The sequence below is a fragment of the Aythya ferina genome, assembly GCF_964211825.1.
Source record: "Aythya ferina genome assembly, chromosome: 7".
In the NCBI taxonomy this organism is placed as follows: Eukaryota; Metazoa; Chordata; class Aves; order Anseriformes; family Anatidae; genus Aythya; species Aythya ferina.
Window position 1 is genome coordinate 7,532,358 of NC_140302.1, and position 1,110,196 is coordinate 8,642,553.

At 42.6% G+C, this 1,110,196-nt stretch overlaps 13 protein-coding genes and 4 long non-coding RNA genes across 88 annotated transcripts; 8 read left to right on the forward strand and 9 right to left on the reverse strand.

Annotated features, from left to right (window-relative positions):
* Positions 1–6,749: 6,749 nt before the first annotated feature.
* LOC311439477 (uncharacterized protein) lies at positions 6,750–133,863 on the forward strand. Of its 30 annotated transcripts, XM_084525216.1 has the most exons (10): positions 37,201–37,218; positions 37,914–38,001; positions 38,432–38,535; positions 40,284–40,334; positions 41,702–41,944; positions 44,039–44,108; positions 46,759–46,888; positions 97,840–98,005; positions 129,297–129,528; positions 133,354–133,863. In XM_084525216.1, exons 7-9 carry the CDS (start codon positions 46,866–46,868, stop codon positions 129,525–129,527), a joined length of 420 nt encoding a protein of 139 aa, XP_084381342.1. In that variant the 5' UTR covers positions 37,201–37,218; positions 37,914–38,001; positions 38,432–38,535; positions 40,284–40,334; positions 41,702–41,944; positions 44,039–44,108; positions 46,759–46,865; the 3' UTR covers position 129,528; positions 133,354–133,863. The 30 variants fall into 30 exon arrangements, 19 of the variants coding, with proteins under 19 accessions (XP_084381337.1, XP_084381331.1, XP_084381339.1 ...); XM_084525214.1 differs by lacking the exons at positions 37,201–37,218; positions 37,914–38,001 and adding an exon at positions 38,080–38,094; XM_084525218.1 differs by lacking the exons at positions 37,201–37,218; positions 37,914–38,001 and adding an exon at positions 38,080–38,094 and having other exon boundaries at positions 41,702–41,827.
* LOC311439480 lies at positions 23,131–25,052 on the reverse strand. Its single transcript, XR_014694745.1, has 2 exons — positions 24,746–25,052; positions 23,131–23,818 (listed from the first exon to the last, which is right to left on the reverse strand). It is a non-coding gene; the product is annotated as an uncharacterized lncRNA (long non-coding RNA).
* Positions 116,541–117,966, reverse strand: DKK1 (dickkopf WNT signaling pathway inhibitor 1). The gene is made up of 4 exons (XM_084526690.1): positions 117,721–117,966; positions 117,467–117,623; positions 117,261–117,371; positions 116,541–117,149 (listed from the first exon to the last, which is right to left on the reverse strand). Exons 1-4 carry the CDS (start codon positions 117,904–117,906, stop codon positions 116,899–116,901), a joined length of 705 nt encoding a protein of 234 aa, XP_084382816.1. The 5' UTR covers positions 117,907–117,966; the 3' UTR covers positions 116,541–116,898.
* On the reverse strand, positions 119,010–585,568 carry PRKG1 (protein kinase cGMP-dependent 1). Of its 6 annotated transcripts, none has more exons than XM_084525160.1 (18): positions 585,204–585,568; positions 528,905–529,071; positions 428,214–428,327; positions 327,442–327,547; positions 284,239–284,302; positions 252,990–253,067; positions 248,157–248,251; positions 207,001–207,066; positions 197,159–197,233; positions 155,854–155,950; positions 141,145–141,284; positions 135,295–135,384; positions 132,677–132,818; positions 130,026–130,189; positions 128,748–128,870; positions 128,587–128,649; positions 127,484–127,550; positions 119,010–123,187 (listed from the first exon to the last, which is right to left on the reverse strand). In XM_084525160.1, the coding sequence occupies exons 1-18, from the start codon at positions 585,467–585,469 to the stop codon at positions 123,089–123,091; spliced, it is 2,016 nt and encodes a 671-aa protein (XP_084381286.1). In that variant the 5' UTR covers positions 585,470–585,568; the 3' UTR covers positions 119,010–123,088. The 6 variants fall into 6 exon arrangements, with proteins under 6 accessions (XP_084381286.1, XP_084381285.1, XP_084381287.1 ...); XM_084525159.1 differs by lacking the exon at positions 585,204–585,568 and adding an exon at positions 556,921–557,291; XM_084525161.1 differs by lacking the exons at positions 428,214–428,327; positions 528,905–529,071; positions 585,204–585,568 and adding an exon at positions 350,344–350,490.
* Positions 293,685–297,490, forward strand: LOC311439468 (uncharacterized protein). Its single transcript, XM_084525158.1, has one exon. It carries the CDS (start codon positions 294,594–294,596, stop codon positions 297,093–297,095), a length of 2,502 nt encoding a protein of 833 aa, XP_084381284.1. The 5' UTR covers positions 293,685–294,593; the 3' UTR covers positions 297,096–297,490.
* On the forward strand, positions 350,617–356,286 carry LOC311439481. Its single transcript, XR_014694746.1, has 3 exons — positions 350,617–351,356; positions 353,344–353,438; positions 353,841–356,286. It is a non-coding gene; the product is annotated as an uncharacterized lncRNA (long non-coding RNA).
* Positions 585,569–616,952: 31,384 nt separating the features above from the next.
* Positions 616,953–643,469, forward strand: A1CF (APOBEC1 complementation factor). 3 transcript variants are annotated; one of them, XM_084525474.1, is made up of 12 exons: positions 616,953–617,571; positions 622,703–622,846; positions 625,552–625,686; positions 626,437–626,567; positions 628,106–628,344; positions 631,475–631,639; positions 634,734–634,831; positions 635,740–636,010; positions 637,294–637,502; positions 640,094–640,230; positions 640,885–641,018; positions 643,285–643,469. In XM_084525474.1, exons 2-12 carry the CDS (start codon positions 622,748–622,750, stop codon positions 643,434–643,436), a joined length of 1,770 nt encoding a protein of 589 aa, XP_084381600.1. In that variant the 5' UTR covers positions 616,953–617,571; positions 622,703–622,747; the 3' UTR covers positions 643,437–643,469. The 3 variants fall into 3 exon arrangements, with proteins under 3 accessions (XP_084381600.1, XP_084381602.1, XP_084381601.1); XM_084525476.1 differs by having other exon boundaries at positions 637,318–637,502; XM_084525475.1 differs by lacking the exon at positions 616,953–617,571 and adding an exon at positions 622,315–622,434.
* LOC311439587 lies at positions 621,694–623,509 on the reverse strand. Its single transcript, XR_014694844.1, has 2 exons — positions 623,280–623,509; positions 621,694–623,048 (listed from the first exon to the last, which is right to left on the reverse strand). It is a non-coding gene; the product is annotated as an uncharacterized lncRNA (long non-coding RNA).
* A 10,617-nt stretch (positions 643,470–654,086) lies between the features above and the next one.
* Positions 654,087–677,456, reverse strand: LOC311439588 (putative neutral ceramidase C). The gene is made up of 21 exons (XM_084525480.1): positions 677,041–677,456; positions 675,605–675,751; positions 673,557–673,666; positions 673,105–673,254; positions 672,378–672,554; positions 671,788–671,915; positions 671,120–671,197; positions 669,709–669,829; positions 668,140–668,265; positions 667,669–667,755; positions 665,966–666,070; positions 665,764–665,845; positions 665,206–665,321; positions 663,714–663,808; positions 662,985–663,024; positions 662,165–662,260; positions 661,203–661,298; positions 660,398–660,547; positions 659,476–659,535; positions 657,573–657,661; positions 654,087–654,300 (listed from the first exon to the last, which is right to left on the reverse strand). The coding sequence occupies exons 2-21, from the start codon at positions 675,738–675,740 to the stop codon at positions 654,123–654,125; spliced, it is 2,220 nt and encodes a 739-aa protein (XP_084381606.1). The 5' UTR covers positions 675,741–675,751; positions 677,041–677,456; the 3' UTR covers positions 654,087–654,122.
* Positions 677,457–685,415: 7,959 nt separating this feature from the next.
* On the reverse strand, positions 685,416–774,550 carry SGMS1 (sphingomyelin synthase 1). 24 transcript variants are annotated; one of them, XM_084525177.1, is made up of 9 exons: positions 774,374–774,519; positions 749,620–749,738; positions 739,061–739,126; positions 735,026–735,092; positions 700,590–701,432; positions 695,396–695,513; positions 691,158–691,311; positions 690,263–690,429; positions 685,416–687,935 (listed from the first exon to the last, which is right to left on the reverse strand). In XM_084525177.1, the coding sequence occupies exons 5-9, from the start codon at positions 701,210–701,212 to the stop codon at positions 687,756–687,758; spliced, it is 1,242 nt and encodes a 413-aa protein (XP_084381303.1). In that variant the 5' UTR covers positions 701,213–701,432; positions 735,026–735,092; positions 739,061–739,126; positions 749,620–749,738; positions 774,374–774,519; the 3' UTR covers positions 685,416–687,755. The 24 variants fall into 24 exon arrangements, with proteins under 24 accessions (XP_084381303.1, XP_084381318.1, XP_084381314.1 ...); XM_084525192.1 differs by lacking the exon at positions 774,374–774,519 and adding an exon at positions 749,818–750,454 and having other exon boundaries at positions 749,616–749,738; XM_084525188.1 differs by lacking the exon at positions 774,374–774,519 and adding an exon at positions 749,818–750,441.
* Positions 774,551–799,227: 24,677 nt separating this feature from the next.
* MINPP1 (multiple inositol-polyphosphate phosphatase 1) lies at positions 799,228–822,288 on the forward strand (the record flags this gene model as incomplete). 2 transcript variants are annotated; one of them, XR_014694730.1, is made up of 6 exons in its annotated part: positions 799,228–799,774; positions 799,882–800,070; positions 800,857–800,954; positions 802,809–802,942; positions 818,259–819,338; positions 820,212–822,288. XR_014694730.1 is itself a non-coding variant. In XM_084525167.1 (5 exons), 5 exons carry the CDS (start codon positions 799,228–799,230, stop codon positions 818,656–818,658), a joined length of 1,368 nt encoding a protein of 455 aa, XP_084381293.1. In that variant the 3' UTR covers positions 818,659–822,288. The 2 variants fall into 2 exon arrangements, 1 of the variants encoding a protein (XP_084381293.1); XM_084525167.1 differs by having other exon boundaries at positions 818,259–822,288.
* A 16,459-nt stretch (positions 822,289–838,747) lies between these two features.
* On the forward strand, positions 838,748–869,235 carry PAPSS2 (3'-phosphoadenosine 5'-phosphosulfate synthase 2). Of its 2 annotated transcripts, XM_084525165.1 has the most exons (13): positions 838,749–838,893; positions 852,500–852,605; positions 856,910–857,145; positions 857,812–857,950; positions 858,226–858,344; positions 858,461–858,574; positions 859,478–859,589; positions 861,113–861,133; positions 862,481–862,686; positions 863,992–864,127; positions 865,742–866,010; positions 866,964–867,193; positions 867,460–869,235. In XM_084525165.1, exons 1-13 carry the CDS (start codon positions 838,873–838,875, stop codon positions 867,599–867,601), a joined length of 1,851 nt encoding a protein of 616 aa, XP_084381291.1. In that variant the 5' UTR covers positions 838,749–838,872; the 3' UTR covers positions 867,602–869,235. The 2 variants fall into 2 exon arrangements, with proteins under 2 accessions (XP_084381292.1, XP_084381291.1); XM_084525166.1 differs by lacking the exon at positions 861,113–861,133 and having other exon boundaries at positions 838,748–838,893.
* Positions 869,236–871,894: 2,659 nt separating this feature from the next.
* On the reverse strand, positions 871,895–889,031 carry ATAD1 (ATPase family AAA domain containing 1). Of its 9 annotated transcripts, XR_014694731.1 has the most exons (11): positions 888,537–888,778; positions 886,821–886,996; positions 885,054–885,152; positions 884,697–884,817; positions 882,838–883,038; positions 881,622–881,728; positions 878,905–878,994; positions 876,231–876,281; positions 875,083–875,347; positions 873,369–873,505; positions 871,895–872,823 (listed from the first exon to the last, which is right to left on the reverse strand). XR_014694731.1 is itself a non-coding variant. In XM_084525197.1 (10 exons), exons 2-10 carry the CDS (start codon positions 886,980–886,982, stop codon positions 872,703–872,705), a joined length of 1,089 nt encoding a protein of 362 aa, XP_084381323.1. In that variant the 5' UTR covers positions 886,983–886,996; positions 888,901–889,031; the 3' UTR covers positions 871,895–872,702. The 9 variants fall into 9 exon arrangements, 8 of the variants coding, with proteins under 8 accessions (XP_084381323.1, XP_084381324.1, XP_084381321.1 ...); XM_084525197.1 differs by lacking the exons at positions 875,083–875,347; positions 888,537–888,778 and adding an exon at positions 888,901–889,031; XM_084525198.1 differs by lacking the exons at positions 875,083–875,347; positions 888,537–888,778 and adding an exon at positions 888,901–889,018 and having other exon boundaries at positions 878,905–878,987; positions 881,618–881,728.
* A 75-nt stretch (positions 889,032–889,106) lies between these two features.
* On the forward strand, positions 889,107–891,408 carry LOC311439482. Its single transcript, XR_014694747.1, has 3 exons — positions 889,107–889,447; positions 889,783–889,929; positions 890,897–891,408. It is a non-coding gene; the product is annotated as an uncharacterized lncRNA (long non-coding RNA).
* A 3,041-nt stretch (positions 891,409–894,449) lies between these two features.
* On the reverse strand, positions 894,450–896,648 carry LOC311439486 (uncharacterized protein). Its single transcript, XM_084525227.1, has 2 exons — positions 895,463–896,648; positions 894,450–894,997 (listed from the first exon to the last, which is right to left on the reverse strand). The coding sequence occupies exon 1, from the start codon at positions 896,492–896,494 to the stop codon at positions 895,898–895,900; it is 597 nt and encodes a 198-aa protein (XP_084381353.1). The 5' UTR covers positions 896,495–896,648; the 3' UTR covers positions 894,450–894,997; positions 895,463–895,897.
* A 131-nt stretch (positions 896,649–896,779) lies between these two features.
* Positions 896,780–945,288, forward strand: PTEN (phosphatase and tensin homolog). 2 transcript variants are annotated; one of them, XM_084525223.1, is made up of 9 exons: positions 896,780–897,190; positions 912,579–912,663; positions 916,027–916,071; positions 919,899–919,942; positions 922,822–923,060; positions 928,245–928,386; positions 930,769–930,935; positions 940,520–940,744; positions 941,768–945,288. In XM_084525223.1, exons 1-9 carry the CDS (start codon positions 897,112–897,114, stop codon positions 941,951–941,953), a joined length of 1,212 nt encoding a protein of 403 aa, XP_084381349.1. In that variant the 5' UTR covers positions 896,780–897,111; the 3' UTR covers positions 941,954–945,288. The 2 variants fall into 2 exon arrangements, with proteins under 2 accessions (XP_084381349.1, XP_084381350.1); XM_084525224.1 differs by lacking the exons at positions 896,780–897,190; positions 912,579–912,663; positions 916,027–916,071; positions 919,899–919,942 and adding an exon at positions 920,144–920,253.
* Positions 945,289–1,008,144: 62,856 nt separating this feature from the next.
* On the reverse strand, positions 1,008,145–1,094,822 carry RNLS (renalase, FAD dependent amine oxidase; the record flags this gene model as incomplete). Of its 2 annotated transcripts, XM_084525225.1 has the most annotated exons (7): positions 1,008,145–1,008,485; positions 1,014,831–1,015,006; positions 1,031,452–1,031,625; positions 1,092,762–1,092,920; positions 1,094,097–1,094,239; positions 1,094,516–1,094,609; positions 1,094,707–1,094,818. In XM_084525225.1, 7 exons carry the CDS (start codon positions 1,094,816–1,094,818, stop codon positions 1,008,333–1,008,335), a joined length of 1,011 nt encoding a protein of 336 aa, XP_084381351.1. In that variant the 3' UTR covers positions 1,008,145–1,008,332. The 2 variants fall into 2 exon arrangements, with proteins under 2 accessions (XP_084381351.1, XP_084381352.1); XM_084525226.1 differs by lacking the exon at positions 1,031,452–1,031,625 and having other exon boundaries at positions 1,094,707–1,094,822.
* Positions 1,094,823–1,110,196: the final 15,374 nt, after the last annotated feature.

Below are 1,110,196 nucleotides of genomic sequence, written 5' to 3' on the forward strand. Positions count from 1 at the left end.
TTTGCAAAGCAGAGGGCTTTCTTGAACAGACAGTAATTTGTTTGGTAATATACATGGTTCTGATTCTGCCAGGTCACTCCATCCCCAGCACAAATGTGACCACATTCAGCTTCAGACAGTGAAAATTAGGATGTCTGGTTCTTGTAGCATGATTTTGAGGCTGAATTAGTGTTGAGGCTGTCTTACCTGCTGATGAGAAATACTTCTCTCTCCTTTGAGGGCTCACACCATGCTTTATTTATTTATTTTTCCCAATTGCAGCAGCTCCTGCTTCCATGTCCATTTGTTATCAGTGAGGAAGGATTACCTAAGGGGCTCAATACCCTACATTTTTGACACAGCAGCATTTCTGGGCAAAGCCTGTTGGACCCTGTAGCTCTTTTCTACAATGTGAGAAAGAAAAAAAAAAAAAGTGTACAAAAACTGTACAAAAGTTCTGCACTTTTAAGTAGGCTAGTTTTTTGAAAGAGGTGTCCTTTCCATTAAACCAAGGGCAGTAAACCACCCCACACCAAGGGTTGGCCCCACAGGACTACTCGAAGTACTTTAGGGTCATAAGCTGTTTCCCTACCAATGCACTGAACATGCAGTTGCTTGTAAGGCTTCCCTCTCACCCTTACCCTTGTAAGCATCCATGGTCCTCCCTGTCTGGTGTGTTCTGGTGACCAGGAGAAAGCCACAGTTTGGATGACTTCTAGTGGACTGGGCATCTCCAGGAGGGCTGGAGAGGGTACAGATGCCCAGCCTATTCTTGTTGAGGGAACAGGGCAGGCATCAGACTTTGTTGCATGGACAAGCTAAAAAAAAAAAAAAAAAAAAAAAATCATTTGTTGGGCTGCACCCAGAAACTAACTGAAGGTTTTGGTTATTTACCTGCAGCATGCGTAAAACTCTGCATTTTCTTGGAAGAAAAATCATCAGAGGGAGTTAGAAGCAGTTAGAGAGGAGAGACAGAGACGGTGCATCAGGCAGTTGTCGAGTTGTTGGTGAAAATCTTAAGTACACGTGCACTGAAGCAGTGACTTTGTTTTTCTTGTGTGCTTGTTGAATTGCCAGGTCTGAAATACTGAAGAGGTGGGGCCTTTTTCACATGTTTCCACCACCCCATAGTTGCTGCAGGTCAGTGCAGAGCAGCAGCTCGCTCTGCCCTTTGTCTGAGGACACATGCGACTCAGACCCAAAACGACCAAAAACACTGGTTCCAGCCCGTGCTATTTGGCTTGATATGGAAGAAAACCGAGAAAATTAGTGCCCTGTGACAGGCCAGATACCATCCATTTGTGCCGATGCTCCAGGAAACAGGTAGTTTGGCACTAGGTCACAGGGCATCATTTTTAGATGTGATGAGACTTGAATTGAAATCAGCAGCAGCTAGCACCACTTTTTAAATTATTATTGACTTTTCTATGTACCATCAAGTCTATTCCTGTGTTGCAGGCTTACTTACTTGACAGAGTAGGTGCTGGCAGTTTTGTATTCACTTTTTAAATACACAGGACTCTTCACTTCTGTGTTTGCATTGTTCCAGTTCATTATCCACGAGGTTACAGCGGATGAGGTCTGGGTGAAGTTACTGATCAGCTCAGCTAAAGCTGAGACCTGTTCTCAAAGGACACAGGTAAGCTACCATGGTTTCAGTGTGCAGCCTAACTCAACAAAATTATATTGCAAAGCCTCCTAATTTGCAGCCACCTGAATCTGAAGGCAGCTAACCTCAGTAAGCTGTCTCCATGTTTTCTGGTGAGGTGTGCCAGGGCATGTGTAACACGTGGAAGGTCCCAGACTCCTGCTGCTGTGAGGCCCCTGGCAAAAGAGGAGTGATTTTTTTCTGCAGTTACTTGGGCATTCAGAGGGATTTGGGAGTGGCCCAGTGGATGCCTTGAGCTCATCTGCCAGAATTGGTGTCTCGAGGCCCTGCCAGATAGGGTGTTGATGTGTCCTGTGGCAAACCAGTCCGCCTTTTTTGGATGAGCAGTCATTACATCAGCTGTAATGCATGTCCACCTGAGGACCAAGCAAACCATTGTATCAAAACAACATGCCGGGTGAGACAGGGACAAGGAACTCTTGGCTAGACATCCTCGCAGGTGTGCTGTGAAGGAGCTGGGAGCAGAACACCTCCATACCTACAGGAGTTGTGCAGGCCAAAGCCTGGGGCAACTGTCTTAGAGTCCTCTCTATAGCTACACAATAAAAGTGCTTGTTCAGGGTATTACTGTTCTGCCATTTCAAAGAAAAAGAAAAAGAAAAAAAAAAATTATATATAAAAAAAAAAAAAAGGCTTTGGGGATATAGCTAGGTTTGGAAATTGAAGTAGCCTTTGGATGAAGCAGCAGTGTTCAAGATGTGTCACATCAGGAAGCCAAGACATGGCTTACACTCCAGACCCTCCTCCTGAACCCTCCTTTGTGACTGGTTGAAGTGGTGCAAAATAAACTCTGTAAAAAGAGCCAGGCCTTGGGAACAGGGGGAGGGTTGGTGTGCTTGTTTGCTAGGCAGGGGTTTTGGCCAGCCGAGAAATCTCTCAGGAGAATAAACCTTGAGGGAAAACAGAAGAGTGACTTTTTTTGTCCAGCTAAGAAGTGCCTTCATGCCCAGGGTTTGGAGGGTTTCCAGGCTGCCCTCCATCAGGGTCTTAGGATGCGTCTTGGTGCAGTCTGAACAGGGCCCAGGAGATGTCGCCGCAGGACAGCAGTGAAGCAGGCAGGAGCTTCAGTGTCTTAAAGAGGCGAGCACTAAATCCATGCAATAACCAGCCTAGGAAACCTCTGGGGCTTCCGTTGTTGGATTTGTATTTAAATATATATATATATATATTAATAATCATGTGAATATCAAAGTAATCATTGTCAGAGAGAACCTGAAAATGTGGCAATCGTTGCAATATTTGAGGGGAGGATTTTTCAGTAAAGATTTGCATTCGGGTATAGGTATTTCTAAGTGACTTACAAAACAAAAACAAAGACTATTTTTGCGCAGTTACAAAAGCAGTCCTGGGAAAAAACTCATTTTTGTCCATAAAAGGAGTGGTCAGATGGTCAAATTGAGTGGGCTTGTTAAAAACAAGCAGCATCCTACTCTTGTTTTTGCATTGTTATGGGGCTGCTCCTCTCCCTTCCTCTTCCCTGCCTCAAGTTTAACAATTTTCTCATTTTTAGTAGGAAGCTAAAGGGTCACTTTTTAAAACATTAAGAATGCTGTACAAATAAATAAAGCTGCTTTTTTTCTTTTGCAAAGTCAGCATATAAGAAATGATGCAAACAAGTATGGGCATGATGAGTCAAAGCAATCCACTTGGGACTGACAGAGGCATCCACATAAGCTTTACAAAATCTGCAGCTGTACGCTCAGATGTATTTTAGTTGCTTGCACTTAACTCTTGAGTCTCCATCCTAGTCTACTGGGAGACCTGAGTGTAAAACTCATCCAATACATAGCTTTGCAAAAATTGGCGTGCATGTACATGGTACTTTGAGCTGTTTTGGCTGCTTCTAAAAAATCCAAATTTCTATAACTTTTCCAAATGACTTATTTCTCATTTGCCGGGAGTAATAGGACTGAACACAGTAATGGAAGAAATATTAACTTTAGCATGCTAAGTTACATGCTAAAATAAAAGGGGTATGTTGCACATTGTTTCTAATGCTATGCCTATGACTTCCATTTTTCGAGTTTGCACATCAAAACTGTCACAACACTTCAGTTATGGTAGAAAACATTTAGATCTATCCACACTATGGTCCCTTAGCTGCCTTCAACACAGCACATCCACACTTTGCAGGCTGTCAGAAAAGTAATCTACCTTGTATGCTGGATGAGCTGGGCTGGTAAAACTCCCAGCAGCTGCCTGTTTCTCCACATCATCCCCCTAGGCTACCACCGTCCTTCATGTCACTTTGTAACATGACCTGATTTCTGAAGTATGCTCCCTTTGCTTGAGCTATTTGAATAAAAATACATCTCAAGGGAAGCTGCTCAATATAGGACAGCTCAAAAAGTGTGTTTTTCTGGCAGCTACCAAACCCACCAGCATCAGAAGTTGTCCCCTAGGCTTCAGCTGATGCATGAGAGTTTTGAGAGCCCAGCAAAGAAAGAATCACTGTGGTCGCTCCAATTTAAGACTGAGGCATTGTTATGAGCAGACAGCAGCAGCAGCCACCAGGCCCAGCACCTTCCATCCTGCACCCAAACTCTGTCCAAGTAGCAAGGCTTTGGGGTATGCTGCAGTTGGACAAATAAATTCCTTGGTGTCAGCAGAGGAACACTCTTTGGTAAAAGGTAAAAGGTGGGAAGTACAGCTCCTGATAAAGGCATGTCACAGCTACACAGCCGACATTCACCTATACAGTGCTGTAATTCACCAGGCTTGTATGCCAGCACATAAACTTTCAGCAAATGAAAAGGCCAAGATGTGAATAAAAGTTAAATTAACTATTACAAGCAAATAAAATCTTCCCCCTAATTGTATTTATATCTCCAAATTGGCTCAATATATACATCCCTGACAATTCTTCCTATAGCTAACTAATTTAGCTTTGTTTAAAAGACACAGCAAAGTTTATGCAGCAAAGTAAAGTTTCATTTAAGTATAAAACCCCAGATATGCTGCCACTTAAAAGCTTTTCATTGCCTACTACAATCTGGCTTGTCCTCTGCAATGATTATATTAGAAGAAGCAGAAGGCAGCAAAGCCAAAGATTCAGCTTCAAAACTGATGTTATCTGATCAGCCACAGCTGCTCACATGCATGGTAGCAGAGTCATTATGGCACCAGTTTCTTCTGGTAATTATGTACCAGTGCACAGGGTATCAAGCTACTTTTGTCTCAAACACTGAAACCTGACCAAAAGCTGAGGAAGGGGATGAACACATCTGGAGTTCTAGCTGTTTTTCCCCTTCCCATTTGTATCTTTACAAATGTTTGATTTTGTTGTTGATTTTTGTTTGTTTGTTTGTTTAGCTAGTTAGCAAAAAAATGAAAGGGAAAAAAAGGGAAGGAAGTCTTAAAGGAGTGAACTTAACATTTTGAGTCAGAAGCTGAACATTGCAGGTGAGAAGTACAGTACAGTACTCAGTCACATCATTAAAAGCTGTCTTCTACACATATGATTGCCAAATCTGTCATTGTGATTGCCTGGCTTGCGAAACAGTTCTCTGATAACTCCTGCTATATGTTTCAGTTTAGCTTTACTGTAATTTTGTAATTTTCCCGTGTTTTGCTACTGCATTCTCATTCTGTTCTTTCAACATTATCACTGGCTCATAGTGTAAGTAATAACCAGCTTCCTACACTTTTTTTCTGTACCTAAAATAGTGTAGTCATAACATCATCACAGTAGATGGCAACAATGTCCATGGAGAAGGAAAACAAACTCAGCATCAGGTTCTGCAGAGGAACAGAGTGTTATTTGAGAGATTTCACTCCCTCTATTTTAAAAGGGAGCACTAAAGGGAGTACTATATTGGCTAGGGAAATCAGAGTAAAAAATAAAAATAAAAATAAAAATAAAAATAAAAATAAAAATAAAAATAAAAATAAAAATAAAAATAAAAAAAAAAAAATAAATCAAGGCCACAGTGATTTACATAAACTAACTTGCCAAGATGTGTAAGGTGTGGTTAGATGCGTGTTTGAAGACAGCATAGCTCTTATGTCCAGGGCTGATTATATTTTGAACACTATTGACAGCAGAGAAATGAATGAAAGCCATGTCTTAAAAACTGAATACTGTCATCTAATCCTGCAGTGGAAGAAAAGTACAATATAATTTCCTTTCGGTACATTGTTTCCATAATTCTCCTTTGAGCCTTGTCTTGGATGAGTGTTTTCTGTCCTTTGTTCTTTATTTTCTTTCCTAATTGAAGAATGTAAATTGAGAAATGAGTATTTTAGAAAAAAAAAAAAAAAAAAAAAGAGAGAGAGAAAAAAAAAAAACAAGAAGTCTTTTATTTGTTACAAATCTACGGATCACTTGCATAGTTGAGACCTTAAGAGTAGCAGTGTGAGAAAAGTGAGATCTGCTTGGCAATGTTGTATAGTTTGCAATGTGTTGCTTTTGGTAGAAAATAATCAAAATTAATCCACCCATGCATTTTTGAATTTTGAATTTCCTTCCCTTGCAGCAAGTCAGCTGTGGTACACCGAGAGCTGGAGCTGTATGTGGCTGCTTGCTGGGGAAGCTCCTCGCGGCTGCTCCTGCTGTAGCACACGACTGATTGCCAGCAAGGAGAAGTGGATAGCGGAGTCAGTGCCACCGAGAGCAGTGGGGAAATGTTCCTTTCTGAGGGTGGCCATGGTTTAAAAGGCTGAAAGCCCCCCATGTGAGACCAAAGCAGCCTGCAGTATGTGCATGGCAAGTGGGTCCTGACACATGCCAGCACCTGTTGCTCTCTTCTTTCTTCTGGTGTGCTACAGAGACCCTACATTTATAAACCAGTTTATCGTGAATAACCTTAGCATAGTTTGAAGGCTTGCTGTAGGTACAAACTGCAAAATGCACATCCACCTCTGGGTTAATCACCCTGACTGCTGTCCAAATACAAAACCCACCACTTCCCAAATGCCACATACTGTCTTCCCCTGCAGTTATGTAAGAGAGCAGTGACCTTTCACAAGAAGAGCTTGGCATTTACAAGACCCAGATGCCAAGCTCAGGGATTTCTTCCCTCATTAAGGGCAACTGTGTCTGCTTGTCTGGCATGCAGCTGTGCTATCTGACCACAAGGACCTGGCCTTGCTGCTGAGCAGACCTGTCTTTTGGAAGGTGAATACAGAAGAAGCCCTCACGCTTCCATGTATTTAAAATACACTTTTAATGTTTTTATCAAAAAAAGTAATTGACTTTTCCCTGCTGAAATGAATATCCTGCCTTATACTGCCAGCTTCCTAGTCTTTCCACCCCAGAAAAAAAAAAGAAAATCTGACATCTTACATAGCTGATCTGCTCAAATTAAAAGTTTGTTTTTAAAGCTCATTTGAAATTAGACATTTCTTTTGGAAATACAGGGTCTCAGAAAAGGTAAGTAGCACTTATCTCTAAATCTTCCTTATTTATTTATTCTGAAGATCTTCACAATGTTCTCAAGTTTACTGGGGGAAAGTGGGACTTTCTGTATTTACTTAAAGGAACGGCAGACTAGCTCCAAACCTTCTAAAGGGACACTTTGCTGCCAATAAATTTTACATCATTTTCTTTCTTAAGGGCATTTCTTACACATAATGTAGGAATTCAAACAGTTATATATATAGATCTGGGAGCTACACAAACACGATTATGTTTACAACATCAGTGTTCACCATATAATTTGACCTGTTCTTGCCTTTTGGCTGTGCTGTTGTTACTGGCTAGTTTGACCGAATTTATTTTTTCCCTGTTTAAAGAGCATCTTCATATATTTCAGATCTGTTCATTCAATTTTTACATCAAAACTCTGATCGCTAAATATATTAGGAGGATGAAGATGTTGTTATTATTTGGAGAAAATACTTTAAAGTGACAGATTTAAATTGTTATATTCTAGGTTTATGTTTCCTGCAAACCTTAGACCACTAGAAAACCCTTAAATCACTAGAAGTGATTTCTGTTAAATTTTATCATACTGGAGAAGTTCTGGAGGAGTAGAGAAAATTCAGTAGTTAAAAAGGTGAACAGGGTGATATAAGTGAGTGTAGGCTGGTGGGCTGACAATGGGCAGGGGTCTGGATGCTGGTAAGATGTGGCCAGATGCAGTCAGTGAAAGACTCTGAAGCTCCTTTGGTTGTTTGTGCAGATACAGAAAGACAAAAGCGCTGCCAGCCACAGTAATTTTAGATCACAAGCTCTTAATAGCCTGTTCGGGATGCTTCAGCGTTCCAGTTATACTGGCTTGTTTTTTTTTTTTTGTTTTTTTTTTTTTTGTTTTTTTTTTTTCTTTCTTTCTACTCACAAGAGCAACGTTGACTTCTTGTTTTGTGAAAAACTAACACCATTGTTACTACCTCATCAACCATGGTCCCTACAAAATCATGAGGGTCAGTAGTACAGAAACAAACATTTTCTATCGAGCATGGAGCCTCAGTTTGCAGTGTAGTGTGATTATACCATTATAATGCACATTTGTGGTAAATAAAAAAGTATACAGACCAGTATGCAGTTAAAAATGCTGATGGTAATTGTTTGGTGCTGTTCTTGGGATAGCATGTGCTTGGTAAAGCAGGCCTGGAGACCAAACAGAGGATCCTAAGTAAGCAAAGTATAAAGGGAGAAGATATCTCCTCTTGTAGCTTCACTGTGGATGAGGAGCAGAGAAAAGGGAGCAGGGAGTGCACAGGAATACCAGGACAGAAGAGGACAGGCTTTCAGTCAGCCTCCCCCACAGTTCAGATTACACTGGAAATAAATACCAGGATCAGACTTGTCAGCAGGGCTTTGTAGGAAACTGCTGAGGTTTGCTTAGGAGAGTTCTGCCTCACTGTAAGCTGAAGAATTGTGCGCATCTGGGCTGTGAGTTATAGAAGTCCAACCCCAAAGTGTGTGGTATGCAGCACATCCTTGCATGACAGCCTTGGTATTGTTTGTCTTGCTAGGGAAATAGCACCAGGCTTACTCATTCCTATCCTACAGAGGTGTCCTTTTTATAGGACCTTCACAAAAGTGAGAAATAAAAAGGAAAAAAAAAAAGTGACAACAACTCCCTGATAACTGCAGCTCCTTATCGGTGTTGTGAATGTGACCAGCCCTTGATCAAGTGCAATGCTTTAGTCCTGTTGGGGGTGGTTAGAGGTTCCCAGGGAGGCAGTCCATCCCTACCCGTAGTTATTTTAAATTCACAGCAGTAAAATATGGTAACATCATTTAATCTTGGACCAATACTCTTTTATGCTTATCTATATAGCAGTAACACACCCTTTGTTTTTAAAAATAAGTAATTTAAAGAATTGACTCCAAATAATGCAACACACTGTGAGGCAGCTGTGACCATTTGGGAAGCAACCAGCATGGGGGAGAACTCCTTATCCTCCTTTCTAGGATCTCTTATAGCATCGAACCCATGGGTCTGGCTTTAGTGTGTTCTTGCACAGCTGGCACCTGATTATTTTTTCCTAACTGCTTTTAGGATAACTCTCCTGAGTTCATTTTTTTCCACTAGGTGTGGAGGTTGGCGACATGTTCGTTTCCTTGTAATTGCATATATTGAATGCAACATGAAGGGGCCATCTGAGTGCTCTTACCATTTTACGGACTCTTAATGTGCTAGGTGAATATTTCTGCTTTGTATGGACTTGCTTGTGGTGCGTTACATCCCTCTGTAAATGAGACATTAGTGTGGTGTAATACTGGTGGCCTTCTTTGGGGACATGACTAGAAATGCCTACTATGAGCTCTCTGATTTCTTCATCACAGCCCAAGTGTTATGGGTGGCAAGACATTTGTCCGTTGTGTAGGTGAGCTGGTATGCTGATAACTTCTGGCTCTCAAGACTCCTATTGCCAAATAGAAGCCCCCAGACTGTAGAGTGGGGACAGGAGTCAAGACTAGCAATGCTGAAATTCAGCAGCGGATCCAAGGAATTTAAACTGGAATTCACAAGGTCAGAAAAGTTGAAGCTCCCTGAGGACATGCCTTGGAAACATCAGTTAATCCACAGTATTGTGAAAAATATTGCAAGTAAAGGCTGATGCATTCTACCTCTGGTTGTGTACCGTGTTTTGGAGATCTTGAGGATTTTGTTTGATTAGACCTGGATTCCAAGATAACCTAAGCAGTACATTAACTGTTAAGAGAAATGTAGTTCTACAATGAGAATTGGATTGATAATGATTTGAATGCAACTGTTAAATTTCTTGGCATGGGCTTGGGAATGTTGTGTGAAAGCTCATAGTCTCAGGTGTCACTGCTGTAATATCCACATAAGCAACTTTGTAATATTAAGAAATTATGCTTTTCTATATCTTCTGTTGTTTTAGTCTGAAAATACTATTCCTTAGGAACCTTTCTTACACTAGAGGTTGTTAGTATACATTTCTGTTCTGCAGAATTTTGACATCTTCAATAAAACTAAGGTTGGTAGGCTTAAAGGTGTCTAGTAAATAAAATACCTGAGGGGGTGGTGGTGGGGGAAACATTAAGTGGAAAGAATAGACAAAAATATGTTTCAAAACAGTGAGATATCAACTCTTAGTTGGACTTTCAGTTTGAGGTTTATGTCTGAACTTGTACATGCTAAGACTATTTTGGAGTATGGATGCAAAGCTAGCATGTCTATGAAAACTGGTCTGTAAATCTTTCTGTCCTGAATATATCTAGACCTTGAAGTTTCAGACCTAATTCTTATGCTGGTTTGCTCAGAACAAACTCCTTCTCCCCTCAGGAAAAGAAGTTTGAAGGCTACAAAAGAAATTAGGTTAGGATAAGTATATTACACAATCACAAAATTTCTAGGTTGGAAGAGACCTCAAGATCATCAAGTCCAACCTCTGACCTAACACTAACAGTCCCCACTAATGTTATGGAGTTACATCAGCCCACAAGGTGACTTGTAAAGATGAAGAAAAAACATGTTACAGAAGAGGAAAATAATCAAAATTGAGAATCAAACTGCTGATAAGTAAAACTTAAGGATGAGCTTTTAAGTAGCAGTGGCGAACCTTCTGTTTTGTGGATCTCTCTCCTAGGATGCAGGAAAGACCAAGAGACCTGTCCAGAACCAAGCTAACAGTGCCTTGTGCAGTTTGGGTTCATACTTGACTTCTCTTGAACAGGGACAGGCAGTTCTACTGCCAACTGGTATTTTAGATTGCAGCTGGCCAAAGATGTCTTGCCTTCAAATACAGGTTTAGTTCTGGTGCAAGTATCCCATCACACTCGTGGATTATTTTTCTATTTTATTTTTTGAGAACTTTATTCTAGTTTATATCATGAACGAGCAAAGATTTAGCCTGGGAAATGGTTGCAGGAAAACACCAGCAATTGCTTGAATGTGGAAGGCTGGCTGTAGTCATTATGCTAACCAAGAAAGGGACAGGCACGGTCTGTAGCACTCCATTTAAGTTTCCAGGAGATGTAAAAAGAGTCAGAAGGGGTGTGGAGTTGCAAAGTTATGTGTCAGTTTGGTAGCAGCTCCTGTGAAGGAGCCAGCATCTCTGTTTCTGTTCGCTTTTTCATTCATTTGACTCTGCTGTTATTTGGAAAAGTAATTTTTACGTTTGGACTAGTACTTGACATAGTGGGACCAGGGTCTTGATCTGGTCGGGTTTGAATTATCCCAGGATAGGTCCAGACTTTGAAAATAATTTCAGTTTTCTTTTAATAGAGGTCACATTTTCTCTCTTTAAAATACTAGCGAATGAGCAAGGACTTTACAGGATCTGGCTGTGCTTCCTCGAAAGCGCCCTTTTAACCGCACCAGGATTTTGGTTAATAGACAGCAGAGGGAGCTCGTGAAACGCGGTTTTAGTTATGTTCTGCCGTGAAAAGCCGAATTTCTTCGTTTGTTGGGGGTAGAGGAGGGTGCTGAAACTGTTTTCCAGGCAGGCAGTGCGCTGCCACCGGGGGCTAGGAGCTGAGGATGATATTGAGAGGATGCCAAGTGAGATCTGTTACAGGGAAAAAGCTTTAGGCACCTGAGGGAGTTGACTTTGGGTTATGTTTAGTTTTTGGTTTTAATGCATGAATTATATATACGGAGCATGGAGTGACCTCAGTTTCTTCGCTGTGCAGGCTGCAGCCCTGGATTAAACAGAAAGAGCTTTTAAATAGACTTTCAGAGTGGCTTTCTGTATCTTATTGTCTCAGCAAAAATTTTATTCTATTTTCTAGTAATCACAAATTGTGACAACACTGCTCTATACAGAGATGTGACCGCATAGTGGATTTCTCGTAATTATGACCAGATCTTAAACGTGACAAATTTAGAAAGTGTGGGAGAGGTGAGTGGACAATTAGCAAAAGCCACGCTTGTAAAATAACACAGTTATTGGTAGGTACTATGATGTGACTGTTATATACACACAAGCAGATACTGAGTGAGAAGTTTTTATTTCTTATTGAATTAAATCATAAATGTTTTTCTGTGTTTTAGGGCTTTGTGCTTAACATGTCAGCATGTTGGTTGTTGATGAGGAAAGGTACCAAGAATACTATAAAAAAAAAAAAAGGTCCTGCTACACTAAACCAGCATTGTTTTAAATATTATGTAGTATGACATAATACAACTTAATATTTTCTTTTCCATATATATTTTAAACATCTAAAAGATGTGCTCTAAGAGCTGCTGATTGCCTTATATTGATGCATGATCTGGCAGTCTGCTCAGGACAGTATAATGTCACAGGATTAGCACATTACTAGTGCTACAGAAGCAAAAATAATACTGACACAAAACGGTATTGCAGACAGTAGGACATAACAGAAACTTGCTTAAATATGTGCTGCACCATTTTCTCAATGTCTGTTGTGCTGTTGAACAGATTAGAAAGGTGAACAGATTTCTCTGTAACTTGGCTCTTCCTGCTGAGACATTTCATATTCAGCATATCAATTTCTGACACGACTTAACTGTTGATGGGAATGACCTTCGATTTGCTGTCAGTGACGTATTGAACCTTGGTCAATATTCACTTCTAGAGATGTGGCTGAGTGGTGCCTGTTTAATTCCTCATTTCCCTTCCCTTGTAGCAATGTCATAATAACAAATACACTGCTGAAACTATTTTTTTCCCCAGGTAATTGAATTCACATGGATTTTGGCCTCGTGTCCTATCAGAAACCACAAGTACAAGGTGCTGAAAAATCCCCTGTAAAGCTATGGAATGAAAGTGGTGCCTTGCAGAAATAGAGCTTTTGCTGAAATGCTTTGTCCTGGAAAACGTATGACAAACATTCACCAATAACTATGGGCAGATGACACCTGAAAAAAAAAAAAAACCCTTCCCAGTAAAATAGCCAAATGAGGTGACTTTCTCATTTCAAAGGGGGCTACAGTCCTGTTGTGTACATGTGTGGCTGATGCATAGTAGTATTTCTTACAGACCGTGGAAATGTATCAAGCCCGTAACTAGCCTCTTAATAATTATTAAGTGTTTCAATCTTAATACAGTCTGTTCAAAGTACTTCATCAGTAAAATATGAGGTTTGTATAACGTACATCCCTCATTAATTGTTCATACAACCAAGTGCTGTTGGATTAAAATGTAATTCACAAAACCCTGACAGAAAGATAGTATGATAATAAAAGAGCTTTTAATAGCAGAAATAAGTAGTAGGGACGTGTGTATAGAAGGGCTCAATCATGACATAAAGCTGCAATGTCTCTGGCAGGCCTCATATAACTGAAAAAGATGAGGCGATGAGGCATTTTCTACTGGTTTTAGACTTAGCCTCTAGGTATATCATCCTCTTTGATGGTCCAGAAATATCTTCTGCCACAGCCTTTATGTCTCTGGTTTCTGAGTGAGTTGTTTGGGGTTTGGTTTTCTGTTGGTTTTCAGAAGGTGACTGCAGTGATGGTGTGACCCAAGAGACGATGGCAGCAGCAGATATCCTGACCACGATCTGGCTGCTTAGAAAAGCAGCCTCTAGCACCTGTCATTTGCACTCTGCCTTCTTGTCACCTAGTGATTTTTACTTTTTTTTTTTTTTTTTTTTTCCCTCCCCATTTCTTTTCAGTTTTATCCAGTTTCCTTATGGCCCAGGTCCTGTATGGCACACCTGCCAGTGACAGCCTCACCTGTGATTTGTTTTCCTTCTGGAACAGCAGGTCCCAAATCTGTGTTAAGTCTTTTTCCACCCTCCCTTAACCATGGCAGTACATGAACAACCTGCAGGAATTGTGTCACTGGGACTGACTTAAGACTTGTCCACTCATGGCTGACCCTGAGCAGAAACATGGAATTAGATGGATTCAGGATGTTTTGTTCCTCCCTACTGAGTTTCATCCTGTCACTTGTGGCTGGAAATTAGAGGTCCAGCAGCACAAACACCCAACTATTGATGTCTGGTTTATATGCTGAAATCTGACACAAGATTTGGTAGGAAGCTGCAGTTCTGCCCTACAGCTTATCTCAGGCCCATGTTGCTCTGTGCATACATGAGAGAGTATCCTTGCATCTCCTGAGCTTTGCTTGGTGTAGAAAACAAGTGGACAGGTCTTCGTTGCTTCGTGCAGCTTTACAGTGAGCTAGGTTTACCCTGAAGTTGTAAAGAGATCATCTGATTTGTTCCTGATGCTTTGATCTTGTGGCCTAAGGTAGAATGAAGTAGCTGAGTGAAGTAGCTGAGCTACTGAGCTGAGAAGGTGTTTTACAGGCAGCAAAAGTCCTCTGGAAGCTGGCTAAGCAAATTCTGGATTATAGCACAGCCGCCAGGATCTGACATGTGTTTCTATGCATTAAAAAACTGTAAGTTCCCAAGACTTCCGTGATCTTTAGTATCAATCAAAGGTAGAAGAGAGCACATCAAAACCTTTCATTTTTTTCTCCTTTTTTTATATAAGAAGCAAGCAGATATTCAGTCACTTCCTGTTGAAAGAAAAGAGCTCAACCCAAACCCTCATGTTTAACCCTGTCAATGTTGTCTTCCCCATCAAGCATAAAGGCATTGCAAACTCTCTCTTTGGGGAATGAGGAAGCAAGAAATAACGTAGAAGTGTATTGTGCTATTTCTTGAGCAAACTGGATGTGAAAGGCAGAATTAATGACAAACCATAAACTTTCCATGGAAAAAAGACATTGAGACAAGTAAAATCTAAAGAAGAGGAGAGAAGGGAGATAAAATAAATATATATGGTGACCAGCTGAAAAGGTGAGACTGTGCTCCATTTTTGCCATGTATTTTGTGCTTCATTTTTGTCTTTTTTCTTTTTTTTTTTTTTTTTAAAAAAAAAAAAACACATTATTTTTCATCCTTTATTTTTCTGATAAATAGAGAACACTACTCTGAAGTATGTCCACCATGTGTCCTCTAATGGAAATTAAACTGGCCAGCCCAGACTTCTTAAGCTTTTTGATGCACTATTTTAGGACCTAGCAGAGATTGGAGTGCCTTTCCTCTTCTCAAGACTATAAAACTCCAGTTTGAGTTGGGCAGTAGAAAATCCACCACCACCACCTCCCTTCTTTGCATGACGTGAAAAAGAACCCAAAATCATTTTCCCAAATACTGCCAAACCTGGAGTTACTGGAAGCAGCTGAGTGGTTGGACAAGCTGGAGCTGGATTTACAAGCAGAGTACAAGTGAGCTTATTGGCACAGAACTCCCTACTCTGTGGAGCATTCGTATGAATGTCTGCTGCAGTCCTTGACATCAGTCTTTCATGTTGAGGTACTTGCAGTTAAGTCGCTCATTAAAGGTGCATCTTTTGCATCATCAGATTCCCTCAGGAGTTGTCTCAAATTTCCCCTGATCTTTGTTGGCTTGTGTACAGCAATATTCTTCTAAGTCCTTGGTATCTGTCCCCTGTATGTAATTATGTAGAAATTAATCTCAGTGTATATGAATAGCTCATTTTCTAAGACGAACACTATGTCTCCTTGCGTTATTATTAATGAAGCACCCAGATTTATCAAAGGACTTTGCAATAAATGGACAAATATACTTCAATGTGTAAATAATGCACTAATATTTTAGCTGTCTGGTCTACAGTCAGATGTTGGAATGCAAAAGCTTTCTTTTTCTTCTGTGAAGACAGCAAATGTTACATGTTTTCCACGATGTAAATGGCCTTAGTTAACATTGATCAAAATTGCTCATCAGCTGCAAAACACACTTCTAGATGTACATCTCCAGGGAAGCCCAAAGCCAAACGGGCAACAGTCTTCTAGCAGACATCTCATGGAACCCTGTTCTGCCAGCATGTGTCTTTGTTGGAGTTGAACTCTGGTCCGTGTTCTCATCCTGTGATTCAGGGTGTGATATGTGTGGGCTGGTGCTAGGAACCATGATGCCTTCACGCTAGAGGGAAAACAGGAACAGGAAGGCAATGCAAATACGCAACCCAAACAGATGCAGGACTTTTCCCCACAGATCCCTGCACTTTGAGGGTTTCTTGAAAAGCTGCAAAAGCTTTGTGTAAATGAAACATCCAGTCAAATCCACATGAAGGTTCCCTCAGAGCCAGATTTCTCCCTGTGGGCTATACTGTCATCTCCCACTTGAGGAAATGTGCATTTCTAGTGGTATATGATGTTACTAAGGTAAAAACTGAAGCCGTACTAAAATGATAGACTGTCTACTCTATGGAGAGCAGAACAGAAAGTGGATCAGAGAACATGCTAGAAACCAGCAGTGTGACTGCTTCATGAGCAGCTAGTTTTGCGCTTGAGGCTGAAAATACAGAATCCATAAAGTGCATATATAAGAAAACACACTTCCTGCAGATTCTTTTGATAACTTTCCGATCACTGTCTTGTTATTTTCCATGCAGCAGAGAGTTAGCCATGTTATCAGAATGTGAGCTGGATGGCTTTAAAAACTGTCTCCCCATTAGAATAACAGGGTTCACGTGAACACAGTGTGCCACATTTTTGGGAAGGAGGGGCAGCCAGCAGCAGAGCAACAACAGCCTGAGTGTTAAGGTATGGAATCTGGATACTTCAAACCCACAGGACCAAATGTGCTATCTCTGAGGGTGCTGAAAGAGTTGGCTGATGTGACTGCAAGGCAGCTGTCTGCAGTCTATGAAAAGTAATGTTGATTGGGAGAAATTGTTTACAACTGGGAAGAAAAAAAAAAAAAGGCAAGGTTGCATCAATGTTTAAGAAAGGAAAGAACAGTGACCTGGGTAGCTACAGGTTGCTCAGCTTTATCCCAGTCCCTAGGAAAGCCATGGACTCATCCTCTTTTTTTCTATTTCAAAAGATTTTAAGAGCAAGAGGATAACGAAGGACAGTTATTACATTTATTGAGAGCAAATTGTGCTTGTCCATTGGATTGCCTTCTGTGATGAAATGACTGTGTGGTTGAGGGGAGAGCAAGGAACGCAAACTTGCTTAGAAGATCTTGTGACAGGATCTCCTATGGTGTTCTTGTTTGGAAGCTGGGAAAAGGTATGTGCCTGACAAACAGGCAGCCAGGTGGACTGAAAATCACCAGAAATACCAGGATCGAAGGGTAGTGATGACAATCCAGATGTCCACCTCACACCTAGATGAGAGTGAAGCACCTGGTATTCATTATCTTCCAGCAACTTGGAAGATGAAGCACAGTGCACCCTTAGCAAATATGCAGTTTGCACTAAATTTGGGGGCTGGGGCAGTAGTGGTCTTGAGAAACTTTTGGGGAAGGAGCCAATAGAAAGCTAATGCAGTTCCACAAGAGAGGTGCCATGCTCAGTATCTAAGGTAACACCAATATGAGCACAGGCTGGGTGAATGGCCTTGCTGCTGAAAAGGCCAAGGGTTTTGGTGGGTATGGGACTGAATATGGGCTAGAAGGTGCTCTCATCATGCACGGGACTGCATAAGGAGGCAAACAGGTAAGAGAAGTGCTGAGGAGGCTGCTCCTGCACACATTTTGCAATGTGTGATCTTATGTGAAGCTGTGGAAAACTTTTAAATAGGCTGAGATTCCTTACCAGTCTGAGAATCAAAAGGGGACACTGGTAAAGCAATGTGTGGGACCGTTGTAGGACCAGTTCAATAAGCAGCTTAAAAAACTTATAAGGAAGGTGGGAAAGTCCAGCCCCAATGCAGATTCAAATATTATTTTAGTTTAATATATAAATATGACTTGCTGGAGCAGTTTAGTACCTTCATACATTACAAAAAATATTTTGTAAGTAGTATTCTCCTGCCAGATGATGCTTTGAAATAGGTGCACTTTCCTATTTTGGGATCATTTTCCACAATAAGAGTTCAATTCACGATTTATGCTGAGAGACCTTTCGGTCATATGACACCTTTACAATGCAAACTAGAGGACTAAAATCCAATAAACGAAGTTTTTTTTTTTTTTTTTTTTTTTTTTTTTTTTTTCTGATGTCTTCAATCCTGAATTAATTATGTAGTGGCTGAAAATATGCTCTCATCTCACATAAAATTCCTAGGTGAAAGGACAAAAATAGTAGCTTATTTTTGGTGGTCCCTGCGGAAGACAAAAGTGAAATATTGTTTCCACTACAGAGTTTTTATGGTATTAATTAAAGCATGTTTTGGGGCTGTAACCTGTTGAAGGGCATAGAACTTGAAGTGCCTACTAAAATGCTCTAAAAAGGAATAACTTTAATTGTGCATCATGGATGCTCTTTTTCACAGTTTTGTGCTCACGTAGCACTTGTTTTGTAAAAATGTAAGAAGGATGATTAAAAACAAACAAACAAACAAACAAAAAACTACCAGCATCTGTAACTCAAGAAACCTGCAAAGCCCCATATTGTTTCTGAGTGCTGAGTAGCTCAGTGAACTTTTCTTCCACGAATTTGGGCATCTTCCCCTTGACCAAATGTGAACTGTTCACATCCATGACATCCAGAGTTCGTGAACTGCATGGTTTAAATAAACAGTGCATCAAAACAAAACAAAGCCGTATGTTCTTGAACGTGCTGCCTTATTGTAACCCTCAGGTCTTGTGCTGGAAGTCAGGCTGCAGCTGTTTGCTATGCAGTCTCCTTGCCACTCGTAAGTTTATAGACAACTGATGCTGTCCTGGACGACTTCTTTCTAGATGAGGAAGTATCAGTTTATGCAGTCATTCCATGTGTAAAGGAATGGGCTCTTCCAAAAACACTGGCCATTCTTGATGTCCCACCTTGAACTTTCTCCTGAATCAGTCTATCTTCTTGAAGAATGGGTGCAGAGAACCAGAACTACACATTGTATCCAAATTCTGGACAAAGCATGGATCTAGACAGCAGCATAATGATATTAGTTTTTGTTTTTTGACTGTGCATTGAGCCGATGTTATATCCTGCCTAATCCTAAAATCTCACTCCTGAATCAAAATGTTTAGGAATGTTCCTCATCATCGTTTCTGTGAAATTAGAGTTGTGTTTCCACATCATCTTATGTTACAGTGATATATTGTTTTAACATTGTGTTACTCACTCGTGTAGCTTCTCCCACACACTTCTATGCAATCAGTCTTTCTTTTCACTATCTTGAAGGCTTTTTTTTTTGTTGTTGTTGTTCTTTACTATCTTAAGTTTGTCATCAGACTTCATGAGCCCCTTTTCCACGTTGTTTATGAATACCCTTCCACATATGCTGCAGTGTGACCTGTGATTACAAGCAGGCAGCCAAATGCACTGGTTGCTTTTAACTAGGAAAGTTGTAATTGCTGAAGAATGGTGGAACTGATTCTGATTTAAACATGGGACTGTGTTGTGAGTGCATTTGCTGGGTCATTACTGTTGATTTTGGACATATGGCCCGTTACCTCAGGTCTACTATCATACCCAAAGTAGTGAGATTGGGGCTGCGGTTGCAGGATCCCCTCAGATAGCCTGCTATTTGTTTCCTTGCTTGAAACCTCCGGTCCTACCTTTCCAGGCAGCGCATACACAGGGAGCCTGTTCGCCTCTTGGCAGACAGCTGCTGACTGCTGGCTTCTGCTTTCATTGGTTTTCACTAATTCTTGTACTTCAGTCTTCATGGTTTCTAATCAGTCCCAAATGAATTCCTGTGGCCTGCTTGGGTAAGCTTCTGCTCAGTGTTTTGCCATTTTTCTGCCAATGTTTGCCCAACCAGCCTGGGTCTGGCTTGCATTTATCACTTGGAATACAAAATGGATTTTTTTATATTTTGTGTAAAGAATATTAACAAAGATACCTTACAGAAACCCAGCTTTGCTTGATACAGATTGGTCTAAATCCCAAATCTAATTCCTTCACTTTAATTGGAAGAACGTCTGTCATTAATAAAAACACAAAACAGAAGGAAGTTTGGCTCTATTGGGATTTGTAAGGCAGAAAGCTTAAAAGGGCCCTACTACCTGTGTATGGACCAAACATCCCTTCAAAAATCACACAATGATGATTCACAGAAAAGGTGATGCATCCCAAGTAATCTGGATGATGCAGGATATGCGTAGAAAAAAAAAAAAATTTTTACACAACTGTTGTGTTTCTACGTAGCTACATTTATGATGGGCTGAGGTCACCTGCATGAAGTTCAACAAGGCCAAGTGCCGGGTCCTGCACCTGGGGCGCAATAACCCCAAGCAGAGCTACAGGCTGGGAGAGGAATGGTTGGAGAGCTGCCAGGCAGAGAAGGACCTGGGAGTGATGGTGGATAGTCGGCTGAATATGAGCCAGCAGTGTGCTCAGGTGGCCAAGAAGGCCAACGGCATCCTGGCTTGTATCAGGAACAGTGTGGCCAGCAGGGCTAGGGAGGTGATCGTCCCCCTGTACTCAGCTCTGGTGAGGCCGCACCTCGAGTACTGTGTTCAGTTTTGGGCCCCTCGCTACAAGAAGGACATCGAGGTGCTTGAGCGGGTCCAGAGAAGGGCGACGAAGCTGGTGAGGGGCCTGGAGAACAAGTCCTACGAGGAGCGGCTGAGGGAGCTGGGCTTGTTCAGCCTGGAGAAGAGGAGGCTCAGGGGCGACCTTATCGCTCTTTATAGGTACCTCAAGGGAGGCTGTAGCGAGGTGGGGGTTGGCCTGTTCTCCCACGTGCCTGGTGACAGGACGAGGGGGAATGGGCTTAAGTTGAGCCAGGGGAGTTTTAGGTTAGATGTTAGGAAGAACTTCTTCACTGAAAGGGTTGTGAGGCACTGGAACAGGCTGCCCAGGGAAGTGGTGGAGTCATCATCCCTGGAGGTCTTGAAAAGATGTTTAGATGTAGAGCTTAGGGAAATGGTTTAGTGGGGACTGTTAGCGTTAGGTCAGAGGTTGGACTCGATGACCTTGAGGTCTCTTCCAACCTAGAAAATTCTGTGATTCTGTGATTCTATGATATCAAAGTTTGGGCCTCATGTCCCTTCTGTTGAAACCAGGGATGAAAACACACTTTTTTCCTACTTTTTCCTACATTGGAACCCTTCCAGAAATCCTACTGCCACTAAATGCAAAGGAATTGGGCAATAGGGGGAGGAGAGGCAGCACAAGTTGGTGCCTGTTTACATCACAGCAGTCTTGTCAGTGTCCCGTCTGGAGTCAAGGTTTTGGTCTTGGGTTTTAATTCTGCAGATGCTGAATCTCCATTCTGCTGACAATGAAGAGGAAGGAACGCCACAATGGAATCCACTGGCTATAGGAAATGTTCAGCTCATATCTTTACCGTAGTTACAAAGAGTTAAGACAAAATCAGACTTGATGCACCCAAGTCAAGGGGTTCTAGGAGGCTTGCTAACATCTGTGAGGTACTCATAGCTGCTGAAGTGTTTTTAATTGACAATACCACCACTTTCATGTAATTCTTCCGTGTTTCCTTTTGTATTGTTTTCAATTACAGTGATTTCAACAGAGCTGTCTACAATCAGAAGCTATGGAAATTGAATACAGAAAGATGTAATTCAAGGAAGAGTAAGTATAGCAGCATCTTTTTTTTTTTTTTTTTTTTTTTTGAGAAAGGATGCAGACTTCTCAGGATCAACTCTGTGTTCTCAGTTTAACTGGCAGACAGGAAATGATTTTTTTTCTTTAGGTCCCTAAGGATGTTTCTTTGTTGGAAAGCCAAACCTCCGTTTCTTCTGTTCCTTGTATGTTCCTTGTAACAGATAACAAACCTGGTAAACATAGAATAGGCTTGGCACCAAATGCATGAACGTGTAGCCTATTTCTTGTACAAACCAATTTCATTTGGACATTGGAAGTCTGTCTTTGTTTTCTACTAGAGAACTTGGTAGGCACCTGATTGATTTTCTTGTGGCCAGATGCTGGAGCATATGCTTGTGCAAGTGAAGTCTCATTAATGCAGCTAGTCTCAATGGGGTTAACAGCAATTAGTGTGCATGTGGAAGTCCCTGATGCAGCTGTTTCAAAAAGTTTTGGCGGTGTCCAAATGGTTAAGTTGAATAAATTGGGTATTTAGGATGTCAGTGAAGTGTGGCATAATGAATTGGGGAACAGGTACTTGTGGCTGAGGGTTGCAGAAATATTGGAATGATGTACAGAAGTCTGTCTTAAGCAGCACAAAACTGAAACGTAGGGTGGAAAGTAACAGTGGAAGTCAAGCTCCTGGCTCTTAGTGGCACCAGCTTGTCAGACGGAGGGCTCAGGAGCAGCCACCACAGTGGGCACCATATGACTGAATCCAATCTCACATACTCTGATGGAAGGCTCCAAATTCCAACTCTGTTTTTATTTTTCTACGTACAGATTAGGAACCTTGGTCACTGAGTCTGCTGTCTCTGCAAACTAGTCTGAGCCAGTATCTTACCTCTTCACTGTCTTTATATTTCCAAGGGATGATTTTTCTTGAGTTACCTGGGATCAAGACATAATACTGTATGCTTTAAAGGATTGCTGCCTAATGAGTTTTTGTGATTCCGAGCTCTGTAGTAGAATTTCTCTGCCGCAAGGCTCTCCTGTGCAGTAGTACTGAGAGGATTTTCATTTTCAACAAAATGAGAGGAAATGTTCAGTCTCCAATTTTGGGGGGTTTTGTGCATGTACTTCTGAATTGCTTCTACAGTGGTTTGTCTGACCATGTTGCTGTAGAGACCAGAGACATGGAAGGTTTCAACTACTTGATCACTATTCAACTGGCAATACTAGTAGTGAAATTAGTTGCGTGTTTTTTTTTTTTGTTTTCTTTCTTTGTTATTACTGTTTTTTTTGTTTGTTTTTGTTTGTTTTTGTCTGTGTGCATGTGTGTTTTCCCTATCTGATGTATGTAGGTTTGTATGTCCGAGTTTGATTATTCTAGGCTTAGAGTTCTGTTTGCTCATGGTTGAAAAGTTACATGAACAACCAGTTGCTTACTTCACAGAATCACCTAGGTTGGAAGAGACCTCCAAGATCACCTGGTCCAACCTCTGACCTAACACTAACAAATCCTTCACTAAACCATATCACTGAGCTCTACATCTAAACATCTTTTCAAGACCTCCAGGGATGGTGACTCAACCACTTCCCTGGGCAGCCCATTCCAATGCCCAACAACCCTTTTGGTAAAGAAGTTCTTCCTAACATCCAACCTAAACCTCCCCTGGCACAACTTTAGCCCATTCCCCCTTCCCTCCCCCCCCAAAAAATAAGAAGCACTCATACAATCTCTGAGAATTGGCAAGAGCTGTTTATTGCTGGGACATCTTACAGGCAAGCCTGCAGCATGTCCGTGGTGTTTCGTGGCTGCAGGGGGCCTGTTTTATAGGGCCTGTGGGGCAGTGGTGGCCACAGTGGCCTCAGAAAGCCTCTGTGATGGAGGGGCCCACATGTGGCCAAAGGCAGCTGTGTTGGGAGAAGCCTGGAAGATGCCCTCCTGTGGACAAGGAGGAGGGTTGGGGGGCTGAGGGCCCCTTTTATGGGTCTGGCTCCCCAATGCTATTTGGCTTGACAGAGACAAAGGCTGCCCCTCGGCCACAGGGACTGCCCTGCACCTCCCATCCTGTGCCCTGGGTTTATTTTTAACACTGTTTTTTAGGTAATTTCATTCTATTCTTTATGTAAAAGAACAGAAGCAAGGTGCATCTCCAGCCCTAATTCCCATGTGCGCTTTGTGCTCCAAGTGAAGAATTTCTTCCTCACGTCACATCTCATCTAAATCTCCAGTCCATTTGTTCAAAGCCATTATTCCTGGTTCCATGGCTATACTCCCTGATAGAGTTTACTACCTGCAGAAGTTTATGCCTTATTGGTGAATTAGCCACATACCTCTTGTTTCGAAGAAGGTCCAAAATATTACTGTGTGCTGCTTGTCTTTCATATGTGAAGTGCAAGGAGAATGGGAAACTTAGGAGCCCCCCTATAACAATCAAACAAATAAAACTTAAGAACTTGTAAAAGACCAAATGATACCCTAGAATTGTGATAGTTGGATTTGCCTTGACATCTTAATAAAAGAATATGTTGTACTTGTAAACAACCTGCAGAAACATTTTAACAAATTATCTGTGAAAACAGTATTTTCAGAAATAAATATTACATTTTCTTAGAGGAAACACATCAAAAGAGCACAGGAAGAAAGAAAGCATACCAGAAGACCTATTATATTGCCTGACTTTATTATTTTTGCCTGACTGAATTGTTTGCTTTACTTATTGTGAGGTTAAATTTGATCTTGGCAGTCAGTTCTGCAGTGAAGTAATTTGCTGTAGCATTCTGTTAGACTACCTTTCAAAGCAGGCAGTGAGACTTTTTGACTGGTGTAGTCCAGCTTTAATAATATAGGAAGCTAAGACTGCAAAATTATTTAAGACATTAGTAAATCCTAACTGGCCTGGCTGGCAAGAAAAAAAATAAAAATGTTAATAAAATTGATTGAAATTTTTTATGGTACAAGATGAAACATCAACACCTGAAAACACATTTAGATAACTGGTCAGTTTTCATGTAAATACTCGGTATGAAAATAACCACTGTTGATAACTTAACAAGCAGTCTGATGAAATACAGACATTAGCACCTGACTACATTGTCTAATGCAGACGTGCCAAGGTTCTTTCAGGTCATATTCCTGACAGGAATTATTTTGCCCATTTGTCTCCAACAGCAGTATTCATTGTAAAATCCTAACAGCAGGATGTGGTTAGGACATCATACATGATATTATAGCTTTTAACAAGTCTTTTCCAGGAAGTGATGTTAGAGAATTAACCAATACAATGCTTGCAGCCATGCCCCAACAAAAAGTCTGACATCTTGTCAGACTGGGTGTCTGCAGTCAGCTTACCAGTTACGAGAGAGGAGTAATGACAGCTATTCTCACAGGTCTTGAGCAGCCTCTTGACCCTTATATCCAATAAGGGTTAATAAGGTGCTTCTGTCTTATTAAAACAAACAAGCAAGCAAACATCCAGGCAGTCTATCATTAATTTACTCGAAACAAGAGAAATTTTTACTCGAAACAAGAGAATTTTTTTTTTTTTTGCTGAGGCGATCGGCTCCGGGGCAGACGTGTTCTGCAGCGGAGCAGAGGACCGAGGCGGGCAGGGCTTTTTGTCCGACATCGAGGCCACTCGGGGGAGCCGCCGGGACCCGGCAGTCCTCGCGAGGGAGGCTGACGAGGCGCGGGCGGAGCCAGCAACGCCCCCTCCCAGGCTGTTTAAAAGTTGCCCCTAGGGAGCGCGAGCGACCAGGACGGGCAAACAGGGCGCGGCGCGGCAGTTCGCGCGGGCAGGGCGAGCGGGGGCCCCATCGTCGCTCTGTTGCAGCTGCCTCTCCCTTTGGTGCTTGTAACCTGCTTGCGTAGAACCTGACCATGGTATCAACCAGGCAGAAAACCGTGGCCTCCGCATCTCGTGCGGCATCTCCAGCCACGGTCACCAGTGTGGCTACTCAGACGGAGGGCTCGGGGAAACACGCAGCCGTCCAGGTCCTGGGCTGCAGAGTGTGCCCCAGCCTTCTGTCGGTCTCCGACAGCAGTGGTGGGTATGCCTGTGGGAGGTGTGCCCAGGTTGAAGAACTGCTCAGCCAGGTAGTGGAGCTCCGGGAGGAGGTGAACAGGCTCAGGAGCATCAGGGAATCAGAGAGGGAAATTGACTGGTGGAGGTGCACTCTACCCTCTCTGAGGCAGGCTCACGAGCCTGCCACAGCACAGGCATCTCCTGTTATGCAGAAGACAGAGATTCCCTCCTCCTGCCAGGCAGCGGGAGGAGACCTAGATCAAGGGGGGGAATGGAGGCAGGTGCCTATTCAGGGTGGTAGGCGAGCCCTCTCTTTGCCCACCTCACCTTCTCATCTACCCTTAAATAATCGATATGAAGGACTAGAACAAGACAATCTAAATGACAAAGTAGATAAAAACTCGTCCCAGTTGGAGGGGGCGCCTAAGACAAGGCGACCTACACATCGCATTGCCACATCATCCTTCAAAAAAGAAAGAAGGGCTATTGTTATGGGGGGCTCCCTCCTGAAAGGGACAGAGGGACCGATATGCTGACCGGACCCAACCCGCAGAGAAGTCTGTTGCCTCCCTGGGGCTCGGGTGAGAGACTTTGCCAAGAAAGTCAAGCGCCTGGTACGGCCCACTGCCTACTACCCGCTACTGGTCTTTCAGGCTGGTAGCGATGAAGTAGCAACGAGAAGTCCGAAGGCAATCAAAAGAGACTTTAGGGATTTGGGGCGACTACTTAGAGGATCAGGGGCGCAGGTTGTGTTTGCCTCTGTCCTTCCGATACGGGGGATCAAAGCTGAAAGGCGTGCTGTTCACATAAACTCGTGGCTTCGAGACTGGTGTGACCAGCAGAATTTTGGGTTCTTTGATCACGGGAAGGTCTATGCTACACCGGGCCTGATGGCACCGGATGGGATGCGCCTCTCTCGGAGAGGGGTAAGGATCTTTGGTCAGGAGTTGGCAGGGCTGATAGATAGGGCTTTAAACTAGAGTCGAAGGGGGAAGGGGCTAAAACCAGGCGCGCCGGTGAAGACCTAAGGGATGGTACGCTAGAATCAGAGGGGCTGTGTGCCAGTGAGGTCCTTCGGTCAGATCCACAAGGTGCTGAGTGTAAGGAGACGCACCTGAAGTGCTTTTGCACGAACGCACGCAGTATGAGGAATAAAATGGATGAGCTAGAAGTCCTGGCCCAGTCCCGCAACTACGACATCATTGGCATAAGCGAAACCTGTGACTGGGGTGTTGCGATAGATGGTTACAGGCTCTTCAGGAGGGACAGGCAGGGTAGGCGAGGCGGTGGGGTGGCGATGTATGTGAAGCAGGGGCTGGACTGTGTGGAACTTCAGGTCGGCGTTAGCAAAGTTGAGAGCCTCTGGGTAAGGATCAAGGGACGAACGAATAAAGGGGATGTCATTGTGGGAGTCTATTACAGACCGCCTGGCCAGGACGATAGCGCCGATAAATTATTCTTTACAGAACTAAGAGAGGCCTCGAGATTAACTCCCCTTGTCCTTATGGGGGACTTCAACTTGCCAGACGTTAACTGGGAGTGCCACACGGCTGACACGAGCAAGTCCAGGAGGTTCATGAAGCACCTAGATGATAACTTCTTGGTGCAGGTGCTAACGGAGCCAACTAGGAAAGGTGCCCTCCTAGACCTGTTGCTAGAAAACAGAGAGGGTCTGGTGGGAGATGTGGTGATTGGTGGCTGCCTCGGTCATAGCGACCATGAAGTGGTTGAGTTCAAAATTTACGGTGACAGAAGGAAAAGTGCCACCAAAACCTCATCCCTAGATATGGGGAAAGCGGACTTCAGGCTGCTCAGGGAACTAGTCAGCAAGGTCCCCTGGGAAACTGCTCTTGAAGGACTCGATGTCCACCAGTGCTGGTCATTCTTTAAGCGATGCCTCCTAGAAGCACAAGATCAGGCAATTCCTAAATATCGCAAGTCAGGCAGGTGGGGCAGGAGGCCAGTGTGGCTGACCAGGAACGTTCTAATGGAGATTAGGCGGAAACAGTGTTTCGCTACTGGAAGGAGGGCCAGGTGTCATGGAAAGAATACAGGGATGCTGTTCGTGTTTGTAGGGAGAAAGTTCGTGTGGCCAAAGCACACCTAGAATTGAAGCTGGCTGTGTCTGTGAGAGAAAATAAAAAGGGTTTTTTTAGATATGTGAATGGAAAAAGGAGAACTAACGAACACATAGGGCCGCTCCTTGATAGGGAAGGTCTCCTCACAGACGATGACATAGGCAAAGCAGAGACGCTTAACGCCTTCTTTGCCTCTGTCTTCAATGCCGATGATGGGCTTCGGGACCCAGGGTGCCCTGAGCTGGAGGACCGGGACGGTGGGGATGTCAAACTCCCAACCAACCCTGAACGTGTGCGGGATTTGCTACTCCACCTGGATCCCTACAAGTCCATGGGTCCGGATGGGATTCATCCCTGGGTGCTGAAAGAGCTGGCGGATGTCATCGCGGAACCTCTCTCAATTATTTTTCAACGATCCTGGGAATTTGGAGAGGTACCGGTAGACTGGAAGCTGGCAAATGTTGTGCCGATTTTCAAGAAGGGTCAGAAAGAAGACCCTAGCAATTACAGGCCTGTCAGTCTCACATCAGTGCCTGGTAAAATCATGGAGAAGTTGGTTCTTGAACTTATTGAGGCGCACCTGGGGGACAAAGCAGTCATTGGTCCCAGCCAGCATGGGTTTGTGAAGGGTAGGTCCTGCCTAACTAACCTGATTTCCTTTTATGATAAGATCACCCGTATGGTGGACCAAGGGAAACCAGCTGATGTGATTTTTTTTGGACTTCACCAAGGCTTTTGACATGGTTTCCCATAGGATCCTACTGGACAAAATGTCCACCATACAGCTAAATAAAAACATCATACGATGGGTGAGCAATTGGCTAACGGGCAGGGCCCAAAGGGTTATGGTAAATGGGGCTGCGTCAGGCTGGCGGGCGGTCACCAGTGGGGTCCCTCAAGGCTCCATTTTAGGGCCGGTACTTTTCAATATTTTTATAAACGATCTGGATGTAGGAATAGAAGGTATTTTGAGCAAGTTTGCTGATGACACCAAACTTGGAGGAGTTGTGGACTCGAATGAGGGTGTAAAGGCCTTGCAGAGGGATCTGGATAGGTTGGAGAGCTGGGCGATCACCAACCGCATGAAGATCAATAAGAGCAAGTGCCAGGTCCTGCACCTGGGACGGGGAAACCCTGGCTGCACGTACAGACTGGGTGATGAGACGCTGGAGAGCAGCCTAGAAGAGAGGGATCTGGGGGTCGTGGTAGACAGCAAATTGAATATGAGCCAGCAGTGTGCCCTGGCAGCCAGGAGGGCCAACCGTGTCCTGGGGTGCATCAAGCACGGCATCACTAGTAGGTCAAGGGAGGTAATTGTCCCGCTCTACTCTGCGCTGGTGCAGCCTCACCTCGAGTACTGTGTGCAGTTCTGGGCACCACAGTATAAAAAGGACATGAAACTGTTGGAGAGTGTCCAGAGGAGGGCTACGAAGATGGTGAAAGGCCTGGAGGGGAAGACGTACGAAGAACGGCTGAGGTCACTGGGCCTGTTCAGCTTGGAGAAGAGGAGGCTGAGGGAAGACCTCATCACAGTCTACAACTTCCTCGTAAGGGGGAGTTGAGAGGCAGGAGACCTTTTCTCCATTAACACCAGTGACAGGACCCGCGGGAACGGGGTTAAGCTGAGGCAGAGGAAATTTAGGCTTGACGTCAGGAGGGGGTTCTTCACAGAGAGGGTGGTTGCACACTGGAACAGGCTCCCCAGGGAAGTGGTCTCTGCACCGAGCCTGTCTAAATTTAAGAAGAGATTGGACTGTGCACTTAGTCACATGGTCTGAACTTTTGGGTAGACCTGTGCGGTGTCAAGAGTTGGACTTGATGATCTTTAAGGGTCCCTTCCAACTCAGGATATTCTATGATTCTATGAATTTTATTTTTCTGTTAGAAAATATGGACTGTGGTCTTGTTACTACTGCACAAAGCAGATGTAACCTATTTGCAAAGTAATTCTTTCTGTGTGTTGGCTTTGCCACTGAAGTATTTTTAAATGTGATCCATTTTAAATGCAATACATTTTCTTAATTTCATCCTAATTAGTCTTACATAAACATTATGTAGGTCAGTGGTCCCTCAGGGTAAAGGTGACCTGCTGCAGGAAGGATAAATAGGACTCCGGGGTTTGTTCACAAGACTGACAAATCAGTGTTCCTCTCCAGAGGTTTGGTTTTCTTTCTTTCTCATTCTTTTGAAAACAAGCCTTGGTCTAAGGCAACCTTGAAAAACATAAGGCAAATACAACCAGCTCAGATACCTGAATCTGTGAAGAATGTGAAAAACAGGTCCCAGAAACTGGTTGTGGATCATATGATAGTTCTGCAATGTCTGTGACAGCTTCTGAATAGAAATACTGCCCAGAAAATTTAAACTAGTGTTGTCCAAAGCAAAGTGAAGGGTAGAGTCAAGCTCTTCAGGCATGATGCTGAAAAGAAACAGTCTGAGACTTGTAAAGTTGTAATGTAGAGGGCCTTTAGGATGCAGTGACATTTTCCTGAACTTGGGGCTCAGTGGCTGGTGTTCTGGGGAGCGCAGTTGAAGTCACGTCAGGGTTGTATGAGAATAATTCAACAAGGAATCAGCAGGGGAACTGTAAGGCTTTCTTTGTTTAGGCTTAGTCTGTTGTACAACCCTGAGATCTCAGAAAAATTAAACTATGGATAAAGCATCCCTTTGCTTCACTTCAGCTGTTTTACTTTGTCACAAAAAAGTTGGAGCACTATATTGGAAAGAGCCAAGTGTTTGGGTTGCTGTAGGCATGGGAGATGGAGCTCAGTGCTTTCCACACACACCCAGGGACTTGACTCGTGGAAGCCGTATCCTGCCAGAAACCAGTCAAATTTGGACAGCAATTTTGGACAATTCCTGGCATGCAGGAGAACTGATAAAGCTGATGGGAACATGACCAAGGCTTTGTGTGTGTGTTTGTACAGCTTGTGCTTGTGAGGAAGCAGAACTTTCTTTCATTGGAGTAATACCCTGGTGGATGCTGCAGTGTTGATGTACAGAGGTTGGCTGTTTGCTCCTTGGTCACTCTCTGCCCTGTGGGCAGGGTGCTGAGCCACCAGGACCTCCCCAGACCCAGCATGGCCATCCCTCCAGCACTACCTGCAGGGAGAGGAGTTCAGAGGGCAGCAGCATCTTCACTGTGTGCTTGACCCAGATAGTGACAGGAAGAAAAATATTCCTTGTGGTTTTGCTACAAACACTGGTGTTTTGCTTTCCACCAAGCAGTGGTGAGCCAAGCAGGCAGCTGCTGCAGCACGTAAAATACAAATAATAGTTACCAGTGGCAACAGGTTGCCTCTGCTGGCGAATGAGCTCCTTTCCTGGTCCTGATGACCCCTTATAATATACAAATCTCCAGCCTGGTGTTTATTTCTCATTTCTCAGAGGAACTGTAGGTTTTGATAGCTATGTAAGGTTGTGTGGTTGAAATAGGATCCAAAGGTGTGTATGTCTATACTTACCAGTGGCCATAGTAAAACTCTGTGGTTTGATGATCCAGTTGAGTATAAATCACCTCTTTAATGCTCAGTGATATATCACAGTGAGACACCAGACTTTAAGAAGTGTCTCTGTGTTTGTTACAGTGCAGTGATGAAGCCAGAAATGCTGTCTGCTCTGAATAAGTTTTATTATTAAGGTGAGCTGACCTACCAGCCCTGTGTTACACCAGCCCTGGTAATCTATGACACATCTTTCACCAGATCTTGTCTAAACTGCTGGTCTTTTCTTATAACCTACAGCTTTCTTAGATTCTGTACCAGGCTCATGCAAACTGCATGTGAATGCTCTGTGCTCTGTCTTCAGGGCTGCTACAGGGCCATGGTTTGGTCCTTGCCTGTCCTTATAGGCTTACACTTTTTTGCAAGAAAGTCACAGTGCCACAAGTGCTTGCTGATTCAATCTGGGAGGAGGACAGAGGTGAGTGAAAAACTCATTATTTGCATTTGAAGTAGATTTCATGTTTCCAGGAGTTAGACCTTCAGGAGCTGATTTTTACATAAAGAGCTAGACTCGATGATTCTCGTGGGTCCCTTCCAGTGTGGGATGCTCTGTTCTGTTCTGCCCCATGTGCCATTTTTTCTGTGCTGCAATGGTTGGAGTTTCAAACAGACATTGGAGAGCCTGGTACGCCCAAGAATTTTTAATGTGGGTTTCCAAATATTTTGGGCAAAAATGCCTAAAATTTAATGGTCTTAGAAAAATGAGAAATTGAACTTGCTTCTGCTGTGCATAGTCAGTTCAGTATTTCCTGCAGTGCTGTAACTTCTCAGATAAGATTTCTGTGAGTTCTTCTGTATAGGAAATTATTAAAATTTATCTGCATCAATCACTAAGATTGTGGATAGTGCCTTTGTTGCCATAATGTCTAAAGATGTGTATGAAGATCGGACATAAATTATTCCTGATGTTTGAGTATGAGCAAAAGTGTATAAGTGAGAGAGAGAGACGAAAAATAGATGAAGTCCAGGAAAAGAAAACTGAGGTGTTTCTGTAAAGCTTGCAGAGTTGATAAATACTGTTAAAGTAATATGCAAACAGCAAAACAAGTGGTTTGGCAGCTGCTGCAAAGCAATTTACCTTGCTGACCAGTATCACCTCAGTTGCATTTCTGTGCTCCATTCATGTTTTTTTTCATACTCCTGTGGTCTCTAGCTCTCTGCCTGGGTTGGCCAGGGATATTTAGTTTCTGTTAGTGCCTAAAAAATGATGTAGCACAACTGCTTGTTGCTAAAGCTAACAACAGCACCATCATAGCTTCCAGATCCTGTGTGCAAACCCATAAAGCAAGAGGCAGGAGGTGTTAAGATCTCCTGGCATTTTCTCAACCTGGTCTAGATCGAGAGGTATCAGTTAGATATTGTACTTGAAGGTTGAGAGGATGCAGTTGTTAGCCTGGACTAACAGTAACGAGAATCACCTTGGTTGCCCAAATGACTGATTGAGGCATGAACACCTGCATTTAATCTGGGAGGCAAAGCCTTGTGTGATGAGGAGAGCAGGAGGAAAGGATTGGCTAAAGGCTGCTGAGCTTGAAGGGCACTTAAATGGATGGAAGCAGCACATACTAAATACTGCATAGCTCAGTGAATACTGGCTGAAGGTATGGAAATACTGCCTGGAGAAGATGGATTTTGACCTTAGGGTTTTAGTTTTTGATGTTTCTTTTCATGGTTCTGTATGCTACTCTAAGGCAAATCAAAATGAATATTTAATGTGAGTGTGTGTGACAAAATGCTGGCTTGCAAAAGCAAAATCTACGCGTCAGAAGCTTCTGTAACAGAGTCTATATAGGTGAAAAGAAAAAGTTCATAGATTTTTGTTGTTGTTGTCATTGCTTTCTGGCCAATACATGTGGCCAAGAAGACTGCCAGCCAACGTGTTTTGGTTTATGCAAGAGTTCTAATACCCCCTGTGTTCAGCTGAGACAGACTGTCTGTAGATGTCAGGGTGATCTTGGACACAAGTGGTAGTCTTCTGTGTTTGATGGATGATTGTGGAAGGTCTTCAGGGTAATAGTGTTGCAGCTTGGTAAAGCCTTATCTCACTGGAGACTGCTCACTTGGCTAATCATAGTCCATATGATGCAAGCTCCCTTTTTTTTGGTACACCATGAGAATTTCATGTATTTGCACTGTTGCTGCAGCAATGCTGAGCAGCCTCTAAAGAATAATATTTAGTGGTCTTAAAAATACATGTTACAAAGAAAAAATGTCTGGTCCTAAGTTTCTAAGCCAATGCTCAGCTATACTTTCTTACGCTTCACCTTTGTCAATAAAAACTGCTTTGCATTTCAGTTGTTGAGTCCCTGGTGTGTTTCAGGCTAATTACTTCAAACTGTATTTGCTCACAGCTGAAAGTCAGGTGTGCAACAGCAGCTATGACATACTCAAAATTTAATGAATCTCCTTTTCTTCACGTCCTGCAGTATCTTCTGACATCGTGGGTTATATTTAAGTGATTGTCATACCCTGTCTGCAGTGCACAGGAGTTTGTGGTGTCTGGCTTTCCATTTAACTGCCTGCTTTTCTCCTGTACCTCTCTGAGACATTATGTAGTTTTCTGCTTTTAGAGAAGTGCTCTAATTTGGTGCTTAAGTGGTGCAATAAGGTATTCTGAAGGTACCAGTTTGTACTGTTTCCCCTTGCAATAACTTGAAAATAATCATCTTACTTTATGTTTCCTAATACCTGTTTAGTTCCCCTGGCTTTTTCCTGAATGAGGAAGTATTTGTAAAGCTGCCTCTTTAAATCTGTTTCTCCATATCGTAGTGACAAAAGAGACACTCTGTGACATTAGTACAGACTATCACTGGAGGGATTATATGTACCCTGGTTCTGATGTAAGAGCAGTAAATACCTGTCAAATTCAAGCAGAAGCATATTCCTTCCCAAAAGTGCAGTGTGCTGAGATGGAAGGATCCTGAAGTGATACAAGGATACAAGCAGCTTGGGAGAACACCTTTTGAAACTGTCCCTACAAAGGCACCTTGCTGCATGTTCTGTGTGCCTGCCTTGGAATAAGGAAACAATGAGTAGTTAAAAGGCATGCTGGCATGTCTGTCTGCATGCTCTTACATCCACAACAGGCTATAGCCCTTTGCTTGGTGCCTTCCTAGCAAACCTGGCTTTTCCTGTGCTTCAGAGTTAAGTACACTTCTGATTTTTGTCTTTGCAAAGAACAGAGGCTTTGACTGTAGGCTCAGAGCTGGCTTTATTACAGAAGGGTAGGGAGGTAAGCTGCTGCGTAAGCCTACGGCTGAAGAGATGAGCTAGTTGCTCCAAGGGTAGGGTGAGCTGCTAATCCTTCCTTCCTGCTTGTACAGGCCTATGCTAAGATGCCTTTGGGCTAGCTTTGAAGCAGGACTGATTCACTGGAAACATCTGCTCCTCTGTTCTGTCTTTCCAAGTAGCCGTACGTTGCAGGGTGGCCCGCACTCAGAAATCTAGATTAGGATGAACTGGAGAGGAGGATCATAATGGAGGTTTCATTTTGGAAACATCTTCCTATGTCACACATAGCATTGGCTTTACTAACATACAGAGGAGGCCCAGTACATAAGGAAGAAACTCTATACATTTTTATTTTTTTTAATATATGTAGAATTATTCAGAAGGGGGAGAGCTGAATCAAACTGTCAAAGTATCACAAGAGCACCTCCTACTGTGCATACATGACTGCATACATAAAACTGGGTGATTTGGGGTTACCTTTTATTATGTACATTCACCTTTCCCATTATCAAACTTTTTTAACGTAGTTTATATGTTGTCTTGAAAATGTGTAGCATGAATTCACTGAAACATCAGCAAGTGTGGAGTGAAAGATATCCGCTGTTATACATATATATACCTACTGAAGGCTCTTGTTTGCAGCCTATGAGAAGGAAGCTGGGTGCAAACACCCTGAGCTTGCACATCTAAGGTGTCCCCATCCTGAACCACCTGAAGGCACAGCTGAAGAGCACATGGCCTGGGCCAGCCTTGTAGAAACCCTTCCTGCCTGTGTAGCCAGAGTTCAGGTGTGAATGCCTGCTGCCTTCCCCACAGTGTATTTCCTTGTGTCCTGCAGTGGCTTTTTATCTGTTTGAAGACAGTTATTTTGTGTCTCCTCTGTCAATCCCACCTCTAAGTACACCAGAATGATTTAGTCTGGTTATCCCCAATGAATGCCACAGGAGAGGCTTTTTGGACTTGTTTCAGCTGGTTCTTTACCTTTCAGGAAAGGTAAGGACACAGCTCTCTGACAGAGACTTTACTGACACACAGTGAAATCATGTGGTAGAACATAACCTTTCATAACCTTTCCTAGCTGAAAGTTAAGCTGGTCTGCTCAGACAGAAGAAATAATTTGAAGAAAAAAAAAAAAGGAAGAACAATTACTGGGGAGAGAAAGGTGACAGTTTATTGTAATTTTTCTGCAAAGATTTCATACAGATTTTTTTTCCCCCTTCTACTAGACACAGATCTGTCACTGAGAGTCCTGATCCGCCTTCAGCTCCATGGATGTGGGATGTGTTAGCACTCAAGAGGCAGGTACTGTAGCTGCGGTTGGCAGGATGTCTTCTTGAGGTGGTCAAGGAGGGGCTCTCCACTCCAAAGCACAAGGTTGGCTTAGAACTTCCTGTGAGCTGCGAAATGAATTAATTTTTGCATGTACATTAAGGGTAGGCTATAGTTGGTGTTGCTGTTAAACAGTTGAACTTTTCCCTGGCTGCAAATCTCTTTGTCCTACACAAAAAGCTTGTAGAAGAAGACAAAACCAATTTCATAACACTGTAATGAATATGAGAAAAGCAATTTTCCTAATGTCACCCTGAAATGCTGAGCAGTGAATTTCAAACAACTGAAGGTTTCCTTATTTAATTGTGTGTCTGTTCATTAAAGCTGCGTATCGGATCACAAAGCTTTGCAGAAATATTCAGCTACTGGATCTAAGGCTCTCTCTCCAAATAGGGCCTCCTTTCTACCCTAAATCCATAAAAATTATCACACAGAAGGAAAACACTATTTCTATGCAAACTTCTGTTTCTTGTATTTCTCCTTCCTCCCTCCCTCTCTCCCTCCATCCCTCTCTCCCTCCCTTTGGTTTGCAATTGTTTGGCTGTGTCAGATGTTCAGTCTGCATGTGGAGCTAGGTGGTCCTCTAGCCTGCATGCAGTTTAGGTACGAGCAAAGCAAAGGAGAATGAGTGGGGCCTGCAGATTTCTTGAGTCTTACCTGACTGCCACCTTGACCCTCCTAAGGGAATGGCAGGTAACTAAACTGTTTGAGGAAGCAGTTGTGGTCCTGAAAGAGATGCAAAAGCTGACACTGATGGGTGTTTTTGAACAAATGTTCTTTTCTTACAATCTCCCACGTTGTACGGTGTTGTTCATGTTCATAATGACATAATAAAAAGTTGAGAGGTGGCCCTTCTTAACATGAAAAATGCTTCTTTTCATCTGACAAAGCTCAGCCATTAGTTTCCTCAGCGAGGAAACTAATCATTAGTTTCCTCAGCGAGGAAACTAATGATTACCAAAAACTTGTTGTTATCCTGAAATGACTGTACTCTGTCCAGGAACCACCTCTTCCTAACGGTATCATTTTTCACTTGTAAGAAGCTTATTGAACTTGATTCCCCGCAGACATTTTCAGTAAACATCAAAAATAGTACCACTCTCTAGTTGCTCCCTGTGTCATTGCTTAAGACACGGTATCTGTATGTATGCCCATTGATAATGCTGGCAATAAAAGAGTAGTATTAGCATTATCCCCCATCCTCTAATGCTTTTATGAATAGCTAAAAGCAAACGTGTTGTTCTTAATGTTTCTTTACAATAACCAACAAGATGATTACCTCTGTTAAAGCATAAAAAATAAGGCAAGTGTCCTGGTTTCAGTAGTTAGAACAGAATTAATTTTCTTCCTAGTAGCTGGTGGAATGCTGTGTTTTGGCTTAGGATGAGAAGAGTGCTGATAACACCCTGATGTTTTAATTGTTGCAGAGCAGTGCTTATACCAAGCCAAGGACACCTCAGCCTTTTGCTCTGTCCTGCCAACAGGCAGGCTGGGGGTGCAGTAAGAGCTGGGAGGGGACAGACCCAGGACAGGTGACCCAAACTAGCCAAAGGGGTATTCCATACCATCTGACGTCATGCTAAACAATATATAGGGGTGGCTAGCCGGGGGAGGGGGGCCGGACTGCTCGGGGTTAGGCTGGGCATCGGTCAGCAGGTGGTGAGCAATTGCATTGTGCATCACTTGTTTGTACATATTATTATTATTTTCCTATTATCACCATTGTATTATTATTATTATTATTATTGTTATTATTACTTTTGTTATTATTATTTTCCTGTCTTATTAAACTGTCTTTATCTCAACTCACGGGCTTCACTTTCCATTTCTCTCCCCAGTCCCAGAGAGGGAGGGGGAGGGTGAGCGAACGGCTGCGTGGTGTTTAGCTGCCGGCCGGGTTAAACCACGACAGCAAGTTAGAAGCCTTCATCAAAATATCTGTAAGCAGTAGGTGGAAACTTTTGCTGCCTAGCTACTGGGAGTATGCATTCATACTCAGCTTAATGCTTGTACAAACGTACATAACATTGCTCAATCATGAAATTTATGAGACAGGGAATGAAATATCTTGCTGTGATGTAGAATAATCATGTTTATGATGGCCTTCAGGAACCCCAACTTCAGTTATATTAGAATATTTTACTGACAAGTCATAGCTTTCTTTAAGCCAAAGACATGGTATTATGAAAGGAAGATATCCTTTGATTTAAAAATAAATAAGTCAAGATTTGTAGATGAGCAGGGATCTGCTCCCAAATAACCTCTGTGTGCTATGTCCTATTCATGAAAATGCAGTGTTTCTTTGATGACTTTTGTTCACATGTGGTCATTTTGTCATGCTGTGTGTTTACCAGGAAGAGAGGCTGATGGTGGGAGGCTGTCAAAGAGTGAACCTCTAGAGGCAGCAGGCTAGCAGAAACCTCTGGAAGTGAGCGTGGCCAGGTTGGTTTATGGGCAATAAGTAACATGCAGTGGCACCCTCTGGGAGGAGAGAAGAGCCATGAATTGTGCAGAACTATATGGACTTCTGTAAAAGTAAGAATACTGTGCATGACAAATGCCCTGGGGAGAGGAGGAAGCAGAAACTGGGAAATATGAATGGGGAATTTTGTTGGGTCTTATCTTGGGATTACAGTTCTTTAGGTTATTCAGCAAGGAGCAGTTAAATCTCTCTTTCCTGTAATCTGATAGATACCTCTGAGCAGGTAAGATCTCACAACTGCAGTGTCTGGCTGAGAGAAGAGAAAAATTTTTAATATGAAGGACATCTGATGGTTCTGCACTAGGCCCATGGGAAGTCTCATAGGGAAGGGTTTTTGCCTCTCCAGTTCTCTCTCAAATTTCTGTTCCACTGCTGCCCTTCCCACAACAGGAGGAGGGTGTTCCTGAGACAGCAAAATTCATTTCATCCGTGTCATGAAAAAGCTCTGGACTGGCTCTTCTGAAAGGGTTTCAGATGTATGTTTCGCTAATCAGGTACGATGACTACTCTGTGAGACCGTGGGCCCCTTCAGGCTCTATACGTCTTAAGGAGACCAGCCTGGAAATGGGAAGACTCTTGGGGGACAACTAGAATAATGACATTTGTATTTAGCTCCAGAAAGTATTGCCTTGTAAAACAAGGCTTATGTCAAGGAAGATGATGGATGTACAATGCGTGCACAGTTAGGAACTCTTTGTTTTAGCAGTAGCCTGAGGAGAGCTACTCCCTAGAAGAGCGACGAGGCTGGATCGGGTACAGTAAGTGGCCAGAAGCCCTCTGTCTGCAGCTCTGTGGACAGGACAGATGAACATTGTCCGTGATATCCTGCCACAAAGCAAGCCTTAGCACATGGCTCTGCCAGTGGAAGAAGAGTGTTCTGGAGGAATGACCCTGTGGCAGGAGGAGTGTATCCATGAGACTTCAAATTGTCACTTAATGTGTTTTGTGCCAGAAGCAGTTCTGTAATGATGTTCTTTTTGTCTCCAGATGCCCTTCCCCTCAGCTGAGTTTTCCTGTTATGCTGGTGTCCCTCTTGGGGTTGATTCCAGCAGCAGTGGATATTGACTTGGGTTAGAGGGAAGAGCGAAGCAAGCACTTCTTTGCAGTGGTTTCTATCTGATACTTTCAGTGTTTGACTGAAAAATTGTCATGATACAAATTCAATGAGCCTTTATGTTTTGCAATCACAGGTTTGGACGTGTGACTTTTTAGCGATTAGATAAGTGAAATGTTTCTATATAGCTTTACACAGAGATTTGAGAGAGGACTGTTAATGGATTTGAAAGAGAATGACTGATTTATTCAACTGTGTTTTTACTAAAGATTTCTGATACGCTGTCATTAATATTTCATTTTATTTTTACCAAATGAATGGTATAACTAGGCAGCTGGTCTATAATTATTTGTAAATGCTGCAGAACATGCAGTCACCCAGCTGCCTATGGCTGCATGCCATTGGGAAGGCAGCAAGGTGGTGACACACTGACTTCCTTGAGACAGACAGGTTTTTGCACTGGCTAGGTGCTAAAAAGCACAAGTCATCAGAAGTACTTTTTGTTGCATTCTCTGAATTGTTCTTAATCTCTAACACATTGCAGCTCTGCCTGCACAGTGATGTGCATGGTCCAAGCAGACATGTTTCTCTTGATAACACGGTGACTCTGGGTTCCTTTGAGGAAAAGGGCCAGACTGCTTCAGTCGCTTATCTCTTTTTCTAAGCAAAATGTACCTCAGCAAACATAGGTTTGTAGCAACATTCTCCCTTCATTTGCATTTTTATTGTATCTGGAAAACAAAATTTCAAATAACACTTAAAGAACCATTCCTATGTGTTGGTGAAAGATATGAGGAATCTAATTTAAATTCAATTTCATCTGGCCTGTACTTGCTTTTAGTGTTGCTCTCATGCTTGCTTTATCTGTTCCAGAACTTGCTGAAATTGTGTTGAATTGCTGCCTTTCTTCCCCTCTCTCTATTTTACGCTTGGGTTTTTTTCTGACACTGTTCTTAAAAGGAGCAGTGCAGAGGACTATTAGGACTACTAATAGGACAGGATAAAACCTACTGACTTGACTGAAGCACTTGAATTATCTCCAAACTGCCGTTTTTATTGACAAAAGAGTATGCTAATAGATAAAACTGTAAGTCCTGTGTACTCCACTGTGCTGTTCATAGTGATGGGAAAAAGGTTACCTAACGTACACTATTTTTTTCTGTACATACTGACTTTATGTTTTTGTAGAGCAGACACAGTGGTGCCACTCTTTTGCTGAACACCAGATGAAACCATCAGGTGTGTTTTTGATCTTTACATTACCCCTGCAGAATGTTTTTGTCTCCAGCAAGAAGGCAAACTGTGAGACATGTGGTTTGGGGAAGGGGAGACTGTCCTTTTGTCCCAAAGTGTAAAAAACTCTGGATTGCAACTGTGGCAAGATGTTCAGTAAATCCTGGGTATGGAGCTACTACCCAGAACTAGTAGCTGCCAGTCTTGAGATGTAATATGAAGTCCCCTAACAAACCTTTGCCAGTTATTTTTTGCTGTGGGATCTGCTTAGCTGAACAAGGCTGAGAGGGAAAACCTGAGGAAGGTAGAAATCTTGCTAAGAGATGTTATTTTACCTTCTAGTCACTCTTACCAGCAAATACATGGTTGTAAGCAGAAATGGAATAAAAGCTCCATTGGCTGCTGAGGCTCCTGCCAGTCCATCCTGAGCACCTTTTGGAGTGGAGACTTAGTCTCATTCCAGATTGTTTGATATAAGCGTGTGAGGAATGGGATGAGAACAACAAATAGCTTGTTTTCATCTCTGATTGAAATCAAAATAAAATGCTGTCCCAGAGATGACAGGCTAGTGCAACTCATTATGTTGTTCAGACCTGCTTTGTTTTTTCACTTTTAATTGTATGACAGAGCAGGATGTTTATAGAAGCATAAGAGGCTTCCAGAGATGAGCTCTGGCAACATATGTGATCCTGGATATGAAAAAGCAGAACTGAGAGATTTGTACATGAAAAATCTAGTGTTACAATGCCTACTTTTCTTTATCTATGCCTTCCATCATTTCTTACTTATGAAAGTTATTTCTCTGTGTTAGGTTGCTTGGTGTGGGTATACCAGCAGACCAGAATACCCAAAGGATTAAATATCTGTACTTGATGCTTAGCAGGCAAGTGAGATTTGTGAGCTAGTGACTTGTTTGCACCAAGTCCCCTCTTGGGCAATGTCAGGATCCAGGGCTGATGATCTAGCACCTTTCAGGATCTCTGCATTAACAAAAAACAAAACACAATATTGTGCTTCTGAACACAAATGCATTCTTAATAGACCAACCCTTCATTTCAGTGTTTCTGTGAGACATGGGATCACTGTCTGAATTGCTTTGACAAAAGAAAATCAAGTGTTTTTTTTCTTCTTGTTTTGTTTTGCTGTGTTTTCAACTAGGGCTTTACTAATTAAGCAGCAATTTAGTTGCTTACACTTTGAAGTTTCATTCATTACCTGTCCTGTGTTAAGTCAACAAAAGGCTACATCTGAGGCAGTGAGTCTCAGGCCATTGCTTTTCTGGCTGCCTAATTAAATGTAATTACTTTATTTTGTGCCAGGGTTCATACTTGTAACATTGCCTTGTAATAATTTAAATTGTATGTATGCTGCAGGGGGACTGTTTGACGCCAGAGAGGAGACGTTCCTGTTGTCCTTCCTTGCAATAGCATGCAAGTCAGAAGTACAGAGATGTCATTTTCCTACCTACTTATTAGCTGCCCTACAGGAGAAGCTCACCAGTAAGGCACTCATTTTATATGGACAGGATGTCTAACGGACCCACTATTGTACCTAAAAATAGCCTGCATTCAGGACATGCTGGGATTAGCCACAGAGGGAATCCTAGACATTTAAAAGTGAGTGACCTTCCCATGGCACACGAGCTTTGCATCCGTTCTCTTTTATTTTATAATTATGACAGATCAAAAGCATTACACTGCCACTCATTATCTCTTTAGAGGGATTTGAAGAATTACTGTCCTCTTGACAAGGAAAATACTCCTGCTGCTTCTATTTGTTGAGATCAAGCAGTAAATACCCCTCAGACAGCAAAATCACCTGCGTTTCATTTTTCCCCTCACGGATTAAGAAAAAGGTTGTTGCAGGAAGAGTAAATGAGCAGCCCGATGCAGTTAATGAGCTCTGGTAAAGCTCCTGACCCATGGAGTAAGTACAAACCAGCCTGAATTTTGAACCAGACTTCAATGATTAATAATATGGTAAATCTAGTCTATCTGGTAGTAATAATAGGGGTCACCTTTTGCTCTTTGTTGGCCACTGAAATGAGCACATCTTCATGGTATGTCAGAGCCCTCCCTTTTCGTCAATGGTGCCAGCAGGTCTACGGCGAAGCAGTTAAACCTAATGTGGGATCTCAAGTCTCTCAAGCTGCATTCAAGTTTAGGGGGTTGGGGGGGGGGGGGCGGGGGGAGAAGGAAGACCAAACAACTTCTGGCTTTCTAAGAGCTAGATAATTTGTGGAGTGTTTGGAGGAACATCACAAAGAATACAAATGGAAAAACAATCAGTTTAGTGTAAGGGATGGATGGGACTGTTTCTTTCCAGAAATACTGTCATATCAGTATTTGAGTACAAGCAGTAAGCAAGATTTCATTTATAATACATTCAGTTCAATATAAAATGTCTTGGTGAGGGGAAGACCCTAAAAGTTTGTGGCAGTTTTTCAATTTGTGAGAAGCAGCAAGAAAAAAATCAAACATGCATGTATTTGCCATGCCTTTTTTTTTCTTTTCTTAACACTCTTAAGAAAACCTGATTCCTTATACATACTGTTTCAGTTTAGACACCTTTGGGGATTATGCCTGAGCTAATTTTTTAGCTCACTGAATGTGCTTGGCATCTAGCCCACTAAGTTTATCCTATCCGTGACTGAGAGCACATGTCACAGTGGGAGATATTAGGAAAATGTTTGCTCTTTGATTATGGCACTAGGTCATCAGGATTTAAGTTTAAGTGATGTGGGAGTAGGGGGAGAGGAGACTGTATTTTCATTTGATCCTGTCTTGTGTTTAGGACCCCATTATATGTCTTGTCAAGCATACGTTTTATATGAGGAATGAGCATATTCATCTCCAAAGAGCAGGCTAGGCAGCATGAAAAGCATTTCAGTTTTGTCCCAGTAGGTACATAAGCTAAACCATGTAATTTACATTTCTCTTTTAACTTGCATTTACACCCACTTACATCTGCTGATGGCAGAAGCTTATTGAGATAGGGAGTCCATCAATCTATGTTCAATTTTAGATGTAGGGGTATCATTAATGATTAACTTCTTCTCATCGAATATCAATTTAAATCAGATCCATTTAAATTTATTTAGAACAGCCAGGTGCAGATGTGAAGTTCTATGACTCAGGCCCACCACAGCAGGCTAAAGTAAACAAATTCATTTAAGGATGAGGTAAACTTCCAGAAAGATTGTGCTGATGTCCCCTGACTGAAAAGGCAAAAAGTCAAAGACACCAACTGTGAGCATGGTTCAGTGGGAAAGGAACATGGAGCTGTGCCTGCTACTGATGAAAAAGCCCCGGATGCATGGAAAATACTGCTGCCCTGATTCTGCCTCTTGTGAAGCCCTTTAGTGCTATGCTGGCAGTATCAAACTTAGTGCAGAGAGACCAAATTCTGCATTAACAGAGTACTGTAGAGCTCTCCAACTTCACAGCAAATTTGTTTGGGCTGCTAGAATCGCAGACCCCTTGTTAGATGTGTCTGTCCCTACAGAGGTGGTGGGTTGTTGAAATTCAGTTGCAGAAGCAGAGCTTGTGGTCTGTAGTGAGGCTGGAGCAGGCTGAGATTGCCTACCATCCTGCTCTGTTGGACAGGCTGCCTTAGACGGGCAGAGCTATGTAAAACCAAAAAAAAAAAAAAAAAAGGGAAAATCTAAGAACTACTGTAAAATGTAATCTGCTTTGTGCTTTCTTCCTCAGACTGTAAGAGACCTGTCTTAAGAAAGATAGAGGTGGCCCCCATCTTCCTTCCACATGCTGCTCTGCCAAGGTACAGAACATCCCAGTCTGGCTGTATTCTGCCAGAGAATTACAGCGGAGAGGAATTTGTACACTACAACAGAAGCTTAAAAGAAAGAAATAATCTGTGTGAGGATTTTGAGCTGTTTATTTTTTTGTTTGTTTTCATGCAAGACAAAAAGCATGACCCAAGTTTGTTCATTCATTTGTTTTATATGCTGCTTAATACTTAGTGACTTGGAAGTGTTCGCTCTCGTAAACCTCAGTGCTTTCTGGTGCATGTTTTACTGCATCTTAGATTAATGATTAGGTTTTAGAATGTTTTTGTGGCTGCCATTCGAGATTTACTTCCTATCAGGCAGTTTCAAGCACAGCTGCTTCTTGCCATAATGCTCTAAGTGGGCTCTTGCAGGAGGACTGGCAGAGACCCAGAGGCACCACTGATGCCAGCATCTGCGTGGCTGCAGAAGTGTGTCCAGAAATGGTGTGTGTGCTAAGCTCAAGAGATGATTCCCAGTGAACTTTCAGTTCCTACTTCACTTTTTCTGCTGTGCATGATTTTGTAGATCTTTGTCTTACTTCCCTGAGTTACCTCTTTTCCAGACTGGAGGGACAGCCTACACTGTTGTTTCTTACCTGGGAGCTGATTTGTACTTTCTGATAAGACTTCCATGATTTTTCTCACCCCCCTACCCTAGCAGAATTCTGTTGTATCATTTCTTGAGACAAGGAGACCAGAATATTCAGGCTGTGGTTAAACGATGGATTTAGATGTTGGCAGAATAGTGTTCTTGGTTTTGTCTGCAGTTTCCCTCCTAGGAACTACTAATTCCTAACATTTGATTGTTCTTTTAACTATTGAATATTGAGATGATGTTTTTGTGGACCTCGTGAATATAACATTAAGATTTGGTAATTGTCAGCTCAGATCTTATCATTTCTGTGTATGTAGTTAGAAAACACAACGACCACCACCCCCATATATCATTTTACACATACCAATGTTTGGTCAAAGTACTGTTTGGCTCCCTGAATGCTACCCACTGACTATTACCCACCATTATGTTTGAAAGAGTTATTTGGATCTAGCATGAAATTGTGAGGTCCTAAGAAATCTCTCCACCAGCTGTGGTCTTGAGAGAAGCAGTCGCATTTTCTTATGATAGGTTGCTGGACTTCGTATACACAAGATATGAAGTCAACATCCAGATCTTTTTTTGCTAGGAGCCAATGAGGCTCAACTTGAACATCAAAAATACTAAAATAAAATACTTCCAGCCCCTGTGTCCTGTTATCAAAAGATGGTATTGATAGTCTGTTCCATAGTAAAACAACAAAGGTCTAACCAGGATCTTTAGCAAATTGCCAGTGCAGATGAAGGAAGGGAAGATAGAGGATGAAGAAAAATGGTGCCTTTAAAAAGAAAGGAAGGAAAGCAGCATGTATAATGTAGGTGAATTCAGTTTTCTTATATATGCATCAAATGGCCCTGAGTCTGTTGCTGTTTCAAAAGGGGAACTGTGGATTTCGTTTTTTTGGGGGAGTTGTTTTTTGCTTTTTTGTTTGTTTGTTTTTGTTACAAAATCATTATCTAAGTGGAGCTTTGTCTTCCTGTCAACTCCAAAAATGTGATTTAAGGGCCACATTTCAAAAATTCAAGGCAAAACGCCATCACCTAGCCTTTAGAATAGGGAAGGCAGTGCTGCGGGGTCTACAGACTGGGAAGACTGACATAACAGCAGGACAGATAAGGAGGGTTTGTTGTGTTTACCAGATTTAGTCAATGCTCTGATAAACATCACATAGCTGGGAGGAGGCAGTGATGCATCTGCGAAGGCAAGTTGTCTCACATTTATTGAGTTCTTTGAGGGAACCCCCATTGTTCATGTGTCCCCTGGCTCCCAGTTAATACAGATTTCTTTGGCAGCTAAAGGCATTATGGAGCATGAGGAAAGGTCTTTAAATGGTGAATAATTAATTAAAAGACACGAAAAATCAAGTAGGAATTAGTAATCAGCTTTCAGAAAGAGAGAGATCACCAGCAGGTAGTGCAAAGATTTCATGTATTCATTATACTTGGAAATGAGTGGGAGGAGGTGAACTATATAGTGATGAAGTGTGCTGGTGATAGCAAGCGTTTTGGGGGAATAGTGTTACAGACCAACTACAATGGGCTGAAAAAGCAGGTGGTGATTAAATGACTCATGTGACAAGACATACAAAGGAATTAAAGTGGAGGAAGTGCTCTCATCCTTACCCTTTCAAAGACAAGCCCTAAACTGACTCTTTCAATCTGTATTATAACTAATGGTGCCATGAAAACATTGGCTGAGTGCAGTAGCAGCTGAAGGAGGAATTCAAATATCAGAAGTGGAGACCACTGTAATGCTATAAATCTGATGCAGGTCTGTGTAGACCTCTGGTCTTTTCATCCCCAAAAGAATGTAGGTGACTGGAGAAAGCACATAGAAGGTTGATGGGATGATCAGAGGTCTGGCGTGACTTCTGTGTGAGGAGTGACTAAATAGAAGGACTCATCAGCCTAGAAATAACAGTCAGTGGAGGATATCATAGAATTATATGAAATAAAGAGTGTCATAAAGAGAGTGACCAGCAGTTCAATGCCAGTACAAATCTTTTTTTTTTTTTCTTTTTTTCTTTTCTTTTCACTTTGTAACCAGGTTTTCTCATTCTGATCAACATCTCCAAGCTTGGGCTCAGTCTGCCAATATCTTCTGCCTCTCATGAGTGATAGCACTGCAGAGTGGAATGGATCACAATCAAAAAGATGGTCTGTACAAGCGTTTTAAGGTACAGTGCATACTTTAAAAACCCATTAGCTAAAATGCTGTCTGTACTTTTATGCAGTAGAATATCAATGCATCAGCCTTGGAGTAGCTGTAGAAGAAAGTACTTAATATTGAATTTTCTTGCCCTTAAACATGAATTATAATGATGATACTTTGTGGCTTTGCGTTTTACAATACAACTCTAAAAATACTACACAAACACTTTTAAGATTCTTTCCTTATGATTGGAATGTCTGCCTTGGCAAATGGTGTGCATTATAAAGATATATTGTAGCTGTATTGAAGGTACATATTACACAAAAAAAGACCTCATTAAAAACAGATGTTGTATTAATTGTATATGTATGTTCTTTTTGAAAACTGAAATTGCTCTTAAAGCACCTATCAAAAAGTTCAAGTAACAATCCCTGTTGTGTTCATGCATTCTATCTTCCACATTTTTGTAGGGGGAAAAAAAATCCAAAACAATTTAGAGGCTCTAGCTGTAATGCTGCTGTTTTATTTTTGATACTTTTGAATAACTAAATACTGCAAGTCAAATTTTGGTGCGTTACATAAGAAACTCTGCATTCTCTCTATATATTCTCTCTTTAGCATCTCAAATTTACTATTACGTGTGAGAATAACCTCAGAGAGATGTTTGTGTATTTAAGAGCAAGGTGGTGCATGGAGATCTGAGGAGAATTCTGAAGACTAAGATTAAGTATCTTAACTACACACCCTTGAGGTTGTGATAATTCAGAAATATGTCTTGGGGGAGTTATAAAGAACTTTTTTCAGGTATAAGGTAAAACTAGTAAACAATGCTTAGCAGAATTGCTGAAAATACTGAGTCCATTTAATCTGCACAAGCAATCCTTTGAAATCCAAGAAACAGATATAACACAGGTTGCTGTAAAAGTGGGGTGAGAATGTGCCAGATCTCTTAGGTAAACAGTCCGCACTCAGTCAGGCAGACTAGATATTCAACATTTGACATAAAAACAGTACCTTCATAAGTGCCTCTAGTACCACCATCAGTGCCTGATCTAGTTGGTCTCTCCATGTAACTGATGGTACTCAATCATGTGGTTTCTACTTACTCAACCCCCTTCCTTGATCCATGCTACTCTGCATACATTACTGTTTGCTCTGATGAACTGTAATCATCAGACTCTTGATTTATGTTACTTTGAATGTAGTTTCTTGTGCTGTCCTGCAGCACTATAACCACTGCAGTTTTTTCCCTTGATGTCTCTTGGGCATCTCTAGTGCTACTGCCCAAATTCTTCTGTCACTGCTGATTTCCAGTGCAACCTTTTTTAGTTTTTAAGGTTTTTGTACTTCAAGTTGTCTGTGACATAAGGCACTCTTTCATGTACTCCCAGTCAGCAGAAGGCCATGTTGCCATCCAGAGAGACCTTGACAGGCTGGAGAGGCAAGCTGAGCAGAAGCTCATGATTTTCAACAAGAACAAGATGATACAGGGTCAGGAGCACCTTCCCTATATGGACAGGCTGAAAGGGCTGGGACTGTTCAGCCTGGAGAAAGGGAGGCCAGGTGGGGATCTCATCAATGTCTATAAATACCTAAATGAAGGTTGCAAAGAGGATGGAGGCTCTTTTCAGTTGTGCCCAGTGACAGGACAAGAGGCAATGGGTAAAAACTGGAACACAAGAGGTTCCATCTGAGTATCAGGAATCACTTCTTTACTGCATGGGTAATGGAGTGCTGGCACGGGTTGCCCAGAGAAGCGATGGAGTCTCCCTCCTTGGAGGTATTCAAAAACTACCTGGATGTGGTCCAGGGCAACCAGCTCTGTGTGTCTCTGCTCGAGTAGAGGGGAGACCCCCGGAGGTCCCTTCCAACCTCAGCCATTCTGTGACTGGGTCCCTCTTTCCTGTGTGCGTTTCAGGCTCTATTTTGAACTCCTAAAGTATGTCCATAGTGCTGTCCAGGACCACTTGTCACCTCCTTATCTTCCTGATATGACTGAAAAGCAAAGAACAGTTTACAAATATGTTTCCTACAAATTTACCTTTCAGGCTACCTTCAGTTATTCTAAACTAATGCATATGAAAAGTTGTGCTGATGCATAATGGCTTAAAGTTTGGCCCATTTCTAGGTGAACATTGAGCAAACTTTATTGCAGAATGATGCAAGCATTTATAAGATGCTCCTTTTTATGAACCATGGAAAAGCCAGAGATGACCTACTCCAAACAGAGACAGAACAGAAAGAAGACTATTTAGCTATGGGCTTTTTTTTTTTTTTTTAATTATTATTATTTTATTTTATTTCCTCATCTTTTCATTTCAGTTAATCTCTGTCTTGAAGACAAAGGTGTTTCTGCAGAGCGTTCTGTAGTTAGATGCTTGATCACTGTGTGAATGTACATACAGCCAGTATTTCAGGACATTACACTGGGGTAGATGCTGCAATTAGTCACTGCTGTGCTTTGCTGCTTTGGCAGCTGCTGGGGATGGTTAGTGATGGCATTGCTCTAGGCTGGGAGGGAAGTGAGGGAAGAGCTTATTCCAGTAAGTGACTTGCCTCCTGTTTGTAGCTTGGCCCACTGCATCTTGCCAGACACACAGGCTCCTCCAAGTACTTTCACAATCATCTCTCGTCTCTTCAATTACCACTTCCTCCTCCCCCTGCCTCTCTCTTCCGTTTGACCTCCTAGTAATTCCTCCGGCACTAGCTCAGGATGGTGCAGTAGGCTATACTACCCTGTCCAATTAAAGATGTAAGTATGTGGCACGTTAGAAGTTACCTAACAAGCCCCTAAACTCCCTTTAAATGAGAGCCCGCTGTCTCATTGATCTTGCCTGACCCACTTTGAATCCCAAATTTTCATAGGCTGCAGTTAGCTGTCACAGCAATTACAGGTTTTTGGAACTCCGCTGTTGTTTGCTCGCTTCGAGCTGCCAGCCAGTAGTAGTAGGCTTATATGTCCAGATTTAGATACAGGCTGAATTTCCCAGGTTCACATATTGCACTTGGGGTTTATTTTTAATTCATAAAGACTACTTGATGTAATGATCAGCAATCAAAGAATACAGAGTTATCACTCTTGCAAACTTTCCTGTGCCTCAGTAATTAAACCAACAAATTAGTTAAAGGCTCCAATGCGGAAGGAGATTGGTAGACTGTGGTCAAGACACACATTTACAGATTTTCCCTTAAGCTGCTTTTCTTGAGGAAGCTTTGATAAAGACCATATGATATCAATTATCATTAACTCTGTGTGGTTTCTCTGCATTTGGAGCTCTCAGACGTTAGTAGACAGGAGCCCTGCGTTAAGTCTTTAATGTATAACTGGTATTTATGCTGCATAGCCTATTCTCATTTTGATTTGTCAGCTGACATTTGAAAGAGACGATTTAAGACAATTTATATGCACAGACTGTGGCCTGTTGTGCTGAGTGACACTTCCTCCTCTGATCTGATTTGACAGAGAGCTATTCCAACAGCAGCAACAACATATTTTAATGCCAGATTTTAAAACAAACATTTTAATTATATCTCATGTTCAGTTACTGCCCAAAAAAAACCTGAAAGATGTGTTTTGTTAAGGTGTCACTGCCTGAGCTTGACAACAAAGTCAGTGTGATTTAATAAACTGACTTAAATCCTCTCTTCAGAGAACACACTCATATAAAGTCCCTAAACATCAAAGTCTCTTGTCTTGAGCTCTGTTCTACAGTCCGTCAGTGTGAGCCTTCCTTTACAGGCAGCAGAAGGAATTCAGCAAACATGTAGATGTGATTCATTCTTAAGATCTTCAAATATGTGGATGAGTCACTGATAAGTACATGTAAGTTGTGCTGACCAGATTTAGAGTGTAGCATCTAGCACTGGAAATTACAGGATGTAGTTGGGAACAGATGAGGGAGCCTGAAAACTCTTATAATCGAGGAAGTACATATGAAAATCTTTAGCAGGCTAGAAAGTTCATTTGACTGGAAAAAAAAAAAAATGCACATAACATATTTTACTGGGATTTACAGACGAGTTTAGGCCTGATAACTCACAACTCCTCTTTGCTCCTTTTTCAGGTGGGGGTTTCCAACATTTTTTTTGGGGAGGAAAGAACTCTCAGCTCTTAAGATGTCCTAGTTCTGTAGCTATTTGAAACTAGATGGGCAATATTGGCTTGTATTTTAGCTGAGCTTTATGCCCACATCTGATCCAGAGGCTGTGAGATGGGCGGTGAGGGGACTGTAGCATGAAGGCAGATAACCAGGAGGCAGAAATGTATGCCTTGAAAATTTTTTCTTGACCTTCTATTTACATGTCAAAGCCCTTGGGTTGCTGAGTTGCTTCATATGCAAGAACAACACAATTTCAGGGAGAAGGAAGGATTGTGTTTGAACACGCCATGTTCTCTCAGGCCCTATTCTTCAGCCTAGACAGTGAAACACTGCAGCATTTTAGACCCTTCCAGGCAGAGAAATCAATTTTTGACTCCCAAGAGAAATTTGGAGACTTCAAAATACACACTAGTAGATCACCTGAGTTAATTTGACTGACAGGTACGTGAGGTTATCACATATTGCTACTTATCTTTCTGACTTAGCACGTCATTTTGGGGCAGGTCTACGTTACTGAGCCTTGTGTTGTGTTTTACTTTTCTACTTAGGACTTTTCTTCTGTTTATCTAATGCCTGCTTGGCTTTCTTTAAAGCTACCACAGTCAGCGTGAAACAGTACAGGTATTTTTTTCAAGTGTCATAACATAAAACTTGTATGTGTTTTGCAGCTACAAAATGTGCAATAAAGCAGCCCGTTAAGCAGCCAAATTCCTGCTAGATGTAAGCACACAGCAGGGCTCCACCTGCACAGCAGGCCTGGACTTGACCTTGTGATTTTACACACTGATTCATCACAAGGATATTTGGCTGGGATGTTGCTATAATCATAGTGAAATTGGAAAATCCTCTGATGTTCAATCACATTTAACCACCTATTCTTGTATCTAGATATGAGCAAACATCTTCAAGGACAGCAAGGGGAGGTTTCCCTTTCCTATGAAGAAATGTTAAGCAGGTTCCATTTTTTTTCTCAGAAACTTTCAGAACGTTAGGATTATTGGCTGTTACAATCAAAACTAATTAACAGCTATATAAAAAACTATTACCCTTTGTCTAGACATCATTTAAAATAGCAGTGCCACCTAATGCTTACTCTTTTTCCACGTTTTCCGTCTTTCTTTTCCCCAGTCACTTCTTAATGATTAATCTGAACAGTTTATAATCTCGATGCTCAGTTTGGGAGTTTGCATTTTAACTTAGTGTGCTCAGTGTTTCTTGCTTAGCTGTTTAGACATGCTTATCCTATACTGCTAATTTCTGAGACTTTCTCAACAAAAAGTAGTGAGAGCAAAGCCAAGTACAGATTTATTTTTTCTTTTTTCCTGCTTGTTTTTCTACAACAGGGTTTACACTGAATTAAATAGAAATGCAGAGCTTGTAAGAACCCCCTATTTCTGCTGCAAAACTCTAATTATCTCAGTATCCTCTTACCTTGGCATGATGTAAGTCTGTGGCACGCGGCGTGAGCTTCATAGATTGCAGGTTTCTTTAGCAACCCCTGATAACAAAGCCTTGGTTTTTTTTTTTTTTTTTTTGCTTTGATTGTTGCTAATTTCAAATTTCAGACTATTTGTATTAAATTGAACATTCTAGTCTTCATGTGGAGCACATAATGGGTTCATTATGAGACAAGAGTTTTGTCCCTCAAAAGGAGTGGAATTCCAAAATGATGCTAAACTCAAGATGAGACTAAGATGAGTGGTGGATCTCAGGGTACCTTCAAAGAATGATTGGCAATGTAGCATTAGAACAAATTGAGAGAAGCAGAGAGAAGACAAAAAAAAAAAAAAAAAAAAAAATCATCAGCCACATGGAAACTGCTCTGTATTATAAGAGCTGTGATGGGCAGCTCAGAGGAAAACCCAGACAGGAGAGATGAAAATTTCCACTGGCAATCTGAGAACAAGACAGTTTGGAATGCATGCCCGTGTTTAACAGAGGCTGGGCCCTGGCTTAAACACAGTCCTTGCTTAACCAAATCAAGCTAAGAAAAGCTTATAGTGCTCAAGACATGCAATTTCTGAGCATAGTTAGTGTTGTAGTGAGAGCCACTAAAGAAACAGAAATTTAAATACTTCAGAGCAGCAGAAACTCTGTGTTATCACTGAGTAGTTTAGCTATTGAAAAGGATTTGAATTTATGGGAATAAATCATTTGCCATCAAAACTGTTCATGAATTACCTCAGTCTTTCGATTCTAATAGCAGATTAAGTCAGGAAAACATTCTTGCATCAATCTAGTGTTGCTACTGAGGCAGCAGCATTTAGTGAGGCTAGGAATTACTTATATTTACCAGGGTACATCTTGACCATTTATTGAGCTTACAGTTAGATATTACTGCATTTTATTAATCTTCCTCAGCAAAATATGCTGGAATTATATTTGCTTGCCCTTTGTCTAGACTTTTACCATTTACACAGAGCCATCTCCAAACTCAATATTATGCATGCAGAGTATTTCAAAGCAGTACTCCCAATCTGCTGGGTTTAGGCAATGAAATTCAGATGGGTTACAGTACCCACAACCTGCTAGGTTTAGGCAATGAAAGCCAAAGAGAATATAGAAATTCATAGCAATTCCATCATCTCTGCTCCTTAAGCTACAACCTATTGGGATATACCCTCCAGTGACCTTTGCTCACTTTTCAAGTTCTCATGAAACAATACTGAAAAGGATGGGGGAGTTAGCTTTAAAAACTGTGTTAGTTACGTGGATTTAGCATCCTGATAGTGTGTGGTCTGGATGTGGACACTGGGAAGCTAAAAATATGGTACTGTTTTAAAGACGCCTGTATTATAGAAAACATGCCATCAAACTTCTAACTCGCATGGACCATCTAATATATAGTCACTGTGTGTGTGTATTAGGACAGAGTCATGACAGGCAATTATGCTGTGTGTTTCACTGCATGTACAGCTCTGCACAGCTTGCACTCTGGAAACAACAACAACAAAAAATAAACACCTCTGTGTTTTTTTAGATAGATTATTATATATATATGTAAATAGGAGGATTAATTAATTGATAATGTGATTACCATTTGAATAAGACCTAGGCACAAAATCTCCAGTAGAGGGAGTGACCAAATTAAAAATCCCGTGTGAACTACTCTGAATTATATGATGCTGGAAAACATTTTTTTCCCCGAGTGTGAGCAGCCTGGGAAGTGCCTAATATAAAAAATAGCATCTATCTAAAAAATTTATGAGGAAAGCAATGTTTGGGGATGCTAAGGAAATGGTGCACTTGAGAGAGGAATAAAGGGAGTGTGAGGGAGAAGAAAAATGAACTCTATCTAGAAAAGAACTGCCAGTGTTTAGTGTAAATATAGTTTTTGATAGAGAACTAGCTTTTAAAAAGATCCATTACCTTTGTGCGTTGTTGCAGCTTTTGAGTGTAGGGTTTGTTGTGTGTTTTTATCTTTTCATTTTTATTTTTTGTACCCTAGCTGAACTGTGTGTAAAGTAGTAGTCCCATTTTGGGTAAATTTTTAAGTTCTATAAACTTCATAATTGTAGCACACAAGCACTTTTTTCCCAAAGACAAACAATGTAATATCCTCTGGGGAAAACAAGAGGTCTCCAAGTTTAGAAAACAGGCTGGAGTGATCATTAGTGAAGCACAGTTTCATGGCAGGAAGTCGGCTTGGATCCTATCTATGTATCCCAGACATTTTATGGTCTGGATACAGAAAGCTCATATGGTGAATGTTGGGGTTTTTAACAGCCATATTTTGGGCCCATAAAATAACCAACTACAACAGTTAATTTTCACCCACACACCCAAATTGCTAGTTGGTATCACAATTTCAGTCCCCTGACACCCCTTACACAAACATACACTATCACCACCAAAAAAAGTAAAACCAGGAGGGTAGTCTTTGGGGATTGCAATGGAAGTTAAAAAAACACACACACCATACACACAAAAACGAGCAGCAGATGACTGATTATACCTTCCAGCAAGTCACAGGAGGAAACAGTTTACAGAATGCATTGCCTCACAGCTCTTCCATCTCTCCATCACCTCCCTGTCCTTTTCCTTTCTTTTCTGGTCTGGTCTCTGTCATCCTCCTTTCATAAGCTGTTGTAGCCCAGAGCAGAATCAGCAGCTTCCAGGAGTACCAGCAACTTTAAAATTTCCTTTCACCTTTTCAAAAATGGATCCATGTGTTTAAGCAGGAAATACAACAGATAGGTTGCTACTGTGTTGTCTTGTGTTGTGAGAAAATGTAAGCAGGCAGCTAGGTTATCATCTGCTCATCCTAATGAGTACTTAGCCCTACTTAGGACACTGCTATGCCCCGGAAGAAAGAGAAATGCTGATTCTCTATCAGAAAATGAACAAGATGAACAAGCTAAGCTGTGAAACACATTAAAAACTTGTTGGTCATTCAGTTTAATAGGAAAAATAAAAAAATAAAAAAAATGAATGAACATGTAAGATAGAGATTTCTCCTTAAGCTGTCTATAGGATTTGGCTCCAAAATCCCATTAGAAATTACTTAGAAGTAAGCCCCGAGTCCTAGAGATGGTTTTGAAAAACTTGGTTAGCATAAGTTTATTTTCAACAGAGATGTGAGTTAATGTGTACATATGTGTCTTGAACTAGGCCTCTCTTGTTAGGAAGAAACATGTAGGCAATCAGGGATGCATAGCTAATGACATAATTTAGAGGGAGAGGTATTGTCTGATTAATTGTATTTAGCTACTCAGTAACTTAAACTGGGTTCAGATTAAAATGGAGTGATTTTGTTGTGCATACATAGGAAGACACTTCATGAGATGTAAGAAATGTCAGGCTAAGTATCATGAGTGGGGATTCTGGCTCAGCAGTTTCAAAAATAAGGAATTATTCACAATGGACTTGAAGCATGCAGATTTATAGACCAGTCCTGTGTTTGCAAAATGAATTATGTAGATTTAAGAGGCCCTTTCTCTTAAGTCCTGAGCACTATCTATGGGAAAATTGTAACACATACACATAGTTCAAACAATTCTAGAAATTGGAAAAACTAGCTGTAAAACTGATTTTAAAATGGTCAAGACACGCCAACCAGCCACATCACCTTCCTGCCTGCCTCATCTAATCAATCTTGCCCAAACATATGATACAGACTGTAACACATTGCATCTCCTCTTACTATGTTCAGCCGGGTCATCTTCTTGCACCCAGCTAAGCTAGAGGGGAGCTTACACAGCTTGTAAACACAATTCGTTGGCAGTCTGCATGGGAGAGGTGGTATTTTTCTTTAAGCCACTTCCTAGGTATTTCTCCCCTCAAATTGCTTCCATTACATTGTTTCACAGTTTCTCATAAAAAGGAAGACTGCTTCCTTAGGGCTTTCCTGGGCAGAGGACATGTCAGGGAAGCTGTAAGCCTCTTGACCTTTCCCAGCTGGAAGATGTTTTATTCTGTTGAGGGACTTAAATCATATTTCCAGGGTGGAACTTACCCATGCCACACACTTCAGCATTCAGAGCTGGTCTCTCCTGCTATCTTGCTTTGTGATCCTATAGTATCCTTCACCTGGGAGGCCCCAGCTTCACCTTCCACATTAGTTCTTTACAGAACTTTGGCCTAGTTTCCTAGTTTATTAACTCTTATTATTAACTCTTGCTTAGTTTGTATCTGCCTGCAGTTTTCCAACTGTCTGAGCTAAGCCCTAACAGGATCATACATGTAGAATGGTTTGGGTTGGAAGGGACCTTAAAGATTATCTGGTTCCAACTAGATCAGGTTGCTCAAAGCCCCATCCAGCCTAGCCTTGAAACATTTTCTCTCCCACGTGGGATGCACAGCAGTAGCTCATGACGGCACCCTGGCCTACAGGCTCTCTTGCTAAAAATAATACATATATTACAGGTACAACTGCTGCTGGTGAATCAGGGGTGGGAGGGATTTATGGATCCCTCACTGTCAGCTCTTTGATCTACTTTTTATTTTTGAAATACAGGTAATTTGGCCAGCAAAAGTTGCTGCTCAAGAACATTTGAGAAACACCATCTCAGATTGATGTGCCTTGCCAGACAGGCTCAGCAAATGACTTTCCCTGGTCCTATTTTAAAAGTCTTTAGTAGAGTTGTGCAATTCATACTAATTCTGAAGAAGTCTCTTGGAACATGCCAAAGATAAAGCGTGCATTTTCAAGACTGCAACATTTTCCAGGTAATTTGGGTTATAAGAAAACAGTTACCTGATCACATCCAACCTGAGTTCAGAGTATGGTACACCAGATCTTAAAATGGGGCAGATTTTTGTGGTATTATAAATGACTTTACAGATGCATGGAAATTCAAAATTTAAATCAATTTTTCTACCATGTTGGGGAGAGTAGTGAAAAAATAGCTTTACACCCTACTCATCAAGGTTATGGCACACACTTATGTAAAGTGTGATTTATCTGCTGTCTTGCATATGTTCCTTTGGGGATTGAGATCCAGGTTGAAGAGAGAGAAGAGCTGAAATGTTGTTTTCTGAGAGAGTGTTCTATTTTTTGAAATGCGATATGTATAGCAGATTTCAACTGTAAATATGTAACAATAGCAACAACACTCTTGAGCTAACTGTTTACACCATTGTGGAAAACAGAACTTCTGCCGTTTATCACTCAGCTTGAACCAATACTTTTACAGTTCAGAGTCTGTGTTCATAGCAAGCCTTTTCCGGCTTTAATTGTCAAAGATTTTATTTCTGATCAAAGAGATACAAAATGAGCCACACTGAACTTAGACAATGTATCACTACTAAAACTGGTTTCCAGATAGCTCATTTTCATTTTCTGTAAATCAATTTACAGTGGTTAGTCTTATTGTGTGGTTTGCATGATTGCAAGAGAATTTAAAAGCAAACTTCAACACTCAGCAAATTCATGGAAATCCAATGACAGACTTACTGAGCTAAATGCAGCTAGAGAATGTTGAACATGGGAGACTTCAGTCTAACATAGCATAGCTGGCAGCCTTTGTTTCATGATTCATCTTAATAATTACCATGTAAAATTAGGAGTTTTAATCCGCCTGTAAAGGGCGCCTTCCCAGCATTTGATGTTCTCTTCTAAAGCAGTATCAGTTAATACAACAGGGTGCAATCTCAACTGCAGTGGAGAATCACTAAAATACTGGCTCAGGTCAATGAGTGCTACCATGCAGAAGGAAAAGTTTTGGACTTGCATTACAGTTAAATGGAGAAGTCCTATGAGCCTTCAAAGTTGCTAATATTGATTGGAGTATATATATATTTTTAAATATTCCTCTGATGCATCTTTATTCTAAATGTAAAGCTCTAACTTCAACTCAGAGGGCTGTAGTCTGCCATGAACTCTCTGCACGTTATCTTACATGTGTCAAGTGGCAAAAGCAGAAGGCATGCTTACATCAGCCTAAATGAAAGTAATTTAGGTTGAATGTTTGGCTGATGCTTCAGTTTCAATATCCACATAATGGTGTATGCAAATGCCTGCTTACAAGTTCAGAGCTCTCCCAAATGCACAAGGCATACGTTTTTTGTATGGGCAATACTGGATTGTCTCAATTACCAGTTCCAAAATTCCCACTAAAACTGTGCCAAAAATTGTTTCTTCGAATTAAAACAAAGGCTTCAACCTTGCAGTGCTTTTAAAAGGCAATCCTACACATAATCCACAAGGTAGCTTGGACATAGCCTCAGATATGAATTTTAATTAGTTTTCCTTCTCATATATGGTCAGTATCATAACTAACACTCTGCATATGTGTTCATTCCATCAGGTTGGATTCAGCTGGAGGAGTGTTTACAATTATTTTAAGCAATCATATTTTACCCTTTCATAGGCTGGGACTGTAGCATGAAAAGGATGTTAAACCCTGCTTTAAAACAAAACATTACATGGTTGCTGCTATTTTTCCCAGAGCTCTTTGAACACCTTTTCCTACCAAAATCATTTCTTTTAAAAAGAGAGGATAAAGACTTATTGGAGAGTACAGAAAATAAATTAACTCTGATTGGAGTACAACCTTTGCAACAGTTTTAATCCCTGAAGTGCAAGAGCAGACAGCAGCTCTAGCAGTGTACTGTAGCTGAGGAATGTGTTTCTAAGCCTACCAAATGCAGAGTGAGGCTGCAGTGGCTCCCAGGTCGGACAGAAGGCAGTGGATTGTGCTGACCCAGCAGAGGAGCTTGTTGCAGACATGGGAGATGTGTGCAGGGAGCCAGGGGGAGTGAAAATCACTTGGCTGGAGGCAGCCAGCTGGTTGTTAGCAAACTTTAGGTCAGGAAACAAAGCAGAGTGCCAAAAGTTGGAAGGGCAGCACAGGGAAAGTCTGGTGCTACAATTGCTGGTTGTGTTTCTTGAGGCCTTCAGCACTGGGGACAGTCGGAAGCAGAGGCTGGAAAGGATGATTTGAGGCACTGACTCACTATGGCTGTCCTTACAAAATGTTCATCTGACATTTAGCAGTTGTGAACTTCCTGAGCTTCGTAAACCCCATTGGCCAAAGTTTTAGTGACCCTGGGGAGAAACAACCAACCTGGATGGAAACCACTCACTCAGTGATGTTTACTTTTCTGCAGTAGTTTAGAAGCCCACTTGTCCAGCCAGTGCACCAAAATTGTGGGGCACATTTTAGTTACTGGTGTGCAGAACTCCATTTTTCTTAATGTAAGTGGGAGAAGTTGTGATACAGTGAGTGGTACCAGACAGCACTTTTTCCCTTGCTGCAGGCAGATACATGACTGCATATCTCTCCTATCCTGTTGTTCCCAGTATGTACCACAGGGAGCAACCTAACCTGCAGTTGGCTCCTTTTTGAGTGTAAAGCTCTATCTAACGAAGTTTTAACAAATAACCTTCAAGGAGAATTGCTGAATCAAGCAGGCTCTTCTGCCCGCTTATGCCTCCGCTCTTCTCACACTCTTCATCCTACTGCTCATCCCTGCATGACTACACTGAAAACTAACCTATCTTATTTTTCTGGACAATTATTTGACCAGATGGGTTCCCTATGCTGACAGTGCACTGTGAAACTTCTTGTGGAGGGCTTTGCATGGGGCTGGGAAGGAGACATTACTTTAGCAATTTTGCTGACAAATGTCTTACAGTGGTCTACACAGCATGACCTGGGGGACCAACTAGCACGGGGGTGCCTGCTGATGGCTCCCTGGGTCTCTTATGTGCAAGATAAGGTCTGCAGGGCAGTGAGAAACATTTTTTGAACTTTTCCCAGTATGTAGGCTGTACCACTTCAGAACTGTCAGAACTAAAAAAACTAAAGGGAAAAAAAAAAAAAAACACCACCTCCCTTTTTATAGCCTACTGTCTCGTTGAAAGTGATTTATGAAATGAAGCTTCCTGCCCACCCAGTGCACAGAACAAATACAGACAGTGCTTTGAAATAACTACAGTACTATGCTATTTTCAGTAATATTTAGCACAGACTTAGCCAAGAAAGCCCACTAAGCTTAGCAGACAGACATAAAAAGAAACACTCTTTTTGCATTCTTGTGTGTGTGTGCATCTATTTTAGGTTTCACTCTTCTTTTCACTAGTTGCATTGCCAACTATCAGTGTAGCAAAGTCCCAGCTCGGGAAAATGCTTCAAGCCCACGTCTCATAACAGCTCTTGAGCACACACCTAATTTTAAGTACCTTAATAAATATAAGCATGTGCTTGAATTGAAATACTCCTATCTCTTGTAGTGAAGCTACTTCTTGAGTTCATTCTCTTGAAGCAGTGGAAAATCTTGTGGTCCATTAACCTGTGTGATTTGACAGTGTTTTGTGTATGTTTGTTTAGGAAGTACCCTTTCAGTGACTAGCATCACAAGATTATTACCTGTCAGCTAGCATCAGGAATACAGTTAAGGAGGAAGCTTGAGTTGACACTCTTGGCCATTCACTACACCCATTTCTATTCTACCTGCAAATTGTGAGCTGTTTTTACAATTACATATAGGAGAAAATAAAATGAGAACTAGCAGGTAATTCTGAAGGTCTGTCAGGTCCTGTGTTTTTCAGTGAATGCCTAGGGAATAATGAAAAAAATCAGATCGAGCATACAGTGATACTTCTTCAAAATACTCTTCCATATTGCCCAGCAATTTGGAGATTGACGGGTATCTTAAGCCAGCAAAGTTATTTTTGCAATGGGTGGCCTTTTTAAAAAAAAAAAAAAAATATATATATATATATATATATACACATATCATCTAATGCCTTTGAATGCATGCAGAACTCAAGCAACATCATTGTCCTTCAGCAGAGATTTCACAGGGCCGCAGTCTGACAGAGCATCTCCCTGACTTGTTTTGAACCTCTCATTTTCATGTTCTGCATGACACTGCCTGGCTCTTGTGCTATGAGACAGCATATTACAGTTCCCCTTTTTCTCTGTGCATCAGACAGTCACAGTGTTTGTCCTGTTCTCCCAGGTATTTATCTTCCTTACCAGGAGTCCCCCTTTCCACAGGGAAACTTTTTCACTTGGTAGTTCTGTTTGCACCAGTGAAGATGTTTGCAGGAGTGAGTCTGGCACAGACCACAGCAATAATCAAAACCAAGAGAGCAGTGCTTTGTTTGAGGCACTCTCTGTAGTGAAGATTTCTGTCTGGTTCTGGATATCTGGATCCTTGTAATGCAGTGTTTTTTGTAACTCTGGGAAAGTGGAGCTCCTGCCACTTGGGCTTCTACTCTGCAACTTGTGGGATACACATGCCTTTTAGTTTCAGACTGCTCCATCATTATAGTATCCTCTCACACAAACCCATGAAATATTGATAGAACTTACAAGCTTATATCAAAGTTTCCTACCCTCCCCTTCACTCAATTTTCTAATTTTCCTGGTTCAACTTGTCTTTGTTACTCTGACCAAGCTCTGGGATCTATCTCACTGATGAAAGAGACGTCAGTGGTGCAAAACTATCTAGAAATCTCATCGTGTTCAAAACACACTAAGAAAGGTCTCTCTTCTTGGTGTTCCCACGCTGTTAACACGTGGTTTTCTTATTGTGGTTTACTTTATAGATCAAAATCATGTGCTGTATTAGTAAATGCTATGGAAGGTCCGTTTCTCATGATAGCTTATCAGATGAGATCCTTTAGAACATACATTAAATATACATCAAACAATATCTGTATTTTATTTCACTATCTCATTTTAAGAGAATGGTAAGAAAGCACCAGCAGTGATAAGGAAACGGACCTTTTTTCTGTGCTCCCATGTATGCAGATGTACTCTCCTACCCAAGTAGATCTCCAAAGAAATCTTATGAAAGGATCTTTTAAAATGAGAAGTAACATGTTTTTTTTTTTAGTTTAATGATATATAACTCAACTGCATGGTAGTCAGATAAAAAAAAAAATGCTGAGACTCCGCTAGATATAAAAGTATTATTTAATCTATGTGTTACCCATGACACTGTATGTCTGCTTATTCTTTCATTGCAAACTAGAGTAAACTTTTGATTATTATTTTTTTTTTAATTTGAAACCCTTTGGGGATATTTGTGTTTTACAGTCCTAAGACCTGAGATAGAATATGTCTTCTAACATTCTAAGAAACAGGCTGAAAAATTCAAAAGCAGTAGTTGCATGCTCTGCAGAAGATCCCAGGTGAAATAGGATGTTTCATTCTCAGCCCAAGAATTATTAAAAATAGTTCCTTATCAAAGAGTAGGCTACTGACTTGCAGACTTTCTGATGCAGCATTACTCAGTCAGGCATACTGCTCCTTTTATATATCTGTTTTTCTTTCTTCTCCTAATTCAGGAGAGACTTCGACCCAGCACTTTCTGTCATGCATTAGTAACTCTGAAAACATGTTTACTTAAGTACAAAACCACATTAGCTCAGCATTATTGTATGCCTCAAACACATAAATTACAATATATTGTGGGGTAGGAACTTTGATCAAGAAAAGCCCACACTGAATTAACTTGGAGGTGGGGAGGAGGGTTGGAACATTAAATATTCCTTGTCTCCTTTTGCCCTCATCCCTACAATTCTCTCTGCCAGTCAGTCTTTCAAATTGCTTGCTATGTCTGCGCTGCAGGCTACAAGAAATAAAGCAATAGCACTCCTAGGAAGATCACATTATTTCACAGTTCTGACCTCTTTAACTAACATCCACTGCTATACACAAAATCTCAAGTGGCACTTGTAGCAAATTCTCCCTTGTTTTCCCCAACATTTTATCTCTCACCCTAATAGCACTGGGGTTCTGGAATGGTACTTTTTCTTCCCAAAGACACTTTTCTATTTAGAGAGACTCCCCCTCAAATGAATAAATAAATAAACAAAAACACAACTAGTAACGTGCAGCTAAGTTATTTTTGCCACTGGAGGATTCGCACTAGGATTTTTGCCCTATATCAGTATTTCAGGAATCTTGTACAGTAGCAGGTAGAGACCATTGCCAAGGCTGCCACCAGAGATGCCAAGTGCCTGCATACGTGGTCCAGATGGCTTCCCTCCTGCTCCTTGCAGGACAGCTTCTGGATGGGAGGAGGTAGGGCTAAGAAAGACAAACAACAAGTTTCTTCCATACAGACCCAATATATTTGACCCAGTATGAAATGTCTTGCAGGTTAACAAATCTGGGAAGCGTGTTTTTTTTTTTTTTTTTTTTTTGTTTGTTTGTTTGTTTTTCCCCACCAAGTGATAGAATGATTCTTTTTTTTTTTTTTTTTTTTTTTTTTTTTTTCCTGGCAGCTCTGTTCATCCCTTTTTGGAGGGTCTGTTGACTGTCATTATATGCTGCACTGAAAGAACTAGTAAGTGGCTGCTCTCAAGTTGATTGCATTGCCATTGATGCCAGAAAGCATACAAGAAATAGCTTAACTGCCTGGATGTGATTTAAAGATTGAGGAACAAATATTACTTCCATCAAAGCTCGAAGAAACTTTACTCCTGATGTAAATGGAAGGAGAAATCAGTTCTCTTGTATTTGAAGTGTGATTTGGTTGATTAGGCAACATTATATGCTGTTAATCAGTTAAGTAAAAGATTCTTGTGTCAAGTGTTAGATTTTTGTTTTATTTACTATGTTTGTAATCACAGAATACTAAAGCCATAAAGCTTGAGAAACTTTATACTCAAAGGGAGTAACTTGCTTGTCTATTTATATATATACACACACATACAGAGCATTTCATGATAGTTTGACTCTGATATTAGCATGTTTTCCACATTATTCATCACTTCTTTTTTGCAAGTTAGAACATACTCCGAGCCGTAGGCTGCATCTGGTGCTGTAAGTGTTTAAAGGCCATGTAAAATAAGAAATTGATACTGCTCTTGTATGCAACTTTGTGCTTTTAAAGGGCTTGGATCATGTAAATAAGTGCTGGGTGTCTTGTCCAGCAGTCCATGCTTGCTGGGAAAATCCTGAAAAAACACTTTTCTTTGGTTTAGTCTGTTCTTGTTTAAAAAAAAAAAAAAAAAGGAAAGAAAAGAAAAGAAAAAAAAAAGTGTTTTACAAGAAGCATAAAATCTAGCAATATGGGAAAGCAGAGAGTAAGTATAAGGACTTTGTGTACTAGTACTCATCAGAGATCACCTGCCTTTCCTTGTTACTTCTGCTCTGTAGTTTGATTTCAATAATGTAAGGTACTTTAAGCAATTACATTTTGTCAGTTCAAAGAGATTATCACTACATAGCCTCAGTATGTCCCTAGATGTCACTTAAATTAAAAGTGTCATCTCTCTAGCTCAAGAAGCCTTATTCTCCATTGGACCCAAAAGTAATGAAAGGAAGATGGATTCATTGCAACTCCACAGGGTCAGTGCAATGTACCAGCACATAATGAACTACAGTGGTTCAGCAGTCCTACAGAATATCACATATGGGCATTTGGCAGCCTGTCAGCCCATATGCTATTCCATGCCATCATATCTAATGTGAGGGCATCAGCAGGGAGGGAAGGGACAGCTTTTGTACTTGCTTTAACACATTTGTGGTGAAATGTCAAGAAAACATTAAAGTTTTCCTGATGTCCCCCTGTGAATTACAAGCTCCACCAAATATACCATAGACTTACACAAGAAGTGAGCTGACAATCTGGCTCAGTTGAAGCCCAAGGAACTTTTTTATTTCAAATAAAGAAAATATTATGTTTGTTATGTGTATGCAAATTAACATTAAAGAAACATAGGTTCCAGAATATCTGCAAGAAACTGTCAAGGCATGTTCAAGTATTTCATATGCTGCACATTGTATTTCCATGTTCCTCAAGGCTGTCCTGAGAATTGATAATTATCGTTCATGAGCTAATTCAGAGCAGTTACAGGAATTATAGGTAGTGGAGCTGCCATTAATTTATCTTATTTAATATAACCAAGAAGTAGAAAATGGACTTAAATGGTTCTTTAAGTGCCATGCCACTTTATGACTGTCATGTTGTTGTGCACATATTACTAAAAAGAAAAAAGGAACCAGATGATTTAATAAGGAAGTCTGTATTGTAATTTCCAACACTAAAGGAAGCTACCCATATTTTCTTAGGAGTGTTACTTAGTTTATTTTTTTTTCTCAGATAAAAAAGACAACAATTAATTGATTTATGATCACTGTAAAGGTCACAGCCCACAGAACAAGCGGTCATGACAACTCTTTCTCATTTTTAGAGAAAAATTCAAGATAGTACTGCTGTTGGATTTCTACATGCTTCTACTGACACCCTTCTCTAAGCCTGCTAATGCATATGGAATTAATTATTGGTACAGTGATACAGCTCTTGTAATGCACAATTAGATTTCTAGGGTTTAATTAGCATCTACAGAAAGCACCTAGAAGCACAAGTTTATGCAACAACTTACAGTTCACTACATAGATGATCCATGTTCAGCTCCATCAACAAAACTTGCCTTGTGCATTCAGAGGTTCCCATTACAATATGTAGCTCTAAATAATCTAAGACAACATGCTCCCAGCGGTTCATCACATGTACAGCAGGATTCTCAATTCAGAGCTCAGGTATCACACTTATTATGCATAAATTTACTGAAAGGAGTTTGCCAGAACCAAGTAGAACAGTGTCTGCTGTCAACTGCTGTCAGAGATTACTACTGAGTCCAGACAGGGCTTTGCTTTGACCTGAAAAGGTACAGGAGTAACTGGGCTCACGTTCACTCTGCTTTGCCATTTTTCTCATTAAAGATAAAAGCACCTTTGGGAGTCCCTTTTGAAACATAGAAAAACACCCTGCTCACATCGGCAACCCATCAGAGTGCAGTGGACCGTGGAGGTCCTCCTTATGGCCACATTTAAGGTCCATCCACAGTGTCTGGGGAGATGAATTAATTGATCACAAAGTTATTTAGCCCCTTTTTGGATCTCTTGATGCTGTACCTCTCCACTGCCTGTGACAGAAAGTCCTAGAAGTTTGGTAATTGGTTGGTGGTGTAAATTGAGCTGTGGTTTCATAAAGCTGTCAGTGTTGGTTAGCTCTTGGATGTTTTCAGAACTCAGCATTAGGTGAGTAGGCTTTTTTTCTTTTTAAGGAAAAAAAAAAAAAAAAAGCAGTTTCACAGCTAAATTCATCCTCCTTCTACCAGGTTCAGGAGCCCCACTGCACCTGTTAGGTGTACCTTCACCCCTTCCCTTAATACCTGTCCTCCTCAGGCACTGGAGGCAGTCTGATCTGCCACCCCTGTTCATTGGGGTTGTGTTACTCCTACGTGCTCCAGGCTTTCCATGGCATGCTGGACATCAGAGACATCTTAGTGTCAAGCCCAAAGCAGGAGCCCTGAGCCTGGCACCTTCTCACCATGGGGCACCTCCACAGCCATCCCCAGTGCCAACAGCCAGCTTGTTGTCCCCTGCCCTGATTATCACCTGCCATAAAGCCCTCCTCCCTGCCAATCCCTCAAACCAAACTGACACAAAAAAGCCCCCAGAGTACTGAAAATCACCCTTTTATTCTCTCCTGGGGTCAAGGACATCCCACCCCCTCATAGGATGAAGGCACCAGGTGCCACAGCCTCCACTCTCTGATGAAATAATCAGAACAAAGTCAGCTGCCCTCTGCAAAGTTCCATGTGCTCACCTGGCCCATGGCCAGAGCCACCTGCGCTGCTTGCACACCCCATGCTCCCAACACCCTGTGTTTGGTGACTCTTGTACCCTTTGAAACTCACTTCGCTGTGCCTCTGTCTGCCTGCATGGCATGAAAGCCATGCAGTGGTGTACTTTGTGAAGTTAATCTATAAAACCCCTTTTGTTTCTGCTATCGGGGCCCCTGCAGTGCACCTAGCTTTTCCTGAGGGGTAGGCTGCTGGTTGTGGCACGTGAGCAGGCACAGCCCAGGCTGTGGCAGTCATGGTGGGATACCAATGCCCTCCTTCATTCCTCACATATCACCCTGGGCAATATTTATCAGCAGATGCTGTTGAGTTGCAAGGACCTCTGCTAAGACAAATCACTGATGGTAAGTAGTCACATTCCATTGGCTGTCACATTCACTTGATGCTTGCTGATTTATTTATTTTTTAATGTCTTTTAGTAAAATGTAAGCCAAACAAGAGCTTCACGTCACTGCATCTGCAACCGTGTGTTTGCATCATGGGCTGTTGAGGTGACCATCAGTTTGTGGTGCCTGCACACATGTGAGGCCATCGACCTGCTGAGAACAAAAGGTAGACAGAGCTGACATGAACACATGCCTATCTTCTCTGACATAGACTTGTGTTCCATCAGATGGCTTTCATATCGTCTTGAAAAGAGCAGATGAGGCTAGTGAAGCTGTCAAGTGATCTCAGCTTGCTTAGCACCTTTCAGACACTTGCTTGACTGATAATACACAATGCCTTGGGCTAATCAATACAGACACAGGTGCTAGTCCCCACCTTTTTCCTGAATTTCCTTGTCTCTGAACTCTATGTATTTATATAGGCTATATACACTGTGCTAAGATTGAGCTGTAGTGGGCCAGGACTGCAAACCTTCTGTGAAATTTAACAGCACCTGCTTGACACCTGGTCAGAGTGATAGATCAGAGCCTTAAGTACAATAGAGGAAAAAAAAAAAAAAAAAAAAAAAAAAAAAAAAAAAAAAAAGCTCCTAGAAAGACATCGTGCTAAAAGAAAATCAAGAGAAAGATCAAATAAAGTGCAGACTCCAAATGCTCTCTGTGTTAAGGTCCACCCATCTCACCCTATTTCATTCTAGCAGTGCCATCAGTAAATTTTCACTTTGCAAATACAGCTGCAGCAGGTTTGTTTATCAACTGTACAGCTTTGGGCAGCAGCTCCATCACTGAACACTGCCGGGTATTATACAGATGGAGAGACCACAGATACCTTACCCCAGATATTTACAGCCTGGCGGACAGATCTGTGCCACTAAACACACTGAAGAGAGCTGACATTGTAGTGGAAGCACTTGTCATTTCTCTGCCTGGTCACGTGTGTGTCTGGAGACCTCTTCCTTACTCCAACACGGACCCAACCCAGGGACTTGCTGTAGGACTCGCTGCTGACCCTGCAGACCAGGTGCCCAAGCTGCTGCACTTGCTCTGCTGCCTCTCCCTCCAGTCCCACACCAGTGTCCACACCTCCTTGCTGTGGCATTCTACCTTAAGAAAATTATTTTCTTCTGTTTCTTTATCTTACATCCTAGGGAATAAATCTATTATAGTTCCTTGTTTGCTACTGAGATAAGGAGCTGTGGAGAGCTGTGCTCTGGAAGAAGACTCTGTAGGGGAAAAAAGGTAAATCAGGACCAAGCTATTGAATATGCACTGTCACACTGTATATGGTTGTAAACTTGGCTTCCCAAGACCAAGGCAATCTGATTAAGCACGTTATGCTATAAGAAAGTCATAAATGTGCTTTTTTTCAAGTAGCCGCTCAACATCATATAGTGAGGCCCATTTCTTGATGTTATTGTCTTTATTGTATTGTATATAGCATATGTCATCTACAACTGTTTTATGATCTCAGAATATGGACTGTAGAATGAACCCTAAAACTGCATACATCCATAGGCTCATGGAAAAATTTAGGTGCTAATGTAAGCTCAACTCAGACTCCACTTCTTGTCCGGCAGCATCCTAAGCTTCTTGTCAGAAGAGCTGCTTCCCAGTCTGTCCTAGCCTTTTCACACTTTGGCATCATACACAAATTGCCAACTCCTGAACATAGACACCCAATACATGCTAAAGTCAAACTACACGAAAGGCAGTGCTCTCCTCTCATTCATCTAATACATGGCAGCAGAGAGAAGATGTAAGAATGTTGGTTCTGCATGTTCTGTTTGATCTGAATATTTTTTATTACCTTTTTCATTATAAGCAATAAACAATATCCCACACCCTTTCTAGGCTGTGGTTCCTTTCCAGCAATATTTTGTATTCTGGAAGTATGATGGTAGGCCTTTGACTATTGTTTTTATCCTATTATAGGTCCACATGGGAAAGAGCAAATCCAACATGAGATTTCTACTTGAAGAAATAGAAATGTCTTAAAATTTCTCCAACGTGAGATACTCTTAAATGTTGTGCTCATCATTTGTAAAGTCAAATACTTAATAACTGGAAATTGTGGAATGATAGAATGGGAACAGCATATTCATGTCGCTTGGTGAAAATGTTTCAGTTCTGTCCTTTTCAGGATGGACTCTAGTCACAGAATGGTTGAGGTGGGTAGGGACTGCTGGAGACCACTTCATGAAGCCTCACTGCTCAAGCAGGGCCACCTGTGTTGCCCAGGATTATGTCCAGATGGCTTTTGAGTGTCTCTAAGATGCCACAACATCTCTGGGCAACCTGTGTCAGTGCTTAGTCACCCTCATAAGTATGGGAGTGTTTCCTGATGTTCAGAGGGAACATCCTGTGTTTCAGTCTGTCCCTGTTGCCTGTTTTCCTGGCACTGGGCACCACTGAGAAGAGCCTGGCTTGCATTTCCATTCACTTCACTGTCTGCTCATTCAGCCCATGCTGCAAAAGCATGTCGACAATGATTCTGTGGGAGACAGTGTTGAAAGCCTTACTGAAGTGAAGGCAGACTATAAATATCCACTGCTCTTCCCTTGTTTATCAAGCCAGTCATTTAATCAGAGAAGGAGTCTACCGGTTTTGCCTGGAATTGAGTTAATTTTCTTCATAGTAGCTCATATGGTGCTGTATTTTGGATTTGTGACCAGAACAGGCCACAACAGAACAGGTACAATTCTGAAGGGACTGTGCCTCATGGATAAGACCACACCAGAGCAGGTACACCACAGACAGGTCCACATCCCAGCAGGTACACCACAAAGGGACTGCAACCTGTAGATAATATCATGCTGAACCAGGGCAAAGGGAGGAGTTCAATGTTCAAGCCTATGGACAGGTCCAAAGGGATAAGGAGTGAAAATTGTCATGGCTATCCCTATAAACTGCTGCAACCCATGGCTGTTATAGGAAGTATACCCATGGTATGTTATAGGACGTAGTATATCAGGAATGACTCACCACCAGCCAAGCTAGGCAAGGGTAGGACATCTTTGCAAAGTAAAATCCTATAATCTGGCCCAAAGGGACTGTAGTGGATGGAGATACCATTAAATTATTGTAATGTGTGATCTGAGTTGTTTGTTACAGGAAGTAGTGTAGCAGGAAATGCTTGAAACAACAGAGGGCAACTCTCACAAGAAGTCATGGAAGTGCAGCAGTGACACAGCCTGAGCTGGCTTTGGTGCCCAGTAACTCCACACCAAACACCGTCTCCCCTGTCCTGAGTGACCACCATCACAGATAGACCCCATTGATGGACTCAAAGGGCATTTTATGGCCATGTTGCAGGCACATAGGCTAAGGGAATGATATCTGTGTTTATATCAAAGGTGGGAAGCTGGGTGTTGGTTACTAAGGATGTATTGGATAGTGTGGGACCTAAGCATGATGTAAATGGTATGGAATAAAGGGTAGAGATTGTACTGGCTTTGGCTGGGCTGGAGCTCATTTTATTCATAAAAACTTGTATGGTGTTATGTTTTGGATTTGTGACCAAAACAGTGTCAATAATATGCCAGTGTTTCAGCTGTTGCTAGACAGTACTTACACAGCACACAGACCTGTTTATCATGATGCCTAGCCAAATGCGTACTCATTTATACACGTATAGAGAAAGAACTTGTATTTATAAAAATGTGTCTAGTTCTGAACACTTAAGTCTAACATAACTATCATTTTGCCTTTCTAATCTCCTCTGAGAGTTTGTTCTCAAGACTTGTTTTGAGACAATAAGCAGAATTAAGAAATGCAGCATTCAGTTTGTCTCACCTCCCCCAAGAACTGATCTTGGTGACCTCTAGTCTTTCCTATTTTTTTTGTACATGTAGTAACAACAGTAAGACAGTGGATTTCCCTGTTCATTTTGATTGTACCAGTGAAAGTATATTCTATACTACTGCTGTATTTTTCTGCCTGAGGGTGTTTTAGCTTAATACAGGCACAGTAGTTGGTCAAGGGATGTATGAAAAAGATATCTGATTTACAAACAGGATTTTAAGCCTGTTTTCCAGGGGAAATAAGAACATAAATACACCCTGAGAATGTCAAAAGAGCTGAAGCTTCTGCTTTCAGGAGGGGCTCATGACTCCTCACAGCATCAGACATACAACTGTCAGGGCCCCTCATACAAAAATCTTTTTGAAAGACCTTGTGTGGGTGGCACTGCACTGTATTTATAGAGGGCAGCTCCCAGCTCTCTAACCAAATGGGTAGCACTGGTTTCGAGCTCAAAGCATGCCCTTCGGTGACCACTGCTGAAATAATTAATGATCTTTTGTGCTGCCACACAAACCCAATTAGAAGTTGGTCATCTGGACTGCTGTAGCCCATTTCCTGGGGCTTTGGCCCAGCAAGCAGTGGCATCTGTTTGTTCACTACTGCTATCTTGTTCTTGGCAGGTACAGCTCACAACCTTAGCTTTAATATACTAAAGGGTTAAATAGCTTTAGGGCTGCTGAGTCCATTAAGTCTCTGACTGAGCAAAGCACTTATGTAAGCATGCACTTAGCTAGTTTGGTTATCCTGGACAATCCTTACTTACCTAAACAATCCCTCAGCAAAGGGAATAAGCTAGGGTTCAAAACCTTCTTTTCCCATTTGCAGGAAGAGCATTAAGTGATTTCACTTAAGCTTTCACTGGTGTGACTCTGTACCCACCTTTATAAATACCTCCAAACAATGAAATAATGGGAATAGGTTGAAAGGTTTGAGATAAGCTTGTCTTAGTCTTTGGGATTCAGGGGTTGTGTTGGGATAAATCCCTTTGAATATGTACATCTAGAAAACGTGCAAATAGCCATGATCACAGGCTTGTCTTCAAAGTCAGGGAAGGGTTTTGTTCCCCCCTCCAGAGGGGAAGTTAATGAGAATCCTGTCCCCAGGTCAGGTGGACAGTGCTAGGTGATGCCCAAAAGAGGTTATTGGGTCTGGGGCTGCCCCCACACAAAAGCTTGGTATCTTCTCAAAGATCGTGATCTTCTGCTGGACAATTCCTGGGCTTCAGGGTTTTACAGGTGGCATTTCCTACTGACTTGAAGCCTCCCTGTCTAGGATAATGCCACCACAATCCAACCACTCACTATGACCATAAGCCACCATTGCCTTTGCAGCGCTGTTTTCTGAGTCCCTCACCTTGGCAGCAACTTCAGTCACTCCTGAGTAAAGAGGGCTCTCTCCTTTTTTTGTCTTCTAAAGTACAGCGTGTTTTCTAAATGGTTTGAAGGTGCAAATCCAACTCCTTTGCACCATTATTGGTCAAACATGTAAAATCACATGGCCTGACATTTGACACATTTGTGTCCTGACACATTTCTACTTCTCAGCAACAGGCATCAAATATTTGAGAACATGCTCAAAGCTGGGCAGAAGCAATACAGCACTCTAATGCTGGTCCTTTAGCTGTCCTCAAGTGGTAAAGCCTTGCCCTTTACCAATGTTGCTGAGTTTTTTTAGTGTGTGGGTAGGGAGAAATACTTAAATGCTTATACTTGTAATGTTTTAAAGAGACGTTGTAAAAACATCTCAACAGAAATTCATTGTTATGTATCTTTATGGCCTGATTCCCTTTTACTTACTAATTGTGTTTGTAACTCAGGTCCTCAGGTGTGCTTTTGAAGTCATTCCAGCATCAGACATGGGACAACAGGGAATAGGTTGTAGACTGTAAAGCAAAGCTTGGGTTGACAGCTCTATACCAGGCTGACAGCTGCTTTTATCTTGGGCATTGGCAAACCATGGATACTGCAATTTCCCTTATCCCAGGGCCTGCGAAACAAATTCTCTGCCTTTTTAATTCCGGTATGTCTCTAAACACTATGTTTTTGGATATGACCTGCAAGTTACAAATCACATCCAGACCTAGAAGGTGATATATTGGCATGGACTTCAACAAAAACTAATTCTACATTCTCCAGCTCTTAATTTAGCTCCTCTTTTAATAGCATTTATAACTTCATAAAAGAGGATAATTAGTTCAGAGACTAAACTATTTGCAGAGAATCTGATGCTGTCCAAATTATAATAGCTCTCCAGGAACTGATCTGGTCAACTGGTTTGACCGAGGCTCCACAACTTAAGGGAGGATAGGATGGATGGTGGTGGACCCCATGGCATATCTTAATTCTCCTTGCAGCCTTTGCCTTTGTGTAGTGCAAACATTATCCTACAGGACTTTTCTGTCCAGCTGCTGGGATCCTTATCATGTATTGATGGTGCCCTGGAAATTAAGGGAGTTGTTTCTGTTTAGCCAAAAACTTCATTCTTGGCCTACACCATACAGAAGGCTTCTACGAAGTCTCCCACTTTCTGCATTTTTCCTCTGCCTTTGACAATAGGGAGGTTTTGAGTTACGTTATCCTCAGTGACTATCCCCCGGGCCCAGGAGACCCAGGAAAAAGGAAATAACACTGTGATTTGGAAATTCCATGCCAACAACCTTTCATGAGCTAAACCTTCATATTCAGACTTCTAAAATCCAATGCTGACTAGGCTTTTTGATAGATTTTCTTCTAAGTCAATTACCTATAAAGCAAAGAAAATGACTGATGAGGTTGAGAGGAATGTCAAAGTGTTTTAAGTCAAGTTTACTCACCAGTCTTGTGGGTCCTAGTTACCATTTTGCAACATACCGAGATAAGAAAAATATTGTTAAAGGTGGAACCAAAACCATGACGCCACATTTAGCCCTGAACATGGGCTCCCCTCCAATATCATTAGCAAGAACCAGCAGGTTTTAACGCCAGGGGTTAAAATGGCAAGAGCCAAACCAAAACCTTAATGCCAGTCCTGCCTTCAAAACATGTTCCAGCGGGGGAAATCCATAGCATGCTGGGGAAGCCAAAGGCATGTTGCAGAGGGGAAGGATCACTGAAGTATGGGAGGTACCTTGTCATGAGTACTCCCTCTCAGTCTGCAGAAAGCTGAAATAGTAGGGTGCCATTTATTGATATTTAGAAGAGAAATGTGCCCTGTCCACTGTTCAGAGCAGCCCAGCTTGCTGTGCTTTGCAGATGGTATGGGGAACATGTCCTGCCTCCAGACCAAGGCTGTAGAGACAGCGCAGGAAAATACTGCCCAGGGTTCCTGCTTACAGAGAGTAATGTGTCAGGGCATTATAGGTAATTTTGTGGGTTTGGAATTTGATTTTCACAGTAGCCACTTGAGCAGGAAGTATCAACAATTCTGTCTCTTTTTAATATAGCCCTAATTATATGTACTTAAGGTTCTTTACAGGATCAGAGTAGTATCCGGGGACTTTGTATGTGTGAGACTCACCCTCCTTGGTGTTTATTTAATTAATTCTTGTAAGAGACCATTTTTTGGTTCTTAAAACATCCGCGTGCTTATGCACAGATCTTCATAAATTCTTTTGTTTTGCTATTGGTATTGTAAGCAAAATAAATGTGTGTGTGTAACCTGCAGATATTTTGGGAGTTTCTGCATTCAGTAGTCCCATACATCTCCGGATGTCATTTATGAAAACCAGATGTTCTTTATATCATTAAGCCTTGTATCAGTGTCTATTCAGAGTTAAACTGAGAGCAACTGAAGCCAAAGAGGCATGCTTTGATTTAAATAAATCAAAGCATATCACAGTCATAGCAATTAATAATCCACGACTGGACCAAACATGAAGAGTAGGAGAAATCTATTTGGACAGGATAGTTTTTTGTTTCATGCTACTTTTCTAAAATTTATTAGAAGCAACAAGTCTTTGATTAAACTAGATCAACCTCCACCAAAATTGCCTGGCAACAATACGTATTAAGAGGCTCAATCCTGGCAGCCTGAGCAAACAGCCAGTATAAATCAAGGCTGGGGGGTTAATTATAATGGTCCTTTATTTATGAGAGGTCACAGAAAGCAGCTCTTCACTTGAGTCTTTCTCAGCACTAAATGCAAAAACTGCTAATGATACAAAGTCTTGATCTGTAATTAAGTTACTTGTATCATGTATGGGGCAGAGATAGTAATGAACCACGACAAATAATCATAGCTGTGGGAAAAGGGCCTTGGGTTATAAAGCAAACTTAAAGTTGTACAGGAGCAGCTAAAGCAATGTCTGGGTTAATTCCTGTTAAAGTTGGATTGGACTTTGTGTACCTTCAACTGGGGGTCATCTTCTTGTTTTCTCCAGCAGACAGAAACCACAGAACCAGCTGCGATATCAGCAACTGATCTGACCAAATGCTGTTGTCTGAATGCCAATGCATGGAATGCCAAAACTTGTCTCTCTTCAGAAACATAGTTTTTGGGAAATGATGAAAGAACGTCCTGTGGAGGGGGCTTGTTCTCCAACTAAGACAGTAGGGATGTACTGGAGAAGGAAGTTACTGATGGGAAACAGCAAAAAAATTCATCTTTATGCTTAAAAATCAAGGTGGGGGGTGAGGGTGCTCACTGAACCTGGCATGTCTTTCTGCTCTTGCTATAGTGGAGGAAGATTCACATCATGTTTCTAAGGAGGAAACATGTTTTCTTATTGCAAAGCTCTAACAGTTGTTATTTTTTCTTAAACTCTGCAACTTGAGAATGTACATTTATCTTTCCTGAAGGTGAATTACACTGGAACTAGGAATGTATATATGTACATACATACATATAAATATAAACATTCTCCAGTGATGTGGAAGAAAGGTACAATGACACCACTGATGTTTTATTGGCACACTTGAAGGCTGGCTGAAGAAACATGTTATGTTCTCTGCTGCCTGCACACAGGAAGGCCAGCATGCAGGGAGATGTGTGGAGGCATCAGGCTACAGGCTCCTCACATTTCCTACAGCATATTTCTATATTCCTTTGTATTTCTGCCAGCTCTCACCCAATCTGCTCATTAAGAACATGGGAGAAAAGAAGTACATTTTGTCTGTTTCCAGAGTGGAGGGATCAGTCGGAAATAGTCTCAAAGAAGCTGGGATGGTGTCATATTTGTGAAAACACTATTAGAAAGAAAGAAGAAAAGAAAAAAAAAAAGGCAAAAAAAACCCACTGTGGTCAGAAACTTTTTTCCCCAGCCAAAAAGTATTTTTGAATGCATCCAAACAATTAATAGCAATTGAAAGAACTAGAATAACATGGTGTTGTGTTTTTTTCTCCCACTTTTTTTGGTAATGCTTCAGTTTTTCTCTCAAAAGGACCTTTCTACCTCATACCAGCTCCAAGGACATTCTGTCATCTTGGCTAACAGGAATCTTTGTTCCCCCATCTCCTTTAGCAGCCACTTTGCTCTTCTGCAACACTGAAATCACTGGAAACATGAACCACTAGGTAAAGTGTTGGTAAGGCTTAGGCATAAGCGCTCATTATACCCGTTCTCTTCCAAAAGCAGTAATTAAAATGATTAAAGGAAGCATAGCTGCAGTTGGCTTACTGTAAGCTGGATGCCAAACCTGAGGCATGTCTTAATTTTCCATGTAGCACTGGGAAGTCAGTGCTGTCCATGCTGCCCTGTGCTGTACCAGGGTTTTCAGCCTGGGAAGCCGACAGCAGTTTCTCTCCTCTTTTCAGCAGACACTGGGGTCTGGTACCTATTATCTTCTGAAGAAAGGGCACAGTTTTCTGCAAGCAGCTGGAGCTCCGATCAGCAACAAGATCACAGCACACGATGTAACTGGTCAGATCAGGAAGACAAATAAGTTTGAAGAGGAAAAGGAACAAAATGCTCCCACCCTCTCTCTGGCTTAATTGCTTTCTGCTCCCATCAACAGGCAAAAACATGAAGTGAGGCGAACAGAGATGCTTCATGTGAGGGGATGTAGCCCTATCTAAGCTGGGAGATGATATATTGCTTGCAGAACTAACTGTGAAAACAGCGGCGCCTAAATAAAGCTGTGAACCATCCCCCCATCTCACAACTGGAGCAGCTTCCCTTCTGAAGAAACGTGGCAAATCCTTTGATTGCAAACCTTGCATAGAAATATGTGGGTACCTGTTACCCCAGCCCCCATCGGGGTGACTGCTGCCCTCCAGGGCTGCAGGATGGGGCCATCTCCACCACCAAATCAGTGCGGCCGTGATCCCCGGTGCAGTCCTGATGCCTTCCAGACCCTGAAGAGGCTTATGATTTGTGCGTGACATTTGCCTCGATGAATGGCTGATGCTGGGATCTGCCACTGGTTAAGGACAGGTTTTAGAGCCCCTCCGGTTGCCTTCAGGGCTTGCAATGCCACCTCTCAAACCTGGAGAACTATCGATGGAAAACCAATGGGGCAAACTGAGACGGTTCTGCCTGAACCCAGGGATCTTGATGCATTTTCACTTTTTCCATGGAGATGTTGAGTAAAAAGATGCACCCATAAAAAGCTTAGCAAGCCTATTTTCTCCATTTGTCTTTGTGCAATGCGGCTCTCAGGCATGTGAGTTTATTTTAATTTAACTGGAATATTTGGGGGATGAAAGAAGATAGTGAAGGATAATGACAGCTCCCCAGAGCTACAATTCACTCAGTCACACCAACACACCAAAAGCAAAATGGGGTTAGCTTTGTGTTTCACTTAAATCATGAAAAGCAAGGGGGGGAGAAGGGGGGAAGAGGGAAAAAAAAACTAGAGAATGCATGAAGTGAAAAACAGGCAGATACTTTAGAAAGTGTGGGGGAAACTATATATACATAAGTCAATAAATAGAGCACCTATTTGTGCTGCTGTGAACTCTGTGAGGTGTTCTGCTTTCCCTGAGGTAGAAAAATATGTTTGTTTTTTCGTAAACTGTGTACCTTGGATGAAAACAATATGATTTCAAATGGTGGTGAAATACACTTTTTTTGCCCTAAATTAGCAAGCAAACTCCATGAACCTGAAGCAGGCTTTGCCAAATTCACAAAACCTCAAACACTGCAGAGTTTGCCCACCCCTAACCTGAGCCGCAGGACAGTGTGAAGGGTGTCTTTGAATGTTGCACCATGAGCCCAGGACCCGGGCAAGGTATTAGAAACATTAGTGTTTACTGAGGCTGTGAGAGACACATAATCCGTGGAAGCTTTTGATATCACCCAATACAAAGCTCTGGACTTTCAAAAAAATAGCCCAAAAAGTTGGTTGAGCATTGACTGGGTTCTCCAGCTCTGGAAGCATGAAGATCCTCAAAGCCCAGGAGAAGCAGGCTTTACGTCTGGTGTGATAAAACACCTATAAAAGAGGGAAATCATGACCTTAGCAATAAATATATAAAATCAGTCACACCATGACCCAAGCTGATAGAAAATGAAAGATACTCCAAATAGTTTAGCTTGGAGGGGCTCAGAAATCCATAATGGCACTACCTCCTGTCTTTGAGGACAGTACATAACATGAGAAACAGCTGAAGCAATAGCCTGAAAGAAACTAGAAGCTGCTTCTGGTTGTTTGAAACATGTTAACTGGCACTAGCCATGACTCCAAGTTTCATTTTGCCCTCACAAAGTCACTACACATTCACTGGATAGGAGACCAAGGATTTGGCAGCTGAGAACTGCGGGTAGGGGAGTCCTGAGAGCTTGGCAGCAGCTACTCTGTGGTCTTTATTTAAAAGTCAATCAAAGTAAAATTCAGAAAAATAAATTGCTGCAGCAAAGCCATGAAGTTTGAGGAATAGTGCCCCAAAGAGGTGCAAGGGCTGAGTCAGTCTTTCAAGACTTTCTTAACTCACCATGCATGAAAACATGATTTTACCAAGAAGTTGTGTTTGCCTTAAAATTCTTTCCAAACTGTGGTAGACCATGGATGCTTAATATTTTGCTCCAACATTAACATTAAGAAAAATGTATACGTAAGTACTGGTTTAATCATGACAGGCAATGGAAAGTAAGCCTGGCCAAAAAAGCCAGTATTGTCCCAAGCATGGCATGTTTTGGCTCCTCTCACTAACCTTGTGGTTTCCAAACTGCTACCCGTGGTTGCATCTTCTTGTTCCCATTAAAGAGCTGGAAAATCCCAGCACTTGAAACTCTGGCCATGCTTATCCTCATGCAAATAATGCAAAATAACATATAGGGTCCACATAGGAGAAAGAGTCTTCAAAGACGTGAGTCTACTTAAGTGATGCCACAGTGCTAAAGGATCAGGGACCACCTGGAGGAGGAGGCAGAGAAGCTAATAGCCATGGACTGTTGCAACTTGATGGGTTGGGTGAGTAAATTTGCAAGATGATGGCTCACATCTCTTAAATGCTGCCTGTATGGTGGAGGTAGTGTAAGCATGTCGTAACAGTTCAGGCAAATGAACACAGGAGAAATTTAATAAAAGTGACTCAATTTTTTTGGCAAGTTATTTTTTGCAGCAATGAAATGCATGCTCTACAGTTACAGGCTCATTGACTTCTTTTATCACCAGTAATACAGGCAAAGCTGAGCCTGAGTCTATTTTTTTTTTTCTTCACTATTTCCAGGGGAAAAAGAAATATGAGCTGAGTTGAAGTATCACTCCTAGAGCAAGGGAATGCATTATTTTTTTCCATGTCATTTACTGTGGTTTTGACATATGTATGTCCTGTTGAAATGAGTGCACTCATTTCATTATCCTGTTGAAATGAGTGCACTCGAGTATTAAGGCAAAATGGGAAGCACATCAGAAAATTTATCAGAAGGCTTTGTAGGAGAGGTAGACAGTGGACTGATTTTCCATATACGCTTGGATGCAGTTTAATAAATGTCAGGATATGCAGGGGGTTTGGGATAGCTAACTATGATAGAAATATCTTAGTACTAAGTCATTAGGATGGTAGAATGAAATTTTCTTTCCTTGTTGGATTGTTAGAGATAACCTAAAAATCCTGAAGGAAAGTGACATCCCCCTTAATAGACATAAGCCTTTTGCTAATTTTTTTTGAGGGCTTTCCTCTCAAAACTGCAAAAGTACATCTTACATGGTGTTGGTTTTTAAAATAATATTAAAAAAAAAAAAAAAGAAAAGTAAAAGTGCATATTAATTCTCATTTGGCTTTATTAAACCTGTAAACAGAAGAAAGATATTGCTAGGGCCACTTTTCAAGCTGCTCCCAGCTTTCTTAGTGCAAAGGACCAAACTTTGGTGTGTGTTGTCAAATACCCAACAATTTGTTATAATAAAGACTCTACAATTCAGGTGCTGCATCCAGCAGAGCTAACGCAATGCAAGGTGTGTTCGTACCAACCACCCTTGACAAGCTGTAGGGTTTTATGAAGGAAATCCAACAGGACAGAGCAGTGGGCACTCAGAAAGACCAGCGTTTTCTCTGTCAGGCTGATTTTCCCAGGTTCCCCATAGAGTTAATGATGCCAAGAGAGAAGAACTGATGACAGGAATCCTTTCCCTGCAGCACATCTGGTTGTAGCTACACTGCTTTATAATATATGATAGTAGTATTGCAAAAAGATGTGCTTTCCCATATGCTTCCAAATTAAAAACAAACAAACAAACAAACAAACAAAATCTGCTCACACAAAACTCCTTCCTTTCTTAATTTCTCTCCAGAGCTTGGATATGGTCTGCACAGGAGATAATTAAAAGCATGTTTTGCACAAGCCCTGATGCTGTGCAATTTATTCCCTTGGCCTAAGACTAATTAAGGAGAGGTTATTTGTTATTATTATTATTATTGTTATTTGCAGTACAAACTACGCCTGTTGTACAAACTGCAACTTTTCCTGGAAAGACAGGGCAAGCTGACAAAGTGCTTCCCTGTCTTGCATTGCTGGCAGCAGAAGGCAGAGAGCAGATCTTCTCTGGCACACAGTGAGGTGATGTGATCCAAAGCCCACTGGTGTCTGAGTGATGGATTAAAGCGGACACTCAAGCTTATTTTAATACACTTTTATAAAGGTTTGCAATTTGCTGTTCACTTTGCTTCCTCCATAGGCTTTTCAGTGAAGTATCACTGACCAAAGATGGCAGTGTCTCATGTCCTATAAGCAGCAGCTTTTTTCTTGAACGTGCCGTATTTTCCCTTGCCACCCAGCTTCAGTGTAATGAAGCTGGTGTGTTTTCAATTAGTTTTAATCTCTGCATTAGAAAATATAGCCATATATTTCAAGTTACATGCAAAATTCAAGCTGGAGTCATGTTCACAGCAATGTGATTGGGTTTGGTTTCTTCCATGTGACTCATTTCCTTTTTTCCCAGCAGTCTGTCTGGCTTCAAGTCTAACATTGCTTCAACATGTGAGGATAGGTGCAATGCATTTGCACGATCTTCTTTAGCTTGTCAATTGATTTAAAATGATGTACAGTTGAATTACTGCCTTCCTTGTCCAGAAGACATCTTCTAAGCTCCCTCCGTGCTCATATGAGGCAGGTTGCGTGCACCAGAGCCACTTCCCAGGTTTGAGGAGCACGTCATGGCTCTTCTCCTCCTCCGTAAGACAATGAAGCACAGCACTTGAAGGCAGATGTGGAAGGACATGCTCCTTTTTGTGCTATTTGAGTGCAATTTGCATAGTGCCTCGCTGAAGATGGTTGCTGGCCATCTTTGAGGGCCTTCAAGGTCACTCAAAGCTGCCATGTGAGTGGACCTGACACCAACCAGAATGACTCAGCAGATTTCCCTAGATCATTGTACTGGACACAAGCAGCTAAAACCTCCCTTCTGCATTCTGCACACACCTTCTCACTGCCCATCCACTGCCTTCAGTGTTGAGAAAGCCACTGCAAAAAAAGGGAGAGGGAATATGGTGCTGGAGTTGCCATGAGCTCCCTCCCTGTCTGCATGAGCGAATCCTGCCTTTAAATCCAGCCTTCCACCCGCGAGCTCCCCGCCGGATGTTGCTAGACACTGCTCCTTAATGAGGCTGACGTGTATTTTTAATGTGGTAATCTTCTGGCTCTGGCACTTGTACAGACACCGAGACTACAAAAGAGTCACTTCAATGCAATGAGCTGCCAAAGAGCCTCACGTCAAAAAGCCACTTTGCCACAGGGACGAAGACATTGCAAATAAACACTTCTGGGGAACTCTCTCTCCTTAAATAACACATTTATAGAGCATCCAGATGTTGGTTTAACACTTAACGATTGTGGGAGAAAACAAAGCATGAAGGGCTGTATTTGGTTTGGTGCTTTTTTTTTTTTTTTTTTTTTTTTCTCCTTGATCTCATATACTGAGTGTGTACAAACAAATATGATCTAAAAAAAGTATAGGGAATCTATATATGTGTATGTATGTATGTGTGCCAAGATAATTATTGGCCCATGCTGGTATTAACTGGAGGATGGAGGTAGGAAGGTGACACTGCGAGAAATGTGCTCTGCACCTCCAGGAGACATGGCTTCACCTCACCTGGGGAAGGTGGCAATGAGCCCGTCTTACCCAAATTATTTCCAGACTGGCTCAACAAAGCCCAAGAGGAAGAAAATCCCCATATCTTTGTAATGAGGTGCCAAAGGAACTAAAAGGAGACTTGTGAAGGAAGTAGATGCACTCTTAATGGCTTTGCTTGGGGTAATGATGAGAAACCTCTCCTGGTCCTTCAGTGGTCCTGGCTCTGAGATGAAGATGTCTCAGGTCAAGGGCCACTTGAGGTGGGTGGTTGCAGGCGAGAGCACTCAAATTCCAACTGCTCCATCCTGAAGAACCTGCAAATATTTTGGAGATGTTCATCCCCATCCCAGGGACGTCTCTGAGCAAGGGAAGTGTTTGGAAGCAAAGGGGAAAGAGCTTGTGTTTTAATGAGTCATTTCACAGCGAGATTTATGTAGAGGAAATCTGGCTGCTTAATCCAGACTTCCTTCTGGCATAACCTATTTTTTGCTCACTGCTGTTCTCCTTACTTCCTTTGTTCCTTGGCTGGGGGGGGGGGGAGCGCTCAGCATCCTACACAGCTTTGCCATCCAAGATGCAAGAGCAGTTCCAGCTGTTGCTGCTGGATATCAGGCTGCTTCCCACCCCTCTCTGCAGTGAGTGCTGAAAACAGCCCTACCTTCCACTGCTTTCCACTGCTGCTCTCACTAAATACTGCAATTGCTCCCATAAAGTGTAGGTTATGCTGAGCAATGGTTATTTTTAGATGGGAAGAAGTGAGAATGAATAGAGGAAGGCATTCAGAAACCTGGTGCTGGTCACCCATGGTCCAAAGGGTCTGCAGGAATGAGGCTGGTGCAAAGCCATCACCATGGGTATCACAGCTGGGATGCTTGTAGGGGTATAAATTTTGAAATTATCAGAAACAGAAAACTTGGATTAAAGTAGAGTTTGTGGTGGAATGAGGGCCTGCTGATGTATTTCATGGCACACATGTATTGCACTGAGCAAGGCATGCACCACGGGATTCTCGAGGCCACAGCACTGTGGGAGTGATTGTAGGCCTGTTAAAATTGCATTGCCTTCTTATTTATTTATTTAGTTATTTAGTTAGTTAGTTAGTTAGTTATGGGGGCTAGAAAATGGGTCTGCAGCTAACACTGTGTGCACTGGCAACACGACTGGGAGCTTGGGCATGAAGAGCATCATGTTTAAAGGAGCATGAGAAAAAAAAATCAACATTTTCAATCAACAAGAAGCCATTCAACATCAGGAGCAACTCTTGGATTCTGAATCTGACCCTACCAAAAAATAGAGGGATGACTGAGCCTTCCTACTCCCCAAAGTGCCTCTGGGAGCAGCAGGAGGGGTGAGAAGCATCCTTGTTCCTGCCTAAGGCCTCCTTGGCTGCTTGACACCAAAAATCTCCAGAAAAATCATGGACACTTTGCCCTGCTGATCCAAGGGAGATCATGGCCGAGGTATCCATGGGGTTTCTGTCCCTGGAGATAACACAAGAGGTAGGAGTTCTTCAAGGTCAGCACTTGGGTTTCAGCATGTGGGTGCTGCTTCTTCTTCAAGCTCTGTAACGTATTTCTGGGCTGTTTTTCACATTTTCATCAATCTTTGCTGCATGTCTGCATTCCAGTGGCTTCTCTGGGGACAGAGGTGCCAGCCTGAGACTTGGACAAGGGTATGGAACCATTAGGCCTGTTTTGCTAAGTACATAAATTGCCAATTAATTAATTAGTTGCTAACTTATTAGGGATGTTGCTTTTGAAGAAAAAAAATCCCAGTTGAGTTTGGTCATCCTATAAAACCTGTAGTACAGTCAAGTGAGTGACAGCTTGACCCTACCTTTCCCTTTCCATTGGGATCTTCGGCACTGTCAGGCATCCACACCCACTGCAAGAATGTGCTGAAGTGAACAAATTTAGGAAGGGTTCTGGTTTTGTTTTGATTTGCTTTTTCCCTTCATTCTGGCAACTTTTCCTGTGCTGCTTCCTTTAGGTGGCAGGATATTTGTGAACACATGCAGATAGAGCAAAGCTTGGATTTCGGGGGGTTGTTTTTGGGTTTGGGGTGGCTTATTGTTGAGGTGGGGGTGGATGAAAAGCAAGTCAGAGCCTTGCCTCTCACTCCACAAGCAACATCCAGCACCACCCACTGGGCCAAAGCTATTTTAAATCCCATTCCTTCTTCGGCTCCTTTGGCGCATCACTCCTCATCCTTCCAGGCATGCTCATCTCTGCCCTCCCCCTCCAGAGCCCTCTGTGTGTCTTACTTTCCCTGAAAATGCACAGATTTGGAAAGTTTAACTTGTGCCCTTATTTTCTGTGCACATAGATATTTCCTGGACTGAATTTCCCTTTACCATGTCTAATGCACTTAATTTTCCTTCTCCCAACTGGGCAGAATTGGTACCTTTATGTTTCCCATCCTCTGGGTTTTGATTCTTCCTGTCATTCTTTCATCCGTGTTTCTCTGAGATTCTACATTAAAAAATAATGCTTAATAATACAGAGTTAATTCCTGAGTGTTTAAAAGACCAGCTCACATAAAGCAGCCCCCTGTCCCATGTAAATTCTCACCTCACATCTGATAGGCTCTGTATATTTTTCCCCTATAGGAAATCATTTTATTCTAGTGGCAAAATCACCCCAGAGTCTGGCAGAATGGGATGAGGAGCCCTCTCTGCTGAGTTGTCGCTTAAAAAAATCAATTCATGGTGGTCCCGAGATATGTTTTTGTTCTGGCACATTAAACAGAATGAAGACATATGTCTGAATTTAAGACATCCTTTTGGTTCCCTGTATACATGAGCCAGCCGAGAAATTTGAACTATTTCAAAGCGCTAGGAAAAGAAATGTAGACACATCCTTTGTTTAGGCATATATTTTTAATTATCCTGCCTTTTAATATTCCTCTCCATTTGAGTATAATCAGAGAAAATAGATCCTGCTGGGCATTGTCATGCTTAATAAAAGTAAGACTGAACATCTGCAAATTTGGCGACAGTATGGCGCATATGATGCACCAGTGGCTGAGCTGCATTCTTGGGTAATTATAACACCACATGCAGCTGTAATAGTGTAATTCTCTGTTTACATTGGTTCTAGCACTTATAAGAAACTCTCCTGCCTTTGGGTGCTAAGCATTTGCAAACCTGTAGTGCTCTTTCCCCAACAAAGCAAGCTGGATTCTTCACACAACACTTTGCCTTCCCAGAGGTGAGAGGCTCAGCTGGAGAAAGGAACCAGGGCAAGGCAGGAGGCCTCCCCACCGCACAATGCAGGGCTGGTGTCACTGAAATTAGTGGTGTCACTGAAATTAAATCAGTGAAAGTGAGATCAGCCTTCAGTCTTCTGCTCTTCCTATTGTTGTTGGATTTGGTTTGTTTATTGTTTTTTGTTTGTTTGTTTGTTTGTTTGTTTTTTGGTACTGGAAAGGCAATGCAAACTCCAGATCCTGCTAAAGCACATGCTAAAGCATCGATTATGCAAAGTGCATTGCTGCTCAGAGGGGAAATATGTTGTTTTTTTTTTTTCCCCCTTGGGAGGATGGCTAGCCAAAGGGGATACTTTCTCCGTCACCCCAGAGAAACCTGGGAAACCCCACCCCTCTGCAGAGCTGGAAGTTGACTGTATCCTCCTCTGAGCCACGCTGCACGTGTACATGTGTGGGAAGGGAAACAGGAAAGGTCTTCTCCTTGCAGGCAGCTGGTTTCCTCCAGCTCCCTTCACCCTCCTGGCTGCTTGTGCACTCTGGGTATGCTCCTTCCTCCCAGGGCAGAGGAAATGTGGATGGGGAGAGCAGGCAAGGGGGAAAGGCAGCAAGATGCATATTTTCACACTCCCACCCTGGGTAGCCATGCAAAGCCCAGGCTCCCAGTAGATAGGAGCTTCTCACTTTTCCAAGACAAGTGCTAAATTTAGACTCCTATGCTGGGATTTTACAGGTGTATTCTGTGTATTCTGCCCTTTTACATCCAAAATCTTGCTGCACATTCAGGTTCTTCAGTCCAACCCCAACACTTTGACTCCTAGCATCATTTCTGCAGCTGCATTTCTTAGCTTCCTCCCTGAATGAAGCAGTATTTATGATATTTTACCATAAATTTACAATATTTTGAGTCCAAACTTCAGATCATTCACAGAAAGTATTGCAGAAATGCCAACCTGAAGAGGCAGTGGGCTTCTCAGCCCTGGCTGGAGTGCAGTGAGAGAGGGCGGGTGGGTGATAGGAGGGAGCGTGAGGGGGATGCAATGGGCCTCTGATGCTATGGTTTATGTAAAAAACACAAGGAAGTTGATGGATGGGAGAACAAAGGCACAAGACTGTCCCTGGAGAAAGCAATTTTCTCAAGGTACAAGCTTTGAACGCAGTGCCTGCATCCATACTAGTAATATTTCCAGAAAGGGTTGGGACAGCTTCCTTTCCTGTTTCTCTCTGCACCATCAGTTTGCTCCACTGCTGAAGACAAACCCACCACCCTGACTGCTATCATGTATGAGTTTGAAAGACTTTTAGCAGGATAAACAATACTACGAAAGAGGCTGCTACTCTCAGCCCCTGCTTGCACTAGAAGAACAGATCTTTCACACCTATCTTGCCCTTATGGATGGATGTCCCTTATGGAAGGGACACCTCCCACTAGATCAGGTTGCTCAAAGTTCCATCCAGTCCACCTCTGATGACTTCTAATGATGGGACATCCACAACTTCTCTGTTCCAGTGCCTTACCACCCTCATCATGGGAAGTTTCTTTCTAATCTAAATTTCTCCTCTTTATCCAAAAACTGGATCCTCATGTGCCAAAAATGTCCAAAACCATAAGGAGAAAAATAAAGAAGATGAATTAACAAAGTCACTGCATCCACTTCACAAACATAGCTTCACTGCCCCAAATTAGAAGCTGTTGTATGATGGACCCACAAATTTGAGCACCTCCACTTTTCAGTAGCTTTCAAAACTATTGGGCTGGATGGGGAATTGAATGATCCCCCCATGACAGCACTGCAGAGAGTGAGTGGTCTTATTATAGCTAACAGGCAGCGCTTTTCCCTTGCACATGTGTGCTGCAGCTGCCTGCTGGGCTTTTGAAAGGATGCCACGAGATACAGAACCAGATGCTCGAGTTTCAAGAGAGGCTGATAGCCGTGGACTCAACCCCGCCTCGCTTTTGGCTGCTGCACCAGAAAGGGAAAGGGTAATAAAGGACTATCTCACCACAGCAAGCTGGGAATTTCTTTGTCTAATTTAGAAGGTATATGGAGAAAGAGGGAAAAGGTGTTTAAGGTACTGGGCCAGTTGTTCCATGTTCTTCAGTCGATGTGGGACCTTGTGCTGCTCTGTCCTCCTCAAGGCCAACACCGACCTGCAATAAGCACTGAAATGCATGGGGTTACCTCATCGCAAGGCTGGGACGAGGCTGCTTGGAGGCACGGTCGTGGTTTGCAGTTTACAGGGCCTGTCTAGTGTTCCAGTCTACAATATTATGTGCTGATGACAGCAGCATGCACTAGCAGGGAGCATGTACCACTCCTGTTCACACAATCGGCAGTTTCTCTGCTCAAATGCACTGCCAGAGATGGGTTTTTCCACACATTTCTGCATAAAACCAGCTGGGATGGGAAGTGGGAGGTCAAGATTTTTGTCTTCTTTAGGTCTCATCTATTTATGCAAGCTGTGTATTGTAAAACAATATAGCATCAGTAACTGAGCTGTAGGAGCATGTCTTAAGTCTACTGTGCCTTTGTATCTGAAATAACTTTTTAGTAGAGTTTATACGAGTTTGCTTTTTTTGTTCCAATATAGCATGATTTCCAGTGGTATATTTTCATATAAGTTAATATTTTCATGACCTGTTCTCATGACTATATGCTTCAGAGCTGTAATTAGTGTATCAGAAGGGATACCAGCAAGCAAAGACATAACAGGAATACGTCAGAGGTGTCTCACAAGTGAGGCATGCAAAATCATACCTCTTTAATAATGTGTCTGATGGGTTTCCAGATCATTCAGAGAAGACCAATGGGACAAAGAGGACAGCATAATCTGCAGTGTCCATCGCTTCTTGTACTGAAATCTTTGTGTGCAGGCGTCCTTGACAAAGTTCCATATTAAATGAAGTGCAATCATGCAGAGAGATGCATCTTATACCAATATAACCTAGAAATACAACACAGTACAACTACAGCTCTAAAACTTTGCAAAGCAGCTATTATATCTATACTCTGACCTTCTGCAATGGCCCTGGACATGTGGCTGCTGTGCATATCCAACATGACCTGTCCCCAGCCTGTACTTGATGCAGGAGGGGCTGCATGGCAGGAGGGAGGGCAATTCTGTAATTCAACCCCAAAGCTTCATTCATGGGCTACGTGGTTTGTGATACCCCCTCTATGTACAGTTCAAAGAAGACGTGTTTATTACACTGTATATATGTATATATATGTGTGGTGTGTGCATGTGCCATATGAATCCCACATGTCTACCACTGCCCACAGACATCAGGAAGGAGCCTTTACCATCCTTTGCGTCTTCACCTGTTTGCTTGTGCTTTTGTGCCCTGTAGCAACAGTGCAGTGGCTCTGTCCTGCTCACACTCATTTTGGGATCATGGCCATATTTCCCCCAGCTGACTGGGTTTGGGGCTTTGCTACCTCTGTTAGCTACAGCATGTTCTCCTGCCAGGATCACCTAAGAAGTTATCTGATGAACACCTTGCTGATGCAGAGAGCCAGGCAGTGAAAATGCCATCAAAACGTTGTGACTTCTGATCTTTTGCACTAAAAGCCTTGTCTTCGGCTAGCAGGGAATGGTTGGGGTATTGTGGGTGAATGTTCCCTGGACAATTGCTTTGCTTGATGGCTTTTGACTGTGAGAGCTGGTTGTCCCAACATGATGGTCCTCTGCTTCTGTAAATATGCTGGTGAATACTTCTTCAGCCATGAAGAAGTGAACAGGGGCAAAGGGACAACTCAGAGGGTGTCAGCACCAAGTGGCAGGCCAAGGATCTTTGTGAAGCATCTTACCAGGAAAAACACATGCTTAATGCTCCATCTCTTTTGTAAGTGCACTGCAATGCAATACCATCTTTCAAAAAAAAAAAAAAACAACCAACCAACCAAACAAACAAACAAACAAAAAAAACCTCCTTCCCTTGCTCTGTTGAAACATACCAAAGAGAAACCCCAGATCCTAGAGATTTCCCTTGTTATGGGCACAGCTGTATTGCTCCATGCATGTATGTGACCACACTGCAATATTGCTGCAACATTCCTTATATTCCATACGTTATCGCATTATATAGTATCTTCTACAACCCCCTCTCCCAGCTCCCTATTTATTCTTTATTAAACAATCAGCCCCCCACATTCCAGAAATGTGCTGGCATGCAGCTAATTAAAAACAGCGTGTACTTCATTATCCCAGCTATTCTTCAGCTCTGATTTCCACAGCCCAAAAGAAATAATATAGAGCTCCTCACACATTATTGTCAGAAGCTGGTTCTGGCAGGGCTTTTCCTCCTCTGGGTCTGCATTCCTCAGGGTCTTACGAGAATTGCTCGAATTCTCAGATGTTGTTAAACAATCAAAGAATAAATATTCCATTACATCCTGATTTTTCTAAAATGGTTGTGGTCACAGGGAGCAGCTTCTGTAAAGGGGGCTGATCCCAGCAGGCCTGCAACTAGTGGTTACCGAATGGCCACAAATTAAAGGCAGCCAAAAAATAAAAATAAAAATAAAAAAAAACACAACACAAAAAGCAAGCCTGGACCACAAGTGAATGAGATCAACACACACACAGACACACAGGCTAAAGCATGGATGAGCTTTGCATGTGCTAATGGCCAAAGGGAAGGATGTGTTTGCAAACTTTCAAATTGCAGCATGATGTCCTCCTCCTTCAACCATGCTGGAGCAATGAGTTGTGTATCAGAGGGGCTTAAAATTGTTGTGGAGGTCAAGCGAGGCTGTGGCTGTCCCAGAAGAGGGCAGAGGTGCTCCTTCCAACCCACCGTGTTGGCTTCAGCAGTCCTGACAGCTTTATGCCCTTATCTGACACCTTTGGGAAGTGTGGCATTCATCCCATTGCTTCTCCCTGTCCCAGTGTTGTAATCAAATGACGTGAGCTGGTAATAAATGACGGGCACTAAAGAGAAAGGAAAGACCTTGGTGAAAATCAAAGAAGTTGCTTAATGACAGATTTAAAAGCTGAGCAAGAGGCAGCAGCAGCATTGGTGTGCAAGGGAAGGAGTGTGTCTTTGCAGAGCCCCTATGCCCTGCCTTTCCCAGCCACAAAAATAAGAATATGCTTATGCACAGATATACACCTTTGCCCAGATTTCCACATGCTGCCAGAAAGCCAGTGCTGCCCCTTGCACCAAAAATAACATGGGCTTTACCTGGGAAAGGATTTGAATTGCAAGCTTACTTCTTAACCACATGGCTCTGGGCTTTGATGAAAAAAAAAATATGTCAGATCCCTAATGATGATTTCCTAAAAATAGCCCGTATCTGGTGGCATTTTTGGTGGGTTTGTTCAGTCTGATATTTTTCAGGGATATCTTGCAGATATTTAAAATATGCTGCCAGAGTGACTGTTTATCCTGATGTATTTGTCCTTGGTAGCATACAATACCAATACAGGTGAAAGATGCTTATTTTTAAAGGGTTTTCATATAATCTCTTTTAATTTAAATTCCTATTATTTACAAACAGGTAAAGGAAACAAAAACTGAGTTGTTAAAATTATTGATTCAAACATACATGTATAATACTAACCTCAAGTATCAGCATTTAACCTGACCATGAAAATAATACCTGGTTCCTTGTTTGTTTAAGAGTGAAAATTTGGAAAGCTACCCTGTAATGTTTATGGTTTATGGAGTTTTCAACCTGGCTGCAAGATTTAGTAGTGGTGGTTGTAACCACGAAGGTCTGCAGCAGCATGAGGGCAGTGGTTTGCAGCATGTATTAAGGCAAAGGAGATTCATGAGAAAGGAGAAGTGTTGGGAAAATTGCCTTTACTTCTCCATTTTTTCTTCTTGCATAGGAATATTATTTTGTATTGCTTCAAGCCAAGACCATTTTCATGATCATTATAACCAGGTGGTGTAACAAAGCAACTTGCAGTATAATTTATAATTACAATTGATAATCAAAATGCTCTCAGCCAGGTGGGTGGGCTGCAAAGAGCATCCTCTCCTTCAGAAATAAAATCTTTATTTTATTCCTCCCTCAGCAACATAAAGTTTGTGGAAAGGGACGGAGGAGTGAGCTGGTGGAGGAACTTCCCTCTGTCCTATTTGCCCAAGCAGTAGGTGTCTTCTCCACTCTTCACATCCTCCCGTCTTCCTCTTAAAACACTGTTGCTTTCAGGAGGGCCGAGATGAAAGTTTCAATTAAAATCAACCCCCCAGCTGAATTAAGGCCAGCTCAGGCCGCGAATATGCCAAGGGGACCAGCCTTTCATCTCCCAGCTGCCTTCCCCGCCTGGTTGTTTGTCCCTACCCAGGCTGTAAAGGTTGTTTGTCTTCAGTGCAAGACTGCGGCCTGCGAAACTTTGAAGTCTTTGCCCTGGCCTGGTGTCACCTACTGTTCCTGTCAGCACAGCGAGATAAACCTGATAGGCTCAAGGTGTCCGGTCTAATTCCTTTATTGACACGTAGTCTTGTCTTCAAACACTTGTGTAAATGAGTAAGTGTGGAGATAGTAATGTGTCATTAATGGCCTGCCAGATAAGCGCCCTTGTTGATGTGCTGGCCCTCGCTTCCTAAGGCCCTAACAACCCACTGAATCTTACAAATTAACACCTCACCAAGATCAAAGATGCTGCTTTTCTTTCTTTTACCTGCTGGCAGGGTTTAGCCACCCAGGCCCCATGGCCTTCTCACATCCTCCCCCAGGTATAGAGCAAGTGATGAAATGACATCCCAAATCCCAGGAAGGATTTCCGCCTATGCATCTTCCACAAAAACATGTCAGTCCCCTCATAAACACCCCTCTTCATATTTTAATCATGAATGGGAAGGTAAGTGCTGTAGGTCCTCTTCATAATGAATCTCCATGGTCTCTGAAAGTGGTGGTGCACTAAAAGACAGGCAGACATCCAAAAACTTCAGTTTCTGATTTAGTACTCCCAGCTCAACAGATTTAGTCTGATAAACATTATTATTTAAGTTTGGCTTTTTCATGCCCAAAGTTATCCACTGCTGCAGGTCCTAGGCCTCCAGGCCTGGAGGTCTGGGTGCCCATCCATGATTACTTATCCACAGGACAAGGCCAAGAGAGGAAATGTTTTGTCTTGGAGGATGGAGCTGACATAGAGCAATGAGTGCTTTTGTTTGTTTGTTTTTAATTGCCTGCAGAAGCTTATGGTAAAAGCAATAAAATACTCTCAAGGCTTATGATTACAGATATACTGCACTGTGTGCAATTATAAAGGATACTTGATACCAAACTGCTATCTATCATGACTGAAGGGATTTTGCTTGGTCTCCATAGGCAGATTTGAAACAAACAGCACATGCGCACACCAAGTTTCTTACAAAGGAAGATCAAACAGTTTTCATCAAAAGACTATTTTAATTTCTCCTCTGACATGTCATGGAGCACCATACATCTGCATGAGTAGTAGCTACAGCTTAATAGGTAATATACATCTTTATCATATGTATAAAGTGTGCAGTAAAAGCGAATGAATGAGCTGAATCATCCATGCCGCAGCTCTTGGTGATTAAAAGTCATGCATGGTACACATTTTACATAGAGGTGCCTGTCATTAAAAAAAAAATAAAAAATCCAAGTCTTTAAAACAAACAAACAAGATATTTTGATGAAGGTGTAAAGGAGGTGGATTCAAGCCTCAACAGGCAACCAGGTCTGTTTTGGACTCACCTGGAGAGGAGCTGATGAAGATTCATGTAAGCTAGCCAGTAAAAAATGGTTAAAAGGCAAATATAGGTAAGGTTCAGAGAGATGAATGTCTCTTTTCTCACAGGATTCATTACTTAGGAGGTCTTGAACCAGCTGCTGCTGTTTTTTTGGCTTAACACCTTTAAAAAAATCTAAGGAAAGGTCTTTTCTTCACAAAGGTACCCTCCCTTGCCTTATGCAATATCTCAGGGATTAAAGCATCTGTTTAGGATGTGGGAGATGCACACTGAAGTTCCTCCTTGCCTGGAGGGGTTTGGACCTAATCTCCCACATCAGGAGAGCATCCAACTAGCCTAGCGGGCACAGGAGCTGGAGGCATGGGAGGAGAAATTTCCTCCACACTCACCAGTCGCACATAAAAGCTGTTGGAGGGCTGGGTGAAATAAAATAAAATAATCCTCTCTTTAAAATGAAAATAATGCAGAAGAGAAATGTTCCTATAGGAATATCATACTTCCAAAGAAGAGAGCTAACATCTTCCTGCACATGTACAGAACTAAAAGAGAAATAATATTCTGGTGACACCAAAACGTACTTTAATTACGTTTTGCAGAGAGCATATTTCTGCTGGACTGAGATAAATCCTGAGGGTGCATTTGTTTCTGTGGCAGTGAAAGCACTGCTCTGGCAGCAGCATCTCTCTGCAGTAAACAGGAGACTTCATTCTTTCATCAGTCAGAATCATCATCAGCAGGATCCTCAACATCAATTTGTACCTCAAAACAAAACAAAAACAGACGTATTAGGTGAGGAGGCTTTGGAGGCAGTAGGTCAGATACATCAAACGCAAACACCTGAAAAGAAGAAGAAGCACAAACTACATACTATACATGTCCAAGTGAGCACACTTTTACACACACACGGTCACATTGACTGCTGTGATGGTAAGGTGCCATATTGAAAAAAGGACTAAATACATAGACAAGGGGAGTACTTTGAAGTATTTTTTTTATGAAGTTCCTCTTTTATACTGTTAAGTAATGTCTTCTTCCCAAGAAAGAGCTGCCAGTGATGTTTGGGACAAGTGAAGAGTGGTTTCTGTACACAAATGGCAACGCTTTATCACCTGTGGTCCATGCTACCAGCCAATTCCTTGAGTTACGGCATGGTAGGAGAGAAAATATTTAGAAAGCAAATTCTCATAGCACATTCATAGAATCATGCAATCACAGAATGGCTTGGGTTGGAAGAAACCATAAAAACCGTCTAGTGCCAACCTCCCTGCCATGGATGGGGCCAGGGATGGGGCACCCACAGCTCCTCTGGGCAGCCTGGGCCTCACTGCCCTGAGAGTAAACCAAATATTGCACAGAAAAATGATGCTAAGTTTGGTTCTGCTGTGATGTCTCACATGTGCCACTTGCTTAAAACACAGAAGGTACTTTATATGTTGCCTTCTCTTTCTCTGTTTGGTCCAATAATTTGTATCCCAGGTATGTGGCAGCATTACCAGTAGTGAAAGTACATGAAATAATTGCCATTAGTGAAAAATGTGTTATTTTAACAGTATTTTAAGTCAATCCTCCCACAATAATAAGGCCTGAATTTAACCTGCTTTGTCTTGTTTAAGCACATGTGCATATGGCTGCATTTGTGTGAGCTAGGCAAGGGACTCGCATTTGCTGCAGCTAGAAATTGCAGATTTTTAACTTTTTTCTTCAGGCAAGATTTGTTTTCTCATTACTCCAGTGGGAGCGGATATGTGTTCAGGTGATGGCTGTGGGGGATAAGCACTACAGTGATGGATTTCCAACATGCCAAATTGCTCCTACAGCAAGTCCAAGTGGATTTCCTCACTCTTTTGTTCTGAACGATGGCTCGTGGATGAAGGCATGGCTTGGAGGAGTTGATGCTTAGTATTTAACCTTTGTGGAGATCGACCTTCACAGCTGATGTCCTCCCTCAGCTCCTAGGAGGTCTGTGGTGAGCCATAGTGCCCTCTGAAGCCTCAACATGATGGTGGGCTCGTTGTATCAAAATAGAATCCCACCTTACTAGGGGTGGGATTCAGTCAGATAAATGTAGTCATTTGATGTGCCATTGGGGTACATGGAGCATCCTCAGCTCCTGTTCCTCAGGGTAAAGGAGATCTGCAGGTCCTACGTCATGTCTGCTGGTCCTCTTTGGCTGGAAGTTAAAATGAGTAAGTGTTCATAAGGGGCTCCTGGGTTATCTGATGTCAGGCCGCAGCAAACAGCAAGTGGAAGAGCAGATGTGAGATCTTCCTACTCAATCTCCTGCTTCCCCTTTTGAAGTGGGAGATTAATGACCAAATCAGATTGTTGACTTTACAGAGGCTGTAGTCAGGGCTAATGTCATAGTGTGATACTTCAATAGCGGGAGGATGATGCTTGTGTCTGACAAAAGCAGCTAATAAACAAAGATAAATTGGATGTACTTCCAGGTTATTAATGACTTCCCAGCACAGTAATCTCCAGAAACAATAAGGAAATGTTTACTCAGCAGGTTATAGTTTTACTTAGGTTAATGGCTGTTGGATTAACTGGCAGCTTGGGCGATGCATCAGTGTGTGCTTCGCAGCAGCATCCTGCAGGGACAGATCAAATGTTATGTTTTGAGTTGTGGGAGAAGCTGAGATCTGTGTCTTCTCTAGTATGTGAAGATGCTTGGGAAAAATAATTGGAAGTGCTCTCTGCCCAGTGCTGCTCAGAAGATGAAGTGCTCTGTTTATCTGCCCCTGTTTGCCTAGTCTTTCTTCTTCATCTTCAAAGCACTTGACTGACATTATCCCATTAACGTCTGGGTGGAAAAGGTAAGCAACAGGCAATGGGGACTGGCCTCTGTGCCGCTGACGTCCACAAGCGGTGCCAGGAACACACGGAGGGGGGGGTGCTTTGGGTACAGCCTTTTCCCCAGGTTAATGAGGAGGTGTGGGAAAGGGGCAGAAGACACCTGAGGGTAGAAATTGTTGACATTGCTAATATCCATGATGGCAAAGTAGGTTCTGCTGTTTCCACTCAAAGTGTGATTTTTGATGGCTTCATAGTACCTAAAGGATGTGAGAGCAGCACGCGGCCATCCCCATGTCTCAAGACTTTTCCCAGTACCTCAGTCCCCCCTGGTTGCTCCCTGTGGCTTTGGGTGTGTGGCTGTCCCCTCTGATCTCCAGGGTAAAGTGCCATCCCCACCACCTAGATGGGTCTTCCCACTGCTGGCTCTCTCCATATCCCCCACACTCAGAGCAAGGAAAGTCCCATGCTCCTCAAGTCCTGCTCCTTGTGGCGTAGAGGTTTTAAAAGTCAAGACTTTTCCCCATTAAAAAAAAAAAAAAAAAGAAAAGAAAAAAGAAAAAAGTTTTTCCTCTTTACCCATGTTTGCCCGGTGGAAGTTGAGTCAAAGTGCACTCAGAGACACTGAGGTTTGTTTTTCTATCACTTTTCTGACCAGTTCAAACACTGTAATTTCAGCATGTGGTTCAGCTGACTGCCATCCGCCTCTCTGCACTCTACAGAGCACATCATCCATAGGTGATGGGTCTTTAAGGAATAATTTATGAATTTTTTTTTTTCCTTCTTCTGGCTTCCTTCCAGCCCCAAATAACTAAAAAAGAGCTCATTAGCCTGGGGTGGGTGGGAGGAGGGGGTGAGAGACATGAATTTTTAAAAGGAAAAGAGGTTAAAATTACAGCGAGGCTGGAAATATTTGGAGGAAGGGGCAGGATGACAGTCCTTGCACCTTCTCTGCCTTGCAAAGCTTTGGGTTTCACTCTCAATGCATTCTCCATCTATGGCAAGAGGGCAAGAAAATGGATGTGAATGACAACTGCTGTCTTACATCAAATTAAAAACTTTATAATTGGAAGAAAAGAAGGAAACCCCCCAATATTCTAAGTTCCCTGGCAAGGATGCTTGCTCCTGCAAAGGGCAGGGAAACAAAACGCGCCTGATTTTTGATGCGTCATTTTTCAGGCTCTTCAATTACAGCCTGCGAGCCAGTGGTTGCCTGCTGAGCGGCGCTGTCGTTCGCACTCCCCATCTTCCTGTCGGCTGGTCATGGCAGGAGGTCACACAGCATGAGCAGGCTGATTTATGGGCTCGCCAGAGCGCACAAAGGCTTTCGGAGGAAGTCAGAGCTCTCCTGCCGCCGTGCTTTCAAGGCTGTTGGGGCTGAGCTGCCACGCAGATGAGGCTGTGGCACCAGGAGCGTGGTGCAGTGCTTGCTGTCGTTTTTTAGCAAGTGACGGTGGAGGAAAAAATGAACAAAAAATCAGTGTGTTGATATTTTTGCCTCTATTATTCAATGCTTTTCTTTTAGAGAGGATGCTGCTCAGCGGTGCTATGGTGTGGCCTCTGCTGCCCATCTCCACAGCAGTCCAGCCCTCGTCCTCCTCCACCTGCTTTGGGTTTTCCTCTATCAGCTCCACATGGCTGAGTCTACGCCTGTCCTACACCTGAGTGAAGCAAAGGTTGCAGTCACCCAGGTAAAAAGGGTGAGAGCTGAGTTAAAGGTCTTGGATGTCAAAACTCTGGTCCACGTGAGAGAGGAGTTCCCACAGAGCTGTGTTGATTTATGATACTGATCTTGATAAAGAGAGATTAAATGCTCATTTCACACCCTTTAACGTGTGATGTTACCTTCTTTAGGTAAACACATAGATGGACAGCATTTTATTTTTTTGTGGATATCCCCCATGTCCTTACCATAATGATTGTAAATCTCTTTTGAAAAATAATAATTGTGTAAAGCAGAAAGTATATTCTTTTACTTTATGTCTGGGAGAGCCATTGGAGGGTAGTTACTGTAACATTGTGTGTGTGTGTGTGTTATAAATGCATCAATACGTATCTAAATTTAGATTATATATTGATATATTTAGAGTAACATGATGCATATAAACATATTTTTTTTTTCACTTAGGAATGAATGAGGGGAAAAAAACAATTTTGTTGGCCCTGAAATTCAATGAAAAATTACACTTCAAAGTATCTGACTGTATTGAGACAGGAAATACTGCAACAGGAGTTTTTCTTGCACTGGTTCATCACGGTGTTGGATACAGTTAAAGGAAAAGTTTGCATGAGTCTTCTACAGCAAATCAAAATGGCTCAGTGAAACAAAACAGCTTTGAAGGGACCACCTACCATAAACATTATTCTGAAAGACTAAATTCTTAGCACAAGCATCCAAAGAGCAAATGATAAACAGATGAGGGCACAAACTGAAATTTCACAGAGTTGTAACTTTAACTTTCTGCATGTGTCAAAGAAATATGTCTCTTAAAAGAGCAGTGGAGCTGTTTACTATTAACAGCATCACTTTATTTATATACACAGCACCCAGCGCTGTTCTGATCCACTTGATGCAGTGCTTGAAGGAGTTATGCTTCAGCTGCCAAGATACAGTTTCATTGACTGTAGTGTAACTTTGCTGAGCGCTGGTGTATGCCTACGTTACAGCAATCAGCTTGCATGGATTTTTTTTCCATCTTTACATGCTCTATGTAGCATATTTCCGGGTACATGCAACTTATATTACTGACTGCAGCAGCTGTAATGCAAATTCAGGCATTTAAGAGCCATGGATTGGCTTTTTTTATTTCCCTTCCGTGAAGCTGCCCATCACTTTTGGGCCTCCATAGTGTTCACCAGCATCCTTCCCCTGTCCATGCCACTCACTCTGCTCTGCCTTGATATTAGTTTCCAAACAATTTCTGCTACTCTAATTTTGCCACCATTTAAAAAAAATTGCTGTATGAGTTTGGTGCAGCATTTCTTGTGCATCGGGAAAGACGACCTCACTGTATTCCCACTATATGCCTGGAGTTGAATTTAAGGAGGAATTAGGAACGTGGTTTTGAAAATGCCAAACAAAGTCACTTGAACACACTAATCACTTCAGTACATCAAGAGTTGTGCAGATGATATTTATGGCTGTGAAAAAAAATATATATATTTTGCTGGCTTTTGAGTCACTGTAGAAATATTGGAGTAGTCTAAAAAAAAAAAAAAACAAAAACTGAAATATGAGGGCAGTAATGTCTCAGGCTAAATGAAACACACCCACAAAGTTCATTTGTAATAAACAAACAAGTGAATAAAAGGGACTAATGAACAAACTGTTCGCCCTTCACAAGAAGCTGTGGAGTCCTGAGCTCCCAAGTGCTTGATCGCAGCAGCCGCTGGCAGTCCCAGGCCTCGCAGTGAATCATTCCTGGCATTTATAAATATACTCCTAACCAGTGAGCTGTCAGTAAATTAAAACAAATACATAGTTTAACATAATTAAATGTCTGAGGAGATGCTTGCCTTCCCCTGCTTCTCTATCCTCTCCTACTCCTCCCATGGGCCCTTGTAAGAGACATACAGATTCACAAGAAAGTGTATATATCCAGCACAGTCACTGTTAAAACCATTTATTTTTCATTGACTAACCAGACAGTTGTCTACAAGCCCTTCTACCCACTGTAAAAGCAACAGTCATGCCTCTCAAAGCTTCCCAATTGCTGATAGATATCATACCTCTACAAGAGATCACTCTGCACCATCCTTTTACCTTGGGCTGGCTTCCTGCTGCTGATAGAAATGGCTGAAAACATATTTGCAATGACTGTCCCGGCTCAAAATCTGCATATATTTGTGTCTGCAGTCCCTCTGCTTGCTGCATCCATCACTGGATGCTTCTTAAAATCTTGAAATGAGAAGTGTTAAGGCGCTACAGTTGAAATAAATTTACACAGCCTAAACCCTTTTGATTTTGGAAGTGTCACACCATTGTCACAGCCTGACATGCCTGATGAGATGCATCTCACACAGTAGAAATGAGGTTGACAACTGCCACCCTCCAGAGACACCACTGCGGTCCAGCACAACTGAACATCTTGTGGAGAATGAGGCACCTGGTGATACTGGGGTGACATTTAAATTTCTAGCTATAAACAAGGGCATTTTTGGACTGATCTGAGGGTTTAGCACCTTCTTGGCCCCAGAAATAAAATTTTCAATTCCAAGGGAGGGGGCCTTTGCTGTACACCTGGGGAAACACCTCCTCTTCACCATTTACTATCAGTGAACCTGGCATTTCAAGGTGGTGGTTTGATAAAGGCCCAAGGATGGTTGGGATGCCCATGCACAGCTGGAACCTTTAATTACCACATTTCAGTATAATTTTCTGTACAGTCACTTTCTCTGATCCTTACTTTGGAAAGTGCATGAATCACAGAATCACAGAATCACAGAATTTCTAGGTTGGAAGAGACCTCAAGATCATTGAGTCCAACCTCTGACCTAACGCTAACAGTCCCCACTAAACCATATCCCTAAGCTCTACATCTAAACGTCTTTTAAAGACTTCCAGGGATGGTGACTCCACCACTTCCCTGGGCAGCCTGTTCCAGTGTCTAACAACCCTTTCGGTAAAGAAGTTCTTCCTAGCATCTAACCTAAAACTCCCCTGGCGCAACTTTAGCCCATTCCCCCTCGTCCTGTCACCAGGCACATGGGAGAACAGGCCAACCCCCACCTCACTACAGCCTTCTTTAAGGTATCTGTAGAGAGCAATAAGGTCGCCCCTGAGCCTCCTCTTCTCCAGGCTGAACAAGCCCAGCTCCCTCAGCCGCTCCTTGTAGGACTTGTTCTCCAGGCCCCTCACCAGCTTCGTCGCCCTTCTCTGGACCCGCTCAAGCACCTCGATGTCCTTCTTGTAGCGAGGGGCCCAAAACTGAACACGGTACTCGAGGTGCGGCCTCACCAGAGCTGAGTACAGGGGGACGATCACCTCCCTAGCCCTGCTGGCCACACTGTTTCTGATACAAGCCAGGATGCCGTTGGCCTTCTTGGCCACCTGAGCACACTGCTGGCTCATATTCAGCCGACTATCCACCATCACTCCCAGGTCCTTCTCTTCCTGGCAGCTCTCCAACCATTCCTCTCCCAGCCTGTAGCTCTGCTTGGGGTTATTGCACCCCAGGTGGAGGACCCGGCACTTGGCCTTGTTGAATTTCATGCAGTTGACCTCAGCCCATCGGTGCAGCCTATCCAGATCCTCCTGCAGAGCTTTCCTACCCTCAAGCAGATCGACACACGCACCTAGCTTGGTGTCATCTGCGAACTTACTGAGGGTGGACTCGATGCCCTCGTCCAGATCATTGATGAAGATATTAAAGAGGACCGGCCTCAGCACCGAGCCCTGGGGGACGCCACTAGTGACTGGCCTCCAACTGGACTTGACTCCATTTACCTTTTACATTTACTCCATTTACTCTTTGGGCCCGGCTATCCAGCCAGTTTCTAACCCAATGAAGCGTGTGCCAGCCCAAGCCAAGAGCAGCCAGTTTCTTGAGGAGAATGCTGTGGGAGACGGTGTCAAAAGCCTTGCTGAAGTCAAGGTAGACCACATCCACAGCCTTTCCCTCGTCCACCCAGCGCGTCACTTTGTCATAGAAGGAGATCAGGCTCGTCAAGCAGGATCTGCCTTTCATAAACCCATGCTGACTGGGCCTGATCGCCTGCTTCCCCTGCAAGTGCTGCATGATGACTCTCAGGAGGATCTGCTCCATGAGCTTCCCTGGTACTGAGGTCAAACTGACAGGCCTGTAGTTTCCCAGGTCTGCCCTCCGGCCCTTCTTGTAGATGGGCGTCACATTTGCTAGCTGCCAGTCAACAGTCCCCCGATCGCCAGGACTGCTGATAAATGATGGACAGTGGCTTGGCCAGCTCCTCTGCCAGTTTTCTCAGTACCCTTGGGTGGATCCCATCCGGCCCCATCGACTTGTGCACATCCAAGTGCCATAGCAGGTCACCAACCAGTTCTTCATGGATAGTGTGGGCCACTTCCTGCTCCCCATCCCCTTCCACCAGCTCAGGGTACTGAGTATCCAGAGAACAACCGGTATTGCCGCTAAAGACTGAGGCAAAGAAGGCATTGAGCACCTCCGCCTTTTCCTCATCTCTTGTAACTAAGTTTACCCCGCATCCAGTAAAGGATGGAGATTCTCCTTAGTCCTCCTTTTTGTGTTGATGTATTTATAGAAACGTTTTTTGTTATCTTTAACGGCAGTAGCCAGATTGAGCTCCAGATGAGCTTTGGCCTTCCTAATTTTGTCCCTGCACAGCCTAGCTACATCCTTAAAGTCCTCCCTAGTGGCCTGCCCACTTTTCCAAAGATTATAAACCCTCTTTTTTCTCCTAAGATCAAGCCACAATTCTCTGTTGAGCCAGGCTGGTCTTCTTCCCCGCCAGCCCGTCTTTGGGCACATGGGGACAGACCGTTCCTGCGCCATTAAGATTTCCCTCTTGAAGAGCGCCCAGCCTTCCTGGACCCCTCTGCCCTTCAGAACTGCCTCCCAAGGGACTCTACCAACCAGTGTCCTGAGCAGCTCAAAGTCAGCCCTCCAAAAGTCCAATACAGCGGTTTTACTGGTCCCCTTCCTGGCCTCGCCAAGAATAGTGAACTCCACCATTGCGTGGTCACTCTGCCCAAGACAGCTCCCGACAATCACATCCTCCACCAGTCCTTCTCTGTTTGTGAAGAGAAGGTCTAGCGGGGCACCACCCCTGATAGGTTCACTAACCAGCTGCATCAGGAAGCTATCTTCCACGCTCTCCAGAAACCTCCTAGACTGCTTTCTCAGGGCTGTGTTGTTCTTCCAGGATATGTCAGGGAAGTTGAAGTCCCCCACGAGAACAAGCGCTGAAGATTTCGCAACTTCTGTCAGCTGCCTGTAGAACTCCTCATCCGTCTCCTCATCCTGGTTCGGCGGTCTATAGCAGACCCCGACCAGGACACTAGCCATGAAGCCCACAGGTCCATGAGCATTCCTCATCAACATGGGCCCCAGACTGAACTAAGCTTGCATGGTCTCATTTGAATAAAATTGAGTGGTGCCACATAGTGGAGCACTTGGAAGTGCCCATGGTTATATGGTCAAATCTCATGAAGCCAAGAGGAGAGGTCCCTTCACCTTGAGATTACCTCTGGGTGCTAGTGAGGCAAGAGGGAGCTTGTTCTCTTCATATTTGGAAAGAAAGAACAGTCAACGGGACTAAATCCAGAGAATTTTATGGTCTAAACCCCAACCTTTTATCAAGGAATCAACACAGGGCCAGTTTTCAGTTGCTCCATGTTACTGGCCATGACCAAAGGACATTGGGACTGGCCTGAAATGGTGATGGTGTTTGCTCTCCAGGTCTTTCCATACCGGTATCCCCAACAACAGGGTTTGGAAAGAGCCAGCTCATGCTCCATGGCTAATGGGCTTCAGTTTGTGTGTGCCTCCATCCAGGCTTTAATGAAAGGATCCCAGGCAAAATCCGTTCATCTGTAGTCTCTCATTTCAACGCATCCCTAAATATACTGTGTGCATCCTGGGGAACTGGTAACCTACTATCAAGGGCCTGATACTGTGAAATGTGGAGCAATTCCTGGGAGGTGCAGCTCCCAGGGAGCTGCAGGCGCTCCCAGAAGTCCCTCAGCACTTTGCAGTACCAGGCCCCAAATAAACAGGGAGAGTTATTCCAAGGTCTGCAAACCAAAGCAAGGATTCAACCCAAGCCAGCTCTTGCCCTGTGTTATTTGCATCTTGCTATGTTTAACTCCAGATCACAGTTTTTAGTAAATTGGGCTTGAAAATTATTTGAGCAGGTTAGAATTTGGCTGGCAGCTGGCAAACCTTGGGTAGTTATTTCCTGTTCCTGTTATTTAGCTACTTTTACATTTGTCAGAGTTAATGCAGTAGTCTTTTAGCAGCACATATCTCTTCTGTATAGGCTGAAAAGTCTGTAAGAGAGCAGGACGATGGCCTTCCGCTCCATGAACTGTGGCAACCAGCCCTACTGCTCAAAACTCAAAGATGGGCTTGTGGTGGTGGCCAGGAGTGGGATGTTGGCTCTCCAGCTTCACTTGATAGATCTGGATGTGCGAAATCTGCAGGCACTCTGGCAAATGATGCATAATAGGGGTGGCCAAAACTTCATTTTCCAAGATTTTGTCCTTCAAAGAATATATGTGTTCACCTAAAGCTCTGCACATTAATCTTGGTCCCACTGTGTAAAATAAAATAATTTGCCTTTTTTTTTTTTTTTTTTTTTTTCGCTGAAGATACTTGCTAACAAACATGGTGACACAGGGATGAATTTTGGCAATGAGACTGCAGGAGAAGTTGAATCTTCTGGATGCTGCCTTGCTGCAGCACCAAAGAACAGCTATTAATAGGGTTGCATGGTGGCCAAGTATGACTGATTGAGTAATGTCTGACTTCAGAAGCAGCTCCAGCTCATGCAGAAGATGAACTTTCTCATAGAATGAAATTTCGTGCAGTTTTTCTCTCAGTCAGCTTTCTTTTTGAAAGCTCCAGAGTTAAAGAAAGGCTAACCAGCCCACGTGCAACAATTGGCAGGAAAGAGATTTAAAATGGGAGCCTCCCAGGGTGTCGGCCACACAGCAGGAGTGTCACTGCTACACGATGAGACTCCACTCTCGCCTTTTGCAACAAAAAGCATCCCTTGGCTAATCATCAAGCCATACTTAATCTAATCATCATTTCAGTTCCGAGCTTTAATTCAGTTCACTGCTTGCAGAGCATAATACTTTCTTTTTACTGCTTTCTTTCACTGTACTACTTCACCAAAAATATAAAATAAAAAAATTATAAACTTGGAGATAGAGACTTGATATCTCTTAATCTGCTGCATCAGATGTTTTACTATAATTTTTAATTTATTTTTAAAGGAAAAATATTCTAAGTGAAAGAGCTAAGTCCTGTGTTAGAAAAATAAATTTATTTTTTTTACAGGGACCAAATGCTGGCTCGAATGCCTTCACTAGGCTCTGCTCTTTATGCTGCCCTTTAGTGTTAGCTATATTAAACATGCTTAGTCTCCTGAAGCTGCACTTTTCATCTTATGGTAGCTTCATTACTACTTAATTAGTGAACAATTCTAGGGCAGTGAGACACTTGTTTTTTTATCAACCACTGTGACACACAGGATAGTATCACTTTCAGTGTAGGAACATGGCCAAAAAAAATATAATTGCCATTGTTATCCCACCCCATGTGTGAGTGTCATGTAAGTGGACATTGCTGGCGAGGAGTCAGAAAATTATAGGGCTGAACTCCACTGAATAATGCAAAATTGAAACCATTCAGGCCATCGTGGTTTCTAGGATGCTTCTTGCTTGAGTGAAACCTACTCACATGAGGAAGGGTTGGCTGCTGGGACATGGTTTTGGGCAAGAAGAACTGGATTTAATTTCATCCTAGCCAGCCCAAACACGGTGCTATTTGTGTGTGCTCTTCCCCAGTACAAGAGTGTAAATGCTTTCTTAGACATCCCCTGGGGTGCATCACTGGGGAACAATGCCCAGAATTTACCTTTTAACCACCTGTATAGTATACATGACAATGCACGTGCTACTTGGTGAGCATGGTACCATAGCAGACAGATTTTCTTCAGGTGTTGAGTTGTTGGAAAAGGTGGTTTGGAAATAAGGACAAGAAAGGAATACCCCATGTCCTGGGGATAAAAGGACTGATGTCCTGCTTGTAAGCAGATGTGAATATACCTGTTTTCTTGTTGTGCAGCTCTACATGGGCAGCTCTAGAGACTTTTGCTCATGTACCCTTGATATCTGCCACTCTATCCTGGGAAGAGCTTTGCTGAAGCCACCATACACCAGGGCTGAACTGGGCTCAACACTATGCCAGACTGGGATGTGGCCAGTGGTGTGGTTTTGCTGTTCTGCCAAAAATTGAACCCTGTCATCCTCCTCTTATTCTGCACCATGATTAATCTGCTTTGAGGAATATCAGGTCCTTACAGTACCTGACAAATGACTCCTATGATGTGGAGGGTCACTTTGTGTTCATGTGCACCATCAGGTGAAACATGGCATGAGTTTTGCTGGGCACAAGCCCTCTCATTTCTTGATGCCATGGCAAGCCACACACTCAGCTTTACTGCTTCTCCCAGCCCAGGCTGAGTCAAAAAGAAAATTTCAACACAAATTAAGATTAAGGGATAGAAGATGATAGAGTTTTCTGCTGTTGCCAACTGAAAAGAAAAATAGATTTTGAACTGCAGCAGCAGAGGGCAGAAAATAAGATGCTCTTGGGATACCTCCCACCACCATCCTGCAGTACTGCACCATGAGATGAATCCTGAAGCAAACTTAAGTCTAATAATGTTAAAAAAGCTTCATGGAACCACAGAAATGGAGTTGAGGAAAGGTTAAAGTGCTGAACCTAACTGTCAAACCTAGGATGGTGAGAATAGATGCATCCAAGCTGAAAGTGACACACAAGCATATGAGTTCCTCAACATGCAACACATGGGACTATTTTTTTGGTCATTTCACTTTAAAAAATAATTTGTTTCGGGTCCCTGTTTTGCTAGACTGTCAATCCTTTAAGCACAACAGGGTTGGTTCCTAGTTGGGGAATAACCACAAGCCAATTAGAAGTTAAATTGTTGAGCAGTATGCATCTAATTGAAGTCTCTACTTTCTGCCTGCTATTTTTAGTGTTTGGGCCAAGCTGCAGCTCCACGTAGGGTATAATCATGTTTATTTAAGAGCAACATGTACCTCAGTGAGAAAAATAAAATCCAGCAGGCAGAGCTGTTTTTTACCAAATATATATGGGTGGGTGGTACAATTCAGGTCTAGACTGCTCTTTCTCCCTTGTACGCTATCTCACATTGGGCATGTATCCTTTTTGCTTCCAGACTATGCCTGCAACATGTGTGCATAAATGCCTTAATGCAAAGCACACCTTCCACATTCTTTTATTGCCTTTTATTGTCGTCTACTATCAGCATTTCCAAATTCTCTTCCAGGTACATTGGGGCAGTAACAAGAGACCCTGGTTGTGCTGGAACAGATAGGTGGGCTGATACACTTATCACTTAGAAGACAAAAAGCTGAAGGAGATACCACCAGTCAGTCCTGAGCATCTTCCCCTTCCCAAGGGGGATTTTGGGGTTATTTTGAGTAAGCTGTCAGGTGTTTAAGGAACAATTTGAAGGATGACAGCAAAGCATCTGTGTGTGTTTCTGTGAGGCTTCCAGCAAGGGGAGGCATAGGAAATGGTTATTTGCTGGAGGTTTTCAATATCTGGGCTCTAAAAGGTCACAGGACTGGTAGGACTGGGATGGGACAACCTCAGCAATAAACTGGATGTCTTGGAAATGAAGACAATTTTGTCTGCACTTGAGATGGTGAGCAAGGGACCACAGAGGGTGGCTTGGGGAGGAAGCAGAAGGACAAGGGAACCAAATCCCATCAAAAACAGGGAAAGAAAAAGGTAAAGATCTTTTCAGCAACTTGTCAAGTGGACATAAGAGGTCTGAGACAAGTCAGAAATAAATCACGGGAGGGGGGGGAGGGGAGGGGCTAGTCATGCAACATGATGTTGGGTTGCAAATGAGACCACCAGGTCTGAGCTATAGGAGGAGGAGAAGAGCAGGGGATAATGAGACAGCCACTCTGGACCTGTGTAGGGCACCAGAGCAGAGATGAGCAGATTTGTAAGGTGACGCTCAGCCTGAATGATGAGGGAGGGAGAGCTTAAGAGCTTTAAATTTTTTTTTTTTTTAGCCAGGGGTTGCAACTGGAGCTCTGGTTCTGCCAAAACACCACATCAGTCATCTTAGCTTTAGGAATGATAAGAAGGGAGATAGGGAAACTGATGTGTGCCTTAAAGAGGTCTGAGACTGGGTTGAGGCAATTATTTCTCTAGCCTGCCTGTACTGTGACTCCCCATCATAACCTCATCAGCTTGTTTCCTTAAAACAGCCTGAGGAAGTAAACAAAAATGAGAACCCAGGAAAATCCAGTATGATTCTCTTTCTTAGAAGCATCTGATTTTATTATTCACCTCTATCTTATGTATGTCTGTTGAATAGCACATGTGCATGTCACATCCCACACACTGTGAGGAAGAGTGCCCCTTTTCAGGAATTTTGCATACATTCCTCTCTCACCACAAAGGGGATTGAGTTTGTCTCACTGAAAAAGCCATAGATTTTATTCAAGAAATTCCCACATTGATTTCTCCCATCTCAACGGCTCTGCAAAATAACAGTGCTAAACAAAACCCAGCAGCACCCATCTTAAATACCACCCATCTGGAAACATACACCCCAGCACTTCATCCTAAACCATGAAGCACGTGCCCTTGCTCCTTATCTTTTTCACAATATTTGATGTTAAATCTTCAGATGGAGTTGATTCAAAAGTTATCAGAATGATGTTTGCAAGGAGGAAATAAAACTGAATTGCCAATGTTTTGATACTCAGCAATATTTAAAACATAAAATAAGAAATTGTGGTCATTGAGTTACCCAATTGTTCCTACAGAACACACTTGGCTCTGTGATGGGAAGGTGGCATTCCATTTTTAATGACAGTGAAGGAATTTAACAATAATAAACTAAGCAGTAGTAAGAAGTTGTGACAACAATGGAAACTCTGGCTTTGAAAGCATCTTGCTTTACCATTTACATTATTTAAACAACATTATTTAAATCCACAGGTAATGTTTTCCCACAGCTTAAGACAGACTCTGATCTAAATAAGGATCAAGATACCTAATTAATAAGAGTGTGGCTCCCTAGGCTGTTGCACTTCTGGCACAGTGAAGAATTGCCTAAGCACAAAAGCTGAAAAAGGCCATCAGGAACACTGCCTTGGGACCATCCCTATCTCCAGGGCAGGTTGAAAGACTTTTTAAAGACTTACTGAACCTGCTTCCCCTCCTCTAAGTGCTGTGCTTGGGTTGAACAGCCATATTCACAACAATGCAGTAGATGGGGAACATCATGAGCCTGTAGGACATGCCACCACCTGTAGGACATGACAGAAGGACCCTGTGCGATGCCGGAAAATTCCTGGGGCAGAACAGGGGCTTTTCCCAGATGCCAAACCAAAGTTTAATAACTTTGATATGTTGAACAGTGGATGGGTACAGGAGGAAAAAAAAAAAAAAAAAAAAAAAAAAAAAAAAAAAAAACAGACATGCAGGCTGCAGCTAATACCTGGGTTTGCTCAACAGCAAGATCAGGCGCTAGACAGCTTTCAGGCATTAACAGTACTCTCCACTGGTTTCCCAATGTTTCTTTTGTGAACTTCAATAACAAAAGGTCAAATTGAAACCTAGAGGGTAGTGTGCAACTCAATATTCAATGTGTCAGTGAACTTCTTAAAAGCAATAAAATCTGGAAGACCTGCAAGAGAGAAAAACTAATATTCTTCTGTCCAGCTGTTTGCTGGCAGCTCTGGCATTTATAAAATGCTGTCTTACAAAGACGACTCCTGTGGGAACAAGTATTATTAATCCACATGAGACAAGTAAATTCACAGAGACAGAAAGAGGAGATGTTGCTGGAAAATAAGGAACCTGCCAGAATTATGTGCCATGCCAATTCCTTATCCCAAGGTGTCCAAAAAACTCTTGATGGGCTTAAAAAGGGATCAAAGACTATTTACGGGTCAGATGAAGGCTGAAGGTCTCTTTTCCCAACAGTCCAACAATTGAACAGTGGTGTGCAAGAACGGGATATCAAAGAATGTATGATAAGCTATTTGCAGCTCTAGAAAAACACTCATATGACAAAATTTTCAATGCATGGAACCAGTGCTTCAGTGTCATGAATAGCAGGAAGGGTTTTCCTCCCCCTCACTGGTCAGTGCCTCCATGTAGTGCAGCAGGACTTCTGCAGCTGCTGCTGCCCTTCACCAACAATGAACTCAAGATGTTATCAGATCCTGGGAGAATACAAAATCCTAAACCAAGAATTAAAACATATGTAATTTGGGTCACACAGGCCGCCTTTCTTGGTTATCAGTCAATCAAGCTGCTACAAACCAATGCTGCTGGCTTTCTGGTGGAATATCAGACAGCTTGGGCAAAGGGCACTTAGCTCAGGAACAGGGTCAGCTCTTTATCACTCTGCTGGAAGTAGAGCAGGCCACCAGCATGAGGCCAAGTTTCACAGGTTAGAAGCAGAGAAGTCCCTGTCTGCCCCCAAAAGACTTCTCTCTGAGTAACAGAGCTCCCAGCCCATGATGGGAACAGCATTTTAATACTGCTCATAATGATGCCTTGTCTTGATGAGAGAGAGCCAAGACAACATCTAACATGTATTAGCCTTCCTCAAAAATTCACATACATAATCTGGAGCAATGCTGAATCTGGGTAGGAGCACTGAATGGAGGTGCTGGCCCCAGCTAGTTGGGGTATGCAGGCATCCCTGGGGCTGGCTACAGTTTCCACCCAGACTCCTACAGAGGTGCAAAATACAAATGCTTTTGTAGCTGTTTTCTCTGTTTCCTTAGCAAAGATGCCTGAACAAAAGTAGTGTATGCCCCAGAACCGTGAGTGTTAAGAATTAAAAAGCTGCACCTAGAAGCAGATTTCTGCACAAAGGATATGGGATATAAATTCGTGAGCCCATGAGATTAAGTGGTCCCTCTGGATGGGGGTGGCACCAAGTCTGCTCTAAAGCAGCTTTGGGCTCTTCCCTCACCCTTGTCTGAATGCAGCCCGTGTGGCCTCACGGGTGAGCTGCAGGATTCCAAGTAGGGGAAAAGATCCAGGACCACTCGCTATCGTGGCCATTACTCATCCCCCAGCACAGGCTGGGCTGCAGCCAAAAGAAGTTATGTTTCTGGGATGATCATTTATGGTCAGGCATGCTTTCTGATAGAGGCAGCTAAACCTTGCTAACGTGAGATGTCTGGGACAGCAAAGCCACCACAATAGGGGAAGATCAGCCCAGGCCAGCCCATGGGAGGACAGACATTTGTGATGGAAAACAGCTCCATCAGCTTGTTGCTTTTCCACCTCCCAACTCACACAGCCTGCTCTCTCAAAAGCTGAGGAAGAGAAGAAAAAAAAAAAAAAAAAAAGCTTTTCATTAGACAGGGAGGGGAGGAGGGGAGTCAAGCGAGGCTCTCCACACTTCTAACAAATAGACAGCAATAGGGCCTTCTGTAGCCTCCCTTCTCAGTCTGCTACCTAATCAGTGGTGAGATGCTCCTTCAAGCTTTTAAAATGAGTTCCAGTTTTGATTTCCTTCCTCTTGTGTAAATCTAAGTTTTTCTGTAAGGGAAGCATCAGGTCCAGGTCATGAAGTGCCTCCTGTACATCATGAGGCCATCTGTAAGGCTGCAGAACAGCACGAGGAAACAGCAGAAAATGGGGAATTAATATTAAGACGCAAGCTCAAAACAACACCAAAACACTCACATCTGTGGCACAGTGGTCCTCAGGGTGAAAAAAAAAGAAAGAAACGAACCAATTTTTGAACATATTCTGCTACATTTTGGCCTTTCATTCACTGATGGACTCAAAATATGCCAATGCCACTTGTTGTCATACAAACCCTGACCCAGGGATATTAAGGTGGGCACAGTGACATTAAATATTTCCTTTTTTTTTTTTTTTTAAAAAAAAAAAAAGATCATCCACCTCATGGTAAAAGCTGCCAGACAAACTGCTCAGCTAGAAGTCCTTCACTGGGCAAAACAGACACAGGGCTGAGGATGCAATGGGCTCAGAGGCACTGCTGGCTTGCTAGGGATGTGCCTCCAGTGATGGAGCTCTTACACAATCACTTATTCTTCTCAAAATCAGCATCTTGACCAAATTACATTTTTTCTAAAGGAGGTTTAGTTTTTTTTTTTTTTTTTAATAAATTAAATGGATAGACCAACACTTCCCTATCTCTGACACCCACATACATACCCCCTGAACGCTTTCTCAAAGAGCCAACATCAAGGCCCTTTGGATTTAAAAAAAAAAAAAAAAATAGTTAAAAAACAACAATAACAACAAAAAAGACACCTATGGTATCATCCTAGTATCATCCTCTCCACTGCCAATAATCAGTATTTAGAGAGCATTTACCTCAGGTGGTAATCACACCTGAAGCTTCAACTTCTACGGATGTGCCTTGACCCCAGGTGATCTAATTTATGAGTTTCCATGTTGTGGCCATGAGCTGCGCAACATGGCTGTGTGCGGGGCTTGTTTTAAACCTACTGGGTGGTCAGACCATCTCATTCCTGCATTGTAGGGAACAAAACTAAGCACCGAGTCACAGCCTTGTGACTCGTTGACAGCTCTGCAGCCCTCCCCTGCTTTCCCTTTGTCAAGCTGAAAAGTTGCCAAGCCTTTCACTGGATGGGAGCATGCTCTCTTCTCCTTGTCTGATATTTTTCACAATTCTGCTGTGTGACATACTTCTGGAGTCCTTTGGTATTGCCATAGCATCCTGTAACATTTCCCAGTCTGCTACAGGGAAGTTTTTCCCCAGATTTACTTAACCTGACTCTGTATCACCTACAGACTTACCACTGGAAATGCAAGCAGACCCAAAAAACCCAAGCACCAGGATGTGAGGATGCCATCTATCATCTCCTTGCACCACAAGCAATAATTATCTCCTCCCCCTGTTATTTATGACCTATGGCCTCCTCCCTCACTGGGTTAGTAGCTCTGCCCAGAAGTGTCCTCCTGAAGGATCTCAGCTGTCCCCCTTGTCATGTGTTAATTAGGGACAAAAATCAGGCACTGAGGGGGAGGGGAGGAACCCTATACAAAATAGTACTTGTTAAAAAATAGTAATATACATCATTTTGGACTAGCAGGGATCCAGATTCTGTATTGCCTTACATTCATAAAGTCTTCTGCCCACTCGGTCCATTCAGGGCTGTCATGTTTTTGGAAAAAAGTGGGCAGGTTTCAAGGTCTCACTGTGATGCCAGTGAGTGGATTTATGGATTTTTGCAACCCTTTCTTCCACTGAATATGGGGGGTGTGTGTTCAGTAAGAAACTCACACTGAGTGCATTTTGTTGCATGGGTGTTAAGATTGATGGGAGTAAGAGGAACATGGGCTTGTATTTTAACACTTTGATGAAAAAGGATATTTCTTCTAAGGTGTAGTAAGTTTCTTTTCAGAACATGGGCAATTTATTTTTTTAAAGGTATTTGTCCACCAGAGGACTCATTTCATGACAAATCACAGCAAAGTTGTGCTGCATCCGATCCTCTCCACTCCACTCCTTCTTACGCAAGATTGAGGCCATTTGCCATTATTGCCACCAGGTGCAGCAGAGAGGGACTTTCTGATGATGCCCTCTGTGACAGTATCGCCTTGAAATCTGTATTGATAGCACAGAGAACTGATCTCAGTGAATCCATAACAGGAAAAGTTGGAAGAGTGATTCAGTTCTCCATTCACCTCCTTGATGTTGGCACTTACGAAATTTCCCTTGTTTAAAAAAGCCTTTATGAAATTCTGGGGAAGGGACTGAGCTTTCCAGCACAGATGTCAATCCCCTGCCTTAGTCCTGCTGAAGGATTCTTGTGAAAGGCTTAGAGTCCAGTTCTTAGTTTCATTAGGAGTTGGGAAGGGCTCTAAATAAACTCCAGCCTGTGCAGGCTCCTTCAGTACAACCTCACACTGCTGCTGTAGCTACATGGACCACGGGGCTGAACTGGGCATTTGTTAGGCTCTTAAAAAGCCTTGTGCATTAAAACACACACATGGAGTGTTTTAGCACTAATGTGCATGTCAGAAAAATGGGAAATGTGTATTAGATGCACTTCAGGTGCTCTGGGAAACAAAGCAGAACACTTTCTGAGCACAGGGTGGAATTTAACACCTACAGAGCCCCTGTACTTGTTGCTGGGAGGTGGCCATGTAGATGGGGTCTGAGCTGGGAGGGTACAGAAGACTTCAGGTCTGACCCTGTCCTCGTCTGCCCCTCTGCAGGAGGCAGGAGGTGAGTGGTGAGACCACTAGGATGCTAAACCTCCTCCTGTACCAAAACCTTCTTACTTTATTAGTTCTACCCTTAGAATATCCTTTTTCTGTATTGTAATTTTCCACAGTGAGTAATTTCATTATTGAGGAGAGGGCTGGGGGAAGCACATCCATGAGATGCCTCATGCAGCAGATGCAAGAGAACTGTGCAGGATGTGCTGAAATACTGTGTGCTGCCACATCTTGTCTTGCCGGGATGAGCTTGACCTCCAAATCTGGGCACAACAGCAAACTCAAGGTTAAGGGATGGATGCAGCTTCTCTTTGCCAAGGTTGATTAATCTATGTTGAACTTCTTATACAATTTTTTATTTTTATTTTTTATTATTATTTTTTGAGGTAGCATGTGTTAATTCAGGCATTTCTGAAATATGGAGCATCTGCTGGTGGGTGGCTGAATACAGGAGGGACTGTGTCGATGCTACCCATTTGTTCCTCATTGTCCCATACTGGAAATGTAACTGAAAATGTTAGCATCCTTCCTGCTGGCAATGGATGTGAGCCACAAGAGCCTAGTGTTTAGCACCGGGCACGCACCTGAGCTGCTCTCCCACCCAACAGGGGAAGCTGAAAATGAAGCAGCAGTGAGCTAGGGCTGGCGATGCTGAGCTCCAGGTCCAGCTGCATGTGCTGTAGGCAGGGTGTGATCTCCCCAAAATACAGCTGAAAAGACAGCCAAAGCTGGTCTAAATAATGCTAGTGAAGAGGATGTGAAAAATAAATAAAGTAGTGGGAAGGATTTGATATACTGTGATTCTGAACCAAAAAGCTGTGTGCTCTGTATTTAATGCATCGTGAGCACATTTATTACTGCCTCCCAGTGTGTCAAAGCCGTATCGGGCTGCCTGGGAGAGAAAGTGTTGTATCTGCAGGGAGAAAAAACATTAAACCTAGTACTATTTAACATGTTTACTAGGGATAAAATGTGCCACCTCCAGTGTCAGAGCTGGACTCATCGGAACAGTCACCCACATGTCTATTCAGAGGCAGGTGCTGTCATTGCTCCAGTGCCACTGACTGTTACTGGGCATAATTGTAATTAGTAATAGGAAGTCCATTCTAGAGCAGTGTTTTTTGTTTTTAATAGTGACTATTCAAAAAAAAAAAAAAAAAAAAAAAAAAGTACTCTATTTATTTTTAAAGCCTGACATGGTGATTAAAGCCCTAAGATAAAGCCTTTGAATTACAGCCCCATTTATCAGGATGCTTCAAGCTGTGGCTGCAGTGCTGGGAAAATCATGTCCTGACTGCAACCCCTGCACGCTGTCAGCTCAACACATGTCCTCTGCAAACTCTCCTGCAGGACATGGGGCCATCACACCCTAAAGTGTCCTCCTGTGGGCTGGGATTTGGCTTAGGGCAGCCATTGCTCTGGCCTCAGCCACTCTGGGGACAGTGTCCGTCCTTGATGGCTGCAAATCGAGGGGCGCCAGCACGTTGTTGTGGTTTAAAGAGCATCAGTAAGGGGTGAGAGAACTGCAGTTTGGTTCATGTTCCGCAATCCCATGCACCAGCACAGTCCCAGAGGTCCCCAAATCGGCAGCATTAATGCTCCAGGCGCTAGCATTGCTGCTCAGGCTGCACGTAACAGACCAAAGGGATGCAGCTGGCTTGGAGCTTGCCTGCACACAGGGTGCAGTGCCCCTGAAGCCCCTCTTGCACTCCGTCTTGGGCACCACTTTGCCACCCAGTCCAGGCCTGGGGAAAAAGTAACGCCACGTGTTGGGGCTGTGCAGGGGAGACTCGGGCACGGCTGAGCATCTCAGCACCTCCCTTGGCTGCCACCATCAACAGGAGGATGGCGTTAAGGACTAGAGGGGGTGGCAAAAATTCACGTGAGAAAACTTGCAGCTTTCCCTCCCACCAAACCATTCCCAAAGGAAGAAAACTCATAGCCACAGGCTTTGAGGTGAAGCAAAAAAAAAAAACAAACAAACAGTTTTTATTGTGCCTGGAGCAGAGAGACCACACGGCTTGGTGCACAGATGGAAATGCTGAGCTCCCGCTCAGCTCGCTGTGGTTGGGGCACATGGCCCCGGTTGGTGCCAGCTGATGCCTCCTTCACTCCCTCCTCGCCCCATGTGAAAACCAGGCAGGAGGCGTCCGCCCCACTCCCCCCTCTCGCTCAGGGTTTCTCGCCCCGTGCTCGGCATGGGGCCACCTCTCCCCTCCCGCAGGCAGCTCAGGCAGGCTTTGAAGAACTCATTTATTGGCTCGCAAACAGGCAGTTGCATCCGTCGAACTCAATTTAAGACCCAGTGTGTACAAAGTCACAGTCACGGCTTGAAGAGCACAAGGCAGCACCCTCGGAATAATCATTAAAAGTCCCGGCATATGTACAGCTAAGTGCCACCTTGAGTATTCACAACACAGTAACGTACTGCAATTAGTCGCTTAAAAGTAGTTCCCTAGAGAAACAACCTTCCGCTCCGGCTGCGGTGCAGGAGGGAAGCCCCCCGCGAGCGGGGCCGGAGTCTGTCCCGTCCGTCCCATCCGTCTGTCCCATCTGTCCATCCATCCCATCTGTCCGTCCCATCGTGGGGGGGACGCTCAGTGTCGCTGGCAGGTGTGCAGGCGGGAGGTGTCGGGGGGGCCGTGGTCTCGCTGCAGGCGGCACGCCAGCCCCTCAGCGCATTGGCAGCGCTGGAAGATCTCCAGCCCGTGGGCGCCTTTCCGACGGTGCCTGGTGCACACCTGCCCCTCCCGCAGCACCGGCTTGCAGATCTTGGACCAGAAGTGGCGGGCGCAGCACAGCCCGGCCGCGCAGTCTGACGAACGCAGGCAGAAGTCCCCCTCCTCACCTGCGGGTCAGAGCGGGGATCAGGGCGCTGAGCGCCGTCGGGGGGCTCCGGGGCCCCTCGGGACGCGCGCCCACCACCTCCGCCCCCCCGGGGCTCCCCCTTTCCTCTTACCTTTGCGGGCGGGCAGCCAGGCGGGCGCGGGCGTCCGTCGGGGCAGCGCCTCGGCGCCGGTCTCGTCCAGCTCGGCGGCGCCGGGAGGGGACTCGGGGGGCGTGCAGAGCCCTGTAGGAGGCAGCGCGGTCAGCCGCGGGGTTCGCCGCTCCCCTCCCTCCCCTTCCCCTCCTGCCCGACACCCCCCGAACCCCGCCGCCCCTCACCGTTGCTGCAGGCCGTGCCCGGGCAGCACATGGCGTCGCGCAGGCAGCGCTTGCGACGTCTCCGGCAGGCGAGGCAGAGCGGAGCGCCCCCACCGCGGGCCGCCCCCCCGCAGAACTCGTCGGGGCCGCAGTCCTCGTCCTCGGTGCACGGGAAGGGCTACGGGCGGCACAGCGGGGACCCCCCGGTAAGAGCGGGGCCGCCGCCGGTGCGGGGTCCCCCCCCCGACCCTCCCCATCCCCGTCCCGGCTCCTACCTGCCGGGTGGCGGCCGGCGGAGGTTTATTGCTGCCGTCGAAGGGCGCGGCGGCAGCGGCGGGGGCGGCGCTGGCGGCCGCTCCCCCCTTGATGGCGTTGGAGCTGAGGGCGCCGCCGGGCGCCGCCGCCCGCCCCGCCGGGGCCGTGCAGCTCAGCGCCGCCAGCAGCGCCACCAGCGCCCGCATCGTCCCGTCCCGTCCCGTCGGTGCCGTGCCGTGCCCCTCCGTGCCCTGCCGTCGGTGCTGCGGCTCCCGCGGCCCCCGAGCAGCGCTACCTGCCCGCCCCGCCGCCGCCTTTATACCCCGGGGGCTGCCTCCTGCTCCCGCCCCTCGGGGAGGCGGCCGCGGCGGCCGCGGATGGGATTTCAAAGGGCCCCGGGGGGCTGTGCCGATGCCCCCCCACAACGCCCCGCCGCCCCGAGGGCTCCGTCATTGGCCGCCGGCCCGGGAGGGAGATTTCGCAACGACGGGGGCAGCTCCGCGGCCCCCCCCCAGCACCCCCCTCAGTTCCTCCCCCCAGGCCCCACCGCCAGATGCGGCTGCGGCTCCGCTGTCTGCAGCACCACCCCCCCCCGTCCCGCCCCGTCCCGTCCCCATCCCCGTGCCTGGGAGCCGCCGTGGGGAGCGAACCCACCCCCCCCTCAGCCCCCTCACCCCGCTCCTTTGGTCTCCCAGCCCCGCGTCTGTCGTCGTCCCCCCCCTCCCCGTCCCAGCTCCCTTCCTGGCGCCAGCGCAGCTCTGCAGGAAGCTGCAGAGAGCCGGGATGGGGGGGAGAGGAGCCCGCCCCGTCGGGCCCCCCCCCGTGCACTCGCCTGACCCCAGCCCGGAGAACCGGACCGGGGGGGTTGGGGGAGTCGTCTCTGGGCTCCCTTTGATGCGTGGAGATCAAAGGGGGGAGCCCAAAGAGGACCCCCGACCTCCCCCCCGCTCCCTCGCACCCACCCGTCGAGGCGCCCCGCACCGCCGCGCCCCCTGGCGGCGCCTCCAGCGCTTCTGCGTGGAGGTCGGGGTTAATTGGAGAGGCTTTAATTGGCTTGTCGGATCGGGCCGGTACCTGCCTTAGGTACGGCCCCAAAGCCCCAGCACAAGCGTATGTTCCCCCCCCCCCGCCCCGCCCCCATTTGCCGTCGCATCTCGGCTCGGCTCCTCGGCAGAACACCCGGAGGGGGATACGAGGTCGTGCAACGTTTTGTTTGGCTCTCCCCTCCTGCGTGTCACCGTAAAACTAAGCAAAAAGTCCGACTGAGCAGGAGAACTCTCCCAGCTGAAGAAAGAGAGCAACGCGCTGCTCAAAAGTAATTATTTTTATTTCAACTCTATAAAGTATACAACAGGCACTCGGCAATTACAGCTGCAGGGAAAATACAGAGCAAAACAAAAGCAGTTAAGTTCATGAAAAAAAGTTCTTAAATCTACCTCAAAAGAGTGCAACTGGTCGACGACCATCGGATGACAGACAATTTTCTGATGAACAAGAAAACTCTTTTATGTAGAATCCATTGTAAGAAGAAAACCAGAGAAATCAGATTACAAAAAATAAAGGACCAGTGTAAAAACAGCATAAATCGGACTCAGGATGACAGGCAACTCCACACAAAATTTCCCTTTTGCCCGTAGAGCCTGAGGCTGGCTGAGTCCCAGTGTGATGCCCGGCAGCTTGGAGAAATGGCATTGCTCCCAGGCTGGCTGTGGGGCAGCGCTGGGGCCTTGCCTCCACGATGGGCTGCATGGGGGGCTGGTGGAAAGCACGGATGCTGCTTGGTCGAGGGGCTCAAACGAGCTACTGTGGCGTTTCTTGGGGGGTACCCGGTCTTGCCTCAGAGACGCGAGTAGCACACAATGGCAATTCACCTTTAGCTGGTCATCGCTTTTCAGGGCAGAACATTTGTTGTGGTTTTTATAAAATACGGTACGTTGGAGCCGGACTGCACTATGGGCTGAATCTGCACAGCTTAGCGAAACAGGAATACCTGTATACAGACTGATAGGATGTCATATATTAATTTGACCCGCACATACATTTATACATTTCACAGAAATGACTCTGTATCTCATTAACAGATACACAGCTCTGGTACATTTAACAGAAATAAGAGAACGACTTCATCATTTCTGTAATTCATCAATATTATATAATAAAAGCTTATAAATTGTTAGCAGAAAGAACTGTAAAAAGCAGCAAGCTAAGAAAGGACAACATTTTGAGGTGTGTTTGTCTTTGTCATGCAGCATAACACCAAATTTGTATTTTTTATAGGATGCCATGGATTTAAGGCACTTGCAACAATGCCAGATAGCTAGTCATGTTCTAAACCTATGGGACAGATGAGTAACAGTACAGTCGACATAAAGTTTAATAATACTGACAATTATGACATTAATTCAAGTCTACTTCAATCTAAAAACATTACATTACAAATAAGAAAATGAAGTAATAATGCCATGGAACTCTAAATAAAAAGATATATGTGTACCACAAAATATCAACACGAAAATACCTATTTACATAAATATTTGCTTGTGGTCCTGTTGTTAAATAAGAGTTTGCTATGGATAATGCAGCACTGTAAGAAGCTACAGATCTTCTGTACCTTATGACACCAATCCTAATATGCTTGTTTTAAATACGGCAGCTGATTTCCCCTTGCATAAATACACCGTTGTCCCATATATTAAAAAAGGAGACAAAGAAAAGACAGTAAGTGGAAACGCAGAGGCAATCAGTTGTTGTGAATATATATATATATATATTATGCAACTCAAATATATTACTTATAAATGAAGGCGTCTATAATATACATATGCTAAGTATGTCATTTAAAAGATGCTTAGTAAAAGTGATGGAAGTCGAGTGAGGTGTTTGATACCAAAACAAATTTATATTCAGTACAGTGCATGCCACATGATGCAGGTCTTGCGGTGCATGGCACAAGGAAAAACGGATAGGAAGAAAGGAAATAACTCATCAGCCCATTTTAAAACATTCTTCCCATAACATTTCTGGGTTGCCCCCAAGGGGTCGTGATGCTCCTGGCAACCCTTTGCTCGACAGACAGCTGAATCTCGCTACTCACTGTGACTGTATTGAGACAAACTCCTCTGTATGTACTTCTGTAGAAAGCCAACAAATGCAATGAGTTTTGTCCTCCATAGTAGCCACAGCATTGAGTGAAAAAATGGGGGGACGTGAATAACAAGCTCAGCTTTCATGCAGCAGGCACGTGACTGCCTGTTTGCTCAGATGACTGGTGACTGTTTTAGCCCTAGTGTTCAGCGTTTGCTTTCAGTCCTTTGGATTGAAAACTAAGTATTTGTTCTACACGAGTGATTCCTGGTAGGCGTAATTACTGTCTTTTCCCTACCATTTTCAAGGCAAACAAATTTTGATATGATGCTGTATGGGACAGATGAGCACCGGAAAAAATAACCTGATGTTATTGTGCGGATGACGTTGCCTCGCCCTTCTGCATAACTATGGAGAAAATTCAGCAGAATGGACTGGGTTTGAAGGGGTCTGTCGTGACCAAGCTCTTTAGGTTGCTGTCAAGCAGCAGACATTGTAGATGCTGTCAAGGAAGTGGAGGAAACATCTTTTTCATATGTTCTATTAAGACTATGGAAGTCACTTCCATTAGGAACACAGAAAAGATTTAGCATTGGAGAAATAATTTTTTACCATTAAAACGTATGTTTTCTGCACACTATGCAAAAATGGCCAGCAAAAGTTGATCTTTTGACTTCCAGGATATGTAACCGCTCTTGACAACTCTGAGATGAAATGGGGCAGCATTTGCTACTTTGGGAGCAGGGTCTGTTAGAAAGCTGATGTTTCTTGTTGGTACAATGGGATAAACTTTTAGACCCGTGTACAATGCAACGAGTAGGCATACAGGACAGTATTGCCTTCTTACATCCGTATAAACCAGAAGAGACTTCACTAGAGCAAAGGAAAAGCAGTGGAAGTCAGGGGAAGGAAAGCATACATGCACCAACATCCTTCTCCCTGGCTTATTTTTCACACAAACTGATCCAGCTCTGGCCATCCCCGTGCCTTAAATGTGGTCACTGGGGTCTTAGTACAGTGATGATAAGGTAGATCGGTAACTTTTACAAAACAAACCCACATGAAATATCAGATTTCCACTAAATTCCACTGACTTTTCTGTGGAGCTCCTTCTGATTTAGTTTGGTGAGACGTTAGGATTACATTTTTATGGGCAATACTAAAAACAGAGCCAGCAAACTGTCCCTCCACCACATTTTATATTGTTTTAATTAGCTTTGTAATAAACATGGAAGAGATGCAGACATGGAGACGTAAACTCATCTGTTCTAAGAGCATGATGGAGAACGATGCCTCTTGCTACATATTTCTGAAATGGTGGTTGACTGAATAGGTATATTCACAGATGAAGGATGTACGTAGCACCTATAAAGTACATTACAGGTCTTATATTTTCCCTTTGGGTTCTAAAAAGGTAAAAGTGAAGCTTAGTTTTATGCCTAATAGCTAATCAATAACCAGTTAATAGCTAACCAAAAGACCAGTTGGCTGCTGTTGCTTTATTATAGGACCATTATATTATTATTTTATAGGTAAAATGGGTAATTTTATGATTTCTTTCCATGCATTTATGTTTTTGTACCAAAGGAAAGGAAAAAATGCAAATGTCATGTTACGTTATGTTCTCAGCTGTACGAGAGAAGCGACCCATATCTGCCTTAACAGGATCTAGAGCAGTTGTGCTTTTGTTTTACCAGATTAAATAAAAATTCTCCGAAAGATAGAGGAAAAGTAACATTCATTCTTGTCATGAACACTGCTTGGAAAGAAAACGGACAAATTTTACCACTGCTTTGACATGAACTCTTTGACCAGTACCGTTGCTGTCCTCCTTTGTTCCTACACTGGCCAACAGCCGAAGACCTACCTAGTTTGGAGTGTGGGAGAAGCCCAAATCCTGTACCCTATTTACCTACAGCACTTAATAAATTGCTTTTGATCCTACTGATAAAGCCAGTACCTTGCAGCTAGAATGAAGTGTGTCTTACACTATGTATCTTTCGACTTTTGTAATTAGAGCGTAGCAAGATCATTGCAGTGATAGAAAACATGTTTCTTTACTGGTGAAAGGCTTTGCATCAGGACCACCATGTCAACTGCTATATTAAGTTTGAACATAAAACATGAAGAGCACTATTGTCATCTAAGCAATAAGTCCTAATGCCACTGTAGTTACTGTAGCAGCATCAATCAAGGCATCATGGTGACCCCGAGCACGAATCCTCCCCAGTTCTTTCAGTTTCGCTGGCAGCCATGTCCCAGGAAGCTGTCTTCAGCAAGGCAAAAGCAGGTAAGAGAAATACATTAAAAATCTATGTCCCATCCTGAGTTGTCGTCAGGGGGTGGTTCGTCATTGTCCTCAGGGAAGCTGTCAAAATTGCTTGTGTCTGTTGGAGATGCAACCTGTGGAAAGGACAGAGTGACAAGATGGGGACCATCATCAGAGCTGGTTTTTGGACCTCTACAGACCTCTTGACCTCACAGTGATGATCATGCCAAAGCATTCAGTGGTTCTTTTTATTTACTCTAGTCCCAAGGATACAGCTAAGCAAGGATAAGCAAGGTGTGGCAGTAGAGAAGTTTTGCATTCAACAACTTTTTGCTGAATCCCAGGAGGACTTTCCACAAAATCCCCACTGGTTTCCTACTGTCTCTAATGACCCAGGCCTTCTAGGGCTCTGCCTCAAGGGGAATTTTTCCACCCATTGGAATAAAGTTGGCAGAAAAGACGTGAAAAAGCCCCTGTGTTCCAGGAGCACCTTTCTTCCCCAAAGCCCAAGATTTCCAATTTGTGGCTTCAGGATCCTGAATCTGAGGTTGTCAGCTGGGCCTCCGGTGCCTTCTAGCTTCCTGACAAGTATTCCTCTGCCTATAGAGCCAACCAGACAAACTAATATTCCTAGGATGTTTCTGAATTTCCAATTATCAATTTTGACACAAATGACTTTGTTCTAAGCTACAGTGCAACCAACCATGACCACTAGAACAAGGAAGCAGAGAGCCTGAGTTTCAGATAAGGTTTATGAAGGCCAAGCAGAATTACTTTCTAGGAAATAATGTCATTTAAAATCTACTGTAGCTAGATGGTTTCTATTTTTATTTTTTGCTTCATGAAGATAATCGAAACTTTATTATAATGAGACCCTGACACATCCAATGCAATTGAAATAAATGAAACAATACAAAAAGAGACCAGAAGTTCCTTACTGGCCAAAATAATCAGGGTCAGACTGAAGGAGTATGTTGAGCTGTAAAGTAGCCAGTGCAGACTGGAGAGGACAGCACTTGCTGTAGCAGTGCCGTGTAGGAAATGCTTGCCATATTTTTTTCCCAACCTACAGTCCAGGAGACATATTTGATGCTGGATAACTGCTCAGCTGCATCAGAATTTACCTGTGGAAGATAATGTCAAACTCCTTGCATACTCAACTCACTGTGAAAAAAAACACCACTGTATACTGGATTTGGTATTTATTTATTTATTTATTTATTTTTAGTTATCTGGGTCTGCTTACTTTGTTGAGTTGGAGAACCTTCATCTTTAGGGTCCTCATCCTTGGTGGGCTCTGAGTTTGCTTTCCTTCATGGCCCTTGTGCTGGACCCTGTCTCTCTTTTTCTCTCAGCCCACCCCTATGCGAGTTTTCTCTTTGGGAGAAGAACTGAGGGATGTATGCACAAGATAACAGCTACCAAAGCAGAAGAGATGCAGCTGGTGTGGCCATTCACAACTTACGCGCACAACCTGTAGCTTCTTGCAAAAACCCCTCAGCAGTGATGCAGTGTGCATAAGTGGACTGCATGGGGTGAAAGCATCTGTGGAGCTCCCCTGGGTTCCTCTGCAGATGTCTACACTAAGAGCATCTGGCAGAGCTGGCACAGTCATTTGAACTAGGTGAAACTTTATGGGAAGTAAGTCCTGTTTTGGGAGATGGGGTCTATTTTGCCTTCATCTGACAAAATAAAAAAGGCAGAGTATATCCAAGACAATTATAGAGTGTTTCTGTTTTTTTTTTTTTTTTTTCTTTTTCTTTTTCTTAGAATAAATATGATCTAGAGAGAAAGGCTGTGTGAGTTGTCACTCTGCTAACTGACATTATGTGTTGCTAATGCTGTTGGGCATGACTCTCCACAGCTCTGTGTCACCCGTATGTGGCCTGTGGTCCTTCATGATCAGAGAAATGGGAACAAAAGTCTTTCTCAATGCCCTCTCCAGCCAAGAAGGGATACTCCAGATATATCTCTTGTCCATCCTAGAGGGTAAAGTGCAAACATTGGTATCATCTGCCCGGTCACTTGCCAGCATTAAGAGCTTGTGATGAATTATGGTGAAGAGATCTGCATGTCTTTCTCAAAAACAAGAGCCATGATGCAAGACAGCAAATCTTTGGAAGAGTCAAGAAGTAGGAGTAGCTTTTCAGGTCAGCTTCCATCACAGATTTTTAATTTGTGGTATCAAAGCTCAGCTGCTCCTCGAAGCAACATTCTAGCAGCAGATTTATCCTAAAATCCTGTGGAGTGAGGGCTAAGGAGTAGGTTTTGATTGTCTCAGTGGTAGTACACAACTGCTAATGAGAGTTAAAGAAACTGTGAAAGGCCTATTTCTGAAAACAAAACAAAAGCTAGTCTCTATGTTTAGCCCTTCTGGCTCCTTTCCAGCTAGGGAGGAGAGGTGCAATGAGTGAAGGAAAAACTCTACACAGTTTTGGTCACTTTGCAGATATGGCCATTACTGAGAGTTGGGTCTTCTGCCAAAGCAACTGAGCTCCTTGAGGAAAACAAGACTGAGCAGGACAGACAGCTTCGGGGTTGAAAAACTGTCAGTGAGGTTCGCTGGGTAATGGAGGCACATTTTATAGAGGATATCAAGAGTATGTCCAGAAAAAATATTCGTCCTAAGAACTCTAGGAAAGAAGAGTTGTGTTGCTTTGGGAATGGGGCAGTGTATGGCTGTCAGCATTGATAAGTTGCCCTGGAAGAATGGTTGAGTCTTCTGAAGAGGGAAGGATGCTCCTGTCTTATTTTGGACAGCCCTGACGCTGGTGTACTGGCCAAAAGGATGGTGGTGTGCTGGCAGCAGATCACTTTTGGGACCATTGCAGACATGTCCCTGGTAGACATGCACCAGACCTAGGAATATACATACCAATGATGCCAAGAAAAACCCTTTCCTGATACCGTGTTGGACCTATGTGAAAAAGCTGAAGAAGTGTGACTTGTGCAAAACAGGCTAGAGAATGGCCTCTGGGCAATGCCAAAAAGAGTAGAGACAATTTCTGGTGGTGGAGCAATGTCATGGGAGAAATTCATGCCCGTAGAGAGTAGATATTATTGAAGTCACTGCTGTGGGTTGTTCTATTTGAGGGTTAGACATGCAGGGCTGATACATATATTAGGTAAAAGCAGTGTTTCAAATGCTCTTGCTAACTAAAAAATCCACTAAAAAAAATAGAAAAAAATATTTGGGCATTTTCATCTACATTGGCGTTCTGCACAGAGCACAGGCAAACCAGGAATTGAAACTGGACATAAAGGAGTAAACTTGATTTCACTGACTTGAAATATGGTGAACAAGTTAACAGTTATTGAAAAGTTAATAGCCATTAAAATCAGTTTAACAGAAAAAAATAAAAAAAAATAAAAAAATAAACAACCACAATTTTGATTTATAAAATATTTACAAGCTGTTTGGTGATCCTGCTTTAGGCAAACATTTACAAAGTCCTGATTTCTCCTGCTGCCTGTCACTGACTTCTGTAGTCCATAGGGCAAAAGGGGTACACAAAACCTCCTTGTTCTTTCATAGCTATTAAGAAAGCTTTGGGATGGCAAATTCAGCCCCGGAGCTGTGCCTGCTGTTGCTGCAAGAGGTACAGGACCACGGACAGACTGAGCAAAGGGGTGCAATTAAATACAATTGCTAATGTCATTCTCTCACTGATCCATTGGGAGAGGCGTGGAGAGAAAGGGATTAAATTGAAACAAGGAGGGGAGGCTGCCGAACAGAAGGGGCCAAGGTAATTTCTATCAGCTAATCCTGTTTGGTTTCTCTTTGCAGCAGGCTTTGTGGGTAAAGGGCTCACAAAGACATCAAAGGAAGAGCTTTGCTGCAAAGGAAAATGAGTAGAGCTGTCCCTCCGAGTCTGCTCCCAGTTAAACATAAACTAGTCGGTAACAGGGCTTTTCATGTAGGACACGGATGCAGGAAAAAAGGGTAAAAAGCACAAAAGAAAAGACAGAAGGAAAGATTAATGCAAAAGAAAGGGAGATGGCATACAAATCCCACTTGCCCATCAAAAACAGGAATAAAGTAGAAAGAAAGAGGACACATCTGAAAAAAGGGGTGAAAGTAGCAGCTCTCTGCTGGAATGTGAAAAGTAAATGAGGAAAAAAATGCAGCAGGTGAAAAAGAGAAGAAAACATAATAGTGAGTGATTCTGCCCGGGCAGCTAAGAGCATTTCATCACAGTCATGCCCTAAATGACTTCCACTGGAAGAGAATGGCAGGAGACAAAGTATAGGTGAAAATGTCCCTAAATGGACTTTTTTATATAGGGTTTTGCTCAATTTTGTTCTCTGACCAGCATATTCAGATGAAATAAAGCACATGCTAACTATAGTGTATTAGTGCCTGAAACTCACAAAATTCGTGTTAAAGAGACAAATTGCTTGGGAAAGAGAAATGAAGTAGTAAAACTTACACTTGGTATTATAGGAGGTGTCAGTGTCCCTTTTCGTAACCCTTCCCAGTTAAAGCCTTCAAACCACCTAGAAAGGAGAGAATAATAAAGCATGTCAGGAAGTTAGACATATGGCTAAAATATCACATAATGAAATTTAAATTGCTTAAACAGTGGGTTTTAACTCCTGCAGAGATGTTCTTCAAATGGTCAGATTAGCCTTAGTTATTTTTCCTGTCATGTTTATATTCGCTTTCTCGGCTGAAAATGGATTCTGTGTTGCAACCCAGTGGTGATACCATGGCAAGTACAAATTACAAATGCTCAGAAGAAAACTGTTCCTCACTGAGGGTGTCCTGGCATTTGCTCTTTCCTTCCTATATAGCCAGTCTGTGCCATATGAGACCCCTAACGTCCTTTCTTTGTATGAGATTGGATGCTCCAGCCTGCACAGGGATGCTCTCTTCCTGGTTTGGGCACCTCAGGTTTTCTTGGGTTAAGGGTGAGCCCTGAGCTGAGCTCACCCTCAAAATGTCTATCCAATGCATTTGTATTGCTTTGGGGATGGGAGCAGAGTAGGACAAGCACAGATGGAAGAGGTAACCTGCCTCTGCAGTGGTCCCTAACTTGTTGTTTTTTTTTCCTTTCAAGAAGTGTAAAAACTCTTCATTAAATTTCTGTAGCAAAACAGAGCTTATGTAACATCACTTAAGAACTCTCTCCCATCAAACCAAAAGGTTTGATGAATTAACATTATGGGTAGAGAGAAAGTTTGCTGGGGACGGAGGGGAGAGAAATGGAGGAAAACCTTGGAAAATGATTCTGCAAACCAGAGAAATCCAAGCAGGCAGTGGCTTAGTTGGATTGTTTCCAAATGCTCTTCTGCATTCAAGTAATTAAAGTGTAATGGTCAACGTGCAATGTATTTTGGTCATAGGCAAGGCTAGAAACAATATCAAAACACAGGAAAAAAAACATCCAACGCAAACTCAATTACAATTTAAAGCATACTAGATGGGAAAGGCCAAAGGAGTTTGAGGAAAGTGAGTCTGGCAGAAAATTGAAGTGTTTGAAATGTATGTTTCTGTGGGTTCAAATGATGGATGGCTGGGGAATACACTTACTTGTGCTTTTGTATATCTTTCACTCCGTTTTTCAAGTTCCCTAATCTTTCTGATGGATTGTCCCTATAAAATGAATAACAATTTAGGTTACTTTCTTAATCCTTCTGAACAACTCATTTCTTTACAAATAAGAGAAAAGTGATTATATTTTATGCATTTACCTGCATAGTTTTTTAATTAAATTAGCAGCATTTTTGGCAATCTTCTTTGGAAATTCAATCATGTCAATTCCTCTTAATATGATATTATAGGTCTTCATGGGGTCTGGGCCTGAGAAAGGGGGACTTCAGAGAGGAGAGAAAAAAAATGTTAAAAGTTTGTCTTTAAAATAGCATTAAAGATTGATTAAAAAACAAACAAACAACAACAAAAAAAAAACAATAACCACAACAACCAAGAAAAACAGAGTACTCTACTGTGAAATGAGGAAAGGTAGGTGACAAATAGGAATGGTTTGCTTTGTATCATCTTAACCATTTCTCAGCCAAGGTGCTTTAATAGTGTCAGAATTTAAGTGATGCTGGCTGGAAGGAAGTACCAAAGAGTAAAGTAATGTTTTCTGGAGCAGCACATGACAAATCTCGTTTCCATGAAGACCCACGTCCCAGCAGCCTGGGGAACAAGGGTCCTAGATTTGCTCACTGGCTTATTCTCAATTTGATGTTGTGACCTGCTTTCAGTGGGGATTAATGCTTCCATTGGTTTAACAGAACAGGGACAAGTTCACTGAAGAACAGCAGTATGTGAACAAAGAGTCCCTAAAGGCAGATGCTACAATTTGCTTGCTTTGGGCTGAACAACGAGGCACGTGCTCCTGCAAGGTGGCAAGACGTGAGGTCCCAAACACAAAACAGGCTTCCACTGTCCTGGGTCCATCCCCAGAGCTGCTACACAGCTTAGATGATGGATCCTTTTCAAGCTCCTGTATCTTTGGTGGATGAGGTAAGGAAGTTCAAGAAATCCAAAACTGTCAAAATATGCAGTAATGTATGCATTCAACTTTTGCAACTAAACTAAATAAAGGAAAGGGTGGATATGGGGTCTCAAGCTCTCATAGTGTCAACTCTACCTCCTCCTTTTCAGATGTGCAGCATCCCACTACTGCACCTCCTTGGTTGAATTACAAACCCTTTCACTGACATGTTCAGCTCGTTCTCAGTTTACAGGAGCCTGGGGACAAAAATGAGGGTGGAGTTCTGATGACATGTCACAGCATTTCCTAAAAAGCCTGTTCATATCTTGCCGTTTGAGAGATCTTCATGGAAACTGTGATTTAAAATGGAAAACTAATTATTAGGTTCAGCAGCACAGTGTTGAGGCTTCACTGTGCCATTACAGCACATGCCTGCTCTGAATCTTTCCTGTCATCTAATCAGGGTGACAATGGCAGAAATATTTGGATCTTTTTTCAGCAGCTGCGCCAGCTCCGATGCCCATACCTGCCAGTCAGGAGTTCATACATTAGGATTCCCAGTGACCAGTAGTCTGCTGAAATGTCGTGACCTTTGTTCAGGATGATCTCAGGGGCTACGTACTCTGGAGTTCCACAAAAAGTCCATGTTTTCTTTCCAAATCCTATTTTCTTTGCGAAGCCAAAATCAACCTGTAAAAGGAGAAGAATAGCATCAGGGCAGAGCAAGAGAGGGAATTTCAGCCATGCACTCATTCCTCTTGAAGTGAAGCAATGCAGAAAGAAGATTTCCTTACGGGAATATTATTGCAACTAAAACATCATGGGTTGTTCAAGAACCAGACAACTGCAGCGATCTTGTTGCTGATTTACCCGTCATAATACAAAAAGAAGATTCTTGTGAGAGAAGAATAAATGCCAACACCGAACATTTCTTGGAACATGTAACTTCACATCATTGCAGATCAAGTTGTTTTGTTGTTGTTGTTAAAGTCCCAGCTTTTACCTGAGCAAGAGCTATTCAGGCTAAATACAGACCATGGCAGCATCTGCTGAGAAGTTCAGATTTCTATTCCAATCCAAAGAGCTTTGTAGTAACAATTTATTTGAAAATGATGCAACATGCTGGTGGGATCACTAGCCTCAATGTACCCTTATACCCTTATACCCTGCGGCACACCAGAGCATGCTACAGGCAGTTGTGGAAAATGACACTACACAGGGAACCAAAGCTGTTCTTTGGGGCCTGAGCAGAGCTCAGGTTAGTAGGTTTAGTGTATTTTTAGCTCTGCCCTCCCCTGCCTTGGTGCTGTATTTGCCCAGAGGTGTGGTCTGCAGCACACTCTGCTGTCCCTTGATAGCTGTGAAATGCTCCTATGCCTTCCTGCACTAGTCAGGGACAACACATCAGTATTGTCATCCTGAATGATCACAAACCCACAAGAAGGATCAGTCACGCTGTGGGATCTGGGATACTTCCTGTGCTACCATAGATGGATCCAAGGAGATCAAAATGCCTAAGGAGCTAGGGGCTGGTGATGGGAACAGCAGACCCTGGTCCAGATCCTACTCGGGTGGAGAGAAGGACAGTCTGACATCTAATCCACCTCCATCATCTGACACCTTGCTGGAACCCTCAGCTTCAGTGAAATGCTGTAGAGGATTTATTCTTCTGTTATTCGTTAAACTTAGTATTATGGTGATACATGATGGCTGCTGCAAGGCTGTAAAGGCCCATGATAGTGATGGTCTGACTTACCACTCCCAAAGACTGACATCTTCTCCCTGACTGACTGACTCCCAGGTTTCCCTTCTCAAAGGCAGGGAAGAGTCCCACATCCAGTTAGAGATGTTGCCCCATTGTGAGCCTCATGAATGGAATGAGCCCCTCTTGGACACAACTCTTTTAGGGTTGTGTCGTCCCATCCTTCACTGGTGGTTTCCCAGGTGCCAAGATCCTCATTAGTTAGAAAGAGGGGTTCCCCAAAAGGGGTGGGACAGCACCTCCTGCCAAGGACAGTCTTTCTTTTCTTCTCCCCTCTCCATAGGTTCACAGAGACTTTTTCAGCCTTCAGACTTTCTGAGTGTACTTTATTTGCAGCACTGCAAATAAATCTACACTGATTATTGATGCAAAAAAAAACAATATACATGAACAGTTCAATACAGTGGAATCCATCAGCGACACTTTAATGTGAGGAGTGGAGATCTAACACAGGTGCTCCCATCCTGGTTTGAGGAGGTGGATGTTGTAGAAGTACAGCGCTGAGAAGTACCACGACACTCTGGGAAGAGCAGGTTCAGGGAGAGCCTTCAAGAGTCACTTTAGAGGAGCTGGCACATATCAGTCAGGTTTGTCATCAGTGCTAAAGTGCAAGTGGCCTTAAACGTGTCTGTGTCTACCCAGAACAGCAGTACACAGGACATGGATACAATTTGATTATGCACATTTTGCCTGATAGATACTGAAAAGAATGCAAAGCTGAAGGACAAAGAGCATGCAGGGACTCCTACAGAAATGGTGCTAATGATGCAATATGTGCGTTGCTCCAATGAACAAATGTAACCTCTTCCATGAAAAGTTATAGCCTGCAGACATTATAATGCTATCAAAAGTAAAGACAAACCAAATTTCAATCCCCTTTCTAAAGCAAGAAGCTGAGTCAGCTACAGTTCAGCAACAGTCTGATGATCCAGAGCAATTAAAAATAATAATCTTGTGCCATGACAAGGTCATGGTTAACATTTCCATTAAGAATAATGTGGTTTTTTTTTGCTTATACAAAGGAACTTATTCAGAAACAATAGTCTGCAAAAAAATGCCACCTGACACCTATAAAGCTCACAATGTAAGTCCTCTCTGTCTCCTAACGGTATCTTTTTGTCTTTCAGTAGCAGAATTAGCGTTTTCCAGCTCAGCTACAGCCTCACTCTGCTGGAGGTTGGGAAAACATCCCAGTGATGAGTGACGATATTCTGGCCCTGATCGTATCTCAATATTTACTGATGGCCACCATCAGAGACTGGACCTTGGGTTGGGTGGACTTTTTTTCTGACCCTCTATGGTTAATTCCATCTTCTCTACCCATAACACTAGTTGTCCAGTACTAGAAGACAGGAATGGTGTCTTTTAATTATTTATTTATTTATTTGGCAAAACCAGACATGGCAGGCACTTACCAGTTTGGCATAACCTCGATGATCCAGAATGAGGTTTTCTGGCTTGAGGTCCCTATAAATTATTCCTTTGGAATGCAAATATGCAAAAGCTTCGACTACGCATGCCGTATAAAACCTGGTTGTTGAATCCTCAAATGAACCTCTGTGTAAAACAAGAAAGAGAAAGATGATAAAGTGATTTCTGGGTACAGGACTGAGCTGTTTCTACAGGTCATTATCACCATCATGGATATAAAGTAAGGGCTTGATTTTTGCAAGAGGTGAGCTATTCTTGCTGTAGTTAACCTATATTTATTTTACCTAGAGCAATTCTTTATATTTACAATTTCTTTTTCTTAACAGCCTAAAACCGTATTGTAGGCCAATACAATCTCTTCCCTTTCTGGACTTCATCTTATATCCATATAAGATATCCAATATATCAATATCCATACGGTCCAGTAGAATCACCCAATACCTGGAAAATGACTGCTGCTGAACTGACCTTTTTACATAAATTTACATATATTTCTATTTTTTAAGTTAGCTTCTTGGCCTTCAATTGACATTCATATCAAACATTTGAATCTAAAATACTGTAATTTTTATTTTGTATTTACATATTGTAGAATTTAAATTTATAAGTAAGTGCCTTCTATGTAAAAGTTGATTTCTTTATTATAATCTTTGACTTTTAGGTGCTGAAAGAATTTTGAACTGTGAAGATTAAGAACTCCCATACTCATGTTCATATGCGACAAAAGACAGAAAAAATGCATTTGCTGGGACTTGAAGTGTTAATCGTAAATTCAGCGTTGTGTGCTTTTTGATCCTCATTTGAGTACAAGTTTGCAAGCAGTTTTCAGAAGCAAAGTATATTCCGCTGCCTGCCTTGAGCTTGTGGCTGGAGTAGAGCTCAGAAGCGCATCTAAGCTAGGTGGCAGCAGAACCACAATTTAAAACTGAGAGAATTGAAGATGGAATTATCAGGCTCTGACAAAGATGAAGGATACCTTCTAGCACCTGCTAACTTTGCTACTCTTCTCCTTTTAATGGTACAGAGAAGGCATGGTTTTAGGAGAAGGAAGAATTATAAAAATTCAGTATGGATAATTAATTAAAAGTAATTTTATACATGTTTTTTGATCAATCTTTCCAATGCATTTCTTTCACTTTCCAAATTTAATTAAATCATGTTTCAATTATGATTCTATTGCGTATTTATATGCGATTGCTCGCACACTTCCCTGCCCCGCCATTGTGTTATGTGTATGTAACATGTACACCCACACAACCCACATTCCACCTGCCTCCTGCTTACACACAAAAAACAAAAACAAAACACTGCAAGGTCAAATCCTCCAAAGACAGGAAATACCAGGACCACATTTGCCTGTGCATTACGATGCGGTATTTAATTACATGCTTTCAGACTATTTTTTCCATGGCACTTCTGTGCCCCAATCACATAATGCTAAGCTATGGATTCAATGCACGATCCTGTGTCCCACGTTGATGAATGGCCCTTAATAAAGCTTGACCCAACCCCCGCACAGAATTACTGGTTTCCTCCTGAGATTTCCTCTGGTCTTCATTGCTATTATACCTGACTTCTTCGTAAGCATTAAGAAATGTTAATAGATATGGTTCATTATGGTTTATGACTTATTGCAATGTCTCTGTGACAGATGTGGAGGCTGCTATTCATAGTCGGGGGGGCAGAATTTCATACACTGAAATGAAAAATGCAGGTCTTTTGACAGGATGGGAAATACTGATTTTTCAAAAGGCTTTGACGGACTTTGCATTTTTTATTTCTAAATTGCACTTTCCCATTGATTTTATTCACAAATGTGATATCTGATTAATGCCATTATTTTTTTAAAGTCCAAAGTTAAGGCCATGTCAGTAATGCATAAAGGTGCTGTGCTGGAAGGACTGTATCTCTCAACCATTTCTTGCAAGACTACAGTGAGAGTGAAATCACCACTGCACCTACTGCAACCCCTGGTTGCACCCTGCAGGGTCACTGTTGGCCTTCATACATGGTGCCCAAAGTCTCTGACACCCTTACGACAATCCCCCATTTTCCTATCAAGGGCCTGAACTTCCAGACAGGCTCCCAAACATGAGGATCAGTAGCATGGGCACCTAGGATGTAGCTGCCATCTCTGTGATCAGAAAAGGCTGACATTAAAATGTACCATCAACTATTCAGGGGTATGGAGTACTTCTGGTATGAACACAGTACGCTTCAGAGATGAAGACACTTATCATGAATACAGTTTATCACATGATTATCATCATTACCACCACTACTTTCTGTATCTTTTCCAGGTTTGTAGAGATGTCATGAGAAGGTAGCCTGAGCTAAGTCTCCATTTATATAAAGCTTTGTACATGTTGGAGATAACCTAAATCAGTCCTAAGGGTATTCTCGGTTATAATTGGATTCCCTTTGTCTCTAGTCAACTGCATGGGAACAGAAATATTGTATTATTTCCTTATCTTCTGGGGATCTTAAATTAAACATAACATAGTAAGACAGGTTTTGCAAATGAAAGATAAAGACCCTTGGTTATCTGAAGGCACATTAAAAAATATTCAACTTTTTATGACAATAACTTTTTAATACTCACCTGTCCCTGAGAATTGTCCACAGCTCTCCACCTAGACAAGCTTCCATCAGCATGTACAGGTACTTGCTGTCCTTGAATGTCCTGTAGAGCCTAGCATCGGAAAACAAGAAAATAATATAACATTGACAGTAAAAGTCAAGGTGCCAGTTGTTCCCACTTCTCATAGACCATGTGCTTCATCCCACAAGACTGGGAGGATCTTACAGAGCTAGTGCTGAATTTATGGAGATCATTTCAATCTCTCATCAGTCCTTTGTATCTCATGGGAAATAATTCAGCAGAAAAAGATGGGAATTTGAGTTGTAGAATCACAGAATCATGAAGGTTGGAAAATACCTCCAAGATCATCTGCTCCAACCATCCCCCTACCACCAATGTCAGCCACTAAACCATATCCCTAAGCACCATGTCCAACCTTTCCTTAAACACCCCAAGGGACAGTGACTCCACCACCTTCCTGGGCAACCCATCCCAATGCCTAATCACTCTCTCTGAGAAGGAATGTCTCTCCTCATTTCCAACTTGAGCCTCCCCTACTGAAAGGGTTGTGAGGCACTGGAACAGGCTGCCCAGGGAAGTGGTGGAGTCACCATCCCTGGAAGTCTTCAAAAGACGTTTAGATGTAGAGCTTAGGGAAATGGTTTAGTGGGGACTGTTAGCGTTAGGTCAGAGGTTGGACTTGATGATCTTGAGGTCTCTTCCAACCTAGAAAATTCTGTGATTCTGTGATTCTGTGAACTTGAGGCCATTCCTTCTAGTCCTATCATGAGTTACCTGTGAGAAGAAGCTGACACCCAGCTCCCCACACCTCCCTTGCAGGTAGCTGCAGAGAGCAATGAGGTCTCTCCTGAGTCTCCTCTTCTCCAGACCAAACACTGACAGTTCCCTCAGCTGCTCCTCACAGGATTTGTGGGCCAGGCCTTTCACCAGCTCACAGCCCTTCTCTGGACATGCTCCAGGGCCTCGATGTCCTTGCAGTGAGGGGCCCAAAGCTGAACACAGCACTTGAGGTGTGGCCTCACCAGAGCAGAGTACAGGAAGATGATCACCTCCCTGGTCCTGCTGGCTGCACTATTCCTGGTACAAGCCAGGATGCCGTTGGCCTTCTTGGCCACCTGGGCACACTACTGGCTCATGTTCAGGCGAGCATCAACCAACACTCCCAGGTCCTTTTCCTCTGCACAGCTTTCTAACCACCCTGCCCCAAGCCTGTAGCACTGCATGGGGTTGTTGTGGCCAAAGTGCAGGAACCAGCACTGAGCCATGTTGAACATCATCCCATTGGCCTCTGCCCATCAACCCATCCTGTCCACGTCCCTCTGCAGGGCCTCCCTACCTTGTGGCAGATCAACACTTCCTCCCAACTTGGTGTCATCTGCCAACTTATTGAGGGTGCACTCAATTCCCGCATCCAAGTCATCAGTAAAGATATTAAAGAGGATGGGCCCAATGCTGATCCCTGGTGAACACTGCTTGTGACCAGTTGCCATCTGGATTTCACTCAATTAATGAAGTGTATCAGAGCAAAAGAAGCAATTACAATAGCTCTGAGTATTAAATATAAAGTCTGACACTTCTAATGGCATAACCTGACACTTGGCTTTCCAGATTTGCTTGAAAAAAAAAGAAGTTTTCCTACAATTTTAACAATGTCTGTATCATCTTATTCTTCGTGCTACAGATACAGCTGTAGATCTACTGTATTTCTTCTTCCATTTCAAGGAAGTGCTGCCCAATTTGTGATTAATTTCAGAATTTAAAACTACTGATTTAGTCAAGTTTAAAGAGAACCTGCTGACATTTAGGTATCTAAAAGCACCCTTCCTCTTCATCATAGGGGCTGAATGTGGAGGAAAATTTGTCTAAAGAGATAGATGGGCCAGGATTTATGAACCCATATTCCTTCTCAGAGTGATATATTAAACAAGTGCAATTATAAAACTATAGACATAAACATAGGGAATTCAGTGTCAGCTACTTTATTTGATTTTAATATTGAACCAATTTTTCCCCCCAAAGCTCTGAGGTGGGCAGCAGTATCTCTTGCAGGAAGACAGGAGAAGAAGGGTGGGGAAGGGATTTGCTTGTCAGGGAAAGGAAACCCATCAGGCACCTTAAGACTAGGCCGTGTGATAGATCAGGGGGTTAAAAAAATAATTAAAAAGGCAGGATTTGGTTCATTTTGCAGGCATTTTGTTAATATTAAGGTACAGGGCAAAACGTGGGTTTGGTATGCCTTCACACTATGATGCTAGACAGAATTTGTTTCCTGTGTGTGTTTGCATAGCACAGCACACAGTTTAGCAGCAGCTACCTGATACATTTTTAGCATGTTTAACAGAAAAAATTCCAGCAACTGCAGCTGTGATGCAGGCAGGACATTGGGTACTTGCTGATTGTCCTGCTGAAGCTAGGACAGGGTCTGTTACTGCTGTCTGAATCAATCTTGCTTTTCCTTGCTTTCACATGCATTAGAGGTCATAAGATTACAAAAAAAAAAAATCACAGAAAAAAAAGCTCAGTGCTTATCTACCTGTGAAATATTCTGTAGCTAAAATGTACTATATGTGGCCACAATGAAATTTAATGGAAAAAAACAGACTTGTGCTTTAGAGCTTCCCTTACTATAATATTACCTATGTTGACATTTAAAACCTCAGTTATGCATCTCAGAAAAGTTGGAACAAACTAATTGGCCATTTCATATGTTTAAAATTTATGGATTTACAAAAAAAAAAACACCATATTTCTTGCTAGTTGGACAAAATAAAATTTATACTACAATACTATAATTTCATCTACATTAAAGATTACAGAAAACCTACATCTTAAAGAACCCCAAATATGAATAATTAAATATTTTTGATTGCCTGTTAATTTAAATGCTGCTGAAATAAAGCACTACTTTCTCTTGTTAAGGCAGCCCTGCTGAAAGCTTACTTTCCAGAACATCTTAAGGGCATCAAATCTGGCCAATCAAATATTATTTATCAACTTTAACAGAAGTGCAAAGTTTATACATGAGATGTATAGCATGAAGTATGAAACCACAGTATTTCAGTGGATCAAGCAGTTATAAGTCTGAAATGTCACAATATTGGAATTCATTCCTTTATTCATTTTCTTACTCATCTAAATATTTACAGATCTGCTGCAGAACATCCGTGGCTCAACACTTGCTTGTTCCTTTACCAAATCCACACATAGCATTTTGTTCTGTAAAGTTGTCAGTTTATCTATGAGTAAATTTTATTGAGTGATATTTGGCTTCTTCTTTTTTTTTTTTCCTTTGCTTGGCTTAATGCATTTTGAAAACCTAACTGAAATACTTTTCCAAGATTTTTCACAAACAGTTTCATGAAGAATTAGGAAAACAATTCTATTCTTCAGGAATTTTGTCTTTCCCATTCTGTTATCCCAGAGGTTGTCCTTGGTTCAAGATCATTTTAAACCTACCTTTAACCTAAAGGCTCAAAACACAATTTGTCTACCAAAATGGTAACATCTCTGCCTGTAGTACCCAGAAAAAAAGTATCTCAGCTACAGGCCTGGCCCAAAAAAGGGTACAAACACGCTATGAATAAATTTAGGACAGAAAGTAGAAGAAAACTCAAAATCCCCATGGAGATGCAAAAGGAGAAGTGAGAGGGAAAAGTGGGCATGGGCTTTGATAAGCCAGTGAACATTTTCTAGTTTCCAGCAGCTGCAATAAGAAAAGGTTGGGCTTTGTGGCTTAGAAAGTCCCTCTCCTGTGCAGGATGTCTAAGGGGTATGAAAAGTGTTTAGGGAAGGCTTGTTACTCTAAAGGACAGGAAATATTGCATGATATGGAAAGAAAAAAAGGGATTCAGTTTGGCCCTACATCTGAGCTGCCTGCTTTGTCAATAGTGTACAGATCATTTTACATGTGTATGCAAGTAATAGTGTAACATAATTATATAATACCATATAAATACATATAGTGATGTTATAGCTAGGGACAGACACAGAAAAACAAGAACATATAATGAGACATAACAGCAGCAAATAACTCAGCCTGACTGAAGTCCTCTACACTGGCGTGCTGGGAAGTCTGCACTGAATCAAAAATTGAGTTTTGATGGAAACTGCCAGGCCATAAAGAACTGGAAAAAGTTCTTCCTTCATCCTGTCTTCTTGTCACCTTTTCCATTTTGGGCTCACTTTGGAACAAGAAGAAGACTGGGATCACTTCAAAGTTCATCTTATCACTGTTTCTCAGCATTCAAAGCACCTGCTTTGGCAAAGGGGCCGGACCCAATCTCTCAAGGTCCCTTCCAACCCCTACAATTCTGTGTGATTCTGCCCTAGACCTATGACCACTGCATCTTTTTTTTTCCCACTTGCCTATTGAAAGAACAAAAAACTTAGAAATAAGGAACTGCAGTGTATTTCTTTTATTAGCTATGAATATCAGTGGCTCCATAAGCAAATGTCTGTAGGCTCAGGTTTTTTATTTAGGAGTGGGTATTCTGGAAATGGTGTTAAGATGTCCCTCTGGTCAGCTGGCTCTGTGTTTCACCTTTCTTTACACCAACATACTAAGCCAGCTCAGGCTTCAGAAAATAGATCTATAGGCTAAAATAGCCTGCAAGGTATATTTGGCTCTAGCCTAGGTAATGGGGGCATGTTTGTGAATCAAGTATTACAGTGTGAAGGAAACTGCAGCTGGGTACAATGTCAGCGTGCAGTTGTCACCAATGAATCACAGGTGAAGCCTGGGCTCCTGGGGAATCCCAGGGATCAGCCAGGCTTTTGGCCAACACTCGCAGTGGTTCTGCCTGTGAAGGAAATACCCCCTTAGCAGATGATGGGTTGCCATCCCCGCCATGCACTTGCCCTTATATTTTGTCACAGTGGTTTGGTTTCTCTCCTGAGTTAGCACACCTCTCTCCAGCACTTTTTGGGAGAGGGGTTGATCTCTTCCAGCAAAAGCCAAGGGCTTCAGCCCATCTCTTTGGGGGTGGGATGAAGCATCCTTGGCTTAGACATGAGGGCTGTCTTTTAGATAGCTCCAGACTGGGGAAATGCATTACCCTGTCAGAGGTCCTGCACTCTGATCCTGACCTAAAACATATAAAAGGACTGTTTCTCCTTCCTGCAGACAGATACTCATAAACTTGAAGCATCAGAAAACTTCAATATTAGGGTCAAAACAAAAATGATTAACACCTGGTTTTGTTCCCTGAAGAACTGCATCTGCTTAAGTTTCAGGAAGCATACAATTTCAGTGCATTTGCTCAAGATGAGTCAAGGGACAATGAATCAAGTCTACAAAATATACCTTAAATATGCAATGGATACAACCGGTCATTCACATAACAGCACGTGATCTCCAAAGATGAAACCCTGCCTTTTAACTTCCTTTTGTGAGATGGAAAATTCAGAAGAAAGAGGAAAATTCCTATTGAGTAGGGGCAACACTAAGTCATGGTGTGTATGTCTATGTGGAGCATCACGCGCTGGCATCAGCAAATCTGCCCATGATCTGGGATGGCAATGTGTTTGCTCCAGGAGCCACAAAGCCGTGTTAGCATGGTGCAGGGACCAAGCAAATCAGTCAAGACATGGATTTAGTTCAGGCTTGGGAAGAACTCCCCGATTCCCTATGGGCAGAATAATTTCATATTTTCCTGGGAAAACAAACAAAAACAAACAAAACAAAACAAAAAAACCTTATTCTATATTCTGTATTTGCAGTCACTTGCAGGGAAGATATGGCTGAAGTGTTTTTTTAGTGATGCATGGATAAAACCTATATGGTTTTATCAAATGCTGAGACTGGCTGTCCTTTGCTCTATCACGACAGTGTGTGGGACAGAGGGACAGTACCTCACGATGAAGTCCGAGTGAGCGCTCTGCATGATCTGCTTCTCTGAGCGGATGTGCTCCTGCTGTCTCGTGTCCACTATGTGACGTTTCTTCAGGATTTTCATCGCAAAAGTTTTTGACTCTTCACTTTTCAACTGGACCTTGGGTAAAGTAGACAAATGCACTGGTTAGAAGCAAGGCGTGTCCCCTCACTAAGCTGTGAAAGCCTAACTGCATGGGCTCACCACCTATCCTTCAGAAAAGTTGAAAAACAAGTTTCCGTCATGAAAAGCACAATGCACTTGAACAAGAGCTTGGTTGTAGAACCTGAGCATTCCCGCCACATGCTTTCTGCAGTCACACACAGGTCACCTCCTGCACAATCCAACATTTCACCAATGGAAACTCTTCTTTTGCCCCAAATCTATGTTCTCTTCTTACCTCTTCAGCCATCAGCTTCATTAGAATATGAAGTAGATTTTAACCCATGGCTACACCAGGTACTGCTGTTTGCTATGAGGGTATGCCATTAAATTGAAAAGCCATTTCCAAAACTCATTGTTGAAGGGAAAACCCAACTGTCAGCATTAGTTTCAAGTCAGAAGATGTTGCTAGCTAATGTACAATATTCATAAAGCCTTCTACAACTAGTAATACATGTACCGCCTCTGGCAGGGAAATGCAATCCTTGGATGTTTTTAAGGGATGAGAAGAGCTGGCTTTTTAACACCACTGCTTTGTCACGTCTTTACTTTTAACCTTAAGCCTCAGCAACCTATTTTTAGCCTGATTTCCCGAGATGAGATTGAAGGGAGTTGTTTGCTTGCTTGCCAATGTTACCATGGTAACTTCTGAACCCTGAACCATTCCCAGCTAGCTCTAAGCAACAGGTACAAATCCCAAAGAAAACTACAACTGAACTATCCTTTCCATCTTGCTCATCCCCTATTAGTCACCACCAAATGAGAAAGCAGCCTCATCGCTGGCCTACCAGGCCTCTTAGTTTGCTAAATTCCTCCATTAGCTGTTCACAATAATATTGCCAGTTAAGTGATTGGGAAAAACATTACGCTTACAGTAAGAGGTGCCACTTGGTGACTTCTATTTTGGTTTTCTTGCAGGAATTTGGCCTCAGCCAGCAGACAACATCTTGTTTGTCATGAGCTCCATCAGGAATTCAGCTTGCCTTTTAAGTTAGGAGACAACATTCATGCGATGGCATTTTATTTAATATAATATCTATCCTTATATTTTTTAATAACAGAAATATGAGATGTGACATCTTCAAAAGTTCTCCCAGGCTGTCCCTACAACCATAGCATTGAACAGTTTCCTCTGTATTTGTGTGGTAACGGTTCAGGTTACAGGGAAAATACAAGGAGGGATGGCATCTACAGCATCCAGTCTTTGTCAGAAATCAGACTGGTTCCCAGGTGTACACCAAGGCGCCTACAGCTTAAGGAGATCAGATCCAAAAAGCTGATTCTCAGATGGCAAAGAGACACATCAAACAGATTCGCAACACAAGTAGAAGTGATTAAGAAATATACACTAATAAAGGAGAATTCACCTTCTATGGCCTAATATTTTCATTATAAATTCTTTATTAATGCTGTTTCAGTGGTTTCATCTACAATGGCGCAAAATGCAGACATAATAGCTCACATCACCAACATAAATCTTGTCTCTGCCTGCCAGAGAACAGAAGCTGTAGATCTTTGTGATATGTAATTTCTATAACGTGGTTTAGGACTAATGAACTTAATAAAGCCAGGAAAATTTGAAGATGGAATGAACTTCCTCATTGCTCTTATGTTTCTCAAAACACCTGTGGATATCTCAATTTTGCCATCATTTTGCTGTTGCTTTCATAGAAGTACCTTCCTGTTCCACGATCTGATTCTAGGTTTGCAATCACTGCTTGGTGCAATATTGGTGTGCTCAAGTACATATACTGACATATATGCATGCACGTACATATGTATGCATGTATTTATCTGCCTGTTTTAAAACCACTTGGGGTTTCTGTAGTCATATTGGTGGCTTTTCGTTTTCCCCGCAGCCACAAGCATTTCCAATCTCACATAAAACTTCTTTTTCCAAAGGCACTATTCTGCATCTCACACTGAGACTCATAATTATTATCTTTGCATGAAGCCTGTGCTCGCCATTTAATCTTCATGGAGACAGGGTACAAAGACCTAAACAATCCACATAAAACAAAGAAAAACATTTTTCCTCATCTCTAAGGTTATTTATTGAGCTCCCAAGTTATTTATTGAACTGGAGCTGCACAATGCTGCTCTGCTACATGTTTTGACCACAGCTCAAAGCAGAACAAAATTCTGTATTTACTCCAGACTGAAAGTGATAAAAGTGAGTTTGGTTTTGGGGTTAGAGCTTTTTTTTTATTTTATTTTTTTTACTTTATTTCATTTTGAGTAAATAAACGGCATATGGACTTTAATTCAACTGTTTGAACTAAATTATTTGACATTATTCAATCTAAATCAAACCAGGGTGTTTCAGGGGAAAAGGGAGATTAAGGCGGTGACACAGGGGATGAAGCAATGATGAAGGTAAGGAAAAACCTAGGGTGAGCAAAATTTACTAAATCTCGAAAACAACAACAACAACAACAAAAAGTAAGTTTTAGTATGATTAAGAATGTAATTCTGGAGAATTTGTCCCTCCTCCTATGGATGGCAAACCAGATTGCTGAACCTCTCATGAGCCTCACCCATCCAGTGCAGTGTAATCAGCTGCCATGCAAATTATTTCAAAAGTCTTTGCAAAGCCATATCACATGTTACAGATCATTTGTTTTCTTTTAGTATGTTTTATTGTTAGATTGTCCAGAAACAAAAAATAAATGAACAAGAGAGCCAAGAAAGTAGATCTCCTACCAAACCTAAAAACTAGTCGGTCAGTTTGAACAAGACACATGTTCAATAAAATGATATTTAACACTTCTAAACTTAGTTGAAACACAAATCTGTGTTTCTCTTTCTAACGTTAATCTTTACTAGATGTCAGTGTTAAAAATAAACATGACAACTGGGTGGAGTCTCAGATCACTGAATTCCAAAATTATAGGATAAAGTGAAATATGTATAAATCCCAATTTGTCCACTTATGGTATAACATTTTGATAATGGGTATTCTGACTACTTGTCCTACTTGTCAAATTTTTGTGTCTTTCATTAGAAAAGTTATTTCTCTTTCTTTCTCCTTTTTTTTTTTTTTTAAATTATAATTTTTTCATGGATGCCTGGGTTTTGAGGAAGTAATCTGCTTTCCTATATTTACCTGTACACCTTCAAAAGAAGTACAGGAAAAGAAATTACTATAAGGAAGAAAAAGGCAGCATTTTCGTTTGGTGTTTGATAATGTTATCACTGCCACAAATGTTTAAATATGGAACAAACAAGTAGCTACAATTAGCTAATGCAAGACTTTGACATTATGCCACAGGAGAATTTATATACATTTTCCATTCCCTTTCCTAATGTGCTTAGTAATGCAGAAGATTTGCAAGAAGTTGAGAACATGGGGGGATTAACTTGCATTCAATGTGCTGATGCACTGAAACATACTGCTGAGGTACAAAATCTAAGGCTTAAATTTTGGATCACTTTCTTTCCTATGTTTTTCTCTGAGCTGGTTGTCCACCTGGATGATGAATCCTGAAAACTTCTCCTTCTCCAACATGCCTTAGTTGGTTTGGAGTTTCTGCTGTAACTGCCAAATGATGGACTGTGATGACTATTTTTTTACGATGTAAAGCTGTCCGTCTCCAGATCATTTCTACTATTCCTATAAACAGTAACTTTTAATGTTAACTTCGTGGTAGTTTATAGAAAAAAAGAACATGTCTAATTCCAATCTAATTACTACAGTTGAAAAAAAATATCCAAGAGTCACCTACACTTTTTACTTTAAAATTCAGGATTAATGTTAGGATGCTGAGAATGGGCTGCTAAGAACACCCTGTCCTCCAAATATAATGAAAAAAAAAAAAGCACGTGATGCCACAAAACCACAAAGATTTTGTCTCTCAGCTCAGAGGAAGGTGGATATGCTGGGCAGGAAGCTCAGCCTTCCGAACAAACCCACCACAAAAATATCCTAAATGCTTTAGAGAAATGAAAAAGGCAGGCAGTTCGCAAAGGAGCCATCTTTGCTATACAGCCCAGGAGATCAGCTTTGACATAACTTGAAGCAACATCTTAAATTTCAAAGGCCCCAGGACTATTGATTTGGTGGAGACGTGCTGGAGCCTTGGGTTTCAATCATTTTTCTCCAAGAGGATTGACACAGGGTAACCAGCAGCCTCCATCTCTCTAATTTTTTTGCAAGTAAAAAGCATTTCCAGTCCCTTCCCTCCTTCTTTTCTAATTCCTCTCCTCACTTTGTCCTTACATAGTCATTACCCTTTTACCAGTGCAAAATTATCTCTTTTGGAGATGCAGAGCACTGAGAGTAAGAGCAAGCAACATGGCCAATGTAAATGTCCATATTCACTGAAAATAATAACGCTGCATATTTTACTGAAAGGCCCACTGGCAAGGAAAAAACTACAAATTAATTTTATAACACTGAGTACAGCGTTATACTTCCCCTTCTCCCTGCTGTCAAACATACGCTTCAGCTGTCCATTATGCGGCCATCTCATTGTGTTCCGGCACATGGTCCATGTTTGCAGTTCTGCCTCTCGCTTGCACGGGCTAAACTGAATTCAAAGCAGGCTGAACAGCAAACCTCCACCAATAGCAGACTACAGGCCTATACCATCTTTGTCAGTGCAAAAATCCTCCAAAAAGTGAATCCTGATAAACCTATAGGTGCCACTGATCAGGCTCCATCCTGGTTGGGCTCCCTCCTGGTCAATCTGTGTAAGCTCTTGACCTCTGTTAGAAATGACACTCTGTAGGAGGGTCTAATCCTTTTCATTTGTGGAACAATAATATATTTTCTTGTCAAAAGGTAAAAGAAAATCAGTCAGGAGTGTGGTGAAATAAAGCCCAAATACCACCCTAAATTGTGACACACGAAACCAGTACTAAGAGAAGTAAAATGCTTTACATCAGGTCATTCTGCAGGATTGTTACCCAGGAAATGAGCTGCATCCCAGTGACAAAAATAACAGCAGAAACCTTGTTTATAACTACGTGAGGTTAACGGTGGCAGCCACGTGCCACCTGGGGAGCACATCCACACAGAGTCATCACCTCATCCTCTCCTCTTTGTCTGTGCTTCAGCATGATGCCCCATACCCAGGTAGCATGTACTTTTTTGGCAGCCTGTGTCATCAAGACAAAGCCACCCCTGAGTGAACCCAAACAGATAGGTCGCTGTTTGCAAATACATTCAACCAAAGTCCTGTAAGAGGACATGAGGAACAGTCAGGAAGACAGGCTTAATTTTGCTGTTAATAATTTACATTCACAGGACTACATTTAACTTCTCAGCATTCAGAAAATAATGCTGCTTCAGTAAAGAAACTTTAAAAAATCCATTATGAGGTGGGTAAAGATGCCTTGGTGGTGAGTTCAGTAGAAGAGGAATGCTACAAGATTAGGACAAGATGCAACCACAGGGGAGAAGAGGACAGTAAAAGTAGTGGAGAAGGAGATAGAGAGCGAGAGGAATGACAAGGACAAGAGAAGTCCCTTCTCTCTTCCTATTCTGAGTCCTTGTTTCCTTACACCTTAGCTGGCTTCTCCTGCACTCTCTGTGCTTATAGAAAAATGTTGCAACCACTTCAAAAATGTTGCTTTGCTTTATGATGTACAAACTCCTGCAACTTCCAAAACACACAGTGCGTTCAAAGTCTGCTCTGTTAACACAGCTATCATTCACATACAAATAAAAATGTTTTTTACCTTAGTGCTTTTTCATTTTTATTTATTTATTTTTTTTTTTTTTTGGGGGGGGGATGGATATTTATAAGACAAAATTGTGCATTTGTTGTGCAATTGTGATTGTGCATTTTCTCTAAAAAGCTGCCCCAGATAATATGTTCCTCTGTGATACTCTGTGCAGACCCTTAAAGCCATGAAAGACATGAAAGAGCAACAGACCCACGGGCATGGCCTGAACACATTTCGTATTTATAGTTTATCCTTCCTACATTTTGGCAGCTAAAATAGAGATTACAATTTGAATGGCATTTGCCACTGAAAAATGCCCAGATTTCTTCTGATGGAACAAGCATATTTGAACATGAATTCTTGCAGCTTCTGGACACTATACTCACAAAAATTTGCTCATAAGCTTCAGAGTTTTCTACTAATCCTCAGGGTAGCTGGCCTCGCTCCTAACTAAATGAGAACACACAGTGAGCAGAGTTTGTGCAAGTAAAAAACATTTATTTTACTCTGGAGATGTGGCTTTTTCCTAAATGCTCTGCAATAGTGATCCTTTAGGAGCTGGCCAGAACCTTTTCTTGAAATCTTGTATACACTGCTGACAGACAGGTTTCTTGTTGCTAATGTCTCCTGCTGATCACCCACTGTGGGCCTGGTGATACCTATATAACAACAACGATGGTAGTTTAAACACCTTCCTAAAGGGCTTCTGCTAGCTGACTTATGTGTGCTTTATTTGGAAATAATGGAGAAATCAGGGCTATCATGAAACATGAATATCTTTGTATCACGTTAAATAACAACTGACTCAATGCAGTGCTTGGGAACTGAAGTGCAAATGCTTTTGCTTGCCGGGTATGCACAGGGTCCTTTATTTTCCACGGCTTCCCAACTAGATGCATTTGAAGCAACAAAAATAGCAGCAGCTGTTGCTGAGCGCAGCACTTGGGCTGCAGGCAGGCTAACGAGAAGGCAAGCTGAGATCTCCTAATCCCAACAGCTGAACTGCTGCACGAACAAAGCAGCGGCATTTCCCCCCAGCAAAAGAGTACAGCATGTTTTTAGTACTAAATATACTTCTGTTCTCCCAGGATGAAACAGACTTCCCCAGAATGATATTTGTTGCCTTACAACTTGCTTTTTTTTTGCCAGCATTTGTTTCTATTAGGCAAGGGGGGAGATACCTTGCTCATATTTATTCCTCAAAGTATTTCAGATGTCTCCATTAAGGTTTTAAAGATACTTTGCTCATCTCCTTAAGGCCAGATTCAGCTGCTCTCCTCACCTAAGACTTAGAGAGAAATTGTAGCTTGCATCTCCAAATCATAACAAGCAAACTACCCAGTGGTTCTTACTCTATCCTTTCCACCTCATGTTCAACATCACACGAACAAGTTTTTGCTCAAGGCTGTTGGGAGAAGAGGAGGAATGCAGCTTATGGGGCCCACGTGTGAATAGGGGTAGCGATCAGGCTGGATGAGACTGGGTCGAGACTAAAAAAAAAGATCTTAAGATGAAATAAAAAAATAATAATAATAAATATGTTTCTGGGATATACTGTAGGCTGAAATTGTGAAGGCTGAATCCAAGAATGGGCATATAATAAATGGGCATTAGAGTGGAAACTGTCTGTGCTGTCCTCATTTTCTTTGAAAAAAGTCTAGATTCATCTGGTTGGGGAAGCACCAAATATCATATCCTATCACACAGCACAATCAGAGTGCTATGGGACTCCGTTGGAAAATACATTGCAGAATTACACTCTATGAGTACACATAAATATGTAGTAAAAATTCAAGTTCCTGAGAAAACCTCAGATATTTAATAATTTAAGTTACTTAATCAAATTCTGACTTTTGCAAAAAATACATAATTCTACGTTTTGATCCCTGTACTGAAAATTGCTATTCAATGCTTGACAGCATGAACAAGTAAGTTTTTTATAAGCAAGGACATTGGGAAATGCATTAAAATTCACGCTTTTCTCTAAACCTCAGAGGTAAATATTTTTTTCAAAAATGTCTAGAAGGAAAAGGCTAAAAACCAGTGAGGAATGTAAACTGTTTCATGCATAAAATCATTCCAATAAAAAGTAAATATCAGAAGAAGGGTTATATAGCTAAAATATGTTAAACCAAATGGAAAAACTCACTACTGTGGTTTCCTGAAAATATAAGATGGACATAAAGTCTCAAACCTCCAACCCCAGCCCCACTCCTGAGTTTGTCTTTGTTCATAATACAGCACCTATTTTTACATCTTACTCCTACCTCCAACATGAGCCCAAGCCTCCAGCTTGACAGCTCATATCCTGATCAGGACTCCAACAATATTTGATGTGCTACAAATGGTGTCTCATCTTTCCAAACCATGACAACATCCTTTCCATTAGCAGGCAAGTCCCAAGAATATATCTCAATCTACAAAGTAACACCTGCCAAAGATGTATTCAATTCCATCAAGAATTAAAAATCAAAGGAAAAATAAAGAAAAACGCCCTATCTGACAGTATCACTCAAATGTTTCAAATTAAGCATCCTGCATATAGTCAAGAAGGGCAGAAGAAAACAAACAAAAACAAACAAACAAAAACCACACACACACAAAACAAAACAAAACAAAACAAAACAAAACAAAACAAAACACAGACCAAACCTTCATAAATAGTATTTTGCTCAGCTCCACAGCTGTAGTTTCATTATTGTCTGAATGTGGGATTTACTCAGGTACCTACCTGATCTTCCAATCCTTCACTAAAACCAATTTTCTTGTGTTGACTGTACCCAAAGTACACTATCTTTCAGAAAGATGAAGACGAAAGGATTCTTAACAATTAAAAATAAGAAAGAAACATTTCAAAGATTTTTAAGAGAAGACTGATCTTGAAAAGCTTCATAATAGCTGGAATAAAATGATAGCTATGCAATTGGAAATTTCCACTGATAAATGTCTGAGTTATGCATCTGTCACTCTATTGGAAGACAATTACAGGATTTTTTGCCTTGCCATCTAACTACTTCACTAATGTTTTTATTTACAAAAAAAAGGCTATAACAAATTTGATTGCACTTCATCATCTGTGGCCAGATTTTTCTTAAAACATAAATAAAAATGAAAAATGCCATACTACCCATTTTAAAAGGTCTTGTATAGTCCCAGTAAAATATGGCAGAAACTCAGTTTTTATGTGTATGTCCTGATTAATCTCCATATTCTAAAGGAGTTTAGTTTTTAGTGGCCATCATCAAGCCGAAAGGAGGTTACAAGGAGGACTTCAAGGGGGTCTGTCTAGTATATATCACCATTATATACTTTTATTAATGGTTTGGATAATGAAACAGGAAGAATATTATTAACTTTGCACATACTAAAATTGAGATAGAAAGGGCTATGAATGCTTTTGAGAAGAGCAAGGGAATTAAATTTGATTTTTACAAATTGAAGTAATGGCTTGAAATAAAAGGGACACAATTCAGTGACGGCAAAGGCACATAGCTGCACTTGTCCTGCTCTACCTGACCATGGGAAGGTACAGGTTGGACTAACGTACCTAGTATGGGACACTGCTAAAAGAGGGGAGAACCAACTGGGAACTGAGAAAACATAATGACCACTGACACAGAAAGCATGAATTGCATGTCAAGCTCTCAAGAAGAATATTTGTTTTTTCTAATGGGGAGTATTTCAGGTTTATGTGATAATGGTCTTCAAATATATACAACTCTACTGCATGAGAAGGGAAGAAAGTGCCCCCAAGTCCACTTGAAACGAGAACAACAAATGACAGGCTAAGAGGTGTTATATATCAGGAAAACTTTTCTTGCAGCGAGGAACGGTAGGCACTGGAATAAAGTGCCTCGGGAGCCTTCTGTCCTGCAGACTTTCAATGACAAATCAGGGAAAAGTGGTCAGAAGTGGTTAGGTGTATTTGATTCTGCTGTGGGGCAATGGTGTTCGATCTCTTTAGGTCCCTTCCAGCCCAAGATATAATGAACATATGGTTGAAATATGTGCTTTAAGTGCCACTGACTTCCGCAAAGCTGCCAAACATTGAAACATATGATTAAATGTTTTGTCAAGTCAGGGCTAAAAGTTGGGCCTGTCCTTAATCTGCCTGTTCATACTGTTGCTCTCAGGATCCCCAAACCATGTGTTACCAAAGCAGCACAGAAGGCACAGCTCCCTCCAAGCTCGCCTACGTGCAGAGGTAGTATAAGTCTGTAGGTTTTGTCAGCATATTTGCCCTGAGAAGCGAGAAATATGTAGCTGAAACCAAGCCTCAATGGTGTGGGGTGGATGGTGTGGGGGGGAAACATGTTATTTTTGCAATTTTACTATAACAGGAGAGATTTAAAATCTCCTTCTCCCTTCTCTGAGTGATTGTTCGAAGTGATAACTGCACGTCAGTATAACCAAGGCATGCATTCAGGCCTGGACCTGATTTTTAGTCTACCTGTACTCAGCCATCATCTACATGAAGTGATTCATAGCAATAATGACTCTAACCTTGTATGTTCAGATACTCTGATACATTTATTTCAGAGCTGTCTAAAATAATCTTGATTTAAATCTGGAACACGTGACCTGGGGCAGACGATTAGAAACATATGACTTAAATTAAAAGGAAATTAAAGAACAAAGACAAAAGCAATAAATTCAGGAGAGATGATTTATGAAGGCTGAGAACACCTGACCTACATGTCTGTTCTTTGCAAAGTAGTGCTTTGTAGGACACAAACCCAAGACGATAGATTCATTCACTGTTGTAATGTGTTACTGAGGCACCCAGATCCCAACACAGAAGAGGCTCAGCTGACACAGTCCTGACAAGCTAAGCAGCAAAAAATAGTGGATGCATCTTTTAATCTATGCTATTAAACACAAGAAGTCCAGTCCTATTATTTCCCTTCTCCAACGCTAAGGGACGTGTCCATGAGCTGGATGAGAGGCACAGGAAGAGATGTCCCAGAGCTGCTTGCACTACCTTGGCAACTCTCCAAAATGCAGAAGGGTTGCCCTAGGAATGTGGCACCAGCCGGCCCTGGGCAGACTATGGGCTCTCGAACCCACCTGTTTGTTTTTTTTTTTTAAACAGTGAGCGTCACACAGCTCCTGCTGTACGCACACAAATGCCTCTGTTTGCTCCATCATAGGGTCGCTTGTTTTGATGATCCTGCTATCGAAACTTCACTGCCAGTGTTTAGAAGCAGCCCTACAATGATTCTTTTCCATGGATAGCACATGGAAAAACTCCTTATTGCCTACTTTCAAACCGTGTTTTGACTGACATGCAAGGACGCGATGCAGTTTCTGCCTGACGTGAAATGCTGCTCCTGTTCAGTGGCAGAACTGGTCCCCAGGGCAAGCAGCACGGGACAGCTCAGCTGCTCTGCCCCCCTGACAGTAGCCTGGATAAAAGCTGACTGCAGACAAAGTCCAGCTGGGGATAAAGGAGCAGAACAGCGGCCATAAGGACAAGACACGTTGTAAGAGGCATTAAGTAGCCATTAAAAATCTGGGCCAACTACGTACAACAGCAACGCAAATCTGTTGGAAATTTCTCTTGACATATGGAAAATAAAACTACTTAGAAAAGGTCCCACATGTGCTAACCAGGACTTCTCACCACAGGAGATAAGCTTTCTATTACAGGAACAAAACCAAGACAAAAAGATATTTCCACGTGTTATCTCCATAGAATTGAAAATTACTTAAATAACAGGCTGTCTGGCCTGAAGGAAATGTACTACCATATGAATTCATTGATGGGATGAATGCTGAAAACAGCCGGCATTCACGGAGGTGCCTGGAACACCAAAGTGTATTTACACAAGCCACACCAGAACGTTAAAAAATGTATGCAAATGGGAACGTTATTTGCCTTTGGCCAGCAAGACCCAAACTCAGACCCAGACATTCCAGTTTCCAACCAGACACCACCAGTGGCCCTCTGGAAGGGTATACAGATGTCCTGGGGGACTTGCCCACAGCAGCTGGGGTTAATCTATAAAAATCCTCTTCCTTGGAAAGTGTAAAAATTGCAGTGTTTTTCGGGAACAAATTCCAGAACTGCTGGGCATTAGCAAGATGCAGTAGTACATGCAAGGAATAAAAGAGTCAAGTCCTCCGATACATTTTGCATTAGTTCATTTCTGGCCGTAAATCATAAAACATGTTTTTTGTACCAAAGACAGAAACAAGAGGTAGCAATTCTCGGCTCAGCTTTGATGAAAATATTCTCTTGTTTGAATAACATAATGACCTCATTTTCCAGTATTCAGCAATGAAATGGCAATTCATAAAGGTACTTAGTTTTTTAAAGCTGACAGAATATTAACATAGTTTGCCTTGGTGATAAAGAAAAATAATTAAATCATGAGTGCTAAGCTAAACTTTTAAATATTTTTATCCTTCTTTGTGGAATTCAGTATTAGTTAAGAACTGCTACAGTCTATTTAGCAGAAATATACGACTACTTAGTGATGTAATACATCTTTATTTCCTCCTTAACTAAAAATCTTAGGAATGTAAATCTGAAATATAAGGTTTTCTTGAGACACTTAGCTCTGCTGGAGAGTCTGAAGAGCTAAATGCAAATTGTTATCAGGCTCACTTTAGGAACAGTACCTGAAGAAGTCCTTTGGTATGTTATACCTTCACATTTTCTTGCATTTTTCCTCTCTTCCCCATCTCACTTCTCTTAATTACTGAAACACCTTTCCCAAAGGAAAATGCTTCTCTAGTCTTGTCCCCTCCTCCTTCATGTAGCAGGCACAATGCAGGGAATAACTGTAATCACACCATACAAGCAACTTCTGTGTCTCCAACAAACTGACAACAGGAAATTAATATGGGAAGTGGTTTAAGCTGGTGAGAAAGAAGAAGACTCTTTCTTCTTCATTTTCACCAGATTATTCACCAGAGTATTTATAATTTACCCAGAAAACGACCTGCTTAGGACAGCAAGGTCACGGGGAGTTAAACTCATCCTTGAAAAAAAAAAACACCTAAAAGGTGATTGAAATATTTCTCCCATTAGTAGCCTTTTGTAGGCTTTGTAGGTGGAACCAGGGATTCTCGAAGGCTTCTGAGTTTTGGAACTCTGCAAAGATTTAAATATTTCTACCTGATACTGATTTGATATGTTAAAGTAACAGCACGTTTATTCCTGCTCTTCTTCACACCTGACCAGATGTCATGCGTACATAATATTTAGTTTTTCTCAACATCTTATAGCTTCCAAATTAACTTTGAATGCAGCTAGAGGTAGAGGACTCATGACCATCACTCATAACACAGTACAATTTTTTTTCACATCTGTGCATTTTTAGGGTACCTGAAGCAACCCCCCATGAAGACAAACTCATCCACCTTCCCAGGAACAACATGAGGTGTTCAAAGCTTGAAAATATACCCCCCAAAAACTCAACAACTACACCCACTCACCCAATCAACCAAAAAAAAACATCTTAGAAATGAAAATAAGCCTAGCAAGCTCCTTCCAAGATTCAAAACAAGCCCCCAAATGGTAGGTCCCTCACTACAGGTTACCTCAGGCTGATACCCAGTGGTGTTATCAACTTAGGAAGCAAATCCCCTGACCTTTATAATGGTGAAACACCTTCATATGTGAAGTTGAGCACCACCTGAATTAAACTCCTGCTCTAAAGTCTCCTCTGCAGAACATGACTGTAGAAGGAATGGGGAAAGGACATCCTTTCCAGGCTGTGCGTGAGCTCCAGTGACTATCTTCCAAAACAACTGCTGCTAATATTAAATAAATAAAAACAAAAACCGAGGAAGAGATCAAAGTTCTCATTGATGTCCTCTGTTTTTCACAGTTTTACATAAATCAAAATAAGAAGAGTTAGGAACAAATCATATAGAAGAATGACTTCCACTTTTAACACTGATTTTATCCATTATATCACAAATAATTACCAAACTACTTATTTTGCCAGTTTTCCAGTTCCCAGCAATAAACAAATAATATAAAAAAAGTCATTTGGGGCTCTCATATGGTTACAGAGTAAGGATTTCCCATAGATTTTGTGTTGTCAGCAGTAAATGTTCACTGTTCTGCTCCTAACTTAAAGGAGTACCTAACATATTGTACTGGTGTTCAGTATCAGAAACTCCTCCTTGGTCAGCATGTTGATGTAAACTAAGCTGCTTCTTTCTATTAGAAGTTTTTGTATTTACATGATATTACACATGGTCACAAAACAGCTGCTGATCCATGCTCCTCCTGCTCAGGTTTTGTTTTAATAAAGACTACATAGTTCTAAATCTAAGCAGAGCAAAAAGCTGTTTTTGCTTTTTCACTAGAATTCACAGAATCTTTAGTGAAATAGTATTTTTCTGTGAAATTTTATTATAATTGAATCTACAGTTTCCGTGATAATCAAGTAGATCTGCCTCTAGATCTGAATTAGAAACTGCTTAGAGGAGACATCGCACCGTTATTCCAGTTTTGACTAAGTAACATTTTAAGATTTTTTTGCTCTTTCAATCTTATCACTTAACCAACAGCTGCACAATGATTCAGGTTCTTGCTAAAAGACAATCAATGTTATAAACAGCATTGCTTCAATGTATGACCATGTAGAGAGAAACAACACGTGCTCCTCTCTCCTCAACCTAGTATATATTTTTCAGTTACTGCAAATTATTTATTCATTTGTTTTTATTTACCCAGAAATGTCATGCAGCTTTCTTCCACCATTAGAAAATATATGATCCTATCACATACTTCTCTTCTGGGAATTCTGTTGTAATACTGAACAAAAATAAAAAGACTCATAACACAGTAGTGGTTCCCGGACATCACACAAAGTTCAAAGAAGAAAAGGTTACCTACCAGTTCAACTCGTCCAAAACCTCCAACTCCAAGGGTGTCAATGATGTTGAAATCAGACAGCTTCAGGTTAGCGAAGAAGGCAGCTTCGGCTTCATATCTGGATTTTTTTATGCGAAAAAATGGAAATTTCTTAGAGGTGCAAACATGAGTACTGCGCAATACTGTACCCGCATGGCATGAGTGTGGAACAGCATTTACCTGCTTAATTTCCATCTTATCTCTTAGAGTTTGCTTTTATTCACACTCATTGTTTCACAGTTCCCAATTGTAGCATAGCTCCAATTTGCACAGTTTTCGAAGTGAGAAAAGCAAACATACCTACTGCATGCCTACAATGCAAATGTCTGGTACTGTAATTCAGCTCCAGCTACCCAACAAACGCTACATTTTGACATTTTCTATTGATCTTCTTGTGAAGAGAGGGTGGTTTTTTTTTGGTCTTTAAGTATTTTTGGAAGATAAAGTCTCTCATACAAGTTTCTCTTATCCACAGGCTGGCAGTAGTTTCTATAAATGTTTATTGAAAGTGGCAAGATCATTAAGGTCCCTGGAGAGAAATCACAGCCAGGTTTTATGAAATCAGATCCAATAAGCTGAGGGCTGGTGTGCAAATGCCTGAAATGAATGACTTCAGTCACATATTAGCATTCCTATAAGGATATCTTCAGTTCTTTTCCTTCTATAAACTCAACTTGGAGTAGAAATTCCAGCACAGGAGGTCCCAAAATCCAGATGCTCCCTCTTTAGCCCATGTGCAACTAGCTTGTAACAGAAGTTCACAAAGCCCTTAACTAGGGATGCATGCAAATCCAACACATGCAAGCCTGCCAAAATAAGCTTCCCATGACTATCCTCATGAATATGATTCCTCTAAAATAGCTCCTTGTCAAGGTTTATGGTATTTTTAGAAAGGCTCGGAAGGGAAATGGATGAACAGGATCCACCCACTCAATAAAGCTTGACATTCAGCTGCCGGAGAAGGCCCTGTGCATGAGCAACCTTTGGCTGTTGGTGACACAGACTTGTATGGGAAAAGAGCATTGACGGATCATGAAGAGAGGCATGGAAGGTGGGAAGGGGGAACTGGCTTGGAAACACAGTTTTTGATATTTAACTTCAGCCATATTATCTTGCAGATAGACCATAATCTGCTATTTCACCCCAGTTCTTCATTTGAGCATGATAACGCCAGAGTAAAGATAAAATAACATAGTGTTAGCTACAATCATATGTACATATCTGAGCTACAATCATATGTACATATCTGCCTATCCTTCTAATGTATCTTATCTGTCATGCCTGTTTCTAATCTAATTCAGTAATGGGATAACATTGATTTACTGACTTACTCCCCTCAAAATAACTTATTCATTCTATTTAAAACTGAAATGACATTGGAGGAAAAAAAAATTGTGGTGAAAGAAAAACTGAGAGGTGTCACAAAAGGTGAAAGGTCACATAACAAACCCCCAAATACAATGCAATAAAGTGCAATTTTATCTTGGGGATACTGTCAACAAATCAGATAAGCTCTGCTTTATTATTTATACTGTCACCAGATCCTCTCAGTGACCTTGCTCCTGTGACCAGAGCAGCCTGACTGCATCCGATTTTGGAAACTAATCAGCACCGAGCCTGCTTTGAACTTGGGATAACCTTGTGTGACACAGCTGCTTATTGATCATTTTATACTAATCATGAGGTGCATACTAAACCTGGAGCTGAAAGGAGCTCTGGTAAGAGAAAGCCATATTTGTATGTTCCCTTCTAAATCACCAAAGACACATCATTTTAGGGGTGACAGTGCAACGAGATGCGTCTAATTTTCATGATAAATGTATAGACAGCATATGAGTTATCTTCTGTTTTCCTGACCAGTTAAATACCTCTAATGATTTATAATTGCTAGAAAGATGAAATCCCAGCATGAGAAAATTTCCTTTCAGCAGTGAAACTACTGAGGCAAAACTGCTAGTCAAAAAGCCCTGCATTAAATTTGCCCAAGGCTTGGGAGTCTCCCTTGGTGGAAGGAGGCAGGAAAGAAGATGCCAGCCAGAGGGATCACTTGCTCTCAGAGAGGCAGGGAAATAGCTACCCTGCCTCCGCTGGGCAAGGTATTTCTCAATGCTGAGCGAGGAGGGGACAGGAGATGCCAAACAAGAGTGTCTCAGGAGGAGTAGGGTCTCCAAAGACATACAACAAAGTTAGAGGAAATTATCCTGAATAATGGTGAAGTCCTACCAAAATGATGCACAGTTCACATCATGTGACATAGGAGGACAAAACTAAGTCAAAGATGCCCCTGCGCTGGCAAGGAAAGCAGGATGTTAGTCCCAGCCCCTGGAAGATCCACCAATTCTCCTGAAAATGCCTTGGTTTGATGGGAACAGGGATATTCTGCTCCAGACACAACTTCTTCAACATTTTGTGTACTGAGTTGTAGAAGCTGAAAGCTCTGCTGATGGCATTTCAAGTAAAAAAGATGTGATAATTTATTATTTTGTTTAAAAAAATGTACTTATAGTGTTATTGTTATTGTTTTTTGAAATCCCTCATTTGATTCTTTCTGACAGATAAGACTGTTTATATGCAGTTAGTACATACAAGAGCAATGAAGCCTATGAAACAAACTAGATGCAGCTTTCTAGGCATCCTAGAAAGAAAAGAAATTTAAAAAATATATAGTAAAACTAAAATGTTTGTAAAATCAAGCATGCAAGCCCTTCACATGCTTACTAACAACAGGCACATCTGAATTCTGTTTTATTCACAGCTACAAAGGTCAAAGTCCACCTTCAAATCAAATTCCTACATGCTGAGAAACAGGAGTTATTCACTTCAGCCCTGCAAAGTTAAGAATAAATCTCATCAGTCTTTTAAATAAAAATACCCAAGTGCAGATATTTCCAAGGCATCTCATAAATCAGAAATCAGGGTGTAACCCTCACCCTAAAATTAAGAATATGAATTCAGCTTTCGTCTTTTAACTTTGTTAATTTGAGCATGTCTAAACTCTCTTAACAAAAACTATTAGGGTTCTGCAGTCTGTGCCCTAAGAAGTTCTAGGGACAAGCACATGGGATGTCTTAATTTTATCACCTCCAAAACAAAGGGGAGCCTTTTGATAGGGGAACATAGTGCAAAGAAATACAGAAGTAGTTTAAAAATCGTGGTGTATCAATTGGAATATGTTCAGCTCTGGACCAGGTCTAAGAAATCTGAGATACTGTGGAGGATGCTTGGGATATTCTTTGGGAATATAACAGAGATAGGATGAATGGGAGAGATGGTTTGACGACACTTGTGCAAGCTAATGTGAAAATAACTCAGTAATAACTCTGTGGGAAAAATATTTGTGTGTCAGGTCAGGGCATATTTATTCTGGGTACCACTTCGCAGATGCCACAGCCTCTTCCCATCTGATAATCAGGAGTCTAATGAGAAAGGCAGTTATATTCTAAATATGCAGCCATATAGTTGTGCTCTGAAATTTGACAAAGAAAAATATGACTTTTTGACCTTTGCAACAGTTGGTGATTGAAAATATTTGTATTTTAAGTTCATAATTTAATAGACAAGAGGTGTTTTAGGAAGACGTCTTGGGCAAGCTCTGAGATGTGAACACTGATCAGCATCACATCTGCATTCAGCAATGTTCTGGAGCTATGCAGATGCCAGGCTCAACCTTTCTATACTGAGATTTCTGGGATTTTCTGACCCTAATTGGAATAGACGTTATTCGGAAAGAGCCCTTCATGGGGTATTTTGGTACTGGTTCTTTTTAAACCAGCTATCAAAGGCCTGAATGCCCAGCAAGTCACAGCTGGAAATGCACAAAAATAACAGATACAGAAAATTTGTCAAAACATAACAAATCCAAATAGCAAGGAACAACAAAAAGTCCGTGTTTCATAGTATCCTTGCTAAATGCCTATTCTGCTTCTTTGATAAAGAACTTTTAAAACGAAGGCTGAGATTTTCAGAGGAGCTTGGAGAAGGCAAGGTAGCAACTCCCAGTGCACTAATGAGGCTTTTTGTTTAATATAAACTGGGTTTTGTAACTTGTCCTATAAAACCAGCTCAACCAGAGCTCACAGTTCACTCCTGTAACTAACAGGAGAAGTAGCTTCTCCACTTGGGACTTTAGAAAACAGTACAGAGGAGGAAATGTTCACATATAGGTCAAACATGAGCATGCTGCAGAATCTCCCAATCTCTCCTCCAAGGTTTGTTTAAAATCTGAATGACGGAGATACCTACTGAAATCTCATTCAAACGACTGTCTGTATTGGTCATATGAGTATCGGTATCCTCCTATGGAAGAGTTGGGGTGTGGGATCACCGTTTCCTTCTCTCCCTCCAAATAAAATAAATACTCTTAAAGTGTCACTATTAAAGGACTTGGTTTTGTATCATCTTCAGCATGGACAGGTGTCACATGCAAGAAAACAGAGTTCTCAGGGGGATCATGAATAAATACCATCGTCCACATGTCCTGTTACTTTGAAAAAGCAGTGCTGGGGCCACAGCCAAAGCATTTGGGCAATGCCTGTTATGCAGAACAGGAGAGGAAAACATGTGGCTTTCTGCACTGCTGGAAATTTCCAACAATTTAAATAAGCAACTGCTTCATAGGACAACTATTACTCCAAAACACGTTTCAAGCTTTTTTTCCCCAAACTATAAATACAAAAATTCAGAATAATCTTAACTAGGCAGCTAAAAAGAATATATGAGAAAATGATGGGAGCAAAGGTTTGTAATTACCCAACTGCTCAGCTTTACTAAACTAGCTCATGATTCCTATCACATGAGCTAAATGTGTTGGGAAACATTAGACATCTGTTACCAAACAGTCATCGTGATACAAAACTTGGCTTCTCTCCAGCTGCACGCTGCCAACTAGATGTAAATTATAACCAAATGGGAACCAACCATCAGCTCCCTGATAAGAGCGGATGGAACAATTTGGGTTGGATAAAACACAAGATTTTGGAGCCTTCCTCAGTGACAGGCACTTGCTCATTTAACAGCTATTTTGGTGGCCTTATATTCAGTTTTGTTGGCTGTCCCAGTCACTATAGCACCCATCGTAAAGGCAATGCACTTCTGCAAGCAAAAATAATGAATGTCTGCAAAGACTAGAATAACCTGAGTTGCAATAGTTGGATGGTGATGACCAGATCCTGTCTGCAAGAAAACATGTCCAATGAGCCTAAGACCCACAAATGGGGTGGGGAAAAAATATCACAAAAGCAAACCTTATTTTCGTGCTTACTAAATTAGTTTTACCTCATTATATCTCCCTATGATTCTTACAATAAAGCTAATGTCTTTCTAGCATTCTGCTTCAGCTAATGCTACTCTTGAAAAATGAGTTTGTGATAAATGAAAGACAAAATTACCTCAAATCTTCGCTGTTGTCATTGTTTTTTTCAATACATTTGAATATACATATTTTAGCCCTGGCAAAATGACCGACCTGGAACTACTTGTGGTACCCAACTGCTGTTTGGCTGAGTGGTACCTGAAGTCACAGAGAAACTTCTGGATGGATTAATGCTAGTAAGAGAGATCTAATACCAACCATGAATGAAGAGTGGCAGAAGATAATGATCAGATTCATGTAACAAGGAGGCTTCAAATCTGAAAGCGATGTGAGGGAGAGCAGATGTGGCAAATGCTGCTGCAGCTTCCATGCCTTCCCTTCCACGCTGGCCAGCTCTCTTGCCCTCCTGTTATGATTACTCCAAAAAGCTCAGATTTGGGTATTTCTGAGTGATTTTGGAGAACAGGAGATCTATGAATGGTTATATGAGTGAAAGCGAAATAAAAAGCGCCTTGCGTCATTTCCATGAGATCCTTACCTTCAACTACGCCCTGTATGTTGGGCTCAGAAGAGTTAGCCACATTCAGGCCACAGACAGAAGCATGGTACAGTGAGACTGTATTTTACACAACCAGCAAGATCCAGAGCCTGGAAATGCCTGAAAGCAAATTCTTGAGAGGCATTGAGAGCAAATCTGTATTTTTTCTTGGTGTACTGCCACTCATCCTCTCAGAGGTCCCACCCCTGTGCAAAGCACTTCTATTCTAGCTTCTGCTTAAGATACTCATCCATTGGAGTCAGTGCATAATTTGGGTGGGGCAATGTCCCTTGACAAACTATTACTGGAAGCCAAACCCAGAAAATATCTGTACAAACCCAAAACCCTGTTGTGAAGACAGCAATATGCTCTCAGAGCCCAGTCAGCTCTCCACAAGCTAACACTGGCCAAAAGGAAAATGTTCACCCCAAAACTGCAGTCAGGCAACAAGAGCAGAGAATATGTATTTTCTAAGTACTGTCCCTTTGTGTGGCAATGCCCATGTTTTGTGTTTCTTCCTCCAGGTATCAAATGTCTGTGTCTCTCATGACACACAAATGCACATTTTTTACTTTCAAACATCCCTTTCAGATACATTCTATGATCAGTAAGAACACAAATATCAAGAAAAAGACCAGCTCTTTACCTATTTTACTGTCAATCACATAACATTACAGAATTCATTTCAAGCTCCATCACATTACTGCAATTTATTTAGCTTGTTCACAAATATGGAATTACAAAATCATACCAGGACATCTCCATGGATAGTGAAAGCAGGAAGATGCTGATCAAAGACACCAAGCTGTTGGATAAAAGTACTGGCACAAGAAGACTGTGATTTGTCCCATTGGCAGTAAAGTTGTCCACCCAGCCCAGAGCTGTATTAGCCAGGGGCACTGACATGCCATTGCCCTAAATCCAAAAGGGATTTTTTGCCCTTTAACAGAGACACAGGGTTGAGGCAGATTAGTATGTCCATAAATATTTTCTGCATGGTATTTGCTAACCTAATGTTAGCTTGCTCCTGGGAGGGATGGGTTTTATCCACAGATCTTGACTTGTTAGAGTAAGGATTTTCTTGCAGATGAGGATTTGCTGCCCTCTGCGGAGGAAGAACAAGGAGGAAAACATCACATTGATTTTGTACTTCTCCATTTTTTCTAATTGTGAACAACACTGAAAAAGTAAAAAGTGTATATCAATCTACCTACAGATACATGTAGTATCTGCCTACTGATGTATGTAGATAGACGGATACACACCTTTTACTTTTTCAGTGTTGTTTGCAATTAGAAAACATGGAAGACTGGAAGACTGAAGATCAATATGATGATTTCCTTCTTGCTCTTCCTCATTGGAGGGCAGCAAATACTTGTCAGCAAGTCATCTGTAAATAGATATAAGGAGAAAGTATGATAAATGATAATATAGCTTCTCCTTATTTCAGGTCTCCTTCTTCCAGACCATCTGTCTGAGGTCAGCAGTGCAGTAGCTTTAATTCCTGACTTAGCTGCTACCACTTCCTTCTATGTCTTATACCTTCAACTGAAAATCCAAATCAGGGAGATTTCATCTGGATTTTTAAAAAGCAATGTGCTCAGGGAGACTATGCAATTGAAAGCTGCAGCTGCATGGACAATTGCATTGAAAAGAAAGGGTTGTCTTTCTTTTCAAGTTCATGCTGTCAGGGCTGTGAATTTCTCTTTGACCTACTAGCACTTGAACTTACAGTGTACTTGCCTTTAATGACCTTCAAATCAGGAGAAATAGCATACCTCCTGGTTTAGATTTTCTTACAGAAAGTGAACATTTTAGTTGCAGCTAAAACAGACATTAAAGCTATGGCATCTCTAACTTCCTCTGGAAAGGGAAGGAGATCTGAAATTAAAAACATAAAGTTAAAAAACTAACAAAGAAATGATCTTCCCTATTTAAAAGTACATTACTTTTCAATTAGAACTCCACAATGTGATCATGGTATTATGCTGTTATATTAAGCTGTGCTCATTGTGAGTTGTTTCAACAGTTAAGCAAATAAGAGATTTGTTTGAATTATGGGGCTTTGCAGACTTTCTATTGCATGGAGACCAATTTCATTCATGTAATTGAATGCATTAAAGTACAGTCAGTTAAAACAGTTCATAAAGACTTTCTCATCATCCAGGCTCTTAAAAAGTCTAATACTGTTGAATTCCTAAATGTGACAAAAGGTTGGTAATACCTTATTAAACAAATTATGCCTATTAGGTTCTGTCTAGCACAAGTAAGAGCACTGCAGTGGGACCTTATCTGAACATAGGACATGCAAGGAAGAAAAAAAGCCCACAAACCCAAATTTCACAGTTTTCCTTATGTTTGCTGTAGGAACTTGTCCTCTTGTAGCTTGGGGAAATGCATCACTCCCTTCAAAATGCATGACTGCTCCCCTGTCTATGCTCACAATCAACTTGATCAGAAAAATCCACACCTCTCTGATTTAAGCAGATGCAAGAATCTTGTATGAACATGAGTGTATTTTGATTGCCTTTATTCTGTTACTATACTACTTCACAATACTAGTCACTCATATGCCAGAAATAAGTACAAATCTTTGTGTATGAACTGAACATGATTTTTTCCCTTCTTGTTTTGATGAAACAGTTTGCATGAGCAGAGTTTCTGTATCATTGATTTTCATGATTTTTTTTTCTGTTAAGCAGACAAACAAGGCTAACTGGATATTTCTTACTGTGAAATACCTGTTAATAAAAATTCATGGCAAATCACTGATTGCAGTACAAAGCCATGAATTAAAGTGGTTGCATACAGCTAGTGGTTCTCCCCAGATTCTTTCCTCACTGCCTGGATCATGGCCATGAGAAATCTGAATGCTCTCTGAGTCTGTCTGGGGGCTGCAGATCAGCGAGAAAACTCACAGTGTGTTTTCAGCAGAATAAATCCTTCATTTTTAGCTGGGATACAAACCACTGGCTGAAAGGGAGGTGATAATCCTGTACAGGTGTGAAGTACAGTTCTTTCAATCAAGCACAAGATTATCAGGTTGTTTTTTAGGGAATTGGGTCCTTGTTTTTCACTGAAACTGAGAGGAAGGTGAAAACAAAAAAAAAAATAAATTTGGGAATCTGAGTTTTGCAAGTGAAGTAACCAATATGCCCACATCACTACCAGCCTTCCTGCCTGCCTGCCTTTGAACACCTAACATTTGTGCAATGACAAGCAGAGCAGCAATAAGCAGCATTGCAGTGCCCAAACTGCACCCACCCAACTTACCTGGACTGCTCTGCAAACGCTCTGCTGAACCTGAGTGGTCCTGGTCCTTGCAATACTACATCAGCCTGGGCCCTATTTCATGACTGTATTAAATATGTAGTTCTACTGACACATCACTAAAATGTGTGTTTTATTTTCTAGATCCACATGTTCCTCCTTTTTTCTCTAATGAAACAGCCCAATGCTTCCAATAAGGCTCTCATTTGGTGTCCCACTTCGGAAAATCCCACTTTCAGCTCTGGTTAAAATAATATTTCCACTTTTGAAATATGCCTAATGCTGAGAATATCCTGAAATAGTTCAAACATGATACATGACAGTATAGACTTACTTACAAAAACAAGACTTTACTCAATTTTAATTAAAAGGGGTGGAGGGAGGATGTGGAATATTCCTTCCTCTGGTGGTGTTTCCTGCTCTGTACAGTATTAAAAGATATTGCGCAAGGAGGGGGACCTTTTTTTTTTTTTTTTAACACTGGATGGTGAAAGCTGATTGAAGAGATGCAAATGTTAGAACCTTCAAATGATTTCAATCAAAATTGGACTTGCTATCATGTGGGTGCTAGCTGGAGACCAAAGAAACAGTCTTGTTGCCAGTGCATCTCTGTCTTGGCTTGGCAGTGGGGGACTGAACCCAAAACAGTTGCCGACAGCGCTATTGTCTACAGTAGGCTGGATTAACGTTGGGTGGAAAACTCATTGCTGACAGTGGAAAAGTGAAATGTGACCTTTTCCAGCTCCAAGATGCTGCTACCCCAGGCAGCAACAACAACATCTGGAATTTAATGGAAAACAAAATTCCAAGGGAAAGCAAATCATTTTTCATTGCGCCTCAAACACTGCACTCTGACATGCCAAATGAAATTGGCATCTCAATTTCATTTGAATGAAATCAAATCAATACAGATTGAAATATCTTTTAAGAATGTTATCCATCCACATCTTTTTTTTTTTTCCCAAATGAACTCTTGCTGAAATCATGAATATCTGTACAGCATTTCCTTGCTGACAATTCAACACTTTAATTAAGAAAAATCCCCACCAGTTTTCCTTGTTCAATGGGCATCGTCACAGTTCCTGGGTGGGAGAAATACTGGTTTACTATCTACATATGCCCCATTGTCATCACATTTCCATGCAGTGGATATGTGGTACAGGGTTTTTTTGTTTTACTTTGGTTGTTTGTTTTGTTTTGTTTTGTTTTCCTCAGTTTTACTGTGTTGAAAAGATCTTCAAGTGAAATATTACACCCACTGGACAACAAAAGGTAGCTATTATATGCTTTAGCTCATTGCACTGCACTGCACTGCACTGAGTTTCACTTCCCAAACACCCCATTCCAACTCCCAAGAAAGCTGTTCTTGGCTTTTTTCCACAGCTGTGCTCATTACAGCAGAAGAGTTGGGTTAGGATCACATTGCAAAGAAACGTTTATTGTGCTCGAAGACACATACATTGCAAAGAGAAAGCTCTTCTGTCTGTCTGATGAGAATATACTGAGAGCACAATGCACTTCAGTTGGCTTTCTTTTTTTTTTGCTATTGCAGCACCCTGCAGTATTATGCCTTAATGGCCTTCTTGGCACATTTCTTTTCTCACATGCTAATGCTAGTACAAATAACCAACCTTTTTGAATAAAGTATTAGATTCATGTTGCTGGGTTGAAGCACAACATCTAACATCCCTCTGCAGACTGACACAGCTTCAGTCAAATGCAGTTCACCGAGGAACTGCCAGGGACTTTTCACCTATAACATATTAATTCTGAGTTTATTCTTTCTAAATCATGGTTTAGTACTGAGATAAAATTCAGACTGAAATCCTCAAATTCACCAACTAATTCAGCTACAGCTTGGGTGTAATGAGTGGTAGTGAATTATATTTTAGCACTCAAACCCTAGTTTTTACAGTAATACAAGCTCAGTGCAAAACAAACCTCCTGTGACTGTGTGCTTGCTTGTCCCTAATGATAACTGCCCGTCAAATACAGAAGAACAGGAAGTATTACAGTAAGGAAAGAGACAAGTCACTAACTTCCCTCTAATCTCTTAATGAGTTCTGAATTTAGGTGTTTGGATCTGTAGACAGAAGGTGGAATGAAGTTGCTTTTTTTTTCCCACTCTTCTTATTTACTTTTGAGAAAATACTTTGCATATCACAGCATCACAGGATCACGAAGACATGCCGCAGCAGTCCCAGGCCTGTCCTGGCAGAGGTGGATCCACTTCCACCCGTTCCTCCACACCTGGTGGATCCAGCTCCATGGGCTCCACGGTGCTGGGCAGAAGGCTAAGCCAGTCCTTGCCTGGGACTGCCCAAACGGGATGCCTTCCATCCGGGATGTTCTCAGGCCAGGGTGCCAAACCAGGGGGTCATCCAGTCCCACGCCTCAGACCCATGCCACCGTCAGCTTGATTTTCACGCGTGGGTCCGGCACTGCCCTCTGGTTTATGGCCATTGCTGGGTCCTGCACTGGGCTCCGGGCTATGGGCACGCCTCTGCTCCCTACAACTGTCTGCTTGATGCTCCCGCCTTTGCTCCACGTCACCGTTGCTCCTAGGGTAAGGCCCAGGCCCCCTGTCGCTGGCTGTGTGAGGGGCCAGCCTGTTCCCCGCATTGTTGCGGTGCCAATGGTACCGCCTGTGTGTGTCCGTGGGCTGGGCACCAGAGGTCCCTCAGGCACTGGTGTCTCCTGTGCCACTGGCGCTCTCCCTCCGCCCACGACACACCTCCTTCTGCTCAGGTGCATTCCTTCTTGGTGCTTCACCGCACTGCATGGCTGTCCTCGCACACAAGGAGGCCTGCTTCTTGCCTTGCTCTTCTGATCTCCTTCCTGCAGCATGAGCTGGCAGTCAGAGGGCCCAGATGCTCAGCGAATGCTGGGCCAGCTGCAGGGGGCCTGTTTTATAGGGCCCGTAGCAAAGTGGTAGTCACGATGGCCTCAGCAAGCCTCTGCGATGGAGTGGCCTATGCGTGGCCAAAGGCGGCGGTGCTGGGAGCGGCCTGGAAGATGCCCTCCCGTGGACAAGGAGAAGGGTTGGGGGCTGAGGGCCCCTTTTCTGGGGCTGGGTCCCCCACCCCATTTGGCTTGCCAGAGAGAAAGGCTGCTCCTCAGCCACAGGGACTGCCCTGCACCTCCCATCCTGTGCCCTGGGTTTATTTTTAACACTGCGTTTTAGGCAATTTCATTCTATTCTTTACGGAGAAGAACAGAAGCAAGGTGCATCTTCAGCCCTAATTCCCATGTGCGCTTTGTGCTCCAAGTGAAGAATTTCTTCCTCATGTCACATCTCATCTAAATCTCCCCTCCGTTTGTTCAAAGCCATTGTTCCTGGATCCATGGCTACACTCCCTGATAGAGTCCCTCTCCAGCTTTCTTCTGGGCCATTTTTATGGGTAAGGTTAGGTGGCAAAACAGCAGGACCTAGGAAATTGCAGCCTTATCTACCTTGTTCCACACATTTCACATGATGTTTTCCAGCTTAGGCTCTAGCCTCTCACCAGTGTAACACAGAATCATTAAAGTTGGAAAAGATCTTCAAGATCATCTGGTCCAACCATCACCCTGCTACCAATATCACCCTCTAAAGCATGTTCCTATGCACCAGGTCTAGCCTTTCCTTGAACACCCCCAGGGACAGTGATGTCACCACTTCCCTGGACAAACCATTCCAGTGCCTGACTGCTCTTTCTGAGAAGAAATGTCTCCTACTTGTTTTAATTGTCGCAGAGCAGTGCTTACTGAGTCAAGGACTTTCCAGCTTCTCACACTGCCCTGCCAGCAAGGATGCTGGAGGTGCAGCAGGAGCTGGGAGGGGACAGAAGCAGGACAGCTGACCCAAACTGGCCAAAGGCCAAAAAGAGCAAAGGACCAAAGCTATTTTAAGGCAACTTGTCAGAGTCAATGTGGAAGAGCCATGGCCAACTTACAATGTTAGAAAGCACTTCCTAGGTAAGCGAGATGTGATCTCAAGGAAAATTCAGTCTAATTACAGTTTCATGTTGCTCAAATCACAGTTAATTCTGCTTGTTGCTCTTCTGCTTTACAAAATCTCATGATCTGATAAGTGTATTGCAAACTGCTAATTAGTTCCCATGGATCCCAAATCTGCTCATCTAACCATGTAAACACTTAATGGCCCTTTTGCCTCCATTCTTAATGTAGGACCATGTTGCTTGCATAAGTAAATGCTCACCATGGCAATAGCAATACTCATTAAAAAGACTTGATTGCTCTATTCTTCCCCTAGATTATTTTTTTTAATGTGGAGAACAAATCAATATACTGATGCTAGACATATTTATATATCCAGCTCACCATGTTTGCTATTTATTGCACATTTGTTAAAGTCCCATGGGTTTCAAACAGTGAACTCTATGTTTTGCCCAGCGACCTGTATGAACTTGCTTCTTGTTTTTAAATGGCCCTAACTTTCTAGGAAAAAATAGCTTCCTAAACGGTTTCCAGGTTGATGACTGTTCAGAAGTCATCATTACTTTGAGCAAACTTGTGTCTTCTCAAGGGCTGCCCAGAGCCATTTTTGCAATGTTTCCTATATAACCTCTTCCAAGTTGTCAAGCAGACCCATGTGTGACAGGACCTGGAGACGCTGCTTCAGCAGATGGGTGAACTCTGTTTTTCTTGGCAGAGTTCAGTGGCTCCCCCAGTGTGCCCACAGATCACCAAAGAAGAGCTGTTCATTGCACTGGGGTCACCAGACCAGACCTCCAGAAGTGTTACTATGAAACCATCATTTGGCAAATGTCAAATGCTGGCACTGCTGAAGTTGTTGCATCCGGAATGTTTCATCCTAACTTACTTTGAAAAAAAGGTGACATATAAGGAGAAGGCGGGGAGGAGGGAAATATTACATAGGATCCTACTGAAAAAGTGGGAGCAGGCAGGAAGCAGATTTTTCCTTACAAAGCAAGTACGTGTGCACACAAAGCGAAATTTTCACGCTGCTTGTTTTTTCTGGCAGACAGATGAAACTGTGGGAAGAGATCAGTGAAACTGGGTCCCACTTAACCAGCTCTGTCCTGATACTACCCTGTGCTTAACTTCTTTTAATTTGACTTATTTGCTAGGACTTTTCATCCTTATTGTATCACTTTCAAAAGCAAAATCCATGTCTTGGGCCCTGCCAGATACATAGGCAGGCACTGGGGTCCTTCAGGGCAGGTCACTTGTATGCATTGTGCCCTGTGAATCTGGAAAACACCCTGCAACATCACAAGGAGTGTATCCTTGAGCCTCTATCCTCTTCCAAGATGGTCCATGGCACAGAAATGGGATTGCACTTGCTGCCAGTTCAATCCCTCTCAACACACAACTCCATCTGTAAGAGGTCTGCTCATCCTGAAGGACACAAGTACCTGCTTTCTTCAAGAAGTGGCATATGTATGTCCTACCACTGAGTGACTGCAATAGGACATGCTGTCATATGTTCACTGTCACCACACTCCAAAACTTACAATGAAGTATGGATTTATGTGAGACTCCTCTTATTGGAAGATTGATCTCCCTGTTGAAATGAAACTCCAACACCACTTTAGACAGGAAGATAGTGAGAAGCCAGGGAGAAACCCTAGGTTTGAAGAAAAGTAAAAGAGCTGCCACCAGACACAGGTTGAACTTGTGAATGCAGGCGCTCAGCTTGCACAAGTCTAAAAGCCATTTCCTTTTCTGCTTGGTCCCAAAGCAGCCACCTCTGCAAACTGCTTCTTCTCACTATTAGCTCTGCAACTCTGCCAGACAAAAAAGGATCAGCCTCCTAGCAGAAGAAGGACTTGTCAACAGGACCCCTGGGGTTGGTGTGAACTGGGAGGTGGCAGAGGGTGAACTGAACAACTAGCCATCAGTCAGACAATGCTCCAGTTGCACCATAGGGACACAGAAGTCCAACACGGGAAAGGAGAGGAGGAAGAAAATGCTCAGGACTCCTGAGCACATCTGCCAGACTACTGACGCGCAGCAACAACAGACTGCTGGGGAGGTAACTTGCAATGGAAAAATGCTGCTATGATGATGCTATTGATGAGAACTGTCCTAAAGAAAAGTGTGGAGCCAGACTCTGTAGCACAGATTGAAGTGAACAACAGAAGAGTATAATAATAACTTCCTCCTAGGAAAGAGGAACTTCCTCAAACTTGTGATTTGATGATGAACAATATGCAAGGTCCAGTTCAAAGTACTAACACTGAAGAGCCTCCCTATAGGGGGAACCATGATGTACTGAGATTTCACATGGCTGAAGGTCTGAAAAGAGGTTTAAAATAAAAGCACAACTCTTGCACTTAAAAAAAAAAAAAGAGTAATTCAAGTAATTCAAAGAGCAGTTAAAACTTTGTTGGGAGAATTAAATCTTAGCAGAAGAATGTAACTGGCTGGAAGCATATAGCAAACATACATCAACGATGGACCTAGGAAAGGTCGGAAGGAAGCTGGTGTGGCTTAACAGCAGGATAAGATAGTATACTAAAAGCAATAAAGCATCCTTCAAATATGAAGAGGTTTCGTATAAGAAAAGAAAAAAGAATAAAAAAAGAAAGAATCAAACCCTGTCCGGTTAAAAGGAAAAACACCACAAGGAAGGGCATTATACATATATATATATATACATATATGAAGTAACAACTTCAAAAGGCTTAAAAACAAATAATAAATCCTTCTCAATCACAGCAACAGCAAGAAGCCTGACGGTAGGCTGTAGGGTCCCCAGAGGATCATGCTCTAGAAAGAGCACACTGAGAAGAACAAAGCCATGTGAGGAAACACTCAGTGCACTTTTTACCCCTCGGTTCAGCATGGAAGATCTTGGGGAGATCCTGCTACCGCAATCTTCCTTCCCAGGGGAATCACCATCAATTGAAGTGTCAGTAGGGGACCTGAGTCAACTAAATGAATATTAACACATCTCCAGCCCCAGATGGTGTTCACTCAGCACTTCTGAATGAACTCAAGGTGAACTACTAACTGTGGTTTGTAACTAGCTCTGCTCACTGAGGGATGGAAGTGGCTTTTTGATGTGATCCAGAGTGCTGTACACAACTAAGCCCAACATCTGTACTAACAGAATTAGTTGACACATGGATAAATCTGACTTCTTTGGGGAAGAGCCAACTTGCTTCACAAGTCTACTGGAGTTCTTTGAAGAAGTAGACATGCACATGGGCAGGAGAGATCTGGTTGATATAGTTGGCTTGGATTTCCAGAAGGCATTTGACAAGGTTTGAAAGACTGTTAGAAAAATTAAGCTGCCATGAGATAAGAGGAAAGGTCTTTGAATTGATTTAAAAAAGGTTAAAAATAGGAAACAGCAGATAGTAATAAGTGGCTGGTTTTCCTAATGGAAGGAGGCCAAGAGTTCTTCAAATCTCTCCTGTTCAACATTTTATAGACTATCTGTAAAAGGGAGGAATAAGTAAAACGACAACATTGGTTGAGGATATTGGATCACTAAAGATAGAAAGAAAAGCACAAGGTGAAAAAATGCAGAAGGACTTAAAGATACCAAGGGACAAAGTAATTTATTCTCTTGAAATTCTGAAGAAACGCAGTGATGAATGTCAAGAAAAAAAATTCCTAATCTTGCACATGCAACAGTGGGCTGATTTGGCCATCTTTATCCCCTCTCCCATTTCAAAAACTACAGAGTACAACTAGAAAAAAGTACCAAGAGGTGTAACACTGCAGATCACAGGATTGATTTCTGTTGCAGGAATAAGACAACTCAGGAGATGAGAAAGCTCTAGAACTTGCATGGCATATATAAAGTGGCTAAGCAGAATCAAGGTGGACAAATCATTGAGAGCTACTAAATATATAGATAGCACCCACACGCAGGAAGTTCCTTAGTCCCAAAGCATTGGAGACTGGTGGATTACCATTAATATCCCAAGCATCTCCTTGACTCTTTTGCCTTGATGCCTAGTGTTGGGCACAGTCAGAGACAGGATACAGAGTTAGCACCATCTTTTGTCTGATCCAGTGAGGCCATTTGTATATCAGCACTTCCAATGTATCTGTATATAAATGGATGGAAATAAATTGAGAAATTTAGCCCCTTCTTGCAATATATAAGCACTGAAAAAAAAAAAAAAAAAAAAAAGAGTTGTGTTCCACAGTGCCTGGCACCTGATCTGGAAGTCTGTTTTTGTTCTACAAGGGGAGAGATGAGCTGTTCAATCTTACAACTTGTCTTGACTAGATAAAAGGAAGTTTTTATCAGAAAGTATTTAACATATGGTGGCTCACATGAGGAAAAAACATAGTTTTCTTTTATTCACTGATGCAAATCCTAAATTCACCACATGAGAACTCTGCCAAGTGCTTCGTCAACATTTCAATATTATCATGTACTAATTAGAGAAAAGAAAAGAAATCCAAACCAAACAAACCACCCCAAACACCACGTTTTTCTAATGCAGATTATTCTTTGGCTTGAAAAATGATGCAAGCTATCTCATTTTGTGAATATCAGGAAGATGGAAGGAACTCCTAAACTCCTCAACTCACGGAAGCTCAACATCTGACTTTTTTTTTTTTCAATTGGGGAAATATTTCCTAATACAATTAATACAAGCTGTAGCTCTCCAGATCAGCAAGACTTGTAAAATATTTTTGCTGAGTCCAGAGGAAGCAGTAAGGATGTTAACCTGCCATTCAGCACATGTACTTCCAGTATATTTGTTACCTATGGGAAAGGTGTTTGGGGAGCTTAGGGGACATTGGAGTGTTGCACACAATTCCCAAGTACTCAACTCATTTTAGAGAGGGGCATAAGACATGCCAGGAGTTGAGCATGACTTGCATTAATTGCTGAGTGCTTCCCAAAACACACTTCCAAGCCAGAATCACATACTACAACACTGAAATGTCACCGGTTGCACATCATCTACTAGGTTCAGTGCCCCAAAACTGGAAAATTCAATTCAATAGAAGTAATGATGTGTGTATCTGCACACATGGGCAGGAGACCTAAAGAAGACCAAGTGGTTGTTGTTGAGAAATGCTGATGATAATTCAGGGGACAAAGAATCAAAAGCAGTGAGTTTCCTGGTAGCTTCTTAACACTCATATGGGCTCCCATCCATATTCAAGCCTTGACAACTTTTGAAAGGCACTTTCCCGTGCTTCCACTGGAGGGCAGAAATATCCCATGTTTCTACAGACAACCTTTCAGCTTATTGCCACAGACCCAAATGCTTAAAAAAACTCTAGCAAGGCCTTGTCTTCAGGAGACTTTCTTTTATACTTACAGACTTCAACTTGTCTTCTATTCTATGTTTATGAGCAGCTTTTTTTTTTTTTTTTCAAAATGACGTTATTTCCAAAAAAAAAAAAAACCAACCAACAAACAAACAAACCAACAAACACGATAACTACAATATTCCCATTTTACGCTCTTGTCTCATGTAGCTCAGCAATATCACCCAGAGCCCCTCTGCTTGCATTATGTGCAACACTCCAATGTCCCCTAAGCTCCCCAAACACCTTTCCCATAGGTAACAAATATATTGGAAGTACACGTGCCGAATGGCAGGTTAACATCCTTACTGCTTCCTCTGGATTCAGCAAAAATATTTTACAAGTCTTGCTGATCTGGAGAGCTACAGCTTGTAGCATCTGTATCTAAATTAGTGAAAACTATAATCAAGAGCAGAATTAGCAGGCACAGGAACAAATTTGATATGCTCTCTTCCACAAAGGAAAAAGGGACACATTAGTGTTACTGACAGGATTATGGATAAGGCTGATCTCCTTGATAGCGTTTATTTGGTTTCCAAAAAACATCTGAGAAGGTTCCCCAGGCAAAGGCAATTAAAGACACTAAGCTGCCAGGAGATACAAGGAAACGTCTTCTCATGGAGCAGTAGCTGCTTCAGAGCATGGAGGTCAGTCAGTCACCTGTGGTCCTTCAGGGCACTGCGTTGGAACCTGTGCCATTTGATGGATTTAAAATTGAACTGGATAAAGGTTCAATAGTGGAGTGATGTGGTTTTCTGTTGACATTAAGCTACCCAGAGTAGCAGAAAAAACAGGGTGAACCATGAATAGCTGCAGAAGGACCTTAGGATATTCAGTGACTTGCCAATAAAACGTCAGATGAAATGAAACAGAGATGAACTTATATACACAGAAAAAATAGCCCAAACTATACACGTGATAAGATGGGCTCCGAGATGACTGTCCAGTCCTATGAAAGCAATGGTTCAGTGGTCAGGGATGGTCAAAAAGACAAACTGAATGTCAGGGATTACTAGGAAAGGAGCACAGAACAGCATGTCTTTATGCAAACATACAGCACCTGGTACTTCCATGCCCTTCTGTTCCACCCTGGTACAGATACAGCAGCAAGATTTACTTAGCATATGCAAGCATCTAAATGCTTAATATCTGGGCATTAATATCTGAGCTGTATCTGGCTAATGCTGAGAATGGTCTGCTGTAAGGAACTTTTCTCCAAATTAAAGTTTCCAAGTTTTACAGACTAATTCTTTCACAATTGGAAATAGAAATGTCAACATTTTCTTGCTGTTTGCTACAATGACCCTATGTTAGCACATTAAACAAGAAGTAATTCTGCAGGTTAAACTTTTTCCACTCTTTCTCTGCTAATTACATTTCAATCTGTGGATGGAAGATGTGAGAGAGCAGGACGGTGCCAGCTCCATCTCTGCCTTGGCTTTTCTTTTTTGATTGCTGGTTAATTTGCTTAATCTTTCCATATCTGTTTCCTTATTTGTAAATGAAGGCCCACTGAAAGACTTATTTACGAAGAGATCATCTGTGGGATGTCTGGGATCAGATCAAAAGCCCATTTTGCACATTACGTACTCTGGAGAACAGGTGTAAGGATGCCCAGGGAGAATCACAGAATTGTAGGGGTTAAAAGGGACCTTGAAAGATCATCGGGTCCAGCCCCCCTGCCAAAGCAGGTTCCTTAGAGCAGACTGCCCAGGTGGGCATCCGGATGGGCCTTGAATATCTCCAAAGAAGGAGACTCCACAACCTCCCTGGGCAGCCTGGCCCAGTGCTCCATTACCCTCACTGTGAAGAAGTTCTTGCGCATGTTGGTGCAGAACTTCCTGTGCTCGATTTTGTGGCCAAAACCCCTTGTCCTGTCCCACAAACCACCGAATAGAGGTTGGCCAAATCCCTCTGTCTCCCACACCTCAGGTATTTATACACATTGATGAGATCCCCTCTCAGTCTTTTCTCCAGTCTGAACAGACCCAGGTCTCTCAGCCTTTCCTCATAGGGAAGATGCTCCAGGCCCCGTATCATCTTTGTGGCCCTCCACTGGACTCTTTCCAGGAGATCCCTGTCTTTCTTGTACCGGGGAGCCCAGAACTGGACACAGTACTCTAGGTGAGGCCCGACCAGGGCAGAGTAGAGGGGGAGGATCACCTCCCTTGACCTGCTGGCCACGCGCCTTTTAATGCATTGGCCCTCTAGGCCACCAGGGCACACTGCTGGCTCAACCTGTTGTCCACCAGGACCCCCAGGTCCTTCTCCTCAGAGCTCCTCTCCAGCAGGTCGTCCCCCAGCCTGTACTGATGCGTGTGGTTGTTCCTTCCCAGGTGCAGGACTCTGCACTTGCTCTTGTTAAACCTCATTTGGTTTCTTCCTGCCCATCTCTCCAGCCTGCCCAGGTCTCGCTGAATGGCAGCACAGCCTTCTGGCGTGTCAGCCACTCCTCCCAGCTTTGTGTCATCGGCGTACTTGCTGAGGGCATACACTATTCCCTCATCAAGGTCGTCGATGAAGATGTTGAACAAGACCGGACTCAGCACCGACCCCTGGGGAACACCGCTAGTCACAGGTCTCCAGTCAGACTCTGTGCTGCTGATCACCACCCTCTGAGTTCAACCAGTCAGCTAGTTCTCAACCCACCTTACTGTCCACTCCTCTATCGCACACTTTCTCAGCTTTGCTAGCAGGATGTTGTGGGAGACAGTATCAAAAGCCTTGCTAAAGTCAAGGTAGATGACATCCACTGCTCTCCCCCCATCTACCCAGCTGGTGATGCCATCATAAAAGGCAACAAGGTTGGTTGAGCACGACTTCCCCTTGGTGAATCCATGTTGACTGCTCCTCATAACCTTCTTCTCTTCCAATTGCTTGGAGATGGCATCCAGAAAAAGCTGTTCCAACACCTTTCCAGGGAAAGAGGTGAGGCTGACTGGCCTATAGTTTCCTGGATTCTCCTTCTTGCCCTTCTTGAAGACCAGAGTGACACTGGCTATCCTCCAGTCTTTAGAACACCTCCTCTGTTCTCCAGGACCTTTCAAAGATGATAGAGAGTGGTTCGGCAATCACCTCTGCCAACTCCCTTAGCACATGTGGATGCATCCTGTCAGGGCCCATGGATTCGTGTGCTTTGATCCCACTCAGACGCTCCCGAATCATTCTCTCATCAAAGAGGCAGGAGCCCTCCATTTCCCAGACCCTTTCTTCTCCCTCCAGGGTCAAGGAGTCCCGGGGGGGGGCGAGTCCTTGAAGCAAAGACTGAAGCAAAGAAAGCATTCAGTATCTCCATCTTCTTGGAGTCTCCCATTACCAGGGAGAAATACCCCCCTCATTCAGCAAGGGACCCACATTATCTCTAGTCTTCCTTTTCCTGTTTACATACTTAAAAAACCCTTCTTATTATCCTTTATGTCTTTTGTAAGCCTTATCTCTAGGTGGGCTTTAGCCTTCCTCGTTGCGTCCCTGCAGGCCCTGACAACCCTTCTATACTCCTCCCAAGAGGACAGGCCCTTTTTCCACATTTCATAGACCTTCCTCTTCCTTTTGATCTTGTAGATGAGCTCCTTGCTCAGCCATGCAGGTTTCCTGCCCCCCTTCCCCAATTTCCTACTCTTAGGGATGCACTGATCCTGAGCTTGGAAGAAGTGCTGTTTAAATGTTGCCCAGCTCTCACAAGCAGGGCAAGAACATAGTGCTAGTTCCATGAATACTCTCACAGCCTCAGCTGAGGCTCCACAGTTTCACAGGAGCTACTGTAAATGTGTTACATGAAGAAATAGCAGAGTTTTGACAGCAAGATGATCCTTGTAGTCATCATCCTCATGATAAGCTCCATAACAAGGGCTTCAGGAGCAGGAAATATAGCTTAGCATTCCCTGGCCCCAGTAAGAAGAGGATTGTTCCACCATTTATATTTTTGTAATAAATCCAAGATTTTTCATTAAACTCTTAAGTATCTTTGTGGTACAGAGATGCTTCTTCCAACAGAAACCTAAGCAGTTGCAAAGGAATGATCCTCTTTATTCCATGATCTGATACAAAGCCTAGATCAAAGCAAGGATTTTTTGCATTGCAAACACTTCTCCAATATCACCCCCTTGTCACTCTATACACAAAATCTTTCCAAAGGTGCATTTGTTTCTTCTCTCAAAGAGAATCATGCACTTTTTTTTAAAATGATTTTTTTTTCTCCCTCTTTCAGCATCTTTAATAATCAGCAAAGTTCTAACTGCTATTCACTAAGAAGATGGAGAGGCCCAATAACACTTATTTTTTAATGCAGTAAAAATAATACTTAGCTAAAAGGTAAATACTGATTCCTGGGGAAGAATTATACAGCCAAACACTTGGTTTCTGATAAAGACCGTCTTCCTGCATTTCCACTCCACTAATGGCTATGCTGTCACTTGAAACTCCCCAAAGAGACTTAATGCCTTCTTCTTTTCCTAGAATTAGCAGTGGTGGTTTTGAATTAGCTTCCCTTGCCATGACACAGAATTGATAATGAATTAGAAAAGGGCTGAACTCAGCTACATGCCAAAGAAGTGTAATTGTGAGATTTTACTGTATGGCACTTCAGCGTCAAATGCCACCAACTCCTGATTAATAATGGGCAACCCAGGGAAAGTCAGAAGCCTTTCTAAGTGCTACAAGGGAATTAGGGATGTATGCATCCAGCAGGGGGACCAAAATAAGAGAAGCTTCTTAAATAGATAGCACTGTCTCATCTTACTTACTATGCCACAAAAATACATGTGGGTTTTCCTTTTATTTATTTATTTTTCTAGTAGAGTGGGTTTCAATCCTTTGTAGCCAAGACCTGCAAGCGCCCTCTTCACAACAGCTGTGGTATTTCCAGAGCTTCTGGGGCTTCAAACTGGCAAAACCACTCCTCTGGGTTCACAGAGAGAAGAACAAGCCTATTTAGCTAAAAAGCTGTGAAAAAAGGCTTTTATGCCCTTGTTTTCACCCTGACAGGAATCCACTGGTGCTAAGCAAGTGGCTGCAGGAGTGTTGCCCTGTGACAAGCAGCTACACTGAAATATGCTGCCCTCTGACTCTGCTGCATATTTTCCTTCCCTGCTCTTTGTTTCGTGCTTAGCTGTTCTGATACTCTACCTTACTCCCATTTTTCTCTTGATTTCTCTACCCACAGTGCAGCAGGACCTTCTGTTTTTCCATTAATCTGCAGCGCTATGCAGCCTGCCTTCTCCAAAAGCAGCAAAATGTAAGCCAGGGATACTCCTTTCTGATAACAGACATTTAGGACCTAAAAATATTGCTTTTCTAACGTTAGGTCTATGCACCACTCATTTTTTTTTCAGTCTTGGAGGCAAAGGAAGTGGAGGTAGTCACACATTCTTGAACATATATGATTCCCAAATTAATCATTCCCAAATTAATCATTCCTTTGTCCTGTTAGCATCATTCTTTATCAATGCTGATACCACTGGGCTACAGGAGCTTCAACTTGTCCTTTCTATGACATTTTTAATTTAATCCTTAGTTTTTAAAGCAGTTCTTTGCTACAGTTGAATTGAGGGGTATGAGATTTGTCAAAAATGCTTGCCTTCTTGGGGAGGCTACACAATTTGAAGTGGCTTCCTTCAGCTTGTTTTTGTCTGATCCTGATGTTTTGGATACTTCCTAGGAGCAGTAATTGACATAGGCATCTAGTTAGGACAACTCCAGATATGTTACATGGTGGGAACCAAAAAGGTTAAGGACCACACCAGAAGAGATGCAGCTCTCTCTGCCTGTGCCCAGGTTTGGGAATTAGCGAGGAATCCCTGGGCTCTGGTGACCCACACTCAGATGCGTGTAGGAGGCATTAGCAATGAACTGAAGGGATCACATTTCCCCTGTAAACCAAAAGGTTGAGTGTCCAATAGCTCAAATGACCATGTAGCATGCAGGAGATGACTGTGAATTCAAGGTCAGAGGTTTGAGACCATTGCAGAATTCCTCCTTCGGCTCTTCCTGCAGGGGCTGGAGCAGTGATCCTGTGGTTATTACGGGGGGCTGACCTCAAAGAGGCTGCCTGCCACTAGTCCTGCTCCCATTTCAGGAATTCTCACAAGGATGAGCCTAAATCTGATGCCTGGTTTCTCAAAGTCTTCTACACAGACAACCTCATTGCATGATTATCTGTTCTTTGCTGCTCACAAAGCTGAGTTATGACACTAGAAGTAGCACAGTGCTAGGTCAGGTTTACCAGTCTTGCCAGCTGAAAGTCTTCTACACATAGCAGTGGAGACCCTCCAAGATCCCCAGGAATATCGTATCCCATGGCAGATACCACCAAGATACCCTTCCCCAACTTCTTGAGCCCGAAAATCTCATCACAAGTCAAAAGACCCCTCTGGTCCTGTTAAGTTCACTTGTTGCCCTGGCAATTTTGAGAAGGGTCAACTTACATTCCAGAGCCAACCCTGTTTTTTAAATGAATGGACTACATCCTTAGTAAACCTTTATGAAGTGGTCAAAGTCATTTGAACCTGGAGAACCACTGGAGAAGTCCAAAGTCTTTCAGTGGAGGTGGAAGAGACCACCTTCTGGAGAGCACTGGGTTCTGCCATGAGTCTCAGTATTCTTCCACCACAGGGATGTGGAAGGACCAGAGACACAAGGCTGCTACATCATTGCTTACCTTGATGAATGTCTACAAAACATAAATCTCCGAAACTACCTCTGGAGCAGAAATAAAGGGAATCTTGTGCTATTTTATTTATTCTCTTCTGTTGGAACAAGTGAGAGACATTTAGATATTTCAGAGGGCGGAGCACCACAATAATGAGGACAAAAAAAAGTAATGCCCGGGAGAAAGGGATAATGAAGTTCTCTCATTGAAAAAAGAGAAAAGAAAAAAGAAAAAAAAAAAGTTTGGAACTGCAAAAGAATTTCTTGCCCAACAGATAGCCTATATAAATTCAGGAGTAACACTGAGTGTAAAGAGATGACTGAAAAGAAAGATGAACTTCCTGGCATGGACAAAAAACTACTTATAGATGCTGTGTTATGAGGTGAAATGCTTACCACTTCCCTTCTGAACACTACATAGAAAGATAATTTTGAAATCACTTTACTTCAAAAACAAAGCAAGCATGAAACTTAGGGAAAAACATTTCAAGGAGCTCCAAAAAAAGATGTTGAGATACCCCTGGAAGCTGTAACATGGGATGATGGAGATAATGCAATGATGTCAACTTCTAGTTGACATCAACAATGTAGTTCCTTTCTTTTAGTAGATCTTAAACTGTTTTAGTAGATCTTAAGTTGTTCTTCTGATCCTTAAACCAAGGGACATAGAAAAGCAAATTGTCCAGGGTTGTTCATGGTGCTGTTCAGCAGTGCTGAAAACTTCAAGGTTTTTAGCTACTCTATTGCTTCTGAACCAACAGAACCAAACAGTGGCAGCAAGGGAAGGCAAGCAAGTTCATCTAATACAACCTACCCTAAATCAGCAATACCAACCCAAACCGACTTCAAAGAAGGTAGCAGTGAGAAGAAAAGGTATCTATCAAGAGAAGGGTTATGTCAATGTGATTGCCACATCAGTCCACACAGAAATTCAGGTTCTGGAAAGAGCCTATAAGAGCAGATGATCTCAAACAGGCCTGCTCGAACTCAGAAATAAGCATTTGTAAAAAAACAATAGTATAGTGATGATAACACTAAGTATCCCAAAGGGTGTCCTGGCTTCAGCTGATTCTGTGAGGAATATCTCATTATCTGTTGATAGCCAGTTCTAGATATTCAGGAACACAGCTGTGAACATCCACCTCAATGCATACGAACATTAAACCAAACAAATGACATGTTTCAGGAAATGCTTATAAGTCTTAGCATTAGCCCTACCAAACCCACTGTTTCAAAGACCTTTTCTGTGGGTATATGTGTGTATAGTCTGTATATGTGCAAATTTTGGCAAATCCACTGTATTTTAAATCCAGACCAGTCAAAAGATGCAATTTTATTTATTTATTTTAAATCATAGCCTTATGCAATCTGTATTCAAAGTATTACATTCATATGCTTCCAAGTCAGTTTGAAACACAAGCATCTCCTAAAGAATTTATATACACACTGTGCTGCTGCAAGGAATGTCCTTCGGAGGTTTTCCTAATGATTTCCTACTAATTACTTCAGCTAATTATCTCAGCTAATCTATTACCTTGATTCACTGGCAGATTCCGAAGCAGTGGATGCTAAAGAATATCATGATATATGAACTACAGTGTATTTTCCTTTGCATACATTTCCTTTCCATACATTGTACTTTATGTCAGGTTTCCAACTCATGAGCTATAAATCATTATATCAAGTGGATAGTTTTTGTTTGTTTGTTTGTTTTTGTTTTGTTTTAGTTTTGTTTTAGAATTATTATTATTTTTTTTTAAACAGTGGAAGACTAAACTGAAATAGCCATAAAAGAAGGTAATAGAAATTGTTAGCTCCCCATCAGAAAATGTAAACCTAACTTTTAGGCACTGGACACTAAATTTTCAAACCATAAAAGCATAAAACCACCCAAACAAAATATTTCAGGAAGGAGAACCTTCTCTCTACTCTACTTCCACGAAGAAATTCAATTACCATCAACTTTCTTGCATTTAACTTGCCCCAATTTTCCTTTCCAAGTTTATTTGGTTCTCTGCTTGTTTGTGCTTGGTGTATAATGCTGGCAATTCTGCACAGAAAAGGAGCTATGGTTTTGAAGACCTCTCTTCATCTCTTTATTCTCCGTTGTTGCACCAGCTCAGGTTCCCATAGAAACTGAGAGTAAAGAGTGAAAGTATAAAATACAAATGAACAGGTCTAAGCTGGCACTGTTACGTTTTATTAGACATATAAATATGAAAAACAGGCACTGAGTACGAGTGCTGTTGCAACAGAAAAGCCAGATAATGCTCAGCATATCATATAAATAGAGGGAATATAAATTTTAAAGACTGGAGTCACTGAGTGCTGACTATTAACAGGCTGATAACTGCTTTCTGAAATCAAATAGTCTTCTAGAGCAGACCATCGTGGCCCTGAAGCGCATTCACAGCATTCACTTTGAGAACAAGCAAAATACCTTCTCCTCAATGGTGGGCTTGGTCCTGAGTTCTCTGGGTGCTCCAAATCATAACTGAGTTTCCTACATTTAAACTGGAGCTTTGAGTTGTGGGAACAGGGCAGCAAGCACTAATTTTATGCATGTTTATGACCTTGTAAGGTGGATTTTATCATTTTAAATTATTACCAATGTATTGATTCAAGTTCCTGAAAAACTGCTTCTGATTGTGCATTGTGTTTTAATTATCTGATATATATTTGCTCCTTTTTTATACGAAACTCCAAGAGTCCTGCAAAAATTCATCCAGGATTTAAAAGCCAAAGCACTGATTTGGGCTTCTGCACAAGAGAAGATGCTAAAACCACTCCTGCTGGCCTTGCAGGGGCTGCAGACAGAGCACAGTGCAGGGATATGTTTCTGGGACATGGATGCTTCACAGGGTGTGCAGGAACAGGTTTTGCAGAACTGGCTCAAAAACGATGTGCAGCCAAAGGAAACTCCAATACATGCTGATCATTGGGTGATACTGATGGAACATGTAGCACAAAGCATAGACAAAAACCTCACTAACACCCAGCGGCGACCTCCTAGCTTGCAAATGCTCATGTAAGCTGAGCTGCAGCTGAGTCCTGCTCCTCCAGTCCTGATAGATACATGTGAGAGGCAGCTTAAGCAGGACACAGCTGCAGCCATCAGTCCGAGTCCAGCCAGTAAAGCCTCCTGCATGCTGCCATCCCGGCTGCATTTACACTTATAGAAAATATTAATGTCTTTGGCAATGATGTCTGGAGAACCAGTTCCAGCCCCTGGTCCCAAACCCATTGTAAAAATGGCTTTCTGAACACAGAACAGTCCAGATGCTTTCTTCATGGTTTTGAAGAAATGAATGTATTTTGAATGCATTCCTAGATTTTTATTTGAACAGAACTAGCTTCAAAAATCTAGATAATGGGGCTTACTAAAGATGCAGGACTTCAGAAAAATTAGCAATTTGGTTGTCCCTGTGAAATGCCAGTATGATATCAGGATTTTTCATGTCATAAACAAGATATTTGAAAGTGAGAGACAATATTATAAATCAGTTCAAGCTTTGAATAAATTTTAAAACTCAGTGATAAATCTGTAACTGAGTGTAAGTATTTTTCTAAATATGATTTCCAGCAAAAACATAAAAATTGCACCTGTATACAAGTATCCCATTAGCATTTCTCTCCTTCAACCAAATACCTCGGATAAATACCTCGGATAAAAGTTTACTTCAATGGCATAAATGCCCAGGTAACCAAGTTTCTTTCTGACTGACAGCCAAAGGAGGTCAGCATTCAGATTCCTCCAATGCTAAGCTTAGATTACAGGGGAACTTAAGTTATTTTTTTATTATAGCCTTCACTTACAGACTGGAAGGGCCTTTCATCTCAAAATGCCTCCATGGTAGCTGGAAGTTTCCCTCGAGGAACGTCTCTGCCTTGTTCCTGAGCACCCTCCTCTTGCTGTCTCCTAAAGGGCAATGCTCAGCCTGTGCTGAGCACCAGCTCTAGAAGTAATGATGCCTTCTTCTAGAAAAGTTCATCTTCTAAGCACTTCATATACTAAGAACTTGTGGGAAACTAAGAAAACTTAGCTCAGGTGGCTATAATTTTTTTTTCAATCCAAAATGTGACATCCAGCAATCATGAAGTTGAAAGGTGAGCTCACTCTTTGTAGCTCCTGTTGGCTTCTTGAATGATATGGTCTCTGGCATACCTAGAGCTCGGCTTTCTTATGTTAGTTTCCTCAGTTAAATGGTGCAGGAGATGCTGCTGCTCAAACAAACATTTGAGATTTTTTTCTCCCACCCATGTTCAAAGCAATACTGCAAAATGCTTGAAGCCATTCAATGAGACTCACTATAAAGGGCCCTTGCACTCAAGGGACACCCTTGTACATGCCCTCATCTGAAACCATCACCAACCTTCAACATTAGGAAAGTGAAGGTACAGGACTGCTTGCTTCCAACCTTTACACCTTCTATCCTGAAAAGTCTGAATATTTTCCCCATTTCCAGGAGCAATAGACAGTAGCTGTTCTGGACAACAAGGCAATGATAAAAACCTGCCAGCTTTAAAGGAAACCAGAACAAAACACATAGAGAAACTAGAGAAGATACTCATACTTTTGCTTCTGCATTTAAAAAGTTCACCTAAAGTAAGTTAAGTACGTTTTTGGTAACTAGAGTTTTATTTTAGCTGATTCGAAGAAAAGTATTTGATGATATTTAACTTTTTGTGAAGTGCTGAGCACAGTCCAGGACCACGGAAGGCTGTTCCTGGCACTCAGTCTTGGAGGATTTTACCCTCGCAAAGGCTGGAACAATAAAATACAAAAGTAATGCCTGTTTTTGTTTGTTTGTTTGCTTGTTTGTTTGTTGTTGTTGTTGTTTTTTAATGTCAGCTTCAATATTTAGCAAGGGTGTTTTTGAAACAGCAGTAATTTCATGCAGGACTTTCTTTCCTGAGATTTGAACTTCGGAGTTCTGGAGTTTTGAAACTCTTGTTTCAACTACCTTTTGCAAGCAGGAGGTAATGCCTTTACTAAGCACATGCTCAATGCTTAACAAACATTTTTATGTCCAAACCTGACCCAAATACAAAATGTAACAATTCAGTTTTTGCATACGTATTAAAATGGCTTATTTGTAAGCAGACAGGTTGATAATAGGATCATAAAACATCTCTGAAATTTTGAAAAGATAAACTCAAGACTTTCATTTCCCTAAGTGTATGCAATCAGAAAGCAAGCTAAGAAACTGGAGAAATTTAAAGAGATGGCTCATTTTTCAAAGCATTCAAGTATTTAGCTTTTCTGCAAAACCAGCATCTGTTGGGACTGACTGGCAATTTTCCTACATGTTAAAAGAGTAACAGCCAGTTACTGGCTTATTGCCAGCACATTTCTTACTACCAGCTCCTAAAAGAATTTTGAGTTATAAGAATACATTTTGCCATCAAAGATGAATGATATCCTTTTGGCACAGAAAGTCTCTAAGTGAAATAAGGAGTAGCTATCCATTAAAACTTCAAAGTGTGAGAAATACACCTTTATTAGAAAGCATCTTCTTAAAGGATGAAGGATTAGGCAATGCACCAAGTGCAGCAAATCTCATGATTTGAGACTACGGTTGGTACAAGGAGCTGGAAGTGCACCTGCAGTTCTGATGGCTGTGGGTGAAGGTAAAGCACAGCCATTTGTAAGAGATAATCAACAACCTAGCAAATCTCCCTTGCTTGGGAGCAGAGCTGTGATTGCAATTCCACAAATGCTTTTTGAGCACAATTTGTCAAGATTGTATCAGACTAATCCTTTGTTTTGCTATCAACAAATTATGTTGTTTGATGTGTTCAGTAGAGCAACCTGAAATCACACCTGAAAATGAAATAACAAAGCCTATAAAATATTAAAAACAGAGTGTAAAAATGCTTGCGTGTGATAGTACATTGAGCAGGTAGAGATAGGAACGCTTAATTCCCATTACTGAAATGAATTTTAAATACAGCTGTGTTCTTGTAAGTTATATCAGAAATTTAATCACAACAGTCCTATTATAAACTTCCAGGTAGTTTTACATTCATGTCCAAAACAATGGGGAAGATCAGACTTTTATCGTCTCTCTCAGGGTTTACAGGGACTCAGCTTTCTCACATATTCTAAAACTTCATTTTATCTACATTTTTTATGTTTTACCTTGCTATACATATGACAAAGCTGTGGGATCATTTAAATCTTAAGAACAGTTTTTCCTCTTTTTTCTTTTATTTTCTTGAGGAGCTGATTTATTATAGACTTAGAGCTCAGCACTTCCCAAATCACTTAATGGAGTCAGGCACTGAGAAAATATAGCAAATGCAACACAGGGCAAATCAATATAAGTCGAGTGTGGCATAGTCAGGATAAGTAAGTGTACTGCCCAGCTGTATGACTTGGGATGGCCTAAGTGCTGGAAGCAAGCAAATGGAAAGAAAACTAGAAAAAGCCATCAGCATTGCTGGAAGCGTCTTTTTTGTTTGTTTGTTTGTAAGTAAGCCTCCTTTACTTGGTGTTACAGATTAAGTTACTGTAGTAGCAGGTTGCCACCTTCCCCTTGCACCAAAAGGAGGGAGTGTGGAGTCGTGTGGGTCCCGCAGCTGTCTACCGGCAGCGATGAATACAGGGACTCATCTCGGCAGAATAAATTGCTCTTCCTCTACAAAGCCTCTTGGCCTGCCTTTGGTTGAAGTGCTTAGCATTTGGCTAAATTAAGGGATATCAAAATAAGAGAGTCTTGCAGTTGAGTTTTGGCAGCCCGCAACATAGGCACCACATTGCCAGTATTGCCACGGTCCAATATTGCTCATAATCATGAGATGATGAGATATGAGTAAAAATACTGAGTTTAATGTGGACTACATTTACACTGTAAGCTATCTCTGGAAATTAATTTGAACTTTCAGGAAAACCGATTATGTATACTTTGCAGGGGAAAGGAGAGTAAAAAGAAGAAAAAAGGTTTGTTTTGATGTCTCAGCTGCTGGTGGAGTGGAGGCGTCAGCAGTAACTTTGGAGTTAAGCCTGTATTGCTTTTTTCACTACAGGAGGATTAAATTTCTTCCATTTCATAGTTCAGCGATTGAATTTCATCTCTGAATTTGACACAATTACTGTTCAGCGGTCAATTGAATTTGCTATGCAGTTTTTGGGTAACACACTAACTTTCTCAGGGAAAACAATTCACATTCACTCATCTTTGAAATATAGACCTCCACCCTCTGCTCTTTCCCCTCTCCCTGCTTTTAAAATAACTGCATAAAGCAAATTTTCAAACCTTTATAGCCATTCCCTGCATATCTCTGCCTGAAAAGTTTCTCAGGTACGCAGCATGAACTTCATCTGGCAACACCTTGATCTGCTCTGCCAAGGAAAGTCAGCAGAGGGGAGATGGTGCTCCTCCACCTCTCCCCTGGTGCTGCCCTCCCTGGAGCCCAAATCTCTTCCTCCTAGAGTTCCCCTGGGTGCCAGCACCAGCCTTGCCTTTCAGCTCTCACTGGCACTACATTTCCCTCTTTTCTCTCCTTTACCAACATTTGCCCCTAAAAGTGAGGTCAGACCAACTCTTGGTGGACCTCATAAGAGTTGGTCAGGCACAGCCAAGGACAACTGCTCTAGCAGGTGCTGGAAAAGCCACAAATAATCCCACAACTATTCCTAACAGTTCTGAAAATCAGTAGGTCTCTATGGAATAAGCATAAGTGAGTTTCATTTACAATATATTTGACTCTGTTGAAGCACGCTTGTTATTTACATCCCTCTGATGAAAGTGGAGCAGAAATAGCACGTCTGCCAGTGCTGTAATACAGCGCTATGTAGGTAATGTTGGGGACAGCTCACACTGGGCAAACATACTGGGCACCAGATGGACAGAAACTGTGCACAAAGGCTTTCATGTTACTGTTGCCCCTCCGTTCCTCTCAGATACCAAAGCTTACCAAAGTTTCTGCTTAAAGCTACCAAGACTGCACTATACAAATGGCAGTGTTAGGGTTAGGAACATATTCTGAACAGTTCCAGAATAAAGTGTTCAGACAAATGCCAGAAGAAAGGCTAATATTTCTAATACGCAGACCTCCTTTTCCATCAAGCGTTACCAGGTACAACTCAAGTTGCTGAGCACATAGATGCATTCACAGCACTATTTTTCTGTTTCCTCTGGAATGAGACTCATAATCTTCAGAAAGCTTTCTGCTGCATTTTTATTTAATCATCTCTCAGCTAGTATTGGGCTCTAATTTATAAAACAAATGCAGCAAAATATTATCATAGCAGCCTATTTCAAAAGCACTTTTTTCTGCTATCTGCCATCTGACACAGCCCATTATCATATCGAAAGGTCAAGTTAGCAAGAGAAAAGTGTATAGATTATTACCTAAATAAAAATGACCTGTTTTTAAAAGCTAATCTAATATATCCCTTGTGAGTGACACAGTGCATTACCCAGTGCATTTTCTCAAGACGAAAGCAGCCATTAAGTCTACCCAGCACAGATCTCTGCATGAGTAATGCAAGACTGCAAGTAAATGTCAACTCACCATCAAAAAAAAATAAAGCAACAATTTAGCAGTCTCTACTATTTTTACTTAGGACTATCACCTTGGATGTTATCTTGATGTGCTCTTACCTTTTAAAATAATTTCTGAGAGCTTATTTTCTAAGTAAACACCTATTTGTTACAGTAATTGGGAATATCTGATAGCTAGACTTGGATACAAACTAACATTGGCTTCAGTATGAAATTACAAATTATTTAAGGACAAACTCTGTTATACACAAAATTCTCCATCAGAAAGAAAAAAGTCTCAGAGTCCAAATAATGCTATTTTAAGTCAGTTACATTCTTGGTGTTGTTTTTATTATTTTTTTTCTTTTCCTTTTCTCAAAATAGCAAGAGTTATTTTAATAGTTTACACAGCCTAAAAGAAATGACTGTGAGCTCTGCTTTATATAGAATTAGTGATCTTTTTCTCCCATTTTGCATGCCCTAAAAGCTTCCCCCACTACCACTCTGGCACTGCAGATAGACAAGGAAAAAGCTAGTTTCCATATGGTCAGTAATTCAGAAAACAATTGACACAGAGGGAGACAGAGCCAATTATTATAGCCCTCATGCTGTCCAACTTTTGTTATGCTGTAAGCCAGAAAATATTTTCTCTTGAAGAAGAACAACTAATCTAATCATACAATAGCTCACTGACACCGGGGGTCAGTGAATTATTTCAGGAGAAGTTTTCAAAAGCTGTGGCCCAACAGAAAGTTGGGTCTTAATTAAATCATTCTCTTTAATTGGTGTCTCCCGATTTGGAACTTCTAACTGAAATTTCACTTTTGGCAGGGGTTAAAAAACCTTCTTGGCTTATCTTTCTAAAAAAAAGAGAAGATAAAGAAATAAAAAAAAATCCTGTCCTAACACACAGTGTTGTTTATCACTTACAAAACCCACAGACTGGCTCTACTGTCAGTAATACCCTGTACCAAGGAGCTTGCAGACCAGCATCTGCATGCACAGCTTTCCCATCTTACCAGAACAGGAAGCTGCAAGCAGGGTTCTGCCATGGCACTGTTTTTGGAGCTGGGTACCATTAGGGCCAACTCCAGCCTCACTATGGGCATGCAGAGGTTGGCCACAACTTGTATCCTGGAACCCATAGACCCCCGAAGGGCCAATGCCTACACTACAGGAGCACCAGCATGTGTGACCAGATCTCTGCCACCACCTTCAGACAAGCACTGTGATGGCAAAAGCAATGAAGAACAACAGTCTTTATGCCCAAGGTGCGTTAAAATGTATTTTGCCCCAGATGAAGAGCATGCAACTGTTAGTGCAACTGAAGCTTACTGTTCCCTCTAACATCAAGAATATGAGAAGTGGGCTCCTTTAAGGTGAGTCCAAAGGAACCAGACTGGAAGTACTCCAAAGGAAAATGCCACTGAAATGCATACAGTTTATACAGCAGGCCCTTGCCACCAACATTTTTTTCTCTACAAATCCACTCCTATTAATCTGTACTATTTACTAATACAGACCTAGCACAGTAAGCACCCAGCTCCCAGAGACAATTTCAACTCTAAGAACAGCTCCCAAAGAAAACCTCATAAAGCAAAAGAAAAGGCTGCATAGGAAGGAGACACATAGAGAGCCAGCAGTGGCCCTCCAAGAAATACCATTGAGGAGGAACACAGGATACTTGAAAATACTTTCGCCTTTTAACATGTTGGCAAGAGAGAAATGAGACAGACCAGGGGATACGAGTCCAGTACAGTACTTGGACACAGCACGGGGAAAACCCTGAACAGCAGAGGGCACCTGGACTCCAGCTACTAGGCACTGAGAGACACCAGGAGCAGGCTGCCCTCCAGCCAGGAACACAAGCACCTGCTGAGCCAAGAAGTTTTCCTAAACTGGCATTGTAGAAAATACTAGTGCGAAAATGTATTGCTATACATATTGCCATTTTGGCAGCTGCAAGTGCAAGGAAATGAGACAGGGCATCACCCTGCTTTGTTTGCTCAAACTGTAAAACTATCTGTGTCCTTCTCATTAGAATAAAGACAATTTTACTTTTCAGGCCAGGATAAAATGGGAATAATATCTAGAAAGTATGAATACAAAATTGGAAAAATATTGAAAACAACCCTCTGCATCGAAACTAAGTCAATAAAGTGTTAGGATGCCTTGTTATGAATATATGTAGTGAAAGACGAGGGGTAAAATGACAAAACGGATGACCCCAGCCAGTAGAATAAAAGGTTTGGATGGAGCTCTTTATTAAAAAACAGAACAAGTTAAAATGAAGGGTGTTTGGGGTCAGAGCTGCTAAGAAAGGAAACAGAATTGTATACCTACACAAAGGTCCCTGCCTCCTCAAGTCCCATGAAAAGGAGACAATTTTGGCTGTGAGTATCAAGATGTATACCTCCAGGGCTGCAACACAACTAGAATGAAAGAAAGCAAAAAGTGCAATCAAAATAGCCCATGTCTGCAGAGAGCCTGGAGCAATATCATGGAAGGCACCAGTGTCTGGACTTCAATAGGGTATTCATTTCAAGCCCCGCTGCCACAGGAGATAAACATCAGCAGATAATTCTGGATGTGACAGGAGAAAAGGAGCGCGGGGAGACCCTGGTCATCAGAGCGGATACGCTCTGCTTGGCAGGGTGAAGCCAGGATGCTGCTAGCTTTCCCAGTGTGGTGGTGAGGGACACCTTGTTGCTGCCATCTCTGTGCCATGGGCTAGGGCGCTGCCTTCCTACAGTCTTATCACAGAAAGGTGGGAGCAAGCTAGTGGGGACCTTATCTGATGACCTTGTTAGTGGTTGAAGAAGCGTGCAGTGATAAACCTCAAGAGTTTTTTGGATAGGGAAGACCAGCAGAAGGGATGGGATTTCTGTGCCTGGAGCGAGTAGTGTTTGTTGAACCCTCACCTCACTTGGCACCAATAACTGCAGTAGAAACCACCTGCTTCCCCTTGGATTTATGAGAGTTGCAATAGTGGCTCTATCTGGAATGAATCTACACTTAGATGGGTCTTATTTAGGTGTCTTCGTCATGCCCCAAACACCAACACCACAGGCAGAGTGTGCTGGACCCAAGCCTGACGCTGGGACACGAGTGCTGCTCTTTTGAAAGTCCTGCTTTCTCAGAACATGAACCAAGTTAAAAGTTTGCTTCTTTCCTTCACCTTCACGCTGGCAGGAATGTAACTAATATTCATTAGCTGATGAATTTATTAACGTACCTGAATACACCCGAGGAGTAGAATATTAATTATGTAGTTTCACTGATGATTTCTGACCTAATTGAGAGACTGAGCACAAAGAATGCACTTAAGGAGTAATGCCACTTCCAAGCTTGCAATAAACAGGAAAACATCTCTCCAAAATATAAAAGCAGGAAGATATTACTTGTAAACAAGTAAATCAAATCTAGTGTTGGAGTAAGCTTATGTTATAAAGATGATCTCTGTAATTGTGAGGATAAAAAATGGGTTCTTCCATTTAGATGAAGACTGGAATTTTTATACTCACCAGAATTTAAGAAAACTCACAAAATGGTATCAAAAATAACTCAACTCGAGTACATTAGCAACTGAATTCCACTGCCTTCAGCAGCTCAGGTGCAGACTGGCTTTCCTAGACAGGAAGGTTGAAACCCTTGAAGAAAACAACTGTCTCCAAGGTCTGCTTGGCAGGAACTGCTGGGCACCTTCCCACTGGAGCACTGGGACAGCCTCATATGGGGCATCCTGGCTGCCTGTGCTGGCCAAGAGCCAGGCATTCAGGACACAATCCAAAGGTGTCCACGCAGAACAAGGAGACGCCTACAGCTGTCATTGACACTATGCGGATGCCTAAAAGCAGGGGTTGAGAACAGAGAAAAGCCTTAAATCCCCACTATGACCCCTTGTTTATTGATGCAGGGAGCCCCTCTGCTCAGCTGAAGTATTTTTTAATGGTGCTATGCATTTTCTTTTCCTTCAAGAACCTAGCAGATACTTTAAATTGTGCCCATGGGCAAGAAGTGGTACCTCCATTGTCCACAGCAGTTTGATTGCTAGAACATTTTCCCAGGTCCTAGGAGCAACTTAGCCATATCTCAGGTCTTAACTGGGAAAACACCAGGTTGCCAAGAGATAAACTCAACAAAATCTTGTTCAGTCCTTTCAGAGCTGGAAGATTTTTGGATGCATGGAAAGACTTTCTGCCCTGCAACTTCTGCCTAACCATCTCTCAGATGCACTGGGACAAAAAAAAAAAAAAAAAAAAAAAAAGTAGTGCCACCAATTTTGTACTATTTCTGCAATGAACACCTGCCTATGGCCCAAGTCCTGCTTTAGGAACATGAACCCTCTAATGCATGTGGCCTAAAACTGTGCTTCTGCTGAGCCTCTAAATCAATAGGAATTTAATAATCATCTTGATACGGATAGGTGTTTAAGAAAATACGTATTTGCTGCCATTCTGTAGCATATTTTGTAGACATTTTTCATATTTGTTAATCAACAGGAATAAATAAAATATTACTGTTCGCATTTCAGCCCTGAATGTGTTTATTACTCCAAGGAAAAGCAGGCTTTGACACATTGTAATGCAGTCTTAGAATGACGTCCTCTGCATTTACTTGCATGACCATGCCTGATGAATGTCTGACCCCTGCATGGATCATCTTGGTCCACCTGACACATGGTGAGATAAGGGCACACAGAAAATTCCTCTTCATCCAACGGCCTTTTGTCACCTGCCATGCAAACTCTGAAAATGAGATGCTAGCTATAAAGATGCAAAAGTAGGACTTTCTTTTATGTGATTTGAGTACCCGAATGCACTTTATGTCCTGAGCTCTTCCATTTTGCAAACTTCTCTTCGGAAAAGATAAGTCCTTGAAGGACAATTAGCTGAAGCTAATTAACACAGCTTGAAAAGTAATCCAGGTTAAAATTTCTGCCAAGTAGACTCTTCTCCCAGAGGAGTTTTATCTTGCAAGATATAGAAACAATAACTCTTGAGTGATAAAACTTTCTGAAGCAGCTTACAATACATCTCGCTTCACTCTCGAAGTAACTTTGTCATTTGTTTCCTATTCTTGTTCATCTCTTTGCAGGAATGCTCTTGCTTTCCAAGCAAACGTGAATATGGCATTCAACTAATAAATGCCATATATTTTGAAAGCATATTCCTTTTAAAATGTTTCTCAAGACAGACAGCACTGATCCCTTCCGCTTTTTCAAAGACAAAATGTCAATATGTGAAGGTCAATAATGTCATTGTCACCTACAGTCTCAAGTCACCGGATTCAAGCACTGGCTTCTAAGATGGCAGGAAAAGCTGCTTTCAAAAGTTGCTATCATCAGTTCTTCCTTTTGGGAGACAATTCTTCTATCACCAGCACTCCTTTGTTTTGCCCTTCCATTTGGATGAAATAGCATTGGAAAAGAACAAGCATCAAGAAAATAAAAGTTCAAAAATGCTAAGGTCAACACAGGCCCACTGGTTACCAAAAATTATGACTTTACTCAAAATAGGTCCAAAATCAGTCCTCCTGAAAACATGTTGTAAAGTGCACAACAGATCCTGAAAGCCTTCCCCTAAAAGTCACTAAGCCATACTGAAAAACTCTACAATACAATCTGCATACCCAAACATTGCCTGCGATAATAAATTGCTATGTGATATTCTCTATTAATAATACAGCTTAAAATTGTAAATGTGAGAAGACAAATGATGAAATGGGAAATGACAAGTTCTATCTGAAAATTTTGTTTGGTGCTAATGGATTCTGGTATAACCTTAATATAAGTTCCTGTGATAAAAACATCATCTTAATACTAAAAAAAAATAAAATAAAAAAATCCACAGTTTCATTACCAATGTTTTCTTCCTTTTTGGTCAGATGGAAATCAAAATATTCCATATAGTAGCACTAACAATAAAATCTAAAAATATAAAATCACATGCCTGGGATACTTGGGACCAACTATCTGAAGCTGCTGAGGTTACTTTTTCACCGCTTTGTACAATGCTTTGTATAAGCTGTTGCTGGCATTAAAATGTCATGTTTTTAGCTGGTACTAATAGATAATTTATATAATAATGGACACTATATTTATCTGTAATACCCAATAGCTATTTATTGACTATTATAACATACTGTCCCATTTGACTTTGTATTCTGTGTTCTAATTACCTAGTTTCTGGGAAGGTAAAAAAGGCTGATAACTTCCTGTCTTAATTAAGGGAAGAATTTTAGGGAACTTGAGCACTGGAAAAAAAAATAGTACATGGTTAATTAGGGGCAGGGAAATATTACTCAAAACAAAAATGCAACTCTAGGGTGCCTTCTAGTACCTTAAAACAAATTAAAACATAATTAAAAATGTATTTCAAGTATCACTCAAAGACGGTAATAAAAGAAAAAAAAATAAATCTTAATTTGCACATACTTTGCAATATTAGTAAATTTCTTGGGATGCATATTCATTTTTTGAAACAAACATTTTTAATTGAATAACTATTTAGGTCGTCTCATTTTCTCTCCAGTGAAGTGCCAAATACCCTTATTACACACTATTTTAAGCCTCTCTGGTTTGAAGAGAAGTTTCTATGTGTAACTTAAGAGCAAGCTTAAATTTATAGTTCTGCAGACCACTGATTAACAGGCACACTTTCTGAGTGTTTGACTTGGAGTAAACACCCAATCCCTTTGTTAATGTGGTTAAAAAAAAAAAGAAAAAAAAAAAGAAGAATAAAAAAAAATTAAGTGATTTTTATACAGCAACTTCATTTTTTTTTTAGACTACCTTTGCTTTGGAATAATATTGGTTTATATTCACTATTATTTTTATCAAAAAATGTTCTTCTTAATAAGCTTTACTGTTGGTATAGAATAAAGTATCGACATACCAGTCTTTCTACTAAAAAAAATTGTATATCAAGAGTGAATTATCAGTTGGGATTTTTTGAAATACTTTAAAATCACAATACACTAAAGCTCATTTCTGAAACAAATGAATATAGCTAGAACTTTAGACAAATATATTGCTTCACATCAAAATAGCTGTAATATTCATTCAAAAATGACAACCTTGATTTCCCACTCTTTGTCTCCGAACAGGATTTGACTCTGGGAAAACATTTCAGAAAGATCAGAGCTCTCTAAAGAAACAAATCATGTTAAACGTTGCTTTTCAAGACCTGTAATTTCTTACTTCAAACTATTGCACGATGATATTATTATTATTATTATTATTATTATTATTATTATTATTATTATTATTGTTGTTGTTGTTGTTGTTGTTGTTGTTGTTGTTATTAATATATATAATAATATTTATTATTATCACCATCGATGAATTAATCATAATATCAATAATTATTATCATCATATTTATCAATGACACATTAATATATTTATAATACCAATAATTATAATTATTAATAATTATATTTATTAATATTATTTTTTTCTTTATTTTCTTAAGGTCTCAGACTTCTTTGGACTCCAGTACCATGATTAAGACATGATTAAGACCTGGCTCTGGGCACCAACCTGAGGAGAGCCATCTCCTTCTGGCCCTCCCATACTCATGGAGAGCACCAGGAAAATCCAGAGTAAGCACCTAATTCTCTACTTTTTAATCTGTTTTACACTATTATGTTGAGAAAATGCTGTCTTTTGTTTGTTTGTGTTTTTTTTTTTTTTAAATTACCATGCTTCACTATCAATAAAACCATTGCAGCAAGAAAAATGAGGTTAAGATGCTGAACACAAGGAGCTGGCACTTACTTTGCTTTTGCTTCTGCATCTTCATAGGCTTTGTTGGAAACATCATCTAGGCCGCCAATCAGATGTTTGAAGGAGCTGTAATAACAAAGGTGCATTTTTAAGAGAAAAAGGGTCCAACTGTGAGGGAGCCAAGCAAGCCGACGTGGCTGTTCAGCAGCAACCTGGGGATGTCCTTTAATGCTCCTGGATAATATCCAGGAAGATCCAAAATTTATTTATCCTGCTTTTAGAGACTGAACCCAACCTCTAACAAGTTTCACAGTAAATCTGGCACTGTCAATTTGACTGGTAAGTCCCATAATGGTGAGGTGCCACCACCATGTCCCTGTCTTCCAACCAGAACCCCCTAAAATCCCTCAGTTTTCAAAGTGAAGGATAATCTTTATTTCTGTATCTCAGCTTTCTCACTGCAAAAGAAACAGCAACCAAGAACACAGTAAGGAGAAATAAAAAGAAGGGATAAAAAAACAGACAAGGAAAAGAAACTGACGGCAGAAAGACAAGCAAATTATCATAAGCCAGATTGTTTAATGACATTTAAGAGGATATTTGGCCTGAATTGGGTTAAACACTGAATAAGATGGTGAAATGTTAGGAGTGCCCGATACAATCAGAGTTGAGCTGTCTTCTGTACAAGCCCAGAGTAGCTTGAGAAGTCCCCTAACACCATTCTCTGTCTCAGGGGAGATGCAAAGGGCATAAACAGATTGGAAAAAGAAAATCTTTTTGTATCATGAGTGACTCAAACAAATGGACCTAATAACCATATAATCAACTAACAAGTATCACTCCAGCGAGAAAAGCATTAAAATTGTGACTATTATGCCCGCATTAGTGATACTAAACAGTATCAGAAACCAAATAAGTAAAAAAAAAATAATATTTAAATAATATTTGTAATAATTAATTTCAGTTATTAACAACTTAAAATATTACAGATGAAAAGTATACTTCCTACACATTTCTATTATTCCCAGGAAGTCTGTCACACATAGGGTTGTTTTTTGTTCTTTTAAGAAAGAAAAAGCCTCTTTTAAAATGAGGATAGAGCTAGATTAATTTGAAAGGATGAACTGCTGTGAATGACAGTCTCTTGACTGATCTCAGCCCTAAGGTCACAGCTTCAAAAATAAGAGCACTGCAGTTCCTCCCTCTTCTATATGGTCATGACCCTTTTGAGGCACTGAACAGAGATGAAGAACAGAATGGCTATTAAATCAAAAAGTTGAAAAAAATAGACCACTCTGGAAATATCCTCTGCCCACACAATTCCCTCATTTTTCCACTTTGTTTAATTTGTAATATTTTAAATTATACAACCTAGGAAATCATTTATACAGCATGGGGAAGCAACAGGAACTCATTAATAAAGAAAAGAAGGTAAAGACCCCTTTGCTCTTCCATGGAAACTGTGTTAGGAACTTTTTAACAAGGCAGGGGCTCAGCAGGCTGTAAGCTTCATTATTAAGATGTGTTAATAACCAGAGGATCTTTTCAATGCAAAATTTTTCCCTCAGCAGTGAAAACATTAAAAATTTAGTTCCACGGTTTGACACATCAAGGTTTGTCTTCCCAGCAATGAGTATGTGCTACGGGATGAAACCAAACCCTTGAAAGATGGCAGTGAAAGCAGAGATGTATATATTAGTGCACCACAAACAGGTATTTACACAATTGAGCAAGACAGTGTAATACTGTAATCCTCCTGGCATGCTACAAGACATGAGGTAAGGCTTAAAATACAATTTTAAGTAGCTAGGGTTGCTTTAATGTGGTTAGGAAAATGTAGTAGGGTTAAACATTCTTTTTTCTATTTTGGCAATGTGAATAAATCTTTGTATAGTGAAACATTACATAGACAAACAAGAAAAAGTCACAGAAAGGAGCAACAACAGTTTGTCTAAGTTGCTTAATTTTTTTTTATTATCTTAAGCCAGATTTAGGACTGGGCAGGATTTTTAAGTTCACTGGAGTCACTCTTCTATTGTCTATCTCAGAGCTGTTTGTCTATCACCTTGGTCATAACTTCCCCCAGAATTTCATCAGAGAACTGCTCAGTTTTTCTCTGCATAGCCCTCTCTTTTCATTTTTTTCATTCTCTCCTCATAACCAATTTTCTCCATGGATAAATCTCACCCCAACTGGGAAAAATAGTAAAGAAGAAGAAATGAAAATCTCAAATGAAAGGAGATTCAGCTCAGCTTGTACGGGGTCAGTCGTGCTAGGATAAACTTTTTATGTTATTTTTCTCTGATTTCCATTGCCAAGAGGGTTGTTACAGCAACCTTTCAAGACAACTTATAGCTAGCTATCCCATCACAAACCAAAAAAAGGCTTTCAAATAAGGACAAAAAAGTAAGACAAGATGAAAATTGGAAAATCCCCCAAATACTTAAAATGCTGTCTTAAACAAACAAAAAAACAACAACACAGCAACTACCCAGAAATAGGTATGTGCAACTGAAGAAGACAAACAGAAAAACAACATTTAGCACTCAATATCTGCAAATAGCAGGCAATTTTGAAGCACTACTAGCCTCCATCAGGAGCAGCTGTGCCTTGAGTTTTAGTGGCTCAGCTTGTCTCTAATATTTGCATCAGGCAATTTGTACTCCCAGCACCTACAAGATTTACACCTGGTAAATCTCAGTGCTACGGGAAAATATTGTTATCAACATAAACAAATTATGTGGAGGAAAAAATCACATATAAATAAAAGATGAATCTGAACCATCAACTGCAGTGTAAATATTCTTACAGTTCAGAAGAACACAAACTCTTTTAAATGCTTTTCTAGGTTCAACAGGTATATATGAAAAAAAAAGTTTAAAAAACTGCACAAACTTCTCTCAGGGTGCCAACAACGATCAAAATTTTATGAACACGTTTTGAAAATTTTCTTCCTTTTTTATCTCCATACAAAGTAGCTGCAAGTAAAGTGTGTCTGTATGTGATTATTCAAATTAATTTCCAAAACAGACACTGAAGGTTCTCCCACTTGTGCCTACACAGTTTTTAGCAGAAGATGTCTTAGGCAAAATTTCTGAGCGGATCGGTCCATCAAATTCAATTCATTGGAATTATTAACTTTTCCCCAAACAGTACAACCTACTTCTACACCAGATCTAATAACACTTCCAGGGAGTGTGAAAATTCACAATGACAGGGCTAGGGCCAAGCTTGAAATACCTTGGGGTCAGCCACATTGTACATCTTCCACTGTTACTTTCTTCCTAGAGGGTGAATTACTGCAGTACAACGGGAAATACTTAACTAGCAACTGTTTGTTTTATTTTACATAGGTTTTTAGCAAGTCATAAACACAGAAGCGTTCTTGGAAATAAAAACCAGTAAAAGATATCTGACAATGAAAAAACATTGTAAAATATTAATACATTTACCTAGATCATATATTCCATCAGAAGAAAGCTACTTCTGCAAAAAGCTTCCTAGTTCCCCAAGCAGAGAGAGGTTCTACAAATGGTCAGATGATTTGCTGCATAGTTTGACAACTACCATGAATTACATGTTAATTTGGAAGTTTTAAAGCGAATTTCCCTATCCCCCTAGTTGGGTCTACGCTTCACTGAGGGCAGGAAAAGCACCTCTGTCACTCCATATAGGCTGTCTAAATCACGCAGGCTTACTGCTTAGCCTCAGCATGGAGAACTATGCAGCCTGCCCACCACGGAGGTCCCTTAGCAAGGCTGTCATCCCCTTCTGGTTAGCCTTGTCACCTTCTAATCTGTTTCCCCTGTTGGGTTAATGGAACCATGGAACCTCTTCCTCCATGACAGAGTGCATGGACGTGTTGAAACTTGGAAAGTTTTCCTACCTATTACAAAGCTTGTTTCTATGAAATACACCTGAACATGTAGCACTTCCCCTCCTCCCCCCCTTTTCTTTTGTACGGCAAGAGGACAACTCAACTTTATAGCAAATTAGCAAATCATGGATTTGCTTTCATATTCCTCTTTCTTGGAAACAAACTAGGGTGGACAAAATTAATAGAGCTCTCAGAGCAGCCAGTACAGAGCTTGTACTAATGCCATCACCTCACCTGGGAATCCCATCTTTGAAGCTCACTTCATTTGCTATGGATTTTCTAAATATTGGTAGAATATGGATTGCAAACCAACTAGCCAATTCTCTTCAGACATTCCCCAAAACAAACTCCCAGATTATAAATTGATTCCCTATAAATCATTTCCTAAATGTGTCACCTTCCTATGATGAAAATTTCTAAGAACTGATGCCTGCTAGATGGAAGAAACCTTAGGTGTCCTTGTCCAGTTCATTTACCCAAAGAGCCCCTTTCATTTCTCACTGTTCCATTTTTAGCAGAGAACCACAGTAATGAACCAACTTTTTTAACTTTCTCTTTAAGCTTAATAGATGACCTTCCAGTATTAATAGTCATTATTTTTCCCTTTTCTCTGAAAATTTACAGTCATTTCTATTGATACAAGTCCACAAAATGTTTTCACATTTATGCTATACAGATCTGACCACATCCATTTCCAAACACATCCAGGACTCCCTTCACTACTAGTACTTTAACGTCTTCTTCAAACTGATTTTGACCCAAACCAGATAGCCATACTGGTCACCTCTTCCCTACAAGGTTCCAGTCTATTGAATCCCCAAGAAATGCGTCCCCTTTATTAATATTTCTCCAGCTGTGCTTCATGTTGTTTTTCTACTATCACGTTTCTGTCATCTCTGTGCAAATTTTGGACCTGACACACAACACATACCTTTCTGTTTTTGAGATAAGACCACGATTCCCTCTGCTCAGGAGGCAACAGTTTTCCTTCTCTTGTTCCTTGCACAATTCCTTGTTTTGCAACAGATTCCATGCAGAATTTCCCATGATGGCTGCAAAGCCTCCCTTCTTTGTACAGTCACAGCCTGGATTTCTTCACAGATTGCAGGTCTTGGCTTCTTTTCTGCTTTTTTTCCCCTCTTGTAGGTCATGCTTTCCCTCTCTTCATGATCACAGAATCAGCTAACTTTGAAGAGACCTCCAAGATCACCTAGACCAACTTCTGACCTAACACTAACCTCCTCTAAGCCATGTCACTAAGCTCGACATCTAAACATCTTTTCAAGACCTCCAGGGATGGTGACACAACCCCTGAGAATCGGCAAGAGTTGTTTATTGCCAGGACATCTTGCAGGCAAGCCTGCGGGATGTCCATGGTGTTTGGTGGCTCCAAGCTAATGCTTGCGATGGAACCTGAGCAATGAGTATGGGGCTTCATCGCACTGCATGGCTGTCCTTGCACACAAGGAGGCCTGCTGCTCGCCTTGCTCTTCTAGTCTTCTTCCTGCCGCACCAGCTGGCAGTCAGAGGGCCCAGATGCTCAGCGAATGCTGGGCCAGCTGCAGGGGGCCTGTTTTATAGGGCCCTCAGCAAAGTGGTGGCCACGGTGGCCTCAGCAAGCCTCTGCGATGGAGTGGCCTATGCGTGGCCAAAGGCGGCGGTGCTGGGAGCAGCCTGGAAGATGCCCTCCCGTGGACAAGGAGGAGGGTTGTGGGGCTGAGGGCCCCTTTTCTGGGGCTGGCTCCCTGGGGCCATTTGGCTTGCCAGAGAGAAAGGCTGCTCCTCAGCCACAGGGACTGCCCTGCACCTCCCATCCCTTTCATTTTTCCTCCACCATCAACTCTACCATGGTATATACTGTCCTTACAGAGCCTCCAGCACACACACTGATCTCCAATAACTTCTATTCCCTGAATATATATACTCCATCTATACTTCCCTTTTTGCTAACTTATTTGCTAATAACTAATGTTATTACATTTTCTTCCTTCTTATCGCCTTAAAAGCACGTGCCAAAACTTCCTACTTGCTGCCCTAAGTTTACTGACTCTCATCATTTGTTGGCTTCTTATGTGTAGGCCAAAATTATATCAACAGATTGAGCTAAAATACTCACTTAACAAAATTATCTCCCACATTCACATTTCCTTTATGCCACACGTGCTATTTTCAGAAAATACAATGTAGAATCTATGTGAAATAGTTCACTGGTATCTAGTTTAAAATAACAAATTTCAAGTTCAGCTTTGACCCTATATCTTCATTGTTGGCTTCAGATCATTGCTAAAGGAAGAGTTCCTAAAGGTTCAGCTCACAGGTTGTTCATGAGCAATTTGCATTCACTCACACGGGAGTGAAATGTAGCATAATCTGACATAAAGCAAAGTCAGCTGAAACTTCTGCCAGAGCTTGGTTGGAACTGGATGATCAGCTTCACCTCATCTCCTGTGTGGTGGAGACTGCTGATGAAGCCAGAGAACACCAAGGACCAAATCCTGGTCAAAGTCATTATTCTGGTAAAGGAAGGAACTGAAAAATGTAATTGCAAAACAGACAGAATGTCTGTATCGTCTGTCAAAATAAAATTTCCTTCACAGAAGCAAATCTGCAGGAATGAATATAGTTTCAGCGCAAGGATGGGTAGGAATGGCTTAAAATCTGTGCGACACATCAAACGTTTGCTACACTGCATCATCTTTTTATTTGTTAGATCATGACTGCTCATTTCTACATCAGAAAAGGATGCTGAAAATTCATTGATTAAAAACATTTCTACACAAATATGCAAGAAATAGCTATACTACTTTTTGGGTGGTTTGGGGGTGTATTTGTAACCACAATGGCCTTATTGTTTCACAAGGAAATTAAAAAGAAAGGCAGCACTGACATAGTGAGAGTTTGGTAACTGAAGTCCTGTCATATGGTTAGAAAGCCATTTGGCTTTCCTCATGGTCTTTTCAATCCCCAGAGCTACACTCCTGTAGCATTTTAATACATATTTTTTCTAATTTCAGAAATGATTTTAGGCAACCATTTCATCTTTTTTGAGCTTAAGCAATATCCAGTCTCACAGCCAACTCTCCCAGAACTTGCTGGTAGCGTGGCTCCTTCCTATGAAGTAAGTTTCCTACCTTATTACCCTCAAAATCCTCCAGCAACTAGAATTGCCCTACAATTACTTGTAATACTGCCAAATGCAGAGATCAGACTTCCATCTCTTGGGAATAACTTGGTGTGATAGCAAGGTGTACATGTAAATCTCAAAATTTTAACTGTTCACTAGATGGGAGCATGACAGCCTTATTACAGTGCAGCTCACCTGATCCATTTGACCATTAAGGAAACGATATTATTGCATAACTTGTTCTTGGGAATTGCCAAATCAATTCTGCCAAAATGTTTCATATTTGGATTGATACACAGAGCATGAAAATTGCTGCTTCAGTAGTTATATCTGATTAAGCAAGAGCTTGTCTTGTAATAGAAAATATTAAAAAACCTTAGTGACAAGCGTCACTCCTCATTCTGCTCAGCACAACTTTCAACTGTCAGCACAGCTGCCTTCTGTTTCCATTGCTGCCTAGCATATAGCTCAGTGCTAACCTTTATGTTGACCACCGTGGCAAACCAAGTGTTTTCATAACTCAGTGTATCCAGATATACAGATATGCTATTCTCCTCATTAACCGAACAGTGTCTACACAATTTTCCAAATTTACAGAAGTCTTATTAAAATTTCTCCATTTGAAAATTAGCTTCTACAGTTATCCACATACCCATAAAACAATAATCTAAGAGAGAAGCTATGACAAGAAAGTCAGATCTGGTCAGAAAAGAGGACAGTCATCCTTGAACTATAAATAGTGCTATAAATAGCATTACTTTTCTTGCTCTATATATAGGATTCTTATAAATAGCGTTACTCTGCTACTAATTGCCGAGCATTACTAGAATCTCTGGTATAGATTAACTACAGCTTCATCAGTTAAATATAACTTGTGCTTCCTTACTATTTCAAGGGCATTATGTTCAGAGAAAAAGGCCCATTAGACAAGCAAACAAACAGTCTGAAAAATGATCTGGAAGGAATTGCTTGTTATTTATTTATTTTTAAAATCTTATGGTACAAACCAAAAATGTCCCTCACAGAAGTGTTCAGAAAAAAAATGCAGAAATGACTCTTTGTTTTATATTTCTCTGAATTAATGCTTACTAAAATATTTAATTGTGTTGATTCTTCTTGCCCCACAGAATGATAAGGGTTATTGTGTATTTATCTGCCAGACTACCTTGCATGTATATGCAAAAGAAAGCTACTCAACTGACAGTCCTGAAGTTCACCAGCTGTTTTTGACAGGAACACCATTATTTTGTTAATTGATCATAAATTAACTTACATTAAAGATACCTAGGATTTTTGAAGTATTCTTCCTCAGTTCTGCCACTACAGAATACTAGATTTTTGGAAACAAAGGTTTGGAGGAAGTCTCAAAAGATAACTGAACACGAAACTCCTGTATTAAACCAGGACTGAGTGTATTTAGATCACCCCTACACGAGACATCTCCTATTAATGTCATCAGACTACAAGAATGAATCAGAGGTCACTCCTGACCCAGCAGCCAAACTTTGAGTGTGTCTTGTGTAGATTCTATATACCTGAGAAGGAGTTCAAGAACAGATCAAGCGTTTATATTTACATCGATACAACTGAGACTCCCTAGAGCCAACGGTAGATCCTACATATTTAATAAATCCAATACATTTATTTTCTTTCTGAACACTTGCAAACGTCTTGTTTTCCTATGGCAAGGAGCTCCATGAGCCATCCCTGTATGAAGAGCCATCTCCTTTTGGCCTTTACCTCCCTCCTGTAGGTATCTTTGGATTCTTGCTCTGGAGGAGGCAGTGAAAAATCAATCCCATTCATCCTAAAAATCTCTCTCCTGATTCACAGATCTGTACTACATTCTCTTTTATCACTTCTTTCCCCAATGAAGTCTTAACCTACTTGCTAACAGAAGCCATTCCCTCCTTTAATTATACTTTTTACCCTCCTCCAAACAATTTTTGGGTCTAACATACCATTTTGAAGGTAGCAAGAACAACATGCAGCATGCAAAGTCCAGGCAAATCATAGATGTATTTTTTTTTTCTTAAGGATTCCTAACAACAGATTTTTGTTTTATTTTACTTAGGTCACAGCTGAACTCTGAGCTGATCTTTTTTTGTGGCACTGTCCATTACAAAATCAGTCTTCCCTATGCAGTAACAAGACACACAGCTAACGCTCGCTTTCTAGTGTGAGGCATCTCTGTATCTTGTGATGTCCATTTCTGTGCCTCACAACCCTCATAACTGGAAAACCATCCCAGGAGTCACACTAGATTTTCAAGGTAATGCTATTTTATTTTATTTTTTATCCCTCTCCCAGCAGTCATAGGAAGCTGTCAACTTTGCATCACTGTTCACTGGACTGCAGGCATTTTTTGTCAAGATTAAAATCACAAATTCTTCCAACTTTTCCATGTAAAGTAGGAAAGACATTATTTTGCTCTTCTGATCTACCACCTCTGAAGCATCAAAGATTCAAGCAGAGCTGGGTCCTTTGGACAGTGACCATCCAACCCCACATGGAAAAGAATAACAACATGTTTCCCTAACATTTGCCAGAGGATTTATTTCTTTCATGACATTTTGCTGATGCGAACTCAATCTGTGTCCCACCGTAACGCCTGGATCTGTTTCCACAGTAATGCTCTTTCCCCATTTATTTCTATTTTGTGTTTCTGCACATCTTAATTTTCTGCATTTGTCATCATTGAATTTTGTCTTACTGATTTAGGTGGATGTTCTCTCTACTTCATCAAGGACACATGTAATACATTGTGAATGTATTTCTCAAAATTAAATGACAACTCTACAGAATTTTTTCTAGGGCTCTAGTTAAAAAAAAATGTAAATGGTGTAAACTGAAGATACATAACACCACAAGACAGGAAAACTATGTACTTACTCTCTGTCTATGACGAGACAAGTTACTGCTTCAGCTGCAATGACGTTGGCAGTTCTGACATCCTCCCTGAAAGAAAAACACAGTATATTTACAAATATATTTAATTCTTAAAGCACTTCAAGAATAAAATTCTGGGTTTCACAACTTTTTTCATATATTGATTTGGACAGATGTTCATCATCTGTACAGGCCTCAAGTGTGTGAGAGCTAAAAACCGCACATGAGAAGAAAATGAGAAATAGGTTCCCCTTGTAAATAGGACATCAAACCATGTATAAGCCCATGCTTTTTTCTTAGGCAAAATCTTTTATCTTATGGTGTATGTAAATGGTTATTATCAAAATATATCAAAATATCATCCATTTGCATAGATTTATTTGCAAACATTTAGACTTCTGCTACATCCTTCTTCCTCAAAGTCTACATTTTATCTACCTGGGCCACGGTCCAGAGGGAAACATGTCAGCACTGAAATGCGAAGCATGCAGTCAAGTAGGACATTAGAGCAGGCTACAGGACGCACCAGGCATTTGCTCTCTGAGCACACAGGTTGGAACTAAACTTATCAAAGGGCGTCAGATTAGGAGCAGGGTGTTGAAAGGTCTCAGCATAAATCTCCTCTCTCAACCATTTTCCAGGTAGCTTCAGCACTAGCTCAGCAAAGCCATTTAAAGGCACTGCCATGGTGCTGCTACTTTTCACCAGCTTCTCAGAAACATCGTGCTTAGAAATCGGTTCTGTGCACCTGCATCTTTGTTATCAATTATTTTGTGTTTTCCCTCCTCCTGCCACACACAGCTTGGCCATGGTCAGCCCCAACTAAAAAAATATGAGGTTATTTCATTTTAATCACACTGGTTTAGTGCTTCATCGTGGTTTAAATGTCATTGCATTTTTTTGTGTTGGCAAACCAAATCCACAAGACACAGGGTCATTGCTTTATTCAAAACCACTCAAAATTTTACCATCTATGAACTGTAAATGGATTACAGGCAAAATAGATCCACTTCTTTTAAACACATCTAATTAATTTAGACTGGAAAACCACTGCTCCTTTCCACTGAAGTAGAAAATGAGATTTAAAAATGCTGTTGGAAATAGTTGTTCCTCTGTTTAAAGACTGGAGGTATTAAAGCAGTAATATGGTGAAAAGAAGTTTAGTACATGAACACTCATACAGGAAAAGGCACTCTCTCTTTAATTGTTAATTAAATTTACTTTAAGTACTTTCAAGCTATCTTTAATTTACTATCCTTAAACTATCTTTAAAGCATAGCAAGCAGAAATACAATTGAAGTAAACATTAATGCTCAATCCTACATCCAAATACTTTCTTTGAGCTTATTTTCAATTAGAGTACATTAATGCTAATTTATCCATGCCAATAAACAAAATTATGGTAATTTAAAACAAGTAGAAAAAAGTAGCCTAACAGTGTGATACAAATATTTCTATTAACTTCTAAAAATTTGGTAAATATAGAAAGGATAAGAAATTATAGCAATTAATATTCCATTAAGTTGATGTAGTCAACTTTTGCTCATATATTATTAATTTATTTAAAAAGTATGCAAGGTTTTTGGTTGTCATTAATTCCAGTTAAAACTTAACATGTCTTACTATGCAGGATGCCTTTCAGTCACAAAGAGTCCACCATTATAGAATTATTTTCAGATTATAGACAAGTAAAATACAGGTGTTATTGCTTCAGTTCAAATGTTTTAAATAAACTTTAATGTTACAGATTAAAATACACGAATAACTGTTAGGGTTTCCGCTATCTTGTACTTAATACATGTGTCTAAGCAGCATGAAATTAGTGTAGAAGGAAGGCTCTTTCCCAAAAGATGCTTTATTTAGCTCAAACATGAGTCACAGGGATGGTAAGGGTTTCTATAATGCAGAAAGTCATGTGATTCTGAGGCTTCCTTATGTTCAGCACACACAGAATTAACTGATAAGTCAGGGAAAATACAATTTTTTTATGAATTACGTGGTGCAAAACCACCTCCCCATAAGTTTGCATGCCCATAACAGCCCTAAAATGCCCACCTTCACAGCACTTCTCATGGAGAAAATGAAACTGTAACAAAGAAACATGGGGAGAAAGCATTAATCCAAAGGGGATGCTCTGAGGTGTACCCTCTGTGCAGTCACTTGGGAGCTGGCTACCAAACCCAACGCTGCCACCACTGAAGGACCCCTGTCCTGCACACAGAAGCTTTCTGCTCCTACCACTGGGGCACATCTGTCCCAGTGGAAAGGCAGAGGTGCCTGCTGCACAACACCCAACTGAGCAAAAGGACCAACAGACTGACTGCCACCAGCCAGCTTGGATTTCTGGGGGTCTAGTACCGCTCGTGGCCATGGCTATATGTCACTGCCATAGTGCAGGCTCCCTCTTGTCACCTGCTCTGGAGAAAATTGACTTCACAAGACCGAGGTGGGTCAGGAAAGTGCCGGGTCCCATGATTTTCTGCTTTGCTGAACAACCTTATGTTTCCCCAGTCTAAATCGATTTTATGTGGTTTTATAAACCTTGTGAGCTCCCATATTAGGTTTACCCATCATGCAGGATTAAAAATCTAATCATGTTCTTAGAAACAGAAGGATGAAGCAGAAGGAAAGTCAACATATTTTCAACTCTACATGAACATTAATCTTTTACATGCATCAGCCATGAAATACAAGACAGTTTTAAGCACTGCCTACTCTCACTGTACCCTTACAAATTACAAGCATTCCTAGAGCCTTGCAATGCCCCTGGGAAGTAACCTCAACGACCTTTGCAGCAAAACAAATGATCAGAACACATTTAAAGGTTATATTGCAAAAGGTGACTGCCAGCTGCAGCAGATGACATTAAATGCAACAAGTAATTATTTGAAGTGAATGGCATTAAATGCAATAAGCAATTATTAGAAAGCATTGCTTGCGAGCACTGACTCAGATATTTTCTTGGCTTCATCACAGGAGTACTCATCACTGCTCCCAGAGAAAAAGCAATCTTCATCAGAGCAAGTGCCTTCACTCTCTGAATAATCCATTGCTGATGTTTGCCTTCACCATTTTCTCCCAGAAAAATGCCTGCTTTCTTCCAGCCAGTTACTATATTTTATCCTCTGGGCGAGCTCCGGTATTTTACAGCCCCTCCAGCTTCAAGCTTCTTGACTTGGAAAAAGGTCGCGGCTGCTCAGGGGACTTCTAGTGTGCATTGTTGGGAAATTCAAGCCGAGCGTATTTGGGAGCAGCCACAAAGAGGTGCAGGCAGCACACAGGCAGGCACAGATCCCAACAGCACTACCAAAAGCCCTGGCAGGATACTCTGTACCACCCCGCTTCAGTAGGCACTCGTTAACCCCACAGTGGAATTAGGTGGTAATCGAGCACATCCTGCACCACAGCAGATCATGCAACACAGCAAATCTTGTGCTTATTTTTGTTGAGGCTAACCAGTTTCCTAAAAATCAAAAATCTTTTTACCCCCAAAGATCAAAGGAATCCTCCCTCCTGCCTTCTGAAATTGTAAAAGGAGGAAAAAATATACATGCATTATTTAGAAGAAGAAATATGTACACGTATTCCCTGGTTATAATTTGTCACCATGTGTATCTCCAGAAGATTCAACAGCTTTGATTCTGATATGCCGTCAGCAACTTAAGAGCTATGATGTTGTTTCCAGGAAAGCCTTCGGATAAAGCTGTGTTGATACACTGCATTTATAAAGCTGTGTTGGAAAATACAAATATGGAAAACAAGGGAGCTTTGATCAGAGACTACATATGGGGCCCTATGACAGCCTCCGTTATCTGGTTCTACCTACTTTGATCATAAAAATTGAACTTAGATTTTAAAATCTTTGAGGTGATTGCTTCCTACTTCCATCAGAGTCCTGTCCCAACTCTCATACCTCCTGCCACACACCATCACTCAAGAAAGGCAATACAATCCTTGAAATGAATGGAAACTACAATTTAGAAGGTTTAATTCAGCAGTATGTTATTACGTTGGCTTGAACCTTTCAGTTCCAAGCTTAGGAATCCCTGCACTTCGCTATTTCCAGAAGTTGGCCACGATACTGCAAGCAGAGCCCCCCTGCCTGCCCAGCTTTGGGACCAACCCCCCCAGACGCAGCCGCCCCACACAGAAGAGGGTTTGTTAGGAGGCATGAGCACGCTGACACTGGAAGTATCAAGTTTACAGCTGAGCCTCTTCTGCTCTTCCCCTGACTGGCACTTTGTCATTCAATATTAATTTCAAGGTAAAACAGAGGAGAGACATTTTAAGGTGTGTGGGTAGGCAAAGCTGTCTCCTTAAAGGACAGAGCCAGGGCTTGCTTTTCAGAGGATCACCAAATTCGTGTACTTCTCAGAATATTCAGTGAGGGCAGTTTTTACCTGCAATGTTAAAGTTAGGGTGTAATCAGAAAATACCCAACAAAATAATACAGGGACATTAGAGATGATGGTTTATGAGTTTATTAGTCTTAAATTCAAGTTGTTAATCAGTTTCAGTCATAATATTTTTTCCTTTCACCTACTTCAGACATGTCCTAAAACCTTAAATCAAGCTTATTAAAAATACCATAACAAGGTCAAGCGTGCTGTGGTTGGAAGCGGCAAAGAACATTTAAGAGCTTGAATATCAGCAAACTGGGGACCTGCGAATAGCTTCCCTGTAGCAAATTTTTTAAAACCACCAGGGAAGACCTAATTTTTTCTTTCATCTTTTCTTTGAAAGCCCTCTTTAACACCACTTTGAACCTCATTTCAACGATCTGAAGACTCATTTCCAAAAGTCCCGCAGGACTTGAGGTCCCTACCACAGACCTCTCCCAGTCAGAGGCAGCTTCTCAAGGGAACCATGCAGGGCCAGGTGCTGAGCCATCAATGCTCGGTGGGCAGCTAAGGTCCTTCAGTTACTTGCCGAAGAAAAATGGGATGCTGCTGTCAGTTTCAGAGAAAAATTAAAAATAATTACATTTACACACATTGCTATAGCCAATAGCTTTTCGGCAGTCTACGAGCCCATTTAGATCGACAGTCCATGGTTCTTCCTGGGAGATACAGCCTGAGCAAGAGCAATGTCACCTGTAGGTGGTTCCATCTAAAGAATTAGGGCTAACCTTGGGAACGAGGTGATAACTTTACACAGATTAGCAGCAAAAAGACAGGTTGATTTTGCGGTACCCTCCGTTGTTACAGTTTATGTCGCTCTGCACACTCTTTCCTATTTTTTCTTGGTAGCCACCTCTGAAACAAAGTCAGTGTAGCTCTACAGAACTGTAATATGGCGCAGCACAATTAAGAGTATAAGCCATGGTCTTTATTAGTTACATGGATTTAGGAATTGATCCCAAATCAGAAAAAGGCCCCTTGTAGACTGGGGTTTGGTTTCCTAACACTTCGGCTTTCTGAGGACGTGGTAGACATTTGCCATTGGTTTGGACAATAAAAATATTTTACTGGAAACAATAAATGTAATGTGACCTATTAAACATCTAAAACTTGTAGTGTCAGGTATTTCCACAAATGTCTACAGAAGAAAGCAGTTTCTTGTAAGAAAACCTTGGCATGATTTTTCCTCTTAAATGGCTATGTCTATACAAAACACTTGCCTTACATTTACAAGCATAAATCAGATAGTAGCCAAATAAAGAAACTCCACTACAAAGCCTAGTAAAACATACAAACTTAAAAAGCTTCCCTTGAAAAGAGTTATGCTATGAAAATCCCCATTTTTGCAGCAAGAAAAGGCATTAAAGCCTCACCTTTTATAAAAGGAATGAAATATAATAGCCAAGAGGATTTGCTTCAAGGTACCAAAATTTGAAGGCACTTATCAAGACATATGCACGCCACCATACATACAATACACATTTTTGTGTAATTTAGGTTATATATCTACTGAGAAAAGAAAGCACTTCTTACAGATCAACATCTTGGTTCAGTCAATGTAGTTTAAAAATACTATTTACGGGTCTTTTATTTCATAGAAGTTATTGAATAAAAGCTCCCCAACTAAGCTAGAGAACCACAGAATTTCTAGGTTGGAAGAGACCTCAAGGTCATCGAGAACGTACCAGCCCTTTTTAATAATTTGTTTTGTTAACTTTCCTTGGATTCCTGTTTCTAAAATCTATTTATTCTTCCAGTGACTCCCACAGAAAAGAGAGAGTCCTTTCTGGTAACTTATTCTAATATTTATAAATTTGAGGACTCAGTGACGGTGAACAGGTTACTCAAGAATCTGCTGGCCCCAAAAAATCTGTTCTGTCTTTACTGCACCGACACTTCCAAAAGCATATAGAACTCCTCATAATGGCTGCTACAATTATAACAAATTGTAACTCAAAACAACTAACAATGTGCTGGAATAATTTCAGGATGGTGTGCAAGGTCTGACAGTTATTTTCTGGCTCATATTAATGGTGGATGTTATTTCATGAGAATTAAAATGCTTGAAGGGCTTGTCGTTCTTTTTACCTTCATGAATGATACAGAAATCAAGTCCAGCTTACATAAAATGCCATCTAATTTGGTATTAAAGCAAATGTTCTCATTATAAGAGAGAATCTGATTTTTGTAATCACATTTGTTTTGAGAAGCAGCTACTGTACAAAAACTGCACTGGACTGAACTGTTCCCCTGCCTGCCCTGCCAATACCTAAACTCCAGCCCTGAGCAAGCCATTTCACTACCCTACACCTGATTACTATATGAAAATGAGAAAAATTAATTTGTTTTGTGAACATTTGGTTCTACAGGCAGAAAAAACTTCTGGAGACATGGCTGCTCTTACTTCAATTACACATCTGGTATACTAAATCTGCTAAATTAGCAAGCGTTACATTATCATTACCTTTGCCCATATGAAGAGCTACAATGCAGATAAATATAGCCCAAAATAGCATTAATTAAAGCAGAGGCACTATGAAAGGCACCATCCATGTGAAACACCTTCCTTTCCAGCCTGCCTGATTACCTTGGGAGGGAAAGCTGGTAGGCGTCTTCTAATCATCACCACCTGCCTTAAACTGCAATTACTTCCTGCATCCTCTGCAATACATGTATAATTTGCACAAGGTAGTTCAATAGTTGCAATTAGTTCAAGCTAGTTCCTAGGAAGCTCATCAATACCATGCTGTACCTAATTGACTCCCATCAGTGAGCCCTGCGATCTTAGGGCTCTGAAACAGAGCTGATGTGGACCTTGCATTGCTGAGCTTCTTCAGGCCCAAGGAAGCTATTCCTGCCGCTTGGAAAACAAATGAGAAAATGCAGAGGGCAAGTATTAACAACACAGAGATCTTCTGCAGCATTTTTAAAAGTTGGTTTGAAATTGGCCCCTGCTAGCCACCTTTGCATTTATATACACTATTTAAAGCTGCCAACGATTCAGGAAACCAAGAAGGGATTTTGTCAGCTGCAAACTATTCTGAGAAGAGAAGGGTATGCGTGCCTCATGTTCTGAAAGCAGAAAAAAAAGTTCTCACTACCATTCGATTACCAAGAAGCTGGCATATATCTAGCAGTACCAACTATTTTGACAGTCAGCATGAGCCTTTTCCCCTTGCTGAGAGGCATAATCAGGTTCTTCTACTAACTTCTCTCTGCATAGTAATCTTCGCTGCAACAATATGAAAAAGTTAGGAATCACATGGGTCACAGCATTAATGATGTTATCATTTTCAGTATATTCTCACTGTATTTAATCTATAATTGATAATGGCTAAGTACTCAGGAAATAATCTATGACCTCTGACATGACTAATTTAACATATGTGCACTTTTCCTGAGCAGTAAGTTACTATTTTGTCATTATTGCTGAAAACGGCTACATTAAAACTAAATCAAACTGTGATCTGAGAGTTAAAGCACTGAGTTGTATCTATTACACATTAACAAAATCGACTCTGAGCTTACATAATGTCATTTAAAAACATGTAAGAGCTTTGCATGATCACAATTAAACCTCAGGAACAGCTAAGGTATATGATAATATTTGCAAGCGTATTTCATAAGTGGGTAAACTAATGAAGCACAGCCTAAACGAGGTGCATTAGATTATGGAGCCAGCAATTAGCCTCTGCAGTAACAAAACTGGCAGCTGGCTTCTCTTCAAGAATTGACCATGCTGCATCACTTTGGTCTAACGTACTTACAGGGTTGGCATGTTCATAAAGCCACGGGCTTGTCATTGCTGCAGAGGCAAGGATCATATTATCCTTAACTGTGCCACTTGGACAATGGGCCAGCATCACTATTTGCCATCCTTCTAGCTCAAGCCCCACGTTAACACAGAATATTCTTCAATAAAATTACTGGGGAAAAAGTGCATCTAAACTCCTCCTTACAGGTGGAGGTCTTTAAATAGCTATTTTTATTCTTTTTCTTTTTCTCCCTTCAGTGACTTCTCCCTCCTATGACTGTTATGTTCCTTTTCTTGCTCAGCTTCTTTGTACATTCAGAGTACTGGGATAAATGTTCTTTGTCATGCTGGTGCAATAAGTGATGCTATTTGTATATCGAAACCATGTCTCAGAGCAAGGATACCTGGCCTGTCTTCAGTAAATAAGGGCTTCCTTCAGTTGAGAATATATTTTAAAGGATTTATTGTGAATTCACTTTTTTTTTTTTTTTTTTTTTTTAAACAGACTATACCAGTAGATACCGGTGGAACCATACCAGAGGATCTGGGTACCTCTGCCCCGGTGACCATGCCAATTTTGCCTTCATCCCCATGCTACTACAGGTCCACCCACCTCTTCTTCACTTCTGCAGGCCAAATTCACTGCATCCACTGTCACCCCACAGATCCTTTGACTTTCTTCTACAGTACCCAGCTGTTCTAATTGATGTCAAATTTATATTCACAAAGTACAGTTTGCCATTGCCCTGCATACACCAATGGGCTTTTAATGGCCCTGAGCAGCCTCACCCGGAACCTCCACCCCACAACTTCCCTCCATGGTCCAGGAGCCCCATTGCAGCTCAGCCTGGGACCCTCAGCTGTAGGTACAGCTGGCTCGCCTCATCTCTGGCACTATTTCTAGGCTGGACCTTGGATTTACAATGTAGATAGCTTGTGTCCAGCCCCACCTCTCCATGCCTGATTCTGTAACCTTGTTTGCAGCCCTGCCTCTGTCTCTTCTGCTTCTGCTGGCAGCAACCTGGGTGGACCCTGGACCTTGGCCATCTCCTCCCTGTGTCTGGGAGTGTGGGAGCACCCGGATGCCAGCACCCAGCTCAGCATTTGGTTCCACTCCGAAGGAGCTTGGCTAATTACAGCAAACCCTTTCTCCTGTTTGCTGCATGGAGTGTCACACCAGTAAGGGGAACAAAAGCAGCACAGGCAATAGCAGAAAGGGTCCAAACACCTCATCTTGAACTAGAACAAGAAAATTAATATCCCGAATACCAACGGTTAATGATGCGAAGAACCACACTGGCGCCTGCTGATGTGAATACATCAGATGTGGCCAAGCAGGAAGGGAGCTCGGAGACACTCGCTGCTGCTTTTTCTTCAGCAGCCTTTTCACGTCTCATTAAGCAATGTTTCACAGATAGCTTCCAGACTAGCTAGCAGGGCTCCAGCGAGAAATCAGTATCCTCCAAAAACTTCTCAAAGCTTCCCACTGATGCAATTAGCTCTTTTGAGACCCTACCAGTCTGCGCTTCCCATGCAGCTTGCGCTTTCATGTGAGCTCTGCTCAGCGTTGCAACACAGGGAGACCTGAACCAACCTTCAGCAGGCTGCAGCAGGTGCTGGCTGCACGCAGAGGAGTTGCAGGGACTCTGTCAGCCTGCAGAGTTGGAAGGACTCTGTCAGTCCACGGTGCTGCACACTGCCAGGCTCTGCTCCCCTGCGGCAGCGTAACTCCCGCAGAATCAGACCAAGCATCCCCTGCTGCATCCTGGGCTGCAGCACTGACAAGCAGGTGGGGCTGTGGTTTGGTCTGCCTACTCAATTCCTTGTTCTGTTGTTATTTTATGATGGTAATAGAATAGGAGGGAAAATTATGGGCAAAATTTATCATCAGTAAAGACACGAAGCCGTTCATTTCTTCCAGTCTTATTTCCTCACTTGGGTGCACACAGTGATAGAGCAGATATTACAGTTTGCCCAAGAGTGCAGCTCTCTGATCACTTTAAAGCGATCTATGATAAATCAAACGTTTTGGAGGCTTGGTTTTCACTTAGGTCAGTGTGACTTGCCCAATAGCCACTAGTGCTAGAGGAGGGGAGCAGTGGCCAGGAAGGAACAGGGAAGCTCAGGGTTAGCCGCTTTGGCACCAAGACGGCATTGTACTCACTTCAGGTGACCGCATAGCCTCATCCAAAACCACCTGCGCTGGCCTACACGCAGCCGAGCTTTCAGCCCCATCTTGTCTTTCAAAGCTGTCAAGTTGGAACTGGAAATCCACCCTTCTCTTAGATGCTCCCTCCTGATTTCATCTTTTAAGCAACCACTGACGAATTGCAAAACCTGCCAAGCTTTGCAAAGGCTGCATTTCTAACACATTTCATAGCACAGTACAACTGCTTACGGCATGCATCAACCACAGCAAAAAGCAAATGACACACTTTGCCTGTGAAAGACATTGTCACAAAATAAAATTTCTTATTTTTTACCTGTTAGAAAGCAGTCATTGAACAAACAATTCTACTAGTACCAAAAAGGAAGAGATGGTATGCTTTGAAAAGCGTTGCTCATGAAAGCTTGAATATGCCATTAATATTCTTATTAAAACTCCATTATACTTATTAAAAATCCATTAATATACTTATTAAAACACAAAACAAACATCAAAAAACCAAAGCCAGTTACGTAATGTCTGGAGGGCAACATAGTGGAGCCTTAGAAAATAAAGTGAAAAATCTGAAAAATCGATTTGCTGCAGCCTGAAAAGAAACCAAAAACTTCGAGCAAGCCAAATGAGATTTTATGCTCCACCTACACCCAGCCTTGGTGAGCAGAGGGAAATTTGTTTCAAGGCAGTATTTACAGTTTTCTTTCAGTAACAATGACAACAGAGGAATACATCACAACTTAAAACAAATATAACTCCTAAGTTACTGATACATTATGCAGTCCCATCTGATCTGATGACTTCTTCACAGATTAAAAGTCTCTCCAGAGTTTAGTTAGTGGAAAGATGTGCTGTCTCCTTGCATGGTGATACAGAGTATTTCATTGCTCTTCGAAGCAAGGCAGCTGTACAGCACCTATCTTCATTTGCATGACATTTTACATTTATGTAGTTAATGCTAATTACTGCGGTGGTGGATGTATTTATTTTTCTAAATCTATTTCAGTAGGAAATGATTAGCCATGTCTGAAAGCTGAATTGCACTAGAAGTACACATGGTGCTTTGTAGCTGGTAATGACTGTCTCCACTTGTCTGAGTGCATTCAGGCTCAAATACTCTAAAACCAGAGGACATGACAACTAGGCACTCACCAATGCCCATAAAGAATAATGGTTTTGTCTTTCTTACATCTTGTATTAAGAATAATGGTTTTGGCTTTCTTACAGCTTATATTAGTCCAGGTGTGGCTGCCTCTGCATTCAGGAGATATCCTGTCTCCAGCTGTGTTGTTTTATTCTTTTTACATGTGTAGAAAGCTGTATTGTAACAACATTACACCATAAGTTAACTTACATTCTAGTTTTCATAGTTGCTTAGTTAAAGTGGGAGAAATTGGACCACTGCCTTCAATTATTTTATCATTCATTTTCATGTAAAAGGTTTTGTATAGCATATCATGATTTATTTCTTTTTGTATCTTACAGTCTTCTAGCAGAAATGTTCCATGATTTTCTAGGATAAAACATTTAATTGAACACTGAGTTTGCTTTCTCTCTCTTCACTGTATTAAGGCATGGTAATGCAATGGTTCTTTACTGTCAAGAAAAGTAGACATATGCATTTTTATTGACTCCATTAGTATATAGAACTGGATCTCAAACTGAGACTCAGTTGCTTTTGATTTTTTTTGACTTCCACCAGAGCTGATTTCCCTGAATTCTGAAGCTGGAATACAATAGTACCATCTCCTGGGGACCCTCACTTTTGGCTCTGGGACATCCCCTGGATCATTCAGGAATTTCCTGAATGTCATGGAAGCTCAGTTATTTTAATGGACAGCAAAGTCAACATTCCTGCCATTTCAGAAATGCCATATAGTACCATTCACAAACTTCCAAATTTAAATCAAAATCATTTTTACCAGTATAGCCATTGAAGATGCATTCAGAACTCATTTCTCTCATGGTCAGGTGCTTTTTTCTGTTTCTGAGTCTAAATTTACTCAGAGCAAGCTTAAATATAATTGTTCCTGGACCAAAATACAGTTTGCAAGGAAAAAAAATATATTTTTTTATATATTCACCTAGAAAGCCCAAAAAGTTTCTCAGATTTTATTTTGCTGACATAAATGAATCTAGGTGTCCTATGGTTTTGTCTTAGGCTCTCTTAGTCTCTGGTCCTTTTCTGTACCTACACCAGCGTGAGTTCATTTTCCATGAGCTTGTGTGTCCTCAGTGATTTGGAATACTCTAAGTTACATCTCACTGGGGTTTTGTACAACAGTACAACATCATCCTTTCCTCCCTGAATAAACCTCTTTTGATGTCACCTAGAACAGTACTTGCCATTTCACTGCTTCATCAAACTGGTGGCTCACACGCAATTTTTGCAGTCGAGACTGGGATTCAATCCCTTTCTCCATGCCCAACTTGAGTTGTAGTCAAACTCGTGTATGCTAGCCTTTAAGCACATCGACTCTTCAGACATACGTGACCCAGTTCCTTCAGTACGACACCCTTGATCTTTGCTGCCTGTGAACAGTGCCTCCTGAATTAATGGTATCAGCCTAATACCGACATTGTTAAATGATGGTAATTAAGCAGAATTAGTTGTAAGACCTTGCTTAATGATCTCTACTGGATTCTACTCCAGCATAGAGAGGACTCTTCATACTACCTGGTTCATACTTATTCTACGGTTCTTTCGCTAGTCTCTGCCTCATGCTGTTTCATTTCTGCATCTGCTGCCAATAAAACCTTGTATTCACACCCAGATAGATTATATCTGCTGTGCTTCCCTTGTCCTACACTTTCACCTTGGCCTGCATAAGCATAATCTTGAAAAACAAACAAAGCAACAACAAAAAACCCAACCTACCAACCAACCAAACAAAAAACTAAAACTAATCTTCAACCAATGAAGATTATTGCTCTTAAGCAATGTCGTGCACATAGGTCATGACACAGCCCTACCACAAGATTATGTGAATCTCATTTTCAATAATCTATTTCCTTAGTAAATCTCAATAAAAACAAGGAGTCAGATGGCAAGCATCTCAAATACTTCTGATTCTCCATGAGCCTGCTCTATATACCAGCTGTAAAAATAATATCAAAATAAATTGTAATACATTCTTATAAAAGGATTAATCATCCATATTTATTATTTGAGAGTATTACAACCACTAGAAGTATACTATGCTGATAAAAATGCCTTTTTAAAAACAAAAACAAATTTAAATTAAATTTTACAACTGATACCTCTAAGAGAGTTACAAATAGTGTCTGTGAACAGCTCTTCTCTGTCATTGTGAAAATCCTACCTAAGGAACTAAACTGACATGAAAAGAAACAAATTAGTTTCTGGCCCCAGTGGGGGTGCCATTTATTTGACCTACAGGAAATTATGTTGCTGGAAGTAAGATAAAAGTGTTAAGAGAGCAATTAGGGTTGTCACCTATCATATTCCCAGGAGGAAAGTGATGGATCCTCATTCCTGGCCTCCTCTGCTAGACGACATCTTGGTGATGAATATTGCTATTGCTTTAATGGGCAACGAAAGCAGCTGGAGCTCCTTCCCTCCATACCCCGACACGGAGGCAGCACCCTGCAGTGGCTCCCTCCATGCCTTTTTTTCTGACATTTTCCACCAAAACAGGTTGAGGGACTCTGACAACTTGCATAAAATACATCTGACAGCTTAGGCACTTTATCGTGGTGACAGTCTCATGCCTTGACAGCACTTTGTTATACCAGCTCTTCTCAACATGGTGGTGGGGCAAACTGCGGAGCTGCTCTTGTTCTGGATGAACATGTACCACTCTGATAAGATGGATTTTATTGCTTCAAGGGCTAGTTTTATATGACATACACTGATGAACACCTGAATATCAAGGTGGAAGATTCAGCAGCGAGTGCCAGGGAATGCACAATAAAAATCTAAGCAATTACCTTATGTCTTACAGCCATAGTTTAAAACTATTATACTCTTTCAAGATACTTTTCCATTTTTTTTTCTAATTTAGATCAGCCATGCAGGTATTTAAAAGCAAATTGTGATGAATTCCAACATCACATCTGAAGACTAGGACATTTAATATGGGAAATACTAGAACTACTTGCATCAGTGAGTATGAGCAGGTGCAAATTTATGCTCCCCTTCCTTCCCACCTCCAGCACATAGAGGCATTGCCTTGCAGGACTGCAGCTTCTCAGCCCCTCAGTCCACAGACTGTTTCTTGGATGGTCACTACCTGCATTTAGGGCAAAATCCTCTGTATGCCACTGTCCCATGGAACAGCCCTAATGCATTACATGGCTTTAAATAAACCAAGTGAAGACTTCCCCCTTCAGGTGAGGCAGACTTGCCCCAGTATATAAAGCATTTGTAATTCAAATCTGAACCTGAAAGGACAGATGGGTCTGAAATGAAGCCATAAGACCTGGAGAGCTGAGGGACTTGTGCAAGGATGTAACCAAGGAGAGTCCAAGCTCCTCCTCTGATGGGGTAAAATGTCTCTATGGATCAGTGTTAAACCATCTCTAGTGCTAAAATGGGACACCTCTTATTTAAATTTGATTACAAATGCAAAGTTTTAAAAATAGGGTTAGATGAAGAAGAAACACGAGTCTAAGCTTAAATAAAATGATTAAGCAAAGCAGGTAAGGATCTAACCATTTTAAATTCTTTTAACACTAACCTGCATTTTACTTCAATATATGTGAAGAAAACTGTATCTATCCAGAGCTGGAAAGGGATAAAGTTCAAGAAGTATCAGGTTTTATGCCCAAATTCTATCTGAGGCAAACTGCTGGGGGGTTGCTTATGGTTTGTTGTCGTATCTAGTTGCATAAATTCCACTGTTTCAGTAATAGCAGCTACAGAACAAGAAAAAGAAATCTTTTCTATAAGTATTCAGTAACAGAAGGATTACCTAGGCTTTCTTCACTACAATCATTATTTAGCTCAAATGCCAGTAAACCACTGCTGAGCAGAACAGAATTTTAAATAGGCTACACTTGTAATTTATGGGTATCGTTTTTCCTAACTCTCATAGAACTTTATAAAACAACTAGGACAAGGATTACATTGTACTTTTTTACTACATTGAAGCCTATGTCGTCTCCTATAACCTATACATGTAAACCCTACACAAAATCATTTTTATTCTTTTATTTTTAATTTTTAAATCTACCTCCAACTTTCATTTTACCTGCAACAATGAGAGCCGTGGCAAGTCTAGAAACCTAACTTATAAAAGTGAAGCCAATGGTGAAATTATAGAGAGTACTTTTGAATACAGTAGTCTAAGACCCATTAAGGGCCTGCAGAAGTAATCTGGAAGCCCAGAGTTACATTTATTTACACATATTCTTACTACTGTATTAATATGCACTAATATATTAATATTCAATATGGATTTTGCTTGGCAGTACTAGTACCACTAGGTGTTCTCAAGACATCAGTCTCCATGGGAATAGAATTTCTGCTCAATTAGTTTTCTGAAGATGTGAAATTCTGATACATTCCTTGCAAACCTGATCTGAATCCCTTGGTATTCTTTTTAACACCCTTGTTAAAGCCACGTGTTGGTGAAACGCATAGGAAAGCTAAGTATTATTAGCATTCTGCTAAAGATGAAAGACGATGTACCACATTTTCTGATAAACAGCACTTATCAAGACTCACGAATAACAGCTAACAAAAGCCACGCAAACAAAATTTCCTTTGCCCTTTCTAATGACTGCATCTGGCCTGGTCAATTAGATACAAGTCAGTCGCAAGGCAGAAACTGAAGTCTTATTTTTCAAAAACCAGGTAGCATGAGAGAGCGTAGCAGGTAAACTTGGGAAGCCTGCCTATAAACCCATAAGAAGTGCTATCCTCTCATCAGCTGTTCACCCAGGTGTTAACACTTGAAAGCACAAAACATCAATTACTAAACCATGGGAGCATGCAGGCAGGCTGAGATATTTTGAAAAAAACCACTCTCTTTATTAATTTTAATCAGCTTTTCTTATTGCTTCAGGGAAACAGAGGGATTATGGGCAGCATTGGGGCGTACAGAATACTTGAGAGTCAAGCACTTGTAGGCTATTATCTGACGCAGTCTCTGCTCTGCCTTTTTAGCAGAGAAACTTGTACAGAGCCTCTGCTTTCTGCTGTCCCTTGGGTAATCCATCTGGTTAGGAAGGGAAATCCAATAAAGGCAGAACAGCTGCGAGAATGCATTTAGGAATTACACTACAGATAGTCAGCTGAAATCATTCATTATACAGTCTTTTAAGGGTGAAGAGGAAAAAGAGATAAATATCTCTGTTATCCTGTGCTACTGACTCGCGTGTGGAACATTATCTGGCTTAAAACATTGTAATTGCACTGATCTCATCATGGCTGGATTCGCTGACATCTCGCCAAACATCCCACAGTACATGCCAGTGATGATCACTTTGCTAATTCAATCTAAAGTGTAAATCGAGCACAGTGTGTGAGGAAGTGAAGGTGGCCAAGCGACTATAGCATGTCCTCTTCAGGACGTCCAACCAAATCATTTGAGCAGTCTTAAAAGCCTACCTGAGGACCACATGAAGGCACGTGACAAAACTTCCTTTCCAGCTCTGGTCTTTTTGCAATCATAGCTTTCGGGATGAAGCTACGGTAATTCAGTTGTAGCCAAAGATGGAGATATCATTTCTCTGGCAACGGTGCTTGGGCATTAAGTTGGTGCATTCCTTCTCTAGCCTCCTTTCCTATTCTCTGTCTTCAGGAGTTGTATCAACTGCTTGAATTTTTAGACTTCCTTTATCCGGACTGCACCAGTCTGTGCTGCATTCAGCACAGCTTCTGCAACAAAGTTTACTTGCACATTTACAATTACCAAGTCTTAAAAGTCCTGCAAATGACACTTGTAGCGTGTTTTATGTGTGCAGGCATGATTGAAGAGTCCCTTACTCTGCTGCTGTATTGCAGCAGTTATAAAGAATTCTCCCATTTGGGCTTGCATTGTTTATTTATTCATTTATTTATTTATTTTTCTTAACTTTTTTTTTTTTTTTTTTTTTTTTTTTTTAATCCCCTTTTCAATCTTCATTGGCTTTACTTCCATTTCATTGCAGTTTTTCTCTGCACTTCTGCTACTGCATAGAGCCGCTGCGGGGAAAGCACAACTTCTTGCAGTTATCTCCCAGACCCCCAAATCCTTCTGCTCCAGCAGGGGGACTGAACTAGGATGACCTTTCAAGGTCCCTTCCAGTCCCCAACATTCTGTGATTATCAATTTCTTCCACTGCAAAGCAAGCAGGACAGCGGCCACAGTGCTCACCCATTGCACTCACAGCACTGGCAGCCAAAACACAAGGGACATGTAGGGTATTACAGGGGAGCCAGGCTCGGATTTATGTGTGTGTTTGGGGCTGAGCCGTTTTTTCTTGTGTCATCCATATTCCTCATACAACACTGGTCAGCCTTGCTGCTGGCAGAGAGTAAGGCAAAGATGCAGTCCCACAAATCAAACGCATCTTGGTAGTTAATAAGCAGGTTGCCAAATCTACTTAATGACTTAAACCAGTAATTCCTGTAATTTACTCCGAATCAGTCACGAAGCAGTGTCTCACTAGCAAGTCATTAATAATGGTGCCCATGTGAAACAACTCAGGAGTTTGCTTTGAAAGAAAAGCTGCCCTTCAGCTACCACATGCATTACGCTGCTATTCTAAACAGCCGAGAGTGTTTTTAAGGTATATTAAATGCTAATTATCACATTCAAGGACAATTATATTTGGGACAAATCAGAGGAGTTCTACAAACATTGATCACATAAGGTAAATCTAGACAAAGTCAAAAGATGAAGAAACTTGCTCGTATAAAGAGGAAACCAGTTACCTGCGTACACGTTTCCTCAACATATGTGTGTTGCAGTTGAACAGAGCAGGTAACAAATATTAGTAAGTTTTGAAGAATATAAGCTGCATAAGTATAAGCTGTTGATTTATAAGTACTGAGTTACATAAGTTGAACAGTATAAGCTGTATAAGTATATAACGATATCAGCTAAGAAGACTTTCTACATATCTGCACATGCACATTATTGTTGCTTTTCTAATTTTTCTAACATTTTAAATTTGAAAAAAATGCTCTTCGGAAGTATTTTTACAGGGAAATAAAAAGTAGCAAACCACAAAATTTTGAAAAGGTTGCTTGAGGAAAAGTAATTTGCAGAATAGCAGCAACAGACTTTGGCATACAGAGCCACATGAGATGGTGTGTGACCCATTTTCTTCATGAAGCACTCTACAGCTGCACTTCAGCATATTATTTAATAAGTCACAAGAGATAAATGCAAACAGGGAACAGAAAAAAACAACAACACACTCTTTAAAAAATAATTACCTCACGTTGGGATATGGTGATATCTTAACCTTGTTAAAAAATCAAAGATTCTGGTTGGAACAAAGTCTTGTTATTAGTGAACCAATTAATTTTCAAAACATATTAATAAGCAAAATTTCATCCAGTTAAATAGCATGAATAAAATCTGAGATCAAAGTCTAGCTAATGAAAACAGATGCTCTTCTGATTAACTTGTACTGAATTAAACAATCAGATTAAGAAGTTGGGGGTTCTGTTTAGTTTTAGCTTAAGCTATATAACTCAAGGAAGTCTAGTGAAATATTTTGTTTGAATAAAATTAGAAGAATTTGTTCCATGTCTGTTTCTTTACAGCTTATTCAGACCAAACTGTCACCAGAACAGACCAACTGCTTAAAAATACAGGACCCGCTGAAGCAGAAAAGAGGCAGAAGTCCTGCACCTCTCTCGTTCTGGCTTCAGCACCAGTAGGACATGCAAAAAATAGCTTTCAATTTTTCAAATTAAAATTGGAAAAGCAATGCAAAAGCTACTTCTCTTATTCTCCTCAACCAAGAGATGACTGGGACAGTCACTTGGACTGCAACGTACAGACAAGCAGCACAATACCTCTACAGATCAAAACTGAAAGCATCAGTGACCGTCTCTGTATGTTCTCCTGGACCTGGGAAGAAAACACGTTGCTTTGTGATCCGCATATGTAATGAAATCTCATTTCCAATGAATCTGTGTGTATTTTGTTCTAGGAATGAGTGTAGGAATCTAATTGTAATTTATTTTTTCCTTTCAAAATTGGACAAAGCTATCATGAAGGCTTAAAACCTAGCACTGCATAGAGAAACGAAGACAAGGAAAACATGGAGGTAGTAAGGGACAACCAAATTGGATAAGCAGCATTTCCTCAGACTTGGAGAAAATTCAGATCCTTCAGTCTGTGCATGTATGCGCCATGCATACGTTCGGAGTGAAGCCCACGTGCAGGCTCACATTATTTTGGAAGGTAAGAAACCTATGTCCATGAGCTACCTTGTGTTAGTCCCTACAGCCTCCAGACAGTGAGTGAGGGGACCAATTTTGGAAGAGATGACCTAACCTGCAAAGTGTTATTGCCTGAAAGGTCCTGAACCACTGCAGACGGTGTCATATAAAGGCCATAAACATGACTTCCTGTGTAAAATAATCCAATAAACCATGCCTATGGAGATGAATACTTACCATCTGTTTGGATAGTTTTAACACCTCACACTATGAAGTTAGATCTGCTGTTTGTGAAAAATAACCTCCAAGAAACAAGTGCTTTTTTATTCTTGCTAAATCTGAAACGTACAGGTTTGCCTATGTGTCATACCAGTACTGTGCAGAAAACCCAGCTGACTTTGAACATCCTAAATGAGTCAGGGGACCATAAAGTTTCACTCTGCTGACCCAGGGCTCTTAAGGACACAAATCCAGCCCCCTGGATTCCCATCCAGCTGCTAGCACATACGTTGACTAACTCCCTGAACATGGTGATTTTCTCTTTTTAGAAGAGCAATGTTTTTCAAATAAACATGACTGCTTTCCCCTCGTGATTTAGAAACGAGGGGGAACTTAATCATATATATTCAAATATTCTTTTTGGTTAGAAAAGTGAAGGACAAAAACTGATATTGGACAGCATGGCATTAAAGTGCACATAATTTGAAATGTTATAGACTTTTGAGTATACAAATACTGCCAACAGCAGTGTCACCAAAATCACTGGAACTTCACACACGAACTGAGAGCTTCTTTAGCTGCTGAATAAAAGGGGGTGTCAGCAACAGAACATGGGAAAATAGCTGGGTCTAGGGGTCTGAACTAAAGTCTGCTTTCCATGGTTGACTCATCTCCCTTGGGTACTGATAATATCACAGAGTGGGTTGCGTTGGAATAGACCATAAAGATCATCTAATTTCAACCCCTGCCATGGGCAGGGCCCGCTGCCCCCAGCCCCACCCAGCCTGGCCTTGGGCACTGCCAGGGATGGGGCACCCACAGCTCCTTGGGGCAGTCTGGGTCAGGGCCTTACTGCCCTCAGAGGGAAGAATTTCTTTCTCCTATCTCATCTAGTCCTACCCTCTTCTAGTTTAAAGCCATACCACCTTGTCCTATCCCAACACCTTCAATTTTAAAAGCATAAAACGTTTTATAAATTAGCTTGCATTCCTCTTAGATGCCCTGGCTTAGAAAGGCAATATCTTTATCTGTAAAAAGAGATTTGCTCAAGGACACATTCTGGGGTTATTCTGAATCCTAAATATTTTTGTAATATTTTTTGTAGCATCAGAGCAATAAACCAATAGCACAAAAGCCTCACACTTTCCCAGTGATCAAAATAGTTTCATTCCCTTAGGTAGAGGGATCTCTCAAAAAATGCCAAGTCATTTACATCTCTCTCAGAGTCTACATATCCTACCTAGAAAGGCCACTGTATGCAACATTTAAGATTTGAACATATAATGTGATGCATATTGATCAACTCCTTGGCTTGTGTGGGCTCCCCTGAAACCCATGCCGATTAGATATATTCCCATTTTCATTACAATAAAAGACTGGGCTCAGTAGCTTTTTGAAGCAAATAGTTACAATAATCCCTGTTAAATGCCAGCCTGTTTGTTTAAATTACATCTGTTGGTATTCTTTCCCAGGCAGTTTTTTGAAGGCAGAAACTACAAGTTGCCATTTAGAAACTTCAGATTGGACTTGCTGAAGAATTTCAGAAAAACTTCATTTGGAGAGTTGTACAGTTCTGCAATAGATTAGCTGGTAACTGACTCTCTCTCCATCCTTGGGGATTTTCAAGATCAGGCTCAAAAAGGCAATGACAAATTTGATCTAGCACTTGTAACAGCCCCACCTGAAGCAGGCAGCCAGATCAGAGACCTTCCTTTCAGCCAAATTTCGTATGTTTGTTTGTTTGGTTTGGTTGTTTGTTTAGTTGGTTGTTTTTAGTCTATCTCTAGGTACCAGTTCCTTTATGTGACTTCTTCCTTTCCACAGTAAATTCAACTAATTAAGAGCCAAGTAATACAATGGTTACTCTCTGGATTAAAATGAACTTTCACTTTGGCACTAAGAACTTTCAAAACTCATGGTGCAAACTCCAAGTTACCTAAACAACAGGAACCTTTTTACCTTTTTATGATACCTTTTTATGCCAGCCTCCTGGTTTTCCTTAAGGCTTTTATATTCAGACAAATCTTGAAGACAGTACTAAGAGAATTTTAGATGAGGACTGTAGATGCAAGATAGGAAAGAATATCACAGCCAGAGTCATCTTTACTTTAAAAGTACTACATTAACCTATGGTAATATAAGATATTGGAAATACTCAGCTTCAAAATAAAGTAATATTGAGTTTCAAATCCATTCCATTTCTTTTTGAAAAGTCCTAGCCATTACCAGAGGAAATTTCAAAATGTCCAGGGGTCAAGCTATTAAAATCACAGTGAAGCCTTCACCAGCAGATAAAGCATATTACCTCCCAGTGACCCGCAGGTGATGGAACGAAGATCTATTCCACAGCTTTTGCATAAAAGCTTGTGCATACTTTCTGCAAAATCTTTCTTGGCTATTTATGGACTGATGCACAGACTATACTCCTTTTAACCTCCAAATACATCCATCAAGTTTTGTCTTGCTTAATTACTGTCTTTTCAGTGCAGAGAGAAGATGCTCTTGACCACTTCTGCAATCAAGTGTGTAGAGGAGGTGGCTCTAGGAGCTGTATGTCTTCAGTCTGTCAGCTGCTTGGCAAAGAATTCTTTATGTTTACTTCTTTCTGACTTAATTTCAGTTGTTTTTTAACCTGTGTCACATGTGACCCTATCTAGTCAAGTGTGGAAGATGAAAATAATTTTCAAAATTACTATGGAGGACCAAAAGAAGCTCATCTCCATACCTGACAAAACTATTCATATCACAGCGTGTTGCAAAAGTCATTCAGGCACTGCAGAAGAAATATTCAAGAGTTAAAAATATGGGTATCCTCACAGCAGTGCCTTTTGCTGAATTTTAGGTAGATTATTATTGGGCTCTTGCTAACGGTACTGATTCTTCACTCAGAGTTGACATGGGCTGGTGACAACACTGAAGTTACCTAAGAGAATAGATAACTTAATTTGGAAGAAATACTAATCCTCATCATCCCTCTTTCTGTATTTAACACTTAGCCCCTCTTGCCAAGTTCATATCCTTATCAGTGGCTTACGGTCTCTGTTTGAAAGCAAAAAAAAAAGTCAGACCTAACGTTATCGCACAGTTCCAGACAAATTCTTTGTGAAGTTCCCAATCCTTTTTTACATTAAATTACACTATAGAATGGGAAAATAAAATAGCACCTAGGATAAATGATGATTAACCTCTTTTAATAGTCATTATCATCTTCATAATATCATGGCAAAAAATATTTGAAAGTGTTCCAACTTCTACCCAGTTCTATAATTGAAAACATTTTTTCCACTTAATTGTAACATGATTGAGGAAATAATGAAATTTAGCAAGTGCCTTAAAGATAGGCATTTTATAGCTTTAGACTTAAGAAATCAAGAATTAGATTTGAAAAAGCCCAGAGGCTGAGGAAAAAAAAAAAAAAAAGAATTTTATAGTAATATAAAAATTGTATGAATTTAAATCTTTGCCAGCCCCTTTAGCTGCCACAGGGAATTGCTTCATTAGGGAAGTTCTGCCATATAAAGGTTTAACATTTGCTTCAGCCTGAACAAACCTAGACAAAAAAATGAAACAAATGTTGACCACAGCCTCAGCACCTCATTGATGTGGAGGAGAGTCGAGGTGAGGGCAGAATACTGGGGACGGCCGCATCCCCACCCAGCCAGTAGAGCTGAACAGCAGGAAGCTCTTGTCTACCTCCCTAGCTCTCTACGACGCTTCAAGGACCAGTTTTATTCCACTCTTCGCTTTCACTGTTTTTTGTAGCAATTTTGTATAGGAACAGGAATCATGAAGGTGTCTTGATGGGTTAGAAGAGACCAGGTGAGAATTTTTGCATTCGCAACAGCAAAAGAGTAGTGCAGAGCTGTGGTGGGAGGTTGGACAGCAAGCAAGGAGAACTGCATCTTTTCCAATTTCTTTTAGAAAAGAGAAAAGCAGTGAGATACTGGGCAGAGAAAGGAGATGCAAGCTTGACAAACGACTGTCAAGGAATGAAAAGACAGCTGTAGGACTGGTGTTTACTTAGAGAGATGGCAGAACAGGGAAGACAATCATAATTAAGGAAATCAGCCTGGCTGCAGGATTTAAGCAAGGGTAGTTTGGCAGCACAAGAGCAAATGGATTTGCAGATAAAGACCTTGTGCTTAGAGGGCAGATAGAGAAAGGAGTCTTGGAGCCTGAAGAGCATCAGCTGCTGCGGGGCTGAGGGGCCACAGCTGTGGGTAAGAAAGGAGAAGTCCTGGTGATCATAAATTGAGGTGGACAAGCTCACAACCAGCCAGAAGACTACTAACAGAGCTGATCCAATAATAACGCTTTAACAGGGCAAACAACTCAGTACTGGAAAAGGCAACATGGTCCAGTCTGTCATGTAAAGATCCAGAAACAAAGGGCTAATCTCAATGCTGAGGCTGGGCTGCTTTTTCACCTTTATTGACTGGGCAACCTGACACATTGAAGAAACCTAAGGCTTCCATAGCCACTGAAGTTCTCTCTTTAGAAACAAAACCAGGTCTACTTTATTTGAACAGATCATTTGTTTCCACTTGTTAAAGTATTTGGCATAGCACAGAAGAATTATTCCTGAGACAAGCATTAACATTTCTAATATATGTGTACAGGTTGAAGGTCCAGAGAAGTGCACATTATCCCCTTAAACTTCCTTTACTGTCATCAAATATTTCCTTAAAAGTCATTAACTAAGAACATAATTCCTAAAATCTTACTTCAACCAAAACAACATAACCGGCCTGTCAAAAGGTATGCGTAAGCTGAAGATAGGTTGGAATTTTAACTTCTTTTGTACTTCAACTACTTTGTATATCACAAAAAAGCAATTGCTTTGCCACTCTCAATTTTCAGGAGTTATATCATTTTCCTTCTTCACACTTCATCGGAGCACGCATTAAGGCAGCCTTCAGTGCATAGGGTATTTTTCCCCATCTGGGTAGATACCCCTTGGGAACAACAACAAAAAAAAGGTAAGATAAAAAACATCATTTATCAGGCACATTTATCAGCACAGCTCCCATTCCCGCCATGGAGCCAGACCCGTTCATGCACTGTCCCACGCAACTGGCACACTTACAGTTCATTCCTGGATTAAATTCAACTTTAAAATGGAAACCCCAAACCCTAGGTGAAGTTTCTAAGGGTCATTGGTTCATCCTATTAAAATATTAGTAGGTCATTGATGACCTACAATAAGGAACATTTCTACATAATGCTGCAGATAACCTGAATCTTTTGTGTTAAGTAGCCAGATACCTTATGCAGATATTTACATCAAGGTTGTATATAAATAATAAACTCCTAATAGGAAAAACATTTCTAAAAACCCACTTTCTACCATTTATAACGAAAGCCAAACATAAAGGTAACACGAGCTTTGCATATGAAGTCCCAATGCTGTAATAGGAGCACCACAGCATCTTTCAAAAGCTATGCTCAGATTTCATGTTTGCCCAAAATAAAACCTGACTTTGTTCAGGGCTAACACAATCTGTTTATTTTTAAATGTTAAGGATGATATCTGCAGTTGGTGTCCATGATCCCACTAGCTATACTGGTTCCAGATTCCCTTGTGGAGCCTGGCACTGAACCAGGACAAGCCAAAACCAATGTCTTTGCTTTAATGTGATGAATACTTCAAAGCTTAACTGTATAACTCACAGTAACAGCCAAGGACACTTGCTTCATGTTCAGAGGCTACAACTGAAAACAGAGCTGGTAGAGCTCAATTTTGCATCACCAACGTGAACAGTCCCACTGCAGTCTTGAAACGGGGAAAAGATCTATTCCAATCAGTGCTAGTGACAGGAATTAATTTCAAAGCAGTGATCTGGTAGACAGATAGCTGTCAGAAAATAGAAATATATATGGTCTAAGAATAGCATACAGTCTACAAAACTCCTTGTACATGCAAAAGGAGAAAAGCAAACCTTAAGAAACCAGGTCCAGCAGTCTTGCAGTCATCACCCAACCTCAACATGCATCAGCTCTGACAATAAAGCTATTTTCAGAGATGGTGGCCACCACAACTCACCTCCTGGCCCCTTTGGAGAGATTCTAAAACTGCCAGCCCAGTAACATTTCCTGTGATGGGCTCACGCCTGCATTAGGAATTAATTTGAAATCACTGGTTTACGGGACACACTTCCCATTACTAGTAGAGCCAGCACTTGTGGGCTGTCTCCAGTGGTTAGACCCACTCAGACTGAAAAGCTCTCCTCTCCATAACACAGCTGTGAAAAGCTAAAAGCCAGCTTTTAACTGAAAAAGGTGGATGTAATGAACAGAGGCTCATCCCCATGTTGCTATCAAGCTCATATTACATGTTCAGCAATTCTTTGCCAATGCCAAGGCAGATATGCTTTTCAGGGTGACGTACCGTGAGCTAAAAAGGTAATTAGCCTACTCAGAAATCATTAAATGCATCCGCAGAAATGATTCTTTCTTCAGTTTATTAGCTAGATGGGTCCACATGGTCTGAATGTTTTTTCTGCCGCAAAACACAATACCTATGTAATTCCACACTGGGTTTTCCACAGCTGTGTTCAGCTGTTTACCCGCCACCCTTCCCTACAATGAGCCACGCTAGGCACTCTCTTCAACAACAAATATCTCCAGCACATAAAACTGTAAATGCCTAACGCAGTCTGGGAAAAGGAGCTGATTCTTTCAAAGACAAGCTACAAATGGAAGAGGATTTCTTATTGCATGGCTTGATAAATATATCTGTATTACAGCAGATTGAGTAAGCCTTCAGAGCCCACTGAAATATTTGCTTTGGTCCCCATTTCTTGGGAAGATTTGGTTTGTGTTTGTGCTTTCCGAGTTAGCCAGCTCTCCTGCTTGCTTGCAGTTGCTTCCCGTGCCATAGGCATCTGTGTCTGCCTAGCGCCTTTGCAGCCTGGGTCCCTTTGGGGATGCATTAGTGGTGCCACCGGCTGGCAGGCAGTTGCTGAAAAATAAACAGGTTCAGTAGCCTGAGGAATAATAGCAGGGCCATGGGTGGGGATGCAGAAGGATATAAATATAGCTAAACAGCAGGAGGAAACAGCTTTGTTTGCTTCATTAAGTTTTACATGAGAAGTGCTAGGGCAAGCTCAGGTCTGGACAGAGATTAAATTCCCCTGCTCCCAGGGCAAACGGGAGATCATCCCTGCTGGAGGGCATGTGGCCCCAAACCTTGCTCTGTGCTCTCATCCAAGAAAAGGAAGCAAAGGGACTGGGTTGTGACAAGTTCAATTATTTGCAGAAATGCTCAGGCAACTGCTCATGGGATGAGCTGTAACTGTGTGAGGGCATTTGATTCTCTTGTCTAGACTTCAGCAATACAACTGTCAAGTCTTTGGGGAACAAATGATGCTATATCTCTATAGCTCTGCCGGAGAGAGGTTTTAGCTCATCACCTCAGACAAAACAAGTAAACAAACTCAAAAAATCCACAATTACATACTCCAGGCTCAAGCAGATTCTTAAACTGCATGCCATGAAAGAGGGCATTGCTCTTTTGATGTCTTATTATCAATTTCAATGAGCATTACTTGAAAAGGGTGATCTTAAAATGGTCTTTTAATACAGTAGAGTTCCTAACAAAATAGAATTAAATAGGCATTCATGCAGACAAATAGCCAGCTCCAGTCTCATAAATATTTCATTCTTAATTTTGAGCGTGTCCATGGCAGTTAACTATGTTACTTAACGGTTGGATGGACGTAACATGAAATCTGGAAAATAGATGTTCATCACTAGGCTTCCTACTGGTAGTACTTACATGCAGCCACTCACAGACTTTTTATTTTATTTTTATTTGTTTATTTATTTTTAATCCCAAAGGAAATAAAGCTGACCTTCATTAGGCTGCTGAAAGTGGGGGGACCCTGTCTGGCCCAGCTGTCTGCATGTCATTGATAGACAGCAGCTCCGGAGGGGACAGACCACAGACGAGGTCTGGCACAGGATTAATCCCTCATTGGAAGGGCCACTGCATCCCTGTAAATTATAGGAACGTCTACTGACTATTGACCCCTAAGCAAAATGTTGGTGGAATGTGCAGTACTTTGAAAACATCTATAAATTGAAATGGACACAGGTTATTTCATGGTGTTGCAGGGCTATGCAATCCATCTGACTTACCTTAAGTGCTAATCTAGTTTTAGTGTTGCTACATTTTATTTCTCTTCTTAACTCACAGCCAAGTGTTTTGCTGTTAGAAAACCCAAGGTCATTTGGATTCCTACTTCGTTGTACGTAGGAGATAACCTGTAGCCAGTATCCGATGCTGAAAAATGTCAGGGCTGTGATCCTGACCTGCCAGAGAGTTCAGAAAGGGAACTGGTTGTTCAAGGATGACACATGCACTACAGAAAAGTCATTTTAAAAATAGCAAGTCTGTAATGGCATAGATTTGCTTTCCCCACAATGCTGAGTAACCTGGGTAACATAAGTTACACTGAAAAGTGATTGTTGTTCATAATCTCAAATATGCAAATAAGATCAAGAAAATAATTATATGCACTACATACAAACTTGCACCAACTTGCTCTTACATGGGTGGGGGCTTAAAATTATTGTACTATATATGTATAGTATAGTATATTTAGCCATATTTACTATATGTCTAAATCAGGATCATGTTAGAATCACCAATTTAAATGGCCAGTATTTGAATTATTTGACATTCAGAATGAAAGTCATGAAAATACATTACGCTACAATTTAGAGATAGAATTATTTTAATATGCCACAACAAGGAACATGCTATTATTTTGCATCACAAGGCTTAAATATTAAATATCACACCTGATGATGCCTTATAATGTTCACAAAATGACTAGACACGGCATCCCAATATCAGGCTACTATGCATCCTTGCAGAAAGACACCCAATTTTGTATGCATGACCATTTTATAAATGACAGTTATTTTAAAGGGAGTTACAAGCCTGACACAAAAGGCCAAATCTGTCCCCATTACAAAGAGAAGAGAAGAACCACATCACGTTGTGCTGTACCTGAGCTTGTCCATAAATTAAGCCCCTTTCACTGGAAAGCAGCCATTGCAGGAAGAGATAGAAACAGGCATTGTTTTGTGAATGCCATTGGGCCCGCTGATGCTCAAAGATGTATGTTTAAGTATGTGCATGGCTGCTTAAATGATTCAGGAGCTGAACAAAGACAAAATATGCAGCAAGAAAGCTTTGCTCTTTTTTTCCCTGTGATTACATATTGTGGTAAAGCTGCCCTGAGGGCTGGCTAATGTGAATTAACTTGTCTGCACCACTGGCAGATGCACAGAGCAGTCAACAGGCTGAGAGTTCATGCACAGCTCACCCTGCAGTTACTCAGACTTGTGCTTCTGCATCCCCAGCAGGGATGTATCTATTTATTTTAAGGGACTTGGGAAAGAATTATAAAGCTGTGCTGCATTGTTCAGTTTCACTTAGTGCTTATAAACCTGAACAGAGCTAGCAGGAGTAATTTGATGGAAATTTTTTTTTCCCCCAACTAGAAACATCTGTCGTAAACTAGCATTTCAGCATTTTGACAAATGCATGACCGTTTTGAAATTTTAGGATAAAATGTTCTGACATCAAATACCAACATTGTTAAAAACAATAATAAAAAAAAATACTACAATTTGTTGTGGGACAGAAATTAGTGTTTTTTCTGTCTTTTGCACAGGTATTGTTCGCAAAAAAAAACACTAGTGCCATTGGCCAAGGGAAAAAGCTTGGAGGACTGTCAGCACTAGAAGAAGCCTTCTGTCCTTCAGGCTACTTTGCATTCTCTAAGCAAGAAAAGTAAATTGCAGTCTCAGGTTCACACTCTTTTAATAAGCAAGACTCACCAGATCTGATCCCTGCAATCATTTCTATCACTAACTGGTATCACTCTTCAAGAGGATACACCCCCAAACTGTGCTGGTTTAGAACTTTAATAAGAACGTGTATTTCATATATGAATGGTGCTCTAGCAGCTTAGATACCTAACAAAAAGCAACAATACAATACCTCTGTGGTATTTCCTGTGCATTACCTATTTCAGCAACAGGGTTTTTTCTCATACTCTGAAATAATGTTCAGTTATAGAGGCATCAGAAGAAAATTCAGAGACAAGCACTGCAATAAGTGTAAGCAAATACATTCATAACAATACATTAAATATATAATAATTTATTTAATATAATAATAAAATAATAATACATTAATAAAACCCTCGTAATTCTGCTTTCCTCCATCTGGCAAAATCTTGCTGCCCAGTGTTATATATATTTTAAACTCAGCGGGAAGAAGAGTGTATTTGCTGTGTATGACTGTATTCTCGAAGGAAAACAAATACACGGTTTCAGTTCCCAGGGTATGATTCAGCTGTAAAAAAGCCAGAACTATAAATAATCTGTGCTCTTATAAACTAATGACTGTTATCTTTAAGCCTCAGAACAACCTGATTATTAACTTGATCTGAGTCATGACTCTGGCTCTGAGTATGACTTCCCTTGTAGAAATTGAAGCAACTTTATTTATATATTTTATGTTAAAAGAAGAGTAGTAAAACAGGCATTTTGAATTTATTGCCAATTATCTCGTAATAGCTATTTTTTCCAAAAGAATATTCCTGTTTGATAGACTAAATAAAAAGTCAGGTATTTGTTTTCTTTCTCTCAGACAATGCAAAAAAAAAAAAAACAACAACAAATTTTATGTACAGGCCTTCTGATGATATGATTGTCTTTATTCCTTCAGTTACGGATGTATTTTCATGATTATGTATTTTATGTAAACAGGTTTCTACAATGCAAAGTAGCTATTCAAAACGCAGCACAAGGCAGGCAATTGATAAGGCACAAAAGACTCCAATTCTGATGCTCACTGATCTTGCTTAAGTATATAATCATTTGTTTTTCCTTCTTAATGCACTGTTTACTGTCATTCAACTGAAATGGTTTTTGTTCAGCAATATTACAAAATAAAGCTGCATCTGATTTCCAAGTCAATTAGCCTGAAATTCTAGAAATGTGAAAGCAAGATATTTGACAATGGAAAATCAAGCAGCTGAAACCCCCCGATTCATAATCTCATCGCTTAAATCCAACCCTACTCAAGCTTTTTAAGTGATCATCTAAGCACAGACATTGAAAAGCCAGTACGGGTATGATTTTTAGCTAATTACTTTGCTTTTTCTGCTTGAAAGTGTGGGTGTATGAGCACAAGGAGTGGTCTGCTGAACATCTCTTGCTGCCATGTACAACTTTAGCAAATATCACACAACCAGGAAGGAGCTGTTTGAAATCTGGACAACACGTAGCTATGTACTTCAAAACATCTTCTCTGGTACAGCTAGGAGAAGACATAGGCAGACCATCATTGCTCTTGAGACAGTTTTGTTTGGGAAAAGTATCTGGCATAGGAAATCAGGTAAGAGACACATTTAGATAACATGTAAGAAGTCATCTTAAAACCGAAGAGTACAAAATGGGGTACCAAAAATTGTATCTACTACTCTCCTTTTTCTAACTCACATGAATTAGATGATTTTGTAATTCCTCTCCTTGCTGTATTGCTTTGGTCCTAAAGAAAGCCTTTGTCTATGCAAGCCTGGGAGAGTAACTCTTGGACACCTAGCTACTGGAAGCAAATCTAAAAAGCTGCACAGCTTTCAGGCAGAAATACGAAAGGCCACCGTTACCTGCTTGACTAAGGCATTTCTTCTCATCTTGCATACTTAAACTGTGGATCTAGTTGCCACAGAAGGCCGTGGATTTTAAAAATAATTGCATGAGTTTGAAAGTAAATTGAAAATCCATCAAGGACTATAGATTAAAGCTACCAGCTCTGGTTCAGAACATTCTTGCAGGTTTTGGCTACTTTTACAGATAGGGCTAGATGGACCTTTGGTTTCACCCTGGTGTTATCAACACTATATTCCTATTTAAGACAGCAAAAGTCAGTAATATCAATTCATTGCTGTTTGAAAAGCGTAATGCAGCCTTCATCTCTGTAGTCACAACACACTGCTCGCAGGCAGAGTGCCGTTAAAGCCAATACATCTTGTCCCTGTTTCCCTTTACCCCTTCATTTCTCAATATGCTACTTGTCAAAGATGATGTGGATTTAAAAGGAGCACACTTATTTTTTCCTGGTGACAAAGCAAGGTTATGTTTTTGCAGCCGCGAGTTCAAGCCCGTGTAACAACAACTGGCACAAACCTGCCTGCTCCTTTTAAAGGCTTTGGATGAATCTCTTAATTGGGAGCCTTGTCCCTGCCGGACCTTCCCCAAGCATTACAAGCTCCTGGCAACCAGCTGAAGCAACTGGCAGCACACTTCTGTGCAAGCCAACATAATACTGGCTGGCATTTTATGAAGAATACAAAGTGTGAAGCATCTGTATCTATAGAAAGCAGAGAGACTACATCAGCAACCAATACTTGCTTGCAATAAAGTAATTAAACAGATTGCAGAGGCCCTGATGAAGATTTCATAATTTACTTTGCAACAGCAGTTATCTTTTTGGGTATCAATCAAAGAAATAACTTTATCTGTGCCAGAGCAATTCCCTGTCTGAGGACCTTGGAACCAGGACACCCGAACACAAGCAGCCAGCCTGGAAATGGCATGGCGACATTTTAATAGCGTTTAATTAACGTCGTGGTGTGCACTTAGGAGATCAATCAGACCACCCAGCCACCTCTCCAGACGAGCAGAGGCCAGATGCCTGCAGGACGAACGTGAGCCCCGCAGGGAAGCATATGGTGATGTTTTTGAGGTGTCCCTTTGCCTCCTCACTTCCAGCTGTCTGGGCTTTCAAGCTGTTGCCCTCGAAAGCCTCCAGTGGGGTTTCATTTCAGGGCTTGGCCAGCAGCTTTCTGAATCCTTTAAAAGCTTCTGGCATTCCCTGTGCTGCAAGGTGATGGGTTAAACTGCTTAGTGCCATACTGCCTGAAACAGGACTCCCCTCTGATTGTTTTCAAGCCATTATCTGAGTGCTTTATTCAACACCCCCAATTTCCTCTGTCATCAAAACCCACCAGTCATCGCTCCCTTCTATCTGCTCCCAGGCCTCCCATGACATTATGGGCACGGATCTATCTTATTAGGGGAAGACGACAGGAAATAAGGCCATAATGGCTGAAATACGTTTTAAGATTGCCTAACGCTTGTAATGAATGTAAAAAGCAGCTGATGTAATGGATGAAATAACTTCCTGCTGGTCCTCAGAGACTCTGTGTCGGATCCACAATCAGTGAACTATGCATACAGCATTGCAAGGGCTGGACGTGAGAGGGGCTGTGAAATGCTTAATATTAATTAATATTAATTAATATTTTAATATTAATAAAATATTGATAAATAGTGAGACATTATTTATCAACAAAGGTGATAAACTGTGCTTCCCAACTTGCTACTTCTGATAAGTTTAAGAAGTTTCAGTTCTGCTGCCCTACAACACACACAACCTCCTTTTATGCAAGCAGCCACCTCTGGGAGCTTATATCCATCATATGGAGAGTGGTAAAGAAAACTGATTTAGCTGTAAACACTAAAAACCAAGAACTCAGAAAGCAGGACAGCACAGAGCTGGTACATAGCACATCAAATGCTTCAGGAAAAAAAAAAAAAAACACAAACAAACAAAAAAAAAACAAACAACAAACAAAAGGATTGGTATTTCCCCTTGGAGAAACAGAAATTAAAATGTTGTCCTCTGACACCAACCTACAATGAGACTTCTCTTTGCCACCTACAAACTTGTGCGGTCGCCGAGGAATGCCACAGACATTTCCAGTCTCCATTCCCTGCTCCTTTTCTGAGAAAATTCAAGGCCATGAGGCCATGAGGTCAGCAGATGGCAAGATTTTAGTAGAAGCAAATGTGAGCAACGTGTCCAACCAAGATGAAACATGACTCTTGTGTTCCACTGGGAAGTTCAGTCAAGGACGTTGAAACGTTTTTTCTAAACACAACTGCTCAGGCACAGCGAGGGCTGAGAGCAATGACAGGGCATTTAGTAAATTAGAACTTTTTAGATATGTCCGTCCCAACAGGTGATTTGTAATACGGAGAAGTTTGTGCATGTCAAATGAAGGGGTAAAATAAGAAACATTCGACAGCAAAGGATTATGAAATATACTATTTTACTGTGAGAGTGAGGATCGGTTTTTGAACAGGAGCATCCATTTTACCATAAATAAGTAAATACATAACAATTATAAAATGTAACAAAACTAAAACTAATAATAATAATAATAAAGATATAAAAGACACTCCAGTCTATACTTTTCAGGCAAAGACTGGCTCTGTCTCTTTGAACAAATTGAGCAAGGAATGCCCACTGGAGGGAATCCTTGACAAGCAATCAAGTATTGGGGTTGTGTAAATTGCAGCTGCTAATTCTGACCATATGCTACTTTTAAACATCACTGTGCACAGTGCCTGCATCAGCAAAGGAGCAGGGCTCACGAGTGAGCAGTGGCTCAGCCCCCAGCCTCGGTGCCTGCCCAGACACAGGTGGGGTCCATCCTTCTGCCACAGAAAACTCAGGATTTAGGACCTCACCGAGCCTTGGTGCACAAACATGCACAGAAGGTCACAGGTAGGTTGAAGAGGCGCTATGTCTGTACCTGCACTCACAGTCTGCTGCTGCCATGAAGGCACAAGGATGATGAGTACTGCTTTCCCTTCTGAGATGGGAACCAGCTGTGAGGGAATGGATGTTGTCTTTAGGATATGGATCCCCTTTTTCCTCATAGCAACAATTTTGCACTAACCACAGTTTGTGAGGAGCAGCAGGCAAATCAGCCTTGCAAGCTAACAACGGCAAAAAATTACCAGGCTCTACTCAGGACCTTGCCTTGCCTGTAGTTACTTACACGTGCCACAATTTTGTGTAAGTCCCCGTAGTTATTTCCTGATGGGCTCTGGCCATAGAAGACTGCCAAGGTTGCTGTGAATTGCATGGGGCACTGAGCGTGTGGGGTCTTGTAATACAGAAAAGAGTATTTGAAGTAGACAGCATACAAATCTGTTTTACCCTCCAAATTAGCTATTTTCTAACTGCTGAGAAACAGTCTTATTCCCTTATCACTTGAACCAAGTAAATAAATCCTTGTAGTCCTTTAAAAGCTATTCATGAGCAACAGGGGAAAAGTATTTCTGGAAAAACAGAAAAGAAACAGGAAAGAAGACAGAAAGTGAAGAAAGAAGGAAGCAGGATGGCAAGGTAGTCACTTAAATAGGCTTCCAGGCTTTGGCATTTAAGTTGTTGATTAAAACCAAATTGTTATGTTCTTATCTGGAAAAGGATTGGAGTAAAGGTCAGCTGAGCAGTAGCAATGGTATAATTACACAGGAAAAACATAGCGTTAGTGCAGGGAGAAGACAGGGAATATTTGTGGAACCCCAGCATCCCTTGCAGTTTATACAGATTTAATAAAAAATGATTTATTTGTAGGCTTACTTGTAAACCCGGTCACAGCAAGAGAAAACAGCAATATTTTCAAAAAAATAAATGAATTAGTTGCACTGTCAATACTCTAATGCCCTACTAATGTCTCATTCTCTTCTTAGCTGCCAGCTACTAGACCTTTCAACAAGTTTTTGGGATTCTATTTAGTTCCCATATTAATTTAGGGAAAAGTAAAGGTCCAAGATTTAAAGATTCATTAATATCTCCATGTCCACTACTTCTTTGTCCCTCACACCATCTTGATTCTTCCTGTCACAGTTTCCTCCACATGCACATAAAAATTTGTCCTGGTTTCAGTTAGAACAGAGTTAATAACCCCAAGCAGAGCTACAGGCTGGGAGAGGAATGGTTGGAAAGCTGCCAGGCAGAGAAGGACCTGGGAGTGATGGTGGATAGTCGGCTGAATATGAGCCAGCAGTGTGCTCAGGTGGCCAAGAAGGCCAACGGCATCCTGGCTTGTATCAGGAACAGCGTGACCAGCAGGGCTAGGGAGGTGATTGTCCCCCTGTACTCAGCTCTGGTGAGGCCGCACCTCGAGTACTATGTTCAGTTTTGGGCCCCTCGCTACAAGAAGGACATCGAGGTGCTTGAGCGGGTGCAGAGCAGGGCGACAAAGCTGGTGAGGGGTCTGGAGAACAAGTCCTACGAGGAGCGGCTGAGGGAGCTGGGCTTGTTCAGCCTGGAGAAGAGGAGGCTCAGGGGTGACCTTATCGCTCTTTTTAGGTACCTCAAGGGAGGCTGTAGCGAGGTGGGGGTTGGCCTGTTCTCCCATGTGCCTGGTGACAGGACGAGGGGGAATGGGCTTAAGTTGAGCCAGGGGAGTTTTAGGTTAGATGTTAGGAAGAACTTCTTCACTGAAAGGGTTGTGAGGCATTGGAACAGGCTGCCCAGGGAAGTGGTGGAGTCACCATCCCTGGAAGTCTTCAAAAGACGCTTAGATGTAGAGCTTAGGGATATGGTTTAGTGGAGGGCTGTTAGCGTTAGGTTGGAGGTTGGACTCGATGACCTTGAGGTCTCTTCCAACCTAGAAATTCTGTGATTCTGTGATTCTGTAATTTTCTTCCTAGTAGCTGGTGGAATGCTGTGTTTTGGCTTAGGATGAGAAGAGTGCTGATAACACCCCGATGTTTTAATTGTTGCAGAGCAGTGCTTATACTAAGCCAAGGACGTCTCAGCTTCTTGCTCTGTCCTGCCAACAGGTATGCTGGGGGTGCAGCAAGAGCTGGGAGGGGACAGACCCAGGACAGGTGACCCACACTAGCCAAAGGGGTATTCCATACCATCTGACATCATGCTAAACAATATATAGGGGTGGCTAGCCGGGGGAGGGGGGCTGGACTGCTCGGGCTTAGGCTGGGCATCGGTCAGCGGGGGGTGAGCAATTGCATTGTGCATCACTTGTTTGTACACATTATTAGTAGTAGTACTATTATCATCATTGTTATTATTATTATTATTATTGTTATTATTATTTCCTGTCTTATTAAACTGTTTTTATCTCAACTCACAGGCTTCACTTTCCGTTTCTCTCCCTCGTCCCAGAGAGGGAGGAGGGGTGGAGGGTGAGCGAACGGCTGTGTGGTGTTTAGCTGCCGGCCGGGTTAAACCACAACAAAATTTAACTAGTGCAAGCTGCTGTGACAGATTTTAATGGGAAATATGGTATAAAGTTTTTGGGTGGTCAGCAAGGAAATTTTCTTTTTACACTACTATACACACAGATCATATATTGTTTTACGTATCATGTGAAATGCCAGCACGCAAAACATACCGTAGAGATTTTGGGGACAGTGGTTTCTAACAGTAGGACTGTAACTAAACAGGAACCTTCAAGACCTAGAGACACAAATGGGAAACAGCACAAATTCTCTTGAAAGGAAGATGTGCTGTTATGTCCTGAGAGACTGGCATTTCTGTACTCATTTTCCAACCATCATCAAGGTAACAAAAAATTTCTATATCCATTACAGCGAAGGAGCTCAAATATCACTACAATTTGTCACCATGGCAGAGCACCTTGTCCATGACCTGAAGACCAGCATTCCTTCTTCACCCTGTGCACCACCAGTATTAAAATAATAAAATTTAAAAAATTAAAATAATAAAAATCTACACTTTATTCTTTACAAACAAGGAAGAAGAGAGGACACCCTTTGGCTGGGGCTGTCTCAGCTGGGAGCTTTTTCTCCAGGTCTCATTCACAACCTCCAGCGGCTGCCAGAGGCAGGAAGACTTTCCTAATTTGCTTTCCAATATGGTATGCCTTCACATAATTAAAACCAGTTGCCAAGGCACTCTCATCTCTTCCAACAGGCTGTCACCCTGCTACGGAGGTGCTTGTGGTCAAGTGGTTCACTTTGGCTTAACTGAAGTCACAAAAACCTCTCTACAAGGCAAATGCACATTCAATGGGCTTTATAAATCCACATGATTGAAGATGATAAACTCTATGTGAAAAACAAATCATTTCATTACTTTCAAAGATACCTCACAAGGACAAAGAGCAAACTAAGCTGCTTTCAAAATTCAGCTTGGTTTTAATAAACCTCTTTTACCTCACAAGCATCTGTCTCAGCCACATTGAGCTAGCTACCTATTGTGGTAACCACATTAAAAACAAACCTTTCAAAGACAACAGACTAGCAATACAGCAGAAAAGTACTGAAAGAAGCTGCCATTTTCATCTCAGAATTTGAAAAACATCTCTGATAGAAGTGTTTAATATATTTGTGCAAGTTTAAAATCTAAGCATGACCTCTGTCCTCCCGGTACTTTTTTCAGTACTATGTAATTCCAGCATTTTTATTAATGTCAATGTAAGTATATGTTTATATATATGGTGAGCCCCATGTCAGCTTCAACCAGGCACACTCACCCAAATTCTTCTGTTCTTGCCACCAGAGACTTCAGGCCACAGTCTTTTGAGGTTCCCTCCTACAAAAGCCAAAGCGCTCACCAGAAAACCCCCAGCTACTGGACCTCAGAGTTGGATGTACTCTAGCACTACTCAAAATGTTATGAACCAAGGTATTTGTATTTCTTTCAAAATCCCTCTTCTGTTCACCAAGGTGGGCTCCCATGCTGCCTCTCCAAAACATCAACCCTCTGTCACATGCCATCACCATTTTGTCCTCTGGTCTGCAGTTCCTCCTGGATACCCAAACGAGGTGAAACCCCCAGCAGCCCAAATCACAGCTCTATTCAAATATACTATGTAATGTAATAGTACAGAAGCAATGGCTCAAACTGCTCCTTTTTCGGGTTGGCCAATGGGAAACCATTTCTGAAGGAGAAAGAGCCTTTTCATATGATCCTCCAGATTTGCTTTTCTTTCCTCTTCTCTGCTTCCATCATTCTCCCTACGACTGTCCCCTGTAGACTAACACGTTTTCCCTCGATGCAGCACGGCATGCTCTTGCTCAAGAATTCAGCTGTGACATCATCAAAGCAGCACAATTATTAGCCAGTTTTAGTAAAACATATATTAGCCACAAAGTAGGATTGAGTTTTTCTCCATTGCCTATTTGAATGAGTTCTGTTATTTCCCTGTTGATATAAATAATTATCGTAAATAGCACTATGTTTGTTTTTTTTTCCAATTAAGAAAACATCCCAAAAAGTAACTGATTGCAAGTATACATAAATGATGTGTTGTTATACTGTAAATTATACATCTGCAATCTCAGATTCAATTAGCAATTAGCCAGGAAGGTAAGAGAGCAGTGTAATAATTGGGAACCATGAGTATTACTGTAAGATGATGGGGCTGATAATTTTGTGACTTGTTTTGTTCCTGCTGGTGTGGAATTGGATACTGTGGAGTAAAGTCTGCCATCTGGTGCAAGTGAGAAAAACAGAATAATGTATATCATCAGTGGATTTATATGTCAGTATTAACATTTCTATCAGAGACTAGAAGATATTTGTTATCCATCCTCCTACAGTGCAGTGATAAGCAGAATCAACACTGCAGCTATTACTTTCTACTGGCCAGAAAGAAATGCCTTGAAGTTGTAACCATATCCTACACGTATGAAATCATAACACATGACCAAATAGCAAGTAATGAAGCTGTTACTGAACAGATTCCAGCAAAATTTTGAAAAATGAACCAAAGAACAAGTGAAGAAAATACACTTAAGTTTCTTGAGTTTATCCTGAACTCTCAATCTTAACTGTATTTTACACATGCAGCAGAAGGCTTACGTAGTTGCTGAACAGCGATGGCTACACAGTCCTGAAAGTTACTAATTTACAAGTAATTTATTGAGTTGCTGGGTGCTCTACATCACAATGTTTCCATACCATTCATTTTAAATAGAGCTACAGAATTATTGAACTTACTAGCAAACTGGATGTACAGTACTTGAAATATGCTGTCTCCATATCAAAACATATAACAAAATCAAGTTTTCCTTCCAAACTGAGAATATAGTATCAATTATTAAGTTTCAGTTTAGTTTCAGAAGATAAACTTATTATGTATTGAATATTTAAATACATGCAGACAAGTATTCCTTGTAAATTATCTAATTTCAGACTCTGCCAGTCAGCCAAAAAATTTAATTTGAAAAGCTGAGAAATTCTCACAGTTGAGTTGCATGTTACTAGAAATATTCAGGGAGGCAAGCTATGAAAATCCTTTTATTTGCCATATCTGGTCTTCAAAAGATGGTTTGTTTGGCACACTATTGCCTGTTCTCACTACTGGATTGGCTGTCTCAAGATATTTGGTTCTTCTTTTAACATACCAGCACTGAGAGTCAAGTTTCTGTGAGACTCTTGACAAAAGAAAGTAAGTGTTTCTAGCTTATATATTTGTGGGTGAAATTTAAAAAATATAGTTCATCTCCACCTTAGCATTAAGAAAGTAACCAAAATAAGGACGTTTATTTGATAAGCATATTATTTAAAAATTAATGTATAGATTTTCAGAGGTATGACAAGTTTTGTATGGGACAGGTATTCCTGGCTGCCAGAAGGAACAGAAAAATTGGGCATCAAACATTCTGGCTTCCCTTTGGAAGAAGAGAAATTTATGACGGAGCAAACACACAATACATTCTCACAGCATCAATGAGAAGACCAATAGCTTACATGCAGAGCTAAGTACTCAGAGTGAGATGAAGTGTTTTTTCATTAAGATTAACGGGTGCCCCACATTCCTGCATAAAGCATGTTTTCCTATTCCCATTCTTATTGTTCCCTACAGAAATAAAGTGTATTTTTATAATCCATTGAATCTGGATTTTTAGTTGCTATTCCTTTAGTTGCCCCCCAAGTCATTCCCAAAGGATGTTGCTTATATAAAAGAGGTCACTCTCATACAATTACCACCTCCACCAACATCATATATACACAATAAGACAATTTAAAAAACAGCACTACTGCCCTGACTTCAGCTGTCTATCCCATACAGAAGACCATGATGATCTCCTTTTGCCATACCTGAGAAATATGGCTGAGTTGCAAAATATCAAACATTTCAGATCTTCAAATATATGACAGTGCCATGATATAATATATATATATATTATAATATATATGACAGTGTCAAAGTATCTTCTTATGTCTACAAACAAGGGAAAATCTACATTTGGCCACTCCATTGCAGAACAAGTTATATTTCCCCATTAAGGAACAGACACATTGCAACATGCAACACTAAGTGACAAAGCACAACTCCAAAAACATAAAACCACTTCCAATGTAATTCTTGCCTATTTCTAAATTGTAAGAGCCCTCTGAGGATCACATAAGTCCTTGAAAAATTATCGCAGCATAAAAGCTACATCATAAGGAGCACTTACCCTTGAAGTGCTTTTTCTCCAAACCAATCTCCTTTCCCTAAAGTACGGAGAAAGACTGGATCTTCACTGGGGGAGTCTTCACGAGTAACATTCACCTGTTGAAAAGCCAAAACCCCCAGCATTTAGAAAACCTTTAATTAATGAATACGGCCCATTTGTTCAGAAAGGGATTAGTCATCTCCCAGATCTCTCAAGAAGGGTTCCAGTTCATATTCAAACCATATAAGTCACCAGTACTGAACTTTTCCCTCAGCTATCAGCAACCAGTTACTATTTCTCCATAAACTAATCTCAAGCCATCCAAGAAAAGGAATTATTCATTATATACAAATGAGTTATTTCCCACCAACAAGCCTACTACTCTTGGAAAAATACAATACTTGTGTTTTTCGAAGGCTCTAAACATGGAGTTGGCTGCACAAGCACAGTCATTGCCCCTATGGAGTCAACAGCTCAAATGGGTTCCAAATATTTCATGTGTATAAGACAGACACATGGCATAGGCTTCTGTTAGCTTTGTTCCACATGATTTCTTGCATTGCTAAGTTCACGTAAGGGAGAGCAAAAAAAGAAAATCTACCTTTAGTCATAATTTAAATGAAACAGTTTGGATCATTATAGGCTGAAGGATGGCTCCTTTCATTTTCATCATGTCCTGAATTCGTTGAGGAGGTAATTCTAGCCAGAGCAAAAATAAGGTATTTTCATCCCAGTATAAAGAAAAAATAAAACCAAGATGGTATTTTGATTTTTGCAGTAAAAGAGAAAAGCAATTACTGCTGATGGAATGGAGAGTTTTACATGGAATGTAAAACAATAGGAGGTGTAACCTAGTGTAAGCCCAAGTTTAAGATGGAAACACTGCAACAACAGGTAGATGACTACACATCTCCGAGTGATGATGTCCCATCTCTGGGATTCTTTTTATTTTCTGAAAAGATTTCAGAAGAAAAATAGTAATTGATCATCTGAACACACTTCTACTTTGTATTATCTTTGTAAGTGGCTCTGGTTCCCCAAGCCAGTATGGAATACAAATCCCAACAGCTGCATGACAAAACCCTGGAACACACTGCTGGGGGCTGAGGTCAGCATGACATAGTCTGCTCATTATCAAGATCTTACGAAAGGTGAGTACTATTGATGTAATGGCCCTCTGTGAGAAATATTTTCTGCTTTTCAGCTAGCCCGTATCAGAGGCAACTCATACTTCTTACGGCATGCAAAAGCCGTGAAATACTGCCCCTGCAATCAGAGAATGGTGGGGACCATCTCTCTTAACATTAACCATCTATCAATCTAGTTGTCCAGGCTCCATCCATTGCCAGTGGAAAGCGACAGGAATTTCCAAAGCCAGAGCTGTCCAAAATTTAAGTGGAATGAACAACCCTCTGGAGGGTTTACAAGGGAAAATCCCTTGTCTCTTTGCAGCATTTCAGGCTGTTTGCTATAATCAGAGCTTTTGCACATGCAAATTCACAAAGCCCAAATTTAGGACAACAGACACTTCCTTTCTGATTTAGAGACATTTCAGTTTAATTATACCATTACATTTACAGTTCTGCCCTGCACTTTCTCTGGTTTCTTGCACGGATGGTAAAACAGTGGGTTTGAGTCATTAGTGAGCACTGTGTCTCCAACACACTATGTTAAACATCTGCACTGACTCATCAAGCATCAGATGAGGGTAGGAAAAGTGTAACAGACAAGCCAGGAAGGTTTATAGCTGATGAAAAACAAACCTGGACAAACAAAGGGAACTTTAACACATATTTAAGCTCTTTCTCCATGACCTTCACTGATCCTCAGAAATGAATGCTAAGGGACTACGGGAGTAATTTCAACACAGCTCAGAGCAATGACACATCTGAACAGCCCAGCGCCAGTGAAGAACCTGCATGTTATGGTATTAAATTGGTGCCACACCATTGTTTTTAAGGGGAAAATGGTGCACAATGGCACAGCATGACACATGCAGTGTCTTGGTAAAGGGAGGACACTGAATCGGCACAGAGCAGCAGCAAGTCACGACCAAAAGGGATCAAACTGTTCCCGTCTGATGTGTTAGTCAACAGATTTCTGCTCACAGGTTGTTTTGAACAGGTTTTGATTTCTATTCACCTGGAATTGAGGAAGTACGCTAACAAATAGCACTGAATTGTAAGGCCACGTTCACCATTTTTGCAGCATTAAAAGCACCTTTGCTGCTGCTGCATTCACTGTCCCAATTCTGCAAGGAGCTGTCTGTTGACCACAGGCAGTCTCAGATAAGGGAACGTATATGGGGTAAATTGGTAGCCATATGCTCCCAAACAATTGACTAAAATCCAACTAAGAGGATCTGGATTGAGTAGCATATGAAATCAGGAGGGAGAAAAAGGGGAAAAGGGATTTGCCACTAAGAGAACTATCAAAGCACAGAGTGAAAGAAAAAAAAAATCTTTTGAAGTATTTCTGAAAAAAGTGCTGAACTCAGAAATTTAAAAATCTCGCTTCTCTTGACTGTCGCTGCAGAAGCTCTGACAAAAGGCAGGATAGAGTTTTTAAAAGTAGCTTTCACTGCTAATACACAATGCTGCTGACTGCAGAAAGTACACGTGAGGTTCTAGGTACGTGAGCTGGAAGCAGAATTTCTTCTGTTTTACTAAGCCACCTGGGTGAGGTTTCAGCATGGGGCATGGGACATTATGTGCCCCTGCTTCAGAAACTGCCAAGCAGCAGCATACACTGATACGTTTATTCTGTATCTCATTGCTATTTATTCCATGTTTCACTGCTAAGGCTCTATTTCTGCTAGCCTGGGACATATCCTTAGCATGGGGTAGTTCTGATATCACTGTGTAGCTATGTCCCAACACAGGCATTAAAATTAAACACCCTCCCACTCCATCCTTCATCAGTCACAGATATCTCATCTCTTCTGTAACTCAGTGAGGTTGCAAGAGAAAACTGGGCAGAATTTAATCGTCCTGGTGAAAATTCCTGTCAAGCCACCAAGATCCAGCTGAGGATCTGGGAATTCCTCAACAAGCCCATGTGCATTGTTTTGTTTGAACTCCCTTTTTCTGGCCATCAGCTGCCACAGTAAGATAAAGCTGCAAAAGCCATGGAGATAAAACCAAGGAGCTTCTCAAGAGGGATTACAGAGCTCTGGAGCATTGGTCAAGGACATGAGGGGCAGGTGGTTCTCTCCTCCATCCTGTTGGCTTGAGGAGTGGATGAACCACACAGGTCAACAACTGTTTGTCCAGTGGCTGCCAACAGCAGGGATTTGGTTTCTACAACCATGGGACTCTGATGACTGTGGAGTGCTAGGAAGGTATGGAGCCACAAGACCGAGTGGGTCAAAAGCACCCTCACCAACAGGCTGGTCAACGTGGCAAGTGGGCTTTTAAAACTTGGTGAGGAAGGGAGGTGCATCCTCCCATGAAAATGGTCTGAATAGAAAGGATTTGAAGTGTACATCATGGTTGTCTGTGTTCTGGAAAAAGATGAAATCCTACTTCTCAATGGAGCGAATCAAAAAAGCACAGGGGAATACCATCAAATTCCTACCTCTACTGTCAATGATTGGCTTCATTTCAGAAACCTGTCCATGATTATCTTCTTCATCTGAAAAAGACACCTTTTTCTTCTCATAAAGACTGCCTCCCAGCAATAGAGAGTGGAAGATGATGGTGAAAATCTAGTTTGAGTATCCGAGAGCTGACAGCTCAGGATTCAACCCAGCTGTGTACAACACCCACATTCCTCCTGTGCAGATGCCATGTTTGTTTTTTTTTGCTAACTTTAATTATGCACGGACTACATTATCTGCCTTGGTGCAAATATCAAATCCATGAACCAGGAGGCTTGGGTTGGCTTAATTTCAAGCATATTTAACTATTTGTGTTTACTTTTCACGGATCACATCTGATCTGCAGTGGTAAACCAGCATGTATTCCCTTGAATGTCAATATCCTGCTACAAGGAAAGAAGCCAAATGTTTCTCAAGTGTAATAATATTAGGCCAGCTAAAACAAACTAAAAAAGAAAAAAAAAAAAGTCAAGTGGAACGAAAAAAAAATGGATCCATAAAATCCCACCAGGATTTTACAGGAAAAGAGGTCAAAAAGCATATTTTCCCCTGTGAGTAGTAAAGCAGAAACTTAGACCATTTTTCTTCCCCTAAGAGAAATCTGAGACTTCTCTGAGTTCCTATTATTTAATTTGGAAAAGCTACAAAGTGATAGTCATGGGAATGAAGTCTGGAAGTCAGCCTTGTAAGAGGGATACTTGGTAAAGACTAGTGTAGCATTGCAGAGTACCCTATAAAAAAATTTGGCTACAAGAATGCTGGGGTAAAGAAGCATGCAGGGACTCAGAGTAGGTGTCTGCAATTAAATAAAAAAGCAAAAATAAAAAGAAAGCTCTGACCCAGCTTAGAAAACTGTGATTTAGTAAGAAGGAAAAAGCAGGGAGATGCATGCAGCATGCAGGAACACTTTGGGATGGCACAGGACTACCTAATGCAGAAAACCCATCAAAGAAGAAAGGACCAAGCTCGTTTGGTCATGTACCAAGAGACTTAACTGTCTTCAAGCCCCAAAATGTTCACTGTGAGCACACGTGTAAAACAGCATAAGATCTACTTTTTTTTTTTTTTTTTTTCCCCTTCAGGTCACTCGCCACTCTTCCCTACTGATACAATGCCAAGAAGTTTAATTAAATGTCAAGTGTTGCAACATTTGTGCCCTGGGGAGGGGAGAGAGAAAGCACTGGCTGGCACTGAATTTCAAGTGCATATCATCACCATTGCCACCTTCACATTTCCTTAGAAGAGTGTCAACTTACCTTTCCTTTGCTGATTATAAAGAAAGTGTCCCCTCGAGCACCTTGTCGGATAATATACTCTCCGCTTTCATAGTGTGTCTGCAAAAAAAAATAATAAAATATGACCAAACATAATCAGATAATGTTATTCAGTTGATAATTTGGCAGTTTTGCAAGATAGTGCTTAGGGAAACATAACCCTGGTCCAATTTTATCCAAGTCTGGCACTGTTTGTGATTTAAGAATTGTCCTATGTCAAGGAATATAATAATTAAAAAGAAACCATTTCTGGCTTGCCCATTTTTCTTATTACTGTGCTAGTGCCAGCTTTTGCCCAGATGAATTATCCTCACAGCCTAAATCCACTTATACTAAGTAAACCTGACACAGGCATTTTTGACAGAGAATACAGTACATGAACTGAACTGCAATAATATATTTGTTGTAAATATAGTTCTCTTCCTAAACCACCTGAAAGCCTGGTATTTTTTCAGCACTGCCAGCAAGGGTTTTATTGAATAAATAATTTTTGCTCTCCCCCTGTTACTATAGTAGTTTAATCTGTCTTTTTTGTCTTATTTTATGGAATATTTATTGCTGAATTTCTGTCATATCTTGCCAGAGCTTGCATCTAAACTTAATAGGATAGCTTAATCCCCATCAAAATCAATATGCATTTATACTTCACCAAAAAATAAGCCAATATGTTCTAAATAAAGGCTCCACACAAATATTTAACCCTCCCACCCCCAAACTAGCAGATTCTTCTGAAGTGCTCTGCACCCTGTGAATTCAACAAACATCCGTTCAACAGCAAGCAGAGGTGAGCAAAAGACCAAGCATCCTCCCCAAATCTCCTACTGCTAAAATGAAAGCTGTTGTTTTAGTCAAGCCTCTGAAGAGAACGCAGACGTGGCTGCAGGTGTCAGGTCCCAGCACTGATTTGTGACAAAGCCTGCCCCAAAATGCCACACACACTGAGCCCTGGTGCGGATGCTGTTTGGAAGCTACAGTGAGCACAGAGCTCCAGAAAAGACCACCAGATCTTTTAATCCTAAAGTATGTATAAACAACAGCAAGCAAGGATTTGGTTAAAGCTTTAGATCTGAGAGCTCTACTCTCAGCTTCTGGCCATGTAACACACCGACATGACAAAGCCCTCTTCCCCAGGCCAGCCTGATGTCTTGGCCTCAATCAGCAGGATGAACTGCACCAGCTGCTTAGCGCCGAGAGCCACAGTCCTGCAGCCGTCTCTGGATCCTCAAATGAGTCCTCCCAACCCTCCCATTCAGGCTTCCACAAAGGGAATGGAAGGAGAATAAAGTTAGAGCCTGGAAGGATCCAAAGCTGTCTCTGGCTTTAGCATCTCTTGCCTACCATATATATATATATATATACATATATATATATATATATACATATATATATATATATATATGATACATATATATATATATGATACATATATATATATACGTATATCATATATATATGATATATATATATATATATATATATATATATATGTATGTATATATAATTTTTTTCCCCTAGTCTGTAGACTTATTCAAAATAAATACTGCAAGCCCTTCTCCCCACAATTCAGATCATATTCCTCCGGCCCTTTGATCAGTTCCCAGTCAGGCAACGCTTTCCATTCGCTTGACCCTCCCATGCCCTTCCTCTGGTTCATGTCTTCATCTTTACATATTCAAAGCCCATCTCTCTCATGGCTAAATCCAGCGTGCTGTTTTTGCTCGAATCATCCAGTCTCCAACAATGCTCTGACTTGCCCTCTGAAATCCTCCTTCTCTAACACAAATCAATTCATCCACGTGCTTTGCCCATTCTAACCAAATTATTTCTGTGCGTTTACACTTGAAAGCACTGTGTGAAGTAAGCAAAGCACATTAGTGCTCACTCATGATACATGCAAACAGAAGTAATTCCAAGCCTCTTGCTTTTAGCCAGACACATTAAAGGTACCAGCATGGTCTCTGGTACATATGGTACCACTACACATCCTCTGAAGAAAGCATTTTGGCAGGTATGCCAAAATATAGGTATACAGGTGTATATAAGGTATACAAATTCATGGCATAGCTGATTCATGTTTTAGGAACACAAACTCCAATTCACATAGAGAAAACCAGTTCAAGAACAGTGGGAGAACAGCAGGAATTCTGACAGCTTGACACTGGTGTGGTGGCACATACAAAGTAATAACATTTAAGTTAAAACCACAAAAAGGAAAGTCAATAAATGAGTCTTCACTAGCCTTAGACTGACCCCATCGCTATTTCTGGACCTGCCTCTGCAAGATTAAATGTAGTGGCTGAGATCCAGTAAGCTGCTAAAAGCCAGGCTCTACTGAAGGGGATCCTTCTGATGGAGATAACCATCAGTCGACATCTTAAACTCTAGCTCCAATATCCTGTATACAACTGGTTAAAGAGTTTCTAAATTGCTTTTAAAATAGGCAATGAATATTTCTAACCACCTTTGCAATCAGCAGATAGGTAAATAGAAATGCACATAGTGAAACACCCCGTATTTTAGTTTAGAACTCATTTTTTTTGATTGACTTTTCCTCCAGGAGAAGAGACCCTGGACTGAGCCAAGAGCTCTTACCTGAATACTGTATTTTCAAAGGCAATAAACAGCACAGTGATGAAAGCTAACTTAGTGTCTTTTTCAGTGAAACCTAAGTGTCACATAGGTTTTTGAGTATACTTCTAAAGACACAGAAGCTGCTCTATTCTTGTGTTTTTTTTCTTTTCAGCAGAGAAACAGAGCTGAAGGTCCAGCATGTAGATGGAGTGCAGAAAGCCCAAAGAGAAGCAGGCAGGCTGCAGAAACACAGCTTGACAAAGCCAAGACAACCAGGTAGAAAAGCAAATAGTTTCAAGGTCTTGTGTGTAGGGGAATAAAAGGGTTCTAAGTCATTGAGGTCCCAGCTTGGCATCAAAATCTGCACGAGTCGGCACTCGAGAAACAGCAAGGATAAAGCAGAGAAATTACTGTTGGGAACAGTTGCCTACCAGCAAGCCACTAACGTGTACTTTATAAGCTCTGGTGAATGGGGATAAATACTCACTTCAATGAATTATAAATGCTGCAAGACCTGGAACATTCATCATGCTAACCAGGCTGTTGTTTTACAAAATAACATCAGGCCCTTGTGGTATTTCACAACAGGGCAAGAGCTGCTTTATGCCTCTTGAACAGGTAGTAACCACCTGATCAAACCCCTCAATGCAGAAAGCCCTGAAACATGGCTAATCCTGCTGTAAAGCTTCTGCACTGAGGGAATACCATGGTGCCAGGTGAAGGAATGGAGCTGAAGCTAATCCCCACATGGTGTGGAGGTGCCTGCAGCAAACATCGAATGCTGGGACGGACATGGAGATGCCAGCATTGAATTTCTCTCCAGGGGAGACGGATCTGCTCCACTCACATGAAGAAGCCTCCAGCCTGTCTCAGTCTTCATTTTCTATATAATCCAACCTTTCCCAGTCTACACCAGTAAGGGGGGACAATGTTCTCCTCCACAAAGCACGGAGGTCCGTGGGGAGCCTGCTGTGCAGAGTGCCAGCCAAACAAATGGCCCAAGCACTCGTGTCTGCATCAGGAACCAGTTCCGTGCTCTAACAGACAGCTTCTTCCTCACAAAAGAAGTGATAAAACCTTTGGGTCCTGGGGTTTCTGCTTTCTTGGAAGTGCAACACATCCATACTTCAAGATTGAAAGTTTCTGTAAGAAAACAGAAAGCTCAGATTCTTTGTTAATGCTTATAGCTTTGGTTTTGCTTTCTGTCCCATACTTCATGTAATTCCTGTGAACATTTAAATACTCTTGCTCTTCAGTGATGAGAGAGGAGCTATGGACACAGGGCTTCCATGTTTTCAGGGCTCCTGAGTCTATCCCATGAAGCAGAACTCGGAGCTCAAAGCCACTGGATTATATTTACAGAAATGATGTGTGAGGAAAGGAAAAAGTTAAGCTAAAAAAAGAGAAAGCCCTCACTAGCTTTCTCAGGGAACAAAGAACTGGTCCTAAACAAAAACATTTTAATAGGAAACAAACCCAAATTACCCATAAGCGAGAGAAATAGTCATGTACTTACTACATACACTCATTTGTCCACTGAATTTACTTCATGTGTACCTAGGCAGGCCTGGCAGGTGCTGGGCAAAGAGCAAACAGGCTGAGAGAGCCAGCCCAATGAGCGTTTCAAAGGCACTGGAGCATTTCTCGACTGCTCTCAGCCAGCGCTGTGGCAGCAGAGCCCTGCCAGCATTTCAGAGCAGCCCACTTTTGAACCTTTCAGCCTTTATTACCCCTCTTTTTCCTTGGCAGTTCTGCATAATACCAAATTGTTAATTCCTGAATCCTTGCTCAGACAATGGTCAGCTTCTCTTCTCTTGTATAGTATCAAAAGCTTTCAGGATCAGGAACATGATGTCACCTCATCCCTTTTTAAAAACAAAAACCAACAACAACAAAACTGGGAATTCATAAAAAATCTATGATTAATAAAAGAGATATTTTTTAGACCTTAAGAAGCTAAACTGATAGGTTTTTTTCTTGTTTAATTGTTAAAAAACAATTATATAACAATTATAGTTATAAAAATATAACTAACACAGAAAACCTTTGTAACAAGGAGACCTGTGCAATCATCTGTTTGTCTTTGTACTTTTGTTTCCTCACCAAAAACTAACACAAATTTTTCTCCTCTCATAGTTCAAAGGGATCATTGGATTCATCTAAATAATATCCAGAAAGGGAAAGATCTCACCTGCAGGAGCCATAGCCTGTCTGGGCAACCCTTTATCTTCATGCTCTCGTGTCACAGAGTACCAGATCATGCTAGGCAGGCTGGAAAGCAGAGGTTTAAACAGCACTTTTCCTGCATTAGGCACCCTGTTTGTGGCTTCTGAGCCAAATGAAAGAGCAGTTTTAAAAGGATTCTGGGCCAGCCCATGCATCGGTAACTGCAGTTTCACTCTGAGGAGGTTTAACTAGAAGGACACAGCTCAATAAACAGAGTTGGCTCTACTTACACCTATAAGTGGTAGGCTTCAGCTAGCATCTAGGCTGACTGAACATTTAAGGTGGATTACAAGCAATTCAGACAGCGCAGACAGAGCAGCTTACTTGTATTTATCTTGATATTAGGAACAGCAATAATTTTATCATCTGACTCAGGATTGAGTAGTGAACACCAATCTAGTGAACACCAAAGCTCTCCATTACCATCAATGCTACCAGCGCTCCCACTACTCCCGGAATTAATATTTACAGCAAAATCCTCAGCACATCTGGGATACTAAATTTACACTACCAGGATGCAACCACACACATCAGATCTCTCAGAAAATTGTTCCTCAAACATACATGAAAGCTACTTGGTGCCTCCAAGTGAGATGCAGATACGGTGAATACCTCCCGTACACTGAACACGTTGAAGTCTAGGTATCAGTCAAAGAGTTGGAGTCAACATCAAGAGTCAACATCAAGAGTTGTTGGAGTCAACATCAACATCAAGAGTTGGATCAACATCAAACAGTCAGAGTTTCACTTCAACTCTTGTAGTAATTCCAAACTGCCATTTCTCCAAATAAAAGAGAGAAGATGTAAATAAATGATATTAAATAAATAAATAAATCCATAAACAAGGCCAGTTTCTATGCAACAACACTACATATCAGAGCCAGACCTTAATCCATGTCACGCAGTACTCTGTGTCTAAATGGCCTTCATGCCCAGTTAGGTTAAAATCAACCTCAACATACAAAGAAGCTTGAACATTTTGTAAGATATCTTTCCCAACCTAAATTAACACAAGTTCTGGAAGCCATCCTTTTCTTTAAAGTCTTCCTCTGCGTGGCCAACCAGCAAAGCAGATCCCCAGTTTGCCTGGTAATCACAGCTTTTATATATATAATTTTTTTTTACTTTTGTTGTTGTTGTTGTTGTTGTTGTCAGTTTGACTTAAAGCCTAGCAGAAATCCCAGCACCAAGGGGAAAAATATTTAATTAGTGGGATTCATCAGGTGAGACACTGGTCAGCCCCTCCAGTGTCCTCTATGTACGCCACAGAACTTGTATGTGAGCGGAACAGCCTGCAGTCGAGGCAGGCCGTGCTGGGAAAAAGGAAACTTTTTCCCAACCTCATGAAGCCCTCCATCCCTTGCAGAACACCTGCAGCCCAGCTCTGACTGGGGAAACACCCCTGTAATTAAACCTCTCTTGAGAAGCAAATGGATTTTTCTGAGACCAGCCTTGAACACCAACAGAACTAGGAACAGCAAGGTATTAGTCCCATAACTGTCTTTTTGTGTTCTCCTAGTGTCACTGAGCTCTGTGTGTGAAACCACAAGTCCTCACTGAGCAAAACCTCAGCTGAAACAAGACCCAAGGGAAAGAAGAGCTTGTCTGAGCAGCTGCAAAAAGCTCTCAGCAATCACCCGATGCCACCCCTCTCAGAAAAGTTATTTGTGCACTTAATTTCCTTTGCTAGCTGCTAAGCAAATGTAGCATCACACACTGCATTTCTTTCTCCTCATCTTTGTCCTTCTTTCTAATATAACATCATGGCTGGAACAAGAGGAGAAAGTCTGAAATCTGAATTTCTGCGCCTTGTCCTTTCCAGAGGGGTTTCTATCACAGTGCTGCATTGTGCATGGGATCGACTCACAGCTCATAAACTCAAAATGCTGCACTAATCGGAGGAAAAAAATCACCTTTCTTACTTCCCAGATCTTTCCACCCTCAGCGCAGAGAAAGCCTGGGCTTTGCAACTTCAGACAGCTGGGGGAAGGCTTTGGTCCACCAGCCTTATTTTGGCATCCACCAGCTTCATTCAAGGCTTCTGTTCCTGACCACCACCAAAACCTACGGAGCTTTTAAAGCCTGCCAAGTGTTGACACAGGCTGTGAGGAGAAACCTTGACACTAGAGACCAACTCGATGGTTAAGCTTCAGAAAACCTCATTTTCCTCCAACTGGATGCCTTTGACTTCTGTGTTTGCACTGAGACCATTTGAAAGAGGTGGAAAATAGATTTAATGTTTGGAGTGCTACGTAACCCACGTTGGCTGTGGCGCAGAGAGGCCAAAATCCTCTGAAAGGTCATGTAAGGGGAACAGAAATACAAAGGTAGCTTTGAGACGAGGAGCTTCACCCTCTGCAGCAAAAGGCTCTGTTAACAAGCCTCAGGTTTGCACCACATAAACCAGTGAGGATAACATGGGCTTGATGACAGTTCTGAATGTACAATCCATCTCCCACAAGGTGTATTTTTTAAATACTTCTAAGTACATTATTTTGCTGGCTGTTCAAAAAATATTCACAGAATCTCAGCAAAACTCCAAACATACGAAGCTTTCAGAATACTTTTGTTTCTGTTCTGGACTTTCTGCTCTATTTTTTTTTTCCAAGTCTAAAATGACCACAGCAACACTAGCAAAATAAAATTTTTAAAAGTTTATTTGCTAGAAAATGTGGCAAAACCCATTTCAGGGTAATATTGGTGTAATGTACTGAATTCTTTAGGAATCATAAAACTTATTTTTTTCTGCCTTTAGTATGAGTACTCTCACGAAACATCTAAAAATGCTGCTCTCCGAGGGAGCGGAAGGGCAAAATCGTCCTTCTGTAGTCCCCTGCTTGCTGAGCCTGAGAATCCAGGTGCAGCCAGTGGGCCTGGTTTTTGACACTCCCTGCAAACAACAGCTTAGCACAATATTACCTCTAACAAATAGGGAATTGAAATTTGGGAAGGGCATATGACTGATGGGAATCAAGGGTTGTTACTTCATGCCTTTTAATTCAACTTCATTGCAGAGCACAGGGCTGGAAAAGCAGATGAGGGAGGCAAACACCCCAGAGGGTGCTGCTTGCTCATGCCAACTCCTCCTGCCGTCACCTGTCAGGGACAAGGGGCGCAGCCTGACCTGCAGTGGCACATCTCAGCAGTGATTAGGATGTTATTAGCATCCTTCTGCCTTCCCAAATGGTTGTGAACTTAAGCAGGAAACCTGCAGATGAAACTGCGGCAGCCTGGGTTTGCAGTCTCCCGTACTGATTCAGCTGGCTCTAACTGAGCTGCACTACCCTCCATGAAATGTTCCTCTCTCTCAGAAAAGGACTACAAAGTTACTTTTCCTTCTGAAAAAAATCAAACTAGCCTCTTGAATTCAAATCAGAAATCTCTGTGCGCTTGTATGCAAGTTGAAACTGAGTTGTAATAATCACTGGAGACTGTCACCTTGGTAAAAGCCTTGTGGTAGGCTTTTTATTTTTGCTGCACTGATTCGCTGTAGCTTTGTAATGGACTCTGTCAGTGATGACAAAACGTGCTCCTCAGCACATTTTGCACAGCCTGGGCATCTTTACCAGTAGTGGTGTCTCCTGCAGCTTACATTTTGCTTCTGATTCCTGCACCATCAACCCCCTGATCAACACCAGGTGTAGTGCACTGAACGGGACTATTGCTGTGTGGGCATTTGGGTCCAGCATACTGGAATAATACAAATTGCTGCACACGGTTGGTTTGTCTGTCCTCTGCTGCAGTTGCCTCAGCATCCTCCTGAGATAGGAGGTAAGAACCTGGTAACAACTCATTTCATTTCCAGAAAAAGGCAAAAGGCAAATGCTGCAAAATAACGAGCTGCGATCCAAAACATGTAGCAGCTGATATGCCAAGAGAAACCTTTTCCTTAGACTGAGAAATAGGTTGGTGGCTCACCTCCTAATACCAAGATATAAATTCATGATTTGAGAACAACGTACCAATTTCTCCACATGAAAGGAATATAGCATGGAGTACAGCAGCAGTCCAAGAGGCACACTCATCAATTGTTTTGTTAAAGCAAACAAGTACAGCCTATGACAATTCCACTGGGTACAAAACACAATGAATAAAACATCAGTCCTACAACAGTCCTCTGCTGCTCCTGAAACGTAAAGATGTGATACATGTTCCTAATTTGAAGTTCTTTGGTTAAAAGATTGCTTTAATTTCCTGTTTCTTTTGGAGTTTGGCACTACTATTCTGTAAATTTGAATTTCACCATGTTACATGGAGAGCTAGCAAGGAGGGGAGCATGCCACACAGGGATGGAGCTGGGGCTGGTATCCTCCTTTGCTTCCTTTTCTCCAGAATTCCCCCTGCCAGTGTCCCATAGACATGCAAGGAACTGAGCTGGAGCCAGCCTTTCCCATACTACCTGCCAGGCAGTACCCACCAACACTGCTGAGGGCGAGGCAAGGAGAAATAAGGCAATAAAAATGTAAATTGCACGGGCTAGACAGAAACTCAGGCAACTCAACATACTTGGTTTAGAGCAAAAGATAATTTCCAAACTACAATTTTGAACTCTGACCAGAGTGCTGACTTTGTTGGCTGAAACTGCCAGCCCTGAAACACAGGTTGAGTTTTTACCATGAATTCAAAACTTTTTAATTGCCCTGTAAATATGGTTTTACAGTTGTGGTCATTTAGGATCTTGCTAAGCTTCTCACATGAAAGGAAGAAGTCCTTGCTCTTTCTAGGACCCAGGGTGCACAGCTGATCAATTCTGTTTCCATTTACACAACAGGAGTTAGACTTACAACACCAGAACAGCCAGCCTTAACAGCTGTCTTCATGGTAATGAATAACAGATAAAGAGAACCACTTGTAATTTGTGTGCCATACATACTTGAGATTTATTTGGTCTCTCACTGAAAACAAATGTGCCTCATTGAAAAAGTCTCCTAAATGAAGCAATACTGAGGAAATGGGTATGAGGAAGGTTTAAACTTCAGTGGTATCATCTTCTTAGGCTCCCTCTTTCCTGCTCCTTCACATCAGCAGAATCCTCTGGTGAAAGGAGGTTCCTCTGTCCTCTCCCCTGTAACTGTAAGATTTGCTCAACTCTGCGTACTGCAGCCTTCTGCTCTGCCTTGGCTATAAACATTTCTCGGATGAAGGCAAGTCCTGCTGTCACTGTCAGGTTTCTTTCCCAGACTACCATCAAACAAATGGTCTTTAGCAACCCGGAGAGTGTTTAGGGACACTTTTAATGCCTGTCACATTGGCTGAACAGCAGATGCAGTCTTGAGCAGATGAAGATTTGTTGAGCTTCAAAGGTCATGCACAGTTACCTCTAAGGCTAAAGGATGTCACAGAGTATCAGCTATCAGATGGCAAGCTGGGATGATGTGGGCTCTGGGAGTCCATTAGGGTTTGTATCGATGCCCTGAGACAGAGTTTTGATTCCTAAATTCACTGTGCATTTTTAAGGGAAAAAGTGGAGGAAAGAGCATCTCAAAAATGCATTATTTAGTTAAACGAATTATCGCTAAATAAATTTCCTGCCTTAATTTGCTCTAAAAGTAGACACAAAGCATTAGAAACCACATTTTCATTCTTGTTCCATCCACGTTGTCACTGTAATGCAGTCTGACAACCCATGTTGGAGAGCCATCAGGTTTCCTAAGCCTAGGAGGCAACTGCCTCTCGGCTCCTGAGGCAAACATCTGTTTCTGAGTTTCTGACCAGAAAACACATTAAGGCACGAACTGATGTCACCTGCTGGTGCAGGAGCCACCACAGTCCTGACCCTGGAGCCTGACCTTGTCCCTGCTGCCCCCTGAGGTCACCTCCACAAGTAGGAGCAGACAGTGCACCGAGTCAAGAGATGCCCAAGCTGCTGCCTGCAGCCCAACACCTTTTTATAGAGGACATCTCTAGTAGAAGCCCAGAAATGCTCCTTTCTGGAGGTATAGCATCTACCTGCCTACATACATAGCAAGGACTGATGTGGAAATATAAGACGAGAAAAGAGGAGACGAAGTAGGTGGCAGTGGGCCAAAAAGAGGATTGGAAACTGTGGTGCTCTTGGAGAAAGACCACATGTAAAGAGGCTCAAAGGATGAGAAAGGAAGGACGACGGATCAGAGAAGGAAGCTCAGCCCTGCCACCACACGGGTATTTGGTACCGCAGGAGGCCTCCAGAAGAGATCAACTGCAGAAGTGCTGCCAGTGGGGGACAGCTTCATTTCCTCAAGTGCAGAGAAACAGGAAAAGAGAAATAAAAGTAGATTAACAGTCAGGACAATCTTCTGAGAAGAAAGAGAAATATCAGAAGGAGGAGAAATGGAGGACAGAGAGGATGCCAAATAGGCTGGAGAGTTCAAAGAGATGCAGATGGGGATGAAGAGGGAAAAAGGTCAAGAAAAATGTCGAAGGAGACAACTCTGGGCGAGGTAGCTCAGGGATTAAGAGAACGCACAGGTGGTGCATGTGGGCAAGAGCAGTGTGTGGGGACAGGTGAAGGCAACTGGAAGAGGAGCCTTATAAAAGAGTCTTGCTCCAGAAAACATGAGAGGAGCTGATACAGACAAGATTTATTCCCAGGAGAAATGATGGCGATAACGAAAGACAGCAAACTAGCTGTGTGAAAGTTGGTGGTGATGTTAGGCCACAAATCCACCACTGAACTGCAATAAAAAAAACAATACTTCGCCTGTTGGCTGTAACAACCAATTCGCAGATACTGAACGGGAAATGCAGGGAATTAACTGCGTGAGAAGCAATCAGAGAAAGGATACCTAGGCAACAGAGTGGAATTAATCAGTTACTCTGACTAAAAATCAGTGAACAGTTAAATCAAGTCAAATTTAAGTTAAAAATATTATATATCAAGTCAATTGCATGGGTTGATGCCGACTCCAGAGGGAATAAAAAAATTAAGCTGCCCATTGGAAATCGTAAGCTTTAACATGACAAAAAGAGTATGTCAATGCCTATGACAGGTCACACACATTTAATTTTGTTATTCCTCTTTTGTAGAATTCAAATCTCTATTTGAACAACTCATGTCCCATGACACTTTGCACCACAAACCTGTTGCCGCAGCCCAGGCTGCTTCTCAGCGCTGAGATGGCAGCGCCCTCTGCTTCCCTGGTGGCAAGGACTGGAGCTTTGCTCTGCTGTTAAACACCGAAACCCAAAGGTCCCCATCATCCCTATAACAGCATGTTGACCCTGACAGCTTTGTTTTGAGGAAATGCAGCCAGCAACCAACTGCTCTTACAATGCTGTGTCACTGCACCTCAATGTTTCGCCAAAATCGCAAGCAACTTTTTATAAAGATATGGGGGTTTAATTAAATTTAAATGAAATGCAAGAAAAATAGCCCCTCTTCTCCTCCTCCTTTCATGAACAGCTCTGTTTCTGTCCTCTCAAAATGTCTATGAGATGAAAGAATGAAAGAATGCCTATGGAACCATAATTTTCCTCCACAAATCTCCGAATCAGTTCCACAACCATTAAAACAGCAATTAATTCCTTGCAAAAATGAAATTGGAAGTAAACTATGCAAGTCAACATGATTCTTTTTTTTTTCTTTTCATTTGCAACAATTTTTAATGCTTATTCATAAAAGTTATTTGTATTGTCATGAGGATCAAAACTAATTTTCTAATCTGTCATGAGGAATAAAATAGCATAGCAATTGAATATATTCAGCCACTTTTGAAGTAACCTCCAATGAAGCACATTTTCTTTTTGTAATCTGAAGCAAAGAAGAGAGTCGACTTTCCATATCCAAATGTTCTTCTTTAAATTGTCCTTGGGAACTGAATTTATTGACAGCAAAATCATGAAAAGCATATGATTTTTACTGAAACGGGTAATTTTGCCCATTGAGTTCACCAGTTTCTCCTAGTTTGGCAGATTCTTTAGGGTTTTTGGTATGTGACAATCAGCTTTGACTTAATGTGTGAGCACTACAGCATCAAATTAAATGTTACCTAGTGCAGATTTTGCTCCCTTCTTTACCTCTGTGGATTTTGTCTATTGATAGAAAATATTATCCCCTTACCTAGATTTCTCTCATTAACTGTACAAAGAGAAAACTGAAGTTTTATCAGCTTGCACACATACAAATTTCAGGCTCCACTCCCAATTTGCCAACAACTGCTCTGGATTACACTGAATTTTAGAAGTGAATTACATTGGTGTAAGCAAAATAAAGCACCTAAAATATACTCATTACAGCAATGATGGGTAAACTTTTACTCTGAATGTGCACTGAAATATGAAAAACAGAATGCTCTGTTATTTTATATAGGAAAAAACAACTTTTATCAATGGAAAGAGAACAATATAAATACTTCCAATAGTGACAAGGCTTAGGCTTAGACAAGGAAGGCTTAGATTATTCTAACCAGGTCAATCTGAATTTTGCTACAAAGCTGTTATACAGAAAGTTTTACCAGACCTTTCCACTGCCTATGATTTATTCCAGACATTTGTCCAACTAGTAATGAAACATGAAACTAAAGTCACATTAATAATTCAGAACACGATAAAAACTTTAGATTACCAAAAGATAAAGCATACAAAGAATTAACCCTACACCACCAACATCTTCATCTGGGTCTCATGTACTGACTAGTCATATTCTTATTTGACTGAATACATCTATTGTGTGCTTTAAATCATTTTTTGGAGTATATCTTACTAATAGTCCTAAAAAGAAAAGCAGAACAGCACTGGGAAATATAATCTAGGTCAGATTTCTGGCACAAAACACAGCACTGCTAGTGGACAACTGACTATTTCCTCACCAGGCAGGGACAGCATGCTGATCCAGAGACTGCTTCACTAGATTTTGAACTCCAAAGCATGACAAATTGTTATCTTTTGTGGCTTCCCCTGCCAGGAATTTGGAAAATTACGACTTGGGACTATCGCAACAGAGCCAGGATTGGCCACCATGATGCTTAATAAACCCCACTCCTCCACAGCCAAGGAAAACCTCCACCCCAGTCCAAGATCACGGCCTAAGACTGAGTGCTAGTAAAACCAGGCTCATTGTTCATGTTTCCCAGTCCCACACAGCAGGCAGGGACGGGAAGAGCAGAGTACAGCTGTTCCACCGACACCCCGATTTAGGACATCAGCATTTTCCTCTGCAGCACTACCATAAATTTTCCCAGCAATGAGCTATTTTTGCACTCATCTTCCCTCTGAATTACCAATACAGTGAGTTATTTTTTATTTTTATTTTTTTTTAATATATTTTTGAGATACTCAGGACTCTTATTTTTCAGCACGAACTGTTAACAGTGATTGGAGGAAAGGTGTCTGAAGGACACAGGTCTCCAGTAAAAGTTCCCTTCATGCATTTTTTCCATGCCCTTCAGATGATGAACCAAAGGCAGACTAAACGGCCATTCCCAAGGAGCCCGCAGCTTAGCAAGGAATTGACTTTCAGCCTTTCCCATTTGTATCTGTGCCTTCCCAATGCACACCTGGCTTTTTACAGGGACTTCCCCCCTTTTGGGGGATGCCCAGACAGGGGGAGAGCTGTGCTGGGATCAGGCGACCACCCGAAACTGCAGCTGTCCATTTGGACCCAACTGTGGGAAATCCAAGTAGAAAAGCTGAAGCAGTCCGTCTGTGTTACTGCCCCCAAGCATACGGAGTCATGGCAGTCGCTAATATTTCATTTCTAATACTAGGCATTTGTTATCAAAGCTGCACGCTACAGCTGAAGAGTCAAATGACTTGAACAAGGGGATCAAAGTGCTCTTTAGTGCATACAGCAGGAGCCTTTGGGGAGATGCTAACCTGACCCAGCGTGCTCTGACCCACCACCTCCCATCTGGTGTGTAATCCTGAGGATGACGAGCGCTTACACTCTGCGAAGGTGGCTTTCCTTACTGTCCTCAGTGTGTTCCTGAGGTCTGAATACAAGTACTCTACTGTAAAAGTAATTTTCAGAAAGACAGCCAACCTCATCTTCCTGCCACACTGGCAAGTCAGGTCCAAGTATTTGTAGGATTTCCTCTTGACAGAAAGCAATGTAGGAACACCCTCACTCACATTTGATGGCACAAGGAAAACCTGTAAATGCCACCCAGTGCTCTTGGTGTATGTCTGTGGAGAGACCAGGCTTTGCCTGTACCTTTCCAAACCCATCAGCAGCAAGGGAGAAAAAGCAACTGAGGAGAGGGCAGCACAGGACTGAATTAAGCCAGACACAATGCCTTCAGACACATCACCCTTTGGATGTGGCCACACAAGCAATTCAGGCCGCCTAAGGTTTAGGTTGCTTACAATTGTACCAGAGTACCCGAACCCTGACCCTTTTCCACGGTTACGATCAAATGAAATACCGTAAGTGGAAACATCACGCAACCAACAATGAGAGCACATCTCTTATGGGGACCAGCCTGAGGCTTAAATTTCACAATTTCTGGTAGTCTCTTGTGGCAATGCTTTAAGATGACGAGTCTCATTCCTGTTCTACTGTTACAGGATCCAAACTAATATACCCCAAAACTTGTGTGTGACACTGCAGTACAGTCCTGTGTTCCTATTTCCATAATCCCCAAAGATTGCAAATGAAAAATTAAAACTATCAGCGGTGCTCAACTCCCTGAAAGCTTTAAGGATTAGGAACACATTTTTTGAGTTTCAGACCTTTTCAGGGTCAGTATGAGCCATTCACATCAGCTCATCCTCGGAAACATACAAAACCAAAATCAAACCCCTTTTCATCTAACCCAACAACCCATTACTGAACCAAAAAACTTCTCCTCCAGCAGAAGGACGTCCCATTTCCATTGAAAGGCTGCATGGGAGGATGATTTAGCCATTACCAAGCATCTGTTCCAGTGGCTGATAAGCTCACTGTTAAGAGGAAAATCTGTTTTATTGATGTTTGCTTACTTCAACATCCAGGTTATGTACTTGCTAGGAATTTGCTAGAGGAACAGGCCATCCAGTAACAGTTTGGGGTGAGCTGAACAGCTTTTCTAACTCAGGGAAGACTCTGAGTTTGCTGTACCAGGACTGCTGTTGCAAGCAGATGAAGATGCACCCGAGGGTTGCTGTGGTGCCCAAAGGGGTTGCTCAGGGAGTGCTGACCACTACAAGCATTTCAGTTTTCCTCCTGGCTACTCCAGCACTCCTGCCCCCTACACTGGAGAGTGAGAGAGGGCTTTGGTGAGCAAGGGCTGGCGTGCAGAGCTTAGGAGATGGCTTTGGTGGAGAGCAGAGCAAGGATGATTCAATCAGCAGGCAGCCCTGTGGCACCCAGCACTGGCTGTGGCATTGCCTCCCCTTGCAAGCCCCAGCTGGGGGACAGAATCTGACCCCTGCAGAGGTGGGGAGTGCCACTTCGGGCAGCTTTGCTATAAATTCTCCATTAAGAAGGACAGAAACAAGTTTTATTATTTACATTTTAATACATCTCAAATGCTGTTTTGCTGCGTTCTGCACAGTATGGAAATAAGGTCATTTCAATTTTACCACATCAGTAACTCCATTTCTAATGTCTTTCTCCCTTCCTCCAGCAGCGTACTCTTGTGGCTATCTATTAAGATATCCGATGCCTACTATTTCATGGATTAAGGATGAAATGGATTTCTGCTATCATAAAGACACTTTTCAATTACTATTATTACAACTGTGAGATACTGCAAATACCGCACCAATAGCGGGAAATAAGAAGTTAGCTCAAATATAACCCTGAGACCTTAATTGAATATTTGATAACATACAGGCACAAAAATGAATTCTACACAAAAAAGTACCACTTCCCAGGGAAAATAAACTCCCTGAAATAAGAAACACCTGCCAGCTGGGGTGCACTTTGAGAAGCCACTACAGCCTGTGGAAAGGAGGAATGTCCCCATGGTGACATTTGCTCTTTTGCTTAGCACAAAGTGGCGATCCGACGAACAGTTCCGTGGCTGGAGGCTCTGCAGCTGGTCCCAGTTCAACGTTCCAGCGCAGAGCAGGGAGTCATGGTTCAAAGTCCAGCCCAGAACCATGCCTTGGGTGGTCGTAGATGTCTCCATGGCCACGTTTACTCTCCTCTGGATTTTCCTAGTTAATGCCTGGCATGACTTGATCAAGACTACAGCCTGCAAGCCAGCCTTGTTCAAAATGCCAGTAGGTGTCACTGTGGGCAATAGTATAGAAGCCGGAGGGAAATGTTTGAATCAAGGGGAAAACACCCAAGTTAATTAAAGTTTAATATAATTGCTAATTATATTTTTTCTGCTATTATAGATAAAGTGCATACAATGTACTTTCTACAGATAACAGGAACTTTATTAGAAACAACTCACTTTTTCTGCTTCGTGCCATTTGAGGGTGGAGATTGGAAATCATATAACATTTGCAAATCAGCATACGGTTGGATTTTGTTTCTTTGGTTCCTGAAAACAAAAATGAAGCAAGTCTAGCAAGCTCCTTGCCACCAAAATGTGCCTACGTGTGTATATATGTATGTAACTAGTGATATGAAGGGTGAAGTAGGGACTTCTGGAAACCACTATTAGGATAAACTCACAGAAGGTCATTTCACCAGACCAGAAATGGGGACTTGCACTCTCCCTGCAGGCTTCCCATCACAGCAAGCTAAAGCCCCGCAGCCTGCTTCTCCCTGCACCTGCACAAAGACACAGCACTGAGCAAGCACCTCACCAGCATGGAGACTACTACGTGCATCTTCAGGTGGCTGAGAACGCTCGGGCTGTTAGAGCAGCTGCTACTAGAATCCGATACCAGCCCCAGCAGTGCTCCTTGCAAACCAAGGGGCTGATGCAGGAGGCAACCAAGACTGCTACAGGTGTTTGTGTGCTTTTTTTTTTTTTTTTTTTTTCTTCATGTTATTCATTAAGATGTATGGTGTAATACATCAAAGCTGAAGGTAATGCTTGTGTAATTCATCAAAGCTCTATATATAGCATTAAGAGAATCAGTGGTGAAAGCATTATTTCATTAAAAGGGGAGAATGTGCTGTATGAAGCTGTACTCTGCCTGTCAAATTGGAGCAAGACGATGCGATACCTTGCTGCTGATCATAACATCACTGTGAACCAGCTCACTTTCAGAAGAGTACTATTCATCAAATGCCTGTTTAGCAACTGGAAAGAAAACACAAAGTGCAGGAGCGTAAGGAAACTGAATGAAGCTGCTAGGCACGAGAAGTGAAGGACAGGCACCAACCCATTGGCCCTGACCCATTTACAGGTAAAAAGCAAAATACAAAATGCCTAGAAAAACGGAGTCCATATGCCTCTGCCTATATGAAACAAAATGCTAAAAATCAACCCTGCTGTTGTAGTTCTGTTTTTTTAAGTGCTCCTTTCCACCAAAAATACAGTTTCTGACTTTTTGGCTGATGCAAAGCACTCACAGTCTAAAGACATTGGCAGGATAGTGTCTGCTCTCCAGTGCATAACCCTATCAGGCTTACAATGACTATGGCAGGTAGCTAGAATTTTCTCCTTTCTTTCAAGGTTACTTCATGACAGATAATATTTATCCATTCTTTCCAATCTCTTCACACAAACAAATCCACTGTGCATTTCGATAGCCAGGCATGCTGCAATGCTTCTTACAAATGGCAGCAACCTAATAGATACAGGAAAATGAAGCACATGGCTGGATCACACAGGAAACATTTACTTGATCTTATGAGTTTCATTGTGACCTCCCTGTTGTCCCACATGCTATGAAAAATTCAAATCCATTGGCATGCCTGAAGTCTGCAAATCTGCTTATGCAAATGATAAGGTTCACTTACATCTGTTTTTCATACCTATGAAATGATGGAAGTCATCTAATATTAACATTGATTCTTTTTCTTTTTTTCTTTTATGGCTGTGATGGACAGGCTGAAGAATCCATTTACAGATAATACAAAAATATATTCCAGACAGGCCAGAGCCAGTTTTAATCCAACCTGTCAAAGAGCAACCATGTATGCCCATGAAGCTGCATAGTGCTGGTGTGGTGATGCCAAGTGCAGCAGCTTTATAAACAAGCAACTTATCAGGGAATTATCACAAAGAGGATTTAATTTCCGCTCAGTCCATTGTTACCAAAAAAAAACCCACACCACCTGAAGTCTGAAGCAGCATTTCACTGATTTATTTTCTGATCTCCAGGAAACTGTTCCATGACACTACCATTGCCGTGTGCCCTGATGGCAACCACATCCCAGCCAAGTGGCTTTTTTCTACCCACTGACCTAGGTGAGATGGATTTATCGATGAGAGAGGGATGCTTAATGCAGAGGGAGAGTGTAAAAAACAGGAAAGGATGACACTTCTCCAGGGGCAGCTGGAAACAATGCTGAAACTCCTTTGAACAAGGAAGGCACACACACACACACACACACACACAAAAAAAAAAGCAATAAAAACACGTCACTTGAAAATTCAGACTGAAAATGGGAGTCCCCATTTGTTTTCAGGTTCTTGCCATTCCTATGATGCTATTTCACAGCTCTATCATCTCTGTTGACCTCTGCAGGCATTCAAGGAGTAAGACATTTAGAGATTTTTAAGGCTGTGCTTCGGGTGCCTCTGCCAGAGCTGCGCCCTCAGGAGGAGAAGCAGCCCAACCATGGGTTATTGTTTCTACGGAAGGAAAGAAATATGTGAATGGCTCCAATCTGGTGCTGTTTTGGGGAAACCATGTTTCCATTGCCGCTTTCTGCCATTATACCCCACCTCCCAGCCAGACCTCTCCACCTTCTCTCTGGAGACCTCCAGCACTGGCTTTTCTGCCTTCACTGCTGGATGCTGTTCAATAGCCAAGAGAGTTAACATTTGATGCTAATGAGTGATCTATAGCTTCTCTAGGTGGGAGGCACATCCCAGCAGTTCTGCTATTTGCTGTTCTTGATCTGTTTAAATACTCTACTCCCTGCAAAGGCAGTAACACTACTGCAGAAACTGCTCTGCAACAGCCCAGCAAGCCACTGTGCTGTATGAACAGTTGATGAAATCTCTTCTAAAAATCCTGCCCTCCTGAATGTCTTTTAGGATTCTTGCATAGATTTACAGTCGCTTTCCATATGCATGTATCCACACGTGGTGATGGGCCATAGGAGATGCAGTTCTCCAGCCAGGGCACCTCAGAAACTTTAACCTGACTTCAGAGCATTTTACAATTTTCACCAGGGGGAAATAAAAAATAAATAATAACTAAAAATATATATAACAACAACACAAAACAGATCCTGTGTTTGTGGCTTATGAAATAAGCCCAGAGAAAAGTGCAGCAGTACTTCTGACAGCAAATTAAGAAATAATAAATCCCTACTGTCTGTGGAGCAATCCAGCTCCCCATGGAAAGCCTCCAGAAAAGATTCCTCCCAAGCAGCTGGGATTTTCAGTGTAAACGCAAGCTGCTTCTTGAGAGATTTTAAAATTAATTTCATAAAAAACAGTTTAAAGAGATAGTGTATTTCCTCAATTGTAAAGAAGGTTTGGCAGAAGCCCTCTATGGCTGCAAGGTTTGCATTGCTCACTGACTGTATCCACTGCAAATACTCAGCAGGTTACAGAATCATTAAGGTTGGAAAAGACCTCCAAAATCATCTGGTCCAACCATCCCCCTACCACCAATGTCACCCACTAAACCATGTCCCCAAGCACCACATCCAACCTTTCCTTAAACACCTCCAGGGGCAACCCGTCCCAATGCCCGACTGCTCTTTCTGAGCAGAAATGTCTCCTCATTTCCAACCTGAACCTCCCCTGGTGCAACTTGAGGCCATTCCCTCTAGTCCTATCACTACTTATCTGTGAGAAGAGGCCGACCCCCAGCTTCCCACACCTCCCTTTCAGGTAGCTGCAGAGAGCAATGAGGTCTCCCCTGAGCCTCCTCTTCTCCAAACCAAACATCCCCAGTGCCCTCAGCTGCTCCTCACAGGACTTGTGGGCCAGGCCCTTCACCAGCTTCGTAGCCCTTCTCTGGACGCACTCCATGGCCTCAATGTCCTTGTAGTGAGGGGACTAAAGCTGAACACAGCACTTGAGGTGTGGCCTCACCAGAGCAGAGTACCGGAGGTCCCATCGTGAGAAGAACTGAAGCTGTTAGACATGCAGAGCAGATGCAAGGCAGGGCTGCCTGCAAACAAAGATGCTTGTCCTGAGCATTTTCAGTCCAGAAGTCATTTCCAAAGTGGTGAAGTAGCCTCACACATGTTCACTACAGGGGTTTTATTGGTGAAAACAGGGCTTTAATGGTAGTTACCAGTTCGCAGAGAAAGAGCAAGGCGACCACCACCATGCTGACCCACACGGTCAGCAGCAGAAACCACAGAAAGGATGAGGGTTGGCAAAATTGCAAGGGCAGCGGCTAACTTTTTAATAGCTAGGGATGGATTTAGCTGAGACAGTGGTAGGGAACAGAGTGCCTCAGGGACAAGAGAGTACTCACGCTAAGCTGGAGGCAGAGCCCTAAACACGTCTGTGTCTGGTGGTGAGCTTATGCTCATGAGAGATCACCGCCGCCCTGCAGGCAGCCTTGCCACCTGCACGGACCTGAGAGTCCTCAGCGGTGAATAGGAGATGTACAAGCTGTAGAGAATTTTAAAAATCACCCTTACCACGTTTTGCCAAGGCTTGCCAAGGTGGAAACACGAAGCTATTTCTAAAGAAAACATTCCTACAGTAAACAAGTGTGATGTGTTTTGGAGATACAGAGAGAAGTTACTTACTTTCAGAACTAAAGAATCACCCTAGTTGTACAAGGAAATATTCACTCCCAGGAACTAAGGTGTTTCCTCACATACTGTGATTTTAATTGTTCCACCGGTGTCATTTAGTCCCTGAACTTCACATTGAGCAGAGGCCGTGTGAAAGCAAATTCAAGCCATACAGAACAAGTTGTCTGTTAAAATAAAATTTTACAAACAAATTGAATAAGCCATTAATCTACCACGCCACCCACTTCAGCCTGCTGAAGCTGAAAGGAGAGGGAGGTCCCATCCCGTCCTCTGCTTGCCTGTGACACTTGAAACACTAGTTCTCGCTGATGGTAAGGGGTCACATCACAGCACAACTAGCACAAGATGAATTGGAAAAACTGGCATTCGGAGGGGCTTCTCTGCACTTAACCTCCCGTTTGTATCAAAGTCTCAGGCTTTTGCCTGATAAGTCCAGACAAGTCTAAGCTGAGGTCTGCAGGGTGCCAAGCTAAGAAGCTCTTGCATAGGTGATATGTTTTGTTTATTTTCAAGGTATATAATACACAACTCATTCAAAGTCTTGGCCCTATGGATGCAGGATTTTTATGTTCATTATGATTACAACATGTAAATTTTGCAAAGGACAGAGATGCTAGTATCTCCTCATGGGTTTATTAATAAGCCTATCTTTATACTAAAGCCTACATAGATAACCACAGAAAGTTTTTCCCAGTTACAAACTATTTTCTAAAGAAGTCCATGTGTTCTGTTGGTATCGATAGCTCCAGTGTTTCCTGGTGCTGACAGTGTTACGCACTCTTCTAGAAAAGCAATACAGTTGAGAAAAAGGAGCCAGTCAGTCAAGGACTCAATTACAATTTCCCAGCACCTTTATTTTAACCAGCAGTACTCTATTTTCCTCAACCACAGTCATATGAACCAGATAAATATTTAGTCCTGTTTATCTTGGGTATTCACATGAGTTTCCATTTCATGAGACATGCTGCTCCCTCCCCACTGATTTTCCATCCCCGTTATTCATGCACAACACTATTTGGTTGATATTTGTTAACAGAGGATCAGCACTGTCTAGCCCAAAGGTAGCTTTCCATTCAATTCCCACCAAACAAAAGAAATGCAGTGGGGTGTGCCTGAGGTAGTAGATCTGGCACAAGGAGAGAAAAAAAATAGTGCTCTGTATCAGTGTCACCTCATTTAGTCCTTCTGGGTTTAATTTCCACTAGGATAGAGTGGCCATGGAAACCGTCAAAATAAGTCACATGCATTTTTTTTTTTTTTAATCAGGATAGATTAATAGCTTATTCAGTTTGTTTGTAAAATTTTATTTTAACAGACAACTTGTTCTATATGGCTTCAATTTGCTTTCACATGGACGAGCAGTCTTAAATACAAATAAAAGCTTATGCTCTAGTTAGACTGAGCCATTCAGCTGATACAGCTTTGAGTGTTTTTAAGAACTCATTTGTTACTCGCCCTCATCAGTCTTGACCTGAGACCACTTTCAGGCTGGAGGGTTTTACTGGGTTGGGTGGAAAGGGCACGGTCATAAAGCTACTCTGCCTCACCCTCAGACCTTCGGAGATGTTTCTCTGAATTGTGTTTGGGAAATACAGGAAGGGGCCAGATGGCATCAGTTCGAGGATTTTCCTTGCCCACTATCCTCTCCCCAGCAGCAACCACAAGTCTGTGCTTTGAGAAGAGTAAAAGCAGGCCAAATATTTAAGGAACTTCTTCCATATGGTCTCAGCACCTAACTGCTTATGCACAGAGGGTCTCCAGTTGGCAGTCTCCAGGTCTCTTCTTCAACCCACAGAACTTTTCTTCACCTGCATCAGCCTAGGTTTTGCATATCTCTTAACTGCTGCATGAAGGAACGCCACCTTCATTTCTACCACTGCAGAACAACACAGCAATCAGGATGGTAATTATAACATCCACATGGATGATGAGGTTCCCAGCATATCTGTGGGGACAGGAATATTTAAACAATTCCTTCCCTCCACTGCGATAACTAAGCATGAGCTTATTTATAATTGCCTTTAAATGGTCAGTGCCCACAACAGACTGCAGAAAACAAAACAAAACAAAAAGCTTAAGCTTTTTAATCAAAATGAAACCTTTATTTCAATGCAAGTATTCTAACAATTTTTAAAGTAAGCTTCACTGTACAGCCATGTCATTACATAGAGAAAAACATGATTTTTTTTTGTTTCTCCCTAATATCTTTAAAAATTATATTTAGGTAATTCATCTGCATTTTGTACTCCGATAAAGATGATCTATTTTCCAGTTAACTAGCACTCTTATTTTTTTTTAAATGCTGAAAGAAAATGTTTCTAGTTCTTTAAACAGCCACAATTTGCAGATGAAGGTACAGTGTACATACACTAAATATACACACATTTTGCTGATCAAAACATGCTGCTAGGCATCAGCTCCGTAAGTGTCAGTCAAAGGCCCTATTCAGGAGCAAATATTCCACAGGCTGAAAGGCCAGAAAAAGTTTGTCACGTACATAAAAGAAAGATGCTATTCAACTCCACTGCTCTAGACGTTGCAACCGACTACTCTGTTGTACTCCTGCACATAATTTTTGCAAAATACATTTTATTTTCTAATTTTTTTTTTTCAGTAGACTCAAAATGCTTGTTTTCTGGAGCAGTTGTGCAAACAAAGCTACGTGTTCTTGAATCTCATTTGGAAAGTAAACAGAAATAGAAATCTAGTATCAGAAACCGAAATTTGAGTCAATCATGATTGAATCTGTTTTGTTTCCCTCACAAGCAGGGCTTCAACTGTATCCCATAACTCTTTTGGTAAATGTACTTCAATGGAGTGCAAGCTTTAATCAGAAAAGATAAAGAAATTTTTCCTAACAGAAACTTTTTACTCTTCCTTGTTTATTTCTAATTCCCCTTAAATCTAGTTTGTGTCTTTAAATTAGAGCACTATTCATCTGCTGCCGATCACCTAGGCATAACCGACTGTCATGCCCTCCATTTGGAAAACTGCTGGCTCCTGCAGGATGGATGAGGATTACACTGACCTGAGGACAATTCTCAGTCCTATCTGTAAGAAGTACTAGTTGTATTGAAAACTGATTCATTTTGTATATTTCTCCTGTTCTATTCACTGTTGCCAAGTGATTCTGCATAAAAGGAGAAGTGCACACAGACTCCATTAATTAAATGGAGGCATCATAAGAATTTCTGATCTGCATTAATTTCACAAAGTGCAGAAAGAAGGATGGTTGGCATCTTAGTACAGAGACCACCAAAACACAGCAAGTCTGAGCAAGCCAGCTTTTGAAGCTGAACTAGGCATTGAAACTTTCTCCAACATCACCGCTTTTCTTCAGGCCCTGCAGTGAAAGCAGCCAGCACCACTAGCAACAGAAATGAATTTTATTTTCCTTTTATCATTCATGCTTTACTCAGTTCATTCATTCTTTTAATTGGGAAAAAAAAAAAAAAAAAAAAAAAGAGTGGCAAGGAATTTTCATCAAATACATTTGCAGTGGCATTAATTAAATGGCTGAAGACAGTCGCTGCAATCCATGCTTTCAGCACTTTGAGATCACCCTCCCAAAACATGTTCTGTAGACGATCAACGAGCTGCAGGAACACAGAGCTCAGGCTCAGCATAATCAGCCTGCAGTATTTAACACATTTCTCTATGCTTCTAATGCTCAAATAGTTTGGCAGCTCCTTTTGTCCATGACCATACATGCTTCGGGATCAACAAGAAGCCAAATCACAGCCTCCTGGGTTTAGAGAAAGCATATTACTGGCACTTGGGAGTCCATAGCACATCAAATTAAACTTCTGAAATACCAACATTTCTAGTGGAAGTTTCCACAACTCATACTGGGAGACATGGGGAACTGCAGTCCCAGGGGCATAACACACTCCTAAGCCAAACCAGGCAGCGACAACACAGAAAACCCAGGCCTTGTGAATGGAGTGTTGGCATTCTTGACTTGGGGGAAGCTGGGTATATTTCAGAGCACATACTACTGCAATACTGTACCTATGGCAGAGCTTTCTATTGCTCTAGATACATAATACATAGGAAAAAAACGTTTTACGTAGTTTACGTTTGACATTACACCCAAAATAACACAGTAGTTTTGGTAACCAAATGAGAATGGCACTTGTTGCTCTCTGTTGATCAGGCTGCTCAGATTCATACCAATCATCTGATGGGGATTAGCACGCTAAACCTGAAAGAGCAACGGAGCATCAAGAACACAGGATTAAGAAAGCTCCAGTCAGAAACACCAGTGAAACCTTATTTCAGCCCCTTTCTGTGCGTTTCTAACTACAAACTTTGAAGTCATAAAATAATTTCTCCAGGCTCTATGCACTCTTGGCCCTTTCCCCTACCTTGAAAGCAATATGTGACTCAGAGCCAGTACAGATATTCAGGCAGATAACAAGGCCATCCTTGACATACAGGCAAAGCAATCTCACTCTTTGAAATAGGATTAGTGTTTTAACTTAGGAAAAAAATTAGAAAAATCACCTGTAGGCTAGCAGCTGCAATGAATAATTTTAGATCAAATGGATAAGTCATCAAAATCATAAGCTACTGGAAATGGCTTCAGAAGAGACAAGGTCAAGCAACCTTAATTATAAGTATTGTTAGCTGTAATCCTGATTTTAGATACAAGTCTTCCAAGGATATAAGCTTTACATTTGAATGACACAGAGGATATACTTGAAAGAGGAAACAGGCTACAAGAAAGATTTCATTTCCATCTTGAGGTTGGTTCACATTTTTTTTTGCCCCAAGGCAGATGGCAGAGCCCAGATTTTCTGAATGTCCACGCCCACTTCGAGTTCATCCTTATCCTTGGCCTAATGAGAACAAAGACACTGGACCAACTTTTCTTCCCCCAGCCCGACATGCCACAGACACCTCTCTAGGTCAGCTGTCCTTCTCCCTGCCTGCAAGTTCCCTTTTCTCAGTATCCAATCTCTGTCCGCTTTGCAGAGAGCCTATACATTTACGTGAGGAATAACGTACCACTAGATTATACCAGAATGTGGATATTCTAGGATTCAGTGCTTTCTTCTTTCCCCCTCTTCTCTAAAATCATAAATCAACTTTTCTCTCTCGTGCTGATAGTGCAATAGTTCCTGGCAATCTGATCCATTTCTTAAAGAATCACTGTCTTCCATTCTTAAGAATTTTATTTAATGAATGGAGCTAATCTGTAAATAAATATAAGAGCAACTTTGGTACCTTCCAAATAATCGCTGGGTACAGCACTGGATGCATACTGCCCACGTAATATTATCATTGCCGTGACGCACAGGGCTTTTTCAAACACCTTTTCCTTACAATTAGAGTTTTGCTGCTCCCACGAGAAAAAGAGGTGAGAGATATGAGACCTGAAGTTGGGGAAGGAGCTCTTCCCTCTCCTCCCACATTTCCCACAAAACACACCCAGGCACCTACATCTCCACAGCGCCTTGGAGTTCGGAGGCTGGGGGACAGGACAGGACCCAACACAGAACCTCACTTGCATTAAGTTCATTCTATGGGTGTTTGAACACATTTTAGTTTCCTGCAACTGGTAACTCACTCCTTTCTGTTATAGGCTGCCTGCAGAACGCTAAGAAAACATATCCTTAGGAAGGAACTGTTTACTAACAACGATATGTTCATTTTCTCCCCAATATATAACTGATAAATATTAAAGTATTTCATCAGGCACTGTTATCTGAGAAGAATCACTGTGTCTCTATTTAGAAAAGAAACATAAATTGTTTCAAAGCCTTCAAAAAGTGAGAAAAGAAAGACGAGGCTTTTACCTATTCAAAGAGATTTTGGGTTTATAACAGATTTAATCACCTACCATAAATATTTTAATTTGCAAATAAGTTTCCCTCTACCATCCAATACAACTGTAGTTTTTATTCATGAAAACTCTGAATAATGTGCAAGAAGACACATTACAGTTTTAAAAACTGTATTCCAAAGGTGACGTGTTCAACCAGGGCAAGGATATTTATGCAACTGATTCAGGTATTTATACACCTGAGAAACACAGCAATCATGGGTAATGAAAAAGCTGCATCCGAGCAACTGTTCTTTTCTAACTACATTAATACATCAATATTTAAACAAACATGACGGTTTTCCTTACAAAATGAACAGTGAAACTTGCCATCAGCTCAACACTGTTAAGTAGCAGGGCTGTGAATATGCAGTACCAGAGACAAATGTTATGGAGCAACAGATTTTTTTTATTTTAATACGAAGAAGCAACCCAGGGAATGATGTTTAAGGCACTGGAGAGAGGTCAAAAACTGTTTTTTTTCCAACAGAACTAAAATATGAAAAAGGAGGCACTAACGAAGAAACGTAAGGAAAACATAGGGGATAATACTAAAAGCATCAATATTAAACTTTTCCTGGACACTAGGGCTACATGTTACCTCTCATATCCTGGTAACCAGCAAAGACAGTTAAGCCCTTCCAAAAAAGTTGTTCTGCAGAATTACTGACAAATTTGTGTCCTTCATCCCCTGCACAGTATGAACACTATTAACCCTTGCTTTCTCACTTCTCCCAAACAGCTTCCCCTGCCAGTAATTCGGTTAGAGGCTGAACTGACCCCAAACAAGCGCACTTGTGTTGACTCAACACCCCAGTAATTTAAATCTTTCTTCTCTACCTACCCAGTAATTTGTATCAATCTCCTAGGAACTTTGCATCACTGATGCTTCCTCCCACGCAAACTTGTTTCAGGCAAGCAATTACAAGTGATTCAAGGGGACTGTCCTACAGGCAAAAGACAGAGTGATTGCCTAAACCACCTCCTTAAGACTACCACAGACCAAATAAAATAAGCATCCAGTTTTGAGCTGCAAAAACATATTAGTCGTTGACTCGTGCATTATGTTGGCAAGCACAAGGATAAACAACGCAATAAAATCATAGGCCAGGCAGAGCTGTTCCAACAGAGATGGCATTAAAACCAAACTAAATCAACCTCTGCACTGAAAGAGCTGCTCAGCTTTCCACAATGAAACATGCTGCAGGGGTTACTGGACATTTTGAGACTTGTTAATTAGGTAACGTATAGCTGACCATTAACAAGCAGCAGTGTCATGTGAAGGGATATTAATATAATGAAGAGTGGAAAAGAAGGAGACAGAGGCAGGCTTTGGGCACTTGCAGCAGTGTGCCAGGGTTTTGTTGTGATGCCCAGATCCTCCCTGGGGCTGTAGGTGTAACCTAAAGCCACGGTCAGACAGGTGCTGACTGTGGCCATCTGGATCCAGAGAAACTGACAGCCCCAGAACAAGGTCTGGAAGTGGGGTCAATTATGGCCTTAGAAACCTATTTCACATGAACAACAGAAAAACAAAACAAAACAAAAAAAACACACACAAAAACAAACAAACAACAAAAAAAAAAAACACGGGTTGCTCAGGTTAGGATTTGCTAAAGTTGAACTCCATAAACATGCTTTGAATCTCACACATGTATAAATCACGAGCAATCACAGTGATGTGAGTGATCATACCCAAGTTAGAACCCACTGCAAGAGAAAAGGAAATTCCCTCGTGTTCTGTTAATTCTCATTCAAGTTATCTTTGTGAAGAAACTTGTTTTGGTATTTCCATCAATTCCAGAAATGAAATTATGTTATCAAATATTGACCTTCTTTCCTACCATCTTTTTAACACCACTCTCTGGTTTGATTTTGATAATGGCCAATTAAAACAGCTTTTTTTTTTTTTTTGCTTCTGGGTTTTAGTTAACACTTTTTAGAAATTATTTAAAGAATGTAGGACAGAAGTGTTGTATTATTCACAGAAGTGTATCAAAGAAAAACTGCATGAAATCTTGACATTAAGAAAGAGATTTTTCCCTGCCTCAAACTGTGCCAAATGAGTCACTTTTATTCAACACTTGTTACAGCAACAGAAAAGATAAAAAAAAGTTATTGCTGCCTAGTTTCAATATGTTGGGTACTGTTAAACAAGATGCACATTATGACAGTACGGGGATTTTATAGTTAAAATATGATGTTAAGTCAAAGAAAAAACAGAGTAACAAGGACAAATCCAAGTCAGAAACTGGAATTAATTTGTTTTGGGAGTCATATCCAGCAGTCACCCAGTACAGAGTGCGAATGATCTTCATAATGTAGTTGGAGCAGCCACCCTAAGCTTAGTTGTCCTCATGCAGCTCCTGGTAAGAAAAAAAAAAACAAAAACAGAAAAACAAAAAACCTACAAAAGCAGCAATGCTCTCATAGCATTGTAGTAGCATGATTTTATCACTATACAGCTTGCCTCCTCTCCATTTTTCCAGTCACTTCTGGGCTTTAGCTTCTTTTTGATACTAGTTCTCTCAAAAAAACAAGGAAAAGAAGATTGCAGACAATTACCTTGGTAGCATTGCAAGTTTAAAATCCACAAGCGCAGTGTTAAGACAACCTACAGATAATTATTGCTTTCATGCCTAATTTCTTCATTGATATTTGTTCTGATTGGCCTCCCCCGCACCCACTCTCCCTTGAAGCTTTTTCTTAACTCTTGACAAGGAACTTAACATTGGTTATGTGATGCAAGCAAATTAAAATACCTGTTTCTGGTTAGGCATGTGGTTTGGAGAGGCAAATTTAATTCATAGCATATTGAGTTAATACAGCTCTCTAAATCTGAAGACTTCTCTGGCAGTAAAGGAAATAAAGCTTATCTATGAATATGCAATTACTCTGCATGACAGACATGTGAATTTATTTGTATATGAAGTAGTCAAGGAAATAACAATGTCATATCAATGCTCTGAAAATCAACTGAAACGTCAGCAGCTTCATTGCTTAAAATCAGTGGCAGAGGTGGTACTTACTACAGAGAAACATTTTCTTATAAACAGTTATTAGGACTGTATCTTGACCTCTTATTTTTAATAAGAAAAACAAACAAACAAACAAAACAGAAAAAAAAAACAACAACTAACAAGGAATGAAATAAAATACTTCTGTACACAATTTTCCTGCAGTTAAATCACGAAAGGCTACATTTTGAAAGGTTTTAACAGTTTCTGTAGTATTTAATAACACGCAATTCTTCAGGTGCAGAATATAACACTATGTAAATAAACTACAAGGACAAACTGCTTGCAATGCAACTCATATTTTGCACCCATTTTATTTTGCACCCATTTTACATACTTGCTTACAGGGCAAGGTTTTTTGTTTGGCTTTTTTTTTTTTTTTTTAATTAAAAGCCTGAAAATAATGAAATAACAGTTAAAGCCAGGTAGGCAAGACACAACTGTGGACAATCAGATATCTTGACATATTTTATATTTACCCATCTCTTCTGTAATTACCCTGAGAGCAGATTTTCCGTAATATTTACTTTAAGGCATGATTTGGCCCTCTACCATAAGTTCCCCATTACATTTGAAAGGAACTGCCATTTCCACGTACCCCCTTCTCCACCACTGACCCAGGACAGAAGGTTTCCCCTCTGCACAACACAGGAACTACTTCTTCAATCCCCAGTTGGACAGAAATCCAATTAAAGACATGTAAGCCCTGTTCAGAAATGGATTCATTTTTCACATAACTCTTCTCATCGTCCTGACATGCTGGAGCAGTCAACCGTAATTGGGAGCAAAATTGTGAAGCTGTTCTTTCGGAAAAGAGCCTCGATATTGCTACCAGAAGGCTCACAAACTCTGAACTCATTAGCTCTCAAAATTAAAAGCACTTACCTCTTCAAGGACATCTGCAAGCTTACTAAGTATCTCCTCAGGAAGGCTCTGGAATGTGGGAACACTGCAATACAAGAGAAACTTCGATTAATGGATACTGCTGTGTATTTCTTAAACCCAGCTGTAGTTCTTACATAACATTCACACATATTTAGCCCTCATCATTTGGGGCTGAACAAGTGTTCACCAGAAGATCAGTATATATAATGGGAAACCAATCTTTGCCTTCCAGCCAAGAGGTATTTTTAAGTGTTCACTTGCTACAATGGGAGACTACTTGCAGTAAACATCTGGAGAACCACTTGTAAATCTAGTAATCAACTATGAATAAATTACGGATTTACTGGAATGAATCTGTGCGGCAAACCTGTTCAGTCACATACACGACTGTACTAAAGTTTCCTGCTTGAGCTCCATTACACCAGAAATACAAACAAACAAACAAACAACAAAAACAAAAGAGATCATTTCTAACCAACGATACATAAAAGACTGAGTGAAACTACATACAGACATAAACACAGAATAAGGGTAAGGGAACTGTAACAAACCTGAATCAAACAGCTGTTATAATTATTGAGTACCTCATGGTAGAGCTTTACATCCAAGGTTTGTTTGTTTTCTTTTGCCAAAACACCAACTTTTCCACTTTTTTTTTGGTAGTATTTCCCTTGCCAAAGGTCTCCCACACCTGCATGGACTTGCTGGTCAAGATGGGAGCGGTGCACCCATAGTCCACAGAATTTTAATTCTGTCTGGGGGAGGATGAGGGATATGAAGCTGTCTCCAAATCTCCTGCAAGTACCCCGACCTTATCTGAGGTCAGGGTGCATCTCCATGATCTTACAGTCTTGACCCAGAGGTCCCAGCCACACTGCGACCCCTTGCTCTCTCATTTGCCATTTTCCATAGAAGCTCGATGTTCACCAGCATTCCCACGTGACACCAAACAAAACACATGGGCACAATGTTTGTTTCAGAGGCAGGAAGGCAGTGCTGTACCTGCTTTAATTAAAAATGCTTGTCTTCGGCAGTCTAATCAGCAATGCAACATGAACTATTAGCTCAAACATAGCACTGAGCTGATACAGCTCTTTTGAGCCTATTTCCAAGAACAGCTTGCTCAGGATTTGCTTTATCATGCTCCATTACAAGGCATAAACATAATCTTATGCTGCTGATATTAAATTTAGATCCCCCGTGTGTTGCTTCAGTTTCAGGAACACTGATGATCAGGTGCAAAGCTAGGAGGGAGCCAACTGCTGGGGGGAGTTTCTTACAGAGAGGCAAATATAACCCTAAATAAATCAGATTTTACCTTTCACGTGAGTTTTCACATGTTATTTTTGATCACGTACAAGTTATTTGCCATGATTTGTAGAGCTAAAGCCCCAAACCCACTAGGTTTTTGCAACCCAGAACCTGCTGGAGAACAAGTCGCCTGTCATTTGACTGTGAGGCAATTAGACTGCTTAGGTTTCAGGAGCCTGGAACAGTTTCTGAATACAGAATTTGATGACTGGTAGTGCACCCGGAGAAAACCCAGCCACAAAAAAACAAAGGGAGGACTGAAGATCTCACAGAGAACATGCTAGCAAGTAGTATTGTGCCTGAGGCCAAGCTTTCCTGTTTCATGAAGTGCCCAGTGAACTTAATTTGTGAGCACAGTTAAAGCAGAATTTGCTTTTATTAACTTAAACATATTCTACTCTGTAATGGAATTAAGAAGGACTTCTAAATATTCTATTTCTCTTTAAAAAAATAAATAAATAAATAAATGTAACTTTAACTGAACATGTAATTTAGTAACAGGACAGAACCAGCCAGCTATGTGCAAAAAACTGTGATTGTTCTGGCTCTCAGCTTTTTTCTGCTTAGGAAGCACTCCTTTTCAATGACAATACCTGGCTCCACAACGCAACGTGAACACAAAACAAACAAAAAGGAGTTATATGGTGTCTGGGTCTGAGCATAAGATGAAAGCTCACGACACCAACACTTATATTCCGACACGAAGAATTAACTAGTGGAAGAAGGTAACACTCCCAGACATCTAGACAAGTTCTGCTGTGGCTGCACCACAACACTCCTGAAAGGGGGGACAATTCACTGCAGTATTTTCATTTATATATTTTGCTAATTATGTCCTGTGAGTCTGTCCAACCCACATGAGGGTAGCAGAACACATTCATTATAGGCCAAGCACAGGAGAAGCATGGGAATAGCAGGTAACCTCTGAATGAATTGTTAATTTTATTATCAAAAACCTGTGATATTAAATAAACAAAGAAAATTGCCTAGGAGAAATGCTTATAACTTAAAAACAGCAATAGAGAAAGTCAGCTTGTTGACACAAGCTCCAACTAAGGCACATCACAGATGTAGTATCCTTCTCAACAGCTAGAGGTAGCAGTACAGCCAAATTGTACTGGGGTTTCATCATAAGAAGTTAAGAAGTCTTACAAGACTCAAGACTGCTCATCACTTCAATACCAAAAAAAAAAAAAAAAAGATAAATAAATAGAGCTGCTTACCCCAAAACAAATAAGTAAAAACAGAAAGACCACCTGTACTGAACAAATGTCTTTTGAAAAAGCAGAGGGAAAACATTCATCGACCTGTTAAAAAAAGTGTTATAAATTTCTGTGAACAGAATTGATGATAGCAATGATAAAAACAAGATTTGAAAACACACTCTAGTGTGCAACAGTACTGAATACTTGGTTTAATTCTCCAGATCAAATATATGTAAAAACACACACACACACTCCATAACAAGATTAAACAGAGTCTTAAAATAGATCCTTACTTGCCTGCTCTACGAAGATTTGCATATGAAGATCAATATTTTGGAGACTATTTCACGCAGGTAACTGCACTCACATGAAAATGGAGCCTCGACTCTAAAGGGAGAGCTTTGTGGAAAGCATCTGAGCAGCAAATTGCTGCACGTTGGAAAACATACACTGGGAAGACAAACAGGAGCAGAAGGCACCAAATAAAGAAATCTTTGAAGATTTTGCAGCCCTACAGGTAAGAACAGTTAGATTCTGTTTTCTACTATTTTGTGAAACTGAAATCTGAAAACACGCATACCAGATAATTTAGCATTTCAATTCAGATGTATTCATTATTTATGGTGGAAGAAGTCACAGCAAACAAGGCTCTATCTCATCATGAAATCATTTACGCTGTGCACAAGTCTAAAAAAAAAAAAACAAAAACAAAACAAAACAAAAAAACCAGGACTACATAAATGCAGACTTTCTCTGACAAGTTCTTTTCTCCCCAGTCCTTAAAAACCTTCAGTAACGAAGGCTTTAAAACATCAATGTAATCCATTCTAGATAACAATTGCTACAGCTAGAAAAACATTTTGGTATCTAATGCTCATATCTCTCAGCACAGGTCACTTCATCTTACCCGCAATCCACGTGAAGGAGTTTATTCTACTTCCCTCCATAACCACCACGCACACAGACAAGGAACATCACCTTTTGTAGACTAACACTAACAACTTATTTAGCCTTTCCTTCTAAGTGGTGTTTCCCACAAGTCTGATGATCCAGTCCTGGGGGCTCCCTCCAGCTGTCTCTTATTCCAAACATTGAGCAGCAATTTCTCTACCTACACTGAATAATTTATTGTGCAGCTGACTGGAAGGGGAAAGATCTGCATTCAGACCCACCCAGGCAGAAGTGTGAACGAACACACCTCTTGTTCATCGTGGGTGAATATCTTGATTACTCATTCCTAGGACAGAGAGAGGGTGACCAGGGTTTTCTCTGCTGCCTAATCCTTTAAATCTATTTTGTGAAAAAAATGGTGATTAATTGCAGAAGCAGCTCCAACTCTACTACAAATTCCCCTGTGAAACAAACAGCTGACTTGTGAACAACACTGCAACACTTAATGCCTGTAACACTGATCAGTTAAAAAAAAAACAAAAATCAAACGCACAGAAACCCCACCTATGGACTGTAATTAATGACATAAGATAAGGCTCTATATGGAACAGAGAGGCTTTCACAACTGAAATTCTGCTCACCTGTAGTCTCCCCCTGCTCCTCTAAGTTTTCTATTGTGATACGGGTGCTCAACAATATTTCTGTTATTTATGCCTGTTTTATATGACCTGTCTGCAAAAGTACAGTCCAAAACCCACCTGAAGAGTGACCACCAGGCCATCCTACAAAGCTGCTTAAGAGCACACGATGAGGAAAGGAAAAACAGATCCCTAACCAGTGTTTTCTGCCTGGTTAGTGGCTTCATGGTTCAAGTCTGCATAAGAAAATTGAATTTTACAGCAAACAGCAATAAACGTCATGTTTTTACATCAATCCACAAACACCACAACACTATCATTTTCTGTCCCAAACCTTGTTAGATTTTTCCTTTGACCACGAAACACAGAACTGAACTAGCTGCACCTGTGGAGCTGGTCAGGCTGGCAAGAAGAGGTGGCTTTTTGTTAGCTATATTCCATGCCATTCAGCTATGGAACTATTTTGTACTGTTTTTGCTATTGTACTATGTTTACTACTGTGTACTTGATGACAATCCATACACCTTGTGAGGGCATTGTGGGGAATTGCTTGCTGTCAGTAGGAACTGCAGAACAGCTTTTCCTGTTGGCTCTAGAAGCTAACGCTTTCACAGGGAGCTCAAATGTTAAAGAAAGGATGCCAAAATTGGCAAAAACAGCTGTGCAAAAGTGTCCATGTAGAATCTCCATCCAAATAAAAAAGCAAAGATGTGCCTGATCGGAAGGGAGCGGAAGGAGGTGTGAAAGGTGAGGTTTTGATTCATAGTGATCTGCAGTCATTGACTTTTAGATGGAAGCAACATCCCATTGGTAACAACCATGATCTGCAGGAAAGCGCGTGATGTAGGTGACTGCATTAACTTTTGATTCATCCCATGGGACTACCCCTGTATAAAACCAGCAAGGGCTTCCAAATATTCCTGGCTATAACCCAAGGGGCTGATTTTACCTTAAAAAACACTTAGCAGCACAGATGCCAGCTTGCAGACAGCACATCTGTCTTCTGACATGCATGAAAACAATGCAGAGTCCTTAGATGTCTTCTGTATTCAGCCCAACACAAAAGCAGCTATTCACTTTCTAAATACACTTCAAGATGCGTTTCCTTAACTTTTAAAGGGTGTTCATTAAAAGTGTTCATCTAGCTTTGCAGACAGGAACAGACAGTCCATGAGGGTTAACCAAGAAACAAAACCTTTATCTTTTATTATTGGTTGGCACGGTAATAAATGCAATTGTTGTCCTGTTGTCAATGTTTTCTTCCTTGGGCCAGTTAGGGTAAGCACAGTTTAAAAGTCAAAAATATATCAGTAACAGGAAATGAAGTCTGTCTGTTTTCGCTGATTTTTTTTTTTTTTTTTTTTTTTTTTTTTTACAGCCAAGTGGAATGAAGGTTGAAAAATGCTAAAACTTTTGCTCTTGCTTTACCAGATTTGGAATGCCCCTAGAGCACAGTCTCTCCTCTCTGAAAGAACCAAGGATAAAACTTACCTGGCAGATGCTGTCTCTTGATTTATGATGCTCACATAAACTATGTTTTGATCAACTCAGCCTGAGAATGCTCTGTAACAGGCAGCCACCCATTGTGTCATTGTGTCAGATATGAACTCTAGTTCTGCCAGGATCTGGTCTTACCAAAAGAACTAAGAAACAAGTTTCCAGCCTTATTCATGAATACTTCCAAAAATTCACTGTGACATCATTATGTTGTCTTTTCTTTGCCTTCTTAGACTGGGACATATTGCATCAGACAACCCTATATAGCCCCACGGCACAAAGGGGAAATTACCTTCCCCATTTTGACATCTGTCCTGAGAGATCTGGCTGCTACTGTTTCAAAGGGGATCTTATAGAAGACAATTTCAGAATGAATATATATATATATAATATATAGAGAGATATATCTATATCTATATCTAGAGAGAGAGAGAGAGAGAATGAGCGAATGCTGACACTGCTTTTGGAAAAACTATATTGCTCCCATACCACACGTATCTTATGGGACAGATTCTGTCCCTTTCACACGTGCCAGTACATCCATATGGAACAACAACAAAAAAAACAATATGGAACAAAACATATGGAACAACAAACCAAAAAAAATGGCTGATAACGGAATAAATCCTAACCTGAGCTAGGAAGACAGAGAACAGAAGTACAAAGAAAGGCTTGGCTTTATGTTTTGCAAGGTGCTTTTCTTCTTCCAGTACTTTAAAAATCTATTTCCATCCTGGTAACCAAGTTGCAAGCCGAGTTTCAGATCACGAACAAAACCATCTCCCTGCGGCACTCGAGGATGCCATGTGGATTACTGGGTGTCAGAAGTGCCTGGCAATGTCCAAGCACTGAGATTACCTGGTGACCGGATGGTGTATCAGCCTTTTGGAGAAAATACAACGCTTTGGAGGAGGTGGTAGTAAAGGAAGTCTCCTTTGAAAAGTGAGGAGAACTGTTAGCATGTGCCTGAACCCCACACAGCTGTGAAATGCTTTTGTGATACAGGCCAAGGCACCAAGTGAAACAGTAGCATATTCATTATGTATCTGCAAACTGTTGCATCCAGATACAATTTCTCTTTCCCATCAGAAAAGAATTACTATTTGGAGGATAACCTATTTCTTTACACGTAATACCCATCACATGGAATGGAAAAGAAGAGACAGAAAATAAGTTCAGAAAGTGTGTTCACTTCTCTAGAAACTCAGTATTTTCCTATTTTAAATGTAATTGGTAAGTCAAGGGTAGCTTTCCTGAAGCAATTTCATGCACTTTTTGCTTAGCTTAAAGAATATTAGAGGGGAAAAAAGAAAGAGAAATGAAGAACGACATTCACTCACACTTGCATTAATTACACTTATGTCTGGCCTTGAAATTGGTGCAAATAACACAACTTTTAGAAAGACTAAATACATTTGTTCTACAATTGCTACAGATGACTTATCTGCTGTGCTCAAGCTACAAAGGCATTAAAATCATTTAAGATTGTTCATCTCTAAATGAAAATATTGTCGCTACAGTTTTAAAGCCCTGCCACTCATAACATAGAGCTTATTCTGGTAAATAAACTCCTTAAGGGCATTTGTAGTAAGCATTTTCTCTCAGAGAATTACTTGGTGATGGGAGCAGTGACAGGGGTAATGGGACTGTAAGGGGAAAGCAGCAACACAAAATGGCTGCTCAGCCCTGGCAGGAGAAAATGGCGGCTAGCCTGGGAAATGCAGGCCTGGGAAGCAGGGGCATCCTTGGCATGCAGCTGGACACCTGAGAACCAGAGATGTCCCGAAGATACTGCCAATCAAGACAAAGCAAGAAACCGAGAAACAACTTAGCACCCGAGGAAGTGGGAATTGAGGTAGGAAACTTTTGTTGTTGTTGTTTTTCAAGAAAATGAAGGAAAATAAGAAACACTATCCTGTACTGGATTTCTCACCTATTGGTTATCTGAAGTGACACTGTTCTATGCTCTCGTATGTCTCAATAATATAATATGGGCCAGATTTTTACCCAATATGGAGCTTGTCTGTCTGAGAAACTTCTTGTTCAGCATGTGTTCTTTATTCTCTACTATTTTTTTTCGTTTTCAGATAGGCTTCTATGGAATGTCACGTTGACTTTGTGATGCTGTGTATCAAATCCTAAACTCTGCAACATGCTTCAACTTCCAGGTGAGTTTCCATCTGTCACTTTGCTACCCTTTCTAGGTCCATTCCTAAGGTGGTCTATGTCTCAGGTGAGTTTCTAAGACCCTTTCACGTTTGGTCCTTTCTGAGATCGATTTCTTAATTAAACCTGTTTGAGGTCAGTATCACCTAGACCCTTCTTTTGAGATCAGTTTGATACATTTGGTATCGATCATTTTATGAATATGTATATATGTACATAGTCTGTCATAAGTATAGTACTGATAAGCATAGCCTACTGTAAGTATAGTCTTGATAAATATGACCTACCATAAATATATTAGACAAATTTGTAATCCATAAGTATTTTCACTGCATTTCACTGTATTACTGATGTTTGTTGAACCCATTTTTTTTTCTCCATGCTTCTGTCAATCCCTGTCTTTCCCTGACAGGGCTTCATGATCAGAGACAGCCCTCCTACTTCATTTTACAGTCACTGGGGAAATTGCACAAGTGAAAGAAAAAAAAAATGTTTCTGTCATGATGAGAGAAAAGGAGCAAAATTAGCAGGTATATAAACCCATTCACCCATTTTAGATACATTTACTCAAGATTATTAATCTTGCAAAGGACAGTTGCTCAGAAAGAGCAAATGCTCAACAGTAACAACAACTTTGATAATATTGGTAATTCTAAGCATGCACAATTGGTCACCCAATTAAAGACAGGATTCACATTGTCAGTAGCGCTACTGCCATGCCAGCCCTTGCTGGAGGAAAACTAATACCTCACCTTAGAATAAGTCCATAAGAAGGCCACAAAAATGATCGAGGCTGGAGCACCTCTCCTACAAAGGCAAGCTGAGGGAGTTGGGGTTGTTCAGCCTGGAGAAGAAAAGGTTCCAGGGAGACCTGGCAGAGGCCATTCAATACATAAAGGGGGCCTAAAGGAAAGCTGGAGAGGGATTCTTTGTTAGGGAGTATAGTGATAGGACAAGGATTAATAGCTTTAAACTGGAAGAGGGTAGATTTAGATTAGGTATTAGGAAGAAATTCTTTCCTATGAGGGTGGTGAGGCACTAGAACAGATTATACAGAGAAGCTGTGGATGCCCCATCCCTGGAAGTGTTCAAGGGCAGGTTGATTGGGACTTTGAGCAACCTGATCCAGTGGGAGGTGTCCCTGCCCATAGCAGAGGGGCTAGAACTACATGACCTTTAAGGTCCCTTCCAACCCAAGCCATTCTATGCTATTACCTTTTGAGAATGCTTTTTTTTTTTTTTTCCTCTTCTGCTGTTGTGTTGGTATTTCCTCATATTTCCAAATCAAATTATACCTGTGGTCCTAAAGGAAAGATTCTATATCTTCCAACTCACTTATCTTCTCTGAAATTACTAGATAGGCTATTAAAAATTAATACCCACCACAATACGCCTTACACTCTCATACATCGAGTTCTTTATTTCTACGATCCTGCATTTGCAATATAGGAAAAATTAAGTTCTCCATGGCTAGCAATGCCTAGGAATTATTACCTATTCAGAACAGTTCACTGCCAATGAGTTTTTCTCCAGCTTTTTTCCCTTGCTGTTGGAGATATTGTGGGAAATGAACCCTCATACTTCAGCCTCCATGGAAAATCCTGAATTGGTGTGTCTAGCCTGATTTATTATGAATTTCAACTGAAACAACAAATTCATCACTGTGACAACGGAATAAAGTCAAATGGCATCACAAAAAACATGATCTCATACAAGATGCAAATACTTGATGTTGAGGGATTTCTTGAAACAGCAAAAATCCCATGGCTTGCTGTAGCTGAGCAAACCAAGCTACCAGGGCAACTATGAGAAGTTCCCATGACAGTGTTCCCACATCGCCCAATTGAGGAATTCAGGAAAATATTGTTACCAGTAGCTGGCCTCAAGGACAAGGTCTATGTGACTGCTAATCACAAGGGGGTTGTTTTCTTGCAGGTGGGGTTGTTTTCTTGTAGCTGTTTGTCTGAGTGCTTTTGACCAATAATCTTGTGTGAAACACTGTCCACCCCTGTTAAGTTCTCTATAAAAGTTAGGCTATTCGGGCAATAAAATGGAGCATGATCTGACTCTACTGTGTGTCTGTCGTGCTTTCGACCGTGCTTCCTGCAACATATGGCGCCCGAACAGGCTGAGACCTGAACAGGACCCGAACGGAACATCGCAGCTTCGCCGGGACAAACATCGCAGCGCAGCGGGACACCAGCGGCGCCGGCACATCTGAACGCAGGTAGACCAGGAGACCAGCGGCGCCGGGACCAGCGGCGCCGCGACCTCGCCGCGCCGTCGGGACTTCGGAGCGCCCATCCGACCGGCGCTTGAGCGGACCGGACACCGGCCCAGAAACACGGTACACAGGACTCACGGTGAGGCGTGGTATTCCCGCTGAGACACGCGGAAAACCGCGGGGAACGGGGTTTTGCGGCGGGACGTGGAATTGCGGAGGGCCGCGGGAATTAGAGTTGCGGCGGGACGTGGAATTTGCGGAGGGCCGCGGGAATTAGAGTTGCGGCGGGACGTGGAATTTGCGGAGAGACGCGGAAAAGGGAATTGCGGTGAGACGCGGAATCGCGGAGAGACGCGGAATCGCGGTGCGATACGGGCCATCCGAGATCGAGTTGCTACGGGAGACCAGAGGCGTCAGTGGACAATGGCGGCCGACCCTCACCGTGTGGCGAGTCGGCACAGAGCAGAGGGGCGGACATCAGGACCCTGCAGCCTGTCTGACGTAACCATGGAGGCAGCGGCGGCTGTGCTGCTTCTCTCTGGCATTCTTTGTATAAGAGGGTTATCTTGCAATGCAAAAAAGACTATTCGTCCCCAGATCGGTGTTATAACTATGTTTCTGGATAACATTCCGTGGGGTTGCCACATTCTACAGACTATTAATGACGATTTAGCTCTATTGCAGGGCAGGAGTGCAGAGACGCAGATTACACTGCCAAATGACCACCGGCAGGCTGTTTCACAAACAGCTTCTAAGGTCGCAGCCGGCACTGCCTGCAGCCGTATAGCAGACGTTACACTCTCTTTCCTAACTAGTAATCATGTGTCTCATCCATTTGTGGTGAATGGTCAGTGGCAAAAAGAAAAGGGGGAGAGTAAGGGGCGACAAAGACAGAAACGGAACCAGGAGGATGCCACTGACACTAACAGCACGGGTAATAGGAGTAGTATAAGTGACACAGGTGTGGGGCGGTGGCGGGCGCTGCCGCGCTGCGGGGCACTCTGCCTGCTGCTCGCCCTCGCCGGCCTGTGCACTGCTGCCGACGGTGCTAGAGCAAAATGTGAAGACTGCTCAGATGGCAGTGATGAGAGTGCTTGTGTGAAGAAGACGTGTGCTGAATCTGACTTTGTGTGCAACAGTGGTCAGTGTGTGCCAAATAGATGGCAGTGTGATGGGGATCCGGACTGTGAAAATGGGTCTGATGAGAGTGCTGAGCTGTGTCATACGAGAACATGCCGGGTAAATGAAATCAGGTGTGGTCCTCAGTCAACCCAGTGTATCCCAGTGTCCTGGAAATGTGATGGTGAAAAGGACTGCGACAGTGGAGAAGATGAAGAGAGTTGTGGCATTGTGACTTGTAGTGCAGCAGAATTCACATGCAGTAGTGGGCAATGTATTTCCAAAAGCTTTGTCTGCAATGTTCAAGATGACTGCAGTGATGGTAGCGATGAGTTGGAGTGTGCACCTCCTACCTGTGGTGTTCATGAGTTTCAGTGCAAGAGTTCTACCTGCATCCCTATCAGCTGGGTGTGTGATGATGATGCTGACTGCTCCAACCACTCGGATGAATCTTTGGAGCAGTGTGGCCGCCAGCCTGCACCTCCAGTGAAGTGTGCTACGAGTGAGGTGCAGTGCGGCTCAGGTGAATGTATCCACAAGAAGTGGCGATGTGATGGAGATCCTGATTGCAAGGATGGAAGTGATGAAATTAACTGCCCTTCTCGGACCTGCAGGCCAGACCATTTCAGATGTGAAGATGGGAACTGTGTCCATGGGAGTAGGCAGTGCAGTGGTGTGAGAGACTGTCTGTATGGCACTGATGAAGCAAACTGTAACAATGTTATTCAGTGTTCTGGACCTGGCAAATTCAAGTGCAGAAGTGGAGAATGCATAGATATCAATAAAGTGTGTAACCAGCAGAGAGACTGCAAGGACTGGGGTGATGAGCCCCTGAAGGAATGCATCATAAATGAATGTGACTGTCCAGCTGGGTTTGAGTTTATAGACAAGAGAAACTGTGGAGACATTGATGAATGTCAAAACCTTGGTATCTGTAGTCAAATGTGTATCAACCTGAAAGGTGGCTACAAAAGTGAACGTAGCCGTGGATATCAGATGATTCCTGCTACAGGAACCTGGAAAAGGTCATACTGGTACAAAGACACAAATAACACCTGTGATTGCAATGACGCTGCTAAGCAGGGTTTAGGGGTTTGTAGCATGGAGACAAGGGGTAACAACTACAGTGTTTGGAACAATTGTACAGCTTTGGCCTTACCTCCTGATGTGCTTCTGATTTGTGGGGATGGGGCCTGGCAAGGTATCCCTGCAAATGCTATCAGATGTCCATGTTACATAGATAAACTCATTGTATTTGCTCCTAGCTTGTTACAGTTGCGTGAGATCACCAGACATAAATGGACATTGCTTGCATTGGATTGCAATGATAATGTTGAATTGTGTGGGGTTGCAGCTAGAGCGGCATTAGCAATTTCAGTGCCTGGAATGGCATCTGCGGCCGCATGTAACAACTTAGAAAAATTGGTATGCTGGGCCGAGAGGCAAGCCTATGCCACGACAGAGATACTTGAGGAGATGTTACCAGATCAAAATAGTCTGCAACATCTGCTTTTACAGGATCAAGCTGCTATTGACATCTTGCTTTTGGCTCAAAGGAATGGGTGTGAGGACTTTAAGGGAATGTACTGTTTAAACCTTTTTGATCATAATGTGTCAATTCACAAATCCATTACTTTCCTGAAAGAGCACATGAGAAAGATTCAATATGGTATCAATCCTTTCAATCAATGGTTCACTGACTTGTTTGAAACAAAGTGTAGATGGTTGCTGGGTTTAATCACAAGGGGATTAAGGATTTGGTTTATGGTGGTGGTAATCATCGTTGTGTGTTGTAAGTATAGCTAAAGAGTTACTTGTAAAACTGCTGTGTCAGGCTTGGTTTGCTCAAAAGAAGAAGGGGGAATTGTTGAGGGATTTCTTGAAACAGCAAAAATCCCATGGCTTGCTGTAGCTGAGCAAACCAAGCTACCAGGGCAACTATGAGAAGTTCCCATGACAGTGTTCCCACATCGCCCAATTGAGGAATTCAGGAAAATATTGTTACCAGTAGCTGGCCTCAAGGACAAGGTCTATGTGACTGCTAATCACAAGGGGGTTGTTTTCTTGCAGGTGGGGTTGTTTTCTTGTAGCTGTTTGTCTGAGTGCTTTTGACCAATAATCTTGTGTGAAACACTGTCCACCCCTGTTAAGTTCTCTATAAAAGTTAGGCTATTCGGGCAATAAAATGGAGCATGATCTGACTCTACTGTGTGTCTGTCGTGCTTTCGACCGTGCCTCCTGCAACAACTTGAAAATGAAAGATGTTTTCAACTCACTCTTGCACTATCTCAAATAGATCCTTAAACACCGAGTAATATTTTGAAGACAACATTGCAGTGTAGAGTTTGAAGGAGTGAAAAGTCATATTTGCATCCATAGTCCATTTTGTCACATTTCTCCAAATTGGATATTTACAACATCTTCAAAAACAATTTAAGCCAGGCATTTTGTGTCTAACAGATGTCTACTGCACTTGACAGCAAATTGTCATAACAATATCTCTTTCAAGAAGACACTGACAATACTGTTTTCAAAGCACAGACTCTGTTTTGCAATGTTTGCTGCTGTTATGCTGTTCTAATGCTGTTTCCTGCCTACCGCCTTTTAACTAGCAGTATTAAAAGGACATATAAAAAGATTTAGTTTTCTGCCTTCAAAATTACATAAATATATATATATTAAAAAAAAAAAAAAAAAAAAAAAAACAACTGTAAATGTGTTTAAGATCATCAGAATCACAAGCATTTTTCATTCTCCCAAGCAACTTCTTTCAGTGTCCATCAAACCAAAGGGACCTGAAGTTCACTGTTACAGACCCAACACTGAGGAAAAGTTACTCCCTAATGCAGCCATTGACTGAACCTGGATGATTCACAAAGTAAGCATTAGAATACCTGAACACCTTCTCTTTTTTTTTTTTTTATTGATTACTACATGAAACGTCAGAAGAGTTTTTGTACTACAGACAATCTATTATATGTGATTTAAAAAAAAAAAAAAAAAAAAAAAAAAAAAAAAAAAAAAAAAGAAAATCCTGCCCAGCACAATCCTATGTAGTGATTTTGATGGGTGACCCTGTGGTGTGGTTTCATCCTGATGAGCAGCTGAATTCCACCAGACCATTGCCTCACTCCCCATCCGCAAAGGAACAGGAAGAGAAAAATGCAATGAAAAAGGGCTCAAGGGTTGAGGTAAGGGCAGCATCATTCACCAATTATTGTCATGGGCTAAAACAGACTCAAGATAGGGAGATTAATATAATTTATTGACTATTACTAACACATTAGAACAGTGAGAACTAAAAGCAAACTAAAAACACCTACCCCTCATCCAACCTCTTCTACATCTTCCTCCCCAGAAGTCCAGGGGACCAGGGAATGGGGGGTGCGGTCAGTCCATGACACTGTGTCTCTGCCAATTCTTCATGGTCACTCCCTGCCCCTGCTCCAGCATGGGGTCCCTCCCATGGGCTACCATCCTTCCCGAACTGATCCTGAGTGGGCTTTCCACAGGCAGCTGCTCTTCAAGAACTACTGCAGTGGAACTTCTGCCCTAGCACTTGGAGCATCTCCTCCCCTCCTTCACTGACCTTAGCATCTGCAATCACGTTTCTCTCACACTTTATCACTCCTGTCTCCTATCTGCTGTTGCACAGCATTTTTTTCCTTTCTTCAATGTGTTCTCCCAGAGGCACAACCAGCATTGCCCACAGCTCAGCTCTGGCTGGCAGCAGTTCTCTTTTGCAGCCAGCTGGAGCTAGTTCTTCTCTAATATGGGGCAGCTGCTGGGCTCTGCTCACAGAGGCCACTCCTGCAGCCCCTGCTAACAAAACCTTGCCACATAAGCTCACCCTGTGTTTGGCAGTGTCATCAATTGCTAGATTCAGTAAAAAACAGCAGAATTCAGGGGTAATCTTGAACTTCTCTGCCCAGATCAATGCGCTCTGGATGATTCACACACAGACAAGTCCAAACAAAAGCGCTTTTGATTAGTAGATCATCACTGAGAATAGTCTTCCAGGAATTGACTTATTTAATTCCTCCACAGAGAAATAAACTATGAAAAAGGAATCAGAATCCAGAAAGAGCTCATTCCTCTTCATGGTACAGATCTCAAGCAACCAGATTTGCATGAAAATATGAGAATAGCATCATGTCAATTCATCTCAGACTGCTTGATGGAGGCATTTCAGACATTCTTACAGACAAGCAGTGTTGGTGCAAGCCCCAGGTTTTATCAGCAACTACTTCAAGACATCCAGGATATACTAGCCAGCCTAAGCCAGTCTCTAAACACATCAAAGGGCAAAAAGCCCACTTCCTAATTTCTAACCTGCACAACCACAGAGCAGCATTGAATAATTACTACTCAGTTGGAGACAGAAGAGGAACACTGACTTCAAGATTTGCCCAAGGCAAAAATATACTGCCAGCATATCCCTTCCTATTTTAAGAAAAGTCATTCTCTCAGCAGTGTGCTCATTTGCTGGTCACAGCAGTAAGAATGGCACACACATTATTGATTTGGGGGTGTAATTTGGGACATTTATCCTTTGTGAACTTTTGAAGGCTAACAGATGGGTTGTCTTAATTCTTTATTTCTAATGGCTTTTATTCATACTTGTGGAACAGCTGCTGCTGTTGCTCTTCATCTTTTTGTTGAACTCCTCTGTTATCTTTGAATGCCTTTATAAATGTTGCAGAGACCTTTGACTGAGTAGAGTTTGAAATGTATAATACTACCACAGGTTTTAGGAGGCCCAGTACACCAAATACCTCTGAAATGGCTCTAAAGCTGTAAGTGATATACCTCCTTTTCTCTAGTATAAGTTTCAGTCCTTTTATTGAATTAAAGAAAACAGAAGAATAATTTAATCTTTGAGTTTATGATGTCGTTGATTTTTTTTCTCCCATCAGTAAAATCCTTGCATCTTGGGAGTCAAAAATTTGCTATGTACAACAAACCTCAATACTTTTTTTTTTTCTCTCTGAAAATGGAACGCAGCTGAAAATAAATTAAATGTTGAGCATTTTCAAGTTGCTGGGATTGTATTGAAGAAATGATCAAATAAGATTGACAGATTCAAAATAAGGTCTGAAAATTCAATTGTTTCCCAACAATCTTGGGAATATTGCAAACAGGCAAGCAATATAATGGGAAACAAAACAAAACAAAACAAAACAAAACAAAAAGAACAAACAAACAAACAAAAATGACGGGAAGATTATTTAAACTGTTAAGTAGAACCCTACTCAGCTGCTGCCAAACACTCGTTACTTATTCCTTCCTCTGTATTTGCTCTAAGACCAGCTGTAGGGGCTGTAACCCTAAAACTGGCTCCCAATTTTTTAAGATACCTCTGTTAAGACCAGGTGCCTGAAAGTGTCTGTTGGGAGCACAATATCAAGCTGACTCAAACTGGAGTCAAAAGACATCTTGGGTTGGATGAAAAGCAGGGTGAGCACAGATCTAGACACGTGGGTGTATCTACAATGCACTCCAGTTACAAACTTGTTTGGAGAATGGGAGAAACTTCTTGGTAGGCAGTGACACGGACTGACCATGGTTCAGTTGACCCTTGTAATGGCCATTCGTACTGGTGGGCAAATTCTTGGGAAATTTAATGGACGTTATTGAGCCAATACATGTTGGATATGTTCAGCTGCACTGTAGCTTTCTGAAAGCTCCATTTATCTTTCTCCACTTAAATGACAACAGATGCGTAACTTTGCTCTATCCAGTACATCTTATATTTCCATTTTTTTCCACTGCAACATGAAAGCTTCACTAACTTCTATCAGCTTGTTGAAATAATTGCTATTCAACATATTACAAAACATCAACATGCTACATAAATGCCTCTTTATCCCCAATATGAATGTCAGTGAGAACACTACTATACTAACCTGATCTCCTCCTACGGTAAGACGAACAGCTTAATAGATGAGGGAAAGGCTGTGAATTCCTTGGATTTTAATAAAGCATTTCACATGGTTTCCCACAGTATTCTCCTGGAAAAACTGGCTGCTTAGGGCGTGCACAAATGTGCAATTCACTGGATGAAGAACTGGCTGGATGGCTGGGCCCAAAGGATTGTCATGAATGGGCTTAAATCTGGTTGGTGGTCAGTCGCAAGTGGTGTTCCCCAGGTCTTCATATTGCGGCCAGTTTTGTGTAATATTTTTATTAACCATCTGGATGAGGTGATCAAGTGCACACTCAGTAAATTTGCAGATGACACTAAGTTCTGTGAGGGTGTTGATCTGCTTGAGGCTAGGAAGACTCTGCAGAGGGATCTGGATATGCTGGACTGATGGCTGCATCCAGTTGTATGGCATTCAACAAGGCTAAGTGCCAGGTGCTGTGCTTGGGTCCTAACAACCCCACAATGGGCTACAGGTCTGAAGAAGAGAGGCTGGAAAGCTGCCCAGAGGAAATGGGCCTGAGGGTGTTGGTCCACAAGGGCTGTACATGAGCAAGCAGTGTGCCCAGGTGACAAAGAAGGCCAGTGGCACCCTGGCTTGTATCAGAAATAGCATGGCTAGCAGGACTGGGGAAGTGATTGTCCCTTGTACATGTCACTGGTCAGTCTGTACCTTGAGTGCTGTGCTCAGAGTTGCTTGAGCGTGTGCAGAGAAGACCAACAAAGCTGGTGAAGGGACTAGAAAACAAGACTTAAAAAGAGCGTCTGAGGGAACTGGGGTTGTTCAGTCTGGAAAAGAGGAGGCTCAGGGGAGACCTCATCATTCTCTACAACTATCTCAAAGGAGATTGTAGCATGCTGATCTCTTATCTCAAGTAATAAACAATAGGATGTGAGGAAATGGCCAAGTTGTGCCAGAGGAGGTTTATATTTGATATTTGGAAGACTTTCTTCACTGAGTGGGTTACCAAGAATTGAAATAAATGGGTTGCCCAGGGAAGAGGTGAAGTTGCCATCTCTGGAGATATTTATGAGATGTGTGGACATGGCACTAAGGGACATTGTTTAGTGACAGGACTCAGTAAGACAGGTTGATGGTTGGACTTGATGACTTTGAAAGTATTTTCCAACCTAGATGATTTTATGATTCTATTTCAATCTTTCTGAGTTGATAGGGACTGAGATCATTGATAAGCAATGATCTTTTGACTATGGTCAAACATTTAAAACTTTTCCATTTGCATGTTTTGAAAGAGTGATAAAAACAGTACTGAAACTAGAGTTTTGGGGATTTTTTAGTGGGTATTCCTTCAGATAACGTGATTATTAGATAGAGATCTAATACATGGGAAAGGTGGGACATGACTTCTGTTGTAGACAGAAACAAGTCAGAATGGAAACATGATGCTGAAAATAGCCCGAGTTATGTTAGTGAACCAGAGGAGACAGACCTAAAAGGTAAGAAGTTGGCATACTCATTTTTAGTGTTGAAACCCTGTAACACAGGATGTGCTGTGCTGCCCCTTTTTGCTCATGGCAGCATCCAGTGAGCCTGGTTATGAGCAGAGCCTGTCCTAATGAACCAGTGAATCTAGGACTCTATCAAAAATATTTTTAAAATATCATTTATGCCAGTCAGCTTTTTGGTTGTTTTTGTTTGTTTGGTTTTGGTCATGATTTTTTTTTGGTTATCATGATAATGTTATGGCTCTGGCTGAAAAAGGCAAATTTACTGATTTACTATACTTTGATTTATTCAAGGCTATGTGGCATCTTGATTAAAAGTAGCATTATATATTTTTAGAAGGAAACACTTTAATTAAAATCTGACTCACTGACAGGTATCAAAATATGGTTAAAATAAGTGAGCAATAGCTGTTGAAAGCAATTCCCACAAATCCATTTCCTATTCACTGTCATTTCTATTTTATTGATGATCATTTCTCAAGTTTGCAGATGAGGCGATTTACTTCCCTCAGGTGATTAATATCTACCAAAGAATCCATTAATAGCCTAAGTATTCAGTAACTCATTTTGGAAACAGGCATGCAGATCACAGCCACAGCATCAGAGAAAGCACATAGGCATTGAGTTAAAACAAGATAGCCAGCTCCTCCTAAATAACTTCCTCCTCCAAAAAAAAAAAAGTTCTGTTATCATTGGTTGAAGTAATAGTACCTGACCAAAGAGTGATAATCTTGAAACTATATGCAAGTTTGAGCAGTCCAGAAACACTGTGTCCTGTTCCCATATAGCAAAACAGGGTAAAATACTGGGAAGAGTTCAAAGGAGATTACAATAATTAGCCAAAGCACTGGGGAGATGGGGAACTTTATCACTGCATAAGGATTCAGAGTCATTTTTTACATGGGAGTAGATAAAACATTGAAAACAGACACTTAGGAAAGCCAAAGAAAGCCCTGTTAGAATTACATTTGGCCAGGGACATCAAGGGCAACAAGAAAGGCTTCTATAGGTTGATAAAGATATTATCGGTGATAAAAGGAAGACTAGGAAAATTGCAGGCCCTCCCCAGAAGGAAACAGGAGACCTGGTTTCCTGGGATATGGAAAAGGCTGAGGTACTCAATGTCTTTTTTTTTTTCCCACAGGTGAGAGCTCCAGCCACATGGCCCAGGCCCCAGAAGTCAGGAACTGGAAGAATGAAGAACCACCCACTGTAGGAAAAGACCAGCTTTGAGACCATCTAAGGATCCTGAAGGTGCACAGGTCCATGTGACCTGATGTTATGCATCCATGGTTCCTGAGGGAACTGGTGGATGTAGTTACTAAGCCTCTCTCCATCATATTTGAGAAGTAGTCCATTGAGTTTCCACTGACTGGAAGAGGGGAAACATCAGCCCCATTTTTAAAAAGGGATAGAAGGAAGACCTGGGAAACTACAGGGCAGTCATTCTCACCTCTGTTGTAAGATTATGGAGCAGATCCTCCTGGAAACTCTGCTAAGGCACGTGGAGAATAAGGAGGTGACTGGTGACAGCCAGCATAGCTTCACTATGAGCAGATCATGCCCAACAAATTTGGTGGCCTTCTGCAATGGGGTTACAGAATTGGTGAATAGGGGAAGAGCAACTGACACCATCTACCTGGACTCATGTGAAACATTTAACACTGTCCCACATGATATCCTTGTCTCTAAATGAGAGAGTCATGGATCTGATTGATGGACCATGTGGTTGGAAAGGAATTGGCTGGATGGTTGCACTCAAAGATTTGCAGTCGACAGCTCAATGTCCAGGTGGAGACCAGTGACGAGTGGTGTTCCTTAGGGGTGAGCATTGGGACTGACGCTGTTTAACATCTTTGTCTGTGACATGGACACTGGGATGGAGTGCAACCTCATCAAGTTTGCTGATGGCACCAAGCTGAGTGGTGTGGTCAACATGTTGAAGGGAAGGGACGGGATGCCATCTGGGGGGACTTGGGCCTCTGCAAACACCATGAGATTCAACAAGGCCAAATGCAAGGTCCTGCACCTGAGTCAGGGCAATCTCAAGCATAAACACAGGCTGGGCAGAGAATGGATGGAAAGCAGCTCTGAGGAGAAGGACCTGGGGGTGTTGGTTGATAGGAAGCTAAACAAGAGCCAGCAATGTGCACATGCAGCCCAGAAAACCAACCGCATCCTGAGCTGCACCAACAGCAGTGTGGGCGGCAAGGTGAGGGAGGGGATTGTCCCCCTCTGCTCTGCTCTCATGAGACCCCACCTGGAGCCCTGCACCCAGCTCTGGGGCCCCAAAGAAGGACATGGAAATACTAGAATGAGTCCAGAGGAGGACGACAAAGATAATCAAGGAGCTGGAGCACCTCTCCTACAAAGATGGGCTGAGAAAGATGGGGTTGTTCAGCATGGAGAAGGCTCCAGGGAGACCCGACAAGTGACCTTCCAGTACCTACAGGGTGCTACAGGAAAGCTGTGAAGCAACACTTTGTCGGGGGTGTAGGAATATGACAAGGGGGAAATGGCTTTAAACTAAAAGAAGGTAGATTAAGATAAGACATTAAGAAGAAACCCTTCACTGTAAGGGTGGTGAGGCACTGGAAAAGGCTGCCCAGAGAACCTGTGTATGCCCAAGGCCGGGCTGGATAGGGCTTTGGACAGCCTTGGTTCATGGGAGTGGTCCCTGTGCATGGCAGTGGGGTTGGAATTAGATGATCTTTAAGGTACCTCCCAACCTAAACCATTCTGTGATTCTGTAAGATTTATGGGATCTTGCAGATGAAGAAAAGCAAGATCCAGTAGAATTACAAATCAGAGCAGCATTATTTAGGATAGTGTTGTCTTCATTTGGGAGGCTATAAAACAAGGTTCAAGTTATGTATTTTTTTAAATAAAGACTTCCTTTTTCCTTTGTCTAAGAAAAATTTGGTGGCATACATCTGTCTGTGGAGGTTGTAATTTATCTTATTTGCTAAGGAGACTCTTGCTTTTTTGCTGTCCCTCTGGCATCCAAAACCCTGTGAAGGGGGTTTTGTGCCTCAAAACAGTGTGACACAGCCTTTTAATCCATCGGGCAGGGGGTTTTTGGGAGCCACTTGCTTTCTGAATCTCGGTGCCTGCTGAAACTGCAAATTCAGCAAATGCAAAGGGAAAGAAAAATTAACCTACTATTCTGAAGAGGGATTTGGACCAGATGACCTCAGGGGGGCTCTTCTAATACAAACTGTTTTATTAATCTATGCTCCGAAAATAATTTTTTGTTTTGTATTTACTTATTCCTGATAAGGGTATACACGTTATTTAGCTGTTTTGAATACCACCTTTTTTTTTCAACTGATATCTTCTATTTTCCCATCCTTGCATAAAACATTAAAAAAACTATGTGTTTGTGCACACACATATTGCAATTTGCTTTGAAAGCTATCAAAGCTTTGCAGTTTGGGTTTTCTTGTTAAAAATGGTATCTTAATGATTTGTACTGTGTGTTGGCCAGCTGGTCCTGCTTGGCTTCCTTGCTAGCAGCTTAACAGAATGTTAATTCACTGAATGTCAGATGTAATTTTCTAAATATTTAAGAAGTTAAGTTCTAAATACTTAAGGATTTTTACTGCCCCTTTGAGGGCATTTTAACCTAAGCTTTATTTTTCTTTATCTAAAGTTCAATTCAACAACGTAATTCCTATAGGCATGTTCCATGAAGTCATTTTCATTGTATATAATTCCTTGTTTTCTCTACACTTCAAAATACATTTTTCTAATCACACTGTGAACTGCTGGGACACACTGCAAGTTTCTCTTCTCTTGAGCTGTAGAAACTCTTTCATCATTTTCCAGAAATAACTATACAGGTTTATCATTGTCTGTAAAAAGTTTAAATTATTCTGCCCAATATACATTACCTTTATTTTTTGAAGTCACAAGCAATAATATACTCAAATCCCACAGTTTAAATCACTCTGGTAATTATAAAAAACTAAGGAGGTAGGTAATCTATGAGTTGTGTTTATTGGCAAGTCGCTTGTGTGATATTTCCAGAGACAGTATATAATCGAATTTAGAACGTATTCCTGATGCTCATAAAAGCAATAAAACCGTCACCTTCTGTCTGCACATTAAAAATATATCTCATGAAAGTAGAGGACAAATGCATAAAATGATTATTACAATTTGCTAATGTGCAAAGGATACAGGAAAATGAGACCAGTCTCAGGCTGGACATAAAAACATTTAACACTCAAATGGCAATATTTACTGAACTTTTCTAAAATCACCAAGGAAAATATGTTCCATTAGAAACTTGACTAAGTCCAATTTACTTTATTTCAAAAATGTAGTTCCTACCAATATTAGTAAGAATGCAGAACCTACATAAAATTAGAATTAGTTCCCTGAAATAAAAACCAAAAAAGATAAATTGTTGTTAGATAATCATATCTAGACAAGTCAAATTATTTATGTTGACTATTTTCTCGTAAATTTAGACACAAAGGGGAGAGACTATTAGCATTTTAAACCTATTCCCACTCAGAACAGAACCTCAACATATATATAAGTTTCAGCAACTCATCCCTGAGCTGCTATATATATATTTATCTTCTAAAATGATGTCCATATACACCTTCTACTCTTTTCCTTTCTGTTTCATATCTCTGTTTAGCTTTTTCTTCACAACTGAATTTATATTAAGATCAAAAGATTCAAGCTAGTTAATAGAAATAACATTCAGAAAAAATATATATATATTTGTTGACTTGAGCACTCTTTGGTGCATAATCTCATGCTACTGTGTCTTGTATCACAATAATTTGTTTTCTCTCTTAATTTTTATCTGTCTTTAGATAAAGAAGCAATAAGCCTCTCAGGGTAGCCTGCTCAGCTCGCACTTTTTGCCTGCTCAGCACAAAGTAACATTAACAGGCAATTAAGTGCATCGCAAGTCATTAACTCCACTCCAGATTCCTGGGATGCTTCCTAAAATGAGGAACAGAAATTAAAATACATCTTTGGATTGTTTTTTTTGTAAGAATGAAATATTACATGTGGTCAGAATTCCAACACACTGCCTTCCAGTGCCAGAGTTGACTAGTATTGGTTATTGCAACCAGGAGGTCAAGCCCCAGTTGTTCCATTCTGTTTTATTTCAGAGCCTGGCCGAGAGACACTGATCAGCAGCACCAGGAAAGTATGTATGAGCTGATGAGTTTTCCCCCTTTGCTTCCCTAATGCAAATGGAAACGCCTCCAGAAATACAGACACTGTTCGGTATTGAGAATGTTATATGCTCCATGTTGTTGTGGTGCTGATAGCTTGTTATTCCTAAGATACTTTGTAGAGTTATTTAAACACACAGAGTTGGAAATAATTTAACCTAGAAGAATTATTTTAGTTCACGCTCCAGCAGCAGGCAGGTTTGCCAGAGGTGGTTTGCATCCCCAGCCTGACATCACTTTGCACCTTCTTCTTCTCACCCTAATTCTGAGTAATTATTTTCTGACCAAATTCATGCTAGTGGGGGATTTTATCTTTTAATATCATCATCAAGATGAAGCTGACACCTTTTAAACTGGGAAGAAAACCACCCCCAGGAGCAGAAGCCTTCTCACCAGATCCTCAGAAAAAGTACACACATCAAGCAAAAGCCGCAATTTCAAAACCAAAACCAAACGATCATTTTGATTAAAACTCATCAACAATTGCTCAGGAAAGCCAAGTACTTGCTCCTCCACAAGAAATACATATTAAAACATAGTGATGAAATTTTGGCCATTCAAAAAACCATTCTTAAAGTTTTAAGAATGGTTTCCACACTTCACCATGTAGTTTTGATTGGAAGACCTCAGATGAGTAGGCTGTTCTCAGCCTTTCCTGAGGAAACTGCTCTGTGTGGATGGAAAAACATCTTAATTGACAGCCAAAAAAACAACTCATGGAAGTGAGAGATTCCTGAAATCCAGACTAAGCATCAGTAAACATTTGCACTGTTTTTGTGTTTTTGTTGTTGTTGTTGTTGTTGTTTGTTTGTTTTTTTTTTTCCTGGTGTATCTCTTCTCCAGGGGAGATTAAGAATGGGCCACCCCAAGTATCTGATACCACCATGGTTATGACATTATCGCGAGAACCAGGTTTAGGTCAGCCCAAGAATGAGAAAAGAACCTCATCTTGATCTCTCAGATACAAATCAATACTTTTTGGCAGAAGTCTGAAGAGTAGAACTCCACGTTACTCTGAAACTCCTACATTTATCCCTTGTTTCACTTTCACTGGAAGCTCCCAGATAGGAACCACATTCTTTGTTTTGTTCAAATCAACAAGAACTTAACGGTTACAGATCAACAATGGGGAAAATATAGTTCATTAAAAGCCTTTTTTTTTTTTCTGAAAAGAAAACAAACAAAAAACTAAAACAAACAAAACAAACAAACAAACAAAAACTCTCTACCCAGGTATTCCTGGTCTTAAACATGTAAATAATAAGAGCAAAGTCATTAGAAAAATTGTTGCATCACTTAGGGAATATTTTCATACATATTGTGAGGCACAAAAGAGACATCATAAACTAGGGACAAGGAAGGCAAAATAATCAATTTACTAAACCTGTAATCTATGGGATTCAGTGATCAAAAAATTAGCTTTACTCAGCAGGATATCACATGAAACAAAAGCTTCTGAATGAGATCTGCACTTATAAATGCCAATGGCTACTTTCTATAACAAATTATTTTCTGGTAATTATACTTGCCTATCTGTAGATCAATACTTTCTATATCTTCATACTTCAGCTTGCTAAATGATTCTGAAGGGAAACTACTATTCGTATGTATAAGGCAGATTGCCAAGTCTCTCAACGATTACAAATTATTATTTGTAATAACGAGATACACATCTAAACAGCTTTTTCTAATCACATTAAAGGTTTTGTACTTAATCTTTCTTGTACTTTGCAAATACAAAACACAACAATTACCAGGTAAAAAATATGTACTGTACTCAGAGACTTGAATAAAGATGTACTTTGAGAGCTGCAAACACACTGCCTTTGTTAGCCTTCAAGCACACCACAATAAAGACAATAACTTAACCTCTCCAATGGGTTTTCCTTCCTGGAAAAGCATCTTCACATTTGAATCCAGAAATAACTTTTCTATTTTCACATTATCACAACATACTGCCTCCATCACAACAGACTATCTCGGATGATTTCTTTAACCACCAATACTCAAACATGCATCAACAGTGTTTCTCTTGCAACTATGAATAGTTATGGCATTACACTTTTGTCCTCCAAGGCAGCAGCACTTCAGCACCCACTGCTTTTTCATCTACTTGATTTCTGAACTGATACTCCTTCAACTGTTTTTGTACAACGGTGGATAGTCTACATCCAAGACCGCAGACACTGCACACCTGCATGCTGCACTGTCCTTCCAAACAAGCAATATTCTATGATCATAAGCTAAAAATACCTCACATACTCAGAATAGTGTGGGCTCAGGCTAAAACAATAGCAGAGGCATGAGTACCACCTTCTCAGCATTCCCTTTGGGTGAGTTCCTACCCTGCAAAGGCTATTGATTTATGTCCCTAACATCACAAACTTTTTTTTTTTTTCTTTTGAAGATAAATGTCCAAAGTCATACAACAGGTTTTTTAAACAGAAGAATGAAAATCTCATGTTGTTCTAAGTTACGGGAGAGAGAGCTGAAAAGCACACTGAGGTCAGATGCAATGTTTGGAAGCATGGAAGTCATAAAGAGATACAGCAAATATCCCTGGTGGCTGGCCAGGTAGCAGGGCAAGCTTTATGAGTCACCGCCTTTTATCATACTCTGCCACCTGTGTCCAGAACATGCTGCTCACCTTATACTGCTTTCACTCAGCTCTTTGGGTGAAACTCACAGACATACAGCACAGGCCAGATATCCTATTGCTCATCAGACTGGTATTTCTAAAAGCAATATTACCTGTGAGTACCAAAACAGCATAAGAATATACTCAGAAAAATAGCTAAATGCTATACCCATGTTAGTGTTTTAACATGATCAGGAAGAAGAAAAACTAAGGCAGTCTGGAACAACACGGTTAAACTCAAAAATAGAAATATTTAATTCAAGAAAAACCTGGCATACTCCCTTTGCTCCTAGATCCATCAGTGGTCGTTGGTGGTTCTGAGGGAGTTTGTCTGGGTATCAAAAGGAGCAGAACCAGCAAAACAAAAGAAAGGGTAAAAGCTCCCTAAGCCCTCTTCCTGACTTAAGATGTATGTCAGATATTTGTTGAAGTAAATTTTCTTCTTTTACCTGCCAAACAAGTTTGCCAAGCTGTAGGCGTAACTCATGAACAAGAGAAATAGCTACCATATCGCAACATATAGGACATAAAAGTTGATAAATACAAACAGGTTGCATTAGTAGAACATAAAAAGCATCCTTCATACTGAATGCTTTAGAGAGATACAATCTAAATAAAGAAAGGATCTATTTTCCTTATGAATCACTGTTAGTTTCCCATTAATATAATGCAATATTATCACAATATTTCACTCACACCTTTAATTGCACCCAAATACCAAACCAGCAGCTTTTTCTATGCTGAGGCTTCAACTCCAGCACAGCATGCTTTCATGTCTCTAGCAGAAGCTACAACATCTTTTTCTAATGTCAAATCCAAAATTAGATGTGATATTCCTTGCCAAAGACTATCAAAGGGTGGCCTTCCTGCATGCTTCCTAAGAACCAACAGAGGGATGAAGTTTAATGAGCTATTCTTTTGGAAGCATGCCCAGTTCTTTACTTAATTTGGCCTTTAAACTCTAATACAGTTCAGTGTATATTACATGCTCCTGAGTTATGCATTGCGACAAGATGAATTCAAAGACCCTTGTCCATATTTTTAATGTCAATACTGTTTATTTTGTATTCAGCAACATGCTTTATTTGCAGTCAGCAACTGTCTCACCCAGATTATTAACAAAGACTAAAATTGCCCCTTCAGAAGGATGTATTCCAATTCATGCACTTTATTTTCCCATATGTATGGTTCCAATTTGCAGAGGAAGTAATACTTCACTGTATTTCAAAGCTCCAAAGAGCCAGTGAATGCTATTTCATTTTTGCTTGAACAAACATGTACTTCCAACACGTATTAATCCCCAAAGGATTTATAATCAGCAAAACATGATTATGTGATATTTCAAATGAGTACATCTTAAGGGGTTTATGTTTAAGAGTTAACTGAAGTTACAGCTAATCAGACTCTTGAAGAAATCTCTGTTCTTGTTGAAATACACTTTTAGCAAAGGTTTACCAAATGGCCCAGGGGAAAAAAAAAAATATTTCAGTGACAAGTGGCACATCAATATCCACTTTTATATTAGTCTGTTTCTCATCCACAGCTGGGCTAGCTGGGCAATGTGATAATTGTCAGCCATCCATAAGGAAAGATTAAATGAAAGCTAAATCATTTGATATGCAAGTTTGCTTACTAAACCATATGCATTTTTTTTGCACCGTGGCTCTCTTCAAAAGTATCAGCCAGCCCTTTCCAGCAGAGAGAAAAAGCACTTCTTCATGATCTGTTATTTAACTAACAGTTACCAAAATGCCTCCACTTGTGAATCTGTATTGAATCTTTCTGACTTACAGAAAATAAATGTCAATTAGATAATATCAAGAAATAACACCTTTCTTCAACTTCTGCCATGGTGGTTTTTTTACTCACCCCATTAGAAGAAGCTTGCTTTCTCAATTGTGGCTGGTAGACAAAGGTGTCACTTCTATCTCATGACCATTTATTTCTTAAAGGAAGAACTGTCAACACCTAAGCATTATCCCAATTTTTCCTGCATTCTGCAGCCATGACATGTTAACTTCCAATGCTTTGAGCCAGGCTGTGAATCTTTCAGACCAGGCAATCTGTTCTAAATCTGTTTCTAAAGCATCTTTAATAACAGAGTCCAAAGCAGGTTTTTAACCACTACCACGTTATTAAGTACTACTATGAGCAGTGCCAGGAGAGAGCAGTGAGGAGAAAGGCTGTTCTCATTAAGTACACAGCCTCCTGCAAAACACTGGGTGTTTGCACTGCAAAGACAGTTGCTAAATACTGAGCAACTTCACAGCAAATTTAAACTTCGAAGAATACTTTGAAGAAAGCAGACTCCAAGTTAATGAACTGCTAACTACTTACAGACCTCAAAATTCCTGCCTGAACCTTTCTAACCAAATTACAATACCTTCAGAAGTATCTTCCCTCAAGCCCGATGCACAATTTTCAAGGTTTGGGAATGATTTAAGCATGGACCTGAATTCAGAAAACAGCTGTAAGGAACCCAGAGTGAGAGACAGTGATCAAACGTTAAATATTTACTATTTGCTCTGTGAAGTATGAATTTTACTGAATACTCATGTATTCATTTCTCTCCCAGCTTCTCAACTATTCCTGGCTGTATCTTGACGCTTACGACTCGATGCCGTACCAGTCTCTGTTAGTGGCAACTCACATTTGTCAAAGCAATGTAACAAGTCTCATAATAAAATTGTCATGCATTTCTCTCATGCAAAATGTGTTTTTGGAAGTTGCACACCAAGGTCCTCCCTGTACATTCATTGAAAACACTCTGCAAATTCTGGGAATAGATGAAAGAATCTTCCTGTGGTAGCTAAATATAGAGTTTGAAGCCTCGAACCACTTTCTTGCACAAACTGCTACAGTTTCAAGAGTTTTATCATGGCCATCCAATTTAGACAATATAAATAAAAGGATAAAAATGAAGTATATGGAAGCTCTGTTGCCATTGTGACCTCCTTCAGTGCATGAGTTAGACACTGACATTTCCTATTGTGTCGTGCATTTTTTACATTGGAGCTGGATCTCAGAATAGGAAGACACCCAGCAACCTTACACTCCTAAGTCAGAATGGTTGGAAGTAGTTCCAGTTTGACATTTCCATTAACTGCAGCAGTGTCACCACTGCTGCAATGAGAAAATCCCCATAAACCCTTCAGCTGAGCACTCACTCATACATAAAACACAACCTTGAGTGCATAGAAATATAGAAAAGATATGATCTCAGAGTACACTCAGAGTATTAGAAAAGTAACTGCTGTTTATTGTGACTTCAATGCCCTCCAGGTACATTGTAAAAATAAGTCTGTTTAGCACCTAGCATAGCCTTCTCCACTAGCAATTAAGAAGTTGCCATGGTAATGAAGCTGATCCTGCCTGACCTATTTTCTTAAACACGGTGGTCATCATGTGAAATACTACCTCTTGCACTGGTATTTTTGAAATACTACCTCTTGCACTGGTATTTTTTCTCTGTGAGTATCTAACCTTTAGATGAAAAGATCAGGTTGTTAACTTCTTTGGCATAACCAACTCCCTGTTAAATCCAGACCTGACCTATGAGGTTCCTCCTGAAATCTTTACACGGAGTATCCTCAAACACACAACTTTCCTAAGCACTGGACAAACCTTTTGATTTTGACACAATAGACAAATTTCTCAAGGTCTCCCTCAAATGAAGGTCCATGTTTTTGGCTCGGCACAAACAGCCCCTATCCCCTAATTCATGTCCTTTGATGGACATCTGCTGAAGATGACCATCCAATCATCTGGGTTGCCAGTGGAGACGTGGAGTACTTGCCCCACTATCATCCCCTAATGAACTTTGCTTTTCACCAACACCAACTGAACACCAAAGTCATTGATTACCTCTCTTTGAGCCTGACAGCCTTGTCAAATTTCAACCCATCGTGCATCTAGCCCATATGTCCTCAGCTTTCAAGTGACAATACTGCATGCAACGGTGCCCAAAGCCTTTCTAAACTCAAAATGAATTACATCCACCACTCTCCTGTCATCGTTGTAGCCACTTATTTCATCGATCACTGAGAGCGCTGAAGTTTCTTTCATTATTTCTGAAATAATCTGTCAACAAATTATGCAGCCCTAAAGCCGCATTGTTCATCAAATAAATGGTTAGCCAAAATGTTCTGTTTGTCATTGTGCATTTGCAGACAAACTCGCATTTTTCTTTAGGATCAAAAGAGAGTTTGGATATACAGTTTTCAAACACAAAGTCTGAGATACCCTTCTAAAAATTAGTTGGCATGCAAAACTTCCCACCAAGTGTGGAAAAAAGACACTTCTTTAACTACCTTCTCTCCCAAACATTCAACATATTTTAAACATTTCAGTTTGTAGGAATACAAGCATGATTTCTTTGGAGCCTGTTAGTAATCCTCTAGCAGGTTTTTTTTTCATTGGAGACCTCAATTGGTTTTCCAATTACCAACCCAAGGCGATTAACAATTTTGCAAGGAGAAAAATTACTGTTCTGGCACATACCAGAACAGAGGCTTTGTGAAGGGCTGGTGGATGAAGATATGCATAGAAATGGAGAGTGCTCCAGTGCACTCTTATCCTTTTTATTGGGATAAGAAAGGTAGAAGTTGATTTTACAACTGTTCAGCATCCAGCAAGTGACCAGTAATTTCCCTTGGTGATTAGTTATTTCTGCAGCACTAGAAGCCATTTTGTGGATAGTCCTTTTAATGACTTGCTGTGCAGTCCCAAATAGAGAGAACAGAAAGTAAGTGGAAGCCAAAAATGTTATTTGGAGTGTACTTGAATACTACATACTAGAATTCAGTGGCAAAATGATTTCCAGACAAATGTAACCCAAAGGCATGATTGTCCCTGGACAGACACAACAGTCACATACAAGCACTGGTAAGAGCATTTCTCTGCCATGGACTTGCATGGTTAATAAAAAACCATCAGTGAAGAACACTAAGACTTATTTAAGGTGACAGATCCACTGCCTATTAAACTGTCCCTTTGAACCACAAAATAAAAAATAATGAAGAATTGACACTGATTTCTGGAAGCCGCATTGCATACAGAATAGCTAATCAAAGAAAACCTAGGGTGTTACAGACCATTGTTTCAGGCTGCAAGTTGTAAGACTGTTCAGGCCCATACAAGCATGTATCTCTAAAGACACATTGCCTCTCATTGCAAATGAGAGCAAAATATTATTCCAACATCCCCGCCCCCAAAGTAAAATTGTAATTTTTTTATCACAATTATCAATGTAATCAAAAATCTGTAAAACAATCTACGGTATTTGAAAATTGTATTTAGTCATGTCTTCTAACAAGACAATGAGCTGAGAGCTTCCACAGGTGGTCAAATACATTGTGGTGAAATTTCTTCTTAGAAGAGCAGAAAAGTAGATACAGAAGCTAAACTTCTGCCTGTGTGTTCCTGTCAAGAATTGCTCAGGTTACTCATTCATTCGAAACAGTAACAATAATAGTAATATATATATAATAATAATCCTTTCACATAGGCCCTGATACCTATTAATATCTGATTATGAGAGGGGCAAAAATAAGTGAAGTTTGTTGTCATGCAGCAAAGTGAATATATCTTTCTGAGCCCTTTACAGCAGTCAGACACAAAAAGACCTCCCTAGTCTGCAGTGTTGCTGCTTTCGCTTTGATTTCCAACCTATTGTTTTATTAATAATTTGACACTGATCACTTTGGAGCTGAAGGGTTTTGACCCCTTTGGAGAGTAGTTCTCGATACTTAGGCAATTTATCCATCCAGGTCAAACCACTGGTGAGATGTGTTCTGTGGGCACGCAGTCAGAATGACAAACAAGGAATATCTGTGGCCATAAAAGAGAGATCAATGCACAAGGGTGTCTCCCATTGCTATTTCCCACACTGTCAGTAAGCTATAGAAGTAGTTTTACAAATTAAGGACTAAGGCCTTTATCCTGGCAAAATGCAATGGTCATTTGCACTGGGTTTTCTGGGATTAATCCTAAATTTTAAAACTGATATCAATGAGTCATTCTAAGTGAGCATGAGTCATTCTAAGTGAGTATCAGTGAATTACAAATTGATTAGTAAACCGTGAAAGCCAGATAATAAACCATGTACTCTGATTTCTGGTACAGCACAGGACATAGAACTTTTTTGAATTAACTGCTTTAAAACAGAATGCAATTTTTAGAGAAACATAAAAACTTGATTTCAAAATAAATAATAAAATCCATCATAATCTCTTTCACCTTGTTTCAATATCTAAGAATTACCTTTGTTATAACACAAGGCTTATTGTTACCCTATCTCAACCTCTGTCCTCTTTTTTTTGCCTTCTGTATGAGCCTTTTATTAAGGTCCCCTGCATGGATTCCTACATAACATGAACATTTTACTACGTTGTCTTCTCTCAGTTAGACTAGATGTCTTCATCTTCTTGTGTCCCTCAGTATAAAGCAAATTTTCCATCCCCATAATTATTCCCATGACTCTTCTCAACTTATCCTGAATTATGGACATCTGAGTTGGGCAAATTCTTACAGCTGCAGAGAGCACACCATATGCAGGCTCATGTAATTGCCCTGTTTTTTGACTACTGGTACACGGATTTCCAACTTTTTCTAGCCCAACATTGCATTAAGTTTGTTTCCAGCCACTGATGCTGGTCCAGACCCTCCAAACATGTTCTACATTAGTTTTCAGTTGTTTCATACCAGGTCAAATTCCTCACAGGCATATGATGACATTACATCAATGCTTCTGTATTTATCATCCAGACTTGTTTCCACAGTAAAAGACCCCAAAAATATTCCCAAGGCTAACTTCCCACAAGGCCACCATTTCTCACAGTCCTATCATCCTCTTTTATGACCTGAATCCCATTTCAGTTGTTAAGTATTTTGTCCAAGATGACCATCACCACATTCAATCAACACTGGCCAAACATAAACTTGTCTTCCACTTCTAGAAACTCTGAGCTGTTGTGAGATTCATTAAAATCAGTGTTAATGAGCAAAAGTTCCCATCAAGTAATTCAAAAAATTTGTTGATGCATGCAACCAAACTGGCCAAGTATCAGGGATGTCTGTTAGTTTTCGCAGTCAGAGACAGCCTATTCTCTATGGCTATGTGAAACCTCACCATTTAATCCATTCATTACATGTCATAACTACTGTTTGTACTGTTCATTTTTAAACAAGGCATAAATGTGAAGCATAAACTATACTCTGAAGAATCTCCAACATGTAGTATCTTTTGCAATTCGTCACAATTCATCCATCTTTAAAGCTAAGCATCACTGTTCTGCCCTCTGCTGCCACAACTAGGGTGTGAATGACTAACCTGGACATTTTAAACAGCTAACAGATCAAAGATGCAAAGATTATCACCATATAGCATTTGCAAGACAATAACCCGTCACATCTTGCTTGGTAATTCTAGACTGCCTCCTCATCTTTTCACATGTAAAGGACACTTCAGTGAAGCCACCCAATGCTATCCAGCCTGTGGCCGTGCTGCAGATCATGTTTTGGAGATCATGCTACCTTTGCAGAGTCTCATTTTAAGTGACTGTATGTGTTCAGAATAAAATAACCTTAAGTACAGTAATTTCATCTACTTTAATATTTGCAGAATCCCAAATCTCAAGATGTCTACTCTTTACTACATTTTAGATAGCGATGGAAAACAATCCTGGTATACAGAGCCACAAACAATATTGCAATGCAAAATGTTGATTTGGAAAGGATGAATTACATCAAACAAATTCTAACACCTTGATGAATCTCCAGTTACACTGAATGTTCTGTATTAAGCTGTGAAGAGCTGGATATCTTAGTTGCTGCAGAAAACACAAATATTTAAGTCATTTCTCAGCCCAGTTTGTTCTGGAGCTCTGTCCTTCGAATCCTGACAGCAGCAAATAGTTAGACAGCAAGATAGAATTGTTTTTGACCTGACAAAAAATTACTGACAGGAGTTTTCTTTCTCCAGTCAGGATGTCAGATGTAACCAACCGTGATGGCTCTGAAGCACCACTGCAACAATACAGGACCAGATTCTGGTCATACTTGTATCAACAGGAAACCAGACTAATACCTGGTTTGCCAGTAAATTACCTCTGTCTGACTGATCTGCACCCAAGATCAGACTCTGCATGCACTGGAAGGTAAAACATGATTCTCATCATGGGAATAAAAAGTAACTGATGACAAAAGAAAGAATGAAAGACAGCATTCACCGAAAAGAAAAAAAAAAAAAAAAAAAGAGGAAATAAAAAAGAAAGCAGTGCCATTCTTTTAAAAGGCTAACATAAGAAGGCAGAGATTTAAAACAAAATACAAAATATGATCTGGTGTCTATTGAGACCATAACCACATCTTTGAAGTTTTTTTTTTTGTCTACTGATACAGTCACTTCTACAGGGAAAAAAAGTGTGCATGTGGTACAACAGAGACAGGATCTTGGTATGTTTTCCTTTGAAATATAAAGACAGTGTGTCATATAGCACAACAAGCCTACAAGCAAATTAGATTTTATCTCCCCTAGAAAACCCCAAGTTGAATGAATAAAGAACCAGCAAAGTCAAGCACTTCAAAATCCTCACCATCTGTGGTTGCCCGCTCTGCACACCCTGGTCCAGGTCACAGGCTGTTTCCCACAAGAGAAATCTATCCATCATTTCAGCAAAGCCCTAAGTTACCCCACAGATGGACACCAGGAGCAAAGTAACTGCCTGTCACCTGCTTTCAGTAAATTATTTACTGCTGAATTGCAGATCAAACCTTAAGACTGCCACTGCTGGAAGCAGGTGTAATGGGGAAAAGCCCTTTTCCATCATTACACTCTAGCTAAGCTGTAACAAGCACCTGCGGAAATAGGGAAGAAAAAAAAAAAAGCAAGCCTGAAGCATGAATGCTCTGACTGAAGGTAAACATGCAAAACAGCACAGGAGCTAATCAATCCATGCTAATGGCATTCCTAGCAGCAGATGCTGAATCCACAATCAGGCGCTGGAGTAAACACACAGATATGTTGGTGTACAAACACTCTGGTTTTGTCAATCAGCAGCAGAAGCAAGAGGGCAATCAGCACAAACCATTGATACCTGGTTCCCCCTTCGATGTGCAAAGTATTAGGACATTGAAATGAGATATAGATTTATTCTCATTTGTATTACACAGAATCACAGAATTTCTAGGTTGGAAGAGACCTCAAGATCATCAAGTCCAACCTCTAACCTAACGCTAACAGTCCCCACTAAACCATATCCCTAAACTCTACATCTAAACGTCTTTTAAAGACTAATCCACATTTAAAATACCCTGGACACCAAGGCCAATGTTGTCTTTAGGGTGGTCTGGGGTCTGCTGTCTTCAGTCTCCTTAATGTATTTGGTCAGGTTATTGCAGCTGAATGGATTGATATAAATCAGTAAAACAGCAATTATTCATCCACCTTCTTCATGCTTTGAATCAACAGGAGCATTATACTTCTGCCTTCTACCCAGTTCTCCTCCCTTGTTCTTGTGGTGCATTGGCCTCCAGTAGAGATTTTCCTTAGATTAAAAGCATACTTAGTCAATACTCACCTTGCATTACTTAATAAAGTGTCTGCCGCTGACACTTCACGTGCATTAATAGCATTTACATGGGGATACAGAGGCTAGGTCAAAAGCAGTCATTACAAAACTATTTCAAAAACTCCTAACCTGCCTCTCTCACCACTGAAAGATCAGAAAGAATATTTTTCATGTTGAAAATCGACAGCTTGATACTGCAGCACATCGTTTCAGTTCTGCTTCAGCCAGCACCTGCCTGCATGCCGTGGAGCAGTGAAAACCAACCCCTTGCGCTCAGCCACTTGCAAACATTAACTTCCCTCAAGATATCCTCAAGTGCCCTGAGCCGAAACCAAATTTAAAGCAACGAGGTGAAAGCAAACAGACCAGATAGACAAGATTTTGTGTGATTTCCAGATCCAAAACACAGCTTTTTTTCACATGAGGCTCCTGAAATTCCACGCAACCCATAGGGAGTCTGTCTGTGGACTGTCTTCATGAGCCTAGGAGGTGTGCAGGACTCCCTGAGAGCTCCTGTGGGCACAGAACATCTCACCCTTGCTCTGAGCCTCTCACATAAAAACAGTCCTGAACCCTTCCTGTGCCTACCCCAAGGAAATACAACAGTCTTTTCCTTCTTTTTACCTTCAGGCCCTCCCTGCCTTCCTTCCCAACATCTTATTTATTCTCCACTTCCCATCCCGGAGGGTGCCTCGGTCCTCCCTGGCTGCAGTGCTCGTTTAATGCTCTGCTCTGCAGCACCCATCCCATCCCGTCTCCCACCAGTGCTCCCTCTGGCTTTTGCAGGGGGGGGCTCAGCAAACCCCACAGCCCAGGAGCAGGATCCTGCACTGATCCACAGCAACCTATGAATTCCAACCTCGGATGCAGCTCTTTTTGTACTCTCTTACTTTTAGTAAGAAGTCCGAGCTAAAATGCAAAGCTAGTCTGGCTTTCTAAAATGTCCTTGCACACCAATGCTGGCTGTAACATATGACTTACCTAAACAAAATGCAGAAGACTGAGGTTTCAGTCTTGAAAACTTTCTTAAGTCACCTTAGTCTTTCCCATGAAAACCTGAGGTATAACTAAGTGTAGCTCCTCATGGCATCATGAATTAAACACAACCTTCACTGGCTAAACTGTATTTCCATCTCACTTTAAAAAAAAAAAAAATACATGTATATATATATATATACACACCACTGAAAGGCATATTATATCAGAATATTCTTTAATTTGTTGTAAACAAGGCTGAATTCGTTCTTCATTTTGATGTTCACTGAGGAATATAACTCCATAACTCCACTAAAACTTCTGCACTAAACAAACTCAACCTTGAATTGTTTTTCTGCTTGCATGAATAGTCCCTCTTGCCTATCATTTTGCTCGCATTGAACACTTATGAAAAGGCAATTTAAACCCTCACTGACTTCTCAGAGTGGCTGTAGAGCTCAGCCAACAGCATATTAGGTGGATGTCTGCTCTGAAAGAGCACCCATCACTTCCAGGTGCTCTCTTCAAGGCCAGACCCTTGCTTCCGTGATGCAGAAAGAATCTGGCTGCTTACATTTTCCAGCTAAAATCACCACTGTGCTCTCCTGTAGATCAGCCACTCGATCTTACCTCTCTTAGCAGACCTGTGGGTTTTAGGCAGCATAAGGCAATACAAGAAACAGTGCATCTTAAGAAAGAAAAGAAGATACTACTTGACAGCTCTGCAAATCAGAGTAAAATTGTGGGTGGCATGCGATTCACTTTGCTTGAGTTATGCTAACAGGCAAGAGAGGTCTAAAAATGTCACATGAAGACCTCAGAAGCGAGAAAAGATTCAGAGCTTTCCACAGAGAGGAGTCAGAAAGCCAGCTCAGATGCAAACCAGCCAAATTACGTCCGAATTACCTCACCCTGTTTTTACTCTTTCCTGAGCATCTTACTATGGTCAGTTTGGGGCACTGAAGAGGAAGAGAAAGGTGAGCAGATATTCAAGTCCTATCAGGACTTGACAGCTCTCAGGAGGTGCTGTTTGTATGTTTCCAGCCTTCCTGGCTCCATACAGGAGATCCCAACTTGGACATAAGCCTTTTTGTGACCAGTCACTTGTCACTTGTTCGACAGCACGGTTTATGAACACAGGACTGAGCCGGTGTCAGTCAGCTTGGACAGCAATAGGGCACCACCAGGTGGGATAACTCTGCTTTCTGGGCTGCCTCTGAGGTCAGAGGGAACCTGGCCATGACATAACGGTGCAGCTCGTTCCTCCAAGGAATACTCCTTGGACTGTCTTGGAAAATGTGGGCACCCTAGCAGACCTTACGGAGGTGAGCACCACTTGAAGTGACATGCTTGGTCTTCAAAGTCCTGAGCTGCACACCCATCCCAGGGGTTGGGCCTCTCCATTTTGGCCTTGAACACCATCTTGGGATGGAAAGGATGCTGGTCTTAGGTGGCCTTCTGGTTTGAAGAGTTACATCTGTTCTTCCACAAACATTTGTATTAGGAATACATTCATTAATTTACCTTCTAGAAATAACTTCCCTTTTCCTCTTTCTCTGCTATCCCCTCTGTTCACTTCATCTATGTTCCAGACCTCCACAAAAGCTGTCTTTGTTAGGCCAATGCCTATTTTTCAGATCTGGAACTATCTCAATGTACATATTTCACCAACTCACCACTGATTTCCAACTCTCTTTTTTAAAAGCTTCTCTTCTGTTTTCCTGTCTCTTTTAATTTCACTCTCACTTCTATCCAGAATAATTTCACCCTAAGATGCACTTTGGGAAACATTTTGCATGAAACTGCAGGCAATCTGTCGAAGACACAGTCGTTTAATAAAGCTTTACATGTTTTCCTATTTGCTTTCCTCTCAGTGATAAATGACTTGCATGAAATGCAAAACCTTTTCTCAAATCATCATTCTACACACACTGACCAATTTCGGCATTTCAGTATGTTGCAACTATTAACTACGTTTATACACATGAAATTTACCAGCCTAATACTCCATGCAGATAAGCCATGAGGACAATAAAATTAGAAAGGTCCCCTTTCTTAGACGTAATCTGCTCTGTTCTGCCATGTGTGGCCAGATCAAAACTTCCTACTTCCTACAATTTGGCCCTGGATATAACTGTAAAAGACACTTCAGATCAAGACAAAACACTAAAACAAAATATTAAAAGCTGAAGAGTGAGAATTTTTTTCATCAGGACTACAGTAAAGTTAAAATTTAAGGCTTGGGCTAACAAGATACTTTGATTTTCTCTTCTCAGTACTGAATTTTTATTTATAAGATTCAAGGTTGTGTGTCTGTATGCATTTAACTTCCTTTAAGTTTCCGCTTCTAAAGTTAGATCCTTCCTCTGAGGCTACACAGAGTATTCATCACTTGTTCTCCTGATCCGTTCCAGGGTCTTGGATGAATCAGAGTTTACATGGTGGAACAGAACATGAGGCACTTTTTAATGGAAAATTTAGGAAGTCGTAAAAAAATACATAATTTGCTCTTCCAAGGCATTCTGGCCTTTTTGAAGAGTGGATATTTGTGCCCCTCCTTAAAACTTCCATGATTTAGCAGGAAATGATTACACCTGTTACAGTGAAAATCTTTTCCACATCTTATTTCCTGAACAAATTTATTTTATAAATCATTGTTTCCGTAACTGAAATATGCTTATCTTGCTTAAATGGAATTATTTTTGTTACAGGCTTGAGAAGAAAATCATTGTAACCTTGCAAGAATGAACATTGCAGTGAGATGTACGGTTGATTTAGCATAGCTGTAATCTGCATTGCAGGGCAATGCTTTTTCTTGCTTGTATAGGGCAGGTATATTCAATAACATACAGTAAGCACTAAGTTGGGTAAAGATTAAAGATTAAATGTTCAGCATTTCCATCCATAAGGAGTTACTAACTCTACAGAACGTTTTTAGAATATATTAATATTTTAACTCTTGACCAGTACCTGCACATTAGCTACACTTTGAACTAGCTGAATCTAGCATTGATTTAGCTCCATAATGAGCCATAGCTGTGCTTCAAAGGGTATCAGTGCTACGATTTGGTATTCAGCATATACACAGGGATCAAAAAATAGCCTGGATTTTCCATTCCTTATTTGAAGCAGGTGCTGCTATGGAATTTGGCCGTCTTCTGATCACTTTCAAGGATCATCCGTTGACTTTACAAGCAACAGAAAGGAAAACAGAGACTGGTTCCTCACAAATACCACGAACACTGAGATGTTCAGTTGCTACTAGCTTCAGTGTATTGCAGTTGATTTATATAAACCAAAAGAGTCATCCTGACTTTTATAAGACTACAAGAACTATGTACTACTACTCCTTGGAGCAAACAAGAAGACAGCCTTCTGGCACAGTATCTTTACTGGTATTTTTTGACTAGGAAATGTACTTTTTATGGGCTTCCTACAGCATTTAGAAGAAAGGACTAGTACACATTCTCTGGAGATAAAAGGGTGACATTAGGAACATAATAGCTGACCCATTTCAGCGGTATGCTCCTCCTCAGGAAAAACATAGCAAGACCAGCAAGACCACAAATACTGACCAACAAGCCAATATTTTGTACAACGACTATATGGAGCCCTGGTGACACCTGGGCTCAAACTGCACCTGTTGTCAGCAAGATGAATGAGAAGATATGAATGCTCTTATTTCACCCCAAAAGCTGCATTTCTACTGTTCATAGGCGAAAACATTCTATTAAAGAGAATGACTGTTACATTACTGACTAAGAAAAGATTATAAAGGGCAACTTTTTTAGAGCATTGAGAGCAAAAAATAATGCTTTCTAACCTCACTGACATTTTTGTGAACAGGTTTCATTTACATCTTTGTTTCTGTTCTGTTAAAGTTCTTAATGAGCATTTTCATTCATTTACTATTATTGGAAAGGAAAAAATAACAAATACATGTAAGGTCAACAATTGACATACTCCTTGTTTTCAAGATTTAGTGTTGTGTTTTTTTTTTTTTTTCCTTTGACACTGAGAACGTGAGCATTCTTAAAAATGAGCAGTTAATACCTCATTGAAATAAAAAATTGGATTTATGTTGAGATTGAGATAGCTGTTGATGCACAGAGCAAAACTAGAAAATATCATTTGATAATGACCTCCATGCAAATAGACATTTTAGACAAATAGCCCCATGCTGCACTTGCTGCACATGAAAAATATTTTCCAAAACTGAAACAGCAAGATTTAAAGAAAAAATACTTGCTTTTAGCCTTTTTAATGAGCATTAATATGCTCTCAACACACTGTAATAGACTGTGACTAAGAAGCTCTGATACAGTGAGAAAACTCTTGTGTTTCTTACTCACACTGTTTGCTTTAAAATTAAAGCTGGGCAGGCTCTGTGCAACCTGCATCCAAATTAATCTTGACAATCTTCTAGAAAATCTCTATTAAAGCTCAAAGCTTAAGAGCTTAATATGTGCATAGCTTCTGCTTTGGAAGAGAGCCAGGGACTCTAACCCCCAGAACTGATCTTATATACATTTTTTGGTTTCATTCACCAGCACACAAAAAAGGCCAATGCTTGTTAACATTTTAATTCATGATTTTTTAAATGCTTTCAACACAGCAACAGGTTTTGTTTTCTCTCATGAGCTTGCTTGTGAATAACCACAAACAGACTCCTGGAAAAAGCTAGACTTTGATCACTGCACTTGCATGTAATCTCTGAGCAGCAGAACATCTCCATGGAGCTCCAGGTCCACCCTAGGGCAACATCTTGTCCTCATCAGAGGCCATGATGCCTGGCCAATTATTTTAGTTCTACTACTTCATTGTTATTACTACTAACCTTTTAATATTTTTAAATCATCTCTGAAGCCTTACCTGCAGATCTCTGGTCTGTGACTGTGGTCACCCTCCTGGGCCCCTGCAGGATTACCCAATTATGTGACTCCCAGCTAGGAGTGTCATGAGGGTTTCTTTAGTATTGATATGTTATTTTTACTAACTCCCTTTTCCTCCAGTGGTAACTGAAGAAAAACTAATTTTAGGTTGAATGAATACAGGCTGCTCCTAGAGTTTATGAAAGCCTGAGTGATTGTACTGTGCATGTTCTTCTATTTTTATAAGTCTTATGTTTGAAAATACATTAAAAGTTCAGAAACAGAAGTAAATAAAGGTAAAAATCAAGTGATCCCATGCTAGGTAGACTTGTTATCTGTCATTTGACATAGCTGCATGGAATTAGTGTTAAAAACATTCCTTTACAGGTGGTGCGTCATTACTCAGTTTGCAAACTGTAAAATCTTCTAGGTCTTATAAGAGTAAATTTCTCTGAAAACCTCTGTTTGGGAAAAATTAAGCAACTTATTTTGGAAATTACACAATCAGTTTTAAAACGTTTCCCTGTGTTGAAAATTAGCTGAATCCAAAATAGAAAAGAGAGAAATCAAGCACAGCCTACTGCTGGAGAGAGGTAGAGGAAAAGGAGCCCAAATCTGAAGGGTTTTGTTCCTTTCCCCGTCCACCAGCAAAAGAAATCACCTCTCTGGTATGTTACTCCTCATTACTTTTGCACAGAGAGGTCCTCAGCTCGGGAGGGAAATTTTTCAGCCAGGAACGTTTTGATCTGGGACAAACCCATTGCAGTAATGACTTGGTAACGAGGGGATTATGATGGGATTACTTTCAACATCACTGACTTGGGCAATTTTTTTCTCTAGGATTCAGTGATGTTATGCTCCTATTTGCTATTACTTTGCTGACATGAAGCATAGCCAGTTCTTTACTGCTATGGCAGAGCTGAATTATTGGGATATTAGCCATTGCTTTGGTAAGGAGGATTTGTCATAGTTTGGGATAGCGGCACTAACTGAATGGCACTTGTGAGACTGAGGCCAAATTTCAGGAGTGAAAGACTTGGCTTTATGCCTTTCTTGCTACTCATCTAAACCGTGTTTTACAGAAACCTGTGGCTTTTGCTTCACTAGAAACTTGCCTTTTGCCTCTGGAAGTACAAAAATACACTTTGAATGGACTTGCTTCTACAACACTTTGCAAACCAGATGTTTCCCTGGGGAGGTTTTTATTTTGATGGGTATTTTCTGTAATAACGTAAGCTTTGAATGAGTCATAGCAAAGCTTTTTCTTTTACAAGAAGGCTGCGTGACTCTGCAAATGAATAACTTGCAATGGGAATGAAACTAAAGAGCAGCACAATTCCTCTTGGTGATTGCCCTCCCTTTGGCTGAAGGATACTGCTTACAGATGGTTAAACAGCAAATAAAAAGAGATGAAAAGCACACAAATCAAATACTGCATTCACAAAAAGTCAAAGATGAGGATGGCAATTTCACTGTATTTCTTATAAAGCAAACAAGTGTCATACCTTTTTAAAAATTCCATATACTCAGTATGCTTGATGAGGCCTGTCCTCATCATTATTGTTTGAAAACATTGCCGATCAATAGCCCAAAGTTTCACATTTACGAGAGCTGGAAAAAAAAAAAAAAAAAACAAGACAAGGGGAAAAACATGATTAGCAAAATTTCAAAATTTGAAAACCTATTGTGAACTGCAGAGGAGACAAATTAATTCATGAGAAAGCATGAAAATGGGTACACACTTCAAATCAGTAACATAAAACTCATCCGCTAGACAATGGATTAAGCATGCACTGAAATGATGCAATATATGTATCTAACTTAATCCTCATTTTTATCTGTACAGCACATGGGTTTTGGAAAGGTTGCCTAAAACCAATAGTATCATTGAAATGGGGAGAAGTCAGTGCAGGCTGAAAGCAGGCAAGAAATAAGGGTCTGGATTCATCATTATGTGGGACATATCATTTTCTATGCATGGCTAACAACGAGTGATTTGGGGAAATTTGTAGCGTATAATCACGTTTCAGAGGCAGAAAAATTCATTATGTTTCATCCTACCCCCCATTGTACATGACAAATTTCTCATTGACCTTGAGAGGTTTTCATGAGAATCCTGTTATATCCTAATAATTGAATGTGTAGTGATTTTGGAGGTGTGAATATTTTTTTCCAACTTTGGTAGTCACATCTCTGATAAGTTCCAAGACTTCAATGTCACGTGTGATATACTACACTATATATTTCAGAAGCAAGAGTCCCCTTGTAAAACCAAATATTAAAATTAGCATGGCATTAACATTGCAATACGTTCAAGGAAAACAGTATAATGCGAATTGGATGTACAGAACACAAAATAGTTCAAATTTTCTTCTTGGAAGCAGTTTAGACACTTATGCTAACTATAAATGTTTTAATACACAGTATTTCTGATAGAGCTACTCCTCAGAGAAACAGTTCAAGTAAACAAACCTACTCTGAAGACCTCTGCACTTGTATTTTTTTCAAAGAGTAATTGCAATAAATTTCATCCTCATATCCCATTTCACTACAGGGAAAAGAAATTAGCAAAAAGCATTTCAACAAAATATTTAAAACTATTCTTATGAATAAAATCCAATAAACTACTTTGTTTTTATTTGTTATTCCTTTAGTTCATAAATACTCTAGTTAATGAGTTTTTCTCCATAACAACATTAATAGGAAGTAAAACCTTAAAAATGTAAATTTCAATTTTTCTTCTCAAATTACATCACAGAACCAAGTTAATGTATTAGAACACTGGAAACCTGCTTTTCAAGTCTAATTTTTAAGACAGAGGTTCCTTTCTGAGAAATGATTTTAATTTTACAATTACATTAATTGGAAAGAATGATCTGTAGCTATAGTATGAGTTATTTCTGTTAATTATATATATATATATAGTCTTTCTTCAGAATGGAAAAGCCAAGCAATATGAATGGGATCTCATTTTTTCAGTGTTTTTTTTTTTTTTTTCCTCTCTTGTACAAAATTGGCATTTAAACTGTTTTTAGATGAGCTCTGTTCTAGAAGAAAAAAAAAATGTTATTCAACAGAGTGGCAGGGGATACTGAAAAGGACAGGCTCCCACTATATTTGCTGGTGATGATGGGGCCTGACATCAAGTCATTAAAAACTCTGCCAATCTCAGTAAATTCACTGAGAGCAGGAAAATATGAACTTGTAAAGTAGGTGCTTTCTGTCAGATGTGAAGAAGTGTAACTAGCCTGGCCGTTTCATTTGTTGTTGTTGTTGTTGTTGTTTTGTTTTATTTTGTTTTGTTTTTATTCAGTATGATGCATGATTGTCACAAAAAGCAGAAAGGCAACTTGATTGGTTGTGAATGGTAAAAACACTGATAACTGACTATTTAAAGGAATAGATTAGTGATTGTGACAAAAATGAATGAAATACTTTGGACTAAAATGTCCAACAGCAGGACAACACAGCGCCCTAGCGTGAACAAATACTATAAACATATCTTAGTAGTTCATCAGAAATAGGTATTTCTTCATGTGCTGACATTCTTTAGTGAGAAATTAGACACTTTGCCTATATTGTTTTCATACAATTTTCATAGCAAAGGCATAACTGTTAAGCTGACACCACTAGTTGAGTAAGCTCAGAAGACAGCAAATACCAGAATTTTCATTTCTTTCTATTGACTCCTGTAATTCTGAATTTGTATCCTTCCTACAAATAACTCTGCTGCTTCACAACATATTCATGTTAACATATTTATCATATTATGCAAACAAATAACACTGAAAAATGGGATTTTCATTGCAGTACTAATTCTGACCAGCTGGTCTGTAACGGATGCATTCGATTGGCACCTGGAAGCAAGTTCCTGTTGGTATCCATCACACAATTCCAGAGCAAGTACCACCTGCAAAGCCTCCAAAAGGCAGAGCTTCCCCTCCTTGGCAGAGATCAGCTGGTCAAACACATTTATAGGAGGTACAGTATTACTGCCTTAAATCTGTGACTGATGGTAATCAGCTAACTCTTCTTTCTATTTCAGGCATTTCAAGAATGATGAACACACATGGTGTATTTTCCTCCCCACAATGGATTCAGATGTAGCTGCAAAGATACCACCTATCTCTGAGGCCCACACTGGTACCAATGAGACAGATAAGCAGCCAACGCTCACTTATCCCCCTCTGATCCACAGGCACTTTATGAAGCACTACATCTTTTTTGATATCAATCCCCAAAGACCACAAAGTCACTGCTGCGCAGCACATGCTGTGCATGCTCGTACTCGGTCTTTTAATGCAGTTAGGTAAATGGCAAATGTAATTTAGTACCTCTCAAGCAAAACAAGGACCCATTTATTTCTGTTAGAAATTGCTCTGTAAGACAAATCTCTGCAGCTGGCAGGGTTCATGAGAACACAGGACCAGAGGTTTATTTAATGAGTCTAGAAAAAGTCACGTCCCTCATACACTCAACTTAAATATACATATATATTTGTATGTATATAACTGTATACATATAACTATGCATACTTACACACACACATACTTTTATATAACCTGTTACTACATATACAGGTGTGTACTAGCTCCCTAACAAAGGCCATGCAGCTCAGGTAAAGGTAAGTGCAGACAATGCACTTTTGTGCCACTAATTATAATAATTGCTGGTGCTTTATATTCACATTTCTCGTGCCTGATGATAAACAGATGTGTTAATAATGGCTAATCACAGTAGAGCTTCAAATGTCAATAAGACCCTTATAATCAGGTGTGAGCATCATCTCCTGTTATGCTTAAAATCCTCTGTGAATGTGTTAGAGGGTTACTGCATGAGCAGTATGAGTTCTGTAAGATTTGTGGATATTAACAACTTCAGAGAGAGAGATTTAGGAATGCCCCATGATGAAAGCTATGTACATGGCATGTATACCATGAAGTCAATTCCAAAATGAGTAATCAAGTTAGAAAAGATACTGAGAGGTGATGCAGGGATTTTGGGGTCCCTCCCTCTGCAAAGAGCATGTTTTGTACACTGGCAATAGAATTTTTTGCGAAGAGTGATTTCAGGAGAGTACCTTATTCTCTGACTGTAAAAATAAAAAACATAAGGGAATGTGATAAATAACACACTGAAAACAGATGTGTGTACGTTTATCTGTAACAGGGGCTTCATAAGCCTACTCAAAAATATAAAATATTATACTGCAATCAAAGATGCTAAATGGAGTTACATCACAATTAAAGTTTATTGGTTCTTTCATATTTTTTCATACTAAAATGTTATAGCTGGGGTTTAGTTTTATCTTTATAACAGCACATAATACAATCACTGATCATCCTAGAAGCCGCTAAAATTTCAGCCGGCACCAAAAAAGTAGCAAAACTGCAATATGCATGTTCACAACCTTGAGTATATTGTAAAATAAATATTGTGACAAATGCGAAGAGGCAAGGATGAAAACAGGGATGCCCAGAACAAGGAGATGAGTTCTTTGATTCCCAGAGCACACTTAAAATGTGAGGAAACCAGTATTTGTTTTCCATATCGTTGATCAGGAGTGCTGACATAAGTATTGCTGGGACCTCTAAATTATTGATTACATGGTATTATCACTGCATTTTTAGGAGCCACAGTTCTATAAATGAGGGTATGAGATGATGCCTAGAAGTCTGCAGTAATTTCTGAATATTTTAATTGCATGTTAGAGATGAGCAATCCCATCAAAAGGACAATTCAGTGCAAGCTCCTAACAAAGGCTCTAGATACTTAGAAAAATGCAGTACAAGAACAGAATTCTTAAATTAACCTCAGCAAAGGAGTTGGACTTGATGATCCTTATGGGTCCCTTCCAACTTGGGATATTCTATGATTCTATGAAAGGCACAACTTCTTAAGCTTTCTGTCAAGATTTCCTTTAAGAAACAGCTCATGTTGAATCTGAAACTCCAGGTGAAGGCATTGCATTGCAAGGAGTGAAACCAAGCCCAGGTTTGTACTGTTGCAAAATGCTCTTGGATAAACAGGAATGAACAGTGAGTGCCACAGCAAATTTTTTTGAAATTTTGCAGGTCAAAACAGGACAAGGAAAAAAAATCAATACTCAAGTTTACATTTAAAGCAGTCAACATGGTGAGTACTTGTTATTTCAATTGAGACTCCCCAGCAAAACTAAGAGCTGGGGCACCTCCTGGCTGGCTGTGTTGGGTTCGCTAGCTGGCTCTTTGACTGGGAGGTCTCTGCAGCAGGCCGGAGCAGAAAGCAAGGCAACATAATGCCATTTTCTCTGCTTGGAAAGTGTGTTGTTTTCTGAGTTATTCACCGTGCCTCCAGAAGTACATATACTTCATTACCACGCCTGAAGGATTCAGCAGCTTGTGATGCTCTTGGATTGTCTCCCTCCAGCAAGGCAGGGAAAGGTTTCAGAGCGAGGCACCTCGTTAGGACATTTTTGTGCAATATGGTATTTTAAGACATGAAATTCATTGCAAAGAGGTAGCACGCTAGAACCCAGAGGAGCCCAGATGTTACCGGCAGCCACGGAGGACAAACCAAAGCCAACTTCTAGGCTGTAGCCAGCACTGAGCTGACCCTATAGAGCTTCCCACTGCCCGATGTGATTTCGCCACCATGACACCGTAGGCAGTGCCAGCAGAGAGATGCACTCATAGATGTTTGATACTGGTACTTCTCCTTCCAAAACTGTAGCACCTTGCTTTACATGGCAACTTTTGTCTGTCTGGTCTTCAATCTACATACTGGTAGTAGTTACATGATATTATTGTGGCATCAGAACGGGTAGAATACCTATCTCCATAAACATTAAAGAAACAATTCAGACTAAATTCAGACTTTCTTTACCTAAAGTACTAACAAATGGGGATAATGCATTACTGATCCCTTCTGTGGCATCATTTTCTTGCTTTACAGGGTGTTCCTTACGCTGCTTGTTTCCCCAGTCTGCAGAAGGAAAGAGTTTTGCTTCCCCATTATTTTATTCTTGTGGACCCAGCGAGTGAAAATCATGAACTTCAGGCTCAGACATGAGCTACTCCTTTTCTCACTGCACCATGTGCAAAGGCAATGAAATGGAGAAGGAGGTGACAGGAAAGTTTAATTGAAAAAATATTTACAAAACAGTAACATAAGTATTCTTGATGTTATACATGCTATATGATTATTTATATCATATGTTAATACATGTGGGAAGTACTTCTGGTGCAGCTGCTAAGATGCACCAGAACATAAATCAACCTTTTGGGGAGCGCTGTTGGAAAACAATCTTCCCACCAGAGACTTTAAATGGTCTGTTTTTCTGAAAAGCAAGGTCCATCACACCCTGCCCATTAAACTGTGGCCAGTGGAGCAAACCTTTATGCATATGACATTTAAATATGTTTTAAAACCTTAAAATCACAACTACATCAAGTACACTGCACAGATAGGTGCATTAGTTCAAAATGGAGTGAGATACTCAAAGCCCTGCAATATTTTAGCATTTTCCCAAATTTTTACATGCTCTCTTGAAGCTTTCCAAAGTTTTCAGGATCACTGAGCAAATTGTCCTTCGCTAAAGCACGTGCTGACTGCATAATGGTACCGCGGACATTTTATTGCCTGTCACCATAGGCAGAATTTATCACCTCACGTTTGCTTTTAGGATGTTTTATTCAAATCACTGTTTCTTTTCCCAAGAAAGCCTCAGGCAAAGAAACAGGGTCTTTCTGCCAGCAACGATAAGTAGAATTTCTTAACATAACCATCCTCTTACTTATGTTCAGTTTTGCGGGATTATTGTAAAAATTAAGCTTCAGCAAGAAGAGTCATTTCCAGTTCCTTGTATTTTGTAGCATGCATCTTATAAAATAATGATGAAAAGCACGTGTACATTTAACTAAACAGAAGGAGCATATTGAATTATTCTACCCCTCCAGACACATCATGAATCATGAATGAAGCCCCAGCAGACTCCATTTCGAGATATTGCTCAGAGCAACGCAGAGGGGATGTATTTAACAGCTGGAGCAATAACAAATTTCTCTACTCTCAGACATTTGTGCTTCAAGTTTCTAACAGTGATGGCACCGGTACAATGATGAGTTCATCCCAATCCTGTCTGCTTTCTCAACAGGTCCCTTCACTGAACTCCACAGTGATATTTTGCCACCCCGTACTGCGCAAACAGAGTAATTTTATATTTGGACAATGAAAGATGCAGCATTCAGGCAAAGATAAATATTTTAATGCTTTTTCTCCTTGCACAGTTTATATCCATGTGCCCGTAAAATGGGACAGTAGAAAAGAAAAGAAAAGAAAAGAAAAGAAAAGAAAAGAAAAGAAAAGAAAAGAAAAGAAAAGAAAAGAAAAGAAAAGAAAAGAAAAGAAGTCAAATATCAGTGTTTAATAATAAAAAATAAAAGCACATCCACAGAAGCAGCAGTCAATGCTTTTATTTATTTATTTATTTTTTTTTTTTTTATTTTTGCATCCTCTGGTGAGAGCCATGGCTTTTCCTGGCACATAGAACAGGACAGGTATTAAGAAGAATGTGAAGAAAAAGACAATAAATATCCCATGAGCCTAAAATCAATCCTAACCGTGGCACACAGGATGATTTTGGATGCCCTGACATCCAAAACAAAGCATTAAAATGAACAGAGGGATGCTTGGTGCCTGTGTTTCAGCAGCACTTTATGCCATGCACTGAATTTTTGGGGGTTGTTCTCAGGCTGGCAGTAGGATACCCCTGCAGCATCCTCCTTGAGGAGCTGGGCTGTAAACAGGGTTTTCTTTGCATGCACGGTGGAAATCCAGCATTGCAGTGTTCATGTGCAGTAAAGTTTGCATCTTCTCCATCCACGTCTTTGTGAACTGCCCATTTGGGAATAGCCTTTAAAGCAGAGTATGCATAAATATGCACTTTTATGAGTGCCTGAAATTACTGGCATATTCCTGTGAGCTGGAGTAGGTAAAGACAGATTTCATCTTCACTTTGATGCTTCACATTTTTTTCTGCTGTTTGCCTCTCTGAGCTTGACTAACTTGAATTTCAATGTTAGAAGTGCATACATTGCATGTATCACAAAACCATGGCGCACTGCAACTCCTGGGCTATACTGCTCATGTGGAGAATTGGGGGCAAGTGCTGTTCACAGGAAACAAGTGAAGTGCTTCAGTACTTCAGCTCTTTTCAGGACACAGATAGAATTAACTTCTTATTTGGATTTGCGTGCTGTTTTGCTAAATAGAGCCTATTCTTTGCCACGTGAAGGACACCCTGATTTGGAGTCAGATGCAGGCAGCGATGGTTGCATGGTGCTCGTTTTCTAGGGTCCCACTGCAGGGCCAGGGCACCGGTACAGGGGCAATCTTGCTTTCAGTGCATAACAACCACTGAGCTCTAGGCAGCAGCCTTCTGGTTTTGCAGCCTTTGCAAGTAAGTGCTCCTCCTCCGCGTTTCCAGCCTGTCTTGCAATCACAAGAGTAAAAACCTCTTTTCTGTTTCTTTTTAAATGAAGGACGATTGCAGGGTGACAGCAACTGAGGCACAAGGAAAAGCACTAATTACTATAAAATGTGTTACAGCAGAGAGATGCAAATACTGGACATCATTCTCTCACTCATGCTGGCTGGGATGTGAAATCCAGAGGTTTCTCCCATTTTTCCCCATGCCCTACCAACCCCCACCTTTCTTCCTCAGCACCAGACCCCTTCTCAGAGCATCACGCTGAGGAAGGAAGGTACAGAAATTTTCAACACAACTTCACTCTTAAAGCAAGGGATGTTCTTGCACGTATACCGTGGATCTTTTTTATAGTTAGGTTTGGCCACTGTATAAGCACCTGTCTCAGTGGAGACTAATAATGTGTTCAGATTACATGAGGAAGAAACAAAGCAGGAAGGACGTGATTCAGTATAAGTTTTCCAGAGAGTTTTGCTCTCACTACAACAAACCGTGAAGACCCAGGATATCCCAAGAACTTTATATCTCTCACATAGAAAAAAGCACTGGATATTTTACACAGGAATGCCTAGTTAAGATCAGGTATGACTAAGAAAAGAAACCAATGGAAATGGTTACTAACAAAAAAAAAATAATAAAAAAAAAAAAAGGCACAACTCCGTCCCTCCACAACCAATCCCTCCTGGGACTTCTCCAAGTCTAAAGGAGAGGATTCAGTAGGCTCTAAAGAAAACGTATCATGCAAACAGAAAGAACACACAGAACATACGAAGGCTCCTAGTAGCACACTTTCAGAAAATCCTACTGAACTATATTAAATAACACCCAGAGCTGCTTTCTGGTAGACTGTCACCTGGTGTCTAACTCTTCCTGTTTCTTGCTGCCTGCTTTCTAGTTTTTCTCTTTTTCAACAGAATAAGGTCATTTGCACTATCAAAAAGTAAGCAAGTCAAACATCATGGATCGTAACATGAGCTGTGAAGACATCCAGGCTCAAGGGAAGCGCTCGTCTTGCCCCAGCTGCCGTGGTGCCCACCCCAGGTGGGTCGCACCTTAGCCCCAGCAGTGGGTTGAGCCCACCTGCATGAATCCTGCCTCGTTGCACCAGGGATTATGGATAATGAGATGGCAGCCTGAGCATGACCAACTCCACTGTCCCTGGAGGTCTTCACAGCATATGCAGATGTAGAGCTCAAGGGCATGGTTTAACGGTAGACTTGGCAGGAATGGGATAAAGGTTGGAGCAGACAATCCTAAAGGTCTTTTCCAACCTGAATGATTCAAGCCCTTGTAAGGCTTGAGCCACACGTTAACTTCAGTGAGAGGATTTCACCCCTGTACTCTGTCCTACGGCTTACAGCCTGCACAACCCTTATGTGGGGGGATCTGGCAACACCCTGTCAGCCAGCACTAGACCCAATAACCCACACCCCGTACTGTGTAGGACCCGGGGAACTTTTCTTGCCTGAATCACAGAATTGTAGGGGGTTGGAAGGGACCTCTGGAAATCATTGAGTCCAACTCCCCTGCTAAAAGCAGGTTCCCTACGGTGACAGGCCTCCAACAAGACTCAACACTGCTGATCGCAACTCTTTGAGCCCTGCCAGTCAGCCAGTTCTCAATCCATCTCACTGTCCACTCATCTCCCACACACCTTCTAAGCTTTGTTACAAGGATGTTGTGGGAGACAGCGTCAAAAGCCTTGCTGAAGTCAAGGTACACAGCACCCACTGCTCTCACCTCATCTAGCCAGCCAGTGATGACATCACAGAAGGCTACCAGGTTGGTCAAGCACAATGTACCCTTGGTGAACCCATGTTGACTACTCCTGATAAACTTCTTCTCTTCCAATTGCTTGCAGATGGCTTCCAGAAGAAGTTGTTCTATCACCTTTCCAGGAATGGAGGTGAGGCTGACTGGCCTGTAGTTGCCCAAATCCTCCTCCTTCACCTTTCTGAAGACTGGTGTGCCATTGGCTATCCTCCAGTCATCTGGCACCTCTCTCATTCTCTAAGAGCTTTCAAAGATAATAGAGTGGTTCAGTAATCTCATCTGCCAGCTCTCTCAGCACATGGGTGCGTTCCATCGGGGCCCACGTGTGTTGATTTTGGCTAGACACTCTCTGATCATATCTTCCTCAACAAAAGCGAAGTCTTCCTTTCCCCAGACTCTCTCTCTTACCTTCAGGGTCTGGGATTCTTGAACGGCAGTCTTAACAAGTAAAGACTGAAGCAAAGAAGGTGTTCTGTATCTCTACTTTCTCATTGTCCCATTACAAGGGCACCCACGTCTTTCAGTAGTAGACCCACATTTTTCCAAGTCTTCCTTATACTACTGACATACTTTAAAAAAAGCTTTTCTTGTTATCCTTGACCTACTTTGCCAGATTTACTTCCAAATAGGTTTTAGCCTTCCTCATCACATCCCTGCAGGTCCTGATAGAATACCTGTATTCCTCCCAAGTGGCCAGGTCTTTTTTCACATTTCATAGACTTCCTTCTTGTCTTTTTTCACATTTCATAGACTTCCTTCTTGCCTTGAGTTTATCCATTACCCATAAGAGTGTAACCCAACCTTCTGCACTACCTTCTTTACCCCATTTTTCAAAGGGAACTGCTTGAAATCTCCCAAGTTACTCAGGAAACACCATCTAAGGTGTTTCCATGCACTGAATCATAGAATATCCTGAGTTGGAAGGGAACCACCAGGATCATCAAGTCCAACTCCTGAATACCCATGGTGTTTGCCTAAGGGTATACACCTGAGGGTGTGTGTATATATATAATGTTGGATTTTCTCTAACCTAATTCCAAGGCCTCCTATTACTTCCCCAAATATCTGACGACCTCTTTTGGAGATTCATAACTTCCTGGCCTTAACATGACAAACATTAATTAAGCATTATGAAAGTCTTTAATTGTGTCAGGGTTTTTTTCCTTTGAATTTCAAAGCATGTCCACATAATTTGTATTACAAAAAATGGTAATTAGATGTCACTTGCTGTCTTTAAGCTAACCGCTATTTTACATAACCTCTACTATGTCATTTTATTCATCCCTGCTGTATAAATATAGTTCTACTCTTCTTACATTTCTATGATATGGACATTTTTCAAGGCTTTTAATTAAACTCACTTTCCTTGACAAAGAGCTCACGAACTACTTAATAAATCGTATTATACTATTGAACATCCATATACAAGACGAAAGCTGAAAGAGTTCCTTAAAGTAGTTTATAAAGAATGTATTCAGAACAATTTGAAAGACACAAAAATCACTTCAAGTACTATTTTAAGTTTGATGGTAATTGGTATCTGTTGGATGAGTTAATGGAAAACCAACAGGGTTAGAAGCTTAACGTTCAGTTGCCCAAACATCTAATTCTATGCAACAAATACTGATAACTGCATATTGCACGTGAACTCTTGAAGAGGGTTTGAAACAAAGTGTCTCCAATTATTCATGAAAAGGAGAAAATAAACCAAGTCCCTCAAAGTTCTGCACTGCAGATACGGAGTTGCTCTGCTTCTAGCGAACAGAATGGGGTAGAAGACCTGTATGTGGCTTTGTGTTATAAGCAAAGAAGGGAGTCCTGAGAGAAAAAGGAAATCTCAGGCTGCAATATCTGTGGTTCCTGGGACCTCTTCATCGAGAACATCGACCTTAGGGACAAATTTATAATGACCATATAAATATGTCCTGCAGTTTAAGTTGTTCCATTTCTTAAGAAATTCAAGTCTGGACAAATATGCCTTCGACGGTACTTCTGCTGAGAGTGTTTTTTAGATATAAAATAGTTGAAAAATAGACATATTTTGGTGTTCAGCATGAAAAATCGTCTTGGGAAATGGCTTGGCTAGTTGGTAAAAATATAAACAAAAGGAGCAGGCATGAAAATGAGAACCGGTAGGACAGAACTTGGGGTTAATTTTTGAGATGACCTGCAAAAGTTTTGAGCTAGTTTGATTATTCATTGGGGGTAAGACATCAAATACACAATTAAAAACAACATTCCATATCCTAAAGAGGGTGCATACAAGGCAGAAAATGCTGCTTTAAAGATATGTGGCTACCAGAAAGGAGTTGCTTGTTAAAGTAACAAAAAGAAGTGCATATGCAATGCCTTTTCAAAAAAGAAAGCTGAAGCACTTCGTAAGTATTGATTATGCCTCACAGCACTTACATGTATAAAACCTATAAAGCATTATCTACTGATATCTCTGGAAAAGAAAAGAGGAAAGCATCTCTGCTGCTGCTGGCCGGATGCTTTGCTGGGACTTCAGGTCTCCTGAATTCACTTTAAGAAACACATACCCATCTTTTCATCACAAGAATATGCATTAGCTCTTTTGTTGCTTCATTATTACCCACAGTAGAGCTAATACAAAAGCCAGGTGCAGTTTCCTTCTTCCTTTCTCCCTCAGAGTAATCACCGGACTTCAAGCAGAGTCATGGAAAAAGAGGAAAGGGATGGTTTTAATTTGTAATGTCCCAGCAAGCTGCAAAGCAACAAGGTCCTTTCTTCCATCCATACTCTCTGAGCACTGCAACACACACAGACCTCAATACTGAGTGACTGAAAATGAGCAGGAGTTACAGCTTTATCGATGTTTGTTTGTTTTTCTAAAGGAAACTATGTACAGCTCTAGGGAATACATCTTCCACTCTTTCAATTTTTATTTTTTTAAAGGAAAGCTTTTTTTTTTTTTTTTTTTTTAAAAGAGCTGTTCACATATAGGAAAATTAATGATGCTTTCTAAAAAGTATCAAACCATTATCTTACTGCCTTTTTTTTTGTTGTTGTTGTTCAGCTCTAGGTGCTATTTGGCTATTTAGCTCCAAAAGGTAGCTTGTACAGCCAACTTCTCATAAAGATCAGCACGAAGCCATGTGGAAATCCATTTACGCAGCCAGACGCTTGCACTTACAATTCTGCACCGTGGAACACTTTAGTTCATGAATAAAACCAACAGGAATGAGAGAAGTGACATATATGACTTCACTACATACAACTAATTGACTGGGGATACCTTTCAGGGGAGATGTTTCTATTGATTGAAATGCCTAATTAAAGCAGCAGAAGTTTATGAAATTAGAGTATAGGATAGATTAGAGGTTTTTTTCTCTTCGGTAACGAGTAGCAAAATATCCCTGTGCTACCTTTCTCAGCCCTGCTGTTCATAAAATCTCTTTACAGCTCCAGCACATAGAGTTTGCTGCAGGAACTAACGGGATCCCCAGGGTCTCCTTCAAGTTACCAATCTCTCCCCTTGTAATTCAGCCACTCCTGAAGAGCTGTGCCTGCCCAATGTTTGGCTGCAGTTTCCAAAAGGAGGATGACAATGCAGGTTTTTAGAGCTGCTTCATCACTGCGTGCTTCACAGAAGGGGCTTTGTTGTAAGTTTTTACGTTTCTATATACAGGACTGTTTAAGCTTGCGTCTAGGATTTACATTTTTGCTAAAAATCATAACTGCTCACTGGAGCTTTTGATACAACTTAAAATTTACTCTGAAATAACTACACAAAAATTATTCCAGCAAGCACATTTTTTAGAACCTTGTCCATCAGCTGTCATGTAGATCTATTTGCTTTGCATGTTTTTTACAAGGTGTCTTGTGGATGCCATGAAATTAGCAATGAGAAGCTTAAAACCTTCCCTTCTTGCTGCTCTCCACTGCTCCTTGTCTGAAAATGCAACCCCAGCCATATTTTTTTCTATTTCCATGCAAGATCCTGTAGTAGCTTTCCTAGTTTGGGGAAGCCACCTCCCATGGACGTACAGATGGTGCCTGGAAAAAATGCCGTATTTCGTTACGCCAGTGACTTTTCCCCCCCCTTACTGCTGCTTACGGAGAATGTAAGCCACATATAACGAGTGGATTATAGATCTGTCACTCCCTCATTGGGAGTTCAGAGTGACAGCTCCTAATGCTTTAGTCATTCTTAAAGAGCAAAGAGTAGACTGCAGAGCATGGGCTAGATTAACACCTCTGTGCACCACATCCACTGCCCAGTGCTGCATGTCTCTGCCCTCAAGAAAAGCTGCATTTTGGGGGACTACATCCATCAAACAATCTCAAAACTCAAGCAAGACCCTGTCCAAACAAGAGGTAGGTATCTGAGATGGCAGGATATATCTAAGGTACCTCCACGGAAAAGGGCAGAAGACACAAAGACAGGCACTCATGGTGTGATATGACACCGACAGATACAAAAGGGTAATGACGAGCACTGGGTCATGTTGTTTAAAAGGCACTGAACTATTTGACAAGATAATAGCGCTTTAATTCTTCATCTGAAATTTAAGCTGTGACTCAGATGCTCATCTCCTCTTTCTTTACATCTTCTTTTCTGCACTTCTAGTCGCTACAGTGTCGTTCTCCCCCTCATTAATTCTGACACGTTCAAGCTGTTGAGTGCTGAGCCATGAAAAGAGCACACTAACTACAGTGTTTGGCTGGGGAAAAAAAAAAAAAAAAAAAAAAGAAGAAAAAGAAGAAACATCAACACTACAAGCTAACGCAAACCATGGATAATACCCATAGACCAATAAAACAGTCAGAGTTGCGTGAGAACCTTCCTGCTTCCCAAGAAAAGGGACTGTGTTTTGAGAGACACACATATAAGGCAGATAATTTAGCCTGTCTCTTAAGTTTCTTTCCCAAATCTTAATTGTGATTGTCCCTCTCTACTCTGTGCTGGTGCGGCCTCACCTCGAGTAGTGTGCAGTTCTAGGCACCACAGTACAAAAAAGATGTAAAACCGTTGGAAAGTGTCCAGAGGAGAGCGACGCAGATGGTGAAGGGCCTAGAGGGGAAGACGTATGAGGAGCAGCTGAGGGTACTGGACCTGTTCAGCCTGGAGAAGAGGAGGCTGAGGGGAGACCTCATCGTGGTCTACAACTTCCTCACAAAAGGAAGCGGAGGGGCAGGCGCTGACCTATTCTCCTTAATCACCAGTGATAGGACCTACAGGAATGGTGTTAAGCTGAGGTAGGGAAGGTTTAGGCTAGACATCAGGAAGAGGTTCTTCACCAAGAGGGTGGTCACACACTGGAACAGGCTCCCCAGGGACGTAGTCACTGCACCAAGCCTGTCTGAATTTAAGAAGCTTTTGGACTGTGCACTTAGTCATATGGTCTAAAAAAGTTTGGGTAGACCTGTGTGGTGCCAGGAGTTGGGACTAGATGATCCTTACAGGTCCCTTCCAACTTGGGCAGTTCTATGATTCTAATTAATAGATGATTACTTCCCCTGTCATGCCAGTGGAAAGGCACCAGCAGTAAGAGCTGTGATCAGCTAAACAAGGGAGAAAATAATGGAGTGCTACAGCTTTTTCTTTTTTTCTTTTTTCCTCTCAAACCTCATTGCATAGCCTGAAATACTAAGCTTTTAGTAGCTCCGTTAATTCATCAGCAAATGCTGGCACTTGCTGTTGCAATGCCCATAGAATGAAAAACATGAGTGCAACTTCAGCCCTGTTGGAAAGACAAAGAGAAAGTCTTATTTCTGGTTAGCTGGTCCCAGCTCCTGACCAGCTTTACCTTTAAGGAGCAGAAAATCCAGCAGAAGTGACACATACAAGCAGCCATTTAAAGAAGTCTAAACTAAGATGGAGGGGACGTTCCTGTTGCAAGCCAGATACAGCTGCTGACATGCATTGCTGTCCTAGCAAGAGTCAAAAAATTCCCTTGCTTGACCTGCTTCAGCATTTGCCTGTTTTGATGATGCATTTACTTTAATAAGTTTTAACAAGCACTCGTGTTCAGGAGTCTCTGTTACATTTTATTCAGTGCCAGAGTTAATATTTTGGGATATAGTTCTTAAACAAATCATTGCCTCCTTGACAAACACATGTAATTCCAGCCGAAGTCATGGCAGGGGTCACAAACTCACCCTTCCTTGAAAGGAAAATGTTTTGTGGAATTATAGTCCAGCCCTGAGCCTCCACACTTTTATTCCCCGAAGTATCCAACATTAGAACGAGACCATAGCATCTGATGCTTCTTAATCAGATTTTAAACGTCTTTCCAGGGGATTATTTCTTCCCAATATTCTGACTTACAAGTGACTGGGCAGAGAACTCATCACATCCTATTGCTGCTCCTACTTGGTTTAATGATGTTTTGGGTTTATTCACCCCAAGACTACTCTCTGCTTTGACATAGCAGCATAACCAGCGGGTCACACATTCCCCCTGCAGTCCAGTCCCCAGCACATCCAGCTGTTCAGAGGTGATAGGGAGAAATCTCTAGCACCTCTTCTTCTTCCTCCTCCTCAGCAAAGTGGCATTTGGAGTGCAACCTGAGGCAGGGAAATTCAACGCAGGCTGACGAGCCTCATCCTGCTGGTGTGCGGTTTGAAATCCAAACAGGTCAAAAGGGATCAAAGAAGAGCACCATATGCTGGCTGCTTGCTGGCTCTAGTGAAACGAGATGGTAGCTTCAGTACAGCTGTGTGAAGATAACACTGCAAGCAATTAGCAACCTACTTCCCCTACAGTGTTTCATTTCAGCAATGTGCTGAACACAGAAGGAAAAAAAAAAAAAAAAAAAAAAAAAAAAAAAAAAAAAAAAAGGATTAAATCATTAGCCTGCATGAACAAGTGATCTAGTGATCTTTCTGGGGAAGGGCAAGACTTTTTGCTATGCAGGCATCACACAATTTAATAAGAGGTCCACTCTGTTCTAGCTACATAGAAGCAGAAGATTTGGCGTCTGGTCATGATTTAGCCCATTTGCTTTGCTTTTTCAGTCTCTGATCTCCGAGAAGGGACTTTTGTTGTTTCTGCCGTTGGAAAAGAGCAGGCAACTATAGCCTGAATAAACCAGCAGTCAAACAGCAGTACCACCCAATACAAAAAGCACAGGCAGGGAAATGGAAAAGGGCAATCTTAAAAGATCACTTATGAAACAGAAGGACTAAGCATTATGCCTTTTGAAAAACAGGTTTTGTTATTCATTCAGCAAGAAGGCAGGAGGAAGATGGTATGACATTGTCTTAAAGCAAACAAACAAAAAAACACAGGAACTTCCAAAAATATTGCCATCCTGTTATTTTCCTAAGCACAGACAGCAATGTGTGGTCTCTCCACAGCGTTTCACCCCACACCAGAAGCAACACCTTCTCCACCCGCCCAGGTGAAATCTACCTGATCTCCCCTCCCTTACGGGAGGGAAATCCTCTCCTTGCAGACTTAGTCTGCAGCACACCACAGGGCTACCCGCTGGCTGAACATGGGATCTGCCTGGGCTTTGACAGGATCTCAAGCATCCCCATGCAGACGGGTCTCCCCACACAGTCCTTTGCCATCCCTGAGCTATGGGGAACCCTCCAGCAGCCTGCCAGGAGGAGAGGACCCCAACTCCTTGCTCAAATTCTTTGCATCAGCATACGGACAAATTATTAGTGTTTGCCCTGAACCTTCAAATCTTGGTCCTCCAAGCATCTGATCTAGGCAGCAAGAATATTCTGCACAGTCAGAGGTAGACATTTACTTTCTTTGATGACAGTGGACTTAACATGACTCATGAGAATCTATCTTCTAAGCCATTAAATACATATATGAAGAGAAAATAAGGCTGTGCATTTCACTGGATAAGCTTGTGGGGTTTCAATACATACTGCAAGGGACAGTCTGGAAAAAGAAAGAATCCAATATGTTTGTTGAAGTCTGTAGGGGGCATACATCTAAAATAGCTGTTGATTAATACATACATCAAATAAAATCTCTTGCTGATTTGCAGAAGCATCATTCCATCATTACAGATCGCTTTAACTTTGATGAAAAGCACTGCTAACTTAAAACCAGCAGTTGTAGCAGGCATCTCAGCTGTACCAAAGCACTTCAGCTATCAGAAATTATGTTTAAAGACTGAATATTGAGGAGCTTTTTTTCTTCTTATAAAGACATTTATTAATTATTTTACAATTTCTCCAGTCCCCAGCCAGCAGCAGTTTTTAATAACTCACGTATCATTTGACGTTGCCTCCCAAAGGCAAGCAGTAATTGAGGTTAAAAAGCACTGAAGGCTGCCTCCTCTGTAAAGTTTGCTCATCTGCTTTGGAGCTAACCACATGTCATTGCTGCTGTGTTCAGAATTTCAAGTGTTGGTTGTTGTTTTTTCTTAGTTTTGGGAGCCACTAACGAGCACAGCTATTAAGAGAAGACACAAGATAGCAGGCCAGGGAGCACAGGAGGCAGTGCAGGTTACCTGCAGCTGGTACTGCGATGTGCGAAGGAGCAAGGGCAGGAGAGAAGATGGCCACTAAGCAGAAACCAGGCATGGATCCACCTCTGGACACCTGAAGGCAAACTCAGGGCAGTTCCTGGCTGTACCCCCAACATCTTTGTTACCATACATTTTTCTGTGCTAACATTACATGGTTCCTACTGCTACATGTTCAGCTGCCTGCAGTAGCTGTGTTTGATGTACCTTCACAGCCTGTATTTTTTTCCCGATTCAGGGAATTGTGATGTATTTGCTGCCCAGGATTTTGATTCTGTGAAATTTTGGGTGCTCTGTAGATGATCCAGAGAAGCATGTAAGTGCAGATAAACATTAAGAGAATGAGTAGCTGGACCTCCTGCCCTCCACAGGATGATTTATGCGCTTGCAGCTTGCTGCCATTCCATTTATTCAATTAGCTTGGTCTAATCCACCACTGAAATTACTGCAAACTGACTGAATTAGGCCCCTTCAACCAGAAAGAAATTGTTTTCTGTAAGTATAGAAGCTCTACAATGAAGACAGAAATCAGAGATGAGACAGCAAGGACTACAGCAGCAACTTTAATACTGCCTGAATCCTCCAGTTCTTCCTTGGCATGCCTTAGCCGGCTGAACAAGGTATGTGCCTCATTAGCCTCTGTCATTTTGGCCAGGGGGAATGTAATCCTTAACATTTAGTTCCATCTATTTGAAATTTTACAAAGTACATATTTTTGTGTTCTTCTGAGATGAACCTGCAGCGTATTAAACATGGTTGTACTGCGTGTATTCAAATGTGGAATCAGAACAGGATTATTTGAGCAGAGCACTAATAGAAATTAAAAACAACTACTTAAAGCTCTCAGATCTCAGTAAATAGCTGTAAATGCCTTTAACTCTTTTCTATCTTGATTTTTCCTCCCCCAGTTTTGCTTTCATGATCCTTGGGGGGGGGGGGGAATGTTTCAAGGCATTATTTAACTACAACAAGCACCCAATGCACCCTCAGTAATTCCTATGCTAAGAAAAAAAAAGACAAATATTCTTCTCCCCAAGCCTTGCAGTGTGCCAAATTTCTGAATTTTTACTGTTTTAAAGCTATAAAAAATAACTCTCGAGAAGAGAGATTGCATTTGTGTTCCCACTCCAGGCATCTTCCTCTGTGACCTTCCAACCAGCAGATCTGCTTCCTGGATATCAGAAACAGTGGCCAGCAGTTTCTGATGCTCAAAATAAGATTTAATTGGAAAGTTTTCCAGAACAAAGAACAAGGAAAGCTTACACCAGTGGAAAGCCATTCTTTTGATGTTATTGAAACAGTTTTGGTACACACTGAAAGTCTCCTCCTTAAAGAAGACCCTTGACTTGGCTGAAAAACAGTTCTTGGGCCAGTGCAAAAGGTCTGCTTTCTAAAGTTTCTGCTGCAATGTCACAAGATCCTCAAATTCAGCATTCCTGTGAAAGTGAAAAATCAGAACTACTGCTACAGCATGTTTAAACCCAAAAGAGAAAAGTTGCATAGAAATGAGGAAACCTGTTAAAAGGAAGTGGAAGAGGGCAGCCAAAAGGGAAAAAGAAACATTCAAGGTGGCATAAGAATTGTGTCTCTGTGCCTATGAGAGTTGGAAGAAGTACTTATCAGCTGTCCCCAAAATGACTTGAAATAAAGAAGTAAATAATTAAAAAAAAAAAAAAAAAAAAAAAAAAGATAACCTTGGAAAACGGTGATTGCACCTGAATGAGGGGAAAAAAGAAGAGCACAAGGTCCAACAAGAACAGTGCCAAACCATGGCACAGTACCCAACAGAGGCTGAGAAGCACCTGGCCAAAGTCTGTCCATAAAGCCTTCTGCAGGCAGGGAGCTTCCCGGAGCACCTGAGGGCCATGGAGACCCAAGTTTTGAAACGAGCACTTGAGGCAGACCAAGTTAAGAGCAGAGAGGCTGGGTCGGGAGCACTCAGCAGTGAGGAGCTACAGGAGTTCCCCAGCTGGCTGACTACAAGTGGGAGACGTAAGAGAAGCTTTCTCAAATTAAAGCATCAGCACAAAAGATTTACAGCAAATAGATCCAGTGAAGGGTAATAAATTGTCTAGATCAACTCACGCTGCCTTTAACATACGTGAACACAAGTTGTTCAGATTGCCAACCTAATCATTTTAGCACACAGTCCATGGTTTAGGTCAGATTTTGCAATAAAGGAAAACCAGGGTGGCAAATGTGCTGCAGCTTTTTAAGGGACTCCTGGGGGCTTCAAGCAAATTGCACACCACTGAGTCTGATTTCTGGTACCAGTTGAGTCGGTACAAATTTAACACGGAGTCGATACGAACAGGTAAGTTGTGCAAGTGGCCTCTTAGCAAAGGCTCTAACAGAAGCTCAGCTGTTGCAGGGTAAAAGGGAATACTCTCTCCTGCACGAGGGCTACAAGGCACAGAGCATGGGCCAAGCCTGCAGGGACCTGCGTTGGACTCACGCTGTGATCTGATAAAGAAGGGCAGGGGAGAATGAAGGAAATGGGATAAAGTTTGAGGACTGTGCAACAGCTTCCTGGTCAAAAAAAAAAAAAAAAAAAAAAAAAAAAAAAAAAAAAAAAAAAGCTGGTGTGGTCAGGGAGAACATAACCCATACACAAAACTGGGATTGCATGCAGTGCTGCGGGATGCCATATAATGCATGAGGGGAAAGCTGCCCTTACCAATTGACCACCAACATCCTCCAGTAAAAAATGCAAAAAAAATAAAATGTAAGTACAAACTGAAAATAAATATGTGACAGCAGTTCAAACAGCCTGCACTCAACTCACAAAAGGGGAAGCGTCAAAGGTTTTACACAGTTAAATGCCTAAACTAGAGAAGACCCTGATAAAGGATCAGATAAGAACCCACACACAACTTCAGTCATTTTCTGCAAGCTGCACAAGGATAAACTGCATGCAAATGTATTGGAACTGCCTTTTCTAAATATATATATAAGTACAAAGACACAGCCTGCCTTTCCCCACTCCCCTGGTAGTTGCAACTGAAAAACATCCTTTGGAAACTGATTTTCACTTGTAGGATCAGATACAGCATTGAGATTGAGTTACTGGGGTCTCTGTCATTGTGCCTTAAATTACACTAATACCAAAGCTCAGAAAAAGCAACCACCAGCACATTTACTATGTGGTTTTGGATCACTGCAGTACGTGCTGTTGACCCATGCCCATCACCTCAGCTTGACTATGCTCTCTCATCAGGAAAGGCTTCTTAGGTTTCCACGTGTTACTAGTTCTGCCTTGTGCTGTGTGCTGGAAATCAAAATGATGAGCAGCACCAAACCAAACAGCCTCAGCACACTCGATCTGCAACAGGCATCAATCTTCCCAGAGGAAGAAATCAGGCACGTCTGGCCAGTTTTACATAAATACATACTGATTGTCATTGCAAATATGCCCAGCCTTTAATCCTTCATCAGCTGGATCTTGCAGAAACGTTCCCATTATTTCACCCTGCATCAGTACCAGTGACATTGCAGATTTGCCCATTTATAGATGCTTTAGACCATAGTCAGCCTATATTGGTGCAGAATTGCAACATTAATTCCACATGAGCACTGGGGGTTAAACCCAGCACCAGGACTGCTGGCAGCACGTCGGCCTCACAGATTTTCATACCCAGCAGGCAGGTTTGGACATTAAATTCTCAGTAACTTCTCCAGATTCCCGTAGAGAAAGTCCAGCAGTGAGATTTAAAAAAAGGTTAAGGTGCTGGTTGTGCCTGTTTGGAAAATATTTAGATGATGGGCTATTTATGAGATTAGAGCAAGGTATCTGCCAGAATCACATTTTTCTTCCAAAATTTGCAGCTTTTTTTGGTAGTAGTAGTGATAACCTCTTTACAGGCAAAGACCTCCTGCAAAGGGGCATACAGACCTATATGGAGGTATACACAGCTATAGGAGGCGTAGAGCTGCTTTTTAGCAACTGACCCACGCATAGCATGAAACTGCTCCCTTACTGCCAATACTATTCTCATGAATATCTTGGAAGTCTCTTCAAGCCCAAGCAAAGCTTTTGGATTTCAGCACTAACATCACTTTTGCAGTACTTCCAGCTGCAAATACACAAGCCCTGTGACTGTTGGCAGGGGTGCCACTCCCAGGCCATCATACCCACGTTCAGATGAGTTTGGCATCAAGCAATTTATGGCTCTGTGTTCTACAGCTGCCAATAACTTCATTTAAGAGGAATTTATAGGAATCCTTTTGGAGAATTGCTGAAACCATGGATCACATGGACATCCAAGACCTGTTCTCAGGGGGTTACTCTTACCTAATCACAATTAATGCTCTCCTAGGATTATACTTGGGAAGTCAAAAAGTTATCCATGTAATATATAGCATATATATGCCTAAACTGCGTAATCATCAGAATATAATACTAAAAGAAGACTCACGATATGCACCAAGAAGCGGAAGCACAGCTCCAACCATTAACGTAGCACTCTAATCTCTTTGAAAGAAACAACTCACACTTTTTCATTGCAAATACACTCACATTTTTGATTCAAATAACTTTACATTAAGACTTATAGCACTTTTCTTTACGCTTCTTTTCCTCCACTTCTGCATTTACTTAACTTTAATTTTTTTTTTAGTTACACCTGGTTCATTAAACACATATGAGACATTATGTACTCTAACGCTTAATTTTTTCTTTTAAAAGTACATACCCATAATAAAGCAGAACTTACATTTGTATCCCAGAGATGACTCCTGGCCCCTCACAGTTCAGGACAGCAAAGCAATTATCATATCCTTTGAAACACAACTTCACTTCTGCTGTTTACAAGGTGGCTGCTCATTACATGCACACACACCTGCCAGCTGTTAGGTATTATACCAATTAATGTGTATTTCATTATTCCCAGCTGTACCAACACCCATAAACCATCAGCTAAGCTCTAGCCTATGCCACTTGCTGCACTAAAGCTGATTCTTTCCAGAAAAGAAAAAAATGGGGCTGGAAACACCAGGGCTTGCATTTAGCAAGCTGTTACAACCCCAGCATCTATGCAGATAAGGAGAGGACATTGAAAACTGTGTTTTGGCTCCTATAGGATGCAGCTGCTCAATCCTGCAGTTGTAGCAAAGCACTGAAAGCATTCAACCAGGTCTAAACAGAAAATGCAGGTTTCATCAAATTAACCACAGCAGACATTTCAATCTTGTTCACGTAGCCCGGTCCAAAGCCGTGCGGAAGAAGGCTCATATGTTTGGGAGACTTTCAAGAGCTGATTTCCTTTAGATTGGTTTCTGACATCTAGTAACAAACAAAAAAGAATCTTTCTATTTCCCTAGGAAAGCTGTAGTCTGGAGTCTGCAGCCTTGGCCTCTGAAATCAATGCAGAGACAACAAGTTGAACCAGAGTTATGGATGGCAATCTTGGCAGATGGAGACCACTGTTGAAGCCCTTACCCTAGCGATGAAGGCAGGAACGTCACGGAGAGCATCTTCCCTTGCTGCATGCAGGGAAAACCCAGGAGCACAACCATGGGCAGCAGGGGTTATACCAAAGGTCCATCTTGTCAGCTGTGGGTGGTTTTTTGAGCCTGACCCCACTAGCTACTTCATTCACACCCCTCGAATTCCTGTAGCAGAGGAAGAAGTGGACAACTCCTCTGTCCTTGGGGTCTTCATGTGGCTCGTCATCATCCAGACCTCTCTTATATCTGCTCTGTTGTCTCTTTTATGGATGAAAGCATGGTAAGCCATTGGATATTTCATGTTTTAGATGCCTTCATTACCCTTTTCAATCTTCTTTCAACCTTCCCTGGTTTGACGAGAGATTCTTTGAGACAGGGCAGCCAAAAGCCTATGCAGTATTCAACATGAAGGCAAGCCATGAGTTTACATGAGGTTGGACAGACTTTCCCTCTCTCTCATTTCTTTTTTTTGTCACCCTCCTAGAGCTTAGTTTGGCTTTATTATTATTATTATTATTATTATTATTATTATTATTATTATTATTATTATTATTGAGAAAGAGAGACTGCTAGGCTGACATTTTCAAAGAACAGCACAAGGCCTCGTTCCTAAATTATAAACCGCAGCCCAGAGGCCATCCGCATACACAGAGAAACAGGCCTACTACTCTTGCTGTGCAGCTTTCCATTTATCTGCACTCAATGTCCTTTTTAACACCATCATACGTTTTCGTAAGATGCCCCCAACATTCCTCACAACCAAAACACTACATTTTGATTTTAAAATGGTCCAAGCAGTCTGGATTATCCACAGAACCAGCAGATCTGCAGAGGATGAGGAAGGCAGGGAATTTCTCTGCATGCTGCCCAGATGCTCCAAACGACTGCAAAGACATTTTGGGCATTACAAACCTCGGTCAAACCCCAAATCTGTTGCTATTATTTTAGTCACTGTTTCTTGCTGTTTATTTAGCCATGGATCGGCTGAATGCTGTGATCACATACGAGATTATGAGCCAGTGTGCCAGTGGCGAAAAACTACAGCGTATTGTTGCATCCCCCTGAATACTGAAGGCAACGGGTAACCTCTTTTGATGGGGCACTTCCATCTGAAGCTGCCAAGCTTTCGCTGGAGCATATTCCTGTTAACGCACTTACTCCAGTGGTCTGCCAGCAGGTTTTTTTTTTGGATGGTTGTATTGTTAAAACGCTCAGTGTATATGCTAAGCTACTGCCAGCCGAGGTTTGTTGGTTTCTTTAGCTATAATAATCCTCAGCAGTTTTTGTGCTACTGATCAGCTGTGTTAGCTTAAAGATGAAGAGACACAGAATTGGCTCTGCATTTCGCAGTGAGACCACCACCTGCAGCACAGAGCCAAAATACTAGTCTAAAAATACCCTCTTCTTTCCAAGAGCAGAGGCACATATGAGACCAGGACAATGTGTGAGTGTTGAGTGAAATGCTATTTCTCATGATATCTGAGATTTGTTTCTAGGCGTTTGTCATCCTAGAGAAAGACTTTTTTTCTTCTACTACATAACATAAAAACACAGCATAAATTTAGATAATGTTCTGCGATAAGTTGCCATTTTAAATAATTCCCACACCATCGATATGCTCAGACTATTACATTTGGGGAATAGAAAAGAAAAGGACAAAAGGAGCATGGTGAAGGACACGTATTTGATGTGCCTGCCATGTATTTTATAATGGGATAATTGCTACTCAAACGTTTTGTCATAAAAAATAAATAGCTACTGATGATTTTATATTAACCCCACATTAATATTTAATTATAGGTTTTATACTTTACTACATAATTGAGCAGCTATTTGGTTTTTACTGTATTTTATTACAATTCACCTCTTCTCAAAGCAAAGAAGCTTTTCTATGTCTACAGCCTTTCTTACATCCCATCTCTGTAGAAACGTTAACATCTTTAGACATGCTGCAGAAAGGTTCCCCGAGTTTGCTGTTGTATTATATCACAGAGCTTCGCTACTTTTTTATTGTCTGTTACAGAATGTAAGAATTTTAGGCAGGATTTCTACCTAGTGCATTAGATAAATCATGCCGTGGTAGATGTATCTGTTGACAGTTGGTGGATGTCTGCCTGTTTGCTGTTCTGCGTTTCTTTTATTTAAGAGCTGAGCTGCACAGAACTCACAAGGATCAACAACAAGAACACATTGCTGAACACAAAATGCTGTTTCTTGATTACATCTGAAAATGGGGAAACTCTGGTGTCATTTCTCTTGTCTTAAAGCTCATGCAGTGCTTTGGGAGAAAGAGCAAGTGCCCTGGATGATGCCGAACGAAACATGGAAGGGAAGATGGGCATCTCCTTCTGTGATTTACCAGGTATTGCTGCTGCCTTTCTGCTTTGCTGAAACTCAGGAATAACTTTGGTCTCTGATAGCACTACACAGCTTGTCAACAGGATAAAATACAGTTATTGAAAGGAAAAACCTGCTAAGAGAACCGGTAAATTCTTGCAAAACTGTAAAAACAGAAGCTGCCAAGTGTAGAATATAAGATTGTAATCAGAGCATGAGAAAAGCAGATGTCCTGGAGTTACAATGACAACACACATCATGGTTTTAAAAGCTTGAATACTGGTCTACTTCACATGAGTTCAGCCCGCTTGATCCACCCTGAATAACCAAGAATAGCCTTCCCGTATCTCACAGGGCTTGGTGTGGTTTTTAATTAATTGTTTTTTATAAAAGAGGTTGGTCTGTGATGGTCTTCTGCATCTTTCAGACAAGAACGTGCTGCATCCCTAGTGTGCATGGTATCGAGATGGTGGAAGTACCCCCAGCTGCTGCTCCACCATGGATAATACGACCTGGTAACTGGAGGCCAGGCTTGACACTGGGACAGCTTCTAGCTACATGTATAATTCATGACAGAAGGCTACTTCTCTCCACTGCAGTTATCTTCAGAGGATAAACTGCCTTAGGCAGCTTTCCGCAGTCACTGCTGTGTCACTCACCAATATACAGGGCTGAACATCATCACCATGAAACTTTGTGTGCAGGTTCATCTCAACTTAGCATGCACTTTTATTATTCTCAGTGGTCATCCACTGTCAAAACAAGCGCTGGAAATTCAAGCGCTCACATATTCATGCTCAAAATTTGAGAAGGGCAATAAAATCCCTCCCGTAACGCAATGCCCCTGGGCAGCCCGTGTGCTTGCAGTAAACAGTGTGAATCAACCCGAGTTGCTACCTGTCAGATTGCTGAGAAAATTACTCATCAAGGCACCAAATGCTCTCCGGAGGAATGCCTTTAGTCTGTTTTCATAGTCTGTTTTCATCTTCAGCTCAAAGAGCAACTGTTGCGTGCACCTGCAAACTGCTGAAGCTCTTGCCTGAACTTTAACTTTTCTTAAACTAAATTCACACACCCTTTCTCCGGGAATCCATGGGGAAATACTCAAAACCATAAACTGAAGAAACCATGTTCCTAAATTGGCAGTACTTTATGATCCACCCATAAAATAACAATTATCAGACAGGCACATCAACCTCCTGGATAGCGACAGACTACACGCTTGGATTTCAGTCTCCTTGGAAGCCACAGCACATCCAGACAACAGAAAAAATTAAATTCTCATTTTTCTAGGTTCTATTTTTAGCAAAACATACCAAGTTATCTGAGGAATGAAACAAAATATACTAAATTACCCTTAACACATTGTGTGGTTTCACAGGCTGGACTGGTTCATAAAGAAACAAGCAACAAACAAAAGAACACATCTAAATTTAAAAACACAGAAGTGCTAGAAAATGTATTTCCAATTTAAGGAGCTTTATATGCCTGTTTTGTCCAGCTTAGCTACATACTACAGAGAATAGCTTCGGCTGCTCTTACGCAGCTGCAGTGATATGGCAAAACAGTGCAAGGTATCTTACAATGATTGCCTTTCAACACACAAATAACATCTTAACTATTGATAGAAAACCAACAAACAAACAAACAGACAAACAAACTTATAACTGGGTGATTTCACTTCTTAAAAATAAATAGTTTTATGCTTTCATCATATTTTCTGCCACTGAGCAAAGCAATGGTCCCTTTGAGGGCTGGAACTTAATTCCACGATAACCAGCAGAAATGGGAGAAAAGTTTAAAGAAAAAATCTGAATTAAGGAGATATATTTACACAGTTTTGTACTTCTGACTGCCAGTCTGTGTATTTTATCACCACCATCAGAGGCTCCCAACCCACAATTACTACTGGCTAATGCTGAGTTATTTTGTACAGACAGGAAATCGGAAGCCCTGCTCCCATGGAGGCTTGGTGGCAAGTTACAAAGTTTTTGAATGGGTGGTGCCTGGCTGCCCAGGTCGAAGTGCTGAGATAGGTAGATCTATATGTGCTTTGTGGCTAAGGGCAAAGCATTTGTCTTATGGAGAAAAGGTTTTAGTCTCCAAGCATCAGCTCTTCCCAATTCAGCTCCTTCAGTGACAGCAGAGATGTTTAAAAAACAACCAAACAAGAAATTACAAATAAAAGGAAAACCTTCATGCTAGAGTGCAATTAGAGGAACCTCAAACACTGTCACAGCATTTGTACTCGCCTCATGTTTCCTCCACCGCTTTGCCTAACTCATTGCATAGCTCAGTACTGCACCTAACTGCGCTGAAGAGCTACATCCTTTCCATCTCAAGAATTTTTAAATCATTCTACGCTATTCTGAATATCAGTAATGGCAATATTTTATATTACAAACTAGCTGAGCAACATTTTTGATGGAGTATGCAGGCTGTGAACAAACTCTACCCAAGTGAAGTAATTTAGCCTGAAAAGAAAAAAGAAACACCTTCAAGCGATGCATAAGGAATATTAAGCATTAAGTTGTTGTATGTTGAAACAAATACCATTAAAAATGCCACCTATACCACTATGGGATGCCAAAGCTTTTATCAATATCATTTCATGAATACTGTCATGCCTTAATCTTATTATACACTGATCATTTCTATGTATGCATCAGTTTGCTTCCTCTCAAGTCTTGTTGAAATAAATTCTTGTATTACGAACCTCCACTGCTAAAAATCCAAGCAAGAAAAACCTTAAATCTCCCATTTTGAGTTGCAAAAAACAGAACCAAGCTGGAAACTGCTGTTCCGCTGGTTCCCTGCACAGAAGTGCATGGGCTGGTGTTTTTCTTTGAAAAGGCAGACAAATGCTTGCTTGAAGCTGAACCGATTAAATTCCTCACTTCACATATATTCAAAAACAAATCTGAGAATTAATAAATACATGTAAAGTACTTCAGAAAAGCTTCCCTTAGTACTCATGTTAAATAAGCATATCTAGGTAAGGCCAGCACCACTGCTCCTAGTTCAGACTTAAGCCAAGCTCTAAAAGCATCCCATTTCAAGTACTTAAAATTTTCAGGAAACCTCTTATAATAAACTGGCAATAAAACAGAAGAAAATCTCAACACTTTTCAGCATCTTCAGGCGAACTCACTAGGAGCTCGCGCCAGACAGGACATGCAGAGCTTTCACACCCCACAAACCCTCTAACCAGGGAAGATTTTTACACAAAACGAATTTAAAAAAAAAAAAAAAAAAAAAAAAAAGTATCATATCTTCTTTCTGGCTATTTTAGCCTGGAAAGTGCACTCTGTATTGCTCTGGAACCATCCTCTTTCTTCAACCAGAAATAGTTTCTCCCACTTGCCACCGAAGCAGCAAATGCCTTCCAAATACACGACAGTTGCCAAAGGATGTTGCTGTCTGCAGACAAACCGTGGCAATGCCTACGAGGATAACTCTCTTGCTCAGACAGACAGTGAGGCTGCTCACATTCAGATAGCTCCTCAAGGATCTGCAGAACTTACTCAAATATTTTAAAAATAGACAGGGAGAGTAGCTTTAACAAAAACAAACAAACAAACAGACAAACAAACAAAAACAATTATGGATAGGCAATTCTGCTGATGAGAAAATCACTGATTTTGGCCATGAAAACAGCACACAGGGCATTAGCTCATGTTAAGCAGGTTAAGATAGCTGGACTTTTAAAACACATCCTGACGGCTAAAATTATCCTCTGAAATGCACAGGGATTGGTTTGCTTTCTGATTATCGCTGCAAGTATGGTTTAAAGATATGTGCAGGAAGATAGCTTTTAACTATGAAGTCTTTAGACTTCATACAGTTAACAACAAAAATTAATTAATTAAAGACTATATGTTTAACAGTGCCTAGCAGTCTTCTGGAGAATTATACCTTAAGAAGACAGCAATTTGCTTCTTCATATACTGTCTTTAGTCCTAAATGTTCAAAGTCAGTCATATAAAACTGTACAGTGGTCACAATGGCATTTTTGCCTCTAAGCTGCCTGCAGGACACTGCCTTTAGTATTATATTCATCAACTTTATTTATGCCTTAAAAAACTCAGTTCTTATATTTACTCCCCGTCCCCCAGTTCCTTAGCCAGGCTATGCACACAGGAGACACTGAACAAAGTTTAGGCATGCTGGATACAATACATGTTGTCCTTAGAGCCTCTGCAAGTTCAAAATTCAAGCTAGGAGTAACAAAATTTGCATGCAGTTAAATATTCCTGATTTCTTGATCTTTCAGAGCAGCTCAGAAGCACCATGTGCTGGAGGCACAGCCCTGCTGGGATGCCTGAGGTGTTGTGCAGAAAACAATTACCCAACACCAAACCCATGCACAGGGCTGTGGATAGCTTCCTAAGAGTGTTCATGCTGTGCTACGCCAACCCTACTCGCTAAAATTCAATTTTAGGACAGAACTGAAAATAAATGCAACTGTTTTATCCAAAATCCTTGCAGCTTCTTCTTCCTATAAAGAAAATGACATGTGTCAATTCTACCTGGCATTACTGGTCTCACTCTTCTGCAATCCTCACATTTCCAATTTTTAGCCAATCTTTAAGTATCTTTGGGAAAAAAAAAGAAAGCCAGAGGAAGTATGAAAGGGATCTAACTTTCTGCAAATAGGGGCCTGCTGCATTTGCTGCTTCTTCTCTTGGAGTAAGATTTTAAGGCCTCTGTTTATCCTGTCAAGCTGTCCTCACTTTGTATTACAGTGTAAGATGTTATGAATGTTAAGCAAAAGTATTTTATGAAAGAAAAAAAAATTTAGTGGTTATCATATCCCACCCTGTCACAAGAGCAGTAAATTAACATAATTATTACCTAAGTTCAATTATATTCAGCTGAGGCCAGAATGGCAATGACACTGTCAAGTGGAGAAATTCATCGATGACAGTGAAATGCATTCATATTTTTAACCTGCAATTCTTGTACTGAAGGCAAGGAGTCCTTCCTTGAAAACAAGCCATTTTGTCAAGAGATGGTGACACAAACGTATCATCGTTAGAGAGCTTGACTCACTGCAGTTTACCTATAACAGAAAAGAGTCATTCCACCATTTCCTTTCCTAAAATACAGGTAACGACAGCTTTCTGCTTGCCAGAAATAATACTTGGAATTCCTATAAATCCCCAGTACAACTCCCTATTTTGCACTCTCAGCTCTCACATTCACTGTTTGAGGGCACATTTACAAGAAGCATCTCAGAAGAAATTGCCCTGCCACCACTAAAATCTTTGACTATGGACGGCATACAATAGAAACCTAGAGCTCTCATTAGCAATGGTTTTAGGAATAAAACTGCCAGGTTACAAATTGGCAGTCTAATTTAATAATGTCTAATCCAGCACTAAATACAGGGTACACTGACGGTTGTTTCTGTCTCAGGATGCATGTGATATTGGAGAGGAAGTATGAGATGTGGGGAAAATTGCTTTGCCAGCCCATGGTGACGATAATGCATGTGCATAGCTTACCCCTAACCTTAGCAGAGGTTTTTGTGAAACAAAGGCTTTATGCTGGTGAATGGGATGTGAAAGCTAGTGTACTCAGTTTGTCGCATCAAGCCCGAGCGCCCTTGCAGCAATGCATCTTCCTGCTCCATGGCTTCCTTGCAGTTGTTACATAGATATGGCATATGTTTCCTATGGCACAGGTAGGGCAAAAAATATATATACATTTCTAAATTATTGGAAAAATGGTCAAAAGTGGTAAATCTAAATGAATGTCATCAAAACAGCTGACAGCATTTTATGGGGCCAAGCGGTGAGGCAGTTTTTCTGTATGGTTTCCATAGCGCAGGTGGCATACAGCACACCAGGATCTGCCCAAGACACAAAATACAGTGGTACTGGCTATTGTACATGTTTTCTGTCTGTTTTTTTCCTTTCTGAGCTGGTAATTGCTGTGGATGGGATACGGCTATCAAACCCAGGCTGCTCAGCTGACTTCTTCCAATGCCTGAGCGAGCTGAATGCCTGAGGGTTGGAAAATTATTCTGTGAATGCTTATGACAAGTCCAGAGCAACAATAAAGAAACTGCAGTTCATATGATAAGAAAAATAAAAGGGAAAAAAGGCATTAACTCTGAACCTTGGCCATTCAACTCATCAGAGAGGGGCTGAAAAACCAGCCTGACCTCACTGGTAAAATGCAGAATAACCACAGCCGAGCACAGGCTTGGGATGGAAAGGGGCTGTGGGGCGTCCGTGCAGGTGTGGGGAGGTCTCCAGTCCCAACCCAGCTGCATGCTGCTCATCATCAAACCCTTCCCTCATGCCATCTACATCCACCTGAAAACTGGCTTGGGACCCAATGCTCCCCGGCTAGAAAGCCCTCAATGCTGCGGTCAGTGAAAGTCATTTCAGAATTATTACTTTTTTAGGGCATTGCTTTTTTGTGGGTTTGTGGGGCTGGGCTTTGCTCCTTTGCTGGTTTTCTTTTGGCTGGTTGCTATCAAGTATAAATGTAAAATGAGCCTTAGCCAGAATCAGATTTTTGCCTGCAGTATTAAACACTGACCATATCTGGGAAGGAAACAGCCTGCTTCTTAGGGAAAGCACTTCTCTAGTGCTTTATCTTGCCTTTTTTTTGTTGTTGCTGTTTTTTGTTTGTTTGTTTGTTTGTTTTTCCTGAGAGCTACTCAAAATGTTTTGTATTTCTTTTCTTTGAATTTATAAAAGGATAATCAAAGTGAGGGCTGGTTCTTGTTTAACAATAATCTAGACCCCAAAAAAATTGAACTCAAGCTTTAAAAAATATAAAGGCTTTTTATGTATTTCAGTGGCATACTAAAACAGATAAAAACTTCATTGCACTTTTTTTTTTTTCCGATTTAAGTACCACATATAAGTGATGGCTTCATTCCATTCCCTTGAAATATTGCAGGGAAAACCTGTAACACAATGTTGAAATTTGAAATTGAAACATTTATGGTTCTCCAAGTATTATTTCCCCGTGGAGACTAGAAATATCTAAATCTATTAAATCCTACATTAAATCTGGACAAAAAAGACAAATGGCCATGCACTGCTTCAGATACAGATAAATCAATATAGAGACTTACCACGTATCAAAACAAATACTCTCTGTATACAGATATATATATCTACATGTAGTGATATAGATATAGGTATCTATGGATATCTGTATCTATAGATATAGATATCTATGGATATGATGTATATCTATTTAATGTAGCTCATTAGCTGCTAAGACTGTATTATTTGTGTCCATAAGGCTAGCGGCTCTGTTTTCTGGGTTAGTATTCATGGAGCTGAGCAACAATGTCAACATTTCCATGAGTGAATCAAAGCAAGACCCAGTGCTGATGGACAGATGAGGAAAGAGATTTTGATAGCCAACGTCACAAAGTCACGTAAGAATAACAACTGCCCTCAGACTGAAGGGTTGTCAGGCAGCAGCATGTCTCATCTCCCTTTAGGTTGTCAGTGTGTGAGGAAGGAAAATTAAATATATATATATAGACTGCTGGTTGTGAAGACGCTACAAGTGCAACTATCTAAAATGAAAAAAAAACACTCATACAAATTCACCTGTAGGCTCTCTGCTCAGCATTTGAATTGACTTATTTTTTATTAAACTGGTTTGAATTCAAATATGCAAATCCTATTAGAAGTACATAAGATGTGGAGTCTAAGGCCATATCACTGCTTTTATTTAGGGTCGTATACGACAACCTGATCTGGGAGTCAATCAAAATCACTCTGTTACTGAAGGAACTCAAATTTCTTATTCTTCACCAGGAATGAAGTCTATTTTTGGACTTACATCAGACTCCGTCAGTTGTAGTCTACTCTGAAATCTGAAAAGCCTACCATACATGACACCAGAACAGGAAAAAAATCCCAATGGTTTGTCACACACCAGCACTTCATCTGCAAGGCTTCCTATCTACTGAATTACATCTATTATGTGCACAAGCAATCATCAAACTGGTAAAGTTTGTCCAAGCCTTCAAATCAACTTCCAAGACGTGGCTGAGTAAATAGGAAAGCCTGTAACAAGACGTTAAAAGCCATCTAATTGACTTAGGCACCTAAGTCCCATTTTGCAATGCTCATTACAAAGGAAGAAGCCAAGGTCCCATTGATTTTTTAAATGGTGCTTTGGTTCCTAGATGTCTGGTGCTTCTGAAATGGGAGCTGAGCACTTTAGCTGATTCCCCATTTTTAAGCATCTATGCATAGTACAGACTGCATTACCATATTACTTTCCCTTTCTCAACAATGGAAAAGAAGTTACAAATCACTGAAACCACAGGGAAACAACCACAGGACATGACAATGCTTTGTAGAGACAACTCAGCTCTAGTTGGACCAATTAACATGGATTTTGACGTAGGTTTCATTTTCAAATAGGCCAGGACACCATCAGTCATCTTCATATTACCATTTATGCCAAGCTGCTCGTGCTGGTGTTTCACAATCATCAGTAAAACATTCCTTCACTTTGTTTTCTGGGTGGCCAGCATCTGTTTAACACCCTCCATTTATTATTACCCAAATGTTGCTGATACACATATCGCTCACAGGTATATTCTGAAAGTCTGAAAGTCTGTGTCTCCTTACCTCCTCAGCTCACCTCTCCTGGATAACCAGCATCCCCCTCCACCAGCTTTCAAGGAATACAAGTTCTTACTTCCAGACTCAGTAGTGCTAATTAAGTCAAACTGTTGATTACACACAGTCTTCCAGCATCTTGTTATCGGCATACAGATATCCAAGACACTCATTCACTAGCAACTTTTTGAGGTTTTTCTTATTTTTTTGCAAAATAAAAAGCACATCTCTCTCAAAAACTGAAACAGTTTTAAACTGAAAAAGAAATACATCAGTGTGCACATATGCAGAAAACACTCACTACCATTATAAAGCAATCCAAACTTCTCTATTCATCAAAAACAAGCTTATCACGTAGTAGTCTTACCTGCAGCAGAAGTTTTATGCTGACAGTCTAAAAAGCAATTTCCTGTATTTTACTATAATATGCTTGTAAAGGAAAAAAAAAAAAAGATTTTAAAGGTTTTTTTTAGACACTCAGAATCTTTCTCTGATAACTCAAATGGAAAACTTTGGAAAAAGTCATCATAGCAACAGTACAATCCTATGATATTTTAAACATCTCTAATGCTTTCTGAAGTCCATCGAGGTAGAGGATGCTCAGCTTCAACCCTAATCACAGAATCACAGAATGGTTGAGGTTGGAAGGGACCTCCAGAGATTGTCTGGTCCAATCCCTCTGCTCAAGCAGGGTCACCTAGAGCACGTTACACAGGATTGCATCCAGGAGGGTTCTGAATATCTCCAAAGAAGGAGACTCCACAACCTCTCTGGGCAGCCTGTTCCAGTGATCTGTCACCCAAACTGTAAAGAAGTTCTTCCTCATATGGCGATGAAACCTTTTGTGGTTCAATTTATATCCATTACCCCTTGTCCTATTACTGGTCATCACTGAGAAGAGTTTGGCCCTATTCTCTTCATATTGTCCCCTCAGGTATTCATAGAGGTTGATACCTCCAACTCCCTTTCTGCAGAACTGCTCTCCAGCAGGTCAGCCCCCAGCCTGTACTGGTGTACCTCTGCAGTGCACCCACATTTCCCTTAGTCTTCCTTTTGCTGCTGATGTATTTGAAGAAGCCCTTCTTGTTGTCTCATATGTCTCTTGCTAAATTTAATTCTAACCAGGCCTTGGCCTTCCTCATTTCACCCCTGCAATGAACTCAGCCACTGTCAGCCTGGAGTTCTTTATGTTAGGATAAGTTATTACATAAGTCTTACTATGTCAGTGTGTTTATATATATGACTACATATATGTGTACATAATATATATGTATATATTTTTATATATATTTATATATACATACACACACATAAATCACAAACCTTCCCAGACTGGCAAGATTTACCTCATACCCAACAGTGTCACAGACTTTTCTATGACAGAAATGTTATCAGGAGCAAAAATAAAGTAATTTTTCAAAGAAACATGGAAGGTTTCAGTATATTGTACCATGAATAGTTAATAGCATAAATATTATTTATTGGGTATGTGTACAGGATTCATTTTGTGATTAAAAATGCTAATGCTCAGTTCTCTTCTGAATGAAAAAGTTACAGCTCTCATGAGGGAACCCTAAGCTTCTCATTAGATACCAGAGCTGATTTTCAGCTTTATATAATTTCAGATAAAGAAACCCATGAGATACAGAGATTTAAAATGGGAACTAATTTCAGCAAATATTTAACTGATTGGAATTAGGCAATAATTAACAAACAAATTAAAGTCTTCTAAAAAATTCTGCGTTTGCTGAGCACAGTGTACCATTTACACTATCATTCAGCCTTTGGGAGCTCATCTCTCCTTCCAAAAACATATACTTGTTCTCACATTGCAGTGAGGTAATAAGCACAAAATTAATTTAAAAACAAAATTTACTCAGAGAAGTTTGAAGAAATTACAAACCAAAATCGGTGCTGTTGTACAAAGCACAATCGGAAACCCAGAGCTAGCTTAACAGCCAGTAGGTCCCAGTCTTAAGAAATTTATTGTACAGACTCTACATGGTGCAGTGCTTTCTGGTCTCAAAACAGTTTTGTGTCCAAATACATCTCACACCATGGAAAAGGCCTTTGCTGCCGGTAATATAATAAGCAATCCTGCACACCTTGCCATGGGATTTACACACAGCTGGTTGCAGGCTGATGCTCTGTCACTGCCCAAGCACAAGAGCCATTGCAAAAGTTCTCGCTGCCAATTTTAATGGGGTATAAAAGATGACATTGACGTACTCTGGCTAAAATTCTATCTGTACCAGAGATTATGATTTTGTTCTTATTTATTGAAAAGTAATTAGCAATGCTTGTGCATCAAGACACTATATTGCTTTGTTTTAGAGAGTTTAAATTGGCTTCTATTAAAATTGTTTCGTAAGAGCTAAGAAATTGGTTGGTAGGGCACTGGATTAAGTCAGAAACATTAAACAAACAGAAAGTAAATAATCTTTTTTCCTGCTGGATGGAAGGCCTCATGCTGGTAATGCACACAGTATGTTTTCCAATTATATTACTGGTGCCTGGTATCTAACACGCACCAATTTTAATCATGGGAATAGATACCTGACACTTTGAACCTCAACTGAAAGATTCCCACACCTAAGAAATGATGACTTCAAGTATCATTAGACTTGATTTAGCAATTATTAAAGGTGATTTGTGGCCAGCTTTTTGAACCAATTCTTTTCCTGCTTGAGTATATTTCCACAGAGGAGTGAGGTCAGGACAATACCAACAGCAGCAAAGATGCAGCATATATAGCATATATAGTATATATGCAGCATATATCCAATGTACCTGATGAATCTTAGGATGGCAAAAGGAAAACAAAACCACCCACCTACATCTATGAAGTAAAGGACCTCCAGAATACTGGATAAAGGTTCACCTCCATTTAAACCAGAGCAATTTTATATTCTTGAATGGCTGGCATTAGAGACAAGCATGGTTCTCAGATCTGAGTTCAAAACTGTATGGTATTCCAATAGTGACACCATGCTTGATTATACTGGTCTTTTGTGTTGTTTTTGTTTGTTTGTTTGTCTGATTGTTTGAATAAAGATTTGGCACTGGGGAAAGAGAGGAGGAGAGGTGGCTGGCTATAAGGACTAGTAACACAAAGAGGATTTTGAATTCAGGCATCTCCATCTTCCATGACACAAGACCAAAGTGATGATATTACTTCTACAAAAAGCAACCAACTGGCAGAAATCATCTTGCTAGATCATAGGCTGGAGAATGGCTAACACTGTTAAAAGCATGTAAGACTATGCAAAGTAGATGACATACAGAAGAAGATATAAGTTTAACTTGGTAATCAGCATGACAACAAAAATACTTCTTTCTTACTACGCATTCTCCTCTGGTATCTACACAACCACTTACTTTTCAGTCTTAGAATACACATGTTATAATGAGCTTTACTAATAATTGGCACACTACATTTTCTCTCCACTCACTTCTAAATAAATTCTCATTTCACATGTATAGAAATAGAATTAAATGATATATTTCCAAAGCAGCTCATCTGACTTCTTAATTTCACTGGTTTATGATTCCTTACAGTTCATAAACTCATTTGTAGTCGAGTTATTCTCAATTAACACTTGCAGAAGTTAGAGGGTAGATTCTGTTAGAAAAATCCCTATTTTGGGAAAAAAATAGAAAATCCCTTTGATGCCAATAGGTGAGATAAATTGATGCATGTCTGAGGGACAGTTTTACTGGAAGGATGCTTTGTAACAAGGACTAAATCCAGCTGAGGGATTCATCTTACTCAACTATGTGGCATTGTTTGCAGTACCAAGTACTGCTGTACCCAAGCTCAGCTATTAAACTGGCAGAACCAAGGTTTCCATAAGCATCACTCATGGAATTAAATATATATTTTATATTTAAAATGGTGAAATATTGGCATTTTGACAAACGTCCTAAAGGAAAGCAGTTCAAGGCTTATATCCATGAAAACAACATCCTTGTTCTATGACTTGTAGTTTTTCTGCTAAGGCAAACCTACAAAGTTCAGCAATTTAGCTGCCTCTTCTAAGACCAGTAACAGAGCAAAACCAACAAAAATAAAAACAAACAAAAAAAAAAAAAAAAGAAAGAAATGAAGAAAAAAAAAAGGAAAAGGAAAAGGAAAAGGAAAAGGAAAGGGAAAACTGGAAAATGGAAAAATGAAAAAGGAAAAAAGAAAGAAAAACATGGGTCTCTACTTTGGAAGGAATGGCAGGATTTGACACTCTCCTTGGCCTGCAATGAATGTTGCACAGTCATGTGTGCACACACATTACATACAGCTCACTGGGTTAAAGAGTGAATAAATGCTTTAATTTTGAATTTTCCCTATTTTATTAGCTTAAATGGGAATGGTACAGAGTCCTTTAAACCAGCCCACATGTTCTGCCTGCTCGTGCTGCACCTATGCGCTCCGGTCAGCCCTTTCAAACCTCAGAAGCTGCCTGCCCCATCCTGGTGTATTCTCCAAGCTAAAGACAATCACAAGGATTGAAACAAATATGGATTCTGTCACATCATTGCTTCATGACTTCTAAGAAATCATAGAGTAAGAGAGGGTCCAGCCTCATGCTCTGGAGTTTAAGTGAAAGCAGCCATGATATCATCTCTAGATGGTAGAAAATGACTTTTTGGACATAACAAAGCACCTTTAATCTCTGGGACCAAAGCTACATTAACAGTAATTACAGAAAATAAGAGAAAAAAAAAGGTGAAGAAAAAAAAAAAATCTACAACTAGCAAATTTTGCACCTTGCTTCTGAAATTGGTCTGTAATGTACCACACCCTTGACTACGAACTCTCGGAGAGACAACTTCTGAAGGCAATACGTACAGTGCGTAATTCAAATCTTATTTCTTATCATGACATAGACTATCCTGAATTGGAAGACACCCACAAGGATCACCAAGTCCTGGCGCCACACAGCATCGCCCAAAATCAAACCAAATGTCTGAGAGCATTGTCCAGATGCTCCTTGACCTGCAGTAGCTAGGTGCTGTGTGCCCAGTCCCTGGGCAGCCTGTCCCAGTGCCCGACCACCTCTGGGTGCAGAACCCTTCCCTAACCCCCAGCCTGACCCTCCCTGTCCCAGCTCCATGCCGTGCCCTCAGGTCCTGTCACTGTCCCCAGAGAGCAGAGCTCAGCGCCTGCCCCTCCGCTCCTCGTGATGGAACTGCAGGCCACCATGAGGCCTCCCCTCATCTCCTCTGCTCTGGGCTGAGCAGACAGAGGGCCCTCAGCCGCTCCTCACATGCCTTGCCCTCTGGGCCCTTCACCATCCTCTCAGCCTCCTCTGGGGGCTCTCTAATGGGTTTACGCCCCTCTGGTACTGCGGCACCCCAACCCGCACGCAGTGCTTGAGGTGAGGCCGCAGCAGCCTGAGCAGAGTGGGACAATCCCCTTCAATTCTGTTTATTTAAGATTTTTTTTTTAATGAATGTATTCAGAGTATGCAAAGTTGTTTCCCTCATTCTTTTCGGATGACCTATTCACTCCAATACTTTATGTCTGACTCAGCCTAATGCAAAACAGTAGGTCATACTGAACTTCATAATCCTGTAAGAATAACTTCAAAAATCATCCGTGCAAAATGGTCACGATTCACATTTTTCTGACTCAAGATACAGACTTTGGCCATCACCATCACTCTGTGTGACTTGTATAAATAATTAATTAAGAGAGCTTTGCATATTGATTCCCAGGTCATATGTAAACATAAAAAAAATCTGCCTTACATTCCACAGTAAATCTGGTCTCATTGAAGCAATGTCCATCCCATGTCTTGTGATATTGCACCGACAGCACATGTCAAAAGTAGTCCAAACTAATCCGCTTCCCATCTGTCTGTGCTACCACTAAATACCCCCATTTTCTTATCCTTCTGCTTTTAGGACATCAAACAAACTTGACATTTCTTAATCTGAGCCTGTTTTCCAGGTCAACAATTCAATTTTTAAGGCTTTGGCTTAGTTTTCTGAGATTAGCATCTCACCCACTGATCTTTCTCTGCCTGTTTTTTGAGTTGGCAGTTCCCAAAGTATTTCATAGTTGTGCAAACAGCAGGTACTGAGTCAGGTTCAAACTTCCCCTGGGTTCTTATGATAGAAGTTGGATGTGGTTTGACCCACCCAATCCCTGTCTCCTCCTAACATAAAACATCAAGCAAACAGACCACTGAAAGGGTGGCTACAAAGAGGATGGCAGCTCTCTCTATGCAAGGAGACACATGGAGATGACAAGAGACAAGGGGTACAAGCTGCATTGGAAGTTTCATCTTGGTATAAGAAATTAATATTTTACAGTGAGAACAATTGATACCTTGAACAACCTCCCCAAGGACATGATGGAGTCCCCATCACTGGACGTTTTGAAGATAGAATTGGAGATGTTGATGGGTCATCTAGGCTTCCTCTTCCCATGAAAGACTGGACCCGGTGACCTTCTGGGATCCGTTCCAACCTTGGCTGTTATGCAATTCCATGAGGTTCACCTCAGTGAGTTGAGAAGGACACAATTTTTAGGGCATGAAAATGATCCATGATGTTTCCTCACCCTGAGCCAATGCAGAGGATTGGTCTCACTTATGGCTCAGTTCTGCCATTCACTTAACACTATTTCCCTGCTCCCCAGCTCGTGGAGAGCACAAAGGAATTCAAAACCTTGTCTTCAGGGCACTTCTGAAAATTCATTAGAGGAAGGTCCATTCTGCATTGGCACTTCTGTGGACTTTTCCCAAAGAAGGCACAAACGAGCCATGGGAACATGACAACCCACCACCAAATCCACAGCAGCAAGACTCTATTCATGGTTGCACGAAGCTCGAGAGTCGTATCTGGACTTTAGTGATCTTTTGATCATGCATATTAGTTTTATATAAAAAAATCCTGCTCTTCAGGTGTATCATTACTCCTTTTTTTAAAAAAATGTGGATTTTATCTCCCTCGTCTTATGATGAATAAAATTGCACACCTTTTTATGGATAAGCTCAGCCAAGGGGAACCCTGGAAAACAATGGGATGTCCCAAGCCCAAACACAGCCACAGACACTGAATCCACAAACCTCAGGTCTTTTGAGAAAAAGGTCAACATTATCTGGAAGCAGAATTTGAAATTTAGGTTTTGAATTTAGAATTAGTCAGAAGCTTGTTTGTTTTGTTTTATTTTCAATTTAAATTAAAAGACAGTGTTGATTGAAATAAGTCTTAACAGGGTAAACCAAAATCCTGTGTGTTGGCAGGAAATGTTATCTGTTTCAGGATACATCCTGATGCCTTTGAGTGCTATTTGGCACCTTTCCCCATAAGATCAGCACTTTAACATAAAGGTCCTAGACCCATTAGGAAAGGGCAGCAGCTGAGGACTCGGTGTAATCCTTCTTGACACAGCAGCTCCGATCATCACCTTATTAAGCAACATCAAATATAATCTGTTCCGCAGGTTCACATAGCTTCTCGTAAGAAAAATTACTGTGAAGTGAATTACCAGAGAAGAGTACTGTGTAAGTGATACTTGTTAAGTTTCCCCTTCTCCTCAAGATGCCTTTTATTGTTCCTGTTTTCAGATAAGCTGTCCTAAAGGATGATTCCAGCATATATTGCTATTTAATGAATTCTGTTATTAACAAAGATCAACAAAGGTCTCGAGGAAACTAAGCAAATCCATTAAGAAATGTAGAAAGAAATAACTAAAACATGTGGTTCTCCAACTTGTATACTAAAAGAACATCTCACAGTCCACACAAAGCTTCTGCTCCTCAACAGAGAGCATTCAGTGTCAAGAAGACTAAAATCAGTGGAATGCTCAAAAGCTGGAGTTCCTGGGATTTTCTGGTTTATAAAAATCAGTAGGAAAATCTATAACATACTGTTTGAACGGTTTTATACCATACCAATGTAACAAACTAATTAACAGAGAGAATATCTGGAAAAAAAAGTCACTGTTGCACTGTTTTTTACATGAAGCTATTTCAGTGAATGATAATATTTTTATATTCAACAGTAGCCTGAAGGATTTTCTATCTTACAAAAACAAGTTAGACATGCGGCCACTGAAATTACTGGATCCCCTGCCTCAGAGGTTTGATTTCTTATAGCTGCACTGAGATATTCTGCTCCATCTTTCACTGTAAAAGCAGCTGGTCCTGCAGAATTGAACATGCTAATTTTAGGCTGCCATAGTGACCCTTCCTAGACAAAACCGTGCTGCTGGTGTCAACATGCCTTGAAGGTATACTTGCTAAAGGGAAATTGCCTGGGAATAATCCCAACCACTTTTATTTTCAAACCTACATAGTTTATGGTTTTTGTCAGAAAATTTTGCTGAAATTCCATTTTACAGTGCTAATTTACAAGTAATTACTTGGCTGAGGCTTTATCTGGCAAATTATTTCATTACAACGTTGATTGTTTTAGACAAATATGCATTAATCCACTTTTATTATAAAAGTGTGTTTGGAGATTTTCTTTCCTTATGTGATGATGACAGTGCTAAGAAGACATAAGAACTCTCAGGTTTCAATTTCTGAAAAGATGAAATACAAGAAAATAGGTATTTAACCTATTATTTCTGAGCAAAAATGACTCCCAAAAGGCCTGGATATAGCTACTGATGAAAAATGAATAAATAAATAAATAAATTATACACTCGGATTTTTTAAAATATTTACATACAGATAGACAAAGATGTGCATAATAACCAAGATAAGAAAATATAGCCCAGGCTTATTTTATCATTCTGACACATCAAATGAATGTAAATACATGTGCTACTGAAGAGTAAATCCACAATAGTGAGAATCAGCAGATTTTCATTCTGCACATTTGTATATGCAACTCTAAGATAGTATCTGCCCACATGACTTCTATTTGACATCTAAAGAGCTCTGTTAAAACCCTCTCAAAGACAACACTGCTGATCAGCTTGCAAAGAAGTGAGAGAGGCATGGAAGCAGAGATGCCATGTTACTAATAATTAGTTAGCTGTGGAGGTAAAAGACATTGCAGTGATTATGCTAATACAACCATATGCATGCTGCATGCAAACTCCAGCATGGACTGAAATCCCTGTCACGGCTTTTGTGTCCCTGCACAGGCTCTGCAGAGCAGCATCCTCCAGGACACTGCAGTACCAGGCAGGTAGGAGGTGGGGTGGATGGCCATGGGTCTGAGACACCATGGTTTGTGAGTTAAATAAAACACAAAAACAGTGAAAGGCATCAAAATTAAAGACAATTAGTAATTGCTTGGCAAGACTGTAGTTAGTAAGAGTTTAGAAACTTTCTGCAATAACCTAACTTGTTTCATCAAAATTCCACACTGAAAATAACTAATTTCTAAAGATCAAGGATTAGTCACAAGTTTTCTTATAAAGTGTACAAATATATAGAGCCTGGAAAAGACTAAAGGTAAATATACAAATTTTACTAAAAGTAAAATTTGCTGTGTTTGAGCTAATGGTGCTTTCAAATGTTTACTCTGTTATCTTCATTCCTAATTTTCAGTTCTCAATCAGATATGTATCTTCCTATTGAAAAGCACTTGAATTAATCTGGAACTTCAAGATGACATGGAATGAATCACTCATTAAAATCCCAAAACAATATGCATATAATAGCATACAGAAGTACACACAATCTCTCCTACGGGGAAAAAAAAAGTCATTTTGTCTTCATGATTTTTGCAGCAACGTATCTGCCTGCTTACTAACAACGTATCTAAAATCATAAATAAATCAAAATCTTGACTATCATACAACACAAGCTGTATTTACTGGCATTTTCATCCTGCTTTAAGAAAAGTCAGTGTTGCCCAGCATATCTACAGCGTTCCTGGGTGTTTTTACAGGCACTACAGCTTCATCTTTGATGGCTTTTTGGCAGCTCCAAGAGGTCCACAGAGCCCTGTGGCTGTGGGCAGAAAGCAGATGATATCCTGGGCCATGGTGCAGCTCAAGTTCAGGGGTGCTAGAAGAAAGGGTGCAAGGGGATCCATCATTTATACCACTCCAGGAGTGAGCAAGTGTGACAGGTACTTAAAAGTATACTTTCGTATTACCCTTATGCCCTTTGGACAGCATTAATTCATTCTACCTTCAAAAAAAAAAAAAATTCTCCCCTTATTGTTTTTTTTGTCACCTGAATCATTGAAGCCCACACTGTTGTTTAACAACCTTGCTTGTGTGAGACAGGTTCCCGACAGCCACCAGACCACAAAGCCATTTGGGATATCACTTTGCTCAAGGACTGAATTGTAGAAGGTTCAGTGGTCCCAATTTGAAGAGGATTTCCCAGTTACCACTCCTCTGATGCTGGTATTTGCTACCTAGATATATGCTCATGAAAAGCTCTGATTTTTCAGCTGAAAAGTCTGAAGGAAAACATTTAATACAACATATTCCAAAGCAGAAAGTGTTCTGCTGGAGATAAAATATAGAATAATGCATGTTTTGACATTGCTCATCTGCATCCTAACCCCATTCATGTACTGAGATATAAAATGTTGGGATACACTATTGGATATTAATGTGCTTGGAGCTCTTACAGCATTTTTGCCTTGTATTTGGGGGAAATGCCATGATGTGGAGGCCAACAGCAAGACTCCGTGAGAAACATGCAAGCAGATACTCACTTCTTCTTCTGCACCACATTAAACCGATTGTGTCCAACAAACCCTTTCCGCTGCAATAAACCTATCAGGGCTACTCTTCCCAGCAAAATTTCATTTAAATTCCAGCCCAGTGACAGTTGGGATCTCTTCATCCATCCTATCAAGCCAATTTAGTCCTGCAGTCAGCATGGTCAGGCTGGGCTCAGGAAAGCCTGGGGACTGATTTGAAGGGGCACCTTTGCAGGGGAAAGGATGCATTAGGAGAGAGGATTTTTTAAAGGACAGCAAAAGCTCCGGGATACAGATGGAAGAAGCAGCTTGTATTTGGGATTCAGCACAGCCACAAGTGGCTTATCTGCACCTTCTTCTTCACAGGTATGTCAGGAAAGGACACTCTTCTAGGCTTTTTGATAACTACTGAAAGATTTCTATGATGGTTTTTACTGTGCTTGGGAAAGACCTTTCCATCCCTTTGCTGTCCACTTCCAAACACTGAGATAGATGGTCAATTGGTGATGGAAAAGTAAACACTGCAGCAATGCCCCTAATAGTGAAGCTAGGAAATAATTGGTACCAAAATTCTTATCCACTTATCCACAGCCTCTTGATTTAACTGTGGTCTGAATCTTCACCACAAGCTACCAGGGCAAAAAGAGGACTTCACAAAGTGGGGAAATGTAACCTGCTTGGTCATAATGGGGCCCCTTTACGTCCTCCCCAGGAAATCCTCACTTTTCACCAAATACATATAATACTTGAGGTTCTAGCTCAAATTAAAAAGATAAAAGAAAGAAAAAGAAGAAAAAAAGAAAAGAAAAAAAGAAAAAGAAAAAGAAAAAAAAAATAAAAAACTACACATTACAGAGTCCCTAACTAACAAAGGGATTGTAAGGAAAATCAATTTAAGGCAAAAACATTGTAAAGCAGCTTAAGTCTGGACTGTGCACAACCCCTGTATATCCTCTCAGAACTTGTAGTATTTGCTATACACATCCGTAACATCAAGTATCTGGGAGCAGCTCGCTCCTTTAGAAGATCTCATGAAAAACTCTCACTCTGAACATTTTTGTATTTGTAAGATGATACGGTTGACAGAACTGGATTCAATTGATCAAGGTGGAAAAAGCTAATAGGGCTGGCTAAGAGCTTGGACTAATGAAGCTTTCCTTGGGGTTAAAGTAATGCTCTGACATATCTAAAAGCTACAGAGAAAGCATTTCACTTTTAGTCTCTCAACCCTAAAGTGCATCAGGGCAGGCTCGCAGCTTTTATAATTCAGGAGCAGTTGTCAACAGGCTTTGGAGACTCTCTTGGAGGCCAAGAGATTGATTAGCATGGGAACAATGTGGCCAAATCCAATTTATTTGGGAGGGCGGGGGAGAAAGGGAAGGAAAGACAGTCATAAAGAAGACGACAGCAATTATTTTCCATATATACAAGATGGAATTTGTTACCTTTTTGCCTCCTTTTTTGTTCTTATGTTACTGAAGGAAAAAAATATATTAATATTAGATCAGAAATATGGGGTGTTATCACAGTTTCTAGAATAGTGAAGGAAAGTTCCTTCACAAGAGTTTCGTTTGAGGACTGTACAGTATCACAGTAACATCAGTGCTTAGAGATGGGTGAGACATTTTTTTTTTTTTCACAGTAAATTCTAATACTGAAAAAATTAAAGTCAGAAAGTTGAATTTTGAACCTTGCTCAGGAAATATTTTGTACCCATTAAAAGCCATTCAAATTTGCCTTCGTTTTAAACTTTCATTATTTTTATTTTATAATTAATATAATACACAAAGCGATTTTCTAATGAAATATCTATTGCTAAAAGATAAACAGCTTGAGGACAAATGGAGTATTTTGACCCTTTCCTGGTGACTTTTTTTTTCTTTAACCAAAACAAAATGTAATTAAAATCAACATATCCCTGTATAGCAGTGTTGGCATAATATAATATTTAAAAAAAAGCAACAACCTTCTAATGAGCATTAAATGTCACTCTAACAGTTCATATAAAAGCACCAAAGTAGATGGTACTGAATTATTAAATGTAATATGGGTTATTTTTCAAGCATTATGACTCCAGAATCACCAGGGAGTTGCAACTTACTGTAACTGGGAAATCTGACATCTGAAATTATTGTAAATAATTAATGACACCTTGCAATACTTTACATTTGAGGTTTGTATGATTTCTATTCAAATAAATCATTGTGAAAAAAAAATGAACATCTGCTGAAACCCTGCTACCAGAAACTAGATGTTGACAAGCATCTTTTTCCATTAGCCCTGGAAGGACCTGAATCTTTCTAGCAAATTCACAGCATGAACTAATCCTGACCTTCCAGACTGGGGCAGGTGAGATTCCACACCTCCCTATAACAGGGATGGGCAACCCTCTCAAAGGATGCTGCCACATTACGCAGCTGCATTTAACGCATGTCTTTAATCAGCATTTCCAATGAAATTTCTTCTAAAGCTTTGCACGCTTTTAATCTCAGACTTAACAGCATGAGGAAGTATCTATTTGTCTGCATCCTTTCTCTATAAACCACTCTTAACTAAAGGTACTACATTTGCTATTCTTTGATTACAGGGTGCCATCTTTGATAGAAATAGATGTAGAAGTACTTAAAATTTCACGTATCAGTTCTCCAAAACTACACTAGAGGCATCCCGTCTCATATGAGTGCATTGAAATAATTGTTTTGTTTGGTTTGGTTTGGTTCTGTTCTATCCTATCCTATCCTATCCTATCTACTTTATTCTATTTCCAGCAATTTCCTTTGGAAGGGGTAACCAAGCTAAATTTTTGACAGCTCCTGTTTTTGCTGCATAGCTCTTGACATTGACAATGAATTTGCTGATCTTTAATTATGTGCAAACTACGAAATCATGTTTTTACCACAACTAACATGCCAGCAGCTAATGCAAAGCAGGCTGATTTGCATTTACATCCACCAGGAAATTCACATTGCCCCTTTTCTTAGCTCAGTGGCATTCTTATTGCTATTTTTGCTGCATTATTTTATTCTGCTGCAAAGAATAAACCCCGCATTTGTTGTGTTCAGTACTCAGGAGGCCTCTGACCAGTAATTTCCCAGACAGCAGAATGATTTCCTTGCCTATGCTGAATTTCCTTCTCACTAAGCCACCCCAGTAACAGAATATATACAGCAGAATATATACAGTGTGTATATATACATATACACACACATATAAAGTTAGTTTTGCTTCTGGGTGGACCTGGAGATATATATCCTGTCTCCATTAGCAAAGTCTTTTTCTTTCCCACTAGAAAAAAATGTGTTTCCCAGTAATAAATTGGAAAAAAAAGCCTATATCCAGGTAGAACTTCAGTAAGTATTTCTCAGAGTGCCATTCAGTATTACTGATCCTTAAACTGGAAAATAAATGAACGTGTCGCTGCCCCTAGCCCCACCTCTCTGCAGCTCACTGTCTCCTACAGCATAGGAGGAAATGTTTTTCTTGGAAATGAAGTATTTCATTGCATTCTTTGTAATGACACCATTAATACAGTCTGGTCCCTGCTTTCCCAGCACCAGCTAGTGTCCTTGAAAGAGGGAACAGTATTCTTTGTAAAATATACATTTATTTGGCAAAAGATTCTGGATGGATCCTGCCTTACCCAAGCTCTGAGACCTGAGACATTCAGTTTTTGGGAACCCTGTAAAACATTGCTTTGCATCTCAGTCCCGGTGCTCACCTCACTGTCGGGTGCCAGCTGTGAGAAGCCAGCATCACCTGCACGCCCTGAGGTTACCAGAAAGTGGCGCATTATGATAAACTTCAAAATATCACATTGCAGAATATATTGAATATATTCACTACACAATCCAGGACTTCCAGCTGAATTTATTTTTTATATTATTTGTTTTAAAAGTATTACAATGAAAAGCAAAATTAAAGCCACAGCTGTCTTAAAATTTCATTGGTACTATTTGCATTATCTCTTTCTGGTCAATATGAATGTGATCTCTGCTCTGGATGGGAGGAAATAAGTGTTATGTACATATTTTCTATCTCAACTGACATGAATTGCACATGGCCTAAGCTGTTTTTCACTCCACAGGCTGGGCACGAGTTTTACCCCCCTACTGTCTTCCCGCTGCCTCCTCCAGCTGCAGAGGCAATGTGGGCAGTTCTGTACTGGGGTGGGGAACAGAAAAGCTCCACTGCCAGAAAGGAGAACCACACGGGTTTTGCTTGGCCCTTGTTTACATACGTGCCTACACAGTCATGTTAAGTGCAGTTTGTTTGTTTTAAAATAGATGGAAGATGAGAAATAAGGCTTCAGCTCAGAGTGCAGCTTTGATGGAGTCGTAAAGCATCCTGTACAGCACAACAGCACATCCTCATCCAAAATGCTCTGCCGTTCCCCAGACTCTGCAGCGGGCAAGGAAGCTGTGCTGGGCTGGCTTTTCTTTGCAAACCCACGCCTCTTGGGGGGTTTAATTATATACACAAACCATTTATTCTGGATTTTTAACATATGCCCATTAAAAATGCTATCAAAAGTCCTATAAACACACTCATGACTACCTTGTGTGGCTCCATCCTTACAGAAGATGTTAGAGGTGGGTGTAAGCACAAATAGGACAAATCGTAGTGAAAAGTTATTAGAATGAACTCATGACTCCCCCCATGGAAATATTCTTTAAACAGCCTGGGAACCAGCCGGACTGCAGTTTAACAAAGAACACTTGTGTGTTGGTAAAATATCAGTTTTACATCAAAAAATGTAGCGGTATTTACATGGGAAAGCCTGTGCATCATGTAATTTGTTGTAAACTGCTCCCATGGTTGGCTGGAGAAGAAAAACTAAAAACAGAAAGCCTAAAATAATTTGCACCATGCAGTAAATCTCTGAAACGGGCTCCGCAACATAACTGCAATACAGCTAAAGATAACTTTATGGAGCCAACAGAAAATAAATAAATAAATAAATAAATCTGAGCTTGTAATACATCCAGCTGCAAATACAGTGAGCTCTGCTATTTTCATGTATAATTTATAGCAGAAAATGTTATCTGAAAGTCAGCATCAGAGAGGGAGAGGAGATAGGAAAGTGCTGGTTTGCACACCTCACTGCTCCTTGCTTGATGGAGCACGAGAGGCAGCAGGGATATCGGGCAATGGCAGGGCTTGACTTCAGAAATTTATTTTTGGGACAAATTTTTGTTTGTTTTTAGGCAATTCTCACACTGTGTCAGCTCTCCATCAGCTCCAATCACGGCTTCAATAAAAAATAACAATATACTGGAAAATAACGTGGAAAAGGACAAAAAGGGGGAGGAGGCTGATGCAATTAAGTTTGGGTAAGAAGCACCAACTAACGAGTGCAGCATTTTTTATTTTTTTTTGCTGGCCTCATCTGTCACAACAAGGCTATTCATATATATACAGTTCTATGCATTTCTTTTTATACAGATATAAAGGACATTATGGAATAGCTCCGTGTTCTGTGAATTTCATTTCTGCAGTAATTCATTTTATCTGCTGGTTTTATATGCAAAATGAGAAGGTTTCAAGAAGCAGCCGAAACCCCCAAATAAGCCATGCCACCCACACAAGCCACCTAGAGGAGACGCCACCTGGCCCCAATGCCAGGTGCCAGCCCGGTGGGCACTCTCCAGAACCACTGCAGCCCGAGCTCTGAACTTCTCCACTTTTTAAAGTAGAGACAACCCATACAGCCACCTCATCTAGACACAAACAATTCTCCACAGGAAAACCTGTGTCTCTAAAATGCAGTATTTACCAACCTGGTGTTTTACTGGCTTAGAGACAGAACTAGATAAAATACTCACAAATTTGTATTTGTGGATTGGAATCCAATCAAATGGCACCGAACACCTCTACGAACAAAGTTCTTTCTCATCCAAGACCCTAAGGAAGTTTTCTTGTTCTTGGTAGTTACTAAAAGTCATATTGAACACACAAAGGAGGACAGGGAGATGAACGGGTTTGTTCCTACAGACCCCAGCACAGCAGCTCAGTGCTAACCATGTCCTGTCGCGGACTTACATCCTTTGAGTATTGCACACACCAAAAAATGCAGGTTGCTTCTACAAGTATAAGCTAAAAAGCAGAAGTACCAGTTGCTGAAAATAAAGATGCATGCTGTTGTTACGGCAACTAAACTTTTTAAAAACATTAAGGGAGCGATAGCTTATCAAGAGCTGCATCTCGTTGTTATGGCAACAAAAAATGTTCAAAGCCACTGCTTTTAAAGATTTCTTGCTTCTCCTTCGTATTTCTAAACACACCACAATACAATAATACGCTCTCATCAAAAGGACAGAGTATTTTGCCTTTCGCCAAACAAGCGACGATTTGTCGCGATTTAATGAAGCAAATATTTTTGGTGTTCGTTTGCAGACTACGACCGTGCCTCGCAAGGGAAGGCAATGCTCCTTGTGCCAACTTCAAACTACTGCTGCACGAGTTGGAACTAAACTTCATACAGAAAAAAACTGTGTAAAAAGTTCAATGCTGGGAACAACCTTTTTGATGAAGAACATGGTTCTAACAAGTATTGTGCTTTACAAAATGCAGCCTTAATCCAAGAGGCACTGCAGATTTTGTATAATACCATTCATGTGCACTCAGCAGTCAGAAACAGCAGGCTTTGACAGTTTTTGAGAATCAGAAACTAAGTAAATAAGAAATATTTTTAATAGCCAGGTGTAATGGATCAAGGAACATATCTTTGCTAGGTATTCGATCCATTTGTTGAGTTATAAATGCTGATGTAGTACAACAGGACTACAACATCACACATAAATCTTGATGTAGTATAACTACACAAACATAATTTAATACTGGCAAAAGAAAACCGTATTCCAACACACAGCAATAACATTGTAGAGACAGGGAATATACCACCAGTATTTACGGTAAAATTAGGGCAGCAAATACATTTTGTTCAGCTGAGCTGATGTAGAAGATGATCTTTGCAACATCCCTTTCTCCTTCCCACAAATTCACCAGCTGAAGATGAATCTGTATTAAAAGTTTAGTCTTAAATAGAAAAGTTTTGAGACTGTGGAGCATATTGACACGTGTTGAAATGCACGGCCTCCTCTAAACAATAAACCAGGCAGCACCCATTACCCAAGGAAGAAAACTCTGGCATTAAAACTGCAGCGTGAAGGCTCCACATGGGCACCCCGTTGGTTTCACGGTCATTTGAAATGATCATTTGATGGGAACTGCTACACGTTTCCCCCTTCTTTATCAAACTACATTAAAAACCAAGACAACCCCCACACTCAACCACCCCTCATCTTGAAAAGGTCGTGGTTTGGTGTTGGCTAATACCTCACAGATACTAAACTCATTCATGGTTTTGGTACCATCAAAGAAAAAAAAATATCTCTGTCCTCCTTTTGTCACTGCTGGCTACACAGCTTTTGGGGAAGCAAGAATGGCACAGGCTTTAGCATTTATCAAGGTCTAAAAAATCACTATTCTTTTGTTAAGTAAAGTTACATTGCATCAGAATACAGCCCACACTATACTTACACTGGTTTACATTTCAAAAACAGACACTGTCCTTGTTTAAAGGCAAAACCGTTACTGAACTTGTCCGTCACTTGATCTCTTCCTATCCCCTGAACAAGTCTCTTTTTTTTGGTATATCAGAAGAAATATGATTGTGGCAGCCTTAATTTTCTGCTATTTCAAGAAATCTAAATGAGATCAGCAGGTACCTGAATCCCACCTTGTCCTCGGTGACTCTGCCTGGCTACACATTGAACCTACAATGTTAATCGTTACGGAAGCACATGCTGTAATCCAGCCTGCTAATCACAAGCGCTGCCTTTACAGCAGATAAGAAGTGACTGAAATATGCCACAAAGAACGGTCACAAAGATGGAGAGGTTCCTATTCCTCCATTCCTCCCAGGGAATGGTATGAAAAGTATGAGTTTGGAGAAAGAAAGAAAACTGGATGTCAACCGTTATGGCAGAGAAGCACAAAATAATCATTGTCTTGACATTGTTCTGCAATATTTTTATTGCTGCTTTGAGTTACAGTGACAAGTTAATCGATGCAATGTCAGGCTGTTGGCCATGATTATTTTCTGTTTTGCTGCAAGTCTCTTCGATGACTAATTGGCTGCTCAGCCATTCAAGGCTGAACAACAACGATGCAAACATTCATGCGACTACGTATTATCATAGCCGATGCTATTTTTAATTACATGGAAGCAGCAAACGCCACCTATCATTAACAGTGATGGCATCCATTTATACTGTAGAGTGTGCTTTGCAAGCTGTTGCTCTGTAAGGGAATATGCTTCAATGTTGATTTAAAATAGTGATTAATAACAATTCTTCTAATTTCTTTGTACGATGCTGAGTCATTAAAAGACTGCCTTCGCCTTCACTGAATTTGGTATTATAGATATTAAGTTGTCACAGGCATTACGCCTGTACACAGTAAAATGAGCAACTACAGAAGTAAACATTATGCTGTTAAATAAACTGGAAGAAAATTCTAAATCCTTCTAGCAAATGATATGACTTGAGAAGTTTTGTGAAAACTTATTAAGGAGTGTGTATATTTATTTGTACAATTACGAAAAGAAGTCACAAGAGGTTGCATCCTGTGTCTCAGCCACCAGGCTGGTATAGAGACAATCTTTGACCCTTGGAGAAAACCTTTCCTTCCAACTATCATATAGAAATTGCTGTAAATATTTTTTTTTCTTTTTTTTTTTTCCCCAGGCTGCCTCTATTGTTTAAGAACAGTAATCAGAACAGTAATCATGATTAGGAAGCATCTTGTTGCAGACCTTGGCTGTTTCCCAGTTGAGGGTTCTGCGTGCCCTTGATATAGAGAAAAGCTGCAGTAGTGCTCTAATGATACTGAGAGTTTATAACAACAATAATTTTACCAGTAATACAGACTTTGCAGCCTGAAAATCCAAAGAAAATGAGAAGACGGCACAAGCAGCAATTCACTGGCCTGCCATGAAGTGGGCTTCTTTTGCCCATCAAAACCTGGTACCTGAGCTCCTAAATAAATCTCCAAAGTGCTCCAAGGAAGGCACATGGATATGTGATGCAATTATGAAAATTTTGCCACATTTTACAATATGACCCTGAACAGCATTAAAGTTCATTAGAAAACTTTATGATTTTTGGTTTATGATCAAAAAACTTTATGATTTATGACTTTTTTACTGTGAATGTAAACGGGCACCAGAGCTAGATAACCAACAAGTATATTTACCATGTCTTTACCAATTCTGGATGAAAAAGGAATAAAGCACAACAGCAGAACACATTAGAGAGAGACAATTCTGATGCAGGTGGCTGTTTTGAAATGAAAGGACAAGAAGCAGAGTTGCCACAGTAAGGAGCTAAGTAAAATCAGGAGGCTTCAATAAAGACTCTTTGAGCTATGCAAATAAAAATAGCAGGGTAGCAGGTTGCAGTTAAGAATGCTGTGGCTTCAGAAGATGTTCAGAGAAAACTTTTGTTCGCCCTCCGTTGTCATGTTTTATCCAGAAATCTGAAGAAAACCTCAATCATTTGGAAAACTACTTTGCTTTTTAAGGAAAATATTGCCCATAGATAATGGATTCCCAGACTCTTTTTAGTCTACATTCTGGTTGTATTCCAACCACAGAGCAGAACCTGAAGTGAACATTAGATATAGGCAAAGGAAGAAAAAAAACATTCCTTAGACCTTGCCAAGCTCAGAATTTAGTTGGTGGAAAGTGAGAAAAAGAAAGAAAGAAAAAAAAAAGTTTCCTTTCTCTTTGTTATTCTAATGCTTAGAGACCAGTTAAGATTTTTGAAAACTGAAGGATTTTCCAAACCTTCACACAGACAGCACACACGTTTCTGTTCATCTCCCTGCAATCTGTGGGACCTCCCACATTGCCCCACCTTGGTGAACAAACGGATGTCAAAGCCAAATTCAACCTATTCTTTCCAAAGCAGAAGACATTGCAGCCTCCGAGGATGCCATAGAGCTGGCTAGGGATTATTTAGCAAAATGTTTTCCCCTGCATTATCTGCAAGCCAAAAAGTAAATTTTGCATTCCGATTGCTATTTCAAAATCCATTTTTCCCCTGAACTTTTGATTCCACAAGAGGATTTTTCTATAGATAGCATCCACTGCACAAAGCAGCTATTGTGCAAGCCCAAAGAAATGCTTGAGTCAGCGTGGTGATTGTACGCCACCACATCCCAACTTGTTATTTTTAACCGAGCAGCTGACGAGCTACAAGGAGAAACTTGGGTTTTACTGGCTGGACATTGAGATGGATGGAGAGGAAGGCAGCAACTGCCCTGGCATTCAGCTCCACACTTCAGCCCATCCTGGCCTCCCAACAACATGGCCTTTTAGCGGTTTGCAAAGGTGCAAATGAGGCATTCCTGTTATTTCTCTAAAAGTATTGCAATAAGCTGATAAAATAAAGATATATTTGAGGGGAAGGTTGCAGGAGAGCTTACACAGGACCTGCAGAAAGCACCCACCTGAGTTACAGGGCAAACAGGCACCCATCCATGGCTGTGGGTTACCTGCAGATGTAAGACTTGTCACATTTTATGCAGGCAAGGAAAAGTATTTTTCTAGAATTTATTTTACTGGCAAATTTTCTTCTGGGAAACTGCATGCTGAATTTTTTTTCTACACATCACAGGATCAGCTATTTAACCTAATGGTTACCAAGCATCACAACATTATTCTGGCTTATTGCTGGCTTCACGATGAACTTGAGATGAGCAGGACATCTATATAATTATGTTCGTGTACTATTTGGGGACAGATGAGCTCTAAAAAGTCACAGGGACCTCCAGGTCAACACATATATATGGGCCTACAGCATATTCAGGTGGTCCCAAACCTTTCAGCACAGCAGTGGTCTGCGCCTTGGGCATCTATTGAATATAGAAAGTTTTGCTGCTGTCTGATCTGTGTCCTAGAAGTCCTTTTGTTTTCTCTCTTCATTACTTTGATTAAAACAAAAATATTAACACATCTTAAACACATAGGAGCGCTGCAGGCATTACCAGTGGTAGTAATGCACTTGATGAAGCAGAAAAGCATCATGCAAATGAAAAACATTATTAATGCACTGTTAGGAAAACTTGTTACAATCAAGCATTTAAAAAAAAAAAAAAAAACTGTCAAATTTTCCTCATGCTCCAAACTATTTAAAGCTCCATATTACTGCAACTGTTCTGAAATCACTTCTAGAACTGTTAAAATATAAAGGAAATACTGCAAGAAAGCACATTCTGCCATTTCAGCCCCAGTTTTGGTGCATGGGGTGTCAGCCAACCTGATGCCACTGATACCTGGTCAGTGCCAAACAGGTCGGCTCCTCGAGTAACAGCAGCCATTCTGTACAACACCCATCTCCATCCCCATCAGCGCTCTCAGAAAGAGGTGAGTGGAGAATTCTACCTATCACCTTAAGCAGGGAAATCCAAAATTTCTTCCCACCTCGCATTTTTCACAGCAGGCTATGGGCTGCAGCACGAGCCCAGCCACGGCAGTGCTCACCCATCAATCGCCATGCCATCCACAGCCGCTTCTGAGGAATTCAATACATCCCCTTCCCTCTGCCTGGGACCTGAGGCCACATTCATGGGTGTGGTATTTCGTATTTGAGCTGTTGCAAATGTTACAATCAATGCATCTTTTGCCAAATGAGATCAACATAATGAATTCGCTATGTCTTTTTAGTCTGCTATAAATTTAACTTTATGCAAGTAGTTACCTCTTCTTTATCAAAATTGTCTCAATTTTTCAAGGCTGAATTTCTCTGCTCATTCATATACTGTGTGAGAATATACAACGTCATTATTCAGCGATTTTTTTGCCGTCACTGCCATCAGAAACGATTCTACTGCTTAGCTGCAGGCTGTCCTGGGGATAACAGGGAAACTTGTTTCTCGCTTATTTCACTCCTGCCCTAAAAGGATGCATTTTCCCATGGGTAAAAGGATTCACAGGCTTCCTTTTCGCCTAATCCTTGCTTTCTTCTCTGAAAAATAAAAATACTGACCTCATGTATAGTGCAGATTACAACAGAGGATTTAGAGCAGCTGGACTCATCTCTAAAAAGCAGGGATGGTATGGCCTGATAAGGCACTCCAAGTTTTATATCCAAAACCCACAAGGTTAAAAACTTGTGCTTGCCAAAAAGAGAAAGAAAAGAGTAATAGGAAATCTGGGTTACAGGGAGAAAAGAATGATAGTCTAATGTATCCAGCAATATTATTATAAACTTCTATTTGCAATTCAGCATTTATCTCAAATTATTTTTATACCACACTATGCTATTAGTTAATTAAGAAGTATTACCAATAAATCAGCTGAAGATGTTCTATATATCATGTAACTGCAAATGCTGGGCACCTGCAGCTCCTCACAGTGTTATGGCACTTTTCCATGGTGTCACTTTACAGGGGTAGGAACCACTCATTCGGTAAAACTCCATCACAATTATATATCCTGTTGTTCCAGATCCACACAACAAATAAAGAAGTAATGGTATTGCACGGATCATTTGCTCCACTGCTTGTTAAAACACTTGGAACAACAAGATTTAGGACAGGGAATGGGAATTCTGACATCAGCTGCTGGCCTTTGTACTGCTTCCTGGCATAAAAGAAAATGAGCGGGCAAACCCTTCAAAACGTTCTGTTTCTTCCACCTCCAAAACATTCTTTTTTTTTTTTCCAGTGAAACTAGCAGCAGTTTTGTTCCTCAAATGCTGACATTTACAACTAATAGCCATTATTGTATCATAAAACTGAGAGTTGAAAAACTTCAAAAAAAAAAAAATTCATAAAACTGCAAAGTTGAGCCATATTATTTGTAACTCCATCAACAAAAGGATCATGAATTTTCAAATATGCATTCACACACATAATACTGCTTTAATAAAGAAATCAGTATATTTCACATGGCTCTCAATTAAAAACTGCACTGAGTTCTCAGAAATGGTATATTTTACTAATCCCACGGGGATCCTAAAGCAGTAAAGAAGAGATGAATTTTGGTAATACCACAGGAAAATTAAAAGTCCCACTGGCACATACAGGCTGCTTTTTCCTATAAATGGTAAATAATCCTTGGTATTTCTGAGTGAATACAGTCCTACTGTTGACTAATATAAATAATAAGTTAATCCTCACTTGGTATCATTGGTAATCAGAAAGCATAAATAATTTAGCAAGCAATCTTCTGAAATTAAAGCCTTCCAAGACCTGCTAATTAGCTGCCTTGCTACAGCTTTCCTGGAAAGTCAGCAGTAAAACACGAAGGAAGGGTGCCCACCCTTCTCCTCCATTAACAGGTAAGCCACTCACAGGAGAGGCCACAACAGGCACTGGGACTTTAACAATATTTTTAAATGGATTTACAAGCTTTTTCCTGAAGGCTACCAGCCTCTAAGGCAGAGGTTAAATGTGAAATACTGTTTTCCAGGAAATAATATGTTGAAACAGTGTTAATGACTTGACAGAGCATCCATTTATAAGCTAGAAGAATTTTTCATCTTGTTTTCTAATGCTTCCATAGCTCACGGCTAATCAGGAACAGATGAATTAATTCAGAGATGGAAGGTCTTTGGAGGCTTAGGTGATACAACAAGTTTTGGCGACTTCACAAATAGCATTTTTTCTTTGGCTACGTAGTTAAACTCAGCATCTTGTTAGCAGGATTGGTGCTACATGATAGCCTGGGAGAAAGCTGAGCTTTAACAAAATCTGATTGTTAAACTTCCAAGGTGGGACCTTCATAAGCCAGGGGAATGCTCTGCATGTAGGAATTTAACAAATTATCTATCACGGATCAAATTTAAAGCTCTTTCTACAGTCCCCATTTGGATGTAGTACTCAGCTGGGGTCAATATTTATTTATTATTCCAAAATCCTTTTGTTAATTTACTATGCTCTGTCAAACAGACATTATTCTTCATTCTAGGTTAAGCAGAATAATAAATCCAAAACACCCTGTTTCAGAGCTGCAGACTTTCCAAAGAGTTAAACAAGACATTCTGCCAAGTCTCTTCTTCCAAATGCAGAAGAACTTTTTAGCATCATTAAACTGTCCCCACAAAGGTCTCACAAGCTGTTGCAACATGTTTGCATATTTATTCCACATTCATCTTAATTTCAAACAGCTTCTTTTATCTGAAGGCAGTCTGAATTCTGCAAACAAGTTCATTCACTAACATTAGGAATTGGTGGGGAGACACTGACAGATCACTAACTATGTGCTGGATAACGTTATCAGACCTGACTTCACCTCACACCACCTCATTTCCATTCCAGAAATTAATTTTCATGCCTGTTGTCTGTCCCTCTTTTCTTCTGCTAAATATTAACACACACATCAAAGCAGGGTGAGATTCTAAAATGGGGTTAGCCCACGGCACAGACTTAACAACCAGTGGCCACCTTGAATTCACAGAAAAAAGGAAGGAAATCCTTCATTTGCTTAGAAAATCATCACATTAATGAATGTTTGGTTTTCTTTTTCAGAAATAACCAATAAAGATTTGGTGCTGATGACAATTTGAGACGGTTTTCTAAAGACACTAGATGTATTCTAGCCAATGCTTACAAAAATAGTCTTTCTCAAGTGATTTGGGAGTCTTACTGCCCTGAAGAAGCAAGTATAAGTGATGTCCCAATGTAGTGTTGCCCCTTTTTAAAGCTTTATGTAAATACAAATTAATATTGCTCATATACTACCACAAAGACACTTTAAGGATAAAGTTGTATAGGCCTAAATGCAACAGCACAGTTGCTGAGAGGTTCTGATAGCAGCAATCAAGCCATCTGTTGACAGGTGTCCCATAGCCAATGTCCGTCCACATTGGTGTTTGCTGGACAAATCTGAAGGGCACACGTTCTGGTACGACTTGCTTGGAGGACACAGCTGACAAAGGTGAACTGTGAGAACTGAAGATCACATGCAAGATTCCAGCAAAACACGGAGCTCTTGAGCAGATACATCAGGAGACTCGTTAGGTTTGATAGGTTAAAAATTTGCCTTGGGATTTTGCAAGGGGGCCCTGTCTGAAGTGAGTGCCCCCACATATAACCTTCTCTCCCTCCTTTTGCCAAGGCAGGAATGTTGAATTGACTTTTAAAATTACTTAAAAACTGAACAACAAAACCCCATAAATACAGGAAATCAGAGATTTACCAATATTTAACATCAAACTGCTGCTTCAATACTTTGAGGAAGTCAACCTTTACAGACAACAGCTAAGTTCAAAAATTCCAAAATAAACATTTGTAGAAAATCATTATAAGCTAAATGCCTGCCAGGCTTCTAGTATTCTTATTTTTCAGAAGGCATGACTGTGAAGAGATTATTGCTCAGTCAAGATAAACGTGGTGAGTGTTTGCTGGTACATCAGCATTTTCAGCATCTCTGCTTTGCAAGGAAGCTTTCTGAGTGCTCATGGCCAGACACAGCTCTACCAGGCATATGGACATCCCAGCCTGCTCAGCAGGGATAAATGAGCATGGCAGACGGTTTTCCTGCATCCCTCCTGTTGGACAGCTCATCCGATGCCTCCAGGTCTCCTTGGTGGAAAATCTCATGGACTGACTTCACTGTCAGAAGGGGAAGAGACTCAGATGAGCTTGTCGGAGCTACAAAGATGGGGGGTTGTAATGCTGGCTCCTAAGGATATGTGGGATTTTGTCGATATAACTAGAGAACAGAGAGGTTTTGGACTTAGGGAAACTGGGAAGCCATTTTACATGGATTGCACCACTGACGAATGGTCACACCAACACAGTTTTCCCTATCAGTACAAAACCACCTACTTGCACCATACAGAAAAAAAGGGGCTGCTAAGGGTTATAGCAAATGTATGGGTTAAAAATTTACTCCTATAGACATAGCATGTTTACAAACATAATTTCTTCAACAAAATCCTATTATTTACAGATTTTGGAAACTGCTAAAAATATACTCACACAATGTTGTTGTGTATTTTTTTTGGTAACAGAATGGTAACCAAATCTGTTATATAATTAACTCTGAGGAATCAGCCATAGCTGGCTACAGTTCCTAAGAGAAATATTTTGTCTTGTATTAAGATTTACCATGTGAATAAGAAATAGATAAAATCCTGGTATTAGGTGGAAATAATAGTGATAGAACTTCACCTGATGTTGTGTATAACATCTTTTGGCAGGAATTTTTTTCTCCTTTTCCATATTCAGATGACAGCTACATCCTTGTCTGATTGAGAAGATGGACAATAAATAGCAATGACAAGAATTGCAACATATTGGCATGCAGTATCTTGACCATCAACATCAATGCCCAGAAACAACAACTGATACTCCCGTTCTGGGATTTCTGAAGTGTCTGGGTTTGGGTCTGTGAAACGCAGGAAATTAATGAAGTGCCACCACTAAGGTATCACCAGGATTTTAATTTTTGGCCTTCTCTTTTACAACAGCTATTGCTGTTGGGAGAGACTCATGCACAGGCAAACCTAATCATACATTCCCCAAACCTACTATTTAGCATGGGTTTCAAATGAAAGCAGCAAAAATACCCCTGCATCTGCTGGTAATTTACTATTGCTAGGGGTGGCATCAAAAGAAAGAAAACAAAACAAAACAAAACAAAACAAAAAAACAACATTCATAGAGGGACATTGGGATGAAGATAAAGGGAGGGTTGTCTTGTTGCTTGGAATGTACAGTAAGGTTAATTCTACCTTTTAAATCTAAACATATGGTTGGACATTAAAACATGTTTTTGAATGATTAGTTTTGTGGATTATTCCAAAGGCAATTGTGCTAAGCTATTTTTCTTCTTTTGTTGTCCCTTTGAAAAGCTTTCCAGCTTGGATTCAGGCACTGAATCAACAGAAATCCCAACTGATAAAGTTGCAGGACAAAGCTGCAGGACAAAGCATTACACCTGGTTATGATAAGCACGTCTACTTAAAGCTGGTACTCATAATAGAGGATGTTTTCAGCCTTTCCTCTGCTATTTTGTTGGTGGTTTGTTTGTTTTTTCCCCTTATCATAAAGAATAAATTGCTACTTCCATTTAGGCGGAAGTACAAATCATATTGTCATTATACCAGCATGTATCACAACGCTGAAGATGGTGACAACTACAAATTTTTATGCTACAATGAAGCATCAAGGCACTTAGCAGGGTCCCTGGGTAATGAAAATTATCTCAATCCTCCATTCTGTCTTTGCAATAAGTAATTATATGGGCAACTGTGATCAGACTATATAAATCTGCCCAATAAAAAAGCTTATTAAATAGGGAATTTGTGATACAGCAGGTATCACACCTACACATCTTGTTTCAGTTTACTGCCCAATCTGCTTGACACTCTTCTGTCCAAACAAAGGAAGTTCTAAAAAGTCCACATACTTTAACTATGCCTCTGAACACCAAACTCGACAGATCAGACTTCTGATATTCTCCACACACCATGCAGAAATGCCTGCGTCCTCCTTTTTGTGCACAAGCACAGATGGGAGTGATTTACGATGCTCCCCAGCTCATCAATTCATAACTTTACATCTCTGAGTCTTGCACAGAAAAGCAAGCAAAGAGTTCGCAACACCATCCTATCCTTAATGGCAGGCTTTGGCAGCAGAGTCACAAGATTATAACTTTATTGTAGATTGCAGCAACAGAAGAACCAGAGATGAAGGCTGAGATACCTGCTGTTACTGGAATAACAACAAATACAGAACATGACCGGAGAACTAACTAGCTTTGTGCATACACCTTTTCTTATTTTAATGTTTGCTCAAATGTGAAAAGGCAGTGATGACAGCAGAATTATTAATACTTACAATACCCACTATTCTTACAGGTAATCCCTTTTATTATCCTCACAAGCCATTTCTGTATGGCCACATGCATTTCAAAGCAGTAGTAATCAGGGAACAAAACGAGTGCTTCAAAAATAATTCTAATAGCTTGTGGGCTCCAATCCTAAAAAACACTTAAAAGATTCAAACAAAACAAAACAAAACAAAAAGTCAAAGGCATACTTTGCCCCATTTACAGAAAACTACCTTTTTCCCACTGGATTGAATCAAATAGCTACAAGTTACTGCCTGATGCGTATGTGAAAATGGAGCTCCACAAATTCTGCACCTTTCAGGAACAGCCCTTAACAACCCAGGTTGATTTTCCAGCCTCTTTCCCATGTCTGATGGAAAATTATAAGTGAATGGTACTGGAAAATGCTTTATTATGGTTGACCAGCACCATTTTGGTACACTGCCTCATATGCAGTAGGGAGGAAGGGGCTGGGACCATTGTCCAGGAGCTGGCACACCCTGTACACACAGAGGCTGTGGCCTCCCTGGAAGACTCGACTCTGCCTCTCTCCAGTCACTAGAAACATTTTTATTCTCCTTCACAACCTCATCGCCACTTCATGGAGGAGGTCTTCCAGCAATGCGCGTCTCAATAGTGACTCCTGGGACTGATCCAGGACTTGTGGAGGTCAATAGGAAACTTCACCTTCAACATGAACTAAAGACAATCTCACAGAAAGGTGCCTGACCCATTTGCTCCCCTTGCAACCTGTGCTTCAGAGCCATCATCCTGCCACCAGCAACAGAGAATGAAGATGAAAAATGGATTTTTCAGAGAAGCAGCTACAGACTTGCCTAATGGTTGTGGTGTGGCCCACATCAACGCCGGGAGCAACAGAGCCTCCGCCACATGGCTCATGACCTTGCCTGACAGAAGCTGGATGAATTTGTTTTATACAAAGACAACACTATTCCCCTTTAAGTATTTTTGGGGTGGTTAGAGTGAATATACCAAGATGACAGAAAATAAGAAGAGCAGACTTCACCGCTTTTCCCTGTGTTAAAAATGCTGTGCTCTCCATCATAGCAGGTCACTGCCGCTACTTTTGTTAGGAAGATTTTAGCCAACGGGACTCCCATAAGTTAATAACAATTTAAAAAAAAAAAAAAACACCTTTGTCATCCCATACTCTAGAAATGAAATATCGTAAATGCTTTGGTTCACTCACACTTCATCACAATGACTTGACACCTTCAAGACATGGGCTTCCTTTCTCAGATATTCCCTGACCTCTCCCTCCAAAAGTCTGACCAAATTACAGCAGTAAGCTTTGAAAACCAGGGATGTGCTCCTGTGCAGGCTTAGAGGTTTGACATCTGAAAAATGAGACAATTTGTCCTGCACTGACTCGAATAAAGATTTCCCATAACAAATACAGCTGGGAAATGTGCAGAGTGGACCAGGAGTGGCTGTTACCTGTGGAACAGGCTTACCCATACATGCCAGAGCCTACATACAAAAAGTCAAACAGGTTTCTAAGTCTCTTGTTTCTTTGCCCTCAGGAAGCTTTAAAGACTCCCTGTAAATGCGTCTTCTCTTCCTGCTATTTGCAACAACACAGTATGTCAGCAACCATCCATTCAGAAGCCTGACAGATCACCTGCTAATGAAGCTAATTTGATGCCATATGATGGCATTTCTGCTCTGATTTTGGTTTGATGTTTTATGAAACTTGTGTAATGACAGAAAACCTACATTAAGATGCAAAGTGCTGCGAAGTCAGAGTCCCATTTTAAGGGAAAATGTAAATGCATCATTAATTCCTTGGTGAATATGCATCATGATACTATATTTAATTACATGACTGCAAATTACTTTTCTCTCATGTATCCTGCCTTATTCCAGAGGCCCGAACAAAACCAGCACAGATAATTTAAGTCCTATGTCCCAAGCCAGTAGCCAAATTCACAAAAATGGGTGTTCTCTAACTTCTGAGGTCTCTGTTTTCCGATTCAAATTGCATATTTGTACCCCAAATTTTTATCTGTAATACAGTGTTTTTGTTAGCCACTTGACAATCGGGATATTGCATATTTGCCTTAACGCAATGACTAGAGGATGAGCATGCTCCTGTGTCTCTGAGTATGGCCCAACAAGCAGAAAAGGTCAGGAAGATGCAATCCAGGCATCAACGTCAACATGAAGAAGCAGTACAGGATCCAGAATGCAGGAAACAAATTATTGTACTTCATTTTATTTTCAATAGGAATTGCATTTATTCTCTTTATTAAAAACCGTCTTTTTTTGCCCCAAGGAAATGTGATGTATTCACAGACTTACTAATGACTCCAGCCCAGGAGACTTGTCTGTGGCTGTTATAACACCCACACACCCTGTGTGTGCCCAGGTGAAAGGTATTTTCAAGACACACCAAAACAAATAAAAACTCAAAGGGTATTATGAGGAGGATAAAGGTTGAAGTATTTCTTCTAGAAACCATGAAGAAAATGGTAGTAAGTATCCCTTCAGATGCAATTGTTCTCCTTTATCAGTAATTAGATTAGCTGCAGGGTCCAGCATCGCTTTTTGGAAAACAAGAGGTTGGCAGGGCTTACCGAGACAAATTTACTTTAATGCTATTAATATAAGCCCACATTTTACTAAAGCTAGGAAACATGGAAATTAAAGTCACCAAAGTACTGCGCAAACATTAACAAATTAACTCATATTTATCAAAACCAAACAACACACAAAGGAGGGGCTTTGACCACACCGCACAGAGCCAGGAAAAGAGCTTAGAGTCTTACATTCAGTCCAAAAGATCATCCTGCCTTTCCTTTACCACTCTGTAAGAAATCATCCTTTTGAAAGCTGTTCACAACCAAAATAAAACCACGCAAAATTTTCTTGCCAGCTGACAGATGTCTTTACAAGGCTTGGGACCTTGAATACATACATGTAAATTAAGAGATTTGCTGAAGGCTACTACACATCTGGCTACATCCTGCACAGTGTTCAGTAAGAATATGTCCAGGTCTACAGTTTGGCACCAAAACTGATAGAGAATAAAGCAGTATTGATTCAGTCGTAGCTTGATATTCTGAATTTCTCAAAGCCAAAGACTTGGAAGATGAACTCACATCTGGAGCCACAGAAGCTGTCAAGAGAGAGATGCCTTTGCGCTGATGGGTGTGAGCGATGCTTATCCCCACCACACGCACAGGGTGGACACAGGTCTAGGAAGGAGTCTGCACTGCACCATTTTGGTTTCAAGTTATAGCAATGTATGTTTTCACACCAATCTCTGAAGCTGCTCAGTGGCTGGAGCACAATCAGAGGTATTCACTGCTGGACCACAGGCACTGACGATGCCTAATTGGGAACACACATCCCAAATGAGAGAGGTGGCTTCTCCAGGAGATGATTTACAGCACTGCTAGCTGTCTCCACCTCTCCAGCAGCTGCAGAGAGATGCTGAAGTTGCATGATATCCCCTACCTCATCTACAATTACTCTGCATTGCTTAATTGCTGTCAGAGATAAAATATTTCTGTAATATGGAAAGCTACACTAAAAGGTAGTGTGGTGGCTACAATGGAATGTGTTTGTTCCTTTTAGCAATGAAGAATCCCCTATGCAAGATTCTGAAGATGTCAAAAATAGCTCTTAGTACAGTGCAAAGTAAAAGGACATCAGGATTTAACCTAAGTCTGTGGCACCAAGTCATGATCCCTTCAGTAAAACTAATGCTACGAAGTGTGATCCTACTCTAACTACAACCAGCATTTATGGAAGCAGAAGCTGATGCCAACAGCTTAGAATCTCACTTGGCCTGCTAAGACAAAGATGGCAAAATAATCCATGGAAACTGAAAACCATATGGAGTAAAAGGAAAAAAAAACATGATTTCACACCTGAAGAAATTAGTTAATTGCTGCAACTGAGCAACACCCAGCTCTCCAAAGATGATTTTGTTCTGCTTCATATTGCCTCAAAAGCAGCTACAGCCCTACGGGGGTCTTCAAATGCATTTCCATTTGCAAATGTACAACTCTTCCTAACTTTAGTTCTGTGGCTTGGGAAATTTGGTAGGAAAAACAGAGCTTAAGAATTCCATCAAAATCATCGCACAGTATGGATGCAGGACATTATGTGTTAACACCCCTTCCACTTTATGTATTTGAAGAGCATTTTCATGCCTCTCTCTGTACCTCTCATACTTTCCACACTAAACCTCTGAAATCTCCAGAACTGGCTTACACCTTTCTTAAAATATGGTAAGCAAAATTGGGTCTTCACCTCAGCAGTAGAAGGGAATCTTCCATGTGCTCTGCAGGCATCTTTATGAAAAATGAACAGCACCAAAAGACATTAAACTAGTAACTGATTACTATGGATTTTTATTATTTTTTTAAGATAATGTACTTTCTATTGTGGACAATTTGTTTTGTGTAACGAACTTGCCTTGCAAACAGAAAAGGTTCCAGTGTCCTGTTCTAAAAGGCAAACATTAATTGAACATTAATTTCTAATTGACAGGATGTACTCTGGGTTTTGTCAATGTTTTATTAGATCTGGGAAACGAAAATGCTGATTACACTTTTCATAAAGAAACCATTAATTTATTATTTTTTTACCCCTCCCTGCCTCTGCTACAGATTCAGTAGGTGAGCTTTAACAAATTACCTACTTCTTATATTTCACACAGATCAGGACTATGTCTTTCTCATCACAAAATTATTTGATACCTTCTATCCACTTTGGGATTTTTAGCCTTTTTTAAGAAAACCCAAGTAGGAAATTGCATAATTAAAATCAAATTGCTTAGACATTTTTACCCAGGTTCCCTCCATTCTTTTTCAAATGTTCTTCTGAAGTCTCTAAATTGACTCTAAAGTCAATTTTTCTAGAGTTGGTTCTTTATTTTCTCGCCTATTTTGATCTTTATCAAGACTGCAAGCAACTGCTTGATGTTACTTAGCCTCGGAGCTGTTTGGAAGTGCTCAGAAATGGGGCATTTTTTCATAAGGAAGTTATAACCAGTTAAGATTTGACAGAAAAAGCAGTAATGGTTATGAATTATGTAGGGATGCAGAACAGGGTTGGTCTCCATGTCTTGTTAGAAAATTTACCCTGTACAAGCAAAGGCTCTTTCACTCATACAGTATATTCATCATAGATCTTACCTACGATGTGAGATAGCTCAGCCCATCATGCAATGCAGATAGTAAGATTGCTAACCTGGTGCATTTCCATTTAACAGATTTGCTGTTTGGTTTTTGTTTGTTTGTTTTGTTTTGTTTTGTTTTTCCCTTAAAGTGTTGCTCTTAGAGTTGGTGTTGGAGTAGGGTTATCATGCTCTGTTTTGGAAGAAAAAAAAAAAAAAAAAAAACATTCCTACTCTATTCCACATGCTCTGAGTTATAGTGGAAAGCGTAAAAGCATGAACCTTAAAAGCAAAACAAAGTTTGGCTTCATAAAACTGAAGGCTGGCTTCCCACCCATCTCCCCGTGACTGATGGGCTGCTTACCTGAGCAGCACTGAGGCTGCCTTTCCAACCACAGAAAGCCTGATGCCATGAAATCTCTGATGTGTAGGAATGAGAATGATGCCCCCCAAAGCTTTTCTTAACCTATGGGTTGTTTCTATCAATGCTACATGTGGATTCTCAAGAGTCTAATACAGGACAATGCCCATGACCTCTCTGACGTGGTGCTGAGGGGATCCCAGTCTTCTCCCCACAAACCTGCCTTCCCAAAGCTTGGAAGACTTTCAACCTGTTGGGATCAATCAATCTCTCTGCCTTTCTGGTTCTGTTATCCAGAGACTTCAAAACCAATGTCCAGACTGATGGCAAACAGGTAGGCTGAGCCAGGCAATAATGGGCAATGCCATGGTTTTTACATCTCGAACATCTTTTCCAAGTATTTCAATCACCAGTAATGCCATGAAGGACCCTTATGCATTCTACTGCCACTAAGAATTAGAAAGGAGGTGGTAAGTGCAAAATACAAAATTCCCTATCAGAATACATCCAGGAATCTTCCTCCTACGCTCCAACAACACCTGCTCAGATCTGGGTTGGGAGCAGACACCCATGTACACAGCAGACTCTCCCTCCAGACCTACTGCCCTTCAGCACCTACCAGGACATCCCATTTACATCATCAGATGTTAAATTGGATGCAAAATAAAAGGGGACTTAACTACAGCCTTTTCCCATATATGCTCATAAATAAAATTTTTACTTTTATTGTTCCTTTGGTTTATTTAGGCTTCCTAAGATGTTGATTTACTCCCCACTGTTCTTTCTGCAAAACTAATAAGAACAGAAAAGCAATATACAGTACCAATAGGGCAGTGAGGAGCACTAAAAGCAAAATTACTGAAATTAATCAAAAAATAAGCAATCTGGCATTATTACTCAAGTGCGTGGAAGCGGTTATAATTCAATAATCTTATTAAGACACACACACAAAGAAAAACAAAAACAAACAGAAAAGCCAAGCTGCACGACATGTAAGCAGTAAACACTTAAGGCTTTGAAGCAGTAAATGTGTAGGGGCTGGGGTTTTTGGTAAGCATCACCCTGTTAAGCCCTGCAGACCTCAAAGAGCCGAAGCTCCTGATAACTGCAGTGTAGCAACACAGGAGGGCATTGCCCGGTACCCCTGAGTGAAGACAAAGACACTGAATCAATAGCAGGCTTCTCCTCCTTTATCTATTAATCTTCATATCAAAAACAACTAATAATACTCTCAGAGTGAGAATTCACAGAGGGATATTGCCATTGTGCCTATCACCAACAAAAAGGATGCAGGCTCCCATCCTGTCAAAAACTATCTGGTTTCCATGCAGCATAATTGCCTGATCCCAGCCAAATGGTAGCATGGGTCTGCATGTACTGACTTCGTCTGTGCAAAATACAGAGCATTTCCATGCACATATTAAACATAAGGTTCCAAATACTATTCACTGTTGAGATACAAATGCTGCCTTACAGGGTGAGAGAAAGTGTGTTATCTCCTAGCAGATTTGCTCAGGGGCACTGGACAAATATTTAATTAAATGCTGGAGACATAGAGGATGTATTTAATTAACACTTTTCCTGATTAGGTTTGGAGATAATGTGCAGGCAGTCAATAGTCCAAGAGAAAAGTCACCAAAGATCCTGTTAAAGAAGTGGCTTGATCAATAATCCTGACACTGGGGGAGACCCCCATGCAACGTCAGCAAGCAGTTTGTCAGTGCTGCCTCTTGGGGTGCAGGCCCTCCCTCCACTTCATCAGCCCCTATAGCCCTCACAACTGCTACTGCTATTTAAGCAGTTACAAATATATAATTAATTTAGCTTTACCTTGAGGGGGGTGATTTCGTGCAAGGTATGCTGTGCTTGCAGATGTGGTTAGCCTCAAAACTGGTGGCACCAAGCGCTACGAGATAACCCTACAGCTGGGGAGTGGTTCTCCAGGACATCCAAATTTCCAGGAAATGTTGCTTGTTCTAGGCAGGAGTCCACAGTTTTGTGTGATACAAACCATCTTCCAACAAGTGACACAAGGACTCACACAGATGTATGTATATTCTTGTAGCTCTGTTTTCTTAAGACAAAGTGATAGCTTGCAGCAGATAAAGGCTGTTTGGTTTTGTATCTGCTACGATATCATGTAGTATTAAGCAAACAAACCAACAAAATGGGTTACACATTAGTTGGATCTATCTTGCACAAATAAATACGCATTAAATGACATCATTTTGCAGATTTCTGCTGAGCGCTGAAGGGATGCAGCATGCGATGTCACATACCTAGTGACCATCACTGTGCCACATGCCTGACCCCCATGTCACAGAGAATAATGCCTAAAGCAGGCAGGAGGCTCTCAAAAACAGGATGAGAGCCGAATCACCAAAGGTGCAAAAAAAAAAATGCACAGGAAGAAAACCTAATCTTATAATGCATCAAAAGCATGCACATAGCATTTGTGTGCCATTTGATAGCACTATGAATAGTTCCTGTGGCCATCAACTCCTAGAAATCCAAAAGCAGCCTGGAAAACCTCTCTTTTAACTTAAAAAAAAAAAAAAAAATGTCAATTTTCAGATTACTCATCAAAAGTTTTGAACTGCCAACCCGACAAACATTTTAGCAATCTAGATGCTTCTATTAAAACCTGATTTCACTAACTCTGTAAGAACATGAAGGCCAGCTGAGCTTTCTCGCTATATTCCTCCCCTCCTTCAAACGCAAAACAAAGAGAGTGTGCTGCAATTATAAAAATACCTATTTAAAATGCTTCCTGAAGATATCCAAACCAGAGCAAATAAATATCAAGTACAAGAGCATACTGTTAGCTTCTTTTTAAAGCTGTATGAATGCCTTTAACCCTTCAGCCTCTAATAAAGTCCCATGAGATCCCTGCTTCTAAGTCTCACAACAGCTCTGGCATCCCAAGGATTTTGACAATTGTTTTATAAAATGAACTAATATTGTGGAAAAAAATCAGACAAAGCCATTTGGAAATGTATTAGGAGAGTTGACATCCTTCTTCAATTATCAGATACGCAAGGCATTTCCTTGCAGAGCACTCTCACCCATTTAACCTACATGCACCTTGATACAGGGAAATAATTATCCACTTAGCTTACTCATTTCTAATTAGCTTCAAATAGTGCAATTACTGTAACCAGGAGTTAGGAGAGGAGGCAAGGCCAGGACAGGTAGACCAGAATGGCTGTGTAGGAGAAAGAGCAACAACTGGAGCAGGAACAGGGGAGGAAATACCATGCTCAGCATTTTTTTGAATTACCACCCTTTCTTTAAAAAATAATAAAAATAAAAATAATAAAAAAAAGAAACATTCATTCTATGGGAAAAGTGGGTTCTTTAAAAATGAGGAATCTGACAACTGTATTTCAAGAAACATCTCTCTTTTTTTTTTTTTTTTTTTCAGACTATTCCACCAATAAAGTTTTCTAGGCTTTTGAAACTAGAGCCCTCCTTTCTTCCAGAAAGATGAAATTATTTCCAGCCTCTTTCAACCTCAGAATTTGGTGCTAATCTGCTAAAACAGCAATTTTTCATGCACCCATTGCTCAGATTTTTTGCTGCCAGAGAAGGGACAAAACCCTGGATCCAGGAAACAGACCTTGCCCAAAGGGCTGTGCCTCATCCATACAGCCAAGAACTAGATAACCCAAAGAGTGTGTGGGGAAATGATAGCAGACAGTAAATGTTCTAGAAATTCAAAAGCCATCTGGAAATAAATTAAGAATTTATCAGAATAAAATGTTCACTGTGGAGGCATTTGTAACAGCATCTGTAATGCTACTTGCATAAGCTCCTGTCTTTCCATTAGCTTGGGTAATGTACAATTCATGAGTCATACTGGCACCTCATTATCCAATTAAAATTACTCATTTTTAACAAAGAAATAATGTAGGAAAGGGAATTATTAGGTTAGCAATTAATTCTGGCTACTCATATATGAAATGGCTTCGCAATTAATTTGGGGAGTTTTGTGTGTTTTAAGCTCCTCAGCCTAATTACGACAAGCTGCATCACTGGGTCTTACACTTCTCCTTTCCAATTAATTTGTTAATGTAAGCACAAGAGGCATCAGCCCTAGAAAATAAGAAGCACTGCCATAAGTAACAAGAGATTTTTTTAAGAAAATAAACCCAAACCAACACTCGGGAAGATGGCTTTCCTCCTACTCTGATAGCACACCGGCCACCACCCTACTGAAAGAGCTACACATTACATCTGATCAGTTAATTAAGTGGTTTGATTTAATAATAACGCAATCATTCGACTTAAGAACCATCCAGCAAACAATTTCCTAGGTATTAACCTCTGGAAATTGCATTTTAAGATCAAGGCTGTATTCTTTTTAAAAATGCAGCATGAAATCCTTATGAATCACGGCCCTTGGAAGGAAAGGCATTTATTATTGGAGAAAAACATCTACAGCCATGGCTGTCTACTTTACTTTCCTTCTTTTTGTCTGACTCCTTTCCACTGTCTATTTAAGCCCCTTTCCCTCTCATTTGCCCATTACCAGACCTCATCATCTGCAGGTTATGTTACTCATAAAATCACCTACAATTCCGCCAGTGCTTAAGCACCTCCAAAAAAGACATTTTTGGCAATTATGAACTTCTGACATTGTTGCCCAGGAAGGCAAGACCAAGGAGGCACACTGAAATGCTCCAGATGGGTCTGCAGAGGAGGTGGGAGCAGGGCTGCAGCAAATGTAAGCACCACAGCAAGCTCTGGTGAAAAAAGGCAGGCTGGATGCTTCCCCAGCACTGCCAAACAGACCTGAGCTCTATGACAAACTGGAAGTCACATACATTTTGCTTGGAAGCACTTTGAAAACCAAGCAGAAGAGATTTTGGAGGGCTAAAGCGCAATGTTTCGCTCACTGGGGGGACGTCCTGCTGCTGGGACGTCTCGCTGTCACCACAGAGCTGTGTGACTCATAGCTGAGCTGCTTTAAGCAACGAGGCACCGTCCTGAAGGACCTTGGGGTCTTGGCCACCAGCCTGCTGGTCACTGGCTTGCTTGTGATGGACTGTGCCCATGGCTGTTTTGCTCTGAACAGCCTTTTCCCAGAAGCCATGCCATGAATCATCTCTTGTGTGCCACAGCATTCAGTACAATTAGTTACTGCAAGCTTTTCCTGAGAACAGACAAACTGACATTAACTTCATGGAAATAATCTCAGCAGTTTTCGATTTCTCCTTTTCACAGCCCAAACATACCACTTACCATTAATTTTCCCTCTCCAAGCACTCATGTCTTGTCTTCTGTATTAGAAACACACGAAAAGCATGAAGTTAGTTAAGAGCTATCCTAATCCTTTTTTTTTTCATAGTTCTTGGGCTATCTAAAATACAGTACAACTTTGACACCAAGAAGGCTGGTACCATATTCACTGCCATTCAGACCACCTAATCAAGGCAATCTGTCATCAGAAAGGGAATATCCAACTGTAGAGCTTTCCTTCTGCACAGACACGCTGGACATTTTCCATAATGAATGCTATTTCAGCACTAACGGGGGAAAAATCAGTATTTTTGCAATACCGCTTTGCACACAGACAGTATTGTCACTTCTCTTTTCCTTCAGCAATCACTTCCAGCTCTACACTGGGATTTGGATTAGGCACAAAGCACCAACTGCCCAGTATTTCCCCTCCTTGATAAGCCAACCTAAGGGTGCAAAAGCATACATTAGCAGGGTTGCTTCTCATTGACAGGGTTGCTTCACCGCATTTCTGAGATGTTTTGTATTACAGCTTTGACTACTCAACAAAATCACACTAAAAACAACCCAAGAGCTAATTAAATCAAGTCAAAGGTGAAACAGCTATGGCTTACAGGCTGTAGATGAGAAAGAAGTCTTTACAATAAGGAGCAAAATACTCACCACCCCCACTACTCTTTACGTATACATGGAAAAGTGAAACTCGCGGGGATTTCAGGTACAGAAACATATCAGGAAAGGTGAGGATATTTGAGCAATGCTCTCTTCCCCATTTATCGCAAACTATCAGCTGCAGAACGGAGAGAGGATGTGGGGCTGCTGTGCCATGATCTGCTCTCTGTAGGAATGTTTTGTGGGCTAAAGGAAAATGGCATGTCAGCCAGCTGAGGATTTCACTCCACAGCAGCCATCAGCTGGCAATGGAAAAGGCTGATGTTAAGACCCCGTGTGTGTCACTGCAGGAGTTGCTACTGCCAGTTATATTTAGAAAAATGCAATCTGATAGCAGTCAGGTACCGCTGATATTTCTGACATCCGTTGTCTATCTCACGCTTTCAGAGCCTGCTTGGTGATATAAAGCAAAATTGCTTTTGCATTCATTTTGAATTTGTGATCATACCTGTCAAACACATGATGTATGAGCACTTTCTTTTTTCAGAGAGGCAACCAATTAATTTTCTTATGCCCGTTGAGAAGTTTGGAGATGGAGTTACAAAGCATTTAATGATCAAAGAGAATAGCGAGTAATATAAATAGAGATGTCCTCCTGCTCCCACTACCCTAATCAAATGCTTTCTAATAAAATATTCTCCAGCCCCCTACCTTCGAATTATGCTAATTTTAATTTGGAAACGCACAAAATTGCATTTATTGTAAGCAGTGAGTGTCAGGGAAAGGAGTCACTTCCAGGCACGCAGCATTGAAAAAGTCTTCCCAACAAAAAGAAAAGGCACGGGGCCTTTCTCATGAGATTCGTCCATCCCACAGTTTCCGTATTTCTTTTTTTCCTTTAACATTGTGGTTGTAATAGTGTCGTTGTAAAATGAGTACAAAACCGCATGGCAGGTAAAAGCCTGCACCTCTTGAGGCCCCTGTGGGCAGGTTAATGAGAACTTTTTAACTGAACCCAATGGGCTCCTCTGCAGTACTGATGCTGTTTTCCAGATGCCCATGTGTATGTGTACCCTGTTTGGAGCAAAGCATCTTTGGAAGGGGGGCTGAGCTGAAGGTCCCTCTGCTGCGACAAGTTACAAGACTGGGTTGACTAAGAACAGGGCTTCACTCTTTCACTTTACGCATTCACGCTACAAAAATCAAACAAATGAAAGCATTTCTTTAATAAATTTCATCTGCAAGTTCAATGATAGAATTCATTGTCTTCTCAAATACCATTTCTCTTACGGAAGCTCATGGCTGCAAATGAAAACATAATCTAAGCTCTGTGCTTCAAAACTTGCTTAGTATTACTCTTCAACATAACTATCAGAATGTCACAGAGGTAGTAAAACAGTGGTGTATTTAGTTTGCTCAACACGTTATGCAGTTTTTCTCCTGGAATAATTAGATTTTTTTTTAATTAAACCACACTTACAGGGGGAAAAAAAAAAAAAAAAGTGAAGTTTTCTTTGAGAGTAATACATGTATTCCCATGGCAAAGCTGCCTTTCTGTTTCAAAGCAAAAACCTATGACACTGACTCATCCATGCTTGTCCCTGGCACTTTAGTGAATGGCATCAAGAAGATACTTGGCCCAAAATACACGTAATAGGTTTTCTTAGTGCACTTCTTTAATTTAAAAAATGATCATATTCTATGTATAGGAAATATCTTACTCATCTACTTCATGGAAAATAAGTAAGAAAGCAAAGATCCATCCCCATCACCACCTTCCACCAAGATCCATGGTCATTTTTGTTTTCCAAAAAAAAGCACCATGACTGAACAGCCAACTTACAAAGTAAAATTCTGAGAAGCTGGGAAATCCCCATACTGTGTTTTTTCTACAGCAGCACATCTCCCCTTAGAGGCAGATGGAACAGAACCTTTAGCTTCAGGATCACGAGAGATCATAGAATCATAGAATCACAGAATATCCTGAGTTGGAAGGGACCCTTAAGGATCATCAAGTCCAAATCTTGACACTGCACAGGTCTACCCAAAAGTTCAGACCACGTGACTAAGTGCACAGTCCAATCTCTTCTTAAATTCAGACAGGCTCGGTGCAGTGACCGCTTCCCTAGGGAGCCTGTTCCAGTGTGCAACCACCCTCTCTGTGAAGAACCCCCTCCTGATGTCAAGCCTAAATTTCCCCTGCCTCAGCTTAACCCCGTTCCCGCGGGTCCTGTCACTGGTGTTAATGGAGAAAAGGTCTCCTGCCTCTCGACAACCCCTTACGAGGAAGTTGTAGATTTCCATTCCCTGAGCATTGCACGTAACCACTTGGACGAGAATGCCTGTCCCAGGAGGTCACACCTGTACCCTGAAGGATGAAAGGGCAGAGCAAAGTTGGAGTGTTTTTTTCAATTGGTATTAACTAAAACAAGGATTATTTGACTTTCCACTCGCTCGTTCATCTTCTCTACGACATGAACCACAGATTACTTTTGCTATGTGATATGTAAGATATAAAAAGAAATGCATGTGCCTGCATTGCAACTGCTTTAGGCCTTCCTGCGGATTAGTTTTTGGTAATCATCAGAAGGGATTATACAAGGTTTCCTTTTTTGTTACGCAAAACTCCAGGATGATTTTGCATGATAACATACTTCATATAATAAATAAGGTTTGTGAAGTGTCATAATGGATGTGGATAGCCAGGCAGTATTGAAGCTGAATTTATTTCTGAATATTTAGCTTGAGTGACTTTAGTAACCATTCTTGGTGAAACCACCTTGTGCAACACAACCAAACCAACACAACAAAAGTCACGGTGCCCCAAAGGCAGCAAGCTCTCCTCCCCGTCTGGCTTCCTTCCCCCAGCGAGAAGGCTGCCTGCCTCGGGACAAGCACGGTCAGAGCTGGCCATGAGCTAAGAGCACATCTGCTCCTTAATCCTCTTCTTCTTGAGCACAGAACACACAAGAAAGCTGTGTAGCCAGTGCTGCCTGTCTGCAATGGAAATGCTTTCGGCAATGCAAAATCTCCTGACCAGAGGCTTGTTGCCCATCTAAAGCCTGTTATAGCTGGAAACAATTTTTTTTTTCTCCTCATTATATTGAGTTTATTTTTGTCTCCCTTGGCTGTAGATTATATACTGTAGTATAAGACAGTGATGGTTGCTGTAATGAATCTGTCTGGGTTTCATTTTCATTAAATATGAAACAAGAAGAGTGTACAGAATTTTAGAAGTTGCAAAATTTTATTAGTAATACGAAAATTTTCTTTTTTTTTTCCCCAAAGGAAACTTTCTGTACTTTTTTTCTGTTGTTTCAGAGATACTGCATACACCTTCCAAGCTCTAAACAGCTCTAAGTAGGGATGGGACATCAAAAACATTCCATATCTGCTTTATCTTCCCAACCTGCCTACAGGCACCAAACCAAAACAAAAACATCATATTTTAAAAGTATTCTGCTTTTTATAACCACATTTATTTGAGCTATTTAGAAACAGTTCCCTTGGGTGAGTAATATTTTAAAACTCATGTCAACTGAAGAACATTCTCAGTCTAATTATAAAAACTAATTAAAAAGCAATATGAGCAAAAGAAGACACTAACATGACATTTTATCTGTCTATAGGTGGGTTGAGAAGTTAAGTTAAATTCAATTACCTTTTTCTGAGTAGTACAGATTAACTGAGGGATCAGCATAACTAATGAACTGCTTAATGAGCAGGATTAAGAACACTGAAGTCCAGAATGACAACATCCATGAAAAGGGAGAAGTCAGGTGAGCTAAGGACATTGGAAGGTACTAAATAAGAGTATAAACTTTTTCCTATTTTCACAGTGGCTTTGTATTCATGGCCTGAAGTGATCACATGTAGGTGAGCGAAGCACGCTGGGCTTTTGCCACAGGCAAAGCACAGATCTGTCAGCTATTTCATGGTCTCCAGGTCTATTCCATGGTCTGTTGAAGCACATGGGCCTCAACAGGGCATGATCAGGATCAGGCCCAGTGGCTGATTCTCCACCACCAGGCCTGCAGTGTCCCTTTGGTCCCAATGGGTGGCCAGGCACTGAAGAGCTGCAACACCCATCTGGGACACAAAACCAACACTAATTGCAGAAGAATTCTGCTCTCTATCATCCCTGTTGATGTTAATGTTACTGCAGTGTCCCACTGGAGATATTTATCCGTGGCTGATAATTGGCATTTCCACATGTGCCAGTAAATGCACTGGGAATTGCGCAAGCAGGGGCCGACCCTGAGTCCATCCCTCTCACTGCAAGAATTCAGTGGGAGGACGTTGATCTCTGAAGAGTTTTAGGGTCACACTCCTAGCCAGGATTTGAGTTTCTTGTCTGCTATGTGCCAAGAAGGCATACAGTGCTTACTCCTTAGCTCCTTGGTCTCTTGGGAAGCAGTCGTGCTATGTGACCACAGGTCCCGGCAACCCAGTTACTATTCCTGCCTTCGCAAACATGTACCCCTAGCAGGAAGACTAAGGTAAAATTAACAATGAGAGTCAAGAAAATAACCATGCTTCCACATATATTTCCTTTGTAGCTTTGAAATCTGAACAAAACTTGGTAACATAAACCTCCTCGTCTTTTAAAGTGCCTATTCTTCTTAAAAGGATGGGATCCCCACCACATCAAGTCACCTTCACAAGCACTTGCTTTATGCCATTTCCTTGCTGACATAATCACAGTAGATTAAAGTATTTCCCACCTTACTGCAGTCTCATACACAGCTGCAGCTTGCCACAGCACCCAGGCACACCAGCCAGCTGCATGAACTGAACTTCCCACCATGTGGAAAATCAACCACCAGCCTTCAGATCCTCCAGCAAATAAAGAAGCCGCTAAAATGAACTGTAAGATACATAAGTAAATAAAGACAAGCAATCTCTCATAGTCAACAATATCTGTTGCAACAGTGTCATGAGCTTCCAAGTTAGCCATATCTCATTGGTTGCATTTTACAGCTATATGTTAGCAACATAAAATCATCAAAATCACTCTGGGGTCTAAAAGTCAGTCTGGGTTCTTGCTCCTTTATGCATCACTGTCAGCAGCCTATTCTGCACAGAGCAGAAGTTGCTAAAAATACCTAGCTTGCCATCCCAAAATGAGCCACCCCAATAGTTTCAAAAGACACTAAACAAAACTCTGAAAACTTGTACAAGCCATCAAAATCAGCACACAGATCTGCATGTACACACAGAAAGCTGACCAGTTTAGAAGGCAGGTTTCCAACCATAGCATACTGAAAGCATGGAGAAAATTAATTCTCCCGTTAATGGAATCATGCACATGATCATCCCTGTTCCTGCCTATGCTCTCGCATCCTCATTCTCTCAGCCTGTTTTCTCACAATACATCATTTAAATTTCTGCAAATATATGGTAAAGGGAGGTTTGCAAAATGGCAATCATTTGTGCCAGCACTTTAATACATTTTCTTTTGGATTGTTAAGATACATTCTAGAAAGAGAACGCAAGTTACCCAATGCATTCGCACACTGCAATTAAACTAAAGGATGTTTTCATTCATTTTGTTTTATGGAATGGAATCGTTTAAATAGAATAACTTAGGCTGGAAGGGAACTCCATTGGTCTCTGGTCCAAGGCCCATCAGAGCAAGTCAATGTCACTCAGTTTTAGTATCTCTAGGGACAGGGAGCCCATCACCTTTCTGAGCCCAAGCTCAGCACTATTCTTAATCATAAACACACAGGAAAGTCACCATCAAAAAAAAACATGACAGTAAAGGATAGCCCCATAAAGCCAAACATTCTGTCCTGTTTTCTCACCCAATGCCCTCGGGCCAAAACACATCACCCCCTGAGCCCAACACACTGTGGCAGAAGGGTACTGGCTCCAGAGAGACATCAGGGACTTCTCTGCATGCGCCTGTGCCTGCATGGGTAGGATAGAGACCTCAGCACCCTGGAAAACCTTATCCTGCAATTACTGCTGAGCACATACAGACAGCTCTCGTGGCAGCACCCTGTGGCACTTCACCACTGAAACCTTCCTTCTGCATGGCTTTATTTGCTTTCCCTGCTGCTTCTGCTCCTCTGTGTTCCTCCTTGACCTTATCAGTTTTGGGATCAGATCGTGTCACTTGCCATTTCTAACTCTTCATTTCAGGCTTTTATCAGGCGTTACTCTGCTCCCTGCACATGTAGGTCCTATATCAAAATAACTTTTACTGGGAAGTTTAGTTATAGAAATTCAACGTATGGTACTTGAGCACATCTCCTTGATAAATTGTTATTATGTGCTAACATTTAATTCAAAATAAATTATAGCAACTCATATATTAATATAGCAACTCATATATTACTCATTTTGAACTTGTGTAGTAATCACCAGTAAATGCTGTTGCAGCGTAGGAACTTGGTGTACCAATAAAAAAACCCTATGAAAATTGTGAATCAATTAGTATGTGTAGTCATCTAAACTAATCCTGGTCTATATTCTGATTATTTGAATATTTTAAATATACTGCATTCATGATTCATGAGACACAATAATTGGCTGTGTTATGTTTTGAATTATGAAAACAAAATTGTTTTTGTGGAGCTGTTTCAAGCAGCTATTCAAAACAATTACAGAAATCAGTGAAAACAGCTTTTAGTAACAAAACTTAACATGGCTTTAACCAAACACATTGTAAAATCTTCACTATGCTATTTTGTGCAAACCTTTTAGAGTTTACAAGTTCCTTTCTCAATGTTTTAGTGCATTTCTTAATCGAAACATTTACAGATGAGCATGTGCAAATCATAGAATCATAGAATCAGTAAGGTTGGAAAAGACCTCCAAGATCATCTTGTCCAACCATCAGCCTACTGCCAATGTCACCCACTAAACCATGTCCCTGAGCACCAGGTCATTCATACTGAAGATAAATTAAGCATGATTTTATGTGAAAATAGTATTAAAAAATAAAAGTTTAAAGGCAAGAAGAAAATATTTCTGTGGGAAATTACAGTGTCAATTTAGAAAGCAGACTCTGTGCAGTGAAATAAATGCTTGAGGTTTTAAATGCAATTGTTAGCTCATCATTTGGCAAAATACAGGATCTATAAGATCTGACCTGCATTTTCCCATATTAGAGCATGCCACGTTAGGCAACAGCGTGCAAATGAATCCAATTAACCCTTAGTGAGTTGGTGCCAGAAATCTCTGGTGTGTGGCAGAGAAGTGGGAGGGAACAAGACAGCTGCTGGCCATCCCCAGCATCTCTCCCCAACCTGATGGCACTTTGGAAGCAGAGGAGAGGAAATATTCATGCGCCAGCAGGATGCACAGATCAGAGCAGGATGCAACCAGCTCCATCCAACACATTACAGGCCAAAAGCACATGCTGGTGTGTGCAAGAGCCTGTGGTATGCTTTAGATCTCTTCCACGGCCTGCCCGCACAGGCAAGCTCACCAGATATTTAAAAATGTTTTTTCCCCCTAAATGCATCCCTCCTGTTCACAATGTAAACTTTATGTAGGTTTAGAAGCTGTAGTAAGAAAAAAATCACAAGGAACGTTATTTAAGACTAGATGCAAAACTAAAATGTTGTTGCAGGAAGAACGGCCAAAAGCACGACAGACACCAGTGTGGTCAGATCATGCTCCATTTTATTGCCCAAATAGCCTAACTTTTATAGTGAACTTAACAGGGGCGGATAGTGTCTCACACAAGATTATTGGTCAAAAGCACTCAGACAAACAACTACAAGAAAACAACCCCACCTGCAAGAAAACAACCCCCTTGTGATTAGCAGTCACGTAGACCTTGTCCTTGAAGCCAGCTGCTGGTAACAATATTTTTCTAAATTCCTCAATTGGGCGATGTGGGAACACTGTCATGGGAACTTCTCATAGTTGCCCTGGTAGCTTGGTTTGCTCAGCTGCAGCAAGCCATGGGATCTTTGCTGTTTCAAAAAATTCCTCAACAAAACGTATTCACCAATTACACGTTGGTTTTAAAATGATTAATTGCATGCACATTATGATCGGCTTTTAATGCCACTCAGAACAGGTTTCAAGAGAGCTGGCAGACTCTAAACACACCTTTCCCAATGGATCTCTGCCTGTGGCTTTAGCTGGAAATCATGCCTTTGTTCTCCATGGCATAAACATTCAGAAAGCAGCCAGGACTAAATCTGTTAGCATCTAAATGTAAGAAGGAAAGACGAAGCCATCCCATGCCATTTTGCTCGGCGCTGCAATTGAGAATTGTAGCACAGGTATGGCTACAGGCAGTCAGAAAGTGCAGACGTGCTTCTTTTCCCAGCTTGGGGTATCTTTGCTTTTCCATTAAACAGGTGTGTCTTAGAATATGAAAGTACTGGTGTTTGTAGCAAGCTGTAGTCAGACTACGGAGCTTTTGCTAAACTAACTGTGATATAATTTGTGAGTACAAATGTCTTAACAGCCCCCTGGACTCAGAAGTCTGAATTTATAGCAGTGTTTCACATAATGTTTCTACACACAGAGGGAAAAACTAATTACTACCTTACTTTAACTTATCATTGTCATAAAATTAATGCACTTAGAGCGGGAGTGAACTTAGCCCAAGATGCAGTCCTAATTATCATGTTAGCCTTTAAGTAGTAACAATCTCTGCAGTGGTTAATAAAGGTTAATGTCCCTGATGTTGGAGAAATATTACATGGATCTGGATAAAGACTTGGTGGAAAAGAAGTTGTAGAAGCTGAGAAATAACTCCCCACTAAAACAAAATTGTCTACCAAAGGTTTTCCTCAGGAGGGTTCAGAGAGGCTGACTCTTCATCACTTTACGTCCTGGATATAATATCTGAAATTTTAGGAAATGTTGAGCCAGGCAAGTACTCACTCATAAACAGCTCAGTTCTGGATGGACCAGATCTGTACACAGAGACAGGTTAGAGAAAGAAAGACACTGTGCCTAAAGGTTGACTTCCGAGCAGCCCCATGAAAATGCAGAGACCTTCTCTATTCTGCTGGTTGCTCCCCCAGATCACAGAATCACAGAATCACAGAACTGTTGGGGTTGGATGTCTTGCTAGAGATGGATGCTAGGAAAAGGAACGGTGTACGGATCTGCAGTATTTGCATCCCTTATTTCCTAAGGAAAAGTAACAGCTGCCTGGTTTTATTCGACTCGCATCAGTCAAAGCCAGACAACACAGTTTGCAGAAGGCTGTAGCAAGGCGCACCTCCTCAAATAACTCCATGTGTCAGATCTTCGAACCCTGGAGAGCTATAGCATTACAATAAGAATTACAATAGCAATTAAATGACGTTTACATTGCTCCACTTCTAAACATGCTGAGTTCAGAATCTGTGCATTAATCACCCGTACAAATGTGTCGTGGTGAATTAACTACAGCATAGAGAAGAGAAGCGATATGGAAAAGGAGTATTTCTTTCCATGAGGAATTATTTCCCAACTGATTTCTGCTCTTATGCCATTCAAGGATAAATTGAGATTAGTGAAAGTTGGTAACACTTTATCAGACTAAAAGCAAGCAAGGACTATTTTTAAACATGGTTTCATAACATTATTATTCATCTTTCAGAACCTAGCATGTACACACAGAGAAAAGATTAAATTTCCAAAATAAGCTGGAAAAATAAGAGCCTTTCGTCCAAACCTCCCACCCTCCAAAAAAATCTCAGTGAATGGGGAGCAGGCTGTGCTCTCAGGCTCTATCCACTCTGGTGGCACAGCCCAGTGCTGAACCAGATTCACCAGTTTTACCCTTAAATTCAGGACTCTCTTTCCTGCCTCCGAATTGTGCATCTATACAGCAACTCAAAAAACCCTTCAGCTGTTTCACAGACTTCAAAACATAAAGAATAAGCCACAGCCATTTTCTGTGGTCTCAAAAGCACTTAAAGCACAGTGCAGCACTGTGATGTACATGTTAACATGATGTACATGTTAACATGATGTACATGTTAACATGATGTACAGACATCAGGGTGCCTGGGGTCAGCAGGGTGGAAAGGTGGAATGGGCTCAGTAACACTCAGCACCAACAGAGGGAGGACGAGATAAATATTTTCTGATGTCAAGTCTTTAAAGCATGCATATAAACAACATCAAGGGGCAATGCAGCCATGGGTTTTATTGCTATGACACTTGGTTTTGTAAGTATTTAGCAGGCATCCCAGTCACAGAGACCCACGCTTTTCTCCAGCCCCGCCAGAGGTGAGCCCAAGTCGTCTCCTGCAAGGTCCAGCAGTTTGTTCTGGACGAGCACTGACTGGGATCCTGCAAGCAAACACCTCCACACAGGGGCAGCTAGAGAAACACACGTGTTCACCCATGTCTTTCCATTCAAAAACCAGAAAGAAGCAACTGCAGAGTGATGCCCAGAGTCTCCCTGACCTTGATAACACAGCCTGTTGCAATTGATGCACTGATGTAGCCTTTTATTTGCCAGAATGGAGGGGAGATCACGGTAACAAGGAAGCAGGAGTTGAACAACAGCTCTTGAATGCACCCTTCATCATCATCGTCTATTTCACAGGGAAGGGAGAAGGATTTCTTTCAAACCACGGGAGTGCTTACTGTAGCAGCAGCCAAACCCAGCAGGTCAGTGTATTTACCACCCTTTCGTAGCACATAGGTGTTAGTACATCTTTCTAGGCATTGCAGTGTTTGCCAAGTAAAAATTAAAAATGGGACAATGCTTAAATAAACATCAAAAATCCTTTGTGATTAATTTGAAGCAAATATTTGCACAATGAAGAATGGCAGAAAAATTCCAGATCAAGCTTGAAGAATAATACTATTTGACTGCCCTGCAATATTCAGTTCAAAATACTTCATTTTTAATTTGTCTTTTAGAAGACTCCATTCAACAGACTGTACACATTTCCCTCTAATGAATAAATGGACGTGCAAACACTATCGGACAGGTGTAACTGCCCAATCACAACGTGACTGGATTACACATTACTACTAGCAAAATTTGCTAATGCCTCAGTATTGACAGCTTCCAGGAGACGTTAATGACAGATTAAAAGCCCTTCAATGGGCAGATTAAAAAAAGCAACCTTCAGTGGCAGATGAAAACACCTTTCTCTTGTCATCTCAGAGATGACACCAGCCAATGAAGGATTTGCCAGTAACTAAATTATGATGGGAAATGTGCAACCGCGTAGGGGCACGGTGTTCCTCTGCTGCCCACCTTCTCCCTGCACAAAAACCCATTAAGTCCTACTCCACCACTGCAGTGCAGAATAAAGAGGATTTATGCACTTTTAACGTTTTTGCACTGCTACCCAGAGCAGTGCTGACTGCATTCCTCCTCTCCCCTGCTTCCCATTCCCAGGCACTGCCCCCAGCTCCTGCCAGTAAAACTGTTTATGCAGCTGCACTGAAAAGTGGACATTTAGGTTAAAAATAACCCAAAGCTCTTTTGGGGGGTTTCTTTTGGATGTATGGAGGGAGTTAACATTTAACCCAGATTACTTCCCAGTGCTGTTCCTGTCCCACTGGCCAGAGGTGTGCACCTGAGCACCAGGAGGCACCAAGAGCTGACAGCTGTGGATTTGGGGAGATTCCGGTTGGTTTGATCGAAAAGCTTCTTCCTCGGGAGGTGGTGGGGCTCTGGGACAGGGCACCGGGGAGATCCCCATCCTTTGGGGTTTCACAACCATTTCAAGCCGCTGAGGTCCAACCAACTTGAGCACATCATAAACCAAGGTGTCTGCACATCATGGAACTGCTTTAGGTTCTCCAAAAGAGCCTTCACATCCAAAGCACGGCAGCCTTCACCTGCTTCACTCATTCAGCTAAATTTTCCTCAATTCCCCTTCCAGATGCTCCTTTGCACTGTCTCATGTGGGGAAACCATTATCTGCAGTGTAAACAATGTGTGGCCTCCACCCCAGGAGCACGCAGCATCTGCAGCACATCTCGGCATCTGGCACAGCAGCAAACTCCTCCCTGCTTCTGGGAATGGATAATGCTCTGTCATCTCTTCTGTTAAGTTTAACCAGCATGGCACGTGTACAATTGGAAAGTCAGGACTGCCCATCACAGAGGGCACCAAACACACAACATCCCCATGAGAATGCTTTCTATTTTAGCCAACACAATTTTTAATACAGGAGCATTGACTTTGGAGCATGCCACAGGCAGTGTCAGAAACGATAACGGCTGCAGTCCAAATCGACAAGTGCCTGCGTCATCAGGAAAAGGGGAAAAAAATGAAGTTCCCTTTACGATCACCTAGAAGCCAAGCTAATGGTTTGTAATGATGAGATGATGCCTCCTCAAAGCGAGCATTTAAGACGCAGTGAAAACGGGGCCATAAATTGCTGCTGTGCAAGCCGCTTAGAACAAGGGATTAGAGAAAACTTTTTTAGATCGATCACTTGAGCACCCTTATCCTTTCAAAACACCTTCAAGTCCCAATTTGTTATCCAGTGTTTTCACACCAGGCCCTTTTCTGGGTGCCCATGACTCGCCCTGGCTATGGATCTGGCTAGGCCGTTGATGCGTTTCCGCAGCTGGTGGCATTTCCTGAGCCTGTGGCTGCCTGTGTGCATCTATGTCCTATATACATATACTGGTTGGTGTGCTCATCCGTGAGAAGTAACACACACATACAGCATGAGATCAGCAGACATTAGGCAAAATGTACTCCCTACTTCAAGAGCTGAGCAAAGCCAGTGAGGCTTGAAAGTGCCTGAGCGGGCACAGAGGGATAGCTGCGAGCAGAGCAATGCTCCCTGACTTTGGATTACCATCGGGAGAGGCAGTGAAAGGCAGAACGAGACTCCTCCCTGGCCTGAAGCACTGAAGGAAGTTCAGCACAGCTATCCATATAGCTAATTGAACAGCAAGCTGGGGAACAGACGAGCGTTACCTCAGGGTGAGGAGTTCCCCTTCCAGCCCTTTTCTGGCTGCAGGACCTGGGAGGGTCCCCAGCAAAAGCTGCTGCGGGCCAGTGGCACAATGTGCCCACCCTGTGGAGGTTTGCTGCCCAAGGACAATGCTCTCAGCTAGGGCCCAGGGAAGAAAACACAAGTTTAAAAGGCCGGGTGCTGAGCTGGGTGTTGGGCAAATTGAACAATCCATGACTCCCACCTTCTACTGCAGCTACAGAGGAAGCAGGCAGAGTGACACAAGAGCTGAGAGAAAAAAGAAAAAAAGAAGAAAAAAAAAAACAAAAACACAGAAATGGAGACAATTTGACTCCTTTCTCAAAGATGGCAAGGATTTCTCTGTGTTTAGATGGCTGCATTTAGTCTTCAGTGCCATCTGGGCTGCTCAGATGGCTTCAGATGGCTCCGAGTTCAACTCAGTTCCCATAAAAACAACAATTCAGGGTGTCCATTCTTTGTTATATGAAAATAAAAGACATGACTTTATTGTGGCACTTGAACTACCAGAGAACTACCAAAACACGATTCATCTTCCTCACACATTCCTTTTTCCTACTGATAACTAAAATAATGTACTATTCACATCTCATTTTCCTCTCCTATGCACTGGGCAGACGCTGAGGAGAGCAGACCTTCACCAGACACCTATCAAACACTCATTACTTTTGAACTCAGAAAGGCAGGGTTTTGCAAATACCTTAGGAGGAGTAAATACACTTGTAAGGGTCTGTTGTCTGGATGTTTTTTATTGCAGTCTAAAGGAAATTAAATGTTCCTGGTCCGATTACACTCAGAGAGAAGATGCAGTTCATGAAACGTAATGAATTTTTCAGTCCTACAATACTGAAAATTTGGTTGCTTCCTTAATTAAAAAGTTTATCTGACATTTTGTTGATCTACTGAGTATTCAACTGCTTTTAAACACTAGCACTTAAATAATACTAAATCCATCCTTGCCAGCAACCTTTAGAGCGGATAAGTGCAAGTAAATTACAGCGTTCTTTATAGCATGACAAACTGGAGTAAATATTGGTCACTAAAACTGCATCTAAGGTATCACAGCACACAGGAAGCTTACGATTTTTTCCCCCCAGCTTAGCCCAGTTGCCACTAGTAAATGGATTTATGGTTAGAAGATTTATGTAATAGAGACAATTTCGGTTGTTTTGTCAGAGTATCTGCAGATGAGAAAGGACAGCAAGTTTGACGAGACAATATGCAGAGCTGAAAAATGCAGCAGCAGTTTTCAGGTCCTATGGAGATTTATTTTTCTTCAGGAACTATAACTAATGTCATATTAATCGCTATTTTAAATTGACATATCACTGCATGTGTACATAGCTATGGTAGATGAAGGCTTACTAACATATAATTCTGGTTGCCCTTAACAGCTTTTTCTCAACTTTAAACATCTTCCCAACACATGGTCCAAAAAAATCCCACTTCAAACAGCATCCATGAAACAGAGCAACAGAACAACTGTACAAGTGCAAAGGCAGTCACAGCAACACAAATGTATCAAGCGGTGCTGGACATTAAGTAATTTACGTATTTTTGTATTAATACAGACATTGTCTGCAAACATCCCCAGCTAGAGGGCTGCTGCTTGCTCCCTTTGACTTGCATTCATCCCAGATAGCAGATGAGGGAGACAGAGCCCTCACACATCAAGTCTCATCCATGCCCTGAAAACCTTTCCAGGACCTTCATGCCCATAAAAGATGTCACCAGGGCCATCAGATAAAGGTCTGCCCAAAAAAACAGCCTCAGTGCTGGCTATGTATTTGCTTTAGAGACAGCTTCCTGGCAATGGGCCCCACAATAATAAACAGCCGCATCAGTCTCATCAGGCTGAACAGCATTTTAAACCAAGACAAGTTGAACGTTCATGCGCTGCCATTAAAAGGATGCAGAGAATACAGCCTTCATAGCAAGGTGCTAGCCTGAAGCCCAGACCCTGGCAGTCAGATCCCTGATGGAGTTGATCACAAGATTCCAGCAGAGATAACCCACACATGTCATTTATTCAATGCACCATCAGGTGCCGTCTCCATAAATACCTTCTACCTTACATCCACTGCAGGGAGGAAGAAAGCTTTTCTCCTGGTTCTCTTGATTCGATAAACTAGTGCTTCACTACCATCAGCCAGCTGATAAATTAGCAAAGCTTAAAAGGAAGAAGAAAAGAAAAAAGATTTTCAGCTGTTCCTACATGTTCCTTAGTGCTGTTTCAAGAATTCCGTTTGGTGTGGCCCATGTACCCTGAATAGAAGGTTGCAAACAATTTGTATGCTGCTGGGTCAATCGATTATTTTGGGAAATGCTGAGAAGTTGGGCTGTAATATCAGCCCCCAAAATGAGCATCCTATTGTATAGAAGGACACCAACCCAGCTCCAAGAATTCACAATTCCTGAAGGTAAATTAGCAATCACAGATGGTGAATTGCAACAAAAATCTACAAGCAAAGCCATCAGTGTAGTAGATAGACATGTTTCCTTCCGTCTCTATTTTGTTTTTCCATGTATTAACTACAACCTCAAACACTATGTAATACAGCACATGGCATAGCCATCTGCTACGCCAACACCTCCTACTCTGAAAACACCCAGGCAATGAAGACGAGAGTGCAGACCACTTCCAGAAAGAGCCACCTACTTCCCACCAGCAACTTTCGGCAGCTTTGTCAGTCACAACAAACTCCACAATCCCTCCTGCTTTCCCACGGGAGCCACTTTCCATCCCCTCATGGGCTGTCTGCTCCTGTCCTGTGTGTCCCTGGACAGGAAGGTGCCTTCCTCCAGCACCGCGCTGTTACGGGGAGCCCTGCCTTACTCTGTGCTACACAACAGCTAAAAAGGAATGCAAAAATAAGGAAAAATAGCTGGCATTATGTTTGGGAGCATGTAAGAGAAGAATACTTGCAGTTTCAGTGTTTGCACGCATTTTTTCATTGCAGGGTCTAAACTTTGGCTTTGGACAGGTGCCAAGCAGGAGTGCTGCTCACTGTCTCTAGGCTGAACTGGACAAGCCACACATTGTGAAACCATACAAGACAATGAGCAGTGCCAATCTGTCAACAAACGCATCCTTATGTGCTGTTTAAATGCCTGTAGAGGTCTATCAGTGACCTTTAACTGCATGGAGAATGAGCATACTGCTCCTGTCGTGTGGCATGCTAATCCTGCCCTGCCCGGGCAGGGGACTGTGCTTAGCGCAGGGATGGAGCACCACGGCTCAAGATCCAGAAGCACATCTGGTGAGAGAGCAGGTTGATGGGAGAGAAGACAAACTTCTTCCTGCTAAATAGCTTTCCAGCGAGGCATGAAAGAAGGCTTCAAGCTCATTTCAAGATAATTGTTTACAGAGTCAAACCGCTTGCCTGCAGACACACAGGGAGAAGTGGAGTGTTCATAGCCAGAAGATGAGGGTATCACTGCCTTATGCCAGTCCTAGAAGCACTTGCATATTCTACCTACAGTTTATTAATCTAAATTAATTAAAAATGAAGAAGGACAGCTTCCATGTTTTTATTTGCAACTTTTCTCATGTAAATTATGCTAACAGCCCACACTGAGGTAGTCTGTTGCTTGAGTATCTCCTCAGCTGTTCACATGGACAACATGTGGAAGCTATAGATTCTTCTGTAGTTATTTTATTTTAATGTCAGAAACCTTACAGAAGCTAACGAATTTACCATAAGTTCTTCAGGTGCAAATACAGAAGACTAGGTAAGGGAGAAAGAGTTCAAATTTAAAAGATATCCAAACATAGCAGATACAAATACTCATTGTTGATCTCACATTTGTCAGAGCAAAAAAAGGTCTTTCAATACTGGAAAAATTAAAAATATCCTTCCAATTCACTTACAGTGAACAATGGAAACAGTTTTATTGAAAGTGATGGACTTTTAATGGAGGGAAGCACAAATCCTCCACTACAGAAAGGTGTACTGAAATCTTTAAAATTAATCCACTGTAAATCAGAAAGAATCACTAAATTATGGAGGCTGAAAGTATCTTTAAAACTATGTTTTCACAGATATCAAGAAAGGTAGCACAGAGTAATTTCCTCTTATCGAGCATCTCCTAAAGTGGTTTTAGAGAACAAAAGGGAGGACTTGCTTTGGCTCTGAAACACAAATTGTTCATTTCTGTGTCTGTCTTAGTACCAAGCAGCTCATTCTTCTACAATTAGTGCCAGAAAACAGTCTGGAATAAGAAACTTTTGTATATTGGTGTGTCAAAACCAGACTCTGTGCAGTCTGTTGTGTTTCAGTCTCAGAAAAGACCATGTATTGTTGAGCTCATAAATTAGTATAAACTGCAAATACTATTATTGCATTCCCTTGTTTATCAAACTCTGCTCAAAGCAAAAGCTTACTATCATTAGAGAATTTCAGTCATCCCATTTATCAGGACTGCTCTAGCCTGATTTCATGCATCAGTAATGTTTTCGGAGATACGAATAAAAGGGGATGGGGAAAGGAAGCTCTTGTGAAGTAATTATTTTACAGCTGCTGCTAGCTACTTCTTCAAGGATTGCATAGAGAAAGTCATAATCTACTTATAGATGTGTTTAACTGTGTTTGTTTCTCAGATTATCCAACTCTGTAATTAAAACAACATGAAAAATACCAACAAAATAATTTTCAGGAGTATTTAAAAACAACTCAAGTGCTTCTTTTCCCCTGAATGATGATCATCCTTCCACATCAGGCACAACGAATATTGTTTTTTCAAGAGCACTGGCAAATACTACTACATAGTTTTTAAACCTGAACTTATAGTGAATCTTTTTCCTGTAATAAGATGATTTCATGCTATTGAATTTTACATAGTTTTATACATCTGATGGAGAGGAAAGTGATTCTCTGCAACATATCAGGCACAGGATACGATGCCAGACTGTAAGACTAAGTTGGGGCACCAGGATGCAGTTGGTCAGCACCTTTTGAGCATCCACAGTCCTCCCAAGGCATCGCCCAGGGATGAGCGGCATGGCTGAGGATCTCGAGGGGAATGGTGGCTTCTGTAGGGCAGCAGGACACCTGCCCATGCACCCCTGAACACCTCCCTCAGCCCCAGCTCGCTGTACATGAGCTCTGCCATGTAGCTTTCAAACTGCACCAAGTTTCTAAGTCTCAACATGCTGCAGGAGCTGCTCTCAGCAGCACTTTTGGTGAAAGCACTTCAAGAATGTTCCTGGTGAGAACAGCTTTATAAGCCTTTAGTTCTCCAGCTACTCAATAAAGCCAGCATTCAATTTTCTCCATGCTCCATTGTGCAAACCTAGCCACAACGAGTTTGCAAGTCCCATTCCTCAAGGTGTCTCCTAAGTTAAACTGCCTGCGAGCTTTCCAGGCACTGCTTTATATAGCTTTCCTAAAGCCTACAAGTAGGTGCTGAAGACTGAACTGAAACTAAAACCTTCAGTCTATTCTAAAGTTGACTACGAAATTACCAAAATAAGAAAACAGAGAGATTCATTCAGGTACTTAGGATGCTGCTGCACTTGTTTCCTGCGCTCTTTGCAGGACAGTGCCCTGTACATACCCTGAAACTCTGTACCGAAGAAGGCTGCAGAAATTTTGTTTCATACGCTGCCTATACAAGCAATCAACCATGCTTCAGCACCCTCTTCCATTCCTGCCTCCAAGACAGATTGTAATGTCTTCACTTAGCAGAACCCCTAAAGTGGCTAAAAAGTCCTCACTGCTTCGCTCTCTCTGATCTAATGAGCTCTGCGAGCAGACAACGACTCACATCAGCATCTCTCCTCCCAAGTACCTGCAGGTGATCTAATAAAGGTAATGGCAGAATTAAAGCTAGAAAAAGGACCACAGGGAAAAAGCTGGGTACTGGGCAAGCACTGTGATAAAGCTAATACATAATAAGTTTAATGGGGAGAAAAAAGAAAAAAAAAAAGAAAAAAAAAAAGTAAATAAACAATTCAGTTTAAAAGAGAGAGAGAGAGAAAGAGACAATGAACAGCAACAACAAAACTGACAAATGAACAATTCCAGCCAAATGAGCCACGGGAAAGGACGTAAGGAAAAGAAAAATCTACTGTGCATAATTTTCCATCCCGAAAAGACTTGGAAAATGCCAAAGATGCCAACAGCAGGCAAACTAAAGAAACCATAACGTTAATAACAACAACAAAGTTTCTTCTAATTAAATCAGAGAATCACAGAATTTCTAGGTTGGAAGAGACCTCAAGATCATCGAGTCCAACCTCTGACCTAATGCGAGCAGTCCCCACTAAACCATATCCCTAAGCTCTACATCTAAACGTCTTTTAAAGACTTCCAGGGATGGTGACTCCACCACTTCCCTGGGCAGCCTGTTCTAATGTCTAACAACCCTTTCAGTAAAGAAGTTCTTCCTAACATCCAACCTAAAACTCCCCTGGCGCAACTTAAGCCCATTCCCCCTCGTCCTGTCACCAGGCATGTGGGAGAACAGACCAACTCCCACCTCGCTACAGCCTCCTTTGAGGTACCTGTAGAGAGCGATAAGGTCACCCCTGAGCCTCCTTTTCTCCAGGCTGAACAAGCCCAGCTCCCTCAGCCGCTCCTCGTAGGACTTGTTCTCCAGGCCCCTCACCAGCTTCGTCGCCCTTCTCTGCACCTGCTCAAGCACCTCCATGTCCTTCTTGTAGCGAGGGGCCCAAAACTGAACACAGTACTCGAGGTGCGGCCTCACCAGAGCTGAGTACAGGGGGACGATCACCTCCCTAGCCCTGCTGGTCACACTGTTTCTTATGCAAGCCAGGATGCTGTTGGCCTTCTTGGCCACCTGAGCACACTGCTGGCTCATATTCAGCCGACTATCCACCATCACTCCCAGGTCCTTCTCTGCCTGGCAGCTCTCCAACCACTCATCTCCCAGCCTGTAGCTCTGCTTGGGGTTATTGCACCCCAGGTGCAGGACCCGGCACTTGGCCTTATTAAACTTCATGCAGTTGACCTCAGCCCATCGGTGCAGCCTATCCAGATCCTCCCGCAGAGCTTTCCTACCCTCGAGCAGATCGACACACGCACATAGCTTGGTGTCATCTGCAAACTTACTGAGGGTGCACTCAATGCCCTCGTCCAGATCATCGATGAAGATATTAAAGAGGACCGGCCCCAGCACCGAGCCCTGGGGAACACCACTAGTGACTGGCCTCCAACTGGACTTGACTCCATTCACCACGACTCTTTGGGCCCAGCTATCCAGCCAGTTTCTAACCCAACGAAGCGTGCGCCAGTCCAAGCCAAGAGCAGACAGTTTCTTCAGGAGAATGCTGTGGGAGACGGTGTCAAAAGCCTTGCTGAAGTCAAGGTAGACCACATCCACAGCCACCCAGCACGTCACTTTGTCATAGAAGGAGATCAGGTTCGTCAAGCAGGACCTGCCTTTCATAAACTCCTGCTGACTGGGCCTGATCGCCTGCTTGCCCTGCAAGTGCTGTGTGATGACTCTCAAGATAATCTACTCCATGAGCTTCCCTGGCACTGGGGTCAAACTGACAGACCTGTAGTTTCCCAGGTCAGCCTGTAGTTTCCCAGGTCAGTCCTCCGGCCCTTCTTGTAGTTGGGCGTCACGTTTGCTAGCCGCCAGTCAACTGGGACCTCCCCCGATAGCCAGGACTGTTGATAAATGATGATAAATGTTGATAAAGGCACTAATTAAAAAACTCAAACAGAAAATACAGATTTTTCTCAAGTACAAAGGCAGCACACACACACCCCAGAAGAAGAGCAAGAAGCGAGCAAGCACTAGGGACTTATTTATAGCAGCAGCTGAAAGCGAAGGAGGGAAGGTCTGCAGTGTAAACTGCCAGAGGCTGTGACAGTGCCCTACACGGCAGCTAAGCCACGTTGCAGCAGCACCCATCTCATCCACCTTTGCTCAGGCTGCAGCTGCTCCACGTGCAGGCACTGAAGCACAGTATCCTGGGCATCAATACTTGGATCCAGTAAAACGCGAAGGAGAAAGCATTTCTTTAGAGTGAAATAAAATATTGTCAGAGCTTGCACTTTCCTTACAAATCAGTCATTTTTTAATTTCAGTCTCCTAATTCTTAGGAACTGGATAAATGGGGCTTTGCTTTCCTTCAGACCTTGTAGGGCAGAAACACTGAAATGGGGAAACAAGAACAAAGAATTAAACATTTCAAATGTTGGGTCACGGTGTTTAAAGTCAGAAGAAGAAACTAACTTCCCTTGTGTTATTAGAAGGGTTGGAAACTGTAAGGTATGGCAGAAAGCATCCATTTCCCAGACGGGGTTGTTAGCTTTCTATACCAAAGACATTTCAATGGTAAAAGCCTGAGTCAAAAAGGTGTCTCAATGGATACTGCTGTTCAAACTCCTGAAGTGATAAGTATCAAAACTTCCTGCCAAAAATCCTGAAATAATCATCAAAAGCCACTATTTACATAGTTGTGGGCAGAAAGAAAAGACCACATACAGAAATGGAAGAAACAAAGTACACGCAACCCAGTTCTGCAAGCTCATGAGCTCTTCTAAAAGCAGGCCCCATCATCTCCGGTTTGCACAACCTGAGAGAGACCAGACAGCTTTTAACCAAGCAGCTAAATATCTAAAATTAACCTTTGCTTGCCAACATCCTTGTTTTGAGAAGATCAGAACAAACTTTACACAAGCTTCTCTGATTGTTGGAGGAGAATATCTGAACATCCTTCTCGAAGGTTTTTAACGCGTCTCCGCAGTTATAATTGGCAACTGGCACGCTGTTGCCTGAATTTTCCTTGCAAATTATCACCATTACCAAGCTCCTTTTAATTCAGAGTATTTTCTGGGGCTGCAGCTAGCAAGCAAGCCAGCATTTCCACAGGACTCCATTAAAAACACAGTGGTGGAGAACTCAAACTCATCCAAGCTTGGCAACAAAATTTACAAACTCCTTCAGCAATCACACTGCACAGCAGTGAGCTTTGCACAATTAGCACTGCTGATAAGCAGAAAAGGCTCGAGCAACTCTTGTTTGAGGACACACTGCTGGTGTTACCAGACACACACAAAAAATTATTTACTTAATTTACAGTTTATCAACTCTAGCTTGTGCTTTCTTTTTTTGCCCAAGTTGTTTCCCTAAAAATATAGGCTAGTGCCAAGCTGCATACAACTCCTCTGAAGCCGGCCGTCCCGCAGCCAGCTGGCTTTGTGAGGGGTTCATTATGATATTTTCTCAGGGGAAGAACTGGAATGAAGATGCTAAAGCCACCTCCCAAATATATATCATGCCCTTAGGTGCAGGAATCCACTCCTTTCACAAAATCAGGGTTCCCCCAACCTGCCTGCCAAAATGGTGTGCAGTTCTATTCATCAGATAATTCAGAGTGAAAACAACTGCAGAGGTTTATTATCTCAGAAGAATCTCCACTTACTACGCAGATCTTTTGTGTAATCCAATGAGGAATTAACAAGTTTTGCATACAGCCCCACCTGTTGGGTTGGATTTTCTGCCTTTTTGTTTCTTTCTGACTTATCAGAAAGCCCCTTCTACCATCCACGTTACTAATGAACAAAATCGAATTTAAATTCTAATAAAGCTTTTTGCTTCTTTCATGCTCATGTGATAACATGCTTGGAGATGCAGTTTGCTTGGCAGCAAGCAAGATAAAATCCTTCTTTTCTTAGGTCTCTTAGCAAATAGGAAAGACTCCTAATTAAAGGGAATTGCAATTGAGCAGGGTGGCTGCAGGACAGACAAGGTGTATGGTCACCAGAGCCTCCCCCCATCCTGTCCTGTCCTGTCACACCACTGAAAACTTGGTGACACCTCTGCTATTTGCTTCCTCAAAGAGTTGATGATAGCAATTTGAGATATATAGCTAAACAGGCACACTTGGAGGATGCTACTCTCCCAGGGGACTAGATACATCATTTTAGCATGCCAGCCTTAATAATGAGTGGGATTTCCTTTCTCTTATTCTAATGGACTGCATAAAATTACTTGTTGGCATTAGGGAGGAAAAGTCTGATTCTGCTTTAAATTGCAAGTAGCCTCGAGTTTTGCATGTAGACAATGGAAATGAACACTTAGGAGAAATGTAACTGCTGATTTGGATTTCACTGTGTACGTGAGGGAAGCAGATTTGTGAACAGCAGCACTCTGGAAAGCCATGACAATGACACACTTGGAGCATCAGCCTGAACAGTCTCCAGAAAAAAATAATAAAAAATAATAATCTTTCTCTAATATCTAGAAATGAAAACCAAAAGCTTCAGAACAACTGAGAAAATGTGCTCTGAAGCACATTGTCCAAAGGCCGTGGTGCTCTTAGACCCCAACCTGCTTTTACCTAAGACTGTAGTAACAACTGAGAAAATACTGTCAGAATTATCTTAGGGCAGCCTTTCAAAAGACCCGGGTTATCTCATTAAAGAGGTCATAATGAACCAGAAGGAGTCAGATCAGAATAATTATAACTTAACGTCTTCTGAAGTGTTTTCAGAAGGCGAAGGACTTCCTGTAGGGATTTATCCCTTTAAGGCTGCAAGCTCCTACGGGGTGAGCAGCAGCTGAGGAGCCCGTGCAGACTACTGCAGTGAGTAATGACACTAAAAACTTTATTATTTACCAAGCCCAAGCACAAGCACACACACAAATGAGTTGCAGCACAAGATGTCAGCATAGCTGACGCATCATTACGGCCCAAAGGCACTGCTGAGCTTCACACCCCCATAACGCATCCCTCATTCAAGTCGTTGCTGCAACTTCATCTTTTAAGAAGAAATACTTAATGCCCTCATAATGAAGTACTGGCAGGCACATCAAAAAGCTCTTCTGACACCAGAGGTAATGGAAATCTATCTGCTGAAAATTGGGAAGCCCTGATTTAAAGTATTTCTGTAAATGAAAGTTGTATGATGCCCCTTGACACATCTTCCCCATCACCAGCATCACTGTTGACTGGGTGTCTGTTTTCATTACAATCATCAATTGTTCATTTCTCCAGAAATAATCCTTGTAATGATCAAAGTTATCATCAGACTTAATGGAATATTTGCTAGCATTCGCCTTTCTTGAGGCTTATGACATTTATTTATCTTTTAGCCAAAAGAACAAACAGATGTTTGAAGCCGTTTATTAGCAGCATCAGCAACAATTTAAGTCAATAATGCACCCTAAACTGATCCACGCACCTCAAAGACGTGGCTCTGTTCAGTTAGGTCTAGCCGAAACAGTTCCCAAAAGCTGAGCTGTGACCTTGCATGCCACTGTACTTGAAAGGACAAAGCTGATTACAACCACGACTGCTACCTACTTGTGCAATAACGAGAAACCACCTAAAAACCACTTGCTGGCATCAGAAAGGAGATTACAAATGGCTGCCAGCTGCTGGTGGAATAAGATGCATAATTAACATAATTTTATGATGCTAATGGAAAAGGAGCAGAGTAAAACAACAAATGCAGGCACCTCCTTCTCGATGGAAGATCTCTCCAAGGGTGGTTATAGTAGCAGCCTTACTACTGCCCCCAGTTGAACAATGAAAAAAAGAGGGATTTAGTAAAAGTAAGCACCAAAAGGCAATCTGGAAGTCTGCTCAAGAGAGGGACATGCAGAACATTACAGAGCCAGTAACAGTAAAGCTGGCAGTAAAAACAGTCTCCAGTATTATATCCTATTAGACTGACTTGTATGAACACGTTGAGAAGGGGCATGCACACAAAATGGTGTGACTGCACAACGGTGTAGTGCTTGTGGTACCAGAGGATCCAGTCACTTTCAGTTCTGTTCTTGTACAGGGAAATAAACGAGGATCCACTCCTGTCCCTTCCTAGGGATCGATCATCTCCCCTGTTTCTCTCTGCTCTTTCCAACTTCCTGCATAACCACAAAAACCTGCAGCTCAGCTGAATTCATCGTAATCACCAACACTCCAAACCTTAACTCGGACAGCAATACAGCCTATACGACTACATGGAGAACACACTGACGGGGCAGGAGGCATGGGGAAATAGGGTGGATCAACACCTGCTTCCCATGCACACCCACAGTACATGGCAGGAGACCAAGCAACGCATCAGGGAGCAGCCCAGCACACAGCCTGAATTATTCCCAAGGTCTCCGGGGTCTGGGACTCGGCACAACCTGTGTATTAAGCACATTTGCTCCATCATTTGTGATTATGGATTACTGCAAGGCATAAACTGTGCTGCCAGTGAACTCACTACAGGTTAGCCAAGCATCTACCTGCAATAAACAGTACTTGTAAAAAGGCAAGGCTTACACAGGCAAAACCAAGAGTAGGTCAGACAGATTCTTAAGGATTAAGGATAACATCCTGTTATCTTTTCTTGTTTTGACTCTTCTGTCCATTGCTCCTCTTTCTTCTTTCTCCTTTTGAAGTAAAAATTACACATTTTTGAAAGACTCTATTCTGAACAGGAATTCACGTGCCTCATTGTTTTCATACCTTCTTTTCTTTTTTGTCTCTGTATTACTCTCATGATCTATCCCACCTGTATCCTAACTCTTCCCCTACAGAATAGTATTCCATCTCTCATAAAACCCCACTGCTTAAGATTTCATCTTGAGCTCTTATCCCCAAGATCAAAAATTCTCAACTACAATAAATGAAAACATATTTATGGCATACATAGTAATGCGATTTTCCTCTACTTATTGTGCAACCTAAGCTTTGCCCAGAACACTCATAAAAGAAACCAGATTACAGGAGAAGAGCCAAAGACTTAGAGCAAGGGATCAGTGCCACCCAGGCTTTTTTCTTTTTTTTTTTTTTTCCAATTCTGTCTGCTTAATCAGTTTAGGGGGAAAACAATGACTTGCCCTGAAAAAATACATAAACTTTACTTCCAGTTTCCATTGAATTCTGTGAATACCTACACTTACAGGGGTAAGAAATGCTCTTAAAAGCAACAGTCATATCCTGAGTTTGGGCTGCATCCTACTCTGCACCATACACTATCACAGTGCAGGGAAACCTTTTACCCATAGCCTGTTTCTGTCCATCCACAGGGTCTGAAATAAGATTGTACGCGTAGGAGGACAGGAGTGCAGCAGCAGGACCGAAAAAACTCAGTCATGCTTCTGCCCTCTTAGAAACTCATACAAGTTTCCAAGATCTGTGACCATGTGGTAGGACAGCTCCTATCCCATACCTTGTCCTGATCCTCACTGTAGGCATCACTGCTATATGGACAGTGGGGGTATTAGCTGTAGACTCCTCTGCCTACGGCAGCATCAACCACTGCATTAACACAGGAGGTGCCCTACAGGAACAAACCTCAGTGAAAGAACCCAGTGAAGCATTTCTTTTCTATCTTCTTCCCGCTCACAGTGGCTAAATGCAATGCTGTAATCCATGCCACAGAGAGCTTAATTAATTAAGAAAGCTGAACACTGAAAAGCGGCTGCAACTCCAAAGGGAAGATGAGAAGCCAAAGAAATACCAAGACATTCAACATCAAAGTTCAAAAATGATCTTACTTTTGACAGTTGCTGTCCGGGTGCAATTGTAGAGAATGGCTAACTCCCCAAATACCTTGCCAGGTCCCATGGTGCACAGCTTCACGCCTTCTTTTGTCACTTCAACCTTCCCATCTGCAAGGAGACAAATGAGAAGACCATTTTAAATAGGAAATTTCCTTCAGACTTGTTTTAAAATTTATTCAATTATGCCGTGAAAACAAATACAAGACTCATATGACTTGAAAACAAATTAAACTCACATACAAACTCACAAAAGATGTAAAAAACCTTGCATATATAAGCTTTCAACACATGAGTTTTCTTAGTGGAGTGTCTGTCAGACAATACTTTGCAGTATACTAAGCTCATTGTGACCTTTGCTTCATATATTACACTTTCAGGTGAATTTTTCTCCATTTCTTATATTGAAAAAGGAAATAATTTAGGTCTGTAACACCACACACAAAAACCATGGAGCAATTTTGCTCATTTTCACCAAGAAACTAATCCCCAAGAACACTCATCCATGAATAACACAGCTATTATCAAAAGGAAAATTACTATGACCCATGGCCATTATTTAATTCACATCCTACTGAACCTTTTCTTTTTGAACATTTCACCTCAGAAGAACAAGTCTGTTTTATCTGCTCACCAATACCACACAGACGGGAGACGTGCGAGGGGGGTTTAAAAGCAGAGGTTGAATGGGAAGAAAGCAGCTCAGGGCCAATTTGTGGTTTTCAAAGGACATCTGAGGAAGAAGAGCCAGGAGAACGGAACACCATGAAAACAGTCCTGCCATCGCCTTTGGGCATGCACGGGCAATGGGACAACGAGCAAGCGGAGCACCCGCATGGGTTATCATACCTATGAGCACCATCTAGGCTGTAACAAAACAGTGCAAGACAGAAAAATGAGAATTCCTGTACAAAGCCTCACCTCTCCCCAAACTGGGAAGAAGGTCGTTTAGGGATCCTGCCAGTTCTCACTGCCACTGCAGCCCCTAGCACATCACTGAGCGGCATGCAAGGGGTCTGTACTCAGCAAGTGGGGAGCTCAGAGCCCTCTTGGTCCAATGGAGCACCTGTATTTGTATGGTAGAGACCAAAGGTGGCCAGGAAAACCTGCAAAAATATATTGCTCCCGTTTGCTATGGGGCTGCGTGGCTCTGTCTCCAGCCGAAGGAATCTGGAGGTACTCATCACAGAAAAGCAACAACTTCTATATAGTTTATATGCTCTAAAACACAATCCTGGCAGCCCTTATACCTGTTTGTAAATCTATGACCCCATGCTCTTGGTGCCCCTTGAAGCCAGCATAGCGATTCCAGCAGAGCCATGCTGCTTGGCCAAAACAATGTGCCAAGGAGAAAAAGCAAACCCGGGGGACTTGTAAAATAAGTTTATACACAATAACCCTACTAACCACAGAAAAAGGAAACTCAAATTGAACAGAAAACCTCATACTTTTCCATAGCAGAATAAAGAAAGTTGGTAATGTAATATGAATGTGAGTGGAGGAGGCATTTTTGGAGGGGTGGGGTCTTATATTGTCTGATGCCATAGATCCTGTGGCTTTGCTGATTAAAATAATAGAAAAAAAATACCTTGAATTTATTAAACTGTCATCATTTCAAAATGACTCACGGCCAGAACCTAAGAAAACAGATTTAGGAAAACTTTGGGCAGGTCAAATGCATCCATGCGTGTTTTGAGGCCACCCGGATCCTGCTGCCCCCCAGGTCTGTGTATGAGTATATCTATATTAATATAAACATGTACACATATATATATGTATACATGTATATATGCACATATACACAATACCGTATACATATGTATTTTTACACCCAAATTTCAGTCTTCAAACCACTGCAGAAACTGCTGGAACATATCCAGTTGCACTATTTTTAGCACATTAAACATTTCAAGTTAAATGCATAGCAATCCAGAAAAAAAAAGAATCAGCCGTGAGAAAACTAACTGCATAAACAAAACACATCCCATACATCAGTCCTACACTCCAGAGGATTTGTAAAGATGACATTAAAATGAGAGAAACACAGACTGCTTTACACTGGAGACAACTATTAACCATTCCATGTAGCTAACGCTTGAGGACAAAATTCACCAAAATGACATAACATCCGAGACATCTGGAGGATCCAGAATCAGGCTGTAAGGAGAAATTCTAACCCCACATTGTAGCCAAGACAGAAAAGCTTACACAATCCAAAAGCTGGCAATGGTAAAAGAACACAAAGACCCATCACATTGAGTATTAACACTGGACACTGATAACACACGACTTGTACTTAAAAAGCTTCACAAAGAGCACACTCACCAATATTTGCAGAATAGAAGTGATCAGAGAAACATGACAATGTGTAGTAGAATACCTAGTGGTTAATAAAAAAAACTAGGAATTACATTTTGTGGCTATTGATTTATTTTTAGCTTCAAATAGACTCATATTCCCTTCCTAGTATTCTCTAACTTCCTTTTAAAAGTCATTTACTATTTATTATAATTCATTACAAATGTTAAGATTTTTTTGTTCATAGTAAGCATCAATCTAAGATGAAGCACAAAAACAGATATTTAACTCTAGAATGAACAAAGGCAACCTTTAGTGGTGCCTCACACACTCCTAAATGATTTTGGAGAATTAAATTTTTTAACAGACCTGAGCTTCTGCAGAGCTGAAATGGGGATTTTTCTGCCAAAAGCTCCACTACAAATGCCTGCAAATGGAAGGGGTTTCCCTCACTTTTAGCTCATGGAGTCATTTTCATAGAAAAGATGGGCAAATCTGAGCAGTAAAGCAGAAGTAATTACATTACTCGAAAGCATTTTAAGATCTGTCTCACTGCTCAAGGTGTCACCTGTTGCTCCCCAGAGCAAGCTGTGCTGATGAGCCATCTTTGGACAAAATTCCCACAGACCATTTATCTTCCTATAAAGACTTAAAAACAAGAACTGCATGGTTCACTCACATTGGTGCACGATTACAAGTCGAGCTGAGCAGAAAAACAGAAGCTTCTTGAAACCCCTGGGAGGAAATGCTCAAATTCAGGGTGGTTTTGGTCCAATGGCAACCCCCAAAAGCTACTGGCACTAAGCAAAAGATGATAGTTCAAATTTCCCATGACCTAAGGTGATGTTGGGTTTGGAAAGCAGTCAAAAAAAAGGTGACCAGCATTTCTTTTGATGAATTCAATACAGATTTCTACATGAGAATTACTCATCTTCAGAAGCATTCAACAATAAACCCCCAAAAGCATTTGTTGGTTTGTCTTAAGAAACAAGGATTTAGATGCTCGTTTAAAATTTGCATTTAGACTAGTTTTATTCATCATAAGAGTATTTAAAGCAAAGATTGCAGAGAGGATACACAACACCATGGGGTGCATTTTCCCATACAAAGCCTGGTTCCTCCTGAAGTACGACATGATGTAATGCAGAGGTCTCGTTTTTCAAAGCAAAATTAAAGCTTGCTGTATAAATACAAATTTCTGCAGTCGTTTCAAAGCTTTTGCTACCAGCTCTGCTAATTAAATGCCATTTTGATTTCAGCACCTGCTTCTTAGTTGTGAACTTAAATGTAACGTTGGTGATGTGAGGCTGTGCTTAGGGCTGTGCCCAGCATCTGAGCCACAAGCCATGGCCAAATGCCGCTCCCAGGAGGGCACGGGCAAGAAGCCCTGCAGAAACAAAATATGCACACATATGTGTGTATAGTTCTTTTCAAAATGCATTAGAGAAAGATTGAGGAGGACAGCAGCCCACATAAGGTTGGAATTGAAAAGCGAAGGTATTTGATCTTTGACACAGCTGCAAGCGAACGTGGCTGCTTCTCCTTCCGTCTGCTGTAGGAACAAACCTGCTGTTTAATAACAATTCATTGCATTGGAGAAAGTATCCTGTTCTCCTGCTGTGTAATTAAGCAATCTGGAACATTAAGCACCTAACAATAAACTCACCAGACCATGAGCCAAATTCACCTCCCATGGAAATAAAGCGTCTGACACAGCTATAAAGAGAAGGAATTTCACCCTTTTGCTTGTCCTCGCTGGTAGCCTATGCAGGGTGCTTTTGATGTAGGAAATAAATTGCTTGCTTTGACGTATCAGCCAGATAGAGAAGCCAAAAGAAATGCAATGCAATAGTGATTGGTTAATGGAGATAAAAATAAATGCACAGCTTCCTCTGACATCTCTGTAAAGCAAATACTAAATAATGCAGGTGATGCTTTATTTGACGCAAGAAGAAAACACTGGAAAACAATGCATTTCTGCCAAGCATTGAGCACTATTGAATGACAATATTTAATTTACAACTGAGCTGATTTTGCAGAGAGTTGGCATCTGAACTACACATTTTTCTGTCAACCATAAGAAGCTATTCTGGATCGGTGGAGGACAACGCAAGTATTTTCCATGTGGACAGAGCCTAAAATAAAATTAAAACCTCTGTCTTAGCTTTCATTAAAGACTTAACATGAGTAAAGGATGGCAGCTGGATTTTGGTGACGATATCCTGGGTTCTCCCCAAATCCCTATTCCTTTCCACTCCCATATGGTCAAAATATGGACCCCCAAAGGGTGCCATCAATTTGGGTATCTCACAAAAAATGTGAGAAGGTGGGCAGCATGAGGACACACAACCCAACAAGAGCTCTAGAAGCCAGCAGCCTGCTCCCAACAAAAAGAACTGCCAGAAATCACATTAACAGTGAATAATTCAAAATATTTTGCTTTTGGCAGATGCTCAGAAGTCGGAGTTACACAGGAGGCTCCTTTGCTTCTTCTTCTCCAGGCTCTTATATTTCAGTCTTGTCCCACCTTTGACAGAACCAATTTTTATGCCTCTAATTTTGTACCCTCATTCCTTGGATTTGAAGACCAGCAGCCTTTCTCTTTGATCCTCTATTTTTTTCCCAGAGATACTCTAGGATGATTAGAACCAAGGCCTTACCCTTACTCCTTTGCACAATTTTTTATGTGAACACCTTCTACCTGGGTGTGAAATGTTCACACTGCCCAACACTTTGCCCACCTTCCTCCCATTTTGTCACTTGTCATCCAGAAAACACAACTTCTCTTAGCAGCTTGTGAAGCAGCTGGGGCAGCAGAGGATTATTTGGACGGGTGCAGCTAAATGATCCCATTCTGTCTCCTAGAATATTCCTGCCACTTCCTACAGAATTAGGACATCAAGAAGTCATGGCCCCCGAAGGAGAAGCAACCAAAGCTGTGGGCACTGCTGCCCTCGCTCCCCTGGCCCCCTCTGACTCCGGGCCAGAGCAGTGCTTTCGTAAATTAAACTCGGAGTCCTAATTGCATTGTAATCGCAAATTTAATTGCGGAGCAATTAAAACTCTAATTGCTAAGTGGTTAGTTTACATCAGATGCAGGCTGATGAAGATTTGTTAATGTTTTTGTTTGTTTCAAAACACAGACCAAAAATGGTCTTCGTTATTCGGGGGGGTTGTGCCAACACCGCTGCATGTCTTAACTGTGGTGGTTGTAGAGCACTGCATTTCCCAGTGACAAACACTAACCATACTTAATATAAATCCATTACTTTTTTCTTAAAGCCCTGCTCCCCAGCTCCCCAACATCACTGCCCCACAGAATGAAAGGCACGGGTCCCCTTGTGCACAGCTTGCACCTCTGGACTGCCTCTAAGCAAATGCTGCAAATATTTCCTCAGAAATAGGCAGCATATGGAAAATGCTCATCACGTCCCCAGGACATGAAGCGACACGGTGGTCTTTGAAAGCATGGAAAAGTAAAACACAGACGGATGCAGCAGATAGGAAAAGTAGGCTCAATTTGGACCGAAGGTGCCAACGCCCCACACGTTCCCCACGCAACAACGAGCAGGGCCCACAGGCTGGTTTTGTTTAGATGAGGACATTTGGTTCTTTGTCGCATTGGGTCCATCCAATTAAACACTAAATAACATCTTTGGCTCAACTGCATCCACGTTCCTCAAATAGATTGAACTATAAACCAAATTGCACTAATGTGACTCCCTCAATTAGTAAGATAATTTTTTCTCCCAATAATTAAATGGTCATTTTCTCTTTCCGGGTGCAGAGGAAAACCGATTAGGCTGACTTGAGGAATTTGTCACCCTGCGTGTAATTTATCTAACGGGCAAATTTCTCGTGCTATATGTTATTGGCTCTCCCTCCCTCTGTCTCTGCATTCCTCTATTTCTCCTCCTGGGTATAAGAGTTGCTGTTTGGAAGATCTAATGCTTTGCTTTATTTTCAATTGCCTATCTTAGCAATGCCTTTAAGACATCGATAAGAGTTATCAGTTCTATTGGTTTTTAATTTATTGGTCTCTTTTTAGAACCTAGACCCTAAAAAAAAAAAAAAAGAGGCAAATCCTCCTGGGAGGACCCTATTTTTCCCCCATAGTTACATGCAAATTTAAAAATAAGAACATATTGGACTGCAGAAATCAGGAAAATAACAACACAGACTCCAGTACGAGTTCACCAGCAGGTACATACGCATTATGGTACAGATTTTGTCAGGCAAGTCAAAAAGTGGGGGTGCAGGGGTCACACTTGATTCAATGCAGAATTCCTGAATCACTGTACAGTATTTTGCTTCATCCATGCTGTTCCACACAGCTTTATTTATTGGATGCTGTTCAAGCTCTGCTCTGAAGGCAGAATAGTAATTATTTCTGGTTACTTTTCTTTAGGAATTATCACCGTGGATCTGTATATTTTCCTGAACAACAGTGAAAATATTTCAGAAACCGAGCCTGAGATGAGGCAATCCCATTACAGAGCAACATTTGCCACTCTGGAGAGCCCAACAGGCAAGACTCAATTTAGAATTTAATTTAATTTATTCTAACAATACTTACCACCACCCACTTCATATATTCAAAGCTCAGCTCTGCTGACTTGGAGTCATGTTCAACGCAATGCAACGTGCAATGGCAACATTGCAAACTGCAGCAAGACTGTTTGAAATACAGAGAAAAACGTAATTTTTCCTTAGATGCCTCCCTGGAAAACACTAAACGATTTCTGATGACATTCCTCAGGACAATTTCATTTTGAACTGCCATCTGCAGCAGCAGTTTGAAGCTCAGCTTCTTCAAGTTTTGCAGACGATGGAAAGTGATGGAAATGCTCAGCACCCAGCCGGCATTGAGCCTAACAGCCCTGCAGATTCTGGTCTGCAACACCCTTACGACAAGCCCTATCTCCTTCTGTTTGATGGATAAGATCTAACAGGGAGATAAAATCTAACAGGGAGAATGCAAATGAAGCAAGACATGATTTAGACTCCCTGACCTGGTGCCAGCAGTCAAAGCATGTCTTCAGTCAGCTTTTTCAGCCGGGAGAGCTTCCTTCGCTGGGTGCAACCTCAGAGGCCCGGAGCAGCAAGTAGCAGCAGCCCACCTTGGATTTAACTCCAGGCTTACTCTAGAGAAAGGATTACTGGAGATAAGAGCAGATCTGCATCCCGGTTTCCACCCTGACTGCAAAAATGGTTTTGAGAAATGGGGAATGGAAATAAAGGAGGTGATCACCAAAATCTGTGAACAGTGGCCTAAGGGCACAGAGGAGCTTGGAGGATTGTGAGCATCTGGAAAAAAAGAAAAAAAAAAAAAAAAAAACTCCTCTGGGCTGCAGGCAGGAATTAAAACCTAGATGAGAGGAAGACAGAAAAGTGAAGCCAAGCACGAAGAGCACACAGCATCCCCAGCAGAGCGGGGAACAGGTACGCAGAGCAAGGAGAGATGTTAAAGCATGGCAGGGCAGAGGGAAAATAAGCCAAATAAATGCAGATGGGGTTGATGAATGCTTGGGAGTGGAACAGCCAAGCTGCCCTGAGGGTCAGCACCGCCTGGCTGCTCATGGATCTTCCCAGAAGAAATGTTCCCCCTGTGCAAGATGGGATTCTCAACCATTTCCTTTGTGACCTTCCAAAGTAAACTGTGAAGCCAAAGCAGCCTGAATGGGTATCTGCCACTTCTAGCCGTGCAGCTTGTGTCTGGAAGGACCTACAACATGGGTTTTTTTCTTCAGGAGTTTGTTTTCCTGTTAGTATCATTTTAATTATAACCATGACAGAACACGTTAATGGCAGAGGCCCCAGTCCCAAGTGGAGATGTACATCCTCAAATACCATACAAAACAGTTAAAAATATATACCTATGTAGATATACATCTTATCAAGTTTAAATTCCAAGATCCCTACTAGTGGAATACATACATTTGGATGGATGGATAGGTCGCTTCCAGAAGTCCCTTCTTACCTCAGCTGTTCTGTGACTCCATAAATTACTTCTGACAGTTTTAGTCTAAAGGTGCACATGTACAATTTTGCAACTTGCATAGGCAAGCACTGTATAGTGATTTTGTTTGCAATGAGGCTGTTAAGACTTAAACTCTAGAGGAAAGTGAAATAAAACTGCTAGGGAAGCTTCTCTCAGAATAGGGTGTGAGTTGGCTGAAAGGGATAACAAGGATTTGAGGAGAAATTTAGCTGCTGGGCAGAAAAAGTAAAAAATAAAGTTATAAAGTCAAATCAAATTTTATCCTCTGTGCAACATTCTGTACAGTATTGTTCAGGTGTTTAAAAAAGAAAAGGGGAAAAAAGGCAAAGAAGAATCAAGAAGTACAGCTGGGAAAGGTTTACTGGGGATGGATTTGTAATGGTAACTGCAGAGAAGTACCAAGGAAGTGCACACCGGAGCCACACAGGTGCCTTCTGAGGACTCGAGCCTCATCATCTGAACCCACATCATTAGCAGGCACTTTCTGTCCGTGAAAGCTCTGCTGAAGGCAGGAATGAGTTTCTTGTCTACACTGCTCCGATTCTAGTTTCCCCCCTCAGCTGGAGGGCCTACTGAAAAATTAGCAAGTGACCGATCATAGAATCATTAAGGTTGACAAAGACCTCCAAGATTATCTGGTCCAACCATCCCCCTATCACCAATATCACCCACTAGGCCACATCCCTGGGCACCACGTCCAACCTTTCCTCAAACTCCCATGGCCATGGGCTGCTCCATGCTTAGACTTCTGATTTTTGGGGAACCCAAGCAGGGAAGGCATGGAGATGCACATGGGTCATCTAGGGCTTCGTCCTCAGTCACAGGGCTACTTCTGGAAGCTACCTGTGGGATAAGGCGACTGGCAAAGAGAATGGAAGAGTTTGTATTTATCATCAGATAAACCATTGAATACTTTTCAGGGAACACTGGGAGAATGGGGTGAGGGATGGCCCCACAGCCAGTGCTACTCTCCTGATGGTACAAAAAAAACAACAGAGCCGCAGCCAAGGCACTTGGCGCTCATCTTCAGGGTTTCCATAACAACACTTTTGTTACTGACGTATTTTAATGCTGAGAAATCCTGGCTTCTTTCTTCCAAGCCTTCTAAGACACTCACTTAACTTCATCTGTCTTAAAACACTGAAATGTTTTCTGTTGAATACACTGAGAAAAGGCTTATTTTGTTCACCTACTGTTGGATTATGCTATCCAAGTTCATTTTCAAGTTACAACACTCCTCCCTTGCTCTTCAGAGCGCTGGCTTTCATTTCCTGGCTTTACAAAATATTTTGGAAGCATTTCAAAATGCTATCCAAAAATAAAAAAAATAAAAAGGTTAAAGCTATAAACCCGTAAAACATTGGAACTGACCAGTCAATTTTAATTCATTTTTTTAATTAAAATGAAAACCCCATTTGGTATGTGCTGTGATAAGTGATAGTGGGACAAGAAATCACTGCAATCTCTCATTAAACACAACAGAACAAAACCAAAGGCAGAGATCCTTTTGAGCAGCAAAAGCATCACTCCCTTTCTACCTATGATAACCATGTGCTTGAAACGCAACGATAAAAGAACAGATGCATTAAAAAAAATGAGAGAGGCTCTTCATACAGAAGTTGGAAATCCAGAAAAAAAAAAAAAAAGAAAAGAAAAGGTTAAAATTTATAAAGATTTACACACCAATAGTATTTTACACTATCATATATGCGTCTACCCACATATAAATGCACTGTGAATATGGTTTGGAACATATAATGCAGTTGACTGCCAAACACATATAGCTCTAAACGGAAAGCACTCTTTGCCAAATAAAAATTACTTGAGGGAAATCCTGGCTGAGAAGCTCTTCTGGCCCAAAGAGGCTGGCCATATCCTCAAAAAGTGAACGATTATTTATTTATTTATTTATTTATGGAAAACAAATCATTCTCCATTTACCCAAAATACTTCTCCACCAAGTGAGGTTCTGCTAGATTCCCAAGCACCTCCAGCACAGACTGAAGAACCTTAACCAGTTACCTGAAGCTTCCAAGCTGGAAAACCAGACAAGCAGCACTCCTGGTTCAGTTTTTTTTGGAGCCAGCCCCCAGCCCTTCCCAGTGGCCAGACACATGCCCAGCCTTGGAAAAGCAAGGTTTTGCTTTGCAGAAGTTAATGAGGCAGCGGGCTCATCCCGCTGCATCCCTGCTACACCTCAGGTTGGTATGAGATTGCTTTGCAGGGAGGAGTAAGATGACTTGGATGTTAGGAAGAACTTCTTTACTAAAAGGGTTGTTAGGCATTGGAACAGGCTGCCCAGGGAAGTGGTGGAGTCACCATCCCTGGAAGTCTTTAAAAGACACATAGATGTAGAGCTTAGGGATATGGTTTAGTGGGGACTGTTAGCGTTAGGTCAGAGGTTGGACTCGATGATCTTGAGGTCTCTTCCAACCTAGAAATTCTGTGATTCTGTGACTTTCCACTCCTGTAAGGCAGGAACATCTGCTGAAAACAAAGGCAGCTGACCCTCTAACCGCAGCAAGATTAGCAGGAGGAGGAAGCTTCCCTTCCAGTATCCACACTGCAGCCAGACAGGGAGGTGAACACCACTTTTTAGCCTGTTATTTAGCCTACTTTGCCCTGAAAAGGCTCCTAACTCTGATTTGAGACCTTAAAAGCATCGTGTGTGTGAAGGAAGGAGAGTTTGTGACTTTTTCTGCTTGAGAGAGAGGGGAAAATAGCATCACTGGCTCAGCACAAATCTTACGAAAAATGTCAAGTGTGTCAAAAACCATCCGAAACAATCAAGAAGAGAACCAAAAATACAGAAAGAGTGTCAGAAGCAACCAGATCTCCGACTCCTCAGAGACTGTCCCCCATCCAGAGGATTCAGATGTCAAAACAAACTTGTGCAGGACGTGTACTAACAACTTCCATTCGTTTAACAGCTTTTGCTCTCCTCTTTGCCCAGCACCACGTCCAAAATTCAATTTCCCTTCATACCACAAACAAACGTAATGCTTGATAGCTCTCCAGAGCTCTTCAGCTGACGTGACCAGCTCCATCCTCCCAACTCCTGGAGAACCAGCTTGAAGCCGGAGCCGCATTTCCCTGAAGGCCACACACCAATGCCTGGCCCCAGGCAGTGCCTGGCACCTCCACTGGGACCAAGGGGCTCTTCTGGAGGACCCTGAGCAGTCAGCAATTCAGAAAAAATACAGGGCTGTGAGCTGGGGCAGGATGTTTGGCTTCAGGAATAAAATGCAGGCGGAAAGTAAGAGACACTGAATATAGAAAAAACAGTCAGTAGCCTGAGATGAAGAAAGGTGAATTTATCACCCAGGATCTTTACCAAATCGCATGTATCATTGGAGAATCGAGGTGGCATGCCTGAGGCAAACAACCCAGGCTGCATCTAAATGAGAAGTCTCATTCTTTCTCCCCTTCTCACATGCAGCTGTATGTTCACAATACATACAATTTGTTCATACAGCAGCAAAGGTGTTTGTCAAGTGGCACCTCTGAAGCAATACCTAGCCACTTGTTTTTCAAATAAGTCTGAAATTAGATAAGACAGACTTTTAATACAAGAAGGGCTTGTCTGATTTCTTGGGAAAGCCCAACAGACTGACCCTCTTTCAGCAGGCCAGATGTAAGTGCTTGAAAACCCTTCTTTCAGTCTTTCTTTTACCAGCATTTTTCTTCACCCTCCTTTTGGTCTAGAAGAATCCAGGACTGCAAAACCCCCACCAGATAAGCATCAAAGGTGCTCCCCACACTTCTGCGCTCCCCACAGATGTAGCTCTGTTCATGAGGTGGCTGAGGATTTCTGAACTGCACCACAAAATGGGAAGAAGCATGCATATTTAAAAAAAAAAAAAAAAAAAAAAAAACAACTACACCACATTTTTCAAAAATAATCTTAGGACACGGGGTAGCAGCATTTCTGGGAAAAGATATCCTGCACGACATAGATCAGACTAAGCAGGGCTGCTCATGTGGTGCAAACATGGCGATAACATTCCTTCTCCTCTACAGACAGCCGGCCAGAAAGGGCCACGAGGATGCCAGAGACATTTCATAAATAGTGGATACCGCCTCCTTGAAATGTCAAGGTGAGAATAATGATTTATTTTCATGAGGCTTGCTGGGTGATCACTGCTAGAGAAAAAGATTGCTTTGTGGTACGAGCTCTTGTTTAAAATCAAAGGTGACAAATGGGAAAATTACAAGATGAGAAACACCTTGTAGTATAGAGAGACATGATTTCTCAGTCAAATGTATTTGAAGTCTCTTCTGGAAACAGGAGCAAATTGAGTTTTAATTAGTTTTGCATACATAAAGTATACACTGAACTTTCAAGTAGCAAGTTCACTTACTACAGCCACAATCTGCACTAGTCCAGGTTAATCCAACAGCTAGTCTTTAAAAATCTGAAGTTTAGACTTTTATTAGATGTTACTTCTGGTTTGCAAATCAGCACGTTGACTCAGCTCGGTGAGATGTGATTTATTACTGCCTGCAGACATCAGAGAGAAGCAAGAATCACTGCACCAACATTAACTCATGAGGTGATATAGACTGGCAAATACGATTTTGCTTGTGTTCTGTTGCCAGTCTCTTGACTGTGGAAGAAAAAAATACGCATATCTGATACTGCTTTCTTGGGCATGCAGTTTCACAAACCAGAGCAGAGCATCTGATGATCTGCCTACACACAATTTTTTAGCTCGTGGTCAGCAGCTTCATGCTACACAGGGCAATGAAACAAGTTTTCCTCAGCAAGCCAGAAGAAAGGTCAGGAATTCCTATCCGAACGATAAAGGCCACACAAGGTGAGCATAATGGACTAACGTTGAAGCTAAACAGATCTAGTACTAACGCATGGGCCAACAAGATCAGATGGACAACTTTGATTTGGGAGGCTTGACGAGTTTGAAAACACTTCCACACGGCAAACGCTTGTTTTCATGCCCACTCCCCAGAGGAACACCCTGCTGATGCTGATGTATATTTACATGTAATTAGGCTGCAGCCCAAAGCTTGATGCTAAGCTCTGGCAGTTCACTGCTCTTTCTCTACTGCCACAAGGGTGGCAGCTATAATCCTGTTTTACTGCTTACACTTGTTCCTGCCTAAAAGCTTCCTGGTTCCGAGGTACCTGCCTTAAGTGCTTCCCCTCTGTCACAATGAGAAGCCACAGGTTTAGCTGGAGTATTTCACAGCTCACTGCAGTAATGTCACCAGGAGTCGTCCTCTGTTTCACCAAAATGCAAAATAATGCCCCTCTCCTTTCCCTATGCAGACTTCTGGGGTGGGAGCAGGGGCACGGAGAAGCTCCTTCGTTGGGGTCCTGGAGAGAAACCCAGCAGCTCTGCCAGCAGCAAATCCATCTGCTCCCATCGGTGGGGACGAAAAGGCTGCAGGCTGTTCTCCCCAGCATGGATGCAAACACTCACCCCTAGGCTTTAATTCCTTTCTCCCACTTGAAACTTCTCACGAACCTCACTAAATGCATTTGATGGAAGGCATCACACGAAACAGAGCACTCTTCCCATGCAGCCGTTTGAAATGGCACTTTAAAGAAGCAATCCTCCTTCAGAGAGTGGTGCATAGGTTTCTTCAGAAATGCTTTCTACCCTCCCTAGCAAGCAAAGCAGCAGCTTTTATTTGCCCAGTTTCTGGCACATGGCAGCACATTGGCTCTGCCCCATGGGTTTGCCAGGGCCAGAGAGTGCTTCACCCCCTCATGACACAGGGTCTGCACGCATCCCAGAAAGGATGTGATGTGCAGAGCCCAGAGCATGCTTTGGGCAGCAGATTCAGACCACTGGGGAGAGTCGAGCCCTAATTCATGCATAATGCACACAAGTGCTGAGAGCTCTGGGTGAATATACGGGACAGCATAAATCAGAGAAGCTCACACCAGACTGAGGATTAAACTTGCAAAAGGCAGCATTATTTAAGGAAGAGGATGCATGAAAAAGCTGGAAAGGTTATGGACAAGGGGTTCTGAAAAGAAGTAGAAGAAACACAGAACCGCCCACAAATCTCATTTTCTTCCTGCTTTTGCTCTGTGTGTGCAGAGGGAGATGAGAGGAGGAGGAGAAAAAGCCAAAGAGGGTCCCATCACTGGACTTTGACACAGATTTCACTCTGAGGGAGGTTATTTACTCCTATTAATAGGAACACTATTGTATTTTCAAGGACTAACTCCCATTGGGAAACCAAGAGGATATATTAATTTCTCTTCCATTGAGCGGCTTGAATAAAGGTTTTTTCTACAACTTCTTTAAGTGACTGCCTTCCTCCTACAACCCATAATTGCCCTGACACTTCTCCAGGTTTTTAATAATGAGTGTATCAAGTTATATTGAACACTAGTGGATGGAAAACTGTATCTTGCACAACACTCCAGAGCCATGAATACAGAGGATGATTACGGGTTTCTCTAGCATGTTGTATTTGTCATCAATATGGTGTAAACTATCTCATAGAGAAGCACAGTGGGAGTACTCCAAACTCACCTGTGGGATGAAGCTGTGCTCCCTAAAGTCACTATTCAATTTGATACGCTCTGGATGTGTAAGCCCTCTTCACCTTATGATGTCATGAATGAATGCCTCCTCCTCTAACATAATTTCCCCTTTTGAAAGACAAAATGATTCCACAGTCCTTAAATGGTTGACCCATCCTTGAGCTTCAGTCTTTGCAAATTAGGTTGTGTTAAAAATAAAATTTAAAAGAAAAAAATGCCTTATAAAACTGCCTCTCAGCAACTCTGGTTGAGATCTTCTGCCGGGTAAAATGGCTTACGGTGAATAGCAGCTAGGCACCCTGCTCCCCTCCTGCAACACAGACCAGCAAGGCCTCGTGCCTCATGCAGTTGCCCCTGCCTCCCACAGCCAAGGGAGCCCTCCATGCCCTGCACCTAGGAGAAATGGGTACTGCTTGACACAGGACTGTTTGATTCAGTATCCTCCACGCATGAAGAGCAGAGCAAAAGCAAATGGCAGCACCAAGCTGAAAACACAGCTCGGTGATGACCGTGAGACCACACGCAGACGCCTCCCTCCACAGCTGAGGAGCCCTCATGTTGAGCATAGAAGGGAAAAAAGTCACCAAAGTCAAAAACCTGGGATGCTAGACGTACCTCCACCTCTACAGCACGGCACTTTAAACAAGGTGACCTGGAAGGGCAGGCTGAGATGGCAGCCAGGCCAGGCCATGGCCTCCTCCTGCAGCCACAGCCATGGCCCCGCACTGCAGACTACTGCTGCCCCAGGCAGGTGTCTGATGTTTTCCAAGGGGAAACCACTGCAATGGCTCTGCGTCCATGCAGGCTACAAGCCTAAACAGCCCCTAATCATGCTGGCTGGCTGTAAATAAGGATGGATTGAGGCCAAGCAAATTGCAGGGAGGTAGTTCATTGCACTGCCAGCTGAAACACGGGGTCTGAGACCGAATGAGTGGTGTCATGCTGAGCCATTAATAAGGAGAAAGCTGACTGACAAAAGCAGAACCACTTTCAGCTACTCCTAAAGAGCTCCCCTCTGTCTCCTCCCTCCTGCCTTCCCCGCTGCCAACAGCAACAGCCGTGGCCAGGAAATCTGCAGGGCAAGCGGCCCGGATGTTTAAGGAGGGATTGACACCTTTTAAAGCTATTTAACCTCACCTTCAGGCTGCTGCATTTAGCTGTGCTGGGAGCAACCTGAAGGTCCGCCAGCTACCTGAGCCTCAAATGCTTCCTTGGAGGACTCTGGCTGCCTTCCTCCTGCTGAAGAAGCTGTAATGCCACCCAGGCTAAAGGAGCTGTCTGCTTAATTGTTCCTCAGTGTGTAATCCATCTTTGTGATTAGGATTAATGGAAGGGCCACCTGTAGAACACCCTCACAAGGTGCAGATTTCTTCGTCATCCCTCCCAGACCTGTGCCGCAAGGAAAACACTCCTAATGACATTGGCCCCAGACAGAAAGCTGTAGGTTTCCCGTCCTCTTCCCTTATGCCAAAGTCTGAGGATCAGTTGATGATGGCTGTGGCTATGGAGAAATAATGCCCCATGAATCCACCCAAGGTCTGGGACTAACTTTCAAAGACTTTGGCCCAAACCTTAGCCAGTCCAGAAGGCAAACGATTTGCTCACATTCCCTTGCCTGACGTCCCCATCTTTTCTTCTTCATGGCCACTGGGCCTTCCTTCTGCCAGCACTTTGCTAGCCATGTTGTATGTTCCTATCCGTCCGTGTTCATTTAACTGACAGAGGTGCCCTAGGGCGGAGAACAGAGCAAACGTGACCAGTGGAAATGGCACGCCTGTATTTCATCACACAAGATATCAGTCTGGTTATGAACTTCCCCACAGAACGCAGGACTCTGTGCCTCCTCCCACAGAAGCAACTTGTTTATTTTGGAAACTTCAGGGTGACAGAAAGGGAGTCATCAAATCCCATGTTCGTTTGTCAAGCCAAGGGACAGTATGCATGACTGCAGCCACCCTCAGAGCCAGTGTCCAGTGAGCCCCGGCTCCCGGCAAGCTGTGCTAGATGGGACAGTTATCAGAAATACAACGCAAACACCAGCTCACAGGTCCAGGGAGCACAAATAGGAGGATGAATGGGTTCGTGCAGTTCAGAGGGGAAAAAATAGGATAAAGATTCCTTTATATCGTCCTCATTTGGTTACCTCTGGGTCACAACAAAATGCATCTGTCTGTCTCTATCCTTCCCTTCCCACTCTCCAGAAGCACAATTTGGGAGGCAGAAATGATAGGAGCAATTTCACTGTAAACTGATGGATCCTCTTCCTCCCCTCGGGAGATCTGAGGCTCTGTATTTAATTTGCTCTCTTCTCCATTTTGCATTTTAAGTGTTTGATGTGCCTAAAGCATTGGAGAGGTGAAACTGGAAAAAAGCTGGGGTACGCAGCAAAATACAGCAAGTCTTAGGAAACACAGAATTTGAAAACTGCCTCTGAATCTGATACATACTCTAACGATAAATTGCACTGCTTTGCAGATAAGTAACTTTGAACAACTATAATTACTTCACACTACAATTATCTCTTTTTATTTGAAAACCATATGTTTACTCCATATACCAAATTTCAGGTTTTCCCTCAGAGGTTTAAAAGATGCTAATAAAAGGCAAACCCTTTACACATTCATTGCAAGCTTACATTAATTTCATTGTTGTTATTATTTTTCTTTACTTGGTCAATTGTGTTTATCCGCAATAGGAATCTGAAAAAATAGAGGCATACAGTATGTGCTTTAGATTCATGCTCCAGCTTCATACCCTATTTCTCATACAGGGGAAAGAGGAAAAGCCTCTCCTCGTTGCACTGTTAAAAGGATTTCAGTGGGACAGGCTGCATTGCTCCCACCATCAGTTCCCATTTATTCTGTACAATTACATCCATTAACAGTGACACACATTTATATTCAATTCAATTTTAAGGAAGAATAGCCAAAAGCTACAAGAGCAAAAGACAATGCAAGTTGTCCAAAAGACTTAGTAGCAAAATTAAGTTTGTATTAAAATTTGAAAGCTGTTGTGTACCAAACACTGGATGATTTTGATACAAATTCTCCTCCCATTTGCTCTTTTTTAGAACAATTTTGTAGTCAAAGGAAGTCATGGAAGATTTACTGCTCTTACTTCATTGAATCTTATCTTCCTTCCGCATGCTTACAAAAAAGGGCTGCACTCCCACTCGGAACATAATTAAAACTATATTACAAAAGGAGAGCTACGAACTCACGATCAGCATCAAAAACATGTACCCCGTTCATGGTGAAAAACTGCAATATTTTCAGATTAGTAATCACGGGTTGAAGTCTGTTTGTTTTACTTCTCTTGGAAGCTTAGTTCTTGATCATAGAACTGCTCAGCAAATTAAAACCATGGTTTACCAGGAACAACTGCAAATAAGACACTTTTATTCTACCCTCCAGACAACATTACAAGGAGTTTCCTTGCTTGAAGATGTGCAAGAGAACACAGACTGGCTCCACACAGCCTCTTACACAGCTGTACCTTCTCATACTATGCAGTTCTGTGAGCAAAATCTTTGGCTCATCCCAAATTCTCATTATGTTTCAAACTATCTCCAGATGTATCATCAGTACCACACCTTGAACATGCAACAGCAAAAAACAAGACCAATTTCCCTCTCCAGGATCAACTCTGTCCATTCAGTCACAAGGAGCAGCTAGCTACCAGCTTTCTACTGAAGCCAAATCTGTGAAGAAACATACCCAGCAGCACAGTTTTGGAGCTCTAGATCCCTTCTATAGCTCTGGGGTCAATAGCGATGTTCTCTGGCATCCCAGTCCTGGAATGGGGTCACAACTCTCACCAAGTCACAACCTCTATCACGTCACATCTCATCCTCTTCAAGCCCTCAATAAGCGCTATCTTGAGACTGAACTTTTCCATCTTTCTGGCATCTCTTCCTGAACTGCCCTGCTCTGGATGATGATCTGTTCGAGCATCCACTTCAAACTGATGGTCAGTCTTTGACTTATATAGCGCTTATTTTTTCTTAGCCTTCACATAACAGCAATCACATCAAATCTTATTTTTTAAGGTTAATAATGCCAGACTCTTTCAAACTCCCATCCAAAGCCAGGCTCTCTATCTCCTCTGTTATCCTAAAACCAGTTGGAGGTAGAGGAGAATTAAGGAAAGCAGGGAAGAGCACATGGCTCCATGGGTACCTGCTTTCCCAGATGACAAAATCACATACAGGACAGCAGGTTAATGTAGCGCTTTAGTAAAGCCTGCTCTGAGGTAGCATCTTATTAGCAGTGGTGTAATGTAATCATTAGTGCTATTGCCCAATTTGATGCGGCTTAGCTGACCTTCAAATGTTCCTAATTAAGGCCTTCAGAAGCAGGTTCAATGTCTGAGGAGGTGGTATCACCGCTGTGGCTAACACAAGTGGCACTGGGAGACACAAAGCATCAGCAGGGCAGCTGAAATTGCTGTAGCACTGAATCTCGGCATGGCTCAGACCCTCCTGCCATCTCTCTGAACCCTACCCACGGACAAGGCTTAGAGGCTGATGTGGTAATTCAGCTGCCTAATGTTTACTCTTGTTTGCCTTTACCTTCCACCACTGCTCATGTATAGCTATGGAAAATTTCAGGTACTCTTTTTCCATGAGGAAGTGGCTTGAAGCTGCAGCTCTACAAAGCCTTCCAGCTGCGGAACTCTTCCTCTGCTTTAGTGAGAAAGAACCAAAATTTCTGGAGACACAACTCTTAGTACTGAAATGCAAGGATGAAAATGTTGTGTCCGTAACAGGCCTGAAACCTCTATGAATGCAACAGAGGGACGATGCCACAGGATGAGAACTGGGTTTTTGGAAATAACCTGCTACAGATTTTAGGTCTGCAAAATTCTAGACATAGCAAGAAAATTCAGCCACAATAAACATTTTCTACAACAGTTTTCTTAAAGTTGAGAGTGAAATCCTATGGAAATATGAGGAGCAATCCAAGCCAGAAACAGTTGTGTTACACAGAACGAATGCCAGAATACTGGGAGATATGCCCACTTCATCTGATGGTGACTCATGCTTATATTTTGCTGCTTTGATTTACAGAGAGCAGCAGGTAGTTGCATTTTGACCAATCACTAATTCTACGTAATTGCTCTTGCTGACAGCAAACAAACAAACACATAAAAAATGTCAAAATATACCATCACTCAATGTCTAAATGTCAGATTAAACACCCATTAAGAGCCCATCTTTTCCAATTTTCCAATGCAGCTTCTTAACACACAACAGAAGCTGTGCGGCATGAAAGCATGGAGTCGGTCTTGCATCATTACATATGAAACAAGAAATTCAAGCCTTGATTTTTTTTAAGGTATTTTGGCTTATATTTTGATTTGAAATTATCAAATTATGCTGGATATGTGAGCGTGAAGCAGAGTAACTACTGACCGTTATCACTTCACAGTTAGCCTGGAAGAATAACTGGGAGCCCAAGTGGCACATGGAATCACTCGGGTGTACGGGTGTCAGAGGTGACGTGGCAACAAGTGTCCCATTGCTTGGCGAGATCAACTGAAAACAATTCTGCAAGCTGAGAGGTTTTCCTCCTGAGAAGTTCATGTTGTTGTTAAATAACACTGCGCTCTACAAAAAGAGCACTTATGCTGGCAGAAAGCAATAAACTTTGTAGCTAGAGATGTTTTTCCCTGGCAAATACTATTTCTGCTTGCCAATCAAGTGTATTTTTGTCAACATGCAAGCTAAAAGATATTTTTCATTTCTGTTGTCTTCTCATTTGGAGAACTTTCCAAAGATCAATTTGGAGAAACTGTTAGGTAAATATTTGGTGTTCAGAACATATGTTATAATAGATACAAATAAAAGTATACATTAAAGAAGAACTGACATCAACAGCTACTTAGCTATTTTGCTGCCTAAAGTGGTATTTCATCTACTGTAGTGTCAAACTGCCTGCAGTCGTCTGTAATGGTGGAAAGTTTTTGGTGCCACCACAGAGTGCTGAAAGGTACAGACACCACTGCAGAGCACCACAGCTGGTTTCCTCTCTAAGCATGGCTATTTTGACCAAGATTCTCACAAACTACAGTGAGTAAGTTCTGATAATCAAACCTCAGTATTCCCATTTGTGTTTATTTTTGTAGAGCAGACCAGGCAGTGGTATCATACACATGCCAACTCCCCGATGAATTGCCCTACATAGCAGGACTGTCTTCCGTAAGACACAAAGAGTCACTGCCACATATAAAATTGTGGTTTAAATACTCTGAAAACCTTGGCACAGGTATCTGACCCAAAGGAGCAGGGAACTGAACACAACAGCAAACATAAACCTTGGCCAAACCTCCAGAAGCAGCTCGTAGAGGAACCTGATGTGCAGAAAGCTCACAGTAAAACCGCGCAAGCAAAGCAGGTGGCCCAGGTTGCCCTACCTCTATTTAACTAAATTCCTTGCCTAGGCGAATCGCCCTTACCTTGGTTCTCCACCATAAAACCATGATAGGCGTTTGTGAGAAATGGAATGGAAGGTGATCTGTTGTGTGCCCACTTTGAATTTGAGCCTTAATTCAGTGTCTGAGACGTCTCCTGCTTTCCAGTGAGGCCTCGTACTTCCTCCCACAAGGACACCACTGGCCCCAGGGCAGCTGCACTTCGGAGGTGCTCCAGAAGCTGATTCCTGTACGAGCATGACCAGGAAAAATATAGGAATAGATCTGGACAAAACCTTGGTACGCTGTTTGGTGTATCACGGAGAGGCAAGTTCTCAAGTTGAAAATAAAATGCTGGAACAACGTTGTTCTTGTTTTGGTACCACTGTGTTTCAATCGCTTGCAATCCCACTAGAGAGCCCTACCATCGTGCCCAGCACCTTGATGCCTGCACCAAACACCATGGCACAGCCCTCCCGATGCCTGAAGCCATGCTGTGTGAGCCAGAAAAGCTATCCCACAACAAAACACAGTGCAAGGGAGAACAGATCCAAGGCCTTCAGATTCTTCTGTCCTCTCCATTGTAGCACCCACATCAATCTCGTGACAGCTTTGGTTTCACATGGAAGTTCTCATCACTCTTTTTTAAAAACTTGTGATAAAATAAAGCAAGGTTACCTACTGAAGAGCAGGCAGCACTAGCATGATAGCCACCTACTAAAGGGAACCCCCAGATTTCATTAACAGCCACATCGGGAGCTGGAATTTCAGAGAATATGTAGGACTCCAGCAAAGCCACACTCACAATTTTCTCCATTTGCACCCTCCAGTTCATCATTTTGTTCTTCTCTTCAAAGGACAAGAACAGAGTGGGCACGGATCGTGTTTGCTGGATTTCAAAATCGATTCGTGCAGCATGCAGCTGAGAGACCAGCAGCAAATGTCCACATTCCTGTTGCTCAGACCCAAAACCAGGAGTCTGGACGTGAGCACTAAGGAAAGAATACATCTTTCATCTTCCTGAAGAAATGTGTGAGCATTGTAACTGCCTCGGGCCAGCTAAGCCTACTGAGATGATCACTGCACCTTGCAAGAGTATTTTCACATGCCTCCTTGCATTTCTGTGCTAATGAAACCAATGGGAATTCAGGTAGGGATGCACCCTCAAATCAAGTCCTGACATTCCTTCTTTTGGCTAGTGACAAAGAGCCCCAGAAAAAAAAAAAAAAAAAAGAGGCAGTATCTGTCAGAAAAATCTAGCCAGCTTTTCTTTTTCATAAAGTTATTTCTCACTCTTAGTGCATTCAATAAATTTATTAGCAAGCTCAAGTTATTTGATTGGAACTGCTCATTCAACTGATCCCAGCATATACCACTATCAACACAGAGCAATTGCAGGTGAAAACCTGAGAGCCTGAGATGTTGGTTTGCCCCTCTTATATTGGCCTAAGAGTTTTCCTTTTAAGAGGTATTTAAAACTGGGTCTCCTTATCTTTTGATGGTTTCTGCGGTGGAGCAGGTGGACACAGCGCTCCCACGAGCCAGCTGGGTGCTAGAAGCACAGCATGACAAAGGACACATCTACCACGTAAGAAGTCTGGAAAACTTGTCCAAGGTTGGTGATTCTCCTCTTCTTGTTTGAACTTTTGCAGGGCTGGCAAGCCAGAGGGAAACAACAGATGGGATGGAGCCTCTGCGCCGGCCACTGGGATGGGCTCACAGGTGGGAAAAGCTTGTCTTGTTCAAGCAGGTTTTCCTACAAACTACTGCTGTCATTGCTGCACTTACGCCTTCCAGTTTCTCTCCACAGTGTGTTGTTTCCATACTGCCACCGAGATGTTTTTTTACTGGTCCCAGTCCAACCACCCACATCAAACAGCTTTGGTGGATCCTGCAGGAGCAGGTGGCAGACAAGGGTGGTCGCCTGTGTTTAAAGCCTACTCACAGAATCACAGAATTTCTAGGTTGGAAGAGACCTCAAGATCATCGAGTCCAACCTCTGACCTAACGCGAGCAGTCCCCACTAAACCATATCCCTAAGCTCTACATCTAAACGTCTTTTGAAGACTTCCAGGGATGGTGACTCCACCACTTCCCTGGGCAGCCTGTTCCAATGCCTCACAACCCTTTCGGTAAAGAAGTTCTTCCTAACATCTAACCTAAAACTCCCCTGGCTCAACTTAAGCCCATTCCCCCTCGTCCTGTCACCAGGCACGTGGGAGAACAGACCAACCCCCACCTCGCTACAGCCTCCCTTGAGGTACCTGTAGAGAGCGATAAGGTCGCCCCTGAGCCTCCTTTTCTCCAGGCTGAGCAAGCCCAGCTCCCTCAGCCGCTCCTCGTAGGACTTGTTCTCCAGGCCCCTCACCAGCTTCGTCGCCCTTCTCTGCACCTGCTCAAGCACCTCCATGTCCTTCTTGTAGTGAGGGGCCCAAAACTGAACACAGTACTCGAGGTGCGGCCTCACCAGAGCTGAGTACAGGGGGACGATCACTTCCCTAGCCCTGCTGGTCACACTGTTCCTGATACAAGCCAGGATGCCGTTGGCCTTCTTGGCCACCTGAGCACACTGCTGGCTCATATTCAGCCGACTATCCACCATCACTCCCAGGTCCTTCTCTGCCTGGCAGCTCTCCAACCATTCCTCTCCCAGCCTGTAGCTCTGCTTGGGGTTATTGCGCCCCAGGTGCAGGACCCGGCACTTGGCCTTGTTGAACTTCATGCAGCTGACCTCAGCCCATCAGTGCAGCCTATCCAGATCCTCCTGCAGAGCTTTCCTACCCTCAAGCAGATCGACACACGCACCTAACTTGGTGTCATCTGCAAACTTACTAAGGGTGCACTCAATGCCCTCGTCCAGATCATCGACGAAGATATTAAAGAGGACCGGCCCCAGCACCGAGCCCTGGGGGACACCACTAGTGACTGGCCTCCAACTGGACTTGGCTCCATTCACCACGACTCTTTGGGCCCGGCTATCCAGCCAGTTTCTAACCCAACGAAGCATGCGCCAGTCCAAGCCAAGAGCAGCCAGTTTCTTGAGGAGAATGCTGTGGGAGACGGTGTCAAAAGCCTTGCTGAAGTCAAGGTAGACCACATCCACAGCCTTTCCCTCATCCACCCAGCGCGTCACTTTGTCATAGAAGGAGATCAGGTTCGTCAAGCAGGACCTGCCTTTCATAAACCCATGCTGACTGGGCCTGATCACCTGCTTGCCCTGCAAGTGCTGCGTGATGACTCTCAGGATGATCTGCTCCATGAGCTTCCCTGGCACTGAGGTCAAACTGACAGGCCTGTAGTTTCCCGGGTCTGCCCTCCGGCCCTTCTTGTAGATGGGTGTCACATTTGCTAGCCGCCAGTCAACTGGGACCTCCCCCAATCGCCAGGACTGCTGATAAATGATGGACAGTGGCTTGGCCAGCTCCTCTGCCAGTTCTCTCAGTACCCTTGGGTGGATCCCATCCGGCCCCATTGACTTGTGCACATCTAAATGCATCTAAATGTGCATCTTGTGCACATACTAATGCCCTACATCTTGTAAATACATCTTTAAAAGAAATTTAAAGCAAAAAGCAAAGAAACAGTGGAGGGTATGTCCTCATAGATAAATTGGGTGATGGCACTTTCAGAGATTGATGAGACTTGTAAAGAGAGAAAGCTCAGTGTATGAGGCAGGTGCCATAAATAAAGGGACAGCTAAAAGTTTACTCTGACAGTAAAACACTACCAGAAATGAATACCATTTTGTAGCTCCATGGACCATGGCTCCTCAGGGAATCAGTCCATGGAAGGGGACCAAGAGAAGCAAGCCTGCTGTTGGCAGGCGAAGGTCGTAGTAAGAGCTCTTAGAGAAAATCTTAGGTGCCTGCAAATCACAAAAGTTGAAAGCCACAACTGCTGAGAGCCTTGCTCCGTGTCTGTGCTGCATGGGCCTGCCAAAACCAGTGAGATTTACTGTCAGAAAACTTGTATTTGCTGCTCCTTGCACAGGATTCCAACAGAAGGGCAGCGGAGTCTGGGGATGGAGGAGGTGTCACTCAAAGTAACCGCCTCGGCCTCAACCTCAGCCACAACAGCTTGCTCAATATTTGGACAGGACTCACAAAATAAGACTGGTTATGACCCTAGCGGGAAGGAGCCCATTTCTTTTTTTTTTCCTGGTAGTACAGGCGAGGCATTTTTAGAGCACTACAGAGGAGACACACAGGCTGAAGCCAAGCCCCCGCATACAAAGATATGGAATAAAATGCTAATTAAGGGACCGAAATGAAGAGAGGAGAAGATAAAGAAAACATACTCACCCCGGTCTAGACTGGGTTTGCTCTCAGAAAACAGTCATGCAGAACATGGTTTATTTTATGGAGTAAGGAAGCGCAGGTCACAGCAAACTGGAATAACCCAGGATGACAAGGAGTAGGCTTGGTGGGTGCCCTTCTTCTCCTGCGAGACTAAATGGATCAGAGGGGGAGCCTGGTTTACACTGGGAGGAGAATCTGCCCCAGAAGCCAAAAGGGAGATCAAGGGCTTCATTTCTAGGTATGTCCCTATAGAAATTAGCAATAAAGCCGACTTGTGAGGGACAACCAGATCATTCAGAGTATCTCTTCCTCCTTTCTTTGCTCTTTGAAGAGAAGTGGAAAATAGAAATGCTAAACTTCCAAATTGGTTTCACTTGATGAATATATTGATGTGTTGATCAAACAGAATAAGTTGTTGTTTTTTCTAATACAAGTCACTTTAGCTCAGCACATCATTAACAATTCCCTGATTTTTATTTATTTCTCTTCAGCTTCAACAAACGTTCGTATGATCACAGTGATGACCAGTATTTTTCTAGAACATCCAAACAGAAGATATAAGGAGGTAATCTTTTACTAAAATTAAAGCAACCTAAGCAGAAGAATAAATACATGTGACAATGCTGTCCCCAAAAAGGCAGCTGGATGTGGTCTGCAAACCACAGACAAAACCTCCCTGCTAGAGACAGCACGAACCCAACTGCACTGACTTAACATAAGCTGTGAACGCAGCAGCTTGATGGTTTGCACAGCCATATCTGCTGACCTCAGGCTTCGCTCACGCAGTCCTTCACCTGTGTGCTTCAAAGCCACAGCCGCCACCTTGAACTTCAAACAGTCTAACGGGGGACTCCACAATAATGAGCTCATACAGCCACTTCGTGCTTCAGGACACACGCTGTTCCCGTGACAAGATGATGCTTTCATAGGTGTTTAAGTTTGAAATCTGTCTCTTTGAAGACCAAGTACTAACCTGCCGTGCTGCACTTAAAACCATTGTTAACACTGCAGCTCCCACGGAGACACGTGCCTTAGAAAGCAAAGGAAGACCCAGTAAGGTAAAAGCAGCTATTCTTTTGCTGCTGATAAATGCGTCCATCACTGTGTTGCTCCTGTGTCTAAGAGGGGACAGTGGCAGCCTGACATTCCACCTAAAAGCTGTCAGCAATGCCTAGAGCCTCACAAAAAAAGGACTCCAACCTCAAAACATAACAAAGGAAACAGAAAATACAGAAGTCTTCAAATTAACTGAAAATTACTCATTCTTTCAGACAGAAGTCAGCCTCACCGTCTGCTTTTATTACTGCAGTACGAACACAGGCTTCTTCAGATGCTGCCATTACACAGAGATTCTTGTAACCCAGGCGTCTTCAAAACCACAAGACTTAAAACCAACAGATTCAACTATAGCTGAAAAAAGCAACAGCTTTCAGCTTCTTTCCTGTACAGCTATGGCTGGCAATATATCAAACATCTTAACTTGACTATATCAAATGAAATGTTTTAAGTGACACTCAGTATGTTTTAATGACCTTTTGTCTTCGTCTAGAGTACATTAGAAAGACCAGTTTTACTCAATCTGCAGATGGGCTTCACACAGAGAATAAGGTCATGGACCACAGAGAGACTACGAATTCAGAAGGGAAAAGATGTTTTCTTCACCAGAGCCTAGTAAAACGGATGCTGTACACGGAGTTATGTTGAGCCAATGGCCAAGAATGAGCCAGCTACAGCAGAGAGATTAACCTAGAGAAAGGCAGCAACAGCAATGAAGATGCAACTGTCTTCTCTTCAATATCCCAAGCTTGAGCCGAGATCACCTTAGAAGGGTTCCCACCGTTTTGACATGCAGTTGGAAGCACCCACATCAATAAGCCATTTCTATCCATCACATCTGTTTGTCTGATCTGGTACAACACTTTTACTTAGTGTTAAATATACTACAGGTGCTGCATTCAATCTACTTACAACTTAAGCAGGAAAAAACAAACAAACAAACAAAAAAACTTACGGAGAAATAGGTGTATTTCCTTTAGGACATATGGAATAAGTTATTAAAGGATTCCTTGTTAAATGTATGCATCTGATATTCACAAAATTTTATTGCATGTGCAACTCCCACTTACTGCTTTGAACTTAAATTGAGCTTGAACCAAATTCTCTCATCTAAAACCTTTTATTTTTTGCAAGGCGCAGAGTATGAGAGTGTTCAGATTCAAGCCCAAATCCCCAAAGTTGAGTTGCCCCTGCAAATTTTTGACTGGATGCAAAAAGTTTGGTGGTTTTACAGATCCTGATTTGCCTACCATGGCATCACTGGGGCCATGGCTGACATCCCAAACTCACACGGCCACCTTGCTGCAGTGACAGCAGAAGGCTAAGGGAGAAAGGAGAAACGTCTCCTGCCAAACTGTGGGCATGGCGGCTGTGCTCCTTCATGAGACTGCTCTCACCATAAGCTGACAGAGGTTTGCGTTAGCCACTTTACAAGAGCCATGCTCCAGAGAGGCAACTGCCAGATGTTGCACCTCCAGCTTCTAGCGGTCAGAACTGTTTTTTCCTGTACCTTAAACAGACTCACACACGTGCATGTTCCCCATGCCAAGTGAAACCAGCTCTGCAGTTCGCAAACTCGTCTGGCAGGACAGGAGCAGGTGCAGACTCACCGCCCCTCGCTCTGGCCAGAGGGGATTTCCAAAGGGATGTGGGTGCGTCAGCAGAGCCCTGCCTGCCCAACCACTTATATCAGCATCCTCACTTGCATCCCAGTCACTGAGCTCCTTCCAGCCTTCTGCAAAGGGGCATTTTGCAGTTTCTCGCTGGTTTGTGTGTCAGTTGCCTGGGAAACAGCTGAAGGAAGGAACTGCATTGGCTCTGGAGCGCTGGCCGGAATTTGCTATAGGGAAAAAAGGCACCCGGGCACCAGAAGACAATTGCACACACGTGTGCATGCACGCATGAGATGGACAATGCTACCTTTGCTGCTGGAGCGGGGCTGGCCCCACATGCTGCCCCATCGGCACTTCTCTGCCCCTGTACTTCAGGGCTGGCTGGCAGTGATAAAACATTTTAGGGCTAGGCTTAATGAGCAATCAGGTTCTGTAGTTGTTCTCTCACCTGGCTGATGTCTTGCTGCAAGGTGCTCTGTGTCAGGCTGCCCCTGTGTAAACAATACAGCATCTTCTGAATTGTTTCTGACTTAATATACTTGATTAATAGCAATAAAAGTTTTTGGTTTTTTTTTTTTTTTCATTAGTGCATTTTCCCCCTCTTTTTTATGAGAAGCTCTAATCGGAGCAAAATGTAGTGACGGATGGCAGACGCTGAAGCCCAAAGGTGAAGAACACACTGCACCAGCAATGAAATTTCTGAGACTCATTTACTGGAGCTGTTATACTCCAGAGAGTAGGCAAGTTTGGGACATCTCCTGAGGACGGAGGAATCCTATTTCATATTAGCATCAAAACAGGTGAGGAAGAGCTCAAGAAAGACTTTTTTGCTAGGAACCTTGCCCTCCCCTGTGCCCTTTTGCCAAATCATTTTCCATGCAGTTTTACTAGCTGCTAAAGCAAAGAAAAACATTATTCACCACAGCTCAGCTCTCTTTTTCCCCAGACATCTATAAGCTTTACAATGCAACCCAAAGCATATGTCTTAACACCTGGCTTACCCAGTTCCTTAAAAGGCTGTGATTCAATAAAGCCCCAAATTGGGTTATAGTAATTTACCGAGGGACAGCAGAGTAAAGGGGAAAAATAAGGAAAGGAAAGGGTATCAGTCACCTCTGAGCAGAAAATGGGAGAAGATACTAAAACCTGGCAGGTTCTTCCTTATCTGATTTATCACACGCTGGTTACAAACTGTTTACAGAAGGAATTGTAGTGGTTGAAATTGGCACAAAAAGTAGTGTCCCAGCAGGTTGTGTCAAAAATTGCTTGACTGCTAGAACCAGAGCAACCAAAACACTCACTATAAGTTAATGTTCTATATGCAAGAAAAACAAAATGAAACATCAAATTTTCATGCCTGTGTATTGTCACATTTTAAAGTATATCAAAACCATGTCTCGATTCAGAAAGGATCCCTCCTCTAGCAACCAGCCAGCTGTCCAGCAGCAATTTAAGGCAACTTCAATGCTGAAGAGATGTTTCTCATTGGTGGATGTTAATAATGGTTTAAAATGTAATTAAGGTGTAGGAACGGGCTGCTATTAATTTAAACATGGGCTAAAGCAGTACATCACAACGGGAGTTACCAGCTGACTGTCCCTCTGTACAGATAACTGCCACAGAAAAGCATTTCAGAAGTTAAATGAAAGAGAAAACTGTCATCAAGTGTGTTGAAAGACAGCACTTCATAGAATTACTTATTCTGAGTGTTAGATACCTACTTTTTCAATCCTCCAGAGGCTCACATAAAAGCTCAGCATCACCCAAGCCACCTCTTCCCTTTTCAGATCTCTCCTAGGACACTCCTTTTAATTTATTCCATCAGCTCACTGGACAGCTGTACCTGTCTTTTTGTTTCCCTGGGGATATATAGGGCCTTCACAAGCTTTCTGTAGATTACCCAGCACATAAAGAAACACCTTTCTTCCTCCTTGAAAGGTATGCAATAACTTCTACAACCCTTACCTAGCATTTCACCCATTGCTCTCCCAAGGGGCTCACGAAGGAGCTTCCAACAATCTGTTGGAAAAAAAAAGTGCTGAAAGGAGCCTCCTGCTTTGCTGTGCTGACACCACAGGCAGCAGTCCCCTGCTCTTCTTCCCACCACGCCTCAGACACTCCAGGCTGCCTGTGGCTGCCAGCTCCAGCTGCAGCCTCATCACCTTAGGTCAATGAAATCAGAGACCAAGTCACACAAGCCATACAATTTACAGGGCACTCCCGTAACTGTAGGGGCCAGGCATTTAACCAGTGAGAATCCCATGAGAACAGTACTGCAGTGCTGCATACAGTTCCGTACAGACACTTGTGATGTGCCAGGCTTCTTCCAAAATCTCTGTATCGCTGTTGGAAGTGACTCCAAGTGCAAAGGACTTTGACTTGCTAGACACATATGCTACAGAAGGTGAAATGAAGGCCTATCAGATTTTTTCGATTTCACCTGTCTCCAGCCACTGTTTCATTGCAATGACTCTTAGCCAGCCAGAGGAAGCAAACACTCCAGGCTTCATCAAAAGGTGTTGTAATTACTCTTTCTTAGTTGTGATCTAAAATGAAATTAATTGTGATGGAGGACATCCATTTGCTCTTTGAAGAGGGAAAAGAAAAGTCACATTGGGGGAAAAACTTGACTACAATACCACTGGGTTTGGCTGGCAAGTGTCAGTCCTGAGCTTTGATGTTCCCTGCACGCAGCGACAAGACACCTTCCTTAGGAAACAAAGAGATCAAGTGATAGATATCATACAAACAACAGAAAATGATTCTCTTTGATAACACAACTTCTAAAAGAACAAAAATGTGAGACCTTGGAGCTCCTCTGTGATGCTCACAGTGCACGGCACATGCCACCTGCACCAAGGACTGCATTTGGTTTGAGACAGTCCCATCAGTGCGGGCCTGAGGGGAATAACAACTCATCTGTCCTGCCCCATCCACAAAAAATGGGATTCTTATGGAGGCAAAGAGTGACAGAAAAGAAGAAAAGAACAATGACACTTGCAATGCATCTCCCAGAGCCTAAGTGCCGCTAAAAAATCATTTTTTCCCCTTATATATCTCCTGACATCCTCCAGCAGTGCTGGCAAGGCATTAAATCAGCCATGCTGAAGGTTTGGGAAATTAAGATACCCAAACCCACCCTCTTGATAAGAAATAGGCAGTCTCTCCTCCTTGCTTTTAGACTATATTTTAGATAAATAGTGCAAAGCCTGGACATTACCATAAAAAAAAAAAAAATCCAGCTAACATCAATGTCTGCAACAACCTGCCTTTTGCTGCTCAAAAGGAGGAGAGGTGGAGAAGCAAAGCCAGATTCCCTGGTGCTGCTGAGCCTCACATAACTTAAGCCCTAGCTTTTTCTGCTGAAATCAGTTTGCTATGATGTGTTTTGCTAATGTGACAAATAACCCGGGTGGCCCAGTAGGATGTTTTATAGCAGGGAGCACTGGCATTTCCCACCATTGGTACAACTCGCATGTACGCCAGCCACTACGCAGCAAACCCAGGAGGCACAACTCCTCACATGAGCGAAGGAGATGGCGCTGTCCCAGCACCCCATGCTCTGCAGGGCGTGCCATTTGTAAATCAGCAAACTGCTTTTGTCCCTTCAAGTTTGGCCCTGCAGCAGCTGGGCACCAGCAGCACTGCTGGGAAGAGCTGCTCGCAGGATTAGAGGAGAGCCTCACTAAAGGTCCCCTGCCAGTTTTTGAAATATAGATGGTGTTAACTTGCATTTCTTGGCTGGTTCAGAACTGGTAATTGCTAAAGCTGTTCAGCATTTCCTACTCCATTTGTGCTTTTAGGGACTAAATACGGTCACCAGCAGTGGACACCATCTGTAGAAATGTCCTCATCAGCCACAGGTGCCCAAGAAAGTGTAAGAAAGTCTTCCACACACATTAAAACTCACCCTGTTTCCTCCTGAAGATATGTGCAGGAAAAAAAGCCTTCCCCAAGCAGCACTGTTAATTAAAACCCACGTAACTGAAGTTGCAGACTACAGACACTCACCGTGTCTCCCAGACATCCACGCACAGGCATAATGCACTTCCCTGTGGCCAGAAAGGCTGGAACAACTGAATTACCCAAAAACACAGCTTTGGAAAGAAGATCCAGAAGAGCTAGACATATTTTAAAGACCTAATTACTCAGTCATCTTAACAATGGACCTGCCAGAGCAGCTCCATTACAGACCATGATGCCATTTTAGAGGGTAATAGCTGTATCACCAGGTGTTCCCTATTACATTTCAGATGAGCACGTTTTTGTTAAATAAAACCTTCTCCACCAAACTCCTGCTCCTCTTCTAAACACCACACTGCACCAAAAGCCTTTCATTGCTGCCAAGACATTGACCATGAGTACCACTGGGCAAACCAACCCAAAGTGATGTGTTTGTTAAGAAGAATAGAAGAGAAAGAAGGGAAAATATTTCCCAAAGGGAAGCTTCACTGTCTGAAGGCTTTTTAAACAAATGAAGCAAACCAGTTAAAAATGCCTGCTTTCTTGAGCAGGACTCTGCTGTGATTCAAGCTAGAATTTCACATTAAATGCTTTTCACATGCTGCTATTATTTCTGTTCTCATAGACACACACACACACAAAAAAAAAAAAGGTTATTTTCCTGATACTGAACATTTGGAAAACTCTAAAAATACTATTTTGTCTTGCTGGGACATCGTATTTCAGGCCGTGAAGCAACTTAAAGACTGCCTGCAACAATTCCATCTAAACCATTGCCTTGAGATGTCTTTATATGTCTTCTGCTATTCTCCTGCGTCTTAACTTACGACAGCTTATAAAACAAATAAACCAACCCCCCTTCAATGTCTGTGGCTTTTACAGAGGCCACTCTGGGATCACAAACTTCTGTCCATGCATCTCCCAGGCACTTCTCAACTCACTCCCCAACATTTATAGCTCAGGAGTCCCGAGCATATTTACTCCATTACTGCTGCCTGGTTTGCACTGAGTGCTTGGGAACAGACCCCTGGATTTAATCGCTTGGGGCCAGCCACCTGAAGCCAGGGAAGGGCCATGAGGAGCAGGGAGTGCTGCATGCCTTGGATGGATTTACGTGTGGATATGAAGCCCGTGGTGCTGAAGTGCACATGCAAGACAGAGCTAGAGCAGGAGCTGTGGCAGTGGCAAAGCTCTGCAGCGACTGCTTGGTGCAGCTGAGAATCACAGAATCACAGAATCACAGAATTTCTAGGTTGGAAGAGACCTCAAGATCATCAAGTCCAACCTCTGACCTAACGCTAACAGTCCCCACTAAACCATATCCCTAAGCTCTACATCTAAACATCTTTTAAAGACTTCCAGGGATGGTGACTCCACCACTTCCCTGGGCAGCCTGTTCCAATGTCTAACAACCCTTTTGGTAAAGAAGGCACAAGAGTTTTTCATATGTGCTCCTTTCAGAGAGCTTTGCATGACTTACCTCCACAGCACCCACGTACGGTATAATTCTTGCAACGTTGCGTCACATTAGGTTACCAGTCACATCCAATATCAGCTATTGTACCGTAAAGCTATCAGCACAGCTGACGCTGTTGGGACAGAGATGCTCAAACCTCACTCTCAGCAGCAGCACAGCTTCCTCGCCTTTGCTGGGGAGACCCTGCCACGTTCAGAAACCACGAGTCTTCTTCATGTAAACACAAAGTGTTTTCTAGCATCAGGCGGCCTCTCACGGATGGGGAATAAAGCAAAGAAGCACAAACACAATGTCCCCACTTATACAATTCATGCTCCATGTCAAACCCAGGACAACGCTGCAGAGGCTGTATACAAACCAACCCACTGCCAACACTGCCATTTTCCTGCCCCAGACCACACTTGCTCCTTTTGAAGAGCAGATGGAAAAAATCCATTTCCAATTAAACTGATCATTGCATTCACTTTAAAAGCAACTAAAAATAGCATTGTTAGTTCTCAAGTAAAGATACCTTGAAATAAGCCCACTGTGTACCTCTTGCCAGAAATAATCATTTTTCTTCTTTAACTAATTACATATTTAAGTCCAGACCTTCTTCCACCTACACTGAAACACTCACATAACTGTGTAAGCTTTCCAGGAGGTGTGGGTTGTTGTTTTTTTTTAGAATCTGGCTTGTATAAGCTTTGTTGCTTTGTTATGTATATCCCTAAATGAGCTTGATAATAAAAACAAATAGGACTAAAGGGCAATTCTGAAATTTGCTTTGTTTATTTTGCAATAACTTGGTCAGGTTTTTCTCAGGTTCTCCAAGAGGCTGCCAAAAGCCTTCATGAGCAAAGGTGGGGGCCAGCAGCCAGAAACACATCTCAACACCACAGCTGCTGCAGGACATTGCAGCCAAACCCCTTCCATGTCCCCAGGTGCTGCAGCAATCCCCTACAACAAAAATCAGCAGGAACTTCTGCAGGTAGATGTCCCTGTGGCACAAACCCAAAACACCCCAGTCCTCTTTGGGAAAAGTTTCTTAGTTTTCTCACGGCCAAGGAAGTAAAAAGTTGCTCCAGCAATTCCTGTCTGCAGAACTGGATAAACAGTTTGTATCAACAACTGCCAAATATGTAGGAAGAGAAAACTATCCGATTTCTTTTCCTTATGTGTATTGAGATGGAAACACATCAGTAGGAACCAGCAGCAAAAGCCTTCAGTACTCTTGTATGGACAAGGCAAAGCTGTGGCCAGTCAATGAGATGAGCACATGGATGTTAATGAGATGCTCACCTTGGAGAGCTGAGCTCACCAAGCTGTACCATGAAGAACCTTCACTGATCTCTCCTGTCTGAAAAGCAAAACCTCCTGGCTCGCTGTGGACAGACTTTTAGCCGCAATGAGAGTAACATCACAGCGTTTGGTGCGCAACAAGAGACATTTCCAAGGCACAACAGTTAAACTCTTATGTGCTCCGGTGCTCCATGAAGATGCTATGAAGATGCTAAAGCTACATGTTTTAGTGTATTTTTACAACCCGGTGGGGTGAAAAATGCCTCTCTGTATTTGACCAGCTGAAGACAAGCCATGGTAGGAGCCGACATCTAATTTTCAGTTCTGCTCCCTGAGCGTAAGCCAGCGTTGGACCCTAACCTCAAGCACAGCAGTGTAACTGAGCAATGCCATGACCGGTGGGCTCCAAACAGGTGTAGCACCAGCACCAGACTGTCTTCAGTAGCTTTACCTTTGAGAGGTAATTTAAAATTACTATTTTGCAATAAGCTAACACTTTCTATGTTCCCTAGCAGAAGAAAGAAAGTAGTTAACAAGGAACATACTTGGACTAAAATTAACAGCAGTGCTTTGGTCGTATCAAACAATCTGGAAACAGTTGCTATGTGTTACTACCTACAAAGCTATGATCTTTTTTTTTTTTTTTTTTTTTTTTTTTTTTTTTTTTTTGTCAAGTGCTTGCATGAGTTTGGGAAAGCACAGCAAAACACAAAATGCTTCAAAACGATAGCTAAGAATCAGATTTGGGGCAAAAGCCTTTTGTGCTTCCTCAAAGGATTTAAGAAAATGCATAGACGAGTATTTGTATTTTATGCCTGTTTCCATCAGAAAGCTGCTACAGAATAGCCAGAAAGAGTACCGTCAGAAAAACACAGTGCTGATCCAAATTGTGCCCACAGAATTACGGGCTGTTAAAAATAAATCATAGACACCTTACTAGTTGAGCAAAATGATCTTTGTAAATGAAGGTGGGAAAGACGTGTTTCAAAGCCACTTAACAGTAATGGGTAAAAACAGCGAAGGCTGTTAAACAGCAAAATGAAGGGGGGAAATCATAATTAGAACCAAATCATGTTTCAGCTCTCAGCAGAGATTGTGACTTCCAATTAATTCTTAAAAAAAAGAACAAGTGAAACTCTGCAGAATCTGTTGCTTGCCCAAGATTTCAGCACAAGATTTCAACACAAGATTTGCAGAGGCGCAAATTCATGTTTTTGTTTTGTTTTGTTTTTAATTTTTTGCAGATGGCAACATTAAACTGGCAACAGACACTGTCCTGTAATGCTCCACCAAACACCAGCTTTGAACGGCATGGAGATGAAGAACAGTGTTGTTTAAAAAGAAATATTAGAACAAGAATATTTGGGCTTCCTGCTCCGCTGCTATGCTTTATTAAGAAAACACGCTGCTGTTACAATTCAGAGAGCTCTTCTTCGCCCCAGGTCTGACACTTGTTGGATTCAGCACTACTCTGAAACTGCACCCTGCCCAGCTGTGCTGGGAGGCAAGAGAACACTGACTTTTTGTTTTCCTGGAGCCCTTAGGGGGACACGGCAATCCCCTCCAGACAGGACACAGCCCATTTCTCCTCTACCACCCAGATCACCAGCTAAATGCAAACAGCAGCCTGAGGGCACCACGCTGCAATGAGATGTGTAATGGCAGCAAATTAGCCAGAAGAGGATGCTCAACGGAGATGAAACCTACAGTATCGGCCACAAGGAGCCGTCATGAATTCACTCCTGCCTCTCTCTTCTCAGAGTATTCAGATATGTTGGTCCTCATAGGGTCCAGTCACAAAGCCCCTAGGAAGATTCAGTTGTCAAGCTCCAGCCACGAAAAACAAAAGGAAGGGGGGCTTTGGTACCTGTTATTTACACAACTGGAAAGGAACACGTGCTCTTTCACGGTCATGTGCATCCATTGCTCCAAAGTAATGCTCTCATTTTCTTCCTGAGAAGCCGGCTGCATCGCTTATTCACACTGTCAGGGTTCATCAGGAAGTTGTGATTAGTTTCATTTGGAAACTTTTATATTACATCCTAAAACACACCACGAAAAGCTCGACCAAACAGTTCCTATCAAATTCCAGCTCCCACGCTTCAACTTGGGGATCCACAAGCCAGCTTTTTTCCGGAGGGCACCGCTTAAAGGAACATTCAGACCCCAGTCAATGCACACCACTCTGCCACTTCTGCAAACAGAGAGCTTAATGAATGCTGTTAACAAAAACAGTGTAGAAAGCATCTGGTAAGGGAATGGGACTCCTTGGGTTCCAAGTGGTGTGTGGATGTAATGATTAGACTTAATTATTCTGTGACTTCTACTGAGACATATCATTGCCATTAAATGTTTAATTCCTAGTTAATCTGAGAAGGGATATTCAAAATATTGTACCCCATCCCTGACACTTGCAAAGTACACAATCCCCCCCAAAACAACAACAACTGGCGTACAGCCAGCTCAGCTTCACCTTGACATCATTTAATTAAAAATCAAAATCTTCATGCAACATCACACCTCCCTTACCTGAAACACACTTAGATGTTTTAAGCAATAGCCAAGTACCGGCTAAATCCCCCAAATTCAAGATTTCTCCCCCAGGACAGTATTTTAATGTTCTAGAAAGGCAGACCCAAGTCTTCATACAGAGTTGAGTGGGGAAAAAAATGTAATTTGCTGAAAAATAATCTAGGAGAAATTGAATTCCAGATCAAAAGAAAAAAAGTGAAAGTTTTAATTTTCATCAGGAAAAAGAAGTAGAAGCCTTTATTTTAATGATAAGGTCAGTATGAAAAAGTGCTTTAATTCAATAATTTCCATTCATGCTATTTTAAATACAGAATGCTTAATAGCCTACTAAAATTATAACAAATGTTTGAGGTTTGTTTCTGGATATACTATGCTATGGAAGCAAAGTGACTCAAAGCAAAGAATGCAAAATGTGATGTTCTCTACCTTCTATAAAGAGAACATTTCAACAGTAACAAAACAATACAAGCTCTTACTTTACATCACTTGGACTTCTCGTGCTGCAATTATAATTAAGTGTGCAATCTCACCATCTTCTTGTGAAAACTGTACTGACTAGTCCAAATTATTTATTGTATGTCAGGTTGATGCCCTTTAAATAACTGCAACAACAGCTTTATCAAGCTTCATGTAAGAAGAAAACTTTCCATCTGCGCCTGATGAGTTGCACAGGGAAAAACATGACAGTTTTTATAGCCCAGAAATGCTGTGTGTCCCACCATGGAAGCACTAAGTGACTTTGACTGGGACTTGCTCACACCAACACCTACGGCCAATGGCAGCAGGGATTACATGCAAAACCCATCAGATACTGACAGCAGATTATATTGCTAATGAGAGCAGTTTTGACTCATTTACCAAAACACAGCAGGCAATACTGCACCCTGTTAGAGGAAAAGAAAAGTTGTCCCAGGAACTACACTTGGAGTGCAGCCGAAACCAATACTCCCTTCTCCCTGTGATGGCAGGAAGAAATTAACTGCTCAGAGAGAGTTTGGAAAATGCGATCTCACCAAAAATCCATCCTTTCTGTTAGCATCATATTAACCTTACTACCATGTTTGGATTTTACCTCTTTTTTAACTCATAGATCTGTAATGATTTAAAAACAAATCACTGAGGAATTTTCAAAGGGCCACAACAATCTACTACAAATTTATACTCTGCTTTAGTCACAAGTGCCAGAGTGTTTCTTAGTGATGTTTTCAAATTATTCTGGTTGAAAACAGAGGGGGAACAAAGTGAACAAACAACAAAATTGCCCCCAAAACCAGAGTTTTCCAGAGGTTGCATTTGCTGATCCCATTACATCTTTGCTGGGTACAGCAAGCAACCCCTCCTTGCTGCATCAGAGGAGAAAAACGCCTCATCAGCAGCTTTAACTGCTCGAGTTAAAAAACCATCTGACCCATCAGAAGTTGACTTACGATGCTTTTAAAATATCTAAATGCGTTTTGGGAGCATGATGTGCAAGCTACTGGTGATGGAGAAAGCACAGCTGCACATGGGCCGAGCAGGCACAAGGTTTCTGCAAGACTAGGGGGTGCCCACCACGAATCCTACTGCTTCGCGGTAGTCACTTGGTACTGAAAGGAAAAAAAAGCAATCAAACCTGTCAAAAAGTAGTAAACTGACACTGTGGGGCTGATGCTTTTCAATACAAACATGTCACTGAATCATCACGGTGGCCTCCACGAGAGTGCATACAAAACATCAGGCCAGCAGGAGAAATACGGCCACAAGAAGCTACTGATAACCACCCACAGACCCTGTTGGTGTCTTCTTTGCTCTGGACATGAGTTGGATCAGCTTGCCCCACAGTATCTAATTAGTATTTCTGGCCTTCTGATTAACTGTTACTGTTTTGTCCAGCTTATACTCACAAGAAAAAGAAAGACGGTTCATTCCATTGATTTAATTAGAGAGACAATATTGGAAACGCATCAAATTTCTCAACTTTGCCTAGTAAGGTTACAATTACACAGAAGTAAGATGGGTATTTCTGATCTTCAAGTATTTGTTGCAAAACATTTACCAGAAAAGCTTTTTACAGCTTTCATTGTGTATCTGTTGAATCAAAAGCATGCACTACCCTGAATTAAAACCTACAATGCATCCAAAGCTGCGATCACGTGCAGTTCTCTTCACATTTTTGTACCATTTTGACACTGAATTTGCTAAGACAAAAGTAAAATGTATTTCCTAATTTGAAACTATGACATAAAAGACAATTCTCTATATCAGAAAACTTGCCGGGAACATCCCTAAAGATACAAAAGGACCCTATAGTAACATATCTTTTTGTTTGCTGGTTGTTTTTTATAGGTATGGAGAAGATTTATCTTGCAACAATTGATGTACTGTAGCTAAATTTTGGATTGAATTCTTACCAAGATCTGTTTTCTTCTTGGTTCTTTGTCTACAAGTGCAGGGAAAGAAATCCAGACAGTTAAAAAAAAAAAAAAAAAAAAAAGCAAAAAAAAAAAAAAAGCATTACTGATTTGCAGGCAAAAAGAAAATAAGACAAAGGTTTAGCTACCATAGTTTTTCAAGAGAACAGATGAAAAGAAGAAAAATCTTTGCACCGACACTTCAGGAAATCAGCTCTGTAAAATAAAAGGATCTGAGCTGACTGGGTTTGTTTTTTCCAGGCTACACAGCACCTATGACAAAAGCTCCTGCAGGAATAAGGGGATGATCCATTTATCTGAAAGGAACAGAAAGTGCCATATGCTACCATCTCCAGATGATTACACAAAGAGCATTTTCCTTTGTCAAGAGGATCAAATAACTATATGGTTGCATTAGGTAGTTAATGTATAAATAACTACAATAATTTTGTATAGCAGTTAACTTAAAAAGCTGCACCTGCACTTACGTGGCTATAGTATGGATGTATATATGATTTTATATAAGTATATAGCCAAAATGCTGCTGAAGAATATACTGCACACAGACGCTGCTGATTCAGCCCGTTAATAAATTATATATTCCTGATTCATTTGTAATCCAACCTGTCATTTCTTTTTATGACTACCATATCTGAATTCATTTTTAGCCTACTTCTTGTAAAAATACATTCCAACGCCTGTCTGGCACATGTATTTGAAGTTTACAAGAACATACTTTAAATAAAGAAATTTCAACATTGAGAATAGAAATAATCTATCAAATGAAACGTGAATAGAGGCGGCAAGAAAAAGAGCCCACAGACCTTAACATCAAAACCACTTCATTCGAGGGGTCGGCTCTCCTGCTTTTCACTCCATTTGCTTTGCTTTGCTAAACATCAATCTTAGACAAGTAGAAAAGCAACACTCAAGAAGCAGGTCGCAGTGGTATCAGCACAATCCTCACCCAATTGAATGAGGACAATTCCTTGGATTTCAGGGGCCCATGGCAAATGACTGACCTTGCACACCTTCAGCAGACATCTGCTCTGTGTGCCCTGGACAAAAGTGATGTTTCCTGCTGCTCCGGCCGTAGGCTGGGTCTGAATTGCCATTGCTGGCCCCAGACATGTCACCTCTTCTGTTTTCGGAAAGGCAATGGCAGAACTACAAAACTATTTTGCAGCAGGAGAAGTGAATTCTCCTCATGCTCCTCTTAGGGTTTATTTTTCTTAACCTTCAGACAGAAGCTAAGGATGTAATATTCCTGCTTAATATACTTAAAAACAGGAGCAAAGCAGCAGAAATGGAAAAAATATTTGTCAGTGCTAGATCTAGGAGGTCAGAAAGAGTGACATAATGACAGATTTCTGCCACTCTTGCTACCCACATGCTCATGAAAAAGGAAGACAGGGTAAAAGCTGTGACTTTTGTTACAGAAAATGCGCTTTACACAACACACAACAGAAATTTATTTTTTATAGCTTGTTTTATATTAAATTCCTGTTCCCAAAAGCATGCAACCTCGGTCTATCCCTGTAACCACAGGGGATGGTGAAAGGCAGGAGGGAAGGAGATGGGACATTCTGGCCAGCCTTTGAAATGACACCAACTTCTTAGGGAACAGGGAAATGTCATAAAAGGTAGGCGCCAAAAGAGAGGTTTACGGCCACCAGGTTATATCCCCAGGCATGAGGAACATGTGATATCCTCGTAAGTAACGGGGATGTCCAAACCATCTGGAAGACTCTTGCAGATCTGATGCAAACCCCGTCTCAGAGAGATGGTACACTTTCTCAGGGGTTCACAGTGGACAAAACCAAGCTGTGTTCTACTTTAAAGGTGATTTTCCAAAACCTGCCCATTCAGCCAGCTAATTAACCCAAATGGAGACAAACCAGTGGAAACCAGCAGAGTAAAAAGTTTTTCTCCACAAGCTTTTTTGCTGACACAAATAAAACAGTGCAAAACTCTTCAGAGAACAGCTTCTGAGGAATCAACAAATACCAGCTGCTAATGAAGTGTGTCGTTTCAGCTGTCTCATTGCCTTATGTTCAAGGACCAGAATGACTGCAAACAACTCCTGCACGCAGGCTGGCAGGAGCATTATCAACAGAGGCAGGACAGACACACGGAGATGACAGCAGCTTCCTTCAGCATAGGCACAACAGCACTAAGATACTACTAAAACTGAAGCAGAGATGAAAGAAACATAGGTACATTTGTGCAGATTACACATCTTGAGGTAACATCTGCAATAGCCTTTATTTTTGTCAGTGAGGACAGAGCAAAGCTTGCTCTGGATTCCCTTGGATTTAAAGGAACTAGCAGGCAGGTCCAGAAGGGGATGGCAAATGGAGGGGGGAAGTCAGAGGGCAGACAGTAAATACTACAGAAAAGAAAAGCAGGTGAGCCCTGGACAGGAGGAGAGCGCGGTCTTGCTACAGCCTCACCCCAACAGCTCAGAGGAAAGAGAACGCTCCCCCTTCACCCAGACCCTTCTCCTTCCACCAAGAAAAGCAACCTGCTCCTGCATGATGTACTTTGGTTTCTGCTCTCCCCTAGGGTGAAAAGGGAAGAAAAACAGGCTTTCTTCATAACCTGGGAAAAATTAATACAGATTTATATTTGACCTCCATGTCTAGTCCCTCGTAGGTTCCCCTTCCTTAGGCACCCTAAGAGCTGTGATGCCTTCAGCTGCAAACCCATCCTGAACTAGAAATCCAGATGGTTTCAAAAACCCTGGTGGGAAGAAGGCTTCTAGGACCTCTGAGATGTGCACAAGACACCAGCTACGGCCAGAAACCCCTGAGCACCCAGACCTTGAGAAAACTAGTTTGCAAGCTCCCATCTCCACCTGCTTTTCAAAAAGTCATGTTTCTCACAGTATTTTGTCAGTTGTTCAAATGGACAAAAGGAATACTGTAACAAGGAAGGCAAACTCTGCCCTTCCACACAGAGCTGGTGTGAACACAACCTCCACTTACTGTTCATAAGGCACAGAAGGCTCTTTGCTTGCAAGGCCACCAAAGACATGAAGATACTCCTTTTTTAAAAAATTTCTTTTAAAAGCATCACATGACACTGTATGCCAAGCTGCAAAAATGATTACTAGTTCTTATTATAAAGACCAACCTTTTCCTGGAGGTTTTTTTGTTTGGTTGTTTATTTCTGAGTAACCACAAAACTATTGTTTCTACTCTAAGCCAAAAGAATTGGTGGCAGAATAAGATCAACATTTCTGAAGGCTTTCTCTGGATTTCCCAAGAATAAACACTTCACCTAGTTCATATAAGGAGCTTAATTTTTCTGTTTTTTAATCTGCCTCAAACATACAGAACTGTGATGGTGCTTGGCACAGTGCAGACAAACAGAATTGCTGTGATATATTTCTGTGCAAATACTTGATTACTGTACGGGTAGGGGATTTGATTTCTTTCTCTCTGCAGATGCACTCTATATTTAGATGCTGTTCTATGGCTTCTTTTGTTTATCTGATTTCCTTGGTGAACAAATGTATTCAATGCAGGTGGAAGTAAACATCCCTAAAATCAAGCCCTCCTGCTCATCTGCCAGCTCTGGATACACATGCCTGGGGGCTGTTTGCCCACAGACTTCCTCTGGGAGAAGGGGACAGGGGTGGGGGTGAGGGCTCTGCTGGAAAATCAATTGGAAAGCATGAGCAAAAACAAACTTAAAGAAAACCCATTTGCTCACCCCAAAATTAGGCAGGCAGTCTCCCAAAGTGGGAACGTTTCAAGCAGACAGCGCTACCTGGAACATGGAGCATGTTTTACACAGCTTCTTCGTTTCCCTAAAGCCATTTGAAGCAGCTCCGCAGCGGCACAGCTGATGAAAATGCATGCCGTGTCACACTGCACACCAGAGCCTGCCCAGCGGGTGCTCCCAGCACACAGGGCTGGAGAGAGGCAGCACCGCCGGGATGCAGAAGGTTGGCAAGAGCTGAGGAATCGCCACTGGGTTTCTCCAGAGAGCCCCCATCAAGTTTCTGCCAAGACCAGGTGTCTGAGAGCATGCACACAAACCTCAGCTTCCTAACACATACTGAAGTAGCTCTGTCCTCACTTCCAAGCCTTGGAAACCTTGTTTTCCTTGAAACATCCCAAATTTTCACATGGTGACATGACACTGGAAAAGAGTGTATGTTCTCCAGAAAGATGGGACTTTCTGCAGAAATCCTAGGTTCAGCGGGATTTAAGGATTGGGGGGAGGGGGAGAATGCTCACTTCCCACATATCACAGCCCAAAGCACTACACCAAATTCTGTCAGTGAACAAAACACATCAGCAACACGAGAGTTTCAGCAAGAAAGGAACTGACGATTTTAAGCTGAATTAGTGTACCTGTGCACACCAACACTGTGGTGTGCAGCTTGCGTATGCCTATAAATCAGCCACCAGCAAAGATGCATCTCTGCACCATGCAGAGGCCAAAGTAAGAAATGTGTATTTTTGGGAAAAGTGAGAGAAGCACTAGAAATGAGGTCTGACATCCCCACCCTGTCTGCGTGGAGGCAGGTGGGTGGGTGGGATGTGCCAGAAGGTGACAAATGACAGTCCCACCAGGTAGCTACAAGGCGCTCAGTGCTTCCTGGGCACAAGCAAAGCCTTTCTGCTGCTTGCAGTTACTGTGTGAGCACCTCGCACCTGACTGCTGGCTTCCCAGAAGTGAGTCTTCCCAGTGCTCAAGTGCCTGAGCTCTTACATGCAGCATCTGAAGCACAGATGGGCAGCAGCACTGTCTGGAAGGGTGAGAAAGCAATAGCATCACACAATGACAGCAGGACAAGAGGAGGAATAACAGCTTGCTCCTCTTTGAAGATGAGGCCACGCAAAGCAAAAAGTCAAAATAAATGTTCTATAAGTATCAGCCACTAATTATTGTCCAATGGATATTTCTTCCTCATGCATCAGCCCGCACACAGGCTCACAAAAATTAATAAGACAATTCATGGACAAGAGAAAAACCAAGTCTTTTAGACAAGGGTTTCCTTCTCCCCGTCACTGGATAGACACAGACTTTCTGTGACAACACAGGAGAGCTGTTTCCACTCCCCCAGCAAAGCAGGAAGAAAGAATGTTTCTGCTCAAATAAGAGCACTGAAGAACTTCTTTCGGGCACATGTATATATATGTGTGTGTGTATACATGTACATCGATGCACTGGGAGAGCAGCACACCTGGCTTTGCAACCCATCTCCTCCAATGCTGGAGGAGGAATGAGGATCAGACCTTGCTAACCCCTGTGCTTCTGTTCAAGCTGAGCTGTCAGATGAGCTTTATGCTACAACTGGCTGTAAGCATCAGCAAGGTTTGTGGCCGAGGTGCCGTAAAGCTCATCTGTCGCTGTCGCAGCTCTCTGTGCTACAGCTCCCAGCAGGGCTCCAGACCAAATACAATGCAAGTGGAAGGGCAAAAAAGAGCAGCTCAGTGATGCAACAGAGCTCTTTTCTAGCATGCTCTTATCACACTGCAGAAGTACACTGATCTTGGGGATTTAAACCCTTTAAACCCACTAGCTCCCAGAAAGCACATCCAAAAATACACATCTGAACCCCACGTCACCTCTAGGGGTAATTCCTTGGGCTTGCCAAATAACAAGCACAGCAATTGGCCATGGTGAGAAGCAGCAGTGCAGCAGGTCTTTCTGCTGGATTTCATCCAAACCCAGAGTTTCTACAGGAAGGTGGAGATCTTGCATTTTAAAACTCTGGCCAATGCATTTCATTTTAGCTTGTTTAGGAAAAGAACACTCCAATCCCTTTTCAACAGTTTGGGAAAATTTCATAAAATACGTACACGATTTTACAGTCTACAGTGCCTCAAAAATTGCTGAACTCCATTTTTTTCCCTAAAAAATAAACTTCCTTGCAAATTTTTGATATCGTTCTGGTTCGCAATGAAGCAGAGTACAAAACCGCAATGTCTCCTACAAAACACAACACCGTGACTCGCGCAGGCCTTTAGGCAATGAAAGCTAAGACAGAGGAGGGGATAACATAACACCATGCTGGTAAATCTTACTCTGACTCATTTGTTGAGCCTTCAATGAAGCAAACCCAAAAGATGTGCTCCAAGGTACAGGTATCCCTATTTATAAAATCTCACTTAATGGGGGAAACCTGGCTATTAACACTGGAAAAAGGGACTGGTTCTGCTCCACATCCCTGTGGTTTTCTGCTAGGCCTTCACTGCATGATCTTGTTTCAGGATTACTATTGTTACTAATTTGCTTAACATGACGAAAGTAGTTAGGTCCTTCTGAAAAACAAACCAACAGGGAAAAATACCCTTAAATGGTTATTTCTAAAATCAGGTTTGTAGGTAGAGCTGAACTGAAGCTAAAGGCATGTAACTGAAGCTAAAGGCATTTCTCCTTCTATGACAAAGTGACGCGCTGGGTGGATGAGGGAAAGGCTGTGGATGTGATCTACCTTGACTTCAGCAAGGCTTTTGACACCGTCTCCCACAGCATTCTCCTCAAGAAACTGGCTGCTCTTGGCTTGGACTGGCGCACGCTTCGTTGGGTTAGAAACTGGCTGGATAGCCGGGCCCAAAGAGTCGTGGTGAATGGAGCCAAGTCCAGTTGGAGGCCAGTCACTAGTGGCGTCCCCCAGGGCTCGGTGCTGGGGCCGGTCCTCTTTAATATCTTCATCGATGATCTGGACGAGGGCATCGAGTGCACCCTCAGTAAGTTCGCAGATGACACCAAGTTAGGTGCATGTGTCGATCTGCTTGAGGGTAGGAAAGCTCTGCAGGAGGATCTGGATAGGCTGCACCGATGGGCTGAGGTCAACTGCATGAAGTTCAACAAGGCCAAGTGCCGGGTCCTCCACCTGGGATGCAATAACCCCAAGCAGAGCTACAGGCTGGGAGATGAGTGGTTGGAGAGCTGCCAGGCAGAGAAGGACCTGGGAGTGATGGTGGATAGTCGGCTGAATATGAGCCAGCAGTGTGCTCAGGTGGCCAAGAAGGCCAACGGCATCCTGGCTTGTATCAGGAACAGTGTGACCAGCAGGGCTAGGGAGGTGATTGTCCCCCTGTACTCGGCTCTGGTGAGGCCGCACCTCAAGTACTGTGTTCAGTTTTGGGCCCCTCACTACAAGAAGGACATCGAGGTGCTTGAGCAGGTGCAGAGAAGGGCGACGAAGCTGGTGAGGGGCCTGGAGAACAAGTCCTACGAGGAGCGGCTGAGGGAGCTGGGCTTGTTCAGCCTGGAGAAAAGGAGGCTCAGGGGTGACCTTATTGCTCTCTGCAGGTACCTCAAAGGAGGCTGTAGCGAGGTGGGGGTTGGTCTGTTCTCCCACGTGCCTGGTGACAGGACGAGGGGGAATGGGCTTAAGTTGCGCCAGGGGAGATTTAGGTTGGATCTTAGGAAGAACTTCTTTACCGAAAGAGCTTAGGGATATGGTTTAGTGGGGACTGTTAGCGTTAGGTCAGAGGTTGGACTCGATGATCTTGAGGTCTCTTCCAACCTAGAAATTCTGTGATTCTGTGATTCTGTAACACCCCTAAAATAAGCGTTCAGCATGCGTCAAGCACATTGCATGAAAAATTCTCAACACATGCAACCTTCAGCACTGAAAGAAAGCGTGCAATTTTCTATGCCACTGTTTTTCGCTTTCGCTGAAGCAAATTACTGTTACTAGGCAGTAACATTATCTTTTATCATCCTGCCATTTACTGTTTCCTTATTAGCATTCAAGCCCAGAAGAGTATGATATAGTTTTCAACAGTGCAATGTTCTTTGGCCAAACTTCTCCACAGTCAAGGCCAAAACACCAATAGACTTAAATTTCTCCCCCGTGCTCTGGTCCCAGACTAGCAGAACTGCTCCATTATTTTCATTATGAAAAAACATTAAATAGCCTACACTGATCACTAAGTGCATAAACTGCACTGCAGAACCAAAATCCCAATGTAATTTGCCCAGATGTCAAAGTATCCTCATCATGTATTCCAGCACAAAAATGTAGGTCACCGCAGCTTGGTGACCTTCAAACATCCAAGCCGGTGCCTAAAAGCAAAATGCTCCACATTAGAAATGAAGTGTAAGGAAGGACAAGGACACTGAGACTTTATGTGTAGCTGAGACACTTGCAGCCAAAAACACTTGGAATGAGACTACATGGGAGGTTCCCAACCAATGGCAGAGAAATTCTCCATGTCGCATCAGTGAGGTGAACACTACCGTTTAATTCACACGCTCACATTCAGCAAGGTGAGAGGTGTCACTGTGGGGTGGGGGACAGGCAGCAAAGGGGCAGCAGGTTGCACTACAGCTTTATGACCCAGAGGAGCCAGGCAGCTTGACACAAGCACACCCCGGCTCTGGCAGGGTGAGGACAATCAAGTTTCCTGACCACTGAGCCATTGGTTTGCTGCCCCAAAATATTTCATTAGGAGTCCAAGAGCTACTGACCACCTTCAAGCACAAACAGGATGACTGAATGGAAATAAAAAAACAGTGTTGAGAACAAAGGGGAAAGAAGTAGGGAGGAGTGTAGATTAGATGAGAAAGAAAAGCAGAGGAGAAGTAATAATAAAAGAAAGAAAAAAAAAAAAGCTGAAAGGAGATTTTGTTGCCTTTTAAACAAAGACAGTAATTAATTAGAGGAGAGACATGACTCTTTTGTGGGACATCAGAAAAGGGAGAAAGGTGTAATGCACAGGAAGGACTGAAACAGGAAAAAGCAGTGAGTGAAAATGACAGGTCCTTTCAAGATACTGCCATGAATTCAGCAACAGGGAGTAAACATTACTTGGAATATAAAACATTTTCTTCTTCATTGCACAGGGCCACAGAATGAAGAAGATCGGGATGTGAGTGATGCTTGGATTACTCTAACATATTCAAGAGCACATAAAATGCAAACGCACCAAATCTATTTGAGAGGGGAAAAGCATAAGGCACAGGAGGGCAACAATTTCAAGCAGAGGTATTTATGAAATCTCCACACAACACAACACCACTCCATCACAATCGCTGGTATGAAACAGAGCTGATTCCCCTCGCTGCTGTTTAGTTTTAGCGTGGTCTGAAGAAGTGTGCATGGGGCATAAATCTCACCCTGGCACAAACAGACAGCAGAGCTGTGATGGCTCCAGCTGGGCTGGTGGTACAGTGCTGCAGAGAGAGAAGAGGGGCTCATCAGCTGAGCTGAGCCCCTCTGCAGCAGGGGAAGGAGGCTCGGCTCCCCTCCTCCTCCGCCACACTCTGTCCCCCAAATCTAAAAGCTCAGCAGCACGGAGAGATGGGGAAACCACGAAGAGATGGAGCAGCCACTACGTTTCCAAAACATGACGGCATCCAAATGTAAGGTGGACAAGACTGAGGATTGTCAACACAACTGCAACTTCATTGCCAGCCACTTGGCTTTAAGAGACCATGAGGAACGCAAAGATTTGGGGCGCCAAATGAACAGATTCCATCGACAGCTAAGACTTTCAAGAATTCATCCATCATTGGTACCTGAGGAAACCCCCTGAGATGGAGGGATCGGAGGCATCAGTCACACCATGGCAGCATGGCCAGGAACAGCAGCATGGGGAGGACATAAATCTTGGCATACCTTCTGGCTTTGTGAGGGTATGCTTGGCTCTTATGTTATGCCTGAGGGGCATCCCAAGAAGATCTGTGGCCTTTTTCTCACTTCCTCACTGTAGTTAAGCAGCACAGATCATTAGTGAGACAGAGACAGGGCTGACTTCCTTAAAAAAAAAAAAAAAATAAACAAAAGATCCCACAAACATTATTAGCTGTACCAGCTGGATCTTATCTACTTTTTCTGCAACTAAAAAGCAGTGGAGCTGCTCTCCTTGAACAGCACACAAATCAGTCTCCATTGTTTAAGCTGGCAATAGCTCAGTCTTTCTGAGATTCACCACCAAAGAAAGTTTTCTGAATATGAGTGCTCTTACAAGCTGAATGAAATTTTCCACTAAATTAAATTAATTCAACAAATCATAGAAATCAGATCTTCCTCCTGCTAAACGGTTAGCTTTCATTCTTGTTACGATTCTTTTCCGTACTATAATGCAATTACGTATGGCAATTAACCTGACATTTTCTTAGCAATATCCTTTTTTTTTTAAATAAATTAAAAAAAAAGAAAAACTACCTGAATGTAAAAAGGCTTCTACATAGCTCTGCAATATGTTAATGACTGTTGTACCGTGTATCTTCTTTCAGATACAATACGATGACTTGAAACAGTATCTAAGAACAGAACTCTACAGATCACAAGAGTCTTTTCTTCTGCCTCTTTTTTAACATTGTGAGCATGTTAAATACTAGCAAGCACTTCTTACAGCTTTAATACCTGTGCGGCAGGGCAGGCAAAGCAGAACCAGTGTTATATGGTAGCCAAAACTTCTTCCTTCTGAAAGAAGAAAGTTTTGCACACATTTGCAAAAGTAGAAGCTGCCTTGTTTGTAGTTTTAAGTGTCCACCTGGCTCTAAATAGCCACATTCAGTATTTGCCTGCAGGGTACAGGAGCCTGCAAGGAGCCTGTAAGCTGCGAGTAGCCAAGTCAGATGTTTTCTTAGAGCAGTTGTACGATGACTGTGCTCGCCACTGTCCCCAGTAATTAATGTGTGCAGGGCTGGATTCCTGCAGTGCAGCCTGTGGAAATACAGGACCTGAGCCAGCAGTAGCAAAATGGATTTAATTTAATGAACGAAACTGTTGCAGCAACTGTCTTGATTACCAAACTTGGGAACCAAGGCCAAGCGCTGAGCATCACCAACTCCTCCCATATGTGCAGAAGACCAGCAGGCACAACCTGTGCTACAAAGCCCTGCGCCTCAAAACTGCAAGCAACGCATTTCAAGTCCAAAAAAATACCAAAACCAAATCACACTCCCTTGCATCTATCCTACATGCATTTTAGAGCTTGCATATGAACAATCAGCAGCCTACAGAGCTATAGCATCAGAGAAAAAAGGACACGCTGACACTTTAGGTCATGCAAAGCATATGTTTTTTAAAGAGGAAATTCCAAAACAGTTGCTGATTTGGGTGATAGGGTACAGCTTTGCTATAGCACATAAAACTCATGCAATGCACTGAGATCCTAAGAAAACAACTTGTTTTGCATTAGTCTTCTGCACATTTAAAATGTTATTAAGGCACTGGTACATAAAACAGTAGGTTTCAGCAAAACAGAACCAATGCAGAAATCCATTGCAAAAGCATCATTAATCAGGTATAAATCTTGCTGCTTCTTATTAAATGCAGAAGGACTGAAGCCAGAGCACAGTGCCTGAGAAAAACCATCCCTTTGCATGCTGAATGTATGCTCACGATTGTGCTCACGAGGCTCCCTGTCCTGGCACTCAAAGCCCTGGTGCTTGGGCAAAGCTGCTGTAAATCACATTTCTGTGGCTTTGGCGGGCACTGAAGCAGCTGGCGAGGTGCCTCCTCCTGCCCCACTCTTTTCCAGCTTCAATGTAATGGAAAGAACACACTGAAGTGAAGGTCATCTGCAAAGTTACCTGCAGGAATGTCGGAACTCCTTTGCTTTGGGGCAAAAGCTAACTTAGAGCCTACCATTGTGGGTCAATGGTTAGGTCTGCCCGTTTTTGTTATTTTGTGCTGAATGACACCAAATTAAGTGGCTGAGCTCTTTGCAAAGGATCCCATGTTCATTACTCAACAGGACCAAGCTTTGCCCCCTGCCCACCCCTCAGCTTTCTTTCTATCACTGATGACCACTGTCAAGCAGGGCCCCTGTGGGCACACTGGACCCCAGAGACCGCAGGTAGTCCAAGCCTTGGGGATGCTCGAAACACAACAGGGTCAGGCACAAGCTGAACTCCGGTGGATGTCAGCCCAGCCATGAGCAGCGGTCTCTGGACTTGAGGGTTCCTGAGGTGTCTCCCCCACCGAGCTGAGTTATTCCATGGCAGTGCCGTGCCCTGCCAAACCCATGGCTCTAATGATCTCAGAAGTCACAATGGTGCCACTGCTTCCCTCATGGAGAGCCCCAGAGTTATCAGCACAGGCTCAGCTTTGAGTGTTTCTGTTTGCATTTCTACTTCTAAACAACTGCAGCTTCAGGTGGACTTTGCATGTATCTCCTCTCTTAAATTCCTTGTGGTCGGATGCTTAAATCTCCTAATAGCTTCAAAAATCACCTTTACTCTAAAAACACAGAGCAAACTGCCCCATTGAGAGAGTAAAACTTTAGAATTGGCCGAGTCACTGCCAAACTCTCTGAATTCAGTACTGAATAACAGAAAAGAATACCAATTAGAAGGGAAAAAGAGTAAGAGCAGAAAGAGGATGAGAAAGAACAAGAGCAGGACAATATATCCCTGAAAATGCACCTTGGGGTTGCTCTCAAATGCCACCATGCTGCGGCATTGGTGTATCTGACCCACCTGTGAAATTCTACCAGTTTGATGGAAGCAAGGACAGCACCCCAGTGCAAGCCTGTACATCTGTGCTTTGCAATGCACAGGCATTTTCACACACAGCTTCCACAGCCCTGTGCTTGCAAGGCCAGTAGTATTTCAGGGAAGGCTGCGCAACAGTCCCGCAGCGCTCACAAGATGCACTGAATTAGGCATGGTCTTGCCAGCAGCCAAAACACACTCAAAGAAACATTCAAAACACTAAAAACAGTGAGCCTCACTCTGCAGATAAGCTTTAGCAGGTGTGATATGAGGAACATGCCCAGGGAGTTCACTTTGCTAAACACTAGCTCTATTTCAGCCATTACCCTCAATACTGCTCACGTCTGGCAGCACCCTTCTTTGCACTGCCTCAGGGTCAAGGTATCTTCACAAACACTCCTGGGCAAGGGAAATGCATCCTAAGGAAAGGCTGCATAACATCTTGACTTATCCTGTTTTTCTCAGCTGGCAACAAGAGAGAGATGCTTTGTTTCACCCGCCAAAGTGTTTTTGGCTTTGCTTATTCCTGCCCGTAACAGCAGCAGAGATTTAAGGATGGGTTTTGGCACACTCCAACTTCTTGTAGTAAAAGCAAAGCATCTTGATAGGTTATCTGAGATGGAAATACAGGGTAAAAATAAACAATTGCTAGCAGTCAAGCAGGCCACGGATATTTTTTTAATAAATTGTTTTTCTGAAATACCAGACACAAATGCCTCAATCTCTGGCAATAATATTGTTTTAATTGCAATAAATGTTTGTGTGTTGTTTGTTGTTGTTTTTGCTTTTTTTTTTTTCCCCTAAATGAATAGTTTAATAAATCTTAAAACTGGATTACATGCTAATTATAACAACATAAGATATTGTAAACCGTGCATCCTTAACAATACAGGCCCTTATACCAAAAGAGATGCTGTTACACATTCTTGCACATGATTAAAAGCTTACCAATTAGTGTTTCTTAATAATTAAAACATCTTAACAGAAAACTAATTTAATTGTAGTCCAACTACTGGTAATCATCACAAATGCACATAAATAACTCCTTAATGAAAGGCATCAGGACTTGCACTTTTAATGCATGGTAGGTTAGAAGGTGCATATGTTATCCACGGAGCTCTGGTCTCCGCTTCTAGTATCTGGTGTCAGTTTTGGTAGGTTCTTCTTAAGTTCTGAACCTTGATGCATGCCAGACATGTATCAGAGACTGTTCAAGTAACAAAATTCCCTTTTGTTAAAATTAGTTTGGCTGAGAATCAATTGAAAGGCAACTGCATCGCAATAAACTGTTTCCTGCAGAGGATGCGAGCAGCTCTGAGAAACATGGACCACGATTCGCTGCTATTGCCAATGCAGAGCCTACGTGTGCTCTGTATTCCCATAGAGATGCTAATGTTGGCACAACTAACTATTCCTGTGGTCGTCTGCTCTGCATAGTATGCGTTGTACTGCAGGAGCTTATTGTGCTCCACCCAACAGCGGCACCAGTCAGTGGGCATCATGTTCCAACCTGATGCTTGGTGCTGCTGGAGACCTGGCATCTTCAGACGTGTGTAACAGCTACAAAAGTAATGGTCATCCCACTGTTTCAAACTGGAAAACAATGCGTCGACACGCAACGAACTGAAACTTCTGTCCACACAGACTGCTCTTTTTCAGATGCAAATAGCCAGCATGATGCCATCAACCTGTGCAGTCACGCGCCAGAGGAAGACACATGCTCTGCTTCATGACAGCTCTGCCAAGGACTGGCGGCCAGTACACATTCAGCTCTGCATTTGTTAAAAAAGCACTGAAGCCAAAGCCAATGAACGTTTTGAGGAAGCCTGCAAGCCCCCATGCCTGCTCAGGTGTTGACACCAGTAGTACCACCACGCCGCTCTCTGGCCTTGTGCTAAGGTTTGCAAGCGTGGACACAAAGCCTTAAGAGAATTGCTTTAATGAGCTGCAGAAGTGCTGGCATGTGGCAAAATGGGAAGCCATTGTGCAATCTGACACACACACACACCAAAAAAATAAACAAACAAACAAACAAACAAACAAAACAGACAAGACAGACAAGAAAAGCTCCTTTTTTCTCAGCAGCTACCTGCTCTGTTTTCATTTGCACCTTTTGTGCAGCATTTGGATATTTCTTCTATATGTTTACGTGAAAACCTCTCTGGTTTTCCTCCAGGAGCAAATCAGTGATGGATCTGTGAAGGTCAATCTAAAGCTTCTTCCTTCAAGAAACAACACACGCACCCATACAAGCAAACAGTAAAAAATCCTATTACTCAACTTAAAAAACCTACACTAGTTCTCTGCTTGGTGTAACCAGACACAGCTTTTAAAGAACAAAAACCAACAAGCATAAAACCCACCAAGCTCTGCAGACAAAATTTTGGGGAGACCTCCTGCTCCTGTCAAAAGCAAGGCTCACCCAACAAGTGCTTTCATATCTCGCAAGATGAACCCAACTTAACAGCACATGTTGGTTCAGGACACCAAAAAAGAAAAAACCCAAGACTGGAGTCATCAATCCACGGTTATTCTGGGACCAAAGAGCAAAGGACATCAGTGTGGGATGAAAGCCGTGCTACATCTGCTCTGCTCTTCCAATTAACACCTGTGTTTGTGATGCTCCTAAGAGCATCCATCCACAAACTAAAGCATAGAAATACGGGAAAGATGCGGTGCCCCATAACTGTAATGTCAGCCAGCACATGGTAGTATCTTTGACCATCTTGTACTTAAGAAGAATAAAGCAGGGCAAAGAGTGAACTTAGTATTTGCTGCTCTCATTGTATTTTTAAAGATAAGAAGACAAAGTGGCCACAATTTCACCATCTGAAGCCAGCTCTGGAGTGAGATTCTCTTACCCAGCTCTTTTTCATCCTGGGTTTTAACAAAGCTTTTAGAGGAAGGGAAATATGCATGTAATTGGCTTATGAGGTCTCTGCGGGGTTAAAAATAAGATGGGGAAAAACAGAAAGTCAAGCATTAGTGTGAAAGTCATTTTCATGCCCTGCTTTCTCAGCTGAGGAGTATTTCTTTTGGAAGATAGTCACTTACACGTAAACTCTAGGGGATTTTTTTTCCCCTTACAACAATAACTATTTCCTGTGAACTAGTGCTTGGAAAATCTCAACAGGTTTAGAGGTTCAGTTCTGTACAGATAAGCATCCAAGAGTTCAAGTATGTATCAAGGCTTCTTTGATCTACAAAACAGACTGGAAATCCCAGGAGAAAAAGTACTCTTGCAAGATTTCCTGTATTCCTACATTTTTGCCAAGGTAGAAATATCTTATTCCCTTTTCACAGCAGTTCAGTGTTTTTGCTTCCAGCTTAGCTGCGAATGAGAGACACGGACAATTTAGAGGAAACAATTCAATGAAGAGATCAGCTTGCACATACCCCGTACAGAGAAAAATCTCCCGGGGGGACCAAGGCTTGCATGAGCATCTTGGGAGTTAAAAACAGGCATTGGCTTATTAAAAATGTGAGTTTGTGGGCATTAAACAATGTGGCTATTGACTGCATTAGAATGCTCCATCTTTCAGAAAAAGCTGGCAAAGAACAGTATTTAGCCTCACACGATACAGGATCTGACAGCGCAGTTATTTTCTCAGCCCAAGCAAAGGGCCCTGCTCTTGCAGAAGCACACATCTGTGGATGGAAGTGGAGCAGTAATTAAATGTTGCACATCAAGCCTGATGTACCCTCAGGTCCTTTAAACATGGATGCTCACCTGAAGCCTGCACTGCTTCGTCACTGCCAGAGCTGGTTAAAGCCAAGATTTTGTGTGTTGCTCTCCTTTCCTGTACCTTGCAGAAAAAGTCTGAAAATGAGAGAAATCTCTGAAGATCACCTTGAAGCTCAAGTAGCACCGCCAGGCTCCTATTACCCGATCCCAATGCGCACTCCCTTAATGAAGCGCTCCCACAAACGAGCAACAGCACGAAAGGACCCACTCGTTCTCCTTGTTGCAGCCACCAAGCCTCTGAAATATAGTTAAAGGGAAGAAAGAGGATCCAAACACCAGGCCATGTTTCACTAATGCCATCTATGGTCTTTCCAGAAGGCCAGAAATATGTTTTGAGTTGTGGGACTGCCTGCAATATTGTACCTGTAGTTCTGGGGTTTTGTTGGCAGTGTTTTTTTTTAATGTGGGAAGAAGGGTGACAGAAAGCAATCTAGTTATCTCTGCAGACAGGAGGATGAGCTCCGTATGAGCAATGAGCATCTCTGGATGGCTGGAGGCATCAGGCACCGGCCGCACTTGCGCACCGCCTTACTGATGTGCTCAGGCACAGCCCCGGTGCCTCAAGCACCTTTTTTTTTTTTTTTTTTTTTTCCTGAACAAGCAAGGGCAATGGAAGGTGTGGGGCTCAGGACCCGCTTTCCTCTTTCATTTGCACTCAGAAGACTCAGTAGCCATCTGATATATCGCGAGTGAGGAAACACAAACCTAATGCTGACAGAAAACAACTCTCCAAGGCTATGTGGCATCCTGGAGGAGTCCATTGTGACAACACAAAGAGAAAGTCTGGTTTCGGGTATATATAGGTTTTCTTTCTAAAAAAATGTCCTGTAGTCACACGTCCATACTTACTGCATGGGATACAGGAGCAGACCCAGCTGGCGGGGCTACTGGGTGTCCTCCAGCCCTCATCAAGAGGCGCACTAGGTACCCAAACCTCTTCTCTGACGTTTCCCAGGAAAGTATTTGTCCCTGCTGCTTTTCCGCAGTAAAAAGAGAGAGCACTGCCCTTCTTTTAGGCATCCCGGGGCTACGGTTCCTGCTTGGTTAGGAAGGCATTTACAGTATGGTTAGGAAGGCATTTACATCTCAAGTAAAGGGCCTTTTGCTGCGGTGCCACCCAGCAAAGTTCACTCAACATGTTAAACAATTAGCAATGCATGCTTCGAGGAAACACCAGGAGAAAACAATTACAGCCTTCGTCATGACTTCCTCCAAACCAAAATGCTTGCCTCCATGTCACTCACGAAGCAGCCGTCTCTCTGTGAATGTTCGGTCCTACGAAATCAATGATGCCCTCGTTTATCTGCTGTTGCAAATTGCAGCAGAAGCCTACAAGTATGTCGCTGTTCAGGGAACACACAGCATTATGGCACAGCTGAATCAATGGAAGTGTTTCCCCAACAGCTTCATCTGGAAGCCCCTCTATTAAAAGGGTTACAAACAGCTTTGGGAATTGAGCATTTTAGAGATCGCCTGGAGACCCCAAATTCTGAAGGATTTTTTAGTAGAAAAAGTGATTTCATTGAGATGTATGAACCCCGTTCCCTCAAAAAGTCAGTGATTTAATAAGAGTGCTATCTACCTCCCTACATTTCAAGCTCTTATTGCAAATCTCCTTACTCACAGATGAAAGCTTCTGTTGTCCCAAACTCCCTTAGACTTGAAGCAGTTCAATAAGCCTAGAAATCTTGCAAAGGCAAATAGTTTAATTATAAATGAGCAGAGAGCTACAGCAATAATCTCCAGGAGCACACAGAACCCGTACAAAACTCATCGGTGGGGCCCACAAAACCAGACAGGACAGATCTTCTCCCACCTGAGGATTCATGTCCTCCACCACCATCAGTGAGACAAATCATCAAAATAAACAGTTCTGCATTTCCCTTTGTACAAAGGAGGGCTTTTTCATGTCTTGGGATTTAACTCCTGTGTCCAATCTCTGGATGATGATGTTTGGGACTGAGGTCTTGGGGCAAAGAGACGCACTGCAGAACGCAGTCCCTGGAGAACATCCACAACCCAGAAGCCTGGGGAGAAGAGATGGATAGCTGCTCTGCCTCAAGCAAGGCACGATGCCTTTGTGTTAAATAGGGGCCCTACACTCAAAATATGCACTTACTCAAAGCTTAACTGTTTTTTGCAAGTCCAGGGATTTTTAAATTCCTGGCTATTTTTGTAGGCTTGGTTTGGCTTGGCCAAGTTTTTAAGAAAAATGTGGAAACTGTAGGTTTACAGGTAGAAATATTGCAAACAACTGCAAAGAAGCTGCAAGGAGAATAAATATGCCCAGATGGTTCACTTATTTAAATACTGTTATATAACTAGTATATATTTTGAGCAAATACAGTAAGATGATAAGGTTTAGTGCTTGCACTTTCTTTGCTGGCAATCACTTTACATCTACTCATGAAAACTTGCAAGGTTACAACTGTCAAGAGGGGCAGATGTCTTTTGTTTCATTGGCTTGAAAATGAAACATTTGACATATCAGTACAAAATTTCAGTTACGAGGGCCACTGATTTATGTACACCATGGGAAAAGTCTAGCAGTGATGTGAGATCCCTGTCTCTTTATGGCCTATATACATTCACACTGGCACAGACCTCCTGAAAACGGGAAGGAGAAAAAAGAGAAGGCCCAAAGATTTCCAGCAGTACATACGGAGGGTATTTCTTTGTCCCTAAGCGAGAAGGGTGTATTTTCAAGTCAGGGCTGATGGCAGCTTCTTGTACAAAATGGAGTTTGCAGTCCAGAAACATAGCAAAATGCTCACAACAAAACATATTCCCAGCAAATGTTTCTTTCCCAACAAATCCCCCCAAACAGTCAAAACAACAGGTAAACTGGAGAATAGGATACCGGTTCTGTTGTGGCTAGAGCACCTTACTGTTTTTATCCTTAGTTCAGTACACACAGCTCAGAAACAGGCCCGAGAATCCATCTCATTTGCTCGTCTAGACAAGGGTGACTTGCTAATCCATTAAAGTAAACTCCTTATTCTTCCACACTAAGCAGGATCTCTGTTAGTATTAAATGTCATGTTCTGAAGGAAAAAGCTCAATGCTTGACAAAAAATCACTTTGCCTTTCAAGACCAGATTAACTTCTCCTGTCTCGGCAAACATTTGGTGAGGGCAGAAGGCCACAGTGGAGGCACTGGCTCACCCTGCCTGGAGTATGGCTGCCCCGATCTCCCTTTTCTCCACCTGTGCTTTCCTAAATCCAAGTGTAGATTGGTGTCAAGTGTAAGGCGCATATCAAACAGGCCTTTTGTTTCAACTCAGCACAGCATGTCCCTTCCAAATCAACACTATCAAACCTCCCCTTCTGCCCCTACAACCTGCAGCCTACAAGCAGCAGTGGAAGCGATTTGGGTCTCAAGCAACCAGAAAGGCCGCATGGTGGCTCCCATCAAAGCCAGAGCTCCTCACCCTGCCCAAGGGCTGTCACGAGCAAAGCCATGCCACGCAGGCAATGCTGCAGGAGGCTGTGCAAAAATCCTTTGAAGTCTCGCATTTGGACCCTGACAGACAGGAGTGCTGCTGGAAAAAAAAGAGAAGCCTAATAAACCGTTCGAAAAGTTGGCTTTAATAGGTTAAACAGATGCCAGCCTTGCCTAACAATGCAAATGAAACACGTCTCCAAATTTCACAGAGAGCTGCATCAACTCTATTGAAGGAGTTAGATGTCAAGTCAACTTTCTTTATTAGCTACCGCTACACGTCTGCTCCCTAAACGTGGCTGGAGCATGGCTGATACTGCAGAAATGAAGGGAGAACAAAACACCAGTATTTATAAACTGAAAAATGTGCTTGGCCCGCAACGAGGGCATCGCTGTGTTAAATATTGCAGCCCATCAGGATTTTACAATCCAGTGGGGTCACAGTGTCTGCAATACTACAAAAACATATTTAATCTTCTGGGAGCTGATGAACATGGAATATAAAGCGCCACTGTAGGTTTTCAATTCAAAAATAAGCAGAGTTGGAGCATTTTAAATCACTCTGGCCACAACATCCACTGTTTAAATCTTTCTAAGCTAAAAGCTGATCTGTACCTCTCACAAAAGAGAGAGGATTTTCTCTTGCATAAAACCATCTTGGGCCAAATCCCGCCTCAATTGTGGCAATGCAGGCTAAGGAAAATCAGCACTGACACATCAGGCTAACTTGAGGTGCCAAATGGCTGCAGCACACGAGTACGTCCCCAGTTCTCACCTACATACAGGGCAACAGAAATTCCTCAACTGCTCCCAGGAAGGTTGTTAGGAAGCTCTAAAGCCTCACAGAAAAGTGTGGAAAACACTCCTCTGCAGACAGAAAGAAGTATCTTAGAGAATAACATCGCAAAGCAAAGTCCTTCCCCCCATGCACTCTCCTGCATACTACAGGAGGCACGTGAGCATATAGGGGAACCTGCATGTCCAAAATCCCTGACCCACTACAAAGCAGAGACCTGGCACCAGTTATGCTTTCAGCAAAAAGCTACAACTGAACAAAAAATGGACTTCAAGCAGGTGGCCCGTGCTCCCAGCACTGTGCCAACAGGGACATTGCAAACACACAAATTTTTAAAGCACGAGACCCACTCGGCAGCTGTCAGTAGCACCATCAGTCAGAGAGGAGGATCCAGAGTAATTTGGAGAAAGCCTCATGGAAAGAAAAAAACAGCAAAATGACATCCAAATAAAGGTGGAGAAAGGCTGAAAACCCTCACCACAGGCTGAAACCATCCTGCGTTTGCCTTGCCAACAGCTCAACACAGACAGCTGATGGCAGACAGCAGCATTACAGACTGCTAATCCAACAGAAACCCAGCTGCTGGCCTTGCGAGAAAAAAAACTTCTAAAAACTAATAATAATAATGGAGAAGAGAAGGAAAAAAAAAAAAAAGAACCACACAGGTCTTTCTGTCCTTTATTCAGAAAGTACCCAGATAAAACCACAGAAATGATCAGACAGTTTCTTTAACTATGCCTTCCTTGTATTTAATCAAACACAGTATCATAAATATGAATTTCATTTAGCTGCTTTAAAAACAAAATTTGAAGTTAATCACTATGGACAATAACCTCTTCCATCTACAAAATTAAGGAATTGACCCACTAAATGTCCAGAAAAGCAGCTAATTGCTTAAAATACATAGACTGCTGTTCAGGAGCAGCTTGAATTTTTTCCATCTGCAGTGAAAACCATCTGTTCTGCATGGTAGATTTCACGGCTTTTCAGGTCCATTTCTAAATTGAAATGGATGTTTTAATGATGAAAAATGGGGAGAAGCGATGAATACTTCATTAAAGCACATTATTTCCCTGTCAAACTTCTAGTCTCCTGGCTGTAAGCAAAAATAATGTCTGAGCAGAGTTAACATTTTGGGTTATCAGAACTGCAGATGCCTCTTGGTATTTGATTGAACAAATAAGCTATTTCATAACTGGCAAATGAAAACAATTCAATAAATCAGAATTTATTTTTGTTCTAATGAAAAACAGTTTTCAAACTCTTTAAATTACTGGCTTGTAATGCAAAAGACATTGACTGAAGAGATGACATTTCTACCTGTTTTCAGTGCAACATTCTTACAGCCATCAAGGTATGTCTTCACATCTTCAGACATTAAGAACATCAACAGGTATAGACTCACTCAGCAGTCCCTTTTGCAAACTGTATTTAATTATTTTAATGTGATGAGAGGATATAATTTCCTACCAACATAACCATACGATGAGGAACCAGCAAGCTGCAGAAAACATTCACATCTATCACAAATAAACACACACTGTTTTTCTATAACATTTCTTGAAATATTTGCCAATTACCACATATTTTCGGACTGAAGCAAGTGTTTGCTCAAGCAGAGAGAAATGATAACATAAATATCCAAACAGGGCTTTCTTTTGTGCCTAGGCAATTTATTAAACCAACAAGACATTTCAGTATGGCATGAAATTGGAAGGAGTAAGCTAGAAGAGAGTGATTGTATTAGAATTTGGAGTAAAACAAGCCCCTTCGAAACCACCAAGCATCAGAAACAAATGCTCAGCTCCCTGGGCACTCTGCTATCCCACCAGCCTGGGTTAGCGAGGCTCTGCTTCTGCCAGCACCTAGCCCAGGCATCCAGCACGACGAAAATGCCCAAGAGGAGACTTCTTGACCACATCAAGGATCGCTACTGCACCTTAGATAACCAGTTCCCTTTCCAGACATCTAAAAAATCAATAGGCATTTATGAAAACCCCAAATCCAGTAGCGTTTGCAAATGAGATCGTGGTCTGGCTGACAGTGTAGGGGAAGATGCATAAAGGTCTGATGGCGCTTAGGTTATTTAACGAAACGAGGCAAGATGCTGTAACATACAATGGTACTCAGTTGAAAAAAAACATGTACTTGTTTGTAGCAGTAAATATGGTGTTTGATTTAATTGAGAAAATTTCAGCTTGTCAACAGGAAAAGAGAGATTAAGCAGGAAGAATCTTCCTGGATTTCTCCATATTCACCCAAACAGGGTACCAGGAATTAAATAATGACAGATTTTGGGCAACTGACATATAGTGAAACAGATTTAAAGTAACAATATTTTGCTTGCTTGGTGACTGTTTCTTTTTCATAATTAATTTTACACTGAAGTTTTAAGATTGCATTTGCAGCCTCAAAAATATCATTACAAAACAGCTAGCTTATCCCTCTTGTACCCTTTCCCAACAAGTTAATTCCTGGTGGAAGACTTTCCATCGCTACCTAGGTGCTGAATTTCAATTAGTCACTGCATTTCTTGTGTTTGTTTCTACAGCGTAAGACATAGGGACTTGAACCACACTCTCCCTCTTCATACCCCTTGATCAAGTTAGACAAAACCTGACAATGTCATCTGTGCGCCTGGAGAGCAAAAAAAAACCCACTGAGCACATTTATTTAAAAAATACCACTTCATACATCCACAAAGGGGAGCTTATGAGTGGATTACACCAAAAATATTGAAAACCTTTTCATCATAATCAAAAATATTATTGCAAGGCTGTAGGTCATTGCCAAAGGCAATGAACAATATGTGATCTTATTTCCATGAGTTGAGCTGACTGGCGCCTTTGAAACCAGTTTTGGCATCGATATAAAACATATTTCTGTTGGTTTAAGGAAGTAGGAGCAACAACGTAAATTTAACTTTTGAACCAGATATAAAAGGACTCTGGGTGAAACATCTGCCCATCATTAATACTGCTCTGTAGCAGCAGACCAACAGCTAGTCCTCCAGGTGACCCCAGGGTGTGTATATTATTCACAGCATAGCAGTCATTTCATAGAGTAACTGCTGTGTTTAACTTGGATCCAGACCTTAAAATATTCTAACATGGTTTAAAAGTATGGTCTGGAGCCAAATGGGATACAAGGATTTTCAGTTTGTGTTTATTTTCTTTTCGGTAAGTAGATTCCATATACAGTCCTCCTAAACCAAGACTTTGTCCATATGTAATAGAAGAAAGAAGGCAACATTCAGAAATACACATCCTACCAACTAGCTTTACGAAATGAAAAGAACAGAAGAATTTGAGAAGATAAATGTAAAGGCATGAGTGCAATAAATTCTAGCCTTTCTTCCAAAAACCAGAAAAACAAAGTGAAATCAATAATAAAATATTGTCTAAAAAACTGTTTGCAGAAGCTGCATTTTTTTTAAGTGCAGAAATCTTATGCCTGGCAATACAAAGGTGTTTTATTCAACCTACTCTATCACTTTAAATAGCTTTATGCTCCAATACTCCAGCTAGAGCTGAGTTTGAAATGGAGACATCGTCCACAGCTCTTCTTGATTCACTCTGCAGACAGACTGCTCTCCTCCGGACAAGCCAGGAAAGGCCTCCATGTAAAATCCACAGAGGGAAGGATACCTGAGGATCACTGTCCTTAGTGTTAATTAATGCTGTCATTAGACTTTAACCTAGAAAATGAAGGTATTTAAGTTCTAGCAATACATATAGATTAGCTGTATTTGCTACAACAACAGCCAGTGGAAGGACGGCCTCGGTTAGCCAGGTCTGCTTGCAAGCCGTAAAACAAGCCCCGTGTCTGGCATGTAGAAGTTTGTGTGCTTCCAGAGATCACTGCTCTAAGCCCTGCACTCCTTTCACCTGAGGCTGGCTTTAGTTCGCTTTAATTATACTAAAATGGGGTGCAAATTTTAGGAGCAGATCTTTTCTGCATCCATCACTTCTGAAGATGTAGACATGCATTTATTAGCAGTACAAAGGCCACTAAGATATATGTTTCTCTACCAGGAATAACAACAGATAGAAAATACGACAACTGGGGAGAGATGTCAGGGGAAAAGTAATGCCCACGTTCAGTCCCTGGAGCGAAAAGTCACTAATGATAAAAAAAAAAAAAAATCAAACAGCTTTTTGATCACAGTGCGAAAGATGTTCTTTTCAAATATACAAGGAGAAAACCACCACCAGAAGCACCTGAATACATCACAGCCTATGGGGTTCACCACCCTGCTCTAGCACCTTACTTTTTTTGCATAAGCAGGAAAACCACAAAGTCCAGCACCTATTGCTGCTCATGGTACCTTTCTGGAGAGGACGGGATCAATTCTTGCTGCAGAATTTCCATTATTCTCTGTTTTTTTTTTTTTGGCAGCAGTGCTGTGCCATGTGGCTCTCCTGCTTTTTTCTTTCTCTAAAATTGCACTTTATTGTTTTCTAGACTGGAGTTCCAATGATTGGTTTTGTCTCAGAATGAGGCTTTCTGGCTACAAAACTTGAAGAAAAGGGATCTTTTCTATTAGCAATTATGTTTAACTGCACATCTTTAAGAAGATTCTTGTTGTTTGTGTTGTGTTTTTTTCAATATTTCTGGCAGTATTCAGCAAAAGAATTTATTATTTTTTAAATCCTATTCTCAGAGGTTTGCACAAAACCATCTTTTTTTTTCTGTAAAACGAATGTTTACAAGAAGATCAACAAGAAACGTTCATAAACACTTTTCCCAAAGACCAACAAAAAATTAGCACTAAAATTTGTAACCTTTGGGTAAATGGGGACATACCATACAAAAGAATAATCGTTTCCCAGGGGGGCACTGGATGCATGTTTGTGCAGGTTTTTGAGACTGTAGGCAAGACAATTTTAGTGCAGAACACAGCAGACAGGGCATGCTTTCCAAAAATACCAAATTGAGATTATATAAAATGGGTGCAAAGACTGAAAAAGAAGAAAAGGTCTTGATCAAATAGTTTATGGCATTTCAGACTGTGAATGCAAATGAAATAGTATCAGTGACCTTAAAAATGAACTAAAGTAAGGGGTCCTTGGAGGCATGGAGTCAGAATAGATGGCTTTTTTCTCTGAGGCTGAGATAATGCTTGGACTGGAGCTTTTTAATGCATTGTTCTCAGTAAATCCAGTCCAGGGACAAAACTCCTGGAGAATATTTGATTTCTGGCATGAAAACTACTGTGTTGAATTAGAATATTGTTCTGCAGTAAGTTATATTTTCAAGGCTTCAGAATGTAATTTTCTGGAGATTTGCACTCCCTTACTAATCACTGTCATGGATGGCAAGTAAAAAATAAAGGATGTCATTCTGAAGGGTGCTTTATTTTTCTTTCTTACGTAATAGGCATGTTTTGTTTCGATTTTTCCCATAGGAAACGGCCGATACTAGCAGTACTCAAACTTCACAAGAAATGTCACCAGACGAGACATGGAAAGAACTTTACCCCTGCTAAAAGTAATTTTTTCCTGCATCACATGAACACGTTCCCAAGACAACTTGAAATCTAAAACGTCCACATATACTTTTCATCCTGTTACCCAGTATCCATAGAGCTCCCCAACATGTTGCTTTTCAAGTGATGCTTTACAAGCTGCATATTTGGGGCAGGAAGCAGAGAATGCAGACCTTCACCTGCCAAGAATTTTTCCAGGACAGTAGATCTAGCCCAGGGATTTTGCCCACCTCCCTCCATGTTTGTCTCATGGGGAAAACTGTTCACTTGTCCAAAACTTTTGCATGAGGTGATGGTTGACAAGGGCTTGCTCTTCTCAAGGATGAAGATCTCCTTCTCTTGGGAACAGCTTCAGTGTACTGCTGGTTCTATAAAAATAGTGCTTTTGGAAGCCAGACGTTTCCCTGTCCCTCCCATTCCAAGACAGCCTGGAATGGGATCACTAGGCCGTCACTGCGCAGGAGGAACACCAACCACATCCTGAATCTGAACTGACACTAAAAAAAAAATAAAAAATCAATGGCTGGTTGGTGGGTCCCTGGGGAAAAAACATAAAGAGCAGCTCTCAGGATAATTTGGTAGTGACCATTTCTTTGTAAGACCATTTCCTAAGAATTACCCAAAAAAGATAGCTCTCTCAGCCAAATCTATAGTTTCCTTCAATTTCAGGGAAGAAATATAAAATAACACATAATCATTTTTAAAGCTGTTGAGGACAAAAAGCTATAAAGAAAGTATAGGAACATGGGTTTATTGATGGACCACACACTCAAAAAGGGAAGAAGTCTCACCGCAAGGCTTTTTACAGTCCACAAGACTCTGGTTCTGAAGGCCCTACAGCAACGCCCAGTCACACAGCCAGTACCGTGCTGGTGGACCTCACCTGCTGCCTGCTCCTGCCTTGCTTCAGGAGGAGGGAGAGCCACAGAGGCTGCGGCTCTGAGCCTGGGGAGCTGCTAGGACGGAGAGCCCGCAGCCGGCCCAGCAACCAGCGCTTTAGCTATACCTGCAGCAAGAGCCCAGGGAGCAGGGGTTGGAAGCAAGGTGCAGCAGCTTATGCAGCTTATTTCGCTCCTACTTGGCTAATCCTCAAAAATTTAGTGACTGGATAAGCACTAGCAATGGATGGGGGAAATAACTTTTTTTTTTTTTCTCCTGTACAGAATTGGCAGATCGCTGACCCTGGCAGCGTCAGAAGTCCCAGCCTCCACTGAGGCTATCTCAGTTTTGCACAACGGACATTTCCTAGCAAGCATGCAGGAGAAATCCATTGGTTCTCATCATCTATCTACAGCTCAGACCAGTCTAAACTCACCAGGTATTACACACAGCTCTTAATTCTGTCAAGTGACATAAAAAAGAAAACTCGTACCAGGAAATATGGATGCAGGATCTAATTTATTTATTTATTTTTTAATCTCTGTATTAGTATGGACTTTTGTGAGCCAAGCTCTACATGCCCTTTATTGCCACCCAAAGCCACTGTTTACCCCCACTCCTATGCCCTGCGGAGCAGCAGCACTGGGATTTGTGCGGATTGCCTCTACCCATCCATCCTCCTTCACGCTGAAAGAGCAAACAAACCGTGCGTCACGCTCACCTCCCGCACTCATCCTTCACTGCTGCAGACAGCGGCATCAGGCACGTTGTTACGGCTGTCTCATATGCAATTACTTCTCATTCTCTCCGAAAACAGAAGCCTTCTCCCATCAGCTGCTCTGCTGCGTTACCTACAAATGTGCACCTCTGAATACTTATGGACACAGGAACTGGGCTTTGCCCATAAAAAAGTTTAAAGATATACTCTAAGAAATATTTTGGGTGAAAACCCTGTTGTTTTACCTTCTGAAGACTGGGCACAGCTTTTCTTTCACACATCTGGTTGCTACACGCTCTCCTTGGAAAGCTTTCCCATGCTTTTGAGACTTCAGTTGTCGCCCTGTTTCTTTATCAATTTGAATGCCAAATAAATAGTACTGAATCAAAATTACTCGTCAGGGTTTGGCAGCTGGCACAGCAGTTCACATAAGCACGTAGGAGTATAACTAGATGACAGCTACACAGTTGCTTTCCAGCACAGGAGCAGCAAAAATAATACATGTATTCACACAAAGGGTAAGAGAGTCGGGACAGTATTTTAGTGCCAGCCCTGAGCTCATGCCAGTTAAGGCAAACAACCATTTAATTTTATTGCAGAGAGGGAGATGATTGACTTTTCATCCTAAGTGGCCCTGAGCAAATCACCAGAAAAAAAAAAAAACATGTAAATAGTAAGCCAAGATGAGCTTCAATGTGCTGGACTGTCCGTACTCACAAGCACAGCAGAGGCGAAGCAGATTCACTCACATCACCAGAACTCAAACCAGAATGCCATCCCTAATGCCTGGGTGCAGGCAGTGTCCCAGCCATGCTGCTGCCTGCCACATCCTGTTCCCAAATTAGCAGTGCAGTCATCTGCTTTAAAGACGAATTTATTACACAAAAGGACTCTATGACCCCACTGCTAAGTACACTGGAAGATGAAGCTCAAGCAGTTCCCTCAACCACCTTCCCAAATTTCTAATGGTAAGGAGGCTTGGACAATTTTAGCTGAAATTAAGGTCATGTAAAATTTACACATGAGCTAAGGCAATGTCAGCAATTACCAGAATGACCTCAAGGCTCAGAGAGAAATCAAGAGCAGAGAGAAGCTTGTTTTTCTGCAATAATTTAGTAGCAGATGGTGACTTTTGTTTAGACCTTCTGAAGAAAAGTAGCCTTGAAACAGGCAATTTACCAGTTTAATTAACATGATATTGAGAGGAATATTAAATGTCTAAAGCAGGGACAATTCCCTCATACAATCAAAACTTGAGACATTTGTTTAGGGTCCTTTTTGGAACATGAATCTGAAACTCCCGATGCCTCATTCCTTGTGTTTTCCAATTTCATTGTGCAGTGAAACCAGTTCAGCTCCACTTCTCAGTTATGGCCTTTGCTTGTAAAATGCTGCAAGTTTTACAGCTCTCAGCAGGGGCTGAGACTGCTCAGCATTTCACCTGCGCTTTGTTGCCCACAGGTGAAATAAATATCCAGAAGCTGTTCCCTTTGTAACTTATCTTCACACACACACTAGAGCAGACTCGTTGAATGCATGGGCGTGCTCTGAGCCTGCAACTGCACAGACGTGGCCCAGAAATCTCAAAAGTTTTAACCAGAAGTAAGGAAGGAAGTAAAATGGGTCAAGATCTAAGAAGCAACTGCATATTAAGCACTCAGCAAAGGGTCAGAAGTCAACAGCTTCGCATTTGTAAGCGCACACAGGACAATTTGTGGCCAAGCATTCAAGATGATGCAGACCTCTTTACAATTCAGAGAAAACCCTGCCACGCGTGTTGCACTTCTCTGGACTGAAAATACTGCTCTCCTCAAATAGCTTGGAGTAGTAGAAGCGTAGCACAGCCTCCCCTCTGCCTGAAGAAAACACGTACGTCTGCTGTTCTTCTGCGTAAGGATCAGAACAATGTGTTTACATGAGGGTGACATTTCACAAACTGTGTCTCCATTACCCTCCCACTTACTGCTTTGACAAAGACAGCATCCAGCCCAGACTGACGCATGTTAGCTGAAATAAAAACGCTCTGTTTCAGCTAGTACATGGAGACAGACCAAGAGGAGTTCAATTACAGACAGAAAATACACAACTCTAAACTGTACGTCCAAGGTAAAATTCAAATGACTCCTTTATATAAGCTGACCCATAGCTGAGACTTCTTAAAAGCTTTCTCATACACCTAAACCAGTACTCTATGTGTTGACCTCCATCAGCACATATATTAAGCCAGCAAGTGAAATTATCATATGAGCAAGCAACCACTGCCACATAAACAAAGGTGAAATCCATTTTTCCCCAACTCACCACTGAATGGAAACCACACAAACATTAAACATCACAGAGAAAGGTTGGTCCTGAAAGAGTGGAAAGAAAAATGATGAGATATTTGCTCATTTAATTCTAATTATGTATTTTTTACCATACTTTATTATTATTATTATTATTATTTCAGTGATATTTACATTGTCTTCTCTTCTCATATACTGTTTTACATGGACATCCCAACAGTGCCTTTGGTTCCAAGACTTTCAGACTCGGGGAGATGCATCTTCCGGGAGACGGCACAACAGCACTCGTGTTAGTGTTCGGCATGTCACTTAATTAAAACAGAGCATTTTAAAAGGGCAACTACATCTGCTCTATGTACCTGTGCAAACACTGCTGCAACATCACTGGGCTGCTCATATCCATGGTGCTTCCTCACATATTTTTGTAGGTCCACTTCTTTTTAAATATATGGCCTTGTTTTCATTACTCTGCAGTGCTATAAAGAAAAATGCTCATGCTAAATCTCCCTGATCACAAATGCAGAAACGAAGTGTACGACTGAAGGAATTAGTTACTCCAAGTGTCTTCAACTACAAAAGCATGTGCGGCATATCTCGGCAAAACTTAAAACTGTATCAGATCTGCAGCAAAAATATATTGATTTTTGTCACAAGCTGCCAAACCTCATTAATCATGTCCTGCTGAATGAAAACCTATTCATTGCCATGAACATAAATTCACTCTGAAATGGTAGAAACGTTTCAGGTTAATCTTTTTGACACAGTATTCAATTCAGTGAAATAATTTTCTCCATGCAGCCTGGATCCTCAACTAGTATAAATTTGAGAGGCTCGGCTGGAGCCAGTGAAGTTATGCTGATTTATATCAGCTGTTGCTCTAGCCAAAAATTTCTCTCCATTTCAGTGAAAATGCATTAGTCAAAATCCTCAGGGAACCCTGGGACATATTTTCACATGTTAAGCCGATGATGTGCTTGGAGAGGCTTCCAAAATTATTTTAGAAGAGAAGCTGAAAAATGCATGGTCATGTTATCCTTTAAAATGGTGCAGTGAGGGGCCAAGCTGACCTTTACTTAAGAGTATTTTAAGGACGAGAGTCACTTGGGGAATACTTAAATGTCTTTGGATAAACATATTTAGCTGGAAATTAGACCAAAACAAGGACACCACAATTAAAATTGGCTGTGTGTTTCAGCTTATTGTATTCACAGTACATTTTCTTTAGAAAAGAGGAGAGAAATGAGAATTTTGGTCTTGAAATTTTCTTTGACCCTGTTATAATTGAGCATTATGTGCAGTACAGCATCACAGCACCAGAGCTCATCATGTTTAATAAGCACTGCTCTTACCTTCTATTAAATACTATTCCTAATTTCACTGGGCTCAGAAAGTCATTTTTAACATCACTTAATGCTAAAACTGATAACATCACCAAGATGCATGCATTGGTCCTGACCTAAGCTTTCTTCTGCTTAGGTTTCACTATAACGTTTAAGAGTTTTTCGTTATTACTGTTATCGTTTTTAACAGCGGTTTGTTATCATTGAAAACACAAAGTTCAGCAACACGCAACTAAGAAAAGTTTTTCTGAAATTCTTCAAACAGTCTGGGATGATCCAAAGTAGACACACTGTGAATATACCATTCACACGAGGGCTGCAAAGCAGCAGGTTTGTATACATTTTGTAGAGAAAGCAAGTGCCAGAGCTTTTCAATTTGCAGAGGTCATACACTTTATCAGTTTTGGGATTTAAAGGTAATTCTTTGCAGTTAATCACAGAATCACAGAATTTCTAGGTTGGAAGAGACCTCAAGATCATCGAGTCCAACCTCTGACCTAACGCTAACAGTCCCCACTAAACCATATCCCTAAGCTCTACATCTAAACGTCTTTTAAAGACTTCCAGGGATGGTGACTCCACCACTTCCCTGGGCAGCCTGTTCCAATGTCTAACAACCCTTTCGGTAAAGAAGTTCTTCCTAACATCCAACCTAAAACTCCCCTGGCGCAACTTAAGCCCATTCCCCCTCGTCCTGTCACCAGGCACGTGGGAGAACAGACCAACCCCCACCTCGCTACAGCCTCCTTTGAGGTACCTGTAAAGAGCAATAAGGTCACCCCTGAGCCTCCTTTTCTCCAGGCTGAGCAAGCCCAGCTTCCTCAGCCACTCCTCCTAGGACTTGTTCTCCAGATTTTTGTTAAAAAAAAACAAAACAAAACAAAATGATCAGCTGGGTATTTTAGCCCAGCTGCAAAGTTCTTCCTGAAATGGATCACTTAAAAATAATAATTTAAAAAAAAATCAAAGCACTGACTTTTTTTCAATACAAGTTGAAAGTCAAGTTTTAGAAAGCAGCACTCCAGTGACACTGAGGCATGCTGAAAACACCCCAACCTGACAACATCACCACCTGACATCAAGCTGCACCGTTTTCACCCAGAAGAGCCCAGATTTGCCATCGCTGATGCAAAGGTGTGTTCTGGACACCCAGAGCAAGGCACAGCTCTTACCATGGAGCCACTACCTTCCGCACTGCAGCCACATCACAGGACAAAACTGAAATACTGTGAGGCCTATGTAATATTGGAGACACTGTGAGTGGCATGTTTGTAAGAGATGGTCGGCTCTGTAACAGGAGAAGTCTTCTCACAGCACCAAATAAAAATGCCATGATTCCTTCTTCTTCTTGGCCTCCTATTATACAGCAGAAAAAAACAACATTTTTTTTTAATGTAACGCTCTCTTCAAGATTATTACAGACATTAAATAGACTCATAAGTGCCTTTTGTAATCACTCATATTAACACAGGCTACAAATATATGCAGCTGCAAAAAGCACTGTCACAAAGGAAGAAGTAAGCTTGAAGCCTGGGGCAGAATCTGTTTTTCCCCCCAAAATAACATCTTGGCAGCTTTTTATTATATCATGACTACAGTTTAGTTTACTCTAGAAGATGACACTCAGAAACATGCATTTCATGGATTTCCTAGTGTACAGCAGTAGGGAAAAAATCAGGATTTTAATATTTATTCCTAGAAATGCTGCATGAGCCAAAAGCAATCAACTCTTCCAACTACAGAGGTGATCATTTTTCTGGCAGCAAAACATAATGTTCCTTGCGCAAGGAAAAAAAAAAAAAAACACTACCACAATACAATGCTGACATCCTCTTCTGTACGGCTGCTTTGCTCCCGGGTTAGAAAGCACACGCAATTTCCAGGCCTCGCATTCAAAGCTTTGCCCACGCAGAAGAAGATTAACACAACTCCAAGACACCAGAAATATGAAGGAAATTCCAAAGCAAAGCACCACCTGCAAACCTCATAATTCTCATGCAATTTAATACTCAGAGGTAAGCGGAAAGTAAATAAAATAGAAACCTCCATTTGGAGCAGTCCAGCTACAATCAGAACCTTAAATGCCACAATTATTTAGTGTATTTCAAATTCCTCCAGTGATTTTTTCAAGCAGTAAGTAGATCAAACCCCAGGATCTTTTAATAGAAGGGCTAGCTCATTTTTCTATGATTATTTTACCAGTGAGCAGTTTATTATAAGGACTAATTGGAGGGAACAGAAGCCTGGCCCCAGGTGCCCCCCTCCTCAGATGCATCCAACAGCAAATCCTTCCTGCCTGCTCTGACAGGTCCCAGGGCACTGATGAGTACCAGCACGGCAGGCTCCTTGCCTGCTTGGTCCAGGAGACAGGCGTTGCCTGCCCAGCCTTTCTGCTTGAAAGACATCTCCCCATCTCCTTCATGGCTAACAGCAGTCTTTCCTGCACATTCTTCTCTCAAGACTTCTTTGCCCCTGACCCCATTTTGCCTTTTGCTCCTTTGCTGCAGTCCATATCACCAGTCTTGCAGAACTGCTGAAGAAAGCGGCTGCCTAAAGGTTTGCTTTCTTCTTAGCTTCTCTTTCGATCACCTGCAATTTGAGGCTTCTACCCACACAAACTACATCTGGATGTTACCTTGGCCAACACTCAAGAAAAGAACCAGGCAAGAGAACTGTGGGGGCAAACAACAGACAAAAATGGATCCAAAATACCATAGGAAGCCACAGGGTCATAAGAAAACTGAAAAAGGGAAAGGGAAAGGGAAAAAAGGAAAAACAGAAAGTACCCATGCAAGGAGGATGCTAAAATAATTACTTCCAGGGCTATTGGATAATGTTTCTGTTCCCTTGTTGCTCTGATGAATGAACATTTGAGTTAATTTGGAATAGTTAATAATTTATTGTTCTAAAACATTATGGCTCCCGCATGGTCACTGTTACTGTAATAACTGCTAGGGATCCTGCAACATCTTGCAGGGGCCTCCTCTGTTTTATTCAATTCAAAAAGAAAACAGAAGCATCTGCCAACTCCCCCCAAACTTCATCCTCTTCATATTATCGCTGCAACCATATCCTCCACTACTGGCTGCTCTGCTCCTTTCAATAAAAGCATCAGGTGCAAGGCTGCCATAAAAATGAACTCTCTGCAAGAAAACCCTGGTGCAACCAGCATCTCTCAGGCAGTTCATGTACCAGCACACTGATTGTCCTTGACTCCTCTAGGAGTACCCACCCTTATTGCCAAGAGAAAAGCATGCCACATGCTAACAAATAAATCCAAGGTACCAATCCAAGTGTAAGCACGAGCCTCAGTATCTCACCCCAGATATCACACAGCCATCCATCTGACTGCCTTTCCCACCCCAACAAAGGACCTCAAGCCCCTCTCTGCAGGTTTGGGCATGAGATTCTGATGGCAATCTGTGAAAGGCTTTTCTCAGCTCAGAAGTGAGAGCGAAGAGGAATGCAGCAAACACTGGAAGGCTGTGAACCCCCGTCTCTGTGCCACCCCAGCCAAACAAAAACAAGCTGCAGGAGATCCCTCTGTCTCTGGATTTTCTCCTCCAGGAGTCCCAACTGGAGCTCTTTCTGTTCCAGGGAAAAAAAAAAAAAAAAAGATTAAGCAGTTTAGCGCAGGTTTTTGCAAGGTCTCCTTAAATTAACTCCTGTGGACAACTATTGCTCTTTGGCTTCTCTCAGGCCAAAGACATGGAGTTGGCTGCATTTCAGTACAAGTGGGAATAGTTCATCTCTCCTTAAAACAGAGATGGTACCACTATCACTCAGCAGGTTTGCAGCAAACTTACTACAAACACAACCGTCACTCTGTTGCTTCCTGACCCCAGCTAAAAGTTGGAAGGACGTAAAGGAACAGTTAGGGTTGGGGTGAGCTTTTTTTTTTTTTTTTTAATATATTTTGTTTCTTTAAACTGCACATGCAAATCAGATTATCAGCTTTTTCAGCAGAAAAAGAGCAATTAGATTTTAAAAAGTGAATATGCATACAAAGTAACTCTGGAGTGTAAACAAAGCTGGTTTAAACCATTCCACTTTATTCTTTTGCATTAGTTTGCAGAGATTACGTCCAACTCTTTACTTTTTCTTCACATTTGAAAACACAAATTTTGTATAAACAGTCCTGATTTCAAGTGCAAACAGTGCTTAATTAGAAGATCTGGGAAATGATTTTAGGTCCCGCAGAAAACAAACGTGCATTCATTTCAGACAGAAAACTGTTCTCAGGGCAAAGGGCATTCACTTCACTCCTGGGGGGAAAAAATATCCTGAAGATAAACAAGAAGGCAACTGCCATTGGTTGTGGATCAAGGTTCCCTTAAATTCTCAACAACGAGGTGAATGCAGAGGGAAAAACAGGGGGAAATCTGTCCTTCCACTCAGCCCCCACGCAGGCTGGGAAGTTGTCCCTCGTCCCAGCAGGGTCCCAGGGTGATACTGGATGAACACAGCTGGGACAGCGCATGCTCCATCCACACTGCATGCAAGTGTGCCTTTCAAATAGTTCGGAGCCTGTAAAAAGCTCATCCTTTCTTTTGGGAAGCAACAACAACAAAAAAAAAAGTTCTGATGTGAAATTAATTTTAAAGAAACAATCACACTGCCCTGGTAATTAGCAGGTGCTGCTGTGCATTACTACTAAGTGCTGCCTCAGCAGAACCAAAGGGAGGAAGAAGACACAGCCTCTGAAGACCTAAACTTAAAAAAAAAAGATGATATAACACATCAATAAATCCTCCAGCTTCCACAGAAGATGGACTCACCTGGGAGGTTATTTAATCAATAACCGCAGCTACTTAAGGATGTCGAAGACCAGCAAGTTGTTCTGAATACGGGAAAACAATCCAAGAAGTAATGGGAGCATTTAAGGAGACATACCAATAAAGCTACTCTGGTCATTTGAGACCACATTACTGCCACTTGACCAGCCCAAACCGCCGGCTGCTGCATCAAGTTGTTCCTGGAGCACTGCACTACCTTCCTGTAAATCCACAGAAGTACACAACTGGCAAAGCCTGGGCACAAGCACGGCATTTTTGCAACAACAGGAGCCTGGTTTGTCCCTGTGGCCTGTTCATTGTTCAGTACCAATGCCCGGCACCTCACTCCCTAGTTAAGCACACACCTCAGGTAGGTTTCTGAAATAAATGCCCACTCTGTCACCTCCTGACCACAGCTCTGAAGGACTGCAGTGGTCCATAACGCATGCTTGTGCTCAGCACTACAAAATCTTTCCTTTGTCCTCCTCCTCCAGGTCCGATAACATCATTATTGGAAAAAAAGGTTTGTGTCACTCAGAGCCTCTAAAACATCCCGGAGGAACAGAGGCTGTTTGACTCGGACCTTTATACAACGCAGCACCCTGGCGTCAGCACAGCAGGCAAATATGCAGACAGAAAAGTGATTTTTGCCCTGAAATTTGTAATCTATCTTATGTCCTCCCAGCTGTCCTCAGGATTAGCCATTACCTTCTGCCTTGTACTGTCATTCCAGGACTCTCGAGTTATTTGAAGAGTACAAATGAAAGTGCACAAGTGCAGCTAACCTTCTCTTCTAAAAGTTTTCAGAAATGCAGCATTCATATGGGCAAAAACAGCCAGCAAGTTTTCATCTTTTATTCATTTGACCATCTCTAACTGCAGAAGAACTGAAAATTAAAGTTTGGTCAGAACTAGGAAAGCAATTCAAATGCAAATAGCAGCAGCTCCACGCAAAGACAATGAAATTCAACACATGGACACCGAATTAAAACAAAAAACGCTTAACAGAGGTGTCAGAGTAGACAAATAACTAGGCAACCTGGCTCAGAACATTATGTCAGAAACTTGCATTTGCTTTATAATATAATCGGGAACTAAATACTGAAAATAAAACTTCATCAGATGCCTGGCATGGAGGTGATGCCTGGCATGGAGGTGAAGCTCATGCCATGCAATCTCTCTCTCTCTCTCTCTGGAGCTTGTCTAAGTTAGAAAACTCTGCCTGTGCACCTCTACAGAGATCTTCCGTGCACCTCTACACAAACTCTCTCACCAGGAACACTTTAGACATTTAGCGAGGCAAGATGTCATTTTTCTCAAACAAAATAAGTCTGAATTGGTGAGATTTACATCAGAATAATGCCTCTGCATTGCAGGAGCTCTCCATCTGGTCAGTTTTCTGCTCTCCCCTGCTTAGGGGTTATCACTGCCATTGCCAGACTTCCTTTATAGTTTTCATGCAATTTTGGACTAGCGGCTCTGTCTCTCTTCACAGTGCCTCGTTCATCCCCCTGGAGCCTGATGAGGTCTTTGTCTTGAGTGCTCCGAGAAGTGAAGAAGGCATCAATTTCCAGCCACCGCTGCTGCACTTGCATGCTAACATGAGACGGTGGCTCGCTGCTTCAAGAGACTGTGCCCGTTTGTGTCCGAGAGAGCCATGGAGATGGGAAGCAAGAAGGACTCCTGGACTGCTTCATCCTCAAAAGCTCGGAAACTTGGAGGTTTCACAACTATTGTGTGAGATATAAAATGACTTCATGAAGGAGGTGTTACACACAGTACTGTGAAGGTCGTCCAAAATTCTCATTTGTCCTTCAGTTTGTCAGAAACACTTGGCACCAACATCCCCGAATGACTCCAGGTGACAAAGTATTTCCTTCCTCCATCAAGACCTCTGATAACCCAGAGAAGTTGCAGGAAGGTTAAAATACAAGGTGGTGTAATCCAGGAGACAGCAGAGCTCCTTGCTTCACTCCTGCACACAAACCTAAGTTTTACTCGTGGTGAAGCAAACATTTTTTAGCTGACTGACCTACCAACCCAATATATCTCCTCTGCTGTTAAAAACAATGTTTTGAAATCCTTGGCTATTTAAGAGTGACACAGAAGAAAGAAGATAACTACTTCATTATGCAAACATACACTCAGTTTCCTCCATCTCTACCTAGGAAACCACAAATGAAAGGGATCTCCAAAACGCCACCCAGCCATTCGCCAGCACAAAGCCCCAGAGCTGCAGACAGCTCAGCATCCTCCCTCCTTGCAGGAAAATCCAATATATTTCAGTTAATATGCATGACAAAAGCCCATATTTTCGGAGGGAAAAAAAATAAAAAGGATGTGAGCATCTTCAAAAGACAAAAAAGAAACACAATAAACAGACTAATAATGCCTGTGTACTTTATCCCCACCACACACAAGCAAAGCACAAATTTCCTGCTAGATCATATGCAGTATAAAAAAAACACTTAAAAACATGAACTCATAAACTTATGTTTACACCTTGCCACAAGATTGTTTTCTTGAAAGGGCACAAGCCGAGCAGTTTTGAGCATCTTCTGAAATGATGAAATTGCTGCCAACTCAAATCTGAATCAGCTATTAAACACCTCTACAAATTACCTTGATGTCTGAAGAAAAACAGTCAAATGCTAGCCAGAAACGTTAGAGAATGTGGGATGAATCACAGCATGACGTTGCTGTTGTGGTTGAAAAGATGCAGTCATGACTAGGTGATGTTATCAGATGTTGGGGAACAGTCACTCACCAATACGTATTTTTTGGTAGCTTCTTTTGAAAGCTTCTCAGGTCCAAGGATCATGCGCAAGTGTGATTTATTTTTGGCCAAGAAAGCAACATTCTCACCTCATCAGTTACTTTATCTTCCCATTAAGTAGGAAATTCCTCTTAAATCCTTGTTGCTTTTTCTTTAAGGACCCTCCAAAAGAGTAAACGGAAGTTACAGAAAAGGTCAGACAGGTTTTTTTCCTCACACATGAAAGACAGAGACATTTTTAATCCTTCCGATTAAAGAAAGTTGATCTCCTGTATCACTTTCAAATAGCTGGAGGCAGATGCCTTTCTGCACCTGACTCTCCTCTCTCTAACGTGGTTGCTTCCTGACACATTCAGAAGTACGAAGTGGATAGTGAATGACAGAAAGAAAAGTGCTGTCAGACTAAGAAATAGGGACCCAAGGGGCAGACATCATTCATCTGATGTGGGGATGGAAAACTGGGTCAGAAGTAACAGGCTGCTTGGTCACCTCACTTCTTGAAACGGCAATTAGAATATATAGGTACACATATAATTAATATTGGCAGCTGGGGGATGGTTGGACCTGATGATCTTGGAGGCCATTTCCAACCTTAATGATTCTACGAAGATATATTCCAAACATGAGGCAGATGTAGTCAGCTACTCACTTGCCATAGACCAGGAGGATCTGCATCTCCCGGGCAGCTACACCCCGTGGAGACCCATCAGATGGAAACCCACGCTCTGTGAGGCAGGAGCGAATTGATTGGGAAGGAGGGAAGGAGGAGAAGTGTGTTAAACAGGGCTGGCACCTTGGCTGCTTGCAGACAAGTACACGCTGTCCTTTACACTGATGAAGGGAGTACACTGCTTCCTACCACCTTTGACCCATGTCTCCAAGTTACGGAGGCACAGGAGGTGCCCTCGAGGACCCCTCAACCCAAGGTGGCCCACCACAGCCACGGGAGGGATGAGAGGGTCACTGAGGAAGGAGCACCTGCCCACATCTCAGGCTAACTGCCCGCCAGCAAGGGAAGGAGATTTCCTGCAAAGGGACATAGAAAGGCTGCCCAGTCCCACCAGGTCTTGCCCACCGCCCAGTCCTTGGCCCCATTCACCTGCAAATCAAGCACCAAGAGTGCTATGGCAGCCCTGCAACCAGAGCAAATGAGGCTAAGTACTGAAACAAGATGACTGGAAGTGAATGGCGAGCCTGAGGTGTGTTCTGCATGACATCCACGTGAGTCCTGCCGTGGGCAGACCTCGCTATTTCAGGGTGGTCAGTCCCTGCAGCACCTGTGCTGGAGCAAAGCCGATCTCTGCTGTCAGATGGGTGTACCAGCACCCAAATGTACTACAAACAAGGCTTGGCACAAGGTTTATCACACATAAAAGGAAGCCAGGATAATGGAGTGCAAGTCCACAGGAGAAAATATTATTTCTCACTGAGCAAAGGGAAGTTAAAGTACAATAAAATATTCAGCCACTTGGTGCTTCCATAGGGTTTGGTTAATAATGCATACCCAAACAAATTGGATGATTTTCACCTGCATTACTGATGAAAAATTTTGAAATTGCCTACTGCGCATTCGCTCCGGATTCTTCACAAAGGATGCCATTGACTAGTCTGCAGACCACTCAGAACTGATGCTTTGAATACTTATAACCTGAGCATATTAATTCAGCTGTGTGCATGAGGCCAGCTTGCTTCTAAAAATAAATAAATGCCTTTTCCCAACCAAGATAAGTGGGTTTTGTTTTGTTCCTTTTATGATTAAATACAGTTCCCTGGGATCTCCAGAAAAGTGCTGTACATTCTGGGCATGTAGGTCAGGGCCTGGAGCTGGAACACATGAAGCCGTGGGATCGTAGCACCTCACCATCCCACTGCATCACCTCGTTCTCAGCCCTGGACACACAGTTCTGACGCCTCTGCCAAGGCACTGACACTGAGATCCACTCCTTTATCATGCTTGCTGCGTACTCACCTGCGTCTTTTGGGGCATGGTTTTTCAATTTCCTATTCATCCTGAAGCTGATGCTAACACTGGACATCTGAACGATCCAGACAGAACACCCTTCCCCAAGGTTCTCTCCTTCTTCAATCTACATCAGCCAATCTAACAACAAATTTCTCTTCCTACAAGCCTTGCCCACTTTTTTGACTAAAACAGGTACAGCGACTTTATTACCAAAACCATTCTGTCATTCAGTTACAGTATTCAATAAGACCCTTCTGCCTGTCTTCCCTATTTTTCCCAATTGTTTTATCTGTTTACGCATCTTGTTTTTTCCCGTTCATTTGGGGGACGTGTCCCACATAGGATTATACCCTTTCTCCAGGCTCCTGCAGAGCATGAAATGATATGTTTTGAAAGACAAACTTACACTACCTTTTTCTGAAACACGTATTATCTTCCCCCCTCTCCCTCTAAGCCTCAACCATATTGGCTGTGAATCAAAATCATTTTCGAGGTTATTAACCTGCGCTAGAGAGCTGATGGGAGAATTTTGCACGTCTTATAAAATGAATTCCTCTGGTTCACATAGTAGTATAAATAGTTATCCACTGGCATGATTAATACACTGAGCATACCTGCAATTGTTTCAGCTCTGCTCCCGTTTTAGGTTACCGGGTTCCTTTTACTGAGGTTGTTCTCTAAATTAAGACAGTTTCAGATTGCCTTGAAATGCAAATTCTTAATGCAGCTTAGCAACAACAGCTAAAGGAAGAACCATTACAATTACAGAAGGCAGAAAATAGGAATAAGTTAAAAAAAAATCACCCATAAGTTTTTTGTTAAAACTTGTTAACAACGTTATCTGGCTGTTCTCTGCTGTACAAATTATGCTTTACTTTGGTAAATACCACTGGGCAAAGGCAGGAAAGCTGGGAAGGGCGTGACAGCGGAAGATGCTGTTTCAGTGCAGTGTCGTGGATCCTCAAGTCCTTTTCATCTCTCTCCAGATGGATTCAAAATGACAGTAGTTGAGGACATTGAATTTTTTGAGGCTCTGGGTACAGAGGAGATGTATTGCCAGGGTTACAAGACAAGGCAATGCAAGGCATCCTCGCTGAGAGCAGAGCTAGTGGTGGGGGGTAAGGGTGGAAAAGGTGCACCAGGAACCCTGCAACACATATGCAGATATTCAAGCATCTCAATTCTGGCACTCACATTTGAAAACTGTGCTCCAAAGTTTACTGCAAAGGTCTAGTAATACCCACCTCTTCTGGGGTGAGGAAAACTGAGCAACTGTATCAGTAGCACGGCAGGTAAAACTCATAAGCAGGGTACCCTGCCTCCACCACATGCACTGGCAGCAGGAGCCAAGAGGCTCCATCAACAAATGTACTAACATGAAGGATCCTAAGAAAGCACCAAATCCAAGGTCAAGTTGAGCACTGATACTGCTCTGTACATAAATCAGCATCTTTCACAAAATAACCGATTAGATCAGCTAAAAAGAACAAAAAGTTAAATTCTACATTCGATACTTCGGTTGCTGTATGACAAAAGTCCTTTACAATGTCATACTGAAAGTTTCCATCACACCAGGATGGTTGGAGTCCAACATGAAATCAAGAAAAATCATGCAGTAAGGATTGCGTGGCAAACTTACAGGTAACTATTGTCAGGGAATCATGCAGGAAAGCCAAAAAAAAGGGAAAAAGATAGGGATATCCTCAAAGACAGAGGCTAGGTAGCAAAGTAAAAAGTGTTGATAGTGCTCCAACATAACAAACGTGGCTGAAGTAATCTGGAGTTGGGCTTTTTTTTTTATGATGAAATGATGGATGAATTGCAAGGAAGCTCTAAACTGCACTGATCTAACCGCACCAAAAAGCAGCACAGCATTACTATCCATACAGCAATGCCTCTCCATCCCAAGGACAGCAAGGGGCTTCACAACAGCAGGTTGGCGCACTTCACAAGTACTGTGCAAGTCAAATGAAAATCCTCATGCACTTGTGTGGCCTTCATAATGATTCCATTATGAAGGACTGTCATCTGGAGAGTCCCTCCAGCTGAACTTCTCAGAGTAAATCTGTTTCCTGGGGATGGTGTGTAAGACAATATGTGAGCACTTTCTGCCCTTAACATGGCCCTTAAATTTGAAAAGGCAAAGTTTCAATCCCAACTAAATCCCATACTACTTATTTATTTAGATAAACCTGTAGATTCCCGTTTGCACTGAAGAGCATTCCTAAATCTCTTCTGATCTCTCACCATTGTGCAGCACCTACAAGGCACACTATTGCACAGCAATTCCACTGAAGTGACTGGTCTGGAAATAGCCACCACTTGCACAGGGAGTTTCTTAAGTCAGGACGCCAACGTTGTCTCAGGGAGATTTGTGTTTCTAGTACCATTTTAGCTCTCAAAATACTCCTGATACTCTTCCTTAGAATTTGTTCAAACAAACACCTGCTGTAGGAACTGTGGTAGGATTGCCAATGGGATGATCCATGGGGTTCATCACTTCCCATGGCCAACTGCAAAGCCAGCCTGAGCAGCGTGCTCTGGGGAGAACCGATGGTTGCAGCTTGCCTCAATCCACTTTTTTTCTCTCAGAGAGGCAAGGGAGGAGCGAGTGCAGTTGGTGTGCACACTCCACAGGTACAGCAAGCTGGAGTATACCACACTTAGCTGACGCCTCCCAGATCTCTGGTGTGCACACAGAAAGCCCAAACGTATGGCAAGGGAGCTATCTTTCAAGGACCAGCCTTGCTCAGGGCACGAGCGGCCACTAAGTGCTCCCTTGGCTTGATGCAGTCTGTGTTTTGACGCATTTCTATAAAGGGATGGTCCCTCATTTCTCAGCTCTTTCCTCTTTTTGTTTTATTGCATCATTAGTCATCCATGGAGACGTGGCAACCAAGGGGCGGAAATGCTCTTGATGCAATGTGAGAACACTATCAGTAGAATTAGGTCTCCAGGCTCCATACTAAAGGGTTTAGCCTTCTCTAGTATGTACTGGAGGAAAAAGCTCTTTCCTCCTCTGTTCAGATGACTTAAGGCTTTCACAGACAAGTGCTCCTCCTGGAGGTCCTTCTCCACAGCAGAACAAGCAATGAGAAAGTTGAAGTATGTCACTTAAACAATTATGCTCTTTTGTTAACAACCCAAGAATCAACGTTTTTACATTCTTAACAAGGCAGTAAGTTTAAGCCTTGCTTACTCCCTACCAGTAAAGAAGAAAGGGGAAAACAGTCTTTTCATGATGGGAAGTACTGGAGAGCAGCTGGGTTGTCCACTCCTGCAGGCAGCACCAAGCACAAGACCAAGGGTGCCAACTCACAGGCATGTGTCAGGCATTCAAAAAACAGCAATTTAATTTTGCTTGACCGGTTAGGCAGATAAGAGTCATGGTCTTCTGGCAAGCAACACTCCCTTCACTAGGGTGAGATAACTGCCAATTAAACTACTGAAAGCAACACACGTTGGCAAGGAACAATTTTAGAAAGTCAGCTCAGTCCTCTTGTCCTCATTCTAGTCTGTTTGACTTCAGGACATGGAGAACTTCAACATTGCCAAGAAAACCAGGGTGTTTTCATAGTTTTCAGCCCTCACTGTGTGACAGAATGATGTCAGAAATCAAAGCAGTATGGAGACAGCCAGCAGTAATATTTTAGCACATTAGCAATCATCTGCTATCAGATTGATAACTTTTTTTCCTCATTACACTCTGCTATTAAGCTTAGATATTGAACAGTTCAGTTTGTACCTGTTCCCAGCCTGTTCTGGTCAAGTCTATTTTGTAATCATTAGGTTGAATAAGGGTGATGAAGGGGAAAATGGGGGAAAAATGTTGGTAAAACACTTCTTTCAAAAGAAATATAACAGCTATTAATCCATGCCAAGAGCAGATCACCCTTTTGGTATTGTAAAATGAATTAAGACTCCTGGCTCTGTAACATTGCCTTTTTCAGAAGGCTACACATGAAAATTTTCAAGAGCCCAGGAAGGACATCCATAGATGAGCAGCAATCCGGACTCAAACGACATCAGCAGTATATTCTAAATACCATGCACATAGGAAAGATGGTAAAACAAACATTAGAAAAGGAAATAATTAGGCCACATTAATAAAACAGCAATTTTCCACAACACATGCCTATTCTAAATGGAAAAGTGTTTCTCCATTTCATAAGACATAACCTATGTGAAATCTGTGTGTGGAGTCTGACCGAGATTTTCTCAAGTGCAAACCCCCTAGAACTGTCAAGCTTCTCAGCAAGCTTGCACATCTCTCCCTGAACCTGCCCAGCAGCCAGTACACACATTTCCCTTCCTCTACACAACACTTTGAACCTTTACTGTACCCTCCTGAGACACAATCAGCACTGAAAAGAGCACTTAATGTGGGGACAAACTAAGACCCTACACCATGCTAGAGCGATGCTTTCTGGTTTACTCTCAACTCCTTTCTCAGTTAAACCAAACATGCTACTTGCCCCCCCCCCCATTTTTTTTTTTTTTTGCTAGACCAAGCAACAGCCAACTTAAATCCTGCCACCATGTGCACCCATTAGAGCTGTTTCTTTGCATCAGCATCAAGCTTCCCCATTTCCATCGCCCAATCATGCCATGCACTCTGTGTATGACACTCCTCATACGTATATACACCTAATTTACACAAAGGGGTGCTCAGGAAAGCAAACATCCCATTCTGCCTCAGCCTCAACACTCATCAAGTGTTGTACCAAGAAGTGTGGGCTTCCCAGGTCTAGCCTTGAGAGCTCGTATCTAGTAAATGCGCTCAGTTTACACACCCCAAAACTATTTTCTTAACTGCCAAATTAAGCAAAACTCAATCTGGGCTCTTACAAAAATAAAAAAGGAGGCTCAGAGGCTGCAGAAGCCAGGGTGGAGCAGAGCTTGCTCTCCGCTCACAGCACTTAAGGGATCAGAGAAGCCAAGCCGGCCCATGGCCATGAAGCAAGTGGGTGACCTATAAAAAGGTAAGGTAAAGCTTTATCCCAGAGCTCACTGCTATTAGCCAGAGCACATAACTCCCCTCCACAAGCACAGGATGTCAGGAGTCAACACTTTCAGCATTCGCATGTATTAGTTATGAATTTCAGAAGTGTCAAGCGAGCTACAGTTGTGCCTTTTTTAGCCTGCCCTAGTTTATGTAATGAATTTTTTCCTCCTGTGATCATTTTTAAATCACTACCATAGATTTGAATAGCTGATTTTTTTTTCCTTCTTGATTTTATTTGCAGAAGTGAGGGGTTTCTGTTGAGAAAACATTAATATTAATCTACAAAGCTGCTCATTAATTGACAGCAGAACTGAATATGCTCCATTTAACGCTCCGTAACAGCAAAAATAGAAGGATGGTGACCCCACAACTGAAACCCAACCGCAAGTACCCCCCCACAAGCTTATCTGAGAAGAAACTACGAAATAAGGAGGCGGCACAAGCAAACAGGCTTCATTCTTTCTCTGCCATTCAGACAAAGTAACACTTCTCCATACGCTGACATTTGTCGCTGTAGATGCTGCTGCTTCTGAGGGGGAAAGACGGGTAATTTAGAAATAGTTGTTTGCCAATCAAGTAACCAATTCACTGCAGCGCACCTTGGAAAAGTTCTGTTCTCAGGCTGCCAGATTGAATTTGCATTTTTTTTTCTAGAGGTGACTTCATATGAGAAATGTAAATACTGCGTATTTTTTTCTTCTTCTTAAAAGCCTTTTGTATTAATGAGATTGTTTTGGTGGACTTACAATGGCACATTCAGAGTTTTCTGCTTTCTGAATAACCATCTCCCAACCTTTATTAATAGCTTCAGGATGTTATTCTTGGGAAAGACTTCCTGCACTTCCTTATGGCATTTTGAAAATCCCAGTTACTCCACAAGGGGCCATCTAAACAGGTCAGCAAGCCGAAGTCTCCCACACAGGGATGGAAACAAGATGCTGTTCTCTGCTTACTTTTCTACTTACCCTAAAGGTGGATTTCTTCAGGTTTAGGAAAATATGCAGGGTTTATGGGAGAGTCTCAAGGCTAAGGCATGTTGCATTTACTGAAAAGCACGCTTGCAAGGTCAGCAGTGAGCTCCCTCTCACTAACAGCTCTGTAAAATGACGTTACGGGGAATAACATCCTAAACAACCAGAGCCCGACCTAACCAAGTCTCTGGCAGGACTGTAAGAAAAGCTAACACTGATGCTGTAACGACCACGTTGCTGAAACAGAATACAGACATCTGTGGCAAACTTTTACATACAAGGATTCTTTCTACTAAGGAGTATGGAGCTCTTCAAAATCACTAATTTGTAATATTAGAGTGAATACTTAACTGATTTCTGTTTTCAGATCAGAACAATTCTTAACACAGATATTCCACAGTTTGACAGCTGATCTGCATAATATTGTGAATACAGCACATAACAAGACAGTGAAACAAGCCTTCAGTACATCTCTTTTCCACATGATGCGATACAATGCAAGATTTATGGAAAAGGCCTCTTGAATGCCGATTTTAAGTCATAGGTATTGGAAAATTGAAACTATATTTTTAGGACACATCATCCTTGTCACTTCCTCAGGTCTAATAAAAGTCCAGCAAGAATTTTTAGCCCATTAACTGTTCAGACGTTTGTCACCTAGGCTATTTATCTCACTGTTTATCTTAGTAAAGCCCTCCCTTCTCTTATCGACTCAGCCTGACTAGTGTTTAAAAAATCATCTTGGAATGTCCCCACATAAACACACTGTTCTACTGTACATTTATTCCCATTAGCTTTTGCTTACTGTGAGCATTATTTTTTATTTTTGTCCTTTGACATAAACGTTCAAGATTGGTGGCAAACTTCCAGCTCAGAAAATGAGCAGGTATCTTGCAAGATCTAGCAAAAACCCCTCTGGTGACAAAGATGGCCAGCTGTGGAAGAAAGCAAGCCAACGGGACAACATGTCTCCTGCTATGGTGGAGGTCATGGTCCTGGCCATCCTGCTGCAATCCATGGGGCTCTGATTCACAGACCAGGAATAGGGGCACTACGCTTTCCCCCATAGCAGGAATAGGGGCTGCTGAGGTGTACTCTGAGGCCCTGAGTTCTCCAGAATTGTGAGGAGGAAAAAAAAAAACAAAAAAAAACAACTCTGGGACTATGCTGGGACTCTGTATTTGGCTGTTTGATTCCGTGGCCTCCTTCCCAACAGGTTTACAGTAAGAAACATCCGCCTTGCTTGTTCAAACAGTTAAATAAGACATTTATTTTGCAAAAGAAAGATGGAAAATTGAGGTTACCAATAAAATTCAAAAGACAAAGCAGCAAGAGAACCTGCTGGGACATCTCGGCCCTCTCCAGCTTTCCCAGCCATCACCAAAAGCAGATAAGGAAACAAAAATGCTTGAATTCCCCAACAGTCACGATCTGTTCAATAACAGAGCACAAGACTAAGAAATAAATTACCCTCTGAGCAGCAGTTATGAGCAAGGTTAGTCCTGCAGTGTTAAATATTTCCAACTAAGTAGGGTCTTGAAAAAGGCTTGTTTTTTCCAAGAAGGAAAACAATGTACTGCAGATAGCTGACAACTGATAACAAGCAGGAGCTGCTGAAGAAAAGCAGAAAATAAACTTCCTCTCTTTTCATTCATCATGCAGCTCTTGAGGTCCAGTTGTTCCCTCCAGATGAACATTACCAAGAACACCACCTTCCTCTCTTATCTTGTACTGACTGGGAATAAACACATTCCTTGGTGAAAAAAGATCTTCCACTGATTTAGTTCAGTCCAAATTTCAACACAGGAAACCAGTGTTTAGAAGGAGATCTCTGGAAATTGTTGTCATTTTAGGGCACATTGACCACCCAGCTGTAACAAAGGTCTATGCTCAAACCTAAGAGTTTTACAGCCTCTGGGTTGCGTCTCCCCTGTCGATTACTACAAACTGGAAAACCACCAGGCTTAGGGACAGAAACCAGCCCACGGTCCATAAGAATATTTTTCCAGGGATGTCTGCACCAGAATTCACAAGTTTTACAGCACTTTGCAGTAGCAAAGTTAGCAGAGTTTTGCCATGGGCTGTTATTTCCCACTGAAGCTCTTTTATCAGTATTAGAATTTGGCTTTATTTTTCCAATGGCAGCAACTGCCACAAGAGGACCTGGGCAAGAACACAATGTTTTGAGCTCAAAACCCTGCAAAGATTCATTTATATAAGGTTTCACCCAGCTGTGCACGAAGTCCTCTCAGAAGCTCCTATCCCTCTCCATCCTCTCAAGGACAATGACAAAACCAGAAAGGAGGCGAAGGCTGATAAAGAGCAAGAAGCACCACAACGTATGATTACCTTGAAGAAACCTGTAACGCTATACATCATTAGCAGAAAAGAACTTAAAGTTTCCTCCCACTTCAAGATAAGAGTTTGTATCAATTCAGCAGTGATAAACAGTCCCTTGTGAATCTCTACAGAAAGGATGCGACTGCATAACTACAACAGGATTATTGCTTTTCAAGATCCACATCATCTCAAACCTCATTCTGCTTTTATTTTTAATATGAGAAAGCCTACCCGGAGTTATTTCATGTTCTAGTTGCTTCACGAAATAGCTGTTTTCAGTCAAAACTGAGAGGTTATAAAAATATTCAGCAAAAGGATAGCAAAACATCTTTTTTTTATTATTTTTTCAATCTTAAATTCCTATGTATTCAGATTGCATTTAATTAGCATCTCCGCCTGGATGTGCTATGAATAGCAGCTGCTGGGATACATTGTAATTTCCATTATTTTGGAAGAATACACTGCAAACATAAATCTTTTAGATACAGAGACATCGGATCTGTTTCCCATGAGCAAAATCCTCCATTTTCGCCAAGACTCATATGCAAGTGCTACACAGAATTTTGAGACCAGGACCAATGTATTAAACAGAAAGAAAAATACGAAAACTTTGCTGAAGGACATCAAAATCTCCCCACTTCCCTGACCTTATTCCCATTCATTCCACTCTTTCTCTGATGTTGCCATCTCAGACTTCTGGTCTGCAGGGAAACTTGGCTAAACAGAGCCATGGGAGATGTTCCCACTGCGAAGAGGAGGGAGATGAAGTTTCACCTGCATTTCCCCTGTGTGTTCAGCCAGGGCAAAGCACTCAAGGAGCACGTATGCATTTTGAAATCTTGCCTCTGTGACTCAGGACCGCTGCTGGGTTTCCCCATTTCACCCTGCATGGGACAGCTACAACCAAGCTACCACTTGAATCACACCCAGAACCCGCATGGTGCAGGCCTCACCCACCAGGATAGTGCAAGCACCTTCATCCCCTCCATTTCGACCGATCCATAACAGCACGCTGTATAACTCAAGTATGAGAGACACTGGATTTCTACAGACCAGAAACCCCCTTCTTTCCCCATTGTCCTGTTTTTATTCTCTCATTTTCCACTTCAGATTACTTTAAAAAATAATAATAATCTTACAACAGAGATGACCTGAATTTCCAGTTTAAGCAAGAAGCAGGAAGCCTCTCTCTCTTCCCCAGATTGTTTATTTTGAGCTTTCTTTGTAGAACCTAGAGCATTAGGAAAGGGCAGGGGGCTCTACCAGTTCTTGTTTTTTGTAGATCAGCTTTCAAAGCAAACAAGCAATCCAAAACAAATCAAGCCTAAATCAAGCCTAACAAAAGAGAACATTTTGCCTCTAATGTTCCTTTAATAATAGTTTGGATTGCTAACACTGGAGTCTTTCTATCTGCATACATAGTCTAAATTGTATAGCCATAGATTTTAATGGGCAGAAACACAGGTCAAAATCCAAGCACTTTCATGTATACTATTATGATGAAAAGTCCTTTTGTTTTACACTGCAGTTGTGGTAGTTTCAGTAAAAGGGAATCATGGAACAGTGGGGGAGACAAAGCCATTTGTGCCTCCCTTTTCAGCTGCTATTAATAAAATGAATGAGACTTTATCTAACCAATTTATTTGGTAAATAAAACCCTCCTTCAGGACAAAAGCAGTCTTTGCATAACTGCTGAGAAATAGAAAACTAAATAGCCCATCAACAACTATGATCTTACATGAGAACATGCATTCAATTATGTTTCCTCTACACTGAGAGAAATTTTTTAAGCGGTTATACCTATGCATTTTGTTCCCTGAAATGGGGAAAATGAATGTTTAATTGCCTACAGACAAACCAGGCTGTTTGAATGCATTTACAGGACAATATATCTATTTGATAAACTCCAAATATTCCTCCTTAGCAATGAAGACTGCAGCTTCTGCTGAATTTGCTCCAGCCTTGTTCAATAATACACCGCAAAGAGACTGAGAACAAGAGCCGTAAATGTGAATACAAGCGGATCCCAAAGAAAGCTGGACTTTGATTTTTAAAATGAAAATATTTTCAGGTCATCTTGACACTAATTATTAAAGTATTGCTTAAGAACCTGCCAGGCAGTTCTCTCCACTGAATGTAATGGGTAAGCTCACACCAACAGCATGACTTGAATGAGGACAGAGATCTGAGATTTAGCTGTTCAGGTGCTTGACAGCATTCACATAAAGACTTTAATTACTGTACACTTCCCTCTTTTCCACTGATCAGAATTTTGCAATACCTTGAGAAGCCTGAAGTGGTTTTACTATTAATATTATCACATAGATAGCTACAAAGGAAGCATTTGATAGGTCTGAAGTCACTAGCTCCCAGCTTTGATTGCATTTTCTCCTCCCCTGGTACCAAATACTGGCTTAAATGAACCACAGGTTAGGTTCTGATGACTGAAAAGGAATTATTTAATCAAATAATACCCTTAGAATTTAAGTGCAACACTGTGCAATTACTTAACATACATTATATAGGGTTTAGGGTTTTGTTTGTTTCTTTGCTCTTTATACAGAGGTCAGTACATAACCTGTAGCTCGTCTGTGTTGATTTATTTGCTCACCTCATGAAGCGCCTTAGCTGAGCAGTGCTGCAGGACGGTGGTCACAGACAGCACTGTGCTACTCCTCCCTAAACTGTATTTCTGTTTTGCAAGCTCGTATGCTAATACCTGTGAGATTTATTCAGACCTTCTTTCCTAAATCCTGGTTCAGGTGACAATGAATGTTCCCACTGCCCTAATAACAAACACATTATAATCTTTCCTTCTATAAACCCTGTTTTTCTTTGATTCAGCCAGTCTATTAGTTTCATATGAGTTCCTGAAATATATATATATATATATATAAATATATATATATATATACACACACACACACAAATATACATACACACACAACAATTTGCTGTTTTGTTGGAGTTCTTTTCTGGAGAAAGGGTAAATGAGAGTATCTCCAGTGACCCACTGGAGCAATATTCCAGTACTATGTTTATAGACCCCTATTGTTCTTATTGTGCAGTCATTTAAGTGCAAAGAATTAGTTCTGTAGCTTTAAATATAATTACTTTATACTCAACAAATATCAAACTACATCTAATCATGAACACAATCACCGCCTATAAAACACTGCCACTGTGACAATCACAATTTCATATCGTAGTTGATCTCATGAACATTTCATGATATAAGTGCAAGAAATATTTACTTTTCCCTGTCTAATATGAGTAAATAGCTACATTTAGGTGAGTTAATTACTAAGACACTGTAGAATTAAAGTGACGAGATGATAAAGCTGGAACACTTGCATTTATATTGTACTACATATGAAAACAACAGAGCACAAACACCCCATTTCTCTCAGAGACAGGCAATACAGAAGGCTCTCAAACACCACACAGTAAATGAACACAGCAGCTGAACATTCATATATCCTATCTCAGAAGACTGCTAGAAACAAGGTTTAAGTTGATAAACAGATTTGAAAAAATAGAGCAACAAGCATCCGTAATGGTGCTCTTGTAGGCTGGGCCTCAAGAGAGCAAAACCAAGCCATCTCAATGTAACAGCCACACAAAGTGCACACTTCGTCTATTTATGGCAAAAGACTTTGGTGAGAAATCCTACTTGTGGATTTTTTAACCAGTAAATAACCACAGTTTTTACTTTGGGGTGTAGAGGGGAAGGAAAAAAAATGATCAAATTTTATCCTGAATTGTAGTAACTCCAAATGGAAGCAGTTGGAACAATGCTCAATTTCTGAAAGCAATAGTTTAAGAAATCCTGGAAAAATAACAAACAGGTTTCTGTTCCACCTTCACATTGATGGACACTTATAATTCACAGGAACCTATGAAGACACGTGAAGCCCCCTCTGAAGTGCTGAAGCAGATTTAGCTGGAGTTGCAGACTGCTGCGGCAAACATGCAAGCACTTTTCTATTCGATGTATACCTTATGGAGACTTCTCGAGTGCTCTACGTTTTCACACCGCATCCACAAAAAGGAAGCAAAGTCACATGGCAACCTTCTTATTATTCGAAAGCTGCAAGTTCCTAAATACTCTAGTGGGGTATTAACGCCACTGAAGAGATGACAGCGAAATGCTCTGAGTACTCCCAAGCAGGACACAGCTGACACTAGCACACACATCGAGCTGTCTTTTGGGACCTCACGCCTCAGACAGAGGCATGATGGTATTGTGATGGCAAGTGATACAAGTACAGCTACTGGAGAGTGCCAAAAACAGCAAAATTGTTCTTGTTGAGCAGGGCTCAATGTAACATTACCAAGTTTTTTGCAAGTACTCAGGCAGGCCACAAAACAGTCTGAAAAGCATCAAATGACTGGTAGGAAAAAAAAAAAAACTCACCACCAAAGAGGTGGGATAAGCTCCATGGAAATCCTCAAGTGAAATACCCACCAAAAGGTGAAAGTGAAGCAACCAGAAGCATTTTAGGATCTCACTCTTCACTCCTATGTCCTACAGACTCTTCTCCTGGACTCTGAGTTAGAGGGGTTGCAGCACCAGATGTGAGCACACATAATGAATGACAGCAAGTTTGAGGAACGCAGCTGGCAACCTCCCTTGCTCCTTGGGCCCTTATGTAAAGTCCTATTGTTGGGAGCTCTAGGAATAATCTTTTAGCACATCTACACTGCCCAAGGGATGGTCTTCAACTCTTATAAACATGCTGGCACCACGAAAGGCCAGTTTCCAACTGGAAGCTACTGAGATGTCTTACACAGGTAGAATGACACATGGTATTTCTGCCTCCAACAAGTCCTAACAAAGCTTGCTCTGCAATAAGGGAACCTCAAGAGCAAAGGCATCAGTCCTAGAGAACCTCTTAAGCTCAGTATGCCTTACAAAAAGGTCCTGCCCTGATATCTAGTGGTCTCAGTGCTGGACATGGGGATGTACGGAGGAATGAGTAACGATGGAAAGAAAATTTTCAGAGGAAACAGCCATGAAACCACTTACTTCCATGGAAAAACAAAGACATGAATGGGAAACCCATGAAGGCTGCAGGCCTCCAGTAAGGAACGGTATCTCAGACTGCAGGAAAAATGTGCCCAACTCCAGCATGATGAAAAAAAGAAAAAGAAAAAAAAAATAACAGAAGACATTAAACAGATGAGTGAAGAAGAAACTAATGCCACAGTATATTTTTACAAAACCAGTGGGAAGTACAGTGAAAGACAGCTTCTTCAGAGGCTACTGATTTGTTGGCATGCTGTGCAGAAAACCCCATTTTGCCACAAATGTCTAATTGACTCCTTCCTACGCAGAGCCCCTTATGGACACTGAATAAATGCTCTCCAGTCTCAAGAGCCACCTAACATCTGTGCCTTGAGATGCTATTTTTTGATGTTTGCTTGGGAAGGCAGATCCAACCCTCTTGAAAAGAGGTTTAGAGGCTCAGGTAGAGCACAAAACACTCACACTGAAAGGCAGTGTAAGTTTTTAAAGTAGAACTGCCTCAACTGTGTTAGGAAAAACCCCGATTAGAGTGGATGCACCCATTATCACCTTCCCAAGCATCTTCAGGAGATGCTGAAAGGTGGTAATGCAGGTTGGAATACCCAGCTATGTTACAAGGAGTACATCTGGAAAAAGCACTGAAAACTGTCTGGGTCCTCCAACAACAAAAGCTGCAACTTCGTGGTTCCACAAATGATATGAAGGGCCACCAACCCTGAGAAAGTCTAGTGAGGACACTGGGTACACACGGCAGCCAGGCAGGTCCCCACCTGCCCGGACTCAGCTCAGCCTCTCCACACATCACTGCGGCGCGCAGCACTGGCACGAGATGCCCCAGCCCAAAAAAAATTGGGAGCAAAGGCATTTAGTCCACTTAAATCCAGCATGGGCCTCTGTTCTACATCTCTGGTTTAGAAAAAAACAGCCCTACCAAATGCTTTCTGAGAAGGAACTGACTCAGAAGACTCTAGGGCTAGAAGAGCAATTATGTCCTATTAAATCAGATTCTTATTGAGACTAGTCCAAAAGAGACAACAGAGGGGTCAGAGAGAGGTGACACGAAGACAGACTGAATTCAGTATTTGTGCATGATCGCATTTAGTAGCCAAGAGTCTGCAGTGATCACTCTCCCATTAAAAACAAAACAAAAAACACGTAACTGCATAATTGCCAAAAGCAAACAGGAGAGAGGGGTGACGTACTCCATCCAGCACACCTTCAGAAATGAGAACAAGGATAAGCATGCTGACCAACGGATTAATGGTAAGCCTTATGGTACCAGAAAACTTGGGCAAAAGCTGTGATAACCCACAGGCAGCAGCAAGTTGTCTTGAGGAAGACAGATAGTATCTACATGCCTACTCTGGTTTTTGATTCAGCAACAAAAATTCCAACAGACTGAGGAGTTGCTTTAAGATCCCAAGAATCTCATCTGAGACCAGACAGCTCTGCTGCCTCTGATGGCAGATCTTCTAGGGCCTTTTGCATTTCTCTCTGTTCTCAAATGGCTGCAGAGACTGTATTTATCTTCCTCTGTGTTCCCTGAGCTTGACTTGCTTGAGAATCCTGCACTTTCTAGGAACGTGCTCCTTCCCACGATGTCTCCCACTCCCCAAACCCCACATCCCCATGCGAAAGCACAATTAGATGTTTCATTGCTTTGGAGAAGCTATGAAGAACAAAGCGCAAAACCAAGTCTCCCGAAGGAGAATCTCCTTGACTGAAGATTAAAGTAAAATGAAATTTAGTGGGTTTTCCTCTCAAATGTCACTCTAAAAGATGGGATGGGGAAAGCATAGGCTGCTTCCCAGCATCGTCTCTCAGAAAACTGCTTCCTCCCTTCTCATCCCCACAGCACCAGGAGCCCAATGAGTGTTGGCAGGGCTGCAACCTCAGTACCAACTTGCAGGACAAGCAGTCAGGGAGGATGTTACAGCCTCCACTGCCAACACAAAAGGATAAGCCACAAAACAGTTCATTCAAGTAATTTAAATCCTCTCCATGCAACTCACTCTGTTACTTCTTCCAATATTTCATCGGAATAGCAACAAGCATGAAAGAAGGGCTCTGTAAACCTATTAATATAGTTTCTAAAAAAAATCAGAACAAAAAATTATAACTGTTTATAGTGGCATGACTGTTATCCACATGAGAGCCTAAAACCTCTACGTTGTCACCTGGTTCATCTACAGCTCTGCCAATATATTTTCCTTTCATAATGCAGCCATCAAACATGACATCCTGCAGTTGACAGGTTCAGACAGAGAGGTAGCGCAAGAGGAAACATTTGGTTTCAGATGTGGGATATCACATTTATCCTCATTAGCGTGAGGTAACACCCACACATAACTCAAGGCTGTCAACACGGTACAGATCTAGATGCATCTCTCAGAAAGAGACCTTTCCAGGTTTTCACATTTTTAAGTGCTTTCAGAAAGTTTCAGAAATGCAATACCCAAAAAAGGCTTCAAGACAACCAATCCAAACCTGCAAAACATGAACCTGGATAACACTTTTTCCTTTTCCCCTTAAAGAAAACTGGAGATAATGGCCTAATTCTAGAGACAGAATATGACTGACCAGCAGAGATAAAATTGAGGTTTCTTTCAGACCAAAAAAATAATAAGACAAAAGTCTGTTCAACATCTGCTCATACTAGTATGTATGAGCAGCATACTTACTAACAAGAAAGGCAGTATTTCTGGTTAGCTTATTTTATCCTCAAAATTGCTTTACTTGCAGTCAGAGTGCCAGCATAGACTAGTTCAGATGCATAAGCTACAACATCACTCGTTCGTCTCTTCAATATCAGCTTCAAACACCCTGAAGGCATGCCTCTGCTGTAGGTGGTCAGAGCATGCGTGGTATTTTTTTTTCCATCAGTTTATGCCCATAATAAATACTTACTTATACCACAACTAATTTTCACCTTCAAAGCACAGTTATAAGAAAAGTTTTTGGCTGTTGCATGAGAAGCAGTGATCCTCAGGCTTTCGTGCTCAGGATGCCATGTGGCACTGTGCAGCAGGGTTGTCCTAGAGAGTGACCCAGGAGGGCTCTCCAACAAGCACAGCACAGCTCTTGCTTGGTAGCTTCTAACGGCTGTACCTCATGAAAGCCAGTGAAGAAGTCCCCCAGAAAACCAGGTAATCTTCCACTTAAATCCTGCCTGTATTTCAATAACTTTTTTAACAACAACAACAACAAACAAAAGCCTTTACAAAAAACTTTTCTGAATGAAGAAACATAGAGACAGTCCAAAAGTCCAGACACGTAGCCAGAAGAGGGAAGTCTACTAGACCTACTTTTACAGACATGATTGAGAGTATTACTAGTCTCATCCTCTCAACATGGTAACTAACTGCTCATCTAGCTTAGCCGTGCCCAACTGAAGAGCTATTCTATACAAACACCCTCTAAAGCCAGCTCCTGATCAGTGAACATTTAGGCTTGAGGGTGTTTAGATTAAGAGCTCCTCAATCTGGTGGATGTTTCCCTCCTGTTGGGCCGGAAGAATAAAAGGTCATCCAGCTGAAGCATGGTACACACGAGAGCCATGCTCCTACCCTCTTCACACTGGACAACAGCATGCTGGAGATGGAGAGCACATTTTCCCTTTCAACCTTATGCTGCTTTCCCTCTGATAGTATTTCACCTCAGTAACCCCTATCAAATTTCACAGGATTGGCCATCTCGTCATTTGTAGGGTCTGAGCAGTTCATACCAGCGCTGCTCTGGCTCCTGATCATAAAAAAAAATACCAGGAGGGCAGGACACCAGACGCAAGGTAAAAATAATAGGACAAAGAACACAAGGAGTCAAACCTGCTATCATGGGTACTGCTGGGCAAATGCATGACTGAAAGTGACTGTTCGTGCAAACCTGGTATCAGGCAGCAGCGAATTACCTTTCTGATAGAACCAAAGAGAACATGGGAAAGTACAGTCAAGACTTCTCCTGACACTTTGCTGAGGTACAGCACTACAGCCATTTCCACCCAAAAAATATAGCAAGTCTGGACTTACTTTCAGAAATCGTAATCAAGCTGCAGTAAAGAAAGAAGAGTTTGGGTTTTAACACTAATCATTATTCAGGCTTTTAAGATTCCCTGAGCTCAGCAAGTGTCACAGAGGTAAGTATTCTAACATCCAGGTTAAAGAACCAAAACACTCAAGGATCATAATAAGCCTTACAAGGATAAGCAGAAACGTAAAATGGAGACTATGGCTGCTTTACCAAGAGAATAAAAGAGAATGCAGAAAGTAACAGTGAAAGTGATGGATGTTTTCAAATCCGTCTTACTTAAATTATGATTTAGAATTAGTCTAAGGAAACATCACCAATGTATCTCAGACTTCTGGTAAGAGGCTGTATCTAACTGTTAAATCATAAATTAGCATCTTGCCTAATAGTACTGGTTATCAAATTATCTTCATGAGTAATTTTAATTCATATTCATCACACTTATAACCCCAAGCAAGGAAGGAAAGAGGAATACATGGAAGAAACATTCGCAGTGTTTATGCAATTTTTGAGAAAATAAAATATGTCTCACTAATTTCATAAAGACAGGTTTTTCCAGCAGAACTCTATAAAGTTGTAGTTGGTTGTAGTTTTTTGTCTGTTTAATAATTGAAGAGATAGAGTGATAAGCCAAAATGAGCAAATGAGCCTGCTGTCATAACCATAACCCATCCCATTTGACAACATCATCTCCCATTTCCATTACTTCATCATCACTCATTGCATTATGTCTAACCAAAGACTATAAACTCTTCATAATTTTGTTTGTAAAGCATTATGCATATTTACATAGCTATCTAAATAATCTTAAATTAAATTACAAGACTGAACAAATACTGGGGGAGAGCCAAGTCATGCCCTCATACACAGGGAGCTGCCCGACGAGCAAGGGTAAGCTAAAGAGCCCAAATGACACGATGTTGTCTTCCACATACAGTTGTTTTAGAAGACAAGAATCAGGGGACAGAGTTTGAAGTAACAGTTAGAAACATTTCTTAAATTCAGGGAAGTCAAAGCAGTAGCACACCATCACATACATCAAATAACAGTAATCCGAGTACCCAGCTATATTCAACACTCCAAGCCATGGTGGAAAGAGGTCTGCTCACAAAGCCCCAAAAATACTCTCCAAAGGATGCAAGGACACAACAGAAGATGAGTATGCGCTCATTGTGAAGGCGCTCTGTTGTTATAGGGCTTATCCAAGGGACAATGCTGAACATAACATCCAAAAGCAGTCATGCAGCAGAAACACTATAAGCATGCCTCTGACATGATGGCGTTTTGGCAAACAAACACAGAACTGTCTGATAAGAAACTGCACTACAAAAACACTTCACTATAGAAAAAAAAAAAATAATATTCAGGTATTGTTTTAAAACAGTATGTTCTTACTGGGAGGACAGATCTTGCACTTCATCAAAATAGTTTCTGTATTCAAATGGAGTAGGACCGAAAAACCTACATCTTTTCATATAATGCTAGGGTGGGAACATATTGTTTGCTTTGGAATCTCCCACTAACTATTTCCTAATGCAAAATACCATTTGACTGTGCAGAATGTATAAATATTAAAAGCTAATGAAATTAAAGCTGTGCCCTGAGAAAGAATTTAACCTTAAAAGGGCAGAACCTTAAAGCTGTTTTCTGAAACTACTAAAGACCATTTGCAACTATACAACATTAAGTCGTTGGCAGGAAACCATGTTAAAAGAATGGCTTACTGTCTTGAAAATATTTCTGTTTAAAAGAAAAATTTAAGAAATTTATTTGTGCATGTAGAAATATATATAAACACACAAATTATACATAATCTGGAGTTTTCTCATATTCACTCAAAAGGCAAGCAGGAAACCTCTGTTCCACTTGTGTATTATCTGGTCAAAGTGCTTTCAAGTGTGTCAGCAGCACAAAGAGATTTTGTAAGCATCTATTCATGCGTATTGTACCAAATCAAACCAACAACTTATTTGTTGTGTTAGTTGAATTAAAACAGCAATGTTTGCTTCACAACACTATCAGATGCTAGAATAGGGATGCAACAGTAGATGGACATGAGGCTTGATCAAGCTCAGTAACTCCTACAGATGAACACAGAATTCCTGTGAAAATATACATAAAATATGCCCAATTCAGCATACAAATTTAGAGAACTTGGAAAGAATAAGACAGAATGCTAATAGCTGACGTTTTGGAAAAGCAGAGTGCTGTCAATACCCATCCAGCTAAAAGATTTTCAGAAACCTGATGGCTCCCAGGAACAACAGAACACCACTGCTGCTCTCATGTTCCACCAGGAAGACAGAACCCTGCCACGACACGTACTGTGACAAATCAGACATGCTAAACTGCAGATGATACACTTATTTTGTGCGCAAGGCAGAAAAATACTACTTCTATCATGAAACACATTGCTTCTGCAGAGATCCCACATGCTTTGACACTATTTAAAAGCTCGTTCTCTCAATACCCTATAAGGTAGCAAGCTATTACCAGATTCTACTTGTTTTACCATGATTCCCCATTTTCATACCACCATTATTTCTGTTACATCCCTAATTTATACAGCAAAGAACTGATATTGCCTCAAAGCCAAAGAACTGTATTTAATGGAGGCTTATTCCAACAGATCTCAGAGCTGGGTTAAGAGCTTTAACCCTCTTTCTTTATATAGGGAAGCACACATTTCTGGTATGGAATTTTCCAGGCAAAAGTAGTCCACACAATTCTTCAACAGCCATATTTAGACAACATTTTTAACCTCTTTCTTCAAATGATTTTTCCCATGAAATACAGCTTTCATCTGCATATGTTGCATAAAAGGAAAAGAACTGTTAGCATTTTAAACCATACCTTCCATGACATACACCAGGGAACCCACATCTCCCTCCTTGATGATGCAGCTGTCTTTGCCATACTCCACAGGATACATACAATCCACAATCTCCTGGATCTGTGACAGTTCCAAATTCTTCATGAAGTCATTGTCAAGGATTGCTTCCTTGATTAGCTCCTTGGACCTGCAAGGAAAAAAAAAAAAAAAAAAAGAAAGAAAAGGCAAGATTTATCCATTTGTCCACCCACTAAGCTCAATAATACCACATGAAGTTTAGCACAACCACATCCCGCCCTAATGACCATTTTGTTGGAAAAAAAATCCAAACTTTTTCCTTGAAATCTGATGAAATCCATTTGTAGAGAAGTTTTAAAAAAAATATTGTAACTAGTTTTGTAAATAATTTTAAATAGTTTTGAAATGAAAATAGATCTCATGCAATTGCAAGATCCCCTTTTAGCTTTGAGTTTAGCTACATCAATAACACAAAGAATAACAGAGCTACTTGAAATATCTTCCATATACAAAACTGAAAGGCTGTACAAACAAGAAGTTCAAGGATTTATTACGTAGTTTATTATATTTCTATTAAATGACACAAACTGGAGAATACAAGAGCGTGATACTGCAGTGATCCCCTAAGTATTAATCAAATAACAAAGACAATCACATTCAACAGAGGAAGCACCACTATTACAGGAATAACATCACCAATTCATTTCTTGGAAGACTAACTGGGAAATTTAAAAGTTATATTAGCATGCCCAAAACTATACATGCAGTTCTGACTTGGCATGCAATGGGGTTAAGAGTCCAAAGTTCTAAACCGTGACAAACTTATACGGACACAGGTTCTTACGAAAACACAAATTTCATCATCTAAATCTCTGTGGGAGACTGTCCAGATGCGTACATAGTAGAACCTACATTCTCTTCAGTCACAGAAGGGTTTGGGTCAGAAGGGACCTTAACAATCACTAAATTCCAGCCCTGCCACGGGCAGGGACACCTCCCGCCAGCCGAGGCTGCTGAAGGGCAGCGTAATGTGAGCGTAATGCTATGACAGGAAATGAGCAGCAAAACCACTGAAGTGTTTGCCCTGATTTTCCTGAGATTCAGTCTCAACAACTACACTGTTTGCCACACCATCAGTCACACCCAAGTGGAACCTCCAAGCCTCCCTTCAGGCTGTAACTATCGCACTATGGCATTTCGTATGCTGTAGGCCCCTACAGCAGCTTGTGCAAATGAGCAAGTGAGGATGCTAAACCTACATCCAGACAAAACTAGAGCCTCTCAAAGCACCTATGGGTGGACACCGGCTCCTCAGTGCTTCATTTCTGAACTGTTTGCTAACACGGACATAGCCCAGCTGCCTGCAGAGCTTATGCATTACGATGAGTTTTGTGGTTTTGAACTACAAGTATGATACAAGTCTTTCAAGGACAGGATCCATTAGTGGATCACGGCTTCCTGGAAAAGAACCGTACTGGGCTGTCAGAAGCACAAACCAGTCCGTAGGCCTTGCAGACATTCTGCCCCTGTCATGGTGCTTTTCAAGTAAGCCTCAAGGTTATATAGAGCACAGGTTTAATCCTTCAACATTTAAAATGTTTTCTATGCGTTCAATAGCTTTGGAGTTATTTCAACAAAAGGTACAACTAGGCATCAAAGGCCACCAGCACTGACCCCCTGCCACACGGGATGTGAAGCAGGCTGGCCTTCAAGTACTGTCTGCAGGAAGGCACAGGCTCAGACTGCTGCAGAAACCTGACTCTCTCCAGAAATTTAGTTTAACTTCACACAGCATCACTCTAATTCTTTGTGCAGGCCAATCAAAACCACAAAAAGAACAGCTACGTCTGTGCTGTTTTTGCTTTCAGCAACAAAGAAGCCGGCAATCCGTAAGGCTGCCTAGATGACAGATACCCGCTTTCCTCACTCACTCCTTCTGTGCTATGGCACGGCTACGCTTTCTGTGCTGTGCCTTGACTAAGTACTGCTCTTCTGGTCTTAGCCACCCCCACAGGGCCCCGAAACCCTCATAACAAAGCCACTAATTATTAGCATTACTCAAACAGCATGCTGAAGAAGAAAGCATAATAAAAGCTTTCACATTAGTCATATCAACCAGCATTACAATTTCAGCCATTTCTTTCATTCCAATGCTTAAAATGAGGCTTTCTGCCTGATAAAATAAAACCAGCCTTTCAAGCGGAATGTTTGTGAGAATGTCCACGAGAGACCATAAGGAATTGAGGCATGGTGAGTGTCAGACCACCCCTGTAGTTTGGGGGCCTGCAGCAAGAAAGCGATGTTTTTCTTACAGGAATCGAGCACTGCAAATGATTTGAAAGGATCTGGGACACTTGGTCTAAATGACAGCAAAGGAGCACCACAGAGTCTAAGAAAATTGACTGCAAGTCCATTCTGGGGAGAAGCAGCGGAACATACATGAGATGAACCAGCTTGGGGATTTTGTGAGCCCAACAATATTCTGATTAAACCCTAGGGGTACATCTGAACCAACATCTACATGGCTTCAAAAGCCTCTACCCTTCAACAGAGAAATAATGGAGAAATTAAAGTTCAGAGGCCCACCAAGTCATTCAAATGCTCTTAACAACAAAAATACACAGGCATTAGAAGGAAAAGCACACCGGCCACATTAGCAGCAGTTTCATCCCTGCCACACCTCAGCATCTTAGAATTCAATATCTCCATAGAGCAGACTGTATACATACTCAGTCACACGTGAGTACAACCGAAACACGTATTATTATTTAAGGATGATTAGTTAAAATGAGGCTTCCAATACAGGCAACCTAATATGGGAGAAAAACACATCAGGAGGTGCTTGTTGAAGGAGCAGGCACCTCATGAACCAAACTCCAGGTTTTCCAGCGCATTCACATCAAACCAAACTATGTTTCGTAGTTTGTAAGTCACAAACCTTTTCATCTGCAAATATTCCATCCATCCCCCCCAAAAAGCAAAGCTTAGCTTGACATATTTGAAAATTAGTTGATACTAAAAATACATTGTCATAGCTACAATAAGATTTACTCTATAGTTCCCTGCAAGAGAATATTCGTCAGTCTAATAATTTAAAAAGTTATTCATGCAATGTAGATTACCATTCCACATACTCGCACACGCCAGGCCTTCAGCAACTTACATATTATTTTATCACACAGTTTTCTTTCAATGTAATTTCCAAATGAAATTTCAGGTAAATAGATTTATTTTTGTTTTTATATGAAATGAAACTAAAAGCATATAAATTAGCTTACAGTTCACAATGGATCCGTAACTAAAAATTTTCTGAACCGCATCATTCCTTATTCATAATTGATAGTATTTGAAGACTGCATCTATCACAGACGTGTTAATACCCAAGACTACCTATTGGTACACAAAAAGATATTAAAAATGGCCAAAAGTACACTACTTCAAGTAAGTGGTTTAAATAAGATGCAGCGGTTTCATTATCTTTCCTTTTGAAGAGCATTTAGTCTGCATTTTCTGATTAAAATTTCTAAGAGAAAGAAGCAGCAGACAAAAAAGTCTACAATATTTATAATGGAATAGACATTTTCCAAGTGACCCTGCTTTAGGAACGGGACATTTTCATGAATATTCACTTGGTGTTGAATTGAATGGCTCCTAATGTAGAGAGAGGGTCATTCAGAGCAGGCAGTAGTAGCTGTCATCTTTTACCCTCCAGAGGTGTTAATCTGGCACTACACAATTACTATTTTTATGAAAAAATAATGACCAAAAGCTAGAACTAGCTTTTGAACTAACGGGAACTAGATGAACAGTTTAAAAAAATAAATAAAATAAAAGGGCACAATCCTCTGAGGCACATCCTTTCCCAAATGAGTTTAAGCCAACAGTAGGAACAAGCTAATTGCATCCTAATTGCAGAAGTCATACAAAAAGCACCTTAAGAAATTTGCTAAAAACATACTAAGGCCACCAAGTGGCCTGCCTGGTTGGGAACACCCCTCAGAAGAAAAGCACATAAAGTTGCACGATTTGCATGCTGTCAGCCCCTACCAGTCCCCCTACCAGACTACCCTAGTCCCCTGACCTCAGCAACACTACCAGCTCCCCCAGCAAGGCAGACTAGCAGCTCAGGAGCAGCAAAATGCCTGCAAAACATGCATCCACGGTTTCTGTCCGAGCAGATGGGCTGGGACTTTATTGCAGTGGCCGTCAGATGCAGAATCTGGCCCAGCATTTTGCTCAAGACCCTGCTGCTCACCTGTCAGCTACACAAGCTAACATGCAGGCAGAAGATAAAAACTTTGCTTTGTAGCAGATGCAACAAAATCTGAAATGTTACACAGACCTAGGTAAGAAGCAAAGTTAATGCTACAGTAACTTGCAGCATACACAGCAATACACCAAACCCTGTATTACAGCCCCTTGTTACTCTGTCAGTAATTTACATTTTACAAAGAGCAAAATTAATAGTCATCTCAGTCTCTTAACACACAGCAAAAATACACATTCTCTAGGCTAGATTTGTACTTTCAAGCATGTAAAATAAATATTAGAACAAAAAGTTAAACTTTGTCCCAAAAGGTCTTATTTCAACATTGGAAAAAACTGCTCACTGAGTGTAGGGAAAGGATGAATTTAAGGGCAGATGGGAAGGCTACTGCAATAGACACCCAGGGAAGCTTACAGAAATTCAAAGCCTTCTTTGACATGTACTGCATGGATACAGACAGCATCAGTCTGCAACAGAGTCAGGATGAACCTCAGGCTCAAATGGAGAACAGAGGAGCATCAAGAAAAACAAGAAATCAAGAGTTCAGTTAAACAACACTAACAAAGAAGATCTGGAAGCAGATCTGAATGTTACTGTGTTCATAACAGCACAGCTATGGACCAAAACCATTTTAAACCATCAGGCTGATGCAAAGAAGAAAAATGAAGAGCAATGTAGTAGGCAAACAGGCTGGAAGAGGTCTCCAAAGAAAAAAGAAAAAAGAAAAAAAAAAAAAAACAACAAATCCTACATTTTGTACTGACTTACCACTCTAGAGTTTTGTTTTTGTTTTTGTTTGTTTGTTTGTTTTGCTTTGTTTTGTTTTGTTTTGTTTTTCTTTTAAGAAGCTTTCCTTAGCTGTTCCTCCCTCTGAACTTTAAAGAAAAATTTTCGTTAGGAACTTTTATGGCGATACTGATGTGGGGATAACTGTTTTTGTAGAGCCTCCCCCATCAAGAGTCTGCAAACTACTAAAAATGACCCAAAGCACCATATTTAGGAGAGAAACAACTATAGGCATTTGACCAGAGGCAGCTCACCTGCAGGGCTGAACGTTAAAGCAGAAGTGCAGCTCCCTACAAGATGATGCCTTGGTATTTACACTGATAGGGTAAAGCTTGCTCAGCACTACTAGGATCAATAGTATCTTTCTTGGTCTGTTCCTTCATTGCTGTAACAACATGTGCTAAAGAAACAGAACAGATGAACATTGTTTATATCTAACCAACAATTAAAATATATTAAGTCTATCTGTAGGTATTTATGCCCAGTCTCTACTTTTGGGAACTTCCCTATCAATACCTTCCCACTGAGTTCAGCTCATTTCAATAGGTATGAAACATGGAAAACACTGACTGCCTCTCAACCAGAATATAATAGGCAACACAAGAGCCCAGGCGATTCCTACAACAATCGTCTGTTTAAAATCCACACCATGAAATGTTTGAAAGTGTTTACTTCTACAAAATGTGGCTATGGAAAAAAAACACTTCTTTCCAAAAAGAGAAAACACAGGCAAGCATTAGGCCTGCTCCAGCTTTCCAGAAGCTATTCAGTGGGATACAAATACACAGCAAAAAGTGTTCAATAAAATTCTTAGGAATTTTTCTCCTGCTTATGCCTGGACATACCTCCATTCCATACAGGGGGATCCATTCTAATTGACATGAGAAGCAAAGACCACAAACTTCTCACAGATTTCGGAAAGCTCTTTGCTCAAAGCCCACATTCACAGTGCATTTATTTAACTGATTCTAAGCCCTTGTGTATGTAAGGAAAGCACATACGCTCATGCACTGCTCTGGAAGAAGACCTCAATATCCTCTCCTTAACCACCAACAGAACACAACCTCTGACAGAAGGATGTATGGTTAATCCCCAAGGACAGCAACTTCAGAACAGCCAAGTTAAGTCATTTGCATGAGATATTTTAAAAGTTCTCTTCAGAGATGCTCCTTTCAGCACAAAAAAGCCCATACCTTCCAAAAACCAGTAATATACAGACACAAAAGCCCTGCCATAAAACTGCTGCTGCTTGCTATATGATCGTTCAATCCACCAAGCGGCCTGTATTTCCTGCACAGCCACGTACTTATCTGGAATCTTTATCGCCTTGCTTCTGGTTATGAATACAGTCACGTGGCCAGTTATACGAACAGAGGTCTAAAAATATCAGCCTAAAAATCATAAAGGCTTCAGTGATAACAAAATGACTGTCAACAAAGACAGCAATTAAAATCTCTTCCTTGCACTGTTATTTATTGTAGGTATCCCCTCAGTTCCTGCAGAAGAAAGAGACAGAAAGTAGAACTCAGATTATTATTTGATCCCTCAACCACCAACTTCAACTCTGCCGCAAGGTAGTTTTGAAACAAAAGCATTTATGTTGTAATAAAAATTACTTTTGACAAGTCAATTACAGAAAGGTGGAGGCCTCCCTCAGCAACTGCCCTGGGAGATTTTGCATTAAAGCCTGGCAGCACAGTAACAAACACTTGTAGGATAAGGCAGCATACACTTTTTGCATGACACCAAGGCACTAGAAACACCAGCTTTCTGGAGTACATAATACTGGATAATGTCTTTAAACAATAAAGCCTGCAAATGAATAAATGGATCCTCTTTTAAGACTCGCACATGTTCCATATTAGAAGAGCACTACAGAAAAGACCTTTTGGTAAAAATCTCAGTCTTGCTTGTACTGTAATGTCATTAGTAACTAATAACTCTAAATTAGCTATTTGTTTTGGCTATGGATAAAGACCACTTTAAATGTTTCTTAAAGGGAAATTTAAATATAACTCCAGAGAGCTATTTTTGACTAACTAACTGGAAATAGAGTAGGACTCAAGCCCAGGACTGAAGAACATGGAAACGTTTTACTATACTCCTGATTTTTTCATAGCACTTGCCTTTCCCACAACATACAGCCTCCAGCATGGCTTCAAGTCGCAAGAAAAAAATTCTGAGCGGGATCTTAAACATTTTCGGCTGAGACCGCTACTGCACAGTTGGATGTAAAAATATGTTCTTCAGAGGAATACACTAAAAAAAATTTAACTGACATTTTGATTAAAGAGACTAGCAACAGGAAAAGCAACTGTGCCCTGATCTAAATCTTTAAAAAAAGGAAAATAAACCCCACATTTACAGTGTGCTTGTATTTAAATACGACTTATAGTTGCAGAATAGAGGAGCTCTGTCAGGAACGTGTCGATCAGACAGCTCCAGTTAGGATTTCTAAATATATCAGTAAAACATGCAGATCATGTACACTGTTGCTTATTATATCTTATTTTGGCATTTGATATTTAAGAAGCAAAATAATTTAAGGAAAAGAATGCGAAACTCTCCTTTCACCTACACTGAAAAGTGTTGTTTGGATAAAAATATGGTAGGCAAGTGATATGGTTTGGGTTTTTTGGGGGGGGATTAACTGCAGTATTTTAACATCTCACCACACATATCTTAATTTACCACCCTTTTCTAGGCTAGTATTTTGCATCCTACAAAAGAACAGCTTTAGATACTGGAAAATGGCACTCTCAGTAAGGGAAAGTCATCTCTCACCAACCACAATTTGCCTACTTCTGAAATGGCTGACACTTCTCAGAAACTCCCACACGAGCTTCACTTTGAGAAACCATTACCAGTACCTACAAACAGGACTGAGTGGCTACTTCCTTAGGTGAAGGGAACGGTGTGAGCTGTGGGCAGCTAGCCTGGAAAAACATGGAAACATGTAGCAAGGGCATGGTGAAGAGGAATAGGGCATCTCTCAGATGGTTGTATGCCTGGCCAGAAAATAGTGGTCTTTTGAGGGGTGTTATTCTCACACATCTCTCATTTTTGGTGCTCACATCCAGCATGACTGTGCCGGAGACTTTTCACACCAACAGAAATAGTAGAGGAAACATATGTAGCCATATGTCACAATGCCAAGGGATGAAGCAACAACCCAAACTCCTCCGGGAGGCTTCAGGTGGCAAGACTGAGCTGTGGAGATCCAGACAACACATCTTGAAGGTTGCAACAGTGTGTCTTGAAAAGAACCACCTACTTACTTTTAGAGCAAGAGTTTCTCCATCCATCAAGCAATTACACATGTACACTTCCACTGGTGGCACCTCCAAGCAGCGAGCTCTGGCTGGAGGCAGGTATCAGGAGTCTAGCTAAATGGCAACTAAAACAGTTCCCCAAAGTTTATTAGCATATTTGGAGGTCTGCATGGCTTCATAGTGATAGATGAACATGTAGACAGAGAACTGCATTTAGATGCCCTGGAGAAGAAAGTCACTGATAGCTGCTACAGAGATGGACTTCACCCTGGTGGAATAAGCAGGAAACCTGCCAAGTGGATGATAACCTAATTTAAATAGATGCAGAAATCCAATTAGAGATCCTCTGAGCAGAGACAGCTCATTCTCGTCTCTTGGATTAGAGGCTACAAACATGTTGCAAGCCTTTCTAAATGTGCTCTGCAGAAGCACTTTGCTCCTCCTCAGCAGAAGAACAACAGGGAAAGCTATCACAACAGTGTAAATACATAGCTGCTTCCAATGTAAGCTTAGTAGGGGCTTCACAGGGAATGTGATTTATTGAAAAAAGTGATGGAGATTTAACGTCAGTCACTGATTCACCTAACACTTCTGATGGATGCTACTGTCACTAGGAAAGTTCCTTCAGCCCATCTGCTTTTCTGCTGCCTGGCAAAGTCCACGGTTTAAATGCTATAGGTGCTCAACAGCAGAACCCAGACAAGCATTTGGAGTCTCAGTCCTTAAATAAATAATGTCCGGGATTTTAGGGAGAAGCACTTCTTCTCTCTTTAAGGGTCAGCAAAAGGACTGACATTAGCAGCCGTGCTTTGGGGTGTAAATATTTGGAAGATGTATGGGATTATCTGCACAGCACTCTCGCCCCAGCTGAGCGCCGAGGAGCAGGCTGCAGGGACGAACAGGCAAGCACTGCCGATGGATCTGCTTCCAGAGAGGTCACCTGGGGATACAGCAATCGTGGGAGCTGTGGAAGCACTATCGTGCAGGCTCCGTCTAGCCTCCTAAGAAACCCGATTACAGCTGGGCAAGCACCTTTTGGCAGACAGCATGAACTCCATGGAACCCGGTCAACAACTTTGTAACGTTTAAATGGAGGAAGAACAGCAGCAGGAAACTCAAACAGCGTCCACGGAAAACCAGTGAGGCTGGGGCCCATGGCAGAAATTCAGAGAAATTGCCCAATTCCCATGTATACTGTATCAAGACAAACTCCAGAGATACCTGCAAGCTACTCTGCCCCATCCAGCCAAGTGTAAACGCAAGTCAGAAAAGTTAAAATTAATGCTTTGAAGAGTAACAGTGGGAAATATGACATCGGAAGGATACTGAGTTCAAGCGGAAGGCAAGGAAAAGATTAAGCGATTTTAAAGACTCTAGGAAATGGTCCTTCTTTGATCAAAATAACTGCCCTCCAGGGGCTTTGAATGTTTCCAGGAATTTCAGTCTGAAAGTACACCATCAGGAGAAACATCCTATTTCTTGCAAAAAGGACGATATTTTTGCACAAGCAGTGCAGTAGTATCCTCACATTTTATGGCATCGCTTGCCTTCAGGGAACACTAACAGGAATGGACCTCTATAAAAATAAAAGGAGGATGCAGCACCATAAATGCGTACTGCCAAGGTAGAGCTGAGGAACAGCATGCTCATCTGGGAAATCATCCCTCAGAGCAAGTTTTGGGATTACCCCTGCAAGCATTTGCAACCTATTGGTGTTCCAGCCTAACAGTAAAGCAAGCCATAATCCCAGCACAAGAAACACTGAGGTATTCCCAAGAGAAAGCTCTGCTCTCTACAAGCAAGGTTATTTCAACCAGAAACGAGAGCACCACTTGTTTGTTGAGTATAGACTGCAGCGTACATTAAGCACATTGCCATTCTACCTCCTTTGGCAAGCCAAGAAAGCAATTCCTTTAATAAGGCAGGAAAGCTCAAGATTCATTCTGCTGAGATGTGAGTGATGGGAGACATATATATTTGCCATCACAGGACGGGCTCTGCAGACAGCAAACAAGGCTCAGTTCTCAAAGGCAGGATGCATGACACGCAACTGCAGCTTATTGCTGTCACATCAGGGGATGGGGGAATTCCATGTCAAGCACTGCAAAAGGACTGAGCAAACACGAGATGAGATGATGGCAATACAAGTGCAACGGAAGAGACAACAGATACTGAGCTGGTGGTAGGTAAATCCATAAATGCATACAGCAACGAGGATTTGAAAGTGCAAACAATCGTGTTAGAGAAAATACCAAGGGTTTACCTGAACATCACTGAGAGGAAAATAAGAGTTTCAAAGCTTTAAGAAGGATTGTATCTTTGATCTTCAAGCCTCTGGGATGGTCCTCTTATGCACTCCCAAGTGACAGGGCCTGAAACACCAATCCACCCCTACAAATGATGCCCTGGCTCTGAGATTTGATAAACCAGGTGAAATCCAAAGGAAGACATCACTTGGCTATCAGCATCCCACGCTTCAGCACTGCTGCAAGAATGCTAGTAGTAACTCAGTCATGTATGTTTCTCCCAAAATGCTTGTAACGTCGCATACAGAAGATGGATGGGTTTGTTGTGTACCAACTTCAGAGCACCACTGCAGCATATGATACAGCTGTGGGCAGTTATCAACGTCCCTGCTCCCCGTAATCTGGGATGAAGTGGTGCCACCAGACTGCTGCCCAGGTCCTTCAGAGATGGCTACCTGGAAGGCTGTAAACAGGGCTCCTCAAGGGGAGAAACAGCCCTGAAGGCTGAGAACAGACAGAAAGGACATAAGCCACAACAGAGCACAGAACTAAGTTACACTTATCTGCAGTGTATGAACAGCAAAGTAAGTTTGCTCACAGACCTAACGTACTCCATGTTTATTTTCTTTTCCTTGCGTTACTATCCTGTATTTACTTTCCACTTTCCCACCCTTATGTCTTATCACCTTCCCACACCACCTTCAAAATCAGAAATGCCTGCTTCAAACATGACAGCTTCGGATCATCTTTCTTCTTCCTTTAAGTACCTTACTTGACATTCCTAGGGCATCACACCATGGTTTCCTTTCCTATTTTCCCCTACCACTCAGATTTGACGAAACTGCAGACTGCAACAGGAGACAAGCAGGCAGCTGAGCCTCACGCCGGGAGGCAAAGGTCTGAAGGAAGACACAGCCAGCCTGGAAACAGAACTGAATGGAGACAGGGGCCCCAAGGCTTTCACCTGGAAAATCATGGAGGAAGCAACTGAGGTACTCGCATTAGATTTGGAGGGAAAAGGTGGAAAATGCACAAAAAATGTGGGAGAGTAAATCGGTGTGTCATTGAGATGGGAACGGCAGTCCTCCCTACACCTCACGCGCGGTTCTCTAGGGAACCAGCCGGTTTCCTCTGTCCCAAATATCTGATAGGGTTAAGGATGCAGTTTTGTTCGCTCTGAAAAGCACCTCTACAATTATCCCACATTCTCAGTGTGTTCTTCAGTCCACAGGCTGCGTTTTGGAAATATTTACATGAAGGGATACACAGAGAGAGCTAACGAGATGGAGAAGATATGCATGCCAAAGAGCTGAGTTATTTTGGTGTAGGAAACAGGAACTGCAGAGAGCTGAAACAATTTAAAATCCCATTTAACCCTGACAGGCCTGAAGAATGTTAATTAAATGACATTTAAGTGCATTTTAAAGACATCCAGACAGTTCTTTGCCCCAGAGTCAAAAGCAGATACAAGCTCTTGGCATACATGTTAATACAACACAAATTCAAGAGCAGAACGGGGCTAGGAAGGTGAGCCCAAGAGTATGTTAAAGCAAAGAGCCATGAAAGTAACTGACACTGAGACTCTTGGAAAAAAAAAAAAACACTCCCCTGTAGCAAGTTTATGGAAGAAAAGCACCCAAACCTTTGAAGTGAGTGAGCAAATAGCAGAACTTTCAATTGTTGGGTGTTTTTGTTGTTGTTTTCTACAATCTAAATTCAGTCTACTATCTCCTCTCTGCCAGCAAACAGCAACAGCAGCCAGAGCTGAAAGACAGCTCCATGACACCAGCGAGGCACAGCAGCCTGTCTCTGCACACCTCATTGTTTGCTTGCCTGGAGACCCACACTTCTAGGCCTGCCTTTACAGCAGGTTTGAAACTGTTTTTTTGGTTTTTTTTTGGTTGTTTTTTTTTTTGTTTGTTTGTTTGTTTGTTTTGTTTGTTTGTTTGTTTGGTTTTTGTTGTTGTTGTTTTTAATTGATTTCAGCTTATTTGCCCTAAACCATACACTGTGCAGGTCACCCACTGGTCATGCAAGATTCACCTATTCTAAACGAAATTGCTCTGGTCATCTAACAAAACCATTTTTTTCTAACTAGCTGTGGTACACAGACAGCTCTTTGGAAATGCACTTTAATTTTACCTGTGTCTCTATGAGGCAGATTCACTCCAGAAATGAAAACTCTTGGCATTTCTCCATTATGAAACACTGAGAACAGAGATCCACCTCTTGCAATTGAGGTAACCGATCAGTTTTGCCTGCTTGTCTCAATTTTCACCCCCTATTACAATAATAAAGTTACCAGTTATTTACTCATCTTTAATCCTGGTGTTCCTTAAAACAAAAGCTCTCTAAAACATTAGGTGTAATGTTCCTAAGGTGATGCTAAACTCATCATTGAAGACTTGGCTTACCACATTTTTCCTTCGCTACAGCACATGATTTTAGCAGTTGTGGCAGTAACATTTCAAATCACGACATTTCCTTCCTCCCGTGCTGCAACTCATCAATATTTTTACTAAAAATCAAAGGTAGAGACCTTAGGAACACAACAGTCAGTTTTCATCTGCCATTTTTACGTGTATGCCTCCACAGTTTCTTGGCAGTGATCTGAGAGAGATGATATATACTGTGCTTTTCCGTCCAAATCCTATTTGGACAATCTGCCTTTCAGGTCAAGGAATAAAATCCAGCAATTCCTATATATGGTGAATAATAAATCTGCATGCTACTTTCTGGGCTTTTATTGCAATAGGGACACAATGCTGTTCTATTTATAAAGGTCAAGTAAACTGGATGCAGTCTGCAGAGCTCTCATATCTCTGTATTATTAAAACAGAATATTTAGACAGCCCCTTTCAGAGACAAAAACAAATCTCAGTAATATTTTTGTCCCTCCGATCTCAGTTGAGGTATGCATACAATTTTGTGTACACTGTGTACATGACAATGAATGTTTATTTGTTCTTCATTTGAATTACGACAACTGTTATTTTTGAAACACTCTATAACATTTTAACAGGTTGTTTGAATAAGCCACAGCTATAAATCCTGCTCAGTTGTCAAGCAAGGAAAAAGCTCTGCATTACCTTGTGGGCAAGAAAATAAACTGCCCAGACGGCAAAGGGGGCGGGGGGAGCGGATGGGAGCAAGGACGGGGTTAAACAGTGCTTAATACACTTAATCTGGGTACCCAGAACAAAATAGTTGCCTTCAGCCATCCTCCAGGAAAGGAATGATGCCCACACTTTCACACAAATTGTCGAGGAGGTCATACGATGACTAAACAACACACAAAGCCAACACTATTTTCCTTAAATCTTCCTCAACTTTGTTAGAAGCAGCAAAGGTTTTCTAATCCTTAAATCAAGATCTCAAATTAAACAGTACTTACAATCATGTTGATGATTGTGGTGCAGTAAAATGCAGAGGCCTGCACACACGACCACTTTAATTGCATAGCTAATAGCACCCACGGATATGCAAGGACTGCAAACAGCCCTTCCGGACTCCAAGAAAGGCAGCAAATGAATGATCAAACAATGAAATCCTATCTATCTAAACCAATCTCTATAACAGCATTTACAGCTAAACGCTGAAACTTGCTGTGAACCCAGAAAACATATAAAATTCCTCACCTGACCCTGGTTTTTGAATTTCTGATGACATTTCGTCTTTAATGTTCTGCTACCATGGCCTCCAAGGCCCGGCAAATGCTGAGGACTGTGCCATGCTATCGAACCAACATCGAAGAACACGAGTGCAACCAAACACGCAGCTGAGGAAGAAGATATCTCCACAAGTTTCAGTTCTACAGCTGTCATCTTTCTCCCCCAAGCAGTTCAGAGAAATCTACAGAGCCAAGAGAGGTCAAGGCGAACGAGAAGTGACAGACAGAATTACGACTTGCAGGTACTCTAATTTCATGGCTTGGACAGGTATGCCCAGTACACCCAGCTGGAAGTTAAGCAGCAGAAATCCCAAGTGAGCAGCTGTACCTTCCAAGAATTAAGCTGGGCTCTACATAGCTTTTAGACTAGGGGAAAAAAAATCCAAAGAGTCTAGCCTGAATTTTAATTACTCAGACCTGCCAGGTGTTCAGATCCCTGGGATATTCCTAGTAGCAATAAGCCGTATTTTACAGATTTCTGTGTAATGTATTCTCAGGTGAATGCCAAAAGAAAACCCTAAATAAATCACTCATTAACCTACATCTGTATTGTTTTGTTATTTAGGTGGAAACTTGGGGAAAGTTTCTCCTCCTGTGACAATAAATGCCTATTAAATGAGAGCACCGGAATTTTAAGTGACCTATTTTTGCTAAAAACTTTGCCTTGTAGTTTGCTATTTAATTAGCTATGAAACCTAACTGCTAATCACCAATTGTTCATGCTTATGAAGGAATCAGAGTTAACATTATCTGTGATAAAAAAAATAAGACTTTGCAAATGATGGTTAATCAGCAAGGATAGCCAGACAGACCAAAGCCTACAAAATAAGTACATCTGAGAAGGAAAAACAAAAAATAAAGTAATAAACTAACTTCATGCTGTAGTCAGGCCACCTTTGAGGTTGCAAGAAGCATTTCTTGTAGGCATATGAAATCCTTCTCTTCTAACACTGAAACAACAGTCTGAAAACTCCCTCTCCTCATCTGCTCTGGCAAGAAGACTACAATATTTGCTTCCTTGAATAAAGTAACACCCATACAGAAATAAAGGGCTAAGCACACAATCACTACGAACAGCAGTGCCAGAAGAAGAGCCCACTGCAGGGGAAGAAGTTACAGGTGGCATCAAAAACATCAACTATAAGTGAAAATGCTTAATTAATTTATTTATTTTTCTTTAGGCATATGCTGCTTATTATGGATCAATAAGGTTTTGGTCACAGAGTAGAGTTTTGGGGGCTTGGTTGTTGTTGTTTTTTTTTTTTAAACATTAACTGTACTGTAACTAGAAGAGCCTGTGGATGAGAGAGAGCGCAAGCCTGGACACAGGGGCTGTACACCCAAAAGCCTGCCTTTTTCATTTTCAGCTGTAACAGATGTCCTCTCCGTACCACTCAGAATTACTCTTTTTGCAGCGAACAGAAGCCATGAACAGCCAAGACATTTGCAGACAGTATAAAAAGCGGTTTTGGGGGTGTGAGGGGGAGGGTCAAAGGCAGAAATCTGTTTATTTGGCACCTAAATATAGCCCAGTTAATTCAGCAAACATTTTTTCTCAACTACATGCTATTTTGTCTATATTTAGAGGCTGTAAGGAACCAGCTGTAGCATCACCATTTTATTACATTCTCCGATGGGGAATTCACTTTTGTTCCCCAGAACAAATCTCTGCTGTAAGCAACCATGACCACTCACCTGAGTCTTGGGTATAAAAAGTCAGTTTTCAGCTGAAGCCCCAGCAGTAGGATGGGCTCTTAACCTCAGCCTTACATGAAGGGGCTCTGCTCAGATACACCTGGCTGTGAACCAAGTCTCTAATAATCAAAATGGACACATCACAAACCTACTATTCGAGATGAGCCACACATTGATTAGGTATTTCATTCAACAAGATATGGGTGCCAGTAAAAGACAGGTTTCAACAGGCTGCATTCAGAATAGAAACTGCTTCTAAGAAAAGCCTTTTTAGATGGTAAACAAAAGTAGGTTTCAGTGTTTTGAGATGCTTGTTTAAAAAGCATTATAGCCCTCCAGATATTTTTCTTTAATAGGATCACATACCTGCGCACCTGCAGTATGTGGAGGCAAACCTTTTTTGCAATTAAAGTTATTGTACATTAGGGCTAGGGCTACACAGAATGATTTTTTTCCCTAATCGCTTAAATCTTGCCTGTTGAGGGTTTATCGTATGGACAAATCTCTGCCAGTGCAGCATCTGATTTATCTCTTTAGATGAGTACGAAAGGCACAAACAGACAACTGATTTCACTTCTCAGAAACACTCGCGGGTACTTTTTGTAAAGCATAGGCAATAGGCAACAAAGGATAGCTTTTTACTCAAAAAAAAAAAAAATCTACAATTTTTCTCCAATGCTTTCACGCTAATTTGCTGAGACAGCTGTCCTTTATTCTCAGTATATGTACTGTAGAAAAGTGCACTTGAGTCTACAAAGCAATCTAGAGAAAATGGTATCAGGGAATTCAATGGCCATGTCTGAGCAATCCCAGGATCGCCAACATGAGCAGATAAAAAACAGACTTTCAGGTCTTCCAGAAACGTGCAAAGCACGAGAAAGGTTTTAACCAAGCAGATGATGTCAGTGCAGAGAAGAAGGCTTGCCCAGCAGCGCGAGCAGGACTGACCACGCTGTCCATCTCCCTGTGGTGGACCTGGAGGCCCTACCCTTTCAGGCCCTACACAAACAGAGTAGCAGTTCATGATGCTTATGATTAAACCTGCTCATGGTTAAATAGCTTCCCTCGTCTGTGTGGTCCTACAGACAGAATTTTGGCTCACATGCCACTAAGTCCAGTGAGTTTAATCATATCATTGGATTCCCAATTATAACACATACACATCACAGACTGCATCAAGATTTAAAAAAAAAAAAAAATATCCACTGCAAAAGAAAAAAGCAGATACAGTTTCACTTTAAACCTGCACCAGAAGGAGTCCCTATAGCTCAAAACCAATGACAGCGAAAAGAACCACCATGCTCCAGAGGTTAGGTCCCCACCTGAAATTTGAGTGATGTGGGCTCACGTGCCTCACCCTGCCCAATTTCAAAAAAGCCCTGTAAGCGTCCATCCTCACTATGTTGTTGGGACAGACTCACACCCTGTGGAAGCTTTTCCATTTGTACCTGCGCATACCGCAACTATGCCTCAAGACAGGTTTATGCATCCCGAGTGAGGCTCTGAGCATTAGGCTACTGGCGACCTATATGAGCTCCTTTTGGCTTTCAAAAAAAAAAAAAATTACCAATTACCTGCTGTGTTTATGCAAAACTAATGGACTAAGGGCATGAAATCCAAAAGCTACAGTTTGTTTATGCTGTCCCTTTTGGGCTTGCTTTGCCTCCCTAAATAACAGCAACAGTTGTACAATGTCTGAAGGAAAATCAGTTGGGGATTTAAGAGGGAAATGATAATTAGTTCCTAGTCATGGACAACACATGCTGGTGAAGTACCTACCACAGCGGCTGAGGAACTAGCACCCACAAAGCAGAAGGCAGAGCAGCTGCTTCAGGCACAATGGGAGTAGAGGCCACGTCTGCAAGCACACAGAGCCCAGCATCACTCTCAGCAGTGCCTAACACCCAGCCACCAGCAGCAGCACACAACAATCCCTTGTTCGAAGGTACTGGGTAAGGCACACTGGTATTCAGGCTCACTGCATCTGCAGAAAACACTTCTTGACAGTGCACGCCCTCCTGCAGGTGCATTAATAAACATAGCAAATAAATGGAGAGAACTAAGACCAATAGTTAGCGTTCCCTTGGGACCCCTCTAATGAAAGACCGCTGGGTCGCAACACAATATCCATCCCACAACAGATCACTGTGCTGCTGCCAAAAAAAAGGCCACATGAGCTCTTCCTGCCAACGCAAGCTGCAGCTCTGATACACCCTGTCAGAGTCAGTTAAGCAACAAAATAAGAGAGCTGCACCACCTGTGCCCTTCTCCAAGCAGAAGTGCTCTGAAAGTTCAATTATCTTCCTGCAGCAACAAGTCTAACTTCAAATGGCAACTCAAAGGCTGGGTCTTCCTTTCAAGAACTGCAAGGAATGCTCTGAAGCAAGATATCTTCAAGTAAGCATAGAGTATCTGCATTATTTAAGCTCTCCCTATGTCCTCATTATCATAGTATCTGAGCACATTTGTGTCTGGGTATACAGCTAATAGAGAAAAGCCATCATCTCTCCATCCTTCATTTCTCTTGTGTGCCTTGCAGATCTGCACTTCTACTAGAAAAACAGAAAGCAATCATGTATTTGATGAGCAGGAGATGTTACCTCCCCTTCGTGCGATTGCTCTGTTAACAGGATCTAGAAGTGCAAAGATGTGTAAGAAAAAAGCGCATGTACACACACACACCCCAGCTCAGCACGTTCTCAAACACCCAGCATGTTTTAGCCACACCATCAGGGCGCTGGGCCCTGAGGTAGGTATGGCATGAAGGCAGGCCCATCCCGCTCCCAGCTGAGATTTGGCCACTAACTAGGCCATCTGTACACCCCCCAGCAGCGAGAGCCAAGGATTCAGCCCATGGGCATGACTGCAGGATCGATGACCAGCATATGATTCTGCTACCGCCTCACAGTGCTGCGATGTTTTGGCAATGGCACCTCAAGGCCATTACTGCTGACTGACAGCCCTGACATGAAGCAAAGTGCAGCTCTCGCTGTGGGTCCCTTTCAGTGTTAGTTCCTTTGGCCAGGGGAAGCGTTATCTGGCTTTCGTCTGAGCTGAGCGAGGGCCAGGCAACCCACCTGACAGAACTGCTGTTTCCCCTAACGGGAGGCCTTGGGACATCACATTTGATCCGTCACAAGTCAATGGATCCTGCACAAACTGGCCTGCTAGAAAAGCTGGACTGTCAGGAAAATCAAGCTTCCTGCACCATCTCATGCTGCAGCCACTGGAAGCTTGCTGCCTCCTGATGTATAGAAGGAATGAGGGAGGTTTCTTTGGGAGATGTAAAGTCTTGACCGTAACAGATGGGACAGCTTTGTGGCTGAGGGAGAAGATGAGCAACCATCTGTAGGAAGAGAGAAAAACCCTGGGGAAATGGAGGAGCAGGAACAGGAACAAACAGTCCAGGGAAGTAACTAAGGGCCAAGAAGAAAAGGGAAGGGAGACCCTTTCCTGAGAGGAGCAGTCTGCTCTGCCACGGCAGGCAGGAAGGCCAGACCTGTGAGGGCTCAGGAGCACAGAGCCAGAGTATGTGCTGTGAAAGGGACAGGGAGGACATCCAGCGCATGCGGGAACCTCAGCAGAAACTTGGAAGCAGAGATGGAGGGAACACATGCAACAAATTCAGCCCACAGACCGCAGTTTGCAATCCCACCACAGGTCACTCCTGGAAACTGGAAGGATGTACCGTTTCCTTTACCCTCCTCAGCCCCCTTTACAACTCCTGAAGGCCCAGTTTCTCCATCCGCCCTTCTTATGGCAGGAAGAGAGAAAAGAAACCCTACTGCCTTGTCTGCCTGTTCAGCAAGTCTTTGCTGCTGCCTACCCCGCACCTCTGCAGCCTCCCAGGCAGGTATCAAACTGTCTGGCAAGCTGCCGTCATCACAGGACCGGTCTCTGTGACAGCTGCATTGAACAGCACTGCTCAAGATCATGTGTCACTTATCCTGTGTCAGAAGTATTTACTTCACACATTCATTAAAAAAATAAAAAAATAAAAATAAAATCGAACGACAAACATAGTAGTTGCCAAAAAACGCACGTCTCCTGTATGTGATCAGATTCAGCTAACTTTGCCAACTTTGCTCATAACCCATTGCAGGATTTTACCAATTTAAACCATACCAAAACTTCAAGGCAAACATCTGTATGCATTTATGCATGTATTTCCAACTCAGAAAGGACAATCTCCCATTTTAACTAAAGAAATTTCTCAGGCTTCTAAGAGACATGATTTTCAAGGCCTATCAATAGCAACTAAAACAACTGGTATTGTTTTGAACAAGTACAAACTTCCAGCTGCATGGCGTTATTTGCATCACTTTTGGTTTAACTACACCTTCATTATCTGCTTGCCTATTGTCACCTCAATGTGCTGTTTCAGTCATAAAGTGATTGATTTCTTCTACTCATTAGAAACATCACACACCAGGGAAGTTATTGTCTTCATTTGGATTCGTTTGCCTGTGGATTACAAGAACATGAATTCCCCTCACCCAGTGGACTTTTGAGAAACTTGCATCCAGTAGGCAGTTTAAATAGTAATAAGCACTGACAGATCCAGATCCCAGGGACCAACTTACACTGGGGGCAGGGATGTGATGAAAATCTAAAGCCGTGGCTCCATGTCACCACATATTTACTCTTTTGCTCCTGAGTCTGAATTACACTCTATAGCCATTCCGCTGCAGAAGCCAACAGCGCTAATACATTTCCGAAGCACTGGTGATATTTGTAAAAAAATCCATATACACCACCATTATCAAGATTAAATGGTTTTATATTCTAATAAAAGTTCATCTTGTGCTAATGTACTACACCTATACATACAGTATGCATATACATGCACACACAACTGTCATTATGTCCATTTCTTGGAAGCGAAGATAGTAACGCTCAGGCATGTACAAGAGTACAGCTCCTTTCCAGCTGAGCCAGACAGCTACGTTATGATTTCTCCTGTTCATCCCAACTACCCACCACCTCACAGAACATGATATGGCTTTATTTCAGTGATATAAACTGCCACCAACAAACAAGCACTAAATAGAGTCCAAATAACCCTAACTCCACTTTGCAACGTCAGGGTCTAGGAGCCCATTTTCTACTTCAAAACCACACACCAGTGTTCAAGTTTGGCTGTATGTGCTCAGGCACTAGTTTCCAAGGAAACCAGGGACTGCATGAACATTGCAAAATGCAAGTCCTGTGCTCACTGTTCCACAAGTACGCTGTAGATATCTCCGTGACACAAACCCTCCCAGGTAGGTACTCTACCAGTGTTTCAAAGAGACCTTTATACAATTTCAGACTTTCGGATGTCAGTGTACACAGGACATACCGAAACAATGCTAATACATGCAACCAAGACACTTTCTATAGACACACAGAAAACAAGAAAGGAATTATTCGATAAAGGAGTTGTTTTAGGCTCCAGTGTAACAAATACTTTTTTTTTTCCTGCTCTATTAGATCTTCGAAACAAAAATAAGCTGCACAAAATGTGAATGGCATGGACTTCTCTGCCTGCACATACCCTCTGGAAATGTCAAAACAGCAACTGAAAAACATCTGCAGAGGTATTTATCCTTTAGCCAGCTACAAATGCATTTTGGCACCACAAAAAGCCAGAAGACAAGAAATATCAGCAGCACAGGCAGTTAGGGGTGTCATTTAAGACAGTAATCAAAGCAGTCTCCCAGGACCATTACCTTAAGAGAAGGTTCACGTTCATTGACTTCTGAAATTTTAGCATACCACAGTATCTATTCCAAGCAGCATAAGCAATGAAACCATTACATATCAAGCTGCTGTAGGATTTGTTGTTTTGTTGTTGTTGTTGTTGTTGTTTTGTTTTTGTTTTGTTTTGTGTTTGTTTTTTAAACTCTGCAGCGGAGCATCTTCCCCCTTGACTCACACTCTGCATCAGGTCCTCAGTGAGAGGGTGTTCAGTACAGGCATGAAGTCCTTTCCCCTTCCAGCAAGTCTGCAGGACGAGTAGCCTAAAGCCTTGCCCACATACATTTTTGCCCACTATCAGCACACTGATCTGGTGAGTTTTCTGACTCATTTCTGATACGTAGAATGCATATTGTATTTAGCAACACAGGATGCAAAAGCTCAGGACAACTTTCACAGCAAGTCTGAAGAGATGGCATTCATGCCCAAGGCCAGGGATCTTAGTTTCTGCTGATGTACTTTAAAACTACCCATCAACAGCATCCATCCAATAATACAAAGAGGGGGAAAAAAATCTCTAGAAAGTGAATTTATGGAGACTTATTAGAAATTAAAAATATGTTAATGACAGCCCTTTGTTAAGAGCTATTAGCTGGCTTAAAACTACTGTACTTGCTGAATAGCTTTGTTTTGCAGTCACCAAAAAAATCAATATAGTTTCTAAACAAAAGTTGTTTTGCTTAAAAACGTTGTGTTTTACACTATGCTGCTAAAATAAATATCCAAAAGCTGCAGAGATTCAGAGAGCTTTGTGTTGCTTGCTGCTACTAAGCAAAACTAAAAATAATTGAAATTGCACTGAAGTTTACTCTTGCCACCACTACTCAAAGCAAGAATCAGACACAAAATGACAAAACAGATGGTTTTAATACCTTTGTCCAACAAATTACTTTTGACCTTCCTTTGAATAAAAACATGTCTGGTCATTACAGTTTACAGTTGGCATAAAAATTACCTGCGTAAACAAGTGCACTTCAGAGATGACCCAGACACTACTTGGATATAGAAAAATCTTTGTCCCCTGCATAATTAGATACAATACAGTTATTCCTTACCACTGCTAGTAACCTGAGTCTCAGAAGGCTGAATCATATGAAGAGCAAACCTATCAGCCATCTCAAACTGCCACTTCACAACACATTGAGTGGCACAGACTTCGAAGCATGAGTCACGTGCGTGCTCCTGTGCAGAGGAAAGCCCCATCCACCAGCACCACAGTACTTTGCTACTGCCAAACCAGACCTGTCAAAACAGAGCAAAATAACATTTGACTGACTTGCATTCTCCACTATCTTCGCCATGCTGCACGCAAAGCTCCTGTCAAGGAGCATATAACCTTTCACAATGGAAACCCATCCCTGCAAAGCAAGAGATACGAGTTTCTGAGCTCTCGGACCTGCTGTGTGAGCACGCTGGGTGCCTGGGAGTGTCTGCAAGCTGCCTCGGCTGACCACACAAGTAGGGGAACAGCGGGCACCTCGTCCCTTCCATAGATCTCCTACCTGTGGAGAGGTGTTGCCCCATTGCCTCAAAACCTCTAAGTCCCCCATACCAGTGAAGTCCTAACCCTAAGGTCCCAAAGTCCCCTGAATCACAAACACCCACTGACTTCGGTGGATGCCAGAGCTCAATCAGGAATTAGCAGGAATTTCCAGGCATGGAAATTCTTCTTTAGGACAACACTGACACTCAGACTGAATAAACGTTACGTCACATAGCAACCCCAGCAGTTAATTACACTCAGATCATAAATTAATTCCAACTGGTCCCATCACATGGAATTATATTTTGATACTGGGGAAAAAAAATATAAGGTTGCATCACTGTTGCCTGTTTACATCCATTGCTGCTGACTGCTTTTGACATTCTGTGCTGTGTGACACCAAAACCTGAACGCAGCACGACTGTAGAGGCCACCACTCCTTGCCTGGTTTCATAGCTCCTGCGTTACTTTTCAGGAAGCAATCACTCCAGGAAGGTTGTCTCAGCTCCTGATCACAGGCCCCTCACTAACCTCTGTTTTGAGTGGTTAAATTATGTTGCAACCATCCTCTAAATTATTGTAGAAACAGGAATGTGTGCATTTTTTTAAAAAAGGGGCTGTTGTTATATTTGGAACTAGTTTAAGAGTTGTTATTAACGGACGGCTCCTAGGTACTTCAGCATAGACATCATTTATAAATATCAGCAGATAACTTTATGCAAACACTCTAAATATGAAGTGCTTTTCAAATATTTCTGTTTCTTTGTTATTACTATTATGATCGCTTAAAAATATGCCCCTGGCCCATACAAGATATGCACATTTGCCTTCAAAGCATCGCTTTAGCTGTTGAAGGGATTTTGTTAAATCTCTTGTATGTACGTTGTACTTTCCCTAAGGCTATGCAACCAAATATGGGTTTTGTTTTTTTAAGACCCAGAACTCTTTAACACCACACACAGACTGCTCCTCCCCTCCAAAATGAATATAAGATTTTGGCAGATTTCCCAATTTTACATTCAAAGCATTCCTAAGTTTGTTAACTCATAAAAACAAGTCTTTTTCCATCTTACTCAACAGTTTCTATAAATGACACAGCACTTTGCCTCATCTCAGTGAAGGCAATGACAGAGCACACGCCACCTCTGACAAGAGAAGACCGGGCCCTATAAATCCTTCATGCTCATTAGCTCTCCGCTTTGGTTTCCATTCCACTCGTACAATTTTTTTCCTTCTGGAAAACAAAATATGCTGATTACACAATCTTCCATCAAAAAGAAACCATACAGCAGGGGCCGATCACAAAAGGAAACATCATTTTAAAGTAAGAGTCCTGGGTGTTTTCCCACTGTAAGTGCAAAATAAGGAAAGCAAAGAAACAAATGCTACAGCTTCCTAACTGAAAAAGCTTGTTCTTCAGTCTGCAGCTTTGTAAAATGTTAATTGAAATAACTGTTGGTACAAACTTGGTCTCACAGTACTCTTTTAAAGCTGACAAGCTGTTAGCAGTCAGAATATATCCTGCAAGAGGTCAAAGGTGTGGAAAAACAAACAGAGCAGCAATTCTAGGAGATGAAGAGGAGATAAGGATATGTCATGGCATTTTGCAGCCAGGGAAAAGCATCCAGCATTCTCAACAGTCTTTACCAACAAACTCCAGTCACTTCTTGAAACCTTTGGGGTGAAGAAAAACAAAACAAAACACTTTAGACAACCTTAATCTAGTAACTTCAATACAAAGACTGATAAAGATGCAAATGTATGACTTATCTCATTGGTCTCATAACTGAGAAGAAACTGGCAGGATGTGTCCCTCTGCATATTTTAGCTATATACTCCTCACATGAACTCCCATTTCACGTTAGTAGGATTAAAAAATAATAATAATAAAGCCAAAATAAGCACAATATTGCAACAGGGACTGAAACTGAACGCTCTGAAACAGATTTAAAAAAAAAAAAAACTATGTGTATCTTAACCAGCGGTTTTTCTGCATGCAAGGTAAGGCCTTGCAGGAATTTTCATGCTATTTTTCCCTAAGAGGCAATTAAATTTATTTTCACACTTAAAAGACATTCAGAGTTTAATTATTTTATAACCAAGAATCTTTCATGTGGCATCAAAACAGCTTCCACAGATGTTTTACCACAGACAGACAGACAAGTAACACAAGCTATCATGCTTTCATGATCAGCAATCATTTCCAATGGGCTTTTGCTGGCCCATATAACATCCAGGTGCCTTAGGTGCTCCACCAGATCAGGAGGTCATACCCAGCACCACTTCGCCACTCAGCTGAAAAGGGAAGGAAAAAAAAAAAAAAAAAAGAAAAAAGCTGCAAATACAGGCAAGCAAACAATGGATTCTTTCCTTTGTCCTCTTGGCGCTCCTACTTTGCATAATGCTGAAAAACGGGCAGATACCAAAGGCTGGATCCCATCACCTCAAGAATTCTTGAAGTTCAGCAATTGGGAAAAAAAGTCAACCCTGCCTTTTATGTTTTAATTGTGGTTGGCTTCTAGCTCCTTTCTACCCTAACCTCCAGTACCACCATAAACCATTGTTCTGAACATCAAAGTATCGTAAAGATTGTGTTCTGTTTGTTTAATCAAGACAAGGGCTTCTCAACCACACGTGAGCAGACTGTGCAAGTCACATGTAGAAAAGTGTAAGAAAAATCACAATTTAAGTATTAACGATACCAATAAATTAAAGTAGTTGTGCTTCCTCACCCAGTTTCCCAGACATAGACACCACGATGAGAACAGCTTATCGGGATTTTAATGGTAAGAACTCCAGGCAAAGCAGAACACGCGGCTCCTGCTTCTGCTTTCTTTTACATAGGGATATCTTCCTTTCCACTGAAATGTTCAAATTAAAAATGCTCAACAGTGCCATACCTTATGGATTTAGAAAGTGCCTGAAATGACCACCAATCTCCAGGACACCACATTGCCTCAGCAGGCATCAATCCTCTGTTGCAAGGCTTTGAGAGCTGACCACAAAACACGACTGTTCAGGCAGAACTGTGAATACTAGAGCAGAGCACGGTCCTGAAGCTGTGAACAGTGATCTTTCCCACCTCAGCAATTAAGGTGTGAAGCAGTAACTCAGCCTGGAGTATCCTAAATGGCATCGGAGTATTGACCGTGGAAGGTCAATATTAAATGCAGCTTCAGGCAGGTAGCATGCACTACGCTCCAAGTGAGGCTACAGGAAGGCATTTATGGAATGAGAAACTAAAATTCAAACCAGAAAATGTTAATTCAAAGCTTTGACAGGCTTCCTATGTATTTCACTGCATGGCTCAGAGACTGAAGGTTTGCTCTGCTTAAAGTTGGAGCTCTTTCACAAGCTCTGGGTGATTCAGCATACAGCTCTATCAGTTAAAACGCAAGAACCACCACATCTGATGTGCAGCAGCGCGGGTTTCTCCATACCAAACCCTCTGGGAGCGAAGCCTTGACCCGCCACTGCCCTCAGCTCCCCACCACCATTTTGTGCTTGGACATCAAGGGGTGAGCACGCATACACTTGTGAGAGAAAAATAAGTGTTTCTGTCAGCGACAGGCTGGCGTACAGTGGAAATTATAGCCCAGTCCCTCACGGCAGACTCATTGTTTGCTGTTTGGGTGTGCTGTATGCTAACTGAAGGTACCACAGGTGTGCTCGCGGTGCCAGAGAGCACCAGCCCTCGGTCCCTCACCGCTCCTCAGCTGCCTTATGCTAGCTATGCTAGCTAAGAGCTCGGGCTGCCAGGCGGCCGGGCACCGGGGCAGGGGGACGCTTTCTGCGACCACCACAGCATCGCCCCGCCGCTGGGACGGATCCCGATCCGCAGCCGTTTGCCTTAAAAGGGCAAAATATCTGTGGACAACCGGCAGCGGGGAGGGATGGAGGGCGGGGAAGGGGGAGCCTGCCCCCGCCACACGGCGGCTCCTCGGGCCCGGGCCCGGCCGAGGGTCCCGGCCATGGCAGCCGCCTCCTGGGGCGGTTGCCGGGAGACGGCGGGGCCCCGCCATGGCGGCGAGCAGGGCAGGGCAGGGCCCAGGCGGCCCGGCTCCGGCCCCGCTCTCGCTCTGCACCGCGGGCAGCGAGCGGCAGCCTCGGCGAGGGCGATGGGGAGCACCTGGGCGCCTCGCCCACGGCACCTGCGCGGGTGCGGGGCGCTTTCTGGGTGGGTTTTATACGTATTATTATTAATAATAATTATTTATTATTATTATTATTATTATTATTATTATTATTATTATTATTATTATTATTATTATTATTATTATTATTATTATTATTTTGGTGGAAGGCTCCGCTGCCTTTTTGCAGGAGGGATGCGGCTGCCAGCCGGGTCAGCGCCGCGGCCACGTGCGGCGGCGACCTGCGTCCCGAAGCTGGGGGGGAGGGGGGGAAGGAGAGAAAGAAAAGAAAAAAAAATAATAATGATGGAAAAAAAACAACTACGGGGACGTTCTGGCCGCGACCCGGCGCTCCCGTGCCCTCTCGGTTCCGCGGGAAGATGTCAGCCGCCGGCCGGGCGCCTGCAGCCCCGATGCCCCCCGTCCTCCTCTCCCCTCGGGAGCGCCGCGGCTCAGGGACCGGGGGGCTCCGCTCCCCCCACGAAGCCGCCGCGGTCCGCGCAGCCTGCAGCGAGGCAGGACGGCGACACCCGCCCCATCCCCGTCCCTGCCGCTCTCCCTGCCCGCAGCCCCGCCACCAGCTCCCCCCCTTCCGCGGAAGCTTCGCCCCCTCGCCGCCCACAGCCCCCGGCCGGCCACGCTCCCAGCGGCCGGGCGCGGAAACTCCGCCGGTGCCCGGAGCTCGCAACTTTCCCGGAGCTGCAGGCGACCGCTCAGCCGTGCTTACTGCGGGCTCTTGGGGTAGAAGGGGAGGGTGACGTGGCTCAGGTCCTGGATGTCGAAGGCGGTGGGCTCGGCCGAGATCGCCTGCCGCTTGGTCCGCTGCTCGCCCTGCAAGGTGCCGGCGCTCTGCTGCTGCGCCTGCTGCGTGGCGGGCCGGATCACCGAGCGGTACTTGTCCAGCTCGTTTTGCAGCTTCTGGATCAGTTCGTCCTTCTGGTCCAACTCCAGCTCCAGCTCGTCGATGAGCGCATCCCGCTGCCGCAGCTCCTCGATCTTCTCCTGCAGCGCGTACTGTAAATCCCGCAAAGTGCCCATGCTCCCGCCGCCGCCGCGCTCGCCCCTCGCCTGCCGCCCGGCAACTTTCCCCCAGGGCCGCCCGCCGCCTCCCCGCCCCCGGCCCGGCTCCCCCCCACCCCACCCTGGCCCCGCTCCGGCCCCCGGGGCCCCGCCGCCGCCGCCGCCGGCCCCCGCGGCCCCGGAGCCGGCTGCGCGAGGGGCGCTCCCGCTCCACCGGCGCCAGGCGAGGCAGGAGGACGGGCGGGAGGCTCGCACACGCCCGCACACACGCGGCGGGCAGGAGGGGGCGGGCGGCCGGGGCCGAGCCCGCCGCGGAGCTCCCGCCGCCTGCCGGGCCGGGGGCAGCGCCCGGGGCCGCGGGGGGCGCCCCCTGAACGCCCCCGCTGAGGGGAGGCCGCTCCCGGCGGGCCCAGCCCCGTGTCTGCCGGTGCCTGCCGGGCTCGGCTGCGGGCGCTTCGTGGGGCTGGGGGTGTGAGGGAGCGGGCAGGTTTCGGTGGCTGCTCCGAGGGGAGCACCAGCTGGCCTCGGGCTCGGCCAGCTCTGAAAGCCCGGAATTTCACGCCGGTGTTGGGCCGCGCTGTCAGAGCCCGGAGGCAAGGCATGGGGGTCTCAGAGCACTTCAAAAAACATGCACGCAGTTAAAATATGGGAACAGGGCTCTCTGCACAGCCCCACAAAATCCAGGTGCTACCACACCGAACCCATGTGGGGGTAGCCGGTGCACGAGGGCTTTCTGCCTGTCAAGGCACCATTGCACACTGGTTCTACCTCTGCCATGCAGTTCATGGGGCTGCGGCACAAAAATAACGAAATAAAATAAACGAGCCACATCGGCCAAACCCTCCGTGCCAAATGGCTCTGTTTTCTCTTGTCTTGCGCACCCCAAGCACAGAAAGGACTGTGCCATAGCACCTTAGAAGGGGGAAGCTGTGGGCAAGCAAATGAACAGTTTGGGGTTTCCCGCAAAGATTGAAGGGTCATGAAGAGTCAGGGGTAAAAAAAAAAAAAAAAAAAAAAAAAAAAAAAAAAACAGCCCAGGTAGGTGTGAGCACTGAGCCACCAGCATGGATGTTTTCAGGGCAGCACCTGCAGCTGCTTCAGCTCCTCCTGGAGTTTGGGCTGGGGAGGAGAGCTGGGGGATGCAACGGTGGATGGGTTTTTGAGGTGGGTGCTACCTACTACATGTTTGTATCTGCTGCTGGCAGTGTCCAGGCCTCCCAGCAGGGCATGGGAGAGGAATAAGAGAGATCCAGACAGTGCTTATGGGGTTGGTTTATTTTGGTGCTGCATGCTGGTGCTTGGCTGAGTCCAAAGGCCAAGCTCTCATCCTGCAGATGGTCTTTATAAAATTAAACAAAAAGAAAAAAGAACGGACAAGGAATTACAACTACTACCTGTTCAACACTGCTGTTTGAAAGGGCCTGGATTCTGCTCATAAATCTGGTGTGAGGCTCTGCAGGTTCGTTGACGTACGTGATACCTTCTGCATTTTTCAAGATGCATGTGTGGAAAAAAATAGGGTTATGTAAAATGCTTCAGCTCTCATTCTACTTGCCATATATGCACCAGACACAAAAGCAAGGTTCCCTGATTGTTTTCATGAGTTGCCGCCACGCTTTAAGTTCAGACAGCGTGTTTTTGCGTGTGTGTGTGTAGCTCTTCCATTTCAACCTTCCATAATTCACTGGGAGCAAAAATACCAAATACCTTCTGAACATTTCCATTTCAAAGATGGACGGTGTTAAATGGATGCACATGTGCTGCCTACAAACTAGAAATCAATGATAAAAACACATATAGCATTGAGCCAACATGCTTTTATTGTTTTCCTCCCTACAGAAGCAATGCAGACTGGTGGACGAGGGAGATGCAATACAGTTAGCTGAAGCCCACCAAGATTCAAGAGAATAGCATCCCTGGGGGAAATTTGTGCATAATTTCTCGATGACAAGCAGTAAAACCACATTACTCAGTTCCTATTAGAGGTGCACAGCCTGTGACTGAGACAGCATTACAGAGATAAGAAAAGATCTGGAGAAAAACATGAGAAATTATGGGGAATAAAATTGGCAAGGAATTTATCAAGTATATGTAAAGGGAATATTTATTTACAGGTGGAAGGTAGGTTTTCAGAAGACCTACAGGAGAGATTATATGGCTTGACTTTAGGTCTGTGACTATAACCAGCAGCCGTAAATTTGTGGCCAGTCTTCCCCAGCTGACAGATGAGGCCAAAGCAGCCCAAAGGGTTTTGCAAGCTGCCAGCCGAGGTGTGCCACCTGAAGGCAGCACCCAGCTGCCTACTTTCCACTGCGTGCTGCTCTCCCAGGGAACCCATCAGGTAAGTGCTACCGCCCTGCTCCAATAAAAATAAATCCTCCCATCCTGCTCCTCTCAATTTAATGTTCCCCCCCCCCAAAAAAAAAAAAAATCTCAGACTCTCAAAGCAGCTGCTTTGTCTTCTTGATCCCATGAATGGAAAGAAATGGCTCTGAGGAGAAGAATGGCAGGAATGCACCAACTGGCTCAGTTTCGGGAGGATGGGGTGAGGCTGCTTGCAGTTTGTTAAGGGAGCCTGTGGCAACCACCATCCCAAAGCCTGCTCCTAACCTGGCTGTTGCAATGCCATGCCTCGCCTTGCACATGAATGCAAGAAGCCAAAAAACAGCATCTGCAGGCAGTGTTCTCCCCATCCTAAAACACCGCACCAGGCCCGCCAGTGGGAATCACATGCAAAATGTGCAAAACATGGCCACGTCTTCTGTGCCCCTCCTCAAATGGGCTCTGATGTGCTCACAACACTGCCTCTCTGCACAGCTCACAGGTTTTAATAGCTTTGCTTCTAAACCTTTCAAGGATCATCTGTCACCAAATGCACCCACTCAGCTGCCATCTTCCAAACTAAAAACATATTTGAAAGCTCTCAATTCTGCAAACACCTCCCAGGGCACGCCAATCAAAGCTCAGGTACCGAGCGGGATCACTGACAGGCAAATGTCACCTTGCTGCTGCCAGCTTGGGCAGCACGCAAGGAGAAGCTGGAGATGCATCACTGAGTACGTGCATAAACATTTTCCTCCTCCTCACAGCGTTTTTGTTTTCTCCTGCCTAATCCACTCCAATCCATTCCTTACTCCTTTCCCAAAATATTGTCTCACATGTCTGTAGTGGAGGGTGAGGAGAGAGATGGCAAGACCAAGGGTGTCCAAGGGCTCTGGATACGGCTCCTTGCCACTCACATTTGTGAGCACACTTCTTTTTTGCCTTCCCTCCTCACCAGGGCACAGTTGGCCATTCTTTTTGCCTTTTGCCCCAGAGAGAGTGTCTTCAGCACCTCCTTCTGGGGCTGTGGTGCCCTGGAGGTTTGCAAGGGAGGGCTGGACAATAATTCAGCCCTGAACAATGAGGATGAGGCTGGACCTATTGCCTCAAAGCAGCCTCACCAAAAACAAGGAGCCCTTGTGTTCCTCTCCACTGCAGCAATGGAGAAACCCAGAGCCAGCACTCTTGCAGTGAGCACTGTCTCTTAAACCCCATTGTGTACTAAGTGCTGGAAGTGCATCAACATCTCAACCAGATTATCTCAAGGTTTTTCTTTTAGTATGTAGATTTTTTCCACTATCAGCAAGAAGCACTGAGAAGTAGCTCTTGTGAAGAGCATGCAACCGCTCCAGCCTTCTCTAGGAAGTCCTCCCAGTATAAAGAACATTTGGAGCAGATAAAGTGCAGAACAGAAAAAAAAAAACAAGGTCTATTAACGACACAAAAAGTGCACACTGCAGAGACAAAAAAAATAATAGCACGCTGCACTGTAATTGGTAATATGTTTAGCTTTTTATATCACATTAGGGACATACTTAATAACACAAAAATGAATGCTTGTGTCATGCAAGGCAAAAGGATGAGCCATGATGAGTGTATAACAGCACAGTTTCAGCTCTTCCTCCCCTTGCACGCAAACATGTATGCCAGAATCTTGCTTTTTCCTTCCATTGGAGCAACCACAAGAGGTTCTTTTGGCTTCCTTCCCTCAGCTAAGTCCCCTGTCCACACCTGCCTGCCTCTGTGTCTGCAGGAACCCCAGACCCCCTGCCCTGCAGAAAACATCCAACATGCTTTGGCTGTAAGGTGTCTTTCTGAGCCACGACGGACAGAAAGCTGGATTTTCAATGGCCTGCCCCATCAGATGACCACAGTGGTGGCAGGGGGTGTTTGGTGCCACCTGCAAGTCCTTGCAGGATAGCAAGGGCCACCAGGGGCTCCGTCTTATGTGAAGCCTGTGGGGCTGGGCTCTCTCCAGGACAGAGCAGACATTTTCCACGTGCCCAAGGCAGGAGCCACAAGCAGTAGTGGGTGAGGAGCACTGGTCCCTTCAGGCCAGCTTTTCGCCCCCGCCAGGAAGGGCTGCACAGCCTGGCGAAGCCAGCACAACGCCCCATGGGCTGGATCCAGCCAGGAGCAGCCTCAGAATGATTCAGCTGCCTTAAGAAGTCTCTTCATGCTTGCCTTAAGCAGCAACTTGTTCCAAAAACTGCCAAAGCAAATACTTAGTGCTGTTTTGCAGTTACCACAATTAGACACTGACTATGCCCCTGCTTTTCTCAGCAGTCCCAGTGCACTGACTATGTAGAGCAAAAGGAGCATTTAGGCAAGGAGAGTCATGGAAATGCAGGGTTTTTTTGCTTGCAGCCTTAAGCTACCAGCAAATGAACCCAGGGACCAATTAAACTAAATGTGAAGAAGCAGATCTAGTCTTGGAGCCACAATATACATGATATAAAGGAGGTGAAGTATGTAGAAAACATCAACTCAATTGACATAGTTGGAAAAACAGACTGATTCTGTTTTCACACACGCATCTGTGAGACCGGGGGAAGCTGCAGCCTTTGAAGGAAGGTGGGAACAGAGCACCAGATCTGATGCCACTGATTTGGGACAGCCCACGCTCAGTGGCCATTCTATCTTTGCCTTTCCCCCATGTGCCATCTCGCTGTCACAGCACAGGGGCAGGAGTGCTCGGTGACTCATCCCTCACCCAGCCCATGCACCAAGCAGCGCGGGGTCACCACCAAAGGACAGAAATAACTCTGTTGGATCACACAGCAGGGACAGCATCCTGAAGCCCTACACATCACTCGGTCATGAAACAGTCAATGTGGAGGCTACCAAAAGTTTCTCAAGCTTCACTTTTCAGAGGCAAGACCTTTACAGAGCCACTGACCCAGCCAGAAACCCTACAGCTGCACAACATAAGGCCCGTGCCACCTTCACGTTAAGTTGCTTCAGAAGGGCACTTAGGCAGAATACAAATCTGACTGATCCAAGCAACCAGGTGCTGCTCAGTGGGGCATCACACATCTGGGGTCAGATCCTGTCTTCTTGCATTCATTCTTCTGCTCCTACTGACCTTTTCAGTGCGAGATCATATTTTTTTTTCTCTTCGTATAGACCGTATTGGGCTCTGACTGGCAACAACAGCTTCTCATGGCACATTTGGGAGTCGGATTTTTGAACTGGCATTCAGTGGTGTGCTGGGTTGATCAGCAGTGATACTTGTCTTGTAAGTCAGCCTGCAATGCCTGGTTTACTTGTAAAACCCCTCCGCAAAAACTCAGCTAGAGGCATCACCTTTCAGTATCTAGCCACATCTTCCACTGCCACAGACCTCCTTTGCCTTCTCACTGACTTCTCTGTCACAGTTCTCTGGCTGCAAGAGGACAAGAGCAGAGTACTTACTTGCAAAGGCATGAACAGCAAGACACTTGCTTCCCCCTCCCCCCCCCCAAAAAAAAAAAAAAAAAAAAAAAATTAAACTACAGCAGCTCATTTCTATGGCCTGATTTTGAAGCTGCTTGACACTATTCTTAACTTCCCGGGGCAAACTCCTTGCCTGCCCCAGGCGCTGGCAATCCAGGTGCTCCCTCTCATTGCCCATTTGGACCCAGGGCATTTCTTATCTCTTTTCACCATAATGTGCCACTTGCCTACCATAATTGCTCTGGTTCTTTGAGCTGATTTATCCTACCTTCAAAACAATTCATTTATATCTGAAATTGGATTATAAATAATCATGGATTACTCTACTGCCAGTATGAAAATAACCAGTGCATTGTTATCATTATCTTATGGTGAACGCATTGTGAACAAGTGCACTGTCTATACAATCAAATTAATTCCTCTGCTTATTAGAAAGTATTATGTGGATGTTTCAGGTATTTATAACAATAAGCAAGAAACATTTTAAATCTGCATTTTATGCAGCTGGACAGACTGGTGTTTCTTAAAGGTAGGCAGGCAACTTGATTTTGTTTAGAAACAGATTCATGCTAGAATTTACTCTGAAGTCTTTTTCTAAGAACAGCTCATCCTGGGCATATTTTACTGAAATACCACTTTTATTCAAATATCTATCTGTTTCTGTCCACAATTCTTAGCTTGCAGAATACATTTCCAAAAAGGGTTTGTACTCCACGTTGATACCCTGGTCATTTAAGGCTCCGAATCAATGGCCATATTCCACAGAGGACCATCTCATTAACATACGAAGGAAACACCCATGAATCATCCAGGCAGAATCTGCAAAGAAGGGATCACATTGGGTTTCACAAAGGTTTTACAGCGCTCCACTGACTTCCATGGCTATTTCTTATTTATGCTTGGGAAAACTTCACCAGGTTGGGCTCCCTGAGTGTGTAAAAATGTTTATGCTCACAGCTTTGTCACAGTCTGCTCAAACTGATTGCTCTACTCATCAGAGCATTAGAGGCCACCAACGCCTGATTTCCTCTGCACTGCCAACATCTCTCGACTGACTGTGCATCACAAGGCAGCGCTTTTCTTCTCACCCGCACAGTGCCCGCTTCAGATCACACCTCAAGCCCTGGGCAAGGTGCGGGGCTCCAGCCTTGCTGTCACTGCCTGGACACCACCGTGCAGAAACCACAGCTCCTGCACTTGCTCTGGGCAAACCCAGGGCTTCCAGCCCCTATATGTCCCGTGCTTCTGCTCTCTGCAACGAGAGTGCAAATTCAGAAACAGTTGGAAAATCCCCCTGCTCCTTTACAGGTAAATATACACGTGTGTTTTGTTTTGTGTTGTTTTGTTGTTTTCCTTTTTTTTTTTTTTTTTTTCCCCTCTTTCTCACGTAAAAGACAGGACTGTTAGTAAAAATGCAGTTTTCAGTTCATGATTTGGGCATGACGTAGTGGGAAGCACCGTGTGCCCTCGCCCTGCTCGGTGGGTGTTTGGCCCTGCTCTGTTCCCTTACATGGCCTGCAGATCTGCTAGGCACAGCATTCTCCATATTCCTCTTTCCACCCCTCCACCCCTCCCCACCCCCCGCTTTTTAAATCTCATTTCTTTTAGGACGAGAGAGCCCAGCACACAAGGAGTAATGCCGCCCTCTGCTGCCCTACTCCCGGCTCCAGGGGTACAGCTATGCTCACACCAGATACCTGGGGAATCATCACCAAACAAAAAAAGTCAACCAAATATACTGTTGGAGCAAAAATATGCCTGGATTTTAAAAATGAGGAGGGTGACTGACACAGAAGTGTTGTTCAAACATAGCGTTCAATTCCCATTGATATGTTAATACATTGCATTTCTCAGCAAGAAGATAGGATTCACACTACAAGTTTTTAACTAGTTTGCAACTACAACTGTAAATAAATGACCATATGGTATATTAAGGGGCTTATTTATATAAAAGAGGACTCTAACATGAACTGTAGCACAGTCTCTCTATATGTCGCTTACAGGAGTCAAACTCCTAGCCTTCTCTCACCTGAATATTCAGTTTACCTGAACGGCAAATCCAAAACTCTTTCAGAGGCATGGGAGCTGTCTGAGAGCCCTGCAAACCATACCTCACATTTTAGGTGGATTTGATTTACCACTCCAGTATGCATTCCCCTTAAAGAGGTGCAGATTGATTTGTTGGAAGTTTGGATCAATGATTTGATTCACTAATAGGCCTTTTATGTGAGCCTTTAGGAGCTCATCGATTTGCACCAATTCCTGCCTGTCAGCTCAAAACCCGATACACATCACCACTAAAATAACATGCAACAACTCTGGGCATGTGCTGAAAATTCAGTGTGCATAAACCTAAACATCTCCATCTTTTAGCATTAGCAGAGGAATGTAACGGCAAAACATGACCGATTTGGAAAAGGAAGACATTTCTTTTTTGATGTATATCACTATTTTGTATCTAGCCTCATTTCTTAAGATTTTTTAATGATTCATTTTTCAGAAGTTTGAATCTTTTCATTTTCCCTTTATATTTCCTAGTAAACATTCAGAAAACTCAACTAAAATAAAACACCTCATGTTAATACCACTACACATACACACATACCCCTGAAATTGCTATTAATCCATCACCTCAAAAACAAACAAACAAAAAAAGAAACAAACCACCTTCCTTCCCAAACTCCTCAGATGTAAAGAGAAAGTTAAACTTTGCAAGGAAATCTTATTTAAAAAAACATTAATGTAATTTCCAGACGGAATTGGTATTGACTGGGCAGCAGAAAAGCAAATGCTGAGTAGAGAGGACTAAATTATGGGGAAAGAATCAATACAGGAGCCCAACTAGAATGGAAGATTTAAACAGATGTTTTTTCCCCTCAAGCTTTTATCTATTTTGTAGGGGACACTCAGGATACAGGGTAAATAATATTTTTAAGAGGCAGATCAAAACCAATCAGATTAGGAGATTCAGGGAAATAAATTTATCCTCAGGCCAGAATGGTGCAGAACCCAATTCTTTGGTTGGCCAAGTGAGTTCAGCCCAGATTACAGCCAAAAGTAGCAACATGTCCCAGCTCAGGTTGTAGACCAAGGCAATACATTTTACTAGTCCAGCTAATGATGCTGAAAAAAAGAGGCATGATATTGAGGCTAAGCTACAAAATATCTTTACAAAATAAGCCATAAGACATCTACCAGGAGATGAAGTTGGATATGTGCAGCCTACATCTGACACACAGCCCATGACCGAGCACAATTCTGCAACCTGTGCTCTCTCAAAGAAACAAACAGCCGTTGTCAGACCACAAACAGATTTTGCTCCTCAATTCCTATACCCTGAGCTGGATTCGAAATATCTCCACAGCATCTCCATGAACCCACATACAAAGAGGGAGCAGAAACTGCACCAGTCATCTCTTCACAACACAACTCAGCTCAAATAATGGTCTTATGCAGTCATGAATGGAGAAGAACTCATTTTGCACCTCACCTGCTGCTTCTCCTCTTACTTTTATTAAGAGGCATTACTTGCAGTTACCCCAGATATGCTAATAATATCTGCATGCTGATGCATCTTATTGAAAAGTTGCACCAACACTTTTAGAGCTATAGCGGGTTTTAAGGTTCTCAGTAGAGATCTCATCACCTTGACGAGAGGGAAAACCCAGAGCAGAGTAAGTGCCAAGCCTTTCCAATTTATCTTGGGAAACAGAAAGGATTTCTTCCATTTTTCTCTCACTGGCCCATTTTTGCAGCATTCTTCCAATTCCTGACTGTTTCCAGTTCTAAAATCTCAACACTAATTTGTTGAACCCAGAGTTTTGCATTAATGCAGTTCCCTTTTAAACTACTAAATGATGTCTTCTCTTTACTGGAAAAGTCTTACTGTATATTTGGGTTTTGCTGCCTACTGAGCAGCATGCAGTTAACTTATACGTGCTTGCAAAACTAAATCTTCAATTCGTACATCATTATTAGGATTTTGCCCATGATGCTAAGTCCTAATATAAAATAATGCTTTAATTAATACTTTTTTTTCCCCTAACTGTCTACCTGTTCAGTGATGCATAGGAAAAAACAGTAAAGTGTGCAGAGGTTGGGACAGGGCATCTGGTGGACAATTTCTTGCACTGTGCTACCAATACTTGGAAATGGCTGCAAGTTCTTGCAGAGAGCAGTGATTAAAGCTTAAAAAGAGAAAGTACCTGTTTCCACCCCACAAAGGAAAAATGGCCAGCTGACCATGTGAACACAAATCCTATCAAACATTAGAGTACACCTTGTCTGTTGATCACTCAAACCACATCATTTAACCCATATTTATTTTTTTTTTTAACTGTAACTGTAGTTTATAGCAGTGTGGCTCATTTCTGTTCCTAAAAATGTAAAGCAGCCTAAAACGTGAACAAATTGCAGCTCATGATAGCTGCACACTTTATGGGTTATTTAACATAATTACTCATTCTTATCCTGGTCAGCTTGCTAAATTCATGTACTGTATTTCCAGTATGAATAATTTATAAATAATTATAATTATTTATACCTCACAGCCCCTTCAAAGAAGCTGCTGGGAGCCCACACCAGGCAGCAGGGCCAAGTGCAGCACCGCCTTGTCCCGGCCCCAGCCCAGGGCTTATAGGAGGGAAGTGGAAAGGTTGCACTTAGCCACCAAAAAGGGTTGTGCATTAAATCTCCCTACATCAAGCACTTGATTTATAGGTGATGCCAGGCAGTTCAAAGGAACCGGAAAAATTGCATCTCCCTGCCAAGTGCCTTTCCCCCCCCCCCCCCCCCCTTCTTCTTTTATCTAGTCAGTACAATTAATTTTAAGGGACAAGGTCGCAAACCAGCAAACATCACCTCCCCCCTAACACGTAACCACCTTCTCTTGCAGAAAGCAGTACCTGGCACTCAAAGTGCTTCCCCTGGGGGAAGACCACACAGCCATGAAACAGTCTCCAGAGCACCCAGGAAAGGGAGCTGTGTTAACAGGGCATGCCCACAGCTTTATCCCCACTTTTTGGTGTAAACGTACAGTCGGGCAGTCAGGGACGACGTGCAGACTTGTGACTCTCCACAAGGGCTACAGGACCCAAGTCTTGCCTCTGCATCCCTTAACACATCTCCTGCTGCTGCCTCTCCACCTCCTAGTGCTGGGGCAGGGACCATGGCACAGTGAAGCAATGCACTACATCACAGGGACACCACAATTTGGAGGGAGTGTCAGCATTGAAGGGCATTTTTTGGTGTGCCAGGTAAAGGCATTACAAGGGCCAAAAGTCCAGAACTGAAAGACAGGCAAATTCAAATATAAAAGAGGCCCCACGCTCCCCCCGCTGAGCAGATTTAAGTTTTAAAAGCCCCAAACCAGCCATCTTTTTATTGCCCAAACATTAACTCATGAATCTTCCCTCTCGCTCTTGTCTTGGGGTCTTGCTGGCACAGGGAACATTGCTGCCATCCCATGGCTCCTCCATTCATGGCCGTGCTCCTCCCGCCACCACAGAAAACATTCCTACGGCTGCTCCTGGGGGGTTGGCAGCTTTGGCCCAGGAATCCTTCCCCAGGGTTTAACTGATAAAAATACCAGTGTCTGAACAGTGCAGCCTTTCAATCTTGCCTGGCCCCCCCGGGCCAGTGCAACCTCTGCTTGCATCTGTGAAGCTCCTCGGAGGTCGATGTGGTTACCAAGACGTACCTGAGGGCAACGCTGGCTATGTACTTTACCTTATTCAAACCATCTGCTTAAAGGTTTCTGGTCTATGAGCCCTTTTATGAAAGCAGAGGATGGGGATGCAGGGCTGAAAGCACTTCTTATTCCCAGGAAGGCTCGGGGTCTGAGCAGCCCTCAAGCTTTTCCCTCAGCAACGACCTCCCTCTACTTGCCGGCAACAGAAGTGTTGTATTTTTGATCACTTTTAACCACTTCCCAGCATTAAGCTAAGAGTCATCCTCTGCACAGCACCGCCTTCACCAGGACCCCGAGGGATGACCTGGAGGGTACTGAGGTTGCCTTGAGGGGTAACCTGAAGTCCAGGCATGAGCCTGTCATGGCCTTAACCATAACACAGGCTGCATCATATGGCAGATGGCACCAAAACAATCCACCTGTGGTTAACCTCCGGGAGCGAAGGACTGCTCAGCCACCTCTGCCTGCATTCCAGAGCTGACCCTGGCTCTTCACTGGGCCTGTTCAGCAGCATTCAGCCAGCACCAAGAGCATAACCCAACCTGGCAGCCCCTAATGTACGTGATGCTCATCCTCAGCACATTGTGGATAACACCACTTCTCCCCTATGAATGCACGCGAACATCACCGTGTCCCTGCACTTCCATCTGCCCTGTTCTCCCACAGCTCCATTCCTTCCTGTAACATCTTGTGGATGGAGAAGAGATGGCAAAGCTACCTCCTCACCATCCTCAGCCTCACGCCTGGCTTCTTCGGTGCCCTGCCCCCTGTCCTCCCGCACCATGGGACCAAGCCTTTCTTCCCTGAGCTACCAATTTCTCCACCAAGTTCATCTGAGCAATAGAAATTTAGGACCAATGGCAGCATGAGAAGGCAAAACTGTCACTGCTTTCCAGATCTTTCACTGTGGGGCCAGGAGTGATTTGGGTTTTCAGAGCTCAGCCCCTGTTTCAAGGTGCTTCCAACAGCCCCAGGGAAGCATCAATACAGAGAAATGCTCTGTAGGCATTTTCTTCCCTCTGCCCCTGTCAGATGCTATCTGTCTGGCTGCTGTCACTGAGCAATGCCAGAGCGAAACCTTCAGCTTTTCTTTGGCTGCAAAGCCAGGTCCTTAAACAAGGGCACACTGCTGTTTGAAGGCACAAGTTCCTGCTTTAGCCACTGTTTTCAGCTCAGACAATGGCATTCTTAGAACTAGATTTATGCTTTGAAGTGCTTCAAAGTCCCAAACACTGTCCCTTTGCCACACATTGCTTATGGTCACTGGGATTAGTATTATTTTATTTTTTTTCAGATCTACAGTTTCTTGAGGCTATCAACTGCAGACCTCCCAGCCCATGAACAACGTCCATGTGAACACATGCCATCCAGTTACCTGCTCAAAAACAGGGATACTTCTACCTGTCAGCACAATGTGCTGGCACTGGCAAGGAGAAAGAGCTTGTTTAATTCAGAGCTGCTGAACACAGCTACAACAGATCTAAACCTCTTTGCCATGACCTCCCAGCTCTTTTTCGGTCTCAGCTGTCACCTTCTTGTCCTGCTGCTCAAACAAAGCCAGCTCCACTGGAGCCTGTGGAACAACCTCTGCCAGTGATTCGTCTTATTTAGGAGGTTCTGGCAATGTGAGTCCCAAACCCACCTGCACCACATATCAGTTCCAGCCTGCATTTTCATGTGGTGCTCTTAAATGAGAAGTATACTGAGAAAGAAAAATCTGTGTTTAACCTCCTATATTGGCTAAAGATCAATAAACTATCATTTACTTCAGCGTGCCAGGACCTACTTTATGAACTGATGAACACAGTAATTACTATCTGCTGAATATATCTTTAAACGTATACAAGTGAAAGCTGTTCCTGTACAGGCAAAAAATGAGAGACCACCTAAAGGTTTTAAAGATCAGCTGAGAATAGGATGACATTTCACTTCTTCAGGAACACTTGACTGTAGTGAAAGCAGTGCCTAAGCAGGTGAAATTGGGTCATAATTATCCCATTAGCATTGTGTGGGTCTGCAGGCTGCTCCAAGATAATGTCCGGAAAATGTTTCCTACACACTGGGAAATCATTACCTCTGTGGTTTCATTAGTGGAATATTAGGCTCAGGCAGCTTCTGAGGCAAACAGACGCTTGAGCAGCCAAAACAGGCTGAAACCATGACTTGACTGTTCCCCCACACCCAGTGCTCAGAGCTGCCTTTTTCCAGTGCAAGCAGAGAGAGGAAGGGTTGTAATGTGACCGCAGGAGAAGAGAGGACCAGAAGACATCCCACAAGGCCAAAGCTGCCTTTGTGTTCTTAGCATGGCAACTGCAAACAGCATAACCTAAAGAGCTGCATAGGCCAGAGACACATCTATGTGCTGACATATATAGAATATATATATATATATACACATATATATGCATATATATATATATATGTACTGCCTGTAGACCCATCTCTAGAACAAAAAGTCCACCTACTGCAAGAGAGCTGTGCCAATCCTGATGGTCTCCACATGGAAGACCACCTCTGCCTATGGCACCTAAGACAAGGAAGAAAATTGTTAAAATAAAATGAGAGAGAGAGAAGAGCTTTTGCAGAACAAAATTGAAAGGTTAGTGTGGCTTTGCCAAGACACCATGGGCCAGAGAGAACAGTCTCCTGCCCACCTAAGCACAGCCTGGTTGTAAAACTGGAATTGCACAAATTCCATTTAATTCCCACAATTGAAGGGGGGCAGAAAAAGTCAGGATGTTAATCCCTGCGGTCATGGCTTCCTTAAGAAGGCAAAATACCGTTATTTGGCAAGTCCCTGGAAAATCCCTGGAAAACAAAATGATCCTACGGGTCAGTGTTTTAACAGACAAAACACAGAGTGGGACATAGTCTGTGGACAGTCAGATTACTGCAAAATGGAGTGGATCAGGTTTTAATATGCTGGGATTTCAATTTTATTTTTTTTTGGGGGGGTGGGCGGGTGGGCAGGGAGGCAGACCTTGAGGTCTTCTCTACTGATGACCTTCAGCAAGTTTTGAAACACCAAGAAACACTCGGGATGGCTGGAGGAAAGCAAGCACTCCACAAATATTTCTGGAAGACAAATAGAACAGCACAGATAATTGTTTCGGCTTGACATTGATCCTGGACACCCTTCAGGATATGCGATTCTTCATTTAATTGAGGAAGAAATGAAAGTGATATAATGTATATGGCTGTATGGAAAATAGATCTTATGAAGCCAACTAGAGGGTTTTGTTAAACTGCCTGCAAATTGGGTTGAAAAAGCATTCACTGCAATGTAACATAATTAAGACAGACGTAAACAGACTTACAAACACAAACTTCTTGAGCATGTCTTAGCTGCCAGTGGCTTGTATCCCAGCAGAGGAGAGTTAAAAGCAATAAGCCACCGTCCAGCAAGCGTGAGAACAGGCAGCTTGTCCAGCAAGCAGCAGTGTCAGGATTTAACAGCAGCACCATGAAGTTAGACAAATCGAGGCTTAAAACATGGAACAAATGTTTAAGGCAGAGCAATTAGAGCAATTCATCTTTCCAACAAGCTGCAAGGGATCATGGTGCTTTCTCAGCCACTAGCAAGCTTTTTAACCACATACAGAGGATTTTTTTTTTTGTTATTATTATTATTTTTTAAAAAAGACAAAAATGCACTAGACAGAACAAAACCTCCAAAAAGGCTAATGGCCCATCTACTGCAAATCAGGCTAGATGATCACAGCCAGCCTCACTGACCTTATAACATAACCACTTGTGAAAACTGGTAATTTTCATTCATTCTGCTGCCATTCAACATCTCTTGGGCACACAGTAAAAGGGTTCAAAAGTGAATATAAATGTAACAGTAGAGCCTCTTTCTATAAATCAGGGTTACGCGCTGAATTTACAAATGCTGTCAGTCCAGCATCCTGCAGACTTCTCAGCCCGGAAAGCCAGACAGAATACAGATGTATGGACTTTATCAGCTCTGTATTATGCCTCACAATGTGAAAATGATTGCATGATGAGTAAATTCAACACCCACGCAAGTAACTTCCAGTTCCTAATGAATCACAGGCCCAGGATGGGGTCAGAAGAATATTCATGGTGGGAAAAAACAGCTCAAATGGACCATTTCACATGCTTGCCTGGGCAAAAATGATTGCAGAAACACTAGCTGGGGAGATTAGTGACATAACTTAAGCAGACAACTAACCAATACATTCATGTGATTTTTCTCCCCCTACTTTAACATTTTATTTAGACTATTTAAAATCTCTTAAGAGTTGATTTTTATCAGATTTATATTTAGAAACAGGCTGAAGGAGAAGGAGAAAAAACATTTACCCCAAAAGACTCCGATGTTCTGCAGTCAACCAACCTAACATTAAAGGTAGAAATCAGTTTTGCCAACACCATTGTACTGGAGTAGCGATAGCAGATAATGGGTAAACCCAGTTAATAAGGTATAAGAGCTAATAATGAGCTGCAGAAGGAGCTGGGCAGCAAACACACAAGTGATTCAACATCTCCTGGATGCAAATAGTCTCTGCAGTGAGCTGATTATATTCACTGGGATAGATTTCACCGCACATAGAAGAGATTAACCAGGCACCAAAATTTCTGTAAGACTGTCCTCCAGTTGACCCTAACACCATTTCCACTTCCCTTTCCCACACATTTTTCCTCTTCTACCCCCAAGCACATAATTTTATGGAGCAAGAAGCTGCTCCAGCAGAAATCCTCATTTCATATCCATAATACCCACATCAGCTTGGGCCACCTTTCCAGCAAGACAGAGGAATGAGCTTCTGCCTGGAGCTGCCACAGTCAATCCCGCTCCAGAAGACAAAACATCCACTTTGGCATATATTTTTTAAAAATAATTATTCTAATGCCGTGGAGGGAAGGGACAAATTGCAAAGTTCAACCCTCTCTGTTTTACCAAGGCTGCTAGACAGAAAAGCAAGCCTGGCAGAACATGCAAAACATCAGGGTTTCTGCAAGGGAGACCAATTACCCTGGTCCACATTTCCAAGAGGCAGCCTAATCTTTCCCAGAACTGGGCATCTGATAATAAAAACTGCAGATCAGAATAAGGCATGGAGAGCCCAACTGCCAAAACCCTAACGATAATGCCCCAGCAACACATTATGCAATGAAAGGGGACGTACAGACTTTGCCCTTTACCTTGAGACAGATTTCTTAATGGAGCATGAAAAAAATCAATCAGGGGGAGGGGGGGGAGGAAAGGAACCTTTTATGTTGCTTTGATATTAATTTTTTAGTATTTAGTAGTCCTTTTCTGAAGGACTGAAGTCAGACACAATACCACCAAGAAAGTGGATAGTGTAGCATCTACCCGGGCATTCACACACCTTGTGCATTGAAGAAGCAACTCCTTATTGTGCCAGAGATCAAGCTGTGGCAGAGCTTGACTTTACCTTGCCAAAAGCCTTTAAGTATTGATAATATAAAAGAGAGAGATGCACGCAGTCCTCAGCCCAGCACAAAACATTTACAGCCAGCCAGGCACCAATGTGTACTCTGCATCTCATCTCTGCAGAGCCCAAAGAGCAAGCTGGAGGCTTGCTTCTGGGCTCATATGTGAATAGAGGTAGCCTCGCAGGTTTTAAGTGGGTGCCCAAAAACAAGGAGAACAGGACAACAAAAAGGGGCAATTATGAATTGTAAGTTACCCTGCAATCCTACTCTATACTGTCACCATGAGAAGCTGGCAAAGGTAATGTAAGAAAAGGAAACAAACAGTGCAGATATAGTTTCCTTGGCTTTAGAGAACTCTCCATTTTGGAGCAGTGTCCATTAACTGGCCGAGCATGAGGCTTGGATCAGACACCTTAGGTCTTCCTTCTTGACCCTACCATCTACCAACACACCCATCATGAGCAAGTGATTCATCTTTGCATCTGCACAATGGGTGCAAAGAGACTCACTTCCAAAGGAAAACACCTTCAAACCTACAGCTAAAAATATCCTGCAGTGCCTGTTGTGTTTTTCTCTAAGGGACTACAAAATTTTTTCCTATAAAAGCTGATCCTGGGATTTTTTCCTCATTGAGGGCAAAATGCTGCCAGAGCTGTCAGAAGGACTTCGTGAAAAGGGCAAACCTAAACCTCACCATGTCCCCAGCCACATACCAGCCTCCAGCTTGCATCCTGTGTCACGTTCCCAGCTCTTCATATCCGCAAGTAAAATGGCAGATTTCATCTGAAAGAGAAACTGTGTCTTGCTGCATCAACAAACAGCCTTCATTAGCCCTTATAATCTGCACCTCACCCTTTCAACTCCTTTGCTGATACTTTTTCTTTTTCTTTTTTTTTTTTAATAATACTTTACCACTTCCTAAGAGGAACATGTCTTCCACTAGTCACTGCCCCATGCAAATACCATTACTGATGCTACTTTCCCTTCAAATGAGCTCTGCAGCTGTCTTCACCCCATCATGCTGGTGGCTCCTTTTGGTGGATCTGGAGCCCCACCACAACCTGGTAGTGGTTTGGTCCCATAGGAAAACCTGTGGCCACATTTGGGATTGATTTTGAGCCCCAAAGTGGAGATCTAAATGTTTTTCAACCCTTAGATGCCAAGGAAATGAGCAACATATGTATTTGGGAGTAACTGTACAAAAACAACCAATGCAGAGTAGTTTTGCTGTCCAGTCTATTATACAATAAAAACAACTCTATTCTCTCTATTCTCAATGCATTCTCTTTTTTTTTTTTTTTCCCTCTTTTGAACAACCCGTGCATGGCAGTGCTAGATCTGCCAATGCAAGCTAAACATTTATCAGTGCTAGGAATAACACATATATGCATTTAAGTAAAATAAAAGCCTCACATAGAAAGCTATCAACTCAAAAGCACAAATATGCCTTTGTTTTTTTTATCTGACCCAGTGTTTTTTCTTCAAAAAGGCTCTTGCAGGTACCTGAGTTTTCGTTGTTTGCAAAGATAACTTGAATGGTCTGAAAGCAGAGGCAGCAAAAAGGAATCTGAAACTGTGGCTACTTTTGCAGGCAATTTCTCCAGGTCATCTCCCATCCTGCCACTCAGCGCAGTGGAAACATTCACATAAATCAGATATGGTTAAGCAAACATAACGTACCTCAGAGTCATAAAATGTGTTTTCTTCCCCACTTTCACTGAGCCTGATTATTCATTGTTTCTTCTTTTCTACACCAAAACAAATTCTGACATGCTGCTGTCTGCTGTGCTCAGGCTTTGTGTCTCTTTAGGTGCCTGAGGGTTGCCCCTTGTCTCCAATGGGACAAAACGTTCATTGCCACCGATTCCGACATTGAACGTCAAAATACTAAATCTGTTTTACAGCCTTAAAAGCAAACCAACAAAACCCCTTTTCCACCACATCGCCTCAATTGCACAGGAAATGCACAGCCTGTGTGGAGAACCACCCCCCTGTGCTGGAAAAATTAATTTCATAACACAAGAGCCACACATATTGGAGTAAGGGTTGGGTAGGCAGGCAAGTCAAACAGCAGAAATCTGGTGGTTCCTGCTGGCCTTTCTTGGGAGCTCCAGTACAGAGCTGGGAATAAAACCCCACAGCTGTAGGCTATGGTAGGTGGGATGAAATGTCGCATTGCACGGAAGCACTGTCCTGCTGCGAGCACAGCTGCAGCTCCTTGCTGGTAGGTGAATGCCATGAATGCATTTCCACCAGATAAATATTCAGACCCAGGTTAGACACTTGAAACGAGATGGTAATCTTGAGCAGATAAATATCCCATTGTCCTCTTCTAAACAGTGTTATTTCCATTCTATCAGTGATCAAATCAGCAAACAAACCAATGCACGTTAGTGAAGCAAAGCTCTCATACCATTACTGAACTCCATGTCATGGTCTTGAAAGGAACTAGAGCTGGGACCTGTGCTAGAAAACTGCCTGTGCCTACAAGATGCACTTCTCTAGCTATTCCCATGTAACAGGGCAAGGTTTAGAAGTCTACTGTTTGTTTTTTGCTTGTTTGTTTTTTTTTAAAGTATAAGATATTTTCTTGGCCTGCCAAGGTGATCTGTTATTTGAGGAATAGGAAAATATTCTCTTTTAAAGGAAAAATTAAGAATCGTCTTTGAATAATTATAGGATGACTGCTACTTTCTTAACAAAAGAAAACAGGAAAAGGGGGGGAGGTGTCTGCCAGAATAAAATACTCTGTCATTTGGTTGTTTCCCAGCTTCCCCTGGATTTCACTTGAATCACCAGAGTGAGGCTCTCGAGAGCCAAAAAGGAGACCAATTTCAGCTCTGATCCACAGAGCTAGTTCGTTACTTTTCTGACCAGAGACCGAAAGACTGCCAGCACACAGCACTCACAAAACACCTGCATAAGGCATACGGAGCTCAGCATGTGCAGCTGTCTCGCTCACCTTGGTCCCAGTTCGGTTTCTCTTACTGCAAAGGTCTCCAAACAAAAAGGAAGCTGGCACCGTGGGTGAAGGAGCACATCACTCCCATTGCCAGGGGACTGAACGGCAGCAGGAAGCCACAAGGGCAATGATCATCATCGACACCCGTGGCATTAGTGACATGGTGCATCCAGTCTGCATGCTCGCTGAAGGCATTCTGATGATGAATTAGATTTTAAAGGCTTCTGTAGACTGTGGAGATGCCACTTCTTGCTGCCCTCCGATGCTCGCTAAAAATAAGCAGTAGCACATGAATACTGTGCAGAATGCACCCTCTCGGTCCTTCTCTATGGCATTGGTGGAGCTGCCCTTAATTTAAACACCCGGTGACCATCCCATTGCTCTTTAGGGACCACCTCCATGTGAGCAGAACTGAAAAGGATTTGCAGAAAGAAGGGGGCAAATCGTTGCATGGGGCAGCAGCAGAAAATGGGCCAGGGTTGTGCAGAAAGGGATTTCCACGTTCTGTTTTCTTCCCCCACCACAGGGATGTCACGAGCAGAAAGGAGGCATTCACAGGCTTGTCTCTGAAGGGCAAGACATGGCTTTAATGTAATGCAAGACAACAAAACACCTTAAATCTTAAAATCCTTGCTCTAATCCTCAATGCCATGCTCAGTGCCTTGAGCATGTGCTGCATTCATCTTCCAGGAGCTATGCCATATTATTTATCTGTGGCTTTCTTCCTCCAGTCATCTTCTCAGACACCACTGCCCTCCAGTGATAAGTGCTAGGAGATGAAAAGCAAAAAAGCCTTGGTGTACCCTTGGAGACACAGCCTTGTTGCTGCCAACACTTCCTGTGTCTGCCAAAATAAAGCAGCTTCCCAGCTACTTCACCAAAGATCCTCCCCCCATGCCACAGCCTGTGCTGCATCCCGGTTGTGACTGCAAAAACAACCCCCACACAGCTGGGATCTGCTTCCCACAGAGCTGAAAAAAAAAAAAAAAAAAAAAAAAAAAAAGAGAGAGAGAGAGAGAAAAATCTAAAAAAAAGGGAGGGTGTTTTACACCCCAGCCATAAAGGGATTGCATATTGCATCTGTGGGAGCATGACCAGCACTTCAGGGCCATGGGACAAAGCTGTCATCTAATAGCTGCAGAGCTGCTTTGTAAAACAGAGTTAGCCACCCTGCTTGCTCCTTCATGCCTTTTCTTGGCACCACCTTTCCAAACTGCACCAGATGTAAGCCTTCTGCACCTCACGCTCACCATATTCCCACAATATTCCCCCCAGCAAACAGATTTATTTTCTTCAGGATTCCAGAAGTGCCTGTGCTAGTGATCAGTACGCCTCAAAAACATCAGTGTGCATTTCTACAATTGCCCCAAAGCATCTCCCAAAGCCGTGGACTTCAGCAAGAGGGAAGAAGTGACATACTTACTCCTTCTGGCTTTTTTTTGATAGGCAAATTCTTTGGTAATCCACAAACTCCCCTCCTGGCCTTACTAAAAGCAGCACAAAATCTCTCTCTGTACCACAGTCACCTCCAAAACTCCTTCAAGGTACTACAAACAGCCCAGTTGGAAAACACCCTTCAGGATGTCTTTTTTCAAGTTTCTTAAATTTTACCTTCCAGCTACACCCACTGATTCCAGCTACTGAAGCTGCATTTTGGCTTACAGCTACAAAGACATCAACCACACACGCAAACTTCAGCATACACATGAAGTCATTTAGAGGATTTGGCTGTATTTCTTTGGGATCTCAGCACATTACCTGCTCAAGAAATTACCTCTAGTTACAATTCCCAATGTCATAGACTGCAGGATATATAATACTGAGCAGGGATGAGCAAATACTCATCTGGGGGCACTTCTCTGCATGTGAAACATTAAGGAGTTTGAAAAAATTAAACAGTGACAATATTACAGGCAGACACATAAATGGAAAACAGAATTACAAGCTTCAGAACCAGATCCCTTATTAAAAAACTATCTGCTTTGCTGTTGTTCGTAAACAGAAATTATACATTTATTGGCCATTTAAAATACCAGCAGTGATTTTATCTTGGATAATTTTATAGGAATTTCCAAAAAAGAGCAAAATGCAAAGGAAAATAACTCAAAATTGCCATCGGGTTGCATTTGCTAGAACCAGTCACAGCCTTGTACTTCATTACCACAAACCATATGTCAAAAACATACAATAAAGCTTACTTACATCTTCAGCTTCTACTTTGCTACCCTCTCTATCCCAAATTGTACATCACTACATGTCAAGAATGCTTTGATTTTGTGTTCACCTGCTGCTCTGCCAGTATATGCAATCAATAGCATACCTCTGATAAAGCTCACCATATATTACCCTGTAACATGTCATTTCCTGTTCTGATGTTTAAAACAACTGCAGAGTTATACCTACTCCATTACACTGGAAGCGAATACATCAGAGTGCATTGCAAAAAGTCCCCCAAATATGATTTTTACCACGCAGCTAGGCTGAACAGGAGAGAAGCCATGGATTCAGATGGACATTTTTATTTAGCACTGCTCTATCTAAATCAGTTTGCTTGCACTATGGTGAAACGTTTTCCCTGGACACCACTTTTTGGTGATTTCTTCACACCTCTTCCTTGGTAGCGAGGAAGCCAATCCATAACTAAGGCAGTCACTTATTAACCAGTGATCGGGACTGAAGCTGGAGGAGGTCACGGTGCTACAACAGCCCCAGCCCTGCTGGAGTGGTCCTGCAGCCTGTCCCGGGAGGCTGTGCCCAAGTATTCCCCAGCCTCCCTTGTGCAATTCTGTACAAAGCCTCGGCTTTGCCCAACATGTGAATTTGAGCCAGAATATAATCATTGCTGCTTGGAAGTCCCACTGGGCAGGCTTGCAGTGCCCCAGCTCCTGCTACACCACATGCAGTCCTGAGCTCAGCTCCCTTCCTCTAGCTATTTCAATGTCTCCTCCACATGCACGCGCTTCCTTTGCAACTACAGGGCTGTATTACTAATGCAACAAATATGCTCAAGGAATATCTATGAGCAAAATGTAGGGGGAAAAAAAAAAAGGGAAAAAAAAAAAAAGATAAGGCTGAAGCAGTCTTCATCCTTTCCATCTGGGAGGTCATGGCACAGGGGAAAGCTCTCGAAGAAGCCCTTTGCCAAACTCTGCTAGATATTTTCCAGGAACTGCATCAGCTCCGCAGGCAACTGAGTGCACATCTCGGGAAGGCTTTTTTCCCAAGCTTCTCATTAGTAGAGCTGCAAAGAGGGACATGTAGTGTTATTTTAGTGCTTTTCAAACTCATTTCACTTTGATGCACTTCTCCACCTGTGGGATTTTTGCTGGAGAATTACCTTCCCTGTAATGTGGCATAAAGTACTGACAAAAACTGACGTTGCAACTAAAAAGGAGCCAAATAAAGAGCTACTGTGTCCAAGTAGTTTATGGTACCACCTGTGCCCACATCTAGGCACTGCTTTGAGGAAGGTGAATGAAACACAGGACCCTTTTCCCCTCCACGCTTTTGGGGTCCCCTCCAGCCACCGCGCAGAAGCAACATGGCACATTTGCTAGAGCCCTTTTCCCTTCTATATCTTTAAAATGAGTTCACATCAGAGATCTGAGAGAGATGCAGTTTGCCCTAACCTTGCCTGGGAGCACAGCTATGGTTTTAAAGCTCACATGCAACCACATTTTGGGGGATTTGTAATCAAATCAGGAACACACTCCATAGGGGAAGGTGTGCCGGATAGTCACCCCTCAGCTGCAGGAAAATCCACCCGAGTGCAGCTTGGTCCCTGAGGAAGCACCAACAGCCTGTGGCTGGAGGCAAGTAAAAATAGGCAGAGGGAAGAATGCATTGCAAGGGGGCCGCTGGGAGCAGCCCTGCGTCAGCAGGGGACGGGCAGCCGCAGCCTCCCTGCCCCTCCGGGCCACATCCTGCCCACAGGAACATGCGGCAGCCACCGGCGAGGGTGCTAGAGCCTGGTGTCGAGGCTCCGTGGGCTTTCCTCAGCTCATGGCACCAAGAGAACATCCCGAAGCACACTCTAGTTAGAAGATCCCGCTAATTTTGCAGGGGAAAGGAGGCACAGCCCTGTCCAGCCACTTCTCCCATTAAAAATTAAAGTCACCTATGCCACACCTCACTTTGTGGCACCTGATAACCTGCTCATCTCCCGACTCTCCTGCACATCTCACCATTTTGTGCACAGACTGAGCTGCTCCACTTGGGTCATTGGAGAGAAGGCTGGTCAAAAAACAGGCTCTGACTCAAGGCGCTCTCTTTGCAGTGTTTTCTGGCTGTTTGCAAATTAAATAACCCTCAGACAAACTTTCCTCCTTCTTGTTTTCCTCACTTTGGGCCAGCGATGCATTAAGGTCACTGAAAGCAACAGGAGCACCTTAACCGTTAATACTTACTATACACACTGATATCATTGAATCTAATACAATTATTTCAGGTCAATCAGATTTTATTAGATTAATCCTTTCCTGTCAACCACCCAGGGCTGAAATACCCGAAGAACGCGCTGCCCCAGCACACGCTGGATGGGAGCTGATTGGTGATGGATAAATGAGGGAAAAAGAGGCATTTCTTAGGGTGATTTAAAGGCTAAGCACATGTGTGGGCTCCTCATCTCTGCTGGGGTGCTGCTGCACAGGTACAAGGGATTTTTCCCCCTGCCTCCCCATTTTAAGGTCTGTGCCAACCTCAGTCTCAGCAGGTTTAGGAGACAGAGATGGATTTGTACACGCAAGCATGATCTCCCCACCAGAGGCAAACAAAGGGCATTAATAATTAATGTCAAAAGCACTGCTGTCCCTGACACCCCACCTCTGAATTTTGGATTTTTGGAGACACTGCTCCACAGAAGTAGAGCTGCCTGTTTAACCCAGAGCTGCCCACCTGATATTGGATGAGCTGCGGATCCCAGACCGTCCCTCTCCACCCTCGGGCACCTCCGTAACACAGCAGGCCTGTGTTTTTGCCAGCTGCAGCACGCTCCCCCTGTGTGTCCCGAGGGACATGGCTCCAGTCGCATTGTCTTTCAGGCGTGGGCTGAGGCAGGATTGATGTTCCCTTGGCAGACGATGAGATCACATCTAAATTAACCGAACCTGGCTTTACCAGCCATGAGATGGGCTGATCCTGCCACAGCCACCACCAAACCCCAGGTGGTGGCAGCTAGGTGCCATACAGAGCCAGAAGCACCTGCTCTAACCCTCTGTCCAAAGGGTAAAGCCCTTAATGCTGGGGTCGAGCATCATGGATAAACACGCGCTTGCAGCAGTGCATTCCCCAGTGCCTCAGAAGAGGCAGAGGGGATGAAAACGAAAGGTTCCTGCCAGGATCCCATCCCGAAAAGACCTCAGCAGGGTGAGGGCTGCTTGGCTGAGACCACAACAGGCCCCAGCACCTCGTGCGAAATGTTGGCCCCCACTGCCATCTTGTGGCAAACACGTCCCAAAAACAGCTACGACAGGGGGGAACCTGTCAAAAAGTTGAGAGCGAAGTTTGCTGGTGTGGTGAGCATGGCCAGCTGAGCTGTTGGGAAGAGGGTGGGGAAATGGATCCCATCCCTAAAGCAATGCTGGCCCTGAAACTGCTGCTCTGGGTGCAGACCAGCGTGGAAGAACAGACAGACAGGGCTGCCCAGATGGGTACAGGGCTCACATAGCCATTGCCTCGTTTTGGTTGTGGCTCTGGCACACCCACCCATACCTGCACACAGAGATTTGTTTGCTGTTTCAAGACACTTAACAGTTTCTGAAGCAGTGCAGCATTGCGTTGGTACGAATACGGCTTGTTGACTCCAACAGGCAGGATTAAGCTGGAATTAGATATCGCACCTCTGAATTTGAGAATGCATTTCAAGTCATCCCCTCAGTAAATTCCACAAAATATAGGGATTATGGCTCATGTTGATCATTTGTACAGCACAAAACATCTTCAGATGCTGAAAAAATGCAGATGAGAACGCCTTGGGGTTTAGAAAGCACCTTGCTGCAGGAATCAGATGGTTTTGAACATCCCCACATACCTATGTGGACACTCAACCTAGCCAATCACCTTAGGTACACCTCGTCATTTACTTTTTGCATTGTTTACCATTTACAGTGCCTCGCACCATGGCAAAGACTTTGCTTAGCAACTAGGCACCACTTCTCAGGAAGCACTCTCCAAGGCATTAGCAAAGTGCCTGGGTCACTGCACCAGCTCATCATGCCGCGGCCAGCTGCTGCCGCACCAGGAAAAACAACGGCACATTGACCCTCCTCGGGCTTCTGCATGCATCTACCAGGTGCAGCATCAGCTATCATTACAGTCTGGAACAACACAAAGCACTTAGCGTGCTTAGGTACACAGGAATAATAATAATAATAAATATCACTGAACAAATATACATTAGTAAATCATTCATATGTATGTCTCTTTCCTCACCACACATCTCTTCAAGCAGTAGTAACACATCAAGAAAACCACAGGGAAAAAGTATATTCCAGAAAACATAGATGATCAGCACTTTATGGTTGCAGTGTCCCAAATATTTTGATAAACCCTGGTTTATATCAGAATAGCTCCGTACACGCAATCATCCACACAGAAGCACTTTCCTTTCTTCCATTACAATCCATACAATTGTGTTCTTGGGAGGAAAAACAGCATAAAAACATACTTACGGACAAAATCCATCTTTTGGAACCTGTCTATTTTCACAGCCCTTTCTTCAGATCTTTGCAAGTCTTTCTGACTTTGGCCCTGCTACACATCACAGACGGGTTACGAGACACAAAGCATATTGCCAGATAGAGACACTCGATTTTTTCCTTCCAGTTGGGATTTCACTACTTCTGGGAGTTTCTAGCATCCTGTTTTCAACTTCTTGGAAGTTTTAAACATCAGTGTATATTACATACAATCTAGCCATAAATAGAAACAATTACACCACAGATCGATGTTTATTTATGTTCAGAGATTAAGAAGCATTTCAAGGCTGATCCCAGGCCCAGATGAAGAGGTTTCTGTGGGTACTGGTTAGAAATCAATATGCAGGAGAAAGGAGACTGGTCTAAATATTGGATCAGGGGATGGTGCTATGGAAGGTGTCTCCAGGTTTTAGAAGAGAGGCGCATCGCACGCCTCTCGAACCACTCACGGACCTCACGGGTTGAGCAGTTAGACAGCATTACCAGCTGCTGCGGCTAAAACACAGGCTTGAGACTGTCCAGAGGGCAAGTTCCCCCCCCTTCCTACAGTAGCCAAAATACCATCAGCAGTTTTTAAGTCAGAGATGCCCACAGAGCCATTAGAGAGCCCTGGCACCAGGCCGGCCCATTTATTCTTCAGGTCAGCATCGGGAACTGGAAAGCACCGCTGCTCCCTTGGTAGGGCTGGACTGCAGCAGTGCCCTGTGCCCACGACAGCCTTGCAGCCCCCTGGAAAAGGGTTGATGGAAGGGGGAGGGGATGGTGCCCGCACTGACCCCGAGCCCACTGGCGGGTATTAGCCTAGGGGGAGAGGTGCAGGAGGACCGGGTGGGTTGGGGTGTGATGAGGCTCAGGGGTACAGGGTGCAGCAGCATGTCATGGTAATGAGATGGGGAGGAATTGAGTGGACCTTAATTGAAAACCAGGAGCACCCCCAAACCAGCTGAGTTACTGAGCAGGATGCTGGGGCATGGGAGCAGCAGGGGGACGTGTGCTGTCAGCACAGCCCTGCAGGCACATGGGGGTCATAGGATGTGCTCGGAGGTCCCAACCTGCTTTCTCCAGTGGCTCTGGGTGACAGGGAGAAGACAGGGACCTCGGGGAGGTCGTGGGGAGCTGAGGGAGCCCAGAGGGTGGGGGCAGAGACTGAAGCACGCATGTGGCATTCACGGCCCCTGGGAAGGCTGCGGGTCGGGACTTTGGAAAAGCATTGGCAAAGTAAAAGGAAAGAGAGGGTTTCTGCTCTGCCTTGGGCTGGGTGCGCAAAGGGATGCTCTGATCCAGGAAGGGGGGGACAGGCTGAGCGTGTGGTTAGGGAAAAGGAAAAAAAAAAAAAAAAAAGAAAAAAAAAGGGAAAGCCAAAAGTGCCCCTCGTGTGTGTCTAAACGAGAGTTGGTCTCGTTAAGGCAACCGCGGCCCCGGCCGATTCGTCCCCCCAGCAACCCCGGCGCCCCCGCGCCCACCTCTCGGCCTTGGTGAACTTGCGGAACGCCTGGCGGAGGTCGTGGAAGGAGCGGTAGGTCTGCGGCTCGGCCGAGATGCCCTGCGCCCGGGTGGTGCGGGGCCCGATGTGCGGGCTGGGCGCGGGCAGCACCGACTGGCACTTGTGCAGCCGCCGGCGCAGCTCCTGGATCTCGTCGTCCTTCTCGCCCAGGCGCCGCTCCAGCTCCCTGATGCGCTCCTCCTTGAGCAGCAGCAGCGCGGCGAAATCCCCCTCCAGCTCGCTCATCCTGGGCAGCGGCGCTGCCCCGCGCTAGCGCCGGGCCGCTCGCATGGAGCCGCCAAGCGGGGAAAGGGAGGGGGGAGAGAGGGGAAGGGAAGAAAAAAAAAAAAAAAAAAAAGCCAAGGAAAGGGGAAAGAGCTTCCGTGCTGCTCCGCGAGGCTGGGAGCCTGGAAATAGCAACAATTACCATGTGATCGGAGGGTGACGCAGCTCCTTGTAACTGGAGCCGAAGACTTGGGACTCGAACGAGAGCACTTCATAAATATTGAATCGCCGCCCGCTAATGAGCCACGTGGAGCCGCCGCGGCCCCGCCTGGCCCCCGCCTCCCCGGCACCCCCTCACGTCCCTCCCGGGCACTCGGCATCCGCCCCTGGTCCTCCCCATTCCACCCCCAGGTCCCTCCATATCCCACCGCCGACCCCTGCTGCTCACCCCACCCCGTGGGGTACCCCCATCCTTTCCCCGGCTCACCCCACGCCGCTCCCCTCAGCCTATCCAGTCCTCCCTACTGCCCCAAGCCCCCTCAGGCACCTGCGTCCCCCCACACACCCCCAGGGGCACCCAGAGCCGCCCCCCTTCCCCCCCGGCCGGGTGCCCCCTGTCCCAGCACACGCAGCCCCCGCGCCGGGGGGGAGCAGGATCCCGGCCCCGTGCGAGCTGCCTGGGAGCTCGGCAGCAGCCTCCGGGGAGGCCGGAATTCGCCCTTCCCGGACTTATTTGGAAGAGCCCATCACGGACATTAATGTTTTAATGCCGGCTGGCAAAGGGAAGCAGCGGCTCCTGCGTCGCGTTGCCCTTCCAAATCAGAGGGAGGGCAGGAGCCTCTCGCTCCTTCCCTCCCGGGGGGAGCCCCCGGGGGGCATCTGAGCCGTGCACGGAGGACGGTGTTGTATCAGAAAAGTCCTGGGTGCACGGGGAAAGCAATTAGCGCCTCTCTTTTAATGGGGTGGAGGCAGTGGGATGTTTTACCACACTTGGGCCCGTTCCCGCTGCCTCTCGCACGCGGCTGGAGCCCCCCAGAGGCAGAGCTGCTCCCAGGTCCCGTCCGCATCCCAGCAGCATCCCTGGAATGGACAGGGAGAGGGGGGGGGGAGTTATAAAAAAATAAATTGCATGTGGCTTTATTGGAAGGCAAAGAGCGCCATCTCGTGTAGGAAACCACCGCGCAACGCAGGGAAAAGATTTCACACGGACGGACCGGACTCTCCGCTTGCTGCTCCAGAAGAGAAGGGGGGACAGAAGGGTAGCGGGGAGCCCGCCCACGCTCGTCGCCCCCCAGACATTTCCCCGTTAAAATCCCGTTTCATATTAAAAAAAAAAAAAAAAAAAAAAAAGCCTTCATTTAGAGAAATAGGAGCGCTGTTCCTGCGCTCCTCTAAGGCTTGGCAAAAGCATTTTCTGGCAAGTCACTAGGGAAAGAAACCAGAAAGTGCATACTTTCCCCAAAACACACAGTAATTAGGCAGTCAGATCTCACCACTGTCAACCAGTGCTTTTCAGGGTTGTTTTTAATGCACTGTTTGTTATTCGCATTCAAGGACAGCCTACAAGCCTTGGTCTCCACGCAGAAACAGGAACCTGGATAAATGCTGAAACGACCACAATGTAGAGATGATAACCAAGCAAAGACACCCAATGATAAAAATGATACCCAATGATAACCAGACAAAGCACTGGTGCTTCATACCACGGCTGTCTACAGTCCTAAGACTTTCAGTTTGAGGTAGAAGTAGGTATGTAGAGACCTCCACCAAAGAAGGCCACTCCCAAGAGCAATCTTGCATTTCTGCCCTACAGCAACCCTAATGCATCAGAAGAACTTTCCCTCTGGTTCTTACTGGAAATTGTGCAATTCTGTTTCAAACCCAGTAAGAGCACTTTGAGGTTTAAGCTATTTTTCAGCCCTGGGAACCAGCAGGGCAAAGAGAAAATGTCAAGAATGCAATAAATTAAGTGCAATTAGATATTTATTGTGGATTAGGAGAATCTTGTCACCACCACCCCACTTTGACAGGCTCTCCGGTCTTCACCTCTATATTACCAGACCTGAATACAGACATTGCTTATGACTGTGTCTCCTTATAGAGTCTTGTTTAGATGGAAGAAACCCTCTGGAGCAGAGGGCAGGACAGAAAAAGCAGGTCCCAGCCTGCCTTCTCACCCACATGACCTCAGTTTCAAGTGTTCAAATGGCGCAGCATATGATCAGTATTAATATCCCACCCAGATTTGGATGCCTTGTCCGTGGCCCTGCGTCTGAGCCGCAGCTGGAAACGAAGCGCTGAGCATGGCCAGACGTCTAAATCAGCTTTGGCCCTCCCAGGTCTTCCCAGCATCACTGCTTCTGCTACACAATGCTGTGGAAGAGGGTTTACAGAAAGTAAGCATGCAAAATACACCAGGTATTGAACCAGGAAGGAGCAGCGCCTTCATTTTTCATTCAAACTCCTTCTAACAGAGGGAGATCACTTTGCAAGAGTGAAACACGCAGACATTAATCAGACTGCGGCTGTAATTTCCCCACTGCAGGCTGTGCCAGTAACCCCTTAGCACAACTTTAACAGGGTATCAGAGGTGACGCAGGATTTTATAAGATCAATAGCCTGGCTTTTATTTCACATCCTCCACCCCCTGCACTGCCTCCACTCTCTGGTAAATTCACTTTTGCTACCAACGAGCCCTGCAGCAACATGCACTGAAGCATTTCCCCCATGCAAAAATAAAATACATGTAACAACAGAAATTGCTGTTTATGATCTATTTAAACACATATTACCTCTCCCTCCACCCCTAACATCAGCTAAACCTTTGCAACAACTTCCTAAGGGATGCAACTGTTCAGATGACACAAAGTATGTCCTCCAGACACATAGAGCAACTTACGTTTATAGAGGGAAAACATATACAAAGAAAGGAGATAGAGGATCCAAATAAGTTCTTATTTTAGAGGGCAGCAGCTATTTCTTTGCCCTGCTTTGCTCACTCAGCCCTGCTCTCCCCTCATCTTCCAGCCTTATTTTGTAAACCACCTCCTGGAAACAGGTGCTGTGCCAAAAGCTGGATGGTACCAAATCAAGAGTTAATTAAGTTCGGATGCAGCCCAGACTGCTTGCCTTCACCTGGGTTTTTCTTCATAACCATTTCCTTATCACATACAAGACAACTTGTTACGGGAGGGTGTTTTAAGGTTAAAAGAAGGAGGGATTAATTTTTTCCTGTTTCAATCTTTGGTATTTCTGTTGCTGCCTAGAGATCAAAGACCAAATGTGGTTTTCATCCCTAGTTTTCTGGGTAATCTAATAAATTGTGTCACCTCCCCAGTGTCTAATTTACTACCAGCTGTGAGGTTTCTTCACCATGCAGTAACTCCTCAAATGAGAAGCCAAAAGCATCCAGCTTCCTTCACATGGAGAAATGCAAAAAATATGCTTTTATTAAAAAGTTGTCTTCCCAAAATTCCCCAGCACTTGATGCTGCTACTTCTCACAGCCCATCTTGCTGCCCAACACCTTCCAAAGCGCTGTGGTGTTTGCTTTGTACGCTGCCCAGCTGCCCAAGAACGTGAGTGGCTCCCATGAAGCCTCCACTGATGCCACCCAAACATTTCCACAGGGCTGGATTGATTTTTCCTCCCCTGCTAAAGCCAACCTATAAAAATTTACAGAAAAATGATGTTGCAGGCAAGGAAGCAGCCACAGGCTAGAGGAAGCTATTCATTTCTTCAGCATCCAAGATCTAGGCTCTAAGGTTTCATTAGCTCATGAAGTTACAGGGTTGTCCTGCTTCTTCATTAAACATTTTTCCTGACAGGATAAGCTGGAAACATTTCCTTGTATTCCACTCCTCCTGCTTTTTGGTAGGTTTTCTCACTGTTGTTTATGGCTCCATGGGTTTAATTTCTTCTTGTATGAACATCAACTAAAGCACCCATCAGAATGTGATGAGCAGGATGTCATTTTCCATGTTAGGACAAATAGGAAGCCAAAAACATCTATTCAAATACCTCGGCATGACCGTTTCTGCTACACGTTTGTATCGCCAAACTCTTGCTGTGCTTGTTCAACAGCATCACAGAGATGAACAGAACAAAATGCCCAGCAGCAGCAAAGAGCACTTCTATTTTTAATATTGAGAAGGTAAAACAAAATAAATATTAAACCACACAAGCAAAACTTGTTGGGGCTACAGAAATCTATCATTCAAATTTAGACATGTTGAACCCTTACACACGAATTTCTGCTGTTTGTCTGGTACTACCCAGATGAGTTTACCTCCCTACAATTGTGGTTGTGTCACCACTCCTGTGCTGCACACTAGCTTTTGCAAAATTTTGGATATGCAAAAGAATGAAGAGCTTGGTTGTAACTGAATTTAACATATATATATATATATATATATATATATATATATATATATTTAAATCACTTTCTAGTGGATTTCTCCCTTTGTTTTTTAAACAAAAGATTGCCATATAACTTCCTTGATCTTCAGTCATTTGATCTTACTACAAATTTAGGCACAAGCTTTTCTGAGCTCAGCACCTTTTTCTACAAAGACTTTTTAAAGAGCATAACAATAAAAAAGAATAATTATAAATTGTATAATAAAAATCCCTTTGCCTTTTGAGGAAACATCCTCCAGAGCATTTCAGCTCTTCTACAAACCTCACCTGGCCTGGTGGCAGATACATCTGAAACATCCCCTGGTTTCTTCAAAGGCAGAAGGAAGAAACTGGATTGGCACATTTCAGGGAAGCATTTGCGGTAACAAGAGCAAAGCCTGCTGAGAAGTAGTGTCCAGGACATGTGCACAAGAGCACAGCCCTAATGCTGCTTGCTGGCATGTCGTGGTGAAGCCAGAGTCAGCACATGCAGGGGGAGTCACCACATGTGGAGTGAAGGGGAACGACGTCAGGTCTATAGGATTTCAAGCCCAAGAACACACATTTTCCTACCATGAGACCCCTCAGAGCACTTTCTCATTTTTGCAGAAACACAGGAATGAGATTGTGATTTTTTATTATTATTATTTTTTTTTTAGGGTGAAATGAAGGATCCTCACCAAAAATGAGCTGCTGTACTTGATGGGGTTACGTTACATTTCCCCAGCATGAGCCTACCAAAGGCCCAGCATGGCCTGCCAATGGCTCTACTGCTGTGAGGTGGGGTTCTGACATGGGGAAAATCATAGAAAATGTTTCAGACTGCTAATAGTTACAGATGTCAGGCAGTAAAATCCCGACGGCTCCTTCTTTAGAGACAAAATCATATTAAGAAGAATTAAGTTCTTGATAAAACAACAGCATCAAGGTTCATGATGGGAAATGACACAACCGACCTGATTCTTCCGACTTCCTGTAATATTTTACCACATCGAGCACTTACAATGTCCTTCATTTCTCTTCAGCTATCCAGGGGGTTCCCAGATGAGCACTCTGAGACATTTCCCATACATTAATGTTTTCTGGGAAGGGTTCTTTGCTTCCCAGGGAAGGCTCTTCCCACAGGAGAGGTACTCCCACCTTAGACATGAGCTTCAGAGCAGTGGCAGGTTCACAAAAGGACCAGGTACATTGGTTTATAATAAGCTAACAAGCAGCTACAAACACAAACCTCCCTCACAGCTTTCACACAAAAATGCAGTTCGAGATCTTACATATTTCCTTCTCTTTTTGTTGCAATGTGGTGCTCTTAAGACCATCAAAATACTCAAAATTACTTTGAATTAAAGAGCCCTTCATTTTCCAACACTTTGCATCAAAACATTAACTCTCACTAATCTTTGGCTCCTTTCTGAAACCCTGTTAATACAAACTAGAACTATATTCAAGTTCAGTACTTTTGGGACTCCTCAAAGCAAAACCTCTCTAGTCAAGGAAATAGCAGGTTGTGACATCAGTCAGGTACTTCCTCACTTGCCACCATGCAGATGACCAAAGATTGCCTGAGGGTCCAACATTTTGTCACTCCCACTAGTATATCATGTGAGAAACATAGACGCCCTGAAGGCTTTAGGGTCTTTTCAGGGAAGCTGGTAGAGTTATCTAACTATGTAATCTCACCAGGCTTGGACCCAAGGCTGTTCTCAATGGGAGCAACACCTGTGGTATTTCAACAGGGCCATGTCCTAGAGGGTCAGGGCCACCCCTAAGGATGCAGAGCCCACAAACTCTGCAAGCATTTTTTGTGAAGGGAAGAGAGGTGGACAGAATAAAATAAATAAATAAATAGAAATTGTATTTACTCTCACATCAGATAGGTCCTGGTCTCTTGACTTCCCCCAGGGAACAACTTCGGCTGGGGTCATGGGCTAGCAATATGGGAGAGGACGTGACCTTAGCTGACCAAATCTGCCACTACCAAATGGCAATGGTGATGCTGCTGTTTGACAAACAGCAAGGGTTTTCCATGCCACACAAGCTGAAGTGACCACGCTAAGGGCTGCAGAACCAGAGATGCTTTGTTTTCCCCAGCCCACGGGACTCCGAGCAGAATGCTGCTCCCAAGTCATCTCCTCCAAATACTCACTGGGTGCAGACAAGGCACAGCACAGCCCCGAAGAGAACAGCTTCATTTTCCACAGTGCCAAGTCCAGGTCTGGCATCTCCCAACGTGCTGTAGATCATGGGCAATCTCAGAACAAAGCTTCTTCCTCCTTTCTGCTCAGCATGTCATCTGGCACCCAGTAATGCTGGGCTCTGATGGCAACTTCCAGCTGACAGCCACCTGGCCAGCCACAAATGTATTAAGCCACTGAAGATCTATTTGGAGACCAAAATGTTTCTGTAAAATGCTCAGCCTCTCATCTGTGACAAATCTAAAAAACTTTCTGCTCCTTACAACCATGTTCGAGTGCCAAAATAAAACCAGTGTGCTTAGCGTGACAACTGACGGTTATCTTAGGAAAGTGACACCAGGCCTGACTGGAAAGAGCTGCTCTTCCTGAGCACTGCTCTGAGTTTATATTCAAACAGCTCTGAAAGCTGTCTGTGTTATTGCTGGGAGTATTTGTGGAAATCTACTTTGAGGTGTCATCCATCTTACCCTTTCTGAGGCCTGCTAATCTGTCGCCTTTGAACTAGCACTAGAGATGACAACTCAGGCATAAAGAGCAAAAAGAAACTCACTCAAGATGTCAGAAATGGCTCTTTAAATTAGGAAGGTGACAGAGCTGTTTGAAAATGACCATTGCCTATTTTGCTAAAATGGGAACGTTCAGTGGCAGTAACACCAACAAAAAACTGGTCCCGTGCCAATAAATGGGGCTGCACAGAGATCTCAAAGGCAAAGGCTGCATGGGCAGCAAGGACTTCTGAATGCAGCTTTGCACTCCAGGTTACCATCCCAAAAATGACTCTTACCTTGAATTATTCCGACTCCAAAGACACATCATGAGTTCCTCTTTTGAGGTGGCAACAGGCACAGTCACGGCAGTTTGGCACCTCCCATGTCACCCAGCCATCCCCCAGGCCCTGGCTGGATGCCCCCTGGGGCAGGACTCTCCAGCCCAATCCCACTCCGGGCCACCTCCCCCCCATCCTAGGGATGCTCTTCCAAGGGACCCATCTACCAGTGAGATTATTTCCAGAGTCCTGAAACAGCCCCCATCCCTCACTTTGCTACCACAGACCACCTTTTGGACAATCTTGTCATCAGTTCTATTCTTTTATTACTCAGCTCTCAACCTGCTTTTCTATGACATCATATGAATTTCAGCTGCTCTGTAGAACATGCCAATAATATTTGACATTACGAGACTGGCTACTGCCTCATGACATCCCTGTCACATGGCATTTTAAAAAGCCTTTATGTCTTTATATGATATTTAGGTGTTTGAGATTAGCTGTTTATTTTCATTCAGCAAAATTTGTACTCTCAGAGAGCATCCCATAATTTCCTATTCTCAGTTTGGATTTCCACATAATTTTTAATAACAATGCAACTTCCCAGCAGAGCTGTCAATGTCAATCTCAGCCTGTGAGAAATTAGTACGCTGAATATCAATTCTCCTTTTCACTTCAGTTTTGTCCTTCTGCAGCTTAACATGTTTGCCTTTAAAAGCTCTGGGCTGTCTAAATGTTTCGCTTTTAAAACCCCAAACAGCTGTATGTTCAGCTTGCTTACATATATACATCTTGCTTTTAGAAGCTACTGATCAAACAGTTTGAAGAATATCCTTAATGCCTGCGAACTTTTCTAACACAAGTTTTTGTCAAATCTTCTTTAGAAACAGACTTTTTTTATGATCAAACACTTTCTGACTGAGAAATAACACCATTCACTGCTCAGCACATATTCATAAAGTGTGTGTGTGAGGGGGGAGAATAATCTGAAACAAACCAAAACCATTTGCAAAGGCGCTATGAAGTTTACAATCCAGTTCCATCAATGCTGACTTCAGTAACAAAAGTCTAAAGTACTTTAGGTAGAGCAGGTCAAATTAATGAAGTTTTAGTTCATTAGGTAGAAGTAGATCAGGAGTACATTACGGTTGGGGAATTTATTTATTTATTTTTTATTTTTTGTAAATCTAGCAGATATTTACAATGAAAAATGAGGACAATTACTGATGCTATGGATCACTACAGAAGTGTCTTGCAAGGATGTAGTTGTCACAAACCAATGTAGTTTAGTTTTCACCTCAAGCCCAAAGATGTATTTACAATCTCTTTTTTCTTTTACTTTCTATTAAAAACGTAAACATGAATTCAGCAAGAAACACCTAGCACCATAGGAGCATCTGTAGGACCAGCTCAGTGCAGTGAGCAAAACCAACAAAACCAGATGCATTTAATACAAATTAATATTTTTCCTTTGGTAAATTTGTTCTTCATTTGAGCATTTTATGCATCACCAGCTTCCCATGCTAGAGCCTGAAAACAGCTAGATAAGCACACTTTTCTCCTATGAATCACCTTATTCATTAGCTAAGAGATAATGTTGTTTTTTCAAAGCAAAAGGACAGTGGAGAATTGCTATTCAGAGTCAATGTTTACCATCTAGATCAATGTGTTTTCACATATATTTTTTAAAAAACTGAGGTGGTGGAACCCACGGTGATGAAACCTTTCCATCCCCCTCTTCACCAAGATCAGCACCTATTAAGCACAACCTCAGATTGACAGAGCTGTCTCCAAACTGACTTCACTTCTTTGCCAGATATCTCTATTTATGACTGGACTCTCCCCACTTAAATATATATATATATTTACATCATAAATTTTATCACATATCAGTTTGAAGTGTAAGACACTATAATCTGGGTGATCCTACACATGAAGATGCATATGCTGAGTAGCAGTTAAAAAAGACACTATGAAATTCCTTCTCCCACTGAAGTTTTCCACTAGCCATAGAGATAAATGTTTGGCAGAAGGGATTTGTCACCTACATGCAAGATGTCCACTACACTAATTCTGTTTGTACTGTGGTCAGACAGGGAAGGGATATGTTACTACATGGTACTTGTACTAAAGAAGTCTGTGAAGTCCTCAGCCCAGTCAGGATTTTTGAGCTGATGCCTGTAGTATCTTTCTCTAGAAGTTCCAGATCCAAGTCACCTGAAGTACTGCAGCTTCGATGTCTTGTGCTTTTCAGAAGTAGCTTACACAAACATAAAATTCTTCTGAAGTGTAAAAGCCTCTTGCTCTAGTTAAAAATCAAAAGGCATTCACATAGGGATGAACAATTAATGCAATCAGTCTTGCCAGCACCTTCGCACTCACATTTTAGTGAGACTTACTGTCCAACGTGTTCTCAGGTGTGCTGCATATCAGGAAGCAAACCAGCATCTTTGCAGGGCGATGTACTACGGCTGACTTGCACTGAATGACTTAAGCCCCACTCAGCTGCATGCACCCATGGACTCTGTCTCTAAACCCTCTACCATGACTCCTGATTTGAGATTAACTTGCTCGTCAGCATCCCATGTCCAAGCAGTGAGGTACAATTCATCATCCATCTGGCTGCCCTGGAGCAAATATCAATAGAAACTGTTGTTAAATATTGTCTCCATGGCAGGCTATATTCTGCATGGAGTAGAAAAATATATAGGTTTTTCTTCTTTATAGGAATACAACATCCTACACATGCCCTTTGGATTTAGCTTCTTACAAACGCAGCAGCTCCAGCAGAAATGAGACACTGCTTCAACCCAGGCTTTCCCCCAGCTGATGTGACTGGTGCTGCCTCCTGCAAATATGCCTCTGTATCATGCCGCCAGTCCCTTTTGCTCTGCTTTTCTCAGCCTCTGCAAGTTACCGGGGGTATTTTTTTCCCAGATCTGCTCAACAAATGGAATTGCAAGTTTTGATGAAAACAATAGGCTGAACTAGTCTCACTGAGTCCTTCAAATTGTCAAATTTCCAAAGCTTCTTTCATATTTAAACAATGATCTCCTCACCATCTCTTCTTGGATTGATGACTAAAGCTGAGAAGACCTCCAAACTATTTCCTTCACTCAGAAATCTCCCCTGTGTATTGCTCAAAAGCTTTTCTGCCTTCCCAGTTTCCCAGCAAACAAGAAACATCCAAGTTTTTCTTTCCAGACAAGCCATATTCTCCCACTCTCTATAGTGGTACCTGAAATCCAGCTTGTTCATCCCCACCCAGTAGTACACCACTGGGTGTCTCTCATTCCTCTGCACCAGCAATACTTTAAGAACTTGGGAGAGGAGTTCAGGGACAAGAAGGCATGATGTATAAATTGCTGGATATTGGACAAGAAGGTAGTCAAATCACAGGATCCCAGGATATCTGGTGGTACAGACATTCCAAAGCCAGGACATGATACACAGTGCCTGGATGAAGTGTGCACAGCTGATGGTGGACAAGATTGCTGCTCCCTAAATTTCCACCCCCAACTCTCAAGTTAAATCCTTCAAGAAAACAACAGCCTAAGGCTAAGTGGAAAATATCCAGCCTAAGTCTGGCATCTGTACAGGTAGCTAAAAGTGGGTCATTTTAATAGAAAGTAGTTTTACCTAGTACAGCCCAGTATTATCCTCATAATTGGTGATACTTTGCTGTCTTTTCTATTTTTGTAGTCAAAATAGTGATTTTTTTCAGGATTAAAGTCTGGTTTCATCACTGTAAGACCTGAGAGGACCAGCCCAGTATTAAATGCAGTATGGCCCAACAGTTCAGTCAGGGATAAGTACTGAAACAGAGTTTAAGTGTTGATAAATAGTAGGTAAAGTTACTGAATACCTTGAATATTTTTCCTGTTTTATGACTTGGGACATTCCTGCAGGATCACTTTTAGAAACCCTAGGGACCTTCTGCAATTTCAAGATAAACACATTGATTTTTGTGCTGTTTTATACAAACCCTTCATAGTTAACAGCATAAAAAAGTTTCATCTGATATAAACTGTTTATATCAGAGCCTGTTTCTTTATTAAAGAAAAGAAAAGAAAAGAAAAGAAAAGAAAAGAAAAGAAAAGAAAAGAAAAGAAAAGAAAAGAAAAGAAAAGAAAAAAGAAAAAAAAGTGTTATTTATAGAATTAAATTACTTGTTGCTTTCAGAAAAGGTAATAAAAAAGGAAAAGTTTGTTGAGTGAAAGGAATGAAGAGCCAGACGCAAGGGGAAATATATTCGCTTTGCAAGGGATGTTGGCTCTGCAAAGCAGGAAAGTAAGGTATGGGAGTGGTGGGGGGGAGATCTAACCTTTGTCTGTACAGCACCCTGGATAACCAAAGTTTTTCACGACTTGCAAGGAGACATGTCTTAGGGACCCCACTAAATCCTTATGACATTGGTACCATTTGAAAGCTGAACTTGGACCCACAGATCCCAGTAGACCACAATAAGTATACATGCTACTCTTCCTTTGAAACTGGAAAGATCTTCAAAACTTGACACTCATGATGTGAAGAAGATATTATCCTTGACTAAGATTGTTAAAATTACTAGCTTCCTAAATGGTCAATTTTTTTTCCCCCACAACTAGCTGTAAACATTAAATATAATGTTATAGTAGTAGTAATTTTGAATATTTCAGTACAATTTTTACTTCAGCATCTTCCTCTAAAATAATGTTACTTTACAGCCTATAACAAAATTCGCTGGGTGGATGAGGGAAAGGCTGTGGATGTGGTCTACCTTGACTTGGTTGTCACTAGTGACTGTTGTCACTACCTTGGCGGGCAGTGACAACATTGAAGAGAGAAGCCTGAAGGCTATCAAAAGAGACTTTAGGGGGCTAGGTCGGTTAGTGGATGGAGCGGGAGTGCAGGTGGTGTTTTCGTCCATCCCTACGGTGGCAGGGAGGGGTACAGAGAGGACACGGAAAGCCCACCTATTAAACACGTGGCTCCGGGGCTGGTGCCAACGCAGAAATCTTGGGTTTTTTGATCATGGGGCACTTTACTCAGCGCCTGGCCTGATGGCCGCAGACGGGTCCCTATCTTTTAGGGGAAAAAGGATCCTGGGCCAGGAGCTGGCAGGGCTCATTGAGAGGGCTTTAAACTAGGTAGGAAGGGGGATGGGGCTGAAGCTAGGATTGTTGGGGCTGTGCCAGGGGGAACGATGGCAAGGCCGGAGGATAAGGCAATGGCCCAGCTGAAGTGCATCTACACCAATGCACGCAGCATGGGTAACAAACAGGAGGAGCTGGAAGCCATCGTGCAGCAGGCAGGCTACGACTTGGTTGCCATCACAGAGATGTGGTGGGACCAGTCTCATGACTGGAGTGCTGCAATGCCTGGCTATAAGCTCTTTAGAAGGGACAGGCAGCACAGAAGGGGTGGTGGTGTGGCTCTCTATATTAGAGAGTCTTTCGAGGTTGTAGAACTCGAGGCTGGGAATGACAAGGTCGAGTCCCTTTGGGTTAGGATCGGCAGGGACAACAAGGCTAGTGTCCTGGTCGGGGTCTGCTATAGACCGCCAAACCAGGATGAGGAGACGGATGAGGAACTCTACAGGCAGCTGACAGAAGTTGCAAAATCGTCAGCTCTTGTTCTCGTGGGGGACTTCAACTTCCCTGACATATCCTGGAAGCACAACACAGCCCTGAGAAAGCAGTCTAGGAGGTTTCTGGAGAGCGTGGAAGATAGCTTCCTGACGCAGCTGGTTAGTGAACCTACCAGGGGTGGTGCCCCGCTAGACCTTCTCTTCACAAACAGAGAAGTTTTTGGTTTAGTGGGGACTGTTAGCGTTAGGTCAGAGGTTGGACTCAATGATCTTGAGGTCTCTTCCAACCTAGAAATTCTGTGATTCTGTGAAAAAATAATGATAAAACAGAGTAGAGTAGCAAATCAGCAGAGAAAATATTCAGTTCTTGTAGGGATGGAAAGTGTGCAGCCTATCCCTGCCTATCAGCACCCAGCAATAACATGCAGACAAGCTCACTCTTACTGCCAAGAGGTTATTTCATAGGAAAATGCAGCTGAATTTAACAACATAGCAGAAATCCAGGTCAGGCCACTAACATACTACAAGAAAAACAACAAACAAAGATATTTACCCCTTTAAGGTGTAATTTGTGACATTTCTCACCTGTAAGAGGTAACAGTGATGTTAAAAAAAAAAAAAAAAAAAAAAAAAAAAAAAAAGTCAGACCCAATCAATGAAAACATAACTCAAAGGTCAATATATAACTCCATTTTTAAACCAAATGCCTGAGGACAGAAATCACATTTCAGTCTTGAGAACATGATTAAAATGAGACCACAGCACTTCAGCTCTGACTTCACAGCCATTTTCAGCTTGGACTTGATTGCCTGCTTCCAGACCAGAGGCCAGGCTGAGGTTCTTCCTGAATTGGTTATAGTGCAAGTACACCATTCACTTGTCAAAAAAATAGGGTTTCTCCACACACCAGAAACAGGGTTTCCTGCTTGATGTGCAGGAAATGCACATTAAATAAATTAAGTTCAGACAACACAACATGCCATGTAGACCTTCTTGACAACCAAAAAGGGGAAGGAGGGAAAAAGGGGGAGAAATAAAATACAATCAACCAGTATTGACTAAAATTGATCAGCCTTTTTTCAAAATATTTTCAAAAATAATGCAATGTTTCATCTTCAAATAGTCTCAACAGTTGAGTCAGCCCAAAGGAATTTCAGGTTTCTTCAATTCCACAAGGGCAGAACAAACCTAACAGACATGATTATTCCAGTTGACCAAAAGTACATATTTTTTGGTTAAACCAGCAAACCAAAAAACAGAGCTTTCCACACGACTATCTTCAAGTCGTTGCCCTGAGGGCAAGGCTTTGCAAGTGGAACTGAGCTGAATTCTTTTGATGATGAGTAAAGCAGAAGAGTGGCTAGCATGCTGCTGGCTGTCTAGGCTCTGAACTAGCACCTTATAAAAACGTATGTGCGTCACCTGGAGCAGTGGCAAAGCCTAGCACGCTTCGGGATGAAGTCAGCAGATCTGGCCACAACCACACTTTAAACATAAAGTTATTTCACTTATCATGGCAGGGGGCCATAGCATGTAAGTGCTCAAGACCCTGTTTGGCATTCTTCGGTGACTGCTTTGAAGTCTCGGTCTATCCTTCCTCTTCTTCTAGAAAGAAATCCTTTTGTCCCCCCAGTCTTTATTTTTCTTCCGTTTCATAGAATGGTTTCTTCTGTGGAACAGCTATTACAAACACGTGCACCTAGCCTTCAAGCTAATGTTCATCTGTATGACTAGATGACAATTACTGTTTTTATGATAAAAAATATACTGCTGTAACAGAGCATCACCACATGCATGTTCAATTTCTACCCACAATCTGTTCAAAGAGTTACTCATGCAATCCCATAGCTAACATGGTACCAACCACCAACTTCATCCTTCCTAGCACGTCACCCCTGTTCAAAGACATGATGTTTCAGCAGTAGAAAATCTTTGGCAAGACTAGAGAAGAAACTAAGCCACCTACAAAAACATGGTTTTAATCCATTTGTGATTGTTTCGCTGCAGGATTGATTCATACAGACAAAGAATGGGTGAAAACCTTGAGCTGCTTCAGCAGTCAGCTCCTGCCACCTCCAGAGGTCCCTTTGGAGGCTATCACTTTTCAACTCCAAAAGTGCATTGTCCTCCTGCAAGAGGAGAGGTCTGCCTAGTTTGGGGTGGAAAGCCAGTGGTGCCCCATCCAACCCCAGCCTCACCACTGGCCCAGCCTTCCTGACTGGTCTTTGTCTCCCGCTCTGATCATGTTCTGCTGCTGCCCCAAAATAAAGAAAAGCCTAAAACAGACCACTTACAGGGTTTCAGAATGCATGGAGAACATTGCATTACTCCTCGCTTAGTAAGGGGCTGTACCAAACAAGTAGTAGCAATAATAGTATATTGCTGGGAAAGGCAAGTGACTAAATCCACACCCTTGTGACATCCAAGATATTTTGGTCACTATATAGAGCAGCTGAATGAATCCCCATTTAATCTTATTTATTTATTTGTTTATTTTAATTTATATATAATCTGCCAAAACATTATAGTCCCAGGGAGAATATTTGTTTACGATTCAGAATACACATGCATTGCTTGGTTGCATGGCATCTGAACATTTTTTCCCCAGATACAAAAATTAGTAATTAAAATATCCAGAACATGCCATTTCTCAGCAATATCCAGGGCTATGTATTATCTCAAAACTGTAATTTGTTACTGAGCACTGGAAAGACTTCAGCAGTTTCCAGCTTTGAAAAGTTTTGTGACAAGTTTGTCCACTTTCAAAAGGACAAAAATAGAAAGCAGCACATTACATAAATGTTAATAGTGAGGTTGGTATTTTGGTAGCAGAAATCAGAGAGCAAATGAAGGTTAAAGAGTACCATCTCCTTTCTGTGTATTCAAGAAAGAGTAACATCTCCTTCTGTGTACTCAACTTCTACTCCACAGTGGTTACACTTGCAATAGGCAGAAGTAGGTAGAAAACAAGAAATTTCATGACTTGCAAACCCGGGAGGACACCACTCATCTGTGAGCATCACTGCAGTCCTTCAGCTACACAGAAGGGATGTTTTTCATAACAGCTCCAGTGGAAAACCAGTCTGGAGCTGCCTCCCCATTGGGAAAATGTCATCTTGCCACAGCTGGAATTGTCTAAAAGTAATGTCACAACTTCAGAGGAGATGTTCTTCTGGACCAAGACAGTGTTTTTGCTCACAACAGAAGTGAATTGGCCAGCAAAGTTTGTAATGTGAGCATCTTTTTAAAAAACGCATGTTTATTTTCTAGCAAGACCATGTCGACCTGGAGTGCCTGACAATGCCATCCACAACAGGAATCTGAAATGATGGCAAGTGCTGTCATGGAAAAAGCAACATGTGCCACCCAAAAACAGTGCAAAGGGGTGAATAGGTCTCTAACACTGCTTTATGCAAGTGTTTCTGTAGCTGCTTTGCACCCTGTCACTTCAACCTCTTACCAGCTGGATGCTGCAGTGGGCAGGAGGAGGTATCAAGGCCAGAGGAGTTTTAGGAAAAACAGAGCTCAAGAAACCCTTTCTGCTAGGGAGTAGTCAAGACTCGGATTAACAAGTACATTGGGTCTATGGATTCACATACACCTATTAGACCTTAACAAATTCACCAACCTCAGATACCCACACAGAAAACAAACCAAACCAAAACCAAAACAAAAACAAAAAACAACAACAACAACAACAACAAAAACAGCTTAAATCCCTAGGGCTTTGCCCCGCTTGCCAAATGCAGCTGTTAGCAGTAAAAGTGTTGTTTTATGTTTACAGCTAACCAGAGTCACATCTAGCCTCAATTGCCATTTCCTGGTCACAGCTTGGAAGTCATAGGAATAGATTCTGGAGCAGTGTTACCAGTTTTTATCTATTTAAAAGCAAAACCATTTTTCTAGGCAAGGAAATATTTGAATATTTAAACTTGGCCACAGCTGAAAAGAGTTTGTTTAAAAACACCACTTTAGAATGAATGTGTTTCCCATACATCATCTAGCAGGAGAGCTTCAGGGAGGGTGCTGGCAGACTATCAGCTGGTGGAGTTCATTTTAAATAGCAAAGCAAACTGTGACACCCCTAAAGCTAACAAGGCCTCAGATTCATTTAGAGAAAAAAAAATAATAATAAATGCTTCAAAGGAAAAATCACACACCTTACCCCTATGCTGAAGTGACACAGTTCTGCCTAAACTCCACAGATTACTCTATTTTTCCATTCTATTATATTAAATATTTACTCTGTTAGTGGTTAGTAGTCACACATCCAAAAATAAACACCACCACCTTGCAACACAGACCCTGCTGTGTGTGGATTTGGCCCAGCCACCCACCTGAGCTTGGGTGCAGCCCACCTCTGCAGTGATTTTGTTGGCTGGATCCAAACCCCAGTCCACAGGGAAGTTCACATTTAGACCAGATGGAAGGTCCAAGCCTCTCAGTTTGGACCTGACCTGCTTTTTGCAGCATCCCAGGGAAGAAACAAACCATCCTGCTTCCGACCTGGGCTCAAATGAGGTCTCATACCCAATGAGCCAACCTTCAGGCTCAAGAATACACAGCATCAAAGCCAACCAACTGGACAAGAGACAGCCTGAAAAAACACTGGGGGAAAGAAAAGAAAGAAAAACTGAAGGAGAACGAAGCTGAGAAATATTAAAGGAAAAAGGCCAGCACTAATTCTGGCTCTTGGCACTCAAAAGCTGCTAATCCAGGTGTAGACATCTAAGTCTTCACCATTGAAATGTCTGTATATTGGGGGGCAATGGGGTCACAGTGTTGCTTATAACTCTTCCTGGAAGGAGGAATATATTGCTTATAACTCCTCTGGAAGGAGGAGTTATAAGTTATATTGCTTATAACTCCTCTGGAAGGAGGAATGGGGACCTCTCTGATTTATGAGAGTAATTTTTCCTGTACACAGAGCTTGAGAAGTTAATCACCCATTGCACAGCTCTATGCTTTCCTGGCAGTATCACTCAGCCCTTACTTAAGTCAGTTGCCCTTCAGGCCACAGGACTTCCTTTTACTTCATTCTGCAGCTCTTTTCATAACCTTTCCCTCCTTAGTTCCCAAGGGGATTCAGTACTGGCTGTTGAAGTACAGCAAGGGACAGACCACTCAGTCCTGGTTTACTCCTGTGACTCCTTTCCTTGAGCAAGAACAGCCAAATTCAACCTTAATTAATTTTTTCCTGCCATGAAGAAAGCTTGTTACGGGCAGTGAAAAGGTGGCAACAGGATGCTTGTGCAAGGAATAATGTCTGTCCCATTAAGACAGATCACAAGTGCACCTCAGGAACCCAGTAACAGATTTGTCAGCAAAGAAGTAGAAATAGATAGTTTTGCCAGCTGTTTGCCAGCTGTTTTTTCTTGTGCACAAGGCACATGATGCAGCTTCTCAGGTAGTCCTAGAGAGGAAAAAACAAAATGAAAGAATGACGTTGGGCTCTTGCAAAATTTCAGTCAGCCCATCCCCAAAACACCATCACAACAGCCACCAGGAAAACTATTGCCCTATATTCCTGGTGCCACCAGGAAAACTATTCCTCTGGAACACTGCCTGCTTGCTAAAAATATTTTATTTTATTTTTATTTTATAAAAATAAAAATAAATAAATAAATTTATTTTTTATTTTTATTTTATTTTTTGCTGACTAAAAATATTTTTTTCCAATATATAAATATATATGTATATTAAAATTCCACCAAACCTCATTTCTTCCATTTTTTCATACTCAGACTTGCCTAGTATTTTATGCAAAATGTCAGCATCTCTCTTATCAATGTCCCTGTATGCCAAGATCAATACCACTTCCTACCTCCTCTTTGTTTCACATATAATCTTACATAATTCACCATTTCTTCTCTCCAAAAAATAAGTGTCATTGACCCCATCTTCCTTCCACCTGCACCTAACCACATAGGAAATTCCTTCACTACCAGATTTTCCTCATCAGGTGGGATTTAGGATGGATGTTAATACAGCCAGTTTCTCAGTGCCCAGGTAATTCTTGCTGCTTTGTACCTGAAGGAGACATATTCCATCATGTAGACTTACAGAAGAACTGGGAGACAGCTCCAATATTTGGTGACAAAAGTCTCCTGCTCCAACAAGCAGGACACTGTTGCAGTGCCAAGCCTTCATTCAACTGCATATTATTTGTCCCTAGAAGTGTAGTTTTTTTTTTTTTTTTTTTTTTTTTTTTTTTTTTTTTGTGTGTGTGTGTGTGTGTGTGTTTTGTTTTTGTTTTTGTTTTTCCTTAGGAGGGTTCATAGCCACACGCTTTCCATTAACTTCCATGTGACACCCCAACAAGCCATATTTCTTCACTCTGGTTGGTAACATCTGTCAGTGGCCATTTCAAGCTGTTGTGCCACAGGAGTGGTTTCCCCTCATCTGAACCTTTGCCATAACACAAGACCCTGAGGAAGTGACCAGGATGCTGAAGTTGCACCTGTATTAGAGCCCAGGCACTAAGGTCTGTGTGCTATTGAACAGCTTTATTTCAACCAACGTGTTTCAGGATCTCTCTAGAACTGCAAAAAATCCCCCTCCTCTACCAAAAATAAGTTATACACTGTAGGTGCACATGTAGCTGTGGCAAATGGAGTTTAGGCCTTTTGCAGGGTGTCTTTCCAAAATAAATAGACAAAAAACAGTGCAAATCCTGTCCTTTTCATGTCAGTTCTAATTTGTCCTGAAACAGAAAAGGAAACCTTTCTCCTGCACACACATAAGCCACAAAAAGGTGCTCCAAATAGCTGTGTCTAGCCTTTGGGTTTAATTATTTTTTTTCATGATCTACAGTTTCAGCTAGACGAGAGGTTAAGACATGTATTCTAAAGACTGAAATGTAAACAGTTAACCTTAATAATTTTGGCATATGGAATATTTAAACAAGACCTAACAACATCATAGTACTTACTGATTGAGATCTGTACAGCAAATTCATTTACTACTTTTAATTTATGTTTTATGTAAACTTTTACTATTAGAACATCTTATTACTTCATACTGAACTTAAAGATGAAATAAGAGCTGGTTGGGAAATTAAAGGTTAGAAAAAAAAAAAAAAAAAAACAACAAAAAAAAACATTTTCATACCAAATAATTTTATCATCGCCTTACTCCAGAGGGGATATGGAAAAATAACTGAGAAGTAAGTCAGATTTGAATTGTACCTACTCCCCCATGATATGGAAATATTCACTCAGGTCTTCATTTTCATTCTCTGAGCTCTTCTACTTTGCCTGTGAAACACGTATTCAGGAGCTCTCTACTCTAATAAAGATTTTCTTCCATTTTCCTGAGATTTATTACCTTTAAAAATCAACTAGCCAACTTCTTTGTTTTAGCATGAAGGACAAATTTTCTGTTAAATTTTGCAAATATAGCATAAACCATAAAACATAAGCCTTTAAAGGTTTGCTTCCTTATCTTCCTATATAGGTGGAGGACCTTGTTTTATTTTAAAAATTGTCAGTTTTTATAACTTCTTTGGTATATTACATATATGATAAACACATCTTTTTCCAACACCAAGCAGAGGTCATCCTAATAGTGTCAAGAGACTGCAGGAATGGAAGGAAAATGAGTCAGAAAGCAAGTTGGGAAATTTTTAGTATAACTAAAAATAGCTGAAAGTAACTTTCAATTAAATTTCCAAGAATTTTGATATAGTGATATTGTTTGCTAAAAGGAAAAACATGACAGCAGGTGCAGAAGAAAATATTCTTTTTTTTTATTATTATTTATTTTTTAAGAAAAAAAAAGGGAGAGAGAGAGAGAGAGAGAGATGAAAACATCTTCACAACCAGTGTTGCCATCAGCTCCTGTTTCAAAAATCTCTCTTTTTTGCATTTACTTTTAGACACGGAGTTAAGAAACAAATATTGAGCAGGCAAATTAGGAATGAGTGCATTTCATCTGTTCAACAGTATTTCATCTGCAGTCACAGGTAGGATTCTGCTACTGCTTTATGATAATTCACGCTGTCTTTACACCATGGAACAAGGAGGTAACTACAAAAGTATTATCAATGCTTTTGTCTTGTGAACCCATTAGTAGCATTCACACAACACCCACTGGAATGAAGAAGTTGTAATGGCAGCAGGCTCACACACTGCGTTATGAGACATTGGACTTGGGAGCAGAGGAATAGTAGAACATTTATGGACCAGCATAGTGTCAATATTTAATCAATATCCAAATATTAGCCTTGCACAAACACAGCTCATATCAAAATATCATAAACCAAAAGAGTACTCATGGCCACAGCTTTATCTTGAAGTCACAGCTGCACACGACTTTTATAATTTATTCTATTTTCTTTGGCAGCGGCATGATCCAACACACCACACACACTGCTGGCAAATCACTGCTGCACCCCCGTGGCACAATCAAACCCAAAACATCTCAGGCAGGACAAAGGGAAAGCAACAGGATGAGAAAATGGAGATCCCCCAGCCAGAGGAAGGGGGGGGGGTGCAGTAACCCAATAGAGCCAATTTTTAAGAGTTTGGTTTTCACCTGATGTCAGCTTTGGAGCTAAGGCCAAGTTTTCACAGAATCACAGAATCACAGAATTTCTAGGTTGGAAGAGACCTCAAGATCATCGAGTCCAACCTCTGACCTAACGCTAGCAGTCCCCACTAAACCATATCCCTAAGCTCTACATCTAAACGTCTTTTGAAGACTTCCAGGGATGGTGACTCCACCACTTCCCTGGGCAGCCTGTTCCAATGCCTCACAACCCTTTCAATAAAGAAGTTCTTCCTAACATCTAACCTAAAACTCCCCTGGCGCAACTTAAGCCCATTCCCCCTCGTCCTGTCACCAGGCACGTGGGAGAACAAACCAACCCCCACCTCGCTACAGCCTCCCTTGAGGTACCTATAGAGAGCGATAAGGTCGCCCCTGAGCCTCCTCTTCTCCAGGCTGAACAAGCCCAGCTCCTCAGCCGCTCCTCGTAGGACTTGTTCTCCAGGCCCCTCACCAGCTTCGTTGCCCTTCTCTGCACCCGCTCAAGCACCTCGACGTCCTTCTTGTAGCGAGGGGCCCAAAACTGAACACAGTACTCGAGGTGCGGCCTCACCAGAGCTGAGTACAGGGGGACGATCACCTCCCTAGCCCTGCTGGTCACACTGTTCCTGATACAAGCCAGGATGCCGTTGGCCTTCTTGGCCACCTGAGCACACTGCTGGCTCATATTCAGCCGACTATCCACCATCACTCCCAGGTCCTTCTCTTCCTGGCAGCTTTCCAACCATTCCTCTCCCAGCCTGTAGCTCTGCTTGGGGTTATTGCACCCCAGGTGCAGGACCTGGCACTTGGCCTTGTTGAACTTCATGCAGTTGACCTCAGCCCATCGGTGCAGCCTATCCAGATCCTCCTGCAGAGCTTTCCTACCCTCAAGCAGATCGACACATGCACATAGCTTGGTGTCATCTGCAAACTTACTGAGGGTGCACTCAATGCCCTCGTCCAGATCATCGATGAAGATATTAAAGAAGACCGACCCCAGCACCGAGCCCTGGGGGACGCCACTAGTGACTGGCCTCCAACTGGACTTGGATCCATTCACCACGACTCTTTGGGCCCGGCTATCCAGCCAGTTTCTAACCCAACGAAGCATGCGCCAGTCCAAGCCTAGGGCAGCCAGTTTCTTGAGGAGAATGCTGTGGGAGACGGTGTCAAAAGCCTTGCTGAAGTCAAGGTAGACCACATCCACAGCCTTTCCCTCATCCACCCAGCGCGTCACTTTGTCATAGAAGGAGATCAGGTTCGTCAAGCAGGACCTGCCTTTCATAAACCCATGCTGACTGGGCCTGATCGCCTGCTTGCCCTGCAAGTGCTGCGTGATGACTCTCAGGAGGATCTGCTCCTGATCGCCAGGACTGCTGATAAATGATGGATAGTGGCTTGGCCAGCTCCTCTGCCAGTTCTCTCAGTACCCTTGGGTGGATCCCATCCGGCCCCATCGACTTGTGCACATCCAAGTGCCGTAGCAGGTCACCAACCAGTTCTTCATGGATAGTGAGGGCCACATCCTGCTCCCCATCCCCTTCCACCAGCTCAGAGTACTGAGTATCTAGAGAACAACAGGTATTGCCGCTAAAGACTGAGGCAAAGAAGGCATTGAGCACCTCCGCCTTTTCCTCATCTCTTGTAACTAAGTTTCCCCCCGCATCCAGTAAAGGATGGAGATTCTCCTTAGTCCTCCTTTTTGTGTTGATGTATTTATAGAAACGTTTTTTGTTATCTTTAACGGCAGTAGCCAGATTGAGCTCCAGATGAGCTTTGGCCTTCCTAATTTTGTCCCTGCACAGCCTCGCTACATCCTTAAAGTCCTCCCTAGTGGCCTGCCCACTTTTCCAAAGATTAAAAACCCTCTTTTTTCTCCTAAGATCAAGCCACAATTCTCTGTTGAGCCTGGCTGGTCTTCTTCCCCGCCAGCTCGTCTTTGGGCACGTGGGGACAGACCGTTCCTGCGCCATTAAGATTTCCCTCTTGAAGAGCGCCCAGCCTTCCTGGACCCCTCTGCCCTTCAGAACCGCCTCCCAAGGGACTCCACCAACTAGTGTCCTGAGCAGCTCAAAGTCAGCCCTCCGAAAGTCCAATACAGCGGTTTTACTGGTCCCCTTCCTGGCCTCGCCAAGAATAGTGAACTCCACCATTGCGTGGTCACTCTGCCCAAGACAGCTCCCGACAATCACATCCTCCACCAGTCCTTCTCTGTTTGTGAAGAGAAGGTCTAGCGGGGCACCACCCCTGGTAGGTTCACTAACCAGCTGCGTCAGGAAGCTATCTTCCACGCTCTCCAGAAACCTCCTAGACTGCTTTCTCAGGGCTGTGTTGTGCTTCCAGGATATGTCAGGGAAGTTGAAGTCCCCCACGAGAACAAGAGCTGACGATTTTGCAACTTCTGTCAGCTGCCTGTAGAGTTCCTCATCCGTCTCCTCATCCTGGTTTGGCGGTCTATAGCAGACCCCGACCAGGACACTAGCCTTGTTGTCCCTGCCGATCCTAACCCAAAGGGACTCGACCTTGTCATTCCCAGCCTCGAGTTCTACAACCTCGAAAGACTCTCTAATATAGAGAGCCACACCACCACCCCTTCTGTGCTGCCTGTCCCTTCTAAAGAGCTTATAGCCAGGCATTGCAGCACTCCAGTCATGAGACTGGTCCCACCACATCTCCGTGATGGCAACCAAGTCGTAGCCTGCCTGCTGCACGATGGCTTCCAGCTCCTCCTGTTTGTTACCCATGCTGCGTGCATTGGTGTAGATGCACTTCAGCTGGGCCATTGCCTTATCCTCCGGCCTTGCCATCGTTCCCCCTGGCACAGCCCCAACAATCCTAGCTTCAGCCCCATCCCCCTTCCTACCTAGTTTAAAGCCCTCTCAATGAGCCCTGCCAGCTCCTGGCCCAGGATCCTTTTTCCCCTAAAAGATAGGGACCCGTCTGCGGCCATCAGGCCAGGCGCTGAGTAAAGTGCCCCATGATCAAAAAACCCAAGATTTCTGCGTTGGCACCAGCCCCGGAGCCACGTGTTTTATACATATAACACGTGTATATCCAATACAAACTCCTTGGTAGCCTAGAACAATACTCCAGTGGGGTATGCTGTAGGCTGATGAAATATAGGATCTGTTTTTGAAATCATTTAGGCTTAAATTTAATTGTTCATAATTACAGACCGTGGTAGCATTACACTATACAGATTTATGCTGGGGAAAAAGAGCACAACAATGTTTGTATAGCTTCAATGAGTGGTAATGGTGTTTAACATAGCCTGTAACTCACAGCCTTTGGCAAATGCATGCAACCTTTCCTAATACAAGGGAATAACCTACCGCATCCCACTTGGGAAAATTCAAACTCCTTGTAGCCACAACTCCTTCCGTCTTCCATTTCCAGCAGACCATCTCCTGGCAGTGGGCATGCCACAGACCATAGGACCACCGAGTGCAGGTGTCCCCACACCTGGAGCCCAGCATGGTGTCGTGGTTCTGCTCGAGTGGGCAGCCGAGCTCCACCACAGCCGCTCTCTCACTCCCCCTCCTCAAAGAGGAATGGGGAGAAAATACGTGAAAAGGGCTCAAGGGTTGAGATAAGGATGAGAAAATCATGCAATAATTATTGTAACAGGCAAAACAGACTCAGCATAAGAAGATAGTAAGATTTATTGCTCATTGCTAACAAGCTAGAGAAGTGAGAAACAAAGGAAAGAAACCAAAAGCACCTTCCCCCCCCCCATCCACCCTCTTCTACCTCCTCCCCCCGAGCGGTGCAGGGGAACGGGGGAATGGGGGTTATGGTCAGTCTACAGCACTTCTTCTCTGCCGCTCCTTCTCGGTCACTCTCGTCCCCTGTGCTGTGGTGTCCCACCCACGGGATGCAGTCCTTGATGAACTGATCCAGTGTGGGCTTCCCACAGCCAGCAGCTCATCCAGAACTGCTCCAGATATGGGTCCGTACCACGGGGTCCATCCCTCAGGAGAAAACTGCTCCAACCTGGCTCCCCTATGGGCAGCAGCTCCTGCCAGGTCACCTGCTCCTGCATGGTCTCCTCTCTACAGGCTACAGGTCCTGCCCGGAATCTGCTCTGGCAGGGGTCTTCCACAGGCGGCAGTCTCCATTGGTGTCCACCGTGGCCTCCTCCACGGGCTGCAGCGTGGAACCCTGCTCCACCGTGGTACTCCATGGGCTGCAGGGGGACATCCTGCTTCACCATGGTCCTCACCACAGGCCGCAGGGGACTTCTGCTCCGGCTCCTGGAGCACCTCTCCCCCTCCTTCTACACTGACCTTGGCACCTGCAAGGCCGTTCCTCACTGCTCTCTCCCTCCCAGCTGCTGTGTGGCGCAGCGTTTTTTTCCCTGTCTTAAATATGCTCTCACAGAGGCGCAAAACAACATCGCTTATTGGCTCAGCTCTGGAAAACAATGGGGCCCTTCCCAAACATGGGGCAGCTTCTAGATCCTTCTCACAGAAACCACCCCTATGGCCCCCTGCTACCAAAACCTTGCCACGTAAACCCACTACACATGGTCAGGCTAGCCAGGCTGTGCCCACCAAGGGGACCACACCAAGGACCCAGGAGGCGTTTTCAGCATTGCCAAGCAAGGGAGGGGTGCTGCTATCACAGACTTGTCTACATTATTGCTGAGCAATGATACTCATCACCATTTGTATAACATGATGATGTATATGTACGTGCAATTTGTACATAATATACAACATATATTGCCCTCTAAGCTCTTCCAGGACTTCAAGGGGCACACTGCTTTTGTGGGTACATGCGGCTATGTGGCAGCCTTCAGCACCAGCCTCTGAGGCTTGAGAGGGCAGAGCTCTTTAACCCACAGGCCACACCCACCACCCACCAATCCAGCCCAGCAGCATAGCCTTGGTTCAAACCCCTGTGAAAACTGACATGTTTTGCATGGGCTAAAGATGAAAGAGGGAATGCAGTTGAGATGTGCCCACTCACAGCTCAAGGATTCAGAGGAAAAACCCCATTGTGGAAAGCTAAGGGAAAATCAAGGCACTGGAAACATCACTGAGGTCCCCCTCCCAGGAGGGATAGAGGTGAACCTTCCCCATCTGGTCAATGACCAGCCAGCAAATCATCCTCAGGTGTCTTCTGGGGGCTAAGCACCTTAATACTTAGCCAAGAAGCTTCCAAGTCTCAGCTAACATGTATTAACAAGGGCTTTAAACTAGAGTCAAAGGGGGGAGGGGATAAAACCAGGCACACCGGTGGTGAGCTAAGGGATGGTGCACTAGAATCAGAGGGACTGTGTGCTAGTGAGGTCCTCCGGTCTGGTCCACAAGGTGCTGCGTGTAGGGAGGCTCATTTGAAGTACTTCTACACAAACACACGGAGTATGAGGAATAAAATGGACGAGCTAGAAGTCCTGGTCCAGTCCCACAGCTACAACATCATTGGCATAAGCAAAACCTGGTGGGATGAGTCCTGTGGCTGGTGTGCTGCAATACATGGTTACAGGCTCTTCAGGAGGGACAGGCAGGGTAGGTGAGGTGGCAGGGTGGAGATATATGTGAAGCATGGGATGGACTGTGTGGAACTTCAAGTTGGAAATGGTAAAGTTGAGAGCCTCTGGGTAAGGATTAAGGAACAAATAAAGGGGATGTCGTTGTGGGAGTCTATTACAGACCACCTGGCCTGGATGACAACGCTGATGAATTATTCTTTGCAGAACTAAGAGATGCCTCAAGATCAACTCCCCTTGTCCTTACAGGGGATTTCAACTTGCCAGACATCAACTGAGATCACTACACAGCTGACACAAGCAAGTCCAGGAGGTTCATAAAGCACCTAGATGATAACTTCTTGGTGCAGGTGCTAAGGGAGCCAATTAGGAAAGGTGCCCTCCTAGATCTGTTGCTGGAGAACAGAGAGGGTCTTGTGGGAGATGTAGCAATTGGCAGCCATCTAGGTCATAGTGACCATGAAGTGGTTGAGTTTAGAATTTATGGTGACAGAAGGAAAACTGCCACCAAAACTTCAGCCCTGGATATGGGGAAAGCAGACTTCAGGCTGCTCAGGGAACTAGTCAGCAAGGTCCCCTGGGAAACTGCTTTTGAAGGCATTGGCATCCATCAGTGCTGGTCAGTCTTTAAGCACTGCCTCCTAAAAGCACAAGATCAGGCAATTCCAAAATATCGTAAGTCAGGCAGGGGAGGCAGCAGGCCAGCCTGGCTGACCAGGGATCTTCTACTGGAGCTTAGGCAAAAAAAGAAAGTATATGGTTGCTGGAAGGAGGGTCAGGCGATGAGGAAGGAATACAGGGATGCTGTTCATGTTTGTAGGGAGAAAATTCATGTGGCCAAAGCCCAACTAGAGTTGAAGCTGGCCATGTCTGTGGGAGACAATAAAAAAGTTTTTTAGATATGTGAACAGAAAAAGGAGAACCAAAGAAAACATAGGTCAGCTACTTGATGGGGAATGTCTCTTCACAGACAATGATATAGGCAAAGCAGAGGCGTTTAATGCCTCCTTCACCTCTGTCTTCAATGCTGAAGCGCACCTGGGGGGACAATGCAGTCATTGGTCTCAGCCAACATGGGTTCATGAGGGGTAGGTCCTGCCTTATAAATTTGATTTCCTTTTATGATAAGATCACCCATCTAGTTGATCAAGGGAAACCAGTTGATGTGATCTTTTTGGACTTCAGCAAGGCTTTTGACATGGTTTCCCATAGGATCCTACTGGACAAAAACATCATACGATGGGTGAGCAATTGGCTGACAGGCAGGGCTCAAAGGGTTGTGGTAAATGGTGCCACATCTGGCTGGCGGATGGTCACTAGTGGGGTCCCTCAAGGCTCCATTTTAGGACCAGTCCTCTTCAATGTTTTTATAAATGATTTGGATGTAGGACTAGAAGGTGTTTTGAGCAAATTTGCTAATGACTCCAAACTTGGAGGAGTTGTGGACTCGGATGAGGGTAGAAAGGCCTTGCAGAGAGATCTGGACAGATTGGAGAGCTGGGCAATCACCAACAACACGAAGTTTAACAAGAGCAAGTGCCGGTTCCTGCACCTGGGATGGGGCAGCCCTGGTTATACATACAGACTGGGCGACGAGACGCTGGAGAGCAGCCCTGCAGGGAGGGGAGTTGTGGTTGACAGCAAGTTGAATATGAGCCAGCAGTGTGCCCTGGCAGCCAGGAGGGCCAACCGTATCCTGGGGTGCATCAAGCATGGCATTGCTAGTTGGTCAAGGGAGGTGATTGTCCCACTCTACTCTGCGCTGGTGCGGCCTCACCTTGAGTACTGTGTGCAGTTCTGGGCACCACAGTACAAGAAGGACATTAAACTGTTGGAGAATGTCCAGAGGAGGGTGACGAAGATGGTGAAAGGCCTAGAGAGGAAGACATATGAGGAGTGGCTGAGGGCACTGGGCCTGTTCAGCCTGGAGAAGAGGAGGCCGAGAGGGGACGTCATCACAGTCTACAGCTTTTTCATGATGGGGAGTGGAGAGGCAAGCGCCAACATATTCTCCATAAACACCAGTGATAGGACCCACAGAAACGGTGTTAAACTGAGGCAGGGGAAGTTTAGGCTGGACATCAGGAAAAGGTTCTTCACCAAGAGGGTGATTGCACACTGGAACAGGCTCCCCAGGGACATAGTCACTGCACCAAGCTTCTCCGAATTTAAGAAGTGATTGGGCTGTGCACTTAGTTACATGGTCTAAACTTTTGGGTAGACCTGTGCGGTGGCAGGAGTTGGGCTTGATGATCCTTATGGGTCCCTTCCAACTCAGGACATTCTATTCTATATATTCTATGCTATTCTATTCTATTTCAAATCTCATCTAACTACATGTATTAACTCTAAACTTCTACTTTATAACTTTTAAAATGTGTCCATCCTTCTTGCAAAGCCTCTTTCTGCACTATGTGTAAGCCTCCTGAGCCAAGGCAAGTAAGCCACCAAAACCCATGTGGCTGTGCTTGTTGTGGAGCCTGGGAACATCTGCCTTCTGGAGAAAGTCAAGCCTTACAGTTCTGATGGATGTGGACAATATCTTGGCATCATTACTTTCCAAAACCATGTTCTCCTGAATTCCTACCCACTTCTTCCCTGAGCCTCCCCAGGAGTGCTCAAGGAAATCCCAATGATAAATTAATATCTTCCCTACTTCAAAACTTGATTAAGTGGAGGCTGAGGAACGAATCCCCGAGAGGTCCTGGGCAGTGCACCCTGCATTTCCTGAAATCAAAAATATTTTTGATGGCTTCATTATGATGTTAATGGGCAGCTTCTGTTCCCCATCACAGCCAGCAGGACAGTGATAATTGATGATTTGCTATTAATCCCTTGCTGGGCAGCCCAGGAGGTATCTTGAAGCATTTCCAGGGGAAGCTGGGGTCTGGGTTCACGTTAGGAATTTTGTGGCAGGAAGTAACTAACACAAAGGGGCAATGTCTGCTCAAGTGTTGCTTTTCTTGAGCTGGAAGTGATTTTACTTATATTCCACCTGGCAAGCTAAGAGAAACCCTCAAACAGGCAACCCACTGCTGGCATGATTACGGAAAAGGAAGCAATTATATCTTACTGCTCTTGGGGCTTCTCCACTGTGCCTCTCGAGAGGCTTTCCAGGAAGAATAAACACAGATCATGTCTCCTCTTCTGAGCAAAGTCTGCCCCAGAGAGAGGAAGACACAGGGGAAAAGCATCATAGCAACCTGAGGGCCTTCAAGAAAATTAAGCTTAAATCCCACCTCCTTTCTCATCTGAGTGGCTGGCTTTGTGTGGTCTCCCTGCACCCATATGTGTGTTATCACATTTCCCCCACCCCTGTGGGTCAAACCAGTGGAAGCACAGATGCCTTTTAGCTGAAAATGGGACTCAGTGGCCAGCTTTTAATCCCAAATTCATCCATTTATTTACACATATAACACCACTTGTTGTTTGCATTTCATCTAATGAGCAGATGGCTTTTCCTCCCCAGCAATGCCATTGCAGCTATATATGGCTGCATGAGATTTCTTGCCTTGGACAACCCAGTCATTGGGAGAGCACACGGAGACAAAACTGTTCCCAGAGCAGCAATCCCAAATCTGTAAAACGTCTGTTTGCCTTGGCTAGACGTCAGACTTCTGCCATGCTTTCAGACACAACTGCATATGTTGCATTTTCCAGTCTTGTTCATGTATCATCAGACTCACCCGCAGCTGCTCACAGGTAGCATCTTCTGTTGTTATCTCTCTGCCTCTCCCCCAGAGACATTTTCATGACACCATTTTATTGATGGTCACAAGAAGATGCATGGCATTTATTTATTTATTTATTTTTCAGAGATGATTTGGTGCTTCTCTCACCATCACAACTTAGGGCTGTGGCATTTTCACTGAATAATTTCAAATCATTTCCCTGTAGATCCTGACATGCTTGGTAGCACACTGGACTGCAAGCTGGTGTCACACCTGAAATCTGATGTCATCGGTGGTCAAATCTTACAGGTTTCTTGTGGCAGGTGAGGTAGGATGGCACACCAAAGAGACACAAATCCTTTCAATAGGGGAAAAAATTATGCTTTACCTGCTCATTACTCCCAAGCTCTGTCCAGGATACCAGAAGAAGCAGCAGCCCTTAAACCCTCTCTGGATTCTGTACTTAGTAGTAGTGGTCACAACTGATTGGGTGTTGTTTGTTTGTTTGTTTTCCTTCTAAAAATAAGCTCCAAAATCTACATTTGAACCCCTGAATTCAGCAAAAAGGTGGGTAACAGAGGGCAGGCCTTGGCTTGGGAGGAACCTCATTTTGGGGTCATGAAATGGGTCACCACACCAGTGCCTCAATGACAGAGCAGTTAAGTTACGCATGCCATTGAGTTGAGCAGGGCACTGCTGTCTCCTCACCATGTGGAAAGACCTAATGCTTTTAAAGCTGGACAAACAGCAACACAGCACTTTTCCAAGTGTCAGCAGCACCTGGTTGTAAACGCTTCATTTAAAACGCCCCGGAATTCAGCCTGAGCCCATTTCAAGTGTAGTTCAGTGTCCGTAGAAAAAGGCACTCCACGGTGCCCATTTCATTACTGTTAGGGTCTAGAAGGGTTTTAGCAGAGACAAATGTTTGGGGACTGCAATATCTGGACGCCTGGAAAGTACCCATTTCGGAGAGCCTCAGAGTCTCCTGGTTGGCAGAAGAGGCCACAGTCTCCATGCCATTTGCAGTTTGCAGGGTCTCTATGTGTAGGCCAATGGTGAGGCCAATTGGACTGCCTCCAAGAAGCCAAAAACACCCGTGGCAGTCAGGGCTGTGTCCCTTCTCCCAGGATTTCTGCTGGGAGCAACAGCAATGGAGACGGATTGGCTGGGAGAGCATGGAGCGAATAAATGGTAGCAGTGGGCTGTCCTCCACACCTGCCTCTGAGCTGCGGTCTGACTCGGGCCCTGTGTATTTATTTGCAAATATCAGCCTGCGTAGGTGCTGTCTGAGCAGCGGTGACCCAGCTATCTGGTCAAAGGCCTGCAGGGAGCCAGGAGATAGGGCGGGTTAACGTTTAACCTGCAGGGACTGTAAACCAGCCCGGGGCCGCTGAACCTTTGGAGTTTGATATGACGATTGGGGAATAACTGGAGTGACACGTCGCAAACTCCCCATAATCAAGGAGACCTCTTCCCGTGCAGTGATCTCCCAAATCGCTCAGGTATGCTGCCGCCCTCGGGCTCGTTCCACCATGAGGCCTGGGGTGTGGGGGGCTCAGATGGCCCCCCATGAAGTGGGGCTTTTGGTCAGCTCTGCACAGCTGGCATGGGGAAGGGGAGGCTCAGCCACACGCCTTCCCCTGCCGAGGACCCACCATCAGATGCATGCCTCAGGCACTGCCCAGAAATGCTGGGGTGGAACTGGGGGGTGCCCCAAGCACCCCATGGCTTGGCCCCGCAAGACTCGCCTTGACATTTTGATAAGCAAGGTGAGCAGACAAGGGCATTCGGCATCATCCCTGCCTGGGCAGTGGCAGCAGGGAGTTTTTTTAAGCACTTTCCCCATGCTGATCACCCACGGTTGCTGAAAACTGAAGACAGACAAGGCTGGGGGGAGGAGGGATTTTCCCTGCGATAATTCAGTCTTGATTTGTTAAAGTGCAACTTTCCAGGGCTAATCATTAGGGACCGCTTCACTTGGCCTAGCTGACTTTATATTCCTACATTTTTTTCTTTGCAAAAGGTCAGTCTCTGTTTCAAATGCAATTACTGCTCCTAAAAATCTCAAATTTCCCTAATCTGTTTCCTAATAGTTTCCTGCCCAGTCCTTTAATGCTTCCCTTAAGCTATATTCCCTCAGCGAAACAGGAGGCTTAGGCAGGAGTGAGTACAAGGTTGGCTTCAAAGCATCTGACACATCATGATGTTGCAAATAAAACAGGGTGAGGAAGGAGGCTGGGTTCAGCATCAGGTGTCTCTCATCCTTGGAAGGAGTTTCTAGGGCTGCATGCATTTGGTAATGCAGCTGTTTCCAGGAGAGCAGCCACTTTCTAAGAAAAGTGAAATATTAAAAGTGAAGTATTTTCTCAAGGCTCACGTGCTGCAAATGCTGCATGCAGGCAGCACTTTTCCATACCTCCAAGGCACATTGTACCTAGGGAAGCTATACCATTTGCTTTTAAATACCTAAAAGTAACCACTTTCTGTGGGACAACCTGGAAAAAAACTCCTCTCTGGAAAGTTAAGGGATTACACCCTCATTGCTCAATTGGACTCTGTCCTGCAGTGTGTCTCACCCAGGCTAAGAGCTGGTGTGTCTCACAGCAGCTCAAGAAACGTAAAGAGCCTGATTTTAGGAAGAATACAAAGAATACGTCATGTTATATGGATATATATGGGAGCTGTAACTCTTTGCATGTTGTGGCTGCATGGGGGCAGAACAGTCTGCACTGGATGTGCCTGCATGGCTTGATACATTCAAACAAGAAGGTGCATTGATCCACACAGGATAAACAGGGGTTTGTTATCTCATTCATGGAAACGGTAACCAGGTTTCTCCGAAGGGCTGTAAGCTGGCAGGCTCCAGGCACAAAAGCAGTTGGGAAGAGCAGGATTTGACCTTGCTTCTGCTTTGGGGCAAGCCCTGGGACCAGTGGGCAGGCTGGCAAGGTCTGCATGCTTCAGAAAACGACAAGAAAATGGTGCACAGAAGTGGTCATGGGGAGGTTAAGCGGTGCTGTAACAAGCTTATTTCTCATCGGTACGGGGTTTGCTATGTCAAAAGTGCCTTTCATTGTCTTGGCGTTTTAGAGTTTTAAGAGAAACCTAAAATGAACGATAGCTTTTGCTGCAGAGAGGGAAAAATCAAATGAAACAATACTGATTTTAAATTATTGTCTTCTCTTCCTATTGACCCGGGGTTCTGGATTCTGTGCCCATGATAACAAGGCAGTATTGTTAACAATTTGGCCAGAAATGAGCAAGAAATAGGAGATACACCTGTTGAATAAAACGCAACCTCCCCTCCCTCCCCCCCCCACCTTGTAATACCATTTAACATAATAGCCATTATTAGCAGCAAGAAATCTGTGGGTCAATCCCCTGAAAATGATTGAATTCCATAACAATTACTTCCATTAACTTTTTTTTTTTCTTTGGTTAAATAATATTAAAAATACTGCCTTAATTTGCTGTAGGCATTCACAATTCCTGAGAGCAGCCATTGAAATGGGAGTTTTCCTCCTGTCAGGGAAGATTTGCTAATTGATTGATCACCCTGGGAACAAAGAAAGAAAGAAAGTAATCATGTTTCCCTGGTCCCATGACAGCAGCTCTCCTCCTTTGCACTTACTGGCGCTGACACCTGGAATAAGGGAAAGGGCTGAAATCCCACAGGTTTAGGAAATTAAATGTGACACCATGGTTTGGGGTCTGTGTGCTGGAAATGGGAACAGACTCTTGGGTGGTGGAGGTGGGAAAGTACCCCCTGCAAAAAGATTTTTAGGTGTTCTCAGGAGGAGGAAGAGAAGTAGGGAGAGTGGAGGTACTTGGAAAACTGGGGGCTGGAAAGGCTGCTTAACTGTGCTAGGGTATTGGGAGTTGTTTTGTAGGGATTTCTTCCTCTTAACGAAAAGAGGTATCATTTCTGTCTCCATCCCAGGGAAATCCACCCGATGGAGGAAAGCTCTCTAACAAGGCTGATACATTAGCTATGAATGAATTTGGAGCACTAATTAGTGGGAGGGCCCTCATTTCTAAGAGCAGCACTATCACAACAGGATGCAGGTGGTGCACAAGCCCTGCAGGCACAGTGCTGTCCAGCCATGGTCCCGAACCTTAAATCAGGATTGCTTAACTTATCCTCTCTGCTGGAATAAGCAACTGTCTAGACATGCTGGTCTAAAAGAGGCTAAAATTTGCAGGATGCCTTATGAGAAGAGTTTGTCTGGCCTTATCAACTCAGGCGGAAGCCCAAGAGGGATATTGCTTCTGCTGTAAATGCATCAGCTGAGAGATGTGCTATTCCCGTCCTTCCGCCCTCCCCATGGCTCGCTTTATCTGCTCAGAAAGAAGCTGCTGCCTGGATGGAAACATTACTGGAAGCTATGCCTGGGTTTGGGATGTGTGTGGGGTACTCCTCTTCAGATGAGAGGCATGGAGATGTATGGCATCTAAGGCACCCCATGCAAATACGTTTGAAGCAGTCAGCCAGCTTGTCAGGAGACGGGGGGGAGGGAGGGGGAAATGCTCTTGCACTGCTGTCTATCTAGGTCGCCGCTGGGGATGGGACTGGGAACCTCAGCTGCTATGGAAACCCGCCAGGCTTGGCTGGCTGCAGTCCAGCTGCTTCACATCCCGGCAAGGAATGGAGATGTGCAGGCAGCTCCCTGTGTGGCCGCAGCGCCAGCAGCCTGCCACCCTCAGTGTTACTGAGCAGTTTGCTGCAGCCCTTGCACCTGCCTCTGCAGCACTGATGTGTCCCACGGAGAGGGACAAAGCCTTTTGCGTGGCCCTTGAGGTGGGGATGAGATGTAGCCTCTCAGCGCTGGTGTGGTTCACACCTTTGCATGGCCTACTGCGGCTCTTACACATGATGAAATCCCAACCAGTGAAACTTGGTGCAAATTCGCACTGATCCCAGTACTGCAGTTTGATCACTCAAGCCCTTGGTGAAATCAGGACACAGCGAAATACAAGGGGCTAAATTAGCAATACACCAGCACTTTCCTCCATAAGGCATATAGAGCATGCCTCTGCCTGTGCAAGGGAGGCTGCAGAACCAATGTGGATTTTAACTGTTTGCTTTGAGTGACCACCGATCATGGAACAAGTGCATACAATATGCACTGTCAGACCTTTTTTTTACTTTCTTAAGCAGCCTGGAAACTTTGCCCTGTGCCATGCCAAAACCCAGCTCTGCAGGAGAAACCATGAGCATCAATGGGGCTTTGCTGCTGCCCTCGGCAGGGGCGAAGGCGTGATTGGGTCATGCATTGGGTACCCACCAACCTCCACGCCTCCCCTGCAAAGCCTGAGTTCACTCCATGCTTTCCAGGCATTAAAGAAATCCCTCTGATCTGAAGGATACACACACACACACACACACACAAATGCTTAAATATAGACTTGATTCTATAAAATATAAACCAAAACAATAATCAGACTCCAGTTGCTGTGGAAAACATTCATTTTGCAATTAGAGATGGGAGAGAGCTATTGCATGGCTCAGTCCATCTCCCAGCCCCCACACATCGGCAGCAATTGAAACACAGGAGAGCCTGGGAACACAACAAAAAGACATCCAAAACATCCCACAAGCCTGCACAATAAATAGCTCCAAAATCTGCTGTTACACAAATGTCTCTATTTCCAAGCCTGCAGAGCTCAGTGTGGCAGAGCCCAAGTGACACAAGGCTCAGACCCTGCAAAAACATGGGCTCACGCCCCATTTTTGGCACTGAAGATAATCCACCTATTTAAATTTAATTATCTGCTTAAGTCTTCCCTTCAGAAGACTTCACTGGCAATCTCCTGCTATGACAGCATCCGTGATGACATTGTGAGTCCTCAAGCTCAGCGTTGCATTTGCACACCCATTTCTACACGTGCCCATGCATATGATGTTTGCATAGGCTTGAAGCTCCCCATTTGGTAAATAATGGGCAGGCTGAAATTATAGGCAGGGAGGAGTCTGTCTTAAAAATAGTCCTTTGCCAGCATGTGTGGCCCAATTCAGATTCAGATTTCAGCTTTATGGTGTTTTCAACCCAAAAAGTAAACTTAAAAAAATATTATAATATTTAATTAAATACAACCTAAAACTACAGCACTGAATCAAAACATCTGAACCCAAGGTTGTCGCAGCCCTGAACCTAGATACAGATCTGAAGTTCTCCCATGTTCCTGAGTTTTAAAAACAGGCCACATATGGAGCTATGTCTCACGCCTCTTACAGAGTGCTGGGCAGAGTGCCAGATTGCCTTCCCAGTATCAACGGGATGCCATGCCACGAAGGACAAGTTGCCTCCTACTTTAAGGTAGATTAGGCACCTTGCATGCGATTCCCTCCTAACACACCTGCACAGGTATGCTGCAATATCCCCTGCATGTTGCTGGAGCACTGGACAAGATCTGATCGTGGGTTTGCTGTCATTCAACAGGGAAAAGGGGGATATTTTTGCTTTTTTTTTTGTCTGTGGTATCATTTATTTATTTATTTTATCTCAAAACAACTGATTTAGGAAGAATGAATGACTCATTTAGGAAGAATGATCCTGTTAGTTTTCTCAGGAGGGTGGACTTTCTCCTCCTAGCTGTATTAATTTATTTAATTTATCTTAAATTTGATTGCAGTGAGCACCCCTAATTAACCTGATTTTTTGCTGATAATCACTCACAATGGAATCAAATCACAAATCCGGGGATGGATTGACCGGCACACAGAAAGAAGCCGCCCTCCGTGCATTAATTCAGCGAACAGGATATAATTTGATCCAGGTAGGAACTCACAGTCACGTCCTTCTGCACACGGTGTCTGGTTTCATCTTGAAGCAGTGCTGCACCAGGAGCTTGTGCAGCAAATCTGCACGTGGCAAGTGCTGGTTGTTTGTTCCTCCCTCTCTGCTGCTCTTCAGTTTGCATCCTGCACAAAACTTCATGTAGTAGGGGCTGTCTTTTATGAGGTGGCAGAGTATTCCCCCTGTCAATATGAGAAGGGTGAAATAAAACCTGAGCACAGATATATTCCAGGAATAGTTGGGATAGCTGTCTGAAAGCCATGGCTGCAGTGCTGTTGTAGCAAAGAAAACCCACTAAACAAGGTTTCAGAAGAGCTTGAGCACAGATTTGTCCATAGAAAGTCCCATAAGTGACCACCAGATTTACTCTTTTTAAAGATCTTTGAGTGCAAAAAAAAGTGCAAGTGTCTTACCTGACCAAAAGCCACAGGTTTGCTCTCAGTCTGGTCTCCAAGGCCCAAGGGCAGGGTAGGTTAGTGCAGGTGGGGAACAGACAAGTCCTTCAAAAATATCTCAGGAAGTCTTCCCTAGTTAGCATGACCAAAACAAATGAATTTTTCAAAAGTGTTTGCTAGAAATATGGCTTACCTTGCATCCTGGAAAAAGTAACTGAAAACTGAATTTCAGGCAGGTGGTTGCTGTGAACTTTGGCTTGCTTTGCGTAGCACTAGAGGGCACAACAGACCAAAGCAAAAAGGGGACTCCTGGGAAAAAGCATTTTCCTATGGTCCTTAATGTTGTGTGTGCCCCAGGACCAGAACAACATTGGGTTTGTTGCACTTGAGGAGCCTTCCTGATGTACTTGACCCAGGAGAAGATAAATAGCTTCTTTGTGTGTTTTATTTGCTGTGACTTTCTTTACCCTGATCTTTAGTTTTTCATACTGTCACATCTGGCAATAGTTCATTCCTAAACCACAGATTCCTGCTTTGCTGCCCACCCAGAATCTTCTTATTCCTAATTTTTCCCTTTCCTTCAACCTTACCATTTTCTCTTACTATTATTATTATTTTTCCCTCATTATTTTCTTTTCCACATCTCTTTGGGCTTTTTTTTTTTTTTTTTCCAACCTAACCATCACCTTCTTCTTCAACAGCTGCCAGGCTCACATATCTTCTCAAAGGGGACAATGAAGCTCTCCTTCCCCACAGAGACATTGCCAAGATAAGTTAATTGAGATTCAGCCTTCAGGGCACAAATGAAGCCACTGCAGACTGAGAGTAGATTTTATTTTTTGCCATGTCTCCTAGCACACTAGGAGACACTCCCACATATGTTGACAAAATGAGAAAAAAATCTGATTGTCTCTCACTTGGCTTAAAGTAGGAAGGTAAAAATCTGCTGGCTTTTTGCAGACCATTATTGATGAAAGTAGCATTTCTGCAGGTCACCAAGGCCTTCTTCCAGCTGACATGCCAGTGAAGATCACAGATGACCACAGCAACACAACATACAATCATCACTCTAACAAATGGCTCAAGAGATAAAAAATCCCATGCTAGAGATGTGCTCAGTTCAACCAAACTGGGGGCAGAAAAGCAGCCTGAAACATCATGATCTTCTCATTAGATCTGCTGTGAAAATGCATTCATAAATTCAAACAGCTTCATCATTATGCTGAAAACATTTTCAAAACGGGATTGGGCATGGATAATTCAGGGCTGGTTATAGGCTTAGGAAAACTGAAATTGCTTGTGCTATACTCTTATATTCCTACCAGGATCCCTGTTTGCTGCAGGCTTAGGTCCTTCAGGCCTTCTTTGTAAATCAGCCATTGCCTAGAATAATCCCAGAGGGAGAAATGGCTACAGAAATGTCAGGAGGCAAAAACAGAAAAATGACCAGAGTCCCAGCCCCTCCAGGCACAGGGCATCACTGCAGGACAAGGAGAGCTGAAGAGGGAGAAGGAGAAGAAGAGGGAGAGGGAGAGGGAGAGGGAGAGGGAGAGGGAGAGGGAGAGGGAGAGGGAGAGGGAGAGGGAGAGGAAAGGAGCAAAAGAGAGAAGGTGGAAGAAGGGAGGAGAAAGAAAGAAAGAAAGAAAGAAAGAAAGAAAGAAAGAAAGAAAGAAAGAAAGAAAGAAAGAAAGAAAGAAAGAAAGAAAGAAAGAAAGAAAGAAAGAAAGAGAGAAAGAGAGAAAGAGAGAGAGAAAGAGAGAAAGAGAGAAAGAGAGAAAGAGAGAAAGAGAGAAAGAGAGAGAGAGAGAGAGAGAGAAAGAAAGAAAGAAAGAAAGAAAGAAAGAAAGAAAGAAAGAAAGAAAGAAAGAAAGAAAGAAAGAAAGAAAGAAAGAGAAAGAAAGAAAGAAAGTGGTAGAGGGATGGGCGTCATCTTTCCCCTACGTTTTCCAAGACTGTCTGAATCTTGGACAGCTGAGCTGTGGAAATGGCCTCCCCTTCAACGTGCTGATGCATGTTCCTCAGCAGAACTCAACCAGCTGTAAACCAGAGCCTTCTGCAGTACATCACCAGCATACTAGCTCGGATGCTAAAGCCTTTCGGTACCAATATAGCAGTGGGGCAGCCAGCGCACACTGCCCCCTCTCCCTTGAGCCTGCAAAGAGATGCTCTTTACAAGAAAGGAGGGTGTTTGCCTCTGGCACTGCACTAACAGGGTGTGCCCAAAGTGTCATTCCTCACAAAGGGACTGATTTTATCCACTACATCATCGTTTTATTTTCCTCCATGGCAGGAAAATGGGCAAAGGAAATACGGTGGCCCACCCCCGGGTTGGGATGGCCCTCCGCCAGAGAGAGGCTGCGAGATCTTCATTGGGAAACTGCCACGGGACCTCTTTGAAGATGAACTTATACCACTGTGTGAAAAAGTAAGACTTTATGAGAGGTAGATATTTTGCAGAGATTACAGAAGATCAGCTCTACATTTCCGTGTTGAACTGGAGGTGATTTGGACTAGATTACCCTTTGTTTGGTGGCAGCCCCTCCAGCTCCTTCTGTGGTGTTTCCTCACCATGACCAGGGCTGATCTAACACTGGAGCTGGCCCTGCTTAGTGTAGAAGGTTGTACTGAAACATCCAGCTATGCCTCCCTCCGTAAATTAGACTTCAGTCATATAAAACACACTGTCCTCCACCTAGGAAATGAGCACAGCCACCCAATCACTCATGTACAAGCCTGAGCAAGTGATACCATTCCGACACCAATGGCCATGCAATTCCATTGCTGCACCTCATCCCTCCTGTTTTTTAGTCTTTTTTTTTTTTTTTTTTTTTTTTTGATTTCTCTACTGTGTGATGCATTAGCCTCAAAACTGGAACATAAACCTCATAAGCAGGTGAGAACCACAACCCTGGGGCTGCTGAGGTCAGTGGCCAAAATCTTGCTCACCTTGCTGAAGAGCTAACTTTGCCCTCCTCCCTTGTCACCTAAGCACTTGCTGCCTGTGTTTATGACTTCTATTATGGGTCAGAAAGTTGTGTGAAAGCAGAACAGGCTCTGGATGATTATCCTGTAGATGAAGATATCTGAAGAGTTCTGACATGAAAGCACCCAGTCTTGTTTAAACACCTCACCTGGCAAACAGTTCTTTACGAATAACTTTGCTTTCTATTTGCAGATTGGCAAAATCTATGAAATGAGAATGATGATGGACTTCAATGGCAACAATAGGGGCTACGCCTTTGTGACCTTCTCAAATAAACAGGAGGCAAAGAATGCAATAAAGCAACTCAATAATTATGAAATTAGGTGAGAATGGCATACACCTTCACATCAACTTTAAATCATATAATGTATTAATCTGGATTGTTGTGGACAGCATATTTTTCCCTACAGCCCAGAGGAAGCTTCTTTAGATACCTAAACTTCAGTAGGCAGTCATTTCTTTTCTGCCTGTGCATTTGTTGCTTTATGCTCTAGCACAAAGGCAGTACATAGCACTCAGAGACAAAATCTTTTGCAGGAAATGTCTTCCTTAAAGAAAAATAATTATAATAAAAATAAAAAATTCTACGAGAACATTGGAAAAAATATTTTGCTTTGGATCAAAACCATTGATCGAAACCAATGATGTCTAACCATTGTTTATTTCATGTTCCCTTCTGGGCTGCTTTTTGTTGATGTATTCCTATCCACTGTGTCTCACATGAGCTATACTGCAGATATGTTCTGGGAGACACAATTACAAAAATGGTGAAATGGGATGAAAACTAATTGGCAAAACAGTGACATTTCCTAATAAATAGGAACAGAAAAATCCCTCATGTTTGTGACTAAAAATTGGGAACAAAACACCTAGAAATCAACAACATATGGGTCCATCAATATGGTTTGTTTTGATTTCAACCCCATTTAATTTTTTTTTTCCTGTTCAAAATGGGATGAATAGATGCAATTGCTAAAAAAGCATTTTGAGATCAACCGTTCTGGAAATTTTAAGGCTTTCTTTTTGTTATTTCTTTTTCTTTCTTCTTTTTTTATTTTTTTTTTTTATTATTTTAAAGAAAAATATTGATTGTGAATTGCTTTACTAGCAACATTAGGGATGAGCAGGTCACAAGGCACATGGGGAGGGTTTGGAAACATGACTTATATCAGATGCTGGAGCATCTTAAAGATCAGACTTCAGCTACCTCCACCTCCTCTGCCTACTTGTCTTGTCCCAAAGATGCCTCTAAAGCAATTTATGACTTCTCCAGACCTGCAAGGGGTAGTTGGACCACAAAGGTGTGAGTAAAGTGAATGTAAAGACATTTTTCCTTTGGGGGTCTGCACAGCAATTGGCATCAATAAAGCCTGAAATGTTGCCTCCCCATAACAAGGGATTTTCTTTCTCCAGACCTCAACTGTGAGGCTCTCTGGTGATCGGGAAGCTGCAAGCCACTGGTGAACACAATGAAACCTGGCTTATGCTGACCGCAATGCAAGAATCACAGTGGTGTCCCAGCTGCTCAGCACAGTTGCCTGGTAGCAATCGTTTTTGGAAATAGCAAAAGAGAGACTCTCAAGAGTCAAAAGCAAAATTTGGCTTTGGTTTCTCTTGATCTCAAGTACCTTGTTTCAAATATGCTGCTTTACTTTGATGTCAAATTTAGCAGATTATCAGCCTTTGGAACTAGCCCCTTGTGTTGAGTGAGACCACTGGAACATCCCAAACGACACGTGCCACAGAAGGGGGAGACCTTGCATTTGGCCTTGTGTTTTGGGACAAGAAGGGGGATTTTTTTCCCCTTTCTCTGAGAAGTGATCTTGGGTCCTGACAAACCAACAGTATCATTTTTCTGCAGGAATGGGCGTCTCCTGGGAGTCTGTGCCAGCGTGGACAACTGCCGCCTGTTCGTAGGGGGGATCCCCAAAACAAAAAAGCGAGAGGAAATTTTAGCAGAGATGAAGAAAGTCACGGATGGAGTTGTGGATGTCATTGTCTACCCAAGTGCAGCTGATAAAACCAAAAACCGGGGTTTTGCTTTTGTGGAATATGAAAGCCACCGGGCAGCAGCCATGGCCAGGCGAAAATTGCTCCCAGGTTAGTACAGATGGTGAGGGTGGTAGGGGCAGCTTCAATTTAGCAGATGCCTGTGTATGCATAACAGCACAGAAGTCTCCAGAGGAAACATATACCCAAGGGAAAGAACACTTCTGATTTTTCTCATTTTGGCTGCCAACGATTCACTTCAAGCAAAGAGGGACCCCATTATGCCCATCATGCTGCCAGACATGCCCTGACTCTGGGGTGTGGGGTGGGTGATTCACTGAAAAGTCTGATTTACCACCATTCTCATTAGCCAGGTGCTTCATTTAAGAGCTTGAAGTTATTAAAATATAGCCAGATGGATCTAGCTGTTTTATCCATTCAGCTCTGTTGTGGGATATATATTATCCCATGGTTATCTTGAGTTGTATGTAAAATATGGCCTCATTTATGACCTCCTGTGGAGCATCACTTAGGGAAATATGACCATATTCAGACTTGACATTGTACTGAGGATGTTCCTGAAAATTATTTTCCATGTGGGAAGAAAACCTCAGATGAGGAATTTCATTAGAATTTAAAAATTATATAGAGAATAAGTCTATGTAATTTAGAGCTGGGGAACATAGTGAAGCAAAGAGAAGATTGATAGGTGATATGCAAAAAAGACACAACATTAATTGCCTTTGCAGTGATTTCACTGTTTTTCTCATGCTTTCATATGCCCAGCAGCAGCTCCTGCACTGCTTTGTCAAAGCCAGAGCACTTGCTGATGAAAGACTCCAATAAACCTTCTGTTCTGACACTTGATCCTCACACATCATGCCCACCAATTTTCTTTCTTTCTACATGATAGCCCATGAAAAATCTTGTCATTTTAAAACCTTTTCTCTTACTGTCAGAAATTAGTTTGATTGCAAGAGGTAATATATACCTGAGTATGCCTGCTATTGTGGGGTATCTCACGCAGATTATTTTTCTTTTTATTCTGTATTTTCTGCATCAGTTCAGCAGCTCCCTAATTATAGAAGCACTTTCTGTTAGTCTGTGCTTCAGCATAACTTTCTCATGGTTTCTGTATTGAGAAGGATGGAAGGAGCAGGCACAGGCACCACCACTGATGGCAGCCTTGAGAGAGCAAAGCACTTGAAATCCTGAGCAAAGACAGTGAGACAGATGGGAATGAGAACATAGTCTTGAACAGCCTTGTGCAATGTGCTAGTGATTTCCAATTTAGGGACATCTTGGTAAACAGGTTAGGAATTTGGGAATTTCAGAGACCTGAGCAGGAGTGAGAGTCTTCTGATGTTCCAAGCATACGGGAGGAACTTGAAAAAGGTTTCAAGCCAGGAATGAATGTGTCTCCAGCTGATGCATTGGATGAATGTGAAATTGAATATCATTATCAAGTTGCTTCCTTGACTCTGAACCTCACTGCTCTTTGAGGAAGCTTTGTAGAAGAGGCAGAAAAGCTCAAAATTAAGATGCTTTTTATGAAAGCTTTGTCTTGTCTCCTGGTTAAATAGAGAGGTGGAGGAAGACTGGGTTTTAGCAAGCTGGTAGAGCAGAAACCAAACTTAGCTCCTTGCTATGAATCAGCCAGGTTGTTATTTCCACTATTGAACTGAACATGGCAACTTAGAAAATAGAGCATGGCCTTTCATTTTAGCTGGCTGCCATTAGCTGCTATTTCTGTTCATCAGACTGGTCAGGGCTGGAAGCTGAACATCAACTGCAGTCCCAGCTCCACAATTCCTTGCTCATTCACAGGACTTCCTAGCAGGGAGCAGCCCCTTTACATTTTAGTGTTGTTTGTTTGTTTGTTTGTTTTTCATCTTTTAACTCCTGTTACAGAAAAACAGGTCTCCAACTTCTACCCCTTCCCTCTAATTTTCCTCTATTTTGGACCTCCTATCCTATCTTAGATTATCCAAGTGGAGATGCAAGACGGGATGCCTCTCAGAGTGTTTTGTCTCATTTTCCTTCTACCAACATAGGTATCTTCCAGGTTTTAGCATACACCTGGCCTTGGAGAATCATAAAGATCATATCATAAAGATCAGAGAAGTAATAAGAATAGCACAGACAGGACTATTTTGAGGGAAACTTGCAGAAGAGGCAGACATTTTATTTCATTATTTTGGAGGAAATACCCAGCACTAACCATGCTGCTAAGCCAGAAAATGGTCCCTATTGTGTATCCAAAGCACTGTCTGCTAGGCTGATTAAAATTGCCAGAGAAAAACGGGTGACAGACCAAGCACGTGGAATTTAGGGCTCTGGATATTGGTGAGTGGCCAGATACCAGCCACTCTTGAAGAGAAGGGGGAAGGATTTCTTCCTGAAAGATGTGCTGAAAGAACTGGGAAGAAATACTTATCACAGCAATTCACACTGATCGGAGGCAAGGCTGTGGCCATCAGTTTTCGTTACACATTAAGTATCATGAATTGGTTAATCAATTACTTAATAGATTAAGTAACTCAATGCAAATGATTACAGAGCTCAGCATGATCACATGGAAAAAACATAACTTTTAACTACCTCTTTATTTGCTGTTTTTTTTCTTTGCCCCTTGGCAGCTTGATCCACTCTATACAGAAGCCATATGCTTCTTATCCATACCCTATTTTATGCCTCATTACTTTTTGTTTCCCTTCTTTCTACTGCTTCTGTTGCATCTTCACCCTGTGTGGACCATGCTTCAAATACTTGCACATGGAGACATCCTGATTTTTACTATTTCATTTCATCCCCTGGGACTTCTGGATCCCTTTCCAATTTCCTAGGGAATTAAATATTTGCAGCCAACAGGGATCTCTATAAGAGAAGTATACGCATTACAATATTTCCCTTCAGAGAGCATTCCAGGGAATGCAGATGTTAGTGAATAGTGCCACAAATTTGCTTTTTAAATTCTGGATGCTACATTTCTGCAGGCATCTAAGATGCTAGTGGGAACCTGTGAAAGCATGACCATCTGCTTTTGGAAATGAGTTCACTAAAAGGCAGCACAAAAGGCTTTTTTGTGGTGCAAAAGGCACTTTGAGCACAAAAGGCTTATTTTGGCCCTCTTTGTATAATTGGCCTATTCTATTGTTCATACTGCATATGAAATAAACTCTGAACAGAAGTGAGAGGAACCTAAGCCTCTCTGACACTGATGATGCCAATCCCTTTATAGGAAGGATCCAGTTGTGGGGACACCCTATTGCTGTTGACTGGGCAGAACCAGAAGTGGAGGTGGATGAAGACACTATGTCATCGGTAAAAATCCTCTATGTGAGGAACCTCATGCTCTCGACCACCGAAGAGACTATAGAAAAGGAGTTCAACAGCATCAAACAAGGTAGGATCCCACTGACACAGCCCTTAAGTAAGTGCCGCTACTGCAAATGGAAGTATTTCTTCATTCATAGAATGCCAAAGGAAGACACAAAGTAGCAGTTTTTCCATGGTGAAATCTTCATGTGTAATGCCGCAAAATTGCTATTATGCTGAAGGCTCCCATCCAACATGCATAACATGTCATTCTGCTACGGGCTGATTAATTTACAGCTAACACTACTAACCTTTTTAAGGTGATTGGCAACTGGAAGAGATCCAAAATACTGCATGAGGATGCCTATATCATAAAAACAACTTTGAGTCATTTGACTCTTCTTGAAAAAGAGAGTTGTTAAAACAGCTGGGTGATTTCTGCTTTCTTCATCTACAGAAAGGGATGATAACAGAAATAGGGTGGTTTAATTCAACTGCTTTTTATCTAAGCTATCTAAATGCTGAATTCTTTCTTTTTCATACCAAAAATGATCTTCCATAAATTTATGAATAACCAGTGCTTATCATTTTATGCGGGATATGATGGTATTTTCATGGCATATATTGCATGGTCTTAGGGTGAGATTTTAAAAAAGCAAATATGTTTGTGGGGAATAAAAATCCTGCTGGCTTTCAAATGAGATTTTACTTCTGAGCTGCTCCAGTTTTAGAAAATTCCACCCAAAAACAACAGAGTAAAAATAACCCATTTGTGCAGCTCTCCAAGCCGCATATTCCATTAGGCATTAGTAACTTATGCTTGGCAATGTGAAATTGCCATTCATATCGTTCCTATTAACTTCCTTCTACTAATTTTTAAAAATACACTACAGAGCTTCATTTTTCCTTCACCAACTTTTCATTTCTGCTGCATTCTTTTTTTTTTTAATAGGCTGCAATGCAAAGATCTTCAAGAGATCTCTTAACAAGTCTTTTCTGTCCTTCTAATGTTACCAGCTAATACTTTAAGTAACCATCAAGCTGTTAGAAATCCCATTTTAACCCCAAGCTAAATATGTATCATCCCACTCTCTTAACTGTTTCCTCCTTTATTTATTCAGTTTTGTTCCTGATCACTGAACTGCTTACACTCCCCAGAAACACATTTATATCCATTTGACACTTCAGTAACAGTCATCTGCTCTGCTCCTAAGGAAAGTTTTCTAGTACAACAGAAGACTTGAATCTTCTTTAGTTTGTCTTTTCAACAGTTTCTCATTTTGCTTCTCATGCTGGAATTTTTATTTTTAATTTTTTTAAGGAAAGCCTTAATTATTGTGAATGAAACCAAGAATGCCCTTTTTAAAGTGGTGCCATACTTTCAAAAAAAACATGCCCAGAAAAAGCAAAACCTGAGTTTTGAGGAAAATAAATGCAGTTTAAGTCATAGTGAGATTACAATCAAGCAACTCAGCAAGGAGCTGAAATGATTCACCTCCCACTTTGGTTATCTGCTATGTTTGTTGGGTCACATTTCAATATCACTTGTCTGAATTGCACATTTGATCTGGAGAATTTAGAAGCTGTTTTGACAATAACAAGCCATCCAATAAAAAAGTACCCAAATGAGAGGAATTACGAGGCAGAGGTCCCCATTACAGAGCAATTACCACATCACCACAAGCTCCACAGACACTACCAGGAATGCTACATAAGCATCCCAAGTTGTAACACAACACAAGTATCACCCCTTTTAAATCTGTGCCAAATTCAGTGCCGGATGGCTTCTGTAGAAATATGCATCACTTCATCAACAAGAAGCCCTGCCCTCACTCCCTAGAGATCTTGGCAAATATCCTGAGCCCTGGCAAAGTTTTCATTTGGTTAAATGGGCTCCAGACTTCGCAGCTGAAGTGGGGTGATGCTGAAATAGAGCAGCAAGGAGGGGCAGGTCTGTACCTTCCCACAGCAAGGCGCTCTGCCCTGGCAGCAGGAAGGCCACGCTCTCCAAAGGTGCTAACTGGGATGATATTCTCCTTGCGGTGTCACGCAGCTGCTCGTCCTGCTGGGGTGGGAGCACGCCACCTAGTCCCATAAATAGGAAAGAGCAAGGTTTTGGCTTGAGTGAGGATCAATAACACAGAGCAATTTTCAGGAGGCAGAAGGGGGATTTTCAAAACACAGAGAGTTCATTAAAGCCTCAACTCATAACCGAGACAACAGCATATAATGACCTTAATTTTTGGCTTAGAAAATCATCCTCCAATCCCAGAAGGACACAAACAGCCACTTGCCATTTCAGTGTCAGTTTGAAGACATGCAGGCTGCTTGGGTTATAGGCTGAAACATGCTATTTATAACCCACTGGAGCTCCTAATGCCACCCCTTAAACTCCAAAGAAATATTTTTCCTTCTGCAGTTATTTAAGTAAGTGTTTTTTGTTGTTGTTGTTGTTGTTGTTTGGTTGTTTTTTGTTTTTGCGGCAATTGGATATTTCCCTGTACACCTGTTCAGCTTTAAAAGGAAAGAAACCAACAGAAAAGTCATCCTGCATCCATTAGCCACATTTCCAAAGGATACTTTTAGGTGTGTTATAGCCTCACTGGCTAGGCTGGTTGATAACTGACAGGACTGGCAAACACGAACAACTAGAGGAGAAAAGGTAGATACCTAAAGCTTGAGCCTGCAGGGAGCAGGTGCCAGTGTGGTTATTTCAGAGCCAGAATATTTGGGTGCTGCAAAGTTCCCAGCAGCAGAGCATCTGACAAGGGAACGGGAAGGCTGTAGAGGACAGACACAGAAGAGAACAACACTGAGTGTGAGAACACCAAGTGTCCTGCTCAGCCATCCAGCTCCTGGAGATCTGTCACAGAAGTGAAACACAAAACCAAAGACAACCTCAGACAGAGCATTTTGGACAGGAGCAAACCACTCTAGTTTAATGGGAACCATACAGGTGCTTGCCTTCAAATATTTCTAGTTTTGCTTGAAATAACACAGACATTTTCTTTAGTTTCTCATGGTATATGCATCCTAAGAGGTAAGAAGACACCATTGGCTTTCTCTCTACCCTTGGCCAGTTTTTGCTCTTGAAGGGCTCACAAACCAACACAATTGCTCATTCTGATACATATTTTCTAGCTAATACCTATTTCCAACTAATATTCTAATGTTTTCCACAGGTGCAGTAGAAAGAGTAAAGAAAATTAGAGACTATGCCTTTGTGCACTTTAATAAAAGAGAAGATGCGGTTGAAGCTATGAAAGCCTTGAATGGGAAGGTAAAGCTGCTCTGAGTGTTTATTTTGTGACTTACATGCAGTATATTATATGCAGCTGAAACAAAGCTGCCGGGCTTATTAGCTACAAAGACACCCTGAGGGTGCAAGTCCTTTTTTCACTTCTCAGGCTGCTTTTATGTTCCTGAATTCTTCTTTTTTTTTTTTTTTTTTTTTTTTTAACCCTGATGTTCACAAACTGTTCTTTTTGGCTTCTTTCCTTTTGCATTCATAATAAATGTTTGCCCAGATCAGACTGTAGTTCACCTCTCTGAAAAAAGTTGGAGCAATACTGAAATGAGGACCAGAAAATGAGGGGTTATGGGTTCCCTTGGCTTGCACTCACATAAGTGTTTCATGTCTGCCAACAAAAACACTGGAAGGGAAGCATGTAAATAGTAAACAGGGACAAACAAGGTCAACCCAGAACATCTGCTCCAAATTCAGAAGCAGATTTGCAAGGAGGTTGCTGTATTTAGTTCTTCTTGCGCTGCAATGTAATTCACACTGCTGTAATGTAAGAGCTTTTCCCAAAGAGGTGTTAACCCCGTTCCTATTTTTAGTGCTACTGCTGTTCTCCATAGGAGTACCTATAATCAGGCTGACTTAGGTGCTGCTTTGCAGGGAAGTGAGGCCTTTTCAAGGGCTTCACAACTCTGCTAATTCAGTTAATTAGCCTCTGCTGGCTGGTGTCAGCTCTGGATGCTCTCTACATGTTGAACCTTCACCCAGCAAGTGCCTCCTTCCACCTGTGGGAGGGAGATTTTGGCTGATTTGGGTGGTTTTCTCCGTTTTCCCAGTCTGTTAGTAAACCATGCGGGGAAGCTGCCTTCTTAGACAGGATAATACCCATGTATCTCGGAGACTGCCTTACACTTGTGCTTCTCCCGCACTCTTCCTGCGGTATGAAGGTGCTGGATGGGTCCCCCATAGAGGTGACGTTAGCCAAGCCTGTCGACAAGGACAGCTACGTCAGATATACCCGAGGCACAGGTGGCAGAGGCACGATGCTGCAGGGAGAGTACACCTACGCCTTTGGACACATGTACGACCCTGCCACCGCCTACCTGGGTGCCCCGGTTTTCTACGCACCCCATGCCTACGCTGCTATCCCCAACCTCCACTTTCCAGCTGCCAAGGGGCTCAGCAACAGGAGCATCATCCGGCCCCCATCCGTCCGAGGTAACTGCAGTCATGCCAATTCTCTGCTCTAACAAAATGATTCCTCCCGTGCTTGGGTGGCTGCATCCTCATGCTGAGGATGTCCCTTTCAGGAAGGGACAGAAAACAGTTTTTAGGCTCTGCCCTTCCCAAAGACACAGTGATATTCCAGCAGGCTAAGCAGGGTACTAAAAAATAACCATTTTCCTGGAGCAAGCTTTAGACAGCTTCCAGATCACCCTCCTTCCAGGGTAAATAAACCATGAATACTCCTGGTTTTGCCCCAGCAGGGAAAACAAAATAAAACCATTTTCGTTCCCTCCCTACCTCCCTCCAGAGCCAACTCTCATACAACCACCAGCACAACTCTGTGCTGTTTTTCCCCTTTCCTTTGAAACCCACAAGGAAAGTTTTGCCAGTTCTGATGTCTTCTGACCCAAAGGCACAGCATTTCCCAGGGAGGTCACATTGTGCTAAAGCCGAGTGGGGAACCAGAACTGAAACCAAGAAAGCCGTTAATTTTGTGCTTTGGGAGGTGGACTTGTCTGTTTTTGTTGTTGTTGTTGTTGTTTTTTGTTGGTTTTTTTTTGTTTGTTTGTTTGTTTTGTTTTTGTTTTTGTTTTTGTTTAATGATAATCTAATAATAAGTAACCTATGAAAATAGAGAGTATTTCTGATGGTTGCTGAGGTTCTGCCTTTGACCCCAGGTGTCTGCAGCTGGTACTGAATCAAATCCCTGCATTCAGGTACCCCCCCCCCCCCTGATTAAATATAATTGCAGATAGCATTTGGTACCTGCAGAAGTAAGTTTGGGGACTACCAGAAAAATAAATGCATGTGCTCATTGGGCTCCTTGAACAAAAATGAAAATGTAATAGAGGCCGAAAATTTCACTTTGGTTCATATAAGGGAGGGGCTGTATAAACATATAAACAGTTCCTCATGAAACTGTTATTATGCTGGTGGGTGGCAAGTGACATCAGCTGTCCCTTCTCCAACTTCTGACTACAAATCTGGTTAGAAAGGTGTTATAAAATCAAAACTGGCTTGTCTATGAGCTCAATGGAAAGTTACACCTCACCTGTCAGCACAGAGCAGAGGAGATGGAAACTGGGTCAGACAGAAGCAGGGGTACCCCTATAACTTTGCACCGCCAAGTGTGCAAGCCCAGCAACAGGCTATGGGGGGCTCCTGCCTACCTCCTTCCCAAACTCAGTCAGTGGGGCTAACTTTTCCATTTCAGGGACAATCAGGGTAATTTTTCCGGTGATTTGATTCAGTTTAATGCCTTCTTACATTCCTAGAAATTTACATGAATGTACCTGTAGGGGCTGCGGGAGTTAGAGGACTGGGAGGTCGCGGCTATCTGGCGTACACGGGCCTGGGGCGCGGATACCAGCTCAAAGGAGACAAGAGGGGAGAGGATAAACTCTACGACCTCTTGCCAGGAATGGAGCTCACACCGATGAATCACGTCACACTAAAGCCCCAGGGGATCAAACTTGCTCCTCAGGTAGGTGTGTGCGAAGTATGGTCAATGTGTTGGCCAGGGTTTGCCTTTGCTCAAAATGCTTTCAGAAAAACAGCCTTTGCTTGAATTTAAACTGGTGATTGATAGCTACATCTATTCATAACTCTTGGAATACATTTAAACAAGAAAACACTTGTTAGTTGCATCCTGCAGTGCCGTCCACCTCGCTGGAGAACAGCACTCATTCTCCTTCAAGGGAGAATTTTCATAAACTTCCATGAGTGGAAGATGAAATCCAGCTAGGACTACCCCTCCACAAAAGCACTGAGGAGTAAAGAAATTAAGAAATTTTCACCCAAGGAACTATTTCACATAAATAGAAAAACAGCAACTTTGCCAGAAAAAAAAAAAAAAAAAAAAAAAAAAAAAAAGGAAAAAAGAATCGTCTGTGTTGCAAAAGGGTCATGGCATTGCACAGAGCTTTGCTGCCTCGATGTGATTGCTCCAATGCAGTAAAAAAAGGAAAACAATGTGGAGCACATTATCTGGGTGGACCCATGTGTGGCAGCTTGTGCTGTCTCCCCTGATGCTGACATATGACACAGTCCTGGCAGGAGATCAGGGTTTGCGTGATGCTGAGAACCGAAATCCTGAACCACCGATGTACAACCTAAATGGAATGGGAAAAGAGGAGTTGATGGACTGCACAGCCCAGACAAATGCAACAGCTCTGGTTGCACAAGGAAGCTTTGACGTGCTTGTGCATGCGGGACTGGGATCCAGACAGCTGGCTGGGGACAGAGCAGAATAAATTCCTCGAGTTTCAGAGGTCATTCTCCTACAGCAACTCCTTTCCCCTTGAATCATCCAAAGTAATGTTAGAAGTTAATTTCACTCAGATTTCAGAAACACACCTCTGTCTAGTAAAAAAATTGCCGCAGCATTCCATTTGCTAAATGTCTCCCAAAGCATCCTTTTCTCCCCAGAAACCCAGAGTGTTTTTTCTCCCCCTGCAAAGTTTCTCTGTCTCCATGTTACCAGCACACAAGAGGGGTGAAGTGGTCCAGGCTGACTTAGGGCAGGTGCAGTTCAGGGTTTTTGCTCTCCTGACATCTTTGTGATGAACCCCCATGGCAGGGTCAATGTGTGGCAGGCCATGCAGCAATAATTTTTGGAGCACATCTTCCCCTCAGCTGAGTTGCCTAATTCCCTCACTGCCGCTGTCTCATAATAATGCTTCTTACACAGCCATGGCTTGCTTCAGGAAGGTCTCGTTAATACCTTTGCCAAATCAGTCAGCCTCTTCTGCCCACTGCACACTGCAATAGCACCTGTGAAGGATGGACCCTCCTAACTTCCTTCCTGCTGCCTAGCTGGGATACTTGGTTTTCATGAATAGATGTTGCTCATCAAGTATTTAAATGGTGATGTTACATCTCAAAAGCACCGTCCTTATGCAGCCTTTGGAACAGCAGGGGACAGGTGTCACCATGGTCAAGAAATCTGATGAACTAGGGTGTGAGCACTACGGAGTAGTAAACTTTAGATCTGTAGTTATCAAATGAAAGGCAGCAGTGAAATAAAATAATTTTAAGGTGGACTGCAGAAAGCCTCAGACTGTGGGTACCCAGGGGTCTGGGCTCCAACCTGGCAAGACCAATGTCACACCTACAGTAAGTCGGTTGGGGTCATTCCAAACAGAACATTTTTGTCTTGTATTCAGCTTCAGGATGCCAAATTGCCTTACTGTGTCACTGAAATGCAAATTGTTATGGCACTGAAAAATACCTGGGGAGACCGCAACTGCTGCTCAATAGGAAAAACCCCAAGCCCCAACAATTTCTAAGTTGAGCGTCAAACCTGATGGAGTTATTTAGAAAAAATAAATGGTCCAAGCACTACTGGTGGGGATGCACAGGAGCAACACACTGTATCAAACCCATCTGGGACAGCAGATAGCCCCTGGGTTTAGAAAAGAAAGAAAAAGAAAAAACAAGAGCATTTCCAGACAGTGATTCCCAATTACTGTGGAATAATCTGTGCTAAGGCCAAGGGCAATGTGGTCCAGCATTTCTCTTTCAAACTAGGAGCAGAAATTGCCTATTGAAGCTTGAATAATTAATTGGACAGAGAAACAGCCTCTTTTCCTTTATCCTTCCTCTTTTTTTTTTTTTTTTTTTTTTTTTTTTTTTAAGACTGGACTTTTTATGTACTGTATCCCACCAAGGGAGGGAGGCACCAGAGCTGTGAAGATGAATGGAACCATAATGCTTTAAGGGGGTTAAAAAGATGCGCACAGGTAGAGTTTCTGTGGAGAATTCAGAGAAGGCCATGCCGATAATGAAATAAAACAGCTAATCAGCAAAACAAAGACATCCCATTTAATGAGGTGATAATTAGCTTCAGGAATTAAATGCACTTTTAAGGTATATAACATTTAGATGAATCTTATATTTCAAGGTGAGCTTTACTACCCTGTCTGCCATTTATTTTCTCACGAAGGCTTGAGGAAGCTGCCACTACACTTCTGAAAATTCTTTGGAGGGTAGGAAGCAGAGCAATGCAGGGGCTGGAGCTGGGGAAGAAAGCTACATGCAACAATTAACTTGAGCAAATCCCTTCTTCCCTCCTAGATCTTAGAAGAAATCTGCCAGAAAAACAACTGGGGACAGCCTGTTTACCAGCTCCACTCTGCAATTGGCCAAGACCAAAGACAGCTCTTCCTATACAAAATCACCATCCCCGCCCTCGCTAGCCAGAACCCCACCATGTATGTAACTATTCAAGTTTCTCTGGGTTTTAGGATTTTTTTTAAGTGGATTTTGTCTAGCATCTCTCTTCAAAATACAACACAGGTCTCTATTTACAGGTTGTTGAGACATTAGAGAGAAAATCATCCATAAATAAATTATAAAAAAAAAAAAAAGACCAACAGTGATGTCTGCTGTGCTTGGCACTCTGTGTTCAGTGGTGTAAAAACTGCAGAAAGCCAGAAATAAGTAGGCAAAGGGGTGCTTTTTAGTAAGAAAATAAAATACACAATATTTCATGTAGGAAAAAGAAAAGCAGCTTGTAGGAACATGCTGCTAATTAGGCTCCAGATATGATCCTAAACACTTCTGATCTGAAATATTTTTGTGGTGTTTTTTAATGAGAAAGACTGAAGCAGGCTTTCTTTTGGACTGAAAATGGACAACATGCTCTGAAAACATGTAGTAACTGTAATGTGACCCAGGGCCGATAATCTCAGCAAAGAAACTAGACTGCTAAAAGTATTACTGTTGATGCATCAGCACAGTAAAATGATGTTTCTATTTGATGTATGGGATCATGCCAACTATGGCTAGATTAGAAGGTTTTGCAGGAAAGGCCTAGAGAGGAAAACAAAACAAAACAAAAAGCTATTATGTTGCTGTGTTCACAGACATCCCTTCACACCTCCCAAGCTCAGCGCCTTTATTGATGAAGCCAAAACCTACGCAGCAGAATACACCTTGCAGACACTGGGGGTTCCCACCGAGGGAACAGAGGTGCCTCCTGCTGCGCCAGCTTTTCCAGGTATGTGAAGGTCTGTACAGCAAAGGCCTCCTGCAGTATTATTTTTCCAACGTGCTTCCTCATGGGTTAGTCCAGAACTAACCTGTTCGTGGTCACTGAGGATAGACCTGACTGTGCTCCAGTTCATGGATGCCTCCCTTCAACTGGGAGCCCCCAGTAGGACCCAGACCCAGATGTGGTCTCCCCAGAGCCAGAGCTGGAATGGGTCCCCTTCCTGCTGCGCCCTGGCCAGTGCCACACCGGATGGGTTCGGTCCTCCTTACTGCAAGGATCCCTCCTCTTGAGCCAACCCCTTGGATTTCATCTGCCAAAGGAATAATATGAATGTGACAGCCAGGATCCAATCCCAGCTCTCTCCCACCCCTGCTGGAAGACTAATGTTTCCAGTTCTTGAGTTCATTCCCAACAGCTCTTGTAACTACCAAAAGAGCTTGGGAAATCATGGAAAACATAAGCCAGGAGCTGGAATCCAGCTTGCAGGCATTACATTTACTGTACATTATGGTGATTCTGATGTAGTGGGAGCAACTTATGCCAAACTGCACATGAGGAATGCATTAGTCAGTACTACTGAATTGTTTGGAGTGTCTTAAGGATGGATTAAAAAAAATAATAATAAAAATCGATCCGGCTTCCTGCCACAGGAGTCCGCAAAAGCCACAGAAAAATCAATTTGTCTGGGTTTATGCAGGCTTCCGCAGTGTGGAAACCAAATGGGCTCTTTATTGAATCCAGTCTCCACTTACTGCTTAATTATAATCTCTCCTTTTTCTTTCATCCACCCTTATTTATTTATCTTGGAAATGCAACAAATAGACATACATTAAAATTTCTGCCAGCAGCACACACCGGTGCTCAGTCCACACTCACTGAAGTCCAGCACAGCCCAGGCCATGCTCAGGTAGCAGCTTATTTCTCTTATGATGATGCTGAACATGGTTTAAGTGACAAATTTCTCAATTCCTAATTGAAATCTTGCACCTCGCTTTGCTGATGCAAGAAAGACACTTTCAGCGACCACAACATTCATGTTCCCATGAATTTCTCATGTTTTCTCCCAAGCTAACACCTTCCCTGAGGAAACGTAGTCTTGGTGATGCCCAGTATCATAGAATAATAGAATCACAGAATCATTAAAGTGGAAAAAGACCTCCAAGGTCATCTGTTCCAACCATCCCCCTACCACCTGTGTCACCCACTAAACCATGTCCCCAGGCACGTCCAACCTTCCCTTGAACACCTCCAGGGACAGTGACTCCACCACCTCCCTAGGCAATCCATTCCAATGCCTGACCAACCACTTTTTCTGAGAAGGCATTTCTCCTAACTTCCAACCTGAAATATCTCCAGGCCCTGCCCCAATGGGATTTGGATCTGACTGACCTTGAGCCAATCCCACTGCCAGCTGGTTGGTTGGAGAGTTTGAATCCTGGGAGATGTAGTTTGGAAGCAGCAACAGGTTCAGTAGAGCCAATGGGCATCTTGTCTACTCTTACCACATTTGGGCTTCGTCTTAATTCTTGATCCTTTCATAACAACAGCATACTATGGTGTGTTTGACAAGATGCTACACTCTCCTTTCAGACATACCAGCCCCAAATGATGTTTGTTTTCCCAGTAATTCATTTTAAATCAGCAAAGCTAACATTTTCCCATGGAAAATTTTGAAGTGTTGAAACCACATATCCCATTAGAATCTGATGGGGAAAAAAAATCCAGTCTGCTAAATATTTTTCCCAATATTGCATAGAGGGAATTCCCCTCCTCTCTAACATGTTTGTCCTGAGTTGCATGCATTTTGACCATAAAGGATGTCACACCCATGTTTTCTCCCAGCTGTACAAATGTCTTCTCTATGAAACAAAATATGCCCAGATTTTCTATGCAGTACTTCATTTTCTTGCCCTCCTTTGTCTTGTGTGGGAGTCCATGTAAAGAGCACTGTTACCAGCGTCTCATCTCAGAGATATTTGAAGCTTAAGGAAAAATATTCAACAAAGAGGGGATTTTTTTAGGCAATGTGTTTAACAAATAATAGGTGAGAAAATGCATTAATTTTCCAGCCACAGTTGTCAAGTTTGTACCTTTAATGAGGAGGAAAAACATGCCAGGAATGATTTATTTAATCAGATTGTTCCAGTCTTCCCATTGACAAACGACATGATTGCCATTGACAATGAAGTCTTCCCATCAAAAAATGTCAGGCAATGGTAGCTTTTGAACGTCTTCCCTTTAATCTCCATCTCTTATCTCTTTTCCCCTGCAGGATACACCATTGCTAACGCTGCTGCAACAGTCACAGCCACTCACCTCAAACAAGCGGTGACAATGGGACAAGATTTGACAACATACGCCACATATGAAGCCTACCCTGCCTTTGCAGTAGCTGCACGCAGTGATGGTTATGGAGCATTCTAATTCTGTCTTTATTAAATAGTTTCCTTAAATCAAGCACAGGTAGAAAAATTATCTGTCTGGTAATTCTTACACCCTCATGATTTTAAAATAATCTGTTGCCTAAAGTTAGATTTTAGTTGGCATTTCATTCTTTTAGTTCTTTAGTTTCATATCAGACATTAGGGAGAAAGGAGAAATGAAAAAAATAAATGGCTCAAAATCAGATTTTCACACTAGAAAGCAAAATCTCATCCTCAAAAATGAGTGGTTCTAAGGTGTGTGTATATGTATTTATCTATATTTACATATAGATATGTATACGTACATACATACATACACACACCATTGTGTTTGTGTTTACAAGCAACAGCCCATGCTGAAAACAGCAGGAGCTCTCTTCCATTCACCCCAAGTTTTTAGCCAGGCAGACCCCAGAATTTCTCCAGACAAGCAGAGAACAGCCAATGAAAAAAGCTATTGATCAAAAATGTGTCTGCCCAACCTACTAAGCTAGTCTACATGCTTTTTAGTGCTGATTGTATTTTAAAGCAGGACGTTAGTATTCAGCAAAGTCTTGCCTCTCACTTTGCTACTTCTCAGCCATACCTACAAGTCACAAAACCACAAACAATGTCTTTTTTAACACCTCCCATCTAATGGCATACTCAGTGCAATAGTCCAAAACCTCTTGGACTGTTAAGGCTGATCAGAAAAGCCCTATATATTCAGGCCAATTCTTTTCTTAATTAGACCACAAGAGTTCAGTTATTACCTAGTAACAATGGACACCTCTACAGGAACAAAATGATATAGAAGTAAACTTTTCAGCAGGATGGAAAGAGCCCTGCCTGGCTAATATTGCTGCTTTACACAGCAAGTGAGGGTGCTGGCTGCTATGACTCTTGCGAAAGTTAATTTATCAGTAGCGTTCGCTGGGGTAATTCATGTATATCAGTAGTACATGGTACACGTAACTCTCGTTCTGGAGAGCACCGGCTGCTGATGGCCAGTGTGTGCATGTGCTCTGAGGATGCTGAGAGTGCCCCTTGGTTTACAGCAGGAGGGAAGTATCCCTTTATTTTAGCCATCAGACTGAGGAAGGAGTAACGATGCTCTAGAGATACAGGAGAAAGCTGGTCTTATATAACTATAGTGTATGTTTTAGTCCTATAGACTACACAGGCTAAGATGACTTGAATCAGCTCAGCCTAGGTCACGAAAGTCCATTTTGGAGGTTAACCAGGAGAATTTACAACCTGTAACAAGCTTCTTCCTTGAAATCAGGGGAGCGACATCCCCACCAGGGTACAGAACTCATCCAGGCTGGGTTGGTGATGCCCATCAATTCCAACAAATATGACCCCAAATTTGTCATCTGGTCTAGATGATGTAATGTGGCACTGTGCGAGCCATTCTGCTGTTTCAAGTGGAACTTTTTCCTGTATCCCTGTAGCTGTACCAACTACGATGGTCTGTGACAAGGTGTTGACAAGCAGGAGCCAAGTGTTTTGGATTCTTATACTTCAGCTGACTTGATTTTGCTTAGGAATGGAACAAACATATATAAGCTGTATAGTTTGTGGTACTATTAGACTATTTCTATTTATAAAGTAGTTCATTAGAGTGATCCAAAAGGTATTATGGTCCTCTGTGATTGCTGTTCAGCACACTCTGATTTGCAGAAAATGACAACCCTATTCACAGAGGTCAAAATAACCAAGAGTGTTATTGTGGCTTTACATGTATTTTCTTTTCTGTCTATGTGTTTTGTGTTTGAGAAAACTGCCAATGAATAATACGTCTCTCTAAGAAAACATTACTACCATTGGCAGAAGACATTTCTCACTTTCCATGTTCAGTAACTTTAGTCTTCTTTTTCAGCTATTTATATGAAGTTCAGAAAGATGTCAAAGAAAAGGGCAAGAAACAGTATTAAAAAGCATGTGCATGAAGCACTTATTTTTGTACACTTAGTACAATATTTGTATAGAGTTTTAACACTATAAAGTGTAGCAAAAATCACACCATCCATTTACTGGAGGACAATCGTTTATGTTTAAAGAGAATAAAGTGAAAATGGCATCTAAATCATCCATTGCAATGAAGTTATAACCTGATTTAAATTCTGTGAAGTGAGTCTGTAATTCTAGAATAATCAAAGGGCTTTAACTGGACTTTGAAATATCATTAAATTTTTTTAAACCAACCTGAATGCCTCAGTCTTTCCTACCCGAAGTTTTATCTAAAAGGGTCATTCCATTCATGGTAAATAAGAGGACACTTTGCTCTGTAAGAATCGATCTGAGGTCATACAGACAAGGTCACATACTGCTTGGCAATGCCGAGAGTGTTTTCAACATGCACTTTGATGACACTTGGCATTTGCATGCAGCAGAAATTAGGGTTATGCTTCTGCATGTTTACATCAAAAATCAAGGATCCTGCATCCACACCAAATACTAAGGGTGTAAGCCCTCAGCTCTGTTTTTGCACCTTTGAGATCTTTCTCCATAAGGATCCTGATCCCAAGAGATGGGTGAAAATCTGATACCTTGCTACTGACAGCACATGGCATGCAAAAAAGACATTCCTACCAAGCCAAAAGAAGGTTTCCTCAAAATAGTCTGACTTTTTTTTACAGACTTACAAGAGGTTGGCCATAAACTGGGCCTTAGCAAGAACTACAGATCTTCCAGCTCTATTATTTCACCTCATTAGATTTTCCCTGATGCCATGCTTTTATTTTCTTTGAAATCAGGGCAATGACAGAATTCACTTTTATATTTCTAACATTTCTGCTCCTGCTTCTTGGAGAACTGAGAGTCCCTCTTTCCTCCTTAGTTGGCTGATCAATTTTGGAGAGCAAGAATGATTTTCAAGAAATCAAAAATCCACAACCCAAGTTAAAAATTTGTAAAGATGTAGGTTCTGAGTGGATAGAAAAATAAATAAATAAATAAACAAATAAAAATAAAGCAAAAAAAAAAAACAACTGTATCTGTCCTCCAAAAATAAGTCAAAGACATGATTGAGCCATAAGTAATGAAAAGAATGGTGAGAAATCAGCAGATAGCCATACATTAGTCCTCTTTCAGGACAGGAGACATAAAAACTGCCTGTTCCTTTTCCCTTCTTCTACGCAGCCTTGGCCTGGAAGTCTCTACGGCACAGGTCCTTAATGCTCTCTTACTTCATCAGCAGTCTCCACCACACAGGAGGTGAGATGAAGCTGATCATCCAGTTCCAACCAAGCTCTGGCAGAAGTTTCATCTGACTTTGCTTTATGTCAGATTATGCTGCATTTCACTCCCGTTTGAGTGAATATAAATTGCTCTTGAACAACCTGTGAGCTGAACCTTTAGGAACTTGTCCTTTAGCAATGATCTGAAGCCAACAATGAAGATACAGGGTCAAATCTGAACTAGAAATTTGTTATTTTAAACTAGATACCAGTGAACTATTTTATATAGATTCTACATTGTATTTTCTGAAATTAGTATGTGTGGCATAAAGGAAATGTGAACGTGGGAGGTAATTTTGTTAAGTGAGTATTTTAGCTCAGTCTGTTGATACCATTTTGGCTAGACATAAGAAGCCAACAAATGATGAGCGTCAGTAAACTTAGGGCAGCAAATAGGAAGTTTTGGCACATGCTTTTAAGGCAATAAGAAGGAAGAAAATGTAATAACACTAGTTATTAGCAAATAAGTTAGCAAAAAGGGAAGTATAGATGGCGTATATATAGTCAGTATATATGGCGTATATATAGTCAGGGAATGGAAGTTATTGGAGATCAGTGTGTGTGCTGGAGGCTCTGTAAAGACAGTATATACCATGGTAGAGTTGATGGTGGAGGAAAAATGAATCTGATTCTGAAGTTTGGGTTGATTTTGAAGACATGGAGAAGTAAATGTACATAGTATTATACCTAGAACCCTTACAGATATTACCTCAGACATCAGTGTATTGCAAATTTGTCTATAGAGACAACAACTCTAGGGCTGAAGATGCACCTTGCTTCCGTTCTTCTCCGTAAAGAATAGAATGAAATTGCCTAAAAAGCAGTGTTAAAAATAAACCCAGGGCACAGGATGGGAGGTGCAGGGCAGTCCCTGTGGCTGAGGGGCAGCCTTTCCCTCTGGCAAGCCAAATGGCGTGGGGGAGCCAGCCCCAGAAAAGGGGCCCTCAGCCCCACAACCCTCCTCCTTGTCCATGGGAGGGCATCTTCCAGGCCGCTCCCAGCACAGCCGCCTTTGGCCACACATGGGCCACTCCATCACAGAGGCTTGCTGAGGCCACCGTGGCCACCACTTTGCTGTGGGCCCTATAAAACAGGCCCCCTGCAGCTGGCCCAGCACTCGCTGAGCATCTCAGCCCTCTGACTGCCAGCTCATGTGGCAGGAAGGAGACTAGAAGAGCAAGGCAAGGAGCAGGCCTCCTTGTGTGCGAGGACAGCCATGCAGTGCGGTGAAGCACCAAGAAGGATTGCACCTGAGCAGAAGGAGATGTGTCGTGGGCGGAGGGAGAGCGCCGGTGGCACAGACACCAGTGCCCGAGGGACCTCTGGTGCCCAGCCCACAGACACACACAGGCAGTACAATTGGCACCGCAACAATGCGGGGAACAGGTCAGCCCCTCACACAGTCAGCGACAGGGGGCCTGAGCCTTACCCTAGGAGCAACGGTGACGTGGAGCAAAGGCGGGAGCATCAGGCAGACAGCTGTGGGGAGCAGAGGTGTACCCCTAGCCCGGAGCACAGTGCAGGACCCAGCAATGGCTGTAAACCAGAGGGCAGTGTCAGACCCACATGTAACAATCAAGCTGACAGTGGCATGGGGCTTTGGCATGGAACTGGACAACCCCCTGGTTCAGCACCCTGGCCTGAGAACATCCCGGATGGAAGGCATCCCATTTGGGCAGTCCCGGGCAAGGACTGGCTTAGCCTTCTGCCCAGCACCATGGAGCCCAAGGAGCTGGATCCACCAGGTGCGGAGGAATGGATGGAAGTGGATCCACCTCTGCCAGGACAGGCCTGGGACTACTGCGGCATGTCTTTGTGCTCTGCCATCTGAGAGCACCAACAGCATCGCAGGAGTGCCCAGCGAGACCCCTACTTATTCCTCAGGCTCCATCGCAAGCATTAGCTTGGAGCCACCAAACACCACGGACATCCCGCAGGCTTGCCTGTGTTGTGGTTCCGCTAGAGTGGGCAGCCGAGCTCCACCACAGCCGCTCTCTCACTCCCCCTCCTCAAAGAGGAATGGGGAGAAAATACGTGAAAAGGGCTCAAGGGTTGAGATAAGGACGAGAAAATCATGCAATAATTATTGTAACGGGCAAAACAGACTCAGCATAAGAAGATAGTAAGATTTATTGCTCATTACTAACAAGCTAGAGAAGTGAGAAACAAAGGAAAGAAACCAAAAGCACCTTCCCCCCCCCCATCCACCCTCTTCTACCTCCTCCCCCCGAGCGGCGCAGGGGAACGGGGGAATGGGGGTTATGGTCAGTCTACAGCACTTCTTCTCTGCCGCTCCTTCTCAGTCACTCTCGTCCCCTGTGCTGTGGTGTCCCACCCACGGGATGCAGTCCCTGATGAACTGATACAGCGTGGGCTTCCCACAGCCAGCAGCTCTTCCAGAACTGCTCCAGATATGGGTCCGTACCACGGGGTCCATCCCTCAGGAAAAAACTGCTCCAACCTGGCTCCCCTACGGGCAGCAGCTCCTGCCAGGTCACCTGCTCCTGCGTGGTCTCCTCTCTACAGGCTACAGGTCCTGCCCGGAATCTGCTCTGGCAGGGGTCTTCCACAAGCGGCAGCCTCCATCAGTGCACGGCCACCTGCTCCACCGTGGCCTCCTCCACGGGCTGCAGCGTGGAACCCTGCTCCACCGTGGTACTCCATGGGCTGCAGGGGGACATCCTGCTTCACCATGGTCCTCACCACAGGCCGCAGGGGACTTCTGCTCCGGCTCCTGGAGCACCTTTCCCCCTCCTTCTACACTGACCTTGGCACCTGCAAGGTCGTTCCTCACTGCTCTCTCCCTCCCAGCTGCTGTGTGGCGCAGCGTTTTTTTCCCTGTCTTAAATATGCTCTCACAGAGGCGCAAAACAACATCGCTTATTGGCTCAGCTCTGGAAAACAATGGGGCCCTTCCCAAACATGGGGCAGCTTCTAGATCTTTCTCACAGAAACCACCCCTATGGCTCCCTGCTACCAAAACCTTGCCACGTAAACCCACTACAGCCTGCAAGATGTCACAGCAATAAACAGCTCTTGCCAATTCTCAGGGGTTGTGTGAGTGCTTCTTTTTTTTGGGGGGGGGGGAATGGGCTAAAGTTGCACCAGGAGAGTTTTAGGTTGGATGTTAGGAAGAACTTCTTTACCAAAAGGGTTGTTAGGCATTAGAATGGGCTGCCCAGGGAAGTGGTTGAGTCACCATCTCTGGAGGTCTTGAAAAGATGTTTAGATGTAGTGCTTAGTGATATGGTTTAGTGGAGGTCGGAGGTTGGACTAGGTCTCTTCCAACCTAGGTGATTCTGTGATTCTGTGATCTGAGGTGCAATGTGAGACCTGAATGTCTCTGGGCATCAGATGACTGCACCATTGGAGCTCGATAGACCCTGAAACATCCCATCTGGAAGGTCTCTCTCACGTCCCTTCCAGAAGCCTGTGGGTTAGAGTCTCCAGGGACTTTCAAGGGTATTTGAGTCTGTATGACTCCCTTTTCCCACTAGTCCTGCTAAAGCTCTCATAGACCATCCCATCTGAGCTCCACATACCTACCTGGATTTACCCTTTTTGGGAAAAACACTCTGAAGTGATGTCAGGCCAGGGACTAACTGTCAGGGAGTCAGCTTGGCTCTGGTGCTGCATGTGGCGCAAAGCAAAGGTGCCTTGTGGGATATTCCTTTCCCTCAAGGTGTAGAAGTTGTTATTGCCATCATTCCTTGGCAGCTCTCAGCTGCCCCTTGTGAACTGCCTGTGGGGGCTTAGACAACCCCCATCTATGGACCCTCTCCTCTGGGGGTGTTTGGGGCATATTGCTGTCCCCCTGGAGATACTCTGCTTCCTTAAACACCACTACACACTCAGAGCCTTGTCCCAGCTCCTTGCAGACAGAAATCTTACATGGAACGTGCAAACACCAGGCAACCATAGGATCAGACAGTCCAAAAGCCTCCATGAAATCCCAGAAATAGCAAAGAGATTCTCCCCTTTCTTCTCAGTGCCTTAATTCAGATCTTAATTTAGTATCTCTTCTGCAGCACCAAATAGTGTCAGTATTTTTTGAGGGACAAGATGCTGTGCAGGAGGACAGTTGCAGTACGGTCAAGTTTTGTAATGCAGCCCTGCAAAGCAGCTCAGCAGAGCCAGGATCAGCCTGCAGACGCATGCATCTCCTGGATAGGTTTCTGAAGTTCATATTAATTTATATCCCATGATAAAAAAGGTGGAGACTTTGCTTGCCTTTTGAGCACGTACACAAGGCACAAATGGCTAGACATCGAAGGAGAACAGCTCTATCGAGGGAAGAGCAACTGTGATGAGTAATGCTAAATTTAACAACTGGCAAGTTGCCTAAATTCTTGAAAAATGTTATATGCTTTGGCTGTGTTCAGTGGAAAACTAGTTCTCATGTAAAACGGCACTGGCACCTAGCGGCTGCTGAATTCAATCACAGCACCCTCCTGAGCGGTGTGAAGATCGTCGGGAAGGGCCAATTTTGCTGTATGTGAACAGCAGATGACAGCCACGAAACTGTTAAAGAGCAAACAATGCAAAGGACAGTGCAAAGGACAGCATTTCTCACACTGCAGTATTCAGCACTGCTGACGTTTATGGGAAAAAAAAAAAAAAAAAAAGTGTCCTCTGGTGGCATATAAATAAATAAATTTACCACAAGGAAGGGTATGGACCTGCTCTGGGACACAAGTGGGACTCTCCAGATACCCCACTTCTGGCTCTTGACACTTTTCCCATGAGAAACACCGGCTTTCAAAAAACTTTCTTTGAGGTGAAATACTGAAATTTTAGAGGGTAAACCTCACCCGTGAGAATTTTAACCACACTATTTAATTTTGCTTGGATAAACATGCTTTGTAGAAGTACTACTAAAAAATTTAACAGTTAGTGTAATACAATAGTGCAAACAAATTTATCTTAAACAATCAAATAAAATATCTTAGTGCTGCCTGGACTAAGGAAAAAAGAAAAAGAAAAAAAAAAAAAAAAAAAAGATTACATGATCCTGTCCTGTTTTAAGGTGTTGCAATGCGTTTTACTGTGTGTGATCCTGGAAGAAAATGTGAGCAGAGTGAAGTGGGGAAAAGGTTTGCAAGAAATATTCTGATCATTTTGCAACTTGAGCGTCACAGCACTGAGTGCCCTGTGGCATGGCACAGCCCTGGATTAGGGTCCTGTGTCACTGCCCCCATCTCAGGGATGCTAACATTGCCAGCAGAGGGATTTTGCAGACAGGAGCAGGGCTGATGGACCAGCTGGGCAAGTTATTTGAAAAGGACATTAACAGCATCTTTGGGGATTTAATTCCCAGTGTTGTTCTTCCAAAGCTCTCTCTTTCCTGGCTCAATATTGCAATTGCTTTGAGCTCCTCTGGATGGGAATCTCTGAGACTGATTGCAGATGGTTTAAAATGAATAATTCATTCTCTCCTACTGATTTTAAAGAGAGGCAAAATTATCTGACTGATGATTCTCTGAAGAATTAAAGAGATCACATAATTAATACACATTGTTGGAGCTTATTAAATATTTACAACCGTTTACCCATAAGACACTACAAGAATCCTAAATCCGGATCTGTAAACGATACTTTTTTCTTCTCACGGCCCCAAATGTATTATTTCCAGAATTTGGAAGGGACTCAGGAACAGGGGTGTGATTCCTGCTTACTTCACCTCATGGCAGCGCTGATGGGAGGGACCTCAGGGGGAACTACCACCAGCACTGGGCCAAGGTGGTCATGGATTCATCCAACCAGATCTTGAAACCTGTAGGAGAGAAGGTCCTCCGCCTTCCTGGAGACCTTCCTGTCTTAAAAGTTACAGCTGATGGCTTTTGGGACGATTCTTCTCTTCTTTCAGTAGTACTTTCTTTCTTTGGTTTGATGAACCCTCTGTTTCTATTTCCAATATGTTGGAGGGCACTATGAGCCCTTCTGGTGGCCCACCTGTAGGTGATCACAGCCCTGTCCAGGCTTCAGCTACAAGCCCTGGGCAGACCTTCATCCAGTCAGGGCTTGCCCACCTAGAGTCCTTCCAAGTGATAAAATGAAATGGGCTGAGATCTAATCAGAGCTGCCTTACCCACAGCTTTAATTCTTAAGTTTGGTTCTTGCTGTTTTCCATTTGAATCATCTGCAATATAAACTTATTGCAATGAAATCCAGCCCCACTCTGGCTGGACATCAGTCACATCCCACTACCACCTGCAGGATCCCCTTCACCAAGAGCTCCTCCACAAAAATTTCATCCGACATATGGCCCCAGCGTTCTCCCATAGCACCCTCCCATTGAAATCACCTTTGGTACATGTAAGCATCCTTAGTCTTTATCTTTTTGAGGTGTTCCAAGCTGATATATGATGGGGGTAAAATGCCATTGGCTGCCCTTCATTGTGGTTGGAGGGAGCATAACACAAGGATGCAGGAGAGGCCAGTCAGCCCTGAGGTCAGTCTCACTCAGCATCCTGATTCTGGACCACAACCACAGCAAACATGTATAACTCTTCCAATGGCTTAACCTCCAACCCATCTGTGGTTGCTTGGGCCACTGGCAGTTATTTGAGAACATTCAGAGGACTTATCTTCCAAAAAAACTTGCCTTTGCATAAACCAATGTGTGGTGGACAGCACTGAGTCCACATGGCACAACAGTCAGTTCAAAAGTAACATTAGTGAAAGTGAAGAACACAGTTTAGCAGGAAATATCTGCAGACTGCTTCAGTATTTTATTTTGCAAATGGCTGACCTCTGTAACATGGCTAACCTTACACTAGAACGCTGTGGTAGGGCCCTAAACAGCCTGTGAAGCCAAGATAACCGATTTATGGAAAACCATTCTGTTGCCCCATATGTTGTTTTTTAAATCAGAGAGTGAATCACCAAAATGTCCTGAAACAGAATGATTAAATGAAATAATATTCAAACCCTTCTGATAAGTATCTATCGATTTTTTCACTTTCCGTCCTAGTAAGCCAGCTTTGTCAATCACTTTGAGCACAATTGAGGAGGCTTTTCTTTTGATATCTTGTGAATTCAGCAGCTCTTCCCAGCTTTATGGACTGGGCTCAATTTTATGGACTATTTTATGGTCTGGATTAGCTCCTGTCATGCAATAATTCCCTCTGAAAGCCTATTCATAATCAATAAGCTTCTGATCAATGACTAAAGAAAAACAGTTAACTTTTTATTATAAGAATTAACTATAATGAGATCCAGCCAGGACTGGAAAAGCTTGAATGAATATATATCGAACTGGTAAGGTTGAGTTACAGGTAAAAGTCAAAATTTTGCAGAAGCTAAGCTTTGCACAGCAAAGGACAACGAGCAGCACAACACACGAGGGACAGCAATGATGTATAGAGTCACATATTCCACAAGAAAACTCCCCAGTGTGCATTGGAACATCACAGATATCAAATCTACTGTTCAAAGGAAACAATTCCTTTAATGAACAAGATCACCTACAGACTTGTGATTTCAAACGTTGAGGATATGCCTTCAAATGGATTAATGGGCATGAGTATTTTCTTGTAGTGCCCAAAGTACCGTATCCTGTAGATGCCAGGCTCTGTGCCATTAGGGATGTGCCATTCAATCGTCGCATTGCTCAGACCAAATGATCCCTTGGTCCAGTAAAACCTATCAGGCAAACCAAAAGCTGCAGTCAGCAAGAAAATACACTTTGCATTTGTTTTAATATCGGAAGAGCTCACACTGGCTAAACGAAGCAGAAGGAAATGAATGCACTACAGCAAAGTATATTTTAAGAGTTTCTTTTAACCTTTGCTTATATGTTGAGGTTACACCAGAGCAGCAACTAGCAAGTCAATCCAAAACCCAGTAGGGCTGAAAAGTGTCTGGAAATATGGCCACAAGTCAAAGGTCATTTCTGCAGACAAAAAAAAAATATTTCTACCAAAGTTTTCCTACATCTCCAAATCCATACCATAACCCCATACAACACCACCTTCATGAGCAATATAAACAAGTTCAGTCTTTGCTGCACTGGGGAAACTGTGAGCCAAGAGGCTGAGGATTTACTGAAGGTGACAGGTAAAATCCATCAAAGTGGAGCTCAAGGCTTCCGACATCTGTTTCCATATCAAACTCCTTTCCTTTGCAGACTTGTTGTGCAAAAACTTAATACTACAGACAGCCACACAAAAGATCCCCATGTCTGGTGGTGGGGATTATTCAGCCAGCCATGATGCAGCACCTCTTGGGGAGATGAAGAAGTTTAACCCTCTCTTTTTCTGATACTGTCAGCATCGGGTATCCCCAAGTTGTACCTGGGCCAGACATTCAGTGGGTGCTCTGTAACTTTACACATTTCTGGCTCACAGCAGAAATGATTCAGTAAGTTCACACCTCATGGTGGGAAATGGGAAACAATAACATTATAAAGCATTCTTACTAGCTCTTAGTCTTTCTAAATAAAAAGGAACGGACCGAGAAATCTTAATGAGAGTTTTCAAGTTCTACTGCAATAACACCCCCATTTCAAGGCTTTAACCAAAGGAAGCAGATGATCAAAATACATTAATTCTTTGTCAGTGTTGAGAAACAGAGTTTCACTACAGCAGTCTTAGTGAGAATATTGAAATAAGTATTTACAGACATTACTTTGTGGAAAACAGTGATTAATGGGGAAAATTTGGCTTCATCAGTTGTGAGTGGAGACTGCAGGCTGACACGTGGTTTGTGTATCAACCTGGTTGCTTTTGTCTGAGGTTTTGGCTGTGGATTGCACTGGCTTTATCACTGCAGAGTGCAATGTTGTGTTAGGAGATGACAGCAAGGCCCTGAGCAGTGGTGGATCTTCATCCTCAGGGTCTGCCCCGACTTTCCTGGCCGTGGCCCTGAGCAACCTGCTGTAGCAGCAACATTGGCCCCATTATTAGCTGGCTCAGAGCAGAGACCTCCACTCCAAGGTCTCTGCTCTCTACCCTCCACACCTCTTCCAGTCTGATCCTGTCTGTATGTAATGATGGGACCTACAAATGCTACTGTGATTGACCTGTGTCATCACCCTTTCTCCCCCCATCCCACCCTCCAGGCTCATTGAACCAGGACCACAATTCATATCAGATCCCACCTGCAAAGAGCTTCAGGCAGATGAGCTCAACCACATCGTATCTCTGCTGACTGTTTGTTAAAGGCAGGACCAGGCAGATTGCTGTCTCTAGCTCAGCCCATCCTCCTGAACTACCCTATGAAAGTGGTCACTGCCCCTGCTGCAGATGTGGGATCTGGCCAAACACTTCTCTATTGTAAACACCAAGATAGCACCCAGCAAAAGTCAAGTCTGCATTGAGTTTGTCCCTGATGCAATGGGGAGTGCAAAACAAAGGGGAGATAACAGCTATCTCCTTCACCAAAAGCCGCTCCTCCTATAAATAAAACTTCATATCTGTTGGTTACCTGAAAATAAGATTTACATAAGGTTTACAGATGTATTTATAAACTATTTAACACTTTGCAACACGGAGATAATGAATAATAATGCATTCCCTTGTGTTACCTTCCTGTTGCAATGCCATCGAGTTCCACAGTATCGTACATTAATTTCCCCAGTACTGAAAAAAAGTCTGACTTCATTAACATCTAATAAAAATGCTTGATGTTTCCTGTTCCTATCACCTTGATTACTGACATTTCAAGTTGAATGTACTGGTACTGTAAAGACTGCCTTGTTTTTGTTGTTAACAAAACCATTTCCCCTTTCTCATGTTCTTTTATACTTTCCTGGGGCACCAGGAAAGGAGACATTACTATCTGCATTGCTTTGCCTTCTGTTCAGCTCCTTTAGGCCAAACAACTCCTCATCCTTATCAGCAGAAATATTTAAGCATAATTCAGAGCAAGCAAGATCCAAAGTCTGACCTTTCTCAGGAATTAAAACAATAAGCCTAGATTTCTCTTTTCAGCATCATGGCAGCACATTCTTAAAGTTTTGTCCTTTTTATGTTTTTCATCCTTTTGAGAGACATTTTATTAACCTTTTTCCGTGTTCACAGCTGAGATTTTAGTAACCTTGTTGGTTTGGGGGCAGGAGAAGACATCTTTTCAGATGTCTTTCTAGGCAGAGCTACATATCATCTATGCCATGTGCATACCAGTGATAAAATGCCTGTGCTGCCTTTATGTAAGTAGGGTGAATGGAAAGAGGAAACAAATGAGAAGGACAACATAACATAGTGTTAGTGTTAAATAGAGGCTAAACACTTAGAAATGCCAAGCTCCAGCTGCTGGTAGATTAAATCTCCCACACTGAGGTAGGCCAGGAATCCATACAGAGCACAGGAGCAGTACATCACCTCTTGGTTCAGAGAGCAACTTCAGAATGAAAAAATTGGCAAAAGATTCCTTTGGTATTCCTATTTCATATATGGGCTTCTGGTGTAGCTCTGAAAGATGCCATCATCTTTGCTGCTTAATGGATATTCTTCCTTATGACTGATATCTCTAGCCTTGATTTTATTTTCTTATAAACGTTTTAAATTATTGACTGTTTCTACTTTATGATGTTTAGCAAAACTAGCCAGCCTATTCCCATAAAAACCCTACTGCTGGCTGAACCTCTCATTGGTATCTTAGCCATCAGCAGCATACAGGAGATGGAAGGATGTAGGCTATGAACAAATTGAGTGATTCTTCTCTAATTCTTGCTCTTCAGTCTACCTTTTCCAAACTTACAAGCCTTCACTGTAGAAGTTATATCAAGGGGAAGGCTAAGTGTTGTGCTCTGGACATGTTAACCAGATGAATGTAGACCTGTCCATTGTCAGAGAGCATCATCTGAAGGGACAAGACCAACCTAGGTCTGGGAGCTCTGAAATTGAGCAGGTTGGATTAAACTCAAAGTACTTTCTTGAGATTGTGAAACAGTGAAATCTGTTCGGGTCACTCACCTGGTGTCCCAGGAGGCATCGTTCCGTACCACCTGCCATTTTCCTGAACCATTGACATATGTCTCCACCGTCAGGAAGTTGTGTTCGGTCTGTGTAAAAACAAGAGAATGAGCAAGATGCTGAATGAACAGGCATGTCCCTACTCTTTTGTGTCATTTCAACTGGAGACAGGGCTATGCTTCTGTGTGTTTTACTGGCAAATCCAGTAATTACTAGCAAAAGTGCTTATATTTCACTGGCAAAACTTAAACTTAAAAATGAAGCAGAGAAATTGATCATTAAAACAAGAATGAACAGGCAAGTAATTAGCAATCAGCTTCTATCTAAGATGATGGGATTGATGAGTGATGGGATGAACTATGTATTTTCTACTTTACTTTGTTTTATTAAAACAATGCACTGGGCTGGTAAGATGGAGACTAGAGAACATCGTTGTTCAGACTGAAAAGGTATTAGATACTGAGAAAAGTATGTGGACTAGAGTGCCTTTAACCTCAATAATGTGAAGACACCATGGATGGTCTGTGGTGACTGATGGTCTGACCGTGAGTGTGGATTTCACATTTTGTATATCAAATACAAACCAACATGGTCTCTCACAACCAGACAAAGACTTTGCTGCAAAAGTATTCTGGTGGTGTGAGTTCCAAAAGCACATGAACTCCCAGCTATAAAAAAAGCTCCAAATTACATGAAATTACTCCTTTTGAAACCTGAACATCAAAGAGTAAAATGCATAAGGCAGAGGCAGTAGCTAAATATTAACTAATCCTTAACATCACCCTTTCCAGCATCATTCTCCTCAAGACACTGTCTGCTCATGGCTTGGACTGGCGTACACTTCGTTGGGTTAAAAACTGGCTGGATAGCCAGACCCAAAGAATTGTGGTGAATGGAGTCAAATCCAGCTGGAGGCCAGTCACTAGTGGCGTTCCCCAGGGCTCAGTACTGGGGCCAGTCCTCTTTAACATCTTTATCGATGATCTGGATGAGGGGATCGAGTTCACCCTCAGTAAGTTCACAGATGTCACCAAGTTAGGTGCGTGTGTCGATCTGCTTGAGGGTAGGAAGGCTCTGCAGGAGGATCTGGATAGGCTGGACCGATGGGCTGAGGTCAACTGTATGAAGTTCAACAAGGCCAAGTGTGGGTCCTGTACCTAGGGCGCAATAACCCCAAGAAGAGCTACAGGCTGGGAGATGAGTGGTTGGAAAGCTGCCAGACGGAGAAGGACCTGGGAGTATTGGTTGATAGCTGGCTGAATATGAGCCAGCAGTGTGCTCAGGTGGCCAAGAAGGCCAACAGCATCCTGGCTTGCAGTGTGGCCAGCAGGGCTAGGGAAGTGATTGTCCCCCTGTACTCAGCTCTGGTGAGGCCGCACCTCGAGTACTGTGTTCAGTTTTGGGCCCCTCACTACAAGAAGGACATCGAGGTGCTCGAAAGAGTCCAGAGAAGAGGCAATGAAGCTGGTGAGGGGTCTGAAGAACAAGTCCTACAAGGAGCAGCTGAGGGAGCTGAGTTTGTTCAGCCTGGAGAAAAGGAGGCTCAGGGCAGACCTTATCGCTCTTTATAAGTACATTAAAGGAGGCTGTAGTGAGGTGGGGGTTGGTCTATTCTCCCACGTGCCTGGTGACAGGACGAAGGGGAACGGGCTAAAGTTGCGCCAGGGGTGTTTTAGGTTGGATATTAGGAAGAACTTCTTTACTGAGAGGGTTGTGAGGCATTGGAATGGGCTGCCCAGGATAGTGGTGGAGTCACCATCCATGGAGGTCTTTAAAAGATGTTTAGATGTCGAACTTAGCAACATGGTTTAGTGAGGACTTGTCAGTGTTAGGTCAGAGGTTGGACTCGATGATCTTGAGGTCTCTTCCAACCTAGATAATTCTGTGATTCTGTTATATTTACCATGTTCTCTGCAGAATTCCTAGGGTTGGCACTTACAAAAGTTACTTCAGCAACTTCTCCCTGAGAAGGAAATTGAAATTTATATTAAAGGCTAAGCAGCACATTGCACATTAAAAACAGCCTTTGAAGACACCTTAAAAGTGTTTTATTTGCTCTTTGTCTTTAAATAATTTCGATTGTTGCAGCAGCAATGGACAATTTGTATTGTGAATCCCTGTTCCTGCTTGTTGGATGAACACCATAGCACATAAAATTTCTATGCAAAAGAGGGAGGGAAATGAGTAAATGTTTAAGAATAGTTTCCTGCCTTCTTCCTACCTTAATGCTGGAGACAGCAATGAGATGAAAGTCCTTGCTCTGAACAACTTATCTAAATTTTACAGACTGAAAACTGAATCCTTTCTAACATTTTTTTAATTTCATTTACATGCCATACCAGAGACATCAGAGGTTACCTGATTTCTGCTTGTAAAGACATCACTGTACAACATTTGCCCATTTCATCATCGAATTATATTTTATGTAGAAACAGAAGGGGAAATATTCTTCATGTTGAATACTATGGTGACTTATTTTCCCTTCATTCACACATTTTAACCCCAAATTCAGTACAATGACATTGGCATGAAAACTGCCTCCTTTCTGCTGCTTTGATCTGAAGAGTACTGCTGCTTCATAAAATCACTAATGCTTTTGTTTCATAGAAATAAAACTTGGTCACCTACAAGCTTCATGTTCAAGGCTTAAGTTTGCTTCATTGCTAAAAGGTAAGTAACCTGGGAAGCATTTTGAAATGGTTTTTAAAATTCAAGAGGCTCTCTGACATCCACTACAACACTCTAGAAAATTCAGACTTTTTAGCAAGATAAGTAAGTATTTAAGGATGATTTTCTAAAAAGTTTTTAGCAGATGAAGCTCTCACCACTCGATAGTGTTGTCTCACTTCTTGAAGCACGTCCCCAAATGTCTTATTCACCGGTGTCCTGTCGGAAGTGACAGCAGGCACCAAGGTGAAGCTAGTTATATTGAAAAATGGGGGCTCTGGGCCACTTGGCAAATCCTGAACTGTGTTCTGTGGGAGGGAAGAGGTGCTCATTATACTCAAATACAGATAAACATGACCTCCACCCTGAAGCACACCCATGCTGTGGCTCTTCATCTAATTAAGTTGGTTCAAGCAGATTTTAACAGCAGAAGCAATACAGTGAATGTAAAAGCAAGCAAGAGGCCCTTCGTCTGTGCTCCACATGCAGGACCAATACCCACAAGACACCTGTTGCCCTGTTGCTGATGTTCCCCAACCCCATCAGGCAGAATATCCATCCCATGCCCTCAAAAGGCAGCTCCCACCTGCAGGTTCTGCTCTATCCGCATGGTCCTCAGAGGGAATGTGACATTGTCACATACAGTAAAAATAAAGCTGTTTTTTATACCGTGGTAGGAAAACAGCAACTTCAGACCATACAGAAAGGTTGGAGGAGGTAGGTATTTTTTTAAACTTTGAATCAAAAAAAAAAAAAAAAAAAAAAAACCTAGAAATTCTAAAGTTGTATGAGACTCCCATTATAGGAAATATTTTTATAGCATAAAAGAATTTCTCAAATGGGTTTCTTATGAGAAAGAAGTGTAGCAATCGAGCCACCTCACTGTGAAACAAATATAGCCAATACCATTTACAGGATTTAAATGCCTCTAGCAACGTAAGACATACAGAAAATTTTGATTACCGTAGCAATAGCCCTTGCAAGTCCTCTGTACAGCTGAAGGTAGGCAGAAAGGGTATGTGGCCCATAAATAGTCGATGCTGCCTCATATCGCTGAACCTAGGAAAGGACAAAGTTGGAAAAGGAGGGTTTGAAGGGCTATAGAGCAGATCATGCAGCTCATCCATCTGCACTAGGACAAGATTAGCACTGTAGTGTACCTGCAAGGGTTTATTTAATGATTAATAATTAATTTATTATCCTTATTTAAGGGGTTGTTTTCCAGAAGAACCTCAATCCCCTTACTGCTACAGGACAACAAAACTCAGCTCACTTAGGTATTTCTGCTGCAACTTCAGGTTATTCTTCTCCCATCCATCACAGGCAGGGAGGCCCCGTTGTCACTCTTCCATCTCTTAGGGCTCTTTTGCTCTTCTGAAGGCTTTTTTTCTCCCACTTTTTAGCTTGGACAACCCCACTTCTTCCCACCTTTCCTCCCAGGTAAGTGTTTCTAAACCTTTCCAACTACCCACATCTTCCTTAAAGCATGGCATCTACCCTGCCTTGGAGGGACCCTTAAAACTGCTTCAAGGGTCTTGTAAGCTCTCTTGTAAGTCTTTTCCACAGCAATCTGATGCTGCAGTTCATGCTCTTATCATGACCCTGCAGCTCCAAAACTTTCTTATCGCAGTTCACCAGCCTGTGAAGATAATTTCATCCAGGTCATGAGGAGAAAAACTAATACAGACCAAGCTCAGAGGAGCTTCCTTCAGTACCTCTGACTATTTCCACATTAAAGCCACATAAGTATTTTCCAGCTATGGTCAGGAAACTGTTTTGGCACTTGCAACATTTCATCTAGTCCAAAATAAAGAAGGCCATTTTAGGATTTGTATCACAGATTCTTCAGCTTTTCATGGCAAGGGAAAAATTGCACAATTTCATGTGAATTATCATCCCATATAGTAAAAATTGAACTCAACTACCTGGTATTCCTCATAGGTGGTAATGTAATGGGTGTAGACATTGCACAGCCCTGCAATTACGACATCCATTCCTGCAGTACCATGAGAATCAAATTCCTAAAAAAGGAGATAAATCACTCACCTTGTATCAACCTCTTTATGCACAATTATATTATTATATTATTGTTATTTACCAGGGCAGAATAGGAAGTTACAGTGGGTAGGGGGCTGGATGTTCATGAAAGCAACTCCACCAGTGTTATTTGCATATAGTAATATCTCGTTTTTGCTTCCCACGTGAAAAAGGATAAATGACCTCATGCTCCGGTGAATGCAATAAATTTAAGGATTTTTTTTTTTTTTTTGAAGTCTGATGTCTGTGTTCTTGGAAAAAAACCTTGGCAATAAAACTATGTGAGGAAGTCTCAGTGAGCTTCGGGGGCAGCAGGCAAGATTAAGTATTCAGACCAAAGCTAAGAATAAGACATATCCATCAAGAAAATGGAAAAAATACATTTGCCATTTTTTCCAACAGTTTTCATGCTGCAGAATTCTGGTAGAGATTAAGGAGATATACCACTCTAATACAGAATTAACTTCTGTTGACTTAATGGGTTGAAACCCAATCAATTTGCTTCTTTTGGGGAGGATATGAATTTCTGTTGCATGTCAGTAAGTACATGCAAAATGAGTGTTAAGCAACTGTGAGAAGAAGCGCTCCATAAGAAATGAGCCCTAGGACCCCAGCTGGGAAGGGGACAAGGGAAAAAACAGAAGGGTCAAGAAATGTGAAGTTCCAGATCCACAGCCTTCTCAAGAAACTTCCTCCTCAGCAACTTACAAGTTTAACAGCTTCCCGTAATCTGCGTCCAGACATGGTCCTAGGGACATTAAGGGAATGGCATCAATACCCAGAAATGCAGGGATCGCTTGCTTGACATGCGGCACACCAGAACAGAGGGGAGGCCACCAGAAATTCATTCAGCACATGCAGTGGTTCTCTGGGGTTTGCTAAAGCACCCTCAGGGCTCCTCTCAAGAAACCCAATCAAAACACCTCAAAACATTTCACATATATCATCACAGCCAAGTTGAGGTTGGAAGCACCCCACGGTGGGGTGAGATAGAAGAAAAACGATAGAAATAAATCACTGTTCTATTCAGATTATCACCATTGTACCATCAGCGATCAGTGCAATTTGTTGTTCCAGCATTGATGGTGTGAAAAAACAAAGTTAACACACTCCTTTCATTTCAGTGAAGCTGTATTTTGCTATGAACAGCTAAAATTATCTTGGAAGCTTGATCGCATCTCATTCATTTCTATGGCTAGTAGAAATACAGAAGAAAATGAGAGTTCCAAAGCAACCAGAGAAGAACACATGCAAGAATCTAAGTGCAGTGGACATATGTATGTAGTGTTCGCACTGCTGTCTTGTATCGAGGACAATTTTTGTCCTGTCCCCCCTTTTTATGCATTAGATTATGTACCCACACACAGGAGTACTGCAGGTAGTTTGAATGAAATGCTCTCAGGTGCAATATGTAGAATAAGACCAAAGAATACATACGTAAACTCTCCAGGAACTGCAACAATTGCCAACGATCCGATGGTAGCGATCTGAACATCCACAATATCAGGGTGCCATGGATGAGGCCATGTCATCTGAGATGAAAAAAAAAAAAAAGTATATGACTTTTATAGGAAAATAACAAAAGAGATAGCTGAAGAGTTTTCCTTCCTTTAGTGATAAATAGGGAAAATATTTTTTTTGCATAATATAGACAGGGACATGAAAAAGTGCACCTCCTACACCACATGTACAGCAAGCAGCCTGACCGCAACAAATAGAGAAGGAGAGACACATGCAAATTACATGGGTAAGGCAAAAATAAATAAATAAAAAGTGTTGGCTGAGGGGCAACTTAAAGTAAAGTAGGTAAATAAAATCAGAGTAGCACCCAGAAACAGAGTCCTCACCAGTAGAAACTTCCCACCTGTGTCAGGGAAGGACAGTGTTATGACTGGTAAGGCCGATCATCTGAGCAGAATGGCAAAACTGAGTGAATGAGGGAGCTTGGTGGCAATGGAAAACGATGGTTACCTCCTTCTACATGATGCTCAGGTAGCCCTGTAAAGGAGTCACCTGCAGCCCAACCCTGGCTTCAAACCACCCCATAGCAGGGACCATGCCACACCTGGACTCAACACCTTTGCAGCAGCCAGATACAAACTGCACACTACAGGAGCATTTCAGCTTAAAAAAAAAAAAAAAAAAAAAAAAAAAAAAAAAAAAAAAAAAAAGACTACACAAAATATGAAGGAGTCTGCTAAAGGCAATTAAGAACAACAAGAACCTGAGGGTGGCACAGCTCTGGTGAACAAAATGCAAAATCTTGCTACAGCAAGCCAAAAAATTTTTGAGGAGTGATTTACCAGGGGCATAACATGAATGACAAAATCTCATGATGTACATCAAAGGAACACATGAAAGCAATGATGAATCACCTCATCCAGATGGCATCCTCTAAAGTGCTCTAACGGACCTTGGATATGATCCCACTCCACTATGGTGCATTTGCCTTAATGCCAAAAGAACAGCAGGTAGGAAATGTGGCATCGATTTTCTTTTAAAGATTTAACTAGGATTTGGGAGAGTTCAGTAAGGACAGCCCTGAGCTTGTCCCTGGAACAGCACACCCCCCTGGAAAGGGGCTGGCAGTGGTGGGGCTCCATCTCTGTGGGCCCTGAGGAAATAGCCTTTCCTGGGGAGTGGGTTGTCCCTGGGGGCACAGGACTGGTGGCAGGTGGCCTCCATCCCCAGGGACAGCCCTGGGCCAGCTAGGAGCATTGGTCCTGCCACAAGCAGGGTCAGAGCAGAGGCCTCCAGCCCATGGTGTGCCCACCTGAGCCCAGTGCCACTCCACCATGCCCTCAGCATCCCCACAGCTCTCTCTCCGTCCTTGTCCTTCACCGTGCAGGCTAGCACAGTGCTGATAGGGACTGGGTTTCAGTAGGGCACTCCAGCACTTACCAGAGTGCACACCCAGCTCTGCCCTTACCTCTCCAGTGCTAAAGAGAACCGGCTTGGGTTCATGGCAAGCTTTTGTTTCATTGGATGGCTTTCCCAGGAGCTGGTCACGGATTTGATCCCAAAATGGGTCCCCTTCTACCGAGCCTTGAAGGAAAACATCTTTTAAACACTGTTCCTTCAACTTCCCCAGCAGCTATCAGGCAGAAATATCATATATTGCCCACTCCCTCCTTTTGTCAGGCTATTTCTTAGTGGATTCCAACTATCTCCCTTTTCTGGTGTGGTTTCTGCCAGGCTTTAGCCCAGCTGAGCCCCATTTCATCAGCATTAGGGTAATGAGAACAAATGGGAAAGACTGCCCTGAAGTCTGCTCTTTCTCCTCCCCACTCTCCTCCCCGCATATCCTTCCTCCAGAAGCTTTGCAATGGACACAAACTCGATCACACCTTCCTAAAAGCATCCCTTTGGAGATTTAACCACGTGTTGATATTCTCTGAAAAGGTCTGAGGGTTTGAATTCACCTGGGGTGTGCCCTGTGTCCTTCTCATTTGCACAAAGCCATGTTGACATCCACTCTCCAAATTACCTTGTGTGAAGTTGAAAGCCCCCACTCCATCAATAGTCCCTGCAGCAAAGCTGTATCCCAAGGCTGGTTTACATGTTTTGACCTTAACCAAAAAGGGAAAAAAATGAGAGATTTTAAAACCAGTTTCCTCCAGTTTGCCAGATCCTGCTATGAGAACATAGCTGTTTTTCCTTCCTTGTACCCCAGTACCTCCCACTCTTACCGTGTGCGTGGCATTGAGCTCCACCTGAACGTCACTCATGTTCACCCACTGGTGAGCTGAGCTGAGAGGTCCTGTGATCTCCTGGGAAGCATTGGCATACAGCTCCTAAGGGACACACAGATCAGCCAAGGCAAAAAAACAAGGGAAGGCCTCCTGTCAAAGCAGAAAGTCTCCAGAGTGTGTGGAAATCCTTGAGGAAGAAGAAATCAGGCACCCCAGTCTTCTGAGCTTCAGCAATATGAATTATTTCTACACTCAGTTGATGTCTTGCAGTGGCCTCTTGCAGGAGCATATTTCCAAAGCTCTGTTGTTTCTATCATCCTGTCTCTAAATCCCACGTCCCCCGAGTCCTGCAAGCTTTCCTGTCCCAAGCAACATGGGGGGGACACTGGTCAGCAGTTCTGTGTGCACCTTGATTTTCACAGTTAAAGCAAGCAACTATTCTGCCTGAATGGCTCCCTCCCTCCCTCCCTTCTTCCCTCCCTCCCTCTCTTCCTCCCTCCCTTCCTTCCTTTCTTCTCTCTTTCCTTCCTTCCTTCCTCCTCACCCATATTACTCATAGCTCAAAGAGAAGGCAAAGCAACTGTTGACTACAGGAGCTGTTAGAGTATCTGCAGTTTTCGTGCCTAAGACCAACCAAAACAAATGTTTTCTATGACAAAGATGCAGTCGAATGCATTAATTTCTTCAAAACTCATGGACTTGACTATGCATTTATTATATGGGTGACATCTCCATCATTCAGCTCTTCAGCAGATGATTTTCCTGACACACATGCCTCAAGCTGGTACACACCATTGCTCCTGTAACTGCAGGAAGGAGCAGAGGACACAGCCCTTCACAACCCTGAGTCTGCAGTGTTAAAAGTGACAGCAATGTTTTCCCTCTCCACTTGATACCTATGCCAGGCACCTTGACTGGGACAAGCTTTCGCTTACAAGTCACGATCAGCCTGGAGTGACTTCAGGGCAAGCATCCGAAATGGCAATTAAATAGGAAATAGCCACCATCAAGCCTTCTGCTCTCACTGGACCTGTTCCAGTTCCTACAAGCTGCTGTCCCTGAAATGGTGCCAAAAAAGATCTGCCCATTGACAACTCGCAAATTACTCGAATCCATAGAATGGAAAACAGTTAATTTAAGTGAATTTGGGGCCCAAGAACATAGGCTACATAACGAAGCCAAGAGGGTGGACCACAATGAGTAAATGCAAAGTCAAGCATGGCAAGATGAGTATCTTTCCTGGGTTTTTAAGCTAGCTGATTTTAATTCACATTTGCATTAGTTTGTGAGTGCAATGCCAAGTCAGCTAATAAGTGGAATGTGATGGTGTTGCTGAGCTGTCCTGAGAGGCTTCGCCACCAGTGTTTTTTCCCATCATGACCCATCATGAGGTGCATTCTTGGGGATGGGCAATTATAAGGGAGCAACATCCAGATTACATAGCAGTCAGGAAGAGAGAGATCAAAACTTCAAAATCAACATTTTCAAATTCTGAGTCCTATAATCACATATCTAAAAAAAAGTGTATGTTTTCTGAATAATCACGAAATTTTCCTTAAGTGTATAAACATTAATTTTAAAGTAATTTAAACCTACAAACATTCATAAAAAACAGGTGCAAGAAATTTGCTAAAATGAATATGTGGTTGTTTTTGTAATAACAGTGTTCACATGCATTTGTAAAATGAAACATCACTTACCTTTGCTTTTGAGTAGATATTTTGCCCTATAATTCTTGTACTGTCGAACATATCAGTACCAGGACCCATGGCCATGCACATCGCTGCCTGTTAAGAAATTCGGTTCAATAATAGTGATCTGTTTCAATACTAGCGATCTGTTCATATGGATAACCGTGGCACTGCAAAGTGGATGAGTGCATGAGTGGTTTTCATCATGTGGAAGCTAATAGCTTCTTGCTAGCCATCTAAAATTTGGGCACCAGATTGCAACGCTAAGCTTTGCAGTGAGACAAATATGGATTTAGGCTGAATGATCAGAAAATGGTATGAAGATAAGACATGGTAGGTTTCTGAAAAGGGCATCCAGAATAGTCCAGAAGAGGTCTTTTTCATGCAGAATGGTCCATCACAAGGCTCTGTATTTGCAGCTCTAGCCTGAGTTTTTCTCCTCCATCATAATTTACTGTAGATCGAGTAATCCATACGTACCCCCCCCATGGGACAGGTGCTCTGTGGGTTGTCACACGATTCCCCTGTGTTTACGCAGAATGGGCCTTTGGTGTTGGGTGACACATCTCCCAGGTTGGAAGATGCAAAGGCAGCAACAAAAGATCCCTGCAAAATAGAGACATGGTCAGACAGATTTCAGTGACTTGCAGTGATTGCAGACATCCTCTGTGGCTTTCCCTTTGGGCTGCAAACACGCAGCACAACCTCAAGAGAGGTATTAAAGCCAGCTGATTGGCATGCAAGCTGGTAAATGTTTCTGAGGTGACTGGGAGTACTGGCATAGGGATTCAGGAGTGTGCCACAAGCTAGGGACAGGAAGAGTAAGGGAGAAAAGGTCACGGGGTATGTAACTGCCACCTTCCATCTCAGCAGCAGCTCTTCCCCCACCTCCCCTGTTCTCGCATTCCTGATCACATGCTAATGGTTCATTGTGACACCTTGAGCTGGATTTTAACTCTGCCAGGTTATCAACATGACAGATTTATGGAGTGAGAGCCAGTGGATCTGACCGCAGGAGTTCATGCCAAGCAGTACTTGAGAAGCAAGGCTGGGTGTGCACTGAGCATCATCTGAACAAAGCTCTCACAATGGATCCTCTCATTTCTACCCCTTCTAGAAGCAGCATATGTCCACACCAGCTATTTTAATATCTTCTCAGCTCTTCAGCCATTCTCTTGTAAGACTGCTAGACAAAATGTGTCCAGCAAAACGCACAACTGAATATTGGATCCTGCAAACACTTCCACACATACTTAGTCTGTGTTCATATCATCTTGCATTGACTTGCAGCCATAACTATGCACTAGAGACAAGTCTTCTTAAAAGCTTTTAGATAACCCACTATAAAAAGAAATGTTTGCAAGCAGAACATGTCTAAAATTTCTTCAGTTTTTATCCTTGGTATGAACCGCACATGTTGCCCTGCCCAGAATATTAAAATATAAATTGAGCAATGTTTCAAGGTACATGCTGAAGATGCACACAGGACACTGTCATAACCAACACATGACTCAAAGTGACTGTGAGACTGGTTCCTGTCCATATTCACATTTAAGGGGAAATAATTCAGGGGAATAAGGAGATCTGTTTGGACCTGGGGGATGGCAAATCTCTTGGACAAATTAAGACTATGAGACAGAACTGGCTGGAAGCCACGGAAAACAAGTGAGGATAACCACAGGCTTGATCCCATACTGCAGATGCAATGTACAGGATCTAATATCCCCCACTTGCCTTTCTAGTGATTTCCAGTGTGTCCAATAGTTGAATCATAACAAATTTGATTTGTTCTTAAAATGGGAGTAAATGGAGTAAAACGGGAGTTATTATCTTGAAAAGTCACAATTACACTTTGTAATTTCTCTTCACCAGAGGAAGAAAGATTAAATAAATCAGAAAGTGCATCTTTGGCCTCCTTTTGATATTTTTACCCTGCTGTCCTATCTCAGTGTTTGACGGAACCTGCTATGGCCCATAAAAAGCATTGACCATACCCTCTGTGTTGAACTTTCTTCCCCGTTATTCTCAATATTCTGAAAGCTCTCTTACCTCTCCAGGAAGCATGCCCTTGTTCTTCTCCTGCTCAAACAAGAGAGACGCATATCCCACGTTGTCACTGTTTACAAGATGGTTTGTGTTGTTCATGCTGACTGGGTGCACGGCAAACCAGCTAGAGAGACGATATGTGTAGGAAATGCATTATTTGAAATAAATATTTGCAATTGGCTTATAGAAATTTCCTCTGGGGAAGCAAAACCCCAGATCATTAGTGCCCAGGGCTGGATTAAGACGGGCAGTGCCCACATCCTCACCCATCATGACCTGGAAGGCTCATAACTTTGGTGACCCGGGTCCTGAGGTGACAATAGTTTGGCACTGTAATTAACAGGGCCACCAAGAGCTAGTTCAGCCCTGGACTGACTCTCTTCTGACTCCCAAGAGTTATATTTTTGGAAAGATTTAGAGGAAAATCCCTGGTTTTTCCTTGCACCATCATCTGTGACACAAGGAGAGAAAAAAATTGAGAGGAAAACCCTCCTGTTCCTCTTACTCAGAGTCAGATTCTCACTTGTGATTTCTAAATGGAGAAGTCATGTTGTTGGTTTCAGGACTACCTCTTACTTCATTTCCCCGGCCCTGAGCTCTGACCTTCGAGCAGCCGAGCACTGCCACAAAGATGTGGTGATAGGATGGGTGTCATAAACACAGCACCTGACACCCAGCACTGGGAATGGCACATTTTGCATGAAATAATGTGGTGTTAAAGGAAATAACCAAAAGAACAGGATCCCAAAGTGGTCCCAGAGATTCTGGGGCCAGACCCTGCTCCCAGAGGCACAGTGAAAGCACAGGAGGCACTAGTACAAGATGCAGCATGGGACACGGCCCCAAGGAAACAGCCCTTCTTGTGTGAGCTGGGGGTCTCTGTCCTCGGGGGCGGCCCCAGTTCTCTGGGACATGGTCCCATGCAGCCTGGAGTGCAGCTCCTGTAAGTGGTTCTTCCAGACAAAGCCTGGTATACCTGCGCAACCTTCTTCCCCTGTTGTGCAAGACAAGCCTTAAAAGACTGATTTGCAATGGCATAGGGTTTTCACCTGCACCTCTGCAAGAAGGCCAGCCATGGTCATCTTCCCCAGCCTCCTCTGCAAGCAGCAGCACAGGGGTCGTGGCAGGAGACATGCCCAACACAGAGAGCTGGAGGTGGGCTAAGGCTGCTGAAGGTCCCAGAGCAGATGAGAGACGCTGACCTGGTTTATGCACTCAGTGACTCTCAGCATAACTTACTCTTGCCTCAGAGGCCCTCTGGTGACTACCTGAGAAGAATGGTCTATGAGAAAGTGCCATAGACCTGAAAGTCAGCATGCTTGTGCAGGAAGGAACTACAGAACTAAGCCTAGAACCACAGCACTGGGGAGCTTTTCTTTATGAGGATTTGGAAGAAAACATCAACAATCAGTACCTGATGAGGCCCAGGTCATGTCCATTCTCATCTACCATCTTCAGCATCACCATTTCTTTATCCGTGTTGGATGAATACCTGGGACAACAGAGCAGGGAAATCCTGTTATCACCAGAGCAACAGTCACATTCTGTGTTGTTAAAACTCCACTGGGCTTAGAAAGAAAATGGGGAGGATATCGGAGATTTTTTGCTAGGACATGGTGACCTTACAGGACCATCCTAATGCTGTTGTGAACCTAAGGGAAGAGGCACAGTCATTGATGACCTCAGGCCTGGGTGGTGGAAAGAAGAGATCCCTCTAAACACAATACCTTATGTACTTTAATGCCATCTGACTCACATGCTAGCATCCACTAAGGACGTTCTTTCACTGCTGTTAACAAAACACGAGGTCACATTCTTAACTAATGTCTCACATTAGGAGAGGGCATGTCTCACATTGGAGGGGGCATCAACAGCTTCCAAGTCCACTTGTACAATTCATTTTGGGGGAAGCAGGTACCCAAGGACCCATGATGGTGACTGTCATTCTGCCATGGACTTGGTTCCACATTTGAACTGTCCTACAAATGACCAGAAACACTGTATGCAAGACCTCTGGGTCATGGTTCCAACCAAAGGGTTCTCTTCAGGGATCTGTTTCTCTCCCATTTTCGGAGCCTCTACCTGCTTTGCTCAGATGCCGGATTCTGGAGATATGAGTACGGGCTTCGGTTGATCTGACTGTTTTCTACAGTGCCTCTGTTTATAAAAAGCCTTCCTCTTTTCAGGTTCTGATGTGCTATATCAATGCTCTGAAAAACAAAAAGGCAGGGAATATTAGTGCATGAATATAAGCCATATGAGTTTATTTGGAAAAACTCCCTCCCCGCCTGGCCCCAACACTTTCTTGGGAATCTAGAGGCTTTTCATGTTTTTTGTTTGTTTGTTTGTTTTGTGTTTTGTTTTTGTTTGTTTGTTTTTGTTTGGTTTGGTTTGGTTGTTTTTTGTTTGTTTTTTTAATAGACCAAAATTCTAGAAAGTTATGATAATGAAAAGTAATATTTCAAAATCAGGCAAAACCATCTCTTTCTAAATAAAAACTTGAAGGCTTTTATTATCTGACCTGATCTCACCAACAAGCATAAAAACACCTCTGAGTGTATTTTAAGGTTGCAGCATTTTCAGGTGCTACCATAAACATTGCATAAACTGTACCTCCCCTTAACTTTTCTGTGTTTACAGGCCCATGTGTCAACAGTCCAGCTGATGCCTACCTTTACAATGCCCTTCACAATAGCATCAAGGGATGGTTTGATCAGTCCTTTGCTAGTGATCCAGAAAAGTGTGTACTGGAAGTAGCCACCAGGACCCGAGTGCGTGTGGGTGCCGCTGAGGATGACGTTGTCTTGTCGGTACAGCTCACCATACTTGCTCTTCAGTTCCTTGAGCACCTAAGAGGAAAGAAGTGGTCCTAAAAACCCTTTCTTATACCTGTGGAGATTTGTATCAACTTGAAAAAAAAAATAAAGTAAAATCATCTCTCACCTGCCTCTCAGCTCTTTTCTTTCCATCTGATACTCTATAGCCAGTGACCAAATGAAGTAGGCTACAGCTGATGATTTGACAACGGCCTTAAAATAATAAAATCCTGTAAAGGAAGACCTCTGTAGCCAACTTGCAGCCCACCCCATGTCATCCAGGGAGCACCTAATTCTCAACGATCTCCCGTCTTCCTCTGTGGTGCAATACATAGGCACCAAGCACCATGTGTATTTTTGGTAACTTTTTCACTACAAAAAGCATGGTCCTAGTACAGCATCATTTGCTGAGAAATCTTTTTCATCAGAGACACCACACTTCTCAAAGTCCTTTTGCAAGGAAATCCCAAAGCAAATGGCCAAGGTGCTGCTGCATTCTGTACTGTCTGGCAATGACTACAACCTTAGCATTAATACCAGCGATAGCTCACACCGTGCAGATAATTCACTTCCAGCCACGTACCTCCAGCCTCAGTCTCTGAGACACCATCCCTATGTCGATGCTGACAAACACTACTCGCTTGGAGCTGTCGGGCTCTGCCACGATGAAGGCTCGGCTGTAGAGGCGTGTGAGGAGCCCACTGCCCACCTGGTCAGGATTGGCGTAACCCATCTGGAAGGAAAGAGCTCTGTCAGGCCCACACAGACAAAATACTGAGAGATGGATTCATTTGCACGTACATGTATTTTCCTAAGTCAATTTCCAGAAGATCCAAAAAAAAAAAAATCTTTCAAGATAAAAACTCAGAGTTGCAACTATCTTGCCCTGCTATCACTCATTTAATGATTTAAGACAACCATTTGTCAAGGCAAGGCCTCTAGGCCAAATGTTCTGAAAAAAAAAATAATAATACTCAGAGATGGTGAAAAAAGAACAGTATTTCATTGAATCCATGCTCAATTCCCCATACATACCAGAGGAATTTCTGCTACTGGCCCTGTACAATCTGCTCGACCTGCACCCAATAAGTAGCCTCCTGAGACACCATTTGATGGTTTCTGGGTTGGTAGTGGGTCATCATAATCTATAATAAGAATAAATAGTAGATTAAGGGCCACACAAACAAGCAGAACTAGGGAAGGAAGAGTCAACACAGCTTTTTCAAAGGGTGTGCATGCCTGGAACCTGCTGCACATCCCTGGAGGACTTAGAAGTTTGTGAACAAAGGGATCTGGCTGATACTGTCTGCTTGGGTTTCCGGCTGTTGGCCAACATGGCCAGCATTTGCTGATGCTGTTAATGTATTAAGGGTGGAAAATAACAGGCCAGGTGTGAAGAACTGCAGAGCTCACAACATGGCGTCACTGAGCTGTGTAAAATGTGCAGTGATTCACAGCAGGGGGGAAAACAAGCTTAGCTTCCTTGACTCCAAATCATCTCTCCAAATTCACCATTGTCATGCAGAAAACAGAAGCCAGGGTATAAGGGTGTTTTCACCAAAAACAAAGTCCATGTCCTATGCTGGTGTCCTGGTCTCAAAAAAAAAAAGTGGGGGGTGGGGGAGCACAGCAGCGCCAGAGCAAGCAGTTGTGGGCAATGACCCTGGACCAAACGACAAGGAAAAGGCCCCTCAAAGGAGGCTGAGCCTCATCCCAGCCATCGAAAAGGCTTCCATGGGATGCACAGAGCATCTGGACAAAGTCACAGAAGAAAAGACATTGAGGGTTATTAAATAAATAAATAAATTCTCTGCGCCTCAGGAAATCCCACAGCCACAAATCACTGGAGGCTGAGATAACACCGTGGGAAAAATATTTTTGTGCAGTTAATCTGTGCTCAAAGTCTTCCCTGGCCAGATGGGGCAACTGGAGGCTGGGCAGAGGGAAAAGGGGACGCTTGCTCTTCCCACCACAGCCTTTCCTAGACTGTTACTTAAAACAGGAGAGAAACAAAACACTCGCATCGGCCACAGACCAAGCACAGGAGCAGCAGAGAGACAAAGCAGCGTGAATGAAGGGGGGAGGTTCCCATTAAAATTACTGCTGCTCCACCTCCTTCTCAGAGAGATGTAATGTGGAGGAAAGGCACTTGTGCAAAATTCTCACGTTACAACCTAAAAACTAGAGGAAAGCATGAACTCCATGTAACTCAATAACAAAATCAAGGAAGTGGAAGTCCTCATCGCTGACTAATCAGGCAATGCTCTGGGAAAGGGCTCCTACCACATGGAAACACCTAAAGCTTGAAAATGCTTGGGTGTTGTTGTTTTTTTTTTTTCTTTTTATTTGGATTGGTTTGCTGTGGTTTTTTGTTTTTGCTTTTGTTTTGTACCCCCATGATATTTTCTCTCTCCAGAAAACAAGTGTGGGGTATATTAGAAGAGGGTTTTTTGGGGCAGCTCATGCCACCCAGCTGCCCCATGCCTGGTGATGGGGTTGGAGGGCATAAGTCAGCTGTGGTGGGACTGCAAGCGCTGTCGAGCTCCTCAGTTTCTCATTCTCTGGGTTTAGAAAGAAGCTTCATAGCTCATTTTGACTTTTTTTTTTTTTTAATAACATATTTCTCAACTTTCCAAAAAGAGCAAACTGCTTCAGGTGGGAATGGATTAATTTGACCTGAACATGTGGCCCTGGGACATGCCATGCACATCGCCTCATTGTGGGAGCAGGCAAAAACCGGGATAATATCCAGGTTTATGCAAAAATTGGTGCCCTCTGCAAAAAAAAAAAAAAAATAAATAAATAAATAAAAAAGGGGGGGGGGTGGGGGGGGGGGAAGCACATTTGTAACAACTTGAGTCTGCAAATGATTTGGGAATGAGACACCACCATGCTATTGTTTCATTTTGGGATGATTGTCACTGGCCAGCGGCCCTGAAAAAGGTTCCTGACCCCTGCTGCCACAAGATGAAATCAGACGCTTTTGCATCTCCTCTCCCTCCTCCTGTATCCTCCCTCAATCCCAGCAAACCCTCCGGATGGCAGAGAGCTGTGGTGGGCAGTATCAAAGTAGCTTAACTTGCCATTGCTGGAGCTGTTCTCTTGGGTGAGAAAGTGGAGAACGAGGAGTGCCACGGTCACCGCTATCATCAGCACCAGGAAAACAATGAGGACCACCTCCAGGCGGGAGAAGGAGTGCTTGTGCCTCTTTCCACACATGTCAGGGGGCCCTGCGAAAGCAGAGGGGAGCCTATGAGAGAGGCAGAGGGGTCAGCCCCAAGGTGATCCACGAGCTGGCCATGGTTTGCATCCCCCACCCCGTGTGTCCCCCAGGTGGGGCAGAGCAGGCAGTGATAAGGATGGGAAGTGGTGACAGATATCTTTATTTTTTTACCCATTCTGCTTAAGACAGCAAAATCGTATCTGCTATGTGCAGCAATTGCTCCCTGTCATGAGGCCCGGTAGGACAGGGCATGCTGCTCTATTACCGCATCCGCATTTACCGGGACACCTTGCTTGCTCTTTTGAAAAATTCTTTCAAATAAAACCCTAAATCTTTCATCAGATCCTATATTCACCAAGAGAGGTGCTGCAGCCTGAAGCCTCACCACATTTTTGCTGCTCGTGCTCAGTGTGTACAATATATTCATAATAATAATGGTTAATTTAGGAAACCCAGGGCAAAGCAAATACCCCCATTGCATGGGCAAAGGCAGTTTTCTCCAGGATATGAAAAGTGGTGGTTGTGACAGCTTTCCAGAGCTGAGATCTTTGGATTTCCTTTGTGTATATTGTTACCCCACCTCAGTTTAAAGATTAACAAGAAAAAATATTCAAAATACGGTTATGGGAAAATGTACTATTTTCTCCTATGTAAAAAGGTGACTTTCAGTTTGCCCTGTTCTGGTATCTGAGATTTGCATCAAGAGCTTCCATCGGGCAGTTGTACCAAAGATGTGCCTTTTGCCATTCTTGGAAACATCCATACAAGGCCTTTAAAATAAAGTCTTTAAATTAGCTTAAATTAAGCCTTTAAAATAGTTTTGCTCATTTTCATGCATCCTTGGGTGTGTTAGTAGATCATCTTGCTGCAGAACCACTGAAAAGAGCATTTATGGTCTTGGAAGCACGGCAGCAAGAAATATCACCACCAGCAAGCCAACTGGTCACCTAGACTTGCAATAGGTGACCTTTCTATCAACTTATTTTGCCATGGTAAGATAAATCAGCTGTGCTTACTGCTGGATTTCACCCAGCTAATCTTCTAGTGGCAAGAAATCTAGTATTACGGGTTTCCTTCCTCCCTTTTTTGACTTTGCATTTTATTCTGTAAACTGGAATCGCCAGCTAGATGCAACTCATCACAACCTGCCCAGATGATGGATATTGCAGCGCCATCCCAAAACATGACTACATGATACGAAATTCTGTTTGTTTTTCCAAGTGATTACACAGCTGAATATCAAAAGAAGTAAACATTTGTACTATGAAATCACAACAACATCTCATGCAAACTTACCTTGCTATGCAGCTTATTAGGGGTTCTCTGTCTATATTCTGGATGCCGTGAGGCTTCAGTACATCCAAATCTGCTTGTACCTGAGGTCCCTTGCCAGTCCCAGGGGTTAGAGAAACATCTCCTTGCTTGAAATCTGCTTCAAGTTGAAAGGTCCAGCTTGAAAAGTATTGCTGTTACAATCCCATGAGTCAGGCTCTGTGTAAGATAAGGAACAGATCAATAACATTTATCGCAAAACAGGTGGTTTTTTTCCATGCCTTTTTTTTTTTTTTAATAAGTTATTAACAGTGCCTGTATCTTCAAAATAACCTTTCCGAGATTACACAGATCAGCTGTGGTGCATGAGGATTACGGGAACAAGGATTTTCCCTCTTTGTTTTTTCATCACAGCTTAACCAGGCTGCAGGATGGTTGCTGCTCCACATCCTGCTGTGAATCTGAATTCTCATGGGATATCAGTCTCAAGGGCTTCCCAACTTCACTAGAAGAAGAACTTAAATATGTGGACATACTCTCAGCTTTTAAATGTTTGCTTTTTCTGTCTGTTTTCCTTCTGAGCCCCAGCTTGGTTGCATCATGCATTAATCCACCAGCTGCTAAAACATGCTTTCTTCAAAGAGTTGTGTCTTCAGGAGCCATCATATCCCTGAGATAGTAGCAGCTTGCTCTTGCTTGCAGAGAATTTAAAATCCTCCTGAGAAATACACCTTTGCTTTCCCCAACTCCCATGAGTTTTTGAGGGAATTTAAGGATAGGACCACATGTGACATTTTCCATTCTACTCAGCTTCCAGCAGGCAAACATCGCAGGAGATGTTGTTTTCTTCTTCCGCCACCATTTCTTCCATGCCTCCTAATTGCAGGGGTTAATATTCCAGCTAGTACTGAGAACAGGCAGCCTGAGTAATCACTTCAAGGTCACATTCAGTATCTCCCTTTGATTCAGCAATTTTTGGACTGGCTTGTGGGGAGAAGAAAGATTTTCTGATATGTTATCTCCTCACTGCGATACCAAAGGAACACTCTGCCCTTGCTGTTGGCAGAAAACAGCGTGCTTCATCTCTGTATAGGCTGACAGATATTCCTGGTGAGCTCCATGCCAAAGTCCTGGATGTGGGTGCCTGGGAGAGAGACACCCCACTGGTTCTGCTCTGGGCCACCACCAAGACACCATGGTCCACTAAATCCACCCCACGGCCCCCTGGCCTCCAAGCATGGTGCCCAAATCCTGACTGTCACCACCTCAGAGCAGTTCCAGACCTGACAGCCGTGTCCTCAGGCAGAGGTGCACCAAGCACCTAATCAGGGTGGGAAATGAGTCACATGAGCTAATGATCCTGTTTTTCCTTCCTTTAATGATCCTTTATCTTAATTTGTGTTCTTTCTTCTGGACACACAGCTGTTACGTAGCTTGGGCCAGTCCACCCTGGTGCAGTGTTCAGGCATACCCAGCTGTGATGCTCTGCAAACACAGTGCCCAAGGGTTTTGCAAGGTTGCTCCAAGCTGTGCACCAGCCCTGGGGGAGCCACATTTATTAAGTCCCAGGACAGAAACTAGCTGGTACACCACAGGAGTAGGCTGTGAATTAGCAGGAAGAACAAGAACTCTTCCTGAAGGTGATGTATTTGCTAGATCATCATGAAATGTGAAGAAATTGAGTTTTCAAGGTTTGGAAAGTGATGATTTGCCCGGTCATCTCACCTCAGGGAACCCAAAGAGTCAAGAAAAAGACTTTGCTGTGGCTCTGTGGCTCCAGGAAGGGCAACTCAGTTGTTGTTGGACATTAAGGAGGAAAAGGAAGTTTGATAGTACCTCAAAACAGGTTTGGGGGAATATCTTAAACTTTTTCCTTTTAAAAAGACTGCTCAATGAGGCTATGGGGACCCACAGGTCCCTATCTACCCTACATGGCCTGACTATGCCCACCCACCCTGGATCAGAAGTGCAGAACAAAGCAAGTTTTTTGGCACAGAAAAGGGACTGTCTGGACTGCAAAACCCTCAGCTGAAGTGCTAAGAGCTTGGTTAAATCCCTCTGAGCTCCTTCCTGCCTGTGAAAAAACAACCCAGCACCTCCAGAAAAGGTGGATTTGCAAGACAACAGCCAGGAAAGTGTTTCTTAAGAAGCAATGGTAGCTGTGGCTGGAAACCAGGTTGCATAGAAACAGTGTTTCCTGGTCTCCTGCAAGTCATCAAGGGCTGGTACCAAATCAAACCAAACACTTCCCTTAAATAAATTCATAGGAGTCTGCAATCTTTTCCACAAACCATCTGAAAATGGATCCTTCCATCCTGATCTTCCAGTGTTGGCACATGCAGGAAAGGTGATGAAGAAATAAAATCACAGGGGAGACAGAGGGAAGGATTCAGGACACCAGGGACTTCCCACCCATCTTTAGCCTTCCAGATGCTCTTCCCATGGAAAACTCCAATCCAAGCAGGTTTAAAAAGAGACTAACTAGAGTGCTTATTTGTCCATTCTGCCCCTTTGCTTTTCTTCCTTTTTCTTTAATCCTCATTTTCACCCTGAATTATATCACAGGCTTTTCCATGGACCTTGGGGGAGGGGGGGAAGGACATAAAGCTCCATCTGTGGTGCCTCACTATTGCCTGCTTCTCTCCAAGGGAATGGCCTAAAAACCACAGCAGAGCAAAAACAAAAGAGCCAGCATGCCTTAGAGATGCCAACATGACATTTTTCTCCAAAACCAGTCCAAAAATGCAGGATGATGCAATGGGACTGCCTTGTGACTGTGCAGTTTCTGACCACAGATATGGGATAGCTGCATTTTTGCAGTCAGAAGCTTTATCTGTACATTTTGGGCAGGCGTAATTACAGTGAAAGGTGGAAGGCTGAAGAGCCAGGATTCTGATGGAGGAAAATTGGAACAAAACCTGTCTGGCACATCTGCTTAGCTCCCGTGTGTTTCTCCCTGCCTCCCCCCTCATCCTCTTACACCACCACGTGGTGGTATGGCACAGTTCAGAACAGCTTTAACACTTGCTTTCCTCTGAGAGGCCCAGACTCAGCTCATCAGCATGCAATAGATATCCCTCCAAATCCCTTCACCAAAGCCAACTTTGGCTAACCCATAGGTGTGTGGTGCCCGGCAGCCAGCCAGGATGCACTTTGTCCCCACCACAAATAGGGCTGTCTTTGCCATGTCACTCCTAAGCCAAATAAGCTGAAAAAGCTCAGTTTGTTAGAAATCCAAGTTAAAATTCTCACTATAAGCTAACGTGAGGATTAAACATGAGGATAGTGCTGAGGATTAAAACAATGCCCACCTTCACCAAGGAAGGAGAAAGAAACCCATGTGTAGGACCTCTGCTTTTATGAGGTAGTTCATTACCACCAGGACAGCAACCTGGCCACTCCACTTCTGCATGCTTGACAGAGTTTTTGTTGAGAGACCAGAGACATCTCAGCACGAATGGCCCAAAGCCAAAGCACATGCTCATTTGCATTGCAATTAAAACTTCATTTTGTACCAAAAGCTCTAGCCTCACACCTGGGGTGAAGCACCTGGTGCTTTGTGCCTGTAAAATGCAGCTGCCTAGTGACTCCCCGCCTGCTGGATGAGGTGTGGGGTTTTGAGCATCTTCAAAAGGTTGTCCTGGAGCTTTACACTGGCTTTGCTGCCTTTCTATTAATTAACACATTAAAAAAAAAAAAAAAAAAAAGAGCCCAGAAGCGACCCAAAAGCTGGCCTAACTCACCACATGCACACAACCAGGAAGAGGAGAGATGTGCTGCAGAACGGGGCTGAAATTTTGTTTGCCTCTGCCACCATCAGAAGGGCGGATGGGTAATGAATAGGCTGACATTTTCTTTTTCCAAAACAATGCGCTGTGTTGCCCAAGCTTTTCTTCAAGCTTTTCTTTTTTGTGCCACTGTCCCTGAAGCCAGAAAGCCTGTCTGGGTTTCTGCAGCCACTGAATCTGGCTGCTTCAATACTGCATTATTCTGGGGGCCAATCCTGGTATCTGGGAAGCCACAGAAGATACCCCACAGTTGTGGGCAATTCTCCAATAAGGCCGGGCACATCATACGCCTTGGCATTTGGAGAATGAAAACTTCCCTTCAAGCCTGTTTGCTAAACCCTGGCAGGTTTCTGTAGCAGAGAAATGAAATGAGCACCAGCTCCCAGACTGGATGTGCTATTCATATGGACCCAAGATGTTCACCACAGCCTGGGATCCTGGCTGCAAAGAGGGGAAAGCAATTATGAAGCCTTTTACATGATTATGTTTACTTAATAAGGAATGGCCAAAGTCCTTTTGATAAGGATGTGGGAGGATCCAGATGGCAGGAGATAACATTTCCGCACAGAGACATCAGCAAAAAGCGTTCGGGGCTTTGACAAGGACACGCTGGGGCTTGTCTGCCTTGTCTGCCCTCAGCAAGTACGCCAATGGCACAAAGCTGGGAGGAGTGGCTGACACGCCAGAAGGCTATGCTGCCATTCAGCGAGACCTGGACCAGCTGGAGAGATGGGCAGGAAGAAACCAAATGAGGTTTAACAAGAGCAAGTGCGGAGTCCTGCACATGGGAAGGAACAACCGCACGTATCAGTACAGGCTGGGGGACAATCTGCTGGAGAGGAGCTCTGAGGAGAAGGACCTGGGGGTTCTGGTGGACGACAGGTTGACCATGAGCCAGCACTGTGCCCTTGTGGCCAAGAGGGACAACGGGATCCTGGCGTGCATTAAAAGGAGCGTGGCCAGCAGGTCAAGGGAGGTGATCCTCCCCCTCTACTCTGCCCTGGTTAGGCCTCACCTGGAGTACTATGTTCAGTTCTGGGCTCTGCGATACAAGAAAGACAGGGATCTCCTGGAAAGAGTCCAGCGGAGGGCCACAAAGATGATACAGGGCCTGGAGCATCTTCCCTATGAGGAAAGGCTGAGAGACCTGGGTCTGTTCAGCCTGGAGAAGAGAAGACTGAGAGGGGATCTCATCAATGTGTATAAATACCTGAGGTGTGGGAGACAGAGGGATTTGGCCAACCTCTTTTCAGGGGTTTGTGGGGACAGGACAAGGGGCAACAGCCACAAGATAGAGCACAGGAAGTTCCGCACCAACACGCGAAATAACTTCTTCACAGTGAGGGTGATGGAGCACTGGGATAGGCTGCCCAGGGAGGCTGTGGAGTCTCCTTCTCTGGAGATATTTGAGGCCCATCTGGACGCCTACCTGGGCAGCCTGCTCTAAGGAATCTGCTTTGGCAGGGGGGTTGAACCTGATGATCTCTTGAGGTCCTTTCCAACCCCTTCAATTCTGTGATTCAGGCAGCACCACGTGGATTTTCCTTCCTGTCTTTCCCAGTGAAAACACTCACACACCTGCTCTGGGCAGTAGCTGGTAGCTCCATTGGGTGAAGGGCTGAGGTTTGGGGTGAAGTCTTGGAAATCAGGGCCATGCTTGAGTACAGCCCCCCCATCAGGCTGGCATATGGTAGCAGGCAACTCTGGACTGACGCAGAAAGCACTAGGTGTTAGCAAGAGATCCTCCACAAGCTCCCTGGCTGGTTGTCCAATGCCTTGGACATGCAATGATTTCTTTCTGGAGCATCTTCTGCCTCCAGGGGCCAACATAGTAATTCATGTGTTTCACCAGAAATCCTGGATTTAATGCCTCCCAACCCTCAAAGTTAATCTAGTTGCAAAATGAAATCGGGAGGTGCATTTCAATCGCTCCACCAAAATGCAGGCAATGCATGGAAATACGTGGCAAGGCTGAAAAATAAAATCACAGCAATTCTCACTTCTTGACTATATGGAGCTGCATCTTCTAGCCAATGGGGAGAGATCAGGACAGAGAAACAGCTAACTGAGCTCCTTCCCCCCTCTGTTGTCCTTTAAGACTATAAAATATTAAGTGGGAGAGTAAAAATAAGCACTACCAGAGGCTCATCCACCCACCACCACTACAACTTCATGGGCAAGTGCATGCTAATCTCTTTCCTGCGCTCAGACTCACAGCTGCTTGACATGTTCCACACACAAGAAGCCAAGATGAGCTAAAAATAACGAAAACCAATTGTTGTTCAAGTGACTTGTTTGCTAGCATGTCTTACTTCCAGGGAAAAAGGAAATGTGGAATTATGGTAATGCAGACAAAGCTTTGAAACACCATCTGGCGGGCTTGTGGAGGTTACCTTGTGCTGCATGCTCTGAGCTAAAGACACCAAACCTATTTCTCATTCCTTTAACAAACTGCAGAACAACCATTTACTGCTTTGAGGCCGCTGTGATGAACCACAAGATTGTGCCACAGTGACCAGTGACTGCTGCTGCAAGGAACCAGTATCAAAGCCTGAGCAGAAGCAATTCCCAAAAGTCACGAGTATCACTACTGGATCCAAGGGAGAGACCCCTCAGCTCAGCAGCTGCTTTGCAAAGTCTGGGGAGGCAGATGCATGGAATCATTACACGGGGAAAACTTGGAACAAAGGGCTTTGTTTCTAACAGGGGTGAAGGCAGACGGTGGGAAAGCTCTTTCAGAAGCTGCCCCCATCAGGCTGATGGGGCTGGGAGCAGCCTGGGGTTCATTGGAGCCCATGGTAGCTCCTGGGTGGAGGAAGCCAGGAGAGCTGGCAGCCTTCTTGGTGCTTAGGAGTGGAGGAGATACTGGAATGAACCAGGAAGCAGCTAATTTTGGCTTCAGCCTGTGCTCTCATGGATAAAGCACATTCTCCCCACTCCTAGCCCCCACTTCCCCTCAAGCCCTTCACCAACCTGCAACAAATTCACATAGTGTCTGGTCACATTTGGAAGCATCTGTTAGAAAACAAACACTTTGGTGACAACAAAAGTCAACAAACATCTGCATTTGCACCCAAACCAGCATTTATCAGTCGTTCCCTTGCCCCGGGCTGTTTTGCTCAAAGCTGCAGAGCAGCAGCCACGCAGGCATGGCCCTTACCTGGGATGCAGGAGAGCACCAGGCAGGAGCCACTCGGAGGACAAGCCAAGCAGCATGTGCCGTGCAAAGCAAAAGAGCTGCAGCCCCAAATTGGGAAAGCCTTTCTGGGAAACTCTTCTTGCTCCCCGAGCCTGGGGACAGATAAAATGACATGGCAGAATGGGACAGATCCTTCCCAAGCTAACTCCAGCTGTCTCTGTGAAAATATTGGGCAGAAGATAGGGTCTCTGAACTACCAGGTCCAGAGCTGCTGCTGAAAACCACCTGCAACCAAGTTGGTGGATTCCTGCCTGCTGCCAAAACTAGCTGGACTTCCAAATGCTGGGCCCGTGTAAGAAAATCAGTGTTGATTTTTTGCAACGTGTATTCTTGAGACGCATGGGAACACCGTGCTGCACCACATGGAGGGTTCATCTCAGCTGGTAGGTGGGGTCTGGAAGTAGTCCCTAGGAAACAGTCAATAGGAAGCCACAAATCCTTCTTGTAAATACATACATGAATGTTTGCTCCAACAGCTGCTGGATCAAACTAGGAAAGCTGCTGGAGCAGTAACTCGTGGTGGCTCATCCTTGGGGAGCACTCCAATACCCTGCCACCAGAACAAGGACAAGCAAAGGGCAAGGGGTGCAGCCACCTCCAGGTCAAAGCAGGAGGGCTGAGTTTGATGGGCAATAATTGCTCTTTGCAAAAAGGACGAGTGGTTGTTTCCCTTGCTTGGCCTGTGCTCCTCGAGAACCTTCCCTCTCTGTATTTTACAGGTCTCAAAACTTTCCCCACCTGAAAGGGCTGAAAACTAAACTGGGATGGGGCACCCCAGAGCAAGGGGATGAGCAAGTGCTGGTTCAGCCTCAGAATAGGGACAGGATTGCTCCTGGAAGTTGCCCAAGAAGCTCACCCCAGAAATACCCTGCTCCAGAGGGTGTTAGAAGCCTCCAGAACAGCAGCAGCACCTCTTGGCTACGCTCCTTCAGGGACTGAAGGCAGCAGCACCAGGGTACAAGCATCATACCTGAGTAACATGGGGGAAACACAGCTGGTATTCTGACGGTGGGAAATGTGAGATCCCCTACCATTACTGAAATGCTGAACAACAAGCAGCTGCGCTCCACCACCCGCAATGTTAGCACCATAGCAAGCCATTGCCCACCTTAAACAGCTGGCGCTGCCAAGCAGATATTCACTGCTACTGACAAGAAGGAGAGGAACAAGGCAGCACGAGCACTGCAGCCTGCAGTTAGCACTGATGCAGAATTTTGTCCTCTATCTATTCCCTCGGTCCCCTCCTCCAGACTTGGCAGTGACAAGAGCTATGCCTTATCGCTGAGCTTAATGTCACCACCTGCCCAGTGATTCTCAAGACAGCATGCTTTTTTACAGCACAGCTCTTCTGTGAAAAAATGAAACCATGTTTAGCCGGATCCATGCAGTAAGTCAGACACTACAATGCAGAATTCAGCAGATTCCATTTAATGTCATGTGCATATATCCATACATTTACTTATGTCAATGGTTTTGATGTGCGTGACGCCAGGTCTTGAAAAATCTACTCATTCTTTTATGTCTGGGAGCGTGAAGTCTCTCAAGCAATCATCTTTGGATGGGTTGGCTTTTTTAAACTCAGCTTTCAACCACATAGTTGCAAAGATAACAACTCTCAACTCAAGGCAAAGCATGCAGAGCTAATCCCTGAAATTCGCAGACAGCTCTGCAAATACTGTTGCAAAGGGTTTTGCAAAGAAAACTGGGACATGAGGAAATCCCTCCCAGGGCAACGTGGTAAGAAATGGGTTAGTCTTGTCTAACATCCCAAGCAACAGCAAGGCAAAGCAGCAGAACATGGAATTGATTCTTCACGGCAGTCTTAGGCTGAGGCTGAGATACAGGGCAGAGAAGTAGAGAGAAATCATCAAAGGATAAAATAAAAAAAAAATGACACTTTTACCAATTTCACCATAATGTACTCACAGAAATTTGACTTTTTTTTTTTTTTTTTTTTTTTTTTTTTTTTTTAGTTTAAGCAACAAGATTGGTAGCTCCTGGGGTTATGGGTGTTTACCCTGCAATTTGCTCCATCCCAGCAGTTTTAGGGTAGATTTTTCAAGCCCTGGTGATGGTTCCAAGGAAGGCTTCTCAGATCTGCTCCCAGCTCCCAAACGATCAGAATCTATTGCATAGCATTTACTTCAGATAAGGCACTGATTTGCCAAAGGTGAACAGCAATTCAAAATCAATGCAGTTTCCATACAGTCCAAATTTGATGGCCTACAGTGCAATAACATGTAAAATTAAAGGCAGAGTTAAGAAGAATAAGCCCAACTTTAATTTTAAAATTAATATTAAGAAGATAAAGGAAACTACATTTTTCAAAAGCCTTTTTATTTTCCTTCACCATTGTTGTTTTACAATACAAATATCACCTTGTGAATACACAAAAACCCTACAGAAGATAACTCTGCTTCACGTAAAATACAGAATGGATATATATATATATTTATATATATATTTTCTCTTCATCATTCTTAAAAAAAACTATTTTGTTCTGCACATTGGCAAGATTAGGATAGAATACTTCCCCAGACATACAGTATGTATGGTAGGAGTGAAACTTATAATTACATGCAGTTTCTGCACAAATATTTTAAAGAAATAGAATATCTTTGTTGTTTTTCAACAACATCTCAATACGGGATGGAGAAACCACTCCTAGTTCACTCAGTGATCATTTGTAAAATTCTTAAAAAACAGGAATTCATGGCTGTTTTCTTTTTAAAATACAGCTACCAAGTAGACAATAAACTGATATATTTAGTATGATCTGCCCACAATGTGTGAACAAGATCTGACCCTTTTTATTTGGTTTTTCCCTAGACATGGCAATTTCAACATTATAAGCAAATTTCCAGTTTAATTTAGCTATAAATGCAAAAATTAGTAATTATACAGTATATATAATTCTGCTTTCATGGAATATTTTATTTTAAATAAAAACATTTAAGACTGCCTACTAACCATACAATCAAGACAAGAAAGGCACTAGAAACATAGACAAATCTCTCTCTCCCAAGAAGCATTTTCTTTAATTTTTAACTCTCTATTCTCTGACATGTAAAAATCTTTTTAAATTTAATTTTCATACACATTTTGAAAAATAAAGTTAGGAAATACTTAGAAAATCACTTTACAATCTTTTTTTTTTTTTTGCACACTTTTTGACACAGTCACTGCAGATTCTACAAAATCAAGATTACCACACCTCCCTGTGTCTATCATCTTATTTGTATCACGGTGCAACAGGTAGAAAGATTTCTTGATTTTACCCCAAGGCAGGTATTCAGAAACCTTCATATATTCATTTGCTAGAAAATGGCTTACAGCCCAATCTTTGGGGCAAGAGATATGAAAAGTATGTTTTCCCAAGAAAATAATATGCACTATTCCCAGACGTGACTGGAAAGACCAGAACTTATGATAGAAAAGATTTCATTTATGCTCTCGCATCATATACAAAGGAACATGGTGATGGGTAATGAAAATCCCAAATCTATTAACAAGAAATGTATAACAGTGCATGATAAGTTAAATTTTCTTTATTGTTGTCCAACGCAGATCCTTTGGAGAGAAAAAAAAAGATCACAGTGCTTACCAGGTAACTGAATAGATTAAGTCAAGGTAACTGTTAAGAGAAAGGGTTAGGGAGGGGTTGATTTTTTTTTTTATGGCATCTTCTTGTATGGAGTTCTTAGCACTTGGGACAGGTCCTTTCCCTCCCCATTTTGTCCATCAACACACTGCTATGTGTCATTCACCAGTCGGCTGTATTTCACCTGCCTGCCTCGATATAGCACCGGCCAAGGGAAGGGCCAGTGGTAGGAGCGAGGTACAATTCCTTGGACATTCTTTTCAAAGTACTGGAAGGGCTTGTACCACCAGACCCTTGCAAGGAGGTTGGTTTGGGAAGCTTCTTTTAGCACCTGTAGAAAGATAATTAAAAAAAAAAAAAAAAAAGAATTACAAGAAAGCACACCACTTGCATGACTTCACTGCATGTTGATTCCTACCATACATCAGTAGCATTCTGCTTACAGATGTTTCCAAAAATCTCTTGGTATGTGTAGATACCTGCCAAACAAATCTACATGGACAAAGATCAAGAGGAGCGAAGATACTTTTCCACAGCCTTCCTGCACACATGACCAGTTGCTCCTAAGCGAGGCTCACCATCATTTCCAAGTCCTTAGCTGCTCAACAGCCCCATTGGAAAAAAGTGATAGGCAAGAAAGGTTAATCTCACCTCTCTGTTGGGAATGGAAAAGACTCATCCCAAAGCACAGCTGTTTCCATAACTATATTTGAAATTATCTGTAGCTCCAGAATCCTTTGCAAGCCCACTTGTGTGCACTCAACCCATCCAGAGGAGGGAGCAAACCCTGCCCCAGCCTCCATATGCTCTCAAACCACATCCACCCATCCATTTCCTTCTCCTAGTAAATGCAAGCCACAGCTGAGACAAAAGGAGTAGGTGAGGAAGTCATGCAACTACCTTGCTGCACATTTGTTATGACAGAACAGGGAAGAGCTGTATCAGCCCACTGGAAAGTGTAAACACAGGACTTGTATACCAAGCTTTCTCTCCATGTTATAATGTCACATGTAAAAAAAAAAAAAAAAAAACTCTTGAAAGCTGGGGTTACTTGTGCTTTCAATTTTAAGGTCAGTCACAAGCCACAGGACTCTGCATGTGGAGCAGCACCAGGAAGAGGCACTAGGACAAAAAGGCACGGCACGCCCAGGTAAGGAGCCAAGGATTGGCATTTCCCAACATCGCAGCAGATTAGGGAAGCAATGCTGAGCCATCTTCTGTGAGTCACACCATGCAGCAAAACAGGTATGTTTCTATACAAGAAGGCCAAGAGTTTTTCTGAAGCAAGTCCTCATTAGCACTCAGGGTAACTGGCTTCAGTAGCTTCCAGCTTGGAAACATGGCCACTCAGCACTGCCATTCTGACAGCACAGGAGCAGATCTGAGGCATGGAACTCAGTCCAGTGCTGTATGACAACAAAGTTTAAACACAGACTGCTGTCAAACACAGCAGGTCCTGAACTGGCTGAACATTAAGCTTCATTCTTTGCAATCAGGCATTTGGAGGGAGAAATCTACAACAAGGCTTGACTGTGGGGTACTGGTTCAGGCAGAAGCAAAGCCACAGGAATAATATATGACATGGTAGCTAGACAACCCTGGTATGAACTAAAAATCAGCACTGCCATAATATTAACTAACTTCCTACCATCACAGAAGGCTTTTATCAAGCATAATAAACTGGACTCATATGCAATAGGCAAGCAAAATATCTTCTCCATGTTGCATAGAAAAAAAAATACTTGGACACTGATTTGTTTTTACAAACCTAACAGAAGTTATCTTAAGTTTCTCTTATCTCACTACGTGTCCTCTCCATAGATAACATAATTATGCATTTTTGCTCACATTCTTAGGCAATGGTAAGCTCATCTTTTCACTAGCTCATCCAGTTCACTGGCAGGAAAGTAAGAACAAAGAAAATGGCACGAGACCTCATTTAGACCTTTGTACCACCTACCACTGCTCTCTGATCAAGTATTTCAGTGTTGTAAAAAACATACTTTGTTATCTCCCATCATGTGACACATCTCCTCCTAAGCAGCTCCTTTGCTCTCAGTATTTCCCCCATCACCCCATTTTTCATGTCTTCTCAGGCACAGACCTTAGGACAGGAGCAGCCTGGGCTCTCACCCGCCATTCTCCAAAAGGAAAACATTTCACTTGGTTAGGGGAGCAAACTTACCCACTTGGAAACACTATGAAAAACTGGTTCTTTTTTTTTTGAAGCCTCATACTGTTCTTCAAGAGACCTATCACTCAAATAAAGGGCACGCACAACACAAGGTATTCTGGTACCCAGGTAGCTTAACTTCTAAATTGTTTGTTCTAATACAACAAAACCTGCTCTTCAGCCCAAATTCAGAGAGACTTCAAAAAAATGAGGTTACACAGCCAAAGGAGGTAGGCCTGCTTGCCTGCCTGCAGTCACACCTTCAGATATTTTTCGCGGTCGAGGCACAAGATGAACCCAACCAATGACGCCTCTTCTTTCCTGCAAGCCCAAAGTGAAGGGGGAAGAGTAGGGTGCTTCACAAGAGATGAGTGCTTGTCCATTCCTACTTCTGCAGAGAGGCTCAAGGCAAAGCATGGATATTCACCCACTGCCACGCTACAGCAAGCAGGGCCATGGGGATCCAGAGACTGTGAGAAACTCACTTGCTGGTTGGCCATCGTGTGATACCACCAGAAAAGTCTTGTAGTGATGTAGTAAGCCACCACCACGTCCACAGTGTAGTGGTCATGAGCAAGGAGGATGCAGAACATTCCAACCATGCTGAGTGTCCAGCAAAGCCAGTGATACCACCAGAGTCGCCGTGGGGAATCTGTAAAGAAGCACAAGCAATGATTATTTCAAAGTGTAATGTTATCGGTGCTCAGGACTACTGCTGTAATTAGCAGAGTACACAGCATGCAATCCTGAATGGATAGTGTAATGCCAGCATTAAGATTAAGAGCAGGAATGCTGAGATCACAAAAGAAGTCTCATTCTTTTAGGGTGTGACTCTACCCACGAGTACAATTTAATAAGATACTTGGAAAATAGAAAGGTTATGAAATCTTTGAGAAAGAGGCCTGACGCATAAAAATCTAATGTATTCTGGTCTGTAACATCAAATTTCTTGTACTTCAATATTGACTCTATATAGCTGACAATCCATTCCTCCTGCCTTTCATAGGAGATAAATGTATGCATCAATTCTTGCAAAATGAGCAACCTTGCACTTAGTATGGCACCTATCTCTCTCTAAACAAGGAGATACATAGTTAAAGTACCATTCATCAGGCAGGATGCAGTGAAAGTATAAGCTATATTTTAAAGAAAATAGTTTTGAAATAAAATGCGTAATTCAGTCATCTACATAGTAAAGTGTTTAACTTTGTCTCCAAAGTTTTCTTTTTCAGTAAGGCCTATGTCCTTGCAGTAGTGTTACTTTTCTTTAATTGAAAGGAGTGCATTTTTACTTTAATTGTATTTACTAATCACAATAATGTGTTAATAAACAGCTAATTGATACAAGAGGAAATTCACCAGGAACAGTGACAAACTTACACTCTTTGATAAATAAGTATGTAAGAGTTAATATGACGGTGTGACCGCTGTACAGATAGTCGCCGCACATGTTGTGGGATCCTGTGATGGACAATCCTCCACCAGCAATCAGTTTCATTATCCTTCGCAGATGAGATTCCCAGTCTCCAAAAAGCTGGTGAAAGAGTGAAACACAAACGTGTGGTAACCTATCAGCAGTAACTTCCTAAATTTAAAGCATGGCATTAGCCAGCAACTTTGTCTCTCTCTTATTCTCTCTTTTTGTGTTGCTTTTTATTCAGTAAATCCTACCACCTTTCCCAAAAGCCAGCAATATATTTCTAGAGGAAAAGAAAAAAAGACTGGAAATGAGACTTTTTTTTTTAATGATCCTTTGCATGCATTATAGCAAGTCTTAATGTGAGTACAGGCTGCACACACCTCCATTCATTTGTTTTGAGTATTATCTTATTAGAAGTATTCCCAAGATAGGGAATCAAAGAAATTATTACAATTCCCTATAAATATAATCACCTGAAGGATTACTGTCTTCTCCTGCACTCACAGAATGGAATGAAGAAGGAAGTATTATTTATGCATATAGATTTATGAAAGTATGCACAAGTGAAAAAAAAATTCCTTTACCTGGTCACTTTTGGTTGCAATGAAAAACATGGCATTTTTCAGTACAATACCAAATCAGAAGAACGGTCCAAGAAGCATTAAACTCCTGTAAGTGCCTACACTCAAGAGTGCCATGCTTATGGTAAAACAGGCAGGTGAGCAAAAATTGTTTTCTGTTATTCATAAATACTTATTCCTGCTACCATGGCATAATCTTTACCTGAGGTCTTGCCGGCAGCCTTTGCTAATATTCATGGCTGGGTGGGAAAATATTTTAGCAGGAATCTTCAAGCAGAGGTAATAGGTTCAGACTTTTCATTCATTATATTCTTGGGAGATGACACGTATGTGCAGTATCAAAATGAAGATTATCAAAAATAAAGATTATCAGTATCAAAATAAAGACTATTGGAAAACCTAGGAATTCTGTAATGCAGTCTCAAAAATTCTGTTTCACAAAGAGAACGGGGGTTAAAAGTATTCCCAGCTATAGTTAGAAATTTGTCATGTTCTTTAAACATCTGTTTTCCGTTCTGTTTAAGAGGCAAAGCACTTCAAATAAATCAAACTTTATTTAACTGATCTTGTTCATAACAACACAAGCCCTACAGATGATAATCCAACAGAAAATAAAATGAACTGCCCTAACCTGTACATCCAGCTGCCTAACGCCACATTTAACACACAAAATAGAGCATCTCACTTCAAAATCTATGGCATCCCCTGCCCTGCCTTGAAAAGCCTTTGAAGTCCTTTCTTCCCACCTCACATTGCAGAAGAACCAGTAATGGTGTTTGTCAGCAGACGGTGCCAATTCTGCAAGGGCTTCCATTCACACAATCCACACAAGCAACAGGGACATTCCTCACACCTGAAGGATATGCTTTGAACGACCTCCAAACCAAGACCTTCTTGCCCCTTTCCTTCCTACCAAGTGCCCTACAGGCAGTAGGCAGCATCCCCAGACCTTGCTTTTGCTGCCTCCAGCTCTAACACCAGACCAACTATTAAACAAATCCACAAAAACATGTGCTGTGGGAAAGGCCCGACCAGGATGTGCTGAGCACCTCTGGGACCCAGAAGGAAGCAGGAACCATCTAAGCTCAAAGGAGGCAGCCAAATGGATCAGTGCACTCAGCATGCTGGATCCTTACCTCATTTTATCATCCACAGTAACCATTTAACAGCCAGATGAAAACACAGAACTCCCGACTAACCATTGCAGGTATCTTCCTCCTTTGTTTTAAAGCTCTTTCTTGCTTTAAGAATGGGAAAATTGTACATTTTGGACAGGTATACACAAAGCTTTTGTAGCATTTAAGTATTTCCTGCTTGCAGTTCCTTACAAATCTTAAAAATGCTCCCAAAAACTGCTCTTCACAATCCCCTGCAGCTCAGTAAGGTGTTGAGAAGTTTTTTTCCCACCCATGTATTTATAGCTTTCAAAAAAGCCCAGCTGATCTTTTCAAGCAGGGCAATAGAAGGGCACAACATTGGCTTGTCTTTACATGAGTAATGAGAACAACTTGCCAATGCTGTAAATTTACAAAAATGGCAGATTTATTCACTTTGCTCCCTGTGTGTTTTTTTTTTTTAAGTTTCACAATAGCTGACTGATCAAATACAATGTTGACTCCTCTCCTCCACTTTTCTTTACAAAATACTTAGGTCCCTCAAGAAGCCACATGTGGCTTGGCAAATCATCAAACAAACAATACAGCATTTTGTAAAGTTGGCTTTAACTTCCCTGAGGAACCCAAGTATTTCAGCTTTGTTTGTCCTACAGGCATGTATGTACCAGCAATCTTCATCAAAGTTGTGAGAGCACGTGTATCAAGCCAAATCACAATCTTGATTTATGACTTTGCTACCTGTCATCTAATTCATGGTTGTGCACACAAACCTGCTGAACTGTGCATGCTGAAGATGTTTAGATGTTTCACAGAAATTAGTCCCCGTCCCCCCCCTTTCTCCTGTCTGTGCTATAGCTTAAGTAGAAGGGGCAAGGAAACGAACTGCTATGGCAAAAAAACACGTGTCTAATACACAAATCTTGTTTCCTGTGCTTGTGGGAGAGATAGATCATGGAATCATTCAGGTTGGAAAAGACATCTAAGATCGTCTAGTCCAATCCTTAACATGGTACCAACAAGTCCACCACTAAACCATGCTACTGAGTTCTATAGCTACATATTTCTTGAAGACCTCCAAGGGTAGTGACTCAGCCACTTCCCTGGGCAGCCTGTTCCAATGCCGCACAACTCTCCCAGTAAAGACTGAAAAAATCCTAACACCCAAACTAAACCGCCCCTGGCGCAATTGGAGGCCATTTTCCCTCATCTCATCACTTGCTGCTTGGGACAAGAGCCTGATCCCCACCTCACTACAACCTCCTTTAAAGCAACTATAATAAGGTCAATGAGGTCTCCTCCCCCGAGCCTCCTCTTCTCCCAACTAAACAACCCCAGTTCCCTCAGCCACTCCTCACAGGACTTGTGGACCAGGCCCTTCACCAGCTTCATAGTTCTTCTCTGGGCATGCTCGAGCACCTTGATGTCATTCTTGTAGTGAGGGGCCCAAAGCTGAACACGGTACTCGAGGTGTGGCCTCACCAGAGCAGAGTACAGGAGGACAATCACCTCCCTGGTCCTGCTGGCTGCACTATTCCTGACACAAGCCAGGATGCCGTTGGCCTTCTTGGCCACACGGGCACATTGCTGGCACACGTTCAAGTGAGCATCGACCAACACCCCCAGGTCCTTTTCCACTGCACAGCTTTCCAGCCACCCTGCCCCAAGCCTGTAGCGCTGCATGGGGTTGTTGTGACTGAAGTGCAGGAGCCGGCACTTGGCCTTGCTGAACCTTGTACAGTTGTCCTCAGTCTGGCCTATCCAGATTCCTCTGCAGAGTCCTCCTACCCTCAAGCAGATCAACAGTCCCACCTAACTTGGTGTCATCTGCAAATTTACTGAGGAGACAACAACACTCCTTGTTTCATGAATTAATTACCCTTCAACACTGACTAAGAGAGACTTTCTAAACAACTCCAACTCAATAACTTGGTTTCAGTCATGGCTTTCTTAAGACTGTTTAATTTTTTGGGACAACAAACAGAGCTAGTTCAAGGAGGAGGGGGGCAAGTGTTTGCACTAACACAATTACAATATATGCATAATTGCAAAATATGCAAACAGAAGCAAAGGGAAGAGTTTTTCATGTGAAACTGTCCTTAAAAAGTCTCTTTGGGTCAATTTCAAGTACAAATTGTAATCAGATTTGACACACTGAAGTGTTTAGAAATGTGTCGCATATGGAACTTCTCCAGGTAGCAACCTTTGACCACTTCAATGGAGACAGAAAAATGCTGAACATACAAATCAGTTCCAACTGATAGAGAAATTACATAGATTTGCTCTTTTTGAAGGATGAAAATGCTTGCCCTGCCCAAAAGCAAATTGTCAGCACCTTAGCAAGGGAACCTGATGATCTGCAGATAGAAGTCCCCCTGTGATGCCAAGTCGGTGCTTCAAATTAGTAGCAATCACTGCGAAAGAGCTGCTCACAGTTTTGGTAATAGTGGGACAAGGGGAAAACATGAAGATTAAAATAAAGAAAGGTAGCAAGAAGTAGTTTACCTTTGGAGAACACTTGAAATGCATGCCAGGTACTGGGAGTGTCGTTACATACATTGTAATACACCGATACAAGTATAGTGTGCCAACTATACAGAAAAATCTTCTGCTAATTATAGACCTAGAAGAAAAAAAAAAGAGGAAAAAGAAAAAGGAGGTTACTCAATGCAAATACAACATGAAAAGGTAAATAAGACACAAAAGCTAGATACTTTTCTCTTCTCCATGCTTTTGAAACTCATGACTTATTCGTCTATACCAACTTGCACCTGTGGATACTGAATTCCTTTACAAATATTCCCACACTTTACAGGTCAGAAGTACACAAACAACTCAACTAACATTACCCATGAAGTTGATTACAGGAAATTTAAGGATTAGAATACAAAAGCCTGCTCAGATTTGGTGCTGAAGACATTAAAAGGGATTTAATGCCCCACACCCCTCCATTAACTTAAATTGGTCACTAATTTTCTATTCAAAGCAGGGGATAAAGTTACTGCCTTTCATCTTATAAAGAAAATATTGTAAGTTAATTTCTGCTGACACATACCCTTTAGTAATTACAAAGGATTACTTTAGAAGAATTAGCTTGTATGACCCAAATGAAGGAGAACATATCTTTCTTGAGCAGCATTAAGAGAGGAAGCAATTCACATCAGCAATAAAACATCCCAAATATAAATTTAGAGCTGCATTGGCCACAGGATAGGGTGTTTCCATAAGAAACCACCCTCCAGGCAAGCAGCTGTAGCTGCATGAGATTCACTCAGGGATGGCTGCCAGTAAGTTGCTGAATTCTGGGGTACCGTAGGGCAGTTCTGCAAAAACAGCGAGAGCACCCACTGTAAAGGGCTGCAAGTTCAACTTGGAAGTGACTGCCAGCCCCAAAACACACTTACTGAGTTTCACTGCTACCTACCAAGTAAAATGTCACCAGGAAAGAACCATGGCAACTAAACCCCTTCCAGCACACCCATCAGGACAGAAAGCAAACTGTGTGTCTTGCATAGCTGTCAGCAAAGAGAAATCACCAAAGGCTTTATGAAACGGAGGGCATATCCAATTACAGCAGTTCATGAATTTAATCACTGCTGTGTCCTGCTGGCACAGGCCCTCTTTGTCTGGGTTGATTTTAAATCATTGTTATTTATACTTAGGATAATTTGGGTACTACAAGGTTTGTAATACAAGCTGCAAGTCCTGACATTCATTTGTTGCTATTTTAAAGCTTTTGCTATTAAAAACAAACAAACAAACCATTTTTACTGAGCTGAGCTCTTTCAAAGCTGAAATTGGCTGTTTTTTATTTGTAATAGTTTTTGACAGAGCTATTAAACTGTAGTGCTCTACTCTCAGAGGAGTACAACTTTGCAGTGCCAGATCAATAACAACATGAAAGCCTTAATTTATCAGAAAAGCTTCAGATATAACAGTACAAGTGCATTTTGCACTTGAGTGCTCACTGCTATTGAGACAGAACATTTCAAGTGTCCTCCTCCCCCAGTGCAAACAGGGACAAAACTAGGAGTTAAAAATTATACTTTATTAGTGTAGCTCTATGGACTGAATCACAAAATCCCAGAATTATCTACGTTGGAAAAGACCTTGAGTTGAAGGCACCATGGCCCCTGGGGCAGTGGTTTTCCCTTGTGGTTTAGGTGCACAGTTTTTCTCTTGGAAGGGTGATCTATTAAAGACCTCACATGGGTGCCTGGCTTTTGTAGCAATACAGGAGCTTGCTTTTCTTTATACCCCCCTATGAAGACAAAAGGAGAGGTTGGGGAGTAAAGATTGAGCAGCACTGCATTCAAGAGACCAAAGAAGCAGCAGTTTTACTGAGTAATTAATGCTTTTAATTAACATTACCCATGAAAGTACCTGGTTTAAAGTTGAATCATGTACTTTAGCTTAGGAAAGTCTGCATCAAAGTGCTTTGTATTGTAATTTAAAAAAATAAAATAAAATCTAAAAGAGCTCATGTTTTTCCTTCTCAACACGATTTTGCTCGTGTGTGGGCCAGCTAACAAGTGCACTCTCTAGGCTTATTACTGGATAGTTGTAATAAAGTTCCTCCTGGCCAGACTCCACCTCCCTCATGTGGGTAGCGAGTATGCAGCTTTTTCAATGCTGTGAGCATGCAGGATGAATCAGATGTCAAACACTGCCAAACACCATCGCTGTGCTTCTCCTGAACCATCTGGGAATGCTTCCCAGAGAAGTTAGGACCTTGGCAGTGCTTGCAGACAGGCAACTTGCCTGGGCTCCTCATGCTCCCTGCTGTGTCCATGGAAAAAGGCTCAGGCAGCCCGGGGTCCCCAGCCAAGCATCCAGCCTGCTCCTGATTTCTGGTGAAACCAGCCAAATACCCCTGCCATAAAGGCCATGGACAGTGCTCTGCATGGATCCTTGCATCACATATGGGTGCAATATGACAAGCAATAGGAGTTTCACTGCTTGACAAAGACAAGTGTTTCAGGAAAAGCCTGCAACAAGGAAACCACCTCCTTTGGTTAAAGGTCCAACCCAGCCCCTGGCTGCAATTCAGCTCATGGACAATAATGCTTCTGGTTCATCAGCAATTCTGAACTTTCCCTCACAGAGGGCCGCAAATGGTAGTGCTCTCATCTGAGCAACCACCTGGCTTCACATCTCATCTTCAGGTCTCGAACGGGTTGTGGCAACCGCCCTCCCTGACACCACTGGAGGCCAGAAAATCAAAGAAGGTCCATCTGGCTTAATGTCCTCCCTTTGTTCTTGAATTAAGTTCCAAGGGAAGGTGACAACCCACACCACAAAAGTGATTCAGCTCTTTTAGAGCATTTTGTGGCTTGCCAACCAAAGACACAAGAGCAAGGTCCTCAGGAGAAAGCTGTGTCACTGTCCTGTTCCCATGAGCACCTCTCCTGTTTTTTCCTTCTGCTGCTTACTGACAGATCGCAGACCTGAATAGCTCCACTCCTTTACAAGAAGAAAGGCCCCCAAAGCAATGTGTGACCAGAAGACATACTGACTGGCACAGTCCAGGACTGATAATGAAAATGGAAAGCTCTGTGACTCCAACTTCCCTTTACACTAGAGGAAGAATGAGTGAATACATCAAAGCAAATGGAGGGAAAACCCTCCATACCTATCAATGATGCCATAATACTTTGTTATCAAGTCAACCCATCCCCCACTGCTTTGAAATCTCCAAGGACCTTATGGATTCTGCTGTTCTTAATTCATCATTGTGTGTTTGATCCCTTGTACCGCCTGATTAACCTGACACTCCATTTTTGAGAGCACTTCCCCATGGCCTTCTCTGGATACTCCCCTTGGTTTTGAACACTTTATGCTCAGGGACGCCAAGTCTACGGCTCCCCTCTTCATCGCAGGCAACTGGACCAGAGCATGAAGGAGAGCTCAGCACTGCAGCTACTGACGTAGGATCTGATACAGAAGCTGATAAAGCCATAAATAGAACAAGAGAACACACCAGGGTAGAGTCTTCCTCCTATAAATGTGTGCATGTAAAAAAAAAAAAAAAAAAAAAAAAAAAAGCAGTTTCACAGTTTTCACAGTTTCTATAATAAAAAATAAATGGACTAAAATAACCATTTTAGAAACTTTCCTTTAAGGAATACCACATCTGTAAAAAAAAAAAAAAAGTTTTGAAATTTCAGCTGAGAAAATACATTAACTAGTATAAAGCAACAGATAGGGAAAGAAAAACACAATTTATATTTCCATTGCTTGCTCCATATATTAATGACCTTTGTATTTCATAAAGTAAGGCTTTTTTTTTTTTGATAGGAAATGCTCATACACAGTGCATCAGTGAAAAGACACAAAGCAAAAGCTGTGTCTCAACAGTATCTGGATTAGCTCACCAGAATGAGAAGTTCACAGTGTCTCATGGATTAATTAAGCATTTAGCTATGGAAACCTGCAACTATATTGGATAAAGGTATCTGCCCTAGCTTAGCAATTCTCTCCTTTCAGACTGTAACCTTAGCAAGCTGGTAAACAACCTGATCACATTTAAGTTTTAAAGTTTTTCTCCATTACAAGAGTCAGTAGTAGCATCTGGCTTTACTTTTTTGAAAAAGGGCAATCTAAAATTCTACGGTCATTACAAAGTCCTGTAAACCAAGGGATCTTGTACTGAACATGGTGATGCCCAAGTTATATGCCTTCCAATTATTGTTTTTTCAAATATAGGAGCCACATTAAACAGTCAGGGAACAGGTAAAGAAAGAGATCCTGCATTAGCAGAGGAGAAAAGAGACCTTTGGGTTAAGGCACTGGGGCATGCTTGTGTCTTGTTTTTGAAAGCAGAAGTGGCTTGCCACTTCATACTGCTTCAAGCCACTTGACTTTGAACACTTCACAGTCATAGCAGCACAAGGATTTATACCAGACCACTCATGGTAAGGCAGCCCAAGGTGCGGATTTACGGCACTTTAAAAATACCAAATTAAGCAGCAGCATGCACATCCACTCTGTAGAGAATAAAAAGGTAAGTGCCTTGCATTGGCAGGCAAATTTACCATTGCAATTCTGACCAGGTATGAGCATGCACCCAGATAACCTCGTAAATTCATTGTGTATCTACACTTTTGTGTACTTTATGATTAGCTTTCAGCATACTCTGTTCTTGATGTTACCTGTCCCACCTAATGTCAAGCAGAAAATGTACTTCAAAACTTTTTATGCAACACTGCTTAGGCGCACAGATTAAACCACTGCCTGCTGTTTTTGTCCAAGAGTACTGTAAACTTAGGGTAGGATCTTCACATCAGGCAAACTACAGTAAGACTAAATCCATCCTCAATCAGTTCACAGCTGATGAGTTATGTCAGCATGAGTTGTCCTCATTCTTATTTAAGCAGAACAGTTAACTGAGTTAAGAACATCATTATATACAATTTAAGGTTTCTCACATGTGAAAAGGGCTCAAGTTAACTCTGCAGGCAAGCAAGACCAGTGCTGTTCCTTCGTTTCTGATGTGGCAGTTGGACTGAACTCCCCAGTTTAGTACAATAAGCCCATACAAACTGCAGAGCCCATGGCATGGCATCTATTTCAGTCTGGAATACCAAAGTCAGCAATATCACAAAAAACTTCATTTTACTCGGATGTAAACCAGTGTCAGACCTCCAAAAGCTGTCACGAGTATGTACACAAGCACTTCGTTTCTGAAGGTTTTACTTACTTGTATTTTAACAGCAGCCACTGAACAAACCACAGTCCTACAAGGATCATGCCATTAATTTCACAAATAGAAAAGGCCCATTGCACCCGATCAAAACGATCAAAAAATGCATCTGGTAAGGGAGGCTGCACCTCCTTGGGAGGCACTCTTTCATGAACAACTGAGATAGTCACTGTGGTAAAGATGAAACAAAAAAGTGCATAAATAAAAGCCAGGAAAGTCTTCCCCCATTCCATGGGATACTGTGAGCGCTCTGGCTCTGGCATGGGGATCTTTATCATCTCCTTCTTATACCCATTTGGCACCCCATTCAGCTTCATTTTACTACTAAAGCCGTTTTCATGTGTGGTGTTGCTCATGCTGACATGGATGTGCCCATTGATGTGCCCATTTTTGTGAGCCTCGATGTGATGAGCCATTTTTAAGGTCTCAATCATGTGCAATAGCCGCTGTCCACTGTCGGAAGACACCCGGGAGAGAGGTGTCTTCTTGAAATCCTCCTCTGTCAGGTTGATCAAATCCTGCCCAGTGAAGCTCTTCAACGGCTCACAATACTCCGGCACAGCATTTTCTGTTAGCCAATTTGTCACCTCTTCGGGCGACCACAACAGCACTTCTTTCATCTCGTCAGGCAGCTGGAGCGCAGTCTCACATTGATTTTAAATTGGGCAGCAGTCACTGTGACTCCAGTACATCAGAAAGCTCTTCCTTGGCTTCATCGTGTCTGAGGAAGCAGTTTGGCAAGAGACAAGTCTCTGTCTCTAACCATCTGATGTGAGCACCCAGGCACCATGAAAAGTGCAGGAAATGGTTCACTTCATATTCGTGTTGGCATTCTTCTTCCTGGGGAGGAAGGGGGAAAAATGCAAATAAGAGAGTATTTGACAAAAGTTTGCATTTCATGTTCAAAGACAAAATTTCTGCAAAATAACCAGACGCAGGCCTGGAAAAGATTAATCAAATTGAGTGCTACCACTTGTATACACCCTGTCCCTTCTGAGCTTGCTACAGGCTACTCAAGAGCATTACCAATTTTTTATTAAAAACACTGCTTTGCCACTGTGGGAAGGACTCCTTTTTTTTCCATATTTGTGAAGTTTTCTATTACTGTTCAGTTCTGGTCCATAACCAGTACCCAACCCTCTCTTAAAATTGTAATACTAACAGATTTAAGGATTTACAGACCAAATGGTCATGTCACAAATGTTCTTTTCCCCCACCACCCAGTGGTATCTTATCAAACGCACTGCGCCTAGTTACTGAATGATATGCCTGGCTTCTGTTCTGCAAGGAAAAAAAAAGTCTAGCATACCACACCAAATGCTTTACTACAAGTCAGCAACAAAAAATAATGTATATAAAACAAAGCTATATGGTCTGAAAAAGTATCAGAAGGAAAATCAATGCCCAAACAGGCTGTGCTGAAAATAAACCGAAGCATTTAAGTTTGCAGAGCAGATGTTTAGCAGCTCTTCAAGGTAAATGTTATGGTTTCCATGGTACACTGCTAGAAGTCAGATGTCTGCAGTAAGCTACATATTAAATAATAGAAAAAAGTGGATGAAAAGCTTGACAAGTAGGCCCATGTGAACTGAATGAGGTTCAACAAGTGCAGGGTGCTGCACCTGGGTTGAGGCAATCCCTGACACGACTACAGACTGGGAGAAGAACTCACTGAGAGCAGCCCTGTAGAGAAAGAGTTGGGAGTTTTAGTGGACAAAAAGCTCGACATTAGCCAGCAGTGCATGTTTGCAGCCCAGAGGGGCACCTGTGGGAGGGGAGATTTAGATTAGATGCTAGGAGGAAATTCTTCACTCAAGAGGGTGGTGAGGCATTGCCACAGGTTGCCCGGAGAGGTTGTGGATGCCCCATCCCTGGAGGTGTTTAAGGCCAGGTTGAACAAGGCCCTTAGCAACCTGATCTAGTTGGTGGTGTTTCTGTCTATGGCAGGGGCTTGGAACCAGAGGTCTCTGAGATTCCTCCCATCCCGAGCTCTACGACTCTATGAGAAATGAAAGTGAAACTGCAGGAGGGGGGGAGGAGGAGGTGTTAGAAAAAAAGGAACTGTAAAAACCTTCTGCATCCAGTTAATTAGGAAAAATTAGAAGAAGCTTGGAAAAGCTGTTCAATTACAAAATTTACAGTAAAATAGATGTTACTTGCTAGAATCTCTTACTGCATTTCTACGACATGGGCAGCAAAATCTTCAGCACGATGCAACAATGACGCAGCAGGGTATACCAACAACAAATACCCAGAAGTGAAATACTTATACAAAACACAGTCCCCTCCAGAGCAGAGAAAAAAACATTGAGTACTCCTATCACCAGCTTGCCATCCCACTGACAAGCCTGCCAGGCTTCCTTCCCAACTATTTGATTTTACTCCCATTTTATCGGAGTCTCTCCTGCAGAAGACCATGGTATCATAAACACCAAGTGACCTAAAGAAAGTAACGGCACAGGAAAAAGCTGCTTTGTGTTTCCAGAAGTCATATCATGCCTTTATCAGCTTGAAGAGTATTTTTAGCTTCTTATAAACTACCGAAGTATGTTTGTGTTTTGTCACATGGAACAGTGCTTCCACTCAGGGAAAACAAAATAATCTATAATACTGGCAAGATTTGAATATAAAAGGTGCAAAACAGATACAGACCTATGTTCCTTTGCAAAACTTGACTATGCAGCATGTAAACATTTTTTTTGACCTACTCGTCTAAATTGAGCAAGAAACATAACATACATGTATATATTTTTTAACCTTCTCTGTGGAATCACCTAGGTCTGGTGATTAATAGAAGAAAAAGCTTTGGACAAAGGGCTCATAACACTTTGGGTACACCACCTCTAACTTAGTGCTCATGCCAGGCATGCACATGAAATACATGAAACAAACAGGGATGAAGATAAATATTCTCCATTGTGAATACCATGTTATTTTAAAACACAGGAAGAAAGGATACAGCTCTATTTTCCTTCTTTCATTTTACAGTGGGATGGTACTGAGAAAGGCCTTTAGACACAGATCACTTCATTATTCAAGTTGTATTTAGCAAATAGGTGTTTAGTTACAGAGCTCTGAACATGGAAAACCAGGATTGATTGAACTATGCATGTTAACCCACATTACCAACTCTGACAAGGCTTTCACCAAAAGGAGTAGCTCAGCTCTCCATTGCACCAGTCTGCGATGTACTCGATGTACTCGCATTATTGCGGGGCACACAAAACCCTGGATCCAGTATCAGCTGCAGCACAAAGCTCAAGCATGAACCCATACCCTTACTCCCTGCCACTATTACCTTTTTGATGTCCATGATATTTCTGTCTCAGGTGATGTACCAGTAATTCACAGGAAATCTGTGTCTGTACAGAGAGCATGTCACTTTCATAAAATGCATGTATGCTTTTACATGTGTCCTGGGGCTGATAACCTGGCTGAAATCCATGAATGCAGCACCAGAAAATGTTTAGCATCAAACTCACAGCTCATACTGACACACTTTTCTATAGCAGTCCAGGTGCTTGCTGTTTTTGAGGGGTGCATCATTTATGTGACACTCTTGACATGGCAGTAAGAGCCTAAGTTACTCGTGTTTGAATCCAGTTATAACACTTTGACTCTGTTCTGCAGCAGGATGTCATTTCCCTGTGCCACCGAACAGCTACATCAACTGCCTCTGCAAGTTTTGCTTTACAAATTCAGCATGGATTTGGGGTTGTTGAAGCACACTGCACACACCACAAGGTGGGGCAATTATTAAGGCTTATTAATTTTGAAAGCTGGCAGGACTGCAATCTAGTTTCCCAAACACTCAGAAAGCTGCAAAGAAGGAAAGAGCATCTTGAACTATTATCATCCTTACACATGGCCTTTCTGTCCAGCCCTTGTCAACACATTGCAAGCCTCCTGCTTGCTAAAGGATCCCTCACATGATGATTACAATGCAAAAGAACTGTATTTATCATTGCTCAAGAAAATGCAGCCAACCTTCAAATTACATCTCATTACTTATTATACATTCATCTCTTCTCACCTGGGCAGAACCAGTAGATTTTAAGATGATTTCTACATGGAGTCTACAAATTAAAATCTGTTGCCAGCTGCAAATGCTGCCCTGATACTAGAAGAAAAAACATAATATGCTCCTATGATACCTGGCCTGGCAGCTTTATGAGAAATAGGAAAATGTGTAAATGTGTGAGCCTTGCAGTAAAACTATGGGACTTTGCAATATTTTCTTTTTATTTTTTATTTAAAAAACAACAAAAAAAAAAAAAAAAAAAAAAAAAAAACACCATACAATCAATTCAGAAACCTGTATATACTTCATTCTGTAAGCTCACCATCAGTGAGCCTTTAAGATACCATGCAGAAGAATAAAGATTGCTCAAATCCTTTATTTGTGTCATAGAGTGTAAAAGCATTTTTCCTAAGAGACTTCATTGGCTGTAAAAATGAAGGATCCTATCTCATATACACACAGACATACACTTTCATCCCTGTTAGAAATCCGGGTCTCACCCTCTGCAGACAGACACTGACAGCATCGGGCTGCACAAGGAGTGAAGGAGCAGAAATCATCAGACCTCACAGATGATAGTTCTGGGAGCACAAGTTCAGCACCCACTGGGTGCGATCCCAGCCTGCTGCTGTCACATCATGGGTGAGTAAATCACTACTGAGCACCTTCCGTGAAGTTGGAGTAATTGATACTCATGGGAGAAAGGCTGAGAGGAAAGAAAATACTGTGCTGACGACGCAGACCCTGACTTGTTTTGAAAGTTAAAACAAGGAAGAACAGCTAAAAGTTCTAATCAATGTTTATTATTCAAGCCTTCATTTCATAGCTTGTCTAACAGAGGAGGAGGAAGAAAAAAAGCTTCTTTAACAACAATTCCCAGCTTGTCACATCAAAAATACCTCCCTATTTCAATCAAGCATTTCTGAAAGCTCGATCAGATGATGTTTGCAGAAGCAGTTCAGGAGACTAACAGCCCTTGCTATCCCCACTGCTTCCACATAATGTTTTTCCTGTCCACAGAAGGTGCAGATGGGCATCGGCCCTGCAGGGCCACGTCAAAGGGCTCAGGCATGCAAGATGACCGGCACACACCCACGCCTTCCCAGCTCTGACATGGGCCGTGAGCTCAGGCCACGCAACTAAAATGTTCCTTGCATCTGGAGCAGATCTGCTTCGATAAGGAGCCTGTACCTGATAGCAAATTATAAATAAATTATTGTAACAATAATGACACGGAACAAAACCAGTCTCCTCAAAACACTCATCACAAGACTGAGCAAGATGAAGTAACTTGAGCAAGGTCTCTAGTCCCCACCTTCTCATGTTTACACAACTTTTTCTCCATATTCCCAGTGAATACTGAAGTCCTAACTCAAAACCTTCAGATCCTTTTCCAATTTCACAACTGGCAGCACTGCAAGTGAAGTATCTCCCCCCACCACTTCAACCTGGCTACACAGAGGTTGCAATACCATAGCCATGGCTATGCCAGGTTGTACAAGTATTTGAGAGAGGCCTGGGAAACCTCACAGAATAAGATCCCTTATCTTTTGCATGGTTTTTAGGAGATACAGTTGAGCATTAGAATTGAACTGGAAGTTCAACTGGTAAGCACCCATCTCTTTGATTAAAGAACAGGGTCTTCCTGCAACTGAATCAGCAGCTGACTATACCTCTATACTTGACCTGGTGGCCAAGGTGCAGAAGAACCTGCAATTTTCTGCCTCTAGGTCTGGTTGGAGAATAACTAAGCACTCACGTTGGGTGTCACAATTTCAATTTTAGTTTCAAAGCCTGCCAGTTGACTGCTGAGTGAGTGACGGACATCCCTGGGAAGGCAGACTTTGTGGGGGATGGCTGCACGGTCCAGAGAGCAGTCATCTCCTTCCTAAAGCTGGCTTGCTCTCTATTACCTCTAAATTGGCAGCACAAAAAAAAAAAAATATTTCTCATCGTTAACACCGATGAGATGAAAACAGCAGAAAAAGACCAACAGTTGTTCTCTGAAGTCCTCTGAAACCCAAATGAAGAAAGCTCTGGGTAAAAGTAGGTAGGGAAAAGGAAATAGCAGTATTTACAGGAAGGGAGGGATGGATGGTGTTGGAAAAGGTGAAGCTAGATCAGTCTTCCCAAATGAAATCATGCCTTCCTCATGTTTGCACAGTGCTTTTATTCTCTAAGTGAGGACCTTTGCTGCCAAGGCAACAGTCACTATAGAAATCAGTGAAATAACAAGCCATTTCAGAAACTGCAACTAGCTCCAAGGAGCCAATATTTTCAAATCATTTCACATGCAGTAGGTGCATTTTAGTTGCAAAACTGTATATCATCCCTAAGCATCTCTGAAAAGTTGAAATGATAAAGCCTTTAGCAAAAAACATTGTTAAAACAAGCTATGTCTGGGGATAAACAAGCACTATGTGAAGACAAAATAATGAAATGTTCTCTGTTGAAAAATAATACTGAGATACACATTGATGATGTATGCACGCAAGCAAGCAGGAGAAAATAAAGTGCTGTAATGACTGAAGTTTTAATGCTTTAGAAAGCAATACATAGGTGAATTCCAAAAAAACACCAGCAAGCAGAAGTTACACAGACACCAAATAATCCAGATGAAAGTTGGGAGCTCTCATCCTGCAGCTTCACAGCACAACACAAACTGTTCGTAACAGTAGGATGTGAGTCATGTCTGCAGTCACCTCTCTACAGGAATTTTGTCACCACTGACAACAGCGCTCCCACACCTCCATAATTGGATGTCCTGTACCTGCTAAGTGCCTCTGAATGCCGATCTGCAAAGAAAAATTTATGTCTGCCACAAATTATGCACTGGATATCACTAAGAAGAGCTCTCAAACAATGCGCTGAATGTCTCCCTCTTTCTGAGATGTCCTTGCCTCCAAACCAGAGCGTGCTCCCTGCATGAAGCTACAATACCGACAAGCAAGAGACTTTTGGCATTTTAGAATGTTACAATAAAATTGGCTTTGTGCTTTAAATACAAATATTTGCCGATAGAAGATACCTGTAAATATAAAATGAAGGCACAGAAGGGTACATGAGCTTCACAGAGCTCTGAGGTTTCCAAGGTCAGTCCCAGATGGAAAACACTGTCCCTGGACACAGCGCCAGCCCAAGCAAATTACTATTATGAAAAGAAGGGTGAGATCAAGCTACGAAGCTACTCCCACATACCCTGACTACCTACTTACACAGCTTCAGAGAGAGGGAATTGCCTGCATACTACATAAATCCTCAAGTAGCCCATTTTTCTTAAATTACTCTACAGGAAGAAAAAACAAACAAACAAAAAACCTTACATATATATTTCCCAGCATAATTTAAAAAAGCAGAGCAATAAAAATTCACTTACAGGCAGGAATCTCAGCATAACAGCTCCAAACTTAACCCCAAAGCTCAGCAGCAAGGATCTCAAAACGAAAGTATTGATGCTGAATCCCAATAACCAAACAACTTATCTTCAGGTAAGAAACACTGCTGGTGAGTATCTTCAAGTCTTACAAAAACATATCACCTATATGGTGCCCATATATAGGAATATACAAACATACATACACACACACTGCTCCATCAGAGACATTTTTTCCTCCAAACCTGATGAACAGGGAAGCCTTGCTCTGTGCTTCTTCATAGCCCTAGATCTCCTCGCTCAACTTTATTCCTCCTCCTTCTTCTTCCTTCTGCTGTGAAGTAGTTATGGAAACCAGCAAACACTCACGAGAGGGTTTCACCTGACCAGCAATTTCATTATCTGAGCAGTTACTAAGCAGGGCTTTTGTTTTGGTACTACGGAAATCCTGTTTTGAGTGATGCAGGGGTGGAAAGGAGGGGGGTGGGGAGGGGTTAGGTCCTGGCTTTGGTTTAAGTTTTGAAGAATTATTTCAGACCAAAAAGTCTCCTTACAGAAATGAGTCAGGCAACAGGACCAGAATGCCAGCTGGTACCTGCAGGAAGAGCTAGCGGCTTTCAAGCTGATTCAAACGTAGCTGTCATTTCATGCTAACATGCCACAGTCCTGATGTCTGAATTCTGAAGTAAAGCCACACCTACAGTAGAAGTGGTATTAACTTTTTTTGAACAGCTGTAAAAGGAAACCTACTCCCTTCCAGCCCTGCCCCCCCACCCTGCATGCTTGTAGTTCTATGCAAGGAAAACGCAAAGAGCAGCCTCCCCAAATAGTGACTTAGCACAGGAAAAACAAAACAAATTATATTCAACATCTAAGAATTCAATTTTGCAACTCTGTTCTTGAGAAAAAGTGGTATTGTACTATTCAACCCTCTACCTGCAAAGGGGTACATGAAAATACCAGCAGGTTGTCACTGACACTCACACGTAGGTAAGTAAGCCTAGCTTTCACAAAATCACAAAAACACTGTGATCCTTAATTCTTCAGCAAAGCCTTCTATAGCAGTACTCAAGCCACGTACTACACCAGTCACTTCTATGCTACAGAAGAGCAAAGCCCCGACGGATCCCATGCCATGCACTGGACTCAAACCTGGCATATGTGCAGGACAGAAGCAACCCTAAGTATTGCTGGATCCACACTCAGGCAGCAGCAGGCTCTGGCCCTCATCTCCATAGCAGCTAAGCACACATCCATGTTACAGTGTGGGATCTGGGTCAGGCAGAGATAGGGCAGAGCTAGAAATAGAGCCCCATATCCTCATGCAACCTCTGAGCTAACTCCATTGCTAAAACACACAAAACGATACTTGCCTTCCTCTTGCCATTATCCAAACCCCTTTTTGTTTATATAGGGGCAACAGAAGACCTTGGAGGGAAAACAGATAAAACACTGTTTACAGAAGGCAGAAAAAGCATAATTTCCCCACAAGGTATAGAAATGAGCAGAGCATGGAACAGGGCAGAAGGATGGAAATAAGAAGGTAAGAAGGAAGAAAAAATACTTGTGATGTGTTCTGCATTTTGATTTGATTAACCAAGTTGAGGTGGTTTTGGTTGGCTTTTTTTTTTTTTTTTGCCTACTTTGAATACCTAAAAGTAATTTATTGTTAGAGAGCCAGTGTTGTGGTGAGCCTCTGGGAATTCAAGTAGTTGCAAGAAAATAAAATAAAAATAAAAATAAAATTTTAAAAAAGCACACCATACATCAGAAAGGGAGAAAGGGAAGTTTTGCCTAGGGAAACTCAGAACAGTCTTGTGACTGATGACAACGTGCCTCTAAAATGCATACTACAGCATCTTTTGTAAAATGAAAACCAGCAGAGAGTACAGCAAAAATACAGCCTCAGTGCACTGAAGGCTTAAATCAACTGTCATATCTATTAACATTTGGGTTTGTTATTGGACATGTACTAGATGGCATTCCAGACCACAACAGTTGCTTTCTCCAAACTGCCTTCCCCTGACTTGCCACTAACACAAAGAAAACTGAGTTTCTGTGCTTAGAAACCAAGCCTAGAATAATGTTTTCATATTCCATTAGAAATATAAATATTTTATTTTAAATATAATACTTCTGAAGTCCAGCAGAACAAAACCAGATCAAGAAGACTCTAAGCCCCAAGAGCCAAAATAAAAATAGTGTATCTTCATGCAAGGTGCTGTTCTCTGTGTTTCAGCTGTTACTATTCACAAGCCCACCCAAAAGGTACACCATCAACATAATTTATTTCCAACGCTGTTACCTTTGCAAAACAATTCTTGGGCTTGTCTTTATTAATTTAATTTCAGATAACACATATTAATCCCTAGTCTGAAAGAAAAAAATAAATATATTCGACATCATTTCTAGCATTTCCTAGCCTGATATTTGGACACATGTTCCTTCTCTATCCAGTAATAATCTGTTCAGGGTTGCACCCACAGCAGATGCTTAAATATGGAAGACATCTCTGTAGGCAGAAGGAGAGAAAGACTGTTCTTTCTCAGCTGGCCAAGAACAACCAGAAACCTGGGAAAGGCTAGGAAAAAAGAGGCATTTTTACACCAGTAACTTGATGGCAATCAAATCTTAACGATGGGAACTTGTCTTGCTAGAGCCAGACCTATTGTAAATTCAGAAAAACTGCCCTGGCATCTTCCTTTTGCAGTTAATGCTACAAGCAAGGAAAGTATCTCATAGCTCACTTGCCAAATTTCAGCCACATTTCTTACTGTCTTTGCTGCCAGTCACATCAATGCCAAATCTCCTGATCAGCCACTATCTGCATTCAGCTTGATGGCAAAACCACATTCATGTTCATTCAGCAAACTCCAGTGCATCTGGAGAGATGCGTCCTCTCCCCGCCCAAGCTGGGCCGTGCACCCTCTCTTCCCTCAAAAGCAAGGAGGAGTGCCAGGAAGGGAGAGCAGCTCACACCAGCTGTGTTCCCTGAGTTAAGCGTCCCTGTCTTTATTAAGTAAAATGCAGTTAAATGCAGGATTCTTGTTTGGCATTTCAGGACTGCTGCTGCTACCAAGTGTGACATGCTATGCAACAGATACCTGAGACTTCACAAGCCAGAGATATTCCTCCCCCATCGCTGCCAAGTGGTCTTCTCTCTGCACTGGGCTCCAGATCTTAAGGCCATCAACTGTCCATTCTCAGTTGCTCCCAGTAAGTCAGATAGCTTATCCTGCCACACCAGGGCACTGGGATGACCTTACTTATGTCTTCTTTACAATTCAGCATCGAACCCAAAAAAACAAAACATGCAACCTTCCTCCCTAAAATGCTAAGCGTTCCTAACAACTTTAATTGTCACATATTTTAAGAACACAAAACAATGCTTAAAGACACTTTTATCAGCACTGGCAGCATGCGTGTGTGCTACAAGGTATCAGTCAAACAATTGCCAAGACAACCAGCTTGAAAGTACTGAAGGAGGTTCAAGGTCCACAAAACACGCATATTTTTTTCAAATGAACTTTTCAGCATATTGTCAAAGTTACAAGCAACTCCAGTCACCAAAAAGGAACACAGAGAGAAGAAAAATAAGAAATTTGCATCTTATTATCTAACTGTTCTGGAAATCATATTTCAACAGACTGAAAGCCTCAGAAGTAAGTTCCTCCTGCAGACACTGAATTACCTCTTTCCCCGTCGCAGCACCACACTAGGGGTATAGGAAACACGGCTGCATCACGTTTTCCTAATATCTTCACAGAGATGTCCATTAGCTACCCAGCAATTACAGTTGTGACCCCAAGGAGTGCCTCAGGCAGGGTGGTCCTCAGCACCCTTCTGCAGGCAGCAACTCTGCTCCCTGCCACACCAGACATTGAGATGGGCTTTGCACTTCTACAGTGATGGCTGCCTAGCAGATTCACACACTGACCTGGGAAGCTTTGAATGCTTCAGTAACATCAGTTCTAAAAGTCATCTGGAATTGCAGCCAGACAAGGGAAGAGAACCTATACTCTGAGTAGTGGCTAAATACTAGCAGCTGGTATTAATTTCATGGGAATCATACATTACAAAACAGCATTTAATGAGAGCAGTATTTAAGCTCAGACTTGCTCACCCCACCCAAACAGATCAGCACCAACAGCAGCCAAACTGCTCCAAAGCAGCTTGAAACAGAGAGCCAAGCTTCTTCTACAGTTGGTTCACGCTTCACAAAGAGAACTGATTAAAAATACCCAAGGCAGATCATTCTCGAGATGGTCAGTCATACAATACCTTCCTCCTGCCACAGAAAGGATGGAGGGATCAGGTCCAGACTGCTGTGATCAGCCACTAGCATGAGGGTGCACCCACTAAAGGATTTTGCTAACTAGGCTAAATGTTTTAAATTGAGCCAAAAGAAGGCAAACTGAGCTGCTTGCTATCAAGCCTATGATAAAATAGGCTTCAACATGTCTATGATAAAATAGGCTTCAACAGGCCTATGATAAAATAGGCCTCAACAACCTGCCTCCTTTCATTAAATTGTGCATTCGGAGGGAAGAGTTAACATCTCACAGCACAGCACTAGACATAATGTCACTTTCATGAACCGCTGCCACCTAAGTGCCTCCGGACTACATCACAGAGTACATGCTTTACCAAGCTGGCAGCTGTAGCTCCCCGAGATTTGCTGTCCAGTGCTCTCCACCTGTGCACTGCTTGCAGTGAACAAATCCAATCGCTTGGACAATTTCAGTTGGTTTAGAAACTGAAAAGCTGCATCCGCCCTTGAAAAGAACAAAATCAGCATTCCTTGCTGGCTGTGCAGAAGTAGACATGAATTAACCATGTAATCAATTAAGGGATGCCTGTCACTCTGAGAGGATCATTGCAGAAACAGTGCTTGCCTGCAAAAAACAAGCCTGGACTTCACAGCCCAGAAGAGACCCTCTATTACAAATTAGCAGGAAGCACATAAGGAGAACAAGACCTGCAAAACTACAGCAGCAAAAGAACAGCAGAAACCCAGGAAGATGAACCCAAATAACTGACAGTGAAAGAGACGAAAGGAAGGGAGAGGAGGAAGAATTTGTAGTCACACAGATGCCATAGCTTTCTGCAGGCAGACAGATGAGGCTCAGATTAGAAAGGTATTAACGAAAGCAAGGCTGTAACACCAGCAAGGTGCAGCCCGAAAACAGAAGAATGAGGGGATGCTCCCCACTCCCAGGCAGGTCGGTGCCTACTGCAAAGCTGTAGCTCCACTGACTTGTGGGAAAGGAAGGAAGATGACAAGTAAAGAGGGGTACAGTTGGAAACAGCCTCAGCAACAAAGATCAATAGCAGAAGAGATAAAGCATTAGCCGTGTTGGAAAGAGCAACACTCCTTCTTCAGCAGCAAGATGCAAAAGGCTGAGTGGAATAAGCCCCTCACTCAGGTGAACAATCGGAGGATGCACTCAGTAGAGATGTCCAACAGCATCCAATGGCATTTTAAAGAGAGGTCATTAAAAAAAATAATCTCCCATGCAGAAAGGTGATGAAAATTCACAAGCAGTCCTCTGGCACTGCCAGTGCTTCTCATGTACGGCTTGTACAGACCTTTCAAAAGCTGATCAGGCTACTAATGAAAAAAAATATACTGCTTTGGAAGTGATAAGATCAGGTACTGTAAAGTCTTCATACCAAGAGATATTAAACCGTCACAGTAATTTGCATCTGGGGTTTGTTCAAGGCTTGGTGGTTGGTTTTTTTTGGTTTGGGTGGTTTTTATGGGGGTGAGGGTGGAGCTGCACTTGCGAAGATTGCACAGAACATAAATGCATACAAAATTTGCTTTTAAAAGCAAGTATATTATCTATCCTTAGGCACTCCAAAACCTCCACTGGCTCCAAAAATACCTACATTCACAAACACTTAATGTGGGCAAGAGGATGAAAGTATCACAGCATAAATCCTGATGAAATATGCATACCAACCCAAGTTGTACCACAACAGCATTGAAAAAAAAGAAAAAAAAAGTCTTATTACAGGTTTTATTTCACATCACCAGTGAAACAATGAAGGTACTTGATTTGATTCTGAGAAAAAACAGTGCCAATCTGAATCATTCCTTGGCAGCCAAATTACAAAATCCTGGCAGCATCTCAGAGTCAGAGTAAAGGGTAACACCAACAAAAGCAAGATGGCACCTCTGGGCTCACCGTTCAACGCATCGGTGCACAGTCGCTCACAGCAATGGCCCAAGAATAAAACACCATCCTCCACTGAGTACAGGCGAACAGCAAACATAACAGACGGCACATGAACCACACCAGTTAATTCGCAGCACGGGCACGCAACTGATCTTGTCTCACATGTAAGATGTGCCGTGCACAGCACCATGCAAGTCAAGAGTTAAGGGCAATCACTGATCCCTGGCCATGAAAGCCAGCAGCTACAGCAGACCACGAGGATATAGCACTCTGTCTGAGATGGATTTCTTGCCCTGCCTAGAGGGCACAACGAGATGTACAGGAGATGGGTTGTGAAGAGCAGCACTAAAGGCTCTCCTCGTTTTCTGGATGAGTAATGAGGAAGGATAATGTTTAGAAAGCGTCAGAAGATCCTGGGAAAATGTGGCATGACTAGCATGGAGGAGAGCACCATCGAATAGAGCACAGTGTCAGGACAAGATCAGGAAACTTGTATTTCACTGCTTCAATGAAAGTCTGTTTTTACCAAGTAACCAACTTCCTTGCGCTCTTAGTTAAGTAAGTTATGAAGAGCAGGCAAAGATGTAAAATATAAATGGCTACACTTACATAAGTAGTAGGCACTGTTATTGTAGATGCTGCGCAGATAATTGATGACAACGGGACTTATGTCCCCTAACAGAGGGCACAAACCTCGGGGTCAGTTAGCAGGTAAGGGAGTTTTATACTAACAACTGTTGCATTTGGATTCACCTTCATGATCCACACTGAAAGAGATACACAAGAAATTGCAGAAATCTCCCTGCTTCAGATACTATTCAGAGGCACAGCAGCTTTAAAACTACGGGTGGTTGGCATCTCCCAGATCTCTCATGAAAACTAACTGCATCTCTACTTAGAAACAGCCTTTCACCTTCAAAGTTAAAACATGGGCTAACAGTGTTTTCAGATCTTCTTTTTACCACTCCGTATTTGCAAAGCAGACTTTGAGGTGGCTTTTAACTGGCAGCCAAAGGAGTTCAGGACGAAGACAATGCTAAGCTGTACGAGCAGCTTGTCTGGGACAGGACACAATGTACAAAGATCCAAGCCATCAGCGTGCAAGTCTTTAAGGGACCCCATGCTACTCTTTCCCTCCATACAGGGCTATAAAGAACAGCAGGGCCCTGCTGCAGCTCCAGAAATAGCAGGCCTGCCCAAAGCATGGGGAAAACCCCAAGCCACACAATCAGCCTGTGGCTGCCTCCTCCCTCATTATTCACAGGCTCAACAGAACTGAAAGTCATCTTCATACCCTAAGAGATTTCTGAGTATGTGTTTTCATATGGATTGCCAAAAAAAAAAAAAAAAAAAGAAAAAAAAGAAAACCCCAACTTTTGCTTACCTACTTTGAAAGGGACTTCTAAACAGGAACTCCTCCTATTTCAAAACATGCTTCAAAGCTTTACATAGAGTCAGATTTTTTGGTACAGACCCATGGTTCATCAGAAGAGCAAACTGTACTGCATTACAGTGGAATCTAACAAAATCAGGAAGACAGTATCCATCCTAAACTGAGCCCTAAACAAAGTGTGTGCTCATGCCCACTGTAGATTTTTCCTAATTTTTCTTTGAATCAACAGTAGCATCCACTCATTCTTCCCTTCTTTCCCCTTCCTCTGCAGCTTGTTTCAGATCTAGGTGTCATTACCTCCCCAAGTGAGCAGCCCACGCTCCAGATTAAAGGTCAATAGGCTTGTGAGAAATAAGATAAAACTAGGGCAACGCAGAACCATCACCTAAGAGAAGAGGCAGAATATTTTAGACAACTTTGTGACCAACAGTAAAAACAGCCCAGCCTCGCAATTCTCAGCCAACACCAGCCACCTCCTCCTTCCCACTGTTCAAGGGTTTTCAAAAGAAGGAGAACCAACCTGAAAGCATATTGAGCACTGTAAATAAATTATGTCCCTGTTCATCAATTAGCTCAGACTGCATTGAAGTGAAAGCCACAGCAGGCTCTGTAATCACTCAGCATAAACTCCTCTGACATCACTCCTGCACTGATGGTTTAATTATGCCCACGAAGACTGTTACAGAACATTAAACATCAACAAAAGTCTAAGCCTGCGTTACTTTTTTTCACATATAAATCTAATTCTGAGTGGATTTAGTTTCAAGTAACCTGGAATTATTGGATCAGTTCTTTTCCCACCTTTCCCTCACCAGTAGAAAAAAAGCAGGCTACTGCATACCCAGAAAGTGTTTGCAAATAGTCCCTTTGCTAAAGGGACAGACTTTTATTATACAGGGAGCTATATTTTTTTCAATTAAATATATTTATGGTTTGGGAGAGGGTTGTTTATGTAAGCTTAGTAGCTCAGAAAGCAGAACAGGGGCAAAGTGTTCTCCTGTGCTGTGAGGAATTACTCTAGCCTCCCTGGAAAAGCTTTTTCATTTAACTAAAATCCATTCCCTTGCAAACAGTCGGAGCTTCAAGAAGCATAAGCTGTGCAAGAAGAACCATGAAAACAAAGAAACTCTAATGCAGCTGAAAGTTGCTTTGAGTTCTTGTTTTGAATTTGCAAGATTATTTCCTCTTCAGTGCTTACCAGGATCAGAGATACCCGCATCATCTGAAGCAGCCCCCCGTTCCTGTGTTCGAACAGTTGCAGAGGGAGAAGTTTCTTGAGGCTTGCCCAAGTCAGATCTTTGCTATTCTAACCTAAATACTGTACAAACACATGCAGAGGGTTGAACAATGCCATGATTTTGCTAAGGATTTAGGCAGGGTGTGACTAGTTTTGAACAGACAAGCCAATGTCCCCAAAGAAAAGCACATGTCTGGAATTAAAAGAAAAGAAAAGAAAAGAAAAAAAAAACACAATTGAAAACACAGGAGTTAGAAATTATTAAAAAAAAAAAGATTAAGAAATTGAAATCAAAGAGGCACCAAAACTAAGTAGCTGGTGTGATCTTCCTAGTAAATCCTCCTCATCTGGACTGCTTAATACCACTAATCTCAAAGCTTTCTTGCTATAAATAAACTGGGTTTAACTGAGTTAAACTTCCCAGTTTTTAAAAAGTAACTAACTATAACAATATCAACATCATTACCGATAAAAAAAATTGTTTGCCTGCTAAAGGGATCCTTCCAATTTACAAGAAAAAAAAATTGTATGTATTGCTAGAACCAAGTAATTTTTACTGCTGGTTATGAGAAGCTGCCCACTATCAAGGGAGAAAGCATCCTTAATCATTTTGAAGTTTAACTGATAACTAAACACTTGTCTCTAGAACTCACCTAGAGGCTTAAAGAGTAACTTCAGTTCTTAGAATTCACTTTTGAACACAGAACTGCAATTTGACTCGATACAGAATTTCATTATGCTCCAGAGAAAGGCTTTTGTCTACTGCCATATGTAAAAGGCCTCCTGAAAAGAGTAAGTGCTATTTTTCTTCAAGTCATTTGCCCAGGCAAAGTGCTATGCTACAGGTTTTCTTGTCTAAATATTACATAGCTAAGTATTACCTAGTTATGTTGAAATAAATGCTGTTTTCTGCCCATGTCACGTGCAGGGAGCACTTGATGCAGCACACTTGCTGAACCAAGCACCTGAATTGCCCCTGAATATCTCCTTAATTTGGCACATCACAGGGCATTTCATGGGTTATTAAGACCTGGCTGGGAGTGCTACAACAGCAGGAACTCTGCTGAACCAAAGAGCAGCTTGAGAAACCACACTATTCTCAAGACCAACACAGACTAAAACAAAGAAGCAACTAACAACAACAAAAACACACACCAAGAGAAAGCATCAGAAAACAAACTTTCTAGCAAAGAAAACTGTTAGACTGGCTTTTGCCCCCAGTTCAGGGAAGGCAGTGCAAAATATATCCAGACAAAGTTATGAGAACCAGAGATAACTGCAAGGACGAGTAATAAACAAAGAGTGAAGAGCTGCCGATGTAATGGCTGCTTCCTAAAAAGCAATGCTTAAGAAGTATGCAATCTACAACACACAATATACTTACCATGGGATAGTCTGCTGATTAGCTTCCACCCAACACTTCACGTAACTAATGCAAAATAAAGGCTCTTAAAAGTATGATACCAAGCAAAGCACATTTAGTAAACGATATTAAAGCCCCAGCACTTTTCATGTGTTTTAAAAGCTACTCAGATAAACCAACCCCCCCCTCCGTGAACTATTGGAACACGAAGACTTCAAACAGCAAAGTAAATCTCTTTAAGACTTTGCTCTTAACTTGCATCAACTATTCTGAATGAGCTGGGCCCCAGCTCAAAGCAGCAGCATGCACCCTGTAGCTCTGATTTTACACCAAGCTGACCTTACCAATGCAAAGCATTCGAGCTGCTCACCTGAACTCAGGTTACCTGTTCCAGCAGAGCTAAACAATCCTCCTCTTGCAGGCAACCAGATCTCCCCCCCCCCACGTTGTGCTTGTGTGATTGCATGGTGGAAAACTCCTTTTTTCCTGGCTCAGTTTGCTGCTGGGCGAGGCAGCTCAGCAGGCTCACTGCACAGTCACACAAGCAGAAGCAAGCCCTTTCGGTGGCAGCAGTGAGTTGTTGGAGCAGCTCGGCTCTGCATTACATATGTTGAAACCATAGCTCAAGTTTCCTAATCTTCCTTTCTATTTTTAACTGGAGTCATTTCGCCAAGCCTCTCCGCCATGCAGGCAGCTGCAGAGAGCATCTGGAGACAACTGAGCACTCCATCAGGCCAGTTTTCCTGGCAAACTTTTACTATGGCCCTGCAGCAAGCACACAAGGGGCAGTGGATATGCTCTCAAGTGCTGCCTCAGAACACACAGCTCAAGATAGCAGAAACCGGGCTTTCTTCCCTTCCCCTGTCTTCCAGGTCCCCTGTCCAAGACAGCTGTTACTGAACACAGTAACAGTGTGACTGAGTAACACTGAGTAACTGAGTGTTATTGAGTGTGGCTACCTGCTTATCCAAAGGACTTATCGAAGCACTCTCCTGGCCTCCTGCTGCAGCTCACATAAACCAGATGAAATCCCAATGGGCGCCTCTTGTCCTTAAAAGTCAAAGGAGAAAGGTGCGTGTATTAATTCAGAGGTGCTGGAGACTCGCTTGGCGGGGGGACATGTGAACACGTGGCAAAGAGGAGAGCAAGGGACTTTTCTCCTTTGTGAAGCAGCTCCTAAGGCAGCCACAGTCCCAGCAAGGAGGTAACCCTAGGTTTGAATTTATCTCCTCCTCCAAGCAGCTGGTATTACATCCAACACACACAAACAGTGACCCCTGCATTCTCCCCTCATGTGGTGGGACAGCTTTAAAAAGACCTGCTTTAGAAGGACAGCGTGCAGCCACCCCATAAAGTTAGCCAAGCAAAAAGGCACTTTCCTGTGCAGCAAGAGCAGTTTTGAACCTTTGCAGCTGAAGGCAAGCCGGGATACAGAGCACAGGCTGTGCAAAGCTTTTAGCCATGTGGAACAGCATGGAGCAGGCTTTTTGCTTTGGGTTGTTTTTAAGTGAGGCCCAGGTTTCTGAGCTGGTCTTTGAGAAGTCTTATTAGGGCCAGGTGGAGAAAAGTGGAAATCTCCTTGTACAACCAGACTGATCCTTGGCGTGAGAAAGCTAGGTTGTGAGTTCAACACCTGGAAGGGACACAGCTTGGGAGTGTGAGGAAAAACTACCATGTCAATGCAGGGAGCTTCAGAGCTTAGTTGTGAGCTTGCAGTCCTGCTTTTGAATGCAGGCAACGAGAGCAGATTAAGTCCTTCCTGAACTAAACCCTCTTTCTTTCGTTCTAGCAGCTGCAAACATCACAAAGGAGGCTACTTTTACTCTCCTCCACATAATGTGTTTTCATATGTTACATACTGCCCATACTTCAAGTTATTTGATCAAAATAAGCTTACTGGAAATGTGATCAACCGGATTTAAAGCAAATGCAGACAAAACATAATAGATAAGTAGTAACAAATGCGTTGAAGAAATCTTTCTTAAATGCCTGCAAAACAGAAGTCAGACAAGACTCTGGTGTGGAGTTAAGCATGGCAAGGCACAGCATCTTCACAGCGCAAAGTAATACATTCAAATCACAGTCCACCGGGTTTCCAGGAAACAAAGCCACTCATCAAATCAGCTGATCAGCCATTAGCCCATTTAAAATTAAACTTCATTAATGAGTTACAGTACTTACGGGCAGCTGAGTAATGCCACTGCGGCAGAAGCTGATTGGATTCATCAGCTGCCGTGGAGCTGCTCTTGCCAGAGGGGAGAAACCCTGCCATGAGCACAGCAGCCCACTTCCAGGCCAGTGGGTTCAAGAACCCGTTCCCCACTATCCACAACAGCAACAGGCACAGAGCACTTGGCTGTTTGTGGATAACCACGCATCTTTGATACCGTTTGCTGCAAAACTCTTCATGGCCTCAAGCTATTTCAACAAACAGGAAGTGAAACACTGACTTCTCTCTACACCCAAACCTATAGAGCGCTAATTTCTTGCTCAGGGGCCTTAAAAGCATTGCCCACCTATGGCTCTCACAGCACAACTGCAATGGATGAACTAATCTGGCTGAGAAGCCTGGAATGCTGTGGTTCCACCCCCCACCCCGTCTCCCTCTCCTGGTATCAGCTTGAGATGCTCCCACAGGCAAGGGCTGGATTCTGCATGCAGAGGGGAGGAGGTTTCTCTCCCATACTTAACTCCACAGCACCAGTACAGAAGACGTGCCAGCAAGCAACCCACAAGCTAAATAAAGAACTGCAAATAACTTCGCTTACCTCCTGGAATAAGGGAATTTTAGGGATCAGAAACCTCTTCAGCAGCATTTACTGGGACCTTTTGTTAATGATTCACTTGACAGTGCTTTAAGCTGGTATTTGGTAAGACCATGTTTTGTCATCGCCTGCCTTCCTGCCTCAGTCTGCACAACCAAATCAACCCCACAAATGAAGCAGGCACAGCATCACTTGAGGTTTTTACCAGAAAAGAGTGCCTCAGAACTTGCTTATTCCATCCTAGCTTAAAGGTACAGTGTATATGTCTGTATGTGTGTGTGTGTGTGTGTGTGTGTGTATGCACACTAAAAAAAAAAATCAATGCCTGGAGTACCTGTTCAGTGTGTAAACACATTTATACACACACAGACGAACTACTCCAGGCACAGTGTTTTAGTTTCTTTCTCAAAAGCCAAGTTCAAAGAAAAATGTTCAATTCATCACTATAAACCTATTAGAAAGCTTACCGATTAAACCTCTCCATCCAAAAGAGGTTTGAGATGAGAAGGGGCGGTTGTGTCAAAAACATGAATAGGATCATCCACCACAGAAAGGCTCGGTATCCATTTAAGACACAGCTTATGGACTGCTGGCTGACAGGTAGCACGAAACCTGCCCTCCTCCATGCTGCCACCATGCTCCACTCGCGGCTACCCAGCAGCAGGAGCACCACAGGCATCTGGGCTGCCAGGCATGGGGAGCCCCGCACCGCCTCGCCTCCAAGTCATTTTGCTAAAGACCCAAGAAATTCCTCTGCCAACTCAAAGGAGTCAGCGCTGGGAGGAAGGATTCCTTTCCCAATATATACCAGATGTTAAGCCCTACCCTTAAAAAAAAAAAAAAAAAAAAAAAAAAAAAAAAAAAAGCTCCTACTACTTTGTTAAAGCAAAGCAACCAGAAACCCACAGCCCATCAGTTCTTTTCCCTAACAAATGCTACAATGCCTTCACCATCAGCTCCTATAAAGCCCAAAGCAGCCCACAGGTTTGTCACTAATCTTCAGACTCCAGTGAGGAAAGGGACTGTGAGAAGGTTCTGGTGAAGGACTCTGAACATCAACCTACATTTTCAAAAAGGCATCAGGATGCCTTGCTTCCAGCAGTCCTTTAGTAATTTAGTACCAAAGCACTCCACAGACCCATCTGCCCAACCTCGTCCCACTTCCTTAGAGGGATTCTGAGTGGAATTACCTGCAGGCTTCTTAGATTAAATCCTATCAGCACCAGTTCTGTAAATTTCTCCCACTGAGCATACATGAGACGAATCCAAGGACTAATTAGAAGACACAGTCCAGGCCACGTTGTCTAAGTGACACCCACGTCTACCTTGGGCCAACACACACCTAATGGGACAGAGGCCAACGTAATAAATCACTTCTGACAAAAAATGCGCTCATATTTGACAAAAATGCTCTTTATTACTCATGTAGATCCTATCTGTGCATGTTTAATTTTCCTGGCAGCCCACAGCTGTACAGGTTCAGAGACCTGAGGGCACATAGCAAAGCCAGCCCTGTTTTCCCATGAATGAGGTTGGGCCAGAGGGAAAAGAGAGGACAGTTTGGCAAGTATTGCAAGTAATTAAAAGTGAGCTTTGGGAACACCTTTTATACATGTTTAATCCTTACACATTTAAATAGTGTATGTGTCCAGGCAGATACAGCTTAATACCATGTGCAGCCCTAAACAAATAAAAAGAAATACACTTAATGAACTTTTCCAAAGTACTTGCAAAGGGAGGTGGGGGGTGTTGTTTTTTAAAAAAAAAAAAAAAAAAAAAAATTTCTTTTCCCCTCTCCTATATACTTTGGCCAGGACATATTTAGGCAAAGGACTAAAACAGAGGACAGCCTGAAGTGGTTACACCATTTTCCTTCTATAGGACTACACATCTGTGAGTAATGTTTTCAGTTAAAGCAGCTGTTGCTCTGCTTTACCTCTACCTTCCCACACTGTGCTTCAAGACGAGGACAATGATCACTATAAAAATGCCTGAAGATAGACAGCCACAGAGTATGGGGCTACTTGCTTCTTTTCTAATCAGCACGCAACATGTGTTACAGAACACTTGATTTGAGGTTGATTGCTGACACTTCAAAGAAATAATTACTACCAAGTTTCAGCACTGATGTTTCTTCATAATACAATTAGTACGTGCACTGGCTAGAGAGCATCCTTTCAGAAGCTTTGACAAGGAAAGCCCTTCCTTGGCCCAAAAGGTTATATCTGCCCAAGTCTTAAAAGCAAAAAGTCAGAGTAAGATTATATTGATGTGGGATGAGCATGCTGATGACCACCACACCACTTGAAATACAAGGAATCTGCAAGCTTACAGAGGTGTGACATTCATCATCATGGAGCTACCTCCAGCTGAGCTGAAGGGAACAAAAAGCAGAGCTGTAACAATGCTTTTGTGCAAAAACAGGAAAGGAAGACTGAGTAGCCTAACCCAGAGATAAGAAGAGAAACAAAAACAAAACCTAAAAAAAGCAACTGAAAAAAATGAAGTAGCTTTACCTTCTCACACCTCTGAAGGAAGGTAAGTCATAGAACAGGCAACAGTTTTTAAAGCAAAGCATTCCTCTCCCCTTAAATTGCTAAACAGCACTCCTTCCAAAGCAGAGCTTTAATGAAGGAGCTACACTCTTGCCTTTTCAGGAAGCGTTTTACATGGCCCAGCATGATGGCACATTTCTTGCTGGCTGCCGATGGCTGATACCAGCACAATGCAAAAGCTGGTGTGAGTTCAAAGCCTGATCCCTTATTTCTAGGATCAACACCTACTAAAGGTCACATTCAGATCACTACACTTAAACAATATAAATCCCTACATTCACCACACATACTCCACAGAGAAAGTATCCCAAAAACCTTTTAAGCACTCTTTCCCTCCTTGAGTAATCCGATTCTGGTCACTGATGCAACATATCAGCAAAAACATGCCATACGACCATTAAAAGAAAACAACCAACCAAACAGCTCTGTTTGCTTCAAAACACTTAAAAGTGAGTCCTCACGTTATTGTTGAATGCACTGTTTTAATGATTTGGAACATAAAGCCCATTCACTTCAAGACAAACCTTTTTGCTTTTAACTACTGTGTGACTAGGTGCTTATTTGAAATGAAGTACCAACTACTGCACTGAATTACTGTTTGCTATGAGAACCAAATCCCCTCCTTCATTCAGCATTTAGTATCACGATATGCTGAACAACCTACACCACTTTAAAATTGGTGTTTACTACTCCACTTCAACACTTTCACCTTCAAATGAAGTGACCTAGTTTATAGTAAACTCACTGTGCAATCCATAACACAGATCTCTCCAGAATTGCTGTGAATGCAACAAGTCTTGTGTCCTCAACCTTATTACTTCTTCTAGCTCCGAGCTGTTTTTTAAACCACTTTTCCTACACTGAAATGCCTTTGTAAAGAAAATACAGAGTTGAGGATGTGGGTAAGTTTTTAACAGCTTTAACGGATGATCTTTCAACACATTTGCTTTATGACCCAGAAATGAAGCATGTTTTATTAATAAGGTCAAATCCTCATCTCTAGAAGCAATCTGTTCTGGCCATCAGTTTTCCACCCTTCTGAGGGTTTTCAACCAGTGGATGTGTGTATTTCTGTTTGATATAATGTGATCTTAAACAGGTCTGTAGCAAAAAAAAAGTGTAGTGGACAAAAAAAAAAAAAAAAAAAAAAACACTAAACTCAGTAGTAAATATGATATAGAGGAAAACTCAAGACTATTTCTTCTGTATTAAGGCATTAACAGCCATTACATCTGTGTGCAAAGCAGCTGGGTGGACATTTGCTTTTGAAACCGAAGAAATCTCATTAAATTTACCTTAATGGGGTTCTGATATACACTAGAAGCATTAATAAATACTTAAAATTCTATTAAGTCAACCTTTTAAACTAACTTCCAGAAATGCTGGGTTAAGTATTTAGGCGTATCAGACACCAAGGGTGTTCCTGGAATTCTGTGAAACCCTCATCAGCTCCAGCAACTGAGTTTCCAGAGAGGAACACTGTGTCATTCGTGTGACTCACAGACCAACGTCCGGACGAAAACACATTTCTGTTTAGGGTTTTTTATTATTTATTTATTTAAAAAAAAAAAAAAGCCACTACCTGTTTTTAGGCCAAACCATGATACCCAAACAAGAAATCTTTCCTCCAAAGGAGCCAATTTCAGCCTCCTTGAATACGTGTGGAAGAGCAAAGGTTTATTTTAAAATCACTAGCAAAAACGACGATTACACACAGCCTGCCAGCAAACCAGAGTCATCTGAAAACTCAGCTGAAAGCCTCCCCTGCTGCTCCTCTTTCAGAAGTCCATTAGGAAATCTGTCACGCTTTTGTATTTTAACACGTGATTGTACTTTGACCCTATGCCAGTTTTGCAACCTCCTGATGCTGCAGCTGGCCGATCTGTTCCAGGCAGCTCCCGGCTCACCCCCTGCACCCAGCCCTGCACACAGTCACGGGACTCCAATGAATTGCGACAGCTCTGGGAAATCACAAGTGCCCCAGCACCCTGTGTGCTCCCTGTGCCTGCCAGCTGTAAAAAGGTTTGCAGAAACACCAACAGGATCTGCATGATACCAGAGGAGGTCCTCCAGGAGATGAGACTTTTCACTGCAGATGAAGCCAGTACATCGTCCCAGCTGTGCAAACAGCCTGGATCTCGCTCAAGCCTCATCTAACTGGAAGTACCTTTGCGGACATGTTCATCCCATGTGAAACACCACGGTCACATGTTAGACTGTCAGTGAAACACCTTTATTTTCTGAGGTGGCTCTGCCATTAGGCACTGGAACGGTGTGGTGGAGTGCAACTCCCAGAGCCGCTTTGGAAGGCGATCCAAGCAAGCCAAGGTGGCACACCGTGTTCCTGCCATTCGCCTTCACATCAGAGGTGCATGAAGAGGCACCTGGCTCAACGCAAGCGTTCAATACCAACCCTGTTGTGTTGCAACCCAGGAGAGTGAAGCTTTCAGTAAAGTGACACAGGACAAGCTGCTCTTTTCAAACTCCCCACTGCAACCAGCATTTTTCACGTGGCAGGCAGTTTTCCACACGTGGCTCTGTCCCACATCCAGCTGCAGTGTTCCCTGCCTATGGAGTGCCACTCCTTTTCCCTATCCACGTACTCTTTTCTTCTCAGAAGTATCATTATCCAGGTGTGTCCAAATCCTTTGGCTAAGGAAGTCATCACCTAAGAACATTAAGTTGGTTGTAGCTCTTCTAAAACCAAAATTTCAACCCAAGGGCCTATGCTTATAGGCACGCCAAATTTTGTGTGCCTAAACCAAAAGAGCATTTCTTCACCAAATACCATTACAGGACACGGACAGATCTTTCCACAAAGAGTTCATTCTTTTGTTATTTACCCTACATCTTGCTACAACAGTGCTGCTTTTGTACACCTGTAGTCTGACAGATGTAGTCAGACCTGTGCTCTGACTTCTTTAAAGCCTTGGACAGAGCAAGTATATACTGCTTGCCTGCTTTGAAACATGGCATATAACAATGAATGTCAGCTGCTGCTGCCATCCAAGGGAGAAATAACGAGCCTTTCAGAAAAACACCCTCACTGATCTAAAGCAAGGCTGGCTGAATATAGCAAGTCACTAATTTATTATGCATAAACAGAGACAATGTGTCCATACTTGGGCTTATGCAGAGCGTTGCAAGGCAAATGATTTTCCTTTCAGAAAATAAAGGAGTTCATACTGAAAGCACATTTCATTAATGCACAGAACCGCCAGATTGTCAGCCTGCCGCCCAGCGATCCCTTTTTTTTTTTTGTAGCAGTGAGATTTGAAACAGTACTAATGCTGATCTCCACACAAAGAAGGAGCAGAGAAGTGAGAGAGGAATATTTCATTTCTTCCCATTTCTTCTGTTCTTCAGCAGCAGAACTTCACCCTTCCACAAATACCAACTTCACACTCTGCAGATGCTATCTCTTGCCATTCAGAGGAGTTTCTTATTAACCTAGAAAACCCAAATGGACTTTCCCGTACCAGTGAAATTTGCATCTTAAAACAAAACAAAAAAGGCAAGAGTTAATGGGTGACTGCATTTTGTGCCAGAGGTCAATGACAGGGCTTCTGGGTGTGGAAAGGGCTTTTTTCCTGTCAATGATAAACCAGCTCAGTCTCACATCCTGAGTATTGTTTGCATACCATTAAGAGCCGCACTGGACACAAACCAGAGAGAAATCCAACTCCTTGCCCTGCGATGTATTTCTGAGGCAGGTCACTGGGGTGATTAAACTCTCCCAAACATACAACCTGGACCTGCTGTTCATGCAGCAAGCATCTTCTCTCTCATGCCCAGGCAGCAGAATGTGGAGGCCACACACCCCACTTAAAGACTGTGAAGATGACATAGCCAGATGCCTCCAGCTCTTTTTTTTTTTTCCTCCAGCATAACCGAAACTAAACATTCACAAGTTAAACTGCACTGACTCAGACATACCCGTCTATCCAATGACTTATTAATAAAAATGAGGTGGATTAATACTGCAAAGCAGGACTTCAGTTATCCACTTCCTCCATCCCAAGGGCAAAGGGAATAACACAACAGAAGCCGTAAGGAGCTGTAACATGGCACACTGTTATATACCCAGTATTCTGTGTTGTGGAGCAGCCATTAGCAGAGCTTCACAGATGGACAAGCTGTGTGATGCCATCACCCTATGCATGGCCTCTTCACACAGCTTCTCCCCAGCATGCTGCAAGTGCCAAAAGCTTACCTGGGTTCAAGGGATGATCAGATGAATGCAGATGAATGAAGACGAAAATACAATGCTCAGCAAGCCTGATTCATTAATCACAGAAGGTTGAAAGAGCTTATTAGAGAGGTGTGTTTCTGGCCCTTTATGCTCCTCCCCAGAAAGGGCAAATTCAGCAGTGCTGCCATAGGCACAACACAGGCTGTTTCTGGCATAACTCAAAACCCAGCTGTACTTACATCTCTGCCAATGGCCAGAGTGAGATAAAGGTGTTCCCAGTTCCTATTCTTGCACACTGGCCTGCTATATCTTGCTTTTATAGCCTTGACTGCCGCTTGCTGCTTTGAGTTCTGCTTAAGTGCAGCATCGATTTCTAAATCTCAGGGAGCTAGGTATTTGAGCATGATGAATGTGCATAGGTTTGATTCACATGTAGCAGATTTTGTTTCAACTTGCTTTCTATTAGTACTGTTAGCTATAATGGCCAAGAATAGCTCTACAGCCTGTATATAGCCTTACTTGACAAACCACTATCATTTTATCAATCTTAAAAAAAACACACAAAAACCATAAATATACTACGCTATATGCACAGAGTAGCTAATGCTAAATCAAGCCATGCTAACATACCTTTCCCCTTGCATGCACGAAGTACATTCTGGATGGCATTTGTGCCTTTTTTTTTTTTTTTTTTAACACCAATTAGAATGGAAAGACCACACTCACATTTTTCAAACATTTACCAGATCTCTTCTATGCCACACAACAAACCATCATGCCATTCTGAACTCACTATTAATCCTGCAAGTCCCTGTGTGATCAAAATGGAGACAAGGAGAATCATTCTTCTTGACACCCTGCGGTCTCTCAAGTATTTCCCAGTGAAATCCAAAAAACTGGATAATTGGATCAAGCTGATCCTGCCCAACTGGGTGAGGTAGATGTAAATAAACTGAACCCCACCACCCTTCCCATGCTCTTGGAAACTCAATTTACAGGAAATGCCCATTTATTTTTAAAGTTCATAACTCCTCCCAAAGGATGACACTACTTCAATGCTGCATGCTATGATTTCCTAGAGTAAAAGGAGATTATTTTTTCCCCATCCACACTAGAGAGGCCTAATCCAAAACAATATTTCCGCAGACCTTCTACTGACAGTTAAACACTGTGTTTCATAAAAATCCCAGTCAAAGGTTTCACCCCTACAACTACAGCTCACAAAAAGCAATTCTATAATGAGTTGAAAATATCTAATTCAGAAGGGTAAAGGTACATATCTGAGCTTTCTGAAGAGGTGGGCTTACTTTCTTGTCTTGTTTATTTGTGTAGCAGTAGTACAGTTGCTGTGTGGTCTGCTTTTCCGCAAAACTGCAATGCTTAGACATACCCAACCCCATACCCTATTACTGTCTTCTACAGCTCACAAGTACCAAAAGGTAGCAAATGCCATTTAAAACACCAGTAAACACACACCTAAACCAAAAGCAAGCTGTGGGATTTTGCAAACTATCCTTAGGAGCGGAAGTAGAGACTATTCAGTCTATAGAGAGTTTTCATAAAAATGGAACAGTCCTGGGAAGTTCTGCAGTGCCTAGAATACCAACAAGGAGTTAAAATTCAGTTTTACAGTAATGAAATCACTTCCCTAATGTTTTTTGGAGGGGGAAAACAAAAAACCTCCTCCCTGCCCCCCATACAAATTACAGCAAGTTTAGTTTGCTGCTGCAGCCCTCACATATACGGGAGATAGGACAGGCAATCCCTGAGCAATGACGACTACATCCAATCGTGATATGAGCAAATTCTGCTGGATTGTCAAAGCATCCCCGTCCCCAAGCCAAAAGGCTTTAATCAACTTTGAATCACAGATCCTTTCTAAAACAGCGTGATCGTGTTTAATGATAGCCTACCCCCCCCAAAAAAAAAAAAAAAAAAAAAAAAAACAGAAGCACACATGATTGAAGTTAAGGGTTCTGTAGGGCATTTGTTACCAGATTAGCTAACCTGCAAAAGGCCCTTTACCTTCACAAGCTTACTGTCCTTCCAAGGTGGTGATAATTTGCCACTTGTCGGGTGCTGCATTCTTGTTAAGAGCAGAAAAAGGAACACTGTCTTGCATGTTTGGTTTTGGTTTGGCTCAGATGCAGAGATTTCTTCCAAAGAAAACACTGCAACATCACAGGGCGCATATATAAACGTGTGCACGTGCACATACCCACCAGAGGAGAAGAAATGTAGCCCTCATGTAGATGTTCAGTTATGTTAGCAAGGACGTAAGGAGGGGAGAATACAAGACAGAAAGTCCTTATTTTTCTACAGCTACATGCACGGTGCTGACTTAAACACAAGCCAGGCTGAATGCTCCAAGATAAATATTGCATCTATCCAATCATGTCATATTCCTGACTGTTGCACGAAGACGTGCTATTGCTGCTTGGGACAAACTGCCACCTTGGTAGTTTACAAACATTTTCGCATGTCCAAATCAAACTTCAGGAAAGCCAACCTCACCTGAGACACCTGAAGGTGTGTGAGCAGATAAGGAAGCATCTGCAGGGCATTACAGGGAGAGCTCTCACACTGTTCCTGGAAGCTCAGCACACCTGGGTACTGCTCTGAAGCACCCAAACACTACTGCATACAGCATGGGGAGGTCAGCCAGCACTTCCATAAATCCAATTTCTGAGACCATGGAGACATGGTGGGGTAGTTACCATGACTGGATGAACATCTGGATGCATAGAGGTTGTTTAGGAAGAGAAAGACAAGCTCTTGAGGGGACTTCCACCACCACAGTATCTACTGGAGGAACAACACAGCAGAGCACAAGCAATTGAGGAGGTTTCTGTGTGCACTGGTGACAAATTCCTAACACAGGTAGATCAGGGAGCCAACAAGGAGAGGTGCTCTGTGGGACCTCATGCTTGCTTTCAGGAGAACAGACTTCAGCATCTTCAGGAATCTGCTTCAAAGTATCCTAGGGGGTACTTTGTGGGACTTGTACCCAGGGGATACCAGTCACTAGTGGTCTACCCAGGGATTGACACGAGATTGACACGAGAACTAATACTGTTTACCTCTTCAGCAATGACCTGGAAGATGGGCAAACTTTATCCCCAGCAAGTTTGCAGATGACAAAACAGGGATGAGTGGCCAAAACACCAGATAGTGCTATTTGGATGTACCTTGACAGTCTGCAGCAAAGGACAGGGAGGAACCTAATGAAGTTCAAATGAATGAAAATGTCTTTCACCTGGGGAAGGGTAACTCCATGCACCAGTACATGCTGGGGTCGATGGACTGCACAGAATTACCAGAGCATGCCCAGCAAGTGGCTGTAACGATGACTAAAGGACTGGGCTCTCTCTGCTATGGGGGGAGGCTGAGAAAGCTGGGACTGTTCAGCCTGCAGAAGACTCAGGGAGAGACAGGAGAAAACAAACAAGCTGCATTGCATCCTTGAGGTTGAAATTCAGCTTTCGCAGTGGCTCACCTTTAGAACTGTTTGGCTCAAACTCTGCTTTCTCAACACATCTTTTCTCTCTTAGAGCCTCCATCTCCCTCAAGCTTTGCCTGGCTTTGTTGTTTATCATTTGTTTGTTTTTTGGGGTGGTAGTAGTGTTTGGTTTGGATTGTTGGCTGTGGGTTTTTTGTGGTTCTGTTCTTTTTGAACGTCACCTTTTGGTGAATGCCCTTCCTCACCCATGGTTTAAAAACCCCTCAACCTTACAAGCGCTCTGCATTGCCTCTACAAGATGAAAGATGATTCGTTTCTTTCATGAGGAAGCAAGAAGAATCAGACACGGATACCCTCTAGATTGACTAGCTAAAACCTTCATTGACTTGACAGACATTTACTTCCTGCTGGTATAACATAACAGAAGTGCTAAATATTTTGTTTTTAAAGCCAAATGTTAAATTAAAAATGTAATTTCTTTAAATCCCCAATATTCCCTGTTCTCACAACTGGAAGTGATCTGCCAAAGAAAGATCAGTGAGGAGTACAAAGCTGATCCTATCCACTAAGATTTCACCCTAAAGGGAAGCTCAGAAACATGGAATTCAAAATTTTATACAAAAGCTCAAGATAAAACATGTTACTACCCAAACATTAGCGCGTTTGTCTTTACTGATTCTCAGTTTAGCACACCTCCTCCTCCTTTTCCTCTCTTTGCAAATAGAGAGTAGGCTGGGGGCTGAGCAGGAGAGAGCAATGAGCTCTACCAGGACAGCTGGCATATTTGCAGCCAGGACACTTCTGGTCTTTCCCTCCCAGCAGAAAAACAAAACAAAACAAACCTTAGCAACATTTTTACACTGGCTGTATATGTTTGTTCACAGGTATTTAAAGGCCATTCACAGTCCAGGTTTCTTGCCACATTTTCAAACCTGAAATGTACAGAGGCCCGGGCTGTAAGGGGCTTGGGAAGGGGGTAGAAGGGGTGCTGGCAAGTCCAACCCCTGCTCCGAGCTGAGGCTGGCTCTGAAACCAGATGAAAGGTAAATTTTGTGGTAGGGTTTATCAGTGAGCAATACCACATTTCACACTGGAGCTAGGGAATGTTTTTTTAGAGACTATGCATTTGTATCTGCCAAGCTAGATTTTAATATAATGCATCAGATGAACACAGAGACAGCCCTGAACCTATATAAATTCATTACACTGATTTCTAGGTGTTAACAAGGGCTCAGATTCTCAGCTCACCACAAAGTTCTGTGTTCAGAAATCCCACAGCTGTAAACATGAAAATGAGACCAGCATATTGAAACATCAAAGCAATTCATCCTACTGAGGCCAAGGAGTTGGTTTCTTTACAATTGCAGCACTCTCCCTGCACACAAGAAACCCCATTTACATGGTACTTTTCTCTTGGGCAGTATAAGCCACCATTTCATACTGAATTAAAACCAATAAAGCAGAACCAACTGAACACAAAGACAACTACAGAATTCTCTCCAGACTTTCAAGAAGAAAGAGAAGATATTAATTACAGCCCAACTCATCTCCTCACTGCCCTAAGAGCATCACCAATGAAGACTCTATAACGTGCATTGTCACTGGTGTTTAAATCGGGGGGTTGGGTTCTCATGAAGCTGGCCTGATAGCACCCTTGAGACGAGGGGAGCAGCTTCAGGCACCAGCCTGCTGGATGCCTCTTACCTGTACCTCCTGACTGGCTCCAGCTCTACTGCAAAGATCTGAACACAGGTTGTCCTCCACAACCAAACTGCTCTCAGGTACTCTTGGTCAATTAATGCGCTGCTGAATGTCACCATTAGCAGTCGCCACCACTAGGAAGCTGCCCAATTTAGGTTCAGGCAAGGGGAAGAAGTGTCAGAGAGGAACTACTATTTATATGTAATACTGCCATGAGCTGCTTTCAAACAGCAGCATACTTTACTGCCTGCAGGCTGGTTAACACTGAGCCTCTGCATTCGTGTTTCACCTTTTTGACACTCTCTAGGTAAACAGTAGCTAATATTATTTCTTAGGAGTCCTGTGCAGTGGTTTTCAGCTCTACTTAATGATTAAAGCAGACACTTGTGTCAGACCAGAAAGGTTTTGTGGTTTTATACACACTAACCTGCTTGTAAAACCAATGCCCTTCCCCAGTAATAGAGCAGCTCCACTGTGAGAGGGGCATCTGAGCCATGAGATGCCAGTAGATGTTCAGACACAGCCACTGCTCCACAAAACATACAGGGACACTGTCATTGTTTTGCTGGATCCACTCAGGACAGCTTGTGCTGTTGCTGCTAGCAGAATAACCAGCATTTTGGTTAAGTCACGGGGTATCATAAGTACTACAGAAAAAAGCAAGACCAGATGCACACAGACACACACATACAGGTATATGTTATCAGAAAGCTCAAGGGAAAAATACGTATCAGACAAGAGAGACTCTCTCCTGTCCCAAAGCAGCAGGTATCTCTGACAACCGGGCTCCAGCCGAGGCAGCTGCAGCCTGTCCCCTACATGTATTTTCTCAGTGGATCAAGGTCAGAAACAGCAGCTTTTTCATTACAGGCTCACACAACAGGAATCTCACCCTAATGACAAAAATAACCACATTACTTTCTTCAGTACAGCTTGCGACAGAATGGCATGACTAAGACTGACATGGTAGCTCTTTCTCTTGGGTAAGAAAGGCTACAGGACTATCCACAATCAATGATTTTATAAGCTCAAGATGACTTCAGCAGAAGAGACTTACATTATTTATGAATTGCTTGCAATACCAAGATATTCACCAAAACCCTCTGTAAGTCACTGCACTGCTTAGTGTCTCTTGCTGCTAAAAGCACGACTATTTGTTAACGCAGCTGAAGAATCTACTTGCTACCCTACTAAGTAAAAAACCTCGAGTTTCTGCAGGCATTATGCATCTCAAACAAACAGGTTGGGGGGGGGGGGGGGGAGAGGGAAAGAGAGCAAAAAGTTAACAAGATCTCTTTCACTCCCTGATGCTAGGCTGAGCAGCTGTGCTCACAGTTTCACTTCAGCATCCAAAAATGGTCCACGGCCTTCCAGGGCTCTCAGTGCTAAATGACAGATGACCGCCAAGGTTCACTGGTAAAGGTTTATTACAGACTGCCATTCTAATTTTAGCCTCTGGACATTTTTAGGACCAATAAATAAAGTCTAAAACCCCAGAGACCAAATAATCCACATACGGATTCTCTCCTGCTTGTACTATTTCAGAAAGTCATTCAGAGCTCCAGGGACTTTTATTTTTATTTTAAATCACTGTTTAACTTCTTGTTACTGGAAGCAGTAAATTACACCACAGTGTTGACCAGACTGTGCAGGAAATCAAGCCCAGCAGAAAGGAAGGAGACACAGATTCCCACAGGAAGTAAGAGATTCCAACAGAAATCCTCCACCACTATTATAACACATAGTGGGGAACAAAAACCCCATTTCCTTGACTTTCCATGTCAAAATACAGTACAGTTCCCCACTCCAGTACAACTCTGCCATAGGCTTTTTCGAATAATTATATCTGGGCTCATACGGGCTCTGTCAGTCCCTGCAGAGCCATTTCATCCACCCAAACTCTCCAGAAGCATCCTTTGGGATGCTTTTGAGCTTCTCCTCAAGCCTTCTCCTTTCATCTTCACGCATCAAAGCCAGCTACGCTGTCAAGGTTCAGCAAGTTTCCTGCCCAGCTCCGCAGTTTCCAGCGACAGACCATAAAAATGTTAGAGGGAACAGCTCAAGTCCTCCCTTGTGCAGACCAGACCAGCCAACTTAAGTGGTATCAGCTCAAGGACAGACCTTCTGCACCACTGGCATTACCTGTGGACATTCCTCCCAGTGCTACACCTCTTCATGCAGCTGTTATTACCTGCAGATGTTGATCACAGCAGTATAAGAAGTCTTCCCATGGACTAGAATAAGTCCAGGATCTCTGGCTGGAAGCACAAAGAAAAGAAAGCTGCAGATCTACTGGACAAATGATTTGTTCTTAATTTTAATTCCTACAGAGGTAATTCCCTAGGTGCAACTCAGACACGTGACGGTGTGTTTTGAGGCCAATGGTAAAACAAAAAACCACCACCGATGAAGAACCGGCCTGTCCCTCAGTGACCCAGCTGCCTGCAAGGCTAAGCCTCACTTGCAGACAGCACTGTGCTCTTGCCAAAAGGCTTTCCCCAGCAATTCTGACCAAACCAGCATCTACCTTTTATTCCTTGGCCTGCTGTGTGGTCCAAAAAAAAAAAAAAAAAAAGCTCACCACACACAGTCTGATGGAGTCCCGTAAGACGGATAATACACCTCTCTGTACTTTCTGTAGTCAACACTTCACAGGAGCCAGATACTCACCTTATTACAATAGCTGCTCCTTGTTTTGTTCTACCTGCTACACGAACAGGCATTCCTTGCAATATAAAAGCTGAATTCCCCTGTTACAAATCTGCAGAATATGCATGGAGACAAAGCAACAGCAGGTGATGTCTGTGCAGGGGCTCATCTTCCCCCTGACCTACAGCCCAAAAGGGCGATGATCCCAGGGGGAATCTTCTCTGCCTGTCTGGGTCCCACAGAGTTCTCTCGTCATCTCACTACTCCCAAGGTGCAGGGCAGGCCTCTGCCCTTCCGACCCAGATGTTCTGCACCATTCCTTCCCTGGCCATCTCCAGAGCTGACCCCTCTGCTCCAGGGTTTCCCTCTGTTATGCTATTTTCTAAGCGAGGGAGGAGACCACAGCAATTCTCCGTGGTGAGAGGACATTAGCACAGCCCAAGCAGAGCAGCTAGGGACCTCATTTCCTTAGCCATTTCCTATCTGTGCTGCTACAAGGTCTTGCCCTCCCACTATGCCAAAGCACTGTAGCTTTGCTGCTGCTGACAGTTTGGCTTGTTTGGAGGGTTCCTCCTCACCCCTGCTGGTTTCTTTTAAGCCATAAACCGACATAACCATAGCTCTAAAAATAAAAATGCAAAAGCTACCACAAGGACCTTCACAGCACAGCAAAAATTTAAGTATATCATCAGTGTAACAGCACTTTCCCACACAGTAACTCAAAACCTCAGCAGTACCAACGAAATGCAATAATAAAATATTTAAAGGAGCCTAGGCCATGAGACAATACCAGAGAAAAGTTACAGACGTTTGTTGGGAAAAAAAACAACAAACATTGCAGCCTGCTCACACCATTTCAGATGCAGCTCCCCACATAAATGTAAGATCCCCATATCAATTCTCTTTGCTATACACCACACAGTCCTCCTTCCTCCAGCTCCAACTTCTCAAACTGCAGCTGCAATCTCCAGTTTCCTCAAGTGGGAAGCTAATTTCAGTGCTGCATTCCTCCAACAGTGGCATAGTAGTATTTTGCATCAGATGATAGTGAGTAAACAGCATATTGTTAACCATTTCAAGACAGACCAAGCATCAGCAGTTCAGCAGGTACAAGCAATCACTGCAGGCAGCTTCCAAAGCCTGGCTGATATATGTGAGCAGCAGGAAATACTGGAGGTGAAAGCACAGGCTTTTGGTGGGAAAAAGAATGACAAACTGGACTGCAAGGTAGCTGATACAGTTTTTAATCTTATCTAGATGAAGATACCTTCTCTACCTATTAAATATTCTACATTTACTTAAACATTTAAATTATAAACTTCTGATTACAAGGTAGCAGTCCTCAGACACTGAACCCATATCCACACAAACTGCTCATCTTCAAAGGATGTTATTCCTCTTGCCTTTGAACATACATATGATTTTCTGTCCTGAGAAGCAAACTTCCTATTGTTTGTGTTAGAAATCTTTAGCCATGGACTTTAAACTCCCTGTCTTTCTCCTGACACTTACTTTTGTTTCCAGCACAGTCAATGGTTGCATACTCTTAATATTATTCACATTACATCACTTTCCACATCATACTTGTGCTATACTGCTCTTTATTACTTCATTGCACTGGAAACTCAGTTCTTTTTCTTTAGTTCATTTCCTTCTCCCCTGCTGCCAGGAAGGACAGGCCAGTCTGGGAAGGACTCCTGAGCTCTCTCAATTTCCAATGAGTATTGGCAATTCAATGCTATAATCCAAGTGACGGAACAACAACAAAAAAAAAGCAGATGTATGAGATGCTTTTGTTTTGCTAGATGTTTTTGCAGATGTAAGAGTCAGCTTGGTAAATATGCTCACAGACTTGCAGAAATCTGCTCTCAAAATAAGAAGCACATGCTTTCACCCTTGGAAAGGTATAGTTTTTTTTCTTTTGCCTTTTTTTTTTTTTTTTTTTTTACACTAAGTCAGAGCTACTTCAATTAACAGCTAAAAGAAAGGCCAAGCACTTCAGCTGCCTAAGCAATTCATGCTTCAATCATCATATTCTAATATTCTATGCAGAAAATGCAGGGGAAAAAGTCAAGTGCAATTTAATAAACTCTCTCTGATTCCTGCTGTAAACAGACTTGCTTTTCTCCTGCAGTTAGAGGAGTGATTCTTTCCCTGCTGTTTTTGGGTGCCACAAGCCGCCCGTCGTTCGGAAGGAAGCACATTGCACTCCTGCTATGAGTGCCCAGCTCCAGCGAGCGCAAGGCCGCACGGAGCTGCAAAGCCAGCGCATGCGACCCAGCACCAAATACCTGGGCTGAGCCTCCCTCCCCTGCACTGGCACCGCTACAAAGAGCCCACGCAGACCAGAGGGGCTGTGTAATGCTTCCAGCTGTGCGTGTGCCTCTATGTATGTTGTGTGCCAGAGGACAGCTCAGCAGCCTGCTGAGAGCAAGCATCACGCAGTTCAACCACCCGCCACATCCAGGAAGCCGAAACTTGGTCAAAGCTACTTCTCCAAGCCTCCTTGCACAGAACTGTCCTGGCTGTACTCGCCCTGTCAAGTGCAGCAAAGAAAAGGAGCCCCAAAATGAGTCATTGCTATGCGCTGGTGGTGCCTTTGCTCCCAGAACTTCTGCTTTACCTCTCTGCCACAGGAACCGAAACGACATCAACCTGCTCCTAACTGCAGCCACAGCAAACACATCCCTGCCAGGCAGCAAAGCTCTGCCACAGCTCCTCCAGTCTGTGCAAGCCACCTAGCAGCAAGAGCCCTTTTGTCAGAGCCCTGCTTAATTCTTTGCTCTGATAACTATACCATCCCCCAAAGCAAAAAAATTTGATTTTACAGGGAAAAGTTCGGCCAGGTTTATTAGGTTTTAAAGGGGCTTGTACTAAGGAAGCAGTTACAAAGAGTCCAGCAGAGCTCGGAAGCAGGACACACAATGGGTTCAAAGTCTCCCATGCACTTCAAACACCAGACACTTTTCAATTAGGCGAGGAGCTACTGCTTTTGCAGCATTGGCTGACAGATGGTACTGCTGCTCTTTGGATACAATATAGGTAGCAGTAAATATTTAGGTGTAGAACAGAAAATGGGTGTAAGCAATACATTTTAAAAAACAAAAGCAGAATCCTAAATAATATCAACACATCCGAATGCAAAACCAAGAGCTTTTCTTCTAAGATATGTTAAATGTTGCTAATTAAAGATCAAGTCAGTAACTATATAAAACAGCTAAAAAGATGATGGAGTTTAAAAGAAAAAAAATCACCTAACAAGTTTCCAGCAGCAAAACCTGCTAACTGTAAGACTCAAACTGCAAATATAGCTTTGCTGCATGTTTTACCTCTGAGCCCAACAGATGCTTGTAGGAGATATACTTGTGGTTTGCAAGTTTCTCACACAAGCTTCAACATCCTGAATGGCAAACGCACAGCAAAAGCCCCCCCCAAAGCTTCGTGCAGGTTGAGAAATTAGGCTGGTGAGCACCTAGTTTTCTGGGTTTTCTGGGTTTGTTTTATTTTGTAAAGGCCAGTTGGGATTACCACAGGCAAATCATTTTGGTGAGTAAAAACATCACATCTTAACCCTCACCTTTTTTGAGCAAAGCAAATCTTATCCCACAGTCAGGTTATTCTGTTCGGTAGCAAAGCAAACGAGCTAAAAATGAAGGAAGAGAGTTACCATGGGATACCAAGATGCATCACTTCTCATGGCTCTCTTGCTGCCATGTGACGTCTCAGCCCTGAGTGAAGAACTCAGCAGATGGGATAGAAAAAAAAAAAAAAGTAGAAAGATCTTTAGATTATAGCAAAGTTTAGGCTTTTAAATCCGATTTCCTAACTGCTTATAGCTATATATATAAATAATATTTATAAATTAAGCTATGAATCTACTGTCACTGTGCAATAAATACACGCTTTCCTGTCACTCACCTTTTACACTTTTTCAGTTCCTCGTAGCAAATTCAGTCCAAGCACATTCAGAAATCCTGTTCTTACTGTCTTAAGAACTACCACTTGTTTTTTACAGGAAGCGAAGCAGGTCAACAGCTTTGTACCTCACTCGAAAAGACAGCTGAGGCCCCTTCATTGCAATAGACAAGAGCAATCAGAGAGCACCAGAGACAGAGAAGGGATCAGACGAGGGATAAATCACTACATATCTGCTCGTGAGGTTGCCAAGCAGGTCACTGAATCCATGCCTTAGGATGAAGCCTGTTGTGAACTGAGACTCATCCAGCATGCTGCCACTGCCTTCTCCAGCTTCAGGGCATCGCTATTCAGCTCTATGTCGCTGCAAAGCTGCTGTTTGTGTGCCTGTAAGCTCCATCCTTACCCGCACTTGGGTTTTCACCCCAGCCAGTCCAGCATAAATTTTTAAACATCTCCTCCTCAGTCTTTCCTCTCTACACAAAATGGTAAGTGGTTCACAGTTTATAGCTGCCAATTTCTTTCTAGCACATCAAATCCCCTCCGAAGGACTTTCTTCCATCTCTATTCTCCTTCTACTAGAGCCTCCAACACCCACACACTGCCAAGCCCCAGAATCTGAGAAATTTGGTGGTTTTACACAGTAGCTGAGTAAAACATACCCGGTAGTTCCAAGCAGTGTGCTGTGCAGGAAACCTTTCCCCTCCTCACTGCCCAGGTGACTTCAGCAGTGCAATCCCTTCAGCTATAACCTGAAGCTAAATGCCAACTTCTGATCACCTGAATCATTTGCCTCTACATGCCTGTTTCTCATTAGCTTCCAAGAAATTCAAATCATGAAGAAGCCAAGAGTTCCCACATCTAATCTGCTCCTCCAACTTGCAGCCCCAGTGTTAGCACAAATAGATATGACACGGCATTTGAAAACATAGTTAATTACATACATATAAAATTAAATTTCATGCTTCTGTAGCAAGTTTAGCAAAGAAGACACTACCTTCCTCTAAAACATTGCTTCAGTAGCCTCTCTCTCTGAGCCAGGAGATGCCATCTTTAATAGACACAGCTAGATTTTATCCTATCTCCTTTCAACCTCTGCTCTTCCAGCACCTGCAGCAGGGAATACCCACACTTAACTGCACACCACTGAAAAGAAAGCATTACTCAAAGAAAAAAACTTTCCCTTGTTATAAGCTTGTTGCTTCCTCATTTTATTTGAGGCTGCTTTTTTTTTGAATGGTGAGGGCCTGAGCAGAGTCATGCTCTACTCATGCTTTTCATAACATTCCTCTTCTCACTTCCTCCACTCACAACCATTTCTTCTCCAAGATGTAGAGCCAAAGTTTATACAGCTCCTCTTATACAAAAGCTGCTGTGTGCCTTTGATTACCTTCATCATCCTTTGCCACACTTTCCTTTTTTTTTTTTTTTTTTTTTGAGATGGTAGAGCAGCTGGCATTGAGGACGCAGGGAATCATGGATATACAAATACATTTATAAAATATATTTAAAATGTATATATATTTAGCAGTAGCTTGTTGTTTTGTTCTCAGGAACATTCATTACCTTCTTTGCCTTTCTGGCTGTTGTGCAGCTCTCCAAATTAAATAAGAATAAAATTAAAGCCTTCCTCCCTCTTTGTATTTATTATTTCCTGATATAGTATCAGCAAAATGACCTGTATTGATGCGCACAGGAAAAACCTCTTTTTTGTGGTGTTGTTCTTGTTGTTTGTTTGTTTTTAGTTACCCTTAGCTACTTTGCAGCGTCACTAACCTCTCACCGTATACCAGATTCTTCACCTCCTCTAGGCTGGACACATGCTTGCTTCCTCTCTTCACGTGGGAGCAGCACACCCACTATATTTTGTGCCATGTTAGGCACAGCTTGCCAAGGGGCAGGGCTGTATCCCAAAATTCCTGCCAGGAAGTATTTTTTTTTTCCCCAGGGTTCAGTACCTGAAACTGCAAATTCCTCCCAACACAAAGTGTCAGTACAGATCTGCTTTGAAGCACTTATTTTCAGTCAACCCCAAATCACCACTGGCCGAATAGAAATATTTTCCTGCTAAAACTCAGCAATCAGCACAGAAATGTTAAAAAAAAAAAAAAACACAACTTAAGTGGACATTTCTCCAACAAGCAGTGGCTAGAGGAAGAACTTCAGCTGTAGTGTGACTTGTGCAGCAACAATGAACCTTGCACAAGCAAGCAGTAGCAGGATGCAGACAACAATCTGCATGAGTGTTGATGCAAGTTCACTTAAGAAAAAAATTCTTAGGCTTCTCATCTACCTTGCAAGGCTGTGGAGTGAAAATAAAGCTCTTTCTTAGGCCAGTCTGTCTGGCACTCCTGCTGCACTGTTTGTGACAGTGTTTGGAATAGACAGGATTGATCTGGTTGCAGTGATAACAAGACTTTCACTCATAAGTGAGCATCAAATGCCTCACTTTAGGAAAGAATGAGAGATTACATCAACAGGTCCAGGAACTTGCTCTTGGGACTCCACATCCTGGTCTTGAATTTCAGGTTTCCACAAGTCCTCCCTTGTAAAATTAAAATTATGGGAATGAGGCCTTGGAAAAGGCACTGCCTGGCCTAAGGCTACCCCTCAGGAGAGTCTCACCAGCTCTTACCTCCTCTCCCTCAATCTGGCTGTTGGATGCTCCCTTCCCTTCTCCATCCCACATTCACAATGTACAGGGACTGCCGGCTACTGACACTGGATGTACTCTTGAACAGCTCAACAGCCAAAAACGTGGAAGACATGAAACAATTTATCTACAAATGAATGTAACAGAGTTGAGATGCATGGCGGGACTTCGAAAACACAAAACTAAAATACCTGGGGACATCACTGTGAGAGACAGGACCAAGATTCCTATTTGGCAGATGCATGGCTTTCAGTGGCTAGCCATACTGACTGCTTCCAGTGCGCCCTTTTCATTGGGGTCCAAGCAGCTCAAGCAAGGGTAAAAGACAGGGAAGGAGCAATGAGATAGTTTGCCAAGCTCTACACTCCTCCTCAAGACTCTCCCGTATCCTGAATTACTCTGTACTCTTTCTGTGCAAGCTTCACAACTCGACTCCCATTTTCATCGCAGCCTCTGTGCCTCCCTGCTGCCACTGCAGACTCAAAAAGATGACTGAGAATCCAGCAGTTCTTCTGCACTTGGTTGTTCCCTACAGTGGGAGAGAAATTTGCAGGAAGTTGGCCTCACCTCTCCCTCCCAGTCACTCCATCAAGATAAGGAAAGCAGATGACACAGAACTCCATAAGAGAAGAAGCCTGTGAAAAGAGATTTTCTGGCTACTTCTTGGGTTTGTAACAATTCAACAGCCACCAGAAAGCACTCCAGCTAACATCAGTGTCTCTTGTTTCAGTGTATGCTGTCTTGCACACCCTCCTTATGAACAGCTAAATTAAACCCTCCGCCCCCAGAATCCCATCTCTGAACAGCAAGAAGCAAAGCACGAGCAGGGCACACACAGGGTTACTGTGCCTTCCATCTTTGATCAAACACAGATGAAGATGAATGTTGTTATGCCAGAAATTGCCAAAAAGCAGCTGCCTTCCCTTGCCTTACCTTAAGCCCTCCTTACAGTTCTGGCCAGACCAGAAGTGGCACTTCACACTGTGCTGGGAGGGAGGACGAGGTACTTCTCATCAAATGTTGCTTTAGGACAAGAATGCCACATGCCAGACCGATACACCATGCACAAGCTATGCTGATTTGAAGTCAGCTGTATGTATTTAAAGACTGCAAGTATCAAGGCTGCATTCAAGGCTCCAATTAAAGCCTCCTAACTAAGCCACTTCTTGACAGTGAAGAAATGCAAACATCTTATCTGTTGTTACCCCCTCACCTTTCTGCTAGGCGGTTGTGTGTGCGAGCAGTGATGAATTCAAGCCATGAAGCCAAGTACCCAATGTACTTTCCCCTCCACACAGAATGAGCTCCCTTGCATACCAGCTGCTTCAGCTCAGCAAACAGGAGCTAAAGCACGGCCTGATGCAGTCTGTAAGTCTGAATCCTACAGAATGTGGCCAAGTAACAGTCACAAAAGTGTTAAGCTCTTTATCCTTGTGGTATGCTCCTGCATTTCATAATTTTAGCATGGCATTCATAGCATATCAGGTAACATTAAAATCCAATGAGGGTGCTGTCTATTCGTTACACAACCTGTATCTCAACAGAACTCTTTGATGAAATCTGGCAAAAATTGGTGTATTTTTGTACACAAGTTGCAATTTTGTGGTTATGATATTTGTGATCAAGTATCTTAAACTATCACGACTATTGCTCTAAAAACAGATCACTTAGAAGAACCCATATGTGGCTCGAAGCTGTTACCACCTTGCCAGCAAACCCCAAACCTAACTGATACTTCAAAGCTAGCAGTGACTTATGGACAGAGATGTCCTTTAGTTTTGATAGACTTGCCCATAGTATTAATTAGTCCTTAGCAGTGACAAAGAGAGACCACGTGTTGGCTTTGCAAACCAAAAGCAAGCTGACATCCTTACAGAGCACAAACACAACCTTGTGCTGAATATTACTGGAGTATGAAAAAAAACGTTTAGAGAAGGAGCAGCTACAACACAGCTACTTGCCGTATCTCCTCTGTAAACAACATTTAAACTGCGAGGTACAGCTGTGATTAAGGAGCAGGAGACAAGAAGAGACGGCCTTGTAACTGCTGACAGGTAAGTTCATCTCAGCTTCAGAACGAGCAACAGATGAAAGAACACCGAGAGGATGCTGAAAGACAACCGACAGCTTGAAGAATACACACCACTTTTCAAATAATTTCTGTGATGCAGGGTAATATTTAAGATCACAGAATTCACTGGGAATTAGATCATCCATTTAGCAGTAGGTTTGCCAGATAAACTGTCTGAAGACAGGAAGAGAATCAGCAAAAACTGTACAGCAATGCAAAAATCAGAATCAGTGTCTCTACATTCTTGTTTTTCAGCTGCCTGCCCACAGAAACTTCACAGAAGACTGAAACACAGAAGACAAATATATGAAGCGGAAGAGCAGGCTAGGTGTTGTAATTGATTTCAGCTGAGACACATGCTTTCCCTGTTCCTGCTATGCCCAGACCTGTTATCCTACCTCTGCCTTGTCTACAGCACTCCATTTCACATCTGCTGCTGGCTTCATTTAAATGTTTCTCATGCAGGATTATTATTTTTGGAGCAGACAGAGTCGGACAAACCAGCACAATGAAAGGGCGGTTGTGCTGGCAGATGCAGACCATCCAAATCTTTGGCAGGGGGCAGGCAAGTAGCTGCATTGGGCTGAGGAGGGCATTGGCCTAATTTGGGTTGCTGACAGCTTCTACCAAACACCTAAAGCAACTCTGCAAGCAGAGTTAGCATATCGGAACACTAAAAACAGCGTTTGTGCAAAGCGTGTTTCTCACCTCTGCTGCCACTCACCCTTCATGACGTGCTGTACAGGTAAGGGTGCTTCCAGGGCTATATTTACATGAGCATTCCAAGAAACTATTAGTAAAGCTTGGGGAATTTAACAATTCATCAGTGTCAGGAGACAGCTGAAATGAAGAGCTCCACAACCCAGAAAATGGCAGGGAGTAGCCTCAAGGCAGGAGAGTGCTCTAAAGAAGATGATATTTAGATTTGCCTAGCAAAAATTTGATGTAGCTTGGATGCACACACGATTTGAACAACTAGGACAGCCACAGAGGACTTTGGTGACAGAGCAGACATCCTCAGTAGGGACTGTAAAATCCTTCAACGTTTTAAAACCCAATACTCTACCCATCCTTTTCTACATATCTATCACCATGGAGCAAAATACATCAGCTACAACATATTAGCTTCCTAAGAAGTACATGCAAATCTCCTGTCAAAACAGCTGTTAACAGTCTTTCAACTCTTCAATGGAAATGGGGACAGCAGAGGAAGGGGGAAGAAGCAAAGGACAGAAAAAAAAATTCTTGTTTTAAGGCATCCTGCAAACACAGATCCATGTGAACACAGAAAAACAATTAAATGAACTGAAAGAAAGCATCTTGTGTAAGAATCCTGATAACCATATGATCTGTGGAATAATAAAACTGCAAAGCCACAGACTAGTTTAGAACAGCTATGTCCATTGCTAAAATAATGTGCAAAATGAGGCCATAAGAGTCTCTGATAAGAAAGCTATTTAGTAGGGTCTAATTCAACATGGGAATACAGCGTGCTGGATACCTCACATGATTGAAGTTGGGGGAAAACAACAGATTAATAATACAGCTTCCAAAAAGACAAAAGAGCCTACAAGTATCACCAGGCTGTAGTCTGCCTGGGTTGCAGACTACAAGGATGGCCTGATTATGCTTCAAATGCTTTGAATGCAAGTTTTCTGAACGCAAAGAGACCAGATATAAATGCAGAGTATCACTCCAAACTGCAAGCCAAACGTGCTTAGTCTTTACATTTCTAACTCGCAGCCAGGGAGCAAAGCACAATTAGAGACCGGCAAGATGTAAACAACACATTTTGAACCATTTCCAGAACAGCTTCAGCACAAAATAACATTTGCACTAGGCTGTTAGTAACATAATAGTTGGAATTTCATCTGCATGCTAAGAGATGGAGGAAGAGCCACAGGGAGCAGCCCTGAGCGTATGCTCAGCCTCCAAAGGAAGTGAAAAAAGTTGCAAAAAAGCTGTGCTGTACTTCATTGCACTAAATGCCCTTCAGACAGAGCCTGCATGTACAGACATTTGCTCCTCAAGCAGAGCACGGCTGGGGCTATGAGGAGCTTCAGTGCTTGCCTAGAGTCCTGCCCCACCCCCAGGTGTGCCAGGTAGATGCTCAGGCACTTGGAAGCAGCCAGGCAGTGGCCAAGCCCAACCAAAGGCTCAGGTATATACGTGGGAACTGATCAGTAGCAATGGTTCAGCCAAAGCCAGAAGGAGCACCAGCAGAAGATCCACAGCATAACGTAAAGCTCATTTTCTCTTTTCTATAAGCTGTGAATCAACCTCAGAGCAATGCCCCAGGACAAAGGGCCAGTCATTGCTAACGCAGTTGACAAACAATCTCAAGAAGGAAGATTCATTCTCTGGATTAAGGAGTACCCTGGGCAGGTACAGCCTGTTTCCATAAGCAGCAGTCACTTCCTGCTGTTGCACCTTTTGCCTTTCCCAAGCTCTGTGTTTAAGGGAAAACAAATGGGGAAACAACACGAACTATTGACAGCAACCTGCTTTGTGGTACCCACTTGCTGAGAACCAGACATATTAAATAAGTAGCAAAGGCTAGGGAAGATACCAGAGTCAAATCGGATCAACTCGAACAAACCAGGTGAAGGGCACAAAATACCTGCTCCAAAGCTCAGTTAAACCTTTCGTTTTGGATCACCTCCAGACTCATCGGCAGCTTCAAGCTCAGTCATCCCTGGCAGCAAAGTAATCACTTAAGAAGTCAATGCCACAAAACCCCTAAATTTGCAGTCAGTTACGTGATTAATAGTTTTCCCCAAGGTGCTCTTACGTGTGCAAGACAACACCCAGAAGCCACAGACAGCACTTTTAATGGAGATTATCTCCCATGCATTTGACATTTCACTTTTTTTTTTTTCTTTTAGAGCACCTGTTCTAGCCAACTGTTGCTCATTTAATTGGGAAATCTAATGGCTGAAAATCCCATGGCTGTTAAACCACCATGTAGTCTGCACTGGAATTTAATTTTAACTATTCCAATCCCTCGCCATATTCATACACTTCCTTTTTTTTTTTTTTTTTTTTTGCCCAAGTTGCTTGGTAGAAGCAATATTTACAGAAAGATACCACATACCTGGAAGGTCTACTCCTGTGGAATTAAATACGGTAGGTATAAGCATACCTGTTAGCAGTAAGTTTAAACAAGAATCATCAAGAGAAGTTCAGTTCCAGCCACAAAAGTGCTTTACACGGCACAATATCTGCTTTCAACAGTCACTGTTACACTGATGATGCAGCAATCATTTGCTTTGCTCTCCACGTGGAGAGGGCTGCTACGGTCAGAACATGAAGTGCTACATAAAAATTTGGGAGGGTTTCTGCTTCCAAGACGCCACAGTTTAAATTTTAAAGCATATGCAGCAAGCAAGTATAGCACCAAGCTGAAGGATGAGTTATGTTTATGTAACAAAAGGCTTCCTGGATTATTTTAAGGCTCAAGTTCTGCAAAGCTAACAGTTGAGGACAGGGTTGTTTTTATGACCGATTCACAAAATAAACATCATTGAAGAGCCAGCAGAATCTTGTTATTCTGCCATATTAGACCCCTAGATTTCAGCAACAGGTACTTTGTGACCCTCTGAGTTTGGAGCATCCACTGTCATATACTGAGACAAGTACACAAATCACACAGAAGTCAAAGATACCAATGCATCTGCGAGTAATTTCTCAACATAAATCACAAAGTTGTGCCACGTGCCCAACAGTGCCTGGTTTGAACCTTTCTCTTTTAGCAGGAACAAATCAACCTCACATCTCTTGCACTATATGTGCAGTAATAATATTCAACCCCTATTTAATCTGCATTTAACTCAAGAAGTAGATGACTACATTATTCATAGCATCTGTGCATTGAACCCAGAGGAAATAAAAGGTGAATCAATACAGTGAGGGGAGCTTCTGCTGCCTGGGGTAAAGGTGTCTTCCACTCTCAGTATTTATACGTTTGGGGAAACAGAAAGGTTTCAGGACTCGAAAACGGTCTCAAATTTCTGGTCTAGAACAACTGTCAAATAGATGTCAGCTTTCAGAAAGCAGCAACTCCAAAACTAACCTGTGCCCCAAGTAATTAGTATTACATGCAGCAAAAAAATAAATAAAGTTTCTCAATTTTAGCATTGCTGATTTTTAGTCACAGTATTTTTCTCATTATTTCTGTTCACTGACCCTATTTCCTACACTATCTGTGGAAGCACTATTTAATACTTTAGTGCACGACACTTGAGATTTAGAGGTGCACAGCACTGGGACCTCTGCAGGAAAGGTGCTAAAACCAATTTTTCTAAAAACAAGTTTGCTTGGGGCACCCACAGGAAGAATTACAACCGGATTAGGCAGAACCACAAGAGTTGCTCTTCTGCTCTGTCACTGAGGCCATGCAGGACCAGCCAGTTTAGTCTCACCGATTTTCAAGAGCATCTAGAGAAAAAGGAAGCAGCTTTTCCAACTAAGAGCTGAGGGCACCAAAAACTTGTTTCATTCAATATGCTAGTCACTAGGGTTGCACACAAACAAATGACTGTTTAAAATACATCTTTTTTTTCCTCAAAAATGTCTATGCTCAATAGTTCCTGCTTTTATTTTCCAGTTCTTACGATACCTCCCTCTGTAGCTCTTACATTAGTCACGGGCCTTTCTACAGAGATCAAACCCAACAAAACCATGAAAGAATCTTAAATGATACCTCTCAGCAAATCCTTGCACAGCTTCAAAGGATTACTGAAAGAAAAACAAAACAAAACACAACTACAAGCAACAAAAAAAGGGCACACGCCCAATTTATTTTTCCTTTGCAGGTCATTCATCTACGTCAAAGCCAAAACTGGGAACAGAAACCAGGCATTCCAACCACCAGTCTGGCCGTCTACCCTGTATATCACAGGCTTCAACAGCCAGAAGGGCAAAAATTTCCTTATATGTAGTCTTTTTGTAGTATTTATACACAACTGTATCCTCTGAAGTTTTGTTCTCAGTTATTCTGAACTGGAAGGAAAAAAGAACCAATCTAACACATCCTTCAGCTGACTCTCTAAGATTGTACAGTTTAGTGCTGGAGTTGGACTGTTTTCTTGAATGGAGAGAAAGCACCAGGCTAGCACTTAGTGTCTAAGCTAACATAAAATGTAGTGAATCATTATATATTTGCTAGTAAGCTATGTCATTGAATGAAAGCCTCCCTTAAAGCAACCAGGCAGCACAGGTGCCAAATGAAACACTGCCATGCAGCTGGAGGACATTAAATCAGACGTTACAAATACACAAGCGAGGACCACAGACTGCCAGTGCTGAAGGCTGCCGTTGGCACACACACGAAAAATGATTAAACCAAAGCAGAAATGGTTACCTGCCAGTGCAAATCCAAAACAAGAATTAATCCAAATTCAGGTCGCATATAACATCAGCTTACAATAAACAACTTATTAAGAAGCGCACTGCTCCAAAACACAAGTCCTTAACAACACAAAATTCACTTACTTACTTGAAATTGCCTTCCTACCCAGAGAACTTGGTTCATTGGGTTAGAAGCTCACTGTGACTATGAGAGTCAAAGCCCAGAAGACCTGCTGCTGGCTGCTGCTCACGTAGTCATAAGAGTCACTATAAAAAATATATATATAATTATTATTATGTGTTAAGAAAGCAGTGCTATCACATAGCCTCCTATTAAAAGCATTACCGTGACTATAACGTGAAGATTGCCTCAAGATCTACCAGTAGTTGGAATATGCTGTAAAGCACTGTGCTAACCTAGGCAGCTGCGCTTCAAAGACAGCGTTTCCCAAAAGTCACAGAAACACAGATGAACCCTGTGTCCATACGAGGCCTATAGCAGCATTTGTTGGATCTGGAGGGGGGCTGGAGTGCTTCTGCTCCTACTTTGTGGCATCACACAGAGAGTAGCTCCGCTACTGTGCGCGGCAGCCTTCCCAAAACTCTCTCTGGCAGGAGATGGTAAAGTCACCCAGGCTCTGATCCAGGCATCAGAAGAGATAACAAGCAAGTTGATGCAGGGGGAGGGACAAAAGCCTTTTCTCCGGGTCTTCAAGATAGCTTTACAATAGAGAAAGCAGTCACACAGAAGCGAAGATAAAACATAAAATTGAAATGCACTTAAACAAAATCCACCAGGGGCGGCACGATGGTGACAGGCTTCTCTCCATCCCCTCCAACTGCTCTGCAGACACCAGCCTCGTGCACAGCCACGTGCTAGGGCCAGCAGCAGCAGGCAGGACTGCTCAGGCCACAGCTTATGCTTGCCACCCACCCCACAAACACCCTCCAGTCTCCAGTAAGGGAGATAAAGGGGGAAGGCCCTGTTCTGGTGAGTAACCGCACTCTTATCTCCTGACAACAGCCACCCTCCCAAACACGTCAGAGTGCTCTCAGGCACTCATCCCTGCCAAGTTTCACAATGCCCCAAAGCCGCCCATCAGCTGCCACAACACTGCCTGTGTCCCTGCTGGAAGCTCCTGGACTCGATACCAAGATCCAAGAGGCAATGGGGTGCAGGCTGGTGCGCAGACACCAACACACCCAGCAAGGCAGAGCCCAAAGGATCTACCAAGGAGCTCCATTCCTGGAGCTGTTCAGCAGTAGCAAGGCATCATGGCACAAGAGAAGCACGCTTCTGTTCTAGCACACAAGATGACAGCATTCAACTCTGTGATACCACTTGTTTTTAATACCTTGAACGTTTCTTTGACACAGAAGCATCAGCTAAAAAGCATTTCTGATGGTTTTGATGCTATCGGTTCCTGAAGATGCCAGCCAGTCGTGTTCTCCACATCACAGGATGGGCAAGAAGTACCTGTCCAGAGCCCTCTGCAACACCCCGCAGAGCAGCTCTAGCTTATTCATGGTGTATCGTGCAGCATTTCCAATCCTCTGACCCAATCCATCATAACCTGCACGTGCATGCATGCACGTGCATGCATGCACATCCACCCACCCCAAGCTGAGGACAGGCTGAGTTGAAGCTGCACCTTTAACAAATGCATTTAAACAGACTACAGCTTGCAGAACCCACAGGATTTCCAGAAAGAGCCTGTCATTTCTTTCACTGATGCTCAAATGTGTTCTCAAATGAATGCTACCATCTTAATCACCCATGCAGAACTGTAAGGGCATCGACTGTCACTAGGATTTTGGTGAATGTGTGTCCAAATATAAGCACCGAGGGCCACTTTCCAAGTCAAAGAAGTAGAAACGTCTCTCTCAAAGCACACACAAAGTTTTGGAGGTGGGGATTCTCCTTGTCTCCCTCCCACTTAACATGCATACGCAAGCAGAGGCGCTGCAAAGAGAGCAGGAGTGGGCTGTCCTCTTGCCTTCTTATCCGACATAAACAGTAAGAATCAGGCATGGCTGCAAAAGCAGGATTAACTGGCTACCAACTGTTCCTCAGAAAAGGCACCTTGGTGATTACAGCAGCATTTTCCTTTTACACCCTAGCACAGGAGTACAGGCCTATTTCCACATTTCCCTGGTGTGTTTGCTTCTCATTTCTCAGACATGCTGAAGTACTCCTTAAAATACACCGGGAGAAGTCCTGCCTGAATAGGTCACTTGTGCCAAGTTCACCACTGTGTATGCTTGTTGATTAAAACGTTAAATTGATTAGAAGACAATGTCAGGGGTTTTGAGAGAACGTTTTAACCAGCATCTAAGATATCACTGTAATCCTGCTCACAGTTAGTTCTTTGAACACAGGAAGCCAATAAAATTTGTGATGCTCACATAACACACCTCTGAAGGCATGTTAATAATTGAACTGTTTTGCAAAGGGCTCTTAACTTACAGTAGTTCGCCTCTACACCCTTTCCGCAGGGACAATAAAATCATATGGGTAATCCTAACCTTGCATTCACTCCCCAGTGAAAGGGTACGTAAGAAGTTATCTTAAAGCAGTTGAAGTACACAGACCTGCAGTGCAGGAACCCTTGTCCAAACACTGGTTTTTTCCTCCCTCCTTCAGCTTTTGCTGCTGTATTTTAGGCTAACATCCACTTTACTCTTCTGTCTCTGTTTGTAAAAGGCAAAATATTTTGGCTCTCATTTTCATTCAGAAGATTTAGAGGCAATTTCCCACTGCCACACACTGCATTGTTGGTTGGTGACTGGTGAAGCATTAAGGGAGGAACCCCCAAAACATCCCCTACAGCATGCCAATGCACAGAAAGAAGTCAGCCCTGGCGTTCCACAGCCCCAAGAACACTGTTGGTATTATGACCAAGGGTGACAGTTATGCAAAGCAGCATGATTTAGCCACAGGATTACCTTTTAGTTCTTCCAGGGCCTGAGCCCCCTAGCAGACTGCTGTGAGCAAAACTGAAGGGAGGAAGCTCAAAAGACTTCACTGACAACATGAAAGATACTGCTTGCAGCAAGCGCTTCCTTCACTATTAAATCATTCTGTACTTTTATGGAAGTACATAACTGTGCCCATCTTCACATCTAATGCAGCTGTGCACCAACCTCACTAACCTGAATAAAACCAGCCAACATAACACACCAAGCCTTCCTTTCCAGTTTATGTTGCAAAAAAGGCAAAGCACAATTTTTAAGAATGTCCAAAAGGACTGCATGAGCACAAGTTACAAAGTCAAAATGCTCAAGTCCTTTCCTGAATAGCTACACCAGACACAGTAGCTGTCATAAGGGAGGAAGCCAACCTCCAGCAAAAAACCACCAGACCCAAAGTCCCACTTACCTGTTGGCTAGATTTACTTTTAGGTCACATCAGACAAGATCTAAATGACGAATATGCAACAAGTATCTACCCTGTTCAGGTGACATGGTCTCTTCCACTGTTCCCAGAAACAACACTCCCCCCTCAGGCCACCTCCCCAGTTTCTTGCTCTACCTTCCAAACAGCACCTTACAGGACACACTGCTCCACAAATCAATCCCTGACGTTTCTGGAGCCTCTTCATCATTTAGGGTACTAGCAGCCCCAGGAACACATGGAAATTCCACACCAGCAGGAAACAATGAGAAGCACCTTGGTACATACTGGCATTTTCAATAGACCCCCCAGGGTGGGATGCTCCAAGTTTCCTAGATTAACCTGAAAATACTTGGAAATGACAAAACTAAAACTAGTGCTAATACAGCAAGTTATTACTAAGTTGAAAAACACTAAGAAAAGGAAGCAACTAACTCATAGTCAGGTAACCTTCAGAATAGTCAGTGGTTTATTCAGATTGGATCTGTCTAGATAATGACCTCAGGTTATAAAAATCCAAGGTCTAATTATTTAGTTAGACAGCATTTCCTGGATCAATATTTGGAAGACCGTTTCCACTATTAACTCATGCATATGTGTATAGATACACGTGCACACACTCATATACACAGAGATATATTAGAAGGATTTTCTTGAAAGTCTCACCTTTGATAAGCATTGTAAGGGACGCTGTTATAACAGCTTTTTGAATGCCATACTGTCTGCTGCAACATCAGCTTCCAAAACTCATGCTCTTTGAAAACTGGCAAATTCCTCAAGGGTTCCTGTTGCCTTCAGGGGGCAGTGGCGACCTGGTTCAGGAACGGCACGGCGACCAACCCCAGGCCGCTCGGTCCATCGGCTCACAGACACCAATGTGGTGGATGGCAAATGGCGTTTATTGTCGAGTCACATGGCATTATATACCCGAGGCCCATAGCGTCACTTCCGCTTGCTTACATCACAGACCACACGCTGCTGTCCATCAAGGGACGGGCTCCACCTTTCCATACAGCACGACATCTTCCGGCCGCCAGACCCTAACTACCCACATTTCCCCCCTCCCTATGCACAACCAAATTAGCTAAAATATAACAATCTTAAAATGTAGACATCATAACTTAAATAAAAAACATAAAGCACAATAACCAGGAGAAAACTAGGAGGTAACTGGTAACCCTGAGTAAATACACTCTTAAAGTAGTTGTTGGTGTTCTACCAACATAATGTTAACTTTCTCTAACCAACTTTTAACAAACAACACAAGCTTATTTAGTATACAAGGTCCAAAGATAAGATCATACAAAGGCATCACAGCCCCCCACCCACAGAGGCCGCTTCGCTGTCGTCTGGGTTCTGCCAGTGTGGAACTCTCAGGCTTAGACAGGACGCTTGATGACTTATTGTCTTCTCTTGTCACCGGGGTATACAGGTTACAGGGGTGTCCGATGATCCATTCCTGTGAACAGAAACTCAGTTTTCATTAGTTTTATTCTGAGTCACGGTCAGGTCACTGCACTGAACTGGCGCCAGCGCCCGATCCACTGTGATCTGGCAGATAGTAGGCGAGTTGATCATTCCTTGAGGCAGCATTTTCCACTGGAAGTTGGGGCGTTGGCTGTTTGGAGCTTCTCTGTCTGCACGAGTTGCCATAACTTCATGGGCCCACAGGCCCTGGGCTTGCGCCTGGGGGGTGATCACTGTTGGGTCCACACCCATTAGCCGCTGCACGCTAGAGCCATATAGTGGCTGATCTGCCCCAGTAACTTGGGCCAGTTGTCTCATACAGTTGTCCTCCCGTTCTTGTTTAAAAGTGATCATCCCCCCCCCAAAGATCAGTCTACAAGTTTGTTTTATATCAAACGGGAGCATATTGTCTCCCCTGAAAACACGATCTATGAGGGTGGAGACCATTGCAGAATGAAGCCCTTTATCTGCAATGGCTTTAACAATCGCTTGTACATCCTTCGGGTTTATTGGTGAGTGAACCCTCTGCCCCCCATCTGTCACCCAGACTGGGAATGCTAGCATGGCCGAAAGAGCCCAGACGGCACACGCAATCTTAATTTTCCTCCAATCGGAGAGAGGAATTTCTCCCCCTCGCAGTGCTGCTTTATTTCGGATGGGGATATTTTTGCTATGTGTCCCCGTTTCCTCCTCCGAATTTGAATCTGTATCTGATCCGGAGTCGGAGTTCGGCTGCCTGCTCACCTCCGAGTTCCAGTACCCTCCCATCGAGTTCGGGCCCCGCCCACTAGCCTTGCGGGGGGGCCGCTCCCTGCTCCGGCCCCGCCCCCCAGCCCTTTGGGCGGGCCGCTCGCTCCCTCGTGGCTCGCCCCGCCTTCTCTGCGAGGTGTTTACCCCACCAGAGCGTTTTTTCAGATGGCCGTTCCGATCGGCTCTCTGCCCCTCTCTCGCGCTTCTACCTACTCCCCAGTTGTCCCCACAGCCGTTCTCTTTCCCCCATTTCCACGTGTTAGTAAAACCTAGCACTTCATCCCCGTTCCCGCCGGAGGTTTCTTCACCCGACTCTTCGTCTTCTAGTTCGGTGCCGTACTGGGGCTCACATGGCGGTGGTATCCCCCAGATTTCCTCAGACTCTGGTTCCCCACCAGCACCCCTGGCTTCCTCAGCTGAGCCACCCCATAGCTTCCATAATTTTGATACAACCTTCACAAGGGTTTCCATCTTCCTTGTTGGTCCGGGAGCGTCCTCCCCGCCGGGCTGGTCCCACCGCTCCGGCCGCCGTTCACCCGAATCCAGGAGTTTTCCCGGGTTTCGGCACCACTTGTTGCCTTCAGGGGGCAGTGGCGACCTGGTTCAGGAACGGCACGGCGACCAACCCCAGGCCGCTCGGTCCATCGGCTCACAGACACCAATGTGGTGGATGGCAAATGGCGTTTATTGTCGAGTCACATGGCATTATATACCCGAGGCCCATAGCGTCACTTCCGCTTGCTTACATCACAGACCACACGCTGCTGTCCATCAAGGGACGGGCTCCACCTTTCCATACAGCACGACATCTTCCGGCCGCCAGACCCTAACTACCCACAGGTTCCCTCAACTTGAGATCAGTAAACGTACTCAAAAAAAGGTCACATGCCTCTTCTCCCACAACTCCTAGGAAATCACAAACATTCACTTCATTCCACAACCTGTTGTGTAACATACCTTGAGAGGTCACCAGGCAAACGTTCCAGCAATAAGGCACGCAGGGCATGACCGGAGCTACAGACCTTGCTGCTGCTCTTGGAAGAGACAATAACAGGACTGGAACTTCCCCATCTTCTGTCGCTGGTGACCACTACTTTGAATCATATTGCTTATTTTTACCCACTGAACCAGTGTTTGGCATCTCATTTGGATCACTTTCCATTCTAGGAGCTGGAGGAGAATGGGTTGCAAGATGAAGACCCCACAACAAGCATGGCTTACATGCTTCTGCAAAGGGGATGGAGACAAATGGTTCACCTCCACCTGAAAGCAACTTCATGCATCAGAAATTACACTGTATCTAAACACACAACTTCACACCCAAAAGCCTTCCTATCAAGTTATCTGTTGACTCAGAAACAAACCATGCCACTTCAAACTTAGCTCTTCAATTCACAGGTTCTTTGAAACAACAGGTGAACAGGTGTCAACCTTGCCAGCATATTTAAAAATGGAGAGCATTAAAAACAGGGCATCAGTTTTCTCTCCAAAGAACAGAAGACCTCAATGTTTCTTTGGACTTTGTGACAACACCTACTGTTTAATACTTGGGGTGTTTTATTCTGTTTTTAATAAAGATAGAAATCAGAATAACTGGTTTGGCAAAAGGAGCTGCACCATTCACTCACTGGAGAGCTGAGAAATTGTGTTTCTCACACCTACATTTTTCAGGTTTTAATCTGATAACAATTACTGCAAGTGTAAGACTTAGTGAAGTTGGACAAAGTGGTTCCTGCAGAGTAGTGGCAATGACAGCATGGACACAAGGGGAGACTTTGTCATTATGGTTACGCACAGATCATGAGCAAAGAGATGAGCTCAGTTACAGACTGTGCAACCTGGAGAGGTTAAGGGAAACAACTGTAGCACAAAAACAGATCTGTTGCATGGGTTTTCAGCTCCAGCAGGGTTAAAAGTGCTAGTTCAGATTTGCTTTCTGGAACATGATCCTCTGCTGGTAACTGAATGTGCACTTTGTCAGCTGCTCGGCATCACAGAGCTTGCTGCTCCTCTGAGGACACGGGGCACTTGTGCAAAGCGCAGTAAATTCCAGAAGTATCAGTGGGTACCAATGGTTTTCCCAGGCAGAAAGACATAGGGGTATGTAGCAGGACAGCTGGTGTAGATCAGTGGACTCTTCCTCCTGAGTTGTTCCCATCTGAGAGATCTCCAGCTTGGAAAAAATCACCGAAGTATCATTCTCACAGCCCCTGCAGGCTGAAGCCTGTGTATCTGACCTCTGGGACTGCTTTCTGCAGAGACTCCCTTTGATGCTGCATCAAGCACCAAGGAATTTTATAAAATCATAGAATCATTAATGTGGGAAAAGACCTCCAAAATCATCTGGTCCAACCATCCCTCTACCACCAATGTCACCCACTAAACCATGTCCCCAAGCACCAGGTCCAACCTTAAACACCCCCAGGGACGGTGACTCCACCACCTCCCTTGGCAACCCATTCCAATGCCTAATGCCCCTCTCTAAGAAATGTCTTGTAATTCCCAACCTGAACCTCCCCTGGTGCAACTTGAGGCCATTCCCTCCAGTCCTATCACTAGTTACCTGTGAGAAGAGGCCGACCCACAGCTCCCCACACCTCTCTTTCAGGTACCTGGAGAGAGCAATGAGGTCTCCCCTGAGCCTCCTCTTCTCCAGACCAAACACCCCCAGTGCCCTCAGCCGCTCCTCACAGGACTTGTGGGCCAGGCCCTTCACCAGCTTCATAGTTCTCTGGACACACTCCAGGGCCTCAGTGTCCTTGTAGTGAGGGGCCCAAAGCTGAACACGGTACTCGAGGTGTGGCCTCACCAGAGCAGAGTACAGGAGGACAATCACCTCCCTGGTCCTGCTGGCTGCACTATTCCTGACACAAGCCAGGATGCCGTTGGCCTTCTTGGTCACCTGGGCACACTGCTGGCACACGTTCAGGCAAGCGTCGACCAACACCCCCAGGTCCTTTTCCTCTGCACAGCTTTCCAGCCACCCTGCCCCAAGCCTGTAGCACTGCATGGGGTTGTTGTGACCAAAGTGCAGGACCCAGCATTTAGCCATGTTGAACGTCATCCCCTTGGCCTCTGCCCATTGACCCATCCTGTCCAGGTCCCCCTGCATGGCCTCCCTACCCTCTCAACACATCCCCCCAACTTGGTGTCATCTGCAAACTTACTGAGAGTGCACTCAATTCCCTCACCCAAGTTATCAGTAAAGATATTAAAGAGGAAGGTCCTCGACACCGACCCCTGGGGAACACCACTGGTGACCGGCATCCAGCTGGATTTTACTCCATCCACCACCACTCTTTGGGCCCAGCTGTCCAGCCAGCGTTTAACAGCAAACCTATCCAAGCCACAGGCTGCCAGCCTCTCCAGAAGAATACCATGTTTGGCATTTACCTCCTCTATCACTACCCTTGAATCCAGTCACCCCAAGCTTCAGTGCTTTTACTCTCATGATGTCCCTGTGCAACAAAACCTCACAGCTGTTCTGCTGTACCTGTTCAACCAAGGTGACTAAACAGCGCTCCCTGTCTCAGACAAGGCTGAGCCTTTGACTATTTTCAGCTCCGGGAGTTTCCCAAGCCTGTATTTAGCAACCCTCAGGGAGTATTTCATCCAAATATTTGTTCAGCCTCCCCTTGATCCCATTTAAACTCTGCCCACAACATTACCTGGCACGGGCTCTGACACATCTGTCGCTGCATCGATGGGGAGCCTACGTGCCATCGCTCGCTGCCCAGGACTCCAGTTACTGCCACTTCCTAACTCCCACATGGATAGGGTGGGAAGAAATCCCCATTTCTGGCTTCCTGTCTACTTACAGACACAAGCAGGTAAGTTCACACCACTACCTAATCTTTAAGTTGTCACAAGGTGTCAGTTTACCTCCCTGGGTTCTCTGGTAAGCAGAAACCAGGTTACAACCCACACGTTGAGGACACTCTTCCCCTCTGTAACAACACACAGGAGATGTTTGAGAAAACCTTTCTTCCCACAAAACAGCAAAGAGCAGGAATGTGAACTTCCTCCAGAAGAACAATTAAACAGAAACAGACTTCATCTGAACAGCCTCCTCTGCCATTCCTAAGATGCCGTACTAGGATTCTGAAGGGCTAGCAGTGGCAGAACTGATTTTCGTGAATGCACAGCTGCTATCTCCAGTTCGGTGTCTACAGTTCGGTGCTGAACTGTACACACCAGATCCACTTACCAACCGTGTCTGCTATCGCTTCTGGCCTGTTTTGTCCATAGTGGAACCTGAGCAGGCACAGCACTCCTAAGATACACTTTATAAACACATTTCATAGTCTAACTGCTCCTAGTTAATACATAGCAATATTCAGTAACAATTTTGGAAGAAAAAATGTGAAACATTTCATAAAATACGAATCTGGTTATGGATGCCAGTAGTTTTTCAAATAAAAATGGCTTGGATTGTGATACTCTGATCAAAATTCACATTTGTATCTCACACTGCATCCCACTCCTGGCCTGCAACTACGCCAGAGTCCCTTGTTCGTGCTGCAACATTCACAGTGGCTGCATTCCAGTCTGAGGGCAAAGGCTGCCTGTAAGCGGTTTATTCAGTATGTGAAATGCTTTGTTTATCCAAAAACATTTTAGCTCCAAGAGATATTAAAGCGAGATTTAGATTTCAGTATTTGCACAGGAAAGAGATACAACTCCTACAGATATTACCAGGAACTTTTTTCCTTGAGGCTTTCTAGCTGCGAAAATCTATTTTGCAAAAATAAAATTACAACAAACCAAAAGCAAAGTGTAACACTTAATAACAAAGGAGGATGGAAAAAAAAATGCTACGCCAAGAAGAGAGAAGCAAAAGTCAAAGCAAGGATGCCGTTGCACTCTTGCTCACTTTGTTTGGAGCAGATCAACATAACAATCAGAAGGAAAACCTTTATGGTACTGCAGATTAAGCCAGTAATTATGGCATCTTCGCCAGTAAGTGGCTCTGGAAAACCAGAATAATATGAAGTATAAAGTATAAGGAGTTTCCCCGCAGCTTGGTCCCAAGTTTAATTTGCAGCAGTGAAATCTAGATAGCCAGCAGATCATCTACCAGCAATGAAGTCTGACAGTGTTCATACCAACCTTAAAAATAAAACTCTCCCCAAGCATCCTATTTGGGTGGTAATTTAAGACGAGGAATTAAGCACATCCATCACCAGAGACAAAAGCATGACAGTTGACAGGTCAGACTTTCAAACACAACACACAATACCACATGACTCCATTTAATTATCCCCAGGTTCCAAAACCAGAAGACAGGAACATTAAAACTATTATAGGTCAAAAGCAGCAAGAAAACATCTGTTTCCAGCTCAAAGCTCTTCTCACTTAAAGAGATGCCCTTCATACACTTGATTCTCAATCCCTGTTTTAGGATAGGAGCAAAGGATAAGTCAGATGTGCTGTACCCTCATGCTAAGACCAAGATACCAAGTTTAAAGGAAAAAAATGAAAGAAAAAAAAAAGGACAAAGTTTTACCTGCAGCAACCCCACTGGCCCTGCAGCAGGCAGATGGCCCATGCATTCTTCTGTATCAAATCATTACTGAGCTTTACTTGGGCTGTGGTTTTGCTGTTTGCCTCTGCCAAGGAATTCCCAGCCACAGGCTGGGTCTGCACCAGTTCATCACTTCCTTCAGCAGCCTCGTTAATCAACAGACTTATCTTAAACTATGTTACAAATGTAGAATCAACCATATATAAACAGAAAAAAAAAAAAGTTAACTCTTAAGAAAGTGATCTGGCAGGTACTGAAACGTTTCTGCTCTTCTGCTAACTTCACCATACTCAGGTTTACAGCAAGATTATACTACAGACTTGTACATAATTAAGATAAAAAATGCTAGCAGATCCCATGCAGCACTACAACAGTAAAACAGCAGATTGACATTACCACAAATGAATGTGCAGAAAAACAAGCCATACAGTTTAGTACACCAGTTCCTTGCAGGTTACCAAATAACGCCTTAACCTTCACAGCTAAGACCTTGCTCAAACCGCCTTAAAACTAGGGTTTGCCCCGTGTGGTCAGAGACCTCAGGCAACTAGGAAGTGCAAGAAGTGAAACCAAGACAATGAAGTATACAAAAAAAAAAAAAAAAAAAAAAAGGCAGCAAACAAGAAAAAAGGTTGCGATAAACTTTGGTCAGCTGGTGCTTTCCCTCCACAAGATTAACTTCAGCCCAACAAATACAAAGGATACTTTTTCAGGACTGGCCTTTGCAACACTTAAGTATGAGAATACTAGACTATGCTCGAGAGCTTAATCAAAACCTTGCAAGTCAATTATGGGTCCCTGGTGAGACCCCTGGCCCTAACAAGCAGAAATAACCACAGCTTTTACATGAAAACTCAGCTTCGGTCAAAACTTAAGGAGTAATTTTAGTCTTGCTGTAAAAAGCCCGAGTACATTATTGCTTTCAGATTTAACACATCATAAGACCAAGAGCGATCACAATCACCACATAACAGTAAAAGCAGACTGCACTGTCTTTTTCTTACACCAGGGGAAAAAATGGTTAAAGACAAGGCATATTAAGTACCAAATCAGATGGTTTGCTTAAGTGCAACAGGCAAAAACATCTGCAGTATTTCCCAAGGTGCACAAAAAATAAATAAATCAGTAAATTGTGCAAAATCTGTACTCCACCTACAACCTACAGTGGTTGGGAGGGTTAGACAGGCAGGCTCTCCCATACCGAAAGGACCACACAGCACCTCCAGGCTTCACCAGACCCCTGCAATCTTCAAAAATAAGAGCCCTGCTTTTTCTTTTTCCGGAGACATACTTTACACTCCAATGGGAGAGAAAGCCTAATGCTGAAACAAATCTAGGTAGACATGCAAACCGCCCGTGCATCAGCAACCCTCTTAAGCATGACAAAGTAAAAACAGAGGTTTCAGCCTTCACTGTGAGTCAGTATAAAGAGCAACACAACAGGGTACCTCGTACTGTTGGATTTGCATGTCAGAATTAATGTGAACAAAGAACCTGGAACATAGAAGCAACCGTCAGTTTCCCTTTCCACTTAAATTTTTCCATGTAGCCTCCAAAGACTGTAAAATGGCATGGTATCCACCAGAAGACAGGTATCTCTGGTTGGTCTGACGAAGTCTCCTGTCTAACAGACAAACTTCCTGTTGCCATGGACCTGTCAGGACTGGATTTCAGTCAGTGGCACAGGAGTACATCAGCACCTCACAAGAGACCTTTTCACATCACTGCAGAATAAGGAATGGAAAATAAATTTATTCCCTTAATTTCCAGAGATTTACAAAGGTTATACTCCCCTCAGAGAAACTGTGCGAACCTTACATTTTCTCCAAATCACTCCCCCCCCCTTTATTTTTGTTTTAAATTTGGCATCTGAATTAATTATAGGGCAAAGCATGGAAGAGCTTAGTCTCTGCAGTGTGATGAACTGTCTGCACCACTCTGACCAAGCACATTTCACTGACCAGAAGGAATCTCTCCGCACCATGCAAATGCTGATACGAGGGTACGGACACTGAAATCTGGCTTGCTACCCTGTTTCCCGCTCCTCTGTACAACACATTTTATTTTCAGGTTATAACACCTGAAGCAGGAGGTAAAGAAAGGATGGGCATAGGCACAGCAGCTGACAGCATATTCAAAAATCCCAATAAGATGCTTTCATTTCACATGTAGCTGCATTAGCTACACCTCCAAATCATATTCAGCAATTTTGGAGTCACAGCCACAAGATTTATACTGTCATGTCGATGTCACTTTCACACATAACTTCCTTGCAGTCACACAGTGCTTAAAAAGAGCCTGACACCACCCTCACAAACTAGATCAAATGCTACTTTTCTGCCTCTTGCTGAACACAGTAATTATTAAACAGGCTGGGCTGGGGATGTAAAAGAAGGGAGGGAGCTTGGGCAAGTGACTTCTGAGCAAGGAAGCCCACCGTATAAGAATTTGGAAGTAAGCAAAGCCCTTTTATAACTAGAAATTGCACAGTCAGTAACGAGACACAGCTCTGGGAAGAATCCAAGAGTCAAAGAAAGGGGGGGAGCACATAATACAGCCCCAACCTCTGTTTTAAGTGTGTGTGTATAGACATGTGGGCAAAGCCACTCCCCAGGACTGGCCTGGTCTCCTCTTACACACCATGCTCCCTACACCTAAGGGGCTTTCTTCACCTGTCACTGCGAGTGTACACCCCAGCTATGTATCAAAGCACCAGAGCTATACAGTGAGACTTGGACAGCAAGGCCTGCCTAAGGAAGAAATGTAAAGCTGAGGAAAAAAGAGAATTGGCCAGTATCAAGCACGTGCTTTCCTGAAGCAGCTTCTCTTGACAGAGAGCTAACTTCCAGCTCAGACAACTGGTGAAGAAGGGCTGCAGACCCAGGACATGCAGAGCCATCTGCAGTCCCTTCCTCCCCTCTTTCACAGGGCTCTTTAAAAAAAAAAAAAAAAAAGCTTACCAAGCACTTCTCAAGTCTCTCTTACGTACTGAAAGCTGTGGTGTTGAAGGAGCTGAAGTGAGACAGCATATCTGGTATTACACTAAAATGGTCTTTCATGTTGCTTTTGGCTAATTATTTTGGTGCCATAGGTATTGATGGGAGGTAGGAGGAAAATGGAAGATGGATTAGTTCGTCAGAGCAGCATGATGCAGGTAATGACACAGTAATTCAGTACATCCTTCTTCTCTGAGCTCTGAGTGCAAGGAGTTCCTCAGTGGGGCCTGCACAGGGGCTCAGCAATCAGGCTGAGGCACAGCCTGCTCCCAGCTTTCACAAACCGTGCTGTTCTGTGGGTGCCGGGGTACAGAGTGCTGAGAGGGGGTTATTCCCTTGCACCTGTACAACACAGCAGTGCAGCAGCAATCCTCCTGACAGCAGGCACCTTGTGCACTGAGGGCAGCAAATCCCCAGTCAATGATTCACTGCAAGCAAAAGGCAAAGTTACAACAGGATGCTTGATAGAATGACCTAGTGCTGAGCACACTCATACTTCAATTAGTCCACAGAGCAGCTTTATGGGTGGCTGATGGGCAACAGTTATTCTGCGTTTAAAACCAATATACATCCATTGTCTGATGCAAGTGGTACCTAAACCTCGGTAAAAGTGCTTCTTAACCGGGCTTAACACGGGCTTTAACAAGGGATAGGCGAACTGTTGGGGGGTGGGAGGAATAGTAGGGATTATCACTTCTGGAGGGTAGCACAACATCTTCTCCACAAATCAGGCAACTCAAATTCATCTGCAACAAACTAAGCACAGTTTAGCTCTAACAAAGCAATAAATAAAAGGATTCAAGACTTCTAGGCAGAAAAGTTATATCTGCTTTCACTGATTCTCATAGTGTGCAGCACCAACTTGTTTCAGTAACCTGAAGTTATCAATCCTCTGCCTTGACCTAAAAGGTATCAACTTGGAGGAAAAAAAAATAATAATCTGTACCACACCCCCACCAGGTTACATCAATTGCTTTTTAGCCTTGTTTCTTCTAGCATTGGAAAGGATTTGCTCACCACTCCTCTTGCAATTAAATCAATGGTAAGAGGTGGTTACCTTGCAGACTGGAGAGAAACAATAATCTTTATTCATTTAGAAATTCCTACTAGAAAAGGTATAACTTCAAAATTTGAGGTTAAGGTACTGGTTTAATTTGACCAAAGAAGAGATCTGAAAGTCTTCCCCATGCAAAACCTGAAGCCAACAAGCCAACATGAGAGGTATTTTAAAAGCCTCAGGCCACAAAGCCAGAAGTACGATCAGCCTAGCTTTGAACTGCATGAGCAACTCCCTCTCCCTGGTGTCTCATCTGTTATTCCCTGCTATCCCCTCTGCAACCTCAATGGTTTTGCACTTTGTTTTGGAGAGTTTCACCATGCTTTTAGTATTTCAACGAAGCCTGTGTTCCTTTTTCCTTCTGACAGTTGCTATGGTGAAGTTTGATGTTGCATCCAGTTACCAGGCTGTGGTTTGTGACAGGTAACAGTTCCCTGCAGAAACCGAAGCACTAGGCTGAGGAAGAAGAGGGAATTACCTGCTGTGGTCTGCTCCTGTTACAAATACCAAGAGCTGTGAGACTAAAAGCTACTTCAACACAGAGGTGAGGAATTAATATTTTCCAAACAAGTTTGTCAACAGTGAAAACATTGCTTTGGCATTTACACCACTATTCTGTAATACGTCCATTGCTCAACTTTTCCGTTAACACCAAACAGCCTCTTCCAGTCTTAATGATTTAGGAATTATTTTCAAAAATGATTTAGGAAAGTTGCAAATTGATAGATTGGCAGGGGAAAAAAATAAATAAAAAGAGCTCCAGCAATGTATTTGCAAATTTGAGCAGAGCATATATTTTTATTCCCTTATAAACGTAAACAAAAGAGCAGGAAACTCAAGCTACATCTCCCACTAAGGGATCAAGCGCTGCTGGGACCTCAGGGAAGCTTTATCATTTGGAGCAAGGGGTCACACCAGTAGAAAAGACCTTCCCCCACATGGACTGGAGACCCTCCCAAAGTCTCTTCACAACACCTTGTTCAAAAGGGATAACAGTATCCTAATGCCAAAAAGTGCTCACGTGCACTTTATACATCAGAACCACATGCACTTTATACATCAGAACCACATCATAACACCTTTGAAAATGTCTGTTTCTGCCCATTTCTGTTTAGAAGTCCAGTGAATTTAAACCCATCACTCCATGTTACAGGATGTGTTTTTGGAGTTGTCCGTCTTCAGTCACTAGCATAAGAAATAAATTCACATGACAGCAGGAACTGGGTCCTTAGAAATATCAGTAGTAACACAACTTTTCTGCAGAAGCCACCTTTACCACAGATTGTGCAACAATCTTGGATCTGGCAAAAGCATGGTTTTCAGATTCACCATCCCCTAGCTACAGGCCCCAAACTAGACACCTCAGGGTCAGGAGCAGGAATGTGTTCCACCCCTCTGGAAAACCATCTGCAAGCCTGCACGCCTGCCAAGGAACTGCTAATGCTCCTCGCTTGCTGGACCACCTCCTTGGGAGGGACAGGATGCTCTCCTGCTCTTCCAAGCAGGAAGAGGATCCTCTCTCGCTTGTAGCTCTTCATGCTGACGTATTTTGCCTGCTAGAGGTGCAGCAGCTGCAGACGAACATCCTCCTGCATCCCCTGGAAGCCAGAAAACCCCATCAAGTGCTCATGGCCCTCCTAACCTGTTTGCCGAGCAACCCAACAGGGAGAAGGCTGAGAAACAACTTGCACGGCACAACCAAAGGGGTTACTGTAATAGGCTTAGCTGCTGTGCTGCTGCTTGCGAGAAGTCCTAAAAGCCTGAGCAGATTCTGCTCTAATCAGATGTAGCTCTGGATCTTTGTACCTATGGTTACGAATTGACACGTTGCAAGTGCAGCTTAATTAGGGAAAATGAGAAACGAAGTGACTTGTTCTCAACATAACTGGATATAAATTACACCGTGAAAAAAGAATCAGGACAGACCCTGCATTTCTGATACTGACCTTACCAAGACAGGCTTTCTCCTCTGCATTGAGGCATTCAAAAACCAGTCCCCAGTTTACACTTGGATCAACTGCAAATATTACCAGTTAGCACAAACAATCTACAGACACATTTTAATGCTCCCACTGAAATTTCTAGGAAATAAATTGCGTATCACTGTGAAAAGAGAATCCAAGTTTGACAACACTTGCCAGAATAATATTCCTATATTCTGAGCACGTACACAATTCATAAAGACCTGGTGGCAGCAGGCTGATCAAAGAGCAAAGGCAGCTGTTTAAATACGTTGCCCCTTCCCTTCTCACCTGATCAGAAGCCCCAAATAACACACTGGGTCCCCAGCAGTGAGGAAGCTTACACTTGAGCCTCATTTTGGAGGCTTGCACCAAGTAACACCGACTTTGATAACAAGCAGCACCATAACCAGCAGGTTTAATACGGGAACACTTACAACGTCACACTGAAAATAATTCTACTAAATGCCATGCTTAAAGACATGCTGAATTACTGCATGCATATTTCATATCAGTAGTTAAATTGGAAAAAAATAAATCAAGTTCACAGCCCTGCAAGCACCCAAGTCAGTCTCCAGCTAAGGAACCAGCTCTCCTTTTCCCTGCAGAGTTAACTTAAGCACTTGTCTAAGTAGACGTCTCACTTCAGACTACCATGGGAGAAACAGTGCTGCCTTCACCCTGCAAATGTAAATCACAGAAATAAAATATCAAGTTTCTCACTTTGAACTGTTTCACTCTGTAGCGCCTTTGGAGATAGCTGGCCTTTTCCTTCACTATAGCTGCAGTTTGTATTGCATCTTTTCCTATTATTAACATTAGGAACAAAGACAATGGGGTGCAAGCATTACAGGCAGCTGCACACCTGAACCCCTTGTGCCTGCAAGCGCTGACCCTAAATCATTGACTGATTGCATAACTGGGCGTTGAGGATGCACAAAGGCAAGCAAGCATACATTCAGACACACTCTTTACCAAAACTGCTAAGCTTTACAGGTGCTGAACCCCACTCCTAGAAGCTGGGCCAGCCAAGACTGCTATGGCACCAGTGCAGTGGTGGTAATATTTCAATTGCACAGTTCTAGAAACAGGACCACAAACTTCCAGCGTCATTTTGCCTGCAGAAGCACTTCTGTGCTCTGCCCTCTGTGCGCTGCTCCTCTGCTTCTACCCCAGCACCAGGCCCCTTCCCAGGGACTTCACGGTTCCTGCAGCTCTGGCAGAGGGGCTCTGATCTCATCTTTTCTCCAAAAACTCCTGGGACACCCTTTAACATCATAAACTGGGGAGAGGAATAGAAGGAAAATTGGATTGGCTCTACTATAGCCATGAGGGAAATTGTAACAGAAAGCCCACTTTGAACAGATGTACATACGCTAGCTGCTGCTTTCTGGGAGTTGAATCTGCAGGCTCCAAACCTAAAAGCAGGTTCACTGGCAAGGGTCAGAAAACTGATAAGGATCAGAGTGAAAAACAGCCTCCCTTGCGCTTGCGGCTCTAGGAAATTCAAGCAGTTCGCCTGCATATGTAGTTGGTTCACATGTCACTAACACCAGAAAGATTTTCATGGATTCTTAAATGAGAATTTGCAGTAAATGAACTAGGATCCTTCTGAAAGTTCTTATTAGCACTGGTGTGCGCAACAGATGCTACACAATTAGGCAAAGTCTCAACAATAACATTTGCACACAAGCTCGTGCAGAGGATGGGACTGAACCGTGTGCACCAACTACACCAGTAACCAGAACTACAAGACATGGCTGCCTTTTCTGACATTCAGAAAGGAGCAAGGTGTATTTGTGGGACCACACATCCACATACCCAGCCACCCCGAGATCACTGCTCAGTGAAGGCAGGCAAAGCATTGTCCCTGCCGCAGTTTTTGCACAGTTCCTGTCAGAAGGGCCTAAAACTGACTGGGTTATTATCCAATCTGCAAATAAACAGAGATAATGAATTTAGGAGCATGGCATCACATTTTACAGGCTGAATGCCAACATGTAGCTATTACGGTGGAATTGCTTGAAGAAACAGCGATTTCTTACAATTTTTTTAGTACATATTCTGCTTTCAGGCTATAACCATGATAAGATGAAAAATGGTTGTGGACATGGACTCAAGATTCCCAGATTGTTAACAAATAAAATCCAAAACTAGGAAGCTGACAGACAGTTCTGCAGACAAGTGTTTTGAACATTTGTTCATGTCCAGCTACAAATGCAGAGTATAAAGCAGTATTACTACTGTACGAGGGATTACAAAGTTAACACAACCAATCTACATTTAACATCGTGAGTACTTTGTGCGATATTAGCAAAGAAGAAGGTCTAATGGGAAGAATCACAGAAGGATTTTAAAGATTGGCAGCCACTCAACAAAATGGCAAAGGAAGCTCCTCACAGGCAGTTATAAAATGATGCCAGTCGATTCGCTTGTGCAATGAATGGAGTTAACCAGCACCACTCAGAAGATCCTTAAGGAGTAACAGGAAGCTCATTGAAAGCATCAGCTCAGTCCAACAGGCACAGAGAGCAAAACAGGCAACCACAGCTTCCGCTGCATAAAACCGGCACGTCTGCACCCTGACCATCAGCCGTAGCTTTGGTCCTTCCCTCTCCTCCACTCCCACCCCACGTAGGTGCTGAGAAACACCAAGTGAGGCCAGCAGGGTGAACAGTCTCCATGGGGCATGGAGCTTGCCCTCTCCCCAGGTCCCACCTTCGGTTCTTATGTTGACGGATCTCCATCCTTGGACACTTCAAAACCCAGCTGGACAAGGGCCTTGAAAACCTGATGTACCTCTGAAGATCATCTTGCTCTGAGCAGGAGGTCAGCCGAGGGACTCCCAGAAGTCTCCCCCCAGCCTAAACCCTCCAGTCATTGTCTTCTTCTTGCGTACCATCGTAGCCACTTACACTTCAGTGCTGCTACACCCTGGCATCCCCTCTCAAGAACACGATATATGCTTGGAGACAAGACATGGGACTACACAGGTCTGTGCCTTCTCAGCACAGACACTCCTGCAAGCGTTTCCAACCAAATTCTGAACTAAGTATCAGAATGCAAATAATCTACATGTGATAAATGTGCTCTGGACCCTGTTTATTTTTTTAAGTCTCTGAGCCCAGCCAAAGCCCAGGCACTTTGAAGCACCACCAGCCAGGCATGTGCTGGGAGCTGCACGCCACTCACTTACCCATGCATGTATCTTTGCAGCGATCATGCTCAATGCACTCTCAAGGTCTTTTTCATCGTCCAAATGGAAGGATTTAAAATCTTTCAAATACTTTTCATTAACTTTCCTAACAAAGTTTTCCTTCCAGAGCAATATTATTTGACTACAAAAAAACTCTATGCAAAGCAGCAGTGACACAATGAAGACAAACCACAGACGTCGGAGCAGAAGAGAAGCTACAGCTCAGCTTGGATGGAGCTACTGCACTTGCATGTAGATGCAAAGCCATTCCTGTGCAGCTACTGAAGTGTTACCCACGCCTTCCCAGCAAGCAAAAATCTATTCTGCATACAAACAGAGTTTTTATAGCTTAGCACAGTGCTTGGCTGCAGAGTCGAGCTTTTCAATGCATGGTAAATTTTTACTTGAAAGTGGCAGAACTCATGCCAGACCATATGAAATGCCAGCTCAGTGGCAGGAGGTCAAAGTATGGTATCAAGAGATTTTATGGAATCGTTCCAAGACAAACTTCTTAAAAGCACTGTGCTATCTAGGGAGGCACAGATTTATGCTACTAGGAAAAGCTAGTAAACAATTTTTATGACTCCTTTTCAATCAAAGGTAATAATTTTAACACCTTACCTTACAAAAAATGAAGAGTCTTCTGTAGGCAGTGAGAGCTCTTTCTACATCTATTTAATCCTTGGTTATTTTGCTAAGGTCAAGAATTAAAAAAAAAAAAAGTTAAAGCCCAGAGCTTCTGTGCAGACTGCCCTCTACAAAAAAAAAAAAGCCTTCAGATGTAACACTGAGAGAAAACCTGTTCCTGCATTAAAAAAATACCATAAAACAATTTTAAAAAGCACAATAGAGTGTGAAGACCAACAGCCCTCATAACAACCATTCTCCATTAGTACCCAGAACGACGGCTGCAGGAGATGGTGAAACGTAATTTTAAGTGAAGAAGACCTGATATTTGCTAACATTTTTGCATAAGTATTTAAGGTTAACTTAGGTCACAACAGTGACCCTGAAAAGATACCAAGCATGAAGACTCATCATACCGGATTTTGCCAGCTGTCACCACATCAACATTAAAAAAAGAGAGAATGAGAGTAAAGCCCCCTCAAAACCTGATGTCTGTTCAGGGTCTCCCTTTGATCTAGCCAAACGCCGTGGTAGACTCACTCACAATAGCAGATTTGCAAACACTTACATACTTTCCCATTAAAGCATTTCAATTGCCTCAACCTGCCACTTTAACAAATCCAAGTATAAGGCTGTAAATTCAATTAGCACAAATCTCAGCACTCCCAACGTTAAATTTGCAAGTGACATTTAACGGCATTCAACACATGCAAAGCTAAGCTAACACACTAATGGGCCAGTAAGGAAAATTGTACGACTCCAAAACACGATGCTCCTTTTTCTCACAAGGAAATTAGGGGTGTAGGCTGCATAAGGCAGGAAGAGAGCTTAAAAAATTCTTCTTAAACCATTGCTGCCAAAGCTCTTCTCTCCAGACGCACTGCCCGGCATCATCTCCATACGACCCAAGAGCAACAAGGAAAAGCAGCTGCTTTATTCAGCAAGACCTCCTTCCAAGCCGTGCTGGGCTGTCGCTGCAGCACACCTAAGTTAATGCTGCTTCAGTTCTTCAGAGGGGATTGCAACCTCTCCTGCCATTGCTGCTGGTTCCGCAGACCGATGCTCCCGGGATGCAACGTTTCAGGGCTGCACAGCAAGGATGCAGCGCCGTGCGTTGTGCCGGATGAAGCCAGTCCGATGAGCGCTCCCAAGGAACACTGCTGACTGGCTTTCCCGGAGCACACCTGCATCTCACCAGGTTGAGCAGAAAGCTGCTAGTTTTCACACAGCCATTCTTAAAAACAAACAAGAAAAACAGCAAGCCATAAGACATCAGGATTCCTTTTTTTTTTTTTTCCCCAAGCAGCAACATGCTTAACATGCTTTGTGTTGAACTTTATGTAAACAAAGCAAGCTACCTTCTGAGAGCCTCAGAATGAAGCAGACAGAAGAGAACAGCTTTGGAGGCATGGTTAAGAGGATGATTTTTGTTGTTGTTTAAAACCATGGATATTTGCACAAATAAAACCTATGGTTAGTGAAGATGCTTTTCAGGTATTTATTCACTTACGTTATAATGAACTATATGCAGCACAGGGAAACTAGTTACACCTGGTAGCTCATTAGGATGGGTATTATTTTTAACAACAAAAATAAAGCATAAGTAACCTGCACCCATTATTGCCTCTGCTAAACACTTATTCTCAAAAACATATCTAGGATGAAAGCATCACAAAAAAACATACAACAGAAGATTTTACGCTTTCCTCAGTGTTTTCTGCATCTCCCCCAGCCTTTCAGGGGAGGGCAGGGGGAGAGTAAGGGGGAAAGACTCTAATCATTAAGTTTAATGAACCTGCTCACTTTGGGAATGAAAGCTGTATTAAAAGAGAGAGTCTCTAATCCACAGCACAGAAGCCATGCAGAACAGCAGCCTTTGGAGGGCTGCCTGCCCCTATCTGCATTCTGCTTTCCTGGATGCAAAATACTTCCAAGGACACCAAAATCCTTTGGAAAACTCTGCCAGTACATGGGAGCTCAGGTCATGAGGTCGAGTCTCAAAAAATCCTCACAACTCGGGGCTTTGAGCTCGTTTGTTCTCACCTCTACTTCAGAGCACTTTTTCTTACCTGTGGTTGGTTCTGATACGCTGCACATGAATTACAACTGAAATAGCATTCAGGCGCTCTGCTCCATCTCAAGCAGAGCAGCTTGAACTTACCTCAGTGTGAAGCCTTAAAAATCCTCCCTGCCCAGTGTGGGCCACTGTTGTTTGCTGGTTTTTGTGTGTTTGGATTTTTTTTTCCCTTACTCCAAATAGGCTCCACCTGACACATGGGAGAAGCAGCTTCTGGATCACTTCTGTCTGAGCATTTTACAGGATATGCAGTTGCCCCAACTACAAAGCCTTTAATTCAGCAACTATTCCTTATAGCCAGACTAAAATTGCTGTCAAATCCAAGCAAGTCCCACACCACACGTACATTGCACATGCCAATCACCTGGTGTTGAACAACACAGAGCAGCAATGACCAGAACAGAGTAAGAACTTTTAAGTCACTGGCAGCGATTAGATATGTATTCCTTCTCACCATGTCCAGTTAAAGAGAACTCAGTAATTATGTAATTAAAAGCAACACCTGTTGAAGTGTGAGGAGCATTTAGAGAAGCAATGACACGCATGGAGAACTGGCATATAGAAGGTATTATTAAGAAGTCTGTGCCTTTTAAGGGTACCGTTAACACCGAGTAGTCAAACAGTATTCACAAATACCTGCCAGTCCTAAAAATTGTAAATTTAATAAATTGAAGCACTCAGATAATTGTCGCAAGCTCTCATTAAAAACTAATTATACCCAGGGAGACATATTGTCTCTAGGCTGATACACGGAAACCAAAAGAAGCGTGACAAACGATTTGGGAATCACAGTTACACAAATCACAGTTTGAAGACTTCTGAGCTAAATTTAATACTGCTCTACATACACAAACCCAGAAAAATCAAGGCAACCTCTCTGGATGTAGAGTGATTTTCTTATTATTTTAAAACTAGCATTTATCTTTCATCTGCCACCAATGAGGGCCAACTGCATTCTCTTTCCAAACTCTAAACACCTTCACAAAGCTGAAGCAATTTCAATCCCCACCCAACTATGATCTGAAACGAAACAGCAACGTGCATTACTTCAATCCAAAAACCCATTCCTAAAGCAAACAAACGCAGCCAAGCCCAAACCCACTGACATCAACAGCAGACCTTCCAGTGACTCGAACCGCCAAGGCCATCATTCACACCGGCTCACAAACCAGCAAGAAAGCTGGCACAAACCATTCTCTTCTGCAAGGCAGAGCTCCGTCTGCACAAACAGCGCTTTTCTCTCTCCCCTCCCACCCTCACCTTGCGTATTTACAGCGAGAGACCCTGAAGGCGACAAGGCCTGCTTTAATGAGGTTACGCACAAAACAGCACAAATTAGAAACCCCGATCACAACCGGGCCTCCAGCAGGCACGCAGCAGCAACGCGTAAAGACAGCCACACACATCACAGGCCAAAAAACCCACATCGGTGAGCAATTTCTCCAGCAAACCAGCTATGCTGCGTTCACCTGTCAAGGCACGGAGGAAGGCGAGGTCTCTCCTGCTCTGTCTCGCCGAAGCCCCCCGGGCAGCACTACCCGCACCTCGGGCTCGCTGCCTGGGGCCCCCACCCCGCTCAGCCACCTCACACCACCGGGCGCAGGGGCACCGGGCTCCCCCCAGCCCCACACCTAGCCCCGGCTGCCCTCTGAGCCTTCCGGGGAGGGGGGGGGCAGCTGCTTTTCACCAGCACCTCACGGGGCTGGGGGGGGGGGAGGGGCTCGGCTCCCTGCGGATTGAGGGCCCAGCCCCGCTGCGCCACTCGGCCGCGCTCCCGTCCCCGCCGCCGCCCCCCGCCGCCGCCGCCGCCGCCGCCCCCGGGCCTGCTCCCGGCCCCGCGGCTCGCTGCTCACCGGACGGCGCCGTGCCCCCGGCGCTGGGCTCAGCTGGGCTCGGCTCGGCGCAGCTCGGCCGCCTGCCGGGCGGGTCCCTTGGGCGGCGGCGGCGGCTCCGTGTCCCGGGCGGCGGCGGTGGGCAGAGCGGGCGGGGCAGGGCCTCACGTAAGAGCCCTGTCACCTCCCCGCCGCCATCTTGTGCGGGCCGGGGGTGGGGTGGGGGGAGCTCCGAGGCTGGGAGCCTCTTGCTCGGTCCCGCTGGGGGCTGTGTCTGCCTTTAGCACGGAAAATCGCTGCTTTTCTCAAAATAAGCCGCCTCAGAGCTTCCCGAGAACGTGTAGCTGTAAAAATAAAAGTCAGGTACCCGACGCGGCTTGTTCCGAGCAGCTGAGCGTGCAGGAAATCCCCATCCTGGGACGCGTGAGGCCAGCCGGCTGCTGCCTGCGCCTTCATCTGCGAGGAGGGGAAATTGCAGGGAAACTGCACCTTTTGGCAGGGGAAAGGCACCCCAGGGCCGGTGTGAACGCGGCATGGCACACCTTTCCTGCTCCTGGCACCACCTGGTGTTGGAGCAGCCTCTGGAGTCTGCCTTTGACTCCCCAGTCTATTTGGCGTCTGCTCACCTGAGTTGTCCCAGCGCCAAGATCTTGGAAGAAGTCAGCTGTTTTTAAACAATCTTACTTAAATTCACAGAACAACACAGCAAGGGAGGGCCTCTGTATGTTGTCTAGTCCAAAACAGGTAGGTGATTAAACTTAAGTTTCATGAACGCTAGTAACACATCCTATTTCAAACCTTTCACTTCAAAATCTGCCTCTTGTTAAAGAACAGCAAAATACATTTTTCCTACCCAAAATGCAACTCAAAGCCATTTTAGAGTGCATTAGCCATGAGAGCTGAGTCCAGCTTCCTGAGGATTTTGTTCCTTGGTGTGGGAAGATCTGTGAGGTCTGACTGAAACTTTTCCTGCACTTCAGGCATTTGTTACCTGTCCAATTAATTAGGCAGCAGGTCACAGAGACAGCAGAGCAGCACTGCATCCAGCTACCTCTCGCCCAGGCAGTGGGTGAATGAAAACACACAAGGGAGGACTGGATGTGCTGGCATGTTATATTGGCATCCAATAAGAGAGTTTTTGCTGATCTGAGCACATAAATGTGCACATAATAACAACAATAAAAGCCTCATGACTTATTGCAATCAGTGAGTGATTGCAGACATTACCCAAACGAAATAAACAGTAAGCTTGGATAAATAGTAATATATGCACCGGGGAAGGTGAAACAACTTGTTTCTGTTATTTTCGTCTTGATAATTGTTTCTCACCTTCAGCTTCTCTCTACTCGGTGTCCTGCTCCTCCGTAACGAAATACCAAATACTACAGTTTCTTAAAATGGGGAAGTCCAGCATGAGATTTTACTTGACTTTCCTCTCAGGCAAATTATTTACAACCCTGCTTTTAACTGGTTATCTGTGCTCAGCACTCGTGGGATAAATATAAAGCCATGTTTTTCATCAGAATAGGAAAAGGAGTCTGAATAGAGTAGCTGGAAGCAATGCTAGGGTAGGGAATGTTTTATATCTTTTTATTTGCTTCCCTTTTGCAATGCTATCAAGGCAGGTATGTTCCTAAGAGGAGTTTCTGCTTTTTGGCAGGGTGCTGTTTTCTCACTGACAATCACTTCTTGCAACCCCATCCCACTGATGCTATAATAGGATTAACATTGTAGCTGCCACTTTCCCCAGGGTAATCAAAATAAACTCCCCTTTTCCAGGGTTGTTCCCCCAGCATGGTCATTTTCTGGCAAATAATATGAACCCAAAGGCAGTGCAAATTGATTCCTGGGAAGCCTGACCTCCCTGTTGGGAACTACAAAGGGCTGTCCAAGAGGCTTACAAACAGCTGTCCCAGGCTGCTGCCTGGGCTTAATCCTTCTGATCCACTTGGGATCCTGAAAGCTACCTCTCCTGCAATGCTATCGCCACTCCTGAGGTACCAGGAGTGGGGGGATGCCAAGAGACTGCATGGATGCCAGATAACATCATTGACATCATTGTGGGGACCCCTGGGGACAGGAGATGCCCTTTCAGGAGTGGGAGGGGATGACCGACAGCTCCACTTAGCCGGCATTTCTCCTCCAGGCACTTGGAAGCCACGCTGGCTGGCTGTCTCTCCTTACCTGAGTGCCAGAGGGGAATGGGATGATGTGTGATAGCTCTGACTTCCCCTTCGGTTCTGCCGAGATAGGTGTTGCCTCATTTAACAATAAGAGCGAAGAACTGAAGCTATTTAAATCATAATAAAATGTTGGAGGCATTCTCTCTTAATTTTTGCTCTTTCTAGTGGTGACCCGAGTTTATCATATCCCTCAAGAAGAGACCTTTAGGATGCTAAGGAGATTACCAGTCCCGAAGGAGTTCATTCATATGAAAATCTAAATCATGTTTTTAGTTAGATGAAGCACCCTGCATGGTAGCAATAAGTTTATAACTTTATAAGCATGAATAGCAATTTAACCAATTAATCGAAATCAATGTACATATTAATGAATCAACACTAACATGCTAGTAGATCACTATCATTAATAAATGAATCACTGATCAATTACTAAGAAATTCAATTCTAAGAGATATTTTAATATGGAATAGTGCATTAATACTTTATTAATGAAATAATACTAAAGTAAATTAATGTTTCTATAATACTAAAATAATGACAATAGCATCCAAGTGCTATTTCTTCAAGCTAATTCTGAAATCAGATTACTTTCTACCTCCATTTACATTTACAACCCAAACTAATGTTTTCCAGCAAAAGTTTGCAGCCAGACCAATTGGACCCTGGGACAGAGGCCCTGAGTTAGGGACTAATAAACTGCCCTCCCTTTTTGCTATCACACAGCATGGAAAGCAACCCAGAACACACCACACCTATTGTTCACAGGGGGAGGACCATGCTCACATATTTGCTGCAGTTATTTCCCACCTCCTCGGTGACACTGCTGTGCCAGGAGAACATCAGTTCCATCAACAACAGTTTCAATTTGCCAATTTCTAAGCTTCACTCATACAGAGGGCCCAAGGACAGCAGTTTCTTCACCCCACCACACTAACCACAGGTACATCTTTTGGTAATACAACGACCATTCACCCTGTCATCATTTATGATGACACTTCATTACCATATGGCATCATTTACTCACTGACGGTACTTCTAACATCACTTGGGATCAGTCTGCGTCATTTACTTAGGTTGCATCATTTGTTTAGTGGCTTTATCCATTACATCGCTTAACATTCAAAGACATTAACTCTGTGCCTACATTTTACTATCAAAACACCTCATTTATTCAGTAATTTTAAGCTACCCCTGAAGTTAGGTGGAATTGCACATACTGAGACATTTTTTAAAGCCTGGCAGGAGTGGACATTGCTCCGAGTTCATCGTACAGTGTCATGGGCTTTATCCCTTTCCCCTGTTGGTGGCAAACAGTGTTAATGGGAAAGATATTAGCAGTAGAGAAAAAAAAATAAATACACTGATAACAGAGTCAAACAAAGGACATACTGCATTCATATGCGATGGTTTTAAGAAACTGTAGAATAAGGTTGTGGGTTTTTACCGCTGCATGAAAGAGACCAAAATATCTATTTCCAAAGGATATAGTAAATTCCAATCCAGCTATTTTATTATTGTAGCAAAAGATTAATGGTGAAATGATGTCATCTTCTCAGATCAGCAGTGGTATTAGCAATGTGTTGCAGGCAAACAGCATTACAAATCGGAGACTGCAGAGTTTTCCTCCTGTTTGTTTCAGATCATTAGAAAAATATATAATGTAATTTCTTAAATTAATTAATCTGGTTTTAATGGGTGATTGCTGCTGATTAAAACAGCATGTTTCTTTAGGGGAAAAGGCTTCAAATTTTGAAATAAAATGAGAAATGAGTAAGAGGACAGTAGTAACCATTTCCCCATTTAAAGAGAAAGAAGAAGAAGGAAAATTTAAAAAGGAACATGAAAGACAGTAAAAGAAGGAAATAAAAAAAGAATCAGATGGGGACAACAGGCAAACAATGAGGATGTGCAGAGTTTTAAGAGACTAGCAGCAGACTGTGCGGGGCTAGAGTTGACTTGCCCAGAGCATCCCATGTTTGAGCAGGGAGTCCCAGCTGCTCAGGACTTGCAGCCACTGCTCTCCCCAGCGCACGTTTCCTGAGAACAGAGGCTCCCAGACTTTTTGTGTCCCTTACCCTCTTCTGTCCTTCAGTTCCAATGTTCTGCATTACTTCATCTTTCAAGGAGAGTGTGTGCGCTCATGGTGAGGCTTGTTGAAACCCACCATGCATTCCCATGCCATACTCCACTTCTCATCAGAACAGCACTGCAGCTCATCTGAGCTGAGCCCCTGATGCCAGTTCATGGAGCAAATTTGTTCAGCTGTGCTTTCTAATTGGAGGGAGCATTTTAACACCAGTGGTGGCTTGTGCTTTATGGTGTCTCACTGCCATGGAGTTGAAAAGGAGGACTGCGGCTGACAGAGGGCACTTTGTGACCGTCTCCATGTAGGAGGGTAGCGGCAGGTACAGGAGATGTACAGCAGCAACATTAACTGTAATAAAATAGATGTAAAAGTGGATTTCAAACACTGCTGTGTTGCGTGGCTCAGGGCAAGCCCAGTTTAAGACATTCTCCTCTGTTTCCTTCTAAAATCCTGTGCTTCCCAAAAGAGGTAAATTGTATTTTTCCATACACACACAGCTTAGCACAAATCAGCTGAGTCTGAACTGGAGCTGGCACCACCAGCATTCTGCCGCATCTTCCTCCCTGCAGACCATGCCAGCACGCTTGGGCAGGTCCTGCAGCACAGGGCTCTGTAAGGAGCCTAAGAGTCATTAATTACAGAATGGTTAAAACTAAATTATCTCAGCTGGACTGTGGGCAGGAGCTGGAAGAAGAAGAAGAAAACCGTACTCTACAAAATCAGCAGTGATCGGATGGGATTTCACAGCAGAAGTCACACAGCTATGGCTTTGCAGTGACTCAGGGAGCCACGAGGGGAGGCTTCACAACTTCTCCCCAGTCAGCTCCCAGCTTTCAACAGTGGAGGAAATAACACAAAGAATGCTCTTCTTATGCTTCTTGCCAGCAGGTTTGTTCCCAGAACTGTGTGAAAAAATCATGGGAGAGCAGGAAGAAGTGGCTTTGCAGTGCTCAGGGCTGACTTTGCAACGTGGCAGAGGCCATAAAAAAGCAGATTTATTGGGTCAAAGTGTGGGAATAGAAATGTTGTTTTTGCAGAGTTACATTGTTTAGAAGGAGGGAATGTGGTACTGAGATATGCTTACAGTGATAAGAAAGTTTAGCAGGCGACCTTGTAAAATGCAGACAATCAGACTCCTTAGGACAATTAGGTGAAAATCACGGTGTCAAGTCAAGTCAGATAAGTGAAGAAACATTACCACTTCAAGCAGTAAAAATGTCAAAAGAAATTTGAAATTTAACAGGCCAGCGACTGAAGGCCATGCATTGTTTGTGAAGCATCAGATAGATTGTGAATCTGGATTACCCACTCAGTGGGGAAACAGGGGAGGGTCCTGCCATCAAAAGGTATATAAACTGTGTTTTGGAACTAGTAGATGCGCTCTCTCCTGCTTGTGGGGCGCCCGCCATTGCAATCGCGAATAAATTACTACTTCACTGAGATCCTCGCCTGAGCCTAAGTTATTGGCTACGGAGTGTTTCTCACAAAAGCAGTTACAGTAAAGGAAGACAAATTCTGATTCAGTTCCAGGAATGCCCCGCTTGCACAAGAAGGGCTGTTTCCTTGGGGCCGTCCCATGCTGCAGCTTGTGCCTGTGCCCCTGGGAGCAGCATCTGGTCCCAGCATCTCTGGGACCCTTTTGGGCTGAGGGAAATACCTGCAGGGAATTCCCCAGTGCCTCCTTGCCTGCAGCTGAGCAAGCCCCCCTCCTGAAGCCTCGCCTTGCACACCCTGGCCTCCACCTCTCCGAGGCCTCCCTGGGCTCATTCCTGTCTGGCAATCCCTGTGAGCCCCAAACCAGCCCCAATATCTTGGTGTCATCACCCAAGTGCCAAGCAGAGGGGAACGCTCCCTTCCCTCAACCTGCTGTCTACCCCAAGTCACACTGAAAAAGAGGATAATGTCTCCAGGTCATCTTCAAGTCACCTCAGCTGGAGACCAAAATACCTGTCTGGAGCAAAGCTCTCCTTCCTGCTTAGTTTCAGGATCTCATCCTGGAGGCTTCTGTGGTTGCACCCAACTATTTATTCTTCACCTCACGTGATTTTTGGAATTTCCATTTCAAAATGTTTTGTGGATTTTGTCCTACTGTGATGCTGGCAACCAGGGACAGCACAATTTTCTTCCTCAAACTGGGTTTTCTCAATTTTCCCAGTAGGGGCAGCACTTGCTTTTCAAGTGAGTCTAAAGGAAGAAAAATATCCGTATTCAAAAAAAAAAAATGAACTCCTGTTTCTTGAATAGCTTGAATAGCAAGAACGATTTCAGCACGAACCTGAACAAAGTGGGTTTAATAGTTATCTTTTCTTTTTAATGTTTAACATGCTGCCTAAATCTGAGGAGTGATTTGTGTCCTGTGTCGTCACATAAGCTGTATTACTTGTATTACAACAAGGTCTCTAAGTCAAACCTCCTTTTACTCTAGTAATAAATATAATAATAATAAAGATATTATTGTCATGATCTATTATGGGCAATAGCCTTGGTCTGGATTGGAGACCTCCAAAGATCCCTTCCCAGCACCACTGTTGTCATTGCTGTTGTGCTGTGGGCAGCACTGCCTGGGAAATTAATGACACATTTTAACAGAATAATCCTCTGCTCAGATCTCCCCGTACCTTTTGGGGACACGCGGAATTCTCTCATAAAACAGCCTAAGGTCCTTTTACCAACTTGATAAATACATAAAATAAAAGAAATCTTCAGGGCACCAGGTTCTCCAAGTGAGGACGAGCATCAAACTTTATTATGGGTTCAGTGTTAACACAGTTTGCACTGTAGCAGCCTCCAGATACAATAATCTAATCTCCCTTCAGCAAGGGAGAAGCAAGCATGCAAGGGGAAAAGCTGACGCCTAGGTTCTCATTTTTATGGTGAGTTTTAGTAACTTAAAGATCTACAACCAAAATCCAAGTGGATCTAACATACATTACTTCAATAGAATCATTGTGTAAACTATATAAAGGTCAAAATCATAGAACCCCCTCACCATTGCCAAGCATGGGAGAGAGCCTAACCTCTGCCAGGTGCCTAGAAAATTTATCGCTGCTGCAAAAAAAGGTTGTTAATGTCTCTGCTAAAGAAAGAAAAGGGGGCTACAAATCACATTTGTCCTACAGGTCATCCCAATATTATTGTGGCTCTGACCTTCCTTTACTTGGGCAGCAAGTCCTTCTCGGAGGAGTTGGTAGGCAGATGTTTTGCTGGAAAAACACAGGAACCAGAGCAGTTTGCACTGAATTCAAGGGGAGTTTTGTCCCAGAGTGCTGGTCAGATGTGTCAATCCTATTAAAAGCATTATTCACGGGTCACAGCACTAGGGCTGAAGGTTGAATATGTTTGTTCTGCAAATTGGGCTAATGTGAAGACCATGAAAGGGGGTATGTATCGTGTCTGGCCTCTTGCTGGAATCTGAGGTTGCAGCATATTACATTTCCCTGAGATTACATTACCTCAGATACGATTTTATGGTAACTTACAGCTAGGAAAGGCTTTAGTTTCATTAATAATGGCTACCTTCTTTTTTAACATTTGATATAATGCAAGCAAAACTTTTTTCCTCTTTGTTCAGAATTAGACGGAGGGAAAAAAATAAATCTGAAGACCCTCGATTTGGTCAAAGCACAGGCTTGCTCCTGACAGGCACTGTGATACCAGGTAACATGTCAGCCGGCAAGGCAAGAGGTTTCGGATAAAAATGTAGATCACAGAGATGGCATCATGAGAGGTCACCTAAAGCTAAGGTCAACAGATCAGCCCCATCCTAAAATAAGCTGTGAGTAGCTTCAATGCCTCTTGTTGCTCGGGCTGTGCGCGCCAGTCCCACACTGCTGCCTGGGAAACAGATGGGGAGCAGGGGACTTCACATGGCTTTACCAAGCTCCACTGCAAGTGCAGCGACTTCACTGTCAGACCTCCTGGCAATTGTTTTCTTTGCTGCACTTGCTTTGGTGCGATGCTGCTGTCATGGCACATTCCAGTCATGGGCTAAGAGCAATTATTTCTGCATCAGTAATTTGATTTCAGAGCTTCACCTGCCATGATATCACTACTGAATGTACTTCCTTGGTGCAAGAGTGATGTGTAAGGCATTACAAATCATAACACAGTTTTTTTTTCTTTCTCTCTCTCTCCCTCTTTCTCTCCCCCTTTTACTGTAAAATGCCAAATCAAGTTTTCTGCTCTCACCTTACAGCATAGACACTGCTATTCTTGATATACAGGAGATTCACGCTGTGCATGAAAGAGGATTCCTTCTACAAGTTTCTTTCCTTTTTAAAGGCCATGAGGGGTTGTCCTGTTCCCTCAACAGGTCTTTGTGAAGGCAATGGATGACTGCCAGGTGGCATGGTTGCTGTCTGTCCCCAGAGACATCCACAAAAAGTGAAGGCAGGGCTTGTGGCTGGGTTGGGCTTAAATACACAGCAATAATAACACAGGGCTAATAATAACAGTATTTTAGGTGAGTGCTAAAACACAGGAAAGCTGTTTTTAACTGAGTGTGACATGGCATTTTTGAAACAGGAAGGATGTTTGATGTAAATTTTGTGAGAATAATTCATATTTGGTACGTACATGAATACAGATGTAATTTGGATGGAACGCACAGGACGTTTAGAAATGGAAATCTCATTATCCTAGGGTAATTCAGGACTATCAGAGCAAAGCTGATGATCTGTAATCAGTAAGACAGTATTAGCATATCAGAGTTAATTGCAATAAAGTAAAAGATGCTGATTAAAGAACATTTTTCTCCATGTAAGTGTTTCTAAATCCTATATGCAACAGCACCAGTGGGCCAAACCTAGCCTCTGATTTGTTGAACCCTTCACCTTGCTGAGTAAAGGAGAGAAAAGGTGTTTTTGCTTCCTGTCAGGCTGGCCCTGTCCAGCAGAGTGAGGAGTACACAGGCTGCCCTTCGCACTCACTTGGTTTCCTGGGCCTGTCAGTAGCAGCATGCAAGCATCCTTTCACAGAGGGTCAGTTTGCAAGACCAAGCTTTTATGTGTGTAAAAACACCTCATGCAAGAGAACTGGCAATCATTGCAGCAGTGAAATAAGCACCTAGATAAGAAGCTTTAAAAAAGTCAGCTTTCTGTTTTGTGGTTTTTGTTTGTTTGTTTGTTTGTTTGTTTTGTTTGTTTTGTTTTTTAGATATGGCTCTACCATTTGCAGGAGCAGAGCACAGAGCATCCCCACTGCACAGACCTGTGTTCCGTAGGAACATATCACTTGTGGTGTAAGCCCAAATTCAGTCTTTGCTGTATTACATATAAAGTGAAAAACACCATGATTATTTAAACTCCTTTTCATTACCTTTGGAGCTAGGAGGACAGAGGCTAAAACCGTGGGTGAAAATGCACATCTCTTCCTGATAATGTGACAAAACCCCAGGTACAAGAAACAGAAAGGCTCGGCCCTGCTCTTAAAGGGATGCACTTAGTCCCCAGGGCATCTCACATGTTTCTTCCTTACTGAGCTGTAGAAATAGTGACACCTAGCAGGGCAGCAACCAGCTGCAAGGGCAAGGGATGGAGCAGGCACAGGGCTGTAAAACTGAGACCAGTGCCGTCCCTCCAAGCGTCCTCCTTTCAAATCCACAATGTCACAAGCTTAAATTTGCAACAAGTTCTGCTTGAGGAGTTACCACAGAGTATTTTTGATAGGCGCATTTGCAAAAAGCATCATTAACGTTTATCCTTTGTAAAGATACATTGCTACAGGCCACATGCTGCAGTCTGGACAGTATTGCTTATATCTCTGCAAAATGTCCGGGGATCAAACAGTTCATTCTAGATTATTATTTAAGATTTGGACCAGGATCATGCATGGAACAGTCTCTTTTACAGAATCACAGTGTCACCAAAGTGCTGGACCTCATGGGGTCTCTACTCCACATCCTGCTCACAAGAGTTAGCTCCAGTTCTGACCTGCTTGGCATCAGCAAAGCCCAGGACACATCAATTTCTGTTGGAAAATATTGCAACTTTCCCCTTATATATGGTGAACTTGTTTTTTTTCCCTTACAAAGGCACTTCTCTGGCTTATTTTAAAACCTACTGATCCTGAGATATCAACAGCTTTATTATCGCCATGCCTGAGGGCTGTTCCTGCAACAAGTGTGACGGAGAACAGCTAAGTGCTGGAATTCAGAGAGCCAAGTTCACTGTTGCAAAAATTTCCTTCCAAACTATGTACCAATAAAAGCACATCTTTTCCTTGCCCTGGACAGGAAGTCTCAGTAGGAGCTCAATGTGTTGTTTTGTTGGTTTTTTTTGATGCCTTTGGAAGACTTTCTTGGATACTGTCTGAGCTGGTCTCTGGGTCTTCTTCTGCCCGGCACTCAGACCTCAGACCCAGTGCTCATCCACATCTGAGGATGCAGCTCCCACTGCGATGGCGTGCCCCAGCACCACTCCTTACCATTGGGATCAAGGAGGTCTCAAGATAAATCTCTGTATTAAACTGTCATCTGTCCTGAAGTTCTCCTTTGGGAAGTTTGGCGGGTTCTGGCCTGGCACTCCTGCAAGGTCGCCATGCCACAGTGCTCTCTCGCAGCTGACTCACCCAATTCGTCTCCTCTGAAACTGTGGCTCAGAATTGTAATACTTCTGGCAATGACAAAGTATTTTTCAGTGTTGGTCTGCTTTGCTGATGCCTTCAGTCCAAGTACAAGGACTTCAGTACCAGCTCTGTCATCAGAGATCTACAGCTATTTCTAGAAAATGGCTTAGGACAGATCCCTTTCTCCTCCCCTTCGAAAACAGAACTGTATATGGGTAAGACAGTCATTTCCATGGAGAACAAAGAACAAACTGAAGCAATTCTGCTTACTCCTAATGTCTCCTTTCTGTCTCCAGAAATAGCTCACATTTTTGTTTCCAAATCAATTGAGAACGGGTAATTGGAAATTGGAAATGGCAATTTGTCATTCCTGGGTGACACAAGTGTGTCTAGTTTGTGGAGGAATGGCCATACAGCGCCAGACGTGAAGTCTCATACATCTACGCCAGCGTAAAACTGCTGCAGTGAGACTTTCCCAGCACCACGCACAGTGCCACAGGGCTTCTCTATGTCTCAGGTTCTCTTTGTGCTTAACAGCCCATGATTATTTTCATCTAAAAATAACACACTCTAAGGTCCTGGAAGAATTAAGCAGCTTTCCCATGCCAAGAAGTGCTGACTTTTCGTGTCAGTTCAAAGTTATTCTTGGTAATGAATTAGCCCTTGTTCAGACCACACGTACCTTAATGGGCTCCTTGACTCTACCTGCCTTGCTCACAGCAGCTTCAGGAGCCAAGTGGCAGTATCCACACAGGAGTCAAACGCTGCAGGGCAGACTGCTTTCATCTGGGAAATAAAGCCTATCAGCGCTGCAAAGCTATACAAGAGGAAGTCTCTTACACCAGCTGACATAATCAAAGCTTTTGCAAAGTGTGTTTTTCTTACACAGAATATGTGGGGGCTTAAAATCACTATTATAGTAATGTGATAGTTTCAAATTCAAAAATAATTTCTCCACATTAAATGAACTAGTAAGAAAATACTTGTGCATTAGCAGGAAGATTTGTGATGGCTACAGAAGCTACAAAAGCATACTGAGGCTGCCAGCTTTGGTGTGACCAGAAAAGCCCCAACAGGATCTTTACTCATGCAGTATGCAAGTGTTCTCTTCCGTGTTTACTAATCAGAGTGAAAGCACAATTACATCAGAGGGAGCAGCTTGACTTTAAATTGTCCATGAGACAACCAAATGCTTTGCCTGAGTACAGCTGACTTATTTTTCAAATATAACCCGAGCACAATGTTGCAATGGAATTTTACATTAGGAAAAGTTTAAAGATAATTTGGGAGTTCAGGTGAGGTAAGGAAGGCAGAAGTCACCATTCCAACAAGGTTGTTTAGTAAATTTGTTCTGCATAAACAGACAGAACTCTGTAGTAAGACATTCTCCTTTGACCTCAAAGTTGAGCTGGAATTTTTCAGTCCAAAATTATAGGGGAGCTAAAACAGAGTTGTTATAAAAGGAACAAGTTGCAACCTTTTCAGGGGGAATATTTTACAGTTAGCAACACGATCCAACTGCCACATTTGTTATTTTAATCTTATTCCAGCCTCATGATTTCCCCAAAATAGACTCACCCACTAGGAATGTCACATTCATCTTGATTCAGCTAATGAAACTCATACTTTTACATTGGACGGAATTAATTTTCCTATCCAGTTAATGCAACATGTGATCATTAAATATCTTCACCATGCATATAGACATATATTTTCTGTGTCAGAAAGGGCCTCAACTAGCATTTTAAATTGCTGAAGGATAATTGTAGGTGGCTGTTTTTCATATAGATTAAGGAATTGCTTTTACTATTATAAATGGTTATCAGACTCCCTTTTAATACTAAATCAGTTTTCAAATGAATTTATTCTATAGCCACAGGTCGTGGATCTAAAATGTTGAAACTTGCCGAATTATGGTTTTCAGTACTAATATTTTGTATAACTAATGCTAAGAATCAGATCTAGCTGCATTTCAATAGCCTTATTTCATGTTTGTGTATGAAAATGTGCAGTCAGTGTCTTAGTAAAAGGGGATCCAGTAACAAATATTTAAGCAAAGTAAATCATTATCCTGGCGTTTTAAATAAAAGTCTTCACAAAATCAATATGCAGCCATGAGCTGTTGACATATCAAATGTGAAAATGAATTCCAGTGAGGGAAATCTGCCATAAAGAATAGATTCTACTCTGACATGAGTGAAGGAAACAGACGTTCAATCAGGATAAACGTGAAGAAAGGCAAAAGAAGTAGGAACTACTGTTCTGCACAATATCATTTCCTCAGTCATAAAAGCAATGACTTAAAGCAACACCTTGCTGTTTGTGACACTGTAGCCTACTGAATCGACCAGCCAAAGATGACAGACTTCAACTAAAACACAATCACGTTCACAATCCCTGAAAGAAACCAAGAAGAAAAATGATTTTGACTATGTTATCAAGCATCTTTTCACCATGTACAGATTGTATATGTACAGGAGCATCCACAGAGATTTCTTTCCTTGACCATATCGGTATCATCAAAGGAAAACTTTCCCAGAACATTATTTTTGCCTTGTATGCATTCTGAGTAATTACCAAAGGAAATACCTTTTTGTTTTTCACTTTTTTATATATATATTTATCTTGAAAAAGCATAAATTGTTAAGGCCACTGGTGTTTCACTAGCCTCTGGGGTAATGCCCAACAGCACTGTTTGTCCCAGGAGCAGGCAGAGAGAGATGAAGCTCCCCCACCTCACTGGGGACCTGCCCCAGGGCTGCTCCCCACTTTGGGACAAGGTTTCCCCAAATCCAGCCCGAGCCCCCTGAAGCTGCGATCACCTGTCATGGCCAAGAAGAGCTTGGCTCTGACCTCTGTAATGCAACAGGAGCCTGAAAAAGGTGACATGTCCCCAGGGTGTTCTTGAGTAATTCTTTTTTTTTTTTTTTTTTTTTCCTTTTGCATTTGAGTGGATTCTTTATAAATGTATAAACAAAATAGGATGACTTTTGTTGCTTTTAGCTTTCAGCACACAACTCAGAAGGCACTCCTGATACGTTAGCACTATTTCTCTACCCTTCTTCTCTTTAGCCCCATGCCCTGAGCACCTTTATTGTATTGTGCAGCACTTTTCAACACTGCATAAAGAACAGCATATGAATTTACCTTAATGAATAGTAAATCCAACCTTCAACTTCCTTCTCCTTTATCCAAGCTAAAAGCATTATTGACATGAACTGATTTTGAGGGAAAAACAGAGAAAAGTTTTTAATTTGTTACAATAGACTTCAATGGGGAAGTTAAGGATTTTCTAGACAAAAGACTAAGACTCAGCTAACCCCAGCTGAATGTGTCTTTCTGTTCATTTTCCTTTTGTGTTGCAACTGCTAATGGTGCTAAAAGAAAGGCCCCTATGACCAATGTGCCAGCTCATTCACATAATTGAAATCAACGCTCTGAAATGCAGTCAGCATCAGCTGAGCTCTGGGCAAAGCTGCAAAGCAAATCAGCGTCTTTCCTCAGCAAAACTCTATTTGCCATCAGCCTCAGCCTGGTTTTGGATAGAGCAGAACATTTCCAAAAATGCACATGGATTATATGGTTCATTTGCAACCCACGCTGCCTGGAAAACATCACAACAGCTAAATACACAAGTACTAGAACTAAACAAACTGTGAATGTGGAAAACAGATTTGCAGTTTGAGTGTGAGCTGGGAAAACGTGCTTGGATCTTGCCTTCATTTTAGGGAAAGTTCAGTTCTTGATTCAAATATGAGACCCACCAAATTTGCACACTTCCCCAGTGAGCTTGATTCATAGTGGCCCCCCTGAAGTGTTTTGGAGAGGTGCCCTGTACTCTGAAGGATGGCAGCTCTGTGCACCCAGCTCCCACAGCCTCTCCTTGCAGCCCCTCCACCAGATTTATCAACAGTCATACAGATACAGACTGCCCTTGTTACTGTAATCCTGATGTACTTTTTACTATGCTGCAGACTTTGGGAGGACAGAACAAGTATCTGTCTTCGTTTTAGCTCTGAAGAGATCTAAGAATGAATTTGCTTCTCCTCTTGTGTGAGGGCATTGGCAAGTATAATAATCCCTCGGGTTTCCTAAAGCCTCATCATCTCTCAAATGTAGATGAGAAGAAAGCTAAACTTCACAAAATAAGGCAGTAAAAATAACAGTGAGCCAGCAGTGAGTTATTATTTCCCATGGGGAGGAAAAAAAAATAAAATAGAGGCTGAGTTAACTAGTCCAGGCTGGAAAGAGATTTTGAATGGAACTTAAATTACCTTGTAACTTCTTGAAGGCCATGAGAAATATCTGTATAATGGCCTCCTTACATCCACTGGCAGGTAAAAGTTAAAGTGGCATAGTTTTTCCTTTTGATAATGTAGGTGATCATTGCTTTTTTTGAAGATAATACTATTTAGGAGAAGCAATGGAAAATGCAGAAGGAATTTAAAAATAGTATCATAAGGGCAATTTACTGCCTCATGATTGAGAAAAAATGAATCATAGAATCATAGAATCATAGAATATCCTGAGTTGGAAGGGACCCTTAAGGATCATCAAGTCCAACTCTTGACACCGCACAGGTCTACCCAAAAGTTCAGACCATGTGCCTAAGTTCACAGTCCAATCTCTTCTTAAATTCAGACAGGCTCGGTGCAGTGACCACTTCCCTGGGGAGCCTGTTCCAGTGTGCAACCACCCTCTCTGTGAAGAACCCCCTCCTGATGTCAAGCCTAAATTTCCCCTGCCTCAGCTTAACCCCGTTCCCGTGGGTCCTGTCACTAGTGTTAATGGAGAAAAGGTCTCCTGCCTCTTGACAACCCCTTACGAGGAAGTTGTAGACTGTGATGAGGTCCCCCCTCAGCCTCCTCTTCTCCAGGCTGAACAGGCCCAGTGACCTCAGCCGTTCCTCGTACGTCTTCCCCTCCAGGCCTTTCACCATCTTCGTAGCCCTCCTCTGGACACTTTCCAACAGTTTCATGTCCTTTTTATACTGTGGTGCCCAGAACTGCACACAGTACTCCAGGTGAGGCCGCACCAGCGCAGAGTAGAGCGGGACAATCACCTCCCTTGACCTACTAGCGATGCCGTGCTTGATGCACCCCAGGATACGATTGGCCCTCCTGGCTGCCAGGGCACACTGCTGGCTCATATTCAACTTGCTGTCTACCACGACCCCCAGATCCCTCTCTTCTAGGCTGCTCTCCAGCGTCTCATCACCCAGTCTGTACATGCAGCCAGGGTTTCCCCGTCCCAGGTGCAGGACCCGGCACTTGCTCTTATTGAACTTCATGCGGTTGGTGATCGCCCAGCTCTCCAACCTGTCCAGATCCCTCTGCAAGGCCTTTACACCCTCATTTGAGTCCACAACTCCTCCAAGTTTGGTGTCATCAGCAAACTTGCTCAAAATACCCTCTATTCCTACATCCAGATCGTTTATAAAAATATTGAAAAGTACCGGCCCTAAAATGGAGCCTTGAGGGACCCCACTGGTGACCGCCCGCCAGCCTGACGCAGCCCCATTTACCATAACCCTCTGGGCCCTGCCCGTTAGCCAATTGCTCACCCATCGTATGATGTTTTTATTTAGCTGTATGGTGGACATTTTGTCCAGTAGGATCCTATGGGAAACCGTGTCAAAAGCCTTGCTGAAGTCCAAAAAAATCACATCAGCTGGTTTCCCTTGGTCCACCATACGGGTGATCTTATCATAAAAGGAAATCAGGTTAGTTAGGCAGGAATGCTACCAGAGTACATTTTATTTACTGAACCTATTAAAAAGGTGGTTTGGTCATGAAGAAAATCTGTCTTAGATGACTGTTGTAATTTTAGAAAGCTGCTGACCAGCCATGACTGTAGATCTGCTGAATACATTGGCAAACTGCCCCTGTCTCCTGTTCATCCGGGCTGCTTTAACAAGATGTGGCTCCAAACGCAGTGTAGTACAGTTGGATTTGTTTTGCACTGATTCCTGATGCTAACTATTCTAAAGCTCTTTCAAAGCTCTTCTGTCCCTCTTTTCATGCAGGAATGAATGGCACTGGGTAGGGAAAGTCACGCTATCGGCACTCACTGTAACACCCCTGCTCTCTTGTCCAAGAAGCTTGGTTGTAAAAGTGTGCTGTGTGCTTCTTACCTGCCTTCTCTGGTTAGGAGCTGGAGAACAGGGCACAGGACCAAAGCATCCTGTCTCAGGTTGCTCAGTATCTGCCATAAAAGGAAGGCAAAGTACCTCCTTCCTCTCACCAAGCTTGCTAAATTTATCCTGAGGTCAGCCGGGTCATTTACATTTACTTGTGCAACTTTGCCCCTTCCCAATGAGAAACCTCCTAACATTCAGCCCACATTTACTTGTGTCCAGCTTACATCCCCCAGCCCAGCCTCTCCTGAGATGGGCAACATCCCAGATGTGCAGCAATGTGACTGTGGATGGCCAACATTCCTATACAGTTTTCCAGATGCAATCACAGCAGTCCCTGCTGTGGGTAGCATTAACCTTTCCCTATCTCTATTGCTAACGTTTCTTCTGACCTAACTCAAGCTCACATTTGCCATTATGTGGCCACGCCGCAAGGATGGTTCACAGCTGCCTGGAGATCAGCTGGTCTGTTCAAGCTTTTCTCCCCCTTATTATTTTTAATTTTAATAATAATATAATATAATAAATATGGATAAAAATATAATAATATAATAAAACATTATAATTTTAATAATAAAATTCTTATTTTGAGCTAATGAGCATATGGAAGAAATCCCCATTGTTTGCTACAAGAGTGCAATCTTTCACAGCTGAACTTCAGCCCACCTCCAGCTGGTTGTTCTCTGCACATGGGTCACTGCCAACCTTTGTGCTGCTAGCAAACTTCATTATTACAGTCATCTTCTGTTTTGAAACTGATGGATCACTGGAAGTATTACACGTGACCAGGGCTAACACCAGTCTTTGAGAAGCCCACTGGTATCATTCCTTTGGGCTAGTAGCATAGTTTTAACAGTAATGCTCTTGGCCTGCCACCTGTACCCATCTGCATTTTCTCTTCCTTAATAACTACCCTATATGATACCATACGAAAACTATAAAGCCAATAAAATATTTTTTCATGTTACTCCATTTTGAATATATCTTAATTATTCTTTCCTTCAACATTTATTGAAAAATAGTCTACAGAGGACAGAAGATCTCATCCCCTAAAGCTGTGTTGACTTTTGCTTGAAATATACTTTTTCTGATTCCTCAGGCATCCAAGGCCAAATCCAGTCTGAGAAATTACTAAAAAATGTTCCCACTGGATTACTTATTACACTTGCCAATTCTTCCAGTATTCACTATTCTAACTAGTCCCTTGCCTTAAGTGAATAATATCTTTGATGTTTTTTTCTGCCTTCTACTTGGTGAAAATACAACCCAGAAATATACCTTTTATCTTTCATACATTTTATATCAAGCGTACATCTACATTGTGAAATTTCTCCTCTTGCTTATGTGTAAAAAGAAACTTTTATTTTGACTCTTTTGAAAAACCCAACTTGGCTGGGTTTTAAGTGTTTCTGAATTTATCTCTGCCTTTTTCAAACTCTGAGCCATTCCATGGCCTGAGTGTGTTTGCTATACGGGATCACACTGATCAAGAACTGGAAGAGCTTGACATGCTCCCGGAGGACAAGCCACATAATTATGGGTTTGCCATGCCGATCTAGTTGCCCACAGAGGGTGAAGCCACATTGCAAGACCAGAAAGTCTGCTTGAAACAAGGTCAAACCACTTATGATCCCAGAGGTTTCTATATTTTCTGGGAGAACAAGCCATGTGATGTACAGTCCCATCGCGACACAGCTGTACAATCAAGCTCTTTAAGTAATGTAATGCCAGAAGAAAGAGACCTGAGCCATGATCCCAGGCATGTCATAACACTCTGGGGTTCAGAGAGCACTGTGCTCCTGTATGTGACCAAACCAGACTGATATCCTGATTGCTGGGCATAACTGAAAAAGGAAAGTGGCAAAAGGCCACGAGAACAGAGATGTAAGCACAGTGATAGAGACGTAGGCTGACTTCAGGTTAATTGAGGTCAAAACTGTCCTTGCCCATCAGCAAGCAGACTGTGGCTCCACCCTAATTATATGCCATTAAATGAAGCAGCCAGATGGAAAAGCAGGCCTCAGGGAGCTCTGGGAAAAGATTCTGATCCCAGCTTCAAGGAGATCATACTGTGAGCAGCTCTAAAGCAGCCGTCCTTCACAATGAGAGTGAGGGAGTGGGAAGATGATCTCCAGAACAAGCAGCATGGTTGTAGACCTCCTGCTGACCACTGCTGACATGTTGCAGTGCTGCAAGTCCCACACCAGAATGGCACACAATTCAGAGGGAATATCCCATCCCTTTCCATATGTACTTTGTCTTCACATGCATGGAAGACAAAGGACTCCCTGAGAAGAGAAATTGCCTCTGAAAAGCCCACACTCCCAAAAGAAGCAGAGAGGATCTGTTGGCGCCACCAGATTAAAGCAATTTTGCACTTAGGATACAAACACATGAGTCCATATTGATCACCACTCTGCTGACACAACTTTGCATTAGAGCAGGGACATGATCCACCTAACAGGATCAGCAGCTTGGGTTTCTAGATGCTGCCATCTCACCCAGCAGCAGCAGAAACTCAGCTTTGCTTGCTGAGTACAAACACAAGCAGCTGCATGTGAGCCAGCAAAGATCACAAGAAAGAGGGTCACCCACCTCACTGGAGAAATAAAAGTATCTCAGTTATCACTGACATTAATGGAGTGCACAAGAAGCTGACAAAGGTAATGTGCCAGTGCCCCGTCTCTGAGTGTGAAGCCATGACCCAAATGCAGGCTGAGCTGCTCCAAGCCAGCACCCTGCCTGCTCTGAGTCTTCACCCCATCACCTCATCTTTCTGACCCATTTTATGCCAGATCAAACTCGCTGTCATCTCATCTCTACTCTACCCTCATCTCATCTCATCTCATCTCATCTCATCTCATCTCATCTCATCTCATCTCATCTCATCTCATCTCATCTCATCTCATCTCATCTCATCTCATCTCTACCCTCATCTCTACCCCTGGTCACGTCTCCTGTTCTGACCAAGAGCCAGAATGGTAACATACCTCCCGTAAATACCTGGGCTACTGCCTGTGCCTTGGCATCTGAGCCTAGCCCTGGCCAGCAGCCCCTCCACTGTCAACGAGAGCACAGCACATTCCCAGGGTTCATCTGGTTGAATAAGATAGAATTGGGTTGTTTGGAGTATGCAGTGTGCTTCGATCTTGTTGAATTTGCTTTCTGCCTTCAGAGGTGGAATTGATTCCATTACTTACAGAGAATAAACAAATAGACACAGAAATGAATAGTGGGTATCTTTCTGCTCTGAGCTATCTCTGCTGAAGCCTATGCAAACCTTATTCTGAAGATGACACCCAATGGTGAGGGCAGAGTGCCCAAACAGCACTGCTTCCAGGACTGTGAAGCTTGAAAGTTGACAACAGCTTTTCTTCTTCTCCTAAAAGCCATGGCTGGCAGCCAGCAGGAAGAGATTCTTTCTTTGAGATCAATCCCTCAAAATTAATGAAGACGAAAGGACAGGTTGTACAAGAAAGAAAGAAGAACACAAAAATAAGAGGCCAACATATTTTCCCCACTGGACTGTGTAATTAATAGTATCAGTTTTAAAAGTGCTATAAAGAAAGCTGAAATGGAGAACCAACCCCCACTTCTACAGTCACTGGCAGTGAATTCTGTAGTATTTGAATTATCTGAATGTTCAGACTGGTAATGGGAACAGTTCCTTTGCTCCTAAAAAGAGCAGCTAATAACATACAGTTAAATGGGGATGTATTAAAATATGCTTTCCCCAGTCTTTGGCTGCTTAAGAAATATATTGGCATTAATGGTAATTACAGGCCATCAAAGCACTGAGGAACAAGGCTTTATAAGGAACAAAGTGTTTTCAGAAAAGGTTAATGCATTAACTTACTCAGTTGCATTTTGAATACAGCTTGGTTTGGAAACTGATGTGCCTGTAAGGAAAATCCAAAGCAGAAATAAGGAAATAATGCAGGTCAGTTCTTTGAAACTGACTTGACTGCACTACAAAATAACAAAAAAATGCCAGGGAATGGAAATGTGACTTACGAATTAACCACCCACAGCATCATCATACTTGAACCTGTAAAGAAACAATGTGAGAAAGATAAAGAATAAAGGAGATAACAATTTGATACAGTCATAAAAGCATTTGGAGCAGGCATAATTATATATTTTTTCTTATTATTTAAACATACAAAAGACAAAGAAGGATCAAAAAGGGATATCACAATACTTATGGAGGATGAAAATGGTAACTTGGCTGCTATGGAAATGCTTTATCCAGAGTTTTGGGGTATGAACTGGAGCTGTTTTCAGGAGAGATGTGATAAAAAGCTTTGAAGGAAGAAAAGCAATATTTTCAGCACCCTTTCAGAAGGGGAAATAGCTAGACATGGTTTCTCATAGAACAAAATGGTATTGATAAGATTTTCCCGAACAGACACATAGAAAAAAAAATCCTTTGAAAGACATCCAAAATGCACAAACAATAAATTCAAGTAGATATTTCCAGAGGAACAGGAGTGATAGGAGCATGTTAGAGATCATGGTCAGGGGTAACTGTCTTCACTATGAATTTAAGTCATAGAGTTCCCTTTCCAGAATGGAAACTACCACCACAGATTAGTTTTTATTTAATCACACTTGAAATTAACACTCTGTATTTTCAAACATCTAAGAGATCTAAAAACATAAGTGATGTTCCTCACTGGAACAGGTTGCTGAGAGAAGCTTCTAGGGATGCCCCATCCCTAGAAGTGCTCAAGGCCAGGCTGAGTGGGGCTTTGGGCAACCTGATCTAGTGGGAGGTGTCCCTGCCCATACTAGGGGGTTGGAATTAGATGATCTTTAAGGTCCCTTCCAACCCAAACCATTCTGTGATTTTATGAATCTATGAAAAGAGCTATACTAGACAAAACATCAAAACACTTTTATTTGTCCCACCGATTTTGATTACCACTGTGTTATACAGTAGGCATTTTTTTAATAACTAGTTATTAGCATCACCTTCTCACACAAAGTTACATTTTCCATGTTTAATCTGAGCCCTTTGCAACACATCTCTGTGACCAGTGAAATGCCTGTGAAATCATTAAGTTTGTTTATCTGCTGAATGTACTAGCAATTAAAACAGGGCACAGCGGGTGTTCTACCTTACTGGGGAGATCATCTTCTGAATCACTGTGAGATTGTTTGCCCTTTTTAGTATTCTTAGTGTTGCTTCAAAACAGCAGGAGCGTCTTGCTGATACACGTAATGATAGAAACCGGTATGAAGAACACTGGTGTAAATTAACATTGGGCATGAAAACACTCCTGAGAATATTTTTAAATGACATAAAACTCTAGGAACTGACCATATTGTGTGTGGAACTGCAAACATATTGTTAGGTTGGTAAGCGTTTGTTCAAAACTATCTTGTGTGTTCTGATAATCAGACTCAGCTCCTCTGTTCTGAAGTTGGCATTGTTTTGAATATTCCTGATCTCTGAAAAGAAGACAGAAATTTAACTTGGCTCATGAATGCCAAACCTTGCTGCCTGTCAGCACTGTGCTTACTTGGTACTTTACTAAAACTGGCTAGGGATCCCAGTAGCTGCGTCAATCTGTGCAAGGCTTGGAAGAACAGAATATGACCAGCAACAGAAACAGCCAAGTGCTGTGCACTGTGACCGAGACACAGCTGAAACAGAAGCCCAACCAGAATAACTGGGTGCACTACTTCTCAAGTAAGATTAATTGCTGACAGTTGACATGCTCGCTGCTAGGTTTTTAGAGATCACAAAACTGATCCCTTTTTAGATACGTCTCTATGAAACACACAGAACAGAATCCTTGCTGTCAACAATTTTTACTATATACCCTAGAGGTCTTCATTTCAGCTTGGCGAGAAGTAACCTTTCACACTCAGGAGGCTCAAGCCAAAGACTTCAACAAGATGATTTCACAGAATCACAGAATCACAGAATTTCTAGGTTGGAAGAGACCTCAAGATCATCGAGTCCAACCTCTGACCTAACGCTAGCAGTCCCCACTAAACCATATCCCTAAGCTCTACATCTAAACGCTTTTTGAAGACTTCCAGGGATGGTGACTCCACCACTTCCCTGGGCAGCCTGTTCCAATGCCTCACAACCCTTTCAGTAAAGAAGTTCTTCCTAACATCTAACCTAAAACTCCCCTGGCGCAACTTAAGCCCATTCCCCCTCGTCCTGTCACCAGGCACGTGGGAGAACACACCAACCCCCACCTCGCTACAGCCTCCCTTGAGGTACCTATAGAGAGCAATAAGGTCACCCCTGAGCCTCCTCTTCTCCAGGCTGAACAAGCCCAGCTCCCTCAGCCGCTCCTCGTAGGACTTGTTCTCCAGGACCCTCACCAGCTTCATCGCCCTTCTCTGCACCCGCTCAAGCACCTCCATGTCCTTCTTGTAGCGAGGGGCCCAAAACTGAACACAGTACTCGAGGTGCGGCCTCACCAGAGCCGAGTGCAGGGGGACGATCATCTCCCTAGCCCTGCTGGTCACACTGTTTCTGATACAAGCCAGGATGTCGTTGGCCTTCTTGGCCACCTGAGCACACTGCTGGCTCATATTCAACCGACTATCCACCATCACTCCCAGGTCCTTCTCTGCCTGGCAGCTCTCCAACCATTTCTCTCCCAGCCTGTAGCTCTGCTTGGGGTTATTGCGCCCCAGGTGCAGGACCCGGCACTTGGCCTTGTTGAACTTCATGCAGTTGACCTCAGCCCATCGGTGCAGCCTATCCAGATCCTCCTGCAGAGCTTTCCTACCCTCAAGCAGATCGACACACGCACCTAACTTGGTGTCATCTGCAAACTTACTGAGGGTGCACTCAATGCCCTCGTCCAGATCATCGATGAAGATATTAAAGAGGACCGGCCCCAGCACCGAGCCCTGGGGGACGCCACTAGTGACTGGCCTCCAACTGGACTTGGCTCCATTCACCACGACTCTTTGGGCCCGGCTATCCAGCCAGTTTCTAACCCAACGAAGCGTGCGCCAGTCCAAGCCAAGAGCAGCCAGTTTCTTGAGGAGAATGCTGTGGGAGACGGTGTCAAAAGCCTTGCTGAAGTCAAGGTAGACCACATCCACAGCCTTTCCCTCATCCACCCAGCGCGTCACTTTGTCATAGAAGGAGATCAGGTTCGTCAAGCAGGATCTGCCTTTCATAAACCCATGCTGACTGGGCCTGATCGCCTGCTTGCCCTGCAAGTGCTGCGTGATGACTCTCAGGAGGATCTGCTCCATGAGCTTCCCTGGCACTGAGGTCAAACTGACAGGCCTGTAGTTTCCCGGGTCTGCCCTCCGGCCCTTCTTGTAGATGGGCGTCACATTTACTTCGCAATACTGTTTCTTTTCCCAAGGCCACCCAGAACCCTGTTAAGTAGCCCTGCACAGTATCACTGTGCGACAGCTGTCAGAGCTGGTTTAACAGATAGCCTGTAACTTGCCCCCAAAGCTTTAAAATACCTACTCCTATATATATACCTAGCTTTAAAATACCTTACCCCTACACTCTATCAGCTATAAAGGCATTGCCTACACTGTGTGAGTCTTTGTATATGATTGCACTAACATTTTGTTTTGGTTATTGATGTAGCGGGAGACAGGTCAGATGACAAAGAAAATTCCCTAGCTGAATGAATGCCCCATGAAAATCAATTTATTCAGTGAAAATTCTCAACTGTGATAAGCAACATTCTGACTGTGTAGGCAGGGAGGGAAAAGCAAAGAGCCAGTGCTTTGTGTGTATGAAGCACACGTCTCCCCAGGCCATGCTCTGGGCCCAAAACAATACTTTTCTGTCTTGGACTGAGACTTCAGATATTTTTGCCCATCTCAAGACCGGAGGGCGAGGGGAAGGCGAGAGGCGGCAGCCGCCCGCCCGCCTGCTCCTCCTCTTCCTGCAGCCGCCGCCATGGCGCCGCACCGCGCTGCCGCCTGCCTCCTGCCGCTGCTGGTGGCCGCGGCGGCGAGCGCGGGGCTGGGCGGCTACTTCGGCACCAAGTCCCGCTACGAGGAGGTGAACCCGCACCTGGCAGAGGACCCGCTGTCCCTGGGGCCCGTCGCCGCCGGGGCGCGGCTGCCCGCCGCCTGCGCCCCGCTGCAGCTGCGCGCCCTGCTCCGCCACGGCACCCGCTACCCGACGGCCGGGCAGATCCGCCGCCTGGCCGAGCTGCACGGCCGCCTCCGCCGCCGCCCCGCCGCCGCCGCCGCCGCTTGCCCCGCCGCCGCCGCCCTGGCCGCCTGGCAGATGTGGTACGAGGAGAGCCTCGACGGGCGGCTGGCGCCGCAGGGCCGCCGCGACATGGAGCACCTGGCCCGCCGTCTGGCCGCCCGCTTCCCCGCGCTCTTCGCCGCCCGCCGCCGCCTGGCGCTGGCCAGCAGCTCCAAGCACCGCTGCCTGCAGAGCGGCGCCGCCTTCCGCCGCGGCCTCGGGCCGTCCCTCAGCCTAGGCGGCGACGGTGAGCCGAGGGGGCAGCGGCCCCCCGCTGCTCCAGCGCGGCCTACCCTTCCCTGGTTGCTTGCCGGGGGAAGGAGCGCGGCACTGAGCACGGGTTTTTGCTTTCAGAGTCGGAGATCGAGGTGAACGATGCCTTGATGAGGTTTTTCGATCACTGCGACAAGTTCATCGCCTTGGTGGAGGAGAACGATACGGCAATGCACCAAGTGAATGCCTTCAAAGAGGGGCCTGAGATGAGGAAGGTTTTGGAAAAGGTAGCAAGTGCCTTGTGTTTGCCAGTGGAGGAGTTAAACGCAGGTAACGAGTGCCTGTTTCATGTAAATACAAGGCTAAGTCCAAATTCCAACGTGCTTTGTAGTTATGCAGAGTAGGTAACTTTAAATAGGCGCTAAACTAGTCTAGATGCAGTCATGAGGAATGAAATGCATGAGGTGTACAAAATATATGTCAGTCTTGCAACAGGGAATGCTTGTTAGCCAACAGTCAAAACACCTTTCAAAATATCTGTATTACTATGGTACAGGTGATACCATCTTTACCTTTGTCTTAAGGGATATAATGCTATGTTTTTAGCTTCTTTTGTAAAACATATTACAATTCAAACACACAAATAACCCATGGGACAGGTGGACCTGTACATCCACATAGCACCTTCGCTTGTCTGGAAAAGAAGTGCCAGGTTTCCCTCAGGTTAAATGTTGGGGGAGCCCTCAGAAGTAGGCACACTGCTCTCCTTTCCAACTTCCCCCTAAAGACTCAATCCCAAAGCTCTGCAGCACTCTGCTATGTAAACTCAGCTACTAATGCCAACATTGAGTAGTGGTAGCCAAAGACTGCTCTGCATTAAGCAGACACTTTCCACCCACTCTTGCATTTTTTGTGGTGATAAGGACACACCAGCAATCAACACCTATAGCACGTACATCGGCAGGCGTGCAGCACTAGGTTTGGAATGTGCTCTGTTTGTTCCCCCCTTCTGCCAAATGTGACATGAAGACTTGCAGCTTGAATTTGTTAGTTCTTTGAAGTTGCTAGTTCTGTAGTGGTGGTTTATGTTTTGCGGGTTTCTTGGATTTATTGCAGATCTTGTTCAAGTGGCTTTTCTCACCTGCTCATATGAGTTGGCCATAAAAAATGTGACCTCCCCATGGTGTTCGCTCTTCAGTGAAGAGGATGCCAAGGTAGGTGCTGAATGTAGAGGGGAGAAAGATTTGAGAAGCCTTCAAAAGATGTCTTAATGTTCAGATATGATCCTTTGCAAAGTCAGAAGTTGTAAGTTCTGTGCCTCTTGTTCTTCAACCTATTGAAGAGCTTCTTTGGTCTACAAAGAACTCTGGATCAATCTAACAGTAGGACTGAAATACCCTTCTTCATTCCGACTTAAATACTGGTGCAGCTTTGATTCATCCTGATTAAAATGTTTTGTTTTGTTTTGTTTTGTTTTTCCCATTGCACTTAATTCATATAATGCCTTTTTTCCCGTAACACCTGAAATGCTGTGGACAACTGTGTTTTGCATATAATACTTTCATATGATAAAACGCCTCGATTCTAGAGGACAGCAAATGAGGTCTTAGAGATCCTCTAAGACTTCTTTTTAGTTGGTTTTGGTGACCATCAGATCTCTAAACCTAATGCCTGTCAATAAAGCTTGTAGAACTTGGATAAATATGAATTGCTTTGGATTCCCCTTTTTGAAAAAAAAGTATCCAGTTACTTTCTAGAGTTCTTTGGGTCAAGAGAGATGGGGATTAAGGGCGATGATGTTTATTTAGCACTCCAGAACATGTGGTAAAGTCCCTGCAGAGGCTCTAAAGTAAGCTTAGCAGCCCTGGAGAAGAGGGAGGACCTCTGCATAGAGAGATGTGAGGTAGACGTAAGGGTGGGCAACAGAGTCAGGAATTAAGTGGCCGCCTCTCAAAAAGGAGGTGTGTTAGCATGGACTTGTGCTGAGACCTGTCCCATTCACTATTTCTATAAGTAAATTAGGAGAGAGGTGGGAAAATTTGCTGATTAAAGAGAGTTACTTGGGTTATTAAGAATATGGGGTGTTTGAAAAGCTTTGCAGATGGACCCTGCAAGGTTGAATTGCCCAGCAGTACAGTGACAGATGGTGTTCAGTGTAAAATGATGAATGGGATAAGAAGATAAAGCTTTGTTTAGGTGGCAGGTACTCAGATTAAGTTTTTGCCACTTAGAAGTGAAATTTTGGTGCTGAAAATCTGCTAAATACATGAAAATGGTAGGTCAGCTACAATGGAGTTAATGAATAAAAATTAAAAAGAATTTTAGTGCTTATAAGAAAGGGAATAGAGAAAAACAAGGAGAGCTTCATGTGCTCTTACGTAAATCTAAGATGCAGTTCTGTCTTGAGATGTATATGGTTTTGGTCTCCCACATCTCAAAAAGGACAGAATATCACAAACTACTTAAGCAATGGAGTTGTTTCCATTTGAAGAATGATTAACTAAGCTGAGGATCTTTGACCTTCATAAAATTTTCAACTGCAAATCAGAAATGCTACAGTGGTGGAAAGGGATTGTCTTGTCATGTACAGTAATTAAAAGGTAACAAACAAAGCTAGTAGCAGGAGGTTCCAAAGGTTCCAATTAAACTTTTTTTTTTTTTTTTTCCACATTTAGAAGCCAATCTGCAGGATACTGTTAAGGCTAAAACTTGATATGTTGAAAAGGGAAATTGTGCTGCTGTGGGGGAGAATCTACTGAAGTCTATTAAATTTCTAGAAAGTCTTGGGCTAAAAATTACTGCAGTGTGGGGAAACGTGTGTACCATTTTCCCTAGCCATGATTCTGAGTAGGGTTGTATACAAGATGCTGAATCTGGTGGCTCTTTGGTCTGATCCGTTGTGTCAGGTTTCATGCAGAAACACTTTGAGCTGGAACCTCATTTTTTATTTTTTTTTTATTTTTCAAAGAATTGTTTATTTCATGTAGTGTGCAGTAGCGTCATTGTTCTATGCTGTGTTTTTTTCTACTTTGTGCAATAGTAAAAATTTGTGAACTGTGTAACTTCAGGTACTGGAATACTTGAATGACCTGAAGCAATACTGGAAGAGAGGATATGGCTATGACATCAATAGTCGCTCCAGCTGCATTTTATTCCAAGATATCTTCCAGCAGTTGGACAAAGCGGTGGAAGAGAGCAGAAGGTAAATTAAAAAAAAAAAAAAGGCCTTTTGTGTTGACTGCAAGCTTTCTGTGATCAACCCTGAGTTGAATTTAATGCAAATAGAAGTAAAACATTTCCAAACGTAATGACGTTAGGAGAGTTTGGTTTATGAGAATTTGTAATAGAGGAAATAAAATGGTTAATAGAGCAGTATTACTGTAAAGGGTATATATATTTTTTCTTCCACTGATGTTCTTGTGCACAACAGGTTTATTTCAATATTTTAACCTATTGATCTGAACAGGCCTCCAAGGGACAGCCAATTACTGTGTCTGACAACATATTCTTTGTGTTGTGCACAGTTTGAGGAGAGGCCATTGAGTTAAAACAATGAACTTTCTGTTCAAAAAATCTTCATTAAAACCCATTTGTGGTGCAAATGGGAGGACTCTGAGTTGGAAAAAGTCCCCATGATATATCCTGTTTTCTTGTTATTTAAGCTCTTTGGCGTGAAAATCTTTCTTTCTTTCTACGTGTGTTTGATTTGAGTCTCTTGCACTATTAAAGCTTTCTGTTCAGATTAAAAATAAATAATTAGACCAAAGCAGTCCAAACACTTGGTGACTCTAGAGCAGAACCACTGGTTGCAGAATCCACAAGTCTTGATCTATAACAGCAAACCAGCCTTTGTCATGCCTACTTCTTTGTAACTACAGAAGGGCAAACTTCAGGTGGTATACTCAGTGCCTTGTAGAAACAGGAGAAGGACTCTTCAGTCCTGAAGTTGTTGTAAATGCCTTAAAGATACCACAAGCAAGTGTCTTCAAAGGATGGTGGTCTGACAAAGTGGTTTGTATTCATGTAGTTACATGATTTGGCAACAGTCATCCTGTGTCAGTGGAGGATGAATAGCAGTGGTACTCCTTCCTCTAAGTTGTGCAGCCCTCGAAAAAGCCTTTCTAGTGCCATGGGTGTAACTGCTTGTACGCTTCCTTAGGAATTAAAGATGTGATGCCTGTGCTGTTTTTGTATATTGTTTAGTCCTATCAGCTGGTATCAGTCAGCAGTAGCGATCTGATGTGGCATGGAGAAAACAGCATAGAAAAGAAAGGCTTCAATTACAGTTTGAGATGTTTATGTCACAGAATTACCTGTATTTGCTTTCACATGCCAGTAATACATTTTTTGAGGTCTGCTTTAGGTTTAAATACAGTGCATTCATATGAGAATTAATTTACAACCTGTGTGAATGCTTGTGATTCAAACAAAGGAATTACAAATTCATAGCTTAGTGATCAACCACGTGAATTAGTACCTCAGTAGGTAACTGTGGAAATGTTTACCAAGGTACGTAAAATCGAGCACATGATATCAAGATTGTATAAATATTGTACCTTTAAATAGTTTGTAGGAATCAATGTATGAGTAACTGTAACTTAAAATAAGCAAATTCAGCTTTGAATTGCAAATATTAGTTATACGCAGCAGAAGTTCTTGCATTCCTAGCATCCTTGGGACTTTACTTCTAAATTTAGTATGTTAAAGTAGATCTACATAATACCCAGGAGAAAAATACTATTTTTTAATATATATTTCAGAAAGCAAAGCATGAGTCACTGATGTTTGAGGATGAATGTATGTATTTTTTTGCTTGATAACACTTTAGAAAGCACTTTCTTTCCTTTCAGTTGTCAGATTGAAATTACAAGTAGCATTGACATTTTGGAGTAGAGGAATGATCCATACAGTTATGGATTCTCCCTCCTTGGAGGTCCTCAAAGGCCACCGTGGCACAGTCCTGGGCAAGCTGCTCTGGGTTTTCTGTGATGCTGATCATTTCACAGCAGAGAGGACTGCAAAGTTGTGTTCCTTCAGATGTTTGCCAACTGAGGATCCAAGTTAGATGTAAGCAGTGATAGAAGAACCATGTATTAAGTCAGCTGAAGTGTAATTCTCAAACTCATGCTTGGCTTTTTTGCTGTGCTTCCATGCTGGATACAGAGAGATGCACTATGTTCATCACCAGAGTGTGGAGTTGCAGGAATGTGGAAGTCATGCTTTATACACAGCATGGTTTCTTTGATCTAAAGCGGAGTTCTCTCTCAGAAAAACAAACCAAATACTATCTATCTTAATTACTTTCTGGTATTCAGGTGGAAAATCCGACTGAGGTGTCCTTTTTAACAGAGCATCAGCTTAGTAAAGCGGGAATTAAAAATGTGCCTTTTGAGATCTACATGCAGGCGTTTTCAGTGCTAGCATCCATGTTGGTTCCTTGATCCTGCTCTAATGAGCACCAGGAAGGGGCTGTCCACGGCTAGAAGTGAGGGCTGAGGAGGGCAGCACGTAGCCCTCTACCTTTCTGAATCAGTGCTGTGCTGCACACCAGCCAGCACAAAGGAGACAACCCTGTTCATTTTGCCATGAACGGGTTAAAATGTGGCAGTTGAAAGCATGAAATAAGGTTGGTTTTGGGGACTAGTTGCTGTGGGGGAAAGGTGGGCAGCAGGAAGTGGCTGGGGATGGCAATCCCCCTGCAGCCAAGCTGGCTTAAGACATTGTGCTGTCAAATGATTGTGCTGGCATTTGGAAATCCAAGGCTGTCAGAGTCAGTGATCCCTCTTGTTTTGATAGTGGTAGAGTCAAAGCCGTGGTTATTTTAGATTGCCCTTTAAATAAACCTTCCCTGCATCCTTTTTTCAGCCTACTAGGGAGATAAATAAAAAATGCATTAGGCCGCAGGTCATTAGCATCCAACTGTGAACAGATTGACAGGCACGCTGCTGTGATTGCCTCTGTTGTATGCTGTGTCTATGCCTCTATGAAGACGGAAAATAAGAACTGGGAATAAGAAGATGAAGTGCAGGTTAAAAGAAAAGCAGACAAGCAAAACCCTCAAGACCCTTCTGCCTTTCTGAAAAGTGAAAAATAACTTCTTAACATAGCTTGACTCATGTGAGGAGAACAATAAGTTTTGTTTGCTTTTAGTGTATTTACTCCTTGAACACTGACAGACTTCAATCCTTAAATTACAGTGGCTATTTAGAAAGTAGCTGTGTGCGTTTTAACTGTGTATGTGATATCTGTTAGGTTAATAATATTAATATTTAAAAAAAAAGTTGTAGTTGACAAAATTCAAATCTGCACTTGTGATTTATTGAGCAGTAGATTAGCAGTCCCTAAGTTACAAGAGCAGAACCTGGGGGAAGAGCAGGCAGCGTACTAAAGGACAGAGATAGTTTCCTCCTGCCTTTCAACTTTGGCTGCACAAGCTCCATTACAGCATGTCAGTCTCTTTGTTGTGTTTCTGCCCCAGAGGGAAGAAGGTAGAGAGTTCATATGTGTGTAATGAATAGGAACCCTAAAAATCTTGCAAAATCCAAAGCTTGGTGAGCAGTCTGTTTACTGCGTCCCTTCCAAAGTGGTAACTGAAAACTTCCACAGTGCCTTATACAGAAGGAGCGTGTAGCCCCATCCCACGACATTAGGTGGCAGTCTTAAAGCACTGAAGACTTGATCTGAATTGGATAGCCTGTGCACTTAAAATTATAATTATGTTCTCTGCCACGGCCAATGGAGAACAGCTTGTATCTCTCGTGGTCTAAGAGTAGAGGTGCAATTAATGCTTTTTCACCTAAGGAAAGAGACTTATCCAGGATCCTGCAGCAATTTGAGAGTACAGCTGAGAACAAGAAACAACACAAATGAAAAATATGCCTGTATTTTTAACAGTAGAAAATACTTGGTTGTGCTGGTTGCTTTTTATTTTTAGCGGTGCAGCGCAACAGGTTAAATACATCTGCAGCAGTTTATTACTCAGAAAAAGAACCTGTGTGGTGATGAAATGTTGTCTCATTTAGCTGTGTCAAACACCGATTTTAGCTCTGTTTTGTTCTGCAACTGTAAGGCTAATTTGACTTCCAGAACCTTGTCTTTGCTCCAGCTTCTCCCGTCTTTCTGAAAAGTTTAATTTGGGCTATCCAGAAGCAGAAGGGGAAGCATTTCTGTTCCAGCAAAAAGTTAGAGCATCTGAACTTGCCAGTCTGCTCTAGTTTTGTCAGTGGAGAATGGTGCTGGCAGCTCCGCATTTTATTGCATACTTCAAATACTTACATGTATTTTTAGTAGTTTTGCCTTGTTTTCATTCCTAGTTACAGCTGAATTAAAGAGTTTCCACTGTTTCTTCTGTGAAGCTTTTCTTGACCTTGCAATCTGATTGTTCACCAGCCTTCAAGTTATTTGCCTAATTTGTCACATTGTTAAAGCTCACTCTTCTTTCTTCTGGAGAAAACATCTGCTGGTGATTAGTCTACCCTTAAGAAAATGATGAAAATCTCTCCAATTTTCAAGATTTTGACTATAAGACCATCAGAGGGTTGGCATTTGCTGAGCCACCTGAGTTACAACTTCAGTGTCTTGGACTTGAATGTCTAGTGTCATTTCAGATGCATAGGGTTATCTGACTTTTATCCTACTTGCCAGCCTTTTAGGGATACTTTTTATGTGAAGGTATCTGCAGTACTAATAAATATCTGTGGTTAATAAGTCCCACCATCAATTTGCAGTGAAAAAGTTTTGGACATTTGAGGATCTGTAATATCATATATATTCCAAGAGAATAGTTGTTTTAAACCACCAGTAGTCTCCACTGTGTAGGTCGTGCTGTGCAGCAAGGTGGCTATGAAGACTGTGAAAGGGATTTTCACTGTAGACTTACTCTTGTCAACTGTCCCCATCCGGCGTGCCACTGGAAAGATACTGCAGCACCTGTTGGAGCTTAGGAGCTGGGGCCTGACACTGTTTACTGATAGTTGTACTAGTGATCACCTACTGTCAGCACACTCATGCAGGGACCCTATTCTTCTGCATCCTCAGTAGCAATAAAATGTAAATATCCAATAAAGGTTAATTCTTTGGTAGAAAACATGTTTTCCTCGAGACCTTACCAGCATTCTAATAGGGTCTTCCAGGATGACATTCCTCCATGCCTCTTTGCCTGTCTGTAAGGAAATGTAGTAGTCACGTTTCTAGGGTGAGGTCAGGGGCTCTATTCCTTAAAAATCATCTTAATTAAAAAAGAAAAAAGTATCATAGAAGTTGACTGTAACTTTAAACCAGGTGAGTTGTACTGAAATGGCATAGTTGAGCAGTTGTCCAAGTCCATAAAGCACTTCATTTTTGTGAAGAGAGAATAGCTGAATTCTTCCCAAGCCTGCCTGTTACAGATAAAAAAATAAAAATAAATCAGGCTACGCAACTATGTGGCAAAGAAGCCCATGGGATAATATTCTTCCCTAACCTGTTGTTTTCTCCCCACTTCTGGAGCCTTATTGAAAGTGTCCCTACTCCTCATTATAAGTAGAAGGTGTTGTACCTGCAAAACTGCCAGGTAGCAATGCATATGTTCATGCCCACTTGCTGTTGTGCTGCAGAGTAAGAATCTGTGCAAGGCTGCTCTAAACCAGACAGTGTTTTTTTGAAGTTATTTGTTCAGTTTGCCAGAGATCTGGTTCTGGGACAGCCTTTGTCAATGGTATAAAGAAGAGCAATCGGTGAGTAGCTCTTTGCCTTGGAAGAAGCTTTGAGTTCCTTGTGGCACATCTGTGGGCCCCAGCATGTCTCCAATCAGTGAAGAGCAGCATCTGGAGACCCACACCCTTTAGGATATGTGCAGAACGTCAAAATAGTAATTAGGAGAGAAGCATTTTGTTGCTGTTGCTTTGGAGCATTCCTTAAGTGTTTGATACGTTCTCACTTCAGCATCAGTTCTGCAAGTTCTGGATAGTTAAAGGCCAAAACTTGTTAAGATTTTCCCTCCTAGCGTGGTGCTGATGCTAGGAATAACTGTACCCTGAATCTCTTCTATACCTGTTGATTGCCCCAGCAACTTTTCAATCTGTTAGCCAAGCTTCACGGTAGTGAAGTGTGAGTACTTCACAGCAGTGAAGGTGTGAGTACTGCTCCGCCAATAGGACCAGTGCATGTTGGTGAGATATCTGTGTTTTGGTACTTGCTGCAATATGAAGCTGCTAATCTTAGACAAATGTAGCAACCACAATAGTTACACAATTGAGCAAGGGTGGGTTTGAAAAGTTGGTTGTGGTATACTTTGCATATCAAAGAATCACCCAGGTTGGAAGAGACCTCCAAGATCACCTAGCCCAACCTCTGACCTAACACTAACAAATCTTCCACTAAACCATATCCCTAAGCTCTACATCTAAATGTCTTTTCAAGACCTCCAGGGATGGTGACTCAACCACTTCCCTGGGCAGCCCATTCTAATGCCTAGCAAACCTTTCGGAAAAGAAGTTCTTCCTAACATCCAACCTAAACCTCCCCTGGTGCAACTTCAGCCCATTGCCCCCCACCACGCTTCCCCCCTCTCCCCCCCCCCCCCCCCCCCCCCGAAAAGAATGAAGCACTCACACAACCCCTGAGAATCGGAAAGAGCTGTTTATTGCCGGGACATCTTGCAGGCAAGCCTGTGGGATGTCTGTGGTGTTTGGTGGCTCCAAGCTAATGCTTGCGATGGAGCCTGAGCAACAAGTAGGGGGCTTGTCTGCGATGGTGGCCAAAATGCAGGACCGAGCAAATTGCAGCCTCATCTACCTGGTTCCACACATTCCACATGATGTTTTCCAGCTCAGGCTCTAGCGTCTCATCAGTGTAACATAGAATCATTAAGGTTGGAAAAGACCTTCAAGATCATCTGGTCCAACCACCACCCTGCTACCAGTGTCACCCACTAAACCACGTCCCTATGCACGAGGTCCAACCTTTCCTTGAACTTCCCCAGGGACAGTGATGCTACCATTTCCCTGGGCAACCCATTCCGATGCCTGACTGCTCTTCCTGAGAAGAAATGTCTCCTACTCGTTTTAATTGTTGCAGAGCAGTGCTTACGCTGAGTCAAGGACTTTCCAGCTTCTCACACTGCCCTGCCAGCGAGGAGGCTGGGGGTGCAGCAGGAGCTGGGAGGGGACAGAAGCAGGACAGCTGACCCCCGCTGGCCAAAGGGGCATTCCATACCATGCTGGACAATTAATGTGGGGTGGCTGGCTGGGGACGGGAGGGGTACCGCCAGCTCAGGGATAGGCTGGGCATCTACTTCTTTCTTCATTTTCTACAGACAACCACAGGCTCACCAATTCTGCTCTGGCAGTTCCTCACTCTTCTAAATGGGTTCTGCTGTGCCATGCTCACACGCCTCTTTGACAGCTCTGCACGTGGTGTTTTCCCAAGCTGCACCATAACCCAGGGCATGGCACTGCATCCACCAGCCGGCTACAGGAACAGCAAGAGCAGCGGTTCACTAGCACCTAATGTAACCACTCCTGGGCCAGAACTAGGTAGCTGCTGGGTAGTTACCAGGAGTTAAGGAACAATTTCTGTAATAGCAACAGCTACCATAACTGGACTTCCTTAGTACTCTGTCTCAGGCTAAGGGCTGAACAGCTGTTGGACAAAGGAAAAGACTTTCATTTCTAGTTTAGTTATATGGGGGTTACAGCATATCCATCCAAAAAAATAATTTAACAAAGCTAGTCCTTTTTGGGCAGAGATCTGCAGACATAATAGAAGAGCTACTAAGAGGTTAGATGAAGTACATTTTCACCACACTTCCGCAAAGAAAAGCTTAACTTAATCATTCAAGGGTAAAGTAACCAACAGTCTAACATTTGCAGCAGCATTAGAATGCATTAGCTAGGTCATTTGTGTTTCCTGGTTTTATTAAGTTTTATTACCAGATCATCAGCTGTTCACTAAAGCTGTTTTACACTTTTTCTTCTAGCTTCAGATATTAAATGTATGCCTTTCTTGCTCCAAAAGAGAACCTAAAATACCTGTTACTATCTGTACTCTCCAAATGGATTTCTAGAAGTCTCTTTAAACTGGGGGGTACACTTTCTGGAGCCATCTCAGTGTTTACAGTATGTGGCTAATGCTTCAAAATACTAACCTTTTGCACACATTGCAAAATATTTGGTGGTTTCCTCCAAGACTACCCAGTTTCTAGGTATTTAAATGTGTGTGTATGTGTGTGTGTGTATATATATATATATATATATCTGTTTGAACTTAGTTCAAAATTGAAGGTGATCTTTGTAGTTATACCAGGCTGAGCCATAATGTAAACAGATTAATTTAGCAATTTATTGATAGCTTTTATTATTCTCTGTTATTTCCCTCCCTCTCTGGAGGTCAGTTCACTACAGAAATGGTAACTTTTCTGTAGTCATCTAGTGGTAAATACTGTGCCTTAATTGCTCCTTTCAGAATTATGATTCAGTATAAACCAATTCAGTATGTGATCTGAAAACCATTATCTGTTCAAAACTGTTTTTTTTTTATAGTATGAATAAGAGGAACAGAACAAAAAGTTTCCATGTATTCAGTAGAAACTATACCTGCATTTAAAAAAACAACAACAACAACAAAAATAACAAACGTTGCTTGGATCCAAATTGTTCAGTGACTTCTTTCAGTAAGACTCTTGTTTGGCGCTGTGCATTTCTGCAGTGCAGGCTCTCTGGCTACATCAGCAGGTTCAGGATGTCCTGCAGCATGAGCTGGGGCAGCTGTCGGGTGCAAGGTGGCCCTTGCAGAGCCAGCTCAGAGGAGTCAGTGAACACGTACCTTACTAAAACAGAGTTGCTTGACTTGAGAACACGCGTATGTGCTGGGTGACTGCGTTGCTCAAATAAAATGTTCTCTTCACACAACAGCATGGCAGCTCTGCAGGTGGATAGACTGTACAGCTTACGTTAGGGGACCTGAAAAATACTCAGGTCTTTCATTTTCAGAAAACCAAAGAAATGGGATAACATTCACTAATAAAACAAGAATGTCTCTAATAGCTTGGCATTGGCACTTCATACCATATTGCATGTTTGTTTTTTATTGCTTTGTCTTTCAAAGGCATTACTTATGACATGCTTAAGGGGTGCTTTTGAGGAAAGCAGGTGGAGATGCGAAAGTCTCTGTAGGTGCGTGCAGTGTGCTTACAGCATCCCTGTGCCAGGATTTCTGAAGCATGTGAATGGTTGCTGACTTCTCCCAGATCCTGGGGTAGTTCAGAGGACTTCCCCTGGGAAAGCATCTCTTCATCCATCTGCCTGGACCTAGGTATCTAAAGTATTGCTTATGCTTTTCAAATACTAATCTCAGATTAATTGCCTAATATTTGCATAGTCAGAATTGCTCTAAAAAGATAGCTCAGCATTTTTATAGTCATAGCCTTTTATCTAAGGAATTCAAAAACAAGCAAAAAAAAAAAAAAAAACACCTCCTTGGCAACTAACATAAAACTATTTAGCATTGGTATGCTGCTGCTACCATAATGCATTTAATCTCAGGGGTCCTTAAGAAGGTGAGAGGTGAGTTCATTTGGAAAGGAGCATTTGAAACTGCAGAAGCTGTGATGTTAAACACAGTGAAGCTTAGGTAGTTTGGGGTGATTAGCTCTTGTGGAACTAGATATGGGCTGTTGCTGTTTAATGAGGATTTTAAATGAGTTTTGAGTATTCTTGTGAGCTTCTCAAGCTTGCCTTTGCTATGAAGGAGCTCATGTATGTTCTTGCTGGACAAGAAGAAAATGTTCATCATGTCAGTGTTTGTGAGGGCATATTGTGTTGGTACTCATTCAGAAAATGAAGGAGCACAGCAGTCTGTTCTACTGTTTAAGGTGAAGTTTTGACACAGGAGGATGTAATACCATTTAACAGATTTTTCTTCTTCTCCCAACTGGTAATACCACTAAGAGCAACACCTCTGAGTATTTCTGCTGCTTCTGAGTCTCACCACTGCCCCAGCATTCCCTGGTCTCTTCTGTTCACTTGCAGATTTGGGGTTCCTCCTGCTGTTTTTTCCAGAAATAAATCACTGAGGAAGGTGGGAAGGGTGGAGAATTCATCCCGTAGCTGAAAATACAGGGGTTTGAGTCCTTCATCCTCACTTTTGTGTTGGGGTGGAGGTGAGGGCAGAATGTGGTCTAAGATTTCTTCTTTAACGGTTGTTAAAACTCTTCTTTGAAGTTACTGGGAGAATTTTTACATGAGGTTTGAAGGTTGGCCAGGTAAGTGTTGCTGCAGGAAATGTTTCTTCTTATCCCACTATCTCTTGGGGTTTGGGTTGTCTCTAGCCAAAAGTCACTTAGCCAAAAGTGTTTAGGAAAGGAACTTCGCTTAAAAGAAAGGTCATTTCTTCCATATCTAAGGTCCTTGAGTAGTCCTGGAGGAGTAGGAACAATCTAGTGTTGAGGATGGGTGTGCTGAGGCAGAAGATTCAGGGTTAAACCCAAGTCTGCCATGAAGAAGCAGAACTGGAAGTTGCCTGAATGATAAATCCTATATCCATGCTTCTCTACAGGGCTCTTTTTTTTTCCATGACTAGACTTAGTTTTCAGGATCGTACTGATGAGCGTTCAGTAACTGCTTCATTTTCAGCTGTGGTCAGACTTCAAAGATTACAGCAAGGACAGTTCAGTAGCTGAAGTCCCCATATCTCTTGAATGACCTCTGCTCCTGTTCTGCCCAGTGAGAGCTACTTGTGCTCTGCTGGAAGTTCCTTGTAAAATGAATATGAAACCTATCTCCAGCAATTACCTTGAGATAACCTCTAAATATTTTATTGCAAAGTTTTATGTTAAAAAAAACAACTTTCCAATTGAAAGTTGGAAACTTCGGACATTTTTTTTTCTACTGGTCAGTGTGCTTTCCCAAGTCATTGACTACTGCAGTAAGGGGGGGAAAAAGTGGCATGGAGTATCATTAGCAGTTACTTGAGTATGATGTCAAGAACTTTGTCTGCCACTGTTAATATTGAGTAATTAATTGTTCATAAAGAGTATTGAGTGTGGAGATCTCAGGCCTTCGGTTCAGAATTTTATTAGCTTGTGCTACTGTTTGAATTTATCAGTGTTGCACTGATTGCGTTGTGTGCTCCTGTTTGGACTTTATCAGAAATGTCTGGGCAATAATAACCTTTGCACATGTTCCAAAGAGTCAATCTTTATTGATTTCACTGTAATTAAAAATATTACTGTTTGTGTTTTAACCTTGATGGTGATTTTTATCGTTATCATTAGATAGTACGAAACCTCAGTCTGAACTGGAGTCACGACCACAGAGATTGAACATGGAGTGCTTGAGTAGTCCTAGACAGAAATCAAATATCCAGTGCTGGTGAGAAACCAAGGAGGTTGTCAAGTACGCTGTGTTGAAGAGGCTCTTGAAATCACAGGATAGTATAATATAAGGATTGTATAATATAAGGAAATAGCTTCAATCCTTATAAAAAAAATAGTATGCTGGGATGGCTGTCAATGGGAGAAGTTTGTTTCACCTCCCAAGTGCTGTGACCTTTTAGCATGAGGATTTCAGAAGGTGAAGAGCTGAAATAAAATCTTGAGTCACAATGAGCATGACTGCCTTGTTTGTTCCATGTTTTGTCTTCGTGAGTTTTTCTTTCCTTGTTCTTTAAAACTTCACTCTGATGTGTGCAACGATGTGCAAGTATGAATGTTATAACTTGTTTTACTGTTTCGGAAGTGTATGTTTTACTGTTTTGGTTTAAAAAAAATATGAAATGAAACAAGAAGCTACCCACGTTTTTGTGATTTACTCTCATTCTAGAGTTCCTGACAGCGTCAACTGGAAAGTAAAGCCAAATCTTGCTGTAAAGCCAGCATGGCTGGCCACAGCATGAAATGCATTTTTCTTAGCATGTCTGATATTTGGGGATGTGTATGTGTGAAATCCAGTCCTGGTGGAGTCAGCAATGCCTGCATAGTAGTAACACTTGTTTTGGAGGCTTCATCAGCATATGTACATTATTAGTTTCCCTGCTTAGTAAACTCTGAGATAGGAACCACCACACTTAGAAACACGCACATGCCTAAGGGTGTGCTGCTGGGACACAATGCAGCCATACCAAGTTGCCAGAGCCGTGTGGTATTCACCCAAGAGTGCTAAGAGAAGTGGGACAAAGTGGCTGAAATGACAGCCAGTGTGCAGTGGTTTCAACCAAGAAGCTTCTGGGGACTGGTAGGTGTAATGATTTAAAAACCAATAAATAAAGGGTAAATGAAGAAGCATTTCCAGGAGAGAATCAGAATCATAGGCCAATCTAATGGAAATAACACCTGAGGCTAGCATGAACAGGCACTGTGATGTACTGGAGTAGTGTCAGTATGGTTCTTTGAAAAGAAAACATCTTCTGGAGCTCTGGGGAAGGATCAGCAAGCATACCAACAGGGTGACCTGGGAGGTACAGTCTAGATTTCCAAAAAATATTTCAGTGGTTCCCTTACCTAAAGAAATCAAGCAGCCTGGAACTAAGGGAGAAGGTCTTTACATGGGTACAAAAGAAGAATAAAAATGCAAGAAATGGAGGGTAGGGATAGATGATTGATTTTACTGGGAGCGGCAGGTCACTGGTGGAGATATATCTGCAAGGATATCTGGGCCGCTCAGCATGTTGTAAATTACTGGGAAAAAGAGGTGAGAAGTTAAGTGGCATTGCAAATGCAGCACATTTATTCAAGATAAAAACAAGATAAGGCAAATTGTTCTCACTAGGGAGAATTGTAGGAGGATCTTATCAGACCCACTGGACTTGAAAATTGCAGATCTGGCCCAGTCTTCTGACCTGGAAATTGTAGGAGGCCAGATAAATATCCTTCTGTCTTCTCTACACCTGCATTTTTGGTGGCTGTTCTCATTCACTGACTGACAGGAGGGATGTGAATGCATCCTAAAAACTAGTAAGACTTCCCTAGAGATGTGTGTGAAGTGGGGGGATATAAGTGGACTGGTCAAATGAGCAAAAGGAGAGAACAAAGAAAGGAGGAAGAAGGAAGAAGGAAGGTATTGAAGGATACAAAAGCTTTATAAGTTGAAAATGAAGTAGTCAGAGGGGAGAGTCATTAATAAAAAGGGGAAAAATGCAGGCAGGACCTCTGGTTCTGGAGGAGCTGGAAGAGGGGCTCTGGTGAATGGATGCTTTTTCATGTAGCAAAGAGATGGGGTGAAAAACCTTCTGTGGTTGTAACGCTTCTTTTGAATGGGAAACAGGCAGGCTTCTGTATTTTCTTCCTATTTTTTTTTTTTTTTTTTTTTTTTTTTTGAGAGAGGCTGTGCCTAAGGGATGAGTATGCGCATAGACATATGTGCATGTCTTAAGGAGGATAGGCAGAAGGGTGGCCAGGGAGCAGGGTTGTGCAAAAGTGTGTTTCACACTGCACAAACACTATGGCTCTACTGAGCAGGTCACACGGAGCCCATCCTGAAGTCCTGCCAGTGTGGTCAGAGTTCTTCTCTGCAGGTAAGCCCCCCCCCCCCCCCCCCCCGGTTAAACATTTTTCAGTTGCTTCAGGCTTTGGCTCGGAGCAGAGGAAACACCTCTTTTCCAGGCCAATCAAGATGTGCCTCATCTGTGGGTGGACTTCACTGGCAGCTGGTGAGCAGGAGTGCTGCCAAATGTCACCTTTTGTCTCACAAAAGCTAAATGAGTATTTATACATGCTAGAGCCAGCGACCTGGGCTTCCCAGGGCCGCTTGGAGATGGCTCCAAAAAGCCATCATCCTTCTCTGCAGCACAGGGCAGATGTTCATCTTGGCTGATGCTTCCTCGTGCTGCAAGCCAGCTCTTACCTGTCCTGCAGTTGAACAACGTGGAACATCTTGTCTAACAAACTGCCTTTTTGTTAGCCTGTGTTAGTGGTTTGAATCATCGCCTTAACTTGCTGGCCTTTGTCCTAAGGGAGTGGAATCCTTTTGGTGAGCAAGTATTCCCAAGAATCAGCAATAGCAGTAGACTTGCTTATAAATGGCAGTAGTAAATTGTGGAGGGAATTTTTTTTTGCCTTCCAACAGGTAGTATGCTAGCCACCTGTAAAATGAGATACCTTCCAAGGAGTTGAACTGTATTACAGGGAAGAACAATTGGCAGCATGTTGTTAAAGCATGATTCTTGTTTTAGCACGATATGCATTGGTGGTCATCGAGACAGGCAAGAAAAACTCTGTTTCAAGTCCTGTGCCAGTGTTGGTGCACCAGGGAGAAAAGCAGTTTGCGTGTTAAGGCATTTGTTTGCCATGCAGGCAATCAGCAGGTTGTGGTTACGTCAAAGGGAAGTGGGGGTTTACTGTAATTAATCTGCAGATAAGTTTGTGCTTAGGTGTAATTTTCAGCTTGAAACTGAATTGTCACTTACACTTTATGACAGCAATTGGAAAAGCTTTTACTCCTCAAATCTAGCAAAATTAATTCTAAAACCCTTGAAACTTTCCAGGTCTGAAATGATGATAATCCATGGGCTTCTCTTCACCACAACTAGGGCTGATTTAGGAAGAAGCTTATTAAAAAGACTTTAAAAAAAAATGTAATCACTTTAGAACAGTTAAAGAAAAATACCGTGTTTCAATAATAAATCATTTGTCTTTGTGGATGAGCTGTCTTCATAGTTCATTATGTTTTGTCATTTGGTTACTTTTTACATCTCGTTTGCCAGGGAATAACAAAAAAACCCTATTGACTAATTATTCCTATTAAACGCACCTCAGCATCCTAGGAAAAGATGTCAGATTTTAGTCAGGGATTTGTATTAAAGCAAATCTTTTAATCTTGTGTGTATTTGGTTAAAATAAAGTAAAATCTCAGGCAGTTTTTGCAAGCAGCCTGTGATGGGAGAATGGTTACACGTGTTCATAATGGATCTGTGCTAAGGAAATTTTGAGTAACGGGATGTCTTCGAGTCTTCCTATGTGCTGACAGTAGACAGACACTCCAGTCACATCAGATGAAGGGCTAGGTTTGTTTTGCGTGTTAACAAAGCCTTCCAGATTCACTGCCCTTCTCTAAAATCCCTGGTGGGAAGAGGCAGTGCTATTGAAAAACGTATTTCATCACAAACCAGTCTATCAGCTGTATTGTGCTCAAAGGATCTTTCCACACCCAAGAAGAGCACAAGTAACTGGTTTCACACAGGAACTCAGAGCAATATCCCGAGTATATGAGTGCACACCATTAATCTGGCTTTTGCTTTTGTTTCCCATATTTGTATTGCACTCTAACTATATCCTAATTGCATTTATTGCAAATTCCTACATTCTGTGTAAGATCCAATAGCTTAATGTGGGTTAAAACATAGGTTAGAGAGCTCAGGTACTTTTTATTAAAAAGCCTGTAGTGTACTGAAATTCTCGAACAGGTTCTTATCGTGCATTGGAGTAAAACAAGTTCAAAGTCTGCTTCTTTAAGCCTTTGCTGCTGACAGCTGTGGTGTTGGTGTATTTGTTTTGAAGCGCAGGCTCTTGCTGATCCTTTGCTCTTTTTGTTTTTTTCTTTTATTAGTTCAAAACCCATTTCTTCACCTTTGATTGTACAAGTTGGTCATGCAGAGACCCTTCAACCACTGCTTGCTCTTATGGGTTTCTTCAAAGATGACGAGCCTCTCAGGGCAAACAATTACATCAGGCAAGCACGTCGGAAATTTCGCACTGGCCAGATTGTGCCTTATGCAGCCAACCTAGTGTTTGTGCTTTACCATTGTGATCAAGTGAAAATCTCTAAAGAGGAGTATCAAGTGCAGATGTTGTTGAATGAAAAGCTGATGCTGTTTCATCACTCAAATGAAACCATCTCTACTTATGCAGACTTCAAGGACTATTACAAGGACATCCTTCAAAACTGTCACTTCAAAGAAGTGTGTGAGTTGCCAAAGGTTAATATTACTGCCATTGACGAACTTTGAGGGAATGAAATGGAGTGGATGTTTTGGAAATCGCTCTCAGTTCTCTTCAACAGAGGTTGTGAACAAGCACTTTTTATGATTTGCTGCTGCTGTGTGGACTTTCTAAACTTGCAGATTTGATAGCTGTTACTTCCCTGGGTTGTCTTGGTCAGCTGAATGCACTGTTTGTTTATTACATAAGCAAAAGTACAAAAGCAAATTCTGTAACAGGAATGTCACTGAGTATTTGTAACAAATGTGATGCAAGATGAAGCGTACCTGTATGTTTATGTGTACGAATAAGTAATTTCCTAGGTCATTCCTCTTATGAATGTGCTGTAGATAGATTTAAGAGCTGAGACAATTTTTTATTTTGTCAGAGCTGAAAGTGCTTGAACTGATTCAGTATTGCTTTGCATTGCTTTGTTTCTTGCTATTGTTCTCCTATGCCAGGCATGAAATAATCCAAATCTGTGAGCTTTTTTGTTCCCTTTCCTGAGCCTCTAGGAGGGAGAGGGTACTAACTCCTCCACAGCCGACCAACTTCTCCCTGGACAGCACCACGTGAACATCTCACTTGGGGACTGAAAGCAGGAAGACTTGCTGTGTTCCTGTGTGCATTATCTGCCTGAAAAAGGCGAATGATTTACAGTTCTTAAAGTCCTCATCGACCCATCCAGCATAGCAAGTTAGCCAGCAGGGTAAGTAAGTTCTCAACAAGAAGGAGTTGGGGAAGAGAGAGGGAGTGGGAAATAGTCACTTTTCCTTTGAAGTGCTCTGGGATATGCAGCAGTTGTTCTCTCAGCTGTCTTCTGTTTCCTTTTACTTGACACCATCAATTCCTTGTGTTAAATGTTTGGGCTGGGGCATTCAGGGTAGGCTCTGTTAGGGGGTTGAACATCTCGGTCCTCCTCAGATACTGACAGTTTTCTTAGAGCCTCTGGTTGGAAGGGACCTCTGGAGGACTCCAGTCCATCCTGCTTGAAACAGGATTATTGTTAACCCCAAATGTGGGCAAGCTTCTGACTTTGAAAGGTATCTGTCTGAAACTTGACTTCTGCTAGCAGTAAAGCACTGAACCTGGTATCACTTACGTAGGCCTTCTATATTTGATATGCCAGCTTGTTCTTGAAATAAAACTGGTTTTAAGGAAATTAATTGCATAAAGATACTGGTGATCTCTGAGAGTGTCTACACTTAAAGCAGGCTTACTTGCTGCTGAAAAATTGAGGGTATTTTAGAGTACTACAGTACAGCAGAAAAAGGAATGATGAAGATAATTGTCTAGAAATGCCTGAAATAAAAAACGCAAGTCGTTAAAATCCCTTCATTGTCTCTAAGGGAACAGCTGGGTGAACAAGCTGTCCCAAAACAAATGAGGGTGTGGTTTTATGGTGCTGGCAGCTCCTGAAGTGACCACTTGCACCCTATAACGAGTGCTCCAGAGCTCAGTCCGTAAAGTGAGGGGTAGTTTGCTTTGTTCACTGGGAAGGGGAGTAAAGGGGTGGGTGGCATAAGCAGTTACAACAGGGTATTGTATGCAATATAAACATTTATACCCTCATTTACTTCAGGGTAGCCTCACCTGCAGAACTGAAAACTTAACTGCTGAAAAAAAGAAAAAAAAGAGAAAGAGAGAGAGAGAGGAAGAAACCTGGAGTGGTTCACAATTTAGAATTTAAACTAAGTCTGCAGTGTTTTTTTTTTTGTTTGTTTGTTTGTTTGTTTTGTTTTTTGTTTGTAATTTCTAGGCTTCTGTCACTTTTTTATGTAGCTGTATTAAACAAAAAAAAAAAATCAGAGTTTACGTATCTGTAAGTTATGGAACAATTGAAAACCTGTTTTTTAGAGTATCATTTTTACCAGTGAAATGATTATGATGACTTTTTTCATCTGTTTTTGCTGTCATAAGTTAGGGGCTCTCCTTACAGTGTGACAAAGAAACCTGTTTCATTAGTGCACTGACTTCTATGGAGACCGTGGTTCTGCTCACTGAAGATACTCACAAAAAATGGTGAATACTTTAGCATAAATAAATGGTAAAATACTTGTGTATTTTAGCTCTGTGGATCTGTTTCTGAAATAGGTGAATGGCTAGGGAGGAAATCAGTACTTAAACACAAGTAGGAATATAGGTCAGGATAATTGTCGGCAGCAGCATAAAGGTTTTACTGCTGTTTTATATCAGCTTTATGTGTCTCCTTTTTAGCATGATCCTGCTTTGAGACTGAGTCAATTGATCATAAGAGGCATCTGCCACAGTAATTTTAAACTTTATTGTGAGACAATGTTTGAGGCAAGTGACAAAGAATAAACTTTGTTTAAAGGCAGTAAAGTTTGGTAAATAGCAGATGCAAGATTGGGAAAATTCACCTTTGAACAATTTTTTGTGGGTGAGTCATCCTATTCTATGATGAGTCATGATAAGAACAGAAGGGTTGAAAGCCTGACTGCTGGAGATGAATGGAAGATTTACCTTTGTCTGTTTCGTGTTGGATTGATTTTACCCATTGTATTTGTTAAAAGATAAGGCTGCCTTCTTTGCAGAGGAAGAATACATTACCGTCTTTTTTTTTTAATCATGTGCCAGACAAGGTGGAAGAACCAAATAATCCCTTCTGTAGTGAAACATCATTTGCTTCTGCATAAAAGTTGATAGTATGATAAATAAATATTGGGCAAAGGGACTTCATGGATGGCTCTTCAGAGGCTGTTCCCTATTTTGCCTAGGAGTACAGGTCCACTGTATCTCTTGCTGATGATGTATCTTCAGTGGCTATCACCAATTAATTGAGGAGAAATGTGCCATTTGGTTTGTATGGGTCTGTATTTACAGGCTGCACTGACTCACTCATCTGGCATAACTAGAGGCTGGATGTGGAAACTTGGCACAATCGTAGCAACAGGAGTGTTTGGACCTGTGTATATGTGCTAGGCACTTGTCCATGTGACTAATTCTCACTGCTAGGGATGTTCTCACTTCAGGATGACCTTGTTATTAAAGAAAAGAAAAAAAAAAGCAAAACACACACAGTAAAACAACCAAAAATACGTGTGTATTTCGTCCTAAAAAGGAAAACTAAAACAGATCAAAGTATTTCCCTAAAGTTGGCACTAATTCAGTGAGCAGGGTGTGAAGAGGCTACCACATCCAATGGCACTGCAAGTGACCACATCCTGAAAAAGCCCTGCATGGAAAATGATGCTTTCTCTTCCCTCATGCATCTCTGACAGAACACCTCATCTCAGTCCTCCAGTGAAGACTCCGTTTGTAACTTTAGTCAAACTGGAACCTTTCATGTATGAGAAATACTGACTACTCTTGGACACTGGCATTGAATACATTTGAAATATATTTAATTTTGCTATGTCTAAAGTTTTACTAATGTTTCTGGCAAACTCATTTTTCCTTTTTTTAAAGTACCGTTACTGTAATTCTGGAAAGCATGGAGCTGCCTAATCGCTGTACGTGACATGAATTTGTGATAATGTGGGACTAACTGGATGCATTTTGAGAACTCGGTTTGGATTTTTAGTGATGTGAAATAAAACTGCACACTTTCTTCATCTGTTTTATCAGCAATAATAATAACGCGATCTGTATCATCGTGGCTGTGTTGTGCTTCAAATACATTTGGTAAGTCACTATTACTTGCACTGGTGTCTCTGGTTATTTTGAATCTTCACATTGTTGAGTGATTACTATTAAAATATCTTCATTGGCTTTTTACTTCCTCATTTTGAGGTGAGTAAAAACTAGCTCTCGTTTCCTGGAGTCCTGATTTAAAAAAAAAATGCGATAGCTTCCTGACAAGCTTTTCATATATATTACTGTACCGTGCAAAATGTGTAGAAATGTCTTGTGTTTTGAAGTACAGTGAACATTACACACATTTTTGTGCTGTCCAGAATCTGCTGCAGTACTATTTTTCTAGACATTATGACCCACTCGATAAGAAATCGAAGCTGTTGATTTGATAAAGAATTGCAAACATACATCATGCGGTACTTTCTAGCCTGTCCTTTCTTGTAGGTATTTAGCAACAGATCCTTATTATTGAGTATCCATTAGTTACTTAATTTGTTAATTCTCTTATTAGCTGTACATAAAAATGAAGCTTTGCCTGCAGTGCTCATGTACTGAGGATGCAACACTTTCATAAACGTGCTGTGACTGGACTGGCATAATCTTTGACCAAGGACTCTTTCTTCATTTCTCAGAAGTATTAGCATGTAAGACAGTTTGAAATAGAAAACAATTGACGCTGTTTTGTTTAAAATACCTGTATAGTCATAGGAACAGATATAAAGTGACTCTAAACATGTCTGACTTGCTTTTCAGAAAAGAAAATCAGAAACACCCCCCTACAGACTGTCTTTTATTAAAAAAAAAAAAAAAAAAAAAAAGATTTATTATGCACTAAACATTCATTTTGTTAATTGCCTAACTTTTCAAAGAGTTAGTATAATCTACTGCTAGTTTGTAGTTCCTGGTATGACAGAAAGAATAGTTTTCCTGCCAGTTGTTGAATACTTGCTTTCTTGGGCTTGAAGTTACAGGTTATGCCTCCTGATGCTCAGTCTTGAAATGGGACCAGCCTGACCCTAGTGGACTGGAGTGAGGGTCTCTCTTTTCTTCTTGCCTCAGCAAAGGGTAGCCAGGTATGGACAAAAAAAAAAGGAACTATATACATGTACAAATGCAAACAGTGTGTACTGGTAAAGCGTATGGTGACAGTAACTGTCCAGTGAGAGATCATAACTTCATGATTTTAGGGAGATTTTTTTTCCTCCCACCCTTCTTCTTCTTGTGAATTTGTCATATTGAGGCCAGCCAAGCTTTTGTTACCTGTGTCACCATGTGCTGGTGAGGCCACGCTTTTCTTGCATGTTGTAGAAGTGGGTTTCACTGTAAAAGTCCTGCCTGGTTTTTATGTTCCCTTGACAAATGGGAACTGGAACCCCTTTGTACTGCAGCAAGAAAAAAAGGGAGATGTGGTCCCCCCATGCACCGGTAGCACACATGTTCTGCCTGACTTTGTGGTCTAGTATGCAGAAAAATTGATTTCTGATTTGTGTATATTCTGATAGTTTTTGAAGAGGCGTTTTCATTGTCTGGAATACCTGCCAGGTCAGAGCTGAGTTCTGCTTCCAGATCTGATAGCAGCGGATGTTTGTAAAGGCGTATGGCTTCCCCCCCCTCCCCTTCCCTCTTGTTTGCTTCCGTAACTGGAAAAGGAAGATTTGTACAGAGATTAGCTTGCATTTAGGTTTTTTTTTCAAGTTAGTTCAGTAAGGAGGTTTGTACTGGGAGACAGAGGAAAAAAGGAGGTTTGAGCTGATGGCATGTGGTCTTTACAGTGGGGGATTTTTTTCTTAACAAAGTTCTTTTCAGAAAGGGTTTGCAGCAAGTGTTATTTTTCTGAGATACTGCTGAACAGTTTGTGCACAGCTCTTACTATATGGCTATTTAATAAAATCAAGTAATTGGTCTTCAAGCAAGGGATTATTATTGAAGGGCTAGGATTTTTTGCATTAGCTTTTTTATAGCTTTTAATTATTTTTTCTTCTACAAAGTTCTCCTATTGCTTTCTGAACCCAAAGTCTTAGATGGCCTTGCAATGGGAAGTGTTGGGTGCTGTGGCTTTGTGAAGGGCCAGCTCCTATCATTGCATTTGAACATGGCACTTGCTAAACTGGAAATTCAGTCTGCAGCAACCTTGATTGAAAAAGGTAACAGCTCAGAAGACATGCTCAATTAACAAAGTTAACGACGTTAATTGAGTATGTCAGAAATTATGCAAGCATCAGTGCTTGGCATGTATTCTTGCAGTTGTTAAATTGTTCTGTGTGATACAGATCTTGTTTCAGTATTGTGTTGTCCTGAATACCAGCAGTTCATCAGAGTCCTTGGAGCATCTGTATTGGGAAAGAAGTTAAAACACTTGATCTCTTCGTGTTCCGCCCATGGACTACAGGCTACTATAGCATACTTCAGACTTCTGCTTTTACAGTGCAGAGGCTCATCATGCTTAGTTGGTCCTTGTGCTGAAATCATTCTGTTCTTCTCATCATTTTCATTGTTATTTGTACTTCTGGCTTCTTTTTATCCTGTGCCTTCATAAGCTTACTGTACCAGACTTCCTGTCAGCATTCAAGGTGAAGGTGCACCATGGACTTCAAGAGGAGCAAACTAATGATTCCTGTTAGCTTTCTAGGCTTCCCCCTGCCAAAAGTGCTTTGTTTCTTTCAGCAGTGGGTCAGTGTGTGTGGAGATCTTGCCTGTTACTTCCATGTCACTCCTGGGTTGTGACTATCAGCTCAGAGTGTTTCATGGTGGTTTCCACCACCTGCCATACTTCAGTCTTCTGTTCCCAGGAACAAATCAAGTCTTGTTCTAAGTTTCAATACTTCCTTGCTATGTGTCTTTTTAGGTGCTTTTGCAGTTTCTTCTCTTCTGGAATGACTTTGAATCATCAGTAAGTTTTGTCCAATTTTCGTTTTTCTAGGCTGTTTATGGACCCAGAAGGCCCAGCAGGGATCATACAGTGGTTTGGGTTGGAAGGGACCTTAAAGCCCATCTCCTTCCAATTCCCGGCCATAGGCATAGGTTACATTTAGCACCAGCTAAGGCCGCCCCCAGCCCCATCTTCTCCACGCTGAACAACCCCCAGCTCTTTCAGCCTGTCTTTGTAGGAGAGGTGCTTCAGCTCCTTGATTATCTTTGTGGTCCTCCTCTGGATTTGTTCTAGTATTTCCATGTCCTTCTTCGGGGCCCCAGGGCTGGGTGCAGGGCCCCAGGTGGGGTCTCATGAGAGCAGAGCACAGGGGGACAATGCTGTAACCCCGCTGTAGAAAGCCACCAGATTTGTTGGGCACTATTTGCCTGTAGTGAAGCCATGCTAGCTGTCACCAGTCACCTCCTTATTTTCCATGAGCAGAGTTTCCAGGAGGATCTGCTCCATGATCTTGCCAGGCACAGAGATGAGACTGACTGGCCTGTAGTTCCCAGAAAATAATCACTTAGGTTGAAAAAGACCTCCAAGATCATCAAGTCCAACCATGAAATCCTGCAAATTAGATCCCGCAGGACTACATTTCACAAACCAACCGCTTCGGCCCTCTGCTTGCTCCCTCTTAACTCATCATTCAGCCTCACCAGAACCTTCTATCCCAACATGTAGATACTCAGTTTCCCTGGCAGACTTTAGTAAGGAACTTGTTGAAAGCCTTTGGAAAGCCAGTAGTCCATACTGGCTGGATCCACATGCCTGTTGACTTTTTCTCAGTCTATAGCTTTAAATAAACAAGACAAGCTTCTCTCAAAGTAACCTGATGGAAGGAAAGCAAATTCTTCCTGACTCAGTTGAGAAATTGGCATGATGCTGGGGGTCTGAGCAGATCATGGCACTCACATCCATGCATGAAGAGGGAAAAGCCCTTGTATTCCCCCTTACACTGGGGTAGGACAGCTGAGGACTGATACCTCCAGTGCCTTTTGGTAGGAGTGAGTCCCTCTGTGTGATGGCCATTCACTAGCAATCAAGCCCAAATGGCAAGGAACAGCTCAGGTTTTAAAGGGTTTAATGACATTAACCCAGGGAATACCCTGTGCTTGGCTTTAACCAACAGGAAGAGCTGAACTGATTTTTTTTTTCCACCTTTGAAAGTGTCAAAAGTATTTCCTACTGGGTTAGTCCTAACAGTGTTTAAAAGTATTGTTAATCAATGTTCTATGGTTGTTTCTCAAAGAAAACAGTATCCTCTGTATAATGTATTCCTTCCTGCTATTCGAGGCAATTTACTGCTCACTCTTTGGCTATGTAAAAATACCTGTAAAAAATGAAAAAGTTTCATATTTAACATTTGTGAAGTTTCATTAACCTGTATTTTTAGTCATGATATTTTTTTCATGAATAATCGGTTTATTAGAGTAAATTTATGAGAGGTGAATGGCAGAGGGAATATTCTGAAACAATCAGTTCCATGGCTTCAAAGCACATCATGATAGGAAAATAAGGCAGAAAGGCATTTTAAGAGGTCCTCTCCTCCATCCCCCTGCCCTCTTGAATTGCATCTTCTACCTTGTTGACAGTTTCTCCAGGGCGTTTGGTACTCTCATCGACTCCTCAGCACATCTGTTAAGCAGTGCCAGCTGCCAATGCAGTAAGCACTTCCCCTCGCTACAAGAAGGACATCGAGGTGCTTGAGCGGGTCCAGAGAAGGGCGACGAAGCTGGTGAGGGGCCTGGAGAACAAGTCCTACGAGGAACGGCTGAGGGAGCTGGGCTTGTTCAGCCTGGAGAAGAGGAGGCTCAGGGGCGACCTTATCGCTCTCTATAGGTACCTCAAGGGAGGCTGTAGCGAGGTGGGGGTTGGTCTGTTCTCCCACGTGCCTGGTGACAGGACGAGGGGGAATGGGCTTAAGTTGAGCCAGGGGAGTTTTAGGTTAGATGTTAGGAAGAACTTCTTTACTGAAAGGGTTGTGAGGCATTGGAACAGGCTGCCCAGGGAAGTGGTGGAGTCACCATCCCTGGAAGTCTTTAAAAGACGTTTAGATGTAGAGCTTAGGGATATGGTTTAGTGGGGACTGCTAGCGTTAGGTCAGAGGTTGGACTCGATGATCTTGAGGTCTCTTCCAACCTAGAAATTCTGTGATTCTATGTGTCTGAGGAAGGGATTGAGCCGTACTAGGCTCAGATCTGACCCTGGTAGGGCTCTGTTGGATACCTTTTTCCAGTCAGAGAGTGAACTGCCCTCTAAGTCTGCTTTTCCAACAAGTTCTGTATCTATGGTTTCTTTGCCTTGGTGTAGGCATCACTCACCATGCTTTCTGAGAGCATCACAAGGCTTTTCTAGCCTTTATCATATTGCATCCACAGGTTTCATCTCTGCCGTACAGTTTGTTTGCACTGTGATTTGTGTTGGGCAGCAGCTGCAAGCTGTTAACTCATCTGAGTGTTGGCTCCATCATGCTTACCAAGAGTTTAATCGATTATTCTGATATTTTTCTGGCAATTTAAAGTCCAGCAGCCATATCTGTAATTCATGTCTCCTCTAATGCTAGATACCTTTGGCCGAAGCACAGATAAATGACTGGTTCTTAGTCCTCTCCAACCAGTCAGCTGTGCTCTTTTATTGTACTGCTTTTAATTAGGTGCGGTTTATTTAATGCATATGAAGCACTACTGCTCAGCGTACAGAAATGTGTAGTGGCTCAGGTCAGGGGGATAGTGTGCTGTTCTCAGGGACACCCCACGACTCCGCTGACAGCGCAGAGGAGGAAATATCATAGGCTGACACGTGTCCTCCACAGCTACCATTTTTACAGCATGTCTTTCACAACCCTATCCACCTATAATTTTCAAAAAATACCTAGGCTGTTGCTTCCTGGTATAACTGCCAAAAGACAGATTTGTAATTCCTTTTCTCTTGATTTCCAGCCTAACTATATATGTGGCTTTTGTGTCCTAATTCTGTCTTCCAACATATACACCTGCTTGGTATCTTCAGAGACGGTGCCTGCATCTCATTCCAGTGTTTGCTTTGCCAGATCTGTTAAGATGTCTCTCCTAATCTCCCCCTGACTCTCCTTCTCACCTGACTTATTTCTTCTGTGTATAGGCTCTCGTTTCACCTCAGCTGTTTAGAACATGAATGATCACAATTGTACTGTGTTTTCTAGATGAGGTCTTGCAATGTGATTTCCCTTCATTTCCCTCTTGGGAAGGTTAATCATTATGCAATTGAGTTTTTTTTATTTACTGGTGTAGTTGAGGGCTGTTTTCTGCAGAGGTTTTGTGCATTGGCTCCCATCTGGTGCTGGAGAACACTCTTGACAGGTGTGACAGATCACTTCTTGTGCATGGGTTTGTGTATAACAGATTTGTTTATAATATGTAGAATTACTGCCTATGTTCTGTGTGCCTGGAAACATCTCTACCTGCAGAGCCACTGCTCTGATGATCCAGTGCTGCTGTATAAAACCCAGTGCCTGGGGCCATGTGCCTCCAGACCTCTCAAGCATGAAGCATATGCAAAGTCCTGCTGAGGACTGGCTTCACAAGAATGCCTTTGGGGTTCAGATTTCTCTTCACATAACCCAGAAGTACAGGGCTCTTCTCCAGCCCTTGGAGGTCTTGGTGTGGTGCAGAGTGACAAGTCTTTCCTCTGGAGCCAGAGCAGGCTATGATGTGGATCCCCCAGCCTGGAAGCTCTCCAGGGATTATCTAGCTCCCAAAGAGCTAATATCAGCAGGTGTCCCCTTTCCCCCTTCGCCATGTTCCTGGAGCTGAAGTCAGGTGAGATGGATGCTCACATGTCACCCTGCAGCAGATCTCTACTTTCCCCTTTCTCCATCTCTGGCTAGTGCGTGTGCTTTCTGCTTGTGAAACCTCTCCATGGAAAATTGGTAGTGAATGTTAAAAAAAAAAAGAAAAAAGAAGTAATGAAAATTGGTAATGAATGGAATATCGGTAATGAACTAACAGTGTAACATGACTGTCCTGATCCCATGTGCCTGGTCAGTCAGGGAAGAGGTGGTAAATCTAGGTAAGTTAAAGTCCCTTCTCCCTGTGTTAGGTTGTGGTTCTTTGTTTTTCTATTTTTGTTGTTTTTGTTTGCTTGCTTTTTGTTGTTTTGTTTTTGTTTTGTTTTGTTTTGTTTTGTTTTTCCCAAAGGTGTTGCATCTGCTCATTCAAACCAGATTTCATCATAGGACCTGAGGTAAAAGTTTTCCTTCAGGGCTGGGAAGCACAGTGGTAGAGTGGTTACTTGGGTGTAGGTGCTTCATGAATGCTGAGCTACCTTTGTGCAGGGGAGAATGGAAGTGTCCACTGGTCTGCATTGCTTCCCTTTGCCTTGGATGGAGAAGGGCTGAGGCTTGAACCAATGGCTGCGCAGGAGCCTGCTGAAATCAAGGTGGAAAGATTCAGGATGCAGCAGAGGTCATGTTATCGCAACAAAGCAGAGCAAACAAATACACAAAGCTCTCTTCTTTCTCCATCTACCTACTTTATACTGACAATAGGGAACGAGTGGCTGTTTCAGCAGTGTGACTCCAGGCAAGGTGCTCTGCTGAAGCCTTGTCTCTCAGTCTCTTCAGCAAGCAGAACATGCCTCATCATTTTTGCTTAGTGCCTTGCTATCTGTGAGCACAGGAGAGTGGATCGCTGGAGCACACCTTGAGGAGGTATTTGCTCAATGTAGTGCCATCCTGGACAGGACAAATACAGTAGCCTTCCACCAACCCAGTACACTTTTTAGCTATCTGTGAGCACAGGAGAGTGGATCACTGGAGCACACCTTGAGGAGGTATTTGCTCAATGTAGTGCCATCCTGGACAGGACAAATACAGTAGCCTTCCACCAACCCAGTACACTTTTTAGGGAATTGTGCTGATGCGAACCACTGAACTGCTCTGGGTGAGCTAATGGGCAACGGTGTGCTCCGGACATAGCTGCAGCCTATTATGAAATTTCCTGGTATAATATCAGTTCTGTTGGGCCCAGCCACTACAAAACAAAGCATTCAGTGTGCCTTTTCTGCCAGGGGAGAGCTGCCAGGAACAACATGGTTGTTTGGTCATCTCTGCTGGGTTGCTGAAGATGTGCTTGTTCTCATTGCTGTGTGCCCATTTTCCCTTTGTTCCAATAATTCAATTTATGTTTGAGGTTCATGGGATGAAATATTACTTGCTGTTTCTTTGCCAAGGGATTCCTGGAGCACAGTTGGCAGTGTGGACTTAGGTGTTTTCTTAGTGACTTGAAATGGAAAGAAATAGCTAAGAAATAAAGAGACATTCTTTTCTAGTATTTCCTTGTATGCAATATGCATTTTCAAAGACACTGCTTATATAGAAAATAAATAAATAATGAAATGCTTGGATAAAGCTCCCAAAACATTTCACAGCTAGTAAATAATGACAACCTAATAATCTTTAACAAAGCTTATCATCTCCTCTTATTAACAATGGCTTTTCTAGGAGAGTGGTAAAAAAGGCTTCTCTAAATAACTCTAAAAATTACAAACTTGAGATCAAGTTCACCAAACCTGAAGTCTCACAAAAGAATACATTAAAAGTTTTCCTTAAGATGTTTTTCTATAGGCATGGTCATTTATCTTAGTTGCTGGTAATGTATGTCTGTCTTGGCTAGAGAACCTGCCTGGTAACCCATGTGGCAAACTACACTAGAAAATGTCATAGTTTAGCTTTTTACTAGAGTAAAAGCATGACGAAAAGTTAAAATCCAGTGATGCGTTGCAAATCCTAAACCATCTGTCCCCACACAAGAGTGAAGATGAACAAAAATGGGTGAACAATGAAGCCAGCGAAGATCATGGGGTTGCTCACTGTGTATTTATCTTGGGCTGCTTGAAAAAGTGTTTGGAGCTGTAGAGCTTGTCTTCCTAAGTAGAGTTTGGAGAAGGAGAGGAGTGATGGGTCAGAGCTGCTATCTTGCAATGCTGCTTCCTCTGCAAGAGGATTAGGATGAACTTAGACCTCAAAATGTTGTGATAGGAGTTGACTTTGCTACTTGCCCGTGCTTGTCCATGTGTAACATTACCGGCCCTACAAAGGTTGCATTTCTTTGGCTTGTCCTTAATCTCTGTCTGACTCTCCTTCTGTTGTGACTGCATTATTGACAGTTTTATCCATGAAGATATCAGGCTGGCTATCTTACACCTTTTTCTGTGCTAACCTGCTTTTGGAAGAAGACATCTGTGGATTTAAATCTCCTCACCTGGGTGCACAGATTACAGCAGTCTGTATGAAAAAGGAGTCTGTGCAAATGGGCCTTTGGTGTCATTTTGGGAATTGAGATCTTTATTCCAGTATTGTAAAGGCAACAACATAGGGATATGGGCAAAGTCTGTGATAGGGACAAGAAATCACACAGGGCAAAGGCGATGGGTCTATAGCAGAAAATTACACACAATAAATAAATATCTTTACTGCAATATGACATATCACAAAAATGATAAAGACCCTTACCTTTTGCTTCGATAAGTCAATTTGTTTTGTAAAGTCAATTGTTACTATATCATTATTCAAGGTGAGTGCAAGGAAAACAGTGCACTTTTACAAGCAGAACAAACTGCAGTGTCAAAGATTTGCCTTAGCTGAATTCTTCAGTGATTGGATCTACAAACTGCCCCAACCAACTGTGGAAAATTGGTGGGACAGAAATTGCTGGCTATTCCTGATGTCATTATGCTGACAAATACCCCTTCTTTTTCAGAGTGTCAGGCTCCCAGGCTGTGATGAACACTGGCTCCCCTGCTGTGCAAGTCACCTTTGCTTGGACATCTCCATGCTATCTCATGAGGTGATGCTGCACACATGGCCTGACATCCACACTGAGATATGGAGCTGTTCAGACTGTGGTTTGGGCCCACACACCCACCCTGCCGGATGATGCTTTGGGTTTTCAGTGTGTTTTGAGTTGCCAGCTCCTTGAAGTGAAATCTTCCATCTGAACTGCTTTCTTGATTGCTTCACACATTGCTGTTGTAGCCATGCCATACAAATGCAAAGAGAGCATGCGGTCAGCCTGAAAAATGCAGCTGAGAGCTGCTCTTGCCTCTGCAGGGCTGGTAGAGAAATCTCTAAAGCATTGTTGGATTGTGAAGACAGGCAAAGGAAAAAAAGAAAAGTAGAAATAAAGAAGCCAGTGAGAAAAATCAAGGAGCCCGGTCAGAATGTAGTTTAGAGAACTGGGCATTGAGTGGTGCTGGAAGGATGTGACTAATGTTTGTATTTGCTCAAAAAAGGAGGGCAGAAGAAGCTGATGTGTAATTGCAGAATGTTCACCCTTTCCCTAATGATTATGGGATTTGTTGCATGTTGGCTTATTGTGTGAGGACATCATCCCAATGGCTGGACCAACTGTGAACCTTCAGAGCTGTCAGTTGTAGACTGGAGAGCATGTAAGAAAATGAGACCATGATGATGAGCATTAGCAGTTGTGGCACCAAGGAGCAGTTTCTAAAAAAACGTCCTGGAAATCACAGATCCAGGTTGTTTTGCATGAGTTCTGAAGCGCCATGAGAGGTGTGTGGATGGAGAAGGGGCAGCATGCATGCCAGTCAATGGGAGCTGCACAGAGCACCAAGGTGGCTGTGAAATTCTCACTAGAGGAGGAGAGGTGTAAAGATGGTCCCATGTTAAAAGCTCTCTTCACCCTTGTTCTGTGATGTGGTGGTGTGGTACAGAAGGATGCAAAGATGTTTGACAGCTTAAGCTAAAGTTTAATACATCTGCTGCCTGGATAATAGGAAGACATCAATTGCTATGATAAACTTTTTTCCCCTCCAACTCTCTCCTTTCTTCCTTCAAAATGAGAGCCTTGACTTTTTGCTTTCTTTTTTTCTTTTTCTTTTTTTTTTTTTTTTTGACTGTTTTATGGTGTTCTAAAGATGCAAAGTCCTGTGCTGGTGCAAAACTTTTTTCTGGTTTGGGCTCCTTACTCCCATTGTGAAATCTTTGGCAAACTGCTTCTGAACATAGGATTTCTGGCTATCTGTAACCATCCCCAACAGTAGTGGGTGTTGCTAAGGCTGGAAGTTTCTGTGGCAGGTTTGTTATAACTTCTGGATCTTTTGTTTCTCTCCCAAAAGCTGGGGATGATCCTGTTTTTGAATTATAGAACAAGAGGAAAAACATTTCCTGCTCTTATTAAAAGGCCTAATTGCTTATGCCAGCAGCCAGTGCCCTTCCAGTCTGCATGGATGGTCAAGCTACCAACACACGGTGCTGTGCTTTGCTTTGATAGTTTCTCATTTAACATCTCATGAGTGACATTTTAGGGCTGCAGATTCAGTCTTGAGTTATACACAGGATTTTAAAAAAATTGCTTATGAAAAATCATGCGTGAAAGGTGAGGTAGATAAGCAGGAACTGCTTGTTGGGGCAGTTCTGTATCAGAACTGGTATCTTTGTGGGTAAGACAGATCATGGGGCTGATGCCAAAGGTATTATGAGAATTAATTTGTGGAAGGTTGAATTTTGAAAATTTTGATGAGCATAATTTGTTAGAATCCCAGTGGCTGAGCGACACTCCAGTAGCTGGGGTGACAGCCTCCCTTGAGGCTCTGTTGTCTGTATTTGTTCTTGGATCAAAAGCTGGTGAACCCGGGTCTGCTGTTCTTAGGTGTTTCTGCACTGATTTCCCCTGTGGGCTCCCTCCTGAGAGTTGTCCTTACAATGTTTGTCTTCCATGCAACCTCTCCCTCACTGTTTGCAGACGAGCAGCGAACCCCAAACCACACTGCCAAGGCTGTTCTTACACTGCTCTGCCTCAGGCTGGTTGTCATCTGACCAAACCTGGAGAAGCCATGAAATGGGGCATACAACTTTGCCTTCATCACCTGTGAAACTGAGCAAGCTGCTCAAGTTGAAGCAAGCCACTGAAGTTGAAGTCTTTGTCTGCAGGTTCCCTAATGTTATGAAAGCAAATGAAACAGAAAACAGAGTGTGATAGTGGAGTAGTTTGAGAATTTTAGGGCTCATATAGCCTGATACGCAGGAGAGCTCGGCTTCCATGGCACTCAAGTTTGAGCCTGGCCATCCTTCCTGCTTCCTCTACCTTTGGCTTCTGCTTTCCCAAATGTACAGCACAGAGCAGGGGGTAGCAGCTGAAGGAATGGCATCACTAGTAATGCTGCGACTGATCTTTGCACTCGTTCTCCTGAGGATGCAGTGTCAGTTTGGACAAAGCTTCTGCTGCTAGATATCAGCAAGGTGAGGGAGGTTGTGCAAGGATGTCAGGCTATATAGTCATCCAAAATCAGGGGTGGTGACCCCCCTTGATATCTTCCATGTGGGAGTGTACTTACAGGGAACACCCTTCTTCCACAACACTTGACTGAAGGCTGCAGTACTTTTAAGGTTGGTACCATCCTACAAGCAAGGATGTGACCTGTTTTAATTTCCACCTCTGTGACCCTGCAGATGGGCAAGGACTGAGTGACAAAATACTTTGTTGCTGTTAAATCTGTTATGCTAGGCGTGATGAGGTGGGTGTCGAGGAAACCAGTGGTCATGCTGGGCACACAGGCATTCGAGTGAGTATTGACACTTTTGGGTAATTTCTTGGGTTATGCTAGGATGGTATTTTTGATTGAGTGGGAAGCTATCTGTAGCAAACACTTTGCAGACAGTTGCTCGCAGGGCTTGTTTGGTGGAGTTATATATAGATTTTCCTCTCTGTGGGTCCTGTTAGTGGAACAGTAGGTTGCACAATGGGCTCTTCAGAGAGCTGTTTGTCTAGAGATTTATTGCTTCTCTGAGATCAGAGTGTCAGGGTATTATAAACTTTCCAAGGGAGTGCTGAATAATCCCCATTCTGTGTGCATTAGGGCAGATACCCAGTGAATAACTTGCTTCTGTCCCTCCCAGTAAGGAGAGAAACAAAAGTCTCGGATCCTGTAAGCAGAATGAGAACACCCACAAATAAAAATATTCTCTTTAATGCTGTAGGGTATATAATAGGGCCCAAAAGTTGCCCAGTCGTTCACAAAGCTGTTTTTTACCGAGTAGGGAGGCTGGTTCAAGAGCCCTTTTTTTCTGTCTGGAGAGATTTTTAACCCCATCTGCCTTGCTGTGATGCTGCTTTTTTCACCAACTGTGGTAGGCTGGGGCTCCTACAGCTCGTTAAATAGCCTGAGAGGTTCTGTAATGAAAATTAAATGAGTGTCACTAATTCAAATGTCTCTTGAGGTAAGCAACTAGATTTTTTTTTCCTGCTTAATTTCTGATTCTATATAATCTATTATTTGAAAAGCTCACACAAGTTAAATCTTGAGGCAATAGCCATATACTTTTAATTATTTGAAGTTTAATCTTAAAGGAGTTCACACCATTTTCTGCGTCATGCTGGGGAAATGGAGGAAGAAAAAAATATCTTTTTAATGCAAAATATTTCTTACTTGCTAAATTCTCAGGCAAGTTATGAACAGTCAATTTAATTCCTAGAAAGGAGATATCTTTGATAAAGTATGAAATGAAGAATGATGCAACAAATGCAGATAACATTGACTTGTTTCCTGTCTCACTGATAGATATCTGTGAGAGACATGGAGGTGTTAAGCGCACTTAGTGTCATTTTTTCTGTTATGTAGAAGTATGACTTTTCTGTCTTTTCCACTTATCTTTCCATTGTTCATTTTTAATGAGATAGAACTTATTTTTCCTTCAAAATATGTCTGTACTACATCTAGCTGTACTTCAGGCTGGGCCTGGAGGGTAGTAATCAGGGGCACAAAGCCCAGTAGGTGGCCAATGGCTAGTGGTGTACCCCAGGGTTCAGTACTGGTTTCAGTCCTGTACCTCTGGAGACATCTTCATTAATAGTCTGGATCATGGGGTATTCTTGGGGGAATCTCACCAATGTCTATAAACACCTGAAGGGAGGGCACAGAGAGGATGGAGCCAGGCACTTTTCAGTCATGCCCACTCAAGAGGCAACGAGCACAAACTGGAACACAGGAAGTTTTATCTGAACATCAGAAAACTGTTTTTTTTGTTTTGTTTTGTTTTGTTTTGTTTTGTTTTGTTTTGTTTTGTTTTGTTTTGTACTGTGTGAGTGACTGAGGACTGTCACAGGTTGTCCAGAGAAGTTGTGGTCCTGGACAGGTGGCTCAAGGTGGCCCAGCTTGAGCAGGGATTGGACCAGATGGACCCAGAGGTCCCTGCCAGCCTCAGCCCTGAACAGGCCAGAAAGTTTTTATAGTGGTCTATCAGTACAGAAGTCTCTCTTTCTGTCTTTTCTTTTACAGGCCCCTTCTTATTGTTCCTCTTTCTTCATTAGATGTATTTCCCCACTTGTGGTGGTCTGTCAGGCACTTCTAACTGTTTTTCTTTACTGACGCTGCACAAAAGAAAGTTAATGTGGGGTGTGTGTGTGTGTAAAGATGTGAATTTAAAATTTATCCTGTTTAGAAGGAGAGTATTGCATGTTTTTATCCAACTAAACAAAAAAATAAATCACTGAAAAATAATAGGAAATTAATATGTGTAATTAACTCACCAGAGTTAATAACGTGTTCTGCTGTGTTCTTGTAGAGCAGAGCCACAAATGCAATGACAACTGTGGTTAATCTGTAATCACCTGTGTTTTCCCCAAGATTTTACATGCTTGCCTGCCAGGTCAAAATTGATTTGATCACTTCTGAAGCTCTCATGTTAACAAATTTACTTGAATCCACATGTAAATAAAAGATGAGATGCTGGCTGTGGGTTCCCTAGTTTGGGCATGGCATAAAGTTGCTTCTGAGCATCAGCTAAACAGACCAAGCAGCTTTAGTCAATGTTTGGATGCCACCATGCTTGAGAGAAAGCTTACCAACACCTTCCATTCACTGTGCACTCCCAGGCTGTGTCATTTAGCACATCCTTTTCCAGATGTCCTCCACAGGATGGGGCAGAGCCTGTTTCCTGACTGGGTAATGATTGCGGGAGGGTTCCTTTAACAGTGCCCTTGTACCAGGGTATGCTTTTCCAATGGATAACATGTTCATGCTTGTTTGTTCTTCCAACCATGCTGTATTGTTTTTATGGCAGGAGCTTAATCTGCAGCTGGACAATCAAAAAAAAAAAAAAAAAAAAGCAGTCTGAGAAAAGGCATGAAATGAGAGAGGCTAAAATGTGAGCTGCGTATTATTTAGTCAAGTTGGTCCAACACGTAATGTGGGTTTAACTTGAGTTACATGTGGATTAGTTAATTTGATCGCACTGTATTAGCTACATGGCTTCAGGAGTTGGTTTAACAGGTGCTACTTGCCTCCTTCCATCTTTCCAGTCCAATTCTTTCACCTGCAGGTCATCCTTGCTCCTCTGTCCCCACACTGGGCCCCGTTCCTTCTTCATTTGAGGAATTCCTTTTATTCCATTGTCTTTCCTTTTATCCTTCCCTTGGAGTTTCCCATTTTCTGTTTTATGTGTCCTCCCACTTATTTCAGGAGCTTTGCAAAAGCCCACCATCCTTTTCCCTCTAGGCGCTTCTTTTATGGCACCAGCATCTTAAACTCTCCTGGAAAGAGCAGAAATGAACCAGCAGTATTTTTATGGTGAAGGATGTGAATGGCTGCTGGTGGTTGCATGAGGAATAGGTACCAGGAGATGCCCACAACTCCCATGCCCAAATGTTCCTTGTTTGACCTAGAGAGAGTGCTTGTTCTTCTGGACAGGATTAGGAGTTATCTCCTCCTGGGGGAGAAACAGGACTGTTTGCATTGCTGTCCTCACAGCCCTGGAGGATTGGTAGGGATTGGGGAATGGGAGTGGCGAGAGGACAAGTGCAATGCTGGATGGGGCTGTGCATTCTTAGGCTACATGAAAGAAGCCCAGCCATGGGCAAAATTACACACTGTCTGGGAGTGTTTCTTCCCTCGTGTGTCATCCCAAGGATGCTGTGTGGTTTACTCCACTGGGATGTTGTCTGTCCCCCGGTTCAGCAAAGTCCTGAGATCTGGGCTTTTATAACAGTGGAAAGTTCCAGGGGTCTGTTGTGTATTTCCTGAAAAGCTATCAGGAGTGGTTTCTGATTGATTTTATGTGCTGGTGCACTCCTGTGTGTTTCTTTCCAACCTTCTTGGCATCTGCAGAGCAACCTGGCCCAAGGGTCAGGGTTCTGAACACAGAGATGCTCTTTTTTTTGGTAGTACTGTTACTCTTCTGAGGCGATGTTTTGGCTGCAGGCTTGTGTCACTTGGCGCCCCGTTCCTTCCCTTTGGGCCTGCCTCTCCCTGAATGCACACATTGCCGTCATCACCATCATGGGGATGGTGGTGAGGAAAGATGAATTTCACTCAAGAGGCACAGCCGAGCCACACACCTGTTTCAGCAGCAGCGACCTCAATGAGACGGGGCCCTTTTTGTCCTGACTGTGCCACTGTGACAAGCCAGAGAGAAGCCCGATGGTGTGCGGGACCCTCGTCTGAATGCAGGATTGGCTAGCCAAGGGCCGTGGAGCCGCTCCCCGTTCCACCGCGGCCGTGCCCGGGGGCGGGCGGCCGGGAGGTAGCGCCGCGGCGCCCTTCCGAGCCCGCTCCTCCTCCGCTCCCCGCCACGTCGGTGGCTGCGGCGGGAGGAGGAGGAGGAGGAGGAGGAGGAGGAGGAGGAGACGGAGGAGGTCTGAGGGGGAGAGGGGCCGGCCTGGGGCCGTGCTACGTGTCGCGGGAGCCCTTATAGCGCGCTGCCGCCGGGCCGGCTCTGCCTGCCCGCCCGCCCGCCACCATGTCGAGCAGCCAGCAGACGGTAGGGCCGCGCTCTGACGGGGCGGAGGACGGGCCAGGGAGGCGGCGGGGCCCCGGCGAGGCCAGGCGAGGAGGAGGAGGAAGAACAAGAAGAAGAAGAAGGGGGGGGGGGGGGGGGGAGGGGGGAGAAGGAGGTGGAGGAGGCAGGGCCGCCGTCCCGCTCCGGTGCTTCGGATGCCACCGGCCTCCCGAAGCTACTGAGGCAGCCGCCGGCTTTCGGCGCTGTCAGTTGTCCGGGGACGGGGTGGGGGTGAGAAGAAGAAAAAGAAGAAGAAAGTTTACAAATTCTGACAGGCAGGGCAGCGCTCAGTCAGAAATTGGAATTGCGGGCAGCGTCGCTCTCACCCGCCGTTTCGGGACGCGAGGTGCCGGTCCCGCTGGCTGCTAGCAGCAGTGCGGGCATCCCGGCCGCAAGCCTGGGGCTTTTTTGGTGGATTATCTCTTTTTGCCTTGCTGCAAGGTTTTCAGGTGGTTTAGTGCGCTCAGAGCGTGTCCGCACGGGCGTGCAACCCAAGCGGCGCTTCACGAAGCGCACCCCTGTAGCATCCTGAAAAGCTGTGCTGTAGAGGTTGCGCTGGGGAGGTGTGACGTCTGGGCTCTGCACTGGAGGATTTTTTTTCGTTCTTGTGACAGGAGAGAGGTATTGCTGAACTTCCAGAATAATCCCTCTGCACTACCTCCACCCTGGGTGGAAAAATGACCTTTATAAGCAAGATTGTGGCTGATCTTTGTACCCTAGCTGTCAAAACAGACGCTAGCTGTTGACAGCTGAAAGGGTATTTTCATGTGCTTGTCTGCCAAGCTATGCAGCAGAGTAAGATCTCGCTAATTATAAGAGTTTTCAGTTGTTACAATGAAACCAAGGTATTATCCCATTAGTGATCGTGGTCTGTGGCCAGGACAGTGTGGTGCTGTGCAAAGCAAGGCTGCAGGTCTTGCTCCCCATGTGGACTTGTCATCCCCTTGCTTTCAGCCATCTCAAGTTACTTGGAGGCACAGGACAAGGCACTGCCTTTGATAAGGCTCCTGTCGTCCGCGTGAGAGCGAGGGAAAGAGCTGTGCTAGCGTGCGGTTATTTGCATGTGCATGAGGCATCTTGGACTCAGTCTTGGTGAAATTTACATGGTATGGGGCAGGAAGGTTGAGGCATCTGTGGTTTATCAGAGATTTTGCCTAAAAAAAAGAGCAGGCATCTGTGGTTTATTAGAGATTTTGCCTAAAAAAAAAAGAGCAGGCAAGAGCATTATGTGCACCTGCAGCTAGTCGCCTCGCTATTGTAGCTCAGAGGAGTTTGAGCATAGTAGTGAATTTTTCATGACAACTTTTGTAAGCAGGACAGACAAGACAGGTCTGATTGGAAAAGGAAGGTGAGAAGCAAACACTAATTCACTCTTCCAAGATCCCTTTCAGTACAGCAGCTGGTCCTTTTTCTGCACCTTCCTTAATCCCCTTTTTTTCTTTCCTCCAGCAACATGAATCCTTTTTCCTAATAAAATCCTAGTTTCTACCACTTCTTTATGGTGTGGGTGATGCAGTAATCTTCCTTCTGCAGGCAACGTTTTGTGAGACTTTTCAGATGTACTTGTGGAGGAGAATGGATGTTTCCAGCATTATTCACTACCTGAGAATATGTCAAAAATTGATTTTGTAGGTGACACTGATTAGTTGCCCACTTTCAAAAGGTGCAGTAGTACTAGCTGTTACAAGGTGAGCTAACTGTTATTTGGCTGTACTTCTGATTTTGCACGCTGAGTATTCATAAACCTAAGATTTAAAACCCAGCTTCACCCTGTGTGCTGCCTGGAGTTTGAGGATAGTTTGAGGATATTTTCACCTAACGCTCATTTATTAATGCAAGCTTACGGTAAGGTGCAAAGAAAAGGTGCAAAGAAACTTAAAATTTTTGACCTCAGTGTGTGGTGCCCTTAAAAATCAGCAAGGCCCCCTAATTCAGGTTAAGACCTGGGAGTTTATATGTGGGAATCTTCTGTTCTGATAAACACTGAAATGCTCCCTTGGTTTCTGCCTGTGACATTACAAGAGGCATGAAGTCCTCTCTGTGCCTGGCGTTCTCCTTCAGTTCAAAGACCTTATTGACAGCAGAAAGTAGTTACTTCTGACCACTTTCAGAACTGACTTTTTGGGAGAAGAATGGTCTTTAATGATGACTTTAATGCTCCTTACATAAGCCTCCTGTGTGCCTGTATGGTGAAATCTTACTCTCAGGAGTAAGTACACCTTAAAGTAATTGCAGTGAGTAACATGAAGCTGTGGGACTGCCCTTGTTTATTATGAGGGCTGTTGCACAGTGAAGCATTCATGGCTGAGTAGTTCTTTCAGTCCCATCGAAAGAGCAGCTTGTTCTCTGTACACCTGTGGTGCTGCTGGTATTTTTTCCATTTGCTGCCTCTCTGCACCGAGCAGTGTTTTTACAACAACCAGAAGGATACAGACAGTGCAGTGTGCCATGGAGAGGCAGTCCAAGCCCGTCGACTTGGCAGTGTCCCTAAAGGACTGTCCCCTTGCCAGGGTGACCAGCTGCACGGCTTGCATCTATGCCCTTGCTCCTGTAACAAAGCATGGGTGTGTGGAAGATGCCACTCAGAATACCTCGCAAAACTGAGGTGTTTGTTTAGCTTGAGAGAGACCCAGCTGAACTCATTCCAGCTTGTCCGGGAGGTGGGAGAGCTGGGAGGAAGACGGACATCCTCCCTGCTGACTGTGGCGAGTTTCTCCTTGGATGTTCTCACAGAACCTTAGGGGAGAATGGACCCTGGTAGTGAAACTGCCTTCCTAGGGTAAGTGTTGCAGCTTTGTCACCTGTTGGATCCATGATGGTGTCTCCAGGAAGCAGAGCAATGCAGCATGTGGCATCCCTCTGTTTCACAGAGGATGCTCTTTTCAGTAGCTTTGGGTTGGTCCCAAAGCTGTAACTTCCCGAGGTTTGGTTTTGCTCGTGCAGGGCTTGCATGTGCGTGATCACAAGTTACAGATCCTTATTTAAAGGTAAATTAACATATAAAAAGATTTTTATTATTTAAAAAAAAAGAAAGAAGGAAAAAAAACACCATTAGGTGACACCACTGAGGAAATATGAAGAAATATGAAATGACACCACTGAGGAAATATGAAGAAATATGAAGGTTAGTTTCTTTGCCTAGAAACTATTGTCACGTTGAAAAACCTGCAGCCACAGGGCAGAGTTCAGATGAAGTGTGATATCGGAAGCCATGCTGTAATGTTTGTACAGTCTTATCATTTTAATTGTGAACGAATGTAAAACAAAAAGTAGGAGGAGTTTATAAAAAAAAAAATAAATCCTAGATTCATCTGCTTGCATGCTTTTTTTTTTTTTTTTTTTACTATTGCCTTGAATATAAAGAAAAAGACTGAAACATCTTGAAACATCTTTAAGGATGCTGATGTTCAAAACAGTGCTGGATTGCTCATCACAGTGGCGCTTGAACAGGCAGTAGGCAGCAAAATGCTGATTTTAGTGAATTGATATGGCTTAGTCTTGGTTGTGTCTGTCAAGACTGTGTTTCTAGTGTTTCACCAGATGATTTGGTTTACAGGTGTGATGTGTTTTCTGAAACACAGTCCCTTACTCATTGCACTGTGATAGTAAACAGTGATTGTTCTCTAATTGCTCATCACATGCTTAGTTTTTCTGATACTCCTTGTATTATTTTCTGTCACTTTTTGCTTTATCTCTTTCTCTCTTTTCTTTGAAGATCAAGGAGAGGTCATTAGATGAACTGTCTCAATATGCTCTTTATCAATTTCTGTTGTTTCCAGTAGCTCTTACTGTTTTTCTCCCTCTTTCTTTTGAAGTCCTTTGCTATTAAAAAGTTACCTTTCTGGTCTGTTCCCCTTGCCTTGCTGTTTCATTAACTTGTGCTGTTTTTCAGGGCTGCCAGCATACCAGCTGCTTGTTTATGAACTGCACTAGGTCTTGTGAAAGCAGGGTTGTTCGTTTTGGGGAATTTCATGGAGGAAAGGACAGAAAAAGTTGCAGTCTCCTAAGTATGAACAGCTCTTTCTTTCAGTGGTTTGGGGAGGTTGAGTCACCCAGGGGATGGGGAACAAAATAGTCAGTGTGGTCCAGCTCCAGGAGCTGTGTGCCGGGATCTTCGGTTTTGGGAAGCCTTGTCTTATGTCCCTGATGGTGCCATGGCCACAGGAGCAGTGGGCTATGTTTTTCAGGAGCTCACAGGGACAAGTGGCCAGGGCATGTGTGTTCAGCCATTACATCCCTGGGGCCAGAGCTGATCCCTGCTGGCATGCTCTGAAGTCAGTCTTTTGTGTTCCCAGTGGGGCTTCAGGCTCTTTGGGACTTCTGTCCATCTCACAGGGGCTGGGGGTGTTAGGATCAGTGCAGCTGAGCATTGCTTGCTGGTGGGGTTAGCAGAGCTGCAGGTGTGACCTGGGACAGTGGCTAAGCCCCAGGATCAGCACCTAAATCCATGTCCTAGCTGGAAAAGAGATGGTCAAAGCACTGTGAATCAGCACAGTGTTTCCTCTCCTGCTGTGGATCAATGGCATCTGGCCTTTTCTGTTCCTCGGGTGGCACCGGTTAAGTCTTGGAGAGGTTGCCTGCTAAAACCTTTATCTTGCACACATATTTCCATCTGTATGCTTCTTGTGCAGCTCCTGCAAGGGATTTTAGGCAATACAGTGAACGATTTTGAAGACCCCAAGCTATCCAGACATGTGCACTGCAGATGCAAGTTAGATTTAGGCCACAATGATTTTGTTTTTCCTGAGGGTTTTCAGAAGTACTGGCATACTTGCATTTATTACTGGGCTGATGTTGATCCTGGAGGGTGTCTTTAAAATAGCTTTTCAAAAAGGAAAGACCTTTTCTATCTGAAATTAGGTATTTTGGATAAACATGCAGCTGTACATGCCCACAAAAGATAAGGAGTGTTTAGGGCCCGTGTTAATACTTCTTGCTCTGCCTTGAACTTGTACTTTGATCACAGTGCTCATGTGCTTTGGTACTTTAAAGTTCTTTAAGAGAAATGGCATGTAATTCAGGTCATTATGTTACTTTACTGTTACTGTGAGTATGGTGACTAATGATTACTTCAGATTTAGCTCTGAATCACAGCTGTGGGAAGTGAGAAATAGTTCCTTAATTGCCTCACAGCTTAGTCATTTCTAAATGAAAATTTACTCGGAGTGTATCATTAACAAAAGGAGGGATGCAAAAAAAAAAAAAGCTGGTCAAAGCATTCAGTGTAGATGTGTGTCACAAAATTAGGATGCTGGAAAATTAGGATTTGCTTGTAGGGCTGGTAGCACTGCCTCTCATCTCCTCATGGAGCGGTCCTTGTGTGTTTGCTTACAGCTTGGCTGAGTTACGGCTGTTCGTGTTAAGAGTTTTATCTGCTGAGTGGGTGCCAAAATGTGTTGGCCTGGTTGGAGAACAGAGCTTGACAAAGAAGACAATTTGAGTAGTTTTTTGTTTGTTTGTTTTTTAATGTGGCTCTTTTTTAGATGCAGTGCTTTGGAGTTGAGATTTTTTTGCCACACACTTGCTAGACTGTTCATCTTTGGAAAATGACCATTTGTGCTTACATTTCCCAGACTTTCTGACCTCTAGATTTTCACAGAGTCTCTGGCATAACAAAATCTTTTATTCGACAGCAAAACAATTTTCATCTTTGCATTGTGGCACAAAAAAAGAGTTTTGGGTGGGAGGCCATTTTTCAGGCCTGCCCAGCCCTTTTGATGGGAAGATCATCATCTTGTGAGCCCAAGGGGGTTGGAAGAGATGCAAACCTCATTTAAGGGAAGTGAGTGTGGCGGTGGGAATGGGGTTGCACACCAGGAACCTAGGGTGTGCTGCTGGACAAGTCATATCAGCCATGGCCAGGGCAGCTGACTGCATCTGCCTCCGCCTGAGGCTGGTCTGAGGCCTCTGGGATGGGTGGAAGACACATCGAGCTCTTGGAGGTGCAGCCTGGAGTCCAGGGCTGCTGCTCTTCAAATGTGTACCATTTTTATATTGTGGGAGCTTGAGGCTTCGTCTACTGTTTGTGTGCTCTTTTGCTGTAAAACTGTGAATCAGAGAGATGCTGGGAGTTTCCAAGAAGTTTTCTGAGGTGCCAGGTGATAGTGGTCCCCAAGGAGGATGTGTCCATCAGCCAGCTGAGTGGTGTGCAGTGACTAAGACCTGTGCTATACTTGGTTGCATTCAGCTCGCTCAAGGACCTACCAGTCCTTGATGGGCCTAATAGTCCTTTATTCCTGCCATGAACGCATCTGATGACTTTTTTTACAGCCAACATACGTACTGGTGGTCTGGATTTGTCGAACTAATGTCTTGAGCTCTCAGGAGAAATGAGCTTGATGAAGCGACGTGTTGCTCTGCCGCGTTGACTCACAGTGCTCGCTCAGTGAGCCAGTGACCAGTGTCAGTTCTGAACAGCAGAGCTCCTATTTTTGATTGTGTGTCTTGTAGCAGAATGTTAGGTCAGCTGCTGATCTCCTGAGGCTGTATTGCTGGTTATGCTTTGTGTGGTATTTGATGCAGGAATCCTAGCTGCCCATCTTGCTTGTTTTTAGGGATAGGGGTGGCTGCCTTGCCATGGTAAGAGGTAGGATGTATGCAGTGGCTTTACTGTAAAAAGCCACAACCTGTTAAATTCCTGAATCTCATATTCGGGAGGGAAAAATTTATAATAATTCTCTGGAAATTTTTATATATCAAATTTAGTGTGTAATCTAAATATGTACCATTATTGTACTTTCCTTGAGGGACTGCTGTCCCGTCTCCCATTTCCATGATTTGCCACTTTCCTGTGGAAGCTGCCGCGGAAGCTTGTCCTGCTCTCTGTCACTTTTCCTGGCCAGGCACCGCTGCTCAGTGCTGCTGGGGCATCATTTCCCCGCTGATGCCATCAGGGCACGTGGAGCAGCCCAGCTGGCTGCCCCCTCCGCACCTTCACAGCTCATCACCTACCTGCTGGCTGCGTAATTCCATTCTCCACAGTTTTCTCAGCCATTGAATGGACAGCCTTGATGGATCTTTGTGGGCGTCCAATCAGAAAACTACAGTGAGAATGTGATTTGGGTTCCCTTGATCTGCTGGAGAACCACGTTTTTTATTGTCCCTGATCCCACAGGACTGTTCCTGTCTTCACATTGCACAAAGCAGCCTTGTAACACACTTGGGCATGAAGGCAAAGCATTTCTCATTCTGCAATGTAAAACCTAGTATTTGCAAAGTCAGTGTGAGCCAAACTGTTGAAATGAGTTCATTTAGGGGATGTAATTTAGCAGAACTGCTCTGAATACTAACAAAAAAAAAGAAAAGGGTGGTGGAGGGGGGGAGGAAGGAACCATAGGAGAATTTCTTGTTGTTACTTTTGTCAGCAGCAGACAAGATGCTTCTGTTGTCAAATATTTGCTTCCTGTCTGGATGTCCCTTGTAATTTTTGGAAAGGAGACAGGATTTTTTTTTTATCACATCTGTCCTGGCCTTGCAAATTTTTCCTGGCAATATATGAGCACAGGACAATTCAGTAATTTTTCTGGGTTGAGGAAATTAGAGTAGTGACATCATCTGTCGAGAAATAATAAAAAAAATAAATAAATAATAATAATAAAAATAATAATAATAATAATAAAAAAAAAGGAAAGTAAACCCCTGATTTGGGTGACTTCGGAAAGATGACTTTTAATGCCCAACCTGCTGCTTTCCAGTCAGAATGTCTTGAAATCAGTATTTGATTTGCAAGGTGACAGGAACGTGAGCTTGTATGTTGAGCCTTATTTTTTTCCCCTCGGGGTTGTATAAAACTTGATTGTGGCAACCCCAAACACTCACATTTATACCAAACGAAAACTATTTTAGCAGCACTCAAAATCAGGGTCTTGCTAAGAGCTCAAAAATTCCTGTGGGTTAAGGAGAAAGCACTTTGGCTAACGCCACCTTGACAAATGTGTGTGTTAGCAGTATTTGGCGTTTCAAACCCTCTGTCTGCAAGCTGAAAGCCTGCTTGTTTCAGGTAGCTAGGATGTCTGCTAGTCTCCTTAAGACCTTCTGTGTTATGCTCCTGGCAGGGAAAATGGGCTGATGTAGTGGTGCCAAAAGGAACAAGCGGCAGTAGCTGACTGTGCCGAGGACCGCGTGTGGTCTGCTTTGGTTTATGAGTGAGCTGAATGCAGAAGGGAGCCCAGCTCAGCAGCCTACCTGGTATGAACAAATGCTGGCAAGCCCAGCGGGATATTTAGCACCCCTTTGCTGCATTATTCAACTAAATCTCAAAAAAAAAGTTATATATATATATATGTATATATATGTGTGTGTATATATATATATATATATATATATATGCTATTTTTAACATTTTTATTTTATCATTGCCTGAAGCGAGTGAGCCATCCTACATGTCCCCTAGCTCTTCAGGTGGTGCTGTGTTAGGTGGCCCAAATGTGCAGGGAAGAGGGAGACAGTGGGGGGACAGGAAGATGGGTGGCATGGAGATGCGTTGGGTGCTTGAGAAGCTCCAGCCCTCCTTCCCTGCACCTGCTGGCCCTGCTCCACTCTGTGGTGATGGGATCCTGTGGCCTGAAACAGACGGAAATTTCCATAGTAACTCCAGCCCTCTGGGGTTTTTCCCTGGGAAAGGAGAGAGCTGATTTTGAAACCCTTACCACCTTAGCCCTTTTCAGTGAACTACGATGATGTTTGGGAAAAGTCTGTAGGTAGTGTTACAAGAGCTACATCATGACTTCAGAGACTCCGAGGTTTCTCCGTTGTGCTTGATTATGAGTATATGAGCCAGCCTTCCCCAAGCAAAACCCCCCGTTCTCACTCTGTTATGGATGGTTTTTCTCTGATGGTGGTGATGGATGCTTTCTCTCCTCAATGATGCCCTTTTGCAAGAGCAGCAGCAGGAATTGCCCTCACAGAAGAATTTTTATTTTTATTTTTTTTTAAGAAAAAGTTCCATAACTTAATTTTTACCAACTAATGAGAAAAAAATATTTTTTTTTAATGCAGTGGCAGGATTTGAGAAGTAATTTTATACAACAAGATCAGTCTCTGTAGGTTTAAACAAGCATTTGACTTCAAACATGAAAGCTGGCTTGATCATTTTATCACTTCAAAAGTCAGTTGTATCATTTTTCAATATGATTGGCTCAAAATGTTTTTGGAAGCCTATCCTTGTTGTTGCTGTTTTTTGTTGTTTTTTTTTTTTTTTAATTTTTCCTTTTGGAGAGTTTTCCAGGCTGAAGTACTAAAATAGGGCATGTATTAAACACTTAACTGGAGAAGTGAATCATCATCCTAATGATGTGAGTCCTGTAAGTAGAAATGATGCTGGGGGAGCCCCCGGAGGTGCTGCCAGACGTCACCCGCCTCCATGTGAGGCCAGTCCATGATACTGTTCCTCCATCAGTGCGGTCCTTGGGCTGGTGTGCGGTATGTTGGAGGGAGCTGCTCCCCGGAGTCCCCCCAGCAGCTGCAGGGATGCTGGCCAAAGAAATGGGCAGCTGGGGCCAGAGGCGCATCCTAAGGTCCAGAGTTGGTACCTATTTGAATGGCTAATGAAAGACGGATGGCAAATCGTCTGTGTAGTTCCCATTTATTGTTCGTCTAGTACATTTTCTATTAATCGTGCAGTTTTTCTGCTTCTAACAGATGTCAGACAAGGTTGGGAGAGGTCCCCAGATATGGTGCATTCAGCACAGCACTGTTGGGTAAGAGAAGATGCTGCCTGATAACACCTCATGTGGGCAGTCACATGCATCCTTTGGTTTATCTGGGCACGTGCCACTGCTCCCTTTCACAGCCAACACTTGAGGAGAGCTGAGGTGACTTTTCTAGATGCTACGAGTTGAGAAGTGGCACCTCTCAGAGCAGGGGACACTGATGGCTCCTGACTTCTGTCAGGTCTGTGCTGTGGTGGGCTCTCTGGTCTCGAGCCACATCTCTTTATTTCAGAGGAGAACCAAGGCAGGTTGTTCCACCTACAACCTGCTTTCACCAACCAGGGGAGCATCATGTCCTGCTAGGGCCAAGAAACCTCATTTCTTTTGGAAGCCAGGTCAGGAGAGACATGATCTGAAAGACTCCTATGATCAGAGAGATCTGATCTGAAAGATACCTATGATCTTACACTGGCCCAGGCTGCCCAGAGAAGCTGTGGATGCCCCACCCCTGGAAGTGCTCAAGCCCTGGCTAGATGGGGTTTGGGACAGCCTAGGCTGGTACGAGGTGTCCCTGGAAGTGGAAGGTTGGAATGGGATGGTCTTTAAGGTCACTCCCAACCCAAACCATTCTGTGATGCTATGATGCTGCAATCTTGGTGCTTCCCAGTTTTTCAACCTCATGGAAAGGTTCAGTAGGGCAGAAGATGAAAAGCAGAGCCCACTGCAGCCTTGGCAGAAGGTCTGGAATCACATATTAAATTGTCCCCTGTCCTGGATGAGGTGAGCCAGAGTGGGTGGTCTGGGCACTAAGCTAGTGTAGACGTGGCCAGACTCAGAATTTCTGCAAGAAATGCTTGCCAGTGTCTCTGAATTGTTCCTGCCCCCATGGGGCCCAGCGTTCAGGTGTGCTGCAGGGCTGATCAGAAGCCCTGATCTCTTTTAGATGTATTTTGAGGTCTTTGTACACAGGCTTGGTCTGTTTGATTTACGATGACGAGATTAATAACACGAGAAGAAAATTAGCAGACCAAACCTGGTCTTACGAAACCTTATCTCTGCCTGCTAACAGCCTTACCATGTACGTTCCTTCTAGATGAAATCTCTCTGACACTTGCTCTCAGCCTGTCAATGCTTATTTCTGGTGCTGCTGTGGCTTCTCTCTGCTTGCTTTCAGATCTGACTTCCTGAGCTGCTGGATGACGATGTGGGGGTTTTGCTGAGCAGCCCCCAGCGAAGCTTCCCAGCCACCAGCGAAGCCTCCCACTGCCCTGTTCCTCTTATTTTCTGTGCAGCTGGTAACAAGGGTCGGAGTCAGTGTGAGTCCCACTGTTCAGACACATGACTCTGGGAAAATCTGCCTCTTTAGCAGTGAGATTTCTAAGGGTGTAGGAGCAAAACTGGAAGGATCTGGAACCAGCAGGTATGAGAGGTCTGGAAGTGCTGCTGGGTTGCAAAAATGCAATCGATGATGCTTTGCCAAGCTCCAAAAGATGCTGGTGTGAACAAAAAAACCTGCTCCAAGATGCATGCACTGTGCAAATTTACAGCAGCGTGTACTTTTAACATAATAATCTCATTATGTCAGCCATGTAGGAATGTGTTAACACCTGCATCTTCCTGAGGCACAGACATTATCGTATTCCTGGTCATGCAGAGTAGACCCAGCAGATTAATGCTCTGCAAAGCCACTTTGTGAGGAAATAAGCATGCTGTGGGAGTTCCTGCTGATGCAGGGGGCAGAAGGGTGTAGGAAAGAGCTTTGGAACTTGCAGGTTTCATTTCTCCACACAGAAATATCTGCCTCTTCTGCTGGGGTTTGCAAACTGCAAAATACCTGCTCCATGTGCTGGGGCACTGGAGGGCTGTGTGATTGCCACTCAGGCTTTGTGCTGTGTCTGGGATGGCTTCGCTGCAGCACTGAGTCACGGTGCACTGTTGAGAGGAGTGAGTTTGGGCACCCACACACAGCGCCAGACCGGTGCCAGGCCTCAGCCAAAGGTAAAGCAGCAGGAAAGCACCGTGGTGTCTTGGGCCCAGGGGCTGTTTTGGTGTCTGTTGCCTTCCACATGTGCTCGTTTAATCCTGCTTCAGAAGTCTGAACCCCTAGGAACAAGAAAAAATGAAACCACAGTGGTGCCATCTCGTATTTGCAAGTTCCACATGCTCAAAAAGACTTTTGACATCCCCCCTGCAAATCAAACAAACAAACAAAAAAAAAAACAAAATAACAACACCCTGAAACCAAACATCGAACTATTTATCTTTGCCTTCTGTTTTAGGAGTCATGAGGCTCTGTTCAGCTCAGTCATGCTTTCCCAGTGGGACCCAGAGAGGTTTTGTTTGGGGTTGCTGGCACAGCAGTATGGTTTTGAGGAAGGGGTGGCACGTTGCGATGCTTGCAGAAGGGCTGCAAGACTTGAAGGGTGCTGCTGATGTGCACTGGCGTCTGTGTTTCAGACAGCATCTCACCTGCCTAGGTCCATAGCAGGCTCTTTCTTTGCCCTGTACTCGCATGGCAAGAGGTGAGGTGATGCTGGTAAGAGCACCCTGCTGGTGGAGGACGGAGGCTTGTTGCAGCAGGACATGATTTGGCATGGGTACGTCACTGCAGGAGCACACGGGTGTTCTTGTCAAGGGAGATGCCAGCAGTGTCCTTCATCCCGTGAGCTTGGATGAGCTGCTTGCAAAGAAGGAAAAAGGAGTAGGACTTCAACCTGCAGAGGATCAACTCAGGAAACACCCAAATAATTTATTTTTATCCACTGAAATGGCCATGGGAGGGGGAAGCAGCATCAGGGACCTACTCTGCTGAGGGCAGCAATGAAAAGGGGACCTGTTATATTAAGCTGTTTTGGACCTGGGTATCTGTTCAGCATGCCCACAAGCGATTGCAACTGGAAAATTTCACCTCTTGTTTGCAGGCATAAAAAGAGGCTATTTTTGGAGTTTTTAGCTAAACTGGAATTGAAATTGAGCATGACATTCTGAGTATATATGATACATCTCTGTGGTGGGAGCTTGACCTCTGCTAGGATGCTGGCCTCTCTGAAAGGGATAATACTGAAGAGAGAAGACGCAAGGAGGGTGCTCTTTCTCTTTTGTTACAGAGTAATTGTCACCCAGATTTCTGTGCAGGCACAGCCCTCTGGTGCATACAAAATACCAAGCCTCCAATGAACGCTCACACCTTTGCTGCATCATATTAATTAATGGCCCAGAAAACACAGGAAAACAAAAGGCTCTTTTGCAGACAATTGTAGAAGTTTTTCTCTCTCATTCCTCCATTCCTTTTTGCTTGTTGAAAAAAATCTCAGGCATATAAGATGTGATGGCTTCCCTGCTGTGACTTCAGACATAGAAATATTTCCATGGGATGATGTACGTTATGAGAAAGCCTGGGTCCCTTGCTGCACTGACAGTATGGAAGGGATGAACCTGCAGTTCAGATGCAGATTGCGGCTGAGGAGAGAATGTTTCCATGCCAGCTTCTGCTGGGACTTTCCCTTTTGCTGGCGCAGATGGAAACGTAACCCTCACAATTATCACGGCTGCCTGAGGCTCTGCAGGCAGTGCGCTTGGTTTTGTGAGACCCGACCGCACCGTGGCAGCGGTGAGGAGGAGCAAAGCCCTGCTGGAGGGGACAGGCTCGCCCAGTTCAGCCCTGCCATGTCACTCATCCTGGCCACAGCCCACACCTGGACTTGGACAGACATAACTTACGCCAGTGGCTTAAAAGCTCACTGGTTTCCCTTGTTTTCTTCCTGTTTTCCTATTTTGGTTGTAGTGTTTTCCCGTACAATGAAATTGCCAGTGTTCGCCGCGATGGCTTGTGTAGATTTTTGAATGAACTTGCATCTCTTTTGGGTCCTGGCTGAAATTTTCTCACATACGGAGTGCAGCACGGTAACGAAAGCTCTGTTCTGCTCTGTTTCCATTAGGGATCAACCAATGTGGTTTACCAAGCGCACCATGTCAGCAGGAGTAAGAGAGGACAAGTTGTCGGTACCAGGGGTGGATTCCGAGGCTGCACGGTTTGGCTAACAGGTATTTTCATCTGGGCGCGAATGTCTCACTTCATGTGACAGCTGCTTGCATGAATGAAGGGGATAAGGAGGACAGCTTGGAGGTGGGGTTTTGGGATCTGTGGGAAACACCAGTGTTCCTTGTGAGCTGGGAGTTGCAAAACAATTTTGAGTAGGAAGCAAGGAAACACTGCCGTGTGGTGTTTGTAATGCAAGATGTTCTCCCTGGCAGCTGCTGCCCCTAACTAACGTTGTTATAAATTTCACAGCTGTTACTGGGGCCTCCATTTCCCAGCTCCCTTGATTGAACACATAAAAAGCCCTATGAGTCACACTTGTTGTCCCAAAGCGTGTGGCTGAAGAAGTCTTGGCTCAAACCCAGGCAGCCCCTGGCAGTGAAACACACCCAGGATCGTCCGGAACGGCACACACAGATTTCCATTCTGGGTCAATGGGAAGTTTGTGGGGGCACTCAGGTTTACTGTGCTTAAAATGACCTTGTGAGCAGCAAAACAAGGTGGTCTCCTTGTCTGGAAAGGAAATACACCCAGACAGTGAGTTGTGCTGAAAGTACTTTCTTGTGCTGCCATCGCAGTTTTCATGTTATTTCTCATTCTGTGTACCTTCTGGTGTGTTGCCTTTCTCTTCTGCTTTGAAAAACCAACTCAGTATTTGAGGACTAGGGACTGCTAAAAATGGCAACAGCATTTATTGTGCTCTGCTGATAATTACATGACAATTTTTTTTGCTACTTTCCATTTTTTTCTTTGCTTGTTAAATACTTACATTTTCTTTGGCTGCCAGACAATGATGCAAGACATGAGTGGAAGGGTTTGTAAAGCCATTCTGATTTGCCTTCATTATCAATTTATGTGTTAGATGTTGGATTAAAACACATCTCTATTTTGTTTTCCTCTTTAATCTCAAGAAGGCCAGCATCTCATCTGTTTTAACATTTCTGAAGCCAAAAATAATTATCCAAGGCAATTTCCTTCTTTCAAGTGTCACTCCAAGCTCCTGCATACAAAAGCTTTGAACTTCTTTGGCTGATGACTACTCTTTTGTGATCTTGGGGAATATGGGCCTGACGAAGAGCAAAGTCAGGACCCTGAACTTCCAAAGAGCAAACTTCAAGCTATTTAAAGACCTGGGGTATGAGATCCCCTGGAACACTGTCCTCAGGGACAAAGGAGCTGAACAGAGCTGGAGACTCTTTGAGCATAAGAACTCGCCATCTTCCTAGGTAAGAAAGCAGGCAGGGAGGGCAGACAACCAGGATGGCTGAGCAAGGACCTGCTGGTCAAATTGAAGCTGAAGAAGGAAACACACAGGCAGTGGAAGCAGGGACACGTGGCCTGGGAATAGTACAGGGGTGCCTCCCAGATGTGCAGGGATGGTATCAGGAAAGCCAAGGCACAGATGGAACTGAGCTTGGCAAGGGATGCAAAGACTAACAGGAAGGGATTCTGTAGGTACATTGCTCAAAAGAGAAAGGCCAAGGAGCGTGAGGATTGGTAGTGACAGACACTGAGAAGGCTGAGGTACTCAGCAATTTCTTCACCTCAGTCTTCACTGTCAGTCAGGCTTCCCAAGTCTCTCATTTCCCTGAACCTGTAGATGGGAGCTGGGGGAGCAAAGTCCACCCCACTGTAAGTGAAGAGCAAGTTCAAGACCACCTGATGAAACTAAACAAGTACAAACAGTCTATGGGGCCTTATGCCATGCATCCCAAGGCCATGAAGGAATTGCCCGATGGAGCTGCCAAGCCTCTCTCCATCATGCTTGAAAATCCTGGTAGTCAGGTGAAATCCCTGGTAACTGAAAAAAGAGAAACATCACTCCCATTTTAAAAAAGGGTAGAAAGGAAGACCCAGGGAACTACAGACTGGTGATCCTCACCTCTGTGCCTGGGAAGATCATGGAAAAGATCTGCCTGGAAGCAATGTCAAGGCACATGTAAGACAAAGAGGTGATCCAAGACAGCCAGCATGACTTCACCAAGGGCAAATTGTGCCTGCATCAGGAGTGACTGCATCAGTTGACAAGGGAAGACCGACTGATGTCATCTACCTGGCCTTCTGTAAGGCTTTTGACATGGTCCCACATGACATCGTGATCTCCAAATTGGAGAGAGATGGATATGATGGGTGGACCATTCAGTGGATAAGGAGTTGGCTTGAAGGTCACACCCAGAGAGTGGTAGTCAATGGCTCTGTGTCCAGGTGGAGGCCTGTGACAAGTGGTGACTCCCAGGGGTCTGTCCTGTGCTGTTTAACATTTGTATCAATGATATAGATGATGGAATCAAGTGCACCCTCAGCAAGTTTGCAGATGACACCCAGCTGAGTGGTGCAGTTGATACAAAAGAAGGAAGGGATGCCATTCAAAGGGACCTGAACAAGCTTGAGAAGTGGGCCCATGTGAACTGAATGAGGTTCAACAAGTCCAAGTGCAAGGTGCTGCACCTGGGTCGGGGCAATCCTGGACAGGAGGACAGACCGGGAGAAGAACTAATTGAGAGCAGCCCTGTAGAGGAAGAGTTGGGAATTTTAGAGGACAAAAAGCTTGACATGAGCCAGCAGTGCATGCTTGCGGCCCAAAGGCCAACTGCATCCTGGGCTGTATCCCAGCATACACCAGAGGAGTGGCCAGTAGATAAGGGAGGTGATTGTCCCCCTCTGCTCTGCCCTCATGATGCCCCACCTGGAGTCCTGCATCCACATTTGGGGCCCCCAGCACAAGAAGGAGGTGGGTCCAGAGGAGGGCCATGAAGATGATCAGAGGGCTGGAACAGCTCTCCTACGAAGAAAGGCTGAGAGAGCTGGGGCTGTTCAGGCAAAAGATCAGAAGGCTTCGGGGTGACCTCATTGCAGCTTTTCAATACTTAAAGGAGGCTTATAAAAAAGGTGGAGAGCAACTTGTTGCTTGGGCAGATAATGACAGGACAAGGGGGAATGGTTTTAAACTAAAAGAGGGGAGATTTAGATTAGAGGTTGGGAGGAAATTCTTCCCTCAGAGGGTGGTGAGGCACTGCCACAGGTTGCCCGGAGAGGTTGTGGATGCCCCATCCCTGGAGGATTTTTAGGCCAGGTTAGATGAGGCCCTGAGCAACCTGATCTAGTGGGTGGCGTCCCTGCCTATGGCAGGGGGTTGGAACCAGATAGTCTTTGAGGTCCCTTCCAACCTGAGCCATTCTATGACTATGACATATGCAGTGGCCTCCTAACTTCCCAACAACTGACTTTTAAGAGACCATATGAAAGGATGTTACATGGACTATGAAGATGAAACAGAAGGACACCTGAGTGTCCTGCATTGCTGAGGAAGGCCCTCAGGCTGTTGTACTACACAAACCAAAGGCACAGGCAGCAGCACACCCAGCCACTATTCCTCTCTAGCACAAGCATGACCATTCTGCATCATACTGAAAGTCCACCTCTCCTGGATCTCATTTGGGGTATATAAATAAACAGGCAGGCAGGTGATGCTGTCTTCTCAGGATATTTTCCAAGGTGAAGGGTTTCCTGAGGCAGGCATTGTGTTTGGAGGTGTTCTCTTTCCTAAGCTGAGATCCTCTTCCATCTCAAGGAGCTTTCAACACGTGCATCTCCACCCAAGTGAAAGGAGCGGTTTTGGTGCCCCAGGTCCTCTTGCCGCTCTGCTACACAGGCAGTAGCAAGTGCTTGCTGTGTGAGTGTATTGAGATGGGGTGGGAAGCAGCCACCTCACTTAGGATTGGTGACTTTCTGGTTGCTGACCTGACTCCAGGAGACGCAGAGCCATCCTGTTCTGCTGTTACAGATCTGTGGCTTCTGTTCTTGTGTAAGTGGAGGTGTCTGTGGATGCGCAGGGGCTGTTGCTGCTGTTGGAGCCCATCCCACTGCATGCACTTGCGGCAAGAATCTCTCCTTGGACCACTCCAGGAGAGCGGTTGGCTGTCCAGAGGGGGAAGAGGAGGAGGAAGATATTGAAAGACATAGAGGCAACAGCATCCTTTAAAGCTTCCTCCACTTCCTGACACCTGCTTGTTCCACCATGGCCCAGCAGGATGTACTTCTGCAACACAGCTGGGCTGAACCCGTCCAGATGGGAGGGTCTAACAGCATTTTGCATAGCATTAATACCACCCCTGGAGTAAGAAGGTTTGACCAGGGTGCTGTGGCAGTAACAATACACTGAAAAAGTTACTCCAACCTCCCTACCTCATTTTTGCTAAAGCAGGTCCAGACAGGAGGATGTTGCCAGCATCTCAGGAAGAATTAGGTTGTGGAGTCATTTTCATTCTTATGAACTCAAACTTGAACCTCACTTTTCTGTCTCCAACAGGCCTTTCTGGAGCTGGTAAGACAACCATCGGCTTTGCTCTGGAAGAGTACTTGGTCTCTCATGGCATCCCCTGCTATTCCCTGGATGGTGATAATGTTCGGCATGGCTTGAATAAAAACCTGGGTTTCTCAGCCGGAGACCGTGAGGAGAACATCCGCCGCATTGCAGAGGTGGCCAGGTTGTTTGCTGATGCTGGGCTCGTCTGCATAACGAGTTTCATTTCTCCTTTTTCAAAGGTAAACTCTCTGCATCATATGCTGCTCTCTTCTGGATGGCCTTGATCTCATGAATGTTCCTAGGAAAGAGACGTTTATGTATATGCCATCAGATGTTCCTTTAGCTTCTTGTCCAGTCTTTTGTGCAATGCCACCAGCATACAGAGCTATAAATGATCAGTAGAAGTTTCTGGAGTGCTGCTGGACATACCATTTTTGCTTTCAGAATTGGTTAAAAGTTAAGTGATGTTTGAAATCTTATTATAAAAGCTCCTACTCTTAACTTGTTAGGAGGCAGAAAAGAGGCATAAAAAATAGCCTGTCTTAGTGGTATCAGTACTTTATTTGAAGAAGCTTGATTGTGTTTTTATCCTTCCTGAGAATGCCAAATATCTGCCAGTATCAAGCTAATTTAAATTGTTGAATAGTTGCCTTTTTTTTTTTTTAAAACACAGGACTGATTCACATCATCAGGTTCTGCTATCCCACTTAATGAAGAGGTCTTCTAACGTATCTTTAAAGAAAAAGGGGGAAAAGAGATATAAACCTTTAATTAGAATTGGTTTAAATTTAATAAATCCGTACCAAAGATGAATTTACCTGTGTAAAATTCCAGGGAATGTCATTTAGTAGGAAGGTATTTGTTGCAATGCAGACACATACGGTTTCCCAACTTTCTTGAAACAGGATCGTCAAAATGCACGGAAAATTCATGAGGCAGCTGGGCTTCCTTTCTTCGAAATCTTTGTAGATGCTCCTCTTACTATTTGTGAAAGCAGAGATGTAAAGGGACTGTACAAAAAGGCAAGAGCTGGAGAGATCAAAGGTATGCAAGAATGAGCTCTTAATTTGCCTTTTGCTTAACAAAGTGTCAGATAGCTTATCTTTGCAGCTTTGCATGTAGAAGATCTCTGGAGGTGGGTTAGTAAAGGCTCTTTGTAGTACACAAGGGTATCGTATTTTCCTAATCTTACTACAACAAGCATCACTTCTAGTACTCAGTACAGCTTGAATGCTTGCTAGTTGTTTGTATAGTGGTGTTAACTCTAGAGCATGGAGTATTACATTAAATAAATTCGGTTTGGGTTTAATTGTCCATAGGATTCACAGGGATTGACTCAGACTATGAGAAGCCTGAATCTCCTGAACTAGTGTTGAAAACAAACGTTGCATCAGTGTCTGAATGCATTCAGCAGGTTGTGGAGCTCCTGCAGACACAAGTAGGTCATTTTTTTTTACCACTACCACCGGCAGCTCATAAATCTGACTTCACGTACTGGCTTACTGGTGTGCATTTGAAAAGCAGTGTTAGGAGTGCTGTCTCTCTCTCTTTCAGAACATTGTGCCTCGCGCATCGATTAAGGATGTTCTTGAGCTGTTTGTACCTGAAAATAAACTTGATAGTGTCCGAGCTGAAGCAGACATGCTACCATCCATAGAGATCACGAAGGTAAAATCTCATTTGAATGCTGCACTGACTCAGTCATTGGTTTGTTTTTTGAAGGGCAGAAGCATAGACAGGGATGTGGCTAAATGGTGCTCTGTTCATAGAATTGCAGGCTGGTTTGGGTTGGAAGGGACGTTAAAGCCCATCCAGTTCCAACACCCTGTCATGCACAGGGACACATCCCACCAGACCAGGTTGCTCAAAGCCCCATCCAACCTGGTCTTGAACACCTCCAGGGATGGGGCAGCCACAGCTTCTCTGGGCAGCCTGTGCCAGTGCCTCACCACCTACATAATGAAGAATTTCTTCCTTATATGTAATTTAAACCTACCCTCTTTTAGCTTAAAGCCATTCCCTCTTGTCCCATCACCACATCCCGTGACAAAGAGTCCTTCCCTGCTTTCCTGTAGCCTCCTCTAGGTACTAGAAGGCCGCTGTATGGTCACCCCGGAGCCTTATCTTCTCCAGGCTGAACAACACCAGCTCCCTCAGCCTGTCTTCACAGGAGATGAGTTCCAGTCCTCTAATCACTTTTGTGTTGATTTTGTGATTCCTTTGATTGCTGTGTCCTTTCATGGCTATGTGTTATGACGAAATGAAGTGTAGTTCTCATCCTCAGACACTTCATCCTGTTGTGTCTCTCTGCTCTATCCTGTAGCATGCCAGGGCCATCAAATTCATTGGTTGTATTAGGACAGCCCCACACATGGTTGTGCTATGGAAGAATACAGATATAGCTTTAAAAAACAAAACAAAACAATCATCACACTGACCCCCAACACCACTTTTTTCCCCTTTATGAATGTTCTCCATTTTACACTAAATGGTGAGACTGCTCTTGCAGCAGAAGGAAAGGAAGAGCAGTGAGAGCTGGTGACAGGAGTGCCCTCTGGGTTTGTTTTGCAGCTGGATCTGCAGTGGGTGCAAGTGCTGAGTGAAGGCTGGGCCACGCCACTGAAGGGCTTCATGCGCGAGGCAGAGTACCTGCAAGTGATCCATTTCGGCACCCTGCTGAACGGTACGAATCCTACGCTTTGGGAGACCTGACACTCACACTGTGGTGCTTTAGCAGGCACTCATGTGGAACAGCTTGATGCTCAGCTGTGTTTTAAGCCCCCTTTCCTCTGAAGTGCTACATGCAAGCCCTCATAAAGGAGTGCGGGAGCTGGGAAGCTGTGCTCTGAAATGCGCCAAAGAGTACAAAAGGTGACAAAGTTCACAGTGCTGTAGCCAGGGCCCCGTGTCACATGCTAGAAATCCGACATCATGCTGTTCAAAGGTCTTGGCTGCCATTATATATATATATATACATAAAACCTCTTAACCCTGCATGGTTCTGCCAGGGAAGACTGCCAGGCTGAATTTCAGATGAGAGGAGAGGGTAGCTGATCCTTGGAAACAGGGCCAGGGGCTGATTTCTCTTTCATTTTTCCTGTTTTCCCCCTTCCCCATTACTGTAGCTTGAAATAAATCAGATTTAGCTACTGATTAGCAGCTTAATAAGAGTTTTTTCATCCCTGGAAGAGGCAAATAATGCTCAGGCAGTGACTATTACAGAGTTTGGGGTAGTTGATATGTGCATCCCATGTCTCAGATGGAGATGCCATTGCCATGCACACAGTGAATGGGTGCATGCGTTGGGTTCTGTAGATCCAGTATGGCTCTCTGGCCTCAGGGCTTGGGATCTTGGTGAAGGACTCATTGTAGGGAGTCTTGTTCTACTTCTAGAGGACCCTGGTCCTGCCTTGGTCATGCAGGGCAGTAATTTACTGCTGGCACTGGGATTCAGGCACTGCACCCCAAATGCAAACAGTTCAGGACTGCCATGTTGGACTGGAGCAGGGTCTGCATGTGGGTGTCTGTAGTGTTCTTCAACTTTCAGGCATGCAGTAGCCTAAACGCTGTGTAAACAGCATTCAAAAGTACATTTCCTTATTGTCAGACCTGGAGCTGTGGTCTTCAAGCTGCCCCTTGCACACCTGACAAGGTCCCAGAGGTGCCCCAAAATGAATGTGTTGCCCCAGAACTCTGCTACTCAGAGGCTGTGGGTGGTGGGATTGGGCGTGCCTTGCCCAAGAGCTTCCATGATGGTCTTTCTAAAGTTTGTGGCCCGGTTTTTCTTACCCAGGGGGTGTAGGTGATGTTTTAGGCAGCCCAGCAGGAGCAAGCTGTGCGCGGGACATCTGTGATCTGGTTCAGTGGCCCAGCATCAGCATGAGTCTGTCCTCCTCTCTTGTGGTTGACAACCAGGCATTTTTCACGCACTGAGGAGTAAATCCCACATTGGCATACTGATAGAACAAGAGCACTGTTAAAAATAGATTGAGAGACAGCACCGATGCTGCGCATCCCTTTGAGTGTGTGCGGCTGGATGACCACTGTTGGGCTGGCTGGCAAAGACCATGTTTGTGAGGGAGCGACCTGCCCTGCCCGCTGACACACAGTGTTTGCTGGAGGTTTCAACCAAGCTGCTTTGATTCTGGAAACCATAACTGGTGCCTGTGAGTGTTAATTATCTTAATTGTGTTTGTATTCTCCCAGGAAAGAATCACTCTGTAGCTGGTATGTATTTAACTGTCCTCAGGTTATATGGAAATCACTACAATTAGATTTTTTGCTCTGATTTTTTTGCTATTTAAATTATTAACACTAACACACCCACATCCCATTTATGATTCCGCTGTTTACAAAATGGCATGTATACCCCATGTCCTATTGACCACTCTGCACAAAAATCCTAGTAATTTTCACTGGAGTGATTTTTTATTAGTGTCTTGCGTTTGAAAATGCCATGCTGACTTTCCACATTGACTTTATTGACTGATCACTGGTTAATATTTCTTAAATATATAAAGTTGATACTGATTGATTCACATATGACTGGTTACAGGTATCTGATTGTTCATGCAGTTGCTTGAAAATTTCTGTCTGGCAGATGATACCAAGTCATGAATTAAATGGAAAATTTTAATAAAGATTAAACAAAATCTACATCATAGGCAAAATCCTCAAATTAAGACTCTCAAGGGTCCAAAATGATTTTAGTCAGATCAGAACAAAGTGAATCAGTGATTTGTTTGCTCTTGTTTATGAATGGCAGTCCATGGGACAGACTGCTTCTTATGTACTAATATCTGAGTGGGAAGACCTTAGTGGGGAAGTGAGAAGAGGGGGGGGATAAAATCAACTTCAAGGCATTTAGAGATAACACAGAGATTAGAAACCACACATGCAAACATAGATTCACTGTATATACAAAGAATAGATCAAAAATGGACTGCAAAGATAAACTAAGAGGGGTAACAGTACAGAGACAACAAGGAAAAAAAAAAAAAAAAAAAGAAAACATGATGTTTTCCCTGTTGGAAGAGTTGATTCAAGAGACGTGCAAATAGGGCAGTGCAGTGATTTTTCATGGTTGTGAGAGATGCCACCAGGCAAAACCACGCTGGAGTGGCCTTAATGGAGATTTTGTCCTGGAAGAGGAGACGGGTTATAGCCAGACTGTATGTATCATGTATGTTTAAATTTTTCAAAGAGACTTCAAAACAAGCCAACTGAAAAAGAAATATCTTCCTGGGAAAGAGTCCAGAAAATAAATAAGTATTCCAGGTGTCTTTGAGACATCGCTAGCACTAAGATAAGGAGCTTTTTTAGTCCACTAACATTGGTATTTATTAGCAGCACAAAACAAAAATTGGATAGTGAATAAATTCACATGATGGTGACCTAATCATGGAAAACCTGGCCTCCTGTTTTCAGCCTCTGAAAACCTCTGTTTACTCAGTGCCCCCTCCAGCCTCTCCCATCACCCTCCCATAGTCCATCTGAAGTAGTGTGGGGACACTTTGAGCAGTGCTGGTGCTCTAGGTCTTCAGAGGATGCTAACATCCACCCTTCTCTTGCCAGACGGCGTTATCAACCTGACCATCCCCATTGTGCTGCCAGTTTCCACGGAGGACAAGCAGCGGCTGGAGGGCTGCGGAGCACTGGCGCTCAGCTACGAGGGGCGCAAGGTGGCGATCCTGAAGAACCCTGAGTACTTTGAGCACAGGAAGGAGGAGCGCTGTGCCCGCATCTGGGGCACCACCTGTGCCAAGCACCCACACGTCAAAGTAGGTTTGTCCCTGTCCCTTCTATTGTCAAAAACGTGGCCAGGATTAGCAATGTGCCACAGGGGGCTGGAGAACCAAACTCCTCTGAGGTTTCCATGGTGTTGGGTGTCCTGTCAGCTCTCCAAGCCCCACTCCTCATTGAGAACCATCACTTCTCAAGCATGCAGGAGGGCTGAATTTTCAGGCTTACAAGCAACTGTTAACCCTGCACTTGCTGCTTAGCAAGAGCATCGGTCAGATAACAAATGGTAGAAAGGGAAAACAAGCATACTGCTCCTCTCATTCATTTATTTTCATGAGTGTACCAACATCCAAATGTTTTTAACATGCTCAGCAACTTAGATCCAAAGGTTTTCCTGCTCTTGAGGGCATGATGATGTCAGTGATTCTGCCAAACATTGACGCTGCAAATCCCTGGCTCATGCTCCTTTTTAGCTATGCTTTACTCCTCAATGTAGCTTTCATGCAGGCAGCCAACAAAGGGGTTGTATTTTTACGCCTTATCTTTTTCCTTCTCTTTGCTGGCCATACAAAGAATATCATCTCTTAGTAAGGGAGAGCTGCAAGCTATGCCAAGCAGCTTGAACTAAAAAGGCCAAAGCCATACTAACTCTTTTCCCTTACCTTAAAATACTTCTCTCAATTATTTAGTAGCAGTTGCTCTCTTGACAGAGCAATCTTAGTTATGAAAGTTTAATGATACCATTGACAGCGAAGAAAACAGCTGTGACAGTACAGTAATGCCAATGTAGGGATTTCATATAAAGACTTGAGATCCTGAGCTGGTCAATGCAGGCTAATGGCACTAGGTTGTTTTGAATGGGGTTGGAAGCCTCATTATTACAGCCAGAGGAGGATTCAACAAATCGTGGGGCTGCATACTCCCCAGGCAGCGCCCCAGGAGGATAATAACATTTCCAGCATAGGAGGGAACAAAAGGTGGGCAACACAGTGGTGTTGCCACCACCAGAGCACTGTTTGTTCTGTGGAAAGACTTTGCAAGAGCAAAAGCTCAGATGGAGGAAGGTCTAGTGCCCTAACTTCTTGACCTCCAGGCTGCAGAGAGAAGTCTGGCACCTAGCTGGGTGCAGTGGTATGGTCTTTGCAGCTGATGCCTTGGTTTATGTCACTGCACTGCTCATGACATTCAGATCACATTGCCACTTTGGTAATGTTTTCAACCTGAAAGGTTGAAAAGAAAGAAAGATCACTCCACAAGCAGAATCATACCTAGTGCTTTTCAAAGGAGGCTGGGAAATGAGAGATTTTTTTTCCGTCCTGATGTAACCTGTGTGTAATTCACAGATGGTGATGGAGAGTGGAGACTGGCTGGTTGGTGGAGAGCTCCTTGTGCTGGAGAAAATCAAATGGAATGACGGACTGGACCAGTACCGGCTGACACCACTCGATCTCAAGCAGAAGTTCAGAGAAATGAATGCTGGTGAGTTGAGTGTCTTGGGCTAGCACCAATGACTCTGCTCTTCTTACCAAGAAATCTTATCATTAGTGCCATTATTTTGCATGAGGTTAATTGGTTAATGGGTTAACTGGTTAATGGGTAACTGGCTAATTCATGCTGTATCATTAGATCCCTGTGATACACTACAGACTTGTCAGGTGGACCGGGGAGCTTGCCCTACTAGCTTTCCAGCTGGCTCACTAATTCATGAGCCTCTCAAGTGTGTGCCCTCCCCCCATCTTTCCTGACACTAGGAGATGCTTGTGGTCTGTGATTGCTCACTCCCGGCCTTTCAGCACCTGCCAGATTGCTTTCATATGCTTCTGAGACTGGGATGGAACAGTGAGGAGAGCAGTAAGTGCAAAGCAGGCCACAGCACAAAAACAGTGTAGGGTTTACACTGCACAGAGTTACTCCAAGGGTAGGAGCAGTACTTGTGTCAGGCAGCTTCCCCAGTGGGCTTTTCCAGACACAGGACTGGAGAGTGTTGAGCGTGCTGCTCACGACTCCTCTGTCCTCCCTGGCAGGCCAGGCCCTCTTCTTCCACACCCAGAGCATGTAAAGTCCTGTGCTGAGTGCTTGGCCTTCAGGCACAAAGAGTTCTGGTTACTTGCAGGTAGTGCTCAACCCCGGGGGCTGTCTTGGCAGTCTGTGGGGCATTCGATGGCCACCCGATGCTGTATTGTCTCAGTATTTCCAGAGAAGGGTTTCTAAGCAGGACTTGCCTTCAGTCTGTTTGGCAAGTCCTTAGGGAGCAGACTGAGAGGTTGTTTATACCCATAAGTAGTTTACACCCATCAGTCAATTGTGTTCTCATGAACTCCTGTTTCTGTGCACCAGAGGTGTCTGTGGAAGCAGCCCTAGTATGGGCTAAGGGGCACTTCTGCAAAACAAGGTTTCAAAGGGAGCAGCCCAATCTGAAGAGCTCAGTCTGTAAGTCAGTCTATGTAATTTGACCCCATAAATCTCCTGTTACACCTGGCATCTCTGCCTGGCTCACTTCTCACCTCTGCCACCAGAGACAAGGCCTTTGTAGTGTTCCTGCAAGATCAAAACATTAGGACTAATTAAGTTTTGCACAGTAAGTGTGAAGTAACCCTTCCAACCCTCACCTGCCATGCTGTGCAGTGCTACAGCATCCCAGCAGCAGAGGGGACCATCAGCAGCAGTGACCATCAGCAGTGGAGATGCCAGTCCTTGCACACTCATTTCCTTTTGGTGTTTAAAGAGGGAGATAGTGCTGGCCTTCATGAAGGTGCCATAGAGGTTGGGGAGGTGACAAATAGCTTTCAAAGCCAGGGAACTCAGCAGAGGTTTACATTTTTCCCCAGAGGCATCTCAAAACATGACAGGAGAGCTGATCAAACTGAAATTGGTCCCAAAGGAAGGATGTGCAATGAAAATAAACTTGGCAGGGTCACTGTACCTGTGTTAAATACTCATCTAAGGTATTTAAGGTCTCTTTGACGTGAAGATAGGACAGCAGACCCTTGCATATCTTATGGCTGTGTCAAAATGTACAGAGTGGATAAATGAAGCAGTGCAGAGTCTGAAGCTCAGTGCAGGCCTGTGACGCTCTGAATCTTTCCATTTCAGATGCTGTCTTTGCGTTTCAGCTGCGCAACCCCGTGCACAATGGGCATGCCCTGCTCATGCAGGATACGCGGAGCCAGCTCTTGCAGAGGGGCTACAAAAACCCTGTGCTTCTCCTGCACCCCCTGGGTGGATGGACCAAAGACGATGATGTCCCACTGGAATGGCGAATGAAGCAGCATGCAGCAGTGCTCGAGGAGCATGTTCTGGACCCAAAATCAACCATCGTTGCCATCTTCCCCTCTCCCATGCTCTACGCTGGCCCCACAGAGGTATAGTTGCTGCACGCTAACCATGGTATAAGTTTAGCCTGCGGGCAAACTTGCTGCTGACTTCCTAGTGCAGATCCGGAAAGCCGCAGGGCAAAGGTCAGTCACAGTTGCTTTGCTGTCAGTTCCCTCCCTGCTTCACTCTCTGCTTGCTGCAGCTGCCACCTCGCAGCAGTGTTTGGCTGTGCAGGCTGCTGCGCTTCTGCGAGTTGTGCTGAGAGCTCGGAGCTGAGCTGTGCTGGGCAGCAGTGCTCATTTGTTTTTTCCCAGTTGTTTCTCTTCTGTCCCTAAATCTGTGGAAGGAAAGCAGTAGACACCAAACCACCCTGCAAACAGCCCAAACACCCGTTACCTATTGGTTTCACCAACAACCAAAACCTGAACCAAAGCATTGCCTCCATTCAGCATCAGCTGCTCCTGGGCCAAGTTGCAGCCAGAACACTTCAGCAGTGGCTCTGTGGGTGTTGCAGGTAGCTGTGCGTTCGGTGCCTTGGAGAGTCTAGCATTGCTTTTGTCCCACCACAAAGCAAGCAGGAAAGAAACGCGGGGAGTCGAGCTGAGCAGAGGCAGTGGTGCAAGCAGAAACCTTGTAGGCAGGCCTTTTCGTGGAACCAGTGGGATATATGGACAGCCTCTGCCCACATGGGGCTCAAGGGCTGACTCAAGGGTTTTGCACATTCAAACAGCAAAGCACCTCCTTCAATCACTGGAACAAGATCAGTTGTCATCCCTGTTTTTTTTCTTGTGAAACACCTCTCCTTAGAAGAGCTGTGATGTACCAGGTCCAAGCAGGGGAAGATGAGCCTGATGGCCAGTGATTAACTGCAGAGAGGCTACTGATACGTGTCCATCCTTCCTTCTCTACCACGTATGGGATCCAGCTCACCAGGATCTTTTCCGCAGTTCAGGGCAGTTGCTGCTCAGTGCTCAGAGCTCCTCATGTCTCTCCTTCACAGGTACAGTGGCACTGCCGGGCTCGCATGATTGCTGGGGCCAACTTCTACATTGTAGGGCGTGATCCTGCAGGCATGCCTCACCCTGAGACCAAGAAGGACCTCTACGAACCTACACAAGGAGGGAAGGTCCTCAGCATGGCACCGGGCCTGACCTCAGTAGAAATCATCCCCTTCCGAGTGGCTGCTTACAACAAAGTGAAGAGGGCTATGGATTTCTATGACCCCAAAAGGTAATGCAGGCACCAGTGTCTCTTTTTAGCCTACACAGCTGCTAGGGAAGCATTTTACCTATGACTCTAGCTCCTCTATGAAGAGCTCCCTTAGAGGACACCATTGCTGCCAATCATAAACTCCATGTGGGAAGTTGCTGGTGCCTGCAGTTGGCGAGGAAATGGTGCCGGGAACTTTCTGACTGTGCCTTTGGCATAGCAGAAGATTTACGCTGGGACAACTCAGCTGTTGTGCTGATCTCACCTCTGTCTCTGTTTTGCTGTAGGCACGACGATTTTGACTTCATCTCAGGAACACGCATGAGAAAGCTTGCTCGCGAAGGTGAAAACCCACCAGATGGCTTCATGGCCCCCAAAGCTTGGAAAGTCCTAACCGAGTACTACCGGTCACTGGAAAAAAAGAATTAACACTACTTCTAAAAATACTTGTATTAAGAGTGAGCAATGATTGATTGATTCCCTATGATACCGATCAGCTACTTGATATTTTCAATATTCTGATTCATAGGACTTTCCTGCCTGGGTCAGACAGTTTTTTACTAATCGGAAATACTTTGAGTTGGGGCCTTCTCCCCTTGAAGCTGCCAGGAGCACCCTGATGATGGAGCTGGAAGGAGCGGGCAGCCAGCCCTTTGCTCCCAGCACAGTGCAGCTCTGGGAAGCCCAGTGCGACACCAGCTGGGTCTCTCGGTGCTGCTGGCACTGCACTCTGGTCCCTGCTGCAGAGCCAGGACCTTGGCACCAGGATAAAAATGTGCTCCTGCATGAAGCAGGAATGATGAAGTGTTTTTCCTTTACCCCTCGCCCAGTGCAGGAGCAGCTGCTGGGGCGAGAAGTGGTTGCTGCTGGCACTTGGTGCTTGGATCCAGTTGCTTGGATCCAGATTGAGCCTTAGACAATTTTTGCTAAGAGAAGGACTTTTTTAATGCCTTTTTTAACTGGATCTTTTAAAATAGCCTAGACAAGTCACTTGCTTGCTGTTCTTCCTTTCTTCCTCCTGCTTGACCCATTCAGTCAGAAAAAAACAAATAAACCTGGACTGGTCTTTGTTGCTGCTCTGAGCTCACTGTCCCATGAGTCTGCAGCATGCCCAGCCCCAGCGAGGCTGCAGAGGGTGCTGCCTGGGCTCAGGGTCTGGTGGGCTGGCAGCCAGGGGAAGCTATCCTAGGGGGATGTTGTGGAGCGCAAGAGATCTTTGAGAAAGCTCTGGAACACAGGGGAATGGTGTGGAGGTGCAAGTCAGGGGCCACTGCACTTGTTAGTTATCACAGCCACCAGATTTCATGACTTTTGTACTTTTCAGTAGATGTCCCAGCACCAGTCAGCGTGTGTTTCAAATGAAATGGAAATAATGTTCTCCTCTCCTTGTGCTTGTTTTAATTACAAATGTATCTATGCTCAGTAAAAACAATCCTGCTTCTGCTTGTAACTTAGTATAGCAAGTGGCACCTCCAGCTCAAACGTGTTTTGCTGTGGCCATGATGCAGTGTCTAAGACTACATATGCAATTGGGAATGTTTTTGTAAGAGGATTTTTTTTTTTTTTTTTTAAGTATTCAAAGGGAAGAACACAAAGCCATATTATACCTCAGAAAAATGCTGCACCAACCATGTTAGTAGCCTTTCAGCATGCTAGCACCAGTGCCTTTCCTACTCAGGCCCTCTGGCAGGGACCTGGAAGACAAAAGCAATACTCCAATTTATAATTGCAATATTTGCCATTTTTTAAGTAGTGAAATAGTGCTGTTGCCTCCTTCTAAAACATTCTAAAATAATCAGTTCCAAAAAAAAAATGCAGTAAATCCAAATGGTTATAGCAAAACACAAATGCTGTATTATTCTTTTAAAATAGCTTAGTGTACTGATTACCTCTGATTAAAATAGAGTATGCAGACTAGTTTTTTTATAGTGTATTTATTAAAGACATGAGACTGGAATTTGTACCTCAACTGATGCATCTTATGATTTAATATATTCTGAACTTCATACTCTACTAGGAAACACTCACTTTTAGTACAAATAAATATTTATACATGTAAGTAATGCTTGCCTTGTAATTATTTTTTGAGGGGGGAGGGGAAACCACAACCATGTGGTTCACCCATGGCTGGTTACAGGTCCGTAGCAGTGTGGGGGCACCATACACACCACCTTTGAATAGTCAGCGCCTCACTGAACCATCACCAGCAGCCACAAGGCTGACCACATAGCTTATTTTCTTTCATAAGCCTTATCTTTTTTATTTTTTTATTCCTGTCTGGCTTAGTGTGTCAAACAAGGCAAATTTAACACACATAAGGCATGCACTATCTGCTGCTACACCCACACCTGGAGCCATGCTGGAGCAGCACTGTACTGCAGCCCCACAGCAGCTTCCAGAGGTTTCCCATGTCCAAACCAGGTACTTTTTTTTTTTTAAAAAAAAAAAAAAAAGGCTGTATTTACAGCCTTGAAACGTAGACGTACACGCAAAGGTTACAGAACCAGAGCAACAAAACCCAAGTGCAAAGAGTGCATTTATTTACCAAATATTTAAGACTACTCCAAAGGTTTCTCTTTACTCTCTAAGTAGTGTCGGACTGTCAAGATCAGCCTCTTTACAGGCAGAGGACACTGTGCTGCACTTCCTGTCTACCAGTGACTGAGCAGGTCTAAATAAATGATTTGCCTGCTGGGAATGGCTGTGCTGCTTCCAGCCACAGGATCCAGCCGCTGCTCCCCAGGAAGGGCCCCCTTCACACCAAACCCTGTTCCAACTCAGAGTGTGGTGCTGGGTCAGTCCCCCCCAGCCTGTGCTGCAAAGTGCAGGGTTTGGGTGCACCAGAGGCAGTTGGAGATGCAAAGCTGAAGGAGGTGGTGGCTAAGCTCTTGCAGCTTCCTCAGACTCTTCCAGCAAGCTGCTGGGAAGGTCTTGGTTTGACAAGGCTGTTGCAAGGATGGAAGTCCTTCAAAAAGTGAAAAACTACACTCCAGCTGCAGCTGTCCTCAGGGCCCACTGCAAATTGCCCTGTGTGTCTCTTGCACCCTGCCTCATAAGCAGGCAGCAATTATAGGCAGGAGGTAAAAGCAAGCCGCAGCTGGCATGCAAACAGGCAGATTCTTGTAGAAACACAGAAGGAAAGCAGAGCTGAGCTGGGTACCAGATGCCCTTGCCACCTGCAGACATGCTTTTCTTCTTCTTCCCATGCAAACTAAATTGACATTTAACTTTGCATTTTACAACTAATCTAAAAAATACTAGGATGTACTGTACCAAGCAGCAATCACCCTGAAAAAGGACAGAGAGGCAGCTTAGGAGCTGCATTATCTCATCTGCCTGCAACAACCTGCAAGTCACAATGGGCACAGGAAAAACAGCCACTGCTGAACTGCACTATAGGCAGAGCACCACATCTGGTGAGTGCCTAATTTAAACCTGCTGAGAAAGCAAATTCCATTAAGCTGCACTACTTGGGTGTTTGGCTTAAAGCTAGTCCTTGAACTCAGTGTTCCCCAGCTAGCACTGAAGAGGTAGCCTTAAGGCGCATCATTTAATACAGAGGCAAGAGGAGCAGCAGCAGCAATTTCCTCTCATTCACAGCTAGTGCAATGGGGAAATGTGTCCTGGAAGGAGCTGACTACAAGTACTGCTGCACCTTCACCCTTCCCCACTGCAAGTGGCCTTTGCTGATTGTGGCTCTTGGCCTCTTGGAGCTTCCATGTTCTTGCTACTTTTAAAGCAGTTTCCCTGCAGAATAAACCACCTCCCCCCTTCCCTGGTGAAGAAGTGCAGGTTAGCACCTGCCGTGGTGCTTACAGCACTCATTCCAGCCCTGAAACCAGAACCCCTGAAACCAGAACAACTTGGGGGATCAGCATTCCATACCCCACTTTTTGATATCCATATTCCACTATGTTCTGCTGTGCCTAATTTCCTATGTCTTGTTTTACACCACTATGCATTTCCCGTATTTCCCCTGCCACATCAAAAAACAAAGTAAATCATTAAAAAAAAAAAAAAAAAAAAAAAAAAAAAGACAAGGAGATTAAATCAGGTCAAACGAAACCTACTGCATCTGGAGCATTACACAACCAGTACGTGAAGCAAAGGCACTCAGTTGGGTAGGGCTGCTGCAGCTTTAAGCTTAATGGAAACTGCCATCAGCACCTGATACCGTATGCCAGCTGGCTCCAAGTCTTTATTTTACTTTGCAGATTGTTTCATTTTACATCACTATCTTGCTTTCAGGGCTTACCTTTCCTCTGTAGCTAGCAGAGCTGTGACACAGTGTACCTTCCCCTTGGGTTGAACAATCATGATTACATATTTGCATTAAATTTGAGCACAACATTATAAGGAGAAAATTAAATTATTTAAAACCTACTGACAATAACTTTACCAAAACACTTTGCCACTTCTTTTTTAACGCTTTGCCTTTATCACTACATAATGTTATATGAATTTACTAAACTGTTACCAGCAAGTACAGCAGAACATTTCTAAATCACATTTATAAACCTGAAATCCATTCTTCATTGCCTTCAGTTTTGCACATCAGAGCACATACGTTGACAGAGCAAAACATCAGAAAACATCTCCCCTCTCCCTAGTCAAAGTATGTGTACAAATCTTCATGGTACAATGCCACCGTTCAGCAGTGGGTCTTCCAGAGAAAATTAAATAGCAGCAAACCCTCATTACAATGAATAACAAACCAAAAAGCACAATTTCATAAAGTTTATAATATGTGGGACTCAATGAGAGACCAGTTAAGAAGATTCTACTCTACTCACATCAGAGGGAAAAATAAAAAAATAAAAAGAGCATTAAAATGCCTCAAAAAGCAGGATCATACCAAATTACAAGTATTCAAACATCTATCTGTACAGTAGTTTACCATCTTTAGTAAATGGCACCAGATTTCAAGTGGTAACGTGAGAAAAAAATAGTAACATTTCAAATTTTGCCTAGAAGCAAAATTTCTACCTTCATTATTTGCTGCTACAAGGAAGAAGTAAATGTGAATTGAGCATCGATGAATTTTTAATCTATACATCTTCTGATTTGGTTCGACTCAGGAAGTAGAAAAGATTTTCCATACTCGTTATCTACAGGTTATGTCTACATATAAAAAAATGTGTGGATATATACATTTAATACATACACACACACTCATACGTATATACACCTACTGGTAACAAATCATCTTCCCTCCACACAGGTAACCCAGTGAACCCATGCACCATATCAGAACCTGCTTTAAGGCTACACAGTGTATCGATTATGGGACAAGACACAGGCAGCTGCTCTTGGTCTGAGCTATAATTGTTCCACTTCATGATCTATTATTACGTTTTCAGTTGTGCATGACAACATTGCAATAACTTAGAATTTGTTGTATAAAAACAATTCCAGAAAGAGAACTCCCTTTTTCAGGGAACAACCCCACTCCCACCCCCTTACATTGTTTTTTGTTGATTACAGAATATAAACTAAATCACATCAGAAACTGCAAACGCACTCTTTAGTCTTAATCTAAACTAACATGCATGAAAACATTCTGAAGTGTGGCATCCTTTGATTTTCTCATCTTCTCTATCGCTCTATGGAGATCCTGCTGCTGCACAGGCCGGATTTCGTCTTCATCATGGCTTCAGAAGAATGAAAGAAAAAAAGCAAAACAACGGTTTAGGTGATGTGTGACACCTATTCCTACAATGACAACTTTAGTTCTTGAAAATAGTAATTTGACACAGATCCAACATGACACTGGAAACATGCTTCTATCTGTGCATATAGTCTACCTGCAAGTATGGGAGATAATCAAAGAAAGATCACAGCAAGTAAAGTTAACATGCATGCAAGAGTGTTATCATCATTTAAGGCTGGTAATATAATGCAATGATATTTATTCTTGTTGGTTCATGCAACCTCAAGCTTAACCCCTTGGAACAAATAGTCTTATTTTCATAGTCAAAGCGAATAAAGGTAACTTATTTGTTGATCTTTCTGTTGTACAGTGGCAGTTTGTCAAGAGAGTACCTCGTGCTTTCTGTGAATCATTGCAAGGTTTAAAAAAACCCTCTAAATTTGCAATTCAAATTAGGAAACAAATTCTAATATTTGAACAGCGTGTAGCACTAGAAGTCTTCACAATTGCTATTCAGCTATTGTATTAGAGAAGAAAGGCACATACTTGTCTTCTTCACATGCAGAATTAACGTATTCCCTGACACAGAGGAGTGCTGCATCCCGGCACATTTCTTTCAGATCACTTCCTGAGAAGCCATCAGTCTCTTTAGCAACTTCCAGGAGATCTACATGCCTGTCCACCTGTCCAAAATCAAAAGGTAACAGCTTGAAAACTCCGAAGTCATATACTTCGTTCTACAAGCACAAGATATAATCACCTCTAAGTATTTTTACTTGTCCTAAGGGTTTTCTTCCCCAATCTTGCTTTTTGGGAACTAAAAAGAAATTTATTTGATTAAGTTATGCCTTGAATCCTCCAAGTAGTTCATATCATTAAATGAAACTAATGTTTCATCTAATAAAACCCTAACGTATAAAAGTGAACAGGTAATTGAAAGCAAACCATCACATTGGTATATTCTATTACTGATGAAGTTCCCGCGCAGCTTTGGAAGCCTGTTAGATGACAAAACAGGATGACAGGGATAATGACCCAGTTTCCCAAATGCTCACACAAGTTTCCTACAACAGCTCTGCTTTTTTTTGTGTGTGTGTGTGTCTGTGTGTGTTACTGAACAACTGCTCCTGTTTTATACAACCATGAAAGATGGAACCTTGAGGCAAAATAACACGTCTAATTCCATGCACTGCATTGGACTGAACTTGTTACAGTCAGGACCTTTTACTTATTTATCCAGTTTACACAAGCTCCTTCCAGCATATTTTTCAGTGCCCCACATTTCCTTTTCAAGAAGTTAAAGCCAACACAGTCTAACCAAAAGGCTGAAATTAAGGCGCAACTTCTAAGAGGGAAACTCTTCCATGCAATTGGCTAACTGGTGATAAAGGCAAAGCCCCAGGCATAACTATTGTTATTTTCCCGTTACCAGTCCAACCTGTGGGCTCTGCGGGATAATGCAAGAATGTGCTGACACCCACTAAGCGCTCTTCCAAACCCCACCATCCCTCCCGCTTTTCTTGAAGGACAAAGATCACAGTGATTCTGTCCTACTTGCTCAACCCCGAGCTCATACTGAAGTCCCTGCTCCCTGACTTACAACTCAGGTTTGTGTCTGGAGCCAGCCATCTGCCTCCCCAAATGTGGAAATGAAGGCAGAAGCAGCAGCTGGTTTACACCAAGGTGCCTCCTACAATCACTACAGCTTGGCTGTCTCAGTGCTTTGCTCTAAAGCATCATCCTGCACACAAACACTGAGAAGCCATCAATGGTCAGCTACAGAGCTGCCCAGCCTGGGGCTGACAGCCATCAAGAAAGGGATGCAGCAGTGTACCTGGTTAAGAACAACCAGAAAACCTGCACATTGTGTGGCAGGCATTAACAAGGATTTCCCTTCAACTCATGGAGAAGAAACAAGACTTCAAGACAGGCAGAAAAAACAGTGGGCATGACTACACCCACCATGCCCACTGTTTTTTTTCAAGCCCTTTTTTCAAGGGCTTCCAGGAAGTTTGCTACCCTGGCTGGAAATAAACTGGGCTTGAGAGACCTAATTCCCCTTCCTATGGGATAACCACTGAAGTCTGATTCCATGCAGCCCCAGCAACTGTTACTTGTGTAGCTGTGATTCACTGCCAGATGACTGGTACACTTTACATTATTTCAAGCCCATGTTCAGAAGATGATTTAGGTTTCTCTTCATGGCCATAAGGCCAAGGTGTTTCATTGACAAAGCAACGGAACAACACACTTTACTCACATGCAATGGCTGGCTGCAGTTATTTCAGGAACCCACATAAAGGTCTGTTATTTCGCACACCTTTCCTAACAACTCTTGAAAACAAGTAACGATTTGGAACCACAATTTCCAATAGCAGTTTTAATTTGTTTGAAGCTTTCTGCAAATAGGTCATCTTTTCCTCCACAACTTCTTTGGCATTCAGCATGTGTTCTGTTTTCATATGTGTATAGTATTTTGCAAGAAGCAAATATTCCAATGCTATATAAACAATCCAAAATGACCACTTGAAAAAAAAAAAAAAATCCTCAGTATCTGCCATTCACAATGATGAGGTATGATTTTTAAACCTCTGAAAAAAAAAAAAACAAAACAAAAAAAACAACCACTTGTTTTTACTAATGAATGGTATTTACTAATGAATGGTATCTATTAGGATAGACCTCAATCAACAGACACCTTTCAAAATTAACCTAATGAGAATTAGTGCTGCAGACTACATTCTGTAAGACTTCAGTGGCAGGAACCTCTGATAGTACAGGTCCTGTATCCTGCCAGCAGACACTTCCAATGCACTCACAGCTACTGTTCTCCTCATTTTGTAACCCACATGGTGATATGAACACCATATATTATTTGTTAAAACATCCATAGTAGTTTTCCTCTAAAGAAAGTATGAGCCATGGCTCAAAGTGGAAAAAGCAGCACTTCAAAAAAAAAAAAAGTAACTCCTCCTTTCTTAATTAGAGCAAACAGACTACAGCTCAAGAAATTCAGTATCTTCCTGGGTGAATACTTCATGATATTCCTTTTATTGATCGAAGCAATTTTCGAACATGATTCACCTTCAGGGAGATGAATATATTATCTTGTTATATGACAAGAAAATGGAGACAGAGAAATTACATAATTTTCCTCAGAGATGGTGATTCACCAAGAAATCCGAGAGTACTGCTTTGAATGAAGCTCATACTTAAACCAGTAGACAACTCTATTGCTTTAATCTTACACCACGCCTAAACCACAGAAGATTCTTAAGTTATAATCAGAAATACTCTGGTAGGTCATCTCTACCTTACTACAGAACAGCCAATTATAAAACAACTCCAGAGCCTGCACTCATGAGAACAGTAATTCAGCAAATTAACCATTAAAAGAAGTCTACTTACATTTTCATTTTTCAAAATTAGCTTCAAGATTGCTTCTCGTTGTTTCAGAGCCTTAAACAAAAGAGACAAAACTTACTAGAGAACAAAAATAAACATAAGTAGGATCAATACCAAATTTGTTCCGAGTGTGCTTTCAGTTAAATTTCCGTGACAAAAACCATTCCTTCAAATGGGAGACACGATACAACTAAGTAAACCTACGTGACAGTAATTAGGCACACCACGAGGCAAAAACAGATCTAGGGTACTCTCACTCTGGGAGCACATACAATTAAACATTGGAGCATATACATTTACAGTAACTATAGGGAAAGAGAAAACGCAGTGATATGTTTAGTCTGATTTTGCCTTAAATAAAAGCATCTGTCTCTGAGGATTTCCCATAATCTTTAACAAAGGGCAGACTCTCTAGATCTAGAGGATGCTTTCAATACATACTTTGCTAAATCAGATCAAGAGGATAAACTCCTATACTTAAAAAAGCAAAAACACAATAATAAATTTAATTCTACAGATCATGCTTGGGAAGTTTAAGCAATATAAATCACATACCATAATGATCTTGAAAGAAATGGCTAAGCATAGCCTTACTAACAAGCAAAAACAAAAGGCAGCGAATAAACTTTCTTGCATCTCCTAAAAACAAACTTGTCCAAAATTCACTTTCATTGTTAAAACACAAACAAAACCAACCAAACAAAATCAATAAACTAATTCCATAGACAGTCTGCATCTGACCAGATGACATTCCGTCTCAAAAATATTTCTTCTATTTCCCTCTGCCTTGCAGATAATTCTTTATGGGCAATTTGGGGCATTTTCATCCCAAACCTGGTTAAACTGCAACATATTATCTATAAGGTGTTAGGTACTCCATAATAATACTACCTGTGCACACTGTCAATCCACAGCACATAAATTATCTTGGTCCTTGACAAAAGAGTTGTAACCAATCTTGGCCATATCACAAAGTACCACAGACAAGAACAAGAGGTGAGCAGTAAGTGCATGAGCTGGTTGTAGCAGGGTAAGGAAAGTTCCATGCCTGTGCCCTAAACAACGCTTCCGACTTTAATTCTAGACCTCGGAGAGGAAACCGGCCTCCAAGGTAATATTCTGAGGCACAGTTACCTGCAGAAAATTCATCCTTCTAATGATTCTTGATAAAAAGATGTGGCAAAGTACTAAAATGCACATCCATGCCTCTTACTAATTCAAGGAAAAGCTGAAGATGAGTAAGGTGTCTGAAACCCTATGAACAGACATCACAATAAAGGTAGTTAGTGTGCTACAAATGCTTTGTTTCAAGAAGTATCCACCCACAAGGAGTGAAAGCCTGTGCAAACAAGACAGGTCTGGGAACATGACTACTCTCTTGCACAATCAGTAAGAGTTTAAATCCTTCAGTACAGTCTCTAGGTTTCTGCAAAAAAATAATAATTAAGGGTATTTCTGTAGCCAGAAGGGTATACTGACAACCACAATCCATCTTTTTCCAGTATTGATACAAAAATGTCTTGTGGTATCATTACGTGTTCAAAGGCTACTCCAATACCTTGAAAATGATGGCAATAGCAAAAAATAGTAAGGGTAAGATTGTGACAGCTGGCATAAGTGATACAGGCCTGCCTTACTGCCCATTTGTCATAAATTGTAAGGGGAATAAAAACAGTTTTCCAGATTGCTTGCTATATCCAGCTGTGGAAAGGCTTAAGCAGAATGGAGCTTTTGGTATGCAGATTTCCTGCTTGCTTCTCTTCTTCTTGAAAACTAAGCATCTCATACGCAGAAATTATAAACAGTAGTCAAAATGTACCTGTTTCTTGGCGCCCTCCGACCTGGCTGTCACTCTACCTTGGAGGCAAATAGCTTGTACTGGTGGGGAAGGGGAACTGCAAAGCACTAAAATAGCCACGCAGCCCATGAAGTGAGCTGCCCTTCATCTCAGTGCCACAAATGTTAAAGTTCTCTGTTTAATATGCTATTTTCTAAGATGCTTCTCCAGAATTGCTCCTTAAGCAGACAATGCACCTTTTGGTTTGTACCCTTCCTGTATCTGCCCAATACTCCCTCATGGAATTCAGCTACCTGGGTTTCCTTGCACTACAAAGAAGACAGCTAATGGAGACATCTGGTGCATTCTGAAAGACAAAACTTCAACAGCAAAGCTGCACTGGAAAACTACATAGTACTGCTAGCACCCAGAGAGAGTATTGAGTACTAACTGCTGTGTGCTGACAAAGGACACACCCTAGTCCTATGCCAAGGACTTCCTTTAGCTACACAAAAACTTACAAGAATAGTTTATTTCATACTTATTTATCTCTCAGCAAGGGAAGATGGACTGATGTCTGTTTCAGAGTGCGGCATCTAAGCCGCTTGACTTTTGTAGACAGAAAAATGGGTTGGAAGTGCTCAGGACACTTAAAGTTATTTCAGATAAAAGAATCAAGGAATCAAGTTTCTATGGGAAACCCCACCTCGAAAAGCAAAGTTCTGTGTACTTCCATGAGACTAAAAACTGATCAACATAATACCCCATCTTTATTTCTCTGGGAAAAAAAAAAATCCCAGATGGAATTTTGTGCTGATAAAGCCATTTTGTGGCTGATAAAATACCTGCCTGTTGCTCTGATACCAGACCCACTGCTTAAGCAAAGATAACATGACTTACAGGTTGGTTGATGTGAAACCGGGTTGGCATTCTTCTCATGATAGCAGAGTCAAGATCCTGAGGACGGTTGGTAGCTCCCATCACTATTACCTGCATACATCAACAGAAGATGACTAGTTAGCCTGAAGCCTGATTTTAAAAACATCACCATGTTACAGTTTCAAAATCAAACATGTGACTCTTCCACACTTTATCAAGAACATCAGCATTTAAAGAAGTTACATAAGGCTTCTTGGTACTGATTTCAGTAACTGGATTTAAACATGCAGCTCAAGAAAGCATTGGTACCACACAGTACCATCTCAGAGGACATTTTTACATGAGTCTGAAGCCTTCTGATCTCAATCTAGAAGTTCAAACACTAAGCAGTAACCCAGAGCTTTTGCTTACAGCTGCTGGGGATGTTTATTTAGTTCCTCGTGGTCTGGAAGGAACTTGAAAAGAGACATTTTGGTAAGATATGAGAAAATGTTTAATTCTTGTGTTATGTTGAAAAAAAGAAGGGCAATCAGTTCTCCAGAATGACCAAGCTGGCAACTTTTGCAAGCACTAAAATATTGTTGTTGTTGTTTTTGTTTTGTTTTGTTTGTTTTTACATTAAAAAAAAAAACAAACAAAAAAAAAACATTAGAAATCAAGAAGAACCTACATGCACTGGTATACTGAAAGAGCAGTACACTAGACCTGTATAAGCCAAGTTCAATACAAGGAGAGTTATTTACCTCATTTGAGTGGATTCCAGTTGTTAGTTTAAGTACAAATTTACTTCCCATTCACATCAACCTTGTTTTCTCATTTGTTATTTTAAGTTATGTACACTGTAAATACTCAGTCACAAAAGTGAAAAATGCCAGGGAAATAAATCTCTTATCAAAACAGCTTCCTGACACCCTTCTGCTCCTTTGTCTGGGGTCACTCTTCCGCAGCCAACAGCTCCTGGCCAGACCAGCTTGTGTTTTCTGCATCAGAGTCACCCTGCCACCTAGAGGCTTATTTATACGGTGGCAAATCGCTACACTGAAAAAGCCAAAAGGCTCATTTTTAGGTGGGGCTCCAGCGGTCTTAATCACAGCTGTCTAGTAAGGGTAATGCATGCAAGTTCTGTGGTCATGTACGCATGTTGAGCACTTCCTGAGCCCAAGCTGTCTCTTGCAAAGAGGCACTGCTGTACCCATGCTGTGCTTCCCAAGGGCCTGTGCTAGCGCCCAGTATTGCACCTTAAGTGTTTTTCCCTCCATACAGAGCTGAGGAGCCTTCCCAGAACGGTCTGTGCCTGCAGGGTCTGCAAACATGAGCTCCCCCAGGTGTGAACACAGCTGTACGGAGCTCCCCTGCGTGCAGCCTCGAGCAGTGCAACCCTGTTTTCCAGGCACTGTGCCTGAAGTTCCATATGGACTCAAGACTACTTCCTCAGCAGGTTGAGCCCATCATAGCTTAACACACTCTTCAGGTGCAATCAACACAGGAACAAGTAACGCTAATTATAGCACTTTACAATTTTCTCATAACAGTTGGAATTTTTGTTACAGTAACAAAAGCCAAATCTAATCCTTATTCAAAGGAAATCTGTTTGGTGAGAATCAGACAGGCAACCCAAATCTCCCAAGTAAACATTTGTAATGAACACGAGAGTCCAGTGAGCTGGCTGTCAGAAATCAGACAGCACAAATGTCAAAACCACTGCTGAAAGAACACTTCCTGAATAGCAATGACATCCAAGGGAGGAGCCTGAAACATGGTATTGAAACAAAACACTCCCACTGAAAAACTCCCCAGAAACCTCAGTCAGCCACAGCATCTTCACTCAATTGTTGCACGGCATTTTACTGCAGCAACTTCCTACCATGCAGAGGCATACATGTAAGGGACAGCAATAACTTGTTCAAGCTCAGCATGCTGAACCCAAGTGGTCACTTATTGGAAAAGAGGTATTTCAAGAGACATTCAAACATTGGAAGGAATGTATGCTTGCAAGATCATCTTAGCTTCCACTAAAATATTCATACCACTAGCCTCCCACTAGCAGTAAGCAAACACTCTGCTTTAAAGCTTCTATGCACATCTATTCAGTGTCTTCTAACCATTTAAAGAAAAATCCCCTGAAAAACAGTCTTTACTATATGCTTGAGAGAGCAAGAAGAATAATTTTTATAAAGAAAAAAATGATGGGGTTCAGAGGATCAGAACTCATTCACAGATTAAAAACTCAGAACAGATTTAAAAACTTGAAAATTAAGTATTTGGAGAATAACCATCCTTTTTAAAGGCCTGAAAAAGATTGCTCCAGGTAACACTTCAAAAACATGGAGCAGGCTCTCTTCTATGCAGCATGCAAGTCATGTTTCCTGGGTGGGAGGTTTTTTTTTTTTTTTTTTTTTTCCTTTTTTTGTCTTTTATTGTTCACAAGGTGTTTTTCAAAGCAGTTTAAAATTCCCAATTTTGGCAGCTCAAACTTTACAGCTATATTTTTGAGACTTAAGACACTTCAGAAAATAACAGCTCTTAATTTAAAACAAAACACTTACAGAAACAGTCTTCTCAAGAAGAAACACAATCTATTAATCCATCTCATCCCCATAATTCATGGGTAATCACTAATAGGTAAAGAAACTCTCAGCAATTACTACACATGATCTGCTACTCTTCCCAAATGATTCAACGCACAAAAGATGAGATAACAGAATCACACTGCTTTTCTTGCCATCCTCTTCACTTACCTGGCAGTTATAATCAGTGTCCAGTCCATCCCACAGACTCATGAACTGAGCTTTCATCATAGCTGTAGCTTCATGGTCAGAACTCGAACGACTTCGTAAGAAGGAATCTGTATTAAAGGAATCAGTGAAACAGCTGACTTTCAATCCTGCCACTGAAACTATGCTGTTTGGTTTCTTATGTGCAGACTGATTCTACTCTCTGTCTTACAAGTACTTTTAAAATGAATGCTGTCAAGAAAGGGAAAGTATTTATTACAACGAATAGGATAGTGGAATTTTACCACATTTTTAAGCACATCTTTTAAGTTATATCACATACGTATGTAACTATCACATGGGACTGTCCCAAATCTTGTGATCCAAATTTTCATTTTCCTGAATGGAAACTTAACTTTCACCTCAATTTCTTATGCAGAGATGGAAGCATTCAGAGTCTGGCAAGTTAGAAATCACCAAAGCACACAAGAACAGCAAATTGCAGGACTGATATGAAGTAGGCTATATACTTCGCTATGCAGAGCTCTAGCTTTGCTACAGGTTGCCTTAAGAATTTCCAGCAGCTATGGAAAAGCACATTTTTCATACCTATAGGAAGGAAAAAAAGCATCCTATGAAAGTAGCCTCTTTGATGCTCCCTTTCCGCAAACTGTAAAACACACTGTTAAATGCCAGTGATATGAATAAATGAACAATTTTAACTAGACTGCTTACAGCAACTTAAATACTAATGTGACAAGCTCTAATGCACTAAACAACTGGCAACTTCGCTGCCTTCCTAGCCGAAGTTCCCCTCCTACTTCCGTAGCCTGTCTAATTAGATTATTATTCCTGAGCTCTTCTAATCCCATATTTTATTTCCCATTATGTGCCCTCATGGAAAAAAGTTATTCAGTGTTGAAATGTATCTGGTGATAGTTTTCCCTTTATAAAGAAAGGCTTTCCACACGAATCTTAGCCTAACCAAAAATAAGCAGCAACTTGTTCTACTTGTAATTTCCTCCACTAGCAAATAAAAAAAAAAAAAAAGAGAAATAAACGAAGTACATTGTTTTTCCTACTATGTCACCATTACTTTTCAATACTACTTTTATTACTAAACTTTGTTCCATTATCATTCTTTTAAGAAACAGGTGACAACGGCTCAATATAACCATCAACTCAAACCTACAGCCTAATGCCACTCTGCTACAGTTACTTAAAAAACACAGATTTTTACCTATTTCATCAATAAAAATGATGGATGGTTGGAGCTTTATAGCAAGGGAGAAGACAGCAGCAGCCAGTTTTTGAGACTCTCCATACCATTTGTCAGTCAGCGTTGAAGGCTGGAGATTAATAAATCGACAGCCTGCTTCCTTTGCTGTAGCCTTGGCGATCAATGTTTTGCCACAACCAGGAGGGCCATAGAGAAGTACTCCTGAAAAAGTCACAGTGTTAATGTTCTCTGGTTGCAGTACAGAAAACATGTTTTGGCACAACAGACATGAGAGGGTCCAGGCTTGTATTTTGTCCAAGTTTTAAAGGACAAGACATCAAGTTATACAGTGCTCCATCAAATCAAACACAGACATTTTAGTTATTTCAGAGAGCCTTATTTTAAGATTAAAGCTAAGACTGTCCAAAAGTGGATGAATATGGTGAAATTTAGAAGAAACTTGTCTGAGAGATGACTGTTTTATTACAGGGACTGTAAATGTAATGTAATATTAAAAACATTTTTTTATAAGCATTTGATAAGCCTTATTTACAGTTCATTTCAATTTTGCTGAGAAAGTTTAGCACAAAGGGGTTAAACAAAAATAGAGCCCACAAACATTTTAAACAAATCACACACAATAAAAGCATGACATCTCATGTTATTTTTAAAACTTTTCATATTGAAAGAAACTTGTCATATTGAAAGAATTCACAGTAATATTTTTCTAACATAGTTGTAAAGAAAACAATGTAAAAAAAAAAAAAGGTCAATTCTGAAAAAAAAAAAAAAAAACTTTTTTTTCTGCTTATGCAATTGATGACCACAAGAATAACTAATCTGAAAAAATGATTTCCTATTAACATATGATGCAAGTGACTATGAAAACAGGAGAGCTTGTCCTATATGGAAAGTATGCTTTAAAAATATAAATAAATACAAAATAAATTTCCCTTTCACTTATTAGATCATGACACTAAAATAATTTTCCAAACAGTTTCAGTTTGTGACTTAAACAGATAGGAGCCTGGAAAAAGCTAAACTAGTTATAGAACTGTTTCATTTTTCATCTTTTTGTTCACAAAACTAGGAAGAGACGGTTACAGATATGCAATTAATACAGACAGTAATTAATTGTTTTCAGAAAATTCCAGGGATCAGAACGTTAAAAATAAACTTTCTTATTGTGTGCAACATTTTAGATTTAAATTCTTTGTTTTCTGTAACATGCAACAAATATGGCCAGAAGCTTTCTAGTGCAGATGGTCCAATTTCCGTTTTACTGTTGGAAATTTAATTTGTCACCCAACAGTTTCCTTACTGCCTCAATACTGTCCAATTCAACTCCAACAAAAAAAAAAATCAATGGATCTCCAAAATGAAAATGGTATGTCTGTCTCTGAATGACTGGAATTTCCATAACTAGAACAAAGACCAACATTTTAAAGACTAGAGGGCTTTGTAAAACATTAGCTTAAAACAAGTTTTCGTGTTTATAACTTACATTTCCATGATACCATAAAAATATTAATAAGTCTACAAAGTTGTACAGTAGAGTTATAGCTCACCTTGGTCAAAAGGCAAAATGAGGTATAAAAATAATCCACAATTTAGGCAATTAAAAATGCAGATTACATAGATTAATTCATCAAAATGCAACTAAAATCAATTATCACTTCGTAGTTAAGATAAAACATTCACTAAAATTTGAATTCATGGCAGTAGAAGAGGAAAAGCCCTTAGGTTCAGACCTAATTGTTACAATTTGGATAACTGTCAACCCACTTCCTCTTTCTTTTCTAGGTAATTCTAACCTTTCTCTTTTTATTATTATTATTTTTTAAATACCAGCATATGAATTCATAACATTTCCTTCCTACCTTTTGGTGGCTGTAAGAGCCTGGAATTCTCAAACAAGTATTTCTTCTTGATGGGCAAGATGACAGTGTCTTTCAAATCTGTAATAACATCATCTAGGCCTGCTATATCATTCCAGGTTACCTGATATGGAAACACAGTATTAGAAATTATTGAGGGGGATAAGAAATTAAAAGAAAGTTGAAAGAAAGCTTTATTCTTCATGATGCTACCTTAGTTTCAAACTACAGAAATATTTTCTGTGTATTTTTATGGATACGTATATATGCCAAATATCATCCAAATAACAACAACAACAAAATAGTATCTTCCATGTCCAAAGTGCTTTTATAGGAATAAAATGGAAAACAATTTCTTACATGCATGCTTAGTGGGTCTACAAGATGTGCAGCGATACTCATTTCATATTCAGTAAGCTTGACATTTTTCACTCCGATTTGCTTCATTAGCTTTTCAGCCTAAGGGAAATAAAACACCAAGAAAATCAGAGGAACAAATACATAACAATTCAAAAATATTTTTAAAGAACTGCTACTTGGAGTCTGAAGGTTAGAAATAAGAACTATAAGCTTCTCAGTAAGTCACATTTGACAAGAAACTAGATCTTTGTGAAGAGGAAAGCTCTGCTATTTCCAAATGTCTTGCTGTCACCTGAGCAAAACTAAATCACGTCTCAGTTCCCATCAGGTAAGTGTCACACCAACCCTCCCACTGCCCCAGACCTACAAGTCATTTATTATAACGTGAAAAGCTACCAAAACAAACATTAACACACTGACTTTGCTGATCAGAACAGGGCTAGCACACAGGTAACCTCAGTACACTTCCATAATATGTGAGTTTCCAAAGCTGATAGAGACATGTTACACTTAAAAAAAAAAAAAAAAAAAAAAAAAAAAAAAAGCCAAGGAGTCCTTAATTCTTTAGAAACTTTGTATAGGATTCAGACAAACTGCCTGAAACTTGTTATTAAAGAGAACTCTATAGTTCCTTCACATGCTTATATTATCTTCATATCCCTACAAATAACACACATACACTTTAATGGAAAATATCATTTGTGTCATTGTAAAAAGCAAACACCCAACCTTCTGTCCCCAACACCACTGTATCATTGACAGAGAATGATGTATTTTCAAGGAAACAAAAAAAGATACTGTACAGAGGCCAGTCATTCTTTCTATGTATTCAATGTTGGTTTTTTTTTTTTTTTCCCCCAATTTAAAAGGAAAAGTCATTTATTGTGTCAACACACTTTCGCAATTCAGTTTCTCTTTACACTCAAACTTGTGGTTAGGTCTGACATGATTTTGGGATATTGCAGCCTTATATAATAGCTGGCAGTAGCACAGATTGTGAAAGCTGATTTTTAAAATGAGGCTTTTTCTTTTTTTTTACTGAAGACTTCATTAAAAAAAAAAAAAAAAAAAAAACACAACACTTAAGTTGCTCAAAACTGCAGTTTGGATTTTTGAAATTTGTGTCAGACAGAAGCAAAAAAAGTTGGAGCGACATTTGCTTCAATACTTTCCAAAGGAAACCTTCGGCGTTTGGTTCAGAAATACACCTAAATCTTCTCTGAGAGCATTAACTCCCATGAGCATCTCATTCAAGTACAGCATAAGGAATGAGGCTTGTCACTTTTCTTCTCCCATTTGCAAGGCATTTTGACTGCTGCTGGGTGGAGAGAAAAGGTGCAAACCATTCCTAAAAAGGCATTTGTACAGCAGTGTCCCTCATTGTCACGAGTAATTAAGTTATTTCTGGTCAAGGTTTTAAAAAGCAACTGAGAGCATTATTTAATGCAACTGCTGCTTAGCAAAGCTGTCAGAAGCAGAAGAGGTATTGAGACCACACACTTGCACATAATTAGAGAGGCAACATCAAACTGCAGTTCAGCAGTTTTTCTAAAACTAAAAGCTAAACCCTTAAACTTGTTGTAAGATGTAAATACTGAAAACACTAATAGCTTGGATCCTGAGATTTACTAAAATAAAATACACATCTGGTTTTGTTGATTACTTCAGTGGTTATTCCCAGTCCAGTTTACAGTTAGCAGATTTCTCTGTCTGAGCAGTAATAAATGAAACAGTATTTCACAAAAGTACTTACGAATAAAATCCTACCTGTTTCTGAGCTTCTACTTTTTGCTTTCTGGTTGGATCAATGGCATCAACCATCCATTTAATGGTAAAGTACGTTACAGCACCAAATATCGTTAAACGAAAAATTAATCCGACCACTTCATTCCGGCTCAGGGGGCGTGAGAAGGTTTCAGCATGTACCATTTTGCCTTTTAACACTAAATGAAAAAAAAGCAATGGAGAGAGAGAAAGAAACAAAAAAAAAAGTAAAACTGAGAAGATGTCTACCTTAATTTTCATAAAATGGTGTTTAAATATATTTCCAGGCAGACAGAGAGCATGAAGTTTACCACGTAGTTATCATGAAGTACCTGAACAACAGCACAGTGCCAATACATAAAACTGGGTAAGGTTAAAACATGAAGCGCTAAGTATAACGATGACATGGTTTCACTTCCACTTCCAGGAAGCAGAGGGCAAAGGACAACAGCAATCTGAGGCCTAATTTCTTGACTGATTACATACAAAATGGTCTCCATCTCAGTCTTTCGTTAAGAAATCAGCATTCCTTTCAGCTCCATAATACTTTGCTAAGAAAGATCACTTTATTTCAGCGTCAAGCTTGCATTCCCATTAAAACTGAAGTTATCTGACTGTTATTGGCCTAAGAATATTGGCCTAAGAAAATTGGCCTCCTTTGTCATGGAGACAAAGATAAATACATTACTTAAACTAACTGTTGTGTTTTATTTTTTTCCCTAAGAGGAAGCTTTAAGGAAAGGCACTGAATTGTCACATTCAATGAAGATTGACAATTTCTATTCAGATATAATGAGGTTAAGACCTGGAGCCTGCACCTAGCAGAATGTATTATTCTGTGTTAATAATGGAAAGGTTAACCCTGGAAAACTGAAAAAGCTGGATGTGGCACAGAGTTATCAAGGGACAAGGCTGGCTGCTGCACCATCCAGAAAGTATAACACCTTCACATTACAGTAGTGTGCTGCAGAGAGGAAAATTCTTCCTAAACCATACAAAAACGCCTTAAAAATTGGGGTCCTCTTCCCTTAATCTACTTTCCACTGAATTTGTGGGTTTCCATACAAGAATGCCTATAGTCCTACTCATTCACTGCCTGATTTTCCTGCTGCAAGGGCAATTCCTTTTGGCAGCTTTATCCATTCCTTGGCTAACCTCCAAACAGAGCTGTCAGCCAGGGGAAAGCTGGACTACCCAAATATCCTTGAATTCCCCTGCTCTTGGCTAGTAGTCACATTATGTTGACCCTGTATTAAAATAATGGCAACAACAGTGCCATACCACGGACTTTCTTCGCAAAAAATTGCAAATGCAAATTCCAATGCTGGAATCAGTAGAAGCATCCTGACACATTCACCCAAGTCAGTCAAAAGCTCACTGCTATATTCCAGCGGCAACCACCAAAACAATTCAGTTGGGTTTTTTTTGTTGTTTTTTTTTGTTTTTTTTTTAACACCCTTCACCCCCTAAATTCTAGGAATTAAAAAAATTAAGATCGTTTCTGCACGTATCTACTTGGAAATCAAATAAAATTCGCCTGTTTAGCATCTAAGCAAGTCATAGAAGCCAGTAGATTCAACACATTCTATTAAGCTTGATTTATTAAAACAAAAAGGCTATATATTCACTGAACAAGAAAACTGGGCCCCAACACCCCTAAAAACATCCAAACCAACCAATAAGGCCAGCAAACAGCCCAACCAACACCACGTCTCTCACCCAAACCTTGCCGAACAGCCATTTTAAGGGAAAGGGTACGCTCAAAACCCTCGCCTCAACTTTCCCGGCGTGTCCTCTCCTCAGCGGCGGCTGCGGCACGGGGAAGGCGAGGGCAGCGGTCGGGCAGCTCTCTGCAGCCCCGCACGGCTACCGGCACATCCCCACCCTCAGCGGGGGACAACGCCTCCTTCCTCCCCCGCGCCCCCCGTGCTCGCACCGAGAAGCTTCTCGGCCGGAACGCGGCACCGGGCCCGCCGAGGACGCGCCGAGGGCAGCGGGAGGGCCGTGCCGGGCCGGCTGCCGCGACCTTGCCGCCGCCGGGCGGGTGTCGCCGAGGCGGCCGCGGACCCGCTCGCTCACCCACCTGCCCGCCCCTCCGGGCCGGTGTCTGCGACGCGCGGCTCCCAGCGCGGCGGCGGCCGTACAGGCGGAGGAGGAGGAGGAGGAGCAGGAGGAGGAGGGGAGAGGGGGGAGGGGGGAGGGGGGAGGAGGAGGGGGAGGTGGCGGCGCGGCCCCGAGGTTCCCCGCTCCGGCCGGCTGCCGCCGCCCCGCACAAAGGTTCCGCCCGCCGGGCAGCGCCGCTAACGGCCGGCGTCGCCGCGGCCGCCCTCAGGGCGGCGGCCCCGGCTGGGAGCGGCCCTCGGCTCCTCGCTCGGGTACCGCATGGTCGTGCTGAACGTGGACAGTTCACGAAAATTCAGCTTTCTTCACGCGCCTTCCAGGCCCCTGTCCTCTCACATTTCGAGTTTTTGCCGCAATTCAACGTCCCACGCCACAGAACACCACAGGTGGCCAGTAACCAAGGCAGTGCGCCACAGGAGGTCATGGCCATCGTGCAATGATAAAATGGCACAGTTGTCCAGTATATACAGATACGGATATATAAAAACATATAGAATGACAAAAAAAAAGTATGTTTAACAAATGGATCAGTTTCTGAACTCTCCTCACTCCTAGAGCTATCAGTGTAGATGGGCCACCTGAATTTCAAGATACACACGTTTACAGAAAAAAAATAAATCTTAAAAATGTGTAGGAAATAGTAATCTTGGTATCATTCAAGAAATAAAAAATTCCACACTATCTCAGTTCTGAACTGACCGGTAAAGAAGTAAATAAGCAGCCTAACCAGGAAGTACAAAATATCTACCTAAAATAAAACTGATTAGGAAGAGCTATTGATTGGTCGGTTAAATAGTAGGTATGTGCTGCAGCTTCCCAGCACCAGGGCAGTGTTTTCCTGCAGGATTGAGCCAATTGAGGGAGCTGGAATCAAGCTGGGACGGATATGCAAGAAAGCCTGCATCAGGATGGGAGTCCAGCCAAGTGCCTGCAGAGGAACCCAGTACTTCCAGAGGTTGAAATGTCCTCCATCCATTAAGAAGCTATGGTGGTAATTCTTCCTATATATTCCCAGTGATGTCTTTCATGTCGATTCCATGTTAATTACTTTATACATCCTTTTTTGTTGTTTTCCCATTACGTGGCCTGTTTTTTTGTTCTAACTTTTCTTTAAACGTTATTCTACATCCTGTTGCATTTGGCTATTCTCACTTTTCCTGGTTTATAACCTAAGGTTTTTTTCCAGTACTTGCTTTTTCTTCCTGCTGCTTTCAGGTTTGCTTTCTGAAGGATCAGTTTAAGCTCCTCCCATAATAGCAGAATAACCCCAAGCCCTCGGAGCAGCATCTGTTTTTAAAAGGAAGCCATTTATTTATCACTGAACTTGTAAAACTTTCATAGCAAAGATGTGTCTTTGTCTTGAAGAAATGTTGTTTGGATTGGACCTCAGGAGGTCCCTTGTCCAGGGTAAAATTAGGGAATGTATAATTCAACCATATCTATACTTTCACTTAGAAGGTGTATGCAAACAGAACAACCCAAAGCTTGCAAGTTAACATCAGTTGGCTGATTTCAGATGCTACTGGGATACATCAGAATTAAGATCATCTACATTTAATAATTAATGAGCAGTTTATTTAGAAGTACTGAGGTAAAAGACTTTCAAAAAATTCCAATTTGCATTGCAAATGAAAATAGTAACTTCAAACAATGTATCAGGAAAATGTTGAGAAAAAGGTTAAAATAAGGAGATCTTTCTCGTGAATGTGATTACTCAGATGTTTTGGCAAATTGTATTTTGTTGTCTTCTACCCTTCTGCTCTTTTTTTTTTTTTTTTTTTTTTTGTGATACAGCCTTATGACTATGTTTTATTCTTACCTGTAATTCATACATTGTTCAAGGACTTGATAACAAAATTCAGCTAGCTCACTTGGAATTCTGTTTTTCAAGAGCTTTTTATACAACAGTATTTTCTTATGAAGCATTTTTAACTGTCATCCCTTGTACACAAATGCAGGAACTACTTCACCTACAGACAAGTCAACTGTGTGCCTACTGGGTACAACAGCCTGTGGAACAGATCTGCTGCTTCTGGTCTTTAATTTCTTCTTCACCACACCTGTTCCATGCAGTGTCACCTCAGGTAAAGTATGTCACAGCTGATCTGTCTGTACTGAATACCTAGGCATTCTCTGCAGTGACCCAAGTGGGATGTGATCTGCCCCGTCGAAACCATCTGACATTACATCAGTGGTGTTTTCATCATTAAATCAATACACGAAAAAAATACTCAAGTTCTCAAAATGATTGTGATTTTACCAGAGTAGTTGCATGAGAAATTTCAGTTTGTTTCTACTTATTAGATCAATATAACCTACATTAACAACAACAATAACAAAAAAGGTTTTGAAACAACTTTAGCTTCTTCAGCAGTACTGGAGGTTTCTCTTTTATTGTTCTGTGTGCTATAGCTCTCCCAAATAAGAAATGTATTTTATCAGAAAATAAATGTATCAATGTCTAAATTGATTTACAGAAGGACTTCCTTTTTCTGCTGCTTCTCCAACCTTTAATGGATGATTATCTTATAGACAATATATATTTTTTAAGTCTGTGTAGAACAGGTGAACAGTTTCCCCTTGATGATTTAATAGTGAAGTAGATATAATCAGTGATGCTGACAGCTTTATTATTTATTTGAGGCTTACACTAGTTCTTATAATTGTCCCTCTTGAATAGGAAAAGGATAATCAATCATTTCACTGCAAGCATTTCGTGCACTAGGCAAATACTATTGTGTTTGAATCACCGATATTGTAGGAAAATATTTAGGACCCTTCTGTTTATTCTCCCACTCTTAAAAAATGACATCTGTTTTGTTGCAATTAAGGATAAATGCAAACACACACTAAAGTAATAAAACCTACATTTTCTCACTGCTATTTGACAGCTCTAGCATGAACCTTTGAAAGAAATCCTCTGATGAATTACATATAAAAAATTTTTAATGAGTGATACAATTTTTCAGAAGTCAAGCAGGGTCAGGTTGAAGGTGAGGTTGATGTCTCACTGATACTCTGTGGAATCCATATGTTGCATTGGGCTCTGTTTTTTTTCTCACAATACTGAGAGACTATTATTCCTTGAACAAGTATTTCTTTAAAATGGTGGGAAATACCAAATTCATCCTGCTTTACTAAACAGTTTCAAAACCTTTATGTTTTCAGCCTTCATCTCAACATTAGGACTTACTCTCAAACCTGATCCTACTAATGCCCCCATACCTTTAGTGTAACTGGAGCTCTCCCTGTTTGCAGAGATCTGACCTTGGCGAGGCGTTTCCACGCACCAAGCTGATGTGGAGCTGCTTAGTGCAGAGCCATGAGACACTATCAGCCTACCGCTGACTGTGTGTCTTTCCAGTGTTAATGAGAGCTGGGCCTTAGTTTTCAATTGATATCTTCCTGTAAAAGTATGTCTGAAAGAAAAATGAACTGGAAATCATGGGTTTATACTGGGGGAAAAAAAAAAAAGTGTGGCAGCTGCAGTTGCCCAAGCATTTGGCGTCCCTTGGCTACTTCAGATCACACAGCATGTTTCCAACTCAAGGACTCGTCTAGAAATTGGCAACCTAAGTTGCAACTCTTTCAGCACACTTTTTCAATTTGGCTTTTGCAGCTGTGGGAAAATATAAATAACTTTTTTTTTTTTTTTGATTAACATCAAAAAAAAAGGAGATTGCAAATTTCCCCCAAAATTGTAAAATTTCAAATCCAAAGAATGGATGACCTGGCTGGAATACAGAACTAGAAGGTCTCCACAGGGACCTGTCGTAGTTTGAAGACACACTACAGGAGTTAAGATGAAGGCCACACAGCGTGCTGGTTCAATTTTGACCATTGAGTGCTTTGCTATGAAACGTGGTTGAGTCACCATCCCTGGAGGTCTTTAAAAAGCATTTAGATGTAGAGCTTACTGATATGGTTTAGTGGACTCTTCTGGGTTTTGCCAACTTGCAGATCAAAGACTTCCAAGTTAGAGGTTGTATTGTATTTTGTAGCCAATTCTTTCATGATTTTGGCCACTTTCTCCTTAAACCCACGTAATCGTTTTGCATCTATGGCATTTTGTAGCAAAGTCACACAATTTAACTTAGTGGAACTGTTAGAGCAGGTCCAGAGGAGGGTGGATGAAACTGTTCAGACGGCTGGAGCACCACTCCTGTGAAGAGAGGCTGAGTGAGCTGGGGTTTTTCAGCCTGGAGAAGAGAAGGCTCCAGGGAGACCTCATTGCAGCCTTCCTGTACCTACAAGAAAGCTGGGGAGGGACTCTTTGTCAGGCAGTGTTGCGATAGGACAAGGGATATTGGCTTTAAACTAGAAGAGTAGGCTCAGATTTCCTCAGTGGGTAGTGAGGCACTTGAACAGGCTGCTCAGAGAAGCTGTGGATGCCCCATCCCTGGCAGTGCTCAAAACCAGGTTGGGTGGGGCTGGAGGCATCCGAGGCTGGTGGGAGACATCAGAACTGGATGGTATTTAAGGTCTCTTCCAACCCAAACCATTCTGTTGTTCTATGATTCTATGCTGTGACACTAAATACTTCTCTTTGTTGTTTTGAACCCGTCTCCAGCTAGTTTCTTCTGGAGTCCCTACATTATTATACTGAAGTAATGGCAAAGAAAACAGACCGTGTCAAACTTTTTCAGTAACTGAAGATTTTAGTTAAAGATAACCTCCACATAACTTTTTAAGATTGAACCTCAGCTCTACACAGAATTTAAGATGGAGGCATAACATGGATATTAGCAGTGGCATAGCTATATTCTCTTTCCCTATCCTACTAATTCCTGGCATAGTCATGCAAGTTGGACCGTGAGATTTCAGTGGTGTTTTTTGTTACAAAGATCATCACTGCATGGTTTGATGAAAATCTGTCCTATGTATGTAGCTGGACATCAGGAAGAGAGGGGGCAGTCTTTATACTTAGAGGACTTTCAGAAATGTTTTTAAAGATGTTTTTGATTTGCTAGCCACAACACTATTTGTCTACAGATAACCTCCAAGTCCAGGACCTAAAAGTAGGTTTTGTGGTTTCATTTAATACATTTGAAGTTTGGGAAAGGAACAGTATGATCTTACTCCATACACTAGCTGACCCCAAAATAACTACGAGCCGCCAATGCGATCGGGAAAACAAGGCCCTAAGAAGTCTTGGGAGCAACGCTCCTAGCAGAGCTTGGAAGGGATTAATACCATTGTCCTTGGCTCTGGCAAGATACTATTGAGAACACCATGCACCATTCTGGTCATGTATATTGAAAAGAAATATTACTGAAACTGGAGCAGAAAGTCACTATGGAGACTAGTGAGATGAAGGCTAAGAGAGACGACTTCTATGTCTGCAAATGCACAAAGGGTAAAAAGGGTAAATACTGTGGCGTAGGAGCTATTTAAGGCCAACACTGGCACAAGAACAAGCGGATATAAACCAGTTACAAATATATTTAGCATGAAAATCAGAAGAAGGTTCTGGGAACAGCTTCCCAGCGGGAATAATGGTGGCAAAAGATCTTAAGATGAAGCTTGATACGTTTATGAAAGAATTATATAATACAGCATTTGCAAAGGCTGAAGGCTGCAGAAACCCAGGAAATCCGTCCACCTTATGTTCCAGTTTATTTTGAGTCCTTAAAGGCAAAACATAGCATTTCACTCTTCCATTCCTCTTCCTGTTCCAACCATCTGCAAGTGGACTTCAGCATCTCTCGTAAGACACATTTTAAATTCAGTGTCTTGTTCAATCTTATCTCATGCTTTTGAATTCCTTCTTGCTGTTCCTTAGAAAAGTTTTGTAAAGGATTGCCTTACATATATTACAAAAATCGACATTATATTTTTATACCTACTATATTTTATTTAACCTTTCCTACTTGCCAGAGTACTGCTTATCAACAAAATTCCCCTAGTCTCCAACCAATATGCAAGCGAGCATTAACCAAGCTGTCCTGCTCAAACAAAAGCAAGAGCCATTCTGCGGGTAATGCAACTATTAAGCAAACCAGGCAGAGACATCCTGCTGGTGTTCCTGTGAGGACCATCCTCCCTGTGGTCTGACGGGTCTAGAAAAAACACAAAGTTTCTTAGTCAAGGTGTATTTCCCCACCAGCCTCAGACACATTTGAGGTGAGTGTATCAATTAGTACTGGGATCTGTTCTTTAGGGTGATTCCTGCCTGTCTGGTTTACATCATCTGCTTTTCACAGAGAAAAGGGAAAGGGATGCTCAGGTTTTCCTCCTACCATCAGGCTGCTCCTTCCCGTCACGTCTCTCTTACAATTGTATAGGAAATGTGTTGTTGTTTTTTTTTTTCCCACTCAACAGGGTTTCACTCCCCTTTCATTTATGTTCCTTGCAGATTGTTGAAGGTATTCATCATCCCTTAATAAAAGAACTATCTTCACCTTCCTTTTAAATAGGAACAGACTTCCTTCAGAGGTGTGTTATCTTTGACCTCCACGGGATATCCCTTACTGTCCAACATGAGAACACTGCAAAGACAGAGTTTTTAAGGAAAGCAAATTTACCTGCCTAGAAACTCTGTTTCTTCAAATGGATGGTCTGTTTGGCAGGCTCTCTGCTGATCTCTCAGTAGCTGGGACAGATGCTGATTTCCAGCGTATTCCATTCCCAAGGCTTTACAGAAGCTATACGTTCAGAGTTGTCTTAAAAGTGTTTTGTTTTGAATTACTTTACTAGGCTAGTATTTCACCTATCTGCACACACAGAAGAACAAACCACCAAAAACACAAAACCAAACACACGCCACACTGAATGATGAAGTCAGGAACTGCCAGCTGAGACCCCAGCCAGGTCTCACACACAGTTCAGGCTGCGACTAGCTGCCTAACGGCCCCTTTCCTGCAAGTCATTACCACGGGCGACTCCTAAAGACTTAAAGCAGCTTTCAGATCGGAGGGCGAAGAGCCTTGTATAATTCCGTCTATTTGTGGAAGTTTTGCTCAACAGGGAGCGAGCTTCTGGAGCTCGCTGCTGCTGCAGGAGCCGGAGGCGGACAGGACCAGCGCAGGCAGCACACCGGTGCCAGCTGCCCCCCGCTGCCCCGGGCCCGGGCCCGGGAAGGCTGCAGGAGGCAAGCGGGGGGCGACTCGGAGCAGGCCCGGATGGCCGGGCCGAGCCGGGGGAAGGGGGCAGCGCCCTGCAGAGCCCGTGCGGAGCGCGGGGGCTGCCCCAGGCCGAGCCCCTCTAGCATCGAGGAGCGGCCCCGGGCCCGGCCCGGCCACTTCCGGCCGCGGGAGGGGGAGGGGCCGCGGTGAGCGCAGCGGACCGCCCACGTGACGGATCGCAGTACTCCGCGCCGCCCGTATTCCTCCGCCCGCCGTGGGTTCGCCCCCCGCGGGGCGGCGGCGGCGGTAGGGCGGAGAGAGAGGTGAGGGGGGCGGGGGAGCGGCACGGTGCAGCTGGGACTGGGCGCGGGCGGCTGGGCGGCGATGCGGCGGCGGGGCGGCGGGACTACTTTTCCCGGGCGGCTGCGGCGGCGGAGGGGGCGGGGGCGGAGGCGGGGCGGCGGCGCGTCCCCTCTCGGAAGCTGCAGCCATGATGGGAGCCTAGCGCTGGCGCGGCGCTGCTGGGCGCGGGGGATGAGACAGGCCGCGCCGCCGGCCCGCACGCCCTGAGGAGTCGCCGCCGCCCCGCCGAACGCCCGCCCGCCCGCCCGGCCCCACCGCGCGGCTCCGGGCCCCCCGCCGCCGCCGCTGCCGCCGCCGCCCCGGGCGGGGAGCGGAGCGGGGCGGAGCGGGGCCGGGCCGGGGGGGCGCTCCGCGCCGCTGTCACCATTGCTGGGGCCCGGAGCGCCGGAGAGCTGCTCTCTCCGCCTCCGCCGCGCTCGCCTCAAAGACGGCGGCGGCGGCGGCGGCTCCCTCAGGGACTCGGCCCGGCCCCGAAGCCTCCCTGCTCGGCCGCCGCCGCCGCTCCCGCCCCGGCAGGAGGAGGAGGAGGAGAAGGAGGAGGAGAAGGAGGGGGGGGGGGCAGCCGCCGCCGCTGCCGGGAGCCGCCGCCGCCGCCGCGGGGGGAGGCGGGCCCAGCCGGGGCTGAGCCACAGGCCCCGCGCCCGGGGCTGCCCGGCGGCCGCCGGCCCTCCGCCGCCGCCCAGCCCCGCGCCCCGCCGCCGCTCGGCCTCTGCGCGCTGTCCCGGAGCGGCCCCCGGCTGCCAGACATGACCGCCATCATCAAAGAGATCGTCAGCAGGAACAAAAGGCGCTACCAGGAGGATGGCTTCGACCTGGACCTGACCTGTATCCTCCCGGCGCCGCCGGAGCCCGACGAGCAGCGAGCGGTGCGCGGCGAGCTATTGCATCAGACCCGCGCCGCGGTTACCTAACGCGCTGCCCGCGGCCGATGCGCCCTACCCGCTGCGCCTCGGCCGCCTTTTGTCGGCGCCGGGCGGCCCCACAGGAGCTGCGGCCCGCCGGGGCACGGCGCCGTTTCTCGCCGGGCGGTGGGGGCCCTGGGCCCCGCTCGGGTCGCTGCCGGCCGTGTGGCAGGAGGGGCGAAGCCCGGGTGCTGCGCCCTCGGCCAGGCGGAGCGAGCCCTTGGTCTCAGTCAGATGCAGCAGAGGTCTCAATTGCAAGCAATGGGCTTAAATTAAAGTTAAAAAGAAAAAAAAAAAAAGAGAAAAACTTACTTTCCTACCGTGACATGTAAACCGTGCTTTGGCATGATCTCGGCTGCAGTAAGCACCAGGATGTATTTTAAATGAGAACGCACTGAGTTGTTGAAGAGGATTGCAAGGAGTGTGATTCTGGAACATGTTCCTAGTGTGCAGTTATGACTAATGAGCCAAACTGTGGAGAAGCCTTGCTAGTGTATTGCCTTGGTGGCCTTTGGAACAGATGTGCAGTAGCAACAGCAGGCAGATGTTGAACTCCAAACGCCATGCAGAGTTAATGGTGTGTAGGGGCCATGCTGTGGCTGTAGCAGTCTTCATGGTGTAGACAGTTCATTATTGTATTTGAGAGGTTTTGATGTAAGAATAGGAACTGTGCTTAAAAGTTAGAGCCATCCTGGGAAAAATTATAGGAGTATGCAGACCTGGACTTAGAGTTTGATTTTTGGGTGGCCGTGTGTGGAGCTGGGAGTTAGGCCCAGCAGTCCTTGTGGATTCCTTCTCGCCTTTCCGTGATTCTGACAAGCACTCTAGAAAGCAAGCTTGCTGCTCGACAGCAAGGTCAGGGTGAAAATTACTGTTTTTCAGAACTCGCAGCAGATGCTACAAATACAGCCTGGTTCCTGGGCAGGATCAGCACCAGTCACTAGCACAGAGCTCAAGCTGTTATGTTGATGCTTGGCCTAACGTGTTGGTGGCTTCAAAAGGGGCCTGAAAGGTTCTTGACTTCAGCAGGCTACTGCCGAGCTTTTAGTTAGGAAGCACCCTCTCTGCTACATAATTCTTTCATTCTGTTTGTGGTGTTGATAAAACGTAGTTTTAGACTTGCCTTTGCAATGTTTGTGCTTGGTCATTTTTTTGCCCTAATCGTAGGCCAGCTGACACAGGCCAGAGCAGCACACGGTGCTGACTTAAAGACAGAAAGTCTGAGTGAGATCTCTGATTCTTTGAGTAATGCGTTCGCTGGGAACTTGTGGACTATGGAAAGAGTTAAGTGGTGGCAAAATGGCTAGCTTTTGGCTTCATTGATGTAGAATTTGGTGTTGCAGGTATCTTTGTCCAAATATACCATTAGTTGGCATAGTTTTTGATGCAAACAGACCCTTTTAACTAGTAATCTGCTCTTGGCAAGAAAATTGTCGAATTTTGAACCTGGATTTTCTTACTCAGGGTTGCTAAGGATATGCCAAATGTAGTTTTTAGCTTTTTTTTTCTTAATTGTATCACTATATTCTTAGATTTTGGATTAGAGGTAGGCCACTGAAGACTGGATTTGGGCTGTTTTTTTCCAAAAGCAGCAGTTGGCTGTAATTCTGTAATGGAATTAATGGAATTAGTGGAAAAAGCTTTTTTTTTTTTTTTTTTTTTTAACCATTGCAAAGACATCTTTGGAAGGAGCTTACACTCTTTTCGTAGCTGCACATTTGAACGGATAACTAATGAACGAAGACTGCTGTGCCTACAGTATAATGACTTCACTTGAAGGCTGATGTTGCTGCAGAAGTGAAAGTTTATTTTTTTTTTTTTATCACTGTGCAGGTTTTCTTGGACTTTTTTTTTCAGGGTTTTGATGGAATTGTTGCTCATCATATCTGGCACTTGGAAAATAACCTGCTTATTTCTTATGTGCATAGACAGAGGACTAGACTGGGAGTCAGTTCTCTGAGGGTGCGATGTCCAGTGAAGAAATGAGCACCCCTGAAACTCAAATGAGGTATTTGGGAAGGCGTGTGGTGTGTGATAGGAGGACTGGGATTTAAGATCTCAAAGGAACTTCTCGTCCTGTGGCGGAACACAAAATTTTGAGACTGAAACAAGCGACCATCTGCACTTCTGCTGCTGCTGAACTCTGCCTCCCTGCATTCCCATATCTGTGGGAGCATCCTGTGGGTACTGGTTCTTTTCAGGGCAGCTGTTTCTGTCAAGCTAAAAGACATAAGAGAGGTGTGAAGCCTAGTGATTTGGGCATTTAGCTGGGATGAGGGAAACCGTAGCGTGAATTCCTCTTGCAAACAGTAGTTTGGTGGTAATGGTGCTTCCAGAATGGCCAGCAACTGGGCACTGCTACCTAGGCTGGGCAGGTGCGGAATGAAGCCCTGAGGTGAACCTGCTAGGGCAGGAGCTTGAATCCAGGTGAGGTGTGATCTGCAGACTGTATGTGGAGGTCTGTCTTGCCTCGTGTGCCTATCCTTGAGGCAGGGTTCACCTCTCGGTATCCCAGGTGGATGAAGGATTTGCGTCTGTGTATTTCAGTCATAGCTGATTCTCCAAGGCACCATGGGGAACACCTGAGCCCCACAACACAGCTTGAGTTAGGTGCTGGAGTGCTAACGTAACCTTCATGGATCTGGGCTGGAATGTCTGGCTTTTTTTCTTACAGGCTGCATTGCATCCTTTTAAAATGAGCACAGATGGATGTACATTGTATGTCGTACATGGGACTCATGGTTTGGTTAAGAATGATTCATGTGTTGGTAAAGTAGGGTTTTAAGAAAGGGAAATAATGACTTCTCAAAATCAGTAGATTTGCATATACTAGATGAAAATAGTCCTATATGCTAATTGTGAAATGTGTCTTTAAAAACATATTGACATTACTTTTCATCTGATCAAATACGCTTGTCCATGAACAGTCTTTTTCTGCACATTTTGTGAAAAAATATTTTTGAAATTGGAAGAGGAAAAGGTTCTAACACTGGAGCCTCTAAATCGTCTTCTTAATACTTCATTTCAGATACTGTATTCCTGATTTATTTGGGCTTCTGTCTCCTTTCTGTAATGCTGGATACCTTTTGTTGCAAATGAGTGAGAAGGAAAGTTTGGATTGATAGATTTCTTCAAAGATGGATGCAATTTTTTTTTTATGAAGAAAGGACCATTACATTGTCTGAGGCACTCTGATCTTTGGGATTTCTGAAATTGTGCGGCTCAGTTGTCGAGCATTTTCCTGCAAAGGGTTGCATGCAAGTCCTACACGTTACGTTGCTTGCACGTGTCTTAGGTCTGTGCATAACTGAGTTTAGAAAGTGGCTTAACCATGTGAGGCCAAAGTGAAAAATCAGTGCAACTGCTTTGTGTGTGCATTATAGCATTGTTTGAGCTGCCCTCGTATTTCTAGGCCTTCTGTTACGCGTGAGCATGGCAGACTAGGCTTAGCATGGGATGGAGCATGCCTGTCCTGTGCTTATTTGCAGCACGCGTTTCTCATGACCTACATATTGTATAAACTGCTGTAATATTCAGTGAAGATCAGCTGTTGGATGCAGTTTATTTCCAAGTCTTGCCTGTGTTTGTCTCATGTACTGGAAGGCAGAGAATGCTAAAATTGTGAGTGGAAGCTGCTTAGAATATAATACAGCCTCATGCTATTTGTGGTCCTAAAGCATTTTGCATTGTTAATAAAAAAAAATTATGTGACTTGAGTAAAAATGGCTCAGCTTCCAAGAAAAAAAATGAACTAATGGCATAAGGTACATCCTGAGTTTAAAAATAGAGCTGGAAATTCCATTTGTTTAAAATACTTGCTTTCACTTTAAAACTCAAGTTTGTTAGGTATTTGTAATGAGTTTGTCTTGCCATCAAGCACAGTACGGGCTGGTAAGGGATTAGAAGACTGGAAATGAAGTGGTAAAGGGTTTTGCTGGGGGAAGAGTATTTCTTTGTTCATGAGTAAACCAGGTCACTTAGCTGTGCTAAGCACCTGACAGATTCATTTTGCGCATGGAGCCTGGATGATTTTGAGTGTTGGACAAGATGAGTGCTGATTTTGCTTTCTTTTTTGAATTTATCTTAAAAGTTCGTTTGAATAGCCGCTTCCTCAGAGTTAGATTCAGTTACCTGCTTGCTGTAGGATGTGTTTGATGCTGGGAAAATCAGTCTTTATATACTTCCAGGGGTCAAGATTTTTGACTTGTCCACAGACAGTAAGGTGTCGATTGGTGCAAGTTCATGCATTTTCTCTTCTGAGGTTAAAAATGTACCTGTTGGTCTATCCGTCAGTTTTCCTCGCAACCAAGAAAACCTTTGACATCTTGTTGTACTATGTGCATCCTTGTGGATAGTGTTGTTTGACAGCTGAAGCCTATGCACAGAAAAACCCCTTCCACAGAGCGCTCAGTTGTGCAACCCTTGCTGCATGAGTGCAAAGAAGCCCCAACCCCTTTCTGCCCAGATTTTCTGGTGCAGTTAAAGGTGCTTGACAAGATAAAAGCTCATCTCTTTGCACTTAAATGGAGTGCAGGCTTCCTAATGAAGTACTTGATCTTGCATCATCAAAATTTTTTAATCAGTGTGCAGCGTTGCTGGAGACTGTTTGCACAAGCTAAACAAGAAGTTAAAAAATAACTGCTTGCGTACACTTTTAAGTCAACAAAAGCTGCAAACTAAGTCTCTGCTTCATGTAGTTCTGCAGTTTAAGTGATGGCTAAATGTTGCTTTTCAAGTTAAGGACATAAATGAGTACAGATAATGTGAGCACCTTGTAAAAATTCCTCAAACTGACCTCTAAAGGAAGAAAAAAAAAAAAAGAAAAAAAACACAACACAACTGAGGTTATTTTTCATTGAAATCTGTTTGTAAGCTTAGTTAAATGTGTGTAATTTTCAGAACAGCCGAGGCTTTCCCTTAAAACACTGTTAAAAGGGTAACGCTAAATAAAGTGCAAGCTTTCCTTGAGCTGTTCCTGGTTGTGAGAATTATGATTTTAAGGAGAAATCCAAGTTGATTTTTGTCATTTCTGTCCCCATCCCACCACTGAGTTGTCAGCTGCGAAATTGCCTTTTCCGATGCTGCTTGGTGCTTTGGTGAGGACAGCTTGGCTAGTGTTGGGTGCTGCTGAAGATCCCCCCCGCCCCGTTCAGCTCTGGGGGCAACTGGCTGGCCCCCTGTCAGCGCTGGGCTAAACTGCACTCTCTAGGAAGGCTGATGAATTTTTAAAGTGAATCTTTCTAGGAGATTGTGCTAGTCAGGAAGGCCCTTCTGTCCTCCAGATAATTATGCGTAACTTCCACTGACTTCATAAAATGCTTACGGTGTGTTTAGGGAAAGAATACAGCCTTGAGTGTGGCTAGCAACTGCCATGGTCTGATATGTGCTGGAAGGTGGCTCTGGATGGCTGCTAGGCTGGTGATCGCTTGCTGCATCTCATGTAAGACACCTCATTTTGACTACCAAAAGGTTTCGAAGTACAGCAAATGCTGTAGAGGAGGCTACTATTTACTAAATGATGTGTTACTACGCTGCACAGAGAAGTACTGAATTTTCTATTTTTTTTCCCAAAGAGGTGATTGTATCTTTTATTGTCCTCCTTACAGGATGATTTGGACACCTAAAGCCTCTTTGTTGTTATGGACGCAATTGGTATCACTCATTCAGTAATAATCTTACCACAATAATGTGTTTTAATAACACATTGTTAAAAAGCCCTGTGCTAAAAAAGAGTAAGACTGCACTGAAACTAAACTTTGGAATGCAATAAGTATGAAATCAAATTTTTTTGTTTTCTGTCTACCAAGTTGCTTTTGCCAGTTATGAATTTCTGAATGGTTTCTTAAGTTATCTATTTAAATGAACTAATATTTTAGCCATATTGATGCAACATAAGCTGACAAATTATACGTATGGTACTGTAGCCTAGAGTGTTCCATTACAACATGTTTCAACAAGAAAATTGTTCTTGTATAACGATTTAAGGGACAATAGTTGTGTTCTAAGAAACGAGAAAAAAAAAAAAAAAAAAAGGAGGATAGAGACAATTGAGCTGTCAAATCCCTTTGCAGTCCTAAGTTGCTGTCATTAGTCATAACCAACCTAATTTTAAAGCCCACCTCCTTTCTAGATCGAGTACCCAACTAGTAATCTGGAGCTCAAAGGTGTATGTGATTTGTATTTGCTGTGGATATTGATTTTGTTTTGTTGCTGAATGGCTTTTCAAGGGGATAAACTGGCTATGGTGTTGAGCTCTGAACAGAGATTGCTGGATATGTCTGATGTCTCGTCACAAATCCTAGGGTAGTCACGGGTCCCTGTACTTTGGTACTTCTCCGGTGGTTTGGGGCCTTACAGCTGCACGAGTGATTCCCTTGAGTTACTGGCATGGGTACTTCTTGACTGTAAGGAGGGAATTTATCTTAAAATGTGGGAATGTATGTACAAAGCCCCATGGAGTACGAGCTCTTCTGAAATGTGGACATTTTGTGGGTAGCTGACTGTGCATTGTGCTCAGAGGTTGCACTTAGTTGTATCTTCATCCAGACTGATACTTCAGATGCAAACAAATCCTTGTTACAGTTACAAATTCAGGCTAGCATCGCTTGTACACAAGCGATGTACATCGCTTGTACACAATCTTGTGTACACAAATCTTGTACACAAGATTTACCATCTTGTGTACAGAGCCATGAATAAAAGAGCTTTGTAGAATGGAAGTACAATAATCATGCAATTAGGCCCTGTATCACACTGCATAAATCTAGGTTATCTTAATAACGATTTTTAGGAAACAGCTAAAGTAGGGGGCTCTGTGATTCAAATGGTAATTGGCTGTGCAGCTTAAAAATTAAACTCAACTGCTGTATGTTTGGGATGAAGACTATTGCAAAAGCTGGCATTGTTCCCTTTAAAGATGAAGTCCCGGCTTCACAGCTCCAATGTGCAGCAGTGCATAAAAACTGTGTAATATCCAGTTCTTTGCAGTGAAATGCTTATAAACTTCATTCTTCCTTTGTAGGGATGTAGTATAATAGGTTTTAATTGCATGATTAATTTTTTTAGAGGTCTGTGCTGAATTCTTTGATTTGCATGGATATATACTGGGTTAGAATTGAAGCAGTTGGGTGTTTTCTCTTCTTTGGTTTCTTGTGTGAATGGGTGTTACTTCTCCAAGACATTTTTTGTGCTAACATTAAGAGGAGGAAAACACTGGATCTTGTTAGAACTGAATATTATCTACTTAGGGCTGGTTGATTGAGAAATGGTTTATTAGGCTGGCGTTATGCCTGGTTTTGCTGCTTATCTTTGTATTCTTTTGTAACTGCCCCCTGAAATTAAGTCTTCTAATGCTGAAAAATTCATATAAATCCTATTTTTTATAGCTTAGGTTTCATAAAGCTTTTTAGTGCAATGTTTGTCCGCCAGCCTGATAGCTATTTTAAATTCCCTTGTCTCTGAAAGTTTTGGATGTCCTTTCAGACTTGCAAGAAGTTGAGTCTGAGCCATTTTTCACTTCCTGTCAGTAAATATCAACGTAGTGACTCTCTGTGCCGAGTTCTTTTACTGAATAAAATTCTTGTACTCTTCTGTGGGTGTTTGAGGTTAAAATCCGCTGAAGTACACAGCAGTGCTTCTTCAGAGGAGCTCCTGCGAAGTGTCGTAGCATTCTGAGAGTGCCACCGGGGAGGTCCCACGCTCTGTTGTCAAAGAGCTCATCCTGATTTGGGTTCATAGGCAAAAACGGGTGCATTTGTCACATTGGAAATCTCAAACTGAGACACAAAAGTAGAGCTGTTTCCAAAAAAAAAAAAAAAAAAACTCTACATGGCTTCTTCCAAAATGTGAGCAGAAGCAGGAAACCTTCCCAACTGCGCCCCTACACGATTTCCACCTCTGGCACTGGGGATGTCTCCTGTCAGGGCTGTAGACCTGGAGCTGGCATTGAGAAAGGAGTCGAGGCCCTGTCCATGGTTTCTCAGCTGAAGACTTCTTTCTTGCAAATGTGATGTGAACAATATGGTGTGCTGTTGCATCGTTTCTTACAGTGCTGCTTGCTGTTGGCTTTTTTGTAAAGGGAAGGCTAGCTGCTCCAGTCTGGTAATATCATCGGCTCTGTTAGAGGGTTTTGCAGCCCTTCACGGCAAACTTAACTCCTTTACTCTCTGCATGACTGTCTTTATCTGTGGTTCTGTACCATGTTGAAATGGAAGTTTAATGTGTCTGCACTTGGTCTTTGTTAGAACAAGTTCTTCTGCAGTGTAAACATCATACTTCTACATGCTTCTCTGTTAACTGTTTTTTGTATTTACGCTGTGAGTTTTATGAGGTTGAGACGGGTCAGGGTGGGGAAGTGCCTGGTTATTATGTAGATTCTATGTTTTTTTTCAGTCTTCTCGACCCTGTTAAATGTTCAGGAAAGCTACCATGTGGCTGAGAGCTCCAGGACACATCTCATACATCTTACAAAGCTAAAAGGAGAGACGCTTACTGTGGGAGTAATTTCCAAAGTGTGGTGTCATGAGTGTATGTGGGTCCAAAAGCCTGCTGTGGGATGGAGGTTAGGATGTAGCTGAGTCCTGAGGCAACCTGGCAATCCCATCTTCAAGTATCTTCTGATTTACTCCCTCCCACTATGGGAATTTGGATATGAAGGGGCCACTTTTTTTTTTTTTTTTCCTTCCATGTGTAGTTTGCTGCATTTAAATTACAAGCAGGGGGATTAAAAAGAAACAAAGGGTTGCTCTTGAAATCTTGAGCATTAATGGGTTAAATGCACTTCTAAATCATAAAATGTTTCTCTCAGCCACATCTGATTTGGTCTCTTTTCTTGTTCTTTAAGGCACAGACGGTAGAGTTGGCAAGTACAGCTGGCTGGCTACAAGGAATCCTCCTTTGCTCTGAAGAACTTTCTTCCTGTTCATTTCCTCTATACTTCCTGATTACCCAGACTTGTAGAAAAACAGTAAACTTATTTTGTGTTTCATGCTGGCTAATGGAAATGCAGCCTACTTAGGGGGAAAAAAAAAAGTATGTATATATACAAGCTAAATGGCATATATACTGGGAAACTTTTAGATCTGGTTGGGCATATTTTCCTATGTCTGTCTTTTTTTTGGTAGGGATGCTGTCAAGAAAATAGCACTAATAAGGGTTTGGCCATTTGTCAGGACACTTAAATCTGTTTGAGGATGGAGTGTGGACACTTCTTGCAACACTCCCTCTGTAGCTTCAGGCTGTCAAGCTGTTGAACAGCTAGAACAGTTTTTTTTTCTGTTTTTTTTTTTTTTTTTTTTTTCCTCTGTTTCTATGTGGACTTGTTTAAGCTGGAGTGAAAAGGGTTGAGGTCAGTGTGCTAACCTTGCAGAGCTGGTAGGGACAGATGTTCCGCTGGACCACGCTGTGTCGTTACTGAAGTACAAGTTCCTGAAAACTGCAAATAAATGAGGCAACAAAGCAACTTTGGGAGACTTGGAAGTTCCTTTGTGCCTCCACTTATCAGTTTTGCTGTCGATGGGATGTAGCTGCTGACAGCTTGGCTGCTGCCTGGGAGAGTAGGGGCTGGCTTGCAGCACACGGGGCTGGTGCTGAGGGAGGAAGCTGAAGGTTGTTGTAGTGGAGCAAAACTGGGGTGCAAATGTAGAGTGGGTCAGCATCAGTACGTGCTCTGCTTGCTTGAACTAGAAGTGAAAATTTTCATTCCTGACAGGTTGCGGAGCTTTTTTCAGGCCTGCAATTCATTCAGCAATTTAAATATGTTCTTTGGTAAATGAAGTTTATACTTGGAAAGTGGAAAATGTGAAGGTCACCAAAAATGGCCATCTGTCCTTACATATGGAGGTTCAGGTTTTGCAGTAAGAAGTTTTTAGTTCCAAAGCAAGATTTGAACAGTGCCCGTCGTTCACAGCTTCAGGAACATTCAGCTTGTTTTACATTTCCTTTTTAACAAAAGATGAAGTCTAATGACTGGTGGATCCTCCTGCAGCCTTTGATTGCAAAGGGCTAATAGTTTTGTTTTGTTTTTTTTTGGGGGGCTTTGGTGTAAAACCTGTCAGCATTGTTTTAGAAAGTAAAACTATATGTAAATTCTGCACTGCATGCTCTAGCATGCTTATAAAATGGGAAGATTAAGTCATTTGCTTTCTGTTTTTGTCTTAGAGCTGCCTTCATGAGCAGAGCAAGGACAAGGATTTAAATGCTTACTTTGTTTGAAAAAAGAATTCATAAAATTGCTTAGAAATGCTAATGAATAAATTTCTAGATACCGAGAACGTTAGTCATTAAAGGAAAGGCTATGGCTCTGTATTTGTGCAATTTTTTTCTTGTGGCTGTGTAAGAACTAGCAAATATTTCAGTATGCTTTTTTTGGCCTGCTTCCATTATTAGGAAAAAAAAGAATTTGAGAGAATTAAGTTATCTTAACAGAGCAACACAAGTCATTTGCTTATATATGTATAAAAAAAATGAAATTTTCAGTGTATACTGCATATTCTTTAATTTGATCGTCACATAATGTGAATATATAGACAGCTATTTTTGAAAACGATTATAACTGCTGATTTGCATAACGATACAGGATTTTTCTCATAGCAACTGGAAAGACTGTCATCTTTAGCATGTGGGAACAATTTCAGGAGTTAAGGATCAGTATTTTGTTAAATCTGCTAACAGCATTAGAACAAACCCTGTGGCGCTGTTGTAGCTATGTTGCTTTTGAAGCAGCATATAGATTGATTACTTTGGTTTGTCTTAAGTGTTGAGAAAGCATCACTTTTTCTTTGTGGCATTTGGTATCTTAGCAAGCTATTAGGTGCTTCCGTTTTTACATTTCCTTGGGTAAAGCTGAAGTTTTGCAGTTAGTAAGAAGTATGAACTTAGTAGGGGACAGCATTTTATTGTTTTGCTGATGTGTATTGTGTGTCATTGCATGTGGTCTGTCTCATATTTTTTTTTATTATGATCACTAGCTAAAATCCCAACCTACAGGATTGCAAGGTTGCAAAAGGAATGAGTGCTTTAAAATGTATTGGTTCTATTTTGGGGAACGGATTTCTTAGGAAAGAGCTACTTTGGCAAAACATGGCAGGGATTTTTTGTGTGTGTGTATAGTAAGCCTGTTTCAAATTTGTGATCTTGTTAGGTTAACTTTGTTTTTTGCAGGCTAGCTGGAAGCATTGTAGAGCTGTGTCAAAAACTGACTGAGGTTTTATCCGTCTCCATTTGTCTCTTAAAATGAGGCTGGAGTTGATAATGAACTTGTTGCATGTGTTCAATCATCAGTTCTTCCAGGTTTCTAAAATTATCAGTATCATTACTGATTTCATGATGACTCAGAATTCTTGCTTTGAATGTAAGCCCAGCTTCCAAGCTCCCTTGCAAGAAATATCATTTGTTAGCGAGTGTTTTAATTTCGGCTTTGGAGGTCAGTGTTAAAATCTCTTGGGTGTGCAAAGCGGTGACCCTGAACCTTTCAGCGTGGTAACGATAGAAGAACTGGCTGAAGATGATGCTCTGTGGTGCTCCCATTATACGTTTGGCTGATGGACAGTAAATTGCAGGCTGTGTCTGGGGAGGAGCACAGCATCAGGAGAAAGTGAGCTGGTACAGATGCAGTAAGGATCATCTCCTCTGTGCAGATTTTGCAGGAGAGGAAAGGGTGGAACAACTTAGTTTATATGGCAGTTTTTTAATTAAGTGATAAATCTGCTATTTCTGCTCATAGACTTAGATCATCTATGTAGACAGTAACAGTGCTTCCGCTCTGTTCTTACATCACCAAGCGGACTTCAACTCTTTGGCTGCGTGAACCAGCAAAAGGTTTTCGGAGCAGTGCTCTTCTTCAGCATGCTTGTAAGCAAGGCGCATGTTCAGAAGACGTGAAAGGATCTTCCCTAATGTCAGGAAAGCCTTTGTTAGGTACTGCTTGCTTCTGCTCAGTGCAGACGAACCCTGCAGGCTGTCAGGCGCGCCGTGGAAACATGGTGTTAGCTTGCTGTGGCCGCTGTCCTTAATGTCAGATCTGCTGCAGACAGCAGAGTGAGTCAGCAGTGGCGTGTGAGTTGCATTCTAGTCTGATACTTGGAGATAATAAGTAAGGTACTTCAGGATGCTTATATTTAGGTGGAGGAGAAATTGGCTTGCCTGTTTAAAAACAATCATGTTTTCTTAAAAACAGAACCCCCACCAGGCTTGCTGTTGTATGTTTGTTTTTCAATAACACTTCAGTTTTTGTGTTGTCAGGTTCCAAAACCTCAGAGTGCACAACGTGTTTACTGAATTGGCATCAGTAAATTGATTTAAACTCAGTTTTTTCTTCTCCTTTTGAAGTCTTTTTCCATTTGCTTTACTCTTAGCATTTTTGGGAACATCTTTTGCAATACTCTATCTGGGTTTATATATGCACCCCGTTCTGAGGCATGGTTAAGCCTAAGCATTCAATCTGTTGGTTTACTCCTGTTTAAAAGAAGAAACATGCACGTGCTGTGCATGTACTGCGTGTGTAGCACCCTGAGGAGCCGTGTGAGATGCCAGAGCCATGAGAGGGTTGTGCTCTGAAAGTGTGAGACCACACTGGTTATTCAAAAGCTTTTATCTCTCTCTGCTCTGTCTGAGACTTTACTAGGACACCTGGGGGCCTGTGAAGTGGAGGTACTGATGAAAAAATGTTGTGTTCCTTTTGCCTGGCATCAGGCTGCCTTCTTCCTGTCATGCACCAGCTGGGAGTCCTGGAAAGCATCTCCTTTCTTAGTCTTTCAGAGGTGAAAGCACACAGCAGAAGAAAAGCTACTGAATGAAAACCGCAGGCTGAAATGCATGAGGAAACCACGTAGTAAAACTCACAGTTGTAAACAGGAATTTGAGCAAATTGCATGGTGATTCTGGGCATCCTGGGCACCTGTGGCATGGGTGATACTATAGCTGAAACAGTTTTGTTTGGATGCAGAACTTTAGGTTTTGATGGGGTGTGTCAAAATGTATTTTAACCCTGTTGCAATCATAAGTGCATGTCCGCTATGAGGAAGTGCTGCAGAAAACAGATTAATATAGTACTTTTTTTTTTTTAAGGGTAAGTTACGTACCCCTGTTGCTCAGAGCAGGATGCACATGGAGGTGCTTTTGAGCAAAAAGGGCAGAGTTGGCAGTAGGTAGATGTGTGCTCTTGAAATCAGGAATGAGGAGGGAGTGATTGGGTGTGCTAGCTGAAAGTCAGGTAATTTGCTGTTGAGGGGTAGGCATGGAGCAGTTTTACATGATTTATAACCATTTTCTTATGCTTATGGCAAGTAGTAACTGATAAAACAGCAAATAGATTGCTAATTATGTAGCGCCTTTTGCTACTTTAACAAAGAGGTGTGGACTGCTTGCAGAGTAAAATAGGTTCAGAGTGAAGTTCAAAGCTTAAGATTTATGTGATTTGGTAGTATCTGAAGTTATCACAAGCTCTGAATGCTAAGCAACTTAATGTTTTGGTTTTTTTTTTCCTCAAGATAAGCTTTTTTTTTAAGGTTTGGGGAAATACAGAATAAATTGGAAACCACATATAACACCCTTTCAGTGTCTGTATTTGAAACTACTACATATATTTATTTGGATTCCTCAGCAGCTTTGATTTTTTTTCTAATTATTGCCTGCATTAAGTAATCTGGAGTAGTCCAAGTAGACAGATGTCTTAATACTTGGATTACCACACAGTAAATGCTAGATTCTTTTTTGAGAGTAGAAAACATTGTTTCTGTGTATTCTTAAAATACTTGCAAAAAAACATGTACAAAATTAAGTCTTCTAGTTAAGCTGTGCAGATCTTAGTCTGTGCTGCTTTATAAGGCTTGTGGGAGTTCTGCAAGGACAGAGTAAAACAGTTTATATCCTATTTCAAGCTTTTCTTTGTGTACAGGTAGCTGGAATAATCGTGGAAGCTACGGTGTCTTCCGTTCTGCTGCTTACTCTTCGGAGGCTTGTTAATATTGCTGGTATTTTAACCATAAAAATAATTTTTACAGTTGTAGAATAATTCGAGTTGAAATGAACCTTTGGAAATCACCTGTTCCAACCCCCTTGTTTAAAGCAGGGTCAACTTAAAACATACCATTCTTTGTTCTTATTCCTTCTAAAATTAGTGTGAGGAGGAGTATGTTAATGTGGTAGGGCACGGTCTGTTTTTGAGCTGCTGGTTTAATTTCTGTTTTGCTTTTCAGTGAAGGCTCCTCACTGCATTATCTCTTCTGATGTTTAAAACTCAAGAGCATTTTCATTTCTTGAGTTGTGTTTAAAAAAAGAACACACAACAATTCATATATCATTACATCACCAGTAGAATAAATACGAATTGTTTTCTGGAAAATTACATAGTTTTTTTTTTTTTTTACCATGTTTGCTGCTATGGATGTAAACTTTTCTTTTTTTTAATTTGGCCTTATTTAATAGCGTTTTTTTTTTCCTTGCCAAAAGGTACTTTTCCTGAGCTCTTTATCTCGGGTTGTATTGCTTTTGGAATGTGGGTTACAGGTAGTTCAGCATAAGAAACTACATTTTTTTGCCAGAAGTGTATTTTTTAAAAATTATTATTATTATTTAATAAACAATATCTGTAATCCTTCTGGGATTTGGTACATTCCCATCTCTTGCAGTATCTCACATTAAGGCATTCAGAGCCACCTTAGCAGCTGCTGCAAGTGGCCTATTATGTAGAAATCGTGGAAAGTGACAAAATGTACTGTTGCCAGGGTTTACATGTATGTGTATGAGATGCAATTTTTTGTTTGTTTTGAATGGTATACCTATTGAGATCACTAGGGACTTTAACATAGTATTTAATTTGGAACTTCTTGCAATTTAGTCACATGACTATTCAAATAGTTTCCCACTGGATTAAATATGCCACTCAAACTGTAGAGAGGGGTACGTAGCATGTATACAATTTTAGTGAGATGATGTATGACAGAGGACGATTACTTGATTCTGCTTTTCTAATGGATTACTTTTCTATTCAGTGTTAACAGCAGCTATCCAATGGTGAAGACTTATAATCAGTTATGTATGTGAATTGTAAGGAGACTTATATTGGATGTGGACAAAATAGGAAACTTCCTATACTGTTTGTTTTTTTTTTCCTGGCCATTTTTCAATTTTGTTTTTTGAAAGAGACCCATTATTGCTGTCTATATAATGTTGAATTATTCACATATGGAAGTTGGTCTAAGCTATTGCTCTGATTTTGTTACAGGAGCATATAAATATTTAGTGATGTTCATTTAATATTATTGCAGAAATTGTACATATTTTATAAATGTTTCCCTAACTCACATATTCAGATATTTATCCAAACATAATTGCTATGGGTTTTCCTGCAGAGAGGCTTGAAGGAGTGTACCGGAACAATATTGATGATGTAGTAAGGTAAGGTTCTATTTTTCTTCTTTTTAAGTTACTCTTGTAAATCTTAAGTATCCTTTTCTGCACTCATATATGTTCTGCTCAGGAAAAGATGTGTGAACTGACTCATATAAATGTTATAAATGCTGAGAATAGCTTTTTCAATAATGTTAGTCCAGGCTGCTGTTCTGGGTTGATCTCAAATCTGCTTTTTCATGTGAAAAGCTGAACGCAGCAAATTGTGTTGATGTAAAAGGAGGTTATTTTATTTTAGAAAGATGTGAATCCATGCCTCTGTTTGCAGTACTGAGAGTTTGCTCAAATAACTGATGTCAATTCAGGGTGTGTTTGCCCATAGCCTTTCTCCAAGTGATAAATGAGGTGATTGATAAGTAAATTTTGATTTACAGCAGTAAATTATAGGTGGCTCTGGATAAAGGCTTTTTAAATGTGGCTGCGTAGAAGAGGAGACAAACTAGCTAAAATTCACGATTGCTGGTGATGCTTATAGTGCATTTTGTAAAAAGGTTTTTATTTTTAACATATTACCTGTTCTTAGCTGCTGGATACATCTCTGGGGGATCACAGAAGCACAGAACAGGTTGGGTTGAAAGGGACCTTCAAGCCCATCTAGTTCCAGCCCCCTGCCATGGGTAGAGAAACCTTGCTCTAGACCAGGTTGCCTAAAGCCCCAGGATGTGCTTAGTGATTTAGAAGCATCATAGTAATGTGCTTGCTTAACATCCCACCTGGAGAATGCAGCATTAGAAATGCCTCTAAAAGCTAAATACCTGTGCAAAAGAGCCAGATATTAGTCTACTCAGCATCCTGAATTCTGATTTTTTTTTTTTAAGCCACTCTTGCTGCTTTTGAGAACATTGGCATTTGAGCCAGTAACTTAAGTAGCTTTTCAAGAGGCTTGAATTTTGGGAACAAGGGATGATGCAAGGAATATGGTTGGGCAGTGGAGTTGGAAGTAGCCAAACCTGGGGAAGAAGGTGCTGCGTCCAGGTTTGAGGTGCCACAAAGTTTCTCAGGATAGTTGCCAGGCAGAATTAGTGACGCTTGAATTTCACTGGTGGTTGTTTGCATCCAGCTTTGTGCTGAAATAAGTGCCTTGGTTCTCACACTTGGAGGAACTGTGGCCCTCAGCTGAGAATAAGTTATCTGGAGACAGCAGCTTTGTTGAGCGGCTGCAGTTAGACGCAGACGAGTTTGGGAGGGTTTCATTTTTGTATATTTAACTGTTATGGCAAAGCTCACCATCCATGAGTAGCACTGAAAATGTTAGTCTGGCTTTGACCATGCTTGCAGCAGTGACCTTATTCTGTCAGGCAGTAGTAAAGAGTGGGTCATGTCGGTGAGGTTCCAGTTTGTAAATACTCCTGCAGAGCCTACGTCTCCACTAGAATTGTCGAGATGTGTGAAGCCATGGTGTCTAATACAAGGTACAAGTTAGTGCAGACGCATTACATGCAAACCGAGTTTTCTCTGTCCTTTGGGATGGTTGAGGGCAGTCCCACAAACTCACATTGTCTACCCAACTTCTTTCACTAGCTGTCAGAGCCACCTTTTTGTTAAGCTGATCTGGGTACTGCACCTGCTGTGTGACACAAGGGGTCCCCTGTGGGCTCCACCTTTGGAAGGTTTCGGATAGAGCCGAAAGCTGGGTTAGGAACAAATGGCATAGGCACTAACCCAAATTAATAACAATAGGTAGTAGTCTTTGAAGGTCCTCTTGTGTTCACAGCATTGATTTCAGTGGTTCCTACATAAAGGAAAATTTTATTGGTTGAGTGTATAAATAAAACGTGTAAGTCAGACTTTTGAAAGGAAGTTACTATCAACTATTAATCAGTATTAATAAACACTGATGAAAGGGACTGGACTAGTGACAGCCTAAAAGTGTGATGGAACATATTAAGATGTGGAGAGATACATGTAAATTAAGTAGCTGTAGGGAGTTGGATGCTAAAGTAGTGTTATGCTTGGAGTATTATTTTTTTTCAAGAAGTTTTTATGTCGAAATTCAGTGTGTTTGAGCTCCAGAGCAATTGGTATTGAGCCACGAGGGATATGCCAGTGGGCTTTTTCTAGACAGCTGGTGTCCTGACAAATTTAATGATAATGCTGTATGAGAAGTCAGGCTTTGAGGTACACTTTGAGGTATTGTGGCTGGAATTTAATAGTTAGACACTTGCATGGAAGCTTACGCTTAGTCCTGTGGATGTAACTGGAGGAAGCAGAGTCCGCTCTTGTCATTGTCCAGCATGTTTCAAACCGGTGGGGCCCTCTGGAATGAGCTGTTCGGTCCAGGTCTTCCTGAATCTCCCCGCGTCTTCCAACAGGGGCACCAGCAGTAGTTACTGAATACTTGTGCTGATGAAATTGGAGTCCCACACTCAGTGCTGCCCAAAGAGCATACACATCTGTTCTCATTTTAACGCATCAGTTTAACCACAAAGTTCTTCTAGGTTCTTCTGGAATATTATGATTGATAACCAGAGCTTGTTTTTGCTTGAGCTTTCCAGGATTTTAGCAGCAAGTGTTTCTTTCAATTTGAACAGCATGTTCTGTCATGGCTAATTAAATTCGTTCTGGCTGATGTGCAGATACACACTGTTGATGATGTTAAGTGTAAACATTTGTATGTTATTTCTTCTTGAACATTGCCAGGTGACACATCATATATAATTATGGCAATTTTGATGAATCACATTTGCAGTTTAGCTCTCTGAGGCTTGTAGGGAAAGTTTTCATTACAAAGTTAGCGTGAAAATGAAGTGAGCGCAAGTGTGAAAAAAAAAAAAACTAGAATGGGCTTTCTCCTTTCTGAACCCAGACTGTCACTGGGCATGGTCTGCAGATTTCAGTGGCAAATGATGGCCATCTTAAAAAAACAGGTTTTAAAGATAAATGATTCTGGCTGTTTGAACGGGATTACAGAAGTTACTTTGACTGCTTTTTTTCATTGGAAACACCATTGTAGCAAAATATTTTGCATAGATGATCGTATTGGAAGTAACTGTGTACAGATCCTTCATGTCGTTGATACTTTGTTTTAAATGAACAACACTTCCCCAGTTTAATCTATTGATGTGTGAGTATCTTCTAAGTCAGTGCAAATTGGTGCATACAGTAAATGTTTCAGTTGCATGTCAGCTCTTGGTCCCTCAGTTGCACAAGTAGCCTCACTCCTACTGATGGCTTGTTTGTACAAGGGAGGTTTGCAACATGCTGCCTGCCCTGCTTGGAGATACCACAGGGCCAGCTGGAATGTGGAAAGCAGAGCTGCATGTGATGGATGTTGTTTTAATGATGCTGTAAATTAAGACCATAATTATTGAAATGTATATTAATACATGCCTTTTTCTCCCCCCATTTAAGGTTTTTGGATTCAAAGCATAAAAACCATTACAAGATATACAATCTGTAAGTATGCTCATATAGATACATTTTCTGAAATAATGGGTTCTAAAAATAGCTTCTGAGTGAAAGTGGCTTGCTGCTGTACTGAAGCAGAATTAGAGATGTTTTGCACATTTCTTAAAACAATTAAGCTTGATTGAGAGCACTGTTACTTCATTTAGTGAAGCTGAGTGAGGTTAAATGAAATGCTGGTGTGTATTCATATTACTCGAATGCTTTTAAATGACTTGGCATCCAGCCCATCTAGAGCTTGTACCGTGTGATTAAAAAGTGAAAAGTAATTCACAGCAGGCTTTCTGTTAATATATTAATGTCTGCAGTGAAGAAGTTGCCAAATGAATACTCTTCCTGTATAGTTTGTATTTTTTGGAGGTATCTTAACTGTATTGGTACCCAGGTTCTGGATGTATTCTTCAATGTCCCTGTTCATCATATTGACTAAACTACCACAGCAATCAGTAGCCTGATGGTTTCTCAGCTTTAGAAGTGTAATGTTTTCATCAGAACAGTCAGTCATGCTAAAAGCTGTTCTTGTTACAAAACAGAAATGCTTTCTCTTTTGTCTATTGATAATCTTTATATGCTAATTTAGCCTAATTTCATTTGTATGATTGATTTTGTCTTGTCAACAGATGTTGACAAGGTCCTGGTTTTCCTACTCCCCCATTTTTTTTTTTCCAAAAATCTGAGTTGAGAAATTATTAGTGGAAAACTTGCAGATACTTAGAAGCATATTGATTTAAAATAAAATAATAAAACACAAAGTCTTACTGGCTTAGAATAGCAGTATCCAGGCAATGCATTACACTTTAAAAGGATGTTTTCTTTATCCTGAAAAAAAATGGATCATCTGGAAGTGGAGACTCAAGTTCCTGCTGCATAGCTTTTAAACTTTGTTTCTGGCTAGAAAGGCCAGGTTATCTATGTCTTTGAGTGCAAAATTTGTACACATATTAACTAAATAAATGCCATTGGGTGAATTGCTGGAGTGCTTGGTTGTGCAATAGGAAGAAATTACAGCCTTCAGATATTTCAGAGAACAGCATCTCCTTGGATTAATCTGATCCTTCGTAAATAATTGGTCTGTTGTATCTCTTCATAAGACGGAAGTAGGAGTTCAGGGGAGCTATATGGCTATAACCAGAAGGATTGCAAGTACTGGCACAGGATTTGAGTTCCCTTAAGGTAGCAGTTATGTGAAAATGATAGTGATGTGTATATTGAGCAGTTTCCTTTAACAGGATTTAGAAGGATTTTTCTGAACTGATCTTTAAATGATGTGAGTTTTGCCTTATGCTCACATCGTGGCTTTCAGCTTCCCAATGAATGTTTGAGCATTAGATTTAATTTTGTTTCTTTTTTTTTTCCTTGATTGTGCCTTTAACCCTTTGCTATTTATTCTTTGTTCTTCCTTGTTTTAACATGTTTGTTCACTTTCACCTTCAATATTCACATGCCACCAAATTATTCTTGCGCCTATTGTCATCTCCACTTCTCCACCCTATTAAGTATCTTCAATAAAGGTAGATACTTGAAAGCACTGTAATGAGCAACATGGATTTTCTCTGCTTACTTTGTATGTCTCTGTGCGTGTGGGGTTGGCCATTGACATGTCTTTTCTGTTGCCTGTGGTCCTGTCAGCAACAGGGTCGTGGCTGTGACCAGGAAGGTGCCCATCTTGGCAGCACTTTGCATTGGAGTTGCTTTAAATGTGCTGTCAGAGTTCTGCTCATAGGATTACAAAACCCTGATGATTGACTCCTTCCAAAATCCCCCCAGAATCTTCAGGTTTCATCAGGAGATTTGACTGCATTACAGGTGTAACTGTGTCTAAAAACCAAATGCTCTTAAAATGCTAAGCAATGGAAACATCCCCAAAGTGTATGCCAGTGGGATCTCTAATGTTGATACGCATGTGTTCCGTGCAAGGGAGTGGGAGGATGTCTTGTACAGCTGTGTCTGGAGTTCAGCATCTGCCCTGTGTTGTGTACAGCTCCCATATGAGGGTATAGAGAGTGACATGGCTATGTTCTGTGCTCAGTTTCTATCCTTGGTATCAACAAGACTATTTTCTATCCCTTATAGTATTCTACTTGTTACTATCTCAAACTTAACAATTTGAAAGCTTTTTTTTTGCCCATGTGTGGATTTTTTTTTTTTGTTTTGAAGAGTTTTGTCCCGTAGTACCACTTTGAACTGGGTGTTTCTTTAGAAGGAAGAAGGAAATTTTCTTGAAGAGTGCGGTTGGATAAGATGCTTTGTATTAACTACTTTGCTTCCTAACAGGCTCAACTTCCAAAGTTCAGATGCTGACTAACTTGTAACAGTCCTTTGCCCAGCATGGCTGTTGGCTGCTCTAGGTGTGGTGACTATATCTTGGGCATACTTCCAGCGTCTAACCTTCTTGAAGGCTCAAGTGCAGATAATGTTCTTTTGAGACTCACCTACTCCATGACACTTGGCCCAGAGGTGTCAGCAATGTGAAATATGAATATGTGAACATGAAAACTGCCAGACTTTTCCCTAGCAAAGAGTAGAGCCAGGAAAGCTCTAGAATTCAGAAAAAAATGAAAACATTGAGTGCACCAGCAACCCCAGCAGATTTACTTCTGTCCCTGGTGTATGAGTCTCATGGACAAAGCTCAATGCGGGGTCTGCAAGGCTTTGGTTAGGTGGAACAGTCATAAAGGTCAGAGCCTAAAAGTCTGTGTGTCTGAAGGTGTCAAAAGCCGTATACAGCTCCAAAGGTGGCAGTCATAGCATACCTGTGAAAGAAAGATAAGTTCATACCCATCCTGAAACTGGCAGGGTTATTTGAACACTCTGAGGAGTCCAGGTTTTAACCAAAACAGAAGACCTAGATGTGTATTGTCTACTGAAATGATCACCAGCATCATGTTTAACCTAGAGTCCTGTTGTTTTGAGGAAGAGTTGTTCTCATTTTCCTTTCTGAACTATATTTTTCTTGTGTGACATAGGAGCACAGCACTTTTCCTACAATGAGTAACTCTAAGGAAGATTACAGAAGGGCATCCTATTCTTATCTTCTTTCCTCTTAGCCCCAACGCCTGATATAGCTTGTTTCCTTATGACATGCCATCCATTTTGGCTGGATTCTGTATATCTGATCAGTTCTGCTTATCCCTAGGCAAGTCATTCTGCGTGACTAACATTGTGTGGTTTGCTTTGCTGATTGATAGCTAGCTAGAGTGGATCTTCTGTGGAGAGTAGTAAAATAGACTTTGGTGCAACTCCAGAGTCTTCAGAAATGTGCTTGTTTCCAGGGTCTGTGGGGGGGGAAACTGGCTTACTGGCCTTTTTTTTTCAGTTGACCTAATTTCAAGAACAAATGCCAAGTTGGAGAGCAGTGTTGCCATCTGTTTGATAAAAGTGATCTGTATTGTAATGTTCAGTGGTGCTTTCTGTTACCTGTGATGCTTGTGTCACAGTTCTGTAACTGAAAGAAGAATGCTTTGCTTGGGTTGCACTAGCTAAGGGTCTTAAAAATGTCCTTGTGAGTCCCATGACCCTTGGCATCTATGTTGTTGCAGATGTATCTTGACACATAGTTTGAGAGCAGTCAATTGGTTCATAAAGGTCACAGCCATCTTGTCCATATGTGCTTATGTGGGAGCAATAAAGCTGCTGGAGTGGCTGGAATAGTTAATGCTACAGTGTTAAAAACAATAGCGTATTGCATTACTTGGGTGAGTGTCTCCATTGAGAGTCACACTGACTAAAACACACTGACTAAACTGAGAGTCACACTGACTAAAACACACAGTGCTTCAGAAGCTTGTCTTGAACTCCTGTCTTATTTTTCTTTTTAGGTGTGCTGAAAGACATTATGACACCGCCAAATTTAACTGCAGAGGTATGTTTTCACTGTCTCATACGTGTATTCTCTTTAAATTTCACAGTTCATGGATGAAGATCGATGAATAATAATTTAGGAGAGTTGGGAGTGAGGAATGATGTCAAATAGCATTTGAATTATTGAAGAAACTTAAAAAATAATAATAATAAAAAAAAAAAATCCCATTTGATGATTCTTTGAGATGATTTGGTTCTTAGATACTTTGCAGAACTGCCAGAACCTGTGGGGAAACTTCTAGGGGCTCCTTTTGATGAGGCTCTTGGAGACTGGAAACTGATGTTCCTGTTTTGTCAGTATGAATGCCCCAGGTAATAAATACTAGATCCTTAGCAAGGACTTGACTTTCTTATTATTTATTTTATAACATCCTTCTAGTTTTAAAGAGGGTGTTTAGAACGTGACCAAAATGCAATTGGCTGCTTTAATGCCTGAATATAGAGGAACTGAGGTTTTCATTTGTAAGTCATCTTTTCTCCTCATTTGTACTAATTATGTTGAACAGCAGTGTTCTGAAACCTTACTAAGCATGTACAAGCCAGAAAAAAAAGTATCTTAAGATCTGCTTGGGCAATTTTTTGGGTAAGAGAAAAGGCATAACTGAAAAGGATGTGCTTCTAATATAATGTCCAGAACATGTGCTTGCATTAGTTTATGCTTTCTGTTATGGAGGTACTTGGATCCCTTCACTGTAAATCCCATCCAAAAATGTTGTTTGTGACGGCACCATTTACAGCTCCTCTGCATAAGCTGTTCTAGGGAGATACATATTTTATTTTTTTTGTTATTGCCAAATTAGTTACCTTAGATGACCACATTGGTGACTCGGGACTAACTTTTATTAGTAGCAGCAGAAAAAACCTTTAAAATTTTTGTAAGTGAATTAATTTCAAAGGGAAGTTCTCCTTTCTACGCTGAAAATGTGAAAAACAATAGTAATTCAGTTTTCAGCTTGAATGTTCTAGCATCAAATGCAAAACCAAACATTGAAAGCTCTTCAATGCCAGATGCTGGCTTTCTGTCCAGGGCTTGTGTAGTTTCTGAAGTACTTCCATGCTGGAAATTGTCTTCTACTTTGCCATGTTTTTTTTGTTTTTCCCCTTATGTGCTGTGGAGTTTTTCTTGAAATGTCTGGGAGCTTGGAGAAGGGAGTCAGAGCTGTTCTCCATGCGGTGCTTTCCAGAGTTAGTAACCTTATCCATGGAGTACCTGCCCTTTCCTCAAAGTTTGAGACTCTACAGCTTAATATTTCCTAAGGTTGCTTTCTGACTTCTTGTCTGAACCATTGCAGTGCACCCATTTCACCAGTTCCTCATTCAGTCTTTGCAGAAAATCCTGCAGGGTTTGCCTGTGATCCCAAATCTTGGAGAGCATCTTCAATGATCTGTTACTACTTGGGATTTTTCAGGCAGTTATTTTGGGACTTCTTTGTCTCTCCCCTTCACAGGAGCCTTACTGGATGTGGTTAACATAGGAGATGCTGCAAGTCTTTGATTCTGAGTACTTTCCTATTTTAGGGGCTTCTAAATAAATTCCTTTCGCTTATATCTGCTGCAAAAAGTAACATCTGTGTAACTTTGCATGCAATGGTCACTTTGGGTGTCTTTGCATCTTCAAAGTGCAAGAATTTATTTATTGTACATTCATGTTCATTAAGCTTTGCTGCTTCTTTAAGAGAGATTATTCACTTTATCAGGCTTCCATTTTTGGTCTCCTGGGAGATTAAGTGGACAATCTGTACTGCAAGAGAATAAACTGTCCTTGCAGATCCATCCAAAAGGCTTCAGACTTGTGCTACAGTGATTTAGCAGTTCCATAACTTCATACCTCACTTCTGCTCTTTAAGTCCTTGGGGATTCATCAAAAGGAGCCTTGTGTGTATGACAAGAGAGTAGTACTTCTGAAGCAAATACAAACATATGCCAGAAATGAAATGTGTTCATTTTTAGACCAGAAAAGGAAATGGTGTTTCTAGCTGAGAAATTTTATAAATGAACCAGACTTGTAAGGTCCCAAGTCTGTCGCTCAAGAAACGGGTGTGCTTTGAGAAGTGCTGTTCTGACCAAACTAGTACATCTCAATGTAATGCCAACCAGTGTGGCATTATCTGTTGTCTGATTTGATGAGTCAGGAATAGGTTTGTTTTGGGTGCTACTATCTGCCTGTTGCTTATTTTTTGCTCAGAGTGTTTTTTTATTTCCTACATGCTTGCTTGAAATACATACGTATGCACACACATCCACATAAAAAAAAAAAAAAAAGACAACTGCGTTTGATGGTTTCCATCTTAAAACCCATAGGTATTGCAGATGCCTTGCATGAGATTTCTTTTTTGATTACAATTATTTAATATAGAAATTAGTTTTGTTTCTAAACTGCTTGGAGCAAATTCTGAGTGTTTGTTCATGATGTAGAACCAGCCACTCAGAATTCTTGCTGCAAAATTCCTGTCTCTGATCAGTGAGTGAGGTTTGGCCCTGCTTTTTCTCAGCAGGTAGTCTAATTGTTGACCAATGGATTTTCACAAGGTTATTCTTTGTGCCAGTGCACTCTTAAATTCCAGAAAAATAGTGTAAAATAGAGTCTGTGCCACTTGTTTCAGAAGCACTGTGAAATAGTCTAAGATATGTGCTTATGTATTAATAGAGAAATGTCTGTGATGTGTTTAGTGTATAATATGTTTGCACAACAGTGAAAACAAAGCTATATGCTTTATATATATACATATAAGAGTCTTATATATACATATAAGAGTCTTATATAAGAGTTTTTATTTAGAATGTTAATTTTTGTGTGTGCTTGTCCAAAGGTGACACGTCTAGTTGAGCTTGCTGTAGTTTCCTTTTGAGATTTTGGTAAGTTTTTCTTTCTTGTTACAGTTGCACAGTACCCTTTTGAAGACCATAACCCACCACAACTTGAGCTCATTAAACCTTTTTGTGAAGATCTTGACCAATGGCTAAGTGAAGATGACAATCATGTTGCAGCAATCCACTGTAAAGCTGGAAAGGGACGAACTGGTGTAATGATATGCGCATATTTGTTGCATCGAGGCAAGTTTTTAAAGGCTCAGGAAGCTCTAGATTTCTATGGGGAAGTAAGGACCAGAGATAAGAAGGTAAGTTACTTTATACTTTTCCTGGTTGAGGTCAATTTGAATAGTCAAACCCTTTAAGAAATGCCTTGTAATACCTGATTTCATGCTTAATGTTTAAAGTCTTTAACGTTATTGGATCGGTATAGTCCTTCTTAATACAAAAGCTTTCTTAAGCAGCATAAGAAATTAGCCACAACACTGAAAGTCTGTTTTTTCCATCTCCTGTTCATGATGATCTGGACAGTTTATTTTAAATAGCCTTTTAAATAGCGTTCTGCTGTGTGTAGCATCAAATAGGTGGTTGATGAGTGAACCTTTTCGTTTAGCATTTTCAGCTGAAATGAGAGGATTATTCTAGGTTGTTTTGCCTGAATGGATGAGCCATTCAGTTCCTCAGGTTCTCCCAACTTCTGTGGTGGTGTTCTGAGATGCATAGACATTAAAGTGCTTTTTACAGATGAATATCCCTACTGGAAGAGTATATCCAGTCTGCTGATGGATGCTCCCTTTTCATTAAAAAGCATTGTTAAGGATAGATACTGTCTGCCTCAGAACCTGCTTTGTCAGGGGCGGCCATTTAATTTCTTCTACTTCTGAGGAGTGGGTGGTTGTCATTTCAGAGAAATGATTTTTGTGGCTACAAGAGCTTTCTGTTAAGACCTTGTCAGTGGTGCAGACTGACTTAGCAGTAACTGTTTGTTGGACCTTTTTGGCTTGGTTATGCCTCATTAATGTGAATTAAGTCTTTTTTTTCTTCCTGAAACCTTCTCCAAATATAATAACGTGTATGATGCAAGGTCATTTCAACAAGCTTCCCTGCTTATCTTCCATCATTTCCTTGTACATCTCGGTAGAGTGGACCTGGAGAATCATCTCAGCAAGCCAATTTCAACCTATTGAAGTACCGAGCTCTCTGTGTTCCTGTAATATTTGCATAAAGTATTAATTTTGCAGCGTGTAGACCTTTAAGTGGAGTTTTGTGTTTGAAGGCTCTTGAGAGCTGAAGTATCACATAAGGAATTTTAGGATTTGGCTGTTGATTCATTAGAAGGAGCAAATGAACTCCTAGTTTGCTGTTCTTAGGAGATGGAGCTGCTATTCCATGTTCTGCTTTAGAAGATAATTGTGGTATGATACTAGAAAGAAGACAGCGTAAAGGTTTCCCATCACAGCTTCATGGGAGTTGGTAAGAAGGCATTATAGTGAATAGGAATAAGCTGTGTGATGAATAAACAATGTAGACTGCTCTTACTGATAAGAATTATCTAGAGCCAGCTAAAATGACATGAAAATCACAAACCTCAACAAATATATGGTGAAGCGTACTGTACCTCAGTTTCCTTTTTGTATGAAGAGGGTGGTATTTCTGTGTGTTACTGTTTGGAGGATAAGGTCAGTTAATTGTTCATTAGTACCTCAGCGGTCCCTCTGGCGTGTTTGAGGTAGCAGAGGGTTTAGTAAACAGGAATAGTGAGAGCCTTGTTTAGCTTCCCTGTAAATACTGTCTATAACCAGGAACTTTGTTTTGGTTTCAATGTCTCTTCTGGAAGAGTTGATTTTTCCCAGCTCCACTTGAGCCTGGTTATTTTTATTTGGACTGTGGGCAGTATGTGATTCCCATGATTGTAACAGTAGCGTGTGTAAGCAGGTATTCTAGGGTAGGTTCTGGGAGCTTTGTCTTCCCTTTCGGCCAGTGTTTCAGTATTGCATGCCAAATGCTGCTCTAGTACTTGACACTTCACCACACCTTTATATATTTGACTTCCTGAACTCAAAGTAATTGAGACATCAAAGGAGCTGCTTGCACCCAGGGACAAGAAACTTTTTGTTGTTGTTGCTGGGCCAAGACATGCATGATAAAGGAAAACTGGCTTTAATTAGGTACCATATTTTCTTTAAAGCAAGCACAAGGTATGCACCTTTTGTATAGCTACTCAGAATAGTACAACTAAAATCACTGTAGCCATTAATGTGCATGGCAAAGTGAGTCTCAAGAGGGTTTAGTCCATGCTGGCAGGAAGTGTGAGTCTAATTGCAAGAGGAAGTATGACTAATTGGTCAAGAGGACAACCCCCGAGTACTTTTGTAGCAAGCATTTCCCAAGTGCGTGATGGCACAAGCAGCTTCGCGGAAGCATTTGCAACATCCAGTGAGAGTTGTAGATTAAGCTGACAATTCCTAGAGAGTCTGCTGATGTACTGTTTGTCCTGGGAAAGGTAGTGGGGAATAAGACATGGCAGAGCTTGAGTATAAAAGGTTCTTTCTCACCTAAAAGTGCTTTTTTTTCATATAAGCTGCCTCATTCAGCTTCTGTAACTCATCATGGGAGGGATCCTTTTTTAGAAGGAGAGAATGGGAAAGATTACAAGGCACTGGATAAAAAATAGTCTGGTCACCACCACTGTAGTAGAACAGCACTGTTTCCTTTCCCTTTAAACTAAGGGAGATACTGTTCTCTGGAATTTGATAAATAATTATGGTTGTCCAGCCTGTTTTCAGAACTGAGGAAGAAGTCAGTCCCAAAATAAGTCTTCTAAAAAAATGCTGCTGCTTCCACAGTTTGAACTGGTTAGCTTATCACCTCTTTTTTCCTTAAGATGGATACTGAAATACTACTGTGATGATGAAGACTGACAACTGTAGGTTCCTACAGCTGGAACTTTCTATTTATTCCCACATCTTCTGTGAAGGGTTTTATGATGAGGATAGTCTCAGAAGGAAGCATGGTCTACTTAATGAATAGTTATCAGCTGGGAACAACTAATCAAATGCCTGGGCTGGAGATGATCCATTAAAGAGCATTCTTTGACCTTCATATTGTTGTATTTGAGGAAAAACTCCTAATAGTGGTGATAGCAGCAGTTAAATGTAACTGAACAGGAAATAAAAAACAATTACTTTCTGCGAGGAAGTCTCAGAATGATTTTTTCAGCAGGTAGGTATCCAATGTCTGATGTGTCATAGCTGATCAGTTATGAAGGCTCAGGTGACAAGCTCTACTAAACCCAATGCCATAAGCTTAGTCTGATGCTGCAGATTTAATATTGCTTTTGAAGTAGGACACGTTATTGAAGTGACCGTGGGAATATTATTTCCAAAACTGTTTCTTCTTCATAATGCTGCCCATGCTACAGTGAGAGGAAAACCACGAGGCAGCAGCTTATAATTCTGGTGACAACTACACAGCTCAGCACTATCTTTGAAGCTCTGTCTCAGGGACTAGGGGAGCTTATTGGATGCCCATGAGGAAAAAAAAAAAAAAAAAGTTGATGGGGGTTGGTGTGAAATACAAGCAGCTCAAGGAGAAAGTGCTTAAACTGCTTCCCTGTTCTTTATTCTTCCTTGGATAAATGTAAGTGGGGATTGATCATACCTCTCAGAATATTACCTTGTTATGAAAGAATTCTTTTTGAAAGCAAACCTTTGAAAAATGAGTAATTTTCTGTTCCCTTTCACCGTGGCTGATTCTGAGGATCTCAGGGTAAAGGCTATGTCTCTGGGGAGCAGAGATCTCAGATTTGCCTTCTTGGCTGAGAACTGTTTTTGCTTTGAGATCACCTGTCACTTTAGCCATGTAAGTGGCTCTGTTCCCATCATTCTGGACCCATTCCTAGTTGCCTTGGTAAGGTGTGCTGTGCTTTCTTAGTACGACTCATCCTTTATGGCATGGAGAAGCTATGAGCAGAGAAGGGAGGCATTTTTTTCAGCTGTAAGGCTTTCTTCTAGTTGGCAGTGTCGACAAATTACTAATGGTTTGCTCTGACACTGGGATTTTCTCAAGCGTGAAGCTCAGATTCCAATAAAGCAAACTTGAAAGCTCCCTTAAGGAGCGGGTCTGATAACTACCAAGGTGACATCTGAACGAGAAGTAGAAGGCTACTTAAGAAGGCAGTTGTACAAGTCCTATAGGGAAAAGCCTTTTGTGTGATTTTTAAGCAGCTGAAGTGGTGTAACTCTCAACATTTTAAAAATAAAGGCAGGAAGATAGCCAAGTATTCTGGCTATCCTTAGCCTTATGGTTGTTGTGAGGTGAAGGAGATGTTAGAACTAAGTGTTTATAGATGCACTGTGTTGTGGACTTCATGACTAAAATGCTCACAGATTCATATATGAAACCTTCTGTTATTTCCAGTTTATTGCAATTTCACATTGTTTTAATAAGAAAGTGTACTTAATGACGCAGTTGCAAGTATATGGTATGGCCTGTTACAAAACTTTATGCGTTTTCTAAATTCAATTTGTTTTCATCTTTATCATTTCCTCTTGAAAACAGTAGCTATAAGAGCTTTGAAACTATTTATTGAAGTTTAAGATTGTAGAAATAGTAATAAAAGTTTATTTAAAAAAAAAAATTATTGGTTATATGGTCTCAAAGTAAGGGTTTGCTTCAGAGTTGTATAATTCATTTGAGAAGTTCTTCATTTAACAATTTGAACCATCAGGCCCATATTAATGAAACTTTCCACTTTTGATTTTCAAAATGCATTTCTGAAATGTCTTTAATAGAAGGTAGTGTCAGTCATGAGTACAGTGATATTAGCAAACCAAAGAAGAGTCCTCTGAAACTGCTGTAGAAAAGTAATCCATGTACTGGTGCTTAAAAATTATAGGGGCCTCCTCACAGTGATGCTGGAAGTCTGTCACACACAGTCTTTGAGGGCTTTATGTTCAAGATTTGGAAAAGGTTGCATTCTTTACCTTGCTGCTTGAGATGGATGCTAGGAGATACCTACAAAAGTAGCTGGAGAACCAGTCAAAAATAGCTGGAGAACCAGTCAAGTGAAAGAGATGTGGACAACTGACTGGGGAAAAATGGGATGTGCCCACGGGCTGTTACGTTTTTGCTGTTTTTTAAGCCAGTTAGTTGGACCAGGCTCCAACTAACTTTCTAGTCGCAAGAAAGAAATCCCTGTGGGTTGTTAGGAGCTACTAAAAAGCTGTAATGATGGGTTTCTGTGATGGAGCATTCCCCTGCTTTTGAGTTACTACCAGCAAGGGTATTTTACTCTGTGCTAGTCTCCAGCCTAACTGCCAAAGGTTTGCTCAGCATAAAAAATGGTGGTTTATTCTGTGTACTTTTGCTTACCTTATCATTCGTGGTTTATTCATCTTTAGTTAAATCCCAAGATAGTACGCAGGAGCCTTGTTAGTCACTGCTAGCAAATGGTCTGGATGCTTTTTGACATATATTTTTCCTTTGTTTAGGGAGTAACAATTCCCAGTCAGAGACGCTACGTGTACTATTATAGCTACCTGTTAAAGAATCACCTGGATTACAGACCAGTGGCACTGCTGTTTCACAAGATGATGTTTGAAACAATTCCCATGTTCAGCGGTGGAACTTGCAGTAAGTACCCAGTGCTACATTATTCTCCATTAGCTCGTGTAAGAAAACAAGGCAGCATTTGAACTTGACTTTAAGTCACTTGTGTGATGCCAAGCAGCTATGCTGTAAGTTACCATTCTGATATGTGATGTGAATGGCAGCACATCTTAAAGGATGACAAGACCATATTTAAATACCAAACTTTCCAAAATCTGCTGTTAGTGTGGTCTATTCATTTTTATCCTCCAAGGTATAGTTAGTTGAGGTCTGTGACAGAGTTGTATGACCATTTTACTATAATTTTTAAATTGGGAAATACGTAACTGTTTAAAGCTAAATAGTGATACCATATATATATATATATATATATATATATATAAACGTGTATATGTACGTGTGTGTGTGTATATATATACACACACACACATACGTACATATACACATTTAGGTATTTGTTCCTTTTTTAAAAAAGCCATTTTTTAAAATATAGCAACTCTTGGGAAACATGAATTGCTGAAAAACATTGTTCAATGGCAAGTTGGCTTCAAGTGATGTTATTCTTCCCATGATGGTTTTCAAAAAAAAAAGTCAGCTCCACTGGGTACATATCTAATTAACTGTGAAATAAATTTTTCTTTATTTGAAGACTTACTAAATATTATATATACACCTGTAAATGAATAATGTGGGTTGCTGGTGTGCAGTATGTTAGCAAGGAACAGCAGATTCCTTGAAACTTTCTAGTGTAAGTACATATTTACTTCTGTCTTCCTGTGGGCTGTGTTTCAGAGCAGGAAGTACCTGATGTTGCGTGTTCATTTTTTGTTACAGTGGAAATGTTTTTTCTAATGGTTTTGCTATGGGGATTAATGTGTAATTAATTCCAGTGCCTCTTGCGGCTCTGATTTAAATTGCACTATTAATGTTGTTGTAAGACAGTACCTGAACACAATGCACATAAGAAACAATCTAGCAGCTTGTCAGGCTAGCTGTATTTACAGGAAGAGGAGGAGGAAAGGAAGAGCCAGTGCCAGAAAGCCTCTGTCTCTGCGATAGTGGTGTGGAGGTCACAGATTTCTGCATTTCTCCTTATTCAGTGTTTTGGATAACTATTACTTGTAAAATCAAGTTACATGAAGTATGAATCGTTTACATGAGCATTAACTTGTTTGGCCGTATCAGGTTGTTAGCATGCTGTTTTCACTGTAGGATGCTGAGACGAATATTTGCTAAGCATATAAGTGGACAGTACTTACCAACTTGAACATCTTCGTGTACTGCAACAATTTGTTTCTGTGGAGATTTCAGTGATTTTTCAGAATGTGAAAGCAATGATGTTGTGCTCTTTAGTGATGTATCTACTGTGATAGTACTAATTTTACCAATATATGGTATCTTTCAATCTTAATTCTGTCATCTTCCTTCTGTTTTGAAGTCTCAGACTGAGCAGAGCCATGTCTCTTGGGCAAAAAAAAAAAAAAGGGGTTTCACAGTGCTGAGGATTTGAGAGAGATAAGTAAGTGTTATGGATAGGCTGTTCAGCAAGATAGTGTGGGTATGCTTGGTAGAGATTCCCACAGCTCCACCGTGGTGGTTTCTGCATTGCTGTGAAGTCTGAGGCAGATATGGTTTGGTGCGTGTTGTCTAGAGAGCAGGCTACATCTGCTGTTAATGGAAAATCAGGAGTAAATGCAGAAGGATTTTGTTGAATAAATTTCATTTAATATTTATGGCTTTCATACTAGTTTTCGTTGGCAACTTCCAAATTGCATTTGCTTAGGCTGCACCAGAAAACCCTCACAATTTCAGCTGTTACCTTATTTGAGAAAGCTATGCTATAGCTGGCTCTGTTTTGTGGTGGTGATTTACAGGACAGACTTACGGTCTGCATCTGTATAGTCTGTTGTTGGTGCAGATTGGTTTGTGTATTAAAGTTAAATTTTGTCCTTGTTTTTGTTTGTGTAACAGTTCTGTTTGTGTAAGAACAGAAATCTGTTCTGACACAAACATCTAACACAAAAAAATCTGATCTGACATGACTGCCCACTCTACAATGTGAAGATGAGACAAAAGAGAACAAAACCCCTCAGTTATATCCATGTAGTATAGAGATGAAAAGGAATGTGCAAGGAAAAATCAAGTAGTAGTTACTATCTGTAGTCATTATATATTAAAAAGAAACAGCAACTTTTCATGAATCCTATGGTTGCCTGAGAATATTGCTACAAAGTATGGAAATCTGTCATTTCCAGTGGTATCCAGTAAGGTTTTTTATTGCCCTGACTCTTGCAAATACTTAACTTCCAAAGTGCTGTAGGTTATTATTATGGTCCTGGTTTTGTTGTTGTTGTTTTTACACTTAAAGGCATTTCTTGCAAAGTGACACTCTTTTTTGCCATGCAGATCCTCAGTTTGTGGTGTACCAGCTAAAGGTAAAGATATTCACCTCCCCTTCAGGACCCTCAAGACGTGAAGACAAGTTTATGTACTTTGAATTCCCTCAACCTTTGCCGGTATGCGGTGATATCAAAGTGGAGTTTTTCCACAAACAGAACAAGATGTTGAAAAAGGTTGGTTTTCTTGTTTTTCTGGAAAATGTTGTTGGACCGATGCTGATGCAGGACTAGGATTTTGTCTATTTTTCAGTGATGTGTAATTGCTGTATTTAATTCTTTTCTAGTTTTCCCAGGTAGAGAATCTACCACAAAATGAAAGATGGATATTTTAAGTCAGTGAAATTAAGTACAAAGGTTAGATAAAAGTTATGCTGGATATGTTTTGCAGTAGTTTGGGTAGTAGTGAGCAATCTGATTGAGGAAGAAACGTTCTCGTTCTAAAAATAGACTTGCATACTGAGCAAGTTAACTCCAGCTGTTTTCTTCACTAAATTTTCTTAAGGTTTTAGCAGGCACAGAAGATCTTGTCTGTGTGCTGTTGGCTGATTTCTATCCATCTGTCAAATTTGGTTGAAGTTTCGAGATAATTGAGTTCCTACACACTTTGTGAAAATCTCTGCAATCTATTCAGCCATCTTTTGAGTTCATGCTGCAGTGTTTTGTTCAGCTGCAACGCCTTGACATCAGACGTTTAGAGAATTCACTCAGAACAGAGAATTTTATCAGTATCTCAGTTGTGGGGAAAAAAGTAATCTTGAACTTACTATGGCACCAAAATCGATGACTTCTTAAAGATAAATGTCTCATTGATTCTGGTGCTTGTGGAACTAGTTTGCGTCTACTTAAGAGAAGGGTAGGAATGAAATCTTGATCTAAATACTAACTTTGTATTTACTACAAAAAAAAATCTGATCTTTATGAATAGTTGTTTACAGTTTAAGTTATAAAACTTAAGAGAATTCTTTGAGCAAATCTTGTGTACAGGCAAAACAAAAAATGAGAAAAAACTACAGTGGATTGGGAGACAAACATAAGTGATAAGATGATAACCTCCTAACTGTGCGTGCAGGGTCTACCTATTAGCATGCATGTGTATTACACATCTATTTAGTTCATAGGTTTGTTCAGTTACAAGGTACAGTTAACTAGTATAATGATAAATTTTCAGTAGCTAGAAATATCCTCTTCAGCTGTCTGCAAAAGTTTGAACAGTTTATTAATAGGAATATTTTCTTCTGCTGCTTGTTTAACCAGATGTCTTAATTGTTCAGTGCAACTGTGCAAGACAGAACTGTAAAACAAAGTATTTGGCAAATTGTAATGTCTCATTTTAGACATTAAAATTATTGATGCTTAAAGCTTCAGTGCACAAGAGAAAGTTTTGAAAGGAGCACCCAGATTAGTTCTGTGGGCTAGACATGAGGAATACAAGGAGGAGATGAAACGAAACCCAAACATCTGAGTCAAGGTCCTGTCTTATCTGGTCTCTGTTCTATCTGAACTGGGAATTGTGGTTTCTTTACTGTCTTTGGTAATATGTGGATTGCAAACAGACTTCATCAAAAGCATTGTGCTGCATTTCCCAGTCCCCAAGTAAGCTTTCATAACACCAATTCATAGTCCTGCTGGATCTTGGGTATGTAGCACCCAGATCATATTCCTGCATTTGTTTTACCTCTACAGAGAGCACTGAGATCCAGTGACAGCATAAACTACATGTCTTCATTGTCACATATGACTTCTGTAGTATAAGTTCAGTCTTCAAGAATATGTAGAAAAGTTTATAGAATTGTCTACAGAAATGTAGCAAGCACGTTACTGTACTGTAGTTTCATTTCAGAATGTTGTGTCAGCTGTGATTTCACTATTCTAGGTCTGTGGACTACAGACAGTGTGAAGGTGCTCCTTTTCTCAGTGTTCTTGGACAGACGGAGCTAAGAAATGCTGAGATTTTGAAAGCTGTTCTTTCTACATCTGCAAGCTTTCCTGAGATAGGAATGGTCTCTTCTCCAGACAAAAGTCTTTTGTAAAGAAATCACCTTGATAATCTGCTTCAAAAATGTGTTGAACATAATGTTTAAATATCCTCAACCTTGTATAAGAATTCAGGCCAAAATAAAGTAGGTGTACAGTGTTAAATAGTTCTGATAAGGCCACCTCTGCTAGCTCTAGTGTAAATGAGCAGAAAAATTCAGGACATCTGTCTGGTGTAAGCATCCTAGTCTGTTTTATGAAATCACTGCTGAGTTCTTGGTATTGAGAATTAGTGAAATATTCCATCTCTGTTTGCTTTGGCACCGGGGATAGTCCTTCCACATGGTCCCTCTGACACTGTTATGTAAAGTGACTAAGATGAGAATAGGCCAAAGGTGAATATTAGTGGCTGAAAACCTATCCTGGTGCAAATTTGACCACTTGTTTCTGTACAAATGTTTCACATCTGTGAAATCCCCTCTGTATGAGAGGTAGTGAAGCCTTTTTCTCTTCTAGATAAGTTGACTGTGTATTGTTTTTACTCAAAACCCGAAAAGAGGAGGCCTTCTGGTGTGGGGATTTATTGCAGACTTACCACCCTCTGGAGTGATCACCTAAGCTACGAGGAGTAGCTTAATAGGAATTACAGTATCGTATCTTTCAAAGATTCTGGCTTACTCAGACATGTTTATGGAAGCTGTAATTACAAGTCTGCTGCCCATCACTGGTTCTTTTTCTTGCAAGGTTTCTTAGCAGATTTATAGGTAGTTGCTAAACAAATTTTCTTGCACACGTTGAAAGTCATCACAGTATCTGCTGCTGCTGCTGTTCCATGTGGGCACCGGTGATGCAGTCAGGAGCACTCTGAGGAGTAGCAAGAGGGATTATGGAGCCCTGGGAACACAGTTAGGGAATCAGGAGCGCAGATAGTTTTTTAATCAAAAAGGGGAGGGGATTGAAAGGGCCAGTCGAATCTGGCAAATCAACAGATGGTTACAGGACTGGTGCCACATATGGGTTCATCTGCCTAGACCATGGGACTTGCTTTGAGAAACCTGGTCTGCTGGGTCTACCTGTCAGAGAAGGGAAAGAGCATTTTTGGTCATAGGATTGCCAAGTTGGTGAAGAGGGCTTTAAACTGGAGTTGCTGGGGGAGGGAAACTTCAATCCATCCTGTTCCTCCCTGTTTGATGCTGGAGTCAGCGATAGATGCCCAGAGCTTGGAGAAGGATCATAGGTCAGCAGGAGAACACCTGAAGAGCAGCACAAAGGAATTCCAGCCAGTAAGTCAGGATCCAAACTTACGCAGGAGCCAAACTTAAATGTCTCTATGCTAATGCACATAGCATGGGGAATAAACAAGAGGAGTTAGAGATGCCTCCCCTGCCTGCAGGGCTGTGACTTTGCTGGCATTATGGTGATGTGGTGGGATGGCCCCTATACTTGGAATGTTAGCATGGAAGGATACAGACTCTTTAGGAAAGACAGGCAGGGGAGGCGAGGAGGGGACATCACCCTCTGTCAGTGTGAGTGGTTGCAGTGCCTTGGGCTCTGCCTGGGGATGGATGAGGAGCTGACAGAGCTGATGGGTCAGGATTACAGGGAGGGCAAGGACAGGGGACACTATAGTGGGGGTCTGCTAGAGGCCACCTGACAAAAACCCTGGGAGGAAGAGGAGCCCAAAAAAGCTGCTTAATATTTGAGAGCCACCTCCACCAAGCTCAGGAGTGATGCATCCCAACAGAGGAAGTCAGGCAAATATGCCGAGAGGCCTGCATGGATGAACAAGGAGCTCCTGGCCAAACTCAAAGAGGAAAAGGAGGCCTGCAGAAGGTGGAAGCAAGGACATAGCCTGGGAAGGATACAGAGACATTGTACAAGCAGCCAGGGATCAGGTTAGGAAAGCCAAAGCCCTGTTAGAATTAAATGTGGCCAGGGACATCAGGCACAACAAGAAAGGCTTCTATAGGTACATCAGTGATAAAAGGATGATTGGAAAATTGTGAGCCCTCTCTGGAACAGAACAGGAGATCTAGTTACCTGGAATAGAGGAGGCTGAGGTACTCAGTGACTTTTTTTGCCTCTGTCTTCACTGGCAAGAGCTCCAGCCACATGGCCCAGGCCCCAGAAGGCAAAGGCAGGAACTGGGAGAACGATGATGAATTGTCCATTGTAGGAGAAGGTTTGAGACCATCTAAGGAACCTGAAGGTGCACAGGTCCGTGGAACCAATGTGATGCATCCATGATTCTTGAGGGAACTTGTGGATGTAGTTGTTACACCACTGTCCGCATTTGAGAAGTCATGGTGGTCTGCTGAAGTTCCCACTGACTGGAAGAGGGGAAACACAACCTCAATTTTTAAAAAGGGAACAAAGGAAAATCTGTGGAACTACAGACCAGTCAGTCTCACCTCTGTGCCTAGCAAGATCATGGAGCAGATCCTCCTGGAAACTCTGCTAAGGTACATGGAAAATAAGGAGGTGACTGGTGACAGACAGCTTCACTACAGGCAAATGGTGCCTGGCAAATCAGGTAGCCTTCTACAGTGGGGTTACAAAATTGGTGAATAGGGGAAGAGCACCTGACATCATCTACCTGGACTTGTGCAAAACATTGACACTGTCCCAGTGATATCCTTGTCTCTACGTTGGAGAGCTGTGGTCTGATGGACAGACCACGCGGTGGGTGAGGAATTGGCTGGATGGTCACACTGAAAGATTTGCAGTTAACAGCTTGATGTCCAGGTGGAGACCAGTGACGAGTGGTGTTCCTCAGTGGTGAGCATTGGGACTGACGCTTTGTCTGTGACATGGACACTGGGATGGAGTGCACCCTCATCAAGTTTGCTGGTGGCACCAAGCTGAGTGGTGCAGTCGACATGCTGGAGGGAAAGGTGGGATGCTATCCAGAGGGACTTGCACAGGCTTAAGAAGTGGGCCTGTGCAAACCTTATGAGGTTCAACAACGCCAAGTGCAAGGTCCTGCACCTGGGCCAGGGCAATCCCAAACACAAACACAGGCTGGGCAGAGAATGGATGGAGAGCAGCTCTGAGAAGGACCTGGGGGTGTTGGTGGATGAGAAGCTCAACAAGGGCCAGCAATGTGTGCTTGCAGCCCAAAAAGCCAACCGTACCCTGGGCTGCACCAACAGCAGTGTGGGTGGCAGGGTGAGGGAGGGGATTGTCCCCCTCTGCTCTGCTCTCATGAGACCCCACCTGGAGCTCTGCATTCAGCTCTCGCCCCCAACATAGGAAGGAGATTGAGCGGTTGGACTGAGTCCAGAGGAGGGCTATGAAGATGATCAAGAAGCTGGAGCACCCCTTATTGTGAAGACGGGCTGAGAGCTGGGGCTGTTCAGCCTAGAGAAGAGAAGGCTCTGGGAAGACCTGGTAGTGACCTTCCAGTACCTAAAAGGGGCTACAGAAAATCTGGGGAGGGACTCTTTGTCAGAGTGTAGTGACAGGCCAAGGGGTCATGGGTTTAAACTAAAAGAGGGTAGACTTAGATTAGATTAATTATAACTAGATTAGTAAAATCTTTACTCAGAGGGTGGTGATGCACTGGAACAGGTGACTTAGAGAAGTTGCGGCTGTCCCTTCCCTGGCAGTGCTCAGGGCCAGGCTGGATGGGGCAGCCTGGTCTGGTGGGAGGTGTCCCTGTGCATGGCAGGGGGTTGGAATTATATGACCTTTATGGTCCCTTCCAATGCAAACCATTCTGTGATTCTATGGTTAAAGAAAACTTGGGGCAATTGCTTCTAGGGAACACTGAAGAATGAACTCTCTGAAAATGTCAGAAGACAACAGTTGATCTGAAAATGGTACGAGTTTCATCAGTTCCATCATAGTGCTAGCCTGGAACAGCTTGAAACATGTTCTTTATCTTCTGATTGCTGGATAGCATCTCCATCCTAATCTGTTGCTGCAAAATGATTAAGTGCCTGTTGGTGTCTCTGCAAAATGAAACTCCCATGAGGATATGGGAACCCCTGGATGATGGCTTAAATGATCTGGGGTTTGGATCTCAATCTGCAGTTAGAGGCAAATATCAACTCTAGAGTGAGGCATATTTTTCTTTCAGCCTGAGAACTGAGAAACTTCAAGAAACTCCAAGGAAGGTAGGGGTTATATGTGTTACATGTCAGAGTATTGTATGTCAGAATATTGTGATTAAATCAGCTTTTGACCCAGGTGTCTGATACTGCATTGTAGAATTTATGATGCATACTTAGTTATGGGAAGAAATATACCTGAGATTTTTAAGGCAAATTCCTGTGATGTAACTAGAAGTGAAGCAAAATACATTTAAAAAAAAAAGCCATACAACACACGCAAAAAACAAACGAAAACCTAGCTAATACTCTTTTTCAGAAGCCTCTTTTTTAAATAGTATTCCTGTGAGCACTTGTTCTGATACTCGCATTTGGTACATAAAGCCCAAGTTCTGTTCATGTTTTAATTTTTTAAAATCCCTCTCTTTGGCCCATCCTATGTCAATTTTTTTCATGGTCTTGTATTAAATATCTTGGAGCTTTCCACTTTAGCTGAAGCTGACAGAATCCTCACTTTGAGTAATGGGTTTTGCTTTCCAGCGAAAACAGTGAAAGTTATCAGCCATAAGAGCTAATTCCCAAAAGCTTGATCAAGTCTTCCCTCAATTTGAATGGCTATGCAATGTTCTAGTACCCATGAACTTAGTTGATTAAGCTAGTTTAGCTAGTGTAGCAGGGACGGAAGGAGAATAACTTGATGGTTTAAAAAGCTGGAGGGAGATGAAAAGATAAATAACCAGCTCAGGGAAGTTATATTGTTTCGTTTCTGCACCTGAAGACCTCTGCAAATTTACCCAAAGGAGACGAAGTAGAAGATACCTGGTGAGAAGTTTTTGTCTTGTCTTCTCCAGGCTGTATCAGTAGGGCTGAGTCCCTGCAGTTGCTTGTTCAGGCTGGCTTTTATATACCAAATATTATTTTCTGGTTCTGCTCCACCTTATCAAGCTTAAAACTGAGACATGACAAGACCATTCCTTCTGCCTCTGGCAGCATTTGTTTGCATCCAGTGGCCTTGTTTGCTTTGGCACTGTTTTCCTCCAAAGCTGCTTCAGCACTGTAGGTATAAGCCATTTTCTATTTTTTCCATTCATTGGTTGCAGTGTCATCAGCTTCATCCTCTCCTCTGCTGACCTCGCTGGAGAGGTGGTGTGGTACTGAGGACCAGCACTGAAGTACATTGCTGCTTTTGCAGTGTGGTTTTGAAGAATGATGCCAGTACTACCATCACCCACCTACAAGAGGTGGGATCTCCTTTAGCTCTGGTCAGGGCATGGAAATGCACTTTCTTTGTATCTTCTCTGGAGTTACAACCTCTCCATCAGAAATGAGGCTGCGGGTGGTATGTCCATTGCTTACTGAGCTGCTAGAAACATCAGCCACAGGCTTGCCTTCTCCTACGTTGTATCACAGAACCTGGACTTCCAGTCCTTCCTGTTCTGTAGCTGGAGGGCTGAAGTCCTTGATCTTTCTGTTTTGACCTGAACTGGTATTTTGGTTTGAGCAGGAGTGGTCATCTCCTTGGATGACTATGTATCTTCTGGGGGATTCATCTTCAGAACCCAGGAGGAATATGGACCGAGTTATCCTGAAGACTTAATGAGGATTTTGCCTACTGTCACTTTTCTTCATGAGGCATTATGAGGAGTAAAACCTTCTTTTCCAGGACATTAATCTTCTACTTCCAGACCCCAGGGTGGATGTTTTTAAGACTGTATATGAGGTAGCATTAGTGAAGAAGAGGGTGCTAAGTGTTTGAACAGGCTGGGCCTGTCAAGAACCTGCTGATTGCTGTATTGAATGGATGGGCTCCAACAATACTTCCTAATAGATGATGACATGACCGGGGACTTGGTGTCAGTGGCAAACATCTATCAGCCTCCCAAGACAACTGTAATCATAGTATGTTAGTCTGATAAATTAGATACTGGTGTGTCAAAGTGGATAATTGCTTAACTACAAGAAGTGCTTCTGGCTGACTACTCAACTTTTACCTTTCCCCCTTCACTTCCTTAAAGATATGGGGTACCTCATAGGTGCCTTAGAAGCACTAGCTGGCAACTTTTTTTTGTATATTTTACCCTAGAGTACTGAAAATGGGGCTACTGAACTTCGGTGGGGAATGCAGATAGTTGTTTCATCAGACACCTTTTAATTCCCAGTGTTTGCGTGCTTAAACGTTTTTATTAGTTTGTGAGGAAGAAGAGCGTAAGAAAAGCAGCAGCTCTTCCCAGTGCCACAGGAAGATGTGATGATTTACTGGTGCCCAGTTGCTTTCATCTGGGAAGCATGCTCATATGATGTGCACTAGAATCCCTTCTGTATCACCTCTGATGCCCATCCACTTTCCAGCAAAGGTGTTTAGCAGGGAAGACCTCAATTTTCCTATAAGAAATTAGAATTAGATCTCTCCAGTAAACTAAACATGTGAAGTAGATTAGAAGGATTTGCTTCCTGTTCTGTTCCTGTATAACATCAAAAATATTTTAGATTCTGGTATGTGTTATCTCCTTTTTTTTCCTTTCCCTTCTCATATCCCACCACCTTTAACAGAAATGCAGAAATTTTGGCTATTGTGGGAAGGCTAGCTATTTGCATTTTGGATCTTTTGCCTTAAAATTCAAAACAGAGTAAAATAGAAGGTTCCATTTGTAAAGAGGAACTAAACGTAGCTCAGGGCTTCACATAGAGAAGTGCTTAGTGTGCTAGTCAGAACCAGCCTATTAATGGTATCTGATTGTGGAAACATCTACATTTGACTGACAAAAGTAGCACAAGAGCATTCAGAGCTATCCTACAGCTGAGAGTGTAAAGGTTGATGTTCCTGGATGTATTTTCAGGGATTGTCTAGCCTAGAGCAGAACATTCCTTTCTGCAGGTTCTGTAGTATATACGTAGACAGGCACAACAGCCCTGCTGGTCATAACGATGGATGTAATGTACTGGCTGCTATCAGCTAGTTAGTTCTCCAGTGACTTTTTAAAATCACTGGTACATCTGTATTTTGCCTTTGTACATATGTACATAGATACCTGTTGCAGTGTTACAGTGGATAATCTAACACGTGCCTTTCCAGATAACTGTTGATGGTCATCTATCAAGTTCTGCTTCTAGTTAAAGATTTCCTTTTGTGTAAAAGAACAGCCCCTTTCAGAGTATTACTGCTCTTAGCACTGGGCTGCAAGCATCTGACTGTTACAAACCATCTCCATAAAAGAATAATGAATACGCTGTAGGAGTTCTGTATTGTGGGGTGTCTTTGCTCAATCTTAACTATTCTGTATAAAAATAAAGAAAAACATGGTTATGAAGGGAGCTGGTGGTGGAATAGTCAACCTATGCTGGTTTGCACAGGTTGACTATTAAGTTTGGCTATGTCTTGGCCAAGGTATGAGCAAGAAAATGTCTCTGTGCCTTGTGATTGGAGGTTTAACACTTGTTTAATTGTCATCTGCTTTTTTTTGTAGGTATGATTGTTTTTAAAACTGCCTTTTATAAGGAGTCACTTCAAAAAGCACAAATGGTTAAAATTTAGTTTAAAGCAGAGTTTTGCATATTGTCTAGAAGAACTGGTGAAAATGTCTTTGCGTGCAATGTAACCAATGATGTGCTGTTGTTCAAACAAGTTTCATTTGATATTACTGATTTGTTTTTGACCAGTTCATGATGTTAGTCAAATTAATATGCTGCTGGAGAATATTAAAGCAAGCTTGTTCTTTGTTTTTCCTCCCCTAGGACAAAATGTTTCACTTTTGGGTAAATACATTCTTCATAGGACTGGATGAAAATTCAGACAAAGTAGAAAATGGAAGTCTAGTTGCAGATCAGGAACTTGATGGTATTTTCAGTACAGAGCGCTCAGATAATGATAAGGAATATTTAATCCTTACATTAACAAAAAATGATCTAGACAAAGCAAATAAAGACAAAGCCAACAGATATTTCTCTCCAAACTTCAAGGTCAGTATATATTTAATGTAAACAAAGCTGGAAAGCTGCATGAAGTTGTCTCATTTGTTTGTCTTGCTTTATGGAGGAACCGTTTTAAACTGTTGTCTGTAGAAATGTAATGTGTGGGTTTGCCACTATTTTGCAAAAGTTCTAGGTATTAAAATTTATCTGCTTTCCAAGGAAGTCAATAGAAGGTGTAAGTTTTTTTTTTGTTGTGTTTTTTTTTTTTTTTTTTTTTGCAAAGCTGATGAGAAACTGGGAGAAAATGCTTATTTATTTTTTTTTAAGTATTTATTTAACCTTTTAGAAATGAGTAGTAAGAAACCCAGAGACCCAGGCAGCAGTCTTTCCTGTACCTGCTGCGTTGCAATTAGCGATGTGTAATTCCTGAGTCAATTTACAGAGGCACCCACTTCATGAGAATACTTTATGACCTAACCTGAGTTCAGCTTTGAGGAATGTGAACCAATGCCAATGCTGTTGCAAAATGAGAAGAGCATTTTAAAGAAATCTGATGTTGTCTGGCTTGCTTATAAAATATAAGTAGTACTTAATTGAAGGTAATTATCATAGTTACCTGAATGCTGCATGGATTAGACTTTAACATAAAAAAGTCACTGGTTATAGTGTTGAAAAAGTATTTTATTCATTCCTGTGCACTCATTAAAATCTCTGTGCTATCAAAGGTCTAGAAGGTAGGACAGTCAAAAAGCTTAGTGTGGCATGGCCCACTGCAGTAGTATGGCCAGCTGCTATAACTCAAGAACACAAATAGTTGGTGCAGAACTCTTTCAGTTGGGCTTGAAAAAAAACTGCTGTATTGCCAGTTATTCTTTATTTTGTTAGGAGTGGTACTGGGAGGCTGGCTACCATTCTAAGAGATTGTTCTTCCTTTGTTTCCAGATTAGGGAGAGGAGCACCTGTATGATTCAGTGTAGTGAAACGAGCCACGCTGTTTCAAATTTCACTTGTTACCTGTGCTCTGTTAAAGTTCAGGTTCCCTTTTTAAATTGTTGTTTTTTCCTTTCCCAGGTGAAGCTATTTTTCACAAAAACAGTAGAAGAGCCATCAAATCCAGAGGCTAGCAGTTCAACTTCTGTAACGCCAGATGTTAGTGACAATGAACCTGATCATTATAGATACTCTGACACCACTGACTCTGATCCAGAGAATGAACCTTTTGATGAAGATCAGCATACGCAGATTACAAAAGTCTGAATATTTTTTTTATCGGAGATAAAAAAAGAAAAAAAAGTGACAAACTTGAATAAACTGAAAAAAGGACCTTTTTAAATGGCAATAGGACACAGTGTCAGATTACCAATTATAGGAACAATTCTTTCCTGACCAATCTTGTTTTGCCCTATAAATCTACAGGGTTTGACACTTGTCCAGTTGAATAAAAAAGGTTACGTAGCTCTGATATGTATATACCTTTTTGTGTCAAAAGGACATTAAAACTTCAATTAGGAACTATAAAGATGGCACTTTCCCATTTTATTCCAGTTTTATAAAAGTGGAGACAGACTTAATGTGTATACGTAGGAATTTTTCCTTTTGTGTTCTGTCACCAAACGAAGTTTTGAAAAAACACGATTATACAGGTTCACATCCTGCCCCTTTTTTTGCACTTATGTGGCAACAGAAAAGTCTGCAGTTGGCTGAGAGATGTTTCTGGAAGGTTTTACTACATTCTAATGCATGTATTTTGGATGGGGGGATGGAAAATAATGCTCAGAAAGGAATATAGTCTGCTGGAGCTTGGCCTGTGTACCATATCCGGCTATTTATGTGCACCTTTCTTTAGCATGCTACCATAATTCATCCTGGACAATTGAAGAGTCGCCGCTGTCACTGCTTGTTGTTTGTGCATTTTATTTTTTAAGTGTAATGGTGCTAGAAAAGGCAGCTAGAAGGAGTGATTCTGTATAGGGGTACAGGAATGAACCTTTACAACATCCTAAAGACCCACAAATGAAGGGAGAAAAGTTATTGGGGTCACAGAAAGGAAACACAGCAACAATGACTTAACCATACAAATGTGGAGGCTATCAACTAAAATATGGGCTTGAAACAAATTGTTTGAAAATTTGACAATGATTTATTAATTGTTCTTTTTCTGAATTGTAATGGCTGCTCCATCTCCTGTGTAATCAAGGCCAGCGCTAAAAGTCAGATGCTATTAGTACATACGTCAGTCAACACCTTACACTTACGTTATTAGCTTTTCAATCATATTCCTGCTGTGAATACTTAATGTGCTGCCTTGCAAGCTATTTTCTCATTAATATAAAATATTTTGTAGTGGTGCACAGGAAATTTCAATTGGAGATTCTTCAGGTTAGTGTTTGTTTTTACGATTTATGATGCATTTATTAAATCAAACCTCAGTCAGCTGTTCCACCCCTTTGACCTTACACATTCTATTACAATGAGTTTTGCAGTTTTGCACACGTTTCTAAAAATGTCATGAACTGTTGGGGAATTTTACTTGAATACTCAGTACTTATGATGTTTTTTTAAAAAAAAAAAAAAAAATCACAGAGGAGACTAGTGTTGCCATGAATTCTCAACACTGCACATACATGAATACACGTATTTTAAAAAGCAGAACTTGTCCCAAATACATTGTCATTAAAAAAAACAACAACAACAACAACAACAACAAAAAAAACACAAGTCAACTACATTGTTTGCTGTTAAAAAGCACAAATCAAAACAAATTAGATTTCTAAGCTGGCAGTGTTGTATTATTTGTTCATAGGGATGTAGCCAGGAGTAGGGCTTGAGATTTACTTTCAGTATAAATTTGACATGCCCAGACTGCAGATGACTTAACAGTACAACTACTGTTGTAATATAAACGTGAAGAAGCTGACAAAAATTGTTTACTCTAAAGCATGCCATGAATTGCTGTCCCCAAATTTATACCTTTTCAATTAGATTACTTGCGCTGATGTTCATTAGCTGTGTTCTTGCCTAGATAACAACTGTGTATGGAATCCATAAGGGCCCTGTACAGCAGCATTAATGGTAAGAATTTTGAATGTGACAAGGCAGGACTCACTCTTGGGTAAAGGAAGGTATAAAGTGCTTTTTTTGGTATCCATTGGTCAACTTTGCTCATCAAATTCATGATTCTAACAAAACTGATCGGTATCTTCTGACTTAGAGGTCTAATTAGTCTATGGTATCTTACTGGATCAAAATTGCAGGTTCCAGTGCTCATTATTCTCATTGTTTTTGACGAGCAGGAGGTGGTTACCTTGGGACATGACACTTAATTATAACCCTTTCAATCATGTTTTACTTTGTTTTTAGCAGTTGAAAAAAGTTGCGTTGGCTAATAAACAGACCTATTGATGCTTTAAAAGTACTCAGATATTGACACTGCTCTGTTGTCCCACTCTTGAGCTCATGATAATAAAATTGGATTGGTGTGATTCCAATATGTAACACTGAGGGCTGGATCGGAAATAATGACACGATGGGCTTTTGCACTGTTATTTTTCCTTTGGAATGTGAAGGTTGGAATGAGGGTTTTGATTTTGAATGTTTCAATGTTTTGAGAAGCCTTGCTTACATTTTATGGTGTAGTCATTGGAAATGGAAAAATGGCATTATATATATATTATATATATAAATATATATTATACATACTCTCCTATACTTTATTTCAGTTACCACCCCCATAGAAGTTGACAAGAATTACTATGACTGAAAGGTTTTTGAGTCCTTATTAAAACTTTATTTATGACAGTATTCATAATTAGCTTGAAACGCATTCTGTAGGTAATCTCTCCTTGAGTTTCTGGACTGTATGCTTAAACTTTTGGATGTGCAACAGCTTACATGTCTGAAACTACTTGAAGGCATCACTTCTGTAAGAGCTTACTGTTAGGCCCTGTAGTGTCCCTGGTCATTGGTAGCCCCACTCAAAATATTTACCACAGCTATTAAAGGGCAGTTGTATGAATAGCTTCTGGATTCATTCTTGTGGCACCCATGATAAACTGGAGTTTACATGCAGCATCAGATGTTTCAGCTTTCAAAGAAAAATAGGATGCTAGTGTGCAAGTTCCATGTTTAGTCATAGTAAATGTGTGCAATATGTTAACGATGCCTGTGGTTGCCACGAAGTGCCTCGTTTACCTTTTAAATACTGTTAGAAAGTGTCATGCATGCAGATGGATGGGGTGGAACTGTGCACTAAAAGGGGCTCCAACTGCAGTGTTTGGCAGAGCTGCCTTTCTCTGCCGGTTCAAATTTTCAGTCTGTTTTCATATAGCATATATATATATATAGATACTAAAAGAAAAAAATCAGTCTGTTAAGCAGCCTTACTCTGATTCAGCCTCTTCAAATACTATTGTGCTGTGCAACAGTGGCTCTGTGTGTAATGCTATGCACTGAGAATACACAAAAACAAAGTATGACATGTACAGGATAATGCCTCATACAAATCAGATGTCCGTTTGTTATTGTGTTTAACAACCCTTTATCTCTTAGTGTTAAAACTCCACTTAAAACTGATTAAAGTCTCATTCTTGTCACCGTGTGGGTGTTTTATTGAAGTATTTTGAGTGTGAAATGTTCAGATAATATTTTGCTTGTAAGTGATATGATTTTCAGCATGATTGTCAGAGAAAAGGTTGCTTCTAAGAGGAGCTCCTTGTGTGTAAAGGGGCTTTAAGTCAACTGTGGCTTAAAACCCTTTTATATTCAGGACCTTCAAAGAAGTGTAGACACTGGAAGTGTGGATTGCGTGCACTGACCTCTCAAAACTGTTCCTTTACCATGATGTACATGTAGTCACGGTGAGGTGCAGGGAACTTTTGTGGGGAACTAAATCATTTTTAGTCTCCAAGAGAATGGTATAAAATGTGTGTTACATTATTCTTAATGTTAATTGGTATGTTCCCAGCAAAATGAAATGAGTCAAGTCGTAAGTGTTTTCCTAGGCAATCTCAGAACTGCAGTAGCTTTAAGTTGGCAATGAGATACATTTTATATAGTGGAAAAGCCCTGCTCTATGCACATGAAGTACGTTTGTGTTTTTATATTACTTGTTGCTCGTCTATTTTCAAACTAGGCTTTCAGCCCTAAATTTAAGAAATGCATGTTCCTTTTCCATGGGTGTCAGGGTTACCCTGTCAGCCTCTGGGAAGAGCAGAACGATAGCTCGGTGGCCAGCCTCTGTGTCTCCAGTGGTCATGGAGAGGTGGTGAGGAACGTGAGGAACCAGTCTGCTTAGCACCTTGTGAGCGCTCGGGAAGTGCTTGGGATTGTTTAGCACGACTCTATTGAGAGAAATAGGACTCAGAGTTAATTTAGGTATCTCTTGTTATTCCTGCTTCCTTCCTGCTGGTTTCAGTGTCCACCCGGTGTTAAACCTGGCTGGGCATCTCCCAAAAAATATCCATTAGATGTTTGGTGCCATGATGCTGTCTGCTCTTTGGCGGTGAGAGAAGTGGAAAGTATTTTTGGTGCTTTATGCAGGGTGGAGGTATTGCCAGCTGTATCTGGCCCTTTCCCGTGAATGACAGAAAGATTTCACACAGTTTTAGTAAAACTGCAAGCTTATTTTTCATCCAGAAAGTGGAAATAGGGTAGGAAGATACAGAAAGGAAGAATGGGAAGCTTTTCAGGAAGTAGTCTGGACAATGTTCAATGTGTCCAGTAGCTTCTTTAAATATATAGATGTATTTGCAAAGGAATTCTAGTATGAAGACTGGTAAAAAGTACTGTTGTGGTGTGGATAGAACATTCAACTTGTCCTGTTGATGCTAGAAGATGCGTGTGCTGATACTTAACCAATGGCTAAAAGCTGGTGCTTTGGTGAGCCTTTGTTACCTCTGGTGACAGCAGCAAATGGCAATGCAGTGTATGCAGATCTTTTAGACAGTTGTGAAGTGTTTGTTAATAATTAATTGGATCTTTTTTTTTTTTTTTTTTTTACAGAGTTATAAATCAGCCTACTTTTAAGAATGAGTTACGTTGGTAGCAGGCTCTTTTAAAGCACTTTTTTCACTTTTTTTTTTTTTTTTTTAGTTGATTTGCATTTTGGTTATGAAATGGGCGATGATATATGCTAGTGTGATGATGTTTCTGTATTCAACTAAGTGGGTTCTGTAAGGTGAGGTGCTGCTGAGAACCCCTTCTTTCCGCCTCTGCCTTTCTTGGTAACTCTGGTTCTGTTTTCCAACATAGATGATTCTATGATTCTGTGATTTGTGCAGTTGAAAGTATCTGGTGCTAGGCAGACAAGAACATCCTTTATTAAAAAACAAACAAACAAAAAACATAGCTTTTTTTTCTTCTCCTTCTTGGTATCTCCTGTGCCCTGTCCTTTTAGACTTTTCCTGACTGCTCTCTTTTTTACGTTTCATTTTCTTTTATGTCTGTCATCTTGTTTTCTGCCTTTTTTTTTTTCCCGTGTATCCAAATTTTAGCTACTGGTAGCTTTGCAATATAGGACAGTTAATTCTTTTTAGCCTGTTTTTTACTTTTTTGTTGCTATTATTTTTTGTATAAGAAACTTTAGTCTGAAGGCATGCTTTTAGGTTGCCTTTAAAAAAAAAAAAAAAAGCTCGAAAGTGTCAGGATTGTGAAAGTTCAGCAAACACGTTTTGGCTAAGTGAGCTACTGATGCACTATATGAACCTACTTGCGTTTATGTAACCTAATGTGAATGGTGGACACATATACTTGAGTTGGTTTAAGCAACCTGCGCACACACACACACACACAATCACTAATTAACTGCTAGGCTATGTTTTCCAGCTGCAGATGTTTCCACATGGCTTGTATTTATGGCAGAGTAGAAAAGGGTTTTTACCGCTTCATTTTTTTGAGGACATTTCTTGTGTTTAATAATTTGTCTTGCATCGCACAGCTTAATTCTGGTTGAAAGAGGTGACACTGTGCCTTCACAGGAAATCTTTTTCCATCTTCAGAGCCTGTTCATGTAATAGTTTAAGTTGATAGAAGCTGTAGAGGCTTAAGTTTGTATTTTAAAATACCATTTGTATAATTCAGTTCGCTTAAATAGGCTCTGCTTTTTTGGGGCCTTCAATGAACTGGAAATAGTATCAGGATTAAGTTGGGCTTGGAAGATAAAGGTGATGAAAGCACATGAGGAATACTGGATCAGGAAATCTGGACAGATATCCAGGGTGCCCCTTCCTCCATTACCTTTGTGCATTAGAAGGAAAATGGCAGAAGAAAATGGGAAGGGTTCTGTAATAGAAATACGTGCGTGAATGAACGTTTTCAATAGAAATCAAGTTTTAAGGATAAGGAAGTGGTCTTTGATGTAGGACAGGATTTGTTAATGGGAGAGAGAAACCCTGTGGGTGGAGGCATAGACCTTGTGAAAGAAGAGGGGTGACGGAGTACATTTAGAAATATTTGAGTTTTTGTGACGATGGTATAAAACAGATGATGAGAAATGTCTGAGGCATCTGAGGGTTGAGTTTAAAAGGGAGATTAATTTGAGAGGCTGGCTTGGGTGTCATTTGCTCTAAAGGTGCTTGGATCTGTGGAAACAGGATGGCTCGCAGCTTTAGACTGTTGGAAAGATTGCAACCAGCTTTGGTAAACCTTGTCATTTGCATGGGAGGAGAGTGAAGAGCTGGTGTAAAGATCACAAAGCAGTGCAAATAGATTAGTAGCATCCATTCACAAGCAAAAGGGAGAATTGTGTTCTCTGAATATTAGCACTTAGGATAGGCATGACTTTTTCGTAAGGTTTCCATAAATCCTGATACACAGGTCAAGTAGAGTAGCTCTGGTCCATGATTTTTCACTGTCTGAAGGTTCGTTATTGTTCAGATCAGACTTATGGTTGGGCAATTGGGGTAAACGGAGCTGCAACACCTGGAGAGGGCTGAGGGCCCAATGACACCCTGGATGAACTGCAGTTCCACTGGAAGAGTGGAAAACAGATTGGAAATGCTGAAGCGAGAAATACTCAGTAATACAAAGAAGTAGGGGAGGAGGGAGGTTCTGCCAGGCTGGGATTATGCAAACTCCAGGGAGTTGTCCTTTCTGCTGGCTCTCAGCTTTGCTCTTGTGTGTGAAGGAATTAAAAGTTTTGTCCAAGAACAAGATCATGGCTGGTACCATGCTTTAGGAACCTGGAAATTTGCTTCTTACAATGTCTCTCCAGGATGATACCCTCCTTTCCCATTAAGCAAGTAGTGTGTACCTGTTCACCTGGCACCATGCAGGTTGCTTTCTGCAAGTTTGGTGCAAGTGCTTTATTGCTTCGTTATTCAGTCCTTAGCAGTCAGCACAGCTCCTGACCAGTGCTGGTCCTGGACCCCAAGGTGGCTCTGCTGGCTCCCCACCCTCACTCCCCTGTGAGCATGATGCACCCTGCAGCGGTTTTATTGGGGGATTTTGCCATCCTTGTTGCTGCTTCTCCTTCACTGTTGCTCCTTGTGCTGGAGGCAGCATGTTGAGACTGTAGGAAACCAGGTGTTCTCAACTCTCACTCTGACTCCTTCTTTCCTTTAATTTAGTGAGCTGACTACTGAGTCCATATGAGGTCTCTGTTCCCTTTGATGGCTGTTCGGTGGTTGTCAGCGTCTTGACTCCTGACTCCTCCTTCCTTGAAGCAGGCAAATGTGGGGCACCCATGGATGACGTCCACGAGTCCTTTTCTTGTTGGGTCTGGGCAGCAACACTCCAGGAGATGTCCTTAATTCCCTTGAGGGTTTAAGCAAAGAAGGAAGATGCTGCAAGGAACAAGCTTTGCTCTCAACTCTGCAGTTCCATCTGGCAAACTTCTGATCCAGGAAGATGAGATCTGGAGGTCTTTTTGTAGGGCAATAATATAGGACCTGTCAAACATATCAAGTGAGTAGGGTTTAATCCTATAGAAATCTTTACTTTGGCAGAGTATCTCTTAACTGATATCTGGAAGATAATTTGATGCTGGGTGTAGAAGTATGGACTACTTCATGCCAGTTTGTTGTTACTATTGCCCTGCAGTGCCAAGGCGCTGTGTCAGCCAAGCAAGGAGAAGCAGATCCTCGCTGCTTTGCTGGGAAGGACTGAACCTGGGGGTGCTGGCCACTGTCAGTGAGATCTGATTCTCTGCAGTTAATTTGCCTGGCTCCTCTGTATTTCCTGTGGACAATGGCAAGACTGTAGCACAGCGAGCAGTCAGGACCTGCACTAGTTAGTGTCTTTGCTGAAAGCCCCAACCTATGATCATGAGGCTGCTCACTCAGGTTGTGTGCATTGCATGGCACAACTTGACTGTCAGAGGCAAGGTTGAGGTTCTAGTTAAGCTGTTGGCCTCCAGAGGGTTTTCTGCCTTGTGAAACACTGAGGATGGCCACAGCTAGAAGCGGGATGTGCAGTGCTCTCAGGAGAATGCAGCAATCCTGCAGATGTTATTTTCAAAGTACATGGAAAAATTCCTTATGCTCTGCTGTGTTCTATAGTTCAACCTCCTGCTTGGAGTGGGACTAAAGTCCTTTTACTTGATCAGGGCATTAGGCTTGGTTTTGCTGAGTTCTGATAACCTCTGAGGATATTTTTTCCTCCCCCTCATCTTCCTCTCTTCTCCCCTGCCCTCATAGCAAATACTGTGTTCCAAATACTGAGTAGATCTTTCACTGAGGAGAGTTCTCTGGTCAGATGGGTATAGACCCCTGGGAGGGGCACAGGATTGACCCCTTTCTAGGATCGTGGGACACTTGTACCTAGCAAACACCTACTGCTGGATGTCCAACAGCTGTGCTGTTGTTCCTAGTCCCTTCCATGGTGTGCTGACTGTAGTGCAGGTGACTGGGATGGAGAAATGGGTAGCAGTTACTATCAGATTAAGTCTATGTTTTGGCTTCCCTGCTAAACCAGATGTCTTTCACAAACACCTGCAATGGAATTGGGTTCAAGGATTGAGGAATCCCTTCTGGGTTGTTACATCTGTTGTAGGTTTAGCTTTGATTGAGAAAGCCAAGCTCTTGAGCAAAGAAAGAAAAAACTCCAGGGTTTAGCATGGCCAGGCAAAAGCCGCAATGGTCAGGGTCTTATGTTACATGTTTATCCTTTCCTTTGTTAATAAATTCTGGAGTAAGAAATTTGGATTATTTAGGTTCAGAGCAGTGCAAGAGCATGACTCCAGGCTTCTCTGAGGAGGTGAGACTCTTTTCTTAAGGCTTTGATGCATTTTGCAACAACAGGAGATGGATGGGTGGATGCAGTCTTGTGCAGACGTGTTCCCCACAGTACTTATTTTGCTCAGTACTCACCACTGGGTCTTGCCAAGGAAGTTGGAGGAAGTGGCACAGGGAGATGGATGTGCCCTAGAGCTGCTCCCGTTTGCCAGAGAGGGGCAGTGTAAAGCAATGTGCCTGGGTAAGGAAATTAGTTTGGGATCTAGTAAGCATAAGAAATCATTCTGAGGGCTGTTTGGTATCCTGTACCAGTAATTGCACTTTCATCTAGATGCTGGGGCAGAAAATCTGTGCAACAGCACAATCAGGAGAGGAAGAAGTTGCCTGAGAGCTAAAATCATGTGAATGGGAAAAGCTTGACAATTGTCTGGCATTAAATTTAGTGTTTAATCATCAAGTTTTTCAATTAAGATGAGTTGCATCTTTTTGGCTGGAGAGAAAGTTTTGTTCTTTTCACCATGAGGGATGGTAATGTAGCCAGCCCAGTCTTCAAGGTAAGTAATAGTTTAAAAAAAAAAAAAGGCCTGCTCTGTTTTATACATGGAAAGAGGAAGCAAGATAGGAAAGCTGGGAAAAGGTTTGTAATTACTAATTTATGTAGGGGAGGTAGTTGAAAGTGCTACCTCTGGGGAGGTAGTTGAAAGTGCTGGGGTGGCTGTAAGAGATTCTGCAAAAGGAGGAAGGAATAATCTGTTGAAAGGTGTCAATGTGACAAGCAGAAGAACAAGGAGTGATTACAGAAAATGCAGCATAAGTCATTACTAAGAGAAAAGAGCTGACCAGTAATCCTTGAAACAGTGGTACGAAATACAGCAGCCACACCAGCTGGGTAAAGAAGCAGGCAGAGCAGGCCAAAATCAAATTACCTGTCAGCAGTAAGATGCCCAAAGTGGTGTTTGACATACCAGTGGCAGCAACCTCATACTCTTGCCTTGATACTCATTGACCTTTTGAAGAGTGCATTTTTCTAATTGGGTTCATGACCTTTTGGCAGATGAAATGCAGTGTCCAGTTCACCTGTTGCATGTCTGTAGCTGAACTTTTAATAAATCAGCCCGCTTCCTGCAGCAGTTGTGTATGAGCTGGTTTGGTCTTGCATAGTTTCAGACCCACAAATTGGTAAGCACCATCTCGGCTACTTCTTTGGTGCTTTCATTTTGATGCTCTGTTCTCTGCAGCTTCGGGCAATTTCTCTCCATGAAGTTAGCAAAGAGTGACTTGTGGCAGGAGTGGGCCTGCCGCTACATGTCACTGCTTTTTGGCAAAGGCATTGGTGTTTAGCTTGTTTGCACATCTGTTTGTTGAGCTACAGTCATTTATTTAAAATTGTGCGTATTTATGTACAGCGAAGCTTGTGAAGTGCTATCCAACTCCTCTCTTTTTATAGAGAGCCATAGCCATATTTGGTTAATATTTTCTGATTTCTGTCTTCTGAAAAGTTGAAGTCCTTCAGAGAAAAGCTGTAGAGTCCTTCAGTGTAGCTGCAGAGAGTGGGAAGGTGAATGGTAAGTCAAAGTGAGATGTGTTGACAAGGAGAAGCAAGGGAGATAAAGGATACTAAATATCCTAAAAACTGAGTGCAAATTTAAAATACAAGAATCAAAAAGTTCAGTGCTGACTGCTTTACTTTTTTTTTTTTTTTTTTTTTTTAAATCTCAGCACCTTGCTGTAAAGGCTTAAAATGTAAGAATGACTGTTTTGGACATACGTCTGTGTAACCATACAACCGTTTGGGTTTCTGACTTACTGAAACCGGTGTTGTGCCTCTGTGGCTGGAGGTGGCTGTTCAGAGATGATTAAGAACAGGGTGATCACATACGCAATCAGCCTGTAACCAGAAACAGTTGGTGGCCTGGGACTTTCTGAGCCTGCAGTGGCTTGTCTATTTAGTAATCTTTTAATACATTCATCTTCAAAGCACAGGTCCAGTTTCCCCTCAAATCGACATATAAACTCTTCACATCCGCTACATCTTTGGGCAAGGGTGCAAAAGGTCCTAAGAAGAGAAGTACATCCTGTGAGTTTTAATTGATCACTCCCAGTCCTAGTGTTAGAAGAGAGAGTGAAAGGCCAGTCCCTCCTCATCCCTCCTACACCACTTGTGATGTTGTAGCTCTTGATAAAGACATCTCCAGGCTGAAGACTTCCAGTCTGATCTTTGCTTGGAAAAAACATACTTCCAGGGCAAATAGATGAAGAAAAAAATAAATAAATGTCATGCCAGAAGCATCCCTTTAGGAGCTATTTGCGTGGTCACTGCATTTCACCTTGGATTTAACATGCAGCTATGACTACTGGTTCTGTACATTTCCCAAGAGATCATTTAATTTTCAGTCTTCCTCTCTGTGACCGGAGGGAAGTAGTTAGTAGCACAATAATGACAGCTTGGTGAGGTGCAGATGGTTTTCCCCAGGGGCTTAATGTGTCAGAAATCCTGCATGTGCAACTGCCACAGGTCTGTGGGCCACGGCCTGTGCCCAAGCTGCCAATCGATGCAGGGGAAGCAGTGTTACTGGTAAAAATAAATAAATGCTATTTTTCTTTGGACTGTGTGTTGAATTTAAACTAGTAAGGGTGTAATCATCAGTTTCTATCTCAAGCATCTGATTGCTTTTTTTTTTTTTTTTTGAAGCCCATTGAATAGTGAGACTGTTGCTCTTGAATAATCATTTTGAATAATCGCGTGGTTTAGCAGTGCTTATGCCTAGTAATGCTTTTTTATCTCATGCTTGGGTTGGTGCTCACCTGTTTCTTCTCCACATCCACGAGATAACCCAGGCCTCCATTCCCTGCTTGGGGCTATCAGGCTCTGCAGCCCTTCCACCAGCATGCTGCTCCGGCATGGTGCAGACATCCAAGGTCTGAAACCTGCCCAGGGATGGGTGAATCCCCCACAGAGATCTTGCCCCCAGCCAGGCTTCAGTAACCAAGGCATGGGTTTCATGGCCTCTCTTCTCTTGCAGGCATCCTGTCTCGCCACAGCTCCAGCTCGGTTTTTGTTCCACTTGCTGTCAAAAGATGATTTCTATCTTATCTGTGGTCTTTCACCACGAGCTGATGTGGTCCCTTCTTTGATTTCTGGTGTGAGGTGCAGTAGCCCTGCTGTGCTCGGTGCAGGATGTAGAGCTGCGAAGCAGAGCTGCCATCTGAGAAAATCTTTTTCTTTAGCCCTTTTCCCTTTGTCCTTGCAGAAATAAATAGAAGTAGAGCTGCTCAGCGTGGTGTATGTGCTAACTTAGCTGCTGCTCATGCTTTCTTTATATTGGGACTTACCTCTTTAGGGCTGCAAAAAACTAGCTGTAGTCCTTTAGTCTGACCTCCTCAGGCTTCCTCATTTCGAGCAATTTCTGCCTGTAAGGTCAGGTTGAGCTAAAGCATCTTTTAAAGGATTTTCAGTCCTAAATATGCTGGTAAGTGGACCTTTCCAGCCTGGAGGTGGCAGATATCTGGCTTTGATCTAATGGGCTTGTATCATGGGAGCCTCTACCAAAGCAAGAGGCCGTATACAGCACCCATGGACCTCAGTCGGTGTGAACTGTGTACTTTTCCATTATGAACAGTAAATTCATAGTATATACCAACAGACAGCTCTCCCCTCCATGAACACACTCATTTACCACGTTGATTTGGCAGCAGAGGTCAAATACCAGAGCCCCTTCAAACTGCTGGTACTGCAAGGTGCCCTGTCTCCCCTTGTGCATTGCATGGTCCCAGACAGTGGTTTCCCCTCAATGTTCTAATCTTCTTCCTTGTAGCTTTTCCTTGTATCCATCTGTTTTCTAGCTGGATTCCTGGTAATGTGTCCAAATCTGAAGGCTGTGATTCTTTTTTCTTTTCTTTTTTTTTTTTTTTTTCACAAGTATGTGCTAACTTTTCTCCATACAACAAAGCTGGTGTTTTTAATGCTAAGCATACTGTTTTGATCTGGGGCTCTATTTTGCATTTATGTAGCAACTGTTTATTCATACCAAAGCTTGGAAGTGAATTGGAAGGAAAGGTGTTTCGGGTGTGATAGATAATAGACCAGCTATGCCCTTGAAATGTGAAATCCACATAATTATTTTATCAAGTTAGACACTAAATAAGGAGTCCGAACTGTGTTTTTTTTTTGTTTTGTTTTTTTCCCTTCATCCAACAGCTGAATGTTTTTTGCCAACATGATGTCCCTGACAGTCACCAGAGGTGCAGAAGTCTGGCAAAATGCAAACCCACCGGGTGAGCATGGAACTTGTGTGTCTTCGTCTCCTCTGCCATGTGCTGTTGGGGGCCCCACAGCTTGCATGGCAAATCACCCATTCAAATGGATGTTTTCCCATGGAAAAGTTTTGCCAAATTGGTGATGTTTTCCAATAAAAACAACAAAAATACCATGGGCTCCGAAGACTTCTCACCTGTCAATTTAGTAGCAAGGAGGTTCCAGGCTGTGCTATAAAATTTGGCTGGAAGTCTGTCTAATAGAATAGAAAAATATTCTTTTCCCCCCATAAGTGTGATTGGATTAAGAGGGCACATTCACTTCCAAAACGTGCTGTGTGGAAGTCTAGTAATACCAAACTCTGTTCACATGTACGAGGACCAGGATGTGCAAGGTAGAGCAAGCTCTTCATTGCCAATGAACTGGAAACTGATGTGGTAGGAGATTAACCTGGAGTTAAGTTGAACATAGCAGCAACAAGGGAGCTGATCCAGGCGTGTCTGCTTGACCAATTTTGAGGTATTGCATTGAGTTAAAGGATGCTGTTTTGCTATTACTGCTTGCTCTCTGGGAACGTGACAGTGACCAAAACTGGACATCTCAAATGGACCCTGTGTGGCTTGGATTAGAGAGTTATGTTGCATGCAAGTCTCAAGAAAGCTTTTGCTTTCTTAAAGACACGTTATTTGTTCATGATGCTCTGTCAAAGGACTCGAGTTTTTAGCTTCAGATGCAAATCACTTAGTTGTCAGTGTGCAATTTGCTGCTGGCTCAGGTTTGGTAACCTGTATTTCTTTAATGAAATTGTCAGTAAAATTTCTAAGCATCCAAGTCTCCTTCAAGGCAATCAGGGATTTGAGCATGGATGAAGGACGGTTGAAGAAACTTGGGGTTTGCCCTGCCCTTCACTCTTGAAAAAGAGCCTGGGGGCTCCTCAGTTACTCCAGATGTCTTTGAAAATGGAACTCTGTTTGCATAGATGTAATCGAAACCCATGTTTCTAAACATATTCAATTAAACCAAGACCATCTCCCATTGAATTTCATATGCAGTAGTTAGTGACTAGTAAGGTATTAGGCTTACTGAAAATTTTTAAATAATCAGAACTTTCCCAAATTTTTCTTCAGTAGTACATGGTTTCACTATTGTATGTAACTCTATTCGCTATTATACATAATAGTGATTATAGTTTCTTTAATATATATAACTTTATCACATACAGTCACGGAAAATGTGCACTGGAACAGGATCCCCAGGGCAGTGGTCATGGCACTGAGCCAGCTAGAGTTCAAGTGTTTGGACAATGCTCTCAGGTCTAGGGTTTGGGTTTTGGGTGATGGTGTGGTGGAGCCAGGAGTTGGGCTCAGTGATCCTTGTGGGTCCCTGCCAACTCAGGATATTCTATGAAATACTGCATGCTTTCTAGTAGGAAATCTTAAAATGTAAGCTTTGCTAAAAATATCAGTGTTGATTATTGTGTATAGTGATAGTAGGATAAGGCTTATGCATTAGATTTATTTGAGGGATATTTCCCCTTAAAAAAAAAAAAAGTCACTCCAAAGAGTAACAATACTTTCTCACAGAGGAAGATACAGAAAGTGATGTGTTGCTTCTGATTTTATTCTGCATAGTGGTTGAAGGGATGCTGAGCACTTTCCCACATCAGAGAAGATCAGAGCAGATTTGGGATCTTGCAGACTGTGCTGGTATCTGTTAGAAATTTTCTGACCAATGCTATTTGTCTGAATTCCCAGGAATGCTGCTTGTTCTTCAGAATGGAAAAATGTTCTATTTTTGGCTGTGACAACTTTTCTGGGGAAAAAAAAAAAAAGTATTAAACAAAGCATGGCAAGGGTTCATGTGTGTAGGTTTTCATAGTGTGTGATGGGGATGGGGTGAGACTTAGCAAATAAGCTTCAGACAGATACATGAGGAAGCTGTTAATGCTCCACTTGCAATTTAAGGCTAAGAAAATGCCTCATAAAGTGGATGATCTGGAGACCCTGGTGTGTTGGAGTGGAGGCAGACTTGGATATATGAGAAAATGTCTCTGACCAGAAAAGATCAAAATAAATGAATAAATAAACATAGAAGCATATGTCTCCAGAATGAGAGAGATGCTTCAGGAAGCCCTGGATGAGCAAAGAACTTACAACATGGCAAATATCTTCCAAAAAGCCATTTTGAACCAGCAGCTCAAGGCTCCAGTTCCTGGTGGAGACCCTGGCTGGCAGTGGGGTTTCTTGCACCTTCCCACCCATCCTGTGGCATTTCAATGGGAGAGGTGACCTCCTCTGGGGATGTGGAAAGATGTGAGCTTCCATAAAGAGCAACAGTTACAGGTTGGCTGTGGTTACCTGTGTGCATGCTGTATGTGTGAGGTTCATTGGGTGAAGAAATGTTTTCTGATGTCCAAACTGAATCTCTGGCCTGTGATCTGGGGCTGTGGCCCCTCATTGCATCACCTGTCACTTACAAGAAGAGCTTGACAACCCTCCTCCCCCATCCCTGCCTGTGTCATGATAGGGGCTGATCTCAGGCCACCCCCTCAGCCTGCCCACGGCCGGGCCAAACAAGCCCAGTTCCATTCCAGCTCCTCATGGGTTGGCTGCTCCAGGCCTTAACCCACTGGGCAGCCTCCACAGGGCCTTGCCTAAGGTCTTTGCATTCCTCTGGAACTAGAGACCATATATGTAAGGAGCACCCAGATGTGGCACCTCTAGTGGTGAGTCAAAACGGACACATTTTAGCCCTGGATAGAGGGCTATGTCCTGCCTTTAGTGTGAACTAGTTCAGATTGGTCAAAAATTTAGGGGTGGGTGAGTACATTGCAGATGCAAAACTGCATGTGTTTTTATACTGCTTTCCAGGAAACCTGTAGTTAGATACCAAAGATAATGTTACTAGGAAGGATCAAATTGGCTAATTTGCTTGTAGGTGATGGTTTGCAGGAGGATTGGAATGACTCTACGTTTTGCTCATTCCTTCTCCTGTCATAGGTGACTCCATGCACTTGAAATGTTTCAAGTGTTACAATGGATGTAGCTTTTTTTGCCTCCTTTTGAAATAAAAACATCTACTGGGGAATCTTAAATCTGTTTGGAGTCTGAGATGAATGAGACTGAAACTACTGTCCTTTAGCAACTGCTCTACAAAAATTCTGGTTTGAGATCTCTCTGAAACACTTTGAAGTAGTACTAAAGCAGGAAGTTAGTTAGAGCTGCTTTGGTATCTTACAGCATGTTTTAACAGCTGCTTCAGAGGCAGCTTGAACAGTAAGAGCTAACGTGGTTTAGTGCATATTCATGAAAGTCTGTATTACCTCTACCAAAATGTCTCTGTGTATCACTGCTGTGGCTGGTTATTTTCTTTCCTCAGAGTTCAAACTCGCTTGCATGGGGACTTGGGAAAATAAATTAACCAAACCTCTCTGGATTTTTTTTTTTTTTTTTAATGAATGCTATGGTGCTGCAGCCCTGTTCTAAAACTTCCCCATTTCTCATTTCTGTTCTCAGTTGTCATTTACTCAAGTTCTCCAACAGGCTAACATTTTCCATGGTTTGTTTGCAATTAAATGACTTCCCTGGATATTTTTAAATGAAATCATGGCAGTGAAGAGGCATGAGTAGCATGTTCTTCTTGGTAGAGAACATCTATTTAGTCCAAAAGCAAAGATTTGACCCCATTGTTCAAAGGAAAAACATAAAGAAAAACACACAAAAAAAGAAAGTCACATGTTTTACTGTGATAATTGATGGTTGGATGTGGGCAGTGTGCTTTGTCATGGAAAACAATTTGGAGACTTTTCTACCTACTGAAGCTTTTTCTTACTGTCATTGTAACTTTTATTTTTCTTTCTTGTCTGTTGACTTATTTTTAAACTATTTGCAACTTGATTTTTGTGCTTGTTAGTTTTTTGATTGAAGGACTGATGCTGTAGAATCTGCATGCTACACATCATGTCCTACTCTAAGTCCTATTCCTAGTTCTTGAAGCCCATCTCTGTGTCACCCAGGAAGAAATTGAGAAAACACATACTGTTTGATGTGCATTGTATCACGTCTCCATTATGCTTCTTCCCCTCCAAAAGTTTTAAGGTGCAGGAATAACACGGTGCTAGGGCTGGAGTAAGCCCTTCTGAGTTGCAGTGCAGCTTCTTGTTATGACTGCCTTGTTCTGGGCAGTGTGACAGGCTTTGTCATAAATATAATGGAAAGGGCTGCACCTTTTCCTAGAACAGTGATTGCTCAGAGGTAGCATTTTGTGCTGGTGTGGGAGTTCAGACTTGCAGGCTCCAGCCTTGAAGCTCAAGCAATGCCATCACCTGCATTTCCGTTGGTCGTATTCTGCCTGCGTTGGGTTGATCTTAAGCAAGGCCAATGCCTGGCTGTAGAAAAATACATTGCTGACTGTGGAGAGACAAGTTATGTCTTTAGAAAAATAAAGACATGGATGTAAAAAAATAAATGAAAGGTGCGTGTGTGTCCAAATTGTGTACTTGCGACCTGCATCACTGTGCCTAAAATGGGGGGAAAAAATGGTTATATTGGTCACACACAATAGGACTGAAAGAAATCAGTCATTTAATCACTCATTGAGGGGGGATATATCTGGGCTTTTTCATTGCCCTTTGCTCCTCCTCTTTTGACTTTGTGTGAGCTTTTAGGAAAAAAAGTCTGTCTGGGGTCAAGCTGTAAACATAGTTGGCCACGGCTGTGATTATGTGGTACTCTGCAGAAGTGACTCAAATTGGGCCAATTAACAACAGCAGGAGGGTCTGGCTTTCCAAAATCTGTGAAGAGTAGGATCAAAATATGCATTCAGCCCTGTGGAAGACAAGCAGCCTCCAGCCGTTTGTCCTCAAGGTGTCCTGCACCAGAGCTGGAGGCCAAGGCCCACAGTGCCTGCTTGTGAGGCCCTGCCTCCTGAGCAGCAGACTAGGCCATGCGGCTCCTGCTAACCTGTGGTCCTAGGCCTGCCTGGTTTCTGCAATGCCTTTGGCAACATCTGCTTTGCCCATTAGAGCAACACTCCTTTCCTGGCCTCTGTCCCATGCCTTTGCTGCCATTGATTAGCAGCAATTTCCTTCCCAAACCTGAAAGTTTGCGAATGCCAGATTGGATTGCAGTCTGCCTGCCGTTGTGAAGCTGTGGTGTGGCTGTGTGTGCACAGATGTGTATATATAGCACAGGCTCATTGCCCTCTTAGACGTTTCAGGAGCTCTTCTGCTCACTCTGAAGTTGTGATTGCTTTTCTGATACCCTTTGAGCCCATGAGTATAAACTTTATTGCCCTGCCAACTCTTTGTCTCCTAAATCAACGTTCTCATATTTGCCTTACATTCCTCCTGTTTAACTCCAGCAGCTGTAGTGCTAGACATCTCTTACCATCTACATTTGCTCCCTTGACACCAACTCATTGCCCTGCAAAGCCCCTTGTAAGCTTTCCCCATCTGGTTGCTGGATGAAGACCTCAGTTATTCCTAAGGCCAAAAATACTGCACTTAAAGTAAACTGAATTGAGGGCATGGTGCTGCTGTTAATTACATTTTGCAGATGAAGTGCTTGTGAGCAATATATTTGGTTAGAAACCAAATAGATGATTAGGTGAGCTTTTTGGGAGGAGTGTGATATCTTTGTGTGCTGTTCAATACAGGGCTACTCTCAGAATTGATGCTTCATTTTGGAGTGAAAAACGGTGCTTTTTTTGCAAGAGTCGATGGAACCTATCATGAGCCAAAGTGCTGTGAATAGGTCCCAGCAAAGACAGTACAAGGTATGTTGGAAAAGGGGCAAAATATATGAAATACCTTGTGGTAGATCACCTCATAAAAGTTACCACTGCTGCTTCTGTAATCTTTGAATCTTATTACTAAGCATTAATTCTATTTATTGTGCTATTTGTAGTTTGCAGGAAGCATCACTTGTTTCTCCTGCGGTGGAAAACTTATGTCTGTTTTAGAGTTCATGAAATATTTACTTGCCTTTTTGAAAAGAAAGGGAAGTTGTTAAAGTATAACTGTTTTCTTATATAAATAATCTCTTATACCCTTAAACAAACAAACAAACAAACAAACAAAAAACTCTCATCCAATGCACCAGATCTGTGACCCTTTAAAATTCTAGAAAACCAATTGTATTTAGATGTTTTGTAAATTAGCAGGCTGTGAACTATTTCCTATGTCATAAAGCCAGTGCCAAATCCTTTCACTGTTAAGTCTATACCCACTCCATCTGGCCGAGTTCTGGTATTTGGGACAATTTCCAGAAAAATTATTGGACAATCCTGGATGAGCTCTTCTCTGGCTTAGGTTCCTTGTTTAGAGGTTATCTGATTATCTTAAATTTTCTATCCAGCCCCAAGAAGAACAGTGATGCAAAACTGGCTGAGGCTGCAGTGCAGTGGTCCAACTCCATTGTAGCACGTCCACCTCTTGCCCTGGTTGTCAGGAGTTGTAGTGGGTAAACATCTGGGTGGGATGTTGTGTTATGGTCTCTACCTCTGTGACAGCCCTTGTGCTGCAAAGCTTGGTCCTGATAACAGGGAATCCTGGCATGCTCCCCACAAGGGCTGCAGGTCCATGGCACCTGGCCAAGGTCTATCCCTTTGTCCTGCTTGAAGCTGTCAACTCCTATCTCTCCCTGCAGCAGAGATGCTGTCAGTCAGTGTTGCTTTTCTTGCCATCTGTGACTGAGCCCAATGCAAGGCTGACAGAATAGGAGGGATGCAGCAGCTCAATCAGCAGCTTATAGTTCCCTGAGATTAGGTGCCAATGCTACCAAGATGCTGACATAGCACTACAAGAAGACCGTATAGGTGAGGCCATGCATTCCATCTCTTTGAATTCAAACCCATCAAAGAAGCGAACCATTCCTATAGGAAGTGATGTATCTGGGAGAGCATAGGTTTGTGGGACATCAGTTCCTCTCTAAATAAATGGACACACTTGGTTGGTTTAACACAGGATGTGGCTGTATTAAAGTATCTCCAAAGGACATGACTAAAAGAAGCTGTACCTCCATTTAACATAGCATCATAATATGGAACCAAACCAAAGCATATGAAAGCATGAAGGAGTAATCTGGTGAAGTGTATAGTGAAAGAGAGGATGCTACTTCTAATTATTAAAGAATAATTTAGATCAAAAGAGCTGTCTGGAGGCCTCTAGCCCAACCTTTGCTCAATGGCAGGCCAGATATGACATTGCATCATACCAACAATGCTGGATTCTGCCTGTAAATGATGTTACTGAAATCAAGATCAGGAAGCTGATCTTGAATATCTGCTTAGAAAGGCACATGGCCTTCACGATCCATCTTGTTTCAAATGGTAGCTGTCACCAAGTTGCTGCAAATAGGGCGAGGGAGGAGAAAATGTTCTTTGAATCTCTGCAGGTTAATGTCCTTCCAGGAGAAAAATGGGAATAATAGTGTTTGGCTCACACTAGAAAACAAACAAAACCTCCATGACTGCCTAAATTACCATCTGCAATAGAGGGAAATGTTTACCATGGCAAGCTTAAGGGTGATGCAGCCTGTCAGAATTATAAAATATTCTTGAAATTGCATAATGTTGTAGATAGTAATTATACTTTTGGAAAGTTTCCTGTTGTAAATGAAATCTAATGAAAATCAGCTTGATACAGACTGAAACTGTTCATCAAAGTAGGCATTAGCTGCTTCTTGGTCCCAATTTATTAAATCATGCTCAAGGATACTCTACCAGATGCTCAGAACCCTGTAACCTGGTAAGGAAGGCTGCACTAGCGAAAAAGCCAAACTGACATAGAAGAGATTGCAAGATAACTACTTAAAACCAAACCAGGCCTCAAAACAGTCTGCAAGAGATGGAAATAATAAATGGAGAACCATGGCTGTGAATTAAGTATTAGAAGTTGTTCAAAACTGACAAGGAAGTTAAAGGAAATGAGAAGAAATTTTTGGCCAGTGGCATTAAAAAGTGAGAACAAACACTACTGTCCCCCTTTGCTGCTGCCAGTTCTCCCTTGTCACCATCTGGAAACCTGAGCCTTCAGGTAGGTAGAGCTGGTTCTTGAAGGATGAGATTAAATAGTTTAAGACCATTAATGGTATTAGACCTTAGAAAGTAAATTACATCAGGATAAATTGACCAGGAAGGTGTTAGAGGTTCTTAAAATCAGAAAAATCTCCCTCGGGACCTTGTGCCAGTGAGCTGATATGAGAGAGGGAGTGGGCAGACACTAACCCGCTCCTACATCACTGCCCAAATGAAAAACAGCTTCAAGAAAGATTTTTGCTTTTGGATAAGCAACTTCTGAGAGCTTTGGAGAAGTCTGAGGAGCTCTGAGAGCTGCTGGGAGCTATTAAAATGCACCAAAGTAGTGGTAGCAGCTCGCAGAGAAGCTGCAGGGAGACAACTCAAACTGCTGCAAACATGCAGGTTGACCCAAACAAGCCCTGGTGATTGTGTAATTCATACTGCTCATTGGGCAATCACAGGAAAATCCATAGTCCAGCCTTTCCTGCTCATGACTGGCAAGACTTAAACATTGAATCTCGTGCAGATTAAATAAATTTGATTCCTATCAAGGCATTGTATTTGGTCGTGCAGGACAGTCTGAATGGGAAACATCTAAAATGTGCATAAAATGTATTAACAGGTTTAAAAACTGTCTAGTGAGTCTGGACATCCTGTAAGTGGAAATAATTGTAGAGTGTGATTCCCACAGTGAGGGTCTGGCCTGGACTGATTCTTTGCCATGTGTTACTTTGCATCCAAATATATATATATTATTTCAACATTCTCATACGAAGCATAAAGTCTATGCTAACTGTTTGCAGGTGGAAGAGGCCAAGAGGCCTGCTGATACTGGAGTGTCTGTCATGCTTTATCTAGCCTCCAAATCAGATGAGACCATATCCTGAAGCAAGCCAACACCTTCCAGCTTCAAGCACTTCAGTATCGGGCAGTGCGTATTTGCATTGCACTTCATTGTCACTGTTGTTTTCATGTTTTTATGATCTTCTGTGCTTGCGAGCTTTTTCAGGTGTTGACGATGCTCCCACAGCAGAAATACAATTTTGTGGCAATGCCAGTACTTGCTGAGCTACATTCAGCCCCATGTTGTAGCATGGCTGCTGCTCAGGCTCCTGGTCCCAACATGTGGTGCGTTCATATGTCCTTGCACTATAATACTTGTAATAACAATAGCATTTTTAACCTTGCTCTAGTAAAGGGTTATTTTGGAAGGGCTGATAAAAATGCTCAATGGAAGTTGTCTTGTAAATAAGCAGTCTCACACTAATAAAATTAAGGTAGAGTTCAGAAAGGCCAAATAGCACAGAACTTGAGTAAATCCTGCAGAAGCTGCCTGTTTCGTCTGCTGCCACCACCATGGCTGGCTGCGAAGCTGAGTAACAGCCTTGGGAGCAAGCCAAGATGCTATTCTTCAAGTAAAAAGAACGAAAAGTAGGCGTGCCAGAATGCAACATCTGTTATTGGCCTCAGTGCCTCAGGCTGATGTTGCAGTACAGTGCAGACCGAAGTGGGGGCCGCAGCTCTCCTGTGCAGGTACAATGAAGTCCCTTTGCTGCCAAAAGCCCTCTAAGAAACTTTTTGAGTGACAAAGTGTGGTGTCTGGCTGCATCCTGCCACCAACGGAGAGAGCAATGGAGAGTAATGCCATAGTGTGCTGAGTCGTTGGTTCTGGCTCTGTAGCACTGATGATGGGTGATTCAAACAAAAACAAAAACAAAAAAACAAACAAACAAACAAAACAAACAAAAAACCAACCAACCAAACAAACAAAAACAAAAACAAACAAACAAACAAAAAAACTTCCAAAAGGCAGTTTTTTAGGGCAAAGTCCCACTGTCGCACCAACTTCGAATGGACACCGAGCAGGCAGTTCTGGGTAGAGCAAAGTGTTCATGACTGCATATATTCTGAGAAAATGCAGGGCCTACCATGACATGAGCCTGGATAAGGTTTAATGCTGGGAAGTCCTAGGTAGGAAGACACCTTTAGAGGTCCTAGGGACAATGCTGCAGCTCCTTAAGTTGCTTGGGTCTGTCCCCAAGGATGGAGATCCACCACCATTCCTAGGGACACCCCTCTCACGAGGGATATCACACTGACCCACGCAACATTTAACACACTCAGGTAATAAACCAGTAAGCACAACTGTCGACATTTAAATTTGTGGTCTATGTCTTGAAGTCTTGCTTAAATCTGTTCTCATTTTTGAAAAATTAAATACTTGTCATACAGCAATAAATTATGCCCTTGTTGAACTGTGATTCCCTAAGTGCAATCAAACCACTAATGATGGACATATGGTTATTTTTGGAAGTTGATTTCCTATTACTTGGTTTGTTTTCATTTTTTCTTGAGTGACTTTAACAGTGGAGATCTGTGGTTTCTTTCCTGGATTTGATAACAGGGACAAAATAGAGACACTTGAAACCTCAGCGTGCTTAGCTACTTGATTCAACAGACTTCTGAAAAATTTTCTCATAGAAGGAATTTTGGGGAAGTAGGAGCTTGCCTACCAGACGTAGTTGTGATAGGGGACAAGAAGGAACGAAGAGCAGCAAGCATACAGAAAAGAATGCACAAAATTCATACTGAATCCTGATCTGATTTCAGAATTATTTCCTTGCTTGCTAAAATCAAGAGTGACTCAGCCCTGTTATTTGGCTGTGCCACCAAAAGTGCAGGCTAGACTTGCTCTTCAGGAGACTAGTGGGTCTGACTGGAGATGCTTCCAAAAAGAATTTGTATTTAGAGGTGAAACTGGTGCCACTTGGTAAAGATGCTGTGATGATCTTACCCCTCTGAATAGCCAGGGAGGAATGGGATCTCTATGGGTGATATCGAATGGAGAACTGGGATAGGGAACAGAAGAAAGGCGAGTAATGCTAGAGGGGACCCAGGGTCCTGAGGAGTTGGTAAGCTCATCCAGAACCAAAGCAACAGGTCTGGGGTAGGGATAATCTTCTGTATGTAGCACTGGGGAAGTCACATCTGAATCCAGGGGTCAGTTTGGGGCCCCCAGTAGGAGAGAGGTGAACTGGAGCATGCCCAGCACAGGGCCTCATGAAGCTAGGGGTGGGAAGGAGCCTAGTGTTTTCTTTCAAGGAAAACATAAATGGTGGTTTTTCTTTGTAAGGTAACAGGCACAGTATTTTGAAATGGGTATAAGGAAATCCTCGTTGCAATATGCATTTCTCTTCAGCAAAATGCAGGGAACATCTATACTCATATACCCAATAAAAAAATAATCTTCCAGAGGTAACTGCAAGCATTTGTATACAGCTGCAGAATCAAGATGCTGCAGACTGACTCAAAGCACACAAGTTTGAATGACTGATTTCATTTAGAAAGTTTCAAATCCACTTACTTTCCTTACTGTGCTGGTTGTGTTCATTTATTAACTTCCTTCTCCACCTTATTTGCTGTGTGTCAGATGTTCACACCCAGGAAATGTGCACTTGCATAACTGAAACTTTTGCAACGTGAATGTTTAGTGATAACTTCACCTTCTGTTTTTTTCTAAACTGTGCTTTGCAGTCTCCGTGGTACATGCAGATCTATAGTAATAGCATACTGTTAATTCCTTAGCTGAGTAAAACAGACCCACTCTCTTCCTCAGATAGGTGATAAAAGCTCTGAAAAATAGCTGCATGTAGCGTGGAAATTGGCTGTTTTCTGTGTGCATGGGGCAAATGAAGCATACTGAGCAAAAATGTGAAGCAATGACAAGCAGCCAGGCCACAGATAAGAGCCAGGTCTTCTCCTGTTTTGATTCTTGAATTCATTTGTTTTGTTTGAGTGCTTGGCATTGTCTAAATATCGTAGATAAATGTTCATCTCAAGATCATTTATTGCATGTCCCATTAGGAAAAAAAAAGGATTAGCAGAATATTTTAATTAATACTCATGAAATAATTTTGTCATCTACCCATAAATTTCAGATTAAGATTTTCTTCATTTGGTGGGTGCATGTAAAGAAGGAATGTGTATTGCACCCTATAAAAGCATTGCTCGTTTTGAGCTTTGATATGCAACTCCTGCACTCAGGAGCACGGATTCAGTCCCCCGTTCCTTGGTACCAGTATTGCTCTGTGCTGTCACAGCTCCTCACATTGCAAGAACTCAAGTCCAGGCTCTGCAACATTGTCAAGTTACACATTCACACTCTGCTAGCACAGTCATCTGGATCACTTGGGAAACCTCAAACTAAAGACAAACACTACTTGCAGTTGAACATAGATGGGGAAAGCCTAACTTTGAGCTAATAAATTAGGATTTTTAAGTGCAAGCCTCGTACACTGGAGGGTACAGGGGCTCTGCTTCCACCTCTTGGTGAAGAGGGAGAACAGCTGGAGAACCACAGCACCCTGATGAGCAGATGCTTACCTGGAGACCTTGTGCTGTCTGTGGAGAAAGGGGAACAGTGGGCACAGACCATGCAGCCATGGGACAGGCCATCCAAAGAGCAAAGGTGGTCTTTGTCCCTCTTCACTGCTTGGCTGGCAAATGCAACAGCTGCCCTGGTCCTTTGGCAGGGCCAAGAACTCCTCCTGATGGGGAGGTTGCCCAGGTGCATCTCAGGGTACCCAGGCTGGAATTTGCTGCCACCTGTCAGAGTGGGATTAGTAAATAATAGGGGAAGGTATAATTTGCCTGTTGATGTAGGGAAAGAAGAAATGCCCTATTGTCTAGGCCAGTATGAACATGCTGTGGGTGCTACAGTGAGCTACCAGGCAGAGCAACCCCTGCTCCAGCATCAGAGCTACCATGAAGCACATCAGTTTTTCTTACACAGGCTCAATGATGCATTATTTTGAGCAGCATATATAGAGACTACCCGAATGATGCTGTCAACATCTACTACAAGGCTGACAGTGTGGTTTCTTACTGAGCCCTCTATAATCCAGGGAGCTGAGCAGATTTTCTGTCTATCTGCTTGAGTGCACCCTCAGAAAATCTGCAGATGATACCAAGCTGAGTGGTGTGGTTGATAAGATGGAAGTAAGGGATGTCATCCAAAGGGACCTGGACAGGCTGGAGTAGTGGGGACATGTGAACATAATGAGGTTCAACAAGTCTAAATGCAGAGTGCTGCACCTGGGCCGGGGCAATCCCAGATGCGAATACAGACAGGAGAATAACTCATTGAGACCAGCACTGCAGGGAAGCACTTGGGGCTTCTGCTGTATGAAAAGCTTGACGTGAGCCAGCAGTGCACACTTGCAGCCCAGAAGGCCAACTGCATCCTGGGCTGCATCAATAGAGGAGTGGCCAGTAGATAAGGGAGGTGATTGTCCCCTTCTGCTCTGCCCTCATGATGCCCCACCTGGAGTGCTGTGTCCAGGTCTGGGGCCCCCAGCACAAGAAGGATATGGGTCCAGGGAGGGCCACAAAGATGATCGGAGGGCTGGAACAGCTCTCCTACAAAGAAAGGCTGAGAGAGCTGGGGCTGTTCAGGCAGAAGAACAGAAGGCTTCGGGGTGACCTCATTGCAGCTTTTCAATACTTAAAGGAGGCTTATAAAAAAGGTGGAGAGCAACTTGTTGCTTGGGCAGATAATGACAGGACAAGGGGGAATGGTGTTAAACTAAAAGAGGGGAGATTTAGATTAGAGGTTGGGAGGAAATTCTTCCCTCAGAGGGTGGTGAGGCACTGCCACAGGTTGCCCGGAGAGGTTGTGGATGCCCCATCCCTGGAGGATTTTTAGGCCAGGTTAGATGAGGCCCTGAGCAACCTGATCTAGTGGATTGCGTCCCTGCCTATGGCAGGGGCTTGGAACCAGATGGTCTCTGAGGTCCCTTCCAACTGGAGCTATTGTATGATTCTGTGGACCTAACTCATCTGAGGCAATTACAGATCTTGCACAACGTAAGAACAACATTTTTCCCGATTAAACATATGTATCTGAGTTGCTATCTAGAGCATGCATTTCATTGCTTTTCATTTGATTGTAATTTCAAAAGAATAGATATATACAAAGATATGAGATGGGTTAGATTGCCATCTACCAACGTGCTGAAGCATGCACTGATGAGAGAGCTACATGGACTTTACTGGCTTTTGTATTAAATAGTTGTACAGACAAATATTTCCTCGAAGAGATGAACTGACATCCAAGAGTCTTCCTTTTCAATATGGAAAGCTGCTGTAACAAAATCCTACAATGCAACGAGCAGGCTTGTATTTACCACAAAGTCACACATGCTGTCATCTTTAGAAAAGTGTTTGAGGTTCTAGAATGATCCTTATTCACTGAACTATGAAAAAATGTGTTCCTTAATTTATGATAATATTTCAAAGATGGTTTAATATGAGTATTTTACTTTGAGAGCAGCTTGAGTATTGCTTTCATATGTAGCATACTGAAGACCTTGTCTGAAACCGCAAACAGAATAGCCTCTGAAAAAGAATTTGTGCCATGGCCAAAAATGTGGAAACAAGAGCTCATCAGGCCTTCATTTGCAACGTTAAGGCTGCAATGCTACATTTGCTGCACGATGAAGAGATACCACAATGAAAAACTATGCAAAGGTTCAGAGGTGGAATCAGATACGCATCATAGTGGATGAAGCGACGCTCAGTGTTTTGCAATTTATAATCTGGGTTGGGTGAGGATGGTGGTAGGTAAAGCTTCTCCATCCCCAGTGAAAAAAGCACTCTGAAGGCAAGGTGGTCAGTGAGAAGACAGTTTGGTCTTCTCACTGTGGAATCCCAGGAGAAGGATTGTAAGCCTGACAGGACCAATGTCACTTTGCAAATGATAATGGAGCCCAAGGGATTGTGGAAGTGGGGTCACAAGCTTGGAAGTGAAACTGGAAGTAGGGTCACCAGTGAAAAGAGTTTGGGAACCTCTGCTCTCTGGTCTGTGGTGGTGGTCAGAGCCCTCACAATGTTCAAATTTCTTAAAGGGAATGTCTTAACCACCAGGTAATGTTACCTTCCAAGCTCAATAAACTAGATGTAACCACAAGCCTCAAGAAAGGAAACTTCAGGCTGGGAAAGAGAAGAGAGAGTTTTATCTCAGATTAGGCAGTCAACCAAAGGTGAAAAATCCAGATTCTTATGGACAAGCTGAATTATAGCAAGAATTTAAGTCTCTGTGTACTTTTCCCATACAGTTTCTAAGCACAGGCTGCTGCTGATTCTTACAGGTTTCTATGAAAAGCTGAAGTTTAAAAAAATGTAAGTTTTTTCCAGAAACATTTTGTTGAGAAAAATCCTGAAAAGTAGCTGAAATCATAGGTTTGCTAAGAAAATTTTAGAAAATATTATAAGAAAATATAAATGTATTATTTTCAGCATGGTGGGACTTCTTACAAGCATTCAGTGACTTTGTTTAGTTGAGAGTTTGTTAACCCATGGCCATGTACTGACTGCTCAGGTATTCTGAGCCCTTATTCCTACATATAGGCTGGTGTCCTGGTTAGTGTGGAGATTTATGGCCTGCTCTTGTCCTCCTCACCATGGGGGCTGCATAAAAAACTCATGTGGTCTCACAGTTCTCATATTTTAACTTGTTTTAGGAGGAGAAACCCCAGATCTTGCTGATGATAGCTAGCCTTTTCATAATGTCATCATTTCTCAACTACTCTCATGATTCCATGACACACACTACAAGTGTGTGTCAGGGCATCTGGATTTTGGAACACCACTTCTTCTGAACTACCGCTAACTTGAGAAAGGTGTTTTAAATACGGAGGACCTAAACTGCTAAAAAAGATAGCATGTTGCTTAGAAATCAGGGGGAGCTACCTGTTTTCCTTCTTAGGTGAAGAACAGGAAGTTTCAGACTTTGTTATGGATGTGGCTGGATGTTGTTAGAAGTTGGACTTCAATCCCAGGGAAAATCAGCTTTGAGATAACCACCTCTACAAAAATTCATTTATTCGGTACATTTATTTGGTTTTAACTATATATATGCAAACCATAAACTATTAACTCTATATCTATCTAAAATCTTCTATCCTTTTTGTGTCTATAGCAGAAAGAACAACCTTTATAGCAGCTGCCAATGGAATAAGATGTGCAGCAGAGGGAACAGCGCATTCTTCCTGCAGCCTGAAGCTTGGCTCTGGTGGTGCTCACTTCAGGTGGCTACATGTGTGGTGTAGATGCTGTGAATGACTCACAGATGACTGCAATACTTAAAACTTATTACAAGGGGTTGATCTGAGGTGAACAGATAGAGGAACGAGAAATTTTACATAGCTTTATGGATGGGTTTGCCAATGGCAAGGTAGAACTCATTGGCCTCCCTCTGGCAAAGCCTAGTTTTACAGCGAAATATTCTTAGGAGTTCTGCTAAACTTGTGAAAGCCAAGTAAGGGGTGATGCCTGAAAGCAGCACAAGGTGACCTCTGTAGCCAGCAAACCAGACACTTCTGGAATGGTGTGTGAATGCAACCAAACAACCATGCAATCTAACACACTGAACTGCTGAGAAAACACTTCCAGAACCAGAATTTAGCTGGTGCATCTGGGTCATCCTATAGCTGCTCCTACAAGAATGTGTTTAGATCTATGGGATCTTTGCCTTCAAGCTTGCCCTGTTCTCTGTTGGCTGTATCTCTTGTGGAGAACCAGAAGAGCTTCAGAAGAAATGGCTATGTGTTCTTATAGTCCTTAGTATTATTTCCAGCTCATTTCAGAGATGCAGCTTGCCCATTCTCATTCCATACTGCAATTAGAAAGGGTGGATGGATTCAAGAAATGGCAAAATGATGCACAGTTAGTATCAAATACAATTTTCACCCTTTGCCACTTGTCACCAGCCCATACACGTAAACATGGTTGTACCCATATGGGTGCTGCAGCAGAAGAGACACAAGTTCCAGCCAACACTCGTGGAATTACTTTAACCTGATGTCAGCAGTACTAAACTGTCAATGGGTAATCCCTGTGTTCATCTGAAAAATACAGGGAATTAAAATGTTATGAAAGGTCAAGTTTCCCCTGTGTCCTAGAGCAAAAGCTTAGGAGATCCCAGAGGCTGAAGTAGCCCTATGTTTCTTGGGATTAAAATTCACATCTGCTTTTAGTGGCTTGGACCTAACCTTAATGTAAGCAACTGCTTTGTCATGTTGCACTAGGACTCTATCTGGATGATGTTGCAATGTCCTTTGGGCTGTGAGAGAAGACAGTGCTTGAAATGTGCGTGTATGAGCAAGTTCAATGCAGCTTGCTTTTGCTGCAGCCTGACTTCCTTTCTTGGATGAAGGCAGAGATTTGTGGGCTATAATATCGTAGCAGCAAACCAAATTGGTGTATAGAAACAAGGGCATGTTCCTGTTCCAGTTGTATAAAAATGGCAGAGTGTGGAGAGTATATGAAGGTAGAATGAAGGCCTCATTTATTTTCTTTCCTTTAAAGTGTATTTTGTTAGTGTATTGTGTTTCTTGCTGCTGATAATGATTTAATGATTACAAACATATGGCGAAAATTTCTTCGTATTGGTAGAGTTGAGATCTGAACTCAGGTCTGGTCCAGACTGTATTCCTGTGGCTGCGAAGTGGGTAAATCTTGTGACATATTTTGTTGGCATTTTACCACAAGGAGCAAAGAGAATGGACACCAATTGTGACCAGAAAGGCACTGATGTAGCCAATTTCTTGGGTGAAATTATTCTAACCTTTCTTCTGTCAGAAACCGTGGTTACTTCTGCTTTTGTGGTTGGGCTCATGCAGTGTGCCATGGAGCTGGTATGCAACGTAAGCTTAGTGATATGGTTTAGTGGAGGACTTGTTAGTGTTAGGTCAGAGGTTGGACTAGGTGATTTTGGAGGTCTCGTCCAACCTGAATGGTGATTCTGTGATTCTGTGTGTTCATCACTGCCAGCATATGATGACCCAGCTTGTCCGCTGATGATCTCAAAAAACACGGTCGGTTTGTTTACCAGTTTTGCCAGGGTTGGTTTTTCGAGCCAGACCCTGTAGCCATGACCTAGACATTTCATTCTGACAGAAAGCAGAATTGAGACTGATGTAACTACTGGTTTTCAGGAGCGGAGGCTTTAAAACAAATTGTCAGAAGTTACAAAACGTGTTGTAGAACTGACTGTTCATTATTTATTAATGTTGTTCCAAATGTAAAACTGGAGAGTACTTCAACATCATTGTTACATTGCTCTTCCCCATGAGGAAAAATGCCTTTGGTCTACTGGGAATGACAAACAATACTGGCAGAAGGAAAATCAACAAGGCTAAAATCAAAATGAGCGTATTTATAATTGCTTTTACCATGGTCCCTGGAAAGCTCCTGTTGCAAATGCAGGGTCCTGTAGGGTTAGATTCTATGCAGAAATAGAACAAAGCATAATCCCAGTCCCTGAAGGGTTTGAGCTATGTGGAACTCTTCCAATGAACAGATTGACACCAACATGCTTGAAGAGGAGGTTACAGACATACTTCTACTGTTTCTAATTGAAAAAAATTAGAGATTATTTTTTTCAATTGCAAATTATATTTCTTCCATCTTGTCAACGGCTCTTGGATGGCCACTATGGAAGGATCCCTTTTGTAAGACAAAAAGGCTACAAAAGTAATAGAAATGAATGTCTGCAGCTGAAGAGCTTGGCTGAGACTTGAAAAGTTTGCTTTGGGTAGGATCCAGGTCCTGCTGAGGTCTGCATGAGTTTTGCTGTTGGTCTCAGTGGGGGCAAGCTTTCACCCTTGGAGACAATGTCCTGAGGAAGAATTTAGTCTAAAAGTTTGACTCACATCCAAGTGTAGTTTTTTTTTTTTTTTTTTCCTGTGTGGCGTTGCATTTCAGGTTGATTCAGATTGCTCCCCTTAGCGTCTTCCAGCAGTGAGCTCTCAAGGAATTCCAAGCACAAGAGATGATCAGATGTGAATGAGACTGCTGCTGGGTTCCTAAACCAACAGCTTCTACAGGCATGGTGCCTACTTAAGCCATGTATTTTTGGTGGGAGATGGGACCTTGGAGCCCCAGCACATGAGCACACCACACTGAGGTCATGGCCATGATCTGGAGCCTGGCTGAGGGTATGGCTGAGGATCCTGGCCATCTTTGGGAGATCCATCCCTCTCTTCTGCAGATGCTTCTGTGGGTGAAGAAACTTTTTGAAAGAGAAACAGAGAAATAGTAAAAAGCATTTTGATTCCTACCACACATGCATGCTCTTCTTTATCATTTCCCCTATTCCCCGCACATATTTCCTGCAGGTCCCAGAGACCACATTGGAAGTAACTGCTATCAAAGTGAGGTGTATGCCATTCTTCTTTTTCTGCGTAGTGGAAGGACAACACACTTGAATATTCAGTCTCAGGTTGAGTACAGGTGAGACAGCACTATTGTACCCTTATTAGGTGCAACTTCTGGGCACATTTCATATATAGATCTTGCTTTGTTGTGTTGCACTGGTAGTCAGTGATGCCAGTGTGGTAATGTTGGATTTTACCTCTCTGTATCAGCTTGTGAAGAAGCATGGTGTTATCAGTGGAGACAAAGGCCTTTTTCCTACGGTGAAAGCAGAAATGGCAAGCGCTTCTTTGATCATTCAGAACACGGAGTTGGGAAAACAGTGTGTTCAGTCCACAGCCCTGAAACCTGTGGTGATACGTGGCTTGATGTTAAGACCTGCTTTAGTATCAGATTTAAGCAGTATATAATTACCAAGATTTAAGGTTTTATTCCTGCAGTTAATTTGTTCCATAGCAGACCCTGGCAAATCAGGTCAAAATTTTATTTATTTATTTATTTATTTTCTGAAATGGAGTGTGAAATCTTTTTAACAGGTTCCTTTCTGAAAACCTTGAAAACTGTTTAAGAAATAGATTTATAATGTACAGGCCCCAAGACTATCCCATTCTGATGCACTTGAAGTTGTCCAGCATGGAGTGCATGATTTAGACTTAAAAAAAAAAAGAACCTGTGCATTAGTGACTACAGTACAAGGGCTACCAGTCATCAAGGGTCTCCTTTAAATCTATGCTGAGCTGTGCTCTCTAAAAAGTGTGAGTTTGTGTGGGGAAGAATGATAAGAAGGAAATCTGAGAAAATTGAATTTTATTTTTAGGAAAATAACTTCTTTTTGCTAGGAGAACTTTTATTTTCTCTGCTCTAAAATAAAGCAGTGATATGGTCCTGCTGTGCCTCAGGCTGTCCACTTTACATAAGGAAGAGCTGAAAAAATGGACCATCTGGAAGCCTGTGCAGGAGTGTGCCAGTGCTGTTCTATGTGGAAAAGCACCCTTTGGATGTATTTTTGAACACCAGTGAATCCACTGAGGGTTTTGTGTTGTGTGTTGGGCTGATGGGAACATCTCAGAGGATTTATGCTTAACATGATAGTGCTCACTGCTTCCTTCCTGTTTCATCCTGGGAAATGGCATTTCTCTCAGGCTTGCCTCCTTGCGCTATGATTAGCACCAAAACCATATTTGTAGAGAATAGACTGTGAAGAAAAGTGTTTTCTCTTGTTGTTGGTTGTTTCCCTGTCTGGCTTCCTCTGTAATCAGGAGAGCACTCTGCATTGCTGCTTCCACTGCTTCAATAAGGACCAGTTGCACTTCTTCTCCCATGCATGGGTGATGGTCAATCTCACTCTTGCCTTCCCTTCCCTTGGCTTTGCAGGGATGACTGTGGGTGCTGCCGAAGCAGCTGATTTTCCCAAACTTTTGGGCTGGGACTGTTGCTGGGTGTGAGGATGTTGGCTGTCTGTGGGCTCCAAATTGTTTTGATCACATATCCTTATCAGTGAAAAAGTTTTGAGTGCACACCCAATATATACATGTTTATTTATTTATAAATTTATGAATTTATTGCATACATGCACTTCTGAAGTTCCAGTATTTCTTCCTGCACCCCAGTCTCATGTACCACACTTAGGAGATCACCGCTCTAGGTGGTCACAATACAAAGGGAGCCTGGAGGCTGGTGGCTTTATCTTGGCCAGATCTGCTCTTTTCCAGGGCACAAGAAGACCTTCCTCATTTGGTCAGTTTTTCTGGGAAGCCTGGAATCTCCTTGGTTCCTGCCAGACCTGCTTACTCAGCAGGCTTTGCTTCAGTGTTGCTTCTGAGATGAGGAGAAATTCCTCACTGCCCTGGGAAAAGGGATGCATCTCAAGCACATGCAGTGTTTCTCTGTGGTTGCGTGCACAGGTGTTCAAGTCCCAGCCCTGCACATGCTGATGCCTATTTGGCTTAACCTGCACATTTGACTAAGACCATGCAAGGTGCTCTGTTGCTGATGATTAAGAGACCACTCAGGCATAAGGAATTAGAGCCTTGTACTCACAAGCTTCTGCAGGGAAACACAAGCCAGCTCTTTTGTTTTAAAAAATGTTGGGCAACTTTTTTTTTTTTTTTTTTTTTTTTTTTTATGGAAATTGTCACAAAACATACAAGATCAACTTCACCTCCTAAAAAAAAATAAAAACCTCTCGTTGCTTCATGCAGCCTCCATCAGGATATGACTCTTGTTTTTGAGAGTCACTAACTGCTGTTGCTTTTGTCAGCCATACGTACAACTGCATTCTTTTTATAGTGCTGCATATGGCACTATCATAATTTAATTTTTCATAATGATTGATCTGACCTGTATCATTCTGTTCACTTTAGCAGAGCTAATTCAAACAAATTGAGATTAGGACCAAAAATATGGTCCAGTCAGCAGAGGAACCATATAGAACCTGACTTCATAGTAATGATGATGCACAATCTGTTTCAGCCAGGTAGGTTTGTACTATTTATATGTAGTACATGGTCAAGGCAGTGTCTGTTTTGATTCCTTTTGTGTCTTCCAGAAGCTGTAATATGTGGGAAGCAAGTGGTGGTGTTTCTATGCTGAAGATCACTCCAGTTCCCATGGTTTGAGACCTTTCTGCCTTCTGCTGCCTTTGGCCAAGTAAGCATAGCCATTCATTTCCTCCAGCAAGGCCAGTAGGTCTAGGACTGCTCATGGCTCATGTCTCTGTCCATGCTGCAGTAACACTATGGAAACCACAAATGCAAGGGATTAGATCGGCAATGCTCCAGCCCTGGGCAGGAAGAGGTGATGGTCTCTTGTGTCATGTGCTTAGCTTTATAAGTGAGCTACAGAAATACCAGTGAAGGAAAAATGTGGAATAGTTGAACAGAATCTATCCTCAGGTTTAGAGGACACCTTTTGGTGTTCTCTGAATCTCCCCTTGCTGAAACTGGAGCTTGGCTCTTTGGTTCAGATTCTCAAACAAACAGTGGTGGCAGACTATGGATGATTGAGAACATTAGGTATGACCCTAAAGATTAAGAAACTGCAAAAATGAATGGCACCTACTTTCTCTCCCAGTGTTCTCAGCTGCAGCAGAGAATCTGGACCAGACTATTTTTGGCAAAGGGAAAAAATAAGTCTCCTTACAAATATATATATATATATATATGCATATAAAGGAAATGTTGAGCCCTGTGCAAGGGCAAGGATCTCTTCTGTTGTATAGCAGCAGTGTTTTAGAACCAAAATCCACTTGCTTTGATCATTGATGGAAAAAAAAAAAAAAAAAAAAGAAAAAAAAAAAGAGACATAAAATGGATTTATTGTGAAATAATGGATTTGATCCCCAGTAATCCTTTCTTTGTGATTAAACTTGGAATATTATTTTTGTGATCGGTAGAGTTGGACTATGCTGGCATAACAAACCAAAGCACGTGAGTTTAACTGCAGGATGATGTTGAGCTGTGAATAGAGACAAGTGAATTATTTGCACAGAACAAAGCAGCTGATGAATTTACAGTTCTATTTTTGATGACGCAAAATCTCCAGACAAGCAAAAACTACAGGAAAAGCTACCCCAGACTTACAGCAGAAAAGACCCCAGACCCTCTCTTCCTCATAGCTGAAAACACACCTGAGCTATTATGATCTGAGGACTATTGGCGAGAGCTTCTGTTTTGAGTATTTCCTGCTTTGAGAATTACAATTTCTATCTGCTCCTGATGATATGACTAAGAACATGGGACGTTAAATATTGGTGTAAGTTTCCTTGATTCGTGTACAACCACAGTGCTTTCCCAAGAGATTTGGCAAGCTCCACTTTCTCTGCCCAAACAGTGCTGCATTCACACATCTTAGGTCTTCAGCACACAGTTAATTTGGCTGGATATGTGCTGAGAAGTCTTCCTGAGCAGTTTGTTATGGGTATATTAAAACCAAATAGGTACAAAATGTGCTGTAAATCCTTGGTATGTAACTTTGAAGTCCCAGATCTTTCACAGAAAGCTACTCCAAGAAACTTCTCCCACTTTTCCTGCCAAATTTTAACTTTCTGCAGTTGAGGTGGGCCTATAGATGGTTTCTAAACAGGGAGAGAGTTCTTCTGTATTATGCTTTGAAACAGCTGATCTTAAAACAAAACAAACAAACAAACAAATAAAAGCTGTGAGACAGAGAGCAAGGTAAGGAAAGGGGAAAATATTCCTTGCCAGCCCCATTCTTGGTTTTGCTGTTGGACTCAAAACCACACTTCTGTCTGCAAAGGTCACTTCTGCAGCTGAACGTTGATCAGGCTCCCAGCCTCAGCTTGGGAGCTGCTGTCCTAAAGTGGCATGAAAGGAGTAGGTGAGCAAGAAGCAAGAAAACGAGCCCTTTAAACCCCCTTTGGAGAGGGGCCACCTTAGTCTGACGGCCCGCATCTGGCTGCATCTGGCAACAGACTCGGACCTTGCACTGCTTTGAATGAGAGCTGTGTTGACTTGCAGCCCTGGGGTTTCAGAGCTGTGGACTGCCCAGCCCAAGCAAGAAACACCGCAAGTGTTACCTTTTCTGACAGGATACTTACACTCTTTCACGTGAAGATCCAAAGCCTTCTGGAAGCTCAGAGCTGTTCTGGGATGTACCCCTGAACGTAATCCATTTCTGCATATCTCAGGCTTGGTATTTTGGTCTCTTAGGGCCTTTTTGCCTTTCTCTCACAAAATGCTAACCCAGAAAGCTGCCTACTCTCTCCTGAGAGCTGCTTCTCCTGCTGCTGCAGTCATTAACCAAGCACTGATGTAGGATTGCTGTGCAGCTCTCTGAGCTTGGGAAATTCATAGAGTGCCTGGATTCCCATTAAAATGTCTGCAGCTAGCATAGGGTTCCCTAGAAAAAAACTAAATTGCAACAACTTCTTGAAACTGGGCAAGGTGTACCATGTAATCCCCCAAGAAGCAGCTGGTGACTACTCCCCATATTCCAAGGTCTTGTGTTTCCTTTGTGGCATAAAAATGCATTAATTATTTCCATTTTTGGTTCAGGAGGAGCGAGTTACTTTTCCTCACAGTAACGTATGTTGAAGGATTACAAGTGGTGCATAAGGAGTTTGGAATAAATCCTGCTTGGATGATATTCAAAAGCTTTTCTTGAGTACACTGTGTCTGATTATTGCTGCTGACAGCCTTGTACACAGTGTACTGCAGACTTCACTCCAGTATAGCACCATTACATGCCACCTGGCAAAATCAGGGGTGTCAGTTGCTGAGATCCAAAGACTGGCATCAAAGTTTCTCCCATGAAGCCCTTAAGAAACAGCAGGAGAGATGATTCAGTTGTGCAGCCCTCTGCCCCAGGGTGATTGTGTTTGTGCATGTGTCCTGTCTGCTGAGTTCAGGCAGAGCTAGAATCCTTTCCTGTGTGCACCACTGGTGAGGGTGCCCAGTGGGATTCCCAAGCCCTCACTACAAGTCTTTCCAGGGCTCCAGACCTGTCTGCAAATCATTCTGCTTTTTTTCTACTCAGCTTGCAGTGCCTGATGCTTCTGCCTTCCTTTTCAGCCACACTGGGGAATGCTGCCTGCACTTCTCACTTTTCTACCATAGAACTTTGCAGTTGGATATCCCTTTGCCCTGCCTTGTTCCCTGTGCCTTCCTCCCCGTAGCCCCCCCCATCCCTGTCCCAGTCCCCGTCCCCATCCGTCTCATGCATGCCCTTGGACAGAACGCACCCTCAGCAACTTTGCAGCCAATGCAGAACTGAGGGGAGTGGCTGACGTACTGGACAGCTGAGCGTTACTCCAGAGGCACCTCAAGAAACTCAGGGAGTTGGCCAACAGAAACTTCCTGAAGTTCAGCAGTGAGATATGCAAAGTCCTGCCCGGGATGAGGGGGGCGGGGGCAGGAAAACCCTATGCACCAGTCTAGGCTGGAATTCAGCTGGCTGAGCAGCAATCCTGGAAAGGACCTGGGGGTTACAATTAATAAATTTCACAATAAATCCTGGAAAGGACCTGGAAAGGACCTAGTGGGTGCTGCACTGAATGTGGTCCAATCTGTACTCTCACCACAAAAAAGGCAAATCACATCCTGGGAGCAGTGGTAGCAGTTTGGAGAGTGGATCAGAGGAATTTGTTATCTCCTCTATTCAATGCCAGGGAGGTCATATCCGGATACTGTGAGCAGAACCCATATAGGACGTGCTGGTGCTTGGAGTAGGTCTGTGGTGCTCTCTGCTGCAGGATGCCAAAGGTGCTAGCAGTTTCCACAGGCTCAAAGAGAGATGGTATGCAACCACAGAAGATAGACCTGCTGGGAATACATCCCAGAAGAAAAGTCTGCATGGAAAATTATACTGATACCCCCTTTAATTTGGTGATGGACCTGAGCTCCAAATTGCTGGAAACAGCATTTTCTGAAGATGTATAGCTTAAGGCTTGCTCTGCTCTTTAGTAGTAAGTACCTGTTAGCAGCAGATGCTGAAGGAGTGATAATACACAGGTTTGAGCTGTAGCAATTTCTTTGTTCTTCAGCTTCTTCCTGGGAAGCTCTTCGTCATTGAAAAGAGTGACAGATGGATGGAAACACACTCAGGTTTGCAGAAAAGTCAATTAGTGGAGTCTTGGGAGGCACAGGAAAAGTGGGATTGAAGAGTTTTGCCCCATGCCCTGATCTCATGCTCAGCAGGGCTGGGAAAACAGCTGCTCTGAAGAACTTACATCAAGATCTCTAACTTAGTGGATATGGATGTGATTTGTTCCTTCTGGTCTCCCTCTAGCTTGGTAGAGAACAGCATGACTCTTGTGTCAATAAGTGGCCTTGAGCTGGCTTTCATAGAACCACAGAATCATAGAATATCCTGAGTTGGAAGGGACCCATAAGGATCATCAAGTCCAACTACTGGCACCACACAGGTCTACCCAAAAGTTTAGACCATGTGATTAAGTGCACAGTCCAATTACTTTTTAAATTCAGACAGGCTTGGTGCAGTGACTACATCCCCGGGGAGCCTGTTCCAGTGTGCAACCACCCTCTTGGTGAAAACCTCTTCCTAATGTCCAGCCTAAACTTCCCCTGCCTCAGCTTAATACCATTCCCACGGGTCCTATCACTGGTGTTTACAGAGAATAAGTCACCTGCCTCTCCACTCACCCTCACGAGGAAGTTGTAGACCATTATGAGGTCCCCCCTCAGCCTCCTCTTCTCCAGGCTGAACAGGCCCAGTGCCCTCAGCCACTCCTCATACGTCTTCCCCTCTAGGCCCTTCACCATCCTTGTTGCCCATTAGGCTTCTATAGGCTTTGTTGCCTATTCTCTCATAGTCATGTGTTGGTTAAAGCTGCAGCCTTTTGTGCTTTTCCCTCAAAGATGCATGACCACAAAAAGCCCAAGTAGCCTTCCTGGAACACCAACATCTCTCTGGGGAATCCATTTATCTTTGGATGCCAGAGCCAGGCTCATTTTTAGCCCCCCCCCATATCTTTTCTGTGCCCTGTTCCACTTCAACAGGAGGAGCAGAGATGTCCAAACAGCTTTTAGGTGGTCTCCATGGCTAGAAAAGGCCATGTGTTGGAGCTCCACAAGCTGAGATGGGAAGCAAAGCTCCAAGGTGAGAGCCCCATGAGCAGGGGTTACATGGGGAAGTGGCACATTTACCTCGCCTTATACAGGGAGCTAATGTTCCTTACAGAGCCACTCAGTTCCCTTTCACATGAGCTCATCTTGCTTTTACAATTACTTCAGATGTTCTGGGAACACTCGGACTAGATATGGTGATGCTGAATGCAGTACATCTATTGGAGGGGTGGATCTACACCTAGAGACATTTTTGGTTTCAGTTTTTAGAGCTGAGTATGCTCTGCTATAGGAAAGCAATGGATTTTACTATGTCTAGCCAAAATAGAAATGTGCCAGGGACAAGGTTGTGGTTTCTTTGTTTTGTTATGTTTTTTTGCTTGTTTGTTTGTTTTTAACAGATTCCTCTCCTCTCCTCTCCTCTCCTCTCCTCTCCTCTCCTCTCCTCTCCTCTCCTCTCCTCTCCTCTCCTCTCCTCTCCTCTCCTCTCCTCTCCTCTCCTCTCCTCTCCTCTCCTCTCCTCTCCTCTCCTCTCCTCTCCTCTCCTCTCCTCTCCTCTCCTCTCCTCTCCTCTCCTCTCCTCTCCTCTCCTCTCCTCTCCTCTCCTCTCCTCTCCTCTCCTCTCTTCAGCCAGTCTCTGCAGGCACCTGCTGACTTTAAGATGTGTGTCCACAGTTGGTATTGCAAATCCTCTGTAATACATAGCAGGTGATGGAAAGCACTTCTTCGTTCTTGCAAACTGTTACCCTGCATGTGTATTGCATGAAGTGTGGGAACACATACAACAAGCTTAAAGTTAGTTTCCATTACTCATTGTTTTAGTTCTACATAGTCATTTTTCTTGCCTAAATGAAGCAGTCTGCTTTTCAACATCGTGTGATAGAACTTACTTCTTTCTGTGACCTGCTGACCTTAGAAGCAAGGTCACAGCTTGATGATCTAGCAAGCCCTGATTTTTCTTATGCTCACCCGTTAATCATACAAAATAGTTCTCAAACATACCTACGTCATGACCTCAATTTTGATTGTCAGTTTGGTTAAAAAAAATCTTTTCACAGAGAGAAACAGGCAGCTACAGAGGAGGTTATGCTCTTTTCAGCCCTGTTAGTACAGGAACTAAACAAACCACAATGTGCAAAACACTGCAGGCAATCCAAGGTATGATGCAGAGCCCATAGACAATGAAATGCAAGAATGGTGGAATAATCACATGATAGAAGCAAAAATATTCATTTCTACATGAGTGACTTTCTTTGGGCTGCAGTGGAAAGAACATCTACTTGCCAGGGGGATTCTTGATGTTAAGCATTAAAGGATGTGTATTTGCATGGAGGTAGTGTCTGAAGTCCTGCCATTGATATTCAAATGTTGTGGGTCCAATTCTGTTTTCATTTTGTGCTAAGAATTTTGTTGAACGTATGAAAACCAAACAGCTGATTGTAGGAGGCATGTATAAGCACTGCTGTTTGTAAATCTGCACTGCTCAGTGAGCACCAATAGTTTGATGTCAATGCACAGCAGCTGAGCATCTGCAGCAGAAACTTTTCTACATTTTCTTGCCTCAGTAAAGTATTATGCCCTGTTATAGTTTGTTGTGGAGTAAAAGCCCCACTAAAAAGCATAAAGATTCAAAAGTCGTTTAGGTTTTGTAATTACAAAAGATTTTAACAGCCACTGTCTGTCCCACTTAAATGGGAAGTCTTGCCAAAGAGATGTCCCTTGCCCAGTCTCACCAAGGTGTTCTAGTGTGCAGCCACATGAGGCTGGAGTCTTTTTCCTTACTCTGTGGGTCATGGCTGCAGTCAGCCCCTCTCCTCCATGGTTACAGGTCTTCTCCTCTCATGATTCAGAATACTCTACCACTTGGTCTCTGTGTTTAGCAAGGTCTTGCCCTGCTGAGCTGTCTCTTCTGCCTTCCCTAAAGACTTTGTGCTGCTCTCATGGATGGTGACGGTCCCACTTCTGCCTTTTCTCCAAATTTTGTATGTAACATGACACTTCATTTTTTGACTTTTCACACTTAAGCAGCTGGTGAAGGTTTCCTCCTACCCTGGAGTTGATTATGACCATGTGCCCTTGTGCCTTTTGCCTCAGCCTCTCTGGTGACTTCTGGCATGCCTGTACCTTGGAGAATATCATCTCAAAACTTCACTTGCTGCATATGGCTTTGAAGGGTTCTGTAAAGCCAGTATCTGCAGGATCTAGGGAGTCTGGGGAGGTGGCACCATCTGCAGGTGTTGGGACAGGATTGCTGTGTGAGAGCTTGGGTTATGATAGAGACAGCTCTACTACCCTCCTCCAGGATTATCACTGCACTTCTCTCCCAGTTTGCACCAGTGGGTTGGAGTAAGACAATCACCTTCCCCTCTCTGTGCTCCTGCAGTTGGTGAGGCTCCTTGGTGGGGCACCAAAGATTGGGAGGGAAGTGTTTTATTGCCTTCAAGGTTTTTCACCTGTTTTTGTTGCCTAACTTTGATAGAGAGGATTTTGCCCACCATTGCGAGTTCTCATGAATGAAGTCTGAAGGACTTCCCAAGGAGATGTAGATATCTGCTTACTGCAAAAGGAGCATCTTCCATGTCTGTTTGGATAAAGGGTAGAAAAAATCCTCAGTTCTTCAATTGACTTTCTGGACAACCCATGTACAATTGACATCTCCTGTAATGCCACAGAAGGAAGCAACATCTCTGACCTTTCCTCCCCACTTTGTCTGGCTCTATGTCTGTCAAAGATCTCTTGTCTGCTTTTCATAGTGACAGAGCTGCATCAGATATGCCCACCAGAGTCACTGGCTGTTGACCAGCTGTATGTTCATTTCACTTGCCTGCAAGCTTGGAGGGGTCTGAAGATGAAGGCAACAGGCTGTAACTATCTTGGATACTGGATTTTACTGTGGATACTGGATTTTACTGTGTCCTTACCTTCATGACTGGTGAGCAGCTGGACTATCCAAGAATGAGGAGTTTTGGGCAACTGGGCAATGCTCACAGTCTTTTTCATCTCGCTTTTGTGAGATTGATAAATGTCATGTGATTCACTGATTCCTGTGAAAGGATAACTCTTGGTCTGAAGGAGAATCATAGAATCATTAAGGTTGGAAGAGACCTTCAAGATCATCTGGTCGAACCACCACCCTACTACAAATGTCACCCACTAAACCATGTCTTAAAATTGTGGTGGAGCCCAGTTGTTCTCAGGAAAGTTCTGTAGAAATCAGTTTCTTACAGGTTCTCAGATCCTGCTGTTCCCATTAAAGTTCATTTGACATAAGGCAGCATGGTGAGAAATTTCCTGGACAAATTACAGAATCACAGAATGTTTGAAGTCAGAAGGGACTTCTGGAGGTCATCTGGCCCAACCCTTGCTCAAGCAAGGCCACGCAGAGCAGCTTGCCCAGGACCACATCCAGAAGACTTTTGAAGATTTCCAACTTTTGTTGATTTCCACAACATCTCTGGGCAACCTTTATGTTAAAGAAGCGCTTCCTGATGCACAAGAGACCTCTTGTTCTTCTTCTTGTCATGTCACTGGGCATCACTGAAAAGAGCCTGACTGTCCTCTTTGTGCCCTCCTTTCAGGTGTTTATAGACATTGATGAGATCCCCCTCGTCTTCTCCAGGCTAAACAGTCCCAGATCTCCCAGCCTCTCCTCATAGTGGAGGTGCTTCTATAGAAACTTTTTTTCTAAATCATTGTCCTGGTTTCAGTTAGAACAGAATTAATTTTCTTCCTAGTAGCTGGTGGAATTCTGTGTTTTGGCTTAGGATGAGAAGAGTGCTGATAACACCCCGATGTTTTAATTGTTGCAGAGCAGTGCTTATACCAAGCCAAGGACATCTCAGCCTTTCACTCTGTCCTGCCAACAGGCAGGCTGGGGGTGCAGTAAGAGCTGGGAGGGGACAGACCCAGGACAGGTGACCCAAACTAGCCAAAGGGGTATTCCATACCATCTGACGTCATGCTAAACAATATATAGGGGTGGCTAGCCGGGGGGAGGGGGCCGGACTGCTCGGGGTTAGGCTGGGCATCAGTCAGCGGGTGGTGAGCAATTGCATTGTGCATCACTTGTTTGTACATATTATTATTATTTTCCTATTATCACCATTGTATTATTATTATTATTATTATTGTTATTATTATTTTGTTATTATTATTTTCCTGTCTTATTAAACTGTCTTTATCTCAGCTCATGGGCTTCACTTTCCATTTCTCTCCCCCGTCCCAGAGAGGGAGGGGGAAGGGTGAGCGAACAGCTGCGTGGTGTTTAGCTGCCGGCCGGGTTAAACCACGACAATTCTATATAGTGGTGACCACTGTAGGAATCTGTGCTCATCATTGAAATAAAACTCAGTTATAAACAACATAAGCATTGTAATAAATAATATTATTTGGAAAAAATAATACTAATCGAAGTGTCCTGAGGAGGAAGTCCAGTGTGCAGCTTGCAGAACAATTGGTTCCTTTGCAGCTCTCTTTCCCAAAGCCTCCTTCCCTCCTGGAGTCAGCCTCCCAATGCATCCCCATGGCTAAATGCCCAGGGAAGCCAGCAGCTCCGGGGCAGGTTCTTCCATTGCTACAGGAGAGTGCAGAATTCATGTCCATGAAGCACACCAGCAGGCCTGAGGTGTCTGAATTACTTTATTAAACCTGTATCTTGTCTCCATCCAACCCATCAGACCCATAGAAACAATCCTCAATGTTGGCACCAGCAGAAGGAGGAGACAGAAGGAAACATTTAGCAGCTCCTTGTCATTAGCAAAAGGCTGATGCTGTCCATAGCAAAAGGCTGATGCTGTCCATACCAAAAGGCTGATGCTGTCCATACCTTCACAGAATCACAGAACAGTTTGGATTGGAAGGGACCATAAAGATCATCCAATTCCACCTTCCCTTCCCTTCCCTTCCCTTCCCTTCCCTTCCCTTCCCTTCCCTTCCCTTCCCTTCCCTTCCCTTCCCTTCCCTTCCCTTCCCTTCCCTTCCCTTCCCTTCCCTTCCCTTCCCTTCCCTTCCCTTCCCTTCCCTTCCCTTCCCTTCCCTTCCCTTCCCTTCCCTTCCCTTCCCTTCCCTTCCCTTCCCTTCCCTTCCCTTCCCTTCCCTTCCCTCCAGCATGCCAGCTGTGCCACTGAGTAACATCACTTGTCACTGCTCTCCACCTGGACATTGAGGTGGACATGCTAGCTATAAAATACTGGTCTAATCTCCCTGGGCTGATATTGCTTCAGTTTAGTTCTAACAGGTTTATCACCCCCTCAGGAATGGAGACCAAACACATGGTCTCCTTAATCCAGGAACCATGAAGTGTCCAAACTCAGCATGACCTAACAGATAGAAGTTTCCAACTGCCATTGCAGTTGAATAATTGTTAGAAATGTTCATTAAAAAAGGTTTGGACAAGGACAAGTCCCTGGCTCAAAGGGGTCTAGGAGATGCTGGGGCCAGATCCTGCTCCCAGGGGAACAGCGAGAGCACTGGAGGCACCAGCAAAAGCTGCAACACAGAAATCACTCTTTATTAGGATCTAGGCTTTTCAACACAGTCATTAGCAACCTGGAAGAGAAGAAGTTTGCTGCTGATGCTCTGTTTTGCATGATATCAATGCTGTAGGACAAAGGTGAAGGACTGTAGATCCAATAAGGAGGTGCAAAGTGATGCACACAGGAAAAATAACCTGAATGCCACATACGAGATGACAGGGTCTAGCAGATTATTGGCATTCCAGAATGAGATCCCAGTGCTTTTATAGATGTCCTGTGAAAACACCAGTAGCATCAGAAAAGCCAACAAAGCTTAGGAAATCATCAGGAAAGGAAAAAATAATATAATGACACTGCACCATAATTCCTCCATACTCTATGTGTTTGGATGCTGGGTAAGGTTTTGGTCTTCCCCATCTCAGAAGGGGTAAAACAGAACTGGAAAAGCTTCAGGGAGGATGAAGGATGTGGAATGGTTTCTGTAGGAGTGACTGCATATGCCAGTTCTGTTTGTCATATATGCTGACTTCAACTGATGGTAGGTTCAGACCAGAAAAGAGGAGTGGTTTCCTCTCCAGACTCATGGTTCCCCTGCAGGGTTCCTTGATGCACAGTTTTGAGAATGAAATAAGTTTTTGTGAATTCGAGGGGGGGGGGGGGGAGAGGGAGGAGAAGAGGGGGGTTGGGAGGAACAAGTTCATGGATGAGGAATTTGCTGAATGATACTGATCATTCTTCAGATGACCTATTTCATAAAATCCCTGAATATCAAAGTACCAGAAGCTGTGAGAGCACCCTGTGGTCTTCCACAGGGAAAATTCCCTGTGTGGTTTTCTTATTCTTATGCTCTTCCCCATATTTTTGGCCACAGTTCAAGACAGTATCCTGGGTTTAGTGGATTTGAGCCAATACAGCCATTTTCATGTTCTTCTGACACAGGAAATCGAAGAGACATTCCCTTGTGAAGACGGATGTAATGAGCAAGGCATTGTGCATGAATGATTTCTGTTTTACATCCTTATTCAAGCTAAACATTTAAAGATGAAGCCCAGAGTTCAAAGACTGAAGGATGGAAAAATTAATTGTGTGGAAGTATAAGGAAGCATTACGTTTCAGAAAACTCATGTTATTAGGTTTCTCAGTAAAGAAAAAAAAAAAAAAAAAAGATATCTCACATTCAATCATTTATGAACTGAATCAGTAAGCAATACTGACAAGACAAAAGTCACTTGCACCAAAATGCTGTATAAGCAAAGAAACGCATGCAATTTTGCAGTGTGTTCACAGCATGTTTTGCCAGCAGAAAAGGGTCTCAGTCTTCTGGGTGATTCACTTGCTGCAATTTGGCTTCACTTCAGGGGTGAGGGTTTCAGAATTACTCACAGCCATGCTAACGAATCGGAAGTTGTATAACGAAACATGTTGCAGCTTTGCCCCCTTTGAACCCACAGACGTTCTGAGCAGATGACTTAAAAATGAGACCTTGCCACTATTTTTTTTTCCAGCTTGATTCAAGTTTCCTTCCAGTTTTGCACTAGTCCTTACTTTAAACTTATTTGTTTGCTCATGGCTAATATGAACAATGACTCAATAAAACAATCTCAGTGCTTCACTGTGAAGAGGCAAGTGGGCTTTAATTATTGATGATACAGTGCTTTTAGTCACTACCCAAGCCTTGCCAGCAGCCACAGAGATTTTTCCGTAATACCTTAATGCAGAATGTTGGGGGCATGGCCTGAATGGGACACAGCAGAGCAAACCAGAGGGAAGCATTTTCTCTAGGGCAGTGTTGCTCAAACTTCTAACAGGTGTAACTCCCTGATGCATTTGGATAATGCTTTCAGACATGTGGTCCGTTTTTTTTTGTTTTTTTTTTTTGGGTGGTCCTTTGAGGAACCAGAAGTTGAACTCGATGATCCTTGTGGGTCCCTTCCAACTCAGGATATTTTATGATTCCCATTTGAGTCTACAGATGCTTTTCCCTCCCTACCTTGACTTTCTACCTAAGGAAGAAGTATGGTAAATGAGAAGGACATGTATTTGTTGGTAGGAGATGGGAAAAAGTGATGGTCCTGTCCTGAACTGCCTGGCTGGTGTGAACACTTGCAGCTGGGAACTTCTCATTGCTTTGCTGCAGAGGAGTTTGGTTTCTGGCCAAACCCAAGAGTACTCGAAACACATCTCCAAGAGATCTTACTCTCAAGGGAACATCATCATTAAGGTCGTCCTCGTTGCAGTGGGAGAAAACAGTGGAAAACCATTACATTCAATTTGCTCTAACTGTACAGAAAAGCATTCCTCAATGTGCTTTTATTTCATCTTTTCCGTATGTACTTAGCTAGCTCTGACTTTTACAGTCCTGAGATAACTACAGAGAGCCAAGTGGTGCTACTTTTTTATGATCTTGAGTGTTTTCAGTACAAGCTCAATGCACATCTGTTGTTAGAACTGCATATATATGTGTGGAAGCATGCTGCCTTTCCTGAAACTAGACTCTAACACAAGAGAGAAGAAAAACAAAACAAAACAAAACAAAAAAGCCTTCAGGGAGTCTGTATATCTAAAACACTTATGAAAGGAAAGATTTTAGAGCCAAATTCAATTAATTTTAAAGCCTCTGAATGTGTTCTTTTTCCTTCCACAACTCTGTCATTAAAAAGCTACTATGCAGCCTGCATGGAGATGGATAGTTTCCTAAAGGAGTAAAATGTTTGCCCACCAAATCACCGAATCCTCCAGCAGAAGCTGGAGAGGTCAAAGGAGAGACTGCCTACACTATGGTAGAGATCCTGTTGGCATAGTTGCCTCAGTCTTGCAGGGCTGGGAGTTGTGGTAGAAAATACCTGCTGGGATCTAGTTCATTGCACATGGGCTTGCAAGATAACTGTAGCTGTGAAGCCACACAAAGCTTCTCTGCCTCACCAAATTCTGTTTCCAGGGGTAGATGCTGAGCCCCAGGGCATATCACATGAAGTCACCAGCCTGGTGCATCTCTCCTGCAATGGGGAGGTGTGGTGACAGCAAAGCAGCCATGTAAGGTTTCCTCCTGTAAGGTTTCCTCCGATTGACTTATGCTTTACTATCAGTGAAATGGAAACAAGAGGCTTTAGGATGAGTTGAAAAAGGTTGCCATCCCCCTGTACCTGCCAATTCCTAGGCACTGCTTCCAGATCGCAGCACAGATGTCACATCTTCATGCTGCCTTCATGGATGGTGACTCCTCATTAGATCTGGCTGGAGCTCTGCAGGCACCAAGGCGGTGTGAGGCTCATTTTTGCTTTGGGTTGTTTTTCTCAGCATTGCAGTCATCTCTTTGTGGTTATTGAGGAGGATGAGCAGCTCTTGCATGGGAATATAGTTTTCTCCTTGTCCCTCACAGGACCACTGGTGACAGCCTCTCAAGTCCTCATCTTTTCTGAGATGGGGAGGCTTGGCATATTTTTCTCCAGTTTTCAACTACATGACCACCTTTGTTTGTTCCATGGAGCCTCCTTAGCCAAACAAATATTTTTATTAATACTCATCAGCAAAAATATAAACAGATAATGAATTATGTCCACAGGCTCTGTTCTGATTATTTGACCTTTAGTTTCTATTGACAACAGCAAAGTAAACAATATCTGTAGTGTCTCAATGCTGATTTCAGCCAGGAATAAACAAGAACACAAATTGCATACTGTGAGCTATAAGCTATTAAACCAGAGACCTAAAGCCATCAAAACTGGCAGCTGCACTAAAAGTGTCGATGCCAAGGGAGCAATGATTGTCCCTTGCAAAACGTTGCTCTTTGCTCATCCAGGAGGCAGGGATGGGATTGATTAGCATGGATCTACCTAGTGGTTATACTCTTGAAACATTTTTAAAAAGCGCTAAACTGAACTTGAGACAAGCATCTTCCCTCCTGACCATCAGGTCAGGTTTTCAGATGAACTCTGGAGCCAGCAGTTACTTTTAGGAGAGTAAATGGGAAGTGATGCCTGTGAAGGCACCTTCTGGGTATCTACATAGATAAATATCTTCATCTGAACACTTGGGCAGACCTCGTGGGCTCTGAGGCTGTCATCTACGATCCCTGAGGGCAAGACAACACTGTTAAATGTGTAGTCAATTCACTGATGTCCCAGCACTCGCACTATAGTCACACAAGGTCAAGCTCTGCCCCTGGGTCTCCCCAGCACACCCAGAGACAAGTGGTGATACCAGGCTAAGAACTGAAGACACAGCCTAACCAATGATCAGAGAACCTCTAACAGGATAAACCAGAAGGTGCAAGGCTAGTTTTCTAAAAACTGTTGTGGAGGATCGCTTTGACAGACCAGAGGTTGAATGTTAATGGAAGTTGGGGCCTTGATAAATAAAATAAAATAAAATAAAATAAAATAAAATAAAATAAAATAAAATAAAATAAAATAAAATAAAATAAAATAAAATAAAATAAAATAAAATCACCTTGTTAAGAAAAATGACCTATGATTGAATTAAAACAGGATGACAAAAAGCATGAGGGCCTTTGTTATAGCTGCAAAGTAGCCAGCAATTTATTGGAATGTTTTGATTTCACCATGTTTTTTTTTAAGAAACTAATGCCTGTTGCTAATCAGATTTAGCTCTGCTTTGGGCAACAGGTTGGACTAGATACCTCCAGAGGCCATCTAGCATTAAATGATGATTATTAGGCAAGTGTTTTACCTACAGTACTGGGCTGGCTCACAGAGGACTTTAGACTCAGCAACCGCTTTCTGCCACCTTGTTTAGTTACATATCATAATTTAGGGAACTCAAAGCTACAGCTTTTCATAAAATCACAGAATCATTAAGGTTGGAAAAGACCTCCAAGATTACCTAGTCCAACCATCCCCCTACCGCCAATGTTACCCACTAAACTATATGTATGTCCTTGGGCACCATGTCCAACCTTTCCTTAAACACTCCCAGGGATGGTGACTCCATGTCTCCTAATTTCCAACCTGAACCTCCCCTGGTGAAACTTGAGGCCATTCCCTGTAGTCCTATCACTCCTATCACATAGTCCTATGAGAAGAGGCCGACCCACAGCTCCCCACACCTCCCTTTCAGGTACCTGGAGAGAGCAATGAGGTCTCCCCTGAGCCTCCTCTTCTCCAGACTAAACAACCCCAGTTCCCTCAGCCAGTCCTCACAGGACTTGTGGACCAGGCCCTTCACCAGCTTCATAGCTCTTCTCTGGACTTGTTGCAGGGCCTTGATGTCCTTCTTGTAGTGAGGGGTCCAAAGCTGAACACAGTACTCGAGGTGTAGCCTCACCAGAGCAGAGTACAAGAGGACAATCACCTCCCTGGTCCTGCTGGCTGCACTATTCCTGACACACGCCAGGATGCCGTTGGCCTTCTTGGCCATCTGGGCACACTGCTGGCGCATGTTCAGGCGAGCATCGACCAACACCCCCAGGTCCTTTTCCTCTGCACAGCTTTCCAGACTCCCTACCCCAAGCCTGTAGTGTTGCATGGGGTTGTTGTGACCAAAGTGCAGGACCTGGCACTTAGACATGTTGAACATCATCCCCTTGGCCTCTGCCCATTGATCCATCCTGTCCAGGTCCCTCTGCAGGGCCTCCCTACCCTGTGGCAGATTGACACTTCCCCCCAACTTGGTGTTCTCTGCAAGCTTATTGAGGGTGCATTCAATTCCCTCATTTCCCAATGCTGAGCTTCTTGAATGAAGTCCTGTATGCCTGCCATAGAATTTAGGGGAGAGAGCTGTCTCTGGCTGTTGCTCTGAAGAAACCACAGCTCCAAATTCAGCTCCTTCAGTGGATAAATGCAGAGCTTGTCAAAATACCAAGTGAGTGACCATCCTTGTGCTGGCTGGTTGTGGTGGTCCACTGAACGCATACAGCACTTCCGAGTTTACAGTATGAGTCTATGCCTTGGGTCTTGTTTAATTTTCTGACATCTCAAGACAGTAATGTTTGCAATACTTCACAATTTTGCTACAATAAACAGACACTTCTAATGCTGGAATGAGAAAAAAGACTTGTGGGAGGTGAGGGTTGGAAGCCCAGAGCTCATCTGCCAGCACCACCCATGGAGAGCTCATTGTGTAGGAGCCGTAATCCTCTCAACCAACTGGTCCTGGAAGGAGCTAGGCCAGTAATGGACTGAAGTGGGATGAACAAGAGACAAGCTGGGGCCTTGTTTGGGCTCTGCAGAGTGGCCTCTCCAAAAACACTATGTCCACAGAGACATTACTGAGGATCTCCCTACCAAAAGATCTTCGAGGCAGGATGGTATAATCTCCTCCTTATAGTCAGCTCCTGAGGAAATCACCCCTCCTGTGTCTGAAATGAAGGGCTCTCCAGCACCTGATTACATCCACTTTCCTGAAATGCAGCATTCAAGGTCTTTGCCCCAAGCTAGGCCAGAGATTCCCAGTGATTTTTGTGAGCTGCCTGAGGAAAAAAAAAAAAAAACAAAACTTTTTGGTTGGGTCAAAGAGGTCAGTTTTCATTCGTGTCATCATAAGCACAAGCCATTCTGTTCTTTTTCTTTTTGAGATGAAATAACCGATATTAGTTTTTAAAGAGTAATTGTTAAGGTTGATATGCTGTCTTGCAGCACGTGCATTGCTTTCTGAGTTCATGTTCCCCAGGAGTTTGTTCCATATTTTTTTTTCCTCTGCCTTTTCATACCTTTGTGTCAAGCAGAGGCAAAATAAGCAGAGTTGGGTTTCAGGGTAATCTTTAGAGCTGATCAGAAATTTTCCAGTAGAAGCAATTTCCATGCAACAAATAAATAAATGTCTATTTGATAAACTTGAAAAAATGTTCAGAGGGTAAATCCCAATGGATCTTGCTCTGGAGCAGTGGCTGGCTGCCCAGCTACCCCAGAAGGTGGATTTCCACCAGAACCCCCCAAATCCCCTCCAGCCCCTGGGACCCAACTGGGCAAGAGGGACCTTAGTCCCCAGTTTTGGAGCAAAGCCAAGGGAATCAGTGATTCAAGAGGCTGGGGAAGGAGCTGGGATGGTAGCTGGGAAATAAGTTCTTGACTGCTCCAGGGTGGACAGCCAAGGTGTTACCCACTGCAGGCAGCAGCCCCAGGGAATCTTGGAAAAAAATAATTAAAGAGTTAAAAAATTAAACAAAACAAATAGAATCGGTAGGTTTGACTTTTCCACCTAATTGCAAGTCCAGCTGTGTGTTTCAAAGTACTGTTGGTGGGTATCCAACAATGCCTGTGCTGAGACGAAGCAGAATTCATCTCACCTTGATGGTTTTGATGGAGCCATGTTTTCCTCAAGCTGCTGCAATCAGCCTTGATCGATGCAGAACAACAGTAAGTGCCTCAGGTTGTTATGCATTTTGATGCAGGTATTTCTTAGGAATAAGTCTCGGGACACTACATATTTGCAGACACCTCTGTCCAAAACCCACTCTAAACATTCACACAGGGATTTGCTGGCATTTCCCAAAAGCCCTTAGTAGGGAGTTGAGGGATCCACAGGTTTGAGGGTGCTGTTAGATAAATAAATGTCTCCTGAGAGCCTTCACCTTCTCCCAAACCCACCCACCATATGTCTTGGGTGTGACTGCTGTGTCCCAGGCATTTTACCCCATGGAGGGATTATTTGAAAGAAGAATGTGGGCAAAGGATGTTTGTGCCTCTGAAAGCCAAGGTCTGTCATGCTACACGTTATACGCATTTCCAAGAAGAGCTGCCCAAACCAAGAGGAACAGCCCTACATGTATGTTCCTATGTCTCACAGCCTGGAAAGGGCAGCAGCAAAACTCACTATTCTGTGTCTGAGGTTTGCACTGCATTTCAAGAAATGGCTTGGATTGGTTTTAATAGTATTTTAGCCTGCTTGGACAGTGTTACCTCTTCCTCTGAGCTTTCTTCCTTTCTGTGTTGGGAACTTTTCTGCTTCCACTCCCACCTAACCTGTCTCACATCTCTCTTTAAAACACAGCTCTGTGACGGCATGCAGAGCAGGGAGGTAAAATTCCAGATCCCATTGCTTTATAATCAGGGAGAATAATGTTAATTCACAGCTAGTCCAAAGAACCTTCAAATGCCAAAGAACCCACAACTAAAGTGAATATCTTTGAAGACTGTGCAAAGAGCCCTGATTTTATTATAATGATTGCTGTTATCAAAGAATAATATGCACATCTCAGTTAAATGTTCTTATCTGAACCAAGGAAGACTAATTAACAGGCAACTCCATGCCTGATATAGTTGGAGGGTTACAGTAGCTGCCTGTGCCACACTGACCTTTTGGTAGATGTAAACTGGCTGGCTCTCCCGTCCCTCCCCCACAGGCTGGGACAGCTGTAAACATCCCCATAATAATGAGACAATTGTAATATCCTATTCATTTTCCATTAAGAACCAGCTCAGTGAAGACCTGGTGGCCTGAGGGGCTGAGCAAGCAGAGCCTGTCCCTGCCCTCCTGCCACCACCCACTGCTACTTACCCTGGGACTGGAGACACCTTGGGGTGGAGATCTCCTGTCCAAGCCCCTTCTCAAAGCCTTGCCAACACCACAGCTCCTCAGGGCTGTGTCCCAGCACACTGGGGCTATTCCTGAAGATAGAGATTCCCTGCCCACATGGGAAATGCTGTTTCCTCAGGGCTGTGTCCTGTGTTGCAGCTTGTGCCGGTGCCTCCAGTGCTCTTGCTGTGCCCCTGGGAGCAGGGTCTGTCCCCAGCATCTCCAAGATTCTTTCTGCACCATACTGCCTCTTTGCCTCTCACTAGCTTTCCCCTGAGCACAGGAGCAAAGTGTGGGGAGGAGGACAGGAAGATGCTGACGTGTGTGGATGGATTTCAGTTTGGACACAGTCCAGAAAGGAGCACCAAATATTAGTAAACAGTGAAGGAAACATTTATGTGTTTGGTGATAACTCCACTTCTCTATGGCAGCAAGCTACAGTGTTTTTTTCATTAGAGAAAAAGACCTACTCAGTTGCTCTGCTTAAACTGGAGCAGCTCAGAGCCTGAACCCCTTCAGATCCCAGCCATCAAATTCATTTCTCTCTCCCTTGGGACACATCAGCAACTCCTGATGATGTCTGTGCAGGGAGCCAAGTCCTGCAGAGCAGAGGGTGCATGCTCTTGTCCAGGGGCTTACAGGACCCTGCAGCTGTCTCCAGCATCACTATAATGATCTAGGCTGAAAAGGAAAGGGTCAAGATGGTTGACCTATTTTGTTTCTTGAAAGAAGATTATGAAGCAGTTTTCTTGCCATGTGCTAAAGAGGGACTTACTGCGTGCCGATGAGATCTTTAAAGCAATGAAAAAGGGTAAGGGTCTAACTAGTCCTGGAGGTTCAAGCTACACCACCTGTAAGGTTAGAAGTGAGACCCAAGAGTGATTCAAGCACTGAAAGAGGCAACTGAATGATGTTTCACAATTTCTCAACATCCTCAGATCAACCCTGGAAACTTTTCTGAGAAGAATAGACACTAATCTTGCAAAAACTAGGGGAAGTATAATGGCACATGATTTTGGAGAACTGAATTGATGTCTCCTTCTAGCACAGAGAAGTAAACCCTATGTTTCTACACTCTTCACTGACTTTCCCTCAACAAGATCAAATTTGGGTCAGTGGATGGTACATGGTCCTTGGTGGTACATGTTCACAGACCAGTTTTGGAAGACCTCAGCTGGACACATGTCCCACACAGGCCCTGATGGATGTTGATGGGATGGAGGTGTCCCCAGCATCAAGAAGAGCAAAACTGAGAGAATGAGGATCAAAATGAGACCTGAAAACAATTTTTGATGAGACAGCTTCTATACTGGACAAAATGCTTGCCTGACCAACAAGGAACTGCAAATATGAATGACAAGAAGAAAGAAGCAGCAGGATTTGCTTGATTTTATGCTAAAGTTTATGAGATGGTGTGAGAAACCATATGACATAATAGTCTTGCTTGACTTGAAATGTCTGATCTTAGCATAGCTTATTAGCATGTCTATGGCTTAGCATTGCTAACTGTAATTTCAATGCACTCTCCAAATAACTGATTTGTATAGCACTTAATATGCTAGGAACTGGTTTGAGTCAGAGAAGTGATGTTCAAGGTAAAAATTCTTATTTAGGTAAATCGTGAGAGCTGGACCACTCTGGTTGTCCAATCATGTGGCTGCTTGTCCACACATCAGCTTGCGGATTTGAGGCCAGAGAGCAGCAAAGTGTCATGTTCCACAGGTAAACCAGTACTCGGCTACCAGCTCAGAGCAGTACAGAAGATTGGGAAGGTAAAAAGCACACTAGTAAAACATCATCAATGACATCTGCAATAATAATTATGAAATGCTAATGTACCCTACCTCTTACACTAATTTGCTTTATGTGCTGCCTAATCCAGCTTTTTACCCAATAGTGTATGTTACGAAAAACTAAAGACACACATTGAGTTGCTCTTTGTCTTTCTCAGGTATTTGCAAGTTATAGCAGCTAAGAATGAGAAGGGAGGGCAGCATGGCATGATACTGATGAAACAGGGAGAGTTTATGCTGGGCAAGCTCTCCTGGTCCTCTCTTAAGCATACTACATTGTGTTAGGATTAGGGTTAAAATTAGGGTAAGCAATGCTTTCATAGTATGACAAGTAGATTTACTCTAGATGGGACCTATGGAGGTCTCAAGTCCAGCTCCTGGTCAGATCAGGGCTAAATCCAGAGTTAGACCTGAGTGAGGTTTCTTTATAAATTGTCCAGCTGAGCTTGTCTTCATTTCTGTTTTAAACATTCCTTTTCATTTTACAGGTTGAATGTCTTGCTTGCGGCTGTGATCTGAAAGAGCAACAAGAGGTGTTGTAGCCATATTTCATTTAATTTCATGTGGTTTTCCCAGTCTTGTCAGGAGTCCTGTCCATGTGAGAGAGCAGCTAGGGAAAGGAAGAAGATGACTGAATGTTTTCTGGTTAAATGAGTCCTGCAAGTCAGGAGGGAGAATACAGCAAACAACGTTGTCTTGCAAGGAATTAGCTTAGTGAAATAAACATCTGACCTTGTCCAAAAACAAGGCAAAAGCCATAGACCATCTTGTGGTGGAGAAGATGGGTGCCAATTCTGAGTGCTACTTGGCAGTGAAGAAGTTACTGGATCTTTTTGGAGAACTGTCCTGAGACTATTGAAGTTACTGGAAGGCCTTCTGTTATCCCAGCAACAGAAGATGCTTCCTTCTATTTGATTGTAAACATTTCACCTAGCAGTGCAGTTACAATGGAAAGCCTTGGTAAGTGGAACCAGGAGTATACTTGTAGATGGATTCCACCCAGTTGAACCCATGCTAGTCCTAGGAAGAACCTTTGCAACATAAGTTGGCAGAGGCATATGGGCCAGTAGGAGCCTTGTTCAGCAGGTTAGGGAAGGTTTCAACCCTTCTTGTTTCTCCATAGTCGGTTTAGATGACCAAAGCCATCAGGAAGGGGCTCAACTCATAAGGTGAAAGGTAGAAGCTGACTGAGCTATGGAGCTAGGCTTCTTCAGGTGAGAGGAATCACCTCAAATATACACTACATCTCTGGTGATGCTAAACGATATGCACGTGAGGTCCTCACTGACCCATCAGTGTTAGCTGTTTTGGTTCCTGTGGATCATCCACCTGTTGGGTCAACCACACTGATACACTGGCCATGATGCAATTATCAATAGTCGTTAACAGTAATTACTCCACTGTTGTTGTTACTACTAATAGTGATAATAGTAATAACAGTAGCAATAATGGCACACTGCCATTATTAAAGGTGCTACTGACAGCCACCTTTGTGGCTGTTGCACTTATGACTCCTGAGAGACCTCTGGGCTGGAGAGAGGGATTGTTTTGCCCAGTGATGAACAACATAAAAAGGATAAAGCACACAGCTTCCAAAAGAAAGGGCTCAGCTCTGCACACGTGGGCGGCTGAGATGTCTGGAAGAAAGACTTCAAACTGACACACATGGTATCTATCAGTAGGATGGAAGGATTTTTCCTTTGCAATTATCGCTCCATCCCTACATGCACTGTCAATATGAACAACTCTGGGGTGGTATGCATGTAAGCTCTGCTTGCTTGCTGACAGTTAGACTTTTCTCCATCTAGGATGTATTCAGGTGTGTTATCAAACAGATTTACCCAAGGCTGCTGGACTGGGTTGCATTTCATTTTTCAAGAAGGAAGGAAGGGAGCTACTGAATCTACTTAAAGCCAAAAAAATTGTACATTGGCTATTAAGGACAAAGTACACCACTGGGACCCACAGTGTGCCTCTCTCTGATGTTTACCACCAGGTGTATAAGATTAGTGATGGTTTAGAAGATGCCATCAATGCTGCTAACAAATGACATGTCCCTTTGGGAACTACTGTCTCCAGTGAGATGACATCATGCAAATCACCTCCAGCTTTTGCCATTTGAACCTCCTTCCTACACCCTTGTCCTACCATTTCTGGTTTATAAAGATAAGGGGCTTTGGGTACAGAGAAACTGCTAGAATAGCAGCTCTCCCCCACCCCACCTCCCAAAAATACAGCTCCTTCCTACTGCTTTGGAGCCTGGCTCCATCCCGTAGGATGCCTTCACAGAGTGTGGGACTGCAGCTGCCCCTGCAGCTGCCTGGTCCGCCTTATACTTCAGCTGGATCGATGCATCTGGATCCCTTTTTATGCCTTTCCCTAATGTCGATGTTTTGCTTTTTTATGAATCACAAATAAAGAGGAGCGTGGCACCTGAAGTCTCAGCAGTGCCTGAGAGTTGACTCTTCTCTGTGGTTTTATTTCTACAGCCAGCACACAGCTGTCAATGGGACCACCACCATGGTGGAATTAGATGAAATACTGCAATATAGCAATTAATGGACAGAGGCCTGTTACCTCCTTCACTTCTGGGTCTGGGTTGGCCAAGTGGAGCAGGACCCATCCCATGGGGCAGGGTGCTCTGAGTGACCCTCCAAACTGCAGCTGGAGTGCCGCAGAGTGAAAGAGATGGATGCAATTTGGGGTTCGGCACCTTATCAGTTTGCATGGGTGGGCAGAGCACAAACAGCATCACCTGGAAGTAACAGCCTAAGTAGATTAGGAACAATTCATATGTGTAATGGGTTAGACTCCCCGTTTCCCTTCTGTGGCTTTTCGTAATGCAAGGAATACCTGCAGGCTGTCTTAGACCTTAGTGTGCTCTGGTTCAAGTATGTTTTGTTTGCTGTCCTCACTTGGTTGGCTTTGGGAGACATTGCTCTTGGGAGGTGGAAACACCTTCTCATCCTGGGCATCCTTCATCCCAGGAGTAAGGGATTTTGAGTGTGCAAGCTGGCTGCCCTGAAGGATGTCCACAGGAGTGTTTTTATCATAAACCACCAAAAATCAACCCAGAACATGTGGACTGGTTGGGGAGAGAAAAGCCCTGCTGACCACCCCACTCTGGATGGGTCCAAACAGGGTTTTGGGAAAGAGACAGAAAACACAGCACCCACAAGGGAGTAAATCCAGAAAGGAAATGTGGCTTCCAGAAGCTGGCCTACTCACCAATCCAGAGACACGAAGCTAACACAGCCTGAGGAAATTCCTCACACAGCCTCCCCATATCTGTGGCTGGCCAGGGAAGTCAATGCTTGGATTTATGGAGCTTTGCTGTTCGAGCTCACCTCTGGTTCACCTGGCACAAGAAGATAAGATTGCCAGTGCATTTCAATGAGGTTTAAAAATAGTTTTTACCCATCTGCTCCGCTTGATGGGCTTAAATGCAGCTAATGAAAATGCGCTAAGACATAGATGGAGCCTGGCTCTTTTGCTAGCAATAGTCAACTGGGAATAAGAGCTACTTCCTTATAGCAGATGTGTAGCTCAAAGTTCACCATAAGTGCATTCATTTCGAGAGCACAGTGCACATTTTTCTGCAAGAAAACTAGGCTTAGCCCTTCAAGAGACTACAGAACAACTGATTTTATTATTCAAACAATAAAGAGAGTGACAAAATTAACTCTCTGGTCACTCTCCTAGTGGGGATTTGTTTAATACCCTTGGGTTTTGCATATATGTTTTGCTCATCTGTATTCAGATGAGCAAAAATCTGAGGATGTGGAAAATCTGAGCATGTCATCCAGTGTCCCGTCTCTGCTTTTCTCACTAGTACATGAGCTAAGTATCATATTCCTTCAAAAGTCATTCACTGTGCTAAGGCCAGGTGGAGCACCACGCTCCACCACCAAGTCCTCTGTGTTTATGCTGCATCAGTGCATGCGGCTGGGGGTTTTCATCTACAAATAGGACCTCCAGGTAAAACCAAAGCAACAAATCATGCTTCTTTTTTCTTCTTCTTCTTCTTCTTCTTTTTTTTTTTTTTTGTTTCCTCTTTTTTCTTTTTTAAATTACCCATACATACAATACTTGCAGGCAAGTAGAGCAAGAGGAGAAGTACCATGAGAAACAGGTATTCTTAGATGTCTTTGAGGAAAGAAAAGAAATTTAAGGCATGGATTACTTTCCTACAACTGCTAGCAAACAAAACACTTCAACTTGTAGCTATTTGCTACTTGTTTGGTCCCAAACCATGGCAGCTGCTTTGAGGACTGTGAGAATAGATGAGGCTGAACACAGTACCAGTGACTGGAAGGAAGGAGGTTTGACTCCCGGGGGGATGGATGCATGCAACTCCATATCATGGGCCCACCTGGCTTCATGTTGCTGGCTAGCCATGGTACTGCGATGCCAGCTACAACACTGGTAAGTCACGGTCCCTCCTGTATGCAGCCATGCACCTCCACTTGGGGTGAACGGGGGGGCAGGTACCTTTGCAGAGCAGGAGGGGTGCAGGGAGCAGACAGATCCCTTGAATTTGCTGTCACTGTTTGCAGCACATGGTCCTGGAGATGCAAGTGCAAGGAGCCCTTTTGAACAGCAAAACATCTGGAAGTCACCTCCAGCCAAGTTCTGGTTAGAAAACCTGATTTTCTCCCTAACCCAGAGCTGTTACATTCTACAGCCCCTCCCCCTCCCTTGTCTCTTCCCCTTCCCAAATCCTCCAGCCAGGGGACACTGCCTTAAATCCTGGATCGTGATACATTAAGGGTTTTGTTTATACCCGCTCCAATTCTTTGTGGTTCACTTTCCCAAGCTGATCCCCAAAACCTTCTTTTACATAAAAGGAGAGCAGGCTTTGCAGTGCCCAGGTGTGCTAAGAGAGACAGCAAGGGTGCAGGGTGCTGACATGCTGTGTTTTGGACCAAAGTTGCTCCACCAGCTTCATAGAAATAGCACTTATAATTAAGTGCTACTATAATGGTTAATTAATTATAATGGTTAATTAATTATAATGGTATAATTACTAAGGCTATTATAATGTATAACTTATAATAGCCTTTAACACATCTGTGAGTAACTGGACAACAAAAATCCATCAGTAGATCTCTGTACCAGTAATGAAACTCAGTGAGACCCAGCTTCTTCTGCAATGGGGAACAGCCACACACATTTACTGTTCACCCAGTGGCAGATGCAAACTGAGAGGCTACATTCCACTAGGTTTTGGGGAGCTGGGCTGGGATTTTGTGTAGAGGCCTGCACCTGGGAAGGAACAACCACATGGTTTTCAGTGGTTTGCGGGGACAGGACAAGGGGCAACGGCCACAAGATAGAGCACAGGAAGTTCTGCACCAACATGCGAAGAACTTCTTCACAGTGAGGGTGATGGAACACTGGGACAGGCTGCTCAGGGAGGTTGTGGTCTCCTTCTCTGGAGATATTTGAGGCCCGTATGGATGCCTACCTGGGCAGCCTGCTCTAAGGAACCTGCTTTGGCAGCGGGATTGGACCTCTCTTGAGGTCCAACCCCTTCCAATCCCTTCAATTCTGTGATTCTGTGATTTTCTGTGTGCTGACAAGGTGGTGAATGAGGAGGGCTGATCTTATCCCCTTCCCCTCTGCCACAGTGAGGAAAGTATCTGTCAGGGCAGAGGCTGTGACCTATATTCCGGTGCTGATCATCACTTGTCAGCACTTCTTTTTTGGGGCTGAAAAGGGCAGAGGATGGCCAAATTTGCACAGGGCTCCATGCATGTGCTGTGAGCATCAAGCCCACAACCCAAAATGCACCGGGGAAATGAGATCTCAGCCCTTGCAGCAAGGCTTCAAAGATCTTGATGTGCGTGATCTCCTGGAGGAGAGATCTGAGTGGCGATAGTGCTGAGAAAGGAAGGATGTTTCGGCACTGGCACAAGTGAGGGAGGAGGTGCCACTCATTTCAGCAGGAACCTGGTGCTGAAAACATAATTTCAAGCTCAGCTGTGGTTTACTGCAGTGTCCTTGTGACTGGCGGGGTGCTTGGTGGCCAGCACAGCAGGGAACAGGGTCACTTTCACACAGCCAGGGTACGAGCAGGCCCAAGTGATGCTTGTCTGTGCAGCTCCACCAGATCCTCCAGATCTTTGGAGCCATCAGAGAGGAGGGTGAAAGCCACAAGTTGCTCAGTGCATGAGGCTTTTCCTTGCTGGGTTTCCATATATTTTCTTCCATGTAAGGAACATTTCTCAGCCTTTTCTGAAATATAATCTGGACCCACCTTGGGCTGGAGTCAGAATTCTGTCCTGCAATGGCTGCATCCCAAGCTGCCCTCATGGGGGTCATGCTTGGTAAGGACCCATTTGCTGTCCTGTGGCTGCACTGGGAAACACCAGCAATATCACCACTGCCTGGCCTGGAAGGTGAAACCTAAATATCAGAGTTAAGCAAAATCCTGATGCGGCTCACACTGAGGCCACGTGGTGAGACAGGTGGAGTGGCAGCAGGCGGCTCTGGGATTTGGGGGTTTCAGCTCTGCCTTGCAAAGCAGCTTACAAGCAGCATGTTCAAGCTGGAGTGTGGATTAAAGGCAAAAAAACAGCTTTGTCCCCACAGAATCTTGGCATGCCGGATCAATGCGCTCACTTGTCAGCTCAGAAAGTGCCCTTGTGCCCCCGAGAGCTCCAGGGCTGCTGACCCCTGCATCAGCCTCCTGGTTGTGCTGCATTTTGCAACACAGAATAGCCAAGCAATATATCCCAAGGGCAGGAAGACCATGAGCAAATCTTGGCCTCCAGAAAAGCAGGCCTTGCTCTAGTGGCTTTGGCTGAAGGGATGTTTCACAGCTCAGTGCTATGGGAACCCACTAGGTATGTTCATCTAGGAAGTGCCTCCCATCTGCAATCACCTTTTAAAAATTAAACAACAAAACAAAATAAAAAAACACACACAAAGAAACAACAACTAAAACAACCAACCAAAAAATCCTAAGTCAACCTCAATTTATTTTCATATGCGTGCACAAAAACACAGCCTGCTTCATTAGAGACATGCAATTTGTGAACCAAGGAGCTGGGCACCTATCACCTCTTCCTAGCTCTTTTTAGAAATGGGCTACGTTCCTACAGACTGCATCCATCACAGCATCTTTGTATCTTCCCCAGGGGTGCACAGTGTGTTTTACAGATCTGAGAGAGTTATTCTAACTAACAGCCACCTCTGTTAGGTGCAAGCACAGTCACAAGAAGACATATACTTTTCAGCCTGGCAGAGGCAACCTCGGACAGAGCAGCTGGGATAGAGTTGCCCCCACAGTAAGCCAGGTGTGGGGACATGTCCACTGGCCATGGCAGAGTCCTGGCCTTCAGGAGGTCTTCAGAAGGGGCTTACAGGCTTGGGCTATTGAACACATCCACAGCTTCTCACCTGAGAACTAGCCCAGCCTAGAGCTGAATGTTTTGCCCCCAGGCTCACCTCTTCCCACCACAACTTCTATGGTGGGGGCTATCTGCCCACTCATGGGACACCAGACAAGCAGATCTGTCCTTGCTGGAACTGCAGATGTAAAGCTGGGAGCGATGGAAGCTCTTTAAGCATGCCATTAACATCACTTTTTGGGGACAGGCTTTGTGGCACTGGTGGGCTCAGCCAAGTGATGTTCTCTGGGTGGAACTTAAAGCAACTGTGAGTTAAAAGGCTTCAAGCATTTATGACCCAGTCTTTCCCTGTGATGAGGAAGACAATAAAGCTGAAATGCTTTAATTCAGCTGAAGTATTTGGGCTACTGGAAGGATACATTTTGATAGATTGGCATGCTATTGGGAATGCTGGGAGCAATTAGCCTTTGTTGCTCATCATGATTCAAGTTCAGTCAGGATTCTGGCCTTAAAATCTCTGAATCTGTGATTTGTTTAGTATTGGGTATTTCAAAGTCTAATAATGACCAAAGCTGTAAGATTGCTGAAAGGATGCAGTCAGAAACATCTCCACTTATCTGTCATTTGTGGTATTTAAGTGTGCTTCTATTACCATAGCACTGTGAATGCATCTTTACTCCTTGAAGCATGCCTCTTTATGAGGCAGCTAGAGGAACAATGTAGCATTGGGTCAAAGATGGCTTATTTTCTGTTTTCTGCATGTCACACACTTTTCAGGATTAATCTTTATTTGGATTTTCAGTAGTTTGACTCAATTCCATTCAAAATTGAAGGAGGGGAAGGAAGTACAAGTTTAGTGTGGTTTAATGCAAAATCTCTGTGTATTAAGGCTTGGATGAAAGGATATTGGTGGGATGGGTCCCCACTACCCATCACCATCATCACCACCAGCAACAGCTGGCCCCACTGTCATGGTGGCACCTTCCAGGGGAACTGAGTACCCAGTGGTAAATCCTCTTGTATGGTCCAGCACCACAGAATAAATGTTTTTCTTTTGGCAACCAATTTCTGGAGGATGCCTAGGCCTGGATGGAAGCTGAGGAGCAATCTGAAAAATGTGGCTTCATTGTTTTTGTATGCCATCCTCAGTGAGCTATGGTTCATTAATTAAGGTTTTCCAGCACTGCAAAATCAAACTGCTTCAGCTTGGACTTTGATTGCTTCTGAGCTCTCACTAGATCAAGCCAGTACTAAATTCCTCAGCAGATTAGATTTATTCCATTACCATGTGGCTCTTCTTGGCTACCTTCATCCTTGGAAGACAGGAATTCATGTGTTCTTGTAAAAAATTTGTGCACATAATTGCTCACCACTCTTTCATGTTTCTGAGCAACATGCAGTGACGGAAACCTAAGGTCTGGAGCTGATTGATGCCTACACAATAATAAAATGTAGTTTTAAACTTGGGTTCTGCAAGGAAAGAAGAAATAAATCAATAAAACCAGCTGGTGTCATGAAATATCTTTCAAAGATATTTTAAAAACTAATTTAAACCTTAAACTTTGGTTTCACTTAAAATACTCTATTAGAAATGGTCAAATGCAGCAGGAAACTACTGTGTTCAGTTGCCATGAATACAGGACGTCGTATTTTTGTGAAATGTGGGTATTTTAGAAAGAGAGGCTTAACTGTACTTCTCTAATGGATGCAGGGTTAAAATTTTGCCTGCTGTAAATAATATTTTGATAATTTTAGTGCTGGAGTACAGAGAGGTGCTGAACTTGTGATGCATGACTGAGGAGGAAGGGCAAGTTAACATCAAATTTAGAATAAATGATTTGTTAATTTCTAAGCACTTTCAAAATTAATTTCCCAGAAACACAGTTTCGCAGCTTAAAAATACTTGTAACTGTGACAGATAGTATTTTCAACACAATTACACTTGCTGTTTATTTTAGGATTTCAAATCAAATTCCTTGTTCATTCATTCATACATGTATTTATGTTCTTCCCTAGACCTGCCCCTGTATTTCTACACCAGTTTTGCAAAAAAAAGTATAGAGCTTCTAGAATTCACCTTATTTTCAGACTGACTGTTTACTTTAAGTGAGTTTTTACGGTGGCAGTGATTTAATTCTAAGCCAGAAATGTCCGCAGGTTTCTTATTAACATGCTGCCATGGAATACACTTCAATTACTTCTCCTCCTCCTCCTCCTTTGCCAGAGAAAGCAGCCAACCCACCTTCCACATTGGCTACGCCTACCTGATTGCTCATTCACCTGGAGGTAGGAAAAAGCTGCTCCTCATGCAGGGCAGCCTGGAACTGCAGAGAGCCATAATGCACTAGTAATGCACTCGCCACCTGGCAAATACTGAACTATTTAAAGTGCATCTCTTTTCTTTTACTTTTACCTTCTTTTATCTTTTACTGTGTTAAACTTGTGTTACAGCCCAGATGTCAAGGTAAGTCCCAAGATGCCTTGGTACAGCAGCCCTATTTCTATGAGAGCATTAGAAACATGCACAGCTTCTATTTCACTTTATCTCCATCCTTTATTCTTCCAGCACTGCTGGGCGGATGTTGCTTGGACCACAGCCAACACTGGTACCATCGTTTCAGTGGCACATCATTTCCAGCAGCAGCATCAAGCTGTTGAAATAAATCAGCTCTTCCACCACCCTGCAAATGGGGCTTCAGAACACTGAAGGTTAAGAGAGCTCAGTGGCAGAGAACTACAATCCCTTACTTTTTTTTTTTTTTTCTCCATGTTTGCCATACTTGGAGAAATAGACTTTGAGTAGATGTTGTTAGACTTTGTGGAGGCTTTCTAACTTGAGAAGCATAGCAAGGCATGCCCCATCACTGATTCACCATGGCCACACCTGTGACCACTGCTGATCTGCACTGACAGAAATGACCACGTCTATACCTCTGATCAATCGCACATGTTCCTTCTTTTCATGTTCAGAGCTCCAAATACTCAGAACAACAGCGAACTTTGTAGCTCCATGGGTTTTTACGCTCCTTCAGGTTGGGCTCTTTTCCTTGACATTATTTTCGTATGCTGTAAAAGCATCAGGAGATCTGACAAGGCTGCTGGAACTTAGTGGCTCTGACTGGAGATTTCAAGCAAAGTAACCACTCATAAAGCACATATCCTGGAAAATTTAATTAAGTTCCATTCCAAGCATTATTACAATACACCAATACATCTTCCTTTATTACTTCATTAATTTCTGCAAGATAGAGGCTAGTGGTGTTAATACTAAACTAGAATGCAATCCATCATAGTTAAATCCATCATAAATCTAGACTATGTTTAGCAGATAACTGAAATTGTTATAAATGAGACTTCACAGCCTCTGCAAGACTCATGGCAGAATCTATGCAGCCATCAAAGTTGGAACAAGTAAATCCATCGCCCCCACAAATCAGGAGAGGTTGAGTATGAAGAATCATGTGTCCTGGACAATTGGGCACAGATTTTGTAACCTGAAAAAGAAAAGCATATAGGAGATGGAAAAGAAAGTTATTTTATTTATCTGAATTCCATGCCAGAAAAAATAGAAATATTAAAGAGAAATGAGCCTTCATATGAAGCACTCCTTCCATCCAGATCTTAGTTTCTACCATTAACAATCAAAGTGCTGTAGTAAAATATTTATCTTGTGTATTTAAATAATTAGAATAAAACTTTCCTGCATATGGAAATTTTACAGCCCTGTCCTGTCTTATTCTCAATCTGTTGCAGAAGAAATAAAGCCTGATCCTGGACATACGAAGTGTGGAGATCTCTAAGCCAAAAGGAATGATGGTTACTTCCAACTTATCAATCAATTCCACTCTTGATCAAGATTTTGACCTGCTGGCCTCATGGCCTGAACTGTTGTTAGCACACATAAAATCAATACACTGAGTAAACATAAATTCTGGGGGATTTGACTACTGTGTTTCTATAGATGTTGTCTTTATCTGCTTTCTCTAAAGTTGAACTAACCGGGGCTTTGCTGTTCTTCATCATCTGAGAACACAGCTGCAGGAAAATGTGCAAGTGGTAATACAGCAAAGACATTTAATTCAAATAAACCAAGTCCCCTGCTCTCTAAACTCACAAAAAGGGCAAGCATGGGAATGAGGCACTAACAGTACCATGTTGGAAATCCAGTCAAGGAAATTCGTGGGCCAGATCTTGTGGTCCTACAAGAGACAACACTCATGACACAGCAGCATAGAAAAGCCAGTGGATTTTTATGTTATCCCATGGAGCTCTCTTGATTTAGAATCACTGTGATGCCATGCCATGACTTAATGGACAGCAGGTCAGTAACAATGAACCACAGAGAAGCCAACAGAGACTCACATAATCTGCCTCTGTTCCTTTTCCCTATATATTTGCTCTCTGTTGGTTCTCCTGAGATATGTCGGGTGGGATGGCAGAGCTGGAGAAGGAAGAGGAACCTGCCATTTCTGAGAGAGCCTGCAACACAATCAGCTTGACCAGATGACCTTCCCAGATGGGAAGTGAGGTGGACTTCAGTGGAATGACAGTCATGATGACCTGTCTGTGCTCCATGCATATGTCTAGAGACTCTAGCTCTCCCGCGTTGATCTCCTCTTTTATTGGAGTAGAGTAGCACTAAAGCTTTTTAGGTATCACCAGAGATACAATCAACACTTTGTAAATAATATGATGACAAGTTCTGAACAAGGTTGCTTTGATAAATATTTACAGAATCACAGAATTTCTAGCTTGGAAGAGACCTCAAGATCATCGAGTCCAACCTCTGACCTAACGCTAACAGTCCCCACTAAACCATACCCCTAAGCTCTACATCTAAACGTCTTTTGAAGACTTCCAGGGATGGTGACTCCACCACTTCCCTGGGCAGCCTGTTCCAATGCCTCACAACCCTTTTGGTAAAGAAGTTCTTCCTAACATCTAACCTAAAACTCCCCTGGCGCAACTTAAGCCCATTCCCCCTCGTCTTGTCACCAGGCACGTGGGAGAACAGACCAACCCCCACCTCACTACAGCCTCCCTTGAGGTACCTATAGAGAGCGATAAGGTCGCCCCTGAGCCTCCTTTTCTCCAGGCTGAACAATCCCAGCTCCCTCAGCCGCTCCTCGTAGGACTTGTTCTCCAGGCCCCTCACCAGCTTTGTTGCCCTTCTCTGCACCCACTCAAGCACCTCCATGTCCTTCTTGTAGCGAGGGGCCCAAAACTGAACACAATACTCGAGGTGTGGCCTCACCAGAGCTGAGTACAGGGGGATGATCACCTCCCTAGCCCTGCTGGTCACACTGTTTCTGATACAAGCCAGGATGCCGTTGGCCTTCTTGGCCACCTGAGCACACTGCTGGCTCATATTCAGCTGACTATCAACCATCACTCCCAGGTCCTTCTCTGCCTGGCAGCTCTCCAACCATTCCTCTCCCAGCCTGTAGCTCTGCTTGGGGTTATTGCGCCCCAGGTGCAGGACCCGGCACTTGGCCTTGCTGAACTTCATGCAGTTGACCTCAGCCCATCGGTGCAGCCTATCCAGATCCTCCTGCAGAGCTTTCCTACCCTCAAGCAGATCGACACACGCACCTAACTTGGTGTCATCTGCGAACTTACTGAGGGTGCACTCGATGCCCTCGTCCAGATCATCGATGAAGATATTAAAGAGGACCGGCCCCAGCACCGAGCCCTGGGCGACGCCACTAGTGACTGGCCTCCAACTGGACTTGACTCCATTCACCATGACTCTTTGGGCCTGGCTATCCAGCCAGTTTCTAACCCAACGAAGCGTGCGCCAGTCCAAGCCAAGAGCAGCCAGAAAATTTTTTTTAGAGCACGAACGCAGACCCCCACTACCACAAATTATGCAGTCGAGTTTCCCGCATTTGGGGAAATCGCAGGGGTCAGCACACCCGGAGTGCAGGGGATGAGCCTCGCCCTGGGAAAACCACCTGCCTGATCATGGTGTCTCCCCTGCCAGGTAAGTATATTTACTTACCTGTATTTAATGTCATTCTCAATGCATGAACCGTATTTATTTAAAAAATAGTATTCCAGGCACTATACCCTTGATTAAACTTGTATTTGTGTATTTGAGGAGTGGCTTTTCTAAAATTTAACAGACTTCGCTTTACCAATATCTATTAAGCTGAAGCTACATCTAACTCACGGAGAAAAGATCTCTTTTCAGTATTGTACTTTATGACAAATTTCAGCATGTGTCAAACAGCAGAGTAAACGCACAAAGCACTTGTGTTTTAACCATGCTTTGCTGTGTCACGTTCTCAACTGTTTCAAACCTATGTACAAAGACCAAATGTCCACATTGTACTAAGTCAGTACATCCTAGAGCAGCACCGATGTATCTCAGAAAAGAGGTAAGGTAGCAGGAGCAGCACTGGTAAGCATGACACCAAAGCAGGGTCAGTCAGAGAAAAAAAAAAGGATGAGAAGATGATGGAGAACTTGATGATGTAGTGATAAGGGGAGGAAGGTGGGAACTATGACAAAAGGAATGACAAAACAAGACCCATAAGGATGAGATGTTGAAATAGAAGAAAATATCTAGAATGACAGAAGGAAGAAGGAAGCACAACAGTAGGGTAGAGTAGAAACAGAGATCAAACCAAAGAGATCATATAGCATGATATGGAGAATGCAATTTTCTTTCCATCGCTCCTTTATTTTATGCCTTATTTTTGGTCCAAAGATATGTTTTTGATTCCTGTGCAGTAAACCATTACCTTGTCTCATTGTGCAAGCATTAAGTCCAGTGAACAAGATCTGGAGTCCAAGATATCTTGTTGAGCCCAGGGAATTTTTCCATTGACTCACACGTACATTACCATTGGCAAGAAAAAGACCCAGAGCCTGAGAGCTGCCATGGAAATCAGTGCAGTACCAAAAATGATTCTCACTAAAAAAGCATTAGTTTTAGCCTGTATGCATATGCATATGTAGAGAGGAAATGTGAGACATAATGCACAGGTGTACACTGCCAACAGCAGACACTGTGAGTCTAGCCAAGTCTAACCAAAAATCCCAGACAGCCATAAATGCGGGGGAACAAGAAGCCAGCAGAATGGATCCACTCTCCCAGCAGCAGAAGGGTCACAAACACGGACAAGGAAGACATACAGCATTACAGAAACTGAAAGTAGCAGGGAACTGAATTCTAGCCACTGCCATGCTTCTAGTTGCCTTTTCCAAGAACACATCATCTGCCAAACACCCACATTTATGTTACTGGCTGTACTGTGTGTTACCAGAATGTTAGCATCTTCTTTAAAGGAAGAAAGTACCTGAAATGAATTTGTAGCCAGTTGTGATCCATTCATTCATCAATTACTCAAGTTGATGGAGGAGTCTAGTTGTGTACTGTCAATCTGGGAAGAGATCTTCTTTCTCTAACTTTACATCAGAAGCTAATTTATGCCTACAATTTTCTATTAGATTGAGGGCACAGAGCACATATAATGAAGAGACGTTTAGCAGGAAAAGGCTTCTGGAGTGTTCTTCCGTCTTTAATACCCAATGCTTTTTCAATGCTGGCTGTACTGAACAGTTTCTGATTTGTTATACTGATCAAAGGATCGATACTTTCAAATCTCAGACGGCATCTCTTTGCCTGTGTGGCAAGGCTATGCTCAATATAGTAATATTATGCAATAATAGTAATATAGGAGTAATCATAAATAGAGTGACTAGGAAGAGGAATGATTCTATCCCTTTTTCGAGTTCCTCTAAAGGTGCTGTACAAAATGAATTCCAAATTACCGTCAGCTATACGGCACAGCCTGTTCCATCTCCAACATTGGAAGACTTCAATGCTCAGCTAGACAAAGCCACGGTGGAGATTAGATCCAGTGTTGACAACAGTTCTGCTTTGAGCAAAAGTTTGGACTAGAGACCCAAAGAGATCCTTTCAGAGGTCTTCTCTATAGAGGTTCAATTTCTGTGATTCAGTGTTTTGCCAATCTCCCTTACAAAGTGACTGTCAAAGGAACATGGTGGCTAGGAAGCTGCTGGCTCTGAATGCTAATAGTGTCTTATTGCAATTAAAGCAGGGGATACAGAATTGCAGCTGTGCTGCTAAGTAGTGTCAGTAGAAGTTTGGAAGTCCTAGTCCCTCATCTGCCATGGATAATTGTAATGTCTGTGCTTTAATCCCAGGATTATGTTTGGTGATCTGAAAGATGCTACAGATGGATTTAATTAATAAGCAGGATAAATCCAGTCTGAAAGAGTCAGGGGAAAGGTGCACCCATCTTATCAGTTTCCTTTGCTTCCTCGGCAACAACTTTTTATAATTGAAAGTAAAGATAGCTGTAAGAGAAAAAGGGAGCTCTGTCTCAGATATTTAATTTAGGCAGGGATTATTTTATAGGGTCCCCACCTGGCAATAGAGATCTTTTGTTGAGAAAACTGATCTGACCTATGCTAACTTATTTGCAACCTAGGATATGTTCACATTCACCCACCGAGTTAAAGATTGGTGATACAGATATAAAACACATGCAGATGCTGAAATGGGTGATTTTGATTAGTAGCAGCATAGTATAGTAGGCAACAGTGGCAGAAGAAAGTGGGAAGAACAGTAAGTTGTACAGTGTTTTGGTGTTTGAGAAAATAACAGATAATTGTCCAGTAATATGATGTCTGAATCTAATTTTTAAATAGGGGAACCAGGACGCATACCTAGTAATTTAGAAAGATGACAAATTTGAAGCAATTGTGGAAAATAGGTGTTCATTCCTGTTCCAACTACCTCTAAAAGATGAAGCAATAGGTATAAATGTATAATAAATGTTCTCTGACCATAAGGAAAGAAATTAATTTGCTATGATTCAGGAAGCATAGGTGTTTGATGAAATATCATTGTAATATTAGGAATCTAAAACATGAAAGTATATATTAAGATCATCTTTATACGTCAACTGATAACAACTCCTATGTACTGAGAAGTAATTTGCAAACTACCAATACCTAACTCACAGAAAAATAAGCTTTGTGCTAATGAGACCAGGCTCTTAGATTGGATGCAGATCAAGGGGTATGAGCTGACTTCACAGCAGTCATCTACAGTATCTTTTCCAGACTTCATAAAATGAAAAATTTTTAGGGAACTGTTTTACGTAAATATTTTGCATCAATTTCCACATTCAATTTCACCAGTGTAATTTAACTTAAGAGGCTTTGGGTAAACATGTAGATATACTCCAATACTTGAGGAAATTGCCAACTATTTCCTTGGATTTTTAAGAGAAGTCTGTAAAATATACATATTTTGCTATTATTACCCTTAGGTAGTTTACTTTAGAATACTTATTGTATAACATACTGTTGAATTGAACTGGGCCAAATAAAATAATAACAAATTTGGAGTATGTCCAAACACAAGAACTTCTGCTACTCTGTGGTAGGGTGGGAATTTTGCTAATAGTATCACATACTTTCGGATGCAGAAGAGACAGACTTAGTCATATTCTTAAATACCAACAAAAATCCCAGTGAAGCATGTGGGATTTGCTTCCTCCCTGTGCACTGCTCCCATTCCAATTTATCAGGAGTGTTGCAAACTTACCACTAAGCCAGGTCCACTATGTGAAAAGATTACTAGAAATGGTTTGGCTGTACCTGGCCAGCCTTGAATGCTGCTCAAGGCTATGTGGAGGAATGCAATAAGGATATCGAATGACTATATCCTTTCTTCTTGCTCCCTGAGGATAAAAACCACTGGACTGTAGGATGTCCTGTTTCTTGTGATGCCCTCAAAGTCTGTACTATGGCATTAACCAGGCAGCACCCTCCCAGATGCTTGTTCACCCATGGGTTACCTGTGAGTATCTCCATTTCTGACACTTGACACTAGCTGGTTTGGGCAGAGATGGCATAATGCTTTCCAGGTGGCTGAGAATTAACTGCTGTACCTCTGCAGGGTCTGAATCCAGGTGCTCACTCCCAAATGTCACAGTTGTGTGAACTACAACTGAAGGTCCAATTTCAGGAGACTCTGGAATAAAGAAGAGAGAGACTTTTGAAAGATTACTCATTAATATTTGTCTTCCCTTGGTACTGCCCATTGTGCCTCTAGCCTACAAGTCACTAAGAATCTGCAGCACCACCCTGTTCTTCCAGCTGCAAAAACACAAGGAATAACAACACAAGTTGTTCGCGAGAAGTACAATGAAGAAATCCAGGCTTTTTGAAGAATTTGCAGTGGTTTTCTCATTGCAGTAATCCTGTATGTTCCTAGAGGAGCCCCAAGGTACCCCCACACCCCATAGCTAGCAGCTGGAGGAAGCAGTGTATGAAGTGAATACACTGGAAGCAAACTCTTCCTTTCCCCCATAGGTCTGACATTGGCACAAAGGCTTAAAAGACATCATGGTGGCAAGGAAGAGACAGTGACAACAGGACAGAGAGTCAGCATGACTGTGTGACCTTGCAAATACCATGATGTGGCTGCCAAGAACTTGGGAGATCCAGCTGGCAAGCTGGCCACGTCCTGGCCTGGCTTGAAACCAGCCCGGCAAACAAAGTGCCACCAGACTCCTCCTGTAAACTGGGATCAGCAACAAATTAAGATTAAGGCACTGGATGATGCTTTGTTTTGTTTTGTTCTGAGATGAAAATGAAACTCCAAAATGACAATTTGAAATTTTATCTCAGAATTTTGATTTTTTAAAAAATTTCCTTTAAAAGGGTGCAAACAGGCAGGAGAAGGTGCGCCATGCCACTACCATGTCGCTGCCCACTTTCCTGCTCCACTCCCTACCAGCCAGCAGCAGCCGCACAACTCAGTTTTCACTAAGGGACTTCCAAACTGCCTGAAGTTAAGCTTTGTGATGGAGCCAAAGCATAAGGAACTGAAAGCCTGTTGGTACAGACCCACCACTTGTGCATGACCCGTTCCCCTGTGCGCTCTGCTCCCCCTGAGTCTGCTGCAGGTCATGGAAGCAATCAGGGCCAGCAGGTGAGGACAACAATGCTGCAGGAGACCAAGGCGTTACAAGGGGCAAATCATCTCTTCTGCCACTCAGCACAATCAAGTCGCACAGAAAGTATCCTGTAAACAGCTGCTAGATGTATCTGCAGTTACCAGGACACAAAGGAAGCAACCTTTCATGAACAACAATGAAGAAATTATCTCAGACACCTTTAATGGGACAATCTCTACAAGACAGACATACTAGAGTCACGCACATGAAATCATCAGGAGATGAAAATGATCCTTAAGGCAAAGGACAAAAAAAAAAGTAGTGTTTGTTGCATTATTGTGAAAAACATCTGCTCACTCCATAATTGGTTGCATATTGGCCACGCAACACAATTTACATAGTTGAAAGGCTACAATAAAGCTAATACTTTACTTTCAGGGATGGGAAGAGGGGAAACAGAAGCCAGGGCAGGTTGGCTTGATAAATCAGTGCTTCCTCTTGGCCTGCCCATGTGAACCCAATTTTAGTTTTGTTGCTCTAGCAACTACCAGGACATCAGCATGTGGTCTACAAGCAAGCATGTCTACATGCAAGTTTTGGCGAGCATTAAAGCTTCAACACAATTTCTCTCCTTGGGCAAATACTTGCAAGTGAGCAAAAGTCAAAGAAAATAACTTATCCCTTAAAAATACACCTAGCTGCAGCACAGGGGGAGGAAGCAAAGGCAGTTCAAGTGCTATTGCTAATCCCAGCAGACCTGGAGATAGCTGAGATTCGCGATAGCTTCGTTATTGCTGGGGTAGGTAGTTTATGGGTTCTCTGTAGCAAGCTACTTCTGTCCACACCAGTGTGTTGGCTTGTCACCTTGCAGACTTGCTCATTCATGCTACAGTCTCTGTACCTTCCCTTTTCATGGATCTCCTTTATAAGATCCAGACAGACACCTCCTGCACCGTGAGCAGAGTGGGAACATGATGTCAGTCATGGCCATGACTGGATATGGCTTCCTCTAGTCGATGAAACTCCTTGATATTTAAAAACATGTCAAATCATCTATCTTTCCAGCAATAAAATTGATTAAAAATAACACAAGAGCATGAGGACAGCCAATAAGAGAATTTCCCTATAACATGGGATTTTAAGGCTCGGTGATTTCGCTGTGCCAAGGCACTATGAAGGCCCAGAAGATCCTTGTGTGAGTCCTTCCTGCTGGGACTTTTCCACTTTGAATGAGCCAGATGCATTTGGAGGAGCAAGGGCATGACCTGGATTCTGCTGTATTTCAGCTGAGGGACTGAATTCACAAAGCTGGTAGTTAAATTAAGTGATTCCCTCTCACCCCATTAACCAGAAACACCCTCCTTTGGAAAGCAGAAAGCCTTTTCCAGCTAAACCTTTGTTTGAACTACCACATATTCTTAGAAAATATATTTCAGTTTCAGCAAATGAGCACTTTCTGACCAAAGAATCCACATGGAAAGAGGCAGTTGAACACTTTCCAACCAGTTCTGGCCATTGCATATCAGGCTTGATCAAAATCTTTATGTTTAATTTGTCAGTGAGGATATACAGGCTTCCTCCTCCAAGAAGACAGCATATTCCAGCTTTTAAAAGCAACATTAATTTCCTTCTCTGGAAAACTTTGGGCTGATCATTTCAGATTACACTACAGAGGCACAGCAGGACTAAATGCCAGCATCACAACATGAATGAAACTGATGGTTTTCGCTTCAACTGGAAGGATCCCTTCATTGAATCTTTTTCTTGGGTGGTCCAGCTCAGCCAACACTTACTCTTGAGAACTGGGAAAATGTGGGAAAATGGGTAGGGAGCTGTTTCCTGGTTGTGGTCGGGAATATATTGTGAGGCCACATCTGAAAGCACCAAGCCGTGGTGCTGCTTTTTCTTAACATTCTCTTTTTCCAAGTGAGGCACTTGTAAGAGTGCCTCAATTCGGTTTACAGGCTCTACTTTCAGCAGGTACCGCATCTCTTTTCCTGAGTGGTTTCCTGAAGCATCCAGAGACTTTTAGTTTGTTTCCTATTTTAATAGAAGAAATAGAAGAAATAAGTCTTAGCCATCAGGGGTGAAAAGGCCCATGATCTCCAGATTTGGGATGAGGCAGAGCAGATCAGGGCACTAAGACTATATAGTGAAACAAGGTCTACCCTTGCCTAGAAGCAGAGACTCAACCAAAGAAAGCATCTTCTTCTCCAAGCTCTGATGAAGTGATTGCCTAACATCCAGCCTTAGACTTGTCTTTCAGAGATTCCTCCTGCCGCCCTCAAGCCTGGTTTCATAGGCTAGAACAGGACATACTTCTGTTCACATCAGCTTTTCCAAATGTCTGGAAAATCCACGGGAATGCTACTCCCGTGCAGTCTGTCCTTCTCATTTTCAGATGGAAAACAGGTATTCTAAATCTGACATTTCTACACAGAGACTGTCAGGGACAGAAGACCAAGTGGGGAAGCCCATTGGGTACCTTGGGATTTATTACAGTGCACATGGTGTTTGGCAAATTCTTCCACACAAACTTGGTAAAAAGGCTCATTAAAAGATGTCTAAGCATTTTAATAACATAAATATTCATTGCTTGCTGTGACTTGTTGTAGCCAATGATTCTTGGACAGGGCCTGCTTCTTCCAAATCTCTCATCTCTTCCATAGCATGTACAAAACAAGTTTCAGGAGAACAGGCAGTTCGTTGAGTTTTTAATTCCTCCTTCAAGCTACTCATAGCTTGGAGAGCTTCCAGAGGCCACTGAGTCACAGCCTTCCAGTACTGAAATGCGCAGACTGCAGGGGTAAAGTTTAGCCTCAAGACCTTTTCTTTTCTTTCTTTCTTTTTTTTTTTTTTTCCTACAGAAATGCTGGCTAACAGAAAAGTTTAAAATAGATTTTTCCCTGAAAGCAACGGGGGTATCTCAGCCTTGATACCTTAGAACTCTCTGATCAGGTATGAATGACTGTTCAGCTGTCGCAGGAGTAAAACTGGCACTTTCCTCCCAGTGTGTTTAGATCAGGCTGCAACAGCTAGTTTAAAAACCAAGGTTTCTGGCAGGACTTTTCCATGAGATTTTAATTTTCTTTGTTTGTGGCAAGAAGCTAGCAGTCCATGGCCATGCTAGCAGATGACAAAGTAGCATGGGAGATGTAGCAAGCCAGAGAACTCTCGGCAAAGTGAGGGGTAATGATCTGAAGGCAAATGGAAGAAGCATAAAAGCTTTTATCTGCTCCCAGTTCTCCCCCCTCTCATCCCAGCTGCACAGCAATTAATCTGATCGGTTGATGTGGTAGAAGGCATAAGACACTGGGTAGATCAGAGCTAGAGTGAGACAGCAGAGTTGGCTGGAGCTTATGCCTAATTAATTAGCAAGCAGCCACTCAGCCAGTGTTGGCAGAGTCCTTGCCATCCAGAGTTGCTGAGGGATCCCACCAAAAACTCAGTTGCAGAAAACTTGTGCCTGGTGCTCCTTCGTCCACTGCACAGTCAGCCCAACAGGGTGTGCACCTGCCCCAGCCACTCTGGCCTGTCCCCACTCACTCACAGCAGGATGAAAAGGACTTTATTTGCACAGATCCCCTTGAGGTTGCAGTCAGGGAGGGGAGTGCTGGCAACATCTCGTGCAGCTGCAGCAACTTGTGCCCCAAGTTCAGACTCTCCTCTTCCCTATGGCATGTGGAAGATGGAACGCCAATACTACAGGTTTTCTTTGTTTTGGTGTTCGTTTTCTTCTTTTCAGCGTGGATTTCTTTTGCTCTGCTGCATCACACAGGACCAACACCAAGAGATGAAAAGTGAAGAACATAAACACTTTCATGCTTCCATGTAAACAGAAAAGTACTGTGTGATCTTTGGCATATTGCCCTATCCAGCCAGTGTTCTGTCTGTGACAGTGAAGTTGTCACAGAAGTTACTACGTCCCTGCCAGGCCCTGCAGCAGTGCTGTGGCTATGTGGACCTTGCAGATTCTGAAGCTGCTGGCTCATGGGGATGAGGAGAGGGGCAGAGCCAGCCTCTGATGTGGGATACAGATTTAACAAAATCTTCCTCCTTGGGACATCTTGACCACCATGTTTTGGCTGCCATCACAACCTACCTGCAGTCATTCTGAGCAGCCTGCAGGGCTGAACAGAGTAGTAGGAATGAAGAACAGTTCTCTTTTTTTTTGTCTCAAAGTCAACATATGAAGCTCCACCAGTCCCCCAGAAGTTAAAGACATTAGGGGAGACACTGAAGCACTTGTGACCAAAGTACAGCTGCACTATCAGCCTGACTAGCAGTATTTTCTCCTCTTAGCAATGGATAATGGATAATATGGCTTCTCTGAAACCATATCCATGGAAAAGGAGAAGGGATGAATTGAAAAGAAAGGAGATGAAAAAATAAGTGAGGAATTGAAAAGTGAGGATCTATCTGCATCTTCCACATCCTAAAGGGTAGGTGACAGAGAACACAGAGACAGACTTTCTTTAGAAGTCCAAAGCAAAAGGACATGAGCCAATGGGCACAACTGCAACAAGAGAAAATCCCAAAAGGACATGAGGAAGCAGCACTTCCCCATGTGACTGGGGCTTCCCTGGCCCCAGGCAGCGTGGGGTCTAAATCCTGAGGGACAGCCCTGACTCACCTTGACATGGCCCTAAGCAACCAGGGGAGTAGAAGATTGCTGAGCCTGGTGGGATTGTGAAATCTCTGAAACCAGATGAGGAAGGGCACCAATATGTAGTAGTGTGAAGTACAAACTGCCACAGGTAGAGGACATATCAGCTATCTGGAAGGGGTGTCAAGGACAGGAAGCATGAAAGAAATTAAAACTCACTATCCACTGCATTTCAGCCAGTTGTAACAGTGAATTAAGCACTATCAGTCTGTCTGTTTTGAACTCTCGAGGGAAGCTGGTGTTCCTCCACAACCTGGAGATGAGGGGATGGGTATTTGTTTGGCTAGCAAGCAGGAGAGGAAGGCCATCACCTTCTTGATATTTCTGGACTGTCTCTACACTCTTCATCAATTCCCAGCTGGAGAAAACAAATGCTATGGAAAGAAAAAGAAGAACTGACTGCTGACAGGGAGAATTCATGCAGTATTAAGCCTGCTAGGAGTATAATCATCCAGAAAAATATTGGGGCTAATAAAAGATGCTCTGAAGAAGAGGACAGAAAACAGAGCCCAGTGTCATTCTCCCAGCACAGTGCTTGTGGCTTGTGTGTCAAGAACATCTGGGGTTAGAAAGGTGGCTTCTAGCTTTGAATAACACATTTAATGCAGAACAGTAAGATGAAAGAGCACAGTATCCTGGGTGAAGCTGCTCAGCAAAGCTGCTCAGGCTAGAAGCATACCTGTCACTATTACGATAGGATAAAAGACATGTCAGCCAAGACCCTGCACTCACTCTGTACTGCAGGATGGTGACAATACGAATAGCCTGTGGTGCCAAGTCCTCCCACAGAAACCTTGTTCTGCCCTGGGAAACATTCACATGATATTAAAGGCATCAAGTCAGCTCTTGCAGTGGCCATGTCCTCCTTATCATCAGTGTCAGGGAAGGAAGGGGTTTAAGATGAAAAGGGACACAGATTAAAAGTTTGCTGAGAAAACCAAACCAAACCAAACCAAACCAAACCAAACCAAACCAAACCAAACCAAACCAAACCAAACCAAACCAAACCAAACCATAAACATCCCAATAAAACAATGCCACACAACTTCTCAGAGAAAACCTAATGTTGACTACGTTGTCCACCGAAATATATACTCTCCCTTGTAAAATACAAAAGCTACTTCTGTGCTGTGTAATTGATGAATCCAAGCCTAATTCAGGGTTCAGAGTCCCTAAATTCAAAAGACATTTTAGAGATATAGGGCAATTAGCTGTGATCCCTAGGATCAACAGAGGCTTGAAGCCGAATGCTTCTTTAGCTTAGAGAACATTCTCACAGCCTGAAAGTTGTAGGATCGACTTGGCAAGTGGTCAGCACAGCTATGTATATTGTTCTGGGAGTGTGATGGGTCAATAAGCAACCACAGTAGGGGAGGATTCAGTGGGCAACACGGATTTCTGTGCTTCAGGAAGAGGGCAGAGCATGGTGCTCCTGGGACTATTTTAATTGTAGAGGGTAACTTGAGAACCATCTGTCTGCCCTTGAGACCAGCAGTGAAGACTTGGCACAGATGGAGAGCAGCAGATACCACTTCTCTTACCATCTCCTAAGAAAGCAGAAGCCAACTGCATTTATCCAAACAACTAAATTCCAGGAGTGAAAATCATGTCTGCAGCCCATCAGGGAGCATGTCTCACAGCTACTGAGCTACAAGACTTCGAAGCAAGAAACCCTGAACCATAATAGATGCAGCCGCTCTCAGTATCCAGCAAAGTGCCATGGACGGGGCAGACCGAGAGGCTGACCAGCCTCATGCCTAGAAGTAGTTGGGCTAGCCTGGGACCAGAGCACACTTGAGAGTGTGAGGCAGCATGTGCTGCAGCTGGTTGGACTCGCTTCCCAGTTAATGTATCAGTATGTTCAGTAAATGATCACCAGAACACTGCCACAGAACCACAGGATTTAGGTAGGGAGGGACCTCTGGAGGTCTCTAGCCCAACCTCTTGCTGAAAACAGGGACAGCTTCAAAGTCATACTGTATTGCTACAGTTCCAGGGCTCAGCTGAATGGCTGGGAACTCTTCCAGCACTGGCATGAACAGCACATTGCTCCTTCCTAGGGGATCTACATATGTCGGTTTACAACCTAGTCTGCAGAAGAGATCTGTGTATGGATGCAATAGGCATACATCTTCCACAGGAATGTTTTCTTCCTTCCTAGAGGAAGAGTGTCAAGTATTTTTCTCATATTCCTGCCCAGTGACACAAAACCTAGAGTTAAAATAACAAAACTTGTTTGCTTCCTGCCCCTAAGGAATTTCTAATTTGCCTGGGGGGATGTGTTTTGCTATCCAAAACACATTCTCATTCTATATAACATGAGGGGAAGGGAAAGGGTTTTATCATTGCCGTGTCAAACAAACCCTAAAAGCTAGGCTGTGAAAAAGTGCATGGAAATATTGTTGGTCAGTGCAGAGAGCAGCAGACAAGCTGGGCTCCTTCAGATACCGGAGTGGTATCCCTGCTCCCTGGGAGGGACCAGCAGGATGAGTTTCTCTGATGGAAGAGAAGTCTACAAGCAAGCCTCATAAAACTAGAACCAAAATGAAAAAAGAATAGTGAATAATTTCAGCACACCTAGAAAATAAGCAAAGAGATGGAGATTTCCTTTCAAAATCCCACACTGCTGTTTTGCAAAAGAGACAGATTCCTGAGTTATCCTTAACAGTTTTCATTGTTTGTATGGCCCCTTATTCTCCATGGAGTAGAATCTGCTGCAATTCGCAAGGCACAGCTTGGAAGACTTCCTTTAAAGAACAGCATATATTATATTCAGAAATTCAGCATTTCATTTGACTTACAGATCGTTTCTCATTAGTTTTCCAAAAACATGCAGGGTAGGCAGGGGATTACAAAACAATTGGCCAGGTAATAAGGGTAAAAACCTAAATAACTCTTTAACGCTACCAAACTCATACTTTGGTACTGAGAAGATAAAGGAATCTTTATTTTAAATTTAAAAAGGATACTCAGGAATTACACTGATCCTGAAAACCTGTAAAATAGATCTTCCCTCTAAATTATATGACCTCACAATCCTTACGCAAAAGAAGTAAGGGAACTGCTTCCATTGTTGTGCGTCATCTATCTTTAGTCCTTCAAATGCAAAGAGATGCAAAAACTACAGCATTGCAGAAATGAGGTTTGAAATAAATTATTTCATATACTGAAGAATTTCTACCATCCCCCCGACCAGTTATAAATATTGTTGGGGTGTTTAAAGCAGCCAATCACACAAATATTTAATATTCATACATACCGCATAGGGAATTCAACATACACTTCTTGTAGGCTCTTCCTTATGCAACTTTAGAGCACATTACATCTGTGGATGGAGACAGTTTTACGATCAGCTGCTGAGATCCTCAGATGATGCAAAAAGCCTTCCTTCTCAGAGGCCTGGTAATGGCTTATAATGCTCCAAATTACACTGCTAATGGCAACATCAGAGAAACAGCTTTGTTACTGATTCCTCTGCATAAACTGGGAAGAAAACAGATGTCACCCATAGCTATCAGCAAGGAACTAGTCAGAGTCATGACAAAGCCAACTGATGGCAGCACTCAAACTGCAGCCACCTCCGAAAGACAAGTGCAGCCATCTTGCAAAGCCAGCCCTGGGCTCTCTGTGCTGCAGGGAAGAAAGGCAGGGGAAAGGGCTTGTATTTCTGGAGAATTACAGACCTGCCACTCTGCCCAGCCATTTGAAACTCACGGCCTCTGGTATCAAACTGATCTTGCTGAGGATGTGCCACACTACCCTGTATGCTGAGGATGTACTCCTCATAAGCACTGCATTCACCTCTGATGTGCAGCAAAGCTAATTTTCATCTTAACACTGAAGTAATAGAGGGATTGATGCAGGCAGGCACAGAAGAAATCCACACCACTGAATATACAGGGACATTCATGCATTAAGGTGCTGGCTCTTTGGGAAGGATCACTATCCAAAAAAGCTCAGCTGCTTCACCCAGGACACTGAATTCCGACATAAATCTGATTTCTCTTGCTGAACACTGACATTTTCATTGTTACCATCATCCTCCTCAGATGAGGAAGGCTGAAGAATGGAGGAATGGGGTAATGATGAGTGAGTGGAACATTTTGCTAAAAGATCAGCAATGGCACTGAAAAAACAGTGAGTGAAAAAAGTTATCACAGAATCATAGAATATCCTGAGTTGGAAGGGACCCTTAAGGATCATCAAGTCCAACTCTTGACACCACACAGGTCTACCCAAAAGTTCAGACCATGTGACTAAGTGCACAGTCCAATCTCTTCTTAAATTCAGACAGGCTCGGTGCAGTGACCACTTCCCTGGGGAGCCTGTTCCAGTGTGCAACCACCCTCTCTGTGAAGAACCCCCGCCTGATGTCAAGCCTAAATTTCCCCTGCCTCAGCTTAACCCCGTTCCCGCGGGTCCTGTCACTGGTGTTAATGGAGAAAAGGTCTCCTGCCTCTCGACAACCCCTTACGAGGAAGTTGTAGACTGTGATGAGGTCTTCCCTCAGCCTCCTCTTCTCCAAGCTGAACAGGCCCAGTGACCTCAGCCGTTCTTCGTACGTCTTCCCCTCCAGGCCTTTCACCATCTTCGTAGCCCTCCTCTGGACACTCTCCAACAGTTTCATGTCCTTTTTATACTGTGGTGCCCAGAACTGCACACAGTACTCGAGGTGAGGCCGCACCAGCGCAGAGTAGAGCGGGACAATCACCTCCCTTGACCTACTAGCGATGCCGTGCTTGATGCACCCCAGGACACGGTTGGCCCTCCTGGCTGCCAGGGCACACTGCTGGCTCATATTCAATTTGCTGTCTACCACGACCCCCAGATCCCTCTCTTCTAGGCTGCTCTCCAGCGTCTCATCGCCCAGTCTGTATGTGCAGCCAGGGTTTCCCCGTCCCAGGTGCAGGACCCGGCACTTGCTCTTATTGACCTTCATGCGGTTGGTGATCGCCCAGCTCTCCAACCTATCCAGATCCCTCTGCAAGGCCTTTACACCCTCATTCGAGTCCACAACTCCTCCAAGTTTGGTGTCATCAGCAAACATGCTCAAAATACCTTCTATTCCTACATCCAGATCGTTTATAAAAATATTGAAAAGTATCGGCCCTAAAATGGAGCCTTGAGGGACCCCACTGGTGACCGCCCGCCAGCCTGACGCAGCCCCATTTACCATAACCCTTTGGGCCCTGCCCGTTAGCCAACTGCTCACCCATCGTATGATGTTTTTATTTAGCTGTATGGTGGACATTTTGTCCAGTAGGATCCTATGGGAAACCGTGTCAAAAGCCTTGCTGAAGTCCAAAAAAAATCACATCAGCTGGTTTCCCTTGGTCCACCATACGGGTGATCTTATCATAAAAGGAAATCAGGTTAGTTAGGCAGGACCTACCCTTCACAAACCCATGCTGGCTGGGACCAATGACTGCTTTGTCCCCCAGGTGCGCCTCAATAAGTTCAAGAACCATCTTCTCCATGATTTTACCAGGCACTGACGTGAGACTGACATGCCTGTAATTGCTAGGGTCTTCTTTCAGACCCTTCTTGAAAATCGGCACAACATTTGCCAGCTTCCAGTCTACCGGGACTGGAAGTTGTTGCTGTTCCTCTTATTGAAATGTTCTGCAGGTCAGATCAGCTCTTCTAGATGTGCCCGTCTTTGCAGATGGGTGCCAGTAGCTCCTGGAGTGCCTCCAGAAACAGCAGCTTATGCTGGAAGCAAAGTTATTGCAGAGATGAATAAACTCACCACTGTGAAAGCCTGCTTTTACTGTTTCTCCAAAGAATTTAGCCTATTGGTCTGAAAAGATGGAAAATGATGTCTGAACTGGCCAAAGCAAAGACGCATCCATTCTGATATGCTTCTTCCTGCAAGGGCCAATAGTGAACACATAAAAAAGAGAGTAAGAAAAGCCAGATGCAATGTGATTTTTTTTTTTTTCTCTGGCATTGTCTCTTTGTTACTGACAATGTGCAGCTGGAGATTTTCTTGCATCTCAGATAATATCTCCACTGTTGTGTTTAATGGGAAGTACCTGATGGTTAATAGCATTTACCAGTATTGTCCACCCCAGCTACCTGATTCTAGCTGTGCAGAAGAGGAGGACACAGCCCAAAGGAGAAAATTACCCATCCTTTCCTCACCTGGTCATTTCTGTTGGTTCAAAGCACCAGCGCTGAGAGCAATGAATATGTAATTATAATTAAATTATCAAATAGCTATCTGCAGTACCTTTGATGGTTCCAAAGGAAATTCAACCAGAGTATTTGGGACATATCACTAACAACTACCTAGAAACTACTAGAACATCAGTGTTGACACATACCTTTCTCATTGAGATTTCCCTCATATCATGGGAGAGATCTGTTTATACAAGTGAATTTTTCCAAGAAGAGCAAATTGGAACAAACTGGGGCCAGCAACTGAAGATGATTTCTCTCCCGTAAGGCCCTCCTCCTTGTGACTTATAAACAATCAACCAGGCTCCTTGACTGTGGTGTCTTTCGTGGTGAACTTGAGTTTTGCAGATCTGAACTTTGTTCCAGGAAAAGTAGTACTAGGGTGAGAGAGCAGTGCATGTTAGTTGGAGCAGTATTAGTGGCTGTGAGCATTCCAGCTGAGCACAGGAGGATTGGAAAGCATGCCTGTATCATGCTCAGTAAGGATGTGCTGATATACAGAAATGGAGCAATCACGAGAAGAAGCAAGAGTGGTCACCAAATTATTCACTTTTCTTCAAACACATGCATGGCTCTGCTCTTAATGGAAATACACAGACTCAGGCACTCAAACCCTATTAGACAAATTGGGCAAGGGGTACTGAACATGAAATTTACTTATTCGTATGCCATTATCACAATAACGTAGAGGAGAGCAAGGTCCTGTGTCTGTCAAAGGACAGCCCCATGCAACAAATCACAGAATCATAGAATTTCTAGGTTGGAAGAGACCTCAAGATCATCGAGTCCAACCTCTAACCTAACGCTAGCAGTCCCCACTAAACCACATCCCTAAGCTCTACATCTAAACGTCTTTTGAAGACTTCCAGGGATGGTGACTCCACCACTTCCCTAGGCAGCCTGTTCCAATGCCTAACAACCCTTTTGGTAAAGAAGTTCTTCCTAACATCTAACCTAAAACTCCCCTGGCGCAACTTAAGCCCATTCCCCCTCGTCCTGTCACCAGGCATGTGGGAGAACAGGCCAACCCCCACCTCGCTACAGCCTCCCTTGAGGTACCTATAGAGAGCGATAAGGTCGCCCCTGAGCCTCCTCTTCTCCAGGCTGAACAAGCCCAGCTCCCTCAGCCACTCCTCGTAGCACTTGTTCTCCAGGCCCCTCACCAGCTTCGTCGCCCTTCTCTGCACCCGCTCAAGCACCTCCATGTCCTTCTTGTAGCGAGGGGCCCAAAACTGAACACAGTACTCGAGGTGCGGCCTCACCAGAGCTGAGTACAGGGGGACGATCACCTCCCTAGCCCTGCTGGTCACACTGTTCCTGATACAAGCCAGGATGCTGTTGGCCTTCTTGGCCACCTGAGCACACTGCTGGCTCATATTCAGCCGACTATCAACCATCACTCCCAGGTCCTTCTCTGCCTGGCAGCTCTCCAACCATTCCTCTCCCAGCCTGTAGCTCTGCTTGGGGTTATTGCGCCCCAGGTGCAGGACCCGGCACTTGGCCTTGTTGAACTTCATGCAGCTGACCTCAGCCCATCGGTGCAGCCTATCCAGATCCTCCTGCAGAGCCTTCCTACCCTCAAGCAGATCGACACACGCACCTAACTTGGTGTCATCTGCAAACTTACTGAGGGTGCACTCGATGCCCTCGTCCAGATCATCGATGAAGATATTAAAGAGGACCGGCCCCAGCACCGAGCCCTGGGGGATGCCACTAGTGACTGGCCTCCAACTGGACTTGGCTCCATTCACCACGACTCTTTGGGCCCGGCTATCCAGCCAGTTTCTAACCCAACGAAGCGTGCGCCAGTCCAAGCCAAGAGCAGCCAGTTTCTTGAGGAGAATGCTGTGGGAGACGGTGTCAAAAGCCTTGCTGAAGTCAAGGTAGACCACATCCACAGCCTTTCCCTCATCCACCAAGCGCGTCACTTTGTCATAGAAGGAGATCAGGTTCGTCAAGCAGGATCTGCCTTTCATAAACCCATGCTGACTGGGCCTGATCGCCTGCTTGCCCTGCAAGTGCTGCGTGATGACTCTCAGGAGGATCTGCTCCATGAGCTTCCCTGGTACTGAGGTCAAACTGACAGGCCTGTAGTTTCCTGGGTCTGCCCTCCGGCCCTTCTTGTAGATGGGTGTCACAACAAACCATTCTGGAAAGATTCTTCTACAAGTTATGGTGGATCCACCACTGTATTTAAGCCACCAATGATGGCAAATCACATCATGAGAAGCACAGCCAGCAGATCTCAATTATTTATCAACCCTCTCTACTTGGCATCCACAAAGATGTACCTGCAGTGCTGTGTCCAGATAGTCCTTATCCCCTGCAGTGAATGAGGATGTGGAACACTGAACAAAAACAACATGAAGAGCTCCCAAGGGCTGGAGCACACAGCCTAGAAGGAGAGATGATGAAGGGAGCTGGGCTTGTTGGACCTGGTTGGGGGAGGCTGAGGGAGCAAGGGATCTAAGAGCAGCTGCACTGGGTTTATGTGGGGAGAGTTTGGTAGCAGGAGTGCTGCAGGGGTGGCCTTTGTGAGAATAGACAAGGAAATCTCCATGTTAGAGAAGAACCAGCTCCACCCATCTTCAAAATGGACCCATCACTGGCCCGAGCTGTGCCACTGAGTGATGTTGGTTGTGCCTCTGGGAGAGCAGATTCAAGGCTTAAAAACATTGTGCAACAGCACAATGCTGGGAGGGATGAGTGAGAAAATGTGAGAGAAACAGCCCTGCAAACACCAAGGTCAGTGCAAAAAGATGACAGGAGATGCTCCAAGCACAAGAGCAGAAGTTCCCCTGTGGCCTGTGGAGAGGAGAGGTCCCTGGTGGAGCCGGCTGTCCCCCTGCAGCCCATGGGTCCCATGGCAGAGCAGATCTCCATGCTGCAGCCCGTGGAGGAGCCCACAGTGGATCAGGTTCGTGGCCAGAGCTGCATCTCATGAGGGGACCCATGCTGGAGCAGTCCTGTGCTGAAGGGTTGCACCCTGTGGTACAGGCCTGTATAGAACAGTTCAGGAAGGACTGCATCCAGTGGAGGGACCCTACAGTAGAGGATGAAGTTTAACAAAGGAAAACGTGAAGCCCTGCAACTGAAAGGGGGCTGGCCCATGCAATACTACGTGCTGAGACTAAGGGAACAGAAAGCAGCTCTGCAGACAAGGACTTGTCGTCCATATGGTTCAGAAGTCATCAGTGTGCCTTTGCAGTAGTAGTACTGCAGCCCCACTACATCTCCATCCCTGAAGATATTCAAAGGCCAGGGCCTTGAGCAACATAATCCAACTTTGCAGTTGTATCTAACTTCAAACCTTGAGGGGAGGTAGGACCAGACAATCTCCAGACAATCTTCCAACCTGAATCACTGCAATTCTGACTGGCAAGGGCATTCAACATAAGCTGCAATATCCACAGGCTGACCCTTGGGAAGTTCAGACTGCAGATGAAGAAACACCTCTTTCCCCAGTGGAGGTGCAGCCCTGGGAAAGGTGCCCAGAGATGTGGGGTATCTGCATCCTGCCTTAAAAAAAAATAAAAAAATAAGCTAGATGAGGTGCAGCTGCTCTGATATTGTGTTCGCATGGTCCTGCTCTGAGTGGGAGAAGAGATTGCTCTCATCATGTGTACCCAACGCCTGAAACAGCGTGCGTGTTTGGATATAAGGGTGACAGGCACGGTTTGCAGTGCCCTGCCAACAGGTACTAACACCACTGGTGTTTATGGACTACAGTGAATCCTGACTGAACAAGGAAGACTAGAAACAGAAGTTTCCTAGGTCTAACTTGAAACATGCTTTAGCACAGTGAATTTCCTAATGTGTAAAAACTATCCCTTGTATTAAGCAGCATAAGATTATGGAAATCTTTCCTTAGTCTGTGGCAGTGCATCATAGCACTTCAAAGGTGGAGAAGTTTTCATCCCCACTTCACTAATGTGGCTAAACTTGGTAACCATCACAATGTGAGCAAGTAATAGAATTGGGAAGAATTTTAAGTTCCTAACTTACTTGATTAAACTCAAATGCTAGCAAATATTCCTGAGATACTCTATGCCAACATACTTAGCAGACTGTTTAGTATCTGAAGTACATTTAATAAATAAAACATATAGCTATTTCACTGCCACCTTCAAGAAACAGATGAGAAGTGTCTGAGTTGTGGGATGTTCTCCAAACTTTACCGAGCAGCTGTACAACATGCAGCCATTTCAAGGATTTTCCGTCATTATAAAAGCAAACTAGCTAACTGTGAATTAGGCTGAACAGCCTCAATTATATAACTTGTTACTACTTCCAAACATGCTCAGTGGAAAGAACAGGAGTTGTAAAGTAATGGATGACGGGAGATAAATTGGCATGTATGTGAATCAACGTTTAAACAAAGGAACTCCAGTTCTTTCTTGGAATAACAACATTTTGATGTTTTGAATCCCCTGACACTGGTTTCATAAATGCAGTAACGTAAACCATGTGCTGGGTGATGATTTTCTGAGGACCTTCCCCTTTTCATTGTGTATTTTATTACAGGCCAAATGTGACATAAATTGCTATCCACTGCAGCTTGGAGTTAAATACTTGCTCTGTTCAGAATAGCAACACTCAATTAAACAGCATTTTTCATGATCTACACCCTCTATTGTCACTATCTTTAAGGGAAATAATGGGAGCACTGACCTATATTGCGTTTCTTATTATCGATGGAGATGAAGCGTATGCAGGGATCATCGGTGATGTACTTTGCAGCCCAGGGGACATCAATACACACACCAGCTTCATAAAAAAGTCCCAGAGCGTAGCGGGATGAGTAGTTTGTAGCTTCCAGTTGCTGCTTTTGCCTTTCATTAATTACTGTGGGAGAAACAAAAACAAAAACAAAAAAACATACACAATTCAGACAATTCCTTTTCTCTCAGAACATTAAATGTATGAATCCTGTGGTTAAGCTTACTCCTTCCTGAAAATGCCCAGGCTGCTAAAACAAAGAATCTAATACTAAGCCTAGTGTTTTGCAATACTTTTTCTGGGACACCTCTTCATGAAGTTTTAATGGCACATTATGTAACATAGCCCCTTCTGGTGCAATCTTCCTCCATCTGGTGGTGGTTGGTTGGTTGGTGGGTGGAATCTCTCCACTAGTCACCTCTGATTAGAAATTTGATGATAGGTGACTTTTTCTCAAATCTTTCCTCAAAAGGTGAATACATATTTCTTGGTGGGAGTCAGAGGTCACAGTTTGTCCCTACTACATAAAGTGAATGTACAATTTCATCAAAAAATCATAGAATCATAGAATATCCTGAGTTGGAAGGGACCCATAAGGATCATCAAGTCCAACTCCTGGCACCACACACGTCTACCCAAAAATTCAGACCATGTGACTAAGAGCACAGTCCAAACGCTTCTTAAACTCCAACAAGCTCGGTGCAGTGACTGCTTCCCTGGGAAGCCTGTTCCAGTGAGCAGCCACCCTCTCAGTGAAGAACCTCTTCCTGATATCCACGCTGAACCTCCCCTGCCACAGCTTGATACCATTCCCGCGGGTGCTATCACTGGTGACTAAGGAGAATAGAGCAGTGCCTTCCCCTCCACTCCCTCTCGTGAGGAAGCTGTAGACCATGATGAGGTCTCCCCTCAGCCTCCTCTTTTGCAGGCTGAACAGAACATAGCACTCTTGAATTTCTGGGAAAAATAGTCACCCTGCAACTTCTATGTTGCAATTCAAATGAAGGAAAAAATCTCTACAGCATAGCACTTTAGCACTGTATTTTTGGATTATAGTGAAATATCCAGACTATTAGAATATTAGTGATTGAAAACAAGTGAAGAATTTATCCTAAATATATATATATATTCAACACAGTATCTGTCTGTGGGGACAACCCGACAAAGTCTCAGAAAGGAGAAGACCTCACAAAGGGTTCAAAGCGAAGTCCAGTTACTTCAGCTGAAAGCATTTTAAGGTAGTTAAGAAAATTTCAGAACAATTATGAATCCATTTCTTCATGTGATTAACTCTCCTATCTTCAAATTACAGTAAGATATGCTTTTTGCTTCAATTTTCTAGTCTCCATAAAACACTGCCCAAAGTAGTTTTAGCCCCACTGTGCATTCAAATACTCTTTTATTTCATGCCAAAGAAGAACACTTCAGTTTGACCAATCGTGGAGTTAGGTACCACATCTCTCTTTGTACTACAACACGGATGGCCAAAGCATCTGAGAGCTGGAATAGCAGAGGCAAGAACACAACATCATGGAGGTCTCACACTCGTACATGAAACTACAATCCCTATCAGCTTGTTTAGAGATTCAATATCAAGAAGCAAAAGACCAATCAAGGTGCTTAATTTGATGTGAAATTTAGCCAAGCCTGACGTGATGAATGTGTTGTATGATGAAATTAACAGCTGATGGCTATATCCACTGGTGCACTTCTGACAGGCAGCAAACCACATAGGGAATGCATCAGGGATCAGCCCTGTCATGATCAGGGTTCTCGTGAAAACGTCTGCACACCCAAACAACGGCTACATGCGTTGAGGCCCTGCTTCAAGGACATGGTCGAGCATTGCTCGTTGGTGAGAAGTAGAGAGTAATTTCTTTCCTCTGTGCTTCCACATGGCCTTTTCTTTTTTCTTTTTTTTTTTTTCCTGTTTCCGCTTTCCCTTTAGTTAAATTATTTAATTAATAATAATGTTCTCTTGATAATTATTTTTCCCTTAATTAAATTATCCCTATCTCAACCTGTGAGTTGTTTCTTTCCTTTTCTTCTTCCCCTCCTTTTCTGAGGAGGGGGAGTGAGAGAGCGGTTGTGGTGGAGTTCAGCTGCCTAGCAAGGTAAAACCACCACACGTAGAGAAAAGTAGGCTGCTCATGGAAGCAGCTGAGTCACCATCCCTGGAGATACTCAAAAGACATGTAGATGTGGTGCTTAGGGACAGGGGTTAGACAGTGCTAGGGTAACAGTTGGACTTGATGTCTTTTCCAACTGGACGTTTTTGGACGTCTAGTTGTTGGACTAGAGGTCTTTTCTGACCTAAACGATTCTATGATTCTGAAGTCCCATGCTGGGTAACTGTAGTGGGTTTACGTGGCAAGGTTTTGGTAGCAGAGGGCCATAGGGGTGGTTTCTGTGAGAAAGATCTAGAAGCTGCCCCATGTTTGGTAAGGGCCCCATTGTTTTCCAGAGCTGAGCCAATAAGCGATGTTGTTTTGCGCCTCTGTGAGAGCATATTTAAGACGGGGAAAAAACCACTGCACCACACAGCAGCCGGGAGAGTGAAGGGAGTGAGAAACAGCCTTGCACGCGCCAAGGTCAGTGTAGAAGGAGGGGGAGAGGTGCTCCAGGAGCCGGAGCAGAAGTCCCCTGCGGCCTGTGGTGAGGACCATGGTGAAGCAGGATGTCCCCCTGCAGCCTATGGAGTACCACGGTGGAGCAGGGTTCCATGCTGCAGCCCGTGGAGGAGACCACGGTGGAGCAGGTGGCCCTGCACCGACGGAGGCTGCCGCCTGTGGAAGACCCCTGCCAGAGCAGATTCCGGGCTGGACCTGTAGCCCGTGGAGAGGAGACCACGCAGGAGCAGGTGACCTGGCAGGAGCTGCTGCCCGTAGGGGAGCCAGGTTGGAGCAGTTTTCTCCTGAGGGATGGACCCCGTGGTACGGACCCATATCTGGAGCAGTTCTGGAAGAGCTGCTGCCTGTGGGAAGCCCACGCCGGATCAGTTCATCAAGGACTGCATCCCGTGGGTGGGACCCCACAGCACAGGGGACAAGAGTGACCAAGAAGGAGAGAAGAAGTGCTGTAGACTGACCATAACCCCCATTCCCCCGTTCTCCTGCGCCGCTCGGGGGGAGGAGGTGGAAGAGGGTGGATGGGGGGGAAGGTGCTTTTGGTTTCTTTCCTTTGTTTCTCACTTCTCTAGCTTGTTAGTAATGAGCAATAAATCTTACTATCTTCTTATGCTGAGTCTGTTTTGCCCGTTACAATAATTATTGCGTGATTTTCTCGTCCTTATCTCAACCCTTGAGCCCTTTTCACATATTTTCTCCCCATTCCTCTTTGAGGAGGGGGAGTGAGAGAGCGGCTGTGGTGGAGCTCGGCTGCCCACTCGAGCGGAACCACGACAGTAACTAACATGGTCCTCAAGGGGGACTCCATCCTTGGGTACTGCTGCAACTTGCCAGAACCTCTGTGTTTGGAGCCGTAACGTAGGGACTCCTGAGTCATGCCATGCCTGCCAGGGGCAGGCATCCAGCAGTGCTGGCATAGTGTTTTCCTGTGGGATGCACATCTGAGAATACATTCATTCACATTGAGAGGTCCTTGCAACAACTGCCACTGAATTTAAAGCCTACACACCACTGGTCTGCATCAAGGTCCATTCCCACTGCTACTGGTGTGCTTGCTTTTCAAGCAGCATCAAGGCTGACTCTCTTTAATACTGTAGAAAACATGGCAGGGGTCTGGCTGCTGTTTTAACATGCAGGGGCTGTGTTTATACTAATAAATGTAAAGAGACCGTTCTCCAGCACCTGATAGCAAACTCAAGGGTGCAGCCATCTCAAACTGGCATGGCCACATCCCAGCTTCAAGTTTGCTGGCACAGACACTTGAACAGAGCATATCATAGAATCACAGAATCATAGAGTCATAGTCATAGAGACATAGAATGGCTCCGGTTGAAAGGGACCTCAAAGACCATCTGGTTCCAAGCCCCTGCCATAGGCAGGGACGCCACCCACTAGATCAGGTTGCTCAGGGCCTCATCTAACCTGGCCTAAAAATCCTCCAGGGATGGGGCATCCACAACCTCTCCGGGCAACCTGTGGCAGTGCCTCACCACCCTCTGAGGGAAGAATTTCCTCCCAACCTCTAATCTAAATCTCCCCTCTTTTAGTTTAAAACCATTCCCCCTTGTCCTGTCATTATCTGCCCAAGCAAAAAGTTGCTCTCCACCTTTTTTATAAGCCTCCTTTAAGGAGGAGCTGCAATGAGGTCACCCTGAAGCCTTCTGATCTTTTGCCTGAACAGCCCCAGCTCTCTCAGCCTTTCTTCGTAGGAGAGCTGTTCCAGCCCTCTGATCATCTTCATGGCCCTCCTCTGGACCCACCTCCTTCTTGTGCTGGGGGCCCCAAATGTGGATGCAGGACTCCAGGTGGGGCATCATGAGGGCAGAGCAGAGGGGGACAATCACCTCCCTTATCTACTGGCCACTCCTCTATTGATGCAGCCCAGGATGCAGTTGGCCTTTGGGTTGCAAGCATGCACTGCTGGCTCATGTCAAGCTTTTTGTCCTCTAAAATTCCCAACTCTTCCTCTACAGGGCTGCTCTCAATTAGTTCTTCTCCCGGTCTGTCCTCCTGTCCAGGATTGCCCCGACCCAGGTGCAACACCTTGCACTTGGACTTGTTGAACCTCATTCGGTTCACATGGGCCCACTTCTCAAGCTTGTTCAGGTCCCTTTGGATGGCATCCCTTCCTTCTTTTGTATCAACTGCACCACTCAGCTGGGTGTCATCTGCAAACTTGCTGAGGGTGCACTTGATTTCATCGTCTATGTCATTGATACAGATGTTAAACAGCACTGGTCCCTGGACAGACCCCTGGGAGACACCATTTGTCACAGGCCTCCACCTGGGCACAGAGCCATTGACCACCACTCTCTGGGTATGACCTTCAAGCCAATTCCTTATCCACTGAATGGTCTACCCATCAAATCCATCTCTCTCCAGTTTGGAGATCACGATGTCATGTGGGACCATGGGGTATCTGCTCCATCCCTGTGTTTCTCTAGCTGTTATTTTTTTTTCTGTAATGTCTCCACTCTATTCCTCTCCACATCATGAAGATGACTAACCCAAGAGGCAGCTTTCTGCTCTCTCTCTTGATGTGACCTTATGTCAGAGTGCTGTTGATCCTAACTCATGTTCCTGGCTGGTCTCCCCCACCCCATCACCTCTGCACCCACACAGGCTTTACCTAATCACCAGCATGCCGGAGGATCGAAGTCAGATGCCATCCCAAGTCCCTTCTGAAATAAACCTTGAAATAACCCCCAAAAACCTGCAGATTCATTTCATGAATTCATTTCATGAATTTCATTTCATTCATTTCATGAATTCATTTCATGAATTTTAACATAAATACTGTTGGGGACAGAGAAACATGGGGGGCAGATAAAAGCAACGATCCAGCCATGATCCAGGAGGGGAAAGGAGGAGAAATAAGGCATGTGGCACTAGAGGTGGTGGTAGAGTTGCCAGAGGAAGCCAAAAGACAGGCCTGCCCCAGGAGACAAGACCAGCTGATCAAAATGGGCTTTGAAGAAACCACTCTTCCTTCTCTGGTTCAATTCCCTCTCTGAGTAGGTGTGGAGACATCTGCTCCTATACTTAGATCTTTTCAAGGAGGATCCATTCACGGAATCATGGAATCACCAAATAGTTTAGGTTGTGAGGGACCTTAAAGATCATGGGCAGGGACACCTCCCAGTAGACCACTCCTCCTCATGGACCTCAGGAACTGCCTTGAATGGGCTTCTGCAGCGTACACAAACACACACGCTGTCCAAGGAAGAATGACCCCATACAACACACTCAAGAAAGAACAAGAAATGGCTGTTGCAAGAGGTGCTCTTCAAAGACATTTCTTCTCACTTGACCTTGATCATGTCCTAGCTGAGGAACCATCATGTGGACTTCCTGTCTGCACATGTTGCCTGGATCATCAGCGCTGAAAGCCCTTCCATGGTGCATTCTGCCTTCCTCCAGGCCAGCTCCTCCCCTAGGACCCAGCACACTGACATCTCCTGGCTGTGCAGGGACTCCAGTGCAGCCTGGTAGAGCCACCCTGGGCTGCAGCAGAGCACTGGCTCCCATCCCAGCTTTTTATGCCGTTTACTGCTTTTACATTCACCTGGACACTGGCAGCTGTGTGCTTGCAGCCCTTGGCTACTGGGTGCCAGGCTTCCTTAGTGCTGTAAGTCTCCCACAGGCTGTCATCTCCTTCTTCTTCCATCCTTCCCCTCTTCCACAGCTTTCTTTCAGCTCCTGAAGGGCCCGTAATGCACACAGAAACCTTTGCAATGTGGGAACGCATCTGAGATAGATGTGAACTGCCTGGCCTGGGGACTGCATTGCCCAGCAGATGCTGAGAGCTGCCTCGATCCCTATCCCACCCCTGGTCAGCAGCGCATCTTCGCTGCTGCATAGGAACATACCTGTGGGCTAAAATTTGCTTGTGCATGGTTTGTCACATGGAGCACTTCAGCAGGTACAACACAACCTTCACAACCTAAGCATCGCCAAAGCTTGGCCAGCCAGTTGACTCTAAGCAACTCGTTTAAGATTCAGTGGCACTTTACGGACCTGTCTTCACAGGCTATGAAGTTGCAGAAGGTCACTGGGGATAGATGATGAACACTGGTGCAGTCATCAAAGATAAGGAACAATTCCATTGACCTGAAGTACATATGTGCATGTGGAGCTTGGCAGGGGAATGCTGGTGTAAGCAGATGAAGGAAGGCAACAAACCCAGCTGAGCAAGCTCCCAACAGAGGGAAGAAGGGGGAGGGCAGGCAGTTTTCAGAGTGCAGGCACCAAGCACAGTCATGGAGCAGTGACTTGACAGACCACAGGGCTGTGAACAGCTAGGATGGCTTGTTCACAGCAAGGGAAGGAACAGGTTTTGGAAGAAGTCATTTTTTTGAAGTCATGGGGTGATGGAACAGTTCATAGGCTTTCAGGGACAGTGGTAGCTACTCGCTGGTCATGGACAAAAATGAACCACAGACTGGGTTCTCCTCAGACTCAGTTCTGCTCTATGGGACAGGTTGAACAGGACAAGTTGTTTGACACTCAGTGTGGTGGGGCCTGACCCCACAGATAAGCCAGAGACTGAAGGGAACCAGTCCCAAGAAATGGGATGGAAACAAAAAGGTGGTGCTGCAACATTACCCACCCACCCTCTACCCTCTACCTTACTCAAGAAGCACACTACACCGTTTTCCTCTCTCCACTTCCACAAACAAGCTTTTGCAGTTCTGGCCAGTATCAATCTGCATTGTGCACATTCAGGTGCACCGTGTCTAAATGTGCATGGAGTCACAGCTGAGTTCAGGCAATTCTCGGGCTGCTTGGGGTGTACCAGTGCCTCCGGTGCTCTCACTGCGCCCCTGGGAACAGGGTCTGGTCCCGGCATCTCCAGGGGGAGTTATCTGTGGGGAATTCCCCAGTGCCTCCTCGCCAAAGACACATTGTCCAAAGCATGCAGCTTTATAACACAAAATTAAAAATTTTATTAATTCATTTGCTGATGTATGTTTGCTAACCAATTCACTTAATTATTGCTTAGTTTAAAAAAAAAAAAAAAGCCACCCTGTAGTTCACTGGATTCTAAACTACTGCAAATTTACAGGGAAGAGGAATTTTACATAGCTTGAGAAGACAGGCAACAAAGTGATGTCAAGTTTGAAATCAAACAACAAAAACCTGAACTGATTTGTATGATGACTGATGTTTCTTGCTTGTTTCATCCTTTTTATGTCTTAACAAGGACAACAAGTTGATCTGAGGACATGAACAGAGCTTTCATTTTGAATTTCCGTACTTTTATTGGTTTAAATGAAAACCAGACTGTTGTTTTAATGTTGTGTATGAAACCACAAAATAACTATTAATTTTTCCCATTCCAACAAAAATGGTTAAGATGATTTTAATAACACTTTGGAAAAAACAGCTTTCAGACCATGGAATTGTCTAGCATACAGAAGTCAGCCATAGTGATATTTTTAAAGCAATGTATAGAGACATGAAAATTGTACATTTTCCACTGAAAAACTTGGCTACAGCTGCACTGGGAATGCCACTGAAGTAAATGTCCTCTGGAGATTTCATCACATCAAAGCAAGGGGTACGTATACTTTATTTGCTGTTTCTCTAGATGCTGACAGCAGAGTGGGTTACTTATCTATAGCACTCCATAAATATAGCCAGAGCCTTTTATCTGCTGTTCCAGTACTTTACTGTCACCTCACTGCCTCGCTCGTACTGTGGGAAGGAGAGGACCCAGAGATCCCATCAGAGTCAACAAGAAAGAGGAGAGCCAAGGCTTCTGCTGGCAGGCAAGGAATACAGGCACCGTGCCATTCAGGAGTCCAGGACTGAGCCCAGCCTCCCATCACTGAAGCCAGGGAAGCAAAAATAAACCCATCTGTTCTGGTGGCCAAGAACTGATGATGATGACCATGGTGTCACTCTGGGTTGTTCAGACATTTGCCAGGAAATAGAGGAGGGGTTAAAATATGCACCTTTACCTGAAGAAAGGCACTGAAGAAGTGAGGTAACACCTGGAGCACTCACCACCAGAATGCAGCAGGTATCAGAGGCTCTGGCAAGGACTGGACTTGCAACTGCAATTTTAAGCAAGCAGAGACGGGAAAGAGAAACGATGTGAGGGCAAAGGTTTCAGGTCAGTATGGTGACATTAGCAGACAGTTCTCATGAAGTTTCATGTACCTGTTGCTGTAGGTCACAGCTGCTGCAGACAGGGAGAACTGCACGGAAAAACAGATGGTGAGATGCATTGAAAAAAGACATGTTTTGGAAAGTTTTGCTATTCCTAATTCAATAATTGTAAAAGCTTGTGTATTCTTATCTCCCAATCATGCTACCATGTGACTTCAGATGGGATGCTTGCATCCAGCTCTTGCATGCACATAAGGATGTGAAGGCAAACTTGGGTAAACAATTTGAGATCTGGTTTGAAATACTTCCAGGGTGAGAGGGAAAATGCTCTATTTTGTTTCACTGTCTGGTTTTGTTTGGTAGCACAGAGGATGCTGCAGCCTGATGACTAGCAGTTCTGAAGAAGATGACAAGCAGCCAAATATAGATTCAGCTTTGTCACTTTTCCCGTGTCCTCCCAACTCTGTGCAACTCCTGTTCCACATGGGCCTACTTGTTGTGCTTAAGCCATTCCCACAAGCAGGTGTGTTCTATGGCACCAGTGGTTTCTGCTCAGCAGAGCAATCCTGCCGGGGCTGTAACAAACCAGGAAAAATGAAAATACCCTGAAGGACACTGATTTGTGTCAAGGGGTGAAACAACCCCCAGCATCCATCCCCAAGAATCACAAGAGGCAAAAGGCACTTTTACAACCACCTTTTACTCCTCTCTGCTTAAGTTTTACTGAGCAAAATTTCAGTTGAAGCTTTGCCAGCAACTGTGGCTTATGCAGTGTCTCTGCACCAATTACCACTTTGAAGTATTTGCCAAGAAATGTCCCCTTCACCTCCTGAAAGGCTCAGCATCAAGGATGGATAGCATGATGCCCCCGTGTCCCAGGAGGAAGCCCCCTAGCTTTTGTCACAGACCCGTCACTGACCCCCAGCTTTTGGAACCTGAGCTTTCCCTTCATGAAGCACAGCCAGTCATGCACAACCTCTGGTCCCCACCTGTGGCTGGATGGCAGAAACAGAAATAAAAATGCTCTGCCACCATTGATCTCTCTCTTACCTTCTGGAAAAATTTGCCAGACATATAGATTTAAGAAAATCTGCCTAATTTATAGATAATTTTGGTAGGTTTCATATGTTTGCCAGCAGATGGATTAACTGAAAATTGAACCTTTTACATGGAAAAGGAGCCCTGAAATCCCCTAATACTCAGTTTGGCCCTTGAGCATGAAGGCTTCTTCCAACCTTCATATTTTCTATACTTCATTTCTATGAGCATACACTCTTTTCACAGCTTTGCTCTTGATAACCCTGCAACTGATGCTATCCCCCTACAGGTTTTATTATTTCCTTGCCTTGCTCAAGGTTTTATTTGCAGCATCTGACTTACTGATGTGCTGACACAAATCTCAATACATCAATCAGATGTCATCATTGACACAAATATTTTTAACTGTCTAGTGATCATCACTAGTTAAAAAGTTTAAAAGGAAACACTGTGGTTAAACGGTAACATATATTTTTAACCTGGGCATATTCTTAAAGGATTTTAATAGGAGGCTCACAGGCAGCTCAGCTAAGTACCTGGAGATACACCATTCATTGCCACAGCTGACAATGCGCTACCATATCTCTGTTTGGGATATGCATTATTCAGAATGGCACGTTACCATACCCTGCACACAGTGAAGCCTTTTTGGCTGGCAACCCCTTTCCCTCAGCAGGCTTACAGAGACCTTGTACTCTCCAGAACACAAAGGTGCTGCTCTGAGATCCCAGCTGAGTGGGGACAAAGGGCAGACTTCTTAGGCAATCCCCCACTGCATGGTCATTGATGCTGGCACCACGCCACGCCACTGGCCCTCCACCACTGCACTGACCATTTCAAGAAGCAGGCTGTTCCTGCTTTTGTGTTTGCATAGGAGGGAGCAGAGGTTATGAGAAAGACTGTTCTCAAGTTCAGCTGCCTTATCAAACAGCTTGAGATTTTAAAAAATGCATCCTAACAGTTAAATGCAACCATGCCTGTATTTGCATTGAACTAATGAACACGTTGCGATATAGTTTTCATTTTCTTACTATGCTCAGCTTTTGCTAGAATAATCCTGTTTGGATACAGTGCAATGCTTTGTCCTGCAGGCACAGTGTCCAGATTCAGGAAAACAACTTAAATCATTATTTCAAATCACTGCAGACCTGACTGATGTGACAGAAAGCTGTTTTATTTAAAGTGTGTGGCACATGAAAGAAATACGAAGGTGTACTTCGAATGATTATTGAGTGGAAAAGAAAAATGCTGAAAAAAGAGATGGGATAACTTTTTATTAAGCCTCTAATGATTTTGAGAAGAATTAAGAGCAGTCCACCAGCTGCCCTAGAGAAGATGATTAACAACTCACTCATTATTAAACCAAAACCTCTATCAATTTGCATAAGAAACATTTACATTCATTTCCTACGCTGCCACACGCTGCATTTGAGTCAACTTTTGCTACAGTGAAACGGAACTGTATCACTGTTGGAACAGTGGACAAGGCTGGCCCAAGGGCAGGTGGCCAGGTGCTGCTGTCACTTGGGGGATAGGCAGGTGGCAGAGGAGAAGGGATGGGGAGATCCTCCATGGGACATTTGCTGAGGCAAGGGCAGAATTGCTCTGGGAGCTGATGCGCTGGGGTGTGCGCACAGCCCCAGCTGCAAGATCCTCCCTTTTGGTGCTGCAGGAGACCCCAGCAGCTTGCTGCAAAACTGTGTTTGCTTCCCCTCCCCTTAACTCGATCCCCAATTTGATACTAAGGTCATACTTTCTCCAAAAAATCGCTGATTCAAATCACTAATCCTTTTTTTCCTTTTAATATAATTCATTTTTAAAATTTAACAATCTTCCATCCTCCTGCCCCAGTTTGGTAGCTTGTTCTCAACCTGCAGGCTGCACACACAACTGAGGAGCGCTGAGCTGTTCTCATCAGCCTGTATGCATGGGGTCTAATTTACAGGATTTTAAGCCTATGCTTACATTAGACTATTTTTTGTTGTTCATTTCTATTAGTACTTTTGCATTTGTATTAACTTTTTAGACTTATTCTTTCAATGACTGGGTTGTGAGTGGAGAAGATGATTCTTAACCAATAATCTACACATCTCCTTAGCAGTGGTAAGCAATACAGGCCCTGAAGATATATACACTACGATGCCATATTCCATTTTAATCTCATGAAACCGCAGCGTATGTGATGTCCACACACAACATATCAGGGAAATGCTACTCACTGCAGTTTATTTTATCAATGGTCTTGATTCATTATGAAACCACAGCGTTTTGCAAAATTAATCACATCTTAGTTTATAATATTAACATCTGTCTAAGATTCCACCCTAGGAAGAACAGGATGTGATATTTATAAGCTATAAAATAAAGTAAAAATGAAGGGGGAGATGACAACTGACTTCACAACCAAACTACTTATGGTTGTATCACCACATACCTGGGGGATGAAAGCCAGTCTCGTTCAAAAATTCAAAATGGTTCGAAATTAGCATGCTTTAGCTAGGAAACTTCTTCCAGATTTTCCTGGAAGGAAGCAGAGAGAAATACCTCTACAGAGCCACCACGACAGACTGACTCCTTCTAAAAGGAAACAGGATACTTGGGGTTTTCCAGGAGACTGGACTTACTTGCAAATTTGAGTCATTTACAAAGAATTCCAAGAAATTAGGCAATAAAGGCCAAATAAAATGTAAATAACACACACACATTGTAAATATGTATGTAATACGCATCTACATATACTACACATAGGCACAGTCTTGCTTCCACTTTCTAATCATTTATAGATAGCAGAATATATAAGCTATACCATCATATAACTCTCATGAGCATGTCTGCAAACACAGTTTTCATACTACAGGCAGAGCAATACTTACTATGTGGTGGTGTGGCAAAGTCTGCTAGTTTCTGTGACTGACACTGAAGTTGACAGAAGACATCTTTGAGAAGATCAGTCTTATTTTATTCAGTTACCTCACTATAGATTTAAGATCTTATCTTCGGGCGAAGAGACTTGAAAAAGTTTAGCTAAAAAATATAAAATAAAGCTCATTGTCACAATCAGTCTGGATTAATTTACACATTCATCCAGGTTCATCTTCCTGTTGTTCCATGTCATTATAGAGGACTCAGAAGAGCTTTCTTCATACATCATTACAAAGTAGTACACACCGTTCTTTTACTCTCTCATGCCAAAATGTAAAAGCTCATTACTTCCATAATTTGAATCATAAAACATTTAGCAAATAACTTATGCACCTATTGTACACTGCACTGAGCTGCATAATAAAGTGAGAGGATTTATTTTCTCGGAGTACAACACTAGTTGCTGAAATAGCATTAAAAGCTTTTCAAGGCAACAAAGAAAAATGTTGGCTTACTGCTCTGTGTTTTGACTCGGATGGAATAAACACATAAATAAATTGAATTAGATCTGCCTGATGTTTGCAGCTTCTGTGTTGCAGCTCCCCGCTGACTACAGTGGAAGACCCTAGTAGCATGCAAAGCTGAAACACAGCAAGCAGAGGCTCACCCACAAGATCTTAGTTCAGACAGAGTCCTTGCAACGCGTTCCTGTTACTAACCTCAAGTCAATACCTGTAATACAATATCAGACAGTGGTAATGCATGCTCACAGAATTGTAATGCAGCTCTACAATAATGGACAACAAAGATACATGTATTTCAATTTAAATAAATACTGGATAAAATCCTTTCAGGCATTAATTATTAAGGAAGAATTCAGCCAGCCACTGGAAAGTGACTTAAGATTTAAAAAAAAAAAAATTCCCTCTCCTTTTCAAGCAGACAAGTATGTCTAGTTTATTATCAGGAGGACATAAAAGGAAAGAATAGGCAGAGTTGGTGCACCTCAAAAAAAAACCCACAAGAATAGTGTTCAGCTTACAAAAATCCCCCTGTGGGAGTTTTGAAGGGATTTCTCCCCCATTCAGGCCAGACTCATTAGTAAGTTCCAGCATTACCTCTGTTTAGAACTTTCCTCTTTCTATTTTCTGTATCAGTCCAAACAGCTTTATTGGACTTAAGTTCTTGTACTGGAAGAGAGGTTTATACTTTCAGAGACTGCTAATACTATGCAGCTGTCTCTTCCAGGCTGAAGAATCCCAGTTTATTTAGTGATCCCTTGCAGGGAAGCTGCTCCAAGCCTCTGGTCATCATTCCCTGTGGTCATCAATCTCTGAACCTTTCTGAATGATGAAAACACAACTGCACTCAATACTGAAGATGCAGGCACATCGGAGATGTATATTGCAGCATCATTACATCCTCTTCTGTTCTCTATTTAATTCAGGTTAAACATTCAAACGCTCCTTGGGAGAAGCTAGCTGATATTTTTATTGGACCTCAGGCTCTCAATCAAGTTTGATCATGCTGAGATCAGGTCTCTGCATCTCCATACATTTTCCAGGTGAGGAAACACCATCAGAAGAAACTTGGTCTTATGAAATATGAACAGGAGCCTGAGCAGACACTTCCTTGCCTCTGTCACTAACCTGCAATGTGGCCTTGTGCAAGGCACATAACTTTCCCATGCACAGGTTTTCTAGTAACGAAACTAAAATAATAATGATCTTTCTCATAATGTTGTAGAAATTAATTAATCACTTGCATCTGGACTCTAAATTCCTTCCTAAATAGTATCTGTAGTAGAACTGAAGTAGAAGATACACTCAGGAAGTGGTCTGCTGCCATCCCTTCCTCTTGTGATAGTGGAGCTACAGTTTCCATATATTTTCTACTGCTAAGAAAAGTGTGTTAACTACCAGACCATTTGTCTGCTGCTTTAACTATTTAAGAAAAATGTCTGCTGGGGAACTTAATGACTTTACTCTTCTGTAGGGAATTTTTGGTCATCGATTCTACTGTTACTTCTCAATATACTCATTTCATCGTAAACAGTTTCTTTTCATTATTATTATGACCATAAGTTTCTATCTGCAACATAGTCAAGCTTATATGTTTCCATTCTTCCAGCAGATTAGTTTGGCCTGAAGTTGCTGATGTATTTTATCATCAAATAGGTTACCTTACAGCTCTGCTGGTTTCCACTCTTTTCTGCTGAAGTAAACCTGGACCTACTAATGAGGAACACAATGCATACTGATACATCTCTTGGAAAGGAGAGTTTTGAGCTTTTTTGGATCTAGTGAGAGCAGTGTTCTCCTAAAATGACTCTCCTGATGCATGGGCAGGAGTATCTGCAGTCACACTGACCTTGTAAACCACTTCACCAAATAAACAAACTACACTGTATTCACTGATTTTGCAAAACCTTGAAGTAACTTGGACACCTGACTTTCCTAAGGGATATAAGTCTTGATGGTACAGTCAAACATTTACATTGATACAAACATGATTTAGTGTGTGCTATTTATTAATCTGCAAAGAATTATTCCATTAAGGAGAGGATGGGAATCAGCTGTCTAATCTATTCTTCTTCCAACAAAGCAAGGCAGGGACCAGTATTTAGGCAAACAAAACATAGCAAACGTCCACAAATGAAACGGGATTCTGAAATGAGCCTTAGTATGAAGAGTCCTGAAATCACCCAAGAAAGGCAGATTTGCTGCAAGGACGTGTTTTTCCCTGTTTGATAAAGTACTGCCCTCTCCCATGGTTTGGTGAGCTGGAACCTCAAGAAATAACAAATCATATTGTTCATGTCATCACATGATAAGGAAGGTGTCTACTAATTAAAAGGAAAAGGGATCGTCATTAGAAAGCTGCTGGTGAGAAGCAGAGGAACAGCACTGGCACAGAGACAGTATCGAGGTGCTAGAAAATTCATGACAAATCACACAAATATTTGTAGAAAAAAGGGCTAAATTATATTCAGAGAAAGTCTGTGATTTTCTACTGTTGAGAGAAATCTTCTCATCATGAGCTTAAACACTGAATACATTTAAATGTAATTTAGACTCCCAATGAGGCTTTCAAGTCAATGTTTTCAAAGGCTTACAAATTATTTTAGAGGATAGGCTCATATTCCAATAAGCAAAGACTGAGAGAACCGTGCTAGCCTTGTCAATATGCTTGCTCATAGAACAAGTACTAGGACGATGCAATAGGTTTCAGATGGAAGACAGAAAGACATAAAGCATAAAGTGTGAAAGATTCAGAAGGATGATACAAGGCAAAGACACTATTTTCTCACCTTATTATCAGAGAATGCAAATACTTGCTAAATGTAATCCATCACAGATACACATGTGTAAATGCAATGCCCATACGAGGCCTATGCTAGCACTAGCGGCTTTCTGATAATCGGCACTTTGCCTAATTACATCTAATTGCTACTAGTCTCAGAGGAAGGCTATAATTCACCCCAAACACTTATTACAGGCAGTCAGTAATTTTAGGGGATCGTAGGTAAGGAAACAAAACTGTAACATTTATTCTTTCAGGAAGAAAATACTAAAACTTGCTCTGTAGAGAAGTTATTTTATATAACATACTCTCTGATGGGAAGGTTTGTTTTTAGAAGCTGTCTGCACTGTAATAATTAGTTCAATAAAATTTGGGACACAAAGTTTCAGGAATCCATATCCTGAGATAAAGCTATATAGTATTAGAGCATCACGAGTGATGCTTTTTGTAATCATGTCATAAACATCTACAGATGAAATTTTGGATGTAATTTAAAACTTGATATTAACAATATTATGTACAAAATGTAAAGAATCCCAGTACATTTGTTTTCATTTCAGAAATATTCAAAAAGTTTTGAAAAATAATGCTAATTCACTTGCTGGGGAGGAAGAGTCTATTGGACAATGGGAAATGCCAAGACTTCACAACTACCAGACATTTCCTGCACTAATAATTTCTCATTCACCACAGCTTTCAGAATTCATTCCTCCTTTCTTCTCTAAAACTTTCCCTAGAAAAACTGTTTTCTACTAATCTCACATCAAGTTACATTGTCTTTAATCCCATCCATGACAACTGTGAAATATACAATAAACCCCTTCACATAAGTGAAAAGATGCAGGATGTGAAATGTCACTTAGAACTACATATGCTACACTTACACCATCCATGTGAGATTTGCATTTTTTTAAACAAATATTTTGTGGCTGTATATATATTTTTTGTGTGTGTGTGTGTGTTGTTCATATTTTTCCATGCAACTGAATTAGTTATAGACTTCATGGGGCTTTCCTCCCACGAGTTCTAATACAGCAGAGACTGGAAAAGCTGAAACAAACAATTTTATCCTTTTACTATTTTTAGAAGCATATTTGAATTCTTAAGTGCATATTTTTGTAACTAAAAGGATGAGGGAGAGAGGAAAACATACTTTTCAATATATTCCAGCACTGCAAATGTAAGAATCCGATGTGGGGGATGGAAAGGGATTGGAAGGAGAGAGAAGGGAAGAGTCCATAACTGAATAAAGAAATGCAAGTGAGAGAAGTAGAAGAGATGAGAATCCAAGTACCAGGAGGTATGTACAGGAGAAAGACAACATGTATTTACTAGGCAATAGGGGAAGAGCAAAAGACAATGTAAAGCATGGTAGAGATAACAGATTTACAAAGGAAAAAGTTTAAGGAAAGTCACTTTTCCAAAAAAGTAAGGGATTAGTTGAGAAAAATGTGAACTAAAAAGAGGAAAACAGAACTGAAATAAGACAGAGGCAGAACAGAATAAAGGCTCACAACTAAGATTAACAGATACGTTTGTGCATTTCCATAGCAGATGTTCTGTCTCCCTAAATTTAGAAGAGACAACGGGATGAATCCTTTTACTGAATTGGCAGGGTACTTTATTTTCAATTATGTGGTTTAATAATTAAAGTTGCCTTGGCTGGTGATAAACGTCTGAAAGCCTGTACCATATTCTGGTACTTTCACTCTGAGTACTGCGGTTTTTGGAGATACTGCTTAAGCGAAAAGAATTTTTCTACTTTCTTCAACTGTCCTAAGTTTTACAGCAGATGCTGGTTTGAGGCTCTGTGCATTTTCTTAAGGTCCGAACTACAGTCACATACCTAGGCAGGCTCTTCAGCTCCTGGTGTTTTCACACTAAAATTTAAAAGAATATTTCATATTGAAGTAAGGGACACAAAAATGTGCTGGTGGAACAGATCTAGTTTGTTGGACACTGTTTGTTGGACACTGTTACTGACAGGAGTCCATATAAATGTAAATATTTACGTAAGGTTCACAGATGTCACAGTGAACTTCAGAAAACGGACAACTAACTTACTTTGTTTCTGCATTTAGCTGAGCCTAAAAACAGTAATCTTTGCCTTTATGTGTCACATAACTCAGGTAAGTTCAGCTAACCACACTGGCCCTAACATTTAATGCATGGTTACCTGCAATTGCAGAAAACTAGACATCACACCCTCAGCTCTGCTTCCCCAAGGATATTCTACAGGCAGCTTTTGCTTACACATGTTGCTCCTCACTAGCTCTGTATTTGGAACTGTCGTGGTTTAACCCGGCTGGCAGCTAAACACCACGCAGCCGTTCGCTCACCCTCCCCCCTCCCTCTCTGGGACGGGGGAGAGAAATGGAAAGTGAAGCCCGTGAGTTGAGATAAAGACAGTTTAATAAGACAGCTCAAACTCATTCTTCTTACGGGTTACTTGGTAGAGCGGGTTTACAATCAGACTGTAATTTGGGATGTGCATTCTCCAAAACCCCACAACACCTAGGAAAGTCTGTGTTTCTTTTTTGTTAGTTGGTGGAGACAGCTGTTATTTTGTTGATCACATCCATTGGGATTTGACGACATCCATCTTGCCATTTTATTCCTAAAAACTGGATCTCTCGTGCAGGTCCTTTGAGTTTATTTTGTTTTATGGCAAAACCGGCTTTCAGAAGGATTTGGACTATTTTCTTCCCTTTCTCGAAAACTTCCTCTGCTGTGTCACCCCACACAATGTCATCGATGTACTGCAGGAGTTCAGGAGCTTCCCCCTGCTCCAGCGCAGACTGGATCAGCCCATGGCAAATGGTAGGGCTGTGTTTCCACCCCTGGGGCAGTCGATTCCAAGTATATTGGACTCCCCTCCAATTGAAAGCAAACTGTGGCCTGCACTCTGCTGCTAGAGGGATAGAGAAAAATGCATTAGCGATATCAATTGTGGCGTACCACTTGGCTGCCTTCAATTCAAGTTCGTACTGGAGTTCCAGCATGTCCGGCACTGCAGCACTCAGTGGTGGCGTCACTTCGTTCAGGCCACGATAGTCCACTGTTAGTCTCCACTCGCCATTAGACTTTCGCACTGGCCATATGGGACTATTGAAAGGTGAATGAGTCTTGCTGATCACTCCTTGGCTCTCCAATTGACGAATTAGCTTATGGATGGGAATCAGGGAGTCTCGGTTAGTGCGATATTGCCGCCGGTGCACAGTTGTGGTAGCAACTGGCACTTGCTATTCTTCGACCCTCAGCAACCCCACAACAGAGGGGTCCTCTGAGAGACCAGGCAAGGTAGATAATTGTTTAATGCCCTCTGTCTCTAAGGCAGCTATACCAAAAGCCCACCGGAACCCTTTTGGGTCCTTGCAATATCCTCTTCTAAGATAGTCTATGCCAAGGATACATGGAGCATCCGGGCCAGTCACAATACGGTGCTTTTCCCACTCATTCCCAGTCAGACTCACTTCAGCTTCCAATACAGTCAACTGCTGAGATCCCCCTGTCACTCCACAAATATAGATGGGCTCTGGTCCTTTATAGCTTGATGGCATTATAGTACACTGTGCACCGGTGTCTACTAAAGCCTTATACTTCGGTGCGTCTGATGTGGCAGGCCATCGAATCCACACAGTCCAATAAACTCGATTATCCCTTTCCTCCCCCTGGCTGGAGGCAGGGCCTCCCTAATCCTGGTCAGAATCTTCTTCGTTTCTGTGTTTGAAGGACTGTCTGCTGGAAGTTGGAGCAGCAAACTTTTCAGAGAATCCCTTTTTCTTGATTGTTTTCTTTTGCAACTCACATACCCGTGCCTCTAGGGTCGCGGTAGATTTTCCATCCCATTTTCTCATGTCCTCTCCATGGTCTCGTAAGTAAAACCACAGGGTGGCACGGGGTGAGTACCCACCATATCGTCTTCCTTGTGTGGATGAACGACTACCCCTGATAGCTGAGACACTGCTCTGTACAGGTACGGAGGAGAATAATCTCTCTTCAAGTTGGTGAACCTTTTCAGAAAGTTTCTCCCAAGTGTTCTCTTTTGGTCGGTGGACACTGGTTGGTTCAGGTGGGGATGAAGATAGATTCTCTTTAAGTTGGTGGAACTCCTCAGAAAGTTTCTCCACAGCTGAGACGCAGTCCTGTAAGGAAGAGGAGAGATTTTCTTCGTACTGCCGGAGTTGTTTAGCCACTTCATCCACTGTGGGTTCCTCATCCTCTTTCCAGGCCATTATTGCCAAGGAGCTGGCATATGATGATGGTGCACTCCGTACAAACTTCCGCCACATGGGTCGTGTACACCTGACTTCATCTGGATCTTTGGATGTTTGTCTGAGGTCTGGATCCTCATAAATCACTTCCCGTACGGCCAATTCCCTCAGGTACTGGATTCCCTTCTCCATAGTAGTCCACTTGCCTGGTAGACATAAAAGTTCTTCCTTGAAGGGATACCTTTCCCTCACAGCTGAGAGGAGACGCCTCCAGAGGCTGTGAGATTGTGCTCCATCTGCAATTGCTTTGTCAATGCCTGCATCTCTAGCAAGGGATCCCAGTCGCTTGGCTTCCCTGCCGTCTAATACCACACAATTGGCTCCAGTGTCCCAGCATCGGAGCAGCCAGGTGACAAGCTGCTCACCTATACAGCGACCAAAATCTTTTCGCACATCTCGTAACTCACGCTCGTTTAGGCTTCGGGTAGTTACTGCTGATTTTTCGGCATCCTCATCTTCCTCCTCCTGAACCCTTGATGGCCCAGCGTCGTCGTCGTCTCCGTCGTCTCTATACCTAGATTTGGCAGAAGATTCTCTGCGTTCTAAACGACCTGAATCTCTATACCATTTTTTCACCTTCTCTACAGGGGCAGCTTGCACTGCTACTGCTCGTTTCTCTGACCTTGTTCCAGGGTCTGCCACAGAGGTTGGAATACCCTCTGCAGGGTCAACTTGCACTGCTACAGCTCGTTTCTCTGACCTTGTTCCAGGGTCTGCCACAGAGGTTGGAATACCCTCTGCAGGGCCAACTTGCACTACTACAGCTCTTTTTCTCTGACCCAGCCACAGGAGCTGGAGCGGCTGCAGGAGCTGGAACTGGTGCGGCTGCAGGAGCTGGAACTGGAGCGGCTGCAGGAACCGGAGCTGGAGCTGCTGCAGGAACCGGAGCTGGAGCTGCTGCAGGAACCGGAGCTGGAGCTGCTGCAGGAACCGGAGCTGGAGCTGCTGCAGGAACCGGAGCTGGAGCTGCTGCAGGAACCGGAGCTGGAGCTGCTGCAGGAACCGGAGCTGGAGCTGCTGCAGGAACCGGAGCTGGAGCGGCTGCAGAGTCCACCGTAGGGGTCACAGTGGCCGTTGGATCTGTCACGGGACTTGGAGTGGCCGCAGGGTCTGTCACTAAGTTGATAGCAGTATCCATGGCAGCTCGACAGGCATGAGCCAGGCCCCAGCATGTTACAATGATTTGTGTTACTTTGGAACTTCCCGAATCGCGACACCTTTTTTTTCAAGCATTCTGCCAGTTTTTTAGGATTTTGCAGTTGTTCAGGGGTGAATTTCCAAAACACTGGGGGTGCCAACTGCTCTAGATGCCTGCCCATATCCTCCCATACTCCCTGCCACCCACAACTATACTGCCTCCGGGCAGATCTCCGGATGAGCTTCCTAAGTAGTTGTTTAACTTTAAGCAGAACCTGAAGCGCATTCAGGAGGCAGAACAACAAGACTATGCTGGTCTGAGTATCCCAAGGATATTCAATATCTTGGAGAGCTATTGTAATAAACTCGGAGGATAAGAGGGTGGTGAAGGAGGAAGGGAGAGTGATCAAGGAGGATACAGGGGTGGTGAAGGAGAAAGGGAGAGTGATCAAGTAAGAAAAATTATCTTCCCCTTTCCCCTCCACAGATTGACTCCCTAATGAAAAAAGGCAACAGATATAATTGCTAATAGTTTCCAAAATACAGCTTCCAAAGTATAGAATCGAAGATGTTACTGAGTACAAATACCAGGTTAGAGTCATGGCCAGATATTTCATCATCTCATAAGCCACTGATACAACACACAGTGCCATAATGGTCTGAAACCAGGGCCCGGAGAGAATAAACAACATGACAGAGAGCACATACGGAAAATAACGTGCTATAATACTCAATTTGGAAAACAGGCGCAGCACAGTTGAGATTAAAGCAATCAGCATTATGACAAGTGACTATTAAGCAGGTCTAATACTTATACCAATTTTAGTTTAACACACTCTGGTCAGATCTGCCGTTATCTCAACCTTTCGTGCCCCACGTTGGGCGCCAAAAAAGACTGTCGTGGTTTAACTTGGCCGGCAGCTAAACACCACGCAGCCGTTCGCTCACCCTTCCCCCTCCCTCTCTGGGACGGGGGAGAGAAATGGAAAGTGAAGCCCGTGAGTTGAGATAAAGACAGTTTAATAAGACAGGAAAATAATAATAATAATAATAATAATAATAATAATAATACAATGATGATAATAGTACTACTACTACTAATATGTACAAACAAGTGATGCACAATGCAATTGCTCACCACCCGCTGACCGATGCCCAGCCTAACCCCGAGCAGTCCAGCCCCCTCCCCCGGCTAGCCACCCCTATATATTGTTTAGCATGACGTCAGATGGTATGGAATACCCCTTTGGCTAGTTTGGGTCACCTGTCCTGGGTCTGTCCCCTCCCAGCTCTTACTGCACCCCCAGCCTGCCTGTTGGCAGGACAGAGTGAAAGGCTGAGATGTCCTTGGCTTGGTATAAGCACTGCTCTGCAACAATTAAAACATCGGGGTGTTATCAGCACTCTTCTCATCCTAAGCCAAAACACAGCATTCCACCAGCTACCAGGAAGAAAATTAATTCTGTTCTAACTGAAACCAGGACAGGAACTCAAGTGAAAAGTAAGTTCAGAGGGTTTGTATTGGGTGCCTCCCATTATCAACCAGAAGTTAGCAGACCAGCTGTGTCTGTCATCTTCACAGCTGAGGGTTACAACTGGTAATTGCTTGAGCTTCAGTACTGCTTGTATCCACAGCCTTCAGATTTCCTTGAAAGTTTACAGCAGTAAGTAGTGACATTTAATTTGTTAAGATTTTTTTGAGTTACTCTCTGTAACTTCACATTTGATAATAAAATATAAATTAAACAGAGAAATGATGTCACTCCCTCCCACCTCCCTCAAAAATAAAATAAAATAAAAAAAATACAGGGAATACCTCAGGCTCTAGGAGACATTGTCTGAATTTAAAAAAGAGTCTTTAAAGATTTCCACTGTAACTGAAGAGAAGACTAATCTAGGGAGCTGCTTTTCTTCTCCCAGTGAATATACTACGTGAGTTGTGATTTACTCTTCCAAAGCACAGGACCGCACCAGAGCAGATCTCTTTCTCCTAAAGTATCTTAAAAAATATTATATTCTGTAATTGAATGGTCAGCTCCACCACCAGTCCCAAACAAGTTTTGACTTCATTCTGCATTTGCACAAAACATACCAAAAGGCCAAGACAATAAATGAATAAGCCTTAACAGTGATTTAGATCACTAGCAGATGCAATTGTAAACATACTAAAAATGCAATGAATGCATAAATGTTCCTTTGCATTATGACCCAAATATAGAACAAAAGGAAGAGGACTTTATCACATAAAGATGGAAAACAAAGCACCTTCAAATACAGAAATACAGTACTGAGAAAGCTCTTACTATTTATGAAGACTTGACCAGGAACAAATAATAAGTAGTTTCCACTTGAAACTACAAAAGCAGCTGGCTGATCTCTGTGTGGCCCCTTTGATGCAGACTTTTTAACATGTCTTGGAATTCTAGAGAAACCACAGAGATGTTAAATGGTTTGAATATTGTGCCAAAAGGAAAAATAAAAGTGACTCAGGTAGGGGAAGGAAGGAAGATTGGCCTGACATCAATCCCCAGGCATAGTGAGTGAAATTTGATGTGGAGATCACTCAGTAAAACAGGCAGAATTAATGACAACAACAATGTGACTCCAAAATAGGTCTTCCTGAACAAATCTAACCTCTCTTCAGAGTAACTGTCAAATTAGTTGACAAAAGCAACTACATATTGGCAATATGTGAATCTTTGTATGCCATGTAACTTAGCTCTCTATGCTTAAAAGACAGCATAAATGACACTGAACACTGACAAAACATATGCCAAGTGGGTTAGGAACTGGTGGGCTGTCAGGTCTTGAAGTGCAGCTGTTGGGTATTTCTAGCAGATCTCTACAGAGACCAATAAGAAGCTTAAAAGTATATAAACAATTGCTGAAAAATTAATGGCAATGAAAGTCACTAATGGCAAAGTCTATCTGAGCAGGCAGCCTTGTATGATCCATAACACTATGCAGGAAGCTAGAGTAGGAAGCAGGAGGAAAGCTTGAATTTGTGTACTACATTTATCAGATGGATAGTGAAAAGCTGTGTTAAACTCTACCTTCTGACACCAATCCAGATTTCAATGAGTTAGAAGCCATTTCATGCTTACTCACCTACGCATAAACTACTCCTCACTGACTCTGAGCAGAAATTATGGGATGAAGAGTTTTCGAATGTTGGCTTTCACAGAATAGTTTGGGTTGGAAAGAACCTTAGAGACCATATAATTCCACAACCACCCTTCCCCCCCCCCCCCCCCCCCGCAGCCACAGGCAAGGACACCTTCCACCAGACCAGGTTGCCCAAAGACCCAACCAACCTGGCCTTGAACACTGCCAGGGAAGGGGCATCCACAACTTCACTGGGCAGCCTGTTACAGTGCCTCACCACCCTCTGAGTAAAGAATTTCTTTCTAATGTCTAATCTAAATCTACTCTCTTTCAGTTTAAAACCATTACCCCTAGTCCTATCACTAAACTCTTTGATGAAGAGTCCCTCCCCAGCTTTCCTGTAGAACCCCTATTAGGGGCTGGAAGGCTGCTATAAGGTCTCCCTGGAGCCATCTCTTCTCGAGGCTGAACACCCTCAGCTACCTTAGCCTGTCCTCACAGGAGAGGTGATGTAGCCCTTTGATCATCCTCATGGCCCTCCTCTGGACTCGTTCTAATAGGTCCACGTCCTCCTTATATTGGGGGCCCCATAGTTGAATGCAGTACTTGAGGTGTGGCTGAGTACAGGGGGACAATAACTTCCCCAGTCCTGCTGACCACATTATTCCTGATACAAGCCAGGATGCTGTTGGCCTTCTTGGCCACCTGAGCACACTGCTGGCTCATATTCAGCTGACTATCAACCAATACTCTCAGGTCTTTCTCTGCCAGGCAGCTTTCCAACCACTCATCTCCCAGCCTGTAGCGCTGCTTGGGGTTATTGCACCCCAGGTGCAGGACCCGGCACTTGGCCTTGCTGAACCTCTTACAGTTGGCCTCGGCCCATCAGTCCAGCCTATCCAGATCCTCCTGCAGAGCCCTCCTACCCTCAAGCAGATCAACAGTCCTGCCCAACTTGGTGCCATCTGCCAGCTTACTGAGGGTGCACTCAATCCCCTTATCCACATCACTGATAAAGACATTGAAGAGAACTGGCCCCAGTACCAAGCCCTGGAGGACACTTCTAGTGACCAGCCTCCAGCTGGATTTAACTCCATTCACCATGACTCCTTGGGCCTGGCTACCCAGCCAGTTCTTAACCCAATGAAGCATACACCCATCCAGGCCTTGAGCAGCCAGCTTCTTCAAGAGGATGCTGTGGGAAACAGTGTTAAGTGCCCTACTTAAGTCGAGGTTGAACACATCCACAGACTGTCCCTTGTTCACTGAGCACGTCACCTTGTTGAAGAAGAAGATCAGATTTTTCAAGTGGGATCTGCCTTTGATAAACCCATGCTGACATGGCCCGATAACTGGGTTGTCTTTTAAGTGTTGCATGATGGCACTCAAAAGAACCTGTTCCATGAGCTTCGCCAGCACCAATGTCAGACTAACAAGCCTGTAGTTCCCCGCATCCTCCTTCCAGCTTCTTGTAGTTGGGCATCACATTTGCTTGCCACCAGTCAACTGGAACCACCCCTTGACAGCCAGGACTGCTGAAAAAAGGCTTGGTTGATTCATGCACTGGGAACACATAGACCATGCTCTCATAAGGAGAAGGAGTTCAGAGGAGTAACACAGAGTTTGCTGCACTGACATTTACAGCTGTACCTCTAGACAGGAGCTGTGAAGAAGCAGATGCTGCTGCCTCCCACCCTCACCCTACTGGACCAGTCCATATGACCTACATAAGTCAAGAGAAAAACACAACTTCCCTGCATATAACAAAAGACCTAGTATCTAAGCTAGAAAAAGGGATGCTCTATTATCTCTCAGTGATTCTGGTTCTTCACACTGTACACAGTTTGTCAGATGAAACACAGTACTCAATTACTGACTAGACACAAGGCCATATAGATAAAATAGCTGATATTATTTAACAAAACTGCTGTCAAGAACAGCTACCAAACAACCTCTCTTTTAAAAACAATAACTGTCTGGTGTTAGTGAATAACTCTTAAGAAATGGGCAGGCCAAGGAAATTCCCATTTTGGCAGTAGAGCCATAGTTAAAAAGAAATCTTGTTTATACAAACTTTGAAAGAGAGAGAGAAAAAAGAGAGGAGAAAATAACTTTTATTTCAAAATAAAATATTCAGTGTATCCCAGGTTGTGTAGTTGGTATGGAAATGTGTTGGTAGCAACCTTCAGGGTGTGAAGAAAGGATGTGAACAGCAAACAGCCTCAATGTATCATGGCAATGTCGCCTACTTGAACTTGACCCTCTGGAATTAGTGCAGCCAGGTACCACAGATAGCTTGTTCTTCTTCTCTTCCCAGAACGGATTCACACAGCTTTTCTGCCGTACCACTTGCAGCTTGGCTGACTGGCTAAGGGGAAGACGGGAGCCCACAAGCAGCTACGCATCTGAGTTCGAATACCATGATGCCCAGATCTGTTCGTGCATCAGTGCACAGACCTGCACAAAGCGCTGCTAGCACTGCCATCTGCTGCAAGTGAACTGAATGTCAGCCAAACGCAGCACAAACACAGCTCACAGAACAAAATCACCTTCAGTTCTCAGGCATGGGTGATCACACAGAAAGCTATTAAGGGCAACTAACTATCTTTGCTGTGTGAAGCACTATGTTGTTAATGTCATCACTAAACTTCAGTGTCCCCAACTCCTGGTGAGGCATAAGTGTAGGGCTCTGCCTATTTGCCTTGACCCGATTGTTTTCTTTCTTTTGCACTTTAAAGCTTCACTCACCAGTTACACAAAATATAAAAGTACTTCTTCAGACACGATCAAAGCAGCTCAGAATTTACGATGACTCTTTAAACCTGGATTTAAAAAATAAACTCAAACCAAACCCACCATATGTTGCAGAATAAGAAACTGATACCGCTATAACCACATGAAAAATACTATCATGATTCCTGCAAAAATGGTATTTCTATCTGAATAGCTGTCTTGCACAATCAAAGCTCTCTAGCAAAACATTGCCAGAGAAAACTCTCACAGCCCCATAATAGCAGACAAACCTGTGACAGGCAAAGTAAAGAATTATAGTAGAATTATGTCAGCAGATTAAAAATCTTCTGTGGGATAATATTACATTTAAAAAAGACCGTGTTCTTGAATAAGCACTACAAAATTGGGACCAAATATCTTTGATTCATAGCAGAAATCCCCTCTGTGGGGAATTCTACTGTGGGAAGTGAAAAAACATCTAGGTTGCAAAGGAACTGCACCACTTCACTGGAAAAGATTATACTCATCACTTCCTCAATAACATTAACTCTGCCATTTTATTATGTCCTATATCATTGTTAATTCATATCTAAGAAGGAAAGTAAGTTTCAGAAGATCTACAATGAACACACTGAAAGCTGACCAGAAGTGCCACCATGTCTTAAAGTTACTGTTCAGCAGGTTCACTCTCAATCACTAAGAAATGACTTATTTTAGACAAATCCCTTCATTCTGCAGAACCTGAACTTGTCACAAAGGCAGCAGAAACACACTGAGTGAGTGGTCCAGGCTTCTCAGACAATCATTCCACTTCCTTCGATCAACTTGTGTTATGTTTAAATAAAATCCAGAATAAGCAACTAAATGTTATCACGTTAACAGTAAGTTAACAGCATTGCTTTTCAACTTAAATAGATAACCCAAAGTAGCAAACATCTTCTGAAGGAATAAAAACCCAAAGAAAATCACATTCTGTGATTCTGTGAAAATCTTGTTACATGGCAGATCATCCTGCTGGAAACCTACCGGCACAGTTCCTTATCCTAAAAGAATCTCAGAACGATCAGTTACTGAAGGGAAAATCAATTACAGCTCAGTCTGTTCTACAAGAAATCACGCCATCTACCTAAAAACCAGCCCAGCTATCTTCAGTTTGGAAAAAATGTGCCTTTACATCACATGCAAAATCCTAAAATTAAGCAATGCACAGACATCTTCTGTGCAAATGCACAGACATCTTCTTACATATAACATGTAAACAAACAATAAAGACACTTCAGTATTCACACGACATTGAGTTATATGATGACCATAATGGATATATCATGGTTAAAAATATCCTAAGCAACACAGTCAACGCTTGCTGCTTAAATCTGCATTGTTTATTAGACTGAAATGTTTTATTTTTATTTAAAAAAAAAAAAAAGCTTATACCTATATGATTGAAGAAGGACTTCTCTGCAGCCATACTTACAAAAGAAAAAGCTTTTCAAATTAAGAAAACACTGTAAGGTTGAAGCTTTCCTAGTCCAAGTCTCAGCCTGCAGTAAATTTTGCAGTTGAGTAATAAACCCTTTTAAAATACGGTTTATTATGGAAATACTGTCAGAACCTTAATTAAAGTGGGCGCCACAACACTGGAGCTGCTTACACAATACATGGATTCTGCAGAAAACATCAGGTACTCATTGACCTCTGCATTAAGTGCTTTTATTTCACCATCCTGTTTCAAATGGCATTGTCAATAAAGTCACCTGAATGAGATCACTTCTATATCCCACACCACAGTCCATGGAGTGCTCAACAGAATAAGAGTGATTAACCAGTAGCTAATGTCACCAGCAGTGGTCTGAAACCATGAATGTGCTTAAGTCTCCCACAACAAACCAAGGAATCATTGTTGTCTGTGAAATAAAAAAGGACCTTTAAACCAGACTTTCAGGTCTGAGATTTAATTCAGCTTTGGCTCAAATCTGCTGCAATCACAAAGAATTATACTCTCATGTCAACAATACCTATGTCTCATCAAATTTTAATACAGGGTGAAACACTGGCCTCATTGAAGTCACAGAAAATTCTGCCAATGGCTCAGAGCTCCAGTTTTACCCAATGTGAATTAGAGAATCACCTACTCTTCAGGTGATTACAGCCTTTACAGAGGCTGATAAATAAAAAAATAATCTTAACATCCTCTTGTCAAAGAACTCAGAGACTGTGTATAAAACACGTTTAGTCCAATCAGTACCAGAAGCCGAGTACTCTGGTTTGCCTCTCCCAAGCAGGACTGTTCCCAGCACCCAGTGCCTCCCATCTTACTCCAGCCTTCATTTCGGCATGCGCACCATGTGTCTAGGCTTAATCCCACAGTTCCTTATCCCAAGGCAAACAGGGTTCTTTCCCAGTCAATTATGTTAATTGCAAAAGAACTTGTCTCTCCCTAGGGAAATTGTGGGAAGATGACTACATCATCATGCCAGAGATTCTGGCCACATCCTCAATGCCACTGCAAAGCTGTAGGGAAGGACAGAAAAGAAGAGCCTTTTGCCTCCAGGTTTAACTAACACTGTCACCTGTGCAAGAAAGCTGCTCTAAGGAGGAAAGAAGCAGGATGATGAATGTTGTCTGAACAGACAAGGTCTCTGAACACTATTTTGAAGGTTTTGTTGTGTTTTTGTTTGTTTCTCTTCCAGGCATATTCTCCTCTCAGTTCCTGCAATTGTTATCTGTGCATTAGTAAATGTCCCCACTGCTAACTTCCTTTTGTATTTGGTCTTTTCAAAAGCATTTAAAGAGAGCGCTGGACACCAGTTATTTTGTGATGAGAAAACCAGTGGTATAAAGTGTCTTGACATTCACGTTTATTCAGTGAAAAAAATGCAGAGTTAGCACATGCAACAAACCCTGTTCAGGAATATATGAAGACAAAGGATTGGAAAACATGTCTTCTAATGAAAAGCTCACAAATAGAAGGCCAAGTAATATGCAAATTGCTCTGGGATTGCATATTTATGGGAAACAAACATTTGATAGCTTTCTGCTTTTGCAGATACAAATCTAATGAGATCTAATGGCTAGCTAAGGCTAGACTGATTTAAAGGCCTGACACAAGTCGATGGGGCCAGATGGGATCCACCCAAGGGTACTGAGGGAACTGGCAGAGGAGCTGGCCAAGCCGCTGTCCATCATTTATCAACAGTCCTGGCTATCGGGGGAGGTCCCAATCGACTGGCGGCTAGCAAACGTGACGCCCATCTACAAGAAGGGCCGGAGGGCAGACCCAGGAAACTACAGGCCTGTCAGTTTGACCTCAGTGCCAGGAAAGCTCATGGAGCAGATCCTCCTGAGAGTCATCATGCAGCACTTGAAGGGGAAGCAGGCGATCAGGCCCAGTCAGCATGGCTTTATGAAAGGCAGGTCATGCCTGACGAACCTGATCTCCTTCTATGACAGAGTGACGCGCTGGGTGGATGAGGGAAAGGCTGTGGATGTGGTCTACCTTGACTTCAGCAAGGCTTTTGACACCGTCTCCCACAGCATTCTCCTCAAGAAACTGGCTGCTCTTGGCTTGGACTGGCGCACGCTTCGTTGGGTTAGAAACTGGCTGGATAGCCGGGCCCAAAGAGTCGTGGTGAATGGAGCCAAGTCCAGTTGGAGGCCAGTCACTAGTGGCGTCCCCCAGGGCTCGGTGCTGGGGCCGGTCCTCTTTAATATCTTCATCGATGATCTGGACGAGGGCATCGAGTGCACCCTCAGTAAGTTCGCAGATGACACCAAGTTAGGTGCGTGTGTCGATCTGCTTGAGGGTAGGAAAGCTCTGCAGGAGGATCTGGATAGGCTGAACCGATGGGCTGAGGTCAACTGCATGAAGTTTAACAAGGCCAAGTGCCGGGTCCTGCACCTGGGGCGCAATAACCCCAAGCAGAGCTACAGGCTGGGAGAGGAATGGTTGGAAAGCTGCCAGGCAGAGAAGGACCTGGGAGTGATGGTGGACAGTCGGCTGAATATGAGCCAGCAGTGTGCTCAGGTGGCCAAGAAGGCCAACAGCATCCTGGCTTGTATTAGGAACAGCGTGACCAGCAGGGCTAGGGAGGTGATCGTCCCCCTGTACTCAGCTCTGGTGAGGCCGCACCTCGAGTACTGTGTTCAGTTTTGGGCCCCTCGCTACAAGAAGGACATCGAGGTGCTTGAGCGGGTGCAGAGAAGGGCGACGAAGCTGGTGAGGGGCCTGGAGAACAAGTGCTACGAGGAGCGGCTGAGGGAGCTGGGCTTGTTCAGCCTGGAGAAGAGGAGGCTCAGGGGTGACCTTATTGCTCTTTACAGATACCTTAAAGGAGGCTGTAGAGAGGTGGGGGTTGGCCTGTTCTCCCACGTGCCTGGTGACAGGACGAGGGGGAATGGGCTTAAGTTGAGCCAGGGGAGTTTTAGGTTAGATGTTAGGAAGAACTTCTTTACAGAAAGGGTTGTGAGGCATTGGAACAGGCTGCCCAGGGAAGTGGTGGAGTCACCATCCCTGGAAGTCTTCAAAAGACGCTTAGATGTAGAGCTTAGGGATATGGTTTAGTGGAGGGCTGTTAGCGTTAGGTTGGAGGTTGGACTCGATGACCTTGAGGTCTCTTCCAACCTAGAAAATTCTGTGATTCTGTGATTTCTAATAGTAAGAGTGTAGTGGGTTTATGTGGCAAGGTTTTGGTAGCAGAGGGCCATAGGGGTGGTTTCTGTGAGAAGGATCTAGAAGCTGCCCCATGTTTGGTAAGGGCCCCACTGCTGACCAGAACCGAGCCAATAAGCGATGTTGTTTTGCGCCTCTGTGAGAGCATATTTAAGACAGAGAAAAAAAATACTGTGCCACACAGCAGCTGGGAGAGTGAGAGGAGTGAGGAACAGCCTTGCACGCGCCAAGGTCAGTGAAGAAGGAGGGGGAGAGGTGCTCCAGGAGCCGGAGCAGAAGTCCCCTGCGGCCTGTGGTGAGGACCATGGTGAAGCAGGATGTCCCCCTGCAGCCCATGGAGTACCACGGTGGAGCAGGGTTCCACGCTGCAGCCTGTGGAGGAGGCCACGGTGGAGCAGGTGGCCCTGCACCGACGGAGGCTGCCGCCTGTGGAAGACCCCTGCCAGGGCAGATTCCAGGCTGGACCTGTAGCCCATGGAGAGGAGACCACGCAGCAGCAGGCGACCTAGCAGGAGATGCTGCCCGTGGGGGAGCCAGGTTGGAGCAGTTTTCTCCTGAGGGATGGACCCCGTGGTACGGACCCATATCTGGAGCAGTTCTGGAAGAGCTGCTGCCTGTGGGAAGCCCACGCCGGATCAGTTCATCAAGGACTGTATCCCGTAGGAGGGACCCCACAGCATAGGGGACAAGAGTGACCGAGAAGGAGCAGCAGAGAAGAAGTGCTGTAGACTGACCATAACCCCCATTCCCCTGAGCCGCTCCAGGGGAGGAGGTGGAAGAGGGTGGATGGGGGGGAAGATGCTTTTGGTTTCTTTCCTTTGTTTCTCGCTTCTCTAGCTTGCTAGTAATAAGCAATAAATCTTACTATCTCCCTATGCAGAGTCTGTTTTGCCCGTTACAATAATTACTGCATGATCTTCTTGTCCTTATCTCAACCTTTGAGCTCTTTTCATCGTATTTTCTCCCCATTTCTTTTTGATGAGGAGTGAGAGAGCGGCTGTGGCGAAGCCCACTCGAGCGGAACCACGACAGAGAGAAACAAACCATTCAAGGGAAAGGAATGGAATACCCCCTGTTCTTCCCAAAAGCCTAACGTCAAAAAACATAGCAAACCCCACTAACATACGAAGAATTGTTTCAAGCATTCAACACTGAAGATGTATATGCCAAGACTGGGTATTTTTTACTTGACTGACCCCAATTAAAACAGTCTTCTGGCCTGCAGGAGACTGTTTTATCTGGTCATAGTGGTCCCTCTGGGCTTTCCAATCTATAATCTAATTTTCAATCACAGAACTGGACTACTACATACTCTCCTTGGTTCCATCCTTGGAAGTGTTATGCAGTACAGGATGTGGTAAATGAATGCACATAAAACTTATTTTTAAAGCTGGATGGGTTGAAATAGGGAGGAAAGACTATTTGTGGGTCATTCAAACAAATGTACTGTATTTGTAAATGTAAAAAGTTAGCTCATTGGAAAACTGCAGGAATTGTGAAATGATCAACTTAATTCATAAAGACAGACACAAAAAAAAGTGAACATTTGCTCATTGTTTTCCAGTGTGGCTTCAGAAAATAAATGGTAAAGAACATTTTAATAGTATGTTTCAAAGTCTAGATAAAAACTGTATGAAAAAAACTAATGCCAAATTTTGGGCAACTTATCTGTAAAAAAGTTTTTAATTCACATTCTGAATATAAATGAACGTACTACTGTGAAATCAACAGTCTCCTACTTTTTATATGATAAGCAGACCTCTGTTTATTAAATATGAACCAGCCAAATTTCATTCCATGAGAGCTGTTTGTGTAATTACTTTAAGTTTTTCTGGAAGGCAGCATGCAATTTTCTGGACAGACAGTCATTCTTCTAATCCATTGATTTCTGTACTTTATGAGCTTATGGGTGGGAGCTCCTTTAAAGTTAACAGGAACAAACTATACACACAAAAAGCACATACTTACAGCCAGACAAACAATAAATAGCTCAATGAGGTCAGTGTGATATTGCAGCAAAGACTTGTCTAGCGTGTGTGCATGTTATTTAAAAGTTCAAAAAGTCACATACATTTTTAACAAACCAAAACCACATTATGTCTTTATTACTGTTGAAATTTAGAGTAGTAGCTTAGCAGATGGGAATAAAAAACAAAGTAGAAGTTTACAATGTCACATGTCTTTTTCTGCATGACAGATTTAAACCCCATGCAGCTCTGTAAGCAGACAATTCCCACTCTTCGTTCATTCAGTCTGGGATTCCCATAAACTACAAACTCCCTCTACTATAACTAGGAGAAACTGAAAAAAAGAAAAAAATGCAAATCACTGCCCAAAACACATATCTGTCTGTAGCAGAAAGGAAAATGAAAATAATTAATCTACTGCAGTTTAAATTACACATAATTATTTTCTCTCACTTCAGTTAGCATAAGAGAAACAAAAGAAGTCCGCCTGCTTTGTGATTAAGTCGCAATGCATTTCACAAATTCACACAGTTCCTGCAGCAGATTTAAGGCTCACGAGTTCTGTTCATGTTAAATTAGAAATTCCACAGTTTTGAAGAAATTAGTAACTCCTCAAAACAGAGAAGTGCAAATGTAGCTGTTTATCCACCCTACAAACCTGTTTAAAATAAATCCAGTTTGTTAAGTAAGGAAAGGAAGTAAAAATGTCAGCATCACCCCTACCACATTTCCTCCAGTGGTGCATGTGGGGAGCACATCAACATGAAAAGCATGCAGTGTTGTCAGTCCACAGAGAACTGTGGTTAGCTGCATCTCTGAAATGGCTGGGCCTGTGATCAGGGTAGGTCCTGCTGTCCCCAGCTCCCGATTTGAAAAGGAAATTTTGCTGCCAGATTGTAGTATTTGAGAAAGGCCCTGGAGGGGGATTCCATGGTAAGGGCCCAACTATACTAAAACGCTGAACAATTTCACAGAGGAAACTCAGCTGCCACTGGGTCAGAGCTCATTCTGGCTCTCTGTCTCACAGGCTTTACATTTCTGGGATATGTAAGAGTAACCTCCACAACAGAATCTTACTGTTGGCCTCATTTCCCCTTATACAGCTGCGTTTCTAGTGCATCCATCAAAAGCTGACCCACTAAAGCCCTCTCTGTAGATGGATGGCTGAATTTTTCAGTGGGGGAGTAGGCTTAACACAACTCTTTCCCCTGTATTTGCAAATGAAAAGGACCATCAAAATGCAATACCAAAGGGCATCACTTCATCTGGGCCTCCATGACAGAAGGAAACAGGACAAAGTAGTAATTAATGGTGGTTTCCACCAGAGCACATCTTCATATTACATCTTCATACTGTCACATCACTCACAGCTCTGGGACTTGCAGGTATCTAGCACCATCTTCTCCAATGAACATCTCTCTACAGAGATGGCAGAGGTCTTGTATCCTCAGGACCAGCTTCAGAACAGGGGAAACATGCTTCTAATTGAACCAAGCATATGTAAGGAACAAGGCTACAAAGACAGATCACAAATTTTAAACTGATAGTGTTGCCAGCTCCAAAATGAAGCTATTAATTCCCCAAAGAAAAACAAAATGGCTGTTAAATTGCATAAAATCACTGTGGCAGCAGCAGAACTTGTTAATACTCTGTGTGGTATCCTTTATTTTACTAGTGGAAGTTACAGCAATTTTCATTTCCAATGAACCGTTCCCACTTACCCTACTCTGTACCTGAAACTACAAGTGCCTTTGCTACCTGCCTGGTTGTTTGACTTGCAGCTGGTGAGTCCCCTTGTAGCAGCACAGAAGCAGCTGTGAAACACTACCATGCCCCTTACTTGACTTACTTTGGCAAGTTTCTGCCAATACCAGCCAGTCCTGGCAGCTGCTCAGGGATGTCTTAGTCAGTCCTCTCCAGCAGCCATTTCAGCCTGAAAGGTCTGCTAAGGGCTGTCAGAACAAGCCCCAATTTTTTTAAATATATAAAAGCTTGTACTAGGCTTACATTTGAGAAAATATTTCATGCATTCATATTAATCAGTAACTCAAACATGAATATTTATGACATTCCTTTTATTTTTAATTCTTATGAATTGAAGATACAGGTTTTAGCCTGACTGCAAGCAAGACTATAAAAGCACAAAACCTGACAACTGGGGAAGTGATTCAGGCTACCTGAAACACCGCAGGCTTCCCCAAGCAACTCTCTGCATGCAACCCACAGTAGTATTGCCAAACAAAAATTAAGACTAAGGCCGACACTCACAGATAACATCGCTGCATCTCAGCTTTGGCATCATCAGACTGAGCACGCCATCTGGCAATTTTTCATCTGGAAGATTGCGCACATCACAGACAATTTTCAAGTTAACATGGATCTGTGTACACATGATGGAGGGAAGAGCAAAGCCGTTCAAAGTTCTTTTTACTTGCCTAAACAGGCCCGTGTTTAAAGGCAACATGAATAACTCTGATGCTGATCTACGTGCAGTGGTTAGCTTATTCTAAAATGAAATCTTTATCCTGATGTGATCTGATCACTGTATTGTTTATCCAGTCATACGGGATTCACTCCAAAATTTCAGATTGTCTGTTCAAAATTACCTGAGTTGAAACTTGCTATGATCACATCTGGTTTACCCAACAGCTGTGTCTTACCAACTCAATTAAAAGAATTAAAACAAAGCCCCAGTACAAACTGAAGTCACAAGTAGACCTCACCTTCAAAACACTGAGCCAGATTTGCCCCTCCCACAGTTCTTGTGCAGCCCAGCTGGAGTCACTTGTATTTCTCATGGTCATAAGGGTGGACCTAAAGGGAGTGCTTCATTTAAAATGGTCTGCAAGTGATAAGCAATAGCTAATTAGTGCCCATCTGATCTGCTTAACAGAAAAACTCAAACAGCTCATCGTATTTGATAGTTAAAGACATTCACAGCCCCTGTTGCAAAAAAAAAAGCATGATTAGATCCCACATTAAAACAGGATTAAAATCACTTAGCATGTTCTATGTTTTGGGCTTGGCAGAATCTAATTTATCAAAGAGTATGCAAGATTTCCCCTTGCAATTCCCCACTAATTACAAAAAGTATGTAAATTCAATTCAAAAACAAAACAAAACAAAAAATCTCTACATAAGAGATTTTGGTTTACTGCGCAGTCAGAGCCCTGTTTTAATTTGGTTGCCACAAACCTGAACTTCTCCTTCTCATCTTCTGGCTTATATCCTGCAAATATGTTCCACTGGCAACCTTGAATCCCACCTAAAAGGGCTTAATTTACTTCTGTTCTCCTTGGAATCAGTGCAGAGAAGAGACTGAAACAGATGAGATATACTGGATAACAGAAAAGGAGAAAGAAAGCTATAATAACATGATTTGTAAGGAACTTTTCATGGACAATCTTCCTATGAGGAACTATTGGCATTCCAGATGTTTCTGTTCAAAACTGTAAGACTGTTAACAGGCAATCTTCAAATATCACACGCACACTTAGCCAACCTTGGGAAATTCTCCAGTGAACTAGTGAGTCTTACAATTTCAAATTTCATATATACAGATATATGTGCATTTCTGTATATATGGACACATATACAAACAATGTGTATATATACGCCTACATATATAAAAACACACACCCATTATATATATACACCCTTAAAAACTGTGCAAATCTAAAGCACACCTAAAGCTAGTGGAAATCAACCAGGCTTTCTCCAAGTCTTTCCACAAGTAGTCATCAGGGCTCAGGTGCTTTCAAAGAAACCTTTTACAGAATGAGCCTGCTAAGCTGCATCAGATCACTTCATACGGAAGCAGACTGAAAAGTGAAACAAAGGCTTTCTCTGAAATGGCCAGCACACTCCATTTTGCAGGGGTCATTCCTAATGCTCCGAAATTGTGCTTTCCAACAGTCTAAACAGCAAACCTCTGCAGGTACCTTTTCATCTAGATCGCTGAAGTGCACAGTTCTTACTAAGGCTCAAGAAATGTCTGAAGAGGGCGAGAGAAACCAGAGGTGTCTGCTCCCATGCTCAAAGGTAACAGCTTCTAGAGCACTGCTCCACTCCTGTGCTAAATGCAAACTGTCATACCGGCCACCTGAGCTGTACATTAAATCCCTACATACTACAGCCCAGACACAAGTACATTTGAATGATCTATAAAACAAGAATATGCCAGAAAATTACCCACAAACTTGTTTTTGCTCTAGTTTCCAGAATGCATAATCCCTTTATGTTTGTGCATATGAAGAATATGCAACACTCTCTTCAGCGTTCTGAAAATACGTAGAGGAACATCCAGCAAACATCTAGTGAACATCTTCAAATCTTGCGTAAGATTTGTAATCCTAATAAAATCGATGACTCATGATTTGTAGCCTCAATAAATGAAACTGCTGACATCAAAATCATTGCCAACAGTGAGCTGGCATGATAATTATGCCCATTTATTGTTAGCTAGCCACCTGCCTCCCAAAAATAGAACCAGAGATACGATGTCTAATTAGAGGTGTCTGAATTACCAGGGTTCTTATATGAAAATACTGATGAGAATTCAGCAGAAGGTTTCCACTGCAATATAAGAGTTTAGTAAAATATTCTCTGCAGTATCCAGAGTATTAAAACCTTAATTTAAAGACTGGCCCCATGAAAAACTTACGACTTGCAAGTTTTGCCCTTTGATTTACAGATAATTCTTTCCATTTTGCGTGAGGGTGTTTTAGGCACCCTGAAATGAAAATGCATCTCAAAAAGGATCACAGTCATCAGGAATTTGTAAAGAGAAGATAAATGTTATAAACTGCATTGAGAGTTTTTCAAGTAAAATCCAGTGTAAATCTCAACAGTTAATGAACAATTAATTACTGTGCATTCCTAAAAACATTGGAAACTTAAGGAAGGTCAGATTGCACATAACTATTTGTAATGAAAGCACACCTACCACATCTGTGCAGTACTGGTTTACTTCCTACTTTGTTAGAAAACATCTCAAGAAATTGCAGAATTGTTTATGACATCAGAGGCCATATCTAGATGCACCTTTTAAGTCAACGCAAGTCCAAACTAATTCCTTCAGCAAGGACCTGATGTCCCTTTCTGTCCCAGCCAGTTGTGAAGGAGCGGTGGGTTCCTTAATGAAAATCTGCGTTGCCTGCTTTTAAAGAGTTTAAGCATCTATGTTGTGGAGCCTTCTGCATTAAAGATGCTGAATTTTCTCTCTAACATTGTTAAATCCCCAGCACTCCTGTTTAAGAGACCTTTTGCTATTGTCCTTCTGACTCTGACAATAATTACAATCACCAACTGTAAGCTGTCCCTTTCAGTGTTTTTTTGCAGCCTCTCCTGTCTCTGTGACTGGTATCCTTTTGTACACTGTCTCCCGCAAGTGAAGGTAGTTCTCCTGTTCTCAACCTGCAAGGTGAGAACACATGGGCAGGTCAGCACTTACCATAAATTTAATAGGGAGATTTGTCCTAAGAGGAACAGAGCAGCCTGGATGAACAGTGTCGCAAAAGCATGATCACAACTTGGGATACATCATACAGGGAAGCTTGAGATATTGCTTGCTGTCTGAGTGGCACAAAGGTCTTCTAACCTCTCTCACTCCAGCCTTTGGCGCCTCCCTTTGTGGTCTGCTCCCATGTTCTCCTCGTTCTACCTCCATGTCCCCACATTGCTCATGGTACCATGTTCCACATCACATATTCCCACCAGGCTTATTTCTCTGACTCTCTCCCACACTCGTGCCAATTGTCCTATCATACTTCCTATAGCTCTTCAAGCAGAGCTAGCATATAGTGAAAGGACTTTCAGACATCTCCCAGAAGCAAAACATGGCACTGGGGATTACACAGAGGAATGAAAGCCTGGCAAGTGGCTGGGATGCAGAACAAAGTCTGGCTTCACACAGGAGAATCAATGCTTCACTCTAACATGTGGGCAGGATTTATTTCTCTGCCATTTAGACACAGCAGAAGACAAATTGCCAACAAAGCAACAACCCCAGAGAGCTGAAACACGCAGCACGAGTGTATCTTTGCACAACATACCAAACCCACCTTCCTGGAGTTGTTCTATGATGTACCACGGCATCTGGCAGAGAGACAGCAGCCAGCATGGACAGCTTAATGACAGCTAAAGCACGGGGTGCACTCTCAGTGGGGCTGCCATTGTCATCAACACAGCATTCTTTCTAATCATTAAAATTCTCCCACAATGGCTACTGAAATCATCAGGCTAGATTAGTACAGGTTTACTTTTACTGGAGGTTCTCCCCCTGCCAAACCCTGCCATGTATTTAAATGCAAAAGGTGATAGATGAGAATGTAATCACATTATAAAACTTTTGGAGATGAGAAAGATCTGACTTTCCTAGACTGTGATACCATAGCTATTCCTTTTCATGCTACTGCAGAGTTGATGAAACAGATGACTCACACACACACAGAGCACAATCAGAGTGTCCTGCTCACCAACCTACCAGCATCTTCCGTATCTAAGTTCTGGTAACACTAATGTACATGCACAAACCCACCACTGAATCTTCTGATGATTAGACTTGCTTTCACATGTTGATGGAAACAGAACTTCCTTGTACAACAGCAACTGAGGGTCTAGGGAACTGGTCTGGAGGCTGTGCGGTTCATTTCCCAGGCGAACTATAAAAATCATAAAGATGAAAGCAGTAAAAACTGTTAAGCACGACAACCTTCAAGAGCACTGCCTCTCTCAGAAATGCAGTTCTTAGTAAAGCACAAATAGCTGGTAAACCATTCAGGACTCATCCTGCAGACACCTGTAAGCACAACTTCATTTTATACACAGGGATTAGACATCATAAGAGAAGAACAAAATATCATTTCCTAAAGGTACTTGTTTTGCAGTCACCGCAAAATTCAGCAAAGTTTTTCAGGCATTCCAACCCACAATGGAGACATTTGATTTAACATTTCCTTACAGATTGTTATTTTCTACAGCGTAAAATACTACCATTGAAAAACTTTACATAAAGTACTAAAACCTAGTCAAACCACAGAACGCATTACTTGCACCACCCCAAAAGGAACATTTATGAATATCAAAATGAAGCCAATTTTGGTACCAACTGTTTCTACATAAAAGGAACACTCACTCTGATTTCCCCAAACAGGAAAAAAAAAAAAAAAAAAAAGGAAAGACATTTTTGATCATATAAAAATACAAAGAACTGATATAACCAACAAGGAACTGTGGCTTGTGTGTGACACTATTAATCTATCTTGACTGAACTACATTTATTTATTTATTTATTTATTTATTTTACTGTACTACCTCCCCATTTTGTTTGCTGTTGAGGACAGATAAGTGCTACTTTCAATATCTTGGCATGGGACTTTCACTAAGCACTAGGTACTGCAACAGCAAAATCTCAGTCCCTCACGTTTTGTAGAATTTTACCTCAGGCCTATTTGACTAAAAGCTCTCAGCTCCAGATACGTGTTGGAAAAACAACTACTCGGAGAACTAATGTTTTCTCTGTAGAAAGTGCCAGCATGGTCAAACAAGGTATTTTTAAAATTCTGACAAAATCCCACAAGCTTCTGCCAACCATATACTAGGAGGGCAAACATGAACTGAGACAAAGAACACCACTTCTGGAACGTGCAGGGTATTTAAAATCAGAAGCATGACTGGTTAAGTGAGGCACATCTCTTCTGGGCTCCCAGCACAGAGACAAAAGGACCACAAGAAAGTTAAAAGTGTTGGTGCTGGGGACTGCTTACTAACTGGAAATAAGTTGTTTTTATACAAGCAAGCATTTAGGAGAAAAACATCCAGCACAGATCCACAAACACAAACTAGAATTTTGACACCGAGCAACTTGTAGCTTGTAAGCAGCAAAAGTGGATTCAGCTTTCTGGCAATGAAATTGTTTGTCCTTCTCTAGTGATGATGTAAAAGCTACCAGAGGACACAAAGAGCTTTGCTAAAAGTAAGTAATGATTAACTTGCCACAAAGTTGACCAGACTCCATTTCTGAAGGATGAATCTCAAAGGGATTCAGCAATGAATGCGAACTTTTCTAAATAATATTTTATTGAATGTTGTAATAGACTCAACAGTTGTACAGGCTATTGCAAAATTTATTTAAGCTCTGTATCTGTGGAAGTAATAACTGTACTTTAAGCTTCGGTCTCAAAAGTAAAAAGGTGGGCATAGAAGGGCTCAAGCACCTTTACTGATGCAAGACCCAACTTCAGTCAAGAAGAGATCTCCTCCACCATCCTCTCCAAAAACAGGGCTGACAGCACAGAGAACCAAGCAAGATTCAACCCAAAACGTCAGGAATATGCCTTGTTGCACACGACTTGGTCACCTTGCTCACCTCTGTGGCACAGCTAGGCAGCAAGCTGAACCAAAGCCCGCAGTGTGCACAGCAGAATTCATATGTGCTCATCTCTTCGTTCCAAGATGATGGTGTCAGAAATGACAAAGAGCGGAACAAGTGGCATACCATGGTGGCAAGAGTTGGGAGAGCACTGCTCAGTCAGAGCAATGTTTCTAACATTGCCAGCAGTAGACAGAAGAGCAGGTGGAAGTCCTCAAGCATTTAGCAGATGTAAAGTCAGAGTTGTTCAGCACTTACAACATCAAAATAACCTGTGAGAAGAGAGTGCTTTAACTACCATCCCGTGGTAGACTGATCCTGGAGGACACACAGATGGCTTGATCTCACGTGGTTTGACTTTTGACCCAACCCCTGACTGGAGAGGTGTCCAAGAAAGCCAGCCTGACACCTAGATAGGTGTTCAGGGTAGCTTCAAGGGCTTAGGAAGACTCAATCAAACATAGCACTCCATAAAGGCAAGAAGAAGATGGACATTTGCTGCAGATGGTTTAGTCAGTCTTCCCTGGGGCAAGGCTACACTGGAGATCTAGGAGGGATTGTGGACAGAGACTGAGATTACAAAGTGGATAGGAAGATCTTCCCTTACTGATGTAAAAATAAAAAGCTAGTCATCAGCATCTAACACATTAGAAATTTTCATATGGAGAGAGACAGAAGGAACTTGTTCTTTCTGATAAATATTCAGAATTATTATGTTTTCTTTTTAAGGGACTTTTTTTTTTTTTTTTTTTTTTCAAAATTGGCTCACAGCTGTGTCACCTTTCATGCCATTTTGTCAGGTTTACTAAATTAACTTTTTATTTACTCCGAAGTGTCTTTTTAGAAAAGACTTAAAACTGTGCCAGGAAATAAAAGTGCTATTTTTTTTAGACATGAAGGTATCTTAAATAACTATGTTACTGTGCCTTTGATCATTTATGGATATAAGTGAGGTACATGCTGTTGAGAGAAGTCATACCCTCTGTTAGTTCAGCAGATACAGCACAAAAAAACAGACATGCTTTCAGGCTCACTAACCTTCTCTGTCTTTTTCAAGTCTGAAATAGAAGCCATAAATGGCAAGCTAAGTACTAATTGAGAGCAATTGCTCTTACTGTAACTTGATTATAAGTAACAGTTTAGAAAAAAAAAGGGATGATGGTTGATAGTAATTATCTTTCTCTTCTGCAATACTAACACATTTATCATCCTCCTCTTTGCTAACATCCTTCTACTAGATTGGCATCAACTACCTTGTCTTTCAAATTGTTTGACTAAAATACAGCTGTGCCTTCCATAGACAGGGTGTTACGTAAGCTACATTCAGATTTAGTTTTAATTTTGCTTGTGTTCTTTCTCCCTGTAACAAACCCAACTGAGTGTGCAGGATGACATGAACAAACTATGGAATCCAACATCCTCTTTCATTGGTGATGATTAATTTGTGACAGTACTATTTTAACAATAGGTGGTTTTTTTTCCTCCTATATACTATTTCAGGATTCTCCTACTCCTGCTTTATTATGTTTCTGAGAAAGCATATGTTATTGCATACTCACACAAATATCCAGCATAAACTGGTAAAATGCTTTTTTTCATTGTTTGCTTTTTTAAGATGCCCAGCATTTTCCATCAATAAGACCCATAATTTCTTCTGCTGACTACTTGTCACCTCTTCCTTTTATTCCTGAGTTCACGGATTCCATAATTTATTTCCTCTTTTTCTTTCTGTTGGGACTTATTTTTGTATGGGCAGTTCCTTATTTTATTTTATTTTTTAATTTTACAAAGTTTTCCCCAAGATAACTACCTAAAATCAGAAATCCACAGTTACTCAACCTGTGTTGTGTCCTGCCAACTTGATGTCAAACATTTGCTGCACAATTAAGACAGACTGATTTAAAATTTTGAGTAAAACAAATACATGTACCTAAACTGCAGCTAAACCTACACAAAAACTGCAATGTCTTTTTTCAATTAAAGACATGCTTTGATGTGTGCAGAAGTGACAGAGAGATAAGAAGCTCAAAATATTTTCCCATAGGAAGAAACATGTCAACTTTATTGCAGTCCAAAAGACCCTGCTCCTTTTGATTCAAAGACACTCATTCAGCTTATACTGTCAGTATAACAGAACTAGGTAACAGAGGACCCAGCACAAATCCTTACTAAAACAAGCTAATAACATTAATGGGGAGAGAAAAAAAAAAAAAAAAAAAAAAAGAAAACCATCACCCTCAAGTAGGGTAGTAGGTTTTCCTACAGCTAAGAATATAAAACTATAAGGCTGCAAGTAGTGATTGTAACAAAACATGATGTGTCAAAAGTTTCAAGAAGAAACTCATAAGGCCTTCCAGACCTCATTAATAAATTCCATGTGAGTAATTTTTAATCTGTTCTTCATGCAGAGAATGGGTTGACTCAAATGATTTGAATGTAAAACTGAAATAAGGTTTTATTACACTACAGGCTTCCTCCCCCTCACTCCCCTGATTTCAAGGCACAATTTCTCTGCAAGCTCTGTTATTGTTAGGGACAGGGATTTAACTGATCACAGCATCACACAAATTTCATGACCCTGGCATCCAGTTGCTAGCATCAGTCAACATTATGCTTTTTAAAAACAAAGTTTGGACTCTGCAGCTTTTAAGTGGAACAGATGTCAAGTCCCCCATCCCATTGTTCTTTTGTGCAAAAGCAAGGCGGCACTCAGAGCATCCTTTTTCTTTTTTCATTTCTACCCTTTTTCACAGTATCATAATTACACACTCTTCTAATGTATGACGATTTTGATTTTAATCCTAGGCAATATATAGATTTTCAGCTGTACTGCAAAAGATTTAGTTGGGTTTTTTTTGCACATGATGGCTTCATGAATATTACAACATCTATCTTATACCACCGTTTTCATGGTTCGTATCCTATTACTAAAACTGGCTGCATCCTTTCAAATATGAGTTGCCAGTGAGTTGTTAGCTGCATTTCAAAGCAATGAGATAGAGAATTATGCACCACAAAAATAATTTATTATTACTCATCACCTTGGGAGATAATATGCTTTGGACTTGTGAAAGCTGATCATTGTCTTCTGCTTCCCTCTTTCATAAAAGAGATTTGTGTGAAGTGCTCAAAAACACACAGACTGCTGACAGTCAATAACATTGCCACAACTGAAAGGGAGAACCCTAATAACAGAGCTCAGTGAAAATGCATGCAGGAGCATGCATGCCTAATCATATTGCAACTCTAGGTTTAAGAAAAAAAAAAGAGAAGCAAGTACAGGGGAGAACTTCAAAGTCAAAACTGGAACTAGAAACAAAGTGTACTAACTTTTTTTTTGTAGCTGTCTGTTGTTCCCTTTTAATATCATATCTGCTACAGAATGCTGAAAATGAAACATAAACAGTTTTTAAATAATCTATTTTTAAAAATCTGTTTTAACAGTACCAAGAGATATTAAGCACTTGGATGTGACCAGACGAAGATGCTGCAGTTTATCAGCATTTTTAAGTTAAACATCATGTAGTAGAAAACACAAAGAAGCAATACGTTCATTTAAGGACAGATTTTCCTGTTCATTCAGGCACTTCAGTATTTGTGTTTGGACTAGTTCCTGTTACTCTCTTATTCTTCAAATATTCCCACATCAGTGAATTTTCTGATGGAAATTCACCATTAGTCTACATGCAGAGATCTCTCAGGAATTACCTGCTCTCATGCAAAGGAACATATTTTCCATCTAGAAGTATATGTTTTTTCTACCATACAAAAAATAAATTTATTTACCTTAGTGAAATAACGTTTATCCTCAATTTAATAAACTAGTGCCACCTACTTTCACGTTGTTTGTTTTTTTTTTCCCCATAAAAATACGAACACACACATCAGAAGTTTTTGCTTGCTTGCAGAGTGAACGAGAGGGAGTGTGCTGCACAAGTAAATCCTGTCTATGTGTGCCACAATCACATTATAAATAAAACTGTATGAAAGAGAGTATCAGCATTCTCCTTTTGCTGTATGCTGAAGGAAGCGTTGGGGGTAGACACCAATACAGGAGTGAGAACCTGCACACACGTGATTATTAAAAGCAGAGAAAAAGACATAAAATGGAATAGTTTCTCTTATTGTTGGGCAGGCTGAGTGCATGAGACACTTCACATTAACAAGAATGACAGGATCTGGTTTCCTTTCCCATTTTCTCACTTGAAACAGTTGTGAAGTTGTGTCAACCAGTACCTGCAGTATACATCTGATGTTTTCATGCCTAATACTTCAGTGACATTCATAGTACATACCTGAAGATGAAGAGGCAAAAAAATATATATATATCCATTTTGCTAGTAAAAATAACTCAGTAACAAATGTAGTCTATAGTCTGTTAGAAAGTGCTGCAATTTATCCTATCAGTTAAAGCCCTTGATCACACACCCTGCAGTATCAGTTCAGAGAAGCTATGAAACCACCAAACCATGTTGTTTATACATAAGTAGATTTCTGTAAAACATGTCTCTGACACACAGTGCTAACAGTTTCTTTTACTGAAGCCATGTTCTTCTTTTTCCTTCCTTATCTTCTTTTAAAATACATGCTTTGGTGACAAAGGAAGACTAACACAGAACATGGTGAAGAAAGATTAACTACCTCATTTTTCTCTTGTACCACAACTTTTTAGTGATCTAAAACATACCAAAGAGAAAATGACAACTCTTCTTAGTGTAATATGCCTCTATTTTATTTCCAGTTATGAGTTATGCAATGATCTCTCCTGTGAACAATGTTCCTTGCTTCACAGATACTAGATAATGTGCAGAGATGTAAGGCTGACTACTTGTTGCCATCATGGTATTGTTCTATCCTTTTGTATCCTGCCTCCTATTAAGGTTGCCCTTAATGGAAGTGCAAAACAAAAGCAACACTTTCTAAATGTTGCAGTTCTGCAATGATGGAAAAATTCATATTGAGAAAGCAAGTCAGTAAGCCTACGATGCCAGAATATTATTCAAATGCTTGAAAAAGATAGTGATGTTTCTCAGGGGTCACTACTGGGACCGACTCCGTTTAACATCTTTTTCAGTGATACAAACAGCAGGATTCAGTGCACCCTCATTAAGTCTGTGGGTGGCACCAAGCTGTGTGGTGCAGTTGACATGCTGGAGGGAAGGGATGCCATCCAGAGGTACCTCACAGGGACCTAGGCAGGCTTGAGAAGGCTCTTGCAAACCTCATGAGATTCAACAAGGCCAAGCGTAAGGTCCTGAACTTGGGTCTGGCCTTCTTCAGGTGGAAAACAGATTGAGAGCAGCCCTGAGGAATACCTAGGAGGAGTATCTAGGGGTATTGGTGGATGAGAAGCTCAACAAGAGCCAGCAACATGCACATGCAGCCCAGAAAGCCAACCATACCCTGGGTTGCACCAACAGCAGGGTGGGCAGCAGGGTGAGGGAGGGGATTGTCCCCCTCTGCTCTGCTCTCGTCAGACCCCACCTGGAGCCTGTGTTCAGCTCTGGGGCCCCAGCACAAGAAAGACATGGATGTATTAGAGTGAGTCCAGAGGGAGGGGGCAACAAAGATCATCAGAGCACTGAAGCACCTCTCCTGTTAAGACAGGCTGAGGGAGCTGGGGGTTCAGCCTCAAGAAGAACAGGCTCCAGGGGGACCTGACAGCAGCTGAAAACAGGGTAGATTTAGACTGAATATTAGAAGAAATTTTCACTGTGAGGGTGGTGAGGTACTGGCACAGGCTGCCCAGAGAAGCTGTGGATGCCCCATACCTGGCAGTGCTCAAGACCAGGCTGGATGTTTTTTCCTGCAACCTAGTGTACTGGGAGGTGTCCCTGCCAATGGCAGGGGGCTGGAACCAGAGGAGCTTTAAGGTCCCTTCCATTTTGTGATTCTATGATTCTACAAAAACTCCTCAGAGACTGTGAAAACATAAATGGCCACAGCATTATACAGGGGAAAGTGTTTCTTTAAATTAATTCAAATATATGTAGTAAATTTTGTGAATTTTACTAAAGGTTACGCTACATTGCCATGTATCTAGAAATTGGCTGGTCTGTAGAGCAAGAATGCAGAGAAAGCACCAGATAGGCTTTCTTGTCTCAAAATCTAGTCCTAATTGAACTTACCCTCTGTAAGTACCTGTGTGGTAAGCGTTAACCTCCATTTGTACAGGTTGAAATACCAATAAAGAGAAGTTAGGTTTCCCTCAAAGCTGAAACAGAATGGGCATACAAATCACATTCACAGTACAAGAGTTGTTGTTAGACTACTTTTCCATTAATAACGGGGTTTTTCCTTCAGACAATTTGCCTGATATTTGGATATACCTAAAATATAAACCACTAACAGAAAAAAGTCTGGAATGGATAAAAAAAAATTAAAGCAGCATACATTTGTTATGCCTCATCCACAGCCATTTAGCTCCATCATATATCTTCAACTGTATCACGTGCTCTGGATGTCTTGCCTATTTACTTGCTTTTTTTTTTTTTTTTTTTTTAAACCACATATTCTTTCAGTTTGCATGTCTAAATCCTTTGGAAAGTCTGATATGAGAGAAGGGGTGCAACCAAATATGCATGTGTTATGAAAGCACACATAAATTAAGCAAATCATACATGACTACGAATGGTCTCTATGCCATGATTTATCCAACTTTCATAAATGAGAACATGCATATCATGCACACAGTTTTAGACATACAATCAGGTATACAATGTAAAAACCCATTTTCCCACATTTTCTTTATCTTGTTGTTGTTGTTTTGTTTTACTTTCTTAACAGTAAGCCTCCGCTGCATATTACCAGTATTCAAAATGCATTACAGCAAAAAAAAGATCCTTGAAAGTTATTGACAGATCAGCTACAACATAGCAGAGGATGAAAAAATACCAGATGGAGCAGAATGAAGAATTCCTTGACATTAGTACATAATACCAAATGCTGTACTTAAAAGCCAAACTCTCCCCTCCCCCAGCACAACAAGCCCTTCCTTGGAAAACTGTTTTTCAACTATTGATGGTGACTATTGTCAGAGTTCGCAATTATAGTCAAAGGCAAAAATAGTAGAAGTTCTGATCTCATAAAATTCTGCTCAGACTTGCTTAGCTGCCTTGAAAGTGCCACTTAAAAGAAAGAAAAGGCAGGTACTTACTGAAAACTGAAATCTAAAGCCCATGAACCATTATAATACTTAGTATTTTAATATTTGACTTTACAGAAAACTGCAACCACAGACAGGGTGATGAAAAAAAAAAAAAAACACAAACAACAACACATGGAGATGATATCTACAGCTAAAAGGAAACATGACAGCAAAGACTAAACACTCATTTAAAAGAAGCCAGGTATCTATGTATCTCATTGCCTGTAAACACATATGTATCAGCAGCAGCTTCACTAACAGATTTATGAGAACTTAAGAAAAAATCCAAAGCCAAAAACTTAAAAATAGCATTAATATGAAATCCACGCCAGTAAGTCATCTGAAAATCCTGCTTAGGTTGTTTCCAAAGCCCCACGCTACCATAGCATTTTTAAGCATGTAGGAGATGTGAAAGTTAACTGTTTTCTCTTACAAGCCTTAACTGAAGCTGTCCACAAGGAAGCGTCATACTTTTTCCCCCATGGGATTACTATGTCATTTTATCGCCTCCTAAAAGTTAAAGAAAAAGAGCTGAAGTGTTTTATTTCCATTCTAAAGATCTGACTCTGTTTCTACTTCTTGCAGCATATGGGAAGCAGGAAGTATAGTATTGTGACTACTACCATAGAGGAGAGCTAGAAAAAACACACAAACTCCTGAAGAATGAAGGGGCAAAAACCTTGAGGAGTTGAAGTTAAAAAAAAAAAAAAAAAAAAAAAAAAAAAAGCTACCACACCTTTGCTTCCCAAAATTATGACCCTTTACAGGCTTTTAAGCAATACACAAATTAAGAGTAGAATACCTTCCTAGAAGTATTCTGACAGCATCAGAGAGCATTTATTGGTTTTCCTGGAAAAAGGTATACAAGTGCTCCTCCTGCCAAGGTCCTGTTGCACAGGCATGACACAAACAGACTTACTTTTATCTAAAGACATCTATTACGTGATGCCTTTAGGAATTATTTAGGAAACACTAGCAACCTATGAAGTGCTAACAACACAGAGATGAAGAAATGCCAAAATTCACAACTTATACACACAGGAGACAATTTCCATTCTCTCTCAACCTTGAGATTCTGTTTACGATTCCATGCCATACTGTGAAGGGATGATGTTTCTGTAAATGCAAAGGAACACTAACATACAAAATATTAAGAATTACAAGAAATTTGTTTGTTTTGTGTTTTTTCTTCTCCCCAAATTTAAACAATCCACTTCATGAATCACATTGCTTAAATGCATGTATGGGAAAGGACACTGAGGCCCCTAGAATTTTGATTATCACTATTCAATTCTTCCAATGGTTCTTTGCAGATAAACTTAAAACAAACATTCAAAACCCAAACTTGAAGAAACTCTCCTTGTTTTGTTAAGAATTGCATGGCATTTTCTTCAAAACAAAAAATTAAGCTTGTTTTGGTAATTGTATCTTATGGAAGCAAGGAACCTTTTTACCTGGTCAGTCACAAATTCTAGTAGTAGTTCAGCTATTTAAAAACAAGTGTTTGTTTCAAACTTATTTTTTTGCCTGCTTCCAACTTGTCTTTGAGCATAACAGGTTATAAAATGGGAATGTTGGTTTTGAGCTTATTTTTGAAACAAGCATTCCTAATTCAAATTAAGTGAGTGCTTTTGATGAATATAATTCCTATTGTGCTGGTGAGAAAAGAAAAACAAACAGCCAGAAAAGGCTATTTCTTTTATGCTTCATAAAAACATACATTGCTTTCTTGTTCCGTAGTCACTTAACAGTCTGCAAAACACTTAAATCACTTGCTGTCTGCACATTGTACACTTAAAGTTTGCCTCCATGTGTTTCCATAGGTAGCTAACCTGTTCAGCCTTCAGCTCACACGTTGTTCATTGTCGCTCCCTCCTAACCACTGCTTTTGCAGACACAATGCAGCAACAGGGACTTTGCTGCCACATGCGGCTTAGAAATACTATGTTCAGCTATATTTCAGGGTTTGCATTAAGCAAACAAGATTAACTGTACAAGGCACTGAATTTGAAACAAATCATTTTATGACTGCAGTTACTGTATATCTAAGTGACCAAGAGCTCAGGTCATGTAGTCATAAGATGTTGAAGTCCATGCATATATTTTGTTCTGAGCTACTGTCCAAAAGCTAGAAATACTCACAGAATTATTTACTTAAAGTCTTTTAGCTATCATTAAAATAAAGCAGAAGCATCTCCTATAAAGCACAAATCAATGAGAAAAGATCAATAAATTCTTCTTTACATACAGGTATACGCTTATCTTCTTATATCTATCTCAGAGAAGCTCCAATCAGACACATTTCAGCCCAGTTTTATTTTTAAGCCATTACTTCTGGGAATAGACTCATAGGCTACTGGTGCAACAGAACTGACTCCGGACAGCCTTGTTTTTCTGAATAAATTAAGTAAAAGAACAGCTTTAATCCCTTTAAATAAGATAACATGTTCTTTACATTTTAATAATTTGTAGCAACTGAGTTTGTTGATGAAGCTCCATATGTTACAGCAAAGTCAAAGTCAACCAATCACATCACTTTTTCTCACCTAACCTATTCCATTTCCTGTATCAATTAAGTGGTGGGATTGTGAAACTGCCTGCTTACCCTGTTAGAGAACAGTGGATTGGGAAAACTACGATGCAAATGGTGCTTCCTAATCTATATTCGAAATGTAATTCAACCCACCTTGATCACCCTACAGCAAGTCTTGACCTGCAAGATGCACATACAGCCACCCACCTGAAAATTGTTAATAAGCTACAAACTTGTGTTTTCAATTTTCTTGCCATCAAGTTTTACACACATGATGGCTTCTCATTTGGAGCAAAGTAATTCATAATTTCAAAGATCAAAATTTCAGTAGTCAATCAATAAAATCAGGCACTAAAACAAAGCCCAAAACAACCTTTGTGCAAACAGGAAATGCTTGAAGTTTACAACATCCAACTGCTATGCTACTATTAGCTAGTCCAGCCATTATGAATGATAGGAATTAGAAAGTGAAGCAACACTGAAAGTTGTTCTGCCAACCACATCTGAAATAAAGTTCTCAACCCCTTGAAACATCCATAGATACGAATTCATGGCAGATGCTAGAACAGTTCCTAAAGAAAACAGAAATTATGATAAGTGAACAAGACCTGAAGGGCTTTGGGAAGTCTCACATCTGATTTTTATTACGAAGCTCCAACAATATTTACATTCTTCAAACAAACTATTAAGGTATATGACAAATGAAAGATTTTGCCTCCAGGCACACTACTTTATGAAGCGCGGTCATTAGCACAAACTTCAACCTCCATTCCCTGTCATGCAATTTATGAATCAGTCTGGTGACCACCGATGGTCATCTGCTAGCCTTCAGAAAACTCATGTGGGTCAGAACAGTGGGCTTGGTCTTGTAATTAGAAGTCCTGGAACAGAATTCATTCTCACAAACACGCCATGGACATTAAAAAAGTTTTGAAAAAAAATCATGCTACAATGAAATTGAAGTAAACCTGAAGAACACAGTATCATCAGTAATTTCTAAAACACTGGGTAAGGAAGCCAGATTCTGCCTTCAAATGAGGTAAGAACTACACTAGTCTGAACAAATTTTATTTTTTTTAAACGGAACACAGTCACAGGAGACCTTCACAGTGTTTTGACTATCTCTGGAAAGGTGGAAGTCAAATAAGGCTAGTGCCAAGGCAGCCAAAAGTAAATGTGGGCTTATAATACATCGCAGCTAAAATACTATCAGATTATAATATTCTGGATTGAAATTACAGAAGGAAGAGGCCATTGTTCAAGGAGCAAAGAACAGGGTATAAGAAGGGGTACAAAGGAAATGCACCTTTATCCTGAAGTTTCATCTTCAACTGTCCTGACTGCAGATTTCTCACCACAGAGGGCATTCCCATCTCTCTCGGGTTGCTCAGCTCTAGAGCTCACACAATTACAGACTAAGTTGGACCAACTTGCTGAGGCAAGCACAAACCTTTTTTGTTATGGGATGTTTCTCCTAGTGTTAGTTTTCAGCCACATCAGTGAGCTGACCCATCAGACACATTCAAGGCCAACAATATGCACTGTAATACTTCTGCAAAATAAAGGTTTACAGATGTTATCAGTGTGAGGTAAAGATAAACTTTATAAAAAATAGTCTCAATTACAGTGGTGTGAGTGAACAACAGCTATTAAAATTCTGTAGAAATCCATGAAAATGCATCTAGCCTAGGGGCACTGCATAGAGCATGAAAAAAAAAGTGTTCCAGTGAAGACTTCCATCTGCCTATCTGATTACAATGATTGTGATAATGATAATGTGATTTTTTTTTTTCGTGAAACAAAGATGAAACACCTGCAATTAAGACTACTGCAAGCATACCCTAGACTTAAAAAGATTTTCAACTCCATAAAAACATTCAAGTTGTAGGTTTCATTTCAAAATGATGGTTTTAAAATCCTCAGAGGTAGCCTAGGGTCACCTTAGCCCACATCTCTCCCACATTTGCCTAGCAGATATGGTAACAGGAAAGGAGAGAAATCTTTTCTAAATGTGTTTCCACACAAGTTTAACCACTGTCCCCACCTAAAGATGAGCAAAATTTCAAACAAAAAGATTTTACTCAAAGTGAGAGGTGAAGAACTACATTATCAAAAATCAACTGTAAAGAAATTTACATTAAGGATTTAAAAATTTAAGTCTAATATAAATCCCTTGGCTAGACCTACCGAAGAGGAAGTTCTCAGTAGCACATCCAGGCTTCTTACAACACAGAAACCATCAGCTCATTAAACACATGCACCATGAAACACGAATGAAGAAGTTTCAGAACTGTTCAGTTTGTTCACATTTTGCGGCAGGGACTTTTTTTCTTTAGGCTCACAGTTTTGGAAAGATTTCTGTTTAAACACAATCCCTAGACAGTACCAAAGACTGTCTGTTGGGAAAAACTGAGAGGTATCTGTTTATTGTTCAGATAAACAAGTTTCAGAGCATTTATTTCTTCTGTTCCAAATACGTCCTGTGTTCAAATACCATCACCTTTATTATTTAGAAAAAAGCTAACGTGCATATACACATGGGCTCATGTTTAGCTGATCTGATATTCCTGGGGTGCCAATTCTCCATTTGGAGATATACTACTGGAGCAACGTTAAGTTGCTAAACAGGCATTAAATAAATTTTCCATGATTATGTCCCCTGGTGTTGCAGCATTCTGCCAACCAACACAGACAGTAAGGGCAGGAAGAGAAGCATGTTCAGGTTACAATACTTACAGATAGCCAGAGCATGATAAACTACATGTTTCAACACAGAAAAGCTGATTTGCCTCACAAGTCAAAAGTAATTTTTTAAAAGCAATTCAGCTAAATCAGCACAATCTGCTGCCTGTATAAGGTGCAGGTGCTCTGAATCTCTCCTGGGACTACGCAGGAAATCTAAGCTCAGCATTTGAACCACAGATTCATGAGCATTTTTTTGCCTATATGGCTCAATCAGTTGCACAGATCCTGTGCTGTTCTCCTCCCCTTGCTCAAAGTGCATATTGTGCCAGTGAGTCTGCGGACCACATGGTGAGCTGAAGATCACACACACAATCCTGCTAAAAATAACCTTTTGGGGCAAGGGTCGGGGAGGAAGCTACATTATTGTGGTCCCACAGACAGTTGTGCTGATAAAACTGTCTTGCTGGAGGAAAGGTAGAACAAGTAATAGAAGACTGCTGAAGGAAACATTTATGTAACATTACAAGGCACCAAAGAGAGATGCTCTGATGGTGTGTGACCCCTCTGCAGGCTTCCTATTAGGAGCTGTCATCCTTGATAGGCCAAAGAAAACTGGAGGCTCCCCTAGAATGGGAAGCAGCTGCCCCACTCCCTTCCATTCTGAAGGGAAAGGCAGCAGGCTTTTTCTTTTCCAGCACTGTATCCTTGTAAAAAATCCACTGTATTGGAATTTTTTCCTCTCCAGATTTGAAATCTGTCAAATCAAAATTACAGCTTTTTACCAGACAAAATTGCGGCAGTGTTGACTGACAATAAAATGCAAAGCAGTCCTTTATCTAATACTATGCTATTTCATTCTCCTTTGCAAACCTCTCATGCTCACAAACATCTAGCTCAATCCTCAGACTTCTCAGATGAAGAGGGTCACTGGAATCAGCGTGGCAGCCTGTTTAATTTTTGATAGGCTTTTAATGTGTTCTATTAACAACTGTGGGAAGAAGTCTATTATAATCACTCCCTATTAAAAAAATAGCATGCACGGCATACTGTGATTTTTCCTGATATTGTGATTTCAGCTTCAGTAGTTTTTTGTTTGGTTGTTGTTTTTTTGTTTATTTGTTTTTAAGGTATTCCCTAAGCAGGAAGGCTATACCTGAGCTGCAGAAGGCAGAGAGCATATAACAGCTTAGCCTGCTTTAAAGCCAATGTTGTGGTTCCTAACTCCTCAACCCAACAAAAACAATATAATGTGTACATATATAGACATACTTCCTGGATTGGCAGGTCAGATCTACCCACAGGAGGGAACAAATTGCTGCAGCAGAAGGTAAGCACCAGAGCTGGCACTAGCAGAGGGAAGTAGGGACAGGACCTTCTGTCCCTACCTTTTACCTAATAGGTAAAATTCACAGCCAGAAACCAAGCACACTAAGAGGAATGTTACAGCTAAGGAGAGCTGCCCTGTATCCTGCATATCATTCCAACAGCTCTCCCATAGGCAAGGACACAAGGTTTCATGTCAGAGTAAGACATCGTGCATTTCTGCCAGAGCACTAAGAATCCCAATAGCCACTGTCACGTCTCCAGTGACAGCAATTTTATCCTATTTTACCAACACTGATCCTTCCATGATGACAACCTCAGTCAGAACTGGGATGCACCCATTTCAAATGAATGATGTGTTTTTAAAAGATCACATTAATATCAACAACTACTCTCACGCAAAGTTAGTAACTTAGTATTTCCAGAAAGTACAAATATTTGCACTGTGTGACTCAGTTTCTAGGGCCCAATAAGTAACTAACAATTCAGTGTACATGTTTACATTATACATTTTAGATGTGTTAGGTAACAAGTGTAAACTCAAGGTCTGGATAAGCCCTGCTAAGATTGCCTGAAACTGGAATTACAAAATGGAGAATTTACCATCATCCTATCCAAAAATAAACACATACAGAGAAAGTGCTCAGAAAGAACTTAGGACTCATGAAAAGTTAGCAGAGTTTTGCATTCCTAATTCACATTTTAAAGCCTCCCTGTGTAAAGGTAGTCCTATTTTATTCATATCTTCTCATCAGCTTGTATTATTTAAAACATGTGGGACATTTACACTGATGAAAAATAGGTCAGGCTTAAAACAAAACACACATAACTGTAATTATAAATTCCAAGTAAAGCAACTTAACACAAACATTCTGAACGCACAAATATTCAGAACATACAAATAAAAGCTACTTGAGATCTTTAATTGCAAACTTCTTACTAAAAACAGAGCTGAAAGATGTTTGTTGATCCCATTTGAAAATGTGCAAAATTGCAACTATTGATTCTTCTAAAATCAGCAACCAATAAAACAGCCCAGCATGTCTGAAATACTATAAGTATTTGTAAAATCTAGACCTTTCACTTTCAAAGATTCTGCTTTTAAGCACGTCTATTCTTCTTTTGACGCTGAATTTATATTACAAAACTCAAACACATTTATTCATCTTTAATTTCCACATAACCACAATAATTACTACCAAAATATGCAAAGTCCAAATACACGTAAGCCCAGTAGATATAGTCATGCAAACAGGATGTCCTAAACATTATTTGATTGCTGCCACCTACTGTTGTTCCAAACATGTTGCAAGGAGCTAACCATTTTCCCCTTCTGCCTCGACCTGGCAACTTTCGAACCACTCATCTCTCAGCCTGTAGCGCTGCTTGGGGTTGTTGTGCCCCAGGTGCAGGACCCGGCACTTGGCCTTGTTGAACTTCATATAGTTGACCTCAGCCCATCGGTTCAGCCTATCCAGATCCTCCTGCAGAGCCTTCCTACCCTCAAGCAGATCGACACACGCACCTAGCTTGGTGTCATCTGCAAACTTACTGAGGGTGCACTCGATGCCCTCGTCCAGATCATCAATGAAGATATTAAAGAGGACCGGCCCCAGCACCGAGCCCTGGGGAACGCCACTAGTGACTGGCCTCCAACTGGACTTGACTCCATTCACCATGACTCTTTGGGCCCGGCTATCCAGCCAGTTTCTAACCCAATGAAGCGTGCGCCAGTCCAAGCCAAGAGCAGCCAGTTTCTTGAGGAGAATGTTGTGGGGAATGATGTCAAAAACCTTGCTGAAGTCAAGGTAGACCACATCCACAGCCTTTCCCTCATCCACCAAGCGCGTCACTTTGTCATAGAAGGAGACCAGGTTCGTTAAGCAGGACCTGCCTTTCATAAACCCATGCAGACTGGGCCTGATCACCTGGTTGCCCTGTAAATGCCGCGTGATTACACTCAAGATAATCTGCTCCATGAGCTTCCCTGGCACTGAGGTCAAACTGACAGGTCTATAGTTCCCCGGGTCTACCCTCCGGCCCTTCTTGTGGATGGACGCCACATTGACAATGTTCAGTCTCATCAAAGAGGTTAAAAAACAGGGAAAAGACCCAAACTAATATACCAACCTAACGAAAGATTCTGTCTGCAGAGCATTAAGTATTAAAATGGAAACTTTTCCACTGAACATAAAATCGGGGATGGGAAGGATGCATCTCCCGCCATTTCAAAATCTTAGTTCTCTGAATATCACATGAAAGTGAATTTTAGAAGGACTTGGGATAGGAAAGAATGCCTCCCTGAAGGTGGTGTGGTTTTCCCTATTGCTCGCCTTCATTTCTGAAGCCAGAACGCAAATGCAAGAACTAGTAAGTCATCTCACTATGGGTAAAATTTTGCTGTTTCAAATTTATAAACCTGATCCCATTTGTTTTCTGCAACAGAATACTAAAGATGTCTAAAATAATAACCAAGGAAAACATTTGCCAGTCTAAGCCCAGATCAGTCACCAGACCCAAAGGCACCTACGTTAAGGTTAAACTGATTGCCAGGTCGCAGCTGTTCAGCACAGTCATGCACAACAGCTCTGCCAAGGAGAGGAACCCACAATGTGCACCTGTAAGATGCTTTTGTTGAAGCACTTACCTACAAATACAGGGGCCTAATTTTCAGGACACATCTTTGAAAGTATTGCCATAGGTGCCCAAACTATTCTGTTGCTAAAGAAACATACTACACATTTATGGGACCACTGTTTAAAAATACAATATGGAAACACTTAAGTGTTCTCAAGCTGGGGTGAGTACTAGTGTGAGAGTTAAGCTCCAGACTCACACAGCAAAAGGGTGAATTTCTGTGAGGGGCGACTTTCCACTTCTGATTAGCCATTTGAACACTCCAACTTGGGTTCTTAAACATGGGTGTATCAAAGGTTAATTCCAGCGCTTGCTACTGGATCAAAGCCTCACCTATTCCACACAGCTGTTCCCATGCACCATCACTTATTTTACAGCCTTTATCTTTACATTAATGCTAACAATTCATCAATCAAAATACAGATCCATGGGGAGCACTTGAGTCTCCAGCATGTAGCAAAACTGATGTGAAAAGACTGCAGTTATACAGAAGATAAAGATGCTTTTCACAGCATCTGACAGTTCCAGCACCAAAGCAGATGAAATGAACCATTCACCTTAACTACATCTTCTGAAGGGGACTTGCAAGGATTTAATTCTCAAAACAAATTGCCCTAACAATGTTTTCAAACGGGGGCAGAAATGCACAGTTGGTACATACTTAGTACATACTTGAAGGTTTTCTGCTTTCAGTGGTTTCTGGTAAATTTTATCATCTTTTTTTATTTTATTTCAAAATGTTTAAAAGCATTCTCAATCAATGTAAGAGCCTCAGAGTGCCCATAAAGTCATATGATGTACATATGCCACAGATAGTTAATCATCACTCAGTCCCCATCCACTGAAACCGCATGGTAATTAAATGTGTATTAAATCCAGTTTATTCCAGAATACTCATCTTTTACATGGCCATGGCATCTTGAAAATAATTTCCAATTTACAAGGAACATACGCCTAACTCCACTAACTCAGTCTGTCTACTCCCACATTTTCACTTGCTGCTTTAACAAAGTGAAGATTGCAGTCAATACCCAAGCACATTCTTCTAGACACTGCTCTCAGAGTGACATTGAGCAAGTAGGGTACCAAGTACATGATTTTCATGAAACAATACATTTTTACCTTAGTATATTATCAGACAGTACTACCACTTACTCTTTTCCCAGGACATTCACTATCAATCCCTGTTGGAAGGGACGCTGGACAGAGCCACCACAGTGCATTATTTGCCCTTTTAGTCGCACCACCAAGCAAACTGCTACCTTCTTAGGCTGTCCCAATACATTTGTAGAGTCTGGACTGTTGAGGTGCTTGAAGCCCTGACACATGTGAGCTGATCTAACTGAACTGGAGTAGCTTGAGAGTCAGCCATGATGGAAAACACCTCCGAAGCACACGTATATTTAAACACATTAAAATCCAAGATACAGCACAACACAAAGAGCCAAGATCAACTCTTCGTCTTTAGAGTGTTGGTAGAGCTGCTACAAACCAGAGAGTGGAAAACCCATGCATTTTAAAGTGTCTACTTCAGGATCTAGCAGCAAAGAGCAACAAGCCCTGTCAGACCAGAACTGACTCAAAACAGTCACGTGGCTGCCCCACACTGCTGCCAACACACTCAGTTCAACGAGTTTATGAGCCAGATGCAGCATGTTCTTGGTACAACAATGCAGCTGAGGTGATAAATCCACAGCCCAGTGCACTTCACATGGCTTTCCAGAGTCAGCACAGGCCTGGCTAGGCTTCCTGGCCTCTGCTCAGCATGAACCGTAAGAGCTGCATTGAGATTCCTCTCCTGGAAATCCTCATGAGGCCCTTCTGCAAGGGCTCCTTAATGTGGATCAAGTCCGTGGTAACTGCATCAAATCTGCTCCCCTGCAGGGCAGCACCTCATGCTGCAGGGAGCATGCTGTAGACAGGCACCGAGCAGGGCTCACCAGCTGAATTTCAGAGAAAAGCTGGTGCTGCAAGCCGCAGGCCAAGAAAACACACCTAAGCTGGGAAAGCTGTTCAGACTGGAACTTCCATTCCTTTCTCAGCACAGAGCTGCTCTTTCTAAGCCTCCATGGCACTGTTAAACACATTTACCCCCATTAAGCACCAAAGTTTAATTAGGACTTAATCATGTTTCGGAAATACAACCCCCAAGGGGACAGCCAGAAACAGCAAACAAGCCGGAGGGTCTGAGATGCTTTCATCTTCTAGAGTTAAGATCAAAGAGCCCTGCTCCCTGCTTTTTTGTCCCCGGAAGGCCATATGATTTTAGTCCCACTGAATGCCCTAAGGATTTTCCCTGCAGCGCATACGTTATTCAAGTCTTACTCCCTGGTTCATCCCAAGTGCAAACATACCAAGAGCAGCAATGAAAAAAAAACAAAAACAAAACAAAACATCAGACTTCCACAAAGAGGTAGCAACAAGGAAACAACCATGTCCAGACTAGCTGAGGATCTTGTCCTTTTTGATAACTATTTTCAAGCTACAGAAAGACTATCCTGAAAAAGTGACTCAGAAAAAATTTGCAGAGATCTTTTTCCATCTAGTATTACTGCTCATTTACTGCTCATGCACAACACATATAGCCTTGCAACTACCCATCTCCTATCAGTTTGAGATTCATCATATTCTGGCAGAAATTAACAGGCAGCTCAGACTGTTGAGGGCTTTTTTACTATACATGAAGCTCAATCATCATTTCAGGCTCAATACCTGCAGTTCTGAGGTACAAACTTACTGTTTACAATGTCACCTTGTAGCTGAAGAATTTGTGGAACAGGAATTGTGAGAATAACTACATCAAAGAATTCTGGTGGTCCTGTTTTCCTGGAGATTTCCCATTTCCCATCTCGAAGGGAGATGTGAGTTACATGGTATTCATAGAAGACATCTGCACCTGGTTCAAAAAAGAAGAGTTAAATACTTGTAACTGGATTCCATGGAGAAATACACAGTAGTTTCCCTTAGTAAATGCATGGCTTTTAAGCAGCAAAGGACACAAATGATCTCTGGGCAAAGTTTCACAAATTAGGTTGCTGAATTTAACAGCCACCATAGGACATTTAAAGAAGAGATCCTCATTAGTTGAAAAATTCTTGTAACTCTCTTGTGCTAGGGCTGGCATTCATCCGACTCCTTACTGACATGATTCAGCTCAATAAACAGGTGGAAAACTATCAGCTGCTTTCAGACAGGTTAACTTCTTGTGGCTTTAGTGAGCTGAACTACCGCAGCATGAAATCGGATGAGCACAGGACGTGGCACAGGGTAAGGGAACAAAGCATACATTCAGGAGCTGAAAGAGAGAACTGTCCCCCTTAGTATATCCCACATATAGGAAGACAGTAGCACAATTATGTGAAAGATTAGGGACTCAAAAAAACAGCTAATTAAAAGAAATAAGTCCCATAAAACATGCAAAGCTTGACTGCTCTTAAAACTAACATTCTTCAAACCAAAGTTAAATCAGTTCACTAAGCAGTATAACGTGGTTCTGCCACATTCCACCTACTGTAGTAGTTACAGTTTAAACTCTTCTCTTCGAGTCTTTTCTGAAGAGCTTTCAACACAGGAGGTTTACATACTAAGTGCTCATTTCTTCAAAACACAGGATGTAACTCACTACTATGCTCCCAGCTGCTCATGGAAAAAAAAAAAAAAAAAACAGCGCTCACTTTATTCAAGTTGTACGCAGCTTAAATATCTTCTCAATCATCTGTGCAAACACAGTGTCATCTTACTCCCACTACATTATTTCTGTCCTAACTGCATAGGACTTGCTAACCAAACAGGATAACTACAATCTTGTCTATTGGTCCTACAGCCCTTACATCTGTAGACATTTTTCATATGCCTGCAGCGCAGCTGAAGTCAGTGAAGCACCTGCAGGACTTGGAAATTTCCAAAGCTCACAGACACGTTTAACTATTTAAGTAACTTCAAGACATATATAAACAAGTAAGGAACTTGAACAGTTTTTCAAATTTAAATCTCCAACTAGAACATTCAAGAATGCCATCAAAAACATTGGAATTAAAAACTTTAATTGCAAACAAAGGCATCTAAAAATTACCTGACTGCTTTAAATAATACTTGACAACCGCGGAGATGCCCTGAGGTGCCATGTAATTGCAAGAGTCTTCCTTCTCTACCATTCCTTCAATGGGTGCAGTCAGTGGTTTCAAGATGCCGTGAGACAGAAGCTCATCAAAGAAGCTTAAAAATAGAAGTGACAGAGATGAAAACACTGCACAAAAACCAACGCCAGCTGTCATTACTTTCTGCAATTAAAGATGAGAAGCCCGACTGCTGAAGCAATAAAAAACTGTTCTGTAGTCTCCGTGTTTTTCATGCAGACTATGCACGACCGGACACGACGCAGAAAAGCCCCCGACCGGCCACAGGGCGGAGAGGGGGAGCGGGGGGCGAAGGCAAGGGCCGGGGGGGCCGCCGCGGGGAGGCACGGAGCGCTCTGGGTGCGGGGCCGCTCACCTGCCGCGCCCCGCCCGCGGACTGACGTACTGCGCTCCCAGGTCGGCGCTGCAGGCGGCGCCCCGCGCGCTGCGGCTCGTGCTCATGCGGCCCCCTGCAAGCAACGCTCAGTTCAGTTCAGTTCCGTTCCGTTCCGTTCCGCCCCGCCCCGCCCCGCCCAGCCGCCCCCAGCCCCGTCCCGCCGGGCTCACCTGCGCCGCGCGCCTTGTCCCACACGACGACGCGACCACACACCGCCCCCCGCAGCAGCGCCGCGCAGGCGCCGCCCGTCAGCCCCGCGCCCAGCACCAGCACCCGCGCCATCGCCCGCTCCGCCCCGCTCCGCCCCGCTCCGCCCCGCTCCGCCCCGCTCCGCCCCCTGCCGGCTGCGGCCCCGCCCCTGGGCCCATAACCCCGTGCCTGGGCTGGCAAGGCTGTTTTGGCTTTTGTTTGCTTGTTTTCGAGCCCTTAGGTTTAGTGTAGTTGATCAAGCGCGGTGTTTGAGCCAGGGGAGGCAGTACGCTGCGATTAGGAGCATGGGTGGGATGTGTGCTAGAACTCATCTACCGAGCTTGACCTGCCATGGGAAATTGTCCCACAGCATTCAGCCTGGGAAGTGGAGAGTGGCACTGTGTCATAAAGGATACGGTGCATGCTAAGCCATCCCTGCACCGGTTATCCAGGCATGCTCGGGGCTTGATCCACCCTGATGAAGATCATCTTCTAAAGTAATCAAAACCTGCCCACCTGAAGGTGCTGCCTAGCCAGAATGACTTGAGGGTGTGACAGCTTCCAGAAAGTGCTGATGGGCCATCTCCAGCACCTAGAATTTTCCTGTAACCATACCTGGCACTAGCTTGAATTTTGCAAGAAGCTATGGCTTAGTGTTAGGAAAGAGGGATCCCAATGTACTGAGAGCGGAGTAGATAATGCTGAGGGGTGGTGGCAGGTAGGCACCTGGAGAAGGATGGAGTTTTCTTGATGATGGTCATAGCACAGTAGTGGATACCAGTAGGCAACAACCAGCATTTTCTGAATTTATTAGCTTGCTGCTGCAGCTTCTTGGAGCCCATGGTCAGAAACTGAAGGAACTTCACCTCACCTGTTATCTTTATAGAACTGCCCTTCCACCTTTAACACACTGCCAACAGTTTGCCTTGTGGCTACCATTCAGGAAAACACATTCCTATCCTGCCAGCCTGGAGAGTGGGTGACTGTGAAATGGTTGGATTACTGTCCTTAATGAGCTGCATAGGTGAGGGAAGAAGTGCCAGAGAACTGCAGATCGGAGCATGGGAGACACTATAACCTGATGCTTCAGCACACATCTTGCAACAGATTGATGTAAAACCCCTTACACCAAGCTCATTGCATCTAAAGGACTGGGTTTGCCTGCTGAGGGTGTTGATGGTACTCACTTTGAATGGGAGCTCCGGAGTTGGCCTCGAGGCAGATGTTGTTTAATAGGCACTTCTTTTAGAGAGTTTGGAGCCCTTGTCACCCTTTGCCATGTGAGTTGCGGCATAGTGCTGCTCAGTCTAGGGCATCCTAAATTTTTTTGTTGTTGTTTGTTTGTTTGTTTTAAGAAATTGACCAATCAGCTGACCCTACAACATGTAAGCTTCAGGAATTCAGACTGCTGGGAGGTTTCATCTTCTTGATACCACTGGCTACACCATTCCATGCTGGAGGATATGTCACTCTCCACAGCACCTCCTGCAGGGAGCACAGGTCAGCACCTTGCTCTGCACTCAGCCCGCTGTGGGTGCCCTCCATCTCTTGGTGCACTGTGCTCAGGAAGCACTTCACAGCTGTGCCTTTCTTTTTGGTACTTAGGACATAGCTATGGCAAAGCTGTAGCCCCCTGTGGTCCTTGGGCCCAGGGTGCTCCTGAGCTTTGCATTCAGCCTTGCTCAGAGGCATGGGGTCTTGATTGGAAATTGATTGTAGCTGCTTTCCTCTAAAAAAAATCTGATGGATCATGCAATTATATCTCTGCCAGTGGGCTGAGTAGTGGTTTGTTGCTTGTTTATTCAGGAAAATGAGATTTCTCAAACCTCATAAATATTTTGCATAAGACCAAATGACCAAATACATTAAGTTTGCTTGGGAATGGTTTATTTTACTGAAGGTTTGTCTGGATTCTCACTGGCAGCTTAATTTGTGAGAAAGTTAAGTAGAGTTTCTTGGTAAAGAAAGTCTACATTGGTAGAGTTTCTTGGTGCATTTTCTTGGTAAATTGTGTCCTGGTGGAGGCAAATAAGAAGGTATTGACAAGAGAAGAGTATTAAGATAACCAAAAGAGAAATATTAAGGATCAAGACAGAACCTTTGGCAGTGATTTTATAGAAAAAGATTATTAAACTTGAGTGTAATAGGTGGTGAAAGCACCTAAACAAGATTAGTACATAGCACTCTGTGCTCACTTGGTGACCATTATGGACTGTTAGCAGATAGAGTAAATGAATCACAGAATCACAGAGTCACAGAATTTCTAGGTTGGAAGAGACCTCAAGATCATGGAGTCCAACCTCTGACCTAACACTAACAGTCCTCCACTAAACCATATCCCTAACCTCTACATCTAAACGTCTTTTAAAGACCTCCAGGAATGGTGACTCCACCACTTCCCTGGGCAGCCTGTTCCAATGCCTAACAACCCTTTCGGTAAAGAAGTTTCTCCTAACATCCAGCCTAAAACTCCCCTGGTGCAACTTCAGCCCATTCCCCCTCGTCCTGTCACCAGGCACGTGGGAGAACAGACCAACCCCCACCTCGCTACAGCCTTCTTTAAGGTACCTGTAGAGAGCAATAAGGTCGCCCCTGAGCCTCCTTTTCTCCAGGCTGAACAAGCCCAGCTCCCTCAGTCCTTGTAGGACTTGTTCTCCAGACCCCTCACCACCTTTGTTGCCCTTCTCTGGACTTGCTCGAGCACCTCCATGTCCTTCTTGTAGCGAGGGGCCCAAAGCTGAACACAGTACTCGAGGTGTGGCCTCACCACAGCTGAGTACAGGGGGACAATCACTTCCCTAGACCTGCTGGCCACACCGCTTCTTATACAAGCCAGGATGCTGTTGGCCTTCTTGGCCACCTGAGCACACTGCTGGCTCATATTCAGCTGACTATCAACCAATACTCTCAGGTCCTTCTCCGCCTGGCAGCTCTCCAACCATTCCTCTCCCAGTCTGTAGCGCTGCTTGGGGTTATTGCGCCCCAGGTGCAGGACCCGGCACTTGGCCTTGTTGAACTTCATATAGTTGACCTCAGCCCATCGGTTCAGCCTATCCAGATCCTCCTGCAGAGCCTTCCTACCCTCAAGCAGATCGACACACGCACCTAGCTTGGTGTCATCTGCAAACTTACTGAGGGTGCACTCGATGCCCTCGTCCAGATCATCAATGAAGATATTAAAGAGGACCGGCCCCAGCACCGAGCCCTGGGGAACGCCACTAGTGACTGGCCTCCAACTGGACTTGACTCCATTCACCATGACTCTTTGGGCCCGGCTATCCAGCCAGTTTCTAACCCAATGAAGCGTGCGCCAGTCCAAGCCAAGAGCAGCCAGTTTCTTGAGGAGAATGTTGTGGGGAATGATGTCAAAAACCTTGCTGAAGTCAAGGTAGACCACATCCACAGCCTTTCCCTCATCCACCAAGCGCGTCACTTTGTCATAGAAGGAGACCAGGTTCGTTAAGCAGGACCTGCCTTTCATAAACCCATGCAGACTGGGCCTGATCACCTGGTTGCCCTGTAAATGCCGCGTGATTACACTCAAGATAATCTGCTCCATGAGCTTCCCTGGCACTGAGGTCAAACTGACAGGTCTATAGTTCCCCGGGTCTACCCTCCGGCCCTTCTTGTGGATGGACGCCACATTGACAATGTTCAGTCTCATCAAAGAGGTTAAAAAACAGGGAAAAGACCCAAACTAATATACCAACCTAACGAAAGATTCTGTCTGCAGAGCATTAAGTATTAAAATGGAAACTTTTCCACTGAACATAAAATCGGGGATGGGAAGGATGCATCTCCCGCCATTTCAAAATCTTAGTTCTCTGAATATCACATGAAAGTGAATTTTAGAAGGACTTGGGATAGGAAAGAATGCCTCCCTGAAGGTGGTGTGGTTTTCCCTATTGCTCGCCTTCATTTCTGAAGCCAGAACGCAAATGCAAGAACTAGTAAGTCATCTCACTATGGGTAAAATTTTGCTGTTTCAAATTTATAAACCTGATCCCATTTGTTTTCTGCAACAGAATACTAAAGATGTCTAAAATAATAACCAAGGAAAACATTTGCCAGTCTAAGCCCAGATCAGTCACCAGACCCAAAGGCACCTACGTTAAGGTTAAACTGATTGCCAGGTCGCAGCTGTTCAGCACAGTCATGCACAACAGCTCTGCCAAGGAGAGGAACCCACAATGTGCACCTGTAAGATGCTTTTGTTGAAGCACTTACCTACAAATACAGGGGCCTAATTTTCAGGACACATCTTTGAAAGTATTGCCATAGGTGCCCAAACTATTCTGTTGCTAAAGAAACATACTACACATTTATGGGACCACTGTTTAAAAATACAATATGGAAACACTTAAGTGTTCTCAAGCTGGGGTGAGTACTAGTGTGAGAGTTAAGCTCCAGACTCACACAGCAAAAGGGTGAATTTCTGTGAGGGGCGACTTTCCACTTCTGATTAGCCATTTGAACACTCCAACTTGGGTTCTTAAACATGGGTGTATCAAAGGTTAATTCCAGTGCTTGCTACTGGATCAAAGCCTCACCTATTCCACACAGCTGTTCCCATGCACCATCACTTATTTTACAGCCTTTATCTTTACATTAATGCTAACAATTCATCAATCAAAATACAGATCCATGGGGAGCACTTGAGTCTCCAGCATGTAGCAAAACTGATGTGAAAAGACTGCAGTTATACAGAAGATAAAGATGCTTTTCACAGCATCTGACAGTTCCAGCACCAAAGCAGATGAAATGAACCATTCACCTTAACTACATCTTCTGAAGGGGACTTGCAAGGATTTAATTCTCAAAACAAATTGCCCTAACAATGTTTTCAAACGGGGGCAGAAATGCACAGTTGGTACATACTTAGTACATACTTGAAGGTTTTCTGCTTTCAGTGGTTTCTGGTAAATTTTATCATCTTTTTTTATTTTATTTCAAAATGTTTAAAAGCATTCTCAATCAATGTAAGAGCCTCAGAGTGCCCATAAAGTCATATGATGTACATATGCCACAGATAGTTAATCATCACTCAGTCCCCATCCACTGAAACCGCATGGTAATTAAATGTGTATTAAATCCAGTTTATTCCAGAATACTCATCTTTTACATGGCCATGGCATCTTGAAAATAATTTCCAATTTACAAGGAACATACGCCTAACTCCACTAACTCAGTCTGTCTACTCCCACATTTTCACTTGCTGCTTTAACAAAGTGAAGATTGCAGTCAATACCCAAGCACATTCTTCTAGACACTGCTCTCAGAGTGACATTGAGCAAGTAGGGTACCAAGTACATGATTTTCATGAAACAATACATTTTTACCTTAGTATATTATCAGACAGTACTACCACTTACTCTTTTCCCAGGACATTCACTATCAATCCCTGTTGGAAGGGACGCTGGACAGAGCCACCACAGTGCATTATTTGCCCTTTTAGTCGCACCACCAAGCAAACTGCTACCTTCTTAGGCTGTCCCAATACATTTGTAGAGTCTGGACTGTTGAGGTGCTTGAAGCCCTGACACATGTGAGCTGATCTAACTGAACTGGAGTAGCTTGAGAGTCAGCCATGATGGAAAACACCTCCGAAGCACACGTATATTTAAACACATTAAAATCCAAGATACAGCACAACACAAAGAGCCAAGATCAACTCTTCGTCTTTAGAGTGTTGGTAGAGCTGCTACAAACCAGAGAGTGGAAAACCCATGCATTTTAAAGTGTCTACTTCAGGATCTAGCAGCAAAGAGCAACAAGCCCTGTCAGACCAGAACTGACTCAAAACAGTCACGTGGCTGCCCCACACTGCTGCCAACACACTCAGTTCAACGAGTTTATGAGCCAGATGCAGCATGTTCTTGGTACAACAATGCAGCTGAGGTGATAAATCCACAGCCCAGTGCACTTCACATGGCTTTCCAGAGTCAGCACAGGCCTGGCTAGGCTTCCTGGCCTCTGCTCAGCATGAACCGTAAGAGCTGCATTGAGATTCCTCTCCTGGAAATCCTCATGAGGCCCTTCTGCAAGGGCTCCTTAATGTGGATCAAGTCCGTGGTAACTGCATCAAATCTGCTCCCCTGCAGGGCAGCACCTCATGCTGCAGGGAGCATGCTGTAGACAGGCACCGAGCAGGGCTCACCAGCTGAATTTCAGAGAAAAGCTGGTGCTGCAAGCCGCAGGCCAAGAAAACACACCTAAGCTGGGAAAGCTGTTCAGACTGGAACTTCCATTCCTTTCTCAGCACAGAGCTGCTCTTTCTAAGCCTCCATGGCACTGTTAAACACATTTACCCCCATTAAGCACCAAAGTTTAATTAATGTCATTGTGCATCACTTGTTTGTACATATTAGTAGTAGTACTATTATCATTATTATCATTTTCCTTTATTTTCTGTCCAAATAAACTGTCTCTATCTCAACCCACAAGCTTCATTTTCCTGATTCTTTTCCCCATCCCAGAGAAGTAGGGGGGAAAGTGAGCAAATGGCTGTGTGGTGCTGAGCTGCTGGACAGGTTAAACCACAACAGTCCTTTTGGCACCCAATGCGGAGCATGAAGGGTTGAGATAACAACAGATCTGACTAGAGTGTGTTAAAACTGAATTCCTATAAGCATTACATCAGTTTAATAGTTGGTAATCACAACGCCAATTTTTGTGATCTCAGGTCTGCTGTGCCTGTTTTCTGAACTGAGTTATATGGCACATTACTTAGTGTATTTGTTCCCTGTCATGTTGTTTATCGCTTCTGGGGATTGGTACAGGATTACTATTTTGCTGTACTGTGTAACACTGGCTTATGGTATCATAAAATGACCAGCCATGAGACTAACCTGGTATTTGTATTCAGCATTGCCGTCAACTCCGTACTTTGGGAGTTGACCTAGTTGACCTACCTCAGAAACTGTTAATAATTACACCTTTCACGCTTTTTCTTCAAGGAGCCAATCTACGGAGGGGTTGGGGAAGATGTTTTTTCTCACTTATTCACTCTCCCTTTCTCCTCTACCCCTTTCTTCTCCTCCAGGTGAGTTATGGTAGCTTTCCAAAACTTCAAATATCCTTGGGATATTTAGACCAGGCTGTTCTTATTGTTATGTCTCCTGAATGGGTTTCAGGTTTTGTTTAAGGTTGAACAAATACTCAAGAGTGTCATCCAGAGATCTGTCCTGAGGAAGGATAGTTACAAATGGCAGGGAGAGTGGGAGGATATGAGCAGGCGTCTAGAGCAGTGGGCATCTCCAGTGCTTTGGAAATTCACCCCTGAACAACTGAAAAATCCTTAAAAAAAAAAGGTAGAGTGCTTGAAAAAGTGTCATCACCCTGGCGATACCAGGCACACAAATCACTGCAACGTGCTGGGACTTGGCCTATGCCTACCAAGCTGCAATTAATGCCACTATAACCCTCGTGACAGACCCTGCGGCCACTCCAAGTCCTGTGACAGGCCCAATGGCCACTCCAAGCCCTATGATGGGCCCCAACGCTGAACCAGGGGATAAAAAACAACTGTGCCAGTGTCAGTTGCACCCATAACCGAGATGAAAAAATGATTTAGAGAATGTAAAGATGTAGAGTCTACACCACAGCTGGGGAGAATGGCCCCACCTGGAGCCTCTGAAAGAAAGAGCCTGGGGAAACTCAAGGTCGACCCCTAGGGTTTTGGAGTTGGGGATACAGAGGATCTGAGGCCCACTACACTCCAATCAAAAAGGAGGTATTGGCAGCATATGAGGGAGTTTCGTCCACTTCAGAAGTGATTGTTACTGAAGCACAGCTTCTCCTGGCACCCCAACTGCTGGTACTGGGCTGGATGTTCAAAGGAAGAACCCCCTTTACACATCATGCAACTGACACTACATGGAGTGTGGTGGTTTTTCCGTGCTAGGCAGCTGAACACCACAACCTCTCTCTCACTCCTCCTCAGAAGAGGAGGGGAAGAAGTAAAGGAAAGAACAACTCACGGGTTGAGATAAGGATAATTTAATTAAAGGGAAAAAATAATTATTAAGGAAAGATTATTATTAATTAAACAATTTAACAAAAGGGGAAAAAAATAAAGGGGAAAAGGGAGGGGGAAAGGGAAATCAAAACAAAACAAAACAGGTAAAGGCTATGTGAAAGTGCAGAGGAAAAAAATTACTCTCTACTTCCTACAAATGTGCGATACTTGACCCTGTCCTTGAAGCAGGGCCTCAACGCACATAGTCGGTGTTTGGGAGCACCGACGGTTTCATGAGAGCCCACCCCTCCCCTCTTCTTCTTTTTTCTACCTTTTATTGATGAGTGTGACATCATATGGTATGGAATATCCCTTTGGTTGGTTTAGGTCAGCTGCCCTGGTGATGTTTCTTTCTCACTCTTTTGCCCACCCCCTAGGAGGGTTAGATAGAGTCCTGATGCTGTGCCAGCACTGCTCAGCAGCAGACACAACACTGGTGTGATACCACTGCTGTTCTAGCTACAAGTGCAGAGCACTGCACTGTGTGGGCTGTTGCAGGGAAAGTTAACATCCCAGCCAGATCCAGTACAGTGGGTTGCACTGATTATTCATTGGGCTCAAATAGGAAACTCCAGTCACCCAGGAATCATGGAAGTGATTATGGACTGGCCAGAAGGCAAATATTTTGGGATATTACCGGAGCAGGAGGTAGCCCGTGCTGAAGGAGCCCCACTGTACAACAAGCTACCAGAAAATGGGAAGCAATATGCCCTGTTTACTGATGGGTCCTGTCATATTGTGCAAAGCATCAGAGGTGGAAGGCTGCTGTATGGAGTCCTACATGACAAGTTGCAGAAGCTGCTGACGAGAAGGTGAGTTGAGTCAGTTTGCAGAAGTGAAATCCATCCAGCTGGCTTTAGATATTGCTGAATGAGAAAAGTGGCCAGTTTCTATCTCTATACTGATTCATGGATGGTAGCAAATGGCCTGTGGGGGTGGTTACAGCAATGGAAGCAGAGCAACTGGCAGCGCAGAGGCAAACCCATCTGAGCTGCTGCACTGTGGAAAGATATTACTGCCTGGGCTGAGAACCTGGTTGTAAAGGTTCTTGGGCATGTAGATGCTCATGTGCCCAAGAATTGGGCTACTGAAGAACACCAGAACAACCAGCAGGTGGATCGGGCTGCTAAGATTGAAGTGGCTCAGGTGGACCTGGACTGGCAACATAAAGGTGAATTATTTATAGCCCGATGGGCCCATGACACCTCAGGCCATCAAGGCAGGGATGCAACATACAGATGGGCTCATGATCAAGGGGTGGACCTGAGCATGGACACTGTTGCACAGGTTATTCATGATTGTGAAACGTGCTGCAATCAAGCAAGCCAAGTGGATAAAGCCTCTTTGGTATGGAGGACAATGGCTGAAATATAAATCTGTAGCGGCCTGGCAGATTGATTACATCACACTCCCTCAAACCCGCAACGGCAAGCGCCACGTACTTATAATGGTGGAAGCAACCACCGGATGGCTGGAAACATATCCTGTGCCCCATGCCACCACCTGGAACACTGTCTTGGGCCTTGAAAAGCAAGTCCTGTGGTGACATGGCACCCCACAAAGAATTGAGTCAGACAATGGGTCTCATTTCTGAAACAACCTTATAGACACTTGGGCCAAAAAGCATGGTATTGAGTGGGTGTATAACACCCCTATCATGCACCAGCCTCTGGGAAAGTTGAGCAATACAATGGATTGTTAAAGACTACACTGAAAGCAATGGGTGCTGGGACATTCAAAAATTGGGATAGACATTTGGCAAAGGCCACCTGGTTAGTCAGTACTAGGGGATCTGCCAACTGAGCTGGACCTGCCCAATCAAACCTGTAGAATCACAGAATATTAGGGATTGAAAGGGACTTTGAAAGAACATCTAGTCCAGTCCCCCTGCCGGAGCAGGAACACCTAAATCATTTCACACAGGAATGCATCCAGGCAGGTTTTGAAAGTCTCCAGAGAAGGAGATTCCACAACCCTCCTGGGCAGCCTGTTCCAGTGCTGTCACCCTCACTGTAAAAAAAGTTTTGTCTCATATTTAAGTGGAACCTCCTATGTTCCAGCTTGCATCCATTGCCCCTTGTCCTATCATTGGGTGTCACCGAGAAGAGCCTGACTCCATCCTCCTGACACTCCCCCTTTACATATTAGTAAATATAAATGTTAGTAAGGTCAACCCTCAGTCTCTTCTTCTCCAAGCTAAAGAGGCCCAGCTCCCTCAGCCTTTCCTCTTAAGGGAGATGCTCCACTCCCTTAATCACCCTCGTGGCTCTGCGCTGGACCCTCTCAAATAGTTCCCTGTCCTTCCTGAACTGAGGGGCCCAGAACTGGATGCAGTATTCTAGATGTGGTCTCACCAGGGCAGAGTAGAGGGGGAGGAGAACCTCCCTCGATCTACTAACCACACCCCTTCTGATACACCACAAGATGCCATCAGCCTTCTTGGCCACAAGGGCACACTGCTGGCTCATGGTCATCTGCCTGTCCACCAGGACTCCCAGGTCCCTCTCCCCTTCACTGCTCTCCAGCAGGGCAGTCCCCAACTTTCACTGGCATCTGGGATTTTTCTTGCCCAGATGCAGGACTCTACACTTGCCCTCGTTATATTTCATTAAGTTTCTCCCCACCCAATTCATCCAGCAGGATGCTGGATGGCAGCACAGCCTTCCGGCGTGTCACCCACTCCTCCCGGTTTAGTGTCATCAGCAAACTTGCTGCCAATGCACTCCATTCCCTCATCCAAGTCATCAATGAATATATTAAACACTGGTCCCAGGACCAACCCTTAAGGGACTCCACTAGATACAGGACTCCAATTCAACTCTGTCCCATTAACCACAACCCTTTGGCTTCTTCTCTGCAGCTAGTTTACAGTCCACCTCACCACCCAGTCATCCAGACCACGCTTTCTCAGTTTAGCTGCGAGGATACTGTGGGAGATGGTGTCAAAGGCTTTACTGAAATCAAGATACACCACATCCACTGCCTTTCCATCATCTATCCACCCAGTTATATCCTCATAAAAGGCTATCAGTTTGGTCAAGCACGACTTCCCCTTGGTGAAGCCATGCTGACTGCCCCTAGTGACCTTTTTATCCTTGATATGTCTAGAGACAATACCAATGATAAATTGTTCCATCACCTTACCAGGAATGAAGGTGAGACTATATAATCTATAGTTACCCAGGTCCTCTTTCTTGCCCTTTTTGAAGACCAGAGTGACATTTGCTCTCTTCCAGTCCTCAGGCACCTCTCCCAGCGCCCACAACTTACCAAAGATGATGGAGAGTGGTCTAGCAATGACTTCTGCCAGCTGCCTCAGCAGCCACTGATGCATCCCATCAGGACCCATGGATTTGTGCATGCCCAGCTTGCTTAATTGGTTCTTAATCCAGCCCTCATCAACTAAGGCAAACTCCATTATTCTGACTTCGTCTGGGGCCTCAGGAGTATGGGGCTCCTCAGGAGAGCCTCTGGCATTATAGACAGAGACAAAGAAGGCATTCAGTAACTCCACTTTATCTTCTGTCACCAGGGCACCCACCTCACTGACTAGTGGGCCTACATTGCCTCTAGTGTTACTTTTATCTGCAATGTATTTGAAGAAGTCATTTTGTTGTCCCTGACCCCTCTTGCGAGGTTTAATTCTAGGAAGGCCTTAGCTTTCCTAGTTGCCTGCCTACATCCTCTGACAACAGTCATTCCTCCCAAGTGGCCAGCCCCTCCTTCCACGATCTGTAGACTCTCCTCTTCCACTTGAGTTTGCCAGTAATTCCCTGTTTAACCATTCAGGTCTCCTGGCTCTCCTGACTTCCTACCTGTTGGGATGCTCTGTTCTTGAGCTCAGAAGAAGCAGTCCTTGAACACTAACCAGCTATCTTAGGCCCCTTTTCCTTCAAGTACCTTGTCCCATGTGATTTCCCCTAGCAAATGCTTGAAAAGGCCAAAGTTGGCCCTACTGAAGTCCAGGGATGCAGTTCTGCTCAGTACTCTGTTCCTGCCACATGAGATCCTAAACTCCACCATCTCATGGTCACTGCAACCAAGGCTGCACTCAACCTTCACCTCTTCAACCAACTCCTTCTTGTTAGTGAGGACAAAATCCAGCAGCGCTCCTCTCCTAGTTGGCATGTCCTCCATTTGCATCAGGAAGTTATCATCAATACACTGAAGGAACCTCCTGGACTGCAGATGGCTGGCTGAGTAGGCCTTCCAGCAAATGTCAAGGTAGTTAAAATCCCCCACAATAACCAGGGCTTGTGTTCACAAGGCTGCTATCAGCTGCCTGTAGAAGGCTTCATAAACTTCCTCATCCTGATCTGGTGGCCTGTAACAGACACAACAGTATCCCCCATGCCACCCTGCCTCTTAATTCTCATTCACAGACTCTAAATTCACTCCTTATCCACCCCTGCACTCAATACAATGTAGTTGCTCTTTCACATAAAAGAGCAACTCCGCCACCTTGCCTTGCTGGCCTGTCTTTCCTGAGCAGGACATACCCTTCCATAATCACATTCCAGTCATGTGAACTGTCCCACCATGTCTCTGTAATTGCCACCAGTTCATAGCATAGTTTCCCGACCGAACACGGATTTCTAACTCCTCCTGCTGATTCCCTATGCTATGTGTGTTGGTGTACAGGCACTTCAGGGAGAAAGCTGAGCACACTGATTTCACCCTAGAGGGGTGGGAGGTCTCCCAGTCTAAATCACTGCTAGGGCACTGCCCCAGTGGTGCAAGCCTGGCTGCAACACCATTCCCCTTCGGATCTAGTGTAAAGCTTTCCAATTGAGTCATGTTAATTCCTGTCCCAGAACCCTTTTGCCCCTGTGAGATAAAACTTTCCTGCGTACTACCGTCAGGACTGGTGTCAAAAAAACAGACATTATGAAAGAACCTAAAGCCCCACCTGTGCACCAGTCACGTGCCAAATTATTTACAGGCCAGATCCTTCTATTCTGTCCCATGTCATCACCCCAGAATGGAAGGAGGGAAGAGAAAATGACTTGTGCTCCAGACTCTTTCACCAACCATCCTAAGGCTTTGAAGTCTTTCTTCATTCTCCTCAGACTATGTGATGCAGCTTCCTCTCCACCTATCTGGAAGATCAGTAGTGGAGCGCACCAGGTTGGGGAGTGTCCTGGTGATACCCCTGATCCAGGCTCTAGGTAAACTACAGACTTCCTTTCAATGAGGGTGAACTCTGGGCCCTCTGTTCCTCTCAGAAGGGAATCTCCTACTACAATTACCCTTATTTCTTTTTGGAAGCAGTCCTGAGGTGTCGTGTCATTTGCCTCTTCTGATGTGACCTCGTAGGCAGGCCTTCCACCACATCCTCACCTAACTCTCCTTCAAGATCCAGGGCCTCAAACCTATTATGGAGGGCCTCCTGTGGAAGCAAGGTAGGTAGGGAGGGGAGTTGCCTGTAACGTCAAAGTGGGACAGGCTTCCCACCCTCCTTGTCTTTTTGGTCCTTTCCCTTTGCGTGACAGCAACAGTGCAGGGGCTCCACCACCCTCTGGGGGGCATCCCCCTAGCGCCCTTCCCTCTGGCACACCAGGGAGTTACTCCACCAGTCAATCTCCTGCTCACATGCCCTGATGCTCCTCAGTCTCTCCACCTCTGCCTTGAGCTTAGCCACCATGGCAAGCAGACCTTCTCCCTGAGAACAGGCGGTCTCCCCTCTGCCCTCCCCTGGCAGCAGGCTCAGGCAATCCCTGCAGCCAGAGGCCTGAACAGCCATGTCTCTGGGCAGGCCCTCCATCTGGGTCACCACAGTCTTTGGAGTGGGCTTTCTGCCTAGTGGACACCACGGTAGGTGTGTGGTCTTGCAGACTGCCAAGAGTTGGTGTAGAGGTCCTGTGCCCTGCAACACCAGCTGCACACCAGTGTGCACACGCTGCTGGCCTGTCCCTGCTCGTGGTGTGAGTTTAGGGACTGCAGTGTGGGACACACAGGGCATTTCTAGGCTATTTACCTACGGCATGAACTCAGGCTGTGCCTTCACTCCTCATCTGGGTTCAGTGGCCCACATGCAAACCATGCAGTTCTGCACCCAGGTGCATGCACACTCCTGGCTGAGTCAGCCTGAAGCCTCATGGCCCTTTCTGGGTCCTGCAAAGCATGTCTCCTCTCTGAGAAAGAAAACCAGCCTTGCCATGATGGTGTTGGAGCTGCCCTGGCCATGGGGACATGGGAAGGTGTAGGAAATGACCCAGAAGCGGCTGTGCTCTGAGCCCAGGTGGCCGTCACCCCAAGAGACAGATATCATGGGGAAGGGCCCAGTGTCACTCCCCTTGATTTGCCACAAAGGTATGGAAAAGTGCTGTGTCCCAACCACTGCCAGAGCTGGGGCCAATAAACAGGGGCATGTACTTATCTATAGTGGGACTCGCTCTAGACCAACTACCACCATCTGAAGGTCCAACACTGGATCCAGGATCTCTTTCTTTCCTTTTTTATCTCTTTCTCCTTCCATCAAAGCTGCCAAGTAACCCTAGGCCTACCTCAATTTCCCATAAATATGCATAGCTCAGGTGGATATAACTGTGATAGTGCCAGCATTGACACATTGACAGAATATTTGTTCTCTGTGTTCCTATTACAGTTGATATCTATGCACATACCTTGAATGTTATCTCACCTTAATCTGCACTGAGTAGATTTGCAAATCTGAGTCACTCTCCCTACCTCCCCACAGGTGGGACGTGACAGCAGGGAGCTGCAAAATTGGGGGGCACATCCCTGGGGAGGCAGGCTGTCCTCAGAGCCAAGCGGCGCCAAGCTGCCACAGCTCAGGATGCCTGAAGGAAGGACACAGCCAGCAATCACAGCAAATGCCACAGCAAATACTCCAAAATACATGCTCAATTTCTGGAGTAAAATTTCAACCCAAAATGTCTTTTCATCAAACCGCGTATAATGGCAATGCATTACAAATGTCAAGGGACTGTTGATTTTGTGAGTGAAGACAATCCCCATTGGCAAAAGGAGGGATGTTTATCAGTGTTGTGTGTTCCCCAAGGTCTCCAGATCATTGTAGGGAAAATGCAGCCAAGGGAGAAGATGTGTCGACAGGAACTCTGGGGCCAGACAGATTCCAGTATGTCCCCAGAAGGTCAATGTCTTCAGCCAGGAAAAGGGAAAATAAAAAAAAAAGCAACTACGGTCTTCTGCACACCTCAGCCCAGCAGGGGGGTACAAACACAGAATCACAGAATCATCTAGGCTGGAAGAGACCTCCAAGATCACCTAGTCCAACCTCTGAACTAACACTAACAAGTCCTCCACTAAACCATATCACTAAGCTCTACATCTAAACGTCTTTTAAAGACCTCCAGGGATGGTGACTCCACCACTTCCCTGGGCAGCCCATCCCAATGCCTAACAACCCTTTCGGTAAAGAAGTTTCTCCTAACATCCAACCTAAACCTCCCCTGGCACATCTTTACCCC

Excerpts from the sequence above, each read along its gene's own strand:
- LOC311439477 (XM_084525211.1), top strand. The coding sequence starts at position 46,866 with ATGGTCTGTACAAGCGTTTTAAG. Across the intron at positions 46,889-97,839 it reads GTCTGTACAAGCGTTTTAAG|AGAGGATGCTGCTCAGCGGT; the intron begins GTACAGTGCATA and ends CTTTTCTTTTAG. Across the intron at positions 98,006-129,296 it reads CAAAGGTTGCAGTCACCCAG|AACAGGGACAAGTTCACTGA; the intron begins GTAAAAAGGGTG and ends TTGGTTTAACAG.
- DKK1 (XM_084526690.1), bottom strand. The coding sequence starts at position 117,906 with ATGCGGGCGCTGGTGGCGCTGCTGGCGGCGCTGAGCTGCACGGCCCCG. Across the intron at positions 117,624-117,720 it reads CGCCGGCCGCCACCCGGCAG|CCCTTCCCGTGCACCGAGGA; the intron begins GTAGGAGCCGGG and ends TGCCGCCCGTAG. Across the intron at positions 117,150-117,260 it reads CTGGCTGCCCGCCCGCAAAG|GTGAGGAGGGGGACTTCTGC; the intron begins GTAAGAGGAAAG and ends TCTGACCCGCAG.
- LOC311439468 (XM_084525158.1), top strand. The coding sequence starts at position 294,594 with ATGGCGGCCGACCCTCACCGTGTGGCGAGTCGGCACAGAGCAGAGGGG.
- PRKG1 (XM_084525159.1), bottom strand. The coding sequence starts at position 557,231 with ATGGGCACTTTGCGGGATTTACAGTACGCGCTGCAGGAGAAGATCGAG. Across the intron at positions 155,951-197,158 it reads GATGCAGAAGCAAAAGCAAA|ATATGAAGCCGAAGCTGCCT; the intron begins GTAAGTGCCAGC and ends AAAAAAATCCAG. Across the intron at positions 128,871-130,025 it reads TATGAACTCCTGACTGGCAG|TCCCCCTTTCTCAGGCCCAG; the intron begins GTATGGGCATCG and ends TCCTCTCTGAAG.
- A1CF (XM_084525474.1), top strand. The coding sequence starts at position 622,748 with ATGGAATCAAATCACAAATCCGGGGATGGATTGACCGGCACACAGAAA. Across the intron at positions 637,503-640,093 it reads GGATCAAACTTGCTCCTCAG|ATCTTAGAAGAAATCTGCCA; the intron begins GTAGGTGTGTGC and ends CTTCCCTCCTAG. Across the intron at positions 641,019-643,284 it reads TGCTGCGCCAGCTTTTCCAG|GATACACCATTGCTAACGCT; the intron begins GTATGTGAAGGT and ends TTTCCCCTGCAG.
- LOC311439588 (XM_084525480.1), bottom strand. The coding sequence starts at position 675,740 with ATGTGTGGAAAGAGGCACAAGCACTCCTTCTCCCGCCTGGAGGTGGTC. Across the intron at positions 665,846-665,965 it reads AGCTCAATGCCACGCACACG|GTCAAAACATGTAAACCAGC; the intron begins GTAAGAGTGGGA and ends TTTTTGGTTAAG. Across the intron at positions 663,809-665,205 it reads TTCTCTTTAGCACTGGAGAG|ATGACATGGCCTCATCCATG; the intron begins GTAAGGGCAGAG and ends TTTTCATCTCAG.
- SGMS1 (XM_084525187.1), bottom strand. The coding sequence starts at position 701,212 with ATGAAAGAAGTGCTGTTGTGGTCGCCCGAAGAGGTGACAAATTGGCTA. Across the intron at positions 691,312-695,395 it reads ATTTCAAGTGTTCTCCAAAG|CTTTTTGGAGACTGGGAATC; the intron begins GTAAACTACTTC and ends CTCTTTCACCAG. Across the intron at positions 687,936-690,262 it reads ACACGATGGCCAACCAGCAA|GTGCTAAAAGAAGCTTCCCA; the intron begins GTGAGTTTCTCA and ends ATCTTTCTACAG.
- PAPSS2 (XM_084525165.1), top strand. The coding sequence starts at position 838,873 with ATGTCGAGCAGCCAGCAGACG. Across the intron at positions 852,606-856,909 it reads CTGCACGGTTTGGCTAACAG|GCCTTTCTGGAGCTGGTAAG; the intron begins GTATTTTCATCT and ends TGTCTCCAACAG. Across the intron at positions 867,194-867,459 it reads GATTTCTATGACCCCAAAAG|GCACGACGATTTTGACTTCA; the intron begins GTAATGCAGGCA and ends GTTTTGCTGTAG.
- ATAD1 (XM_084525194.1), bottom strand. The coding sequence starts at position 888,558 with ATGGCTGTTCGGCAAGGTTTGG. Across the intron at positions 886,997-888,536 it reads GGCTGTTCGGCAAGGTTTGG|TGTTAAAAGGCAAAATGGTA; the intron begins GTGAGAGACGTG and ends TTTTTCATTTAG. Across the intron at positions 878,995-881,621 it reads ACACTGATTATAACTGCCAG|GTAATAGTGATGGGAGCTAC; the intron begins GTAAGTGAAGAG and ends TGATGTATGCAG.
- LOC311439486 (XM_084525227.1), bottom strand. The coding sequence starts at position 896,494 with ATGGCTGCAGCTTCCGAGAGGGGACGCGCCGCCGCCCCGCCTCCGCCC.
- PTEN (XM_084525223.1), top strand. The coding sequence starts at position 897,112 with ATGACCGCCATCATCAAAGAGATCGTCAGCAGGAACAAAAGGCGCTAC. Across the intron at positions 928,387-930,768 it reads GTTCAGCGGTGGAACTTGCA|ATCCTCAGTTTGTGGTGTAC; the intron begins GTAAGTACCCAG and ends TTTGCCATGCAG. Across the intron at positions 930,936-940,519 it reads AGAACAAGATGTTGAAAAAG|GACAAAATGTTTCACTTTTG; the intron begins GTTGGTTTTCTT and ends TTCCTCCCCTAG.